Below are 1,153,433 nucleotides of genomic sequence, written 5' to 3'. Positions count from 1 at the left end.
TCTCCTACACTGGCCGTACACCACTGGTGATCGTCGAGGGGACACTGAATAGTGCACGGTACATCCAAACCGTCATCGAACCCATCGTTCTACCATTCCTAGACCGGCAAGGGAACTTGCTGTTCCAACAGGACAATGCACGTCCGCATGTATCCCGTGCCACCCAACGTGCTCTAGAAGGTGTAAGTCAACTACCCTGGCCAGCAAGATCTCCGGATCTGTCCCCCATTGAGCATGTTTGGGACTGGATGAAGCGTCGTCTCACGCGGTCTGCACGTCCAGCACGAACGCTGGTCCAACTGAGGCGCCAGGTGGAAATGGCATGGCAAGCCGTTCCACAGGACTACATCCAGCATCTCTACGATCGTCTCCATGGGAGAATAGCAGCCTGCATTGCTGCGAAAGGTGGATATACACTGTACTAGTGCCGACATTGTGCATGCTCTGTTGCCTGTGTCTATGTGCCTGTGGTTGGTTGGTTGGTTGGTTTTGGGGAAGGAGACCAGACAGCGTGGTCATCGGTCTCATCGGATTAGGGAAGGATGGGGAAGGAAGTCGGCCGTGCCCTTTCAGAGGAACCATCCCGGCATTTGCCTGGAGTGATTTAGGGAAATCACGGAAATCTTAAATCAGGATGGCCGGACGCGGGATTGAACCGTCGTCCTTCCGAATGCGAGTCCAGTGTCTAACCACTGCGCCACCTCGCTCGGTATATGTGCCTGTGGTTCTGTCAGTGTGATCATGTGATGTATCTGGCCCCAGGAATGTGTCAATAAAGGTTCCCCTTCCTGGGACAATGAATTCACGGTGTTCTTATTTCAATTTCCAGGAGTGTATAATCTTAGGTTAAAGACTTAACATAACTTGTCACATATTAAATTTAGAAACTGTATCTCGTGAGGCAGCATAACTACAGTACATTCGAGCAGTATTTGACAATAAAACATCTTAGCGACTTCAAATAACCTGAAACTTTTCATCGCTGTCATGCCCCCACAAATTAAAGAAAGGGGAAAAAAAATATTGTTCACTTTTTTTTTGCTGTTCATGAAGTAAAACGTCTGCATAAGACACGTCGTTTCAATTTTGTGCTTCTTTACTTCAAATTGTATTCGTTACAAATTTTTCAGATACTATCCAGAATTACCACTGAGTGCACCTGCAGAATTATACGACTCACAGTTTAGGAGGAAAACTAGTTTTTCACAAAAATGTACACAGTTTTCAATGTCGGTTTGCGCCTTCAGTCATAAAGGCCTTACATGTTTGTCGTCTAATATTAAATAAATGAACTCATTTGTATTCAGATTTTTGAGGCTGTTTCCTACATGGAAAATTGATTCTTTAAAGAATCAGTTGGGGAGGGGTGGGAGGAGGGGGGGAGGCTCTTATATGCGGCACACCACACAACACGGTTGAAGAACAGCAGTGGATCCATGTATAACCAAAATTTTGTAAATGTCTTCATCGCTGCAAACACTTTGGTTGTTATTTCTTTAGCTCCCGTTTTTCTGTAGGAGAAAACATTTTACTTATATCGTTAGCGCATACAAAAATATTTCAGGTGTAAATATTGGGTTCCTAACCGAGTGTGAAGACAAAGGAGCAAGAGGTCGAGGAAGGAGTTAAGTGAAGTGGACTGTCGGCTGTTCCTCCCCCTCGGAGCGTGTCCATCTCAATTAATACGCACGCTGTCTGCGGGACTCGCCGCGCTCATGAAAGGCAGCAGAGAGCGGCCACCTGATTCTCCGGGTGCTGTTCTCATTATAAGAGATCTGTATTGGAGAGAGGTCTTCTGACAGCTCAAAGCGCCACCAGCTGAGAACATGCCGCCAACTTGGCTATCACCGCACCACACGAATGGCGACAGAAATTTTTGGCACGGTCTCGGTGCCTCACAAATTACTGATTTCGCAACAAGGACCGTAATTCTGCAGAAACACTGTAATCACAAGTTACTGACTGCCCGTTCGCACTAAAACATCTCGGCTGTAATGCCGATCGTAAAATGTTATCAAGCTGAAGTTTCAGTGAACTATCGTAGGAATTCTATTACAGGCATCCCACCATTATAAATAAACATGATTTGCAGTCTTCAGCAAATATCTTTTCTTTTTCATATGCAGCTACGAAATGAAAGGCGGAAAACCTGGGAGATTGGCGAGTGCTGAATTTGCAGTGATGGACCTGTATATTGGCAGAGAACACAACACCTACATCAGCATCATCATACCATCTTCACCCACACTTATTTCGGTAAAAAAACCTTCCAACGTTGAAGAGAATACACAGACATTTTTAAGAGCGGAAAAGAATAAAATTGTTTTCTCAAGGAGCCGGTCGCAGTGGCCGAGCGGTTCTAGGCGCTTCAGTCTGGAACCGAGCAACCGCTACGGTCGCAGGTGCGAATCCTGCCTCGGACATGGATGTGTGTGATGTCGTTAGGTTAGTTAGGTTTAAGTAGTTCTAAGTTCTAGGGGAATGATGACCTCAGGTGTTAAGTCCCATAGTGCTCCGAGCCATTTGAACCATTTTTGTTTTCTCAAGGAAGAATCCTTCTTCCAAATCATATTTATTTGAAAGCTTACTGGGCAGAATTTCAATTTCAACCTTTAATAACTATTCCACCACTGTATATAGAAACTAATATAGAAACTATAACGATGGAGTTAGAGTTAATTTTCGAGATGCCCAGAAGGTACTGGAGGTAAGCACAATTTCCGAGTGTACGGAGCTGACCGCAGAACTGAATGGGGATGGGAGTTCTCTCTTGAGACAATAAACAAGGCAAGATTTGAATCCATAGAGTGCTTAAATACACTAGATATCTGCCTCGAATTGTGCTGAAACTTCCTGAATGATTAAAAGTGTGTGCTAGACAGAGATTCGAACTGAGAAAATTGTCTACCGCAGGCAACTCACTTACTGTTCCGTCTAGGTACGTTTGTCTCAATAAGAGCATTGCTCGAGACGAGAAAAGTTCTTGGTTCGAGTTCTGGTCCAACAAACATTTTAATCTATGAGAAAGTTTGAAAATAAAGCAATCTGCGCTGCAGAGTAAAAGATTCATTCTTCAGCTACATTTCCTGTTGGGTGATAAGAGGCAACTGCAATGCCTAATTTTTCCGCAATGTTGTTCATCTGAGACCAGCGCATTACAGTTTGTGTTTAGAAAGTGATAAATATGGATTCTTGTATCGAGTCTGAGCTTGAAACACCTTAGGAGATTTTTTTGAAAAAAATCACAAACAAATTTGTTTGCTGTTTCAAATGGCTCTGAGCACTATGGGAGGACATCACACACAACCATGCCCGAGGCAGGATTCGAACCAGCGACCGTAGCGGTCGTGCGGTTCCAGACTGAAGCGCCTAGAACCGCTCGGCCACACCGGCCGGCCTTTCGCCTCATGTTTGACAGTTTGCTGTTTGAGGTGTAGCGTTTAATGAAGTTCTTTACTCCGTTTATTAACTTGGTTATGAGTCGTGCGGCATAATTCCCGTTCAATGAGTTTGAGTTTTTTTACTTTTTGTAAGATTTATAATTTTATCTTAATTATTTTAAGGGGAATTCCCTGTATTAAGTTGTATGTTTTGAAACTACGTTCTGGACGGATGCCAAGCCTGAGGACTGATTCAAAGAAATATTATTTCTAATGCCTAGTGACTAAGTATTCCCTTGGAGGAGTAGGGTTAATCATTTATTTGTTCTATTTATTTGATTCATGTGGGCACCTGGCCGTGCAGTTTTGCTGTAAAGTTTACCGTGCACCTTTCACCGCAAGGGGCTTGCGTTATGAATGTAAATGTAAATGCAGATGCAGATGTAATTCTATCTGAAGATCACGCTCTTCTGCCAAATTTCAAAAGTATGCATTGGTATCCGTATAGCTCACTTTGTCACTGAAGTAGTTAATTATTATCAGAGTTTGTCTCTCTTGTCCTTATTTGGCAGCTTCAGTTCAGACGCAAGGCCTCTCTCTTCATTCCATTTATAAATAGTTTGTCTGGAGCACTTGGGAGATGTGATCCATTTTGATAAGCTGCTGATGGTCCCTATAAACAGTTTATCTGATATTTTGAATCAATCAGTTTGCAGAATTGTGACGGCATTTAGTGACATCTGATATGTGCTTGGTATAAAGTAGTGTATAAAACGTCGAATATGTTACCTATTGTATCTGATGCGTTCTTTGTTGGTGTGTATTGTCTCTCTTACTGTTACTCTACAGCGAACAGCTTTCTTGTACGTATGAGTGGCTGACAATATACTTAACAGGTTTTAATGTGTGTTTGTCACCAATATCACATACCAAACAAGACGGAGAAATGATTCTTACCGGGGATACGCAGAGATCAATTGCATTTTGGCCATTCCTTTGTATGTTTTTTGCAGATGCTTTAAATAACACCTAGTAGCCAGTCAGAACTCAGTTGCATTTGCTGTCCTGCTCTACCTGTGATTTGTATGACGACCGTAATACTTACGTGACTCTTAAACGTTGCCCTACCATTCCTTCCAGCTCTCGTGTGTTGCCTGGTTGCCTACATCGCACGCGAGTGCATTTGAAATCCGTCAGCAGAGAGCTGATACAGGTCACGTTCCCACTTGCACCTGCATCTCCCAGCTTCTTTTCTATATAATGTTCTCAGCGTGAGCAAAATCAGTTGACCAGCCGTTTTGTTGCGAAATCTGTGCTGTCGTGAAGTTGTGGTTTTCGTCTAGGAGGCAAGTTACCTCACTTAGTTACTGTATGTCGATCTGCTAATCCATCCTGCGTATTCCAAATTTTTGTGCCTCTTATATTCAGAATGAGTTAGCAAGTACATAATCTGGTGAGACCCCTAAAGGTGGATCATTAATTACATGTATATTTAATATTTTCCTTAATGCCATTATTGTCGAGACACTGTAATAGAATTTCTAATTCCAGAGAACTTGGGCCGATTCTGTCAGTAAAAAATTGATCTTTTGTCAACCTCTTCCTTGACCGTAGTCATATCAAAAATAAAATAAAAAAATAAAGAAGAAATTTTGCCGCAAAATAAATGCAGTAGAGCAGTCCTCAGGTTTACAAACGAAATGATACCGAATAGAATAAAGTTCCTTCTCTAAGAAATCATAAATATTATTGCTTAATTAATACAAAAGAAATTTTAAATGTGTCACAAAATAACATTATCTGTGGGATATTGTACCCATGCGAACCACGAGACTATACTCCTCGAAGGTGACAGAGTGATAATGAGTTAAGAGGGTCCTTCTTGTGGCAAGAACACATTTTTCGTTCCACCATCGAAAACATAACATGAAGGAAATGAGTGTTCATTTCCGAGAGCCGTTCACATGAAATTTCGTAACAGAAGAGCAGCTGTATAACTGGAATAAGAACACACGCAGAACAGCATCTACGAAATTTGCAGATGATCATGATTCCTTTCAAATAATTCGGTCGAAATGCGTGTGGCATAAAAGAAATCGTTTTATTCAGTTGTAATTAAACGACTCAAGTGATAGTAATCAACATAAAACTACACGCAATTGAGGACGTAGGTTAGGACAAAAAAATTAAAGATGTTACAACTTTATTTGATTCCCCAATCATGTTTCACCACAACTGTGACATCTTAGGTGAATTTCAGTTTCATTGCTGTCCTCGGAAGTCTTTCGTGACGGCATATCTCAATAAAGTCTTCTCGGCTCTCTGGCAGCTCTGAGTAAATGCCTCAGTTTTTTTTCCAGTTCCGCAACGTCTGCCAATTTCGGATACTGATAGTGGAATAGAGAAGTGCATTCGGCATCTCTCGCACGACGTAGCTGAGGACGGCATATTGACCACCAGCAGTATACAGGAGAAAGCTAATCCACCGAAATCTGGAATTAGCCAGGAGGAACGACGTGGCTTACACTAATGACGTGAGAAAGAGGACTTAGTTGTCTTGCTAGCCGACAAAGAACATGCCACCGTGGTTCTCAACTGCTGTTCCTGAAGCCCACCGCCTGAAGGTGATACATTTATTAGAAGATGATCCAACACAGGCCTTCGTCAGAAAGAAAGGGAAGTTAGTAAAGGGAACTGGTTTACAACACAAAGTGGTGAAGAAAGCAATGCCTTATGTCGCCGAGGCCCTATAGATTGCTGAAGATGCGTAAGGAAAAATTCCGTCTAGGTCCATTGTTTGTACTATTACTTCGCCCATCTATAGATTGGCAAAATGCTTTTCAGTATCATTAGCGTCAAAACTGGAACATTGTTAACATCATGTTGAGAACTCGCAGACATTTTCTGAAACACAGTAACAAATAAAAATAAACCAAAACGATGTATAAGTGAGCTTGGGTGTTGTGTCACTTTTAACGAGGGATTTTTTGGCACAATAGGCTCTACGTGGAACCGTGAAGTTGATCCGGCATATTCTAATGACAAAGTATTTCTTGTATCGCGATGATTATTATGAAAGGACGGCTGGCCCAGCGATGAGATCGCCACTGTTCTCCGGTAGTCGCTAATTTCTTAGCGGAGCACTTTGAGGAGCAGGCTCTGAAATCTGCAGCGTTGCGTCCGTCTTGCTTCGTAAGGTACGTTGATGACACCTTCCTCATATGGCCTCCCGGTGAAAGTGCACGGTGTCCATCCCAACATTAAATTTACCATCGAGGTGCACATGGATGGCATGCTACTGTTCCTGGACGTTTTAGTTAACGGAAGGCATGAGGCCCTCTTGGTCATTCAGTGTACAGAAAACCGATGCTCACTAATCGATATTTGAACGCCGATAGTTTTCACCACCCTGTACATAAGAAAGCGGCCCTAAAAACCGTAGTACAAGGAGTAAAAGCTGTTTCTGAGGACGACTATCTACAGCCTGAATTGCAGCACCTCACACACGTAATACGAAAGAATGGTTACAGCAAGAGAGACATTGTAAACGCTTTCACATTCCACCGAAGAAGGACGCCCTGTGAATCGGCAAAACAGGCCAGGCCGGCTGATTTTCTGCCGTACTGTGGGGCAACAAGCAGCAAGTTAGGCCGTGTGCTGCACCGACATGGACTGAGACCACTTTTCCGGCTGCCACCCAAGATACGAGACATGCTGCGCCCTGTTAAAGATGACATAGCTCTTCGTGTGCCTAGAGGATATGCGGTTCCTTGCAAATGCAGCAGGATCCATATAGGTCAGACAATTCACACAGTTGCTGAGCGTTGTACCGAACACAAGCGACATATTAAACAATGGGAGATTGATAAGTTGGTCTTAACTGAGCACTGTATGGGAAACGGGCACGAAATACACTCTGAAAACACGACAGTTTTGGGCTCATGCGTCAACAAATCGGAATTCCGTTGTAAAGCAGGCGGCTTAGGTTAGAAGAATTAGCAACAGTTTTAACATGAATTAGGGGACACACCTAGTGGGGCGTGGGGACGGGTTTTGGATGACGAAAGGAACCAACGACAGAGAGATGCGGGAGTGGTAATTTCAAACGTGGGATCGGCCCCTCCCGCCACCTGGCGTCATTCGGTCATCCGGCGGGCCGGAGCTACTGTGAGCTGCCCTTTGGTCCACTGATACAAGAAGAGCGACCCTGAGACCCGGAAGTTAATCCCTATGCCCACTCATGTTGTCTCCCTCCTTAGGAGAGATGTCGAACGCATTTACCAAATCAAGTATCTTCTATTTACCAAGGTGCTTATGGGATCATAAGAACGCCAAACTGTCCCTCCATCTGTCGTAGATCTCAACGTTTGCAACGCATCAGCAATTAATTGTCACTGCCTTTTTTGGGGTGTCAAGTGTGCCAGCTCACATGCTGCCCTCAGAAAAACCCACATGCACCCACTGTTTGGGCACCACTCACGACCCCCACCATCTGGTTTCCTGGGAGTGTTGCCCTATATACGAGACCACCATGAAGTCTTCCCACCCTCCAAGAAGGAAACCAAGGACGAATCGGCCAAACTCACCATCGTGGGACTGCACCCATTTCTCCATCTTAAGTAGTAAACCCGATGACCATAAAAGCATAGATTCTCAGGCATCTGACACATCTGCGACCCAGGAGCCCCCTCTGGCTCCATCCCCTACAACCACCTTTGTTGTTGCGGCTCAGTTTACTCCAGCTCATCTGCATCCTGTCATGAATACCATCGCCCACCAATCAGAAAGACTGTCTGCAGTCTCCTCAAGCCCATCTGTTGAAGTGTCCAAGCCCTCCATTGTGGCACCCTCTCCACTAGTCCTCACACGCAACCCACTGAGGGGTCAAGCAGCCCACCTGCGATATTCCCCCAGTGGTGGAGACAGATGCTTCTTTTTGTGATGCCATGAAAGAGATCAACCAAGTCGCCTCTCTGTTAAAGCAGCCCCACATCAGGGCTGTGATTCGTGAAACAGATTAAAAGATCTGTCAGTTAGAGGACAGCCTCACAAATGTCATTCCCCTTGCTGATGATCTCAGCCAGATATTGTTATAATGGCGACTCGCCCAGCGCACATCCATCAGCCCCATCGGGATCTAGTTGGCTGTATTTTTAATGCTACTGGCATTAAACGCATGAAAACCAAACTGAACAGAACACCTGCCTCTATGACCACCATGTGTAAATTTTACTTGTCCTCAAACCCTAGGGTGATTTTCGTCTCCACAACATGGTTTGCTATTGCACTGACCAATTCCACCACCAATCTGGGGGCACAGCAGTGTTCCATAATTACGAGTATCTCCAACCACTAGAATGTGTAGAGGCCATGGTAGTCACTGTTTCTACCAGCCTTTGTGCTAGTACTTTTGCTGTGGCGTATTTGAGCCCTAACCTACCACTTCTTGAAGTGGACCTGCATACATTGACATCATTTGACAAACTCATTATTGGGGCAGATCTCAATGCCAAGCTTGGCATTTTTGCACTGTTAATCCCAAGGGCAGACGCCTCCTTGAATTGGAAGATCCTCTGTCACTGTCGGTCTATCGCCCTCATACTCCCACCCATATACAAATTCACTCCGACTGCCAGCCAGACGTTCTGGATGTGGCCATTTTAAAAAACACTGCAGTGCAGTTTTCATTGGAAACGTTGCTTGAACTGGCCTCTGACCACAACCCGGTGCTCCTTTACCTTTCCAACGTCCCTCTGTCTTTAGACATCTGTTCTACCTTGACCATCACACATCAGGACAAATTTTTCCAAGATTCTCAAAACCTTGAACTGACAACGACTGCCACTCTGGTTAGCGCTGTTGATTACCTAACCATGAAAATCCAGAATCCAATGAAGACCTCTATTTCCATTGTCCCAAGGGCTTTAACCCCACTGGATGACGTGCCTCCCTTACTGCATGAACTGAAAATCCAGAAGAACCGCTACTGCAGGCAGTGGAAGCAGTTTCGTAACCCTCGGGATAAGCATCGCATGAGGTGTCTCCTAAGGGAATTCAGCCACCGCCTCGCTGATTGGAAAACGGAACAATGGGAGGGAAGATGTTCACCTTTATCCTCCAGCATAAATCAGAATGGGCTGCTGTCTGAGCCCTATGGCACTCTGCAGCAAAGACCAACAATCCTATCGACACAGTGGATGGCTTAACTTACGATATCCTCCGTGTGGTAGAAATTCTGGTCAATGTATTTGAGGCCCAGAACCAATTGCTCATCCAGGAGGTTACGCCTGATGAACTCCAACTCTCAACTGGCCTTTCCTCTTCATAGTGGAAGGAAGCCAAAGTGAGTACCATCACCAGGTCCTCGAAGGATCCTGCAGTACCTACTAACAACAGGCCCATTAGCCTTATGATTACCATGGCAAAGGCCTAGAATCTTTGATCCTCCACCATATTTCCCAGCCTTTGGCTGGAACAGTTCGGATCTGCTTCCTACCTGTAGGCCGAACTCTAAGTTCTTAGGTTCACAGAACATGTCAACAAGGGCTTTAACTCAAGTATGTCAACGTCTGCAGTCTTCCTAGATCTGCAAAACGTGCGTGACAAGATTTGGCCAGACAATCACTTGTACAAAATGCTGACACAGACGACCATCCCAGACATCTATATCAAGATCGTGGATGATTTCTTCTACGATAGAACCTTCTTGGTTACTCAGCAAGTAAAACGCTCGAGCATATGTCACATGTATATGGGTACACCTCATGGGTCTGTGTTATCTCCCATCCTATTTAACATTTATAACAATGATATGCCAGTCATCCCACACTGCCATCCGGCGCAATACGTCGACAATACAGCACTCTATTCGACCGGACGCAACACGTACCAGCTCGTTGCTCATCTCCAGAGCTAGGTGGTCGCAACAGTCACCTGGTGTCATTCAAACAAGAGTGTCTTCAATGTTGCCAAAACTACGGTGGTCTGTGTCATCAAGCGGTGCCCAATTCCACCCCATAACATCACTATTGCAGGCGTCCGAGTCCTTTGGTTCCCTGATACCAAATATCTAGGTGTCTGGATGGATAAAAAACTGCTCTTCCATAGAGATGCAGAATACGTCACCCAAAAAGGATAAAAGCGCTGAACCTGCTTTTCAAGAGCAGGGAACTGACCCTAGACACCAAGCTTCGATTGTACCGGACGGTTCTCCACCCTTCCCTCACCTAAGCTCATCCGCGTGGGCCACGATTAGTGCCTCGCGGATGCAGACCCTCCAGCACCTTCAGAATACAGTGCTTCGGTGGAACCTGCATGCCCTTCCACTCAGGACGGCTGTTATCCACCATGAGGAGACAAACAAGATAAACTCTAAAGTCGTTCATTCGAGAGAGGGCAAGCCGTCTCTATGACAAAGTGGATACCCTGCATGACACAGTCACTGGCTTACACCACGTTGGCACTACGACTCACCCTCACTGGCGCTGTCACCCTGTTTCTCTAGGAATCAGATTTGGACTATGGCTAACGATAGCCCTGTTACTGTCACTAATAATGTGTCAGTCTTGATACGACCACTCAATATGTGACGTCTATGGTACGACCACCAGTATCACTACCTATGAAATTGTGTTCCCTCTTGCCCACTACCTTGAACTTCTGCCATTGGTGAGTGGTATAGGACTGCAACTACCGTTGACTCTGTACCCTAACCTACCACAAAAAGAGAAGAAAACAGCACCAGCAATTAGTGCTTTTCGTCGTCCTAATGACGATGGCGGAGATGACCATCGAAAGTTCGAGAATTTTATTCGAACTGACGCAAGTTAAACACTGAGAAGATTTCAGTCAATTTTATTGCTTCTGAAGATACGTTGAGAGGCACCCACATGTCTTGCTCATACTGTGGCATCAAGCAGTCAGGCCTGCAAGATGAGTGATCTGCCAAGTGAGTGGATTCATTCTTATTTATCGAGTAACATGAACTCTCGTACTCACAATTAAGTTACAAATTACCCTCCTGTATGAATATTACGCAACGGAAACTCACATCTGACTATCTGTAATTTACAGAACTCTGTTCACTACGCACTGGCAATACCACATTTTCTTTCTTATTTAACGGCTTTGATCAACACGTGGCCATCGCACTGAATATGAATGGCGCACACGTTATGAATTCTGGATATCATGACAACATACAATTCGAAGGAAAAGGCCACCAATCTTTTCTTTTCACTATCTTATTTATTCCGATAAATTCTATAACCTAAACACACAAATTCCATAACCTACAACAATAACACATCAGGAATTCCGCCTAGTGGGCATGGCTTTACATTGGTGATTCTCTATCTTATGGTCTCGTAATTATTTAATGCTACAGTGCACTTTCTGGATAGGATGGTGGATCTTTTGCTGTATCTCACACTTCGACTCTCACAACCATCATCACGAAACTTTCCTCCAGACCGAGCGGTACAAAAGGAACATGCATAACCCACTACCTCTGAAACTACCTTGCTACTCTCCCATGCAAACCACACATACTGAAGTTACACACTGCAACATGGAATACAACATAAGGAATAGTCACAACATTATAATCACATCACTTTCAGCTTTCCCACTTCAATTAGTATTCATCCCAATTCCACATGACACTGCCCCACTTCGTAACTTTTCTTTCCTACTACGAACTCTGGACGTTATATGCACGTCTTCTTGTGCAATGCAAGCCAAGTGGCGTTGCTGGATAGACGGCTGACTCACCGTGCTTCTCTCTGAGTATTATAGTTTGAATCAAGCGTCACACGGAAACACAACACGCAAAGTAATATTAAGAACATATTCATCACACACACGAGTCCTCAACTGATACCATGGACGAGTACTTCTCTTTATCCTTTGTCTCATACACTAGATTGAGACTCACACAGTACTCACCACGTGGAAGTACTCGTTTCTAATTTCAAGTCCTGCACACGCCATTTCTTAAATATTTCCAACTTATAGTACACACGCTAGTAATTCAGCTTAACTTGTGCACTCGGAAGTATTTCAACTTATTGCTACACGTGGTTTCATTGTGACCGTTGGTCACTTCCGAAGATTACTACGATCCCATTAATATTACCTGCCTGACATTTAATTCTCCCCACAAAAGTTCCTGAAATAGAGAAATTATTATTCTAAACTATTCTTAAGTATTTCACATGCATACCATGTCTCCACTCTTTTGTCCTTACGGAGCACGCCTAAGACAGATCTTACCCACACTAGATCCAGCGGTAGAGTGCTGAAACATGGCGGTTCTTCAGGTCCTCTCGCACCTCTGCCGAAGTGGGGGAGCACCTTGCTACCGTATTGGTCAGCCACATTTCAGGCGCTCAAAGCTCCGGTAAATTTCATCTCTTTGGTTCCACCAAAGGTGGCCAAAGGATCGTCTCAAAGATGATCATATATTCACATTCACTATCTGCGGTTAGCAGACGACCATACATTCATTCATTTCACAGATCTCACAAAACTGGATGTAGGGATTTATTTTGTGGGAGTGCACATGTGATCAGTTAAATAAATAAATTGTCATTCTTTCCCACACTGGTATCCGGTTTCGCTGTATTAATTGAAATTGAGTTATTATTAGAAAAAATATGTTGTACTGACAAGAATAACGAAGAATGTTGTATCTATTTTCAATGTCGGGCGGTACTGTACACTTTCAACGTGTACAAAATGGGAGTACGGATATATATTCCATTTCACTTCCAGTTTTTCTGTCCGTGACATGCAAATGCGACATCAAGATAGTCCTTAATCCCCTGATTGCCTTATAAGTACATAAATTAAATATTCGAATGGGAATGAGACGTCTCACATTGATTTCTGCAGTTATTTCAAGCAGTGTTGCTTGTCTGTTAGCACTGACATCTCTACGCAAACGTCGCTGCTCTCGCTCATTAAGTAAAGGCCGTCGGCCACTGCGTTGTCCGTAATGGAAGGTAATGCCTGAAATTTGCTATTCTCGATACACTCTCGACACTGAGGATCACGGAATATTAAATTCTCTAACAATTTTAGAAACAGAATGTCTCATGAGTCTAGATCAACTACCCTTCCGCGTTCAAAATCTGTTAATCCCCTTCGTGAAGCTAAGCGACAGAAACGTTTCCACAAGAGTCACCTGAGTACAAACGATACCTCTGCCAATACATGTCGCTGTCCCACAACTTTTGTCAACTCATTTTATATGCTTCCTAATTTTTCTAATTTTCCCCTTTTTACTAACAACCGCAGTTCTAAAATTGCTACTTGATCGCTCCAGCTTCTCTTAACATCCAAGTGGTTCTAATATACATTTTATTTTAGCTTAATAATCACATTAATTTCAAAATGTGAGGCAACTACCCCAGGAAATTTCACTCAAGAGCTTGTAATGTCCCCACAGAAAATACCCTCTACCACGCACTAGTTAATCATTTTCAATCAAACCATCCACATTCATTCACTTTGGAAAAGTTATCTGATCTGATTTTCTCGTAATATATGCGGCGACAGCTCGACGACGCCAAAGTATTTTCTAGTGCGTTTATTCTTTCAAATAACAGAGATGCATATATGCATTCTCCATGGTTGTTAGAATGGTAGCTAGGACAGCTTCTGGAGTATCTGTTGAGGGATTGACGTGTTTCTGAGAGATACATATTCTGCTTTCCTTCTCGCTAAAGCGAGACAATTAACATTTGTGCCGCTACCGGTTTGTTTGAAGAGAAAGAGACTGTAAAAGGCAAATAATTAAGGCGTGGAATCACCGGAGATCTGGACATGTAATGGAGATGGATTTAATACACAATTTCCTTCATAAATAAGGTTTGTGACTTTTTTGTTCTGGAGTGAATGAACGAATGAGTTTTTTTCTGAATCATTTGATCACGTTGGCCCTGTAATTAGTGGGGAAGTTTCAGCTGTGTCGAAGAGAGCCTGCAATCACTGAGTCTGTGTTAAATCGTCCAAAAAGGCTTCGTACACATCTGGAATTAGCAATATTTCGTAAAAGGAACAAATTGTCCAAACTATTGATTCTCCCGACTGACTGCAGTGTTTAACAGTAATCATAAATGTAAAGATCTCTTACAGCAAGTCAGCCGCTGATTACCAAGCCGAAGGACTCCACCAAAGATCCTATTTGGCTGATTTCACGTAATGAAATATTATATTAAAAACTGTACATAGAAAAAGGAGAGAAAGAGAGAGAGCGAATGAAAATAGAGATAATACTAATAATCCTCCATTAGTCTAATTTTTCGCCTGTCTTACCACGGAGCAGCCAAGAACTGGGAGGGCCTTACTTTACTGTATAGATTTATGTGTGAAGGTGAAGGAATCTTAAAGGCAACATATACACGTCTATACAGACAAGACATTACACAGAAATAGCGGCTAGCTGCATTCGTCATCTATTCTTAGATAAAGAGACGGCATCTTATTATCCGAACATTAAAATGTTAAAAGCTGTTAGTTCTTCCTTCAAAAAATGGTTCAAATGGCTCTGAGCACTATGGGACTCAACTTCTGTGGTCACAAGTCCCCTAGAACTTAGAACTACTTAAACCTAACTAACCTAAGGACAGCACACAACACCCAGCCATCACGAGGCAGAGAAAATCCCTGACCCCGCCGGGAATCGAACCCGGGAACCCGGGCGTGGGAAGTTCTTCCTTCTCCTTTGGTTGGATATCCGTAAGGTTTCCGAAGGTCTTTCGGCTACATATGGACATTTATTCTTTCCCAGTTCGTGCCAAGGATTTTTCTATCCAGAAGCAAGTACTGAATTTCTCATTTCGTCTTCTTGCAGCTTGTACAGATTTTTAATTAATGTAATTTCTGTTGTATAAATATACAGTTTCTCTACCAATTGTTGCATCTTGTTACCGTATTTTCCACTTTAGATATCCACTTTCAGTATTGTTTCTAATCTCACATTTCCTTGTTTTTTGCACCCTAAAGCGAATGGTTGTTAGGCTGTGGCTTATATTATTGCTGTTCACTTCTGATATTTTCCATTTTCGTCGTGTCTTTATCAGTTCTAGTATCTCATATATTATCTATGGTACAACCTTTCCTAAATTTTTGAATAATTCTGCTTTTTCTGCTGCGTTTACTCACCTCCTTTAAGGACGCTCCATCGGTTCGTCACATCAGTAAGTCCTTTAAGTGTGTTCATTTACTGAATCATTTGTTCTTCCAAGGGAGTCTGGTTTGCGGTTCATTCAACTTGTCTAGGATTCAATGCTTCTGATGCTTTCTCTTTAACTTCTCGCATTTCATACAGTATCTCATTAGTACTGTTATGGATAGCACACTAGCATATGAATAATCAACAATTCATTAATGATGATACGGTTCGTGCGTTTCTGGATATAATACTAACACATATACCCAATAAATGCAAAGCTATCTTACAAGCAGGGTCGATTCGATTTTTTTTCACGCAAGCGACTTTTCATTTGAATAGTCGTTTGGTTGCATTTCCCCCCAATGATTTTAGAAATTACGATGGAAGCGACTTTTCATATGAATAGTCATTTGGTTGCCGTTTCTCCCAATGATTTTAGAAACTGCGATGGATTTGTCCCTTCTACCTTACTTGATCTCAAGTCTTCCATAGGTCTGTTAAATTCTGACTCTAATAATGGGTCTCCTATTTGTCTATCGACTCTCATTTCTCCTTCTATCAAGTCATCAGACATGTCCTCCCCGTCATAGAGGCCTTCAATGTACTCTTCCACCTATCCGCTCTTTCCTCAGGGTTTAACAGTGGATTTACCATCGCAAGCTTAATGTTACCACCCTCACTTTTAATTTCACCGAAGATTGTTTTGACTTTTCTGTATGCTGAGTCAATCACTCTGAGATCATTTCTTTTACGATTTCTTCACACTTCTTTCTATAAAAAACAGCTACTGTCATAGATGTAACCGTTAAGATCATGGAAGCCTATGTTTGGGATACAGCTCTGTGCGGGCGTGGAAAATGAACAGCAGCAAAAACAGAAATGAAACAATTAAAATTCACTGAAATCTTATGTTAGAATTAACTATTAAAGATTAGATGATTGATCGAGGAGAAAGGAATCAACATACAATGTATAAAAAAAAAGGCAAAGTAATTAAACTTAGTGAAACGGATAGATAGAATGATTGGCCACATATTACGATATGAACGATCACTGAAAACAGTAATAACGGAATGGTAGACGGAAACAATGGCGGAAGTATACCAACACGTGTGTAAACAAGATAAATGTGACGCGGTATGGAGCAATGAGGTTGGAGTGAAAAGGATAGCTGATAAGCTTCATGACTGGAGAACTGGCTCGAGCACGCGTCATGATTCATGGCTGAAACAACGATAATAAAGCACAGCCTACTCAGGTAGGAAGATAAATTTGGATTAGAAGACAGCAGCACTAAAATTCCAAGACGTGCAAAAACAGATGCAGAACAGCTTTACAAGTTTTTAACTCACATTTTACGTGCTCAATATGAGCTCAGTTTGTGACACGGCATACGTCAGTACGTGCGCAAAGTTAATTGAAGTTGCTGTATGGATTTCCCGGGAAGCGTGACAGCAACTCATTTTGCAAATCTGTTCCTGGGGTTGCCTATCTAGAGGTGCGAAATAATATGGTGCGACAATACAGAGGTGATGACGTTACTGCATGTTCTAAAACACCAGGCCCCTAGCACGACAATGCCATGGTGCGCATTACGAAATGAAACTTGGAGAGATGCTTTATCCACAGATTTTTTGTCATTTTTCTGTATGCCTTGTAGTTTTCACGCAGTCGTCTTCAGGTCCTTCGGAATAAACCCTGTATTGTGTTCTTCAGCGGCTACAACTTACTTCAGCCCGTGTGCAAAATTTTCGTGAGCAGGAGAATGCATGAAAACACACGATCTAGACGTATACCATCCACTGTACTGAAACCGAGGTTCTATTTAGCCAACTGGCTCTCATGCAGACTCACAGAATGTATAAACGCATATGTTTGTTATGTAGGAAATAAACCATAAGTATATTAAAAAAGTAACAAATTTCGTTACATATAAAATATAGTGCTTCAGCAACATGTTCTGTGCTTTGCAACTTTAAAAATAGCCCATGGACTTTTTAGAATAAAATCATTTTTCATATGCATTTTATGCTGTATGATCTAGAGACCGAAAAGACAATTTTGGAGCGTAGGATTTTCATTCATGTATTACTTTCTGACTTCCATCTGTTTCCACACGTTGTACATGTTTATTATGATGGGGAAATTGTATATTAAATTATGGCTGAAAAATCCCCATACGAACTTCCTTTTACGTTCTTGAACTTAACTTTGAGATCCACGTCATAAAACAGACTATCCGCAAATTGCACTGTCTTAGGCCTACATGGTGAGACCCAGCATTCAGTTTAATTAGTAATATTGTTCTGTAGTTGAGGACAATATTATGGAAACGGAAGAAGATGTAGATGAAGATGAAATGGGAGATACGATACTGCGTGAAGAGTTTGACAGAGCACTGAAAGACCTGAGTCGAAACAAGGCCCCGGGAGTAGACAACATTCCATTAGAACTACTGATGGCCTTTGGAGAGCCAGTCCTGACAAAACTCTACCACCTGGTGAGCAGGCGAAATACCCTCAGACTTCAATAAGAATATAATAATTCCAATCCCAAAGAAAGCAGGTGTTGATAGATGTGAAAATTACCGAACTATCAGTTTAATAAGTCACAGCTGCAAAATACTAACGCGAATTCTTTACAGGCGAATGGAAAAACTAGTAGAAGCCGACCTCAGGGAAGATCAGTTTGGATTCCGTAGAAATATTGGAACACGTGAGGCAATACTGACCTTACGACTTATCTTAGAAGAAAGATTAAGGAAAGGTAAAACTACGTTTCTAGCATTTGTAGACTTAGAGAAAGCTTTTGACAATGTTGACTGGAATACTCTCTTTCAAATTCTAAAGGTGGCAGGGGTAAAATACAGGGAGCAAAAGGCTATTTATAATTTGTACAGAAACCAGATGGCAGTTATAAGAGTCGAGGGGCATGAAAGGAAAGCAGTGGTTGGGAAGGGAGTGGGACAAGGTTGTAGCCTCTCCCCGATGTTATTCAATCTGTATATTGAGCAAGCAGTAAAGGAAACAAAAGAAAAATTCGGAGTGGGTATTAAAATCCATGGAGAAGAAATAAAAACTTTGAGGTTCGCCGATGACATTGTAATTCTATCAGAGACAGTAAAGGACTTGCAAGAGCAGTTGAACGGAATGGACAGTGTCTTGAAAGGAGGATATAAGATAAACATCAACAAAAGCAAAAGGAGGATAATGGAATGTAGTCGAATTAAGTCGGGTGATGCTGAGGGAATTAGATTAGGAATGAGACACTTAAAGTAGTTAAGGAGTTTTGCTATTTGGGGAGCAAAATAACTGATGATGGTCGAAGTAGAGAAGATATAAAATGTAGACTGGCAATGGCAAGGAAAGCGTTTCTGAAGAAGAGAAATTTGTTAACATCGAGTATAGATATAAGTGTCAGGAAGTCGTTTCTGAAAGTATTCGTTTGGAGTGTAGCCATGTATGGAAGTGAAACATGGACGATAAATAGTTTGGACAAGAAGAGAATAGAACCTTTCGAAATGTGGTGCTACAGAAGAATGCTGAAGATTAGATGGGTAGATCACGTAACTAATGATGAAGTATTGAATAGAATTGGGGAGAAGTATGTGGCACAACTTGACAAAAAGAAGGGACCGGTTAGTAAGATTTGTTCTGAGGCATCAAGGGATCACAAATTTAGCATTGGAGGGCAGCGTGGAGGGTAAAAATCGTAGAGGGAGACCAAGAGATGAATACACTAAGCAGATTCAGAAGGATGTGGGTTGCAGTAAGTACTGGGAGATGAAGAAGCTTGCACAGGATAGGATAGCATGGAGAGCTGCATCAAACCAGTCTCAGGACTGAAGACCACATCAACAACAACGGTTAATAACGACAAAAAGGGAAAGAGTAATAAGAATATGCTCCAAACATGTGGCAGTTGTCAATTCGTGTTTTGCCAATTCCCATTTAGTGGAAAACAAAAATCGACACGACACCAAGGCACTGCTGCTTTCCTAGAGAAATAAACTAATATTATAGATACGCAGGAACCTAGTATTCTGAGCAAAAACCTGTAGTTCAATTTGAAATCTTTTCGTAAGAACAGGCACATAACCAAAATAAGTAAGAATACTGCAAGTGTGCTTTATTTCGACGTGGCTTTTACGAAGCGTCTGAAACGAACAGTTGCTTAAAGATTGACCAGTACGGTTATTAAGCTTTCACAGTAACAGTGAAGAGCTGACGCCCACAATGTATATAAATAAGAACAAAAGTTGATGAGACAATTTCCATTATATAACGTTTTAAATGAAAAAGTCAGCTTTAAAGATGGAGAAAAATACAGTTGTTTATTACGTTATTGGTAACAAAGAAAAAATGAATAAGTTGAACCGATTCCACGTATTCCTTTACAGCCCTTTTTTGACGTATGTAAATATTTCCCCTAGAAATTAATGTCGGTTTTTTGAAATACTGTTTCACATGTCAGCAGTTTACTAATCAAATTTTATCAAGAACATACGGTTTTAAGTGTGCTTTGGCCATTAATAACATTTGTCGTTGTTAGTTTCTCGATGTAGATGCTATAGGCTGACGTTTTGTATCACAGATAATAGGTCATAGCCTCACTTTCGCTCATCGGTACTAGGCTAAGCGAACTGACGTAAGATGACGTTACGGACAGTGAATATACGCTGACGTGACGGTGCGCTAAAGTGATGCCCGTTCATTTTACCCCTCAAAGCTAAGAGCCCAATTTATTCCAGGTATTAAATGGAAATTGTTTTAGTGTCTACAAGACGCCTACACCAAATCCACAGCACCTGCAAGGGGAATGTGTATGTAACAGTGATATGACGACAGTAAATTTACAGGATGCATTACGGGCTAACCTACGTCGTCCCGAGATTACGTGACTAATATGGCAATGTAAGTTGACAACAGAAAATCAATTCTGCGCATCTGAATGCTCATCCAGAAATATTTCTACTCTGTGACTATAGCACTCAAATAATTTCTTTGTCGTCGTAATAAGCCAAGCACAAACACCAATGAACATACATATAAAATATTCATGATATTAGTGCCAGTGACAAAGCTTCAGCTTCTGCATCAAATTTTGTACGTGGTAAGGCTGATCTTGGAGTAAGAAAACTGAACTAAGTGATTTGGAATATGTCTGCTGCTAATATTCTCCTGAACAGTTTTTGTGTGTCTTCCGTTCTGCGAGACTTGCAGCAGCAAGTCATACCCGAATTTGATAGTAGGCTACGTGATACCTAAAAGGGTTTCATCACGATTCAGTTGCTTGGTAGTTAGGCAGTGATTTTTTTATCAGTGGTTCGAAACACATTACTCATGACGACAGATGCACGTAATTTCAGTGTATTTTGTTGTCATAACGGCTTAAGGCTGCCTGTTTTCAGCTTCGAATTCCTATATCTCTCTTTTTGTCGGATACACATGTTTGCTGAAAATGAGACAACAGTCACGAAATAATTTCTGAACGCTTCCACTACCAGACTGATTTTCTTAAGTATTATGTACGTTGATCCCTGTTACGGCTCGCAAGGAAAAGTAGCCAGTGGAATTACTAGTTCGCCACTTGCGTGAGCTATTCTTCCGATTGTTAATTCAAAGATACCATTATGCTCAATTGCCTTCATAATACATGTACCTACTCGGATATTTTTTTAAATAAACTGCTATCACATGAAGCCGTTAGCGGTGTGTTATTTACTACCATCAGTCGTCGCCTGACACGTCACTTAGTCACTCCATTCGCTAATGGACTTCTATTACGTCGGCAATCAGCGTATTTTACGGTCCGCACCCGCTCATCTTGCTTGCACTTCCATTACTGCCGTGCGCACATCCGTGTAAATGATTCTAACACCCTGACAGAACACACACAGCTCTACAGCGAAAATATTATAAGACGCTACCTGGACATGGTATACACGGTGATTCAAAAGTAACTGTACACACATCGTGGGTGTAATGTATGCGTAAGAGTAAGAGTAAAACATTAAACATTAATGTATGCGTTAAAATAAGAGTAAAACGTTAAATATCGTTTTCTCTGAAATTACTTTATTTCCGGGTTATGATGTCTAATATCATTCGTGATAGCCATTACATAATGGGTAGTACAGGCTTTAACTTGTCGTGTTCACCTGCATATCAACTGATGTTGCTCTGTACACCTCTCTACCCTGCTCGGTTGATCACAAAACCAAATTCTGCAGGTGGTTCACAGACTGCAGTCCTTGTGTACGATGGCATACTCAGACGGTAAGTGACGCTGTAAGAGGTTCCTCAATCACCTGTATAGTACTTGCTTTGGAGACAACGTTTTCACGAATTTAACTTTCAGATGCAGAGGAGAGCCTCTTTATCCGTGCGAGCATCATTTTGCAATGAACATTGGGTGTGGTATAGAGGACAATCAGTCACTCGGACCGCCTGTTGTTCCACAGCGCCTGACTGGCAAGTGTATCGACAATTTTTGTATTATGAATTGGATGTTCTGCTTCATGATGTCACACTCATCACACGAAACAACTTACGGTTTGTGCCTGACGGTGCCTCTGTACATTTCAGTCGTAAGGCAAAAGACTATCTGGCTCATTCCACGTCGACGGGACTAGGAGTCCCCCACTGGACCATCTCCAAATCTAATGAAATTTGGTGTGAAGCTTCTGTATGGTCTTTGATGGTCATATACCAAATTGCAATGCAGTATCTTCTATGGTTGAATTTTTAGGGGCTTTTAAAGAGACTCATCTTCGCATCACATACGAAGGTGCAAATGTGTCAAGTTTGCTAGGCTTTTTTAAAAGTTCTAGCACACATTTGGCCATTTGCTTTACCATACATAGACAACCTCTTATGCTGAATTACACCACGGCAAAAATTTGTGATTCAGCCACACCTATATATAGATAAAAGCCTCTAAAGTAGTTACAAAATTCGTTGTGCTGAGAGCCAAGGTTTGACCAACCACTGCTGCTTTTCGTATGAACGAATCACACCAAAACTTCAGAAGTTTATTCCTACCTATGATGTTTATATTCGGATCAAATTTAATTAACATTGGATGCCTAGAAGAAGAGATATGTGTCTTCAAAGTCGTCCAAAATTTTCTACATGCAAATTGTAGGGTGCTTTTGTGGGGCAATATCTCAACTGTGTCTTGTTCAATCCTCTTTTTCTTACCGCAGCTGGAAACAGCATGCTTTAAGCTTTCAAAGATATATTGTTTAATTTCTGGATCTTGCATACTGATGGGTAAGAATACATTTCAAAAGTTATTATTTTAGCACCTCAAGAAGATTGAAAAGTGAAATATTTTGCTCATTAATTCCAACAGTTAATTTTTTAGTATATAAATTAGTTTCAAACATTATTTTAACATATGCCATGAAACAAGAATAATACCCAACACAGCGAACTTGCAAAACAAAACACTAAAGAGTCAGTTCCATTTTTCGTTAAATAGAGTTACAATTTTGACAAAGACAGATTGAGGAAAACTGTATTGTCTTCCTGATGATGGTGATGATGGTGGTGGTGGTGCTTCTAAAGTCATGAAAATTTGTTGCTCAGGAACCCAGAAGGTGTCTTTAGCAGTTGGCTAGTGGAAGGAACAGGCAAAACCATGTGGGTGCATAAAGCTAGTGAGGACATCTTGTTTTTCATGTGAAACTTCACACACTTTCTCAATCCACCTAAAACTGTCATACATGCATGCAACATACTGCCCTGGTTTTAAACTCGCAATTGAGGATGCTGCAATTTCTTCATCTACTTTGGAGGCATTAACTGTGAATGCTGCAGCTACATTGGAAACTCTGCTTACTCTGAGCTGATAACAATTAATTGGCTTAAACTGATGTTTTTCTCTCGTTCCAGATATTGTATGTCCCATGACAAACCTTGTTTCTTAATCAGGCTGAATTTTTTCAAAATCTTCTTTTGGTACATAAAAAAACTTAATGCCTGAAATATTTTCGTCACGGAATTTGAATAAATCATATGGAGACAATATCTGGTTGTCTAAGGTCCTGTGCAAACTAGCACATGCTGCTAGTCTTTTTGCTGTTCCCACAATGTCATAACAAGGCGATTTGCCTTGGCTTGTTCCAAAAAAATTCCATTCAGCAGCGATGCTAAAATCCTTTATGTGCAGACGTAAATTGCTGAAATTTTCGAAATTCTTATATTAAGCAACTGAACCATCACTAAAGTAACCAATATTCACAATGTTTTCAAACTTTGTCTTTAAATATGCTATTAACTTTATTTTAAAGGCATGGACAGCAATGGTATCATGATGGAGACAGTTGCTGATCACACAGATGCTGATACTCTGTCATTCTTTTTCACCAAAAGAGAAAACAAATGGATGTAATGTGTCCTGGCTATTCTCCCAATGAAATTCTTGCACATCATCTTGACAACAAACGAATAATTGTCAGTAAAATCCATCAATATAATTAATTCATTTTCTGGAAGATTTCTTTTTAGCTCCTTAAGGTATAAATTTTTGATGTTTTGTCACAAAGTGTTGGATTCGTAACCCGGTAATTTCCAAAATCAATGCATCAATGAAATCTTCAACTGTGCTCTGACATGTCTCCAATGCGTGTTTGTCAGTGTGGACCCATTGCTGATATATTGTTTCTTCAGGGTCATAGTCTTTAAAACCGTCTTCTAGAAAGGCCTCTAGTTGTATTTTTCCTGAACATTCCTCACAACATTGCAGCATACAATCTTTTGATTCCAAACTACACACTTTTTTTTCTCAAAACTTTGTAGTCATCTTGGATGGAAGTTTCTGAAGCCAACATTAATTTGACATTTTGATGACTTGCACATACACGTACTGAATGTGATCCGGAAGCACCAATGTAGTGCAACATTTTGGCCTGAGCACACAAAATTTTGAGAAGCTCATTTGATTTCCATATTGCTTACACTAAGCAATGAACATTTCTTTCAGGTTTCAAAGGAGCAGGTGTTTCTGCTTGTGAATCTTTTTCCCATTTACTCTTACTGCAACACAATCCTTTTAGTCAGGGCGTAAACAAGAAAACTCATCATCTCCAAAAAAGTGAGGACATTTTGGTTTAGTTCAACACCGAGATTTTTCCCTTTTCGGTTTGCAGTTGTATCTAAAATACCATCTTCCATCTTTAATTTATTAGATTTATTTTCCATTTTGGTCCGCTGCTCATGGTCTCGCGGTAGCATTCTCGCTTCCCGAGCACGGGGTCCCGGGTTCGATTCCCGGCGGGGTCAGGGTTTTTTCCTGCCTCGAGATGACTGGGTGTTGTTGTGTCGTCTTCATCATCATCATTCATCCCCATTACGGTCGGAGGAAGGCAATGGCAAACCACCTCCATTAGGACCTTGCCTAGTACGGCGGTGCGGGTCTCTCGCATCGTTCCCCTACGCTCCATCGCGGAATATGGGACTTCATCATCATCATCATCATTTTCCATTTTAGTCGAAACAGCAAATTCTTTAGCCATTTTTTCATTAGTCCAGCTATTTGGGGACAGGGTCAAAATTTGAACTTAACTGCAATTTCTTGAAGCCTGAAGTTTAATCTTAAGTTCTCCAATTAAGATATCCATATCTTAATATTTTTGGCACTCTTCCATTTCTATTTGAGCAATATCTGCTTGGCTCACAGCAGCAGCTGTGGCAATTAACTTAGTAATGCTGCCTTGGACATTCGGAACTTTATGCTTTATGTATACCCTTAAATCCCTTTTTCTGATCCACTGAAGCTTTAATGATGACTCTCCAAGTGATGATAATGAAGTATTAGCAGAAAAGCAAGCATCAACAACATCCATGTCTTCAGTGGATGGTGATTCTTGCTTATCCTTGTGGGATGATTCTTTTCGGGACACTTCGTTTCTACATTTGTTACAAATTTTCTGACCAGGTTTGAAAACGTCATTAGTCAGTAACGTCAACCTGTTAGACATTGCAATGGTTACTGCTGTTAAAGCCTTCTTTGTTACGTGTTTTTCTTTCCCAAATGGGTTGCAGCAAGTCTTGTGCAGGCACTAAAATTTTGTCATTTGTCTCTATTTTATATACAAGCAAGACTGAGTCTTCTATGCTTCAAATTCAGATATTCATGAGCTTTCAAAATTGCTTGTCATGGCTTAATAAACTGTTGTATAAAATGAACCAAGAGTACCCTTCACCCAACTACTTTGGTGAATCATATGGAGCTGATTGTCGTAAGTAATCACCATTCTATTTTAACGAAAGTCAATTACAATCAGTCAAAGAAATGTTACATCTTCAGTTAAATCAAGCCCAGACCTACATCGTAGAAGCTCCTTACCCATTGGTAACATTTCCTTAAGTGATTGTAATTGACTGGTGATTACTTACGACAATCAGTTCCATCTAATCCACCAAAGTAGGTGTGTAAAGGGGAATCTTGGTTCATTTTATACAACAGTTTCTTAAGCTATAACAAGCAATTTTGAAAGCTCATGAATATCTGGGTTTGAAGCATAAAAGACTCAGTCTTGCTTATATGGTATAAAATATAGAAACTGGGCCATCACAACATATTGTTTTAGGGCTTACCTTCAGCTACAACAGTGATGATTGATTATTCAGGCACTCAGTACTCAACACAAAGGTTGTACAATGTTAACGCCAAGGACTTTCAAAAAAGCCTAGCAAACTTGGCACATTTACAACTTCGTATGTGATGCGAAGGTGAGTAGCCTCTCCTTAAAAGCCCCTAAAAATTGAACCACTGAAGATACTCGACTGAAATTTGCTATATAACTATCAAAGAGCATACAGAACCATCACATAAAATTTCATTAGATTTTGAGATGGTCGAGGGGGGACTCTTTTTAATATTGGTCCCTTTGATGTGGAATGACCCATCTCAGTGTTGCTTACCTTGATAAGTGGGTAGGTCGTCCAGGACCACTTGCTTGGCCCACCAGATCTCTTGATCTTGACCTGTTGGACTCTTTAACTTTTGGGTCGTCTCAAGGAGCTCGTGTATGGAATTGCAATTGAGAATATAGCGCAACTGAAGCAGCGAATTGAAAATGACTGTGCAGCTGTACTGAAAGAGAGGAACAGAGCCTACAACATTCCAAGAGGGACAGACATCGAACAGGTCACTGTCTTCGTCTACTCGGATATCATTTTTAACGTATTCTGTGGTAAATCTACAGTACGTAATTGTGTTGTATTTTGGGTATCTTCACGTCGTTGTTTTCTGAGAAGAATTAATGTCGTCTTGTTTGTGTTGCACTTATGATCCTTACCGTACTGCAGAACTCTGAAATAAATGAATTTCAGGCAAAACTTTATTAATATGTTACGCTTACTTTGACGCACACACTGTGTGATCAAAAGTATCCGGACACACCCAAAACATACGTTTTTCATATTATGTGCATTGTGCTGCCACCTACTGCCAGGTTCTACATATCAGTGACCTCACTAGGACCTTGCCTAGTAAGGCGGCGCGGATCTCCCGCGTCGCTCCCCTACGCTCTGTAAAGAAGTATGGGACTCATCATCATCAGTAGTCATCAGACATCGTCAAAGAGCAGAAAGGGTGCGCTCCGCAGAACTCATGGACTTGAACGTGACTGGGTGTTACTTGTGTCATACGTCTGTACGCGAGATTTCCATACTCCTAAACATCCCAAGGTCCACTATTTCCGATGTGATAGTGAAGTTGAAACGTGAAGGGACGCGTACAGCACAAAAGCGTACAGGCCAACCTCGTCTGTTGACTGACAGAGGCCGCCGACAGTTGAAGAGGGTCGTACAGTGTAATAGGCAGATATCTAATCAGATCATCACACAGGAATTCCAAACTGCATCAGGAGCCACTGCAAGTACTATGACAGTTAGGCGGGATGTGAGAAAACTTGGATTTCATGGTGGAGCAGTTCCTCATAAGCCACACATCACGCCGGTGAATGCCAAACGACGGCTCGCTTGGTGTAAGGAGGGTAATTAGACGACTGAAAAGTGGAGAAACGTTATATGGAGTGACGAAGCACGATACACAATGTGACTATCCGATGGCAGGATGTGGATATGGTAAATGATCGGTGAACGCCATCTGCCAGCGTGTGTAGTGCCAACAGTAAAATTAGGAGGTGTTGGTGTTATGGTGTGGTCGTGTTATTCAAACAATGGTTCAAATGGCTCTGAGCACTATGGGACTCAACTTCTGAGGTTATAAGTCCCCTAGAACTCAGAACTAGTTAAACCTAACTAACCTAAGGACATCACACACATCCATGCCCGAGGCAGGATTCGAACCTGCGACCGTAGCGGTCTCGCGGTTCCAGACTGCAGCGCCTAGAACCGCACGGCCACTTCGGCCGGACCATGTTTTTCATGGAGGGGGCTTGCACCCCTTGTTGTTTTGCGTGGCACTATCACAACACAGAACTGCATTGATGTTTTAAGCACCTTCTTGCATCCCACTGTTGAAGAGAAATTCGGGAATGGTGGTCGCATCTTTTAACACGATGGGCACCATTTCATAATGCACGGCCTGTGGCGGGTGGGTACACAATAACACCCCTGTAATGGACTGTCCTGCACAGAGTCCTGACCTGAATCCTACAGAACATCTTTGGGACGTTTTGGAACGCCGACTTCGTGCCAGGCGTCACCGACCGACATCGATACCTCTCCTCAGTGCAGCACTCCGTGAAGAATGGGATGCCATTCCCCAGGAAACCATCCAGCTCTTGATTGAAAGTATGCCTGCGAGAGTGGAAGGTGTCATCAAGGCTAAGTGTGGGCCAAAACCCTATTGAATTCCAACATTACCGACAGAGGGCTCCTCGAACTTGTAAGTCATTTTCAGCCAGGTGTCCGGATACTTTTGATCACATAGTGTACATTACACCCACGAAGTGTGTACAGTTACTAATAAACCAGCAATAGTTAATTTTGTGTTGTTTGTAGTGCACGTGTGATTCCTGTTCTATTGAATTGTGTTTGTGATCGCAGACCTCCATGAAGTGATCTGAGTGCCGACAGTGGTATGCTTCCTTGAGAACCACATGCAGACTCCACTGCTTCACTACAGCACAAGAGTAAGCAACGCTGACACGTAAGCCGCATTAGCCACAGACAGCACAAGCAACAGTTAACAATAATCCGAGACCACCAGCTTTATTCGCAGACGGTCAAAAGTATATCCAAAAAGCACAGTTCAGCGATTAATTCGATAATCTTATAGTGATTGTACTGGTGTGGTCTTCGGTCCGAAGACTGTTTTTATGCAGCTGCCCACGCTAGCTTATCCTGAGCGAGACTCTTCATCTCTGAATAACCACGGTAATCCACATCCATTTGTACCTTCTTATTGTATTTATTCCTTGGTTTCCCTCTACAATATTTGGCGCCCACGCTTCCCTCTATTACCAAATTGGCAGTGCCTTCATGCCTCAGTCTGTATCCTATTCAGCGATCCCCTCAAGACATATTGTGCCATTAATTTCTTTTTTCTCCTATCCGATTCAGCACCTCCTCATTAGTTACGCGTCCTACCCATCTTATCTTCAGCATTCACCTGTGGTAACACATTTCAAAAGCTTCTATTATCTTCTTTTCTGAATTGCATATCATCCACGGTCCACTTCCGTACACTACAGACATGTACCTTCAGAGAAGACTTCCTAGCAGTTCAACATATATTAGACGTTTACTAGCTCCCCTTTTTCAGAAATGCTTTTCGTGAAGTAGCCAGTTACTTACTCGGCATCATCAGTTATATTACTAACTGAACAGTAAAACTTATCTACTATTTTTAGTGCTTTTCCTAATCCGATTCCTTCAGAATCACCTGATTTAATTAGACTACATCCCGATTATCCTTGTTTTACGTCTATTGATGTTCATCTTACAACGCTTTTTCCAGACACTATCCATCCTATTTAACTGATCTTTCAATTCCTTTGTTCCTTCCTACAGAATTACAACTTCATCAATAAACCCCAAAGTTTTTATTTCTCCTCCCTGAACTTTAACTCCCTCTTCAAATTTCTCCTTAGTTTTCTTTACTGCTAGTTTAATGAACAGGTTTAATAGCTCCGGGGATAAGCTACAAACCACTTCTCAATAACTACTTATCATTCTTGTCCTTCGACTCTTGCCAAGTGCGGTCCTATTTTTGTTCAGCTTGTAAATAACCTTTCGCTCTCTCTATTTTATCGATGCTACTACAGGTGGGCAAAGACAGAAAGGGATTCAAACAAGTATTGGGATATTTTGGATATGGAGGCAGAAATAAAGAAGGGGAAAGACTCCTGGATTTGTGCCAGGGGAATGGCATGAAAACGTCAAACAGTTGGTTTATGAAGAGAGAAATGTTATCCCCAAATACAGTCGGGATGGAGGAACTTTGAGTCAAATTGATTATATTCTAGTAGATAGGGAATGGGGAGAGAAAGTAACAAATGTGAAGGTAATTCGAAGTGTGAGTGCAGATGGAGTCCATAGATTACATGTGGGACAATGGAAAAAAACAGTGTGTGAAAAATAGAAAACAGAAGAAAGTGATGATGATACGGGACTGGAAACTGAAGGAGATTGAAAGTGCTGAGAAGTATAAAGAATGAATCATACAAAAATTTCCAAAAGAAGTTTTCGGCGATGTAGAAAAAGAATGGAGTTTATTCAAAGACACTTTAGTCGAAACAGACAAAAGGTATGTGGTAGAACATCTGGAAAGGAAAAAGTAAGACAGACAAGTTGGTGGGATGATGCCACAATCCAATCAGTGAGAAGAAAAGAATTCAAATGGTTCAAATGGCTCTGAGCACTATGGGACGTAACATCTGAGGTCATCAGTACCCTATAACTTAGAACTACATAAACCTAATTAACCTAAGGACATCACACACATCCATGCCCAAGGCAGGATTCAAACATACGACTGTAGCGGTCGCACGGATCCAGACTGAAGCGCCTGGAACCGCTCGCCCACAACGGCCGGCAAGAAAAAATGGAGCATGGAGAAAGTGGTGGAAAACTAAAAAGGACGAGGACCGTGAGAGATATATAGACGAAAAGAAGAAGTGCAAAGAAATAATCGAAACAGTAAAGAAAAAGGCATGGGAAGAGCTTACAAAAAAAAAACTTGAAGAAGATGTGAAGAGCAATAAGAAAATGTTCTATAAAATGATGAAAAATAAAAGGAAGGCCTCTGAAGTACCAGTAAAGATGGAAACACAGTATGGTACTGTGATTGAAGTTCCAGGGAATATAAAAGATGTCTGGAGAGAATATTTCAAGAAACTGTTAAACGCTGAGGAGGAGGTACACGAGGAAACAACGGATAATGGGGAAATTGAGAGAAGTTGGGAAGCAGAATTAGGACAAATTACATGGAAGAAATGTAAATAGCTGTGAAGAAGATGAATGGGGAAAAGCCCCAGGACCTGATGAAGTGGACGTGATAAGACCAGAAGGTCCAGTGGGAATGCAGTGGCTATGAAGAGTACTGTCAATTGTGTGGAGAAATAGTACAATACCTGACGAATGGAGAAGAGGAGACCTTGTTCCCATCTTCAAAAAAAGGCAATACGAGACTCTGTAAAAACTACAGAAGAATAACCCTTATGAGTCATACAGCCAAAATTTTTGAAAGAATTTTACTATAATAAGTGAAAAGACAGAAAAGGAGCTGAGTGAGGATAGGGATGGGTTTAGGAAAGGAAGAAGCACGATCGAGTGGTATTTTCTGTCCGTCAACTGATGGAAAAAATTGGGATAATGGTTTTTATAGACATAGAAAAGGCATATGACTCAGTTAACAAGGAAAGACTCTGGGAACAAATGAGGAAGATAGGTATAGAAGACGTATACATTAATGTAGGAAAGACAATGTACAGAGCACACATTTGTAGAATTAGAACACCATTGGGGAACTCTGAATACTTCGAAATAAGACAAGGACTTAAACAGGGAAGTGTTATATCTCCTGCACTTTTTAATGCTGTGATGGAGGGAATGAATAGGGCAGTTAAAATATAGTAAAAGAAAAAGACAATAAGATGCAATGAAATAATGAAAAGGTATGGATTAAAAATAAATAATGATAAGAGTGAAGTAATGGTATTTGGAAGCGACAAAGGGATCAACGGGAATATTAATTTGAATGGAAAACCCCTCAAAGTGGTAGAGAGTGTCACCTATTAAGGAAGTGAAATATCTAGGGATGAAGAATAACCGACGAAATTAATAGGAGGTTACAGAAAGCAGGCAATTTCTACCAAACAATAAAACATCTGATTTGGAATAGGGAAGTTTCAGAAAAAGTAAAACTCCTTATATATGAGAGTTATTACTTCCCTATTGTCACCTATGGAGGATAAACATGGACAATGACAGAAAGGGACTGGAGCAGACTGCAAGCAGGAGAAATGAAATTTCTCAGAGCAGTTAAAGGAAAAACAAGAATGAGCAGAGTAAGGAATGTAGATATTAGAAAGGACCTTAAACAAGAAAGTATGAGAGAGGAAATCGAAAAAAAGAGACTAAGATGGTACTGGCATGTTAAGAGGATGCGTGTGCAGAGAATCTCCAAAATTATGGAAGAACTAAAGACGGATGAAAAAGACCTAGAGGGCTTCCACGAACACGGTGGAAAACGGGAGAGAGAATATCTGTGGAAAGAAGAGGTGTGACCTGGCATAAATGGAGAAAGAAACGTGGTAGGAGGACCGAACCAAATGGAGAGGACTCATCAGCACCCAGACCCGGCAGTAGCTGGAGCGGGCTCCGGATACAGACTTTCAAAATTTCATACAGCATATCCAACATTGTCAAAAGCTTTCTGTAAAACTCCATACGCTACAAATGTATGTTTGCCTTTCTTTAACTTATCATCTCAGATATGTGATAGGTCAGAACTACCACGCATGTTCCTATATTTTTCCGGAACCAAACCGATCTTGTCCGACTTCAGCTTCTGTCTACTTATCCACTGTTCTGTAAACACAGGAGGTGGACAATAATATGGAACATCAAAAACACAACCCATTACCATGACTAATACGATGTGGGAAGCCAGCCGGCATTGAAAACAGCTTCTAGACACCTCGGAATGGATTAATATAGGTCTTGTACAGTTTTTCGAAGGAATCTTATACATTATGTCTGAAAATACTAATAAGTTCAAGTAACAATAATAGAGGCGGTTAACTTATGATTTTGGAATTTCAACTCGACTTGCAATTCCATGCTTATGGAGCACCCTTCGTGTTGTTTTGGTGCTTACAAAGATCGAGAGTGCGAATTTAGTTCTAAACTAAGTTTTGTAGCTGTTATCCTCTTATTTTTCGTCAAAATCCTCTTCAGCAACCGTCTATCACGATTACTAGATGCCCAATTTCGTCCGCGTTGTGACTTAACGGATGATGCTCTCCCGCTACTCGTGTATGCGGTGTAAATCTTCGATACGGTGTCTTTTGAAATACCAAGCGCTTCGGCCATCTTAGTTACGGAAGCCCTCGCCATACGGCTACCAGCAATTTGCCCACTTTCGAATTCATTTAGCTCTGACAGAGTGCCCTCAAAACTACTGTTCTGACCTTGACTGCCACTTCCATCGTTTTGGGGACCTTTTACTGGTGCCGTTCGTGGTTAAATACAACAGCGTAACCTGAAATTCGGTTAGTATCCGCATTTACGTTCAAGTACGCATTTGTCGTGATGTTTCCATATTTTTTGTCCAACCTTTGCAGTTAGTGCCTGTATTTTCGAACCATTTCTAATAGAAGTGATAATAGTTTGGTGATGTATGCTCATCAGCTCCTGTCTTCTGTGGAAATTGTAATTTTGCATTCATTTTGAGGTCTGGGTTTATTTCAAATGTCTCATTTATCTTGCAAATTAGGAGGTATATTTTTGTCATGGCTGGTTCTCTCAACGATCTTAATGTCGTCTACTCGATAGCATTTGTTTCGACAAAGACCTTCCAGTGCTCTGTCAAATTCTTCTCGCATTACCATATCCCCCATCCCAATTTCATCTCCGTCCTCGTCTCTCCCTTCTATGATACTGCCTTCACGTTCATCTTCCCTGTATAGACACTCCGCATTCTCCTTCCACCTTTCAACTTTGCCTTATTTGCTTTCTACTGGCTTGACATCTGGGCTCTTGATATTCATATAGCTGCTTTTCTTTTTTCCTTTAAATTTCTCATAGACGGCATCTATATTTCACGTACATATCACGAGTCTTCTTCCTCGCATTTTTTCGCTAGCTACTCCTGTTTAGCCTTTTTTCAGTTTTTGTCAATCTAATCTTTTAGATGTCTGTATCCCTTTTTCGCTCCTTCATTTACTGCATTTCATCTTTTCCTCTTTCGTCAGTTTAATTCAATAACTCCCGTGTTATCCAAGGATATCTACTACGTCTCGTCTTTCTACCCATTTAGTACTATGTTTCCTTCACTGTTTCATATTTCAAAGGTACCCATTCGCATTGTGTTGTATTCCAGTCCTCTGTTTAAGTCAATGATTGGCTAATGCTGTCTCTGAAACTCCCAACAAACTTTGGTTCTTTCAGTTGACCCATATCCCATTTCTTTAATTCCTACATTTTTGTTATCTGTTCAGTTTCAATCTGGAGGTCATAACCAACAAATTATGGTCATAGTCAACAACTGCCCCTGGAAATAACTTACAAGTAAAAATCTGGTTCCCAAATCTCCAACAAATTATGGTCATAGTCAACAACTGCCCCTGGAAATAACTTACAAGTAAAAATCTGGTTCCCAAATCTCCGTCTTATTGTTCAATCAATATGAACTCTTTCAGCGTCTCCAGATCTCTTCCATGCACACAGCCTTCTTATATGATTCCTTTATAAAACATTAGCGACAGTTTAATTATGCGCTGTCCAAAATGATACCAGCCAGTTTCCCCTTTCATTCCTTTCCCCTAGTCCACGTTTTCCGACTATTTTCCTCCTTAGCCTTTGCCTGGTATTGAATTCCAGTCCCCAACCACAATTAAATTTTCATTTCCATTATTATCTGAATAATTTCTTTTATCTCGCCAGATATTCTTTCAATTTATTCATCACCTGCGGAGTAGCTGGCATATAAAACTGTGACAGATGTTGGTTCAAATGGCTCTGAGCACTAAGGGACTTAACATCTGAGGTCATCAGTCACCTAGAACTTAGAACTACTTAATCCTAACTAACCTAACGACATCACACACATCCATGCCCGAGGCAGGATTCGAACCTGCGACCGTCGCGTTCGCAAGGTTCCAGACTGAAGCGCATAGAACCGATCAGCCACACCAGCCGATGACGGATTTGTGTCTATCTTGACTATGATAAAATGTTCTTATGTTGTTCATTGTACCTTACCTGCATTCCAATTTTCTTATGCATTAATTGATCTAATTCTGACCTGGCCAAAAGTTTGTTCTTCCTGCTACCATACTTTACTATTTGCCACTATATCTAACTTCAACGTACATCTTTTCCTTTTCTGACTTTCCAAGCCACCTTATAAAGGGACTCAACGTTCCTAACCCATAGAATGTCAGTTTTTTTTAATCCTGGCATTATGACGAGAAATTGAGAGTAAATATTAGGATGAGTAAACTAAGATTAACTCTTACAATGAGTAAGGTAAAAGGAAAAGTTACGATGTATAAAACGAGAGTACATGTATATTGAGAATAATAGGAGTAAAATGAGAGTATATATTAGAATGAGTAAAATAAACGAAAAACTTATGATGAGTAAAATGAGAGAAAAGGTTACGATGAGTGAAACAATAGTAAATATTACATCGAATAAAATAAGAAAATGAGTTACAATAATAAAACGAGAATAAATATTAAGACAGCAAAAAAAGAGCAAATCTTACAATGAATAACATGACAGAACATGTTAGAAGACTGAAACAAAAGTCAAATATTAGACTGAATGAAGTAAGAGTACATGTGCAATTAGAGCAAATATTAGGACGAGTACGACCATTTCAAATGTTACGATGAGTAAAATGAGAGTAAATATTAGGATGAGTGAAATAACGGGTTAATTTTATGAGCAAAATAAGGGTTACTGTTGTAATGACTAAAAGGAGAGTAAACATTACATTGAGTAACTGTTAGGATGAGTGGAACAAGAGGCACAATGGGAGGGACGGCTGACGCAGGTGGCGTCTGTGATGTGGGTGGTTCGGTGTGGCGCGCTGGGTGGCGGGCTTCGGGCGCAGGCGGGCGTAGAGCGATTAGCGACGGCTCCACCCCGGACCCTACCAGGAAGCGCGTGCCGCCGGCTTTCCTGGGAGCGGCCGAAACGTGGGGAAAAAGTAGAGGGCATAACTGCACCAGCTGATAAAGGCAGGACCAAGACAAAGCGGCGGCACACCGGCTCCGTGGCAAATCGACAGCGAGGTGCTCTTAAAGAAAATGCCGGCCCTGAGGTGTTTATTAGGGCCTCTCCCCGACTGAGGCGGCCGGTGCTCTCTTTAAGGCTGTGGACACGTGTGTGGTGGAGGCGCGCACATCGTCCAGGGCTGGATGCAAGACGGCCATTCAGACTGAAACATCAGGGCCTATACACTGATGTGACAAAAGTAATGGGATAGCGATATGCACAGATGGCGGTAGTATCGCGTACACAAGGTATAAAAGGGCAGTGCATTAACGGAGCTGTTATTTGTACTCATGTGACTCATATGAAAAGATTTCCGACGTGATTATGGTCTTTCAAAGCGGAATGATAGTTGAACTAGATGCATGGGATATTCCATTTCGGAAATGGTTAGGGAATTCAATATTCTGAGATCCACAGCGTCAAGAGAGAGCCGAGAACACTAAATTTAAGGCATTACGTCTCACCAGGGACAACGCAGTGGCCGACAGCCTTCTCTTAACGACCGAGAACAGCGGCGTTTGAGTAGTTGTCAGTGCTAACAGGCAAGAACACTGCATGAAATGACCGCAGAATTCAATGTGGGACGTACCACGAACATATTCGATAGCATAGTGCGGCGAAATTTGGAGTTAATGGGATATGGCAGAAGACGACCCATGCGAGTGCCTTAGTTAAAAACAATTCGCCTGCGGCGCCTCTGCAGGGCTCGTGAACATAGCGGTTGGACCCCACACGACTGGAAAACCGTGGCCAGGCCAGATGAGGCTCGATTACAGTTGGTAATATCTGATGGTGGGGTTCGAGTTTGGTACAGACCCGACGAAACCATGCCGAAGTTGTCAACAAGGCAGAGTGTAGGATGGTGTTGTTCCATAGAGGTGTGGGCAGTGTTTACATGGGATGGACTGGAGCCTCTGATCCAACTGAACTGATCATTGACTGGAAATGGTTATGTTCGGCTATCTGGAGATCATTTGCAGCCATTCATCGACTTCATAATTCCAAACATGTCACTAGACCACAATTGCTCGCGATTGGGTTGAAGAACATTCTGGACAATTCGGGCGAATGATTTGGACACCTAACATGAGTGCCATCAAGCATTTATGTAGCATAATCGATCATTGACTGGAAATGGTTATGTTCGGCTATTTGGCGACCATTTGTAGCCATTCATCGACTTCATATAATTCCAAACGTGCCACTGGGCCATAATTGCTCGCGATTGGTTTGAAGAACATTCTGGACAATTCGAGCGAATGATTTTGACACCCAACATGAATCCCATAAAGTATTTATGAGGCATAATCGAGAGATCAGTTCGTGCAGGTAATCCTGCATCGACAAGACTTGCACAGTTATGAACGGCTATTGACGCAGCATGGTAGAGTATTTCTGCAGGATACTTCCAACGACTTGTTGATGCCATGGCACGGCGAGGTGCTACACAACGTACGACACTACAGTGTGGGGGCTCCAACAAAAAATTCATCACCACAATTTCGCAAGACATTCTTGGCTCCGTAATCGAAGTAAATCCAGTAAACAACAGACTAATGACAATTTCCATGAAATGTGCAAATAAAATGTACTGTTTAATTAACGCACACATGCCTATCAACCAGGAGAATAAAACAAATCCAGAAAAAGTAAATAAGTCATGGGAAGTGTTAGAGAATACAGTCTCCAAAATTCCTCAAAATTATGTAAAGATTTTAATGGGTGATTTTAATGCACAGTTAGGGAAAGAGAGAAAATTTAGAAAAACGGTCGGTGAATTCCCTGCACATAAATGGACCAATCAAAATGGAAAGAGGCTGGTAGAATTTTGCAGAAATTTCAATCTCAAAATTATGTCAAGTCATTTTAAGAAAAAACCTTCAAAACAAAAGACATGGTGATCACCTAACAAGGACATAGGTGAATTCCAAATTGACCATATTGCAATCTCGTATCCATGTCACAAAGAAATTTTAAATGTTCAAGTTCGTAAAGGCGCCAATATTGACTCAGACCATTACTTAACCCGTGTGAAACTAAAGCTAAAACCCCAAAATTTCAACAAAAGGACACCATTAATCCCCAAATTTGACACCAGTAAAATCCAACCATCATTATTAGCAGACGAATTTGACAAAACAAGTGCACAAAATTGGGAACAACTCAAACACAAGATTATCAAAACAGCTCAAGATCAAATTCCTTTACGAAAACACAAGAAACATGCTTGGTGGAATGAAAACTGTGATCATGCAATCAAAGCCAGATAAGAGACATTTAAAGCATGGAATAGCAACAAGACAGAAGACACATATGATACATTCCTGACAACTAGAAAAGACACTTCAAAACTAATTAGACAAACAAAAAGACAATATGAGAATAGTCAACTCTTAGAAATTGAAGAAGATTTTCAGAAATACAATACCAGAAATTTTTATAAAACTTTTAAAACCAAAATAAAGGGGTACCAACCCCAGAATCTTTGCTTCAAGAAGGAAAATGGACAGTTGGCTCTTAACAACCAAGAAAATTGCAAAGAACTTTCTAAATATTTTAAGAATCTTCTAAATTGCCCCGAGCCCACAGAAAGATTTCCACCAAAAATTCCCCAACAATGCAATCCAGTTTCACTTGCACCAAATGAAGAGGAAATCATTAAAGAAATTCATAGGTTGAAAAACAATAAAGCATCTGGTGAAGATGGAATTGTTGCAGAACTTTTAAAGGCAGCTGGTCCAAAAACCGTTAAAGAAATTACTTCAATCATGCAAAACATTTGGCAAACTGAAAAAATTCCTGATGAATGGAAAACCGCCTTGATTCACCCACTTCATAAGAAGGGAGACAAAACTGATGTTAATAATTACAGAGGAATTTCTCTTCTTCCAGTCACATACAAAATCCTCTCTCAATGTCTTCTGAACCGAGCACAACAACAACTTGAATGGAAAATTGGCGAATATCAAGCAGGTTTCAGGCCAAATAGATCTTGCCCAGAACAGATTTTAGTCCTCAAACTAATTCTCAGACATCAAAAAATTTACAATAAAAAACTAGTTTGTACCTTTGTAGATTTTAGAAAGGCTTATGACTCAGTGGATCGTGAATCTCTTTTCCAAATTGTGAAAGAACAAGGCCTGGATCCTAAAACCACGGCAATTATCAGAGACACGCTAACTGGTACAAAATCAAAAGTAAAGTTCAGAGGAGAAATTTCAGAACCCTTTCAAATAAAAACAGGCGTGAGGCAAGGTGATGGACTCTCTCCGTTGCTATTTAACTGCGTTCTAGAAAAAGTAATACAAGAGTGGCGCGAACGAAAATTGGAGTTCAAAATTGACCAACCAGTGAAATTAGGACGAACAAATATTCGAATAGACTGTTTGGCCTTTGCAGACGACATGGTTATTCTAACGCAGGACATCCAAATTGCTCAGAAACAAATGGAAATTCTTAAAGAAACAGCAGAAAGAGTAGGTCTCCAAATCTCATTTGAAAAAACACAGTATATGACTAGCAACAAACTGGCACCCAAACTTTTGGAAACTAAGTATGGAAAAATCAAAAGAGTTTCGCAATTCAAATATTTAGGTGAAACAATCTCAGAGACTGGTCTAGAAAAAATTGGAAATGAAATTCGTTGTCAAAAGATGGAGACAGCTTTTAGACTTACAAAAGACATCTACAACAAAAAATGTCTCTCGAGGTACTCTAAATTGAGACATTACAACACGGTCATAAAACCAGAGTGCCTTTATGGGGCTGAAACGCTAATTTTAAACAGAAAAAAGGACATTCAAGAAATCCAAAAAAGAGAAAGAAAAGTAATCAGAAAAATTCTAGGTCCAAAATATACTGAAGAAGGAACATACAGGCTAAGAGCAAATAGTGAAATTCAACAATACACCAGCATATATTCGGATATGAAAAAACGCAGATTAAAATTTTATGGGCATATTAAAAGAATGGATGCTACCATACTAACTAAACAAGTAGTGGAATTCTACGAAAATCGAAGTAAAGCTAAATTTGAGACAATAAAATGGATTGCTGCTATAAAAGAGGACATGAAAGAGGCAGATATAAAACAAGATGAAATTCAAGACAGAAAATTATTTAGGCAAAAAATTCATGACTGGGTAGTTGGTCAAGCTGAAAAACCAAAGAAAACTGGAACCACATGGTCTGATGAAAGGAAAAGAGCTCATTCCGAGAGAATGAAAACAATTTGGGCAGAGAGAAAGTCTAAAAGAAAATAACTGAATGCCCCGTGATTGTACTTCGCGTGGTCCAGAAGGGCCCAAACGTGAATAATATATATATATATATATATATATATATATATATATATATATATATATATATATAGTGTAAACATACATTAGCGCAAACCATTTCAGATGAGAATAGCTCAAAGTTGTACCGAGACCTTCTCATCTGAACTAGATAGAAATAGGCCATTACTAACCAACATGCTACGTAGACCTGTATTACTCATCCAAACACAGCATATCACTTCCCTCTACATATTACAAATTATTCTTAACCACGCTCATTGTGTTACATTTTCTTTTTTTATTTTTCTTTTACATTTGCAATGTATAAATTATATTCTCATCAACGAGGTAGTAACAAATTATATGGAATCATTTTAACAACTGTTAAGTATTCAATTCGCTATAACCTCAGAGAAATCTTTATATATTATGTTGTTTATATTATTTAAAAAAAGCATTAACAACTGAATACCAATAAAACTGTAACAATGAGAAGTATTTGCTATTAGATGCAGAAGCATCCGACCCACCTTACATTTCAAGTTGGTGGGTTACTCTGCACTGTTAATGAAATAAATAAATAAATATACTACAGCTCTTAGGATGTTGGGTCTTTAATTAGAACTGTAAGTTATGCTAGTCCCCCTGGAACGCTTTCATTTCTTTTAATAACCTGATTCATGTAATTTACATATAATTTATTGTCCTCCATGAGGGTCCATGAAGAATGGACAATATTTGGGTACATGACAGGAACAATCATTTGAAGCAAAAAAAATTTATATGGACGTATGCCCTACTTCGAATGGTTTCCGAGATAGGATACATTTATTGTAAATTTTTCAACAAACGAACTTTCAAAAAGAATGCAAGTAATGCTGTCCCGTCATTCGCTCTTCTAGAATTACCGATCATGCTGCACCAAACATTGATCGAAAAACGAATTTGGAAATTCGGTTTCCATTGTAGCATGTCGATTTCCCTACGACTAGCGATGATTATTAAGTGTGTTGTTGATTCCATTAAGCGTAAACGTGGCTTCATCTGTGAATGGTATTAACGGAATCATAGGATCATTATCACATAACAAGCGACGAAATTCAAGCCTTATGGCATTGTCACCAATGCGAAGATTGTGACACCTTGCGTGTGAAATGTGTAAAAGTTTTCCGTATTTAATGTTTGCCACACACGTGTTCGTGGAACATTGATACGTGCACAAAGTAGAGGTGTAAAAATTCTCTTTGCAGCAACAACCATTACAGTGGCTCTGCCTACTGCAACGGAGACACAAGACTACATGCGTACTGAAACACAGTGGTTGAAGCAGGCTAACTTGGGTTTCCACAAGCCCGTCCAGCTTCACGGTGCCCGTACAGTCTGCTGTACCTGACAACAAATTGTACTTTTAATCCATCGTGCTTAGCCAGATATACATACGCTTGCATAAGTAGTTCCACAGCACCTCATTTAGCATAACTGTTGGAGCAGCAAACTGAACAAACGAAACTTAAAGGAGACTGACGAGAAATGAAGAACCGGGCAATATATACAGTCACAATAGAGCGCAAGTCCAGCAGGGTAAAAAATTTCGTGCGTTTATGAGGCAGCTTCAAATAAATCGATAGGTGACTCGCAAAGCACATTGTGTAGAAAGTAACTAGACACTCATTCGGGAACCACAAGTGTTAGGACATTTTTGTAAAGCTGGTGGGCATTTTTCTCACTCCATAAATATTTTGAAACAGGACAAAGAATAAGTAGTTGACAATTATGTGGAAAGGTGTACTAAGGACTTGAGGCCATTTAGCAGTAAATAAGTTTACTGAACTGTAGTTGGCGTTGGCAGTATAAAAAACTTCTTCAGGTTCTTAGGTGCACAAGATCTAGACTTTCAGAAATGGTTCTGCTTAGTACAGAAAACATACATTACATGTAACCTGGTGATGGATCGAGTTGAGGATAGGCAGTACTATTTGAAAGAGGTTGAAGTTTCCGAGAAAATCGTTCGTAGAGAAGTAAATGAATAATCTCGAAATAAGTCGAAAAGGAATAAAATATATAAATAATCGACCATTTTCCGGCCAACAATGACCCAATGTGAATATACACTCCTGGAAATTGAAATAAGAACTCCGTGAATTCATTGTCCCAGGAAGGGGAAACTTTATTGACACATTCCTGGGGTCAGATACATCACATGATCACACTGACAGAGCCACAGGCACATAGACACAGGCAACAGAGCATGCACAATGTCGGCACTAGTACAGTGTATATCCACCTTTCGCAGCAATGCAGGCTGCTGTTCTCCCATGGAGACGATCGTAGAGATGCTGGATGTAGTCCTGTGGAACGGCTTGCCATGCCATTTCCACCTGGCGCCTCAGTTGGACCAGCGTTCGTGCTGGACGTGCAGACCGCGTGAGACGACGCTTCATCCAGTCCCAAACATGCTCAATGGGGGACAGATCCGGAGATCTTGCTGGCCAGGGTAGTTGACTTACACCTTCTAGAGCACGTTGGGTGGCACGGGATACATGCGGACGTGCATTGTCCTGTTGGAACAGCAAGTTCCCTTGCCGGTCTAGGAATGGTAGAACGATGGGTTCGATGACGGTTTGGATGTACCGTGCACTATTCAGTGTCCCCTCGACGATCACCAGTGGTGTACGGCCAGTGTAGGAGATCGCTCCCCACACCATGATGCCGGGTGTTGGCCCTGTGTGCCTCGGTCGTATGCAGTCCTGATTGTGGCGCTCACCTGCACGGCGCCAAACACGCATACGACCATCATTGGCACCAACGCAGAAGCGACTCTCATCGCTGAAGACGACACGTCTCCATTCGTCCCTCCATTCACGCCAGTCGCGACACCAATGGAGGCGGGCTGCACGATGTTGGGGCGTGAGCGGAAGACGGCCTAACGGTGTGCGGGACCGTAGCCCAGCTTCATGGAGACAGTTGCGAATGGTCCTCGCCGATACCCCAGGAGCAACAGTGTCCCTAATTTGCTGGGAAGTGGCGGTGCGGTCCCCTACGGCACTGCGTAGGATCCTACGGTCTTGGCGTGCATCCGTGCGTCGCTGCGGTCCGGTCCCAGGTCGACGGGCACGTGCACCTTCCGCCGACCACTGGCGACAACATCGATGTACTGTGGAGACCTCACGCCCCACGTGTTGAGCAATTCGGCGGTACGTCCACCCGGCCTCCCGCATGCCCACTATACGCCCTCGCTCAAAGTCCGTCAACTGCACATACGGTTCACGTCCACGCTGTCGCGGCCTGCTACCAGTGTTAAAGGCTCCGTATGCCACGGCAAACTGGCTGACACTGACGGCGGCGGTGCACAAATGCTGCGCAGCTAGCGCCATTCGACGGCCAATACCGCGGTTCCTGGTGTGTCCGCTGTGCCGTGCGTGTGATCATTGCTTGTACAGCCCTCTCGCAGTGTCCGGAGCAAGTATGGTGGGTCTGACACACCGGTGTCAATGTGTTCTTTTTTCCATTTCCAGGAGTGTATTTGAAAGAGGTTGAAGTTTCCGAGAAAATCGTTCTTAGAGAAGTAAATGAATAATCTCGAAATAAGTCGAAAAGGAAAAAAAATATATTTATAATCGACCATTTTCCGGCCAACAATGACCCAATGTGAATATACATTGCACTGAGCCTCGTCTTGCGCTACTCACACAGACTTTACGTCAACTTCTCAACTCTACTTATAACATTGCAATGAAAGCATATAAATTGCGACACAGCGTAGCACAGTGGGAAGACGGGCAAGCAAACAAGACTCCTTCAACATGCTTGGGTTAGGCACATCATGGCTGATCACGTGCTGCGGCTTTCCTACCAGACTAACAGACAAGCATGGGCAGGTCAAAAGCGGAATGTGTACAACTCTGGCAGAAAGTCACCGTGTGACAGCATCTGCACCATTTCGACTATGTGTTTCTGTTCCTGCACAGGTTGTTGAAGCACGCATTCGGAAGAAAATGGGAACTTGGAAAAATACCTGTTTCACTAAATGTACTGAAAACTCTGGTAACCATTTTACGATAAGAAATTCGACATTTCGGAGAGCGCTGACGGTATTCTTCGATACTAACAGGAGCACTATCATCGCAGAAGCCGTAAACATACACCATATCACCATTTTCCTCATTACTGAGGATATGTGGCATTTTAGCAAGCGCTTCTAGACACATTTAATCGATGCTTCTCTCTGGTAATCTCAGTCCCTCACACTACTTCACTCACAACACAGCACAGAGAACTCCACATTAAATATGCAGTTTTAATGGCACAAGGACATTCCGAGCAAAGAGGTTGGAAGCAACGAGGTAGGTTGGGCTACAACAAAATTTCTAAGAGACCGGGTGGATAAGACATATGAGCACACGACAACAGCTGGAAAATGCACATCAAATGCACTATGTGGTCAAAAGTATCCGGACACCTGGCTGAAAATAACTTGAAGTTCGTGGCGCCCTCCATCGGTAATGCATCGGAAACAATGGACCTATGGATGTTTAGGAGTGTGGAAATTTCCCATACAGACGTATGACACAAGTGACACCCAATCACCTGTCCATGTTCGAAGCCCTTGAGTTCCGCAGAGCGCCCCATTCTGCTCTCTCATGATGTCTAATGGCTACTGAGGTCGCTGATATCTAGTACCTGGCAGTAAGTGGCAGCACAATGCACCTAATACGAAATACGTATGTTTTTGGGGTGTTCGGATACTTTTGATCTATTAATGTATGTTCCATTACGAGAACATTCGAAATAGGGCATATATGGTTACGAAGCCTTTTATTCAAAGGAACGTTCCTTTCATGTCCCTGAATACTGACCACTCCATCTGGTCCACCCTGCGTAAGATATGTGTATTGCGTATTTAATGTTCTTTCCACCTTTAAGTACAATGCTGATACGACCTTACCTCCATGAGATTAGCTTACATGTTCATCGTAATTCTATGGGACTAGAACAAAAACACGGAGAAACGTAGTAGGCCTAATTCATTTGAGAGAGAGTAAAGTATAAAGGCAAGTGGGGATATGTGTTCCATGCAATGAATAAGTTGTCCAATAAAGGAAATCCTGGGGGATGACATTCTAAAGGATCTAGAGACGGAATGTAGATGTCGGTGCTGGTAGAATTGAGATTATGCTGGGAAAGCGTGGCCTGGAAACTAAGGATTATAAGGATGGGTATATCATAGGAATGATTTCATGAACTGGATGAACTGGAGGAGTTGTATCACTGGTGCAGGCTTTCCAAGTTTTTGAGGGGCTGTGGGAATTTTGTAAGCTGGTACTTGATATAGGCGTGGAAGATAAACGAATACAGAATGTGAGACGGAGTGCATGGTGTGGATACACGTTCAAAGATGCAGAGATTCGTGCAGTTTTTGCATAGATGACAAACAATAGTCTTTTGGGTGTGTATTATAAGCGACGGCCGAAGTGGCTGAGCGGTTCTAGGCGCTACAGTCTGGAACCGCGCGACCGCTACGGTCGCAGGTTCGAATTCTGCCTCGGGAATGGATGTGTGTGATGTCCTTAGATTTAAGTAGTTCTAAGTTCTAGGGGACTGCTGACCTCATAAGTTAAGTCCCATAGTGCTCAGAGCCATTTGAACCATTGTATTATAAGCGAAGTCATAGCCGGACTCACACTGGACTCGCATTCGGGAGGACGACGGTTCAATCCCGTCTCCGGCCATCCTGATTTAGGTTTTCCGTGATTTCCCTAAATCGCTTCAGGCAAATGCTGGGATGGTTCCTTTGAAAGGGCACGGCCGATTTCCTTCCCCATCCTTCCCTCACCCGAGCTTGCGCTCCGTCCCTAATGACCTCGTTGTCGACGGGACGTTAAACACTAATCTCCTCCTCCTCCTCCATAGCCGGACTGATTTAATAGAATATCTGCAGTCCGTGAGTAAACCAAAGGGCGAGAAGCAATCTGGTGGGGTAACGGCAAAAGTATGGTAGAGATACCCTAAGGCTATCCTCACATGAGATTTGAATGCGTACGTGGCCTTAAACGTGAATGCGGACGGTGAGCGCTCCGAACGATCACACAGGATACGGTCGACAGCAGCTTCACCAGCTTTCTTCGTCGGCCGTCATCAGCTTGGGTTGTCTGGGGGAAGAGACCAAACAGCGAGGTCATGGGTCTCATCGGATTAGGGAAGGAAGTCGGCCGTTCCCTTTCTAAGGAACCATTCCTTCATTTGCCTGGAGCGATTTAGGGAAATCACGAAAACCTAAATGAGGATGGCCGGACGCGGGATTGAACCGTCGTCCTCCTCAATGTGAATTCAGTGCGCTAACCACTGCGCCACCTTGCTCGGTCATCATCAGGTACTTCTGGCGCAACGCACACACACACACACACACACACACACGCGCGCGCGCGCGCGCGCGCTCGCACACACATACACATACACACACACACACACACACACACACAACACACACACACACACACACACACACACACACAGATTTTGCTCCCAAAATTGGACACGCCTTAAATTAGCTGTGTCAACGTGAACGCCATTAGCGATTCCTGAAGACGTGCAGGGAAATTCTGAAACAACGTTCTGGAATACATTGAAAAACAATTCCTCCTTGACAAAGTAGTAACGATACTTTAAAAATGTTGCTAAAATTGGCAGAGAGTCAAGATGGTGTGTTCAGTGGGTAACTGAATCAAGGACAGCAAATTGCGAAAATACACTCCTGGAAATGGAAAAAAGAACACATTGACACCGGTGTGTCAGACCCACCATACTTGCTCCGGACACTGCGAGAGGGCTGTACAAGTAATGATCACACGCACGGCACAGCGGACACACCAGGAACCGCGGTGTTGGCCGTCGAATGGCGCTAGCTGCGCAGCATTTGTGCACCGCCGCCGTCAGTGTCAGTCAGTTTGCCGTGGCATACGGAGCTCCATCGCAGTCTTTAACACTGGTAGCATGCCGCGACAGCGTGGACGTGAACCGTATGTGCAGTTGACGGACTTTGAGCGAGGGCGTATAGTGGGCATGCGGGAGGCCGGGTGGACGTACCGCCGAATTGCTCAACACGTGGGGCGTGAGGTCTCCACAGTACATCGATGTTGTCGCCAGTGGTCGGCGGAAGGTGCACGTGCCCGTCGACCTGGGACCGGACCGCAGCGACGCACGGATGCACGCCAAGACCGTAGGATCCTACGCAGTGCCGTAGGGGACCGCACCGCCACTTCCCAGCAAATTAGGGACACTGTTGCTCCTGGGGTATCGGCGAGGACCATTCGCAACCGTCTCCATGAAGCTGGGCTACGGTCCCGCACACCGTTAGGCCGTCTTCCGCTCACGCCCCAACATCGTGCAGCCCGCCTCCAGTGGTGTCGCGACAGGCGTGAATGGAGGGACGAATGGAGACGTGTCGTCTACAGCGATGAGAGTCGCTTCTGCCTTGGTGCCAATGATGGTCGTATGCGTGTTTGGCGCCGTGCAGGTGAGCGCCACAATCAGGACTGCATACGACCGAGGCACACAGGGCCAACACCCGGCATCATGGTGTGGGGAGCGATCTCCTACACTGGCCGTACACCACTGGTGATCGTCGAGGGGACACTGAATAGTGCACGGTACATCCAAACCGTCATCGAACCCATCGTTCTACCATTCCTAGACCGGCAAGGGAACTTGCTGTTCCAACAGGACAATGCACGTCCGCATGTATCCCGTGCCACCCAACGTGCTCTAGAAGGTGTAAGTCAACTACCCCGGCCAGCAAGATCTCCGGATCTGTCCCCCATTGAGCATGTTTGGGACTGGATGAAGCGTCGTCTCACGCGGTCTGCACGTCCAGCACGAACGCTGGTCCAACTGAGGCGCCAGGTGGAAATGGCATGGCAAGCCTTTCCACAGGACTACATCCAGCATCTCTACGATCGTCTCCATGGGAGAATAGCAGCCTGCATTGCTGCGAAAGGTGGATATACACTGTACTAGTGCCGACATTGTGCATGCTCTGTTGCCTGTGTCTATGTGCCTGTGGTTCTGTCAGTGTGATCATGTGTTCTTATTTCAATTTCCAGGAGTGTATTTGTCCGTTATCCTCACTTTATGATCAAAGATTGTTTAACAATTTCGCTTGCCTCCCTACCTTCCAAACTTATCTCAGAGCACATTTACATGCCTAAATGATCAGTCAAGGAAAACACAGGCTAAAGGTGGTTGATTCGTAGCCCACCACGGCGAATAATTATACTAATGCGTGATGTCTGTTTTTTCGTGTATGTCCGAAAGAGCAGACATCACGCATTCATAAAATCGAGTAACCTTGATGGGCTACGAATGCAGCACCTTCAGTGCGAATGCACAATCAACTTCGGCCTCCTGCGAGAATCTCAAAACAGCGAGCATGGAGGACGTGGACGGGAACCGCCAATACGTGGCGCTGGGTGGGAATGTAGGTCGGCCGAGACAGTCCGCCCAATTGCGATAACACTGTGTACGGCTGGCGCAGCGCTTAAAGTAACTGCCTAGTGAGGCACACATTTTCATTCGGCGCCGCTGACTCCGCATAAAATCTCGAGTCATCAGCTCCTTTCCTTTTCTTTCCTTTTCTTTCTCTCCCCTGACTCGCAAGCTAGGCAGGGACGACTGTTCCTGCGGTTCTTCGTGTGGCAAAAGTGATTAACTTTACAATAAAAAAAATATACTTTCTGTGTGTCTTAGCAGCTGAAGTTTTGACACTGCATATCTTCAGGTGTTCTACGTGTGTGAAAAATTTCAGGGTATGTTTGGAGATTTCTGCCAGCGGCCTTACCGCAATTGTAACACCGGTTCCCGTCAGATCACTGAAATTAAGCGCTGTCGGGCCGGGCTAGCACTTGGATGGGTGACTGACCGGTCTGCCGAGCGCTATTGGCAACCGGGGTGCACTGACGCAAACTGAGGGTCTCCTTGATTGAGAAGTAGCGGCTCCGGTCTCGGAAAGTGACATCCGGCCGGGAGAGCGGTGTGCTGACCACATGCCCCTCCACATCCACATCCAGTGACGCCTATGATCTGAGGATGACACGGCGGCCAGTCAGTACCGTTGGGCCTTCATGGCCTGTTCGGGAGGAGTTTAGTTTTGGTTTGAAGATTTCTGCTTGGACCATTCCCTCGTAAAACGAGAGGGATTATTTCTGTAAAAATACTGTGAAAATATTTAACTTAAATAAAATATGTGACACATTGGAATGGTACTGAACTACGTGACAGATTACAATTGTTTGGAGAGGAAATATAATTTGAAAAACATATAGTAAAATTTGCTGACACATTCCGGGCAACGGCCTTGCCGCAGTGGATACACCGGTTCCCGTGAGGTCACCGAAGTTAAGCGCTGTTGGCCGTGACCGGCACTTGGATGGGTGACTATCCAGCCGCCATGCGCTGTTACCATTTTTCGGGGTGCACTCAGTCTCGTGATGCTAACTGAGGAGCTACTCGATCGAATAGTAGCGGCTTCGGCCAAGAATACCGTCATAACGACCGGGAGAGCGGTGTGCTGACCCCACGCCCCTCCTATTCGCATCCTCCTCTGAGGATGACATGGCGGTCGGATGGTCCCGGTAGGCCACGCGTGGCCTGAAGACGGAGTGACTGCTGACACATTCCAAGAGCATCACCGAACAAAATATCGTCCCTAAAATGTCCGATATTAAAAACAGGTTCAGTATAACAAGCGACATCAAACATTTGCATTAAACAACTAGGTGTGTACAAAGTAAAATTTTAACAGGGCATGTGAAACTACAGTAACTGAAATGAAGGAAATAATGGGACATGTGATTATCAGGGGTAATTTACAAAATAGTCTTGACAGGATAGACCTTTTAAGGCCAAGAGTATGGTGTTGCATCTCCCCCTTGAAACATATCACTAAAAAATTTTTATATACTGTCCAACTTATTTTTCCTCTTAGCACATTTGTTATGTAGTTCATCATTCATTGTGTCATGTATTTTATCTACCCTAAACACGTCTGCATTGCATTTTTAGTGAAATAATCCTACTTCATTTTACTCCTACATCAACAGTAACAATTGTCATCCTTAGAAGCAAAGTAAGATATTCTGTTCTTGCATTATTTTAAAATCTTTGATGCCACAAAAGATTCACTACCACAGACTTTTCTCTTCGTACATGATGATGCCGTAACAACCACAAATAGGTTTGTAAAATAGGTACTAAACATTAAAGAATATTACGTCGGTGTCGTGTATTTTTCATTCCTAAGGCATAAAATATTGCTCCAAGTACTAATGGAACATTCAGTTAGTGCAACTAGCCTGCTACATTATTAAATGATTTCTTCGCAAGGCAATTGTGTACGCTAGGGAATGAGGCAGCAGTGTTTCAAACTGAGTGGCCTTGTATTCGGATGGGTGGAAGTTCCAGTCTCCATCCTAATCCTAATTCAGGTTTCTCGTGGTTTCTTTAAAGTACATCATGCAGACAGTGTGATGGTTCCTACTACAAGGCCGCATCCGATTATTGTCCCAGCCTTGTCAAACTAGAACTGCAAATGCCTCTATATATAAGGGTTCAAATTCCAGCCTTGACACAAATTTTAATTCATTCCTTCAGCTTCTATCCTTATCGAGTACATACTTCTGTTTTCTGAAACTGTAATATCATAAATTGTCCCATATCAAAAATGGTTCAAATGGCTCTGAGCACTATGGAACTCAACATCTTAGGTCATAAGTCCCCTAGAACTTAGAACTACTTAAACCTAACTAACCTAAGGACATCACACACACCCATGCCCGAGGCAGGATTCGAACCTGCGACCGTAGCAGTCCCGCGGTTCCGGACTGCAGCGCCAGAACCGCTAGACCACCGCGGCCGGCTGTCCCATATCCTTGTAAAAGTTATCTACGGACGAATAAAACTTTTACTACTAGTAATACTACTACTACCACTACTGCTAATGTAGCAAACCGACTCTGTTCTCTGCTGACTCTTCTGTACTTATGTAGCAGGCATTGGAGCGGATTGGGTGGCTTAAAAAAATAATTCGGCTAGTGAAAAATGACTTTCTTACTCAAACTGTTCAACTGTTCACTTGACGAGTGTCGGATTACTTTCCATCATCACATGTCTATTACTTCAGCGTAATGCTTGGATTTATAGGCCAGGCTAATATCACTTTTAACATATAAACGTTTACACTTGGCTTTAACACTGTTTACACTCGAAGGTAAAGTTTCAAATTTATGCTTGGTGTAATTAGGAACCACATCATTAACTATTCACTTCCTGTGAAACACAATCTAGCTGATATGCTAGCACTTTTTTTCTAAAGATGTACGTGTTTGTGTGGTCTCCCTAACAGTTCAGCTTGGCATGAAGCAATCTATTTGAGAAATGAAATATCATAGGAGGCAGGCGACCATGTTCATACTATAATGTAGTACTATATTTGATCTGAACAGCTGTACTGGTCAACTGCGAACGTTTATAGATAAAAAGTGAGATTAGCTTGGCATGTAAAGCCAGGGATTACGCTTAAGTAACAGTTATATGATGATGGAAATTAACCCTAAACATATCAAGCGAACAATTTGAGTAATAAAGTCATTTTTCACTGGCTGCATAACTTTTTTGGAAGCGACCGGCCCTGCTCCAATACAGTACTGCATTATAACACATTCATGGTCGCCTGCCTCCTACGAGATTTCATGTCTCAATTGTGTTTCTTCTGGACTTACCAGGCACCAGTGCAAGACTGTACGTGCAGCTGGTACTCACAGTACTTAAAACTGGCCAAAGAAGATATAGAAATGTCTTAGAAACAGTTGTACAATGGCAAGATTCATTTATGTAATCTTTACAAATGGTTAAGCTGTAAAAAAGTGTTTAAGACGCTTAAACATGGTATGGTAATGGAGCTGTGGATCTCGCGTACCTGTACAAAAGTTTCCGAAACGAGAGATCACGCTATCGCGGTTAGAAAGAAGAGAATTTTTTCTACTGATTTACACGCACGCTCAATTAGCTAATTTCACTACAAAATAGAACACTTCAGAAATGGGGTTTTCAAAAATGTTCAAATGTGTGTGAAATCTTATGGGACTTAACTTCTAAGGTCATCAGTCCCTAAGCTTACACACTTCTTAACCTAAATTATCCTAAGGGCAAACACACACACCAATGCCAGAGGGAGGACTCGAACCTCCGCCGGGACCAGCCGCACAGCGCCCTAAACCGCTCGGCTAATCCCGCGCGGCAATGCGGGTTTAACGCTAGGGCATCTACATCTTCGTTTACTCATCCTACATTTACAAATGCAATTCTAGGCCACTCTCAATTATCAAAAAATCACAGAAATCACGATCAATATTGAAAGCGAGCAAAAACGCAATCCGTAGATGTGACACTAACTGTTTGCCGCACCCCACTCCCCCTGAGACGGTGACAACGAAGTCGCGACATGGCGACTCCTTTCGCCGATCCTCAGTTTCGTTCTCTTTCCTGCGTGTTTGGGTTACGTAGCCTCTGGGAATTTACTCATGATCACCTTCTTTCCTGTTGTGTAATTTTGAACGTTTAATAGTGTGTTGAAAGTCGTCTAGTTCGGAGGCGATGCTGTACAGGCCAGAAATATGTCGTTTTCCTTGGTGGTCATATCGCAACTTAGGAGAAACTGATTTCGAGTCGTAAGGTGGCTTCGTCCTTTCGTTTGGCTGGGCAGTATTTTCTTCTTCTTCCCAGTTGCGTCCCTTCTCCTGGAAGCCTCATAAGAAGGCTTCAAAACGTCAGACTCGTCAAGCTGGCTTTTAGTTTCCTTAGCCTGCCTATCCGCATTGGATAGTGAAATAGTTCACTAAATAGATACCTGAAAGTTTCCGTTTTACCCTTTGTACTGGTTCGACTAAAAATTACGATAGGTTTCATATTGTAAATGACAGCGTGCGAGCTAAATACATTAAACGTTTGATTACAAATAAAAAAATGATTGAATCAAACAACGGTCATCACTAAAAGCCGCTCCTTATTTGTTATCATCTGCTAGTGTGCAGCATGTTACGACTCCAGTATTAATCCCTTCAAAATAATCTTCTATGTATAAAATTTGGCCCACTAATGAACAACGGCGCAACCTGACTACTGTTAATACGAGGGTCGTCCACAAAGTAATTTCCGTTTCTGCTTCTAGCCGCGGCAACGCTGCGACCGCAGTTCCGAGCATGCGCGGCAGTTACTCTGAATCAAGGAGAAGACATGTACGCCATTTTCAGATCGCTGCTGCCGACGTGTGCTTTGTAGCGCTTCTTTATAATGTCAGCCTTAATTGAAATGCCACCGCGTGTGAAATAAGGTCTGTGATTCGTTTTCTAAATGCAAAGAAACCACATGGTTACTGTGAGACCAGTAAGAAATTGCGACGCGCAATGCAGAACAAACACCGAGGAATACTGTCAAAAGGTGTTGTTTTTTTCCACGATAATGCCCGACCTCACACGGCGAATGTGACCAAACAACTCTTAGGGAATTTCACTGGGACGCGTTTGATCACCCTCCGTACAGCCCGGACCTCGCTCCTAGCGACTTTTATCTCTTCTTACACACAAAATCTGTCCTTGGTGGTCATCACTTCAACGATGATGACGAGCTGAAAGAACATGTTAACCACATGGCTGAATACACAGGCGGCAACCTTGTATGAGGAAGGCACACAAAATCTTGTGCCACGCTATGAAAAGTGCCTACAAAACTTCGGAAGCTATGTAGAAAAGTAGTTTAACAGCTGTAGATTTTTGGACAATAAATGTTTTTTTCTGTATCTGTACGCGTTTGTTTTATATAACCAAACGGAACTTACTTTGTGGATATACCTGGTAAAATATAAAGTAGTAAGCTAACTTTCATAGAGTAAAGCGACATAAAAGGGTTATACGAAACTACGGAGACTTCTGGAGATACATTCTAGATCATAAATACGGATGCTAGCTAAGCCTGCAGGTTGCGCTGTTGCATTTGATCGAGTATGGCACATGTGCAAAAGTTTTCAACTCGTTGCAAGTGTCAATCGTGGTCAGAATAGTGTTCCGTGTATATGTCATTGCATTGCGTCAGAGCTAAGTGAAGTCTGACGTGGACAAATTGTTAATGCTGGTATGGTTGACGGTTCTGTAACACTAGAGAACCGAAGTGTTTGGTGTTTCAAGAGGCTTCGCATACAGCGAAAACGGGGAAACATCATCCGCTAAGCCACTGAGAAACATCATCCCCTGAGTCACAATGCGGACGGAAGTGTGTGTGTTAAGTGATGGTGAAACACGGTCATTGAAGAGGAACATGACGGTAAATAGGAGGGCTACAGCTGTAAAGGTCACTGCAGAACTGAATGTCGCATTCGCGAATCCTTTCATTACCAAAACCACTTATCAGTGATGCGAAAGGCCGCAACAGAAAAACGTGTTGCCGAAGCCATAAAACCTGGACTATGGAGGAATGAAAGAAAGTCATTCGATCGGCTCAGTCTTGCTTCACATTGTTTCGAACTTCTGGCCGAGTCTGCGTGCCAGGGGCGAAACATGAAGGAGATTCCGTGTTGATGTGGGTAGCCGCACCATGATATTCCATGGGTTCCATGGCTACTCTCCAAGGTCGCATTACTGTAAAGGATTATGTGACTTTTTTGGCAGATTAGATCTATCCCATGTGCGATATTGGCTTGCCAATGGTGATGTTGTGTTCGAGGACGACAGGGCCGCTGTGCACACGGCTCGCATCGTCCACGATCGGTTTTGTACGCACGAGGATGAATTGTGGCATCTCGCGGTGGTCCAGCGGTTCTGGCGCTGCAGTCCTGACCCGCGGGACTGCTACGGTCGCAGGTTCGAATCCTGCCTCGGGCATGGGTGTGTGTGATGTCCTTAGATTAGTTAGGTTTAAGTAGTTCTAAGTTCTAGGGGACTTATGACATAAGATGTTGAGTCCCATAGTGCTCAGAGCCATTTGAGCCAATTGTGGCATCTCCCTTGGCCACCACAGTAACCAGATGTCAAATTTCTCTCATTCATCGGTACCTGAAATTGCCACTATTTTGTAAGAACAATGGTGTAAGACTCCCTTATAAACCAGACAGGACATGTACACTGAAGCGCCAAAGAAACTCGTATAGGCATGTGTGTTCAAATACATAGATATGTAAACAGACAGAATACGGCACTGCGGTCTGCAACGCCTATATAAGACAAGTGTCTGGCGCAGTTGTTGGGTCAGTTACTGCTGCTACAAGGGCAGATTATCGAGATTTAAGTGAGTTTGAACGTGGTGCTATAGTCGGCGCACGAGTGATGGAGCACACCATCTCCGAGGTAGCGATGAAGTGGGGATCTTCCCAAACGACCATTTCACGAATGTGCCGTAAATATCAGGAATCCAGTAAAACATCAAATCTACGACATCGCTGCGTCTGAGAAAGATCCTGCAAGAACGGGACCAACGAAGACTGAAGAGAATCGTTCCACATGACAGAAGTGCAATCCTTCCGCAAATTGCTGTAGATTTCAATGCTGGGCCGTCAACAAGTGTCAGTATGTGAACCATTCAACGAAAAATCATCGATATGGGCTTTCGGAGCCGAAGGCCCACTCGTGTACCCTTGATGACTGCACGACACAAAGCTTTATGCCTCGCCTGGGCCCGTCAACACCGTCATTGGACTGTTGGTGACTGGAAACATGTTGCCTGGTCAGACGAGTCTCGTTTAAAATTGTATCGAGCGGATCGACGTGTGCGGGTATGGAGACAACCTCATGAATCCATGGACCTGCATGTCAGTAGGGGGATGTTCAAGCTGGTGGAGGCTCTGTAGTGGTATGCGGCGTGTGCAGTTGGAGTGATATGGTGCCCTTGATAGGTCTAGATACGATTCTGACAGGTGACACGTATGTAAGCATCCTGTTCGATCACCTGCATCCATTCATGTCCATTGTGCATTCCGACGGACTTGGGCAATTCCAGTAGGACAATGCGACACCCCAAACGTCCATAATTGCTACAGAGTGGCTCCAGGAGCACTCTTCTGAGTTAAACACTTCCACTGGCTACCAAACCCCCCAGACATGAACGTTATTGAGCATATCTGGGCCGTCTTCCAATTTGTTGTTCAGAGATCTCCACCTCTTTTACTCTTACGGATTTAAGGAAAGCGCTGCAGGATTCATGGTGTCATTTCCCTCCAGCACTACTTCAGACATTTGTCGAGTCAATGCCACGTCGTGTTGCGGCACTTCTGCGTGCTCGCGGGGTCCGTACACGATATTAGGCAGGTGTACTTCTTTGGTTCTTTAGTGTATTTATCCATTCCGAGACGGACGGAAGCTGTCTTGAATGCGAACTGTTTTTCTACATCATATTGGGCATGGTAATGCGTTGCATTTTTGGCGTTTTATATTTTTCTCCAACACCTGTGTAAATGGGCCTTTAACATAATATAAGGAAGACGAATTGCAACCCAGGCCCTCAACCGCCGTAATACAACTCAAAAGAGTGAATGCCTCTCGCCTTGTTCGAAGTTGTTCTCTGCAACACGCACTGACTTTACTTAGTTGAAAATTGTTCACAAAATAGGAGGATTCTGTGTTTGCTGAAGGAAATTTATAAGCATTTTGATTCTGGTGAAGGCACCACGAATTATTTTCCTGCCGAACTCATTTTTCAATGCTTCGAATTTCCATGCTCAGTTGTACATGTGCCCTTTTAACCTTTATTCCTACTAGTAGCAGATGCTAGCACAGCAAAATGTTGACAATGCTGTGCTAGCATCAGCTACTTGTAGGGACAAAGGTTAAAGGAGCACATGTACAAACGAACATCAAAGTTCGAAGGATTGAAAAATGAGTTCGGGAGGAAAGGAATTCGTGGTGGATTTTAAATTACCTTCAGTTATTTTGCAGACAATAAACACTAAAACTAATAAACAACATATACAGACATGGACGTCCGCTGTAATTTATCGAGATGGGAGAAGGAATGTGAGAGTTTATGACAGAATCTATAAACTACAAATGCCATTTTTGAAACAAATGATCTGCTCAGTTTTGAATCATGTCGTGCCACAAAACTAAATTTTATGTGTGACACTAAATACTTAGTCGGCCGAAGTGGCCGTACGGTTAAAGGCGCTGCAGTCTGGAACCGCAAGACCGCTACGGTCGCAGGTTCGAATCCTGCCTCGGGCATGGATGTTCGTGATGTCCTTAGGTTAGTTAGGTTTAACTAGTTCTAAGTTCTAGGGGACTAATGATCTCAGAAGTTGAGTCCCACAGTGCTCAGAGCCATTTGAGCCATTAAATACTTATTATATCCTTGTGAACTGATGATCATCCAACCAATATATGAATAAAGGCACTAAACTACAGATTCCACGTGGATGTGGTGGAAGAGGAGGGGGGGGGGTCGGAAAGCGCCCTTTTGCCCCTCTTCGCGTGTCCTTACGTAAACAAATCTCCTCTAATGGACCACCTGGGTGTATAATACCAAGAATTCACAAAAAGCAGAAAATTCGCCATATAAGCCTTACGATCACCGTAGCACCGTTTAGTGGATGGGTAAGTAACGTAAAATATGACCCATATTATCGGATGACTAAATGAAAATAGATAATCAAACAAAGACCCGATCCGAAAAAAATGTAACCTTGCATAAAAAGTTCGATTTACTTGCCGCGTCAAAATCGGATAAAATTTCAAGCTTTCGATGATCGCCTCCGTCATCATCGTGAGGGACTTATCCGAATTTGACGCGGCAAGTAAACCGAGAACATTTCATGCAATGACTCCAGTGCGAAAAAGTTCGTAGCCAAAACGTAATCTTGCTTACATGTATACAAGATTGCAGAAGCATGTCCCGCGGTGGCACCTAGCAGGCTGGAAAAATTGATGTACTGACAAATCTCTGTATCTGATCAAAGTGTCCGGACACCTCTAAGTAATACCATACTGACTACCAGCTATCAGGGAGTGGCGGATCAGACAGTATAAGAGGAAGAGGAGAATATTGTGTTGTTAGTAGATACGCAGTAACAGCAGAATGATTAGATCAGGAGAGCTCAGTGATTTTGAATATGGACTAGTCACTGGACGTCTCCTGAGAAACAAATACATCAAGGACATTTCAGCCCTCCTAAAGCTGTCCGAGACTATTGCTGATAGCTTTAACAATACGTATGTTTTTGGATAAGGTCCGACTTTAGCAAAACAATTTTGTTTTTTAAACCCAAACATATTTCACTGCAGTTGCAGCATCATGAGTGGGCTTTTATTTTTCATCTGTTAAAGATAAATCATGTTCTTTACTGTTTGTATACATGTAACTATTAATTTTTAAATCGTAATGACAGATATTTGGAAAACCGCATAAATTATGAATTCATACCTTTTTACGAAATGGTGTGGTTTTTCTGAAGTGTTGTGTTTCTACAGAGACTGTTTTGTTCCACAGTTTGTCATCTGCAACCACTTACACCTTAAAGCAGAGAAATCGTTTAAGCCAAATTTACGATTTGAAAATTGATATTTCCATGCCTGAAATTAGTTCTCTCTCTCTGTGTGTGTGTGTGTGTGTGTGTGTGTGTGTGTGTGTCTATCTACATAATGTTTCACTTACATTTCTTTTTCCTCATCTTCATCACTATCAAACACTATATGTTGAGTTGGCACTGTCACTGTCACTGTTTCACTGTTTACCAGGCGTAAAAACAAACATGGCGGCATTGAAACAGCTGAAGGTGTAAAAACAAGCTGGCTGACATTGGAACAGTTGAAGGTGTTCCTGGCGGTTTTTCTGAATCTTTCAGTGGTGTCTGTGAATATTTGTGTGTGTGTGTGTGTGTGTGTGTGTGTGTGTGAAGTGCGAAAAGGGAGAGAGACAGAGAGAGAGAGAGAGAGAGAGAGAGAGAGAGAGAGTAGGTTTTAGGATGTGTGTGTGTGTGTGTGTGTGTGTGTGTGTGTGTGTGTGTGTGTGTGTGTGTGTGTGAGTGTGGTGGGGGGGGGGCGATGAGTTCGTGGTGGTCGGGGGTGGAGCTCCATAGGTTGATCTTGTCTAATAATTCTTTGAGGGCAGAGAACAGAGTTCCATTGCAGAGAGCTGTGTATTCATTTATCGCTTGTTTGCCTTTTGTATCTGATAATTTTCTTCAATTATTAGTTTTTGTGTGTGTGTGTGTGGAGGGGGGGGGGCTGTTGAAGCATTTGAGAATTTTCAAATCATTATTGATGTTAGTTGGGCTATGTTTCTTGTCCATGAGGTGTTCAGCAAATGTGGAATGACAGCTGTTACTTTTCAATGCTCTTCTGTGTTCTGTGTATCTGGTATTAAAGTTTCTACTTGTCTGCCCTGTTTTGCTAAAGGCGGACCCTATCCAAAAACATAAAAATTGCTGATAATGTGACTGTCAAGCTGAAACTCGAAATCGAGACCAGGCAGTCTTCATGCATTAACGGACACCATCCACCGAACTCTGCATTGTAAAAACGTATTAAATCAGGAATAGGAATCACTTTTGAGTTCCAGAGCGCTACCAACAGTCCAGCTAGGACAGTAACTGTGTATACGAAGTTAGAAAGAATGGAATACATTGGTCCAGCAGCTCCCTATAAGCTACACTTATCTACAGTCAGTTCTAAGTGACGATCGACTTTTTTACGTCGTGTGTTCTGAAATCTTATCGCTTTTGGCGATCTGTGCTTCTAGGATGAAGGGTGATGGGTGACGGTCAAGCTCGCGCAATGAACAACGCCGCTGCTCACTCGATGACTGGACGTGAGTTATTTGGAGTGATGAATCACGCTGTACACTGTGACAATCCTACCGAAGAGTATTGATTTGGTGAATTCCTGAGGAATCACAATCAGATGTAATGCCATCAGTGAAATACAGAAAAAGCAGTGTTACTGTACGAGGATGTTCTTCGTAGTTGGGGTGCGGAACTCTCATTGCGCTTAACAAAATGCTTAATGCGAAATGGTATGAAGACATTTTCAGCAGTGTGTACTGCCTACTGCAGAGGAACAATTCAGAGATAGAAACTATCTCAGCATGACGAGCCCTGAACTGAACTTAATGGAACATCTTTGGGATGAATCAGAACGTCGATTTCGCTCCACACTCCAGCGTTCAACATCACTAGTTTCTCTAGTTTCGGCTGATAAAGAATGGTCTGCATTCCTCCACAGATATTCAAACACCTCACTCAATGCGTCCCCATCTCAGTTCAAGTTGTCATAAATGGAAAGGTGGACGCATATTACATTAATGTCCACTAATAGGGGATTGGATACTTTTGATCAGATAGTATATACACTACTAGGCATTAAAATTTCTACACCACGAAGATGACGTGCTACAGACGCGAAATTTAACCGACAGGAAGAAGATGCTGTGATATGCAAATGATTAGCTTTTCGGAGCATTCACACAAGGTTGGCGCCGGTGGCGGCACCTACAACGTGCTGACATGAGGAAAGTTTCCAACCGATTTCTCATACACAAACAGCAGTTGACCGGCGTTGCTTGGTGAAACGTTGTAGCAATGCCTCGTGTAAGGAGGAGAAATGCGTATCATCACGCCTGCGACATTGATTAAAGGTCGGATTGTAGCCTATCGCGATTGCAGTTTATCGTATCGCGACATTGTTGCTCGCGTTGGTCGAGATGACTGTTGGCAGAATATGGAATCGATGGGGTCAGGAGGGTAATATGGAACGCAGTGCTGGATCCAAACGGCCTCGTATCACTAGCAGTCGAGATGACAGGCATCTTATCCGCATGGCTGTAACGGATCGTGCAGCCACGTCTCAATCCCTGAGTCAACAGATGGTGACGTTTGCAAGACAACAACCATCTGCATGAACAGTTCGACGACGTTTGCAGCAGCTTGGACTATCAGATCGGAGACGAAGGCTGCGGTTACCCTTGACACTGCATCACAAACACGAGCGCCTGCGATGGTGTACTCAACGACGAACCTGGGTGCACGAATGGCAAAACGTCATTTTTTCGGATGAATCTCGGGTCTGTTTACAGCTTCATGATGGTCGCATCCGTGTTTGGCGACATCGCGGTGAACGCACATTGGAAGCGTGTATTCGTCATCGCCATACTGGCGTACCAACTGGTGTGATGGTATGGGGTGCCAATGGTTACACGTCTTGGTCATCTCTTGTTCGTATTGACGGCACTTTCAACACTGGACGTTACATTTCAGATGTGTTACGACCCTTGGCTCTACCCATCATTCGATCCCTGCGAAACCCTACATTTCAGCAGGATAATGTACGACCGCATGTTGCAGGTCCTGTACGGGCCTTTCTGGATACATAAAATGTTCGACTGCTGCCCTGGCCAGCACATTCTCCACATCTCTCACCAATTGAAAACTTCTGGTCTATGGTGGCCGAGCAACTGGCTCGTCACAATACACCAGTCACTACTCTTGATAAACTGTGGTATCGTGTTGAAGCTGCATGGGCAGCTGTACCTGTACACGCCATCCAAGCTCTGTTTGACTCAATGCCCAGGCGTATCAAGGCCGTTACTACGGCCAGAGATAGTTGTTTCGGGTACTGATTTCTCAGGATCTATGCACCCAAATTGGGTGAAAATGTAATCACATGCCAGTTCTAGTATAATATATTTGCCCAATGTATACCCGTTTATCATCTGCATTTCTTCTTTGTGTAGCAATTTTAATGGCCAGTAGTGTATGTGCTCTCTAACCTGGCAGGACCAGCAGCGCCTCCAGGAACGGCGCGGAGTGCAGGGCGGGTGACTTGGGCGCCGTGGTGGGGGCGCGGTACAGCGCGTGTTGACAGACAGACGTGGGCCGGCCTACCTGCCGCCTTCAAACGGCCCGGCGCGGCTAAACGGCCTTATTCAGTTTCACGGGCCGCTGTTTAACATTGTTTGCCCTTTGCAGGGCTTTTTGTGCGCGCCGTGCGTCGCGCATTGTGCCCCTGGAGGCTGCCTGCAGGCCGCATTCTCTCTCGCTCCATTATTTACCGGCTGGCGCGAGATTAGCCTTTTCAGTTTCCCCCTTTTATCGAGTTTTTACTCGCGCCGCGCCGCTACCGGCCCAGCTTTTCGTCACAGTCACGGCGCCTGCCCGCCTGTATCATCGGGACGTGTGGGCGGATAAAGCCCTCCCCGCCATTCACCGCCGTACAGCCGCTCCAAATTAAAGTAAACGGACCGAAATCAACTGCGCCGACGTGAAATCCTAATCTGCTTTACTTCGGCCGGAATGTTTGTTGTTGCCTCTACTGATTTCTCATACTGGCAGGTTTGACTCACTCGCCCGAATTAAACATCTCCTTTGAACTGCTGATAAAGCGTACACACGAGAAGTGTCTCTCAGCTGATTGAAACGCTTGCTTCCTGTGACAGCAAAGCAACACCGTAACCGTATCTGTGCACTGGTTAATTTGAACAGCACATCATACGTCACAGCGACATTTAACTTTTCATTGTTTTTCTTTTTTTTTTTTTAATCCAGAGTAAAAGACATTAATGTATGGTTACTTTCATTGATGCAGTATTCAGAAGCGATAATATGAAAAAAAAAAAAGAAAACAGTTTTTGTTCCATAGGGCTTACAGCGTAGAATAACTCACGAAGTGATACGTTTGCCGGCCGTTGTGACCGAGCGGTTCTAGGCGCTTCAGTTTGGAACCGCGCCACCTGCCGCGAATCCTGCCTCGGGCGTGGATGTGTGTGATATCCTTAGGTTAGTTAGGTTCACGTAGTTCTTAAGTTCTAGGGGACTGATTTCCTCAGATGTTAAATCCCATAGTGCTCAGAGCTATCTTTGCTGTCTGATATTAATTTTTATTTATTTCACTTTCACAGCAAATGTGTTTCAGCTAAATCGCCACTATCGCGTGACTTACGATACAATGTTGGTGACATTATTTTCTAGGCGCTTCAGTCCGGAACCGCGTTGCTGCTACGGTCACAGGTTCGAATCCTGCCTCGGACATAGATGTGTGTGATGTCCTTAGGTTAATTAGGTTTATGTAGTTCTAAGTCTAGGGGACTGATGACCTCAGGTGTTAAGTCCCATAGTGCCTAGAGCCATTTCAACCATTTGACATTATTTTCATTACAAATATTTGTTTAATGGCAAAACATTGAGCATGGATTGGTACTTAGGTGTATATGTCTAGATGGATCGACAGACTTGTAACATCGTTGGCAACTGTAGTTTGACTGTCGTTCTGTAATCGTTGAACTCATGTAGTAATTAATTTGTTATGACAGCAATTTGACAATTTTGGAGTTACGACATCATATCTTTACAAAATATAAATACTGCTATACAGATGATGTACACATTATCTGGTTGCGCTCACATCTATGGCTGCTGTAGGTTCGTAGTGGCACAGTCACAGTCTAGAAGATACAGTCACGATACTGTATGGCGCGAAAGTTATTACCGTTTGACAGCTGGAGCGACGCTAGCTGGCGCTCCAAGCGGTGAAGAAGCAGACGTTCACATGCGTCGTTAGGATGTTTGTTTTTAATTATTTTCTATTTAATTAAAGGAATAGTTATTATATGTGTGCGTTCCCGCGTTAGTAAATTACCAAGAGACATGAATTATCGTGAAATAAAAGTAAAAACAGCCGAATCACACTCATTCTATGACAGGCTACAGCTTATCCACGAAGAAATACTTTCGAATACCTGTATGTTTGCAGCTTATTCCGCTTAAAGCAAGAAAAAACAGATATATTTCTGTTGTTGTCTGCCGTTATTATCGTAGACACCGTGACGTATAATTTTATATATATAAATTTTCGGTGCCTACAGTGTCACGTCTGTAAGTGTCACACAAATTTTTATTTTTAAAGGGGATCACTTAAGACTATTTCTATGGGTTCGCCCCTCAAATTTCTCCCTCATATCTGTATATTGAGCAAGCAGTGAAAGAAACAAAAGAAAAATTTGGAGTAGGTATTAAAATCCATGGAGAAGAAGTAAAAACTTTTGAGGTTCGCCGATGACATTGTAATTCTGTCAGAGACAGCAAAGGACTTGTAAGAGCAGTTGAATGGAATGGATAGCGTCTTGAAACGAAAATATAAGATGAACATCAACAAAAGCAAAACGAGGATAATGGAATCTAGTCGAATTAAGTCGGGTGATGCTGAGAGAATTAGATTAGAAGATGAGACACTTAAAGTAGTCAAGGAGTTTTGCTATTTGGGGAGCAAAATAACTGATGATGGTCAAAGTTGAGAGGATATAAAATGTAGACTGCCAATGGCAAGGAAAGCGTTTCTGAAGAAGAGAGATTCGTTAACATCGAGTATAAAAAATAGTTCAAATGGCTCTAAGCATTATGGGACTTAACATCTATTGTCATCCATTATGGGACTTAACATCTATTGTCATCAGTCCCCTAGAACTTAGAACTACTTAATCCTAACTACCCTGAGGACATCACACAACACCCAGTCATCACGAGGCAGAGAAACTCCCTGACCCTGCCAGGAATCGAACCCGGGAACCCGGGCGTAGGAAGCGAGAACGCTACCGCACGACCACGAGCTGCGGACCCAAAACATCGAGTATAGATTTAAGTGTCGGGAAGTCGTTTCTCAAAGTATTTGTATGGAGCGTAGCCATGTATGGAAGTGAAACATGGACGATAACTGGTTTTTGACAAGAAGAGATCAGAAGCTTTCGAAATGTGGTGCTACAGAATAATGCTGAAGATTAGATGGGTAGATCACATAACTAATGAGGAGGTGTTGAACAGGATTGGGGAGAAGATTCGTTTGTGGCACAACTTGAATAGAAGAAGGGATCGGTTGGTAGGACATGTTCTGAGGCATCAAGGGAACACCAATTTAGTATTGGAGGGCAGAGTGGAGGGTAAAAATCGTAGAGGGAGACCAAGAGATGAATGCACCAAGCAGATTCAGAAGGATGTAGGTTGCAGTAGGTACTGGGAGATGAAGAAGCTTGCACAGGATAGAGTAGCATGGAGAGCTGCATCAAACCGGTCTCAGGACTGAAGGCCCCAACAACAACCTGTGTCACAGAACAAATCCTACATCTAGAATACTTTACACAAGTTTAAGGGAAGAAATGCTTCCGATAATTATTACAGTATTTAAAGAACATCAAATTATGACCAGGCTGAAATGAACAAACAGTACATGACACTATGTTAATCAATTCAACTGTAAAAAGCTAAGGAGCATATTATTAGCAAAATGAGAAATATGCAAAAGTGAAATGCCAAAATGAGCACTTCTCAATTGGGAGTAAATCAAAACAATCAGAATGGGTGTAGCACAATAACATGACAGCACAATAACATGAGCCATAAACGAATAAGAGCTAAACAACCAAGCAAATAAGAGAATAGACAAAAATGAGTTGCCAACAAAATGAGAGCTAGCCGAACTCCGTAGGCACTTAAATACGGTTGCGCACGTGGCGGCACTCTTAGCGCTCGCGGCGGCGTCTAGCGGCCCGTACGCGTGCGTGCGTCAGTGAAAAAGACCAATTAAAAGGTGTTAGCATGTGGACGTCATGTGCTGTTCTAGTCTCTTCTGTACCTAAGGTCCATCACCGTTCCCTTGGATCCCTACGTAATTCGGTGCTCTCCGATACACACGATCGAACAGCGGAGGAGTGGTACTCAAGTGTCAACTTTAGGTTACAATATCTCCGGATGTAATTCACATTTTACAATGCAACAAACTGCACTGATTACGTATTTGTTTATATGTTCACATGTGCTAACAAAACTAACGTGGTTCCATTTAAAAAAACGTAGGTTTGTGTTAAAAAACATACTTCCGTGCATTTTTTAATGGTTTGTATTAACCAATTACACTGGCCCCTCTCCTCACGTTCGGTCTGTGGAATCGATTCGTCAGTATTTGATGTGGTTTACGAAATATATCCAGCGGTAATGTTAGGTGACTCATCCTGTATATGTTCCCTACTTTTCACATTCCCCGATTTGGTTTAAAGTGTAGCGAATAAAACTCGGCTTGGTTGGGTAAATACACGATGTCTTTCTGCAAAACATTAGGTCCTCTGTTGTTTGCTAGAATTTTTTTACTAACGAAAAACGACATTATTCAGTAAATATTTATACGCTACAAGACAATCGCAAATAAACTGCCCTATGAAATACTGTTTCGTGCCTCCCGGGGTCCCCAGGAAACTAAATAATGAAAAGTGTAGTGTCATTATTTTAGTTATTGTCGACTTTTATGACGAAACATACACTTTCTATTGTAAAAACTATGTCACAAATCAGTATAAAACGTTAGTTTTAGCACTCAACGAAATCAGAATTGTCGTTAGCTGGACGCTTGGCGAGCTGCTATTTCCATGAGTAACAAGAATGAGATGGAGTGTCACGACCGTATGTTAAGACTCTGCTAGTAGTCTAAGTATATATTGATCGTAGCTGCTACTAATTATAGGTGTTTATTGGGTAGGGGCGTTTTATTTGACGTGCATGCTTTTCTTATGTTTTATTTTCGATCATTTTTGGTAGATTATGACATTCTCGTACAAACTGTACTGCCGCTCTGATAGATGTTTCCAGAATATTTGTTTGAGCAACGATGTTACGGTTTCCATCTTGTGTGCGTCATCTTCAGCTGTGCTGTACGCTTTGAATTTTCTCGTTTTCTTTCTCGAACATTTCAATAACTTTTTTAATTATACTGAATGAACTGACTGATCTTAAACACAAATATTATTTAAATTATTGTAATAGTCGAAATATAAAACGGATAAATTCAAAGTGTACAGCACAGCTGAAGATGACGACGCACATCAAAATGAAACCTTAACGTCGTTGCTCATACACATACTCCGGAAACGTGTCAAAGCGTCAATACACTAACATGAGAATGTCATGATTTGCGAAAAAATTATCGAAAAGAGAAGTTAACAAAAGAATACACGTCAAATAATAAACTTCCACCTTGCAATCACCTGTAAATTAGTAGTACCTACGATCGCTATAAACGCAGAATACTATAAACATACAGCAACCATGCATATACAAACAACCAAAGTAAGTAAGTATCATCTGAATAACACCGTTTATACTTTGTAAACATGTGACATCATAGCTCCAAAACTGCCTGATTACTGTCGTAACGAATTAATTATTACCTGAATTCAATAAATATAGAACGACAGTCAGAATACAGTTGCCAACGGTGGTATTGTGTATGTCGATCCATCAAGATAATTAATACGTATGTAGCAATTCATGCTCAGTACTCTACCATAACATAAATATGTATAATAAAAATGATGTCAACCACATTGTACCACATGCTACTCAACTAATGGCAATGCTGCCCCAACAGGTCTGTAGTGAAAGTGAAAGCAATAAAAATTAGTATCACACAGTAGCCAGTTCGTACACTCCTTATACCTATTAAAAAAGATACACGTTTTTCCCGCCATTTGGTTTTCCCACGCGTTGACCTGGGTTACATAAGTGTTGTGACGAACACGACCCCCCAAATATTAATCTACCAAGATATGACCATGCTTGCCTAATAAAAACGGAGGATATTTCTCCTGATATTTCGTGTGAATGTTTAACTTTTCCCTGAATATTACGCCAACACACGCAAGCGAAGCTCATAAAACTGTTAATATGATGAGTATTCACGCATTTGCGAAAATCAAAAGATCTCCCCTACCAAAGTACCACAAAAACAGACAGGGTAAGCTGTGATTGCTATTTGTTGACGTAAAGGCAGACACTGGACAAAGCGCTTATTTCATGAATTTAAGACAATATTCCACACGAGAATCTGCACAAGAACAAGGCAAAAAGCAAATGAGTATAAACACTCTCTAATAAATTAAATACTTATGTATGTAAATTAAAGGTGTGAATGCAGAATAAAGACTTTGGTATCTTTGCTGATAATTGCAATATTTGAGAATATTATAGGAATATATCAGGCTCACAAAGAAATGACATCTTACAACCAATTAATTTGATCATGAAAAAGTAACATACACTCCTGGAAATTGAAATAAGAACACCGTGAATTCATTGTCCCAGGAAGGGGAAACTTTATTGACACATTCCTGGGGTCAGATACATCACATGATCACACTGACAGAACCACAGGCACATAGGCACAGGCAACAGAGCATGCACAATGTCGGCACTAGTACAGTGTATATCCACCTTTCGCAGCTATGCAGGCTGCTATTCTCCCATGGAGACGATCGTAGAGATGCTGGATGTAGTCCTGTGGAACGGCTTGCCATGCCATTTCCACCTGGCGCCTCAGTTGGACCAGCGTTCGTGCTGGACGTGCAGACCGCATGAGACGACGCTTCATCCAGTCCCAAACATGCTCAACGGGGGACAGATCCGGAGATCTTGCTGGCCGGGGTAGTTGACTTACACCTTCTAGAGCACGTTGGGTGGCACGGGATACATGCGGACGTGCATTGTCCTGTTGGAACAGCAAGTTCCCTTGCCGGTCTAGGAATGGTAGAACGATGGGTTCGATGACGGTTTGGATGTACCGTGCACTATTCAGTGTCCCCTCGACGATCGGCAGTGGTGTACGGCCAGTGTAGGAGATCGCTCCCCACACCATGATGCCGGGTGTTGGCCCTGTGTGCCTCGGTCGTATGCAGTCCTGATTGTGGCGCTCACCTGCACGGCGCCAAACACGCATACGACCATCATTGGCACCAAGGCAGAAGCGACTCTCATCGCTGAAGACGACACGTCTCCATTCGTCCCTCCATTCACGCCTGTCGCGACACCACTGGAGGCGGGCTGCACGATGTTGGGGCGTGAGCGGAAGACGGCCTAACGGTGTGCGGGACCGTAGCCCAGCTTCATGGAGACGGTTGCGAATGGTCCTCGCCGATACCCCAGGAGCAAGTGTCCCTAATTTGCTGGGAAGTGGCGGTGCGGTCCCCTACGGCACTGCGTAGGATCCTACGGTCTTGGCGTGCATCCGTGCGTCGCTGCGGTCCGGTCCCAGGTCGACGGGCACGTGCACCTTCCGCCGACCACTGGCGACAACATCGATGTACTGTGGAGACCTCACGCCCCACGTGTTGAGCAATTCGGCGGTACGTCCACCCGGCCTCCCGCATGCCCACTATACGCCCTCGCTCAAAGTCCGTCAACTGCACATACGGTTCACGTCCACGCTGTCGCGGCATGCTACCAGTGTTAAAGACTGCGATGGAGCTCCGTATGCCACGGCAAACTGGCTGACACTGACGGCGGCGGTGCACAAATGCTGCGCAGCTAGCGCCATTCGACGGCCAACACCGCGGTTCCTGGTGTGTCCGCTGTGCCGTGCGTGTGATCATTGCTTGTACAGCCCTCTCGCAGTGTCCGGAGCAAGTATGGTGGGTCTGACACACCGGTGTCAATGTGTTCCTTTTTCCATTGCCAGGAGTGTATCTTTAACACAGTTATTAAATTGTGAAAGGGTACAGTACCGCCCGACATTGAAAATAGGTACAACATACTTCATTATTCTTGTCAGAACAACATATTTCTTCTAATAATAACTCAATTTCAATCAATACAGTGAAGCCAGATACCAGTGTGGGAAAGAATGACAATTTATTTATTTAATTGATCACATGTGCAATCCCACAAAATAAATCCCTACATCCAGTTTGGTGAGATCTGTGCAATGAATGAATGTATGGTCGTCTGCTAACTGCAGATAGTGAATGTGAATATATGATCATCTTTGAGACGATCCTTTGGCCACCTTTGATGGAACCAAAGAGATGAAACTTACCGGAGCTTTGAGCACCTGAAATGTGGCTGACCAATAGAGTAGCATTGTCTTCCGCCACCTCGACAGAGGTGCGAGAGAACCTGAAGAACGGTCATGTTTCGGCCCTCTGCCGCTGGATCTAGTGTGGGTAAGATCTGTCTTAGGCGTGCTCCGTAAGGACAAAAGAGTGGAGACATGGTATGCATGTGAAATACTTAAGAGTAGTTTAGAATAATAATTTCTCTATTTCAGGAACTTTTGTGGGGAGAATTAAATGTCAGGCAGGTAATATTAATGGGATCGTAGTAATCTTCGGAAGTGACCAACGGTCACAATGAAACCACGTGTAGCAATAAGTTGATATACTTCCGAGTGCTTAAGTTAAGCTGAATTACTAGCGTGTGTACTATAAGTTGGAAATATTTAAGAAATGGCGTGTGCTGGACTTGAAATTAGAGACGAGTACTTCCACGTGGTGAGTACTGTGAGAGTCTCAATCTATTTATGAGACAAAGTATTAAGAGAAGTACTCGTCCATCGTATCAGTTGAGGACTCGCGTGTGTGATGAATATGTTCTTAATATTACTTTGCGTGTTGTGTTTCCGTGTGACGCCTGATTGAAACTATAATACTCTGAGAGAGAAGCAAGGTGAGTCAGCCGTCTATCCAGCAACGCCACTTGGCTAGCATTGCACAGGAAGACGTGCATATAACGTCCAGAGTTCGTAGTAGGAAAGAAAAGTTACGAAGTGGGGCAGTGTCGTGTGGAACTGGGATGAATACTAATTGAAGTGGGAAAGCTGAAAGTGATGTGATTATAATGTTGTGACTATTCCTCATTTCGTATTCCATGTTGCAGTGTGGTGTATGTCATGTAATTTAAGTATGTGTGGTTTGCATGGGAAAGTAGCAAGGTAGTTTCAGAGGTAGTGGGTTATGCCTGTTCCTTTTGTACCGCTCGGTCTGGAGGAAAGTTTCGTGATGATGGTTGTGAGAGTCGAAGTGTGAGATATAGCAAAAGATCCACCATCCTATCCAGAAAGTGCACTGTAGCATTAAATAATTACGAGACCATAAGATAGAGAATCACCAATGTAAAGCCATGCCCACTGGGCGGAATTTCTAATGTGTTATTGTTGTAGGTTATGGAATTTGTGTGTTTAGGTTATAGAATTTATCGGAATAAATAAGATAGTGAAAAGAAAAAGATTCGTGGCCTTTTCCTTCGAATTGTATGTTGTCATGATATCCAGAATATATAATGTGTGCGCCATTCATATACAGTGCGATGGCCACGCGTTGATCAAAGCCGTTAAATAAGAAAGAAAATGTGGTATTGCCAGTGTGTAGTGAACAATCAGAGTTCTGTAAATTACAGATAGTCAGATGTGCGTTTCTGTTGCGTAATATTCATACAGAAGAATAATTTGTAACTTAATTGTGAGTACTAGAGTTCATGTTACTCGATAAATAAGAATGAATCCACTCGCTTGGCAGTCCACTCATCTTGCAGGCCTGACTGCTTGATGCCACAGTATGAGCAAGGCATGTGGGTGCCTCTCATAATTTCGACTCTGCCAGGATTTTGCTGTTAAAATTTTTTTTAATGGAATTTATTGTGATAGCGCTAAGAAGTAAAATTTTTTTTGTTTGCAAATTCTTTCTGGATTGGTGAGGATCTTTTATTTTTTTATGTAATTAATTGCTATATCATCCAAGGCTGGAAGATCGTTGCATATTTTTTTTTTTTTTTTTTTTTTGCGTAATGTCCGTAGTAACTAGGTCGCAGTCGAAAAGTGTAGTCACCATGGAATATAGTTATTCTGGGATGAACGTAGCAGTGCAGCAGGAAGTAGGTGTCGACCTTGGGCTAATAAGCGAGAACGGCAAACACTCGGAAGGGGCTGAATTGGTCAGCGGACTGCGGCTAGGTGATCCTTTAAGCGGCGGGCTTTGTCCACAATCGGGGGCTTTTCCCGACAACGCGGGCGAGCCGGGACTAGGTCAGGTATGCAGTGAAAGTGTAGCTACCCTTAGCGAAGCTACGGCTTCTCAGGCCATCGAGGTGAGCGCACCGAAAGTAGCAAATGACAATGTGCTACTGCAGTTTTTACAGAGGATGGATAGAGATAATAAGGAAAGATTGGAAGCGATGGATAGAGATAATAAGGAGAGAGATAGGGAGACTAAGGAAAGATAGGAGGCAATGGATAAGGGAAATAAAGAGGCAATGAGGAAGCTACACACAGTTATCGATGAGCATCTGTCCACAGTTGATAATCGGTTAGATGAGGGGGAGAAGAATCTGGATGCGTTGAAGCAAGTTGCGGAGGTAGTGGTCAGAATGAATACGATTAGTGCAGATGTAGAAAAGATCAGTATTAGAGGCGAAGATACAATCACTATTACAGTTTAAAGAGGCACAATTAGAAACAAATAGGAAACATAGGGAAGAACTAGCACAGTTGCAATTAGCGTGCAGAAGCGAAGGTGAAACACCACCAGGCAGATTGCAGAGGGAGAGTGAGGAAAATTCAAAGAACGAAAATAGGCAGAAAGAGGAAGACGAACTCAGAGAGTTAGAAGAACTGTTGTGTCGGATAAAACAGGCGGCAAACCCAACTGGGTATAGTCCAAGGTCGGAAAACATAAATACGGAAGAAGAATGTAGGAGGCACTTCGTGTCGGTACAAACGTACACTTGTTTTCCGGATCCAGATAACTACCAACATCCATGCCTGTGGCTGTCTCAATTTCAAGATTCATTACCTTCGTCGTGGGGACCGCTCCTCAAAATGAAGTTTGTGTGTAACCATTTGAGGAACGAGGCTAGAGTTATTAAAGACTGTAGTAGCTACAAGAAATTTTGTGACAAGTTTTTAGATCAATTCTGGTCGAAAAGTAAGCACGGCCAGATTAAGCAAAGCATATTGATGATGCCAAATTGTAACGAAGGTGGTATAAGAGATCCAGTGGAGCGCTACCAGGAAATTCTGAGTCAAAATAAGTATTTGGATGTGACATACGAACCTGGGGAACTCATTAGGATCTGTATAACGAAGTTGCCAGTGAGATTGCGCAGAGATATAGTGATAGTAGGCAGAGGCTTAGACGATTCTGCATCATTTCAGCATTTGTTACAAGAATTGGATAATGAGAGCAACATCGTGAACGGAGACACGACTCATAGATCAGACAGAATCGAGGATAGGAACGGCAGAAACTATCAGACTGACAGGAGAGCATAGAATCCTGGCATTTCTTTCTTTTCGTAATAGATTGATGGATCCAACATATCAACATATCAGCCCTTAGCATGTTGCCTTAAAACACTTGCCACTGGCACTGAAAATTGTCTATGTAGCAGACATACTCTACTGATATGTAGGATTGCAAATACCATACTTCTGATCACAGAATAAAACACCAGTAATGGAATCTGTTAGGCTGGTCTCTCAGAGCAAAATTTGCAAATTTTGATTTGGAACACTAAAGTAAAAGGACTGTTTCCTCAAAAAAAAAAAAAAAAAAGAAAAACCGGTTGCTAAAAATGTTATGTAATAATGCCAATAAGTTCAGTTTAATTAGTGCAATTTGACTATTGCAGGTAGTTAACACGTAATGTAAAAAGTCAACATTGTGATCTGTATGGCACGGGGTCATTTATACTGCTGTTACAGGTAACATCAGTAATGTGATCGAAGTTTTTAAATTAGATGCCATCTGATCTATAGTATATCATTGTCGTGGTGACAGTTATAATGAAGTGCTGTTTATGGTTGTTCGGAATCTGGTGTTAGGGAAAGTGGCCACTAGCACCAAAGTTTCTAACACTTGTGCTGTACCTTTCTCCCAGATTGTATATTCATTCTCTGCACACATTTAATTTTCATGTAAGCACAGATTCCTAATTAGCAAATTCTTTACTGTGTACAGTGAACCATTCAGAGTGAGGCGGATTGTCCATAAAAATGCTGTACTGATTGAGACGGTCAAGGGAAAACAATAGCATGGGCTTCATCACATTTCTAACATCAAATTATGGAAAAGTTAAGGATAGATCGAAAGTAGGCAATTTATGGTAGATAGTCAGTGTATTTATTTGTGGTGTGTAACGTTGTGCAGGGTCAAATCGAACATAACAATTTTCAGGCGGGATGTCAGGAAGTATGACGGAATAGACTGGTTGAATGAGTCATGAATAGGAGTCGACAGAGTGGTGTATGTACGTATTTTTTGTCATATGAATAAGGATCAAGCAGAAACGACGTGATGATTAATGAGTGGATAAAGATGGTAGATAGAGAAGCGACGTGATAAATAGTAGTGGATAAAGGTGATATTTAAGGAGAGAAGCGACGTGAAGCAGTGTGATTAATAAAGAGAGATTCGACGTGATGAAACAGTGGTAAAAGAAGGTGAGTAGAATTAATAATGTGGAGATGTCTTAGATGTATGTTACAGAGAGGCCTGAGTATGCTGCACTCGAGATTGATGCGAATGGCGAAGGAAGACCAGGAAATGATGGAGTAATGGACGGACGGATAGCCGAAATACGAATGAAGAGAGGAGGACAACTGCACAACGTGAAAGGACATAAAGGGAGTATGAGATCCAGATGGTGAACGTTGTGGAATACTGACGTAAGATGTAATATAAGTGTAAATCTAATTCTTACCATAACATTTGCAATATTAAAAAAATAGCTTTTGTTGTTGTTGTTGAAGCCTGATACCAGTGTAACTAATCAAAACGGTACCAAGAATGTGTGCAGTTCTTTTGCAGGATGAATAATTTGTGTATTTTTTGTTCTTAGATGAAATGTCGCAATTCTAAAGTGGTATTTAGCAGGATGAATAATCGGTAAAGTGAATGCAGAGGTAAGCCAATGGAGAGAGGTGCCAGAGTGAAAGGACGTAATAGGAGACTGGAATGCAATCTCCGAAACAACTTCATGTGTTACGTGGTTGAGTATAAGGGAGCAAAGGTATGGTATGTTGTCGTGAGTGTGGTGGTGTTATGACTATAAGGGAGCAAAGATATAGTATGTTGTCGTGAGTGTGGTGGTGTTAAGGTTAGCTGACTTCTAGACCTATTCTGTTAGTGTATGAATGGATTGAATGAGAAGGAAAATGTGATGTCTGGTGAGTGAGGGTAGTAGAGTAGTGTGATCAATGCGCACACTCCTGTAAAGGGAATGCTACCGATCCATAACTAAAACATTATTGTGCTTTATTGTTTGATTTGGATGAACCTCGATGACAGGTCAGGATCTGACATCATGTGTATGGTACATACATGTCCTAGAAATGTTGTTATATATAATAAAAAGGTAAAATATATAAAGAGATACTAATTTCAGTCTGTCACAAGCACAAAGGTGCATTGTATGTTGTAGATTTAGAGTCATCAGTTTCTAAAATGTTTATTGTGTTAGGATGTGAAAGTAGTTTACTATTTAACAACATGTGGTAGGTAACTGTGAGCTGTGTAGATTATTTCTTATTTTTTTGTTAGAACACTTTGAAGGGGTATTAATTTCAGTCTGTAACAAGCACAAAGGTTCATTGTATGTTCTAGTTTTAGAATCAACAGTTTCTAATATTTTCACTGTCATAGGATGTTAGAGTAGTCTACTATTTGATATTGCAATTATGAGCTGTATAGATTGTTTCTTATTCCTTTTTCTTTTTTTTTTTTTACACTTTCATGTTTTGTATAAGGGATGACAGGTACAATCAATAGCACAAGTGTGGGCTGTATATAGAAAAGGGATAAATGTTGATGTTGTATGTGTAGAAAACCAGTGTGTATGATTTTATGTTTTTTAGAACAAAGATTCTTTTATTACCAATTTATCTAATAGATCATACATGTAATCAATGAGTATTTAAATACTGTAAGAATATCCTTTTGTCTGTAATTTTGTGAGATGCACGGAAAGGTCTGACAGATTGGGTGTCGTAGCGCTGAGGTGCCCACGCAGAACGCGCCCGTAACTACAAAAAAATGCGGGAGGCCAAGCTAACGTCGCCATGGGAGAGGTGATAGAGCCGCGGCGCTCCCCACTCCACTGTCGGTCGGGGTACACTCCACGCGCCCGCTACAACAGGTCAACGGCCTGGGGCGACACGCACCTACCACTGCCTGCGATTCATAAGTTCCGCCACCCTTACGGCTGGGGACAGTGTCCCGCAGAGGCAACAGCGGGTGGTTTTTTCTGCTTAACGGCTCGCGCGGCGGCGCGACGGCATAATGAACGACGGGCGGCAGAGTCCGGCGGGCATTTTTTACCAGCAACTACTAACTAGTACTGGACTGTGGAGCCGTGAAACAAGATGACTGCTCATATGTCTCCATAAGGTGGAAAGTGAAGGACTGGTGTTTCCACGTTGTGAGTGGTGGAAAAGATTTTTGTCTTTTGCAGACAGGAGAATTGTTTTGTTTTGTCTTGACCACTGAACGGTGGGATCCATAAACTTTTGGCAGTGACTTGTTTAGTGTGCTTTGTGAATTGCATGTGGGACGCTTGGTATACTTAAAGAGGACAGTTGTCGTTTGGTGACTAATTATTGTATGAACGCAAGAAACTAAAGTGGGACATTGACATTTGCATTTGTAGTAGGAGACATTTCTTTAATTGGTGTGGGAATAAGTGCTGTTTGTTGGAACTTACGACTTTTAATTACACCATGAACTGAAAGGACAGAACCGTGGGTAATAGTAGTTGTAGGGCCATTTCTGGACGACCAGATTCGTGTGGATGGTACTCTGAGAGTGACTATGACATTTGTGTTTAATGTGTTCAAAATGCAGATTTGAGTGATTTACAGACTTTCGTCCGGGTAACCATGGGAGAGCTTTGACACCGAGACAGTGTTTGTAGGGAACCTGTCAGCAACTTTTTTGACCCCAAGAAATTCACAGAATGAAATGATTCCGTGTGACTCGCAAGATAGGGAATAATGTATTTGTACTTGTAATTGTGTAAATTTTTTATATGTTTCATTCCTGAAGGGACACCAAGTGTAATTGTATATCATTAACATTTGTGTTTAGAATAGTTAGTGTTTTTTTGTTGTTTGTTCTGGGTTATCAAGTTCATGTAGCATGTTTATTAGAATATTTGGTACAATGATGCTTTAATTATTAGCCAGTGGCGTAATACTAACGTAGCGGCTCTTGTTGCATTGGTCAGTAAGGTTGTCACAGGGGACAAGAGTTTGCATTGCACAACAAATATCGGAATTAACTGATGCATTTTGATGTCGTGGACAGTAATGATCTTGTTGGTGTGTTGAGTGAAGCCACTTATTTGCATTATCACATTAAAGTGTAACGAAGGCTAGTCGAAATGCAAGTCCTTGTCGTCTAAATGTGTAACAACAGAGACATGAGCAGTAGAGTAAGATACGAGAGCTACTGGTGGATTCAAGCACTTGTTGCTCACTATTTACTGCGTGTATTGATCAAAGTTGATGGACTGACTAGCTCAGCAGCAGGTATTTGTACTGGTGGACAAGGATAAGGTTAAACTCACAGTCGAGTAGTGGTGATAATTGCTTGAGTGATGATAGTTAATGAGGTATGACATGATGTCTTAGATGAACTATATTACGTAACCAGTATGTAACTTGTGGTATATTTTATTGTTTTTCTTCTCAGTTTTATTTCTCTGTAGGTTTGATATATATTTTAGAGTAATGGTATGGAACCTGACATTCTACATGTAACTAGTGTACGCAATTTTTTTCTTTTGTTGATTTTGTTTTGTATTTAGACTTTGCTGTGTAAAGGTTTTTACCCCGCAATTTATGAATGTCAGATTACTTGCTCTGTGTTTGGACGGCGAGCAATTTAAAATTTCATTAGTACAATTAGTATTTTTTGTTTTGTTTTAGAATTATTGGAGTTTGGATTACTCCTAAAAATAACGGAGATCCCGGTAACTAAGCCAATTTTTATATCACCATTATTTTTTATTTGTATGATGTGACGTTTTATTTGTCATTTGGATTGTTGTAAATATGTATGTGTGCGTTACTCCAGATTGTGGAGAGTACAATAATGCAACAACTGTGTCAATAATTTGGTAAAGTAACAGTATTTGGTAGTCAATTTGAGGTCACCAGGGGCTAAGGTCTCCTCCTGTTTATTATGATCACTTGCTACGTTCGTTCTAATACAGCTTTCTTAAAAATATGTTCGGAACTACCCTCGCATTGCAAGGATAGTACCGTGCCATTTTTTTCTGCATGGGTAGCCGGTGGTGAAAGGGTACAGTACCGCCCGACATTGAAAATAGGTACAACATACTTCATTATTCTTGTCAGAACATCATATTTTTTCTAATAATAACTCAATTTCAATTAATATAGCGAAGCCGGATACCAGTGTGGGAAAGAATGACAATTTATTTATTTAATTGATCACATGTGCAATCCCACAAAATAAATCCCTACATCCAGTTTGGTGAGATCTGTGCAATGAATGAATGTATGGTCGTCTGCTAACCACAGATAGTGAATGTGAATATATGATCATCTTTGAGACGATCCTTTGGCCACCTTTGGTGGAACCAAAGAGATGAAACTTACCAGAGCTTTGAGCGCCTGAAATGTGGCTGACCAATAGAGTAGCATTGTCTTCCCCCACCTCGACAGAGGTGCGAGAGAACCTGAAGAACGGCCATGTTTCGGCCCTCTGCCGCTGGATCTAGTGTGGGTAAGATCTGTCTTAGGCGTGCTCCGTAAGGACAAAAGAGTGGAGACATGGTATGCATGTGAAATACTTAAGAGTAGTTTAGAATAATAATTTCTCTGTTTCAGGAACTTTTGTGGGGAGAATTAAATGTCAGGCAGGTAATATTAATGGGATCGTAGTAATCTTCGGAAGTGACCAACGGTCACAATGAAACCACGTGTAACAATAAGTTGATATACTTCCGAGTGCTTAAGTTAAGCTGAATTACTAGCGTGTGTACTATAAGTTGGAAATATTTAAGAAATGGCGTGTGCAGGACTTGAAATTAGAGACGAGTACTTCCACGTGGTGAGTACTGTGTGAGTCTCAATCTGTGTATGAGACAAAGGATAAAGAGAAGTACTCGTCCATCGTATCAGTTGAGGACTCGCATGTGTGATGAATATGTTCTTAATATTACTTTGCGTATTGTTTTTTCCGTGTGACGCTTGATTCAAACTATAATACTCTGAGAGAGAAGCAAGGTGAGTCAGCCGTCTATCCAGCAACGCCATTTGGCTTGCATTGCACAGGAAGACGTGCATATAACGTCCAGAGTTCGTAGTAGGAAAGAAAAGTTACGAAGTGGGGCAGTGTCGTGTGGAACTGGGATGAATACTAATTGAAGTGCGAAAGCTGAAAGTGATGTGATTATAATGTTGTGACTATTCCTCATTTCGTATTCCATGTTGCAGTGTGGTGTATGTCATGTAATTTAAGTATGTGTGGTTTGCATGGGAGAGTAGCAAGGTAGTTTCATAGGTAGTGGGTTATGCCTGTTCCTTTTGTACCGCTCGGTCTGGAGGAAAGTTTCGTGATGATGGTTGTGAGAGTCGAAGTGTGAGATATAGCAAAAGATCCACCATCCTATCCAGTAAGTGCACTGTAGCATTAAATAATTACGAGACCATAAGATAGAGAATCACCAATGTAAAGCCATGCCCACTGGGCGGAATTTCTAATGTGTTATTGTTGTAGGTTATGGAATTTGTGTGTTTAGGTTATAGAATTTATCGGAATAAATAAGATAGTGAAAAGAAAAAGATTCGTGGCCTTTTCCTTCGAATTGTATGTTGTCATGATATCCAGAATTTATAATGTGTGCGCCATTCATATTCAGTGCGATGGCCACGCGTTGATCAAAGCCGTTAAATAAGAAACAAAATGTGGTATTGCCAGTGTGTAGTGAACAGTCAGAGTTCTGTAAATTACAGATAGTCAGATGTGCGTTTCTGTTGCGTAATATTCATACAGAAGAATAATTTGTAACTTAATTGTGAGTACTAGAGTTCATGTTACTCGATAAATAAGAATGAATCCACTCGCTTGGCAGTCCACTCATCTTGCAGGCCTGACTGCTTGATGCCACAGTATGAGCAAAGCATGTGGGTGCCTCTCAATTGAATATAAAGTCCATTATAGCAATAGTTCGCTTGGGCTGAGCTTTAATATGTTAACTTACCTGGTGCTGTCGTCGAGTCGTCTACGTCCGCGTTGTTGGACCATTATTTGTTGGGCCTCCTTGTACATACAGTCCACTATGTATTGCCGTCTTGCTGATCCTCTTGATCGTAGCCACCCGTTACGGAAGACGAAGCTGGATATTTTAAAAGTAATCTCATTTAGCCCATCTGTATGAAGCGACGAAAGTAAGACATGCATGCTTCTTTCAACTAAAGAGTGAGGTATCGGACGTCATAATGTTTGTTGCTCACAGTTTTAAATTTATTGTTTCCCGTTCGATTGCAGCTCGAAACGTTTCACACTACTACAGTCCGCAATAAGGAAGTGTATTAATTTGTTTGTAATTTAATTTAACAATCCGCGGTACGCGGTAAACAGTCCGTATTCTACACATCTGTCTCGCGGTGATCGGCGCACCCTACACTCAAGACTAAAGTGCTTAACATCAATTGACGACAAGGAAATGCGTTACCATATTTCTGTTTAATATTACAATCCGCAGTATGCACTTAGGCAGTCCGTGCTGTCTACAACCAAAACCGTGCACTCATTCTCGCAACTTGGCGATCTGCACTTCATATTATTATTATTATTATTATTATTAATATTACTATTATTATTAAAGTGCCGAGTAGCAATTTCTACTAATAAACAACGTGAAACGTATGGTTATTTAATTACTTATACACGGGGCACAACGAAATCACAAAAGCGTATCACTGTTCAGACAATTATTCTACACCAGTCACAGGGACGGTACATACTAGCATTTCCGCAGCACGACAATCGCCATCTTGTTTCCGCTCCAGGCTCTTTGTTGACGCTTTCTATTGTCGACCTATCGATACAGCTTTGCAAACCGCTAAATATATATTGCTCAGCACTTCACCGGATGTGGCGATTTACAGTTTCATACAAAATTACAATATCACATTCTTCTGTTCATGACAAATGAATTTCAACACCATATTAATAAACGTACGAACACACAACATCAAAAAGACGAAAACACCAGTTTCATTCATATCAACTGCATGACCTAAACAGAAAAACAGTTGTACAAAAAATGAATCTACAGAGCTCATCCTAAAATAACTCTTTCGATGAATCATGAAGGTGAAGCAGATAAATATCATAAACAAAGTACAGTAAAAAAGAAAAAAGCGTTATATTGTGCCTTGGTGTTATCTTCACAGTGTCTCAATGCTATTTTGATGTGGACCTACATGTTGCAGTGGTAATGAAACGAATGATCATCCTACATTTTTATTCACGCGATTTATTTTGAGAAAAGTTCAAATGATTCAAATGGCTCTGAGCACTATTGGACTTAACAGCTGTGGTCATCAGTCCCCTAGAACTTAGAACTACTTAAACCTAACTAGCCGAAGGACATTACACACATCCATGCCCGAGGCAGGATTCGAACCTGCGACCGCAGCAGTCGCGCGGTTCCGGACTGAAGTGCCTAGAACCGCTCGACCACCGCGGCCGGTTTTGAGAAAAGCACATGGCTGCAGATTTCTAGACTTGCGCCATTGGGTGGGGAATTGTAGGACGCCCCTAGATAGGTCAGGGGTGCACAACACAAAGGAAGCGGCTACTCGGGTAGCAGAGTATATGTGGCGTGCACATGGTTTTTTTTTTTTTATGCTAGGCAGTAGTGTGAGGTGTCCTGATGAACACTCGCCAGTCGACGTGCAGGCAGGGAATTCACGACGTGCCCAGTGTAAAGACACTTCAGCTATCAAGAAATTAGCAGTAAATTTTCAGTGTTCGGAATAAAGTTCCTGAGTTTACTGCCCTCCAGGAAGCGTGTGGTGCGCAAATTATTCTCGGGACTGAGACCTGGCTGAACCCTGAGATAGGAAGTTCTGAAACATTTAGTGAGTATTGGAACGTGTATCGGAAAGACAGATTAGACACCATAGGAGGTAGTGTCTTCACTGCAATTGACAAAAATATTGTGTCTACTGAGTTCGAAGTAGAGTGTGATTGTGAAGTTATCTGGACACTTTTAACAGGGCTAGGAGAAATAAAGTTAATTGTTGGGTGTTATTACCGGCCACCAGGGTCCACCGTGACAGTTCTAGAATCATTCAAAGGGAGTCTACACTCTGTATCGCAGAAGTACCCGGATCATGCTATATTAGTCGGAGGCGACTTCAACCTACCTAATATAGACTGGGATGTCTATGGATTCATTACAGGTGGTACAGACAAGCCGTCATGTGAATTACTTTTGAACACATTATCCGAAAACTGTCTTGAGCAGCTAAATCAACAGCCAGCGCGTAATGGAAATATTTTAGATCTGGTAGCCACGAACAGACCAGACCTCGTCGACGTGTCAGTGTTGAGACAGGGATTAGTGATCATGATGTTGTCATTACGACTATGGTTACGAAAGTTAAAAAGTCGGTCAAGAAGGCTAGGAGAGTATTCTTACCAGAAAGAGAAGACAATCAGTTGTTAGCATCCCACTTAATAATTGAATCGACTTCCTTTACTTCCGGTACGATGGACGTGGAACAATTATGAGCAAATTTTAAACACATTGTAAATCACGCATGGGAGAAATATGTGCCAAAAAAGTGGGTTACGGACGGAAACGACCCATCGTTGTTTAACAGCGCAATTCTAAGAATGCTCAGGAAGCAAAGACAGTTGCACTCGCGGTACAAGAAAGATCGGGGGAATGAGGACAGGCAAAAGTTAGTAGAGATTCGTGCTGCAGTAAAAAGAGCGATGCACGAAGCATACAACCACTACCACCGTCATACCTTAGCAAAAGATCTTGCTGAAAACCCAAGGAAATTCTGGTCTTACATAAAATAGGTAAGCGAGTCGAAGGCTTCCATCCAGTCACTCACTGATCAGTCTGGCCTGGCAACGGAAGACAGTAAAACGAAAACTGAAATTTTAAATTTAGCATTTGAGAAATCTTTCACGCAGGAGGATCGTACAAACATACCGCCGTTTGAGTCTCGTACAGATACCCGTACGGAGGACATTGTGATATACATCCCTGGGGTTGTGAAGCAGCTGAATGGGTTGAAAATCACCAGGTCCTGATGGGATTCCCATTCGGTTTTACAGAGAGTACTCTACTGCAATGGCTCCTTACTTAGCTTGCATTTATCGCGAATCTCTTGCCCAACGTAAAGTCCCGAGCGACTGGAAAAAAGCGCGGGTGACGCCTGTATATAAGAAGGGTAGAAGGACGGATCCTTAAAATTACAGACCAATACCCTTAACATCGGTTTATTGTAGGATTCTCGAACATATTCTCAGTTCGAATATAATGAATTTCCTTGAGACAGAGCATGCATCAACACGGCTTTAGAAAGCATCGCTCCTGCGAAACGCAACTCGCCCTTTTTTCACATGATATCTTGCGAACCATGGATGAAGGGTATCAGACGGATGCCATATTCCTTGACTTCCGGAAAGCGTTTGACTCGGTGCAGACTCCTAACTAAGGTACGAGCATATCGGATTGGTTCCCAAACATGTGAGTGGCTCGAAGACTTCTTCAGTAATAGAACCCAGTCCTCGATGGTGAGTGTTCATCGGAGGTGAGGGTATCATCTGGAGTGCCCCAGGGAAGTGTGGTAGGTCCACTGTTGTTTTCTATCTACATAAATGATCTTTTGGATAGGGTGGATAGCAATGCGCGGCTGTTTGCTGATGATGCTGTGGTGTACGGGAAGGTGTCGTCGTTGAGTGACTGTAGGAGGATACAAGATGACTTGGACAGGATTTCTGATTGGTGTAAAGAATGGCAGCTAACTCTAAATACAGATAAATGTAAATTAATGCAGATGAATAGGAGAAAGAATCCCGTAATGTTTGAATACTCCATTAGTAGTGTAGCGCTTGACACAGTCACGTCGATTAAATATATAGGCGTGACATTGCAGAGCGATATGAAGTGGGACAAGCATGTAATGGCAGTTGTGGGGAAGGCGGATAGTCGTCTTCGGTTCATTGGTAGAGTTCTGGGAAGATGTGGTTCATCTGTAAAGGAGACCGCTAATAAAACACTAATACGACCTATTCTTGGGTACTGCTCGAGCGTTTGGGATCCCTATCAGGTCGGATTGAGGGAGGACAAAGAAGCAATTCAGAGGCGGGCTGCTAGATTTCTTACTGGTAGGTTTGATCATCACGCAAGTGTTACGGAAATGCTTCAGGAATTCCGGTGGGAGTCTCTGGAGGAAAGGAGGCGTTCTTTTCGTGAATAGCTACTGAGGAAATTTAGAGAACCGGCATTTGAGGCTGACTGTAGTAAAATTTTACTGCCACCAACTTAAGTTTCGCGGAAAGACCACAAAGATAAGATAAGAGAGATTAGGGATCGTACAAAGGCATATAGGTAGTCATTTTTCCCTCGTTCTGTTTGAGAGTGGAACAGGGAGAGAAGATGATAGTTGTAGTACGAGGTACCCTCCGCCATGCACCGTATGGTGGATTACGGAGTATGTATGCAGATGTAGATGTAGATCGCATTAATGATTACAACTATTTCATATTACAAACTCTTCTACATCTACATCTATGCTCTGCAAACCACCATGAAATGCATGGCAGAGGGTACGTCCCATAGTACCAATTATTAGACTTTCTTCCCGTTCCGTTCACGTGTGGAGCGCGGGAAGAATGATTGTTTGAATGCCTCTGTGAGAGCTGTAATTATTCTAGCCTTATCCTCACGATCTCTACGTGAGCGATATGTGGGGACTGTAGTACATTTCTATAGTCATTGTTTAAAGACGGTTAGACCGTCTGCGAGAGCACACCGCTAGTTACTGCTACTAATGAGGCTGGTACGCCGTTCGCTTGTTACATATTTTTACGAGCTTCAAACAGGAGCGACTTATTTTCAGTTATCTGTGTAGTTACTAGTTTATTTTTGTAATTTCTTGCGTGTTCGAGTGCTTACAAGGCACAAACTTTTATTTCAGTAACAGTGTAGCATACAGTACCGCCGTTGCTATCGACCGTTGTATCGACCCTCGTATCGTACAGGCTCTGGTTTGTTTGGTTAGAACAGCTCAGTGTCAGTTAGACCGTCAGTGAGAGAGCACTTTTATTTCCCACTGCTAGTAAGGCGAGTACACCGACCATTTGTTGCATATTTTTACAAGCTTAAAACAGGAGCGACTGCAGTAATGGCTAGGAACTGTGATTGTTGTGTACAGATGCGAGCTGAGCTGGCGACCCTTTGCTCACAGCTCCAGGCTGCTTTGGCTTCCGTCACACAGCTTGAGGCTGCTGTCAAGGGGCGTCACTGTGGGGGATCGAACTCGGTGATACGAGGGACGTCGAGCACGTCCCACGTGTCTTCCTATCGGTCCACTGCTGTGACTGCCCCAAGTACTACCTGCACTGAGGTTGACCCCTCACCTGTGGTCGAGTTGGAGATCATTCCAAGTCTGCCAGGTAGCGACCAATTTCCGAGGGGCCGATCGTAGGGCCTCCCTGATTCGTTTGATGAACAGGTTTATCTGTGGCTGACGATGTCTCTGAGCCGGATGCAATCGTCCACCCTGTTCCAGAGGAAGCTTCTCGACCCAAAAAGTCTGGGCATTCACAGAGGGTGGGTTTGCTGGTCGTTGGGAGCTCCAACGTTCAGGCGCGTAATGAGGCCCCTTAGCAACACGGCTGCCAAGGAGGGGAAGGAAGCCAGTGGGCACTCCATGTGAATTCCGGGGGGAGTCATTCCGAATGTGGAAAGGATGCTTCCGGATGCCATGAAGAGCACAGGGTGCAGCCAACTGCAGGTGGTGGCTCATGTCGGTACCAATGACGTGTGTCGCTTTGGATCAGAGCAGATTCTGTCTGATCTCGGGCGGCTAGAGGAAATGTTAAAGGCTGCCAGTCTTGCTTCCGAGATTAAGGTGGAGCTCACCATCTGCAGCATCGTCGATAGAACCGACTGTGGTCCTTTGGTGCAGAGCCGAGTGGAGAGTCTGAATAAGAGGCTGAGGCGTTTCTGTGACCGTGTAGGCTGCAGATTCCTTGACTAGTGCCATCGGGTGGTGGGTTTCCGGTTTCCGCTTAATAGGTCAGGAGTCCACTGCACACAGGAGGCGGCGACAGGGGTAGCGGGGGCTGTGTAGAAGGGACTGGGCGGTTTTTTAAGTTAGAGGGTCTCAGGGAACCACAGAAGGGGCGTCCGTCTAAAAGTGGGCAGGTAAAACACAGTAAGGTAGTTGTATAAACTATTGGTATTGTAGTTGTAAATTGTCGTAGCTGTGTTGGGAAAGAACCAGAGCTCCAAGCCTAATAGAAAGCACTGAAGCTCAAAAAATAGCCGGAAATAAGTTCAGCCGAAATTTTTTCAAACGATCTAACGGTCTTCAGAAAGGATTGATTAAATACAGTTGGTGGTGGGGTATTTATTGTTGTCAGAGGTAGTTTGCCTCGTAGCGAAAGTAGATAGTTGATGTGAAATAGTATGGGTAGAGGTTATAGCTGACAATTGGACTAAACTATTAATCGGATCGTTTAGCGCCCCCCCCCCCCCCCCCCGACTCAGAAGATATAGTTGCTGAACAGTTCAAAGAAAACTTGAGACTCATTTCAAATAAGTACCCTGCTCATACAATTATAGTCGGTGGTGACTTCAATCTACCCTAGATATGCGGGAAAAATTATACGTCATCCGAAATAGTACTGAATGCTTTCTCAGAAAATTGTTTTGAACAACTCTTTGATGAGCCCACTCGAAGTGTAAATGGTTGCGAAAGCATACTTGACTTTTTAGCAACAAATAATCCTGGACAAATAGTGAGTATTGAGACGGATAGAGGGATTAGCCACCATAAGGCAGTTGATGCTAGGCTGAATACCGTAACATCTACAACCATTAAAAAGAAGCGCAAAATATATCTATTTTAAAAAGCTGATAAAAATGCTCTTAACGCCTTTTTAAGAGACAGTCTTCACTCCTTCCGATCTGATCATGTAAGTGTAGAAAAGTTGTGGAATGTTTTCAAAGAGATAGTATAGACAGCAATTGAGAGATATATATCACATAAATTAATAAGTGATGGTACTGATCCCCCATGGTACACAAAACGGGTCAGATCGTTGTTGCTGAAGCAACGAAAAAAGCATGCCAAATTTAAAAGAACACAAAATCCCCGAGATTGGCAAAGGTTTACAGAAGTTCTAAATATGGCGCGTACTTCAATGCAAGATGATTTTAATAAATTCCACAACGAAATTCTGTCTCGAAATCTGGCAGAAAACCCAAAGAGATTCTGATCATACATAAAACACACCAGTGGCAAGACGCAGTCAATACCTTCACTGCGCGATATCAACGGTGAAGTCACTGATGACAGTGCCACTAAAGCAGAGTTATTAAACACGGTTTTCCGAAACTCCTTCGCCAAAGAAGATGAAGTAAATATTCCTGAATTCCAATCAAGAACAACTGCCAAGATGAGAAACATAGAAGTGGATATCCTCGGTGTAACAAAGCAGGTTGAATCACTTAATAAAGGCAAGGACTCCTGTCCAGATTGTACAGCAGTCAGGTTCCTCTCAGAGTATGCTGATAAAATAGCTCCATATTTAGCAGTTATGTACAACCACTCGCCCACAGAAAGATACGTACCTAAAGACTGGAAAATTGCTCAAGTCACTCCAATACCCAAAAAGGGAAGTAGGAGTAATCTGCTGAATTACAGGCCTATATCACTAACGTCGATTTGCAGTAGGGTTTTGGATCATATACTGTATTCGAACATTATGAAGTACCTCGAAGAAAACGGTTTATTGACACACAGGCAGCATGGATTCAGAAAATATCGTTCTTGTGAAACACAACTAGCTCTTTATATTCATGAAGTAATAAGTGCTATCGACAGGTGATGTCAAATTGATTCCATACTTTTAGATTTCTAGAAGGCTTTCGACACCGTTCTTCCCAAGCGTCTTCTAACCAAACTGGGTGCCTACGGAGTATCGCCTCACTGGTGCGACTGGATTCGTGATTTCCTGTCAGAAAGGTCACAGTTCGTAGTAACAGACCGAAAGTCATCGAGTAAAACAGAAGTAATTCCGGCGTTCCTCAAGAAAGCGTTATATGCCCTCTATTGTTCCTGATCTATATTAATGACATAGGAGACAATCTGAGTGGCCGTCTTAGATTGTTCGCAGATGATGCTGTCATTTACCGTGTTGTAAAGTCATCAGATGATCAAAACGACTTGCAAAATGATTTAGATAAGATGTCTGTATGGTGCGAAAAGTGGCAATTGACCCTCAATAAAGAAAAATGCGAAGTTATTCACTTGAGTACTAAAAGAAATCATCTAAACTTCGATTATGCGATAAGTCACACAAATCCGAGGGCTGTAAATTCAACTAAATACTTAGGGATTACAATTACAAATAACCGAAATTGGAACGATCACATAGATAATATTGTGGGTAGAGCAAACCAAAGACTGAGATTCATTGGCAGAACACTTAGAAGGTGCAACAGGTCTACCAAAAGAGACTGCTTACGCTACGCTTGTCCGCCCTATCCTGGAGTACTGCTTTGCGGTGTGGGATCCGCATCAGGTGGGACAGACGGATGACATCGAAAAAGTACAAAGAAGGGCAGCCTGTTTTATATTATCGCGAAATAGTAGAAATAGTGTCAAAGACACGATACGTGAATTGGAGTGGCATTCATTAAAACAAAGGCGTTTTTCGTTGCGATGGGATCTTCTCATGAAATTTCATTCACCAGTTTTCTCCTCCGATTGCGAAAACATTATGTTGCCACCCATCTCCACACGGAGAAACGATCATCACGATAAAATAAGAGAAATCAGGGCGTGCACAGAAAAATTTAAGTGCTCGTTTTTCCCGCGTGCCATTCGAGAGTGGAACGGTTCATTGAACCCTCTGCCAGGCACTTTATTGTGAATAGCAGAGTAATCATGTAGATGTAGATGTAAAACTTTATTAGTAGACTTTCTAGATATAGTTTACGTCTGTCTTCAAGACTCAGCTAGTTCAGTTTTTCACGGTTCAGATAAACCTGTGACCATTCGTGCTGTCCTTCTCTGTGTACATCCAATATCCCCTGTTATTCCTATTTGATATGGTCCCACACACTTGAGTATGGTCTAGAACCGCTCGCACAACTGATTTGTAAGCAATTTTGTAGACTGATTGGGCCTCCCCAGTATACTACCAATAAACCGAAATCGGCCATTTGTCTTACTTACAACTGAGCCTATGTGATCATTCCATTTCATATCCCCTACAAAGTGTTACTCCCGGGTATTTGTATGAGTTGGCTGATTCCAGCAGTGTGTCACTGATATTATAGTCATAGGATGCCATGCTTTTCCCTTTTGCGAAGGACAAAATTTTACATTTTTGAACATTTAAAATAAGTTAGCAAAATCTGTCTCAATATTTATGCATCTTCTTCCAGACAGTTCTTCATTACCGATAACTGCATCATCTGAAAAAAGTCTGAGGTTAATATTAATATTTTCTGCAACGTCATTAATATACAACATGAACAGCAAGTGTGCCAACACTTCCCTGGGTTATACCCGAGGTTACTTCTACATCTGACGATGATTCTCCATCCAAGAACACATGATGCGTCATCTCAACCAAAGAGTTCTCAATCCAGTCACAAATTTCTGTTGATACCCCATATATACTGGTTTTGATGACAAGCGGAGGTGTGGTACTGAGCCAAATGCGTTTCGGCAGCCAATAAATACTACATCTACCTGCATGACCTGACTCAAGCTTTCTGTGTGTCATGTGAGAAACGTTTGAGCTGGGTTTCCCATGATAGCTGTTTTGCTAATCTATGCTGCTTGGCATAGAGGAGGCCATTCAGTTTTCCAAGAACTGGGCACGATTTTTTGTTTGAGAGATCTACGATTGATTATAATTAGAAGAGGGGATAACTCAGCCAGAAACTCAGTATAGAACCTGATATGGATTCCATCGAGCCTGCAGATTTGTTAAATTTTAACTGTTTCTCAACACCGCTGACACTGACATTTATATCTCTCATTTTTTCAGTGGTCCGAGAATTAAACTGGGTCAATTCTGCTGGGTCTTCCTTGCAATGGAACATTTGAAAACGAAGTTAAGCATTTCAATTTTTGCTTTGCTACCCTTAATTTTAGATGCTGTCTCATTCGATAGGGGCTGTACGCTAACTTTGGTGCCACCAATAGCCTTTTCATACGACCAGAATTTCTTTGACTTTTGTGAAAGATCATTTGACAGCATGTCTTTGTCTATAGCCCTATGGTTTGTTTTTTAACTATAATGCAGAAATTTTTGTTTCTTTACAAGTTTGTTTATAGTAACTGTATACCTTGGATGGTCTCACCCATTACGAACTGTTCTGCTGGGTACATATCTATCCAGTGAAGGGTCATTATTCTCTTAAATTTGAGCCATAGTCCCTCTACATGCTCCTGCCCTATGCTGCAAGTTTCAAGCTTCTCACTGAGATGTGACGGTAACGATTTTTCATCTACTTTACTGAATACATATATCTTCCAGCTTGTTTTAGTTGACCTTTGTACTTTCGTAATTATTGTTGCCACAACCGCGTCGTGGTCACTGATACCGGTTTCGATGTGGACATCCTCAAAGAGGTCAGGTCTACATCCCCAATGAGGTTAGCTCTATTTTTTGCAATTACATCTAATATATTCCAATCGTGAGTTTGATTTCGAACTGTCTGTTCTAGGTAGTTTTCAGAGAAGGCATTTTGTAATGTTTCGTAAGACGTCTTATCACACCCACGAATAGCAAATTTATAATCTTCCCGAATGATTGTTGGATGATTAAAGTCTCCACAGATGATTGCAGTATGATTGAGGAAATTACATATAAGTGAACTGAGGTTTTCTCTAAAATTTTCGATTTCATCATGAGTTTGGTGGGCGATAGAAGGATCCAATTATCATTTTAAGCCCACCCCTGATACTGAGGTTTGCCCAAATAATCTCACATACAGCTTCAATTTCTGTCTCGATGGATCAGAATGTCTCGTCTATTGCGAGAAATACACTACCTCCATTTCCCATTTGCCTATCCTTTCGATATACACTTAAATTTTTCCCAAAAATCTCACTGCTTTCAATTTCAGGTTTCAACTAGCTTTCTGTACCAAGTATCATTCGAGCTTGACTGCTTGTCTTTCTTTCGATCTTACACTGATCCGTGTGGGTTTTCTACAGCTGTTGTTATCTGGAGTAGATAGAGAGCCGCCTAATCCAGAAAAACCTTTGTGTGCACCCTATACAGAGTCAGCTGCCTCAGTAACAGCCTATGAGTGTAGCTCACACCTAGCCCATTTAGGGGCACCCTAAGGTTAAAGTGTCTGATGTGATGTCACATCCATCCCCTATTTGCAAAACAGTGTGAAAGTGTGAAAGACCGGTGGCTCTACCCTTCATTCGATCCCTGCGGAACCCTACATTTCAGCAGGATAATGCACGACCGCATGTTGCAAGTCCTGTACGGGCCTTTCTGGGTACAGAAAATGTTCGACTGCTGCCCTCGCCAGCACATCCTCCAGATCTCTCACCAATTGAAAACGTCTGATCAATGGTGGCCGAGCAATTGGCTTGTCACAATAAGCCAGTCACTACTCTTTTTGAACTGTGGTATCGTGTTGAAGCTGCATGGGCAGCTTTACCTGTACACGCCATCCAAGTTTGACCCAATGCCCAGGCGTATTAAGGTCATTATTACGGCCAGAGGTGGTTGTTCTGGGTACTGATTTCTCAGGATCTATGGACCCACAGCGAAATCAGAGCTCACACGGGAAGATATAGGTGTTCGTTTTTTCTGCGCACTGGTCGAGAGTGAAATAATAGAGAATTGATGTGGAAGTGGTTCGATGGACTTTCTACTAGGCATTTAAGTGTCATTTGCTGTGTATTTACGTAGAAGGAGGTATAGATACACTTATCGATAGTTGAAAACATTAAAACTAAGACATTAATTCAGTTATCTGTAGTTAAGACACAAAAACTTTCTAATGAAATATTAAATCAAAAACAAAAGTAAGATCTAAAGACTTAGTTAACTTTTTTTTCTTTTTTCTCTGACACAATCGACACAAAACACATTAAGAATTGTCCTAACTTCGTGCAGAAACAATTTGCTCACTGTAATGAATCATTTCTTTTTTTTTTGTAGTTTTCATTTATGATTCCCCGCATTCCTTGCACATATACTGGAATAGAGTTTTTGGTTCTTTTGTGTATTGGCTTATGGCCCATAATATCTTTCGGCCTCCCAAGAAGGTACATCCCCTTCTGTGTTCTGGCAGTAGCCTATTTCAATTTTTATGGGTATCAAAGACCACAAGTTTTGGCGTGTGGTTTTCGTTTGTAAAAGGTAGGCCTTTTTATTAAGCCTGGAACTAAACAAAAAAACACAAATAATTATTATTTTGATTAGAATCTTTGTCTAAAAATTAAAAATATTTTATTATAAGTTGGTTGTACGTAGTGTGTCAGTCTCCTACAAATAAATTTTAAGTTATTGACTAATATATGTAATGGGTAATAATGAATAATACTGTGCATTGATCTTCATGAGCCTTTGTGAACACCCTAAAAGTGCAAGCTAAATTGTTTGAATGAAAATACAAAAAAAGAAAACAGTTATGTGATGTTGATGGCAAGTATCTCTAACGAAAAATGTGTGGCATGTTACTGGGTTTTATTGCAGCATGTACCCCGTTCTAGGAGAGAGACGGCACACGTTATACATACCATAACCATGGTAGCCAAGATGGCTGCAATAGAATCAAACATGGCCAACAAAACTCATTGTTAAAACAACTACTTCAACATTTGGAAATATTTGACTATTTAGCATACACAAGGACATAATCGTGGCGCTGAAAAAGTTTTCGAAGGGATATTTATAGACTTACCTCTGTTATTGGTCTACAGTTTCTGTAAAACTTTCTCGATCGAAATACAATTTTATTATGGCATCGCGTCCACTGAGCAACTGCAAGTCCAATACGCGCACACTCTGTCGGTGTTTGCCGAAACTAAGAAAAGGTGCGCAGTCTATACCGCATGCTTTGCCTCTCTCAGATTTACCCTGCTTTAGGCAGCACACAATGCTATAAAATATGTTCACGTTATTCATCATTTACCGTTTCCTTAAGGGCAATAAGGTGACGGCATCACAACCACGATAAACATCCCCGCCCCGTCACATCATCTCCTATGTAGTTCACTGTTGGTGTTATACATGATGACAGGCGCAATGTATCGAAATTTTTTAAGGAGACGGCATCACAACCACGAAAAACATCCCCGCCCCGTCGCATCATCTCCTATGTAGTTCACTGTTGGTGTTATACATGATGACAGGCGCAATGTATCGAAATTTTTTCTCGACATTCGTTTCTCAGCACACCCTACCCATACAAGCTATTCTCGAGGCATTCGCCAAATCTATGACTCTGCGCCATATTTCCACAGGCTATAGTGAGATCATCACTCCAAATCAATCGTTTCTGTTGTTCCTTTGTGTTTTCACTTCACAGTCACATCACCAACAGTCGACCTGGACAGCTTTATAAGGGTTGAAATGTCCACGTTCGAAGTTACCGAACTCTCCTGTCTGACTAACTCTGCTCTTACTGCTTCTCTACTGAAAACATAATACTTCCCACCTCCGTTTTAGTACGCGGGTCAGTCTCTCCTGTCATCTAGTAGCCAATACCTGTCATCTAGTGGTCCTGATACTTTTGATGCTGCGCGGGGCAGCCGCGTGGTCAAGGCCGCCTTGCCACGGTTCGCGCGCTCCGATTCCCCCCCCCCCCCCCCCCCCCGGAGGTTCGAGTTCTTCCTCGGACATGGGTGTGTGTGTTGTCCTTACCGTAAGTGTTAGTTTAAGTTAGATTAAGTAGTGTGTAAGCCTAGGGATCGATGACCTCATCAGTTTGGTCCCATAGGAACTTACCACCATTACCATACTGTTGGCTAGATAGTGTATATCTTTGGAAATTACCACTACGGAAAAATCATACAAATTAGAGGTCATACGGAGGCTTATAGAGAGTCGTTCCTCTTCCATTCGCGAGAGGAACATGTAAGGGGGCAAGATAATGGTATGAGAAGTGTGCTCCACCACAGACGGTAAGGTGCAGCTGGGACGCCATGATGTTGGAACCACGTACATGCCGGATGACAAAGATTTCTGCAGGGCCTAGGAATTTTCTACCGCTGTCAACCCCACTACTCGTCTAGATGAGTCCGGGTGTAAATACCTATCAGCAATAGCAACTCGTGCACTCGACAATTCGCAGACACACGTTTTACACCGCCAGAGATATTTGGCAACAAGTGTGATTTCCTAGGTTTCGACTCTTGTTTCCAGACTAGCATGCCTTATCTCAAATTGAAACGTTGACCATATTCCCTGAATATTTGCGTCATCAGATTAGTACCGATAGCTGTTCATAAACTTAGAATATGCTTTGAACCTAGTACAATTTACAGAGGTGTATATGACTACATATTATTTCTGCAGCTTCTATTAGGAACTTTTAGGATAATGGGAAATACAGAACCGAAAGAGGAATTAGAGGAGAGGATTCCAATTGTGTTCTTAGTAACTTAGAGGGGTTTTCTAGAATTAAAAACTAAGCAAGAGATGAAGAAATAGGCTTACCTGATCATATTTGAATCATTTCGCTATTCTGATTACGTTTTAGTGTTTACTAGTTGTGCACATAAGGTTCAAAAACTACGGGAATAAATTACACTACTGGCCATTAAAATTGGTACACCAAGAAGAAATGAAGAGGATAAACTGTTATTCATTGTACAAATATATTGTACTAGAACTGACATGTGATTACATTTTCATTTGGGTGCAAAAATCCTGAGAAATCAGTACCCAGAACAGCCACCTCTGGCCGTAATAACGGCCTTGATACGCCTGGGCATTGAGTCAAACAGAGCTTGGATGGCGTGTACAGGTACATCTGCCCAAGCAGCTTCAACACGATACCACAGTTCATCAATAGTGACTGGCGTATTGTGACGAGCCAGTTGCTTGGCCACCATTGATCAGACGTTTTCAGTTGGTGAGAGATCTGGAGAATGTGCTGGCCAGGACAGCAGTCGAACATTTTCTGTATCCTGAAAGGCCCGTACAGGACCTGTAATATGCGGCCGTGCATTATCCTGCTGAAATGTAGGATTCCGCAGGGATCAAATGAAGGGTAGAGCCACCGGTCGTAACACATCTGAAATGTAACGTCCACTGTTCAAAGTGCCGTCAATACGAACAAGAGGTGACCGAGACGTGTAACCAATGGCACCCAATACCATCACCCTGGGTGATACGCCAGTATGGTGATGACGAAGACACGCTTCCAATGTGCGTTCGCCGCGATGTCGCCAAACACGGATGCGATCATCATGATGCTGTAAACAGACCCTGGATTCATCCGAAAAAATGACGTTTTGCCATTCGTGCACCCAGGATCGTCGTTGAGTACACCATCGCAGGCGCTCGTGTCTGTGATGCAGTGTCAAGGGTAACCGCAGCCATGCTCTCCGAGCTGATAGTCCATCCTGCTGCAAACGTCGTCGAACTGTTCGTGCAGATGGTTGTTGTTAATTTTAAAATTTTCCCGGCGAATTGACTGTTCAAACAAATTTCGGGCTTGCAGCCGGTCGTCGATGGTTGTTGTCTTGCAAACGTCCCCATCGGCTGATTCAGAGATCGAGACGTGGCTGCACGATCCATTACAGCCAAGTGGATAAGATGCCTGTCACTTCGAGTGCTAGTGATACGGGGCCGATGGGACTCAGCACGGCGTTCCGTATTACCCTCCTGAACCCACCGATTCCATATTCTGCCAACAGTCATTGGATCTCGACCAACGCGAACAGCAATGTCGTGATACGATAAACTGCAATCGCGATAGTCTACAATCTGACCTTTACCAAAGTCGGACCGAACGAGGTGGCGCAGTGGTTAGCACACTGGACTCGCATTCGGGAGGACGACGGTTCAATCCCGTCTCCGGCCATCCTGATTTAGGTTTTCCGTGATTTCCCTAAATCGCTTCAGGCAAATGCCGGGATGGTTCCTTTGAAAGGGCACGGCCGATTTCCTTCCCCATCCTTCCCTCACCCGAGCTTGCGCTCCGTCTCTAATGACCTCGTTGTCGACGGGACGTTAAACACTAATATCCTCCTCCTCCTCCTCAAAGTCGGAAACGTGATGGTACGCATTTCTCCTCCTTACACGAGGCATGACAGCAACGTTTCACCAGGCAACGGCGGCCAACTGCTGTTTGTGTATGAGAAACGGTTGGAAACTTTCCTCATGTCAGCACGTTGTAGGTGTAGCCACCGGCGCTAACCTTGTGTGAATGCTCTGAAAAGCTAATCATTTGCATATCACAGCATCTTCTTCCTGTCGGTTAAATTTCGCGTCTGTAGCACGTCATCTTCGTGGTGTAGCAATTTTAATGGCCAGTAGTGTAATATATCAAATTTGAAAGTAACACCGAAAACTAGTTGTAATAAAGCTAAAGTAGTCTGTAATCAACACGTCCGAAACATAATAGAAGAAATCAATAATGAAGTCATATGACCAGCTGAAAAGTTTTTGGCTTTACTGCTGCCGACGACAGACGTGCGTAGGGATCATGACATGAGCCCTATGGTAGCACGTGGATCAGCTGATCGCAAATCACGATGGGGCTCCATCTGCTCATCTGTACAACAGCTGCCTGTATAATAAACCGTTAGTAAAACATCCTCGTTTATAATAATCAGTTACTCGTGTCAACTAAAAAGACGGAGTCAAAGCCAAAGAGAAGGTCGTTGGCCTCTTTGACGTAAGTGGCCGCGGACTCGCAGCGTATCTGCCACGGAATTTCGGGTGCCCGTCATACTGACGTCTTCACGGCGGGAAAAGACTGTCGCAAGCACTGCACCATCGGAAAGGGATGACTGAGGCAGCTCCACATGGCTCAGCTGCTCCAAGGCCAAAGCGACATCATAAGAGGGTGTTAAACCATGGCACTCGACATGACCAAAGATGATGGCGTTTGCCCACCCGAAGTGGTACTCAGCAACAATGTAGACCCATGCATTCCAGATGACATGGACACTGTAACTCGGCAGCAAGCTGACCCAGGCTCGAACTACTGACCGAACAGGAAGATGGCTGCCAACAGAAGGCAGTCACCCAGATTCCGACCCTGCTGGAAATTGGCTTCATCCAGGCATAAGCTCAACTGGAAACTTGGAGTTACTGGTGGTGGAGTCCATGGAAGGCGGATGGCTACATCATCTTGTGCTGCAAACGGTCTCTGTGTCGTAGTCATTATATGGCATAGACTGCATCACACGACATAATGTACCCACTTGTATACGGCTGGATATAACGAACATGTAAGAGTGAGGTTCTGAAATGGGGAGTATACAAGGTGAAGAAAAAAAGGCCGCATTTGGTGGTGCGCATGTGATTCCTCATCCCAGGTCAAGACAAAAGTGTTTCTAGCAAAACCTAGTTCCGCCAATAGGTTTAATAGAAATGCAATTTAAAAAACGAGGCTCTGACAATGCTGTAATGGCGTGCAGTGTTTCCAAGAAAAGGTAGCATGAGCTCTGCACTGTGCCACAGCTGTCCCATCAGCTCACTGAGACGAAGTAGTGATGTAGGGAACAGATATGCGGGCAAGCCAACGTTTCAGTTGCGTTTGCGCCAAACTTTCTTTTTTCGGATGGGTATCAAATTTATCCAATTTGTTGTTGTTGTTGTGGTCTTCAGTCCATAGATTGATTTGAAGCAGCTCATCATGCTACACTCTCCTGTGCAAACTTCTTCATCTCCCAGTACTTACTGCAACCTACATCCTTCTGAATCTGTTTAGTGTATTCATCTCTTGGTCTACCTCTACGATTTTTACCCTCCACGCTGCCCTCCAATACTAAATTGGCGATCGCCTGATGCCTCAGAATATGCCCTACCAACCGATCTCTTCTTATAGTTAAAAATGGTTCAAACGGCTCTGACCACCATGGGACTTAACATCTGAGGTCATCAGTCCCCTAGAACTTAGAACATCTTAAACCTATCTAACCTAAGGACATCACACACATCCATGCCCGAGGCAGGATTAGAACCTGCGACCGTAGCGGTCTCGCGGTTCCAGACTGACGCGCCTAGAACCACTCGGCCACACCGGCTGGCCTCTTATAGTCAAGTTGTGCCACAAATTTCTCTTCCCTCCAATTCTATTCAATAACTCTTCATTAGTTATGTGATCTACCCATCTAATTTTCAGCATTCTTCTATAGCAACACATTTCGAAAGCTTCTATTCTCTTCTTGTCTAAACTATTTATCGTCCATGTTTCACTTCCATACATGGCTTCTCTCCATACAAATACTTTCAGAAACGACTTCCTGACACTGAAATCTAATCTCGATGTTAACAAATTTCTCTTCTTCAGAAATGCTTTCCTTGCCGTTGCCAGTCTACATTTTATATCCTCTCTACTTCGACCATCATCAGTTATTTTGCTCCGCAGATAGCAAAACTCATTTACTACTCTAAGCGTCTCATTTCCTAATCTAATTCCCGCGCATCACCCGATTTAATTCGACTACATTGCATTATCGTCGTTTTGCTTTTTTTGATGTTCATCTTATATCCTCCTTTCAACACACTGTCCACTCCGTTCAGCTGCTCTTCCAGATCCTTTGCTGTCTCTGACAGAATTACAATGTCATCGGCGAACCTCAAATTTTTTATTTCTTCTCCATGGATTTTAGTTCCTAATCTTAATTTTCCTTTCGTTTGCTTTACTGCTTGCTCAATATACAGATTGAATAACATCGGGGACAGGCTACAATCCTAGTGTCACTCCCTTCCCAATCACTGCTTCCTTTTCGTTTTCCTCGACTCTTATAACTGCCATCTGGTTTCTACAGACATTGTAAATAGCCTTTCGCTCCCTGTACTTTACCTACAAATGCTAGAAACCTAGGTTTGCCTTTCCTTAATATATTTTCTTGGATACGTCGTGGGGTCAGTATTGCCTTACGTTTCCAACATTTCTACGTAATCCAAATTGATCTTCCCCGAGATCGGCTTCTACCAGTTTTTCCATTCGTCTGTAAAGAATTCGTGTTTGTATTTTGCTGCCGTGACTTATTAAACTCATAGTTCGGTAATTTTCTCGTCTGTCAACACCTACTTTCTTTGGGGTTTACAATTTACACCTCCATAATGCGGCGTCTTTTGTATTTCATTCTGTTACTGTCACCTTCATTTAAACAAAAGAATTTCTTACAGACATAAACATACCACTTTGTTTTGTCAATGAAACAAATAAAGCCAATAAACAATAATAGTGGATACAGTAACATTGTCTGTATCCAGTGAGGTACAAAAAACACAATACAGAGGCTGCACTAGAGTGAACATTACACTACGTTTGATCTCCGGTCTCATCTTCGCAGAGCTGATATGTCCATGTACGAACAATGTTCACTTTAGAGAAGATGTTCAAAGCTGCCACCCTTGCATTTGTAAACACTTCGCCCCTTTCTGGATCATACTTTGGTAGACCCTATGCAATACACCGGCATCCACCAGCGCCAAAGCAGCATGCACGCAAGCTGTTGGGTCGTGTACATCCATGAGTAGAGTATTACAAACTTGTTCTTAAAGTGTTCCCACAAATAAAAGTCTAGTGAATTAAGGTCAGCTGGCCAGAGTGACCGAGCGGTTCTAGGCGCTACAGTCTGGAACCGCGTGACCGCTACGGTCGCAGGTTCGAATCCTGCCTCGGGCATGGATGTGTGTGACGTCCTTAGGTTAGTTACGTTTAAGTAGTTCTAAGTTCTATGGGACTGATGACCTCAGATGTTAAGTCCCATAGTGCTCAGATCCATTTGAACCAATTAAGGTCCATGGAATATAGAGGCTACAACATTTGACGTCCACGACCAGTCGATTTACCTGGAAACGCTTAATTTAAATAGTTACGCACATTCGTTCCAACGTGTAGCGGTACAGCATCATGCTGAAACCATAGCTGTCGCCGAACACCAAGCTGAACGTTTTTTCGTGCGTCAGGCAAAGTACTGCAAAGAAACACACTAAAAGGGTCGCATTCAACTTGTATCGCAATAGGTAAGGGCCTAAATGCTTGGTCTCTTAGGAATTCACACATGCATGCGCCTAAATGGACTCCTCCCACAATTCTAGCCCACTGGTTTACTCCAAAGCATGACATGTGGGTTCTTGTGGTTGTTGTGGATGTCGAAAGTACCTTCACAAGAAAAGCTAGATTCATCAGTTCATATCAAGCTTTTTGTAAAATGTACGTTATCCTCCATATAGTGGAAAACCATTATAAAACTGTACTCGTCGAATGCGCTTTTCTGGCAGCTGGTATTGAATTAACGTGTAATGATATGGATTTTTTTTCTGAGTGAGGTAGTACGGCTGGTATGGTAGTGCCGGGTGATACACGTTCCTCTGTACATTCCGATGTGCTGCACGATGTGACAGTGTTTCCAGCTCCTCATTTTCAAGTATGTGTTTTCAAACTTTACCCGATTTGATTTTGCTAGATGAAATTGTCTTGAATCTATATGAGAAATCACATGTCGACCTCCAAGTGCGACTGCAATGCCTGGGCTAGCAGGACAGATCGTATTAGGTTGTGGAAAGGGGCCAAAATGAGTTACTGTCAGTTTCACTCAACATACAGACTTTATTTATCAACACACAATATTACAAAACTTAAATCGACATCCTTTGATTAATTTTAGATCGGCTGTAGGCCACATTCAAAATCCAAGACACAAGGCCTAAGCAAAATTGAAATACACGATATTCTGGAGGTTTCACCCAAGAATATTTTCTAAATCTTCAATCTAATCGGCTGAATGCCTTAGCAATTTAATTTTAATGGAACTACGCTGGAGGTCGCATATTAAGCAATAAGAGGAGTTTCAATCAAAAGGCAGAAGGCGTAATCTTAAAACATTTCATATAAATAAAGAATAACAATCTCATGCCATAAGGGCAAGATAAGGACATTAATTTAAGATATATTAATACTCGGCTTAAGGCCACACATCGACACAATAATTTAACGGCTTAAGGCCTTAAAAAATTTGATGTAAAATTCGGCTGAAAACCCCATATAAGGAATAACAAGCTTATGTCTAAAGGTCAAAACAGGGACATTAATTCAGGATATATAAAAACTCGGCTGAAGGCCACACATCAACCAAATAACTAAAATTCAAACAGAGAAGTTACTATGTAACAGACACGAAACGGCGCTCAGAAGTTTCCAAGGGTCGACCTGGAATTGTAACACTAACGCCCGTTAAGGCGAGACAGGCAGCCTGACCAACAGTCTCTAAATCGGAAGGTAACCTAACCGACAGACAGCCGAAGAACCAACCAACTACCTGATTTCGGACACCAGACCAAAAACACTATAGCCAAAATGCAAGCGAGGCAAAGAGACCAGTAATACTCGTCTTCAAATATTGGTTTGTTAATAAGCTAAGGCACAATAACTACTGACATACATGAACATCGCAACGGCTGTGGAACTATACGTCGTGACGGACAGGATCAACACGGTAAGAAAACACTCACTCGCTGCTCTGTCGCAGCCGACCAACTGGCTACAGCAGTACGCAGACAGCATTACAGCATTTAAAGCACTGCTCCGTCGAACTGACACAGGCTACACAGTGTTGCACGAAACACTGAAATACTCGTAAAACGAATCACTGATTAACAACTAGAACAAACACAGGCGGACATACACACAAACCCGAAGGACGGTCGGTGGCGAAACACCAGTCCTCTGACCAAACAACCGACCAACAACCAACCAAGGTCGTTGGCACTCAAACCACGTGCGTCCGCTGTCCGTCGGGAAGTGGGAGGCACGGCGACCCGGGTACACTGGCTCGGACCCAGTCATGCAGAGGTAACTCTTGCCCATTGGCCACGACGTATCTGCACAAGAAAGAATCGTGCCACGTCCAGCAAGACGACCCAGTGACGAGGCCCAGAAACCGTCAAAAGACCAAACACGCGTCGCCAAAAGAGGCGACCAACTGAACGACCGACCAACGGTCGATGCCACTGCTATCTCCGTCCGTCGGACAGTTCATCCTGTGTCGCGAGCAGTCTGCGAATACTGGCTGTCCACGCCTCCCTGGCGCTCAGTCCCCGACTGCTGCTACGTCCCTACTGCATATCTGCCGCATTCCGACTCCAACCGCTCCAGGTCCGATCTCTCCCACGACACACCACGACCGGGAAGTAATAGCCGTCCAGGAAAGATAATACGGCAGGGCAAATATCGATACGCGCTGCTGCTGCCACTCATGGGCAGGCAAGACAGTAATTCAGTGACACCAGCAATTGAAATTTAAAATGACGAGGCGGTCGTAAGATGTTACATAATAGATGGCACGAACATGAGCCACACACGGCTGAGCGACATTTTTTCTTCTGCTTGAGTATGTGAGGTAACTGGCAAATAATCCTCCATCGGCAGCCCTCCTGCCATGGAAATCATAGCAGGGCGTAGCGGCGACATTGGCATTGGGCGGCAGTGACTTCATTTTCTCTGGTTTTCTTGTTTGGTCACCTGATTCAGCTTGTTAGTGCCGTAATTCTATACCCGCTTTGCGTTTCAGTGGTGCTAGCTGACGTCTTCCACTTTGTCTTGAACGAGTGCTCGTACATTCTGAATATGCCTTCTTGCGCTGCTTTGTCGTCAGCTGACCACCGCCATCCTCTCTATGACGTCGTTCCTGGCACCGTAAACGTCAGGAACCAATGGCCTTGCCACAGTTGTAACACCGGTTTCCGTCAGATCGTCGAAGTTAAGCATTCATGGCTTGAAACTTCCTGGCAGATTAAAACTGTGTGCCCGACCGAGACTCGAACTCGGGATCTTTGCCTTTCGCGGGCAAGTGCTCTACCATCTGAGCTACCGAAGCACGACACACACCGGGCGTGAGTCGTGCTTCGGTAGCTCAGATGGTAGAGCACTTGCCCGCGAAAGGCAAAGGTCCCGAGTTCGAGTCTCGGACGGGCACACAGTTTTAATCTGCCAGGAAGTTTCACATCAGCGCACACTCCGCTGCAGAGTGAAAATCTCATTCTGGCATTCCTGGCTCGATTAGCACTTGGATGGGCGACCGTCCTGGTGTGCCTAGCGCAGTGGGCAAGTGGGATGCAATCAGTCCTTGTGAGGCCAATTGAGGAGCTACTTGATTGAGAAGTAGCGGCTCCGGTAACGAAAGCTGGCAACGGCTGGGAAAGCGGTGTGCAGACTACACGCTCCTACATATACGCATCGATTGATCCCTGCTGGCTGAGGATGTCACGGCGGTCGGTCGGTACCGTTGGGCCTCCCGAGTCCTGTTCGGACGGAGATCGAGGAGGAGTAGATTACGAATGGCAGAGGGAGTGTCCGACCTCCTTGTGGAACGCTGTATATCACTTTTGTTTCACTGGCTGACTTTTCGTCGGCTAATATGAACTGTGTCTCTTGTGTTCCTGATCCACCGTATCGATTACCGTGTTGTGATACCATACTCCAACTAAAAGACCGGCTACATGCGAATCATGCGCCACTTTGGGCGAGGACTGAATGGACCTAGTATAGCGTATCATTACACTTGGAATAACACTTCCTGACAAGAAATCACGAATCCAGTCGCAGACCATACTCCACAGCACGCAATGTGCCATATGCTGTTATTAAAATTTTTTGTTCCTTTTCCTGTCGGGAATCACTACCAACAAATCACTTAACAGAATGGTTCAAATGGCTCTGAGCACTATGGGACTTAACTTCTGAGGTCATCAGTCCCCTAGAATTTAAAACTAATTAAACCTAACTAACCTAAGGACAGCACACACATCCATATATACTAAGAGGTAGAATTTTTCTAATACTAAGCTACATTCACTATGATGAGGAATACTGTTATCCTCAAATATAATTCGCATTAATAATATGTTATTTACCTTGTAAATATGCTTAGACATTATTTATTCTGTTTTGTTTTAATGCTCATGTGTGAAGTTGACGTTTCAAAATTTATCCTGATCTTTTATGTATCTACTTATCTCATAATTCCTGTAACATTAATGTATATGTTTATTTCTATTGTTTTGTAAAGCCTTTATTACTACAAATGTTATCTGTATTGTTATGTTCTTTAATGATGTATTTTGTACATTTGTTACTGTATTCTTATGTTATAAAATTGTAATTGACACCAGTTCATCATATTATTAACTTGTAAGTTCCATTTCACAGCACACGTTTCTGTTGGTCGTATTATATAGACAATATGTGAGAAGTAGGGACTGTTAGTGTTTGCACGTGTGTTAATAATTCAGCAAGGGACTGGATAACAGCATTGCTGGTTCTAAGGACAATTCCAAAAACTTTGTGAGTGCACAAGTGGTGGTTATGGACTTGCTATATTATCCGCAAGACTCTTCGATGGTGATTGTGCACCTGCACAGTCGCAGCAGATGGCTACAAGGACTACAGTGGGTCTACACCTTTGATGATACACCAATACCATTATTTCTACAAGGACTACAGACGTGGCGTTACCAATAAAAAAACCTATACAGTCTACTTACAATGGTATCTGTTCTTTCGGACGTGTCCGAAAGAATAGATACCATCGGTGACTTAGTATATATATAGTTAAGGTTCACCGGCCACTTGACCGTCTTCTTCTTCTGTGCGAATGCACAAACAGTCCCCGAACTCTTACGGGAATCGGCAACGCGCCGCGAGTAATGAGTATAATGGGCCGGGGCACTACGAATGTAGTGCGGGACAATACGTTGAGAATGTGGGTTTCGCGGGAGGCATGCCAGAGATAAATCCCTGCAGTCGCGCTATCCTCTTGTGTCCTCGGTGGCTCAGATGGATAGAGCGTCTGCCATGTAAGCACGAGATCACGGGTTCGAGTCCCGGTCGGGGCACACATTTTCATCTGGACCCGTTGACGTATGTCAACGTCTGTAAGCAGCTAAGGGTGTTCCTTTCATTGTAATTTCACACACATCCATGCCGGAGGCAGGATTCGAAACTGCCACCGTAGCGGTCTCGCGGTTCCAGACTGTAGCGCCTAGAACCACTCTGCCTCCCCGGCCGGTCATGCTTAACATTAACACTATAGACTGAGATGATGGAAGTCATCAGACACTTCCTAACATCGTATCGGACTTCCCGATGTAGCACAGCAACTCCAAGTGGCATGGGCTCAACAAGTCGCTGGAAGTCCCCTGCAGAAATAATGGGCCGTGCTGCCTGTATAATCGCGTAAAGTTGCGAAAGTGCAAGACTTTGTGCATGAACTGACCTCTCAACTATATTCCATTCGTGTTCGATTTGACTCACATCGGGCGATCTGGGTAGCCAAATTATTCACTCGAAGTGTCTAGAACGTTCAACAAACCAACTGTAAATTGTAGTAGCCCGGTGAGGTGGCGCATTGTTATCCATAAAAATTCCGGCAGTTTTTGGGAACATAAAGTCCATGAATGGCTTGCAAATGGTCTCCAAGTATCTGAAGACAACCATTTCCAGTCAGTGACCCAGTCCATTCCACGCAAACACAGCCAGCACCATTATGGAACCACCATTAGCTTGCACAGTGCCTTGTTGACAACTTGGATTCATGGCTTCGTGGGGTCTACATCACACTCGAACCCTACCATCAACTCTTACCGACTGAAGTCGGAGCTCATCTGACAAGGCCACGGGTTTTCAGATGTCTAGGGTCCAACCAATATCGTCAAGAGCCCAGCAGAGGCGCTCAAGGCGACGTCGTGCTGTTAGCAAGGGCACTCGCATCGTTCATCTGCTGTCATAGCCCGTTAATGGTTGATTTCGCTGCACTGTCCTAAACGATATGTTCGTCAGAGGTCCCACATTGATATCCACAGTTACAATACTGGCCATTAAAATTGCTAGACCACGAAGATGATGTGCTACAGATGCGAAATTTAACCGACAGTAAGATGATGCTGTGATATGCAAATGATTAGCTTTTCAGAGCATTCACACAAGGTTGGCGCCGGTGGCGACACCTACAACGTGCTGACATGAGCAAAGTTTCTAACCGATTTTCCCATACACAAACAGCAGTTGACCGGCGTTGCCTAGTGAAACGTTGTTGTGATGCCTCGTGTAAGGAGGAGAAATGCGTACCATCACGTTTCCGACTTTAATAAAGGTCGTATTGAAGCCTATCGTGATTGCGGTTTATAGAATCGGTGGGTTCAGGAGGGTTACACGGAACGCAGTGCCGGATCCCAACGGCCACGTATCACTAGCAGTCGAGATGACAGGCATCTTATCCGCATGGCTGTAACGGGTCGTGCAGCCACTTCTCGATCCCTGAGTCAACAGATGGGGACGTTTGCAAGACAACAACCATCTGCACAAACACTTCGACGACGTTTCTAGCAGCATGGACTATCAGCTCGGAGACCATGGCTGTGGTTATCCTTGACGCTGCATCACAGACAGGAGCGCCTGCGATGGTGTACTCAACGACGAACCTGGGTGCACGAATGGCAAATCGTCATATTTTCGGATGAATACAGGTTCTGTTTACAGCATCATCATGGTCGCAACCGTGTTTGGCGACATCACCGTGAATGCACATTGGAAGCGGGTATTCGTCATTGCCATACTGGCGTATCACGCGGCGTGATGGTATGGGGTGCCATTGGTTACACGTCTCGGTCACCTCTTGTTCACATTGACGGCTCTTTGAACAGTGGACGTTGCATTTCAGATGTGTTACGACCCGTGGCTCTACTCTTCATTCGATCCCTGCGAAACCCTACATTTCAGCAGGATAATGCATGACAGCATTTGCAGGTCCTGTACGAGCCTTTCTGGATACAGAAAATGTTGGATTGCTGCCCTGGCCAGCACATTCCCCAGATCGCTCACCAATTGGAAACATCTGGTCAATGGCGGCAGAGCAACTGGCTCGTCACAATACGCCAGTCACTACTCTTGATGAACTGTGGTATCGTATTGAAGCCGAATGCGCAGCTGTACCTGTACACGCCATCCAAGCTCTGTTTGACTCAATGTCCAGGCGTATCAAGGCCTTTATTACGGCCAGAGGTGGTTGTTCTGTGTACTGATTTCTCAGGATCTATGCACCCAAATTGGGTGAAAATGTAATCATATGTCTGTTCTAGTATAAGAAATTTGTCCAATGAATACCCGTTTATCATCTGCATTTCTTCTTGGTGTAGCAATTTTAATGGGCAGTAGTGTATTTCAAGCAATGTTGCTTGTCTGTTAGCACTGACAACTCTACTCGAACGTCGCTGCTCTCGGTCGTTAAGTGAAGACCATGGGCCACTGTCAGTGGTGAGAGGTAATGCTAGAAATATGGCATTCGAGGCCCACTTTTGTGGTTGTGGATCTCAGAATATTGAATTCCCTAACTATTTTTAAAATGAAATGTCACATGCGTCTAGGTCCAACCACCATTCCGCCTTCAAAGTCTATTAATTTCCGTCGTGCGGTCATAATCAAGTCGGAGACCTTTTCACATAAATCACTTGAGTACAGATGAGAGCTCCGCCAATGCACTACCCCTTTATACCTTGTGTATGTGATACTAACGCCACCTTTGTGTGTCCCACGAGTTTTGAGATCTCAGTATACAAGTACAGGCAGATCCCATCCCAGTGGATCACGCGTTTGCTCTGAGCCTCGGCCGCTGCTCGCACGCCGTCGCCGCTTGAGCAGCGAGCGCAGGGTTCCCCTGCGCTGTCAGCCCGAGACCACACACGATCGCTGCAGCCGGCGTTCGTCACTTCATCAGCTGCGCGTTACACGAACGGCTCCATTAGCATGCGCGGCCGCATTATTCATTATTTACGCATGCGAGGCGCCGTCCGCCTCCTTTTATTTGCTCCGCGCTGCGTTCGAGTCTCGTTTTCTCCGTCAGCGTAAAAATTGTTATTTATACGAGCCACCCGCGTAGCCGCGGAGCCTCCCGCCACCGATAGATCAGGAGCCAGCGGTAGCACCTGTAATTAAATCAGAGATTGGAGCCGTGTTCTGCCCGAGCGGCTAATACCGCCGCTATAAACGCTGATGTATGCACGGATTTGATCTAAGCGTCCGGGTTCGGAAACGAGCCGCTCCGATGTTTCTCGCACGTAATATAGCGGCCCGAAGCGCGCGGCCGCGGCGGAAGCTCAAACGGCTCTGTCGAGACGTGGCGCAGATGCCAAGTACGCCGCCTCGTTACGTCGGCATCGCCAGGTGGCATCTCCTGACCAGGTGCTGATACCCAGCCAGCCGGCCTGTGGGTCAGGTGTACGTGTTTACATTCTGTACTCCTCGCGACAACGATGCGTGCCTGTCTGTATCCCGTGTTTTTGTTTCACTTGCTATCCAGCCACTTTATTATTGCGTTTGGCCTCACGTGCTGTTAGCGGAATCATGCGGTAAAGCTACAGTAAACAAGCAGAGTGGTGTCTAAGGAAAAATCGCGGTTTCAGTGCTTTCAGATTAGTTGTGAAGTTGCTCAGTTTGTTTTCGTGAAATATCTTCCGGAGAGCAATACTTTGTTAATCATAATAGCGAATACCACTGAGAGTGGAAAACGGAGTGAGAAGATGTCGCGAAATTGGGCACATTTAGTTGAAAAAGAGCTTATATTCAAAGTTGTACAATTTTATCAGGAAGCAAAAAGGCACAATCACGTAATGATAGCCCGCATCTCGTGGTCGTGCGGTAGCGTTCTCGCTTCCCACGCCTGGGTTCCCGGGTTCGATTGCCGGCGGGGTCAGGGATTTTCTCTGCCTCGTGGTGGCTGGGTGTTGTGTGCTGTCCTTAGGTTAGTTAGGTTTAAGTAGTTCTAAGTTCTAGGGGACTAATGACCATAGATGTTAAGTCCCATAGTGCTCAGAGCCCCATCACGTAATGATACCTGTACAGAAAGCAGTCTTGTGGGCATCAAAAATTGTAGGGAAAATCAGAAAGAACAGTGAAATACATTTTGAAAGATTCTGAAAAATGCGTAAGAAATCGAGGAAAAATTACATCTCCTACGAAACAAAGGCGTTATAGTGTAGTAGTTTCTCTAGATGAATTCGTTAAAATATTGCTATTAAGTATTGTAATAAAAAGAAAGGAATCCCTAAAATGAGAAAACTGCTTGCATTTTCAAAAACTGGTATAAATTTTCAGGAGTGAAAGAGAACATTTTGGAAAATTTTGAAAGAGATGGGAGTTCGATTCAGAAAATGTAAACGTTAGAGAACCATCCTAGCTCAAAGTCTCGACATTGTTGCAAAGAGTGTGGAATATTTGAGAGCAATCAGAAATGATGGTTGGTTTAAAAAATGGGGAGGGGGGAGGGACCAGACTGCTAGGTCATCGGTCCCCACAAATAATGAAATGGGGTCAAATACACCAGTGACATTCACGGAAAGAACGTGAGTGCATACGCATTATGCCATGAAAAACTGCTGGCAGCAAGAAGATGGTTTAAATGGCTCTGAGCACTATGGGACTTAACTTCTGAGGTCATCAGTCCCCTAGAACTTAGAACTACTTAAACCTAACTAGCCTAAGGACATCACACATATCCATGCCCGAGGCAGGATTGGAACCTGCGATCCTAGTGGTCGCGCGGTACCAGACTGTAACGCCTAGAACCGATCGGCCACCCCGGCCGGCAGCAAGAAGATGTTCCGGTTGTAATGACTGATAGCAGTGCTGGCCCAAGAGTTGGAGGAACAACGAGTTTCATAGAGGAAGCAAAACCAGTTTGCTATTATAAATCTAAATCTCAGGATTATCACCATGATATGTATAATTATCACAAATGGTTAGAAGGGAAACTGATACCTAGCGTCCCTGCTGGGAGTATTGTGGTCTTGATAACTCACCGTATTATACTGTTCAGACAAATAAAGCCCCACACTTATGCAACTCTCAAAATGGACATACTTGCATCTGAATGGCTCATTCAGAACAAACAACACGATATTATAAACCAAAGCGTGTTTTCAAAGCACATGCCATTTTAAGTCGCAAGCGATTTACTGTTCTGAGGTTCCCACGATACCACGCCACTTGAAGCCTACTGAGCTAACCTGGCATACAATTAAACAAAAAGGAGCAGAGAAACATTTTTTTCCATTAATACTACCGCCCTGAAACAAATAGTCAAGGAGTCCTTATCTAATATTATCCAACATGATTGCTTAAAAGTTTTCGAAGACGTGAAAGGAATTGAAAATAAATACTGGCGCACAGATAGCTTTGTGAGGAAGCAGTAGAGAATATAATAATCAGCGTCGGTCTGGAGAGTGAAAATGTGCTTCATATTCGTCTTCACCCTCCAGACCAACACCAATTATTATATTTTCTATTCCTTCTTCTATTAACCTATCTCTGCAGAAATATTGATTTTCAGTTCGTTTTTCGTGAAAAGGACAGTAGTATCACGGGTTTGCGAGAATGTGAGGGCCGTCCACGACTCATTATGCAGAACAGCGACTTACCCACTCCTGACGACAGTGTACATTGCTGGTTGTGACAGTACCAAAATGTTACTGCTTGAATAGTTGCTCCTCCAAACACGATCCCATACGACCAAACCCGTTGCGTCTTTACCTGGGGGTACTCGTACTTTTGGTACTGGGGCTATGCACGGCTCTGTTTAAAAGGGATAGCTCGGTGTAGAGGGTCGAGCTACGCACGTCTGCTCTCATGCCCAGCAGCCAATTCGCCGCAAATAATAGCCTGTAGCTGTGATCCTGCAGCCAAATAGTCTATATAATTACGAGTTAATAAAATACACAGAAATACAAAGTAAACGTTAAACGAACAATTTAATAACGAGGGTTCTGTTCTAAAGTCTGTAATTGATGAAGTTGATAGAGAATTGTGTTGAATGATGTTTATTCAAGAAAGGGCATCTCAAATAAACTGGAAGCGTCCTACGATATTCAATTAAAATACAGACAGAAATGCCTAATTCAAATGCAGCAAAGTTACGTCGAGACCGTTACGAGAATGGTACCAAAGTCCCCAAACTAAACGGTCATCAAAGACTAGCGAAAATTAACTCCATTTAGTGATTACTGTATACATACAGCTCAAAACAGTTCAGAGTTCAACGTTACCATAAGCGGTACATAGAATAGTAACTCATACTCTGTCTGTCCTCAGTTCCGTAATATAAGCGGAGCACATTCAGATCTCTCGTGAGTCAGAGTCTATTCAATGTTTAGATTATTGTAGCGGCCGCTCACCGCACAGTATCAATTACCTACACCACTGAATCACGGACGTTACCATAGGCAGTCTGCCTTCTTCCAGCGCTCGATATAAAGCGTCCCTAATCGTTCCCTTGAGCTCCTCACTCGAAAAGACCCGCCGGCCGAAGTGGCCGAGTGGTTCTAGGCGCTTCAGTCTGGAACCGCGAGACCGCTAAGGTCGCAGATTCGAATCCTGGCTCGGGCATGGATGTGTGTAATGTCCTTAGGTTAGTTAGCTTTAAGTAGTTCTAAGTTCTAGGGGACTGATGACCTCAGATGTTAAGTCCCATAGTGCTCAGAGCCATTTGAACCTTTTTTCCGAAAAGAGCCAATCTCCACATTACCCCCAGCAGTGTTCCTCCAATATCCAACTTTCATTGACTGAAGGCCATCCCCACCAAAAATACATTGCCCTCAAGCTCTACGGACATGATTTGATTCAACATGACCACTTCCCGTACTAAACTAATATGTTACAACAATATTTAAGTAAAGAAATGTTATGAACATTCTGTCGCACTCATATAATTTACAATAATTATAAATAAAGGTTTGTTCATAGATAAATATCCCAGTATTCTTGTGCAAGTGCGCTTGCGTTAAATGAGTACAGATTATCGGTAAATATTATTTAAACAATTATTTATGCCTTCTTAACAGAAGCATCTTTTGGTTCTCTTTTCAACTGTGTTGTCCACTAACACATGCGACTCACGAGTTTTAAGTTATAACAGTTTTTTAATAGCAGTTGCGTTCAACATTTAAATAAAGTGACTGGCAATTATTAAACCGTCCCGTAAATAAATACGAAAGTATGACAAAATAAAAGGTGTTAATGCTGCATTCATTTGCTGTGCGAAGGTGGAGAATACGATGCCTATGGGATATGTAAATTACAATTTCATCGTAATTCTAGTTTATTTTTCAGTACAAAAAATGTCGCCGGCTATGGTGGCCGAGTGGTTCTAGGCGCTTTAGTCCGGAACCACGCGGCTGCTACGGTCGCAGGTTCGAATCCTGCCTCGAACGTGGATGTGTGTAATGTCCTTAGGTTAGTTGGGTTTAAGTAGTTATAAGTTTAAGGGACTGATGACCTCAGATGTTAAATACCATAGTACTTAGAGACATTTGAATCATTTGAACAAAAAATGTCATTCCAATATATAAAGAATGATGTGGTTGCACGAAGACTGTTGGACGTGTCTAAATTATTGCAGCTCTAAAGGTGCAGATGGTAACACATCGTACCCCAGCTTATAGCCATCTTTCAGACTGTGAAAAAGGTCGAAGCATTGCCATAATGGATATGGAAACATCATACCGATAGACTGCACAGAATGTTAGCGAAGTACCGAGCACATACAAATACAAAGAGTTGATTCCATAAAATAAATCATGTTGTTGTTTTTGCCGTCATCAGTTCGTAGGCTGGTTTCATGCAGCTTTACATACTTGGTCTATATTGTGCACGTCCCTTCAAACCTGTGTAACTACAGTACCTTACAACCACTTGAACATGAGTACTTTATTAAATACTTGGTCTTCCTCTACACTTTTTACACCCCCTCCCCCCAAACACACACTTGCTGTTATTGCCAAATTAACTATTCCTTCATGTCTTAGGTCACGTCCCTTTAAACCTATCCCCTCTTTTAATCAAATTATGCAATAAAGCTCTTTCCTCTGCTGTCTGGTTCAATAACCATCATTATTTTCCCGATGTGCCCATCACATCAGCATTTTTCTGTGGAGGCCTAATACAAAAGTTTCCAGTCTATCATTGTCTGGACCTCTTTGTTTCACCTTTCTCTTCCTAACAAGCGCACAAAGCACTCAAATACTTTCAGAAATTTCTTAAATTTATTTTCGATGTTAGCATTTACTTTTTTCTCTTTCAGTATAGAATTCCTTGCTTGTGCCAATCAACATTTTAAATTATGTTCACTTCCGCCACCGTCTGTAGTTTGCTGCATTAGTCTACTACTTCAGTGGCTCATTATGTACTCTAATTTCTCCTGCATCTCTTGACTTAATTCGACTGCACTGCATTACCACTGTTTTATTTTTGTTTGAATTCATCTTTCAACCCTTTTCAAGACACTACACAGTCCATTAAATTTATCTTATAACAGCATTATTGCCTCTAGTACAATTATGATGTCATCGGTAAAGGAGAAAGTTTAATTTGTTATCTCGATTTTCTCCTCGGCTTTCTTTACTACACTACAGTTTGTAAAAAGTGAAACACTCAGAAGCAATGGTCTGCAACAAGCAACGATGAGAAGACGTGCAGAACGGTGGAACCGTAATAAGTGATTTAAATGAGAAAATGGTTGCGTTAGACAGCGTGTATACAGAGAGAGTGGCCATAGGTGAAGTTGCACGTGATTGGTTGATTAGCTTTGGCAGAAAAATGGCGCCAAACGTCTCTCGCGCTTTCTATGTTCGCCGTGCTTTTGAGTTGAATTGAAGTTCAGAGGACTTTTGGAAACGATCAAAAGGTATTTGAATTATTGAGAGACTTGTTATGCGTTGTGCATGCATGTTCGATTTAGTTGTATATCGTTTTTCGTACGTAATTAGCGTTTGCGATCTTAAATACGAGTTGAAATAATTAAGCGTTTTGTGATGAAGTCGGTAGGCCTACATTTTTGAAGTAAACATGTCAGTAAGTGTACAGTTTTGTTCTTGACATCTGTAATTCGTTCTGCAGACGTTCGTAAACGATGCCAGGTTGTGCTGCATTTGGTTGTCCCAATAGAGGCGAAGGTGGATTTCGCATGTTAGCATTTCCACGCAATGAAGAAAGACGAAAGCAGTGGGCAGTCACAGTCAACAGGACTGACATAAATCAAACAGGAGCCTTGTGAAAACCAACCAAGTACTCTTATCTGTGCGAAGAAAGTCGTTTTTGCTTTTTACTACATATAAAACAACTTGCAATATACATAGCTAAATTTGAAAACACACCTGTAAATTTGCTGTGTGAAAATTAATATAACACATTATTCTTGCAAACAAAGGCATTTAACGAATGATTTCGCCACCTTGTCTTGTGCTTCTGATTCGGAGAGTGTGTACTCCACTACTCCACTACTGGCCATTCAAAAGTCCCGCCCGCAGTTTGACAGAAAAATGGCCGCCGTACCGTCCGGTTGGCCACACTCTCCCTATACAGGCTCTCTAGTAGAGTGCTGCAACGCTCCATGTTTGACCGGTCACGGCTCGCCTGTTGACGGGGGGGCCGAGCAGCTCGTGTCCGGCCCCACACGACTCGGCTCGGCCACGTACTCGCCCCATGTCTGATGTCCGGATTCCGGACACGCGGATAACCGAGCATGACCGGTCACCGCTGACGTCTCACCTCGCCTCGCCACGGCTCGCTGCACTGTGCTGTACAAATCCAACGCCTCTCTCTCTCTCTCTTTTAATACAAAAGTAACGTTTCCAAGAACGGGTACGTGACACAGCTAAATTCATAGAGCACTTTCTTTTATAATATTTACTCCCGTCTTCCTATCGTCCAGGAATTTTGTTGTAAATAAAACATTGATCACAAGAGACCAATCTGTGTTAATGTAATTAAATGTAAGCGTCAAATAGTGCACCTGATTATGCGAATCAGTCCACATATCAACTGTCGCAGCACATGTTTTATTAATAACTTCCGCAATAACAGAAGGCATTATACTGTTTCGTATTGCATCAGCTTGTTCTTTGACATGTCTGCTTATAGTAGAGGGATGTGGCATGTCATCTGCCACGTTAACTTTTCCATAATGCGCACCTAGATGTATTAATTCTTGGCCTAGTTCTCTGAAACCTTCACCGCAAATAGCGTTAAAAGGTCTCATATCTTTAGCACACATTGCAACACATTGTGCTGTAATACTATATTTTATTACTGCCGGTATTCCCGAAGGAGCTGTATCTTTGTGAGGTTTCTTGCAACTGTGTTTCTTTAAAAGAGTGGTTCGCGATTGGAAACACAATAATGTGGAGCAGTTTATGCACGATAAGTACCCAGTAGACGCACTGTTTTCGTCTACAACCAACAAAAATATGCTCCGTACTTGGCTTTTTAGACCTTCCCGTCTCTTCCACGTGTAAACGTTGATTTCAATCTTACGTCTTACTGCACTGGTTTCCTTGCACTGCATGATTGCAGAGAGAGAGAGAGAGAGAGAGACACCACAAATGAGAAGCCCGTACTGGCTTCAGTCTCACACGGATAATGACACGTGTAATGTGTTTGAAGTTGCGTGCTACGTATTCGGTCACGGTTTCTGTGCTCGGTCATTAGAACTAGTGCGGGCAGCCTATCCAGTTAGGGTGTGCTCGCCCCATCCCGTATTTTGTGCTCGCTTACTCGGTCATGCAGGACTCTACTCTCTAGGTTGCGTGGCATGTAAGCGCCCCCTTTTGTGTGGCCGGACAGGTGAGTGTTACGCAACGCTCAGTCGGTGCGGCGCCGTCATACGAAGTGGAAACGGGTAACCAAGTGCCACTACATCTCGTCGACATCATAGTGTGGAATATCGACATGTAGGTGCGTTCGAACGTGGCAGAATGATTGGTTTCCAGGAGGCAGGTCTGTCTTTTCGTGACACTGCGGGTCGTACAGGGCACGCTGCTTCAACAGTTAGGCGTATGTCTAACCATCGGTGGGAACAGGGCCATACACAGCGCTGAGAGGGTGCTGTACGACACAGTGTGGCCATAGCACGAGATGACCACCCTCTTGTTCGCTTGGCCGCAACGGGCAGAACAGCTTCGTCCACAGCGTTGGCGCAACGTTGGAGACTGCAAGCGGTGTGGACATTTCTGTGCCGGCGGTGCGATGCCATGCTCTGCGGACTGGACCAACGGCACGCATGCCATTCCGTCAACTTCCATTGACCACAACCCACCAATGCTGCAGACTGCAATGGCCTCGTGAGCGCCCACACTGGCGTTCCGAGTGGCAAAATGCAGTGTGTTCGGTCGAGTCCCCCTTCAACTTTTCCTACAGTGATGACATCATACGCTTTCGACGCCACCGTGGTGAACGCAATCGGGCAGACCGTATTGTTGAGCACCATAGCCAACAAACGCCAAATACGATGCGTCAGATGAATTCTCATTTGCGAATAAGGACAACCGTCAGCTGCAGAACGGAATGACGGCAATGAAAATTTGTGCCGGACCGGGACTCGAAGCCGGATTTCCCGCTTATCGCGAATGATACCTTACCACCTGGCTATCCGTGCACGACTCACAGACATACCCAAACTTCAGTATGTTGTCAACCATGCGCCAACGACCTGTACTCGTACTTCCATTTTGTATGTTCCCTTATAGGTCAGACGTTGTACCTGAAAGTCGCTTGCCCGGTATCGGCAGATAAATATGATGTTGCAGTGTCTCTGTTAGTCTGATTACGACGCAAAGTTGCTTTGGACATGCAAGCACGGATGCACGAGTTCAGGTCGTCGACGCATGGAGGACGACATTTGGAAGTTTGGGTCTGGCCGTGAGTCGTACACGGGTAGCCAAAAGGTAAGGCGACCGCTCGCGATTAGCGGGAAATCCGGGTTCGAGTCCCGGTCCGACACAAATTTACACTATCGTCATTTCATTCTACAGCTGATGGTTGTCCTTATTCGCAATTGCGAATTCGTTTGACGTGTTTCGTAACGGTCGCCACAGTGCCTGTTCCTTTGGACATGCATGCATATCGTATCGGCCAAATAAGATGGTTTGGGACGACATTGCCTATAACACGTGATCTCGACTCCTACGGCTCGAGGGCAATCTGAGCAGCTACCCCTACATCAGGTAGGTTTTACTGCCCGAGGCACTGTCCTTCCTGCAAGCTGTTCCACATGCCATATTTCAGCAGGGTAGCACTCGGCCGAATGTGGCGAGGAGTGTGCAAGCCTTCCTCGATAACGATGGGTACCACTTATTCCATGGCCCCTCCATTCACCTGGAATTCACCCGTCGAAAATGCAACTTGTTCGTTCAGGTCCTCCTACACTCACAGTTGTTGGTTTGTGGACGCACCTACAAAAAGCCTGTCAAAGTACTCCCCAGCGACATACTCAGGCACTCTTTGATTCCATGCCACGACGTCTAGCGGCTCTAATTGCAGCACGTGATGGTACTAATCCGTGCTGAATTTCCACAGTCACAGTCCACGTACAGGAGTGTAACTCTAGTCATTTACACTACTGGCCATTAAAATTGCTACACCAGGAAGAAATGCAGATGATAAACGGGTATACATTGGGCAAATATATTATACTAGAACTGGCATGTGATTACATTTTCACCCAATTTGGGTGCATAGATCCTGAGAAATCAGTACCCGAAACAACTATCTCTGGCCGTAGTAACGGCCTTGATACGCCTGGGCATTGAGTTAAACAAAGCTTGGATGGCGTGTACAGGTACAGCTGCCCATGCAGCTTCGACACGATACCACAGTTCATCAACAGTAGTGACTGGCGTAATGTAACGAGCCAGTTGCTCGGCCACCATTGACCAGACTTTTTCAATTGATCTGGAGAATGTGCTGGCCAGGGCAGCAGTCGAAAATTTGCTGTATCCAGAAAGGCCCGTACAGGACCTGCAACATGCGGTTGTGCATTATGCTGCTGAAATGTAGGGTTTCGCAGGGATTGAATGGAGGGTAGAGCCACGGGTCGTAACACATCTGAAATGTAACGTCCACTATTCAAAGTGCCGTCAATGCGAACAAGAGGTGACCGAGACGTGTAACCAATGGCACCCCATACCATTACGCCGGGTGATACGCCAGTATGGCGATGACGAATACACGCTTCCAATGTGCGTTCACCGCGAGGTCGCCCAACACGGATGCCACCATCATGATGCTGTAAACAGCGAAAAAATGACGTTTTGTCATTCGTGCCCCCAGGTTCGTCGTTGAGTCGCAGGCGCTCCTGTCTGTGTTGCAGTGTCAAGGATAACCGCAGCCATGGTCTACGAGCTGATAGTCCATGCTGCTGCAAACGTCGTCGAACTGTTCGTGCAAATGGTTGTTGCCTTGCATACGTCCCCATCTGTTGACTCAGGGATCGAGACGTGGGTGCACGATCCGTTACAGCCATGCGGATAAGATGCCTGTCATCTCGACTGCTAGTGATCCGAGGGCGTTGGGATCCAGCACGGCGTTCCGTATTGCCCTCCTGAACTCACCAATTCCATATTCTGCTAACAGTCATTGGATCTCGACCAACGCCAGGAGCAATGTCGCGATACGATAAACCGCAATCGGGATAGGCTACAATCCGACCTTATGAAAGTGGGTAATGTGATGATACGCATTTCTCCTCCTTACACGAGGCATCACAACAACGTTTCACCACGCAATGTCGGTTAAGTGCTGTTTACGTATGAGAAATCGGTTGGAAACTTTCCTCATGTCAGCACGTTGTAGGTGTCGCCACCGGCGCCAACCTTGCGTGAATGCTCTGAAAAGCTAATAATTTGCATATCACAGCATCTTCTTCCTGTCGGTTAAATTTTGCGTCTCTAGCACGTCATCTTGGTGGTGTAGCAATTTTAATGACCAGTAGTGTATGTAGTGTCGTGTCCCTCAACGGTGGAGTAAATTTTGTTGTAATCATACCTCTCGGTCTTGGTGTTTGACTTTCTCCAAACAGCAGTGCATTTTTATCTGTGCACATATTGAGTAACATGGTTGATAGTTTTTAATCCATCTCACTCCTCTCTGAACTAATTTGAAGGATGAAATTGTAACTGACTACTGTGGCACATAGTGTGAAAAGTGGTCGTGGACACAGGATGAATAGGGAGAAACGGCACCTGCTTTGTGGGGTGATAGTGATTCTGAAGAAAAAAGTCATATGAGCTGTTCTTAACAGTTTCCGAGGAAATTAGTGAAAACAATGGGAAAATGGTCAAACGCATGTGACATTAAACGAAATATTGTGATCTAAAGCTTTGTTTAATTGTGTACATTTCTTCGCAAAAGATGTTCAAAAGGTCCACCGTCAACAATAACGTATTTTTCAGCTCTTGTAGACAGATCCTGTGTCCCTCAACTGCTCAACTGAGCTCGTTCGTATGGTTCTTTACTTGGGCACACACATGTAAAATACGAGCCGGAAATTCCCTGCAGTAAGGAATGTCTTGGCTGTTGTTTCAGACGAAATGTCCGTAATTTGAATATCAGGCCAAATAGTGTACATGTGAGTTGGTTTTAAGACATATCGGAACCATACCGCTGGAAGCAGCAGGCCCGCTAAGTCAATGTGTGTGGTAAAAAAGTGTGGCTTCAGAAAAATGACTGTTTGTCAGTAAAGACAACACTAGGTAGCGTAATGTCATTTGGGTTGTATTTGCATGTGAATACTGATGAAAGGGAACATGTGTCAGACGCCCTTGATTTTGAAACACCTGTATGTCGGATACGGTTCAGAAAATGGCACAGGTTCATTTGAAGTTTTTTGTAGTACTCTCACGTAGCTTTCCCTCTGACTTTCCTTGAACGTCTGAAATTGTGAAACCCAGATAATTACGTCAATTTCTTCGAACATTAGGACAGCCAATATGAAAGCTAAAACAGGTTGATAATAATGCTGTTCTTGACGTGCAGATGAGAAATTAAACCATGTCAGAATTTCGAGCTTTTGATTCGTCCTGTGAACTGGGTAGTAAGGGAGCCTTCGTGTAAAAGGTGTTAAGTTATCCTAACATCCTGTCAAAGCTAAAGTGGGCGTGATGAGGGACAAGTTCTGTGATGCCGAAGGGAACATGTTTTATCCACCCTCTTTTACTGTCGCTCAAATCCTGTCGTTATGCGCAACGAATTGCACCCCTGTAAGCTTGAGGCAACTAGGTGTCCGGGACGCTGCGCAATGCGTTCATTGATGCGGGAGTGCCGTTGTGGTTAGGTCGCCTCTGACCGTCGCTTCTACCATAAGCTCTAAATAATACAAAGCGTAGCATCAGGAATCTGGTCGAGTCTTCATGGCCCACCGTTTACGGCTGCAGAGGGCTATGCCATTGCAAGTACCGAGCACAAAATTGGTTCACTTTGTTCATTTGGTTGTTTCCAATTTGTAGTACTTACAACTAATGTTTACCCAAACACAAGTTTCTAAAAAATCTTAACTTGATCAGCGACGTGTTACAAGTTTAATAACTTAGTATTGATCAAGTACAAAACGTGTAAGAAAATGAAAAATCAATATGTGTCAATGTTTACAGGGTGTAAGGACTTCACTTTTCAAGCCGCATCATCCCCGTCGCAATGTAGGCGCTCCACGCCATTTCTATAGAGCTTATGTATGTTTTTTCCTGGTAGTTTATTTCTTCTGACTGATCAGAGTCGTGGGCTGTACTCCATGCTTCCCGGTCTGGCTTACATCAGTCAGTAATGTTCCTTGTGAAATCAGCGTGTGTGATACCATGCCTACCTCTCTAATGTTTCGACATAACTTTGGAGAGCTTTCTTTGAGTCTGTTACGTCCACGTTGAGCTGGAATAACAATAATAAATGTGTGTACTGAGTGTCTGCCAGTCTGTTTTGCAGCCATTTACTATACCACTAGTATCACCCATCAGTCCAGGCTACACATGTGCATCTCTTAAGTGGGATAAGCCAAGGAGAGCAAAGGCAAGTATATAGTTTTGGTAGGTACAACAAAAAACATGGAATGCCTAAAATAGCTGCAGCTTTTCAATTATTACGTTAAATTTCACATTATGAAGCGTTTGTGGCTGTTAAAAAAGCCTCAAGTCCTGCCGCAATACGCCAGTGAGCTACATAAAGTGAACCAACACGATGTAAGAGACTCTGTATTACGAGTATAATACAGCTGACAACGAATTGGCGTACTGATAGTTTTCTCATTAGAACTTGCGAACTATGAATAGTTTCAAGTCACGGGAACATTAAAAATGTGAGCAGGTACACGAAATTTAACTGCTGACAAATGCTTAGTCAAATGTGTTACCAGTGTTCTGTCTATGTGTAAATGTAACGTTTTTAAGTATTTCTTCTCAACTTGCTGAGTTCACAATATTTGTGAGCATGTTACTTCCCGTAATGACCACATGAAGCTTTCCTCATACTTGATTTGTTGCGTAATATTTTCTTCTTGTAATTATAGCAAAAAATAAAGTACGCCACTGACGATTCATTTTAATGCTGTAGCAGATTAAACGTCGCATAAGTTTTTGTGGCATTTAATGTCCATTTTTTTTTCTCTTCCGCCAAATCAGGTATAGTCCTAGGGCCTGCTCAGGTCACACCATATCTTCCTCGGTCTTTTCACGCTTCTCTTGATCCTTGGTTTATAATCAATTGCTGGTTCGGAATCATTTGTCTTCCCTAGCGCAGCCTTTCACAAATCTTAGATACTTGATTTCTAGGCGCTTCAGTCCGAAACCGCGCTGCTGCTACGGTCACAGGTTCGAATCCTGCCTCGGACATGGATGTGTGTGATGTCCTTAAGTTAGATAGGTTTAAGTAGTTCTAAGTCTAGGGGACTGATGACCTCAAATGTTAAGTCCCGTAGTTCTTAGAGCCATTTGAACCATTTGAACCATACTTAATTTCTAATGGTTCTAGTTGCCGTAAATGCTTATTTCTCAGCGTCCATATTTCGCCTCTTATAATAGAATGGGAACTGCCATTACCATAAAATTTCGGTTGTGCCATTGTCCTTGTTTTACTCGTTAGTGTTTCCTTATTATGCCACATGTACCTGGGTAAGTTTTCGTTTTTTTCTGTATGCCTATATACTGTTCATATAATATGTCACATCATAAATATTTGAAATGTGAAGCCAGTTGTATCGTTTTATTGTTGAGGATTATTTCTGTTTGTACTGCGTGAATACATAAAAAGGCTATGCTTTTAGTTTTACTCATAGTGAACCATTCTTGTCCCTTGGAAATGCCGGTGAACTGCTGTTCGTGTATGAGAATACAGAACTGTTATTATTATTTTTTCGCTAATTTGACAATTAATTTTTAGATGATTAAAATTTTCCCGAGTATTATTGTTTCCTTTGAGAACTTCTGCACAAGTATTTAAACTTTGGACAGCATACCGATGAAGAACTCTGAAAATAATGTGTATTTCTGGAAAGTCAGTTGCCAACTTTACCAGATTACCACGATCTGACCAGGCTACCGGGCGACGTGCACAGTGACTGTAGAGATCTTTAACGCATCGAATTTCTTTCTGAATTCGCATTATCACGTGCCAAAAAGGCTCACATTTATCATACCGCTGGGCAGCTATTTAGGGCAGTGCACGGTCTTAGCAAGCCAGCTCCATTCTAGCGAGCAACTGACAAGAATATTTCAGCAAAACTCTGCTTTGGACTCCGCCACCATGATTCAAGACAGCACATGTGGACTCTTAAATATGATCAGCGGCTTGCTAGCTGGGTCTTGGTATAATTTCTACTGTTTTTGCTTCACGGTAAGATAGTGCCAAGACTATACTTTGTACCTCTACCTTTTCCGGACTTAAAAATTTTCTGTACTGTTTGATTGTAGGCTCCTGTGTAGTATGACCGTAAGATATTTTGAAAGCGTTAGCTTCTGAGACTTAAGCTACTGTGCAGACTTCGTTTGTTTTCAAACCCAGGAATTAAGGAACTTGTTTCACGTAGAACTGTAACTCTATTTGTTGTTGTTGTCGTTGTGGTCTTCAGTCTTGATTTGACTCAGCTCTCCATGCTACTCTCTCCTGTGCAAGCTTCTTCATCTCCCAGTACCTACTGCAACCTACATCCTTCTGAATCTGCTTAGTGTATTCATCTCTTGGTCTCCCTCTACGATTTTTACCCTCCACGCTGCCCTCAAATACTACATTGGTGATCCCTTGATGCCTCAGAACATGTCCTACCATCCGATCCCTTCTTCTAGTCAAGTTGTGCCACAAACTCCTCTTCTCCCCAATTCTATTCAATACCTCCTCATTAGTTATGTGATCTACCCATCTAGTCTTCAGCATTCTACACTACATTTCGAAAGCTTCTATTCTCTTCTTGTCCAGATTATTTATCGTCCATGTTTCACTTCCATACATGGCTACACTCCATGCACATACTTTCAGAAACGACTTCCTTACCTTTAATCTATACCCAATGTTAACAAATTTCTCTTCTTCAGAAACGCTTTCCTTGCCATTGCCAGTCTACATTTTATATCCTCTCTACTTCGACCATTATCAGCTATTTTTCTCCCCAAATAGCAAAACTCATTTACTACTTTAAGCGTCTCATTTCCTAATCTAATTCCCTCACCATCATCCGATTTAATTCGACGACATTCCAATATCCTCGTTTTGGTTTTGTTGATGTGTATCTTATATCCTCCTTTCAAGACACTGTCCATTCTGTTCAACTGCTCTTCCCAGTCCTTTGCTGTCTCTGACAGAATTACAACCCTATTTAGATTTCATAATTTTGCTCCGTTTTAAAGAGTGCTTTGTTCTCACTCATGAACTGATTATTTTTACGTGTTGAGGAATTTTATGATGTTTTGATTCAGGAATGTTAATCTTGTTTGTAATAGGAGAACTATTGTCTATTTTTCACTTGTGAAAGAAAGTTGGTTAATTTTGTACTCGATACATGTAAGACTTTGTTAAAGTGGTGTTCGATAAATAAACTTATCATATTGCGAATACCTCTCTCGCTATTGGTTATCTCCATGGACGCTGATGACCTCGATGTTGAGCGCCCATAAACCCCCTCTCCATGGAACTGGACTTATCCGATGGCGACGCCGCACACCAATGAACTCCCAGCTATTACCCAGTCGACTCCTGAGTTTGCAGGGAATCTCGCACAGATGTCCCATCGTGCACGACATCTGGCCGATCCCACTGCCCTTTCAGCTGTTTGACTGTAAAGTCCTGTTATATCGCTAGGGTGGAGTAACACTTCCACAGCTATGACGTTTCAGGTGATACACAGCAACGTGTCTTCCTACTGGCCAATGCAGAATCGTCGGGCTACCAGCTGAGCCAGGAATTACACATAGCTGAGCGCCATGCCCTTTCTTACGCCACATTGAAAGCTAGTCTTCTAGACTGTTTTGATTCAGTTTTTCATCTGTCACATACTACCGAAGCTTATTGGGAATGGGTTACGTAACTGCAGGGACTATCTCGGACTATAGCAGAGCCCAGTGCAAGCAGTAATATGCGTTCTGTTTTGTTAGAGACAGGATGTTAGTCCACTCCACAGATAATGTTTCACAGCAAGATTTACATAATCTCAAAGACCCGTGGCTCCCTACTATCCTTGCTTTTACATTCCTCGGCAGTGCTGCAAAATCCAACACTTGTCTTCACCTCCTGTCCTTCCTGCAGTGGGTCTTCCCCATTCAAAGAACCACAGAAACCAGACAAGAATAATCCAGGTCCCTGTTGGTTTTGCCAACTTCTGTCCTGTAGCCAATGCTTCATTCGTCATCAACGGCAATTGTGTAGTCACCAGTGGGCGAAATATGCAGTGTGTGGGAATCTGGCCACAAAGTACGAGTCAACATTCTCACTGCCAGGATCCTAGTAGTGGCCAACACCGGAGCTGCAAATTTGATTGGCCTCAACCTCTTCAACGCGCTGGGTTGTAAATTAGGAATTACGCCACAGCTCATGTACCTCTGAACCCTTTTCCAAGTTTCCATCAGTATTTCCTCAGCTTCCCACCTGGGTCAGCGACTTTGAGGCAAAGGTCACCCTATTGCCCACTGACGTCCCCAAACATTGTAAAGTGTGGAATGTGCTGTTTGCTCTTCGAAAGATGAAGTAATCTTGACAGCCATCTCCAACAGCTGATGGGTGATACCCATTGCAGCGGTCGATAAACCTTACAGCACACTCAGAATTTTGGTGGTTTCAAAGCAATAGTTAATTACTAGTGATAGACAGACTATTCCCAAAGTGGAGGACGTTATGGCAAAACTAACTGGCAGTATTTTTTCGCAAAAAATGACCTTTTGACACCTATCTTCAGCTCCCACTAGACGCTTCCTCCTATGAAGTGTTGATAATTAATATACCCGCTTTCGACTTAATTGGTAAAACGGACTTCATTGCTTTGAATTGCAAATCCAACCGCCATCTTCCATCTGAATCTTGAACATTTAATTTGGCATATTCCAAGAAGGGAAAGCTACGTTGACGACATTCTAGTGGCTAGCAAAGATGCCACAGACCTCACAAAAACCCTGGCTATGCTGTTCCCCATCTCTGACCGTTTTAACTTAAAATGCAGTGAGGATAAATGTGAATTGTTTATGTCTCAAGTGGAGTAGCTTACAAACATCTTCAATGCCTCCAGGATTTGATCGACACTATGATATGTTAGGCTGTTCGGAATCTAAGGATACTGGGGATAGGCAAAATAATATGAACACCTGTACGTACTTGGTAATGGTTTATTAATAAGGGTTTGAACCCCCATTTGCTCGTAATACAACTGCAATTCTTCTTGGAATACTGCCGCACAACGATTGTATAGTCTCAAGTGGAATGCTATGATACTTTTCAATCAGAAGCTCTTGTAACTCCTGTAGTGACGAGGGAGGCGGAAATCTGCTCTGGAGTCTGCGCTCCAATACCACCCACAAGGGCGATAATGTTGAAGTCGGCGGACTGTGGGAAGACGCTGCACTTCAGTTGCATGCTCCACATACCACAAGTGTAATGTCCCGGCTGTGTGAATGGGTGCACTAGCGTCCTGAAATATGGCATCATTGTTGGGGGAACAACATTTGAATCACGGGGTGCACCTGGTCACCAGAAATGTTCACATAATCTTAGGCTGTAACTCGGCGTTTGAGAGTAATGATGGGGTCATTAGAATACCATGATATGGCTGCCCAGAACATCACACTTCCACCTCCATGCTTAACCATTCAAATCAAGGAATCACGATTGTAGGCTGCTTTTGGCGTTCTCCAGATGTAAACCCGGCCCAGTTATGGAAATATCGAAAATGTTGTCTCGTCGGACCAGATGACGTGTTTCCACTGATCGGCCGACCAGGATTTATGCTCTGGCACCATGTTTTACGCTTCTTTGCGTTGGTTGTCGTCACTAACGGTTTCGGTATAGCAGCTGGTCCATGAATGTTTGCTTTGTGGAGTTCTCGGCGGACAGTTTGTATAGATACGGGTTCTCGAACATCGCTATTGATCTCTGCAGTCACTTTAGCCGCTTGTAGTTTTGTGTTGTTTGACACAATTCGTGTTAGCGTACGACAATCTCTGTCATTTAGTTTTGATTTGCGTCCACTATTACGTTTACACGATGATGTCTTTCCATGTTTTCTGTAGGCACTCATGACTGTTTGAACAGTTGGTTGTCTTAGTTACTGATGCTCCAGACAATCGGGCCCCCTCAAGCTGCCGTCTTTGGAACTCTGTTAGGACTTTCATTACACGTCGACCTCGGCCCCTGAACGCAAGTACGAAGTGTGCACCACTCGTAAACAACCTGCACTGATGCCTAGTCCGTACTGAACACGCACAGTACAGCATGACACGTGCCTTACCTGCGTTACTGACTGTCAAACACAATCATACTATTACTACCGTTTATCGCATTATTTTGCCTATCCCCTGTACATGTCAGGTGAAATCCGCCCCTGGGCAACTGAATTGCTATCGTCAGTTCATACGATTTGTTGCAGCTCTGGCTGAATCACTGCTCGGACATCTCTGGAAAACCGTCTCATAGACGTCGTCACCTACCTGTGACAAAGCTTTCCAGAACTTTCAGAAGGCGTTGTTAAGATCCCCATACTTACCTGCCTCTGATCGCAAAAAACCTCTTATCCTAGCTTCCAATTTATCGTGCTACGGATTGGGTGTAGTTTTGTCCCACATGGCTAATGGTGCGGAACATGGCTCCATATTGCGTCTAAGACTCAAAGAAACTATAGCCAAATCTAAAAAGATATCCCTGCCAATTTCATTCGCATTAGGAAATTCCACAACTATATACGCAGAACTTTACACTCCTAACAGACCACAAGCGCCTGCCGCCTTTGTTCAAGTCCTCCAACGCCAAAACGACGCGTCGCCTCCAATGCTGGCATTGTTGCTTACCTGTTATGCTTATGACATGAAGTACAGGTCCACAATATACCACAGTAATGCTGGCTTGTTGTCACTTCTTCCTCTGCATTAAGACCCAGATTTCGACGCTGAGACCTGAAGTATGCTTCCAGATTTACTCAAAAGCGAAAGAAGTGGTCGCCGAGCTCCCCTCGGTTCTCATTTTTTCAAGCATCACACAGTGATAGATCTGGTGCTGCAGGAGTTGCTACGATATGTCCATCAGGGCTAGCCCTTCAATAATAAGGCCTTCAACCAACCGGATCTCCAGACTTTCTGATACTGACAGCAGAAGCTCTCCACTCTACACAGGGTCAACCTACTCCAAAAAGCAGCAACCTCAACTCGCTTCATGAGCGACACTGGGATGTGGTACTTTAAAGAGGACGGCACTCCAATACATCCACTGGTCAGGCATAGGCTTCAACATAACAAATATGGTCACATCCTGCACCACACGTTAGGGAAATCAGGCTGTCCCAGCTATGTATTACTTTTCCTGTCCAACGACCTCTTCTCCAAGGCCGAGAGTACACATAGAATTTGCCAGTTCCTTTTTCTGAACGTTGTGGCTTGTGTCAGTTGACGTCAGAACTGCCTTTCTCACCAAGATGACATCCACATCCACTGCCCATAGTATACAAGTCCTCACTCACATTTTGGCTTAGACAGCCTCTCCGAGTCCATTGTCGCTGACGGTGGACTCCAATTTATGGCCGGGCCCAGTGGCCGACTAGTTCTAGGCGCTTTAGTCTGGAACCGCTATGGTCGCAGGTTCGAATCCTGCCTCGTTCACAGATGTATGTGATGGCCTTAGGTTGGTTAGGTTTAAGTACTCCTAAGTTTTAGGGGACTGATGACCCCAGATGTTAAGTCCCTCAGATGTTGAGCCATTCCCCTTTGCGCCATCAACAGTATATCAGTGATACACACAGCATGTTTCCATCTCGTTTCTAGTGGCCTTGCTGAGAGATTTGTCGGAACTTTTAAAACACCGATAGACTATATCTGCCATCACCATTTGGTAGATGGTACTGTTACGTTAATGTTTTTCCAGAAACGGTCACATAACGTATGAAAATTCATAATGAAAAACCCATTTGATCAGAATATTTAATTTATGCCTAGGAATGTGATGAACTTCGGTACTAGAGAGTGTCGGTAACTGCTACATTACTCTTCTTTTTCTCTTGATCCGAGTTAGCAGGCCTTGTAGAAGTGAGGGAAAGCATTCTGAGTGGTGGAAAAAGCTCACAGATCTTCAGGGACAGTAGAGTCGGCTGCCACACCTAGAACCAGTTTTCAGAAGGCCTGTCGAGGTAGAGGCAAGGGTCAGTAGCCAATTGGCCATCGGCCATACTTTTGCAGTGCCACTCCAGGACTTCCAGGTTTGTTCTCAACGAACACAGGATCTCCAGTGGTGCGAACTCCTGGCAAAAACATTTTAAAACATGGAAGTGGAATGAGAAGGTTGGCTTTTTAGCAGAAGGCATTATTGAGATCAAATGTAGAAAGTTGTCTGTTTCTCCAGAAAGCACCAGACGCCACAGATAATCATCTCAAAGACATGCTGTGATCCCGCAGTTTAGGTCCTCTCAAAACCTGCGACACCGCTGAATGTATTCTCTGCAGACATACAAATGTTCACATAATGTGAGAACCGCCAGCATTGGCTAACGTAAATAAACTACGGGTTAGAGAGAGAAAACAGGTGGTGACGACAAGACGACCACATTGGTCACAAAGAAAGGTGGAGAGTGAAGACACTTTTTACTATGGACGATGGTGGGATGTATGTTACTGCCCAACCAGCTAGAGGAAGGAGACTAATGTTTTCTAAGGAGTATTTATATCGGTCAGCACTCGGAAGATCCGGAGCTCAGATCCGGAGCTCAGCCAAACTGAATTTAGTAAGGTTTCCTTTTAATTACACTACTGGTCAATAAAACTGGTACACCACGAAGATGACGTGCTATAGACGCGAAATTTAACCGACAGGAAGAAGATGCGACGATATGCAAATGATTAGCTTTTCAGAGCATTCACATAAGGTTGGCGCTGGTGGCGACACCTACAACGTGCTGACATGAGCAAAGTTTCCAACCGATTTCTCATACACAAACAGCAGTTGACCTGCGATGCCTGGTGAAACGTGGTTGTGATGCCTCGTGTAAGGAGGAAAAATGCGTATCATCACGTTTCCGAGTTTAATAAAGGTCGAACTGCAGCCTATCGCGATTGCGGTTTATCGTATCGCGACATTGCTCCTCGCGTTGGTCGAGATCCAATGACTGTTGGCAGAATATTGAATCTTTGGGTTTGGGAGGATAATACGGAACGCCGTGCTGGATCCCAACGGCCTCGTATCACTAGCAGTGGAGGTGACAGGTGTCTTATCCGCATGGCTGTAACGGATCGTGCAGCGACGTCTCGATCCCTGGGTCAACAGATGGCGAAGCTTGCAAGACAACAACCATCTGCACGAACAGTTCGACGATGTTTGCAGCAGCATGGACTATCAGCTCGGAGACCACGACTGCGGTTACCCTTGACGCTGCATAACAGACAAGAGCGCCTGCGATGGTGTACTCAATGACGAACCTGGGTTCACGAATGACAAAATGTTATTTTTCCGGATGAATCTAGGTTCTGTTTACAGCATCATGATGGTCGCATCCGTGTTTGGCGACATCGCGGTGAACGCACATTGGAAGCGTGTCTTCGTCATCGCCATACTGGTGTCTCACCCGCCGTGGTGGTATGGCGTGCCATTGGTTACACGTCTCGGTCACCTCTTGTTCGCATTAAAGGCACTTTGAACAGTGGGCGTTACATTTCAGATGTGTTACGACCCGTGGCTCTACCCTTCATTGCCGGCCGGTGTGGCCAAGCGGTTAAAGGCGCTACAATCTGGAACCGCGTGGCCGCTACGGTCGCAGGTTCGAATCCTGCCTCTTGCATGGATGTGTGTGATGTCCTTAGGTTAGTTAGGTTTCAGTAGTTCTAAGTTCTAGGGGACTGATGACCTTAGAAGTTAAGTTCCATAGTGCTCAGAGCCATTTGAACCATTTTCTACCCTTCATTCGATCCCTGCGAAACCCTACATTTCAGCAGCATAATGCACGACCGCATGTTGCAGGTCCTGTAAGGGCCTTTCTGGATACAGAAAATGTTCGACTGCTGCCCTGGCCAGCACATTCTCCAGATCTCTCACCAATTGAAAACGTCTTGTCAATGGTGGCCGAGCAACTGGTTCGTCATAATACGCCAGTCACTATTCTTGATGAATGTGGTACCGTGTTAAAGCTGCATGGGCAACTGTACCTGTACACGCCACCCAAGCTCTATTTGACTCAATGCCCAGGCGTTTCAAGGCCGTTATTACGGCCAGAGTTAGTTGTTCTGGGTACTGATTTCTCAGGATCTATGTACCCAAATGGCGTGAAAATGTAATCACATGTCAGTTCTAGTATAACATATTTGTCCAATGAATACCCGTTTATCATCTGCATTTCTTCTTTGTGCAGCAATTTTAATGGCCGGTAGTGTAACTTTCGACCATAAACACTCGGACTCCGCAAGTCTGCCACGCCACTTGCGCCAGTGTACTGGGGACAGAAAGGTTTTGGGCCGATATGCTCTTAGCCGCTGGCGAGGGTCATTGGTTCTGCCTGTGACTGATGGTGAAGCCACTTCAGCCTCCACCTGTAGTACTTTGTGAGAACAAGCTGCAGTCACGACACAGTTTGTGGAGACATTAAAATCATTTTATAGTAATTCGGCTACTTCGAGCTTCACTCTGAAAACTTCTATTTTAACGCAATAAACAGTCTGCTTTCAACGTCGAGCACAAGTGTGACGTATTCCCTTCTGTAGCATTATTTATTTTCAATTAACATGACAATAATCACTCGACACTTCATGATTACATTTAATTCACCTGCATGATTATTAGTCTTTTTCTCCTGGCCCCTATGTCAGACATGGGAAGGCCTTATTACATCAATGGTCCAACCGATTTTCATTTGTTTTGTCAATAATTTCATCGGAATAAATCAAAGTAATGATTTGTGTATAATTTAGTAATCATAAGTTTCGTTAGTGATTATTTAGGAGGGCGCCGTTATATTAAGGTGACACCTGCTATGCTTACAGTATAAAACTTAAGCCATCTTGGAATGTTCTCAATCTTTTTCTATCTTCTTACTGAGCCACCCTGCAAGACTGCTGCCCGCCAATATAAAAACTGCATGAGTGATCACACTATTCACAGATCTCCATTACGCATCCACAGGCAGACTCATCACATCCCCTGCAGGCTCACGAACACCGCTTTTCCTTAAGAGAGCCTGTCTGCGCGCACACCTGTGGCTCCCAGCCACCGTCATCATCTGCTTGGCTGAGGCATGTTCGAAGTAGGATTACAGGGTGGGTAAATCAAGCTTGGTCGTGATGAGATCCTACGTCTCTTTCAGAAACTATTTTACAGTTCTCTGTCCCAGAAACGCAACCGATCATGAACGCTCCTGCAATCGCCACCCATCCACTACCTCCTCTGAGTGACACACATTAACACAATGTCTGGCATCACATGAGGACACTCCCGTTGAATTGGACGGACGCTTAGTTCCCCTCTCCCTCTTCCCCTCGTTCCCTCTCCCCCTCCCTTCCCTCCTCCCCTCTCCCGTCTGATATGGATGACTCTGACATCGCCGAAGGTTCTGATATGGGCCTCTTCCTCTCCTCCTTCGCCTCAGAGGAAGGGGACGAGGATTGCCAAGGTGCTCTAGACATCAGATGCCGACGGCACCAAGCACAACGATTAATTAGTATGGTTTGCCATGAGCTACGCTCTTAAAGAACAGATGCCTTGGAAAATTTGAGCTCTGGACGTAGCAGGTTTGACAACAGCATTCTGACCAGACCGCCAGACGGCTTGCACAGCGACGGTGGAGGTCGTTGACATACGAAAACTCTTCCAGAATTTGCAGTGTCACGTGCCAAAAATAGGTCTACATGTATCCTACGGCAAGGCAGGTATTTAGGGCAGTGTACGAGCTTAGCAAGTCAGTTCCAACGCAGTGAGCAACCGTCAAGGATATTTGAGCAACGCCTTGCTACGTAATTCGCCACCATGGTCCAGAACGGCAAGCTATCTCCTCCATCTGGACTCTAATAGTGATGTGCTAGCTGAGGCTTGGCATAATTTCTACCGTTTTTACTTCGCTGACAAGATAATGCCAAATCTTTACTTTATACTTCCATCCACGCAAGACTTAGTTGTTTGACTGTCGGAACTTGCCCTGTGAAGTACGATGTTTTGAAAGAGTGTAGACTTTGTTTCCAACCCCAATAATTAAGTTATTTGTTTGTTGTGATGAACTTTATTCAGATTTCACGATTTTGCTCTCCCTTAAAGAGTGTTGTGTTATCACTTATCATCTGATCGTTTTCACTTGTTGAGGAACTTAATTATTTTTTGATTCAGTGACTACGTGTTTGTCTAGTGGATATCTCCGTGGAACCGTACATATCTCTACAAGCTGCCTATTCTCCACAAAGCTGGCCCCATTCGGGCTTATGAGATTCAACGATGATCTTTCAGCAGACCACGAAGCTAAACGACGCATCCGGGGGCAAACCACCTGCCGCGGTCGGCGCAGTGCTGCATTCTCTTCAGCTCCAGCTTACTAGGTAACTGCGAAATGGCCGCACAAAATGAAGTAATTTCGTGTAGCGTTTCCTGACAGTAACGTCACAATAGATATAGTCGGAGTATAGTTTGCGCTTATCTTATGTGGTTTATGTAATACCATGTGTAAGTTATCTTCGCTGTCTTGTATTTCCAATTTGATCATCCATGAATAACCTCTGTTAAGAGGAGCTCTATCGTGTTATTGCTCTATTGTGCAATTTCGGCTCATTCCACCATACATAAAGCTGCAGAAATGAAGAAATTTCGAGCAAAACTTCCAGTAACCATCATAACCTGAAACGTTATAGCCGTTAACCTATCAACTGACAGTTATGTTTGAGCCATACATTCAAGCATGGAGGTATAATATGCATTCAGACTATCTATAAACTGTTATTTCTATTTTAATGACTGCACTCGACGTAAAATACTTCCATCGAATATTTAGTCTTTGTAGCAGGTTACAATAATAGCTAATATCTATTCCTCTGATGAACCCACTGCATGCTTTAGTTAATTTAAGACGTTATAATACGTTTGAACCAGAGATGATGTTTTTTTGATAACTGTCAATTAAATCAACCTACGGTCATAATACCAAAGCAAATATTATCCTTAATATTATCACAGTAAAGTAAACTTCCAATTTTTCATGCATGGGGATGGAAAGACAGTCATTAATCGCAATTAACCAATCTTCATTAAGACATCTAAATACTTTTTATTCACTGTGCCATGTATGTGCTATTGGACTTTTAATAAAACGGAGTGAACTGTGAGCTACTAAATGGCAAAGAGCAGATTGTGAAATACAAAGACTAAAAAAATTAACTGAATACGATTTTACAAGCATCATTTGAAAACACTGTTATTCATGTGGCCACTGTGGCCGAGCGGTTCTGGGCGCTTCAGTTCTGAACCGCGCTGCTGCTACGGTGGCAGGTTCGAATCCTGCCTCGGGCATGGGTGTGTGTGATGTCCTTACGTTAGTTAGGTGTAAGTAGTTCTAAGTCAAGGGGACTGATGACCTCAGATGTTAAGTCCCATAGTGCTTAGAGTCATTTGAACCATTTGGTCATTCAAGTGTATTGATAGTTTGATTTGTATGCCACATCCCGTGCGACATGGAGCAAACTGTTAACGTATATGTGCTTGGTAATGACACGGTACCCCCCCCCTCCCCCATTAATCATGGACCTTGCCGTTGGTGGGGATGCTTGCGTGCCTCAGAAACACAGATAGGCGTACCGTAGGTGCAACCACAAAGCAGGGGTATCTGTTGAGAGGCCAGAAAAACGTGTTTCCTGAAGAGGGGCAACAGCCTTTTGAGCAGTTGCAGGAGCTTCAGTCTGGATGACTGATTGATGTTGCCTAGTAACACTAACCAAAACGGCCTTGCTGTGCTGGAGCCCGCATCTCGTGGTCGTGCGGTAGCGTTCTCGCTTCCCACGCCCGGGTTCCCGGGTTCGATTCCCGGCGGGGTCAGGGATTTTCTCTGCCTCGTGATGGCTGGGTGTTGTGTGCTGTCCTTAGGTTAGTTAGGTTTAAGTAGTTCTAAGTTCTAGGGGACTTATGACCACAGCAGTTGAGTCCCATAGTGCTCAGAGCCATTTGAACCTTTTTTTTTTTTTTTTTTTTTGCTGTGCTGGTACTGCGAACTGCTGAAAGCAAGGGGAAGCTACAGCCGTAATTTTTCCCGAGGGCATGCAGCTTTACTATATGGTTAAATGATGATGGCGTCCTGTTGGGTAAAACATTCCGGATGTAAAATAGTGCCCCATTCGGATCTCTGGGCGGTGACTACTCCGGAGAACGTCGTTATCAGGAGAAAGAAAACTGGCGCTCTACGTATTGGAGCGTGGAATGTCATATCCCTTAATCTGGCGGGTAGGTTAGAAAATTTAAAAAGGGAAATGTATAGGTTAAAGTTGGACATAGTGGGAATTAGTGAAGTTCGGTAGCAGGAGGAACAAGACTTTTGGTCAGGTGGATACAGAGTAAGAAATACAAAATCTAATAGGGGTAATGCAGGAGTAGGTTTAATAATGAATAAAAAAATAGGACTGCTGTTAAGCTGCAACGAACACCATAATGGACGCATTATTGTAGCCAAGGTAGACACGAAGCCCACGCCTACCACAGTAGTACAAGTTTGTGTGCCAACTAACTCCGCAGATGACGAAAACATTGATGAAATGTATGATGAGATAAAGGAAATTTCAGATCGTGAAGGGAGACGAAACTTTAATAGTCATGGGGGACTGGAATTCGATAGTAGGAAAAGAAAGAGAAGTAAAAACAGTAGGCAAATATGGAATAGGGGTTAGGAATGAAAGAGGAAGAATTTTGCACAGAGCATAACTTGTTCATAGCTAACACTTGTTTCAAGAATCATGGAAGAAGGATGTATACATGAAAGAGGCCTGGAGACAGTCTAAGGTTTCAGATAGATTATATAATGGTAAGACAGAGATTTTAGGAACCAGGTTTTAAATTGTACGACATCTCCAGGGGCAGATGTGGACTCTGACCACTATCTATTGGTTATGAATTGTAGATTAAAACTTAAGAAACTGCAAAAAGATGACAATTTAAGGAGATGTGACCTGGATAAACTGAAAGATCCAGAGGTTGTAGAGAGTTTCAGGGAGAGCATTAGGAAACGATTGACAAGAACAGGGAAAAGAAATACAGTAGAAGAAGAATGGGTAGCTTTGAGAGACGAAATAGTGAAGGCAGCAGAGGATCAAGTAGGTAAAAAGACGAGGTCTAGCAGAAATCCTTGGGTAACAGAAGAAATATTGAATTTAATTGATGAATGGAGAAAATATAAAAATGTAGTAAATGAAGCAGGCAAAAAAGAATACAAGTGTCTCAAAAATGGGGACGACAGGAAGTGCAAAATGGCTAAGCAGGTATGGCTAGAGGACAAATGTATGGATGTACAGGCATATATCACCAGGGGTAAGATAGATACTGCCTACAGGAAAACTAAAGAGACATTTGGAGAAAAGCGAACCATTTGTATGAATATCAAGAGCTCAGATGAAAACCCAGTTCCAAGTAAAGAAGAGAAAGCAGGAAGGTGGAAGGAGTGTATAGAGGGTCTATACAGGGGCGATGTACTGGCAGGCAATATTATCGAAATGGAAGAGGACGTGACACCTTCAAGCTATTCGCGTGTAGTAAAACCAACTGCGCTGGTAGCACATTGGCTAACATCACAGTGTCGAAATTTTGCGCCAGGTGTTCAAACCCAATCTTATGTTTTGTTTTTCTTTTGTTGTAGCGGAAGTATTTCACCATAATACTTTTATTGAAGAATGAAATATAACAGAATTACTGAAAAAAGAAGTACAGATTTCACACATTATGCAAAATAGATTTCATTATCGCAATTAACACGAATTAAGTATCATCTTTCAGAAAACTGCTACCAACAGATTTCGTTTGTTTCGCAGACGTTAGTGACAAATTTGATCTTCGAACCCACGAAGACGTAAACTGATTAATTTAACGACAACAGAACGTGCACGCATCAACCACAGAATCTGGAAAGCTGACAGAAGAAACCTATCACCAGTTTGTGAACAAGTTTTTTCAACGTTACGTATGAGGGCTCCGCCGGCCGTGCGTACATCAGCTGCGCTCTGGAGTTTGGCTGTGTGAGCATGGAGAAGTCAGTTGGGACACACCTGCATGACCGAAATGTCTGAAATAAAGAGTCATTTTCCAGGTATTTACAGAAGGCTATGTCCGTTGCGTGTATTGAGGGTGTGTGACATAAGCGGGGCGGCGACGCAGCGATTGTACAGTTATTACGCGCGCGCGAGAGCGAGTAAATTAGCAGGCCTTCTAGTGCGGGCCAAACGTGCTGTTATATAGTCGTGACGGATTCCACTCTTGAGCAGACTTTGCCGCCAAAAGTGTAGCACTGCATTCCCGCTCGCACAGAGACATGTGGTGGAAAGTGAGCGGTCGGCATCGACAGGTTTGAACGTGGCGCCAAAAGTGAGGCAGCGAATGGTCGACCATTGCGTGATTCAGTTCCGAGGCAGACAATTTTGGCGGGAAACCTTCGGATGCGACAAATACACGTGTTGAGCGGACAAGGGGTCGCTGTGACATCAAACTCGGCAAGTTCCAGCGTGTCCAGCGAAAACATGTTTACGACGTGGGAGTGATCGCTGGGTTACCCCCAGCGCTAGTGGCCAGCCGCCCTACGTGACATGCGTAGGCAGTGACTCCACGTGCTGACCAGGGGGTGGTGAGGATTTAAACTAATTCAGTTGGAGCGCGGACGTCGTGGTGACTGCACTGCGATATCAACGATGTGTGTGCTGACTGTGTTGGAGAACAAGTGATGATTTTACTGCTTGAAATAAAGTCTTCAGTCCCTTCCCCCCTGCAAAATCAAAGGACGCGACTTACGTTACTATAAGTGCAGTTTATTATTTGACGCAATTATGATAGGCTACCAGTGAAAAAAGATAAGTGACGGAGAAAGCTCGTACATGCGATCGATTATGGTGTTGGAATTTCAACTTGTGATAGATTTTTGTTATGGATGTAAGGAAAATGGCTTTCTCACCGAGAAAATCAGACATCTTTAATAAATAATAAATGATAATAATAAATAGAAGTACAGTTTTAGAGACAATATCGTGTTGGAATTTTAATTTGGCGCAATTTTCTAGTGGAGGTAGGCCTATAATAATAAATGATAATGAATGATAAAAAATGATAATAAATGACAATCAATGATAATGATAGTTAATAAATGATAATGAATAATAATAAACAAAAGTAAGGTTTTGCAGCTATAATTTGTTGGAATTTGATTTTGGTGGGAATTTTCTAGTGGAGGCAGGTCAATAATAATAAATGATAATAAATAATAATAAATGATAATAAATGATAATAAATAATAATAAATGATAATGAATGGTAATGAATGATAATCAATAATAATAAAAAGAGAAGTACGGTCTTTGCATGCATTATCCTGTTGGAATTCAAACTTGTCGCCATTTTTTCTTCTGGAGGCATAGGTTAGTGAACGTAGCACAATTGTTCTATTTTCCCACCAAAATTCAAACTTCCCGCCATTTTTTCTTGAGGTTAGGTTAGTGGACGTAGCACAATTGGAGTATTCTCCCTCCAAAAGCCGCCATCTTGGATGACGTCATGTGATGTTGCCAAGTCTACATACCGTCATCTTGGATGACGTCATCGCGCCTTCTTGAATAAATTTGGCAACAATGCAACGTGCGCTGGCATGAAGGTTGCCCCACTACTAACACGAACCTCCCTCTACGATGGGCTGTTTGCCTATGAAATCAGAGTGCCGACATGTTCATTAAAAGTAATTTCGCCAAGTTGAATGCGGTTACATAAACCGTCCTACATATACATTTACTGACAAGTGAAGAGTTGCATCACCGATTACAGAAGTGCCCCGCAAATAGACAAATCACCAGTCGAAGCGTAACAACTTAAACACGCACCTTGAACCATAACCGGCTTTTGACAAAATTCTTCGGTATGTGTTGCTTACCGCTAAATTGTCACCATATCGCGAGGTTGTTTTTCTAATGAAATTCACACAAAAAACTATGACTGTGGTATACATCCCTTCGCACTTTGCTCGTGGTGTTACGATTTTTAATGCTTTGAATTTTTTGTCATGTTACTGGTTCTGTTGAAGCATAAAAGTAAAACATAAACTAAAAATTGAAATACTAGAAATTTTTACGACTTTAATTTTCAGTTACTGTTACACTCAGCTTTTCTATGATTTGAAATGCATGTCGTACCAATAATTCCGTTGCATTTTACGAAATAACACAGTTCCGCGACAACAAAAGGAAAACGAGAGGTAAGACTGGATTTGAACACGGAGCATGTAATTTCGAGATTCTGCTGTTAGTCAGTGCGAGACCAAATCCCTTCGTTTTACGATGGGCGAGTTGACTGAATAGGTCGCGTCCAAAGTGTGGCTGCCATTTTCTCGAAATCTACTGAGTAATGGCACACAAGCCGAAATAGGTGTCTATTTTCAGCCTTCTTTCACCATTCCAAGTGTCGACTGTATCAGAGAGCGAACCATTGCGGGTTACATTAGTGAGCTTTTAGAGATTCTGTTAAGCCTCAGGGAAGGATTTCTGGCTGGAGAAAATCTTCCCTTCTGAAGTACACTTGAAACCTCCCCTTAGAAAAATTAATGAATTACTGTGCTGATAAACCTCTTACGTTTTTTTTATTTTCAAACAGCTGAGCAAAACTGAACTTACTCAGACAATTCTCTGTCTACTTATTCTGATCATCAATAAACTGACACACAATATTTTTAGCGCAACGCAATCTGAATTTCAATAATCCCTACAAAAGAATGGTCATGACTAACAATAACCTATACCTTTCATGAATCACTTGCCTCACGAAAATCTTCGTTACTCGAACTACTGCAATACAGCGAGCGCCAATACTGCCAGCTAAATAAAGGATTCTAACTACTGAAGGCACTAACTACTGATAGGCAAAGTTGGCAAATGAAAGATTTTGATAGAGAACAAACGATGTATTTAACTTAATAATGTTCAAAAGTCATCTCATATATATATATATATATATATATATATATATATATCAGTTCATGATACACAGTATTACAAATTTACTCTTTCTGATGGACACACGTCCAGATCGTCCGCTCTCAGAATTCTGCCATCTCTCCCCCCACATCGACCACTGCTGGCGGCTCACCTCCAACTGCGTAACGCTACGCGGTGTTCACATCCAGCTGCCCAACACTGCAATAGCGAACATTCCAACAATGCCAACCAGCCACAGACTGCACACAGCACAGCCAGTGATATTCATACAGAGCGCTACGTGACGTTAGCAACACAAAAACCTAAACAGCTTACTGATACACTACATCATCAAAAGTATCAGGAGATCCCGATTTAACACGGAATTGACCACAAGTTGTCACGAAAGGCGGACCCGGCAATATAAAAAGATGCGGAGAGAAGCAGTAACAGTAGAAAGGATCGGTCAGCAAAACTCAATGACTTCAAACGCGGAATATTCACTGGATGTCACATGCGAAACATGTCTATTAGGGACGTTTCAGCCCTTCAAAAGCTGCACAAGTCGGTTGTTGGTGACGTGACTGTGAACGGAAATGTCTGGGAACAAGCATAGCTAAATCAAGAGCAGGCAGACCTCATGTACTGACAGACAACAACCAATAAGCATTACAGAGGATGGTCATAAATGTAGCACGAAATTGGAGGAAGAAATCTCTCGTGAGTTCCAAAATGCTAGCAGCATTTCAGGTAGCTCAACGATGGTGCGTAGGGAGTTAAAAAGAACGGGGTATAACGGTCGAGCAGCTCTTGATCAGCCACCCATTTCTATAGTCACAGCGATAGTTGATATATATATATATATATATATATATATATATATATATATATATATATATATATATATATATATATATATGTGTGTGTGTGTGTGTGTGTGTGTGTGTGTGAGTGTATGTGTGTGTGTGTGTGTTTGTGTATGTGGGTGTATAAGATTGTCGGTCTTCTGACAGGTTGGATGCGACCGCCACGAATTCCTCTTCTGTATCAACCTCTCCATCGCAAGAGCAACACTTCCGCTCTATGTCCTCACTTATTTGCTGGATATATTCCAATCTGTGTATTCCTCTGCAGATCTTATACCTTCTAAATTTCCCTCTAGTACCATGGAAGCTACTCCCTGATGTCTTAACACAAGTCCTATCATCCTGTCCCTTCTGTTGTCTGTGTTGTTCATACATTCCTCTCCTTGCCGTTCCTTACCTTACAGTCCAACTAATTTTTAGCACCCTTCGGTGATAACACATCTGAGACACATCTATTCTCTTCTGTTCTGGTTTGCCTACAGTCCGTGTTCCACTACTATACAATGTTGTGCTCTAAACGTGCATTCTTACAAATTTCTTCCTCCAGTTGAGACCTATTTCTGATTCTAGTAGACTGGTCTTGGTCAGGAATACCGTTTACGCCAGTGCTAGTCTGCTTTCTATATTCTCCTTGCTCTATACATAATGGGTTATTTTGCTGTCTAGGTAACAGAATTTGTTAATGTCGTTTACTTCGTGATCCTCAGTTCTGATGACAAGTGTCTCACTCTTCTCATTTCTTCTACTTCCCATTACTTTCGTCTATCTTCGATTTACTTTCAGTCCATATTCTATACTCCCTAGTCTGTTTATTCCATTCAACACATCCTGTAATTCTTCTTGTTACAGTAGGGAGGCGTTTTGCATAGTTATAGTGTGGTCCTCTCACTGTATTTGTGGAAACGCTAAATTCAGAAGAATATTAACATACTTTACACCGTTGTGTAGTACGTGCAGTAGGAGAACTGGTCAGAGACGATGACTGATCAGGATGACAGTGTACATTGCTAGAAAACAGCATCTGTGATCCAATGTTTTGTGGACAGTAACATTGTTGAAATGGACTGGCCTGCCTAAATTCCCGACATGAACCTAACGGGAGACGTTTGGAACAAGTTAGAACTTCGATCCAGACCCCAGCGTCCAACATCACTACCTTCTCTGGTTTAGGTTCTTGAGGATTAATGACCTGCCATTCCTCCACAGACATTCAGGAACCTCACTGACTATGTACCCAGCCGAGTTAAGGCCCTCGTAAAGGCGAAAGGACGAAACAATCCCTGTTAACGTCAACACAGTGTCCGGATACTTTTGAACGTATATGTATTTAAGAAGTTTTTTGGATGGCTATAGGCAATTTGGAGTCTGGGATCTCATTGGCCACATTCGTTTCCACACTGCAATACCTGACACGTCTCATTCTACACTGATACTCATAAATTAAGGATAACTGCAGAATGTGGTGCCACACAACGTGGCACTACAGAAAACTGGCGCCAATAGGATATGCACATGAGGAACACACACGACACAGATCTGTAAGTCCACAGTGTTGGTGATAAGTTGAGAAAACCGTCCCGAAACACATGTGCTACAAAACGCCACTGTTTCCTGAGCATTTACGACGACATCAATATAAGATATGATCGCCATGCACACATACACAGTCCGCATAACGGGTTCGCATACTCTGGATCAGGTGGTCGAGCAGCTGCTGGGGTATAGCTCCCATTCTTGCACCAGTGCCTGTCGGAGCTCCTGGAGTGTCGTAGGGGTTTGAAGACGTGCAGCTGTATGTCGACCGAGAGCATCCCTGACGTGCTCAATGGGTTATAGGTCTGGAGAACAGGCAGGCACACCATTCGCCTGATATCTTCTATTTCAAGGTACTCCTCCACGACGGCAGCTCGGTGGGGCCGAGCGTTATCATCAATCAGGAGGAAGGTGGGACCCTATACACCCCTGAAAAGGCGGACATACTGGTGCAAAATGACGTCCCGAAACACCTTACCAGTTACAGTTCCTCTGTCAAAGACATGCAGGGGTGTATGTGCAGCCGGCCGGTGTGGCCGTGCGGTTCTAGGCGCTTCGGTCTGGAACCACGTGACCGCTACGGCCGCAGGTTCGAATCCTGCCTCGGGCATGGATGTGTGTGATGTCCTTAGGTTAGTTAGGTTTAAGTAGTTCTAAGTTCTAGGGGACTGATGACCACAGAAGTTGAGTACCATAGTGCTCAGAGCCATTTGAACCATTTGTATGTGCACCAATCATAATCCCACCCCACACCATCAAACCACGACCTCCATACAGGACCCTTTCAAGGACATTAAGGGGATTGTATCTGGTTCCTGGTTCACGCCAGATGAAAACCCGGCTAGTTCACTGATTAGACTATACCTGGACTCGTCCGTGAATATAACCTGGGACCACTGTTCCAATGACCATGTACTGTGTTCTTGACACCGGGCTTCACGGGCTCTCCTGTGACCAGGGGTCAGTGGAATGCACCTTGCAGGTCTCCGGGAGAATAAATCATGTCTGTTCAGTCGTCTGTAGACTGTGTGTCTGGAGACAACTGTTCCAGTTGCTGCAGTGAGGTCGCGAGCAAGGCTACCTGCATTACTCCGTGGCCGTCTGCGGGCACTGCTGGTGAGATATCGGTGTTCTTGTGGTTTACACTGTGGACGTCTCGTACTGTAGCGCCTGGACACGTTTCCTGTCTGCTGGAATCGTTGCCGTAATAGTGAGATCACTCTCTGTGGCACATGGAGGGTCCGTGCTACGACCTGCTGAGTTTGACCAGCCTCCAGTCGCCCTAGTGTTCTACATCAGATAACGTCATCAATATGTGTTCTTTGAGCCATTTTCAACACGGAGTCACCATTAGCACGTCTGAAAACGTCTAGACCCGTACTCGCTGCACCGTACTCTGACATGCACCAACACACCTCTGCGTATGTGGACTGCTGCCAGCACCACCGTGCGACGACTGCAGGTCAAATGCACCGCGTGGTCATACCCCGACGTGATTTAAACCAGCAAACCAGAGCGTTGCTTCGCCATATATCAGCATTATCCTTAATGGAAATGCTCCAAGTGTAATTCCGTCGGGGCCCACGAGAAATACGGGCTCCGTAAGGAACATGTGACGTCACACTAGTCACCTTGTTACCACACTTTGTGAACACGCGGCTCCGGTCAGGGACCATAGAAAATCAATATGTCAACGATTGCAGGAAGCGGGTGCGGGCACTCGTAAGAACTGAAGTGTCACATGCTGTCTTTCTCGTGGGCCTCAAACTCCACGTCGTGACGTGACAGAACTGGTGCAGCTCCAGGCGCCGTGTGGCTGGCGTACAGTATAATGGCAGCCATCAGCTGGCGGCCTCGGTAGCCAGCGGGCCGTGCCCTGGCGGCGGTAGGCACAGCGGGGCGCGACCTGTTGTCGGGACCCCCGCTGGCTGCGCCGGCCGCATCCATCAGACTTTATGTGCGTGTTAACATGCGGGCCGGCCGGCAGGCTCAGCTTATTAATGGGCTGCCTCCCCAGCCGCCAGGGGTGAGGTGGGTCCATTAACGACTCTACGCGTCAGCGACAGCACGCTCTCAAAGGGGAAGGGGGCTCTTTGGGGATCCGAGCCCGCAGTGTCAACCCGGGGGCGATAATTATGTGCTCCCCGGCACTGTATGCGATTTACTGCATCATTTGTAACCAGCCACAAACCTAAGTAACCACAGTACTTCCATCCCGATGCTGAGAAAGTAAGAGAGTGGTTTTATGAGTCTGGTAAGAAAGCAAGAATTTTTGTTTCGTAGACAACTCACTTTTCTATATATGTATGTCCGAAAGAACAGGTACCATCTTAGTATATATATAGTTAAGGCTCATCGGCCACTTGACCATCTTCTTCTTCTGTGCGAATGCACAAACAGTGCTTGAACTCTTACGGGAATCGGCAACGCGCCGCGAGTAATGAGTATAATGGGCGAGGGCATACGAATATAGTGCGGGACAATACGTTGAGAATGTGGGTTTGGCGGGAGGCGTGCCAGAGATAAATCCCTGCAGTCGCGCTATCCTCTGTGTCCTCGGTGGCTCAGATGGATGCCGGCACGGTAGCTCAGCGTGTTCGGTCAGAGGGCTGCGTGCTCTCTGTAATAAAAAAAAAAAAAAAAACTGAGTCAAGGAATCAACGATCAACTTGAACGGATGTCTTGTGACGTCCGCCTAGACCAAACGCAACGATCTATATCGAACAAAAAAAAAAAAAGAAAAAAAAAAGATGAATAGAGGGTCTGCCATATAAACAGGAGATCCCGGGTTCGAGTCCCGGTCAGGGCACACATTTTCATCTGTCCCCGTTGACGTATGTCAACGCCTGTAAGCAGCTAAGGATGTTCATTTCATTGTAATTGAACTTACTTTTCTTCTCGACATAGTCTTCTTTGAGGGACGTACATTTGGTCCAGCGATCCTCCAGCTTCTTCATCTCATCGGAAAAATAGGTTCTCTCACACTCGACAAAATAGATGTATCCAAAAGAGTAATCGGATTTGGCACGTCTGTATTTCTGAAACTGATAAACATATACAGTGAATTTTGTTTTTGATAAACGGGAACTCAAAAGTTTTTTTTTTTTTTCGTAGGGATGCAACATGCCCACATTTAGAAGCATTGTCAGTGAGGTATTCAAACTGTTCCCACTCTGCAGCGAGCATGTCTTGAGTTACAGCTTCCACAGCTGCTGTTATGCAATACCTCAGTTCATTCATTGTTGTTGGTAACGGAGGCACATAAGCAGTCTTTTATAAGCCCCCACAAGAAATAATCACCTAGTCAGGTAAAATCAGGATCTCTTAACATCATAAATTTACCATTCTTCATCATCCATGAAAGTTTTTAACATCATCACTGGTTCACCCTGTAAAAGTAAGCAGCATACACAACGCTTGTTCGAAACATTCCTGAGAACTGATCGATTGTTTAGGACTAATACTAGATCGGATTAAAGGAAAACATCGAAGCAATTGAAAGGCATACTGCTAGATTTATAGCCGGCCGCTGTGGCCGAGCGGTTCTAGGCACTTCAGTCTGGAACCACGCTACCGCTACGTCGCAGGTTCGAATCCTGCCTCGGTCATGGTTGTGTGTGATGTCCTTAGGTTAGTTAGGTTTACGTAGTTCTGAGTTCCAGGGGACTGATGACCTCAGATGTTAAGTCCCATCGTGCTCAGAGCCATTTGAACCGTTTTGAACCTAGTCAGATCCGGCGACCTTGGAGGCCAGTGATGTAAGGCTGAATCATTTGGTCCAGTGCGACCGACCCATCGTTCAGTTATTCTTTGATTCAAAAATTACCGCACTTCCAAATGCTACTGTGGTCGTGCCCCAACCTGTTTTTAAATGAAGTAGTCCGAATCAGTCTCCAACTGTGTTCTCAAGCCTGCCGAAAAATGCGCTTCCTGTAGCAGTGTTCTCGACAAAGAAAAATGGACCATACACCTTCTCCCGTAAAGCTATAAAAAACACATTAAATTTTGGACAGTCTCTCTCATGCTGTACAACTTTATGTGGTTGTCCTGTACCCCATATTCTCATATTATGACTGTTCACCTTTCCATTTAAATAGCATGTTGCCTTGTCACTAAATACTAAGCGTGGAAGAAAACTGTCGTCCTCTATCTTTCCAAGAACAAAATTACAGAACTCCACACGTTGTTATTTTCACATTCACGAAGAGATTTCTTTAGCAGAATTTTGTGTGGTTTGAGGTATAAACGTCGACGCAACACGCTCCAGACGGACATCGGGGTCATGTTGCACTGTCGAGTTGCACGGCGAACGGATTTCTGCGGACTCCTTGTGAAACTATGGCGGATGCGTTGGACGTCTGTGTCAGACACTCGGGGACGGCCTGGTGTTTCGCCTTTACACAAATAACCTGTTTCTCGGAATTGTTCATGCCGTCATCTAATGCTCTGAGCTGCAGATGGAACCACACCGCCGGCCGGAGTGGCCGAGCGGTTCTAGGCGCTACAGTCTGGAACCGCGCGACTGCTACGGTCGCAGGTTCGAATCCTGCCTCGGGCATGGATGTGTGTGGTGTCCTTAGGTTAGTTAGGTTTAAGTAGTTCTTAGTTCTAGGGAACTGATGACCTCAGCAGTTAAGTCCCATAGTGCTCAGAGGTACACTCCTGGAAATTGAAATAAGAACACCGTGAATTCATTGTCCCAGGAAGGGGAAACTTTATTGACACATTCCTGGGGTCAGATACATCACATGATCACACTGACAGAACCACAGGCACATAGACACAGGCAACAGAGCATGCACAATGTCGGCACTAGTACAGTGTATATCCACCTTTCGCAGCAATGCAGGCTGCTATTCTCCCATGGAGACGATCGTAGAGATGCTGGATGTAGTCCTGTGGAACGGCTTGCCATGCCATTTCCACCTGGCGCCTCAGTTGGACCAGCGTTCGTGCTGAACGTGCAGACCGCGTGAGACGACGCTTCATCCAGTCCCAAACATGCTCAATGGGGGACAGATCCGGAGATCTTGCTGGCCATGGTAGTTGACTTACACCTTCTAGAACACGTTGGGTGGCACGGTATACATGCGGACGTGCATTGACCTGTTGGAACAGCAAGTTCCCTTGCCGGTCTAGGAATGGTAGAACGATGGATTCGATGACGGTTTGGATGTACCGTGCACTATTCAGTGTCCCCTCGACGATCACCAGTGGTGTACGGCCAGTGTAGGAGATCGCTCCCCACACCATGATGTCTGGTGTTGGCACTGTGTGCCTCGGTCGTATGCAGTCCTGATTGTGGCGCTCACCTGCACGGCGCCAAACGCGCATACGACCATCATTGGCACCATGGCAGAAGCGACTCTCATCGCTGAAGACGACACGTCTCCATTCGTCCCTCCATTCACGCCTGTCGCGACACCACTGGAGGCGGGCTGCACGATGTTGGGGCGTGAGCGGAAGACGGCCTAACGGTGTGCGGGACCGTAGCCCAGCTTCATGGAGACGGTTGCGAATGGTCCTCGCCGATACCCCAGGAGCAACAGTGTCCCTAATTTGCAGGGAAGTGGCGGTGCGGTCCCCTACGGCACTGCGTAGGATCCTACGGTCTTGGCGTGCATCCGTGCGTCGCTGCGGTCCGGTCCCAGGTCGACGGGCACGTGCACCTTCCGCCGACCACTGGCGACAACATCGATGTACTGTGGAGACCTCACGCCCCACGTGTTGAGCAATTCGGCGGTACGTCCACCCGGCCTCCCGCATGCCCACTATACGCCCTCGCTCAAAGTCCGTCAACTGCACATACGGTTCACGTCCACGCTGTCGCGGCATGCTACCAGTGTTAAAGACTGCGATGGAGCTCCGTATGCCACGGCAAACTGGCTGACACTGACGGCGGCGGTGCACAAATGCTGCGCAGCTAGCGCCATTCGACGGCCAACACCGCGGTTCCTGGTGTGTCCGCTGTGCCGTGCGTGTGATCATTGCTTGTACAGCCCTCTCGCAGTGTCCGGAGCAAGTATGGTGGGTCTGACACACCGGTGTCAATGTGTTCTTTTTTCCATTTCCAGGAGTGTATTTAAACCATTTTTTTTAACCACACCATACCTAATACTAAAGTCACGCTGAACAGTTATTACTGACTATCACTGCGTAAAACATAGAACACAAAACGCTTTCTGTTGCCCCGACACCACTTTTACTAGAACTGAAGTGGGCGCACGCTGTTGCTACCTAGCGGGAACTATGTAAAACTCGAAAGTTTGCTTTTTCCAACAGCACGTTGTTCACGCATATATTCTTTTTGATACACCCTGTACGTTTTGATTGGAAGTATAATTTCTTCATTTCATTACTCGATTTCCTCATTTGATATAAAGTTTTCAAAGAAAGCCAAAGTTTCAAGTTAGGGAACAGGAAGAAGTCACGTGGGGCTAAGTCTGGTGAATAGGGTGGATAAGCAACCAGTTCGAAGCCAATTTCATGCAATTTTTCCAATGTTAACGCCGATATGTTGGATGGTGCATTACCGTGCTGAAAGAGCACTTTTCTGCGTCCCAACCTTGGTCTCCTTCCAGCCAACGACCCAGGTATACATCATAATATGTCCACTTATGATTCTGCCGTTTTCCAAGTCATGTATGAGGGTTATACCTTATGAATCCCAAAACGCAGTGTCCATCACCTCACCAGCTGACAAAATGGTCTTTGCCTTCTTGGGTGCAATATCACCATCCTTTTTCCACTGTTATGACTGCCGTATTGCGTCTGGTGTGTAATGGTGGACGCTTGTTTCATCAATAATGACAAATCGGCGCATAAACTCTTGTGTATTTTGATTAATCATCGCCAGACATTCTGTTGTTCTTCCAGATGCACTTTTGGTCGACTGTGGGCCACTGCGGCACCAACCTCGCACACAGCTTCTTGACAGACAATTCTCTGTGCAGGTTATTATGCACTCTCTCATTTGAACAATCTCATAAATTTTTATTCTGCTGTCTTGTATTTCCATATCATGGATTTTGTCCCATGTTTCCTTTGTGGTGACCTCAACTGGATGACCACGTGTAAATTCATTAATCCCAAAGAAATTGGTATTCAGTGATGGTGCAGTGTACGCCTGAACTTAATCTAATTCTGTTTTCATCTGCGCGGCAGTCCAACCCTTCAAATTAAAATGTTTAATAACAGTACGAAAGCCGGCTTTTTTCATTTTTAATCAGAGTCGAAACACTGGCTCATTCAGACGGCTGTCAACAATGAACGGTATGCTGAACACTCTTTATGCGATCCTGGTAATAATCAAGCTTCCCAGCCATGTAGGTACAACAAAAAGTTTCCATTCTTTCACGGAAATTTACCAGAATTATCAAACCGCTCTTGTAGTGATTGTTGCACACTTGGTGCAAAAAATAACACCAAAATATTGACACGGTAAAGTAAGCATAAATTCATGCATATACGTAAATAATAATAATATCGTCTCAATGACCGACTGCAATTCTCTCGACTGGATCCCCACTTAGGCGACTTGCGTGTCACTAACCTACCACGGCAAGGGAACAAATAGTTTAACGTGTAATTCGAACCACTTGTCATTCCTGACGACTTCTCACATCACTGAGAGGCGAAGGTTAGGTTAAAGGCCGACTGAAAAGTTCCGTGGTCCAGCCGACAGTGGATCACGCGACCTCTCGGTCCCCAACCACGCGTTTTACCGTTAGACCACCAGATTCGATTGCTATAAAAGTGTCGAAGCGCGAAACGTAAAACAATTCCCACTTTAGCGAAAGATCTTGTTCAGAAGCAAAAAAAAAAAAAAAAAAAAAAAGTTCAAATGTGTGTGAAATCTTATGGGACTTAACTGCTAAGGTCATCAGTCCCTAAGCTTACACACTACTTACACACTACTTAACCTAAATTATCCTAAGGACAAACACACACACCCATGCCCGAGGGATGACTTGAACCTCCGCCGGGACCAGCCGCACAGTCCATGACTGCAGCGCCCAAGACCGCTCAGCTAATCCCGCGCGGCTGTTCAGAAGCCTGGAAAACTTTGGTACTAAGTACCTTGAAGGATTATATTCAGTCACTCGTAGACCAATCTTGTGTGGTGATAGAAGACTGTAAATCGTAGTTTCAAATTTCACTTTTAATAAGTAATTCACTTTGGAAGATCGTAAAGCCTTATCCCCGTTTGACCACCACACAAACTCTTGTACGGAAAACAAGCAAATCTGGCGTCGAAAAGCAGCTATAAGAGCTGAAAACAAATAAGTCCACAGGTCCAGATGGCTTTTCCATCCGGTTTTATAGAAATTCGCGGTTGGCCCCTTACTTAGTTTGCATTAATCGCGAATCCTTCGCTTAGCGGAAAGCTCGAGCGACTGGAGAAAAGCCTAGGTGACACGTATTTATAAGAGGTGATAAAAATGTTTCAGTTCGAGGACGTCACTGCGGCGTATATGCGAAGTAACGCAACTCCCATGCGGGTATACAAGCACCGACACGTAGGTGTACGGTTGCGGGGGTTTTGTTTTTGGTTATTCTTGAATTGAGAACAACTGTGTGAGGTGATATGACAAGTTTAATGTCGCAATATTTCTAACCAAGTTATAGCTTTTCACACAGTTTTCAACTCGCCAACATAAAAACAGCGCAATGGATAACGCATCTTGCCAACATCAACAAGAGAAATAAGTTTATACACAAAAATGTTAAATATTAACTCTCTGAAAGAACATTAATCTTAAGCAGAATATTATGAACGTTGAACTGGAAGTTTCTTTATATTAATCCTAAGCAAAGTTTAATTGCAAGTTTCTTTATATTAATCCTAAGTACAATAATATGAAAGTTTAATTGGACGTTTCTTTACAAAATTGCTCCTACACACACAATATGATGTTGGTCAGTACTACGAAAATCGTCCGATTCTGGTTCAAAGTTCGGTACTATTTAGGATGACAATCAAGTCTATGGTGGATGGTTAGTCAAGTGACAAATATGAGATCAAGATTACGCAAGGCCGCTCGAGTTTACAGTGGACGCAAGCTGGTGAACCAACAAAGTTTACGCCTCTGCTTGCGGTATTTGCCTTAAGCTGCGACGTGCTGCTGTCTGCAAGGCCGCTCTCTCCCACTGAAATTCCTACAAAACTACTCTGGCCTTTGCTGAACTTTTCAGCAGAACCTTTCCCTATGTTTCTCGTTATGCGAGAAAACATGTCCTGAGCCCTAGTCTTACTGTGTGGCGATATACACGCGCATTGTTGGAGCAGTGTGCATGGTATAGTACCCTCTCACTTCTTGCAAGAACCGTTAACTAATTTGGCTGGTTCGTTTCTCCACAGTTGGAGCTAAACGTTGCTACAGCTAATTTTAGCTGGAGTGCAGCCGCTGTGAACGCAGTGTCCACACCAAAATTTCTGCACTCGACTCCAGTTCAGAGAAGAGTCCTTTACCAAAATTTCTCTCTTGTCCTCTCAGGGCACAACTGCCACCCTCCACTTGGGTTCCTTTTTCACGTCACGGCTTTTTCGACCAATAGGAGCGTTCCTCTCATTTTGTAGAAACACTCTCTACCAATCGCAACGTCCCTTCTATCAAACTGCGTCGAAACTTCAGTAGTTGTCTCCTTCCTAGTGAGTTTCTGCCAATCGGACGATTTGTGCCCGTTCCAGAGGCCTAAAGTACATTGACCTTTCCGTGTGTCGCACTCACTGGACGAAAATGCATCACTTGATTTTGTTCGTATCCCGTTGGAATTTCGAAACGCAGTTTTCTAAAGCTTCTTCTCTGCTCTTGAACCGATGCCCTCGCTACAGGCATCCCTCCAGCTTGAATCACCTGGTCCAGGGTCGCTGTCCTCCTTTCTGCCACCCATCTAAGTGGTTGCGGGCGTAACTCCCGCAGCGCGGCTTCGCTATGCCGTTGTGGAGCTGGCTTTTCAAAACTGAAAGCTACTCGACTCACGTTCCCTGTTCTACCTTCCGCTCAGACACATGCATTGTATAGGAATGGTGTGTTTAGTCGATTGACATTCATCCCTTTTTACATTACATATTGATAGGCAAATGTTCTCATAACTGTCGATTTACGTTAGGTGTCATCTTCACCTTCTCATTGTGATTTGTAAAGGTCTCATGTAAGGTGCGAATCTGACCATTTATTCTGCCACCTTACATAGGCAACGGACTGGTATGACATTCTTGTCTTTACAACGTGCGTAGTGTAAATGAGGAAATGTGAACTATGACGACGTTATTACCAAATGCGTCCAAACAGGACCTGTTATTCCTTTCTTGGTTCCCGACGCCAATAGAGCTCCATCAGATAATGAAGAATTTGTATGAGGCAGCATTTTCTTCGAAATCCACCATCGTGGAATGGCGTGACAGGGCTGCTGCTGTCTTATGATAACAGAGGCCCCCACTTCGCAAATGTCGTAACGCAGAAGCTACAACAACTCAACTGGAAGACTCTCGAGCAACAGCCCTATAGTGTTGATCACCACGCCTTCGGTTCCTTAAAAAAAGGCCTTGAAGGGCCAACGATTCCTGTCGGACGACGATGTGAAGCAGGCAGCTACGGATTACTCCACGCAGCAGGACACGGCGTCTTACCAAACGGACACCGTCAACCTGAATAGTCGGTGGGATGATTGCTTCAATGCTTATCGTGACTTTGCCTGACTGGCGTTGAAAGGTCTCTGTAGGATTCCTTTCATGTTAATTTCTGAAATCTGTTGTCATTTATGGCATAAATTCCTCTTCTAAATTTACTGTGGTGTTTCTGACTATCTGGGAGGAGACTGAGCAGTGAAACGTGTTACTTTTACACATAAACAAGAACGATCTGTCACACTACTACACTTTAAAACACAGTTTATATGTAATTCATGTCACACAGTCTCATACGGAACCTACATCCACTTTCTTTTATATACTGTATATGATAAGATACTGTCATCCCCCTTCCCTTCTGTATGAGAGGATGAATGAGCAAATGTATTTCTAGTTGCATGCTTGAGGGTAGCAGACAAGCCTGTCTGCTAGAGAACTGTAGGACCAACGTCGGAACAAGTAGCTACGCTTTCTAAAAGCAGAGAGGTTTCTATTCTTAGTATGGTCCTGTCCGTCCCTTGTCATGTTGGTATAGGAAGCTGCCCCTCTGGCCACTTCCGTTTGTATTTGTGAGCCACCCCCAGGAAGGGACCAGGTCAGTCTGTCCGTGACGAGCGTCTGAAGCGGCTCCGGCTAAGCGCTTGTCTGCTAAGTCCGTAGGACAATTGACTTCTTAAGTTCAGCTTAACTGAAAATTTAATCACCTTTATTTCAGGTTTAGCTCTAAAATATCTAATGTTATCTTAAATTGCAACGCAGTGTAATTCTCGTGTGGAGTTCAGAATATATTCCGGTAGTTGCTTTGTCACTACTTTATGAGTAAAGTGGAACCACGTGTTGATCAGTAACTCTAACTAGCATCATCAATCTTCAATGCGAATGTGTGTGAGATTATAACGTCTCGTCTTGACAATATTTTTCAATATAGCAACTTTTCTTTACGTTCAACCCACGTGGGGTGTACTTTGTAAGTCCAGTACCATGTGATTATACAATTGCTTGACCCATCAGGTTAATAGTAAGACGATAGTAACCAGTTCGAGGTTTTTCTTTTGTAAATTGCTTTTGATCTAATTTATTTTAATTACCGAAATTATTGTGGAGTTACACTCTTTGTGTAAACCAAGTTGACCACGTGAAGCATGTGGTGTATTCATCAAAGTAGCCCTCAGCTATTCTTTTCGGGAAGATTTCACAGAGAGGTAGTATGAATTTAGCATACCAGTGTATGGTAATTTCATGACGGACAGGATTGCGCTACGAACGTAGCTTCTTTGGGTGAAAATTGAATCGGTTGGTTGTGGTTAATTTCCTCTTGCATATGTTTCAACGTTCTTCGTGTGTTATTTTATGAATGCAGTGTTGGCTCCATATTTGATGTGTTCCGTAAGATTACAATCTCACATTTTCACAATCCTAAATAAGGCACCAGCTTAGTTATGAATCGAGTTTAATGTGCTGAAATTTCAATGATCAATGTTAAAATAAATTTCCAAATATAAACTGATTTATTTCTATTTAAATTCTCTTTTTTATATACATATCACCGGTTGTCGTATGACTATTAAAAGATTATAATTAATGTTAGTCTGGTTGGGGATTTGGTAAGCTAGACTGGATACCTGGTGAAACAGTTGCTCAGTAATGCAAGATTAACTTCCCCAGACAGTTCACGGCTTTTAACCCGCTTTTATTGTCTATCAGCACCGCTTTCATAGAAAATCAAAGCAACAACGTTACAGCGTACCTATTCTGGATTGTGCGGAAACTTTTAGATAGCCCCTTAGTTGAGAAGGGTAACAGAAGAGATCCTCAAAATTACAGATTAATATATTTAACGTCGATTTACTGCAGCGTTCTTGAGTATTTCTATGTTCGGGAGTAATAAATTTCCTTGAGATTGAAAATCAGCTATCCACCAACCAACAAGAATTTACAAGGCATCGCTCGTGAGAAATTCAGCTTGTATTTTTCCGCTACTGTATCCTGCGAACGAAGGATGAAGAGAAACAGGCAGAATGTACACACATCAAAAATGGTTTTCACCAGCCCGGTTACCAGAACTCTTGAATATAGACGTTGACTCTGGATATTATATCACAGACACAGTCCATTTGACTGTTCAGAGATGTCACTAAAGCCCCTCAAAGTTGTAAACAACTATGCATAAGCAGGGCCTATTAGACAGAGGGGGTCTGACAGCCGATCAGTTCCAGTCATTCCACCAGGAAGGAGGTACACGGCTCGTGTTGTCTGTAGTTCAACCCTGCCTACACGGTCAATACCGCAGTTCGATCTCGTCCGCATTGTTACTTTGTACCAGTGAAAGGTCTCTGTTGGATTCCTTTCATGTTTAATTTCTTAAATCTGTTGCCATTTATGGAATAAATTCCTCTTCTAAATGTACTGTGGCGTTTCTGACTATCTGGGAGGAGACTGAGCAGTGGAACGTGTTACTTTTACACATAAACAAGAACGATCTGTCACACTACTACACTTTAAAGCACAGTTTATATGTAATTCTTATATGTAATTCATGTCACACAGTCTCATACGGAACCTACATCCGCTTTCTTTTATATACTGTATATGATAAGATACTGTCATCCCCCTTCCCTTTTGTGTGAGAGGATGAATGAGCATATGTATTTCTAGTTGCATGCTTGAGGGTAGCAGACAAGGCTGTCTGCTAGAGAACAGTAGGACCAACGTTGGAACAGGTAGCTACGCTTCCTAAAAGCAAAGAGGTTTCTATCCTTAGTATGGTCCTGTCCGTCCGTTGTCATGTTGGTATAGGAAGCTGCCCCTCTGGCCACTTCCGTTGGTCTTTGTGAGCCACCCTCAGAAAGCACGCTCGGCAGTAGGGCAGTTGCAGGGTGGCCGTGGCGAGCGTCTGAAGTGGTAAGATCTCCGGCTAAGCGCGTGTCTGTTAAGTCCGTAGGACAATGGATTTCTTAAGTTCAGCCTAACTGAAAATTTAATCACCTTTATTTCAGGTTTAGGTCTAAAATATCCGATGTTATCTTAAATTGCAGCGCAGTATGATTCTCGTGTGAAGTTCAGATTATTTTCCGGTAGTTGCTTTGTTACTACTTTGTGAGTAAAGTGGAACTACGTGTTGATCAGTAACTCTAACTAAGATCAATCTTAAATGCGAATGCTTGTGTGATTATAACGTCTCGCCTTGACTATATTTTCAATATAGTAACTTTTCTTTATGTTCAGCCCACGTGGGGTGTACTTTGCGAGACCACTACCACGTGCTTATATAACTGTTTGACCCATCAGGTTAATAGTAAGACGTTAGTAACCAGTTCAAGGTTTTTCCTTTGTCAATTGCTTTTCGATCTAATTTATTTTAATTATCAAAATTATTGTGGAGTTGTACGCTTTGTGCAAACCAAGTTGACCACGTGAAGCATGTGGTGTAATCATCAAAGTAGCCCTCAGCTATTCTTTTTGCGAAGATTTCACAAAGAGTTAATATGAATTTAGTATACCAGTGTGTGGTAATTACATGACGGACAGGGTTGTGGTATGAACGCAATTTCTTTGGGTAAAAAAAAAAAAAACTGAATCTGTTGGTTGTGGTTAATTTCTTCTTGCTTATGTTTCAATGTTCTTCGTGTGTTATTTTATGAATGCAGTGTTGTAGGCAGTCTCCCAATCTTGGCTCCATATTTTATGTGTTCCGTAAAATTACAATCTCACATTTTTTTCAATCGTAAATAAGGCACCAGCTCAGTTATAGCTCACGCATAATACGCTGAAATTTCAATGAACAATCTTAAAATAAATTTCCAAATATAAACTGATTTCTTTCTTTTTATTTAAATTATCCTTTATATATATATATATATATATATATATATATATATATATATATATATATATATATATTACCGGTTTTGTATGACTATTAAAAGATTATCATTAATGTTAGTCTGCTTGGTAAACCTAGACTAAATATCTGATGAAACAGTTGCCCACTAATCCACGGTTAACGTCCCCAGACAGATCACGGCTTTTAACCAGCTTTTATTGTCTATTAGCACCGATTTCAGCATACCAAATTAAAGTTACAACATTACACATGGCGACCCTGTTCTGTGATTCCGCTAGACTCTGGAATCTCTGAAATGTTAGATTGCGAGCGTGTTATAATCTTAATTTTTTTTCCCTACAGCGCTCAAACAACTTCTGCGTTGTTTCCGAGCAGACTTTCAAAAGATTCACGGCGTTGTTGATCGGCGTTGCGTTGTTTGTCTTGTTGTGTTTTTTATATTTGTGTGTTTTATATGTTTGTGTTTTTTTTTAATTCTCGCTTGTAAATTCCACTGTTTCGATCAAAGATAAAAATTTGTTTTGCGTGTGAAAAAGTGTGTACTAGGTTGGGTATCTTTCGTGTGACTCGTAATTTTTGGGGGACACATTTATTGTGATTAGTGTGTTGCGTACTGAGTATAAATTGCACTAATGCAAACACGTAACCAAGCTAAAAGTAAGCGGTCCAACAACTTAAGCAACATGGACCAAGGGGATAATTTGATTTCGAATATTAATGCGTCAGACAGTTCCGAAAATACAATGGGAAATACTTCAGACGAAATGCAAAACAGGACGAACAGGCTCACAGCAGAGCCAGAAATTAATTTGCCTCCTACTAACCAAATTGATTTGGCAGAACTCATGAAAGCCTTATTGCAACAAAATAAAGAAAACGCAGAGAGATCAGAAAAATCGTTCCGAGAACAAAAAGAAATATCCGAAAAATCGATCCGCGAGCTAGGCGAACAAATAGACGAAAAACTAATCCAGCAGACAAAGAAAGTCGACAAGTCGATGCAGAGAGTGTCCGATGATATCTCACAAAGAATAAACAATCTGGCAAGTGAAATAAAAAGTGATATTATGAAAGAATTAGGCCGTACATTTGAACAAATCGATGATCGTCTGCAAGCCTTAGAACAGAGCAAGCGGAAGGGCGATGCCGAATCTAAAGAAAGCGAAGAACGGCTACTTAGGAATTTCCAAGAGCTGAGGGAAGAATGCCAAAGGGAGCACCAGCAGGTACTCTCAAGGGTCCAAGAGGCGAAAACGCATTGTCCCACGTCCGTTAGCAACACAATAGCGGACAACAGTTTAGCGATCCACGCGTCGGAACAGCAACTGCAGACTGGGGCGGAGGACAAGAGACAAATTGATGATAAGATTGCGGCATTAGCGGACATTGTAGGCACGATGAAGCTGACGGAAAGCGAGAACAATACTACACCGGTAGCGGCCGCAGAGACCGAAGAAGTGCGTTCGCTTCTGAGATTTCAGAAGGGACAGTTCGAAGTGAACAGGCAAAACAGAGCTGTAACAGGTGAATTACAAGAACGCGTGGCGCATCTGGAAAACCGCATGGCGTGTGATTCCGAACTCGTCAATAGCACTAAAAATAGCCGTACGAACAGTGCAGAGAGGGACTCCAGCCACGAGGGAGATTCTGACGACAGGGAAGAATGTAATTTGAGGGGCAGACATGAGAATAATAGAAACATTCAAGGGCCTCGCCAGGAGGAAATGCGGGGATTTGATTTCAAACATTTCCTTACGGTGAGAAAGTTTGAGATATTCCGAAATTCGCAAAAAGGAATACATCCACGAGCATGGCTCGAGCAATTTGAGTTCTGTCTTCCTCCCGACTGGGCAAGTTCACATAAGATAGAATATATGTGTGGCTATTTGGAAGGCGAACCGGCGATTCGCATGAGGTCGGCAGCGCGTCACTGCAACTCCACTCGGGAGTTTCGACAAGCCTTTCTGTCCGCCTATTGGTCGGAAGCGGCACAAGATAGGGTAAAGCATGGCATAATTATGCTGCCAAATTTGAACCAGTATGGTTTCGGCAGCCCTGCACGCCTATTCGACCACATGCTGCAGGCAAATCAATTCCTATACGACCGATACGGGCCTGCGGAACTAATTAGGATATGCATCACCAAATTGCCGATGCACTTGCGGCACGTCATTCTTGCGGGACGATGCAAAGAGGACGTGGAAACGTTCAAGACGCTTCTCCAAGAGTTGGAATACAATACAGGAGAATGCCCGCCTAATCAGGCACAAAGTTATTACGGGGCACAGCAGCGCGACCGCAGTCGTTGCCGTATTACTAATCAACGGCGTGACTGGTCGTCGCGACGCGAACGGAACAATAATCGGGACAGGCCGTATAGAAACTGGGGTGACAGTCGCGAACACAGGTGGAACAACAGAAATGATCGAGGACGTAGACAGAATCGTGAACGGAACAGTTACGGCAACCAGAATCGATACTACGGTGAACACGGTGGGAATAGGACTATAGGCGGAGCACCTCATGATGTCGAAATTCGGCCGGCCAACCCTAGAAATAATCCGGCAAATGGAAATGAACAAAACCGGCAATGACAAACGATCAGCGCAGAAGGCAGCCAATCGGAAGAAATGAGAGACATGGCAAATGACTAGAAAGGACAGTGAGAAGTAGAGAGGACGGTGAGGAGAAAGAAGTGATTAGTTTAAATTTGTGACGTATGCATTTTGAATAATATGTTGGTAAAAATTAATGATAAAGATGTTTCTATGTGATGGATTGAAGTGATGTTTTAATTTTTTTCTCTCCTTGTGCAATTAGGATTTAGTTTGATTCAAATGTGAAGATAAAAGGTTTCTTTGTGAACGAGTAAAATGCTGTTTATGTTTTTTTTTTTGTGTGTAAATTGAAAAGAGCCGCTCCTGAGAGAAGCAATATCTGCGTTGAATTAGTGCAAAAAAACTCAGGGCAATATCCGATCTGTGGGTATTATGGGTCTGGCAAACCCAGGTCCCCAGCTGTTAGTAGCCTTGTTTCCGATTTTCTGCTTTCACTGCTACTATCTATCTATTACTATTCTATATCTGTCAGTATAAATGAGGATCTCTTACTATAGTATGCGTGCTGTATGAATATTTTAAGATAGGAGAACTCTGAGAAAGGAATGAGTAAGTTTGGAATCTTGAAAACAGGATGCGATAATACGATTGTTGAACCATTGGCTTCCAATATGCGATGATATGATAATATTGATGATATATGTCTTTTTTGTTCTTTATAGCTGAGTACGTAAAGTGCTGTCTGTGGATTTCGTAAGTATATTGATTCCCTTCAAGGTGAAAGAAGAATTGTGGTTTGTGTAATTTACGTGGCTCTGAAACATTATTGTGGTAGTCAAATACGAGCAGCTTTTCAGCAAATGGAGAATGGAACGGAAATATGGATCCTTTTTGTAGTCTTGATTGATGTTGAGCCAAAGCCTAAAAAAATTATTCTGCGTTAATACTTGTCCTAGAAAAGCGACGTTTATGTGTTTTGCTGATGCTGTGAGCATTACAGCTTACTGTTTTCGCTGGTGCGGGATGCACTGCAGCCTATATGATTTGTACTGAGGAAATTTCCCTCTTGAAGGTAGAGGATGATTAAATAATTTTGATTATGGGAACGAAGGAAAGCTTGGTTTAAGGTAATAAGGATAAAGCAAAACATTTGTCATTTAGACTACAGGAGGATTCGGATCTTTTGTGTCTGTTGTAAGTTCAATATGTTAAGATGATACTGTTTTACAGAATAGAGGTGACCACAATTTTGCCATTCATGAGAAATGAATCCAGAATAACCACCACAGGCGAAATAACTGATTTGGAAGCGAAAGGTAACGTAAAGAAGGAACGAAATCGCAGCAAAATGGGTAAGAAAATGTAATATAACCTGTATAATGCAAATATTTTTAACCTTCTCAGAGTCATCTGCGTGATTAATTGTTGTGATAACGTAATTTTAGGTGAAATTTTCTTACTGTTTTATGTGTGAATATATGAGTATGATAAATGTATAATTGCGAGTCTCTTTTCAGGTGTGCGAACTGGTATAAATGTTTTGGCGTGTAAATAACCATTGTTCTTTTTAATGTGTATGTTTAAGGAAAGTTCTCCATATTTATCATGTGACAAGACGTATGCCGCGAGCGTCAAGAAGAGGACGAATTAGAACAATGTTGTAGTGGTATATACACGGTGTTGAAATAGCATTGAAGCAGCTTATTGGGTTAACTAGTAGTGGATAGAAGTAGAATATTGAGTAATGCATGTTTATGGGTAGTTAGTTTGTAGAATAGACAACAGGTGTGCATGTATGTGTGTGTAAATAACATGTGAACCCTATGCTGTCCTGACCTATTCTTGCACAAGGCATAATCCTATTCATTTTAGTGAATTAATAAATAGCATTTGATTTATTAAAACGTAAGTGAACCACATTAGTGATGTAGATTTAAATATTATATTGTCAGTTCATTTAAATTTTTATTTTTATACTGTCAAGTCATTTCACTTTTATTTTTTTTACATTGTCAAGTAATTTAAATTTTATTTTATATTGTCGATTCATCTAATTTTTTTATTTAAAAAAAATATTAAGTCTCACTTTGTTCTTAAAAATTGTGAAAGACAATACTAAGTGGTATTATATATGACATTGTGTAATCACATAAGGAAGATGAAAAATTTCTGTGAATGCAGTTGAGAACGTGAAAGCGAACCGGCAAAACTCTTAAGAGACAGCGGGAGCAGCCGGACTAGTTGTAAACTGGCGGGTTTCCCAGCAGGACACACTGTCAGCCAGGCCACTTTGGGAGCGCGGCCGACAACAAAAGAAGGTACGCGGCAAACACTTTCCCTTGCACCTGGAGATAATGGGCGGCCACCCCGGGCGACCCTTCCTCGAGGCGATGACCTGAGATGGGCGAGCGGTCCACCGCGCGGAAATCCATCTGCTGGCAACACACCACACGCACGCGACCGTGACGAGACGGCCGCGGTGAAACAACACAAGGGGCGTGGAGCCTTTTGACAAGTACTGCCCAGAGAAACTTGCAGACGTCAACGACGCCTATCGACATTTCCTGATGGATGCCTACTGTCAAGCGACAGTAAATCATGGTTCGATGTTCTCTGGTCGCTAAGGGTGGCACAAAAGAAGAGCCATTAAGTGTCATCCTTGCCCAGGAATATCAAACTGGCGAGCCAATTGAGGATAACCCAAGAATGTAACAACACAAAGGGCGTGGAGCCTTTTGACACATACTGTCCAGAGTAACTGGCAGACTTCAATGACGCCTATCAACATCTCCTGACGGATGCCCACTGTCAAGCGACAGTAAATCATGGTTCGATGTTCTCTGGTCGCTAAGGGTGGCACAAAAGAAGAGCCATTAAGTGTCATCCTTGCCCAGGAATATCAACCTGGCGTGTCAAACGAGGATACCGCACGAATTTGACAACACAAACATGGAACCAAATCGAGATGACGTGACACGGGAGAAACTTCATGAGAGGGCAGAGACGGCGGGATCGCACGCAACAGATGGACAAAAAAAATCCCTACTGACAGCTGCGGCGACGAACCCCCCCATCTTTCCACTATATTGTGCCTCGGAACAGTGGAAGTACTGAGTGTGTCAGTGAACAGTGATTATACGGTTCTTAGTCCAGTGCATATACGTGTGTTTCTGTCAGAGAAACTCTGACTCGTGTGTTTTGCAGGAGTTCGATTTATTGGTGTTTATTAGACTGACTCTTGTATTTTGCAGGTGTTCTATTTATCTTTTTTTAGACTTTGAATCTTGTGTTTTGCAGGTGTTTTATATATAGGTGTTTTTTTTGTTTTAGATGTTGACTATTGTACTGTTTTGTTTATCAATGTTTGTTTTTGTGTGATGTATTAGATTTGTGATATTTTGTTTCGTAAATTCATTGCTGTGGCATTGCTTCGTTTATCAGTCAGATAGCTTTTTATTCTCATTGAACTGTGATCGATTAGCCTTTGCATGGGGCATATTTACTGTGAGGAACCCCTTAAGGGTAACAATCACATAATTATTGTAGTTTCAGTATAATGACACAGTGCTCATTGTTTGCTAGCTAATTGAAATATAGTAGAGTGATTAAATGAGTGCCACATAGTTATTTTAATTCTACAAATTATTAGTTTTATACGATATAGAATTTTTGTGCGATAACCACTTTGTAAAACATGTTTTTTCTCTTATCATTTTGTTGCTTTTGCAGATTGTGCATTGTAATGTTCTGCTTTTTAATACCGATGTTATTTGATGTTCTTTTTTTAATTGCTGTGGCACCTTTGCTATTTTCATAAATTTTGCTTGTTAATAAACAGTCATAAATTTTCCTGTGATCAGTTGGCTCTTGCAATGAGCAAATACTGGTGAACTCCATAAGGGTAACAACCAGAAATTGTTTTCATATTAATGACACAGGAACCATTGTTTTTACTTGCTGACCGAATTAGGTCTACACTACCTTTTAAATAGGTGTCACAGATTGTGTTCTTTTTTTTCTGTTTGAAATTGGTAGATTCTAAAGATGTGTTGAAATTAATGTGTTTTAGCAAGTAGCTGGTGTCCTTTTGCCTTTTCTTTTACACTTTTGGTTTAAGTAGGGTGTGAGAAGCCTGCTTGGGAATGTCCTAGCATGGCCAGAAAATTCCCTGCACAGTCTTTTCCCGGAGCGTTGGGGTTATGAAAGGTCTCTGTTGGATTCCTTTCATCTTTAATTTCTTAAATCTGTTGCCATTTATGGAATAAATTCCTCTTCTAAATGTACTGTGGCGTTTCTGACTATCTGGGAGGAGACTGAGTAGTGGAACGTGTTACTTTTACACATAAACAAGAACGATCTGTCACACTACTACACTTTAAAGCACAGTTTATATGTAATTCTTATATGTAATTCATGTCACACAGTCTCATACGGAACCTACATCCGCTTTCTTTTATATACTGTATATGATAAGATACTGTCATCCCCCTTCCCTTTTGTGTGAGAGGATGAATGAGCATATGTATTTCTAGTTGCATGCTTGAGGGTAGCAGACAAGGCTGTCTGCTAGAGAACAGTAGGACCAACGTTGGAACAGGTAGCTACGCTTCCTAAAAGCAAAGAGGTTTCTATCCTTAGTATGGTCCTGTCCGTCCGTTGTCATGTTGGTATAGGAAGCTGCCCCTCTGGCCACTTCCGTTGGTCTTTGTGAGCCACCCTCAGAAAGCACACTCGGCAGTAGGGCAGTTGCAGGGTGGCCGTGGCGAGCGTCTGAAGTGGTAAGATCTCCGGCTAAGCGCGTGTCTGTTAAGTCCGTAGGACAATGGATTTCTTAAGTTCAGCCTAACTGAAAATTTAATCACCTTTATTTCAGGTTTAGGTCTAAAATATCCGATGTTATCTTAAATTGCAGCGCAGTATGATTCTCGTGTGAAGTTCAGATTATTTTCCGGTAGTTGCTTTGTTACTACTTTGTGAGTAAAGTGGAACTACGTGTTGATCAGTAACTCTAACTAAGATCAATCTTAAATGCGAATGCTTGTGTGATTATAACGTCTCGCCTTGACTATATTTTCAATATAGTAACTTTTCTTTATGTTCAGCCCACGTGGGGTGTACTTTGCGAGACCACTACCACGTGCTTATATAACTGTTTGACCCATCAGGTTAATAGTAAGACGTTAGTAACCAGTTCAAGGTTTTTCCTTTGTCAATTGCTTTTCGATCTAATTTATTTTAATTATCAAAATTATTGTGGAGTTGTACGCTTTGTGCAAACCAAGTTGACCACGTGAAGCATGTGGTGTAATCATCAAAGTAGCCCTCAGCTATTCTTTTTGCGAAGATTTCACAAAGAGTTAATATGAATTTAGTATACCAGTGTGTGGTAATTACATGACGGACAGGGTTGTGGTATGAACGTAATTTCTTTGGGTAAAAAAAAAAAAAACTGAATCTGTTGGTTGTGGTTAATTTCTTCTTGCTTATGTTTCAATGTTCTTCGTGTGTTATTTTATGAATGCAGTGTTGTAGGCAGTCTCCCAATCTTGGCTCCATATTTTATGTGTTCCGTAAAATTACAATCTCACCAGCTCAGTTATAGCTCACGCATAATACGCTGAAATTTCAATGAACAATCTTAAAATAAATTTCCAAATATAAACTGATTTCTTTCTTTTTATTTAAATTATCCTTTATATATATATATATATATATATATATATATATATATATATATATATATATTACCGGTTTTGTATGACTATTAAAAGATTATCATTAATGTTAGTCTGCTTGGTAAACCTAGACTAAATATCTGATGAAACAGTTGCCCAGTAATCCACGGTTAACGTCCCCAGACAGATCACGGCTTTTAACCAGCTTTTATTGTCTATTAGCACCGATTTCAGCATACCAAATTAAAGTTACAACATTACACCAGTCAGGGCTCTCAACAAGGGAAGTGTCCAGGCGTCTCGGAGTGAATGAAAACGATGTTGTTCGTACATGGAGGAGACACAGAGAGACAGGAACTGTCGATGAAGTTCTCAGCTCAGACCGCCCAAGGGCGACTACTGCAGTGGATGACCGCTACCTGCGGATTATGGCTCGGAGGAATCCTGATAGCAACGCCACCATGTTGAATAATGCTTTTCGTGCAGCCACAGGACATCGTGTTACGACTCAAACTGTGCGCAATAAGCTGCATGATGTGCAACTTCACTCCCTACGTCCACGGCGAGGTGCATCTTTGCAACCACGACACCATGCAGCGCGGTACAGATGGGTCCAACAACATGCCGAAGGGACCGCTCATGATTGACATCACGTTCTCTTCACCGATGAGTGTCGCATATGCCTTCAACCAGAAAATCGTCGGAGACGTGTTTGGATGCAAACTGGTCAAGCTGAACGCCTTAGACACACTGTCCAGCGAGGGCATCAAGATGGAGGTTCCCTGCTGATTTGGAGTGGCATTATGTGGGGCCGACGTACGCCGCTGGTGGTCATGGAAGGCGTCGCAACGGCTGTACTATCCTCCGACCGATAGTGCAACCACATCGGTAGCATATTGGCGAGGCATTCGCCTTCATGGATGACAATTCGCGCTACCATCGTGCACATCTTGAGAATGACTTCCTTCAGGAGAACGACATCGCTCGAATAGAGTGGCCAGCATGTTCGCCAGACATGAACCGCCATCGAACATGCCTGGGACAGATTGCAAAGGGCTATTTCTGTGTGATCATTTTGGTGTTCACCTATAATTGTTTCTGACAGTTACAAGTTCCCAATGAAGATACATTACTGCACTCCACGTTGTTGTAATAATCCCGATCAGAAACCAAATATTTCATACCAGTCTAAACCCCCAACAAAGCTCAGTATATATATATATATATATATATATATATATATATATATATTTTTTTTTTTTTTTTTTTTTTTTTTTTTTTTTTTTTGCGTACGACACTGCGTCCCGAGAAACGATACACATTCAGCAGATACACATTCAGCAGAAAGCAGACTACGACAAAAAACCAAAGGCCGGCCGGTGTGCCCGAGCGGTTCTAGCCACTTCAGTCTGGAACCACATGACCGCTACGGTCGCAGGTTCGAATCCTGACTCGGGCATGGATGTGTGTGATGCCCCTAGGTTAGTTAGGTTTAAGTAGTTATAAGTTCTAAAGGACTGATGACCTTAGATGTTAAGTCCTATAGTGCTCAGAGCCATTTGAAAAAACCAAAAGAAGCGAGACATGCGTATTCGTTAGTTCATAAGACATGTTGCAAGGGATTCTGTCTCTTTCATAAGAGCACAAAGCCTGTTAAGTGAATATAGCAGAATAACGAGGACACATTCCGTCATTATGAACAGAGCCTAGCGTCTTAGCCTCACGCTAGCTCCTTTTTCAAAACCCCAGCTCTCCAGTTCTTCTCAAGAGTTGGGATCGATGGCACTGACAGTAATAGCACTTGATTCGATGATTTCGATACTGTAGTGCTCTAGCACAGTCAATTAACTACACGAAGATGTACGCAAGATGATGACCTTCACCTGGTGAACTTAATGTCGTTCGCCAGCTACAGTCTTCTGATGGAGAAACTAACTGTCCTCCGGTAACACCACATCACAGAGTTCTGTCAATACCGGATTTCAAAGGAGAAGCCGGCAACAGGGCTTCTTAGGGTCCACGTTCCTGTTCAACACTCAGGCGTCTTCTGGTGCTGACACCTACCAGAGATAGGGAGGAGATCACCCAATCACAGGACAATGAGAACCATGTACATAACGAATGGGTCATCAAGGATCACTGTAGAAGTCGGAGTGTGATCAAGTACACTCCTGCAACCAGCCCGAGACGGCCGCACCTGCTCGCCGACAGTCTGTCGCGGCATCAGGTTCGCTGACAGCTCCTGAGAGAGGAACCGTGGAACTGCCTCGCCGGACGTCAACTTTTTAGAATTCAACGATCAGCTGAATGAGCAACACCCGGGGCTGTGCGGAAGAACTCTAACAATATTTTACGAGCATCGAAGTCGCTTCACAAGTTCCCAACAGCTGCCCTTAAGTCACAGACCTCTGTAAAATGCTGGAGATTGCACGTTTATTGGGGTTTAAAGTGGATCTCCAGAGAAACTGTTTCTACACGCTTAAACGGTAGTAGAAGCTGATCCCATTTGACGAACGGACGTCGCGTCGCCTCTGCAGAGCCACAGAGCGAGATGGTGCAGTAGTTAGTTAACCGGACTCGCTTTCGGGACGGGGAATGTGCAGATCCCCGTCGGGACTTCCAGATTTACCGTGGTTTCGCTGAATCGCTTCAGGAAAATGCTGGGATGGTCCCTTTGAAAAGGGCACGTCCACTTGACTTCCCCAAATTTTCGTTATCTGTACTCCTGCTCCACCTGTAATACCTCGCTGACCTCCAGCAGAGCTATGTTAGGTAATCGACGGTCTAGTGTGAGTCATGTCGCCGACGGTTTGGACAAGAGGCGTCAGGAACCCATTTCTGTCAGAATTGTATGGAGGCAAAGGTACCGCATAGACCACATTAGTTGCTGGCCGACATGTCATCCGGTGCTTCCACGTGTCATTTGGCCGCTTACTGTAGACAGAGATTACAAAGCATAGCCTCCCATGTGCCTGAAACATTATAATCAGTGTGATTATCAAATTTTCTATTGTTGTGTGATACTTGGACTTTACGTGCGGAAATCTTTCAAAACCTGAGGCTTTCGCAGTGAACAGTGGAGATGTTCAGGTATGCTAGGAGTGACGAAAACGAACACGAAACAAATTGGAGTCAAAGTAGTGATTACGGTCATGTACGTCGACTGCAGATGTGGATAGCCAAATGCATGATAGATTGAAGGAAATACATTGCTGTTTTCCATAACAGGTTGAGGCGAAAACGCAATGAGAATGTATAGACTGCAGTAGGAAACGCGTAGGACACAGATACATATCGCCGAAGATTATAACGTTATAAAGACTGTAGTTGTCGGTGTCAAATGACTCCCGAGGGTTGTTCAAAAATGGCTCTAAGCACTATGGGTCTTAAAATCTGAGGTCGTCAGTCCCCTACAATCAGAACTACTTAAACCTAACTAACCTAAGGACATCACACACACCTATGCCCGAGGCAGGATTCGAATCTGCGACCGTAGCGGTCACGCGGTTCTAGACTGTAGCGCCTACAACCGCACAGCCACCCCGGCCAGCCCGAGGGTTGTGATGAAGTCTTTCTGGGTGTGGTAGTCACAGAAAGGTTGCGAACCATTTGTAAATCCCAGACTTTTCAGAGTGTGAGTAAGCCTCCTCAGCAGTTCAGTCCAGATCCATACAGAGAAACAGAGTTTAATTACATAATTAACATATTTTCAAGGGACATTCAATAAATAATGCAACATTTTTTTCTGAAAGCGGGTTGGGTTTACTCAAGATATCAATACACCATATTATTCCCAACTTTTTTCGCTACAAAACCCTATTTTTCAATATAATCTCCGTTCAATGCGACAGCTTTACGTCACATTATTGGGGGAGGGGGGGCGGTCTGAATGCTCGCATGGTATAACTCTACTGGCGGACGTCGGTGAAACGTCTTGATGCATAACTAATCCTCCCATCATCCAAGTACTGCTTCCCGTATAGTGTACCCTGTGCTGGGCCAAACACAAGGAAGTCGGGAGGTGCCAGATCCTGGCTGTAGGGTGGATGAGGAGTAACAGTCCAGTGACGTTTTCTGAGCTCCCTTTGGGTGCGCAGACCTGCGTGAGGCCTTGCTTTGTCATGGAGAAGGGTAAGTCCGTTTCCATTTTTGTGGCGACGAACACACTGAAGTCTTTTCTTCAATTTTCTGGGGGTAGCACATTACACTTGTGAGTTCATAGTTGTACCAGACTGAGAACAGAATAAACCCTTAAGAGTACCAGAAGACCGTCCCCATGAATTTACCGGCTGAGGATGTGTCTTTGAACTTCTTCCTCATAGGAGAGGAGTTGTGGCTCCGCTGGGTGCATTGCCGTTTTGATTGCAGTTCGAAGTAATGAACTCGTGTTTCACCACCTGTGCCGGCCGAAGTGACCGAGCGGTTCTAGACGCTTCAGTCTGGAACCGCGAGACCGCTACGGTCGCAGGTTGGAATCCTGCCTCGGGCATGGATGTGTGTGATGTCCCTAGGTTTGTTAGGTTTAAGTAGTTCTAAGTTCTAGGGCACTGATGACCTGAGCTGTTAAGTCCCATAGTGCTCAGAGCCATTTCAACCATTTTTTCATCACCTGTGACGATATTCAATACAAAATTGTCTCAATCAGCCTCGTAATCCAAAAGAAATTCTGCAGAGATGGTCGTTCGTTGTTCTTTACGGTCTTCTATTAGGTGGCGAGGAAGCCAGCGAGCGCACACCTTGGAGCACCCCAACTAGTGGACGAGTGGTCAGCACTACCAACAGATACGCACAGTTGTTCAACGAGGTGTTGTAACCCGTTGATCGCCTCAAATGAGAGTGTTTGAATGTCCCAACATCGCAGGAATCACAGCTGTGTGTGGCCAGCCACCACGCAGGAGATAAGAGATTTGCACGATTTTTTTGTGATGATAGACCCTTGCCCAACGATTCACCATGCTTTTTTTCTCTGTCAAGTGTCTGTAGACACTCCGTAGGCGCCTATGTATATCTGCAGTGCCCTACTTTTCCGCCAAAATGAACTCGGTGACAGCTCTGTGCTTGGAATGCACCTCCGTTATAAACGCCCTTTTGAATGCTATGTGTAGCGCCACTATCTATCAGAACTTCATGAAACTATAGGGGCTGAACTGGGGATATTCCATGACGTCCTACAACAAATCCGGCATTTTTTCAACCTAAAGTTGCCGAGTAAAAATCGTGTTGCATTACTTATTGAACGTTCCTCGTAGGTTACATTATAAATTATATGACATGTGTGATAAGGACAAGAAGTGGTCAATGAGAAAACTTGGTACGATACACAGAAATCGCGTTGAAGTAAAGGAGCAGGTCAGAGTTGTCTGAGTGACAACCACACTTGTTTGGTGTTAATTTTCAGATCGTACGAAACCTGCCTCTGAAGGCAGTTCTCGATCTTGGCTTTCTGAATTTATAGTAGATGGTATTGTACTAGAAACTCTGGTATGCGCTAGTGCATTCAGACAGGAAAGAATTCGAGTTAACTTTCAAGGACAATCAGGGTGATTCGTGCAATGAGAACATCGAAATGGTAAGTATCATATTGACTAGTGAAGGAAGTATATTACCATGAAAGGGGAGTGTTTGGTTAATTGAAATAGGTGACGAAGAATTGAGAATAGAAGGAGTTCTGAAGACAGAGGTGACAACAGGATTATCACAGAAGATAGCAAGTCAGAGTTCGAAGAATCTGATGAGGATAATGACGAATGTGAAGACATTTGGTCTAGCGAGTCACAGGAGGAAGAAATTTAATATTAACACAAAGGATGCTATACACTAGCAGAAGCTGGGAAAACATCTGATGTGTTCCTCCACATAAAAGAATGGATCAACGTTACATTACAATTACCAGAGGATGGCGACAACTCCACAGGAGATGAATTTAAGTATGTAAATGGGGAACGAAGAATAAAAGCATGATAGGAAAGTTATACTACGAACCCGGGAAGTCCGGCGGATCTATTGGTGGAAATAGGGCAGAAATCAGTAGATGTATTGAACAGCGATGACAAGCACGAGTCATGGGACACATTATTTCACGTCAAAGATGAATATAGTTATTAGGCACTGGAAGTCCATTAACTACTTACCAGAGTACTAATTTGTCATTCGCCGTCCCGTGAACATTAAAAATAAGGATCTGTAAAAGTTAAATTGATACACCAGTTAACATACACAGTCATGTTTACATACTAATCAGTAAATAAGTTGTTTATTTGTTAAGAGTTTCAGGAGCCGGGGCTTAGTTTTTTATTTTCTAAAAGTCACAGAGTTTGTAAATTAATGAGCTTCTTACATGAACTGTTTTGTAGCTTTAGAAGGCCAAGGAGCCACGTGTTGGATGTAATTGTTTTTATGTAAATTTTATTTCTGTGTGTCTAATATTCCCATGTAACACTGTTTGAGAGCTTTACAAGTGACACCAGCGATACAACCTGCATGAGAAGATTGGAGCACACTCATCCCCACCCTAGCTGTGACTGCTTCCCAGGCACACCCCTGACAGCACATGCCCACTGCATCTCCACGCCAATGGAGTACCCCTATCTGATCGGTTCCTAGCCCTGGAGAAAACCATTCCAGTCACTGTGGGATGCCGCCACAAGAGATAACACCATGTTGTCTGACTCAAGACAGCCATCATTAGAGCCCTCGATCTGACCATGAGACGACACCGTAGAGGACATCTAACCCATGTCTACAACATTAACTATCAGGTACGCTGTAAGTCGACCTGAATCATTAGCGAGCCTCTGTGGGAGGACTGTACTGAGAAACTGTCTCTGAACTCATCATGATGTTGTCCCCTAGATCATGTTAACACATAAACGTTACTCATCAATCAATTGATGTGAACTCTTGCCATTTAAATCTTGAGTCATGCAGTTCAGATTTATTCATATTACAGCTGCAGATAATGTCATTCTTCTTCATTGCATGTTTGTGAGAATGAATATTACTATGATACTCTCCGTAAAATCCGATCTTTATTTGCCAAGGACATAAACTTTTACGGTCGCTCACCAAGTATTTGTTGTTGTTGTTGTGGTCTTCAGTCCTGAGACTGGTTTGATGCAGCTCTCCATGCTACCCTATCCTGTGCAAGCTTCTTCATCTCCCAGTACTTACTGCAACCCACATCCTTCTGAATCTGCTTAGTGTATTCATCTCTCGGTCTCCCTCTACGATTTTTACCCTCCACGCTACCCTCCAATGCTAAATTTGTGATCCCTTGATGCCTCAGAATATGTCCTACTAACCAGTCCCTTCTTTTTGTCAAGTTGTGCCGCATACTCCTCTTCTCCCCAAGTCTATTCAATACTTCATCATTATAATGTTACTTAAAATCCGTCTTGATTGCAAAAAAAAAATTTTTTTATTATTCATATGACTGGTTTCGGTTCATTCAGAACCATCTTCAGATCTGATATTTCAGTTACAAGAGTAACCCGTCCAAATCCAGCAACTTTCACATGCTACATCATGTGACGTAGCATGTGAAAGTTGCTGGATTTGGACGGGTTACTCTTGCAACTGAAATATCAGATCTGAAGATGGTTCTGAATGAACCGAAACCGGTCATATGAATAATAAAAAATTTTTTTTTTTTTTAAATCAAGACGGATTTTAAGTAACATTATAAAGTCACTGATTGCTGTTATCCCACAAGACATTATGTCTGTTTTTGCCAACTTCATCATTAGTTATGTGGTCTACCCATCTAATCTTCAGCATTCTTCTGTAGCACCACATTTCGAAAGCTGCTATTTTCTTCTTGTCATAACTATTTATCATCCATATTTCACTTCCATACATGGCTACACTCCATACAAATACTTTCAGTAACGACTTCCTGGCACTTGAATCTATACTCGATGTTAACAAATTTCTCTTCTTCAGAAACGCTTTCCTTGCCATTGCCAGTCTACATTTTATATCTTCGCTACTTCGACCATCATCAGTTATTTTGCTCCCCAAATAGCAAAACTCCTTTACTGCTTTAAGTGCCTCATTTCCTAATCTAATTCCCTCAGCATCACCCGACTTAATTCGCCTACATTCCATTACCCTTGTTTTGCTTTTGTTGATGTTCATCTTATATCCTCCTTTCAAGACACTGTCCATTCCGTTCAACTGCTCTTCCAAGTCCTTTGCTGTCTCTGATAGAATTACAATGTCATCGGCGAACCTCAAAGTTTTTCTTTCTTCTCCATGGATTTTAATACCTACTCCGAGTATTTGATGATTGGACAAACATTAGAAGAGGAAACTTGTGAACTTCATTATGATGCACACTGTTTGTGATTGTGAGAAGGAACCAAATGTTGTCAAGAGCAGGGTATGGACAAGAACTTTATGCCACCCAGATCACTCATTACAGCTGAGGTATATCAGCAAATACTTGGGCATGGTACCAACTTGGAATTATTAGACTTCCATGGGAAGAACTAGAGAACCGTAAACATTAAATTTTTCGTTTTCGTATTATCTCGTGTATCGAAGGTTCTTAAAAAAATTCATGTGCTGAACAGTTTATTTGCCCAAGAACAGTAACAAATGTGTTTCTTTTGGGGTTTTATTTTTGTGTTTCAGGGACAACTATATAGACTACCCTGTAAGTCTGACCAACGGTTATCAAAATTTTGGCACATACCGTCAACGGTGCTGCAAATTGTTTGCATTTGTAATCTGATATTCCCTTTGTTAATTATACAGTAATTCTGATGCACATTATACAGTAATTCTGATGTACATCATCAAGGGTGTTGCAATTTGTGTGTATTTATAAATTTATGATGTTTATGATGAAAATATACTCTTATTGTGTTCGAATTGTATGATAATGTCTGCCCTTGACGCTGCAATTACTACACTTATTTAATAACACATACATAAGCTTGTTTTTAAATGATGAAAATTTATCCATAATTTTTGGTATCCACGATACCTTATTTGCATTTACACGTGTTCCATTCGATCATGTGTATACGACTTGAGATTGTTCAACCATGTGCTTCTGCATAGTCACACAAGAATATAAGCGTAGTACAAATCGCTTTTTTTGTTTTGATTGTCATGTACATATGCTTCAATGAATGTCAGTGTACTTTTATTATTTTTGTTGTTCAGAATGGTAAACAATGCAGTAGGATATGTTTATAACAGAATGAATGATTTGGTACTGTAATGTAGTGAGTGTGGGTGCAGTAATTAACTGCAGATTTATTTTGAATATGTGTCGATTTTGAACATAAGCCATCAATGTGTGTGTAAGATTATCAAGGCATTGCCTTCTGTCACGAACGTTATAAAGGTAATTAGTATGTGTGTGTAATATTATACTAGCTGGTGTTTTTCCTTTTTATTCCATGTCTCCCAACTAAATTATCCTTACACTACAATATATGAGTGAATGTGAGGAGTCTTCTGTGTACGTGTGCTTAAGTATTTTCATCTCATTACCTTGTAACGTTGTTGATTTAATTTTCTTTGAAAGCGGTACTGATAGACAATAAAAGCGGTTTAAAAGCTGTGAGCTATCTGAGGAAGTTAACCTTGCATTACTGCGCAACTGTTTCACCAGGTATCCTGTCTAGCTTACCAAATTCCCAACCAGACTAACATTAATTATAATCTTTTAATAGTCATACGACAACCGGTGATATATATATATATATATAAAAGAGAATTTAAATAAAAAGAAATAAATCAATTTATATTTGGAAATTTATTTTAACATAGATCATTGAAATTTCAGCATATTAAACGTGATTCATAACTAAGCTGGTGCCTTATTTAGGACTGTGAAAATGTGAGTTTGTAATCTTACGGAACACATCAAATATGGAGCCAAGATTGGGAGAATGCATACAACACTGCATTCATAAAATAACACATGAAGAACGATGAAACATATGCAAGAAGAAATTAACCACAACCAACCGATTCAATTTTCACCCAAAGAAGTTACGTTCGTAGCACAATCCTGTCTGTCATGTAATTACCACACACTGGTATACTAAATTCATACTAACTCTCTGTGAAATCTTCCCAAAAAGAATAGCTGAGGGCTACTTTGATGATTACACCACATGCTTCACGTGGTCAACTCGGTTTACACAAAGCGTGTAACTCCACAATAATTTTGATAATTAAAATGAATTATATCGAAAAGCAATTTACAAAAGAAAAACCTCGAACTGGTTACTAACGTCTTACTATTAACCTGATGGGTCAAACAATTATATAAGCACGTGGTACTGGTCTCACAAAGTACACCCCACGTGGGTTGAACATAAAGAAAAGTTGCTGTATTGATAAATATTGTCAAGACGAGACATTATAATCTCACGCACATTCGCATTTAAGATTGATGATCTTAGTTCGAGTTACTGATCAACACGTGGTTCCACTTTACTCACAAAGTAGTGACAAAGCAACTACCGGAAAATATTCTGAACTTCACACGAGAATTACACTGCGCTGCAATTTAAGATAACATTAGATATTTTATAGCTAAACCTGAAATAAAGGTGATTAAATTTTCAGTTAGGCTGAACTTAAGAAATCCATTGTCCTACAGACTTAGCAGACACGCGCTTAGCCAGAGATCTTACCACTTCAGACGCTCGCCATGGACAGACTGACCTGGTCCCTTCCTGAGGGGGGCTCACAAATACAAACGGAAGTGGCCAGAGGGGCAGCTTCCTATACGAACATAACAAGAGACAGACAGGACCATACTAAGGATAGAAACCTCTTTGCTTTTAGAAAGCGTAGCTACCTGTTCCGACGTTGGTCCTACTGTTCTCTAGCAGACAGGCTTCTCTGCTACCCTCAAGCATGCAACTAGAAAAACATTTGCTCATTCATCCTCTCACACAGAAGGGAAGGGGGATGACAGTATCTTATCATATACAGTATATAAAAGAAAGCGGATGTAGGTTCCGTATGAAACTGTGTGACATGAATTACATATAAACTGTGTTTTAAAGTGTAGTAGTGTGACAGATCGTTCTTGATTATGTGTAAAAGTAACACGTTCCACTACTCAGTCTCCTCCCAGATAGTCAGAAACACCACAGTAAATTTAGAAGAGGAATTTATGCCGTAAATGACAACAGATTTCAGAAATTAACATGAAAGGAATCCAACAGAGACCTTTCAACCTTAGCATCAGGTTTACCATTTCCACCTATAGAACGCAACTCACCAGACAGTGAGCATATTAAACAAAAACCAGAGACAGTGCCTATATTTCTTCGAAACTGTCTTCAATGAACTTGTGCTATAGATGAACTTCAGTACAAGTCCATCTGCATTCCTTTTGAAGATGATGAGGAGGTGACATGATGTGGCAGTTTATCTCCAGACCTTCACACGACGTATTTTATAATGTAACACATGCACCCCAACAATCAATGTAATTGATCATTTAATGCTGCATCACAACTGCAGATAATATCCAATATTGCCATAACCGATCAGCTAATTATTTTTTCTCTTCCTTCCGTTTATTATGGTGAGGGACATCTGTTATTTTCTGCAAACTTAAATGCTTTCTAGCTGGCTCGCACAATGTAGAAACCTACTTAGATGGACCAGGAGGGTTCATAAACGTATTTATAACTGATAGCTATACTCCAGAGCAGGTATCAGATGGAGAATTCGCTAAATTCCATCCCATCACAACCGGTGAATCAGAGGCTGGCCAATCCACCACAAATCTCTATTGTGTGAGGTACTAGAAAAATTCGGTTTTGAAAGACAACGTCTGAAACCAACTATAGCCATCAGAATGGGGAAGTGTGAGATCAGCTTTTTCAAAATGGTTCAAATGGCTCTGAGCACTATGGGACTTAACAGCTATGGTCATCAGTCCCCTAGAACTTAGAACTACTTAAACCTAACTAACCTAAGGACCTCACACAACACCCAGCCATCACGAGGCAGAGAAAATCCCTGACCCCGCCGGGAATCGAACCCGGGAACCCGGGCGTGGGAAGCGAGAACGCTACCGCACGACCACGAGATGCGGGCAGATCAGCTTTTTCTCTGCAGTCATAACCCAGAAGAATATTCACTTAAAATCCTAGTAACTGTGATCTCACAATAAATAGGTCTGCAGATTGGCCACTTTCCTGTGTATCTATGCATGACAGGCCTGTGATTAGCTGGGGTGAGATATCAGTCATATAGTGGGAGAGGTTTTCTTTCTTCCTCCTCACTCCATACCATCACTGGTTAAGCATGACAAAAAACCTTGAGAGCAGGAGTTTGTTAATCTTATTTAGAAAATTATTATTGGGTGGAGCTCACAATGTCTGCTGCAATGGACAGTATGATTTCTACAGTGGTAGAAACAGCCAAGTTTCAGAGAGTTAAGTCAGACAACACTTGGGGCTAGGTGACGGAAGAGAGTAGACTTGCTGCCAGAAGACTGATGAGTACACCCTTAATGCTGGGCCATGACACAGAAGGATGTCTGCATATTAGTGCTGAGTAGAGAGTGTGTGATAGATTCACAATTTCCAAATGTTGCTACCGCCGCCTTCCACATTCACAAAGAGTGGTATGAATGATCTGGTGATGCAATTACCAAATCGGTAGGGATGTGAGGTTAATTAACCTACCTCAGGATTTAACTGCATAATTTTAAGGTTTGCAGTATGCTAGTTCTTCCATCCCCCACTTTGGCGATTCTACTCATGTTCGTAATTATTTTTTCAGGTTTTTTCTTTAAACCACTAATCATTCTTGCAGTAATTGGCTGTGGCCATGATGTCGTTTCATGTTTATGCTTTCATATGTCCAAGGCGAGATTTCATCACTATAATCCCTTGTCCACATATGAAATGTTTACATACTTACATCAGTTGGTAATTAATTTGTTTGATGCTTTATGGTAATAAACCAAATTGTTGTAGAGACTGCTAGTTTGCTTTGTAGTTTAGATGAGCTCCTTCATTCTCCTTTGGTCGTTTTCATTACGTGATTACGCAGCCGGTACCACTAGCAGATATACCACTCTTTCATCACTGCTGACTTGGTAGGTATTGTGGTGCTGGCCCTGTTTTTCCGTTCGTATCCATAATTCCTCGTGGATGACCACCATCTTTCTTGGTATTTACCTCCAAGAATTCATCTTCTTCTATGTACCACTCTCTATTGTTATATGATTTATCGTTAGTGGGTTATAGAAATTTTTTTCTCTGTAGGAAAAAACGTATAGGGAATAAAATAATTTGACTGGGTACGGTAAATTTGTAGTTACAATTGACTTTTCATAACACGTCACGATAAAGCCCAATAAAGCTTAAACTGAAATGTTCAAATATGAAATTAATAATCTAGAAGAATGTGTGAATGGACCATAAGTCAGAGAGTGGAAAAGATATTGCCTTCAGTTCGTGGGAAAATTTCCTTTGCTAATAATAAAGCGCAAGAAACCTAGGATGAAGTGAAGAGAACGATCGTTTCTTATGAAAAGACCACTGTCACGAAAGGTAGGGCTAGTGTCGTTATTGTGTAGAGCAGACAAGGTCTATGAAAATACTGATACAGGAAAACAGCATAAATAAAACGTTTGTGGTAAAGCTACCATTTCCAAGACTTTAAATAACCCAGGCAAATGCGAAGAAATGACCTAGGGAAGACTTGGACTACCAATCAGGTGTAACAAAGTAATTTTATCCAAAGAGAGCAACTTTACATTATTATCCACTCGCAGAACATGTTAACGTGTGGATATCGTCAACGGTTGCATAGAATCGAGAACTGCCTCTTCCTACATAGCAGCGGTTCTGTGCGACTGAAGTCACTGCTATGGTACGTTTAGTAAGGGTCTATGGTGAAACTGAAAGGAGAGGACACTGTTAACATCAATGAAGTCAAGTTAATTCATTGGCGCAGACATTGTTCATTGCAAGAGTCTGAATCATTCAAAATTGTTATGGCTCTGTTCACATGGTCTGAAGTGTTCAACATTTGGTGGATGAGTGTGAGGCTGAAACAGTTCGTGTTCTGGACCTGATAAGCCGCAAATTTCAATATAGCCTAGTCATGACATTCTTCTTCTAGGAATGAAAGAGAGCAAATGCAGACTAAACTGGAAAGCATTACCAATGAAGTCTCCGCTCAATCGCTAGCGCAAGGTGGGCATGTATTACACGAAATGAAACCATGTCGTAGCCCACTGAGAGCGTACTGGTCGACATCTTAGCGAATTCGTACTGTCAGAAAAAAAAAACAGAAATGTCGACAACATACGTGTATTCAACTGCAAAACAAGAAGTTCGACAAGGAGAATTAGGTGGATAACCCAGCTAGAGGCCGAAGCTCTTGCATAAGACAGAACTGGCTTCGTAGTTTTAAACGCGTCGGCCAGATTTTGACTGAGTCGTGTCATATTTCTAAGGATTAAAAACTACCGCTTTGTTAAAAATATGATAAAATGTATATAATATGCTAGAAATAACTGGTATCTGCTACAAGATAGTACCTTAATCCCGCCCCTTTTTCATGTTAGCTCGAAGACTTATAGTCACTGTAATGAGAGGGCGGTTTCAAAGACCTGGCAGTTAGCATTTGGTACAGGAACATACGAGAGCTTTGGTTCAATCGGCAGAGAGTTCAGTGGGCAGTGGGACAACGTGGATTTCTCTGAAGCGCAGAAGTTGGCATGGGTCACGTGGAATGCGAAGACCGTTAAAAAAATTTTCGCGTTTTGCGCGCCGGTGCCGGCCGTTCAAGAGAAAGAAGAGTGACTTATTCTTGCGATTTGGTCGAGGTCAGTAGAAACAGTTAAGTTTCTCCTCCGCTGGGAAGATTTATTAAGTTAGAGACTGAAAGGATGTGAGGTGAGATAGACGCAGGTAGCGATTTCATAGTCTTTCCGGATTTAATTTTGCTCATTCATTGTTTTTACGTTAATTTTTGGTATACCATGATTTTATTTTTCAGTACTGTTTGCAACTACAGCGCTGGAAAAAATATAGTACATCCTTTTAAAGTTTCCAATTCACTCAAGATATGTTGTTGCATCAGTGCATATGGAGTACGCGAAATGATTACATCAGATCAACACCACAAGCTGTTCTGAGGTACCAGGTACCGACCCAAGCTGAAACAGCGGTATTAGCACGAGGTGTAGCCACCAAGGGTGGCAATGCAAGCGCTGACTCTGGCATCCAGTCGATCGCACAGATGGTGAATACCGTCCTGGGTTACGTTATTCCAAGCCTGCTAGACCTATTCACATAGTTCTGCAATAGTTGTTTGTTGGCGAGTGACACGAGTCACTTCTCGTCCCATCATATCCCATACTTGGGCGATCGGAGACAAGTCCTGAGGTCGAGCTGGCCAAGAAAGTTGCTGGCAGGTCTTGCACAGCACGTTGAGTTTCACAAATAGTGTATGGGCGACTGTTATCCTGTTGGAACAATACGTCACATTCCGATTGTAAGAACAGCAAAGAAAGGGGTCTAACAACATTATGCAGTTGCCGAGCGCTGGTTAGCGTCGCCTCTAGAAACACCAAATGTGAAGGAGAGTTGTAGCTTATCGCACCCCAGACCATAAAGCCTGGGGTGGAGCAAATGTGTGTTGGACGAATGCACTCTACGAGACAGGTCTGACACCGAATACGTTGTACGCACAAACGACCGCCACTTTACACGGTCACTAAATATTCTCATTTCAGTTTCTAGCATCACCTTCATAAACAAAACAGGATAAAAGTCTGCACTCAAAAGGGAGAAGGATACCCACAAGAACGTCACTAGTTTCCATAGCAACAAATAGAATTTATGGTCTTTTGTAAGACATCGCCAAGTCCGCACAGTTGTTATCAGACGCTGATTCCAGATAAATGATGTCACTAATATGAGACCTCGGCCCACCTAGAAAATTCATTAAGTCCCTCCAGTTCTCACAAAAACCGCAAAACAACTTTATTGACCACTGAGGAGCCGCTCATTCGCGACTTTATATGCGCAACGCTTGTAAAAGCTCATCTGCGTCCTACAGGGTGGGCGACCTCTGTTCTAATCTCGCAAGGGCTGCCAGCTGCCTCCGGGTTCCGTGAGCTCCCAAAACGCCCCGTGAAATTATGTGCCATTTAGCGCTTTCATCCAGACAGTATCAGCAGTGGGAGGCAGACATTTTCATTGGCCATTTTCTGTGACCATTTGCTACAAACTGCTGCTTCCCGTTAACAGTCTAACAAGTTCCTTTTCCAAAGTGAGTTAAGAAAAACTAATCATCCTGTAGGAATCATTCGCCTTTGAAAATTGCAGGATTGAGGGAGGGCCGACCCATTATCTTGAGGCTGGAGAGGAGTCCCCATCCCCCAGAGCACAGAAAAACTCACAGTAGCGGCAAGGCGCAACCGGGAGCTGATGTGAATGTGTTAAGGTCTGGGAAAGACTGTTACCAAAGGGTAGAGTGTGGAGCACTTGCCGACCGAAGTGACCTGCGGTTCTAGGCGCTGCAGTCCGGAACCGCGGGACCGCTACGGTCGCAGGTTCGAATCCTGCCTCGGGCATGGATGTGTGTGATGTCCTTAGGTTAGTTAGGTTTAAGTAGTTCTAAGTTCTAGGGGACTAAAGACGTCAGATGTTGGGTCCCATAGTGCTCAGAGCCATTTGAACCGGTCTTTTTTTTTTGTTTTGTTTTGTTTTAGAGCACTTCATGCGAGTGGCAAACACGCGTGAGCGACGTTCGTTCTCCATGTAGCGGGTCAGCGTTTAGTGACACTAGATACTGAGCGTCAGCGACAGAGGGGAGCAAAGGTCATTATTTGGTCAGGGGAGCCGGGAAGGAAGCGACACTTTGTGGGCGGTGTAGAGGGCTCTTTCCTTGGCTCAGTGGATGAGGTGTGAGTGAAACATTGGTGGTTCCACTAAAAGTCATTTATTGAGACATAAGACCCTTTAAACCAACAGAGTAATTCAATGTGTTTAACTCGCTCAGTTGTTGCGGTTGGGGAACGGTGGAGTCGTAATGTGCGGATTCCAGTGACCTTTGCTACGGCGACGGCACGGTACGACCCTCTCCTTGTAAATTCGCTCGTTACGTTATTAACAAGCGACTACGGCGTAGCGCGGAGTGCTCCGTCCCGGAATCGAACCAGCGACCCTCAAGTTCGGCATCTTGTGACAGAGTTCATCAACCCTTAGGTTCACAGGTGACCCACTTGGTAAGACCGAAGTCCCTTCGTCCTCACGAGCCACCGGGTCTAGTGAAGCAGGGGTACAACCCGTCGGCTTTGACCAATGACGTCATACATTACCCATAGACAATAATGTCTTAACTTTCGGCCATAGATAATAAAACAGTTCTGTGTTCCAGATAAGCGCTATCATTGTACATTAAAATAACTGAAAGTGATTTTAAAGGAGATCGCTACATATTGCTCAAAATATTCTTTGTGTGCATTTATTTAAATAATTGGTTGTTTGCAATTCATTCCGCACTTAATTTCATTCTTAGTGATACTGAGGTAATTTGGAATATTAGTTTCTTATTGTAGGACAATTTTTAGTATCTCATTGTCGTTTGTAGTTATTGATTTATCTGTTCCGATGAACATAGATGATTTGAGAGAGGCTATGGGCGTAGACATGTTGGCCACGATTTGTTTTTCACAAATGTGTGGTCTCGTTGCCGAGTATGTTCGATGTCTTGAGTGCGGCGAACATATACGCGTCACAAGTGTATCTCGTCGCCGTACTCATGACTTACTCGTATGGCGCTACAGGAAAGATCGGTTGTGGCGGTCCATTAGACGAGGGACGTGGTTAGAAAATTCTAAGATTTCCTTGAGAGACATTATGAAAATCACGTACTGATGGTGTTTTGAGATATCCTGTGTGGCTGTGTGTCCATGAATGTCGTATGAGTAAGCGTACAGTTGTGGATTGGTACTCTTTTTGCACGGAATACGCGAGACATAGGGGGCAGTTGGGGGAGCCGTGTGTTATGGTCGAAAATGACGAGTCACATTTTGGCAAAAGGAAGTACAACAGGGGGGCTCTGGTGAGATTATGGGTTTCAGGTCAAGAATGTGACGATGTAGTGTTTAAAGTAGTACCCAATCGAAGGAAGGAAGTTGTGGTCAGCTCAATTTAAGATCACTTTGCAGAGGGTTCCACTGTAATTTCAGATGGTTTTTCTTCATATACGGACTTAGGGCAAAGGGGTTATCAGCATCTCGTAGTTAATCACAATATTGAGTTCAGATCATTATACATAGGGGCTTGCACAAATAGCGTAGAGGGTTATTGGTCAGCTATAAAATCTCTTGTAGGGAAGGGAAACGCCGGATTTCCACACTTGAAAGTCACTTAGTCGGTTATTCATGGAGGTGTAGTATTCCCCAAACATATTGCCTGTTTAAATGTTTTGTTGAACGTGATGGGCAAATGTACCGCCCGAAATATGTTAGCTAATTTCACATTAGGATAGGGGGTAGGGTGAATGTGTTTGTCTGCGTGTGTGTGTGTGTGTGTGTGTGTGTGTGTGTGTGTGTGTGTGTGTGTGTGTGTGTGTGTGTGTCTGTGAGTGTTTTCGTAATGTTTTGCTTGTTGTGTATATGGGTATGTGATTTTTGTTGACGTCTTTCGAGGCGAGCCGAGCTTCGGTTCTTTTAAGAAGTACCCGTGTGATAAGTTCAGTTTTCAATTTTTTTCTTTTACTGTATTTGACTATTTTGACCTATTTCATTTTTGTATTACGCCATTACGTATGTTTTCGTGTACTCCACTACGTAATAGAAATTTCGCAGCTGTCGTTCTTTTTTCGTTTCCCAGCAGTAGTGTCTGTACGATTTTTCCGGATCTGTACTAGCAATATTAAAGGCGAAACGCCCGACACAACTAAAATTTGTATCCCGTCCTTCAGTTGACCTTTACACTGACACTACCTATTCGAAAAGAACGACATATGTAACATTGATGAGGTTTACCTATGTATGTCAACTGGAAGAGCAGGATACAAATGTTGTGTATAGCTATACAGCTCAACTAAAGAATGGGATACTATTGTCACTGCTGTGATCAAAACTATAACTTTCAGTCGATACTATTAGCATAAAGGCGAAAAAAACTGTACCCTATAGTGAAGTACGGGATACAAATTGTGTATGTGTCGTCTTACTGCCTTTTCATGTAGTTCAACTGAGGTACAGGTTGCAAATGTAACGTCTATTTCCACGTTTCCGTTAGCAGTGTACATATATATAGGTCAACGGAAGTATGGGATACAAATATTATGTACGTAGTTCCTTCTGCCATCGGTAATACTGCTATCTGCGCAAGAAGAGACTATTAGTGGTAGCAGCGGCGAAAGAAACAACACATGTAAAATTTGTATCCCGTGCTTCAGTTGACCTATATATAGTTCAACTGAACAACAGAATTAATGCTAACGAAAATGAAGAAATCGACGTACGCTAAACTTGTATCCCGTACTGCAGTTAACCATACAGTTCGAATGAGGTTCGACATACAACCCATATATATGTGTCGTGAGGTACGAATTCTATGCGACCAATATTTCCATCCATTTTCCCCTTCATTTTCCACAGAAATAATACGATACAAACACGCGATATCCTTAACGTGAAAATACTGCTTGCCTTGATATATTTCAACTATATTTTTCGTCGGTCGTATTCCTTTATTTCTGAACAGTCTTGTCAGCTCTTTCATCTGTGTAATAAATGCTCTCTGGCCAATTCTGACGTCATTGGTCAAAGCCGACCCCCTGCTTCACTAGACCCGAGCCATCTGTGTAAGTACCACACGAATTTCTTTCTGGTTAACATTTGGGATATCTTCTGCGTTGACCTATTGGCGCGGTACCGACATCATCTTCCGTCGAGCAACGGAGCGGCTAAGTCACTGAAGCAAAGTATGACGTCCGCTGACTATCCATCGGTACGTCCGTCCAGGGGACGTTTCTTCATGGCTTATTTCTCTCCTCGAAGGACGTCCTCGAAGGACCACCTCACGCCCGTAGTCGGAGGTATTTATTCGGTGTTTTTGCCAGTGTCACGAAGTTTCTAGGGCCGCGACGACTCTTTTGTCGTTGGTCTATGTTTCTCACGTTGGGGAGAAACGTGACTAATGTCACACACGTGCCGTCTTTCCTAGTTCGACTGCTGCCGCTTCGGTATATTGTGGCTTGACGTGTCACAGTCTCTAAAATGTTCACTTAACCTATAATAAGCCTTTACGTATTTTTCTGCTTTTAACAAGCAAGTAACACATAATTATTATACACACTACATACATGATTCACTTTGCACGCTATGCGGGAGCAGACACTTTTCGTCATTCGCTCTACCAAAACTGCTATTCGGTAGCTTTGGTACATTACATAAATGACGTAGTAAACTGAAAGTATTGGCAGGACTGGTAGGGAAAGAAACATAACTGAATGTGTAAGACAGAAACTGGATGCCGACGACTTTTCTTTGTTTTTTGTTGGTTTTACACATACTTAGAACCTCAGATCGTTCAGTGTCAGTCCATTGTGTATTTTATATCCTTAATTGCGCTCTTTCTCTGCACTTACCAGGGACGAATACTCTTGAAGAAAATTGGTTTTTCTGTCATGACAATGAAACCTATCACTTGGTGTCCGGACATTCCGGCCAACCATCGGTAAATAAAGCGAGACCACGGGAACGTTTAATCTTATCTGTGACAACACGTTGATATTTAGCGTTCAGCAACGTAGTACCCATAGCGTTCATAGCGTGGCGGTTAGGTGACTCGTAGTCATGGAGAATTAAATGAAAATCTTTGCTCCTGTATTGAGTCTCTAACATCGATAACGAGGCCCCTGGAGCATTAAGAGCCACTAAGAGCTTTAGCGACAACTTCTTCTACATCTGCCAGAAATTGTTGAGGAGCGCCTGATGAAACTGATGAGACTAGACTGATTATTAGGCAAAGTTGCAGACTTAAATTAGTTGATATCAACGTTTCATTAGTCGTTTCAGAAGCGGTTCTCGAAAGTTTTCCTGATCCTTGTAAAGGTTCTTGAGCCACACGTTTAATAGATTGTGGACAGAGTCTACACTTCTGAAGGTGAACCTGTAGAGGAGTAGCCACTGTATTATGAAAGACGTATTACGTATGGTCCCACAGTACTCACACGTGGCGTCTTTCTTGTTTTCGACGGTCGTTGTATTATAGAATTCCCATATTTCCAAACGATGACGCTAGCTGAAAATCGTTGGTCGCTTACTAACCTGTAGGTTATGCGCTCCTTCATATTATTCTGAATCAGTTTCTAGGCGGTTCAACGCATCTGGTTTCCATGGAGACATAGTAAGACACTGATCGCTTACGTAAACAAAGCTATCGAAATGACTTTATGCCCAATAGGTATGCAACACATGTAACTTACAGGTAACGAGGGCAGGATCTTAACTGTCCAAATCTACTGGGAAAACTACCGTAATCTACGCTAACTTACGGTAGTCTGTGGTAGCCGTCGTGTTGGTGCGAACTCGTTGTATGCGTGGCAATAGCTGAGTAGCAATGCCACGCGGCTAAGGGAAAATGGACTCTACACAGCACCGTCGCGCTGTAGCGGCTTTAAGTGGTTGGTAAGCAATGTAATGCTTTTAGAATTAGAATTCTTGTTCTCTGTGGAGAAGGATATCGCCGTATACCTGACATTTACCAAGTATTGCCACAGTGATTAATTATGATTACATATAACGAAAATTAAAATGATAATCGAATACTGAGTGTTGCTGAAGGTCATTGAATAGTTGCAGAACTTTAATTTTGGGTAAATGAAAAGCTGAGGAAGTAACTCTCGCATTCAATCTGCAGCTAAAATTTATTTCTGACAGAACAGATGAAAAAGGCCTACGTTGAGGGTTGTGATAATTGTGTATAAGGGTCAGTTATGCTTAGAATTAATAAGATAAACATCAGTCCAGTTACAGGGTAGGCTTTTGTGAGTAAATCGAGCAAACGGACTAGAAGGACTCATTACAGTTGATAACGTTAACTGACATCACCAGATAGAGGACGGAAATGCAAGGTGTAGTGTTGAGAGAAGCACATCGCTAAAGTTCACACTGCAAATATGCAACCTTTTCGGAGGTAGGCGAGCGCACGAGAAATCTGAGTGGCCGCGAACAGCGTTCACTCGGCTGTATCATCAGGAGAGGCAGCATCGTTCGTTTTCGGCAACTTCCGCCAAGTTATGCAAGTGCATTCGTGCTCTCTCTCGCACGAAGTAGCTGCATGCAGACCGGTATGATGGACCAAACACCTGCAGGGCTCTATACGCAGTGGTGTTTCCATTGGCGCGACTAAGTTCACATCTTCATTGCAGTTACAAGAGTGGATAAAAATACGGAAACTCCAAAAATGTCACACATTACCATACCTAAGACGGTGTAGGGAAACAGTTGGCGTTCAGTCCTCTCCCAGTCTATTCGCATTGTATGAATACAGATCCTGCGCGCATTTCAAGGCAATCTTATACGAGTGTTCCTACAAAACAGTAACAAGGTCATGTAATGATGATGGAGGTGGGTAGCGATCAAGCAGCATTCTCTCCAAAGTAGACCACAAAGGCTCTGTAATATTGTAATCTGATAACTGCGGTGAGAATGAGTTCGTTATCATGCTCAGAACCAATCCTGGACAATGAGAGCTGTGTGAACAGGTGCCCTGTCCGTTTGGAACAGAGCGTAGTCTTTGAGGAAGAAACACGCTACCTTAGGACAGACGCGATCAGCAAAAATGACCACACAATATTTGGCAGTAGCATAGCCTTACAGAACAACCATAGAGATCATGGAGTAGCGCGGTGTAGCTGCCCAAATCATCACCAGACCCCGTTCCACGCTTCAGGCGAAAACTCTGCGAGAAGATGGAAACAGTGAAACAAGACTCATCTCACCGAACGACATTCTTCTACTGCTCCGTAGCCCAGGTTTTATGGCTTCGGTAGCAAGTATTCCTGTTACAGGTATTTACATCACTGATGTGTGGTTTTAGAACTCCAGCTGTCCCTGCAATTGCCTTTTTATGCAGCTATCTTTGTGTTTTATGGTGTGGACAGGGCTTTCGAATAGGGTACTCAGTTCTGCACTGACATTTGCAGTTTTTTGTAACAATGCTTCTGAATGAGCGTCTGTCACGGTCACTAAGCAAACACTTTCGCCCATAGTGCGACATAGCGAAAGATGTTTTTCTACTTTTCATACATATGGCATAGATCTTTGATGCGGTATCTTTTGAAACACCGAACACTTTGGCTACCTTGGTTACGGAAGCACCAACCATATGCCATAACGATTTTATGGAAGTTTCAGTTGGTTGTACTGACAAGGGAACCTCCCCATCGCACACCCCTCAGATTTAGTTATAAGTTGGCACAGTTGATAGGCTTTGAAAAACTGGACACAGATCAATCGAGAAAACAGGAAGGAGCTGTGTGAAACTATGAAAAAAAATAAGCAAAATATACAAACTAAGTAGTCCATGCGCAAGATGGGCAACATCAAGTATAGTGTAAGCTCACGAGCGCGGTGCTCCAGTGATCAAGTCGGCTCTCAGCCGTGCTAGCGTGCGGAGCTGCTCCGCGCGCCGTCCGAAGCTCCGCTCTCGGCGATGTTTACTTCCGCGTCGCGGTGTTTGTGTCTATCGAGTCCAGTACTAACGTACACCATGGGGCACTCGTACCGCCGTGCAACGATCAAAGTAACGTTTCAAGACGAACATCCACGACCCAGAGCTTTCGAAGTCGAACAGTTCATACGTGAGGATCCACGTTTGAACCCCCAGGACGTAATCGGCATACATTTTTCCATCACTGGAAGTGTTGTCTACATCAAGATGTCGACGGAGGAAATTTGCAGTGACATAATTCACCGTCATGCCACCGGACTGAAATTTAAACTCTCTGATGGCCATATGGGTTCTGTGACAATCGCCCATGCCGGATTCGGTCTCCGGACATTGCGGGTGTTTGAGCTCCCGTTCGAGGTGCCTCAGGATGTGGTCATTACCGCTTTCCAACCATATGGCACCGTCTTGGGTCACGTCGCGGAGAAGTGGCAAACATTTACGACCTACCCCGTATTAAATGGCGTCCGGCAAATAAAAATTGAGCTGACGAAACATGTCCCATCGTACCTGCTGATTGGCGGTGTGAGGGCCATCGTCATGTACGATGGACAGCCACGAACGTGCGCAGGATGTGGCCAGGAGGGACATGTACGTTCCGGATGCTTACACCGCCGTTTAATACAGACGCCGTTACGTGAAGAGACCCAGGCTTCGACGGTCACGTCCTTACCCATCACCTACGCCAAGGTAGCACAGGACCCCGTCGTACCAATCTCGATTGCGCCAACAGCATCGTCAACGCCACCCGCCGCAGCACAACGCGCCGAGGACACAAGCACGGCGTCGCCTCCAGTGCTCGCTTCAGGACCGTCCGGGTTGCAGACCGAAACCGATGTTCCTGTTGGAACCGTGGACGTCGCCCTCGGTGTCGTGCCGACGTCTGCCTTTGTCCAGACGGGTTCGGCGCCAGACGACGGCCGACCACATTCTGATTCAGAAGGCCACATCAGAAAACAGCGGTCGCCTCGCAAACACAGGAAACGACGACGAACGCCTTCCGATGACGCCCTTTCTCAGACGGCCCCGCGAGATGTCGACCTGATGTCTGACGGTGACCTCCCACATTGCGTCCAGTCACGCGATGTGGCAGCAACAGGCGCCCCTCATGTGACGCCTACTCTCCCAGCCAGGGACGTGTCCTCGCCGTTGTCAACGAATGATGACGGCGGTCCCCCTGCCACTCATGTTGAGGAATCCACAACACCCGTTCCGGAAGTACGTGACCGTCACATGTCCACGTCGTCAGCTTCCTGGGCCGATGACGTTGAAGAAGAAGTGGAACAGACTGCCGGCGTGTCTGCACAGGAATCCACCTCGGCGACACTGGGGCTGGCGCCCCGCCAGTAATTATCACCACTGCGGGACCACCGGCGGGTCTCCACCTGCCGGCTACTTCTGCCGCACGTTCTGCAAACACTGAGGATGGCCGTACACAGCAATATCGTATCGCCACGATGAATCTTGCCACCATTCGTGCCCCCCATAAACTGGCCATGTTCAGAGACACTATTTACTCAGCGGATGTGGATATAGCACTCTTACAAGAGGTGTTTGCGGCTGACTTCCTAGTTCCCACCGGATACAACGCCCATGTTTCCCCCGCATCCGATACCGGTAGCGACGTCGCCATCTTGCTACGCGACGGACTCCCTGCAGAGGACGTCATCTACCTCCCCACTGCGCGAGGTATGGCCCTCACACTGTTCGGCGTGCGTATTATTAATATCTACGCTCCGTCCGGCACTGGCCGCCGTCATGACCGACAAACTTTTTTTGCCGAAAGCGTCACACCCCTCTTCACCGGTCCGCAGGACGATTTGGTACTCGGTGGGGATTTTAACTCGACACAAGAGCCGGCGGACCAACTCCCGCGACATTCCCCTTGTGCATCTCTCTCAGTGGTCATTGACCGTCTACGACTTGTTGACACATGGAAGAAGCTCCACGGAATTCAACCGGGCTATACATTCTACACCTCTCACTCGTCAAGCCGCATAGATCGCATCTACGTTACCCGCTCCCTTGCTGATAGCACACGTCATGCGGAAGTCTGGCCCTTGGCCTTTTCAGACCATGATGCATACCTCTGTGACATCACTCTCGCCCGACAGCAAGTGTGGCATAGTCGTGGTCTGTGTGCCGGCCGCGGTGGTCTAGCGGTTCTAGGCGCGCAGTCAGGAACCGCGCGACTGCTATGGTCGCAGGTTCGAATCCTGCCTCGGGCATGGATGTGTGTGATGTCCTTAGGTTAGTTAGGTTTATGTAGTTCTACGTTCTAGGCGACTGATGACCACAGATGTTAAGTCCCATAGTGCTCAGAGCCATTTTTCGTGGTCTGTGTAAACTCAATGTCGCTCACCTGACCTCCACAGACTGTCGCCGTATGGTCGAAGAAGCGTGGGCACGCTGCCACCATCGTAGAGAAGCCTTATGACGCCACCTTATCATGGTGGCTCACCTGTGCAAAGCCGACCCTCAGGAAGACTCTGATGAGTTATGGAAAGAAATTAAAGGCATGGCAAACTAATACCCTGCACTTCTACTACACCATTCTACGTGACTGTACGACGATGCCTTTCTCGCCAGCCCGGCAGTCGATGGTCCATCGCACGAAGGCGCAGATCTCCTTGATCATGCGACGTAACTTGGAAGGCACTGTAGTCCGTTCTCGAGCTTCTAATCGAATCCCTCAAGAACGTCCGTCGATGTACCACCTCCTTCAGGAAAGACAACGACGACGACGAGCTCTGATCCAAGTCCTCACTGATGTGGAAGGGCGCCGGCACGACACCCAACAAAGCATCGGTCGTACTCTCCATGCTCATTTTGCCGGGCTATACGCAGCTGTACCGCATTCTGCAGCACTGATCACAGAAGTCGCTCAGCTTACTACGAACACTCCTCCGGAGGATGCAGTGCATGACCTCCAAGACGACGTAACCACAGATGAAGTGGTAGACGCTATCAAGGCGGGCTCCGATAACAGATCTCCTGGACCTGACAGTATACCCATCGAATTTTATAAAAGTTTTCACTATTTGTTGGCTTCCACGTGGACGGCAATCGCACAAGAGCTGATGTCACCGATGACAATGATCCCGAGCGCCTTTCTAGAAGGCATTATTATCCCCGTACATAAACCGCGCGGGTTATCTAGGGTCCAGGACTATCGACCAATTACTTTGCTCAACAGCGACACGAAAATATTCACACGGCTACTGGCATCGCGACTCAAGAAGGTCACACGTTACGTCACATCCTGCGACCAGACTTCCCTAGGAGGCGACAACAACATCCGTACGGCCCTTTGCCGTTACAGAGACATGATAGCATTAGCGCATTATCAGCGTTTCCCTGGCGCCTTGGCTTCACTGGACTTTAGCCAGGCTTTCGACCGTGTTGACCACTTCTATTTACGGACAGTTCTTCAGCATATGGGTTTTCCTGGCGGTACTGTCACAGTGGTTATGCGCCTGTTGAGTAGTGCAACCTCTAAAATCATGTACAATGGTCGCCTTACACCGTCCCTGGTCATCGCGCCATCTGTACGACAAGGATGCCCTCTTTCCACGATTTTGTATGCTTTCGCCTTGGAACCCCTGCTCCAGGGCATGCGCCAACGTTTGGAAGGCATGGCTGTGCAAGGCCACCGTTTTTGTTGTACAGCCTACGCAGACGACATAGTACTATATCTGCGCAGTGAAGATGAAGTACGAGCAGCACTGACATGGGTGGCGACTTACGGCGAAGCGTCGGGGAGCTGCCTCAACGTGTCAAAATCCAAGGTCCTGCTCATTGGTGAGGGCTTGCCGGAGAGATGCGCTGCCCCCCATAGTGTCGCCGCCACCCTACGGTGTCTTGGACTTGATTTCACAGCAGACCTGCGCCGCTCAGCGACAATCAATGGTAGACGCTTGCTACAGACAATCAGAGCGAATCTCGCAGATCACTGGCTACGAGCTCTCGACGTTATCCAACGCGCGCAATACGTGAACATGTATCATGCTTCCCGTATACCACACGTGGCTCAAGTACTACCAGTCCCAAATCTCCTGGCGTGACGACTGTTGACGGCTTTCGGCTCCTTCGTCAGCTCGGGGATGTTATTTAAGGTGCAGTATGAATCCCTTGCACTGCCACGAGATGGTGGCGGGGTGGGACTCATCCACGTGCCGACTCGTGTCAGGGCACTTTACGTCAGCTCCCAACTAAAACTTTGGCATCGTTGCCCGCAGAGCCTTACTAGCCTCCTGCTTCACAAATTTGCGCCGGCCTCCTTGTCCGCCCCAGTACTGGTATCGACCATTCCAACCCCCTTTTTATTACATCCAACGATTTTTCCTGGAGTTCAGTTATATCTACCGGTCCTTACCACTTACACGTTTGTACCTCACGAAAACAGTCTACGAATTGTTACAACAGTGCCGCCCGTCCAACCCCATCGAACATAAGTATCCACAGTACGTGTGGCGACACATATGGAAGGCGATCCACGCGCGTTTTCTCGAATCAGACGTTCAATCAGCGTGGTACATCACCGTGAATGGCAAGCAAGTTACCCGAGATCGTCTGCACCGCATCCATCTCGCCGATTCATCCCTCTGCACCCACTGTGGAGTGGATGACACGGATGTCCACCGGTTCCACTGTGGCACAGCGCTCGACGTCTGGACACTTGCGCGGCGAATTTTGGCGTTTCTTACTCGCCAGACAGCGGCTCAGATCGACGTCCACATGCTTTTGTACCCCGATAAGACTTTCTACCCCTCCGCCAAAACTCACTCTGTGAATTGGATCTGTGGCCACACGATCCGCTATCTTTTTACTTCTGGCGACAAGTCTACGCTAGGATTTTGGACTTATCTCAACGAACGACACTGCGTCCTGATACGCAACCCACGCTATAAACAATATTTTTCCAATTTCTTACGGAGCACTTTCGATGACCCACCTAACAGCTGGAACGTCCAAGCCCTGAGAAGCTGAAAACTGTATAAATCGAACCGAACTGAATAGATCTTCTACCCAGAACCCACGCCTACGCCACGAGAAGACATGTTTGGACGAGCTGGCATGCTGTAGGCGGATACACTTCCGGAGCTCCTGTAAGAACTGGACTTTAACTACAAGTCGCACGACGACTTTAATAAAAAATAAAGTAAAAATAAAAAAATATAAAAACAATAAAAATAAAATAAAAAATAAAAAAAGAAACTTTTCCTTATTTATTCCTCATAATTTGTTCTTAAAGGAAAAATAAATTTGATTTTGGCTTTGAGAAATTTTTTTTTATTCCAAAAGATTGCTTCTTCGCCAACAAGACGAAAGAGACTCATTTTTGTTTACTGGAAGGAGAAACCAGTATTATTGGAGTCTTTGTTTTCTTTTGGAAAAAAAAACTAAAGAAAAAAGTGGTTAGCGTGGGCAGCTGCGGAACGAAAGGTCCTTGGTTCAAGTCTTCCCTCGAGTGAAAAGTTTAATTTTTTATTTTTAGACAATTATCAAAGTTCAGGTACTCACACATAATCAACTTCGCTCTCCAAAATTCCAGGACATGTTCAGATTTGCTTGGACATATGCAGGATTTGACGGTCTACACACGGAAAAATTTGAAAACGTTAGAAACATACGTTTTGACAGAGCACAGGGAAAACTGTGCGACTGTGAAACTGTTGCATTCATTTGTTGCAGTTTATGTGACAAACTCTTATGTTTTCATCACTTTTTTGGGAGTGATTATCACATCCACAAAAAAACCTAAATCGGGCAAGGTAGAAGAATATTTTTACCCATTCGCCAAGTGTAAAAGTTAGGTGGGTCGACAACATATTCCTGTCATGTGACGCACATGCCGTCAAAAATGGTTCAAAAGGCTCTGAGCACTATGGGACAACTGCTGAGGTCATTAGTCCCCTAGAACTTAGAACTAGTTCAACCTAACTAACCTAAGGACATCACAAACATCCATGCCCGAGGCAGGATTCGAACCTGCGACCGTAGCGGTCTTGCGGTTCCATACTGCAGCGCCTTTAACCGCACGGCCACTTCGGCCGGCACATACCGTCACCAGTGTCGCATAGAATATATCAGACGTGTTTTCCTGTGGAGGAATCGGTTGACCCCATGACCTTGCTATCATATGTTTTCGGTTCCCATTGGAGAGGCCCGTCCTTTCGTCTACTTATCGCATGGTTTTGCGGTGCGGTCGCAAAACAGACACTAAACTTATTACAGTGAACAGAGACGTCAATGAACGAACGGACAGATCATAATTTTGCGAAAATAAAGAAAGTAAACTTTTCACTCGATGGAAGACTTGAATCAAGGACCTCTCGTTCCGTAGCTGCTCACGCTAACCACGGGACCACGGCGCTCCTGAGCGCACATTGTCCTTGATGTTGCCTAACTTCGCATAGACTACTCAGTTTGTGTATTTTGCTTATTTTTTTCATAGTTCCACACAACTTCTTCCTGTTTTCTCGATTGATCTGTGTTCTGTTTTTCGAGGTCTATCCACTGTGACAACTTATAACTAAATGTGAGGGGGGTGCGATGGGGAGGTTTCCTTGTGAGTATATGAGAATTAGATTAAAGACTACTTACATGGGTTGATGGTTGTGTACTGGGCTTGGCATCACAGCTCAAATACAACAGCGCAACTTGCTGGCTTGGCTAGCATCTGCATTTATGTTCAAGCACGCATTTCTCACAATGTTTCCATACTTCTGCCCCGCCGCTGCAGATTTGGAGGGTCGCACGGTGATGGGAAGAGAAGGCCCAAACCAGGTGGAGGCCCAAAGTGTGGGCGGAAGCCAATTCGGCAGTCGGAGCGATTGAGGGGGTACGAAGTTTGGGGGGGGGGGCTAGGGGAGGGGGACGGTGGCCTGGAGAGGCGAGGAGCGGCGGCTGGCGCGCCCGATTCGTCAATTATTGTGCGGGGTGCGGCGGAGGCGGACCACCCAGGCGGGGCGCCCGTCCCACCGCCGCGGCCGCACCTGGCCGGCACCAGCGCCTGCGCACATAAATTGCGGCGCCGACAACGCGGCCGCCGCGGCCCGCTCCCAGGCCACAAATCCGGCCGGCCGCGTATATTTTTATCGCCCGACTTGTGTAATTTCTTCATTAAATACGGAGCGGGGGAGGCCCCGGCTGGCGCATATTTCACGGCAGCCCCTCGCTCTCCCAGAGGCCGCTCCTTTTGGTCGCTTTGCTGCGCGCTTTTTACGTCTTCCTTTTCCCCGGCGGCCGGCCGGCGCAGTAACTTTTACTGGCCTGCCCCGACTCCTAAGTGATTGTAAGAGTCGTGTTAAATCCGAGCATCGCGACCCGGGGCCCGCCCCGCAGCCACGTGAGCCAGATGTCGGGACGGAGGGAGTGAGGCGCCTGCCCGGACCTGGCGAAGACCGCTGCGCAGTAAATACCGGCCTCCATTAGCAGAGTCGCACATCGCTCAGGATCCGAGTGCCTGTGTGAGTGTGTGTGTGTGACTGACAGCCGTCTGCAAATGGCGTTGGCGACAGCGCTGCACAATGTCGGTGACGTAGATGCCCGCTTACTGACGTCTGGACAGCACGTTTTACACGAGAGACTTACAGGACAAAATTGACTGCTCGTTCTGCGTGAGCGTCACCTGCTTGTGTGCAAGTCAGGCAGTGGACTGGTCCACGATAAATACGGGCCCCGCAACGAACTTCTGACGTCACACTAGTCAGCTTCTCCGCCACACTTCGCAAATGCTCGGCTCCGTGCATGGCCCATGGGAAATCAATATGCAATTGTGTAAGATTGCGGGGGTTGCTTATTCTTGAAATGAGGACAACTGTGTGAGGTGAAATGAAAACTCTAATGTCTCAATATTTCTCACCAAATTACAGCTTTTCACACAGGTTTCAACTCGCGAACATAAAAACAGCGCAATGGGTAACGCGTCTTTCCAACATCAAAAAGTGAAATAAGTTTATACACAACAATGTTAAATATCAACTCTCTGAAAAAAACATTGCCCGCATCTCGAGGTCGTGCGGTAGCGTTCTCGCTTCCCACGCCCGGGTTCCCGGGTTCGATTCCCGGCGGGGTCAGGGATTTTCTCTGCCTCGTGATGGCTGGGTGTTGTGTGCTGTCCTTAGGTTTAAGTAGTTCTAAGTTCTATGGGACTTATGACCACAGCAGTTGAGTCCCATAGTGCTCAGAGCCATTTTGAACATTACTCTTAAGCACAATATTATGAAAGTTTAATTGGAAGTTTCTTTACATTAATCCTAAGCACAATAATATGAAAGTTTAATCGGACGTTTCTTTACAAAATTGCTCCTACACATACGTTATGATGTTAGTCAGTACTACGAAAATCATCTGATTCCGGTTCAAAGTTGGTACGATTTAGGATGCCAGTCAGGTCTACATTGGATGGTTAGTCAAGTGACAAATATGAGATCAAGATTACGCAAGGCCGCTCGAGTTTACAGTGGACGCAAGCTGGTGAACCAACAAAGTTTACGCCTCTGCTTGCGGTATTTGCCTTAAGCTGCGACGTGCTGCTGTCTGCAAGGCCGCTCTCTCCCACTGAAATTCCTACAAAACTAGTCTGGCCTTTGCTCAACTTTCCAGCAGGAACTTTCCCTATGTTTCTCGTTATGTGAGAAAACATGTACTCAGCCCTAGTCTTATTATGTGGCGATATACACGCGCATGGTTGGAGCAGCGTCTATATTATAGTGCCCTCTCAGTTCTTGCAAGAGCAGTTAACTAATTTGGCTGGTTCGTTTCTCCACAGTTGGAGGTAAACGTTGCTACAGCTAATTTTAGCTGGAGTGCAGCCGCTGTGAACGCGGTGTCCACACCAATTTCTTCTGTGCGTCATACGGAGCGTTAAGCGCTCCGTTCTGCACTTGACGCCAGTTCAGAGAAGAGTCTTTCACACAAAATTTCTCTCTTGTCCTCTCATGCAGAACTGCCTCCCTCCACTTCGGTTCCTTTTTCACGTCACAGCTTTTTCGACCAATAGGAGCGTTCCTCTTATTTTGTAGAAACACCCTCTATCAATCACAACGTACGTTGTACCAAACTGCATCGAAACTTCAGTAGTTTTCTCCATCCTAGTGAGTTTCCACCAATCGGATGTTTTGTGCCCGTTCTAGACGCCTAAAGTACATTGACCTTTCCATGTGTCGCACTCGCTGGACAAAAATGCGTCACTTGCTTTTGTTCGTATCCCATTGGAATCTCGAAATGCAGTTTTCTAAAGCTACAGGCGGCCCTCCAGGTTGAATCACCTGGCCCAGGGTCGCTGTCCTCTTTCTTGCCACCCATCTAAGTGGTTGCCGGCGTAACTCCCGTAGCGCGGTTTCACTACGCAGTTGTGGATCCGACTTTTCAAAACTAAAATCGACTCGACTTGCGTTCCCTGTTCTACCTTCCGCTTAGAGACATGCATTGTACAGGAATAGTGTGTTAATTACCGTCGATTAACTGTCATCCCTTTTTGCATTACATATTAATAGGCAAATGTTCTCATAACTGTCGGTCTACGTTAGGTGTCATCCTCACCTTCTCATTGCGATTTGTAAAGGTCTCATGTAAGGTGCGGATCTGGCCATTTATTCTGCCACCTTACAATTGAAAAGGTACCCACTAACGGTCTTTACTTTCTCGCGTCCTTTGCTTGCATGTATTTAAAATCACAGTCAGGAACTATTAAACTCGCCTGAAATACACTCCTGGAAATTGAAATAAGAACACCGTGAATTCATTGTCCCAGGAAGGGGAAACTTTATTGACACATTCCTGGGGTCAGATACATCACATGATCACACTGACAGAACCACAGGCACATAGACACAGGCAACAGAGCATGCACAATGTCGGCACTAGTACAGTGTATATCCACATTTCGCAGCAATGCAGGCTGCTATTCTCCCATGGAGACGATCGTAGAGATGCTGGATGTAGTCCTGTGGAACGGCTTGCCATGCCATTTCCACCTGGCGCCTCAGTTGGACCAGCGTTCGTGCTGGACGTGCAGACCGCGTGAGACGACGCTTCATCCTGTCCCAAACATGCTCAATGGGGGACAGATCCGGAGATCTTGCTGGCCAGGGTAGTTGACTTACACCTTCTAGAGCACGTTGGGTGGCACGGGATACATGCGGACGTGCATTGTCCTGTTGGAACAGCAAGTTCCCTTGCCGGTCTAGGAATGGTAGAACGATGGGTTCGATGACGGTTTGGATGTACCGTGCACTAATCAGTGTCCCCTCGACGATCACCAGTGGTGTACGGCCAGTGTAGGAGATCGCTCCCCACACCATGATGCCGGGTGTTGGCCCTGTGTGCCTCGCTCGTATGCAGTCCTGATTGTGGCTCTCACCTGCACGGCGCCAAACACGCATACGACCATCATTGGCACCAAGGCCGAAGCGACTCTCATCGCTGAAGACGACACGTCTCCATTCGTCGCTCCATTCACGCCTGTCGCGCCACCACTGGAGGCGGGCTGCACGATGTTGGGGCATGAGCGGAAGACGGCCTAACGGTGTGCGGGACCGTAGCCCAGCTTCATGGAGACGGTTGCGAATGGTCCTCGCCGATACCCCACGAGCAACAGTGTCCCTAATTTGCTGGGAAGTGGCGGTGCGGTCCCCTACGGCACTGCGTAGGATCCTACGGTCTTGGCGTGCATCCGTGCGTCGCTGCGGTCCGGTCCCAGGTCGACGGGCACGTGCACCTTCCGCCGACCACTGGCGACAACATCGATGTACTGTGGAGACCTCACGCCCCATGTGTTGAGCAATTCGGCGGTACGTCCACCCGGCCTCCCGCATGCCCACTATACACCCTCGCTCAAAGTCCGTCAACTGCACATACGGTTCACGTCCACGCTGTCGCGGCATGCTACCAGTGTTAAAGACTGCGATGGAACTCCGTATGCCACGGCAAACTGGATGACACTGACGGCGGCGGTGCACAAATGCTGCGCAGCTAGCGCCATTCGACGGCCAACACCGCGGTTCCTGGTGTGTCCGCTGTGCCGTGCGTGTGATCATTGCTTGTACAGCCCTCTCGCAGTGTCCGGAGCAAGTATGGTGGGTCTGACGCACCGGTGTCAATGTGTTCTTTTTTCCATTTCCAGGAGTGTAGTTACTCGTTACTCGCCGGAAACGGCTGCTGGCAGTTGTAAGACCTGCAGTGTCACTTGCTATGACGTACCCACCGCGACCTGTCTTTCCCGACGACCTCAGCCAATGGATCAGCGTGCCGGCCGCGGTGGTCTCGCGGTTCTAGGCGCGCAGTCCGGAACCGCGCGACTGCTACGGTCGCAGGTTCGAATCCTGCCTCGGGCACGGATGTGTGTGAGGTCCTTAGGTTAGTTAGGTTTAAGTAGTTCTAAGTTCTAGGGGACTGATGACCACAGCTGTTAAGTCCCATAGTGCTCAGAGCCATTTTGAATGGATCAGTGACGCCATCAGCTGATTGTGCCCAGTGATGAGGTGTAAAATTCCGAGTACGCTGCAGACTGCACATGTCCAGAAGCTGGGGGCTGTGGCGTCGTCTGCTAACATCGGAAACTAACCTATTTTCACCGACCTCACTGCTTTTATGGTAACAGATTTTATTGAAGCATTTCATGGTGTGGTAACAGAATGTTACTTCACTGAGGAACTGGGTGTTTGTGTTATTCTACTCATTTCATCTCATTTCATCTGCTAGTAGGTTACAGTACACTTGTTCGCACACTGCTTGAATACTGCTCACCGGTGTAGGATCCGTGCCAGATAGGGTTGATAGAAGAGATAGAGAAGACACAATGGAGAGCAGCGCGCTTCGTTACAGGATCATTTAGTAATCGCGAAAGCGTTACGGAGATGATAGATAAACTCCAGTGGAAGACTCTGCAGGAGAGACGCTCAGTAGCTCGGTACGGGCTTTTGTTGAAGTTTCGAGAACATACCTTCACTGACGAGTCAAGCAGTATATTGCTCCCTCCTACGTATATCTCGCGAAGAGACCATGAGGATAAAATCAGAGAGATTAGAGCCCACACAGAGGCATACCGACAATCTGCTTTCCACGAACAATACGAGACTGGAATAGAAGGGAGAACCGATAGAGGTACTCAAGGTACCCTCCGCCACACACCGTCAGGTGGTTTGTGTAGTATGGATGTAGATGTAGATGTAGATGTCATCTTCATCGCTAGAGCGCACAAGTTGCCGAAGTTCCGGCAAACAAAACACACCAGGCAACAGAATAACCCTAGACACGGTATCCCGGTCATTATTGCCATACGATCATTTCGTTACAATATATTTTATGTTTTCTTAATATCTACTTTGTTGGGTGTTACATGTCTGGTGTTTGTTCCTTCGGACATGTCCGAGATAATAGACACCACACATATCTAAGTCTTGACGGAATTTCATGATATCTTCAGTATGGATGTACCATAGGTCCGACCTCTTGCGGGAATCATGCGAAATGCTGCGAACAACGAGGGAAGTGGACAGGGGGGAGGGGTCACTACAGTGTACGAAAAAATGGGAATTTGCGTTTAACATGAAACGTGCTCAGATAGCCGATGTTGTTGAAGGCGACCACGCGGGTAAAGCGCCACAGATCTTCACTTGTTACCATTGCATTATTTCAATGCCCTCCCACGAATGACATGGATATTTCTCTTTCATCATGTCTACTTCGTTGTTTGCTTTGTTTTTCGTGGCTCACTGTGAAAATTGCACGAAATGTTAGTATTTTTCATACTATTGATAGCCCATAGGAGAGAAGAAATATCTGACAGCAAAAATGTATTTGCGTTTTATAATATATTATAGTACAAGAGGCAGACTGTTGAAATAGGACTGGTTCCGAATGTAGTTTTACGGGCAAGCTCAGCAAATTCTAACTGTAAAACAGATTTAGAACAAATGGTTAGACAGACTTCAATTCAAACAAGATATCACTTGACTTCAAATCTAAAAATACAGAAAAATTTTCAATGTATTAAAACATAAAATTCAGATTCTAAAAAATATACAGGCACACAAGATCCAAAACTTTACTTAGGATTCAACAACACATGGTACTTTGCGGCACATTTACGATACCAATCTGGCCCCGGCGGAGGTTCGAGTCCTCCCTCGGGCATGGGTCTGTGTGTTTGTCCTTAGGATAATTTAGGTTAAGTAGTGTGTAAGCTTAGGGACTGATGACCTTAGCAGTTAAGTCCCATAAGATTTCACACATTTTGAACATACGATACCAATCTTACACGGCTCAACTTGCCGCAGAACAAGATTCCGATATCCACCAACTCTTTGCTCAATGTTGAGAACAATGCATGAAATCCTGATCACGCGTTTGTCCTCATAATTGGCCTAAACACCAGACGACGCGTGGAATAACTCCAGCAATATTACACAAAGAGGTTCAGTTCACCTAAACACACGAAATACTAGTCAATACATCATACTCTTATTTCTGCTAATCAACAAGCTAGTGTGAACCAACCGTTAAGACTTAGGCTTAACCTTAACACAGCCATTTCTTCTTCTTCCGTATCCGGATGCACCAATTATACCTTCCCTTCCCAGTAATTAGCAACGTAGGTTGCTTTGTCATTGACTTTCAAAATATCGTCTTTAGTGCATGTTATAGACATATCTGGGCAAATCAATAGGTGATCCAAGCCCTGTATCGCTCCGCATTCACACCTTTCGCTATCACTGTAGTCCCATTTAAATAGGTTTGATTTGCACCCAGTTACTCCAGTGCGCAGCCGGTTTAATGACCTCCAAGTTGTAAAAGGTAGTTAAAATCCTGCAGATCCCTCCTCAAGTAGTTCCATTGTGGAGTGTGCCACCATTTCTTCCCAAAGAGATAGCCGCCTTGCGACGGGCTTGGCGGCGAGCTCTTCAGTAGTTTCAATGAAACTCTTGCAGGATTTCAGCCGGACACGTTGTTTTCGGTGCATATGAATCGGGTGTCGAGGATCATTCTTTTGTTTTGATCTTTCGATCACACAGCAATTAAAGTTTAGTTTAAACCAGTGCTTAGAAAAGGAAACAGCTCAACTGAGACATAGTTGAAGAGTGGATTAAAACATTTTCAAAACTTCAAACAAATGTTCGTACTGGGTAAAAGTTACTCTTAACCGCCCTTAAAGGGTGGATTAAAAATTGAGAAAAAATTATCCTGTGGCGCCTTCAAAGACGAATTTTAAAAAACTCTTGAAAAGTTAAGCAAACATTCACAAAGGTAAAGCTACAATGAATTCTTCTTTCGAGGGGGAATTAAATCTTTCAGACTTTAGACAAATGTTTACAATTGGGCAATGGTAAGGCTACAGTGAGCTGCCTTTGAAGGGAAGGTAAAACTTTTTAAACTTCAAACAAAATTTACAATAGTAAGTTTACTCTGAGCTACCGTCAAACGGTGATCATACAGTCTTCCAGACCGCCTTAAGTTCAAGTGCACAAGCTCCAGAATTATAGCTTCCAACTACCAACTAGCCGGAGGGGACTCTGACAAAGCGGACACGACCAAGCCAGATCAAATAACAAATATGCCGACATGACGTAGGAAAACAAAGTATACTACGGGCTGGGGAGCCTTAACAGTAATCACTAATGGCGAGAACCGAAGAACGTCTCCCAAACCAGTAACGTTCAAGTAAATTGGCTCTCCAATAAGGGTAGCACCCACCAGAGTGGCTCACACAGACTCTGTACTGCAAGCAATTCCATGAGACGTCACACATTGCCCCAGCGAAACTCAGTTCCGCCATACGAATTGCTGCTCCCGCATAGAGTACCGACACGCTGCCCGCGGCGCTCGGCCAAGCCCCAATTCTGCTTCAGACACGCGGGCCTATTGCCGGCGACGAGGAAAATAACTGTCGATGTTATTTAACATTTAGAAAGAAAACGAGAGACAAAGGACAAAGTAAGAAGGTGCTGTTTACTGCCTTCTACGTACTATTTCGTGTGTAAGCATACACTTTCTCGAGCTAATCGATGTACATGTTTTGAAACGTACGGACGACGCATTTCCTATTCCTTTTGTTCTCAGGACTGTGGAGAATTTACCATAAGTCCTGTGGCGTTACATCTTGCCTATTCACTGTTTCCACTTACAAATGGCGGCCAAGGAATATGTTGCTAGAACGTGTGACCTTGAAGGCGACTGATGGACCCTACTTGCAAGCGTGAATCAAGCAGTCACCTTGGATATGGAATTGTCGAAGCTAAGTGTCGTGATGCAGGTATACAGGAAAGGCAGTGCCACAACCATAACAATGGTAAGAACCTAAATTCGACTCCATAATTGAGATATACCCTATTTCAATTGTGATCTGCCTTACGGCAGGTCTTGTCATGGGGAAATCTCGTCAGAGAGGTCCACCACATGAGCGTCTAGGGAAGTGATTCCAGTGGTGGTTTCCCGTTGCCTTCCACTGGTGATGATGAAATGATGAGGACGACACCCAGTCCCTGAGCGGAGAAAATCTCCGACTCAGCCGGACAACCGGGAATCGAACCCGGGCCCCTTGGCGTGACAGACATCCACGCTGACCACTCAGCTATCGGGACGGACGATATACCCTATACAGACATATTAATATGACCGCCCGCCAGGGTAGCCGAGAGCGCTAACGCGCTGCTTCCTGGACTCGGGTAGGCGCGCCGGCCCCGGATCGAATCCGCCCGGCGGATTATCGACGAGGGCCTGTGTGCCGACAGCCTGGATGTGGTTTTTAGGCGGTTTTCCACATCCCGCTAGGTGAATACCGGGCTGGTCCCCATGTTACGCCTCAGTTACACGGCTCGCAGACATCTGAACACTTTCGCACTATTCCATGGATTACACTCAACACAGACATTGGAGTACACTAAATCCGTGCCGGGGGGTACGGGGTGGCGGCAGGAAGGGCATCCGGGTACCCTTTAAACATTAACATGCCAAATCCGATTAACGATGGCTGACCCTGCGTAACTGCGGGACTAGGCTCAAGCGATAGATAGATAGATAGACATATTAATATGACCACCCGCCAAAAGCCAGAATACCCACCTACGGCAGTGCGAACTACTTTGAGACGTGCATGAAATGTGTCATTGAGGTTCTAGAAGGTATGGACAAGGATGTGGAGCCATGCTGACTCGATGTGATCCCAAGGATTCTCGGCTGGATTTAAATTTGGGGCGTTTTGTGACTAGACTAGTGTGGTAACGAACCACGAACGTACACGGTGAGCTGTGTGCCATGTTGCATTGTCCTGCTGACAGGTGGCATTGTGCCGGAAAAACAGACTGGTTTCCACATTACGACAACAGCTATACTGTTATCTTGCTCCCCCCAACACACTTCATATATCCTCTACTTTCAGTGCTCCCACCTGTAGTCTGTGAGTGGTTATTGCACACTGACGTCGAGGATACTGTAACTGGACGGTGTATTTTGCATTCCAAGCTTACAAAGTAACATAAAACGAATATTAAACAGTGAAGGCACGAAGTGATGTTTAGTATTAAGAAGTTCACAGGTTGAAACTTCCTGGCAGATTAAAACTGTGTGCCCGACCGAGACTCGAACTCGGGACCTTTGCCTTTCGCGGGCAAGTGCTCTACCACTGAGCTACCGAAGCACGACTCACGCCCGGTACTCACAGCTTTACTTCTGCCAGTACCTCGTCTCCTACCTTCCAAACTTTACAGAAGCTCTCCTGCGAACCTTGCAGAACTAGCACTCCTGAAAGAAAGGATATTGCGGAGACATGGCTTAGCCACAGCCTGGGGGTTGTTTCCAGAATGAGATTTTCACTCTGCAGCGGAGTGTGCGCTGATATGAAACTTCCTGGCAGATTAAAACTGTGTGCCCGACCGAGACTCGAACTCGGGACCTTTGCCTTTCGCGGGCAAGTGCTCTACCATCTAAGTAGAGCACTTGCCCGCGAAAGGCAAAGGTCCCGAGTTCGAGTCTCGGTCGGGCACACAGTTTTAATCTGCCAGGAAATTTCATATCAGCGCACACTCCGCTGCAGAGTGAAAATCTCATTCAAGTTCACAGGTTATCTAGTAGCCGTTACCACAAAAGTTACAAAATTGCATTCAATGAAGCCCTTACGAGGTTGAGACGAGTGAGAGATAGCAACACGTGGTGCATGATGGCGTGTTACCTGTTCTGTGCACTGTAAAATGGTGGTTCTGAGCACTATGGGACTTAACATCTGTGGTCATCAGTCCCCTAGAACTTAGAACTACTTAAACCTAACTAACCTAAGGACATCACACACACCCATGCCCGAGGCAGGATTCGAACCTGCGACCGTAGGAGTCCCGCGGTTCCGGACTGCAGCGCCAGAACCGCTAGACCACCGCGGCCGGCTGTGCACTGTAGCATCTCGCCGTGTTGTGGTGACGACGGTTGGCAGTTGTCCGAAGGATCCTCTGTGAGGGACACGCTAGACTACTCCAGGACACCGACTAAAGTAAGACTGAGTTACGCTTGTAACGGGACATCCTCCTCTAGCATTACTTTTCCTCAATAGTATTTATCGAAATCAGTATTATTTTGCGAATTTTGGACAGGTCAGTACTACCTCAGTTGCCTTTCTGAAAATTTTCATACAATTTTATACACAGTATGTTATATTTCAAGATAAAATTTATGAAAAGGAAATACTTTATAAAATAATAGATATGTACTAGTTCTGAATGTACAGTTAAATTATTTCTTTAAGAAACATTTGAAATTACGAATTATTTGCACACTTAGAATTTCTATTATTAATTATACAATCCTGTACCGTTTACTATGTTTATTTCTGGATTCATTTATGAAATAATAATCGTAATTAACAATGTAACGAAAATTAGTAGGAGTTCATTTGTTAAGAAAAATTGTAAACTGTTTGGAATATTGTTATTTCCGTAGATTGTAAGCTTTCCTGTGATGTGATCGGACATATTTTTGTATAATAGGTGCGAACAATGTAATTTTGTCTTGTTAATGTGAAAAATCAAAATACTGTATGATATAATAAAATGTGAGAAAAACAGTGGAAAATATATTTACGTAAAAATTTTTGCAACGCAATCTTCCAAATTATTTAGTTCAAACCAACCGTGAGGACCTGATGTTAGATTTTCTGCTTCGAGAATCATACCCCTAGACAAGAAGAACTGGAGCCATCTGAACATGACAAGCTAATTAAACTTCAAAGTTTATTGTGATCTTCGTTCCTCTCAAATCTTCGTAAAAGACTTTCTTATTAATTACTTGGACTGGGCATTTTTAATGTGGACAATAGACGGAAGAAGAAAGGAGGGGGAGATTACACCCTGGTATTTCCTATTTAAGAATTCGGTCCCAGCAAGAAAACAGTAGGCTCTCAGGGTAGGCATTCTTTTCTGTCGCCACTGCAAACTGCGCTCCTACAATTAGCTACCGGTCTTTCAAGCTAGTTTTAAGGGATGTCTCCAAATCTGTTACATGGCCTTCACCTGGCTGGCCCCAATCGCCAACTACAGCCCAGGCATATGTCCCTATGCTCTTGGCGCCCTCGTTCAAACGAAGAAGCTTCTCTAGCGGTCTGCACCATCTTGGAGTCCACTAGTAACCACACTTTGAAAGGAATGGCCTTAGTATTAAATTTAAATGAATTTTATCCATAGTGGATGCTGTTGAACTCCGTGACTGTTGCTTTAAAAGGTGTAGAAAAAATTTCCGCTACTAGTCACAATATTTGTGACTGGTAGCGTAAAATTTTCTACACCTTATAAAATTAAATTTACCTAAAATTACTCCTGTGTAGAGGGAATAACATTAAGTAATGTCCGTCTCTCTCTCTCGTCTCAAAGACCTGCAGAAAATCTGGAGGCAGGTTGATTTATATCTTAATTTGCTAGTAAAAGATGTAGTATTTCAGTCCTTTGTCAAAAAGATCCACTATACATATTTCTGTTGTCATTAATAAACTCCAGTATCATTACTATTGGCAGTATATATGTAAAAGTAGGCAACATTGTGGCTAAAGTATTACTTTGTGACACCAGTGTGCTCTAGCTTTTATCCACAGATAGCTCTGCTGCAGTGTGTTCTAGCAAAGTACTAGCGTTAGTGATAGAAGCCACGAGTACGTGCATTACACCAGAGATAGTCACAAAGCCATTTTGTTATAAGGGGGAAAAACGTATGTGTAGATTTCTAGGAAACTTTACGCTACTGCCGATAACTTAGAAGTGCTGACTAACTGAAGACAACTTGATATAAATAGGCTATATGTATCGATCATTCTATAACGGAGTTTAATTTAAAAAGAAAATTTTTCAGCCATTGGAAACGAAAAAGTTATTTCTATAGATTACGGGGGTAACTTTGTGACAGCCCATCTACCTGCAGAAACAACAAGTGTGCCAGCTGAAATTGTGGAAAACAAGTCTCGTTAATGAAATTAGGTATATTTTTGAATGGTTGAGTATAAAGGACAAATTTCGCATTGTAACTTTGTTTCTAAAATATATAGCATACAGTTGCTCAGAATATTGTATTGAATATGTCATGACTTTTTTCCTCATACTACTGACTTTGTAATTAAGTGTCTAACAGTTGTAACTAGTTATCTTGCTTAGAGGATTTCGTATTACATGTAAGTGTTGCAACTTGTTTCCACTGGACAGATGCACATATATATAGGTAAAAGTTTTGTTTTATTACCTTGCTTAGTGAAGTATACTTTTTTTTCATTTTATTATGTTCCAATGAACATAGACATAACTACTTCGATTTTAAGGAACTTAGAAAAATAAATCTCAAGAAGTTGCCAGACTTCAGGAATAACGTTTTTCTATGTATAGATAAAACAAAATTAATAAAACATGACACTTTCGTAACAAAGTTGTAACTGAGTATCACTGAGAAACTGAAGGTCAGAATACCGTTGTGACAAATTAATCTAACTCTGGCTTTCCTGTCTGCTTCTTCATGTCACAATATTGTACCAAGCTGAGAGTAGCTTTGTGACAATTAATATTCTGTGTTAAGAACAAATTACATAAAAACTTTATTTCTGACCAAACTAAATAATAAAAGTTATAACATTCCGTGTATCTTTAAATTAACTGTAGTAGTCCACATCTGAATAAGTTACGTCAAAAAAAAGTGCTAAATGTCTCACAAAGTTGTCCACTTTTACGGAATTTTAATATAGGCACCCTGTTCATATATAACCAAAAGTCAAAGGGATTAAGATCAGCTAATGGCCAGGCTGAAGAGAACTGATTAGTGATAGTTGTAGCATTTCCAAAATATCTCTACAGCTGTTGCTTGACTGGCTGTGAAATGTGCGGAAAGAGATCGAATGACGTCAACGCGCAAAAGACTCCCGTAGCGTTTACCAGTGACGGTACAGGTAAACAGGATTCTTAGGAGCCATATCCTTGAATGAGAGTAAAGCTATATAGGTAGATCTGTGAGCAGTATTTCCGTTGCCTATATTCTGCAATTCTGTTTATTGACATGTCCTTGGAGATGGAAATAGTCATCGTCTGTGCACAGAAATTCTAGAGCAAACGTCAGTCGTACTAGCGGCTCAGAATGAAGCAGCTCCTGTATATGGGTAACTTTGTGTGGAGAGCAAAGCAGGATGTTTTGCAGAATTTCATGCACCATGCACAGCGGCATGTCCAAAGCTCGAGCAGTTCGCCATGCACTACATCTTTTCACATCTCTGCTCAGCCTCACCTACAACACTGTGCCCACATTTTCAATTGTTTTTCACCCTCTGGCACATAGCATTTCAGAAGAACTTGTCTTTGCAAATTTCGCAGTCATTTTCTCCAGACCTTTAGCAATCATCCAACCAACGCTATTTTGCATACCCTTGAGTGTCCAGAACCTCTGCAGGGCTACTGGCGCACGGTCACCGCTCTTGTAAAAGGACTTTACGAGCAGCGCGCGATCCGGCATTGAGAGTCACGCCGGACATCTCAGACGGAAACTGAGGAACAGCCGTGTACCCACGTCTTTTATTTTGCATATTCTGTCGCTTACAGTGCCATCTAGTGGTAACATGTTCGTTAACTTTTTTGTATCCATAACGTTTCCCCAGTATTTGAAAATATTCCGGCCAAATTTCACTTCATTCCGAGCAGTGACATTTTTTTACACCTTTTTGAAACTGGGACATTAATTACGAGGTGTATTCAAGTTCTAAGGCCTCCGATTTTTTTTCTAATTAACTACTCACCCGAAATCGATGAAACTGGCGTTACTTCTCGACGTAATCTCCCTGCAGACGTACACATTTTTCACAACGCTGACGCCATGATTCCATGGCAGCGGCGAAGGCTTCTTTAGGAGTCTGTTTTGACCACTGGAAAATCGCTGAGGCAATAGCAGCATGGCTGGTGAATGTGCGGCCACGGAGAGTGCCTTTCATTGTTGGAAAAAGTCACTAGGAGACAGGTCAGGTGAGTACGGAGCATGAGGAATCACTTCAAAGTTGTTATCACGAAGAAACTGTTGCGTAACGTTAGCTCGATGTGCGGGTGCGTTGTCTTGGTGAAACAGCACACGCGCAGCCCTTCCCGGACATTTCTGTTGCAGTGCAGGAAGGAATTTCTTCTTCAAAACATTTTCGTAGGATGCACCTGTTACCGTAGTGCCCTTTGGAACGCAATGGGTAAGGGTTACGCCCTCGCTGTCCCAGAACATAGACACCATCATTTCTTTAGCACTGGCAGTTACCCGAAATTTTTTTGGTGGCGGTGAATCTGTGTGCTTCCATTGAGCTGACTGGCGCTTTGTTTCTGGATTGCAAAATGGCATCCACGTCTCATCCATTGTCACAATCGACGAAAAGAAAGTCCCATTCATGCTGTCGTTGCGCGTCAACATTGCTTGGCAACATGCCACACGGGCAGCCGTGTGGTCGTCCGTCAGCATTCGTGGCACCCACCTGGATGACACTTTTCGCATTTTCAGGTCGTCATGCGGGACTGTGTGCACAGAACCCACAGAAATGCGAACTCTGGAGGCGATCTGTTCAACAGTCATTCCGCGATCCCCCAAAACAATTCTCTCCACTTTCTCGATCATGTCGTCAGACCGGCTTGTGCGAGCCCGAGGTTGTTTCGGTTTGTTGTCACACGATGTTGTGCCTTCATTAAACTGTTGCATCCACGAACGCACTTTCGACACATCCATAACTCCATCACCACATGTCTCCTTCAACTGTCGATGAATTTCAATTGGTTTCACACCACAAAAATTCAGAAAACGAATGATTGCACACTGTTCAAGTAAGGGAAACGTCGCCATATTAAGTATTTAAAACAGTTCTCATTCTCGCCGCTGGCGGTAACATTCCATCTGCCGTACGGTGCTGCCATCTCTGAGATGTATTGACAATGAACACGGCCTCATTTTAAAACAATGCGCATGTTTCTATCTCTTTCCAGTCCGGAGAAAAAAAATCGGAGGCCTTAGAACTTGAATGCACCTCGTATAGTCACATTGTATTTAAAGTTCTCCACCACGTCTTTACGTGAAGGCTGCCCTTAGGGGCTTCTGTAGGAATACTGCCACGGATTTTCCCACGGATTTCTCTGACAGATAGACTAATTCACAGGTATGGGTCTCTTCGTCGCCGCACTGTTCAAATTTAAACTCCACCTACCTCAGAACGGTATCTGCTCAATGTCACTTTACTCGGCAACGAAGATACTTACAAGATGATGTGAAAGCGGCGTTGATGAAAAACACCACCTAATATTGACAATTACTGAGGCCGCGCAACTCTAGTTATGAAAGAAATTTATGTAGTAATAAAGTATTAAAAATTTTATCGGGCGGTAAGAAAATTGATTGACTTCTGGAAAATAATGTCCGAAATGTCCACACAAAAATGTTTATTTTGTCCTCGGTAGTCAAACAAAAGGTGCTATTCAGTCCACATTTAAACTACCCTTGGTTATTTCCTTCCAGTTCACAATTCACACACACATTTCACATACGCAACAACCAGAAATCTGTCCAAAGCCAACCCGAATCAAACAACGTTTTCAGAGTCATTACTCTCACCACTAACACGAGTTATTACATTCGGTCCTTCTTGTGGATTTCTAAAAAAGAAACTGCTCGCTAAAAGTGCTCAGTAGTTGAATACTGAAACATGCCATGAGGATACTATGAAGGCCAATATTTCCCACACGAATATCTGTCCAACAGATTTAGTCAAAATCTCTGAAATTTTGCCAAGCAGTCCTTAACAGCAACTGCTATCGACTTAGCTCACCAATAACTCAAACACTAAGTAATTCTTCATTTTATTTTCAATTTTTCATCTTATTTTGACTGACACTGGTAAGATGACCGTTCACGTTCAAAGGTAATGAGCGACCGACTCTCTCTTCCAGCCTCACTCCCAGTATAACTATCAGGTAACGAGCGGGAACTGTCTCAATTCTGATTGGCTGATCACACACGCTGCCAATCAGAATGGTCGCTCATGATCATACTCGTGCCAAAACTGGCCTGCACCAGTGCTTACACACAGACGCATTTGCGTCAGTCTGACATACAAATATTAAAGTAATGTTTAATAAGCTAAAACGAAAAGACAATAATTCTGGAAATATTCTTTAGATACAGATTTTACTCCAGCTGACTTTCTGGCTGCTCTGTTACAATAGCAATCACACACAGACATACGTCATCAGCAAAGTGATTTAAATCTCCTAGGATCATTTTCCCACGACAGGCTTGTGTAATTCTTGCAGGTTACTTAGGGTGGTATATAATGCAACATTAAAATTTGACGAATGTCCCACATACACACTCTCATTTACTCACAAGCTCACATAACAATATTAGACACAAATAATAACTTTGTCTGATTTTTGTATTACGAAAACGTAAAATAATCAAAGTCTTAATATGAAAATCTCAATTAATTCTTTCTGCTCACTGAGAGTTCGGATTATGTTTTCCAATTATACCAAAAGATAAACTATCATATTTCTTAACTGAATTTAGTTCCCTAAGTGTCGGTTTTTTACTTTTTTAGTAATTTTTTTACCTCCAAAACTATGATAGTTACAATGTTGACATTTTTATACGATCTTCTCCTGAATAACAAAAGGTAGTGTACCGATTTTGAAAATAATTGAATAATACTTAATATCATTTATTTAGGTTCTTATAGGAGGTGAATGTACGCGTCCAGTAAGAGACCTTGAATAGCTTCCCCACGGCAGACAGTGACAGATGCTCGTGTGTCTTTCAGTTAGGCCGCTAGGTGTCAGTCCCCGAAGTTATATGCAGCAAGCTATCCTAAAACAAACGTTCGCTCGGAATGACTTGCGACCCTACAGTACACTACAAAGAAAGACGCACCACGCATTAGGAGTTACTGATTGTAACGTAAATCCGTAGACGTGACTTACATGTACAAACAAGTAAAAGATTAAGTTTCAGGAAAAACTAGATGATTTTTTCAAGAGAAAGAGCTTCACAAACGGAGCAAGTCATTAACGCGTTGGACCACCTCTGGTTCTTAGGTTTGTCATTGATAGAGCTGTAGGATGTCCTGACGGATATGGTGCAAAATTCAGTTCAGTTGGATCGCAAAAATCTCGAGCTAGTTGGAGGGCCAAACTCTCAACTGGGGAGAGATCCGCCAACCTTGTTGGCCGATGTAGGATTTAGCAGGTGCGAATACAAGCAGCAGAAACCCTGTGTGCGAGCGGGCATTAGCTTCTACATCTGCATGGATACTCTACAAATCACACTCAAGTGCCTGGCGGAGGGTTCATCTAACTACATTCACAATTCTCTATTAATCCAATCTTGTATAGCGCGCGGAAATAATGAACTCCTATATCTTTCCGTACGAGCTCTGATTTCCCTTATTGTATTGCGATGATCGTTCCTTCCTATGTAAGTCGGTGTCAACAAAATATTTTCGCATTCGGAGGAGAAAGTTGGTGACTGGAATTTCGTGAGAGATTCCGTCGCAAAGAAAAACGCCTTTATTTTAATGATTTCCAGCCCAAATCCTGTATCATTTCTGTGACACTCTCTCCCATATTTCGCGATAATGCAAATCGTGCTGCCTTTCATTGAACTTTTTCGGTGTACTCCGTCAGTCCTACCTGGTAAGGATCCCACATCGTGTAGCAGTATTCTAAAAGAGGACGGACAAGCGTAGTGTAGACAGTCTCCTTAGTAGGTCCGTTACATTTTCTAAGTGTCCTGCCAATAAAACGAAGTCTTTGGTTAGCCTCCCCACAACATTTTCTATGTACTCCTCCCAATTCAAGGTGTTCGTAATTGTAATACCTAGGTATTTAGTTCAATTTACGGCTTTTAGATTAGACTGATTTATCGTGTAACCGAAGTTTAACGAGTTCCTTTTAGCACTCATGTGGATGACCTCACACGTTTCGTTATTTAGGGTCAACTTCCACTTTTCGCACCATTCAGATATCTTTCCTAAATCGTATTGCAGTTTCTTTTGATCTTCTTATGACTTAATTAGTCGATAAACGACAGCGTCATCTGCAAAAAAACCGAAGACCGCTGCTCAGATTGTCTCCAAAATCGTTTGTATAGATAAGGAACAGCAAAGGGCCTATAACACTATCTTGGGAACGCCAGAAATCACTTCTGTTTTACTCGATGACTTTCCGTCAATTAGTACGAACTGTGAGCTCTCTGACAGGAAATCACATATCCAATCACATAACTGAGACGATATACCATAAGTACGCAATTTCACTACGAGCCGCTTGTGTGGTACAGTGTCAAAAGCCTTCCGGAAATCCAGAAATACGGAATTGATCTGAAATCCCCTGTCAATAGCTTGCTTAAATATAAGCCCAGGGTGGATTGCCATGAAAGAGAACAAAATTGTAGTAAAATGTCGATGTATCGCTGTGCTAAAGGGTGCCGTGGATGACAAGGAGAGGGCTCCTGCCGTGAAATGAAGTGGCACGGCACATCACCACAACTGGTTGTCGGACCGTAACATGGGAGGCAGTCAGGTTGGTACCCACGGTTATCTGTGGCGTCTGGACACATCTTTGCTGGTCACCTGTGCCAATTTCGAAGCGGAATTCATCACTGAAGACAGTTCCAATTCAGTCAAAAAGATTCCAGGCCGAAGACGGGCCTAGAGACTCCTCAGAGAGCGGGGAGATACCAAACTGACTGTTGCGCGCCGTTCGGTCCGACAACCGGGAGTGATGTTCTGGAGGCCCATTTCATTTCATAGCACGACCCCCCTTACAGCACAGCGGCACGTGGACCATATCCTACGGTCCGTTTTGTTGCCCTTCGTGGCAAGCCATCCTGGTCTTACGTTTCAGTAAGACAATCCCCACCCGCATAAGGTGAGAGTTTCTACTGCTTGTCTTCACTCTTGCCAAACTCGATCTTGGTCAGTAATGACGCTGCATCTCTCAACTGAAAGCCGCTTATTCAAACAAGACCCCATGCTCCATAGAAGTGTTCCTCTGTAGAACTGTTAGTGGCCGAGCAGTTCTAGGCGCTACAGTCTGGAACCGCGCGACCGCTACGGTCGCAGGTTCGAATCCAGCCTCGGGCATGGATGTGTGTGATGTCCTTAGGTCAAAGTAGTTCTAAGTTCTAGGGGACTGATGACCTCAGCAGTTAAGTCCCATAGTGCTCAGAGCCATATGAACCATTTGTAGAACTGTTACTCCGTAGGACTGTCACTGCAGACAAGTGTTCCAACCCGTTTTTATGTCACTACATCTTTTGACCGAGTCGTCCGGCCTATTGGAAAGATCACAGTTGAACTACATACCTAGGCAGTAAGGAACGATCATGTAGATAATGTTGTGAAGAAAACAAACCGAAGACTTGTCATTTTTAGTAGAACACTTAGAAGAAGTAACAGGTCTACTAAAGAAACTGCCTACACTGACTTGTCCGTCCTCTGCTAGAGCACTGCTGTGCACTATGAGAATCATGCGTAGGGCATTGGTGCTAGAAACGCCTCACAAATCAATTTTTTCTTTTGAATGTGAGTGTCTTTGCACCCATGTTTGTCAGTCTTTTGACTGCACGGAATTTAATTCTATATTGCATGAGTGCAATGCCTCTTTTGCAAATGTTTTAAATTATGAATAGCAAGAAACATTGGCAGGTTCTAAAGATACATATCCCAGGGGTGTAGGCAGTTTTTTGTAGAAGTGAGGTTGTGACCTGCTTCGTGCTTTGGCGGGCAGCTGGTACTTGGCCTAATTGAGAGCAGGGTACACCATGTCGCCACTGCCAATTGAGTGTGACGTTTTTCTCTTTACTACTTGATCATCAGTGGTCGAGACTCTGTGGCGCTGCCCAGCCAGCGAGAGAAAAGGGGTTGCCTTAACTCCTAAATTTTGGGCATCCAAGCAGACTTAGTTGCCCCCTCACAGTGCTTTGCACGAAGATGCTGACCAATCAAGGAGACACTGTCATAGGCCAGAAGTAACGTCGTATTTGATAATGTGCACTTTGTACAGCAATAGTGGGAAGTTTCTCCTGCGTTCCCCTGTTTTCCCTTTCTCGTCTGTTACACTGGCAACAGCACTGAGTGGTCTCCTCGATGTAGGGTTTCCGCACAATTACAGACCAATATCGTAAGAAAAGAAAATTGAGCATCTGTTAGATGGCGATCACTTTGGCTTGAGGAAAGGTAAAGGCACACGAGAGGCAGCTCTGAGTTTACTGTTGATCATGGGAGCAAGACTGAAGAAAATCAAGACGAGTTTCTGGGGAAGGAGTTGGACAATGTAAAATGACGCAAGATGTTCGAAATTCTGAGAAAAATAGCGGTAGTATATAAGGAAAGTCGGATGCTGTACAATATTTACAAGAACCATGAGGGACTAATAAGAATTGAAGACCAAGAAAGAAGTGCTCGAATATAAAAGGGTATAAGACAGGGAGGTAGTCTTCCGCCACTGTTGTTCACTCTACACGTCGAAGAAGCAATGGCGGAAATAAAAGAAAGGTTCCAGAGTTGGATTAAATTCAAGGTGAAACGATATCAATGATAAAATTTGCTGATGACATTGCTATCCTCAGTGAAAGTGGAGAAGAATTACTGTATCTGCTGAATTGAATGAACAGTGTGATGAATGCAGAATACGTACTGAAAGTAAATATAAGCAAGACGAAAGTAATGAGAAGTAGCAGAAATGAGAACAGTGACAAAATTAATATCAGTATTGGTGATCACGAAGTAGATGAAGTTATGCAATTCTGCCACCTAGGCGGCAAAATAATCCATAATGGACGAAGAAAGGAGGATATAAGGAGGATGCTAGCACTGGAGAAAAGGCCATTGCTGGCCGAGAAGTCTTCTAGTATCAAACATAAGCCTTCATTTGAGGAAGAAACTTCTGAGAATATACGTTTCGAGCACAGCATTACGTGGTAGTGAAACATGGGCTGTGGGAAACCTAGCAAAGAAGGGAGTCGAAGCTTTAGAGATGTGCTGCTACAGAAGAATGTTGCAAATTAGATGAGCAGATATGGCAAGGAATGTGGAGGTTGCCTGGAAAATCGGCGAGGAAAGGAATATACGGAAGATACAAGTAGAAGGGACAGGATAATAAGATATTTATTAAGACATCAGGAAATACCTTCCATGGTACTAGATGGAGCTGTAGGGGGTAGAAACTGTTGAGGAAAATAGAAATTGGAATACACCTAGCAAATAATTGAAGACGTATGTTGCAAATGCTTCTGAGGTGAGAAGATTGGCACAGGACAGAAACTGGTGGAAGGACGCATCAAAACAATCAGAATAATAAAAATCGTTCACGCCGGTGTTATCGAGTCGTAGAATGTGTAACTCAAACATTGTTATGTTCCTCGAGCTATCAATACGCATTAACGAAAACCCACTCTTGTGAAAACCCTTTGTTTTGTTTATACGTGGCGTAATGCAAGAATTAGTTTCAGTTGAACAGCTGGAATTAGTCTGCTCAGATATCCGAAAGACATTCGACACTGTATCGTACTGTCGTTTACTACACTAGGTTCGACCATATTGTCACCTGCCTGACAGTAAATTAATAAGCGGAACTTTCATACTATCTCAGTAACATAGATTGGTTGTACTAGGTTGGTAGTGGTAGTATGTCGGACTAATATCAATTCTATTGTCCCCTTCCCCCACTCCCTTCCTACTTCTCAAAGCATGCGTTCGCTTCTGAATATCCGCCATTTTCGTTTAACGAACCATGCTAAGTTCCCTGGTTCGTCGTTGATTATTGTCAGTAGGTCACCTTGCCTTTTCTTTTTTTTTTCTTTTTTTTTTTAATACTCCGATTTTGACTACTCTCTCGTTATAGACTTTCATGATTGCTTGCGCTCGGTATTTTGCCATGTTTCGAATGAGCCTGTCAACAGCGCAGTTAGTAACTCGCTTGGCAGGTGCTGCCGCCTACTGGTCGCTGGCTGAACGATTAGTAGCAGCGATAACGAGAAAACTTCGGACGTGAATCTGACACAACGCATCTAGAATTAGCGAGGTTAAATGAATTAATGCAACTAACATTATACGGTTTATGGTTTCTGTCTAGATTCTTAAACATTATCTTATTCATTTGAGAGAATATTTTGTTTCATATATTCAGTTATTTATTCTGGCAAGATTACAGCCACCACACCTTCTCTGCCGTGTAACCAAGCGTTATCAACATTCCCGTTTACTATTCCAAACCAATATAAAAACCGTGATCTTAAGCTTTCCCGGCGAATATTTTGTTTGTATTGCTTTAGGATGTGCAACAGAGTGTAGTCATTTACAAAACACGATATTTCGGTTGCGTACCTTGTAGTAAGGTGATACCTGTAGCGTGGGACTCACATTCAGCCAATTAACGCTATAATGTCGGCCGAGAGCGACTTCCACCTCCGACAAAGGACTAGGATTCGTGATTCGTGCCCAGCATTCGGCGGTAGCACCCCATCCCCCCCCCCCCTCCCCAACTCCAGGTGACGTGGCGTGTGGCCGTGTAGAGAGGGGGGGAAAGGGGAACGATAAATATGTGATGGAAGTGTAATGTAGCGAAAAAGTGAAGACGACGGCAAGATACACTATCGAAACACAGTGTTTTGTAAATGGTTGCACCTGGTTGGAGACCCGAGAGCATTACAAACAGTACAAACATATTGTCCCACTCCATAATGGCGGCAGGCATCGGCGGTACACAGGAAACAATTTAGTGAAATTTCAACAAAAACAGCCATGTCAGTTACGTATTTCATCAAATTAATTTTGTTTTTCCTAGTATCGAAATGGCGCCTTTTCTATACTGTGCACGTCCATGCAGTAACAGAGCAACTTTGAATCCTTTCTAGTTTAATTTATTGGGATCCGAAGTATTCTACAGACTTCAACACAAGTGGGTCACACAGATAAAAGACAGTCGACTTGAAAAGTAAAAAAAAAAAAAAAAAAAACAGTAGAAAGACGTGAACGGTGAGAAACTCAGTTGATTATCAAATAAGCACATGTTGTCAGACAGGGTAGCGCCTGGTTTTTGAACCCTCACAATGCAATCTTGGTGAATATGTTTGACGATGGATACGCATAAATATCATATCTCTTCGCAAACTGCTGCGAAACAAGCAACAGGCTACATTTGCATACTGACAGGTTGTCAGGGCAGGAAATCTGCCCTGCATTCATATCCACTGATTGTCCCAGGTTTCTCTTCAAATACGGCGGCGAAGTCTACCATGGCACTGTATACTTCCGCACGGAATTCCTCTTCTGATTAATCTGTAATCGAAATACCTGTGTTCCGAATAATGTCCTCTGTATTTACTTTAGCCACTTCGTTTGGCGTCATTTCCTGCGACAGCCCTTGCTCAGTGTCCACAATCTTCTACTGCATTTTCCCACAATTGTACGCTTTCATCTCCCGGCGTCGTTTCTATCACGTCGATTTCTATCACTAGCTCACCTAGACAAAAAATAAACTTTCCCACAGTACTATCAATGTTAGCCCTATTACGTAAAATATCGTTTTCAACTATACAGTCGATAAGAGGACTCTTTTACAATCAGGAATGAATGTTGTGTAATTTTTTAGTCTAATCTCCACTTCCAACCGGGCTTGTTATTTCATGGCCTTCGTTTTCGCACTAACTGCAGCAGTTATCTTTATAGCTCTGATCGGATGCACCAGAACGGTTGTTTTCGGACGTCAGTACACTTAATTTCGCTCCTGTATCAAGCTGATGACATTACATCTCACACTCCCAGAAGTATTGCTGCTTGTCTTATGCTGTTTTTCTCGCATAAATGCTTGTTCCACATGTAATTCTTCCGATATCAGTTCCCCATAGTTGTTTCAAATTAAAACCCAGTTTATTGCTCATACCTCCTTCCTTGCCCAAAAAAACGAGACGTGTCTCAGCTGGTTGCAGTTTTCCGGCGGCGATTTTCCGATCATTTTTCGTGGACTGTCAATTCGCTCGTCCTGTATTTGTCATTGTCTTCTTCTTCGACCATTCGTTCATTGGTTTTGCTGCTAACTTGGATGGTATCTGCGGTTTCTCCTGTATTGTCAGTTACGTCGAAAATAGCGTTTTTTGCAAGACTGGCAGTGTGTCTTCGAAGAGTACCTGTTTTTCTTCGGCACACTCCTATTGCGTGGTGTCTGACAACTATCATCGAGTATTATGTGCACTTTTAAGACATCGTCCTCGAGAACTGTGACTTGAAATTAATAGCCCTTTAGTCTTGTATCAAAGGATCAAAATCCAAATGTGACTGCTGGAAGTCTTTCTCTAATTTCTGTGGGGAGTTTTGTCTTCAAAATTTAAACAACGTCATCTTGTTACATTTCCTGCTGGCAATATTTGCCTTATCAAGCTCCTTCTCTAAAGGTCCCCATAGGTGTTCAGAACTTGTCAACTTTCGCACGTTTGTAAAATTATTTTGTAGAGTGCATCTTTGTTTAATGTGTTCGTCAAACAACGTGTTTGACATTTTTGACGGAAAATTTAATTGACGGGCATTTGAGAAACAAGTACGACAGTTTACACATGCGTTTTTCTAATGAAACCAGTTGATGGTTGGACTTGAATGATGACGGACCGCATGAATGTTGACAATTCGCAGCACATTTTGAATGAGGAAGACTTTTTATTGCAGTTCTTCTCTTTGTATCATAACCTTGTACGGTTGTGGAAACTAAGATCTAAGGGTTATTTGAACAAAAATAAAATACCACAGATCTTTACGAGATTGGTAATCTTTACACCAAATTACTCATTTTTGCCTATGCGTAATCTTGAAAAATGGATCTGTGCATTTTCAGGACAGAATTTTTTGGGGGATTGTAGAATTTCTTCAGGGATCTTTAAAAATGGACCTGCGCATTTTCAGAACAGAATTTCTTGGGTGATTTAGCCTTGGAAAGTTTAATTAAACTCGAATAAGAATGTTTCAGCTGCTTTTCAGTTTGTGCGTGGCACTTTTTGTCAACAAAGGCAACATGCAACATCTTTTGATGTGCTAATTCCTATCGCTGGTTGTTTCAGTGTTGATTTTTTGCTTCATTGAACCCATGTCTTTGTCACATTCCGCTTAACTATGCCCTCAATGGGAAAGGTTATCTGATTCATTCAAATCTGTAGAATTTATGAACCATAGCGTGGATAAGATGAATAAAGAAATAACTTTTATTCTGGCTGGGGAAAGAATCACAAAAAATGTGCAAATCTCTAACCTAAAAGTCAGATCATAAGAGAAAAACTGAAACAACATTGATGCAGCTTCATCAGCTCCCTCTTTGGCTATGGTCTCATCGTAGGTAGAAAAGTATAATTCTTCACTTTAAACATGTAAAAAGGCAGCTGTCGCTTGTTGTTCACTAGTGGTAATATTAGGCACTGGAAGACTTTTGCTCCGTGATTATGACGCTGCATTGCTTTAATTTTGGTTCCACGTTTTCGTTTACACAGGTCACCAGCCTTCTTCTCACGCAATAAGTTAAAAGATTCTAGCAGTTTAATTTCCTTACCTGCCTCTTGCTCACTACTGCTATCATTAAGTATCACATTAGAAGAGATTGCTACTTTGCTTAGAATTCATCGCATGTAGAGAAAGTAGCTGACCTGCGTACCCAAAAGTAATGTTAAATTGTGTCTGAAGTAAGAGTATTTTCCGGTAGAATTACTTAAAACACGGGAACTCTGAAAATGTCCCTGTGCATATTTGACGGAGTTTTTTAATGTTTAATCCTTCGCGTGGATAAATTTTAGATATATGTTGAAGACTCTAGCGAGAATGATGGCCTTGAAGAGAACTGATATGTTTCATTACATTTTCAACGCACCAGCTGCCTTTTACACGGGCTTAGTAGACTGAATACCTCACCAGCCAACAGGAATATGACCAGTACCATAAACAGATTTCTTGATTGTTAACATATTCTGTTTCGTTATACCACGCACACACATAAAGGCTGTGTAACAGACTGGAATATCTGCAAATTTTCCGTCCCCCTGTATGCGTACCTAGTACAAGTAAGAGTGGTCTCTGAGGTTGTTGTCTTCTTCCGTGCTCTACTTCATCTCAAAGGCAAAACTGAAATTAGTGAAAACGAGTGTGCACTTTCTACATTCTTATTGACAATTGAATTGAAACCACGGATTAATACATCACGTTTGTGTGTTTAAATTTTCGTGATACACTATTTTCTGAATTTGACGTCTTCAGCAGGAACATGTTTTATCAATCTTATGCGTTTACTCCCATCATGAAGTCTTCATTTAGGTCTTTTCTTTGTGCTACTTTAATAAACACTTTAACATTTTCCTCCCTTGATTCCATGTCGAAATGTAAACTGCCTGTCTCCATACCAGTAAAATAGACTTTATTGAGTAACAATGTAAGGTGCTCCCAGTAAAAATATAAGCCACATCAATGCATAGGTCTATAAAAAATTAAAAAAACCCTAGCTGAGCAACGTTTAAAACAATAAAGTGGTCCAAAATACTCTCATTTAAAATGTATATGGACTATGATTGTTCTTCCATTTAACAAAGGAGTTCGACTGTTTTCCCCCTGGACAATGGACCTATTTCTATGCTGATTTCTTATAAACTGCGTGTGGTTTCTTCCATATATGAAGCTGTTGAAGTCTCGTACAATTCCTTGCTACCGAAAGTGGACTTTGATCGTTTTTCCCATGTACCCTTCAGATGTACAAATTCTCATATCAATAACTTTCTGTGTTTCGATGGCCTGGAACAAGTCTTTCAATAAGCGCCAAGCGTGGGAAGAGGGAACCTTACAGTTTAACGTCGAATCCGAACCACTTGTTGTTTGTGCCGAATCTCCATATCATTGAATGGTGATCGTTAGGATAAAAGGCAGACTGAGAAGTCTATGGTTCGACTGGGATCTGACCCCAGGCACGTGCTTTACTGCTGGACCGCGAGACCCAATATACCTTTAGAGAACTACTAAGTACACTCAGGAAGAAAAGAGAAAAAAAAAAACGCACCACGAAGAAATCATCGGAATAGGACTGAAATCGGTGGATGTGATGTAGTAGTACAGATAGACAAACGATCACAGTTTCAGAAAAATGAATGAGAAAGAGCTTTACAAGCTGAGCAAGTCAGTAAAGCGTTGGTCCATCAATGACCTTTATGATACCAGTTATTTCGCTTGGGATTGACTGAAAGAGTTTTTGGATATCCCCCTGAGGCATATCGTGCCAGGCTCTATCCAACTGGCGCGTTAGATCGTGAAAACCCCAAATGGCTGGGGGGCCCTACCCATAGTGCTCCAAACGTTCTCAATTGGGGAGAGATCCGGCAAACTTGCTGACCAAGGTAGGCTTTCACAAGCACAAGTAGTAGAAACTCTATCCATGTGCGGGCGGGCATTATCTTGCTGAAACATAACCCCAGGCTGGCTTGCCATCAAGAGTAACAAAATGGAGTGTAGAATATCTTCGACATAGTGCTGTGCTGTAAGCCTGCCACGATTCCTGCTATGAAAAGATATGATATGATGGTTGTTGGGTCGTAAGGTGGGAGACCGGCAGCCTGGTATTCCACCGCTGTCTAGCGCGTCTCCAGACACGCCTTTGGCCTGAAATGTCATTGCCTTCAGCGAAGAATTCCACTTGGAACCGTGCCCTGGCCACCTGCAGAGACATGTCTGAAACGCCCCAGACAGCGGTGGGACACCAACCTGACTTTCGTCTGTCACATGGTCCGACAAGCAGGAGCAGTGGTCTGGGGTGACATTTCTTCTCATAGCAGGACCCCTTTGACTGCCATTCGCGGTACCCTCGCAAGTCGTCGACGATATTTACGACCCGATTTGTTGTCCTTCGTGGAAAGCCATCCATCCCAATCGATTTTGTTTGACCACAATCAATTTCAGCGACATCGTTGGTAGGTGCCTTGTGGATGTATGCCCCGTGGCGGTGGTTTTTCTTAAGCGGAGCATTGTAGAGGGAGCAGAGAAATTGTCGAGGGAGGCGCAAGTTGGTGCGAGAGACTGGAGCCAGCAGTGGCTCTGTGGCAGTGCGAAGAAAGCGCGACATACGGCCACAAAGCGAGCATTGGTTCAAATGTCGCTGAGCACTATGGGACTTTACTTCTGAGGTCATTAGTCCCCTAGAACTAAGAACTACCTAAACCTAACTAACCTAAGGACATCACACACATCCATGCTCGAGGCAGGATTCGAGCCTGCGACCGTAGCGGTCGCGCGGTTCCAGACTGTAGCGCCTAGAACCGCTCGGCCACTCCTGCCGGCAAAGCGAGCATTGCGCGCCAGATGAGACACCTTGCTTTGGTGAGATGGAATGTGCGGACGTCCTTGTGAGACGCGAGACGTTCTGTAGCAGCTATGGACGATGGCTAACATGGTGAGCTAGAACACTGAACTGTGGAGGACTGCGCTGGGACTGCAGCTCATTACAAATGTCTAAAGTGCCTCCACGGTCACAGTTCCTGAATTTTGAATTTGTGCCCTTCTGCACTTTCAAGATTATAAATCACAGCATTAATCTCACCTTACGGCCGGTTAAAATGGTCAAAGGATACATTTCTTTGCTAAGTTTTGAAAATCTGAATGCAGTTGTTTTGCAAGTATGGACATACTTAGCAGCCATGTTTAAATTTGTAAAAACAGTTACATGACTGTTCTGGTCGCCTGTGTTATTGTCCACTGGGCACATTGACGTCGATAGTAAGTGCTCGTATGGAAGTGTATGTCATTTCAGTTAACTAATTTCGCTTCTCTGTTTGTCGTAGAAGCCTAGTTATACGCCGGCCGGGGTGGCCCATGCGGTTCTAGGCGCTACAGTCTGGAACCGCGCGACCGCTACGGTCGCAGATTCGAATCCTACCTCGGGCATGGATGTGTGTGATGTCCTTAGGTTTAGTTAGGTTTAAGTAGTTCTAAGTTCAAGGGGGCTGATGACCTCAGAAGTTAAGTCTCAAAGTGCTCAGAGCCATTTGAACCATTTGAACCTAGTTATACTCTGTACATTGGTTTCTATATTGTCACGGGACTGTTTGTAATAGCAAGCGTGTTGAGGCGGGTTTGACCACTTTTGTCCAGACGACAGAATGGTGCATTTTCTGGCTGCAGCTTGTCAATTGTGGTACACGAATTTCCCGTGATCAATATTTCCAGAAAGTCTTTTTTTCTGCTTTGTATTTATTTAATGTTATTGATACTATTTGTCAATTAGTAGAAGTTTTGATAATGTCAATATATAATACATAGACTGCTATGTATTGCTAGATATCACAATGTCACCTCACGTTACCTTAACTGCTGAATAATAAAAAAAAATTGTTACAGGTAAAGAAATCTATCCTAAACTGAGCCTCATTTGTCGATAGAAATTTGCTAAGGAAAAGAGTCTGGAATAAGAAGGAACGGTTAAAAATAATAGTGTTCCCATTGGCTCTACATGCCGCACTCCAGCGAAAAACTGATACTGCTCAAACAACGGCAATATTTATCCCTGAAAAATACATTTGGAGTGCCCAGACGTACGCGAAAAATATAATGGAATTTACTCCCAAAAAATTTACATGGAATTTAGAGAAATCTTACACTATTCAACTTATATTTTATGAAATTAATTCTTTTAGTCGAGATTTCTCAAGTATTACATTTTGGGTTGTGTCTCTGCTCTTGTCGGGGTGATATATGTGAGAGCAGGTGGTGCAATCTGAGAAAAGCAGAAGGTACTACGCGAAGGTTTAAACTCGCTAGGCGGAATGACGCGAGAGAGACCCCAGGCAACTTCGGGTAGTGAAACAACACAACATATAGGGGAGAAGGCTGGACCAGAACATGGAGAGCAGCCTCAGGCGTAGGAGCGGTTAGACACGAGAATGAATTCGGTAAAGGATACCAGAATGATGCAGGGATATTGAGATGCTTTACACTTTCAGAACGATTACTGAGGGCATACGAGTGAATAACAAAATTAGTGAACGAGTTTTATTGTTAAACAGAATAAACGAATGTCGTGCAATATGTGGCAATAAGGGTGTATGATAAAGATTAGTGCCAGTAAACAAACGAGAAATAGGTTGTACTTGTACATGGTAAACAAAGAATTGTAGGATTGTTATTTCGTCGAATCGCTTACCAAATAACTCCAAGAGAAGACACTCACGCTGAGTTCATCATCATCTTAAAGGTAGTACAGAAAAATTACGCACGTGTAGCTGAGTAATTCTTCCAAGATAAAGACTAAGCAACTGCAGCAATCAGAATTAAATGGTAGCAGGTAGCAGATTATTTCAATAACATTTTTATAGCGGTCAAATTACATCATTCGAAAATACACTAAGACAAAACAGGACGCGGCATGAGTGAATAATTCAAATCAGACGGAAATCGGTAGATGTGCAGGTACGGATAAACAAAAGATCACAATTTCAGAAAAACTGAATGATTTATTCAAGAGAAAGAGCATCAATAGCTGAGCGAGTCAATAACTCGTTGGTGCATCTGTGGCCCTTGTGCAACCAGTTATTTCGCTTGGCATTGATTGATACAGTTTTTGCATGTCCTGCTGAGGGATATCATACCAGATTCTCTCTCCAAACGTTCTCGACTGAGGAAAGATCCAGCGGCCCTGCTGACTAAGTTAGGATTTGGCAAGTACGAAGACATGCAATAGAATCTCTTCTCGTGTGCAGGCGGGCATTATTTTGTTGTAACGTAATCCCAGGATGGCTTGTCATGGAGGGCAACATAAATGGGCGTAGAATATTGTCGAAGTACCGCTGTGCTGTAAATGTACTGCGGCCCCGCTACGAAAAAAATGGCACCCAAGACCGTCAGTCCTGGTTTTCGGGCAGTATGGCTGGCGGGCAACACTCAGGTTGGTATCCTACCACACTCTGGGGTATTTCCAGACACATCTTCGGCCTCGAATGTCTTCAGTGATGAGTAGAAATGTCTTCAGTGATGAGTCCCGCTTCGAAGAGAGCCCGGATGACTAGCGGCACCCTTATAGCACAGAGGTAAGTCGATGATGTTCTACGTCCCGTTTTGTTGCCCATCTTAGCAAGCCATTTTGGGCTTACATTTCAGCAAGATAACGTCCGTCCGAACACGGTGAGAGTTTTTCTACTGCTTATCTTCATGCTTGTCAAATGTCAAAGCCCGCCTGGAAAGCAAGATCAACGGATCTCTTACCAGTGGAGAGTGGTTGGAGCATTATGAACAGAGGCCTCCAACTACTTCGCTATTTTGGCGATTAACGCTCAAATTGGACAGAATTTGGCACGATATCCCCCAGAAAAACATCCAACGCCTCTATCGATCAGTGCCAAGATGAATAACTGCTTGCAAAATGGCCAGAAGCGGACCAACGCGCTATTTACTTGGTCAACTTGTAAAGCTATGGTTCAAATGGCTCTGAGCACTATGGGACTTAACATCTATGGTCATCAGTCCCCTAGAACTTAGAACTACTTAAACCTAACTAACGTAAGGACATCACACAACACCCAGCCATCACGAGGCAGAGAAAATCCCTGACCCCGCCGGGAATCGAACCCGGGAACCCGGGCGTGGGAAGCGAGAACGCTACCGCACGACCACGAGATGCGGGCAACTTGTAAAGCTGTTTGTCTTGAATAAATAATCCAATTTTTCTGAAACTGTAATAATTTATTTGTCTGTACATGTTACATCGGTTCTACCGATTTCCATTCCATTCTTATAATTCGTTCGTGGCAGTTCGTTTTTTGTTTTCTTTTTTTTTTCTTTCTGTTCTTCTGTGGCTTAGTGTGCATATAAAATTTGGTTCTCACATAAACGTTAAGGGATGATAGTTAAAAGTGCATAAACAATTCAACAGAGAAACGACAGATAATATTTGATTTCATGTGCCAGGACAGGACCAGACAGTAAGAGCAAAGACAGCTTACAACGTTAAAAGTTATTTATATCCGGCTACACCTGCCAGGATAAATCAGGGCGAATATTATATTGGGCTCCTAACTGCCAGGATTTAAAGAAAGTTACGTTATACTGTACGTTTACATCGTCTGCGATTTTGTCTCCCGGCCATCATATTATAACAGCTGTAGGGGCCCAGGCTGAGACTCCAACTGTTCAACTGTTGTCCAGATGAGGAAGCATAGAGTGAAGTGGAGCAGGCCGGTTAGCGCATTGGGCGCTAACGATACATTATCGGAACGTGCTGACCCAATCTCAGCAAACTTCTGAGGACTCGTCCCGGTTGCGAGCTTTCACGAAAACAGTGGTGGGCGAGCGTCATGTCTCAATGGCGGCTGGCACAGCCTGTTGAGTAGGCGTTGCTGCCCAGGAGAGCGACTGCGTATCATCAGAGCGCTCTTGTAGACATGGAAGGCTTGTGCTCAGGTAATCTCTCAGCAGCTCTGCACAGTATGGACATGAACAACAGCACAGCCATACGAATGGCTGGGGATGTAGATGACTGCTTATATGTACTAGTCGGGAGCAGCAGCGGTTACCGCACGTCCTCGATAATGCGACAGGTTGATGGTGAGCCAAACGCCAGCAGTTCAGCTCGGCAAGCCGGAGGTAGAAGTCTCCAGGTCTTGTCATCGGTGGCTGAGAGATCGGCAGCTCGCAGCAACCAAATACAGCAGACCGGCCAGGTAGCAGTATCAAAGGCGGAAGCTTTTTGGCGAACGGTAGCAGCGCATCATTGGGCCAGCCTTGTATCTGGTGTACTGCAATGTAATTCGTGTAAAGCTTTGGAAGCCCGAGTATTTATTACTGCTCATCTGTGGCAATGATGTTACGCTTGGCTGGCGATGGCCAGATTTGCCCTACCTTTACGATCACATCAGTGGACATAAAAACCTTCTACTGCACAAGAATGGCTTTCAGGGCTTCATCTCGTTCCTTCCCGCCATATCAACGGGCAGGTAGGTGTTCTTGTGCACCTTTTACTCCCTCTGGAGAAATCAAGCTGTGCTGACATAATTTTGTTACGTCTCCTCCTCGATGAGGTCATGTTGCTGAATTTACGATGCAAGTCCGTGGCTCATGCGAGGTGCGGTGCTGCGCGGGGTAGCCGCGCGTTCTCAGGCGTCTGGCCACAGTTCGCCGCCCCCCCCTCCCCCGTCAGTGTCCAAGGTTTAAGTCCGCCCTCGGGCATGAGTGTGTGTGTTGTCACAAATTTCCAATTCCCAAGGTGCTGCGACACAGTCTAGCTTTTGTTTGCTATTTGTAATGTCGACTTTCTGCCTGTTTGTCATTCCGATTGCGATGTGGGACGTTGGTCTAGCTTGCCTTGGCTTGGTGCTAGCTGGAGAGGACTTTCAGAAAATTTTACATGTGTCCATAGTAAAGTTCTACTGCATAACATTCCGGCCTCCTTAAATAAATCGCCCACAATTTTTCTTAGTTTGCCTCTCAATGTCATAAAATACATGTCGCATAGGTAATTAAACGCTGTACGATTTCCTTTCATTTAAGTGTTTGAAAAACTTACTCACGAAGTTTCCTTTCTTTTATATGTTCTTAGTCCTATATTGTCTCTGTCAAGATCTTATTATTCTTCACGTTACACTTTTTTATTCCTTATTACTACTATTTAGCCACTTGAGAAGTATTTGATGGATTGGTGATACGAGTGTATGAGTGGTTTCCTATCTCAAAGAGAATTAGAATGCTCAAACTCTTAGTACAGCCATGGCAGCACTTGTAGTAGAAATGCTTTATTTCCATAGTTCTGATAATGCTAGAACATTTGTTCTGCCGTAATTCATCCTTCTTGTGACGCTATCAGCTCATCTAGTGGTTGCAGTAGGTCGGAGCTTAATGTATTGTTGAGGAATGTTGGGCTTTGTTCGGATAATACTTCTAATGGTTTTTCCGGTCTATGCGTCGTAGATCGTGAGAACTGGCTCGCGTCGTACCCCTGATGGTAGTTGGAAGACGAAAGTGTGCTCCTGCTACGTCAGAAACTGTAGTGTTCATTAACATACCACTGTTTCATTGTTCTACTTTGGCCATGCCATCTGTTTTCCGTTTTGGTAACACTTGATGATGATAATTTCCGGTGAGAGAACTGAATAAATTCAATGTGCTCCCACTCTCTGGAATTGTCGCTGTGGGGCTAGCAGTTCTCTTTGACACTCTGATGTTTCCGTTTCCATAATAACAGCTGTACCTCAAATATCTGTACGTTAGTCAGTATGACTCTCGTTGGACAAATTGTGATGCTTTCTCTCGCATATTCTTGTAACTCTGCTAATGGCATAAGGATGGAGGTCTTCATTTGTTCGAAGATTAATAATTCTTTTTGTGTTTGTTTTGGATCCACATGTTTATAGTCCCCCATTTTATCGGATAAAGGTTAATGACAAAACACTAGTATATGCATCCATGCCCACAATCGGAAACTGAATGAATACATGTAGTTTTTTTCTCTCTCTCTCTGAACTAAATTTGACACTTGTTATGTTGTGCACTAAAGCTATGTTTCTCTCGGTTAGAGTTATTTAGTGTTGCAGTTATGCGGGGAAATTTTTTGGGCCTAGGTTAATCCTCCTAGGAATTGTGTTGAAGGCAACGCTACCCAAGTTAGGGGTCCGTGCATAACATAGCAAACTGCTTCTAGTCTTGTGTCATTCAAGCTATCTGCTAATCCTCGCAATAGACTGGCTATGGTCATTCTCCTGTCTAATGCACTCACCGGGTCTGAATTCTTTCCAAGTTGTCTTTCGTTGTCCACACAATTTGTATACGCCGCCAGTTTCGAAGTCAATTTATTACCATACCGTCTTATTAGGCACATTGTGTTCCATGCTTCTCAACTGCATGGTATGCCATTCTAATGTAGGTTTGGTGGTATACGCTGCTTCCCGTGTTTACTCTTCTGTATTATTTAGGTTCTGCACGTCTTCGCTTCCTGCCTTGCCAAATACAATTTTCAGTAATATCCCTCCTGCATCCGACCATCGTCTTTTCTTCGTGATTAATGTCTGTGATACTGCTCCTGTCGATTGATTTACTTGTGCTCTCAATTCTCATACGAGAGTTTTAGCTCCTGGTATTCATTGTGCATTTCCTGCAAAAATTTCTCATTCTGCGCTTCCGCAGGTACCATTCGTGGATGCCTCGTGTATCTAACACACTTCGTTTCGCATTTCCCATACGTCAAAGGCTAATCTTGGCGTCCAGCGACGGCTAGTTAACAGCGCCTCCCGTTGACTGGAGAACAGCATCCCAGAACTGAGTGGCAGGTTCCGAACCGTATTCGGTACTCCTCCGTAGACGAAGAGAAGCATTATCAGGACTACGATAAAGTTCCTATACGTATGACTATAGTGGTTCGTCATCTAAATGTTTCGTCAGTTTCTTCCGTCTTCCAAAAATGTTAGCAGACGTACAGAAAAAGATACTTAACTCTACTGTACCTAATAAAAATCTCTAGACGCTCTCGTATATGATACATCAATAAATACACGACTGGCCATTAAAATTGCTACACCACGATGATGACGTGTTACAGACGCGAAATTTAACCGACAGGAAGAAGATACTGTGTTTAGCAAAGGATTAGCTTTTCAGAGCATTCACACAAGGTTGGCGCCGGTGGCGACACCTGCAACATGCTGACATGAGGAAAGATTCCAACCGATTTTTCATACACAAACAGTTGACCGGCCTTGCCTGGTGAAATGTTGTTATGATGCCTCGTGTAAGGAGGATAAATGCGTACCATCACGTTTCCGGCTTTGATAAAGGTTGGACTGTAGCCTATCGTAATTGCGGTTTATCGTATGGTGACAGGCATCTTATCCGCATGGCTGTAACGGATCGTGCAGCCACGTCTCGATCCCTGAGTCAACAGATGGGGACGTTTGCAAGACAACAACCACCGGCATGAACAGTTCGACGACGTTTGCAGCAGCATGGACTATCAGCTCGGAGAGCATGGCTGCGGTTACCCTTGATGCTGCATCACAGACAAGAGCGCCTGCGATGGTGTACTAACGACGAACCTGGGTGCACGAATGGCAAAACGTCATTTTTTGGATGAATCCAGGTTCTGTTTACAGAATCATGATGGTCGCATCCGTGTTTGGTGACATCGCGGTGAACGCACATTGGAAGCGTGTATTTGTCATCGCCATACTGGCGTATCACCCGGCGTGATGGTATGGGTTGCCATTGGTTACAAGTCTCGGTCACCTCTTGTTCGCATTGACGGCACTTTGAAGAGTGGACGTTACATTTCAGATGTGTTACGACCCGTGGCTCTCCCCTTCATTCGATCCCTGAGAAACCCTACATTTCAGCAGGAGAATACACGACCGCATGTTGCAGGTCCTGTACGGGCCTTTCTGGATACAGAAAAAGTCCAGCTGCTGCCCTGGCCAGCACATTCTCCAGGTCTCTCACCAACTGAAAACGTCTGGTCAATGGTGGATGAGCAACTGGCTCGTCACAATACGCCAGTCACTACTCTTGATGAGCTGTGGTATCGCGTTGAAGCTGCATGGGCAGCTGTACCTGTACACGCCATACAAGATATGTTTGACTCAATGATCAGGCGTATCAAGGCCGATATTACGGCCAGAGGTGGTTGTTCTGGGTACTGATTTCTCAGGATCTATGCACCCAAATTGCGTGAAAAGGTAATCACATGTCAGTTCTAGTATAATATATTTGTCCAATGAATACCCGTTATCATCTGCATTTCTTCATGTGCAGCAATTTTAATGGCCAGTAGTGTACATAGCAGCACTGAAAGACAACACATGTACAAAAACTCTAAAACACTCTAAAAAATCTGATTATGACTACTTATTTTGCGATCTGAGTGCGTAAGGCATATTTTGTATATCTTAATGGTCATTAGCTATCTGCTTCCTAACGTTTCTGAACGCTTTTTTCGAGTCTTCTGGAAGAGATGGAACTTGTGTTAAAGTGTCAACAGCTGCGCTGAATATTTTAACTCTACTTGTAGGATAAATAGATGTTAGTAATTGTAACTTAACGTTTATTGAAGACGTTATTTCAGTGATTTGGTGTTCTCCATGGCATGTAGTTAAAAACTTTTTGGTTTTGCCTTTGGTATATACGGGTTGGTTAATAATACCAACTAACTAACTCTGCGGTGCCCTGTTTGTACCTGACGTTCGTTTCTCTCTTTGCCATCTGACACTCCACTCCTTTTCACATTCGTAAGACATCAGCAAAAACACCTGTGAGTCCATTAGTATCACTAAAATAAATTACTGGAGTTAGGAGTGGACCATTATTCTACGACAGAGCACATCGGTGTTTTGCTGTACAAAATTTGTTTAATTTCTGTATTGTTGTCAATGAAGCACACTGGTTTACATAGACTGTGACATGACAATTTCAGAACAATTGTCAAGGTAACGTATTACGTCCTCGTTAGCAGAAATAACACTGAACACACCAATATCAAATTTAAATAGAAGGTTCTCTACAGGATTTTTCTTGCATCTACACAGTGAAGCATTGTGTGAATTGCCCAACATTACGTCAAATCAACTGATTCCGGTTGTAAGTTCGGTACAATTCAGGATGACAATCAAGTCTACGGAGGATGTTTAGTTTTTGTGACAAGATATGCAAAAGATTACTCAAGGTTACTCATGTTCACAGTGGACGCAAGCTGGTGATCCAAAGATTTTACGTCTCTCCCAGCGGCACTTATCTTCAGCTGCGACGTGTTGTCGGCTGCATGACTCCTCTCGCCCTCTGAAAATCCTATAAAAAGCTAATCAATATCTTTACTGATTTCATTAGCTGAAACTGCCGTATGTTTCTTATTAGGTGAGAAAACATGAACTCACCACTAGTCTGGAAAATATGACGATATACACGTGCATAGATGGAGCAGCGCATACGTTTCAAGACCCTCTCAGCTCTCGCAAGAACAATTAACTACGTGGCTGTTCCGTTTCTCCGCTATCGGAGCTCAACGACTTTTCAGCTAATTTCTAGCTGAATGTCAGCCAAAGTGAATGTAGTGTTCACACAAAATTCCTCTTCTGGTGTCGTACACAGCGTGACGTGAACTGTTCTACATTTGACGCTGGTTTAGAACAGACTCGCTGAAGTTTTCTGTCTTTCGTAGCAAACTGTCCCCCATCTGTGCTCTTTCGTGCTTCGAGTCACGGCGTTTTCAGACCATTCGGAGCGTTCCTTTCATCTCATGGTAACTAACCCTGCCAATCGCAAAGGACGTACCTTCAAACTGCGCCGTACTCTCATCACTTCTACCCCTTCCAAGTTTATTTTAGCCAGTCGGACATTTTGTTTCCACTCCTCACTCCTAAAAGTAACATCACGAGAGCACCATGGACCTTTCATATGATCAGTAAATTATTGCGACTTTCTTTTCACTGTGTCTCTGCCCCTGTTTGTATCCATCTGGAATTACCCCAACGCACTTTTTAAATAATTTCTCCATCGCAGACAGCGCTGCGCCTCTACCGGCTCCCTTCGATCTATAGCCTGGTGCGTTTGTTGTCTCCCTCTCTGCGGGTCATCAACGCCTGTTATATGCCTTTCGTTGCATGTGGGCCGTGGCTGCGCAACTTGAGTCCACCCCAACTTAAAGCATTTCTTACGGCTACTTTTTCCACCTTTTGTTCATTGACATGCAGGATTCGGGTTCGGTGCGTTAATAACATCACATCGAGTGTCATACCTTTTTGCATTTCATACTGTACATTTTGGGAGGCAAATCTGCTCACTATCAGGTGACATATCCATCTACTTGTTACGACATATAAAATCTCATGTAAGGTGCAATATGAACATTCATTCGAGCTGCTGCCTTACAGCCAATCTTCACGCAAATATTTTTCAAATTCTTTTACTGGCATGCATTTAGCTCCAAGCCTGGATATCCTCATGTCGAAAGCAGATGGCATTATTCTGCCTTGTGCCACCATGTTTGATGAAAAATTGGTGCTGGTGTGATCTTCACATCTGTACGCCGAAATTATGTATGCTAGTCACGTGTCCCAATCATTGTGTTGCCTGTTAACATAGTGGCTTAACAATCTGAAAATCGTCCTGTGAATCTTTCCCGTTTGTTCATTTTCTTGTGACTATAAAGAGTAGATAGGTAATGAGAGTTCTGTTGCCGAGTGCATTGACGATAGATTTCGCCCTTCCTCTCTCACCTATAATGTCACGCACCGTTCTCAGATGCACCCCCTCCCACCATCTAACGTAGACATTTCCTTATGTATAAAATAGTGGGTAATTCAAAACTGGCGAGAAATTCAAAATTCGATATTGTATTCGAAGTGGCTCAGTTGTTACACATTGTTCTTCCCCCACTTCCTATTGTGTCATTGTGGAAGTAGGACTGTTGTCCTATACATAAATTAGTGGAAAATATAAGATGCTGTGTTGGACTGCTGGAATTCAAGATGCCTGAGCAGGGATACTGAATCAGCCTGAAACGTTATCAGATATCCTTGGTTTTCCCCAGACATCACTCACTTGACACAAAGGACGACTGTTTCCTCTACAGATGCAAGCCTGCTTGTTGGACAAAAGACGCTTTCCATCTGCCAGTCTGAGCCAGTGGTTCTTAAACTAAGGGCATTGTCTGCCATGGTCACTCCATTTCCCTCCATCATTTCTAGTACAAAGGGCATTGTCTAAGCTGTGACAAAGGAAGCCAAGATGGTGTCATACCATGTTGGAAATTAATATGTCCTCTTGGTTCTTCCCACTGATGTAAAGGATTTTTGTTTCCCACATGCAAATCCAAGCCTCTCTCCTGTTCACAGCCAGAACAAAAGGTATTTGTTTTCGCTGCAGACCCAAGCCTGTCTGATAGACAGAGGATGCCTGTCTGGGCCTGTGGATGTGTAAATGTGTTTTTCGCACTACAGCCTTATAGTAATCAGTCTGCTGAACTATTTTCAGCAACCTTAAAAACCACTTAAGGAGACTAGTAACGAATAATTACAAAAAAATTCATTTTTTAATTTTTCTCTTAAAAAAGTATCTGCAGTTTCCTGAACAAAAAGAAGTTTACTTCAAGGTAATTATACCGAAGAAAGCCCCAAACTTAGAGGAATTTCAAATGTCTGCACACATGATGACAGCTCTGTCACTTTCTTTATAACCTTTTAGTCTCTAATGTTTTAGTAGCACAAGATTATTAGAGAAGGAATTACACGACAGGACTCAAAACCCAAATGGGAGTTTTAACAATTGTGTGTGGGAACAGATACCAGAAACTATTCCAGTAGGATTCATTATTTTGCAAACAGCTGTACTGGATGCTCTACTATGTTTCAGTGATGATGCGGTGTCTATGTTTCATTGATGGGATTGCCTCGTGTGCTAAATATACAACGAACTTTCTTTGGCACTGACAATGTGCGACCTGTCGAAGAAGAGAAACAAGTGTTGGAAGCTACCTAAGAAGCAAGAATAAGAAGTCTGAAAGAAATGAAGGAGGAAGAATAACATCAGAAACAAGATGAATGTGGGCCAGGAATGCGTTAGTGCTTTGCAAGTCAGGAAGAGAAAGAAGTTTTACCTTTCACTTGAATTTCCCAGAAGTTCACTTTCTTGATGTTCTGGTACACGCTGGTTAAAACTACTAAAGATATAGAGCTGAAATTTTGTATACTGTCTTAAAACGTATTTAACCAAAAAGTAGACTTTTCGTATGACTTAAATTTGTAAATTAAAGACTTTTTTAAAAGAAAAACTATGAGTTAATTACTGAAATTTTTCATAATCATTACTTCTGTACCATAACTTATGACAGAAACACCTTTCAAAAAGTGTACTCCAAAGATAATAGTGTAAAGAATTTCCAGAGAGAAATCAAGCATCTACTTTCTTATGTCGAAATATGTGTAACTATGTTCTACATAAGTAATTATCATGCTTTACTTCAGTTGCAACACAAAATAAAAAAAATGATACCAAAAGCTGTGGTTCATAGATCAAAAGGTTCTGAAACGATCTCTTAAAAGATGCTAAAGATCACATGGGCTCACAACATTTATTCTTTTCTTTGAGCTACACTTTTTAGAAAACTGATGAGTTTCTCAAGATTTCCCCTTGTGTTTACCAACCAGTCCGTTTAAGAATTTTTCCCCCAAACTTTTTTCCACTCAGAGTGTATGGCTATTTACAGCAGTCACGTCGCATACAGAATACCTGTTTTTTTCCTCGTGACCTCGCACATACTACTATTGTACCTTGCACGTACTTTTGGACACATTGTGAATATAGTTTTACAGAATTAATGCAAGATTTGTATTAGTTTGTTAACTTATATTCACAAGACGCCCACTTTGTGATATACCATTGTAATCTTACCAGGACCAGAATGAACCTAAAACTGGGAAAAAATGATGTAGACTGTCAAAGCACCTGAAGATGAACCCCCAGGGCTCGAAATGCATTGTGCATTGAAATAAAATCAGGCTTGTGACTGAAGGCAATTGTTCTTTATTTTACAAAAGTAAAATATAAATCGACAACTAGAATACCATGTGCTGCCTTAACTTTGAGAAATCTGAGGTATGGCAGCAAAACCATTCAGCATGTGACATTCACACATTTACTGATTTTACAGATCTTTGAGGTGAATCGTTATGGAACTCATCTTTCAGAAGAAGTTTTTGCTACGAATTTCTACCGTGTTATTGATATGTGACATTCTAACATATAAGCCACTTAGATGCCGCGTGCTATTTCTAGTCCACATCCCCTATACGGTTATCCTACAGGTAGTAACCGCCATGGACATGTCCAAAACAGAAGCTCATCCCATCAGCTATTTATAGTTGTCCTACGTCCACCAAAATGCTATTTCAGGTCTACAAACAGATTATTCACTTGAATGGATTGTAAAACAGTTGACTACCACGGTGTCTCTATGACGTTACCCTCCAGGTACTAACTTTCTCGGTCCTGTTTCGTCAAAGTATCATATAGTTTCCATTCTAATGACAGCATTAGTCATTACTAACTAGCGCCCTTTAACTTGTAATTTAGATCAGCAGAACTTCCGCGTATGCATTGAAATGTTATAAAACGAATGTTAAAGTACGTATTTTGATAAATAACAGCCGAAATAGTCACGGTCTATATATTGTCATGAAACGAGATGTCTAAGAGTCAATTTTCTAGTAGAGCTTCTCGCAGTTTCTTCCAATATATGACCATAACCAGATATCTCCCTATCATTTTACTGCAGAGGGAGGAATACTCTGCCACACAATTGATTGTCAAGGTGATACATTTCCGACGAGTTAGCGAATAGGTGTTTGAAGCTCTAAGAAAAATAAGTACGATGTTGCCTTTCTGCCATATCAGCAGACTGATAGGTGTCCATGTGGAACTTTTACTCTCTCTTGCGGAATGAAGCTGTACTGTCTGAATGACATGATGTCTTCTCCTCGTTGAGGACGTGTCGTTGAGTTTACGATTCAGGACCCTCGCTCATGCAAGGTGAGACAATATCATCCAGGTTTGCTCTGCTACTTATAACATCGGGTTCCTGCCTGTTTGTCATTCTGATAGCGGCATGGGGCTTTGGCCTGACCTGCCTTGGCTTGCTGCTAGCTGCAGAGGACTTTGAGAAAATTTTTCATTTACCAATAATACACTACTGCTTTCTAACACAGCATAACTCGTGTGGCCAAGCAAGCAGCAAACACGTGTCACCAAACTCAAAAATGGTGCCATCTAGTCAATAGTGTCGTAATAGCAACTTGTATGCCTGTAATAATGTGTTAATATATTACGAGTATTTCATGACCACACAGTCATCATTATCCTAATCGATTTAAAATTTTTGTTTATAGTCAAACAATATTGAAGTTTATCTACTAATATCAATATGAGTGTAGTTAGAAAAAAAAAAGATTCACTTACAAAATGAGGAACATAGCTTTGCTATATTTGCTGTAACATTCGCTACAATGTGTATGTCATTTTCGTAATGTGTCGTGTTAAACACCCATTAAAGTAACTTTGTGACTGACAGATCTTATTGAGGTGTCAGTGTTGTCGGCGTGCAGCCTGTCACGCTTGGCAAGGCATTTCATGCACATACAGAACGGGCAACGCTAGCTAGCATGTTGCAGTCGAGAAAGAACTACGATTGCCTGGCGGCTGGCCACTACCACTTGACTAGCCGAAACGTGAATGGCAAAGTTCTGGTAACCGGAATGCAGAGTAGTTCCTCCAGTCGACAACTTCCTTCATTTCAGCGTCGGTCCCTCCTCATATGAACACCTTGGCGTTGCCTCATATTTATCCTAAATGTCGCTCTAGTGATGCTTACATCACAAAAAAAAAAATTGCCTGACTTACTCACAGAATTTGTTTTTTTTTTTTTTCAGTGAATGCTCATAGATTATGGATATCCCAACTCCTTTAGAACTGTTTACAGATGTCTATTGACTGTAACATCTGTTGTTCCGAATAGAGTGGTATCAGATTTATGAAGTTACAAATCACAAGAAAAGTGCCACTGTACATTTAAGAAGAAAAGCGCAGTGCGCTCGATGAGCTAAGTTAAACTGTATACAGGATGGTCCACTGATCGTGACCGGGCCAAATATCTCACGAAATAAGCGTCAAACTAGAAAGAAAGACACTTGTCTAGCTTGAAGGGGGAAACCACACTGCGCTATGGTTGGCGCGATAGATGGTTCTGCCATAGGTCAAACGGATATCAACTGCGTCTTTTTAAATAGGAACCCCCATTTTTATTACATATTCGTGTAGTACGTAAAGAAATATGACTGTTTTAGTTGGACCACTTTTTTCGCTTTGTGGTTGATGGCGCTGTAATAGTCACAAACGTATACGTACGTGGTATCACGTAACATTCCTCCAGTGCGGACGGTATTTGCTTCGTGATCCATTACCCGTGTTAAAATGGACCGTTTATCAACTGCACAGAAGGTCGATATCGTGTTGACGTATGGCTATTGTGATCAAAATGCCCAACGGGCGTGTGCTATGTATGCTGCTCGGTATCCTGGACGACATCATCCAAGTGTCCGGACCATTCGCCAGATAGTTATCTTATTTAAGGAAAGTGTTCAGCCACATGTGAAACGTCAACCACGACCTGCAACAAATGATGATGCCCAAGTAGGTGTTTTAGCTGCTGTCGCGGCTAATCCGCACATCAGTAGCAGACGAAATGCGCGAGAATCGGGAATCTCAATAACGTCGGTGTTGAGAATGCTACATCAACATCGACTGCACCCGTACCATATTTCTATGCACTAGGAATTGCATGGCGACGACTTTGAACGTCGTGTACAGTTCCACCACTGGGCACAAGAGAAATTACGGGACGATGACAGATTTTTTGCACGCGTTCTATTTAGCGACGAAGCGTCATTCACCAACACCGGTAACGTCAACCGGCATAATATGCACTATTGGGCAACGGAAAATCCACGATGGCTGCGACAAGTGGAACATCATCGACCTCGGCGGGTTAATGAATGGCGCGGCATTATGGGAGGAAGGATAACTGGCCCTCATTTTATCGATGGCAATCTAAATGGTGCAATGTATGCTGATTTCTTACGTAATGTTCTACCGATGTTAGTACAAGATTTTTCACTGCATGACAGAATGGCGATGTACTTCCGACATGATGGATGTCCGGCACATACTCGCATGCGGTTGAAACGGTACTGAATAGCATATTTCATGACAGGTGGATTGGTCGTCGAAGCACCATACCATGGCCCTCATGTTCACCGGATCTGACGTCCCCGGATTTCTTTCTGTGGGGAAAGTTGAAGGATATTTCCTATCGTGATCCACCGACAACGCCTGACAACATGCGTCAGCGCATTGTCAATGCATGTGCGAATATTACGGAAGGCGAAGTACTCGCTGTTGGGAGGAATGTCGTTACACATATTGCCAAATGCATTGAGGTTGATGGACATCATTTTGGGCATTTATTGCATTAATGTGGTATTTACAGGTAATCACACTGTAACAGGGTGCGTTCTCAGAAATGATAAGTTCACAAAGGTACATGTCTGACATTGGAACAACCGAAATAAGATGTTCAAACGTACCTACGTTCTGTATTTTAATTTAAAAAACCTACTTGTTACCAACTGTTCGTCTAAAATTGTAAGTCATATGTTTGTGACTATTACAGAGCCATCTATCACAAAGCGAAAAAAGTGGTCCAACTAAAACATTCATATTTCTTTACGTACTATACGAATATGTAATAAAAAATGGGAGTTTCTATTTTAAAAAAAACGCAGTTGATAAACGTTTGTCCCATGGCAGCGCCATCTAGCAGGCCAACCATAGCGCCCATCAAGCTAGACAAGTTTCGTTCTTTGTAGCTTATTGCGAGAGACATTTGGCCCGGGTCAAAAATTGTTCTGAGCACTATGGGACTTAACTTCTGTGGTCATCAGTCCCCTAGAATTTAGAACTACTTAAACCTAACTAACCTAAGGACATCACACTCATCCATGCCCGAGGCAGGATTCGAACCGGCGACCGTAGCGATCACGCGGTTCCAGACTGAAGCGCCTTTAACCGCACGGCCACACTGACCGGCCATTTGGCCCGGTCACGATCAATGGACCACCATGTATATTGGCTGTAAAATAGCTTGAAGTTTCCAATAAAATATTAAAAAGCACCAAGTACACGCTAAAAGTATTATATGTTGAAGCGCCAAACAAACTTATACAGGCATGAGTATTCAAATACAGATACGTGTAAACAAGCCCACATAAGACAACAAGTTCTGGCGCCGTTGTTAGATCGGTTACTGCTGCTACAATGGCAGGTTATCAAGATTTAAGTGAGTTCGAACGTGGTGGTATAGTCCGCGCACGAGCGATTGGACACAGCATCTCCGAAGTAGTGATGAAACGGGGATTTTTCCCGTACGATCTTGTCACGAGTGCACCGTGAATGTCAGGAATCCGGTAAAACATAAAATCTTCGATATCGCTGCGGCCGGGCAAAGATCCGGCAGGAACGGGGCCGACGACAGCTGAAGAGAATCGTTCAACGTGACGGAAGTGTTACCCATCCGCAAAAACTTTACGCCTCGCCATGGCCCGTCCATACCTATATTGGACTGTAGATGACTGGAAACATGTTGCCTGGTCGGACGAGTCTCGTTTCAAATTGGACTTGTTCGGGTGTGAAGACGAGCTCATGAATCCATGGACCCTGCATATCAGCAGGGATTGTCAAGCTGTTGGAGGCTCTGTAATAGTGTGGGGCGAGTGCGTTTGCAGTAATGTGGGGCCCCTGATATGTCTAGATACGACTCTGACGGGTAACACGTACAAAACCATCCTGCCTGATCACCTGCATCCATTCATGTCCATTGTGCATTCCGACGCACTTGGGCAATTCCAGCAGGACAATGCGACACCGCACACGTCCGGAATTGCTACAGAGCGGTTTCAGGAACACTTTTCTGAGAATAAACACATCCGCTAGCCACCAAACTCACCACCCATGACCGTTATTGAGCATATCTGGGATGCCTTTCAACGTGCTGTTCAGAAAAGGTCTCCTTTGTACTCTTACAGATTTATGGAGAGCCCTGCAAGATTCGTGGTGCCATTTCCCTCCAGCACAGCTTCAGACATAAGTCGAGTCCATTCCACGCCGTGTTGCGGTGTTTCTCGTTCTCGCGGGGGTCCTATACGATATTAGGCACGTTTGCCAGTTTCTCTCGCCCTTCAGTGCACAACCCTGCCTCGGAGATGAATTGCAAGGGGAACCAACTTTATTGTTTTATTTCCTTTTATGTTCTATAAGCTTCCTATGTCAACTTTTGTTTATGACCTAATCACAGTTAGTGATGTATGGATGTGTGCTCTATTGAGAGTGCATAAGCAACTGTTGAATAAGTATAGCTTTCTTGTTTCTCGTTATAGAAAAGTTGTAACTTGACTGGTAGCAGTAAACTTATTGTTTCATTCGATATCAGTAACAGCCACAACAAGGCCTAATCTAAAATATTCGCATTTAAAGTGGCGTCCACTGATATTTTAGCTTTCAAATATCGCTTGTGGCGTGAGCAGACCGGAGACAACAATCTGACCCGCAAACTGCGGAATTTTCACCGAACTTCTGTTTGAATTTTTGTTCGGTAAAGTGGTGGGAGGCTGAGTAACGGGTGTTGGCATTTTTTAGCATCCACTCGACAGGGCGAAGTGTTTGGCGCCTCTGGGTCTTTCTTCGTGACGATTGGCTACTGGCCATCCCCCTCAGGGACGCTGCATCGGAGCATAGCGTCCGGGATGTTTCTGAAAGTTTCTGATTATAGTAACTCGTAGTATGATGGTATAGTGGGTAACATACGCTGCTCCTGATCGCACTGAGGATAAAGCATTTTGACCGAGAACCCGGTCAATTTCGCAATGTAAGTGATCCGTGTAGTAATTAAATACAGTTATCAAGGGAGTTAGGTAGATAAATTTCACATATGTAAATTTTATCGGTTTTCAACTCAGTGTTTGGAAGGGAGACTTGTTTTTCGTAAACCACACTCTTTAGGATTCCTCCATTGAGCTCTGACAATTTTCTTTAACAGAATGAATGACCGCAAACCAGGTTTTGAGAGGCACTGCCTGCTCACAGTGGGAAGCAGAAGAGCTCCACTAAGTCAATTAGATACTGCGAAAGGTGTATCTTGTATTTGGAACGGTGCTTAAGTTCAGAGTAATGGTTAAATTTAATTAAAAGATCAACAGGCATCTTTATATGGTGATGCCTTCCGCAATATTCTGATACTATGGAACTCTTGATTAGTTGTTAAAACTTAGTAAGATATCAAATCTGCGTAATTTCTCAAGACACCAACACTGCCAGCAGGTATTGATTTATATCAATGGAGAAAGTTGAAAATTGGTGCTTGACTGGGATTAGAATCTGGGTGTCCTGCTTTCGTCGTCCAGACACAGACCCCAAGAGGAATTTTACTTATATTTGTGGTGTCTGTCCTTTCAGACACGTCTGAAAGAACAGACATCACATATATAATTAGAGTGACGGTGGTCATCTATAGATGAACTCTTAAGCTGTGAGTAATGAATCTAATGAGCAGATGCACTACATATGTAGTATGTGGTACAAGCAGAAAATTTGGCTCTGATGGGAGTTGAGCTACGGTAGTGCATGTGGTTGTGGTAATAAGTGTGTCTGGATGGCATAGTGGTCAACGTAACTGCATAGTAAGCAGTAGACATGAGTTCGAATCCCTGTGTGGCACAAATTTCAACTTGCCCTATTGATATAAATCAGTGCCCACTGGCAACTAATGCCTTTATTTCTTTGTGACTTTATTCATAGTAGATGCAGCATTAAGAAGGTGTTCTTTGGACATGTCCAAAGAGCAAGTACAACATATACATGTAAAATTTATCTTGCTGAACATCAAGCAGTTCTGTCTTGTGTGAAACAGAGTTAAGATATGGCACTGTACTATAATGATGTTTGGTTGCAATTTGTTTCATTTGTGAGAGAATTTGCAGGCAGGTTGTCTATCAGGGACTGGGCACAGAGAAAAGCATAAAGCTTAGTTGTCTTGAGAGTCAGTGCAATTAAGCAAGGGGAAACCATTTTTATTTCGCATTCCATCTTAGTTTTGTCATTTATCTTGTTTCCTGTTTCAGATATGCATAGATGCACTTGGTCTCATGCTGCGAGCAGTTCCGAGAAGAACCATAAATGAGGAGAAAGTGCAGTTAGGGATGCCAATGAGAATGAAGGGGAGGCCTGTTTCCAGAACAAAATTGTTTTGTCGATGGACACAATGCAGTTAAGAGAAGGTTATGCAGAAATTTCAGACACTGACCTAATGCCACATAGAGGATGAGTGCGTCAGGGACTCTGACCGTGAGAGGCGGCTCGTGCTCAATATAGTCGCCATACGGACCAGCGGGACATGTGCAGGATGAGTTCCTTCAACCTACGAGAATAATGCTGACAGCAGGTTCGCCTATTATGTCTTTGTTTCTGCTGCGGCGGCCCACTTCATACATCATACCACCTACTGCATCTGCATCCCACTTCACATCCAACCAACACCGGATGCCTGCATCATAGGGCGTATATTCACCAGGAAAACCTATGTCGTCGTTGTTGTCAACACAAACATTTACCGGCCGCCACAACACAACACAGTACCAGGTCTCCACCAGCGGCCGCCAGAGACCGCTACCCGTCCACGGAGCCTGCAGAACAGCTTCACCAGAGGCCGCAGTTAGTTCAGGAACTAATTTGATACGCCAGCCACGTGATCGCAAACAGTTCAGGCAGATACATCCGCCAAACCGGCTTTATAGGACGGCGCACTGCCGGCAAAAGGCAGTTCGACGCACCGCTTGGAGGTGTACAGAGCGGCCACCCCGGCAGACACGGCCACATGCCTATTGTAGCTGGCCGATCTCTTGCAGGTGGACATGGTGTAGTTGACGAACATCTTGACATTGTAGAATTGTTTACTGTGATCTCTCCCCATGAAGAGTCAGGTCTTTTCTATTATTATTTGTTATTTTATGTTTGTGACGATCGGCAGATGGGATCGAGTCTGTTGATCTTTTGGATGCTGTATTATTGTTTCATGTTGGTGAGTCCAATAAATTGTTTTCGGACTTATGTTTTCCGCATTTCTATTCTGCTAGCGCAGATACTTCAGTTTCACTTAAGCGCCGTTCAGAATCTAACTATGCAAAAATTCTAAGCAAAGCGTAGTGGTTTAGGTGACCTGAAAACGGAAATTAAAACGCAGATTATTGATTTAGACAAGATACTAGGAGGAAAGGTTGAGGTGCAAAACGCAAAATTAGATTCATTTATCTCCGAGACCAAAGATGCCACAGAAGAAATTAGGAATGAGAGACGCAAAGTCAGGACAGAGCTAGAAACAATGGATCAGTGGCTTGAAGAAGTGAGCAATTAGGTAACCGAAATGGCAGCAAACCAGGAATAGGCAGCTAAAGGGTTCAAAATGGTTCAAATGGCTCTGAGCACTATGGGACTTAACTTCTGAGGTCATCAGTCCCCAAGAACGTAGAACTACTTAAACCTAACTAACCTAAGGACATCACACACATCCATGCCCGAGGCAGGATTCGAACCCGCGACCGCAGCGGTCGCGCGGTTCCTGAATGTAGCGCCTAGAACCGCTCAGCCACTCCGGCCGGCGCAGCTGAAGGGATAGAGAATCTTATGATAATTTTGGAAAGAGAGTTACGTTTGCAAAACGGTGCAGTGCCTGTTTGTCATACGTAGATGTGCGAAGTTTTAAGTGAAATTACTAGAAAGCAGACTGAATTGCTACAGAAGGTGTTTCAGAAAGTTCTGCAGATGAAATATTAAAGTACAATGAGAGAAGAGAGTAAAGGTTCTAGAAAAGCTAGAATTGCTAGCTACTGCCGTTGAAGACCGTTCTCTCTGTAGAAATACTGACTCTGATCGTATTTGTCCTGTCGCAGTAGGTGATAGTGCAGACGTCCAGTCACTGCTACAATTCGGGAAGAATTAGACTGAGATAAATAGAAAACATAGGGAAGCGTTGCATGTGCTCCAATAGGTCGCAGACTGCATTAAAAATGTAGAAGCGATGCTATAAAGTCTGGGTTTGGTACAGGAAATAAGCGAATGTATAGTGGATCAAAAGAACTGACTGCAGGAAACCTTAGGTCAATCTCGTGGGTAGGCCAAACGAACTGGATAAGCTTCAGACGAGAATCTGGCTATGTTATTACATCTCGGTCCTGAAGTACGCTTTGTTCCCTGTCCCTACGACTGAGTAGTTAGTACCCATAAACATAGCTTGATAAATTTGATGAAGCGTTGCCCGTGTCTTGATCTCCTCTGCTGAAGATGAATTTTGTTTATGGACAGTTATAAGAAAGGCAGCTCCCCAATTCGCTTAACCATGCGAGACCGTAAAACACACCAAGATATCAAACGTTTGTGTGTGGCTTTTGGTCTAAGAATACCCAGGACCAGGTAAAAATGAGTGTATTCATGACCGTGGCTCAAATTATGATAATGACTTAAATTTTGTAATCCAGTAGAGTATTTGAAGGAAACGATAAAGCAAAACCAATACGTTGATTCACCGTTTGATGCAGTGGAGCTAGTGAGGAAACACTTAACCAGGCTGGTTCATTGTCTACAACGGAAAGTAGTCATAGTCGGAAGGAGCATGAACAGTTTGAGGACATTCCACTGTCTCTTGCAAGAGCTGGACTGTGACCATGGCACTGAGGCCAGAATACAGCAAGCCAGAAATAATTCGACTTCTGAGCGTCGTTGAGAGGGACTGGGACGTTGGCATTTTCGCTCTCAGTCGAACACTGAAGGTAAAATGTTGAACCATGGTCACTGGGAGAGTCTTACAACAATAGGAGTGACTTTGGGAGACATGAGAATGAAGAGACGCGTATGACTCCAGAAATTGTGGAATTATGGCCGTCTGATCGGAGAAATAATGGTCTAGCATGAATGAAACCAGTTATGCAAGGAATTAACTGAAGAAGTGCAGCCCTGGTAATAGTGTAAATAATGAGCAGCTACCCATGTTATTGTGCGTTGATTTTGATGAGTAAAGGGAAATAATAAGACAGGAGGATGATATGTAGCTTCCAGGTTATTCTGCACGTAGAGTGAAAATTAACGCTAAGAATATTCATTGTGCTCGTGACACCAGCAGTTAGGTGTCCATGATGAGCAATAGCATTTATGAGGACTGTCTGCAGGAGAAATCATGGCCAAAAATGCTGGCAGAAGTCGAAAATTAACGGGAAAAGCAGTGCAAGTCATGAGAAAAACTACGATTGATATTGTGTGCCATAAAATGATAATAAATTTTTGCATGAGACTGGTCATGGTAGGTACTGGTAGTGACTCATTTGTGCCGTGTTTTGAGGACTGCTAGGAAACGACTGTCCGGTGGATTTTATTGACATGACATAAACGTAAGATGTGTGGTACAATCGAAATATGAGAAATTGCGAATGAATAAAGTGGTACACGATAATATAGGGCACATGGAATCAACGGAGCAGTGAGAGCAGCTTTGCAACATTTTGGTAGCACATCATGATATCAGCGACTTTGTCTTTTTCTTTAAGGTGAAACCACACTAAAAGTTCTTTGTACAGCTGTACTTTATCCCCTTAAAGTATAAGGAGTGGTCAAAGAAGAAATTAAGATTATTGTTTCATGGGGCGTTCTTGAAACCACAACTATTTCCTACAACAATGTTTTATGATGCCTACCAAAGGAAGACAGCTCAGTATTCTTTGAACTTGACTCACGAGAGATTGATACACCTATAGGGTCAGGAGTAGATCGTCCAGAAACGTTAGAAGAACTGTTACAACGTTTCCATGGTGCGCAAGTACTCGTATGAGTGCATTTTCGTGCTAATTATTGGCAGGTGGAACTGCGCTCAGAGTGCCACCAAATGCACTTGAACCGAACGCGTCGTGAGCCACCTTCATTAGAGGCTTAAACACAATGATTCCTGAAACCTAAGGAAGAAGATGAGGTATGTGGATGATTTTGTGATCACTACAGTCGCAGGTTCGAATCCTGCCTCGGGCATGGATGTGTGTGATGTCCTTAGGTCAGTTAGGTTTAAGTAGTTCTAAGTTCTAGGGGACTGATGACCTCAGAAGTTAAGTCCCATAGTGCTCAGAGCCATTTGAACCATTTTTGAACCTTGGACTACTTGATAAATACATATAGAGATCAAGGGGTAACAGCAAACATTGTAAAATCAGTGTTTGGGCGTAAGGAAATCAATTTCCTGTGGCATATGATTTCATTGGAAGGGTTTTGTCCTGACTCGAAGAAGCTCCAGGTCATTAGAAAATACACAGTTCTTCAAGCAAGTGACAGGTTTGTGCCTTTTTAGGACTAGTAAATTTCCACAAGAGATTCATCAAGATGAGTGTATTTGTGCAGAGCTCTGTCACTTAATGCGAAAGAATCGAGTTCGTAATTGGAACGAAGAAGTGCAATGAGCATTCATGGTACTGAACGCCACGTAGGACATTCTGACTCAGAGAATTCTTCCTTGTACGGGTACGGGTTTTCATCCTTTCCAGGAGGTAGAGTATGATGGTGTAATGGTGACTCAGATCACGTTTGCGAGTTAAATCTTGTCCAAGTCAGAACGACTGTATAGGGATTTACGAGGTTTCGATTCTTCCTGTTCTTTAGGGACATATTTTTTGACCATAAAGAGCTGTTTTTGAATACTTCCAACGTGGTTCAAATGGTGCAAATGGCTCTGAGCACTATGGGACTCAACATCTTAGGTCATAAGTCCCCTAAAACTTAGAACTACTTAAACCTAACTAACCTAAGGACATCACACACACCCATGCCCGAGGCAGGATTCGAACCTGCGACCGTAGCGGTCCCGCGGTTCCGGACTGCAGCGCCAGAACCGCTAGACCACCGCGGCCGGCTTCCAAAGTGGTAACGACAGGGATATATATGAGAAATAAGGTATCTGTAGCAACTACTCTTTGGGAACTTTGTTGAGGCGATATTATTGAACATCTCATGGGAGCAGGATAAAGACGACATGTTGAAGGATTTAAAGATGAAATGGAGAACAGGCAACAAGTTATGATAAGACAATACTACCTCCTCAGGAACGACATATTACTCAAAGAAGGAAATGAGTGATCTAACAGCAGGGAATAAGGAGCTGATCCAGACTCATTGTTCACACAGGAAACAGAGTCCTTTGTAATAAACTCTGTAATGTATGTAGTGAACCACTTGAAATCTGCAGACCCTTCTACCAAATTGGTTGAGATGGAAAAGTTTCACATGAACAGATCTTGCGGCATACGTGTACATCATGTATCAAACATAAAGAAAATTCGGCAGTAGCCTGACGAGGTAGAAGCTGGTATTTAAATGACTAACAAGGAAGTGTCACCAACTTGACCTCATATTTTAAGAAGAACAAAGCACACTTGCAAGATTTCAGCCCCCATTAATCGATCCTGAACCAGAATTTGGGCTTCGTTTGAGAGGCATACAAAGTCGTGATGGGGAAACGGCGCCAATGTGTGAGAGCGCAGCAGCAGAGTTTTTGCACCGAGCTACTTCAGCTGTGTATGGGCGAACAGAGCTACATGAGTGTCCCGGTAATCGCGCTGACAACAGCCAGGGAAGGTGTGCATACTCCTACCCTGGGGCACTTTCGCGGCTGTAAGCAGAAGGAGGGCAGTCCTGCCTGCAGTCAGCTGATTCCACGGGGACCTTGGCGGAAACACACCAAGCTGCCGAGGGCGGTTTCTGCAGCCTTGAGATGCTGTCTAGTCCTTCCGTTACCGCCCCCCCACAGAGAACACACTCCCCAACGGGACGACGTAGAAAGCACCGCGCCGTTCCAGTTTCCGTACCTCCGAATTGACTACGAGTCCAGGCGTTTCCACCGTGGTACTCAGGACAAGGGGAACTGGTTTAAATAACATTTGTAGTAACGGGACAACAGTATGCTAACAAACGCTTGTGCTGACATTCCACTGATGATCATGGTGTAGCCAAGAGACATGTACTGAATTATTGTAGTATGCAACTGTACTTACATTTTTTTTAGCGTGATCACTTACGTGTTTAGTAAGAACACTAATTGAAAGTCTGTGCCATAGCTCCCAATACAATGAGCACAGTTCGTTAAAAACGACAGAGAGGCTTTATCAGAATCAAGAATGGTAATGACTGTTATCCACTGCCGATTTAGAGGGAGTTAGAGAGAGAGTTAGTCTTCAAGAAGGGTCGTCGAGCAGATGCGCAAAATTATAGACCTATATCTCTGACGTCGATCTGTTGTAGAATTTTAGAACATGTTTTTTGCTCGAGTATCATGTCGTTTTTGGAAACTCAGAATCTACTATGTAGGAATCAACATGGATTCCGGAAACAGCGATCGTGTGAGACCCAACTCGCTTTATTTGTTCATGAGACCCAGAAAATATTAGATACAGGCTCCCAGGTAGATGCTATTTTTCTTGACTTCCGGAAGGCGTTCGATACAGTTCCGCACTGTCGCCTGATAAACAAAGTAAGAGCCTACCGAATATCAGACCAGCTGTGTGGCTGGATTGAAGAGTTTTTAGCAAACAGAACACAGCATGTTGTTATCAACGGAGAGACGTCTACAGATGTTAAAGTAACCTCTGGCGTGCCACAGGGGAGTGTTATGGGACCATTGCTTTTCACAATATATATAAATGACCTAGTAGATAGTGTCGGAAGTTTCATGCGGCTTTTCGCGGATGATGCTGTAGTATACAGAGAAGTTGCAGCATTAGAAAATTGTAGCGAAATGCAGGAAGATCTGCAGCGGATAGGCACTTGGTTCAGGGAGTGGCAACTGACCCTTAACATAGACAGATGTAATACATAGAAAGAAGGATCCTTTATTGTATGATTATATGATAGCGAAACAAACACTGGTAGCAGTTACTTCTGTAAAATATCTGGGAGTATGCGTGCGGAACGATTTGAAGTGTAATGATCATATAAAATTAATTGTTGGTAAGGCGGGTACCAGGTTGAGATTCATTGGGGGAGTCCTTAGAAAATGTAGTCCATCAACAAGGGAGGTGGCTTACAAAACACTCGTTCGACCTATACTTGAGTATTGCTCATCAGTGTGGGATCCGTACCAGATCGGGTTGACGGAGGAGATAGAGAAGATCCAAAGGAGAGCGGCGCGTTTCGTCACAGGGTTATTTGGTAACCATGATAGCGTTACGGAGATGTTAAACAAACTCAAGTGGCAGACTCTGCAAGAGAGGCGCTCTGCATCGCGGTGTAGCTTGCTGTCCAGGTTTCGAGAGGGTGCGTTTCTGGATGAGGTATCGAATATATTGCTTCCCCCTACTTATACCTCCCGAGGAGATCACGAATGTAAAATTAGAGAGATTAGAGCGCGCACGGAGGCTTTCAGACAGTCGTTCTTCCCGCGAACCGTACGCGACTGGAACAGGAAAGGGAGGTAATGACAGTGGCACGTAAAGTGCCCTCCGCCACACACCGTTGGGTGGCTTGCGGAGTATAAATGTAAATGTAGATGTAGATGTGTTTGTATATTCATGAAGTTTGAACACGGAAGTCATGGGCATAATGTTAGCAAGTGGTAGCATTGCGGAACATCCAAGGACACTCTTACTCGTGTAGAAAGCGGAAGGTCCACCGTAAACTGGAAGACTTTTGTGATCAGTCACTTTTGGAACCATATCAAGTGGCGGTAGAGACAACTAATAGACAGTAAAGTGTGATTGATGAAAGAATTCCTTCAATCGCGTGTAGCCTGGGAGGGACTTTCTATGAGACTAATGAGACAGACAATGTGAAAGTCACATTTTCATGTCGTTTTCCGATCCCTGTAGTGATCAGGATCCAAAAGTATGTCGTATCTGACGAACCTTTTCAACGCCCTTCGTCACTTCATTTCTGGGAGGCATGTGTGAAAGGTATTGTATGCAAAGAGCCTACGTCATAAACTTCTTTATGACTCAGAATGATTGTAGCATTTGTGTTGATTTTGTAATGTTTTCTTTCCAGGTTAAATAATTAAACTTTAGTGATTTATATAATTATGTATTTTCACGTGTTTTTCTTCTATAATTGCTTGCAAATGAGGACTATGTGTTTGTACACATGCCTTTGATAGTCATTTCAGGTTAAGTCGGACCATTCATTGTTATTGTTAGAGGAACACGTTTCACCGTAATACTCATTTTAGTTTAAGTTCCATAAGTTGATCTTTGTGACACTAGTCGTTGTTAGAGGAACACGTTTCACCGTGGCAACAGGTTTTTTTTTTCTTTTTCTTTTTCTTGAGCAGTGATACGCGATAGAGTGTACAGACACACACACACACGCACACACACACACACACACACACACACACACACACACACACATACACACACACACACACACATCGATACTTACTGTCTACATGTAATCTATTGAACACAGTCTTAACTGATTATGATTAGTACCATCTTGTACTTAGATATTTAGGCAAAGCTTGTGAAATGTTTTGTAAATATCGACTCTTAGTTACTTGTCTTCTACTGTCTCCTACAGCTTACTCCTATTTTTCTCAGAATTTCGAACATATTGCACCATTTTACATTGCCGAACGGTTTTTCCAGGTCGAGAAATCCTATGAACGTGTCTTGATTTTTCTTTGGCCTTGCTTCCTCTATCAACCGCGAAGTCAGAATTGCCTTTCTCGTGCCTTTACCTTTTCGAAAGCCAAACTCATCGTTTCCCAGCAGATCCTCACATTTTTCCATTCTTCTGTATATTATTCTTGTTAGCAATTTGGATGCTTGAGCTGTTATGCTGAATGTGCGCTAATTCTCGCACGTGTCTGCTTGGCAGTCTTCGGAATTGTGTGGATGATATTTTTCAAAAATGGTTCAAATGGCTCTGAGCACTATGGGACTTAACATCTGAGGTTATCAGTTCCGTAGACTTAAAACTACGTGAACCTAACTAACCTAAGGACATCACACACATCCATGCCCGAAGCAGGATTCGAACCTGCGATGGTAGCAGCAGCGCGGTTCCAGACTGAAGCATCTAGAACCGCTCGGCCACAACGGCCGGCTGATATTTTTCCAGACTCATACATTCTACAAACGAAGGTGATTTGTTGCCATTTCCCCCAATGATTTTAGAAATTCTGATGGAATGTTATCGATCCCTTCTGCCTTATTCGATCTTAATTCCTCCAAAGCTCTTTTGAATTCTGATTATAATAACTGGGTCCCCTGTCTCTTCTAAATCGGCTCCTGTTTCTTCTTCTATCACATCAGACAAATCTTCCCTCATCTCTGCATTTAACAATGGAATAGCTGTTGCACTCTTAATGTTATCACCCTTGATTTTAATGTAACCGAAGGTTGTTATGATTTTCCTGTTTGCAGAGTCTGTCCTTCCGACAATAATTTCTTTTTCAGTTGCTTCACATTTTTTATGCAGCCATTTCGTCTTCATTTCCCAGCATGTCCTATTGATTTCATTGCTCAGCGACGTGCAGTGCTGTATTCCTGAGTTTCCCGGAACATTTTTGTACTTGCAACGATCATGTGAAATACTTCTTCTGTTACCCATTTCTTTGCATTTACCATCTTTGTACCTCTATTTTTCCTTTACAACTTCTGTGATGACCCTTCTAAGAGATGTCTGTTCCTGTTTAACTGTACTGCCTACTCAGCTATTCTTATTTCTGTATCTATAGCCTTAGAGAACTTCCGTATCCCACTTCTTTGAGTATTGATTCTTCGTGACTAATGTCTTAAACCTCGGTCTACTCTTCATCGCTACTATATCGTGATCTCAGTCTGTATCTGCTCCTGAGAACGCCTTTCAAACCAGTACCTGATTTCGGAATCTCTGTCTGACGATGATGTAATCTAACTAAAATCATCCAGCATCATCCGGCCTTTTCCAAGTATATCTCCTCCTCTTCTGATTCTTTGACAGAGTATTCGCTATTACTAGCTAAAATTTAATACAGAACCCAGTCTTTCTCTTCTCTCATTCCTTGTCCGAATCCCATATTCTACTGTAACCTTATCTTCTACTCCTTCCCCTACAACTGCATTCCAGTCTCCCATGACTATTAGATTTTCATCTCCCTTTGCGTACTGTATTATCCTTTCAATATCTTCATATACTTCATCTTCAGTCTGCGACGTCGGCATGTATACCGGAACTATCGTTGCTGGTGTTGGTTTGCTGTCGATTCTGATGTGAGCAACCCTATCACTGAATTGTTCTCAGTAATACATTCTCTGTCCTACCTTCCTATTCATAACGAATCCTACCGCTAAACCATTATCTGCTGCTGTTGATATTACCCTTTACTCATCTGACCAGAAATCCTTGTCTTCTTTCCATTCACTTCAGTGACCCCTACAATATCTAGACTGAGCCTTTGCATTTCCGTTTTCAGATATTCTAGTTTCCCTACGACATTCAAGCTTCTCCACTCATCGTAGAACGTTATCCTTTCATTGATTATTCAATATTTTCCCCCTGGTCACCTCCCCCTTGGCAGTCCCCTCCCGGAAATCGGAATGGGGGACTATTCCGGAATATTTTGCCAATGGAGAGATCATCATGACGCTTTTTCAATTACAGACTCATTGCCCTGTGGATACACGTTACGCGTCTTTGGTGCAGTGGTTTCCATTGACTTTTGCATTCTCATGCCGTTGATGACTGTTGATTCTTCCGCTTTTAGGAGCAGTTTCCCACCCCTAGGACAAGAGAGTGCCCTGAACCTGCGTCCGCTCCTCCGCCATCTTTGACGAGGCCGTTGAGAGAATGAGGGTGACTTCTTAAGCCGGAAGTCTTCGGCCGCTAATGCTGATTATTAATCAAAATTTAAGCGGTGGCGGTATTCGAACCCGGGACCGAGGACGTTTTGATTACTGATAAAAGACGCCACGCCTTTTTTTTTTTTTTTTTTTTTGCTGATCTAATTTTTGTTCGATAACGTTTGTTGCATTTGCTCGGGGCGGTCGTCCCGCATTTGCTCGGGGCTGACGTCCCATAAGACCTGTTCAAGATCATCGTTGATCCGGTCACTCAGTTTTTTATTACAGAGGGCCGCTCATCCATTGACTGAACACGCTGCGCTACCTTACCGACTTCTAAACCAAGGGTAGCTCCTAGGTATCACGATCAAAGACAGAGTTTCAAGGTACTGGCTAAATATGGGGAGGCTAGATAAGGCACACACAGTATCAGGTGTACCTATACAGACGACACGTCACCTTACAAGTTGGCGTTTGGATACATGGCAAGGTGAGTGAGATGTAAGTGATAAGGGACGTAGACTTCACGACTTCCTCCCTGGTGTAAGGGAGCTGTCGAGAATAAAACATCTATCCCAGCCGCGGTGTGGTACATTTCTTAACTGGGCACGGATCTTATCCCGTGCACTAAAACCGCGTTAGTCTGAGACAGACACTTGCAAGCAAGTGCGGGGAAGCATGTCCCCCAGAACACACTGTCTTCTTCTGCGGGCGATACGCGAACAAGAGACATACACTACACTTATGGTAGATTGCACAGAAACAGACATAAATACACACACACACACACAGCAATAAGGGGCGAAGAACAATGGGCACAACTAAATGAATTAACAAACAGTATTTCAAAAACATCACATGAAGAACACCTGAGGACACGACATAACAGACTCAGCTATATGCAACGTAATAACAATTTCCAGAGAGTGGACAGCGACGTCCACAGTGACAGCGAATACCGTGACGCTGAAGAGGAACAGGAGGAGAAAGGTGAGACCTAACAGTAAATAAGACGCCTACAATTATGATTCAGACCCATCATGCCAAAATGCACTGGCAACTTGTACATATTAGTCAAATAATAGTTAAGGACAGGGAATACCAGTAGTGTAAGCTGTTGGCAGTGTAGCCAAAAAGCCAACCAACGTTGTACACGGGTGAGAACCGAATGTTAATGCACAGAATTAGAAATATCTTTTCTCTACTAGTAACTATATAGTGTTTCGTTATGAGCGGCGGTCAACAGCTCGTAGAAATCATTCCGAAGTATTCGTCGCCGGCCAGTGATGGCACTAAGAAATCTCTCCTCTATCCTATCATCTTTATACAGTATTCTTAAAACAACAAAATTTTGTTTGTACACTACTGGCCATTAAAATTGCTGCAACACGAAGAAATGCAGATGATAAACGGGTATTCATGGGACAAATATATTATACTAGAACTGACATGTGATTACATTTTCAAGCAATTTGGGTGCAAAGATCCTGAGAAATCAGGACCCAGAACAACCACCTCTGACCGTAATACCGGTCTTGATACGCCTGGGCATTGAGTCAAATAGAGCTTGGGTGGCGTTTACAGGTACAGCCGCCCATGCAGTTTCAGCACGATACCACAGTTCATCAACAGTAGTGACTGGCGTATTGTGACGAGCCAGTTGCTCGGCCACCATTGATCAGACGTTTTCAGTTGGTGAGAGATCTGGAGAATGTGCTGGCCAGGACAGCAGTCGAACATTTTCTGTATCCAGAAAGGCCAGTACAGGACCTGCAAAATGCGGTCTGCATTCTCCTACTGAAACGTAGGGTTTCTCAGGGATCGAATGAAGGGTAGAGCCACGGGTCGTAACACATCTGAAATGTAACGTCCACTGTTCAAAGTGCCGTCAATGCGAACAAGAGGTGACCGAGACGTGTAACCAATGGCACCCCATACCATCACGCCGGGTGATACGCCAGTATGGCGATGACGAATACACGCTTCCAATGTGCGTTCACCGCGATGTGGCCAAACACGGATGCGACTATCATGATTCTGTAAACAGAATCTGGATTCATCCGAAAAAATGACGTTTTGCCATTCGTCGTTGAGTACACCATCGCAGGTGTTCGTGTCTGAGACGCAGCGTCAAGGGTAACCGCAGCCATGGTCTCCGAGCTGATAGACCAGGCTGCTGCAAACGTCGTCGAACTGTTCGTGCAGATCGTCGTTGTCTTGCCAACGTCCCCATCTATTGACTCAGGGATCGAGACGTGGCTGCACGATCCGTTACAGCCATGCGGATAAGATGCCTTTCATCTCGACTGCTAGTGATACGAGGACGTTGGGATCCAGCACGGCGTTCCGTATTACCCTCATGAACCCACCGATACCATACTCTGCTAACAGTCATTGGATCTCGATCAACGCGAGCAGCAATGTCGCAATACGATAAACCGCAATCGCGATACCCTACAATCCGACCTTTAGCAATGTCGGAAACGTAATGGTACGCATTTCTCCTCCCTACACGTGGCATCACAACAACGCTCACCAGGCAACGGCGGCCAACTGCTGTTTGTGTATGAGAAATCCGTTGGAAACTTTCCTCGTGTCGGCACGTTGTAGATGTTACCACCGGCGCCAACCTTGTGTGAATGCTCTGAAAAGCTAATCATTTGCATATCACAGCATCTTCTTCCTGACGGTTGAATTTCGCGTCTTTAAGACGCCATCTTCGTGGTGTAGCAATTTTAATTGCCAGTAGTGTATTTCAGCCACATATTACTGTTATTTTAAAAAAGTATTATAGCGAATAAAAACCAAAAAAGCTTCCAAAAAGATGACAAACGAAAACTGTAATATGTGCGTCTTGTTTTAAAATATCAGGTAACAGGACTTTAAATTTGTTACAAATAAATTAGTACTCCCTTCTCCAGACCAATTCTCCCTTCGATGTCTGTGAGCCTATCGGTACGCCAATCAGATAGTTTTACAAAACTCTGCCCAATGTCAAGATCGTAAATTATTCAACAATTGCGATATAAACCGGTGGAAGGACTCAGTTCTGAACAACTCTTCCTGACGTCCCCACTCCGTTACCGAATTGGCTCTCCAGCCAACCCACTGGCTCCACTCCAGAAAGGAGACTCGTTCAAAATTTGCAACGAACTGACCCGACGGTCCTGTGTCAAGTCTTCTGCCTAGCGGTTTCTCACGGTTCCACAGGGTGCTCGGTACTCACACCAGTTGCTCCAGGGAAGGACTATCAAACTTGGAAACAAACTTCTTTATGCCTCGTTGCGCCGGCATGCTATGCTCACTGAGTCCTCAGAACTAAAGTGGTCTCCCGCTATATAACCTCACGTACTGGGAAGCCATCGGACCGCACCTCATGCGAAATGTTATACAGAGACTTCTAACAGACAAGCCATCTAAGGACTACGATACGGTTATAACTTTCATGAGACTTTATATCAGTTTTCCTTTTTTCGGTTCATCTCATACGCCTCTTATCAAAACACAGTATCTAGTACGGCATCATCTGACCATTTGGTATCAGTTGTTCGTTTCGCGAAATGTCCCAAACATCAAAACAGCTTTTCTAAGCACCTTTCGATGTTGTTTGTCTTTCGTTGTATACTCAGTTCCTCCAGATCTTTTTAGACTTCAATATAGCATTCTGTTCTTGTATTTGGTATTGACCAAAAGGTATTCCAGATGTGTATCGTCCATTTGGAAGCATTCATTCTTAATTATCCACGGAAAGATACTGTGCGTTTGAACATTGCGTCCGTAATTATTTTATATTTTAGCATATATTTCTTTTAGTTCTTCAGGCATTCCTGGCATATATGTTCGATATATGGCTCTCTGTTTTCCCTGGGATATACTAAACGTGATCCAGTGGCACGGTCGTATATTTTATACATTTATTGTTTCGGTTTGTTAATATAAACTCCGTATTCATACACGGGAGTGCCAAAGAAACTGGTATAGGCAAGCGTATTCAAATACAGAGATATGTAAACTGGCAGAATACGGCGCTGAGGTCGGTAACGCCCATGCAAGGGAACAAGTGTCTGGCGCAGTTGTTAGATCGGTTACTGCTGCTACAATAGCAGGTTATCAAGATTTAAGTGAAATTGAACGTCGTTCTATAGTCAGCGCACGAGCGATGGGACACAGCATCTCCGAGGCAGCGATGAAGTGGGGATTTTCCCGTACGACCATTTCACGAGTGTATCGTAAATATCAGGAATCCAGTAAAAGATCAAAGCTCCGACATCGCTGCGGCCGGAAAAAGATCCTGCAATAACGAGACCGAAGACGAGTGAAGAGAATCATTTAACGTGACAGAAGTGCAACACTTCTGAAAATTGCTGCAGATTTCTGTGCTGGGACATCAACAAGTGTCAGCGTGTGAACCATTCATCGATATGGCCTTTCGGAGCCGAAGGCCCACACGTGTAGCCTTGATTATTGCACGACACAAAGCTTTACGCCTCCCCTGGGGCCGTCAACACCGAGATTGCTCTGTTGGTGACTGGAATCATGGTTCAAGTGGCTCTGAGCACTATGCAACTTAACTTCTGAGGTCATCAGTCGCCTAGAACTTAGAACTAATTAAACGTAACTAACCTAAGGACATCACACACACCCATGCCCGATGCAGGATTCGAACCTGCGACCGTAACGGTCTCGTTTGAAATTGTGTTGACTGGATGGATGTGTACGAGCATGGAGACAACCTCATGAGTCCATGGGTCCTGTATGTCAGCAGGTGACTGTTTCAGCTATTGGGAGCTCTGTAATGGTGTGGGGCGTGTGCAGTTGGAGTGATATGGGACCCCTGAAACGTCTAGATACGGCTCTGACGGGTGACACGTACGTAAGCATCGTGTCTGATCACCTGCATCCATTTATGTCCATTGTGCATTCCTGTGGACTTGGGCAATTCCTGCAGGACATTGCGACACCCCACGCACCCAGAATTGCTACAGAGTGGGTCCAGGAACACTCCTTCGAATTTAAAATCTTCCACTGGCCACCAAACTTCCCATTCGTGAACATTATTGAGCATATTTGGGATGCCTTCCAACGTGCTGTGCTGAAGAGATGCCTCTGAGCACTATGGGACTTAACATCTATGGTCATCAGTCCCCTAGAACTTAGAACTACTTAAACCTAACTAACCTAAGGACAGCACACAACACCCACTCATGAAGAGACAGAGAAAATCCCTGACCCCGCCGGGAATCGAACCTGGGAACCCGGGCGTGGGAAGCGAGAACGCTACCGCACGACCGCGAGCTGCGGACGCAGAAGAGATCTCCACCCCCTTGTACTCATACGGATTTATGGATAGCTCTGCAGGATTCATTGTGTCAGTTCCCTCCAGCACTACTTCAGACATTAGTCGAGTACATGCCACGTCGTGTTGCTGCACGTTTGCGTGCTGGGGGGGGGGGGGGGGGGGGGCAGCACGATATTAGGCAGATGTACCAGTTTCTTTGGCTCTTCAGTGTAGTTTGAACTCAGCACGTAGCGTCAGATATTTATTATTATCATTGTAACTACTGTTATTAGCGTTCAGTTGGGGATGGAGGAGTAATTGCGATATTGACCACATACAACCCAATTGAATATTTCACTCCGCAGTGGAATTCGTGTTGTTTTGAATGTTCCTAGCAGATTAAAACCTTGAAAAACCCGCATTCGAAACCCGATCCTGCAAGTTTCTCCTCAATATCCCTTTTTCCAAGAGTGCTAGCCCCGCAAGGTGCACGGTATATCTTCATAAAGTTTGAACAGTAGCAGAGGAACAAGTAAAAAAAGTTCAGTCTTTAAGAGGACGGACTGGCTGCTAAATGAAAGCTTCGGGGTGAAACTCCGGTTCCGGATGCTATTTTAATCCCCTGGGAAGTTTCGTTACATATATTCAAAGCCACGGGTTCAAAGAAAATTTGTAGCAATATTAGCCAGATTCTAAAAATGAACTGCTCACCTTGTTGTTTAAAAACGGAGCCTCTAAAACAGAGCCGGCCACGGCCTGCTAAACTTCACGCGGGCCATGGCGCGTGAGTGCCGCATGCGGGCAAAAGCTCGCCCTAAACCGGGTTTTCTAGTTTCTCCCGGAGGTGCTAGGCACGGCGCGACATTTCACTTAGTATTGTGGTGTGGTATTTTTCGGTCGGCACAACTCTCTTCAATTCTGCAGAATCATGGTGTAAACGCTGTTTACCCTTAGCTATTTGCTCGTAGTATGAAGGACGTTGACCGGTCCATTGGCTGTTTGCACAGAAAGAGGGGGTCTAATGGCCTATCGTCACAAGACTTTAAAACTGAATTGGAATGACAGACTAGAGGGATGATAGTTGTCAATTTGCATTATGTAGTCGCATAAGTGGTGCGTGCTGCAAATTAGCTATGAAATGATATTACAGTACTATGCAGAAAGGTTGACAACGAAAGAGCAAAAGATTACAACAGTCGACAGGCGGGATTCATTGTTCTGTACATCAAGAAGAACTTCGTGCTAAATTTGTAGGCATGCAGCATGTGAAGAAATCGTTGGAATAAACAGCAGAATTTATTCCATTGTCAGTCGCAAGTTTTCAGTGGAACTGAGCAAAGTGTATGGAGATTTCATTTATTAGTGAAAAGTACGTTGATTGCCTGGAACAATTTTTGTATTTAAAACTTCTTACTTTTGAATTTATGGAGGAGAAAGGAGTGCACGAACGAAAATTAGAAATTCGGAATGGGTTGCAGACGTCGCATTTTAAATGCGCTTCACTGCACAGTGCCCACAGTAAGACACTGCAAGGTGAGAAACAACTTCCTTGTCATTTGATGGGGATGCATTTAAAAAGAAACTCGCGTTATAGAAGGGACACATTCCAACAAACACAGGCTAGTTCCCTAAGTTCACAGCCGTTAGAAAAACGCGAGTTTTGTAGAATTAAGTGTGGCCTTGAACGAATTACAAGGATCGTTTTCTAAACGTTTAGAGGTCACTGCCGGCCACTGTGGTCGAGCGGTTGTAGGCGCTTCAGTCGGGAACCACGCGGCTGCTACGGTCGCAGGTTCGAATCCTGCCTCGTGCATGGATGTATGTGATATCCTTAGGTTAGTTAGGTTTAAGTAGTTCTAAGTCTAGGGGACTGATGACCTCACATGTTAAGTTCAATAGTGCTTAGAGCCATTTGAACCATTTTTTAGAGGTCACTGCCAAACAGCTGATTTACAGCTGTTTTCAAGACAGTCTGCCGTTTCAGTGAAACATGCTTCTGTGCATGTGCAGATGTAATTGCTTGACCTACGAGGTAATTCCCATTTTAATGACAAATAACATTATGTTATAAGACATCTACATTGCTTTCCTCAGGCAGAGTTTCCACGTCTCCATGATCAGTCTTGAAAAGTGCTACAATATTTCGATCAACCTATTTGTGTGAAAGTACTTTTTCTTGATTATGAAGTTACGTTAAGTCACGATTACGTAGCAACCTGATTGAAACATTCAGCGTCTGTCCCTGTCGGCCGAAATGGCCGAGCGGTTCTAGGCGCTGCAGTCTGGAACCACGCGACCGCTACGGTTTCCACGTCTCCATGATCAGTCTTGAAAAGTGCTACAATATTTCGATCAACCTATTTGTGTGAAAGTACTTTTTCTTGATTATGAAGTTACGTTAAGTCACGATTACGTAGCAACCTGATTGAAACATTCAGCGTCTGTCCCTGCCGGCCGAAATGGCCGAGCGGTTCTAGGCGCTACAGTCTGGAACCACGCGACCGCTACGGTCGCAGGTTCGAATCCTGCCTCGGGCATGGATGTGTGTGTTGTCCTTAGGTTAGTTAGGTTTAATTAGTTCTAAGCTCTAGGGGACTGATGACCTCAGAAGTTAAGTCCCATAATGCTCAGACACATTCAAAAAGAGTCCCTGTGCCAAAAGTTTGTACCAAATAAAAACTATATTACGTCTTCAGCGCGCCAAAAGTAATTAAATAACACCGAGAGTTTGTTTTGTTTCCAACCTACAGTCTTAAGTCAAAAAATAACGCAAGACGAAGAAATTATACGAATAGGACGGAAAAGGGCAGATGTGATGGACATATACCGACAAACAAATGATTACTATTTCAGAAAAATTCTACAGTTTATTCAAGAGAAAGAGCTCCACAAATTTAGCAAATCAAAAACGCGTTAGTCCACCTCTGTCCCGTACGCAAGCAGTTATTCGGCCTGGCACTGACTGATAGAGTTGTTGGATGTTCTCCTGAGGAATATCGTGGGAAATTCTCTCCAACTGATGCGTTACATCGTCAAAATCCGGAAATGGTTGGAGGGTCCTACTCATAATGCTCCAAAAGTTCTCAATTGGGAGACATCCGGAGACATTGCTGGCCAAGGTAGGGTCTAGCAAGCACGACGATAAGCAACAGAAAACCTCGCGTGTGCTGACAGGAATTACTTTGCTGATATGTAAGCTCAGTATGGCTTGCCATGAAGAGAATAGAGCGAGGCGTAGAACATCGTCGACGTACCGCTGTACTGTAACCGTATCGTGGATGACACTAAAAGGGGTCTGCTACAAAAAGGAAATGGGACCTGAGACTATTACTCCTGCTTGTGGCGCCCTACGGTGGGCAACGGTCAGGCTGGTATCCCACCATTGTCCAGGCTAGAATCTCACTTTCCGGTGTAAAATTGTTTTAGTGATGAGTCCCGGTACGAACTGATCCCCGATGACAGGTGGAGACGTGTTGGAGACGCGACAGACAGCCCGCCATACGGCCCAGCGACCATGAGTGATACATGGTCTGTGGTATCATTCCTGTTCATAGCAGGTGCTCTTTGAGTATCATTCGTGGTACCCTTACAGCACGGCGGTACGTCGACGATATTCTACGCCTGGACACGTGGTCTGGAAAAGACTGACAAGGGGAAGCCACAACGTTTGGAACACGGATTTACTGCAGACTTCGTACACTCGCAGTACTCCACGAGGACAACAAAATGTGTAAGCAGTAGCGCGTACTTCTCAACCGTTACTGAGAAAATCGCAAGATAATTTCGGTCGGCAAATATATATCTGTTCGTGGCCATTTTTACTAAGAAGCGGGGGCAGCCGAGTGGTTAGCGTTTAAGCCCCCGTGACCGCTTGGTCGCTGGATCGATTCCCGTTCGTCAGTTTTTTTTTTATTTCTAACACAGTCATTTTCTTTACTATTTATATTACAGTTGATGTAATGGGAAAAACACCTGTAATCGGATGATCTTTTATTAAATTTACAATGTTATTTGGCAATCTACTAATTTTTACTATTACAAATAGTATAATATTCATAACTATCGACCAGTATACGACCAAATGCATGAAGTGATACTGAATATGTATTCCTGTCCGTGTGTTCAAAAGTGTTCGTATTTAATCGAAAGAGAACGAGAAATTGCTTCTCGTGAAGACGCTATTAAAATACACTCGATACTGCATGACCAATTATCAGCGCCGATATTTAAGGAAATGCTGCGTTACGCATGGTTTGCTTTCAAATTATCGGCTGACAGAGAGGTTTTTGAAAATGTTAACGAGGTTTGTTTTTCCACGGAAAACCTCAAAAGGCCTTGCGTATTCGGAAACATAGCGTTCACTCAATGCGTCTGATGCCGTTTAACTTTTTTTACATGTTTATGCGAAAAATACCATCCTGCAACTTGTACTCGTATTGCTGAAGGCGACAATTAATTGCACATCTTTTGAAAGCCGTCTGAGCCGGTCAAAACTTGGATGTAACAAGTCGTTTCGGGCTCCTTCCAGGTAAGGAATTTCTCAAATCACGGACAAGCATACATTTTCAGTATCACGTTATGCGTGTGGTCGTTTACTAGTCGATAATTGTGAATATTATACTATTTGTGATAATAAAAGTCTGTAGACTGCCAAATAACATTGTAAATTTAATAAAAGTTCATCCGAGTACACGTATTTTTCCCATTATATCAACTGCAATATAAATAGTAAAGAAAACGACTGTGTTAGAAATAAAAACGGGACTCGATCCATCGATCTAGCAATTACGGGGTTTGGACGCTAACCACGCGCTGCTGCAGCTGCTTAGTAAAAATGGCCACGCACAGGTATATATATTTGACGACCGAAATTATCTTGCTATTTTCTCAATAACGCTTGAGAAGTACGCGTTACTGCTTACACATTTTGTTGTCCTCATAGAGTACTACGAATGTACGAAGTTGGCAGTAAATCCGCGTTCCAAACGTCGTGGCTTCCTCTTGTGAGTCGGAAGTCATAAGCGAAAATCGTTCTGATACCTCGCACATCGCTCTTTGGTCTCTTCCCCCAAACAACCCAACCTCCGACCTCGCACAGTGTAATGCCTGTACTGTTTCCCAAGTTCCTGGAACATATCTCATTTGTTATCCGTCAACGGATGTGGTTTCAACGTAAAAGAGCCCCACCTCACATCGGATTGCGGGTTCGTGAACACCTGTACAGCAGACATTCCCTAAAAGTGGGTGCTGTTTCGTGTCCAATACGTTCACATGATCTCACCCCACTTGATATCTTCTTGTGGGACCATGTGGTGAGTCGTGTCCGACATGCCTGTCGAGACTGAAGAGGATACATATGGCTACCACAGCACCAGTTTTGACAGTCAGTTGCTCCTGACAAAGACGATGGATTTAAATGTCGAAAGCTCGAGATTTCATCCTGAACTGATGCGGCAAGGAGTCCGAGAATGTTTTACACAAGAATTCACGCGGCTGCGGCGCTGTTCAAACGACACCGGGGATATTAGAACGGGTACGACAGAACTTTGTGCAGCGGTGCCATTTGGAACAGCTGTTTGTAAACGTAGCAGCTTGTGAAACTTGTGCACGTAAATAGAACTCGTTATTACTGTAAAGTAAACTTAGGATTTTTCGGTCCCTCCGATACCAAGTTACGTGCGCCATTACTAGTCCATCAACAGGGGAAATTACCGGAGGATATTTGGGAGTATTCAGCGGGATTTCTGTACGTCATGTTCAGGGTTTGGTAGTTGCAGTCCTTAGTTTGAGCGCTGCTCCAGGCTAGGGAGGAATTTGAGTAGATTTTCACTTATACCTTTCGAATCGGTCGCGACAGGCCTAGGGTCCGTTACGTCAGATTCGTCCATTTACCCTGCTATACTAATCCCTTAATGTTTGTGACATCAGCATGCAGTCATCCTGTACGTTTATTAATGGAGAAACGCTCTGAAATGCGCAGAAGAAAGTCTTCAGCTTGTTGTTGAAAGCAACAGGGCATTTAATTGTACGCACACTACAGGATAGCTTGTTTCAGAGGCAGATAGCAGCAACAGAGACGAAGTTTTCGAATGTTTCCGTTTTTCTGTTTTCTGTGGTGAGCACAGCTAGGATACTAGTTAAGTGAGATCTTGTGTTTAGATTATGATGAGATGGCAGGTACTTAATCTTTGATAACGTATTACTGTGATCCACGTGCACTGAGGAGCCGATAAAGTAGACATAGCGCGAAGCAGTCACGTAACTTGTCCAGCAGCTAACATAACTGGGTATGTGAAGCACCGACACGGCCTTTTGGACGGAAGTTGCATATGTAACGCACACAAGCATTCTGGTTTACTTCTAAGCGTATAGTGGTCTCATTACTCGTGCCGTATTGTATTACATTCAATAGTGGAGGTTCGGCAGAACGAGGAATTGCGCAAGTTTACGTTTCACATCCTTCCAAAGTATGTTGAAGTCTCACTACGTGTGTTGACGGTATCTTCTACCCAGTTGAGATGATCATCCTAGGCTGACGGCTTCCTGCATGTGGTGACGCTATATTTTACTCAGCTGAGATGATCATGCAAAGTTACTCACAAGTTCTTCACTGTCTCCTGATGTTATTGTGTCGGGAGGAACACGAGGGAATTGTTCGAGGAAGTCGAACTTAATAATTTCTGAAGGAATACTAAAATTGCTTGAGACTTTCCCTGATTTTCGCCCACCTTACCGTACGATTGATCGATATTTATGAGTTTAGTGTTCTCTCATCAATTTCCTTCATGTTCTTTTTCCTCACCCTCTCGCTTCGCCCTCTCTCGTAATCTTTTCGTTTCTCCTTCCTCTCTCTTTTTTTCTTTTTTTCCCAAGGAAACATCGTTCAGGAGACTCGACGCAGCTGCTAGAATGTAGTTTCGCGTTTACTGCTTCTTTTACTTTAAAATCAGACCTCGAAAAATGTTACTTCTGACGCTTTAACATTGTTGAGTTAATCACCTAAAGTACATAACTGTGCAATCTGGGGTTTTTGTTAAAGAAGTAGGGGTAAGACTAAGCATCGGAGGATGGGATATTGGCCAAGTACAGCAGGACCTGCTCAATTATGTGTGTGTGTGTGTGTGTGTGTGTGGGTGGGTGTGTGGGAGAGAGAGAGAGAGAGAGAGAGAGAGAGAGAGAGAGAGAGAGAGAGAGAGGGGAGGAGGGAGGGAGAAGGATGGTGTTGCGGGGTGGGAGAGGGGAAAGTGGTGGAATGGAGTGAGGACGCAGATGATACTCTTCGCCCATCAGGCCACTGAGTAGTCCACACTTGCTGCCGACGTAAGAGTAGGTGCGAGTGTGAGCTGACCAGCTCGGGCTCTTGTGTCTGCGCATGCGCGCTGCGAGCTGCCGACAGGGCGCGCTGCACGTTATTAATGGCCACCCGCCTTCCCCACCGCGTGTAGTCTTATTGCGGGCTGACTGACTCGCTACAGCTTGTTTCATTTAATACGAAATTACCACCGCAATGCGTCGGAAAAAGTGCATCTCCGGCTAATGATGTAACGCTGATACCCATTACGGCAGACGTGCCGTGAATTAAGTTATTACCCTGAATACATTCCCGGTAAGCGCTCCCCCACCTCGGGGGTATTATGTGCAATTAGCTGTCCGAGATTTCTCTCTCAGAGTGAGAAACTACTAGCTTTATCTTTTACCTCCCTTCTTCTCTTTCTTTTTGGCATAATTCTGCGCTAATAGTCAGCCGTCCTGGAAATGCCGGGAGTTCTTTACATTTTTTGGTGTCACGATTAACTGCGCCGGAATTCATTCTGTAAAATGGATTCGGGGCTCCACCTTGGAATTTCACGTAATCGTTAAACTAGCTGCCTCCAGGGCAGAATAATTGGAGAAATGAATCGTTAATTGCCGAAAAGTGCCTCTTATTAATTTGCTGAAAGTGTCACCATTATAATCTCGGGTTCCGCACGTAATTATTAGCCTATTCAGTCCTCGCCTTCGGTTGCCCTTGTCATTTTTCTGTCTTGGGTCTCTTTTTCCTCTCAGCTCGTACTTTAGCTCAATTACGTTATCGTCGTCTCTGTTTCAAGTGTTTTTTAGCCAATTATTTTGATTTCTACCGTGTTTATATTCTTTTTTATGAATTCTTTCTGCGCTTCCTTCTTCATAACCCACTAATTTTTTGCTCACGAAAACCGTAGCTACATTTGCAGCAAGTTAACAGTATTATATGACCTTGGACTTTTAAATCTTGTTTTTCCATTCATAATACTTAATTGCGAAACATTTTACAGGGAGACAAAGATTAACGGATGTCTTCTAATTACGTCAGTTTCTATGATTTCAAACGTGTGCTCAATATTTCTTTTTTTTGTTTCTGTATCTACAACCATATTGTGGAAGACACTGAATGGGGCAAGGCATATCTACTTAACACTACAGGGTTATTACAAATGATTGAAGCGATTTCACAGCTCTACAATAACTTTATTATTTGAGATATTTTCACAATGCTTGGCACACACATACAAAAACTCAAAAAGTTGTTTTAGGCATTCACAAATGTTCGATATGTGCCCCTTTAGTGATTCGGCAGACATCAAGCCGATAATCAAGTTCCTCCCACACTCGGCGCAGCATGTCCCCATCAATGAGTTCGAAAGCATCGTTGATGCGAGCTCGCAGTTCTGGCACGTTTCTTGGTAGAGGAGGTTTAAACACTGAATCTTTCACATAACCCCACAGAAAGAAATCGGATGGGGTTAAGTGGGGAGAGCGTGGAGGCCATGACATGAATTGCTGATCATGATCTCCACCACGACCGATCCATCGGTTTTCCAATCTCCTGTTTAAGAAATACCGAACATCATGATGGAACCTGTTGAAAGATGAAGTCGGCGCTGTCGGTCTCCAGTTGTGGCATGAGCCAATTTTCCAGCATGTCCAGATACACGTGTCCTGTAACGTTTTTTTCGCAGAAGAAAAAGGGGCCGTAAACTTTAAACCGTGAGATTGCACAAAACACGTTAACTTTTGGTGAATTGCGAATTTGCTGCACGAATGCGCGAGGATTCTCTACCGCCCAGATTCGCACATTGTGTCTGTTCACTTCAACATTGTTTCATCACTGAAAACAAGTTTCGCATTGAACGCATCCTCTTCCATGAGCTGTTGCAACCGCGCCGAAAATTCAAAGCGTTTGACTTTGTCATCGGGTGTCAGGGCTTGTAGCAGTTGTAAACGGTAAGGCTTCTGCTTTAGCCTTTTCCGTAAGATTTTCCAAACCGTCGGCCGTGGTACGTTTAGCTCCCTGCTTGCTTTATTCGTCGACTTCCGCAGGCTACGCGTGAAACTTGCCCGCACGCGTTCAACCGTTTCTTCGCTCACTGCAGGCCGACCCGTTGATTTCCCCTTACAGAGGCATCCAGAAGCTTTAAACTGCGCATGCCATCGCCGAATGGAGTTAGCAGTTGGTGGATCTTTGTTGAACTTCTTCCTGAAGTGTCGTTGCACTGTTATGACTGACTGATGTGAGTGCATTTCAAGCACGACATACGCTTTCTCGTCTCCTGTCGCCATTTTATCTCACTGCGCTCTCGAGCGCTCTTGCGGCAGAAACCTGAAGTGCGGCTTCAGCCGAACAAAACTTTATGAGTTTTTCTACGTATCTGTAGTGTGTCGTGACCATATGTCAATGAATGGAGCTACAGTGAATTTATGAAATCGCTTCAATCATTTGTAATATCCCTGTACTTCTTATTACGTATTGTAATTTTTTGTAGCTGCATTTCCCTTTCTAGTGACGTATAGAGCTTGTAAAATAAATAGAGCTTGTAATCATGTGTGAGTGAAATGCACAATTTGTTTCGCTCGCCGTGGCGTGAACTGATTTTCTGAACTTAGTCACTGCCTCGCTCTAGACAAATACTTGGCCCAGTATCGTATTGCAGAATTCAGCTGCTCTTTAGAGTGTGGAAGCTGCACTGTGCTTGTGAACAGGTATCACAAGACAAAGAACTATTTTAAGAATTACAATGCACACCACAGCAACATTAAGTTTGCGCTGGAGCTGAGAGGAGACTCTTTGAACTTCTTAGACCTTGCCGTTGATATTACTAAACCAAAATATTTACTTAAGGTATACAGGAAAGTAACCTCTACAAACACAGTATCTATGTCATTCCTCAACATCCTGTAACAAACCGTCATGCAGCCATCCTGTCCATAGTTCATCGCCTGCTATCTATACCACCAACGAAACTAGATTTTAAAAACGAACCAAAAATAATAAAAGAAATTGCATGCAGTTCATCGCCTGCTATCTATACCACCAACTAAAGCAGATTTTAAAAACGAACTAAAAATAATAAATGAAATTGCATGTGGTAATGACTATAGTCTTATCCTTATGGATAATATACGTAGTACAAAGGGTAGACAGAGAAGAACAGCACCTTTGTATTCTCCTCAGAAGGTAACTAACGACAGACTGGCCGTATGTTACACTGGATGCAGGTAGGACTCCACGTGTACCTGCCAGAGACCTAAAATCTACGACATATGCACCAGCTTTCTACACTACGAATAATTACCCACATTCCGTTCCTTTACAACACAGTGGAATGTACAGAATTTCTTGCAATTAGTGTGGCAGATTACATGTAAATCAGATAGGGCTATAACTAACAACTCAATATGAAAGGAATTAGAAACAAAAAAATAATGATTTCCCCTTTGCTGAGCATAATGTGAATGTAAGCAGAGGGCCAACGTTACTGAAATTCTTGTTATCAATAAGCACCGGTCACAGAATCTTGACTGCACCCCAAATTATCAAATACAGTTCCATTATTCACCATTGCTATAGTAGGAGCAGGCAGCTGATGTTGTTCTCACTGTAAGGTGATATACTTCCTGCAAATTGTGTTAACTACTTCCCACTCCCCACACTGCATTTTATGCCTCCTGCCCTCTGCTAACCCGCACTTTTCTCACCTGTTCGTCGCCTTCATCAACCTCCGTAGGTCTACTTTTGTCCATGTCCATAGCAGTCCGTGCTATTACTCACTTGGTGTACTGTTTCAGCCTTTATTTTCACATATTTTTAAACCTTGGGTACAATTTAATATTAGGTTCATCTGTGCATAGCTCCTTTGTTGTGCATTTCAATATCCTTACGATAATTTGTGTATAGTTTATAGACTTTAATTAAAATCTTCTTAACGTGGGTAGCGCAATATGTTTCGTCAGTCAGTGAGTGGTTTTTGGAATTTATACTCATATTTTTAGCATCTGAAACATTCACCTCACTGTTACCTAGTACAGCAAAGTAATGGAATGTTTCCGCAACTTGTAGACCTCTGGGGTAGCGAACTGGAGGAATATAAAAATTACCCACTCGACACTAATTACTATTACCATTTACTGCCAACTAGCGACCCGCCCCACTTTTGTTCGCTAGCACTATCTACGACCGGACGACTTGTTTGTAATTTTAGTGATACGCACAAATCTTGCTCGTGATTAAGCCTACTAGTGAAAACCAAGAGGTTAGAATATAGTGAGACGGCCTTACGCCGAAAAAGTGAATCCTGCCTCCGCCATATCCATACGGGTGAGTCCTACAGTTAGTGAAGTGCTCGTATTGCGCTGCTGCTCTTAGATCTTACTTAAAGTGAAACGTCCCCTTAGAACAGTTTATACACGACTGTGCTTAACCTGACACACAATATTATTTAGCACAACGCAATCTGACTTTCAAAAATCCCTACAAAAGAATGGCCCTGACTAACATTAAACTATACCTTTCACAAATAACTTACCTCACAAAAATCTTCATTACTCGAACTACTGCAATACAGCGAGCGCCACTATTGCCAGCTAAATAAAAGATTCAAACTAAGGAAGGCACTAACTACTGATAGGGATAGTTAGCAAATGAAAGATATTAATGGAGAACAAACAATGTATTTACCTTAATAGTCATAATATATATATAGCAGTTCATGACAAATTACAAAACTCCGCCATCTCTCTCCCCACATCCACCACTGCTGGCGGCTCACCTCCAACTGCGCAACAGTAACCATCCCTTCAACTTTTCGTAAAACGGTCTTAGGTATATATATATATATATATAAAATCTTCACACTCTAGAAATAAAAAAGTGTTTATTTTCTGTTTGATGTTCCCAGTCTTTGTACCAAATTTTAATTTATTGTGAATACTAGTACTTTGAGAGGTGGCATGAGCCCCCTCTCATATTTCTATCTTACGATTTTCCTCTCTAATTGCATGTGGTGGAAAGTTGCTATTCCTTCAAATGCGGACTTCCCACGCAGCGTCTCTTGTTACCTGTGTGGTCCGGTGACAGGCGGGATCTGCTGATCTTGAAAGGGTAAGCCGACAGGTGTGAGGGAGTCGAGTGAATGCTTTCCAGACGACGACATTGTAGAATAGCAGTGGAGACATGCTCGGAGGGGCCTGAAGTAGCGGCTGGGCTAGAGGTTCCGTTACTTCGCAGAAACTTAGCGAAAACACTTTCTGGCGGGCTACCAGCGAGGCGTGGGAATGACTTGTGTACCCAGGCAGTTTTGGCGGGCAAATTCCCGCGCTTTCTGCAAAATCGTAACTGTGATTAGCTTGCTCAGGGCATAGCTCCATGACGTAGCAAAATCGGCGCAGAAATTGGCGCCAAGAATCTCCATTGGTGGAATGGTAGTGCTCCGGCAATAGAGTGGAATTTTCCGCCAGTTTTCGAGTTGCTGATTGGAACGGTTAACCACGGTCACTGTCGTGGGGGCGAGAATGTTCTGTGTTCAGTTTGTACGGGTACTCTTGCGGAGTAGTCGGCTCTCGCCTTTCAGTCGGAGTAGGTTACAACACTGAGCTCTCGCTGCTCTGGACAGCCTGCCTTCCGTTGGCTGTCTAATATACTTTTATTTGATTGTAACTGTTTAACGAAGTTGCTGAAGTTTCGACTTCAACGTAACTTTCCGAGTACAGTTGGCAATTGAGCGTTCTGCGTACAAGAGGCCTATGTTGTCTGTCTTGGGCAGTTTTGGCTAAAGTTGACTGTATCGGAGCTACTGTGTGACTTCGCTTGTGAAAATCAATCACTGTACCGTCAGTGATTGTGTGGCGAGCCTTCTTCGTCTCTCTCAGAGGCGCGTTTGTATTGATAGGAAGACTTTAGTCTGGAACAACCAGACCAGGACAATTTGTTTCGGGCTATACTTGCGACATTATCATCACCACGACGGGACGTCGAAGCAACCAGCCATCGCTTCCAGTACGCCAGATCGTGTCCTTGCAGCTAAGAAGACAGCTTGGTAATGTACGTCCGCTGCACCGGCAAAGCAGGCATTTTTACTAGGCGATAATCAGAGCTCAGCAGAGCGCGCCAGTTCGTCTTTTCTAACTTTGTTCTATCTTGGGTGTTCATTGTCTGAGTTCTCACTAATGTAGCAGAAATTAATGTTGGGTTAGCTGTGTGTCTCTCTTAAGATTTGAGTTGCAAGGAATTGCCTCCACATACCACTTCGTCATGAACATCACAATCTAGTTTAGGGACAACTTCACCTTCACAGCGTTTATTTGAGTATCCAATTTGAGCCAATTTGATGTATTGTAAATGTTTCATGTGTTTTTGTTTATTATTTTGTGTTCAGTCTTAATAAATCATATTGTTATTTTGGACAGAACTTTCATTCTGTTAATCGTTAGAGCAACCCTATCATTTCTCACTACGTTAATGAAACCTTCCTTTATTTGACTTATTTATCAAATTAAATTATTGCAGGTGCCAAACTCTTTTCTACTCCACTTGCAGGGTTGATTACAGTCAGCTCGCGTATCTTTTTATCCATGTGCAACAGCAAAAGTCGGAGTTAGAATAGGGGGGGGGGCCTTAGAGCATCATTTACATATGTAGATTCTAGAAAAAATTTAATGTTAAATACACTGCTAGCCCCAGCACCTCGCAACTTTCATGCGATTAGTAATTAAATGGACAAAGATGCCACGATTATTAAAAATTATAGTTCAATATTTGTTAAATAACTTTTCCATTTGTTAAAAAGAAATGGAATTTAAATAAAAAAGTGAAATAATTTTGCTGGTAGTGAGATTCGAACGTGTGATATTGCGATTACAAGATTTACACGCTACTTTCTTTCTATTCAACACTGTCAGTCTCGTCTTTATTTCTCTTATTTGCCCCAAATCACAGCCTTCTCACATTCACACAGCATGTTCCAAGACTTGTAAGTGCAGTATTTCTGATTCCGCTACCATCTTTTGAAAAAAGATCGAAGTAATGTCACAATACCAGTCAATGTCTTCGACGTCTTGTAAACTACTGCAAAAGACAGTAACTGTGAGAAATATGTGTAGATTCCAACAAATAACCTTGTTATTTCATTGCCACCCCTTTTAATCAGCTACTTCAAGAAATTTTCCAAACTTTGACAAAACAAATGCACGAATAAAAGTAAATGTAGAACACTCTTGATTTACTTTTGGAAAGACAATCTAATATAGGTTTCTTATTGGAAACGCTGTAGCACCAAAAAACATACTACCAAAGTGGGTTTGCAAGAGAGTGATGTGAAAGTAGTTTCCAGCCTGAAATATAAGATATGTATTTCCACAGTCTCAACAGTTTAGTGAAGAATATTGTTTCTTCGTGGGTACCCTTTCATAGTGTGTTTCAGCCAAAAGCAACATAGCTACAAGCGTTCACCGGCCCTCAAAGTGACTAGTCCACAAAATGTATCGACTAGCTTTCTCATTTAGAAACACTATGTCAGTCACAACAATTACAGCGTTATATTCAATGTATTCGTCAGCAATGTCTTTGCAGTTTTGGTACTTTTACGATGAACTTCATCAACCACTGTACACACAACAAAAGCGATTCGACCCTGCCTATGCACTCAGTTACAGATGATTATGTAAATAAAACAGAATTGCTTAGTGCTCAACAGTGCTGGTAAATTTAATTTTAAAAGGTTTCCTTTTACAATTCACACAGAGTGAATCAAAAAGGACTCCATGACTTTAGTATGATATAGAAATGTGTTGAGATAACTTACAGAATCGGTAGGTGTCATTTTGTAACAAGAAACCTCAAGTTTGATTCGCGTAGTGCACCAGATCCCATTCCGCCATCAGGAGCGCCAGCGTAGCGCCCGGTTAAAATGGCTACTTTCACTGGTATGCTCGCTGGGCGTTTTGGTTTTATGAAACGAACTGAGCAACAACTGTTGGGCGTAAATTGCGCTGAAGAACCTTTAAGCAGGCCTACGCTTTACTCTCCCCACAAGAACTTTGTTGAGACGGGTTTTCACTATGACATGATATATCGCCAGATCGTCCGCTTGTTGATGACTATGTGTATGTGAGTATGCTTGAAAACTTTTCAATTCCTTAGATCGATGAAGGTGACCGAGATGGGATGATTTACTACCAGAATGAAGGTGCATCATCTCACTGCCTCGCGGAACTTTGACGTTTCCTCAATATTCGCTTACCAGGTTAGTGGATTGGCAGTGAAGGGTCGATCGAATGGTCACCTCGCTCTCCAGACATTGCATTTCTTTCTCTGGGTTTCATTAAAGACCTTGTGCATGTTCCTCCTCTACCAAACAATTTATACCACCTGAAAAGTGGAATCTACGCTACCGTTGCACAAATTACACCCGCTTTGCTGCCAAGAATGTGGGTAAAAGTTGATTGCCGGTGAGATGTTAGGTGTATCACAAATTGTAGTCACATCAAACCAAAATGAAACTTGAGGTTGTTTGCTGCAAATGACACACCTAGAAAGTTGTGAAGTCCTTTTTGAGTCGTCAGGCGAATTTTGTCAGATGTATCGGCAGATATTTGCAATTTAGTTTTTGCAAGTGTTGCTGGCGTCAGCTATACAGAGGGTAGTCAAAACAATCTAAAAATATTTTAAGGATGTTGGAGGGTAGTTTGTGTTAAAAAATAATTGTTAAGGAAAAAATTCGATATGTTTTGCCGTCACATAGTTAATAAGCGTTAAAGTTAGGTTGTTGCTCTCGAAAATTCACGAGGCTAGTCAGAACCGATGTCGCCAAACGTGTCTTCGTTTGTTTTCTAAAACCGAACAAGACAGCGGTACAGAAATAGGTCACGGAACTGGTAGTAAGGATGGAACCCGAGCCAATGGCTGAGCAGTCCCGTGCGCTGTCACCTTTCTGTATGAGACCAGCAGACACTAATTGCATCTATCGGATCGCTTGAATCTGCGCGCTTAAAGGCCTGGTTGGCTGACTTCTATGCTAATCAACTCGGAAACGGTGCACCCTAACGAATTTTTTCTTAATAATTATATCTCAGCACAATCTATCGTGCAATATGCTTACATGCTTTTTAGACTCTTTCTGAGAACCTTAAAATGGGGTTAGACAAAACTGACATACTAAACACCTTTTTCCAAAGCTGTTTCACAGAGGAAGACCGCACTGCAGTTCCTTCTCTAAATCCTCGCACGAACGAAAAAATGGCTGACATCGAAATAAGTGTCCAAGGAATAGAAAAGCAACTGAAATCACTCAACAGAGGAAAGTCCACTGGACCAGACGGGATACCAATTCGATTCCACACAGAGTACGCAAAAGAACTTGCCCCCTTCTTACAGCCGTGTACCGCAAGTCTCTAGAGGAACGGAAGGTTCCAAATGGTTGGAAAAGAGCACAGGTAGTTCCAGTTTTCAAGAAGGGTCGTCGAGCAGATGCGCAAAACTATAGGCTTATATCTCTGACATCGGTCTGTTGTAGACTTTTAGAACATGGTTTTTCCTTGCGTATCATGTCATTTCTGGAAACCCAGAATCTACTCAGTAGGAATCAACATGGATTCCGGAAACAACGATCGTGTCAGACCGAACTAGCTTTATTTGTTCATGAGACCCAGAAAATATTAGATACAGGCCCCCAGGTAGATGCCATTTTCCTTGACTTCCGGAAGGCGTTCGATACAGTTTCGCACTGTCGCCTGATAAACAAAGTAAGAGCCAACGTAATATCAGACCAGCTGTGTGGCTGGATTGAAGAGTTTTTAGCAAACAGAACACAGCATGTTGTTTTCAATGGAGATACGTCTACAGACGTTAAAGTAACCACTGGCGTGCCACAGGGGAGTTTTATGGACCATTGCTTTTCACAATATATATAGATGACCTAGTAGATAGTGTCGGAAGTTCCATGCGGCTTTTCGCGGATGATGCTGTAGTATACAGCGAAGTTGCAGTATTAGAAAATTGCAGTGAAATGCAGGAAGATCTGCAGCGGATAGGCACTTGGTGCACGGAGTGGCAACTGACCCTAAACATAGACAAATGTAATGTATTGCGAATACATAGAAAGAAGGATCCTTTATTGTATGATTATATGATAGCGAATCAAACACTGGTAGCAGTTACTTCTGTAAAATACCTGGGAGTATGCGTACGGAACGATTTGAAGTAGAATGGTCATATAAAATTAATTGTTGGTAAGGCGGGTGCCAGGTTGAAATTCATTGGGAGAGTCCTTAGAAAATGTAGTCCATCAACAAAGGAGGTGGCTTACAAAACACTCGTTCGACCTATACTTGAGTATTGCTCATCAGTGTGGGATCCGTGCCAGGTCGGGTTGACAGAGAAAGTACAGAAGATCCAAAGAAGAGCGGCGCGTTTCGTCACAGGGTTATTTGGTAAGCGTGATAGCATTACGGAGATGTTTAGCAAACTCAAGTGGCAGACTCTGCAAGAGAGGCGCTCTGCATCGCGGTGTAGCTTGCTGTCCAGGTTTCGAGAGGGTGCGTTTCTGGATGAGATATGGAATATATTGCTTTCCCCTACTTATACCTCCCGAGGAGATCACGAATTTAAAATTAGAGAGATTCGAGCGAGCACGGAGGCTTTCCGGCAGTCGTTCTTACTGTGAACCATACGCGACTGGAACAGGAAAGGGAGGTAATGACAGTGGCAGGTAAAGTGCCCTCCGCCACACACCGTTGGGTGGCTTGCGGAGTATAAATTTAGATGTAGATCCGAAAACACCGCGAGAAATACATGCCTGAACGTAGTAAATCAGATGCCAGCTGAGCCTGCAGGTCGCACAGTCGTATATGGCAACGAACGGTACCTATGCAGTGTCCTCTATACGTTGCAAGTGCCAATCGTGGTCAGTTTTCTGAGTCCATCTCGGTAGCTGCGTGGTCAGAGCGGCGAACTGGGCCTGGGTTCGATTCACGGTGTCTTGGTGCTGTGTTGTCCTTACGTTCAGATCGTCATAACTGACATTCGACTGTAGGAGTGACTGTAAGGGCTCCCACTGAAACCAACGAAATTAAAAAAATAGGTCTGTGTTCTGTGTAGTTGTGAGCGCTTTATGTCGGAGGTATTCGAAGGCGGGTAGATTGTTGGTGGTCGTATGGTGCGGGCTTCCACCGCTAAAGCAGCCGAAATATTTAGTTTTGCAAGAGAGAAGGCATCGCAGATTTATACCGCATACAGGATAAGCGGATAAACTTCATCCACTAAAACCAAAGACGAGAGTGTACGTTGCAGAGGCTTGTGTCGAAAAACAAGAGGACACCAGCTGCAAAAGTCACTGCAGAACTTAATATCGCACTCGCAGTTCCTGCCAGCACCAAAGAACCACGAATGGATATCTCCACAATCAGGGAATTGCAGGGCGAGCTGGAATTCCAAAACCACTCATCAGTGATGCGAATGATGTTTGAACAACATGGTTGTGGAGTAACAGCGATTGATATAAGATTAACTTACTATTAAGAAAACAGTCTTAATCGTGTTTTTATATTTATTTCGTGCCGACCGGTTTCAGCCCATCGCAGGGGCCATCTTCAGGGCGAACATATTGTGAAATTACAATACATGTCTTAGACATAACTATGACAACGATCTTATAAGATTTTTTTTTTGTTTTAGGGCGCAAAACTGCTATGGTCATTAGCGCCCGTCTTACAAGAGTGGATGGCCCCTGCGATGGGCTGAAACCGGTCGGCAATAAATAAATAAAAAAACGCGATTAAGACTGTTTTATTAATACTAAGTTAGTGATGCGAATGCCCGTGACAGGAAAACGAGGTGTCAAAGACATAAAACCTGGACTATTGAGCAATGGAGGAATGTCGTTGGGTTGAATGAGTCTTTTTGCTTACTGTTTCCAAGTTCTGGCCAGGTATTCGTCCAAAGAGTAAAACATGGAGGGGGTTCAGTGATGTTTTGGACAGCCATATCGTGGTATTCCATGGGACCCATGTTTACCCTGCAAGATCGTATTTCGGCCAAGAATAATGTGACTATTTTGGCTTATCAGGTCCAAGCCGTGGTACGATATTTCTGATGCTGTGTTCGGAGATGAGGTTGCCCCGTTCACCCATCTTGCATCGCCCAGGACTGGTTTTGTGAGCGCGAGGATGTTGTCGTATCTCTGTTGCCATCAGTCACCAGATGTCGATATTGCTAAGCCTTTGTCGTGTTCTTTGGAGAGAAGGGTGCATGATCTCTATCCACGTCTTCTATGCCGAGCCGGCTTGAAACTGTGTGCAGTAATCATGGGCTCTGAGATGCATGCCTTAAAATGTGAGCCACATATCTTGTTCTGAAAGCTCTTTGCTTTCCATAGTTCAAGAGATGGTAGCATGGAGAGAAACAAGAAAAAAATGTCCAGTGAAAATAGCCTTTAAAGTGCATACCTTAAGAGTTACAAGAATCACCGCTAATGTCAGAAACAGCTCTTCAACTGAAGAGGTGTTCATAGCTCTTAAATTATGCACTTTAAAGGCCATGTTTGCTGGTATCTGCCTTAGTTTGGTCCATATTATGATCTGTGAAACTTTATTGGTGGAATATTTTTTCCAGAGTGAGATTTTCATTCTGCAGCGGAGTGTGCGCTGATATGAAACTTCCTGGCAGATTAAAACTGTGTGCCGGACCGAGACTCGAACTCGGAACTCGAGACCTTTGCCTTTAGCGGGCAAGTGCTCTACCATCGAGTAGGAGACTAGGTACTGGCGGAAGTAAAGCTGTGAGGACGGGGAGTGAGTCATGCTTGGGTTACTCAGATGGTAGAGCACTTGCCCGCGAAAGGCAAAGGTCCCGAGTCTCAGTCGGCCACACAGTTTTAATCTGTCAGGAAGTTGCGGGACATTTTTCTTTATTGTAATTTCATCCCCAACGCCCCGTATGTTTTTAAAAACTATCGAAAAATTTTAATTTTGTCGGTGTTTGCATAAAAGCGATAAGACTGTTGCCTTTTTTGGGCTAAAACCGAAGGACTTGTTCAAAAATGTTCAAATGTGTGTGAAATCTTATGGGACTTAACTGCTAAGGTCATCAGTCCCTAAGCTTACACACTACTTAACCTAAATTATCCTAAGGACAAACACACACACCCATGCTCGAGGGAGGACTCGAACCACCGCCGGGACCAGCCGCACAGTCCATGACTGCAGCACCTCAGACCGCTCGGTTAATCCCGCGCGGCAAACCGAAGGACTGAAAGTTAAAAAACAAAAAATGCATTCATTAAAAATGCATCGCTGAAGGGTGACATTCCTTTAAGAAGCAGCACTGCATTTTCACTTAATAGCTGAAAGGCCTGAACTGGGAGAGAAGGATGTGAGGAAGGGGAAGAGGGTTGGAGGTTGTGGGTAGAAGGTAGGAAAACTATGGAGATTAAGATTGCTGTTGGGGTGGATATTGGAAAGAAAGAAGGTGGGAAGAAATCTGGCTTTCAGTGTCGTGATATACCGAGTGTACGAGTTGGGGAGAGGTGGGCAGCGAAAAGGAAGGTGGGAAATCATACACTGATGGAAAAAAAAATCACAGTACCAAAAAGTAATTAATGTAGAGTAATGGAATTTCGGGAAGACATTTGTCTAGGTAACATATTTAAGTGATTAACATTTCATGATCACAATTTAACTTGAGTGTGGGACAAGCCATTGCAAATTTGAAATGCTGCTACATTAATAACAAGTGTATCTGCCAGAATGTTGAATGCAAGCATGAAAACGTGCATGCAGTGTTGTACAGGTACCGGATGTCAGCTGGCGGGATGAGGTTCCACGGCGTTTGCGCTTGATCGGTCAATACAGGGACGGTTTATGCTGTTTGTGGATGACGCTGGAGTTGTCGTCCGATGATGTTCCATACGTACTCAATTGCAGACAGATCTGATGATCGAGCAGGCCAAGGCAATATGTCGACATTCTGTAGAGCATGTTGGGTTACAACAGCGGTATGTGGGTGAGTATTACCCTATAGGAAAGTACGGCTTGCAATGCTGATCATGATTGACAGCACAACAGGTCGAATCTCCAGACATTTACAGATTTGCAGTCAGGGGGCATGGTTTTAACAACGAGAATGCTCCTGTTGGCATACCAAATAACATCCAGACCATAGCTCCAGGTGTAAGTCCAGTGTGTCTAGTACACAGACAGATTGGTTACGGGCCCTCGACTGGTCTTCTCCTAACGAAGACGCAGCCATCACTAGCACCGAGTCGGAAGCAGTTTTAATCGTAAAAGATGACAGACCTCTACCCTTGCCCTTCAATGAGCTCTCGCTTGACACCACAGAAATCGCAAAGAGTGGAGGTTTGCGATGAGCAGAATGAGCGCTGCAGGGTGTCTGGCTCTGAGCTGTCCTTGAAGTAACCGATTTCTAAGAGTTCGTAGTGTCACTATGGTGCCAACTGCTCTTCAGACTGCTGCTGCAGATGCAGTACGATGCGCCAGAGCCATACGGCGAACACGATGGTCTTCCCTTTCGACAGTGCCACATGGCCATCTGGCTCTGGGTCATCTGGCGACCATGCATTCTCCTGATCACCGCTGCAGGAGTCATATATAGGAGCTACATTCTTGCCAAGTCTTTCTGCAATATCGAAGAAGTAACATCTAGCTTCTGCTAGCCCCATTACACGATCTTGTCCAAACTTAGCAAGGTGTTGAAACTTCCTGCCAGAGTAATACTGTGTGCTGGACCGAGACTCGAATTCGTACCTTTGCCTATCTTGGGCAAGTGCTCTAGCAATTAAACTATCCAAGCACGACTCACGCTCCGTCCTGACAGCTTTACTTCTGCCAAACCTCATCTCCTATCTTCCAAACTTTACAGAAGTTCTCCTGCGAACCTTGCAGAACTAGCACTCCTGAAAGAAAGGATATTCAGGAGAGCTTCTGTCAAGTTTGGAAGGTAGGAGACAAGGTACTGGCAGAAGTAATGCTGTGAGGACGGGGCGTGAGTCGTGCTTGGGTAGCTCAGATGGTAGAGCACCTGCCCGCAAAAGGCAAATGCCCCGAGTTCGAGTCTCGGTCCGGCACACAGTTTTAATCTGCCAGGAAGTTTCATATCAGCGCACACTCCGGTGCAGAGTGAAAATCTCATTCTGGGAACATTCCCCAGGCTGTGGCTAAGCCATGTCTCCGCAGTATCCTTTCTTTCAGGAGTGCTAGCTCTGCAACGTTCGCGGAGGATCTTCTGAAAGTTTGGAAGGTAGGACACGAGGTATTGGCAAAAGTAAAGCTGTGAGGACGGGGCGTGAGTCGTGCTTGGTTAGCTCAGTTGGTAGAGCACTTGCCCGAGAAATGCAAAGGTACGAATTCGAGTCTCGGTCCGGCACACGGTTTTAGTCTGCCAGGAAGTTTCAGTTCTAGTTGTGTTGGTATAGTATGTGGAGTGTGTGTATGTGTAGGGTTTATCGGTGAATTTCTGGTTCACTCTGTATATTTATTTTTTTTATTTATTTATTGCCAAAGTATAGACCTGTTACCTGATGTTTAAAACAGGTCGTATATCTTACAATTTTCGTTTTTCATCTTTTGACAGTTTTCTTTCCTTTTGTTTAATCAACAGCATTTACAAAGAATGATACTTTTCAAAATATCAATAATTTAAGGTTGAAATATAAATAAAATTTTGTTGTTTTTATTTTAAGAAGAATATAAAAAGAAGATAGGATAGATGAGAGATTTGTTAGTACCATCACCGAATGTGACTGACGGTGAATACCTCGGAATGGTCTCTTCGAGCCGTTGACCGCCAGTCACACACACACACACAAATGGTTATTATTAGAGAAATAATGTCGCTTATCCTGTTTATTACTAATCCTATGTATCAACTACTTTAGGTGCCCATCCAAGTACAGCATTTGGTGTTTTCTTGGCTAGATTGCCAGCAGTTTTGCTTATTTACTGTCACATCTCAGCTTCCTCCTCCTGCTCGTCCTCATTGTCACTATTTTCGCTGTCACTGTGGGTATCGCTGTCCATCCTTTGGAGATTGCTGTTACGCTGCACTTAGGCATGTCTGTAATGTCGTGTCCGCGTATACTATTCATGTGTTGGTTTTGAAATACTGTTTGTCAGTGCGTTTAATTCTGCCCATTGTTCTTCGTCTCTTATTGCTGTATATATACATGTATATCTATGTCTGTATCTGTCTTATCATTTAGCTACAATATAGCAGGTCAGCAACTGGAAGCAGTTAATTCCATAAATTATCTGGGAGTACGCATTAGGAGTGATTTAAAATGGAATGATCATATAAAGTTGATCGTCGATAAAGCAGATGCCAGACTGAGATTCATTGGAAGAATCCTAAGGAAATGCAATCCGAAAACAAAGGAAGTAGTTTACAGTACGCTTGTTCGCACACTGCTTGAATACTGCTCAGCAGTGTGGGATCCATACCAGAAAGGGTTGATGGAAGAGATAGAGAAGATCCAACGGAGAGCAGCGGGTTTCGTTAGAGGATCCTTTAGTAATCGCGAAAGCGTTACGGAGATGATAGATAAACTCCAGTGGAAGACTCTGCAAGAGAGACGCTCAGTAGCTCTATACGAGCATTTGTTGAAGTTTCGAGAACATACCTTCACCGAAGAGTCAAGCAGTATATTGCTCCCTCCTACGTATATCTCGCGAAGAGACCATGAGGATAAAATCAGAGAGATTAGAGCCCACACAGAAGCATACCGACAATACTTCTTTCCACGAACAATACGAGACTGGAATAGAAGGGAGAACCGATAGAGGTACTCAAGGTACCCTCCGCCACACACCGTCAGGTGGCTTGCGGAGTACGGATGTAGATGTAGATGTAGATGTGTAATCTAAGTGAAGTGTATGTCTATTGTTCGAGTATTGCCCGCAGAAAAAGACAGTGTGTTCTGGGGAACCTTCTTCCCCGCATGTGCATGTAGGTGTCTGCCTCAGACTCACGCGGCTTAAGTGCGTAGGATAAGGTCCGTGTCCGGCTAAGAAATGTACCACACCGCGGCTGGGATCGATATGTCTCATCCTCAACCGGTCTCCTATCTCAGGGAGGAAGTCGTGCAGTCTACTTCCCTTCTCACTTACATCCCACTCTCCTTGCCACGTACCCAAACGCCAACTTTTAAGGTGACGTATCGTCTCGATGGGCACACTGGTTATTGTGTGTACCTTATCTAGTCTGTCACTCTGTATATTATTTTTTATTTTATTGATTGCCAAATTATAGACCTGTTACCTGATGTTTAAAACAGGTCGTGCATCTTACAATTTTCGTTTTTCATCTTTTTGCAGTTTTCTTTCCTTTTGTTTTATCTACAACATTTACAAAGAATGATACTTTTCAAAATAACAATAATTTAAGGTTGAAATATAAATAAAATTTTGTTGTTTTTTAAGAAGAATATAAAAAGAAGATAGGATAGATGAGAGATTTGTTAGTACCATCACCGTGTGTGACTGACGGTGAATACCTCGGAATGGTTTCTTCGAGCCGTTGACCGCCAGTCACACACACGCACACAAATGGTTATTAGTAGAGAAATAATGTTGCTTATCCTGTTTTTTACTAACCCTATGTATTAACTACTTTAGGTGCCCATCCATGTACAGCATTTGGTGTTTTCTTGGCTCCGTATATGCATAAATGCATTGTACTGCTTTAGGAAACTGATGACCGGGTACTGACCTACAAGTCGTATGAGTCCGGAAAAAATCAGATTCAGCCAATCCGTCAGGGCACCCTTTCAGGGTCACCTTGAGCTGATCACTCTGCCGACGATTGAACGGCATTGGTGAGAAGTGCATGGCGAGGTTAGGCGAGCATCGGCAGCGCGCTCTGGCCCGGATGCGAGGAACCCGAGGCATCAGCGGGCTTCGCGTGCCGGCTCCACACGGCACAGCACGGCACGTCTCAATCCGGCGGGTAATTTAGCCGAGTCCCGGCCGGAGCGGAGCGAGGTGCCAATTAATTCTGGGTGCCATAACCCGGCCGTGGCCGGCGCATTCTTGCGGACCACCCAGGGGCAGCCTACCTGCCGCCGGGCCGGGCCGGCCCTTAATAACACGCGGCCCGAGCCACCGCCACGCTCTAATAGCCGCGCCGCCACAGCCGGCCGCGCTAATGCAGCTACGCCCCCACTCTGCTGTGTAATGTGCGGCGCGACGCGACTCCGTGCCACACCACTCTCCCGCCTGCCTGCCTCTCGTTTCTTTAGCACGTCTCTCGTGGCCTTATCCGAGGCTCGTCGACGTGCTAACAAAAGGTTATCACCCCCACCCCCTCCCCCCCTCAAAGCAAATCGAGGTGGCCTCGTATTCTGGAAGAATGTCGATCGTACTCTCCGCCTAGGGGCCCACGAGAAATACGGGTCCCGCAACGAAGTTGTGACGTCACATTATTCGCCTTTCCCGCTAAAACTGAAGAACGTGATAATTTACGAGGGTCGCTCCAAAAGAAAAGCACACTATTTTTGTAAAAATACAGTTTTCATTCTGCATGTGTGAAATTTTACAGTGTGTAGATACATCCTTCCCGCTTGTTTTCAAACTTACACTCAGTCGCAAAAGTATTCAGACAGTGGGAAGTTTCACAATGAGTACTCGAGAAACACTGACTATGAAACCCAAACATATTCATTAGCAATATATATGCGTAACAACATTAATTACAAAAGAATTATTGTATTATTTCGTTTCCAAAACAAATAGCAAAAACATTAACAACAAAAAATGGTTCAAATGGCTCTGAGCACTATGGGACTTAACTTCTGAGGTCATCAGTCCCCTAGAACTTAGAACTACTTAAAACTAACTAACCTAAGGACATCACACACACCCATGCCCGAGGCAGGATTCGAACCTGCGACCATAGAAGTCGCGCGGTTCCAGACTGTAGCGCCTAGAACCGCTCGGCCACTCCAAAATTAACAAAAATGAAACATGCTGCACACCCTGCTGCTACAAAAGCATTCGGACACTGTCCAATAAATGTTCGTAAGTTGTACGATGAAAATGTCAATACCTTGTGTGTCCACCTTTCATTTTCAATACCTCCTCCAATCTACTAGGCATACTTCCCACGAGTTTTCTCGTGAAATCTGCGCCTATATTTGCCCATTCTTGGCGCAGTTTCTCTTTCAAGGTCTCCTTCGTATAGATGTTGTCCCCGCGGAGGGTCCGTTTCAATTTATCCCACAAACGTTCGATTGCGTTAAGGTCTGGTGATTGGGGGGGGGGGGGGGTGCAATACTTTCAGGCAACTGAAGAGCAACCACATTTGTGCAATATGCGCGGTATGCTTGGGATCACTATCCTGATAAAAATGAAAGTTGTTCGCAATACCTAGATGTCGTGCACTCTGCTTCAAATGTCCTCGCAGTATATTCAAATACGCTTCCTTGTTCATCGTATCATCAATGAACACTAGATCACCCACACCATTGCCGGACATACATCCCCACACCATGATGCTCCCACGTCCAAACTTTATTGTTGATTTGAGGTTTCTGGGATGCAGCTCTTCATTGGTCTTTCGACACACGTTTGCCTTTCCATCGCTTTGCCATAATGTAAATTTACATTCGTCGCAAAATATCACCCGATTCCACCAAGCCTAATCGTATTCGGCGTATTCCCTCGCAAACTGCGTACGTTTCTTCTGGTTCACTGCATTTATGAATGGCTTTCGCCGTGCCACTCGACCATGGTACTTCGATCGTCGTAGTACTCACCGCACGGTTTCGGGATGAACTTCTATACCAAGGTTTCCCTCCACCTCACTTGCAGTTCGTGTGGCAGATATTTTCGGATTCTGTTGTACCTTTCGCACGATCACACGTTCATCTCTCTTTGAAAATGTCCGTGGCCGTCCTGTACTGCAACAGAATTCCAATCGGTCTTCTTTCTCAAACCGTTTAATAACGTCGTGAACTGTACTTTTCTTCATATTCACTATTGCGGCAATTTCCGTGCAGGTTTTCCCCTTCGCGTGATGATAAACGACAAGTTGCCTTTTCTCGAACGTAGAACACTTCCCTCTGCGTCCCATCGTCGACCTGCACAGGCTTGCGATACGTGTTTTCTAATCCTCGCTATCGTCTCGCGGAAATGTCGGACACACTGCAGTCGCTTCACCCTCTATGCGTCTCGGAGTTAACTATTCTCTCACGTTGTCCGCCTTTGCCCGAATACTTTTGTTGCACCTTCCCATGCCGTTTTCAGGAAATATTACGTAACAGACACATGTCCAACAACAATTCTTCTTATTTGACGCATGTTTCACGTTGCGACATCGTACCCAGAGTCCCAAATACATTACAAAGTGCAATTTCTGTATTTTTTCATGCGGCAAACTGCAAAATTATGCGCCGTTACGCGCTGTCCTGAATACTTTTGCGACTGAGTGTATTTCAACCTGTTCCTGTGAGTGGCGCCGTCACAGCATGTCTTCAAGATGGCTGCTACACTTAACGTTCGTCAGCAGCAACGTGCTGTCATAGAATTCCTGTGATGTGGAAACGAGACTGAGGGAAACATCCACAAGAGGTTGAAAAAGGTGTTTGGAGATGCTGCTGTCGATCGTAGTACAGTTAGTCGACGGGCAAGCAGGTTACGTGATGAAAGCGGGCACGGCAATATAGAGGATTGTCCTCGCAGCGGCAGGCCTCGCACTGCACACACTCCAGACAATGTGCAGAGAGTTGACGAATTGGTGACTGCTGACAGACGCATCGCAGTGAACGAATTGTCACGCTACTTTGGGATAGGGGAAGGAAGTGTTTGCAGAATACTGAAAGTGTTGGCGTTAAAAAAAGGTTTGTGCCAGGTGGGTTCCCAGTATGCTGACAGTGGCTCACAAAGAAACAAGAAAAACGGTATGCAGCGAACTTTTGGAACAGTTCGAGAATGGTGGAGATGAATTTCTTGGAACAATTGTGACAGGTGATGAAACATGGCTCCATCATTTTTCACGAGAGACGAAGAGGCAATCAGTGGAGTGGCATCATGCAAATTCACCCAAGAAAAACAAAATTCAAAACCATATCTTCTGCTGGAAAAGTTATGGCTACGGTGTTTCTCGATTCCGAAGGACTCTTGCTTGTGGACGTCATGTCAAGTGGAACCACCATAAATTCTGATGCATATGTGACGACACTGAAGAAGCTCGACTGAGTCGTGTTCGACCACATCGGCAAAAACAGGATGTTTTGCTGTTGCACGGCAATGCACGGCCACATGTCGGTCAAGAAACCATGGAAGCGATCACAAAACTCCGATGAACAACACTGAAACACCCGCCTTACAGTCCTGACCTGGCTCCATGTGATTATCATCTCTTTGGGACACTGAAAGACTCTCTTCGTGCAACAAGGTTTGAAGATGATGACTCCCTTGTGCACGATGCCAAACAGTGGCTCCAACAGGTTGGTCCAGAATTTTACCGTGCGGATATACAGGCGCTGGTTCGAAGATGGCGTAAGGCATTTGAGAGGGATGGAAATTATGTGGAGAAAAGAAAATATTGTTCCTGAAGGATGTATCTACACAATGTAAAACTTTCAAACATGTAGAATAAATGATGGATTTAAAAAAAATCCTTTGGAGTGACCCTCGTAAAATTGTAAGTAGGCTGTTTATATTTTCTTATTGGCAACGTTACGTAGCGCTCTGTATGAAAATCACTGGCTGTGCTGTGTGCAGCCTGTGGCTAGTTTGCATTGTTGTCTGCCATTGTAGTGTTGGGCAGCGGCAGCTGGATGTGAACAGTGCGTAGCGTTGCGCAGTTGGAGGTGAGCCGCCAGCAGTGATGGATGTGGGAAATGAGATGGCGGATTTTTGAGTACAGAATGGATATTATGAACTGCTATGTATATTATGCTTTTTCAACACTATTAACGTAAATACATTGTTTGTTCTCTATTAAAATCTTTCATTTGCTAACTATGCCTATCAGTAGTTAGTGCCTTCCGTAGTTTGAATCTTTCATTTAGCTGGCAGTAGTGGCGCTCGCTGTATTGCAGTAGCTTGAGTAACGAAGATTTTTGTGAGGTAAGTGATTTGTGAAAGGTACAGGTTAATGTTAGTAAGGGCCATTCTTTTGTAGGGATTTCTGAAAGTCAGATTGCGTTGCGCTAAAAATATTGTGTGTCAGTTTAAGCACAGTCTTGTATAATTTGTTCTAAGGGGACGTTTCAAAATATACGAGCGACGTTCAATAACTAATGCAACACATTTTCTTCTCGATCAGTGTAGGTTTTAAAAATGCGAAATTTGATGTGTCATATCGGGGAATATTCCTGCTAAAGTTTCATGCAGTTCCGATAGATGGCGGCGCAATATGTAGCATTCAAAATGACGTCTGTTACGGAAGTGCCTTCCTAGCAGAAAGCTCTAGTTGAGTTTCTTTTAGCGGAAAACCTGAGCTTAACATATTCATAGGCGCTTGCAGAATGTTTACCGAGACCTGGCAATGGACAAAAGCATGACGAGTCGTTGCGCGAGGCGACTGTTGTCTTCGCAGCAGAGTCACCAAATCTGTCCGATCTGTGACTCGTGCACCGTTGGAACATGTGGACACTCACATTCGAGGTGAGCGACGGACCTCAATTCGACACCTTGCTGCACAACTGGATGTCTCTGTTGATAGTGCTGACACACTCTGACACCAGTTGGGGTACTGAAAAGTGTGTGCCTGCCTGGTTCGTCGCTGCTTCAGAGAAGACCATAAGGAGTATCTGTTTGACCTGATGAAGTATGTACACAGCGGGAAGCAGTAATGTGGATCATGGGGAGGTTATTTATGCATCAAGGCTTTGCCTCCGGCCTCGGCCAATGTAGTAGTATCATGCAGGCATACGGGCCCTGCCAATAAGGTGACGAAAGCCTCTCACATTGAACGGAGATTATGTTAAAAAACAGGATTTTGTAGTCAAAAGAGAGGGAAATGATATGGTGTACTGGAAACTTGAATAAAATCAACTTGCTTCCAGAAAAAAGATGTGTTGCATTATTTAATGAACGCTCCTCGTACGTTGGGGCTTCAAACATCGATGTTTCAATATCGTGAAGAAGTCTTTGAAACATCCTAAAGACAAAATACCCACGTTCGATGTTGGTAAAGAAACCTGGTTACTTGTTACCACTGTCAATAATTTTTTCGTACTTCACACTAATTTTTATGTGGACATGTCTCATGACATCAGCGCAGTGGGTATAGGAGTAGAAATAGCACCTACATCACTAAACGGCTAAAACGATCACCCTGTAAACAAAATACTAGTTGCAGGTAGCCTATCCAGTGGGTTCCATGGAGTACAAAATTTTGTTCTCCAGTACTTCATAAAGTTATTGACCGAATTTAAAAATTTATAATGCTGTCATAATCCAGTCATTGTTGGTATAATCTTTCATCAAAGGTTTCTCACATTAGGGCAACTGTTACAGTTAGAAACTCTGTATATATCTTGAAGGAAAAAGGGAGGGTGGGAGGGAAGGAAGTAATGTTATAGTTTAACGCCTCGCCGAAATCGAGGACATTAGGAACGTAGAGCAAGCTCGGAATGTTCCAAGGATGATAAAGGAAATCGTCTGTGCCATTTCAAAGAAACCATTGCGAGATTTCCAGATTTCGAATTCGGGAAATCACGGAAAATCTAAAGCTGGATGGCCAGACCCGGATTTGAATCGTCGTTTTACCGAAAGCTACTCGTGTGCGCTAACGACTGCGTCACCTCGCTCAGTTATGTCAGTTATGTACCTTGAGGCAATGTAACTCACTACACGGAAGTACCCAGATTATACACAGTCATTATTTGAGAATGAGAGCACTTCTCTACTTCCAACAGACTTTATTCATAAATTCAAATATATTCGATTTTTTTCCTCGCTGAATCGCCATAAAAAATAATGAAAAGAAAAATCTGTATCTTGTACCACATTTTCGCTGTTCGTGCAGTAAGACTTCAGCAACACACATGACACTTCAATTTATTACTTCTGATTGCTAACTCTATTCACAGCACATTTAGCAGACATTATCCACGTATACTACAGATAGTATCTACAAAATTAATTATATCACTGCATGATGTCATTAAACTTGAGATGCACGAAAAAGTAGGTTTTCTTAAAATGGAGCGCATTAGGCTTTTGTGCCTTACATGCTTAACGTAAAATATCTAACACATTAGTAAATAATCAGATGTTTTAGTTGTTTTATACATATGAGTTTGATTCTTTAAATAACCGCGGGCAGGGTAGGCGGTTGGTGGTTGGGGGGGGGGGGGAGGGCAGAAAAGGGTCGTATAAGAGGCTGACAAATTTTCCGAGTGATTACTGCTGTGGAAAGAGTATAACGTGGTTTTCACAAAGTTTAGTGGCAACTGATGAGACAAGAAAACGATCAGACCGCAGGCTAATCAAAGAATTGTGTACTATGTGGCATGGACTGCGCCGCTGATCCCAGCGGAGGTTCGAGTCCTCCCTCTGGCATGGGCGTGTGTGTGTTTGTCCTTAGGATAATTTATGTTAAGTAGTGTGTAAGCTTAGGGACTGATGACCTTAGCAGTTAAGTCCCATAAGATTTCACACACATTTGAACATTTTTGTACTATGTGGAATTCAACGTTCTGAATGACTAGAATAGTTTTGCTGCTTCGTCCAGAGATTAATAATATCATAATTCCCATGCTAGAGCGCCACACATCCTGACAGTTGCAGATATTGTAGGTCTAGCAGATAGCTCTGACATCTTGTAACCTATAGGAATTTACGCAAGGAAGCACGTTGCAAGCAATAAATTAACCAAAATAACTAGTATTTTGAATATCGAAGTAGCTTACAGGCAACAAATACAGATTAGTGGATAAAATGTGAAGGATAACATCACAACAGAAATCGAACAGCTCTTTCTGTCAATCGAAAATATTAACGTATTACTCATATCAACGTTTCTCCCTCCTAAGTTCAAGAAGACACACTTTCAAGCAGCTTTAACATGTTCGTTGGCAGTCAAAAGCATCAACAATTTGCTTGCAGCTGTCGAAACAACTGTCAGTGAGGACGGGAAACATGTTGTTCATAAATAAGAAGATACCAATATCAAATTTTGCGACTATTGAGAGCCACGTCAAATGATGAGTTTTAGCTGAGACTCCTAGAAGTCTTTCTGGAATACAGAATATCTTGGCAGCGACAACGAAATTACACAGTCGCAACACTTCAGAGAGAAAGCGCAGTGAGCACAGCGGGAGAGTTCTGCAATTCTAAATTCTTTGTAGAGATATGTAAACAGAAATGACACAACTCCTGCTTTACATTAAGCTGTACACACTGTATCCTCCAGTGCCTCTGGCGCATTCGTATGGGTGTAGACGTTTAGCAGAGCCTTTACACGAATTAATTTGAAGGATAAAAGGATGACCGGGCTTGAATGGTCCGTCTACGACGAGGTCCACAGAGACGGAGCTCGAACTAGTACGGGAGAAGGAAGGGAATCAGCTGGCCTCTTTTTTTCTCTATTTTTATTCCTCGGGAATTAATGATCAAATTGTTGATTATGCTAGACAGGGAACCAACAAACCGAGCAGTGGAACAAAGCCATACAAAATGATGACAAACTTAATTTCCACCCTTTCCATTCTTATATAAAAATTAGACAGAGATTGCCATAAAAAACAAATTGCACACACACACACACACAAACACACACGCCAAGGCGTGCTCACACGCATGCTTGTGCGCACAAGCAACAACAAATCTGAAACTTAACTACAGCAGCCACCACCACAACACAAACAAAAGACGACAGGAAGGTGTTCCACGCTAGTTGGTCACAATACAGGCAATAAAAACACACAGTGAATAAAACAGCTAAAAAGTTGTTTTTAAGCGTAATTTTCACACCATAAAACGTTATACACTGCTGGAAAAAATGCTACACCACCAAAGACTGTGTTTATTGGCACCATATGTGCATACTGAGAAGTTATACTGTTAGTGATTCATTTGTGACGGTCGTCAGCGATTATATGGTGGTCAAAAGGTCTGGGTGTATACCATCTCTTTTGACTCAGGGCAGTAACTGCGTTGAGTTGAGAGATAAACAGTGTATGCAGTAGTCATTGCAGAGTACAGCTATGCCCCACCGACGAGTACATACTCTTGTTGAACAACTGCAGCCATTTGAACGAGTTCACATTATGGGCCTGCTGGAAGCTGGATGAACGTATCGATGGATTGCTGCATATGATGGACACGATATATCGGTGGTGTGTCGCTGCTTTCAACAGTGGTCTGTTCCCACACCTGTAGACTAATTTCTCGTTGTCCGCTTAGTACAGTCGCACGGCAAGATCGAGGCATTGTGCGAACAGCAGTCCCCGACCTTGTATCATCTAGGGACGAAATCCGAGCCCATGATTCACCTACTGTGTTGTCAGGGACCATTGGGAACAGTCTGCAGCAGGATGAAGATCACGTGTGCTGCTGGTCAGGATGGCACTGACACCACAACACCGCCAAGCGTCCCTACTATGGTGTCGTGAGAGAATTGACTGGAGACTGGAATTGTGTCCTGCCGTCTTCAGTGAAGAGAGTACGTTCCGTCTGTATGCGAATGACGGACGTTCATACATGTCGTTGAGCTGGTGAGCTGGCTATTCCAGACTACAATGGCACACAGATTCCATCCTAGGTGTCAAGGTGTGTAGGGGTGTGGTGGAGGGGGGGCGGGAAGGTATCACTTATGATTGGCGGTCACTCATGGTGTTTCTGCAGGGTGTCCACTACATTCCACAGACTATTGTCCCTGTGCTACTCCCATTTGTCCATAAAGAGGTGATGTGCTTTTTCAGCATGACGAAGTGACTGTGTTGCGTCTTTTTCCGGCGGTGTAATTTCAGACCTCAATAAAAACATGGCCCACTGATGAAGGTACAGGCATTCTAAAATGAATCTGGGCACTATCACTTTATAATGTCCATAACACAGCAGAATAAATTTGCCGTAATTATATATCAGTCTTGTCGGGCGTGGTCGGCACTTGGATGGGTGACCATCCAGACCGCCATGCGCTGTTGCCATTTTTCGGGGTGCACTCAGCCTCGTGAAGCCAATTGAGGAGCTACTCGACCGACTAATAGCGGCTTCGGTCAGGAATAACATCATAACGACCGGGAGAGCGGTGTGCTGACCCCACGCCCCTCCTATCCGCATTCTCCTCTGAGGATGACACGGCGGTAGGATGGTCCCGGTAGGCTACTTGTGGCCTGACGACGGAGTGTGATATATCAGTCTATTTATAGAAAGTTTCAGTGACCAAATCTGTGAAACAAAGAAATCAAGTTTCATTCTCCTGGCGGTCCTATCGCTAGTCGCTTTTTTCACTACTACTGACAGTGTTTTTGTGTATGTAAACGCAAAGTAGCACCGTGGTTCTTGCTGTAGCTGTGTGCTTACGTCTGCGCGGAAGCTGCACGAAGCCAGCGGCGTAGTATTTCCAAAAGGTCTGTATGTAGTCAAGTGTTGTATCGTCCACGTCAACCTTCGGGTTCGCACAAGAAGTTATGTTTTTGTTGGTGTAGCCAACAATAATACTTGTCTGACTAGCGTTAATGAATGTACACAAACACCTTCCTCGTCAATAAGTCTATGATTAGCTAAAACGATACGAAAATTCCTACAGTAGTTCCTGAGATTAGGTTTACATTCAGGTAGAGAATCGCGTGCGTGGGACTTTTAATGTACAAGGAACGATCAAAAAGTTTCCGTTTCAAGGTGTTGCTGCAGCGTATATTGCAACCCAGCGCGACTTCTATGTGGGCATACAGGGTGAACAGTAATACAACCGATAACTGCAGGGACGGTTTCCTTACCAGAAATCGAGGAAAGAAGGTCCTACGAACATGTCCGCAAATGCACCGTTGCCCGCTAGATGGCGCTGACGAATGTAAGTTCCTCTGACGACGCACAGCGTGTTCCTTGTGTCTTGCGGGCTGTATGATTGACGCCGCGTACTGTAAGCAGCAGAATACCCGCCAGGTTAGCCGAGGGCGCTAATGCGCTGCTTCCTGGACTCGGGTAGGCGCGATCCGCCTGGCGGATTAACGACGAGGGCAGGTGTACCGGCCAGCCTGGATGTGCTTTTTAGACGGTTTCCACATCCCTTTAGGTGAATACTGGGCTCTTCCACATGTTCCGCCTCAGTTACACGATTCACAGACATCTGACACACATCCGCACTTTTCCATGATTTATACTAGACGCAGACAGTTGGGGTACTCTGATTCCATCCCGGGGGGTACGGGGTGGCGGCAGGAAGGGCATCCGGCCACCCTTTCAAACTAACATGCCAAATCCGATTTAACCACGGCAGCCCCGCGCACAATGCGGGACAAAGGCGGAAGCTATAGATAGATAGATAGACTGCAAGTAGCAGAATAGTCCGGTATTCATGTCGGGAGCAAGACGAGATGGTGTTTGTGTATGGCCAAGCAGATGGGAACGGTCGAGAGCAGCACGACTACACCAAAATAAGTACCCTCGCGGATAAAAATCACATCACACAACATTTCGAGCCCTTTTTGTGTGTTTGTGTGCTCATGGGCCCTTTCAGACAGGCGAACGTGCGGAGAGGCGACGGAATTTGCGTACAACAGATTTGGAGACTATCCTAGGGTTCGTGTCCTCCAAATCTGGTGTACTCCTACGTACCGTCCGCCGCCTCCCTGCATATTCGTTTGTCTAAAAGGACCCATCATTACACAAACACAAAGACAGGGCTTGAAATGTTGTGTGATGTGGTTGGTGTCTGCGAGGGTCTTTGTTTCGGTATAACTGTGTTGCCTCTCGACCGTTTCCATCTGCTTGGCCGTACACAAAAGCCATCTCGGCTTGTTCCCATCGTGAATACCGGACCACTCTGCTGCTTATAGTACGCTGCATCCATCACACAGCCCGCAACCGACAAGGAACACACTACACGTGGTCAAATAAACTGTCATTGGCCAGTGCCATCTACCGTGCCAACGATGCATTTCCGGACGCAAGTTCATATGATCTTTTTTTCCTCTATTTCCAGTCAGGTATCCGTTCTAGTAGTTTGTTGGTTTTATTAATGTTCACCCTGTATAAGCACCGACTTGTAAGCTAGGGGATAGTGTACCTTTCGAACGGAAAACTTTGATCGCTCCTTATGTAAGATGTATTGGATGCGGGATGTTAAAGCATGAGACAGCGAAAGGTAGATGGTATCAAACGAGTCGAAGGACCGATGACTCAATGAAAAAAAGCGATTATACAGTTTTTGTGTTTTGGAGTGTATGGTAGTGACGTAGTTTGTGCCAGTATTCACGTGACCTTGAGGCTTTTTGCGGTCCCCAATTCGACATAGCTGAGATTTGCCGACGAGAAGACATTCCACCTGCTGGCTGGCGGCGCCTCACATCAGAGAAATGCAGGCGGCCGGGCAGCTGGGGGTGTGCTGGGCCATTACGGCCGTAATTGAGGCATCCCTCGCGCCTCGCCCCCCACGTTTGCAGGTAGCCCCGCCGGGCACCTTGATTAGGGGTTGCCAGGTGATAAAATAGCCATCTCGCCACAGGCCACTGCATGTATAACAACACTTTTGTGACACTAAACTGAGCCACTAAAAAAGGAATGGAGCCCCGGGTCGGGGGCAGGGGAAGCGGCGCAGAGGCTGGCATTGTTGTTGTGGGGGGTGAGCAGGGGTCTCTGGTTCCCAGGAGATCCAGTCTGCCCCTCCGCAACCCCTTTCCTAAATCGTGCATATATTGACCACACACACTCGGAACGCCTCAGCGTGAAACACGCGTCACTTGGAGCCATTATGAATAGCATGTCTAGCCGCTAGGGTCTGTATATCAAACTGTTGTGTGGTATTCTAAAGCGTTTCTTCCTGCTCTTTATTTGCCTTGAAATAAATAATAATAATAGTAACAAATATGTCTTCCGAAAGAAAACACCTGCAAAGAACAGATTTTTAACTTAAAATCAATAATTCGCCACAGAATGTTACCCAGACAACCTGTAGTAGTATAATTTATTGATTTCAAGTAGATGTTATTTCCACTGTAAAGAAAAACAACGAACCTAGGACATATGTGTGAAGCTGAAACTGGTATGAAGGATATTACGAAATGCGTATCACGTATTACAGTGGTTTATTTAGAACATCTGTGCTGTTTGTTCGGCAGAAGGTAATACATTGTCCTGGAGAGGCATAAGAGCCGCAGCAAGATTAAGCGCTGTCCTCTGAAACATAATGCTTGAACTGGCGACATGCTGCTGATGAAAACATTAATGTAATTGGAAACGTTACCTATCTGGAGATGGACATGAATGGTACTGAAATAAAGCATTTTAAAAGTTAATGCGGCTGGTTGCTTTAGTCACCAGCTTCAAGAAAGCATTTGATTCGGTAGACAGAGAAATAAAGGAAAAAAAAATCATTTCGACTTTGGTGCTAAATAAAATTAGGAGACGTAATTCGTAAAACTAACAAATGTGACACCCAAAGTTAAATTTGTGGGAGAAATATCTCAGCCATTTGAAAGAAAGAAACATGTTATACGAGGGGACGACGGCTCTTCACTTTTACCGTTTAACTGCATTTTAGGTGAAATTGTAAGTGTTTTGGAATTGGGAGCTCAAAAATCAAAACTGAACTAAAGTACTGGAAGAAAAACAGATGAAACTGAGGTTAATTTCCTGATTTTTGCAAACGATTTTGGAATATTTCCAGAAAATCTGACGAATCTGTTGCTCAAATAACTCATCTGGAAGAAAATAGCGAACAGAACTGTTCTCAGAAGCTCAGCTGGCAAAATAAAATTCATCACAACTATGTAAAAAAACGAATAGGCCGACAAGAGTTACTGAATTTAAATATTTCGGGGAATCTACACAGAAGAATGTACTAGAAAGATTTGCAAGAGAGCATACGGTCTGAAAAAAACCTACTTAAACAAGAAAGGCGTATCAGGTAAACAAAACAAGAATACTATACCATAGTCGTAAGGCCAGAACATTCATTCAGAAGTGAATACTCAGCACTGAACCATAAGGCGGATGGAGTAGAGGTATTTCAGTGATGGATTGTTAGAAAAATAGTGGTTGCAATACGTACCACGAGGATTGGAAAATGGGAATTAAGAGGAGATGTAATAAAATATATATAATATATCGGAATTAACAGCGAAGCGAGGATTTCCCATCTTTGAATACGTATACTAAATGAATGAGAACAAGCTAACAAAGGATATATTTCTGTCATTGTGTAAAAAGAAATCTACAGTTTCAAGGATTATAGAAATAAGAAAAGAACTAGACACAGGCAGCATTAAATAATGGGAAATCAGGACGAAACTCTTTGAGGAATAAAATACTAAATTTAGAAGGCTTCCAGAACAGAAAGAATCAAGAAATCGACAACAACACAGTCAGAACGATGGAAAACATAAAATGGGGAGAAGATGAAGGAGCACTGGAAAAATAGGAAACAACAAAGAAACAAGAGGAAGTGAAGCTGTCACGTTTTCTTAATTGGACAACGGGAAGATATAATAATAATAATAATACCTACTATCAGATAAAGCGAACTGAAGACGTGACAACGTGGCAGCACCGTTCTGTTTTCACTCTACAAACAGGGATTGAAATGTAGTAACAATGTACACTCTCGTCTCATTACAAGCGTAGCGCTGTTACGCTCTACACCTCTGCGCCTATGTCCTATGTACACACTAAAACTATTTCTTCTTCTTTCTCTTTTTCTCGTTTCTCTACGGCGGCGGCATTGTTATTTGGGCTGTGTTGACAATGTTAGTAGTAACGGGTCCCCGGATGCCCTTTTTGATGCCTCTTCCCCCTCGCCGGGTCTGAATTGTGTGTACTTTTTGTCTGCGTATGTATTAAATCTCATCTTCAAGTGTGAAAAGTGTTTCTGAATCTTTGAGTAATGTTTCCTTATCAGCTCGGTATTTACTCAGCCGGATGTTGGAAACCGCCTAAAAACCACATCCGGGTTGGCTAGCTCACTGCATATATGAAAACTGCACACAGTAATATTTATCCCCAACCAGAAATCTGTGAAATTTCGGCCCAGTATTCCAGGAAATTACGTGCTAACTACGACACAGTCTACCTGAACCTCAAGTTCTCGTCCAGCAGACTGGCTCGGTATGCCCACAGCGAGGGGTTGAACGCCATGTCCGAGGCGCGTTGGCGCTACCATGCAAAAGACCATCAACGTAAACAAAACATTAAAAAACTATATTAAAAAACTAAAAACCCGCCTCGATTGCGAGAAAAGCACCTAGTGTGCTAGTGTGTTAACCCAGGTTTCCGCGTAGATAACTACACCTTCTTCAGAACAACAATAAAACCCACAAATGCCTAAGAAGACCTTTGCCAATGATTAAAAGAACACCATAGCTATGCATTTATAAACTAAAAAGAAAGGAAAACACAAACAGTACATATGTATAAAGTCAAAACCACTACTTAACTTAATGGTGTACGCTCCACCTCACACCGGCCCATGTTCGATGGGCCATGACCCGCCATAAACTGCAGCTACAAACGGTCGCTCACTTACAAGCCTGACCCACTATCTAAGCACATGCGCAAGATAAGGGAAGTTATTTGAATGCGCATGCGCATAGATAGCGGGTCAGGCTTGTAAGTGAGCGACCGTTTGTAGCTGCAGTTTATGGCGGGTCATGTCCCATCGAACATGGGCCGGTGTGAGGTGGAGCGTACACCATTAAGTTAAGTAGTGGTTTTGACTTTGTACATATGTACTGTTTCTGTTTTCCTTTTCTTTTTATTTTATAAATGCATGGCTATGGTGTTCTTTTAATCATTGGCAAAGGTCTTCTTAGGCATTTGTGGGCTTTATTGTTGTTCTGAAGAAGGTGTAGTTATCTACGCCGAAACCTGGATCAACACTTAACACTAGGTGCTTTTTTCGCAATCGAGGCGGGTTTTTTGTTTTTTAATGTATTAACCAACGCTGCGGACGCGCTGCGATGTTGAAGGTTCGTAAACAAAACACCGTACTGCTGGAAGAACAGCAAGAGCGCCACTTTCTGTCGATATTACATTCCACTAATGCGTTCTTACATACGCACATGGCACTCGTTCTGCTTGTTTTGACATTTAAATCTTGCTTTTCCTTCTCTTATGAAGCGTCCTAAGTCCTAACATTTAATGCCTTTAGGCATTGTCACTATTTTTCCGTACATTATTTTGTGATGGTAACTCTGTCCTGTTAAAGTACATCTTACTTAATGAGCAGTTTTATAAAGCTCGTGTTTTTTCACTTGGCGGTAACTACAATGATATGTAGGATTATGCAGGAATGTTACTCCTATTTAATTCTTGCACCACTGCAAAGAGGAGTGACACATACTGACGAGCCAAAACATTGTGACCACTGCCCACCGCGAGGTTGGATATCGCCTGGTGGCGCTTTGGCAACGTGACACGGTAAGGAAAGTATATAAGTGGATCAAAGACGGATGGGGAATCATTCTAACGATGACACGGGCCGAAAATTGGGAAACCCGCTGACATAGGAGAATTTGACAAAGGTGATATGACGCTGAAGCGCCAAAGAAAATCGTATAGGCATACGCATTCAAATACAGAGATATGTAAACGGGCAGAATACGGCGATGCAGTCGGCAACACCTATATATGACAGCAAGTGTCTGGCGCAGTTGTTAGATTGCTTACTATTGCTACAATAGGAGGTTATCAAGATTTAAGTGAGTTTGAACGTGGTGTTGCAGTCGGCGCACGAGCGATGGGACACAGTATCTCCGAGGTAATGATGAAGTGGGGATTTTCTCGTACGATCATTTCACGAGTGTACCGTGAACATCGGGAAAAAATCAGATCCCCGACATCGCTGCGGGCGGAAAAATGATCCTGCAAGAACGGGACCAACGACGACTGAAGAGAATCTTTCAACGAGACGGAAGTGCAACCCTTCCGCAAATTGCTGCAGATTTCAGAGCTGGGCCATCAACAAGTGCCAGCGCCCGTATCATTCAATGAAACATCATCGATGTGTCTTTGGGAGCCGAAGGGCCACTCGTGTACCCTTGATGACTGAACGACACAAAGCTTTACGCCTCGCCTGGGCCCGTCAAGACCGACATTGGACTGTTAACGACTGGAAACATGTTGCCTGGTCGGACGAGTCTCGTTTCAAATTGTATCGAGCGGATAGACATGTACGGGTATGGACACAACCTTATGAGCCCGTGGACATTGCATGTCAACAGTGTACTGTTGAAGCTGATGGAGGCTCTGTAATAGTGTGAGGCGTGTGGAGTTGGAGTGGTATGGGACACCTGATACGTCTAGATACGAGTCTGATAGGTGATATGTACGTAAGTATCCTGTCTGATCACCTACATCCATTCATGTCCATTGCTCACTCCGACGGACTTGGGCAATTCCAACAGGACAATGTGACACCTGAAACGTCTTGAATTTCTACTGAGTGGCTCCAGGAACACTCTTCTGAGTTTAAGCACATCCGCTGGCCTCCAAACTCACCAGATATGAACTTATTGAGCATATCTGGGATGCCTGCAACGTGCTGTTCAGAAGAGATCTCCACCCCCTCGTACTCTAACTGATTTATTGACAGCCCTGCGGGATTCATGGTGTCAATACCCCCCAACACTACTTCAGACATTAGTCGAGTCCACGCCACGTCGTGTTGCGGCAGTTCTGCATTATTAGGCAGGTTTACTAGTTACTTTGGCTCTTCAGTGTATTGTTACCCGGAGCCTGTGAACGAGTATCTCTAAAACGACGTAGCTGGTCGACTGTTCACTTACTATTGTAGTAAGCGTCTGCGGAAAATCGTAGAACGACAGTGAAATTACCACTGGGCGGTAAGTGGTTGGACGTCCATAACTCTTCACAGAACGGGGGAATCGGACGCTTGCCTGCCCTGTAAAGGAGGATTTGAGGCGATCTGTGGCATCTCTGCCGAAAGACCACATGCTGGTGCATGTGTAAGTGCTTCGGAACAGGGCGTTCATCGCACGCTGCAGACGACCTCTACGTGTTCACTCGCTGACCCAACGAGATCGTCAGTTACGAGTGCAGTGGCCTCGAGGTCGTCAAGATTGGTCCGTCATCAATGGAATCACGTCGCCCCGTCGGGTGAATTACGTTAAACAGACAGACCGGTGTGGAGGGAGGGTGGGGGGAGGGGGAGGGGACAGTGTATCGCCGTGGGAGACATTCTGTTGCGCTCGCATGGAACCTGTGGTAGTAATCGAAGACTGCACACCATTTGCGCCCTTTCACGCTTAATGTTTTCCCCGACGGTGATGTCATGTTTGAACAGGATAATTGTTTGAGTCTCAAAGTTAGAACAGTGCTACAATTTTTTAAGGGACATGATGGTGAAATGACATTGGTATCAATGGCCACAAAATTCTCTGATGTAAATCCAGTGGAATCCGTCTGGGTCGCTTTCAGACGCCAACGCCGCGTCCACAAATCAGCAGCCCTTTATTTACGTAAATTACATGACTTATGCGTAGAGATCTACTGACACACAGCTCTACAACCTACCAACAAACTGCCGGATCCTTGATACATAGAATCGGTGTTGTTTAGCGTTCCATAAATAATCCAAAAAGCTATTACCCATGTGGTCATAATGTTTTGGCTCTTCAGTGTAGATATTAGTTACTACCAGCGCTGTTGAGAATTGGCTCAAATCCTAAAACTGAACAAAACTTCAGATTTGGTGCTATCACTAAAAGAGTCTAACTTGCTAGTTGCATTCGAATTTAAGTGGCTCAAGTGTTTAACAATTACATGTACATTATGAGGGGCAGTAATTGTCCAATACGGTATTTAATATGAACTGCAGTAACGTTCATGGAGAAATCTTGGAACTCCACTAATTTGGGTGAAATGGTAAAGGTAGGATGGGTATACTTTTGGACTGAAGTACTATTAGCTTGAAGTTGTTCCCTAACAATTTGGACTACTGCTACAGATATCGTTCATCAGAATTATTGAATGTAAGCCATTTCTCCCATTATGAAATTAAAGTATTATCAAGTGTGAGCATTAGCGAACCATCAGTTTAATAACCATGATTTCCAATACTGAGGCGAATTATTTACAGGGCAATGGAAAAAATGGCAGAAACCCACCTCGGAGTAATCAGTTTTGATTCAGCAGGAATGTGAGAACACGCGTTGCAATGCTGAACCTGAGATTTATCTCACACGACAGAATCCACTTGTAGATTTAGAGTGATCTTTAGAAGACGTTGGCTAGAATATACTCGTCGAAATTCTGAAGGAAGGAAGTATTAAATATAGGGAGTGAAATGTTACGTAGAATATTTGCAGAACCAGGTCGCTGTTGTAAGAGTCGAAAGACAGGAAATGAAAGCAGCATTTGAGAGAGATTGAGACAGAGTTGCAGTTTATCCCCGATGTTATTCAGTCTGTACATTGAGTAAGCAGTAAAGGAAACCAAGGAGAAATCTGGAAAGGGAATTAAACACCAAAGTGAAGAAATAAAAACATTTCGGAATGCTGGTGACATTGTAATTCTGTCACAGACTGCAACAGACTTGGAAGATCAGCTGAACAGAACGGATAGTGTTTTGAAAAGAGTTTTTAGGATGAACATCAACAAACGTAAAACTAGGGTAATGGAATGGAGTCTAACTAAATCAGGAGTTTCAGAGGGAACTCCGCTACAAAATGAGACACTGAAAGTAACTTGTTTTTGTCATTTGGCAGTACAATAACTGATAGTGTGTAAACGCGAGACCGCAACGGTCGCAGGTTCGAATCCTGACTCGGGCATGGATGTGTTTGATGTCCGTAGGTTAGTTATGTTTAACTAGTTCTAAGTTCTAGGGGACTAATGACCTGAGAAGTTTAGTCCCATAGTGCTCAGAGCCATTTGAACCATTTTTTTTTCATCGGATTAGGGAAGGACGGGGAAGGAAGTCGGCCGTGCCCTTTCAAAGAAACCATCCCAGCATTTGCCTGGGGCGATTTAGGGAAATCACGGAAAAACTAAATCATGATGGCCGGACGCGGGATTGAACCGTCGTCCTCCACACGGAAAAACTAAATCATGATGGTCGGACGCGGGATTGAACCGTCGTCCTCCCGAATGCGAGTCCAATGTGCTAGCCACTGCGCCACCTCGCTCGGAGGTGGATAAGGTACTGAGGATATAAAACAGAGTCTAGCCCTAGCAGAAAAAGAATTGCCAAAACAGACGGCTTTATTAACATCGAATATAAGTTTTATTTTTAGGAAGTATTTTGTTAAGGCTTCCCACCAATACTAAATTGATGATCCCTTTGTAACGCAACAAGTTATTACGAGATGACATTCGTTGCAGTAAGGTACGCAACTGTCTATTACGGTGGCTGCAGGATGGTTATGTTTTTTTTTTTCCGCTTTGCTCACAGCACGGCTGACGCTGCCTGCCGTGAGAAATGCATAGCGTAATATTCAGTCGATATGAAGATTCATACCCTCTGCGAATCGAAATAATCCATATTAGATATATCCGATTTTGTTCAAATCTGGTACACAGCCTTTTGTTATTACTGGAATGATGCTGTCTAAATTTCAGATTTTTATTTATTGTAGTTCTGGAGGTAAAGAGAATTACCTAAAACTCCTCAAACCTACTCTTGTTTTTTAAAACCAAGTTAGGAACAATACCAGATTGACTTTCGCTATCATTTGAAGCCATTCTAAAGTTATCATTGCATAAAATCAATTAATTAGAATTTTCTTTTCAAAACCTTAGTCACTATGCATTACATAGTACAAAAATCGGTCAAAATTATTGTTTGAATATATTTTGCCGTATGAGTGCGTGAGAATGATTGAGAGAGTGTATGTGGGATGTACGTTAAAATTTAATATTTTATTTTACGTAAAACCTTCTACAAACGAACCGTGGGAAAGTTATGTTGCAACCACGATTCAGGTGACGTATGTCGGTGTGTGCTTTCTTTTGTATAAAAGCAGTCAGAATGGAAGTTAGAGGCGGAATAAGCTTATTTATCAATTTGAAGAATACTTCGCACTTCGTTTGTTTTGATTAAACAAAATACAAGAATTTGTAGGTTTGCTGACATTAATTACTATCAAATTAGTGATTGGATAAGGCAAGATTTGCCACGAGAATGATCCAGAAGGAACTTTCTGATTGGTCGTTTAGATCAACAGCCAATCAGAATGAAGCTGTTCCCGCGCGAAAAAGAGGAATGGGCATATAGGAGAGTACGACGAGAGGAGTCGCTTGCTAGCCGGTCTACGGATAACACAATGCCAGATCGTTCCTTAAAAATACTCTGTAAGATGAGGAAATAGTGAGCTAATTTCGGTTCGAACATATCGTGACTGAAGCGACTGGAGTTACGAACATGTTAATGAAAGTTTGATGTTTCTAAATTAAACAGTTTAAGAGATATGAGCATGTGAACTTTCTGGTCGTAGTAACAACTCTGCTTGGAATGTTTCGTGCTCTGTACAGAATATTTTGATGAGCACTTCTTACGAAGAAGACCACTGAAACTATCGAATGCTTCACTCGCGAATAGTTGTGGGTATGTGACTGGTAGAACGTGAAAATTAGTTGGGTCGGACTTGCTAAAATTCTGGCTGCTTTTCGAGTGAAAATTTGTTGTGTAGACAGTGAACTTCCAAGGATAATGTTTCACCATATTAAATAAGGAGTTGGTAGCCATTTCATGTGTTTCAATATGAGTAAAAAGCAGAGGTAATCTAAAGTTAAACGCTTTTCCGCAAGTAGACCGAGCATCCTGAACGCCCGATTTTTTAATCATGAACTTTCAGGAACTGATTTTCAACTAGAGTTATACGGCCTGTGTGTGGTAGGTATTAGGTAGTGGTTTCATCAACGCTGTTTTACGCTGCCTAGCACGTATCTGCTACCACAGAGAAGTCTATCGAGGTAGGTGGACTGAACGATAGTGTTGGCGTTAACAAGAACTCAGACGACCCACCCCACCCCACCGCACATTGATGCCTCAGAACGTATCTCACCAACCGATCCCTTCTTCTAGTCAAGTTGTGCCACAAATTCCCCTTCTCCCCAATTCTGTTCAGTATCTTCTCATTAGTTACGTGATCTGCGCAACTAATCTTTAGAATTTTTCTGTAGCACCACATTTCGAAAGCTTATATTCCCTTCTTGTCCAAACTATTTATCGTCCATGTTTCACTTCCACACTTGGCTACACTCCATACAAATACTTTCAGAAAAGACTTCCTGACACTTAAATCTATACTCGATGTTAACAAATTTCTCTTCTTCAGACGCGCTTTTCTTGCCATTGTCAGTCTACATTTTATATCCTCTCTACATCGACCATCATCAGTTATTTTGCCCCCCAAACAGCAAAAGTCATCTACTACTTTAAGTGGCTCATTTCCTAATCTACACTCCTGGAAATGGAAAAAAGAACACATTGACACCGGTGTGTGAGACCCACCATACTTGCTCCGGACACTGCGAGAGGGCTGTACAAGCAATGATCACACGCACGGCACAGCGGACACACCAGGAACCGCGGTGTTGGCCGTCGAATGGCGCTAGCTGCGCAGCATTTGTGCACCGCCGCCGTCAGTGTCAGCCAGTTTGCCGTGGCATACGGAGCTCCATCGCAGTCTTTAACACTGGTAGCATGCCGCGACAGCGTGGACGTGAACCGTATGTGCAGTTGACGGACTTTGAGCGAGGGCGTATAGTGGGCATGCGGGAGGCCGGGTGGACGTACCGCCGAATTGCTCAACACGTGGGGCGTGAGGTCTCCACAGTACATCGATGTTGTCGCCAGTGGTCGGCGGAAGGTGCACGTGCCCGTCGACCTGGGACCGGACCGCAGCGACGCACGGATGCACGCCAAGACCGTAGGATCCTACGCAGTGCCGTAGGGGACCGCACCGCCACTTCCCAGCAAATTAGGGACACTGTTGCTCCTGGGGTATCGGCGAGGACCATTCGCAACCGTCTCCATGAAGCTGGGCTACGGTCCCGCACACCGTTAGGCCGTCTTCCGCTCACGCCCCAACATCGTGCAGCCCGCCTCCAGTGGTGTCGCGACAGGCGTGAATGGAGGGACGAATGGAGACGTGTCGTCTTCAGCGATGAGAGTCGCTTCTGCCTTGGTGCCAATGATGGTCGTATGCGTGTTTGGCGCCGTGCAGGTGAGCGCCACAATCAGGACTGCATACGACCGAGACACACAGGTCCAACACCCGGCATCATGGTGTGGGGAGCGATCTCCTACACTGGCTGTACAGAACTGGTGATCGTCGAGGGGACACTGAATAGTGCACGGTACATCCAAACCGTCATCGAACCCATCGTTCTACCATTCCTAGACCGGCAAGGGAACTTGCTGTTCCAACAGGACAATGCACGTCCGCATGTATCCCGTGCCACCCAACGTGCTCTAGAAGGTGTAAGTCAACTACCCTGGCCAGCAAGATCTCCGGATCTGTCCCCCATTGAGCATGTTTGGGACTGGATGAAGCGTCGTCTCACGCGGTCTGCACGTCCAGCACGAACGCTGGTCCAACTGAGGCGCCAGGTGGAAATGGCATGGCAAGCCGTTCCACAGGACTACATCCAGCATCTCTACGATCGTCTCCATGGGAGAATAGCAGCCTGCATTGCTGCGAAAGGTGGATATACACTGTACTAGTGCCGACATTGTGCATGCTCTGTTGCCTGTGTCTATGTGCCTGTGGTTCTGTCAGTGTGATCATGTGATGTATCTGACCCCAGGAATGTGTCAATAAAGTTTCCCCTTCCTGGGACAATGAATTCACGGTGTTCTTATTTCAATTTCCAGGAGTGTAATTCCCTCAGCATCACCTGATTTAATTCGAGTACATTCCATCAACATCGTTTTGATTTTGTTGATGTTTATCTCATATCCTCCTTTCAAGACATTGTCCATTCCATTCTACTGCTCTATCAGGTCCTTTGCTGTCTCTGACGGAATTTCAATGTCGTCGGCAAATCTCAAAGTTTTTACTTTTTCTCCAACGATTTTAATAACTACTCCAAATTTTTCTTTTGTTTCCTTCATTGCTTACTCAATATACAGATTGAATAACATCGGAGATAGGCTACAACCCTATCTCACTCCCTTCTCAACCACTTCCCTTTCGTGCCCCTCGACTCTTATAACTGCCATCTGGTTTCTGTACAAATTGTAAATACCCTTCCGCTCCCTGTATTTGACAGAATTTGAAAGAGACTATGGGTTTACTTTTCCTTAATCTATCTTCTAAGGCAAGTCGTAGGGTCAGTATTGCCTCACGTGTTCCAACATTTCTACGGAATCCAAACTGATCTTCCCCAAGGTTAGCTCCAACCAGTTTTTCCAGAGAAAGAATTCGTGTTAGTCTTTTGCAGCCATGATTCATTAAACTGATAGTTCGATAATTTTCACATCTGTCAACACTTGCTTTTCTTTTAGATTGGAATTATTATATTCTTCTTGAAGGCTGAGGGTATATCGCCTGTCTCATACATCTTGCTCACTACTGGGAGAGTTTTGTCCGGGCCGGCTCTCCGAAGGATAGCAGTAATTCTATTGAAATGTTGTCTATTCCCGGGGCCTTGTTTCAGCTTAGGTCTTTGAGTGCTCCGCCCAGCTCTTCACGCAGTACCATATCTCCCATTTCATCTTTATCTACGTCCTGTTCCATTTCCATAATGTTGCCGTCACGTACAACGCAATTGTATAGACCCTCTTTAAACCCCTTCCACCTTTCTGCCTTCCCTTCTTTTCTTAGAACTCGTTTTCCATCAGAGCTCTTGATATTCATACAAGTGGTTCTCTTTTCTACAAAGGTCTCTTTAATTTTCCTGTAGGCAGTATCTATCTTACTCCTAGTGATATATGCCTCTACATCCTTACATTTGTTCTGTAGCCATCCCTGCTTAGACACTTTGCACTTCCTGTCGATCTCATTTTCGAGACGTTTATATTCCTTTTTGCCTGCTTCATTGACTGCATTTTTATATTTTCTATTTTCATCGATTAAATTCAATATCTCTTCCGCTACCCAAGGCTTTCTACAAGCCCTCGTCTTTTTACCCATTTGATACTCTGCTGCCTTCACTATTTCAAAGCTACCCATTCTTCTTCTACTGTATTTCTTTCCCCCGTTCTTGTCAATCGTTCCCTAATGCTCTCTCAGAAACTCTCTACAGCCTCTGAATCTTTCAGTTTATCCAGGCCCCATCTCCTTAAACTCCTACCTTTTGCAGTTTCTTCGGTTTTAGTCTACAGTTCATACGCAATAGATTGTAGTCAGAGTCTACATCTGCCCCAAGAAATGCCTTAAAATTTAAAACCAGGTTCCTAAATCTCTGTCTTATCATTACACAATTTATCTGAAACCTTCCAGTGTCTCCAGGCCTCTTCCACGTATACAGCCTTCTTTCATGATTCTTAAATCATGTGTTAACTATGATTAAGTTATGCTCTATATAAAATTCTACCAGGCAGCTCCCTCTTTCGCTCCTTACCCCCATTCCATATTCACTTACTACTTTTCCTTCTCTTCCTTTTCCTACTATCGAGTTCCAGTCCCCCATGACTATCAAATTTTCGCTTTTCTTCTCTATCTGAATAATTTCTGTTATCTTATCATTCATTTCTTCAATGTCTTCGTCATCTGTGGAGCTAGATGGCATATAAACATGTACCACTGTGGTAGGCGTGGGCTTCGTGTCTATCTTTGCTACAATAATGTATTGACTATGCTGTTCATAATAGCTTACTCACACTCCTATTTTTTTTCATTATTGAACCTACTCCTGCATTACCCCTATCTGATTTTCTATTTATAACCCTGTATTCACCTGGCCCCTATTTGATTTTTTTTTATAACCCTTTATTCAACTGACCAGAAGTCTTGTCCCTCCTTCCAACGAATTTCACTAATTCCCACTACATCTAACTTCTAACTTTAACCTAATCGTTTCCCTTTTTAAGTTTTCTAACCTACCAGCCCGATTAAGGCGTCTGACATTCCACTCTCCGATCCGTAAAACGCCAGTTGTCTTTCTCCTGATAACGATGTCCTGCTGAGTAGTCACCACCCAGAGATCCGAATGGGGGTCTGTTTTACCTCCGAAATATTGCACGCAGGAGGACGCCATCAAGAATTACGGCTGTAGTTTCCTCTTGCTTTCAGCCGTTCAAAGTACCAGCACAGCAAGGTCGTTTTGGTAGGTGTTACAAGGCCAGACCAGTCAATCATCCAGACAGTTGCCCCTGCAACTACTAAAAAGGCTGCTGCCCCTCTTCAGGAAGCACACGTTTGCCTGGCCTCTCAATAGATACCGCTCCGTTGTGGTTGCACCTACAGCTTAAATTGGAAGGAATACATAGAAAATGTTGTGGGGAAGGCTAACCAGAGACTGCGTTTTTTTGGCAGGACACTTAGAAAATATAACAGACCTACTAAGGAGACTGCCTACACTACGCTTGTCCGTCCTCTTTTAGAATACTACTGCGCGGTGTGGGATCCTTACCAGCTAGGACTGACCGAGTGCATCGAAAAAGTTCAAAGAAAGGCAGCACGTTTTGTATTATCGCGAAATATGGGAGAGTGTGTCATAGAAATGATACAGGATTTGGGATGGACATCATTAAAAGAAAGGCGTTTTTCGTTCCGACGGAATCTTCTCACGAAATTCCAATCACCAACTTTCTCCTCCGAAAGCGAAAATATTTTGTTGACGCCGACCTACATAGGGAGGAACGATCACCACCATAAAATAACGGAAATCAGAGCTCATACTGAAAGATACAGGTGTTCATTCTTTCCGCTCGCTATACGAGATTGGAATAATAGAGAATTGCAAAGGTGGTTCGATGGACCCTCTGCCAGGCACTTAAATGTGATTTGCAGAGTATCCATGTAGATGTAGATGTACGGCTATCTGTATTGCTGAGCCACGCAAGCCTCTCCACCAACGTCAAGGTCCATGGTCCATGGGAGTACAGAATGTTTTTAAATGTGGTTCAAAAGAAGAGTTTTGAACATTGGATGGGTGGATGAATAACTGGCTCGAATTCAGCAAAAAAATAATTTCTTTTGCAATTTTTAACTGATAATCTGTATAATACCCACCAGTTCCTAATACAAACCAATCGAACTATCCTCCTCTCATTGAACCTCCCCTCTTGATTTTTCTGGTAGCCAATCCAGACACAGACCAGGATTCCCACGCTGGGGAAGCAAGCCTCTGCTTTGCATATCCTGAAGAGAGTCAATCAGTCTCTCTTTTCTGACAAAAGAAGATTTTATACTAGGGAGGCGTCGTTCTTACAGTAAGCATGGATGTGTTTCGGCAACAAGCGTCTATCCAGATGGGACCACAGTTCCTCATTTATGAAGAGATCTAATCCTTCCAGATCGACCATTTCCAGTTTCAGAGAGGAGGCTATTAAGCTTCCATACAGTCATTTTCCGCTCGCTAAAAGAACCTGGTGACTCCCTGGCGTCAGGGTAGTTACAGTCTTGTCTCCACTAAACACGTACACCAGCTGCTCTGGTTGTATAGTCTCAGCTTCTAACATGAGAATGCTTATAGTTTTATGACTGTCCTGCCACTTGCACAAAAGCCCAGATTACAACAGTCTCTCTCAAATGACTTCCTCCACTCACTTTGACCGACTATCCACCTTCACAACAGTCTGTTTCCTGGCCCAGTTAAAAGGTTTTTGGAGCCAGCATCCTGCTGGTCCAGCCCTAAGTGGGAAGAGTAGGGTGCCATGGCCTGTGGACACTCTGCAGGTACAATTCACAGAGCACTGCTTACCCGAATCACTCGCACAGCCAGGTCACTGGACACAACATTTATGGCCCACAATCCATTCGTCTCGCTGTTCTCTATCGTCTTCACAACAGCCCCTCAGGTACAAATTCTCTCCAGGCTACACGTGTAGTTACAAGAACATTCTGCTCACAATTTCCTAATGTAAAAAAGTCATAAGCCACATATATCAAATGTAGTATTGGGGAACACGGAAATCATGACCTAAAACATGAATACTAATCTGGCCGAGAGAGAAGTTAAAAAGTGAGAGAGTGGCTTGCTACCTTTCGAACTCAAATTTGGAATATAGTAGAAGGGATAATGACAGATTAAGCTATGAGGGCGTGTCGTAATGCCTGCTTGGATAGCTCAGATCGTAGAGCACTTACCCACTAAAGGCAAAAGTTCCGTTTTGGAGTACCGGTCCATCAAACACGAGGTATTATTCCAAGGGGCGTTCGATAAGCAATTTTAATTACAAAATGCGGTATTTGTTGTGGAACCTCGTGGAACGTTCCCGCTTCAGCCCCTATTGTTTCGTGAAGTTGCGATAGGTGGCGGAGCTATGTGTAGCCTTCAAACTGGCGTCTGTAAAGGAAGTGCGTTCCAAGGAAATAGCTGTCAATGAGTTCCTTTTGGCAGCAATTCACGGCATCGATGATTTTCACAGGCGCTTACAGAATGACTATGATGACCTGGAAGTGAACAAAAGCACGGTGAGTCGTTGGGCAAGGCGTCTGTGATCATCGCAACAATGTCGCCCAAGCGTGACCAACCTCCAGAGTGCCAGATGGCCGCACACAGCTGTCCCTCCTGAAATGTTGGAACTTGTGGACATTCTCATTCGAAGTTATCGACTGATCGCAATCAAACACATCACTTCTCAACTGGACGTCTCTGTCGGTAGTGCTCACACATTCGTCCAGCAGTTGGGGTACCTAAAGGTGTGTGTCCGCTGGATTCCTCGCCACCTAACAAAAGACCATGCAGAGCAACGAAGGGCCATCTGTGCGGAATTGTTTGTGTCGATCGCGACGGTTTCTTGTAAAAGATGCCACGCAGAGTGGCCACGCGGTTTGAGGTGCCATGTCACGGATTGCGAGGCCCCTCCTGCCGGAGGTTCGACTCCTCCCTCGGGCATGGGTGTGTGTGTTGTTCCTAGCATAAGTTAGTTAAGGTAGTGTGTAAGTCTAGGGACTGATGACCTCAGCAGTTTGGTCCCTTAGGAATTCACACACATTTGTACATTTTGAACGTCTCGTAGAACATCGTCACAGAGATGAAACATGAGCTCCTCATTTTGAAACTAGAAACAAAACGCCAATCCGTGGAGTGGATCCACACGTCCTCTTATCTGAAAAGAAGTTTAAAACTGCCCCTTCAGCCGATAAAGTCATGGCGACGGTCTTTTGCGACTCTGAAAGGGTGATTTTGTTTGATGTCCTCCTTCGTAGTGCAACTACCATCTCTGAAGTGCATCGTGCTACCCTCAGGAAACTGTTGCGTTTGTTGCAAAAAAAAAAATGCAAACAATTTCTCCTTCTTCATGAGAACGCAAGACCTCAAACAAATCTGCAGATCCAAGGGAGTCCACAAAACTTCGTTGGACTCTTCTCCTCATCCACACTACAACCCACATCTCGCACCTTCTGATTTCCATCTGTTAGTGCCAATGAAGGATGCTCACCGCGGGAAGAAGTACGTGGATGGTGGAGAGGTTACTGGTGCTGCAAGACGTTGGCTCTAATGTCTACCAGTAGAGTGATACCACGCGGGCATACAGTCTCAACCATTAAGGCAGCGTAAGGCCTTCGCATTAAATGGAGATTATATTGAAAATACGGCCTCGTTTCCTAAAGAGTGGGAAATATATGGTCTATTGAAATCCTGAATAAAATCAACCAGCTTTCAGAAAAAAAGTGTTGCATTACTTACTGAACGTCCCTCATAGATGCTACTTTGGATAAGAGCAGTCATCTTCACTACCAATAGATCGCCTGATGCCTAAGTTTTGATAAACTCTACTAGCTTTTATGGAGAGGGATTTGACACACTGTTTCTACGAGGGTCACTCCAAAGGAAATGGACACTATTTTGTTTAAAATCCATCTTCTATTCTACATGCTTGAAAGTTGAACAGTGTGTAGATACATCCTTTAGGAACAATATTTTCATTTCTCCATATGATTTCCATCCCTCTCAACTGCCTTATACCATCTTGGAACCAGCGCTTATATACCCGCATGGTAAAATTCTGGACCAACCTGTTGGAGCCACTGTTTGGCAGCGTGCACAAGGGAATCATAATCTTCAAACCTTGTTCCACGAAGAGAGTCTTTCGGTTTCCCAAAGAGATGATAGTCACATGGAGCCAGGTCAGGACTCTGAGAGCGGGTGTCTCAGTGTTGTCCATTCAAGTTTTGTGATCGCTTCCATGGTTTTTTGACTGACATGTGGCCGTGTATTGTCGTGCAACAGCATAACATCCTGCTTTTGCCGATGTGGTCGGACACGACTCAGTCGAGCTTGAAGTTTCTTCAGTGTCGTCACATATGCATCAGAATTTATGGTGGTTCCACTTGGCATGATGTCCACAAGCAAGAGTCCTTCGGAATCCAAAACCGCCGTAGCCATAACTTTTCCAGCCGCAGGTGTGGTATTGAACTTTTTTCCTTGGGTGATTTTACATGATGCCACTCCATTGATTGCCTCTTCGCCTCTGGTGAAAAACAATGGAGCCATGTTTCATCACCTGTCACAATCCTTTCAAGAAATTCATCTCCACCATTCTCGTACTGTTCCAAAAGTTCACTGCATACCGTTTTTCTTGTTTCTTTGTGAGCCACTGTCAGCATCTTGGGAACCCACCTGGCACAAACCTTTATAAATGCCAACACTTTCAGTATTCTGCAAACACCTCCTTCCCCTATCCCAACGTAGCGTGATAATTCGTTGCCTGTGATCACCAATTCATTAACTCTCTGCACATTGTCTGGAGTGTGTGCAGTGGGGAACCCACCTGGCACAAACCTTTTGTAAAGCCAACACTTTCAGTATTCTGCAAACACTTCCTTCCCCTATCGCAACGTAGCGTGATAATTCGTTGACTGTGATGCGGCTGTCAGCCGTCACCAATTCGTTAACTCTCTGCACATTTTCTGGAATGTGTGCAGTGCCGGCCGGTGTGGCCAAGCGGTTCTAGGCGGTTCAGTCCGGAACCGCTCGACTGCTACGGTCGCAGGTTCGAATCCTGCCTCGGGAATGGATGTGAGTGATGGCCTTAGGTTAGTTAGGTTTAAGTAGTCCTAAGTTCTAGGGGACTGATGACCAGTGATGTTAAGTCCCATAGTGCTCAGAGCCATTTGAGCCAGTGTGTGCAGTGTGATGCCTGCCGCTGCGAGGACAATCCTCAATATTGCCTTACCCGCTTTGATCACGTAACCTGCTTGCCCACCGACTAACTGTACTGCGATCGACAGCAGCAACTCCACACACCTTTACCGAGCGAGGTGGCGCAGTGGTTAGACACTGGACTCGCATTCGGGAGGACGACGGTTCAATCCCGCGTCCGGCCATCATGATTTAGGTTTTCCGTGATTTTCCTAAATCGCGCCAGGCAAATGCCGGGATGGTTCCTTTCAAAGGGCACGGCCGACTTCCTTCCCCGTCCTTCCCTAATCCGATGACACCGATGACCTCGCTGTCTGGTCTCCTTCCCCGAACCAACCAACCAACCAACGACACACCTTTTTCAACCTCTTGTGGATGTTTCCCACTGTCTCGTTTTCACAGCACAGGAATTCTATGACAGCACGTTGCTGCTGACGAACGTCAAGTGTAGCAGCCATCTTGAAAACATGCTGTGACGGCGCCACTCACGGGAGCAGGTTGAACTAAGTTTGAAAAGAAGTGGTAAGGGTGTATCTACACACTGTTGAACTTTTACACATGCAGAATTGTTGTGTACATAGTTCCGCGTAGTCAGCGCGTACACAACTTTCCCACTGGAGCGCGCCCCGCTAGGCACAACAGCGCAGGCGCAGCGCTCGTCCGTCTCCTCACTACGAGATGGCGCTGCCTAAGAGACGGACCAAATTCTGCTTCCGCCGATCCGCGTATTAATATGTCACGCAGCCAATGAGATTGCTGCTAACATAGAACCTTTTCTCCTCGCGGATCACACTCGCGCAGTGATACCTAAACGTGCAAGGTATCATAACAAGTTTACAGACCTACGATTAATCAGTTTGCATTAGTCTGCATTAGACTGCATTAGTCTGTAGTCAAGTTTCAGTCTGCGCCTAATAATATTATCATATTCCTGTACGTAGCCATGAAGAGAAATGTATAGACACTTTGTCAAGTATCAGAGATATGTGAGAAGAAGATTAACGTACCAAGACCAAAGGAACTTCAGATTGTCAATTGTAAACAGCATCCAGAATCAAGTTACGTAATATCTATGATTTTTATTATTTTAGTAAATGTGTGTGAAAATTAATCAAGTTCTGTTTAAAGTTGGTCACTGTCAATCTGCTACTCTAACCGTCCAAGTGGCATTTCTATCGTCTGACCTAACGGCAGAAGATAAACACGCCACGATAAGACCACGAGACGTATTGTTGACACTCGCCTACTTCGTTAGAGCGACAAGTCAAATAATCTGATGGTGTGTGTACCGAACGTCTTACAGTAGGCCCACCACAAAAATGAAAACTGTACTTTTACAAAAATAGTGTGCATTTCTTCTGGAGTGACCCTCGTAGGTGCTGCTGTTTCCGGAGGCTGTGGTGGGCGTGTGCCCTTGGTCACATTTCGAGAGCAGGTTCACGGTGAACGTGTGTCTGGGACACGGGACCCGGCGCTTGCAGTTCGCCGCCAGCGCCGCGGGCCGCCCTCCACCGGCCGCGACCCCGACAGATCCCTTCCCTCCCAAAAGGAGCAACGCGAACACTCCGGCCCGAGCGAGCCGGCCAGCGGGCCGCACCGGCTTTTAATCCACTGCGGACGAGCCGCGCTGCGGCCGCCAGCGGCCAGCGCTAATGGCTAACAGTTTTACGTCGCTAAGCAGTAATTATTTCCACTAAATCACCTGTGTGCCCGTGTGATTACAGGCGTACAGTTAACACGCCGGTTATGGAGCTGCGAGCTCTCTATTCGCCACCTATGAGTAATCAGCGGTGCTTAATTAAAACGGCCGCCCAGCGCAGCCGCCTAACAGGAACCAGCCGAGCGGCCTGGCCTTCGCGTCTCTATCACGCTGCGCGCTCTGCAGGGAGGCCGGATCAGGGTGGCGGCCGGAAGGTCGACAGCGGAAAGCTGCGAGCTCACCCACTCTACTTGCTGAACGAGCGACACGTGTCACGTGCAGAAGCTGAAGATCATCGTCCACTGGTAGCTGCTGTGATAACGCGGGAACTCGTTACACTCATTCCATATGTCACACGTTACACTAATTGCTCGCCGGCCGGGGTGGCCGAGCGGTTCTAGGCGCTACAGTCTGGAACCGCGCGACCGCTACGGTCGCAGGTTCGAATCCTTCCTCGGGCATGGATGTGTAATGTCCTTAGGTTAGTAGGTTCAAGTAGTTCTAAATTCTATGGGACAGATGACCTCAGAAGTTAAGTCCCATAGTGCTCAGAACCATTTTGAACTAATTCCTCATGTCACATATTGCTACCCCCACTGTTTCTGTACGACTTGTTGGGCTTCCAGTTTTCTCTGAAACTGTGACCCAACATATTACAGAACATTTTTAGGCTCATTTCCCCCGATCAAGTAGTCGATCACTGACAGTACATGATAATTACACTACTGGCCATTAAAATTGCTACACCAAGAAGAAATGCACCTCGTTATTGATGACGTTAATTCTCCTGAACTACAATACTTACTGCTGTTACTGTGCGGCTTTCCAGTTCATCCAAAGATGTTGGAAGGAGAGGCACACAGAACCCACAGCAAAAATCACATACCGTGCAGTCACTCCGCTTTGGAGGTCAATGGTGCAAATCGAGATCCCTTATACCGTTTGTGGCTGTACCGTGCATGGGGGCTTAATTATTGTTCAATAATTTTAGTAGCTGTGTGTCCGGTTACGAAGTCTCGTGACCGGTTGGCCCTGACTAGTATTAGTACGCAATCTGACTGCATAAAATAACAATAAAAAATGAAAGGAAATTTCCGTTAACACAATTGATTAATTAAGTCCCCAGCAACTATAAAAGCTACGAAACAACAAAGCACAAGTGTAACTGTTCTGTGTGTGGAAGTGTGATTCAACATACATGTATCTGGCACGGTTCTTCCTCAATACAACAAGATATTTTAAACACCATTTACAATAAACTAATTGAAAAAACCAGAAATACTATAACTGCACATAGAAACCAGAATTACCAGTCTAATACATGAACACGAGCCAGATGCTTTGTTGACTGAACTTGCGACCAAGAGGCATTGTCATTAAGGAAATGTGAAATAATTTTTTTTTTACCTCCATATACAGGGTGTTACAAAAAGGTACGGCCAAACTTTCAGGAAACATTCCTCACACACAAATAAAGAAAAGCTGTTACGTGGACATGTGTCCGGAAACGCTTAATTTCCATGTTTGAACTCATTTTAGTTTCCTCGATTCACCGCCAGTTGGCCAAATTGAAGGAAGTAAATGTTGACTTCGGTGCTTGTGTTTACATGCGACTCATTGCTCTACAGTACTAGCATCAAGCACATCAGTACGTAGCATCAACAGTTTAGTGTTCGTCACGAACGTGGTTTTGCAGTCAACGCAATGTTTACAAATGCGGAGTTGGCAAATGCCCATTTGATGTATGGATTAGCACGGGGCAATAGCCGTGGCACACCTGCAATGGACGAGGCAAATCTTCGTGCAGTTGACGATAACCCTAATGTCAGCGTCAGAGAAGTTGCTGCTGTACAAGGTAACGTTGACCACGTCACTGTATGGAGAGTGCTACGGGAGAACCAGTTGTTTCCGTACCATGTACAGCGTGTGCAGGCACTATCAGCAGCTGATTGGCCTCCACGGGTACACTTCTGTGAATGGTTCATCCAACAATGTGTCAATCCTCATTTCAGTGCAAATGTTCTCTTTATGGATGAGGCTTCATTCCAACGTGATCAAATTGTAAATTTTCACAATCAACATGTGTGGGCTGACGAGAATCCGCACGCAATTGTGCAATCACGTCATCAACACAGATTTTCTGTGAACGTTTGGGCAGGCATTGTTGGTGATGTCTTTATTGGGCCCCATGTTCTTCCACCTACGCTCAGTGGAGCACGTTATCATGATTTCATACGGGATACTCTACCTGTGCTGCTAGAACATGTGCCTTTACAAGTACGACACAACATGTGGTTCATGCACGATGGAGCTCCTGCACATTTCAGTCGAAGTGTTCGTACGCTTCTGAACAACAGATTCGGTGACCGACGGATTGGTAGAGGCGGACCAATTCCATGGCCTCCACGCTCTCCTGACCTCAACCCTCTTGACTTTCATTTATGGGGGCATTTGAAAGCTCTCGCCTACAACCCCGGTACCAAATGTAGAGACTCTTCGTGCTCGTATTGTGTACGCCTGTGATACAATACGGCATTCTCCAGGGCTGCATCAGCGCATCAGGGATTCCATGTGACGGAGGGTGGATGCATGTATCATCGCTAACGGAGGACATTTTAAACATTTCCTGTAACAAAGTGTTTGAAATCACGCTGGTACGTTCTGTTGCTGTGTGTTTCCATTCCATGATTAATGTGATTTGAAGAGAAGTAATAAAATGAGCTCTAACATGGAAAGTAAGCGTTTCCGGACACATGTCCACATAACATCTTTTCTTTCTTTGTGTGTGAGGAATGTTTCCTAAAAGTTTGCACGTACCTTTTTGTAACACCCTGTATATTGACGAAAAATACACCGTGATCATTGCAACATCTTCCATCTATACATTACACCAACCGAACAGCATCTACTGTCTCGCTAAGCAGAACAACAACTGCACACGACATGCTCTCAACTAGTACTGCTCTCGACATACTCTCAACAAGCACTGCCCACGGCAACCTCTGAACTACTACTGCCAGTGGAGGCGGCGGAATAATAATCTTTGGCGCTGTGACTCAGTGTAGCCACCTTTCAACAGAGGCAGCTCATTCTCAGTTAAGGCACTCACTTGCAGGTACCAGTGTGGTGGGACGGCATTCTGTTAAAAAAACTGAAATCTGTCAGCTGTCAGTCACGACACATCCCTGTCCACCATTGGGCTCAGTGGCGCATGCCGCGTACCGACAGCTCTGGGTCAGGTGAGGGTGGACACAACCCTCGGAATCCCACCGGGATGGGCGAACCCATTAGCGGCAGGCTGAGGAGACAGCAGGACGCAGAAACGGGGATTCCACTGCAAAAGAGGTGCCGGACGACGAAGGCGCGCTCTAATAATGGCGGCACAAAGCATCGGAGAGAAGAGCTCTTGAGCCACACTTATGACAGACGCCGTTTACAGTTCCTGCACGATTTCGCCCAACTCACTATAATAGGCTAGACTGCATGCCCAAAGCAGTCCCATGCTGGGTATTGCTGGACTGCAGTTTGTCGTGATTATCTCCGCTCCTACAGAGAGCAGTTCCGAGAAATCGGCCACGTTGATCAATCTGCTATCCTTGTTTCAATCTCCATCAGAAGACTCCACTGTACTGCAATTTTTCGGTCTAGATAAGACCAAGTGTTACTGTCTGCGGACAGCAAACTACCTGTCCTATGGATCTGTACCGAATCTTGCTGTTCTCAATGACAAACAGAGCCTTACATCTGCCTGCCATCATACCGCACATTACTGCAAATCACCAATAGGCAGTCTTACCTCCCTACAAGCTTGCTGTCGACTGACAACGCCTCTACAGAGAGGGAAGGATGACTGGAGATACTTCCGGATGCCGCGCCTGGTTTTTAGAAACATTAGATTGGAGGCCCACACCACTAGTCGCACTCCTCCCATCAGGCGCCCCCTTCTCAAAAATGGTTCAAATGGCTCTGAGCACTATGGGACTCAACTGCTGAGGTCATGAGTCCCCTAGAACTTAGAACTAGTTAAACCAAACTAACCTAAGGACATCACAAGCATCCATGCCCGAGGCAGGATTCGAACCTGCGACCGTAGCGGTCTTGCGGTTCCAGACTGCAGCGCCTTTAACCGCATGGCCACTTCGGCCGGCCGCCCCCTTCTCCACACCAGGAACCACCACCCGCTCCACAGACGAGTGCGGTAATGTCTATGTGTTGAGTGTCAAGGATGTTATGATCAACTGTTTTTTCTTTTTTTTTCGCTCAGACAACTGCGTGAACACAGTAAAATTCGTGCCCTTAGTGAAAACTTTTTTTTTTTTTTTTGCGTCCCAGACTTTATTTCAGAGACTAGAAAGTGGAAATACAACTACATGTATATTGTTTTGTTTCATAGCTTCCAGTTTTCTTTTCTTTATATAAATGTTCATGTTCAAGTTATCCTGGATTCCTATCACCATGTCAGTTTGGAACAAGTTCTACTTTGTGATGCACAAGCCGGCCGGGGTGGCCGAGCGGTTCTAGGCGCTTCAGTCTGGAACCGTGCGACCGCTACGACCGCAGGTTCGAATCGTGCCTCGGGCATGGATGTGTGTGATGTCCTTAGGTTAGTTAGGTTTAAGTAGTTTTAAATTCTAGGAGACTGATGACCTCAGATGTTAAGTCCCATAGCGGTCAGATCCATTTGAACCATTTGTGATGCACACTATGTTACATAATCTTCGATCACACAGGTATTCTTACAAAATTCCTGTACTTTTTGTGTACACTATATCGCTCTATCTGACTTAAGTTGATGCCTGTCAGTTGTCACTAAGTGTACAAATTTCTTGTGTATGTGCCAATAGTTACAAAATGTTGTATACAATAATATGCCACAGTTACACGAGAGTATTTTTGTTTATGTATGTGAGTGCGATATCTGCGGTTACAATTCTGGTTAGTGGCGAATGGACCATCAGTCAAACAATCACTGTGAAAAATTACCATCCTTTCTGTTAAAGGAAACGGCGTGAGTGTGTTTAAATGTTTCAACCATGAAGCATAGAAATATTGTTTGTCTTTTTGGCTTCATGCACAAGTATGTGTGTGTTTGAGTTGGGCACCAGTAGCTAATTCTTAAATGTTACCTTAAAGAGAAGCTTGCAGATCCAATAGGTCAACATTTTATTGCAGCTTCGAACTTCGCCTTCTGGCACGTGTTCAACATTTGCATGACTGTGCGAGTATGCCCGTGAATGACAGTGGGTTCCCTGTGGGTGAATCTGTGCTGGGTGTGGCTTATTCGTCAATGTGAGTAAGATGTTGGCAAAGTCATAAGAAAAATCGCACCTTTCATTTTATCATGCATTTACAATTTAATCTGCCAATTTGTTGTGATACTTTGGAAAATGTTTAGAGAGATTCTTTTTGAGTGATTGACATACTACCTCTATCACGTGAGTCAGCGGCTACCAAAAATAATCCAAAGTGACTGGAGGGTAATGAGACGTCCTATGCTCTCTTTTCCATGTTGCCTCTCATTTTCATCGACTTTATTAATGTTTTATGCCATTGCACGGTGGTAACAGGCCGAATAAGGTTATTGTAATGAGAGTATTGTACTGAGAGCTCAAAATACTTTTCCCTTGATTCCTCTGCATGTTGGTTTACTTCCCTGGGTGCCCTGTGGAGGCGAACACCGGAGGACGCGGCACACTGCGTTTCCGGTTGGGGGCTGCACGTCTGCGAATAGTGAGAGGGTCGTACATCAATGGGCTTAAGCGCCTGGCAGAATGACTGACGCCCGTCGAGTTTCGCCTATTGTATGCAGGGCTAAGTGACCTGCAAGACATCTGAGTGTCGCCGCAGTTTGTGTTTACCGTACCGGTGCGTCCAGAACGAAGACTGCTGCATTCTCCTCACGATTCTGAGAGTACTTGTGGACCGTGCCCTGCTGGGCGCGACTGTCTGGCGCCGGATGGCCAACGGTCTAGGCATGGTGTTTTTGTAGCTCGTCAAACAGCAAGTTCAGTGCCCTCAGCTGAATAGCAGAGGCATGATTGGTCAACTTAAACTGAGGCTAGTTGATGTCATAAAGCCCTGCTCGAAATTGGAGGGAACGGTCGCTATTGGCGCGAATGATATTCTGAGACAGTGTGGGGGAATTTTGGAATCAGGACTGAATGCTGATTCGCGGGTTTCGAGGATAGTAGCAAGTTGAGCAATGTTGGCTTCGCTCTTGCGGTGCGTGGTCGCAGGGGATTCGGGATCTGATGTTCGTCGGAGTCGGACGGTCTTGCGAGTTAGTCTCACTTTTTCGGCAGAACTTAGAATTCTCGGACAGCCATCGAGGCGTGGGGTTGAAACAGAGTTGCTGCACAGCAGAAGTCGGCGCCTACATCATCAGAACGCTGCCTACCGACGACCTGGTACAGATTTCAGGATTGGTAAACATTTTGTGGCTCTAGCGTTGTAGGACCTATCAGCTTTGTACTAAGTTCTCAACAACACACGCGCTCGCTTTGCTACAAGTCTACCTTTCTTGTTTCTCCATGTCATCTCACTGAGCTCTCACTACTAATCGCGATACTGTAATATAGTCGGGAGAGTAATATTTGATTCACTAGGACTTCCAGTCATTATCGCCGATCTATTGCATCACAGAGAGTAGGAGCCCCTTGTTCTCGAGCCAACTCTTATTCTCATTATAGTTCAGTATACCCTATCATTTAATCTACTGTTTGTGGCGATAATCATGTGCCTTTATGTTCTGGTGTATAATAAGTCTCAATGTAATATTTAATCCGCATATCATTTCGTAGATATCCCATTTCCTGTTGTTTATTATGATACAGTTCTCTTTTTTTCTCTGAGTAGATTACGATTTTTATTAAATCACACTACTGGCCATTAAAATTGCTACACCAAGAACAAATGCAGATGAGAAACGGGTATTGATTGGACAAATAAATTATACTAGAACTGACATGTGATTACATTTTCACGCAATTTGGGTGCATAGATCCTGAGAAATCAGTACCCAGAACAACCACCTCTGGCCGTAATAACAGCCTTGATACGCCTGGGCATTGAGTCAAACAGAGTTTGGATTGCGTGTACAGGTACAGCTGCCCATGCAGCTTCAACACGATATCACAGTTCATCAGGAGTAGTGACTGGCGTATTGTGACCAGCCAGTTGCTCAGCCACCATTCACCAGACGTTTTGAATTGGTGAGAGATCTGGAGAATGTGCTGGCCAGGGCAGCAGTCGAACATTTTCTGCATCCAGAAAGGCATGTACAGGACCTGCAACATGCGGTCGTGCATTATCCTGCTGAAATGTAAGGTATCGCAGGAATTGAATGAAGGGTAGAGCCACGGGTCGTAACACATCTGAAATGTAACGTCCACTGTTCAAAGTGCGATCAATACGAACAAGAGGTGACCGAGACGTGTAACCAATGGCACCCCATACCATCACGTCGGGTGATATGCCAGTATGACGATGACGAATATACGCTTCCAATGTGCGTTCACCGCGATGTCGCCAAACACGGATGCGAACATCATGATGCTGTAAACAGAACCTGGATTCATCCGGAAAAATGACGTTTTGCCATTAGTGCACCCAGGTTCGTCGTTAGTACTCCATCGCAGGCGCTCCTGCCTGTGATGCAGCGTCAAGGGTAACCGCAGCCATGGTCTCCGAGCTGATAGTCCATGCTGCTGCAAACGTCGTCGAACTGTGCGTGCAGATGGTAGTTGTCTTGCAAACGTCCGCATCTGTTGACTCAGGGATCGAGACGTGGCTCCACGATCCGTTACAGTCATGCGGATAAGATGCCTGTCATCTCGACTGCTAGTGATACGAGGCCGTTGGGATCCAGCACGGCGTTCCGTATTACCCTGCTGAACCCAATGATTCCATATTCTGCCAACAGTCATTGGATCTCGATCAATGCGAGCAACAATGTCGCGATACGATAAACCGCAATCGCGATAGGCTGCAATCCGACCTTTATCAAAGTCGTAAACATGATGGTACGCATTTCTCCTCTTTGCACGAGGCATCACAACAACGTTTCACCAGGCAACGCCGGTCAACTGCTGTTTGTGTACGAGAAGTCGGTTGGAAACTTTCCTCATGTCAGCACGTTGTAGGTGCCGCCAACCTTGTGTGAATGCTCTGAACAGCTAATCATTTGCATATCACAGCATCTTCTCCCTGTCGGTTAAATTTCGCGTCTGTAGCACGTTATCTTCGTGGTGTAGCAGTTTTAACGGTCAGTGGTGTATTATGTGTTTGCACTCCTTATTTTACCAACTATCAGGGGCTACCATCAATTCCTTTCTTATCGCTGCGCACATATTCAATTAGGTGATAGGTAAGAGAGGGAGTCGATCTTCAAGCAAGTAGGCATACAGCTGACCCGCTGTAATGTCCACATGCTTCACAGCCGTCATGGTGCCTTTGATTACTATCACAGGACCCGTGGAAGACCAGATGAATGTCCTCCATACTATAATACTGTCCCCAGAGGCCTTCACCTTTGGCGAAGTGCATATTCCGAGCTTCTGTTCATCTCGATGACTGAATATCCTGACACGTCCGTCGACCTGATGCAACAAGAGAAGTGATTCACCTAACCAGACGACAAATTTCCACTGGTCCAAGGTCGAATCTCGATGATCCAGTGCCAACAACAGTCGTCACTGACCATGTTGTTGGGTCAACAGGGAAAAACGAAGGAGTCGTCTGCTGCGGACTCCTGTGTTCAACAGTGTGCGCTGAACATGCACTTGAGCCTGCACCAGCATTTTACCCTTTCGGCAGATCTGCCACAGATTGTCCCCTGCCCCGCTTCCGAGATCAGACAGGCCTCTGAAATAGAAGTTCTGTGATGAGACGTCGACGTCCAACACTTTATCCTCGTGGTTTCACCGTCCTTCAACCACCGTCCATATAAGTTCACGATATGGAAAACACTGATAAGAAGAAGAAACAGGATGATAGGAGGACATGTGTTAAGACACCAAGGAGTAACTTCCATGGTGCTAGTAGGAACTGCAGAGGGTGAAACTGTAGAGGAAGACGGAGATTGAAATGCATGCAGAGAATAACTGAGGACCTAGGTTGCAAGTGCCTTCTGGGATGAAGAGGTTGGCACAGGAGAGGAATTCATCTTTAGCTGCATCACAAAAGTCAGAAGACTAAGAAAAAATTGGCTCCTGCTGATAACGAGACAGAGCCAGCGGGCCTTGTCTGCCCCGTTCCAGCAGTGGTCTATCCTCCGTCATGGGGCAGGGCAACCACACATGTAAAAGGAAGCGATGTTAGCTGCAGGCAGTTCCAGCGGTGGGCACGTCATTGCCCCTCTAAGTGAAACAGCGTCGCTGGAAACAAACGAACGAAATATGTACCTGATTCCCGTGACGAATTGTCTTCCAGGTCGAAAATGCCATCCTGTGAGCAACTGAGAATAAAGGATACATTCAGCTGCAGATCGCCGCTCCCGTCGGCACGAGTTGCCTCTGTCGCCTGAGACTATCTTGAGCTCTTTCTGCGACAGCCGGATGTGGGGAGGGAAGCTAGACTCATTCCTGACATACCTGCACACTTGATGATTTTTGTGCACGGCTCTGAGGACTGCTCTAGCACCTGTGGGCTGGATCCGAGTAGAGGGTGTAAACGAGAGGTTAAAAAATGGTTCAAATGGCTCTGAGCACTATGGCACATCTGATGTCATCAGTCCCCTAGAACTTAGAACTACTTAAACCTAACTAACCTAAGGACATCACACACATCCATGCCCGAGGCAGTATTCGAACCTGCGACCGTAGCAGTCGCAAGGTTCCGGACTGAAGCGCCTAGAGCCGCTCAGTCACCTCGGCCGGCTAAACGAGAGGCTTAACCATCTCTGTAACAGGATTGGCCGTAGTTTACCCGACTTACAGTACACAGAGGAGACTTGTAAAATCGCCCGGATACATTGGAAACAGCCACTCCGGTGGAAGGGTACGTATGGAATGCACACTTTTTTTTTTTTTTTTACATTTTAGAGTCAGCTAAACTCTGAGAGCTCCCAGTAGAAAAACCAGCATCAGATGCACCAATTATTTCCACAGGCCAGATAGAAAATATGGAGTATGATAATCTCAAAATATTTTTTGTTATTTGGCAGAGTGTTCGCATTTCTGAGTCGCACATTTCACATCTTACGTAGGAAGCAGCTGCATTTACTTAGTACTAGAAAATGAGAGTTGGTTGAAACCCGAACTAGAGAATAGGGAAATGTTTTTCAACATGTTAAATGTATATCAGAAACATAGATTATACTCAAAACGAGGAGGAGAGTTTATAATGAGAAGCAGAAGCATCAGGTGAAGTGAGCTCGAAAATGAATCTGACTGCAAACTAGTGTGGACAAGTGTAACAGGGAAAGGAAGACTCAGACTCATACCAGATTCAGACATGATTTAGAGTTGATAATACAGAAATACTCCTACCATATGTTAGTAGCTCATGGTACCGTTAACTTATCAAGTGGAGGCTATGAAAAATATGCAAACACGAGCGTCAGTAAGGAAACAACAGTCTTGCGAAGTAAAACTGAACAATTTTTCTGGCAACTGCCTGAGACACCTAGTCGGACAATCCAAATGCAAAAAAACAATATTCTAGATCTCCTACTCTCAAACCAGTCCAATCTATTCAAGAGTTCACAAGAGAGGAATTAAATGACACTGGTGCTATTACAGGAGCGATGTTCGTCAAATGGCAAGCAGGTCATCAAGAAAGTTAGGAGAGCATTTATTGTCGAACTGAAAAACTATCACTACTGTCGCATTTAGACAACGAACTGAGAGAGTATTTAGGTCAGAAAAACGCAGAGCAACTGTTACTTAACATATAAATTGCAATCTGAGTAAGTTCATTCCAAATGGAAATGAAGTCCCATGCTTCTTGACAGAGCGTAGGGGAACGATGCGGGAGACTTGCACCGCCTCACTAGGCAAAGTGCTAACGGAGGTGGTTTGCCGTTGCCTTCCTCCGACCGTAATGGGGATGAATGATGGTGATGAAGACAACACAACAGCACTCAGCCATCTCGGGGCAGGTGAAAGTCCCGGACCCTGACGGGAATAGAACCCGGGACCCTGTGCTCGGGAAGCGAGAGCGCTATAGATCTTAAAATTGTTCTGACTCAAGTAATCCAAATCAAACAGAAGTCTGTACAAGGAATAAAGATATCACGTGGGGAAAAAAGGAGACTGTATCTGCTATCTAGGAATAGCTCTGATGTCAGCATTGTAATGCATTACAAAAAATGCTGCAACATATTGAAGCCAGTTTTCTTAGGAGCAAGAAAGGAAGCGGCCCGAAAAATACACTCCTGGAAATGGAAAAAAGAACACATTGACACCGGTGTGTCAGACCCACCATACTTGCTCCGGACACTGCGAGAGGGCTGTACAAGCAATGATCACACGCACGGCACAGCGGACACACCAGGAACCGCGGTGTTGGCCGTCGAATGGCGCTAGCTGCGCAGCATTTGTGCACCGCCGCCGTCAGTGTCAGCCACTTTGCCGTGGCATACGGAGCTCCATCGCAGTCTTTAACACTGGTAGCATGCTGCGACAGCGTGGACGTGAACCGAATGTGCAGTTGACGGACTTTTGAGCGAGGGCGTATAGTGGGCATGCGGGAGGCCGGGTGGACGTACCGCCGAATTGCTCAACACGTGGGGCGTGAGGTCTCCACAGTACATCGATGTTGTCGCCAGTGGTCGGCGGAAGGTGCACGTGCCCGTCGACCTGGGACCGGACCGCAGCGACGCACGGATGCACGCCAAGACCGTAGGATCCTACGCAGTGCCGTAGGGGACCGCACCGCCACTTCCCAGCAAATTAGGGACACTGTTGCTCCTGGGGTATCAGCGAGGACCATTCGCAACCGTCTCCATGAAGCTGGGCTACGGTCCCGCACACCGTTAAGCCGTTTTCCGCTCACGCCCCAACATCGTGCAGCCCGCCTCCAGTGGTGTCGCGACAGGCGTGAATGGAGGGACGAATGGAGACGTGTCGTCTTCAGCGATGAGAGTCACTTCTGCCTTGGTGCCAATGATGGTCGTATGCGTGTTTGGCGCCGTGCAGGTGAGCGCCACAATCGGGACTGCATACGACCGAGGCACACAGGGCCAACACCCGGCATCATGGTGTGGGGAGCGATCTCCTACACTGGCCGTACACCACTGGTGATCGTCGAGGGGACACTGAATAGTGCACGGTACATCCAAACCGTCATCGAACCCATCGTTCTACCATTCCTAGACCGGCAAGGGAACTTGCTGTTCCAACAGGACAATGCACGTCCGCATGTATCCCGTGCCACCCAACGTGCTCTAGAAGGTGTAAGTCAACTACCCTGGCCAGCAAGATCTCCGGATCTGTCCCCCATTGAGCATGTTTGGGACTGGATGAAGCGTCGTCTCACGCGGTCTGCACGTCCAGCACGAATGCTGGTCCAACTGAGGCGCCAGGTGGAAATGGCATGGCAAGCCGTTCCACAGGACTACATCCAGCATCTCTACGATCGTCTCCATGGGAGAATAGCAGCCTGCATTGCTGCGAAAGGTGGATATACACTGTACTAGTGCCGACATTGTGCATGCTCTGTTGCCTGTGTCTATGTGCCTGTGGTTCTGTCAGTGTGATCATGTGATGTATCTGACCCCAGGAATGTGTCAATAAAGTTTCCCCTTCCTGGGACAATGAATTCACGGTGTTCTTATTTCAATTTCCAGGAGTGTAAGATGGACCAGAAGACAGAAGATGAAGCAGGAACTGGACGAGATTGAGACCAACTTCAGAAAAAACAACAGCAGACACTTTTTCGGGAAATTCAAAAAGAGTCTGATTGGATACAAGGGTAGAGAACTGTTTATAAGTGACAAAAAAGGGGTGCTGGTTGTTAGTGCGAAGGAGAACTGTCGGAGTTTGAAACGTCCCCTTTGAAAATTTATACAGGACTGTGCTTAAACTGACACAAAATAGTTTTTAGCGCAACGCAATCTGACTTTCAAAAATCCCTACAAAAGAATGGCCCTGACTAACATTAACCTATCTCTTTCACAAATCACTTACCTCACAAAAATCTTTGTTACTCGAACTACTGCAATACGGCGAGCGCCACTACTGCCAGCTAAATAAAAGATTCAAACTACTGAAGGCACTAACTACTGATAGGCATAGTTAGCAAATGATTTTGATAGAGAACAAACAATGTATTTACCTTAATAGTGTTGAAAAATCATAATATACATAGCAGTTCATAATATCCAGTATTACAAATTTCAAAATTCCGCCATCTCTCTCCCCACATCCACCACTGCTGGCGGCTCACCTCCAACTGCGGAACGCTACGCGCTTTTCACGTCCAGCTGCCCAACACTACAATGGCAGACAACAATGCAAACTAACCACAGACTGCACACAGCACAGCCAGTGATTTTCATACCGAGCGCTACGTAACGCTGCCAATAAGAAAACATAAACAGCCTACTTACAAGTTTTTCAGAGCACTTTCACGACCTGCTGAACTGTGAACCACCTGAAGAAGAGCTGGAACTGAGGACTGACACAGAAGAGAGAGAGCCACGCCCTCCAACCAGGGATGAAGTCGCACGTGCCATAAGCGATCTAAAGAATAATAAGGCAACTGGAGAAGATGGTATAGCAGCCGAGATGATAAAGTGGGGAGGCAACAAAGCAATAGACAACATGACCAACATAATTCACCAGATCTGGAGAACAAAGAAGTTGTCAGAAGGATGGAAGGATGCAATTGTTGTACCAATACATAAGAATGGGGACAAGAGAGAGGCAAACAGCTACAGAGGAATATCGCTACTAGAGGTCGGATACAAGGTGCTGTCAAAACTATTGCTCAAGAGAGTAGAAGAACAGGTAGAAAGTACAGTTGGAAACTACCAAGCGGGATTCAGGAATTGAAGAGGTTGTATAGAACAGATATTTGTCTTGAAGCACCTGATAGAAAATAGGGTCTTAAAAAATAAAAAGACAGTAATAACCTTGGTGGACTTCACAAAGGCATATGACTCCATCGAATGACAGATTCTTGTTAGGATCCTGGAGAACAGAGGACTTGATGGAACTACACAAGAACTCATAAAAGAAATTCTGACAGACACAAAGGAAGGATGAGATTCACAGGAGCACTGTCAGAAGAATTTGAGTTGAATACTGGTGTTAAACAGGGAGATGGATTGTCACCATTGTTGTTCAATATAGCACTGGACAAAGTGATCAGGCAATGGAGAGCAATAAACGAGGAAATGGGAATACCAAGGACTCATGTAGAGGACAAAAAGGACAACAGGGCTCAAGTGGACTGCCTAGCCTTTGCAGACGACATAGCAACAGTAAGTGAGATGGAAGAATAAGCAAAGACACAACTGAACAATTTAAGTAAGGTTGCCAGAAAGGTGGGACTGAGAATCGCCTATAACAAGACAAGGATATTAAATACCACTGCAGACTGGGAAACACTGGAAGGCACTGTGCAAACGGTGGACAAATTTAAATACCGGAGAGAATTTATAACAGGAACGAACAGGAGCAAGGATGGAATAACATAGAGGATAAAGAAGATGAGGTCAGCCTTCTGCATTACGAGAGAGACATACAATAAAAAGAATATGTCCACAGAGGCAAAGATAAGCTACTACAATGCAACGGTGAGAAATGCAGTGTTATATGCTGCTGAGACGATGACACTAGGAAGAAATGGGGCAGAACAACTAGAAAAAGAAGAGCGAAAAATACCGAGAAAAATACTTGGTCCCGAAAGAGGTAGAGAGAGGTGGATGCGAAGACCTAGGGAAGAATATACGGGGAAATCAGATTCAAAAGGGCAAGGTTTGATGGAGATGTAGTTAGGATGAGTATGGACAGAATGACGAAGAGAGTGTGGGAAACAACAGAGAGGACAAGGGGAAGACAGGATCCAAGTGGGTTGTTGAACTTCGGAAGAGCTGGTTGAGATTCGGGATTAAGGTCGAAGGAAATGAAAATTGGAGGAACAAATATACACCGACCAATATGCCGGAGAACAATGACAGAGAAGAATACAGGAAAAGGTTAGAGTGTCACCAGTGGAGCCGACAGGAGAAGCGGACACTGAAGATCTCAGAAGAAGAGTGGGAGAGAAGAAGAGAAAGAATGAAGAGGTTCTGGGAGAAGAGGAAAATGCAGTCCACGAAGGGGCTACCCATGGTCCTACAGAGGCCGTAACGCAAGAAGAAGAAGAATCAAGTACTCCAGAAGTCTAAGCAAGTTTATTATGTGAAAAAGGTAATTACATGAGACAGCAAAATAAGAACTATGAGGGATATAGTGAAGACAGAGACAGGTGGGACCAAAAGTGAGAGGAACAGGTGACTCTAAAAGTAAATGAGACATTGGTAACTAACGCATGTAGTGTTCCAGACCACTTAAACAAGTACTTTACTTCTGTTACTGATAGCTTGGCGTTATCAGGTTTAGTAAACAGTGCAGTTGAATGTCTGAGACCAGTATTCACAAATAACTTAAGCAAAATGGAAATCACACTCACGTCTCTCAGGGAAATAGCATCCAGTATAAAATCATTAAAATCAAAGTATTCTATTGGTTATGATAATATATCAAAATGTTCAAATGTGTGTGAAATCTTATGGGACTTAACTGCAAAGGTCATCATTCCCTAAGCTTACACAGTATTTAACCTAAATTATCCTAAGGACAAACATACACACCCATGCCCGAGGGAAGACACGAACCTCCGCCGGGACCAGCCGCACAGTCCATGACTGCAGCGCCCTAGACCGCTCGGCTAAGATAATATATCAACAAAGATAATCAAAGAGAGCTCATGTGAGATGAGTTCTATCATAAGTTATTTGTGGATCAATCTCTTATCAGTGGGATGTTGCCCCCATACTGGCTAAAATATGATCAAATTAAGCCTCTTTACAAAAAGGGGATACAGGGATACCATCAAGCTATCTACAAATTTCACTTTTGCCAGCTTTTTCAAAAATATTTGGAAAAGGTTGTGTTCAAGTGTCTTATTAAGCATCTGACTGCATATAATATATTGGCAAGTCACACTTTCGGTACATTAAGGGTTCTGATGTCGAGAAGGCTATTTACACGTACAGTCAGAATTTACTTTATTAATTAGATAACAAATTAGAGATTTCTGACTTTTTCTTTCACCTGTCAAAAGCCTTTAATTGTGTGAATCACAGCGTTCTCTCGAATAAACTAGAATACTATCGTATCACCGGCAATGTTGCAAAATGGTTCAAGTCTTACCTAATTAAAAGCAAACAAATGATGTCATTGAGAAATACCTGTGGATTAAGCAATCAGTCTTCATCTCATTGGGAATTAATTACATGTGGTGTTCTTCAAGGTGCCATTTTGGATCCATTGCTTCTTATGTGTGTTAATGACCTCTCGTCTGTTGAATTGCCAGATGCTAAGTTTGTTTTGTTTGCAGGTGATACAAACATTGCAATAAGTAGCAAGTCAAGTATAGATTTAAAAAAGGCTGTTAATCAAATTTCATGGTTTCAAGCTAATACAGTGTCATTAAGCTTTGAAAAGACCGATTACATGCAGTTCAGAACCTGTAAGGGATCTAATCTAATCTATTCTAACACATCTGTATACACCCAAAGGATGTGGTTGTTTCTTGTTAAAGTGAGAAATTACACATTGGCATTCTACACTCCTGGAAATGGAAAAAAGAACACATTGACACCGGTGTGTCAGACCCACCATACTTGCTCCGGACACTGCGAGAGGGCTGAACAAGCAATGATCACACGCACGGCACAGCGGACACACCAGGAACCGCGGTGTTGGCCGTCGAATGGCACTAGCTGCGCAGCATTTGTGCACCGCCGCCGTCAGTGTCAGCCAGTTTGCTGTGGCATACGGAGCTCCATCGCAGTCTTGAACACTGGTAGCATGCTGCGACAGCGTGGACGTGAACCGTATGTGCAGTTGACGGACTTTGAGCGAGGGCGTATAGTGGGCATGCGGGAGGCCGGGTGGACGTACCGCCGAATTGCTCAACACGTGGGGCGTGAGGTCTCCACAGTACATCGATGTTGTCGCCAGTGGTCGGCGGAAGGTGCACGTGCCCGTCGACCTGGGACCGGACCGCAGCGACGCACGGATGCACGCCAGGACCGTAGGATTCTACGCAGTGCCGTAGGGGACCGCACCGCCACTTCCCAGCAAATTAGGGACACTGTTGCTCCTGGGGTATCGGCGAGGACCATTCGCAACCGTCTCCATGAAGCTGGGCTACGGTCCCGCACACCGTTAGGCCGTCTTCCGCTCACGCCCCAACATCGTGCAGCCCGCCTCCAGTGGTGTCGCGACAGGCGTGAATAGAGGGACGAATGGAGACGTGTCGTCTTCAGCGATGAGAGTCGCTTTTGCCTTGGTGCCAATGATGGTCGTATGCGTGTTTGGCGCCGTGCAGGTGAGCGCCACAATCAGGACTGCATACGACCGAGGCACACAGGGCCAACACCCGGCATCATGGTGTGGGGAGCGATCTCCTACACTGGCCGTACACCACTGGTGATCGTCGAGGGGACACTGAATAGTGCACGGTACATCCAAACCGTCATCGAACCCATCGTTCTAACATTCCTAGACCGGCAAGGGAACTTGCTGTTCCAACAGGACAATGCACGTCCGCATGTATCCCGTGCCACCCAACGTGCTCTAGAAGGTGTAAGTCAACTACCCTGGCCAGCAAGATCTCCGGATCTGTCCCCCATTGAGCATGTTTGGGACTGGATGAAGCGTCGTCTCACGCGGTCTGCACGTCCAGCACGAACGCTGGTCCAACTGAGGCGCCAGGTGGAAATGGCATGGCAAGCCGTTCCACAGGACTACATCCAGCACCTCTACGATCGTCTCCATGGGAGAATAGCAGCCTGCATTGCTGCGAAAGGTGGATATACACTGTACTAGTGCCGACATTGTGCATGCTCTGTTGCCTGTGTCTATGTGCCTGTGGTTCTGTCAGTGTGATCATGTGATGTATCTGACCCCAGGAATGTGTCAATAAAGTTTCCCCTTCCTGGGACAATGAATTCACGGTGTTCTTATTTCAATTTCCAGGAGTGTATATAGAGATAGATTACATCTACATAGTCAGTTCTTAATATGATTACATTGTGATCTTAACACTTCGTTCGGAAAAACTTGTCAACGTCATGGAATCGTGATTTTGGTGCTAAAATCTAGAACTGACAGACAAAAGTACTATTTGTAGATGTGGACTGTCTTCTGCGTGGTTAGAAAGTCGCCTTTTTTCCCTTGCAGAGTCGTATTGGTAAAACATTTGGGTCTACATTATCTGTTAACAAGTCTTCTGCAATGTGAGAATAGCACACCAGAGCCAAATTACACTCTACGCTCCGCTACACTAGTAGCGACTTCGTGCTGCACTGGGGTGTACTGGATGGAAAACATCTGATTCTGTTACAATACAAAGCATTTGTAACATATCAGTTATTATTCATTGCGTACGAGGACCTGCATTAAAGAATTGTAATTTTCGTGCCACTACACAGAACTGGCAGGCAGTACTACCCTTTGTCGATGTAGGTGGTCCTTCACAGCGTTAAAAACAACGTTTTTTCGCTGCAGAGATTTATTGCTAAGACCAGCTGCCTCACCTGTTAACAGGTACTTTGTGATGTGGTAATGGCACACCAGAGGTGGCTTGCACACTCCTCTAAGTTGTATCTGTGTGTATTGCATGAAATAAAAAAGAATACGATCGAAATTTCCAGCATAATCTGGCAGTAGAGGTGACTCCCTTATGCATGCAAGAGAAAGGCTACTCTCTTGTGCGTACTTTGATAAAGGGAACATTCTAGAGACGTGGTATTATGATGAAAGTAACACTTCGACTACAAAGGACCAAGACTATTGCAGCAAGAGGCAAATTGGGAAAAACCAGTGAGGGAACATTGGATACCGTTTCGAAGAAATATCCTTTTGAGCTATTATTTATAACTATGGAATGGATTGTTTTTGTTTGACTCTGTAGGGAATATCTAAATATATTAACTGCAAGTGATATGGAGGTGTTATATTAAAGTGGGAGAAACAAAATGTTCTCAGTCCAGAACATCGTTCGCCACAATTCGAATTAGGACTGGCTCCTACAAACACTGATACTCCACAGGTCTTAGAAGAAAGAGGAAATGTGCTGAGCAGGTTACATAACACTTCACTTATGAGAGACATTCATAGAGATTTACTATTAGGCAGTCATATCATAAAAAATACCATGTTACACATCTTCCTGATTAAAAACTGTGGCATTAAGCTGCATTAATTCACATCTGTTGTCACACAAACATAATAATGTATATTATGGAATTAAACACACATTACAACTTGTAAATATATCAATTTATTATACTTGCATCTTATATGTACACAATGTTCTGACATAGCGACAGCACTGGCCACATATTGCAACTTTAAAACATAGTCAGTATAGTCAATCTTCCTCATTCCACATCAGTTCCAGTCACCGTGTGATGATATTTTTCAAATAATTGTTTCTGTACGCTTTGAATTCCACTTGTATTGTATTCAGACTTTTTGGCTTAGGTATGCCTTCTTTTATTGAATTCCTGATAGATGTGCACATACAGCTACCTAACTCAACTTCGTCATCGTGAACATTATCTCCCAATACACACTTTACAATATTGTTAAAAGGCAGTGCGGCCCTATGATGATGATGCAAACCCACTGTATCCTACTGGTGCATTTAACCTGCACCATCGCTACTCACCCTGTTGATAGCTACAGTCCCAACCAGATGATGATATCAAGCTGGTCTGTGTGACCATTGCCATATATCTAGAAATTTGAGTCATGATTGGCTGCTTCTAGGTTACTCCAGTAAAGCGTGTTTACCATTTCTAGGACTCTGCTAGCTAAGAGAACAGTTGCATGGTAATTATATCTGGCGAGCAGCGAGCAGTAAGGCTGCTCTGTATTAGCATGCTAATAGGAAGTCTGGCAGCAGAGACAGGGTGCAAAGCACATTGTGGGGCTGTGGTCTGTGGTTGGGGTACTCTGCTAGCGTGCTACTGACCTAACTACAGCTGTTTGGAGATTAGTTCTCAAATTCCCCAACCATAGCCCCAGTGGTTGTTGGTCCACACCGATATCTTGTATGTCTTATTGCTGACACTCACAAATAATGCGATGGTTGTAACATTCTTTTATGATACTAGTTGATGATTATTTCGACTCTGGAGCGATTAATTTTAACGTAGCACTGTGAAACACATTGACTACTGATGTATTCGAACTGCTGTTGCTGTTGTTGAGGACAAGAATGTTGAGATGGAATCGACTGTACTTTGTTGCCAACTGACTCTCAGTATATGCCAGACTGCTGCACAGTTGCTCCCAACCTTTTTCAACGATTCTCACTTTTGTACCTTGATGTATACTTTCTGCTTCTCCTGTAACTTCAAAGTAAACTTCAGGTATTATTCTGACATTAACTGGCTCTTATTCCCCATTAGTGATCAAACGGTACATGCTGGTAGACAGCAACATAGCTTTGATTGATAACCAGCTGGACTGTCTGGGGTTTATATAAACCCAATCAGTTGCTGTCTACCAACCACGACAGTTCACATCTATCTGAGATGGTGGGGAGATACATGAAATTGAAACCTGTTGGTCCAGGTTGGGCAAGTTGGATGGGCAGAGTGGTGAGGAGGACTATCATTTTGAATTTCACAGGTGTAGAACCATCATGGGAAAAAGAGATAGGTCATATATTCTCATTGATGTATGTTTATGATGTTCTTGGGTAGCCCTTCACACATTTTATGGTGACCCAGTAACAGTGACAGCCTATGAGAGCTGCTCATTACAGGTACACGTACTGATAATAGTCTATGTAAAGTTATATCACATTTACGTATAAAAGATATACTTAATGTGAAACATCACACTTCGACATTCTATATTGAGGCAAGTAATATATAGATGGGTTAACTCTTAATGTGATGGATATAATCTTTACACTTCCTTCAAAAAAAGTGTCTTATATTGCATAGTGTCCACCTGCTTAGCTGGGCGATAACATGCTCGCCTTCCACGAAAGCAGGTCCTGGTTCAATTCCTAGCCAGGTTGGAGATTTTCTCCTCTCGTGGAATGGGTGTTGTGCTGTCCTCATCATCATTTCATCGTCATCAACGGCATGCAATTCGCCCAATGTGGCGTCAAATGGTGACCGAATTTCCCCGAATAGAGGCCTCCCGGCCAACGATGCAATATGCTCATTTCCATTTATAATGCACAGTACCCTATCATCCATTGACAACTGCGCTTCGTGACGTAATTTGTGGTAAGGCTGAGAGATTGCAGGGCACTCTCACTTCTGATATGGTGTTATGCTTCTTAATGTTCTTAGGGAAGATGATCTTTATTACTTGGTTGCTATATCTGGATACGATCTGACTTCATTCATATGCTGAAATGGTTGGTAGTAGTTAATGCTCTTGCTTTTGTGCTCAAGTGAAGGAATAGTGGTAAGCTTTACCCGCCTTCAGTAAAAGTGTACGGTGGCTGAGGGCCAAGAGGGGCGTTTTTTCTCCGGAACCTGGGTGAAAACATTTGCTGATTGCCCAGTTCCTCGGTCTCATTGTGCAGACACGTTGGATAGCTCTGGTCGGTCGGCTGCCGTGTCCAGGTCGGCTGACTAGGGCCGAGGAGTCGCTGCTGCTCTGGGCAGAGCATTGATGACCGGCAATAAAGCAGAGGTTGGGCCCTTGTTAGTCAGGAAGCCGATGAAACGACTGTGAGCTTTCTGCCAATTTCCGTGGGACAGGTCAGTGGCGCCCAGACGTCCAGACTCCGCTACAAAACATATTTTTGAAGGCATGAGGCTTTTAGTGAGTTCTTTGGAAAGTTCGAAATGGAAGTAACAGGCTAGATAACGATCATTTTATGGAAGGTTGTGGTTCCATCCAGGTCATGCTTTTAGCAAAGACACAGCATAAACATGTGGGAAGCAGGCCTCTAAGCTGAATCTGTTTTCCTTTTCTCGCAATTAATTTTTAAAGTCGCTGGTTGGTCAAATCTGTGTATGCAGAGCAAGGGGCAGTCTCCGAGCTTCGAATGTGGCGCTCGAGCTTGTGATTGGCTTGTGCTAAGATGAGAGTAGTCTAAAATGTAAATGTACTATGCTACCGAGCTGGTGAGGAAAGCTGAAAGAAAGAGAAGAGGACACTCTTGTACTAGTGCTTTACTTGTAAAGAACTGCAGGTTTTTACCTAAACTGTGAGACTTGTGGCCTTTGCTAATGTGCCACTTAGAGCCTGTACCAGTCGCCATCTGAACCATCAGAGGTACTGCTTCTAGCAACACGCCCACAATGAGTGATGTGTTGGTGTACTTATTGTATTTTAGTCGGCGTCTAAACATTTGAAATATTCTGTCACGCATAGTCGTGGCACTGAGTCAAATCGGTTTGGCAGACCAACAAACGTGTTCATCTGCACTCTGGAATCCACCGGGGTTTCAGTGGCTCATAAGGAAGTACCTGCGTTCCGAATCAGCCGAATGTGAGACTGCGCACATGCATTTTTTTGGGCAAGCGCCATTAATAACAGATTGCTGCCGTCCATGACTCCAGTCGTCGAGCGCATCATGGTGTGTTACCCTGACCTGCAGAAGGGTAAAGTACTTGCTGCTGCAGCGTAGGGCTCCAATATATACTTCTCAGCACCCTGTTCTTTCGAACCATATTTTTCTTAATGGAATAGTAGAGTATAGATGCTTGACTATGGGGTATTTTTTGAGCCATACCACGTATTTACATGTATGAAGTCAGGTAAAGCGATTAGTGATCTGGTTATTGTCGTGTGTTGATCCCCAGCTGATCACTTTGTTCACCATGGACCGCATATCATTGAAAGCATTTGTCCAATAAAAAAAATGTTTGTGTGCCGTTTTCTTAGCCGTTTTTTGTCTTGTGATGTTAAGAATGAATAAATCTATTGTTATTTAGATCACAACTCCTCGCAGTGTTCTGATTAACATTACCTCTGCCATTTAATTATAGACTTGATTGTAACTGAAAGTTGGACATTTGCAAGGTCTTATGGGACCAAACTGCTGAGGTCATCGGTACTTAAGCTTACACACTACTTAATCTAACTTACATTAACTTATGCTAAGGACAACACACAAACCCATACCCAAGGAAGGACTCAAACCTCCTACGGGGGAGCCGCGCGAACCTAGACTGCTCGGCTACCCCACGCGGCATCCACGACATAGGGTATAGCACTGCAGAGGCAATATGTACACTCCACTGCGCTAGTAGCAACTCGATGCTATACTGCACTGAACAGTATCTGACTGCCATTGTAATTACTTGCATACACACACGTGTCATATTACAAAATTTATAGATAAACTTAGAAGAAGCAAAAGACAAGAAAGTAGTCGGAATTTCAAGCAGAAGCTGGGAAGCTTTCATATGAGGACTACATGTAAAGAGAAAAATGGCACAGCATATGTGTACTTTAATAGAGGGATGATTACACTTCTAAATTATACATCAAAAATATATAGTACATGGGTCGATTAACCTATGTAGGCACACGATGTCAAATAAAATTGCGCAACAATGCAATAGGGAGATGATTTAGAGGCAGATCGTTCTTTTTTCTAGGAGAGCATCAAAGATGGCATTCAACTTCTATGTAACCATATTACTGCAATATACATACAGTAGAATGTCGTTAAAACAATGCAGCAACTGTTCTATAAGGCATTTGTTAGGTGACACTGAATGGTTATGATTGTTAAAACCATGCAGCAGTGTAAGATATTTGTTAGCTGACGCTGAACGGTTGTGATTCGTAGAGGGTGCACAGAAACACATTTTAAATACTGTTTGTTAGAATTAAAACACGTAAATAGTCTTTCACAACGTGAAACATGCGATCCATTTTGTAGTTGTATACTGTTGTCCCAAGCTTATAATACAATGCTCTTTAGGTAAGCACACTTTGTAAAAATCAATAAGGTGGTTGGCGATAACTTTAGGGTCATGCCTAGGCTTGTGATCCAGCATATATGTATTTATTACTCTACATCTAGTGGTCATCCACATTAAACAAACCATTCCACCCGTCTTATAGCTGTCCACAAAAAATGACTGGTACCTTGGCTTCTGGTGCTTCCATGTCAACGTTTTCGCTTATTCCTCTTCATGTCACATGTGTAAGAATGTTCCTGCACAAAGCAGACGTAAGTATTCCCTCATTCTCCCTTAATTTCCCCCCATTTTCCCTCAATTTATATATATTTTCTGTCAGTTTTTGTAATTTTACCGTTTTTATGACACTTCTGCTCATGTGAGCATGACTTCACTTCTCGGCACGAATTCTGAAATTACTTGCAAATGTAACACAGAGATGCATGTCCACTGCAGCAATACATGCTACATGACTCTCTGGTCTGGAGTAGGGCCTACTATGTGTGTACGTTGGAACATGAGTGGGCTGGTGTATGAGTGTTTCAGAGCTCTCCGACATCTGACTGTGACAACCAGTGCTATGGAATAGGATGCGGTTTAAGTGTGCGGAGTTTACTGCTTCTCAGTTTAGTCCTGTCTACTCTGTCTTGCATCAGAATGGTGAATCAGAATTCGTTGTTGTTACTATCCTATCGCATGCTAAACCCTTCCTCCTACTCCTCCTCCTCCTCATTCATCATCCTGGTATAGCTGAGAGAGCCAACTTAGGGACTATATAGTGATTTAAAGACCAATAGTAATATCAAATTCCCAATCGATCAATTTATTTTTTCCAATAGCAGTATTGGGAGCTCACACTTCAATCAAACTCCTGACCCCATGTCCTGCAGATTTTTTAAGGACATAGTGCAACTGAGCAGAAACTTTCAGCTACCTCCAATGTAATGGACTTGCTGCCAAACGACTTCCCTCTGTCAGTATTCACCAACAGGCTGCAAGGAAAAAAAGGGTTTGGAAACTGGGTAGTTGTGGGATCGAATCCTGGAATTTCCCAATAATATTGCAGTCCTAGTATCCACCAACAGGAAGTAAGGAAAAACAGTTCCACATGGAGGTATCGATTTAATTAATTAGTCAATCAATTTGATAGAGTGTGGCACCAAGACACCAACCAATAGCCACTACTTCGTTCAGGACAAAAGAGGGGCTAGTCCAGTAGATGACAGATATTCACTGGGCAGGAAATAACCACATGAGAGACAGAGAGAGAGAGAGAGCATGTGTTTCTACAGGAATTTCTGAGGTATCAATATCAAATAGTTGCTGCTACCTGATGCTTTGTTCGACAGGAAGTAACTGGAGGGGCAAGAAGGAGGGGAGGAGGGGAGGAGGGGAGGAGGGGACTGGAGGGTAGGAGTGGTAGAGAAGCTGCTACTCCCAGCGTCCTCTGCCTGTGGTACTGCAGACTAACTCAGTCAGTATCTGCAGAGCAGGACAAGCAAATAAAGCACTTGCTTCCACTGACCTCGTACAGAAGGCTGTGTTTCGGAACAAGACAAGAAGTGAGTCTGGTACAAAAAGGATGCCGGCACTTGATGCTATGTTCAGAGATTCAGTAGCAGGCGACCAGAGGTTGCCATCGATGGTAGCCTGGCACTCCTACAGTCGTTGTCCACCATTCACGACTCCATCATCACCCAGTACTCTGTGGATGGTGTGTGAAGAAGCAAGTGTGTGCAATTGGGAAGTTGTTTTTCTGACAGATATGTGTAGCACAATTTGTATCAGTGTCATTATGTGTGGTGAGTCATGTTGGCATCGATTTTGTGACGGTATTCCTTGCATGATCGTAAAAAAACCGATCTATTTAATTACTTCTTTTTGATATATTTTAAAAGACCTGCAACTTCCAAAACAGCAAAGAATGATGAGCCTTCCTGCATTATAAAGAGAGATCTAACCCCTGCAAACTGAATTTTATAATTAAACAATATATTATTATACTCTGTGCAAAGTAGTTGAATTTCCTGTTGTGGGATCCTTCCACTCCACCAGCACAGTTATTTTTCCCACCAGCTTTTTCTGGATAGGGAGGGGGAAGTGGGTAAGTGGAGTGGATGGCTAGGGAATTTCCCAGGAGAGGAAGGGGTAATTTATTGTTCACTTTAATGAATTAGTCAATTAATTTGATGTCAAAAGTGTGCTTGCGTCAGCGATTTTGATAGGGGACTGTTGGGGATTTCCCAGAGTGGTGGGTGAAAAGGAGGGGAAGGGTGGGAGGTTGCTGAGAAGGATATACTATCACCAGGGAGTCATAAATCAACCCCCAGGGGGTCATAATTAATTAGCATAACACTAGGTTAAGGGGAGGGGAAGGGGATCATAAATCAATCAAGTATGTCCCCGAATGTATGCTTCCTCTGGTGTATGCAACCTGCACTAACAAAATAGCTCAGAACCCATTTTGGCCTACTACTGCTGTACCTTATAGTAGTGTAGCAACACCACTGGGCTGCAGCAGTTTACAGGAAGATCTGCAGAGGATTGACCTCGCTACAACAGTGATATCAGCATGACTGTCATTAGTAACTTGAACATAGTAGAGTTAAAGTAAAAGGTAACTAGTGTAGTAGTCTTGTACGAAAAAAAATATGTCAGAGGACTGGATTATTAATAACATCTCATTCCTGGAAAGAAATAGGTTTTAGACAGCTTATATATGATCTCGTCTCCACTGAGCACATCTTAATCTCTGTAGAGTGCTTACTATGAAGAAGCAACACAATTTATGCAGGTGGGTATAGGCACAATGGGTCCATCGTTCCAGCCACAACACATTATGCAGAAGAAGCAATCATTCATCCTCCCCGAGAATGGTGCTGCTAGTGGACATGCTATTGAGAAAATAATGTTACACATTTAATCTCCAGTCAACTCAGAAGGTGACTATCTATTTTTAGGCCAGCAAAATGGCACATCAATGCCCCAGTATCAGGGGATCAGTTGTGTCAGTCTCAAATGCAGTGCAGAGATCTGGTAGATCCCAGCTGGGTACGACTATGGGCGTAGTGCTTTGTGTGGGCCATAGAGCAGCAAAGATGTTGGATATGAGTGCAATTTAGCGATGTACATACATATATGTAGAAGTGTGTCTACTCATATTTTTCATCATTATTTAGAAGTCAACTGTAATCTTACAGTGTCAGACTCTCTAAGCAACCCTAATTGTGAGCACTTCTTTCAGCACACCTAAGAACCGGTTGATATACGTCCGATTGCATTAGACTGTCAGTTGTTTAAAAGTAGTATGTTAGTGTAAATTGTTTAAATAATGCAATTTGGTAGTTGTTAAGCATTTAAAGGATCATACTTAAGATGTCAAAATGTGCGTACTTGGGAAAAAAATAAGCGAACTTGTAACTAATAGCCCCCAATTATAGACTGGAGTTCTTGCAGAAATACTTCTGGGCATAATACTCTGCTGTAATTTTCAGAAATAGGACGTGAAAATTCATCAATCGACACTAAGTAGTGGAGAAGGGGGGGAATCCATATTTTGGGGTCATAACAATATATGAAAAGTTGAAACATGTGTCAGGTGCGCAGGTATGATGTTAGGTAGAACACAAATGAGGAAAAGTCTAAGCTTTTAAAGTTTCGTATTTATGCACTCGTGTACGTGGTATTTTGGAAAGCCAGGTAAATTGAAACAAATAGCCCAAAAACTGTAGATAGCTATGGAAGAAGGTGGATGACTGCTTGCAGAAATGTCACTTGGTACAATACTCTGACGCAAATTGCAAAATGTTGGCTTTGGAAAAATGGTGGAGGTGCATGTCAGGTGTGCAGGTAGGCAGAACATTAGTCTGTCTGATGGTTAATCGTGAACCATCCACTATTGTGAACAGAATACAAGTGATGAGACTCACACAATTGGCCTAAATCATAGGCAAACATTTTTGGAACACAAATCATAATTTGGTAAAAAATATGCTGACAGAACAGATATGTCCCTAATTACATTAACTGAATAATCAGCTATGACAGGTCATTAATAAAACTGATAAGATCAATTAGCAGAACTGTAGAGAACAATTGACCCCCTGTCTGAGGGAAGTCATTGAGCCATAATGTCGAGGATAAGTCATGCAATTGTCTCAAAATACTGAGATAAGGTGGACATTGACCCTGCATGTAAATCTGGCAACATGGTAACTTGACACTTGACCTTTCACAGATATAGTAACAAAGCAGGCTACACTGAAAACACTCTTTGATCCACTACTGCCTTATATTCATCCTTTTTTAAATGTACCACTTATAGAATGATGCGAAAACATGGACAACTACAATTTCACTACAAAATAGATTATAGAGATGCCTATAAAGAAAACAGCAACGCTTGCATCCGTAACAGGGGCAATGTATGAAGCCAAAAATACCACTGTCAGATCTTGGTGAAAAGCTTATCACAAAATCCTAGGAAGATCTAATAATGTACAAAGACTGGTACAGAAACTGATGACAGCAGACATAACACAGAAATTACAAATTCTGCGTTTAAAAATGTATTTATGCGACAAGGTACTACCGCTCCAATCATTAGCCGCTACCCAGACTTGCAAATAGGAGAATTGATATTAGCGCCCTGCTACCGAAAAACATTTCAGAGTAGCTAAAGCGAACAAAGTACCAGTCCCTGACGGAATTCTAGTTGATACTTCCTGAAATTAGCTCATCCTCTAGTTCAAAGTTACTGAGAGCGTTTTCACAGCGAATAGTCGCCTCTGTTTTTTTTATTTATTATTTTTAAACATGGTTAAAGATCAGTACACAGAATTACAGACCCATATCGCTGAAGTCCGTCTATACCTGGACCGTACGGCATACTCTAACTTCAGACATTATAACCTTACTGCAGGAAAACAAACTTGTCTCAGAGAATCAGCACAGACTCAGAATAAACCACTGGTGTGACAGACAGATTCCTTTATTCAAACATTACAGCATGGAAACAACACATCAGGTGAACCGCTAGATTCTGTCTTCCGAGATCTCCGGGCATTTGACACTGCACCATATTGTCGACTGTTAAAAAAATTCGATCACACGGAGTGCATTTATTGCCGCTATCTTCAGACCGAAGACTATCCACGCTACGTTTTGCTGCTCATCTGTTGCTTGTAGCGTGTCGTTTCCCAATACGATTCCCTCAGGTATCGCCCTATTTATTTTGAATACATTCCAATACTCTTGTTTTAAACACACTGAATAACATCGGGGATAAGTCACAAACATGTCCTACTCACTTCTCAAGTACTGCATGTTTTTTTATGTTCTTCGCCTCTTATCACTGCGGTCTGGTTCTTATACAAGTTGTGGGTAAACTTCCGCTGCCTCTCCATTGTCCCCGTTAACTTCAGAATTTCAAAGAGTATTTCACTCAACACTGTCAAACGACCCCTCTAAATACACAAATACCATGGACGTGTACAGAAAAGTATCGTCGTTGGACGATAACATAAGGAGTTTTGTTGACGTCCATCAGGAGTACTTCTGTTGTCTGAACATTTTATATTTAAGATATTTCACTTTCTGAATCAATATAACAATATTCGTTTTTGAATAAAAATATCCATGTGAAAGATTTTCTAGCATTATATTTCATTTTGTTGCATATTTGCTGAATTGAATGATATGAGTATGGAACATCTGATCATTAAGATAACAAATGATCTTCTTCCTCCTCCTCCTTCTCTTCCCCTTCTTGTCCTTCTTCTTCTTCTTCTTCTTCTTCTTCTTCTTCTCCTTATACTTCTATTACTACTACTACTGCTGCTGCCGTGTGATCCCGACCTGTTAGAGCTACGATTGTTCCTTCCATCTTTACTTGTCTTCCATTTCATCGTTTACTTTGCGGAATATATTTCCAAAAGTTAAGTAGTAATCTTGACTCCTCCATTCGAAAAAGATGGGGTATCTACTAAAACATTCGAAGCCATTTCCGCTTGTGTTTTATGTTAATTTGACTTGCACTTTTTAGTGTCTAACGATATAAAAGACAACGGTTGATTGCAGGGGAAAATTACTGGTGTCCAAATCCTAAGCAACCACACGCCATAGATAAATTGTCCGAATCAGGAAGTGGAAGTCTAACAAGGGTGCATGACTGTAGTGAATAGCAGATCTACCTGTCGGTTCTGCATCTCGGAAGTCCAACAGCTCAACCTCCTAATGTTACCTGCAGTGCAGTTGCCAGTTCACTGCGCTCCACCATGAGTACACCCGTAAATGGATAATAGACAAACTTGGTAAAAGCTTAATATACTGCCGAGTCCCAGTGTCCTCCAATTTGGAAGATGTACGTTCATACAGCAATTGCACAAAGTCACCAATGCTTTTACCAGAATCCAACGAGCTCATGCGACAGTAATTTCTTACTCTCGGTTCCGACAATACCAATACTCGAAAAAAAGTCACCCGCGCACGAATGCACACTGCTAAACTGCCACAACTCTGCTATCCTTAGCGGCATGTGACTGTTGCTGTCTCCCATGCGGGACTTTCTACCACAACACTATGGTAGTTTCAGAATTTCCGTCACTTAATAACTCATTATTCTCTAGACACAAAGTTACAACAGAATAATGTCTCTGTTACAAATAAATGGTCATCAGCGACACTAAAATCACAACATTGAGGCACTGAACACTGGAAGGGTCTAAGCATCGTCTAACTCTGCATAACTTGTCACAGATGCAAATATACTTTGGTAATACAGAATAAATTCACTCCCTATGCGACTATATTTGCTGAGACCTTACAGACTTAACATGCCCAAAAACAGAACTTATTATTCCATAATTGTGGAGCCGACGTTCGCTGCACATCCAGTCGCTCCAGCTGCCAGCTGTATTTTACCCTAACAATGACGCGTCCCCTCCACTGCTGCCCGTTCTGGGTGACAGTGACGTCACACCATCCACTTTAAGAATTGGTTACGCTTTTAGTATTATAGTTTTGTAAATCTACTGCACACTCGCAAAATGATACCTGACAGGAGGTATAAGTGTTAAGGGAAGAATTTAAACTATTTGCGTTTTCCTCGTGATGTTTGTCCATAGTGCAAATAAACTTCAGTAACAAATAGAAAAACTTAAAAAAGCAAGTTTGAATGTGGGTTTTAAAAACAATAGCTGTGTGACTAAAATAAAATGTAACCACGGAATAAAAAAGAAAGAAGTGCAACTTGGGAATGAAATCATATAACCATCTAATTGAGAGTAGTAGACAGCAAAAGAAATAAACGAAAGGACATAAATGTACTGAAATGTTTTTGGTAAATTAAGAAGAGTTGAAAAATGAAGAGTCCAGTGTGTCTGAAAGGGAAATTTTATGATTAGTGTCTATTGTTAGTTTTGACGTATGTCAGTGAAATGAGGAATTATAATGCAAAAATCATTTAAAAACTGCGAATTTCTTAGCGAGAAATGGAGAAATATACGCTAGGACTAAAGAGAAGGGATAATAATAAAAATAGGTACATGGGTCAGAGAATATGGTGGACTGGAACGCGTGGTTAAACCCCAGTTTGCATGGAGAAACTCGTTTCTTGAAACCACTGCTACGAAACTGGTTTCATGAATGACTCGCTGCATGACGACATTAGTGTACACTTTAGTTTCGGCATTTTATGAGTACCAAAGAACAATTTTCGTCTCTGAAATACAAATAGTTGTAGTTAAGATTGGTAGTGGTAGAGCTGAGGCTTGTCTGCCTGAAATCATTACAAAAGGAAAAGAACAAACGTGCCTGAATTTGCTAAAGGATAGCGATGGGATGTTAGCTCAGGTGCTCAGTGACTAAATTTTGATCGATTACTCCAGAAGATATTCCAGCTGCCAAGAACGACGTCAGATCAATTCACGGATATTACAATAGTTGTGGCTGCTACAAGGCAGGAAAACAAACTGATGTATGAAGCATTCCACATTCGCCATTGAGGGCTGTGCTTGCGCAATTGCTAGCAGCTTGGTTTCAAAACTTTGTTTCGCAACGCAGTGTCTCCATATGCATATATTAGGGTTACGACCGTAATGAAAGTGAATTGAAGGTGTACAAGACACGTAGCTGGGCGAATTTACGTCTTAATATTGAAACATACTGGAGTTCGGTGATGACTTGGGGGCACCATGGTTACTTGCATGGTCGTCTTACTGCCCAGGATTATGTGACTAGTTTAGCTGATCAGGGCCATCCCATGGCATAATGTTAGTTCTCCATTGGATCCTGTGTTCCAAGACAACAAGATCCATGTTCATACAGCGCTCATCGCCCAGGACTGGTTTTGAAAGCACGAGGATGAATTATTCCATCCCTCCTTGGGCACAGTCACGACAGCTCGATATTACTGAGCTTTTCTGGCCTACCTTGGAGCGATGGGTGCGGATCGCTATCCACCCCCAACAGGAGCCGAGAAAGCGTATGTCGTGCTTGAAATGCACTCACATCAGTCAGTCATAACAGTGCAACGACACTTCAGGACGAAGTTCAACAAAGATCCACCAACTGCTAACTCCATTCGGCGATGGTATGCGCAGTTTAAAGCTTCTGGATGCCTCTGTAAGGGGAAATCAACGGGTCGGCCTGCAGTGAGCGAGGAAACAGTTGAACGCGTGCGGGCAAGTTTCATGCGTGTATCTTTACATGCTGGAAAATTGGCTCATGCCACAACTGGAGACCGATAGCGCCGACTTCATCTTTCAACAGGATGGTGCTCCACCGCACGTCCATCATGATGTTCGGCATTTCTTAAACAGGAGATTGGAAAACCGATGGATCGGTCGTGGTGGAGATCATGATCAGCAATTCATGTCATGGCCTCCACGCTCTCCCGACTTAACCCCATGCGATTTCTTTCTGTGGGGTTATGTGAAAGATTCAGTGTTTAAACCTCCTCTACCAAGAAACGTGCCAGAACTGCGAGCTCGCATCAACGATGCTTTCGAACTCATTGATGGGGACATGCTGCGCCGAGTGTGGGAGGAACTTGATTATCGGCTTGATGTCTGCCGAATCACTAAAGGGGCACATATCGTATATTTGTGAATGCCTAAGAAAACTTTTTGAGTTTTTGTATGTGTGTGCAAAGCATTGTGAAAATATCTCAAATACTAAAGTTATTGTAGAGCTGTGAAATCGCTTCAATCATTTGTAATAACCCTGTATTTCTTGCCCGAAGATGACTTAAAACGACATTAGAAGAAAATAATAAAAATTATTAATATACAAACTCTTGGCGGTTTCAGAATGTCTTATCTGTATCATTTAAGAGCCGTGGAACACTGCATACATGAAGTGTTTCTAAATCTTTTCCTTCCATCCACTTCATTGTCTTTCATTCGCTATACATGCCGTGTCCAGTGCTGCCTTTTTTTTTCTTCGCTATGTTCAAGCAAATTTCTACTGAACTACTGTTGACACTTTTACTGAGGCTAGCGCTCACTGTTTAGGAGAATTCCCATTTTGTTTCACTTCCACCTAAATTTCAGCATTAGGTAAAGCATAATCGTTTTCTTTTACAGCCTCTTGAATTCAATCATTGCTCATTACCGCAAAGTTGTCTGCAACTCGTAATCTAGTGGACAGCCCCACTACGTATAGATAGCGGGTCCCATGTTCGATACCCGGCTGGGTCGGAGGTTATCTTTTTGGAAACTGGATGTTTGTGATGTCTCAATCATTTCATCTCCTGTTCCTTAATCCGCAAGTTGGTTAAGTTGTGTCATACAGAAATACATATACCAGGCAGTCGAACAACCCCACAAGGGGTCACCCGGCCAACAACGCCATACATTTAACTTTACCACTACGTCGTAGTGGACTCCCCACCTGTGTACGCGTTGCAGTACAGAATATGGTTTTTAAATCTTTGTCAAACCACAATCTTGTTAACTGGTATCCGCATGTGTCTCCCAGTATTTTCCAAGCATACTTTCTTTTCTTATGAAAGTCGAAAATGATATTCGACGCAACCAGTTGAAACCTATGGCTTAACTATAGAATGCTCTTCCTCTCTCATTTTTTCCCACAGTCAGTACCATCCATTTACCCCACCTCCCGTTCCCCCACCTATAATATCGTTTCAGTCGACAAAAGCGCACTCCGTCTTCAGGCCACAAGTGGCTCATCGGGACTATCCGACCGCCGTATCATCCTCAACTGAGGATGCGGATAGGAGGGGCGTGTGGTCAGCACACCGCTCTCCCGGTCGTTATGATCGTTTTCTTTGACCGGAGCCGCTACTATTCGGTCGAGTAGCTCCTCAGTTGGCATCACGAGGTTGAGTGCACCCCGAAAAATGGCAACAGCGCATGGCGGCCCGGCAGGCCAGAGTGGCCGAGCGGTTCTAGGCGCTCCAGTCTGGAACCGCACGACCGCTACGGTCGCAGGCTCGAGTCCTGCCTCGGGCATGGATGTGTGTGATGTTCTTAGGTTAGTTAGGTTTAAGTAGTTCTAAGTTCTAGGGGACTGATGACCTCAGATGTTAAGTCCCATAGTGCTCAAAGCCATTTGAACCATTTGAACCATGGCGGCCCGGACGGCCACCCATCCAAGTGACTGCCACACCCAACAGCGCTTAACTTCGGTGATCTCACGGAAACTGGTGTTGCCGTTGCTTCCGTCAACAAGAATTATCTATTTTTAGCTTTCTTTCAAGTATTTATTTCTATATGCTTATCATCAGCTAGTGATATCGGAATGTGGTGGTTCTTTTGAAGTAGTTACTGTCAGATATTGTATTCGAACATGAAATGGGCGATCTTCAATGCTGGCTTTAATGAGCCTATGATCCACGACGTCGTCGATTGTCAGAAGCGCTAAATACTCAGACCAGCAAGACGAATAGGAAGAAATTTTAAATAACCACACTACTTTAATTCAAGCTATAGCAAGTAGCTTTCTTCGGACCACTTTGTAAATGGTAGTGAGCATTCTTTGTCAAAGTCTGTTTACAAACGACGCCCACTGAAGCACAGATACTGTTACTGAATGAAGGCAGACTCACTGGTATGCAGTCTAAAGATGACTGTAGAAAGCGTATTGTGAAGCCTAATGATTGGAAATTTTAATACAACTCTGTGGCAAAAATACACGAAAGCTTAACTGAAGTTCGATATTTTGTGTACAGAGCCTATACACATAAATTAAGCTCCCCTACAGAGTTTTCCTCTCTTTATGTGAAGGCTAATCACAGGATATGTTGCACGGATTTTGATGCGGTTTTCACTAATAAGATAGACTGATTGACGAGGAAGGTTCGTGTATGTAATGCTACTCCATTGTCCGGTTGTAGATACTTAGTACTACCTGTGCGAAATCAGGGCATTTCGCTAGTCAGTTATTAAATAGGAGATGCCTAACTTCCTCAGCGTGCATGTAGTATTTCAACTTCTAGTTTCTTCTAGCTGAGGCACCTGGCTGAATTTTTGTGCCTGTTTGTAGTGTGCGCTTAACCCCATGTCCTTCCTGTGCATCACTTGTTTTCGCTTCTGCGAGGTCCCAGTTGTTTTCAGTACCAGATTCAAGTTTATCGTAGTATTAGCATCGTTTCGAGAAATGAAGAAAATTTTTGCTTGTTTTTCGTAGCACATTTAAACTAGAGCGTGTTTATAATGTGTTGTAATATGCTAAGATATTCTACACGGTCGATGAGTGATTATTTATTTTCCCACAACAATTCAGTGGCTAATGTTTTTCAGTTTAATACTGGGCCTACATTTGGTAACAACCTATCTTTCACATTCACAAGAGAGAATATAAGAGGAATAAGAGAGAGAAGAAAAAGATGAGGAATGTGATGACAAAAATGACATTTCACTAAGAACCTCTCCAGAATACGAAAGACTGTGACATCACCACCAACAAGTATATTCCATTCCATGTAGGATTATCTACCTGAGATGATAAATAAAACCTAGAAAAGTCGTTGCAGATATCGGTTGCCTGAGTGTAATGGTTTCACATTTGTCCAGTGCACTAACTGCAAAATACTCTCATGTCCAGAAAAAAAAACAGAAGACCTTGAACGACTAGAGATAGGACGTTCATATTCACAAGACATGTACATTACTAGTTTCTGCAGAATTGATTAGCATTTGTACCACGTCGGCTCGTGGGTTCAAGGTCAGCAGCGATATTACTACGCAACACCACCTACCAGTAAAATGCGCCTGCGGCGCTCGTTGTGGCTATAAACCGGAGGTAATGGATCAGTGTGATGTGGGCATACGAGCAGGATGATCCCCAGATTTATGCGCGAACCATACCGTCAGATCAGTGAGTTTGAAAGAGGGTGCATTATTGACATGAGCGAATGTGGTGCGTCCATCCGGAAAATTGCTGCTCGTGTGGGGCAAAGTGTTTCAGCAGTACAACGGGTGTGTGCAGAATGGTTCACGGAAGGCCGTAGAACACAGAGATGGGTCAGATCACACTACCCAGACCAACATCAGAGAAGATGACACCACATCAAAATGGAATTGCAGGACAGTTCTGAGTCCTCCTCGGCTCTGGCCCAAAAATAACGCAGTGTAACATATCGTACAATATCAGAGGTGACAGTCCGCCGCCGTTTATTACAGCACGGCTTACGTAAGCGTCGTCCACTTCTCCGCCTATCGTTGACGAAAGCTCATAAACTTCCTGCCGGCCGGAATGGCCGTGCGGTTCTGGGCGCTACAGTCTGGAACCGAGCGACCACTACGGTCGCAAGTTCGAATCCTGCCTCGGGTATGGATGTGTGTGATGTGCTTAGGTTAGTTAGGTTTAATTAGTTCTAAGTTCTAGGCGACTGATGACCTCAGAAGTTAAGTCGCATAGTGCTCAGAGCCAGCCATAAACTTCGTAGGCGGCAATGGTGTATGGAAAGACGTCACTGGGGACAGGAGTGACATCAGATAGTGTTTTTCGACGAATACACGCCTTGTTTATTTTAAAATAGTGGCTGCATTTTGGTTCACTGCAGACAAGGAGAGCGACATCAGAGTGATTATATTCGCACACCGTGCGGTTCTAGTCACTTCAGTCTGGAACCGCGTGACCGCTACGGTCGCAGGTTCGACTCCTGCCTCGGGTATGGATGTGTGTGATGTCCTTAGGTTTACGTAGTTCTAAGTTCTAGGGGACTGATGACCACAGATGTTAAGTCCCCTAGTGCTCAGAACCATTTTTATATTCGCACAAGACAAACAGTGTAAGTAGGCTGTTTAGGTTTTTATGTTGGTAACGCCACGTAGCGCTCTGTATGAATATCACTGACTGTGCTGTGTGAAGTCTGTGGCTGTTTTCCAATGTTGGAATATTTGCTATTGTAGTGGTGGGCGGTTGGATGTGAACAGCGCGTAGCGTTGTGCAGTTGAAGGTGAGCGGCCAGCAGTGGTGGATGTGGGGAGAGAGATGGCGGAGTTTTGAGAGCGGATGATCTGGACGTGTGTCCACCAGAAGGAGTAAATTTGTAAGACTGGATGTCATGAACTTATATATATATATATACTCCTGGAAATGGAAAAAATAACACATTGACACCGGTGTGTCAGACCCACCATACTTGCTCCGGACACTGCGAGAGGGCTGTACAAGCAATGATCACACGCACGGCACAGCGGACACACCAGGAACCGCGGTGTTGGCCGTCGAATGGCGCTAGCTGCGCAGCATTTGTGCACCGCCGCCGTCAGTGTCAGCCAGTTTGCCGTGGCATACGGAGCTCCACCGCAGTCTTTAACACTGGTAGCATGCCGCGACAGCGTGGACGTGAACCGTATGTGCAGTTGCCGGACTTTGAGCGAGGGCGTATAGTGGGCATGCGGGAGGCCGGGTGGACGTACCGCCGAATTGCTCAACACGTGGGGCGTGAGGTCTCCACAGTACATCGATGTTGTCGCCAGTGGTCGGCGGAAGGTGCACGTGCCCGTCGACCTGGGACCGGACCGCAGCGACGCACGGATGCACGCCAAGACCGTAGGATCCTACGCAGTGCCGTAGGGGACCGCACCGCCACTTCCCAGCAAATTAGGGACACTGTTGCTCCTGGGGTATCGGCGAGGACCATTCGCAACCGTCTCCATGAAGCTGGGCTACGGTCCCGCACACCGTTAGGCCGTCTTCCGCTCACGCCCCAACATCGTGCAGCCCGCCTCCAGTGGTGTCGCGACAGGCGTGAATGGAGGGACGAATGGAGACGTGTCGTCTTCAGCGATTAGAGTCGCTTCTGCCTTCTACATCTACATCTATACTCCGCGAGCCACCTTACGGTGTGTGGCGGAGGGTACTTATTGTACCACTATCTGATCCCCCCTTCCCTGTTCCATTCACGAATTGTGCGTGGGAAGAACGACTGCTTGTAAGTCTCCGTATTTGCTCTAATTTCTCGGATCTTTTCGTTGTGATCATTACGCGTGATATATGTGGGCGGTAGTAATATGTTGCCCATCTCTTCCCGGAATGTGCTCTCTCGTAATTTCGATAATAAACCTCTCCGTATTGCGTAACGCCTTTCTTGAAGTGTCCGCCACTGGAGCTTGTTCAGCATCTCCGTAACGCTCTCGCGCTGACTAAATGTCCCCATGACGAATCGCGCTGCTTTTCGCTGGATCATGTCTATCTCTTCTATTAATCCAACCTGGTAAGGGTCCCATACTGATGAGCAATACTCAAGAATCGGACGAACAAGCGTTTTGTAAGCTACTTCTTTCGTCGATGAGTCACATTTTCTTAGAATTCTTCCTATGAATCTCAACCTGGCGCCTGCTTTTCCCACTATTTGTTTTATGTGATCATTCCACTTCAGATCGCTCCGGATAGTAACTCCTAAGTATTGTACGGTCGTTACCGCTTCCAATGATTTACCACCTATGGCATAATCGTACTGGAATGGATTTCTGCCCCTATGTATGCGCATTATATTACATTTATCTACGTTTAGGGAAAGCTGCCAGCTGTCGCACCATGCATTAATCCTCTGCAGGTCTTCCTGGAGTACGTACGAGTCTTCTGATGCTGCTACTTTCTTGTAGACAACCGTGTCATCTGCAAATAGCCTCACGGAGCTACCGATGTTGTCAACTAAGTCATTTATGTATATTGTAAACAATAAAGGTCCTATCACGCTTCCTTGCGGTACTCCCGAAATTACCTCTACATCTGCAGATTTTGAACCGTTAACAATGACATGCTGTGTTCTTTCTTCTAGGAAATCCTGAATCCAATCACAAACCTGGTCCGATATTCCGTAAGCTCGTATTTTTTTCACTAAACGTAAGTGCGGAACCGTATCAAATGCCTTCCTGAAGTCCAGGAATACGGCATCAATCTGCTCGCCAGTGTCTACGGCACTGTGAATTTCTTGGGCAATGATGGTCGTGGTGCGAATGATGGTCGTATGCGTGTTTGGCGCCGTGCAGGTGAGCGCCACAATCAGGACTGCATACGACCGAGGCACACAGGGCCAACACCCGGCATCATGGTGTGGGGAGCGATCTCCTACACTGGCCGTACACCACTGGTGATCGTCGAGGGGACACTGAATAGTGCACGGTACATCCAAACCGTCATCGAACCCATCGTTCTACCATTCCTAGACCGGCAAGGGAACTTGCTGTTCCAACAGGACAATGCACGTCCGCATGTATGCCGTGCCACCCAACGTGCTCTAGAAGGTGTAAGTCAACTACCCTGGCCAGCAAGATCTCCGGATCTGTCCCCCATTGAGCATGTTTGGGACTGGATGAAGCGTCGTCTCACGCGGTCTGCACGTCCAGCACGAACGCTGGTCCAACTGAGGCGCCAGGTGGAAATGGCATGGCAAGCCGTTCCACAGGACTACATCCAGCATCTCTACGATCGTCTCCATGGGAGAATAGCAGCCTGCATTGTTGCGAAAGGTGGATATACACTGTACTAGTGCCGACATTGTGCATGCTCTGTTGCCTGTGTCTATGTGCCTGTGGTTCTGTCAGTGTGATCATGTGATGTATCTGACCCCAGGAATGTGTCAATAAAGTTTCCCCTTCCTGGGATTATGAATTCATGGTGTTCTTATTTCAATTTCCAGGAGTATATATATATATATATATATATATATATATATATATATATATATTGTGTCTTTTGAACACTATTGAGGTAAATACATTGTTTGCCCTCTATCAAAATCTTTCATTTGCTAACTATGCCTATTAGTAGTTAGTGTCTTCAGTAGTTAGAATTTTTTATTTAGCTGACATCATTGGCGCTCGCTGTATTGCAGTAGTTCGAGTAACGAAGAATTTTGTGAGGTAAGTGATTCATGAAAGGTATAGGTTATTGTCAGTCAGGGCCATTCTTTTGTAGGGATTATTGAAAGTCCGACTGCGTTGCGCTAAAAATATTGTGTCAGTTTAGTGATGATCAGAATAAGTAAAGAGTGAAATGTCTGAGTACTTTCAGTTTTGCTCATGTGTTTGAAAATCAAATAACTTAAGAGGTTTATCGGCATAGTCATTTATAATTTTTCTAAGGGGACGTTTCAACAGCTCGCGCCTTATGGTGTGGGATGCTATTGTATACAACCACAAATCGCAGCTGTTGTGTGTCCAGGCCACTGTGACCAGCGTGGCCTACGTGAATGGCATCCAGCGACCCGTAGCCCTACCCTTTCTGCACAACACCCCAGAGGCCATTTTTCAACAGTACAATACACGGCCACACATTGCTGCACGAACACGTGCCTTCTTGGTCCGGCAGATCACCAGACTTGTCGCCAATCGAAAATGTGTGGGATATGGTAAAACGACAGATGGACTGCTGTGATTCAATGCTAACCACCACACATGAACCTTGGAGCCGAGCGAATGCAGCATGGATGTCTATACCACAGGACGCAGTTCGCACCTTATACGCGTCGATGCCATCTCGCCTGGAGCAAATAACGAGAGCCCATTGTGGACACTGTACCTAATAGGCAACAGGACCCATGCTGAACTGAGGTGACTTAAATGCTAATCATCTCTGCAGAACACACTAATGTTCATGTCCTGTGAATATGAACGTCCTATCTGTAGCCGTTCAACGTGTTCTGTTTCTTATGAACATGAGTGTACAGCGTTGTTGCACAGAAAAAAGCGAGTGTTTTTTGCTGTTCCATAATAACAGTATGAACCATATACGTAGCGACTTCACAGAGGGAGTTTCGCAATTCGTCCGACGTTAATGTTATTGCGCAACAAAAGTTGTACACTGTAAAAACACAGTGTGTGTCCGAGTTTTCTGCACACACAGTTCTTCTGCGATATATATAGCATATGCACCACAGTGTGCGAGGGAAATGGAGTGGCAACTGGAAACGTACTCCATAGTTGAAGTATGCGGCACAATCGGCCGGAGTGGCCGTGCGGTTCTAGGCGCTACGGTCTGGAGCCGAACGACCGCTACGGTCGTAGGTTCGAATCCTGCTTCGGGCATGGATGTGTGTGATGTCCTTAAGTTACTTAGGTTTAAATAGTTCTAAGTTCTAGGCGACTGATGACCTCAGAAGTTAAGTCGCATAGTGCTCAGAGCCAATTGATATGTGGCACAGTGCGATTGTTATGAACAAAACGTTTAAACTGCAAACTGATTTACCGTGAAATTCTGGAGGTATATGGACCAACGTAATGTCGCTTCCAGAGGTAGCGAAATCGTTGCCGCACAGATGAGGGTGGTACTGCTCGGGAAGTCCAGATCCTCCACCATATCATCCCCATATTTACGGCAAACTGAAAGAACATTTGTGGGGAATGAGGATTTTCAACAACGAAGACGATCACACAGCGGTTCTCGAACGAGTCCTTGACGAAGGAGCGGATTTCTATCGTAGAGCAATTGAACGTTTGGCGCCAGTCTGGGTGACTTTGTTGAAAAACAGTTCCTTGTAAATGTGTTGTTTTGAAACGTGATGCAACATTCTTCTTCTTTTAGTGTTCAACCCTGAGGTTGGTTTGCAGCAGAGCGCCCTTCCTCTCTTCTGTCTGCCTTCCTCTTCATTTCCACGTATGTGTTACATGCAACGTCATTCATGATCTGTTGCATGTATGATATCCATGGTCGCCCCCGCCGATTCCTTCCCTCAATAGCTCCTTCTGATATTGTTCCAACGATGTTGTGTCGTAGGATGTGCCCTACAAGTTTGTCTCTTCTTCTTTGGATGTGCCTCCACTTACATCTGGTTTCCTGTACTCTTCTAAGCACCTCTTCATTTGTTACTTTCTCTCTCCAGCTGATCTTCATCATCCTCCTATAGTACCACATCTCCAGGGCCTCTAGCCGTGCCGGCCGGAGTCGCCGAGCGGTTCTAGGCGCCACAGTCTGGAACCGCGAGACCACTACGGTCGCAGGTTGGAATCTTGCCTCGGGCGTGGATGTGTGTGATGTCCTTAAGTTAGTTAGGTTTAAGTAGTTCTAAGTTCTAGGAGACTGATGACCTTAGAAGTTAAGTCCCATAGTGCTCAGAGCCATTTTGAGCCTCTAACCGAGTTCTCTCTTCTCTTCCAACTGTCCAAGTTTCACATCCGTATAGGGCCACACTCCAAACGAAACCTTTCATGATACGTTTCCTTATTTTCAGACTGATGTTGTTGCTGGTGAGTACGTTCCTTCTCCGATTAAGTGCAATTTGGCCTTTTGTATTCTGGTCGCAATTTCTTTCCCGCTTCTACCATCTCTTCTGATTTTTTTTTCCCAGGTAAGTAAATTCCTCTGTCACTCCCAGCCCCTCTCTTCCAATTCTCATTCTCAGAGGTTAATTTTTTGCTCCTGTACTGCATACCATCACTTTAGCCTTTTTCTTGTTTATTCTCATTCCATACTGACTGCATAGAATTTTTTCCATTGTTCTGAGGACTTCCTCTAGATCTTTTGTTTCCATGACTATAGCAATATCATCTGGATAACGTAGCATGTCTACCTTCTGCCCATCAATTTTGATCCCCACCTCAGTAGTTTCTCGAACTTGGTCTATAGCTTCCTGGATGTAAGCATTGAATATAAGAGGAGAGAGAGCACGTCCTTGTATTACCCCTTTTCTAATATTTGCTTCTTGTTCCTGGTGACAGTTCCTAATCACTGCCACCTCATTCTTATAGAAACTGAGTATCACACGGACGTCTTTGTACTTTATTCCACTTTTCCTCATCACTCTGAATATTTCTTGCCATATAACGTTATCAAATGCCTTTTCCATGTCTACAAAGGCAATATAAGTTGGTTTATTTTTCTGTAGTTGCTTTTCGATAACGAGTCTCAGTGCCAGAATCGCCTCTCTTGTTCCCAATCCCCTTCTGAAACCAAACTGATCTTCACTCAGCATATCCTCCACCTTCTCTTCAATTCTCTACAGAACTATTTTTATGAGAATTTTTGATATATGTGATATTAGGCTTAGAGATCGGTACTGTTCGCATTTTGTAGGTGCTGCCTTGGGTGGGACCTCCAAAATGTATCATTGTTCCTATACCAAAGAAGGCAGTAGCAACATTCTGTAAACCTTATTTGGCCTGCCATGTATGAAATTTGTTGTTTTAAGACCCCTCGCATGAACAATTTGCTGATTGTGTTTTCTGGCATTTAAATATAATATTTCTTTCAGTTGTCAATTTACAATTCAAATCCATCAATTGAACACCTGAAAACATTTCATTATAGGATGAAAACCTATGTGAGACATGGTGTAGCATACTCGTATATCACACACTCCCTAATAGTTTGGTGATTCACAATTGTCCCAGGTCACTGTTTTAGTCGTATTTTGTCCCAGACCAACGCACTGACCATCAGTTTAAACTACTCATTCACAAAACCTGAGGTCAGGACTGAGAAAGTTCAATTCCATAACGATTTTCTTCGTTTTCTGAAAGAGAGTAAGTCAGAAATTGGAACATTGTGTTCCTGAAGTATGGAGATATATTTTGGATGGTTTTAATTAAATGGTAACTCCGTTTATTTCATAACTAGCAATTTTCATGTAGATGATTGCTAAAAAGTTTCCTTTGTTAGGTACCGCGAGCGAAAAGATATCTTTGCTGAGATGTAGTTTTCGATTTGAAACAGTCACGTAATTGCAATCTAATACATCTGGCGAGTTCTCTCAGGAATCGCCTGTAACAGCAGCCTCGCATCTTTTAGGAACGTCCTTGTAAGGTGACAACAGGAATGAACGTCCAGTATAGTATGGTCACTCCCAACTGAGACCAAGTCTCCACACTGACTCACCAGGTACACTCAGTCACCTTTTATTCAGTTTTTTGGAGCTGCAAACGAGCAAATTTCGCTTATTATAGTGTACCACAGCAGATTTCATACTGGGCGTCATGTTAGCGATATTTTACCACAGAGTGATTTCCCACTTAGGAGCAGGAACAACTTGTTAATATTGATAGACAGAAAAGGTAATTGCAGCTCAAACAAGGTGTTACGCGACATAAACGAAAGCTAGTAGGCGTGTTTCTGCATCTGAAAAATGATGTCTATTCAAATTTTGCGCACTCCCATACGAGTGGCTCTAGTAGCATTACTGCGAGTAGGCAAATCAGGTTTGCTTTAAATACAAGCTGTAATAGTTGTGAGCGTTTGCTTTGGGATTGGATGTGGTGAGTTTCCGTTAGCCAGGAGTGCCTTTAAGACGAGAAACACACCATTATTAATACACTACTGCCCATTAAAATTGCTACACCAGAAAGAAATGCAGATGATACACTACTGCCCATTAAAATTGCTACACCAGAAAGAAATGCAGATGATGTATTCATTGGACAAATATATTACACTAGAACTGCCATGTGATTACATTTTCACGCAATTTGGGTGCATACATCCTGAGAAATCAGTACCCAGAATAACCATCTCTGACCGTAATAACGACCTTGATACACCTGGGCATTGAGTCAAACAGGGCCGGATGGCGTGTACAGGGAGAGCTGCCCATGCAGCTTCAACACGATACCACAATTCATCAACAGTAGTGACTGGCCAGTTGCTCAGCCACCATTGACCAGACGTTTTCATTTTGTGAGAGTTCTGGAGAATGTGCTGGCCAGGGCAGCAGTAGAACATTTTCTGTATCCAGAAAGGATCGTACAGGACCTACAACATGCGGTCGTGCTTTATCCTGCTGATATGTAGGGTTTCGCAGGGATCGAATGAAGGGTAGAGCCACGGGTCGTAACACATCTGAAATGTAACGTCCACTGTTCAAAGTGCCATCAATGCGAACAAGAGGTGAGGGAGATGTGTAACCAATGACACCGCATACTATAACGCCGGGTGATACGCCAGTATGGCGATGACGAGTACACGCTTCCAATGTGCGTTCACCGCGATGTCGCCAAACACGGATGCGACCATCATGATGCTGTAAACAGAACCTGGATTCATCCGAAAAAATGACGTTTTGTTATTCGTGCACCCAGGTTCGTCGTCGAGTACACCATCGCAGGCGCTCCTATCTGTCATGCAGCGTCAAGGGTAACCGCAGCCATGGTCTCCGAGCTGATAGTCCACGCTGCTGCAAACGTCGTCGAACTGTTCGTGCAGATGGTTGTTGTCTTGCAAACGTCCCCATCTGTTGACTCAGGGATATAGACGTGGCTGTACGATCCGTTACAGCCATGCGGATAAGATGCCTGTCATCTCGACTGCTAGTGATAGGAGGCCGTTGGGATCCAGCTAGGCGTTCCTTATTACCCTCATGAATCTACCGATTCCATATTCTGCTAACAGTCATTGGATCTCGACCAACGCGAGCAGCAATGTCGCGATACGATCAACCGCAATCGCGACAGGCTACAATCCGACCTTTAGCAAAGTCGGAAACGCGATGGTACACATTTCTGCTCCTTACACGAGGCATCACAACAACGTTTCACCAGGCAACGCCGGTCAACTGCTTTTTGTGTATGAGAAATCGGTTGGAAACTTTCCTCATGTGAGCACATTGTAGGTGTCGCCACCGGCGCCAATCTTGTGTGAATGCTCTGAAAAGCTAATCATTTCCATATCACAGCATTTTCTTCCTGTCGGTTAGATTTCGCGTCTGTAGCACATCTTCGTGGTGTAGCAATTTTAATGGCCAGTAGTGTACCTCTGTGTATTTGAAAGAGGTCATGTAATAGGGCTACGAGAAACTGGATGTTCCTTCTGCGATACTGCAGAAAGACTTGCAAGGAACGTAGCCACTGTGCATGAATGCTGGCAGGGGTAGTGAGGAGAATGTACGGCCACAGAAGACTGGACTCCGGATGGCCATGTGTCACTACCGAGAGGGAAGACTGTCGTGTTAGGCGTATGGCTCTTTCACCTCGTACTGGTTCTGCAGCAGCTATTTGATAAGCAGTTGCCTCCACACTGACACAACGAACTGTTGCAAATCAGTTACTTCAAGAACAGCTCCGAGCCAGACGCCCTGCAGCGTTCATTCCACCGACCTCAAGCCGGCACCATTTGCGACTTTAGTAGTGTCAAGCGAGAGCTAACTGGAGGGCAGCGTGAAGGTCTATTGTGTTTTCTGATGAAAGCTGCTTCCGCCTCGGTGCGTGCGACAGCCGTGTGTTGTTTAGATGGGAGTCAACTGATGACCTAGAAACAACCTGTTTGCGTGGTAAGACACACTGGACCTACATCTAGAGTTATGGTCTAGGTTCTATTTCGTATGGGAGCAGAAACACTGTCGTGATTATCTCAGGCGCTCTGACTGCAAATTTGTACGTAGTTCTGGTGATTTTACATATTGTGCTGGTATTCATGAACAGCATATCAGAGTCTTCCCAACAAGATAACTCTCGTCCACGTACCACTATTGTAACTCATCCTGCTTTATTGCAAATATCATATGTATGCTGATGAGCTTCAGTTGTATCTAAGTGCGAAACCAAGCAATCTTAAGAAAGCTATTGAAAATTTCAATACTGATCTCGATGCACTATCAAAATGGGCGCAGGACATAGGACTAAAACTAAACCCATCTAAAACCCAAGCGGTACTTGTTGGTCACTCTAAGCTCATTAGCCAAAAACATCGGGAATCCGTACCATCTCTTATCCTAAATGGAACAAATATTAACTTCTCTCCCTCAGCAAAGAGTTTGGGAGTAATAATAGATGAAAATCTAAATTGGACAGAGCACGTAACTGCTGTGTGCAAAAAAGCATCAGCATCCCTTCATGTCCTATAAAAATATAAAAAACTCTCCCCTTTCGATATGAAAAAGAAATTAGTACAAACGCTTATACTCCCAATCATTGACTACAGCGATATTATCCTACAAGGCCTCTTTCAGGAAAACTCGCGACGTCTGGAACTGGTCATGAATGCCTGCGTCCTATATATCTGTGACGTTCGACTTTTTGATCACATTTCACCAGCATATGTAAAATTGTCCTGGCTGCGTGCAGACAAACGCAGAGATTTCCATACACTCTGTCTCATTTACTGTCTTATAAATGTACACTGTCCGTCATATCCCTCCTCGTCCTTAACGCTTATGTCGGAACAACATGACAGAAATACACGTTCCCATCATAATAAAATCCTCTTTGTTCCACTGCATCGCCCAGTCATCTTCTCCAAGTCCTTTATAGTAGCGGGAACCCGACTCTGGAATAGCCTCCCTCGTTACGTTAGAGAACTTAAAAACATCTCCGGCTTCAAAAAACAGTTAATGACGTATCTACTTAAGCAACAGTAATGCCTTCATCTGTAGATGAGTGCACTTCACCTCATTACTTCCCTCTTTCCCCCACCTTAAATCTCCCTTCCCCAAAACTCGCTTTACTAGTAAACATCTACTTTACACACCAAGATATTAATGTACATCTGCACAAATCTTCGTTACTATTGCCAATTTTTCCCATGTTTATCATTATTATTTGATTTTTTTTAGTGTTACTATTATTGCTTTTATCATAATTTGTATGTATAGCACATACTCTAAAAATACTGCCAGTACTTATTAGGTCTTAGTCATTACTCTTTATTCATATTGTGACTAGAGTAATCAAATTTTCTTATTTAAACTATTGTCATGATGTAACTCTGATGTGTGAAATGATGCATGTGTGAAACACTGGTTCGATGTAAGAGAGGGACTGATGGCCGTAATCTGATCAGGTTAAATAAATAAATAAATAAATAAAGGGTGTCGATATGTTGCCTTGGCCTGCTCAATCACCAGATCTGCCTCCAATCGAGCACATACGGTATATCGTCGGACGACAACTCCAGCGTCATCCACAGACTCCACTGACCGACCAAGTGCAACAAGCATGGAACTCCATCTCACCTACTGACATCCGGCATCTGTACCACACAATGCACGAACGTTAGCATCCTTGCTTTCAACATTCTGGTTGTTACACCGGTTGTTAATGTACGAGAATTTCACATTTGCAATGGGTTATCTCTCGCTTACATTAACCTTTGATCTCAAAATGTTAATCATTGAAATATGTTACCTAGACAATGGTACTCCCGAAATTTCGTTACTCAACATCAATTATTTTTTGGTGTTGTGATTTTTTTTCCGTCGCGTAGGTGGTTGTGTTCACCGTTCGCAGTCCGTAAACCATCTTCGCAATTTACGCAATCTGGAGTCAAACGCCAGGCAGTAATGAGCAATACAGGGTGATCCATTTATCTTCGCCGTTCCAGACAAGCTTTCGTCCAGACGCAAAATAAAAAAAAAATGTATCAAGCTCATTTTGTTTACCTACCACGGGGACATTAAACAGCATGATCGCCTTCCATGTATCTTTGTTCGTTATGAAATTGTGTACAGCAGTCCAGATTTTTTAAACAGTATCTTGTATTTTTTATTCAGAGGCGCTTCCTCGCTTCAAGACTTGTTGAACAATGTATCACATTTCACGTGTCCACGTAAATACAAAATTAAGTTAAGAATAAAGGAAGGCAGTGATCTTTAATACCAGTATATACGAGGGTGAGTCAAATGAAAACTTTAATTTGTAATAACAAATCGAAATTTCGCACCGTTATCCTGTAAGTTGGTAAGCGTGCTACAAACAGCGTGCAGAATGGACTGTAGGTGGAAGCATAGTGCAGATGCACACATACCGTCGCAGTATCAGTATAAAGATGGCTGGCCCACTTGCGACTTGCACCAGGGAAGAACAGCGTGTAAGTAGGCTGTTTAGGTTTTCTTATTGGTAACGCCACGTAGCGCTCTGTATGAAAATCACTGGCTGTGCTGTGTGCAGTCTGTGGCCAGTTTGCATTGTTGTCTGCCATTGTAGTGTTGGGCAGTTGGCTGTTAACAGCGCGTAGCGTTGCGCAGTTCGAGGTGAGCCGCCAGCAGTGGTGGATGTGGGGAGAGAGATGGCGGAGTTTTGAAATTTGTAAGACTGGATGTCATGAACTGCTATATACATTATGACTTTTGAACACTATTGAGGTAAATACATTGTTTGTTCTCTATCAAAATCTTTCATTTGCTAACTATGCCTATCAGTAGTTAGTGCCTTCAGTAGTTTGAATCTTTTATTTAGCTGGCAGTGGTGGCGCTCGCTGTATTGCAGTAGTTCGAGTAACGAAGATTTTTGTAAGTGATTTGTGAAAGGTATAGGTTAATGTTAGTCAGGGCCATTCTTTTGTAGGGATTATTGAAAGTCAGATTGCGTTGCGCTAAAAAACATTGTGTGTCAGTTTAAGCACAGTCATGTATAATTTTTCTAAGGGGACGTTTCAAGCGTTCTGTTATTCGGTTTTTGTGTAGTGAAGGTTTGTAACCTATTGAAATTCATCGACGAATGAAGGTCCAGTACGGAGATGCATGTTTGTCACAGCAGCAAGTCTACGAATAGAGTAGGAAGTTCGCAAATAGGGTGACTTCAATGGAAGATTCTCCTCGTCCAGGTCAGGAACAACGAGTTGTGCCTCCACAGAACATTGCAGCAGTTGAAGCCATAGTGAATGACATTGCAGCATGTTTACAGATTATTCATGGGTCAGCACACCACATTGTGCCATGATGTGCTCCAGTTTCACAAAGTGTCTGCAAGATGGGTGCCACGGCAGCTGACTCCTGAAATGAAAGAACGACGTGTTGATGCTTATGAAGAACTTCTTCGGCGCTTTGAACGAGAAGGTGATGGCTTCCTTGCAAGAATCGTTACTGGGGACGAAACCTGGGTTCACTTCCGTGAACTGGAAACGAAGAGAGCGCCATTCCTCATCACCAAAACCAAAGAAGTTTCGAACAGAACCATCAGCAGGGAAGGTTATGCTGACTCTGTTAAGGGACGAAAAAGGCGTCATTTTGGAGCATTACATGCCTAGAGGGACCACTGTCACCAGTGCATCATACACAGATCTCCTAAAAAATCATCTGCGGCCTGCAATCAAATCAAAGCGACATGGATTGCTGTTAGGAGGTGTCGTTTTGCAATATGACAATGCAAGGCCCTACACTGCCCGTACAACAGTTGCAACAATCACAGACCTGCATTTGGAGTGTCTTCCTCATCTACGATACTCACCAGACCTTTCCCCAAGTGATTTCCATATGTTTGGACCACTCAAAGACGCAATAGGAGGAAAAAAGTTCCGTTCTGACGAAGAGGTACGCCACGCGGTGCATGAGTGGTTGCGCGGACTACCAAAAGAATTTTTTTCTAGAGGAATTTACGCACTTTGTAAGCGCTGGAGGACTTGCATTGAGCATGGGGAAGATTATGTTGAAAAGTGATACAGCTTTGTACCACTTCTGCACAATAAATAATATTTTAAAAAATGTTTAAGGTTTTCATTTGCCTCACCCCCGTAGTACTGAAATGCACCGTGGACTCGAATAGGGGTAGACTATTCATAGGTGCTCAGAATGGTGACTACGAACAGTGATACGCTAGTCCACACGTTGGGCGAAAGAATTCAAGCAGCTTCCAGTGTTGCCTGCTGAAGTTAATTACGTGCAAGCACGATACATTCTTAGGTGAACTCTGGAATCGTTAGAATATCGTGACAGACGACGTCGTTTACCCATCCTCAAAGAAATATTCCAGAGGAGTTAAAATAGGAGAGAATAGCCAATCCACTGTTTCTTCACGACCAATCTGTCTGGCAGGGTACTTTCGTTTCAGAACACGACGTAAGTGCAGGACGTTATGTGCTGGACATCCATCGTTTTGGTACCACATAAGCATTCTGATTCTTAACCGCATTTCATGCAGAAGACGAGGCAGAATTCGTGTGGGAAATTTTGTATATGCCCTACCGTTTAAGTTACTATTGATTAAATAAGGGCCAGTAAGTGTAGTACCAAACATCCTAAACCAAACCTTAACTCTGCATTGGCGCCGATGTTCCATTTGTCTAAACCACAGTTAGTTTTCGGTGGACTAGTAACGCATGTTCTTTGTATTTACCTGTCCTTTGTTTGAAAAGGAACATTCATAGGCAAAAAGAACATCGGAAATAAAGTTCGGATTGGCGAGGATTTGCTGCTGTATCCCGCTGACAGAACTGCGCATTATTCTGAATATCATTTGCGTGCAATTCTTGGTGTAACTGTACATCGTAAGGACAGAACTGGCGACGTTTTAGAAAGCGATGTACACCAGTTCTAAGATGCCAGATTCTCTTCAGGCTGTCGTATGGAAGAGAGAATAGTAACTTTGGCAGCTTCGTCTATGATAGTTCTACTACGATTGCGTTGCCTTATATCGAAGATTCACGTGTCCTGTAGCGTCACAATAACACGAGAAACCATCCGTCGGTAAGGATGGGCTCTTGTCAGGATATCGGTCTCTATAGAGGTCCTCTGTCTGAGTTGAGTTACACATACCTTCAATCACCATAACAGAAAAGTGACGTTGATGCGATGTTTTATCATAGACTGCCTTCACTGTACAAAACATATCGTTTAAATGTACTAGAGTATTCTCCTTCATGTGCCCGTATTGTAAATAAGAAAACGTTATTGCCAATTACTGTACAGAAAATTTGCTTTCTCCATAGACGAGAAGCATTTCGTTGGTGTTTGTTGCGTTCACACAAGCCTTCAACTGAAGACAGTTGACTGACTTACCGGTGGGTATTTTCGTTGTGTTTTATTTGTTTACTGCCGACACCGGCAAGTGGACGAGTTACATTACCCAATTATGCACTATATGCTAATACAAGACAGCCAAACTCAGTTTTAGGTTACGTTTTTAATAACGTCATATTTATATTAGCGGTATTCTGTGATACTCTTTTGGACAGGTGTTGAGGTGAGGATGTGAATTCCGTACAAAAAGTATAGGTACTCTTTGAAAAAGACGGACGTTACAAAAAAGTCAGTCATGCTGGTTAACCTTCCCATGTTGGCTAAATGACAGTTCTTGATATTTTTTTATATTTTGCTTCTGGGCGAAATGTTAATTGGGATGGTCAGGATAAATAGGACGACCTGTATGTTTCCATCATTGAGTCAGTTCTTCTCGGTTTTATGGCTGTAATATGGCCCTTGCTGTTCACCAACATCTCACTGCCATAACCGCTCACAGACTGATCCACACCTACAAGTCCGGTAGAGTGTGATAACTTCGACACTAGATGTTGTGCAAGTCTCTTCATGTATGGACAACTTCTGTGGGTTAAATCCATTTGTAACTGTGTACTGCATTCAAGCCTCCATCCATAACTTGTACCTCCACACTAGCCTCCATTACCCAATTAAATGTTCCTTGATGCCTCAGAATGTGTCCTATCAGTTGACCCTTCTTTCAGGCAGATTGTGATATAAATTTCTTTTTTCCTCGATACTAATGAGTACCTTTCATTAGTTATTCGCTCTACCCATCCAATCCTCAGCAATCTTCTATAGCAACACGTTCCAAATGCTACTATTCTCTTTTAGTTTGAACTGTTTATCGTCCCCGTTTCACTTAGAGTACGAAGCTATACTTCAGACAGGTACTTCCAGAAAACAAATTTTAACACTTATATTTTTTTACGATGTTAAAATATCTCTCTTCAGAAATGGTTTCCTTGCTATTGTTAGTGTACATTTTATATCCTTTCTACATCAACCATCGTCATTAATTATTCTGCCCAATTAGTTAAACTTATCCATTACTTTTAGTGTATTATTTTCTATTCTAATTCCTACAGCTTCACCTAATTTTACCACATTCCATTACCCTTAATTTATTTTTTCTTTTTTTCTTTTAACTTATTGTAGAGAAACTGCTCATTACGTTCAACTCCGTTTCCTAGTCCTTTGCCATCTTTGACAGAATTACAGTGTAATCGTCAAATCGCAAAATAGTTCTTTCATCTCCCTGGACCTTTATTCCCTTTCCAAATTTCTCACAGGTTTCCTATAATTCTTCCTCAGTGCGCAGTCCAATACAATAATTTTACAAAGCTGAAGAAACAAAATCATATCGCAGATAGAATTATCACTCAACCGTACATGCACCAACATAACAGGATTTACAGGTCGTTGACTTCAACGCCTGCTCTTCGTCAGATGGAGGGCTTTTCACCACACACACACACACACACACACACACACACACACACACACAAACACACACACACACACATGCACACAAACGCGCACAGATTGACAGAGAGAGGGGACGGGAGAAGGGAGGAGGTGTAAGGGGCCCATAATCGGTAGCCACTCTGATGTACTACGCATCTGCAGAAAATTTCTATATTAGTCTTATTTCTTAAACTACGATAATGACTGCAGAAGCAGGCACACGTAAACACGTCAGTAAACGGTGCCATATTACTACAGTGAAACACTACACAGTCCTTTCTCCGAGTCTAGAAATCAAAACATTTAGCTATGATTGAATAATTATTTAAAAAAGCAGGACAGTATAAAAAGTCGTAAGAAACACCGATTGTCACGAACTGCCAACCCACTATTCTTTTTTTAACAATATAATTTTTAACGTCAAATATTTCAGAGTTAGACTAGTCTGAAAGCCTACTTGCGCTTCAAATTGTGCATTTAAACTTACACAACGTAAAAAAGGAAAAACTGTTAATATGATATTTTTTCTCCTGTGTAATTATGTTTGGTTAAGCCATGAAAATATTAGATATTTCAGGCGTAGACTAGTCTGAAGACTCCTGCTTTTAAAATGATACACTGAAATTAACAGAAAGTAGTAGATAAAAAAGTAAGTTAATATGATTTTGTTCCGCCCATGTAAACATGTTTTGATCGAGACAGAATAATGTCCTCCGTTACGTAATATATCTGTAAACTGACTTTCAAAACTCTTATGATGCATAGAGGGCGCTGAATACATAATGGAATTCGCGTCTTGGCACTAACCTGTTCCGTGATACACGAAGAAAAGGCGAAACATTATGTTCCACTCCTTCTGCTGAGTGAAAGAAATAGTGGTTGTGCAATAACTTCCGTAACCACTTCTAACGTGTCATAATGTCCATTCGTACGTTGTCACATTCTCAGAAAGGTTAAAGTGTTATAGTAGATGCCCGTAGCTCAGAATATGAGAGAATGTATATTCATTATCATTTTCTTCAGCATTTACTTGAGTAGACCTGAAGCCGGTTCCTTCATCACATATTATCTGCACATATCGTCTTAGATCTTCCTATATCTAACTGACATTTTGTAGCTTAATTCTAGTTTCGGACGCCTTTCCTCGTTACTTGTTTTCACCATATGATGCAACACTTTATTAATCCAGTTAAATTGGTTCTATTTCCAGCTATTGTCTCATTGTTTCATTGCTTATGCCGCCTGTTCATGAGCAACATCTCCCTCATTCACAAATTTCATTGCCCACGTGTTTATTGTGCCTGAAGTTCGGTACCCAGCAGTAACTCCGATGAAGAAGCTTTGGGACGATCATAGTTTTGTTACGGCATCTCATATGGGTTTATATTTTCGATTTTAGAGTTTTTGGTACAGACATTTTCAAATGTAGCTAAGTTTACATCTTGCTCTTCGTTATTGCCTAATTCACGTATCTAAATGATTGTATTCTTCTCATAAAATTATTATTCCCATGATTCTTGAACCATTATATTCCTTCACATCGAATCTGAAGAAACCGGACTAGAGAAAACATTGAAGAAGAGAAACATGATAACCTGAGTTTTTACTAAAAAGGAAGAAAGACGTAAAAGAGCGAAAGAATACAGTGAGTATATAACTATTTACGGGCCTTATTCGTAAAGAGAAATGGCAAAATCTGAGATAGCTACACCTACTTATAAGAACTGACATTTGAGGATTGAAAACTGTTCATAATATTCTTAATACTGATTTCAGTTTGAGTCAATCGTAACTATTGATATATTTAAGCAATAACATCACTAGTATGTCATATTTCGATTAATTTGTTCTCTTCACTTCCAACCTTAAGCAGCATTTAAAACGTGGCTAGCTGGAGCATTTCAGCTTTCTCTGGTGTCAGGTACAGAACAAATAAATATTTTTTTTTCATTCTGCAACTTGCTGACGAATTTCAGTTTCCTAGAAAATCGGAAAATTAATTCACAAGACATTTTAGCAATTCCTGATCATTTAGACAATAATTCACAATTTTTCGATTCCTATGGTGCAGTTAGGTTTACTGACAAATTTGTCACTTAGAAGCTTAACATTAGAAACTTCGTAGTAACGAGTGCACTAAAATTTTGAACCCACTAAGGAACTCTTGCTGGGACATTAACCTGTACTGATTTATGAAGTACTAAGTTCGCTGTTTGCGTATGTGTTTGACTTACCCCACAGGAAGTAATTAAGAAGTTATTTGATTTAGTGAATGTTGTTTATATTACGCTCCAAAGAAAGGACTTGCTTCATTAGTGTTTAAAAAGCTGTATGGACTACATAAATTTATGTCAGAATAACCAACTGTATTTAAATCATTTGCGAAATGCAGGTATAAATGTGCTCCAACGTAGACTACTTACAGATCCGTGATACAAGGCAGGAGTCGAGGAGCAATCATCGTTGGACATGGGTGTTGACTGTTTTAAGACGAGTCGTGGTCGTGAGTAGATCTTCAAACGAACCCCGTGGCAGTAAGATGGTATTTTCTTATGGCTTGTAGCTTTTGCAGTATGTTGTTTCTGATTCATTAACTACCCAGGTGCTTTATCATTATGAATAAATTCCATGAAAAAGAAGTTTTGTTGAACATTTACTTGCTTATTTAGGAAAACTTTCATCATAAATAGTGAATGTTACACGAAGTACACAGGCTGTAACCTCCCAAATTTGCAAAACCTCTATTTTCCCAATGCAAAATGAAATATTTTGTCGTAGTGGAAGGGTAAGGAGTAATGAAGTATGTTACACATTCGATAAAGGCATTTTAATAAAATTTACATCTCATTTTTAAAAGCTATACATTAGAGTACTTAAAGCTGTTTTACAGATAAGGCACTACAGCAATACGAGATGATGGACGTGAGGCAGCTTGGAGGTCACCACATATGCCAAAAACAAACTTTCCTATGTGATTTTTTGGTATAACTATTTAAGGGCTGGCCATACACGAATAATTTTGTTTCATATCTTACATACACCATATATACAAGGGCTGTAACCATTGACCAGTATCCAAGGAAGATTACATTGCTCCACAATAGCACTCTATCAGCAGAGAAGATCAGTACAGTTCCGTTATGTGTCTAACTTGATGCAGCATTACAAATCTCAAATCGGAGACCCATGTCCACAAGCATCTGGTATGGACATTTAGTTGGTAGCCTACATCTCCATATAATAACGATAGCAATTTACACATAAAATGCACCTTTTCACAAATTTCACTGTTATGAGAAATCGGTATCTTTATTTCTGTAATATGATTCAAGTAACTGTTATAAAATGTAATTAGGCTGGATTGTTTCGGCTATGTGGTGGCTCCATACAGCCAGGCCTTCAGGTCTGGTTTGTCATTTACACAACACATAACAAATAAGCAGTAACGTTTGTTTCTTTAGTTAGGCATTCTGGCACCTCTTGGTTAGGAAGCAGAGTTGCATTGCCTCATCCTCACATAAGCCTTTTTTATACATGTCCCACCCGCCTCATTATGTTATTTCACGCAAAAAATATAGAATAAATGGCATAGTAGGATAAGAATGTTTTTAAGTAAAATAACTTCTGCCAACAGTATTAAATACTGTACACTTCATCAGCAATCATAGTATGAGCATATCGTTTCATTTGGAGTAAAACGATATGAAGAAAATGCAAGAATTCGAAACGTTTAATGTAATGTATCTTTGAGAAGTGCTGTTGTATACCGTGACAATCAAACATCAATCAGCATTAGTCGTTGTAAAGGACGGAAGGAAATACATTGTCCTCCAGAAGTATTTGTTAACACATGTGTACATATGCTATACATGTATATCAGTTTTTCCTCTTCTTATAAACACTCCTAAAAATATATCTTTCCTGTCAATAAACTATTTTCCACATGTGTACGTAATTTCTTCAGAAAATATTTTCGGTATACGAAACTAAATCATATCATAACATAAAATTATTTTATACAAGATTTCGACGAAATAAATATTTATATCACATAATTTACACACTATAATTTTTTTCTAAAATATTCCTTTCTAGTCATGTATTTATATGTGGGTAAGAAGTACCGTCCTTGATCACTTAAGAGAGTAGCACATCAGACACTCTTCATCACAGAGAACAGCATGTTTCACTATTCAAACATGCCGTTCTAGTTTTAAATACAGCAAGTTCTGCCTGAGTTGCATGAACATCAGCTTAGAAATATTATAGTTTATACGAAAACTGGCGGCCATTCTAGCACCAATATATATTCGCTCTGGAGCTAGTATTCATTATTGCCATTTATGTCATGTCCATGATTAAAAGCCACACAAAAGTTTCGTTTGGTTCTGATTTACAGTACTTCAGTCTTCATGAAGCCGCTGAAAAGCCGTAAAAACATACATTACTGTTCGAATTTAACAACTACTTTTCAGCATAAGCGCCAGGAATAGATATATTTATTGAAATTCCGTCTTCCAGAGTTTATGACTTTTATTTGTCTGCTAGCACTATTATCTTAGAGAAGATACTAATGGTTACTCGAATGGGGAAGGATTAAGGCAAAAGTCATTACAGGATGCTTATCTCTGACAAGTAAATGTTTCTGTTTAAATTCCTGCTGATAGACAAATGAGAGGAAGGAGGAAGCAAGACAACAAAAAGTAGAAAAAGTCTGAGTAGAGACGAATATCCTGGTCACTTCAGTGTAAATCCAATTGGGACGCGCCAAATATCGAGACACATTTACGACTCGTTCACGTAACTAGGAACACACTTTCGACTTTCAGAATATCACTCACTGAAATTGTGATTCGGCTGGTTCTAAGAGATGTTAGACGTCAGCATCCTATTGTGGGTATTTAAAGAAAATTAGCGCCGTCTGTTTTAGTCTACAAGTAGTTCCTAGCTTCACTTGCTATTCATTTGCGAGACACAGTGATTATAATATCTTACTAATTTTCTTTGTCCTTTGCTTCTTAACAATCTGTCCTGCAATGCTATCAGAGAAAAATGATAACAGGTTCTCTCCATAAGTACTGATGTAGTGTTTAAGCTACTTAGAAATAATTCGGTCATCCTGAAAAAAAAAAAAATAACTTCATCTCCACGTTTTTGAAGCTCGAAACTGTGAAACGTGCTGCATTCCGTGGGAACCCAAAGCTCAAATACAGAAACCACATTGTAAATTTAAGTCTTTTAGACTGATATCTGAAACATACAACATATACAAAAGATGCTAGCGAGTTGATGCTAGAAGTACCTAAAAGCGCGAAACAGACCAATATCCTAACGGAAAAGCTAAAAAATGAAGTTAATGCATCGTGGTTGACAAATGATTCCATGGATGGAATTTCCGTCATATTTGCTATTCTCAACACGATCTTGTGCTATTTTCAGCAATTGTGGGAACTAGGAATGCCTAAAACTTCGTAATGGTGAAGACTTGGCGTTCTGCCTATTGGGCAAAATTCATGATTGCTGAATTTTAATCATATATTTTAATATTGTCTACTGCCGCATTAATATTTACAAACAAGTGTAGCCATGGATGGCTTTAAAAGATGTTATCAGTTCTTAATAATGTTAATTGAATTGCGTGGAGCGTCTTTCACTCAATTGTCTTTTCTCCTGGCGGAGTCATACTAGTCGATGTTTGTTAGAAAAAAAAAATCAACTGTAGTGTAAATCACTTTTGCTGAAGTTATGCTGTATAATTGGTCCAAATAAAACAAATAAATCGTGTCTAGGACAAACTGCCTGCTTACTCATCCCGATTCTCCCCGTATCTTCTGTAACTGTGTAGTACGACTACAAATTCGGGCTCTGTATAATATACAGAACAAATAATGTGGTAAAATTCAGTTAAATGTTTTTGAAAACTTCTAGACCCTCTCGCGTCAATTACGTATGTGCTGATAAATTTACAAAGTGATATCAAGCTAAAAGCTTAGGGTGGTCGAGTAGGAGCATTTTACAGACGAATAGAGCTCTTGCGAAGAGTAGGACGTATGAGATTCTCTTGCGACCTGTTACTGGCCATCCTCAGACATAAGATATTCCCATTATATTCAGCTTTAGGAAGTGGTGGAACCCAATAAAAGTATTACGAAGGTATTGAAAGTGCTAGCATTATAATCGTTGTAGTAAATGTTCTTTCCGTCAAAGATTAAACGGAAAATTCAGAGAACTAGTATTAGAATATAATTTTTTTTACTGTTCACTGTTTGCATTTCTGTAGGTCAAGCACGTAATAGCAAGTGCAGAAAAGCAGGCATAGAGAAGCATAGACAGTCATTTGCCTCCCCACCAGTGGCTTACAGGAGAAAGGAAACGGAGTAATTGACGATTAATTTCATATTTAGCATGTGCCTAGCTCTAGTGGCGAGTGGAAGCAGAACTGAAACATTTCGCTGACAGCACTCAACTTGGAATCTACAGGTTGCGCAAAATAAAGGTAGCCCAAAAAAAATAGGCCCAGAAGATATTTGATGCGCCTAAAGATAGACAACAATAGTTACATCATACACGCCAGGAGAGAATGATGTAAATTGGGTTGCCTATCTTAAGGTGTGTGAAATATCTTCTGGGCCAGTTTTTTTTCCCTTACGCTATACTAATGGTGCAAATGTTTCCGCGAGCTAGTCTCAGATATTTCTTGACATTTTCTCGTAGGTACTGCTGGATGCGCCCAGTTTCCAACGATTCTGCGCATTACCTCCCCCCTCCCCTACCCACTCATCCGCAACTGACTCCAGCAGCTAATGAGGTTTCATCTATCATTCAGTGGCGCTTGATGGCGATAAAAATTCTCCTCGAGGCTACGATCTGGCCATTCTTCAGTAAGGATGCAGTTCTAGTGGCTGTTGTCCGAAGCAACATTTCACAGGTGCGGCAATATAGAGCGTGACTGCGCCGTCACTACCGCCATGCGAACACCGATCCCATCCCATGCACGTTTCCATATCACTTTCTCTCTCTGCACAGGTGCGATTGGCGCGAACTATATCAGGCAGTAAGTATCGTCAACATAATCGTCCCTCACTTAAACATTACTGCGAGACATTCACGAGAGGGCAGAACTCTGAAAAAAGTACAAAGCTCTCAGGTATACATTAGGATGTCAAAAGAAACTTAAGGAGTGCTAGAAGCGACCACAGGGTTGGCAGAATAGATTTGGCCCGGAAAAATATTTCATGCGCCTTAAGGTAGGCACCCCAACTTACACCATTCGGGCGAATGATGTAAACCGTGTTGTCTATCTTCAGGTGCATCAAATATTCTCTGGGACAGTTTTATTCTGCCTGCCCGGCATAATGTGGATTTCTGTAGCCCGGAAAGCGGCCGACCAATCAGTTTCTGGATCGCGAGAGTGGAACCACAGTGGCACAAGTGGCGGCAGCCCGCAGGCTAGCGGCAGGTGTTGATGGAGCGGCGCTCGACGCACGTCTTGCAGGTGACCTCGCAGCACCAGCGGAATCGGCACTTGCAGTTGACCTTCTCGCGCACGACGCGCGTGTCGTAGCCGCGGCTGCAGCACAGCAGCTCGCAGCCGTCGACGCCGGGGGAAGTGGCGTTGCACTCGCGACCCTGCGTGCCCAGTGAGCCGGTGCGCCGGTTGGGCAGGCAGAAGTCGGGCGAGTCCTCCGAGTAGACGAGGTCGGTGCGCTCGGGCTGCTTGATGGTGGGGCCCTCGGGCATGAAGGAGCGGCCGTCGTTGCTGGGGATCACCTTGGCGGCGCCGTCGAAGCGCTCCTTCAGCCGGTTGCCCACGTCGCGGAACGGCGGCATCTTGCGCCAGCACGTGCGCAGCGTACACGACCCGGACAGCCCGTGGCACTTGCACTCGGTGCGCATGAAGTTCTTGATCGCCTGCAACAAGACATAAAGCTTCAGTGTAACGTCCGGAACGTAACACGGCCCAAACACGAACAATCGGTTCGGCTCATGTTTGACAGATCGCTTTTGTACCACCCAAATAGACATTTTGTCTCGCAGAACCCCTTCCGCAGCCTCCTTCCCGTTTTGAGAAAATCACCGGTGAAGTTCATGACGTGCAATCCATTAGAAATTGAAGGGATGGGTACACAGCTGAAAAACTGAACATTTTCATAATTATATATAGGGGCATTAGCCAGCCGGTGTGGCAGAGTGGTTCTAGGCACTTCAGTCTGGCACCGCGCTACCTATACCGTCGCAGGTTCGAATCCTGCCTCGGGCATGGATGTGTGTGATGTCCTTAGGTTAGTTAGGTTTAAGTAGTTCTAAGTTCTAGGGGACTGGTGACCTCCGATGTTAACTCCCATAGAGCTCAGAGCCATTTGAACAATTTTTTGGGCCTTAAACGCATATTTTCCAAAATGTCGGGAAAATAAACTTTTCCGACTGCCGGCTGTGTACCCCCAATGTTGTCACTCTTCAACGAAAGCGGCGCTGAAAAACGGCCCAGTGAAACATCTGAGTCCCATTCCTATACAAATTCTGCAGTATTTTTAAAACTGTTTTTATCTGTATCAAAATTGGTGGACGCAGGAGTGTTAATAATGTAAGTACATCAGTACGTAATAATACGAAGTTAAGTAAATAAATTTCTAAAACAACTGGGACAAGTGAAGAATTAAAATTTTTAATTCCGCTCGTTTAACAATATCTCTTTCACTCATTATGTTACATATTCTCACATTCCTTCGGACAACTATGAAGTTCATAAAAATGCTCATAAAACGCTCAAAGCAAATGTATATGCGAAAATTAGAGCATCTGATGAAAGCAGTCTGCGAGTAACTACAACGTTTCTTTCGAAAATTCGGCGAAAAACAGACTTAGTTTACATTTCAAAATATTTTTTTCGGGAATTAATTTTGATGCATACCACTCATTACAACGATTGAAAAATCGGTGCTTCAAGTTTATCATAAATGATGCAATGGTTTGTTATTCCAACCATGTTTCCAGAAGCGAACTACAGTTACGAACCTCATGAAATTAAACTATCGTTGGGCCGCCGCAGTTGTTTTCATAAACGAGTTTTAAACTATTGATTCTTCACTCATTTACTTTATTTGACATAGTTATTTATCAACCTTGTTATTTTTCACTTATTAATTCACCTATCCCCTACAATTTCCACATGGGGAAAAATACACATAAAAAATACTACAGAATGTGTATAGGAATCGAACGAAGATCCTCCACACCCCAACATTATGCGTACATAAGTGGCAGTGGTAAATGTTTATTTTCTTTGTTTCACGGAAAATAAGTGTTCTCGGACCTCATACACGATTACAAAAAACGCTGATGTTTCAGTTATCTACTTATTCCGTCAATTTTGAGTCGACTGCACATCTAAGGTGGGAGCAGGCGTTAGTGATCCTTGATTTCTTATAGTCCTTCATTTTAGGTGCTACACAAGCGAGTTACCAAATGCAGCCCAAATTAGTTGACCGTGTCTGAGCCAGTCCACTTTCTAGAATCCCCTATCATAGCACTGTTTAGTGTCGCAAATTCAGTGTTCATGGCGCCTCGGGTAGTTGGACCTAACTTTCAAAGGAAAAAATTTGTAATGCTGCGTGCGTTACAAAGTTTATATTTAATCCAATACCGTTTCGAAGTCTAGATTGTCATAACCAGGTGGTAGGGATCTTCTACATAGCAGTTTACCAGGAGCTTCCACTGTGACTCACAAGTGGAAGAATAACAGTATGTCTGCTGCAGTATGACGAGGAAAATCCCATATGATTGTCGTTGTAAAAATGGTTCAAATGGCTCTGAGCACTATGGGACGTAACATCTGAGGTCATCAGTCCCCTAGAACTCAGAACTACTTAAACATAACTAACCTAAGGACATCACACACATCCATACCCGAGGCAGGATTCGAACCTGCGACCGTAGCGGTCGCGCGGTTCCAGACTGAAGCGCCTAGAACCGCTCGGCACAGCGGCCGGCATTGTCGTTGTAGGTTGGGGTGGCTCCTACTACTAAAGTTCAGATATTTTCTTAGTGCTTGCAACCGTTTGGGTTTATTGCAAGAAACAATGAATTGTTTGTAATTTGAGCTCTAATAGCGAAAGGATATCTCTTTGTCGATACATGAAAAATCAAATATAAAACTCACTCATTTTTTAATCTTTAAGCGTGTTTTACAGACGGACCGGCAGCGGAGAAACCAATAGCTCTAATATATTCAAGTTACTTATTACTATTTCTGCATTAACTTTAATAGTACAACCAAAAATACTATTTTGCACAAAGTTTTAAATGTAAACTACCTGAGAAACTCAGCATTACCGGGTGTTTATTTATTCCAATCCACTATTATTCCATCTCTGTCCCCCTCCTCTCTCTCATCGTCTCCTTCTTCCCCTCTTTCTGTCCATCTCCTCCTCCCCTTTATCTCCTCCTCCCCCTCTGCCTGTCCACCTCCTCCTGCATCCTCTATTTGTCCATTTCTTCCTCCCCTCTCTCTGTCACTCTGCTCCCACTTTGCTTGTCCACATCCTCACCCCCCCTTCTCTCTGTCCATCACCTGCTTTCACCCCCAACCTCATCCCACTGGGAGGTGGGTGGCTTTTACTCCCACCCTACTTCCTTCCACACAGTTAGTAAAATGTGTACAAAATCTGGATGAAATCGATCCAGAAGGTGAGGAGGATATGTTGAACATGCAGACATGTTCATAACATATATGGAGGTATGGAGATATGGCAATAACATCACGTGCACTTTTAAAAATCGTAATTCGTATTCTCTTTTCCTATGCACTGCAGAAATCATCAAAGCAGCTGGAACAGAAATAAAAGATAAATTGTATAAATTAATCTGCCAAATATATGATACTGGAGAGCTGCCTGAGGACTTCAAAAAGTGTATTATTGTTCCATTACCAAAGAAAATGCCAGCAAAATCGTGTGCACAATACAGAACCCTCAGCCTAACATCACATGCATCAAAAATTTTGACGACCATCCTCCTCAGAAGAATTGAAGGGAACGTGGAATGCATGCTCACAGAAGACCAGTTTGGCTTTAGAAGAGGAAGAGGTACGCGAGAAGCCATTATGGCCCTAAGGCTCATAATAGAAAAAAGAATGGAAAAAGGAAAGGACACCTACATAGCATTTATTGACCTCGAAAAAGCCTTTGATAAGGTTGAATGGAAAAAGCTATTCCAGATATTGAGGGAAACTGGAGCTAAGTATAAGGACAGGAGAACGATATGGAACATATACAAAGAAGAGGTGGCAATAGTGAGATGTGGGGAACATCAACAACAAGCAAAAATCAAACAGGGTGTGAGACAGGGATGTGCACTCTCCCCTGTCCTCTTTAATATGTACATACAGAAAGCAATGGACGAGGTCAGAGAAAAGTTAGGACAAGCTAATGGAATCAGGATCCAGGGAAAAATAGTTGATATGCTGCGTTTTGCGGATGACATTGCTGTCCTAGCGGAAAATGAGGAAGAATTACAAGTAGTGTTGGAGGAAATGGAAAACACTCTTGCTACACGGTACATGAAAATTAATAAGTCAAAAACAAAAATCTTAGTTGCAAGCAAACAAAATAATCAAGCAATTACGAATATAAGGCTGAATGGAGAGAAGCTGAAAGAAATACAAGACTTTGTCTACTTGGGAAGCAGAATAACATCAGATGGTCGTAGTAGGAAAGATGTAATAAGTAGAATAAATCAGGCAAAGATTGCATTCTATAAAAGGAAAGGACTCCTCACATCAAATATGATAAGTCTGTCGTTAAGGAAGCGGTTAATAAAGACCTTTGTTGGGAGTGTGCTTCTCTACGGCAGCGAAACCTGGACACTTGGAGAGGACGAAAGAAGAAGGATTGAAGGATTCGAAATGTGGTGTCTGTGAAGGATGTTAAAAATTCCATGGACGGCCAGGATGACAAATGAAGAAGTCCTGCAGAGAGCGGAGGAAGTTACAGTTCTTTGGAAGACGGTCAAGAAGAGGAGAGATATATGGATGAGACACATTCTGAGACATGAAAGTCTTCTCCACACTATAACGGAAGGCCTTGTGGAGGGCAAAAGGGCAAGAGGCAGACCTAGAAGAAAGTACATAAGCCAGATAATGCAGGACCTAGGATGCGGAAGTTTCACGGAATTGAAGAGGCTGGCCGACAATCGCACTGAATGGAGAGCTGCTGCAAATCAATCTTAGGATTGGCAACTTAAGAAGAAGAAGATGCACTGAAAAGTGGTGGTGATACTCAGATACAATCTGAAGCACACCCTTCATCGGTATGTTACTTTTTTGAAGGAACCCGTCGTAGTCCTCTATGAGTTTGACGCCTCTCTCAACCAGTTGATTTACAGCTTTCAGTTTATTAACTAGGTAAAGACCCGCCTCCGTACGCTATCTCACGGCTGTGTGGTCACTCTCGACGTGGAGGTAAGCCCGTTGTTACCCTGATGGTTGAGAATTTATACTGTCAGTATTTGGCCGACAAGGGGAGAAGAGGTGATAACGTAAAGTTCCTGATCACCAGTCTCTCCTCTACTGTCTTGGATTAAGTTCCACACCTCTCCGCAGCGTCTTATTAAGTGAAGGCAAGTAACGGTGTTACGGTGATGTTTCAAATGGCTCTGAGCACTATGGGACTTAACTTCTAAGGTCATCAGTCCCCTAGAACTTAGAACTACTTAGACCTAACTAACCTAAGGACATCACACACATCCATGCCCGACGTAGGATTCGAACCTGCAACCGTAGCGGTCGCGCGGTTCCAGACTGTAGCGCCTAACTGCTCGGCCACCCCAGTCGGCAGTTATGGTGATCCGTCCGTTTTATGGGGACATTAAACGGTGTCACCGTTGGTGTCATTCGAGAGGAGTAAGGTATGTGCCGGCACCGTGTTTCAATCTCACCCTTCCCTTCATGCCTCACAACAGATACCCAACACTAAACTGTGTAAGCACTCGTCATACTCATACACACCACGCAGACACACATTTGACACTTCATAACAGGTCGGAGGAAAGAAAGACAGACCACTTCCACTAGGACATTGCCAAGAGCGGCGATGCAGGATTCCTGCATCGGCTCCCCAATACTCATTGCCTGAGTATGGGACTACTTTGACTTGAACCAGATATCAAGTCTTACTGAAATATTGATTTCTCATGTCACTGCGAAGGATTTGTCGATAAGGAGCTCGTCTTCAAGGAAACTCTGATAAAAAAGAGGCTCTTTTATTAGAAAAAAACAACTAAGTCCTATTAGGGATAATTTCTATGATTTGATCGATTCATACTTCATCCCTTTCAATGTTTGTATCTTATTATTCCGCCTCACCATTCAATAATCCGTCTTTTTCATTTTTGTTTCCAAGGCGACAGATACAGGAGCAGGCATCATAACTGATTTTTCAGTTTTTGATTAAGCACGCGAGACTAACAGGAGCCTCACGGGGCAGTCGAGTGATCTAGGCGCCCTGTCACGGTCCACGGGGCTCGCCCCGTCGGATGTTCGAGTCCTCCCTCGGGCATGGATGTGTGTGTTGTCCTTAGCGTAAGTTAATTTAAGTTAGATTAAGTAGCGTATAAGCTTAGGGACCGATGACCTTAGCAGTTTGGTCCCATAAGACCTTACCGCAAATTTCCAAATTTCCAACTAACAGACTCCTATTTATTAAATTTTGAAATAAATTTGAAATATAAATACAGTGCTCCGTCTGGAGAAGAGACATAGAGGCTCAATTCGATGTATGCAGTAATAGGGAAAATATAAACTTAAGGAATTATGCGCTCTTCTGGAGGGGGGTAATAAAAATTCATCACAGCTTGCATGACGAATAGCCTCAGGGGCACAGAAAAATATTCCACAACACGTTGTTTCATCAAGAAAGATCGCAGGATGTTCGAAAAGTTCAGCATATTTCTTTAGCTGCCTCAGATTTTGATACGGAACTTCTAATTTTGTTATGCAGGTTCTCAGTCTAGTTAGCAATTCTTATATCGGGATGACTGCTTTCTACCAGCAAATCGTTACTCGCTGCTCTGCTAGTGTAAGACACTGGTTCTCAGTTAACTTACACATCTGGAAATTGTAACAGAAAACTATTAGCGTTCCTTTGATAGATGGCAGATTGTTTCCAGTTATTTCATGTTTGTATTACCTTTGGAAATAAATTCTCTTTTATAAAAGGAGTAAAGATCAAGACACTGCACTCATTATGACTGCCATCTTGCCTAGAAAACGAAGAACGAGTGGGGTGGTCTGACTCGATGCGTCAAAAGGAACGGCTAGGCGCACTCTTGCCCTTTCTTTACCTGTCGCTGAACTGTCACATTGCGACCTGGAATTGGTGTCACTGTCCAGTCACAATACGATGTCTGAAATGAGAGCGCGTTCAGGGCAATGGAGTAAACAGACTGCCTATATTAGGTAATCAGTGACTCTGGCCTGCAGAAGTAATATTTGCCGAAGTTGACTCGTTTACTTCATTTTCTAAGTTTTAGGATTTTGACAGCTCAAAGCGTCCATTCCCCTTCTTCCACTGACCCCAAATTTCCCCAAACTTAACTGCACATGGGATGTAACAAAACTAGGAGGTAGCTTAAGAAAAATTATAAAGGATTTAAAAAAGGTTTCATATAAAGAGTCACCGTGAAGTATATCTACACAATTTTGTTCGTAGTCTAGTCACATGTTGTTCTCGAAGATGTATGCGGAAAAGTTGGCAGAAGACGCATGCTAGTTGACACTTCTCCACGTATCGTTGGTGCAGGTGTGTTACCCAAAACAACAAATTTGCAAATATGTAAAATAAATATCAGATTGTACAAATAAATGATATAAGACAAGAGGTATGCAGGATGACTGTCTATCTGAAATGTGATTACGGATACCTACGCTAGTCATTAGGTTGTAAGTCTGAATAGCTTAACGTCTGCGACTCTAATCTGAAGCTGTGCCAGAAAAGGCTCAGGAAGCATTTTACGAAACTAACGTGAATTTTATGAACGACTGATGGCAACTGTCTCTAGTTGTATTTGATTTAATACTCAGTCAAAACATTCTAAAGCCCACGTATTGGATACGCTTAGTATGCCTTTCCTTCTGGTCCAAAGGCGATTGTGGTGCTGTGTGTTAGACAACATCGATCCTACATTATGCTAAAGAACTAGACTCCCTACCGTCATGGAGTACTGCTTTCACTATCAGTTGTAATTTGCAGCTACTTATTACTCAAGCCGCTGTCACATTGTGAATGAAACAGTTACCTGCTCAATAAGTAGCTGTAGTTCAAAATGTGCCATACACGAAACTAGTATGTACCTGCAAATTAGCTTACGGAAGTCAAACATGGACCTCTTATGTGCAAGCAATTCTAAGTTTACAGTAGCGCATTGAGCAATGGAGAGATCATGTTGGACTTAACAAGAAGTGACAGGAAAGAGCCAAATGTATAACAGAAAATATAGAATTAGAGGACTCCACGATCAACGTTATGAAACTGATATGGAGATGGGCTAGGTGTGTAAGGATATGAAATGATGGGAGATGGAAGAAGGAGACACTTTGTTTTGAGTTGCGATACGAAATAACCTAGATGATGATCTAATGAAATATGGGTTGACGACGGCAGAAAATAAACGAGACAAACTTAGATGTGAAAAGCTGAAGACTGTGAAACTTGGAGAAATCTTAAAGAACAGCAAATGGGCAGAAGATGATAAATGAGTAATGGCGGTCATTTACCAAATGCAAGAGATTCGTATACGAAGCCTTGTGGCAGATGGCAAGCCTTCGTTGTTCTTCTCCTGTGAAAGAAATAAACACCCTCTCCTATGGTGTAAAAGAGTTGTGTCTTAACGCGCATCTGATGAGTGTAGTTTACTGGTGGGTGTGTGCAAAGTGTGGTGTCGATGTGCCACCGGTCTTACAAGGGGAGGCCACAACGTTTGGAACGCGGATTTACTGTAAACTTCATACAGTCGTAGTACTCCATGAGGACAACAAACTGTGTAACCAGTAGCGCGTACTTCTCAAGCGTTACTGAGAAAATCGCAAGATAATTTCGGTCGTCAAATATATAATCTCTGCATGGCCATTTTTACCATGAAGCGGCTATAGCCGAGTGCTGCCGGCGCGGTAGGTCAGCGTGTTCGGTCAGAACGTTAGCAACCCCTTCTAACAAATAAAACTGAGCGAACGGATCAACGAACAAACTGAACGGGTGTCATCGGACGTCCGCCCTGAACAACTTCAACAAACATTATAGAACAATTTAAAAAAAAAAAAGTTGTTGGCGTTCAAGCTACTGGATCGCTGGATCGAGTTCTGTTCGTCAGTTTTTATTTTTTTTATTTTCAACACAGTCATTTTCTTTACTATTTATGTTACAATTGATATAATGGGAAAAATACGTATAAACGGATGAACTTTTATTAAATTTACAATGTTATTTGGCAGTATACTAATATTTATTGTCACAAATAATATAATATTCATAACTATCGACTAGTAAACGACAAAACGCATGAAGTGATACTGAAAATGTATGGTTGTCCGTGTCTTCAGATCTGTTCGTATTTAATCGAAAGAGAACGAGAATTGCTTCTCGGAAGACGCTATTAAAATACACTCGATACTGCATAACCAATTATCAGCGCCGATTTTTAAGGAAATACTGCGTTGTGCATGGTTTGCTTCCAAATTATCGTCTGAAAGAGAGATTCTTGAAAATGTTAACAAGGTTTGTTTTTCCACGGAAAACGCCAAAAGACCTTGCCTATGCGGAAACATAGCATTTATTCAGTGCGGCAGTTGTCGTTTAACTTTGTTTTCCATATTTTTACGAAAAATACCATCATGCAACTTGTAATGTCGAAAGCGATGATTAATTGTACATCTTTCGGAAGCCGTCTGTGCCTGTCAAAACTTGGAGGTAACAAGTAGTTTCGGGCTCCTTCCAGGTATAAGGGATTTCTCAAATCACGGACAAGTATACATTTTTAGTATCACTTTATGCGTTTGGTCGTTTACTAGTCGATAGTTCTGGATATTACATTATTTGTATATAATAAAAATTAGTAGACTTCCAAATAACATTGTAAATTTAATAAAAGTTCATCCGATTACACGTATTTTCCCCATTATATCAATTGTAATATACATAGTAAAGAAAATGACTGTGTTGAAAATAAAAGAAAAAGAAGAAACAGACGAACGGGACTCGATCCAGTGATTTTGGGGCTTGAACGCTAACCACTCAGCTGCCGCCTCTTCATGGTAAAAATGGCCACGCACAGGTATATATTTGACGACCTAAATTATCTTGCGATTTTCTTAATAACGCTTGAGAAGTACGCGCTACTGCTTACACATTTTGTTGTCCTCATGGAGTACCACGAGTGTACGAAGTCTGCAGTAAATCCGCGTTCCAAACGTCGTGGCCTCCCCTTGTTAGCGCTCCCATCCGACCGGCGGGTGAGTGTCACTCGCTATCACTTCACGAGACAGTACGGTTTCGAATTCAATCCAAGACATTGATGCTAAGTCGGGTGATCAGGAACTGTGTTCCAGCGCCTCTTTCTCCATTTCCTGCCAAATACTGACGACGAAGATATTTTCTTCCACCACCTCAATTTGAACCGGCCAGATCGGAAACGAGCGCCACCGCACTAGGGAAGTGTTGGCCCGCTCCGTCCCCCTTCCCCCATCGACAAACCAGTGCGTGTTGCGCGGGGCTGCCTACTCACCAGGCGGCCGGCGTCGTTGTTGTGCAGCTTGACGAGAGTCTTGATGTCGGAGCGCCGGCGGTAGGGCGCGTCCATGAAGTCCTTGGAGCGGCGGTAGCCGAAGTTGACGTTGTCGCCGCAGCCTCCCCACTGCCACTCGCCCTCGGCGGCCTGTCCCGGCTGCTGCGGCTGCGGCAGCTGCTGGTGCGCCCCCGCTCCCGGGGGCAGCGCCGCCGCCACCGAAGGCGCCCCCGCAGACGCCCCCGCCGCCCCAGGCGGCAGCACCGACGCCGGGTGCTCGGGTGGCAGCGGTCCCATGCGGCCGCTACCTGCCAACCGCCAGAACCGTGTCGCACTAATGCCTTTCGAGAACGAATGTGAGGACAACTTAGAACTGTCGAAAGGGAAGGACAGCCTATTTATCACACAGCATGGTATACGGATAAATAAAGCGGAAGGCTGTTCTGATAATTCAAACGATGTCCAAAGGAAAGAAAATATTGGTGACTGAAAAAAAAATCACGAAGTGAGTCCACAGGGTCAAATTTTTTTGTCCATTCCTGTTCCTTATATTCAGGGTGGTCCACTGATCGTGACCGGGCCAAATATCTCACGAAGTAAGCGTCAAACGAAAAACCTACAAAGAACGAAACTTGTCTAGCTTGTAAGGGGAATCACGATGGCGCTATGGTTGGCCCGCTAGATAGCGCTGCCATTGGTCAAACGGATAGCAACTGTGTTTTTTTAAATAGGAACCCCCATTTTTTGTTTCATATTCGTGTAGTACGTAAAGAAATATGAATGTTTTAGTTGGACCACTTTTTTCTCTTTGTGATGGATGGCGCTGTAATAGTCAAATTTGAGACGAACAGTTGGTAACAGGTGGGTTTTTTAAATTAAAATACAGAACGTAGGTACGTTTGAATATTTTATTTCGGTTGTTCCAATGTCAGACATGTACCTTTGTGAACTTATCATTTCTGAGAACGCACCCTGTCACAGTGTGATTACCTGTAAATACCACATTAATGCAATAAATGCCCAAAATGATGTCCATCAACCTCAATGCATTTGGCAATACGTGTAACGACATTCCTCTCAACAGCGAGTAGTTCGCCTTGCGTAATGTTCGCACATGCATTGACAATGCGCTGACGCATGTTGTCAGGCGTTGTCGGTGGATCACGATAGGAAATATCCTTCAACTTTCCCCACAAAAAGAAATCCGGGGATGTCAGATCCGGTGAACATGAGGTGCTTCGACGACCAATCCACCTGTCATGAAATATGCTATTCCGTACCGTTTCAACCGCATGCGAACTACGTGCCGGACATCCATCATGTCGGAACTACATCGCCATTCTGTCATGCAGTGAAAAATCTTGTACTAACATCGGTAGAACATTACGTAAGAAATCAGCATACATTGCACCATTTAGATTGCCATCGATAAAATGGGGGCCAATTATCCTTCCTCCCATAATGCCGCATCATTCATTAACCCGCCGAGGTCGCTGATGTTCCACTTGTCGCAGCCATCGCGGATTTTCCGTTGCCCAGTAGTGCATATTATGCTGGCTTACGTTACCGCTGTTGGTGAATGACGCTTCGTCGCTAAGTAGAACGCGTGCAAAAAATCTGTCATCGTCCCGTAATTTCTCTTGCGCCCAGTGGCAGAACTGTACACGACGTTCAAAGTCGTCGCCATGCAATTTCTGGTGCATAGAAATATAGTACGGGTGCAGTCGATGTTGATGTAGCATTCTCAACACCGACGTTATTGAGATTCCCGATTCTCGAGCAATTTGTCTGCTACTGATGTGCGGATTAGCCGCGACAGCGGCTTAAACACCTGCTTGGGCATCATCATTTGTTGCAGGTCATGGTTGCCGTTTAACAAGCCGCTGAACGCTTCCTGTTTCCTTATATAGCGTAACTATCCGGCGAACGATCCGGACACTTGGATGATGTCGTACAGGATACCGAGCAGCATACATAGCACACGCCCGTTGGACATTTTGATCACAATGGCCATACATCAACACGATATCGACCTTTTCCGCAGTCGGTAAACGGTCCATTTTAACACGGGTAATGTATCACGAAGCAAATACCGTCCGTACTGGCGGAATGTTACGAGATACCACGTACTTATACGTTTGTGACTATTACAGCGCCATCTATCACAAAGCGAAAAAAGTGGTCCAACTAAAACATTCATATTTCTTTACGTACTACACGAATATGTAATAAAAAATGGGGGTTCCTATTTAAAAAAACGCAGTTTATATCCGTTTGACCTATGGCAGCGACATCTAGAGGGCCAACCATAGCGCCATCTGGTTTCCCCCTTCAAGCTAGATGAGTTTCGTTCTTTGTAGTTTTTTCGTTTGGTGCTTATTTCGTGAGATATTTGGCCCGGTCACTATCAATTGACCACCCTGTATATTTAAATGACTTTCTGCATAACATTCAGCAAGCAAAGTTGGGACTTTTGCAGACGACACTAGTGTTGTAATAAAACCCATTAGAGACAAGGCAACAAAAGAGATAGTAACTGGTATTTGGCAAGCAATTATTACTGGCTGTCTGATAATGAACTCTCCCAAAATTTTGAAAAATCACACTACATTCAGTTTTTAACAAATAGATTCATACCAACGATCGATGTAGCGCATAAGCAGGAGTCAGTAAATAGGGTACATTGCTCCAAATCTTTGGTTTTACATACTGGTGAAAACTTAAAGTGGAAGAAGCGTATTGTTGAGCTTTTCAAACAGTTAAGTTCAGCAACACAAATACTGATGTCGTAAGCAAACGTACAAACCTCCTGAAGTATTTTACATATTTACTGGGCCAACTCGTCACTTATAAAGATAGTACTGATTGTACAATAGAGAGCAGTAGTATTAATATGTGGTGTTCACCCACAGACGTCATGTAGGTACCTCTTTGCGGAGCAAACAATTTAACTGCGCCGCCGCAAAACATATATTCACTAATGAAATTCGTCACAAATAAACCATCACAGTTTGAGAAGAACAGTGACGTCCATACGTACAACACTAAAGGGAACAACGACCTGTACTACGCGTTGTTAAAACAGTTAGTGGCTCAGAAATAAGCCCAATAAGCAACAACAAAAATTTTCGATCATTTGCCCAATAGCAGAAAATGTATGACAGGTAGCGAAGCAAGTATTAAATCTAATTTAAAATCTTTTCTTCTTCACAGCTCTTTCTGTTTCATTGACGAATTTCTACTTAAAAACTGGTGGCAAAAAAAAAAAAAAAAAAAAAAAATTGTGAAATATTTATAAAAATTAAGTGAAGTTGCATAGGGTGGGAATAAAAATAATACTTTCTTCATTAACGTTAATACCAGTCATGTACACATACCTATAAACTGACTCGTTCCACATCATTTCGATAAAATGATCTATGAAACATGTAACTAACTGACTAAACCTATACGAAGGTGCAGGAGAAGGAGTGGAGGGGAGTAAAAGAGACAATCACAAACATTTGAAGCCGATTTCCATTTGAGGGCGTTCCTGCAACCTATTGCAACGTAGCACGACTCTGATTCGGGTATACACCAATGAAACAAAACATTATGACCACCTGTTTGGGAGCGTGTTGTTCCACTTCTCAAGCACAGTACAACAAAGACTCTGCTTGATATGATTCCAGAAGTACCTAGCACCAGATGTCTACGAACAGGTCAAGCAGTTACCGCAAATTAGGGGATAGTGATTTTTGGTCACGCAACTGGCGCTCGATATACTCTCAGGAGCCAAAGAAACAGGTGAACCTGATTAATATCGTATAGGGTCCCCGCGACCACGCAGAAGTGCCACGACACGACGTGACATGGTCTCGACTAATATCTGAAGTAGTGCTGGAGGGAACTGACGCCATGAATCCTGCAGAGCTGTCCATAAATCGGTAAGAGTACGAGGGAGTGTAGTTCTCTTCTGAACAGCAAGTTGAAAGGCATCCCAGATATGCTCAATAATGTTCACGAATGGGCTGTTTGGTGGCCATCGGAAGTATTTAAATTCAGAAGAGTGTTCCTCGACCAACTCTGTAGCAATTCTGGACGTGTGGTGTGTCGCATTGTCCTGCAGAAATTGCCCAAGTCCATGTGAATTCACAATGGACATAAATGGATGAAGGTGATCAGACAGGATGCTTACGTACGTGTCACCTGTCAGAGGCATATCTAGAGGTATCAGGGGTCCCATGTCATTCCAACAACATACGCCCCACTGTATTACAGAGCCTATACCAGCTTGAACACTCCCCCGCTGACATGCATGGTCCATGGATTCACGAGGTTGTTTCCATACCCGTACACGTCCATCCACTCGATACAATGTGAAACGAGACTCGTTCGACCAGACAACATGTTTTCAGTCATCAACAGCCCAATGGCGGTGTTGATGGGCACAGGCGAGGCGTAAAGCTATGTGTCGTGCAGTCATTAAGGGTACACGAGTGGGCCTTCGGTTCTGAAAACCCATATCGATGATGATTCGTTGAATGGTTCGCACGTTGACACTTGCCGATGGCCCAGCATTGAAATCTACGGCAATTTGGGGAAGGGTTGCACTTCTGTCACGTTGAACGATTCTCTTCAAACATCGTTGGTTCCGTTCTTGCAGGATCTTTTTCCGGCTACAAGGATGTCGGAGATTTTATGTTTTACCGGATTCTTGATATTTACGGTACACTTCGTGAAATATTCGTACGGGAAAATCCCACTTCATCGCAAGCTCTGAGATGCTGTTTCCCATCTACCACGTTCAAACTCACTTAAATCTTGGTAACATGACACTGTAGCAGCAGTAACCGATCTAACAACTGCGCCTGACACTTGTTGTCGTATATAGAGATTGCCGACCACAAGTCGTATTTGCCAGTTTAAATATCTCTGTATTAGAATACGCATGCCTATACCAGTTTCTTTGATGCTTCAGTGTATGTTCCGACGGTTACAGATCAGACACATTCGCTGGACAAGACATCAGTAGGAGCTCATTATAATGCCCCTCAAACCACTGTAGCACGATTCTGACCTTGCAACACGAACAGTTATCCTGCTGGAAGTTATCATCACCGTAGGGGGAGACTTCAAGCACAAATCGATGCGTGTAGTCCACAATAATATTCAGGTAGTTCATTGCTGTCATGTTGCCTTCGATTAGCACCATAGATCGAATGGAATCCCAACTCAGTATACCCCACAACATAATTCTGCTCCCACCGACCTGCATCTGTGGCCCGATGCATGTTTCGTGCAGCCATTCGCCTGCATGACGTGTAAGGATCCAAAGATGGACCTGGTGTAATAAGAATGCGGTTCATTCGACAGGTGACACGTTTCTATTGATCCACGGTGACAATTCAATGATGCTGTATCATTGGAATCATAACTGATGATGTCTTTTGGTCAATACTGGAACAGTTAGGGCACCTCTGATGTGGAGCACAATATTCAACAATGGCCTTTGAAAGATGTGCTCCGTAGCACTTGCGTCTGCGCCAGCATTGTACACTTTCGTCAGATTTATGTCAATTCTGGATTACACACGGGGGATTCTCCGACCTTTACGTTTTGGATGAGACGTGATCGTCCAAAACCATACGGCCTACTCCTTATTTTCACCATCCTTCAACCAGGTTCTTTAGGCGCTCACGACAGTAGTACGCCAACAGGCGATCGGCTTTGTTTTTTCAGAAATTCTCAGTTCCAGCCACAGCGCCATAGGAATGTGCCCTTTGTCAAAACTACACTACAGGCCATTAAAATCGCTAGACCAAGAAGAAATGCAGATTATAATCAGGTATTCATTGGACAAATATATTATACTAGAACTGACATGTGATTACATTTACACGCAATTTGGGTGCATAGCTCCTGAGAAATCAGTACTCAGAACAACCACCTCTGGCCGTAATAACGGCCTTTATGCGCCTGGGTGTTGAGTCAAACAGAACTTCGATGCCGTGTACAGGTACAGCTGCCCATGCAGCTTCAACACGATACCACAGTTCATCACGAGTAGTGACTGGCGTACTGTGACGAGCCAGTTGCTCGGCCACCATTGACCAGACGTTTTCCATTGGTGAGAGATCTGGAGAATGTGCTGCCTAGGGCAGCAGTCGAACTTTTTCTGTATCCAGAAAGGCCCGTACAGGACCTGCAACATGCGATCGTGCATTATCCTGCTGAAATGTAGGGTTTCGCAGGGATCGAATGAAGGGTAGAGCCACGGGTCGTAACACATCTGAAATGCAACGTCCACTGTTCAAAGTGTCGTCAATGCGAACAAAAGGTGACCGAGACGTGTAACCAATGGCACCCCATACCATCACGCCGGGTGATACGCCAGTATGGCGATGACGAATACGCGCTTCCAATGTGCGTTCACCGCAATGTCACCAAACACGGATGCGACCATCATGATGCTGTAAACAGAACTTGGATTCATCCGAAAAAATGACGTTTTGCGATTCGTGCACCCAGGGTCGTCGTTGAGTACACCATCGCAGGCGCTCCTGTCTATGATGCAGCGTCAAGGGTAACCGCAGCCATGGTCTCCGAGCTGATAGTTCATGCTGCTGCAAACGTCGTCGAACTGTTCGTGCAGATGGTTGTTGTCCTGCAAACGTCCCCATCTGTTGACTCAGGGATCGAGACGTGGCTGCACGATCCACTACAGCCATGCGGATAAGATGCCTGTCATCTCGACTGCTAGTGACACGAGGCCGTTGGGATCCAGCATGGCGTTCCGTATTACACTCCTGAACCCACCGATTCCGTTTTCTGCTAACAGTAATTGGATCTCGACCAACGCTAGCAGCAATGTCGCGATACGATAAACCGCAATTGTGATAGGCTACAATCCGACCTTTATCAAAGTCGGAAACGTGATTGTACGCCATTCTCCTCCTTACACGAGGCATCACAATAACGTTTCACCAGGAAACGCCGGTCAACTGCTGTTTGTGTATGAGAAATCGGTTGGAAAGTTTCCTCATGTCAGCACGTTGTACGTGTCACCACCGGCGCCAACCTTGTGTGAATGCTCTGAAAAGCTAATCATTTGCATATCACAGCATCTTCTTTCTGTCGGTTAAATTTCGCGTCTGTAGGACGTCATCTTTGTGGTGTAGCAATTTTAATGGCCAGTAGTGTACTTATATCAGTGGATTTCCGCATTTGCGAGCCGTATCTTCGCTAGAATGAGTGCCAATTCGTCTCTCTTACGCTTACGTTCTTTTCTTACTGCGTCACGTGCTCGCAACGCCACCAGCAGGCATTCATTTTCGCAGTGAACAGTGGTCTTAATGTTCTGGCTCATCAGTGTATAAGGAAGGATATGTGGGCAAGGTATACGTTTGGTAATCGTGTCTTTCCGACGTGCATGCGATACGTGCGGAAACGTTAACTATGGCGACATTATTACCAGGTGTTTCCAAACAGGATCAACTTGCCTTTATTCTTTTCTTGGCTGCCAAATAAAAAACGCTGGAAGATACCTATCTGAGAATTAAAAATGTTTATGGGGCAGCATGTCTGTCGAAAAGCACCGTTGTGGAATGGGTCGCCAATGAGTACTGTTGCTTCATGGCAATGCACTCTCCCGTATCACAAAAGTCGTAATGAAGAAGTTACGGCGACTCAAGTGGGAGATCCTCCCTATAGTGGTAAACTTTCCTCATGCAATTATCACGCCTTGGATGCTTTACTAGTTGCCTTGAAGGGTCGACGATTCCTTTCGGTTGAGGATGTGCACCAAGCAGTTAGGGAGCTATGCACTTCCGCACGCAGCAAGAACGCTGATTTACCAAACGGATATCTTCAACCTGGTGCGTCGGTGGCACGGTAGCCTCAATGCTCATGGCGATTTTGCCCGATTGGCATACCGATTCTAGATTGTACGGCTTTCGAACGGAAGCTTTTTTATCGACCCTTATAGTAGAAGAGATAGTAATAGCTTGCCTAACAACAAAATTAGTGATGAAGTAGTCAAAGATATTTCCATGTAGGAACCCAGATAACTATGTAGGTGCAGAGAGCTTGAACAGGATAGATAAGTTATGGGATCTTTTGGGAGTGATGAATTGTGAGAGTTTCTCACGTTTCATGAACAAGTTTATTCCTTTTGAAGGGCTCAGTTGGTCGCGTCCAGGTTGGTTACACAAAGTTGCCATTCTTGTCGGGGCCGGGAAATATGAGTTTAACTACGCCGTTTCGGACTTAAGTCCACAATAGAGCAGGGAGAAAAGACGGGATTGCTAGCTTGGAGCCGGTACAAGACAGAGCAGTACGACTTTACTCGATACTCCTCTAACGGTCCTGCTCCTGCTCTTGCACTTTCCCTATTGGCAGCACATATCGAGTGCATAGGGGATAGATTCGTCGTCAGCACTTCAAGCAAATGAATGACTTTTGAGGCGACTAGCTTACTTGGTACGTACCCGCCAATGAACTATAACCGAATATTGCAAGAAAATATTTTAAAAAGAAAACTCCATATGATGACAAGTCTGGCTGAGTGACCTGCACATTAGTAAGGCGAGAGCAAGCAAACCGTCATATATTGATTCACACAATCGAAGAAAGTTTGTTTCAGTAAAGGGGTTCCACTGCGACAGGTATACATATGGGGAAATGAGGAAGAAGTTCCTGACAGTTCTACGTCTGGAGGACAACATTGTGTGGAAGTAAGGACGAGGATTGGGTACGCGTCTCAGCAATCAGACTTTTGATAATTTGTGGAGTTGCAGTATGGGGGAATAATGCGAGCATGGGTACCACACTGGACATACTTCATTATATGGATTTCGCAGGAGGGTCATACAGGCTGAAAACTGGAAATATGAAGGACATCCAGAGTAATGAATGTGGTAGACACAGAAATAGTTGCGGCAGTGGTGAATGACTATACAGTAACTTCCAGCTACTTCAATAAATCCTTCACCATAATAGTAGGAAGGTGGGAACAGTGGAAGAAGGGACTATTATCTCGTGCAGGTTACGTAGTCTGTTTTACTGACGAGTCTGGAAGAGAAGAAGATGCCGAAGCTGGGATATACGGAGTAAAGAGCAGACTAGAGAGCGCAAAGTTTCTAGGGAAGCGTTATTGATGGTTCAAATGGCTCTGAGCACTATGGGACTTAACACCTATGGTCATCAGTCCCCTAGAACTTAGAACTACTTAAACCTAACTAACCTAAGGACATCACACACATCCATGCCCGAGGCAGGATTCGAACCTGCGACCGTAGCAGTCCCGCGGCTCCGGACTGAGCGCCTAGAACCGCTAGACCACCGCGGCCGGCGGAAGCGTTATTCCAGGTACAGAGATTCGCTATCAGTGTGACGGGGAGAATCTCTGTACGTGTTACTACGATCTTTTTCCTTTTTTTAGTTTTATTTGCTGCCATTTACAAACGACCTGCTATCTTGTTACTAAGACAAGTCGGATGTTCACAATATAAAATTGTACATATACAGAATGTGAAACCTATTTGTTCTCTTCTTATTTTTTATACTCTTGAACAATATTAACAGTATTGCAGCTTTAAATACTTAGAGACTTAAAAGTAATTAAGAAACGGGAATGCAAAATGAATCTTTCACATTCATCTGACAAATTTAAATGTGTTGACTTGTATCTTTATTACTCTTATACTACATTTGTTACAGGTCACATGTGATTTAGTTGTACATCTTTTACTTCCTTATTTCTACGTGTTGTATGCATGGTGTTTGTGTTGTCTGTAAGGTAAAACTTTATCTAAGCTTAATAAACAATTATTTAATTTAAATTACAGGTGTTACACAACACGTTGCTACATATATGAAAACATTTTATTATAGCTGATCTATCTCTTTGCTCTTTAATTTGCTGGGCTTTCTCTTAAGTTCGTCTTTCAGTAGTAAGTGCACCGTTTTATTTGCGGCAATTGTTAGTTTATTGTTGTTACACCTACATTGACATCTTCGAGGAGTTGCGTAGTCTTTTATTCTATCTTCTTGACAAGAATTGTAGCACCTACATTCACTCAGACAGGCAAGTAGCTGTGAAATCTCTATCATCCCCTACAATGACATCCAAGATCGTTGCAGAAAGCCATTAAATTCTTATGAGACAGTGGGAAAGTAGCAGAGGAAACCAGCTGTTGGTTCTGGTCACCTGGTTGATAGACGAGCCACGGCAGGGATAACGACTGCAGTTATTGGACCGGCACCCCTCCAATCTACCACTAAAGCGATTGTAAGATCTAAACTACATAGCTGGGTTAGGAAACCCGAAAACAAAAAACCAAAATGGCAAGCTAATGATGCCTAAATCATATTTAAAGAGAAGTTCTGTGATCCTAGATTTGAACAGGAAGCAGATTAAATTCATGGTCAGTTTAATGATGCGCACTTCAAGAAACAACTGCGCACGATAGAAATACACCAGAAAGCCCGTAAGGGTAAACTATGGTACAGGGATTAAACCGCAACACATTTAATCTTTCAAAGCGAAGCACTGGAGGCCAAAAGGCATAAAATATTTAGGTTAATAAATTCTGAAGAAATTGTGGCTAACAGAGATACAAAGGGACACTTTTAGTTTTAAGAGTGCTGGTGGGCTTTACTAGAGTGAAAGAGAGCGCTACCGCACCTAAACTGACTTTCGGTGTTGGCAACAGGGGCCAGGAACACTGTTGTTTTGTCTTCCTGGTTAAAACAAAACAAATTAGAAAGGGTGGATCATCGGAAAACCGAGGAAGAAGAAACTGGAAGCATTCTAAATGTGGCGCTATCGGAGAGTACAAAAATAAAGTAGACAGTAAATGTATGAAATTAATAAGTACTAAAAAGAACAAACGAAGAAAATCGTCTATGGAAGACCCTAGTGGAAAAGTAGTGGAGACAATTATGTAATTATTACGCAGACATTAAAAGAACGCAAGGCCGGAAGAGTTGGACGAAACCAGTCACAACACTGGTGTATAATAGAAAAGGAAAACAAACAGAAGCAACAGGCTGTGTATGTATACGATACTGGTGCTTTCGAACTGAGTTTCCCATTCCCACTTCATCCCCACTGCCGTATGTACTGTTATATACACAGGTTCTGTAATGCACTAAAAGTCAAAATTATACAGATGGTCGAGCAGCTTATTTTAAATGCCTTGAACCAAAGCTCGGAAGGGCATAGTTGTTCTTGTATTTAGGAAAACTATCAACATTCGCTGGGCCAGTTGCATCAACTCTCACTAGCAAAGTATCAAGGGCCGTAAGCGACACGAAGACATTTAAGGAACCAGGACGTAATGGTCAGCGCGGAGAATTTTGGAAAAATAAATGAATACTTCAATACCATTGTGTACTCTGGCTGCATACGTGCCGACTGGCTGTCAAATATCACAACAACACACTTTCTGAGAAGCAAAGGCCATCCATCCAATTTGTTTGCTCTTTTTGAACGTATCTTTCAATATCCATTCCAAGTCAATGTGAAATTGTCAGTCTATCAGTAGGGCTTTATCGACGGATATGGTACAAATGCGGTAATTCAAATGTTCAAATGTGTGTCAAATCTTATGGGACTTAACTGATAAGGTCATCAGTCCCTAACCTTACACACTACTTAACCCAAATTATTCTAAGGACAAACACACACACCCGTGCCCTAGGAAGGACTCGAACCTCCGCCGGGACCAGCCGCACAGTCCAAGACTGCAGCGCCTCAGACCGCTCGGCTAATCCCGCGTGGCTGCGGTAATTATTGCAGTCGAGTAACTGGTAAAAGAACACGAAGAAGATCCCTTGCACTAGCTTTAATCAGTTTTAAGAAATGTTCGATTGTGTGCCCCACCAGGTTATGTGGTATGTCCTCCAGGATCCTGATGTTGCACTGAAGAGCAGAGTGAAATACCCAGCACGCTTATCGGAAAGTGTACCTGTGACAGTGAGCAATTATCAAGTATCTGCTTTGTCACCTTCTGCTGTTAATTCTTATCATAAACTCCAAACACGATTTCTGCAGTCAGATGGACTCTGCCGTGCGCAAAAGGTGTCACACGTTCTTCCAAAGAACATATTCAACGACGAACCGAAACCAGGTATAGCGGACTCCAGCAATATCGTCTCTATGTAAATGTCCACAAAGCAATTACTCGGAAAACAAGTAATCACTTGCTTTCATTAAATTAAATGAAATCGCACTAAAGAGGTTTGAACATTTCTGGTACCTCGGATGCCATATGAAAATCGAAACGGCATAAATGACACACGAACCTGAGCCATTGCAGCATGTAAGCAATAGAGTTGAATCAAAGCGCAGTGGCACTATCCGCCGCTGTGTAACGTGAAAGACTGTTGATCAGTGACGAAAAACCACTGAATAATTCCCCCTTGGTAATGCAATTTCAGCGTTACGTAAAAGGAGTGACTATGAGAAGCTCCATAAGAAAACATAACTAATCAGACAGTGTGACGCAGAAGTAGGTTTTTGCTGGTGTTTCTTGTTTGAAAAATGCAGCTCGCAGTCTTTGTGCAGCAAGTGGATAGAAATAGGGGAAAAATTACAAAATAGCCTCTCATTCAGGCCGATGGTAATGAAACAACACCACTGTAGCTCCACAATGGAAACCGGTGCAAGTTGCTTGCTGTTTGGAATTCCCTGAAAAACATGTGTAAGTCCTATAAAAGAGGGTAATATACACTGCCCAATCACATAAATGTGACCACCTGTCAAAAGCTTGAATAAACACCTTTTGCATCGCGGGCGCTGTGAGACAGCCGGCCTCTGTGACCGAGCGGCTCTAGGCGCTTCAGTCCGGAACTGCGCTGCTGCTACTGTCGTAGGTTCGAATCCTGCATCGGGCATGGATGTGTGTGATGTCCTTAGGTTAGTTAGGTTTAAGTAGTTCTAAGTCTAGGGGACTGATGAATGGTTCAAATGACTCTGAGCACTATGGGACTTAACTGCTGAGGCCATCAGTCCTCTAGAACTTAGAACTACTTAAACCTAAATAACTTAAGGACATCAGACACATCCACGCCCGAGGCAGGATTCGAACCTGCGACCGTAGCGGTCGCGCGGTTCCAGACTGTAGCGCCTAGAGGCGCTCGGCCATTCCGGCCGGCCGGGACTGATGACCTCAGATGTTAAGTCCCATAGTGCTCAGATCCATTTGAACCATTTTAGATCTGCGAGACTTGCAGGAAGAGAGTCATTGAGGTTCTGGAAGTTGCCGACAGGCATGTGTTGCTATGCCGACTCCAACTGCGCTGGGTTTCTCGGTTGAGAATCCCTGGCGCGAACATCCTGATCGAGATGGTCGCATAGATTCTGGATTTGGTTTAAAACCGGGGAGTTTGGTGGACAGGGGAGTACAGTAAACTCATCCTGGTGCTCTTCGCACCACACAAGTACACTGCAAGCTGTTTGACACGTTGCATTGTCCTGCTGGTAGATGCTATCGTGCCGAGGAAAAATGTATGTTGGAGTGGACATGGTTCCCAAAGATAGACACACAGTTGTGTACGTTCATTGTGCCTTCCTGAATGACGAGATCATCCAGGTAAAGCCTCTGGTCTGAACGTTTCTGATGATTGTTGCAGGGTGTTTGCTTTCAGACGTTTCACGCCGTACGGGGTAACAGCCATCTCTTCGATGGAGCACAAAACGCGATTCATCTGAAAAGGTCATCCATTGACAGTCAGTGGACGTCCACTTGCGGTACTGTTGTGTAAATTCCACCCTTTGTCGTCGGAACAGTTGTCAGCACAGATGCATGAACCACGTGCCTGCTGTAGGGGTCCATACGCAGCAACGTTGGCTGAACATAGGTTGAGAAGACACTGTTGATAGCCTCTTGATTCATCTGAACGGTCGCTTGCTCAATAGTTTCTGTTCGCCTGTACACATTGCGGCAGCGTCTTTCACCTTTGTCATCTATGGCCGGTGATACACCGCAGTTGCCTCTGCGCTGGGTTTGGATTGCACCATTTGGCCATGCATGGTATAGTTTAACTACGGCAGCACATGAACTGTTTACAAGCTTAGCTGTTTCGGAAATGCTTCCACCTTGCGCCCGAAAACCAATAATCATGACCTTATGGACGACAGAAAAATCGCTCCGTTTCCGCATTATGACAACGACTGCACTGTTTTTCGTGTCCCCCGAAACGTTTTATACACTTTTCACTGCTAGTGCAACCACCTTCTGTCTGTTAGTGGTTATTGACGGTTGACGTCGAACACAGGCGGTGGTCACATTAATGAGACTTTACCGAGTACATTATACCGGGTGATCAAAAAGTCAGTATAAATTTGAAAACTGAATAAATCACGGAATAATGTAGATAGAGAGGTACAAATTGACACACATGCTTGGAATTACATGGGGTTTTATTAGAACCAAAAAAATACAAAAGTTCAAAAAATGTCCGACAGATGGCGCTTCATCTGATCAAAATAGCAATAATTAGCACAACAAAGTAAGACAAAGCAAAGATGATGTTCTTTACAGGAAATGCTCAATATGTCCACCAGCATTCCTCAACAATAGCTGTAGTCGAGGAATAATGTTGTGAACAGCACTGCAAAGCATGTCCGGAGTTATGGTGAGGCATTGACGTCGGATGTTGTCTTTCAGCATCCATAGAGATGTCGGTCGATCACGATACACTTGCGACTTCGGGTAACCCAAAAGCCAATAATCGCACGGACTGAGGTCTGGGGACCTGGGAGGCCAAGCATGACGAAAGTAGCGGCTGAGCACACGATCATCACCAAACGACGCTCGCAAGAGATCTTTCACGCTTCTAGCAATATGGGGTGGTTCTAATAAAACCCCATGTCATTCCAAGCATGTGCGTCAATTTTTACCTCTCTGTCTACATTATTCCGTGGTTTATTAAGTTTTCAAATTTATACTGACTTTTTGATCACCCAGTATATACGATTAAAGAGCGAACACTAAGAACGGAAGAGCACTCGCATTAAAAAGAAGCCAGCGATGCAGTCTTCCTCCGTTACTGCTGAACCAGTACACGGAAGAAATAAAGACAGAAATGAAAGGAAGCTACTGGAGTGGGATTAAAATTCAAGGTGGAAAGACACCAATGACAAGATTTGCTGAGGACATTGCTAGCCTCGGTGAAAGTGAGGAAACATTATAGGACATGTTGAAGGAAATAAACTAACTAAGAAGCACAGAATACGGATTGAAAGTAAACCAGAGAAAGACCAAGTTAATTATGAGTAGCAGAACAGAAATTATCAATATCAGGCCTCCATAGGAACTCTGTTACGGTGAAAGCAAAATAAGACACGGTGGACGAATCAAAGAATATATAAGAAGCGGACTGGCACAGGGAAAGAGAGCATTTGTCATTTAATGGAGCCTACTATACAGTATCCAACACAAGCCGATATTTCAGAAAGAAATTTGTGAGAAGATACTACGAGAGCAGAGCATTGTAGGGGAGTAAATCATGGACTGTGGGAATATCGGAGAGGAAGAGAATCGAAGTGTTTGATATGAGATATTCAGAAAGCTGTTGAAATTGAAGTGGACTTACAACATAAGAAACGAGAAGGTTCTCCGAAAAATCGACTAGGAAAGTAGAAGTGCAACACACCGAATGTAAAAAGAGATGGGGCGATAGTCTATGTGTTAAGCCATCAGGAAATGGTAGCAGAGAGAGCCTTAGAAGGTAAAAACTGTGAAAGATACAGACTGCAATACATCCAACAATAATTATGAAGGTTGGGTGTAAGTGGTAAGTTGACATGAAATGGTACAATTTTTACTGGGGCGTTGCAGATGAACTACTCCACGTAAATAACATGTAGAATAGGTGGATGCCCTCAGCCACACAACCATCTTCCAGTGAAATTCATGGACCTTAAAAGAGTGACACAGATCAATTCTGAAATCACACTTATCGTTTACATTTTAGATTTCTTATTTCCCGTATTCTAAATACATATATATCTGCAATGTTATTATCATCCTATTTATTTGTGTTCTGAAAGCACAGATTTGCTTCCGGATAGATCACATACAGTCTGTTTCCTACGTTTAAAACATGTTCCATTGATTTATGAACTATTATATAGGTATTTCGACCAAAACTTAATTTGTTCCAGGCAGTAAATAGAAACAAGCGTTTCAAATATAATGAGTAGGGACATGAAGATCAATAACAGAGTAAGAGAAAACTGAGAATTTGAGAATGTAATAGCATCTGTCATAAAACTGAAATTAAAACGGGCAGTTGACATAATCAGTTCACGGAAAATGGAATAATCTAATGGGATTCGGGTAGACAACATTAGGAGACAAGTAAGGTAGAGTTGAGTGCATTACGTTAAGCTTTATCGGAAAGACATGTGTCCAGTTTTGATCCGAAAATGGTCGAGAACTTTGACGTAAATGAAGATTTAACTGAGAACTCCGACGTTAGAGTAAATACCATTCTAGAAATTCTGACCAACGCCTTCTACATCCACATCCATACTCCGCAAGCTACCTGACGGTGTGTGGCGGAGACGAATGAGAATTTGTGGGAAAGGTTTTCTATGTACTGTCCTCCTACGAAAATCACTCGGACTATCCTTCTAGACGTTTATTTATGTCTTTCTCATTACGAATGCTGTCCTTTATACCTTACTCTGCCATGCAACAGCAGCGTCACAGAACAAACATTTCTTTTACAGCCAGTCGCACGTATCGCGACCATATATCTCCGCTGACAGTTAGCCGTCGCGGTTGTAAGAAGACGTGTACAATTTGTGTGCATGAATACGTATATCAGATAGCATTCATAAAGGGCGAACGGCCATTATAGCGTGTCGGGCACCTTATCCGCAGATGAAATCTTTGACAGAGACAGTAGTAAGGCTATAGGTCGTTGTAAAGTGACAGTACTATTCAACGCAGAGAATGCAAAGTGGCTTCGCGGTAGAGCGACTTTCCGATAGCTTGGCTTGAAGGTTAGCCGGCAGAATGAATGTCTCCACTCTGAGAGAGAAAGTATTTCTCGATGTGGAGTCATTCCTATTGTACCCAGATGTGAGCAAAGTCAAAGCTTCTGAACGTACAGGCCCTGGTTAGAATAAAGAAACCTGTACATGAGCGAAGATGATTTCAATCCAAGGCACAGACTATTGGCGCCGGAGATGCATCTGCAGGGTGAATGGATAACTTTCTAATTAATAAGGAGTAAATGTGACTGAAGTAAACATTTCTGTTGGATGAAACTGTAAGTAATAGTGCAGTGTGCATGCACTGGTGAAGTCAGGAGGCAAACAGAGGTATGAAATGTGTAGATCGCAACTAAGACTTCTCTGGAATGAGAAGGTGAGCGCAAATGCAGACGAGCAGAAGGAAGATGAAGATTTAACGTCCTCCCGACTGCGGCATCATTAAAGACGAACTGGAGACGCAAATCTGGTGTGAAGGGGAGGGGTAGTTAACACATTTTATCCCTGCCGTGCACTGTAAGGTGCTCCTTGAAGTAGGGTGGAGCATATGAAATCTTCCGAAAAGGGTAGTTGTTAGTATAACGAGACGATTTTTTTATTTTTTGAGACGCGTGTTCTCGGGCACCTTTTAACCGAATGGATTTACTATGAAGTGTTGAGAAAATTTACTACATCGTTTGGCGTAGGTCGGATGAATCTCATAACAGTTTACAGATATTCAGTACCTCTTGGTTCGTGCATCCTCTTCAGTGTCATACTACGTCTACTTCTACACACTGCAAGCCGTCTTGCAGAGTGTGACGGAGCATAGGTTTAAGGTAAATATACTGGCAATTATAATCGACTTTGGACCTAATTCCACAACACCAAACTCACCCCACGCTTGTGGGTTCTAATACATGTTACTGGCAGTGTGTCATACGTATTTCATTTTCACTCAAATTGCTCCAAGCATTCCCGAATATTGCTGCATTCCTTCACGTCACCGGCTTTCCAGCACCACTCGACCCTGTAGGAGCGAAGGTTTTTAACCCCATGCTACTTTATTTCAATTAGTAAATTATATTAGTATCAAGTTTGATGTAAATTACTTGAGGTGTTCAAAACCTATGCTCATTTTTACTTATCACCGCCTTCCCAAGCACAGCTCCACACCTGTAGTTTCTGGTGTTGTGTCACCTCTACAGCATTTTTTCCTAGTAGCAAGTCATGTAGATGACGAGTTTGGATGAAATTCTCCATTGTGATATGTGGTTTTGTAGACAGCGTTCACGCTCTTTCGTTAGTCACCCATTGTGAACAACGGCAGTTACACTGGAAACAGATGTTTAAGTCACAGAACAGAACACATAGTTTACACATTTGAAACAGAAGCTAGCGAGGAACGCAATGACCGTGATACTGCAAGTGGATATCCACTTGCTTGTGTATTCAATGATCTAGTGGAATCAAAGACGCCAAAATATCCCGTGCTTTCCGATTTGTATACTACTGGAAATAGAGAGTGTTTCGAAATTAATGGCTTTAACGCATACAGTTAAAACCACGCGTCACTACAAACAGAAAATGTCTAATAAACATGGGCTCTAAAATGCGTACCTTAACAGCTAAGAGCACTTATTCATCTTCGATCCCGTGAAACTAATCTCTTCTAATTAAGAGATATGAGCACTTGTTCAGTAAAAGAGATACGTTTCACAGTATTTAAGTTTAGTAGTACATGTTAGTACCAGTGTTAACAGGTACGCATGACACGCTATCGCGCATGCGCTCTCGAGGCTATAGCCAGTTCCAGTACAACATCCGTTGTTGCCGTACAGCGGCCGCGAAGTGGGTTCAAAAATGGCTCTGAGTACTATGGGACTTAACTTCTGAGGTCATCAGTCCCCTAGAAACTTAGAACTACTAAATCCTAACTATCCTAAGGACATCACACACATCCATGCCCGAGGCAGGATTCGAATCTGCGACCGTAGCTGTTTCCCAGATAATTTATTGCAATATGACAATGTATTGCTATATTATAGTATTTAGTTTTTGACGTTGTCCATTATGGACAAATCGTAGTTCCGTTTATTCCGAAGAAGGTTCGGTTATCCCAACTGAAATCTAGGTAAATATTGCAACTGAGGCTGTTGTTAATTTAAAATTAATGTTTTGAAACTTCCTGGCTGATTAAAACACTAAGTCAGACCTGGACTCGAGACGATAACACTGCGTTTTCTGGCAAATGTTCTCAGCGATTGGGCTATTCATTCTCGACTTAATATTTCTAGTACGTCTTTCCAATTTTTATGACTTCACAGGAGCTTTCCTACATTCATTTCTGCACTAGAACTCTTCGTAAAAAGGATATCGTCGAGAAATAACTTCGATGCAGCCTAGAGAATTATTTCCTGAATGAATCTTTCACTTTGCAGCGGAATGTGCTGTATTTTGTAATTTATTGCCAGAGTAGGCCGTGGCTGAACCATTTCTCCGCGGTATTCTTTTCCCTGGTGTGCTAGTGCCGCAACGTTTGCAGAGCTTCTGTGAAGTTTGGAAGGCAATAAAGGGATGTTCTGGGACCTGCCTGGATAGCTCATTCTGAAGGGCATTATCTACGAAAGGCAAAGTTCAGAGTTAGAGTTACTGTCCGGTGCTGTTTTATTCTGCGAGGAAGCTACTTTTATAACATTGGTGGATTTAGTGGAAGCTTTAGAGATCGATGATTGGAATACATTCTTTGATATTCTAAATTATCAGGCATAAAGTACTGGGAGAGAAAGGGTATTTAAAATTTATACAGAAATCAGACTAACGTTTTTATCTGGGAGGACATAAAGGATGACAGTAAGAAAGACAAGAGTGAAACGCACTAACAATCTGTCCACGACGTTTGGCAGTCTGTGCCTTGAGCTAGCTGTGAAGGAAACTAAGTAGGAAGCTGGAAACGGGATTAAAGTTCAGCAAGAAGAATTTAAAATTTTGACGTTTACTATAAAAATCCTCTCAGAGCCGGGGAAGTACTTGAAAGAGTAGTTCAACGGAATGGATAGTGTCTTGAAAAGAGGTTATAAGAACATAATCAACAGAAGTAAAACAATGGTAATAGAGTGTAGTCAAATTAAATCAGGGGATGCTGAGGGAGTTAGACTAGAAAATGAGATCATATGGGTAGTAGACCAGTTTAGCTAATAAGCAGCAAAATAATTGACGATGGTCGAAGAAGAGGAGACATAAAATGCAGACTGGCAATATCAAGACTAGCGACACATACTTAATATGAATTTTGTGTTAGGAAGCCTTTTCTGAAATTAGTTGTCTGGTTTGCAGCCATGTGCGGAAGTGAAAATATAGACGATGTAACAAAACAATATACCCTTTTGAAATGTCGTGGCGAAGAAGGAAATTGAAGTTATATCGTGAGGTATCATGACGTAGTCAGTTTGGTAATGCAGGGTAGTGTGTGTGTGTGTGTGTGTGTGTGTGTGTGTGTCTATATGTGTGTGTTTCTGTGTACGGTGGAGGTGTGGGGTTAAAAATTACATGGGGAGGCCAAGGTTTGCTTACAGTAAGCAGGTTATCATATGAACGTATGTTACAGTGCTTAATGCAGAGATGAAAGGGTTCGCAGACTGTACACTAGCATGGCAAACTGCCTCAGACCAGTCTTCGGATTGAAGACCACACCTCGTAACTCCGATGGACATTCCGAGGTTTGACGAGATTAGAGTTTCCATTTACCACAGCAGCACCACAGCCACTAGGTGGGTAGGGTGAGTCGTGTCACTTGTAAGTCGGCTGCTTCTATGTTGGCAGCGCTGTGTACCGCTTTGAATAGGATCTCTGACAGCGCTTTCTTTGTAAGAGACTCTTTGGCTGATTTGACTCGTTGTTGGAAGTTAATCGCCAGTAGTGTTGGGCAGTTGGAAGTTAGTCGCCAACAGTGATGGAAGTACTGTTAGGCAGTTGGAGGTGAAGCAGTGATGGATGTTAAATGTGAAAAGTTAGCTTAGATGGGGGGTAGAGGTCTGAAGTGTTAGACCAGGCCAACGATCTGGAAGTATCAGACTTCGAAAATTATTCATGATAATATATCTTTGTACTGGATGTCAATGATGGTTTTTATTCGTGTTTGAACTGGATGTCACATTATTAAGGTAAAAAATACATTATTTTGTCTGCAACAAAATTTTTCCTTTGCTAACCACATGGCTGGTAGTAGTTAGTTGCTTGCCGGCCGCTATGGCCAAGCGGTTTTAGGCGCTTCAGTCTGGAACCGCGCGACCGCTACGATCGCAGTTTCGAATCCTGCCTCGGGCATGGATGTGTCTGTTGTCCTTAGGTTAGTTGGGTTTAAGTAGTTCTAAGTTCTAGGAGACTGATGACCTCAGATGTTAACTCCCATAGTGCTCAGAGCCATTTGAACCATTTGAAGTTAGTGGCTTTAGTAGTTAGAATCTTTTATTCAGCTGGAAGTATTGACGCTCGCTGTGTTGCAGTAGTTCACGTAATGAAGATTTTTATGAGGTAAGTGCTTACTGAAATGTATAGGTTACTGTTAAGATTTCTTTTTAGTCAGGGCCATTATTTTGAATTAATTATTTGAAGTCAGGTTGTAATTTTTTTGATCAGTCAGATTGCGTTGCACCTGACTATTGTGGGTCAGTGTTGACATGATAAGAAAAATAAAGAGAATGTAGACTCAGTACGTTCAGTTTTACTCAGCTGTTTCATAATCAAATAAGGTAGAATTTCATCTTCTCAGTCATTCAGCGATTTAAGTACAGGTTCACACATTTAAATAGAGGAGTTTCGCACTCACCTTTGATGGCCTTGTCACAGCTGCACTCGATGAGCTCGCCCATGGAGCAGGCCCGCGTCACGGCGAACGTCACGCCCGCCGCCGTGATGGCGTTCACGAAGCCCGTCTCGCGCGTGTCTGAAACGCAAACACACGCACGGCTCACCACTGGCCCTGCACGCGGCACACCTCCCACACGCACTCCTCACTGTATACGACTCCAGACGGCAGCGACTGAGTAACGCCACTCTGCAGGGTATTCGACCTCCCACAGCCTTCTAGGTTACACACCGAGGTTCATTTTTCTACTGTTAATAACATATTTTTAACTCGTCCTTCATGAGCTGTGGTGGTGATACCTTCTTTAGTTCCCGAGAATGAATAACAAAATTTTTACACAAATTATATTTTGTTAAAATTTTCTCGGGGTATCAGCCGTGCGGCAGCGTCCAGTGGTAGCAACGTTCCTACGAGTTTTTTACTCACCTTCAGGCGATGTATAGCTCTTGGACGGCAGTCTCTTCTGTCTAGATAATAACGGGCGGACTTTTGAATAGACATAGGCAATGTGCTGTGCAAAGGCGTTCCGTAACTTTGTCGTCAAATAGGCGGTGGAAACAAGAATAACTGACGATCTCATCAACCTTGACAGCAATTTTCAACTACGTTCCGCATGAAATAAGGCGTTAGCTCAAATTAATCAAGAACACTTCTGTCTCAGAGAGAGGTGAGGCCAGCGGACAGAATGTCCAAATAGCACCGGGACTCAACACTCAATTCCCGCATAACCACCTCAGATCAGAATACTCTCTTCTGTGGGAACCATTTGGCCCACTCGATTCCCTTACACCAGAGCAGACTGCAATCCAGTAATTATGAAAGCTCACACCCGAAAGGAAAACGACAGTTCCCCTGAGTATGTCGACTAGTTAACTCGAAACGTTTTTTCAAGGCAACCCTGCTACTCGGTTCACGGCCCGAGAAAATCGGACCAATGAAATTCACTGTGGAAGCTTAGATTCTCACATGACACATTTTCAATAGGCCTTGTAACGTTCCCGAGCAGATTCTAAACGTTTCTAGTCACATGTTGAAATTAACGTGGCAGACACCACTGTGCATTAATATCGATTTGCACAAAAGTTAGAATTAATTTCCTGCATGTCCTATTAAGATGTTGTGATGTCCACAGGTTCACTACTTGCAAATCACTATTTTTTTGGTTTTCGTCTATTAAATTTAAAGAAGTAGAGACAACTAATTACGCGTTTCCTTTGTAAATAAAGTAACGGACGTCACAATTGCCAACAATCCCAACACGCCAACCTAAAACTCATGTTCGTAAGAAAAGTCAACAATGACTACCCTCAATGGTCAGAAAGTTTCAGTGTTTCAATACTAAGTAACATCACGAACGACAGTAACCTGTTAATATCAGCATCACCTATCAGATTTCGCACGTAATAAAGAAATAACTTAAAATAACTCCACACAGAAGATTGGACTCAGCACGAGTGCATAAATTTGTTGAAGGAAAATACACTTTAAGTTAACGTCAAGAACGATTTACGTCTTCATCTTGGTTCTCGACTATCAGCAGCGTCGAACATAAAGCGGAAATAGTAGAAAGTATTTTGTATAGAGCAGCTTAATCTAATTATATTGCACCTAAATTTATAGTAAATTGAGTGTCAGAGGATAGTTCGATCCATTATTAACGAATTACCGTGCTGCAGGACACGCCTATTCAATGAAAGAAAAATGATTGACTGTCTCTATACGCGTCCCAATAACTTCTATGTTATTTTAGAGACTCCTATACGAGATACACTATGGTAGCAGCAGAACTGTTACACATTCTCCCTCGAATGCTGGTCATGTCTAGTTCATAAGCACTTCAAACGCTGTACCAATACTCTAGTCGTAGTCACACTGTTGTGGTGTGTGCGAATTGCCTTACAGACACACTGCACTCCTCCTGGAACCCTTGCAAGCAAATCTGAATCTTCATTTCCCTTACCTATCACAAATTTTACATGGTGGGCCATTTAATGCGTTCCTTAGTAACACCCTTAAATATGTGACTTGCTGCAGATATTCCGCGCTAGGTCACTGTCATTATCTCATCTACTTCCAAACTTTGCAAACCACTGTGAAGTGTGTGGCAGAAGGTACATCGCATTCTACTGTGTATCTTCTCTTTATACTCGTGTGTGGAGCGTTAGAAAACAGATTGTCTCAATACCTCTGTGCGCGCCGTAATTTGTCTAATCTTGTCTTCGCGGTCATCACGTCGAAGCTATTTTATATCCCCTGTAAGTAGGCTGTTTATGTTTTCTTATTGGCAACGTTACGTAGCGCTCTGTATGAAAATCACTGGCTGTGCTGTGTGCAGTCTGTGGCTAGTTTGAATTGTTGTGTGCCATTGTAATGTTGGGCAGCTGGATGTGAACAGCGCGTAGCGTTGCGCAGTTGGAAGTGAGCCGCCAGCAGTGGTGGATGTGGCGAGAGAGATGGCGGAGTTTTGAAATTTGTAATACTGGATGGCATGAACTGCTATATATATTATGATTATTAAGGTAAATACATTTTTTGCTCTCTATTAAAATCTTTCATTTGCTAACTATGCCTATCAGTAGTTAGTGCCTTCCGTAGTTTGAATATTTTATTTAGCTGGCAGTAGTGGCGCTTGCTGTATTGCAGTAGTTCGAATAATGAAATTTTTGTGAGGTAAGTGATTTGTGAAAGGTATAGGTTAATGTTAGTCAGGGCCATTCTTTTGTAGGTATTTTTGAAAGTTATATTGCGTTGCGCTAAAAATATTGTGTGTTAGTTTAAGCTCAGTCATGTATAATTTTCCTAAGGGGACGTTTCACCCCGATTTCCTCTTTCAAGAATAGTTCATGAAACTTCATAAGTAGGCTATAGCGGGAAATATGGCATGCATCTTACAGCGTCAACGACTCTAGGGTTTTCAGCGTTTCTGCAACAGTCTCCCACGAGTCAAATAAAATCCTTCAGTAGAGCTGACTTCTTGTCTGTGGCCGCCTGCTGTGGCCTAGCGGTTCTAGGGGCTTCATTCCGGAACCGCGCTGCTGCGGTCGCAGGTTCGAATCCTCCCTCGGGCATGGATGTGTGTGGTGTCCTCAGGTTAGTTAGGTTTAAATAGTTCTAAGTCTAGGGGACTGATGACCTTAGATGTTAAGTCTCATAGTGCTTAGAACCATCTGAACCATTTTGAATTTGAAGATCCCAGACTGACGACCTATATTCAGTTATTTTTCGAAAGATTGTTTTGTAAGCTACTTCCTTTGTTGATGTGCTACATTTCCCGACGATTCTTCCAATGAATCTCATTCTAGCGTCTGCCTTACTAGCAATTAATTTTATGTGGTCGTTCCACTTCAAATCCCGCCGTACGCGTAGTCCTACATATTTAAAGAAACTAACTACATTCATTGATTGTTCTGCAGTCACGTTGTAGTACAATGAAGGACCCTACAGTCTATTAGCAATGTGTTACATTGTTTTTAGGATCAATTGCCATTTCCGGCAGCAGGCGTCGATCCTTCGCTACAATTTCTTAACACCGTAACTTCTCTGTATACAACAACATCATCCACGAAAAATCGTAATGGGAGATCCGACATTGTGAAAACAGTCGTCTTATAACTCTCCTTTGCTGTATGACCGAAGTTACTTTTACGCCTGAAGACTTCTGCCTTTCAGAATGACGTACCTTGTTTAGTTTGCTAGAAACTCACATTCCGTGCTCTCGTATTATCTTCATTAGGCGGCAGTGCGGAACTGTATCGAATGCCTTCCGCATGTCAAGGAACACGGCATCAACGTGGGCACCTAGGTACTACTTTCTGGGTCCCGTGGAGTACAGAGCGTGCTGTGTTTCCAAAGATCGTTGTTTGTTGTTGATTCCTATAGATGTGACTTTCGGTTTCCATAAGTGTCACAATACACTAGCGTAAAACATGTTCAAAAATTCTGCAACAGACCGACGTCAGAGGTATAGTTCTGTGCGTCTTTTCGATGATCATTCTCGAAAACGGGAATGACCTTCACTTTTTTTTCTACCACAAGGAAACCTTCGCTTCTCAAGGGACCTAAGGCACACTGTTGCTAGAAGAGGGGCACGTTCTTTCGCATACACTGCTAAGAATCGAACTGGCATCCCATCAGGTCGAGTGAAATTCACTGTGTTGAGCCATTTCAGTTCTTTTTCTATCCTTTGGTGACTTATTTCGTTGTCTGTCATTCTGTCGAACGTGCGACGATTTAAAGGAGAAACTACAGTGCGATCTTCATCTGTGAGACAGGTTTTGAAAAAAGACGTTTAGTATTCTGGCCTTTTCTATGTCATTCTCTGTTTCAATGCCATTATGAAATGTATTTGCAGCTGCGAAAATGGGCAACCATCACTTGTATAATGGAATGAGGGCAACGAAAGTTTGTGGTGGACTGTGATTCGAATCCAGATTTCCCATTACATCATTCTTCTGAACAACAAAGACACTGCAATATCAGATTTATCCTAACTGATCAATACATTAAATTAAGTATTACTACGGCAAGACAACATACGTAACAGACGTAACCGCACACGCAGAAGGTATAGAGGGAAGAACTGTCACATTACATGTAAGTCAAATTGCTATCTCTTGTTTCTTCCATTAAATCATTAAATACACTTTTAATTTCAATTTACAATACATCCACAACATATTGTATGTACTCGTATTTCATTTATTATCATTATCAAAGCTAGCTATATTTACTATGCGCTCAAAAGTATCCGGACACCTCCAAAAACATACGTTTTTCATATTAGTTGCATTGTGCTGTCACCTACTGCCAGGTACTCCATATCAGCGACCTCACTAGTCATTAGACACCGTGAGAGAACAGAATAGGGTGCTCCTCGAAACACACGTGCTTCGAACGTAGTCAAGTGATTGGGTGTCACTTGTGTCATACGTCTGTACGCGAGATTTACACGCTCCTGAACATCCCTAGTTCCACTGTTTCCGATGTGAAACTGAAGTGGAAACGTGAAGGGACATGTACAGCACAGGGATGTACAGGCCGACCTCGTCTGTTGACTGACAGAGACCGCCGACAGTTGAAGAGGGTCGTAATGTGTAACAGGCAGACATCTATCCAGACCATCATACAGGAATTCCAAACCGCATCAGGATCCACTGCAAGTACTATGATAGTTAGGCGGGAGGTGAGAAAGCTAGGATTTCATGGTCAAGCGGCTGCTCTTAAGCCACACATCACACCGGTAAATGCCAAACGACGCCTCGCTTGGTATAAGGAGCGTGAACTTTGGAGGATTGAGCAGTGGAAAAACGTCGTGTGGAGTGACTAATCAGGGAACACAATGTGGCGATCCGATGGCAGGATGTGGGTATGGCGAGTGCCCGGTGAACGTCATCTGCCAGCGTGTGTAGTGCCAAAAGTAAAATTCGGAGGCGGTGGTGTTATGGTATGGTCGTGTTTTTCACGGAGGGAGCTTCCACCCCTTCTTGTTTAGCATTGCACTATAACAGCAGATGCCTACATTGATGTTTTAAGCACGTTCTTGCTTCCTACTGTCGAAGAGCAATTCTGGGATGGTGACTGCACCTTTGAACACGATCGAGCACCTGTTCATAACGCACGGCCTGTAGCGGAGTGGTTACACGAAAGTAATATCTCTGTAAGGAGCTGGCCTACACAGAGTCCTGACCTTAATCCTACAGAACACCTTTGGGATGTTTGGGAACGCTGACTTCGTGCCAGGCATCACCGACCGACATCGATACCTCTCCTCAGTGCAGCACTCCGTGAAGAATGGGCTGCCATTCCCAAGAACCTTCCAGCACCTGATTAAACATATGCCTGCGAGAGTTGAAGCTGTCATTAAGGCTAAGGGTGGGCCAGCACCATATTGAATTCCAGCATAACCGATGGAGGGCGCCATGAACTTGTAAGTCATTTTCAGCCAGGTGTCCGGATAGTTTTGATCTCATAGTATATATATATATATATATATATATATATATATATATATATATATATATATATATGTGTGTGTGTGTGTGTGATTTTTTTATTCTATCCTTTTGTAAGATTTTCATCAAGAAAAATTTACTATTAATGAAACTGAATACGTACGCTATAATATGTAAAATCACACAGTGTACGACCTGCTATATAAAAAAAGGCAGCAGGTCTTTACTTGAGAGATAAATAATAAATAAATAAATTTATCCGGTGATGCCGGCCAAGCAATTTTCCCCAGTACTGAAATATACACTCCTGGAAATGGAAAAAAGAACACATTGAGACCGGTGTGTCAGACCCACCATACTTGCTCCGGACACTGCGAGAGGGCTGTATAAGCAATGATCACACGCACGGCACAGCGGACACACCATGAACCGCGGTGTTGGCCGTCGAATGGCGCTAGTTGCGCAGCATTTGTGCACCGCCGCCGTCAGTGTCAGCCAGTTTGCCGTGGCATACGGAGCTCCATCGCAGTCTTTAACACTGGTAGCATGCCGCGACAGCGTGGACGTGAACCGTATGTGCAGTTGACGGACGTTGAGCGAGGGCGTATAGTGGGCATGCGGAGGCCGGGTGGACGTACCGCCGAATTGCTCAACACGTGGGGCGTGAGGTCTCCACAGTACACCGATGTTGTCGCCAGTGGTCGGCGGAAGGTGCACGTGCCCGTCGACCTGGGACCGGACCGCAGCGACGCACGGATGCACGCCAAGACCGTAGGATCCTACGCAGTGCCGTAGGGGACCGCACCGCCACTTCCCAGCAAATTAGTGGTGTCGCGACAGGCGTGAATGGAGGGACGAATGGAGACGTGTCGTCTTCAGCGATGAGAGTCGCTTCTGCCTTGGTGCCAATGATGGTCGTATGCGTGTTTGGCGCCGTGCAGGTGAGCGCCACAATCAGGACTGCATACGACCGAGGCACACAGGGCCAACACCCGGCATCATGGTGTGGGGAGCGATCTCCTACACTGGCCGTACACCACTGGTGATCGTCGAGGGGACACTGAATAGTGCACGGTACATCCAAACCGTCATCGAACCCATCGTTCTACCATTCCTAGACCGGCAAGGGAACTTGCTGTTCCAACAGGACAATGCACGTCCGCATGTATCCCGTGCCATCCAACGTGCTCTAGAAGGTGTAAGTCAACTACCCTGGCCAGCAAGATCTCCGGATCTGTCCCCCATTGAGCATGTTTGGGACTGGATGAAGCGTCGTCTCACGCGGTCTGCACGTCCAGCACGAACGCTGGTCCAACTGAGGCGCCAGGTGGAAATGGCATGTCAAGCCGTTCCACAGGACTACATCCAGCATCTCTACGATCGTCTCCATGGGAGAATAGCAGCCTGCATTGCTGCGAAAGGTGGATATACACTGTACTAGTGCCGACATTGTGCATGCTCTGTTGCCTGTGTCTATGTGCCTGTGGTTCTGTCAGTGTGATCATGTGATGTATCTGACCCCAGGAATGTGTCAATAAAGTTTCCCCTTCCTGGGACAATGAATTGACGGTGTTCTTATTTCAATTTCCAGGAGTGTATATAATGGCTGTACGGATGTTCACGACACAGGGAAGTTTGGGTCTGGCTGTGATTCGTGCTCGCATGCCTAACGTTTTTTTTTTCTTCTTTGTTTTCGTTTTTTTTTCTTAAATTAGCTTACTGGTAATACGACTGCTAGCGATAAGCGGGAAATCCGGGTTCGAGTCCCGGTCTGGCACAAATTCTCATTGTCGTTATCCCATCATTCAGCTGATGGTTGTCCATATTCGCAACTGCGAATACATATCATGTATTTCATAACGGCTGTAGTTGTCGCGTGTATCGTACTTGTGAAAAACACGGGCACTGCAATACCGTAATACTCAAATGTCCAAACATGTGTGAATTCCTAAGGGACCAAATTGCTGAAGTCATCGGTCTCTAGACTTACACACTATATAATCTAACTTATGATAAGAATTTGGCTTGTTAAGTTTTTGTTTGTCTGTGAGACACTGGCTACGTTTAAATATTCAGTGAAGCTTTCTACAACGAATGTCAGACCACAGCGTGTCTTTCCCATCCCTTACTATTTCGCTCGGGACATACCTGTCTAAAGCATATTGTGCGATGCCGCTGAAGATTGTCCACTGATGCTCAACATTGTTAGTGCTGGTGGTGAAATCTTCGTGATCTGTCAGATGATCTCAAATCTGTCTCTTGTCGCTTCTCTTTATACTCCCATTTACTGCTCTATTCTCTCTTATGATCACTGATTCCCTGTTCTACGCTGAGCCGTACGGGTCGGGTCTGTTTAGTCATCAGTAGGTCTGAGAAGTTGCCTTCACGAGTCGGTTCTCTGATAAACTGCACATAGTAATTTTTGGATAACGCACTCAGAACAATTTCGCATGATTCTCTGTTTCTGCTCATTACTTGAGTCTCCCAGTCTATAAGTGGCAAGCTAAAATCTCCACCTAAGACTATGATATCAACAGGTTCAAATGGCTCTGAGCACTATGGGACTCAACTACTGAGGTCATCAGTCCCCTAGAACTTAGAACTACTTAAACCTAACTAACCTAAGGACATCACACACATCCACGCCCGATGCAGGATTCGAACCTGCGACCGTAGCGGTCACGCGGTTCCAAACTGACGCGCTTAGAACCGCACGGCCACACCAGCCGGCTATCAACAGGAAATTTACGTGAAATATTCTCCAAGTTCCCTCTCAACTGCTCCAGCAATACTGTAGTTGAGGCAGAGGTGGCTATAAAAGCATACTACGACCATTTTTGATGCACCTTTAACATTTACGCGTACTTTCACCCACATTATTTTACATTCAGAACCTGTACTTATCTCACTAGACATTTAGGTATTTCTTATCGCTATAAACTCGCATCCAAGACTTTGCGGGGATTCGGTGAAGATTTGGGCAGCCACACCGCGCTATTCCATGAGCACTATGGTTACTGTGTAAGGTCGCATTATAGCCAAGGATCATGTGACTATTTTGGATGATCACGCTAATCTCATGGTAAAATGTTTGTTACACGATGATGATGCTGTGTTCTATTACGACCGGAACATTGATCACACAGCCCGCGTCGTCCAGGATTGGTTTTGTGAGCACGAGGACCAACTGACGCATCTTCCCTGGCCATCACAGTCACCAATCTCAATGTTATTGAGCTTTTGTCGTCTGCTTTGGCGAAAGGGTACGAATAACGATACAAGATACCCTTGAAAACCGTACAGTACCTGTATTTAACTATTCCGAGATGAATGTAAGCTGTTTTGAATGCCAACGATTTTTCTGTTAGGCATGGGAATGTGTGGTGATTGCAGTGATTCCATTTCTTACGCCACGCCTTGTACACTACTGGTCATTAAAATTGCTACACCAAGAAGAAATGCAGATGATAAACGGGTATTCGTTGGACAAATATATTATACTATAACTGACATATGATTACATTTTCACGCTATTTGGGTGCATAGATCCTGAGAAATCAGTACCCAGAACAACCACCTCTGGCCGTAATAACGGCCATGATACGCCTGGGCATTGAGTCAAACAGTGCTTGGATAGCGTGTACAAGTACAACTGCCCATGCAGCTTCAACACGATACCACAGTTCATCAAGAGTAGTGACTGGCTTATTGTGACGAGCCAGTTGCTCGGCCACCATTGACCAGGCGTTTCCAATTGGTGAGAGATATGGAGAATGTGCTGGCAAGGGCAGCAGTCGAACATTTTCTTTACCTAGAAAGGCCCGTACAGGACCTATAACATGCGGTCGTGCATTACACTGCTGAAATATAGGGTTTCACAGGGATCGAATGTAGGGTAGAGCCACGAGTCGTAACACATCTGAAATGTAACGTCCACTGTTCAAAGTGCCGTCAGTGCGAACAAGAGGTGACCGAGACGACACACCAATGGCACCCCATACCATCACGCCGTGTGATACGCCAGTATGGTGATGATGAATACACGCTTCCAATGTTGCGTTCACCACGATGTCGCCAAACACGGATGCGACCATCATGATGCTGTAAACAGAACCTGGATTCATCCGCAAAAATGACGTTTTGCCATTCGCGCACCCTGGTTCGTCGTTGAGTACACCAAAGCAGGTGCTCCTGTCTATGATGCAGCGTCAAGGGTAACCGCAGCCTTGGTCTCCGAGCTGATAGTCCATGCTGCTGCAAACGTCGTCGAACTGTTCGTGCAGATGGTGGTTGTCTTGCAAACGTCCCTATCTGTTGACTCAGGGATCGAGACGTGGCTCCACGATCCATTACAGCCTTGCGGATAGGATGCCTTTCATCTCGACTGCTAGTGATACGAGGCCGTTGGGATCCAGCAAGGCGTTCTGTATTATCATCCTGAACCCACCGATTCCATATTCTGCTAACAGTCATTGGATCTGGACCAACGCGAGCAGCAATGTCGCGATAGGATAAACCGCAATCGCGATAGGCTACAATCCGACCTTTATCAAAGTCGGAAACGTGATGGTACGCATTTCTCCTCCTTGCACGAGGCATCATAACAACGTTTCATCAGGCAACGCCGGTCAACTGCTGTTTGTGTATAAGAAATCGGTTGGAAACTTTCCTCATGTCAGCACGTTGTAGGTGTCGCCGCCGGTGCCAACCTTGTGTGAAAGCTCTGAAAAGCTAATCATTTGCATATCACAGCATCTTCTTCCTGTCTGTTAAATTTCGCCTCTGTAGAACGTCATCTTGGTGGTGTAGCAATTTTAAATGCGAGTAGTGTATATGCACTGTAAGGCACGTTATGGTTTCCCGCGGAAAGTTGTTCCGGTACCACCAATTTCCCTCCTTCCCTGTTCACTTAATAAGGGAGAAATGATTGCAGGTAAACATCCGTAAGGAGCACTAATTTCTCTGTGTTTTTTGTCGTCGTCATTTTCCGAGATGCATGTGGGAGAAAGTAATATGTTGCTGGATTCTGTTTAGAACATGAACCCCTCGAAATTTCAACGGCATAGCGGTTCTGTTTCTTTGTTTTGTTTTAGGGCGGAAAACAACTAGGGTCATACATGTCCACGTCAGAACTGTAGAACACATCTACCTATACATCTATATGGATACTCTGCAAATCACATTTAAGTGCCTGGCAGAGGGTTCATCGAACCACCTCCACAATTCTCTATTATTCCTATCTCGTATAGCGCGCCGAAAGAAAGAACACGTATATCTTTCCGTACGAGCTCTAATTTCCCTTATTTTATCGTGGTGATCGTTCCTCCCTATGTAGGTCAGTGACAACAAAATATTTTTTGTATTCGGAGGAGAAAGTTGGTGATTTGAATTTCGTGAGATGATTCCGTCGCAACGAAAAACGCCTTTCTTTTAATGATTTCCAGCCCACATCCTGTATCGTTTCTGTGACACTCCCTCCCTAATTTCGCGATAATACAAAACGTGCTGCCTTTCTCTGAACTTTTTCGATGTACTCCATCAGTCCTATCTGGTAAGGATCCCACACCGCGCAGCAGTATTCTAAAAGAGGACGGACAAGCGTAGTGTAGGCAGTCTCCTTAGTAGGTCTGTTACATTTTCTAAGTGTCCTGCCAATAAAACGCAGCCTTTGGTTAGCCTTCCCCACAACATTTTCTGTGTGTTCTTTCCAATTTAAGTTGTTCGTAATTGTAATACCTAGGTATTTAGTTGAATTTACGGCTTTTATATTAGACTGATTTATCGTGTCACCGAAGTTTAACTTGTTCCTTTTAGCACTCATGTGGATGACCTCACACTTTTCGTTATTTAGGGTCAACTGCCACTTCAGGCACCATACAGATATCTTTTCTAAATCGTTTTGCAGTTTGTTTTGATCTTCTGATGACTTTATTAGTCGATAAATGACAGCGTTATCTGCAAACAACGGAAGACTGCTGCTCAGTTTGTCTCCTAAATCGTTTGTTTATATGGATAAGGAACAGTAACGGGCCTATAACACTACCTTGGGAAACGCCTGAAATCACTTCTGTTTTACTCGATGACTTTCCGTCAATTACTGCGAAGACAAAGAAGAGTTAGAAACGACTACACGTCAACCCCAATCGAAGGAAGAGAAGGCAGCTAAAAACTGGGACATTGCGAAAGGTTTATAAAATACGCCATAGGGAAACGGGGGTTGTGAGCTAAAAATTAAATGGCCTTCCTCATATTGCTAAGACGGATAAAAAGTAAAATCCGCGTCGTTCGCTAAAACGGCCGATAACACACACGGCAAACACAAACAAGGACAAGTGGTTAGAAAAGGTCATACCATAAGGAAATGGCGGACCGTTTAAGGTTGAGCGCAATGAGTAAAAAGTGGTAGGGGAGCATCACTTAAGAAATGGCGATGGCTAAAGCGACAGTGCCCGATACGCAACCTAGCTGAAATGATCTCCTCACGCCGAGACGGCTGAGAGGAGGTCGTCCAAGCCGCTGGGAGAGGCTTAATCAAGAAAATGGCTCTGAGCACTGTGGGACTCAACATCTGAGGTCATCAGTCCCCTAGAACGTAGAACTACTTAAACCTAACTAACCTAAGGACAGCACACACACCCATGCCCGAGGCAGGATTCGAACCTGCGACCGTAGCGATCGCGCGGTTCCAGACTGAAGCGCCTAGAACCGCTCGGCCACACCGGCTGGCAGAGGCTTAATCACCCGGAGCTTGTTCGCATGGAGGGAGGACCAGTGGTGATGCCCGAAGTGACACCACCTGCTGACAGATGGCAACACAATCATCGAGGGAATGTAAGAAATAGTGGGCTACCGAAGCCCGCATGACTCTCGCTCTTAGTAAAAAATCACATGACAAAACTCGCCGCCCTTCTTTGGGTGTTATCCACGACTTCTATTAATCGAACTTGGTAAGGCTGCCAGATTTAGAAGCAACGGTTCCCACCGAAAGGGGGCGGGCTGGCAGCAGCTTCGTACGCCGTTCTTCAGCCTACAGTATACTTAAAACCATAAGAAGAGGATAAAAAATAATAAAAGCAGGCTATAAAAACGGCGACTTTTTACATTTTAAAAATGGCGGAAATTTGAAGACGTTAAAATATAAAACAGAGGGTTGGCGATGTTAGTTAGGACACGCAGGAAGCAGGCCGATACAGTAGTAGACAGACATAAAAAAAAACACGGCGACAGTCAGATTTCTATACGCAAGAGATAAAAAATCACACTCAAGCGTGAATTTATTTTCAAAGAATATTCTTAAGAATTTATTCTACTTACTAGCGATTTATCAAGAACATTAACGCATTTAATCACACTATATAAGCGTGGAAGTAGTTGCCAGGGAGTAACTGATGAAATCATAAGCAAATTCATTTTTAACAAATGGTAATTTATTCACTTTAATGGTGCCTAAAGCATTTTTTAAAAGAAACAGATTTTAAATTATGATCAGAAAGCACCCTCTACATATCAAGTTACAATTTATTCAGAGGCAGAAAGAAACAATTTTTTGACTGTAGGAGCTTTCGGACTGAGAACCTTGCCGCTCCCTTTTTTACACGGTCGTAGCTACGACCGCTCACAACAACCTCTGAAAGACTACACTGGTGCAAATCTGCAACACACCAGATTACTTTAAACCGAAAGTTTTAAAAATTCACACAAGCACACAAACTATGCACCCCATAGGAGGGATGGAAATGGTACAAAACACTAAAACTAAGATATTAACTTTGCCACCGAAGGTGCAACTTGATTTTAACTTCTAATAAAGGTCTTACGGTGGAAGGGTGGCAACTTTATAAACTAAAATGACCATTTAAATAAAAGCCCATGAAATGAAATCTTATATAAAATTATACAAGGTTGGCCAAACAAGTACACAGATACCGCGTCCAAGATGATAGGCAAGATCAAAACATATTTCAGGAATTAGGCCGTTACACTCCAAGCAATAAATTGGTTAACACCGTATCCGACAAACATGACAGAGGCCGCTAATAACGTACGGCAGACCGAAAGACAGGCAGACAGACGCTAACTGCCTAACAAATACGGACGAGAGACAGACGAGCAAGCTGGGGACGAGAGACTGACCAAGAAAACAAGTAGAATTTAACAAGAATAAATCACGCAACATATCACCAATCACTTAACTTCTAATAAACTGCGATTTCTCGAGCAGATCTGGCGCAGCACCTCCAAATCGTTCTCACGAACCGTCCGCTGCCAACAGCTTCAACGGACGCAGGAAGGCGTCTCACGGCGTCTCAGCTCGCACCGGCCAGACCGATGTCGTGGGTTGACTCCTGTTACTCTCGTGTCGACCGCGAAGCCACTACCCCTCGCTATACGCCGCTGCCCACTGGACTCAAGTGGCGACCTCACATGCGCCGATGCTCAAGACGGACAAGTCATCTCGTGTCTCAGTGCGCGACCAACCAACCGATCGATCCAACCGCCAGTGACCATTGCCTGAGCAAACTCGGCCTAACCCGCAGACTCAGATGCAGGAAATAAGCGCCGACCGGACGACCACTCGCTGAGTTCTCTTACTGGCGGAGTGGAAAGACTCTCGTTTTGCCGGCTTTAAGGGTTGATCCGAACGACAGACAGGCACTAACTGCCTAACAGATGTGGACGAGAGACTGACCCAGACTGACCCCACACTGACCGACTGGCGAGCTCATAGCGCCCCTTAAATGCACGTGAACAGCAACCTTTCCCCTTTCCCAGCAGAGGGAGACACCAAAGCTGCTATTGCCACAGCGGCGTCACCGCCAGAAACGGAGGGCGACTGCTTTACACAACGCGCTGCGGCGCGCTCTTCAAAACAGCAATTTTTACCACGGCTCTCACACCTAGCGACATTATGGTTTCTGTTCGCAACACTTCGGAAAAGACGCACAACACTTAACATTCATTTAAAACACTGCACTAAAATGTCGGCACGGAGACGAATGACCACAGCCTAAGGCAGACGGGGGGGGGGGAGGGGGGGGAGACCCGAACAAATGAGGGGAATAAAGGGGGGAGAGGAAAAAGCAAAGGGGCGGTAGGGTGTCATAGTTTTTCTTTTACCCATAGAAAACAGCATCGTGCCAATTAATCTACCTGATAGTATCGAATAAATAACTTATGTGCCCAACATAAATTAGTCCACCTTTCAGCAGAAGGTAAGTGCCCACTGATGGCTGCCTTACCGCACGTGTGTGTGGGGAGACGGCGCCCGCCTCGGCTGGCCAATGAATAGCAGTGGCCCCAGACAGCCTGCATTGAGCGCGGCGCAGGAAGCAGTGTAACGCGATACGTGCCGCGTGGAGACAGCGCAGCGGTGAGAAAGCGAGCGAGCACAATGAGCCAGGCTGCCCCCCACCCCACACGCGTCTAATTAACACTTAGCGGCGCTGCGCGCGTCTCACGCCGGTTCACAAGACTATAAGATGTCGATTTCCCACCGAGACGAATCGCACATCTTCCCAGTATATCGCTGCGACCCTTTCAACGGCTCGCGCACGTCGCGTATGCGGGATCTGGGACGGGGAGGAAGTGTTCCTGTCTGCGTTCGCGAGGCACGTATTGAAATGCAGATCAAAAGCGTGGCCAAACAAGCGGGAGGGAGCGGCGTGCGTGCGGGCTGCCCTGCTTGGGGAAGGAGGGGGGTGGGGGCAATTACTTGGTGGGGCCACCGCGGGGACAGATGTGAATGACAACCGGGCCCGGATAACGAGGCTGAATGCGCGTCCACCTGCCGCATTCACGTGTCTCGCCCTGTCCAACCCGGCGCTCAATGGCCGCCTTTGACGACGTGACAGCCACTCACTGCAATTGATACAGCGGCTGGCTAGCGGGACGCTGGGGCGCTGGGACGCTGGGAAGCGGCCCCGGCCAAAAAGACGAGCGGTGCCCGGGAGGCGACCAGGGCCCAGCTGCCGGCCCGCCGGCCGACTCTGCCAATTAGCGCCCCCCGATGTAAACACAGATAAACGCGGATCCGCCACGCCGCTGCGAGCCGCACAGCAGTGGGAAGAGAGGGTAGGCGACGCGCCGGCGAGACAGGGGGCAACGAACGCCGGAAATCCCGGGCCCCCGTTTCTCTTACTCTGACACGGCTGACAGCCGCTGCTGGGGAAACGGCTCGCACCGTCCAGGATCTTGTCAACATTCTGGAAGGACACTTACGAAACAATTAAGGGGGGTAGGACGTCAAACGGGCCCACTTGGAGCAGGAGAGGCATCACAGGACATTTTAATTTCCAGTGTCTATACTTTTACAAATAAATTCATAAAACTTTGTCAGCATCACCAGGAAGGATTCAGAATTCACACTCATTGCAGTGGAAGTTCGAAAACTTAACAAAATAATTTTCTTTTACGTGTGAAATTTCATCATTTTTTTCACTTACTAATGGCTGCATTGGTTGCTATAGGTACACTTTTCTTCATAAGTTAGAGAGATTCTTCGATGAATTTCGCACAGTATACATACCATACTCACAGATGTATGAAACTTTAGAATTTATTTAATTTATGAAAAAACGAATGATCTGTTGTATTTTAAACTTCATATTTAGAAAAAACACAAATTTTGTAGTTAATTACCTCAATTCTTACCACAGTTTTTAATAGATTTGGAAAATTCTAGAGTTTCATACACCTTTAAGTATGGTTTGTATGGTGTGTAAAATTCATTGAACCATCTCTCTTACTTATGAAGAAAAGTGTACCTATAGCAACAAATGCTGCCATTATTAAGTGAAAAAAAATGATGAAATTTCACATGTAAAAAAAATTACTTCGTTATGTTTTCGAACTTCCACTGCTATGAGTGTGAATTCTGAATCTTTCCTGGTCATGCTCACAAAGTTTTATAAATTTATTTGTAAAATTATAGACAGTGGAAGTTAAAATGTCCTGTAGTGCCTCTCCTGCTCCAAGTCGGCCCGTTTGACGTCCTACCCCCCACCCTTTGACGTGAAACCTTCCTTAAGATTAGGAACTTCCCCATTACAAACTGTCTCATAAAAAATGGAGCGCCAAGAACTTTATGAGGAAACGGTAGGAACCATCATGGGTTGAGAGCTTATGCGTCATTATTTCGGCGTAAACCGAAGGTGAAAGGGGGGAGGGGAGAAGAAAGAAAAGGAAAGGGAAGGAACTGATGTCAGCTGCATCGGGACTATAAGCGCACATGTCCGAAAGAACAGCACCACGCATTCATGTAAATGATTCGCCTAGATGGGCAATGAAACCACAACCTTCAGTGCGGATTCATATTTCTGTTCGACCTCCAGCGGGAATTTAAAATTAACGAGCGTCGAGGTCATGGACGGGGATTACGGGCAGGTGGCACTAGGTAAGAATGTGAGCGTGCAGAGATACTCAGCCTATTTGCGATCAACACCGCGTCCGGTTGGCACAGTGATTAACGCAGCCGGCTGGTGTGGCCGAGCGGTTCTAGGAGCTTCAGTCTGGAACCGCGCGACCGCTACGGTCGCAGGTTAGAATCCTGCCTCGGGCATGGATGTGTGTGATGTCCTTAGGTTAGTTAGGTTTAAGTAGTTCTAAGTCTAGGCGACTGATGACCTCAGATCCTAAGTCCCATAGTGCTCAGAGCCATTTGAACCATTTGATTAAAGCAACTGCCTAGTAAGCAGGAGATCCCGGGTTCGAGACACGGTCCTGCACACAATTTCGCTCGTCATCGCTGATCCGCATACAGTCTCGATGCAACTGATATAATTAGCTCTCATGCACATAAATCTACAAGGTGACAGTTATTGAACCATATGAAAAGAAACCTAAATTAGTTACAAAGTACGGCGTGCACGCACTTTATTCAACATACGTCACTACAGATATTTGGATTTAGGTTATGACATGTTCGATATGCTTGCCATCATTAGCGATGATGTGGCGCAGACAAATAGCGAAATTCTGCATGACCCGCTGAAGTGTCGGAACATCGATGCTGTCGATGACCACCTGAATGGCTGTTTTCAGCTCAGCAATTCTATTGGTGTGATTGCTGTATACCTTGTCTTTGATATAGCATGTGCTCAGATCCGGAGAAAATGGCTGTTTTTAGCTCAGCAATTCTATTGGTGTGATTGCTGTATACCTTGTCTTTGATAGAGCATGTGCTCAGATCCGGAGAATATGGCGGCCAATCCAGGCTCTTGCCTGTCGCGTCTTGGTACCCCAGAACCACAATGCGGTCCCCAAAGGGCTCCTCCAGGGCATCAAAAATTCTCCTGCTTCGATGAATCGAGCTCCGTCTTGCATGAACCACACCTTGTCGAAATCAGGATCACTTTGGGTAATGGAGATGAAATCATGTTTCAAAACCTTCACGTACCGTTCGGTAGTAACCGTGCCATCAAGGAATGTCGCACCGATTATTCCGTGACTGGACATCGCACACCACATAGTCACCCGCTGGGGGTGAAGAGAATTCTGGATCGTGAAATGAAGATCCTTAATCCCCCAAGTGTGCCTATTTTGCTTATTGACGAACCCATCGAAATGAAAGTGCGCTTCGTCGCTAAACCAAACAATGCATCCGCACACTAATCCCCGGGATGCACCGCGGCCAACAGTGTAGCTTGAACGTCCTAACGCAACCCGTTCAGAAGTTACGACGAAAATATTTCATATAGTTTAATAAATGTCATCCTGTACATCTACATAGATACTCCACAAGACGTCATATAGCGCGTGGCGAAGGGTACACTGTACCACTACTGGTCATTTCTTTTCCTGTCACACTCGCAAATATAGCGACGGAAAAACAAGTGCCTATATGCCTCCATATGACCCTAAAGAAAACAAAACTAGGACGTGACAAAGTACTGAAGAATAGCTTGAAGAGGTATTACGTATGTATTGCACAGAAACAGAGTAAAGCGTTGCATTAACAATTGTAACAACAGAGTATATGGAGTGCATAAACGACCACATTAAAATATATGAATATACGAAAAATGAAGAATTAAACTGGAACAGATGGCGTGGGAGGGACTGGAAAACTGTGAAGATTAAGTTAAGTTTAGAGGAGGGGAAGCGCTGAACTATGTTTCCTCAGTTAATATTAAACCATGACTGTGGGCCACATGTTTATTGATTTCCAGCGCTTACAACAGGTAGAGTTTTCGGCCTTTGTTTGCAATGTGGAAGACGTTGGATTGCAGCTAGTAGCCGTAGCTCTCACTCAGTACATGCCTAGAAAATGCGACGACATGATTCTGCAACCTCCAGCTTTATTCATGTTCGGCCAACCTAGTTGCTGTGTCTGAGAGATATAAAAGCTATCACAATCAGAAGTAAATCTGTGTACTCCGCTGTCACAATTGGTTCTTATCTTTACTACTCAAAGTATAAGAATTTTTCTGCAAGAGCAGTTCCCCATGTAACACAACAAGACGATATTTTGTGTGTCGTCTCATATCTTTGTTACTTAATTATCATATCGATTAAGTTGCTAAGTCATGTAAACGTATGAAAAGGCGAGAATAGAAACAAACACTGGCATTAACTCACCACGTATATGTCCATACCTCAAGCCACGTTCCAGCACCTGCGAAAGTGGGGTTAGGGTTGGTTCGGTTGCTTAGGGGAAAACAGCAATCAGCGACGTCATCGGTTTCATCGGATTACAGAATTACGTGGAAGGTTGTCGGCCGTGCCCTTTCACAGGAACCATTCCGGTATTTGCCTGCGAGAGTGGAAGCTAACATCAAGGCTAAGGGTGGGCCAACACCATATTGAATTCCAGCATTACCGATGGAGGGCGCCACGAACTTTAAGTCATTTTCAGCCATGTGTCCGGATATAGTGTAGTGGGACCAGAGCGGACGTCAACTCCATCCCAACGCCAGTTCCTGAACATCAAGCACCAGTTGTGGGCCAGCTAGTCTCAGGAGATGATACAACGGGTTTATTATACCAGAATCAGTGCACGAATCTAGGCCGGAGATGGTGGAACGTTATACTGATAACAGGTCTCATACTTGAAACGTGTCAAGCTAGGCCAGCCTCGTTTTTCATTTTTACTGTGCACAGTAATTTAATTCACAGTAAGGTAGGGCGCTATCAATTATAAAAGCAGGAGAATTGCAGAATTGAGAGTAATTATCTGTAGAAATGAGTGATGATTGCTAAGGTTACCCTTTCTTCGTATTCATTCTAATGTCTGTGGTAGTTTTATTTCTTGAGTAGCTAACCGTGAGTGCAGTGTTGTGGCCTAGAGAATCCTGTTAGCCGACGAGACAGGTGTGCCGAGCTCGCGGGAATCCTGGCAACACCAGCCGGTCTTAAGCCTTAAGGTAGGGAGCATTATGTCCTTTCACTTTTGGCGAGTACACCATAGTCTTTGACCAGATTTGTAGCTCTGTGGACAAACGGCGCTCGGGAGGCTGTGAGTTTTGCCGCCATCTGACCACGCCGTGGCTGCGAATGTTCCTTCTAATGGCTCTCGAGCGCCTGTGTCCTGTTGCCCAGAGCCGATAAGATTTCACTGTAGCGGGGGATGAATGGAACTCCTCACTTAGGTTTGGCTTTGTGGTGCGCCACTACCCCACCAGTGACGCAATCAAAACACTGCTTAAGGGAAATTTAGGAGGGAAAGGCAGGACCGTACTTGGTTGATCGTCGTTTACAGACTTAAGGAATGGTGACTTGCTACTGGGCGACATTCGCCGTCTCCCGAAACTGCACGAAACATTCTGGAATACAGAAGCGATGATATTGTAACAAGATTTCCTACTGGGAGAATTAGAAATGCGGCCGCAGACTGGCTTAAAAGACAGTTGTTGGTGGACATGCGTCTCGAAGGAGCGGAGTCCACAAGTTTTCGCACATTCGGACCGAAACCTTATTAAGAGGCACATGTATATTCTGGTTAGAGACTTCTTCAAAATGGTTCAAATGGCTCTGAGCACTATGGGACTTAACTTCTGAGGTCATCAATCCCCTTGAACTTAGAACTACTTAAACCTAACTAAGCTAAGGACATCACACACATCCATGCCGAGGCAGGATTCGAACCTGCGACCGTAGCGGTCCGCGGTTCCAGACTGTAGCGCCTAGAACCGCTCGGCCACTCTGGCCGGCCAGAGACTTCTTGTGATTGGATTGATGCAGTAGGGCAGATGAAACACAGCACGTCATAGTCCAACGCTATCTGTAAGATCTTCTCACTTCGGTCCACCTCTTTTATGTATGTGCTGCAAGAATGTGGGGAATGAGTAATTCTTGCAAGATGGAAGGCGGATTGTTGCAGCATAATAAATCATTCACTTTCAAGGATACCACTTGCCCATGATGTTTCTGTTTGGGATTATCATTCCTTTTATTTTTATCATTAAGCTACAATGCAATCATCACAACTTAGCACCGTGTTTAAATTCAATTGCAAGACCGCTACGGTCGCAGGTTCGAATCCTGCCTTGGGCATGGATGTTTGTGATGTCCTTAGGTTAGTTAGGTTTAACTAGTTCTAAGTTCTAGGGGACTAATGACCTCAGCAGTTGAGTCCCATAGTACTCAGAGCCATTTGAACCATTTTTTAAATTCAATTAGGAAACATCGGTATATTCATTACCATTTCTGTCATTGTATTTCTACAGCAACCTCCCTCATTCCTTTTCCTATGGTCTACTGCAGTTGTATTTTGGATTTTAGGGCCGCGCGGGCTATCCTTGCTGTCTGAGATGCCTGGCACGGTTCGCGCGACTCCCCCTGTCGGAGGTTCGAGTCCTCCCTCGGGCATGGATGTGTGTATTGTCCTTAGCGTAAGTTATTTTAAGTTATATTAAGTTGTGTGTAAACCTAGGGACCGACGATCTCAGCAGTTTGGTCTCATAGGAACTTACAACAAATTAAAAAAAGAATTGTATTTTAGTATTCGCACTCATTTCCTCCAAGTGAAATATTAGTTGAATTGTTTATTCTTGCCTATTATTCATTTCCTTCTGTTTTCTTGTGCATACGTTATTACCATACATGAAGACCGTAGTGGGATGATATGAATTTCGAGAGGGGATACTTAATGCATATCAGAGTCACATTTAGTAGAGTGTAGCCAACCCCAGTAGCGCATTGCGTACTGCCATGTTCTTTGTAAATTTGACTCAATATTGTAATCACTGAAATAACATCGCATTGCTTCTCAACCTGTGAGGTTTATATTGTTTCCTCCTCCCCACCTGGGTGTCACAGTTTTTTGTGAGGGAGTGTGTTTAACAAACCACTGTTACTCGGGCTATATTTCCTGATACGGTCACTCGCGCGGATGACAGGTGTCGTCCACAACAGAAACGATGTATATGGACACTCCAAACGGTATACATGAATGATTTTAGGAGTGTTTTATTTAAGTATTAAAATAATACAATTGACACACAAATACAGGAAGTTATACACAAGGTGATAATTATTTTTGACAGTTGTTCGTAATTAGCTCTGGTACCGCTCTGATAGCAACCAGCTTGTCATTCTCTATGCGAACACCTCTATCACGGTTACTATCAAATCTGAGACTTAAGTGCAACCTGAATCCTCCGCTCTTTGAATTATCCCAGAATTTAATAAACTCTTTTTAGATCGCCACAGAGATCCACACAGATATTAGAAACCGATGAAAGCTCAGATTTGTTTCCTTAGTATTCCTTTCGCGTAGAACAGTTACCATGAACTTCACTGATTTAAATATTAGTACGTGTAGCAATAATGGAATTGTATTGTCATCAATAAATAGCTTCATAATGTCTTTTTCTGTCTTTGTTATATCAGCTTCATTTCTGGGTCCAGGGAAATGCATCACAATATTACAACATCTTGTTCTAACATTGGTAGGATATTTACTTTCCCGCCGTTTAGCTACTCCATCCTAAAAGAAATACTACCTCTTGAATTACTTTTTCCTGTGATTCATATTCATCATTTTTCTGACATTTCTTGTTCTGTTCCTGAATCATGGCCATTTTCATGTATACAAGCCTCGTTCTCTCAGTCATCAATACCAAAATCAGGATCTTCATCACTCAGCTCATGGAACATCTGTACATCAGGATCTATGCTAAACTCTGTCCGAGGGTGTTTTATCTATGACATTTATTCCACAAACTAAAAGAAAAAAGAATATTTACTTTTCGCATGTACTCTACTGACCATTAAAATTGCTACACCAAGAAGAAATGCAGATGATAAACGGGTATTCATTGGACAAACATATTGTACTAGAACTGACATGTGATTATATTTACACCAATTTGGGTGCATAGATCCTGAGAAATCAGTACCCAGAACAACTGCCTTTGGCCGTAATAACGGCCTTGATACGCATGGGCATTGAGTCAAACAGAGCTAGGATAGCGTGTACAGGTACAGCTGCCCATGCAGCTTCAACACGATACCACAGTTCATCTAGAGTAGTGACTGGCGTATTGTGACGAGCCAGTTGCTCGACCACCATTGACCAGACGTTTTCGATTGGTGAGAGATCTGGAGAATGTGCTGGCCAGGGCAGCAGTCGAACATTTTCTGTATCCAGAAAGGCCCGTACAGGACCTGCAACATGCGGTCGTGCATTATCCTGCTGAAATCTAGGGTTTCGTAGGGATCGAATGAATGGGAGGGCCACGGGTCATATCACATCTTAAATGTAGCGTCCACTGTTCAAAGTGCCATCAATGCGAACAAGAAGTGACCGAGACGTGTAACCAATGGCATCCCATACCATCACGCCGGGTGATACGACAGTATGGCGATGACGAATACACACTTCCAATGTGCGTTCACCGCGATGTCGCCAAACACGGATGGGACCATCATGATGCTGTAAACAGAACCAGGATTCATCCGAAAAAAAAAAAACACGTTTTGCAATTCGTGCACCCAAGTTCGTCATCGTAGGCGCTCCTGTCTGTGATGCAGCGTCAAGGGCAACCACAGCCACGATCTCCGAGCTGATAGTCTATGGTGCTGCAAACGTCGTCGAACTGTTCGTGCAGATGGTTGTATGAGAAATCGGATGGAAACTTTCTCATGCCAGCAGGTTGCAGGTGTCGCCACCGGCGCCAACATTGTGCGAATGCTCTGCAAAGCTAATCATTTGCGTATCACAGCATCTTCTTCCTGTCGGTTAAATATCGCGTCTGTAGCACATCATCTTGTTGGTGTAGCAATTTTAATGGCCAGTAGTGTATCTCTATGTGTTTGAAAGAGGTCATGTAATAGGGCTACGAGAAACGCTTCCAATGTGCGTTCACCGCGATGTCGCCAAACACGGATGCGACCATCATGGTTCTGTAAACGGAACCTGGATGCATCTGAAATAATGGCGTTTTGCCATTCGTGCTCCCAGGTCCGTCGTTGAGTGGATCATCGCAGGCGCTCATGTCTGTGATGCAGCTTCAAGGGTAACCGCAGCCATGGTCTACGAGCTGATATTCTATGCTGCTGCAAAACGTCGTCGAACTGTTCGTGCAGATGGTCGTTGTCTTGCAAACGTCCCCATGTGCTGAATCAGGGATCGAGACGTGGCTGCACAAACCTTTACAGCCACGCGGATAAGATGCCTGTCATCTCGACTGCTAGTGATACGAGGCCGTTGGGATCCAGCACGACGTTCCGTATTACCCTCCTGAACCCACCGTTTCCATATTCTGCTAACAGTTATTGGATCTCGACCTACGCGAATAGCAATGTCGCGATACGATAAACCGCAATCCAGCCTTTATCAAAGTCGGAAACGTGATGGTACGCATTTCACCTCCTTACAGGAGGCATCACAACAACGTTTCACCAGGCAACGCCGGTCAACTGCTGTTTGTGTATGAGAAATTGGTTGGAAACTTTCCTCATGTCAGCACGTTGTAGGTGTCGCCACTGGCGCCATCCGTGAGTGAATGGTCTGAAAAGCTAATCATTTGCATATCACAGCATCTTCTTCTTATCGGTTAAATTTCGCGTCTGTAGCACGTCATCTTCGTGGTGTAGCAATTTTAATGGCCAGTAGTGTAAGTATTCTAGGTAAAAAGCAAGTTAATTGTAATTAGTTTCGATACATCTTAAATTAGGCAACTCAAATTTGCACTGAATCCAGAAGACAGAAAAGTAACACACACTTTCTTTATTTGGATGACCAGTATCCTCCAAGCTACAATAACGTTTCATAAACAGTGCAACCCTGAGCGTAACTGAAAGCCAATGATGGCTGAAGCTGACGGACGGAGAGTTAACGGCAAGACACTGAAAACGGCGCGAACTCATTCGATCCCAGTAAGACAAAATAGAGCAGGAAATAACAGCAACGGAGGGTTCGTAACTGCCGCATTACGAAGCCAGCACGAGAACAAAAAAAGCTGTAGCTAATAAGCTGTAACGTGTTACTCTTAAAGAACAATTTAGGCCATCGTCCCTATGCAGCAGGGACAGCGAGAGATGGAACCGTCCTGAGACAACTGCCGCTCTGGGCAGAGACTGTGCTACTGTTACCCACGTACCGCAGTGTTGCGACTAATATTGCGCGGGCAGTCTGCGCGGCCGGCAGATGCAGCTGCGCGATACCCGCGGCCATTACCGTAATGAGCGCGCCGGCCGCCTGCTCTCCAACGCACTGGCGTCGGCGTCGCGTGCGCTTTGAGCCGCGCCCGCCTGATAGGGGAAACTGCGCCGCCGCGACCCCATTTAGCCGCTATCTGGCTCCCGGCCGCTCCGTCCCTCACCCCGTTCTCTTTTGAAAGCGCGCCATCAGCTGCGCCTGTCGAATCGCATAAAGGCGATGGGCCTGAAAAACGGTGTTATCCTCTCTTGTCGCCGTCGTACGCATCAGCGCTTAATTTCGTACCCCCCCCCCCTCCTCCCCTCCAACCAAACGTCCAAGTACATACGAGGGAAGGACCTTTACAGTAACGCTCGTGTTTCGAATGACGTCAAGAAGTGCGGGGGTTACGGCTGGACAGGAGAGAGCAGCGGATTACGTTGCAGTATTGTTGTCGTACTTTTAGCACACCAGCTACAGACAAGTTGGACAAGAAAGTTCCTAAGTATCGATTTATCAACTTCTCGATTAATACTGACCATTTATCGGACTTAAAATATCGATATTTTCAAAACAACAGATTTCTGATATAAGAGCGTAGGCTTCCCCGGCCGGTGTCATAGTGATTAAAATTCTTCTGCGTATTATGCCGCGTCATTGCTAGAAACTAACAACAATAATATACTAAAACCAACATTTCGACCGAATTGCAACGGCCTTCCTCATGGCACGACTGGTTTTGCATGGGGATAGGTGCTTCTGTTTATTACAAACTATCGGTGTCTGACGTCGCTGTTGTAAAACTTTTAATTGGCCCTCTAATATGATTGGCTAGAATGTGATTTTCACTCTGCAGCGGAGTGTACGCTGATATGAAACTTCCTGGCAGATTAAAACTGTGTGCCGGACCGAGACTCGAACTCGGACCTCTGCCTTTCGCGGGCAAGTGCTCTACCAACTGAGCTGAGGGCGTGAGTCGTCCTTCGGTAGCTCAGATGGTAGAGCACTTGTCCGCGAAAGGCAAAGGTCCCGAGTTCGAATCTCGGTCCGGCACACAGTTTTAATCTGCCAGGAAGTTTCATATCAGCACACGCTCCGCTGCAGAGTGAAAATTTCATTCTGGAAACATCCCCCAGGCTGTGGCTAAGCCATGACTCCGCAATATCCTCTCTTTCAGGAGTGCTAGTTCTGCAAGGTTCGCAGAAGAGCTTCTGTAAAGTTGGGAAGGTAGGAGACGAGGTACTGGCAGAAGTAAGGCTGTGAGGACGGGGCGTGAGTCGTGCTTGGGTAGCTCAGTTGGTAGAGCGCTTGCCCGCAAATGGCAAAGGTCCCGAGTTCGAGTCTCGGTCCGGCACACAATCTTAATCTGTCAGGAAGTTTCATGATTGGCTAGTCATAATGTAAGGGAAGATCGAACGAAAGAGACTCTTCGTGGATTTCCATGTCGTCAACGATTGGCAGCTGCCCGCCAAGAAGCGTTCGGCTTCTGGTCGGCAAGTTTTCCTCTTGGTGTGCGCGGAGGTGGACTGACAGTTGCTCCACAGCTGTTTTTGCAGATACATGCGTGTCCCGTGTAGTTTCTGCCCTGCGACCGCTCGCGGCCCGTTGGACTGGGATGGCCGGCAGCCCGGACGCCGGGAGTTGTAGCCATCTTCTTTGTTGATGTTGTCAGGCTGCTTAGTAATTTAGATCGCCTCCCGTATTTTGCGTTCTCGCATCCACGATTCTTTCGCAAGTACTCGGGCTTCCTGAAACTTGATACGTTGTCCACAGTCACGGTGGTGTTCCGCTATCGCCGATTTATTATGTTGTTGTAATCGTACATAGCATTCGTGTTCTGCTACTCGTAAGCTGACAGGTCTCCCTGTTTCTCCTATGTAGGTAGCTCCGCACTCACACCGTAGTTCGTAAACACCTGCAATGTTAGCATTGTTGACTACATCCTTGATGGAATCTATCATTTCGTGGATCCTGTGACTGCTTCAAAAAATCGGTTTGACCTCGCCGGCGAAGGACGTTGCCCAGCCGTTCACTGATATTTCTGATATTTCAAATTGGTCCCCTCAAAAAATTTTGCTTGAGTGGCACAAAAATGGTAACATTTTAATTATTTTTAAAGTAACTACAAATCTGTGGATCTGTTCACTAACACTAAACTTAAAATGAAACTAGCATTCGCAAAGCACCATATCAAAATTTTTTGAAAATCTGCTTAATATTTCAGTTCAGTGTTGGTTCAAACGAGTGGTATTCAGTTCCGTTGAGCCCAACGACTTGCAATATGACCGTAGGCTATATCTGACAATTAGCCACCCACCCACCCTCACACACATACACACACACACAAAATGTTTAGGTCAATCAGAACTCCAACGTCAAGTTTTCAGAGGTTTTTCAGGCATACTTTCTGAGTATTTTGGTACAAGGGACGCACAGTCTCCAGTGGAAATTAGTTTTTTCCTTGCTGCAATTAGCTTTGTACATGCCTTGCACTGAAAATAGTGCACAACACCGCAAACTGCACATATCCAAGGTATTCGCCTGTGTGTCTTGCTTGAAAACAAACTTGTTCAACTCATTCCTTGTACTTGCTATTGACAACAGAGTGACTTTGTTCTTCTCCCTCAATCTTGAATTAAGTACTGCTCCGTTCCGTCTAAGGTTATGTTTTCGAGCACTGTTCGTTGTGCTTTAAAAGTGATACACAGTAGCACCATGAACAGGTTTATTCATGAAGAGTTAGCCGATAAGAACCCCCTTTATGGGTTCAATGAATGCAATGGAAAAGACCACAATAACGCAATGCTGAGCTATACAGAGATGACGAAACATGGGATATCTCCCATTATCGTTGCAGCAATTCGACATGACAAGGACTCAACACGTCGTTGGAAGTCTCCTACAGACGTACTGAGCCAGGGTGCATCAATAGTGGTCCATAATTGCGAAACGGTTTTCGGTGCAGGATTTTGTGCACGAACTGACCTCTCGACACGTCCCATAAATTTTCAGTGCGATTCAGGTCGCTCAATCTGGGTGGTCAAATCATTCGCTCGGAGTGTGCAGAATGTTCTTCAAACCCGTTGCGAACAATTGTGACCCGGTATCAAGGCGCATTGTCATCCATAAAGGTTCCATAGTTATTTGGGAACATGAAATCCATGAATCATTGCAAATGGTCTCCGAGTAGCCGAATATAACCAGGACGAGTCCATTCCATGTAAACACAGCCCACACCATTTCGGAGCCACACCAGTTTGCACAGTGCCTTGTAGACAACTTGGGCCCAGGGCTTCGTGGTGCTTGCGACACACTCGAACCCTGCCATTCAGCTCTTACCAACTGAAATCGGGACTCATCTGACCAGGCCACGGTTATCCAGTAGCCTAGGGTCCAACTGGCACGGTCACGACCCAGGAGAGGCGCAGCAGGCAATGTCTTGCTATTAGCGAAGGCACTCGCGCCGGTCGTCTGATACCATAGCCAATTGACGTCAGATTTCACCGCACTGTGCTACCGGATACGTTCGTCGTACGTCCCACATCGATTTCTGCTGTTATTTCATGCAGTGTTGCTTCTCTGTTAGGACTGACTACTCCACGCAAACGCCGCTGCACTCGGTCGTTAAGTGGAGGCCGTCCGCCACTGGGTTCTCCGTGTGAGAGGTAGTGCCTGCAATTTGATAATCTCGGCACGCTCTTGACACTGTAGGCAACGGCCTTGCCGCAGTGGATACACCGGTTCCCGTGCGATCACCGAAGTTAAGCGCTGTCGGGTGTGGCCGGCACTTGGATGGGTGACCATCCAGTCGCCATGCGCTGTTGCCATTTTTCGGGGTTCACTCAGCCTCGTGATGCCAAATGAGGAGCTACTCGACCGAATAGTAGCGGCTCCGGTCAAAGAAAACCATCGTAACGACCGGGAGAGCGGTGTGCTGACCACATGCCCCTCCTATCCGCATCCTCAACTGAGGATGACACGGCGGTCGGATGGTCCCGATGGGCCACTTGTGGCCTGAAGACGGAGTGCTTTCTTGACACTGTGGGCCACGGAACACTGAATTTTCTAACAATTTCCGAAATGGAATACCTCATGTCTCTAGCCCCATCTACCATTCCACGTTGTTGTCTGTTAATTCCCGTCATGCGTCCATGATCACGTCGGAAACCTCTTCAAATGAATCACCGGAGTACAAATGAGAGCTCTGCCGAAGTGCTGCCCTTTCCTACCTGGTGCACACCATACTAATGCCTTCTGTAAATGTGCATATCGCTATCCCATGACTTTGTCACCTCGTTGTATACACGGGTTGCGCAGAAACAGTCTGAAGAACTTATAAAGGTGTTGCAGGATAGGTTGTGCTGGGAAATAACTGTTAAGAAAAAGACTCGATACGCTGCGTCGTCTCCTAGATAATTTGCATTTAAGTTTGGAATCAGGCCATTGGTCGTGCAAATTCAAGCGGCTCACCAGATACAATTACTGTTAGCTGTAATTACTGTTAGCAACGTCATAGCAATGAGGTTGCCAGCCGCAGTGGCCGAGCGTTTCTAGGCGCTACAGTCTGGAACCGCGCGACCGCTACGATCGCAGGTTCGAATCCTTCTTCGGGCATGAATGTGTATGATATCCTTAGGTTAGTTAGGTTTAAGTAGTTCCAAGTTCTAGGGGACTGATGACCTCAGAAGTCAAGTCCCATAGTGCTCGGAGCCATTTGAGCCAATGAGGTTGTCCAGCCTTTGGCTGTGGTTCGATCCTTACTGCCGTCCCATGTCCAGTTTTTGTATCACTCTCTTATTTGGTTTTAGGAAAGCAATTGAAGTACACATTTGACGACACCGTCTCTGTGGAGCCTCATGAATTTGCGCACGCAACGGCCTGATGGGCTAACTTAAACGCTAATAACTCAGAAGTGCCGCTACGTACCGATTTTTTTTTTTTTTTTGTTTCTCATTGTACCTAACTAGCAACACCAAGTTTTTCAGACGGTTTCTAATCGCCCCTGCATATTCAGGGCGTTAGGCACATAAACGCAGGTATTTTTTTGCTGACTGAGGACAGTGTACTGAACAACATTACTTTAGTATTTATTTCATTTACACAGTAGTCGCAAGAGCAAGCTATTAATTCTTGTTTCCCCTGGGCAGTAGGTCAGATGTTCGGTGTGGACGCGTGGACACATAACGGTTAGCCCATACCGATAGGCGTAGTCCACTTAGCAGTGCACTTACGATCTTGCAGACAACATCAAGTACTACATGATGTGACCTGTTTATGGGAAGACTGTTCGAGACAGAGGAAAATCAAGGAACACACTGATGTGTGTACATATTACGGTGCCACACATAAAATATCAGCACTTATAACTGTTTACACCCTAAATATATAGGACAATGAAATGAATAAGAGACAGATTAAAAAATGTAAACTTTTGACTATTTCAAAAGAAATCGGCGTATCAGTTAGTACATTTCTCCCACTGTGGGGTAGGAAAGTCAGTGCCTTAAAATGTTTCGTTGCGTAAGCAACCATGATTGTACCCACGCGTGGACCTCTTCATTTGAAGAAAATCGGCAACTACAAATGTCTTTCTTCAGGACTCCAAAAATATGATTATTGCGTAGGGAGAGATCAGGACAGAATGGAGAACATCTAACGGCTTCCCAACAAAACGTATGCAGGGTAATCGAAACTGAAAACGAGAAAGTCTGCCATCTATTTGATAAAGAAAAGCATACAAAATTGTTTAGGAACAAGCAAGTAATATTTTCTAAATAAAAAATTTAATTTTTACAGAATGGTAGCACACGCGAAACTGTTTAGACACAGGTAGGAGAACGGTTCATTTCATCCTGATGCAAATGAAATGCTACACCTAAATGCTTTATCTAACATATTTACAGCCAAAAAAAATGGTTCAAATGGCTCTGAGAACTATGGGACTCAACTGCTGTGGTCATAAGTCCCCTAGAACTTAGAACTACCTTTTTTTTTTTTTTTGCAGACGCTCTGTCCATTTTTTTTAGCGCCTAGAACCGCTTTTTTTTTAATGTCCGAAAAGAAAAATCATATATATAAAAAAGAAGGAAAAGAAATATAGGACTGAAGTGACATCCTCGTCACTTCACTGGGAGTACATCCTATCCCTCGAAACAACGTAAACCTGGGACTCCCCACCGCTTCGGGGGGTTATGAAACATGCTGCCTAGAAAGTTCGCAAAATTCGTTTTATATTTAGAGTGGCGTCGGATGATTTCGTGTTGTTCTAGTAGATAATGCCAATAGTCCATGCCCGATATCAATGTCCGCGAGAGCACGTAGTGCGATGCGTGTCCACCAATCCATCGGATTTTGTGAGGGGAAAAATACAGCGTCAGGGAAAAATAAAGCGTCCGTCGTGATCGTTGATTCGTCGGTGCGTCTGAGGAGGGCCATGATGCGTTGCGTCAGCCGCCAAACATCCGTTGCCTCACCGCACTGCAGAGAATGTTCGTCGGTGTCCTGCATGCCACATATAAGGCAGAGCGGGGAATCTACCATGCGAATGTCGTACAATCGTTGGCGGTTGACTGTCTTGCGGTTGATTAGTGTATACCATGACGATCGCGCTGCTGTGATAAGGAGAGGTGTATGGACAGCTCGCCAAATCTGTCGCCAGTTTCGTGTTGGGTATTTAAGTTCGACAACATTGCTGCCATGATGACGCTGCAAGTAACAATATATCTCACGGGTAGTGGGGAGTCTTGTAGAAGGTATCTGTAACTGAACATAACTAAAATCAACAAAAAATTGCGCGACGTGAGAAAAAGAGGGCGAGATTGTGCCTACCGCCACCGGTGGTTCAAAGGACGTGGGAAGAAGCACATCCAGGATGGCCGACGTGATGGCGTGTCGCCGTTGGTTCCAAGTGCGTAGCGTCGCTCGCAGGTATAGAGCTAGAGCCTTGTTCCGCACATCCGTGAGGTTAAGTCCTCCAGCATGGTGTGGGAGAGTTAAAGTCTTGTATTTGACCTTAAACAACATTCCTTGGCTGACATAGAATCCAAAGGCCGCCATTAATCTGTCAGCAATACCATGTGGCATTGGCAGTACCTGTGCCAGGTGCGGCAGTCGCGAGGCCAGGTGAACATTAGTGTAGTCCACCCTTTGGAGCAGGTCGTGCGTTCGGAGTGAATTGTTGCGTATGTACAGTCGGACGTTCTGGAGGAGACGTCGATAGCTCGCCGCCGCTGATTGCCGTAGCGATCGGGTGAACAATACACCTAAGCATCGCAAGATGTCCACCGTCGTAAACGGACTGTGCAGATCGTCCAGCCCTCGACCGATGTGCATGATCTTGGTTTTATTCATGTTGACCCTGCTTCCCGCAGCTACTCCTACGTAGTAAGAAGGGTAACCACCTGATTTACTTCATTCTCCGACCGGACGAGTATCATCAAGTCGTCGGCATATGCACGACACGTGAAGGAGCTCGCACGGAGTCGGACGCCTGTTAGAGTCCGTCTAAGAGTCTGCATCAATGGTTCGAGCGCTATTGTAAACAGTATCATCGACAAGGGACATCCTTGCCTAACTGAGCTGCAAACAGGAATCGGTCCTACCTCCCTGCCATTGACTCTCACCATCGAAGAAGCGCCGCGAAGGAGGCGCATGAGGACGGTAATAAAATCCTGTGGTATCTCCATGCGTCGCATGGTCGAGTCAAGGAAATCATGGTTGATCCTGTCAAAGGCACGATCAAAGTCCACCGATACGAACGCCGCTCGCATGCGACAAGCTTCCGTCAGGGAAATTACGTCACGGTATTCGCCGAGGATAGAATGGATGTTGCTCCGAACCCCGAGACAAGCCTGGTCTGGCGGTATTGTCTTGGATATTACAGTCTTGAGCCTTACCGCCAGCATTCGCGCAAAGATCTTATAATCAGTATTGAGCATCGTGAGCGGTCTAAATTGATGGGCGCTGACACTCGCTGTCGATTTCGGTATTGGTATAAGCAGTCCCGCCATGAACTGCGAAGGAACGTCCGTGTCAGGGCTCAATAACTCATTATACATCAATACCAACTGGGACATCATTAAATTCGCAAATGCGCGGTAAAATTCGAGTGTCAACCCATCTGGCCCAGGGGATTTATGCACCGCACCCTTCGCGAGTGCTCCCCGGATGTCATCTTCCGTTAGGGGTTCTAATAGCGCCTCTGCATCCGGACCATCCACCTCCGTTTGCATCTGTCGCAAAATTTCTTCTCCTGTCCGATTGTCCGTCGGCGTCCCAGTGAAAAGAAGGCGATAATGCTCCAGAAACTCAGCAGCAATGTCCTGTTGTGACGTCAAGGGCCGACCATCCTCATCATGGAGGACTGTGATTAGGGATCGGCGATTACGCGCATGTCCCTTGGACACATGATGCATGCCAATACGTTCTCCATCGACGTTGTCCAAGCACCGAGCACGGATCGAAAGTCCCTCCAGTCGACGTCTCGTGATCGATAAAATACAGGCCTGAATGCGATGGACTTCCGCTTGACGCTCGAGCGATGGGGCCATGGTGGACAGGTCGCGGAGCACCATGTAGAAATAATCAAGTGTATCTCGGAGCCATTTCGCTTTTTCCTTGCCATACGTGATGAGAGCTCTTCAAATCGCCGGTTTTGCACACTGCAGCCACCACGAAAGAACCGTACGGTGCAGCGGCAAACGGCGAGTGCAAGTCTGTCATGTTTCTTCGATCCGCTGGCGACATTCGAGATCCACCAATAAGGATGAATTGAGTTTCCAGGAACTACGACTCCGCCAGACCCTCTGCCGTGGGAGGGTTAACGTGCATAAATATGCAAGGTGATCCGTAAAAGCTGTGGGCCAACGTTCAGCAGCCAACACGTGATCTCTTAATCCGTCAGAAACATAAATCCGATCCAGCCTGCTCGCTGAGTGGCTAGTAAAATACGTGTAGCCCTCTCGCTGCCCATGGATCTTCTCCCACGTGTCCATAAGGGCCATGTCCCGGCAGATCGTGTTCAATGCGTGGCATGAGCTGAAATTAGGAGTTTGATCCTTCGGGCCGAGTACACAGTTAAAATCCCCCCCTACCAAGATGTGGTCATACCTCCCATGAAATAGGGGAGCAATCTCCTCCGAGTAGAATCGTGCACGCGCCTGTCGATTGTCAGATCCGGAGGGGCATAGATGTTGACGATACGAATGCCGTTCACGGTCATAGCCAAACCCCGAGCCGAAGGAAGGTAATCGAGGTCACACATCGGAATCCCTTCCCGGACTAGTATCGCTGTGCCACGTCCTCCATCTGGAGTCGGCGCTAGGTAAGTGTTGTATCCGTGCACGTCGGGAAAAGCAGCATTGCAGGTTTCCTGCATCAGCAGAATATCAACGTCAGTGGCGTAAATCATGTCCCGGAGAAGTTGCATCTTTGCAAGCGAACGTGCGGTGTTAATGTTCACTGTGCCAACCTTATATGCTTGGTTCGTTGTCGTTGTCATGCTCGTGTCATGTTACTGAGAACTCCAAGGGTGTCAGTCCACTATTCGGGCTCAGAGGGGTGCCCGCCAACGGGCTGCCCTGCGTTGTTGTCGTTCCGTGGTGTGCATCCTGTAGGTGAGTGGTCATCATTAGGGGGTGGCAATTCCTGTATGTCCTCGACTGGTTCCGCCCAGTCGCAGTGGTCATCCATCCGAGAAACGTCCTCTGATGTATTTTGACGAGGCTGCTGGGACATTGGTATCCCTGACTCCTTCGTCGGCAGCGCTGGGTCAGTCGGTGTCAATGAAGAGGGACCATCTGAAAGGCAGGACATCCGGTCTCCATCTGACGGAATCCTGTCAGCGTCCTCTAAAGGCACGTCTTCTGTGTCAGACAGTTCTTCAGCTAGGATACCTTCCGTGTCCCCTAGGCTAGGGGGGATGTGTCACCCGAACTATGGCGACGCTTTTTGCGACGCTTCGGCGATCGCTGCTTGCGTGCCCTTCCCTCTGCTGCCTCACTGTGTTCGTCGATCGTTCGTTGGTCCGTTGCCGGTGCCACTGTCTCGACCTCTACTTCCACGTCGCGTGCTTCATGTGAGTTGTCGGAAGGTTCCTCCCTCAACCGACGTGACGTGGGCGTAGGGACATTCTCCGAGTCACCTCCATGCTCCCGTAACTCGGTCGGCTCTTGCATAAACACGTCCTTGTCACGCTCCGAACTGGGCAACACCTCCCGGCGAGCCACCGACACGTACGTCATCGGCAGTTGCGTGGGAACTTCTCGCTGTGACGCGTCTCCATGTGGCAGTTGCACGACGCGGCGTTGTATGCACTCCGAGCGGATATGTCCTTCTCCACCACAGCCAGAACAAGTTCGTGGCTGGCCATCGTAGATAACAATAGCTCTACACCCGCCAATGTATAAATAAGACGGGATATGTTTAGTAAGGACGATCCGCACCTGTCGCACGCCGTTTAGCACAGGATAGGTACTAAAACTTGCCCAGCGTTCAGGCGTATGACTAAGTACCGTTCCATATGGTCGCAGCGATTCAGTAACCATCGATTCTGGCACCTCAAACGGCAGTTCAAAGATCCGAATCATCCTCACACCCAATCCTGAAGGAGCGACTGTTACATCGCTGATATGGCCATCAGAGTGTCGAAATTTAAATCCTCTTTGAGCAGCGGAGAGAGTTCTTTCACACGCAGCTTCATCGGTCATCTTTACGTACATTGTACTGCTTACAATGGACAGGTGTATTCCAATTATGTCCGTAGCAGGTAAACGAACTTCTTCCCTCAAAAAGCGCTCTATTTCGAAAGCTTTGGGTCTGGAAAATTCGTTGTCGAACGTGAATTGGAGCGTGGTCTTTCGAAAATTGTGTGCCATGGCGATCGAGTCAGACAACAACACGCGCGAGTACCGACGGTGTAAACACTTCCTCGTCCACGCGCGCCCGCGGCCGGGACAGCAGGTCCGTGCCGCGCCGCCGCCTAAAGCAGACTGTGTACCTAACTAACCTAAGGACAGCACACAACACCCAGCCATCACGAGGCAGAGAAAATCCCTGACCCCGCCGGGAATGGAACCCGGGAACCCGGGCGTGGGAAGCGAGAACGCTACCGCACGACCACGAGATGCGGGCTATTTACAGCCAAGTAGCATATTGCTCCACTGCCTTTTTTAGAGTGGTCCATATGCCCCATACCTGGACAGATATGATGGGAAAGCTGTGACTGTGGTGAACTGGGCACACCAGATCATGCCCTCATGAAGATGTAGCGAGGACTTCAAGCCAAGTTTTAAGGTGCAAACATATTATGGCGTAGTTACAATAAAAGAGAATTTTGAAGTTCTAAATCTTTTATCGGGAGCTGTCTCCGAGGCAGCAACAGCTGTTACAGCACAAAGGAGAAAGGCTAGTAGACAACATCAGGGTAAGAGAAAAATGCCCTACAGCTTACATTCGCTTTGTCCCGTAACGGAGCACTGATGGGAAATGGACAAAGGACCTAAGGAGAAGCAGTGGTTCTCAGTATAGAGGGAAGATATGCGCTCTGCTTTTTCGCCAAGCCGTGTGGAAGCACAAGATCTTTCTGGACCAGACGGCATAGTGAACGCACCCAATAATAGTTGAGTATGTGCTTCTTCCTCAGGCAACAGCGGAGAGAAAATGACTGTAGTGACATAAGACGATATACTTGTTAACTGTGTGACGAACATCAGAGCCCCAAACATTATCAAAGTAATCGCAGTACTTCTGTAGAGACAGTAATAGTATTAGCAGCATAAACGTTATTAGTAGTAGTTGTTGTTGGAGCGTAATCAAGTTGCTAGCAGCGCTAGTAGGACCTATTAATACGTGCGGTAAGTAGTACTAGTCGTGCTAGTAGTAATAGAATTAGTAATTGTTGTCGCCATAGTAGTATACGTAGTTCTAATGGAAATAATACCAACATGAGATAAATACAAAAGTGAAACCAGAGAACGGAAGTTGGTATTCGACGAGGAACGACGACGCTCGTAGAGTGCTATTTTAAACACGGTAATTTGATTTCAAGATTTAAAATGAAATTAAAAGAAGAGGAGATAATGTACAAAAAGTGTTGAAGATTATAGAGTGAGAATGTAGCCGCTGAAGGTATTTTTGGGGACAGACAGGATTTAAAAAAAGCATAACTGTTAAGGATCTTTAGGTTAAAACCTATTTTTTTCCTAGGCTCCACTCTGCATATAAGTTGGTACTTAAGCGTTTCATGACTAACTAAACTGAATACCGTTAGTTCTATAGGACCTAAAATTGCGTATTTCGACGTTGACGCCTAATTTTGCCTATTTCGGCATCAAAATCCCAAAAAGTACCTATTTCGTTAATCTGACATAGAGTTCTTGTGTTTTCAAAGATTAGAAAAAGGAAGTAAACTTAGGGCTTTACGTCTCGTCGAAGGCGAAGGTCGTTAGAGACTGTTTACAATTCCTTTGCTTGCCTTACTACCAACAGCACTCGGCACGGTTGAATGGTCATCCATCCAAGTACCCACCGAGCGCGACAGTGCTTAACTTCGGTGACCGAATGGGAACCGGTCAAAGATTTGAGTTACACATTAGAATCGAACGTGGGAGTACTAAATGCTATATTTGAAAATATTTCGTTCGTAAGATTCTGGCCAGCTGTCTTTTCGCAAAGAAACGGTTTCATAAGCCTTAAGCTGAGCACGGATTAAAAAATCATAATGTCAGTCGTAGACGCCCTCTATAGCTAAATTGCTGCCCTTCGCGCATTTTCTCGCTGTTGTCTACAGGCAGTCCTATCAAACTACTCTATTTCGTGAAAGGTATTATACGTGAATTTTCCGGTTCGAAAATAATTTGTCAGTAGTGAGATGTTTTCATCTGAAGCACCGGTAGATTACATTCGCTTGTTCACAAGGGGCGGCCATCTTTCTGGTGCCATATGTCCAGCAACGGGTACGGTACTTCCCCTACCGATCCCATGCACCGCAGTAAAAGGAAAAAAAAAAAAAAAACAGGTCATCGTTCATTTTGTCCCAGCGAAAACAAATAAGTATATTGTGTAGTGACCGACGTGTTAAATGTTACTGAAGTTCTATGTGCAAAATAAATTCTAGTTTCGGTGTGAGAATACCACGCCATGCCGAAGTTCAAAGTATACTGATGCAAGACAGTGGCTGCAAGATTTTCCGCATTATACAACAGATGGGAAACTTATTTTCTGCCAAGCATGCAACAAGGTTAGTTGATGTTTTTCTTAGACTTCTTATTTTCCAGTCACTTAGGATTCTTTTTTATCGCTATCCTTTAGTAATACGAAATACTCTTTATATGCGATTCTAAACTGCATTTCCCTTTTCTTTCGTATTAGGTTTCGAGTATTAAGAAATCTCACTTAACTCAGCATGCAGATGGAATCGCACATAAAGCTAATGTTGAACGAAAGTCAAAATTGAAGCAAACTCTTTTTACCAATAAATCTGGTGAATCCTCCGAAAAAAAAGTTCTGCAGTGATTTGTGTCATGTACTTGTGGCAGCAAACATCCCCTTTCGGAAACTAGAAAACCCTATTTTCAGAGGTTTCCTTGAGAAGTACTGCCATCAGTCTATTCCTGCAGAGTCAACTTTACGTAAGAATTATGTGGATTCAGCTTACAATGCTGCATTGCACAGAATCCGAGAAGATGTTGGAGAACCTTGTATATGGATTTCAGTGGATGAAACTACTGACAGTCTTGGCCGTTACATTGCAAACCTGATTATTGGCAAGCTAGATTCAGATGCTCCATCCAGGGCTCATTTGATTTACTCAAAAGAGCTTGCAAAAACTAACCAACAAACAATAGTACAGTTTGTGAACAATGGGCTTAAGGTGCTATACCCAAACGGAGTGGATGAGAATAAGGTGCTTCTGGCCGTCACTGATGCTGCTGCATATATGATAGCAGCGTTTCAACTATTAAAATATTCTACCCATTGATGCTGCACGTAACTTGTGTAGTGCATGGGATCAACCGCATAGCAGAGCAAGTAAGGCTACAATTTCCTAAAGTAAATAAAGTAATATCTATGGTGAAGAAAATTTTTGTTAAGGCACCTTCAAGAATACAGGAATTCAAAGAACAGATTCCAGATGTCCCATTGCCGCCAGAGCCTGTTGTCATCCGCTGGGGCACGTGGCTGACAGCAGCAAAATGCTATAGTACCCATCTCTCAGCTGTCCAGAAGGTGGTTGAAAATATACCGGAGGATCCTGCATCCGTAACTGCAGCAATGGAGTTACTCAAAGATTCTTCTTTAAAACGGGACTTATCTTACATTAGGGCGCACAATACATTTATGGCAGAAATAATTTCACAATTAGAAGGCTCATGGAGACCTATCTACGACAATATTTCTTTGCTTGAAGAAGTCAAAACGAAAATTAATGAAGCGCCAGGTGAAGTAGGGGAAAAAGACGAGCAAAAATGCAAACGGTTTTGCAGAATAACACTGGCCTGAATGAGTTGTGTGCAGCTGCCAAAATACTTAGTAGAAAATCCAGCACTCCTGACTGTAGCATTCCTGTCCAACATGTGCCGAAAATGAAGTACGCCCCTGTCACATCTGTTGATGTAAACGTTCTTTTTCAGCGTATAAATTGATTCTGACTGACAAGCGCCACAGTTTTTCACTAGAAAACCTAGAAAAGATTTTGGTTATTTATTTTGAAGCCAACTATGGACAGAATATGTGAAACTATGAATGTATTAATTAAACCATTGCCACATCTTTATTACGGAGATCTTTATCTTACAGTAACTCAAAAATATTTGGAGTTATGTTCAACATTAATGTTGTAGATTGCTGTGCTCTGCACTGTGTAAATATTCATTCTCCTTGTTTTAATGACTAATAAGATGTTCATACTTTCAACACTGTGTATTTTAATTTATTTTTATTTTCTCTGCATCATTTTTATTAGAGCCTATTTTAAGTTTTATGTAGCCTAAATGAACTACTGAAGGAGTCTATTTTAGGTGCCTAAAACACACTTTTTTACGACCTACAAATCCGTGGTCTACTCATCACATTCGAAACGCTGCAGGTTCACCGTATATGAACGGTCTTGCACTGATATCACTCACGTCACTGCACCTTCATTGAGTTCATCTCTATCCCCTCATTAATTCATTTCAGTGCATTTAACGCATTTTATGTACTGATGTATGCCATGTGGCAGAGTAAGTCACGGCGCTCCATGATTCTGCCGCGCGGGATTAGTCGAGCGGTCTGAGGCGCTGCAGTCATGGACTGTGTGGCTGGTCCCGGCGGAGGTTCGAGTCCTCCCTCGGGCATGGGTGTGTGTGTTTGTGCTTAGGATAATTTAGGTTAAGTAGTGTGTAAGCTTATGGACTGATGACCTTAGCAGTTAAGTCCCATAAGGTTTCACACACATTTGAACATTCCATGATTCTGTAGGGCTATTTCCAAAAGCGCCATGGGAGAACCCCTGTGTTCGGTAAGTAGAGGAAGGTTGTTCAATATATATTGCCCCAAAACTTTTTATCACAACATATTTGTGTTTGAGTGTTAGAATTTGGTGAAAATAGCAGCCAACATTTCTTTTACTTTCATTAGTTTTACACACAATCTCCATCACGTTCTATAATCTTACGCCAGCGTTGTGTAAGAGGTTGTACTCCCTGTTGATAAAAGCTCTTGTCCTGTGCTAGTAGCCATGTTTCCATTGCGTCAATTAAGCTCTCATGACCTCCGAAGTGTGTCTTACTTAAACAACCCTAAGGCGGCCCAAACAAGTGTAAGTCCGAGGGCGCCGGGCTTCGGCTATAGGGTGGATAAGGCAATTATGTCCAACATCCCGATTTGGCAATGTTTTCAGGGTTCTGAGATGTGTGTATGGGCTTGCTTGTATTGCCGTTTTGGAAAATTTCTTTTGGATTCTTCTCAGCTGTAACACGTCTGAAACGGTTCTTGAATTTGTTCAGAGTCATCCCACGCTAATGCCTCTGAATCAATTGTTGACCTCTTTGTCAACACAGCCACTAGAACTACACCGTCACTATCCCAAAAGACTGTAAATGTGCCAGCAGAGGAAGAAGACTTATTTTCGGTGATGTCTCTCCATTTACTGCCTTTCTGTTTCCGGTTCAAAGCGATGCACCAATAACGATTCGTCAAAAATGGCCTCTCCATTGGACTCAACCTGCTCCAATAATACTCCATAATTGAAGAATTGACTAGAGCACTCGGACCGTGCCTCCGAGTCTGCCACCTAAACATTGAAGGCATAAGTAGGAGCAAATGTGAATTTCTCCAGAGAGTTCTCACTCGGAACAAAATCGACGTAGTCGCGATACAAGAGACCTATGAGGAAAACGTAGATCAGCTGGCTTCTAGAGGAAAAATCCCTGGATTCGAGATACTGGGAGCCACCTATCACCGCAATTACGGTGTGGCAACCTACATACGAAATAAGATAGAAAATGCTTCCCTGTGTAAGATATCTACAGACAACAACATACATGAAGTTGCTGTCAAAATTGGCGAGACCACTATAGTTAACATCTATAAGCCTCCCGGCTGTCCATGGCCTCCAGAAGTACTCCAAGAATATCCCCACCCTGCCATCTACGTAGGAGACTTTAATAGTCACCATGAGAACTGGAAGTACGCACGAAACGACCAGAACGGTGAATCCCTGATGAGCTGGAGTGAGGAGACTAACACCCACCTGATTTTCGACGCTAAGGACCGCGGAACATTTCGATCAGCAGCATGGAGACGAGATTATAACCCTGATTTATGTTTTGTCACTAAAAACAAAAACAACCAACCGCTAGCCGCAACTCTTGAAGTCCTGTCTGATTTCCCACATAGCCAGCATCGCCCTGTTATCTTAGAAGTCGGAATTAACATCCCAATCATAAAATCTTTTCCTCGCCCACGATGGAATTTCCAGAAGGCAGACTGGGCCACCTTTGCAGAAAACCTTGACAAGTGTCTAGGTTGGATACCCCCGACTAGGGACAACTATGACAGATTTGTGGGAGCAGTCATCGCCACGGCTAAGAGGAATGTACCCAGAGGCTACCGGAAAGAGTACATCCCAGGCTGGAATGAGAGATGCGAAGACCTGTACCAGGAATTTACCGAAACCAACGACCAAGAAATCGTGGACGAACTGTTGCACAGCTTGGACGCAGCTCGACGGGAAAAATGGATGGACACCGTGGAGAATCTAGATTTCACTAAATCCAGTAGGCAAGCATGGACCCTACTTCGTAACCTGGGAGGCAGTAAACGTAAAATAAAAAACACCCACCCGATAACCCCTAACAATGTGGCCGCACACATAGTTAGAACCTCAAGAGCACCAAGGGACAGAACACACACCACGACCGTCAAACGTGAATTAAGATCCTTAAAACGAAGGGCATCGCCTACCTCCGAATTTTCCCAGCCTATCACAGCGGAAGAAGTTGCAGCAGCCGTGTCAAAAATCAAAAGTGGCAAGGCTCCCGGCTTCGATGGCATCCACCCGGAATTCCTACTTCACTGTGGAAAATATACTAGAACATGGCTCGCAAACTTCTTAACAGATATTTTAGAATCGGGTAATATCCCACACCAGCTTAAACGAGCAAAGATTATAGCGATACTAAAGCCAGGCAAACCTAACGACATGCCCCAAAACTACCGCCCTATCGCTCTGCTGAACTGTGTCTATAAGCTGCTGGAACGTATCATCTACAACAGAATAAGCGGAAAAATTCTTGAAGTGGTACCGATTGAACAGGCAGGTTTTCGACCCAACCGCAGTTGCACCGACCAGATCCTCTCCCTAGCAACTCACATAGAGGCGAGCTTTCAGAAAAAACTCAAAACATCAGTAGCCTTTATTGACCTATCAGCCGCTTATGATACCGTTTGGCGACAAGGCCTCATATTTAAGTTGCTGCGGGTCATACCATGTAACAAGCTGGCCAACCTCATTGATAACATGCTCACAGATAGAAGTTTCAGAGTCATAATGGGCGACTTAAAAAGTGACCAAATGAAGCTCAACAATGGTTTACCACAAGGCTCCGTTCTGGCGCCATTGATGTTTAACCTCTACATATCTGACTTACCTGAAACCACTTCTCAAAAATTCGGATATGCCGACGACTGGGCAATAGCTGCAAGAGGCAGATCAATGGAGGCAACGGAAAACACATTAACTGCGGATCTAACAAAGCTGGGAGATTACTTCCGAAGGTGGAGATTACGGCCAAACGCGACAAAAACGGAGGTGACATGCTTTCACCTCGACAATGCCCAAGCAAAAAGAAAGCTCAACGTTCATTTCGAAAACAGGCTGCTAAACCATAATAATTACCCCAGATATCTAGGCGTCACCTTTGATAGAACCCTAACATTCAAGGAACACCTACGTAATACAGCCGCAAAACTTAAAACTCGAAATAATATCATACAGAAGCTATGTGGGACTACATGGGGCTCTTCTGCGGCTGTACTGAGATCTTCGGCTCTGGGACTTGTCTACACAACAGCAGAATATGCCGCACCGGTATGGCTAAACAGTAAACACACAGACTTGATCGATGCTCAACTAAACTACACAATGAGGATGATATCAGGAACAATAAAGCTAACGCCTTTACACTGGCTACCTATACTGAGCAACATTCTCCCACCGGACCTGCGCAGAGAGAACGCTCTCTTACGCGAGTATGGAAAAGTGCTGAACAACGAGAAACTGCCAATCCATAAGGATGTTCCCGCCCTGGAGATGAACAGATTGCGCTCCAGACACCCCTCTTTAAAAAAGGCAAAAAATACGCATCCTGTCAACCCGGATTATGGCAACCTCTGGAAAACGCGGTGGAGAGAATCTGTGCCCCAAAACCTGCAGAATATGCCATGTATCAATGTCCAACCACCAGGATTCAATTTGCCAAGGAAAACTTGGACGACCTTGAATCGAATTCGGACAAATAACGGCAGATGTGCAGACAGCCTCCACAGGTGGGGTAAAATCACCTCCCCGAGATGTGACTGCGGTGCGGACCGGCAGACGATTCGTCACATCGTGGAAGATTGCCCTCTGAGACGTTTTGCAGGAGACCCCAATGAGTTTCTGACCGCGACTGAAAGTGCAATAGATTATGTCACAAATCTGGATGTTTGTTTGTGAACTTTTGTTTGTTATATACACTATTTTAAATACTTTTATATCTACAACTATACGTTATACACTGTGACTACTCTTTATTTCTGTGTCTTATGATTTTTATGTCTTTTTTTTATATGATGTGTTACAAGCCATAAGCTAAATAAATAAAAACTCCAGAAAAAATGGTCCTTCTTTGAATCATGTGGTCTGTCGTGAGCATTCGTGGAACACTTCTTGAGGGCACCTTTGAATTTCCAAGAGTATCACTGCACATACTGTTAGCTGTAGAGCCAATTGCCGAGTTGTGATGCGCCGGTCTGCACGAATAATGTCACCCAAGCTATTCAGCATGTCGGGAGCAGAGGGTAAGTGTGATAGAACTTCCAGAAAGTAGTCAGTCGTGGAGCTCAGTTTCTGCTCTTACCGATGCTTTAACTTTCTTTACCTATCGCTCTTATCAACTGCACCATTGCCATAAACTTCACACAAATGTTAGTGGTGTTCACCACGGTTAATTTTTGCATAACCAAGAACGGGATTACAAGACACTGCTTGTAACGAATGTCTTGCGTAGGCGCCATTTTGATGCTTGACTCGTTCAGAAATTAGGAGAAACCACATGCGCTGATATAGTACCAAACGACGGGAAAGCCGTGTGGCACCTTCGGAAAAATAAAATTCAGATTTAACAGGAATGGCTACCCACGTAGGAAAGTTGAGACAATACAAGTGGAACCGTCGACAACAGAAAATTACAGTGAAGGGGAAGAAAAACAGAGGCCAGAGGTATGCAACGTCAGATAAGCTGAAGAGACTTTCCACCATAATCCAGAATGAATTTTCGCATTGAAGCAGATTGTTCGTTGATCTCGAACTTCCTGGCAGACAAAAACAGCTGGTTGGACCGCGCCTGATGGTCTAGAGGTAAAGCGCCCTAGAAACTAAGAGACCGTGGGATCGAATCCTCATTCCACTACGAAAGTTTTCAGCCTGTCTTTAATCCAGCTTTCGTCTGTCAGCGATGCGAGTAGTCGACTGAAGCGACTCGTTGTTCAGGGCCGACGTTAAACTTTATGTCTCTCTTCCCAGGTTGGATAACTTCGGTGGATTAGGGTTACGCAAATAATAGAAACTGCGTCCAATTAAGAGACTTGCACCTGGCCATTGAGCCACACGAAATAATGATTATTATAATCTCGTCAGTCAAATATCTATTGTAAAAAGTTTCTATGGTTTCGAACCTCGGACTTTTGTCGTTCACGGGCAGTTGTTCTACCGACTGCATGAGCTTAGGTGATGTTTGGGAGGTAGGAGATGAGGTAGCGACGGAAGTGAAACTGTGAGGTCAGGTCGTCAATCGCAGTTGAATAGTGAGTCAGTAGAGCATTTGTCCGCGAAAGGGAAAGGTCCCAGGCACGGATCACGGGCTGGCTCACAATTTTAATTTGCCAGGAAGTTTTTACGCCATGTAGTTTACGGATGAGGTTGTTATTATTATTATTTCTTGTGGTTGAATGGCCAGGAGCAAGTCTTTCAATTGGACGCCGTTTCTGCTACTTGCGTGTCCCTAATCTACCCAACTTATCCAAAAGGGTAAAAGGGACCTGCAGTCTAACCAAATGTCGTATCTAGCTGATAGGTCAATTCTAGATTAAACGTGGACTGAAAATTTCAATGGGCCGATCAGGATTCGATCCCACGACTTATCGGTTTCCAGGCGTGTGCTTTACCGGCGACGGACGAAGTGGTTAATAGCGACGAGACACAGATCACTCCCGCGCAAAGAAGAGGACCAACACATACACGAGCTCTGGAATTACCACCAGAGATATCAGGTGCTCTCTTTCAAAAGATAGAGCGTCAAAGATGATCCCTAAGGCACTGTGAAGGTGCCGTGGACAGAGAGCAGGAAAGAAAACTCCAGTGCAACTGAAGAACACGCCATAAAAATAGTACACGCGTAGATGGCGACACCGAGTCCGTAATCCCATGTCCGCCGTGTTGAGTTTCGGGCGGGCACAATGATTTCGGACACAACAAAATTTATGAACGTAACACATTTAACACACGAACAGAAGCAAACTGACATACCTCATCACTTAGGAAGCAGCTACATTGTAGCATAAACGTTCACACTGCTTAGTACTGAGAGAGCCAAAGAAAGTCTGTAACAGGACGGCGAAGAATTTGGCATTTGCGCAGTGCTCTCTCTCGTTTGCCATAGCTCTCTCACTTGGCTGCACACTTCCCGATAGTCACACTATGCCTTATGAGCGTCAGGACGAGGTAGAAAGGGAAACAGCGAAAGTCCCGCATTTAGATGGCAATGCGTTCCTACTCCATGCAATATAATTTCATATTTCTCAACATCACAGATCACAAGCGAAACAAATGTTTATTGTCAACTATTTTTGGAGCGGTGAAGATATGTTTTTTACCTGGTACAAACTGTCAGTGGACACGGACAATTTCACAGATTTCCGCGCTCAGGCTGCCATGTACTTATTTAGTCTCATAATCGAAAAAAATCTTTCACACGCATTTGTTGATCGCCATCTTTTATCACTATTGCAGCTCATTATGGACACGTGGAAACTCTTCCCAATCGAAACAACGAAGACCTACTCGAAAGTTTTAACGAAAAGAATTTGTCTTTTAGATGTGAATTCCACTTCGGATCACTCACTTACATCTGCAAAAGCACAGGGGCGCTTTCAACCGAAACAGCACACAGACTCGAAAACGTCTCGATAACAGATGTTAGATTGACATTGTCCTCAAAACGCTTAAAAAGCTGAATTTTAATATTTTCAACATTTCGCGGCACTGTCAGCAACTGTATAAATATTAATTTTAAATTAACAACAGCCTCAGTTGCAATGTTTACCCAGATTTAACTAGGTTTCAGTTGGGATAACCCAACATTCTTCAGAATAAAATGAACTACGATTTGTCCATTGCATTGCGAAGTGAAGGGTGCGAGGTTGCATATTTTGATAGAAATACAAATTTTTAAACACTTGCTATATGACAAAAATAACCTTCTTAACGTCCAGCTGCAGCTGCTAAACAAACCCGTAGTAATCCTCATGCGGTCAAGTTCGATGAGTAGCCCGAATATGCTAGGTTGGCTTAAAATAGTAAACGCATTGCTTCCTTCACTTTTGACGTCCACAAATGTTGTGACAGTCGATATATCTTAGTTCCTTACAGGATAACGTATACGTCAATTTCATTAGCCGCACCAGGTTATTCACAAAATTTTAAGTTTAGGAGGACATGTTGGTAACAGTGTTAACAAGCACGCATGACACACACTATCGCGCATGCGCTCTCGAGGCTATAGCCAGTTCCAGTACAACATGTGTTACTGCCGTAATGTGGTCACGAAGTGGGACCGAGGCTGTTTCCCAGATAAGTTATTGCAATATGACGATGTATTACTATATTATAGTTTTTAGTTTTTGACGTTGTCTATTATGGACAAATCGTAGTTCCTTTTATTCTGAAGGAGGTTGGGTTATCCCAACTGAAACCTAGATGAATCTAGGTAAACATTGCAACTGAGGCTGTTGTTAATTTTAAATCACAAGGAATTCTTAAAACCTAGTGTTTTCTTAAAAGTCAGGAACCTTAGAGTTACGGGCAGTGTTTTTTTGACAGAATTTGTCCTTAACACAACGCATCCTTACCAAACCACAAATAAGTTGTTGTCCACCTTGCAGTGGCTTACGGTGGGCAGCGTTCAATCAAATCCACTTCAGATGCTTGATGTGCAATTCATTCCGGATGTTGTAATTTTCATAGCCGCTCTCCTTTTTCCTTCATAAATTCAACAACAGCGTGTTTTAAATCGAAAAATCGTTCCAAGCATGCCTCTTGCCTTGACCAACGTACTTTGCAGTAAAATATGAGGTCTCCATGCTCTTCGTCCAGGTCGATCGTAAACTGTTACAACTGTCATCGGACGTGCGACTTCTGAAAATTTACTATTCGAACCATCAGTTTCATCACATGCTCTGCGCCTGAAAATCTAGCACAAAGTGCTTATTGAAGTACAAAACAATGAATCCCGTCTGTTGATCATTGTAATTTTTTTGCTCTTTCATCGTCAACTAAATCTTTAAATTGTTTCTGCATGCTGACTGATGTCGTTTCATAGTGCACCACTGGGCATTATAATTGCTACACCACGAAGATGACGTGCTACAGACGCGAAATTTAACCGACATCAAGAAGATACTGTAATATGCAAATGACTAGCTTTTCAGAGCATTCACACAAGGTTGGCGCCGGTGGCGACACCTACAACGTGCTGACACGAGGACAGTTTCCAACCGATTTCTCATACATAAACAGCAGTGGACCAGCGTTGCCTGGTGAAACGTTGTTGTGATGCCTCGTGTATGGAGGAGAAAGGCATACCATCACGTTTCCGACTTTGATAAAGGTCGGATTGTAGCCTATCGCGATTAAGGTTTATCGTATCGCGACATTGCTGCTCGCGTTGGTCGAGATCCAATGACTGTTAGCAGAATATGGAATCGGTGGGTTCAGGAGGGTAATACGGAACGCCGTGCCGGATCCCAACGGCCTCGTATCAGGCATCTTATCCGCATGGCTGTAACGGATCGTGCAGCCACGTCTCGATCCCTGTCTGACAGGGTTTTAAATGAAAAGTGTTGTGGACTACTCTAATATAGAGGCAAAACCTAAATTACAGTGACAAATTTTCGGAAGATTTTCAGTGATGAAAGTTATTCGCAATTGCCGAGTATTTCTGACAATAGCTGCATTAAGTATCATAAATTAAGAACTGCTGGAAGATCGTCACCGATGTCTATTTCTTCAGACATTGAAATAATGTCTCGACGGGCAAAATGACGATCGTTATATCAACTTTGAATACATTTATCTTCCTGAAACCGTATGGCGGGATTCCAAGTATAGTTACGAGAGGTGGAATCGTAGACAATATGACATACTGAAGTCTGGGTAGGTCCTGGAAGAGTGTTCGGGTAGCTGATGTTGTGAAGGCGACCATTCGCGACAAACAGGAAGTCTGGGTTCTTTTCCCGCTCAGGTAAAAACTTTCGACTGCCGCCAATGTAAATAAATAACTTCATACCTAATGTACCTAATGTCAGAAAGATTCCGCAATTGCGAAATAATTTCATAAATTTAGTACAAGTATGTTTCTCAGACATTGTGAAAAATTAGTATTACAAGTCTGGAGAGTTTTCTGACAGTGGCAAAATCTTCTATGTCGTTAGCCGGCGTCATGTTTCTCTGCAGTCTTTCTCGCTGCTCAACGTTTCGATTCCTTTGCTGAGATCTTTCTCGGGATTCCATTGGTGTCCCTGGAAGACTGCATACTCTCGAAAGACAGTATTCTCTTATAAAAGGCTATTTTCTCGCGTTTTACTAAAAAGCAATTACTGGGTAACAATCTTTCACGTTACTATTAGTGGGCCGTTGTCATTAGCAAATACTTCTCCAAAAAACGCCCGGAAAAAGCCTTTTGTAAGATAACGGGTACTATGTTTCGACAGTGTTCAGACGTGGAGGGACACCATTGGAAACGTGAAAAAGATCTCGGAAGATGAATCGAAACGTCGAGCTGTAAAGAAATCGGAAGAGGAATATGACGCTGCGTAACGACTCACATGATTTAATCGTCGTTGTGTAGGAATGGCTTTCGAGAGTGTTGGTGTAATTTGGCAATAATGTCTGGTAGATCGTCACAGAATAGTTGCATTTCGTTTGATATCTTACCTCCATTTATCTTTGTATCTGTATTGCGATGAAAGTATCTGTACAACAGTCGAAATGTCAATGATAAGCGCTGTGCCCTATTTGTAAACAAACTTTTTGCATACACTCACGTTCCTTACTGTTGACGGCAGTAGTGCTGACTTAACCCATCGCCCTCACGTTTGCACTCAGCCCTGCTCGATTTTCTCTCATGATTGTATTTCCGACAGTGCTATTTGTACCTTAACAGTGACACAAAGCACCGGTAGGTTTACTGATGAAGAACTGCCCAGTGTACACTTCAAGCATGGTCGGTTCACTGAACGCAATGGAGAAACGGTAAAACGACGCTGTGGTGAGTTACTCCTGCAGTAGCAGACACCACCTTACAGTACCTTTGCATTTGAGGATTGTCGCATTACTCCGTGTTTTATATTGTACTTTTGGTGATGACGTATTACATGATGTTTCACAGAAACAAAGGAGATATGGGTAATAAACCGTAATCATATTAGTAATTCGCAAAGCGTAACGGGAGACTACAGGACTCTTATATCGAAAATACTCAGAAAATGTCCCTGAAGATTAGAACTGTCGAAGGAGTTCGGGTTCACTGTGCAGAAAATCTGAGGGAGACAAAGGTCAATCTGATAGTCTGTTGGTTTTACGCGCCTGTGTCTGGTGTCTGAGGAGTCACTCGCTGTTCGAGAAAGAAAATGAGGTGGCAAAGAATAGGTGTATTACACTCACGATGAGCTTTCAGGAATGCAGCTGAGTTGCGTTTCCATCACTTTTTCCTCTCACAATATTTCGACGACCAATCCAGTCGCCTTCTTCAGGTCCTGCGAGCTGTGCAGTTATGTGTACTTGAGCTTAAACTCCAACCAACCTGTGACCTATTGTTGGTTTCGCGCCGCTACTTATAGCTGAATTACACTCCTGATACCCACCCCATACTTTGATGCTCTTTTGTTTTTCGAGCCGCTTTTATACGCTGTTTAACGACATTTTCTCAACATCTCCCAGCAAACAAAAGAACATCCAAGGGCATAGTGAGTGTCGGGAGTTGAACTCAGCTACACACGGGAGCAATGATAGTTGTTTGGGGTCCAGAAACTGAGTACACGTAACAGTTTAACTTGCAGCACCTGATGAAGACAGCTGGGTTGGTAGTCGAAATTTTGTAAAAAAATTAAAAAAAAATTTTATTTATTATTTTGAGCTTTTCATCAGTACAGAGTCTTATCTCCAACATAATAATTTACTTGGAAATTACAATACAAACAATAAACGTTCTTAAACTATACTCTCGAAATATTTCTCCAGGTGTTTCGATCTTGCGTGTCCTCTTCCTCTGCGCCCATTCTCCTCATTGTGTGCTGTACATTTTGGAGCCACGTGGTCGCAGGACGTCCTCTTCTTCTTCTCCCCTCCGGTTCCCACTCCAGTATCAATTTTGGTATTTTGGCTTCCTCCATTCGTCGTACATGCCCGTACCACTGTAATTTCTTCCTATCCATTACGTCATATATTCTTTCTTTTATTTCCATTCTCCTTATTACTTCGGTGTTCCTCATCTTTTCTTTCCTGGAGATTCTTGTCGATCTTCTCCAAAAGTCCATCTCTAGAGCTTGTAATTTTTTAATGTGCTTCATGTTAATTGTCCAGGTCTCCGTTCCATACAGAACCACACTCTCTAATATGGATTTGTATATTAATTTTTTAGTTCTGCTCATTACATTCCTGCTCCATAAGACTGAGTTAAGCATCCTAATGACCCTCCGTCCGCTACTAAAAAAAAATTTAAAAAATAAATAAAAAGCAGCCGTTACTGGCAGTGACACATCACACCAAAGTTACTTTCGGCCTTAAAACGGAATCAACAGCGGCTTTTATTGACAGTAACACATCATGCGAAAGTTACTTCCGTCCTTAAGTTTTACACTCCGCTGTCTATATACCTCATGGAAAGCTTTTATACTTTGAAGCGCCAAAGAAACTGGTATAGGCATGCGTATTCAAACAGGTGTAACACTCGGCTCACGAGCGATAGTACACAGCATCTCCGAGGTAGCGATGAAATAGGGATTGCCGGCCACTGAGGCCCAGCGCTTCTAGGCGTTTCAGTCCGGAACCGCGCTGCTGCTACGGTCGCAGGTTCCAATCCTGCCTCGGGCATCGATGTGTGTGATGTCCTTACGTTAGTTAGGTTTAATTAGTTCTAAGTTTTAGGCCACTGATGACCACAGAAGTTAGGTCGCTTAGTGCTCAGAGCCTTTTGAACCATTGATCTGTTACCCTCCTTGAATGTTCGTTTTTAAAAGCGATATCTTCCATTCTTTTTAGTACTTCCTTTCTTAGAAATCTAAGGCCTCTTGGTTTAAATCTTACTGCAGAACATTTTATCAGTTCCTTATTTACACCTTCACTTCCTATCACCTTTCGGTTCTTCATATATCTGAGAGCATGCTGTAATTTTTGGTATTTCTTGTGGTAGGGATTTGATTTCAAAGCTTCCTCATTTTCTAGGTTCATTCGTGAGTCCACATTTTTTTGTACTGATGCTATCAGTCTTTGTTCCTTATCACATAAACAGCTTCCACATCCTTTTCCATATATCTCCGGTGAACTTCATTTTCAAACCTGGAGCACGATCTATGCTTGAAATGAGTCTTCGAGGCATGTTGACCGACTGAATTTATACTGACGGCATGTGCCAGGTGACAATCAAGCACGCAGCGCTCTCCATTGAACTCCACTGAGAATGCTCGTGAGCGCACGTGGCTATACGTAGTGTTTTCCTATGGTCCAGAGAAACTGATCAAAATTACGGGGTGATCAAAAAGTCAATATAAATTTGAAAACTGTATAAATCGCGGAATAATGTAGACAGAGAGGTACAAATTGACACACATGGTTGGAATGACATGGGGATTTATTAGAACCAAAAAATACAAAAGTTCAAAAAATGTCCGACAGATGGCACTTCATCTGATCAGAATAGCAATAATTAGCATAACAAAGTAAGACAAAGCCAAGACGATGTTCTTTACAGGAAACGCTCAATATGTCTACCATCATTCCTCAACAATAGCTGTAGTCGAGGAATAATGTTGTGAACAGCACTGTAAAGCATGTCCGCAGTTATGGTGAGGCATTGGCGTCGGATGTAGTCTTTCAGCATCCCTAGAGATGTCGGTCGATCACCATACACTTGCGAGTTCAGGTAACCCCAAAGCCAATAATGACACGGACTGAGGTCTGGGGAACTGGGAGGCCGAGCATGACGAAAGTTGCGGCTGAGCACACGATCATCACCAAACGACGCGCGCAGGAGATCAGTCGGACATATTATGAACTTTTTTTTTTTTTTTTTTGGTTCTAATAAAACCCTGTGTCATTCTAAGGATGTGTGTCAAATTATACATCTACATTATTAAGTTTTCAAATTTATACTAACTTTTTGATCACCCTGTATATAGCTGCTAATTAATGAGAACCGTGCGTAGCTTTTTTGACTATGCGATACAGTTGGATGTAGTACGACGCTTGCGACACTGCAGATGTTAGAGGGAAAGGAGAGCAGGTCCGCTGTAACTCAAAACAGTATATTTTCTCCTTCCACCGCCCCTTCCTCTCCCAACCCCCTTCCGATTATTGTTAAACAGTTTAAATGGCTCTGAGCACTATGGAACTTAACATCAGAGGTCATCAGTCGCCTAGAACTTAGAACTACTTAAACCTCACTAACCTAAGGACACCACACACATCCGTGCCCGAGGCAGGATTCGAATCTGCGACCGTAGCGGTCGTGCGGTTCCAGACTGTAGGGTCTAGAACCACTCGGCCACTCCGGCCGGCTCTGTACCAGTAACCAGAAGGAAAAGCCTGAAGAGGAAAAGCTATAGCTTGGTTGGGGCGGTCGGCGAACGTGCAGTTATTAGTGTGGCTAAATTAGGCGCGGTGCGCGGCGAGGCGCTTGCACACCCCTGGCGGCGCGGCCTGACGGATGCTGCGGCGCGGCCCGCGGCGGATGCCTGCACGGAGCGCGGACTCGGACGCGCCACATCCCTAATGCCCGCGCTGGGGCGGCGCCGCGGAATTTAGAAGCGGCCGCCGGCAACTTCGCTGAGTTATGGCGGGCCCGGCCGGGTGACGGCGGTTTGGAACCGGAGTCGCTATAAACGTTTCTCAAGCCGGCCGCGTGCGCGCGGTGCTTCCCGCCGACACCTGCGGCTGCTTCCACAGGGCGCAGGTTGTACACCTGTAAGCAGCTCGCCGCCGCAGCTGTACACCGGTGGGGCCATTGCGATGACACGCACGTGCAGTACCTGGCACGTATCTAGCGGCTCGATTGCTGCTCGTTTGACGCAGCTAAGACAAGTGAGAAAACGCGTAATTCAACCGCCATTTTAACGCAATTAAAAAAAAGGGTTGCCTCGAGAGAGGTTGCAACTTGTAAGAAACTCAAACATGCGATCCAAAAGGTGGCTCAAATAGCCAAACAAGCTTCAAAAAAGTGTACAGCGGGTACACTAGCCCGAACAGGACAACTTTCGACATGAGGACTCCAAAGGCGCACTGAATAAGCGGTACAAGCGCATGTCGAAATAAAGGAGAGAGTGATGCGCTACAGCAGGGTAATGAGCAAGCAGTCAAATAATATTCCAGGAACTGTGATACACGCAACACTGCTCGGATCTCAGGAAAAACACCAACGCACGAGACTAATTAAGCGCTCACTGAGTCTTAATAAATTAGAACAATATTAATAGCTTCAGCTGTTGACGGGCGTTGATGTATATCAAGGGGGACGGGTGAAAATGTATGCCCCGACCGGGATTCGAACCCGGGATCTCCTGCTTACGTGGCAGACGCTCTACCCACCTGAACCACCGAGTGCACAGAGGATAGTGCTACTGCACGGAATATCTTGCGCACGCCTCCCACAAGACCTACATTCTCACCTTGTATGTCCACACACTACATTCGTAGTGTCCCACTCCAACACACTCATTACTATTCGAAGACATTCTTACCAAGTCCCGTAAGAGTTGGGGGAATATGTGTACATCCGCACAGAAGAAGAAGGTCATGGCCGGTATTTGCAGAACTATATACTTATTTTTTTATATGGTGTCTGTTCTTTCGGACATGTCCGAAAGAACAGACACCATTGATGACCTGCAGTCGTCTAGAACGAAATTAGAATTATATTAATACCTTCAGCTGTTGATGGGCGTTGATATATATCAACGGGGACAGGTGAAAATGTGTGACCCGACTGGGACTCGGACTCGGGATCTCCTGGTTACATGGCAGATTGTTCTGGCAATACCGTCCATCACCTTCTTTTTCTGTGCGGATGCACACATATTCCCCGAACTCTTGCGGGACTTAATAAGAATATCTTCCACGAGTAGTGAGTGTGTTGTGGTGGGACACTACGAATGTAGTGTGTGGACATACAAGGTGAGAATGTGGGTCTCGCGGGAGGCACTATCCTCTGTGCCCTCGGTGGCTCATATGTATAGAGCGTCTCCCTTATAAGCAGGAGATCCCGGGTTCGAGTCCCAGTCGGGGCACACATTTTCACCTGTCCCAGTTGATATATATCAACGCCCGTCAACAGCTGAAGGTATTAATATAATTCTAATTTCGTTCTAGGTGGTTGCAGGTCATCAATGGAGTCTGTTCTTTCGGACATGTCCGAATGGACAGACACCATATCCATATAAGTATAGAGTCTTAATAAGTCCAAAAGCATCCACGCTTCGTCCCGCGGATAAACCAGCACCAACAGCGAGATCTAGAAAACAGAACTTGCCAGAGGCGGCGCGTCTTCCGGTCGCGGTGCATCCCGGGCTCAGGAACGTCCTCCTGGGCGTGTTTATGCTGCATCTCCTTACTCGCCCAGCGTGATCCAAAAAGAATCCTTCCGAACTGAGCGCCTCATAGACAAAACAGGGCGCCAGCGACCTCTTTCAATAGCAACCACTAGTAATCTCTCCCTGTGCGCTGACCCAGCCTGCTCTGTCTAAGCAAACCAAAGACAGCCTCACATTGCAACACCACAGACATACGATTCGGGCGCGAGATACCTACGTTGCAACATGGCTCAACAGCATCTCGTTTAAGCGCTCTTACAACTGGTGCTCAAAATTCTCCCTCAGGACGAATAACATCTTGGTCACAATAACGTTACCACCAAGGTATACGTACTATATCACCTACACATGAACTCACAGTATTCTCAATCCTGGCAGGGTCGCCAATTGTAAAGCACCTGTGATCTTTCAGAATTTGTTAGGTGACTAATAGTAAGGAATGAAAAGAAGAAGTTTTACAGACAACACATTTACATTACAACAAATTTTAGAGAAACACAAGGGATAAAAAAAGAAAAATGAATAATTTTCAAGGATAATGTAAAAACTTTCGCTCAATAAATACACAGTGGTGTACAAAACTTAAGAACGAAAGTAACTTTCGCGTGATTTATCACTACCAATAACATAGCTCAATGAAACTTGGATCATACGTAGAAAGAATTGCTACAGTGTAGTAGAGAAGGTAACTGCGAGAAATACGCAGTGAGATGAGCAGAAATGACATTTTCATTCAAAGACAATAATTACACTGAAGTCACCGCGACTGGTGATGGTCTCCTGGACATTACAGAAGGCGAGACATGGTTCTTAATAGTGTGTGTGATCACCAGTAACGGCAATGGATGCTCTGCCACGTGCTCTCAAGCAACCACAGTGTTAGCAAGGAGTTCTCGTGGCGGGCTGTTCTGGATGGTTTCTCGTGGCTGTGGAGGTACTGCAATATGTCTCCCCAACGCGTCCCTCTAGTGTTCGATGGGATGTAATTCGGGGACTCGGCAGGCCACTCCATTCACCGAATATCATCTCGTTGCAAGAGCTCCCCGAACTGCGCTGTTCGATGTGGTCGCGCATTCTCACTCATAAAAGTAGAGTCAGGGCCTAGTGCACCCCTGAGAAGACGCAGTGGGCAAGGAGTACGCTGTCACAATAACATTAACTGGTGAGCGTACCCTGTTCAAGGATTTGGAAGTCAGTACGCCCATCCAACACAATGCTTCCTACACCACGACACCTAGACCACTAAAACGATCATGTTCCACAACTTTCCTGGCTGCACTGCGTGTTCCCACCTCTCGCCAGAAGAGGGTAAGTCCAGAAACACTACTCAGACTGAATTTGCTCTCATCCGAGATGAGCACGCGGCCCTACTCTTACTTAGTCGCTCTCAATGCTCATGGCACTATCGCAAACAGTTACGCGCAGTGTGGGTGTCGTTCCATTGTGAAGTGTGAGATTCCGTGCCTTGCAGTCTACATCTACATCTACACCCATACTCCACAAGCCATCTGACGGTGTGTGGAGGAGGGTACTTTGAGTACCTCTATCGATTCTCCCTTCTATTCCAGTCTCGTATTGTTCGAGGAAAGAAAGATTGTCGGTATGCCTCTGTGTGAGCTCTAATATCTCTGATTTTATCCTCATGGTCTCTTCGCGAGATATACGTAGGGGGGAGCAATATACTGCTTGACTCCTCGGTGAACGTATGTTCTCGAAACTTTAACAAAATCCCGTACCGAGCTACTTCATTTGGTGAAGAATAGTGACAAAATAACAGCGACTACAGTTTGGAGGAGTGCTTAGCGACAAGCGTGTGGACCCATGAAAGAAAGCACAATGACGCAAATATGACACAGGAGGATTCGTTTCGTGAACGGTTGGGTAAGGAGTCACTGCGCGCACGAAAGTGTGTGTTGAATGATCCGTCAATGAAGAGGATTGTGACGAAAGATAAGACGATAACAGCTGCAAAACTCACTGCAGGACTGAATGGTGCACTCGCGGACCCTGTCAGAACGAAAACAACACGAAGGAAACTCTATAAGCAAAAAATTGCAGAGCGTGTGGAATTCCAAGGCCACTCGTCAGTGAGGCAAATGCCCGAAACCGGAAAACATAGTGCCGAAGCAATAAAATCAGGACCATGGAGCAATGGAAGACATTCATTTGGTCGCATGATTTCTGTTCCAGACTGAATTCAACTTCTGGCCGAGTTTACGTCCAAAGACTGAAACATGGCGCGGGTCCTGTGATGAGTTGGACAGCCTTATCTTGATATTCGTTAGACACTACGTTTATTCTGCAAGGTTGCATTACTGCCAAGAATTATGTGACAATTTTGGCTGATCAGATCCATCCCATGGTGCAATGTTTGTTCTCCAATGATGATGCTCTGTTCCAAGACGACAGGGTCACTATCCGCCCCAGCTCTCATCGTCCAGAAATCTACATCTACATCCATACTCCCCTAGCCACCTGGCGGTGTGTGGCGGAGGGTATTTTGAGTACCTCTATCGGTTCTCCCTTCTATTCCAGTCTCGTATTGTTCGTGGAAAGAGATTGTTGCTATGCCTTTGTGTGGGCTCTAATCTCTCTGATTTTATCCTCGTGGTCTCTTCGAGAGATATATGTACGAGGGAGCAATATACTGCTTGACTCCTCGGTGAAGGTATGTACTCGAAACTTCAACAAAAGCCCGTACCGAGCTACTGAGGGTCTCTCCTGCAGAGTCTTCCACTGGAGTTTATCTGTCATCTCCGTAACGCCTTCGCGATTACTAAATGATCCAGTAACGAAGTGCGCTGCTCTCCGTTGGATCTTCTCTATCTCTTCTATCAACCCTATCTCGTACGGATCCCACACCGATGAGCAGTACTCAAGCAGTGGGCGAAAAAGTGTACTGTAACCCACTTCCTTTGTTTTCGGACTCCATTTTCTTAGGATTCTTCCAATGAATCTCAGTCTGGCATCTGCTCTACCGACGATTAATTTTATATGGTCATTCCATTTTAAATCACTCCTAATGCCTACTCCCAGTTAATTTATGGAATTAACTGCTTCCAGTTGCTGACCTGCTATATTGTAGCTAAATGACAAAGGATATTTCTTTCTATGTATTCGCAGCACATTACACTTGTCTACATTGAGATTCAATTGCCATTTCCTGCACCATGCGTCAATTCGTTGCAGATCCTCGTACATTTCAGTATAATTTTCCATTGTTACAACCTCTCGATATACTACAGCATCATCCGCAAAAAGCCTCAGTGAACTTCCGATGTTATCCATAAGGTCAATTAAATATATGTCGTGAATGGCAACGGTCCTACGACACTCCCCGGCGGCACACCTGAAATCACTCTTACTTCGGAAGACTTCTCTCCATTGATAATGACATGCTGCGTTCTGTTATCTAGAAACTCTTCAATCCAATCACACAATTGGTCTGATAGTCCATATGCTCTTACTTTGTTCATTAAACAACTGTGGGAACTGTATCGAACGCCGTGCGGAAATCAAAAAACACGGCATCTACCTGGGAACCCGTGTCTATTGCCCTCTGAGTCTCGTGGACGAATAGCGCGAGCTGGGTTTCACACGATCGTCTTTTTCGAAACCCATGCTGATTCCTACAGAGTAGAGTTCTAGTCTCCAGAGAAGTCATTATACTGGAACATAATACGTGTTCCAAAATTCTACAACTGATCGATGTTAGAGATATAGGTCTATAGTTCTGCACATCTGTTTGACGTCCCTTCTTGAAAACGGGGATGACCTGTGCCTTTTTCTAATCCTTTGGAACGTTACGCTCTTCTAGAGACCTACGGTACACCGCTGCGAGAAGAGGGGCAAGTTCCTTCGCGTACTCTGTGTAAAATCGAACTGGTATCCCATCAGGTCCAGCGGCCTTTCGTCTTTTGAGCGATTTTAATTGTTTTTCTGTCCCTCTGTTATCTATGTCGATATCTATCATTTTGTCATATGTGCGGCAATCTAGAGAAGGAACTACAGTGCAGTCTTCCTCTGCGAAACAGCTTTGGTAAAAGACATTTAGTATTTCGGCCTTTGGTCTGTCATCCTCTGTTTCAGTACCATTTTGGTCACAGAGTGTCTAGACATTTTGTTTTGATCTACCTATCGCTTTGACATAAGACCTAAATTTCGTAGGATTTTCTGTCAAGTCAGTACATAGAACTTTACTTTCGAATTCATTGAACGCCTCTCGCATAGCCCTCCTCACACTACATTTCGCTTCGCGTAATTTTTGTTTGTCTGCAGATCTTTGGCTATGTTTATGTTTGTTGTGAGGTTCCCTTTGCTTCCGTAGCAGTTTTCTAACTCTGTTGTTGTACCACGGTGGCTCAGTCCTGTTAAATATGGTTGGAATTGAACCCTCTAACTGACGTGCCTCTCTTCTTGCCCGCTGCACAACGTAGCAGTCACCTGCGTCTGTAGTTGGCCCTGGTCGACCAGTCTTCATCACCGGGCATAGTGCCTGTGGTTGCCATCGCTCCGCACGAACGTGTAACAATTCCTTGCGTAATACCAAACTGCTGGGTTACTTTCGTCGCACTTCGTTATTCTTCTAGTTTCCCGAAGAGTATTCCCCGTATGAAGTTGTCCTGATTTTGTCTCCTGGCTATTTCGCAATTAAAAACAGCACTACAGCTCACCCTAATTGTTCTTTTCCCATTCTCCTTCAACTGTCTCGCGCTGGAGGGCATGCCCTGTTTGGCGCTATAGTCGCACACTGACCTCGCGCCATATTGCGTGCAACTTCCTGTGCAGAATTGGGAGAATTCTGGCAACACGTTCCCGCACTTTCATTCATTTCCACCGAGTAGTTAATATGTTATGTTACTTTATCAGTCTCCTCCATATATTTTGCATAGCAGTGTGTTGTGGGAGATATTGAGAAGAAGAGAGATAATAGTACATTTTTTACACATAATTCGGATGATCTGCAGTAATACAAAAATCCAAATAAATGAGCGTAATGAGAAAAGAAGAGAGAATTTACATCTACATGTACATTACGTGATTACTCTGCTATTCACAATAAAGTGCCCAGCAGAGGGTTCAATGAACCACCTTCAAGCTGTCTCTACCGTTCCATTCTCAAACGGCGCGCGGGAAACACGAACACTTAAATTTTTCTGTGCAAGCCCTGGTTTCTCTTATTTTATCGTGATGATCAATTCTCCCTCTGTAGGTAGGTGCCAACAGAATTTTTTCTCAATTGCAGGAGAAAACTGGTGATTGAAATTTTATGAGAAGATCCCGTCGCAACGAAAGAAGCGATTGTTTTAGTGGTTGCCACTCCAATTCACGTAACATGTCTGTGGCACTGTCTCCCCTATTTCGCGGTAATACAAACGAAGCCGCCCCTCTTTGAACATTTTCGATGTCATCCGTCAGTCCCACCTGATGCGGATCCCACACCGCACAGCAATACTCCAAAATAGGGCGGACACGTGTGGTGTAAGCAGTCTCTTTAGTACATCTGTTGCACCTTCTGAGTGTTCTGCCAATGAATCTCAGTTTTTGATTTGTTCTACCCACAACATTATCTATTGGATCGTTCCAATTTAGGTTACTTGTAATTGTAATCCCCAGGTATTTAGTTGAATTTACAACCTTCAGATTTGTGTGACTTATCGCGTAATCGAAATTTAGCGGATTTCTTTTAGTACTCGTGTGAATAACTTCACACTTTTCTTTATTCACAGTCAATTGCCACTTTTCGCACGACACATATATCTTATCTAAATCATTTTGCAATTCATTTTGGTCATCTGATGACTTTATAAGACAGTAAATGACATCATCATCTGCAAATAATCTAAGAGGGCTACTGAGATTGTCTACTCTGTCGTTAATATTGATCAGGAACAATGGAGAGCCTATAACACTTCCTTGGGGAACGCCAGATATTAATTCTGTTTTACTCGATGACATTCCGTATATTACTACGGACTGTGTGAGCTTTCTGACAGAAAGTCACGAATCCAGTCGCACAACTGAGGCGATATTCCATAGGCACGCAGGTTGGTTAGAAAACGCTTGTGAGGAACGGTGTCGAAAGCCTTCTGGAAATCTAAAAATGTGGAATCAGTTTGACATCCCCTGTCGATATCACGCATTACTTCTTGAGTACAAAGAGCTAGGTGTGTTTCACAAGAACGATGTTTCCTGAATCCGTGCTGAATGCGTGTCAATAAATCGTTTTCTTCGCGGCAATTCATAATGTTCGGATACAGTATATGTTCCAAGACCCTACTGCAAACCGACGTTAGTGATATAGGTCTGTAATTCAGCGGACTACTGCTACTTTCCTTTTTGGGTGCTGGTGTGACTTGAGCAATTTTCAAGTTTTTATGTACGGACCTTTCTGTGAGCGAGTGGTTGCATATAATTGCTAAATATGGAGCTATTACATCAGCATACTCTGAAAGGAGTCTGACGGGTATACAATCTGGACCGGAGGCCTTGCCTTTATTGTCATTTAAGCTGCGTTGCTACACCAAGGTTATCTACTTCTATGTTTCTTCATCTTTGCAGTTGTTCTTGATTGGAATACAGGAATATTTACTTTTTATTATTTGCGAAGGAGTTTGGGAGAACCGTGTTTAATAACTCTGTTTTAGTGGCACTGTCATCTGTGACTTCACCGGTGTTATCGCGCAGTGAAGGTGCTGATTGCGTCTTGCCACTGGTGTGCTTTATGTATGACCCAGAATCTCTCTGGGTTTTCTGCCAGATTCCGGGACAGAGTTTCGTTGTGCAAATTATTAAAAAGCATCTCGCGTTGAAGTGCCCGCTATATTTCGAACTTCTACAAAACTTCGCCATTCTTGGGGATTTTGCGTTCTTTTCAGTTTGGCATGCTTCTTCCGTTGTTTCTGCAACAGCGATCTGACTCGTTTTGTGTACCGCGGGGGATCAGTAGTATGACTTATTAATTTATGTGGTATATATATCTCTTTGCCGTCAATACTATCTCTCTGAAATCATTCCATATTTTTTCTACGCTTACGTGATCAGATCGGAAGGAGTGGAGACTCTCTCTTAAAAAGGCGTTAAGAGCATTTTTATCAGCTTTTTTTAAGCAGATGTACCTTGCGTCTCTTTTTGATGGTTGTAGGTGTTGCAATATTCAGCCTAGCAGTAACTGCCTTGTGGTCGCTAATCCCTGTATTCGTCATGATACTCCGTACTTGTCCAGGATTATTTGTTGCTAAGAGGTCAAGTATGCTTTCTCAACCATTTGCGCTTCGAGTGGGCTTATGAACAAATTGTTCAAAATAATTTTCTGAGAAAGCATTCAGTACAATTTCGGATGACGTTTTATGCCTACCGCTGGCCTTAAAGGCATTATTTTTCGAGTATATTGAGGGTAGAGTGAAGTCGCTACAGACTATAATTGTATGAGTGGGGTACGTATTTGAAACGAGACTCAGGTTTCCTTCGAACTGTTCAGCAACTATATCTTCTGAGTCGGGGGGTCGGTAAAACGATCCAATTAATAGTTTTGTCGTATTGTCAAGTATAACCTCTACCCATACTATTTCGCAGGAACTATCTAATTCAATTTCACTACAAAGGTAAACTGCTTCTATCAGTAATAAATGTTCAAATGTGTGTGAAATCTTATGGGACTTAACTGCTATGGTCATCAGTCCCTAAACTTACACACTACTTAACCTAAAGTAACCTAATGACAAACACACACACCCATGCCCGAGGGAGGACTCGGACCTCCGCCGGGATCAGCCGCACAGTCCATGACTGCAGCGTCCAAGACCGCTCGGCTAATCCCTCGCGGCCAGTAATAACTACTCCACCACCAACTGTATTTAATCTATCCTTCCTGAACACTGTTATATCGTTTGAAAAAAATTTGGCTGAACTTATTTCCGGCTTTAGCCAGCTTTCTGTACCTATAACTATTTGTGCTTAAGTGCTTTCTATTAGGGCTTGGAGCTCTGGTTCTTTCCCAACACCGCTACGACAATTTACAACTACAATACCGATCGTTTCTACAACTACCTTACTATGTTTTACCTGCCCCATTTTAGACGGACGCCCTTTCTGTGGTTTCCTGAGACCCTCTAACCTAAAATACCTCCCAGCCCCTTCCACATAGCCCCCGCTACCCCTGTAGCCGCTTCCTGTCTGTAGTGTACTCCTGACCTATTAAGCGGAAGCCGGAAACCCACCACCCGATGGCGCAAGTCAAGGAATCTGCAGCCTACACGGTCACAGAACCACCTGAGCCTCTGATTCAGACCCTCCACTCGGCTCTCCACCATAGGACCACAGTCGGTTCTGTCGACGGTGCTGCAGATGCTGAGTTCCACCTTAAACTCGCAAGCAAGACTGGCAGTCTTTACCATTTCATCTAGCCACCCGAAACCAGAGAGAATCTCCTCCGATCCAAAGCGACACACGTCATTGGTAGGCTACTGACATGGGCCACCACCTGGAGTTGGCTGCACCCTGTGCTCTTCATGGCATCCGGAAGCAACCTTTCCACATCCGGAATGAATCTCCCCGCTATGCACACGGAGTGGACACTGGCATCCTTCACCTTAGGAATTGAACAAGGTTGCAGCCTTTCGCCTCTGTTCTTTAATGTATGTGGCACACTCCGCTGCAGAGTGAAAATTCCTTCTGGGAACAATCTCCCTACCTGTGGCTAACAATAAGCCATGCCCGCAATATCCTTTCTTCCAGGGTTGGTAGCCCGTAAGTTACGCAGGAAAAGTTCTGTGAAATTTTGAAAGTGTTACGGCGTAAAGTCAAGCGCCAGCCCGCCAGTCACGAACGGTAGAGCGGAGATGGCTGTGACAAGACGTCAGCCAATTGCACTCTGAACGACCCCTCTCCAGGATGACAACGCGACAGCAGCGTCCTCTATGCGAAGAGAACGTAAGCACCGCGTCCGACTGGTCGCGGCTGTTCTACAACAGCATCAAGATTAGGCACTTGTATTGCAGTGACTTAGGAATCGTACATACTGAAGAAGCATTATTCTTTTGTATGTCGCCCTTTGCTTGCGACATTTCTATGTACTAGTCAAAGTTAAGTATTGTCATCTACTTTTCAAAATAAATCTCACTAATATGATTTACTTGAATTGTTGTCTAGCGATCTGAGAAAGCAGGTTTCCTAGACACCCCATATTCGACGACTATACAGGATTCAACAGACGGTACTAGTTGAGATACTGGCGGAAGTAAAGCAGTGACGGTGGGGGCGGTGGGTCGTGCATGACTGTCTCAGTCGGTACACCACCTGCCCGCGAAATTCAAAGATCTCACCTTCGAATACCGGTCCGGCACACCTAGTTTTACTCTCCCAGGAAGTTTCAGATTACGGCTCGTAGGAAGCTTCAAAAGAACACAGCACAGGACCGGTCGCTGCATTTTTGAATGTAGCTGGGAGGCCTCTACGCAAACAGTATCCATCCTTGTCCTCGGCTTAATTTAGCAGATGGGTGTCCATTAAGAACTACTATACAGAGCCTCAGAAAGGTGCAAAGCGTGAAAAGAAGCCAAGGGAACTTCTGGAATGGCGCCTTGATCATTGGTGTTGGCTTCCGTACACCGACTAGTGCACGGCTTACCTGGGGTCCTGATAATGGCTGTACACGAACGTGGAGGCCTCCAGGTACCACTATACCTCTGAAGCATGTAGTTTGACGGGTTCAACTGGGAGGTGGATAAGTCATCTTTTGCGCCAGAATCGTGAGTGGGTACCTAGACGCCTCTCAACGCTATTGATGGTAATTTGAGGACAGAACAGTATCGGTATAACATCCTCTTACTTATTGTCCAGCTCTACAGTTAACCTTTCGGCAATGGCTTCATCTTTCAAGGCGACAGCGCACGAGCATACCACGGCTACCACGTGTAGACCATAATGCTGGGTGGCTTTCTCCATCATTTGAGACGAATCCGACTGGGTATGCTTGCGATTAGTTAAAACTTGCAGTGCATTTCTGCAGGAACACTCATTATACAATGGATGGCCTCATGAGGACGATGTCAATGGGTGGGCAGGCTTGAGAATTCACTCGTGGACCGCATTCTGGGCACCACACTAGGGACGATAAAAGCATATTACAATGCACGGAATGTTAATCAGTAGCAGATCCTCATTTCATAGATGTGTACTTTGATAGAGATCGCCTTTGTTTTTTATTGTTTTATTTTTGTTTCACAGTGAATTTTATTAACCTTTTTCTTTTCTTTTTCAAAGGTTTAACCTTTAATTCCCTGCTTCCTTCCGCTTTACGTAACTTGGACACGACGTGCCAACCGGATATTTTTAAGTTTTAATATTTAAGCTTCGAAAAGTACAGAGCTCAAATATCACCTGACTAGAACAATTCTATGTAACTCTCAAAAATTATCGATAAAACCGACTGTGGAATTTTCCGAGCGTTTTTAATTTACTGTAATTTTAAACAGTTTAGCGACTGGTAGTTTGGCTCTGTCCTGTAATAGTTGCCTGCCATGTGGGTGGCCCAAGTTAGATTCCAGCCACTACTAGTTTTAAACAAAGATGCTTCTTATAACAGCATTTACGTGAAGCGTAAACAACATAAGTAAAAATAAAAGAAAACTATGTAGCACTGGACACTGGTAATTGCTATTCCGAGTCTCGTTTCGGACATTATTATTTTTCGTTCTTTTTCGTTCAGTTCTAAGACCGACGTCATTTAAATAAAAAAATTCTAAAATGTATGCTGATTAAAACACATATAATTATCGTTTTAATGAAAATTGCACGTTAGTTGAGGGGAAACGCGATAAAGATACAGCAGTTTTACGTTGTGGTCGACGGGGTGAAAATTATTGGTTTCCGTGTTTATACGAGCCTTATGATTCTGCGTCGTACGAGACTACATCTGTGGTACAAAACAATGGATACAGTAAAAATGAACAGTATTTGATTATTAATTTGAGCCCCAAAACTTTTATTTGTAATGTATTTTTAATTTAAAAAAAATTTATTAAGCGTTTTATAAAAGGTCAATAATTACAATTTCATCTTTACAATGAAAACTGGGATTTTTTTGTGTGATATGTTCAGAAATAAGAAGACGGGCACTTTTTATAAACAGCCGTTGTTAGATATGTTTTAATTAGCATACATTCGAGGAATTTTATATTTCAATGACATACGTATTCGAACTGAAGGGGGAAAGAAAAGACGGAAACGAGACTCTAGCTAGCAACCGAGCGACTACTAGTTTCGAACGCTATCGATTATTCTTTACTTTTTCTTCTTTATGTGACAATCAAGCATTTTATCACAGTGTCAAACTACTCATTGTAAAATTGGTTAAATTTTTAGTACATTAAAAACCGGAAAACTTCGAAGTCGATTTTTTCGAGGACTTTTGAGAATTGCATCAAATTGTTCTGGCCCATTGATACTTGAGTTCAACACTTCAGGCACCTTAAGTATAAAAAATTACAAAAATCAGATTGCATTGTGGTGTTCTTATAAGCACACAGACGTTTGCAGAAATGCTAGTGATGTGAAAACTTGTTTGAATAGTTTATTGACGCCTCTTTTTTTTCCTGTGCAGGCTTGCATCTGCAGTCAAATAACTACGTGAGGATGACAAAAGTTACGCAAGCGATTTTATCTAGATAGGTGATCAGGCCACGTACTTATATACCGTTCTGTCTGTCTGCGAGAATAAATCTTGCGTTTACAGCCAAACTGGTGCGTATGTATGTGTTGGTAAATCGTAGAGAGTAGGCAGATGAAGGACAAAATGGGCATTATGAAGAGAAAAAGAGTATAACGAGGAGCTAGCTGATATCTAGCGCAGTGAACATGCCTGTAGCGGGTTAATCGCAGTGACTTGTTAGTTTTGCGAGCAGAAACAAGAGGCGTGTTAAACATGAATAGTGTAACAGAAAGAATGAGAACCTGATTCCATCAGGGATGTTGTAAGTTCAACATTGACTACATAAGGAGCAATTGTTCGGATGTACTGATGAAAGTCAAGGAATATTCTAAATATTCCTTGAATGAGTGCGATGTTCTACGAAAGCCATATTCAACAAGCTGTTTTTTTTTTCGCACGGTATCCTGCGAAACAGGGATGAATTACATCTGTCAGTTTGCATATTCAACAATCTCCAGAAAGTGTTTGACCCAGTGAACGCCTTTAAACTGTTAACGTTCGTTCGTCATCGTGCTTTCCTTCATAGCCCCACGTGCTTGTCACTAAATACTCCTCCAAAGTGAAGTCGCTGTTATGTGCCACTGTTCTTCACCAAACACGGAAAGGCGAACTATTAAATGGTCAATAAACAGAAATGATTCTCCTTCCCTAGCAGCGACAAGGCAGTTTCGCGGCAATCACGTTGCAATCCACGTGAGGAGGACAACGGATGGTTCAAATCTTAAAAATCTTACCATCTTAAACTGTTGCATGCATTAAGTTCAGGTTAAATGGATTTTATGGCCATGCTGTACAACACGTCGCTGAAACAGTAAAGAACTGTCGAACAAACGGAGACATCTGAAGGACAGATCTGTCAAGTAGTTGGTGTTCCAAAAAACTGCACAGGCAGGGCAACCTGCTAAAAAGGAAAATAAATACATGTACAAAAAAGGACATCACAACCGGCAATTACGTGACATCATTTTGTCAAGAGACTAATTTCGGTAGAATTATCACTACCGAAATTGGCTGCCAGATTAAATCTGTGTGCTCATTATCATTATTGAAGTTAGTCGCTGATTAAAAGTCGTGCTGCAGGTACCCGAGGGTCTTTTCTTCCTTTTGCCATTATTTAGAAGCCACTCAATGTTGACGAATATCTTTAGATGTTTAGAAAGAAATTGTGGGGTTGAACTGAGCAGGAGAGACAATTGTGAGGGATGAAAAGCCAGAGTCAAACTTGACGGCGTGTCATCTAGCGCGCAGGCAGTGGCATCTGGACGTGTTGATGCAGATGAGAAGTAGGGAATCCGCCTCTCGATCTCGTTGATCACCAAGCTAATTTGTGTCCCACGAACGGTAAACGTCATGACATTACTTGCTTGAGTGCATCACCTTTCAGTACAAGATTCTTACCAACATGGCGCCTAGCACGAGAGCCGTTGAGGCGATTGACGCCATTTTTGTAAAGGGTATATTTTTTGCTTGTTGTTAATCTACTCATAGTTTACTTATTCCATGCAGATTCAGACCACGTGGAATGGCCTTTAGGTTTTTGGGCTGAGATTGGGTCAGTTTCTGTTTTCCTCAAGCATTTCTCTATGGCTCTGAAACAATCATTTGATTCACATGGAGAGGTACTGGAAAAAGGGAAAAAAATTAAAACAGTCAGGGTTTTAGGTGCAAAATACAATGAGAAAAAAATACCAATATCGAATAAAAAAATTCAAAGGTATATCAGCAGGTAATCAGATGTAAAGAAAACCTAAGCTACAAATATATGGCGATATTAAAAGAATGGAAAGAACTAAACTACCGAAGTAAACTCTGGGGTTTTATAAAACTAATAATAAAATTAAAACTGAGACAATAGCCGTAAAAGAAGATCTACAATAAGTAGGGATAAACCAAGAGGAAATACAATATAGCAAAACAATTTACTCAGAGTATTCACGATTGGCCAGCTGACAACGTATGAAAACCAAAGTAGGCGACCAGACCACCTACGTCGGAAGGATATAAGTGGTAAGATTTGGCCGTGGCATTGTTATTCTCTGTGAAAGTAGAAAGATGTAAGCGACCTATTTACTTGAAGAAGGGTCTGCTGTGTACAGAAATTGGATTGAGAGAAAACCAAAGAAATATGGAAGTATGGGGGAGTAGCAGTAACGGAATAAGCGATGTGTTTGTAATCGGAACTAGGACATTCATGTAGACGAAACGGAGTTACGTTACATTCCAAGCATAACACGCTTGACAAATGCGACAAGGAGTACAAACGTAGACAACACAGTCAAGGAGAGCATCCCTGGTCAGAATAAGTTTACTAGTGTGGTACCATACAAAGCCCGTAAGAACAGAAAGAAATTTAAGAAAATTTACAACTGGGGCACAGTGTTGTAAGGAAATAATAGGAAATTTGGAGGTTCTTCACTGAATCGGCGAGGAACGTAATAAACGCAAATTATTAACTAAAACAAGGGATAGTGTGTTACCACATGTGTTAAGACATCAAGGATTGATTTCCATGACACTACAGAGTGACAGACAGGCACAAAATGTAGACGAAAAACAGAATGGACTGCATATAGCAAATAACTGAGGACATTGCGATGAATCCATCTGCACCGGCGACGAAATTTTGGTTGGCAGCATCAGTCAATTAGAAGATTGATACACAGTCATTATCCCACTTCAATTTGTTTACCATTTTTAATGCGCACCAGAACCACAAAGGCTGTGATGGGCGTTGTTACTGATGTTTCTGGAGCGTTGGTGTATGCGACCGGTTGGGCCAGGGTATTCCTGTCGTACTTTTTCAGTTGCTGCCGTAGTCGGCTGCAAAGGCGTTATTTTTATGGAATCAATCTCTTCTTGATAAGTCCTCTTATCGGACCAGTTCGATGAACTAGTTTAAATGAACTACAAAGTTCATTGTTAATGGAATAGTACCAATAAATTAGAGCAGTCAGGAAAAGCCTTAAATTAATGAATCAGAAAGCAAAATTTTACTGCCTACAAAAATTGAATGACCTTTAGTAACAATCACAGACTGCATATTTCTAGAAACTTATCACTGAAGATGAAATTATTCTCATTGTCACCAAGAGCGTTTATCTTTCTGTTTCTCTTTCTTATCTGATAAGTTCTGGGAAAAAAACTTATTGTATATGTGAAAGTAATATTTAGAAAAGGGTAAATAAGGTGTTAAAAAATAATAAAACCTAAGCGATCTAACGAAATTGTTGTCTGTGTGCCTGTCTGTCTGCCCGTCCTACTGTTAAGAATCCTATTTCTTAGGACCGGTTAGAGAAACACAGTTGAAATTTGTGTCAAGGATTAAGATCTACAGTGTCTTGGCGGTGTGAAAAATGTAAGCTCTCAAGTCAATGCAGTCAAAATATACGGCCATTTATAGCATATATTTCTATACTCGCAAACTCACATATGAGAACATATAGATGAATTAGTTATTTACACATGTGTTGCCTGGTAATCTAGCAGTGAAGCGCATACCTGGAAATAGTGGGCGGGACCGGGAGCGGGATGGAGTCTCGGTCGGACCATAGATTCTTCCGTCTTCGTTTTAACCTAGCCTTCACCTCTGAACGATGAGGGGAGTCGCCGAAAACAGCACGTGGTTCGGATTAAACTGTAGATTCCTTTCCCCTGTTAGATAACTGGGGCTGGTTGGGGACACGCAAGCAGCCGAAGTAGCGTCCAGTAGAAAGACTTCCACCAGGTCCCTGAGCCCACAAGAAACTGTTTTTATTATCTACACTGAAATTCGGAGATATGTAAACAGGTAAAATAGGGGCTGCGGTCAGCAACGCCTATATAAGACAACAAGTGACTGCCGCAGTTGTTAGATCGGTTACTGCTGTTGTAATGGCAGGTTATCAAGATTTAAGTGAATGTTACTGTCGGCGCACGAGCGATGGGACACAGCATCTCCGAGGTAGCGATGAAATGGGGATTTTCCCGTACGACCATTTCACTACTGTACCGTGAATATCAGGAGTACGGTAGAACATCAAATCTCTGACAGCGCTGCGGCCGGAAAAAGACCCTGCAACAATTGGACCAACGACGACTGCACGTCTGGGCTCGTCAGGACCGACATTGGACTGTTGATGACTGGAAACATGTTGCCTGGTCGGACGAGTCTCGTTTCAAATTGTATCGAGCGGATGGAAGTGTACGGATATGGAGACACCTCGTGAATCCATGGACCCAGCATGTCAACGGGAGACTGTTCAAGTTGGTGGAGGCTCTGTAATGGTGTTTGGCGTTTGCAGTTGGAGTGATATAGGACCCCTGATACGTCTACATATGACTCTCACAGGTGACACGTACTTAAGTGTCCTATCTGATCACCTGCATCCATTCATGTCGATTGTGTATTCCGACGGACTTGGACAATTCCAGCACGACAAAGCGACACTCCATCCGCCTAGAACAGCTACAGAATGGCTTCAGGAACACTCTTCTGAGTATTCACTTTTCCGCTGGCCACCAAACTCCCCAGACATGAACCTTACTGAGTATATCTGGGATGCCTTGCAACGTGCTGTTCAGTAGAGATCCCCACTCCCCCTCCCCCCCTCCCCCCCTCCACCCCTCCCCCCCTCCCCCGTGCTCTTACGGATATATGGACTGCTTTGCAGGATTCATGGTGTCAGTTCCCTCTAGCACTATTTGAGACGTGTCACGTCGTGTTGCGGCACTTCTACGTGCTCGCGGGGGCCCTACACGATATTAGGAAGGTTTACTTGTTTCTTTGGCTCTTCAGTGTATATACATCTCTCAGAGCGGGATTCCTGTTCTCGCTTGTCCGAATTATTTTAGTAACTTCATGCTTATGTGAATGGTACAAAGCGTAATGTTGTATATCTGACTTACCGAAAGTTGGCCTCTCTGGAGAAGGTACAGCGAATCGCCGGCCGTTGTTACCGAGCGGTTCTAGGCGCTTCAATCCGGAACCACGATGCTGCTACGGTCACAGGTTCGAATCCTGCCTCGGGTATGGATGTGTATGATGTCCTTAAGTTAGTTAGGTTTAAGTAGTTCTAAGTCTAGGGGACTGATGACCTCAGATCTTAAGTCCCATAGTGCTCAGAGCCATTTGAACAATTTGGACAGCGAATCAGTCGAGTCGTAGCTTGAGACGCGGACATCGTGCAGTGTTGATGTCGTGGTTGCGGTACGCACTTCTCAAGTCACTGTGACGAAATTAAAAATGTTTGCCATGTGAGTTGTACATTTTATATCAGTGTTCACGGATCAGTTTTAATGTTTATCTAAAATTTGACTATTTTCGATCTAGTGTGTCGAGTCGCGAGGTCAATAACCAAGGGCGCCCTGACGGTTACGGGAAAATAACATGGACTGGATTGACTGTAATTACAAGTTGCAAGTGAAAGAAGCAGATGTGGCTGGCCTGTTGGAACATTACGAGCGAAGGTACTTTCTAGTTTTGGGTATCACTTATCAACTTTTTTAAAGACCCACCTCGCATTTCGGTCACAACGGATTACGCGGTTGATATGCAAATACCGACTACGTCAGTTGTGGAATAATGGTAATTGTGAACACTAAAATGGTTCAAATGGCTCTGAGCACTATGGGACTTAACATCTGAGGTCATCAGTCCCCTAGAACTTAGAACTACTTAAAGCTAACTAACCTAAGGACATCACACACATCCATGCCCGAGGCAGGATTCGAACCTGCGACCGTAGCGGTCGCGCATTTCCAGACTGAAGCGCCTAGAACCGCTCGGCCACAACGGCCGGCAATTGTGAACACTGCAGCCCAACCCTGAATGTGTGTGTGTGTGTGTGTGTATGTGTGTGTTTAACAGAATATACTGAACTGCACCAGACCAAGTTGTCATTGTTTGTGTGTCTCCCCAACATGTTAGACAATAATTGTTACTGGATACATCGAAGCAGGAAGTGCAAGGAGAGAAGAGCAACCGCGGCGGGAAAACCAGGCACTTGGGGCTTAGGCATGCGGTCGATAAACATCCAGCCCCCGTTCCTGTGTTTAGGAAATAGTTGTGCATTTATAACTATCCCTGAGGCTCGTTACACGCTGTTCGTAAAGAACAAAGTTACTGGAAACAGTCTTGCTGGTTAATGTCCCCTTGATATTCAAACAACATGTTTAATAGATAGTTTCTTTTTTATTTTGCTTGTGGAGGTAAAGTTATTTAGATTTGTCAACATAAATGGGACACCCAGCAAATGAGATCTGAAGGAACAAGACTATCTCGAAACCATAGTGGCCAGCTGTTTGAAATTCTCTCTCTCCTCATTCAAGTGTAGCACTTCGGAGGCACCGATCAAAATCGCTCGCAAGCTCCGACTACAGAAAGGCGGTCCTGTGACCTGCACAGTGTAAGGTATGCCTTATTCTCATATAAGAGCGCATTTTACTTTATTTCCAGTTTTAATATTTCACGTACGTGAAGTGAATTATCAGCGCTGCAGTACGTACGGAGTAAGGAGTGGGCGCTAGGTTGCCACGCTGGGTAGCAGAGGCGGTTGGCCATTGGGGTTTTCAGAGCTAGTGGAATGAGGTGCCGATGCAGAAACCGCTCTTGACGTCAGCAAAGGGATACATAGGGAAAGTAGATTTATTCTGGCCCGAATCAAGTAATTGAAAAAGTTGCCTTTCGCCACTGAGACATTTGGTGGAGTCTACGGATCATAAATACTATCTTCCAGTAATTTTACAATGCCTGGAAACGTCGATATTAATAAATAATTGAATAACTATGGCATAACCGGAGATCTACGATCTTATATAAACTATGTCGATAGGATGCCTTTCAATCTTGTCATGTGGTGGACCATGCTCTCTTATCATTAATAGTTAGCTTATAATCAGTGTGACCAAGTTCGTTTTACAGCCTTTCTTAAATAAACGCACCATAATGGCATGTCGTGTAAAAATTATTTGCACAAAAACTTCTTTCCGGTTCATTACGTAAAATATAAACAGTAGTATTGCGCTTTCAGAATCCGACAGCGCTACTGCGGCTCTGCAAGGGGACATAAAACTACCAGAGTATCTCCACATAACCGGTAGGGAGATTTTCTATGCGGTGGCCCACTAAGTCGGTTCAAGGACGGACTGACTTAACTATCGCGCAACCCGGGTGGAAAAGCGTGGCCAGTTATACTGTATGCCTCTAGCGTGTTCGGTCAGAGGGTTAGTTGCCCTCTGTAATAAAAAAACTGAGTTAATAGATCAACAACGAACTTAAAACGAATGTCTTACGACGTCCGCCCCGAGCAGATGCAACGAACAAAAGTGAACAAAATGAGATTAAAAAAAAAAAAAGTGGTCAGCGTGACAGAATGTCAATCCTAAGGGCCCGGGTTCGATTCCCGGCTGGGTCGCAGATTTTTCAGCGCTCAGGGACTGGGTGTTTCCTTGTCCTAATCATCGTCATTTCATCCCCATGGACGCGCAAGTCGATGAAGTGGGCTCAAATCGAAAGACTTGCCCCCGGTGAACAGTCTACCAGACGGGAGGCCCTAGTAACACGAAATTTACATTTTAGTACGAGTCGAAGTAGAGAGGATATAAAATGTAGACTGGCAATGGCAAGGAAAGCGTTTCTGAAGAAGAAAAATAGAGTATAGATTTAAATGTCAGTAAGTCGTTTCTGAAAGTATTTGTATGGGGTGTAGCCATGTATGGAAGTGAAACGTGGACGATAAATAGCTTAGACAAGAAGAGAATAGAAGCTTTCGAAATGTAGTGCTACAGACGAATTCTGAAGATTAGATGGGTATATCACATAACTAATGAGGAGGTATTGAATAGAATTGGGGAGAAGAGGAGCTTGTGGGACAACTTGACTAGAAGAAGGGATCGGTTGGTAGGACATGTTCTGAGACATCGAGGGATCACCAATTTAGTACTGGAGGGCATCGTGGAGGGTAAAAATCGTAGAGGGAGACCAAGAGATGAATACACTAAGCAGATTCAGAAGGATGTAGGCTGCAGTATGTACTGGGAGATGAAGAAACTTGCACAGGGTAGAGTAGCATGGAGAGCTGCACCAAACCAATCTCAGGACTGAAGACCACAACAACAACATTGCCTTTCAGAATCCGACAGCGCTACTGCGGCTGTGCAAGGGGACATAAAACTACCAGAGTATCTCCACATAACCGGTAGGAAGATTTTCTATGCGGTGGCCCACTAAGTCAGTCCAAGGACGGACTGACTTAATTATCCCGAAACCCGGGTCGGAAAGCGTGGCCAGTTATACTGTATGCCTCTTATACTAGCATCCACGGATTCACCGGTTGACTTGAGGCATTTGTGGAGGTTTAGTACGAGTGGACGGTTCTTGCAACTGGCAGAGTGTTTGTCGAGTCTCGGCGGCAACAGTGCGTCGGTGCACAGTGGAGAACCAGTGCACGTCGAGGACAGAGCGGGGAGAGTGTTGTTGCCACGAGAGCGCAGTGGCGGTGCGGGTCGGGCCCTGCTCGGCTATCGCCTAGCTGTCCTGCCCCGGTCCGCCGTTAATAACGGAGCGGGCCGGCCTCCCAGGGAGACGGAGCGGCGCGCGTCCTGGCCTAATGTATTCACCTCTTAATGGAGGGACCGCTCCAGCTGGCCGCGAACCGGACGCCGTATTAAATAAACATTATTTATTGGTTTTGCATTTAATTGGTCATAAGCAGAGCCACTAAAAACTAATGGCTGTCGTATATAAGTGAACATGATGATTCTATTAGAGGGGATTACAATTTAGCGGCGGCGGCGGCAGGGGGACGCCGAGCGGCCCGGCGCAGCACGACGGCGAGAGCTGGCCGCGCTTGGGACTCTGGACAGGCGGGCGCTGTCCGTCAGTGCCCGCGCTGGAGACACTGGCTGCGGTCGCCGCGGCACCGACACTGTCCACCGGGCCGGGCCCCAGCGCCGCAAGTCGTCCCTGAAACCTGTCTCACAGTGGAGCGAACACGAGCGAACGCGCGTAAGCGAACGAGATTTCCCTGCGGCGCAAACAGAATGCGAGCGCGAGCGAGTGGCATACGTACTCGTTCGGCTCGCAGTCGTTGATATTCGCTTGTGTTCCGCTGGTTCTCTACCTTTTAGCGAACTGTCAAATGAAGTTTTCGTCTGAAACTTCCTGGCAGATCAAAACTGTGTGCCGGACCGAGACTCGAACTCGGGACCTTTGCCTTTCGCGGGCAAGTGTTCTACCATAGCTGGAGCTGTGAGGAAGAGGCGTGAGTCGTGCTCGGGTGGCTCAGTTGGTAGAGCACTTGCCCGCTAAAGGCAAAGGTCCCGAGTTCGAGTCTCGCTCCGGCACACAGTTTTGATCTGCCAGGAAGTTTCATATCAGCGCACATTCCGCTGCAGAGTGGAAATCTCATTCTGGAAACATCCCCCAGGCTGTGGCTAAGCCATGTCTCCGCAATATCCTTTCTTTCAGGAGTGCTAGTTCTGCAAGGTTCGCAGGAGAGCTTCTGTAAAGGTTGGAAGGTGGGAGACGGGGTACTGGCAGAAGTGGAGCTGTGAGGACGGGGCGTGAGTCGTGCTTGGGTGGCTCAGTTGGTAGACCACTTGCCCGCGAAAGGCAAAGGTCCCGAGTTCGAGTCTCGGTCCGGCACACAGTTGTGATCTGCCGGGACACACTCCGCTGCACAGTGAAAATCTCATTCTGAAAGTTTTCGTCTCCTGTACATCTCCTCCGGTATGCCGACGACAGTGCCTCTACCCCACCCTTCAGAAATCCTAACGGTCCCTCCAGATCCCATTCTATTAATTCACCTCCTGGTGCAAACAGTGAGTCATCTAAATAAACCCCACAAAAGCCCAGGCAATAGCTATAGGCAATACCAGCCGCAGCTTCCCTTCCTACAACTTATGCCGCTCTGTTTGCCACCATCCTACCCACTTAACTGACACACTTAAGTCCCTTGGACTTACGCTTAATGGCCAACTAACATAGAAACCCCATCTCCTAACAATCCAACTGAAATCTCATAATAGCCTAAAACTACTCACTAGTCGAACAGGGGCGCTGCACCTTTCCACAATCCTCCATAGCCGTAGATCTCTGGTCAGACTCATTCTATGCTACGCAATGTAGCATGGATTTATGCTCCTCTCAATTTCTATCATGCTCTACAGGTCCTAAAACGGACGCATTGAACCTAGTTAACATGAGTCCCCAATCAATTCCACACCTGTCACCTACGCATTCGACACCTCTCGATATTCTACATTACCTGTAGACTTAACAGTAACCACCCTACACCACCTCCCACCCCCCCCCCCCCCCCTCCCAGATGCTTGGCTCTCCGATCCTGGTTCTCTGCTGTGCCTATACCACAACATTCGCCGAAGAACAACACAACTCCACGCTCTTAGCATCGTCTCTCACCGAAATTTTAATCTCCTGCTCATGAAATCGGCCGTGATATATACACGTTCCAACATGTCTAGCAGAGCCCACCCGTCCTCTCCTTGTCAGGGCTGCTGTCCTCATTGCTCCCCTCCATCTCCATGCTAGGGCTCGGTTTGGAACCTCATCTCTCATCACCCTCCCCATCTCTCAGCGCCGGCCGGCGTGGCCGAGAGGTTCTAGGCGCTTCAGTCTGGAACCACGCGACCGCTACGATCGCAGGTTCGAATGCCGCCTAGGGCATGGATGTGTGTCATGTCCTTAGGTTAGTTACGTTTACGTAGTTTTAAGTTCTAGAGGGCTGATGACCTCAGATGTTATGTCCCATAGTGCTCAGAGCCATTTGAACCATTTATCCCTCAGCCAAACATGGACCCGTGTGAAACCCATCCCACACATCACCCAAAATCCTACCAATCCCATGATACCCTTAACTGTGGCAGTCTTCATAAACTGATAGCTTCGTGCACTTGTGAAAGTATTTTAAACAATCAACAATCAATGCAGATAATCATTTTTATTTTCTTCAGTTCTTTAACTCCATGTAAAAATTTTAATTTGTTTTAAATTTAGAAATGGTTTGACTGAACATCAGCGAATTGTAAACGCTGACAGCCCACCACCAAAAACAAAAATAAGAAGACGTTCGCCTCCTCTCCGCTTTGGCGCTAGCAGTTCACAGAGCTGTTTTGTTAGCGAACTACTTTTGTTGCTGACATGAGCTCCATGAGCGGAATGGTGATATAAGAATATTTTATCATAGATGCTTATCACAGATGCTTTTTGGAAGCAACAAATCCACAATATAAATCTGGAAAGAAAGGAAATATGATTGGTAGAAAATTGCCGAAGCTCTCAGAGGTCCAATTGGAGACGTTAGGAAGACGATACTTCAACCTGCTTCCATCAGACAGGAACGGAATGAATAACCTCAAGCCTTGCATGTCTTTTTTATTAAAAAGGAACAACACAGTACATATTCTTCGAAGTAAATAAGGTCGAAAATTTATCTGTTACGCTGACTGAAATTAAAAATATACAAAGGATGTCATCATTTTCGTTGGTTACGTTCTTGTATCACTATTATGTTAGTTTTTTGATGGTAAAAAGACTCGTTTACCCGGGGCGACACTGTCCGTCCACTAACAAACTCATATACAGCAGGTTCTATCAAGCACCACGTGTGACAGGTTTTATGTAATTTCGCATTTCATTAGATCATGTCATTACAAATCAACTACCTGAGATGTAGCTCCTATTGAAATATTAAACAACTACTAACGTAAACGACTCAAGTTTAAACAGAGTGTAAATGCTAGGGCTCGTTGATAATTAGTGTCCTGCATTTAAATTATTGTCATGAGAATCCAGCGTAAAGTGTAATCCGACATAATGTGCAAAATTTTGGGATAATGCTAAGATGGATCTGCAATTAAGTGTTACGTGCACTACCTTTCACGCTTGCGAACAAGTTGAGACACCTAAACTATTCTTTTTCTAAGCCATTTTGTTTGCTTGGTCAAAAGCAGTGCACTCACGATGCAAAATAACCCATTCTATGTAGCAAAGTTATTATGATCAGACGAAACTAAAATCGTCGGGCCATGACTGTGAGTTCTTTGATTGCTATGGAAGATGGCTCATCGAACTATAACATTAGAAATATTAGGTCCCTTAATTAATTAATTAATAATAAAAGGATTTATTTAACTTGATACAATCCTTTGACACAGGAGTGCTTGATAATTTACAGCCGTCATTTACTATTAAGGCATCACTTGATGCGCTAATTAACAAAATCCTCTCTTGAAGTACAGTGTTCAACATTACGAAAGTGCATTTCCCTCTGAGACTTGAATAACACTTTAATCCTACTCGATAGTGTTGATTACTTCAGCTAAGGTCACAAACTGGGACAGAGCGTTTCCCTGCTATTGACCTCTATGTTAGGGCATTATATTTCATACGTAATTATTGTTACGCTAATGCAAATGCGTTTATTGAAAACTGCTGAATTGAAGTTTATATAAATTTTACACACATAAAGGCGGCGTCACGTAAATTATTTATTTAAAGTAAAGCGTCTGATACCAGACGCACATTACATTTTGGAATATATATTTGAATATTTTGTCATAATCCCACATGAAATTGTTTCTTTTTCATAACAACAGTTTCCCTAAGGATGTAGAGCGAAGCGAGCTATGGAAGATGAGTATATCTTGATGTGGAGAACGGTGTTAGACGTATATACATTCATAGTGAAAATACATGAGGCTATATTTTCACTAAGTACTATTAATAGAAAATGTTTAAAAAAAACAGTAAAGGAATTTGTGTACCATAGCTGGCCTCCGTATGCATATATACTTGGCAGAAAGAGCGTTCTGTAGGAATATTAGTGAAAAGCTATCTAAAAGATTTAATACTGGGTATAATTTGGTAGTTTAATTCTTCCTGATAGTTTTAACCCAGCGTATAATCTTCGCAGTTTAACTTTGTAAATGTAACTGGAGCTCCTTAAAAGGATAATTAAGTTTATACCATCAACACATTTTACGCCAGAAGACGGAATATTTTTTGCGTCCTGTAATTGCTTCACTACGCCATAAAATGTATTTCACTTTGTTTACAAGTCCACGACCAAGGTTGTCTGAAACCGAAACCAGTTTGCTACTGCAGTTATCAGCTTTCGAGTTTCCAGTTTATGTATCATTTTCCGTTTCTTCACTTAATTCTTGCATAATTTGCAAGGTTTAGTGTTTTTAGCACTGTTTAAAGCTCCTTCCTATTTGCATTTGCTTCCTTTTATAAGTGTCCAGAGCTCAAAAATCCGCTCATCCAATGTTTTTAGTCTGGACACGAACTCACATTTATTTTTTAAAAGAATTTTAATGGAATTTATCTTAATTGATAATTTATCTAGTAAATTCGTCTCGCTGCACACACGAGTAGCGTTAATGTATTTGTTAGGCTTTTATAACTGCAATTGCAGCACATCCAGATCAGATGTAGCTTCGGCTTAATTTATCACAAAGGAGAAAAGGAGTTTTCGTACACGGTACACCACTTAGAAATGTGGGAAAAATAGGATACAAACATCGAAAGGAAAAGTGCTAATCTGAAATGCCGAGGATGTCCTGCTAACAGTCGCGTAGTTTTACGTCTGAGCCACGCTAAGGGCGTACCCTCTGTACGATATTCCCAGTAAACTAGTATCTATGGTCGAAGAGAGGCCTGCCATTCGTCGCTGCGGATTGCGAGGCCTCGCCATGCCTGTGGTATCGATGTGCGTTGCCGACTTCGGTGTGGCACCGCGGTCTCTGGATTTTGGTCCTAAATAGTGAGCCTGTCCGACGATTATTAGTGCCAGAAAAACAATAACGCAGCCTTCGTAGGGTTCGCTCGCGATGATTGTTCCCTTGCATACTCTTCTGTTCCCTCCAGTGAAAAGCGCTTGTTCAGAGCTACAAGCGAATTGCAGTGAACACTGATGCTCGTCCTCTTGCGTTCGCTTCCATTCGTCTCGATGTCAGCGAGGCCTCTTGTGCCACACACACAGCCAGCGTACGGCAGCCGCTGCAGGGCAGCGTGCATTTCAGTGCTACGTGTGGTACTAAAAAAGTAAACTTTTGTTATAAGACTTGACATAATCATGTTTATGGAATTCGCGCTCTTAATCTTCTCTGTTTTTATCGCAGATTTGTACAAGGATGACAGGTATCGATTGATCAGAAATTCTTCAGATCATTAAAACCTCATTGCAGTGAGTACTACAATATGTAATGTAATATAAGCATACAGTATACCATTAAAATTGCCGTGCATTTTACAATCTTACTGTTTAAGATAGAAGATGCGAGCTCTGTTCTATAGACACCTAAAAACGGTAGATGGGAAAAGAACAACGAATTCAATTTTTGTCTTTTTCGATAAAAAAACAAAAACATCAAACACGTGGATCAAAGAAGTCTTAAAACGTTGCATCATAGGATCAATAGAGTATTACTGACACAGTATGTACTACTTCTACATTTCGCGAGGTGTTATCGAACTAATGATAACTGCTTGATGGATCAAATTACGTCGTCCTTGTATAAACTAGCGATCACGACAAATAATACACACGTCAAAAAAAAGTTTTGCATCACCTCGGTTCCGAGAGTTCAGGAACCTGTGCAGTAAAATGGAACATAGATAATGTAAACATGATTTGCGGCGCTTTTATTGCTCTTGAACACCACACATTGCATGTTGTACCACCATACAGCGAGACCTTTAGAGGTGGTAGTCCAGATTGCTGTACACACCGGTACCTTTAATACTCAGTAGCACGTCCCCTTGCATTGATGCTTGCCTGTATTCTTCGTGGCATACTATCCACAGGTTCATCAAGGCACTGTTGATCCAGATTGTTCCACTCTTCAACGGCGATTCAGCGTAGAGCCCTCAGAGTGTTTGGTGGGTCACGTCGTCCATAAAAAAGCCCTTTTCGATCTATCCCACGCATGACGATAGGGTTCGTGTTTGGACAACATGCTGGAAACTCTAGCCGAGCGACGTCGTTATCCTAAAGGAAGTCATTCACAAGATGTGCACGGCTTAGGAGTGAATTGTCGACCATGAAGACGAAGGCCTCGCCAGTGTGCTGCCGATATGGTTACACTATCGGTCGGAGGATGGCATTCACGTATCGTACAGCCGTTACGACGCCTTCCATGACCACCAGCGGTGTACGTCGGCCCCACATCATGCCACCCCAAAACATCAGGAAACCTCCACCTTCCTGCACTCGCTGGACAGTCTGTCGAAGGCGTTCAGCCTAACTAGGTTGCCTCCAAAGACATCTCCGACGATTGTCTGGTTGAAGGCATATGCGACACTCATCGGTGAAGAGAACATGATGCCAGCCAGCCCTGAGCGGTCCATTCGGCATGTTGTTGGGCCCATTCGTCATGGTTGCAAATATGGACTTCGTCATGGACGTCGGGAGTGAAGTTGGGCATCATGCAGTCCATTGTGCACAGTTTGAGTCGTAAAACGCCATCCTGTGGCTGCACGAAAAGTGTTATTCAACATGGTGGCGTTGCTGTCAGGGTTCCTCCGAGCCATAATCCGTAGGTATCGGTTATCCACTGCAGTAGTAATCCTTGGGCGGCCTGAACGAGGCGTGTCATCGACAGTTCCGATCTCTTTGTATCTCCTCCACGTCCGAACAATATTTCTTTGGATCACTCCGAGAGGCCAGGACACTTCCCTTGTTGAGAGCCCTTCCTGGCGCAAAGTAACAATGCGGACGCAATCGAACCGCGGTATTGACCGTCTAGGCATGGTTGAACTACGGACAACAGACAACACACATTACTGGTGGAATGACTGGAACTGATCGGCTGGCGGACCCCCTCCGTCTAATAGGCGCTGCTCATGCATGGTTGTTCACATCTTTCGGCGGGTTTAGTGGCATCTCTCAACAGTAAAGGGATTGTGTCTGTGATACTATATCCACAGTCAACGTCTATCTTCAGGAGTTCTGGGAACCGGGCTGATGCAAAACTTTTTTTGATTGTGTACTCTACATTATAAATAACTATTATGTAAAGATGATTGTTGTGTAAAACCTGGTCCAGTTAAGAGAGATCCTTAAGGTTCTAAGCTCATCAGGTTAAATAAAAAAGACTACAAATTTTAAATATCTGGGCGAAAGAAAGCAACCAAACGCTTTGGACAAGGAAGCTAACTTAGCATGGGCAGGGGAAGGGGATGTAGCTTTTCAATTAACAAAAACCCTGTATAACAAGAAATTTATTTCCATAAATACAAAACTCCGGCACTCCAACACTGTCAGCAGACCAGAATCCCTTTATGCTTGAGAATGGCTTCCGTTAAGTACAGCAAACCAATTAGGTGGCATACAAAAGAAGGTAAGGGAAACAATCAGAAAAATCATGGTACCAAATTATGACAGTGAGAAATGGAAATTTAGAAGTAATAAAGAAGTTCATGAAAAAATAGCATGAATAATAGACATCTTGAGGAACAGAAGAGTTCTTTTCTGAAAAAGGGTAGATGAAAAACGAATAACAAAAAGAATTTTTTAATGACCTTTTTTGATAGAAACCCAAAAGCATCAAAGACGTAGATCAAAAACGTTACAGCAGACCTGAGGGAAATGGAAGTAACGAGGGAAGAAACAGAAGAAAGAGAAAAGATCATAGAAAAAATAAAAAGTTTCAAGGACTTGCAGAAGACAAAAAGAAAAAGACAGATGCGCTATGGACAGAAGAAAGCAGAAGAAAACATAGGGAAACAATGAAAAACTGTTGTACGTAAGGAAAAGAGAAAAAAGGTGACGTGAGTTATTTCGTGTGGTCCTTAGGAGGCCTAAAAAAGTACGCCCTGTTTGCTTACATTTAAATGTGCGCATCTCAGAGGAAAGTTGCACCATCTACGAACGATACCAACAACAGCTTGGTAGCGTGGACTCAGATGCGGACGGGAATCATAGGAATTATACCTCGTGTGACATTTAATTATTAAAGCAATGGCACCACCCATCAACATCATTTCATCTCGTCTGCGCAACTGTGGTGAAGAGAAGGCCTAAAAAACGTTTTCTTTAGCTGCATACGCCGCAAGGGATTGTAAAGAGCTTTTCTGTAAGTGATTTTCCGTTTGAATCATCATTTAGCAACCTCAGTCCTTGTACTGTTAGCATCAAAAGAAGTTTTGTTATACATAGACTGACGTTATATACGGAACCTTCATAGTCAAAGCAAAAGTAACTATTGATGACGATGGCGGAAACAGCTATCGAAAGCTCGAGTGTTTTACTCAAGCGACACGGCTTGTTAACCGAGAAGATTTTATTTAAACATGGCACTACGAAAGACTCCAAGGGCGCACCTTGTGATTTTATCTCGTTAATATTGAATTTCTGAGATTCCCAGATAAGAATAAGCTTTTGTGTCCTCTCTATACATTCTTGCACATTTTTAGTACCTTCCCACAGTGCTAGCGTCATTTTTGTGTGAATTCAATCCAGATTTTTAGGAAAATTTGCTCTGTTAAATACTTGAGTATTGTGGCTTATAACAGTAGCGAATGAAAATCTGTTATACTCAGACCTGGTTCATATTACAAGATCATTTTAAACTGTCCCACAACTTTTCTATGCTTAGGCACTTCTTTCTTGAGAAAGTCTTCCAAAGTATAACGTGGAATCAGGGTGTGTATGTTGTAATGTCGAGGAATAAGCATAGGGACAGTAAATGTAAAGTCTGGGGCAGAAGTCCGTGACAAAGCTACTGTCCTGACTTCAAGCAGAACACAACTTATCTTTGGCGTAGCACTAGGAGGGGTAGGGTGGCGGACTCGTCGTCCGAATGCCTTACAGATACCCACTTCTTATTTGATAGCAGGTTGAGTGGGCCTCAAGCCGTCCTGTAGAGAATGGAATGAGGAAAAATCACTGGCACTGCCCAGCATTGAACCTGCAATATCCAGCGACCGAGGCTAGTGCTCTACGCGCTAGCACCACGGCCACATGCAGAAACAGCGTTACTCATAAAAAAGTGTGTAGACATTATTGTGCGAATACTCTGTTGGCAATCAGTCACTGGAAACAGTACCTACACATCCCTTCGCAGTGGTCACTCAACATCTGACGCCGTTCGCGCCCCGTATGTGCCCTACCAAGCCTGATAACAACAGTACACACAACGAACACTAATGCACTCGGGTTGTGATTACACCTATCACGGAGAATTGTCACTCTGGTCGTTTACGTATCTCTCGATGGATACGTAAACCAAACTGACTGCCATCCAACCATGTCTTCCAGGTGCCTCACTTTTTTGTCGGGCACTGCATTTTAGTACAGGGTGTTACAAAGAAATTCAGTCGATTTCCCAAACTATATCTCCTACATGAATGAAGACAGAAACTTTAACTTACGCACAAATCCGTAAAGTTTTGATGTTCTAAAGACAAACAAGACTGGAAGACCAAGAACGAAATGTTCCGATTAAAGAGGTTGTAAGACAGGGGCGTAGTCTCTCGCCCCTAATGTTTAGTCTACACATCGAAGAAGCAGTGATGGAAATAAAAGAAAGGTTCAAGAGTGGGATTAAAATTCCAAGAGAAAAGATACCATTGTTAAGATTCGCCGATGACATTGCTGTTCTGACTGAAAGTGGAGATGAATTACAGGATCTGTTGAATGGAATGAACAGTCCGGTGAGCACATAGTATGGATTGAGAGTAAATCGAAGAAAGACGTAAGTAACGAGAAGTAGCAGAAATGAGAAATCTTAAAATCAGAATTGTGTTCACGAATGAGATGAAGTTTAGGAATTCTGGTATCTAGGCAGCATAATAACACGTGATGGACGGAGCAAAGAGGATATAAAAAGGAGCCTAGCACTGGCAAAAAGGACATTCCTGGCCAGGAGAAGTCTACTAGTATGAAACAAAGGCCTTCAGTATATGGAAGAAATTTCTGAGAATATACGTTTGGAACACAGAATTACATGGTAGCGAAACATGGGCTGTGGGAAAAACGGAAGAGTAGAGAATCGAAATATTTGAAATGCGGTGCTACAGACGAATGTTGAAAATTTGGTGGACTGATGGGGTAAGTAATGAGAAGGTTCTCCACGTAATCTCTAGGTAAGGAATATTTGGACAACAGTGAGAAGAAGTAACAGATTGATATAATATCTGTCAAGACATCAGGGATTAACTTCCATAGTTTTAGGAGAATTGTAGAGGGTAAAAACTGCTGAGGAAGTCAGGTATTGGAATACATCCAGTAAATAATTGTGGGCGTAAGTTGCAGTAGCTTCTCTGAGATGAAAAGATGGATGCAGGAGGGGAATTCGTGGCGGGCCGCATCAGACCAGTCAGAAAAATGATGACTCAAAAATAAGTTCAGGAGAACTTGAAACGCCGAGTCGCGTTCATAGAAGGCTGAGGATGCTGTATGGAGATGCTTCGGTGGATGTCAGTGCCGCTGGCTATGGCTTTGTCGCTGTAGAGAGGCTGAGGGGCAAACACGGTTGGCTGATGCAACGCGGAGGGGTCGGCCAGCGATTGCAGTGACTTAACAGGGCAGCCAAGGTGTCGGTCAAATCATCCATGACGACCAGCAGGTAACAACAGATGAATTGTGTTGCCAGTTATCCGTCAGTAAAGGCAGTAAGATGACCACTATTTAAAAACTGGGCTACTCTAAGATCCCTGCACGCTGGCTAGCGAAAATGACGAACCGAACGAAAGAGGCAATGAAAACAATTTCATCCAATCGTTCGTAGAGCTTCGATGTGGAGGGGGGCCAGTTTTTGTCGAAAACTGTGGCTGCAGACAAGACTTGATTTTGTTTTTTGGAGCAGAGGCACGATTTTTGCTGCACTGATATACATGTTCTTCTTTCGCGATGGAAAAAAAAACTGAAGAATTGTATGATTATATTGAAAAGTGACAAATTAATCACCATTCCCATATATACGTCATTCAATTTTCTCGTAAAATAAAATGAAAGAAACAGTAGCTACTACTTTCTGACTGACTCTCGTTGCTATACTAGGGGGACGTCAACCAGCAAAAGCCGGCCGTGGTGGCCGAGCGGTTCTAGGCACTTCAATCTGGAACCGCGTGACCGCTACGGTCGCAGGTTCGAATCCTGCCTCGGGTATGGATGTGTGTGATGTCCTTAGGGGTTAGTTAGGTTTAAGTAGTTCTAAGTTCTAGGGGACTGATGACCTCAGATATTAAGTCTCATAGTGCTCCGAGCCGTTTGAACCATTTTTTCTAAGTTCTAGGGGACTGATGACCTCAGATGTTAAGTCCCATAGTGCTCAGCGCCATTTGAACCATTTGTAAGCTGCGCTAAACTTTTCAAAAGTGTTTCATAAAATTAAAAAAAGCCAAGTTAACCCTCACGAAAGGCTACAAAATGATTACATATCACCGTCAGTTATGGTGGTAAGTCAGAACGATGGTAACAAACCAACTAAAGGAAGAACCGTCGCAAAACATACACTGGGACGAAACGAAGTGTATAAACTGAAAAGGATACAAACCGGGGATAAATGAATTAAGGCAAACTTAATAGAGAGGGGCAAAGACAAATAAAGTAAGAGGAAACAGCTTAAAATAGTCACAGCTGCCAGGTGAAGCGCAGTGTAGGGCCACATGTACATCAGAATGACCTGGCTATTAGGTGGTCAAACGGTCTAATAGAGGGCCATATTGAAACTTATAGTCCTATACTCCTACGCCTCGATTAGTTTAAGTGTCACCGACGTTAGCGCCTTCTCTTGTTCTACCGCCTTACTAGCACAGGCAACATGGTTTTTTCCCCGCACTCGAGTATCAATGTAGACATCTATTACACCGTTTAGTCACCTGATATCCAGGTTCATTCGATAACCTCACTCCACTATGTTGACTACATCCCAAAAGCTGATATACATCTAAATCTACATCCATACTCCGTAAGCCACCTGACAGCGTGTGGCGGAGAGTTCTTTGAGTACCTCAATCGGTTCTCCCTTCTATTCCAGTCTCGTATTGTTCGTGAAAAGAAAGATTCTCGGTATGCCTCTGTGTGAGCTCTAATCTCTCTGATTTTATCCTCATGGTCTCTTCGCGAGATATACGTAGGAGGGAGCAATATACTGCTTGGCTTCTCGGTGAAGGTATGATCTCGAAACTTCAACAAAAGCCCGTACCGAGCTACTCAGCGTGTCTCCTGCAAATACTTCCACTGGAGTTTATCTGTCATCTCCGTAACGCTTTCGCGATTACTAAATGATCCTGTAACGAAGCGCGCTGCTCTCCGTTGGATCTTCTCTATCTCTTCTATCAACCCTATCTGGTACGGATCCCACACTGGTGAGCAATATTCAAGCAGTGGGCGAACAAGTGTACTGTAACCTACTTCCTTTGTTTTCGGATTGCATTTCCTTAGCATTCTTCCAATGAATCTCAGTCTGGCATCTGCTTTACCGACGATTAATCTTATATGGTCATTCCATTTTAAATCACTCCTAATGCCTATTCCCAGATAATTGATGGAATTAACTGCTTCCAGTTGCTGACCTGCTATATTGTAGCTAAATGATAAGGGATCTATCTTTCTATGTATTCGCAGCACATTACACTTGTCTACATGGAGATTCAATTGCCATTCCCTGCACCATGCGTCAATTCGTTGCAGATCCTCCTGCACTTCAGTACAATTTTCCATTGTTACAACCTCTCGATATACCACAGCATCATCCGCGAAAAGCCCCAGTGAACTTCCGATGTTATCCACAAGGTCATTTGTGTATATTGTGAATAGCAACGGTCCTACGACACTCCCCTGCGGCACACCTGAAATCACTCTTACTTCGGGAGACTTCTATCCATTGAGAATGACATGCTGTGCGTCTGTTATCTAGAAACTCTTCAATTCAGTCACACAATTGGTCTGATAGTCCATATGCTCTTACTTTGTTCTTTAAACGACTGTGGGGAACTGTTTCGAACACCTTGCGGAAGTCAAGAAACACGGCATCTACCTGGGAACTTGTGTCTATGGCCGTCTGAGTCTCATGGACGAATAGCACGAGCTGGGTTTCACACGATCGTCTTTTTCGAAACCCATGCTGATTCCTACAGAGTAGATTTCTAGTCTCCAGAAAAGTCATTGTACTCGAACATAATACGTGCTCCAAAATTCTACAACTGATCGACGTTAGGGATATAGGTCTGTAGTTTTGCACATCTGTTCGACGTCCCTTCTTCAAAACGGGGATGACCTGTGCCCTTTTCCAATCCTTTGGCACGCTACGCTCTTCTAGAGACCTACGGTACACCGCTGCATGAAGGGGGCCAAGTTCCTTCGCGTACTCTGTGTGAAATCGAACTGGTATCCCATCGGGTCCAGCGACCTTTCCTCTTTTGAGCGATTTAAATTGTTTCTCTATCCCTCTGTCGTCTATTTCCATATCTACCATTTTGTCATCTGTGCGACAATCTAGAGAGGGAACTACAGTGCAGTCTTCCTCTGTGAAACAGCTTTGGAAAAAGACATTTAGTATTTCGGCATTTAGTCTGTCATCCTCTGTTTCATTACCATTTTGGTCACAGAGTGTCTGGACATTTTATTTTGATCCACCTACCGTTTCGACATGAGACCAAAATTTTTTAGGATTTTCTGCCAAGTTAGTACATAGAACTTTACTTTCGAGTTCTCGCATAGCCCTCCTCACACAACATTTCGCTTCGCGTACTATTTATTTGTCTGCAAGCAACTGCCACTCACAAAACCGATATTTAATTGGGTTGGTCGAATTATCAGAGGCCTAAAACGTAAAAAAGATAGCGAAATACTGTTTCCGAAATTGGCCTGTTGCTCTGCCGCCAAGTTGCGTGCAGCGTATGGAGTCGTCGCAGCCCGTTTGAGTCAGCAGGAGCGGGCCGCCGTGACAAAGCGGCCGGTACAGGGGTGCTGACTGGAGGAGCGGCGACCTTGAGGTATAGGGTCGCGGGTCGTGGGTCGGGGGTCGGGGGTCGGGCCGTGTCGTCGCGGCTGTAAATGGAGCCGATTGTGCCGGGCCCGGCTTCCCTGGCGGCGGCCGCGACAGCAGTAATGAATGGAGGGCCGGTCGACGGCAATAAATCTGGCCGCGGCGAGCAGCCAACAGCGAGCAGCGAGCGCCGCCACGCCGCCCCCTGGCTGAGGTGCGGTTGCTAGGCGACGCCGAGACGCGCGTTGCTGCCGTAGGTCGGCGCCGCCACCTCCGCTGCCAAGAGGACTACAAAACACCGCTTTTCCTAGTTCGCGGAAAGCGTTCGACACCGTGCACCACTGCAGACTTCTGACGAAGGTTCGAGTATACGGAACAGGTTGCCATATATGTGAGTAGCTCGAAGATTTTTAAGTAATGGAACCAGTATGTTGTCCTCGACGGTGAGAGTTCGGGTCAATTCTAGCGTCCCATACCACCCGTCGGCTTTGACCAATGACGTAATGTGTGATGTTATTTTGTTTGTGCCGCAGATTGCTGTCGATGAACGTTAAATGTTTTCTCTGGATTTCCTTGTTACGTTCGTATATTAAAAATTCGATGTAGATTGTTTTGTTTTCATATCGTAATTTGTTTTCGGCATCTTTTGTTAATGAAAGTAGTCGTGATTTATAAGTAGTCGTGATTTATAAGGTCTTGATTTCTCACGTTGTTCGTTATGGTTGAGTCAGTTGTTTTTACTGCGAAAATTCTGCTTCAGAAAAAGAGTGACCGTAAATCAACTATAAAATTTTTGCAGTCATTGGGCGTCATTGCTGGGAAAGAGAAGGATTTCAGTGTTTCAAGGCCATTTAGATGAATACTGTTGCAGGAAGAGTATTCGTAAAGGTTATTGTTTATTTCTTGCATTTATGAAAGTAGTCAGCAAAATGTATAGGCCTCGTTTTGTTAGTTAGGTGTTGGTGGGTCTGATACTTTTTTCTTGTTTTACGTTGCGTTTTTTTTATGTTATTGTATTGTGCGAGTGCTACTTTTTTGGTTTCTCTGGAGGGAGGTTTTTCTGTCTTTTTAATATTTTCTGGTTACAATTGTTGGCCGAGCGGTATTGCTGTGTCTTTGTCAGAGGGTTTATGTGATTGACTCGTGGTTTCATTTTTTTATTATTTTAAAATTTTGCATATGATTGAGGGCGGGAAGAGCTGTTATGAACGGTACCTCATTCGTGCCTGGAGTTTGTGTTTCTTATTATATTTTCATTAGTTAGTCTGGATTTTGCTTCTTTCTCTACAGTTTGACCTTCTAACATTATTATTTCTCGTTATGTTCTTATTTCGTTCTTGTCAACCTCGATCTCTGACTCCTTTGGAAGTTCATATGCGGTAAGATTCTTTTTATGTAGCCACTATTATGTTTTCCTTTTTGATGTTTTTGTTACACTTGTCTTATTTTTACTGTCACTCCTGGTGTATCTATTCTACTGAGTGTTATTTGGAGCTACTGCAGCCGGTGTGACTTTCGTGTAGTATAGTTATCGGTTGCAAGGTTTGGTCTTTTTTGCATTTTATTTCTTTGCATGTGCAGTAATGTGTGTAGAGATTTTCATTTTTTGAAAGTCTAGTCGTTTTCTGTAGTTCACTAACAAGATCATTTTTTACGCACGTTTCTGATATGTTATAAGTTTTTTGCGCAACAAACAGTAATATTGGAATCGGTAACTAGAAATGACCTCCTACATAGGTTGCTTGTAGTTACCGATTCCAACTATTCGACGATTCATTATTTAGATCGTTTTTGCAGTACGTGTGGAAAATATGATAGAAGAGGCTCTGCTAACGGTATACTACGCCTTCCACATCGTTGGGAACAGGTTCTACCCAACGCTGTTCTATTGTATTACATAATATACGCAGTCGTAATTGCTCTCGTGTTCTTACTTATTTCAGTCATCTTCAACTCGTTTAAATGAAATTCGCGCGTAAATAATTGTATGTATTATTTTATGGCATACTACATTCATTTGTTTACGAGTATAATCCGTTCCATTCATAGATTGTCCATTGCAGCATCTTTGCCTTACGTATGACGTCATTGGTCAAAGCCGACGGATGGTATCGAACACTAGAATTTATCCGAGAGTTCGTCGTAGACAACGGTATATTTATTTATTAATTTATTTAACCAGGCAAGATTAGGACTATGAGGCCCTCTCTTACATATAACCAGGCATTGTACTTATTTTACATTCATATGTTTTAGTAGGCATGTTAAACTATATCTAGTACAAAAAGTGAAATAAACAGTTACAAAGGCACACTTGGAAAAATACATACATATAGAGTTAAATTCGTAGATGATAAGTACTGTTATAATTAGACATTACGAAAGAGACAGATTTTAGATAGGAGTGCTAGCAGCAGGGAGTATGAGGGAGACTGATGGTGAAGGGAGGAGAAGAATAGAGACATGATGGAACATAATTAAGGAAATATAAAGGAAAAGAAGATTACGAGGTTAATAAAGATAGATGGAGAGGAAGAAGAGAAAGGAGCAAGATAGGAGACACTAGCTTAGCTATTTGACAAAGAACAGGATTGACCTTGTACATTAATTTTATGGAAAACGTTATGAGGATGATAGTAGGAAATGCTTCAACTTCTTCTTAAAAACAGCAGGGGATTGAATTTTGCGCAAAGTAAGGGGCAGTTTGTTCCAGAGGTGGACGGCGACAACTGAGAAGGAGTTTGCAAAAGTTTTTGTTTTGTGAGTGGGTACAGTTAGGATACCAAATAAGAGTGACCTAGTGTTTCGATTATGATGGCATGAAAGGTGTTTAATCTCTTAAGCATGATACTGGGGTGCTTGCGCGACGAGGAGTCCGTGAAGTAGACGTAAGTGTGGTAGTCACGCAATTTGTCCGGCCGCAGCCACCCTAGCTGGGAGTATGAAGCACTAACACGATCATATCGGCGAATGTTGCAGGTGTAAAGCACACAGGCATTCATAGTTAGTTCTAGCTGTCGGTTGTTTTCACTACTCATGCCTTGTTGAATTACATCACAATAGTGGAGGTTCGGTAGAACGAGTGCTTGCACGAGCTGGCGTTTCAAGTCCTGTGGAAATACGTTCCGAAACTTTTTGAGAGCATAGAGACAAGCGGACGTCTTCCGGCACACTGCGACTGTATACTCCGCCCAGTTGAGATGCTCATCCAGAGTTACACCCAAGTTCTTAACTGTTTTGTGATATGGTATTGGAATACTGCCGAGCAGAATAGGAGGCAACCGTTCGCGGAAATATGAACTTATTACGAGGTGCATTCAAGTTCTAAGGCCTCCGATTTTTTTTCTCCAGACTGGAAAGAGATAGAAACATGCGCATTGTTTTAAAATGAGGCCGCGTTCATTGTCAATACGTCCCAGAGATGGCAGCACCGTACGGCAGATCGAATTTTACCGCCAGCGGCGAGAATGAGAACTGTTTTAAATACTTAAAATGGCGACGTTTTCCTTACTTGAACAGCGTGCAATCATTCGTTTTCAGAATTTGCGTGCTGTGAAACCAATTGAAATTCATCGACAGTTGAAGGAGACATGTGGTGATGGAGTTACGGATGTGTCGAAAGTGCGTTCGTGGGTGCGACAGTTTAATGAAGGCAGTGCATCGTGTGACAACAAACCGAAACAACCTCAGGCTCGCACAAGCCGGTCTGACGACATGATCGAGAAAGTGGAGAGAATTGTTTTGGGGGATCGCCGAATGACTGTTGAACAGATCACCTCCAGAGTTGGCATTTCTGTGGGTTCTGTGCACACAATCCTGCATGACGACCTGAAAATGCGAAAAGTGTCATTCAGGTGGGTGCCACGAATGCTGACGGACGACCACATGGCTGCCCGTGTGGCATGTTGCCAAGCAATGTTGACGCGCAACGACAGCATGAATGGGACTTTCTTTTCGTCGGTTGTGACAATGGATGAGATGTGGATGCCATTTTTCAATCCAGAAACAAAGCACCAGTCAGCTCAATGGAAGCACACAGATTCACCGCCACCAAAAAAGTTTCGGGTAACCGCCAGTGCTGAAAAAATGATGGTGTCCATGTTCTGGGATAGCGAGGGCGTAATCCTTACCATTGCGTTCCAAAGGGCACTACGGTACCAGGTGCATCCTACGAAAATGTTTTGAAGAACAAATTCCTTCCTGCACTGCAACAAAAACCTCCGGGAAGGGCTGCACGTGTGCTGTTTCACCAAGACAACGCACCCGCACATCGAGCTAACGTTACGCAACAGTTTCTTCGTGATAACAACTTTGAAGTGATTCCTCGTGCTCCCTACTCACCTGACCTGGCACCTAGTGACTTTTGGCTTTTTCCAACAATGAAAGACACTCTCCGTGGCCGCACATTCACCAGCCGTGCTGCTATTGCCTCAGCGATTTTCCAGTGGTCAAAATAGACTCCTAAAGAAGCCTTCGCCGCTGCCATGGAATCATGGCGTCAGCGTTGTGATAAATGTGTACGTCTGCAGGGCGATTACGTCGAGAAGTAGCGCCAGTTTCATCGATTTCGGGTTGTAGTTAATTAGAAAAAAAATCGGAGGCCTTAGAACTTGAATGCACCTCGTAATTTCTGATGCGCTATTAAGATTACTTGTGTCATTCTTGCATTTAGACAACGATATAGTCAGGAGGGTTCCAGGAAAATGTTATAGGACTCCTATTACTCTCTATAAGCTGAGGTGATAAAATTCATGGGATACTCTTAATATCATGTCAGACCTCCTGGCGTAGTGCAACAACCAGATGTGGCAAGGACCACACAAGTCGTTGCGAGTTTCCTGCAGAAATACCGAGCCATGATGCTTGTATGATTGCGAAAGTGTTGCCGGTGCAGGCCACTGTGCACGAACTAACACTCGATTACGTCGGGCGATCTGGGTGACCAAATCGTTCGACCGAATTGTCCAGAATGTTCAAATTAATTGTGAACAATTGTTGCCCAGTTGTCATCCATAAAAATTCCATCGTTGTTTGAAAACATCAAGTCGATGAATGATTGCAGATGGTCTCCAGGAAGCTGAACAAAACCATTTCCAGTAGATGATCGGCTCAGTTGGACCAGAGAACCCAGACTATTCCATGTAGACATAGCCCACTCCATTATTGAGCTACCGCCAGCTTGCACAGCGCCTTATTGACAACATGGATCCATGGCTTCATATGACCTTCGTCACAATCGAATTGTACCAGCAGCTCTTACCAACTGAAATCGGGACACATTGGACAAGGCCATAGTTTTCCAGCCGTCCAGAGTCCAATCAAGAGCCCAGGGAGAGGCGATGCAGGGGATGTCCTGCTGTTAGCAAAGGCACTCGCGTGTATCGTCTGCTGCTATAGCCCATTAATGCCAAATTTCACCGGACTATCCTAGCGGATACGTTCGTCGTACTTTTCACATTGATTTCTGTGCTTATTTCACGCAGTGTTGTTAGTCTGTGAGAAATGAGAACTCAACCCAAACGCCGCTGCTCTCGGTCGTTAAATGAAGGCTATTAGGCACTTCGTTGTCATTGGTGAGATGTAGTGGCTGAAATGTGGTGTTCTTAGCACGCTCTTGACACTGTGGATCTCGGAATATTGAACTTCCTAACAACTTGCGAAATGGAATGTCTCATGTGTCTAGCCACACTCAGCATTCCGAGTTCGAAGTCTGTTAGTTCCCGACGTGCGGCCATAATCACGTTGGAAACCTATTCACAGTAACCACCTGAGTACAAATGACAGTGATGCCAATGTGCTGCCCTTTTGTGCGTTGCGTACTCGGTACTTCGCTACCTGTATACCAAGTGCGAAAATAAAGTAATGAGACTGATGTGAAAAAAAGATGTTGCTTACCGTTTTAGTAAAGTTCAACGTATCTTCTGTAATATCGTCCAAGACCCCATTCACAGATTTTTGGACATCTTGTGTTGTTTGAAAATGGTGTCCCATGGCCGCCGTTTTGACTCTTGGAAATAGAAAAAAGTCGCACGAAGCGATATCTGGTGAGTAAGGTGGCTGTGGTAGTATTGAAATTTGTTTTCAGGTTAAAAATTGCTGTACTGACAGAGCAGTATGGGGACCATTTTTACACATATCTTTCTCATACCAAGATCTTCAGTTATTATTAGACGAACCGCTTCTCGATTGATGTTCAATTCTTCTGCAATCATTTTCACAGATAATCTTCGATCAGATCGTACGAGTTCATGCACCCTGGCCAAGAAAACATCCGTCCGTGAGGTTGAAGGTCGTCCACTGCGGTCTTCATCTTCAACATTCGTTCTGCCTTCAATAAACATTTTATGACAACGGAAAACTTGAGCTCTTCCTATAACCTCCTCTCCAAAAGCCTTCTGAAGCTTACCGTAAGTTGTCGTCGCGTTTTCACCCAATTTAACGTAAAACGAAATGGCATACCGTTGCGCAACATTGTTGTTGTTGTGGTCTCAGTCCTGAGACTGGTTTGATGCAGCTCTGCAATATAATGCGGTTCCATTTCCGTGACGAGAGAAACAAACACGTGTTAACTTATTACAGCACAACTCACGACTGAGCAGTTGCATCGATGTGCCGCTTGGACTAAAAGCAGCTCATAGACCAAGGTCAAAGATATTGTGCCTACACAAGCCTGCAGGGTTGCCACATCTTGCAAAGAAAATCAGTCTCATTACCTCGTATGTGACATCGGTGCCCCAAAACTTGCACTTCAGTGTACTTCTGTTCTTGCACCAACCTAACACAGGACGTTTTCAGTTGTGTTCTACGTTTGTAATTTCGAACATCATGTCCTCACGAAAGTTAAAATCATGTCTAGTTGTTTGGGCCGCATTATATGTGTATTTCAACACACTATCATAGAGATATACAACTGTGGGCTAAAATGTGGTGCAAGGAGACAGATCGCTATGGACATATTGTTATGCGAGCTGCGTGAGAATCTTCCTGCTCAATCTGATATTTCTTTGCGGATGAGCAAAGCCACGTTTAACTAGATTCTGTGCTTAACTGCGCTATTGATATCGAAACAAGGTACCGTTACGAAAAACTGTGTACCTCCAAATGAACGTTTTCCAGCGACGCCTGGGTATCTAGCAAATTGACGGTCTCTTCAAGATCTAGGAAGCATCCGGAAAGTAGTTTTATAACTACAGGGTTTGTAATTATTGTCTTTGATGCTGTGAGAAGTTTAATCTTGTGCCATGAGTCAAATCGGGGGTGGCGTCATTTATTTAGAATGCTTTGAGACTGTAGCAGAGCAGAAAATAAATCGGAATGCGACCATAACTGTTTCTGAGTAAATCTGCGGACCAATGGATCGAGAAATTTGTTTCACGCCCCGCACACTGCCGTGAGAGTGCGAGGATTCTGACGGTGTTCATGACTGCGAGTCGGTGCCACGTTTCAGTCTTGACTGCTTCGTATACTAAAGGATACCTTACTGTTATATATTTTATGACTTGAAAGCTTATCATCTCTGAAGTAATAGTCTGCTTATAAAATAACTGATTTTCTACACTTTCTTTATGTTGCAGAATGGGGTTTCGGTCTCCGTTCAGTGAAACGGTGTGACATTTCCCGCGTTTCCCTAAATTATTTCGGGGGAATTATGGGATGATTCCTTCAACAATATTGCGATCGACTTCCTTCCTCATCCTTCACCGAATGAACTTTTGTCATCCTTGTTTCAAATCAAGTGGTCGATAGCGTTGCGCAAAACTAATTTTTTTCGGAATCATTCAGGAAAAAATAATGGACGTCAGAGACATAAATTGTGATTCACCGTGTTTGAATTTGAAGCTCATGTTACTACCTTACTGCGTTTGCTTCATACACAAGCACTCACACACGCATGCACGCATACGCGCACGTGCACACACACACACACACACACACACACACACACACACACACACACACCAATACACAAATTAAATGTATCCACCCGCGTTCCCTGCACCCCCAAACTAGTACCGTAGCGACAATAACATGTCTCGACGAATGTTCCTACATAAGGTTTCCTAACTTTTGTTTGCTACTTGAATCTCACACTACTGTTAATCCGGGAAAACGTAGGTAAATAAAACTAATCTCTGAGGAAACGAACCATTTCTTCACAGTACTTCAAAAACAATGCAGTTTCAGGAAGAAAATGTGTCATTATAGTACTCTGAGTGGCCAAAATTCACGGGAAGGTTTGTGCCGTTCGAAGAAGTGCCGTGTGTAACGCCCGAATGTTGGAATTAGATGCGGCGTGTATTGTCACTCTATGCACGATACGTGAGCAATATTTTACAGACAGGCATGTTGTGAACATCAGATCAGAAGTAAAAGGAGTCTATACGTGGGACGATAACCGATGCAATTCGGAAATGTTCAAATGTGTGTGAAATCTTATGGGACTTAAGTGCTGAGGTCATCAGTCCCCAAGCTTACACACTACTTAACCTAAATTATCCTAAGGACAAACACACACACCCATGCCTGAGGGAGGATCGAACCTCCGCCGGGACCAGCCGCACAGTCCATGACTGCAGCCCCTTAGACCGCTCGGCTAATCCAGCGCGGCGATGCAATACGCACGGATTGTAATGTATGGGAGATTATTCGACAATTCACGTCTTTTAGGTCAACGGTCGAGAAACCATGGTTGGCAACCACAAGCAACTCTTTGGCCCCTGTAATGTGACTCTTCCACAAAATACCACGTGCGGGCGCGGACGTACAATGCTACTGAAACTTCTGGGCCCTCGTGCGAAAGACTAGAGTCGCAAATAGAACAGCGTTTTTGGATACAGCCGACCAGCAAGTCGAAGGACTTAAACTAGTTTCATCTTTATCAATAGTAGATGACGAGTCTTGTGGAACGGAAATAAGAGGTCAATGAGTAGTCTCGTAGTACACGATCCAAACTTAAAAGTACCAGTGCCGGACCAGAGGCGTGCAGGTGAATTGCGTACAGTTATCACGAGAAACTTTTTAATATTAGTGAGCGTTGTCGAGTCAGAGAAGAGGTATTGTCGAGTATTGAGAAAGCTATGTTGAGATAGTTTAGACATACAGAGAGAAGGAACGAAAGGAGTTATGCGAATCAATTAACTATTTAAGACATAGGTATGGGACGTTGGAAGATGTCGACGTCAGCGAGCGTACCTCAGTCATGCTGAGGACGTTTTCAGCAAAGGACTGATCAGGAGTACTGTAATTAAGCTGATAACAATGTGCGTACCTATGTAGTTTAATTTTAAAAAGTGCCTCCCTAGGAAATTTCAGTCGCTATGCTACTGATATTTGGCTCTGTTGACTATTGAGTTTTCTGATCGCTGTCCTAGGTGGATCCTCGGTATCGCAGAGATATTGTTTCCACAGGCCTAGACCTCCTCAAAGGACGACCTAAGGCGACCGACGAGCTGACGTCATGCCGCCTCCGCACATCCGTAAGGGGCGGTCGATGGTTCACTGTGCGTCATATAGCCAACAGTTTGAATGTGAGGCGTCAGGACCCCGTTTCCACCAGAGCTGTATGGAGACAGATGCACCGCGTGGACTTCAACAGTCGACGACCAACATGACATCCGCTGTCCTCCTTTAGTTTTGGTCATTCAGAATGTTTTACAGAAATAAACGGAACCAACTGGAAATGACTCATAGATATCGAACCACCTACTTCCCACTGTAACAGTGATTAAGGCTTCCTCCCGCTCCATTCAGGCCCAGTGCGTCAGGAGAATGATTCTTTAAACTTCTCGTTGCGCACTATAATCGCTTTAATCTTGCCTTCACGATTTCTACAGGAAAGATACGTAGGGAAAGTAGTTTAAATAAAGAATAATGGAAATGTTCATTTGTTCAAAATCGTAAATCTCCGAAAGTTTTTGACCGATTGCACTGAAATTTTAACAGCGTTGAATTCAATTACTGCCGTGTTTTTTGGTACATAACTTTTTTTAATACGTGTATATTTTTAATACATGTACTATGCAATATATAAAAAAGGGGAAACATTGTTACCGAAAGTCTCAAAATGAACCTTTCCGATTCAGGTTTTTACACGTTACTGTGTAAGAGTGTATATATATATATATATATATATATATATATATATATATATATATATATATATATATATATATATGAAAGTTGGTTACACTATTTCACCCCAGAGACAAAACAGCAGTTAAAGCAGTCAAAACTGTTGTCTCACCAACATCAAAGAATACGGTCGGCCGGAAGGGCTATGGCGTCAATTTTCTGGGATGCGAAAGGGATTCTACTGATAGGTTACCTTCACACTGGTCAAACAATTACGGGACAACAGTACGCCAGCTTTCTGGACCAACTACATGCGCCAAATGAGGCCAGTTTTGGCAAGGAAGAGTTCCATGTTTCGTCAAGATAATATACGACCACACATAAGTGTCGTTGCCATGGCAAAACTACATGAACTAAAATACAAATTGTTGCCACACCAATCTTATTCGTCTGATTTTGCTCCATCATACTTCGATCCCTTCTCCAAGTTGAAAACTTTTTCTCAGGGGAACAAAAATACTACTCAGATAAAGAGATGGGACTACAGCACTTTAAGGCTACCCTCGTATCATTTTTCCTATTCTGATTGTGACTTATTGATACTACAGTATTGGATGCTACGTTTCTCTCCTTTCATGAAGTGCAAAACTTTACGTTTCTAATCATTTAAAGCAAGCTTCCAGTCTTTGCACAACTTGGCAATCTATCATGATCGACTGAATGTTTATGCTGCTTTACTGATGGTGCTTTACTCTTTATAACCACATCGTGGGTGGGAATTCTAGAGGCACTATTCATATCGTTTGCAAGGTGATTGATATACAGAATGATGAGTAAGGGGCCCAACACACTTCCGTCGACCATGCTTGCACTTACTTCTATATTTTTGGATTAATCCCCATCCAAGGTAGAGGGCTGAGTGCCCACTACAAGGAAGTCCTCACTCAATCCAGCAGAAAGTTACCTCTTCATTCGGCAGTTTCATTTCCTCTATTTGAATTTTTATTATTATTATTATTGCGAGCTTTATCTTGGAAATGCTTAACGCTTATCGGCTATACTCAGCCTAGATCGATCGATCAATATAAGCTCTTGAGTATCCTCTTTGCATGGTCGCTGAGGCGATTTTGCATTTTTGAGAAATCAGTCTGTCCTTTGATCACTAGGACGCCTTCTAGGCCGTCTTCGTCTGAAATAGCGTTCGCCATTCTGTGTTCTGGTGCTATATTTGAAGGATTCCTGCTCTGTGTTCCGGTTTAGGAGCAAGACTGTTTTTCTCTGTGGCCATCCTCGCTGGTTTGGGTATTCTACACTGATGAAAGAATCGGGTGAAATCCCTTCAGTTACTTGCCGTGGTGAAGCTTAGGTACAGTGGTTAACTTATTTCGACAATGCTTTTTGGAGATTAATCCCCGATTAGGTATGCGATAGTATCCTTCCGCTTGGTAAGACAGAAATGCGGAAGTTGCTCGAACTTACTGAAAGAAACATAATCACAGCGCTTTACTGTACATTATCTTTTCAATTTGTCAAGCAGAACTTTCAAAGTTACCGTCATTTCCTAAATTGTGAAAGAGTTATTGATTTTTAAAAAGTCTTGTACACAATGTGAAACTGAATTGCTTATCTGCTGCTTTAAGGACCCACATGGGATTCTGAGTCAATTAGACGTGTTTGGTAACAATATATATGCTTATCAACTAACTCCTTCATGAATTATTTCTATCGAAACCAAATCACAATTTGTTACTTTTGCATAACACAATCCCACGTTGCACAGCTGCCATCTTGTATTTTGCAGATTCGCATCCGGTCCATGAAAATTCTGACGAATCGAAAATCACATATTGACTTGCAGTCACAAAGCATGAGTAATAAGTAAATTCTCTTTGCATGCAATCAGGTAACAAATGCAGACATGTCAGGTCAATGAGCGCTGTTTCGACGATTGCTGCTCACTAAATATCGTGCACAGTAATTTTTCACATTGCTGTGGTGTAGGGTGGAAATGGTTTTCACGCGTTATATGTAGATTCTAATAGCTTAATTATTCTTTTGTATCTAAGTCATTGATTATAATACTTAGAAATATCCTGCTTCGCTCAGCTGGACGATATAAGCAGAAGTTAAATTATTATAATCAATGACTCCTGTTTAAGTTTTCAATGATTATCGTAATTTTCAATTTATGTATAGTAATGTGTGTTAGTTCACTCTAGTAAATATACATACAAATTATAAAAATGTATGTATGCATATATGTATGTATGTTCCCAATATCTCCCTAAACCACAGGATCGATTTCAGTCACACTTGTTACACACATCATTTACTGTCTGGAAAGAATCACTGTGGGGGTAAGAACCACCCACCTATCAAAAGGGTGGGCCTGAAAAGCCCGCGACATGAGACTACTTTTACTTTAGTAATCCAGTATCTGAGACTCCGAGCACTTAGAGACTTGCAACAAACTCTACACTTAATTTCAAACATTTACCAAACTTTTTCTCGCTGAATGATGAAAGGGAAAACGTTTGTGGCTTACTACATTTTCGCTGTTCATGCAGTAATACTTCGGCATGAAACATGACGTTTTAGTTTATTACTTTTTTACTACAAAGTGTATTCGTGATACATTTCACAGACAATATTCAAATATACCACTAAATGTACCAGAAAAACTACAGCCTCGTACGGCACTTGGTTCAGGAGATATGACGTCATAAGTACTGAGGTGCATGAAAAACTACCACGTGATTCAAGATGTTTAAACTTATTACTTCGTTACTACTAACTCTATTCGCAACATTTTTCGCATACGTATCCGTATCTTCTGTTGAATAAACCTACGAAAATGTATCATTGTATGACTGATAGTTCAAGAGATATGAAGTCAAGTACTGAGATCCGATGAAACTTCATGCTTAATATTTCACATTATCACCACTTCTTTCCTATTAATTCTATTCGCAACACATTTCGCAGACGGTATCCACATATGCTGACGAATGTAGCTAGAGAAATATACCATCGCACGACACATTGTTCAGGAGATACGACGTAATAAACACCAAGAGGCCTGAGAGACCTCCGCATCATGTATGACGTTTAAATTTATTACTTCTTTACTACTAACTCTGTTCGCAACATATTTCGCGTATAGTAGGAACATCTACCGCTGGATGCACCTGCAAAATTATATAATTGTTCAGCACTTAGCTAAGGAGAAACGATACAATAGACATTAAGCTGCGTAAAATTGAATTTGTAAGGCTAAATTCCCTGGACATTCAAGTAAAATACGTGTTCATATACGTGGGAAATATGTTAAATATGCATCAAATATACCTGATAATGTGAAGCGGGCAAAACCACGTGTCAAAAGTTCACTTAACCCATGGAACTACCAGATTTGGTACCCATATTAGTTATCGTCTGGCTTTGAAATACTGTAGGGATAAGAACCACTAGCCTCGTGTTGAGATGAATCTGATAGCGTGGAGAGACAAGTGAGTATGAGGAGATCGACGGACAGTAAGGGGGAAGGAGGACATGGAGATAGACAGGAGGAAGAGGAGGAAATAGACAGAAGTAGAGGAGGGAGAAATGGAGGGGTAGAGAGAGGTTATAGGAGGAGTTGGATAGCGAAAGGAAAGCGGAGGAGATAGACAGAGGAAGGGCAAGAAATAGATAGTGAGATGGCAGAGGAGGAGATGAACAGTGAGAGGAAATGAACAGAGAAAGAGAAGAGGAAAACATAGACACAGAAAGGAAAGGGGAAGAGATGAATAGTGAGAGGCAGAGGAGGATATGGAGAGAGAGGAGGAGCAGATGAACAGTTAGAGAAAGAGGAGGAGGAGATTGATGGAGGGGTAGGAGATGGAATTAGAAGGGAGAGGAGGAGATGGACAGACAGGGAAGGAGCAGATGGACAGATGGGGGAGCAGCAGATTGAGAGAGAGATGGAGGGAGGAGCAGATTTACAGAGAGAAGAGAGAAGGGAGGAGAAGATGGACAAAGACAGAGATGGAGAGTGGGGGATGGAGAAGGTGCACACAGAGAGGGGGTAGTCGACATGGACAGAGAGAGGGGAACGAGGGGATGGACTAATAGCAGACTGGAATAAATACATACCCGGGAAAAGCTGGGTACTCAGCTAGTATTAAAGAAATGTGTTTTAACACACATGGACCTTACACAGTCCTAAATTTCGCTTAATAGCTGATTCGATCGTACTTTCGGTAATTTTCTGCGTAAATAATAATAAAAAATGATGGTTTGCAGAGGTGGAGTTAAAAAACTTTTGTGGTTCTTCTGGATATACAGACAATGGTATTTGGCTCTCGGCTGGGACGCATCGGTATCGGAAGGGATCACAATAAAAATGTTTACGAATGGCTGGCCGCTCGCGGAGAGAGAGAGATGTGAACACGCATCATAAATAACGATGACTACCGAGCGACGCAGCCGATGGGCGAGATAGGGGCGAGGTGTGTGGGCCGGTAATTGACGGAGGGCCCCCGGAAGCGGCTACGCCGTGGCGCGCTGCCGAGGTGGCGCTAGGTCGGCCCAGGCCGGGTATTGAGATATCCGCGCGCGCATTACTCACGCGCTATCGTCGCCATCGTCCGCTGATTTATGCCCCGTCTGCCCCCTCCTCTGGCCCCCCTTGCCACCCAGCAGCAACAGCGCTACACGGGGGCGCCGGCCCCCTACTCTGGCTCCGCCGCCATCTGCGACTGCTACTTATGTGGCGGGTCTTCCGTGGGCCGACCTCTGCTGTCCCTGTGTCGTCGCGATTTAGCGCCACTCGCCTAATTGGCCGCCGAATTCGACCCGCCCGCCAATAACGAATGGCTCGACACAAGCCGTGCATCAAAGGCAACAAATACGAGTGATCAATAGCGGAACCCGCTGCTGATGATCTCTCAATTGCACAGCTAACCTTGGACATATTGAGAGTACGAGGGGCGTTCAGTAAGTAAGGCAACGCTCTTTTTCCTCAGCCGATAACCGTTGAAAAATGCGGAAATTGCTCTGGAACATCGTAGAATATTCCTGTTTCAGCCTCTATCGCTTCAAGAAGTTGCGATAGATGGCAGTGCGACCTTCAAAATGGCGTCTATAACAAAGGTACAAAGGAAGCAGGGCAGTCGAGTTTCTTTTGGAGAAAAACTAAAGCATCCGCAGATGTTCTTGCACAATGTCTAATCAGAGCTGGCAGTGAACAAAAGCACGGTGAGTCGTTAGCAACAAGATCACGCAAACCTGTCCGATCACTCGCGTGCCGGTCGGCCGTACACAGATGAGACGCTTGCAATGTTGCGTTCGGACACTATCATTTGAGGTGCTCGATGAATCATAATCAAACTCCTCGCTGCTTAACTGGACACTTCTGATGGTAGTGCTGACAGACTGGTCCACCAGTTGCGATATGGAAATCTGGTTTCCTCGCTGCCTAACTGAAGACCATAATGAGAATCGGAAGACCATCTATGAGGAAATGCATCCTCGTTATGAGGCTGATCGTGACGATTTTTTGTCGAATATCGTCGCAGCAGATGAAACATTGGTTCATCACATCGAACCTGAAACAAAACGGTAATTCACACAGTGGCGCCAAACAACACAACTGGCCATTGAAATTGCTACACCAAGAAGAAATGCAGATGATAAGCGGGTATTCATTGGCCAAATATATTATACTACAACTGACATGTGATTACATTTTCACGCACCGAGCGAGGTGGCGCAGTAGTTAGCCCACTGGACTCGCATTCGGGAAGAAGACGGTTCAATCCCGCGTCCGGCTATCCTGATTTAGGTTTTCCGTGATTTCCCTAAATCGCTCCAGGCAAATGCCGGGATGGTTCCTCTGAAAGGGCACGGCCGACTTTCTTCCCTGTCCTTCCCTAATCCGATGAGACCGATGACCTCGCTGTTTGGTCTCTTTTCCCAAAACCAACCAACCTACATTTTCACGCAATTTGGGAGCATAGATCCTGAGAAATGAGTACCAAGAACAACCACCTGTGGCCGAAATAACGGCCTTGATACGCCTGGGCATTGAGTCAAACAGAGCTTGGATGGCGTGTACAGGTAGAGCTGCCCATGCAGATTCAACACGATACCACAGTTCATCAACAGTAGTGACTCGCGTATTGTGACTTGCCAGTTGCTCGGCCACCATTGACCAGACGTTTTCAGTTGGTGAGAGATCTGGAGAATATGCTGGCCAGGGCAGCAGTCGAACATTTTCTGTATCCAGAAAGGCCCGTACAGGACCTGCAACATGCGGTCGAGCATTATCCTGCTCAAATGCAGCGTTTCGCAGGGATCGAATGAAGGGTAGAGCCACGGGTCGTAACACATCTGAAATGTAACATCCACTGTTCAAAGTGCCGTCAATGCGAACAACAGGTGACCGAGACGTGTAACCGATGGCACACCATACCATCACGCCAAATGATACACCAGTATGGCTATGACGAATACACGCTTCCAATGTGCGTTCAACGCGACGTCACCAAACGCAGATGCGACCATCATGATGCTGTAAACAGAACCTGTATTCATCCGAAAAAATGACGTTTTGCCATTTGTGCACCCAGGTTCGTCGTTGAGTACATCATCGTAGGCGCTCCTGTCTGTGATACAGCGTCAACGGTAACCGCAGCCATGGTCTTCGAGCTGACAGTCCATGCTGCTGCAAACGTCGTCGAACTGTTCGTGCAGATGGTTGTTGTCTTGCAAACGTCTCCATCTGTTGACTCAGGGATCGAGACGTGGCTGCACGATCTGTTACAGCCATGCGGATAAGATGCCTATCATCTCGACTGCTAGTGATACATGGCCGTTGGGATCCAGCAAGGTGTTCCGTATTACCCTCCTGAACCCACCGATTCCATATTCTGCTAAGAGTCATTGGATCTCGATCAAAGCGAGCAGCAATGTCGCGATACGATAAACCGCAATCGCGTTAGGCTACAATCCGACCATTATCAAAGTCGGAAACGTGATGGTACGCATTTCTCTTCCTTACACGAGGCATCGTTTCACCAGGCAACACCGGTCAACTGCTGTTTGTGTGTGAGAGATCGGTTGGAAACTTTCCTCATGTTAGCACGTTGTAGGTGTCGCCACCGGTGCCGCCCTTGTGTGAATGCTCTGAAAAGCTTATCATTTGCATATCACAGCACTTCTTCCTGTCGGTTAAATTTCACGTCTGTAGCACGTCATCTTCGTGGTGTAGCAATTTTAATGGCCAGTGGTGTACCTCTACTTCGAAGAAAAAGTTCAAATTCGATATTGCAGTGCCTATTTTGTTAAGAAGAACGATGCAGTGTTCCATTACACGGAACTTGTTAACAACACAGGCACTATTATATAGAATTTATGCGCCGACATCAGGCAGCAACTTTCATTTAAAATGTCGTCCCCTGTACTGAAATTACATAATGCGTGTACAAATACAGGTTGTGACCCAGGAACGACTAAAAATGGAAGTTTCGGTCTGGCCTGAGTCGTGCACGCATAGCCAAAGCGGGAAATCCGGCTTTGAGTCCCAGTCCCACAAATTTCCACTGTCATCATTTCCTCTTATAGCTGTTTGTTGTTCGTATTCACAACTACGAATACATTTCATGTAAAAAGTTCAAATCCACATCCTCAGCCGCTAAATGAATGGCAGCAGTCTTCTGGGATTCTGAAGGGCTTATTCTGTTTTATGTCCTCCCTCATGGTGCAACGATCAATCGGAAGTGTACTGCGATACTACGAGGGTCACTCCAAAAGAAATTCACACTATTTTTGTAAAAATACTGTTTTCATTCTGCACGTGTGAAAGTTTTACATTGTGTAGGTACATCATTCCAATTTGTTTTCAAACTTAGCTCAACCTGTTCCCGTGAGCGGCACCGTCACAGCATGTCTTCAAGATGGCTGCTACACTTGACGTTCGTCAGAAGCAACTTGCTGCGATAGAATTCCTGTGCTGTGAAACCGAGACAGTGGGAAATATCCACAAGAGGTTGAAAAAGGTGTATGGAGATGCTGCTGTCGATTGCAGTACAGTTAGTCGGTGGGCAAGCAGGTTACATGATGAAAGCGGGCACGGCAATATTGAGGGTTGTCCTCGCAGCGGCAGGCCTCGTACTTCACACACTGCAGAGAATGTGCAAAGAGTTAACGAATTTGTGACTGCTGACAGACGCATCACAGTGAACGAATTGTCACGCTACGTTGGGATAGGGGAAGGAAGTGTTTGCAGAATACTGAAAGTGTTTGCGTTAAAAAAGGTTTGTGCCAGGTGGGTTTCCAGGATGTTGACAGTGGCTCACAAAGAAACGAGAAAAACGGTATGCAGCGAACTTTTGGAACAGTACGAGAATGGTGGAGATGAAACATGGCTCCTCCGTTTTTCACCAGAGACGAAGAGGCAACCAATGGAGTGGTATCATGCAAACTCACCCAAGAAAAAAAAATCAAAACCACACCTTCTGCTGGAAAAGTTATGGCTACTGTATTTTTCGATTCCGAAGGACTCTTGCTTGTGGACATCATGCCAAGTGGAACCACCATAAATCTGATGCATATGTGACGACACTGAAGAAACTTAAAGCTCGACTGTGTCGTGTTCGACCACATCGGCAAAAGTAGGATGTTTTGCTGTTGCACGACACATGTCAGTCAAAAAACCATGGAAGCGATCACAAAACTCGGATGGACAACACTGAAACACCCGCCTTACAGTTCTGACCTGGCTCCATGTGACTATCATCTCTTTCGGAAACTGAAAGATTCTCTTCGTGGAAAAATGTTTGAAGATGATGACTCCCTTGTAGAAGCTGCCAAACAGTGGCTTCAACAGGTTGGTCCAGAATTTTACCGTGCGGGTATACAGGCGCTAGTTCCATGATGGCGTAAGGCAGTTGAGAGGCATGGAAATTATGTGAAGAAATGAAAATATTGTTCCTAAAAGATGTATCTACACACTGTAAAACTTTCAAATATGAAGAAAAAAAATGGCTTTTTTTAAAAAATAGCGTGCATTTCTTTTGGAGTGACCCTCGTACATCGAAACTGAAAAGCAGCTTCAGCCTGTTCGTTGCCACAAAAATGTAAAAGTACTTCACCTTCCCCAAATAGCAGCACCCAAGTCTGCGCACCTGAGAGTAGGTCACAAAGCTTCATTACACTGCTCTCCCTAATCCACCCCACCGCCCAAATCGTGCACCTTCCGACTTCGATTTGCTTGGCCCAATGAAGGATTCACTCCGCGAGAAGCAGTACGTGGATGATTGGGAGGTTCTTGATGCAGCAAGATGTTGGCTCCGATGTCGACCAGTAGAGTGCCACTACGCTGGCATTCAGACCTTCGCAGTAAGGTGGCTTAAGACCGTCACATTGAACGGAGATTACATTGAAAAATAGTGTTTTGTAGCCAAAGGAGTTGGGAATACTATGTTGAATTTCGCTTCCAAGGTGATTCGAAACGAAGCAAACAATGGAGATCGACCTTTGCTCAGTGCCATAGAATAAGAGTATCTGTGGAGTGAGCATTCACATGCACAGAACAGAACTTTGTTCGATAACATAAGTGTACACTGGTCCCTTTCGAGCATGATTTTTAATATGACACGCCTTCTTACACCACCGGCTAAGTTGTGCACTTGCAAATTGTAAAACTGAGGTCTTTGTGAATTTCACCTCACAATTTTGTGATTTTCAACATCGTAAAGTTAAGAATTAAATAATTTTGTCTCCCTGTCCTTCTTATTGCGGGACCACTTTACTTTTGATGATTAAGGTGAAAGACGTGCGCTTCATTCCCATTCAGTGCTCGTATTTCATATTTCTAATCCCAGCAGTCTGGTATTCGGTAATATAATAATTCAGGCCCTGTTAATAATTTCTATGGGTTGCCTAATTTATTTGACGATGTTTACAGTTTGTTTCACACTGATCTGTGAGAGGAGCTTGGCGCTAGGAATTTTCTTTATTTATGGGCGAGGGCAGCAGTCTTCCTAGCAGTCATGATAGCTTCCCGCTTCCCATCCTTTTTCTGATCGCCTGGGTAGCACGTAGTGTCGTTTGAAGCTTCAGTAGTGACTAAAAGTTTCTCCTGCTCTCAGTTCCCCAACCTGCCTTACCAACCTTGTAACTGCTATTTCTGCTCGATTTTAACGTCGCGAGGTCGCCTCCCTGTGAGATTCCGGCTCTCTCATTGGCCAGTTCAGGTGGGCGCCCGTTTTTCGCGGGTAGGCGCCAACCGCCCTCCGCTGGTGGATAGTGGACAAAGGGGCAGTAAGTCAGTTCTAGTGTGACAGTGCCGGAGACCGGAGATGCTGCTTCCAGGATATGAAGTTCGGTAAGCATGAGCGCCGACGTGCACTGTAGCTTCGCGCCCTGCGGCCCAGAGGGAACCTCATAGGTCATTTTACTGATGTGCGTTCCTTAAATTATGGTTTATGCAATTTTTCCGGGTTATAACACTGTAAGATTTCCTTGTACAGTTGGACATAATGTGCGAGATGAGTTGTTTAGTCACAGTAGCTTGCAGTGCGGCACTAAAGTGTATACTTTCATGCTCACTCTTCCGCTTCGTTTGGCAGTAGCTTTTTCAGTTCTCCCGCGCAAAATTTGACTTACAATTTAGATCTTCCTAGCTTGAAAACTTCTGCCCCTTGTCCTAGGCCACGTGGTGTGTGTCTGGCGGCCCCTTCATGATTCGTTAAGGTAGTCGGACCGCGAGCAAAAGTTATCTAGTATCGCCTGTATGAATAGTTTCGCGTCTTGCTGGTTTCATTCCTTTAGTACAGGAGGCTACCTGGCGGTTCACCCCCAGTAGCATCTTTCTTAGTCTTTGGCTGATTCCTGGTGGTGGTCGTTGCATGCCTGCAACCTCTTCCTTTAGTAAATTCAACTCCAGTTGATAGTACTGCGATCGTTCCTAAAATTCATTTTCTCCTGCTATCATGGCTTATTACGAACGTATGTTGGGGCAGCTTGCTGAACTCAATTATTTCTCCCCCCCCACCCCCATTTGATTGTATAATTGTTAAATATTCAACTGTTAAATAAATGAGTCCTTTAATCTGCACATTCTCCCTTTCATTACGTAAAATCAGCCCTAGTGTCACAGTAGAATAATGCAGAACTATATCGGTTGCTATAAGGTCGTGCAGGTCTCGCGCCCTTAATGATAGGATAAAGATTCAATATCGCGAGCCTGGCACCATAATAATTTTCAATTATTCCCCATTGATAAACTGGAAAGCGTTCACGGCTCAGTGTGAGAAAGTGAGCACTAAATCCACTTGTTGTGGTGGAAGTAGTGGCCTCTGTTTTACCTTTCTGGTTTAGAAAAAATATCTAAATTACAGCCCCTTCAGCAAGTGATTGTAAAAGAAACCGAGCCACCGCTTTTAAAGGTTAGACCGAATGGGAAACGTAATTACTTTTTGCTAACTTGTTCGAAAATATTTTCCTTTCATTTCCCTTACAGGAACGGTTAACGTACTAATGTTAACGAAAACCGTTGCCATACTACGGCGAGAGGATATTACAAATATCACACGGAGAAATGGTCCAGTGACACTCCTCCTCATAATTAGTAGGATCGAAATGGTGAATACGTGATAGCAAGGAAGGTAGACGTAAGACGTGACAAAAAGGAGGTATGGTGTTTCAAAAACGGTTCAAATGGCTCTGAGCACTATGGGACTTAACATCTAAGATCATCAGTCCCCTAGAACTTAGAACTACTTAAACCTAACTAACCTAAGGACATCACACACATCCAATGCCCGAGGCAGGATTCGAACCTGTGACCGTAGCGGTCACGCGGTTCCAGACTGTAGCGCCTAGAACCGCACGCCGGCCGCGGTGGTCTCGCGGTTAAGGCGCTCAGTCCGGTACCGCGCGACTGCTACGTTCGCAGGTTCGAATCCTGCCTCGGGCATGGATGTGTGTGCTGTCCTTAGGTTAGTTAGGTTTAAGTAGTTCTAAGTTCTAGGGGACTGATGACCACAGAAGTTAAGTCCCATAGTGCTCAGAGCCATTTGAACCATTTTTTTAGAACCGCACGGCCACTCCGGCCGGCGAAGTATGGTGTTTGGAAGTGCTCATCTTGAAAGAAGGTACAAGAAAAAGAAGGTGAAACAAGGTACCTGATTTCTACATGTACGCCTATACGCCGCAAGCCACCTGACAGTGGGGCGTAGTGTACTTCTGCTATCACTATTTGATCCCCTTTTCACTGTTCTGTTGGCGAATGGCGTGTGGAAGATCGATTGTCGGTAGACGTCCGTATTAGCTCTAATTTCTCGAATTTTCTCGTTGCGGTCTTTTCCGCGACATATGTATGAAGAAGTAACATGTTTATGAAGATAGTTATTGTTCTCGGAAGAACAGATACCATTGATGACCGTGCAGCTTCTCTAGAATAAATGATAATTAATTGAAACCCTCAGATTCCGACAGGTGTTGTTGATATACCTCGATGTGAACAGCTGAAAATGTGTGTCCTGACCGGGACTCGAACCCGGGATCTCCTGCTTACATGGCAGACGCTCTATCCATCTGAGCCACCGAGGACACAGATGAGTAGCGCGACTGCAGGGACTTATCCCTTGCACACTTCCCGTGAGACCCACGTTCCCAACTTTCCACATTCTACATACGTAATGTATGGGCAAATATCTATTAGGTACATTACGTTTGTAGATTGTGGGCAGTTAGGAATGTGGATCTCACGGGAAGCGTGCAAGGGATAAGTCCCTGCAGGCGCGCTATTCATCTGTGTCGTCGGTGGCTCAGATGGATAGAGCGTCTGCCATATGAGCAGGAGATCCCGGGTTGGAGTCCCGGTCAGGGCACACATTTTCATCTGTCCCCATCGAGGTATATCAACAATACCTGTCGGCAGCTGAGGTTTTCAATTAATTGTCGAGTAATATGTTGTTCGACTCTGCCTAGAACTTACTCTCGCGGAATTTCAGTAGTAAACCTCTCCGAGTGTAAAGGACAGATTATTGCGACCGTGGTAATTTACTTTGTAAGCCAATTGCTAGTCATGCAAGCTTGGAGATGACGATTGGTAAAGAGACAGCTGAGAGTGCAAACATGGTCCAAAATAGGAGAAATTCTTTGTTTAATCATTCTGAAAAATGTGTTTCAGAAAGTACGGTATGGTTCACTGGCCACCGCTGTCAGTCTTACGACCGGCAATTGGCCACCAACAGTAAATAGCCGACGACCGAGCGAGAACGTGACAGGCATTGAAGACCACATCATTGCGGCGGCCGAAGATTGAACTTACGTAAAATATTGAAAAAGATGACATGTTGGATCTGCCCATGTACCGTCGTTCCAGCACTGTAAATTTATTCTTGGATATTGTATTGAAATCGAGATATAGTTAGGAATTTTAAGTGGCGCATTGATGATGTCGTTACCATAAAATATAAAGATGTTGATTTTGAATTTCGGCGGAAGTAATTATCAGTTTAGACGTGATGGACTGGTTCTGTTGAATGGTTACGAAGTACGCTGTCGTGATTTCGGCTCAAACTTAATTAGAAACATCCTTCGTATAAAACTGAGAGCAGGTTACGCGTATAACAGTTTACTTCCTAGGTGGCAGTAAGACTAATCTTTGATTTTGGTCAGTTTTGCGGGATTGTGATAGTTACTAATTTTTCCCCTCGACTTCTTCTGATTAGTCAGATTTCAGTGACACAAGTCAGCGCTTATTAATGATTAATAAAATCGGAGTAATTAGGGGGATTCCTACTAAAGCATAATTTTTTGTGGCTTCTTCCTGAGTCGATAACAACATCTCGAAGCACACAGTGGTTACCACACTGGACTCGCATTCGGCAGGACGACGGTTCAAATCCGCGTCCGGACATCCAGATTTTGGTTTTCTGTGATTTCCCCAAATCGCTTAAGACAAATATCTGGATGGTTCCTTTGAAAGGAAACGGCCAATTTCCTTCTCCATCGTTCTCTAATCCGAGTTTGTGCTTTGTCTCTAATGACCTCGATGTCGACGAGACGTTAAACACTATTCTGCTTCTCGAAGCACACAGGTTCCTTCAGAACAGTCAGTTTGAAACTTCTTTATTTAAATGAGTGTGTCTGTACTTAAACTGCTGAATGACTGAGACCCACAAAGTTCTAGCGCAACGAAATCTGACTGCTCAAAAAAAGGATAACCTGACTTCAAATAATTAATTCAACAGAATGGGCCTGTTAAAAGGAAATCCTAACAATAACCTATACATTTCATTAAGCACTTACCTCACAAAAATCTTCATTACGCAAACTACTGCAATATAGCGAGCGTCAATACTGCCGGCTAAATAAAAGATTCTGATTACTAAAGCCACTAACTACTAATAGACATGTGGTTAGCAAAGCAAAAATTCTGCTGCAAACCAAATAATGTATTTTTTTACCTTAATAATGTGACATCCAGTTCAGACACGAATATAAATCGTCATTGACATCTAGTACAGAGGTATATAATCATGAATAATATTCAATCTCCAAGTCAAACATGTACAGATCGTTAGCCAACGCTAACCCTTCAGACTTCTACCCTCCATCAACGCTAACTTCTCACATCTAACATCCATCACCGCTGGCTGTTCACCTCCAACTGCCCAACAGTACTTCCATCACTGCTGGCGACTAACTTCCAACTGCCCAACACTACTGGCGATTAACTTCCAACAACGAGTCCAACCAGCCACAGAGTCTCTTCCAAAGAAAGTGCAGTCAGAGAACCAATGCAAAGCGGTACACAGCGCTGCCAACACAGAAGCAGCCCACTTACAAGTTTATCGAACACTTGCACCCGAAAAACATAAGAGCATGTTGGATAAGAGATCCGCCGCAGGTGATGCACAACGCCTCTCTTGTAGCATTTGCCACTGCAGTTTATTGAGCATATCCGTAACACGCTGGTGCTGACTAAGCGATCTCGTGACAAAACGCGCCGCTCTTCATTGGCTATTATCTATCTCTTCAGTGTATCACACCGCATAGGCCCAATGTGTCTACAGGGAATGGTGTATCACTCGAAGACATGTAACACAGCGTAGTAACAGTGACAGAAAAAAGATCATAATTATCAACTGGAGCCAAGTGTTATTCTTTGCCAAAGACAATCGGTTTAAAACGTGACACGAATTGCTGCTGTCAGGGAATTCAGATCCATCTAATTGCGAAGGAAAGTGTATGCAAAAAACATTTGGAATCGGATACCCCCCAAAAGGTTATTGCTCACAGCGGCACACAAAGGTGGCCCAAACAACACAGAAACTGGACAGTAGCTGACTGAGGCAGGCATCATGCCCCGGCGAATCGCCTTGCTGCCCCCTTTCAAATCATGGAAGGCATCGACTTGTAAGGTACCCCTTATCTGCAGATAAGAGCACATTTTATTTTGTTTCCAGTTTCGCTGTTCCACATATGCGAAGTGAATGTCTCAGCATTGCAGTACGTATGGAGTAAAGAACGAGCGGTAGGTTCTTATGCTGCCTAGCAGAGGCAGTTGGCCATCTAGCGCTTTCAGAGTCAGGGGGATGAGATTCTGAGGCAGAAGTCTCTCATGACGTCAGCAAACAGATACGTAGGCAAGGTACATTTATTCTGGCGTGAATCAAGAATGGCATTAATAAATATTTGGTAACAAAAGTTGGCTTCTGTTTTGCCACTCAGACATTAGGAGTAGCCCACAGGTCATAAATACTATTTTTCAGTAATTTTTAAATGCCAGGAAACATTGATATTAATAAATAAATGAATAACTGTGGCATAACCGAAGATGTACGATCTTATACGAATTATACCGATTGTACGCTCAAATTACAGACTGTGCGCCATAGTCGGCAGTCGTCGATACGATGCCTTTCGATCTAGTCATGCGGTACATCATGCTCTCGAACCGTTAATAGTCAGCTTATAATCAGTGTGAACAAGATTATTTTACAGTATTTCTCACATTAACGCACCGTAATGCATCCCGTGTAAAAATTATTTGAAAAAGAAAACTTCTTCCCGCTTCATTACGTAAAACATAGACAGTTGTAACGTATTACTATCTTTACCGCGTTTCTCATCTAGCCATATATGTTATTTCGCATTTCTAGCTGCTTCTCTCGCACAAATAATGATAAAAATTCAGAAATTCGGGGTCGCTACCAGCCCAAGCCCTTCCTAACCATTTAGAAAAAACCGGAGCAGGAAAATTATTAGTTTAATTACTTTAGTAATTTAATTACATGTATGCAAATTTCTTTAAGTAGCCAGATAAATAGCACTCCATGTCGAGCATGAAGCAACTTGATTAATTCAGGATTGGAAATCGGAGTAAGTGGGTAAGATCAACACCACAGAATTTATCTTTCACGTAGATTATTTATTGTATCTAAGTATTTGGTTGCACATCCTAACTACACATAACTGGTGCCTGACTAGGAATATTTAAGTAAGAATTACGTTAGAATGTAACAGAGCACAATTTAACAACAGCAAGAAGAAACACAGAAAACGGGGGTGGGAGACAATGATATAATCATCTCCTTTGCATTCATACCATAAAAATATCTCAGTGAGATTCGCAGCACGATTCTACGCATGCACTATTCTGGACAGAGGTTTAACCAATGCACGAGGTTGTGCGATAATTATTCAACATACTAACTGTGTCTGCTGCTTGCAAACGGCCGAACTAGAGCACGTGGTGCATTCCGAATCAAACTGTTGTGCTGCTTTGTAGAAAGCGCACGAAAGAACAGACATTCTTGCAGAAATTATAGCTCATTCAACAAGCAAACTGTTAAAGTAAAGCCTATTGCGGTGCCGTGGTGGACCAGAAGGATCGTTGATTACCAAACACGTGGCATGAAATCGACACACAAAGACAAAAGCAACTACCACAAAATTTAAGATTAAAATCATTAAAAATCATGCTCGATTCGCCACAGTATTACACTATTACACGCACGTACGGTTGAAGTGATCCTAACCAGCTTTTCCTAATTAGATTTACCATCTGAAATTCTGCTTCATCGTTGTTCAAAATGAAGAAAGTAACTTCCACACTTCTAACTCAAACACCCAAAAATCGACTATCTAAAGCAATATAATTATGGTACATTCGGAAAAATAACTCGCTTCACATGCTTTAGATAAGCTGAAGTTCTTAAGTATTTCAACAGTTAAACATAACGAAGTCCTAACTCAACCTGCTTCCAATCACCTGTAACCACCCTTAAAAGGTACGATCCATACTCACCAAGCGTTCACCGAAGAGTGCCGCTTTCTCTTTCGAGATTACCTAGCTCCCCGTGCAGCGGAAGCTATCAGAGGGGTAGTTTTCCGTCACCAACCTCACACACGAAAGCAGCCTTCGACTAAGATGGGTAAACCTCTCTATTCAGGTATTGGAAACCTAAGTTGGTCATCCTGTTCTCTCCTTCGAACGAGAAGCAACATAGTCTGCTCCCAGCAGACGATGATCAACTCAGCGTTTCCCACAAAACAAAACCGAAACCCCAGATTAAAACACACATATAATATTCAATAAGCCTTATTTGAGTGCTCAGTCTTACTGGAAGAGTTCATGAACTGAGCTAAAATCAATTAGTAAAGTGAATAAGTTGTACCGAATTCGACAAGCATCTAACGAAACGAATTCACAGAGACGTTTCATAGTAGTGTTGCACTTTCAGAATCCGATGGCGCTGCTAAGCTTCTGCAAGAGGCCGTACAACTACGAGAGCATCTCCACATATCAGGTAGGAAGAATTCCTATGCGGCGGCCCACTAAGTCAGTTCAGGGCTAGAGAGGTAAGCCACTGAGTCTTTAACCCGCGTTGTGTGGAGAGTGCAGTTAACCCCAGAAATTGTTCTGTGATGTTTTCAGGGTGTTCCCGGTACCATGCCATGGGCCCACTCGGTCAGGTTATTGTCAACGTGAACCAGGAGGTTTGTTTCTACAGTCTCGATAATAGCTTGTGAAACACAGCAATGAAATTCCCCTCCTCCAACTTGGTAGGTCTACGAGATCTATTCATCACTGAGAGCTTTCAGGTGGATGAGATATACTTCAAAAACCTTATGGGCTCTCATCCTCACCGAATTCAGCCCATTATGAGGATAGGAGGTGGTATTACACGTTATTGCTGTCCTGTTGCCTGAAGGTAACTATTCTTTTTAATTTTTAGCCCGGTATGCCTAAATTGCCTCCAAAGTCACGGGAGTATGGAACAGTGTAACGTTTGTCCGTAAGCGCTCTGCAAATTTTAAATGTCTTTTACATAGCACGTACAAACAGAGACTTTGAAAAGTATCATGTTTTTGGAACACGTGTTTCATAGACAACTTAACAATTCGTATTCGACGCCTGGAAAAGGCTTGGCTTAATTTTTGAAGAGAGAAACGCAAGTGCGTCTCGCTTAGTTTCGACTTTTGTCACAGTTCGGATGTCGTTAAAGTTTTCGCTATTAAAAAAGAAGACAAAGTCATGAAAAAGTTACTGTTTCCATTAATTATGATGTGTGGCCTTGCGAAATGGCTTCCTAGTATGCTAAAATTAAGGTATCGAGGAATAATTCAAATTTAGATTTATGAAACGCAGTAAATTAGCGATTTTCCGCACTGAAATATTTTACGGACCAAAATGTCCCTCTTTTACTTTCTAGTACAACCATTGTGATCTTTATTCACTCTTATGGAAACCAAAAAATTGATCGGACAAGCTCATTCTCCAGACATTTCTGCTAATAGTACAGTAACCAACTGAAACTGCTTTAAAATAAACATAATGGCTTGGAGATCACTAGAGTTCGGAGTGCATGACTCAGATTCTTATAGACAATTCTGACCTGTAGGTGAACGTTACTCGAAATCTGTTTGCATTCGACGGTCTGACTGGCAAAATTTCTACCGTGTTTACGTACCACTTTTATTATAAATACACTGTCTGACAAAAAACGTGAAGCGCACAGGAGGGGAGGAAGAAACGCAATGAAGCTCAACTACTTTAAAGAGTATGTGACGTTATTTTAGTTATTACGAAATCGAGTCAAATTTATAAAGAATTTGGCAGTATGAGCTCACTTTTCAGTAAGACGTAGCACCAAATGTAGCCAGGGTGCATGCAGTTATTCGGTTGGAAAGTGTGTCATAAAGTAGTCGCATTCCCTCTGTGGCGACTAGGCGTACAACGGTGGTAATTGGTTCTCGATATGCTGGGTACTGGCACTGCGAAGGAGTTTCAATCAAAACTGATCCCATACATGTTCTATCGGGGACAGACCTGGTGACCTTGCTGGTCAATGGAAGTACCTCAACACCATGCAGACAGATCACAGTAAAACGTGCTATGTATGGACGAGCATTATCCTGTTGAAAAATGGCACGACGATACTGTCGCACAGTGGTAACACGTGAGGACGTAGGATGACCGTGACGTACCGCCGTGGCGTCAGGTCTCCCTCACTCACTATCAGCAGTGACCTAAAGTCATAACCGATGGCTTCCCACACGGTGACACCAGGAGTAAAGTCACTGTGCCACTCCTAAACATTGGACAAATGGAACCTCTCCCCAGGTCGCCGGCATACTTGCCGACGATGGTCACGCGGGGCAGTGCAGAACCTCCAATCGTCACTGACCACAGTGTGACGGCATTCACCAGCACTCCGTGTTTTCCGTTCACAGCACCACTCCAGACTGAGCCGTTCGTGCTGTGGTGTTAACGGCGACCTACGTATTGGCTGGTGATCGTCTAGTCGGGCTGCTGCTTGTCACCGATCAGTGGTGTCGGGCGACACAGAATGTTACAGGCAGAGCTTTACTTTTTCGCAGACGGCAGGTGCAAATGCGAAGAAGTTTCGTTATAACTGGTGCACAGTACGGCGATCCACACTTGTGGTGATCACACGCGATCGATTGGAACCTTGATGAGGAGTACGCATGCACTCCAGCATCGTGCCACAGTCACACCCGACTGGGTTCTGCATGATTGACCACACGGACAAATGGAGATTCCCAAATCCTCTCAGACTCTGTCAGTTGCTGATAATACTGTCTCACACAGCTACATGGCATTTCAGCGTCTTTCGCAATGGTCACCCAGGATCTGGGGCTGTTCACGCCACTTATCTGTCCTATCTGTTCTGGTAACAACAGTAAAAACGAACAACACTAATGCTCTCTGGTGGCCATTCTATCTGTCACAGAGATTTTCAACTGTGATCAGTTAATACCCAACGACGGCGCGCATGCGTACGAAGTTACATTGACACCCGACCATGCCCTTCCGGACCTCCACTTTTTATTGTGAGGCTGTGTACATCACAATGTATTCACGTAAATTAACTCTCTGCTCCACAGTGTTTCAATTATTTTCAACACAAAAAGCGCTCCTTACTAGTATGATAAACATAATTATGCTTTTGTGGTAATTACCAACTAAAACCAAGCGCGGTAGTGCAGGGTTAGCTCGCTGGATTTGCATCAGGGAGAATTGTGGCTCAAATTCTCGTCCGACCACCGAGATTTAAATTTTTACTGATTTTCCTGTATCGCTTATAGGTGAATGCCGATATGGTTCTTTTGAAAGACCATGCCTGTCCGAAAAAACAGATACTATCTTCATATAGTTAAGGCTAACCGGCCATTGACCTTCTTCTTCTGTGCTGGACGCAAATGCATTGCCATAACTCGGTAAGATTGTCTGCCGCGAGTAATGGAGTGTAATGGGTAGGGGCACTACGAATGTAGTGTGTGGACATCAAGTTGGGAATGTGGATCTCACGGGGAACGTGCAAGGGATCAATCCCTGCAGTCGCACTATCCTCTGTGCCCTCGGTGGCTCAGATGGATAGAGCGTCTACCATGCAAGCAGGAGATCCCGGGTTCGAGTCCTAGTCGGGGCAGACATTTTCAACTGTCCCCGTTGATGTATATCAACACCTGTCGACAGCTTAGGGTCTTGATTTAATTATCATTTCATGCTAAGAGAGCTACATGTTAACCGATGGTAGCTGTTCTTTCGGACATGTCCAAAAGAACAGATACCATCTTCATATTCTAAATAATAGGTTGTGGGAGAGACGGCTATGAGTCCATGGATGAATTCCCTGGACTCTATATTCTGCAGACCTAGCCCCAATGGACTTACTCGTGGGAGCATTTGGAAAGCATTGTACAACGAGCCCTGGTAAGAGTTACAAAGAGTCCTCGAACCTACGTTGTCGAAGGCTGTGAAACCATATACGTGTCTCCAAGTATAAGCCAACACAAAAAATACATCAAGGTATTACGGGATTCAGTAGGACTTTCGGTTGATATGTCAGTGTTGACAGAGCATATGCTTTAACATTTCATGAAAGCAACACCTTCATGTGGTGTAGCGGTATATTATGCTCCTCTGTGTCTCCCATTGTTAACGTACTGGGGTATGGGAAATGAGTCTTAAAATGGAAAGAAAGCCTTTTCTGAGCTATATCTACACAACAAACACACATACTTCCAGTACATATGGGTAAAATATCCTGAAAGATTGGCAATGCCTTTTTGTTGCGTTTCGTGTAGAATAAATCTTACTACGTCGAGTCCTGACGTCTGCTTGATAGTGTATGATAGTGTCCCTAGTCATCAACATTAGAGGGCATACAACACTCAGTCGCATGCACTCTTATGTTGGAAGTGGTTGTCACAACTCTTGAAGGGTTTTTCTCGGTGACGGTTCATTGCAGTCATTACCTTCTCTAAAATAAAACTGAAAAGAAGCGCAGAAAGTCAATTTCCCCTTCTCACAGCGGTATCGCAAAGGGTTCTGAAATATCGTTCATGAATGAAAGAGAATGAAAATAAAGTATCACATGGTGTGGTTTTAGTGACTTTCCTATCACTGTTGCGTGGCTGAGGGATCACTTCAGTAGATACGTTTTTGCAGTATGTATTCTTAGTATAGGCACGGTCGCACCCACGTGGCTAAGCGATCACTTCCATATATAAGGTTTACAAGAAAGAAGTTGTATTACCAAAAGACAATTATGAATCACCTTCATCGGGAAGGAAACGCAAGCACTCTTGCCATTCTTCACTTGGCACCGTGAATATACCTTTTTCTCTGCCTCCGCAAATACAGAACTCTGTTCAGAGCTCTTTCTTTCATCAGTCCTCAGCTTTAAAGAGATTTCTAAAGCATTCAGCTTCATCCATCATTTTGGTTTTGCATTGCTAGGCGCAATTTTCATCTTTCTGTTCGTGCCTTTTATCAGCTACCATCCTAAACCTCTTCCCACATTGACTATCTTGTAAGACATATAACTTAAATCGGTAAGATCGTTTTCAGGTGGTCGTTAGCTCCAGGTGTTCACAAGGAGCTTAAAGTGCTCAACAGAACACCCGTCGACACCTACCTGTTCGTTAATCTCAATACAAATGCATGACAGTTCTGCACAGCAGATATATCGTTCTTGGGTTGCACATGCTTTCGGTGTAGTACACAAAAAGTATTTCGTCCCCTTCGACTGCCAGCCAAAATCCTCATTCAGCAAGTTCTTTACATTTGCTTTCATTACAAGCAATCATAAACTTTATACGGGTAAAGCCTTGAGAAATTAATTCCAATGTGCAAAAGCGCCAATAATCCGTTATTAATTGCAAAGCGTCCCGGAGATGGTGGTGTCTTTTCCTTATCATTAATCCCCTTTTCATAAGACGTTAAACAATATTTAACAGCCATCAAGTATCTCCGGGTTTGATGCCTTATATTTTCACCTCTGTGTCTTACATCCAAGAAAAAACGTCCCGTCATCGACAAGTCACTGGAGACGGAACACACGCTCGGACTGCGAAGGAAACAGGAAGTGTTTCTTTAAAGAAACCATCCCGCAATTTGCCTAAGTGTTTATGGAAATCACGGAAAATTTAAATCTATACGACTGTACGGGAATTTGAGTCTCTGTCCTCGCGAATACGAGACCATTGCCTGAGCAATTGTCTTCCGTCAAAATCTGTTTTGTCCAGCAAGTGTAGTGGTAGCGTCTACGACAGTTAATCAAGAAGTCCTGGGTTTTCACTTTCATCACTGCTTAAAATTTTGAATGAAAATCATCAGCAATGGTAACCGAACACTTTCAAAATAAGCAATCACCCTCGTTCAGGCAACGAACTTGTCCGAGAGAGCTGAGGAGCAGATACAGGTTCAAGCCACACACCTGCCCCTGTGTTGGGAAGCTGCGCCAAAAATCAGAAGAATCGGCAATGGTCGACGGCATGAGGATGTAGAAAGCAATGGAAACCACTGTATGTTTACCCACAGAACACGTAGCCTTCACTGGAAAGAAAGTTTCGTATTAGTTCTCCATTTGTATACCCAGGAGAAGACAGCTAGTAGGGAGGTCACCAAGGGAGAAGGTTTGAGTTACCAACGAAAGGTCTAAATGCGGTAAGAAAATTAGAAAATCTGAAAACGTAAAGGCAAGAGCTCAATCTGTACATAGTGGGTGTCAGTGAAGTGAAAGCGAAGCAAGACACGGAACTGACGTCAGATTCAGATAGCAACAATAGCAGAAAAGTGATGTAGAGAGAGTGGGATTCGTTGTGCATATGAAGGTACGCCAAAGAAGGAGCTACTGTGAACAGTTCAATAATAGCGTTATTCACATCACAATCGACAGTAAAACAACAGCGATAATACTTCCCTTCGCCGGCCGGTGTGGCCGTGCGTTTGTAGGCGCTTCAGTCTGGAACCGCGAGACCGCTACGGTTGCAGGTTCGAATCCTGCCTCGGGCATGGATGTGTGTGATGTCCTTAGGTCAGTTAGGTTTAAGTAGTTCTAAGTTCTAGGGGACTGATGACCACAGATGTTAAGTCCCATAGTGCTCAGAGCCATTTGAACCATTTGAACTTCCCTTCGCCACAATAAGACTATCAAGAAAAAGATAAATTTTATCAGGATACTGAAAGAGTAACTCAGTAGGTAAAGAATGATCGAAGCTTAAGAGTCGTGGGGAATTGGAACGCTGTGGTGGGGGGATTGGAACTCTGTAGTGGAGTAAACCATAGGCAATAGAGCTACGGGAGAATATGGGGTCGATAGTAGCAATGAGAGAGGAGAATACATTCCGCAATAAATGTCAATTAGTAACAGCGAATACACGTTCAAATGTCCGCCTGCTTAGCTGGGTGGTAACGTGCTCGCCTTCCATGCAGCCGGGCCCGGGTTCGATTCCCGGCCGGGTTGGAGATTTTCTCCCCTCAGGGACTGGATGTTGTGTTGTCCTCCTCATCATTTCATCCTCATTATCGGCGCACAAGTCTCCCAACGTGGCGTCGACTGAAATAAGACTAGCAGTCGGCGGCGGAACTTCCCCAGATGGGGCCTCCCGGTCAACGATGCTACACGCTCATTTCCACGTTCAAATATCACAAGGGATGGACTTATTCTTGGAAAAGACTTGGAGACACGGGAAGATGCCAGATGTATGACATCAAGGTCAAACTGAAAATCGGAAATCAGATTCTTAGTTATAAGGCGTACCTAGGACAAGATATAGACTCAGATCAAAATTTTGTAATACTGAATAGTAGGCCGAAGTTTAAGGAATCGTACGGAATAATCGCTTTGGAAAGAAGTAGGGTGCTGAAGTACTGAGGAATAATGATGTGCGTTTGGCGCCCTCTGAGTCTGTAGATACTCGACCAAGACTTGCACTGCAGGCAGTTGCCAGTTAGACTACATAAAAAGTTTCTACTTGGCTTGAACACATGAGTTTAGTGCGCAATTCAGACAGAATTATTATTGGACCGATCTTCTCCCTTTGAGCCATACCTTCTAATAGGTTTTTGGACAACATACCTAAACTTCTTTTTTTTTTTAAAGTGAATTGGCATGGGACAAGTATGACGATGCGTTGTTGATGACAACAGTATTCTTGACTGACAAAACCGGTCCAAAAATCTAAATTCATTTGATTTCTAACTTTGGGAATGTTAAAAAGTAAGGTGCACACAAACAATTCCCATCAATTCGTAGAGATAGAAGACAGTATTCGCCTTGTGATTTCAAGAATTTCGGCAGCCAAAATTCGATTAGTGTTTGGCAATATTTTCTGAAATTGTGATGCTGTTCTTAGCGCAGAGCAACTCCTAGTTTATACTCAACTCACGGAAGACGCGACTAGCCAACTGGGAGAGCTGTAGAAGGAAATAAGATATAATGGTTTTTGGCGTCGTTACAGAACACAGTGATCATACTTAATATTTTAATTAAAACGGTGCAGATCGCAATAGTTTTTCACTTTTTAAACTTATTAATTTTGTTAAATCAGAATTTAAAACAAATATCTATTGTGATGTTGACTGCTTTTTATTGGAAGTGTAATAGCCGATGCACATCCCATGCTAAGTGTAGAAACACCCTTACGTCGTACATGGACACCGTATGTTTTCTCCCTTTTACAGACTTTACCCTTCGTAAGATGTCTTTCTACGACTTTTTGTCAATTTTTATTTTTGCAGACCTGTTTTTAGATGCCACAATTAGTACACAGGAACAACTATGAAGGCAATGTTTTACTCTGTCTTCCGTAGATTGATAATAATAATTATGTCTTGCTGTTACGCCCATTCCGTTTTATCCTGACGGTCATATTACATAACGTTTCGCCCAGTCTTCGCTCCTACAGCATAATCATTAAACTTTAAATCCGAGAGAAGCGAAACTAAAGAAGAAACGTATTTGGAGATTTTTCCCTTTTTTGATTTTTGATACTATGTATTTTCTCTGCCATTAACAAGTTTTTCTGGACGATATGGTCGTGCTGCTGGAAATAATGGAAATTACGTTACCGGCGACGGAAAGTTTATGAAACGAGAAGACTCTAATGTTTTAGAATATTTACAGAAGGTGGACAAAAATACGGAAAATCTCGAGAAATAGAAGCTTGAAAATAGACGGAGCTGCTGCAAGCCTGCACCTTGCATTGTTGTATTTGACAACGAACTGCACCTGCGCAATGTCCCCAATACGCTGTAAGTGTCAGGCGTGGTCAGAACACAGTTTTGTGTAGTTAAGAGTGTGTCGGAGCTCAGAGCACTCGAACGTCGGCAAACTGTTGGTGCTCGTATGGGGCTGTTCTCGTAACGAAGGGCGCCAAAGTGTTGGTGTCTCAACAGACATCGAATCGATGATTTAAACCGTGTACAGGGAAAGGGGAAAAACATCATCTGGTAACTCAAACAACGCGGACGAAAGCGTATGTTGAGGGATCGTGACAGACGGTCATTGAAGAGAATTGTGACGAAAAATAAAAGCATAGCATCTGCAAAAGTTTCTGCAGGATTGAATGTCGCACTCGCGAATCCTGTCAGCGCCAAAAGAACACGAAGGAAGCTCCGTAACATGGGCCAACTGGAATTCAAACGCCAGTCATCTGTGATGCAAATGACCGTAACAGATAAATGTGGTGCCGAAGCCATGAAACCTGGATTACGGAGCAATGGAGGAATGCTATTTGGTCGAATGAGTCTTGATGCATAGCGTTTCCAAGTTCTGGCCGAGTTTACGTCCAAGAGTGGAAGATGACAGGAGTTCGGTGATGATTTGGGCAGCCGTATAGTAGTATTCGATGAACCCCATCGGTACTCTGCAAGGTCGTTTTCCTGACAAGAATTACGTGACTATTTCGCCAGATGAGGTCCATCCCGTAGTACAATGTTTGTTCTCCTGTGTTGACGCCGTGTTCCAAGATGTCAGACGCCAAGTTCACGAACCCCTTATCATCGAGGACTATTTTTGTGAGCAGGAGGATGGATCGTCCAATCTCCTCTGATCCCCACAGTCACCAGACCTCATTATTACGCAGCCTTTGTTGTCTACTTCGGAGGCAATAATGCATGATCGCTTGCTCCACTACCACCGTTACCTGGACTTGGCACTATTTTGCGGTAAGATTCTGTTTAAAACCATACAGAAATTGTGTTTACCCATTTCGAGACTACTGGCAGCTCTTTTGAATACCAGTTGTTTTCCTCCACCGTATTACGCGTGTAGTTGGGTAGTGTGTTCGACGTTTCCGTAATTTGTCCACTTCCTGTACATTGCACTGCCTTGTAATATCCATCACAAATTTATTTTGGTAACTTAGATTTTGCAGGTTATACACCAACATGTACAATGTTTAGCAGCACTTGACTTCATACTCAGTCACTTTAAATAAACATTGTACGTAACTAAAAAGAATAATACACTGAAGCGCCAAAGAAACTAGTATAGGCATGCGTATTCAAATACAGAGACATGTAAACAGGCGGAATACGGTGCTGCCGTCAGCAACGTCTAAATACGACACCAGGTGTCCGGCGCAGTTATTAGATCGGTTATTGCAGCTACAATAGCAGGTTAACAAGGCATCAAGGTTTATTATGTTTGTTTGTGTACGGTCCATTTTTTTATAACTTGCATATGCTAAACCTTTTGTAAAGTTGAGGAAAGTCTATTGAAACATCAAAACTTTAGTAACTTGGAAGCTGAATTTTATTTAGTGCTTAGATTTAGCACCTTCCCGGTATTCTATATGGAGACTCTGTTGCAACAGCCCGGTAGCTAGGGCGTAGATTTTCGTTACGTTATTGTCTTAGCAGTCCGGGTAGTTGGTAGCATTACTATTGCGTGTCACTTCTGCAGTTATTGGGCTCATGGGACCAGGCTGTTTCAGAGGGTCCAGCCGGCCTGGCAGGCACTGTAACGGAACATTGCTTCAAAGCTCAAACAGTGTCTTCCAGAATTACTGGTATAGACGGCGTGACAGAAGTCATGGGACGGCACTAAATGTGATGCCGGTCGTTGGCTGCTGGGGCCTCTGCGGTGCGTTTGTCTCCGTACTCCGAACAGAAACTGGTCCCCGACGTTCTCACATTCAAATAGGCGGCGGTTTGACTCACAGTAGACGTCGGTCGCCCCGTATGGCTCTACGGGAGGAACGCGATGCCATTTCGTCAAACAACTGCGGTCGTCCTGCGCCGCGATTCATGAATGTGGAAATATTGTCTCTGCGGTACTGCAGATAAACCTGAGATGCTGTTGATCTTGGAAATACGAATTATTGTGTGATCTCCTGTATTCCACGTCCCATGCGTCTTGTAGCTGTTATTATTTAAGCACAAAGTCTATTAATGGGGGCAGATCATGGTAAACTGATATTCATGATTTTTCTTCTATAAAACAAAAAATAAATTACAAAACTAACTTTAGACCTTTATTGTACACACTCAGGGGTGTATTACGTGTTTTTAATGAAAAAATTGCACTTAGATGACACAACACGACATTAACGAAAGGCCTTCGCAGAGTGCGAGGGTGGTTAGTGGGAGCTCCGAACACTACAATATTCAGCCCAGACCAAAATTTCAAAAACTGGTTTGTAACGTAGTAGGTAGGCATATAAAGAACTGGTTTTAACACAATGGTGACACTTTGAAATAAAAGTGAATCAATTTTTCCGACAAAAGAGTCATTATGAAAAGATACACCAAAAATAGAATCCTACGTACTGCAGTAGAAAAAAAAAACCGATGCACACGTTGGAAAAAGGTATAATGTAACAGCTTGTATATTTTACAAATTATAGCTCCCGCCAACCAAAAGTTTTGTTTTGAAAAAACAAGCGTTTAAAGTTTCAAATTGTGTTTTTGTTTTAAATATTTAGATTGAACAAACATTTATTCGCCACCGTACATTTGGGCTTTTTTTCGTCAGTATCGGAACACCTTCATTTTGACGAAATTATGTATATGAACTGGCTTCCTCTTACCAATCGAAGCGTTCTTTGCGTGGTTCAAATGGCTCTGAGCACTATGGGACTTAACCTCTGAGGTCATCAGTCCCCTAGAACTTAGAACTACTTAAACCTAACTAACCTAAGGACATCACACACATTCATGCCCGAGGCAGGATTCGAACCTGCGACCGTAGCGGTCGCGCGGTTCCAGACTGTAGCGCCTAGAACCGCTCGGCCACCCCGGCCGGTGTTCTTTGCATGATTGGGATTACCTTTTGAACCTTTTCTATCCGTATAAATACGTCTGTCTGTCACTTTCAAGCGTTCATGTTTTACTTCGTATAAAAAATATAGGAAATGACAAGTTAAGCAGACGCGAGACAAGCACATGGTTTTCGACTGTTTACTATAAGTGAACTATGTTACGAAGAGAAATATTGTTGAGAAAAGTATTTTCGTTGGTACTAATGCCCTCTGTAATACCATGAGAAATTGGCAAGCCCCCTGACCCGTAGGTAACTATTATAGTATTACATCGGTTGCATTCGAGCGCACGGATGCGCCACACTTCCATGCTTTAAATCACAGTTTCAAGATATTTTAGCTTTTATGCCACAGTTTGCTTGAATGAATCTTAAGAACAGACTGCCTAAGGAACGTTTTAAGCCAATAAAAAAATTTGGCAAAAAAATATCTACCCTGCCTACCCTCTTAACTGGGGCTACGTACTTCCCTGTTCACTGCACACCTGTCTCTAGCTGACTGCTCATATATCGTGTAAACAGTTGGGGCATGTGCAACTTTTAGTCGCAAGATTTAGGCGCCATACACGCCACATCTTGATATCGGACAACCGTTCCTGCGATGTTTGGCCACTCAGCTTTAAAAAAAAGGGAAGAAAAGCGTCCGAGATGGTTCCGCCTTACCCCAACAAATAATTTACGTGGAACATACATGTAAGTACTTTTTTCTGGTGAGTTTGTTTGAAATACCACACACTGTTCACCGTCTGTAAAGATGCTAAATGATGCCAGCAGTCTACAGCAACTGAATTATTGGTCTCTAAACGACAGTATGGACTTGCAGTGGCGGTTGTAGATTCTCGTCCCGATCACGAAACAGAACTCTGCTTAAATATTCGAACTTCATCAACTGTTCATTACAAAAAGTTGTATATAGCCGACTACGCTCGATAAACAGTGATATTAGGCCCTACCAATCCGCGCTCGGTGACTGAAGAGAGGTTTGCTGACCACGGATCATCTATAGCTATCACTTTGTCGCTCTGGATTTCATGTCGGAGATCGCAATTCATAGTATGTATTGTTTGGTCACTGACAATAAATATGACAATTGGGATTACTACTACTTTTCTGAAATGGATTTTAACACAATAATTTCACATAATAACGAATGTCACTTCATTTTGTTTAATTAATCTTTCAGCGTCAAATAAGGAAATTACAGATAAAATTGAATTTTTAATAACGTTAATAACGTATGAGAGCCAGCAAGTTCTGCAGGTGAATGTTTATTTGCGATCTCTAACTATACGGCCGAGCAGCGCTCCGATCATAGCTGATGTCACCAGCCTCCAGTGTCGGAAGTCTCTTTGTATGACACAAAGAGTGACCCAATGAACTTGCACGTTACGTAATATCTTGAATCTAAAATTCTACTGCGTTCACTCTACAATTATTCAAAAATTAACGAAGATGGTATATTCCCTCTGCCAAATAGGAAAGCAAATGCTCCTATCACTTACCAGTTATGCTTCCTTCTCTCTTCCTTCCTCTATGAGTCACGACACCTTCCTTTCCCTTATGTCCACTAACTGTATATTATCATATTGCTCTTTCTTGCCCTCCTCCACCCCCTGCTCTCATGCCCATTGCTGCAAGCGCTCACACGTAAAACCTACCTTCCCATAATTTCAATATATTGTTGTAGTTATCATGAACGAATATAAACTATGTGTGTTTTTTATCTGTACTATAGTAAGTTTTAATATCTGAATTTAGTATAACATGCCCATCGTAATATATGTGATGTAACGTACGCAGAATACCTGGTTAGGAGTAAGAGAGCTTCTGATGACTATAATTTTAGTAAGTTAAACAAATAAATAATTAAAAAAATACTTCAGAGAGCACAGACCGATATTGCTTCGGGAATTCTCCTGCAAGTGCCTCAGGTGCCCGCATCAATCGCTGTTCGTTGATGATGGACGATATCCGCTGAATTTCGCGGTACAAGTATTGATGTCTTTCTGCTGTTTATCTTCTGAATGATTTTTTTTAATAAAGTGATTCCAGTATGGTTAGCATAGCTTTATAGTAATTAATTTTACGAGAGGCGTTCAGTAAGTAACACAACACATTTTTTTCCCTAAAAGCAGGCTGGTTTGATTCAGGATTCTAATACACCATATTATTCCCCAAACTTTTTGCTGAAAAATCCTATTTCTCAACATCATCTCCATCCAATGCAACAGCCTTACCCCACCTTACTGCAAGGGCCCTTATGTTCTAAATGTTCAAATGTGTGTGAATTCCTAAGGGATCAAACTGCTGAGGTCATCGGTCCCTAGACTTACACACTACTTAAACTAACTTACGCTAAGAACAACACACACACCCATGCCCGAGGGGGGACTCTAAACTCCGGCCGGAGGGGCCGCGCAGTCCGTGACATGGCGCCTCAAACCGAGCGGCCACTCCGCGTGGCTAGGTGCCGTATGCCCTCATGGTAACACTCTACAGGTCTACGACGGAGCCAACGTCTTGCTGCATTAGTAACGTCCCCATCATGCATCTATCGCTTCCCGCAAAGTGCATCCCTTATTGGACCAAACAGATGGGAGCTCTCTGTGGTCTTCTGATAGGCGGTTAGGAACGCAGCAGGCGCACACCTGTGGGTACCCCAACTGATGGACCAATGTGTCAGCACTACCAACTGCAACGTCCAATTGAACAGCGAGGTGTCTGATTATGATACGTCGATCATCTCGAATGAGAGTGTCCGCACGTTGCGACACTGCAGGACTCACAGCTGTGTGTGGCTGGCCGTCACGCGGGGAGATCGGACAGGTTTGCGCGACGCTGTTGCGATGCTGACATACGCCTAGCCCAACGACTCATCGTGCGTTGTTCACTGCCATATTTCCTTTAACACTCTGCAAGTGCCTATGAATATCTGCGATGCTCTGCTTTTCCACGAAAAGAAACTCAGTGACAGGTCTCTGTTTGGAGCGCACCTCCATTACAGCCGCCACAGTGAAGGCTACGTGTAGAGCCGCTATCTATAGGTACTTCAGTTAACGATAGGGGCTGAAGCGGGAATATTCCGCGCTGTCCCGTAAAAAATTCCGCATTTTTTTTCAACTAAAACTGACGGAAAGAGTGTGTTGCATCACTTATTGAACGCCCTCGTATTAATAGTTGATATTTAACGTTATTCACGTTACCGCCTCTTTGTGTGGAAGTGCTAGAGAAGTATGTGCTTAGCAGAAATATAGGGGAGGGAAAGGATCCACCTTGGTACAACAAACAAATTCGGAAGTTGCTGAGAAAGCAGAGAATTTTGCACAGTCGTTTTAAACATAGTCACTGCCCCACTCACAAACAGAAATAACGCGAAATGAAAGCAGCTGTCGGGAGGACAACGAGAGGTTCTTTTAACGAATTTGAAAGCATTATTTTATCTGCAGATTCTAAAAATAACCCCAAAAAATTTTGGCCGTACGTAAAATCTATGCTTCTCTTGCTGACAGTACGGGTAATGTAACTGACGATGATAAACTGAAGGCCGAAATTCTAAACCTAGCTTTCAAAAACTCGTTTACGGTAGAGGACTGCAGCACCATTCCCCCTTTCAATTATAGAACAAACGCAAGGATCGCTGACATAGTGTTTAGTGTATCTGGTATTGTAAAACAGTTAAGATCCTTAGAAGCCAGGAAGGCATCTGGCCGAGACGGTATCCCCGTAAGATTTTATGTTGACTATGCTACAAATATAGCACAATTCTTATCCATCATCTATCAGAGATCATTGGAACAGCGGAAATTTCCACGGGACTGGAAGAAGGCCCAGGTCATAGCAATCTATAAAAAGGGTAGAAAATCGGATGCACATAATTACCGGCCAATTTCACTGACATCGATTTGTTGTAGCATCATGGAACACATTTTGTGTTCGCACGTAATGACCTTTCTAGACTCTGAGAAGCTCATCTGCAGAAACCAGCACGTTTTTAGGAAACAGCGGTCATGCGAGACACAGCTGGCCCTCTTTGTGCATGATATACAACACTCTCTAGATACCGGCTCCCAGGTTGATGCCATATTCCTCGACTTTCGAAAGGTGTTCGACTGAGATCCGTACTGTCCCTTGCTCCGAAAAGTGCGCGCTTATAGTTTATCCGATGACATATGTGGTTGGATAGAAAGTTTTCTAACAGACAGGGAGGAGTGTGTCGTCCTGAACGGGGGACTTCAACAGAAACAAGGGTAACTTGAGGTGTGCCCCAGGGCAGCGTAATAGGTCCGCTGCTTTTTGCGATTTACATAAACGATCTGGTTGATGGTATTCACAGCGGCAATAGACTGTTTGCCGATGATGCTGCAGTCTACAGGAAAGTAATATCAAACGCAAGTTGTGAACAAATCAATGAGCATTTGCAGAAAATAAATGTGTGGTGTCATGACTGGCAGTTATCTGTCAATATTAGTAAGTGTAACCTACTGCGTATAACAAGGCGAAATTCCCCATTAATGTACGAGTACAAAGTAAATGCCCAGTCTTTGGAAGCGGTTAACATCCGACAAGTACCTGGGTGTGACTATTCTAAATGATCTCGAATCGAATGATCAGATTACACAAGTAACGCGTAAGGCAAACTCTAGATTGCGGTTTATTGGTAGAATACCGAAGCGATGCAGTCCTTCAACAAAGGAAATATCTTACAATACGTTAGTTCGTCCAGTCTTAGAGTATTGTTCGTCTGTATGGGACCCTTACCAGTTGGGTCTGATTCAAGAGACTGAGAAGGTCCAAAGAAGAGCGGCAAGATTCGTGACTGGTACATTTAGCCATCGTGAGAGCGTTACAAATCTCATAGAAAGTTTGAAGTGGGAGACACTTTCAGATAGGCGACGCGCTAAACGGAAGGGGCTGCTCACTAAATTCCGAAATCCGATCTTCACCGAGGATGTACAGGATGAAACGTATTTAAACCGACAAACTCTGGGAGGTTGTAGGAGACATCAGAACAAATATTTTTCCTTAATGTCATTTTTTCTCATGAGGATTATTTACACCGGTGGAGGCCGTATTACGCTCTTCAGTTGTTAGAGGCCGTATTACGATCTTCAGTTGTTAGAGGGCGTATTACGCTTTTCAACTGTAGGCAACTGCTGTCCACCAGTGTAGTAGTGCATTGTCTCTGTTTACTAATGGAGCGAGTACGCTGATATGGTTGGTACGTACTACATAGCGCACCACAACGGACGAGCTGCATAGCCAGTTTATCGAAAACAATATCCTAATCGCCGTATCCCGCATCATACGACCTTTGCTGCTGTGTACCAACGTCTGCATGAGACCGGGTCATTTACTAGATTACCTGGACAAGGACGCCGTCGCACGGTAAGAACGCTGCAATTTGAGGAAGCTGTCTTGCAGCATGTGGAACGGGATTCTTCAATCAGCACTCGTGCAATTGCACGTAACATGGGGACGAATCAGACGAATGTAAGAACAGTCCTTCGAGAGCAATTGTTACGTCCATTTAACTTACAGCGTGTCCACAACCTGGGACCAGTTGATTATCCACCCAGAGCACAGTTTCCGCAGTAGTACCTGGAACAGTGTGAAATGCATCCTACATTTCCATCCTCTGTGTTTTTACCGACGAAGCAACCTTCGGGCGTGATGGCGTCTTCAACATGCACAATTCGCATGTTTGAAGTGAGGATAACCCACATGCCACAGTTACTAGCGCTCATTAAGTGCGGTTCTTCGTTAATGTGTGGGTCGGTGTTGTTGGGAACTGTTTAATTGGGCCGTATCTGCTACCTAGGCCATTAAATGGCAGGCACTATTACAATTTTCTCGCCAGAGCATTGCCAGAATTGCTGGAAGACGTCCCGCTCCCTACAAGACAGCGCATGTGGTTCCAACACGACGGGGCGCCGGCACATATCAGTCGTCGTGTGCGTCGATTCCTGCACCGACGGTTCCCACAAACGTGGACTGACAGAGGTGGTCCTGTACCATGGCCTGCTCGATCGCCAGATATGTCCCCTCTGTACTTTTTTGTGTGGAGAGAGATGCGCAACCTTGTTTGTGTAACTCCTGTTGCATCATAAGAGGATCTGATTGCTCAGATAGTAGTAACAGCAGCAGGAAGAATTCAGGATACTCGTGTGGTTTTTGCACGTGTCAGACAGAACATGATCCGACGGTGTAAACTTTGTTTACGTGTCAATGGATCTACTGTAATTGAAATTGGGTTGTGTTAATGTATTGTGTCTTGGTCATAAAAAAATGGAAAAGTGTTTGATGGTTTAATTAATTTGCCGCCTGAGAAATCTTCCTCTACCGGTTTAAATACTCCTCATAGGAAAAAATGACATTAGGGAAAAATATTTGTTTTGATGTCCCCTACAACCTCCCAGAGTTTGTCGGTGGGCGGAGAGGTGTGGCGGGGGGGGGGGGGGGGGGAGGGGGGTGAAATATGACTTTGGCGCGAATTGTGCTCTCCGCCACACACCGCTTGGTGGCTCTGAGCACTATGCGACTTAACTTCTGAGGTCATCAGTCGCCTAGAACTTAGAACTAATTAAACCGAACTAACCTAAGGACATCACACACATCCATGCCCGAGGCAGGATTCGAACCTGCGACCGTAGCGGTCACGCGGTTGCAGACTGAAGCGCCTTTAACCGCACGGCCACACCGGCGGGCCCGCTTGGTGGCTAGCGGAGTATATACGTAGATGTAGATGTAGAGTCTCCACTGTCTGTGCTAGTCCATCATCTTCCACGGTGCATGTAGCCTACCTACCACCTGTCGTTGTGGAGTGGAGTGGGGAACCTTCTCTACCTTCCCTATTGTTTGTGACTATAGTTCAATTCTTTTATCTTGGCGGTTCGCGCATGCCCGCCCAGACGCGGGAGATTGCTGCGTTGCCAGTCGCACACGCCAAGATAAGCAGCGCCATAGTATAGTATGGTTCGCAAACTTACGTTTAGGGGGGAGAGCGCGCAGTTTATGAAATAAAGCCACCACGGCCGCATTAACCCTTTCGCTGCTACAGAGACGTGCTCCCTGCATTCCGCGCTCTGCGCGATTTTGTCATAACTGCACTGCTCGCCTGTGCAGACACATAGTGTTCCGACTGCTTTGACACACTTTATCATTCGATTTCACAAAAACTATTTGGCCCAAAAATTTGATTTTTACACATCTTCTTGACTGATACCTTCCCCCCAAAAATGACTTAATTTTGTTTCGATGTTCAATGCAGTTATTGTGCAGCATTAAATGTAGTAAACCACTGCACGAAATTTTGAAGAGTTTACAGAGGTAAAAGTCAACAGCGCATACTTTCCATATGGTTGATTTCAGTTGCCACTAGAAATTTCAAAAAATTACATTCAAACGAATAAAATTCATGAAGTAACACACTTCGATATTGTTTTTAAATAAAGAAAATATTAAGCACAGAACAAGGTATGAACTCGAAACCTTTCGCTTCGTAGCTAAACACTTTAACCATTACGCTAACGCAGCACGTCACTCACTATAGATACTGGAGGACTTTAAACGTGGACGCAAAATACCGACAAATACTGTTGGTATGACTATGAATTACTCACGTTTCGTCGAAGTACAATAGGAAATAAACAATTACCGCTGTTCTTTATTGCGAAACAGCGGTTAGTGAGAATGATACAAACACCTTTCCTTGGTATCGCCTGAATTGGGAGGCATATTGCTTGTTTGGTTTAATTAATTAATTAATAGAACATGAAGCAACTGGTATAAAGAATGCTTTTTCCGAAGTTTCTTTAAAAGAAATTCTGCTATCAAGACATTGCTTTCGCTCAGTTACTTTATTTATGACTGAACGTTTCTAAAACTGAAGACACTCGTCCGTGCTGTGTACTGCAGTCGAGCTCTGGCAACGTCGTTCTCTGTTCATTGGCTGACTGTGTTTTGTGACGTCAGATGCGCAGAACGAACCTAAACTCGGCCGCCGTCATAAATGACGCGCACTTTAGTGCTGGTACAGAAGCGGGCATAGCCCTGCATGAAATGCCCGCTATGCGGCACGCACTCGGCAAGTTGCAGGCACGCTGCGTGTACGCACCTCTCATGAGCACCTTGCGCAGGCTGCGGCGCACGGCGGTGCAGTTCCAGCGGCGGTTGCGGAACTGGAATTGGCACTCGCGCGTGCCCAGCGCCACCCCCTTGGAGATCTCCTTGAGCAGCGCCGGCTCCTTGCGGCAGATCTCGGCCAGCCTGCCGCGCAGCCGCCGCGTCTTCTTGCAGATCATGGTCGGGTCCAGCACCACGTGACTGCCCGCGGCCCTGCCGGCAGAAACGTCACAGTCTCACACAGGTGCCTCGGCAAACTGAGAAAGGCGCCCCCACTGTCTTAGAGCCCTTGTTACTCGAGCGAATTCCGTGTCTCAATCGATTTTCACGGCAAGCAGTCTACTCAGCCTGCAGTGGGACGCGAAATTGAAGCGTCACCCATCCACCAGTGTCAGCCCAGTTTACAGGTGAATATAAGTTTCATGTAGTGTTTTGTTTATGTATTTTGTAATATTTGTAATGTTTGCGAATTATCTAAAGTTTTGTATTTATTTTTATGTTTCATGTACGGAGAGGGCGGCGCAACGAACGGAGACAGCATCTTCACTGCCGGGGCCAGAGAGATAATTGCTGGCCACTAATCGTCGCGGGTCGACAGCCAAAGAGCAACAGAAGATCCTGAAACCGAGTTGTTGCGTCGTGCTTCTAAAAACTGAAAAAATAAGAATTTGTAATGTTTCTACAACAATGACGACATAGAAAGTTTAATCATGTTGTAAATTTTCAGTCCTATCTTGTCAAGGCTCATGTTCATGTCTATATGTAGTATATATGAAGATAATAAACTAGTGTATACTACAAAAGTTTGAATACGTGCTCCGAGAATTTATTTATGAAGAATTATATTAAGGAAGAAGTATTACTGATTTATTTGACAAGATTATTAATTTTTGACAACGTTCATCGCGAATTTGAGTCATAAAAGTTTATTCAATGTGGTTCTAATATTTATTAAAGCAGATAACTTGCATTAATATAATTTCTGAGAAGAAACAAACGACATCTAAATTGGAAAAAGTTTGCGCGAACCAATTGGACTGAGTGACGTAATTCTGCGCATACGACTCAAATGATGATGTTTTAATTACAGTTTCGTTCAAGAACCATTCAGAGACAACTTTAAAAAGAATTTAAATAATTTTGAAGTGTTTTGTAACTGACGTAGGTGACGAAGTCTGCACATGGTCATATGTCAAAAGAAAATCATTTATACAAAACTTACGACGTTACACTACAAGTCCCTGGCGTTTTCCTGTACTAACTCTCGTCTCTCACGAACAGTCGTTTTCGTTTACACGACAGCGCCAAAATTGTGTGTTTTGTCAGAGCAAGGACGACAACAGAATTTAGTATTGACAAAAGAAAAATCATAGCGGATATTCTTGACAAAGGTTGTATAGCTGATTTTCCACGCTCCTGAGAACTGAAAGACTAAGAAAAGCGTCATCCAAACATTTCAAAGCATCTTAATTTTATCTAATACTAGAGACGATACCCGACGTTACCCAGGTATTTATTTATAGTTGTGTGTCCATGCCTGCACTACGCAGCATCTGGCCTTGCAATTAATGTCTATGACGTCATAGAACATGAACTATGTGTCGTACAACGATATGATTTTGCACTTAATTCAGTGGTATATGTATATACTATCGGTAAAATATGTTGCGAATACAGATGGTAGTAAAGAAGTGCTAAATTGTAACACCATGCTTTATGTGGTACTCTTAGTGCGTGAACGAGGGAAAAGTAGTAAATAACTTTTCATTTTATCATTTCTTATGGATTGTCAATAAGAAAGACTTTCATAAAGATTCTAAATTATGCGTGAAGTTTGTTGCAGGTCGCTAGGTGACCTCACTCTCAGTGAATAAAGGCTGGGAATTCACATGTCGCGGGCTCCACTGATTTTTCTCCCCCAACCTTTACCCTTTTGTACCTAGACATCGATTGTCGCCTAAAAGCAAGTGACATGTGGACCACGTTCGGTTAAAATTGGTCCAGTGGTTTAGGAGGAGATGTGGAAGACATACACAAACACACACACACACACACACACACACACACATATATATATATATATATATATATATATATATATATATATATATATATATATATACTTACAGTATGTATGGATTTATAAGGCAGTAAACAGCGCATTCTTACTTTATCGTTTACGTATTGATTTCGTTCTAAGTGTCTAATACCATTACTATTTGCCTCTTGAGACGGATCTGACTTTAACTGTTCAAACAATTTTCAGTGTTACATTTATCTATGCACAGCGTACGCTTTTCCTTCGTGCAAGTATTGTAAACCTTAGACACCTTATTGCTTTCAGACAGTTCATCTCTCTTGTGGAAATACATTAACAGGAAAAATACAGGTCCATCCAGAAACCTTCACAATATCTCATGGAAATGCTGTGTCGGCGACTTGTGCGTCGATGGCAATGAAATGATGATGATAAGGACAACACAACACCCAGTCCCTGATCGGGGAAAGTCTCCGACCCAGCCGGGAATCGAACCCGGGCCGTTCGGTACGACATTCCGTCGCGCTGACCACTTTTTTTTTCATAAAAACATTTATTAAAACAACAATGTTACACATTCCAAATACATACTAAGTTATACATACATGAAGCTATTTAAACAAAACGGTTTGATCATTTCAGTTACGCTGACGTTAAGGAAAGACAACAGAAGATTGTGTTACTGACTAAATTACCAGAAAGAATTACGTTAAACATTAAGAAATTTTTTTTGAAGACAATCAAACTTCAACCTGAAGAAGTAAAATGTGCACTTTGAATTACATGAGCTGCAATCTTTACAGAAGCATAATTTCTTTATGATGGATATCAGCAAGTTGGTGGGATAATTTTAAATATAAAACAATTTAATAATCATATTAGGCAATTTCTGAAATACTTGAGAATGGCGTAAAGGAGATATATAATAAAGTTGACTAGCCTTCCAACTACACTTTCTGGACATTAATTGAATCTTAAGTATCTGAAGTGATCAGATCTATATAAATCTATATAAATAAATCTAGTTTCTTTCACTGCGAAACTGACTTACACATCACAGTGCAAAAATGAACAGGGCAATGTGCCAGCCATTGAATATTACATTTATCAGATAGAATCTTATGGTTTTAACCAATCGATAAGGACATTTCTATAAAAACTGTCTATTTCCAAATTTCTAGTATAAGCCAATAATGCACCTTTAATGTTTTCTGTTTTGACACTATTAGACACACAATCGCAGTGTCACATAAGTTCTGTACATTAGCTCATAAATTTCAAACACTACTCTCTGAAGTAGAAAAAGCACACATCATAAATATACTGTAAAATCGTAAATAGTATCCTTAAGGTAACTACAATACATCATTGTCAACACAGTCTTCTTTTTTATATTAACCAATGCCCATTCTTTCAAATACAATTTTTAACATATTACCGAACTTTTTCTTGTGATTCGAATAGCTTCTAATTTTGTGGAACTCACACAGCATGTGTACCTTGAAGTCTATGATGCTATCGGATCCTAATTTGCTAAGGATGTAGTTAACAAAATTTCCCAGCAACCAGTACACAGCGTTATTTTTTGCTTGTGGGAAATAGCGTGCTTCAGGCCTGGGTATCAATGACAGCGATATATACTCAGGGGATGTCCTTGTAATCAGAGCTATTTGCTCCAGTATCCACTTCCAACTATCCATGTGACCACTGCAAGTATATCTATGGATTACTCAGTCAACTAGATGGCATTGTTGACATAAATTTGTTTCACAGAGTCCGATTGCGTGCAGTCTTTCATTGGTGCAAACTATGTTGTTAACTGCCTTGTACCATGACGTTTTTATATTAGACGTGAGCACATTAGAACTAACGTTTTTCCAAATCTCAGTCCACTCAATGTTTGGAAACTGTCGTTCTATTTTGTTCCTTCCTTCGCTTTTCTTTCGTTCCCGCATTATGGCTCTCGATATTAAGTGTCGGGGCTGCCTGAGTTCGACACTGACATAACTAAACTCAACATTGAAAATTCTCACGTGCTGTAAGCGCCTGTTGATATTCTGCACGTCAATCGGGGAATGCAGGCTTGGAGGTTTAATGATCTTGAAAAGTTGGCTGGTTATGCTTTCTCGCGTGTCTCTTATTAAATTAACTTGCCTTTTGATAAAAAGAGCAGAGGCTTTATCCGTTATATCAGTTAATCCTAGTCCACCATTTTTAGGATCTAAAGTGGCTGCTTTAGCAGCACAAAAAGTTGGTGATTTTAGACATTATTCTCCTCGCTATCGTATTGGAAACAGCTGGGCAGTATAATAAGCCTTAGCAAGGATGCATGAGTTGATCTACTGTGTTCTTTGAACTTGGTTCATATATCGAGTTAAATTCTCTACAATGGCTCCTTGCACTTTATCTGTTGCAACTTTCCAATTTAAAGCCGTCATTTTCATAGGGCATGCTGTCAGGGTGATCCCAAGTGTTTTATGTTGTCGGACTAATTTTGCCCACTCGACGTTTATATTATCAAAACCTCTGAGATTTAACATCTTACTTTTTTTTCGTTTGTATTGGCTCCAGATGCTCTACAGTACGAATCAATCACTGTTGCTAGCGTGGTTACCTCGTCATTGTTCCTTATAATGACCCCTATATCGTCAGCATAGGCTCTTATAACTGATTTATTTCCTGATAATGTTAAGCCTTTTAATCTAGCATGGACATGTCGGAGGAAAGGTTCCAGCGAAATGGCGAAGAGCGACATGGACAGAGGACTTCCTTGAGGAACACCTCGTTGTATTTGCATCGGCCTGGATTGGTGACAATTCACCGCTATTTTAGCATTTATTTCAGTTGCTATGTTCTTAATCAACTTATCGTTGAAACCTGTTTTCTTCAATGTCTGTAGAAAATATTCATGATTTACTACATCGAATGCTTAATAAAAATCTAAAAACAATAAAGCACACTTTATGTTTGTTGCAGAAGTTATTGCAATGATATCCCTGAATTCTGCTAGATTTTGAAAAATGGTTCTGCCTTGCGCACAGTTCTAATGTTGACTAATAATTTTATCTGTAAGGCATGAAATTCTTTTGTTTATTATTCTAGCTATTAATTTGTAATCAGAATTCAGCAGTGAAATTGGACGAAAATTATTTAAATCTTTGTTTCCATTATTTTTTGGCACCAGAACAATTTTACTCTCCTTAAACTCAGCCGGAATCATTTTACCCTGAATAACCTCATTTACAATGTCCGTGATTTTCGCACCTACTATTGGCCAGTAACGGATGTAAAACTCTGCTGGCAGACCATCCGGTCCTGGGGATTTTTTTGGTGGTGAGGCGCACAGAGTCTCATACACGTCTTCTTCACTGACAACCTCGAGAAAATTTTCCTTGTCATCTTCTGTCAACTGTGGGGCTAGGATGTCAAGGAATTCTTCCAAGGAAGCATCACTACTTTGATGTACAGAATATATCTCGCAATAATAGCAATAAATCTCGTCCATGATATCCTACTGGGTTCTGAGAATCGTACCGTGTTTTGTTCGAATTTCATCAATAAAAGTCCTTCTCCTGTTTTTCGTATACTTCACTAAATGATATAGGGAAGTAGTTTCATCTTCTGACACCGAATTTGCCTTCGATTTTATTTTCAACCCTTCCATTTGACTTCTCTTGATGTTAAGTAACTTGGCTATCCGAAGTGAGGAACCTGCTGAGACTTGATCATATACATCTCTCAAAACGGAATAGTAATACTCTATAGTGCATTTCATTTCCCTTGCGCTCTGGGCACTGTATTGAATAAGAACTTTCCTCAACTTTGGCTTTGCCATTTTAACCCACCAGTCAATAGCAGTGGCATATCTACTACGGGCTCGCAGGCATATTGCCTATGTTTCTTTAATCAGATCTTCTAAATCATGATTAACTAACAAGGAAGTGTTCAAATTCCACTGATTCTTGAATCGGCGAACCGGCTGTCTTGTTAGATTTATGCAAGCTAAGACACTTGAATGGTCTGAAAAGTACGTAGGAATGGTTTCTACTTTTGCCATGCAAGTTTCAAGATTTTTAGAAATGTATAGTCTATCAATCCTGCTACGTGATGTTGCCGTGACATAAGTGAACTCAACAGTGGAGGGGTATTTGATTTCCCATATATCCTTTAATTCTAAACCAGTAACTAGTTGTTTTAGTTCACTTGAGAAATTAAAATTAGGTAACTGATCTTTTCGATTTAAAACACAATTAAAATCACCTCCAAGTAATAACTGTCTTGGCGATTTCCTTAACAAGTATATCAGGTCATCTTTGAAGAAACGTGCCCTGTCAGCTCGATGAGAACTTCCTGAAGGGGCGTACAAGTTGATGATAGTCACATCATAGATATTTAGTCCTATTCCCCTTCCGGATTCCAGTCGTTCCACCTCGCTTACTGTAATCCCTTCCCTCACCAAAAGAGCTGTTCCAACACTTGTTTCGAGAGACACGTTTATGTAACTGACAAAGCCGGGAATTACCAAATCCGAAATTAGAACTTCTTGTAACAGGGCAATATCAGTCGCGGATTCGTACAAAAATTCCTTAAGGGCCGATAATTTCAAACCGGTCGTGATTTTATTTATGTTTATAGTGGTGACAGAATAAGATTGCGTCATTGTGCTGTCACTGTGTAGTTGTTTTGATGAACTAATTTAGTTTCCTGTGGTTCAGGGTTCAGTTAAGCTGTAACAGTTTTCTCGGAAGGCTGAACATGGAATAATATTTCCATCAGTTTATTAGTTACAGTCCCGTTTTTTTCTACTTCTGATGTTTTCTCTTGTAACGCAAGCAGAATGATTTCCTGGTAAACTTTCTGATTTTTCCTCCAGTGATTCGTGTACGACCGTTTCGGACTGAACATTCTTTGGGCTTGGGTCGCCCCTACCGGATTTTCCCTTCCCTTGGTTACGAGCTACATTCTCATTTGGTTGCGTCGGTATTTTACTTCGCGGCTTACCTGGAGCAGAGGCAGACGCTTTCGCAATTTCGGTTGCCGGCGCTTGCCCTGAGGTGTTGACCGTGATTTCAGTTTGGCCACCACTTCCTCGTTCTTTATTAATTTCACTCACTTTCTGATCGAGGGAAACAAATGGAGACTGCAGTTTTGCAACCTTTCCCTGAATTAGTTTATTATCAGAGAGATTCTGATCTTTGCAATCGGCTACTGCACCTGTTGTTTCTTGCAAATTAATGCTGCTTACATCCCCTTCATTTTCTGGTACCGTATGTGTATTATCTTTCTGTTCATTAGTTTCCATTCGCATTTTGCCTTCAGGTTCCTCTGCCTCCTCATCGCACTGTTTTTGCTTGCGAAGTGAGCGAGTGGGACAAGACAGCTCGTCCTCTGAACAACTATCAGTTATCTCCAGAGGTCGTTTTTTCGGCTGCGTTTCAGTTTCACGAGTAGTGGCAACAGGGTTTCCTTTTGTTGTTAGCGGGGGAAATTGACTGTTATCGTGAAGAGACACATCAGCTTGGCCCGCTGCGTAACATCCTCAACCAGTTGTTCCGGACTATTCTTTGGTAACAGATCATTTAAGGTAAGCTTCTGACGCTGTATCAAATTACTTTTAAGAACAACAGTTCGCCGCGGACATTCCTGTCTGAAGTAACCGGTTTCGTGACATATATGACATGTAGCTTCCTGACCTGTATAAACAATTTGTGCCTTATACCCTCAAACAGTTATGTGAGATGGAATATTCGTCTTAACGTCCATCTCTACACAGCGAACCCCGTTAAAACAATGCAGTTTAAAGCGAGGCGACCATCTTTCATTTGCAATTGATTTAACGTCTCCGTAGTTTGAAAGAGCTTCCTCAATCTTATCATTTTCAATTTCAATGGAAGATTCAAGACACGAACGGTTTTGTAATGAATGTCCGCTCTATAGATGGAAACCTTACTTTTATGACCATTTCTATGCACAAAATCTACTTCATAGCCCCACTTTCGTAACACTTTATCAACAATCGACGCTCTGATTAACTTGACAAAAACACAGTATTTTTCCTGATCCAGTTGCCAGGTATGAACGGTTTCAGAATTTAGACCAATTACCTGTGTAATCCAGTCATCTACACTCCTGGAAATGGAAAAAAGAACACATTGACACCGGTGTGTCAGACCCACCATACTTGCTCCGGACACTGCGAGAGGGCTGTACAAGCAATGATCACACGCACGGCACAGCGGACACACCAGGAACCGCGGTGTTGGCCGTCGAATGGCGCTAGCTGCGCAGCATTTGTGCACCGCCGCCGTCAGTGTCAGCCAGTTTGCCGTGGCATACGGAGCTCCATCGCAGTCTTTAACACTGGTAGCATGCCGCGACAGCGTGGACGTGAACCGTATGTGCAGTTGACGGACTTTGAGCGAGGGCGTATAGTGGGCATGCGGGAGGCCGGGTGGACGTACCGCCGAATTGCTCAACACGTGGGGCGTGAGGTCTCCACAGTACATCGATGTTGTCGCCAGTGGTCGGCGGAAGGTGCACGTGCCCGTCGACCTGGGACCGGACCGCAGCGACGCACGGATGCACGCCAAGACCGTAGGATCCTACGCAGTGCCGTAGGGGACCGCACCGCCACTTCCCAGCAAATTAGGGACACTGTTGCTCCTGGGGTATCGGCGAGGACCATTCGCAACCGTCTCCATGAAGCTGGGCTACGGTCCCGCACACCGTTAGGCCGTCTTCCGCTCACGCCCCAACATCGTGCAGCCCGCCTCTAGTGGTGTCGCGACAGGCGTGAACGGAGGGACGAATGGAGACGTGTCGTCTTCAGCGATGAGAGTCGCTTGTGCCTTGGTGCCAATGATGGTCGTATGCGTGTTTGCCGCCGTGCAGGTGAGCGCCACAATCAGGACTGCATACGACCGAGGCACACAGGGCTAACACCCGGCATCATGGTGTGGGGAGCGATCTCCTACACTGGCCGTACACCACTGGTGATCGTCGAGGGGACACTGAATAGTGCACGGTACATCCAAACCGTCATCGAACCCATCGTTCTACCATTCCTAGACCGGCAAGGGAACTTGCTGTTCCAACAGGACAATGCACGTCCGCATGTATCCCGTGCCACCCAACGTGCTCTAGAAGGTGTAAGTCAACTACCCTGGCCAGCAAGATCTCCGGATCTGTCCCCCATTGAGCATGTTTGGGACTGGATGAAGCGTCGTCTCACGCGGTCTGCACGTCCAGCACGAACGCTGGTCCAACTGAGGCGCCAGGTGGAAATGGCATGGCAAGCCGTTCCACAGGACTACATCCAGCATCTCTACGATCGTCTCCATGGGAGAATAGCAGCCTGCATTGCTGCGAAAGGTGGACATACACTGTACTAGTGCCGACATTGTGCATGCTCTGTTGCCTGTGTCTATGTGCCTGTGGTTCTGTCAGTGTGATCATGTGATGTATCTGACCCCAGGAATGTGTCAATAAAGTTTCCCCTTCCTGGGACAATGAATTCACGGTGTTCTTATTTCAGTTTCCAGGAGTGTATTTCCAGGGATGTCGGCTGAACAGGACGGGATTCCAGCGAAGCAATTTCGGTTAAACAACCGAAATTCCAAGTAGCAGCAGCAATACCAGAAAGAGCGATCAGATCACAAGGAACAGGAACGAACACGGAGATTAACGGACGGACGGCACTCGGCGAAGCACAAGTACAGCGATGTAAACACTGAAGTGCAGCGCAACAGTTAACAGCGGCCACTCGCGAGCGCGGCTGGAACGGAACTGACCACTCAGCTACCTGGGGCGGACACAATATGTTATGAAAACGGAGCAAACAACAAAATAAAGATTAAGAAAACATAAAATCCATTATTACGACAGAAATGAGTTCGATGAGATTAGGTTAACTTCCTGTGTTAATAGGCGAAGTCGCAGTCCCTTGTTTCTGCGTGTGCGCAGTCTGCAACACATTCAAGGTTTTAGACCACACTCGGCACACTCAGTTGATCACTGACGTGACTGATCCACTGGTGGGCCATTGGCGGCTGGATTATATCCAAGGCGACGTTCAACGTTAAGTTGATTACGGCCAGAAAGTCGCAGGTTCAAACCGGGCTGAAACGAGCCTTTGCCGTTTTCAGTCCTCTACGCAACAGATAAAACGACAAAACTATGTACTAACATACACTGTCGATCATTAAAACTGCAACATCAGGAATGATAGAAAATAAAGAAATTTTGCTTCCTGTGGGTGGACAGTGTAACAGTAAGAAAACGACATGTGGCTTTAAAGTAACGAGACATTGCTGTGAAACATTGTGTTGCGGAAACATACATATTTAGTTACTGTCACCCTCAATATATGCCCATGTTCTATTCCTACAACGAAACCATGTGAATTTTCCATTGATCGAAACAGTGCTGGAAGTCTTCCTCTGTGAGCTCCTTGAAGACGCGCGCCGCTTTTTCTTTTACTGTTTCATAGGACTCAGATCTTGTAGTTTGACCTTTGGGAATCGATAAAAGTCACACGGCGCCAGGTCAGGCCAATAACGTGGGTGGTTTAACACTGGGACGCTCTACTCCGCTAGAAACGTCTTAACAGATAATGCGGCATGAGCCAGTGCGTTGTATCTCACCGCTTTGAATTTTGATCTGCTCATTCGAGCTTTTTCGCACTCGGTAAAGTTGTGCCCTTCCAATGCATGAATTGGCGTTTAGTTTCTGTATGATAAGTGAAAAATCGAAATGTATCACATGTTACGCGTGAATCATCTTCAGTATGTTCTCGGCCATCTTGGAAACGCTTAAGCCACTCAAAAACTCGTATATGTGATAAATAGCGTTCGCCATACACTTCCTTTACAAAGTACGAGTAAAGTATAGATTTCAGTAGCAGTTTCTCCGAATTTAATGTGAAACTTCACGACAGTTCGTTCCTCTGTTATTACACTTACCATTTTTCCGGCAAAACAAAATAAACAGGTCTTACACAAAAGAAGGCCGCGGTTACACTGATTTGTGTACAGACACCAGAGATGACACATTCGCTGGAAGGATTCACGCTTCGCAGCTAGGGTGCGTAACATCAGTCCCGTTATTTTACAGCCACACCTCACAATTAAATTTGTAGGTGATATGGGAGTATACGCGGTGGGAAACTTAGAGTATAGAGCTGTTACTTCTAGTTACAGCAAAGGCTGTAAACCGACTGGGTGTAGAATCGAATAAAGCCTAGGTGTCAGACAAAGGTACCTCATTCCATGCTGCATGAACTGAGTGCTAGAGTTCGTCAGCGTAGTGGCTGATAACTGGTGGCGTGTCAGTCTCACGTTAAGCCACAGCTCATGTTTTCAGAAATCTACAGAACATGTTGGCCAGAACAACAGTCAAACGGAGCGTGCGATCTTTTGTTATCTTATTGAAAGATAATTGCACGGAGACCTGAAAGGCAGAGCACTATCATCGGACTTAACACGTGATAAACGTAACGCCTACTCAGATTATCTGCTATGCCAGTCAGAAGTGTCCGAGTTGGATAGTCACTGGTACCCCGTAGCACCACGTCAGGTGCAGGGTGCTTATGATGATAACGAATACAATCTGACAACATTTCTTCACCTCGGAACCTCCACACGCACATGTCCATAGTGGTATGTAAGCCGACCCAAAACTCATCTGAAAGACAACGTGGTGCCACCTCTGTGTCCAGTATTGTGGTAGAATTCAACTCTGTAATTGCTCATCTCTCAGATGACGCGTCATACTAGCAACAGTCCTTCGTGCTCCAGACGTAACATGTACGCCAGTCATATGGGCTACATGGGGAGCCTGGGAATACCATGTTACGTAACGAACCATAAAAGCGGGAGCAATCTAGACAACAAACCTATACCATTGACTCTGATAACGAAGTTCAGTCGAGATGGTATCGTGAATCGGTGAACAGCGTGCTGTTGCCGTAAGGGCGTTTTTCAAAAACAACGATAGCTACGTAGCCGCACAGCGTGTACGAATATTTCGTACACGTTGTAATCTCGCACTTCGTCCCCCAGTCCCTTCGGCACATGCTACCAAAGTGTGGGTATAGAACACTGAGGAAGCGTACGATATCATGCGAAAGGTGGGTGGAAGTGGAAAAGTCCTGTGACTACCAAAGAATGTTGCAAGAGTGGAAGAAGCCTTCAGCCGAAGTCTCAGGCATTCTGCACACAAGAATGGGCTGCAACTTGCCATATTGGATCGCAGTGAATGGCGAATATTGCACAAGAGGCTGCAGTACCATAGTTATGAAAAACAGATAGTGCAAAAACTGAAAGTGGACAAGCTCCAGCCGCGCGGGATTAGCCGAGCGGTCTCAGGCGCTGCAGTCACGGACTGTGCGGCTGGTCCTAGCGGAGGTTCGAGTTCCCCCTCGGGCATGGGTGTGTGTGTTTGTCCTTAGGATAATTTAGGTTGAGTAGTGTGTAGGCTTAGGGACTGATGACCTTAGCAGTTAAGTCCCATAAGATTTCACAGTCATTTGAACATTTTTTTGACAATCTCCCAAAGAAACTGAACTTTTGCCGAAAGTTATGGAACTCATGAACGACAACCCAGGCCTGTGCGACGGTCTGATCATGAGCGATGAGACCAATTTTTGTGTGTCAGGTTTTGTTAACAAACAAGGTTCAGATACTGATCAGGTGAGACTTCTGAAATTCTTCATGAAATGCCTGTACACAGTCAGAAAGCGGTAGTGTGGTGCAGCGTATAATCGTTTGGAATAAAGAGCATTTTTTTAGACGATCTCGACAATGTTCCTACTGTGAATACAGAATGTTACGTTCACACGTTCGATGATTTCCTAGTGCGACAGCTTGCTGATCTCCCTGTAAATGTGAGCACATTCTTCCAACAAGACAGGGCCATATACATACCTCACTGCATTCCATTAACGCGCTACAGAAAATATTCTGATCTCCAAAACTGGGAAATTTCCTGGCCTCCACCTTTCAGCGTGTGAGTTCTTTCTTTGGGGTCACTTTAAAGCTCAGATCTTCCGGCGTAATCTACCACACACTATCCAGGAAATGAAGAATCAAATTCGGAAGGAATAACTCCGGTACCAGTCCTGCAAGATGTGATGTCTGAGTTCCGCAAAGCACTTGAAATGTGTGTGAAGGAAATGATTTCCACCTACGTTATGTCATTTTCAAGTGATGTGCATTTTAAATTGCAAGCGATGTAAATTCTTGTTGTATTAGTTGTATATCGCTGTGAATAAATCTGTAGCGCTGGTGGAGGTTTCAAAATCGCCCGTTTCACTGACGCACCTGTTACTTGCCACATTTATCGCTGAGAAAATTTAGTCAAAGTGTAAAACCACCTAATTCCTTAACAAAGAAGTGTGACAAATTTTATCACAGATTCGTTTAGAAAGAGCGAGAGCGTCATCGTCAAGGTCACCTCATTAAGCAAAAGAATGGCGTGGTGAATAAATGATAAATGGAAGGTTTGCTAATAAAATTTTGAGAATTTTATTTCCAAGGAAATCCGAGTAACATAACATTCCTCACCAAAAATAAATGAATAAATAAATAAATGTGGTCGGATGTAAATGTAATCTCGTACACGTACACACCGTCGACGGGTATTTAAATGATGAGAGTTGCAAATCTCTGTGCCTATTGGAACAGCTGCCACTATTCATTTCTGTCGTTTGTGTGCCCTTGCAGCTGTGGCAGAATACCAGAGATGTTTCTCTGATCGACGAACACCCTGTTCTAGAGTATTTTACAAAGTTTTTCAAACGTTACCTGAATACAGAACACTACCCAGTATACATGTAACACCAGATAGTGAGGCCATCCAGTCAATTGAGGAAATAAGACATTATTGCAATGGTAAAACAGAGTCCCATCACCAGTACACACTGGATTGGCAGTCAGTTGGATATTTCACAAATGCGAGTGTAGCGTAGATTATATTCTGAGATCTTCTACACATTCCATGTGCACCCTGTGCAACATCTGCATCCAGATGACTTAGCAGATAACAATTTTGTGAATGGTTGGCTGTACACGAGGGAAACAATATTAAAAGTTATGTTCTCAGTGAACGTCTGGCGAGGTATGACTGATCGTCTCGTGATAGGGCCTGTGTTCCTGCCAAAATTGCATGACAGCTGCACCATACACATATTTTTTGACAGAAAACCTACCTGCAGTTTTGGAAGACGAGGCACTAGAGCAACGATGGCAAATGTCCTTGCAACATGATGGGTCACCGATTCGTTGTACCAGATAAGCTACCTCGACGGTGGTTTGGCCGTGTCACACCCACTAACTGGCCTGTCATATCACCCGACCTACCTATTAGAATTATGCTTACTGGGTTCGTTAAAGGGAGATGTGTACGCTACGAAGGTGGATACACGTGGAGAACTTGTCGCTCGGATTAGCGACGCTCTTGCCCGCACCAAAGCCTGTTGAGTTTATGTTCGACGCATTGAGATGGATTGGGGACGTTTTGACCACCTGTTGTAGGATGGATCAGCTATCTGCACCACCATTACACTGTCCAACCCAGCATTTTCGTAAGTAATATTCATACTTGTCTTGGATGTGTTTAGCCCTCAACTCGCCCCAGTTGCATAACGATCGAAAGTCAGACACTTTTTCGATTTATCTTGACATGTAGAATCATCTCACAAATTATGTGACGTTCCTCCTGGACCACGCTGTATAAGGAGCATGAACAGCATCAGATGCTGAGTGATCACTTTGAAGGAAACGGAGATGCGCCGTACTCGTATGAGACAGCGTTACGAGCACCTCACAGAGTTTGAAACGGACCTCATTGCCAGCCACGGTGGTCTCGCGGCTCTAGGCGCTCAGTCCGGAACCGCGCGACTGCTACGGTCGCAGGTTCGAATCCTGCCTCGGGCATGGATGTGTGTGATGTCCTTAGGTTAGTTAGGTTTAAGTAGGTCTAAGTTCTAGGGGACTGATGACCGCAGCTGTTAAGTCCCATAGTGCTCAGAGCAATTTGAACCATTTTTTTTTTTTTTTTTTTTTTTGGTCCTCATTGTGGGTCTCCATTTGGTCAGCTCGTAGTATTGTGCAAGACTGTGCATTCAGATCTAGAAATCGCCCGATGTTCGACTATGTCGTTAAGGTTATGACAGATGTGACCACCACAAGGGAGGATCACCATGTTGTGCATTAAGCATATCATAACTCCATCACATCTGCGCCAATCATCCGAGAGTCCTTGCAACATTATGTGTCATTTCGCACCATTGGTCGGAGACTAACATAAGTAGGCAAATACTGTCCCTGGCGGTAACAACACAACACAAACGGCTGTGTCTGGAGTAGTGCCATGACCAGGAAGTAGGAACTACTGATGAACGGTGTCTTACTGTGTTCAGCGATGAATCGCGGATCTGCACTATCTCGGATAGCCATCGTCAGCGATGAAAGTGACGTCCTGGGGAGAGACCCCATTATTCCATTGTTGTGGACAGGAACAGCGGTGATACTCCTGGCGTCGTGGTATGAAGAGCCGTCGGATATGACTTGAAGTCACCTCTGGTAGGCCTCCTGATTAAGGGAACTCCGTCGGCACAACGATACGTCATGTCTCCAGAATGATATTTTCACCCTACAGCGGAGTGTGCGCTGATTTGAAACCTCCTGGTAGATTAAAACTGTGGGCCGGACCGAGACTCGAACTCGTGCTTGGGTAGCTCAGATGATAGAGCACTTGCCCGCGAAAGGCAAAAGTCCCGAGTTCGAGTCTCAGTCCGGCACACAGTTTTAATATGTCAGGAAGTTTCATATCAGCGCACACTCCGCTGCAGTGTGAAAATCTCATTCTGGAAACATCCCCAAGGCCGTGGCTAAGCCATGTCTCCGCAATATCCTTTCTTTCAGGAGTGCCAGTTCAGCAAGGTTCGCAGGAGAGCTTCTGTAAAGTTTGGAAGGTAGGAGACGAGGTACTGGCGGAATTAAAGCTGTGAGGACGGGGCATGAGTCGTGCTTGGGTAGCTCAGATGGTAGAGCACTTGCCCACGAAAGGCAAAGGTCCCGAGTTCGAGTCTCGGTCCGGCACACAGTTTTAATCTGCCAGGAAGTTTCGATACGTCATGTGTTAACTCTCACGCGACCAGTGCCTTAGTGCCATTCTTCTATGGGAGAACTCTCGTTCACAAATGGAAAGTGTCTCTACGACTGTCTGCACGAATTTTGGATACTCCCATGGTCATCAAGGTCCTCAGGTGTGGCCGCGACAGAACAAGTGTGGGAGCAGTACCGGGGGCTACGCCATCCGTGTGCCAGTATCCAGAATATCAATGATTAGTTACAACAGTGGTGGGACAGCTTACCTCAGGAGAGCATACAACTGGTTTATGACACCCTTCCCAGCCGAATCAGTGCATGCGTAGACGCCAGGGGGGTGCTACGTCATAGGGACAAGTGTACTCATACTGCCTACCTCTTTGTGAATTTGACTCGATTTTGTTATCATTGAAATAACTTTCCAGAGACTCTCAATTCGCCGGCCGGTGTGGCCGAGCCGTTCTAGGCGCTTCAGTCTCGAACCGCGCGACCATTATGGTCGCAGGTTCGAATCCTGCCTCGGGCATGGATGTGTGTGATGTCCTTACGTTAGTTAGGTTTAAGTAGTTCTAAGTTCTAGGGGAGAGATGACCTCAGATATTAAGTCCCATAGTGCTCAGAGCCATTTGAACCATTTTGAACTCTCAATTCGCGAAGTTTCAATTCGTCTCCTTCTCACCTTCAGGGTGCTGTATCATTTACTCTTGAGAAACATCGCGAAATCACCATGACATTAAATTAACGAATCTCGAACTAAAACGGAGGCTCAGCCGACATTCGTTTGTGCCACGTACCATTTTCGAAAGGAAAGAATGGGGGAAAATGAATGTAGCGGATCAAGTGCCCTCTACCGTACATTTTAAGGAGACTTGCGGAGTGAACATGCAAGAATTGATTCGATTTAAAGCCAAATGTTCTGAATCATCAAATAGTAGATCCCTGTGCATATTTATTGCTAACTGTTTAAGTTGTCAAATAATGTATATTGCTAATGCCAATAACCATATAAAACTCTTGTACAGTTAATTGCTCAGGAACGTATAGAATCACGGTTGAATTATTTGTGATGGATCACTCGATCCCAGCTATGCTGTATCCCACGTGGAGTGTTAATTTTTTCTGCCTGAAATCTGGATATTGGTGAGGCAGACAGGCACACCACGTTCTTAACTATGTAGTGCGGGGTTAGTCCGACTAAGTTGACCAAACAGTATTAGGCGTATAAAGAACGTGTCCACTACTATAGCGAGACTATCTTTGGCAAGACATCAACTATCTTGCCGATCCCTAACTTGTGACACGGTCCTCAATCGCGAAACAATGATCGAATGTGGAACGTGAAATAAGTACTGATACGTAAGTATTCAGGAGAATGTTCCTGTTCCCTGGCAGGTTGACCGGCCCTGGTCGAGAGTCACCTTGCTCACTAGGGTCGAGAAGCGGCGAAAACAAGTCTTGGGATACGGCGACACGAAGCCGGCAGTGCCACTGCATTAACATTCCACGGTGTCATATCGTTCATCACTGGACGCCTGATTTCGTAAAATGAAGTTGACGGTATGTGTTTGAAGTAGTCTGCCAAAGATCGTTGATTCTACAGATAACCAGCTATGAAAATAACTTCGTGAAAATATGACACTGTCTAATGACCCACTTCTACTTTTAGAAAGTACAGATTGAGTCCGACTACCTCGTTCGAAGAATCCCTACTTGAATATTACGGAGATGATAAATGACGGACAACACCTGTCGCCTGAGGGAGTGCCGCTTGTCCCAGAGAGGCATGGGTTGCTGTATGGGATGGACTACGGAGATAGTGTAGATTACTAACAAGTTCAAAAACAGGTAAATGCAATAATTAGACAGCTCTGCGATGAAAACATGTTTAATGGAAGTGGCTTCTTCTTGTGGTTTTTAGTATCCTGGCTTCTTCTTTTGGTTTTTACGAGGTGCATTCAAGTTCTAAGGCCTCCGATTTTTTTTCTAATTAACTACTCACCCGAAATCGATGAAACTGGCGTTACTTCTCGACGTAATCGCCCTGCAGACGCACACATTTTTCACAACGCTGACGCCATGATTCCATGGCAGCGGCGAAGGCTTCTTAAGGAGTCTGTTTTTACCACTGGAAAATCGCTGAGGCAATAGCAGCATGGCTGGTGAATGTGCGGCCACGGAGAGTGTCTTTCACTGTTGGAAAAAGCCAAAAGTCACTATGAGTCAGGTCAGGTGAGTAGGGAGCATCAGGAATCACTTCAAAGTTGTTATCACGAAGAAACTGTTGCGTAACGTTAGCTCGATGTGCGGGTGCGTTGTCTTGGTGAAACAGCACACGCGCAGCCCTTCCCGGACGTTTTTGTTGCAGTGCAGGAAGGAATTCGTTCTTCAAAACATTTTCGTAGGATGCACCTGTTACCGTAGTGCCCTTTGGAACGCAATGGGTAAGGTTTACGCCCTCGCTATCCCAGAACATGGACACCATCATTTTTTCAGCACTGGCGGTTACCCGAAATTTTTTTGGTGGCGGTGAATCTGTGTGCTTCCATTGTGCTGACTGGCGCATTGTTTCTGGATTGAAAAATGGCATCCACGTCTCATCCATTGTCATAACCGACGAAAAGAAAGTCCCATTCGTGCTGTCGTTGCACGTCAACATTGCTTGGCAACATGCCACACGGGCAGCCGTGTGATCGTCCGTCAGCATTCGTGGCACCCACCTGGATGACACTTTTCGCATTTTCAGGTCGTCATGCAGGATTGTGTGCACAGAACCCACAGAAATTCCAACTCTGGAGGCGATCTGTTCAACAGTCATTCGGCGATCCCCCAAAACAATGCTCTCCACTTTCTCGATCATGTCGTCAGACCGGCTTGTGCGAGCCCGAGGTTGTTTCGGTTTGTTGTCACACGATGTTCTGCCTTCATTAAACTGTCGCACCCACGAACGCACTTTCGACACATCCATAACTCCATCACCACATGTCTCCTTCAACTGTCGATGAATTTCGATTGGTTTCACACCACGCAAATTCAGAAAACGAATGATTGCACGCTGTTGAAGTAAGGAAAACGTCGCCATTTTAAATATTTAAAACAGTTCTCATTCTCGCCGGTGGCGGTAAAATTCCATCTGCCGTACGGTGCTACCATCTCTGGAACGTATTGACAGTGAATGCGGCCTCATTTTGAAACAATGCGCATGTTTCTATCTCTTTCAAGTCCAGAGAAAAAAAATCGGAGGCCTTAGAACTTCAATGCACTTCGTAGTATCCTGAATGTTAAAGTGATAACAAAAAGAAACATATCACCTACCATTTTTTTGCAACGAATACTTAATATTTAAAAATGCATTTTACTGATTTTAAAGCTCATGTGCTATAACAATCAGTAATATTATGAGGTTAAAATTTCGATCGCAATGGCTGCACTGGTTAGTATACCACGCGAAGATCGAGTTTTTGAACAGTCACTTTGAAGGTTTCACTGAAAATTCGAGTAAGGAACAAGAGTGAGCGCTTTCAAGCCGTTAAATTGATGGAAAGGCGGTACCACCTTAGCGGAACGTACAACATCGGAGGAACAGCCAGATTATTTCCTCGAAGAAGAAGAGAAATTTAATAAAACGTTTGATCGTGACGACAAACTGCAATACTTTTCATTCCAATTAAACGTGTAAAGCAAATTTTCTAGTTCATAACGAAGTCGATTTGTGATAACTTTTCGAGGTAGGAAAAGTGTGGGATCAAACATGGATTCAGCGACCAAACTACATTACGATTACAAATTGGCCTATCAAAAAGCAATCCAAAATATCCTCGTGACTTAGCACTCAGAAAATAATTACTTACTTCATCAGGTTACCTTCCATTCGCAAAGCGGTTGCACACAGCGACTGTTATATTGACTTGTAAATTATAGATTTCACCAATCAGTCGTCCTTTTTAAATTTTATTACCCAGATCTAGATTTCGGCTAGAAGCTAGCCATTATCAATGCACTATTATTTTCGCTCAGTGCATGTAAGTCCCTGAGCGAAAATAGTAGTGCATTGATAATGGATAACTTCTAGCCGAAATCTAGATCTGCATAATAGAATTTAAAAAGGACGACTGATTGCTGCAATCAATAATTTACAAAATTATTTACTTTGTTTCATATTCTATATCTCTCTTGTATATCTCTCTTGTCAGAAACTGCAAAGGACTTGGAAGATAAATTCAACAGAATGAATAGTACATGAAATGTATTCGCAGTTACGAGTATGGACTACCACCTGCTGTATGATGGAATGAGGACAATGAAAATTTTTGCCGGGCCGGGACTCGAACCCGGATCTCCCACTTATCTCGAGCTGTTGTCTTACCTTTTTTTTGTGCTGATCTCATTTTGTTCGTTGCATTTGTTCGGGGCGGACGACCCATTACACCTGTCCAAGTTCATCGTTGATCCCTTCACACAGTTTTTTATTACAGCGGGTAGCTGACCGTCTGACCCAACATGATGAGCTACTATGCCGACATCTGGCTATCCGAGGACGACTCACGACCAGACTCAAGCTCCCATATGTTGTCAATCACGTGCCTACATTCTGTACTGGTACGTCCATCGTGTATATTCCCGTAGAGACGAGACATTTTATTTGAAAGTCGCTTTCCAGGCTTCGGCGAATAAATAGAACGCACGCATACATATCTGTAGGTATTTTACATCTTAATTTGGAATGACACTGGTACTGCACTATGCACAGATGCATGCACGCATGTCCGTAGGAATCGTGAAGATTAGATGAGTAGATCGGTTAATTAAAGAAGGAGTATTGACTCAATTCGGGAAGAAATGAAATTGGTTACACTACATGAGTAAAAGAAAGAGACCGTTTAATAGAAAAAAAATCTCAGTCGGCAAGGGATGGTTAATTTTGAATGGATGTCTGGCAGAAGTAAACTGTAGAGGAAGGCCAAGGCTTGACTATAGTAAGCCGTTTCACATGGATGTAGGTTGCAGTAGTTATTCAGAGACGCAGAGGTCTGCACAGGATAGACTATCGTGCAGAGCTGCACCAAATCGCTTTCGGACTGACGACCACAACAATAACGATCTGACTTCAGTAGATTAGAGTTTTACTTTGTTCTTTATTACTGTTTGATCATTTACGGAATTTTGTGACAATTACGCCTGAGCAGTTACTACACTCCTGGAAATGGAAAAAAGAACACATTGACACCGGTGTGTCAGACCCACCATACTTGCTCCGGACACTGCGAGAGGGCTGTACAAGCAATGATCACACGCACGGCACAGCGGACACACCAGGAACCGCGGTGTTGGCCGTCGAATGGCGCTAGCTGCGCAGCATTTGTGCACCGCCGCCGTCAGTGTCAGCCAGTTTGCCGTGGCATACGGAGCTCCATCGCAGTCTTTAACACTGGTAGCATGCCGCGACAGCGTGGACGTGAACCGTATGTGCAGTTGACGGACTTTGAGCGAGGGCGTATAGTGAGCATGCGGGAGGTCGGGTGGACGTACCGCCGAATTGCTCAACACGTGGGGCGTGAGGTCTCCACAGTACATCGATGTTGTCGCCAGTGGTCGGCGGAAGGTACACGTGCCCGTCGACCTGGGACCGGACCGTAGCGACGCACGGATGCACGCCAAGACCGTAGGATCCTACGCAGTGCCGTAGGGGACCGCACCCCCACTTCCCAGCAAATTAGGGACACTGTTGCTCCTGGGGTATCGGCGAGGACCATTCGCAACCGTCTCCATGAAGCTGGGCTACGGTCCCGCACACCGTTAGGCCGTCTTCCGCTCACGCCCCAACATCGTGCAGCCCGCCTCCAGTGGTGTCGCGACAGGCGTGAATGGAGGGACGAATGGAGACGTGTCGTCTTCAGCGATGAGAGTCGCTTCTGCCTTGGTGCCAATGATGGTCGTATGCGTGTTTGGCGCCGTGCAGGTGAGCGCCACAATCAGGACTGCATACGACCGAGGCACACAGGGCCAACACCCGGCATCATGGTGTGGGGAGCGATCTCCTACACTGGCCGTACACCACTGGTGATCGTCGAGGGGACACTGAATAGTGCACGGTACATCCAAACCGTCATCGAACCCATCGTTCTACCATTCCTAGACCGGCAAGGGAACTTGCTGTTCCAACAGGACAATGCACGTCTGCATGTATCCCGTGCCACCCAACGTGCTCTAGAAGGTGTAAGTCAACTACCCTGGCCAGCAAGATCTCCGGATCTGTCCCCCATTCAGCATGTTTGGGACTGGATGAAGCGTCGTCTCACGCGGTCTGCACGTCCAGCACGAACGCTGGTCCAACTGAGGCGCCAGGTGGAATTTGCATGGCAAGCCGTTCCATAGGACTACATCCAGCATCTCTACGATCGTCTCCATGGGAGAATAGCAGCCTGCATTGCTGCGAAAGGTGGATATACACTGTACTAGTGCCGACATTGTGCATGCTCTGTTGCCTGTGTCTATGTGCCTGTGGTTCTGTCAGTGTGATCATGTGATGTATCTGACCCCATGGAATGTGTCAATAAAGTTTCCCCTTCCTGGGACAATGAATTCACGGTGTTCTTATTTCAATTTCCAGGAGTGTATATACAGGGGATGGACGAAAATATGGAAAACAGCGAGAAATGCTTGATCATAATTCGTAAATGCAGATGCTAGTCAAGACTGCAGATTACGCTGTTGTACGTGACCACGAACGACATCTGTGCAATGTGCTGAATAGGTTGAAAGTGTCGATCGTGGTCAGAACGGCGTTGTGTATAGTTGTTAGTGCATTATGTTGGAGTTAAGTAAATTTCAACCTAGGCTTCCTTTGTAACCAAATGAGCAGGAGTGTTTGGTGTTTCTAGAGCCACGGTACCGAAGATTTATACCGGATACAGCATAAGCGGAGGAACAGCATCCTCTGAGCCACCACTCGGACGAAATTATATGTTAATTTTCTGTGACGAACGGTCATTGAAAGGGATTGAGACGAAAAATAAGGGAACGACATCAGCAAAAGTCAGCGCCGAACTTAATGGCGAATTCGCAAACTCTGTCAGCACCAACACAACACGAAGGCAGCTCCGTAAGCCGGGAACTGCAGGGCGAACTGGAATTCCAGAATCACTCATCAGAGGTGAAAATACTCGTAACAGGACACCGTTGTAACGAAGGCATAAAGCCTGGACAGTATTGCAATGGAAGAATGTCATTTGGGCGGCTTAGTCTTGTTTCCCACTCTCTCCAACTTCTGCCGGAGTTTTCATCCAGGGAGTAAAACATGGCTGGCGTTCAGTGACCATTTGGGCAGCCACATCGTGTTACTCAATGGACCCTATGTTTATTCAGCAATCCTGTCAAGGATTGTGTTACTATTTTGGCTGATCATGCTGATCCCACTGTACGATGTTTCTTCCCCAAAGGCGATACTCTGTTCCAAGAAGACAGAGCCCCTGTTCACATAATTCGAATCGCCCAGGACTGATTTTGTGAGCACGAAGATGAATTGGCGCATCTCCCTTGGCCACCACGTCACAAGATCTCAATATTATTGAGACTTTGTGGTATAGTTTGGAAAGAAGGGTGTGCAATCCCTCTCTATCTCCACCACGGTTATCTGAATTTGCCACTACTTTGCAGAATTAATGGTCTGCGGTACCCTTGAAAACCATACAATCCCTCGTATTTATCGAGTCCGAGACGACTGGCAACAGTTTTTCCCTCCCACACCGTATGAGGCGTGGTAATGTGTAGTGTTTTAGGCGTTTATGTATTTTTGCACACCGCCTGTTCAAATGGTTCAAATGGCTCTGAGCACTATGGGACTCAACTGCTGTGGTCATAAGTCCCCTAGAACTACTTAAACCTAACTAACCTAAGAACATCACACACATCCATGCCCGAGGCAGGATTCGAACCTGCGGCCGTAGCGGTCGTGCGGTTCCAGACTGTAGCGCCTTTAACCGCTCGGCCACTGCGGCCGGCGCACACCGCCTGTAACCGTACAATGTACTGCCAATAATACACTCCTGGAAATTGAAATAAGAACACCGTGAATTCATTGTCCCAGGAAGGGGAAACTTTATTGACACATTCCTGGGGTCAGATACATCACATGATCACACTGATAGAACCACAGGCACATAGACACAGGCAACAGAGCATGCACAATGTCGGCACTAGTACAGTGTATATCCACCTTTCGCAGCAATGCAGGCTGCTATTCTCCCATGGAGACGATCGTAGAGATGCTGGATGTAGTCCTGTGGAACGGCTTGCCATGCCATTTCCACCTGGCGCCTCAGTTGGACCAGCGTTCGTGCTGGACGTGTAGACCGCGTGAGACGACGCTTCATCCAGTCCCAAACATGCTCAATGGGGGACAGATCCGGAGATCTTGCTGGCCAGGGTAGTTGACTTACACCTTCTAGAGCACGTTGGGTGGCACGGGATACATGCAGACGTGCATTGTCCTGTTGGAACAGCAAGTTCCCTTGCCGGTCTAGGAATGGTAGAACGATGGGTTCGATGACGGTTTGGATGTACCGTGCACTATTCAGTGTCCCCTCGACGATCACCAGTGGTGTACGGCCAGTGTAGGAGATCGCTCCCCACACCATGATGCCGGGTGTTGGCCCTGTGTGCCTCGGTCGTATGCAGTCCTGATTGTGGCGCTCACCTGCACGGCGCCAAACACGCATACGACCATCATTGGCACCAAGGCAGAAGCGACTCTCATCGCTGAAGACGACACGTCTCCATTCGTCCCTCCATTCACGCCTGTCGCGACACCACTGGAGGCGGGCTGCACGATGTTGGGGCGTGAGCGGAAGACGGCCTAACGGTGTGCGGGACCGTAGCCCAGCTTCATGGAGACGGTTGCGAATGGTCCTCACCGATACCCCAGGAGCAACGGTGTCCCTAATTTGCTGGGAAGTGGCGGTGCGGTCCCCTACGGCACTGCGTAGGATCCTACGGTCTTGGCGTGCATCCGTGCGTCGCTGCGGTCCGGTCCCAGGTCGATGGGCACGTGCACCTTCCGCCGACCACTGGCGACAACATCGATGTACTGTGGAGACCTCAAACCCCACGTGTTGAGCAATTCGTCGGTACGTCCACCCGGCCTCCCGCATGCCCACTATACGCCCTCGCTCAAAGTCCGTCAGCTGCACATCCGGTCACGTCCACGCTGTCGCGGCATGCTACCAGTGTTAAAGACTGCGATGGAGTTCCGTATGCCACAGCAAACTGGCTGTCACTGACGGCGGCGGTGCACAAATGCTGCGCAGCTAGCGCCATTCGACGGCCAACACCGCGGTTCCTGGTGTGTCCGCTGTGTCGTGCGTGTGATCATTGCTTGTACAGCCCTCTCGCAGTGTCCGGAGCAAGTATGGTGGGTCTGACACACCGGTGTCAATGTGTTCTTTTTTCCATTTCCAGGAGTGTATATGGGAATACACTGAGTTTTTTAGGGCTGTGTATCATTTTCTTGTTTGTAGTCTGCTACGCAATTCATTGTCACTTGAGTTAATTATACGAGGATAATTAATATTGCAAGTAGAAACGAAGTGCATTATTCGTATTTGCTAGCAGAACAGTTTCTTCGCGAAATCAGAAGACAAGGAAGAATGGTTCGCATTATATCACAGGGCAGTTTACATCGTATGATTTACGCGATGTATTCTTGTCTCTGAAAACTATTGTCACTGGCAGTTACGCGTCATGGACATATTCTCATTGCAGCTAATTTGCCTCCTCTCATTTATGTGTTTTTATAGCTCTGGGGAGTCTGTTGTAGTGCTCCTTTCTGTCACATTATCAGTGGAGGAGGGGCGGGCAATCCCTAGGTCTTAGGCGCCCATTGACAGCCCGACTGGTCTGCCGACCCACTTGCCAACGACAGCCATGACTCTCTGACTATGTGTGGACACCAGCGACTACTTGTCAGATCCTAACTGGCTTTATCGATGGAGTGTGAGCTGGCAGGCAGTGGTCAGGTTAAGCAGGTGTAGGCTCAACAGAGGAGTCGATGGATCCTGACCATAGACCCGACTGTGAGCCCATTATCCACACATAGGCGTGTGGATCGAGGCTGACCCACATGGCAAGTGGGTTAGTGGACCAATCTGCCTGTGTATGTGGGCCATTAAGGTGCCCATTCACAGCCTGACTGGTCATCCAACCAACTCAACAAAAAAAGTCATGACTTGTCCAATTGTGTGTGGACACCTGAGACTGCTTGGCAGACCATACCTGGTTATACTGATGTATTGTGGGCTGGCAGGTAGCATTTGCACTAAGCAGTTGGAGGCTGGACAGTGGAACTAACTGTCCTGGTCCACATACTTAGCCCATCATCCACACACAGGCGAGCGGATCAGGGATGACTCACTCGGTGAGTGTGTTGGTGGACCAGTCTGCATGTGTATGGAGGCTTTTAAGGTGCCCGTTCACGCCATGAGTGGTCCATCAAACCAGTCGCCACCCACACCAGTGACCCGCTGACCAACCCAACTGTATGCGGACACTGGCAACCTCTTGGCAATCCCTATCTGGCTGTACCAGTGGAGTGTGGGCTGACACTAAGCAGATAGAGGTTTGCTGGTGGAACCGCCGGGCCTGGACCATGGACCCGACCATGCAGACATCACCCACAGACAGGCGAGTGGGTTGGGGCTGACCCACTCGGTAAGTATAGATATGTATGGGGCCTTAAGGTTGGCCATTCTAAAGTAGTGCCAGACTGATACTCCCACAAAAAAAAAGGTTTTTCTCCGCGTTAGGGTGGCGATGAAGCCATTTTTCAACTAAACGACTCCCATCTTCAATGATTCGCGCAGTTTTATGACATCCTTAAACAGGATGCTTGTCAGTGATCTAAACTATTTTGACTTCACCATCCGATAACCACATACTTCAGCAACACACCGATAGGACCACGATAGAGAGAAAATTGACTTCATGATGGAATTTTGCAGACTGGGTGTCTTGACTTGTTAAAATGCACGCAATATTTTAATTTCCCCTCCTGCATGAATCTGTGATTTTAGTTTTTATTACTAGACTAATTCGGTACTACTTCTTTGTAAAGGCTGGACGAAACGGCCACTAAGGCCTCTCCAGGTGTGCGATGCATCGAGGGAAAGTCTTACGTTTACAGCTTAATACTCTTCCGCAGTTACATTCGGTATTTTCAACCAATAAGCAGGATACATGGGGTAAAAGTCGTAGGTTTCTCATTGCAGTGTGCAGTACGATCTGGTAGCTGGTACAGCTGCTGCGAGTGTTTTATAGTGCGGTAAATACGGCGGCGTGATTTGGCGGCCCCTCGCCGTCACTTCCACGGCGTCATCTGGCTCCGACCCGTGATTCACGGCCGTCATAAAACTGCCGGTTTGCACCAGCCCGCGCCACAACAGTCTCTGCTGGCCGTTCCGGCACTGTGTGACGGCATGCGCGGTTAGTCGCGGCCAAGAGTTGTACCGCCAACAGACACTGTCAGGAAAACAGATTTTTCTTTTTAAGTGTCCCATATTCTTGCAAGAGACATGAATGGTCAGAACTGAAAAACAAGTCGTTTACTCACATGTGTGGAAACAATATTTATTGAAATATGAGGCATTCTGTCCTCTGATAGCTATTTGTCTCCTGTCACTACAGAAGGTATTAAACGTTCTTTTTTTCTTTCGCTTACACCATAGTCCCGCAGCGATCGCAAGGTCGGCGTGGTTACAACGGATTTGGCAGTGTTAGTGTTAGGGATGGCCAGATGCCCTTCCTGCAGCCCCCCCCCCTATCCCCCCCCCCTCCCAGGACGGAATCAGTGTACCCCAACTGTCTGCATCTAGTGTAAATCGTGAAATAGTGCGGACGTGTTTCAGATGTTTGCGACGCGTGTAACTAAGGCGGAACGTGGGGACCAGCCCGGTATTCACCTAGCAGGATGTGGAAAACCGCCTAAAAACCACATCCAGGCTGTCCGGCACACCTGCCCTCATCGTTAATCCGCCGGGCGGATCGATCAGGGGCCGTCGCGCCTACCCGAGTTCAGGAAGCAGCCTGTTAGCGCTCTCGGCTATCCTTGCGGGTTGCAGAAGGTATTCAATGTATTAACCAGTAATTCCTACACATACTTCAGCCGTACTTGACTGAGTCTCATGGACACACTTAAGGACACACCTGGCTGCCCTCGGACTTTGTCATTAATGTTTATGTATGTGAAATGACAATTTTACTCTTTACTTGCGCAACTGGTCTAGTTCTTCATACGATATAATATGCCAGCCGAAGGAAATGTTAGTAATAGAGCTTGCGACATGGAATAACTATTCTTGAGCACTGAATTTCATAGTTTCATTGCATCCAAAGAGTGTCATAACCTGTCTTCAACAAATGAAGAAGTGTCCGACGACGTATGCGAGTGATATGCTCTTTGCTACCTGCAAGACGGTGGTGGGCTGTGGATGAGTGTGTCGCTCCTTCCTTGTTCCTGATTTGTGGGAAAATGATTAAATGAGTGAAGAGACCCACAACCACTCGTTGTAAGTCTAAGATTATTACTTGTCACCTTTTTTGTTGGCATCAACTGTTAGCGTATAAAACTAGTACCTACTGCGCCATACGGATTCATTATGTTCGTCACTGTGTCAAACAGAACTTCATCCATTATTTTACGCCCTATACTTGCTTGTTTCTTGCACCCTCGACATTCTTTACCAGATCTTATCTCCGTAAGTGTCTTTGCAAGCAATCCCATGTACATTCATCGCTGTTCCTTCCAGTATTCCCATTCGATCGATATGCTGACACTGCACACTCTGCTCACGACGATCCTTAGGCCGGGAGCGTCTCCACCTGCGTCGCACGTTGTGATCGTGTAAACCACCTGCAGTGGTTGATAACAAAATATACCCTTCACACATCATTGTGAGAAGAGCACAATCCTTTTCTGTAAAATTTTCTCGCTTTACAGTACTTTTAATGCAATTCAGCGTTCGACGTACACTGTTTGCTCAGAAGTATCTGGACACCTATTAGTGGACATTAATATCAGAAATGTTCACTCTTCGACTTTATGACGGATTGAACTATACTGGAAACACATTCAACGAGGTGTCTGAATGTCTGTGGAGAAATTTCAGCCGATTCTTGCTCAAGAGCAGAAACAAGCAAATGTAATGATGGACACTAGGGCTGGATCGAATACGACGTTCTAACTCATCGCAAATGTGTTCCATTGGGTTCAGGTTGGGACTCTTGGCGGAACAGTCCATTTCAGAAATGTTATGATCTACAAACCGTTGCTTCATATACGCAGGTTAATGGCAGTGAGCAGTGACAACCATCTCTTCCGAATTATTCTCTACTGTAAGCAGCGCCCAATGCAGTAAATGTTCATTTCCCCCGGCGGAGAGGGGTGGGGGGAGTTTTACGCTGAGGGAGGCAATCACAAAGCCGTCCGTGGGGCCTGTGATAGTAACCGAAGGCACTATTACAGCTGCGCACTTAGTAAACCTTAATGAGCACGTTCAGCATCCTTTTACGCTTGATGTCTTTCTCGACGGCGAAGGCATCTTCCAGCGGGACAACCCTCCTTTGCACAGGGCCAGAGTCATGCTACAGTGATTAGAGGAGCACGATGGTGAATTGTTATCTTGACCACGAAATTCTCTTGATCTAAATCCAATGTAACTCATCTCCGGCACAATCGGGAGCCAGTTCGGTGTCCACAGAGCACCACCCCATAATTTATGGGAATTCTGTCAGCTCTGCGTAGACATCTGGCGCCGCGTACCTCCAAAAACCGTCCAATTGTACCATCAAGCCACAAGAATCGCTGCTGTAATGCGATCCAAAGGTGGACCAACAACACTCTGTTTGAAAGGTGGCGACAACGTTTTGGAACTTCAGTGTGTACATACTAGAGTGGGCGGCTGCGTACTGGCGAAACCGACAGCCTCTTAGTTCAGCTGGCGGGTCTACGGACTGGTCGCCACAGTGCCGGCTCCGGCTGGCTGGCAATCTTGTGTCAGCGGCGGCGCGAGCGCGGCTCATGAACGTCACGGCGGGTGGCGCCTCGCCGGTGCTTACCGCCCCCGCAAACAAACACCTGCCGACGGGAAGATAAGCAGGCGGGCCTTGGGAGAGGTCGCGGTCGTCGCCGCTGCCGACCGTAGCCGCCTCACTTGTACACGGCGTCATGAACCTCAGCAATACACCGTTCCAAATCTTGAACTCACCTGATAGTATAGCTCTCTTACACTACTCGCCATTAAAATTGCTACACCAAGAAGAAATGCAGATGATAAACGGGTATTCATTGGACAAATATATTATACTAGAACTGACATGTGATTACATTTTCGAACAATTTGGGTGCATAGATCGTGAGAAATCAGTACCCAGAACAACCACCTCTGGCCGTAATAACGGCCTTGATACGCCTGGGCATTGAGTCAAACACAGCTTGGATGGCGTGTTACAGCTGCCCATGCAGCTTCAACACGATACCACAGTTCATCAAGAGTAGTGACTGGCGTATTGTGACGAGCCAGTTGCTCAGCCACCATTGACCAGACGTTTTCAATTGGTGAGAGATCTGTTGAATGTGTTGGCCAGGGCAGCAGTCGAACATTTTCTGTATCCAGAAAGGCCCGTACAGGACATGCAAAATGCGGTCGTGCATTATCGTGCTGAAATGTAGGGTTTCGCAGGGATCGAATGAAGGGTAGAGCCACGGGTCGTGACACATTTGAAATGTAACGTCCACTGTTCAAAGTGCCGTCAATGCGAACAAGAGGTGAATGAAACGTGTAACCAATAGCACCCCATACCATACGCCGGGTGATAACGCCAGTATGTCGATGACGAATACACGCTTCCAATGCGCGTTCACCGCGATGTCGCCAAACACAGATGCGACCATCATGATGCTGTAAACAGAACCTGGACTCATCCGAAAAAATGAAGTTTTGCCATTCCTGCACCCAGGCCCGTCGTTGAGTGTACCATCGCAGGCGCTCCTGTCTGCGATGCAGCATCAAGGGTAACCGCAGCCATGGTCTCCGAGCTGATAGTCCACGCTGCTGCAAACGTCGTCGAACTGTTCGTGCAGATGATGGTTGTCTTGCAAACGTCCCCATGTGCTACTGAGGGATCGAGACGTGGCTGCAAGATCCGTTACAGCCATGCGGATAAGATGTCTGTCATCTCGGCTGCTAGTGATACGAGGCCGTTGGGATCCAGCACGGCTTTCCGTATTACACTCCTGAACCCACCGATTGCATATTCTGCTAACAGTCATTATATCTCGACCAACGCGAGCAGCAATGTCGCGATACGATAAACCGCAATCGCGATAGGCTACAATCCGACCTTTATCAAAGTCGGAAACGTGATGGTACGCATTTCTCCTCCTTACACGAGGCATCACAACAACGTTTCACCAGGCAACGCCGGTCAACTGCTGTTTGTGTATGAGAAATCGGTTGGAAACTTTCTTCATGTCAGCACGTTGTAGGTGTCGCCACCGGCTCCAACCTTGTGTGAATTCCCTGAAAAGGTAATCATTTGCATATCACAGCATCTTCTTCCTGTCGGGTAAATTTCGCGTCTGTAGCACGTCATCTTCGTGGTGCAGCAATTTTAATGGCCAGTAGTGTATGTACGGGGTGATCAGAAACAATCGTAAGGTTGTCACCGGGTAGACTGTGCTGACTAATAATTGTCAAGAAAAAAATTCGACGCCTTGCGCCGTTTTCGAGTTAATTAGTATTGAAGGTAGCCAGTCAGGCGGTTGCGCGTGCAAATTAAAGCGGCCCCACACGTACGGCATCGCCAAACGTGTTTTATGTTTGTTTTCCTAAAACCGAACAAGAGAGCGATATAAAAATTTGACCGAGGTGGGTGGCGCAGTGGTTAGCACACTGGACACGCATTCGGGAGGACGACGGTTCAATCCCGCGTCCGGCCATCCTGATTTAGGTTTTCCGTGATTTCCCTAAATCTCGCTCCGGGCAAATGCCGGGATGGTACCTTCGAGAGGGCATGGCCGACTTCCTTCCCATCATTCCCTAATCCGATGAGACCGATGACCTCGCTGTTTGATCTCCTCCCACAAACAACCAAACCCAACAAACATTTGACATGAGGCAGACATGGAACCAGAGCCAATGGCTGAACAGTCTCTGGCGCTATCGTATACGCTATGAGAACAACTGATACTATTTGCGTCTGGATGATCCCTTTAATTTGTGCGCGACGGTCTGATTACCTAATTTCTATTTAATTAGTTTGGAAACGGTGCAACACATCGAAACTTTTTCTTGATAGTTATTTCTCAGTACAGTCTACCCTACAACCCCCTTACAGACTACTCAGACTGTTTCTGATCATTTTGTGTAGAGAAGAAAACATCTTCAGGGCGTTATTTGGTATTAGAGCTGCCCCACTATGCAAAGAAGGTTTGCAATTGTATCACCCAGGGAGCCATTTCTTGGCCATTTATTTAAGGAAAACCTGGAAAATCTTATCACTTTGTGAGATCTCAGTCAGAAAACAATTGTTTACTTGCTGTAACTCCACAGACCGCGACCCCTTCATTGACGTGAAACATCGCGTGGAAGGATTTGACTATAATTGCACCTATTATTTAGAGAAGAGTGACATATCACGTTTAAAAGAAGTGTAACATATTCCTACAGTATGTAGGTACGTATACTGTTCACAAAAATTTCCGACCTTATTTTTTATTGTTAAAACCACCAATGGTTTCGAGGCGCGCGTTCTCTCATAGGTTTTAAGTAGTACGCCTGCCTGATTTTTTTCACGAATGCGGAAACAACCAGTCACTGTCTAGCTGCTGACAAGCGAACACGCGAAAGTGGTAGTTGTCGGATTTTGTGTTGTGGGCAAAATGACAGAAAAATTGGATCAACGTTATTGCATCAAATTTTGTTTTAAGCTTAGCGATTTTCTTGTTGAAACAATCCCCAATATTCGGAAAGCAATAGGTACCACACAGATAAACGAGTGGTTCAACGCTTCAAAGACGGCGCTCGTCAGTGAAGCACGTTCAGGTAGGCCCTCTACACCGCCAAATGAGGTAGTTATTGATCACGTAAGGACCCTGGTGATGCAGGATAGATAAATAACGATCAGAGAATTTGCAAACTAGTTTAAAATTAGTATATGATCCATTCATTCCATTCAATGTGACATCTGGATCTCAGGATGACCTCAGTAAAATCTGCGCCACAGTTACTAACAATTGAGCAGAAGCAACTTCGTTCGGAGATCGCACAGGACATGCTGGCCAGTAGTCCAACCGGTGGCCAGCTTTCTTAACACAGTGATCAAATGGTTCAAATGGCTCTGAGCACTATGGGACTCAACTGCTGTGGTCATAAGTCCCCTAGAACTTAGAACTACTTAAACCTAACTAACCTAAGGACAGCACACAACACCCAGCCATCACGAGGCAGAGAAAATCCCTGACCCCGCCGGGAATCGAACCCGGGAACCCGGGCGTGGGAAGCGAGAACGCTACCGCACGACCACGAGATGCGGGCTAACACAGTGATCACTGGTGGTTAATCCTGTGTTTATGGGTACGACCAAGAAACAAAGTTCCAGCTGTCACAACGGAAGCACCCTTCGTCTCCGAGATCCAAAACTGCCAGACAGGTCCGCAGAAATGTGAAAGTCATGCTGACCGTCTTTCTTTACTCTAATGGCGTGGCGCATCACGAGTGGGCCCTACGCCACAGAAGGTACTTACGACAATAAGGAGTACTATCAGTAGGTTCTGCGTAGCCTTTATGAAGCAGTGAGACGCACATGGTCTGATTTCTGGGCAACGTGCAGTTGATACCTTCACCACGATAGCACACCCGCTAATCGTTCTCAGTTAATTCGGGTTTTTTTGGCCAAACACAATGCCGCTATGGTTTGTCACCCTGACTTAACACCGAATGATTTCTGGCTTTCCCCATAACTGAAGAAGATTATGAAAAGGGGCAAAATTTCAGAACGGGAGAGACATTCTGCAGAAATCTACGGAGCAGCAGGGATTCATACCTAAAGAGGCTTTCCAGCTATGCTTCCAGCAGTGGCAGCAGCGTTGGGAGACGTTAGTAGAAGATTAAGAGGATTACTTTTAATACTGACTACTCTCAAACAATATCTCACAGAGATTGATTTAAAAAAAAGAGAGTGAAAACGGATACTTTCTGAGCAGACCTTGTAAATAACAGTGTTATTTTGGTATATTAACACTTGGTGCATCTTTGAATACAAATATGAAGAAAATTATTTGCTTATTCGGGATATCACCACTTCAAATATCTCTGTAGGCTGAACACTTGAACAATACAGTCTCTGGTTTCCAGAGGTTGCATTATTATAGTAGTTGCGGAGTCGTGGAGCGACGGTGTTGGATCATAGCGAAATGGGCAGCTCGGATATCGGAGGTGCCGTACAGAGATTTCTGTTTGAGATGTTCCATGATGTGTAACCTGAGGATGCAAGTTGATTTTCAAGATAGAGGCAGCACTTCAGAAAAAGGTGACTGATTTTGAGTTTGTTAGCTGCAATGGCAAGTTCAGTTATTATTGCTGTGCAAGGGTTACGTAGTATCCAAAAACATCTACGTGCTGGTAACCAGAGAAAACTATCAGTCATGTGTTCAGCCTTCTAATTAGCCCTCCCCGATTTAGATTAGTTAAATAACATTGTATCAGGAAGTAAAGAAAAGAAATTTCTGTAATGGAAATGTTTTGTAGAAACAGAAATTATCAGGTATGACAATGCGGAGAAAGAGAATGCAGATTATTCATGTTAACTGGAATTTATATTTTTGTCTTAAAAGAATTTACATTCAAAGCACTTACTTTCGTCATTTGTAAATATTTTACTAACCGTATCCCCATTGTTGAAAGAAAAATGTTTAGTAGAACTTGTATTGTCACGCCCTTTGCGCGAACAATACTTGCTCATTTGAAAAGAGAATCAAAAACTAATTTGCTAAAACATCAGCTTAAAAGAAATAAGAATGAGAAGGCAAAATTCCGTGCAGTGATTTGTTTCAAATTATAATTCGCAATGCAACCATGGCACGGTCAAGTTGTCTATAGCAAGATAAGAATTTGTTGCAGAGCCTAAATGAATATTTTCGACAGAATTTAGGTAGAGTTTTCCATTAGCGAAATTTTAGATGCGTTTTTGTAAATAGGGCACATTACGTAACAGTCATTCTGATTATTCTTGTGAACTGTTCTTTTATGAAATTTAGCTTACAGACAGTCAGATGCACTTTAGATTAATTAAAATCACATTCATAGAAAGTAATCTGCGTAAATAAGTTCACCTTCAAAAGTAGGGTTACTACGCCGATTCTAGATCTGAATCTGTAATCGGAAGTTTAGAAGTTAGACAGTTTTAGATTGGTAACGAGAAATTCAGTTACATACAGTTGTAACATACAACCAATACTAAACAGCTAACTTTCAAGCCAGTACCTTGTCTCCTACCTTCCAAATTTTACAGAAGCTCTCCCGCGAACCTTGCAGAACCAGCACTTCTGAAAGAAGGGATACTGCGGAGACATGGCTTAGCCACAGACTGGGGGATGTTTCCAGAATGTGATTTTCACTCTGCAGCGGAGTGTGCGTTGATATGAAACTTCCTGGCAGATTAAAACTGTGTGCCAGACTGAGACTCGAGCTCGGAACCTTTGCCTTTCGAGGGCAAGTGCTCTACAAACTGAGCTACCCATGCGCGACTCACGCCCCGTCCCCACAACTTTACTTCTGCCAGTATCTCGTCTCCTACCTTCCAAACTTTACAGAAGCTGTCCTGCAAACCTTGCAGAACCAGCACTTCTGAAAGAAAAGATATTGCGGAGACATGGCTTAGCCACAGCCTAGGGGATGTTTCCAGAATGTGATTTTCACTCTGCAGCGGAGTGTGCGCTGATATGAAACTTCCTGGCACATAGTTTTATTCTGACAGGAAGTTTCATATCAGCGCACATTCGGCTGCAGAGTGAAAATCTCATTCTAGATAACTTTCAGTTGGTCAAACTACATGAAAGTTCCTAAAATGAATTCTATGGAAAACAGTACTTACTGAGATGTGGACCAATCTGTCCTCTCATTCCCATCTGCCTCTTAAGTAGAAGCAGACACTACAGGCAACACTGCGAGTAGTTACCAAGCGTCCTGAGACATCCTTCAGTCCTTCTTCGCGGTGAATCACGCCCTCTTTCTAATACACCTGTCTGCGTCAGTTGGCGTGGTCACACTTTCCTGTAACGTCTACATATTGTAGATGCGCTGGGTATACATCAGTGCCTTTAACTATCCCCATAGCCAAAAATCTAACGAATTCAGATACGGTGAACGGGGAGGCCAAGCTACCGGGCCTAATCAATCAATACTGCGGCCATGGAAGGTTGCGGTGAGATTTTGTCGCAAGATCTGTAGAAAATTGGGTGGAGCCCAGTCGTGCGTAAACCACAATCGTTATCATTCTGCAGTAGCGCTTGTAATTTAGCACCCAGTAATCGGTGCTACACAGCACCTGTTAACTTGTTTGGTAAAATGTATCGCCCTATTAGTCTGTCGCCGAAAATTCCTGCCCCTACATTGAGACTGAGGCGAACCTGATACATCATCTCCATGATCGAGGAGTTGCATTTTCCAACGTTCGTACTGCGGTTTTCAGTGTGCCATATCTTGTAACGGCCTGCACCACGAAATTCTACACATTACATAACACAAATAAAACGACCCATTTCTCAACAGGTACTCGTTTCTTCTGGTTTTGATCAATACTACCTTCTGTAGAAATACGTTTAAATGCCTTCACTTCTATACTGTGTTTAAAAAAAAAAAGTAGAAAAGCGAGGACATCTCACGAACCTCAACGGCAGAAATACACAGACAGTGGTAGATTACCTCTCCCAATCCATCATACGTTGTTTAACTTTCCTGGTAGAAACTGGAACGTATGGTCAAATATCCACATAAAAAACTCCCTACAGAAGTGCGTAATCATTGGTACGAACTAGTAGTAGTGGATACTGTCATTACTGGGCAGACGACTTTTAAATGACCACAACACATACTCCTTACTGTACAGAATTCCAGATGAAATATTAAGTCGCACGTCATTTTACTTGCAAGTAACAGTACTCAATATAAATCTGGATGGAAGATGGCATTTTACATGTATTAACAGAACTACCGAAAATGAAGAAATAACGATACCGGGTTGGAGATTATTTCCACACAAAAAAAGCATGGGTAGTTAATGAGACTTTTCTGGCAGTACGTATGGAGAAATATCAATATAAAAAATTCCCTACATATGTGCGTTATCATTAGTACGACGTAGTAGCGGACACTACCATTACTGGGCAGAAGAGTTTTGAAATACGCCAAGTAGACACACCTTACTGAACGGAATATCAGGTCGTGAACTCAGTCGCAAATCCTTTTACTTGCAAGGACAGTACCCAACACTAAACTGGACGGAATGTGGCATTCTCTCAAAAGTTTCGATCATTTGCCCTCAGCACTTTCGATCGAAATTAAGAAGCTCATAGGTACATCCCGAAGGAAATAAAAGATCCCGTGAAATTACACCCCTTTCAACCTGACGTGCCAGATCAGCGTGTCGATGTGGAGGCTGGACTGCTGCGAGACAAAGTGCTGTTTGGCTTGGTTCCGTTTGAAAGTTATTGGAGGAATAAATATTTAAGGAAATAGATTCAGTATAAGTGAAATTATTTAATTTGCTGTTTGTGTTTCATCTGCTGTTACACAAACAAGTGATATGTTACACGGGTGTAGAACCATTTTCTTTATCATCTCTTTATTTAATCGGTGGCCAAGAGGCGGCAACATATGTTATATCTTGTTCTGCTTATTTATTTTTTTGGATCTGCGATGCACTTAAGGAAAATTTCCAAGTAGTTTTTAGGTGGTTTTCAACGCCGCTCCTATAGACAGATTAGTCGCTGCTCTCCAAACTCCGCCTCAGACCGTACGGCTCACTAATGATGACAATGATGTCATGACACTCAGAACAAAATTCACGCAATTCACAAACAGCCGAAACACACAACTTCGTCCCTTTTAGTTAAAAGCTTGCACTCTTTTAACTAATTTTGACCTGGGTGTTCGTAAAAGGCCTTGTTTTATGCCCTGTAACGTTACCCTTTCTTGTAACAAATCTGACCGACGTGTAAGTAAACGCAATCTGACTAAGCTGATAAAAATTTCGAAATGACAAGGAATTTCGCATAGCACAATGGAATAAAGAAAGGGGGGATTCACCAGAGTTAACCAAGACAAAATTAAAAGTAGGATCCTCATTGCAGTCCTCACGTATTTACTAACTGTGTAAGTACATTGTTTGCTATTGGTACATTTTGTGCAACGCAATTTTTTTTTTTTTCTATCTGTGTCCTATGCCAACTAACAAGCTGAAAAACCGTGAGTTCGTGTGGTAACAGACATTATTACGACGGTTCCTTCTCCTCCGTCACGTGTCTCGAAGTTATACAGCGCACAGACTTAGCTGTATAGCTAAAATTATTACTTGATATATGTATGTGTAATCACTTCTTATGGCAGGCTACTTCTCACTACCTTTAAATGCCATTCATGTGAATGCGGTACGTTTCCAGAATGTACTTCTCGAGTGAACACATGTGGGGTATGGAATATGTGGAAGGATTCATTAAACAAAGACCTGGGTGAAGAACCATAAATTCGTAAGATCTCAACTATAGTGAAGCGTAATACAATGATCAGTATTCATGTACAGAACAGTATACTTTATCTGCAAATACGATTCCACAGGCCATGTAAATTTACGTTACAAAAAATGGTTCAAATGGCTCTAAGCACTATGGGACTTAATATCTGAGGTCATCAGTCCCCTAGACTTAGAACTATGTAAACCTAACTAACCTAAGGACATCACACACATCCATGCACGTGGCAGAATTCGAACCTGCGACCGTAGCAGCTGCGTGGTTCCGGACTGAAGCGCCTAGACCTGCTCATCCACAGCGGCCGGCTTAAGTTACAACCGCTTACCAACAGACATAAGACATTGACAGCAAATTATTTTAAATTCAGAAAAATTGACTTGCGAGTTTAAGAGCACTAGACAAGTCAGTTGAAACCTTGGATGAATAAATTAGAAATGAATATTGAGCACCATATGTTCTAAAGACGTTGAAAGTACGAACACAGATCTGACATTCCCTACGTCAAATACGACAAAAATGTACCGCAGGCGGAAACCTAATCCTTCATTATCTGAAAGGTCACATAATTTACATTCACATAAATGCAGCATATATGTGCAAGCCAAATACGACAAAAATGTATCGCAGACAGAAACCTGATTCTTAATAATCTGAAAGATCAAATAATTTACATTCACATAAATGCAGCACCTATATGCAAGCCAGCAACAGCTTTACTGTAATTCAGAACGAAGACGCTTCATTGTGGCTACTCCACTTTCAGAAGACGAAGTTTCTGTACCACGAGCAAAATCGGCACGTCCAGTCGTCACGTCTACAGGAAAGGAAGCAGAGAGCCTTGTGTGAGGGTTACGATTTCTTTCAAAACGAATTCTGCCGCCTAGAGTTCCCATTGGACAGCTCCAGTCGAAGCTCACGTGATCCCATCAAGATAAGATTTGCAGTTTCCTGCTGGCCGCTGTGGCCGAGTGGTTCTAGGCGCTTCAGTCCGGAGCCGCGCTGCTGCTACGGTCGCAGGTTCGAATCTGCCTCGGGCTCGGTTGTGTGTAATGTCCTTAGGTTAGTTAGATTTAAGTAGTTCTAAGTCTAGGGGACTGATGACCGCAGATGTTAAGTCACATTTGAACCATTTTGCAGTTTCCATTTAGACATGCACCACCCGAGCAGAGAGATGCGTGACTACAGATCTTTGAGACTGACAAGTGACTATAGTAGTGCTTCACGCCAAAGAGACGCCTTTCAATGCTCATGTAAACTGTGAATGAGTAAGCTGGTTTTGACTGCAGCCACATAGAAACTGGTTTAGTCATTATAAATTTATGTGAGCATTGACTGATACTAACTTGATAAAAGTAATGTGTTCACCAACAGCATGCCAAATATGTGAACAACTTCGCTCTTTAAGCTAACTGACAACTGTGGTGACAGGGTGGCCAAGCCACCACAGAGTTAAAATAAAATAAAATTTCCCAAATCATCGAAACTGCGGACCCATTACGTGGAGTGAACGGTGGGGAAGAATACGAAAAAGGATTTTGAGATACGGAACCAGTGACGGAGGGCAAGGGACTTCGATCTGTTGAACGGATTCTGCCGAAGTGCTGTGCATCTAAACCGTGTATTAGGTGTATTCTGTAGAGTATTACTCCGCTTCTTTCTTCTTTGCCGAGTAGTCAAGACAACAAATGTCGAACTGAGTCCGACATGCAATGCCACAGTCGTAGCAGGTCGATGTTGATAGTTCTGAAGTGTAACAGTGACTTTCAGGAACCTTAAACGGGAATCTTTAGAAGACAGACGACGTTGTTCTTGCGAGACCTCTTTGGGTACAGAGTCGGTAAACGAGTAAATCTGAGCAATAATTTTGCTGCTTTCTTCGTATATCGGCCGTGAAGTCCACGGAACTAAAATGAGACAGTTTAGGAAAGTTGCACAAGCCACACCAATACCCAAGAAAGGAAATAGGAGTAACCCGCTGAATTATGGACCCATATCACTAATGTTGATTTGCAGTAGGTTTTTGGAACATATACTGCGCTAGAACATTATGAATCACCTCGAAGAAAACGATTTGTTGACAAATAGCCAACATGGATTCATCAGAAAATATCGTTCTTTTGAAACACAACTAGCTCTTTATTCTCACGCAGTAATGATTGTTATCGACAGGGGAGGTCAAATTGATTCCATATTTATAGACTTCCAGAAGGCTTTTCACGCCGTTCCTCACAAGTGACATTAAATAAATTGCGTGCTTCTAGAGAATCGTCTGGGTTGTGTGTCTGGATTCCTGTCAGAAAGCTCACAGTTCGTAATAATTTATGAAAACTCGTCCAGTAAAACAGAATATCTGGCGTTCCTCAAAGAAGTGTTATAGGCCTGATCCTGATCCACATAAACGATTTACGAGACAAACTGAGCAGTCGTCTTAGATTTTTTGCAGATGGTGCTGTCATTTACCGTCATTTAATGTCATCAGAAGATCAAAACGAATTGTAAAATGATTCAGGCAAGATATCCGTATGTTGCAAAAAGTAGCAATTGACTCTAAATCATGAAGAGTCTGAAATCTTCCACACGAGTACTTAATATAATCCGCTGAATTTCAGTTTCACGATAAATCGAACAAATCTAAAGGCTGTAAACTCAACTAAACACTTGCGGATTAAAATTGCTAACACCTTAAATTGGAACGATCACATAGATAATGTGGTGGGAAAAAGCAAACCAAAGATTTCGATTTATAGGTATAAAACCTAGAAAATGTAACAGGCTTACCAGAGACACGGCTCACACTACGCTTGTCGGCCTCTTCTGGAGTACTGCTGTGCGACGTGGGATCCACATCAGATAGGAATGACGGAGAATATCGAAAAAGTTCAAAGAAGGACAAATCGTTTTGTATTATCGCCAAATAGGGGAGAGAATGATGTAATGTCTCTTGCAGCGGCCTCTCCGCGATATTTTCAGAAATTTTATAAATTATATAACTCAGTACATATCTCGAAATCTGTTCTTATCTTACCGATTATCAGTGCAAAGTAGTTTCAAGCCCAATTATTCCTTGGAGCGTCCATTTACTCCATGGAATAGCTTCTCTGCTATCTATGTTTTCTCTTATGAAAAGAATAGGGACTTCTTGCCGATTAGTCGTGAAAGAAGGATGTATATGTATGTATTGTTGAGCTAGTCGCCACCTTGATGAGATTCTGTATGAGAAGGAATTTAATACATGAACTAAATTAAAGTAAGTGTGTTCGCGTATTATTTAACTGATTATTATTGACAGTGTCTGCTTACTAAGCTGTGTTGCACGGGATCAGTGGGGAACGTCTGATTTACACTGGACGAACCTGCCGTTTTGTATGCTCAAGATATCCAGTTACTTCAAATAAATAGGCTAACACGGTCTTACCAGCAGATCTCCGGTCTTCCCCATGTGATCACCGAAAGTTAATAATTATTACAAATGTTTCCAGGAGATCGACTGACAATTTTCGTCGCACCGAGACTTCGAAATTGCCTTATGGAATTTAAGTTAAGCTCAATTTAATCAGGATAGAACAGTATTGAACTGTGTGAATGTGATAAGCCTGCTTTGTCAATGAAAATTCCCTTAATATACGCATGTTTTTACTATCCTGATCAGTGAAGCTAAATCAGGCCGGTGTGAGAGAGGTTTTTAAATTTTAGATCCCACACAAAAAAGATATTAAAATGCCATGGGTATGATACACGAATTGGAGTGGCAGTCATAAAAACAAAAGCGTTCTGCTCTGCGGCAGGACCTTCTCATGATATCTCAGTCACCGACTTTCTCCTCAGAGTGTGAAAATATTTTGATGGCGCCCACCTACGTAGGGAGAAATGATCATCATGATAAAATAAGAGAAATCAAAACTCGCATGTAATGCGTTAGTTTTTCTCGCGCGCTGTTCGAGAGTGGAACGGTAGAGAAGTAGCTTAAAGATGGTTCGGTGAACCCTCCGCCAGGCACTTATTTGCGGATTGCAGAGTAATCAAGTAGATGTAGATGTAGGATGCGTACTAATACATATATAGTAGACAGCCCTTCTCTCACTCTGTACGCGAACGGAAACAGGAAAAAAAAATAACATTGGTTCGAAGTACCGACCGCCAAATACTGCACAGCGTAGTGTCGTGGTTTGGTTGTTGACGAGGATGAAACAGAGAAGGCAGTTGCTGAAATCTGGCGGAGGCTCTGCTGCCGTTGCACAGTTCGAACGGGGGCGCAGAGATTAACGACGTCCATATACGACTGAGCAATCGTCACCGACAGGTTCACGTGCAGTCACTTGCGAAGGCTATATATTTTAGCTGTAATGAAAATTGTATGCCCATTGTTCTAAAGACTGACGCAAGGAAATTCAACTCGCTTTGCGCCTAGTTCTCTGGCGCTGGCTGGAGATAATGTAGTGGAAATATCTGTTCGAAAGAACTCTGTGTATATTGAAATAAAGAGCTTTTTAATGGATGAATATAGAGAACTTTTTGTGTGTTTGTCTATGGAAGGCATGATTTTTAATATCGATCTGTACTACCCACTTCCTTCTTTTAATTCGGTCAAATATAATACATCATCTCGTATCTCAATAATCTTAATGTTTTCAACTGTACCTTCGCATCTACTATTGATACCCATTTGATTTATTTTTCAAATAGAAATTATTTTAAGACTTTGTTATATCCAAACTTTAGGCGAAGTGCTAGATTATTGGGTCGTTTTAATCTACAAATTTTTTTTGTTTTAAATTCATTTCTGACGATCGAAGTGGCAGCTGATTTTCATAATTTGACTGGCTGTGAAATGACGATGTACGATTTCTGATGCCGAAGTTACTGCCGTTTGGTCGTTTGCAGACAATGACCGTAGTAGTATCGGATTAGCTGACGAAATTGAGACTCAATTTGAATGCATCAGGAAATTCCGAGCCCTAATTCTTTAAGGAATCAAATACATACGTATAAAATAGTTTCAAACGTCTGATTACTTTACAAATGATTTAATGTGTTAAATATTTCAGTTAAACACGTGAAGCGTTTATAGTTGAAAACGCAAAAGCCTAATTACGTTGGTTTTATTAGTTGCGGATTATTCACCGATAAACTAATCAAAAAATCACTACCAAAATTATATTCTACATCTACATCTACATCCATACTCCGCAAGCTGACGGTGTGTGATGGAGGGTACTTTGAGTACCTCTATCAGTTCTCTCTTCTATTCCAGTCTCGTATTGTTCGTGGAAAGAATGATTGTCGGTATGCCTCTGTGTGGGCTCTAATCTTTCCGATTTTATCCTCATGGCCTCTTCGAGAGATATACCTAGGAGGGAGCAATATACTGCTTGGCTCCTCGGTGAAAGTATGTTATCGAAACTTCAACAAAAGCCGGTACCGAGCTACTGAGCGTCTCTCCAGCAGAGTCTTCCACTCGAGTTTGTCTATCATCTCTGTAACGCTTTCGCGATTACTAAATGATCCTGTAACGAAGCGCACTGCTCTCCGTTGGATCTTCTCTATCTCTTCTATCAAACTCGTCCGCAGCTCGTGGTCGTGCGGTAGCGTTCTCGCTTCCCGCGCCCGGGTTCCCGGTTCCATTCCTGGCAGGGTCAGGGATTTTCTCTGCCTCATGATGACTGGGTGTTGTGTGATGTCCTTATGTTAGTTAGGTTTAAGTAGTTCTAAGTTCTAGGGGACTGGTGACCATAGATGTTAAGTCCCATAGTGCTCAGAGCCATCTATCAAACTTATCTGATACGGATCCAACACCGGTGAGCAGTATTCAAGCAGTGGGCGAACAAGTCTACTGTAACTTACTTCTTTTGTTTTCGGACTGCATTTCCTTAGGATTCTCCCAATGAATCTCAGTTTGTCATCTGCTTTACCGATGATTAATCTTATATGGTCATTCCATTTTAAATCACTCCTAATGCCTACTCGAAGAAAATTTATGGAATTAACTGCTTCTAGTTGCTGACCTGCTATATTGTAGCTAAATGATAAAGGATCTTTCTTTCTATGTATTCGCAGCACATTACACTTGTCTACATTGAGATTCAATTGCCATTCCCTGCACTATGCATCAATTCGTTGCAGACCCTCCTGCATTTCAGTACAATTTCCCATTGTTACAACCTCTCGATATACTACAGCATCATCCACAAAAAGCCTCAGTAAACTTCCTATGTTATCCACAAGGTCATTTATGTATATTTTGAATAGCAACGGTCCTACGACACTCCCCTGCGGCACACCTGAAATCACTCTTACTTCGGAAGACTTCTCTCCATTGAGAATGACATGCTGCGTTCTGTTATCTAGGAACTCTTCAATGCAATCACACAATTGGTCTGATAGTCCATACGCTCTTACTTTGTTCATTAAACGACTGTGGGGAACTCTATTGAACGCCTTGCGGAAGTCAAGAAACACGGCATCTACCTGGGAACCCGTGTCTATGGCCCTCTGAGTCTCGTGGACGAATAGTGCGAGCTGGGTTTCACACGATCGTCTTTATCGAAACCCATGCTGATTCCTACAGAGTAGATTTCTAGTCTTCAGAAAAGTCAGTATACTCGAACATAATACGTGCTCCAAAATTCTACAACTGATCGACGTTAGAGATATAGGTCTATAGTTCTGCACATCTGTTCGACGTCCCTTCTTGAAAACGGGGATGACCTGTGCCCTTTTGCAATCCTTTGGAACGCTAAGCTCTTCTAGAGACCTACGGTACACCGCTGCAAGAGGGGGGGGGGGGGGGGGGGGGTATCCCATAAGGTCCAGCGGCTTTTCCTCTTTTGAGCGATTTTAATTGTTTTTCTATCCCTCTGTCATCTATTTCGATATCTACCATTTTGTGATCTGTGCGACAATCTAGAGAAGGAACTACAGTGCAGTCTTCCTCTGTAAAACAACTTTCGAAAAAGACATCTAGTATTTCGGCCTTTAGTCTGTCATCCTCTGTTTGAGTACCATTTTGGACACAGAGTGTCTGGACATTTTGTTTTGATCCACCTACCGCTTTGACATAAGACCAAAATTTCTTATGATTTTCTGACAAGTCAGTACATAAAACGTTACTTTAGAATCCATTGAACGCCTCTCGCATAACCCTCCTCACACTACATTTATTTATGTTTAAAGTTCGGTGGAAGTCACTAAATGCTCTCCTTAACAATGATGGATGAGTATAGTTTGAGTAGCTGGCGCTCCGCTTCACGAAAAGTTACCTCTTCACGCATCTCGGTGTCTAGATATAACTGTGCATATACATTCAGTGGTATGTGTGAATACTGTCTATAAAATGTGTTGCCAATAGAGTTAGTAGTAAAGAAGTGATTACCTAAATTGCCAAGCCTGATGCTGCAGTTGTACTGAAGGAGCAACGAAAATGTAATAAGTGATAATCTTTTATTCTTTAACTATTTTCTGGAGAAGCGTCAGCAACTAAAAGTTTCTAAAAGATTTGAAACTGTGTGTGAAGTTATTCAGGAATTCGCTAAGTGTACTCATTCTCAAATACTGGATAACTATAGAGCGGGTAATTTATGTTTCGTGACCTACATCGCCTACATATACACTGTTTCTAACTATAATAGTCGATTTACTGTGTTAAACCTTTAAAGTAAAATTATACGTCCTAATTAGTACTCGTGGATTATGACAACATTTTAAACCTTTAAATTCGCTCAGTGATTATATGAAATAATGAAAGTCTTTTGTTACCCCTAAAAACTGTCAGACATGAGGTGTTTAGTAACGTACACACATACGGAAGTAACAACCCAGCTAGACATGTTATGGGATTAATTGGACGGCAGGGGAAAAGAACTTTGACCAACTAATGCTGGTGAAGTGTGTAAAATTCACGGTGTCTTCTTCGCCATCTGCTCAAAATTTATGTGACAATAATCTACAATTTATGTTTTTACTTGAAAATTGAGATAACGTCCATGTTTACGGCGTTTAACAAATGACATTCTGAACTTTTCTGAATTATGCAGATTTTCGATAATCCAAATGACCTGTGATCTCTCTCAGTCCGGATAACGAGGTACCATTTCTCTGCAAATAGCTGACTCTGCCGCTGCCGCATTTTGATGCAACAGTGCCTGCAATGTTTATTGCCTTTGTACCACGCTCGAAGTTACACAGGGGGCTGATTGGGGAGTTAACTTCGCGTCACCGACTAGGTACTAGAGACCGAGCATAACCTCGGATTGAGAAAGGTTGGAAAGGATATGGGCGATATACGTGACAAAGGAAACGCTGTGTCATTTGCCTCAAGGAGTTCTGGGGAACCACTGAAATCTAAAATATGGGAGGCTGGAAGGGGATCTGAACTACACTCCTCCTGAATGCGAGTCCAATCGTCAAAGCAAGAGAAAAGTTTTTTGGCAACTCAAACGCGCTCAGAATTTTTAGTTAAATTTCAAGTAGTTTTAGTAGCAAATTTCATCATATTTTTCGTGCTCGTTGGGGCATTTCATATGTATTTTTCAGTGACAAACTAAAAACTGCTATTTTTCGACTTGTGTCCCTTCTCTTGCCGGGGTGTGATATATCCACTGCGTACGATGCCGTGCAGTTAATTTTTATTCCTACATAAAATTTGTCTAAAGTATTTGTGGTATATTCCTGAACATATGCGGACTTTCATATGTATATTCAGTTAGTGTCTCAAAAAAGGAAAGCAGGATTTAAGAGGTGGCCATGTTGATTTTAGTTGGGTTTCCGTGTGCACTTATTGACCTTGTCATGACACTGAATTCGGGACAGGTACTGTGGAATGGATTTCTTTGATACCATACAGCAGTTTACTAAAGACGACAACAGTACATTAGTGGGGAATACTGAACGTTTTAAAGTAAAAGCGATATGTTACAAGTTCTATCTACAAACATTTTTGAATTGTACAAAAAGCTCTTTCGCTTTGTTGGTAACAACTAGATCTGAGCAAGGAAGGGGCTGGTGAAAAGGGAGGGCTGTGGAGAATAGTCAGGAAGGAGAGAGACAAGAAAGAGGAATATGAAGGAAGGGACTAGAGAGGAGACGATGGGATTAAAGCGAGAGGGAGAGGGATAGTGAGAACCGATACAGGCCGCTGTCCCGTCCAAATAAACTCGGCAGCCTTACGAAAACAAGCGGGGCGCCTCGCGGAGCGCGCTCTACAGTAAAATACAGGATTTACGTCTGTTTGCTTACATCGCACTCCGTCGCGTGTCATCGGCGCAATATAGGTCCGAATTAAGTGTTTGGCCGGCAGTTCAGGGGAAACAGCAGTCGCGCGATGACGTTTACTGCCGCGGCTCGCGTAAACTCCGGGAACCGCCAGCCGCGCACCAGCGACAGCTTCTGCAACGCGGCGGCGACTGCGTCAACAAACGCCGGGGCAGACGCCGGTCGCCGGAGCACCAGAGTGGTTCGCGGAGGCGGCGGCGGCGGCGGCGGCGAAAGCGCTGCTGGCCTACTTCGGCGTAGGCTGCGCTCACAGTCGTTCCGATATCGGTCGATTCCGCTGACAGCCGACATCAGTCGGGGGCGGCAGATCTGTTCAAATCAATACGCCACTATGTGCACGGTCACACTATAGCCTATCTTATCTCCCGAACGTAAAGGCTCCGTACGACAATCGGCGAAACTCAAATGAGTTTGTTTTCTTCGCTCAAAGCGACCGATGTTCTCGCACACGAAATATGGGATGTGAGAAACTGGCATGTTTAGTCGAAGAAAGAGTGAGTTTGTGGCATCCTGAGGATGAAAATATCATAATCGGTATATAGTTCGAAATCAATGGACTGAAACAGCAGGTTTTTCGAAAGCTCAAATAGGCAATATCTTGATTGGAAATTTTAAGCATAGATTATAATCTCAAAAATTAATTTTTTGAAGTGAAAAGTGTGGAGTATCTCATATGCTTATAGCTACTGTACTGGATCTTTTTCTGTGGTACGTTCCCACTAGTTGTCTACAAATTATTATTACTGCTTCCTGGCGTTTTATGAAGTGATTCTGTTAGTATGAAGTGTTTTGCAAATGTGGTGTACTGTAAGTATGTCCACTTTTAAGTGCTTTAGGTTTTCAGAGTACCGTATGCTACACTTTAGGCTTATCTTTTACTCGTACGATAAATGAAAGTCACTGAAGGTTAATTGACGTACATCAGCACAACTTTAAATAAATACAGTGGAACAAAGTGTTTATAACTTACTTTCCAAGGTCACCACTAATTATCTCGAGTATACAGGGTGTTACAAAAAGGTACGGCCAAACTTTCAGGACACATTCCTCACACACAAAGAAAGAAAATATGTTACGTGGACATGTACCCGGAAACACTTACTTTCCAAGTTAGAGCTCATTTTATCACTTCTCTTCAAATCACATTAATCATGGAATGGAAACACACACCAACAGAACGTACCAGCGTGACTTCAAACACTTTGTTACAGAATATGTTCAAAATGTCCTCCGTTAGCGAGGATACATGCATCCACCCTCCGTCGCATCTAATCCCTGATGCGCTGATGCAGCCCTAGAGAATGGCGTATTGTATCACAGCCGTCCACAATACGAGCACGAAGAGTCTCTACATTCGGTACCGGGGTTGCGTAGACAAGAGCTTTCAAATGCCCCCATAAATGAAAGTCAAGAGGGTTGAGGTCAGGAGAGCGTGGAGGCCATGGAATTGGTCCGCCTCTACCAATCCATCGGTCACCGAATCTGTTGTCGAGAAGCGTACGAACACTTGGACTGAAATGTGCAGGAGCTCCATCGTGCATGAACCACACGTTGTGTCGTACTTGTAAAATACACATGTTCTAGCAGCACACGTAGAGTATCCCGTATGAAATAATGGCGGTGAATCGAGGAAGTACAGTACATACTGACGAAACTAAAATGAGCTCCAACATGGAAATTAAGCGTTTCCGGACACATGTCCACATAACATCTTTTCTTTATTTGTGTGTGAGAAATGTTTCCTGAAAGTTTCGCCGTACGTTTTTGTAACACCCTGTATATACAGGGTGAGTCACCTAACGTTACCGCTGGATATATTTCGTAAACCACATCAAATACTGACGAACCGATTCCACAGACCGAACGCCAGGAGAGCGGCTAGTAACTGTTTAATACAAACCATACAAAAATGCACGGAAGTATGTTTTTTAATACAAACCTACGTTTTTTTAGATGGAACCACGTTAGTTTTGTTAGCACATCTGAACATATAAACAAATACGTAATCAGTGCCGTTTGTTGCATTGTAAAATGTTAATTACATCCGGAGATATTGTAACCTAAAGTTGACGCTTGAAACCTCCGACGTTCAGTTGCGTGTTGTAACAAACAGGGTCTACGGTCGGCGAGCAGCATCTGCAGGGACATGTTTACGATGACGACCGTGTTTACGAGTGTGGCTGTAGTGCACTGTTGTGGTTTGGCCTAGCTGTCGCAGTGTCTGCATGTAGCGCTTGCTGCTATTGTTATTCTGCATTCGTCTCCGCATGCAGACCAACTGTAGTACACCGTGTTACCGAACGTCTGTGATAGTGTAGTGTTGTAGGAACTGTGACCATGGTGTATTCGAACTCTGAAAAGGCGGAGATGATACTCATCTATGGCGAGTGTCGACGAAATGCAGCTGAAGCCTGCAGGGTGTATGCAGAACGGTACCCGAACAGAGAGCATCCAACGTGCCGCACATTGCAAAACATCTATCCCGTATGAAATCATGATAACGTGCTCCATTGAGCGTAGGTGGAAGAAACTAAAATGAGCTCTAACATGGAAATTAAGCGTTTCCGGACACATGTCCACATAACATCTTTTCTTTATTTGTGTGTGAGGAATGTTTCCTGAAAGTTTGGCCGTACCCTTTTGTAACACCCTGTATAACAGAACGTTTCTCCCATCGTCTCATATATTCCTAAAACGTATTACGATAACTGAGGACAGAGTATGTAGTACTCTCCACGTTCTTTACGAGAAAGGAAAACTCATTCACATGCATTCGGCGTCTCTTTAATAGCAGAACCCGCTATGCAGCACTCGTATCCAAACACAGAAGCGTCGTGGTATGCACCCGACCCTAAGAAATTAAAATCTAGCCTACTTTGTACATAGAGTAGATTCTAATGTAACCTCCTTGGCTTTGCCAAAAACTAAGGAAGGACATCGGACGCACTGTGACCATACTGTCGGCCGATGTAATCGGACAACCTCTGGCGGCGGTATATGACGACAGTTGTCGGTGCCATTGGGAACGCAGCCTTACAATGCACACCATTCATCGGCCGACGGCTCAATTAGTTTTTGCACTTTTTCTGAAGTGGGTGACGCGGTGGTGTACACTGGGCCGCGTCTAGGAGGTCGAACTGTGCAACCGCCCGCTGCGGCGGGTTTTGAGGGAAGCACAATCTTAAATTTCAATATCGCTCCAAAACGACGAATTAAACGAAATGGAAGTTTTGCATGAATGGATAAGTGTGAGAATAAGAGGGATATCATTGATAAAATCTAGAGCAAATCTGGGAATTATCTACGGTATCCTGATACGGATGACAAATGAAGCGCTGGAGATGGGTGCATCTTCCAAAATGGCAAAGGTTGGTAGTGGTAGTGTTGCCAAGTCAGTTCATATGGCTCTGAGCACTATGGGACTTAACAGCTGAGGTCATCAGTCCCCTAGAACTTAGATCTACTTAAACCTAACTAACCTAGGGACATCACACACATCCATGCCCGAGGCAGGATTCGAACCTGCGACCGTAGCGGTAGCGCGGTTCCAGAATGAAGCGCCTAGAACCGCTCGGCCACAACGACCGGCCTAAAAACTGTCCAATAAATAAATGATGGTAAACGTCAGCATATGATGACAAATTCTTAAACAGCAGCCTTAAATACCTATAGGAGTATCGCTGAAAAAAAAAACACTTTGTAACAAGTAAATAAAGGGTACAAAAATATGAACTGCCCGTCACATGCCAAAGTCTTTTGAACCCAAACGTAGTGATTAAGCGGCATTTACCCTAACACGCACCTCTAAATTAATTTAGTTGAGCTTTGTGAGCTTTGCCTTTTTTTTTCTCTTTCGCGGTATCGGAGCCATAATTACTGGATATTAATCTTATGATCATACTAAAAAAAAAAAAAAAAAAACACTCGAACCTTGTTTTGGAGCTGTTGTAACTAATCTGCTCCGCACGAACTGTTCATCCAGTTTTGTCGTCGTTCAAATGTTTACGTTCCAACAACTTTATTTAGGATTCAACTGTTACTTTTCGCGGCAGTAAATGAAAGTGCTTTCAATATTTGTTTTGAGCCATAAGTCTTGGTCATGGCATGTCGGAAACAACGCCTTCGCAATATCCGACGATAGCCGGTTTTCCTTTGTGCTGCTGACACGCTAAATAGACATTGGTGATTTATACACTTTCTTCCAAAAAAATAAAGCATTTATATGTAATTCACACGCTCTCCCTGGACCTTCCACGTTGTACAGTAGAAGCGTCAACGATACCGCAGACAGCGCAGTTCCCAGCTGTGTTGGTTGCTTCAGGTCTCGCGCCGCAACTGCAGTCTCGGTACTCCACGGTGGTGTAGCGAACTCTCCCGGTTGCCAGCAGCCGACGCTTGACAGTTTCATTGTAGAGGAACAGTGTTCGCTTGCTTTTTTAATGGACTGAAACTAACAGTTAACCCTGCAGTGGTCGCAAGCATTATATATGTAATTGACTTGTGGAAATTAAAAAAAAAAAAAAAAAAAAAAAACTTAAAATCGAGTAGCGACAATGCTTCGAGCCTCTGTGTACTTTAACCTGGGTTGTTGGGAGACTCTCTCAGTGTTGTGGGACAGCAGGTCACGTGTGACTGTGTCACAGGAGCGACGTATTATGAAAGTATTTTTGAAACACAGTTTTTTGCTTAGTCACTTTTTTCATTTTGTTTGTTGGACATGTTTCATTAAGTTCAGTATATTAAATAATTATTGTTTTACAATGTATAAACATTTTAAGTAATCGTGCAATTTCATTTAATTTTAACAAAATTATACATCAGAGGCAAGAAACTTGAATTCTGGTTTGGCTGAAGGAGACAGAGGATCAGAAAGATATTTCTGACTCAGGTTCTAACGATGAAGTTAATATTCTGAAACAGCATTCCTAATCTGTGAAAGAGGGAAAAGTCCCAAGAGAGGAAGCTGAAAATAATCCTGAATTTCCGTGTGCTGAACCACCCCAGAGAAGCAGATGGGTTGATTTTTACTCTGGTGTAGATGACACGATCTGGTCAAAGACTCCTCCTCTGATTATATGAAGAATTACAGCTAATAACACTGTATATGTGGCTCCTGGTTCTAAAGGAACCGCACGACAGAAAACTGCAATGGAAGATTGCGTATGTCCTTTTTTTTTTGGACAATAATGTCATTGATCTGTTACCAGATGCACCAACATAAGAATAGACCATATCAAGAATAACTGTTCTAGAGAGAGGGATGCTAAATATACAGATCCAACTGAAATAAAGGGATTGATTGAGATTCTATTGATGACTGCAGTGTTGAAAATAAGCCGATCGAGCACTAGACAAATATTTGAACACATAAAACATACTGGAGCTTGTAATGATACTTGAATTACGTAACCTTTACGGCACCTCACCTGAACCTTTCAATACCAGTAATATTCTACTGTTTTTCTGTTAACTACTTAACATATTTCTGAGACAACATTCAGATTTGATTTCATTTATGATACATCGATATGTTTATATTGCAATGATATTATTCTTATGTGTATTCTTTCTTTTGTCACTATGATCTTTGACGTACTTGTAACTCTGAATTTTGGGCGCGTAAGCAGTTGTTAGAGAGTCAGACCTCGAAAAAGTCATGTGTTGGAAGTCATGTTGGAAAGACGCATATTGTAGTCAGCTTATAAAAAATGAACTTGAACAGTGACTGCGAGGAAGATGTTTTCAAGTATGTTTTGTATTGTGAAGTGATGTTTTGTGTGTTACGTGATATTGCAACAAAAGCAATAAAAAGGAAGTGTAAATTAAATTCGGAGTGCTGATTTTTTTTTTTTTTTTTACATCACTATTGTGCTAACTTTGAAAGGTTTAATCTTCAAGAATGGTTTGTGAAGCGCATCTACAAAACTTTTGAATATAGCAGAATAAAACCTAGGCCTTTTTGCATCCGAGCTTGGAATCATCACCACCTAGATTTTTGACGATTGAGCCATGAGATGACAACGAGACCAGCGTGGGAAACACGAAAAGATGAGTGCCTAGTTTATTCATTATTACATGAAATGACTTTAATAACTGTGCTCTAATGACACCTGCCACATAATAACTATGTTGTTGCCCGAAAATGCCGTATTTAGTAGCGTGAGCAACACCACAATCATTATTAAATTTTGACCTTTGTTGTGGTAGGGTTGTTAGAAGCTGAAGCAATTTATTTGAACATGCCTGAGCAAAGACACAAATTTCTCATCAGAACTTTGCGATCTGGTGATACTGGTAATCGCCAACTTCACGTGAAAGATGACAGTGGCCCCAATACACGAAATGTTTGTTCTGTTCCTTACATACTTTCAACAGTATTTTGTTCCAAGTGTTGAAACGACATTGGAGGAGCAACTTTTGATATTCAGGGGTCGCTCTCCATTTAGGCAGTGTATTTACAGCAAGACCACAAAATATGGAGTAAAGATATTTGTCCTTGTGGATGCTCACTACCAATAAACATTCAATTTAGAAACATACACCGGCCAACAACGAGAAGGGCCATATCGCTTGAGTAATGAAAGGAGTTGTGTGCTAATGAGAGTCGTATGTCCTATAAACGGCAGAAACATCAGTATAACAATAGACAGCTGGTTCTCTTCACTACACGTTGCCAAGCAGCTGCTAGAAAACAACGATGTTTTGATGACAACTGAATTTCTCTTTGAGTGGCCACTTTCCCTCCCCGCTTCCTATCCAGCCCGAAGTATCGTCCTAAATGTCAATATAAGCTCCTTAACAAAAAACGTTTGGCGACCTCTCATGTAGCTTATAATTTCTGGCCCCAAATTCCCTAGAGGAATAAATGATTTTACTTGTTCCAAGATCCTTCCTTCGAATAATATTTTTAGGTAGGCTGACTCTCATCATTTTGGTCCTTCAGACGTGCATCCTAGTTCCACATACTTTCCCCACAATTGCAGCCGTCTTCACAGTGTGGTGTAGCGGAGTCTCTGATTCTGCGAACAATATCCAACAGAGAACTCTTCGGAATAGTAGCCTTCATCCGCCAATATATACAGGGTGAGTCACCTAACATTACCGCTGGATATATTTCGTAAACCACATCAAATACTGACCAATCGATTCCACAGACCGAACGTGAGGAGAGGGGCTAGTGTAACTGGTTAATACAAACCATAAAAAAATGCACGGAAGTATGTTTTTTAACACAAACCTACGTTTTTTTAAATGGAACCCCGTTAGTTTTGTTAGCACATCTGAACATATAAACAGATACGTAATCAGTGCCGTTTGTTGCATTGTAAAATGTTAATTACATCCGGAGATATTGTAACCTAAAGTTGACGCTTGAGTACCACTCCTCCGCTGTTCGATCGTGTGTATCGGAGAGCACCGAATTACGTAGGGATCCAAAGCGAACGGTGATGGACCTTAGGTACAGAAGAGACTGGAACAGCACATTACGTCCACATGCTAATACCTTTTTATTGGTCTTTTTCGCTGACGCAAATGTACATTACCATGAGGGGTGAGGTACACGTACACACGTGGTTTCCGTTTTCAATTACGGAGTGGAATAGAGTGTGTCCCGACACGTCAGGCCAACAGATGTTCAATGTGGTGGCCATCATTTGCTGCACACAATTGCAATCTCTGGCGTAATGAATGTCGTACACGCCGCAGTACATCTGGTGCAATGTCGCCGCAGGCTGCCACAATACGTTGTTTCGTATCCTCTATGGTTGTAGGCACATCACGGTACACATTCTCCTTTAACGTACCCCACAGAAAGAAGTCCAGAGGTGTAAGATCAGGAGAACGGGCTGGCCAATTTATGCGTCCTCCACGTCCTATGAAACGCCCGTCGAACATCCTGTCAAGAGTCAGCCTAGCGTTAACTGCGGAATGTGCAGGTGCACCATCATGCTGATACCACACACGTCGACGCGTTTCCAGTGGGACATTTTCGAGCAACGTTGGCAGATCATTCTGTAGAAAGGCGATGTATGTTGCAGCTGTTTGGGCCTCTGCAATGAAGTGAGGACCAATGAGGTGGTCGCCAATGATTCCGCACCATACATTTACAGTCCACAGTCGCTGTCGCTCTACCAGTCTGAGCCAGCGAGGATTGTCCACGGACCAGTACTGCATGTTGCGTAGATTCACTGCCCCGTGGTTTGTGCAACCCGCTTCATCGGTAAACAGGTAGAACTGCAGCGCATTCTCTGTTAATGCCCATTGACAGAATTGCACTCGATGATTAAAGTCATCACCTTGTAATTGCTGATGTAGCGACACATGAAACGGGTGAAAGCGGTGACGATGCAGTATGCGCATGACACTACTTTGACTCAGTCCACCTCTCGCAATGTCCCGTGTTCTCATGTGTGGGTTCATGGCAACAGCAGCTAACACACCAACTGCACCCGCTTCTCCTGTGACGGGCCTGTTACGGACCCGTTTGCGTGCTACGACCATTCCTATTGCATACAGTTGGCGGTAGATGTTTTGCAATGTGCGGCACGTTGGATGCTCTCTGTCCGGGTACCGTTCTGCATACACCCTGCAGGCTTCAGCTGCATTTCGTCGACACTCGCCGTAGATGAGTATCATCTCCGCCTTTTCAGAGTTCGAATACACCATGGTCACAGTTCCTACAACACTACACTATCACAGACGTCCGGTAACACGGTGTACTACAGTTGGTCTGCATGCGGAGACGAATGCAGAATAACAATAGCAGCAAGCGCTACATGCAGACACTGCGACAGCTAGACCAAACCACAACAGTGCACTACAGCCACACTCGTAAACACTGTCGTCATCGTAAACATGTCCCTGCAGATGCTGCTCGCCGACCGTGGCCCCTGTTTGTTACAACACGCAACTGAACGTCGGAGGTTTCAAGCGTCAACTTTAGGTTACAATATCTCCGGATGTAATTAACATTTTACAATGCAACAAACGGCACTGATTACGTATTTGTTTATATGTTCAGATGTGCTAACAAAACTAACGTGGTTCCATCTAAAAAAACGTAGGTTTGTGTTAAAAAACATACTTCCGTGCATTTTTGTATGGTTTGTATTAAACAATTACTAGCCGCTCTCCTGGCGTTCGGTCTGTGGAATCGGTTCGTCAGTATTTGATGTGGTTTACGAAATATATCCAGCGGTAACGTTAGGTGACTCACCCTGTATATACAGGGTGTTACAAAAACGTACGGCCAAACTTTCAGGAAACATTCCTCACACACAAATAAAGAAAAGATGTTATGTGGACATGTGTCCGGAAACGCTTAATTTCCATGTTGGAGCTCATTTTAGTTTCGTCAGTATGTACTGTACTTCCTCGATTCACCGCCATTATTTCATACGGGATACTCTACGTGTGCTGCTAGAACATGTGTATTTTACAAGTACGACACAACGTGTGGTTCATGCACGATGGAGCTCCTGCACATTTCAGTCCAAGTGTTCGTACGCTTCTCGACAACAGATTCGGTGACCGATGGATTGGTAGAGGTGGACCAATTCCATGGCCTCCACGCTCTCCTGACCTCAACCCTCTTGACTTTCATTTATGGAGGCATTTGAAAGCTCTTGTCTACGCAACCCCGGTACCAAATGTAGAGACTCTTCGTGCTCGTATTGCGGACGGCTGTGATACAATACGCCATTCTCCAGGGCTGCATCAGCGCATCAGGGATTCCATGCGACGGAGGGTGGATGCATGTATCCTCGCTAACGGAGTACATTTTGAACATTTCCTGTAACAAAGTGTTTGAAGTCAGGCTGGTACGTTCTGTTGCTGTGTGTTTCTATTCCATGATTAATGTGATTTGAAGAGAAGTAATAAAATGAGCTCTAACTTGGAAAACCGAGCGGGGTGGCGCAGTGGTTAGACACTGAACTCGCATTCGGGAGGACGACGGTTCAATCCCGCGTCCGGCCATCCTGATTTAGGTTTTCCGTGATTTCCCTAAATCACTCCAGGCAAATGCCGGGATGGTTCCTCTGAAAGGGCACGGCCGACTTCCTTCCCAATCCTTCCCTAATCCGATGAGACCGATGACCACGCTGTCTGGTCTCCTTCCCCAAACCAACCAACCAATCTAACTTGGAAAGTAAGTGTTTCCGGGTACATGTCCACGTAACATATTTTCTTTCTTTGTGTGTGAGGAATGTTTCCTGAAAGTTTGGCCGTACCTTTTTGTAACACCCTGTAGTGTGTGTGTGTGCATTTTATATAACATTTATTGTCTTGCCAGGATAATGACGTTGTCGATAGTGAAACACTTGGCATTTGTGATATAGTTACGCTCTGTAGTCTGTGCAAGTAGAAACAACTCGTCACAGTAAGTAGTCTCGACCGCCATTGTGTGCATTTGTGTGTGTGTGGGGGGGGGGGGGGGGGAGCGGGGGTGTGTGTGTGTGTGTGTGTGTGTTAGAGGACGAGTGGGTGGTTGCTGGTGGCTGCTCATTTTTCTTTTTCGTCGCAATGCGAAGCAGTGATTAGCTTAATGCGCGGCATTGTAATGCACGCCTTAGCGGGCAGTCTGCAAAGAATCGGTGACGGTCGCCCGCTCGTAATAGACGAGATTAAATGATAGCCTCAGCTTTTCCTTTCGAGAGTCGGTTCACTGGAACGAATTGGCACGCGGATGTTGAAAGAGGGCGGGCAGGAGTGACGAATAGGTTTCTCCGGACGCGCATCTGGTAACGCTTTAAGAGATGCGCTCGGTGCGCGTCTGACGTCAGAGGGGCATAGGCTCTCGCCGCGAAACAATGAGGGCGGCCTTCCCGGGAGCGAGTTGCGACAGCTGCGCAGCGAATCGCATTTATCCTGCTCGTTCGGAGTGACGCGGCGGGACCATATGTCAAGTGTCGGCGAGGCTTATTCCGACGAAGCGCGGTCCCGGCCCGAGGATTAACCTGTTAACTCGTCCGGCCAGCTGCGGAGCAAGTGAACTAAAACTAATGGCGGCGCACGACCCGGCCCGCCGTATCCCACTCACCGCGATATGTAAATAGGGAGGGTTGTCCGTGGCTCGGCTCAAATGAATGCCGCACCTGTGCCACGGCCACGAACCGTGACTGATGGCGCCTCACGATGGAATACACTCGAGGAGTCCGCCTTCACAGCCCGTCTCGACCACTGTGCAGCCATCTCGCGTTGAAGGGAGGGAGACCACGGTCCGTACTGGCCCAACTGATGATTCAAATGGCTCTGAGCACTATGGGACTCAACTGCTGAGGTCATCAGTCCCCTAGAACTTAGAACTACTTAAACCTAACTAACCTAAGGACATCACAACATCCATGCCCGAGGCAGGATTCGAACCTGGGACCGTAGCAATCGCGGGGTCCCAGACTGTAGCGCCTAGAGCCGCTCGGCCACTCCGGCAGCCAAAAAGGGTACAAGCGTTGGGAAAAAACTAGAATTACCTGAATTACTCGACTTCATTACATACATCGTTAATGTGTGACGCACGAAGTGTATGCTTTCAACGGTACTGTACTTGTGTGTGCACGTTTAAATAACAACAATTAACAATTACATATGGAAATGGCAATTATTCTGCACCAGTTTTAGATTATATTTGTCACTATAATTTGATTAACTGATTAAAGAGGTATATCTTCATTTGAGATGGAACCATTAAGCGCTTTGTACAGTCAGGAAATTACACGCATCGAAAAAAAAGAATTGCATCACCTTGGTTCCCAGAACTCCTGAAGACAGACGTTGACTGTGGATTTTCTATCACAGACACAGTTCCTTTGACTATTCAGCGACGTCACAAAACCCGCCCAGAGATGTAAACAACCATGCATCAGCGGGGTCCGACAGCCGATAAGTTCCAGTCATTCCATCAGGAAGGAGGTACACGGCTCGTGTTGTCTGTAGTTCAACCATGCCTAGACAGTCAATACCGCGGTTCGATCGCGTCCGCGTTGTTACTTTGTGCCAGGAAGGGCTCTCAACAAGGGAACTGTCCAGGCGTCTCGGAGTGAACGAAAACGATGTTGTTTGGACTTGGAGGAGGTACAGAGAGACAAGAACTGTCGATGGCATGCCTCGCTCAGGCCGCCCAAGGGCAGTGGATGACGGCTGCCTACGGATTATGGCTCGGAGGAACCCTGACTGCACCATGTTGAATAATGCTTTTTCGTGCAGCCACAGGACATCGTGTTACGATCCAAACTGTGCGCACCGAGCGAGGTGGCGCAGTGGTTACACACTGGACTCGCATTCGGAAGGACGACGGTTCAATCCCGCGTCCGGCCATCCTGATTTAGGTTTTCCGTGATTTCCCTAAATCACTCCAGGCAAATGCCGGGATGGTTCCTCTGAAAGGGCACGGCCGCCTTCCTTCCCCATCCTTCCCTAATCCGATGAGACCGATGACCACGCTGTCTGGTCTCCTTCCCCAAACCAACCAACCAACCAAACTGTGCGCAATAGGCTGCATGATGCGCAACTTCACTCCCGACGTCCATTGTGAGGTCCACCTTGGCCACCACGACACCATGCAGCGCGGTACAGATGGGCACAACAACATGGCGAATGGACCGCTCAGGGTTGGCATCACGTTTTCTTCACCGATGAGTATCGCATATGCCTTCAACCAGACAATCGTCGGAGACGTGTTTGGAGGCAACGCAGTCGGGCTGAACGCCTTAGATACACTGTGCATCGAGTGCAGCAAGGTGGAGGTTCCTTGCTGTTTTGGGGTCGGCATTACGTGGGGCCGACGTACGTCTCTGGTAGTCATGGAAGACGCCGTAACGGCTGTACGACACGTCAATGCCGTCCTCCGATAGTGCAACCATATCGGCAGCATTTTGGCGAGATATTCGTCTTCATGGACGACAATTCACGCCCCTATCGTGCACATCTTGTGAATGACTTTCTTAAGGAAAACGACATCACTCTACTAGAGTGGTCAGCATGTTCTCTAGACATGAAACCTATGGAACATTGATTTAAAAGGGCTGTTTGTGAGTGACCACCACTCTCAGGCATCTACGTTAATCGCCGTTGAGGAGTGGGACGATCTGGACCAACAGTGTCTTGATGAACAATTGGATAGTATGCCACGACGAATACACGCAAGCATCAATGCAAGAGGACGTGCTTCTGGGTATTAGAGGTACCGGTGTGTACAGCGATCTAGACCACCACCTCTGAAGGTCTCGCTGTATGGTAGTACAACATGCAACGTGTGGTTTTCATGAGCAATGTAAAGGCTGGAAGTGATTTTTATGTTGATCTTTATTCCATTTTTCTGTACAGGTTCCGGACCTCTCGGAATCAAGGTGATGCAAAACTTCTTCTGATGTGTGTATAAGTCATGGCTTTACAGGTATCCAGGAAGAGTGCAACGCAGCACCAAATAGCTCAGTATTCGGACTTGCATGTAAGAACAGCGAAAATGAAAAATTACTGATTTGGTTTTAGGTATATATACGCCTTAACTATGTACATAAGTGTTGTCTATTCCTTCGAATATATATATATATATATATATATATATATATTGAAATGAATGGGGTAGGTTGCAAATTTATGGCAGATCCACAATCTTACTAAACGGTCTGTGAAATCTTTCAAAAAGAATGTGAAACCGGAAGAATTGCTCGTCGTACTGATTAATTACGTTTGAATACCCGAAGTATTGTCCAAAAGAGTAGCCGATGGCCAGTTTTGTTACTACATCACATGCTCCACGTGGTCAATTAGATTTACGGTAGTGTGTAACTCCACAATAATTTTAATAATAAAAAATTAAATCGAAACATTAGTTGCAAGAGAAACTTCCGAACTGCCTTACTAACGCCATAGTATTGACCTGAAGGGTCAAACAATTTTACGAACATGTGGTACTGGTACCACAAAGCACACACCACGTGGCTTGAACATAAAGAAGAATTACTAATTTGAAAAATTTTATCGAAAGGAAAGGTTACAATCACACACACATTCACACTAAAGACCAATGATCTAATTACAACTACGCCTGATCACCGCTTCCACTTTCCTTTATTCAAGCGGGGACAAAGCCACTACCGCAGTACATTCTGAAACTAACACTGAAATTCCACTGCATTACTATTTAAAATAATGTAAAAACATTTTCGATGTAGACCTGTAACAAAAATGATTAATTTTTCAGTTAGGCTGAACTTAAGAGTTCCATTGTCCTTCGGACTCACCAGACACGGGCTTACCCGGGGATCTTACCACTCCAGAAACTGGCCGTAGGCTGAGTAGCGTGGGCGCCTTCCGAGGGTGTCACACAGATACAACAGGAAGTGAACGGAGAGGCAGCTTCCTGTACCAACTTGGAAAGGGACGGGCAGGATCACACCGAGGAGACAAACCTCTCTGCCTTAGAAATCGTAGCTACCTACTCAGATGTTGGTCCTACTGTTCTCTAGCAGACAGACTTCTCTGCTACCACCGAGAATGCAAATACAAATACAGTCACTCATTCATCCTCTCACACCAGAAGGGAAGGAGATGGCAGGGTGTTGTGTGCTGTCCTTAGGTTAGTTAGGTTTAAGTAGTTCTAAGTTCTAGGGGACTGATGACCATAGATGTTAAATCCCATAGTGCTCAGAGCCATTTGAACCATTTGAAGGAGATGACAATAACTTAAGACATCGTATACACAATGTAAAGGAGGCGGCTGTGAGTTCCATATGAAACTGTATGATACGAATTACATATAAAAATGTGTTTGAAAGTGTTGTACGACAAGTTGTTCTTGTTTATGTGTCAAGAAAACGTATTCCACTCCTCAGTCTCCTCCCAGATAAATTTAGAAATACCACAGTAAATTTGGAGGTGGAATGTATGACGTAAACAATAGATCGAGCAAAATAGCATGAAAGGAATCTAACAGACCTTTCAACAATCCTTCTAAAGCTGCCTAAGTCGATTGTCGGTGAAGCGAGTGTGAAGTGGAAACGCGATGGAACAACTGCAGCTAAACCAAGACTAGGAAAACCTCATATATTGAAAGACAGAGACCGTCGAGCATTGCGAACGACGGTTGTAAAATATCGGTCGGAATCAGCGGAATGAATAGCTCTTGAGTACTATAAACAGTGCAGCTGGCACATTGACTATGCGTAAGGAGTTAAAAGAATGATGTGTAATGGTTGAGCAGCTTCTCATAAGCGACAGGTTTCTGCATTCAGTGCTGTGACGCCTGAGACGGTGTAAAGAGCGGCTCTGCAAGAGAGTGGATGATTGGAAAAGAGTGACTTGGAGTGATGAATCATGCTATACCCTGTGGCAGTCCGCTGAAGGATTTGAGTTTGGGGAACACCTGGAGAATGCTACGTGCCACCATGTGTACTACCAACAGTTGCCGGCCGCTGTGGCCGAGCGGTTCTAGGCGCTTCAGTCCGGAACCGCGCTGCTGCTACGGTCGCAGGTTCGAATCCTGCCTCGGGCATGGATGTGTGTGATGTCCTTAGATTAGTTAGGTTTAAGTATTTCTAAATCTAGGGGACTGCTGATCTAAGATGTTAAGTCGAATAGTGCTTAGAGCCATTTGAACCATTTGAACCAACAGTGAAGCACAGAAGAGGTGGTATTACGGCATGGGGTTGTCTTTCGTGGTTACGATGTGGTCCCCTATCTAGGTTTAAGCAGACGCTAAGTGCGGAACGACGTGAACACGTTACAGCACTGTGTAATACATTCAGCAAAGACACAGTTTGGAGGCAATGAGTGCTTGTAAGAGCATGATATAAAGCAGTATATGTGAAGCAACGTTTATGGACAATAACGTTCCAGAAGTGGACCAGCCTGTCCAGATTCCCGACCTGAACCTAATGAAATATGTTTGGGATCAGTTATAAGGCTGACTTTCCTCCAACATGTCTTCTCTCGTTTCTGCTCTTGTGGAAGCGTGGGCTGCCATTCCTGTACAGACATTCACATACTTCGTCAAAAGTGTCCACATCAGAGTTCAGGCCGTCAGAAAGGGTGGACACACATCGCATTACTGCCCATTAATACGTGTCCGCGTACTTTCGATGAGATAGTGTTCATACAGATTTTTCCAGTCAGAAAGATGAAAATAATTAGATCAGCATAGAATAAAAGTATTCCTTTTGAACACATGAGACGTTGTTGCTTGTCTACCGTTTCTGAGCTACCGTAGGGCTTGGCGATGTCGCAATCTTAGAGCCGTGCTGTTGAGAGCAACGAGCTTAAATTTCCTGGAGCGGCTGCAGGTCCACCATGTTTGAAGCAAATTGAATTCCCGTTCGCCATTTTATCAGTATTCAAGGGCGCCGTCTGCTGTGTCAAGCACCCTTGAAATTGTCTCTGACTAACTTAAAATAGTACAAACTAGCTTCGTGTTTTCTCAAAAAACCGTATATAGTGGTGATTTTTGTGCACACTAGCAGCGACAAGGAAAGCATTAGTCGAAATATGGATAAATTTTTCGATGCAAATAAAATTACAGCAGGACTCAAAACATGTTCGTCCACCCACCATAACTTCTTGTAAATCACTGCAGTTTGAAAATTTACGAAAGAGAAGGCGACACACAAAAATATCACACGTTTTCACTCACCCATACGCGGGAAACGAATATGTCATATCTTTCAATGACAAGAATAGTTGTATTTAAAACTAAGGATCTCTCACTCCAGATCACATACAGAACCACCAATCCCGTCCTACTTCAGGAGGGTTGCCGTCCGACCGCCGATTTCACTAAATTATTTTAACATGCAGATCTTTCGGCTAATGAGCTTCCAGTGCAGATTGTAGGCATTTTAACTGGCAGTTTCTAACTAATGTTCGTAGGTCTTGCAGTTAGGTTGTGCTTCCCACCAACCCCTCAGAAATTTCTTTTCCAAAATATGTTAGGAAGCACCGGCTATTCTGTGAGGATCATTCGCCTTTTCAAACGGCATGGTCGGTCCAGACCGCCACCCACTTAGCTGGATTAAACGAAAATCGACCCATTATCTTCAGGTTGGACATAATCTCGATCCCCAGGAAACCTGCTCTGGCGTTCAGCACCAGCCAACGGGCACTGTCCTGAAGGGATGCACATAATGTAAAACTCATATGGCTGTGGTATGGATGGTACTAAGATAATGATGATGATGATTAAGACGATGTTGCATCTGGCAAGTCCCTCGAGGTCAGCTTTCAGAAAATGATACCGTGGGAGGAAGGAAATATGGAGGAATGGAGATTAATATGGTAACAATGATGGATAGATTGCAACATCCGAGAGGTATGCATCGAGCTGTAAAGTGGGAGGCTAGCTGGAGACTGGAACGGAAAGGAGTGTGGCTGTGTCTGGAGACTGGGAGAGGTATTCAGCTTTAATCTAATTCCTCCCATTCATGGGCTGACCAGACGGCAAACCCCGCCCCCCTCCCTACTGAGTTCGTCACTGACCGCTCTGTGTGCGGGCACACTGCGACTGGACGGTGGGTCCTACCGTGCGCAATCATGTGGCAACTTTCACCATGCCACAACAAAGAGGAAAAGGACGGAGTTTGACTGGGGCTACCAGGAAGCGGTGTGCCAATGGAGGCGATGCACCCAGACCGCAGACCCAACCGCTATAAAATAGCCCACACAAAGGCGAACGTGTTTGGACAGACCTGCTTGAGAGTGGGAGAGTAGGGGTTTGCGGCGTTGGCGGACTAGTCGGCCTGTGAATGGGGAGCACTAGGATAGGATCTGGGTGCCTGACAGGATGGGTCAGAAATAGGGGGCTTGTTGAGGGATGCCTTGGGACAGGATATGAAGGGTATGAAAATGGAGGGAGGTTGGGATTTTTTGATGTGTTCTGGGGTTTTAAGGAATGGTATAACTTTGAGAATGTACTGTAGAGATTCAGGCTATGTCGGCAAAGATTTGAACAAATGGATGTTTCAGAACATTTTCTTTTCTGTTTCCCATCCACAAACCGACTACTCCACTGGACTGGCCAAATTGGCCACACCTTAGGTTCCTAGTTCCCAAGACTCTAATAAGCTAAACTGTTGGTTCTTGTGGTACTTGAAGAAATTGGTCTTCAAAGGATTACGTCTCCTATGCGTGGTAGCGCGTATGACAACAAACGAGAAACTTCGAAGAGTGCGTGATTCCTTACGCCAAAGGGTAGAGAGATTCAATCCCATGGATGGGAGCCACATGGAACCCTGTCTATGAACAAGTATTGAGATCTTGGCAATCAAACCCATGTTTATTGAATTTATTTTTGTGTGGGTGAGAACTACCACGTAGCAAAATGTTCGACATTTTTTCAGCTCTATATTGAGATGTATTGGAACACTACAATTTGTTTGTAATCGTTGGCTGTTCAGCTGTATATCTCAAAACTGTAAATATCAATATCTACATTGTGAATATTATCTGCAGAATTCATGATACGATAGGTACTACCGACTGTACAGGGATTTTTAAATTAGAGAGGAGCATAGAGTTGGCTCCATGTTGTAAATACTGATTAGAAACGCAAAATTGTGTGAAGTGATGTTTCTGAGTGGAGAAAATACGGTCAGTTTGTTTCAGTATTCATTGTTAAGGAAAGAGTATCAATGCTTAAAACTGGGTGAAGCTGTCATTTTGCCATTGAGTTCAAGATTGTGTTGTAATGTTAGTACGGGATTGTCGGAGTACAAGAGTACAGAAATGGACCACAGCGTTAATAAAAGATAAAGTTTCGATTTGAGTGACAGTAACAATTTACTTAAGGACATCAGCTCTAAATCTTATTTTCGCTTCATTTCCGAAATGCGTTATCGCATTTCAACAAAAAATAGTTGCATGATCATATACGTTACAGACTCTCTCACAGTTGAGTTTTTAATACTCGTCATTATAATAAGTGAGTTAGCTCTGAATGAAATACAATTTTAGTGCCATACGCGTTTCACCTCTATTTTCTGCAAGGCATCATCAGTGGCCTATAATATGTACATATGTAAGCTATTTTATTTACATTTTTGTCATTGTGCCTATAGGTTATAAACAGTTCTGGTGGTTGGTATTTCCTATTAAGTAGTAATGTTTGAACTGTACTTACAGGTTGCGTGGACAATTTCCTACATATTACGCTCCTGTTGCATTTTTGGTGTTGTCCTTCTTCTTATGAACACCAATTTGCGGTTTTTTTAGCCATTCCACAACACTACAATGTTTTGGTTTCTGTTGACGACTGTCAAATGTTTTTGCCAAAGATCGAATGTTATTGCCAAACTTATGAGTGTAACTATTGAAGTATCTGTGGTCTGTTCGTGTATGCATTTGTGTGTGCGTTTGTGTATGTGTGTGTGAGTGAGTGTTTTTTTTTTTGGTGTGATATATATTTTTTTGTGCTGTGTGTGTGTGTGTATGTTTTTTTCCCTGTGTGAGTGTGTGTGTGTGTGTGTGTCTCCAGAAGATGTGGGGAGAATTCTCTTTCTTTTTTTTGTTTTTTTATTATTTTTTGTTTTATGTTATCATTTCCTTTACTAAGTGTAGTAGGGAGCCTGTGCTGATGTGTGTTTGTTCATTTATCACATGTTTGTTTTCTGCTATGGCTTTCTGGATGTGGAAGTTTTCTTGCATTTGTATAAGATTATTAATAAAATATTAATAAATAATATTAATAAAATTATTAATATACCGTAATATTACACGCAACTGAGGAAGACAGGACTATAAAAGTTGAAGATGTCAAATCGTTTTAGGTGTTATGTGGCGTCATTATAAAACACGGAGAACTTTATAACGTTGACGTTTCGATAGACTTTGCAGCAGTTCTCTTCAGACCGTGATGTTGCTTTAGCGCTTAATAGTGACGGGGCCTAACTACCGAAACGATTTTATTGAGATAAACACTGACAGCGAAAATCTAAATACATTATACGAGCAATAACTCTTTAACATGTACTTAAGAGACTATAACTGGTGGAACGAAAGATTCTCAGGAGGATGCTGGGAACTCGAAGAACAGAGGATGGTCAGTTTAAAAGATGAGCGAACCAAGATCTGTATACCAAGACAGAGAGAATCTGAGACATCATCAGTAAGAGTAGCGTTTTGTTTGGACATATCCTTAGAATGGACGAGGACGGATTAGTACGACAAATAATAGTTTCTGGTTGAGGAGAGATCCAAAGAACGCCGGATCCGAGAGGTACAAAGGAATATATATAGGAAATGGGAATACATAAACCAGAGATATACAATAGGGTCATTTTTAAATAAAAAATTCAGGGTATCACAGATTTCAAGAACAGATCTCGACCCAGAACAAAACCATCATGGACAAAAGGGCGAAGAAGGTTGCATAGTAGCACAATGAAAGAATATTAGACAAGGAGAAAGACCGAAGCTGAGGCGATTTCACATGGTCCTTAGATGGCCAAAACGAAAAGAGGAAGCAGTTCACTCTGTCCCACCCCAATAAGCGCTTTGCAAACCTCACAGGGCTTCTGCACAATTTTCTGTAGGGAGCTCGATATCAGTGTCAAACTACTTCCTCTGCATACAAGGGCCGGCCGTTGTGGCCGTGCGGTTCTGGGCGCTTCAGTCTGGAACCGCGTGACCGCTACGGTCGCAGGTTCGAATCCTGCCTCGGGCATGGATGTGTGTGATGTGCTTAGGTTAGTTAGGTTTAAGTAGTTCTAAGTTCTAGGGGACTGATGACCACAGATGTTAAGTCCCATAGTGCTCAGAGCCATTTGAACCATTTTTGCATACAAGGAACAGAAGATCACCTAGCTAATATTACTACACATAGCTGTAGTCACAGCCTATGAGTGTCTTCAGCGAAGAAACAGAAAAGAGTTTATCAGTATTTCATTTAGTTTGCAGTAAGTCAGGTTCTGAGCGCCTCAAACGTTGAAGGAGGAGTTACGTGAGTTTTGTCTAAATTTATCGCTAGATAACGAGCCATGCCATAATCTCTGTCGTAACATAAAATTAATTGGAAAAAGCCTTATTGTCACCACAGATACCGCTTCTTGCCTGAAGTCCTCATTCACATCGCATGTGGCACACTGAGCAAGACTGATACCTCGAAGTGTTGGAAGATAATATATAACGTGCTGTCGACAACGAGGTAGTTTGAAGAACGAAAGCGCCCGCGTCTTCTATCAAGAGATACACGCTAGCAGTATAGGAACCAGAGGAAGACGTACTGCAGCATGCCCAGGCGGATTTTTAAGCTCATTTCCTCTCGAAAGCGAGTCAAATGCTTTAGCTACTTGTCCACTTACTCGTTCCGAAATTTAAAGCATGGCGATTTCTCATGATGTATCTACAGAATTCAATACAGCTACCCTTTGGACTCGGAAAGTAGCTATGGAATTATTTGCTCCTGAGACACATTTTGGGCGCTATAAAGTAAAAGGGCGAAGTTTCCCTTCGAAGGCCGTACAGTCGAGAATCGGTATTCCAGTCAGGCAAAATCACCTTGAGCATTGAGGCAATCCTTTACCGACGGTCGGGATACTCATTTGGTAAAATACTGTCTCCTGCTGCGTGAAGAAGTACCCTTTTTTAAGGGACCGAAGGCGAAACAATCACATGGAGAGAGATCAGGACTTAAGGGCGGGTGCTCGAGAGTCTTCATTTAAGATGGCGTAATTTGCAATATGGGGACATGCGTCACGATGAAGCGACAGCACTCCGCGCAGATTTCCCGGACGTTTCGTCTTAATTGCACGCTGAAATTTCTCTGGTGTTGGGCAGTACCGTTCCCCAGTGATGGAGACATCAGGTTCCTTGAAATGAATGAGCAGTGGGCCCTGGTAATCAAAGAACAGGATGGACATCGCCTTTTCAGCAGATGGCTGGTTTTTGAACTGCTTGGGACGAGGGGACAATGGATGATACAGCTGCACCGTTGACGCTTTCGATTCCGGTTGTCAGCTGTGGCACCAGCTTTCGCCATCTGCAGCAATGAGCTCAAGCAACGTAATATCTTCAACACTGAAGCGCATCAGATGCTTCAGGTAAACGGGCATCCTGTTTACTTTTTGTTTAGCATTCAACGCTTCAGGTGTTGTACATAGCAGTTGTGAGCAGGCGGTGTTACGTAGTCTACGCGTGGCCGAAAAGTGTCAGCATTGTTGTGCTTCAATTCACAGCCGAGCGACATCTTTAAATCATGTGTTCAAGATATCCCCCAGAATGTTTTGAAGACAGGACAGTGTGTGCGGAATCTGGTCCACACACATTGACTCCCGAACAAAACCGATGCGTAAAATCCTGCCGCGTCTTGTGTGAAAGGAGAAACGCCGACAGTTCTTTTCTGGAGAAAATCATTTGGTTTTATCACTACGAACCTACCACTAAACGGCACAGCGCAGAAACTCACACATGCGCTCAACCTTTGACGACATTACCATCGTTCAAACCATTGTGTCGAGCTAGTTGAACAACATCCTAAAGAAGGACTTTTCTGACAGTTTCACATGGCTGTGTGAATGTTTGTGAGTCGTACTCAAGTGCGGGGGGTGCTATGTACAACACCTGAAGCATTAAAGCCACCTTAATATTTCTCTATCTTTTATGAGCTCAGTCTCAAAACTTTGTGGACTGACTGTGTACGTGTGCAGAAACAGTTGGCCAGTACTCTTCAGTGTACCAGAAGTACCTCCAGGGATACCAGAAGTACCTTTCGCTGCAAGTGTGCTAGCAGTATAGGAGTAGGTGCAAAACAACTTACCTTTCTAAAAAAGACACATTTTACTGAATATAATTTTTCTTTCGAAACATATTTATATTTAAGTTTTTACAGTATCGGTTCATTTACAGTTTGACGAGCAGCATAGTAATTTTAACCTCGTTAGAGAAAACATGAAGTCGTATTGCACCAAGGCTTGGTGCAAGTCTTTCAAACGGACGCCACATTCGGCCGTTGAAGATCATACATTGTTACTCATTGAACTGAAGATGATCGTATGATGCGGCTGAAAACAGTAACGCAAAAAACTGAAGTTATAAAAACTCGTTTAACAACTATACCAACCATGATCGTTACCGCGCCATTTAAACGTCGCACTCCATAAAAGACTGCGATGTCCTCGTTGAGTGACTGTAGGAGGATACGACTTAGACAGAATTTCTAGTTGGTGTTATGAATGACAGCCTGCTCCAAATGTAGAAGAATGTAAGTTAATGCACATGAGTAGGAGAAACAGTCCGATAATGTTGGAATATAGCGATGGTAGGGTGTTGCTTGCCTCAGTCACGTCAATTAAATATGTAGACGTAACATTGCAAAGCAACATGAAATTGAACGAGCACGTAAGGTAGGGAAGGCGAATGGTCGACGTAGGTCATCTGTAGAAGTGACCACATATAGAACGCTAGTGCGACCCACTCTTGAGTACTGCTCGAGACTTTGGGATCCACACCAGGTCGGATGAAAGGAAGACATCGAAGAAATTCAGAGATATGCTGCTAGATTTTTTAGCGGTGGATTCGATCAACGCGCGACTATTATGGAAATGCTTTGTGATCTCAAATGGGAATCCCTGGAGGGAAGCCGACATTCTTTTCGCGAAACGCTATTGAGTAAACTTAGAGAACTGGCGATTGAGGTTGACTGCACAGCGATTCTACTGTCGCCAGCATAAATTTCGCGCAGTGACCACGAAGATGAGATTAGACAAATTAGGGGTCGTAAAGAGGCATATAAATAGTCGTTTTCCTCTCGTTCTTCGCTTGAAGCTTCCGGACTGGTCGGTTATGGTCGACGTATAAAAATTTCTCCTTTCGTTTCATCTCCGACTACGGGAGACACCTTCAGAGGTAAAGCGGAGAATTGCAACAGGATCAACTAGGTACAGCGGACGCCCAAGGGGAACGTTCATTAGTAAGATTAAAGAGCTCACTGGAAAATTGTTGAGTAAGTATGGAGTGGAAACTATCTTCAGACCCACCAGGAAGATAAAGAACTTTTAAGATCAACAAAAGATGTACAACGTCCCTTGGCTACATTGGGTGAATGTAAAATTCCTTGTAATTGTGGGCTGGTTTACATTGGTACCACGAAAAGAAGTATTAATACTCTTCTGGTTGAACACAAGAGGAATTACCGCCTTGGACATACGGAAAATTCGGCCATAGCGGAACATGTTTACCAAGAGGATGAACATGAAACAAATTTCAGTGAGATGAGTCATATGGAAAACATCACATTATCACGTGCACATTTATGAAGAGGCTATTGGGATCTAAGAACACATTAACAATTCTAACAGAATAGAGAATTAAATTAGATAAAATCCGGATGTCAACAGATAAGGGGCCGTCTTGTGGTAGAACAGGTACGCTTCGCCATACACCATACGGTGGCTTTCGGACTATATATGTAGATATAGCTGTAGATGGATGTACATAATTTGTAAAATATCATTTACCATCTCTTTTGCTACATTCTCTCCAAGAGGATATTATAAAGCTAATATCGTCTGCAGGGAGTACCAATCCTGCTTGTTGAAGTTAAGTAGAAGGTCATTCACATACATAAGGAACAGGATTGGCCCCAAAACTGAACTCTGTGGGACTTTCTTTGCGATTTCCCCCAGTCAGCAAAATTTCTAACCATCCGACATTGTCTGAATTATTCAGCACAACCTTTTGCATTATGTTTGTGAAGTATGATTCCAGCCACCTCAGGATAAGGCCATCAGTTTCATAAACGTTGAGTTTTAGCAACTCCTTAGAAGAATTTTGTAACAGACCTACTGATACTAATGTGTTTCTTTTATTTTTAAATTGTGAAGCATATAATTAAATTTATGAAACACTACCTACGATAAGACAGGATAAGGAGGGTAGGGTGTCAAACGGGCCGACTTGGAGCAGGACAGGACATTTTAATTTCCACTGTCTATACTTTTACAAATAAATTCGTAAAACTTTGTCAGCATGACCAGGAAGGATTCAGAATTCACACTCATAGTAGTGGAAGTTCGAAAACACAACGAAGTAATTTTTTTTACATGTAGAATTTCATCATTTTTTTACTTACTAATGGCAGCATTTGTTGCTATAGGTACACTTTTCTTCATAAGTAAGAGAGATGGTTCGATGAATTTTGCACAGCATACAAACCATACTTAAAGGTGTATTAAACTCTAGAATTTTCCAAATCTACTAACAACTGTGGTAAAAATTGAGGTAATTAACTACAAAATTTGTGTTTTTTCTAAACATGAAGTTTAAGATACAACAGATCATTCATTTTTTCATAAATTAAATAAATTCTAGAGTTCCATACACCTGTAAGTATGGTATGTAAGCTATGCAAAATTCATCGAAGTATCTCTGTAACTTATGAAGAAAAGTGTACCTATAGCAACAAATGCAGCCATTAGTAAGTGAAAAAAACGATGAAATTTCACACGTAAAAAAAATTATTTTATTATGTTTGCGAACTTCCACTGCATTGTGTGTGAATCCTGAATCCTACCTGGTGATGCTGACAAAGTTTTATGAATTTATTTGTAAAAGTATAGACACTGGAAATTAAAATGTCCTGTGATGCCTCTCCTGCTCCAAGTCGGCCCGTTTGACGTCCTACCCCCCTTAAGGACAGTTACAGAAATGGATGGTGTGTAGCCATAATTCCCAAACGATATGTGATATTTTTATTGTCTTATTTGTTGACGTATTATATTGTCCATTATGTGATAAACAGAAGAAACCTCAAACAAAGCTGAATTACTCTAAATCCAAGGCATGATAAGGCTCTCGTGAAATTGCTTACATCTTTAAGAACTATATGATTGGAAGCATATAAGCTCGCCAGACAAGATGTTAATCACCACCTTAAAAAAAAAAAAGCACAATGGTCGTTTTGGAACGCTATGGATGGCGTAGATCTGGTGCAGGGTGATCATTTGACTGTCCAGTGTTGGCGTAAGAATAATGGCACCGACTTGGTGTGTACAAGCAAGTCGGTTGTACAGAATCGATGCAGTAAAATGAGGCGACGGCAGACTTGACAGAATACAACTATTCTGTCTGGACGTGCCACGGCCACTCCGTGAATGAAGTTCCCAAATTTTACGGTTTATAAACGCGTTCTGTCCAACGTGTCTGTGGGTAATGGTGTAAGTAGCGCAAAAACAGTGCCGTAGTCGTAAAAACACTCTAACTAATAGGGACCGGAGATGATTGTCACAACCTGTTAGTTAGTTAGTTACATGTTCCATGAATCGTTTGAAAGATTCTTTTATCGTAATGATGTGTAAAGACTCAATTTACAGGATATGTATACGTGATTAGTGTTAACATTAAGAAACACATTATTATTTTTGGCCCTACTCATGCAACTACACATCTTTTCTGGTTGCCAGTTTTTAAGTAGACATTCATCATCAGAACAGAAGGAGCTGTCCAGGAGAAAAGATTTTAAATTAGATTTAAAAGTTGGTTCGTTAACTGTCACACATTTTATGTTATTGAGCAAATGATCAAAGCTTTTTGTTGCTGCATATTGAGCTCCTCTACGAGCCATTGACAGGTTTAACACTGGGTAATAAAGGTCATTTTTTCCTTCCCGTGTAGTAGGTTTGTATAGCACAACTCTTTTCCAATTGTGGTAGATTATAATGATGAATGTCATTAGCGAATATATGTATTGTGACGGCGTAGTTAAAATGCCAACCTCCTTGAACAGGTACCTACATGACGTCCGTGGAAGAATACCACATATTAATCTTACTGCTCGCTTTTGTACAGTAATTTTTTTCTTTCTAAGTGGTCAGGTACCCGAGTAAATTATTCCGTACGACATTACTGAGCGGAAAATGCAGAACGTGTCAGGAGGTTGATATGTTTGTTTCCAAGATTAGCAATATTATAGGAAGAGCAAAAGTAGCTGAACTTATCTGTTGAGAAGCCCAGTATTATGCTTTTTCCCGTGCACGATCTCATCAGTACGTAAACCCAAAAATTTGGTGCATTCTACCTTATTTACTGACTCCTGCTCATGTGCTATCAATTAATTGTGTGCCTATTTGTTGTACGAAACTGAATGTAGTAGTTTTTTCCAAAATTTAGGATGAGTCCATTCGCAGTGAACAACTTTATAATTCTTTGGAAAATATCATTTACAAATTCCTCTGTTGCTTTCTCTCTAATGAGATTTCTTGTAACACTAGTATCGTCTGCAAGAAGTACCTATTTCGCTCCTTGAATGTCAAGTGAAGATCATTCACATATGTAAGGAATATGAGTGGACCCAAAATTCAACCCTGTGGGACTCACTTTATGATTTTTTGTTTTTCCCCAGATCACTAACATTTTGTATCCTTACGACATTGTCTGAGTTATGCAGGACAATATTTTGATTTCTGTTTGTTAAGTATTTGCTTAAAACGTGTAAAACTTCAGTTTTTCTAAGAGAGTATAATGATCTACGTAATCAAACTACTTGGAAACATCATAAAGACTGACACCTGACTACATAATATTATTTAAGGCTTGTACTATTTGATGAGTAAACGTATAAGTAGCATTTTCAGTCGAAAAACGTTGGAGTCGCACAAACAGGGCTAGGGAAGGAAGGATATAACGATCCATAGAAAAGGAGTTTATCTGAAGCGGAAACGTAAGTGCGAATGGGGTGGGTATGGGGAAGAAAGTCGGCTGTGTACTTGTACATCTATTTCTACGTACATACTCCGCAAATCATCATACGACACAAAACGCAAGGTACCCCGTACCGCCGGCCGGTGTGGCCATGCGGTTCTAGGCGCTTCAGTCTGGAACCGCGTGACCGCTACGGTCGCAGGTTCGAATCCTGCCTCGGGCATGGATGTGTGTGATGTCCTTAGGTTAGTTAGGTTTAAGTAATTCTAAGTTCTAGATTTTAAGTCCCATAGTGCTCAGTGCCATTTGAACCATTTTTTTTACCCCGTACCACTGCTTGCCATATTTTCCTGTCCCGCTCGCGAATGGACCGAAGGAAAATGAATGGCTGTGTGCTTCCGAACAAGCCTTGATTTCTCTCATCTTGTATTCCACCGCCATTGGGCGAGATCTACGTTGGTGACATAATGACGGTTCTCTTAACTTTGTAAATTGTGTATCGCGAAAATAAAGTTTTCGTCTCTCCACGGGTTCCTCCCATTTGAGGTCAGGGAGCATTTCCGCAACACTCGAGGGGTGATCAAACCTACCGGTAAACAACCTAGCAGCATGTCTCCGAAATGCTTCGATATCTTCCTTTAATACGACGAAGTAGTGTTGCCGAACACTCGAGCAGTACTCGAGTATGAGACGTACAATTGTTATGCACGCGATATACTTTACAGATCAGCTACACTTTCGCAGAATTAACCCAAGCAACCGAAGTCGACTACCGACCTTACAGTCCCTTTTCTTTCCACGACACACCTAGATATTTAATCGACGTACCTGTGTCGAGCAGCGCACCACTAGTGCTGCATTAGGACATTACAAGATTGTTTTTCCTACTCATCTACATTGGCTTACACTGTTTTGCGTATAGAGCAAGCTGTTTATTCACCACCAAGCAACGAACCCGTCATTCACATTATTCGCGTTTGGGAAACAACTAAAAGCTTAAATCAGTTCGTCTGTACAGTAATTTGAACCGCCTTCCTCAGGAATGCCAATTCGGTTGCAAATTGTCTATGTAAACAGTAACCACGTATCAAAGCACTCATCTGCTAGGAGTGATCTATGTAATTGGATGCTTCCGAAAGGTCTCCTCCGTAACCTGTGCTTAATGTGATTAATAATACCACTTTGTTTCAATTTAATCTTGGATTCCCACTACTGAATGTTAATTAAATCGTAAACTGCAGTCTATGTTCACAAATTTAATACAGAGCAAGGAGAGTCATCCTCCTGATTGGTCCTGTGGCTCGTTTATTGTAAGTGCTGAAGGACTGTGGCACAATATTTCGTAGAACGAACTCAAGGTATTTTTGGGCGGCACGGAATCACGACGTCCCCTCTTGCGCAGGGATACTTGTGTCTAGATGAAGCCAATGCGTAGAAGATATAACGAAACATCCTTCATGGAATAACAGACTCGATCAGAATAGACAGTCCAGAGGGTAGGCAAGGAAATAGTTCTTGTTTCTCAAACTTCTTACGGTAGTGTACTATCGACCACGTCAAATTTTCGAAATAAGTGAGAGTATCGGAGAGATAAGCCTCAGTCGTAAAAGAAAAACAGAAATGAGAGAAATAGTAACGAAGTTGTCAGTTCGCCTTTGACGTACGGAGGTCGGGCGATGGACGCCCTGCAGTGCGAGGATGAGGCGCAGACTGGCGGCGCTCAGTGCGGCCTCGTACTTGAGCTCAGCAGGTAGCGCAGGGAGGGGGGGGGGGGGCGGTGGGCGGGCTGTGGGGGAGGGGGGGGGCAGTCAGGACGGGGTGCCACCCACGCGCTCGCAGCAGGCACGCACTGGCCCTGCACGTTGCATCCAGTGAGCGGAAAGGGCGCCTCTGGCCATACGACGCCGACGAGCAAAGTAGCTCCTGCGCGCAGTGCTGTCAGCACTGGAGTCATCCACTTAGGAGTTGTCTCCCACTCGTTGTACCTCATAATTCATTTTCCGAGGCTTATACCCGGTATTCAGTCCAATTACACAAATGATGATCGCCGTAAGTATTTAATGGACATACATGTGCAGACTGGCCATGATTTTACGGGGCCTTACAGTTCAATTAGACAGTCGTTTTCTGCTGCTGGACATTCATTTTGGGATATGACTGAGGAATCGACAGTCTTTATTCAAAACTGGGGCAACCCGACGCTGCAGATATAGTGCTACAGATCTGAGTGTTGGTGGCGGAGAGAAATATCTGTAAAATAGGGCGTATTGTTTCCTATGTTTACTTGAGCTGTTGAAACTACTAGTACTTCAGTACTTTCAAGATGCTCAAAAGAACTGATGTAAGTCTTTCTATTTAACGCCACTTCGACGAACTTCATCTCCCTGACCTACCCCAGTAGCACTGCCGGGAAAGGAAACCTGCAATTTAACGTGGAATCCGAACCACGTGCCGTTCCTGCTCATTTTCACATCACTGTGAGGTGAAGACTAGGTTGCAGGCTTACTAAAAAAATTTCCATGGATCGACCGGGATTCGATCCAGTGACCTCTTCACTTCCAGGTATGCGCTTTAAAGTAGAACACAAGGCCCAACTTGTAACCTTTTGGTTATTTTAATTCTAAAATTTGAGGTGCAGAGTTCACATCTTTGCATGTTACACAGCAACGTCTTCTCGTTTCACAGAACTACATCTACATGCTCCGCAAACCACCTTACGGTGTTTCGCAGAGGGTACTTCTGGTATCAATGTCTCTCCTTCCTTTCCTGTTCCATTCACAAATGTCGCTTGGGAAGAATGGATTTCTTGATTTTTGTACTTGTAATTTCACAATTTGACTCCCTTTATTTTCTTTACAGTTTGTTCTTATTTCGACGTAGAGTACAGAACTTAATCGCATTCGAGAGGACGACCGTTCAGTCCCGCGTCCGGCCATCCTGATTTAGGTTTTCCGTGATTTCCCTAAATCGCTCCAGGCAAATGCCGGGATGGTTCCTTTGAAAGGGCACGGACAACTTCCTTCCCCGTCCTTCCCTAATCCCATGAGACCGATGACCTCGCAGTCTGGTCTCCTCTCCCACAACAACCCAACCAATCCAACAGAACTTCAAGTAGTTTCACATGGCTTATTCTTCCGTTCCGCTCTCCCCTCGAATATAACGCCACAATCGTTTGAAAATTTCTAAGACTTTCAATATTTCTTTTGATCAGTTTATTATGGACAGAATTGTTTCCAAGGTACAACGAAGGTTTGGTCCACCTTCACAGCTACTCACCTCTGTCATGGCTTCGTATTAGCAACTACAGTGAGTTTTCACGCACAAACTCCTTAACACACCGGTACAGGGTGAACCAAAATTCGGGCACTCGTGCGCCAGGTCGCAATCACTTACATGCTAGCAGGAGAATAAATATCTCTAACAAAATCTGATAGAGATGGTTCAGATGGCTCTGAGCACTATGGGACTCAACATCTAAGGTCATCAGTCCCCTATAACTTAGAACTACTTAAACCTAACCAACCTAAGGACATCACACACATCCATGCCCGAGGCAGAATTCGAACCTGCGACCGTAGCGGTCGCGCGGTTCCAGACTGTAGCGCCTAGAACCGCTCGGCCACATCGGCCGGCCGACAAAATCTCATCTCTTACATATTTTCAGTAGAGAATCGATGTCAAAGAAACGAAATTTGGCGACGCTGTAATCATTTGTACGACAAGAATCTTAATTCAGTACTGTGGAGCTGTGCGGTGCTGTGCAGTTAGTGCAGTGATTAGAGTTTTGCATCAGATTCCTCGAGTTCGATTTCTGATCGAGGTGCAATTGTTTTTACATTCTAATTTTGATCCACCCAGCAGTGCAGCAGAACACACTGTTTCTTAAACGCTACACGTCCTACAATAACAGTTTTTGTAACACTGCACATTACTACTCGCGGTCAAACACGTCAGGCCGGTGTGGCCGTGCGGTTCTAAGCGCTTCAGTTTGGAACCGCGTGACCACTACGGTCGCAGGTTCGAATCCTGCCGCGGGTATGGATGTGTGTGATGTCCTTAGGTTAGTTAGGATTAAGTAGTTCTAAGTTCTAGGGGACTGATGACCTCAGTAGTTAAGTCTCATAGTGCTCAGAGCCAGAGCCAAACACGTCAAGAATATTTACGAAGAGTAACACTCAGCTAAAACTAAGATACCCGCCGTAGGATGGAAATAACTGCAATTCTTATCCATGTACGGATGTTAAACATACTTATTAAAATGAGTAAAAGCGGCAAGTTATAATTTTGTAAATACGCTGTCAGTGACAGCTACTCTTTCACAAATCGTACACATCATTCAAGAGCAAATGCTCAGAGCGACCTCCCTGCGTCTCTAAAACATTTGGTTACTCTCTGGATCATCGTTCTGTGGACTGTTTCGCAGCTCATCTGTTACAATAACAGCATATAGGCTCTCTGCAAGTTCTTCCACACTCATAGACAGAGTACAATACACGCGTTCCTTCAAGTGTCACCGGAGGAAGATATATAGGGGATTAGGTCAGGCGAACGCGGAGGCCATAAACAGAACTTCAACTACCGATAAGTTTTTAAAAGAGGAATAATAAAGCCACTGCTGTATGAGGATCAAGAAGCAGATATTATATCACACAGTCCAAAATTAGAAAGTAGAAAAAAAAGTTACACCTAGACGCGAAGACGAAGTCACGGCCTCGAGTATTTTAACGCAAAGTTCTATCCACTGCACCAACTGATTGAAACGGTCACATACCGTTGTGTGAGCACACTTGTCGAACTTGTGATTCCAGCTTTGCTAAATTTCCTTTCTTTCACGTCTATGTTCTACCGAAAATATGGACGGGAAGAAATTTTATTGGAGGCATTTTCGTGCTGTTAGTATGCAAGAAGTTACGCTGAGGCGTCTGAGTGCACGAATTTTGGCTCACCCTGTGGACAAGGGGCGATCAAAGAGTATCTATTTGAGAGTTATATATATATATATATTGTAAGAGGTCCATGATTAAGGAATTTGTTGCTAGCGCACTCGAGCAGATATAATTTCGATGGATTGCTCACGCGCTGCCTGCGATATGTAAGCTGTAAGAGAATCTCAGACCAGAGAGCAGTGTTGACTGCAGTAGGAACTGTATAGCAGTAGGAGTAAGTAGTAGCTATCAGTCTTGTGTATGGAGTTGGCTGGGCCGGTCGTGGGGAGCGATGGCGGTGCCTCAGCGTTGTAGTATAAGGTAAAAGCAGCCACGCGCATATGTACTATTGTTAAATCAAGTCCCATGTAAATGTTTTTAAGAAAATCTCTTAGTAATAATATTTGTTATAAAAATTAACTTCTGACATTTATTCATCTCAATTTAAAGAATTCACTAATTTCTTCAATCGATGGTCATTCCGATTACTGTAAAGAAAAATCAGTTGTTTATTTTTATACATGACAAATCTATCGGCCAGCATTGCACTGGGCTGGGCCAGAAAAATTTCTTATAGGAGCAGATATATATGCGTTACCGGCGACCTTATTGAGGTAAGAATTTTCAGTTTATTCAGAATGAATTTTCAGGGCCATGACGCAGCACTGCTGACGTCCAAAATTTACCAGTTTAAATTCACATTCAATTATTGAAAGGTTATAAGTGAGCCACAATTTTATTGAGAGATTAGTCATTATTGGTAGGTTATGGAAATTTTTTTATTGGGAGGTTACGTTAAACGTCAATGTTATAATTATATTTTTTAATGTTGGGAGGTTACAATATATATATATATATATATATATATATATATATATAAGGCAGCGCGGGATAGCCGCGCGCTCTCGCGCTTCTCGTCACGGTTCACGCGGGTCCGCCCCAACGGAGGTTCAAGTCCTCCCTCGGGCATGGGTGTGTGTGTCGTCCTTAGCATAAGTTAGAAGTTAGTTTAAGTTAGATTAAATAGTGCGTAAGCTTAGGGACCGATGATATCAGCAGTTTGGTCCCATAAGACCTTACCACAAATTACCAAAATTTTTGCAGCATATATGCAACCCAGCACGATTCCGGTGCGGATAGATCAGCACCGACGTGTTGGCAAGGGGTTAGTATCTCGCTTCAACGAAAACTTTTTGATCGCGCTTTTACACACAGGGTGATTCATCTGCCCCTACCGATGATGTTATATGCAACCCGCAGTGTTATATCTGGCCTTCAGAAACCACGGGCTCGCTACAGAAAAAATGAACAGGATCTTTTTTTTTAGGAAATTTCATGTAGTTAAATTTTGTACTGGGATACGTTTTCGCTAGAGGTCTAATTTTCGAACTATTCAAGAGAAACATGCAGAAGTGACCTTTAAAGGCCTCCTTAAATTACTCGAAAACCGTGGCCTCCAGCGAAAACGCAACTCAGTACAAAATTTAACTTCGTTCAATTTTCTACAAAAAGGTCCTGTTAACTTTTCTGTAAGGTTAAAGTTCGCGAGTAGCGAGTGAGAGAATATTAAAAACTTGTGCTTGGTTTTCGATGGCACTTGGGTTGCATAAAACCCATGGTTAAAGGCAACTGAATGATCCTGTACATACAGGGTGACAATATTATTGAACTATATTTAAAAGATGAAAACGTAAATTAGTTACAAACTACGGCATGCACACACGTTATTCAACATGTAAACATCACTGCAGATATTCGGATTTAGGTTATGACATGTTCGATATGCGATGATGAGGCGCAGATGAATAGTGAAATTCTGCATGAAACGCTGAAGTGTCGGATCATCGATGCTGTCGATGACCTCCTGAATGGCTGTTTTCAGCTCAGCAATGGTTTTGAGGTTAATGCTGCACAACTTGTCTTTAATATAGCCGTACAGAAACGAGTCGCATGTAATCAGATCCGGAGAATATGGCGGCCAATCGAGGCCCATGCCAGTGGCCTCTGGGTACCCAGAGCCAGAATGCTGTCTCCAGTGTGCTCCTCCTGAACATAAAACACTATCCTACTTCGATGGGGTCGAGCTCCGTCTTGCACGAACCACATCACATTGAAATCAGGGTCACTTTATATAATGGGCATAAAATCATCTTCCAAAATCTTCACGTACCGTTCGGTAGTCACCGTGTCCTCAAGGAAAAAAATGGTTCAAATGGCTCTGGGGACTATGGGACTTAACTTCTGATGTCATCAGTCCCCTAGAACGTAGAACTACTTAAACCTAACTAACCTAAGGACACCACACACACCCATGCCCGAGGCAGGATTCGAACCTGCGACCGTAGCGGTCGCGCGGTTACAGACTCTAGCGCGTAGAACTGCTCAGCCAACACCGGCAGGCTCCTCAAGGAATATCACACTGATTATTCCGTAACTGGACATTGCACACCACACAGTCACCCGTTAAGGGTGCCAATTTTGCTTATTGACGAACCCAACGAAATGAAAGCTGGCTTCGTCGGTAAACCAAACTATACAGAGCCGGTCGAAGTGGCCGAGCGGTTCTAGGCGCTACAGTCTGGAACCGCGCGACCGCTGCGGTCGCAGGTTCGTATCCTGCCTCGGGCATGGATGTGTGTGATGTCCTTAGGCTATTTAGGTTTAAGTAGTTCTAAGTTCTAGGGGACTGATGACCTCAGAAGTTAAGTCCCATAGTGCTCAGAGCCATTTGAATCAACCAAACTATACAGAGCATACTAATTCCCATCTTAACCGACGGCCAACCTTGTAGTTTGAACGTCCAAACGCAAACCGTTCAGAAGTTACTACGATCTTATTTCACAGAGTTCAAGAATTGTTACCCTGTATATGGCTGTAAATAGGTGATTACCTGCGCTAAAAAAAAAAAAAAAACACGGTGAATATGGCTCAGAACGAAGATATACAATATTTGTAAGAGGGTAGTGTTAAAGATTCAGAAAGTTTTTCTGAGCAGTTTGGACAACGACGCTGGTGCTTTCCTACTGTGCAGAGACATCTACTGAGTGGTTATCGTTAAACTTTCCGTATTTAACACGTTATAACACGCAAACTAATTACCGTACGAGTACCAAACGTGGTAACATTATTGTATAGAGTTTGGGGTGCATGATTTCCATGCGTCACATCGCCACCGTCCAGTTCTACTTATGGTCACCAGGTGCCCAGATCAGTCATCGTGATTAATAGTCTCGCACACCTGACCAGTCGCAGTGCACTTGTTGACGTGTCAGCATGAGATTGCACAAAAACGAGCACTGCATTATTGGTGAAGCTCTAATATTAAAACAACAGTAAGGCTGCAGCTGCACTTAGAGAATATAGCCGGCTGAACGGATTACGGAAGGGTCCTCTTTCTCCACCTGCTGTGCAGAGCATGATGAAGAAGTTGGAATCAACTGGAGAACTGGGCGTCGTTCCGGGAAGAGGCCGACGACCGCTTGCACAACAGGTGGTTGATGAAACTGCTGTTGCTATGGTAGACAAGGCTGCGCGCAAATCCCGATCGACAGGCAGTGCGCGTACCGTGTCGCGACAGTTGGATATCCCGTGGCCCACTGTACGGAGAGTGCTTCGAACCATTCTCAAGTGATACCCGTTTAAGATCCATATCGTACAGAAGCGTGCACCGCAGGACGCACAACGACGTGTTGACTTCGCTCTCCACTTTCTCGCAAGGATTAAAGTCGGCGAGGGCTGGCCCTGGATCATTCTATGGACAGACGGAGCACATTTTCCTCTGATGGGTGAGGTGAACACACAGAACTGCCGAGTGTGGAGATCTTCAACTCCCAGTCACTGTGCATGAAATTCCTCTGTATGGTGAACGTGTCAACCAAATGGTGTGGCTTCACGGCAACGTTCATCATTGGCCCATTATTTTCGAACATGTTGCCGCTGAAGCACCAGAGACGTCCAGTGCGACCGGCCAGCGTTACTGCGATATGCTTCGCCAGCGTGTCAGACCCACCCTACAGGACAGAGATGCATTGAACTCAGCAGTTTTCATGCAAGATGGGGCACCGCATCAGATCGCTCGTGAAGTTCACCTGCTTCTCCGAAGCACATTTGGAAATGATCAAATTATTAGCCGATCGTTTCCAAATGCTTTGCGGCACGATCACCTGGTTTCACGCCCTGTGATTTCTGGTTGTGGAGCTACCTGAAGGACAGGATTTACCAGGGGAACGTTCACACATCTGCGCAGTATATCTAGATAAGTAGCTAGCATACCTACGGACATGTATCGTTCTGTTGTGCAGAATGCAGTCCTGTGCTTTTAGACTCTTCTGGACAGCTATGGACGCACACATTGAGCCCCTTTTGTAGCAGAAATGGTGTTGTTGTTGTTGTTGTGGTCTTCAGTCCTGAGACTGGTCTGATGCAGCTCTCCATGCTACTCTATCCTGCGCAAGCTTCTTCCTCTCCCAGTACTTACTGCAACCTACATCCTTCTGAATCTGCTTAAAGTATTCATCTCTTGGTCTCCCTCTACGATTTTTACCCTCCACGCTGCCCTCTAATACTAACTTTGTGATTCCATGATGCTTCAGAACATGTCCTACCAACCGATCCCTTCTTCTAGTCAAGTTGTGCAACAAACGTCTCTTCTCCCCAATCCTATTCAACACCTCCTCATTCGTTATGTGATGTACCGATCTAATCATCAGCATTCTTCTGTAGCACCACATTTCGAAAGCTTCTATTCTCTTCTTGTCCAAACTATTTATCGTCCATGTTTCGCTTCCATACATGGCTACACTCTATACAAATACTTTCAGGAACGACTTCCTGACACTTAAATCTATACTCGATGTTAACAAAGTTCTCTTCTTCAGAAACACTTTCCTTGCTAATGCCAGTCTACGTTTTATATCCTCTCTACTTCGACTACCATCAGTTATTTTGCTCCCCAAATAGCAAAACTCCTTTACTACTTTAAGTGTCTCATTTCCTAATCTAATTCCCTCAGCATCACCCGACTTAATTCGAGTACATTCCATAATATTCGCTTTGATTATGTTGATGTTCATCATATATCCTCCTTTCAAGACACTACCCATTCCGTTCAACTGCTCTTTCAAGTCCTTTGCTGTCTCTGAGAGAATTACAATGTCATCGGCGAACCTCAAAGTTTTTATTTCTTCTCCATGGATTTTAATACCTACTCAGAATTTTTCTTTTGTTTTCTTTACCGCTTGCTCAATATACAGATTGAATAACATCGGGGAGAGGTTACAACCCTGTCTTACTCCCTTCCCAACCACTGCTTCCCTTTCATGTCCCTCGACTCTTATAACTGCCATCTGGTTTCTGTACGGATTGTAAATAGCCTTTCGCTCCCTGTATTTTACCCCTGCCACCTTTAGAATTTGAAAGAGAGTATTCCAGTCAACATTGTTAAAAGCTTTCTCTAAGTCTACAAATGCTAGAAACGTAGGTTTGCCTTTCCTTAATCTTCTAAGATAAATCGTAAGGTCAGTATTGCCTCACGTGTTCCAACATTTCTACGGAATCCAAACTGATCTTCCCCGAGGTCGGCTTCTACCAGTTTTTCCATTCGTCTGTAAAGAATTCGCGTAAGTATTTTGCAGCTGTGACTTATTAAACTGATAGTTCGGTAATTTTCACGTCTATCACCACCTGCTTTCTTTGGTACTGGAATTATTATATTCTTCTTGAAGTATGAGGGTACTTCGCCTGTCTCATACATCTTGCTCACAAGATGATAGAGTTTTGTCAGGACTGGCTCTCCCAAGGCCGTCAGTAGTTATAATGAAATGTTGTCTACTCCCGGGGCCTTGTAATGGTACCGGTATGTAATGGTATGACTTACCGTAGCAGCACATTAACTGACTTTCAACTGAATTGATTTTGCAGTATTTCTCTTCCGCATGTCCTTGTTATTAGTGCTACCAAGCTTGGTACCCGTACGGTAATCAGTTTCCATATTATAACGTGTTAAATAGTGAAAGTGTAGTTATAACCACCCGGTACTGTGCCGGCCGCCCTCGGTGGAGTCGGCTGGGCAGCGCGGCTACACGTACGCCGCCTCGCAACACTTCACCTCGAGCTGCCTCCGCCTCCTTGCCGAGGGGGGCGGCGGCGGCGTGGCCGGCGGCTTGGCACGCGCCCCGCGGCGTGTCTCGCGCCTTACTCACTGGCAGCCGCATTCCGCGGGGGCCACGCACGCTCTGGCAGGCGGCGGCGAGGCTGCCTCTGCCGCGCCACAGCTGCCTGTCCTACCCTGGCCCGGCCCTCGTATATCCGCTCCCAGTGGGCGCAGTCTCTACAGCTGCAGGAATTCGACAAAAATATGGAAACACCACGAGAAATGCATGCCAGAATATAAATGCAGATGCTAGCCAATCTGCCGATGGTGCTGTTATATTTGACCACAGGCGGCACCTGTGCAACGTCCTCAAACTGTTGCAGGTGTTACTCACGTTGAGAACGATCTTCTATGTAGTTGGGAGTGCGTTATATCGAAGCTACACTACTGGCCATTAAAACTGCTACACCAAAAAGAAATGCAGATGATAAACGGGTATTCATTCGACAAATACACTCCTGGAAATTGAAATAAGAACACCGTGAATTCATTGTCCCAGGAAGGGGAAACTTTATTGACACATTCCTGGGGTCAGATACATCACATGATCACACTGACAGAACCACAGGCACATAGACACAGGCAACAGAGCATGCACAATGTCGGCACTAGTACAGTGTATATCCACCTTTCGCAGCAATGCAGGCTGCTATTCTCCCATGGAGACGATCGTAGAGATGCTGGATGTAGTCCTGTGGAACGGCTTGCCATGCCATTTCCACCTGGCGCCTCAGTTGGACCAGCGTTCGTGCTAGACGTGCAGACCGCGTGAGACGACGCTTCATCCAGTCCCAAACATGCTCAATGGGGGACAGATCCGGAGATCTTGCTGGCCAGGGTAGTTGACTTACACCTTCTAGAGCACGTTGGGTGGCACGGGATACATGCGGACGTGCATTGTCCTGTTGGAACAGCAAGTTCCCTTGCCGGTCTAGGAATGGTAGAACGATGGGTTCGATGACGGTTTGGATGTACCGTGCACTATTCAGTGTCCCCTCGACGATCACCAGTGGTGTACGGCCAGTGTAGGAGATCGCTCCCCACACCACGATGCCGGGTGTTGGCCCTGTGTGCCTCGGTCGTATGCAGTCCTGATTGTGGCGCTCACCTGCACGGCGCCAAACACGCATACGACCATCATTGGCACCAAGGCAGTAGCGACTCTCATCGCTGAAGACGACACGTCTCCATTCGTCCCTCCATTCACGCCTGTCGCGACACCACTGGAGGCGGGCCGCACGATGTTGGGGCGTGAGCGGAAGACGGCCTAACGGTGTGCGGGACCGTAGCCCAGCTTCATGGAGACGGTTGCGAATGGTCCTCGCCGATACCCCAGGAGCAACAGTGTCCCTAATTTGCTGGGAAGTGGCGGTGCGGTCCCCTACGGCACTGCGTAGGATCCTACGGTCTTGGCGTGCATCCGTGCGTCGCTGCGGTCCGGTCCCAGGTCGACGGGCACGTGCACCTTCCGCCGACCACTGGCGACAACATCGATGTACTGTGGAGACCTCACGCCCCACGTGTTGAGCAATTCGGCGGTACGTCCACCCGGCCTCCCGCATGCCCACTATACGCCCTCGCTCAAAGTCCGTCAACTGCACATACGGTTCACGTCCACGCTGTCGCGGCATGCTACCAGTGTTAAAGACTGCGATGGAGCTCCGTATGCCACGGCAAACTGGCTGACACTGACGGCGGCGGTGCACAAATGCTGCGCAGCTAGCGCCATTCGACGGCCAACACCGCGGTTCCTGGTGTGTCCGCTTTGCCGTGCGTGTGATCATTGCTTGTACAGCCCTCTCGCAGTGTCCGGAGCAAGTATGGTGGGTCTGACACACCGGTGTCAATGTGTTCTTTTTTCCATTTCCGGGAGTGTATATTATACTAGAACGGACATGTGATTACATTTTTACGCAATTTGGGTGCATAGATCGTGAGAAATCACTACCGAGAACAACCACCTCTGGCCGTAATAACGGCCTTTATACGTCTGGGCATTGAGCCAAACTGAGCTTGGATGGCGTGTACAGGCACTGCCCATGGAGCTTCAACACGATACCACAGTTCATCAAGAGTAGTGACTGGCGTATTGTGACGAGCCAGTTGCTCGGCCACCATTAAGCAGACGTTTTCAATTGGTGAAAGATCTGGAGAATGTGCTGGCCAGGGCAGCAGTCGAACATTTTCTGTGTCCAGAAAGGCCCGTACAGGACCTGCAACATGCGGTAGTGCATTATCCTGCTGAAATGTAGAGTTTCGCAGGGATCGAATGAAGGGTTGAGCCACGGGTCGTAACACATCTGAAATGTAACGTCCACAGTTCAAAGTGCCGTCAGTTCGAACAAGAGGTGACCGAGACATTTAACCAGTGGCACCCCATACCATCACGCCAGTATGGCGATGACGAATACACGCTTCCAATGTGCATTCACCGCGATGTCGCCAAACACGGATGTGACCATCATGATGATGTAAACAGAACCTGGATTCATCCGAAAAAATGACGTTTTGCTATTCGTGCACCCAGGTTCGTCGTTGAGTACACTATCATAGGCGCTCCTGTCTGTGATGCAGCGTCAAGGGTACCCGCAGCCATAGTCTCCGAGCTGATAGTCCACGCTGCTGCATACGTCGTCGAACTGTTGGTGCAGATGGTTGTTGTCTTGCTAACGTCCCCATCTGTTGACCCAGGGATCGAGACGTGGCTGCACGATCCGTTACAGCCTTGCGGATGAGATGCCTGTCATCTCGACTGCTAGTGATACGAGGCCGTTGGGATCCAGCATGGCGTTCCGTGTGATCCTCCTGAACCCACCGATTCCATGTTCTGCTAACAGGCATTGGATCTCGACCAACGCGAGCAGCAATGTCGCGATACGCTAAACCGGAATCTCGATAGGCTGCAATCCGACCTTTATCAAAGTCAGAAACGTGATGGTACGCATTTCTCCTCCTTACACTAGGCATCACAACAACGTTTCACCAGGCAACGAAGGTCAACTGCTGTTTGTGTATGAGCAATCGGTTGGAAACTTTCCTCGTGTCAGCACGTTATAGGTGTCCCCACCGGCGCCAACCTTGTGTGAATGTTCATTTCCATGTCATAGCATCTTCTTCAAATGGTTCAAATGGCTCTGAGCACTATGGGACTCAACATCAGAACTTAGAACTACTTAAAACTAACTAACCTAAGGACATCACACACATCCATGCCTGAGGCAGGATTCGGACCTGCGACCGTAGCTGTCACGCGGCTCCAGACTGACGCGCCTAGAACCGCACGGCCACACCGGCCGGCGCATTTTCTTCCTGTCGGTTAAATTCCGCGTCTGTAGTACGTCATCTTCGTGGTGTAGCAATTTTAATGGCTAGTAGTGTGTATTAAAACCTTGGTCTCTCTCTACAATTTTTACCATCACCCCTCATCCTTTCGTTACATAACTGACAATTCCTTGACGCCTCAAAATGCTTCATATCAACCGATCTCTTCTTCAAGTCAAGTTGTGCCATAAATGCCATTTCGCCTAGTTCGATTCATTACATCCTCATCTGTTGTTTGATATATCCATCTAATTTTCAGCATTCTTCTGTAGCACCACACTTCGAAAGCTTCTATTCTCTTTTTGTCTGAAATGTCTGCTGTCGCTCATTTTCACTTCCATACATGGCTCCATCACAGACATGCATCTTCGGCAAAATATCTAACACTTGAATGACCTATCGCCGGCCGGAGTGGCTGTGCGGTTCTAGGCGCTACAGTCTGGAACCGCAGGGAAGCTACGGTCGCAGGTTCGAATCCTGCCTCGGGCATGGGTGTGTGTGATGTCCTTAGGTTAGTTAGGTTTAATTAGTTCTAAGTTCTAGGCGACTAATGACCTCAGAAGTTAAGTCGCATAGTGCTCAGAGCCATTTGAACCATTTGAACCAATGACCTATCAAAGATCGCATAGTTTAGGTTATGGGACAAGTCCGGGAGGACAAATCCGTGGAGGATATTCAATGATTGCCTGACTGCTTCAGAATAATGAAAAACTACAAAACGTAAATAACGGTACCGATTCAGTCACGAACGAGCCTTCAACCACTTGGGAAATCACTTCGTTCACCGTTAACTGTAGAGTGTAGATTATATATGTTCTTTTTTCCCACCCACGCTCTGACATTTCCTGCAGCAGCTTTCATTCAGTTTGATAAATTGTGAAACAGTGATACGGTGCGCATTGCGGGCATACTGAAGCGTCTTCACATCCGTTACAGTCACGCATTCCTATGTATCCACCGTAGCTGATGTTTTAGCGGAAATGTCGGGTGGCCATCCCAATAATGAAACAAGTGTCGGAATGCTCCCGCGTGCAGCATACGCGGGGAGACTGTGAGCTAAGCTGCGGAGGCGCTCCTGTATTTTTACTTTGCGCATTCTGTCGCGGATGGGGAACACGAGTCGTCAATGTTGGCAGCCGCCAGCGGCGCCCGAGAACAGTCCACGCGAGATGCGAGGGTGGGCCGCGCACGTTACGAGTAGAATAGAACAGAATAGGGCCACCCGCGTCGTGAACTCAGCACGGCGCATAGGCTGCCGGCAGCCGCCGCACGTTTTGGGGCTTCCGCGTGAGCGTCAAAGGGAACGTTTACGCTCATTTCTTGAGATGGGTGCTACTTTATGGGTTCTCTGAACACCTGCCGACCCCGCCCATAGAATGCATGAAAGTGGTATGATTTTTTTCCCCAGAGTTAATACAACTTTCAACCCCATCTACCCATAATTTGATCCCATTCCGTCCAGTAGATGGTTGCAGACAGTTAAAAAAATATCATACCCACAATCCGGAGTACACCAAGGACAGGTAAATGCGAGCGCTATCACACAATCAGCTTAACAGGCCATGCTGTCAGGAATAAATAGAGAAGAATTCAAAAGAAATTGAGGATGCGTTAGATGAGGATAAGTTTGGATTTCGAATAGGTAAAGGCACCAGACAGGCAGCTCAAACGTTGTGACTGGTAATGGAAGGAAGACTTAAGAAAAGTCAAGACCGTTTTATAGGATTTGTCGATTAAAAAAAGTGCTTCACAATGTAAACTTGTCCAAGATGTCAGAAATTCTTAGAAAAAAAGAAGTCTGCTATAGGGAAAGAAGGGTAAAATACAATACGCACAAGAAGGAAGAGGGAACAACAAGAACGGTAGACAAAGAGCAAAGTGCTCGGATTAAAAAGGGTGTAAGACAGGGGTGCAGCCTTTCACCTCTACTATTCAATCTCTGCATCGATGGAGCAATAACGAAAGTAAAAGAAAGCTTCAACGGTAGGTCTGCAGTTCAGGGCAAAAGGCTATCAACATTAAGATTCGTTATGACATTGCTATCTTCAGTGAAAGTGAGGAAAAACTGCAGGATCTTTTGAATGGAAGGAATAGTCGAACGAGCACAGAATGTGGATTGAGAGTAAAACGAAGAAAGACTAAAGTAATGAGGAGTAGTAGAATGGGAATAGCGAGAAACTTAATATCTGAATCGGGATCAAGATAGTAGACAAAGTTAAGGAATTCTGCTGTCTGGGTAGAAAAATATGACGCACGATAGAAAGAGGACATGAAAAACAGATTAGCAAAAGCAAGAAGAACGTGGCTGGTTATGAGAAGTCTGCTAGGATCAAACATCGCCTTACTTTAGGGAAAGCTTCCGAGAATGTACGTTTGGAGTTCAGTACTGTTTGGTAATGGGTCATGTACTGTCAGATTATCGCAAAACAAGAGAGTCAAAGTGTTTGTGATGAGGTGCTGCAGATGGGTGCTGAAAATTAAGAAGACTTATAAGACAAAAAATGAGGAGGTCTCTGCAGAATCGGCTTAGAAATGAAGATACCGAAAACGCTTCCAAGAAAAAGCGACAGGATGATATGTTAATACATCAGGAATCAGGTAATACGCGTAATTTCCACAGTAATAGAAAGAGCCGCAGCGTTTAGCTTCTACAGATACCTCTCTAGGGAAAAAAAAGAAGTTGGAATACACCCAACGAATATTTGACATTGGGTGCACTAGAGAGGAATTCGTGGCGGACTACATCAAAGCAGTAAGTAAACGACAAAATAAACGTAGAGGAAGGGGGGGGGGAGCAGTTACCTTAACAAGCACGGTGCATGAAATCGCGTAAATAGAGGATTTTGATTATCACGCAGCGATAAAGCTTTTTCTTTTGTAATACATCGTTTGTAGCTCACCGATATGCATTGGAGTTTCACATATATATCCTCAGTGAAGAAATGGTTTGTCGAGTTTAAACGAGAATGGCAGAATGTCCTTGGTAATGCACGTGAAGTAAGTCCGCAAAGTGCAGCCATACCAGAAACTATCGCAAACGTGCACATGATCTTGGAAAATCGGAGTACAACGCTACGTGAAACTATCAAGATTGCACGGATTTCAACGGAACATGTCAGCTACAGTTTTCAAGGAGAACTGTACGGGAGAGAACCTCGTGGAAGATGGGTGTCGCACTTGCGGAACCGAAAACTCACTAGTATGTCCGAGCAGTGTTTTACGCGTTTTCGTAAAAACAAAAGAAATTCTGTGCTTATGTATGACAGTGAATGAAACAGCGATTCCCCTCTACACACCAGAATCAAAGCAACAATCCGAAACTGTGGACATAAGCCGGATCTTCAACTCCAGAGACTGCGAAGAGGAGAGGTTTTGGAAGCGGTGTTTTAGAATGCGAAAGGGATTCTGTCAACTGAACATCTTTTAAAAAAGTGCAACAGTAAACTGGAGAATGTTGCCTTAATCTTCTAATGGATCTGTATGACAATATTCGAAAAAATATACCTGGTTTCCGAAGAAGGAACTAGTATCTACTCGAGACAGGTAGCTGCCTATAAAAGTGTCTTGACAATGGGAAAATTGAGCGATCTGTAATACGAGGTGTTGGGAAATTCTCTGCGTACCCCAGATATAGCAACCTCGGGCTCCCATCTCAACTCAAAGTCGTCCTTGTTGGTGAGCGTTTTACGGCCAGGCAAGCAGCGGTGGATAGAGCAGACGAATTTTTATAGCTCTTCCAGAGCAATACAACAGAGCTGGAATAAAGTTCCTCAAACACCGCTGAATGAAGTGTATTAATGCTAAAGGAGATTATGGTGAAAAAGAAAGGTCTTTCAAGACATAAATTCTCATGTGGGTATTTCCGTTCCGTCGTTTTAGTACAAGATTTGGGTTTGGTTGGGAGAGGTTGAAAGATTTTCTTTTTCATGTTTTTTTTCGGTTATTTTATATACGAGGTTCGAACTTAAATAGTGGCAACTATTTATTCACAACAGATACAAAAGAGTTACATGTTTGCACCTGCTACAGTCCTTCAAAGCAGTCACCAGCGTTGTGTAGAACCCGTTGCCAGTGATGTGGAAGATGTAGTATATCGTTAGCAGAGCCTGTTCTGTTGATGGTGCGAATGGAGCGGTCTACCGCCTGTTATTTTGCTGCTCAGGTAGCAGAATTCCTTATCTTCTGTACTAATTAGACTGTTCATTCCGTTCAGTAGATCATGTAATTCTTCATCACTTTCACTCAATGTAGCTATGTCATCAGTGAATCGTATTATTGATATCCTTTTACCCTGAATTTTAATGCCGCTCCTGAACCTTTCTTTTATTTCCATTATTGCTTCCTCGATGGAGAAATTGAACAGAAAGGGTGAAAGCCCCCATCCTTGTTTTACACCCTTTTCAATGCGAGCACTTCGTTCTTGGTCGTCCACCCTTATTATTCCCTCTTGGCTGTTGTACATCTTGTATATGGCCCGTCTCTCGCTATAGCTTACCCCTACTTGTTTCAGAATTTCGAACATCTTGCACCATTTTACACTGTCGAACGCTTTTTCCAGGTCGACAAATCCTATGAACTTGTCTTGATTTTTCTTTAGTCTTGCTTCCATTATAAACCGCGATGTCAGAATTGCCTCTCTTGCCTTTATCTTTCCTAAAGCCAAACTGATCATCATCTAGCGTATCCTCAATTTTCTTTTCTATTCTCCTGTACACTATTCTTGTAAGCAACTTGGATGCATGAGCTGTCAGCTCTTGCCGTCTTCAGATTCGTGTGGATGATGCTTTTGCGAAAGTCAGATGGTATGTCGCCAGACTCATACATTCTACACCCAACGTGAATAGTCGTTTTGTTGCCACTTCCCCCAATCATTTTAGAAACTCTGATGGGATGTTAATCTATCCCTTCTGCCTTATTTGATCTTAAGTCCTCAAAAGCACATATCCTGTGGATACACGTTGCATGTCTTTAATGCAGTGGTTTCCATTGCCTTCTGCATCCTCTTGCCGTTGATCATGGTTGATTCGTCCTCTTTTAGGAGCAGTTTCCCACTCCTAGGGCACCTCCGCCGTCTTTGACAAGGCCTTCGGCAGAATGAGGGTGACTTCTTATGCTGGAAGTCTTCGGCCGCCAGTGCTGATTATTAATCAAAATTTAAGTGGCAGCGGGATTCGAACCCGGAACCGAAGACGTTTTGATTATGAATCAAAGACGCTACCCCTAGACCACGGGTGCAAAACCTTATTATAGTGGTTGGAAACGCACACATACAGCAGTCACCCCGATGGGGAAGTACGAGAGTGGCCACCGAAATTAAGCTTTCCAATGATTGGGGGCTCATCACAGTTAACTCGGCAGGGAACAGAAAACTACGTTACCATAGAAACAGCGTATTTGCCGGAAATATCAGTGTTTAACCGTATTATTTGTACTTTACATTCACACAAACCACGAATCGAAAACAACAGTTTGCATAAACCGTATGAATTTTTTGGCATAGAATATGCAATCAAAATGGGAAGTTCCCATTTGGAAATACGAAGCTAATCCCGCCCACGCATGAGGGATGGTTAAGACGTGGCCAGCTGTAGCACAGACAGATGTCCTCTTTATCAGTATTAACTTTTCACCTAGAAAATTTTTTGTATGGTGCGTCGTTTTGGAGAGATTTAGCTGTCTCAAGTTAAAACAAACACCAGTATTACCTGTCTTTTGGTTTCATGGACTACCTCATGTTTGTATCTTGCCAGCAAATTTCTTTTTCAGTGATGTTGAGGAGTTTCGAAAAAATCATCTCTTTCACTTACATGAAATTACCAAACGAATCTTCATCCTGAAATCTTTGTGACTAAGTATGTTACTTCAGAGTGATGGTAGTCAATGCAATGGGCAAACTGACATTTTAAACCGTACTTTAACTATATTCAATATAAAGCCGAAAAGGGGATAAAAGTTCAACAGAGTTAACGAGTAACTTCTACTAGTATGTATCTCAAATAGTCGGTTGGTTGATCAGGGGGAGGAGTCGAAACAGCGAGGTCATCGCTCCCATCGGATTAGGGAAGGATGGGGAAGGAAGTCATTCGTGCTGTTTCCAATAGGAACCATCCCGGCATTTGCCTGAAACGATTTAGGGAAATCGCGGATGGAAGGACGCGGGTTTGAACCGTTGTCCTCCCGAATGCGAATCCAATGTGGCAACCACTGCGCCACTTCGCTCGTTTATCTCAGATGGTTATGCAGTATTGTGTAGTGTTCCTTCACCTGTAACTTGCTGTTAAGGCCATCGACGAGTCCAGAATTTTCTTCGCGATTTTTTCGGCTCTTCAAATGTTCAAATGTGTGTGAATTTCGAAGGGACCAAACTGCTGATGTCATCAGTCCCTAGTTTTACAAACTACTTAAACTAACTTATGCTAAGAACAACACTCATACCTATGCCGGAGGGTGGATTCGAACCTCCGGCGTGAGTGACATGGCGCCTAAGACCGATCGGCCATTCTGCGCGGCTCTCCACTCTTCTTCGACTGTCGCTAACAGAGTTAACGCATCAATTTTACGCGCGGCAATTTTCGTACAGTAACTGTATGATCTACGCGCCAGATTCAGCCGGGAACTGCCGCTGGAGAGCGCTGAGGTTTGCAAATCACGACGGGGAGCACGTTGTGTTTCGTGAGATGTAGCAGGTCGTTTCAGGGCGAGCAGCAGCCCCGACGGACAACGCGTCTGGCGTACATTGCGATGAGGAACAGGTCCCCAGTGAGGATGGCTTACGAGATAGGGAAGTAACGTTGAAACCGCACGGCTGTTCTCCTTACCTCGTGAGAAAGCATCGCGTGGCATTAACACGGCGCAGCGAACCGCCGCTGTGCGCGCCTAGCCAAAGAGAGAGAGAGTGAGAGAGGCGGAGATGAAATGTTACCCTCCTGCATTCCTTGTACTAGAGTGTCGGTGTGGCGATTAGCTGAACACGCCCGCGTGTCGTCGGTATTTACGGCGCGGCAAGTGAGCGGCGAGCAGCTGCGGCTGACGGACGGCAGGAAACAGGTGTGCGTGGGCGCGGCAGCCGACAGGTGCTGTGGCCGACACCGCTTCTGCCGCCACCGCCACGCAGTCTGTGACCCGGCCAGGACTACCGGCACCAAAGATAGCCGCCTCTCCGCTCGGCTCACATACCTGCGGGACGCGACGACCGACCTCTCGGCCGGCCGGCGGTACACTGTACTGTACACCACCAAGTCCCAGGCGGCCGGGAGCGCTGTTTACTGCGTTTACTGAGGCAAAAATACACTACCGGCCATTAATATTGCTACACCACGAAGATGACGTGCTACAGACGCGAAATTTAACCGGCGGGAAGAAGATGCTGCGATATGCAAATGATTAACTTTTCAGAGCATTCACACAAGGTTGGCGCCGGTGGCGACACCTACAACGTGCTGACATGAGGTAAGTTTCCAACCCATTTCTCGTACACAAACAGCAGTTGATCGGCGTTGCCTGCTGAAGCGTTGTTGTGATGCCTCGTGTAAGGAGGAGAAATGCGTACCGTCACGTTTCCGACTTTGATAAAGGTCGGATTGTAGCCTATCGCGATTGCGGTTTATCGTATCGTGACACTGCTGCTCGCGTTGGTCGAGATCCAATGACTGTTGGCAGAATATGGAATCGGTGGGTTCAGGACTGTAATACCGAACGGCGTGCTGGATCCAAATGGCCTCTTATCACTAGCAGTCGAGACGACAGGCATCTTATCCGCACGGCTGTAACGGATCGTGCAGCCACGTCTCGATCCCTGAGTCAACAGATGGGGACGTTTCCAAGACAACAACCATCTGCACGAACAGTCGACGACGTTTGCAGCAGCATGGACTACCAGCTCGGAGAACATGGCTGCGGTTACTTTTGACGCTGCATCACAGACAAGAGCGCCTGCGATGGTGTACTCAACGACGAACCTGAGTGCACGAATGGCAAAACGTCATTTTTTCGGATGAATCCAGGTTCTCTTTACAGCATCATCATGGTCGCTTCCTGTTTGGCGACATCGCCGTGAACGCACATTGGAAGCGTGTATTCGTCATCGACATACTGGCGTATCACCCGGCGTGATGGTATGGGGTGCCATTGGTTACACGTGTCGGTCACCTCTTGTTCGCATTGACGGCATTTTGAACAATGGACGTTACATTTCAGATGTGTTACGACCCGTGGCTCTACCCTTCATTCGACATTCGATCCCTGCGAAACCCTACATTTCAGCATGATAATGCACGACCGCATGTTACAGGTCCTGTACGGGCCTTTCTGGATACAGAAAATGTTCGACTGCTGCCCTGGCCAGCACATTCTCCAGATCTCTCACCAACTGAAAACGTCTGGTCAATGGTGGCCGAGCAACTGGCTCGTCACAACACGCCAGTCACTACTCTTGATGAACTGTGGTATCGTGTTGAAGCTGCATGGGCAAATGTACCTGTACACGCCATCCAAGCTGTGTTTGACTCAATGCCCAGGCGTATCAATACCGTTATTACGGCCAGAGGTGGTTGTTCTGGGTAGTGATTTCTCAAGATCTATGCACCCAAATTGCGTGAAAATGTAATCACATGTCAGGTCTAGTATAATATATTTGTCCAATGAATACCCGTTTAGTATCTGCATTTCTTCTTGGTGTAGCAATTTTAATGCCCAGTAGTGTATAAAGCTACTTCATATTCTCCACGTACGAGGAACGTCATGATTTACCGCCAAAAGTTGCTGAGAAACATTCTTTACTGAACAACCAATCAAGGTGCGCGGACGATGATCACGTTCCTGTATATCAACTATGGAACATGCAGGCTGATTCAGGTGCCCCTACCTATAGGTTTTATGCAACCCACAACGCCTTAAAAAACCATATGCGAGATTTTCCTATCTCTCACCCGCTACGTGCAAACTATTCGTCCTACACCAAAAATGGACATTTTTGTAGGAAATTTAATGTGGTTATGCTAGAGGCCTCAGTTTTCAAATTATTCAAGAAAAACTCGAATGCTTTTTTTTTCTTGAATAACTCGAAAACAGTGGCCTCCACTGAAAATGCATCCCAGTACAAAATTAACCTAATTAAAGTTCCTAGAAAAAGTCCTGTTCATTTTTTGAGTAGGATGAATAGTGTTTACTTAGTGGGTGAGAGTATATTAAAATCTTGTACATGATTTTCGAGGGCATTGTGGGTTGCATAAAACTCATAGGTAAGGGCAGCTGAATCACCACCGGCCGAAGTGGCCGAGCAGTTCTAGGCGCTACAGTCTGGAAACGAGCGACCGCTACGGTCGCAGGTTCGAATCCTGCCTCGGGCATGAATGTGTGTGATGTCCTTAGGCCGCGCGGGATTAGCTGAGCGGTCTAAGGCGGAGCAGTCATGGACTGTGCGACTGGTCCCGGCGGAGGTTCGAGTCCTCCCTCGGGCATGGGTGTGTGTGTTTGTCCTTAGGATAATTTAGGTTAAGTAGTGTGTAAGCTTAGGGACTGATGACCTTAGCATTTAGGTCCCATAAGATTTCACACACATTTGAATATTTTTTAATGTCCTTATCTTTGTTAGGTTTAAATAGTTCTAAGTTCTAGGGGACATGACCTCAGAAGTTAAGTCCCATAGTGCTCAGAGCCATTTGAACCATTTTTAAGCTGAATTACCTCGTACAAACAACATTACAAGATTAAGCTATATCCTGCTAACTCATGTATATATTAATGACAATACTCATGTAAGAATACTTAACATATTCACACAAAAGCATTTACAACGTCATATACGGAGGCAGAAAATCGTGATGCCAAACAACAAAAGCTATGAGTCCGTCACTGGAAATGAAGGTATGACACACAAATAAGGTAACCAACTACGAGAAAGCATATAATGAAAAATATACACTGCTGGAAAAAATTGCATCACACTTACGGAGATCATTTTACCCATAAGTGAGGTCCACACGTCACAATAAATTGTGTCCAAAGAGTCACATCATTAGACAGTGTGGCCCCTCTGGTGGCAACGCAGACATATTTTGGCACATGCAAACTGCCATAAAAGAGCCGAATGCCATCCTGCGATAGATTGTCATAAGCATCTTCTGCCTTTGGTTGCAGTTCGTCAATGGTTGTTACAGGCCTTGGAGAGTGACAAAGTTCAAGCTTTATCATGTCCCATATATGTTCAGTTGGAGAGTGAGCTTATAATTTCGTTGGCCAGGGTACGAAGACCACGATGCATTGCCGCGACTGTATGTGGTTATGCACTGTCCTGCTGAAAAAGCACATCACCTTCCTGTTGAAGAAATGACCGTAGCACGAGGACAACAACCTACGCACCATAGGGGCACTGGTTACTTTACCATGCTGAAACACCAACTGTGGTTGGGAGATGTGACTGATGCCGCCCGCCCTCCCCCCCCCCCCTCCCCCTGCTACGCGCCACGAAGACCGGAATGGGATCTGTGTGTCAAGGGTTAATACATTCTGGAATAGGCAGGTAACCAGGTCTATGCGTACGTCCATCACTCGTAGGCAGACAGGACCTACAAAGCGAAGACAGTATGGCGCTTTCCACTCTTCAGTCAACTCTTTCATGTCATCAGAGTAGTCATGCTTGGCGGTTTGTAGTGTCAGCGGTAGCCTGCGCAGATTCACTCGTGTTCTGAGCCTGTTGTTAACAGACGGTTCCCAATGGTCCCTGATGACACAGCTGGATGATGTTCGTTCGGCCACCATTGCTCGTAGGCTACAGTGTGTCGATCTCGACATGTTTTTGCACTAATCAATGCTGCTCAAACTCTGCGCCTATCTTGACGTGCTTCTTTACTACGCGCACATCCATAACCTGCCCGACAGATGTGGGAATGTCCCACAGACCACTGTTGAAGGAAACGACACACACCACCGATAAATTGTGACCAACATAAGCATCAGGCTATCGACACATCCATCCAGCTTTCCGCCGGCCCCCAATGCGAACTCGTTTAAATGGCTGAAGCTGTTCAACAGGAGTAAGCATTTGTCGGTGCGGCATGATTGTACCCCACAATGCATGAGACAAACACAATTCACCGCCGGCCGTTGTGGTCGAGCGGTTCTAGGCGCTTCAGTCCGGAACCACGCTGCTGCTACGGTCGCAGGTTCGAATCCTGCCACGGGCATGGATATGTGTGATGTCCTTAGGTTAGTTAGGTTTAAGTAGTTCTAATACTAGGGGACTGATGACCTCAGATGTCAAGTCTCATAGTGCTTAGAGCCATTTGAATAATTTGAACCACAATTCACCTCTTAAGTTAGCACTGTGACTACCTGCAGAGCCAAACAGAGGGCGCACATACGGTCATCCTTAGCGTCCTCTGACGTCCATTGATCGTGACTAATAAACTGCTAACACTACTATCTCTTAGTATGCACATATTATACTCTGGTGCCACAGAACACAGTGCGTGAGGGTATTGGATCTTTTGCGCCAGTGTAGATACACGTATTTGTTCAGAGTTATCTGTTGTCACGTAGTAGTAGAAATTACATCATCGATCATAAAAGTATCCAAACAGTGCATGCTATGTTAACAGTCAGCATTAACGCTACAAACGGAGGCGTTCTCACACCGCTGACTTCACAGCTGATCACCATTTAATAACTGAATCGAACATGATCTGGAAGTCTGAATCATCGATAGTTCTGGTTCGATTCTAGTGACTAGTATCGTACGATAAAACATGTTGTGTTTCTTATGTTACAACGACTAAATTTGGCAGTTATAACAGTTTGACATTTTGTATATTGCATCCAGCAGCAGATTACGTGTGTTACAAGAACAGTTGCGCTGACAGAAAAAATTTCTGAAACGTAGCGACTCACACGCAACCACGTCGGTGTGGAAGAATCTACATCTACGTTCATCATGTACACTGCTTCCATCCAACAGCATCCTTTGAGGGACAAAGCATACTTCAGCCAAAAAGTAGGGGGGGCAAAAAAAGCAAACTTGATGTATGAGCTGTCGCCTTCTCCACACGATACACTACATCTACATCTACATCTACATGCTTACTCTGCAATTCACACTTAAGTGCCTGGCAGAGGGTCCATCGAACCATTTTCATACTACTCCTCTACCATTTCACTCTCGAATGGCGCATGGGAAAAAGGAACACCTAAATCTTTCCGTTCGAGCTCTGATTACTCTTATTTTATTATGATGATCGTTTACCCTACGTAGGTGGGTGTCAACAAAATATTTTCGCATTCGGAAGAGAAAGTTGGTGATTGAAATTTCGTAAATAGATCTCGCCGCAAAGAAAACCGCCTTTGTGTCAGTGACTGCCACCCCAACTCGCGTATCATCTCAGTGACACTCTCACCCCTATACGCGCGATAACACGAAACGGTCTGCCCTTCTTTGCACTTTTTCGATGTCCTCCACACACACCGCGCAGCAGAATTCCGACACAGGACGGACAAGTGTAATGTGACGTGACAAAAGTCATGTGATAGCTATATGTACATATACAGATGGCGGTAGCATCGCGTACATGAGGTATAAAAGAATAAAAGACACTGCAGGGGCGGAATTGTTATTTCTACCCAGGTGGTTCACGCGGAAAGGTTTTCCGACTTGGTTACGGTTGCACGACTGGAATTAACAGACTATGAACGCGTTGTTTTTAGATTTTCATAAAGAAGAGATTTAATCCTTTGCAGGATTTGTCGGCTTGAAGAGTCGTCGGATATTTAAAAAAAATCCCTGACGGTCGCTTGCGCTGTAGTGCACGATTCTGAGATAGACGCTTGGAACTCTGGTAATGGTAAACATTTTCACCACCAGTATTCGGTCGGCAATGGAACCAGAGGGGCTGCTACACAATTTCTGTTCAAACGACTTTGCACCAACATTCAACTCCAAATCTCTGGGCAATTTCTCATGAAGTGATGGCATGTGACACCATTGATGGTGAATCGTGTATCGGGTGGGACTGAGCTGGGCAGAGGCCGTTGGTTCTTTTCGACAGGAGTAGGCTATGAGTTGGCACCGGGTTACATCCGCTCCATTATCTCATCAACATACACCAGAAATATGACCTCGCTCTGTACACACTATATTCACAAAAACCATTACAGTCTTCTACACTGAGGACACAACTCGCATAAACCTATAATAGATGGGCCATCGTGCGCAGGGGGTGGGAAATCTTTGCCGCTAAGAAGCTGGATCCACCCCTTGGATTTTCGGAGCCCACGATGCCTTATCACCATTCCTCTTCTCTCCAAGGTGGCAATCCGACCGAGACAAAGGAAATGTGGTTTTTCTGAACACGGTTCGTTTCCCGCTCTGTTTTCGTGATAAGGTTGTGATATGATTGTATTGAATGCTCCGCTCTTATTACCAATCAAAGATCGGCAGGAAAAATTCTATAGTCTAGTCGATAGCTTCCGATGGAAAGTCTTTGTTCATCTTAATCTAAATTTTCAGACATTAAATGTTGGTTCTGATGCAGCATAGCAGACACTTACGACCACAAAATAAAGTTGCTTGAATTTACCCGTCTCTTCTCACACAGCTCAGTTTACTTGTAATTAGTCTATTAGTTATTGACAGTAGCCCCCTACGCACGATTATTTAAAGCATCGAACTCCCGTATATAAAATAGCTTCTAATGACACATTGCTTTACATATAAGTTAATGTGTTAAATATTTGTGCTTGAGCACTTGAAGCCCTTACGGTTGAAAATGCAAGACCATACTTCTGCTGGTTTGATTAGTTCCGGATTATTCACCCGTAGAGAAACGAAAAATATCAGTTAATTTAATGATACTCATATTTATTTTAAGTTCGGTAATCGTAAACCGAATATTGAAGAGCCATATGAGAACTACCTCCTAACACAGTTTTTTCTTAAAAATTCTATAAACAATTACATATACCATATTTGGCACTAAGTACATTTTCAAGATAAGCTGCTTTTTTCTCCTAACTAAGTGTTGTACAGTGATGTAATTTTGTAGGTATCTTCAATAGTATGTGTGGATACAGTCTACAAAATCGGTAGCGAATAGAATTAGTAGTACAGAAATAATACATTAAACCGTCATACTTGATACTGAAGTTTTACTGCCTGAACAACGAACACTCAGTAAGCGATAAACTGTTTTGCTTCCATTATTTTGTGGAGCTGTAAGCAAGGAAAATTTCAGAAATTTTTTGAAATTATGTTTAAAGTTTGTTGGAAGGCGGTAAGTGCTCCCATTTTCAAATAATGGATAGTAGGGTCTAGGTAATTTACGCGCCATAAGTTAGGCTGCCTCAAGAAAGTTTCTGATTTTAATATCTGATTTGTTGCGTTAAATCATTAACGTAAAATTATTCCTTTTAATCAGTAGATTGCGAGAACATTTTAAATTTTGACATTGTGTCAATAATTATATCAGATACCGAAAATCAAATTTTTATTGCCTGTGTAGACCGTTAGATTAACCTGCATGTGGGACCAGGTAATAGTTTTACCCGTCTTGTAAAATATAGTCTGACTGAAGTTTTCGCTTTAGTTTCCTTGTTAATAATTGTGCCTGACATTACTTATGTTTATTCAAAGCCAGAACTACCTTTTGCGGTAACATAATGGTTTCTTTTGGGACATGTTCCATGAGCCAATCTTGCCAAGTGTGATACAACAGCACTGCTGAACTTTTAATTCACATCTTTTAGAAAGGCACTTGTGCTATCTCAAGGTCAAAATAACTCGACTGACAAAATAGTTCGGCATACAAGATATTGTTTTAATTAGCATCAACAAATTAAAGCGACAGTAATAGCACATCCTACTCCAGATTTGTTGCTCTATAAATCAGACGATATCCCTTGATATAATGTCAACATTCTATTCCATTTTAATTTTGTCAATTTATAGTGATTTTTGTATTTTTTTAGCCCTTCTACATTCACGTCAGACCAGTTCAATACACATACTGTAAAAGTGATTCGCAAGAAAACGAACCGTCTCTTTGCGAGGGACTCCAATTTTTATTACTTGCATAAAATCGGCATTCAGATCAATTTCAAATTATATCAAACACAATTTAAAGAAAACCATATGTAATTATGACGTATGGCTTGTCTGAAGTTGTTACAATGACGTCAAACCCACGCTTTTGAAATATGGTTCTTCAGCTACGGGCAGGGACTATCTGTTGGCACCCAAAATGGGAGATTAATACATGCTGCGTGTCCCCAGAGCTAAAGTAAACTTGCGGTAATAATATTGACGTCAGCCGTGTTGGAATTCTAACTAATGAGTGTGTTTCGTGCAGATGTTATTACTTGAGCTGCCAGTGAAAGAAATAATCAACTACTATGTAAGCTTACGTTATTCAACATTAAAATAACTGCACAGGACAAAGAAAAAACAGTGGACCTGAACTTCAGACAAAAACAACGATGTCATAAAAGGTGATTATGTCCCCTGGAAATGTGGATTTGGGTGTCTGCTAATGTAAATTTACGAGGGCTCGTTACTTAACCAGAAATAAACATTAGGTAGTTTTCAAGGTCTTGCCGTTCCCACTCATTAGAATCGTATTAGTCTGAATTATTGATCTGTCATTTGTTCGAATACATCCGGTCGATGCACCTCTTCCATTGCACACAATAGAAGGGCAAACCTGATCCTTTCAGAGACCGAATCAGTACTATTCACTCACTGGAATAAACTAGTTCTTTTTCATGACTCACGATTCACCATTCATTCACAAAAATGAGCAAACGGAAGGCACACTGCCTTTTTAATTCAGGTCACTAAACCTGTATTTTTACCTGATTTGGTCCTATTTTGAAAGAACTTATAAAGAGGAGTAACAATTTTGTGTTATGTCACCAGTAATTTTGAGGTACAAAAGTTTTAAATTTTGTTTATTGTAAAAATTACAAATATTACAACAGGATACTAAATATTTCTTATCAAGTGGAATAATTTTAAGTGTGAAGACTGATGTAGTTATATTTTGATAATTTTATTGGAGAAAATATAATATAACAATTACAACATAAGTGTAATTAATGTGTATCTGCAGTCATCATTTACAGTCAGTATTACCGAACACGGGCATGTACCCAAAAAGGAAACATTAACCAATATTGTCATTTATAAATAAAAAGTGACCCATTTAGTCGATGTGAGTCTGTTTCTCTTCTCAGTGCATATTTGTCTTGCTTCTGAAAATATTTATTCAAAATCCACTGATGTTGCTGTGATACGTAACACTTTTGGAACCAATTGACAAACCATTGGCCCCAGCAGTTTTCTTGTTTCCCAAAAGGTTAAGGGATTGCTGTTTCTAGGTAAATATCCTGTCGCTAAATATTTGTCCAGTTCGACATCTGCCACACTTTCCGGGTCGTGACTTGCTTGAAGCTGACTAAGAGTCTCGTTGAACTCCTCCATGATTGAGGAAGTCTCATGCGTTACGGTTGTAAGCGCTTGAGAAATGAGCTGTGTTTTACCCTGTTGAACAACCAACGCTTAACGTTGCCTGACTGATCAGTTCGTTGCAGGAGATAGCCACAAACCGCTCCGGTAACGCTTTACGCAAGTTATCAACCATTGACTCTGTTTCTTGAGGACTTTCTATATTTTCGTCTTTAAAAGATTTTAGTTGCCATTCCACTAAACTTGGCAAGATTTTCATTTTTGAAAGTGATGGTTTTCTCTAAAGACACCTCTTTGATTACCTCATCGAAAATGTCCAATATCTGTAAAGCCTGTTGCATTATCTCCGATTGTGTACCTCTTTAAGTTTAAGGTGATCGATTTTCCACCTAAAATGGCGAGGCAACAAATTATGGAATCTTTATTTAAAGCAAATCTTTGAAATATTTCGCAACAATCGTTCCATCTGGTTGGGACACCTTATTTCAGTTCCAGTCTGTTTTTTTTTTTCTTTTTTAAAATTTTCTTGCATTTCAGCAAACAAGCTAAGGGTCTCTCCTTAAGAAGCATAACAACTCTTTTGACCTCTTTAGCGGTTTCCTGTGTGGACTTCTGAATAGGGTGTTGCGTAGTGAGGTTTAAAGAATGTATAAAGCTTAGGGTATGTGGAAGTTTCAGAAGCATGGCAGTTTCATATTTGGCGCACTGTCTGTTATTATGGAAGTGATTTTAAAATTCATATTGTATTTGACGATAGTAGACTTTACCAAGTTTGAGATGTGTTCTGCAGTGTGTCTGTCTTCGAACTGTGAGCCCTGTAAAAGGTATGAGTATAGTTCACTCTTCTCATCTTCGAAATGTGTAGTGAGAGCATAGAAATCAATGTTCTTTACACTGGTCCACGCATCAGACGTACGGCAGACTGCCTTTGCGGTGGCCAAATAATTTTTATTTTTATCAAATAACTTATGATACAACAACAGGGCATTAGAGAGTTTCACAACGTTTTTCGACTTGGTAAATTATAATTTGGGCAAAGCGTATAATATATAGCTTTTTCTGAAATTCTGTGCCTTCAATTTTAGAGAAAGGCTGGCATTCTCTGCAAATCATTTTTAAAAGGTGTACACCTAATGCCATAGTTTTATTTAATGTGAGTGGCTTTATAATAATAAAAATTTAGTTACTGGTTGTTGTAAATGAAAACTAGTTGGAGTGAAGTCATCACAAAAGGAAATAAATCAGGGCTTGGTCCAAAACCAGACGTAGAAGCAGACGTCAGTGGGGACTATTGATGAGAAATGATTTCTCTAATTTGTGCATCGACTGATAGCGATCTTGATCGGCTTCCTGACCCACATCGTTCCAGAGGTACTGTAGTATGCTTCGATTTTGGATCTCTCTTCAGGTTTGAAGATAAGCCAGAAGCCATGGAAATTATCTGCTGACAGTAGCGGCATTTTATCATATACGACTAGGTCTGAAACAGGCATACTGATTAAGAAAGTTGCGAAGGCTGACGATGCGATAGGACGTCACTGCTGAAATATAAAGATTTTGAGTAATGTAATATCCAAATTTGGGCTACATAGCGAGAGAATAAGAAATGGCAGGATAATGATGCGTATAAAGACTGGAAAAAGGCAGTGCAAATGAATTCTATAGCATGTGCTTTAGGAGCTACGAACTTGACCACTCTTGCAGCTACTAGTTCTGTCACTGTGTCTGCATTGTTACTATAGAACATAGTTGGGCATCACTTGCAACTCATTTCGATCAACTCCGCCACATATTTCATAATATCGACATCCATATCATTCTTATAACGAACGTGGACACCTATCTCAAGCCAAGCATGTTCTCCAGTTGCATAAATGTAAGCTCCACTGCCCTCATACATCACAGAAGCAACAGAGCAGGTGGAGCAGAGACATATAACGCTTTGACTTATTACCGATCGTGCTACTTAGATCCAATAGTAATGAAGACAAGCAAGTCGAATATATATTCGTGAATATCAAATCCCTTAACAAAATTTGCCTAATCTGAATCTTCTACAGACCTCCGAAACTAAGCGGGATAGCCTGTTTCGAAACTGACAGTTCAAAAATCTATTCGACTTAGGAGCACATAAATAATACTAGTGACACACGCATATTCTGTTCCTTCACTGTGAAATTCAAGTGTGTAGTTTTTCCTTCAAATTTAACAGTATTTCAACTAGCACCTACCTATAATGCAGCATATAGTCATATATTCCACGAAATCCACAAGTACAGAAATTCGCACCTGGAATATCAGCTCGCAACATCATATTCATGACTTACTCTCTAAATTATCGAAGGAATCAACTGTAACTGACAATATTCAGAGACTTTAAGTGGATCAGTGTACCTGAACTTGCAGCGGAGACACAAGAGATAATTTGGGAGACGACTTCCATTCCATTACTGTACTTGGAAGACGAACACCATGGATTTACTATCAAAGTAACTAGATTACACAATAAATATGCTCCCCCAAAGACCGGAAACTTGATGGAAAACCTGCACCTTGGCTAATGGAAGAGCTAAAACAGTTCGTGAGTCTCGGACACATTGCACATCGAACTTACAAATGACCTTCTTCCATTGAAAATAAAACTGATTACAAGTAAGAAGCAAACAGAGACAATCAATCTGTGAGAAATGATAACTGAGACATGCCAATACATAAATCTAAAACATAAAGCCAAGGTGCTCTATGGAAAAGCTTTTGTGATCTAGAGAAGTACAGGCAAAGCAGAAGCTGCAGCTGATCCTCTTGTCCCAACCATGGAAGTAAACTAGTACTTGGCTTAAGCGATAAGGGTCATTCAACTGTAAAGGAAACAAAGACTTACTGATTATTTCACGGTAGTAAATGGCGGTAGTGACGAAAAATTCTGTCTTGAGCTGACAACGCTGACGAAATATGCATCAGATCAGCATTTACTGTACAGGTCGGCGTCGCAGTCCAGATGATAAAGCTTATTGTTGACCCACTACTACTCATAATAACTACTGCTCCCTAGACCTTGAAGGTCTTTCCTGGAGAACACAGCAGAAACGCTCGTTCCCATCAGAATACAAGCACTCGAGATCCGATTGCTGAGAGGAGTAGCTGAGTATATTCTTGGTGATAATTATTAACCAGTGGGCAGAGGATATTTAGGAAGACCGAGGAAAACCAACAATTTCAACCAAGAGGGCGTAACAGACAAATGCCTAGTGCACCCAGAGAGAAGAAGAAGAGATATCATATTAAAAATATTACGATTTCTTTAAGTAACGGTCACTTTAATAAGTTCTTTAATGACATATAATGCTCTGGTCTGATGCAAGAGGGGTCCTGAAGGCATTAATCTGTTCACATTAAATAAATAAAAAATTAAGCATAATGTATAGATTTACCCAGGAAGAATGGTCAATGTTCAGGGTGTGGTGTCACCGCCAGACACCACACTTGCTAGGTGGTAGCTTTAAATCGGCCGCGGTCCATTAGTACATGTCGGACCCGCGTGTCGCCACTGTCAGTAATTGCAGACCGAGCGCCACCACACGGCAGGTCTAGAGAGACGTACTAGGACTCGTCCCAGTTGTACGGACGACTTTGGTAGCGACTACACTGACGATGCCTTTCTCTCATTTGCCGAGAGACAGTTAGAATAGCCTTCAGCTAAGTCCATGGCTACGACCTAGCAAGGCGCCATTAACCATTTCTAGAGAGAGTCTCACTTGTATCATCAAGAATGCTGTATACAACTGATGGATTAAAGTTAAGTATTCCAGCAGCTACGTACTTTTCTTTATAGCATTCATTACGTATCCTGTTTCAGACCTAAAGCAAGCCTGCGTGTGTAAACGCGTGCCTTTCGGTTACCCGTCACTGTGGACTGGCTGTCTTGTCAGTCCACAACACAGGGATATGAAAGGAACGATCATTTGAAGCAAAAAAAATTCTTGTTCTGAATAGTTTCTAACACAGAACATATTTAATGTATATTGTTACTTATTTTCTTTATTATTTTGTTCATTGCCATTGTTTAAAACGTACCTCAGTAGTGTAGACGAAGTCGAGAAAAATAATTTGTTATTGGACATGTGGTCTGTCAAGTCGGAAAACTACCTCAGATTGGCTGACAAAACTTACCTACAAATCAGCGCATGCATTTTAATTATTCTCTCGCTCTGTTCACGCAAACTATAAGCCCTAGAGAAAAAATGAATAGGATCTTTTTATAGGAAAATTAATGTAGATTAATTCTGTACAGCGATAGTTTCGACAGAGACCACGGATTTCGAGGTATTCAAGGAAAGCGTACAGAAGTAACGTTAAATGTGCTCTATCTCAGAAACCATTTGAAATAGGGTATATGTCCACATTAAGTTTTTGCTTCAAATGATTGTTCCTGTAACATCCCTGTATATTGTCCATTTCTCTTGATGCAGCCCGTGCAGATGGACTACCATATAAGTTAAAATAATTATGTATTACACACTGTCAAAGTAACAACTCTCTCAAAAGTACGTAAAAGTTTATTGAGCTTCTGAAATTTGAGATATTCTTTTCAAACTAAGAGTATGCTGGAAATATTTTCTGCGTTAATGTACCGTTCTAAAGAGCTGACTCCTCGTTTGCCCCGGTAACTACACGGTCAGCACAGCAGATCGACAAGTGAAGGGATTAGGCGTTTGATACTAGGTCGGCTCGAAGACTTGTTTCCACTTAGGGACTGGGTGTTGTGTTGTTCTTACTTTCCGATCGTAATAATTGGCATTACTATTGAGATATCTGAATGGGTACCGCCAGACAGCCAATAAATTGAAAAAAAAAACATGGAGCTTTCTTTATATTATGTTGCTTTGATGGACGAGAAAAGCTTCACATACTAATCAGGTACGTAAATCCACACGTGCACATGGTCTATAACACATTTTTTTCGCAGCTTCGGAGACGTTTTCTTAAGGCTATGGCGTGAGGCGCAGTTGCAACAGCCTACCGCAGAATTTTCATTCCGCTCATTACATCCAAGCATTTTGCAGTCAGATTAGCTACCATTCATTTTTTCTGAATCTCCCATCACCAATTCCTTTGAATTATCTGGATCTTTGAATCAATTAAGGAGTGGACTGCTCATCTCTGCTGCAGACCATTAACATCATTGCTTCATTATACGATGAACACTAAGTTGTACTTTCTACAAAATGGATACCTCATGAAACAAATAACCCAGACCAAACGAATGGCGTACCGGGTCAGTCATACACTGGAAGAATTTCATCAGACATACGGGGTGTTACAGAACGGCGTTTTAAAAATTTGGGAAATTGTAGAGAATGCAATTCGAAGCATTTTTCAATAACGGATGTTTAATTGGAAATGTGAAATAAAGTTTCTACAACACTCTCCGCGCATTCAGTATACCGTAATTTGGAAAACTTTCATTTACAAAACAGTAACTTACAATCAATTAGTGTAACCCGAATCTGTGGCTTCACTACTTTAGAGAAAATGTTCGATGTAAAGACCGTAACTTCTTTACGGTATGTGCAACGATGAACCCTGTTTCGTTATGTTTCTCCATAATATTCCACGCTTTCATCTGATGGTACAAAACGCTGTGAAGATGCGCTCAGTAGGCCCAGGTACTGTTGCAACTGATGCTGAGTGGAGTTTACACAACCCCAGTCGAAATACTCAACAAGGGTGAGGCCAGGAGGGGATCACACATGGTAAAGGACTGGTCATCTTCTTCTAATTACTCTCTGCCTGAAGTTGTGTGCAACATGCACTCGGCCCGACCAATGAAGTTCGCTAAAACACCATAGTTCTGAAATCATAAACCAGTGCACAATTGGAAGGGAACGTTCTCCATAAGTTCAGGCAAAGCATTCTGCAGAACGTTCAAATCCCATGCAACATTCCAAAGATGTGGTAAGCTGTTGTGGCCAATAAGGGGACCTCCAACATTCGATTCCAAATGTTTACTAAGAATCTCACCTGGCCAGTCACATACGAGTAGGGCATGAACTTTCAACAGCCCACTGGTGGTTATTGCGCGAGTTAAAAGTATCTTCCCGTTCAAAAATTGACTCCTCAGAAAACAGCATGAGGTCTGGAAAATTGGGGACAGCAACACATTGGCGAAGGAACGACTGTGAGGATTGTTGCTGTGATCAAGATCAGTACGAACTTATTGATTGTGGAACCTATGTAGATGTGCACCAAGCAAAACCCACTAGACACTCACGTGATCTACGTACATCGCATGGCAAGTACATGTGTGCTTGTTCTTGGACTGGCAATTACATGTTCCGTAAATATCACTTTGTGCCCTTCTGATTGCACCTACTGTGATGTGTATTAGTTGACAGGGTTACTCCCTTTCTCAGCCGATACCTAACGTTGGTGAATAATAGGATGCAAGGAAGACTCTGTTTGGATATCGTACTGCAACCGACGAGATACACTGGCACTCCGGCGATCTTCAGCCTAACACAAATACATATCAAGAAGTTCTCCAAACGTGTAATAACCCTCCACAACGTCAGAACTTGAATACAATATGTAAAACACTATCAGGAAACTAGTGTACACTGACTCACGTTGATTAGCTGTGTGTTTACGGCCAAGCGCCAGTGGGTGAAAGGGCCTAATTGAAGGAAAATAAGCACTAAGTAAACAAATTCCTGTACAAGGCTTAAGAAGACTATTATAGTTTGTGTTTGTAGCCTGATATCCGCAGCAGTAACGTAACACCAATGGATGGAGAGGTAGCTAACCAAGTGATACGATGTCAAACACCCACTACTGCTGTAGAAACTTCTTTCACACTTCCGATTATAGTATCTTTACTGTAAAAGATCTGATTTCATCCTCTACTATCCCCAAAATCTTTAAATCGTCATTCTGTAACAACTTGCAAGCTGCCAGTCGTGGGCTTCGATGTGCTTCTAATGCCAACTGGACATCAATCACATCGCTCCCCATATTTTCGGATATTTGAATGAAGATCTAGTGCATCGAATTAACTCGAAAAAGGGCAATCGTAAATGAAAAATGGGTGCCGGGCTTGCAAAATCGCTAAATAATATTAATTCTGATAGGGATTCACTAGATACAGAATAAATGTAAAAATCCGGCCACTGTCATATATTTGTTTTATTAATTCTAATAAACACATATGCATAATACTGCACACAGAGAAAATTTACATTGATATGTCAGCAACATACGTGGAAGAAGGCGGTTTTTAAGTGGCATGAATTGCTCTTTAAACACCAAAAAGTGGGCCGCAAAGTACTAGGGAAACGAAATGAGTAACATTGTCTCCTCGTATCACTTCCAAATCTACATTAACCGATATTACAAAAATAACTGCCTTCGTCATGCCGTGAGTGTTTGCAACTGGCACTTTAATGAGCTATATGGAAGACTAAGCCAAAGATTCACGGACATGGAATCCATTCACTAAACGTTTAACAGAGGGAAGAACAGAATGAGATTTTCACTCTGCAGCGGAGTGTGCGCTGATATGAAACTTCCTGGCAGATCAAAAGTGTGTGCTGGACCGAGATTCGAACTCGGGACCTTTGCCTTTCGCGGGCAAGTGCTCTACCAATGAGCTACCCAATCACGACTCACGCTCCGTCCTCATAGCTTTACTTCTGCCAGTACCTCGCCTCTTACCTTCCAAACTTTACAGAAGCTCTCCTGCGAAGCTCCACTGCAGAGTGAAAATCTCATTCTGGAAACATCCCCCAGGCTGTGACAAAGCCATGTCTCCGCAATATCCTTTCTTTCAGGAGTGCTAGTTCTGCAAGGTTCGCAGGAGACCTTCTGTAAAGTTTGGAAGGTAGGAGGCGAGGTACTGGCAGAAGTAAAACTGTGAGGACGGGGCGTGAGTCGTGCTTGGGTAGCTTATTGGTAGAGCACTTGCCCGCGAAAGGCAAAGGTCCCGAGTTCGAACCTCGGTCCGGCATACAGTTTTGATCTGCCAGGAAGTTTCAGAGGGAAGAACAGTTAATAAAGAAATGAATAAGTCGAATGGCACCGAGAGGACCCTAGTATCAGTCGATTCTGATCGGAACTACATGCTAAACACTTGTGATTCAAATCAACCACCAGTGCGAAGCAGCACTTACAAAACAATCGTCTATAACCAGTGTCTGCTCCTCGCACCCCACAGAAGAGTCTCGCCCCAGCGTCCGCAGACGGGTGCAGAGTTGACAGAAATGTATCCTTGAGGAGATCGCAAGAGAGTGAGTAAAAAAATTATTTCTCTTGACTGTTGGCGTTCTTTTACAACAAGGGAGTGAGACAAAACTGTTATCGGTAAGTAAGTGGGTGGTTTTCATGCTATCAACGTAATGAAATTGCCGTTTCGAACTCCACTCTTCTCTGGCGCGCCCAGGAAAACAGTGCACCAACACTGCCGTCGACCAGTCACGGTCTGCGACCAGTGGTCGTCCTATAAAACGAGGGGAACAACCCTTCAAAATTTCACTGACCCGACCAGATCAACGAAAACAAAAAATTCTTGCTTTATACGTTTCAAATGTGCGACGGCTATGCTTGGCACGATGTTGTTGTCGTGCTACAGCGTGGGAGAGCACCTCAGACACGTAAGATCAAGGTACGACGCCGTACAAACGCCGCTTTCCAAAGTCGCTTTTATCCAGTAATTTTCACGTGTAGCCTACAAAGGCGAAAGAGGGCGTTGTCACGATCCCGTAGCTTGGATCTAGGCGGCACTCCAGGCTCCCCACTAACCAGAACACTTCGAAAGTGACCGACAAAGAAACCATATAGTCCCTACATGGCGTAACTGTTATTAGTTTAGTGACATCAATATTATTTCGACATTACCATATGAAGAGGTACGTGAAAGAACACAGAAGAGGGCGGAATGAGCATACTACTTACTTGTTACATCGCAGCTATTTCTGTTGTGACATAATTTCTTGTTCTTACATCGAAGTAGAGGTAAGAGGTACATGGAACAACACAGAAAAGGGCGGGATGAAAATGGTAATCACTTGTTACATCGTAATTATTTCTGCTGTAGCATAAATTCTTATTCTTAGATCGAAGTACTGTACTGGCGGAATTAATCTTAAATAGCGGTGAAAATTAACTTACATGAAACGGGCCAGTCATAAATGTAGTGGACGCTTTTCTTCCCTCTATGAGGGTAGCGAAGAGCATCAATAACAAGTTCCTCGACTACTATTAGTCGACTACGGGAACATTTTAGAATTTGCTTATAGTTATTCAGTGCGTGATTGAAAATTGTCAGATTCCAGTGAAACGATAGCGCCTGAGCGCCTTTGGCACTGAAGTAAGCTGAGTGTACAGATAGGCATATGTTTTTCTCGGCGAGAATCGTGATGTCTGCGCGAAGTACTACGTTCCCGAATAATCCGTGACATTCTTTCGCGTAAATGAAATGCCGAAGTGAAACCATAAATTATGAATGAATAGATTACAGATTACTATTTAAACAACATAGGCTTGCGGTTGACTGTATTCTACTCAAAGTGGTATTTAAGTAATGTTACTTGAAACATTTGTAATAGCCCTAAAAATTCAATTTATATCACCTTTGTTGTACTTGTTTCTTGTAAAATTTGCACGTACTTGCTACATAAGATAACATGATGTTTAGTTTCCCGCTGACTTGTGATCAGCGTCGTCCCTTACTTCCAATACGTATGTTCTCTGCAAATTCCTTCACAGTTTTCTTTGCACATTGCCGATGGATTATTCTTACTATCTTGCATGTATCACTGTGGTCTATCCATGGTGACAAGGTTTCTGAACCTTCGAGCCACAGTAAGAGATAACCCGATATAAAAGTCAAACAGCATAGCAGGCTCCCACTTATGGCGACAGTGTCCGATCAATCCCAATTCGCTGGGATCCATCCATCAATTGTTGTTTTGGTGGGGTTGGTCGTATGCAATAGATAAAAACTCTTATCAATGGCTGTACGTGAGTCGGGATCAGCTGGCCGTACACCAATAAAAGAAAAACAAGAGTTACTGAGTGTAACAGAATTAAATCAGGATGCGATAACTACATTACAAAATGAGACTGTAAGAGTAGCAGATGAGCTTCGCTGTTTGGGCAGCAAAATAACTGATGGCGGTCGAAATAAAGAAGATATAAAGTTCAAAAAAGCAGACAGTATTCTAATCTACAATTCCTGAGTGGACACGTTACGTGGCTTCCACAATTACACTACTGACCATTAAAATTGGTACACCAAGAAGAAATGCAGATGATAAACGGGTATTCATTCGACAAATATATTATACTAGAGCTGACATGTGATTACATTTTCACGCAATTTGGGTGCATAGATCCTGAGAAATCAGTACCCAGAACAACCACCTCTGGTCGTAATAACGGCCTTGATACGCCTGGGCATTGAGTCAAACAGAGCTTGGATGGCGTGTACAGGTACATTTGCCCATGCAGCTTCAACGCGATACCACAGTTCATCAAGAGTAGTGACTGGCGTATTGTGAAGAGCCAGTTGCTCGACCACCATTGACCAGACGTTTCCAGTTGGTGAGAGCTCTGGAGAATGTACTGGCCACGGCAGCAGTCGAACATTTTGTATCCAGAAAGGCCCGTACAGGACCTGTAACATGCGGTCGAGCATTATCCTGCTGAAATGTAGGAATTCGCAGGGATCGAATGAAGGATAGAGCCACGGGTCGTAACACATCTGAAATGTAACGACCACTGTTCAAAGTGCCGTCAATGTGAACAAGAGGTGACCAAGACGTGTAACCAATGGCACCCCATACCATCACGCCAAATGATACGCCAGTATGGCGATGACGAATACATGCTCCCAATGTGCGTTCACCGCGATGTCGCCAAACACGGATTCGACCATCATGATGCTGTAAACAGAACCTGGATTCGTCCGAAAAAATGACGTTTTGCCATTCGTGCAGCCGGGTTCGTCGTTGAGTACACCATCGCAGGCGCTCCTGTCTATGATGTAGCGTATAGTGTGACCGCAGCCATGGTCTCCGAGCTGATAGTCCATGCTCCTGAAAACGTCGTCGAACTGTTCGTGCAGATGGTTGTTGTCTGGCAAACGTCCCCATCTGTTGACTCAGGGATCGAGACGTGGCTGCACGATCCGTTACAGCCATGCGGATAAGATACCTGTCATCTCGACTGCTAGTTATACGAGGCCGTTGGGATCCAGCACTGCGTTCCGTATTACCCTCCTGAACACACCGATTCCATATTCTGCTAACAGTCATTGGATCTCGACCAACGCGAGCAGCAATGTCGCGATACGATAAACCGCAATCGCGATAGGCTACAATTCGACCTTTATCAAAGTCGGGAACGTAATGGTACGCATTTCTCCTCCTTACACGAGGCATCACTATAACGTTTCACCAGGTAACGCCGGTCAACTGCTGTTTGTGTACGAGAAATCGGTTGGAAACTTTCCTCATGTCAGCACGTTGCAGGTGTCACCACCGGCGCCAACCTTGTGTGAATGCTCTGAAAAGCTAATCATTTGCATATCACAGCATCTGCTACCTATCGTTTAAATTTCGCGTCTGTAGCACGTCATCTGCGTGGTGTAGCAGTTTTAATGGCCTGTAGTGTACATTAATCTGAAGTTGATCAACTTTTATCGAAAGTAGTCATACCGTAAAAAAACTGCAACTGAGACCTCAAAATAACTATATATTAATTAAAAATTTGAGACTAGCAAAAAAAAAAAATCGTAAAAGCGTTTCTTATATGAAAGCGTGGTGTCTGTTCTTTCGGATACGTCTGCAAGAACAGACACCGCGCATTCATACAACTGATTCGCGTCGATGGACGACGAATCCACCACCTTCGGTGCAGATACAGTCACGTTCGACCTCTTGCGGGAATCTCAAAGCAGCGAGCATGGACGACTTGGACGCGGACTGCGTATAGGTGGGCCTAGGTTGGAATGTGGATTGGCCGGGAGGCGTGCCGAAATATTCTACGCAATTGCGATAAAAAGTCGTCCGGATGGACACAGGAAATGTATTTAACTGACTGATAAGTCTTTTCTGAAAGTATGGAAGTGAAACATGCACCATGACCAACACAAAAAAGAAGACAATAAAGAACTTAAAGATGAGGACCTACGAAAGAATTCTGAAGTTTTTATGGGTAAATCTAGTATATAATGGTGCGGCACCATACTGAATCGAATTGGAGAGGAAAAGGCTATACTGACAGCTTGACTAAAAGAAGAAATCAATTGACAGGACGCCGGCCGGGCTGGCCGAGCGGTTCTAGGCGCTACAGTCTGGAACCGCGCGACCGCTACGGTCGCAGGTTCGATCCTGCCTCGGGAATGGATGTGGGTGATGTCCTTAGGATAGTTAGGTTTAAGTAGTTCTACGTTCTAGGGGACTGATGACCTCAGATGTTAAGTCCCATAGTGCTCAGAGCCTTTTGAACCATTTTGCATTGACAGGACACACCCGAAGGAATCACCGAACAGTTTATTTGATACTGAAGTGAGTTGTGAAGGGCAGGGGGAGATCCAAGTCTTGATTACAGTAATCACTAATCAGGTTTGTAACACTACAACACAATACTTCATGTTTTGCAGATTTCTTCTTTTCGGATTTTTGATACTAATTTCAGACCATAAATGTACATATTTTGACATTTTATTGTCAGTACTAATTATCTGGGATACCGTTACGCATATTTGCCGCAAATCATTCAAAAATACTGTTGTAAAGAAATGTACTAGACAAGTTGGCAAAACAGAGTTGTTGCTATGTATCATAACAATCTCTAACCAAAGATAATCTCGGAATGGCAGTAACATCGTTGGTACGCGACAGCGTAGACATACAGAGCTGCAAGTTGACAGTGAGACCGGACATGAGTAACAGCGAAAGTGTGCGCGGAACTTAGTGTGTTAACTCTGTGGTGATAAAATCTTGGGCAAAGCATTACGAAGATAACGAGCAATCGTACGGGCCACAATACAGTAATCATTTAGGGAAGAATTTCAGGAGTGTTAAAGAAAGAAGAGCACGCGCCCAAATATCTTTAATTCTGCTCGTAAGTGAAAAAGAGCGTTATGACTAATAATTGTTGTCATCAAATAATCATCACGCTGCACCTACAGCAACTCCAATTCAAACTAAGACTGCGCCGTTTCAGATATTTAGAAATGTAAGAGACTTCCCAGCGTATTAGAACCAGCAACTGAAGAGTAATATTTTATTAACTTGAAAATATGTCGGGCGCTGATAACCTCGCTGTTGTGCGCCCTAAAACACCAATCATCATCATCATCTTGAAAATATGTCATTGATAAAATTATTCCAAATCATCACTACCAAGCGTAGGCTCTTGCTCCTAATTGTAATAACAGAGAGTCACATTCGTAAATGAAAAGACTGGCACTTTAAATTCATGTAGGAGGTAGATAGTAAATGTTAAATTTTGTTAGCTCGGTAAAAAGTGGAACTTCACAACTTAACTGCACATTTAACTACTTTCATTATCTGTTTGAGAAAGAAATTTATTAAACATTTTAATCAGTTTGTCTGGCAAGATTTTAGCACTTAATCTATTTCAAAAGTTATGTAACTTTATGTATTTATCTGTTGGTTTTTTGATTCTTGGCTTTCGTACTTTCGGCGTGATCTGCTTCCATTGGTACTGGTTGTGACGTATCCAATGTTAATTTATTGTGATTTTGGTATTCATTTGTTGTGTTTCTGGTAATCAGTTTTGTTCATTGAAAAGCAATAATTACTATAATCTGAAGACAGTAAACGTTGTAGTGAAGTAACGTTCCTCTATCACTGTCGTGTTACTTGGCACAAGTGGAAATGATTTATCATTCCAAAATATTACAAAGTGTTCAGTGTAATGAAAATTAGCTTTATATCATTTTATAACGTATCGCATTTTTAACTGATTTCTCTCATGTACATTGCCATCACCGTTAACAGAATTTTCAGTAATTATTAGCTAAGTTCACATTTTCACTCAATGTAATCAGTTTCATAACTTTTGCTCGAACACGATGTAATGTCTCGTTTAGGAGCCTGCACTTTGCGCCAGAAATGTGTAGTACATGAATTAAAAGTGTCTATACCTAAATGCAGTATAAAGGTTGCGTCGTATTCTCATTTCCACTTGTTTGTCATTACGAAGTTATAAAACATGACATCGTCGACTTTTAAGGTTCTTTCTTTCGCGCACTTCTGATTGCTATCTTTTGCAGTCATATCTATCCACTCACTTCTGAGGAGAAGCTACGATTGTGTAATATTCTAGGGTAAATAAAAATGTTAAGAGGAGTATCTGGGTGTTATCCTAACTAGTACCTCAATCTTGCTTTACGAAATATTCAATCAATTTTCTGCTAAGATCAAATACTGAGCTTTCAATTAATGGAGTATTTGGGACTTACAGTATCTCGTCCTTTGGTATCCCATCTCGTGGTAACTATCATTCTTTGATTAATAATTATTATTTTATTTAGCGACATTAGAACCTGCACGTCCGTAATAAGTCAAGTTCATAGTTTAATTTAAAATTAACATTAATGGCATTAATAGAAAACTTGAATAAAATTTATAACGTCAGATAAGACGAACAGAGTATACTACTACATATATTCTATCGTTTAGTGCGTAAGTACACTGTAACGAGCTGACGACCCTTATTAATTCACTAAACAACAACAGTTTTGGTAAATTCCAGTTGAAAATTAATATAATTCTCGTGAACAACAATAGAATCAAGTAAATTTTCCTGTTTCGATGTTATTAGCGTAACGCATTTCGTTGGCATGATAACTTTCAGTCGTATATTTATTAGCACTCTGCGGGTACAAAATTCTTCGAAATATCTGCCTCTGCTGAAAATTACAGAACATTAGGTGCACGTGTCATTTAACTACCAGCAACAGCTACAGACAGATGAAGAGACCAGGACAGGATGGTCAATTATGCAGAGATTTGCCACACAAGCCTCGGATAACAGTAGCTGCTTGTCCATTCCGAAGAACAGGTCTTATAAGTCATCGTTGAATCCGCCCAGAAGCCCAAGTCACAGGCAGACAATTTAGTAATCTATAACTCCACGTTATTACCTGTCCTCACGGTGGTAGAGACTTGTTCCATCGCCGAGATTCGAACCGACTGCCTCCGCGCCGACCGCCGCGGCTCGGGAGCACGGCGGAGGCTGTTGGGGCAGGCCAGCTGCGTGCGTGGCTGGGAGCGCGCCCGGCGTTAATCTTAGCCGGCGCCCGCCTGAGTCAGCCGCGCCTCGCGTGCCTGCCCACCAGACACGTGGAACCCCCTCCCCCCCCCCCCCGGCCCCCACGCACTGGCTCCCGCACCCACTCCAAACAATAACAACGCCAGGCCCGCTCGCCGTCACCTCGGCCGTCGCTACTATAGGCTAATGAACGGGACCTCGAGGAGTTACTTGTTGCTCGCTGTCGGATACCACGCGATGTAATTCTACAGGGTGGTTATAATTAAATTGCAACCACTCACGGAGATCCAGTGCGGGCTCAAATTACCTTATGACAGCGTAACTTGATAGATATTTTAATGGGTTGATAAGGCGCCGATTTACGCTGAAAAAAAAATTAGTTCCAATTTTGGCCACTAGATGCAATTCTGGCCCTGTGCAGCATTTAGTCGACGTTTCCGATGCTCATACTGAAGAAATTGAGTAAGCGGCGTTAATAATAAAATCAACATTATACCGTTCTCACTTGATTGACCTTTCCTAATCCATTATGTATGAAAACATTTGTATAGTTTTTCTCTTACAGCCACAGAACCAAAAGTGGAATTAATTTTTACCCGAGCAACTGCATTCGACTTTAACACATTAAAATTGTGGTGTCACCGCCAGACACCACACTTGCTAGGTGGTAGCCTTTAAATCGGCCGCGGTCCGTTAGTATACGTCGGACCCTCGTGTCGCCACTGTCAGTTATTTCAGACGGAGCGCCGCCACACGGCACGTCTAGAGACACTTCCTAGCACTCGCCCCAGTTGTACAGACGACTTTGCTAGCAATGCTACACTGACAACTACGCTCTCATTTGCCGAGACGATAGTTAGCATAGCCTTCAGTTACGTCATTTGCTACGACCTAGCAAGGCGCCATTACCAGTTAATATTGAGATTGTGAAGCATGTACAGTCAAGAGAGATGTTCACCAATTGTGGATTAAAGTTAAGTATTCTACCAGTTACCTCCTTTTTTTACTAGACTCAACTCCTATAACTGTTCCAGACCTCACGCCAGCCTGCGTGAGCTTAAACGCGTGCCTTTCGGCTTCCTCCAAACTCCGTCAATTGGCTCCTGCCAATTCACAACAAAAATATCTACCACGTTTCGCTGTCATATGATGCTGTGGTCTACAGGAAAGTAGTATCACACGAAAATTGTGAACAAATCAATGAGGATTTGCAGAAAATAAATGTGTGGTGTAATGACTGGCAGTTATCTCTAACCTACTGCGTATAACAAAGCGAAAATGCCCATTAATGTACGAGTACAAAATTAATGATCAGTCTTTGGAAGCGGTAACATCAGTCAAGTATCTAGGTGTGACTATTCGAAATGATCTCAAATGGAGTGATCAGAATACATAAGTAACGGGTAAGGCGAACTCTAGATTGCGGTTTATTGGTAGAACACTGAAGCGATGCAGTCCTTCAACAAAGGAAAAATCTTAAAATACGTTAGTTCGTCCAGTTTTAGAGTACTGTTCGTGTGTATGGGACCCTTACCAGTTGGGTCTGATTCAAGAGATTTAGAAGGTCCAAAGAAGAGCGGTAACATTCGTGACTGGTACATTTAGCCATCGCGAGAGCGTTACAAATCTCATAGAAAGTTTGAAGTGGGACACACTTGCAGACGACGCGCCAAACAGAAGGGGCTGCTCACTAAATTCCTAAATCCAATCTTCGCCGAGGATGTAGAGCATATATTATTACCACCAACTTTCAAATGGCGTAATGATCATCATTCAAAGATAAGGGAAATAAGAACTCGTACTGAGGCGTTCAGACAGTCGTTTTACCCTCGCGCGATCCGCGAGTGGAACAGAGAGGGGTAAATATGACTTTGGCGCAAATTGTGCCCTCCGCCACACACCGCTCGGTAGCTAGCGGAGTATATATGTAGATGTGTAGATGAAGGTGATTGCAGCCTACACTGGACATCTGTGAGTAGCTGCACTTTAATTATAACCACCTGGTACTTACCACGAAACGCTATTCATTAACTGAAGATCCATTGCAACCAATCGGTCTCTTCCAAACCGATTGCTGTAGGTAAAAACTGTTTATTCTTCGTAACCTAAATTCTACGTAATGAAAGTGTGTTCTGATGTGACGTAACACACACTGTCGCCCACGACACAAAATTACCTGAAACTGTTGTCCCATTTCACATTGATCCTTTTAGTTGCATTTACTTTATATCAGCTTCCTTCGTGTGGTTACAGTTTTGTACTTGGTCTCTCTTTTATAAATTATCCTCAGCTTTACTAACACGTATTGTAAGTCAGAAGTTTCGTAGTGAATGCATTCCATCAACCACGCCTGCAGAGTCTTACGTGAGACCACTGCTGATCATAATTTTGATAATTTTTTATAAAAGCGTTTTGAAGCAATCGCTGCGTTTTAATCGAAGCGGGTGGTCAATATACTTCTCTTCGACAACTTTTTTCACTTACGATACTGTAAATACTATTAATTACTATCTAAAACAACAATAAAGAGATAGTAATAACTTTCATAATACTTAGCGTAGAAGAAAGCCAATTAAAGTTTTGTGATTGGATTGAGGAGTTCCTAGATAACAGGACGCAGCATGTTATTCTCAATGGAGAGAAGTCTTCCGAAGTAAGAGTAATTTCAGGTGTGCCGCAGGGGAGTGTCATAGGACCGTTGCTATTCACAATACACATAAATGACGTGGTGGATGACATCGGAAGTTCACTGAGGCTTTTTGCAGATGATGCTGTGGTGTATCGAGAGGTTGTAACAATGGAAAATTGTACTGAAATGCAGGAGGATCTGCAGCGAATTGACGCATGGTGCAGGGAATGGCAACTGAATCTCAATGTAGACAAGTGTAATGTGCTGCGAATACACAGAAAGATAGATCCTTTATCATTTAGCTACAAAATAGCAGGTCAGCAACTGGAAGCAGTTAATACCATAAATTATCTGGGAGTACGCATTAGGAGTGATTTAAAATAGAATGATCATATAAAGTTGATCGTCGGTAAAGCAGATGCCAGACTGAGATTCATTGGAAGAATCCTAAGGAAATGCAATCCGAAAACAAAGGAAGTAGGTTACAGTAAGCTTGTTCGCCCACTGCTTGAATACTGCTCAGCAGTGTGGGATCCGTACCAGATAGGGTTGATACAAGACATAGAGAAGATCCAACGGAGAGCAGCGCGCTTCGTTACAGGATCATTTAGTAATCGCGAAAGCGTTACGGAGATGATAGATAAACTCCAGTGGAAGACTCTGCAGGAGAGACGCTCAGTAGCTCGGTACGGGCTTTTGTCAAAGTTTCGAGAACATACCTTCACCGAAGAGTCAAGCAGTATATTGCTCCCTCCTACGTATATCTCGCGAAGAGACCATGAGGATAAAATCAGAGAGATTAGAGCCCACACAGAGGCATACCGACAATCCTTCTTTCCACGAACAATACGAGACTGGAATAGAAGGGAGAACCGATAGAGGTACTGAAGGTATCCTCCGCCACACACCGTCAGGTGGCTTGCGGAGTATGGATGTAGATGTAGATGTAGATGATGAAACGGAATCGTTTACTGTACGACATGATAACACTGTGTTGGATTTTTAATTTTTGCATTTTCTAGTGATTTTTGTTTGGTATGTTTTTAGCCCTCACCACTACTTACAACCCGATTCATTCAAAACCTTAAACATTTTGCATGTGTCCAGAACCAGCAATTTGTGAGGTACCCTAGTGTCTCTAGGATGCACCGAACTGTCTGCATTATAAAACTGGACACGTAATTCAGCCATAGGGCCTGCCTGACGTCATGGGAATGACGTCACTAGCCCATGGTCTCAGCTTACGAGAGGCGAGGCCCGCGAGGACAGGCCGTGTCACGTACGTCACTGCTCGTGACACTGCAGGTCTTAAGAGGGCCAGCAGCCATCTCCTGTGGGGAGCGAGTAACTGTCTCAATTCTTACCTGTGCAATTAAATGCGTGCAAGCTCTCGACAGCATACGACACCTTTAGTGGGTACCGTTTCAATTATATATTGATTTCCTGTGGGCCCTACACGGAGCTGAGCGTTAGCGATGTGTGGCGGACAAGCCTAGTGTGACGTCACAAGTTCGTTGCAGGGGCGTTATTTCTCGTGGGCCCCGAAGAGAGAGCATACACGGCAGTAGCACTTCCGTGAGTCGTTGTGTTCAGACGACAGATGTGTATATGTTTTCAAGACGGCTCTGAATTGTTTTTGCACGGGATGAAGGTGGCAACACAGAGACACATGTCGTTCAGTGGATCGACATCATCTTTTGAAACAGAACAGAAAACAAACAAGATTATTCGAAGTTTTGCGGTTTGTCATTTATTAAGCTATAAGATCGCCTCAAACATGCATATGAAGCTGCGAGCCTGCACACTCGACAACAAACGACTACAAGCAAAGTACATCCACGGGAGTTATGGATTTGGGACCTCTTTTATTAGTGGAAATTCGAGTTAATAGCAGTTAAAATAAACAACAGATAGATCGCAGCCATCATCGTCATCAGCGATTTGCCATACGCTGTTGGATCTTTTCCAAACATTACGATCTTCAGTGATGCAGTACCATGCTGCGCCACCGTGTTTCCTGTCACTTGCCTTCCTTTCATTAGAGTGTCGTCTACATCTACATCTACATGATTACTCTGCAATTCACTATTAAGTACCCCGCAGAGGATTCATCGAACTACCTCCAACTTATCTATCGTTCCACTCTCGAACGGCGCCCAGGAAAAACGAACACTTAAGTCTTTCCGTTCGAGCTCCAAGTTGTCTTATTTTATTATGATGATCATTTCTCCCTATGTAAGTGGCGCAAACAAAATATTTTCGCATTCGGTGAAGAAAGTTGGTGGCTGAAATTTCGTGAGCATATCCTGGCGCAACGGAAATACGCGCCGCGCGGGATTAGCCGAGCGGTCTCAGGCGCTGCAGTCATGGACTGTGCGGCTGATCCCGGCGGAGGTTCGAGTCCTCCCTCGGGCATGCGTGTGTGTGTTTCTCATTAGGATAATTAAGGTTAAGTAGTGTGTAAGCTTAGGAACTGATCACCTTAGCAGTTAAGTCCCATAAGATTTCACACACATTTGAACATTTTTGAAAATACGCATTATTTTTAATGACTAATATCCCAATTCGTTTATGACATCCGTGGCACTCTCTTACCTATCTCGTGACAATATAAAACGAATTAACCTTCTTTGAACATTTTTGATGTCCTTCATCTGTCCTATCTGATGTGGATCCCACACCGTGCAACAATATTCCAGAAACAGAAGGATAAGCGTAATGTAAGCAGTCTCTTTAGTAGACCTGTTGCATTTCCTAAGTGTTCTCCCAATAAATAGGAGTATTTGGTTCGCTTTCCTCACAATATTATGTGTGTGATCCTTCCAGTGTAGGTAATTCGATCTCTGAACTACTTACTTCAATTCACAGCCTTTAGATTTTGTGATGTATCGTGTAATCCACACACAGCGGATTTGTTTTAGTAATTATTTGTATGACTTCACACTTATCACTTTTCCCACCATACAGATATCTTGTCTAAATCGTTTCGCAATTGTTTTGACTTTACAAGACGATAAATGACAACATCATCTGTAAACAATCTAAGAGAAATGCTCAGATTGTCTTCTAACTCTGTATAGATGAGGAATGGCGGGGGGCCTATAAAATTTCCTTGGGGAACGCCAGACATAATTTATGTTTTACTGATGACTTACCGTCAATTACTACGAACTGTGATCGTTCTGACAGAAAATCGCGAATCCAGTGCACAACAGTCTCGGTGTTTTCCTATTTCTTTAAACCCATCAGAGAAGCGTCTTGGTCCACCTTCCGTGTACTCGCCTGACGACTCGTTTTATGCATTTCCATCCCATTTTCGTTACAATCCTAATTACGTTTTCCGCTCCATTTCATTATTTTCCTGAACCTCTTTATTAATCGCTGACCAGCCCTGAATTTTTAAATGGTTCTCACCTTAATATTCCATGTCCCAATGCCATTAGCCGACAGTGGTACTGTACTACAGTCTGATAAAATAACTACATATCAGACAAATCGAAACCTCTGTTTCGTTTACGTCAGACACTTCACACTGTTTTTACCTTTTATCCGTACACATTTCAGTCGTCGTTTTCAGCTTGACAACTGGTTGTATAATTGTTGTTAGTTTGTACTATTATCTCTCCTCTTACATTATTTTAGTCTTATTGGCCAGGAGTGGATGACCATGCTTCATTCCCCGACTTTGTATCCATTATAATATCCTCTTCGATTTGGGCGCCAACGCCAGTTTACTGCAATCACTCCACATCTGAAAATGTATCACTTCAGTTCCGACGGTCCACAGAGTCCAAGTGTTTCAAAGCATTTGTCTTAACGTCTCCGACAAAGAACCTAAAAATTTTGATTCTATACAAAGTAAATAAACGCATGAAATCATGTATTAAGTCACTCAGTGATAATACCGACACCAAAACTGATGACAGAGAGAAGGGCGAAGAGCTGACTTCGGTCTTCCGAAATTGTTTTATCGCAGAAATCGTAAATTGGTCCTCGTATGATGAGCACAATGAAAAGTATTGAGATGACTGATCACAGAACAGAAAATCAACTAAAATCGATTAACAGGAATCTCCACCGGATGAGATGCTTGTGAGTTTCCAGACAGACTGTGTTAAGGAACGTGCTTATCTTATATCTGCTGTTTAGGTAAGTCGCTGGAGCTACGAAGGGTGTATAGTGATTGGAACCAAAACAAAAACAATTCCTGTTTTTGAGAAGAGACGTCGTACACAAGCATACAACTACATGCATATACCGTTGATGTCAAATTACTGTACAACTGCGAAACATATTTTATGCTCGCCCATTATGACGAAAATCTCCTCTTCATAAAAAGCAGCACTGGATCCGTACACAGAGATCTCTGGAAAGTCAAGTACCCTGTTTGCATGCATGAAATCCAAAGCGCCGTAGACATAGGCGTCCCCGGTTGTTGCCGGCTTGCTAGACTTTAGGAAGGCCGTCGACACAGTCACGCAGTGTTGTTCAGTGAACAAAACACGAACTTACCGACTGTCGAAACAAATATGTGACTGGATTCAAAATTTACTAGGAGATAGAAGCTATTCTTAAAGGGACGAAATCGACAGATCTATCAGTAATTTCGCAAGTACACCGAGGAAGTGCTGCAGGGCCTTTACTGTGTACAGTATACATAAATGGAGTAGTGGACAGCATCGAAAACTTCATGACGCTGTTTGCAGGCAATGCTGTTGTCGACTTCGGAACCTTGCAATGCCGAAAGACTATCACAATTCAGGAAGGTCTAAGGAGGATCAATCATTAGTGCAGGGACTTGTTTAGGTACACAGTGAAAGACCCCTCGGATATGATGAAGTTAAAATTTATTGAAAATGAAGCAGCGATAATGACTCAATCAAAGACCGAGCATAAGCGTCGGCAAAGACATTAATTATGAATGCGCAGTAAGGCACAGACAAATGAACAAAAAACAACATTCACTTTTCTGTACATGATTTTGTTTCACTCTCTCGTATGTAGAAGGATGGTTAAGAGGTATTGCTCGGAGTATGACGTTCTACGAGTGTTTTGTATTATATGTGATTCTGAATAACAGGAGACTTAATAACAGTATTAAGTATTTTCATTAAAATTAAGTAGAGCCAAGTTGGGAGGAATTTCCTTTCATGTTTTAGATCATCTTGGGAGACACTGGGTTCCCTGGAGTCGGCTGCCTACAGCTACAATTGAAATGTAGGAAAGGAAGTCCATGGTCATATTCCCGCAAGCTTAACAAGAATAAGTAGCTTACAGAAGACGGCATATATAATTAAAATATGTAGTGATGGGCAGGAAAAAAAAGAGGAATGGAGTAAGGTAAAGTGAATGAACAATAGCACAATTTCATACACGCGCAGAACATTTGATAATAATGCTATTGTACTATCCTTTAATTTTCCATTTTTTTATTATTATAATACAGACTGTAGTTACCCTGAACTTAAAAGTGTGTAGTGTAGCGCACGTAATGTGTGAAGATATCCAGTAATGATCGATTGCGCTATTGCCGATAAATCACTGGAAACAGTAACCACCGTCCTGAGCGACCTAGTGTAGAATCATCCCGTAAAACTGAAACTAAATGTAGGAAAAGCAGACATCATGTTGAGATTACTTGGAAAGATCTTAAGAAGATGTAATTTAGCTACGGTAGATGTTGCATACGAAACACTTTTAAAACCATTTTTTGGGTACTGTTCATCAGTTTGGGACTGTTTGGAAGGTTGGGTTAGTAGAAGGAACGAAGGTTGGAAGATTGTCGTTTAATGGCTCAACGACATCGAGGTCATTATAAACGGAGACAAGCTCGAAATGTTTCAAGGCTGGGAAGAAACCATCTTCCTATCTGCCTGGAGCGATTTAGGGAACACACAGAAAACATAAATCTACATGGCCGGACGCGAAATTGAATCGTCGTCCTCCCAAAAGCCAGTCCAGTGTGCTAATGATTGTGCCACCTTGCTCCGTGGGAAGTTAACAGAAAAGATAGAGAATATCTAATGAAGATCATTCAGCAAGGGTGAGAGTGTTAGGGACATGTAGAACAGACTCTAGCGGCACACATTACAAGGGAGGCGTTGTACGTCATGGAGCAGTTTTCTGTTGAAATTCCTAGAGCACACGTTCCAAGTAGAGTTAGGTAACATGGAATAATTATCATCTAACATTTAAATTATCTGGCAAAGATCGGACGATTTAAGTAAGTGGGATAAAGCCAGGATTTTACGAATGTTTGTGGAAAAATAAATCTGCAGTGGATACACAATAATTGCCTGATTGCACTGGAAAAATGAAAACTACAAAATGCAGATAACTACGTCATTAAAGCCTTTAACCACTCAGGAAAAGTATAGGATTCACGGAACCTACCTGATCTTAACGGCACGACAGCAAACGCTCAGGAATTTTCAAACCCTGCTTCCCTGACCTACAATTCTTATCATCGTATTTTGCATTAAGCAGCGTGGAAAGCTTAGAACGCCGTGATCTCATTCAGTGTGTTGCACAAAAACTGCTGACTGTCAGAAAATCCCTTCTCCATATCCGTCGGCAAAATATGTCGCCAGTACCTCCGTCAAGACCTCTAGATGATGGCTTCTCATCAGAATGGCCAGGTGTAGTGCTCTGCTCAGGATCCCCAAACGACATGTTCTCCACCGAAACAGGATTCTCTCTCCTCTCTACAAGTCCGCTGGACTGGCCAATGATATTGGTGTTAACAGAATAACTAAGTCCCAACCTAGCAAAAATTTGACGACGTTAACCAACTACCTAACTCGCAGGTACGCAGTTCTTAAACAATTCTCTGTTGCACTTTCACTCTTCAGTTAACTTTTTCACTTCACTTCACTCACTGTGCTAGTCTCCACATCCGAAAATCTCGGAAATTGGCATCCTGACTTCCCTTCCTCTGCTGTTTCTTTAAGACTCACCAATGGAGACCCCTCTTACAACTTTGTAGTCAAAAGCATGTTCACCCTACGTGAAACGGCGCCAGAAATGTAGCCCATCTCTTCCCGTACACAGAAAATTCCTGAATTTGTGTCGCTTCTCACAGAATGAAATGTGGCAGAGTTTTTCCTCCACAGCGTTCAAGGAAAGGGACCTGTTTGCGAGAAAAAAAGTTCTTTTGAAATTTGTTTCGACCAGATGAGCACAACTTGAGAACACCAAGATTCTGCACGAGCGCAGGTGCTCGTCACGACGTGTTACACGACTTCTTTTAATGGAGACCTGGGACTTAAATTGTGCAGGGCGCATTAAGCGAAAAACTGCCAGAATGCAAGTCTGAATTCCAAGGCGTATGGGTTAAACAATGCTTGTATGTGCCACGAGAGGATATTTCACCTCATCCCCTGGCTTTTTCCCTGAAAAGCAAACTTAAACTCCTAGGGGGAAGACACGACCCGACACCAAGCCAATGCCCTGGGCCTCTCTGCCTGCCCTGGCTCATCATGCACCCAGCTAACCTTCAGAAAATAGCACATACTAAACTTCCACCCGGAAACGGAAGGAATCATTATAAAAGTAGACGGCTTAATCGTGGTGATCACTGAGGTTACTTATTACAAGTATTAAATATTTATTAACTGACGTGGACAGGACTCAGACTGTGATGAATTTAAATCAGTTATGAATGAAACATGACACGTGTCAGTCCAGCAATGGACACTAAATCTGCACCTCAACTGAAATACGTTTTTCTGCAAGATTACTTAGGGTTTCGAACTGTGAAAGACAATTCGGTAGTGTGAACAGCTTTCACACGTAAGTCACTTGTCAATTCGTAGACGATCCGCCACTATCCGACTCTATCTGGAGGACTAGTACATCTTTGCAAACAGGAATGGGCAGGAATCTTTTGTGTAGACACTAACACTTTGACCGGTGCCAGCCAATCGGAGCGCTAGGCGCGTATTTTTTTGGTTGGTCAACCTGTAGTTTATAGCAAAAATCACTGTCTACTTGACCAGGACGAGCAGAAATGATTTAGACATTTGTCTCGTCTATTTGATAGGAGCGCATCCGACCAGAAACTTTTAACAGTTTGGTGAGATGGCTGCAGTTTGAGAGCAGTATTGGAGATTATGTAAACTCGTGTCCTTTTCGCGTTGAATTTTGCACTTGGACTTGCCGTGGAAAATTCTAAGCATCCGTTCTCGTTTTTGATCTCATTAGGACACACGGTGACCAGTGTCCGTTTCTGAGTTAACGATCCATAAAATCAAATGACTTACAAACAGGTTCTGTCACTTGAAAGGTTATTTTTCAGAAGTTCGTTAATTTATTTTTAAGTATTCTTGTGTCATGATGTACAGAGAGGATGTTAAATGGTTTAATCTGATATTTGTTTTCTTCCATGACAATTAACTTTGGGTACATGGATTAATTAAACATTGTACTGGGTTTATCATACATTTGGCCTTCGATAATTTGTTACCTTACACCTTTCCCTTGGTTCATAAATTCCAGCATGTGTGCCTTACCTCCACGTGTGAATATTTAGTTTTCTTCTTAGGAAACATGCTACATTCATCTATATTGGAGTTTGTTCAGTGCGTGCGATGTATACATAAGCATGAAACCAGATGAATTGTCAGGAAAGATAAATTCTGAGATAAATTTTGAATCACTTTTCACTTACATCAGTAATCTACACTGATTACTGAAATTGTTGGGGTCTAATATACCGGCCAATAAAAAAGGTGATCTAAATTGTCTTCTGCTTCCTCATTTTACTGCTTTACTAGGAACGAAATGCAAAACTGGCAGTTGACAGCAGCTTAGAAGGTTATCAAGGCGATGTCAGGGTCAAGGGTGCATTCCATGCTTGTCACTGCGATGTAGGGTGCTGACCGCCTGGCTTTTCGCGCGTGCTGAGACTTATACGGTGGCAATGACAGCTGCGGCGAGAGATTGAGGCGCCATTTTTCATGCCTTGCTGCGTGTACCTGTTTAATCAAGCTACGAGCGTGCGAACACGACTAATATATCCACCTGATCCTCATCTGACAAGGATACACCAAGTAACAGGGTCCTGGTAAGAGGATCCTTATTTACATAAGTACCGCGAAACACGTCTAAGTGGAAAAGGCATTACCGAAACATCTGTTAACACGAAATAATACTAGGGTGTTGGCTAGATACACATGTTCACATACATTTTTACATTTGGCACGAAACAAAAACATTTGTCGCGAAAGGATTCTGCTCCTCACACGAAGAAATAAACACTGTCGGATAATAGTAGAATATGTATAGGAAGTTGAAAAGGAAGGGTTACCATCTTCGAACAACAACTCATAAGCTACACATTTCTGTAGTCAAAGCTAAGTAACGCTTGAGGCGGGCCGGCCGCTGTGGCCGAGCGGTTCTGGGCCCTTCAGTCCGGAACCGCGCTGCTGCTACGGTTGCAGGTACGAATCCTCCCTCGGGCATGGATGTGTGTGATGTCCTTAGGTTAGCTAGGTTTAAGTAGTTCTAAGTTCTAGGGGACTGATGACCTCAGATGTTAACTCCCATAGTGCTCAGAGCCATTTTGAGCTTGAGGCGGTGTAAAGACGCTAATGACTGGAGAGCTAATGACTGGATATGAATGATTTGGAATGCCGAACTACGCTATATTCTGTGGCAGTCCAAAGGAAGGATCTGCGTTTGGCTAATGCCTGGAGCACGTTACCTCCCAAGATATGAATTGTGGAAGGGCGGAAAAGGTGGTGTTTTTCTTATTTAGATGGTTCAAATGGGTCTGAGCACTATGGGACAACTTCTAAGGTCATCAGTCCCCTATAACTTAGAACTACTTAAGCCTAACTAACAGAAGGACATCACACACATCCATGCCCGAGTCAGAATTCGAACCTGCGACCGTAGCGGTCACGCGGTTCCAGACTGTAGCGCCTAGAACCGCTCGGCCACCCCAGCAGGCTCTTAGTTAGAGTGTGATACCTTATTGCGCTAAAGGAAAGCTAAATGGGGAAGGACATGAACACATTTTCTAGCATAGTGCACTGCGTAAAGTAAAGTAACATTTAGCAGGCGATGATTGCATCAGCATGACAATGCAGACTACCAAAAAACAGCATCTATGGCTTGGGGACAATAACATTCCAGAAATGCAACACCTTGGGGATGAGTTAGAACGTCAACTTCGTAAGACCTTAGTGTGCGCCACCACTACCTTCTCTGGTTTCTGCTCTCGACTAAAAATATGTTGCCATTCCTCCAAATCATTCACATACGCCATTGAATGTACCCCAACGTAGTACAGAGTATCATAAAGTCAACGGTTGGACACAATACATATTAATGTGCACTAACAGGTTAATTCAATCCAGTGATTCTTATTGTACATGTGTCCGCAGCTGCGACGATTTTTTTTTTAATTATTCCATCCCGCCGGCAACAGTCAGTTTTACGTTACAATTATAAATGTGGTGTTTGTCCTTCGTACATGTCCGAAAGAGCAGACACCACTCATATAATTGTATAGATATGCTTCGACGGGCATACCACAATTTCATTGGGGTTAATATCATCGTCCGTCTCCTTACTGGCATACAATGAGGCTGTGAGCGTTACAAAAAATGAAAGAAGTCACAACATCAGTGGTGAACAACACTCGGAACTGGATCGGACGGGAAGGTATTCGGGTGAGCGATCTGTAGAAGCGGAACATCCAAGATTCGAGTCCCGGTTCGGTTACAAATTTTCAAGTGCAATTATTTCAACGCCCAGAGCAGTTACGTCTTACAAATTTCCCTGCAGTTTCACTTTATTTGTTTTTCTATCGTTTAATTTCGACATTGGGCAATTTTCAAGCAGCTTGGAAAAAGAACCTATTAGAATACAGTACAACAACGATGTTGTTGTTGTTATCTTCAGTCCTGAGACTGGTTTGATGCAGCTCTCCATGCTACTTTATCCTGTGCAAGCTTCTGCAACCTACATCCTTCTGAATCTGCTTTGTGTATTCATCTCTTGGTCTCCCTCTACGATTTTTACCCTCCAAGCAGCCCTCCAATGCTAAATTTGTGATCCCTTGATGCCTCAGAACATGTCCTACCAACCGGACCCTTCTTCTTGTCAAGTTGTGTCACAAACTCCTCTTCTCTCTAATTCTATTCAATACCTCCTCATTAGTTATGTGATCTACCCATCTAATCTTCAGCATTCTTCTGTAGCACCACATTTCGAAAGCTTCTATTCTCTACTTGTCCAAACTATTTATCGTCCATGTTTCACTTCCATACATGGCTACACTCCATACAAATACTTTCAGGAACGACTTCCTGACACTTAAATCTATACTCGATGTTAACAAATTTCTCTTCTTCAGAAACTCTTTCCTTGCCATTGCCAGTCTACATTTTATATCCTCTCTACTTCGAACATCATCAGTTATTTTGCTCCCCAAATAGCAAAACTCCTTTACTACTTTAAGTGTCTCATTTCCTAATCTAATTCCCTCAGCGTCACCCAACTTAACTCGACTACATTCCGTTATCCTCGTTTTGCTTTTGTTGAAGTTCATCTTATATCCTCCTTTCAAGACACTGTTCATTCCGTTCAACAGCTCTTCCAAGTCTTTTGCTCTCTCTGACAGAATTAGAATGTCATCGGCGAACCGCAACGTTTTTATTTCTTCTCCATGGACTTTAATACCTACTTCGAATTTTTCTTTTGTTTCCTTTACTGCTTGCTCAATATACAGATTGAATAACATCGGGGAGAGGCTAAAACCCTGTCTCACTCCCTTCCCAACCACTGCTTCCCTTTCATGTCCCTCGACTCTTATAACTGCCATCTGGTTTCTGTACAAATTGTAAATAGCCTTTCGCTCCCTGTATTTTACCCCTGCCACCTTTAGAATTTGGAAGAGAGTATTCCAGTCAACATTGATCAGCAAAATAATTAAGTACAATGACAAACCAGATTATAAAAAATACGCTAAGATTAATAAAGACTTGCTGGGCATTGTAGGCAATACATTTGTCCAAAATCAGCGATGGCACATTCTGCCACACTAGTATCTTGTATATTACGTTTATGATGAATGCGTAGTGCAAACATATGACTTGTAATAGAAACCTGTACTGCTAGCATTTTCCTTATGAATTTCGGTAGATGAATTTCGACGAGTGTTTGGCAATGTACTCACAGGGTATCAGGCAGCTCTTGCCGCAACGGGCGTCACTTTGAGGATATTCTGTAAATACAGAAGAAGGAAACTGAAACTCTGTCCGTACAGTATCGATGGACCGCCCAGTCGCTCCCAGCACGTGGTCATCACACCAGTGTCCTGGCCGTTGTCAGATTTCGTGACCAGAGGCGCTACTTCGCATTCAAGTAGTTCCTCAGTTGACCTCACAACCGCTGAGTGCATCCCGTTTGCCAACAGCGCTCGGCAGACCAGATGGTCACACGTTCAAGTGTTAGCCAAGACCGACAGTGCTTAACTTCAGTGACCTGATGGGAACCGGTGTTACCAGTGAGGCAAGCCCGTTGGCGTATAAAGAAAGCAAGTTTAGCTTAATTTAGTCAAATCGCGGAAGACGAGCCGAAACGTCTTGGGGCAGCGGCCGAAGGAACTGTAATAGCTGTGGGCGAGCCACTCTTCCACACGTGTATCGCCAGTATTAGAGGTATTTTGAATTCCAACTTTGCAGCTACCAGAAAACGGGCGACATAGCTGACAACAGAGCTGGTGCCACAAATGTGCTACTGGGGAGAGATATGGTGATCTCGCTAGTGACGGGAGTACCTTAGCATAACGTAGACAGTTCAGAGCGACACGTGACATGTGTGGAGGACTTTGTCCTGATGAAAAATGGCAACAAGATGTTGTCGCATGAGAGGAAACATATGAGAGCGCATGATATCTGTGACATACCACTGTACTGTCAGACCTCTCTCAAGCAGTGACCTGGAGTCACACCGGATGGTTCCCCACATCATGAAGACACCTCTGTGCCTCTCTAAAACTTTGGATCAGTAGGATCTCGCCGCCATACCCACCGTCTGGCACTGCGTACAATGTATAGTGTTTATTAAGTATTGTAACAGCCTTGATATTTTCGATTGTTCTTCCGAGGCTAGGGCAGCGAGGCGAGTGCCCAAGTGATGTATTGCCAGTGCTGACGCTGCGGTGTCAGCGTTGATAGTGCGGTGCTTCCCAGGACATCAAGAGCCTCTCCAATCGAATCAGGCAAGTTCTATCCATAGTAGACCTCGGAGACAGCTCACTCTCTCGGTTACTGACCTTGGCACGTGGCTTATCGATCTTGCAGAAAGTGAACTTTTTGGCGATACCTTCTGTTATGTTGGACTTTTTAATCACTTCATCCCAATAAATCACTTTGGTGTCAGTAATGCGTTCATCTTATTTGATATGTCCGGCGCCAGTGCAAGTGGAATGAGAACACAGCTCAAGTAACAAATGGAGAAACAGTTTATTAAAGAACACATAAACAAAAACTTATTACTGGAGCGAGTTTTTCCAAGAGCCGTTCATGTTAAAGTCACAACACGAGTCCGTAAATGGACAGGCGGACCCAATAAATGACAAAGTTAACGTCTGAGTCGGCAATGGAGTTGAAAAGTTACAACGCAGAGTAACGGCGATGGTCAATACCAAAGTCCATTGCAGCCTCCGGTGCAGAGCTCAGTTCCTGGCGATGCCTGAGGTGGTCACTCTCGACTCCACTAGGCGTGGTGACTTGCGGTAGCACAGCGACAGAGATTCTGACGATTTTCTAAGCGAAATCTCTGATTGATGGATCTCTCTGCCAGCCTGTTGGGCACTGGATGGAAGGGTGCCGTATGCACCAAGGAGATGCCAATGTCGGTGCAGAAAGTGGAAAATTCAGAGCATGTGGACTGGAGAAAATACGAGCCAGGGCTTCAGTTATGTGAGCGGAGGATGTCGACGACATGCGTGACACATGTGAGAACCCGCTGCCAGCGTCGATAACAGTTAACTTTGATATCCAAAGAAGTAACAGCAAAATCTAAAAGGAGGTGCAAAAAAAAAAAAAAATAGCTCTGAGCACTATGGGACTTAACTTCTGAGGTCATCAGTCCCCTAGAACTTAGAACTACTTAAACCTAACTAACCTAAGGACATCACAAGCATCCATGCCAGAGGCAGGATTCGAACCTGCAACCGCAGCGGTCGCGCGGTTCCAGACTGTAGCGCCTAGAACCGCTCGGCCACTTCGGCCGGCAAAAGGAGGTGCAACAATACTGTTGAAGCATCTTGCCAGAGGAAATATTACTGAGCCAGCGCTACCTGTACACTCTTACATTTTTTTGTGTACTGGAATGGTGTTGGCAACGTCGGTGTCAGTCCCACGGCAACATACATGTTGCCTAACCAGCCGATGGTCAGAACAATCCTCCTCGTGGAGGAGTGACAAAAATGCGTCAGCTGAGGGTGTAAGGGAATACTACGTGAGCTTGACGATTGTCCCCCTGTATAATAGGGCGACCTTAAGAGACGATAATTCGTTGTGACGATACCAGAACGTTTGTAATACTGAGCTGAGGGTGTAAGGGAATACTAGATGAGTGCGACCATTGTCCCCCTGTAGTAATAGGGAGACTTTAAGAGTCGATAATTCGTTGTGACGATACCGGGGCGTTTGTAATACTGAGTGGTCCAGTTGTGCCAACTGTGGTTCACTGATGGAGTTCTCAGACTACCAGGTCCTCAGAGGATCAGCAGATGATGAGTGCCACATCTAGTGGGAACGTGGCCACCGCTTGTTCTGCTTCGGTATCCGTGTGGAAAAAGATCTCCAGTGCGGAGTCAAATTCTGGGTCCCATTGGTTGCCAGGAAAGGATATCACCATTTGTATGTTGACGCATGGAATGATATTTGAAGATGTAGAAGTATCTGGACGAAAATGGCGCCCACCACTGGAGACGACGTGCCGTACTGGTTGGAATATTCGAATCAACCTTGAACAATGACAGAAGAGGCTTATGATCAGTTAGGGGTGCAAACTTCTTCATCGCAAAACAATAGCCAGGACTTCCTATTCTGTTTGTAGTTGCTTTACGCCTACGTGAATGTTCTGGAGTTGAGGGCAACAGGGCGTTTCACCTTGTTAACTTCATGCGACAGAACTGTGTCCAAGACGTAGTCTGATGTGTCACCTGTTACAGTCAAGGACTTGGACGAGTCATAGACTGTAAGGTATATTGGACTAAGGAGAGCTTGTTTTAGATCTCGGAAGGCTTTGTCATACACAGGAATCCAATTTCATTTGTCATTTTTTGTGCAGTAACTGATTGAGGGATTCAGTTATGGCTGCTGCATGGGGGATGAATTTCCTATAGTAACTGAGTTGTCCCAACAGAGTTTAGAGTTGTTTAATGTCCTTACGGGCCGGAAGTTTCTGGACGGCTTGGGCGACATGGGCCTTATCCTTGAGGCACTTAAGACATGTCCCAAACGTTCGACCTGTGGTACAAAAAACAGCATTTGTCCTTGTTGCACTTTAGATTGGCCTGCTTGATCATAGCACATAAGGCGTCTAGGTTAGTCGCTAAAAATGGCTCTGAGCACTATGGGACTTAACATCTATGGTCATCAGTCCCCTAGAACTTAGAACTACTTAAACCTAACTAACCTAAGGACAACACACAACACCCAGCCATCACGAGGCAGAGAAAATCCCTGACCCGGCCGGGAATCGAACCCGGGAACCCGGGCGTTAGTCGCTAAGTCTTCAGGACTTTTACCTGTGACAATCTGGCCATTCTGGGCAAATCCATCGTAGAATTTTCTAAGTACCGCTGAAAAATAGCTGGCGTACTGGCAACGCCACAGGAAGTCTGTTATAGTGGAAGAGGCCAATAGGGGTGTTATCAAGAATAAGATTTTTGACACGTCTTCTGAGGAGAGTTGCATGCATCCATCTCATAATTGGATCTTTGTGAAGATCTTCCCCCAGTAAGGTGTACTACAGTGTCTTCGGCTTTTGGGATAGGTTAGATGTCGATGACTGACTGGGCAATATCTCCGCAAATCATGAGCGGCCTATTTGGTCTTCCCACAATGACGACCCCAGGGTGGCTCACTGACTTTTAGGGACTGCAGTTAAGATGCTTTCATCTTGTAGGTGATGGAGCTCTTTCAGAAGCTTATACCTGAGTGCAAAAGTAACGTTGCATGTCTTAATGACGTAGGGCGTAGCCGACAGGAGTAGGGCGACATGATCTTCAAACCCTGTGATGCTGATAGGCCATGAAAAAGCGCATTCATATTTGTTGTGTAAGTCCTGTAAATACGAGCTGGCCGTAGATAACTGAATACTGTTTGCAGAGTCACAGACTTAAAAATACAATCCGCTGAAAAGGTCTAAAGTAAGAACGTTCGTGGCCTACGTTGTAGTAACTACAAGGATGTTTACCATGATGGTGATTGTCTGGTACTAGATCCGAGCATTAAACTGGCCTTTGACTTCGATGATGCTGTTGTTGATACTACACGGCTGTTTCAGAAATGCCTTAAGCAGAGGAGAGCCGAGGCGACGATAAATCACCCAGCGAATGATGCTCATTGAAGAATATTGTATCAGTTTGAAAAATCATGAGAAGAGCATTGACCTCCACTCACAGTGGACGTCAGTGCCATTCCTATTAAGACTCCGTCAGAAATGGGAGCAGGGCACGGACGTGCAATACATCTGTAGAGTAGGCACTGGGCACCTCATCTAACCCAGAACCTGAAAAGAGGGGAGGGACTCCAAATAAGTGAAATGCACGTTCATCTTGGGACATAACTGGTAGGTCTCTGCTTTTTGTCTATTTTGCTGCAGATCAAGCATTTGGTTGGCGGAAATAGCACTGTCGACACTATTGTGTGATGAAACAATAAGAGAGCAGCGTCGTACACTAACAAGAATTTTATTCAAGACGGCCAACTTCGGTCAATGTGAAAGATGAGACTGGAGCTTGGACCGACGAGTGAGACAGGCAGCAAACACCTGGGAGGTGTCCGGCAGCGCTGTCACCGAGCTAAGACACTGTTCGAAAGCCCTAATGATGGAGAGGCAAGTATCCAGCATTGGATCCTTGAGCTCGAGGAGACTGTTGTGGAGATCTTCATCTGGTCAGTGGACGTGCATCGTGTCGTAGACTAGGGATAGTGCATAAGACGATTTATTGTGAGGTTTTGCACACTGGAACCTGCAGTCTTTGAACAGACCCTTCAACGTAGCTATCCACACCCTACAAGATTGTCCACTGAACTTACATCAGCTGAAAAACTAGTGATGGGCAGCCACCATTTGCTTTTGAGACTCAACATGTTCTAGGAGTTATGACTTCAAATTTTCGTATCGGATGGCGTGGGGTTCGAATGGTTCAAATGGCTCTGAGCACTATGGGACTTAACTTCTGATGTCATCAGTCCCCTAGAACTTAGAACTACTTAAACCTAACTAACCTAAGGACATAACACACATCCATGCCCGAGGCAGGATTCGAACCTGCGACCGTAGCGGTCGTGCGGTTCCAGACTGTAGCGCGTAGAACCGCTCGGCCACTCTGGCCGGCTGGCGTGGGGTTCGACCTCTGGGTTGAGCTACTGCAGTAAGTGGTATTTCTGAGGACACTGCTAAGTGTCACTTGTGATACCATGGACAAAAATGTGTTGCTGCATCCCTGCCACGTAGTTTGCCCAAGCCTCGGCATTTATGCCGAACAGTTGAAACAGTAGAGGTGCCAACTGGAATTCTTTCACCAAGCATTCTATGTCTGACAGGCCGTTGGAGAGTTAAGGACGTGTCATGCTAATGGCAGCCATTTTCCCACCATCACTTACACGGCCTACTGCATGTTTTGGAGGACCAATAGTGCCTGGGCAGTAATGTCTGTTGGGTTAGTCACGCTGGAATGGAAAGACAGTATCATCACACCCGTGGCGTAGAAGCCATAAAAATGAAACACTGTCTAGCTGGGGCACAGCATACACGTGAAAAATTGCAATCACAAATAAACACCTCCTAGATCACTGATATTCCCCACACCAGTGGAGGTGAAGCGAGAACACGTCCTGGGTAAATAATGACAAACAAGTTCATTAAAGAACACATGAACAAAAAGCTTCTTCTTGGAAAGAGGTTTTACAAAATCATTCGTGGTAAAGTTTTCGTTATTACTTGACCGACACAAGTCTGTAATTGGGCAGATGGACCCAAAAAAATGTCAGTGTTTAAGTCTGTGATCACTTGGAGTTGAAACGTTACAACATAGAGTAAGGGCAACAGCCAATACCAAAGTCCGCTGCAGTCTCCAGTGTAGAGACCACTTCCTGAGGTAGCCACTGGCGGCTCTACAGTGCAGCGGCCACTGCCGGTAGCACGGCGTTGTAGATTCTATTACCTTAACGAGAGCTCTGATTGACAGATCCACTACTGCGGTCAGCGCGTGGCCCAGAGGACTCTAAGAAATGAGCTGGTCTGGCACATCTCGGAGCCGCCTCTACCTGCAACCACGTGACCCGAAGGAAGCGAGCAGGTCCGTGTGGCCAGCGACCTCTGATGGCGCTCGCACACACGTGTGCTTGGAAAAAATTGAATATACACTCCTGGAAATGGAAAAAAGAACACATTGACACCGGTGTGTCAGACCCACTATACTTGCTCCGGACACTGCGAGGGGGCTGTACAAGCAATGATCACACGCACGGCACAGCGGACACACCAGGAACCGCGGTGTTGGCCGTCGAATGGCGCTAGCTGCGCAGCATTTGTGCACCGCCGCCGTCAGTGTCAGCCAGTTTGCCGTGGCATACGGAGCTCCATCGCAGTCTTTAACACTGGTAGCATGCCGCGACAGCGTGGACGTGAACCGTATGTGCAGTTGACGGACTTTGAGCGAGGGCGTATAGTGGGCATGCGGGAGGCCGGGTGGACGTACCGTCGAATTGCTCAACACGTGGGGCGTGAGGTCTCCACAGTACATCGATGTTGTCGCCAGTGGTCGGCGGAAGGTGCACGTGCCCGTCGACCTGGGACCGGACCGCAGCGACGCACGGATGCACGCCAAGACCGTAGGATCCTACGCAGTGCCGTAGGGGACCGCACCGCCACTTCCCAGCAAATTAGGGACACTGTTGCTCCTGGGGTATCGGCGAGGACCATTCGCAACCATCTCCATGAAGCTGGGCTACGGTCCCGCACACCGTTAGGCCGTCTTCCGCTCACGCCCCAACATCGTGCAGCCCGCCTCCAGTGGTGTCGCGACAGGCGTGAATGGAGGGACGAATGGAGACGTGTCGTCTTCAGCGATGAGAGTCGCTTCTGCCTTGGTGCCAATGATGGTCGTATGCGTGTTTGGCGCCGTGCAGGTGAGCGCCACAATCAGGACTGCATACGACTGAGGCACACAGGGCCAACACCCGGCATCATGGTGTGGGGAGCGATCTCCTACACTGGCCGTACACCACTGGTGATCGTCGAGGGGACACTGAATAGTGCACGGTACATCCAAACCGTCATCGAACCCATCGTTCTACCATTCCTAGACCGGCAAGGGAACTTGCTGTTCCAACAGGACAATGCACGTCCGCATGTATCCCGTGCCACCCAACGTGCTCTAGAAGGTGTAAGTCAACTACACTGGCCAGCAAGATCTCCGGATCTGTCCCCCATTGAGCATGTTTGGGGCTGGATGAAGCGTCGTCTCACGCGGTCTGCACGTCCAGCACGAACGCTGGTCCAACTGAGGCGCCAGGTGGAAATGGCATGGCAAGCCGTTCCACAGGACTACATGCAGCATCTCTACGATCGTCTCCATGGGAGAATAGCAGCCTGCATTGCTGCGAAAGGTGGATATACACTGTACTAGTGCCGACATTGTGCATGCTCTGTTGCCTGTGTCTATGTGCCTGTGGTTCTGTCAGTGTGATCATGTGATGTATCTGACCCCAAGAATGTGTCAATAAAGTTTCCCCTTCCTGGGACAATGAATTCACGGTGTTCTTATTTCAATTTCCAGGAGTGTAGATATAATGCTCAACTTCCTCGCTCTCTTTTTCGTCAGGATGTTGAGACATCTGCTATCGTTTAACGTGCTGTCAATGAAAGTAGTGTCTCCCACACAACATGAGGAAATATAGCCCTGACTTTTTATTTATTTTTTATTTTTTTATTTTTTATTTTTTTTGAAAAGTCGCTGAATTTGCTCTCATCTGCAAATACATTATCCTTCCACCGCTTAGACTCTTTGTTAAAGTGGTCCCATCCCCCCCCCCCCCCCACCTTTTCTTTCCCATCATCTGTCCAGGTTCCCCCCATCTGCCCTCGGCTGCGGTATGTCATAGTTGTGCCAACTTTTTAGTGCAGTGTTCAAGTGTATATTCAGTGTTGTTCGTCTTTCCAAAGTATTGCAAACAGAAATCATGCTGTCGCTGGGTGTGAATTTTACATCTCTTGCGAACAGAGAAACCAGACTGTCGCCGTGTTTTTTAATTGTCTGTCTATTATTTTACCTGTCAGCTTCATATGTATTTTATTAGTATCATCAACCCTTTGTTCTATGTTTTAAGTTCCACGATTTTCCGCCATGTTACTATTTAAGTCTCCGATTTTATCGCCTGTTTTTATTATTTATTATCTTCCTCTTTTTAAAAACAAATTCTGTAGGCTGAAGAGCGGCATACAATCGAAACTCAGTAAAGAAAAAAAAAACAAAAAGTGGTCCCGTGTGAACTGGAGCCTTTTACCTTGCTGCACACTGCTGAAGTGTCGTTTCCAAACTATTCTTCTGTTGTACGTTAATCACCGATGACCCTTCGGACAATAGATTCACTTATTTGCTCGCCGCATCCTTGCAATAGATAGACTGCAATTTTAGCTGTACTTAATGGAGAACTACGCTTAAGCTTATTTTTTGAGAGATTCTATGCGTTCCTCCTCTTCAAATCGCCTTATTATTCCTTCAGCCGTACGTTAGGGTATATTTAGGAATATCTCTACGATTTTGATCCTTTGCAAGGTAAAAGATGACAAGATGTCACTGTTGGAATTACATGTTAGTTCCTTTGCGTATCTTCGGAGCCATTTATACCAATGGCAGTTCGATACACTCACAAAGAGGCGGACAGGAAGAAACAGGCTGGATCATACCATACGACGAGCGCTTTTATACTAAGTAATATAAACTATGATCTTACGTGACCGAATATTAACAATTCATACTTTGAAGCTCCCTGGCAAGTGAAAACTGCGTGCCTCACTCGATTCTTTTAGCCCTGCCTTTCGCGAGCAGGTGCTCTAGCGATAGCGCCAACCAAGTGCGATTTAACGACCGTCGCTGCCAGCTTCAGTAACGCCAGTACCTTTTCTCCTACCTTTCGAACTTCTTAGAATTTCTTCTGCCTATCTTTCAGGATAACGCTACTGGAAAAGGGATATTGTGGAGGAATGGCCTAGCCACAACCTAGAATATTCTTTCCAGAATGAAATTTCAGTCTGCAGTGGAATGTGTGCTGATTTGAAACTTGCTGCCAGATTCAAATCTTGTGCTGGAGCGGGTTCTGAGGCTCGAATCTTTCCCTTTGCGGGCAAGTGCTCTACTGATTGACCCATAAAAATACGATTTATCACCCGCTGTCAGAATTCTGTTCCACAAGTTCCTCTTCTCTTGCCCTCAAAATTTCTAAGGTGCTACTGAAATGTATTCGCAAATCACGAATATTCTACCGGCAGTTATAAAATTTACAGGAAACAACCGAAAATTTGTGCAGGCCCGGGACTCGAACTCGAATTTCCTTCTTTACTCGGGCGGTCGCCTTAACCGCTTCAGCTGTCCGAGGAGGAGATGGAGATTAGTGTTTAACGTCCCTCCAACAACGAGGTCATTAGAGACGGAGCACAAGCTCGGATTACGGAAGGATGGAGAAGGGAAGTGGCCATGCGCTTTTGAAGAAACCATCACAACATTTGCATTAAGCGATTTTGGAAATCATGGAGAACATAAATCAAGACGGCCGGACGCGGGTTTGAACCATCGTCCTCCCGAATGCGTGTCCAATGTGCTAACCACTGCGCTACCCAGCTCGTACGGCTGTCCTCGCGCACTTCACGGACAGACCCAAACTTTCATTTGTCCCAGTGTCGGCTACACGTAGTGCTCGCACAATTATGTGATCCCTGTGCAGAGAGATACTTATTTATGTTTTCTCCTCAGATGTCCTTGGTTTTGGTATGAAATAGATTTCAGTGCCCGTATTTGGCAGTGTCTATAAAGAACTACGCAGTGTTCCTTCGGACATGTGTGTGCGGGATTCACATAATTATGCGAGCACTGGGGAAAGCAATCCTGGTCCAGCACAAATTTTCATTTTCTTCACTAAGTTCTGTAGCTGTGGTGATACCGTATTCGCAATTTGCGAAAATATTTCGTGATTTAATACAGCTATAAATCGTCTGCTGCGTCTGTTCCTTGGGACATGCATAATATATCCGAAGGAACATTTCACAGACACTGTCAAATACTGACATTGCACTAACATATGTTTCTGAGATGTTCTCTTGCATGGTCTGCACAACCTTTCTTCGAGGAGTAGCTAATCCCGGAATGCCTGCTGGAGATCTTCTGAGATGCTCGAAAGTAAGTAGAGCACCTGACTTCAGAAGACAAAAATCTAGGCTTGAGCCCCAGGTCGGGACACAGCTTGTCTGCCATGAAGTTCAAGTCAGCGCCGACTCCGCTGAATAGTGAAAACTCGTTCTCGATTCGTCCCTTTGCGGCCATTCCAAATTAATTATTTTCAAACATTTGTTTATTAATATTTTACAGTGTTTCAAATACGCTTCGTTTTTAACTGCTATCTGTCTACTAAACCTTAGCGTTTCATTCTAAATCATTCAATTGGCATCAAAAATTATTGAGAACAGTGTTTGAGCGAATATTAATGACAGGCATTGTAAGTGAGCGCCGGTTTGTGTAGGATATTTACGACTGTGTTGAGTTCCGCTTTCGGCGGAGGCAGAGTGCGAGCGCGGCGGAACAGGTGGTTCTGTTCTGCCTGTGGGAACAGCTCACGCTATTCACGCCGGCGCGGCGCACACGGTGGGAATTGGTTCCGTCTGTGGCCGCCCGGAGCGCTGCATTACCCGCCCAGCTGCGCCCCCCACCTCACACCGGGAACAACGGGGCCCCTTCGGAAACCAGTTTGGAAACAAGTCACGGACGAATATTAACATCTTTATGGTATCAATTAAGACTGATATTGATCTATACTACCAACAAATCATGAGAAGCTGAGACAACATATTATGTTTCACTTTCGTATTTTTTTTCTCCCTCTCGGTTGCCCCTTGAGTGGTTCGTTTTTTACTCCGGCGAGCCTTTCTCCGGTGCAGCGGGATGGCGAGTTAAGGGGAGTTGGAATGCCCTATCTCGCCAATGTTAAATTTGCTAACTTTGTGTACCTTTTTCTTTGGAACTATTATCTTCAGAACTTTGAAATTCTGGCAGAGGTTTTCAGCATATATTGTGAGCCCACTGAACTAGAACCAATGTTTTCTTTTTGTTGGTATAGTATTTATGAATTTTTTACCATTAAGCCATTTTTTATTGGAAAAAGTATAACATAAACTTCCCTAGTTCAGAGAATAAGCCAGTTCTTGTCATGATTCTAGTTCAGTGGCCTCTTTGAACTGTTTTGCAGCATTTCTGAAAATTTGAATGTTGTTGGTTGAGTGGTTTATGAGATAAAGGTACATGTAACACTAAAAATGTCAAATGCCAGAAAATGCGATTAAAGTAATTTATTATGAAAATTCACAAATACCTTTTATTCTATTATCAAAAGTGTCCAGCAGAGTAATCAGGGTCATCTTCTAGTTCTTCTTCTTCACCTAGAAGCTTTCTTCTCCTTGCTGCCCTTGCTTTTTTTGTATTAAATTCAGCTGCATACTGAGCCTTCCTTACTCGCACGCTGTCCAGAAGCTGAAGACCTCTGATGGTGTTGATACCAGGAGCAATGCCGAGCCTTGCCATGACCTTTAGCCTACCCATATGACCATCATTGAATGAAATAACAGCATCACTGACTCCCCATTTCAATGTTTTTATCCCAACAAATACATTCTTAGGTACACGAGTCCAAATGAGGTTGTTGAACGACTCGTTTTGATTCTGGGTACAACCATGAAGACATTTTCGCAGAAGATCAGGATGCCCCAAGTCTCTATATATTGGTTTAATTACTTCCATAACAGCCAATGGAATATAATTTTTATGGTGATAAGGATCCCCAGTAGCTTGAGATTTTCTATAATTGCACCATGACTGAGGACCATCTGGACAAGCAAAATGTTGAGGATTATCATCAGTTGATGATCGATGTAAATATGTGGCCCATACAGCTTGTCTCATTTCCTGCAAATTATTTGCATTATTTCTTATTGCCATACCATAGTATTGTTGTAATTCATTTATAATTTTATCTGACAGGCGACCTCTAATGGTTTTACCATCTGACAAAATTTTGTCCTTCAGATTCTGTTTCAGTTTCCTTAGACGAGTGCCCATTCGTTTCTGAACATGACCGTCACATTCTAGTTTAGTTATTGTCTTATTGACATATGGCATGGATTCTGTAACACTTTTGTATGCCTTGGAGTCCCCATCTCCAAGGAATTTTGTGTAAAATACTCCCCGTTCTTTTTCTGATCTGCTAAACATTTTCACAGCAGCGGCAGCCTCCATGCCTCCACTCGTACCTTCATAATTCTTGCTACATATGTGAGCTGCTTCTATCTTACCAGATGCACAATGGTAACAATGTTTAGTGAGCACTTCATAGTCCAAAACTTTACCGCTGTCCACACTAGTAACAGTAGCAACAGCATTTTTGGATGTGTGACCCCTTTTCTGCCAGGTTCCATCAAAAGCAACAGGGATATCTGGGTTTCCTTCATTTATATATTTTGCTTCACTGGCAGCAGCTTTCATTGATAAATCTGCTACAGACTGAACAGCATCTCCTATCACTTCAGTGTAATTGTCAATTTTAGCAGGTGGAGGTGGAAGATTCATTATGGCACAAAATGTTTGAGCAGCAGTATGTCCTTTACCAATTGCTCTCATTGCATACATTAGCCTGATATTACTCTCAAACAAATTGCTACTGCATGTTTTAGAGCTCCAAAAACAGGTCTCATTTTCACAACTGGCACAAACTATAGCAATTTTGCAGGAAAGTCCTATAGATTTTGTTATGTTCATATCAAAAGAACCTCCACAAAGATTACAACACAAACATTTCTTCATAAACTCAGTAAAAACAGGAAAGTCGACTAAAACATATTGTTCATTAGAAGCTTCATCTGTAATTTCACTTGCACAGTTTGATAACTTCTTTTTTGATGCACTGGTGGGCGTGTCTCCTTCACACATCTCAGCTGTACAAACGTCAGAACTTTCACCAGCATCAACAGGTGCTGAAGCAGAATCACTTGAACAAACGTTATTTGTAAATCTATTACCGCGAAACTTTCGCTTTTTAAATAATGATGCACTCCTAGGCATCGTAGAAACTACGCACTCACCACTGAAAGTCAAAACAAGACAGATAACAAACTCCAAATGAGCGACAAACTAAACTCGAGGCTCAAAACAAACACTCACAGATCAAAAACTGAACAATAAACACAGCTAGTCGTAAAAACAATGGTACCTATGGAAGGATCAAAGATTCTACAACTGAAGAGTGAAATCCACAGCCTTCTATATGTAATGTTTTCGGAAATGCGAAGATTTAAATGTGTACAAATCACAAGATGGGTAACTTTGCTGGGCGCACATGTAATTTTGAAAAATTAAATAAAAATACTTCCAATTGGAATTTCTTAACAAATTTTGCACCATTTTAAGCAGAAAATTTCAAATTAAGTTATAAGGTTAAAAACTGAAAATGTGAATTTTTTCCATTTTCCGGCATTCCAACTCCCCTTAAGACGTCCAGATAGGCGCGCCTCGTCCGGGCCTCGAGGCGGTATTTAGCGCAGCCTGTCGCCTCTTTATGATTCGCAGATGGCAGATAGCGAGCCAGCGCCCATCAAGCGCCGTGTATACTGTATACGTACAGCTGCCCTGCCCCTCTGACACTCTGGCATTCAGCACTCGCATTTCGATTTCATTGTTGTCCGCAAGATGACTAGCCGGTGTCACGGTCGAGATCACTCACATTTCGATACTTAGTGCAATAAATGGGTGAGGTCGAAACAAAAGCTTGTTGGTGCTTTGTGTGTACTTTTAAATGGCAGGTATTTCGTTTCATACCTTTCTCTTCACGGCGGACGAGGGGGGGGGGGGGGGGGGGAAGCGAAGGGGGTACAGGGGTGACATCAGTCTTCTAGTCGTGTGGAGATGTATTCCGTTTCACACCTTTTTATTCACGGCGAAGGCGCGGGGGAGGGGACCATCCCATTGTGAACCTCATCGTCTCAGAATGAGCTTTATTCCCAACATCCTCAACTGCTAGGGATGTTCAATAATTAATGCAACATATTTTTTATGAAAGCAGGTTGATTTTATTTAGGACTCCAATACACTATATTATTCCCCACTCTTTTGTTACAAAACCATATTTTTCAGTATAATCTCCACTCAACGTGGCGGTGTGACGGCCTTTCGCCACCCAATTTGGTGAGCCTGTACGTCCGCATGGTAACGCTCTACTGGTCGACATGGGAGCCAACTTCTTGGTGCTTCAGGAACCAATGTCCTCCCCGTCACCCACGTACTGCTTCCCGCAGAGTGCATCGTTCATTGGGCCAGACAGATCGAAGTCGGAAGATGCGAGATCCAGGCTGTAGGGTGGATGAGGAAGAACAGTCCAGTGACATTTTGTGAGCTCCTATAGGTTGCGCAGTGTTTCTGAGGCCTTGCATTGTCATGAAGTAGGAAACGTTTGTTTTCATTTTTGTGGGGACAACACGCTGAAGTCGTTTCTTCATTTCCATGAGGCTAGCACAGCAAAGTTCAGAGTTGCCCTTCAGAATCCCAAAAGACAGTCGCCATGACTTTGCCGGTTGAGGGTGCGGCTTTGAACTTTTTCTTCGGAGTAGAGGTGGTGTGGCGCCACTCCATGGATTGCCATTTCGTTTCGGATTCGAAATGATGAACCCATGATTCATCGCCTGTGACGATTTTCGACAAACAATTGTCACGATCAGCCTCGTAACGCGGAAGCAATTCGTTGTTTCTTATGGGCTGTTGTTAGGCGGCTAGGAACCCAGCAGGCACACACCTATGAGTACCCAAACTAATGGCCGAATGTGTCAGCACTAACAACAGACACTCAGTTGTGCAAGAAGATGCTTGCTAGTGACGCCTCCGTCATTTAGAATAAGAGCCTCCGCACGTTCCAACAGTGCCGGCAGGCATGCGGGAGGTCGGACCTTGTTCCGATGATGACAGGCCCCTCGCCCAACGACTCACCGTGCTTTTGTTCAGTGCCAGGTGTACGTGTACATTCTACCAGAGCCTAAAGAATATCTGTGACACTCTGGTTTTCCTCCAAAAGAAACAGCTCTCTGCTTGGAACACACCTCTATTACAGAAGCCATTTTGAAGGTTACGTATAGTGCCGGCACCTATCGGACTTTCATGGAACTATAGAGACCGAAGCGGGAAAATTCCACGATGTGCCACAACCAATTCCTCACTTCCAGGATAAGATTTTCACTCCGTAGCGGAGTGTACGCTGATATGAAACTTCCTGGCAGATTAAAACTGTGTGCCGAACAGAGACTCGAACTCGGGACCTTTGCCTTTCGTGGGCAAGGGCTCACTTTTTCAACCGAAATTGTCCGAGATAATAAGTGTTGCATTACTTATTGAACACCCCGCGTGTTTGTTGATGTATTCCATACTCTCTCTTGCCGTATACTTCTTATCCTATACGGTTAACTCTAGTACCACGGAAGTTATTCCCTGGTGTCCTACGATATTTTCTCATCCTGTTCTTTCATCTCGTCGCTGTTACCCACATAGTATTCTCGACATAGACTACGCGGACGTGAGGTTGTCCGCGTAATCTATGACGTGAATACTATGTAGATAACAGCGACGAGATGAAAGGACAGGATGAGAAAATATGGTCCATTTAATTCACAGAAACGTTTTGTAACACAGCTCTGGCGTTTTCAATCTTCCTTTTTTTTCAAGTTTTCCTACAGTCCACGATTCACTTCCATATAACTCTGTTCTCCAAACACTTTCCCTGGAATTTATTCTTCAAATTTAGGCATTATCTTGCTTTCAAGGTTGCAAGTTATTTTGACTTTGTCTACTTCGTGGTCCGTAACTCTGAAGTTAAGTTTATGATTACTGTCATTTGTGCTACACCTCCGTACTTTTAGATTACCATGATTAATTTACTCTGACAACATTCTGTACTCATCAGAATGCTTATTCAGTTCAATAGCTAGCGCAGTTCATCACCTTAACAAAATAGGTATGTCATCAGCGAATTGTACCATTGATTCGTCATATATTTTAATGCATTTAAATCATTTTTATTGTTCCTCTCGTTTGTTGCATATTTTGTATACTATCTATCTTTCGCTACAGCCTGTAGCTAATTTTCTGGTAGAGCTAGATCTCTTGGAAGGTTTCTCGGGAAGTGCAATGCTTCTGTAAAAGAAATCACATAGAAGACGCCGGTGCGACAAATTCTACAATATTGCTCTAGTATTTGGATCCTTATCAAGAAGGAATGAGAATGTGAATGTAGTGAATTTAGCGGCACGCTGCTAGGACTGTACTGGGAAATTACATGTGAATATTTGCAAGAATGACGACGTTGTTGTGTTGGGTAAATATAGACTGATACTCGAAGAAATAATGTGGGAGTTCTGTTGCCCCTCCTGCGTATTCCGCGTTGGGTTCGTGACAGTTAGGAAGAGAGTTTTGGGTGCATACAGGGACATACTTTTGACCACTGCCCACAGCGAGATTCAGTGACCCTGATGCGGTAAAGAAACAGTGTAAGGAATAGGGAATCATTCTAGTGACAATACCGGACGAAAAAACAGAAATCCACTGACATAAACGGCATTGACTACGGATAATTTGTTATGATCCGGGGCCCAGCAACATCTCGGAGAGGGCGAAACTGGTGTTCGTTCTCTTGCTGCTATCGTGAGCATATGTGGAAACTGGTTGAAGTACGGTGAAATCACAAGCAGACGGCAAGGTGTTGAAGGTCCATGCCTCAACATAAACGTGAAAGTCGGAGGCTTGCCCCCTCTGTGAAGTAGGATAGGCGGAAAACTGGGGCAGATCTGACGACAGAGTACAGTGCTAGGGGAGACACAAGTGTTTTGGAACACACCATTAGGTGCACCTTGTTGGACATGGGGCTCTGTATCAGATGATCTCAACGTTTTCCCATGTTGACCCAACGACATCGTCACTTACGATTGCAGCGGACGGGGGATCATAGAATCTGAACCGTGGATCAATGTTAACGTGTCGCCTGGCGGGATGAATAATGTATCTTTTTACACCAGGTCGGCGGTCGAGTTCATATACGCCATCATCTAGCGAACGGACGCTGACACGGACGTAGACCGGTGGGCGACAGTTTTATGCTACGCGGGACGTTCCTCTGGACTTCCACGGGTCCTGTGATAGTAATCGAAGGCATTATGAGAGTAAACTGACGCTGATGTCTTGATCACTAAATTCACATATCGTGAACCCCATGTAACACATCTGGGACGCTGTCAGTCGCCAACTCCCTTCCCCCCCCCCCCAACCCCCCATCGCCAGAAATATCACCCTCCCATAATTCAGCCCCCCCCCCCCCAACCCCCTATCGTCAGAAATATCACCCTCCCGTAATTCAGGGAATTGTGTGACGAGTGCGTAGATATCTGATGCTCCGTATCAGCGAAAACCTACCAAGGACTTACTGAACCCATGCCATGAAGAATCGATGCTCTATTGCGTTCCAAAAGTGGACCAGCACGTTAGCATTCGGTCATAATGCTTTGGCTCTTCGCTGTGGCACAATGCACTAGTGGAATAAGAGGGAAAATCGTCAATAATAGTACTATTTAACTTCCACCATGCACTGTACAGTAACTTGCTGAGTAGACACGTGGCTCCGTAGCTGAGGTCCTAATGGACGTCTGCGCGGTGGCGCTGGACTCGGAGGTTATCGGTTCTAAACCTAGTAGTCGTCCCATTTTTATCTGTCTGTTATGTAGAAGTAGACACTACAGGCACTATAGACGCATCCCGACACATCCTTCAACTCTTCTTCGCAGTGATGGTTGGTTGGTTGGTTGTTTCGGGGAAGGAGACCAGACAGCGAGGTCATCGGTCTCATCGAATTAAGGAAGGACGGGGAAGGAAGTCGGCCGTGTCCTTTGAAAGGAACCATCCCGGCATTTGCCTGGAGCGATTTAGGGAAATCACGGAAAACCTAAATCAGGATGGCCGGACGCGGGATTGAACCGTCGTCCTCCCGAATGCGAGTCCAGTGTCTAACCACTGCGCCACCTCGCTCGGTCTTCGCAGTGAATCTCGCACTCTCGCATACACTTGGCTCCATTCGGATTGTGCTGCAGGCCTTGGTCACATGCTCATGTAACATTTGCACATTGTCGGTGGGTTGGGCATATACGAGTGCCTTTAAATGTTCCCGTGGCGAGGCCTGGTAAACGAGGAGGCATGCCACGGGTTCTCCTCGATTAATTCGTCGCCCTTGAAGTGTTGCGGAGGTGTTTTATTGTCACACGATACGTAGAAAATGGGGTTTTGCCCCGTCGTGCATAAACCAGAGTCATTGTGTCTCTGCAAGGGTGACGCTCTCCACAGAGCTGGTAACGCAGGGCTGAGATCGATGGTGATACACAGCACCTGTTAATCTGTTTGGCATACTGTATGGCACTACAACTCTGTCACCGACATTTCCTGTCCATAAACTGGCATTTAAGCGATCCTGATGCCTCTCCTTCATGACTGCTCGAGAATTGCATCTGCCCACACGTGCATATAGTCTCTATTTACTGTGCCATCTATTATGGCGGCCTGCACGACCGCATACTATACCTCATTCGTCATGAGTAAAATGAATCCTTACCTCAACAGGTATTCTTTTCCGTACATGTAATTACAGGAATGGGCAACGGCCTTGCCGCAGTGGGTACACCGGTTCCCGTCAGATCACCGAAGTTAAGCGCTGTCGGGCGTGATCGGCACTTGGATGGGTGACCATCCTGGCCGCCATGCGCTGTTGCCATTTTTTGAGGTGCACTCAGCCTCGTGATGCCAATTGATGAGCTACTCGACCGAATAGTACAGACTTCGGTCAAGAATACCACTATAACGACCGGGAGAGCGGTTTGCTGACCTCAAGCCCCTCCACTCCGCATCCTCCTCTGAGGATGACACGTCGGTCAGATGGTCCCGGTAGGCCACTTGTGGCCTGAAGACGGAATGCTAATTACAGGAATATTTATTCTGGTTTTGACCAGTACTATTGACTGGAGGACGCTTATTTTAAACATACTGTACAGATATTACACTGCTGTTTGTGAAAATTGTAACAGCAAAATGGTGACTTGTCATTACAAAGAAGATTATTCCACAGATTAGGGACATGGAAATACATATATGATAAGAATTACAGAGCAGTACATGTACTCTAAGCCCGAGAATTCAATACAGTGTGAAGCTGCCAACTTTTGCAATCAGATTTTCTAGGCGTCGTGGCATGGAGGGCCGGGTTATACTGCTGTGAAACACAACACCAGGCGGCTTGTGTGCGCATCCGCGAAGCATCGACAGCAGTTGCAGGAAGACCAAAAAGAACAAGCTGTCGACCGACCATACCCAAGGTATGTTTGGTAGATGACATGTCAGCCAACGAGTACTCCAGGTCAGCAGTGGGACCCGTTGCTCATCAATTAAGGCTAGCATTTTCCTCGGCGTATGTGGGCGGGCATTCGCCTTCTGAAAAATGGCATGGCGGCTGCCTGCGATAGGGCCAATGCATCAGCCTTTAAAACCTCCTTGATGTAGCTGTTGCTGTCCAGGTGGTCCTAAATATGTAGCAGACGAGATCGCACGTCATAGCCAATGGCGCGCCAGTCCATTACATTTGACTTATTGTCCGCTATGCTGCTCAGCACTGCCGTTTGCCCGATTGCTTTCACCACGGTAGTATCTGAAATACACGCGGGTATCGCTGTAGGACAAGTTGAAGCGGTACTCGTCCGAAAGCCACTTAGTCATTTAGCCACCCAGGACGTCAGCGGTGGCATTCACGTGCCCGTTGCAGTCTGATGCGTTGGTGGTTTCTGGCCACTGGAAGCAACCCTTAGCAGACGGCGTCGAACTGTCGACGCAGACATGTCCACATCCGTTGCAGTCCATCAAAATCTACTCAACTCATTGGACGAAGCTGCTTCGTCTGTATAACCATACGGTTCAAATGGCTCTGAGCACTATAGGACAAAACTGTCAGTCCCCCAGAACGTAGAACTACTTAAACCTAACTAACCTAAGGACATCACACACATGGATGCCCGAGGCAGGATTCGAACCTGCGGCCGTAGCGGTCGCAGGGTTCCAGACTGTAGCGCCTAGAACCGCTCGGCCAATCCGGCCGGTATAACCAAACGGATGAGATGGTAGTCATCCCGCACTGTGACCACATTTTGTGGTCTGGTACGCACTCTTCGCTATGTACGACCCTCTTCTATCCACTGGTTCCACGCACGCATCTCTGTCGTAACATTGGATACTGAACGAACACCAATGTCACGGTTCCACAAAACTGTTTCCTGGAGGCCAGTCATACAGCTGCGTTCGAATTCACTCACGTACCGATATTGCGTCCCTTGACGTCGAAGAGGCATACTGGTACTCACTTGCTCGTTTCCACATCGTTTGACGGTACTACCTCGATTGAGCGTGGCGTTAACAATTACGTGTCCGGTCACACGAAAGAGGGCGCAGTTCTGCCTACGTGCACGACATGCCTCTTCAGTTTTAATCATTTCTTATGGTTACAGTGTTCCACATATCTCCTGATTTGGGGATGAATCCGACCATTCCTACTGGGTGCTGCAATTTTCACAAGCAGAAGTGCACATTTTCCTAAGTTTTAGCGCTCTTTCCATGCGCTCTGTCATGTTTTCCATATCAAACCTCTTCTCCCACCCTTATCCTGTGCCAACTCATGAAGTTCCTAGGTCTCTCATACGCCCAATAAATCCAATACCCTGATGAAGGCCGCTTGTAACGAAGGCCTATAAAACATTGTAATGACGGGTGAAACATATCCGGAAAAGTTCTGCTGTAGAGTTCCTACAGCTTCTCAAACAGCTGGAACAACATCGCCAGTCCCGCATTTCTCGTAGTCCCCATACCTTACTCTGATGCTTTGGGCTGTTACCGTGCCTCTACGATACCCAATCTTCCCTCCATCTCCAAGCACTCCATGTCCTTTCCTTGGGTGATCATAATCTCCAGTCCTTCGCAGATAATGAAATCATTCTCGAAATTTGCAATCCTTATTAGTTCTAACCTACGCAACTCTTACAACCCAAATGAAGGCTTCACCTGTCTGACTGCAATCCTGTAAATCTCCCAACACCTGCATCTCATCAATTACTTCTGTTTCATATATACAAACAAAATCTTTCGCAGAAGATCCTGTTTTATCCCACAACTTTAACTCGACGCATTCGGAAGGACGACGGTTCAAACCCGCGACCGGCCATCCAGATTTAGGTTTTCAGTGATTTCCCTCAATCACTCTGCGAAAATGCCGGGACGATTCCTTTGACAGGGCACGGACGATTTCTTTCCCCATCCTTGACCCAATCAGAGCTTGTGCTCCGTTTCTAATGACATCGATGTCGACGGGACGTTAAACCCAATTTTCCTTCCTTTCTTCGTTCCTTCCTTCCTGCAACTTTACCCAACGCTCTCTCCCAGTGCTACCAGAATATAAGTAACTCACATCACTAACATCGTGTCATGAATTCATGTGTGTTTCATCCAACTACAATTTTTGCTTGAATTAGTTTCCTTCCCTGCTGCTAATATAAATAACAGTTAAAGAAAGCATTAGTTGCAAAAATGGAGACCTGATAATTCAGTCAATAATTTCTGGAGTACGCAAAATCGTTCACGCAACACCCACGACCTGCGCTAGCAGAGGCTACACTGCCTATTCAGGCCTGTTGCACACAAATCTCCTCATCTAGCCCCACAAGAAAGTCGCTCAGAGTCAACTCCGGAGAGCTTGACCGCCAAGCTTGCAACCCAGTTCGACCTGTCCGCCTTTCCCGGAATGCTGCACCAGTTGGTCTCAAATGGGAAGTGTAAAACGCGCTGGTGCGCCGTCAAGTTGAGGCCACATTTCTTCACGCGTCGTAATAGACACATTTTCCAAGAATTTTACTATTGCTTCTTATAGGCCTACTGACCTGCTCGGCGGGTAGTATTGACGTGTGGTTAATTAAAAACACGTTGGATCCTGTCTACATCTACCTCTACACACGCTGTCTGACAAAAGAAGCACACAGAGGACATGGCCGAATGTCAATATAACTTGGTACGCGTACGCACAATCGGCAGGTGTATGCGTCATTAGAGCTGTAATTATCTATGACAAGAAGAACGGCGAGTAGAGTCAACATCGACTCAAAGGAAGACCTCGGCGCTTGTTCGTGACGTCACGTCAGCTAGGCACGGCGAACGCCAGGTCTGTTGCAGGCATACTCATAATGGTGGTGTCTCCCTCTCTGACACAGGAAAATATGAAACTATTGGCGGTAGTTGACCAACACTCATTGTTCTGAGAGATTTCTGCAGTCAATTAATTGTGCAATTCATTACACTTCTTAACAAATAGTGTACTCCTGCACTTCAATTTCCTCCTGTTTTAAGGACTGACATACAAAAACGACTTCATGGTCCAGCAGCAACAGAATTCGTGCTTCTTTACCTTATTTGTAAATCTGAGGAAGTTATGTTTGTACTGGGTTGCTTTTACAAGAAACTGTGAACATGTTAGTGCTCTTCTTTAGGTATCTTGGTTGACTATGGGGTGAGGAGCACTGAATGTCAATGAATTATCTAGCGATTGCACACTTTTGGGGGGATGGGGTGGGGGACAGAAGAAGAGGCAAAAGAGAGATACTTGTTTTATCAAATAAAATTTTTTTATCTTATAAAGTTTCTCCTTTCAGCTGCAAGACGGGAATATTTATCTTTTCTAATGTGCATGTTAAAAAAAGTTTAAGCTCAGCAGTGTTTTCGATGCATGAAGCTATTTTGTTTCCTGTTTAGAATTCCTTTCCTTGAAAACGACTGTAATCTAATGACTGGCAACAGTTGGACATTTACACATGTAAATTAGTTCACATTTACAGTGACGATGTCAAACGAAAATAAATGAATAAATAAAGGAAACTAGTTCATTGTAAGGGGGTTGGGGTAAGTTTCGATAGCAAAATGGATCAAGTAAATATAGTTACTTGAATGTAAAATTTCCGAAGCTTGCGATGGGGCAAAGCATCTCCCCATATTGATCTACGTTTGTTTCGACAGGATTCAGTAATACAGAACTATGATCATCATTTGTAGCTTTACGACAGTAAGAAAATACTAAATAAAACTGCAGAATCCAAAACAATATCAAACATTATGTCCAAAAATAAGAGATTTATAGTGATAAGCACGCCCAGGTGTTTCTGCCTGCAACAGACCTAGCGTTCGCCATGCCTAGCTGACGTGACGTCACCAACAAGCGCCGAGGCCTTCCTGTAAGTCGGTGTTGGTAAAGTTCATTAGTGTTGTTCGTGTTTGGTGCTGTTATCAAGCCTGGTAGCGTACACAGGGGCTGCATACTCCGACGGTGTAAAAACGTGAGCGTAGCCACTGTTGACAACATGGTTCTGGTCGACCACGTGTCACAACATCAAGGGCCGTTTAGTGCACCATGCACATTGTAAGCCCTTCACATCTCCGCCTTGTCATCTGAGTTCAAGTAATGGGCTCCCTACAAGACTCTGCCTGAGCCCACACCATCGGGTTGAGACAGGCAGCACCCGGATTACGACACTACCGTCCTACACCTAAGCTATTGTTAACACGGCACGTTCAAGTTCGGTTACCTCGCAACGTGCTGCTATGTGCTCTACACACCCGTGTGCTAAGATAGTGGTCACGTGTCACGTCTACACTCTCGTCGTACGCTGCATAGCTTCACATGCGGCGCTTCTTCAAAGGCGACAACCGTCCTTGGGCGCAGCGCCGAATCATCCCGAAACCAGGTAGGTAAGCAGGTAACAGTGCCGAATCCTCCCAAACTGACACATTGCATGTTGTATTAAGACAATAATATAATTATCTCTGCCATGTTCCTTATGTCCTTCCCCTGTCCCTCTCATGTTTAAATATATATATATATATATATTGATTCACTTGTGCACCCTTTGCGCGTGACCTTGAGCGGGACTTAGTCGCTGGCGCTGTGCCGGATGAACATTATCTCAATAAGATAAAAGAAAAAACTTTTAAACATACTCACAATACACACGAAAATTTTTTACATCTTCTACTGTTCCTTCATATGCTTTCCATTAGAACTACTGACGGCCTTGGGACAGCTAGTCCTGACAAAACTCTACCACCTGGTGAGCAAGATGTATGAGACAGGCGAAATACCCTCAGACTTCAAGAAGAATATAATAATTCCAATCCCAAAGAAAGCAGGTGTGGACAGATGTGAAAATTACCGAACTATCAGTTTAATAAGTCACAGCTGCAAAATACTAACGCGAATTCTTTACAGACGAATGGAAAACTGGTAGAAGTCGACCTCGGGGAAGATCAGTTTGGATTCCGTAGAAATATTGGAACACGTGAGGCAATACTGACCTTACGACTTATCTTAGAAGATTAAGAAAAGGCAAACCTACGTTTCTAGCATTTGTAGACTTAGAGAAAGCGTTTGACAATGTTGACTGGAATACTCTCTTTCGAATTCTGAAGGTAGCAGGGGTAAAATATAGGGAGCGAAAGGTTATTTACAATTTGTACAGAAACCAGATGGCATTTATAAGAGTCGGGGGGTATGAAAGGTAAGCAGTGGTTGGGAAGAGAGTGAGACAGGATTGTATCCTATCCACGATGTTATTCAATCTGTATATTGAGCAAGCGGTAAAGGAAACATAAGAAAAGTTCGGTGTAGGAATTAAAATCTAAGGAGAAGAAATAAAAACTTCGAGGTTCGCCGATGACATTGTAATTCTGTCAGAGACAGCAAAGGACTTGGAAGAGCAGTTGAACGGAATGGACAGTGTCTTGAATGGAGGGCATAAGATGAACATCAACAAAAGCAAAACGAGGATAATGGAATATAGTCGAAATAAGAGGGAATTAGATTAGGAAATGAGACACTTAAAGTAGTAAAGGAGTTTTGCTGTTTGGGGAGCAAAATAACTGAAGATGGTCGAAGTAGAGAGGATATAAAATGTAGACTGGCAATGGCAAGGAAAGCGTTTCTGAAGAAGAGGAATTTGTTAACATCGAGTATAGATTTAAGTGTCAGGAAGTCGTTTCTGAAAGTATTTGTATGGAGTGTAGCCATGTATGGAAGTGAAACACGGACGATAAATGGTTTGGACAAGAAGAGAATAGAAGCTTTCGAAATGTGGTGCTACAGAAGAATGCTGAAGATTAGATGGGTAGATCACATAACTAATGAGGAGGTATTGAATAGAATTGGGGAGAAGAGGAGTTTGTGGCACAACTTGACAAGAGGAAGGGACCGATTGGTAGAACATGTTCTGAGGCATCAAGGGATCACAAATTTAGCATTGGCGGGCCGCGTGGAGGGTAAAATCGTAGAGAGGGACCAAGAGATGAATACACTAATCATATTCAGAAGGCTGTAGGTTTCAGTAGGTACTGGGACATGAAGAAACTTGCACAGAATAGAGTAGCGTGGAGAGCTGCATCAAACCAGTCTCAGGACAGAAGACCACAACAACAAGAACAACCTGCTTCAAACGGGAGGATTCTGTCCCATCGTTCCTCAGACCCTTGAGGGCTTGCGAGGATTCGGTACCATTTTTCTGACCACGGGAGGATTTGGGGCTGCGCCCCTGTCCTCAAGGTTTTTGGCGAAACATTTCATTAGGCAATACTTCGCTTGTCCCAGATGGGTTAAGACACGGGCAGCACGGGCAAGTACATAGTTCTGGGCAGTAAAGCTCGTCCGGTTCATATTGTCAACACACGAAATGTCAAACGACGGTAGGTGTACGTGCAACTTTCAGAGTGATCTCGCTCATGAATTAGCCAATTAATGTCGTATTTTCTAAATTACTATGGGCCTGTTCAGTTGGTCGATCGAGCTGTGTGCTCAAAAAGTGCAGTTAAGAGAATAACCAGTCTCTAACGACGCGGGAAGCGCGAGAGGACCTGCAATGTGCCGCTGGACGACCTCGCGCATGCGCAGCTGGTGCGGAGTACGGCACGGGCCTCGCGGGAGGTCCGCTCGTGACGGGGGCCCCTCTCTCCTCTCCTCCCCCCACCCCTCCTCACTCTGCACCCCTCGCCCCTCCCGCTCAATTACAGACACGAATACTCCTTAATTAAAACCTGTGACGCTGCAATCCGCTGCGCTGTCAACGTCGGTACCCCGCCGCCCGGCCGTGGCTCTTAATTGCTGCAAGTGGACCACTCCCTCGCCGTACTAATAACTTTCAGTGACTCCCCCTCGGAGTGCGCCTTTCCCTAGGGAGCAAGGCACCGGAACATCAACTGTTTCCCTGCGATATCTCAGGTTTCCTCTGTCTGACCATAGTTGTACCTTCGGGTGTTCAGCCGAGCCACCGATTTTTTCAACATAGGTGGACTCCGAAAAACAAATGAGCCCCAAAGGGCGTGTTGCATACCAGGAGCGGATGTAAACAGCGGCGCGACAAAGAGTAGGAGGGGCAGACACACAGTTTTAACCCTTAACATTCGTCTGGTAATTTATTACGACACGTGTCACTCTTCTGTTTACAATTCCGTTCCTATTGCAACGTTGGTACTCCGCTTCCATGCAATCTTAGTACCGGCAGTGCTTTTGCATTCTGCAGACGCGTGCTAAGCGGCGACTATTATTTCCATATGTACATACCAGTTGAAGCCGAAATCCACCCCACGAACTTACAAACATTATTTTCTTCTTCGTCATCACAAACTGTTTTTCATTGTACGAGATTGGACAGAATCGAGCGACGTTTGAACGATGATCAAATTCTGGAGTTATTAATACCTAGCCGGCTGCTGTGGCCGAGCGGTCTAGGCGTTGCAGTCCGGAACCGCGCTGCTGCTACGGTCGCAGGTTCGAACGTGGCCTCGGGCATGGATGTGTGTGATGTCCTTAGGTTAGGTAGGTTTAAGTAGTTCTAAGTCACGGGGACTGATGACCTCAGATGTCAAGTCCCATAGTGCTTAGAGCCATTTTTTTAATACCTAATGAAGACTCTGGATAACTGGATACACCAGAATCCTCTCAAGATGCAGCCGAGTTTAGTGACAATGAAACAGAAATTTCTGGTTATGAAAATGACAATGATATAGTAGATGATGAAGAAGCGGAAGAAGAGAAAGTTCGTGAAAAAAACAAGAAAGATTAAGACAGTCTGGCTATTTTAATGGAGAAAACAGTTATAATAAGATTAGCAAGGTGGTACATTGAGATTTTATAAAAAAAGCTCGGCTTGACATTGATCAAAGCAACTATTATAGAATGGAAAATGAATCGCCGTAATTTTTCAAGGGACTTGGACACTATAATGAAGAAAGTTCTTTGCAAAAATTTTAAAAATGACAGCAGAATCGATGACTCTGCAGTGCAAGTCCAAACAGAATCGAGTCAGACAAAATAGTAAAAAATGTCATGATGCCACACACGTCTTTGGTTCAAAGTCACAAAAACTACCAAAACATGTTCTAAATGTCAAAATACAGGTGCAAAAAGCATTAAATTGACAAAATGGTATGTCTTGACTGTGGTGAATGAGAATGAGTGCTTAGTTTATTCGTTTGTGTACCTACTGTCTTTTTTCTTGAAACTCACTTTTTGTTTTCTTTTTTCTTTATAGTTTACTTAAATGTTCATTACTTTACCTCAAAACATGTTTCTGAACGTTGTTGAAGTAAATTGTTTTGTTGTTATTTAAGTTAATTTAAAAACACCAAGAGGCCAGTGTTAGTATAGGAGCCTTAATTGTGGATAAGATGATGTTTCCGTTTTTAATAAAGATTGATTTTTCATCAGTAGAAGCCCTTCTTTTATGATTCTTTAACAACAGTTTAGAGAAACATAGAAGAAATTACGCTTCATGTGGTTTTCCGGTTGGAAAGCTACCCCGCGAATATACTAAGTCAGACTAAATATCGGGTGTAGTATCACCTCGAGAAATATTCATAATTAGATGTTTGCTTCTCTTCAGGTTTACGTCTGCAATCCTGGAACAGTACCGTAGCACACCACTAGAGAATCCAAAACAAGATGGCGTGGCGCAGTGATAAAGGAGACTATCCAGCTTAAACTAGTTGTCTGCCTTTGAAGATGAACAATGCCTCCATGTTAAGTTGATGTATGTGTGCGGCAACAATGTACCATCATATGACACTTTGGTTAAGTGCTACATACGCTCTCAGTGTGGTAAAATTAGTGTGAATGGCGGACAATGAAGATGGCTCCCTGAAAAACGACTGATCGCAGGACAATGAAACTCCGTAGAAACATTTGTAAGGACACGTGGAAGAAAAATAAAGAATAAAGCATTGAAAGGACATTTCCGTTTCCACAAGAGAGGGTAACATTTGCTAACTGCGTATCGCGTTTAATTTCCAGGTTACAAACGTTGCTCAGTGTGACGACAATCTGCATCCAGGCATTCTGGAACTGCTATAGAGATTACTCTACTGCTGCTGGAAACATCACACGTCGGATGATGGTTAACCCCCTCGCTATGCTCATTTTGAACCTTTAACGTGTGTTAGTGTCCTGTTGATAAACCTTGTCCTTCAGGTAACCCCACATCCAGAAGTCAGAAGGGTTCAAATCTAGTAACCTTGGTGGCAACGCAGTTTGGAACTATCGGCCAGTAATTCGGTTTTTCCAAATGTGTTACGGAGTAACAGACTGACCCCACGAGCGATGTGAGGTTGAGCTCCACCGTGCATGAAAACAGCTGAGTCCAAAGCACCTCTCTCCCGTAGAGCAGGGATCACCTGTTGCCGAAGCTGATCAGAGTAAAGTGTGTCTTTCACTTTGCATGTCCTTGGTGTCCGAGTTCCTCCTACGTCGTCTATCGCCACCGGCGCCTAACGGAAAGTCATGAAACTAACCGTATTAACTATGCAAATATTACAGCGCTCATCCGGAAATATCATTCCATGCGATAAATAGTTATCCGTCTACACTGGCTCAAGCAGCGATAGTTTAGTTATAACCACCCTGTATGTTGTCAACTGGGGGAAATTCAGTACACTTATGACAAGTTACGATGATATAGGGGACAGTCAAATGAAAACGAGACAAGTGGAAAAAAGTAAACGCTTTGTTGTTCCAAAAGTAATAGCCATAACTGTTAATATATGTATTCCACTGCCAGACAAGACGGTCAATGCCTTCGTGGATAGATATTTGCAGTTGGCTGCATAATCATAGTTTCACTCAACCATGCACCTCTTCGTCCAAAACCAATAGAATCCACGGATGTCTGTCTTCAGGGCACCAAAAATACGGAAATCGCATTGGAAGAGGTCGGGACTGTAATGGAGCATGTATATGGGCAGCCCTCCCGGCTAGCCGCGCGGTCTAACGCGTTGCTTCCCGAGCGGGAAGGCGTGCCGGTCACCGGCACGAATCCGCCCGGTGGATTAGTGTTGAGGTCCGGTGTGCCGGCCAGCCTGTGGATGGTTTTTAAGGCGGTGTTCCATCTGCCTGCAGCTGGTTCCCATAATTCCGCCTCCGTTACACTACGATGTCGGCGACTGCTGCGCATACACTGTCTCCACGGACGTGTACACCATGAATACTCTACCATGCAAATTTGGGATTACACTCGTCTGTGGTATGAACCGCGCAATAACCTTGGGTTCGGTATGGGGCGGCGGTGGGGTGGGTGGACTGCTGTGGCCTGTTGTGGAGCTGTAAACCACTAAGGGTTACGGCACGGCGAAGCCTCTCCGTTGTTTCTGGGTTCCCGGTTCAATATACAATGTGTATGGGCTTCCCAGCGACAGTTCTGCAGCGTACTCGATACAGTCTTGGCGGTGATCTCTGTCATGTTCCGTATGTCGTGAAAGATACTGAAACAGATCCATGACTGATTTTCACTTTTTCTACTATCGCGCGATTGCGATACGCTTAGCTCTGAACGGCAGGGCCTCCACTTCTCTTATCATTCACAGTTCTTCATATAAGTTTAATTATAACCACCCTCTACATTTTTAGCAAGGTCTATTCATTGCTGTAACATGTACATGTGCAGCACTTACTTTTTCTTTCTTTTCTCAGTAACAAAGCATAGAGGCACCCGTCTTAGGAACTACTTAATTTGTTTACATTATATTCCAGAGTTACCATTATATTAGAGAGTTGCCATCTGATGTTGGCTACAAGCAAGCATTCGATACAGATGAAATGACACAATTTCAGAGACTTTACTGGTGCCATATGATCTGTGTATATAGACTGAAGCAGGGAGTGAAGATTTGTAAAAAGGCCGGGAATCGAAGTCAAGTCTCCTGCTTACAAGGAAGATGCGTTAGCCACTCAGCCACGTTGGCACAGTGATTCACACCACTGCAAGGATTACCCGGCCACGCCTCTCTCCTTGATCCAAATTCTCACTGTCATCCCAGTCTACGTTCGATGCTGTATTCTAGAACATGGAGAGCCTCGACAATCTTGATCCTTTTTTAACGGCAACTTTAAAGTAGACAGGGGAGGCAGTGAGAGTTGGATCGAGGAGGGAGCCATCCCAGGGTAATCCGTGCAGTTGTGTAAACCGCTAGTCCAAGGTGGCTTAGTGGATAACGTACCTGCCTTGTAAGCAGGAGACCCAAGTTCGATTCCCGGCCTTGGTACAAATTTCCAGTCGCCGCTTCATTCTGTATACGTAAATCATATCTGTATGAAATCAGTAAAGTCTCTGAAATTGTGTCGTTTCATTTGCGTAGGTATCTGCACCTGGGTTTCAGGTTGGTTCCCACATTTATATTCGATTCTGAGGTGCTATTCGAGGACACGAAGGACCTCGAGAATTCTGTTTGTATATAAGGGGAATTTAAAAACCCGCCAGGGTAGCCGAGAGCGCTATCGCGCTGCTTCCTGTACTCGGGTAGGCGCGCCGGCCCCGGATCGAATTCGCCCGGCGGATTAGCGACGTGGGCCGGTGTGCTGGCCAACCTGTATGTGGTTTTTAGGCGGTTTTCCACATCCCGCTAGGTGGATACCGGGCTGGTCCCCACGTTCCGCCTCAGTTACACGCGTCGCAGGCATTTGAAATATACCCGCACTATTTCACGATTTACACTAGACGCAGGCAGTTGGGGTACTCTGATTCCGTCCTGGGGGTACGGAGTGGCGGCAGGAAGGGCATCCGGCCATCCCTACAACAAACATTACCAAATCCGTTGTAACCGCGCCGACCCTGCGATCGCTGCGGGACTATGGCGTAAGCGAAAGAAAGAAAGAAAGAATAATGGGAATTTAAAGTAGGCTGGGGCGGTGGTGAGAATTTAGATCGAGGAGGGAGACATACCTGCGCAATCTGTGCACTTGTGTGAACTGATGTGCGAAGGTGGCTAAGTGCCTAGTAAGCAGGAGAGCCAGGTTCGATTCCCAGCCTTGGTACAAATTTTCACTCACTGATTCAGTCTACATACATAAAGCCTTCTATAGTCTTCATAGGGCAGAGGTGCTAAGTGATTTACTACTGCTTGGTACACCATATAAGTATGTTTAATTTATCCAGGCGACACTGGCTGCCTCCAAGCCTGCAATGCGAGTGTATGGAGAACTCAGTACATGGCTTAGCATTAGTAAAGGAGTCATAGAAGGGGACGCGCCCTCTACAATTCTTTTAAACTGATTCTTGAAGCAGCCATTCAAAATCTTCAAATATCTAGTTACATGGACAAAAAGTCAGTCCATGTATGTGTTTATGCTGATGATGTAGTAATTATTAGTGGAGGAAGATTTCACTAGAGAGTGCAATAGACGAGCTGAAAGAAGCCACGATACCTAGAAGCATTGGTATTAATGGAATGAGGACTAAGTATATGATTCTCACCAGGAAGGAAGACAATAAACTACCAGCAGCTGGTTCCAATTTTGAACATGTAGAACTTCGACGATCTGGAATCTAATATTAATAGCACAAATTCCATTACAACTGAAATAAAGCAGCCCATCCTAGGTGGTAATAGATGCTGCAACACGTTTAAGAAATTGTTGGTCCCTTGATTATTAAGTAGACAAGTGAAATTTCAAATTCGTATTGTCATGATCACTCCCGTTGTAACCTAAGGATATGAGACTTGGACAAAAACAAGTACTGATGAGTACCAGCTCAGGATAACTCAACGCAGGGTTCTGCGGCAGATGTACGGGACAGTTCAAGACGCTAGGACGAACACTGGCATCATAAAAGGATGTAGTGGCACCACCGTTTACGATAGGGAAAGTTAGTTTTGTGCGATATTCTGAGCATACGTTACAGCCAGGTGTGGGCCCGATTGCAGTAAGTTACACTGACCAGCGGTTGCGAAGTGGAATGGAGGCCACATGGCCGTCGAACCGCTGGAAAGAGTAAACGCAGCGGTATGCATGCCGCAAGATATAGGCAGAAGGGGCCCACTGGCGCAAGCGGGCTGTGGTGGGTACATGACGGAAAGCGACGCGTTAGCGAAACAGAGGCGCTCAGTCACGTATAAATAGGTGTCGTTTTCTAACAAGATTCATTCAAGTGTGGCAGCCTTTCTGGATGGTGAGGCATGTGACACCGCCGGGCTACACGCAGCAACAGAGGGGGCGATAGCGTCCCTGTCCATGGCGGGTCGTTGGTTCGACCCTCTGAGGCCGACGCGGGGTCTGCAGCTAGCCAGGCCGGAACTCTCTTTGGGGCGCTACCACGGACAGTCGTCTCGGCTCCCGACACACGCCGGAGACTTTCGTGGCGAGAGAGACGTCTACAGACGTTAAAGTAACCTCTGGCGTGCCACAGGGGAGTGTTATGGGACCATTGCTTTTCACAATATATGTAAATGACTTAGTAGATAGTGTCGGAAGTTCCATGCGGCTTTTCGCGGATATACAGAGAAGTTGCAGCATTAGAAAATTGTAGCGAAATGCATGAAAATCTGCAGCGGATAGGCACTTGGTGCAGGGCGTGGCAACTGACCCTTAACATAAACAAATGTAATGTATTGCGAATACATAGAAAGAAGGATCCTTTATTGTACGATTATATGATAGTGGAACAAACACTGGTAGCAGTTAATTCTGTAAAATACCTGGGAGAATGCGTGCGGAACGATTTGAAGTGGAATGATCATATAAAATTAATTGTTGGTAAGGCGAGTACCAGGTTGAGATTCATTGGGAGAGTCTTTAGAAAATGTAGTCCATTAACAAAGGAGGTGGCTTACAAAACACTCGTTCGACCTATACTTGAGTATTGTTCATCAGTGTGGGGTCCGTACCAGATCGGGTTGACGGAGATAGAGAAGATCCAAAGAAGAGCTGCGCGTTTCGTCACAGGGTAAGCGTGATAGCGTTACGGAGATGTTTAGCAAGCTCAAGTGGCAGACTCTGCAAGAGAGGCGCTCTGCATCGCGGTGTAGCTTGCTGTCCAGGTTTCGAGACGGTGCGTTTCTGGATGAGGTATCGAATATATTGCTTCCCCCTGATATACCTCCCGAGGAGATCACGAATGTAAAATTAGAGAGATTCAAGCGCGCAAGGAGGCTTTCCGGCAGTCGTTCCTCCCGCGAACCATACGCGACTGGAACAGGAAAGAGAGGTAATGACAGTGGCACGTAAAGTGCCTCCGCAACACACCGTTGGGTGGCTTGTGGAGTATAAATGTAGATGTAGATGTAGATGAAATTCAGTACGTAACCAAATCCAAGTACCACGTAATACCACAACCCGAAAGCACGTCATCAGGTGTTTCCCTGTTTACTGAAACGGCCGGTGGCCGCGCCGCCCCCGCCTCCGGCCCTCTCGCCCCCTCGAGCACGAAAGAGGTCCCTAATGCGAGGTCGATTAAATATCGCTGTCCATCGGCGGCCGATCGCATCTCGGCCGTTCACGGCTGTCGCCCCGCGCGCGGCTGACAAAGCGTGGCCCGGGCCGTGCCTCCCCGTCCGGCCCCGCCTCCCGCCTCCCGCCTCCATCCGGTGAGCTTCCGATACCGCGGCCCCCGGACGATCAGATATCGCGCTGCCGCCGAACGATGATGTCAGTCTTCACGGTCGTGCGGTAATCGACGGCGCGCGGCGGTCGGCGGGCAGCCGGCAGCCGCCTTATTAGGAGGCGTTCCGCTTGGGGGCGCCGCGGCGGCCGTGTCACCGCGGGGGCGGCGGGGGCGGACGGCGGAGGCCAGCTGACGCGACGTGTGGTCCGGGACCGCCGGGGCGCGAGTAACGGGCCTGCTGCACCACATCTCGCTTCATGTTGCGGTGACGAGCGTCCAGCTCGACGCGTACAAACGGAGGAAGTCCTTATTTACAAGGTCAAAAATGTGTTAGCCTCCCAACGTGGAGCTGGTTCGCCAATCTAGCCCCACATATGGGCCATCCTGTTCGCCGGTGCGTGTCGAGCGCAAAGCCACTGGTCAAATGTACAAATGTCCGTGAATTCCTAAGGGACGAAACTGCTGAGCCATCGGTCCATAGACTTACACACTAAGTAAACTAACTTAAACTAACTTATGCTAAGAACAACACACACACCCACGCCCGATACGCCATTTGCAGCACGCTCATGACCGTGCATTACGAGTACTTGCTGACATCACACAGTGGAATTCGGGGCCCACTAGAAACAACGTCTCCGGAACGGATATATCACGAACACTTGGTTCCCTCCAGAGCTCACGTGAAATAGGTATGCCATTTAAAAAATATCTTAGCTTAGTCATATGATATTGAAGCCTTGCATGTCTTTAAACGTTCAGTTAAGAATAATTAAATACTTCTGAAGTAGCAACTCACTCCCCGCCGGAGATGGTCACTGCAACTTGTAACACATGTAGACTCATATGCTGTGATGCTTGCTACAGGGCCCGTCGCTGCGGCCGAGCGGTTTTAGGCGCTTCAGTCTGGAACCGCGCGACCGCTACGGTCGCAGGTTCGAATCCTGCTTCGGGCATGGATGTGTATTATGTCCTTAGGTTAGTTAGGTTTAATTAGTTCTAAGTTCTAGGGTACTGATGACCTCAGATGTTAAGTCCCATAGTGCTCGGCCGGCCGCGGTGGCCGAGCGCTTCTAGGCGCTTCAGTCTGGAACCGCGCGACCACTACGGTCGCAGGTTCGAATCCTGTCTCGGGCATGGATGTGTGTGATGTCCTTAGATTAGTTAGGTTTAAGTAGTTCTAAGTTCTAGGGTACTGATGACCTCAGATGTTAACTCCCATAGTGCTCAGAGCCATTTAACCATTTTTGAACCCATAATGCTCAGAGCCATTTGAACCATACTGCAGGATCCATGTATCTCGTTTGCCCCATTGGCATTCCACGTCCCACTACGTTGTGTAGTGTGAAATGACGAATCTGGAACGTCAGATTTTTGCCTCGTGGGGAGGAAAGTGGTCAGTGATATGTGACATAGTCTCACGTCACAAGCAGGTCTTAATGGGACCCCATAATGTAAGGAGTTGAACTGCATATTTGGTGTTTTATATTACAGAGTACGTGGTATGATAACAAACTGTTTCAAAGCATCAGCAAATTGATGATCTCTCAAGAAAGCGTAGTTTTGGGTGTAGTTTGTTATAATAGACTTCAGGAAACTACATATCGGTAGTTAAAGGATTCCCGTATTTGATGCTTTCGGTGTTATAACTTGTGTGCTACGAAAGTAAACAGTTTCAATGCTGTGGCACAAGATGATGTATCAAAAGTGCGTCGCTTTGATATAATTTGTCATAATTAAGTATCAGATACTGACATTTGTAGATACAACCTTTACAGTCTCTAAAATATCCAGCTGCCATGTCGAAGCTGTACTGTTATTGATATTGTCGTGGGCTGCAAAGAGAAAGACAAATATTGGCATTCAACTCCTTCCAATCTTTTTCCGCCTTTTGGTTTCTAAAAGAATTTGTATCTTTCTTATTGATTTAGTGAAAGTATTATCTGCAATAGTCGATGTTCTTTATTATAAATAATACATTTGCTGCGCCGCGCGGTCTAGGGCGTCTTGTCACGGTCCGCGCGGCTGCCTCCGTCGGAGGTTCGAGTCCTCCCTCGGGCATGTGTGTGTGTGTGTGTGTGTGTGTGTGTGTGTGTGTGTGTGTGTGTGTTTGTGTGTGTGTGTGTGTGTGTGTGTGTATGTCGTCCTTAGCGTAAGTCAGTTTAAGTTAGATTAAATAGTGTGTAAGCTTAAGGACCGATGACCTCAGCAGTTTGGTCCCATAAGACCTTACCACAAATTTCCAAATTTTTTACATTTGCTGCAATTCTTGTTACACAGGCTAGTGACTGAAATATTTCCCCTCTGCCCGTAAATCTTAACGTGACTGCCAGTCAGTGTCAGATAGTAAACGAAAGTTACACGCTGGAAATTTTTGCTCTTATGAAATACAATGTATTTGGTTTTATGGATTGTCCCATGTTTGTATCAATACAACAACGAGCGTATGGATGTTATGCATCCACAAACTGACCTTAGAGACTGTACCTGAACTATATTCAATTTAAAACTGAAACTGAGATAGAGATTCAGTTGTATTACCGACTGACTTCTATTAGTATTTATCTCACACCGCTGAGGAGCATTATGAAGTGTTCCTACACCAGCTATTCGCTGCTTAAGCCATCGACAAGTCCAGTATCTTCGCGCGTTTCTCCGCTCGTTTTCGACAGTCACTTGGTTAAGCAAAGAGTGTGCTCGCCCAAAGCTGTAATGTCAGCCTCAAACCTATTGCCGATAAGATGATGATGATGTTTGGTTTGTGGGGCGCTCAACAGCGTGGTTATCAGCGCCCGTACAATTACCCAATCTTTGCTCAGTCCAATTGCGCCACTTTCCTGGATGATGATGAAATGATGAGGACAACACAAACACCCAGTCATCTCGAGGCAGGTGAAAATCCCTGACCCCGCCGGGAATCCGATAAGATGCAGTGATATGAAGATGGTATCTGTTCTTTCGGTCATGTCCGAAAGAACAGATACCATCTTCATATAGTTAACGCTAACTGGCCATTGACCTTCTTCTTCTATGCTGGCTGCTCACGCATTACCCAAACTCTTACGGGACTCGGTATGATTGTCTGCCGCGAGTAATCAGCGTAATGGGCAGGGGCACTACGAATGTAGTGTGTGGACATTAAGCTGAGAATGTGGGTCTGACGGGGAGCGTGCAACGGATAAATCCCTGCAGTCGCACTAACCTCTGTGCCCTCGGTGGCTCAAATGGATAGAGCCTCTGCCAAATAAGCAGGAGATCCCGGGTTAGAGTCCCGGTCGGGGCACACATTTTCAACTGTCCCCGTTGTGTATCAACGCCTGTCGACAGCTTAGGGTCTTGATTTAATTATCATTTCAAGATGCAGTGAGTCCACCATCCACCACAGGCACATTTGTAAGTTTTCTGAAATCCATTGCATATAAGTGTCCACGTCGCTATAAGGAGCTCTCTGTCCCCTTGGTAGCCAATCTTTTTATGGAAGATTATGACGAGCGAAAACTCGTCTAAGCTATTTTAAAACCAACTGTACTTTGGCAGTACGTTGATGACACTTTTATAGCTTGGCCTCATGGTTTGGACAGTCTCCGAGATTTCCTTCGGTATCTGAAATCCATACATGAAAACATAAAATTTACTGTGGAGGTGGAGAAAGAAGGTTGCTTGGTGTTTTTAGGCGTCTTGATGCGACGTAAGAGCGATGGCACACTTGGGCATTCGGTGTTTCGAAAGCCCACTGACACAGACCTGTACCTGCGAGCTACAAGTTGCCGCCATCCAGCGCAAACGAAGGGCGTTCTAAAGACTTTAATCCACCGAGCTCATACCATCTCGGATGCCGATAATCTCCAAACAGACCTGGAACATCTGCAAACTGCGTTCCGGAACAATGAATATTCGTCCCAGCAAGTACAGAGAGACCTACAGACGTACAACAAGAACACAAAAATATTTTGTGCGAATGTGGCAGATCTTAGATAGGGAAAACTACGCGCACAGTGAAGGAGCGCATCTTAGGACATCAGCGGCACACTCGCCTCCGCCAAGCCAAAAGTCCGCTGTCGCCAAACATGGTATTTCCACTGGTCATTTGATGCAAAAAAACAAACGAAAACTGTGGCAAAAGCGTCAAACTTTTGGAGCTCCATCGTCAATGAATCAGTGGAAGTATGTCTGTCTGAATCTTTATTAATCTTCACGGTCGTTTTCCGTTAAATTCTACACAGAATACCGTCATACAACTTGCGTTCTATGGAAGTATGCCGTTTCAGTGCTATGGTTTATTGATGATTTATGATAAACTAAGTCGTTTCGGTACAATCTGTATAAGTTAAATTTCGAATAATGACATCTATGATTACAGCCTTTAGACATTGTATAAATTATGTATCACGTGACTAACACAGTTTTGTCATGTAAGAGCTGTAGTGTAGTTTACAGAGCCATGAACTGTGAAGCAAAAGATAATGCCTTCACGTCGGGTTCTGATATGTAAAAGATAATGCCTTCACGTCGGGTTCTGATATGTATTTGTTGTCACCTTGTTTCTTTTTAAAAGATTCTACGACTTTTTTTAATTAATTCAACAGAATCATGTTCTGCAATATTCAGTGTTATCCACAAAAATTTCATAAATGTGAAAATATCTCTGTCTGTTAAGTTTTCACGACTTAATTGCTGAATCTATGAACTATGGTATGGGAATAGCTTGAACCCAGAGGCAAAACGTAGGGTACTTAAGAAGAAACGAACCTGAGAGGGTGAAGTAGGGAATGGAACATCTTTCTTTACGTCAATGAGCGTAAACCACGCATTACGTACACGTTGCATGATGTACAGCTACTTCAGTAACGCAATACATACTTGTATACACACGCTCCTGCCCACGGCCCACTGCACGCACCGCTAGGCAGTGACGCTGTGTGTGCCGCCGCGTCATTCGTTGGAGCAGTTGGGAGGAGGGATGGGGAGACATATCACGGGCTATGCTTAGCCGAACAGCCAGACACATGAGGGCAGTTGACTAGCACGTACAGAAGCTTACTTACTCACCTCCACTCATCATAATGAAACTACTGATACGTGAGCAAAGTTGTGGGTGACAGCTGGTTTCTTGTAAACAGGAGCGCACTCCATTTGAGTGAGGATTTGTTCGATTTTCTGAATGTGTCAGACAGTAAGGACCAATGAGTTGTAAGACTGCAATCTAAGGTACTGGATAATTTTCTTTTTTTAAAATGGCTCTAAGCACTATGGGACTTAACGTCTGAGGTCATCAGTCACCTAGACTTTGAACTAGACTACTGGCCATTAAAGTTGCTACATCAAGAGGAAATGCAGATGATAAACGAGTATTCATTGGACAAATATATTATACTAGAACTGACATGTGATTACATTTTCACGCAATTTGGGTGACGTTCCTTACTGTGAAAGAACGCATGCGTGGTACATGCATGATGGTGCAATGAAAGACTTTGATTGTTTTGCTTGCGGATACGTGACATGGATGTTCGATAACAAATGTATTGGTCGTGGCTCGACAGTACAATGGTCTCTCAGGTGGCCCCACTTCAAACCGCTGAATTTTTTTGTATGGGGATATTTAAAATCTTCGATGTATTCCAGTTCTTTGATAATCCTGATGACTTCCAGGAATGTAGTACATTAAGAAAACATCTGGGATTTTTGAACGTGTTGGGGCATCAGTGACGAGACGTGCTGAATCCTGCCTTCACTTGAATTGTGGCCATGTGGAACACTTGTAATGTGTTCATCATCTAGTGCATATCTGTATTTTGGGACCTCGGGGACTCTGTTTTAAGACGTTCACATACTCATCGGGCACACCATTGTTTTCTGGAGCTATGTTTACTGCGATTATTTGCTTCTTTCATTGTCCTGTACTCACCCCTTGCGTTTGTACTTATGTCAGTCAACCAATCTTTACATGACAGTAAAACTATCAGTGTGCCTTTAAGATGGTATTTGTAAACAGGTGAAAATTTCCTTAGCTCTGTAATATGTAAACTCAGGACAAGGACCCAAATGTCATTTACTTTTATATTTTTAACAAATCAGAAGATGCGCGACGCTGCCTGAAAACCGTTATCCTCAGGTAATAAAACAGTGATCAACAGACTAAAAAAAAGAAGTCTTTCTAATAATAAGGATCGCGGATCACTCCTTAATGACTTTGTCTCTCTTTCTCTTTTTCTTTATTGTAACTTCATTTCAGAGACGGTCTAGAAGAGCGATCTAGCTCTTCAGCGTACAGGTTTTTAATCATGAAAATCGCTTGAAATATCTCTTACATGTAATAAAGATGATAGCATCAAATACAGTGCGATGGTGATTGAGTAGAGTTCACTTTGTATGCTGAGCTGCTTATTGGTAAAGTGTCATTGAAGAACATGGTGATGTATGTTCATGCTTGATAACCAGCCCCAGGTAATTGGAAGATGGGACAGTTATAGGTATGGGGAAAAGGTTGATAGACTTGATTTCTGAATCTGTAGCTGATAAATATGTTCAGTTTCTGAATAATTTGGTCCTTATTCCTACTCGTACATTAAAATAATCTCCCGCACTCTACATGTGAAGAGCCGGCCGAAGTGGCCGAGCGGTTCTAGGCGCTACAGTCAGGAACCACGCGATCGCTACGGTTGCAGGTTCGAATCCTGCCTCGGGCATGGATGTGTGTGACGTCCTTAGGTTAGCTAGGTTAAAGTAGTTCTACGTTCTAGTGGACTGATGACCTCAGAAGTTAAGTCGCATAGTGTTCAGAGCCATTCTACATGTGAAGGCACCTGTATGTCGTACACCATTTAAATGATGTCGTCATTGTGAGTCTCTAAGCGTCTCAGAAGCTATAAGAGAACTTGACGGTCAGCGTCTAAAGTGGGACGGGCTTTTGACTGTTCCAATGCCTCTCTACCTCTTACGTCGGCATGACGTTTTGCATAAAGTTTTGCCTAATCGGTGATTGTTCCGAGGTTTGAAAGGTTCGACTAGCGCAGCTCGGCCTCTCTTACTGCAATGCGCTAAATCAGACTTAAGTTTGCGAGGCATCTCGTACAATAAATAATAATAAGAACATGTGTTTAAAGCTTTCCTGACGTATTAGATTTAAATGCGATTCTCGGGGTTACTGTCGGATTTTATCAATGTGTATTCTCAATATTCTCTGTACAAAACAGTGCAGCTTCACTCGGCGCTGTAGCAATTGTATTTGAAATTTAAGAAACCGAGTGCACGAGTGAAACTTGGATTCGCACCTCCACGAGATGATCTATAAATATTCATAATCGCCAACCTCCACGCAAGCGTCGTCTGCATCCCCTTCACGTATAATATATTTAAAAGTATTAATAATACTCAAGAAATAATATTGTTTTTGAGGTACCTGCGTTCTTTCTCTGGGTGTAAGCTTCCTTCATACCAAATTTCATCAAAATCGGTTCACCTGTGTAGATACGAAAACGTAACAGACAGTGTTACCTTCGTGTATATAATATTAGTATTGATTTAGCAGATAACGCCAGAAGCGGTGTTATTCGTGGACGAATATAAGAAGGTAGGAAGGACAGCAGACTGTAGCAAATCGTATGGACACCTGCAGAGAACCGATCAATGCTGCAAGAACTGGCGGTTAACCAAGGACGTAAATATATGTAGTGTTTTGCGCATAAAGAGGAGAAGAAATCCACGACTGGTCCATTACACTACAGTAAAATAGCTAGGAGTAACCATCTGGGTCTATCTAAACTGGAATGATTAAATAAACAAATTCCATGAAAAGCACATGGCAGAGAGTTATTTATTGAGAAACACTTCAGGAAAGTAATTCATTCGGGAAATAAGTGGCTTTTAAAACAATTTTTCTTCCGGTTCTTGAGTATCGCTCGTTAATCTGCGACCCACTCCACGTTGTATGAACAGAAGAGATAGAGAAATTCCAACAAGGGATTTCAGATCGATTCCGTATTTCTGGACTTCTGGAAGGCTTTTGACACAGTACCACACAAGCGGCTTGTAGTGAAATTGCGTGCTTATGCGATATCGTCTCAGTTATGTGACTTGGGCTGGACATCATTAAAAGAATGGCGTTTTTCGTTGCGACGGAATCTTCTCACGAAGTTCCAATCAACAACCTTCTCCACCGAATGTGAAAATATTTTGTTGACACCGTCCTACATAGGGAGAAACGATCACCACTATAAAATAAGGGAAATCAGAGCTCGTACGGAAAGGTGTAGCTGTTCGTTCTTTCCGCGCGCTATACGAGATTGGAATAATAGAGAATTGTGAAGATGATTCGATGAACCTTCTGCCAGGCACTTAAATGTGATTTTCAGAGTATCCATGTAGATGTATAATTGATAATATCTTAAAATATTAGAGTCTCTGTAAACACTGTTGTTTGTTACATATAAGAAAGCTATATTCTTAAGAATCTCTTAAATTTTAATGAGCGTTTGTAGATTCGGCTCTTAGTTGCTAGGCACATATTATTATAAAATACGGCTGAAACCATGGGCAGCAAGAGTACTTGATTCGAGCCGCATACGGCCTGCGGGCCGCAGTTTGAAGACCGGTGACCCAGACGTTTCAAAAAATGATTCAAATGGCTCTGAGCACTATGGGACTTAACTTCTGAGGTCATCAGTCCCCTAGAACTTAGAACTACCTAAACCTAACTAACCTAAGGGCATCACACACATCCATGCCCGAGGCAGGATTCGAACCTGCGACCGTAGCGAACGCGCGGTTCCAGACTGTGGCGCCTAGAACCGCTCGGCCATCACGGCCGGCACCCAGACGTTTGTCGTACGACCATCAGTGGAGGGCATTTGTGAAAGCTACATGAAAACGTTGACCCTACCGTAATTGTTAAAAGTCTCTTTGTTGCACGTGCACATGTGAAAAATGTTCCCTCGTACAATCGGGTAGTTCTTTTGAAAATTGGAACTCTGTAGTCCTAAGAGACGGAAAAAATATACCTGAAATTTCTATTTTCATTCATATTGAAGATATAATCTTATGAAGTACCTTAAATGCGTTGACTATGATGCCAAACAATGTTCCAGTAAGAAATGTATGTATTAAAACGTAACTGTAATGTAACAGTGCAACTGCAGAAGGGCACGAATCCGACTACCGATCAGTATAATAATAAGTTTTAGAAGTAAATCCAGTGCAGGCGACGGTGGTATTTTGGTCAGCGTCAAGTTCCTGACACGCCTTTGGTGTCCACTGGGGCGGGCACCTTCGGGCCACGTTCGATGTCGCATGCCTGTAACCCCAGCAGGGGCACGGGCCGGCAACGCACCACGTCCGCCGATGGGCAGCCGCGATAAGAGTGTGTAATCCCAGCGAGTGCCGGCTAACGTTATTAACGGCTATTAGTTGTATAATTACACACTTAATGACTTATCTTTACGCGAGTCGCCGGCACACTGGCTATAAAAGCAGACTTTGAGCGTCACGTTGGACGTGCAGAGGAGCTGCCAGTACGGAGTGACGTCTCCTAGGGACAGCGTACCACACTCCCACGACAATCACCTGTGCTGAGCGCCCTCGAGCGTCAGTGTCGCACCGCTCCTCTCAGCTGGGAATTGCTAAGCTGTCACAGTCTGCTAACAGTGACTGCTGCTAATGTTACTTTTCGGTAACTGGTTTTTTAGCTGTTATTTCCAACAACTTTAATTAGCATTATACCAATTCCCAAGATGTATCTCTCCGCACTTCACCAACGTCAATACGCTACTGGCCATTAAAATTGCTACACCAAGAACAAATGCAGATGATAAACGGGTATTCATTGGACAAATATATTACACTAGAACTGAGATGTGATTACATTTTCACGCAGTTTGGGTGCATAGATCCCGACAAATCAGTACCCAGAACAACCACCTCTGGCCGTAATAACGGCCTTGATACGCCTGGGCATTGAGTCAAACAGAGCTTGGATGACGTGTACAGGTACAGCTGTCCATGCAGCTTCAACAAGATACCACAGTTCATCAAGAGTAGTGACTGGCGTATTGTGACGAGCCAGTTGCTAGGCCACCACTGACCAGACGTTTGGTGAGATATCTGGAGAATGTGCTGGCCAGGGCAGCAGACGAACATTTTCTGTATCCAAAAAGGCCCGTACAGGACCTGCAACATGTGGTCGTACATTATCCTGATGAAATGTAGGGTTTCGCAGGGATCGAATGAAGGGTAGAGCCACGGGTCGTAACACAACTGAAATGTAACGTCCACTGTTCAAAGTGCCGTCAGTGTGAACAAGAGGTGACCGAGACATGTAACCAATGGCACCCCATTCCATCACGCCGGCTGATACGCCAGTATGGCGATGACGAATACAAGCTTACAATCTGCGTTCACCTCGATGACGCCAAACACGGATGCGACCATCATGATGCTGTTAACAGAACCTGGATTCATCCGAAAACATGACATTTTGCCATTAGTGCACCCAGGTTCGTCGTTGAGTACACCATCGCAGGCGCTTTTGTCTGTGAAGCAGCGTCAAGGGTAACCGCAGGCATGGTCTCCGAGCTGATAGTCCATGCTGCTGCAAACGTCGTCGAACTGTTCGTGCAGATGGTTGTTGTCTTGCAAACGTCCCCATCAGTTGACTCAGGGATCAAGACGTGGCTGCACGATCCGTTACAGCCATGCGGGTAACATGCCTGTCATTTCGACTGCTAGTGATACGAAGCCGTTAGGATCCAGCACGGCGTTCCGTATTACCCTCCTGAACGCACCGATTCCATATTCTGCTAAAAGTAATTGAATCTCGACCTACGCGAGCATCAATGTCGCGATACGATAAACCGCAATCGCGATAGGCTACAATCCGACCTTTATCAGAGTCGGAAACGTGCTGGTACGCATTTCTCCTCCTTACACGTGGCAGCACAGCAACGTTTCACCAGACAACGCCGGTCAACTGCTGTTTGTGTATGAGAAATCGGTTGGAAACTTTCCCCATGTCGGCACGTTTTAGGTGTCGCCACCGGCGCTAACTTTGTGTGTATGCTCGGAAAAGCTAATCATTTGCATTTCACAGCATCTTCTTCCTGTCGGTTAAATTTCGCGTCTGTAGCACATCTTCGTTGTGTAGCAATTTTAATTGGCAGTAGTGTATATTCCTTCCGTTATTTCTCATCGTAGTTGTAATCAGTAACAAGTAGCAACTGACAAGCACTGGCAAGTATGTCTGCTAACTGTTATATCTGACTAAGTGAACTGCGTCGCTGCAAAGGACATGATACGTCCCAGCCTGTAAAGACGATTACTTATCAGGATGGTTTGCATTTGTTTTTGCTTTGGCTTTGAATTTCGTAGCAATGGAAAAAGTATCAAAATATCGAAGTGTGGTGTCCACAATCATAACATAAGCTGCAACGCAGTACAGTACGAGGTCGTGTTTAGAATGCACATTCTAACCGCTTAGTTTATTGACAGGTGTCTGAACTAAATTTTTTTCACTCAGTATAGAGATAATTCAAAATATCATTGACAGCATAACAGGAAGCTGCCTCTGCTTATATAGACCGTCTTAGGCTGCAGGTAGGATAACTTCTACCTTTATGATTGAGCTTCTGTGAAATCACACTACTAGTGTGAAGGCCTTACCCACTCAACTGCTTTCGTTATTGGAATTATTGGCAACTGTGCACTATAAATAACACTGCTACTAATCAGTAAAATAGCTGAGTAATCCTCGTTATTTTCCAGACATATCTCCTATTATGATTATTGTGTGCCCTACGTATCCATCCACTTCTAGGAGAGAACTTTAAGCATCATTCCACGACAGTGCTTTTCGACAAACATTTTGCCCCATACACATTCTTCATTCCCCGATGGATGTCGATCCATGTTTTCCATTCGGCAGCCAAGAAAATAATAACAGGTAGTTGGCCCTGTTTTGACGCATGTGGTAATAACATCGTCATAGTTCACGTTGCCGCGTTTACGGCGCGCACGTCGGAAAGACACGAATACCACACTAATATCTGCTGCTGCTGCCTGACAGGGACAGATGAGCCGCTGTGGGTCGATGGAGTCTAAGCCGGAAGGCTGTTCCTCCAAACTGACGGAGCGTGTGATGTGGCCTGACTTCATGTGTGATGTCCTGTCAGTCTGCTGGGTCGGTGTTCTGGACGTGCTGGCAACTCAGTGGTCGCGAAGCAGGTGGGGCCATCTGGTTGCGTTAAGACGCTGCACCCGGTGGCCCAGGGCTCGAAGGAGCGGATTTTCGGACTGCGAGGTCTTCTCGTAAAAGAGCCGTGCACCTGACGAAATCTGTCTCGAATAGTAGGGATGTTGGAGACTCGGTTAAGGTCGTCCGACGGGAAGCCCCGAGGGAGGTGCAATGCCAGACGTAGAATCCGGTTCTGAAGGCGTTGCAGGCGGTCGACGTGGGTCGCTGCAGCATTGCCCCAAACCACAGCGGCGTAGTCGATAAGCGGGTGTATAAGCGTAAGATAGAGCGCAACACCCAGTTCTGGCGGGAGCGCAGGTGTCGGATTGAGAAAGGGGTAGAGCTGAGTCATTCTACCCTTGACCTTTTTGACGATGTCGTCGATATGGTGTCTCCATGTGAGCCCTCTATCCAGCGTCACACCCAGGTACTTAGCGGTATTGCCCCAAGGTACGGCGGTTCCCCTGATGGTGATCTGCGGTAGTTCGGCTGGGATACGCTTCTTGGTGATGAGGAGGGCTTGCGTCTTAGCCCCATTGAAGCGGAGGCGCCACCTCCTGGCCCACTGACTAAGGGTGTCAGCCGCTGCCTGCTTGCGTCGTTGGAGCAGAGCTGCATTCATGCTGCGCGTGTACATCGCCGTATCATCCGCGTAGAGGGCGAGGTGGACCCTGTCCATTCGCGGCGTGTCTGCGGTATACAGGATGTACAGTATGGGGCCGAGGACGGAGCCTTGGGGAACTCCAGCCCTAACCCGGCGGCGCGTCGACAGGTCCTCCGTGCGGACATGAAAGCTTCTGTCGGCGAGGTAAGATTTTAAAAGACGAACATGCGGCAGGGGCACACCGAGGTCCAGGAGCTTGAAGAGAAGCTCCTCATGCCATACAGAATCGAACGCCCGTGAAACATCCAGGAAGATGGCTCCGAAATATTCCCGCCGTTCGATGGCATCAAGGGCCTCTTCAACGAGGCGAAGCAGTTGGTGCGTTGTTGCGTGTCCAGGGCAAAAACCACATTGTTCTTCCGGTAGGAGACGTTCTTCCCTGATGTGACGCAGGAGGCGGCAGAGATATAGCCTTTCAAAGACTATGCTGACAGCTGGCAGCAGACTGATGGGCCTGTAGCTGCTCGGGAGACGAGGGTCCTTCCCAGGCTTTCGGATGGAGACGACCTCGGCGTGTTTCCACTCCTGAGGATAGCAGCCAGTGCGGAGGATGCTGTTGAAAAGGCGAGCCAGGTGTTCAGCGGCTGTCGGTGGCATTAGTCGCAGCATTTCATTTGTAAGCTGGTCAGGGCCTCCTGCCTTGCGTTTGTTGAGCCGTCGAAGTTGATCGGAGACTTCATCAGCATCCACCTCTTCGATACGTTCGTCACCCGTAGGGGCAGCGAGGAACACCGGGAGACGTTGAGCAACCAGGCGAACGTGATCCGGATCCATGGGGTCCATGACGGGCTGGAAATTTTGTTCAAAAACGTCAGCAATGGTGTTGGCCTTGTCCACTGGACCGCTGACGATGTTTCGACCAACTTGTAACGGCGGAATTTTCTGACGCCGGCGGAGGAAGAGCTGTGTGGCTTTCCAGGCGGTACCATCGTCAACCTGAAGAGTGGCCAGGCGGTTGGACCATTCCTGATGGCGGTGGTTTGCAACGGCAACTTTTATGTCCCTCCTCATCCTGTTGAGAGCCCTCTTCGTCGCTGCGTTGCGCGTCAGCTGCCATTCACGAAAGAGGCGGTTTTTTGCAGTTATCGCCTCCATGAGATGTGGTGGTAGTTGCCGTGATCGGTCAAGTGGGCCAGATCGCGACCGCGGCGTGGCCCGGAGTAACGCTTGTAGAGTACAGTCGTGGAGGAATCGGGCACAGCCATCAACCCCAACATCGTCTGCGTCAGGTGTGTCACGGAGACCCTCTTCCAACAGCGCCTGATACTGGTTCCAGTTGGTGTTCCTGGTTGGGATGCCTCTCCGCGTCACTGGCTGGGCATCGACGTCGATGTCAAATAGAACTGGGACGTGGTCCGAAGATAAGGCAGTGCGGGTGCTGGCGGATATAACATAGGGCACCCCCTTGGCCACCGCAATGTCGAGCACGTCCGGAGGCCCACCGTTGTTGGGAAAGTGGGTGGGTTCGTGAGGTCCGAGGATGACGGCGTTCCACCGCTGGGCCGCTCGGAGAAGTTTGCGTCCGTGGTTGTTGGTGACACGGGAATGCCATTCGGTGTGCTTAGCGTTAGAGTCACCTCCAGCAAAGACCTTTCCAGGTAATTCCAGCAAAGCTTCAACGTCCTGGAGGAATAACTGTCGGCCAGGCGGACGGTAGACAGCAACAAACGTGATGCGCCCATGCGAGGTGTCGACAGCTACAGCAGTGGCCTCCATCGCTTGCAGCTGCGGAAGAGGAACTTGATGGTGCACCAGGGAAGTCCGGACGTAGATTGCAGTGCCACCGCCATGAGTTGGCCTGTCGGTCCGGTAACACACGTAGTTGGCAGCCCGGACATGGACACCAGGCTTGAGAAAAGTCTCGGAAACCAGGCAAATGTCGACGGCCTCATCCCGCAGCAGCTGTCGAAATTCGCCATCTTGCGTGTGGATGCCCTGGGCATTCTACACGCAGACAGGGACGCCTCGTTGACTACGGGCCATGCTGGGAGGCCAGTGGTCCGGTGGAGATTGCCTAAACGGCTGCACTGACAGCGGCAATGAGTTGCCGCGGGATATCTTTGAGAAGTTCCCGAAGTTCTTGCAAGAGGAGCTTCATTTCGGCCATGCTGGAATTGGCCGCCTGGGATGGGACAGTTGCAGCTCGTGAGTGTTGAGCCGGGGTCGCCACGACGTCAGCCTGTCGTCCCTGTTGGGAGTGGTCGTGTTGGCCCTGGTCTGCACCCTGCTGCTGTGCAGAGCGCCGCGCCGATGGTCGCGCTGCGGCCCGTGGACGGCGGTCCATCTCGGTGTTGGTAGCTGGTGCAACAGTGGCCGGCTTCGGCGCACACTAATATCTTGTCTTCATGTCGATTATTATATAAACGCATCGGTGTCTCTCTACATTGCTTATACGCTGCAGTAACGCCCTCAAACGGAAACTTTTTGATCGTCTCTTGCACACCGATAGCGTGACGCACAGGGTTCTAAGAACGAAATGTCCGCCTACAGAGAGCCTAATGTCTTGAATGTTATAATGATACTTCGTCACTTGTTACATATTTTGTTCTGGCAACAGAAGAAATAACATTATAACAGCCGAAGTAATATGACCCGTGGAAGTATGAATGCCGTAAAACAGATGGAATTCAATCTAGTTGTGACTGAAATCACAGCCAAATAGTGATAACTTATTATTAAGAAAAGTGTGACTTCTCAGTGGCTTGTGATTTGAAACAGTTATGTAATTTCTCACCCACCCCTAGCTATCAGGCTGTCCTCTTACTGCAGTGACAGGCACGTCTCTTCAGATGTAGATAACAGCAAGACAATCCCCATAGTAGAGAGAGAGGAGATGGTAGTATAGGAGATAAGTGACTACGTTTTGGAACTCATCTCATTGTTTAATTATGCGCGAATAATACAAAGAGATTCGAAATTCTGAACTTATCAGTTATAAAACACAGGATGCGATAGAGTATCTACAACTTGTACGAAAATCAGACAGTGGTCATAAGAATCGAAGGACAAGAAAGGGAGTCGTTAGTTGAGAAGGGAGAGAGAGAAGCTTGTGACCTATCTCTACGTTCTATGGATATTCGATGATCATGATGTTTACGTATGAAAATTGGGAGTTAAAAGATCTATGTTCCAATATCGATAATAAAGTCTTTGAAATATCACAACTGTTTTATCGTCCCGCTGGTAGATGCTAAGGACTTGGTGGGTTCTATAACAGAGAGCAAAATAATAAGATACGCACAGACTGTTTGGTAAACTTCCAGAGCGATATCCAGTGCAAGTCCTCGATATACGCCAAGTTCAATGTCCACAACCGTAACAGAGGCTCGTTGACAAAGCTTAGACTAGAGAGAACCAACTGAACTGACTAGAGTCATTTCCGTGGCGGCGCTGACCACTCGGACTGATGAGGTTGTCTCGGATCTGGTCGTAGACTGGCTGCGTTATCACAAGGTCGCTGCCAAACTCGAAAAGTGGAATGGCAAGGCGTGATATAGACACAGCACGATAACACGTAACATACATGTTAAAGACCAAATATCGACTTTCAATGATGGAAATAAAACCAGGCTACTTGCTACCACAGACAATAATTTTTTCGCCATTTGAACGAGTATTATTCTGGGAAAGGCTCTCAGCAACACCAGTGCAACATATTTGTGACTTGTCAAACGTACCTATTGGGGAGAGAGGGGACACAGCTATAATTTGAACGAACTAGGGCAGGAACAACGGATATTGCTGGAGCTAAGCATGGACCGATGTCTCTGATTATTCGATCTGTTCATACTTTCGTACTGTCAGGTAGTGTGAACAACTTGTTGATAAATAATGGGAAAACAGAGAAACTAAATTTGATTCACAGAATGGACCATTGCAAGACAGCACAAGAAAAGGATACTATAAAACTAAACAGAAACAGACCAACCATCACAGTTCAGTTTAAACAAGATCCTTTAGAAATATTAAATCATGTCATTGGTATACAGCTACATTGTCAGTGTCTGGAAGACTCTTATCAAAAACGGAACATCATCACTCTCAACAACACAAAAAACCGAATGGGAAAATTATCTCAAGAATATTATTTTTACAGTCTGTAGAAAATGCATTGCAGGATATGCAGCATTAATTATTCATGTATTAGTGGGTTAATAATATGTATAAAGCAGAGTGTATGTGTCTATGTCCGGGAACTCCTTCCAAGTCCCCGGATCGATTTCAGCCAAATTTGTGTCTAATAGGAGCGTAGTTGTGGGCAAAAATGTGTTTTTTTCCAGTCAGTGGCGTACAGGGTAGTCTGCATGCCAGAGACTGGAAAAAAAACCACATTTTTGCCCACAACTAAGGTCCTATTGCAGCCAGATTTGGCTGAAATGATCCAGGGTTTTGGGAGGAGACCTTGGATTTACACACTTACAATCTTACAATCTGCAGTATACAGGCTGCTTCAGCTGCCCCTACCACTGTTGCTTTATGTAACCTGCAATGTTACACCTGCGCTTCATAAACTACGCACCAGATTTTGATATTCTCTCGCTCGCTACGTACAAATTATTAGTCTTACAGAAAAAATGAACATACATTTTTCTAGGTAATTTAATCTTGTTAAATTTTGTACCGCCCTGCACGACAGGTATTTTGTGTGGGAAGAATATTTGACTGCTACATCAACCTGCTTTGCAGGCCAGCCTACATATAAGGGCAAGAAATGGTTTTCTGGGGCCCAACATGAAGGCTAGGTTTCTAGCACAAAACTGCTTTCTCCTAGTATGTGATACCATGAGTAATGTAATAAGTGAAAGTAACGCAATTGGAAAACACATTCCCATATTAGGATAACTTCAGCTTGCCACCATAGTAGCTGGATTCAGCATCGTATTTTTACTGAGTGGTTTGACAATTGTGTGAAATTTATGAAGCGATCTTGTGATAATCCTGTTGTGCTAATGCTTCAGGGGCATCACAGACAAAGCAAGAGAAAACCATGTCCCTGTCACCTTTTTATCACCCTATTCGACGCATAAAATGCATTCTCTTGTGCACAATTCGTATTATCACTTACAGTCGTTATCCACAAGCAATAGGAACCTGGTGAGCAAATAACACAGGTCAAGCAGTAACCTTATTTTTGATTATCAGGTTATTTGCAGCGACCTACTCGAGAGTAGAAAGAAAGGAAAATGCTATAAACGGCCTCTGGAAAATGGCGCTCTTCCCATGTAACAGGCGTATATGTCGAGTCAACGTTTTTTCAATACACCAGGAGTTTGACATGCGAGATACAAACAGTGGAGTAAATGAGTCCAAATGGTATCTGGCCAGCTCCCAAAATCAGCAAGCCACATCAAGAGCCACCAGTTTCAGCAGCAGTAGTAGTAGTAGGTCGCAGTCGGGCGGTTGGGCAAGGCCGGTCGTGGAGGACGATGGCGGTGCCTGAGTGATGTAGTATAAGGTAAAAGCAAATGTTAGTTCTTTATTGCCGCGCGTATATGTTAATTGCTGCAACTGATTTTTGTATTATTGTTATATCAAAGTCCCATATAAATGTTTACGAAAATTATTTCTTATAAAGATAACTTTTGACAGTCATTCATCTGAATTTAAGGTTTTTTCTAATTTCTCTTTTCCATTGTCATGCCGATTATCGTAAAGAAAATCAGTTGTTTATCATACATAACAAAATCTAGTGCCCAGCATTGCACTGGACTGTGCCAGAAAAATTTCTTATAGGATCAGATATATACGCGTTATCCGGCGACATCATTGAGGTAAGAACGTTCAGTTAATTCAGAATGATTTTTCAGGGCCATGACGCAGCACTGCTGACGTCCAGATTTACCAGTTTAGATTCACAGTCAGTTAATTATTGAAAGGTTACATTACGAGATTTCCTTTTAAAGGTTATATATGAGTCACATATTTATTGGGAGGTTAGACACATTTTTATTGGGAGGTTACAGAATTTATCTGTTGGGAGGTTACACTGTGATACGACCAACATTCGAATGTTGAGCCACGTACTCTGGTTCGTAACGTGCTCCGTGCTCCCGTGGCGTGTAGACCATCACTGGGCTAAATACTGATTCATCCGAAAAGGCGACATAGTGCCAGTCACGGTCTACATTCAATTCAACGGGAGCCATATGGGATCTAACACCAGCATCGTGAAAGCGACTGCGAGCAGTTTGCGATGATATGGGGAAAATTTTCTCATTCTTGATTTGGGCGGCGGTTAAAAACGGGCGTGACAGACGGTATAAATTAATACGTTGTCTTGCTGAGGCGTCGACACCCTTCCTAAGCATGACCCATGATGTCGGCCAGTTACCCCTGTCTCACACCACCGCTTTATCCTCTACTGGTCACAGCGAGATTGAATGCCACGCCTTGCTGCCGCTTCACGCGCACTGAAAATATAATACTGTTTGAATGCCAGAATGACATCTCTCGTGACTTGCATATGCTGAGACCTCCTGATAGTAAATGACTCTCATAATGCGTCTGCAACACATCAATAAACAATACAATGTAAAAAAATGATATCGAAGGGACGCGAACGCTAATTACTTCAGCAGAATTCCAGAGCCGCAAGCGCTGGCACACAACTGTCAAATAGCTGTTCAAATTCGTTACAATTTTTTGTTCGAGGCGGAAGTATCTCGAGTTTCTAACAGAGAGTGTTATAATGTACATATAAAACAATATTCGGTAATTGCACACAACCACAGAAATAATCAAACAGGTCTTTAAGTAACATCGTTACAATAACAGGAGAAAAATACACTGTTAAAACTGCGTTACTTGTGGTGCTGCCGCTGTTGCCAATGTGTGTTGCGTTTCGACTAATGTGACTCGTACACAACCGGAGGTACTCGAGCTTATCAAGACATGTGAATAGATTTATTTTGTCGATTGCACGTGTGCATCTTAGGATAAGTTTCCCTTGTGGATTCTTTTGATCCCTTTGAAGATCTTATTATTTTATTATTACTAGGGCGAGTAATTATTTAGGTTAATGATATCATTGTTTATCTCAAGTTAATCGTCTTCAGAGGTTGCTCTGGGTTAACTGTGTTTTTTATGCTTGCGTTCTAGCACTGTAAATAGTTACTTAATAAATCTAAGCTTGATTGCACACAAATCAACCAAACTTCACTCCCGTCCAAATCCTGCACTGTACTTTTTACGTCCTTTTGTAAATTCCATTTAACATCTAGGTTACGGAGTTTATTATTATTGCCATATGTGCAAATTGAAATCAACATTGCACATTCCTAATCTGTACGCTGAACGAGCAGTAAATGAAACTGAGTAGAAGTTTGGGGGAGAAATTTAACTTTCTGAAAAAAAAATTAAGGTTTGCCAAAGACATTCTATTTCTCTCGGTGGCGGCAAACAAGCCTTCCCTACACAATTCCTTTACCAACTCATCGCCTCCCTCTTAACACACACTGAACGCTTCTCTTAGCATCCACACCCCAAAAATTCTATTCCAACAATCCCACCAAAATTAGTCCTGCACGCTATCCATATTCTCCCCTAAGAAATTCTAACAGGTTCTGTCTCCCGCACAATGAAATCCATCCTGTTATTTACCCTTCCTTCTCATACCAGATGTAGCCCACCCTTATCGTGCCCCACATTACGGTGTTGCCTTCCCATTGCCTCTTACTCTCTCCTACTCATAACCATGGCTTGGTCTCCAACCTAGATACAACTACCCCAACCTCCATATTGTTCTATCATCCTAAATTTCACCCATCCCCAAACACCAACAATCGTACCTCATCCTTAGCCAACACTGTGCACCACCAGAACCACTCTACTTCTCCTCCTCCAAATTATCCACACCATGTAAACGTCCTTTTCGTTTAGTGCACTGAAGTGCTTCATCAGTTTTATCAGTATCTGTTCCAAAAGACGTCACTGTGTAATCGTAATTCTAATATTTTAAACAAATATATAAAAATTTTTTGGTACTTTTAAACGATTGTCCCTTTCTGCACCTGAAAAATATTCCATGTTCCTTTTTTACCTTTTACTCTTAAATAACTGAAATTTTATCGCTATATATCGTACGGTGTATGTCCTCTTTACACAGTTATTTAAGAGCAAAAAATAAACCTCATTCAGACAAATCTTTTTTAGAAATGGAAGAGAAATATCATTATTTACATGATGAGGTGCTGAGAACTAAGTTTCTGTTGGTGACTAAAAGCTGTCCCAGTCCCGCCTAGCTCGCAATCCTGAACACAACGCAAGAGCACTGCCAAGTACACTAAGCTGACTTCAGTACAGGATAACTGTACAAACATCCCTTAGACTGTAGCGTCCCGCTGTCTGGTCAATTCACTGAAAGCTCATCTTTAGCCTGAAGTTAGCTCAACGTGATCGCTTCTCTTCTCATCCTCTTATTTTATGGGTCGTATAATTCTGAATGGCATGGCTGAATGCAGTCGTTTCTCATCAGACGTGTAATCAAAGGCTACTCAGTTTTTACAGTCAAAGAAACGCTGTAATTTACCTTTCTGTAGATATAATAAAGGTCGTAACACCTCCCACTAGACTGGAATCTTTTAATGACACTGTACAACACTTAAACAACCGGTCTGGTATTAATACTAGAGGTGATTCGTGCAACTTCTCACAGTAATGATGCACTTATCTGCAAAATATTGCCGGATGAATCGACGCTGCGAATTATCTGCATCTACATCTACATAGTACTCCGCAAGACACCATACGGAGCACAGCGAACGACACTTTGTACTACATCTAGTCATTCCCATTCCTGTTCCACTCGCAAGTGGAGAGAGGGAAAAACGACTGTTTATACTCCTTCGTACTAGCCCTATTTCCTCTTATCTTTTCTTCGCGATCCTCACGCGAAAGCTACATTGGTGGCAGAAGAATCGTTCTGCAGTCAGCCTCAGACGCCGGTTGTTTAAATTTTTTCAATAGCTTTTCACGAAAAGAACGTCACCTTCGCCCCAGGGATTCCCATTTCGAATCACGAAATATTTCCGTAATACTCGCATGATATCGAACATACCGGCGACAAACCTACACAAATCTAGCAACACGCCTCTATAATTCTTCGATGTCTTTCTTAAATTCGACTTGGACTGGGAGGGAGGGAGCGGAAAGGGGGATCCCAAACACTCTATCATTATTCAACAATGGGTCGCACTAGTGTTCTACACACGGTCTCTTTTTGTGGATGACCTACACTTTCCTAGAATTCTCCAAATAAACCGAAGACAACCATTCGCCTTTCCTACTACCGTCGTTACATGTCGCTCCATTTCACGTCGCTCTGAAACGTTACACCAATAGTAGATATTTATCGATGTGACTGTGTCAAGCAGTTCGCCAATTTCCTGCTCATTTGCGTTTAACTCACATTTTTGCACTATAGAGTTAGCTGACACCACATGAAATACATATTTTGTGCAGGTTATCCTATATCCTCCTACAGTCACTCAAAGACAATATTCTCCCGTACACTGCAGCGTTACTAGCAATCAGTCGCGGAATGCTGCTCTCCCTGTCCGTCTGATCGTTAATGGATATACAGGACAAGGGTGGTCCTATAATACTTCCATGAGGCACTGCTTCGTCTGTGATGAACGCTGGCCATCCACGAGAAGATAGTGTGTTCTATCACTGACTTAAGACGCCTTCGATCGAGTCTGGGAATCTATTCCGTCGGAACTTTACAATGGGGCAGACAACACAGAAGAAAATGTATGGAGAGTGGATAGCGTACAGCGCATATCGCCAACATAAAATCAGGATTGTCGCGTGACTTCGGTGTAAGACAGTTTATTTTAAATTTGAGCTAACACCGAAACTTCAGTATTACGCGTACTTTTCCTATTTTTTCACATATACGTCTTTGTTAATAACTGTTGGTGCTCCAAATCGAAATCGATAAACATCAGAGAAAGAATATTTACTTTTCATAAGTATCACAATAGCACGCCCGGTTAGCCGTGCGGTCTAACGCACGGCTTTCCGGATTGGGAAGGAGCGCCTGGTCCCCGGCACGAATCCGCCCGGCGGACTTGTGTCGAGGTCCGGTGAGCAGGCCAGTCTGTGGATGATTTTTAGGTGGTTTTCCATCTGCCTCCGCGAACGCGGGCTGGTTCCCCTTATTCTCCACGTTACACCACCATTACTCTACCACGCAAACATAGGGGTTATACTCGTCTGGTGTCAGACGTTCCCTTGGGGAAGGGGGGGCGGGGGGTCCACCGGGGGCCGAACCGTACAATAACCCTGAAAGAGAGGTTCGGTGTGGGGTGGCGGAGGGGTGAAGTGGACTGCGGTAGTCGTCGTGGGGTTGTGGACCACTGCGGCTGCGGCGCGGACGGAGCCCCCCCCACCGGTAAACATACAATACAAGAAAAGGTACCACAATGCTTGAAGTAGACTCTCGCAAGTCATATTAATTTGGCCACCTGTCAGAAGCCTGAGTAACCACCTTTTGCTGCGTGGACCGCTGCGAGACGTGCACGAAGAGTGCAGTGGCGTTCTGAAAGATACCAACAGGAATGTGGAGCCATACTGATGCAGCTGCTACTAGGTTTCTCAGTGGAGGATCCATGGCGGAGACAGCTCGATCGAAGTTGTTCCACAGATTCTCGGTTGGGTTTAAATCTGGGAATTCTGTTGGCCAAGGGAGAACGGAAAAACTCATCCTGGTGCTCTACGAAACTCGGACGTACACTGCGAGCTGTGTGACACGTAGCACTGTTCTGCTGTTGGATGTCATCCTGACAAGGAAAAACTAACAGCATGTAAGGGTGCACATAGTCCAAGGACAGAAGCGTACTTGTGTATCCACTGTGCCTTGTAGACTGACAAGATCACCCAGGGAATGCCACAAAAATATTCCCCCGACCATTATGCTCCCTTCTTGAGCGTGGACTCCCCCTATGATTGTTGCAGGAACGTGCATGCCAAAATCCATCTGTCCGATAGGGCATAAAACGTAATTCATTTGGAAAGGGCACCTATCGCCACTCATTGGATTTCCAGTTATGGTATTGTGCAAATTCCGGCCTTCGTCGACGATGAACAGCAGTCGGAATGGGTGCATGAACCATGCGCCTGGTGCAAAGGCTCGTGAGTGGCAACTTTCACAGGATGGTAGCTGAGGAGACACTGTTGGTAGCTCCTTCGTTCATCTCTGGCGGTCGGTTGCTCAACAGTTGTACGTCTGTTCCCCCATATAAGTCTCCACGGTCACTGTTCTCCCCTGTCTTCTATGACCCGTGGTGCATCACAGTTGCCTCAGCCCGGTTTTGGGTGGCACCGTTTTGCCATGCACGGTATATTTCAACCAAGGCGACATGCGAACAGTTAACGAACTTAACTGCTTCGGAAATACTTTCACCCTTGGTCTGAAAGCCAATGTTCATGCCATTCTGGACGTCAGACAAATAGCTCCGTATCCACATTACGACAACAACTGCACTGTTTTCCAGGTCCCCCGTTCTGGCGCTGCAGTCCGGAACCGCGGGATTGCTACGGTCGCAGGTTCGAATCCTGCCACGGGCATGGGTGTGTGTGATGTCCTTAGGTTAGTTAGGTTTAAGTAGTTCTAAGTTCTAGGGGACTTATGACCTAAGATGTTGAGTCCCATAGTGCTCCGAGCCATTTGAACCATTTTTAGCCAGGTCCCCCCCCCCCCCCCCCCCCGACACGCTTTACATACCCCCAACTGCTAGCGCTGCCATCTGCTGTTTGTGAGTGATTATTGCAAGACGTTGAACACAGGCAATGGTCACATTAATGTGACTGGACTGTGTAGCTATAATAACAGACAGAGACACTTTACATGTTGAACAGCATCGAGGCACAGTGTAATAATAAGTATTGTATGGCTAGTTTATGTGACTGCGTGGCTACGTATTTAGGACACCAGGTCTTAGAGGAAATGACAGCACTAAAATAAAAGTTTACGAGTGCGATGAAAACTGTATTTGTAGCATCATGATATTTTTTTTTTGGGGGGGGGGGCTAAGGTGCAAAACATCTTAGGCCATAAGCGCCCAGTATAGAACCATAGAATGCTGGGACCGAGAGGGTAAAAAACCGTTTCAAGGTCCAATACAGAAAGGAAGAAGAAAAACAAATCTAAAACGTCAAGACGTTACGGAAGAGTATCTAAAAGACGTCGACAAGACACCGGAGTCACTAGGTACAAATCGGATCTCTTTTGTCATATTACTGCTTTTTTTAAAAAAACTTAAAATGCGAGCCACAGCTTGCACGTCATCCGCTAAAATGTCGGCAAAGCGGGCGACAGCACGCCCCTGTGACGTAAGTGGCTAAAAGAGGGGCAGAGGATCAGAAAATGTCTGACTGTTAATGGCTGGCTACAGAAAGGGCAGCTGGGTGCAGGGTCGCCACTCAACAAGTGGCGGTGACTAAAGCGGCGGTGCCCTATTCGCAACCGAGCTAACATTACTTCCTCACGACGAGACGGCCGAGAGGAAGTTGACCTTGCTGTTTGGAGAGGTTTGACTTCTCTGAGTTTGTTCGCATGAAGGGAGCACCAATGGTCATGCCAAAGTGACGTGATACGCCGATAGGGAAAATTACGAATATCTTGCGAGGGAACAGAGTAAGAGGCGGGCCGAGCGAGATGGACTGCAGCCTTGGCTACAGCATCAGCAGCGTCACTCTCAGGCACACCAACATGGCCAGGAACTCACATGAACATCAATTGGGCTCCATTCGGGAACAAATGGAGGCAGTCCTGGATCCGTCGAACGGTGGGGTGGACTGGATCTGGATCATCCAGACTCTGAGCGGCACTGAGGGAGTCAGAGCAGATCACACAGCGAGTGAGCTGGTGCCTCTGGACGTAGTGAACAGCCTGATAGAGGGCAAAAAGCTCTCCGTTAAAAACTGTGCACTGCCAGAGAAGCCGGTATTAAAACTTATCATCCCCGACAACAAAAGCACAGCCAACACAGTGGGCGGACTTGGAACCATCAGTGTAGAAAAATATACCTATCGGCAAGTTGTGAGCAAAGTTCGAGAAATTTGCAGCGGCAGGTCAGCTCGGGAGTTGAATTCTTCGGGAACGAGCTGAGATCAAAATGAACACAAACCTGCGACTGAAGCCAAGGTGGTGAAGGGATCTCACCCGTAGCATCACGATGGACGTATCCGTTTGAGGAGACTACGATGAAAATGAACGTCATCTTATCTGCATCAACTGTCGTCACAAGGTGCACAGTGGCATCTCCCATGGTGTTGTGTGTGCCACTGACTACTCAACGAGATCATCTCTGGTTTACATAGCCAATAATTTGGAATACAACTGTTACATTTCTGACGCGTTAAGGCCGTCGGCTTTACCCCATGCTCGAGGGCTCCATGGCGTTACCTTTAAACAAGACAACGCAAGACAGCATATTGCTCGTACTGCTCGGCCCTACCCCAGTACAGAGTGTGTTCGATTAATGCACCGTTCAACGTGATCTTAACATCTTGCATCCACTGAAGACACCTGGCCGTGGGTTGCCACAAGAATGGCATGCACGCCACTGCAGTTGATGAATTCTGGCACAGAGCATGGCACAATGGAATGACTCACCCTTTACTCTGTCAATAAAGCTTAGTTCAACTAGATGCCCAATCGGGGGAGAGCCGATGTTCCTGCCAGAGGTGGTAGCTCTGTGCAGTAAAATTCGAACCCTGTATGCCTCCAAATCACCTACAAAGATAATCACGTGTCCTCCCTACTATACTGTATACACACAAGAAGTAAAATATCGTTATTTGCTATTCTTCCTAGTGTTGCAGTTGTACTGGCAAGGTGTGTAAATTGTATAAAAATTCAGATCGTAGATTCTCGCATTCCACTGGCAAAGGTATCGTATGATTCGTTTGGCTTGGCGTATGATTCGTAACTTTCGATTTGGTCGTCTTTGGATCAGAGTTTCTTATGTCAAATTGATGCAGTTTTCATTCTCCGTTATCTCTGAAAATTTGTATGATCACTAATGAAACACTTTTTTAAGAAGAAAAATAAGTAACACGTCATGGAGATGGAAGATAAGTATAGGAGCAGTAGTTGTGTGTTTTGGGTAGTACATATGTGACTGGAATCATCTATAGTTGGACTTCCGCAGGCAGTAAGAGAACCACGGACAGTCGACGTGAGACGTAGCGATGAAGGAAGTTAACCTGCCATGGATCGATCATAAAATAACCTTGGGATGGCATTTATTAATTGTTCCGTATCGCACAGTAGCTATTATATGAAACAAAATCCATGTGTGCCGCGTTTCGTCAAGTTATGAAAAATTTTAAAAATATTATCTCAATAGTAGTGCAGGGTGTAAATACGACTAGATACCGTTTATCTGTTTCTAGGAGGCTTCCTTTAAAAAATAATAATAATAAAATATCTGATGATGGAGATACCAAAACATGTTTTGGACAAATTGTAATTAACATTTTAAGAAAATAATTCTGTCAAGACAAATAATTGAAGAAACAAGACACTTGGATTCTAAAATAAAGTGATGATATCTGTACTACTGATGTCACACGCTTCCATCTTTCTGTCTTAGTCAATAAAAAAACTTCAAGCAGGCCTACTGGGGGGAGGGGGGGAGGGACAATCGTTTAGTTCAGGTCGCGGACACTTACCTGGGCACTGTAGCCAACATTGTGAAACTTGGGATGTACAATTTCTCTGTAAAGATAGGGCGATCGCTAACCTGTGGCAGCTAAATCATAACTTAAAAATAATGCCGCTGTCGAGACAACAGTTGAGCTTAACCCATTGTGTAACACATAGCCACAACCTACGGATGTGCGACATATTTGGGAAAGAAATTGGAAGGTAGCAACCGTTGGTAGCTGCTGAAGAACTGATAATTTCGCATACTCTAGCGGTGGCAGCTTAAACTAATCTTTCATTACCGAGCATTACCACAATATTTTGCTGTGATATCATCACCACCATCACCCATTCTATTACCGGTGCTGGACTGAGGTCTGTTTTCCACGCATTAAATTCTTTAGCACTGAGCAACCGTTTTTCTCCTGCAGGTTCTTTGAGGTCGTCTATCGCCTTCGCTTACGCCATCGTCTTTATCCTTCAAGATTTCTTGGAATCTAACAAAGGACCTCCTTGATCCATTCACCATCCATTAACCTTGCTGCGTATTCTATTTGCATGCATTTCATTTTCATTGTAGTCGTAAATATGTCGTCCACTAGTGTTTGTTCTCCCATACATGGGCTTGTTCTCCTGACTCTTCCAGCAAAACTTGCCAATTTTTTCAAGACACGATGGAGCTGGTGTAACAATCGGTGATTATTTCGCTATCTTTTACTTTCGACGTCCCTCACTGGTTACTTAGAACTATTCACTCATTGGTTACGTGATACTGATGTGTCGCCAACCTAGGAACATTAGAGGAGATGCATCCCGACCTAAATTGCCTGTAGTCCTATGTTAATTAGATACAAAAGTCGTAACTATTCTTCTTTCTTATATCTTGCCACGCTAGCGACACGAAAGCCGACTGTGAGAGTAGTAGCGGTGTTATTTATGTGACGTACGTAACAGCTCCTCTTGCAACGGCCGCGACTCTAGGGGTGATGGAAAGCACGTCTCACGGGGACTACCTCTCTAGACTGTTAGTGGCGAACACTGTAGTCTTTTGAAATTTACTTCTGCGTGATGGTGTGGTTGAGTGTTGGGTCCTGTCTGTTTATTATGTTCATTTGAGCTATATGATGGCTGATGTTTTCCCATGTCTGATTGGTCAGTTAACGAGTAGTCACTGATTTATAATTTTCGAGTTCTTATTTAGAAGATTTATGGAATCTAGTTCCCAAGATTTTTGATTATTTCTGGTGAGCAGCTTGATATAACGTAGACGGCCTTTGTTAGGGTCTCAAATCTTTCGTCTAACACCATTTATATGGTTATAGCAGCATGCAAATCTGCCGTCGGAACTGCAGCGTCCACGTTAATAGCACGTGCCCTGTTCTGGATTGCTTGCAGCTTTCTGAGACAGATCTTTGCAGCATAGTCTCATACGGGTTATGTGTATTCCTGGATGGGGCGTACTAATCTGCATTACATCCTCACCCCGTCGGTGGCTACATGGCTGTTGCTTGTGTTTGGTTGTCACTAAAGCACATGGAGTCGAAGACCTGCCTTCACTCTCAGGTCTTATACGTGCCTTCGTCACGTGATGTGTAGGTCCATAGTCACCCCAGTCCGCCCCAGTAGCTGAGTGGTCAGCGCGACGGAATGTCATGCCAAGGGGCCCGGGTTCGATTACCGTCCGGCTGGAAGTTTTCTCCGCTCAGGGCCTGGGTTTTGTATTGTCCTCATCATCATCTCATCCCCATCGACATGCAAGTGGCCGAAATGGTGTCAACTCAAAAGACTTGCAGCAGGCAAAAGGTCTACCCGACGGTAGCCCCTAGCCGCACGACATTTCCGTAGTTACCGTCAAGTAATTCATAGCAGGGCGCGACTCAGTGTTGTGCCCATATAGACACACTTCAGGTTTTGGTCGAGCGTGCAGGAGTCTTTTGCCTGTACGTTTAGTAAACATGATTACTTGTCGTAGTTTAGCATGATTTTTGGACCATGCTTGTGTTTTTGTTGGGGTATTTTGCAGCCGCCTTGTTGCTATGACCATGCAAGTGCTGGTGGCGGAGAACGTCTTATGACCGTCGTATTGCGCCGTATGTACCCTGGGTTCCATCGGCGTGTCCACCGTATATGAATTATATATAATTTGACCTGTAACTGAGCTTTGTAGGCCTCCGACTTTAACGTGTCTTTTGGAGGAGTGGGCATTATCGACTTCGACTGATGAATTTCGCTATGGATTCTGGGAAACCGAGCGAGTAATATTTGTAGAAAAGCCGCTGACGCAAAAAAAAATGGTTCAAATGGCTCTAAGCACTATGGGACTTAATATCTGAGGTCATCAGTCCCCTAGACTTAGAACTACTTAAACCTAATTAACCTAAGGACATCACACACATCCATGCCCGAGGCAGGATTCGAACCTGCGACCATAGCAGCCGCATGGTTCCAGACTGAAGCGCCTAGAACCGCTCGGCCACAGCGGCCGGCACCACAGATGCCAAACCAATCAGAAGCTTCTGTTACTTGCAGTAAAATAATGTCGCAGAAGCCTCTGAAATTAAGTGCTTGGGTGGTGGCCCCCCTCATTAACTGTTGGGGGGGGGGGAGGAGGGGGGGGGGGGTACAATGGTCTTTCTGAAAGCCAAATTGCGTTTTTGGGAGTAACAGTTGTATGGAAAGGAGCAGCAGGTATTCATAGTTTTCTGATTGTTGGTAGCAAACTGATCGCCTGTGATGTTGCGAGAACGGAGTGTCTTTGCCTGGTTTCGCAATCGCGATCAGTTTGGCACATTTCCACTCCTTGGGGAACTTTCGTGACGGTATGATCTCACTGAAGATATTCGCAGTGTGCTCGATCGCTGGCGGGATAAATTTTTTAACAGTTCGTTGGTGATTCTGTCATGGCCAGGCGCATTGCCGGTGGATAAATATTTAATGACTTTCACTACGTCTTCTGGTGTGAGGAGCGGTAGCGCGTCATCTTCATAGTCTTCTGCTGCTAGAAGAACAGTTAAGTGCCTCCTGACGATGGCATCATGTCTTGTGACACTACCAGTCGGGATTGTTACGGGAACTACCGTCAGTCCGTTATAGGCAATGAACACCAGGCCAGGCAGCTGAATCGCCAGTTCGCTTAATGACATTGAAGCACATGTTACGTTGATATCTAAATAAAACTTCACTTTTATATTATTGAACTTTGATTTTGCAACTCTGATTTGTGTGCTGTTGTTATTATTGTTGTTTAAGTCGACTATATGTTTGAAACTTCCTGGCAGATTAAAACTGTGTGCCGGACCGAGACTCGAACTCGGGACCTTTGCCTTTCGAGTCTTGGTCCGGCACACAGTTTTAATCTGCCAGGAAGTTTCATGAGGCGCACACTCCGCTGCACAGTGTCATTCTGGAAACACAGGCTGTGGCTAGGCCATGTCTCCGCAATATCCTTTCTTCCAAGAGTGCTAGTTCTGCAAGGTTCGCAGGAGAGCTTCTGTAAAGTTTGGAAGGTAGGAGACGAGGTACTGACAGAGTAAAGCTGTGAGGACGGGGCGTGAGTCGTGCTTGGGTAGCTCAGATGGTAGAGCACTTGCCCGCGAAAGCCAAATGTCCCGAGTTCGAGTCTCGGTCCGGCACACAGTTTTAATCTGCCAGAAAGTTTCATACCAGCGCACACTCCGCTGCAGAGTGACAATCCCATTCTGGACTATAGGTTTATCTATGGACTGATTTGAGTTCACATCACTAGTTCTATACTGTGTTATCGTTCATTGTTCGTCCGTCGATCTCAATTTTCGTACGCTGCGTATTTCTTGGCAGCGATATCCCTTTATTTGTGTCAGTGTACCATATAAAGCTTTTCTACACGCTGAAATGATGTAGACGACACGTTGTAGCTATTGCCTCGTTTTCCTCTCGCACAGAAATGGTGTAGGCGTGGAGGCAATAAGATGGAAAGTTTAGTACAGCGACGAAAAATAAAGTAGTCCAATGAACTCATGAAAGAAACGACAGCGCGCGAAGGGTTCATATTTTAATTTGGCCATACCACAGATTCCGCTGCGAACGCCTGAGCAGTGGACTCAACTGAGTGCGGTAGACGGTGCGGGGACGGCGACGCGACCCGGCTGTTTGACGCAGGGTGTCACCTCCCGGCGTAAAGTGCCGGTTATACTGGCCCGCCGGATTGTTTGGTCTGCCCATCTCGCTGACCAAAGCGCCACGGCAGCCGCAACTCTGCCAACTTTCAAAACAGGCCAGCGTTAAAAACTGAGACACGCGTCCAAGCAAGCACTCGGAATAGCAGCAACAGGCATCTCAGCAGTGTTCGTTAAGGACCGCCGCTGCCGACAACGTTACAATAATCTGCAAGAATATAACTAAACGGCCAAAACTGTTAACCGGTCACCAAATACAAACACAATTCACAACACTTTTGCAGACAGTATGCACATACACCACTGAGACATCCTGCAAAAGTATGTCATTTTGCGACATATGTCGTCACAAACACTGAGATACGAGAAACGAGTGTTTTTTACTGGCACGGTTATAGCAAGGGAGTCAGCGCAAGCTCCGAACAGAGTTGGCGTTTGAGTTGTGGTTTGTACGAACGAGATTGAGGAGCATATTACAAACGTACCCAACTAAGTACTGCCGTCAGTGACACTATTGTAAGTAGGCTGTTTAGGTTTTTATGTTGGTAGCGCCATGTGGCGCTCTATATGAAAATCACTGACTGTGCTGTGTGCAGCCTGTGGCTGGTTTGCATTGTTGGAATTTGCTATTGTAGTGTTGGGCAGTTGGCTGTTAACAGCGCGTAGCGTTGCGCAGTTCGAGGTGAGCCGCCAGCAGTGGTGGATGTGGGGAGAGAAATGGCGTAGTTTTGAGAGCGGATGATCTGGACGTGTGTCCATCAGAGACAGTAATTTTCTAATACTGGATGCCATGAAATGCTATGTATATTATGACTTTTGAACACTGTTAAGGTAAATACATTGTTTGTTCTCTATCAAAATCTTTCATTTGCTAACTATGCCTATCAGTAGTTAGTGCCTTCAGTAGTTTGAATCTTTTATTTAGCTGGCAGTAGTGGTGCTCGCTGTATTGCAGTAGTTCGAGTGACGAAGATTTTTGTGAGGTAAGTGATTTGTGAAAGGTATAGGTTAATGTTAGTCAGGGCCATTCTTTTGTAGGGATTATTGAAAGTCAGATTGCGTTGCGCTAAAAATATTGTGTGTCAGTTTAGTGTTGATCAGAATAGGTAAAGAGCGATATGTCTGAGTACGTTCAGTTTTGCTCAGCTGTTTGAAAATCAAATGACGTAACAGTTTTATCAGCACAGTAATTCATAAAATTTTCTAAGGGGACGTTTCACTATAAGCTAAAAGCATTTGATAACCCGCTATCAGTGGACCATATCTAACGTGGATTGGTGACTTCAGTATCATAAACTGTTCTGCTCTAGTTGATTCAGAATTCACAGTGTTTGCTGTGGTCTACATTGGCTGTGTCAGAGGTTATGTGACGAAGTTGAGCAACATCTAGTCTAGTAGTTGCCTCTGTCTGTGGGGCATCAACCTCGGCAGTTAATCCATCCGTTTGTAATACTACCGAATTAGCGGCAAATAACACTACTCCTATGTGATAACAACTCCTGCAGATATAGTGAGAATAACTTAAAAGTGAAAATGGAAAACGTTATGCCATCTCTTTCACAAAACGCGCTTTGAGTGTTGCTGTGTTCTCGGTACTCTGCTGCTTATCCGTAGACTTGTTCCAAGTGTCAGATCATGGAGAAAATGTTTCAAACATTCATTATTAGATGGCACGACATTTTTGTACCAAGCAGTTCTTCCTAATGGAGTTCCAAGTGCGATGTGTTTTTCTTGAATTCGCACTACTTTTCAGTTATCTGTAGTAGACTGAAAAATAATCGATGCAAATACGACATTTTTTTAATCATGTTATCTCTACTGTGACTCAATTAATGGTCACCGTCTGCAATTGAGAATCGCAAACAGTTTGTATCATTTCTTGTGGAGACATGTATTCTTCCAGATAAGTTGCATATTGAGTTTTCAACAAAAACTATTTCTCATATTTAAATTTTCTCAAAAAATAACAAAATTGCATTCGAGAAAAAAGTCCCTCGGTACTTACTTCAGTTTCTTAAGCAACTAAATACTCGAGACCAGAATTCCAAAGATTGCCTTATAGCTCCCTGTACTGTTGAGAAAGAAATGGCAACATCGTTCACAGGTTTTTCTGTTTTGCAACATGGGTACTCCTTCAGATGACGTGCGGCATGGCATACATTTGTCATGGCTTTTCCTCTTTCGAATATATAGACATTTTTTCATTGTTCTGTTTCAGAATAAGAATTTTCATGTACGTTTTTGGGATGGTTGAGCATCAGACACTTGATCATACTGCTTTTGGAGAGCTTACACACACACACACACACACACACACGCCTGCACTGAAAAGAATGTTTGGCGGTATCTCTAAAATCAAAAAAAGGCAAATGGTTCAAATGGCTCTGAACACTATGGGACTTAACTTCTGAGATCACCAGTCCCCTAGAACTTAGAACTACTTAAACCTAACCAATCTAATGACATCAGACACATTCATGCCCGAGGCAGGATTCGAACCTGCGACCGTAGCAGTCGCAGAATAGTTCAGCGTGACATAATTGCAATTCCACCGCAAACTGTTGCAGATTTCAACGGTGGGTCAACATCAAGTGTTAATCATTCGGAGCCGAAGGCCCACTCGTGCACCCTTGATGACTGGGAGACACAAAACTTTATGCCTCGCCTGGGCTCGTCAACACCGACAGTGGACTATTGATGACTGGAAATATGTTGCCTGGTCGGACGTGTCTCGTTTCAAGTTGTATCGAGCGGATGGACGTGTCCGAGAATGAAGACAACCGCATGAATCCATGGATCCTGCATGTCAGCAGGGGATTGTTCAAGCTGGTGAGGGCTCTGTAATGGTGTGGGGCAGCGAGTGATATGGGACCCCTGATACGTCTAGACACGACTCTGGCAGGTGACACGTACGTAAGCATCCTGTCTGATCACCTGCATCCATTCACGTCCATTGTGTTATTCGGACGGACTTGGGCATTCCAGCAGGACAATGCTACACCCCAAACGTCCAGAATTGCTACAGAGTGGCTCAAGGAAGACTCTTCTGAGTTTAAACACTTCCGCTGGCCACGAAATTCTCCAGACATGGACATTATTGAGCATATTTGGGATGCATTGCAACGTGCTGTTCAGAAGAGATCTCCATCCCCTCGCGCTCTCTCGGATTTGTGGACAGCCCTGCATGATTCATGGTGTCATTTCTATCCAGCACTACGTCAGACACTAGTCGGGTCCATTCCACGCCTTGCTGCGGCAATTCTGTGTTCTCGCGGGAGCCCTACACGACATTAGGCAGGTTTGTCTCTTCAGTGTATAAAGCCTCTTTGTGCGTGCTAGCGGCAGAACGAACGTCACATCCGCTCATTTGAATTTTGATGGTTCCACGTGGTCAGACCGTCCAGCCGCCGCTGGACAACCGCCACACCCACCACGGACGTGCCTTGGCCTGAGGCCGTGCGCAAAGATTTTAATCTTTGTATTTAACTACCACATGTTTCGCCTGATAAGACTACCTTCAGATAAGGCAGGGTATAAATTTTCGTCTAAGATATATAATTTTATTGTAAGCCCGTTCGATAAGACGATCCCAAAACTATCAACAGCCTGTAAATTTAGCTTAGAACATTGATCATCTGGATAACAGTGACCTTCAGTATTTATATAAGCATCATTATCGCTGTTGAGATTTGCGGACATACCCGCTCTATATTAGTAAACAATTGATACGGTTGCATGCGTCGTGGAGCAAAAGTGACGAATAACGAACTCACACAGACATGTATTGTTGTAGGTTGTGGTCTGTGTTCAAACAGTTTGTACTGCAAGTATAATCGTCGTAAAATTTGTAAAGAATGTGCCTACTGATGGAACCAACAAAAAGTAGGAAATACAAAGCAAGATTCAAGTTAAAGGTCATAAAACAAGCTAAAGAATCGAAGGACTTTCGAAATAACAGAGAAGATGGTAAGAGATTGGGGAAAGAATAAAGATGCTATTTAAAAATTACCAATGAAAAAGTGTTCCACGAATAGAGGAATAGCCTGCTGACCAGATTTAGAAAATAGAGTTGATGAATTGGTACAAGAACAGAGACATAACTGCAATATTGTTACAAGAAATATGATTTGGGTTTATGCATTGTAGTGGACACGAGCCAATCCAGAGCACGGCAAAGAATCTGAAGCAACAGTAGGTTGACGCAATCGTTTCATGAGCAGAAAAAACAACCTGGTAATACGGCAGAAACAAAAATTGCGCGGAAGTTACCGAAATATCTTGACCGTAAAGTTACGAGTTTTTAGAGTTTGTTATTCGGATTAGGCAAAAATACAACTTTCCACTATTTCATACCCAAAATAAAGATAATGAACTTCGATATGATAAACAACAGAAGTGTGGAAACAAAATGCTAACACCTGTAAAACTCAGAAAAACAGGCCATCAAAAGACCAGGTGTACAATAGTACTAACATGTTCGGTTGATGGAACAAAACCGAAATCTACGGTCATTTTCAGGCGGAAAACCATTTCTAAAATAAAATATCCACTAGATATTTTTGTACATTTTCACGAAAAGGTATGGATGGACGAGAGTGGTGTAAAATTGTGGATGTAAAATGTGCGGCAGAGGTGAGCCGGTGCTCTACGATGTCAACCAACTTCGTTGTTGTGAAATATGTTTCGCAAGTCACATAACTAAGAATACCAAAAACCACATAGCACGAAGCAGTACTGAGATTGCTGTTATAGCACGTGATTTGACTTCGGTGTTACAAAATGGTTCAATTTGCTCTGAGTTCTATGGGACTTAACATGTGGGGGTCATCAGTCCCCTAGAACTTAGAACTACGTAAACCTAACCAATCTAAGGACATCACACACATCCGTGTCCAAGGCAGGATTCGAACCTGCGACCGTAGCGGTCCCGCGGTTCCAGTCTGAAGCGCCTACAACCGCTCGGTCACACCGGCCGGCTCGGTGCTACAACCCTTATACATCTCTCTGAATGAACCCTTCAAAGACAACGAGCGTGAACAATGGAGCAATTGAACGATGATTTGCGAAAAGTCTTATACGAAAGGTGGAGCTACGCAGGCAGCATTACTTGATGTTTTGTGTGATTTCGTGACCAAATCCCGGGGAAAAGCGAAAGTGGAAACAGTGACCAAATCCTTCAAGAAATGTGGGATTTACATTGCTATTTACGGCAATGAGGAAGATTTGCTATGGGATGCCGATGACTAAGCGGAAATCAATATACAATATGCAGGATGGGACCCACATGACGAGCTTCTCAACAACGAAAGTGAGGAAGGAATTGAAGAGCTGTTTGTTGTATTTTGCAGCGTTTTAAATGCATTGGTGACAGATTTTCTTTATTTTGTAAATGTTTTAATTAATAGAAATATCAATCTATGTTTTATATCCGTTGTATAAGACGATTCACATTTTGGTTACCTTTCTTAATGCTTCAACTACCGTCTTGCCTGCCGAAAAATACGGTAGGTGTTTTTGTGTTAATGTTAGCTAATGTTGTCTTTAAATTAGCTTGCCTCTGATAACTGTTTGGTTAAGAGAGCCAAAAACAAATTATTAATAAATAATGTCTTCAGGTTGATGTACTATGTGCATTTGAATACGAATGTGTAATGAAAGGTGTAACGTGTATGTAATGCCATTCCTCTCTTACTAGCTTTTGATATGTATTGATTTTGTATTTTGTTGTCCTAATGTCTGGGGGGGGGGGGGAGGGAAATCAAAGGATTTAACCTCCAAAATTATATGATTTTACAGCCCATAGTTTAGGAGCTATGACGTCAAAAACAGATAGATACGTGAAAAACTAGTTTTTACCGTCAGAAACTGTGTATATGTCTTGATGTAAAGATCCCGACCACATTCGTCCAGTATTTGAGAAGGGGAGCACTTCATGACTTCACAAAATCTTGATACGTAATTTAAAAACTTTACGAAACTTTTTCTCACTGGCACCACCCACCAAAATGGTGAAAGAAGAAAAATTTATCGCTTAATACATTTTAGCTCTTCATGCAGTTATACTGCCGCATCAAGCATGACGGTGTAATTTATTTCTTCTTTACTACTAACTGCATTCGCAAAACATTTTCTGACAGTGTCCTCATATAGCACATAATGTATCTGCAGCCTTACATCATTGTACGACATATGATTCAGAAGATATGATGTCATGAACATTGAGATATGTGAAAATTAGATTTTGCTGAAAACAAAGCTCAATTTACCTAGAATACACACATCCATTGTTTTATAATGAGAGCACTTACCACCTTCCAACAAATTGTAAGCATTATTTTCAACCTTTTCTATATTTTTTTCTCCCTTACAAGCTTAACGTCAAACATTTTACACATTAACTCATTTGTAAAGTAATCAGAAGTATGAAGATGTTTTATACGCGGGAGTTCGCTTCTTTAAAGGATCAGGGAATTACTGGTTGCATAATAATTGCCACGGTTCGCGCCCTGAGTTTTCACATCAAGTATTCCTCGTGACCAAGCACGATTTCTTCTCCTACGTCCATTACCTTTAATATACATCCATCACAATTATGTGCCCACCTGTCAGAAGTCTGAATAACAACCTTTTGCAGTGCGAGACCTACAGGAAGAGACTCAATGAAGTTACCGATAGATACACTATGTGATCAAAAGTATCCGGACACCCCCAAAAACGTACGTTTCTCATAATAGGTGCATTTGCTGCTACCTACTGCCAGGTACTCCATATCAGTGACCTCCGTAGTCATTAGACATTGTGAGAGAACAGAATGGGGCGCTCCGCGTAATTCACTTACTTCGAACGTGGTCACGTGATTGGGCGTCACTTGTGTCATACGTCTGTACGTAAGATTTCCACACTCCTAAACATCCCTAGGCCCACTGTTTCCGATGTGATAGTGAAGTGGAAAAACGAAGGGACACGTAGAGCTCAAAAGCGCACAGGCCGACCTCGTCTGTTGACTGACAGAAAAATCAAATGGCCCTAAACACTATGGGACTTAACATCGGAGGTCATCAGTCCCCTAGACTTAGAACTAACTAAACCTAACTAACGTAACGACATCACACACGCCCATACCCAAGGCAGGATTCGAACCTGCGACCGTAGCGGTCGAGCGGTTCCAGATTGAAGCGCCTAGAACCGCTCCTACACACCGGCCGGCTGACTGACTGACAGAGACTGCCGACAGTTGAAGAGGGTCGTAATGTGTAATAGGCAGACATCTATCCAGAACATCACACAGGAATTACAGACTGTATCAGGATCCACTGTAAGTACTACGAAAGTTAAGTGGGACGTGATAAAACTTCGATAAGCCATTCATCATGCCGGTGAATGCCAAACGAGGCCTCGCTTGGTGTACGGTGCGTAAACATTGACGATTGAACAGCGGAAAAACGTTGTGTGCATTGACGAATCACGGTACACAATGTAGCGATCCGATGGCAGGGTGTGGATATGGCGAATTCCCGGTGAACGTCATATGCCAGCGTGTATAGTGCCAACAGTAAAATTCGGAGGCGGTGGTGTTATGGTGTGGTCGTGTTGTTCGTGGAAGGGGCTTGCACCCCATGTTGTTTGGCGTGGCACTATCTGAGCACAGGCCTACAATGATGTTTTAAGCACCTTCTTGTTTTCCACTGTTGAAGAGCAATTCGGGGTTGGCGATTGCATCTTTCAACACGACTGAGCATCTCTTCATAATGCTATGCCTGTGGCGGGGTCGTAACACGACAATAAGATCCCTGTAATGGACTGGCCTGCACAGAGTCCTCACCTGAGTCCTATAGAACACCTTTGGGATGTTTTGGAACGCCGACTTCGTGCCAGGCCTCACCGATCAACATCGAAACATCTCCTCAGTGCAACACTCCGTGAAGAATGGGCTGCCATTCCCCAAGAAACCTTCCAGTACCTGATTGAACGTACGCCTGCGAGAGTGGCAGCTGTCATCAGGGCTAAGGGTAGGCCAACACCAAATTGAATTCCAGCATTACCGATGGAGGGCGCCACAAACTTGTAAGTCATTTTCAGCCAGGTGTCCGGATACTTTTGATCACATAGTGTACGTGGAGCCACGCCGACTCCAGTGCCGTGGCCAGCTGCGCTAGGTTTATCGGTTGTGGATCCATGAAGCGAACAGCTCGGTCGAGGTGGTCCCACAGATTCTCAACTGGATTTAAATCCTGGGAGTGAGGTATCCAGGTGAGTGCAGTAAACTCAACCTGGTGCTCTTCGAGCCATGCACGTACGCTGCAAGCTGTGTCGCGTCGCTTTGTCCTGCTGGTAGATGCCATCGTACCGAGGAAAAGCATGATCCTGAAGGATAGAGGCATAGCTGTATTGATCTCTTGTGTCTTCAAGAATGACGAAACTAACCACGAATTCCCTCCGGGTTCGATCCTTCCGATGATTTTTGGAGGGTATTTGCTTTCAGGTTTTCGCGCCGACGGCCATCTGTCCGATGGACCATAAAACGTGAATCATCTGCAAAAGCCATCTGTCGCCACACGGTGGACGTCGAGCAGCGGTACTGGCGTGCAAATTACAGCCTATGCCTCCGACGAACAGCAGTCAGCGTGGGCGCATGAACCAGACTCCTAATGCGGAGACCCAAACGCCGCAACGTTCGTTAACAGTTTCACATCTGTTTGTCCGTAAACATCTCCGCAGTCGTCGCTCACCCCTGTTATGGCACGTGGTGCACCATATTGGCTTCGGTCCCGATTGTGGGTAGCGCCATTTTGCCAGCAAGGTATGTTCCAAACGAGGCGTCACGTGACCAGTTTAAAAACTTTGCCATTCTGGAAATGCTTCCACCGTTGGCCCGAAAGTCACAATGATCATGCCCTCCTGTACGTCCGCTGAATCGCTCCGCTTCCGTACGACAACGGAAGCACTGTTTACGGAAGCACTGTTTTTCGCATCCCACCAACGTGCTTGACATATCCTACACTGCTAGTGCTCGCACCTGCCGTTTGTGGGTGGTTATTGCACGATGACGTCGAAAACAAGTGTGGTCACATTAATGTGACTGTTCCGTGTAGTTCATTATATTCACTAAAATTGACTCTCTACGGACTGGGCGTTATACTATTTCTTGTTGTTTTCCTTATGTTATTTTTATTTCGTACGGAAGACGGGCTTACGACGTCTGTTTGCAGACGACGCTGTCGTTTGTGGACTAATAAAGTCATCAGAAGATCAAAACAAACTGCAAAACGATTTAGAAAAAATATCTGAATGGTGCGAAAAGTAGCAGTTGGCCCTTAATAACGAAAAGTGTGAGGTCATCCACATGAGTACTAAAAGGAACTCGTTAAACTTCGGTTACCCGATAAATCAGTCTGATCTAAAAGCCGTAAATTCAACTAAATATCTAGGTATTACAATTACGAACAACTTAAATTGGAAAGAACACACAGAAAATGTTGTGGGGAAGGCTAAACAAAGGCTGCGTTTTATTGGCAGGACACTTAGAAAATGTAACAGACCTACTAAGGAGACTGCCAACACTACGCTTGTCCGTCCTCTTTTAGAATACTGCTGCGCGATGTGGCATCCTTATCAGGTAGGACTGACGGAGTATATCGAAAAAGTTCAAAGAAAGGCAGCACGTTTTGTATTATCGCGATATGTGAGAGAGTGTCACAGAAATTATACAGGATTTGGGCTGGAAATCATTAAAAGAAACGCGTTTTTTGTTGCGACGCATTCTTCTCACGAAATTCCAATCACCAACTCCGAATGCGAAAATATTTTGTTAACACCGACCTATATAGGGCGGAACGATCAGCACGATAAAATAAGGGAAATTAGAGCTCGTACGGAAAGATATTGGTGTTCATTCTTTCCGCGCGCTTTACGAGATTGGAATAACAGAGAATTGTGAACATGGCTCGATGAACCCTCTGCTAGGCACTTAAATGTGATCCGTAGAGTGTCCACGTAGATGTAGATGTAGTCTAGAATTTTAAATTGTTGGCGTCCCGTGCTGTAACAAGCATACCTCGCAGTTAATCTTGCTGCTTGTCTCTTAGTTGTTTGTAGCCTTCCCTCTGGATCTTATTGCATCACTTATTCCCGTAACAGAAAGCATGGTTGCAGGGTAGAATTCCGACATCTCCATGGTCAAGAAAAAGAAGATCTGCCGATAAGATTGATCTACTTGTACGGAAATATATCAAACTGAAAAGTCAGTTCGCTTAATTAGTTCTCATCATCTCCGCGCTGCAATGTACAGGATGTCCGAGCAAGAGGTGTACAAAAACACTTGTTTGTATCTCAGTACCTGTTAAGGTTTACAACTTCGTCTGTCCGGCATTGTACACAGGAGCTCAGACATTTTTACGCTTGTTGGTACGGATCAATGTGGGCAACGTTCGTAGCTCGACAGGTATCGAAACGGAACTCCACTTCTCGCCCCTGTTCAAAAGCGTGACGGGTGTTGTGGCCTCTACAGTGGCGAGGATCCGTTGTCCCGGATTATACCAGATCTCGAACTCTTGTTCTGTAAATAATGGCCTTGATAAACCTCGATGCACTGAAATCCAGCAGAGTCAAATTGGTAGCCAAGCAATGGGAGTTACCCCCCCCCCTCCCCCAACACAACGCTAAGAAACGTTCGTGGAGAAATGCGTAACATCTCGATCATAGTAGGCGGGTGGGGGGTAGGGCATCATCCTGCTGGAAAACGACTTCGGGAGGCATCTGAGAAACTGAACAGTTCGCCAACATGTCGAGACAGGTGTGCCCTGTCAATGACGCGCATGCGGCATGCGACTTAGCGCTGTTCATGAAATAGTGAGGATCATATCTTAGAGAATGTGTCTATCGACTGCGTATTCACCCGACCACATAAATGTCGCGTTCTTTGTTGCTTGTGTGTACCTCTATCCCAGACACCCTATATTAGAAGAAGATGAAGGTGATGACGAAGACCAAAAACTGATCCTCTCTGTGTGCCCCATTGTTCGTCAAGTCGTACAGTTAGGTCCTAAACCTCCTGTAGTTTCAACACGCAACGGATAGTGAATTTTTGCCCGTATCTCGTGGTCGTGCGGTAGCGTTCTCGCTTCCCACGCCCGGGTTCCCGGGTTCGATTCCCGGCGGGGTCAGGGATTTTCTCTGCCTCGTGATGGCTGGGTGTTGTGTGCTGTCCTTAGGTTAGTTATGTTTAAGTAGTTCTAAGTTCTCGGGGACTTATGACCACAGCAGTTGAGTCCTATAGTGCTCAGAGCCATTTTTGATAGTGAATTTGCAGAATGTTGGCGTTATAGCCTGGGGTGGGATAATGGCTATGAGACGAAACTGTACCACGGTGTGACGTCACAAAGGCCGTCCGCATCTGGAAAGCATCCGGTGCAAGGAATCGCCCCGCCTCGTGGGCGTCGGAACGAGCGGAGCGCGCCTGCACGCAGCACGTGGAACACAACACGCTCTCGTGCGGGACGTCAACAAACAGTGGCACATGTGCAGGGCCCATTCAGTCGCCAGGTGCGTCATCAAACGTGCACTCGTCCTTGCTATCCGCAAACACTCTGCTGCGCAGTAGCTCACGAGAGAAGACAGGCCGCAAAGCCTGTACTTACAAGAACTAACTGTTGTGGATGGATTGAGGTGGCAAACGTGTGAAGAAGGTGTAAAGGGGGATGTGGCCAAGTAATCACAAATTGTCATTATCAGGGGAGTACATGAAAATACTCTCACATTTTGGCTAATAATAAATGTGTAGTGTGTCCAGTTTTCTTTAAATCCTGAGGGTTGTCGCTGTTGTCTTCAATGAGGGATTTCAGATCGATTCCGAATTTCTGGATTTCCGGAAGGCTTTTGACACTGTGCCACACAAGCGGCTCGTAGTGAAATTGCGTGCTTATGGAATATCGTCTCAGCTATGTGACTGGATCTGTGATTGCCTGTCAGAGAGGTCACAGTTCGTTGTAATCGACGGAAAGTCATCGAGTAAAACAGAAGTGATTTCGGCGTTCCCCGAGGTAGTGTTACAGGCGTCGTTTATCGACTAATAAAGTGATCAGAACATCAAAACAAACTGCAAAACGATTTAGAAGAAATATCGAAATGGTGCGGAAAGTGGCAGTTAACCTTAAGTAACGAAAAGTGTGAGGTCATCCACATGAGTGCTAAAAGGAACGCTATTAAACTTCGGTTACATGATAAATCAGCCTAATCTAAAAGCCGTAAATTCAGCTAAATACGTAGATATTACAATTACGAACAACTTAAATTGGAAAGAACACAGAGAAAATGTTGTGGAGAAGGCTAACCAAAGGCAGGACACAGAAAATGTAACAGACCTACAAACGAGACTGCCTATGCTACGCTTGTCCGTCCCCTTTTAGAATACTGTTGCACGGTGTGGGATCCTTACCAGATAGTACATCGAAAAAGTTCAAAGCAAGGCAGCACGTTTTGTATTATAGCGAAATATGGAAGAGAGTGTGACAGAAATGATACAGGATTTGGGATGGAAATCGTTAAAAGAAAGGCGTTTTTCGCTGCGACGGAATCTGCTCACGAAATTCCAATCACCATCTTTTTCCTCCGAATGCGAAAATATTTTGTTGACATGGACTTACATAGGGAGGAACGATCACCAAGATAAAATAAGGGAAATTAGAGCTCGTACGGAAAGATATAGGTGTTCATTCTTCCCGCGCGCTATACCTGATTGGAATAACAGACAATTGTGAAGGTGGTTCGATGAACTCTTAAAATCTGGATGCCTGAATGCACCTGATTTTCTTCCTCTCTTACACAGTGTTGCCCCTTACACAGAGATGAAAATACTAGCTTTGAATTGGTGTGCTGCTGAAGAATGCTGAAGATTAGATGAGTAGATCAGGTAACTAGTGAAAAGGAACTGAATTTAAGGAAAAAAATTTCCAGGGGATAATCAAAACCTTATGGCTACTTATTGTGTGACGTCTTTCTGATGGATTAAAAAATTTAGGAATATACACATGAATAAAAGTTAGCTTGAAACACGGCAGTCAGTTCACCTTAATTTTATTCCAATTCTTTAATTCAGTTTTCGCATCTGAGACATTCTCGTACCGATGAAGTATATCAATCCTGATTATGAGCAACCTCATTGATTTCAACGATTAAGCCGTCAGCCCTCGTTTTAAAATCCTGTCCACAGTGGGCAGCTACTGCATATGGAATATTTCCGCCGTCTCGGTCGCAGAATGTAGCGAGAAGGCGACAGGCGAATTTTGGTGACTCCAGACTAGTCCAAATGAAGTAGTTCCCGTTTCTAAGAGAAATGCCGCCACGGGACAATGGGCCGCTTACAAGGCAGGTAGCATATCATCTGTTTTGTTAAGGCCAGGCACCCAACCGCCAGCGTTCGCAAACTTTATCTTTGAGTGTGATGAACAACACAGCATGAGAGTCCATCGACTCCACCTTAAAAGGCTGTTATAATCAACCACGAAGAAAATTTGATCCTGTGCAGAAAACTGCCCATTTTCAAAAGCCTAAGCTATTCGGTCAGAGCACCACTGCACAAATTTTGTTTGCTATGGCTGACATTAAGAGTGTGTGGCGCCACTCGCAGTCGAAGATCTCTGCCTTTTTCGTGGGAAGAGAAACAGGTGAGGTCGTTTTAGAATTTCTTTTCTCTCTTCATGGAGGCGAGTTGCCATCAACGGGACACCTTCTCCACACTAAATGGCCTCCCGTGTTGACGAAAGCGCGGGAAAAGAGCTTTGCGAAAACAAAGTACCAGAGAATGTAGGCTAGCGGGTCATTATCTAAGCATTACAGAGGATGGAGAACCGCAAACTGTCTGAAATAAAAATGTCGCTCAAGAGTGGGAATTTCGCGCTTAAGTTTTAGGAACTGTGGTCGCAGGAACAAAAGTCACTGGTTTGTTGACAAAACTTTTCCTACGAGAGAGTTTGGCAGTTTTGTTATGAACGTTTACGTTGGCCAGAATTTAACAGAGCCTTGCCACTGGTGAAAGTTTATTTGAAAATCGGGGAGAGCAGTCCTGTGAAGGCACACGATTCGACAAATCTGGGAGAGCACTCGGGACAGCTCTGCAAGAACACCCGGTTTCTACTCCTCTGCGAGAGCACACTGTTGCCCGTCTTTTTTGTCACTATGGTTGGAGATGCGGCTGCTTCTGGGGGAAGAGATGATACCCAGCGACTAATCTGTCAACAGCCGTCCACACTACTCCATCCTGCAGGCTAAATCATGATGAGAATTTGCAGCCCACATAACCGGAGATGATAAGTACCAGTCGTTTATTAGGCGCGTGGCTTAGACTGAGCTAGATTCCGGGATCACGATACTTTCGATTAAGTTTTGCAGACCTCATTAATGACCCAATTACTTATAGTAGTTTCATGTGACATACGCCTTCTGGCAAGGTCCGAGCCGTCACTGTGACGACACCGCCATCGTTCCTTTTTATCAGTTACTTGGAGGATGGCTACTATTCCCTTCTTCCCTATATCCCGCTGTCTTTGGCAAGTGAATCAATCATTAGTTTAGACTGCTTATTATCCATCGATATCATTTTGTTCGAAAAATCGTTTTATCTTTTTGGCACAGAGTTTTTGTAATAAAATGGACCCAGTTTGAAGCGATATTTTATTTCAGTACATAGATGAACACCCTTTTATTGAGATAACTGATGCTGCGTCGAAGAACCAACATTCGGGATTCATATGGAAGTACCACCCCGTTCGTCTGATTATTTCGTTGCGCGACAGTTTTCATTATAGTATCTGAATCCACGGGGAGCGATCTGTCTCTTGGAAGTTCCAAACGATGCAGATCATGGTGGCCACGGTGGCTGCCAGAAGGCACGTCCAGCTCACTTGGCGTCTTTCAAGCAGGCCGTTCCAACAGGTTGAAAACAAAGTGAATCAGCTTTTTGAGCGGCATCTGCCATTCCAGAGCAGCAGCTATGAATGATGGGTGATGCGGACTCTTTGTCAGCCTGATCCCGGGAAGGAATAATTAGAGCGTCACGCTTTCTATTTAGGGCTAACGGCAGCGGTGACTGATAGAGATAATCTGATCACGGCTTGTCTCTCACCTGAAAGAACTTCCATCGCGCTAACGATCTAGTTGCCGCAAACGTAAAGAGGTAGAAACTCTCCGCGTCTTAATTCTCGCATGATGGTAAGATATGAGCGACGGTGAAGGATGAAAAAGATTTTTTTAAAAACTATTTGAACTGTTCCACGGTACAAACAGTGCTACAAAAGTCTGCATACTTTGCTGACCGTAGAGACTGGATCACCCTCTACTTCGAAACAGTCTCGCAGGGTCTACACACGAACAGTATTTACGCATTTAAAGGTTTTCTTAACAATATTGAAATATATCTTTTAATAGGATGCAAATTCCATGTGATTTTTGCTAATAGAGAAACTCAAAAACTTTTTACTTGCTCCTTTTGTTTTTGTGGAGTCTCAGAGGAACATTCAGATACGCTTTCACCTGTGTCAATTGTTAATAGCATTCTGACGAGGTCTTCATAAATGTCCTGTTCTAGCTGCGACACAATCGATATTGCTAAGGAGAAACTCTGAGAGAAGTGAGAGTTTTCTTGCCCTTCTTAAAAAAAATTAAAAAAGGAAAGAAAGGAAGGAAGAGAAGCCTAGGCCGAGAGCTTCGCCTTACTTACTGTTACAAAGGTAAATGTTTACCGTGAAGTTTGATTATGTTTCATAGAGAAAGTTACGCGAAACCTCAAATTTGAGTTTTTGTGTATCAATGTTGTTCGCAACTCGTGGTCTCGCGGTAGAGTTCTCGCTTCCTGAGCATGGGGTCCCAGGTTCGATTCCTGGCGGGGTCAGGGATTTTCACCTGCCTCGTGATGACTGGGTGTTGCGTCGTCTTCATCATCATCATTCACCCCCATTATGGTCGGAGGAAGGCAATGGCAAACCACCTCCACTAGGACTTTGCTTAGTACGGCGGTGCGGGTCTCCCACATCGTTCCCCTACGCTCTGTCAAGGAGTATGGGACTTCAGCATCATCATATCAATGTTCCAGAGAATTTTATTTCATATCGAATAAAGAGCAGGGAGCAAAATAATATTAATAATCTCATTAGTTTAATACACTGTTAAGCTAACCACACAGCACGGAATACACACGATTACATCAAAAAATACAAATTTAGTGATTCTAGGTTTCAATGAAGGATACGTCATGACACAAAAAGACCAGTGCTGTCATCAAACTTTTTTTTCCGTTGCTGTTCTGAAAGATCATCTTGCTGGAATTAATGCATTATTTTATACGTAGTGCGTAGATATCGAAACGAACACTTGTGCATACAGCTGCAGCTGCGAGAGCGTAGCTACAAATATGTCACCAGGTGCTATCATCGATTGGTGAGCACGGCCGCAACACACTTCGCTTACGCCTCGAGGGACGCCTCCAGCGTTGCAAAGGAAGAAACAGCCCCGTAAGCTGATCCAGATCGCCACATGACGCAGCTGCCCGTTGCCTGGACTATGGATAGGTAGCGTATCGGACATAACTAGTTTAACAGGCTTGAGAAAGAAGTCCGACAAAATCTTCGTCATTTAGCACTTCAGACTGCTGTGTCAATAGAATCCGTTCACAGGGGTGTGCACAGAAGCGAACTGAGACCTTACTAGGAACAGGAGTGCATCGATCTATCAATTTAGATGCAATCTATAAAAAAATGTGTTCAAATGTGTGTGAAATCTTATGGGACTTAACTGCTAAGGTCATCAGTCCCTAAGCTCACACACTACTTAACCTAAATTATCCTATGGACAAACACACACACCCATGCCCGAGGGAGGACTCGAACCTCCGCCGGGACCAGCCGCACAGTCCAGGACTGCAGCGCCTGAGACCGTTCGGCTAATCCCGCGCGGCATGCAATCTCGTATGGCTGCTTATAGCGTAGGAAGTTTCTCGTGACAAACTCCCGCTAATGGTTAATCGCGGAAGGTTTAGGAAGCACATTCATAGCTAACAATCAACAGAACCACCCCCGTGTAAGCGTGGCACAGAAAAGGACACTAACCATATTACCATCGCTGTCCTCTGGTATCATAAGAATGTTCAAATGGCTCTAAGCACTATGGGTCTTAACATCTGCGGTCATCAGTCCCCTAGACTTAGAACTACGTAAACCTGACAAACCTAAGGACATCACACACACATCCATACCAGAGGCAGGATTCGAACCCGCGACCATAGCAGCAGCGTGGTTCCGGACTGAAGCGCCTAGAACCGCTCGGCCACAGCGGCTGGCCCATCACAAGAAGCGACATGTTTACTATAGAGTCTAGTGAAGCGTATACAGCAGTTATCCATTAGATATTACCACAGGGATGATGTGGTATTATGCAGACAAATTCTAGCCACTGGACAAACATATAAAATTTAATATTCTGAAGTACATGTTACATATGTTTGTTTGTTCGTTAGTGTGTGTGTGTGTGTGTGTGTGTGTGTGTGTGTGTGTGTGTGTGTGTGTTTGTTTTCATTCATGCAGGGTGTCCCAGAAATGTTGCGACAAACTTTTCGAGAAGTTGTAGAGGGTGTCTTGAGGAACAAATCGAGGACTGGAACCCGAGTGCGGAAGCGTCATCCAAAGACGCTGCAGAGCGTCGAAGATACAGGCGCCGGCGCCTGACGCTATGCCACCCCTTCGGCCGAAAATGTGACTTTATACGCTGACGGACTGTAGGCGGAATACTTCGCAACGTGGGTTGCTTTTCAGTGATCGCTACTGATTGCCAGAATCGCCGGTGGAGAAGATTGAGCTAGCTGCTACTTAGACAGGGCTTGCCTCCTATCAGTCCTACGCTCTGTTGCCTCGGTGGATGACGGTTTCGGACATGGGTGTCCATCTGCAGTTTATTTTTCTCCTGCAATTCTCTAAAATCACCAGTGGTTTTCAGTATACGGGGGAAAAATGAATTGCAGATAGAAAACCGTGTCCAAAAGCGTCCTCCACCAAGGCAGAAAAGCATAATCACATTCATAGGAAACAAGGCCTGTGCACTCAGCAACCAGCTTCATCTTCTCCACTGGCGATCGTGGCCTTCAGGCGATCATACAATAACAAATAACATTGCGAGATGTTCCGCCTACGGTCGGTCGGCGTACAAAGTCACGTTTTCTGTGAAAGGGTTGGCCTAGTGACAGGCGCCGGCACCTATAACTTCGAGGCTCTGCAGCGTCGTTGGATGACGTTTCCAGACACGGATTCCTAAACTCAATTTGTTCTGCAAGACACCCTCTACACCACCTCGAAGTTTGTCGCAGCATTTCTGGGAGCCCTACGTAATAATGATAAAGTGGATAAGAAGCTATTAGGGGACGTTCTGTCTGCAGGAAGAATGCAACGACAAAAGACCGTAGTGACAAGTCTGAAGACCTACACAGGCTCCGCTCTTGATACAGTGACTAGCAACTGACCCTGAACGTACATAATATAACGTATTGTGTATAAACGAGCAAAAATACCCTTTACTTTACGATTACTCTAATGGCAATGAATTACCAGGAACAGTAACAACAGTAACGGAGTAATCGTCCGGAACTGTCTGTCGCAGAAAACTCAATGCTGCTTCGTAAAACTTTGTAAGTAGTTTTTATAGTGTATCTGGTTTGCCTCTTTAGAGTTTTCAGTGTCACCGTAACGCTCTACCTTGCGTCAAACTATTCGTGATGCCTTTCTTTGTAGAATTCAGTATGACCACTAAATCCTGCTTGGTATGGGTCGAACATGCTTGACCAATGTTCCTATATGGGTCTCACCAGTGCTTCGCAAGTAATTAACTTCTTGGTGTCACCGAATCTTACCAGCGAATCGAAAGCTGCTACCTGCTCTATCTACGACCATTGCAAACTCTTACGCCTAGGTATTTAACCGCGCCTTCTTAGAGCTTACAATTAACTTAACCAGTTTTACAAGGACTCTTCGACCGTGGTCCAGATTGGCGTAATTCACATCAACAAATCTGGCTCACACGAACTCCTCCACTTTTACCTGCTCAGCACACGAACTCCACAATTTCTCCAAGGCTGTCCTGATCGCTGGTACCCGAGATACACAACTAGTAGCAGGACCTCCGATTTTTCCCTTATCACTGTGAGTAACACATCAGTAAGCGATGTAGTGGGAGTGGATCTAAAGAGTACTATTAACGAAAGGTAAGTTCTCTTAAATAATCTCACTGACAGAAGTACGGCGAAACAGTGTTCAAACGAAAGAAATTACAAGCCTACAACAACGAACTTCAGTTGAATGGCATTTACACAGATCATATTAATAAGCAAACGAAAACATTTAAGTTTTGAGCGAAACACACTTTAAAAAGTGCGATCTCTCTATTTCACATTCTGTCTCTTTTTCGTTATATCATCTTTTGCACAGAATCAGAGCCGACATTACTGAGCGAACTCTAAGAGTCTGTTCATAATAATCTCAAGTTACTCACAAAAATGTTACTTTTAGAGTGAGTTCATTCAAACAAAGTGTTAAAACCCGCACACATATTAACAAATTTCTCTTCTTCAGAAACGCTTTGCTTGCCAGTATATTTTATATCCTCTGTACTTCGACAATCATCAGTTGTCATCCTTACTTTAAGTGCCTCATTTCCTAACCTAATTGCCTCTGCATCACCTGATATAATTCGACTACTTTCCTTTATCTTCGTTTTGCTTTTGTTGATGTTAATCTTATATCTTCCTTTCAAGACACTGTCCATTCCGTTCAAGTGCTCTTCCATGTCCTTTGCTGTGTCTGACAGAATTACGATGCCATCGGCAAACCTTAAGCATTTTATTCTTCACCATGGATTTTAATTCCTACTCCAAATTTGTCTTTTGTTTCCTTTAATGCTTGCTCAATATACAGATTAAATAATATCGTGGATAGGCTACAACCCTGTCTCACTCCCCTCCCAACCACTGCTTTCCTTTCATGGCCCTCGACTCTTATAACTGCCATCTGGTTTTTGTACAAATTGTAAATAGCGTTTCGCTCCCTTTATTTGACCCCTTCCACCTTCAGAATTTGAAAGAGAGTATCCCAGTCAACATTGTCAAAAGCTTTAAATCTAAAATGCTAGAAACGTAGGTTTGCCTTTCCATAATCTATCTTCTACGATTTGTTGTAGGGTCAGTATTGCCTAACGTGTTCCAACATTTCTACGGAATCCAAACTGATCTTCCCCGAGGTCGGCTTCCACCAGTTTTTCCATTTGTCTGCAAAGGATTAGTATTTTACAGCTGTGACTTATAAAACCGACAGTTCGGTAATTTTCACACCTTTCAACACCTGTTTTCTTTGCGAGTGGATTATTTTACTCTTCTTGAAGTCTGAGGGTATTTCGCCTGTCTCACACATCTTTCTCACCAGATGGTAGAATGTTGTGTACTCCCGGGGCCTTTCAAATGGTTCAAATGGCTCTGAGCACTATGGGACTTAACTTCTGAGGTCATCGGTCCCCTAGAACTTAGAACTACTTAAACCTAACTAACCTAAGGACAGCACACACATCCATGCCCGAGGCAGGATTCGAACCTGCGAACGTAGAAGTCTCGCGGTTCCAGGCTGTAGCGCCTAGAACCGCTCGGCCACCCCGGCCGGCCCCGGGGCCTTTCACTATATATTATTTTTACCCTATTCTCTGTCTTCAGTATCAACATCGTTGATTTCTAGTAGCACTTTTAATTAACTTACGTTCTCGGTACTAGATTCAGCACTGCCATGCTCGTCTCTGCCGCCACTCAAGAGCTATCTGACCCTAAGGTGACGTCCTCAGCTGCACGTATTTGGCGAAATGCGCGCTCTTCAGCCTGAAGGACAAGATGCGGAATTGGAGTAGGAGGATTAACAAAGTCCTGCTCGATGTTTTCTGAGATGCGGAATTGTTGTCTGCCCAAGAAATCGTTGCACAGAGGTGAAACAATCAATGAGTTCAGAAAGAAAAATCCCTACCTGTCTGAGATGGAACTCCGGACATTGGGATATGAAATTTGTTACGTGCCGGCTAAGCCACTGAACTGTATTATGTACAGAATGTTTGACTTATTGTTAATAAAAACGAAAGGAGCCAGCAAAGGACAATGAAGCAAGCCAACAGTCATAACAAACATAGGTCTGGGAAGTGATAGTTTCCCCGACACGACGCGTAACGACAGAGTGCATGAACGCGTTATAACAGAGCCCCCAAGGATGCAAACTGCAAATTTGCACTTCAGGACAGACACATTACAGGAAGTATTCCATATGGCCGCCGTTAATGTGACAGCGGTGTTCTTCCTCATCCATGTTTATACAGGTTCAAAAATCCCAGGCATGTTCCGAATGCATTGACAACGATCCACGATGCTTCCACCCAAGTTCATCGACACTAGCAATGGAGCTGGGATATACTAAAGGTTTTAAATATCTTCACACACGAAAATCCTGCAGGTTACATTTGGAGAATCTGAGAGGGGGTGGGGGGAGTGGTATGTTTTAGGTGAGTCATTACCGATACACTTGTCGTCGAAGATTCGTACATTTTCCCGAGCGACCATACGAAAGTGTGCCGTTGTACCATCGTACATGTACCATATACGGTACGTATCCTTTCACTATAACGAACATCATCCAAATAGTCGATTAGCTTACGTTGCAGTAAATGAAAGAACACTCGACCATTAAGTTGGGCAGTGGGGAAATGTGGCCCTGCCAATTGATCACCAATGATACCTGTCAAAATGTTAACGGAAAATCTCTGCTAATGTGCCCTGTCAATAGTAGCATGTGGATTTTCGTAAGCCCGAACGTCTGTGTTGTGGATGTTCATAATACCGTCTCGAGTAAAGCATCCTTCGTCTGTAAATAACACGAGCACGAGGAACTGTCGATAATTCCCATATCTATAGGCCGAAAGCTGGACAGACAGGGTTTACACGCTTTGTGCATGATATGGGTACTACTGTCCCTAATATAATATCCGCCGTATAGTCGAGGGCGAAAGGCGTTGTACTCCAGCAATCCTTCTGGTACTACCGTTGCGTCCACTTGTCGTAATACACGCTCCTGTGTCCCTAGTGTCGACACCGTTCTTCATTTACTTACATGTTTCGTATTGGATTTAAAAGAACGGGTCTCGCCCATGCGCTGATGGGACTTAGTAAACACACTGCATCATTCTCTGGGATACGACTCGACCTGTCCCCCCCCCCCCCCCCCCCCCCCCGTGCATTGCCATTGCAAGTAACACGCTCGTACATGTAATGTGTGTCAGCCAGAATCAAATGGCTCTGAGAACTATGAGATTTAACTTCTGAGGTCATCAGTCCCTAGAACTAAGAACTACTTAAACCTAACCAACCCTAGGACATCACACACATTCATGCCCGAAGCGAGATTCGAACCTGCGACCCTAGCGGTCGCGCGGTTCCAGACTGATGCGCCTAGAACCGCTCGGCCACACCGGCCGGCTGTCTCAGCCATTTATTCATTTGAAAATGTGTGTGGAACAATGTCTACCGCATCAAATGCTACAGCTGTACATTACGTTTCTTGCGCTTTGTGGGAAGTGGTACCTGGAACACACAGCAGCGTTTATGCTGCAGCCAACCTGTTCACATATCGCCGGTGCAGCCCGAATCTGCATTTGTGATTGGTTGATACAAGGTCACTCTTCGCTTCATACAATGAAAGAAAGTCAAAAAAACCTACAGTGGTGTGCCAGCGACGAAGCTGCAGCTTAAACTTAGCCTTAAGCATTATCAGTGTTGTCGTAAAATCTGCATACCTGCTCTTTTGCATATGTCGTATCGAGAAAACCATTGGTTTCCGGAACCTATGTTTATTAGTATTATTTGCTTGCTTCTGGTCCTCCAATTGACTCTTTCTATTGCACCAGTAATGGCCAAACACCCTGTATAATTCGTGATTACAGACGCGATACTATTCTCAGAAAAATTGCTACTCTATGTGACAAGTAACATGGACCATAAGACACAGTCTGAGAATCTATTCACTCTCTTTCGTCATATGAGCCCCATCATTTCAGCTGTTATTTGTGGATCCCTGTTTGGAGTGGACAGTACCTAGATCAGAATAATAAAGTGATTTACAGATGGTCACGATGTGGGTGGTCCACCGTTACCTGCACACCCAATATGACCGCGGCAGCAACGGCTGTGCTATAAGAATCGAGTCCCTTCGTAAGCTCGTAATAACGTTATGTTCTTCTCACTATTGCTATCAGATGCAGTCATTCTATAGCGTATTATAAAATATGAACAGTAGAAAGAAGTAAAGCAAGTGACGAAAACGAATTAGAACTACGCTAGCGGCCGGAACTGCCATCCACAGAGCGATATGGCAACGGCGCACAAAACAGTGAGCGCGACCAAGTTTCTCTTATCTGTTTCGTTGTTGCTATAGTAGCTTAACTGCTCATGCTTCCAAGCTGCTAACAGGAATAATATACGAAACAATGTAAAACAAATCTGTCGATGTATTAGATGACGATCAGTTTGGCTTTAGAAAAAATAAGGCTATCAGAGGGGCAGTTATGACGTTGTGCCTGATAATGGAAACAAGACCGAAGATAAATGAAAACATGGTCACAGGGTTTGTCGACACGGACAAATCGTTCGACAATGTAAAATGCTGGAAGGCGCTCGAAATTTTGAAACAATTAGGAATAAGCTAAAGGGAAAAAACGGGTAAGTTCTCGATTTACAAAAAGTGTAGTACAGGGATGTAGTCTTTCAATCGTACTGTTCAATCCATATATCACCTAAGCAATGACAGAAATAAAAGAAAGGGTCATGAGTGGGATTAAAACTCAGGGTGAAAGGATATAAAGATTTTCCGATGAAATTTCTATCCTCAGTGAACGTGAGGAGAATTTTAAGGCAGACTGAATGGGATGAACACTGTACTGAGCACAGAATATGGACTGAGAGTAAATCGAAGAAACAGAAGTAATGAGGAATAACTCAAATGAATTAGTGAGAAACTTAACATCAATGTTAGGGACCACGAAGTAGACGAAATGAAGGAATTAGGCTAGCTTGGGAGTAAAACAACGTGTGACGAACGAAGCAAGGAGCACATAAAAAGCAGATTAACACAGGCTAAGAAGGGGATTCCTGGCCAAATGAAGTCTACTAATAACAAAGCCAGTCATATGTGGAAGAATTTTTCGAGGACGCACGTCTGGAGCGCAGCATGGTATGGATGTGAATCATGGACTGTGGGGGAAGCTGAGAACAAGAGAATCGAATAGTTTGATGTGAGGTCTATAGAAGAATGTTGAAAATTAAGCGACCTGATAATATAAGAAATTAAGAGGTTTTCCGCAGAATCCGTGGGGATAGACTCATTGAAAAGAAGAAGTGACAAGATGACAGAATATGTGTTAAGACATTGGGGAATAACTTCCATGACCCTACAGGGAGATGTAGAGGGTAAAAGCTGCAGAAAAACACAGAGACTGGAATATATACAACAAACTGTTGAGGAAGTAGGGCCCAAGTGTTACTGTGAGGTGATGAGTTTGGGACAAGAATGGGATTCGTGACGAGCCGAATCAAACCAGCCAGAAGACTTATTACTGAAAACAATGGTAGCTCTGTCGTAAATAACTAACTATCATCTGTCATTCTGATCCGGCTTTAGTCGTTTTTTTCGCACCTGCTCCGGTCGACCTCCGATTGATCCGGTCCACTTGTGCGGCACTACTGGAGGCAGTGCACTAGGAACTCTGACTTAATCGCCAGTTTTTCAGACCCATTGGCCAGCTGTGCAACATAAAGGTGTATGTCCACTGGCAAGGAACTTCCGCAATTACATCTGTGGTCTCAAAATCTGTCTCATTATTTTCTACAGCGTCCTTGCATTAGAACAAAAATTTGCACAAATTCACTTTGCTAGTCGCTTGGGTAAGTTATATTCAGGAACTTGCTCCAGGTACTTGCAGAAGTGCTTACACTAGATTTGCACCATGAGATATGCAAATGGAAGTTTACAATGTCGTGATGAAAATCGAATCGCAATAGTTGCCATCCTTGACGCATTAATATTATTAAAAGCTATGACGGGAAAGAAGTTAAGGAAAAAATAAATATTTGGGTAAAAAATGGATACAGAGGCGTATATATTTAAGTTTTCAAGAAATACGTTATTATTTTGGGTGCCAGATAGTTCCTAGACATGTATTTCGTGTTTTAAATAGTACTTGGAGGCCTACTCTTGCTGCAGAATTTTTGATGCCAAGTAGTTTCTATAGAAGTATTTTATTGTTTCAATTTTTTTTAATAAGAACTTCTGTTTGTTTTTGAGCTGTTTCATTGCCCTCGTATAGAATTACCAGGTCATATACAAAACACTTAATTAATTTATGTTTCGTAATGAGCTCGCAATTTTTGAATTTTTTGCATATTTCTGCATCTGTGGTCTCAAAATCGTCTCATTATTTTCTACTGCGTTTTGCTTTGAAACCCGGTTATCAAAATCCACATGTTTCGTGAACCACAATAAAAGAAATCACTGCACTTTCTCTATTAATAATAGCGTTCTGTTACCGGTCCATAAGGGTATGTCGCAATTTTTGTTACTAACGTAATTGTACTGATATTGAACACACAAAACTTCTGCAAGACTGAGAGAGAAAAAAAACTTCCAGCAGCTTGTAACTCGTTAAGAATTGTTTGCTGTAGAATTCTTGAACATGTTCTCACGTTGAATATAATGAATTTCCTTGAGGCAGAAAAGCTTCTGTTCAGAGATCAGCACGGTTTTAGAAAGCGTAACTCTTGCGAAATTCAGCTTGCTCTTTCCTCACACCACATGTTACGAACCATGGATGAAGGCGACAGGCAGATTCCATATTCCTAGATCACCGAAGAGCGTTTGACACGGTGCCCCATTGCAGACTGTTAAGGAAGGTACAAGCATACAGGGTAGGTTTCCAGATTTATACGTGTATGTATACATAAATGATCTGACGCACAGGATGAGCAACAATCTGCGGCTGTTTGCTGATGATACCGTGGTGCACGTGAACGCGTCGAACTTGAGAGACTGTAGAAGGATACAAGAAGCCGTAGATAAAATTTCTAGCTGATGTGATGAATGGCAGCTAGCTGTAAATCTAGAAAAATGTAAATTAATGCAGCTGAGTAGGAAAAATAAACTGATAATGTTCGAGTACAGCAACAGTCGTCTGCTGCTTGGAGATAGTCTCGTCTTTAAATATCTAGGCGTAACGTTGCAAAGGTATATGAAATGGAACGAGCTTGTAAGAAAAGTATTGAGGAAGACGAATGATCGACATTGGTTTACTGGGAGAATTTTAGGAAAGTGTGAGTCATCTGTAAAGCACACCGCGGATAGGACACTAGCGGGACCTGCTATTGAGTACTTGGGTGTTTCGGATCCACTCCAGGTCGGATTAAAGGAATATATTGAAGGAGTTCAGAGGCGTGTTGATACACTGATGAGCTAAAACATTATGATGAGCCGTGCGGTCTGAGGCGCCTTGCCACGATTCGCGTGGCTCCACTCGTCCGAGGTTCGAGTCCTCCCTCGGCCATGGGTGTGTGTGCTGTCCTTAGCGTAAGTTAGCTTAAGTAGTGTGTAAGCCTAGGGACCGACGACCTCAGCAGTTTGGTACCATACGAACTTACCACAAATTTCCAAATCAGCTGCTTAATACACTCCTGGAAATGGAAAAAAGAACACATTGACACCGGTGTGTCAGACCCACCATACTTGCTCCGGACACTGCGAGAGGGCTGTACAAGCAATGATCACACGCACGGCACAGCGGACACACCAGGAACCGCGGTGTTGGCCGTCGAATGGCGCTAACTGCGTAGCATTTGTGCACCGCCGCCGTCAGTGTCAGCCAGTTTGCCGTGGCATACGGAGCTCCATCGCAGTCTTTAACACTGGTAGCATGCCGCGACAGCGTGGACGTGAACCGTATGTGCAGTTGACGGACTTTGAGCGAGGGCGTATAGTGGGCATGCGGGAGGCCGGGTGGACGTACCGCCGAATTGCTCAACACGTGGGGCGTGAGGTCTCCATAGTACATCGATGTTGTCGCCAGTGGTCGGCGGAAGGTGCACGTGCCCGTCGACCTGGGACCGGACCGCAGCGACGCACGGATGCACGCCAAGACCGTAGGATCCTACGCAGTGCCGTAGGGGACCGCACCGCCACTTCCCAGCAAATTAGGGACACTGTTGCTCCTGGGGTATCGGCGAGGACCATTCGCAACCGTCTCCATGAAGCTGGGCTACGGTCCCGCACACCGTTAGGCCGTCTTACGCTCACGCCCCAACATCGTGCAGCCCGCCTCCAGTGGTGTCGCGACAGGCGTGAATGGAGGGACGAATGGAGACGTGTCGTCTTCAGCGATGAGAGTCGCTTCTGCCTTGGTGCCAATGATGGTCGTATGCGTGTTTGGCGCCGTGCAGGTGAGCGCCACAATCAGGACTGCATACGACCGAGGCACACAGGGCTAACACCCGGCATCATGGTGTGGGGAGCGATCTCCTACACTGGCCGTACACCACTGGTGATCGTCGAGGGGACACTGAATAGTGCACGGTACATCCAAACCGTCATCGAACCCATCGTTCTACCATTCCTAGACCGGCAAGGGAACTTGCTGTTCCAACAGGACAATGCACGTCCGCATGTATCCCGTGCCACCCAACGTGCTCTAGAAGGTGTAAGTCAACTACCCTGGCCAGCAAGATCTCCGGATCTGTCCCCCATTGAGCATGTTTGGGACTGGATGAAGCGTCGTCTCACGCGGTCTGCACGTCCAGCACGAACGCTGGTCCAACTGAGGCGCCAGGTGGAAATGGCATGGCAAGCCGTTCCACAGGTCTACATCCAGCATCTCTACGATCGTCTCCATGGGAGAATAGCAGCCTGCATTGCTGCGAAAGGTGGATATACACTGTACTAGTGCCGACATTGTGCATGCTCTGTTGCCTGTGTCTATGTGCCTGTGGTTCTGTCAGTGTGATCATGTGATGTATCTGACCCCAGGAATGTGTCAATAAAGTTTCCCCTTCCTGGGACAATGAATTCACGGTGTTCTTATTTCAATTTCCAGGAGTGTAGCTTGTTTGTCCGTCTTTGGGACGAAATAAATCACTGATCCTGCGTATCAGGGATCCGACATTTAGTTGGCAGGTTTATGGAGGCTGTGGCATTAAATGTCTACGAACAGGTCATGTAATTTGTGTAAATAACGGGCCGCTGATTAGCGTACGCGTTCGATAGCGGCCTAGACAACTTCCATAGGATTTACATCAGGCAAATTTTACCGCCGAGACATCAACGTGAGTTGATTATAATGTTCCTCAAACCACTTTAGTACGATACTGACACCGAGCCACGGACAATTATACTGCTCAAAGATGGCATCGCCGTCGGAGAAGGCATCAAGCAGGAAGGGATGCTGGTTGTTCCCAGCTGCTGCCGTGTCTTCGATTACTACCCCAGCTCCGACAAAAGCGAAGGAGAATGTCTCCCATAGCACAATACTGCGCCCACCAGCTTGAGTCCGTAGTGTGTTGCACTTTTCGAGCCGTCGTTCACCTCGATGACGGCGTTTGTGGAGACGTCCAGCGACCTCGTGTAGCAAGTCTGTGATTCACCCGAAGAGCCGACACGTTTCACTTGATCGACTGTCGAGTCCCGATGATCTCGTGCCCACTGCAGTCGTAACTGACGATGTCGTTGGGTCAACAAGTGAACGTGTGGGGGTGGTCTCCTGCGGAGCTCCATGTTCAACAATGTACGATGAACGTTGTGCTCCTATACACTCCATGTTCAACAATGTACGATGAACGTTGTGCTCTTGTACACTCCATGTTCAACAATGTACGATGAACGTTGTGCTCCTATACACTCCATGTTCAACAATGTACGATGAACGTTGTGCTCCTATACACTCCATGTTCAACAATGTACGATGAACGTTGTGCCCTTGTACACTCCAAGTTCAACAATGTACGACGAACGTTGTGCTGCTAAACACTTGTGCATGCAACAGCATTGTGCTCTTTCGGCAGAGGTGGCACAGACCGCCATCTATTCTGTTTTACAGAGAAGACAAGGCTCCGAACCCCAAGTCCTGTGAAAAATCGTGGAGGTCCAACCATTTAGCATCGAGTAGTAGTTTCTATCTCTTTTCGTAGATGCTCACGACATTAGCAAAGAAACATTCATTCAGCTTTGCCGTTTTCGAGTTACCCGTTCACACGCTCTGCGTAATAATAATCTGCTCTTTGTCAAAGACATTTATCTTCATGGCATTCCCCACTTGCAGCCCATATTTTCGCGCGGTTCTAGGCGCTTCAGTACGAAACCACGCGGCTGCTACGGTCGCAGGTTAGAATCCTGCCTCGGCATGGGTGTGTGTGATGTGCTTAGGTTAATTAGGTTTAAGTAGTTGTAAGTGTAGGGGACTGATGACCTCTGATGTTAAGTCCCATAGTGCTTAGAGCCATTTGAACCATATCTTCTTTAGGGTGATCCACCGTCCGGGTCTGCTCCGATAAAATACTTTTGATACTGTATGACGTATCCACGACGCCACCAGGTGGCTTTCAACATCGCAATGGGCAGTGGTCATAATGTTTTGGCTTATCAGTGTAGATCGATCAACAGACAATAACTACGGAGATTCTTCGGAAACGCACATGGGAATCCCTGGAAGGAAGGTGACGTTATTTTGAGGAACACTCTTGAGAAAATTTAGAGAACCGGCATCTCAAACTGACTGTAGAACGATTCTACTGCCGCCAACGTGAAAGAAACCATCAATAACTTTCTGTTTGGAGGACGTTCCTGCAACTTATATGGAACGTAGCGCGCTTACAATGACAGTATATAAGCACCGACATGGAGGTCTCAAACTGACTGTAGAACGATTCTACTGCCGCCAACGTAAAAGAAACCATCAATAACTTTCCGTTTGAGGGCGTTCCTGCAACTTATATGGAAAGCAGCGCGCTTACAATGACAGTATATAAGCACCGACATGGCGGCAAGGATCAGTGCGGCATTTGTGTCTTCCCGACATGCATACGTTAAATGCGGAAATGTGAGCTATGGCGCAATTATTACCAAATGCGTCCAAAAAGGAACAACCTGCGGTTATTCCTTTCCTGGCTGTCGCAGCATAAACGCTGGTAGTCATACATCGGAGAATGAACAATCAACAGCTGAAGTGGGATACATTTGAACATCCGCCCTATAGTCATGGTCTCTCGCTATGAGATTACGCTGAGGTGACAAAAGTGATAGTTTAACAATATGCACATACACAGATGGCGGTAGTGTCGTGAACGCCAACTATAAAAAGGCAGTGCAATGGCGAAGCTGTCATTTGTACTAAGATGATTCATGTGACACAGTTTCCGGTGTGATTATGCCGCGCGGTGCGGGAAACAACACAATTTCGCAGCGGAATGGCAGCTGGAGCTAGCCGCAAGGGACATTCCATTTCGGAAATCGTTACCGAATTCAATATTCCGAGACCCATAGTGTCGAGAGTGTGTCGAGATTTTCATATTTCAGGCATTACCTCTGACCATGGACAACGCAGTGGCCGACGCCCTTCACTTCACGACTGAGAGGAGCGCCGTTTACGCAATATTGTCAGTGCTAACAGACAAGCAACACTGCGCGAACTAACTGCAGAAATCAATGTGCGACATACGACGAAAGTATTCATTACGATACTGCAGCGACATCTGGCGTTAATGGGCTATGGCAGGAGAAGACAGACGCGGGTACATTTGCTAAGAGCACGATATCGCCTGCAGCGCGTCTCTTAGGCTCGTAACAATATCGATTGGGCTCTAGTCGACTAGAAAACCGTTGGCTGGTCGGATTAATCCAGATTTCACTTAGTAAAGTTATTGATAGGGTTCGCGTGTGGCGCAGACCCCATGAAGCGGTGGACTTGTCAACAAGGCAATGTGCAAGCTGGTGGTGGCTCCATAATGGTGCGGGCTGTGTTTACGTGGATTGGATAGGGTACTCTGGTCCAACTGAACCGAACATTCAGAATGAGATTTTCACTCTGGAAACATCCCCCAGGCTGTGGCTAAGCCATGTCTCCGCTATATCCTTTCTTTCAGGAGTGCTAGTTCTGCAAGGTTCGCAGGAGAGCTTCTGTAAAGTTTGGAAGGTAGGAGACGAGATACTGGCAGAAGTAAAGCTGTGAGTACCGGGCGTGAGTCGTGCTTCGGTAGCTCAGTTGGTAGAGCACTTGCCCGCGAAAGGCAAAGGTCCCGAGTTCGGGTCTCGGTCGGACGCACAGTTTTAATCTGCCAGGAAGTTTTGAACCGAACATTGGTTGGAAATCATAATGTTCGATCACTTAGAGATCATTTTCTGCCATTCACGAACTTCCTATTCCCAAACAAGGATGAAATTTTGATGGATGGCAATGCGCATGTCACCGGGCCACAACTGTTCGCCATTTATTTCTTGACACTTCGAGCGACACTTCACCGACATGAACCCAGTCGTACATTTATGGTACATAATCGAGAGATCAGCTCGTGCACAACATACTGCACCGGCGACACTCCCACAGTTATGGTCGGCTATAGAGGCAACATGGCTCAATATTTCTGCAGAGGACTTGCAGAAACTTCTTGAGTATATACCACGTCGAGATGCTGCACTAAGTCGGGCAAAAGGAGGTCCGACATGATACAGGATGCATCCCATGATTTTGTCACCTCAAGAACACGCCCTTGGCCCTTAGAAAACTCCATGGCAGGTCTACGATTCCTGTCGGGCTAGGATGTGCAGCAGGCACTTATGGACTTCTCAGCGCAGCAGGACATGGTGTTTTACCAAACGGGTATCTTCAGCCTGGTGCATCGGTGGAATGATTACCTCAGTGCTCATGGAGATTTTGCCTGACTGGCATACCGATTCTGGACTATACCGCCTTCCAACGGAAACTATTTAATGAGTATGGGTGCGTATAGACATGCAATATCTCTTTATATTCTACTAATTATCCCAGCACAATTCTATGAGTGAATTACGTTTCCTGCTTGACCATCTATGTACTCGCAGAATCGATGCACAAAGTAGTACAGTACTACTACTACTCCATGAGCGCATAATTGCTCTTTGTAATATTCTCTCTGGTGTGTTGAGAGGACTTCTAGGATCTTCTCCGTGCCGAATAGCCGCATTGAATAACTGTAATTTTGCTATCGAGATTACTGGAAGAAAGAGATTGAAAATATATTGTCTGCTACTCAAGAAAATGTATACTGAGCATTTACATCAAAAGTGTGTAAGGAATTTAATTATATATTTATTCTCTAATTGGAAATTTGCACGGAGGTGTCGTTTCGCTGGTAATCAGAATGGAACTTCCGATGAGTTGGAAACGAACCTGCAATTATTAGATCCAAGGACTCCATTATTTCATCGGATAATTAAACTCTATCAAAGCAAACTTTCCGCTTGATCTGAGGTTTCGCGACTGACTACGCAACGCAAGAAAACCAAGACATCATATTCACACAGGATTGCAAATCGCTTCATCGAGACTGCGGACAAGGAGAGTCATCATCCGATTCTGATTAAACAAGTAAAGCTTAATTATAACTTTCTTGGCCGACAGTGATGACTACGATATGGCTGCTTATGAATGAGATCATTAATAAAATACTAATAACTAACTTTCCTCCTCACCAGCAACCAATGTAAACACAGTATTAATTAAAATTATAACAGTTGTTTTTTCCTCGCTCTGCATGCGAGTGGAACAGGAAAGAAAACGGCCAGTAAGAGTACAAGATACTCTCCGCCACGTAGCGTACGGTAGCTGGCAGAGTCTGTACACCGAGGTGACGAAAGTCATGATGTACCTCGTTTTGCCCAGCGTACTGCACCAACTCGACGTGGCATGGACTCAGCAAGCTGCTGGAAATCGCCTGCAGAAATATTGAGCCACGCTGCCTCTATAGCCGTTCGTAATTGCGTAAGTGTGACCGAAGCTGGATTTTGTGCACGACGTGATCTCTTGATTATGTGCCATAAATGATAGATGGGATTTATGTCGGGTGATCTGCGTAGCCAAATCATGCGCTCGAACGGTCCAGAATACTCTTCAAACAAATGGCGAACAGTTGTGGCCCGGTGATATGGCGCATTGCCATTCATAAAAATTCCATCTTTGTTTGAGAACACAGCACACACCGTTGTGGGGACACCACCAGCTTCCACAACACCTCGTTGACAACAACCTGGATCCATGGCTTCGTGGGGACTGCGCCGCACTCAAAACCCTATCATCAGCTCTTACCAACGGAAATCGGAAGTCATCTGACCAGCCCATGATTTTCCAATCGTGTAGAGTCCAACGGATGTGGCGAGCAGTCAGCAAAAGCTCTCGCGTCCGCCGTCTGCCCATTAACGCTAAATTTCGCCGCACTATCCTAACGGATACGTTCGTCCCACATTGATTTCTGCAGTTATTTCGCGCATTGTTGCTTGTCTGTTAGCACTGACAACGCCACGCAAACAGTGCTGTTCTCGGTCGATAAGTGAAGGCTGTCTTACCTTCGCCTCCATCTCGCTCATCAAATTTAATGTCAAGTTTCCCACTATTGTCATTTCTGGCACTTCTCATTACTTGTGTCTTCCTTCTCAGTCCATATTCTGTACTGCCGGCCGGAGTAAACGAGCGGTTCTGGGCGCTACAGCCTGGAACCGCGCGAACGCGGATGTGTGTGATTTCCTTAGGTTAGTTAGGTTTAAGTAGTTCTAAGTTCTAGGGGACTGATAACCTCAGAACTCAAGCCCCTTAGTGCTCAGAGCCATTTGACATTTTGACATATTCTGCACTCATTAGACTGTTCATTCCATTCAACAGATCCTGTAATTCTTCTTCACTTTCACTGAGGATACCAATATCATCACCGAATCCAAAAACTGATATCCTTTTCATCTTGAATTTTAATCCCACCCTCAAATCTTTTTCTCGCCGCACTCTTTACACTGGGGATCACGGAATAGTGTATTCCGTAACGATTTCCAAAATGGAATGTCCAATGCGTCTAGCTCCAACTACCATTCTGCGTTGAAAGACATGTGGCCATAATCATGTCGGAAAACTTTTCACACGAATCACCTGAGGACAAATGACAGCTCCGCCAATTGACTGCGCTTTTGTACCTCGTGTATGCGATGCTGCTGCCATCTGCATATGCGCCTATTGCCATGCCATGACTTTTGTCACCTCATTTAAGATGTATTAGTTGGCGCGTGGATGGAGCAAGATACAAAAAACTGTTTCCACCGACTTAGCGGAAGCTAGTTCTGGAAGCTGACAATACTGGCGGACATCGACCTGCTGGTGTTGTCTCCACGTCAGACACGCTGCTTCTACAACTGCCTTGCGGAAGTTTACACGCGGTTGACCGCCGCACTGCGTCATGTGGCTACTGCGGACGCTGCGGCGTCGAGCCTCCTCGTGCACCGCTACGGCTGCCGCTGCGGCGGATGAAAATTCGAGGTGGGTGCGCGCCGGCCAATGGGAGCCTTCCCGCGGCCGGTCAGCCGCGCTCTGGCGCGCCATTGGCGGCGGCGGCGCGCGCCCACCGGTCATTCGCCACTCCGCTCTCCTCTCCTCTCCTCACTCCTCCACAGCCACTTTCCGCCCAGCGCCGCTTAGCGCCACGCCAGAGCACCACGCCGCGTCTGACCCCGTGACACACATCGCCGCGTCCCGCCACGCCATTCACAGGTGGCCGGCACAGCAGTAAACGCGGCTAGTGTTGCCAGGGCAGGTGACTGCGGGAATTATCGCACAATCAGCTTAGCAGCTCATACATACAAGCTGCCGACAACAATAATAAACGGAAGAGTGGAAAAGAAAACTGAGGATCTGTGAGAAGACCATCAGTTTAGCCGTTGCAAAAGGTAAGTGCAAGTACACTACTGGCCATTAAAATAGTTACACCACGAAGATGACGTGCTACAGACGCGAAATTTAACCGACAGGAAGAAGATGCTGTGATACGCAAATGATTAGCTTTTCAGATCATTCACACAAGGTTGGCGCCGGTGGCGACACCTACAACGAACTGACACGAGGAAGGTTTCCAACCGATTTCTCGTACACAAACAGCAGTTGACCGGCGTTGCCTGGTGAAACGTTGCCGTGATACCTCGTAAAAGGAGGAGAAATGCGTACCATCTCGTTTCCGACTTTGATAAAGGTCGGATTGTAGCCTATCGCGATTGCGGTTTATCGTATCGCGACATTGCTGCTCGCATTGGACGAGATCCAATGCCTGTTAGCAGAATATGGAATCGGTGGGTTCAGGAGGGTACGGGACGCCGTGCTGGATCTCAACGGCCTAGCAGTCGAGATGACAGGCATCTTATCCGCATGGCTGTAACGGATCGTGCAGCCACGCCTCGATCCCTGAGTCAACTGATGGGGACGTTTGCAAAGACAACAACCATCTGCACGAACAGTTCGACGACGTTTGCAGCAGCGTGGACTACCAGCTCGGAGACCACGGCTGCGGTTACCCTTGACGCTGCATCACAGACAGGAGCGCCTGCGATGGTGTACTCAACGACGAACCTGGGTGTACGAAAGGCAAAACGTCATTTTTTCGGATGAATCCAGGTTCTGTTTACAGCATCACAATGGTCGCATCCGTGTTTGGCGAAATCGCGGTGAACGCAAATTAGAAGCGTCTATTCGTCGTCGCCATACTGCCGTTTCACCCGGCGTGATGATATGGGCTGCCATTGGTTACACGCCTCGGTCACCTCTTGTTCGCATCGACGGCACTTTGAACAGTGGACCTTGTATTTCAGGTGTGTTGCGAACCGTGGCTCTACCCTTCATTCGATCCCTGCGAAACCCTACATTTCAGCAGGATAATGCACGACCGCATGTTGCAGGTCCTGTACGGGCCTTTCTGGATACAGAAAATGTTCGACTGCTGCCCTGGCCAGCACAATCTCCAGATCTCTCACCAATTGAAAACGTCTGGTCTATGGTGGCCGAGCAACTGGCTCGTCACAATATCTCAGTCACTACTGATGATGAACTGTGGTATCGTGTTGAAGCTGTATGGACAGCTGTACCTGTACATGCCATCCAAGCTCTGTTTGACTCAATGTCCAGGCGTATCAAGGTCGTTATTACGGCCAGAGGTGGTTGTTCTGGCTACTGATTTCTCAGGATCTAAGCACCCAAATTGTTTGAAAATGTAATCACATGTCAGTTCTAGTATAATATATTTGTCCAATGAATACTCGTTTATCATTTGCATTTCTTCTTGGTGTAGCAATTTTAATGGCCAGTAGTGTAGTAATGACGTTGGACGTAATGCAAACAAGACTGAAGAAATGTCAAGACACCTTCAGAGGATTTTTAGACCTAGAAGAAGCGTTTAACAGTGTTAAATAGTCAAGAATTTCGAAATACTGAGAAAAATGAGATGATGACATAGAGAAACTTTGGGAAATACATTATGTAAAACAACCAAGATGGCAAGTAAAATTAAGACAAAGTACAAAGCGGTGTAATTAAAAAGGGTGTAAGATAGGGATATAGCCTTTCGCTCCTGCCATTTAATTTATATACAGAAGAAGACAAAATAGATGTAAAGGAATAGTTTAAGGGTGGGACTAAAATTCAAGGTGAAAGGATATCAAAAATTCGGTAATGAATGACATTGGTATCCTGAGTGAAAGTGTAGAAGAATTACAGAATCTGTTGAATGGAATGAACAGTCTAATGAGTACAGAATATGGATTGAGAAGGAAGACAAAAGAAAAGAGAAGTAGCAGAAATGACAATAGTGGGAAACTTAATATTAAATTTAATTAGCGAGATGGAGCCGAAGTTAAGGAAATTCTGCTACCTTTGAAGCAAAGTAACGTACGACGGTCGAAGCAAAAAGGATGCAAAAAGCAGACTAGCTCAGACAAAGAGGGAATTCCTTAATTTAAGGCAGGAATATCTGAGAATGTACGTTTGAATCACAGCATTGCATGGTAGTGAATCACGGACTGCTACGGTCGCAGGTTCGAATCCTCCCTCGGGCATGGATGTGTGTGATGTCCTTAGGTTAGTTAGGTTTAAGTAGTTCTAACTCTAAGTTCTAGGGGACTGATGACCTCTGCTGTTAAGTCCCATAGTGCTCAGAGCCATTTGAACCATTTTTTGGCCCATGGACAATGGGAAAACCGGAACAGAAGAGATTTGGTTCTAAGAATAATGGGAAAAATGCGGTGTACTGATAAGATAAGGAATGGGGAGGTACTCAGCAGAAGCGGCGAAGACATACGACATACGAAAAACGTTGAGAGAAGACGGGACAGGGTGATAGAATATGTTTTAAAACATCAGGGATTAACCTCCATGTTACTAAATGGAGCTGTAGAGGGTAAAAACTGTATGGGAAGACAGAGGTTGGAATACATTCAACAAGTAATTGCTCACGTAGGGTGCAAGTGTTTTTATCAGACGAAGAGGTTGGCACAGGAAGTAATTCGTGGCGGGCTGCATCAAACCGGAAGACCGATGAATGAAAAATAAAACAGTTGCCAGATCCAATTTGCAGAAAATCGGGACTAGCCCCTTTTGGGCTGTGGTCACAAAGGCATTGACAACGCTCGGCCACTATCATCGGCCGACAGCCTGGCCACAGTGCGTCACACCTCCTCCACCAGATTTTGGAGCGGTGAGGGAGGTCAAGTGTTACTCAGACTCCTGAACGGGGTTGATGCCACGATGCGTCTATGCTTGGTGTGGAATGTTGCATTGCAGCTTTCGCTATTAAAAAGACACCGAATGCATGTGAAAAGGGGTTGTTGGATACTGAAAACTCTTTCCTTAGTTATTAGAATAACCAGACAAGTTTTACAAATATATAACATGAATGGAGAAACGTTCTACATCTATCTACATCTCCATCTAGACAGATACTCTGCAAATCACATTTAAGAGCCTGGCAGAGGGTTCATCGAACCACCTTCACAATTCTCTCTTATTCCACCCTCGTATAGCTCGCGGAAAGAATGGACACTTATATCTTTCCGTGCGAGCTCTGATTTCCCTTATTTTATCGTGGTGATCGTTCCTCCCTGTGTAGGTCGGTGTCAACAAAGTATTTTCGCATTCGGAGGAGAAAGTTAGTGACTGGAATTTCGTGAGAAGATTCCGTCGCAACGAAAAACACCTTTCTTTTAATGATTTCCAGCCCAAATCCTGTATCATTTCTGTGACACTCTCTTCCATATTTCGCGATAATACAAAACGTGGTGCCTTTCTTTGAACTTTTTCGATGAGCTCCGTCAGTCCAACCTGGTAAAGATCCCACACCGCGCAGCCGTATTCTAAAAGAGGACGGACAAGCGTAATGTAGGCAGTCACCTTAGTAGGTCTGTTACATTTTCTAAGAGTCCTGCCAGTAAAACGCAGTCTTTGGTTAGCCTTCCCCACAACATTTTCTGTGTGTTCCTTCCAATTTAAGTTGTTCGTAATTGTAATACCTAGGTATTTAGTTGAATTTACGGCTAGACTCGAGATGATTCGTGGTGGAATGATTACAAACACTCTGCTCAACTTCAAAAAATCGGCATAACAGACATACGCCAGTTAACGTCAAATGACTGTCATTCACCATACGCAGCGTCAGTCAAATCTCCACCGACAAACTTTCAGAGACTGTTCAGGGATACCTTCTGAGTATTTTGATATAAGGGTCCCACTGTCTCCGGTGGCTGGTTACAGAGCTATCGCATTTCGTTTGGTTTCTTGATCCAATAAGCTTTGTACCCTTATTGCACTGAAAATAGTGCACACCAGTCCAAATATCGTCAGTTTACGCTATATGTCTTGTTTGGAAACTAAATTGTTCAATTCACGCACGGTACTTGCTATTGACCACTGAATTACCCACTTTTCTATTCGCCATCAAGTTTGCTTCTAGTAAGGATCAGTTCTGTCTCGGGTTTGTTTTTCTGGCAGGTTTATTTGTACGTTAATAATAATATAGAGGAGTATGGATAGATTTATTACTGAAGAGTTGGCCGATATGTGCTTCGTGTATGGGCCCACTGAATGTGAGACAAGAGAGGATCAACGACGCTACGCTAGGCCGTTCCCTTAGTGAGGCAACCTCATCACAGTACTTTTTTTGCATCTGCGTAGTACTCTGTGTTGTAACTGCACATTACTGGCTTTTTCAATAGTGTGAAGCTATATTCACGGAAGCATAGGTAACTGGAGAAGTTAGCCGAACAATTCTTCATTGCTTTATTACTCTGCAAAGTACGGCAGGACTGTATGCCCGAACAGCCTCTGAAAGTTCGTCGGTGGAGTTCTGGTTGACAGTGCATCTGAGAAAGAAAGCATAGATTTTAGTATAAGGTACTCCGTACGCCTAAAGCATTGAAAAGTGGAAAGACATTCTTATCTTTAAGACAGTCACCAGCCTACTGGGATAAAAAGTTTAAAAGATAGCGGAAGTAGTAATCGTTCGTAGACAGCTAATGCTCACCTACAACAACCCAAAGAAAGATCCGTTACAGAAGCTTTGAGCATCAAAATTGACGTAAGCTACATTTCTCACTAGATACATAATTTTTTGAGGTTATAATCGAGGCCAAAATTTCCACTAGAGATTGTCCATGTGCTGTCCATGTGACATGCTGTACTAGGACAAATATGAGGCTTATATGGCCAGACAGCCACAGAACATACCAAACTTAAATATAAGGTAACTTTCAATGAAGTTGAAATCTGACGTTACCAGGAAAGGAGGCAACGGTATTCACGTAATTTATTAAAATTTAAAACAATTGCTGGGTGTTGTGACTTGGCAAGACAGCCAAGCCACTATGATTGGTAGCCGAAAGGCACGCGTCTAAGCTCACGCAGGGTGGCGTGAGGTCTGGAACAGTTATAGGAGTTTATAGTAGGAAGAAAAGTACGTAGCTTCTGGAATACTTAACTTTAATCCATAATTGGTGAACATCGGTCTGACGGTACATGCATCACGAGATAAATAGCAAATGATAATGGCTTGCTAGGTCGTAGCAAATGACGTAGCTGATGGCTATGCTAACTATCGTCTCGGCAAATGAGAGCGTAATTTGTCAGTGAACCATCTCTAGCAAAGTCGGCTGTACAACTGGGGCGAGTGCTAGGAAGTCTCTGTAGACCTGCCGTGTGGCGGCGCTCGGTCTGCAATCACTGATAGTGGCGACACGCGGGTCCGACGTATACTAGCGGACCGCGGCCGATTTAAAGGCTACCACGTAGCAAGTGTGGTGTCTGGCGGTGACACCACACTGGGTAGATTGCAATTTACATTAGACAGGTAAAACGTGATGACTAGTTTTGGTTGTGTATAACAACCAGCCTGAGATCGTTTAAGTCGTAAATGCAAGTGAGTATGCATTGAACAGTATCAATAGTGAATATCACGCAGAAACAATATCAGTATGTGTTTTTGCATGATGTTCACTATTAATATTGTTCAATGCGTACTCACCTGCTTTTACGACTTGAACGATCTGAAGGCGGTTGTTATACAGAACCGAAACTTGCCATCATGTTTTAATTGTCTAATGTAAATTTCAGTATAGCCAGCAAAAGTTTTTCGTATGAATATTTTTCTTTAATTTTAATACGGTTCAATTAATTATTATTAAATTTTCAAATTGTTGAAAATTTTCGTTTCCAATAAAATACTTTGAGATCATAAATTCCGAGACATGTCCCTTATGTTACGTTTCACATCCTCAGGATACTACAAACTCCTTTCATATAAATTTTTTCACAATCCGTGTTTTGCGAATGGGAACGTCGACCGACTCGAGCGAAGAAAACAAATTGATCTGGATTCCGCCGACCGTCGTCCGAAGTCTGTACGTCCAGGCGTTGACATCGGTTGCACAGAGACAGTACACGTACTAACGTACCGATCTGAAAAGCTCGATCATGTCGGTCGTCGGTGGAATGCCCCCGATGTCAGTGCCACTGTGACCGCAGCCTTACACTACTGCAGCGGCCTTGGCGTTTTATTCCTGTACTGAGTCTCGTCTGTCACGAGTAATCATTCTCGTTTACACGTCAACGCCAAAATTGCGTTTGTTGCGTGAGGTGTCGGCCGTGTAGTGTGAAGGAAGGAAGGAAGACCGAAATTCGTCCAGTCTACATCGAGGTCGTTAGAGACGGAGCGCAAGCTCGGTTTGTTACAAGAATGGGGAGGGAAATTTGCTCTGCCGTTTTAGAGGAACATACCGGCATTTGAATGGCACGATTTAGAGAACTCACGAAAAACCAAAATTTGGATGGCCGGACGAGAACCTGAAACATTGTCCTCCTGAATGTGAGACCTGTATGCTAACCACTCCGCCACCTCGCTCAATCCACCTAGTTTGGTCCCTGAACGTTGACAATGAGGCACTATTCTTCTTGCGAAAAAAATATAAATAAAGTAACGGAATCTAGGAAGACGCACTAATAACTGAGTTTATTTTCGACCAAAACAAAATTCATAGTGGATATTCTTGACAAAGTGCGTATGAAAAATTTTCCACACACCCTAAAACTGAAAGAATAGGAAACATGTTCTCCTTACACTGAAAATATCGGGAATTATCTGCTCCAAGAAGTATATACTTTCAAGCACCTCAAACAACATTTAGACGACAGTAAACACCATCTTACTTTATCCTTTATATCTTGTTTTTTCTTTCTAAGTACGAAATAAGTCGATAGAATAGTTGTATTTTATTAAGAATAATTAAAGCTAACTTTTAAAAATCATAGTAATTGGCCTTAGAAAGCAGAATGTGTGAAATTTGTAAACATTATTGTCCTTTGAGGAGGGCTACTTTTTCTGTTGGGGACTGTACCGCAAGCAGCGCAGGTTTCGAGGGGCCTAGCACAGTTGCTTGGCATCTATCCCTTGGAGCAGAACTGGCGTACAATCGTGATCGGAGTAAAGCGAAGTGTATCTCTTAACAGCGATTTTTTTTTTTTTTGCCCGGCCCGCTGCTTACGTTTTAATAAATCATGAACTAACGAAAAATTTGTCACTGCAAAGTGGCAACAACTGAAATTTACATCATCCCCTAGAGAGCCAAAAGTAAACAGTAACTCCCATGAGAATATTTTGAAGCCAGAAGTGTCGGTCAGCTTTATAAGTGGTAGCTACAGTTTGTCGTTACATCGTTGTTACTTGTCTGTAGTCACGAGGACAGTTCCGTGTAGTACATTATACAGTGCCCGGTGCAGCCGTCGTAATGTTGTAATAAAGATGTTGCCAAATTTCTGAAGTTATTTCCAACTGGTAGTGTTATAATTACTACGACAAAAATATTTTAAAATAAAAAAAAATCGCATTTAAAGAAAAAGAATGTACTTTTTTTGTTTGACCTTTTAGATATCCCGCCAAAGTGTTCGTCGTAATCGCGTCACCTTGCTAGGATGTCTCGAGTCAGTAAGCTACCTCTCGGACGGTTCAAATGGTTCAAATGGCTCTGAGCACTATGGGACTTAACATTGGTGGTCATCAGTCCCCTAGAACTTAGAACTACTTAAACCTAACTAACCTAAGGACATCACAAACATCCATGCCAGAGGCAGGATTCGAACCTGCGACCGTAGCAGTCGCGCGGTTCCCGACTGAGCGCCTAGGACCGCTAGACCACCGCGGCCGGCTCTCTCGGAAGCTGTTCGTCTTGGGACAGGTTGTCCATTTCCCTTAATACCTTGTTAACGGAGAAATTTATCTGAAAACGGTTCATCCCACCTTCATGGCCTGAACAATCTGCAAGCGCAGCGAAATGAAAAAAATTGAATGAATTTAAGTGTGGTTGAAATAGTCTTTAAAAACTGAACTCACCTCGAACTGCCGAAATTTGCTGTACCATTATTGTAAAAGTCTCATCGATTTTACCATATGAAGTGCCGCGCGCTTGCCCGGGCGCCATGTGGAATTTGATGCGAGGGAACGAAAGCATTGAGAGGTGAATGTTGACATCATTCATATCAACTATCTACTCAAAAATTCAGCCCAATCACCCCAGACTATTTAAGCACGTCAAAATCTTCCACGATTACAAGCGAGTCCACACACAATATTAACACACATAAACATTTCTTTCGGAATTTTTAAGAAGTGGACCCCCAGTCTGGAAGCAGTACAGCCTGCGTGTAAACAAGGTCCTAGTGAGAAAGATGAACGCGTAAATCTTTTCGTGCGAGCTCTGACGATAATGGTCATTCTTCCTGTGTAAGTGGGAGTGAGTAAAATATTATTTCTCATTCTGAGGAGGAAGTTAGTGATAGTAAGTTCGTGAAAAGATCTCACCACAACGAAAACCGCCTTCGTTTTAATGATTTCGCCGCATCATATCCACAATACTCTCCCCTCCACCCTCCTACTTCGTGATAATACAAAAGAGCTGCCATAACGCGCAGCGATACTGTATCTGAGCAGGAGTGCACAGACAAAATAGTTCATATTTGGATGACAATCTATAAACCTCCGACCAGCACCGACGAAGGTGTAACACTACGTAGATAGCTTCCGGCCACCCAACACGAATCAATAATGATTCTAAGACAGTAACGCGGTCCGGTGAATTGACCTTTGCTGATTCTCAACAAGCGGTCAGGATTAGGTGCAACGGAGAAGCTCAAGAGCCGCCGTGCCCATTTCCATCTTTTAAATATGGGAAAGTTTATAAGACGAGAACGCAGGAATTTCTTAATACTTTGTCGGTGTTACTGTTAGTTCCCAACGAGGGGTAACAGCGACTGAGTTGTAGTTTTATATGAACTACAAGGTATGGACTTTGTTCTGTTATGAGCATCATCAACCACTATACGATTATCCAGTTCACTTAGCTGATTACTGAGAAAAGCTTTGACAATGGTGTGGGTAAACTAGTGTCCCTTAGCCACCTATGTTTTTTCTTTCCTTTAGCGTTTCCCGGAGGATGCCGGAGCCCATTATTTACTTATGTGTCAGTTACGACGTCATCCCACTCTTTATTTGTGTATATAAGTAACAAGAATATCACGTGGGATGCATTTGTTGCAAGTACGTTGAGTCTTTTTAGCAGTCTTTTGACAGGTTTTATGCGGCCCACCAAAATTTAGGCTTGTAGGATCGTTGCTCTGAGAGTGACGTGCCGGGTATCAGCAGTGGAGAGTGCCATCTGCCTAACGCACTTACGTGCTCATCACGTAAACGATATGCAAGTTGGTACAAGCGTTAATCCAGAAAGTTGGTAATCGTACTAACTGAAAATCGTCTTTAATTCTAAAACTGTTAAGTATAAACGAGAGAAATTGTCATCGACAGTTCCTCATGTAAAAGTAATTAATCTCCTACCACACACGTCCGCCGCTCGTGGTCTCGCGGTAGCGTTCTCGCTTCCCGAACACGGGGTCCCGGGTTCGATTCCCGGCGGGGTCAGGGATTTTCACCTGCCTCGAGATGACTGGGTGTTTGTGTTGTCCTCATCATTTCATCATCATCCAGGAAAGTGGCGAAATTGGACTGAACAAAGATTGGGTAATTGTACGGGCGCTGATAACCACGCAGTTGAGCGCCCCACAAACCAAACGTCATCATCACACTCCTACCACACACATGGTGGTACAAGTCCACTTTTGTTCATTCTGAGATACAGAGACCTAAAGTTACATGAGCACTGAAAAATCTGCATTTGAGATACCAGAAATATTCAAACATATGGCTTCTTGCTAGAGATGAACGTTTCTTTCTGTTTGGACCATTAACGTCAGAAGCATCATAGACAGAAACGTGGAGGTAATGGACATGTATCACTATTGAAATAAGCCCTTCATATTATTTCGTGTACCTGGTTTACGACGGAGCGCCACCTCAGCGAGTACACAATTTAGGCATATAGAAGAAATTAGTCATGTTTATTATTTATGGGTCACCGTACCTAATTTGTTGTAGGACTAAAGAAAAGTGAATTTAAACTCTTTCTTTTAAACCACGAGTTTCTTTTTTTTTCAATTTGTATCACAAATAGATAAATGTTGTCTCAGAACGATTCAATTACTTATTTGATGCTCAAACAAGACATAAATTCTGAGGATATATTTGTTCTTTGTTACCACCACAAGAAACAAAGTGTTCCCGCAAAAAGTCTAACAAATTAAATTCCTCGGTGGAATGCACACTGATGTGCTCGAAAGTACAGTGAATGACTGCTTGAGCGAAGCTGACCTGGGACGGACTGTTCTGCCAAAAAGTGATGGATACCCTTAATTGAACACAAGATCGATAGGGAACTGCGACTGGTTTCCCAGTATCTGTACAGCTTGCAACCGCAACTTGAGACCAGATCCGAGATCCAAACAAATAAGCCGGCCGGAGTGGCCGTGCGGTTCTAGGCGCTACAGTCTGGAACCGAGCGACCGCTACGGTCGCAGGTTCGAATCCTGCCTGGGGCATGGATGTGTGTGATGTCCTTAGGTTAGTTAGGTTTAAGTAGTTCTAAGTTCTAGGCGACTGATGACCTCAGAAGTTAAGTTCATAGTGCTCAGAGTCATTTGAACCAGCCAAACAAGTAAAGGCACTCGAAAAGCAACACAGGTTGCGTAATTAACTTCGCAAATTGTGAGCTGCTCAAAACAAAAGCAGTGCTAGCGCAAAGAAGCGACACCTACTCAATCGACTCAGCGACAAATTGAGTGAGGCTGTGGCCAGGTGCCTCTTTCTTTCTCTCTCTCTCTTTCTCTCTCTCTCTCTCCCTCTCGATGTGGTGTCGCCTCTAGACCATGCGTCGCTGCACGGCCTCCCTGACTAACTTGCATTCCTCCTGTTCCCAGAAAACGACGGCTTATAGGAGAGGATTCACAAATTTCGACACAATGGCGACCACGAACTCCTCTCAACACGCTGAAATGCAGGGAAGCTGTCAAAACGTTTTGCACTGTCTCTTACGGTATGCCCATTAATTGGCTACAGTTTGGTACACTGCATATGCCGTACCACCAACTCATAGGTGCAGACATCCACACTACAGCGCCTATGCTGATAACCCTTCTGATAGGCTGACATCATCTGGATGGTTGGACTCAGGGCGCGGCACAGTCGCGTATTTGCAACCGCCGACAGGAACTGCAGATTTATCACACCAGAAATGCTCGCGGGGCCTGTGGTCACCCTGCTATAACTTGGACAATGGAAACCAGCCAGCGAGCCGTACGACCACAGCAATTCTGTGGACCAGTGGTACTGCAAGGGACAGGGAAGGGGGGAGGGGAGGGGAGGGAGGAAAGCTTTGAGCCTTCCGGTATTCACAGCACTGCGACCACCCAGGTTCGTCACTGCACTCTCTCAGACCTCGTCCAGCAAAAGGAAATTCACGAATCTTACTCTAGAACTTACTAATTAGGTATTTTCCTCCACCACGGTTAAAAACATAAAGCTACCAGTTTTACTTACTATGACAAAAGCGATATATGTGATAGTACAGTCACACAGTCTTTTCATCTGAAAGTAACAATTGCCCCAAACACCGTTTATCCTCTGCCTTCCCTTACAATTTTTTGGTCTCAGCGGCTCGTGTCAGTAGCCTACCGTGGAAGACATTCCCTAATACCTCAACTGAAATGCTATCATCCTATATGTTCTTGTAGTTACGGTGTTGCACAAATAGATTTCCACACCAATTCCTCAGAGATCTGCACTTCTTATCTTGTCAGCGCATTTAATTTTCAGTACCTTTCTGTACCACCACATCTCAAATGTTTGCATTCTCTTCGTATCTCGTTTCCCCGTAGTAAACGGCTCATTTTTATACAATGTGTAATGACAAACAGTGACAATCGTTGTTTCGCGACAGTCGATGTAATGTACGTTCAACACTTTTTATTCAAGTTCTTGTTGTGTTATGAATTATAATAGTCGACCAAAAAGTTTCCGTTGAAGGGCGATGCTGCAGCGTATAAGCAACCCAGTGCAACTTCGTTACGGGTTTACATAAGATCGATATGTAGGCAAGGGGTTAGTATCGCATTCGAAAGGTAACTTCTTGATCGTCCTTACACACGCATCTAATTTTTAATGGAAATTTATCCAGGTATTAATTTTATGATGTTGATGTTTTGGTATCTATAGTTTGAACAGAACAGAAGTTCAAGTTTAGCGAGAGTTGGTGATAATAATTCACATTGAGTTAAATACGAGGGTTGTCCAGAAAGTAATGCACCGCACTTTTTCTTCTTCAACAATTCTTTATTGAACATGACGAGAGTTACACACAAAAAAGAATAGTGTTTTACATACAGGCCCTATTTTTCCACGTAATCTCCACCCCGTTCTATGGCTTTCCTCTAGCGCGAAAACCGAGCGAGGGGGCGCAGTGGTTAGCACACTGGACCCGCATTCGGGAGGACGACAGTTCAATCCTGCGTCCAGCCAACCTGATTTAGGTTTTCCGTGATTTCCCTAAATCGCTTCGGCAAATGCCGGGTTGGTTCCTTTGACAGGGCACGGCCGACTTCCTTCCCTATCCTTCCCCAATCCGATGAGACCGATGACAACGCTGTTTGGTCTCTTCCCCCAAATCAGCCCAACCCCTCTAGTACGAAACAAGGCCGCGTATGACTGCCTACACCACGCTTGTCCGTCCTCTTTTAGAATACTGTTGCGCGGTGTGGGATCCTTACCAGATAGGACTGACGGAGTACATCGAAAAAGTTCAAAGAAAGACACCACGTTTTGTATTATCGTGAAATGTGGGAGAGAGTGTCACAGAAATGATACAGGATTTGGGATGGAAATCATTAAAAGAAAGGCGTTTTTCGTTGGAACGGAATCTTCTACGAAATTCCAATCACCAGCTTTCTCCTCCGAATGCGAAAATACATTGTTGACACCGACTTACATAGGGAGGGACGATCACCAAGATAAAATAAGGGAAATCAGAGCTCGTACGGAAAGATATAGGTGTTCATTCTTCCCGCACGCTATACGAGATTGGAATAATAAAGAATTGTGAAGGTGGTTCGATGAACCCTCTGCCAGGCACTTAAATGTGATTTGCAGAGTATCCATGTAGACGTAGATGCAGACGCCCTGTCGGTAGCAGTCCTCGTCCTGGTGGCGGAGCCAGCGCTTCGCTGTGTGAACTTCGTTTGCTGATTGACAGAGGCAGCGCCAACTGCCGAGTCGTAATGCGCCTGTCCTCGCGAATGACGTCAGCTCGCTGCAACATCTCAGGTGTGAGAGCCGTGGATGATTTCCCCGACCGTTGTAGATCGTGGATCTCTGCCGAACCGCCTTCTAATGACCTCACCCCCCGTGCCCAACGAGTAACTGAACTTCTGTCGAAAGCAGATGCTCCATAGACTTGGCACAAGCGTTTGTGAATACTCTCCAAAGTTTCTATTTCTGCAGTGAGAAATTCAATAACGGCACGTCGATTATAACGTACATCACCTACAGACGCCATTTTGAAACTGTCCTGCAGCTACGCTATCTGTCGGAAGTGACGGAAACTTGAACACGAATGTAACGCTTCGAAATCGTAGCATTGTTTTCGGCACAGAAATTAAACGCGGTTCATTACTTTGTGGGCAACCCTTGTATTAATGAAAGGTCAGGTATTGTTTTAGTAAGGTAAGGAAAATAACTTTTATCAAATGATATAATTTCTTACAAGCTCTATTGTAGGCTTTTCAAAACGATTTTAAACAATAAGGGACGGTGTTTGGCAGCGTTTGAATAGATTTTACCCTAGAGTGGAATTTGATTTATTATTTTTGAATCGTATATACAAGTTCTTTGCCACTCAGTAGCGATTCAATATATGCTGTTGACGACAGATAGATTCGAAGTTTGTCGCAATCCTCATCTATGCTCCACATATCTTTCTCAAATTGGAAACCATTGAGCTCACAGAGTGGATAACGACATCCAGTCTTCCCTTGTACCGGTTACGAAAGAAAGGGCAAGGAATAAAATGATTCGAGGGCGATATGTACCCTCCACCACATATCATACGGTGGTTAACACCCATCTACATTTCTACATTTATACTCCGCAAGCCAACCTACGGTGTGTGGCGGAGGGCAGTCTACGTGCCACTGTCATTACCTCCCTTTCCTGTTCCAGTCGCGTATGGTTCGCGGGAAGAACGACTGCCGGAAAGCTTCCGTGCGCGCTCGAATCTCTCTAGTTTTACATTCCTGATCTCCTCGGGAGGTATAAGTAGGGGGAAGCAATATATTCGATACCTCATCCAGAAACGCACCCTCTCGAAACCTGGACAGCAAGCTACACCGCGATGCAGAGCGCCTCTCTTGCAGACTCTGCCACTTGAGTTTGCTAAACATCTCCATAACGCTGTCACGCTTACCAAATAACCCTGTTCTTCTTTGGATTTTCTCTATTTCCTCTGTCAACCCGATCTGGTACGCATCTCACACTGATGAGCAATACTCAAGGATAGGTCGAACAAGTGTTTTGTAAGTCACCTCCTTTATGATGGACTACATTTTCTAAGGGCTCTCCCAATGAATCTCAACCTGGTACCCGCCTTACCAACAATTAATTTTATATGATCATTCCACTTCAAATCGTTCCGTACGCATACTCCCAGATATTTTACAGAAGTAACTGCTATCAGTGTTTGTTCGACTATCATATAATCATACAATACAGGATCCTTATACCTATGTATTCGCAATACATTACATTTGTCTATGTTAAGGGTCAGTTGCCATTCCCAGCACCAAGTGCGTATCCGCTGCAGATCTTCCTGCATTTCGCTACGATTTTCTAATGCTGCAACTTCTCTGTATACTACAGCGTCATCCGCGAAAAGCCGCATGGAACTTCCGACACTATCAACTAGGTCATTTACATATATTTTGAAAAGCAGTGGTCCCATAACACTCCCCTGTGTCACGCCAGAGGTTACTTTAACGTCTGTAGACGTCTCTCCATTGAGAACAACATGCTGTGTTCTGTTTGCTAAAAACTCTTCAATCCAACCACACAGCTGGTCTGATATTCCGTAGGCTCTTACTTTGTTTATCAGGCGACAGTGCGGAACTGTATCGAACGCCTTCCGGAAGTCAAGGAATATAGCATCTACTTGTGAGCCTGTATCAAATATTTTCTGGGTCTCATGAACGAATAAAGCGAGTTGGGTCTCACGCGATCGCTGTTTCCGGAATCCATGTTGATTCCTACACAGTAGATTCTGGGTTTCCAGAAACGACATGATACGCGAGCAGAAAACATGTTCTAAAATTCGACAACAGGTCGATATCAGAGATACAGGCCTATAGTTTTGCGCATCTGCTCGACGACCCTTCCCGAAGACTGGGACTACCTGTGCTCTTTTCCAATCATTTGGAACCTTCCGTTCCTTTAGAGACTTGCGGTACACGGCTGTATCTAAGTAGATGCAGACATTCTATTTCTCTTATCAAGAGATAAACTCCTTGGCAGTACCGTAGATAGACATGGAAAATGGTCTGCTCATTAATTCTCAGGAAAGGGAATGGCGCAGTACTACAAAGGTGAGGGGGCGGGGCTACTTTTCCTCTACCGAAGGAATCGTGCAGGCAGCACAAACCACGGGCGGGTCGTGGATGGCGTCCACTCACCTCCTCTGCGGCACCAGCGCAGACCGCTGACAGCAGGTGAAAACGAGAGTGGAGCGGAGGTCTCGCGGAAACTGTTGGCCGCAGGCCTGTCCCGCGAATTTGCAATTACGATGGTTGGGCAGAGCGGCGCTGATTGTCCGCTGGAACCAGTTTTTGCCGCTCTCACTTTCGCGGCTATATTTGGAGACAGCGAACCGGCAGCGGCCGAGACGCCGTCCATCGCCACACTGGTGACCTCGGCGCCACTGGCGACCGACCGATCTCCAGGGACACACACACTAACCCCGCCATCTTTGCGAGCTACCTGTCTGATTATCGTGTGACCAAAGCTGATGTCCTTCCTAGAAAGGCAAACTGATGGTCTTGAAAACGGATACTGAGGAATCACCCGTAAGACAACAGACGCAAACACCTCATAACAGAGTTCTGCGGGAGCAGGTGACGAGATTGAGAACGTTGTTCCGGCGCACTCAGTGACTGCCTAACGCCTGCTGCGTACTGAAACTCCCCACACTACTGAACCTCAATATCTGACAACAGCTTCTACTGTGCTCATCACATCGTACGACCGATATCGGAGTGGCACGGAGGGGACTTGCAGGTAAGAAACCATGACTATTTAAGTAATTTACTGCAGTTTTCAATTCAGCCTTCGGCTTTACCTTTTTTGGGTAAAAGCAATACATTAAAGGGAGGTTTCTCATTTTGGCCAGAAAAAAGTATGTTTTTTGAGAATTTTTTTCTCGGGATGTGTTATAGATATCAGTGTCAAATTTTGACAAACTGTTTATTGATATTTCCTCTACAAACTGAAACTTTTTCGACCGGAAATGTCGAAGAACAAAGGCGAAAGTGCCGTCGGAACAAAACAAATTTCGATGTAGTCTTTCACGCGCGATATGTCACAGTTCAGCCGGCTCGTCTGAAATCAAATTTGAGTTGACGTTAGCGTAGTATATAAGATTCTTAAGGAAATGTACCTCTCTTAAATTATTTGGACCATAGGGAATAAAATGGCGGCCATTTAAAAAAAAGAGTTTTTTCATCGGTTTTTTGACTTCGTCGGACGAGTAAAAATATTTACAGCTGATGGATCGGAATAAAAGTGGTGCAACTCCTAAGCAATTTAGTTAGCTTGGTCAGAAATAAAGAATTATGCCAATCGGTTCAGTAGATCTGAAGTTACCATATCGTGCGATAAAAATGCCATTTCGAGAAAAACGCGTTTGAAGTTTTGACTACATATAAATGCAATATTACGCAACGTAATCTGCTATTCCGGGTCCATAAACTAGTCCTTCCTCATCCTCATAGAGGGCGTTCTGCTCGATCTGGGCCATCCTGCGCTGCTCCAGAGCCGCTTGTACGGCCGGTGACAAGCTGTTTTCGGCCGCTTGAATCCGGTCGTCGTCCGAATGCTTGGCGAACTGCGTCAAATACACTCCTGGAAATTGAAATAATAACACCGTGAATTCATTGTCCCAGGAAGGGTAAAATTTATTGACACATTCCTAGGGGTCAGATACATCACATGATCACACTGACAGAACTACAGGCACATAGACACAGGCAACAGAGCATGCACAATGTCGGCACTAGTACAGTGTATATCCACCTTTCGCAGCAATGCAGGCTGCTATTCTCCCATGGAGACGATCGTAGAGATGCTGGATGTAGTCCTGTGGAACGGCTTGCCATGCCATTTCCACCTGGCGCCTCAGTTGGACCAGCGTTCGTGCTGGACGTGCAGACCGCGTGAGACGACGCTTCATCCAGTCCCAAACATGCTCAATGGGGGACAGATACGGAGATCTTGCTGGCCAGGGTAGTTGACTTACACCTTATAGAGCACGTTGGGTGGCACGGGATACATGCGGACGTGCATTGTCCTGTTGGAACAGCAAGTTCCCTTGCCGGTCTAGGAATGGTAGAACGGTGGGTTCGATAACGGTTTGGATGTACCGTGCACTATTCAGTGTCCCCTCGACGATCACCAGTGGTGTACGGCCAGTGTAGGAGATCGCTCCCCACACCATGATGCCGGGTGTTGGCCCTGTGTGCCTCGGTCGTATGCAGTCCTGATTGTGGCTACACGATGTTGGGGCGTGAGCGGAAGACGACCTAACGGTGTGCGGGACCGTAGCCCAGCCTCATGGAGACGGTTGCGAATGGTCCTCGCCGATACCCCAGGAGCAACAGTGTCCCTAATTTGCTGGGAAGTGGCGGTGCGGTCCCCTACGGCACTGCGTAGGATCCTACGGTCTTGGCGTGCATCCGTGCGTCGCTGCGGTCCGGTCCCAGGTCGACGGGCACGTGCACCTTCCGCCGACCACTGGCGACAACATCGATGTACTGTGGAGACCTCACGCGCCACGTGTTGAGCAATTCGGCGGTACGTCCACCCGGCCTCCCGCATGCCCACTATACGCCCTCGCTCAAAGTCCGTCAACTGCACATACGGTTCACGTCCACGCTGTCGCGGCATGCTACCAGTGTTAAAGACTGCGATGGAGCTCCGTATGCCACGGCAAACTGGCTGACACTGACGGCGGTGGTGGACAAATGCTGCGCAGCTAGCGCCATTCGACGGCCAACACCGCGGTTCTTGGTGTGTCCGCTGTGCCGTGCGTGTGATCGTTGCTTGTACAGCCCTCTCGCAGTGTCCGGAGCAAGTATGGTGGGTCTGACACACCGGTGTCAATGTGTTCTTTTTTCCATTTCCAGGAGTGTAGAATCCCAGGGTAACGTCCATCGTTGTCATGGTCTCCAGAATTGCTAAATATCCTTCGCTGAAGCTGCTCACTGCCAGGAAATTCGCAATCTCAGTCTTCGCACCAGAATGCAAATGCTTGGGCGCTAACTTCCAAACACACACGTTCAAACGTTCATTTGAATTTTTTTTCTGTTTCGTCCCAAGCACTGTAAAATAACTCGTCCTCCGAAAGAAAAAAGAAAAACCGGTGCGTGAAAATGGCCGATTTCAGGCAGGTGAATTTATTTGATCAACCGCGATTAACAAACATTACCGTTCCGTATTCGGAAAAACCGTTTCAGGGATGGATTCTAAACACGTTTATGGGTCCAAAAATGCAATTTAAAAAATCGATTTTTTGAACTAAAATAGTAAACTTCCCTTATAGGTACAGCGAGGATCCAATAGTAAAACTATGGAAATTAGATACAGTCATAAGGAAAGTTATGTGGTCAGTGACATATAGTGGGTCCGAGTGTACAACAGTTTTTCCAAATTTTGTGTCTGATGGTCACTGGACAGTGTAACAACCTTTGAAGGAGGTGCCATGGGATAAATTGGTTTTTCCGGAATATAGGGATCATTTACGTAGGAATTATTTCTGTGTCCAGGCGTGCCACCAGTTGATAGAAAAGAATTCGTTGTACAGTGGCATGATGAACTGTTGAACAAGTACCTAAAAAAGGTGGACACTGTCAGAAGTATGTGCTTACATGTTCAGGACCACGAGATTATTTGTAATATATGTGTTGGCTAAAAAGTAGTGGCAGTACTGTTATAAGTCATACCAGACTTCATTGACAGACGTTTACAGTATTACATGCCCTCAGTATAATCGCCCTATGTCTTGATCATCTTCACTGACACAAATGGAAGGTGTTGTACGCCGTCTGCAAGTCCATCTCCTTCGATGTGTCGCGAAGACTGCCCTGTGGCCTAGATGATATGTTCTCTTGTGTTGTAGTGCGTGCCTTTGAGGAGGTTCCTTCATTTTGGCGAACAGGCCATAATCACATGAACTCATATCGGGTGAATGCGGTGGATGTTCCAGTATCTCCCTTCCCCACATAGACAGGAGCTCCTGCATGGCGTTCACTTTGTGACATGGTGCACTGTAATGAAGGATGATGGGATGCACTGCCAGAAAGAAGTTGCTGTCGCTTTAATCTCAGTGCGGGATGAGGGTGATGTCACAAGAAATTGCAGTTGCAGGCTGCAGTGCCATCCGCCTCTGCAGTACAAAGTGATGCACAATCAACCCATGAAGCCACAATAACCATCACTTTGGTGCCAGCTGTTTTACGGCTGTGTGTGAGGAGAACCAGGAAGCTTCCATTCATGACATCCTGCCACCCCGAAACACTGAACACTGTCATCCATCTAGTAACCATACGATATGGTAATGCAGCATCTCGGCACACCTCACACAGTCCCTAAAAACATTGCTGTGCACTCCGACCGCCCATTTCAATCTTCGTCCACGTACGTCTCTCGTGTTTTCTAAATATACTGTCCGAGCGCTTCAACTGGCAGTGAAGATTTCCGCTTTCCAGTTACATGTTAAGCGCATCTGTGGTACCGAGAGTATTACTACCGAAGGTCTAAGCAGGATTTTCGGGGAATAACATGATCCACTTCCTCATGAAAAGGCGTGTGGCACCCTATAAATTACATGCCTCAGATCATTGAGTTTGCTCCGTATTAACTGTGTGTCTCATCTCCTTTTTAAGGATGTCAGAAAAGTGAAGTATTCTGATCTGGAGCTAAGCAGACTGAAGGACATAATTATGAAAGGGGAAACTGAAAGGCCATATTTCATGAAAGGGAATATTCTGTTTTGCTCCACTCGGGGATGCCATGTTCATAAAATGAAACTACCCGAGGATTTTGTCCCTCTTGTTCTTAAATACATCCGCGAAGCTGCTCTGGGTGGAGATTTGGGGGTCTTTAAGACGAGAATGAAAATTAGGGAGTACTTCATACTGAATGCTGTGGATAAGTGGATTATGTGTGTAAGAAGTATGGTATTAGCAATCAGCATTAAATTCACGTCAGGTATTCCTGACATCAGAAGTCGTTAATTAGCTCAGGGAAAGAATGTATGTTGACTATGGGAGGGGGGCGGGGCGTTACCATGCTTGCGAGACGGCTATCAGTACACGTTTGTGTGCGTGGGGCGCGTTTTGCGTTTCTGCTGTTTGCTCACGATGTGACGCACTATATCCGAGAGTACGACAAAATGCCTCCAACCTACATTCGGGACCTTTGGGCCGAGCAAGGTGTTAGTCAGACATAGTGCCCCTAACTTCAACTCAGTATCCTTACGCAATTTCTCCTTTGAAACTGGTATTGCACATACCACAACGACAAAATATTACTCTAATCCGCCAATTAAATATTAGGACAGCAGGAATTTACGCGCTGCCCCAGTTATATTCCATCACATGGACCATACCCACTGGGATAGTTCCCTGCCGGGGAGGGTGTATTACTTCAATACAGCCGTAGAACACGCATGCCGACCTTATGTTCGCCTTTAGGCCTCTCCCCTGCTCAACTTGTGGTCGTTGAACGGCCTTCTTCCGAAGAGATTGGATGCAGCGCAGATTTGTGCTAGGTAGAATGACCTATATTAGAGGTGTAAACCTGTTATACGAATGTAAAAAGAATATCAACAGACCCAGATCGTCTCTTTTCTCACTGAGGTGTTCCACGCTTTACATTTACATCTACATCTACATACATACTCCGCAAGCCACCACACGGTATCCTGTACCACTACTAATAATTTCCTTTTGTGTTCCACTGGCAAACAGAGCGAGGGAAAAACATTGTCTGTATGCCTGCCTACAAGCCCTAATTTCTCTAATCTTATCCTCACGGTCCTTACGCGAAATGTATTGGCATTAGCAGAATCGTTCTGCACTCCGCCTAAAATGCAGATTTTCTAAATTTTCTGAATATTGCTCCTCGTAAAGAAATCACCTTCCCTCTGTGACAGGTTCTTTACGTAATCATCCCGTAGCATTATCCTAAAAACGTTTTTTTTTTAAATTTTTGTTCTATACGTCAGTTACGATTTAAAGAACATTGAGAAAGCTGCAGTTTTTAAATTCTTTATGATCTGATGTGACTGGGTAGGTGAAGGCAGTGAAGATGGTAGAGAGTGATTATAATTTTAAGTGTAATTGTATTTTATACATTTTTAGTTTTAACTGTTTTAACCAGAGTCGTCATGGACCATTTTGGCAAGAGTGCTTCTGAGCGCCCTAAATCCGTAAACACACTTAAGACAAACATGTTTTCTCATCTCTGAGCTGGTGGCCGATAACGGCAGGATAATGGCGACCACCAGGAACAAATATATATGTTGTGATACGTATCTTTCCGAAAACTGAGTAGAATTGGAATAGACTGCACAGACAAAAGATTCATTTTCAATTTCTGCAAAGACCAGAGCACAGAAATTAATTTCAAGATAGACGCTAGGATAACGATAGGTGTCTGAGAAAGCTATCTTCCCTCTCCGTATTTATTTAATTTATTCGTAGGAAGTGCAATGCAAGGAATGGAAAGCGGTACTAAAGAGATCAAAATTAATCATAAACAAATACGATGTACTCGATTTGCTGATGATATAGTAGTCTAAGCAGATTCTGAGAAGGATATGAACTGTATTTTATGGATTTTGTCTGACGTCTTGGACAACCACAAACTGAAAATGTTCGCTAGCAAGACTAAAATAATGGCGATAGATAAATCGTACAATCAAGTAGGGGCAAATGTTAAGAGAGGAAACAAAACAGTAATGCAAGTAAGTAAATTTAGTTACTTGGGAAGTACAATGACACATGACAATAAAAGTATAGAAATGAATGTTAAAGGAATAACAGCAGTGACTAAACGAGCCTTCAGTAATAAGAGTTTTTATTAACAAACAACCACCTTGAACACGGAATAAATTCACTGAGACATTTATTTGGAGTATTTTAAGCTGTGGTTGTGAAGTGTGGGTCCACGACGCACAAGGAACACTATTAGAAGCAATAGACGTGCGAATGTGGAGAAGAGCCGCATAGACGTCCTGGACCGAAAAAAATGTAGTAAAGAAATGCCACATTATACTAAGGAGAAAAGGAAATTGATTAGGGCAGACTCAGATAATCCATTTGACAAAATATTATCAGGAACTATAGCCGACATATTCGTAGCGACAGAATCAGCAGCTGCGGTGATATCTAAAAAAAAAATTAAATTTATAGATTTATTTTTACTTTTTAGTTGTACTTTTTTGTCCTATGAGTAGTTTCGATCACGCTCAGTCATCTTCGGATCTTCGTTGGTTGGTTGGTGGATTTGGGGGAGGGGACCAAACAGGGAGGTCATCAGTCACGGCGGATTGGGGAAGGATGGGGAACGAAGTCGGCCGTGCGCTTTCAAAGGAACCATCCAGGAATTACCCTGAAATTATTTGAGGAAATCACGGAACACCTAAATTAGGATGGTCCGACGCGGGTTTGAACCGTTGTCCTCCCGAATGCAAGTCCAGGGGGCTAAACACTGCGCCACCTCGCTCGGTCTTCGGATCTATGTAGTTGGACAACTATATATGCCTAACACAGTGTGTCCCAGTTCCGTTAGGACTGTCGCCACGGAGAGTAAATATCATGGGTTAGTCCGCAGCTCATGGTCGTGTGGTAGCGTTCTCGCTTCCCACGCCCGGGTTCTCGAGTTCGATTCCCGGCGGGGTCAGGGATTTTCTCTGCCTCGTGATGACTGGGTGTTGTGTGATGTCCTTAGGTTAGTTAGGTTTAAGTAGTTCTAAGTTCTAGGGGACTGATGACCATAGATGTTGAGTCACATAGTGCTCAGAGCCATTTGAACCATTTTTTTAATCATGGGTTATGTTCACAAAATCACCGTATTTATTCAGAATCCTCTTCGCCTGAATCAACACACACCTAAAATCGTTTTAAAGTGTTTTGAAACAGACGCTATAATCCTTTTCTGGAATTGCATTTATCACTGTAGTGCAGTTTTATTGGCTATCCTCAGACGCATCGTAATTGTGTCCTTCAGTGCCACCTTCAATTCTGGGAACAACCGAAAGTCGGTTCGGGTCAAATCCGGCGAATACGGCAGGTGCTCCAGGATTTCGATGCATTTGCTGACCAAAAACACGCAAACAACCTTCACTTTGTTTGCTGGGTCATTGTTGTGGAGCGACCAGAAATCTGCCTCTGGGTATACGTGTCGAATTCGATGAATTCTCATCCACTATCGATGGAGGACTTGAAAAGGTGTTGCTTCACCGCTTCACCGCCGTGTTTCGACAAGCGTCAGACACGTACTGTTACAGTCGCGGTCAGGACGCTTGCTGGAGTGAATCAGTTTGATGTTCTACATTTTTTTCTCTTTATTGTTGTTTTGAGCACCTTGTACAAAGGTGGGCTGACGTTCTACATGGCTGCTGTAGAAACTTTGTGGATCGTAATACCACCACTCGTCACGAGATACCATAAGCAGTTTGGAATATCACACAAGCAGCCGTGATGAATGGGACACACCGTGTATACAGGAACTACACATCACGTCCAGTTCCTGTATAGAGGGTGGTCCATTGATCGTGACCCGGCCAAATATCTCACGAAATAAGCATCAAACGAAAAAACTACAAACAACGAAACTCGTCTAGCTTGAAGGGAGAAACCAGATGGCGCTATGGTTGGCCCGCTAGATGGCGCTGCTATAGGTCAAACGCATACCAACTGAGTTTTTTTAAAATAGGAACCACCATTTTTTATTACATATTCGTGTAGTACGAAAAGAATATGAATGTTTTAGTTGGAACACTTTTTTCGCATTGTGATAGATGGCGCTGTAATAGTCACAAACGTATAAGGACGTGGTATCACGTAACATTCCGCCAGTGCGGACGGTATTTGCTTCGTGATACATTACCCGTGTTAAAACGGACGGTTTACCAGTTGCGGAAAATGTCGATATCGCGTTGAAGTATGTCTATTGTGATCAAAACGCCCAACGGGCATGTGCTATATATGCTGCTCGGTATCCTGGACGACATCATCCAAGTGTCCGGACAGTTCGCCGGATAGTTACCTTATTTAAGGAAACAGGAAGTGTTCAGCCACATGTGAAACGTCAAACACGACCTGCAACAAATGATGATGCCAAAGTAGGTGTTTTAGCTGCTGTCCCGGCTAATCCGCACATCAGTAGCTGAAAAACTGCGCGAGAATCGGGAATCTCAAAAACGTAGGTGTTCAGAATGCTACATCAACATCGATTGCGCCCGTACCATATTTCTGTGCACCAGGAATTGCATGGCGATGAATTTGAACGTCGTGTACAGTTCTGCCACTGGGCACAAGAGAAATTACGGGACGATCTCAAATTTTTTGCACGCGTTCTATTTAGCGACGAAACGTCATTCACTAACAGCGGTAACGTGAATCGGCATAATATGCACTATTGGGCAACGGAAAATCCACGATGGCTGCGACAAATGGAACATCAGTGACCTTGACGGGTTAATGTATGGTGCGGCATTATGGGAGGAAGGATAGTTAGCCCCCATTTTATCGCTGGCAATCTAAATGGTGCAATGGATGCTGATTTCCTACGTAATGTTCTACCGATGCCGCGCGGGGGTAGCCGAGCGGACTGAGGCGCTGCAGTCATGGACTGTGCGGCTGGTCCCGGCGGAGGTTCGAGTCCTCCCTCGGGCATGGGCGTGTGTGTTTGTCCTTAGGATAATTTAGGTTAAGTAGTGTGTAAGCTTAGGGACCGATGACCTTAGCAGTTAAGTCCCATAAGATTTCACACACATTTGAACATTTTTTTTTGTTCTAGCGATGTTAAAACAAGATGTTTCACTGCATGACAGAATGGCGATGTACTTCCAACATGATGGATGTCCGGCACATAGCTCGCGTGCGGTTGACGCGGTATTGAATAGCATATTTCATGACAGGTGGATTGGTCGTCGCAGCACCATACCATGGCCCGCACGTTCACCGGATCTGACGTCCCCGGATTTCTTTCTGTGGGGAAAGTTGAAGGATATTTGCTATCGTGATCCACCGACAACGCCTGACAACATGCGTCAGCGCATTGCCAATGCATGTGCGAATATTACGGAAGGCGAAGTACTCGCTGTTGGGAGGAACGTCGTTACACATATTGCCAAATGCATTGAGGTTGACAGACATCATTTTAAGAATTTTGTGGTATTTACAGGTAACAACGCTGTAACAACATGCGTCCTCAAAATAAAAAAAAATATTCAAATGTATGTGAAATCCTATGGGACTTAACTGCTAAGGTCATGAGTCCTTAAGCTTACACACTACTTAACCTAAATTATCCTAAGGACAAAGACATACATCCATGCCTGAGGGAGGGCTCGAACCTCCACCGGGACGAGCCGCACAGTCCATGATGCGTTCTCAGAAATGATAAGTTCACAAAGGTACATGTATCACATTGGAACAACCGAAATAAAATGTTCAAACGTACCTACGTTCCGTATTTTAATTTAAAAAAACCTACCTGTTATTAACTGTTCGTCTAAAATTGTGAGCCATATGTTTGTGACTAGAACAGCGCCATCTATCACAAAGCGAAAAAAGTGGCCCAAGTATAACATTCATATTTCTTTACGTACTACACGAATATGTAATAAAAATGGGGGTTCCTATTTTAAAAAAACGCAGTTGATATTCGTCTGACCTATGGCAGCGCCATCTAGAGGGCCATCCATAGCGCCATCTGGTTTCCCCCTTCAAGCTAGACAGGTTTCGTTTTTTGTAGTTTTTTCGTTGGACGCTTATTTTGTGAGATATTTGGCCCGGTCACGATCAATGGACCACCCTGTAGAGACCACGCGTTGCCTAAGCAACTACAGATCTTGCGTATTTGCTGTATAGACCCAACGTATTCCTTACGCAACTACACAGGTCTGAACATGATCGAGTGTGATCGAAACATGTAACACCGTTAAAAGCGTGGAACTGAGACGGAAAAATAAATGATATATACCGGGTGATCAAAAAGTCAGTATAAATTTGAAAACTGAATAAATCACGGAATAATGTAGATAGAAAGGTAGAAATTGACACACATGCTTGTAATGACATGGGGTTTTATTAGAACCAAAAAAGTACAAAAGTTCAAAAAATGTCCGACAGATGGCGCTTCACCTGATCAGAATAGCAATTATTAGCATAACAAAGTAAGACAAGGCAAAGATGATGTTCTTTAACAGGAAATGCTCAATATGTCCACCATCATTCCTCAACAATAGCTGCAGTCGAGAAATAATGTTGTGAACAGCACTGTAAAGCATGTCCGGAGTTATGGTGAGGCGTTCGCGTCGGATGTTGTCTTTCAGCATCCCTAGAGATGTCTGTCGATCACGATACATTTGCGACTTCAGGTAACCCCAAAGCCAATAATCGCACAGACTGAGGTCTGTGGACCTGGGAGGCCAAGCATGATGAAAGTGGCGGCTGAGCACACGATCATCACCAAACGACAAGCGCAAGAGATCTTTCACGCGTCTAGCAATATGGGGGGGAGCTCCATCCTGCATAAACATCGTACGTTGCAGCAGGTGTTTATCAGCTTGGCTGGGGAATGATGCGATTCTGTAACATATCGGAGTACCTCTCACCCGTCACGGTAGCAGTTACAAAACCAGAATCACGCATTTCCTCGAAGAAAAAAGGCCCGATAACGGTAGATGTGGTAAACCCAACCCATACGGTGAGTTTCTTGTCGTGCAATGGAGTTTCCACGACAATTCTAGGATTTTTGGTAGCCCAAATTCTGGCATTGTGGGCGTTGAGAGACCCTCAGAGCGTGAAATGAGCTTCGCCGATCCACAACACGTTGCTCAACCAATCGTCATCTTCCGCCATCTTTTGAAACGCCCGCACCGCAAATTCCCTCCGCTTCACTAAATTGCCAGGTAACAGTTGATGATGCCGATGGATTTTGTACGGATAGCATCGGAGGGTACGCCTCAGTGCCAACAAAACAGTACCAGTAGTGTATGGAATGCCGGTGCGACGTGCGAATGCACGAGCCCCATGTCATTCCAAGCATGTGTGTCAATTTTTACCTCTCCATCTACACTATTCCGTGGTTTATTAAGTTTTAAAATTTATACTGACTTTTTGATTATCCGGGATTTTTTAAAGACAAGCACGAGGAAGGATGGTTGCATAAACAAGCGCCGCGTTTTGTATCTTCACGCGAATGGGTTGCGTCTCGATGGGTTGCCGAAGGCGGGAAAGCGGCTGTGGCAACTGACGGAGTAGTGTGTGACCGAGGTGTGGAATTGGCCGGTAGCCCCCGGAGCTGGCAGCTGCGTGGAGCGCGGTCGCCGTATCGTCGCACCACGCGCGACGGACGGCCGGCGGCCACGGCCACGGGCCTGGGAAACGCGTCAGATAGCATCCCGAGATGTTATCGGCCGGGTCAAGACGGAGCCGCGCGCAACAAGAAGAAAGCTGCGCGCCCGGCCGGGCCGGCGCTGGGCGGGGCTGAGGCGGCGAGGTGGCGGCCGCGGCCACCACACGCCCGCAGACGCGCTGCCTCCGCCGCGGCGGCGTTATGATCATTTACGAGCCGTCGCCCGCCAGATAAGCCGCGCTACGTGTGCGCCGCATGCCTGCTGGACGCCGCGGAAGTCGTCCCCGCGGACCTGCCCCTGCCTCGGCTCTGGTTTCACTTCATGCCGCCGCTAGGTAGACCGCTCATGGACCGACCTTCTGATCGGGCGCATGCGCGCTCTGTATCTGGGTGGTATCCAGGAGTACGGGAGTACCCTCTAGATCTACAGTTCACGCTAAATCCACCTCGATAAATCGAATTTCTCGACAAATCGAACGTGTCATCAAGTCGCTTACTAAAAAAAGAACCACTCTCGATAAAACGAAGAATTCCTACGTGTTTCGGTACACCCGACAAGTGGAAGTGATTGTCATGGAAAATTGTAAGAGTAGACCTTCCAGATAGAGCGAACTTACTGTCAAGTCTCTTGAGAAAACCTTAGATAAATCGAAGAATTCCTACAACTTTTGGCACACTCAGTAAATTGAAGCGATTGTAGTCATACCTAACATTGTCAGAAAAGCAGAAAGTTTCAAATACACTACTAGCTTTAAAATTGCTACACCAAAAAGAAAAGCAGATGATAAACGGGTATTCATTGGACAAATACATTATACTAGAACTGACATGTGATTACATTTTCACGCAATTTGGGTGCATAGGTCCTGACAAATCGGTACCCAGAACAACCACCTTTGGCAGTAATAACGATCTTGATACGCCTGGGCATTGAGTCAAACAGAGCTTGGATGGCGTGTACAGGTACAGCTGTCCATGCAACTTCAACACGATACCACAGATCATCAAGAGTAGTGACTGGCGTATTGTGAAGAGCCAGTTGCTCGGCCACCACTGACCAGACGTTTTCAATTGGTGAGAGATCTGGAGAATGTGCTGGCCAGGGCAGCAGTCGAACATTTTCTGTATCAAGAAAGGCCCGTACAGGACCTGCAACATGAGGTCGTGCGTTATCCTGCTGAAATGGAGCCTTTCGCAGGGATCGAATGAAGGGTAGAGCCACGGGTCGTAACACATCTGAAACGTAACGTCCACTGTTCAAAGTGCCGTCAATACGAACAAGAGGTGACAGAGACGTGTAACCAATGGCACCCCATACCATCACGCCGGGTGATACGCCAGTATGGCGATGACGAATACACGCTTCCAATGTGCGTTCACCGCGATGTCGCCAAACACGGATGTGACCATCACGATGCTGTAAACAGAACCTGGATTCATCCGAAAACATGGCGTTTTGCCATTCGTGCACCCAGGTTCGTCCTAGAGTACACCATCGCAGGCGCTCCTGCCTGTGTTGCAGCGTCAAGGGTAACCGCAGCTATGGTCTCCGAGCTGATAGTCCATGCTGCTGCAAACGTCGTCGAAATGTTCTGTAGATGGTTGTTGTCTTCCAGACGTCCCCATCTGTTGACTCAGCGATCGAGACGTGACTGTACGATCCGTTATAGTCATGCAGATAAGATGCCTATCATCTCGACTGCTAGTGACACGAGATCGTTGGGATCCAGCACGGCTTTCCGTATTACCCACCTGAACCCACCGATTCCATATTCTGCTAACAGTCATTGGATCTCCACCAACGCAAGCAGCAATGTCGCGATACTGTAAACCGAAATCGCGCCACACTACATTCCGACCTTTATCAAAGTCGGAAACGTGATGGTACGCATTTGTTCCCTCCACACGAGGCGTCACAACAACGTTTCACCAGGCAACGCCGGTCAGCTGCTGTTTGTGTATGAGAAATCGGTTGGAAACTTCCCTCATGTCAGCACGTTGTAGGTATCGCCAGCGGCGCCAACCTTGTCTGAATGCTCTGAAAAGCTAATCATTTGCATATCACAGCATCTTTTTTCTGTCGGTTAAATTTCGCGTCTGTAGCACATCATGTCCGTGGTGTAGCAATTTTAATGTCCAGTAGTGTATATGAGAGGTACGAGCACGCGGAACAAGCCGCAGATAAGAAATGAATAATTTCTAAAAATGTGGACGTCGAACGCTAGTGTGGCTGCGCTCGCTGTTGGGACTGGGACTGCAGAGCGCACAGTGGCCCTGCGCTAATCCCGGGATGCGGACGCCGCCGATTAGGCGGGGCCAGCCGGCAGCAGGCAGCAGGCAGCCGGCAGCGGAGCGCGGCGCAGCCTCCTGTGTGATACCTGCCGACGGGCCGCGGCCGTGTTTGGGCGCGCGGCTCGTATTACGGGGCGGCTAATGAAGCGGGGCCCGCAAACAGCGGCCGTGTCCCGGCCGGGCCGCGCTCTCTCGAGTGCCGAGGCAATATTTGGAGGCGCGCTCCGCCCAAACACGGCGACGCACCGGCGCAAACACTCGCCCGGCCTCCTCCACCTACGCCGCCGCTGCCGCTGCCGCCGCCTCCGCCGGTCCACCTCACCTCTGCTCGGGGCACGGCCTCCGCTGGGGATGTCAGTGCGCGCTCAGATTCTTGAACGGAGACGTCTGAATTTCTGCATGTCACCCGAGTGTCCGGGGCAGTCAAATGAAAACGTGACAGGTGAAAAAAGTAAGTAAACTGTTCATTACTTCAAAATTATGCGCCGTAACACCTAAGACATTCATCCCACTGCGAGTCTTCACAGAAAAACGGTTGCAGTTACCTAAGAAAAAGGGTGATTGCAGCCAGGCGTGCATTTCTTCGCCCGAAGCAAAAGCCGCCAATGTCTTTCTTCAGGCCTTCAAAAATATGGAAATCGCTTGGGCAGAGATCGGCACTGTATGGAGGAAGTGTAAAGGCTTACCAGCGAAACTTCTGCACCGTAGTCGATACAACCTTCAGTAAATTGCCCGCTCACACGCTGCCAAGGTTATTTCAGCTACGCCGCAGGTGTTTTGCAGGGAAGTCGTTATGCATCCTCCATACAGTCCCGATCTCTCCCCAAGCAATTTCCAAATATTTGGAGCCCTGAAATAAGGCATTCGCCGCCATCGATATGCTTCAGGCAAAGAGACACACGCATGGGTACTATCATAAACTGTGTGATCAAAAGTATCCGGAAACCTAGCTGAAAATGACTTACACGGTCGTGGCGCCCTCCATCGGTAATGCTGGAATTCGCGATGGTTTTGGCCCACCCTTAGTCTTGATGACAGCTTCCACTCAGTCAGGTGCTGGAAGGTTTCTTGTGGAATGGCAGCCCATTCTTCACGGAGTGCTGCACTGAGAAGAGGTATCGGTCGGACGCCTGGTATGGAGTCGGCGGTTCAAAACATCCCAGAGGTGTTCTATAAGATTCAGGTCAGGACTCTGTGCAGGAAAGTGCATTACAGGGGTGCTATTGTCGTGTAACCACTCCCTCACAGGCCGTGCATTGTGAACACATACTCGATCGTGCTCTTCAATAGAGGGGAGCAAGAAGATGCTTAAAACACCAATGTAGGCCTCTGCTGTGATAGTGCCACGCAAAACAACAAGGGGTGCATCCCCCTGCATGAAAAGTACCACCACTCCATAACACCACCGCCTCCGAATTTTACTATTGGCAAAACACACTCTGGCAGATGATGTTCACAGGGCATTTGCCATACCCACCGCCTCCCATCGGACCGCCACATTGTGTACCGCGATTCGTCGCTCAAATGGTTCAAATGGCCCTGAGCACTATGGGACTCAACTTCTGAGGTCATTAGTCCCCTAGAACTTAGAACTAGTTAAACCTAACTAATCTAAGGACATCACACACATCCATGCCCGAGGCAGGATTCGAACCTGCGACCGTAGCGGTCTCGCGGTTCCAGACTGCAGCGACTAGAACCGCACGGCCACTTCGGCCGGCATTCGTCGCTCCTCACAATGTTTTTCCGCTGTTCACTTGTCCAATGTTTACGCTCCTTACACCAAGCGAGACATCGTTTGGCATTCACCGGCGTGATGTGTGACTTATGAGTAGCTGCTCGACCATCAAATCCAAATTTTCTCACTTCCCGCCTAACTCTGTTTGCAGTGGATTCTGATGCAGTTTGTAATTCCTGTGTGATGGCCTGGACAGACGTCTGCCTATTACACATTACGACCCTCTTCAACTGTCGGCAGTCTCTGTCACTCATCAGACGAGGTCAGCCCGTACGGTTTTGTGGTGTACGTGTTCCTTCACGTTTCAACTTCACTACCACACCGGAAACAGTGGACCTAGGAATGTTTAGGAGTGTGGAAATCTCGCCTACAGACGTATGACACAAGTGACACCCAAACACCTGACCACGTTCAAAGTGCGTGAGTTCCGCAAAGCGCCCCATTCTAATCTACCACTATGTCTAATGACTACTGAGATCGCTGATATGGAGTACCTGGCAGTAGATGGCAGCACAATGCAAAACGTATGTTTTTGGGGGTGACCGGATACATTAGATAACATAGTGCATTTCCGTACCCACACGCAAACATTTTCTCATAAAGGCACTGACCATCTTGTCTCACAGTGTGATAAATGCATTAACAGTTAGGAGGACTTCTTTTTCAATAATAAACAGTTTACTTACTTTCTTTCCATCTGTCCCGTTTTACAAGGGGCGATCAAAAAGTCCCCATTCGAAGGCCCTACTATCCAGAATCGATATGCCAATCAGGCAAAGTTGGTGTGAACATTGAGGCATCTATCACACCGACGCCACCAGGTTGAAAATACCAAGCCGCGCGGGATTAGCTGAGCGGTCTCAGGCGCTGCAGTCATGGACTGTGCGCCTGGTCCCCGCGGAGGTTCGAGTCCTCCCTCGGGCATGGGTGTGTGTGCTTCTCCTTAGAATAATTTAGGTTAAGTAGTGTGTAAGCTTAGGGACTGATGACCTTAGCAGTTAAGTCCCATAAGATTTCACACACATTTGAACGTTTTTGAAGATACCAATTTGGTAAAACACCATGGTCCGCTGACTGGAGAATCCCGTAACTGCCTGCTGCACATCCCGGTCCGACAGGAACCGCCGACCTTGATGTTCGTATGAGGAGAGACAGGGCTACAGGGCACCATCAACCGTCTGCTTCTTGTTGTCTGTAATGGATGACGCTGGCCTCTCAGATAGACCCGCGTCTTGCATCAAATCGCCACAGGCACAGAACTTGGCACACAATTCCAATAGCGGTCGCTTTCGACAGTCATGCCGGCCCAGACACGTTCTTCATTCTCCGATGGATGTCTACCGGTGTTTTTCCTTCAGCAGCCAAGAAAACAATAAAACACATTGGTCCTGTTTGGACTCATTTGGTAATAACATCGATATAGTTAAATGTTTTGCGTATCGGAAAGACACGAATGCCACACTAACCACTTCGTATCGGTGCTTAATTACCCGCATCGAAGTCCCGCTACGCTGGCTAGACGCAAGCAACGCCCTCAAACGGAAACTTTTTGGTCGCCCGCTAAATTAACCCGTAAGTAGTATAATAAGTCATTTATGTATCTAGATCAAGCCTTATGTCAGTCAGGGTGGTTGATTGTCGGTATTGTTGTTCAGCATTATGGCGGATGACGTAATGGGACAATCGAGACCAATAAATGAGAAAATGGAGATACCAAAGACGCTTGTGAGGAACAAAAAGTAGAATAGCACCGAAGTAGGCTCATTAACCTTTGCAGACTACGTAGTCACTCTAAGTTAGATAGTACAAAATGCAAAACAACTACGCAACAATCTCAGCAAGACAGCCAAAATGGTGAGACTGAGGACCACATACAACAAAAAACATTCACTACCACTGTATACTGGAAAACATCAGAAAGCGTTGTCTACAGGGCGGTAAAATTTAACTATTTGGGAGAGAAAATAACAGGAAGAAGAAAAATGAACGAAGGAATAAATAGAGAGCATGACAAAAATAATTCAAGCTTTCTGTAGAGCCAGAGATGTATACAGTAAAAACTATCAGACACTACAAGGCGACGGTTGGCAATGCTATACTATACGCAACTGACATAAAAACACTAGGAAGAGAAGTGGTGAAAGATGGACGCGAAGGCCTAAGCAAGAAATTCATCTGAGCATGATGATAAATCAGGGGAAATCAGACTGAAATGGGTAAGATTTGTAGGACACGTGATCAGCATGAGTATGGGTAGAATGGCAAAACGAATATGGCAAACAACGGGGAGGACAAGAGGAAAAACAGGAATTAAGTAGGCTGTTGCAAGGAAGGACTGGTCTGCTTTGGGGATCAAGGTGCAAGGGAAAGGAACTTGGAGTAGGAAGGTATCCTATACATCGATCAGTATGAGAGAGATGAATGAGATAAAAGAATAGGGCGAAAGCATACAGTCAACAGTAGAGCAGATAAAAGAACAGGATACGGTATGGAAGACCTCGGAAAATGAGTGGGAGATCAGAAGAGAAAGGATGAAGAGGTTCTGGGAGAGAAGAACATAATGCAGTCGACGCAGGGGTTACCAGTGGTCGTACGGAGACCATAACAAGAGAAGAAGAAGAACGTATGTGCGCAAAGAGTGTTTTAAGAATGGGTTAGCATATATTTTAGGCAAATAACACCAGCCAAAAATAGAAAAAAAATTTCGTATAAAAGTGATATATTGGGAAACAAATACACGTTGGGATATATACGATGGTCATCTGTGTTTCGTCACTTCAGAAGGCACTCAGTTTGGTTAGAATTGTAAACTGTTCAGAGTCGTGTGCGGCTGCCGTTCGTTTGTCGGTAGCTGGGCTCGTGTCTGTTTACATCATCCAGTCAGCCCTGGATTTTGACAACCTAACATGCCAATTGGGTAGAATTTGGCACGATGTCCCTCACGAGGACATCCACCAACTATATCAATCAATGCCTAGCCGAAGAACTGCTTGAACTGCTTGTATAAGTGCCAGAGATGGACCAATGCGTTAGGGCCTCACTCTATTTGTAAAGCTCTTTCTCTTCAATTAACCATCCAATTTTTATGAAACTGTAATCATTTGATTGCTTGTACGTGTACATCACATTCACTGATTTCCGTCCCATTGTGATGATACTTTCGTGTGTGTAATATATTTTTTTTGTCTCAGTGTAATTAACTACGCAACTACACTACTGGCCATTAAAACTGATAAACCAAGAATAAATGCAGATGATGAACGGGTATTCATTGGACAAATATATTATACTAGAACTGACATCTGATTACATTTTCACACAATTTGAGTGCATAGATCCTGAGAAATCAGTACCCAGAACAACCACCTCTCGCCGTAATAACGGCCTTGATACGCCTGGGCACTGAGTCAAACAGAGCTTGGATGGCGTGTACAGGTACAGCTGCCCATGCGGCTTCAACAAGATACCACAGTTCATAAAGAGTAGTGACTGGCGTATTGTGATGAGCCAGCTGCTCGGCCACCATTGAGCAGACGTTTTCAGTTGGTGAGAGATCTGGAGAATGTGCTGGCCAGGGCAGCAGTCGAACATTTTCTGTATCCAGAAAGGCCCGTACAGGACCTGCAACATTCGGTCGTGCATTATCCTGCTGAAATGTAGGGTTTCGCAGGGATCGAATGAAGGGTAGAGTCACGGATCGTTACACATCTGAAATGTAACGTCCACTGTTCAAAGTGCCGTCAATGCGAACATGAGGTGACCATGAAATCTAACCAATGGCACCCCATACCATCACGCTGGGTGATATGCCAGTACGGCGATGACGAATACACGCTTGCAATATGCGTTCACCGCGATGTCGCCAAACACGGATGCGACCATCATGATGCTGTAAACAGAACCTACATCACGTTTTGCCCTATGTGCACCCAGGTTCGTCGTTGAGTACACCATCGCAGGCACTCCTGTCTGTGATGCAGCGTCAAGGGTAACCGCAGCCATGGTCTCCGAGCTGATAGTCGATGCTGCTGCAAACGTCATCGAACTGTTCGTGCAGATGGTTGTTGTCTTGCAAACGTCCCCATCTGTTGACTCAGGGATCGAGACGTGGCTGCACGATCCGTTACAGCCATACGGATAAGATGCCTGTCATCTCGACTGCTAGTGTACGAGGCCGGTGGGATCCAGCACGGCGTTCCGTATTACCCTCCTGAACGCACCGATTCCATATTCTGCTAAAAGTAATTGAATCTCGACCAACGCGAGGATCAATGTCGCGATACGATAAACCGCAATCGTGATAGGCTACAATCCGACCTTTATCAGAGTCGGTAACGTGCTGGTACGCATTTCTCCTCGTTACACGTGGCATCACAACAACGTTTCACCATGCTGGTACGCATTTCTCCTCGTTACACGTGGCATCACAACAACGTTTCACCAGGCAACGCCGGTCAACTGCTGTTTGTGTATGAGAAATCGGTTGGAAACTTTCCTCATGTCAGCACGTTGTATGTGTCGCCACCGGCGCCAACTTTGTGTGTATGCTCGGAAAAGCTTATCATTTGCATATCACAGCATCTTCTTCCTGTCGGTTAAATTTCGCGTCTGTAGCACATCTTCGTTGTGTAGCAATTTTAATTGACAGTAGTGTTTATTTTGTCGTTTTCATCATTAAAAATTTATTATTATCTTTCGTAGTCATACGGCTTTCTCGTTATCTTGTTACCAATTTGCATGCTAAAAACCACAGGGATAATTGACAGTAATGTTGGACACTAATGGCTAAAATACAGGGTGATTCAAAAAGAATACCACAACTTTAGGAAATTAAAACTCTGCAACGACAAAAGGCAGAGCTAAGCACTATCTGTCGGCGAATTACGGGAGCTATAAAGTTTCATTTAGTTGTACATTTGTTCGCTTGAGGCGCTGTTGACTAGGCGTCAGCGTCAGTTGATGCTAAGATGGCGACTGCTCAAAAGAAAGCTTTTTGTGTTATTGAGTACGGCAGAAGTGAATCGACGACAGTTGTTCAGCGTGCATTTCGAACGAAGTATGGTGTTAAACCTCCTGATAGGTGGTGTATTAAACGTTGGTATAAACAGTTTACAGAGAATGGGTGTTTGTGCAAAGGGAAAAGTTCTGGACGGCCGAGAACGAGTGATGAAAATGTAGCACGCATCCAGCAAGCATTTGTTCGCAGCCCAGGAAAATCGACTCGCAGAGCTAGCAGAGAGCTGCAAATTCCACAATCAACAGTATGGAGAGTCCTACGAAAAAGGTTAGTTATGAAACCTGAACGTCAACTACCCGAGGCGATGGATCGGCCGCCAGGCAGCCCGTGACAGAGCACTTCATCACTGGCCTCCAAGAAGCCCTGATCTTACCCCTGCGATTTTTTCTTATGGGGGTAGGTTAAGGATATGGTGTTTCGGCCACCTCTCCCTGCCACCATTGATGATTTGAAACGAGAAATAACAGCAGCTATCCAAAATGTTACGCCTGATATGCTACAGAGAGTGTGGAACGAGTTGGAGTATCGGGTTGATATTGCTCGAGTGTCTGGAGGGAGCCATATTGAACATCTCTGAACTTGTTTTTGAGTGAAAAAAAACCTTTTTAAATACTCTTTGTAATGATGTATAACAGAAGGTTATATTATGTTTCTTTCATTAAATACACATTTTTAAAGTTGTGGTATTCTTTTTGAATCACCGTGTACGTAGACTGCTATTCAGGCAGCCCCATACCCTCACGCTGCTTGGATATTTAGCAGATCTGTATAGGTTGGAGCTCGTCAGGCGGACTGGTGGAATGGCCTGAGCAGTGAGCGGGGGTGGGGAGGGGAGGTATAGGGGCTCACTCAGAGTTTGCCTGCTGCTCCGCGCTGACTGACGGCGTCGTCTGAAACCTGCGGCCGGATATGTGACCTCGGCTCGGCCTGGGCCCGGGCAGCAGCAGAGCGGCCGGAATGCGCGGCACGCGGACGCCTCGCCTCGCGTCGCCGGCCGCGTAACGGGAGACGGCAGACGGATTCTGCGCTCGCCGCCATTGTCCGAGAGCCGCGGCTGGCTGCTGCGCTCCCTCTGCGCGAGTCCCCAGCCAGGAATGCTGCTGCCCGCCCGGAGCACTCGCGATACCCGAGCGTCGAGGACCGCCGCAACGTCAGCACGTCACCGCTGCCCACTGTTGTGAGCGCACTGTAAAGGCGTCGTCTCATGGAACGTCACAAAGTGCGTGGACGAGGAGCTGGTAACGTCACAGAGTAGAATACCACGTCCCACCACACTGTGCAGCGTAAAATGAACAATAGGGCTCGTCATATATTTTTCCTCGTGGAGAGCAACGTGGCCAGTGAGTGGCGACGACGTTTTACGTCACAAGCAAATAGAGGAGTCGTCATACTGTAGAGCGTTTAACACCGTATTTTTGGTGGCCGTTCTTTTCATAGAGCACGTCGTATGAATATAAGCTGTTTCAAAGCATAAGCAAATTGAGGATCACTCGAAAAGGTGTCGTTTTAGTTACGATTCGTTACAATAAAATGGCAGGAAACTTCATGTCGGAAGGTAAAAGCTTACCTTACTGTACATTACTGGCCATTAAAATTGCTACACCACGAAGATGACGTGTTACAGACGCAAAATTTAACCGACAGGAAGAAGATGCTTTGATACGCAAATGATTAGCTTTTGAGAGCATTCACACAAGGTTGGCGCCTGTGGCGACACCTACAACGTAGCCGGCCGCAATGGCTGCGTGGATCTAGGCGCTTCAGTCTGGAACCGCGCTGCTGCTACGGTCGCAGGTTCGAATCCTGCCTCGGGCATGGATATGTGTGATGTCCTTAGGTTATTTAGGTTTAAGTAGATATAAGTTCCAGGGGACTGATGATCTCAGAAGTTAAGTCCCATAGTGCTCAGAGCCATTTGAACCACTTTTGAACCTACAACGTGCTGACATGAGGAAAGTTTCCAACCGATTTCTCATACACAAACAGCAGTTGACTGGCGTTGCCTGGTGAAACGTTGTTGTCATGCCTCGTGTAAGGAGGAGAAATGCGTACCATCACGTTTCCGACTTTGATAAAGGTCGGATTGTATCCTTTCGCGATTGCGGTTTATCGTATCGCGACATTGCTGCTCGCGTTGGTCGAAATCGAATGACTGTTAACAGAATATGGAATCGGTGGGTTCAGGACGGTAATAAGGCACACCGTGCTGGATCCCAACGGCCTGGTATCACTAGCAGTCGAGATGATAGGCATCTTATCCGCGTGGTTGTAACGCATCGTGCAGCCACGTCTCGATCCCTGAGTCAACAGAGGGGGACGTTTGCAAGACAACAACCATCTGCACGAACAGTTCGACGATGTTTGCAGCAGCATGGACTATCAGCTCGGAGACCGTGGCTGCGGTTACTCTTGACTCTGCATCACAGACAGGAGCGCCTGCGATGGTGTACTCAACGACGAACCTGGGTGCACGAATGGCAAAACGTCATTTTTTCGGATGAATCCAGGTTCTGTTTACAGCATCATGATGGTAGCATCCGCGTTTGGCGAAATCGCGGTGAACGCACATTGGAAGTGTGTATTCGTCATCGCCATACTGGCGTATCACCCGGCGTGATGGTATGGTGTGGCACTGGTTACACGTCTCGGTCACCCTTTGGCCGCATTGACGGCACTTTGAACAGTGGACCTTACATTTCAGATGTGTTACGACCCGTGGCTCTTCCCTTCATTCGATCTGTGCGAAAGCCTCCATTTCAGCAGGATAATGCACGACCGCATGTTGCAGATCCTGTACGGGCCTTTCTGGATACGTAAAATGTTCGACTGCTGCCCTGGCCAGCACATTCTCCAGCTCTCTCACCAATTGAAAACGTCTGGTCAATGGTGGCCGAGCAACTGGCTCGTCACAATACGCCAGTCACTACCCTTGATGAACTGTGGTATCGTGTTGAAGCTGCATTGGCAGTTGTTGCTGTACACGTCATCGAAGGTCTGTTTGACTCAATGCCCAGGCGTATCAAGGCTGTTATTACGGCCAGAGTTGGTTGTTCTGCGTACTGGTTTCTCAGGATGTATGCACCCAAATTACGTGAAAATGTAATCACTTGTCAGTTCTAGTATAATATATTTGTCCAATGAATACCCGCTTATCATCTGCAATCGGTGGTCATCAGTCCTGTAGAACTTAGAACTACTTAAACGTAACTAACCTAAGGACATCACACACATCCATGCCGGAGGCAGGATTCGAACCTGCGACCGTAGCTTGTTGTAGCAATTTTAATGGCCAGTAGTGTAAATGTAGATTAAGAGCGGCCCTATCACACTTCCATGAGGCATTCCTGGCGATACCTTTGTGTCTGTTGTGCTCCTGCCGTCCATCAGAATACCCTAGATTACATTACTTAAAGAGTCTTCGAGCCATTCACATGTTTGTGAAGCTATTTCTACTAATACCTATACGCCGCCTGACAGACATCCCGAAAAACAGGCGGCAGCATCCTCCCTTCGGGCGTACTGGTTCCCTCGCAACGCTGGAGGCGGCTTTTGGGTCGTACGTGGAACACCCTGTAGTTTGACTGAAGTCGCCCAGCCTGAGTTACGGGACGCGAGGGTGTTTGTGAGGACAACGGGGAAAGTGTAATAAACGGCAGCACTTCAACCTGTTAGCATCGACTCGCAGCCCATAACTGGCCGGACAAACACGCTTGTTACCGAAGCGAGGGGTGGTGGAGCGCGGGGGGCGGGGGGGTGTTGCCCGCTGAGACAAGCGCGCGCCTTGAGCACATATTGACAGCTATTTCCGGAGTATTAACCAATCCGTCAGGCACTTGGCCGTGCGGCGAGGGAAGCAACACGTCACGGGTTCGACTAATTGTAGGCTCGGCACGAGGAAGCGTAAACACGCCGGGCGCGCGGCGCGCTCAAATATTGACAGCTATTGGGAGGCATTAACGAAGACCTTCCCACGGCGGGCGCCGCATAATCGGCCCTTTGTTCTGGGCGACCGACGTCGCGAGCTGCTCGCGTCGGCGCTCTATTAGAGGCGAGAGTCGTTTTTCCTCCAAATAGAGAGAGGCTCGGGCTCACAATAAATATTTAGTCGGGCCCGGCGGGCGGCTCTCCGCCAGCGACGGCCGGCTCCAAGCGGCGGACGCGGCGGCTGCGGCAGCGCCCGCCCGCCGCAGGTGTTAACCACGGAATTATCACGTCAGCACCGCGACTAACTGGACCTCAGCTTCCGGCCCCAGCGTCGCCGCCAATTAACAAGTGGGCTGCCGTCGCCGCGGGTCGCCGCCCGCACCCGGACAAGACAGGTCTACCCAAAGCTGTGATGCCGTAAAGTGGAGTTCTGTTGTAGGCCCGTTACTTCTTTTAACATATACCAAATCTAACTAAATTCCCTTTAGACGCTGAGGATTTGTGCTGAGAACCAAGATGGTTAAGTTTAGCATAGCAACTCATGTCTAGAAACGTACCATTCTTCCACTAAATGCAAACTACCACAACACCCGTTCAAATCTCCCGTCTTTTCGGCGCCATTGTCTAGAGCAGCGGTTCCCAACAGGTGGTCCGCAGACCCCCAGGGGTCCGCGAGCTATGCCAGAGGGGTCCGCAAGATGCTATTAGAATAAAAAATATATTAAATATATTTCGTATGATAACAGATTTTTTTTTGTTTTGGCCGCTCAATATTTTTTCAACAATGAATATGTCAATGTTTTTCTAAGTACCAAAAATAGAAAACGTATAAAAAGACTCTTAATTTGGCTTTTTTAGGTACTTGATACCGTGATATGACAATGTACCAATCATGCTCGATGAGGGGGTCCTCGAGAAACTTTTGTTGGAACCCCTGGTCTAGGGTATTACGTTCGTCATTCACCGGCCATCTGGTGTCTCAGCACTACTGCAGGTTTGATTACATGTCACTCAGTTGAGTCTGCGATCCGCCTATAGAGGTTTACACCTGCTGTTTCTAACAACCCTACCACAACAAAGGTCAAAAGTTAATTATGATTGTAGTGTTGCTCACGCTGCTACAGGGTGTTTCAAAAATGACCGGTATATTTGAAACGGCAATACAAACTAAACGAGCAGCGATAGAAATACACCGTTTGTTGCAATATGCTTGGGACAACAGTACATTTTCAGGCAGATAAACTTTCTAAATTACAGTAGTTACAGTTTTCAACAACAGATGGCGCTGCGGTCTGGGAAACTCTATAGTACGATATTTTCCACATATCCACCATGCGTAGCAATAATATGGCGTAGTCTCTGAATGAAATTACCCGAAACCTTTGACAACGTGTCTGGCGGAATGGCTTCACATGCAGATGAGATGTACTGCTTCAGCTGTTCAATTGTTTCTGGATTCTGGCGGTACACCTGGTCTTTCAAGTGTCCCCACAGAAAGAAGTCACAGGGGTTCATGTCTGGCGAATAGGGAGGCCAATCCACGCCGCCTCCTGTATGTTTCGGATAGCCCAAAGCAATCACACGATCATCGAAATATTCATTCAGCAAATTAATGACGTCGGCCGTGCGATGTGGCCGGGCACCATCTTGCATAAACCACGAGGTGTTCGCAGTGTCGTCTAAGGCAGTCTGTACCGCCACAAATTCACGAACAATGTCCAGATAGCGTGATGCAGTAATCGTTTCGGATCTGAAAAATGGGCCAATGATTCCTTTGGAAGAAATGGCGGCCCAGACCAGTACTTTTTGAGGATGCAGGGACGATGGGACTGCAACGTGGGGCTTTTCTGTTCCCCATATGCGCCAGTTCTGTTTATTGACGAAGCCGTCCAGGTAAAAATAAGCTTCGTCAGTAAACCAAATGCTGCCCACATGCATATCGCCGTCATCAATCCTGTGCACTATATCGTTAGCGAATGTCTCTCGTGCAGCAATGGTAGCGGCGCTGAGGGGTTGCCGCATTTGAATTTTGTATGGATAGAGGTGTAAACTCTGGCACATGAGACGATACGTGGACGTTGGCGTCATTTGGACCGCAGCTGCAACACGGCGAACGGAAACCCGAGGCCGCTGTTGGATCACCTGCTGCACTAGCTGCGCGTTGCCCTATGTGGTTGCCGTACGCGGTCGCCCTACCTTTCCAGCACGTTCATCCGTCACGTTCCCTGTCCGTTGAAATTTTTCAAACAGATCCTTTATTGTATCGCTTTTCGGTCCTTTGGTTACATTAAACCTCCGTTGAAAACTTCGTCTTGTTGCAACAACACTGTGTTCTAGGCGGTGGAATTCCAACACCAGAAAAATCCTCTGTTCTAAGGAATAAACCATGTTGTCCACAGCACACTTGCACGTTGTGAACAGCACACGCTTACAGCAGAAAGACGACGTACAGAATGGCGCACCCACAGACTGCGTTGTCTTGCATATCTTTCACATCACTTGCAGCGCCATCTGTTGTTGAAAATTGTAACTACTGTAATTTCTAAAGTTTGTCCGCCTGAAAATGTACTGTTGTCCCAAGCATATTGCGATAAACAGTGTATTTCTATCGCTGCTCGTTTAGTTTTTATTGCCGTTTCAAATATACCGGTCATTTTTGAAACACCCTGTAAATATTGCATTTTCGGGCAACAACAAAGTTATATTATGTGGCAGGTGTCATTAGAGCACAGTTAATAAAGTCATTTCATGAAATAATGGATAAACTAGGCACTCATCTTTTCGTGTTTCCCACGCTGTTCTCGTTGTGAACTCATGGCTCAATCGTCGAAAATATAGGTGGTGACGATTCCAAACTCGGATTCAAAAAGGCCTGGGTGTTATTCTGCGATATTCAAAAGTTTTATAGATGTGTTTCATAAACCATTCTTGAAGATTAAACTTTTGCAAGTTAAGACAATGGTGAAGTAAATAAGTAATCAGCATTCCGAATTTAAGTTACACTTCGTTTTTATTACTTTTGTTGCAACATTACTTCACAATATAAAACATACTTGAAAATATTTTCCTCACTGTTAAAGTTCACATTTCATAAACTGACTACAATTTGCGTCTTTTCAACATGACGACCAAGACTTGACTCTCTGATAATCGCTTACGCGCCCAAAAATCAGACTTACAAGTACGTCAAAGATCATAGTGACAAAAGAAAGAATACACATAAGAATAATATCCTTGCAATATATACATATCGATGTATCGAAGTAACGCTACATTAATGAAATCAAATCTGAATGTCGTCACAGAAATATGTTAACTATATAACAGAAACACAGTAGAATATTGCTGGTGTCGAGAGGTTGAGGTGAGGTGCCGCAATGGTTACGTAATTCAAGTACCATTACATGTTGTAGTTGTGTTCTTTGATCACACTTCACTACTACCAATATCTACCGAAAGAGGTTTGTACCTGCTGTTCTACTTGAGGTCTTTGTTCATACAGTTCTACCGTACCTTCTTTCTTCTTTTTCTTTCGCTTACGCCATAGTCCCGCAGCGATCGCAGGGTCGGCGTGGTTACAACGGATTTGGCAGTGTTAGTGTTTGGGATGGCCGAATGCCCTTCCTGCCGCCACCCCGTACTCCCCAGGACGGAATCAGTGCACCCCAACTGTCTGCATGTAGTGTAAATCGTGAAACAGTGCGGACGTGTTTCAAAAGTCTGCGACGCGTGTAACTGAGACGGAATGTGGGGACCAGCCCGGTATTCACCTAGCGGGATGTGTAAAACCGCCTAAAAACCACATCCAGGTTGGCCGGCACACCGGCCCTCGTCGTTAATCCGCCGGGCGGATTCGATCCGGGGCCGGCGCGCCTACCCGAGTCCGGGAAGCAGCGCGTTAGCGAGCTCGGTTACCTTGGCGGGTCACAGTACTACTGTACCATTATAATTATACACTATAGCACAGATTACAAGCAGTATGTAGACTTCATTTTTGGGGTTGCTGTTGATCATGTTGAAAATAGCCGTACCACCCCGCTGTAGGTACAGGCCATGCAGTCACAGGATTTTGTGTCCCGAGACCACTTCTGCAGATGGTTCTTGCACTGTTGTGGGGACGAGCCCTTCTTCCCATGGCGGATCCTTTACATGGATGAAGCCAAGTCTAGCAGCGAAGGTCTTCTCACTTCCCACAATAGTTATATGTGGGCTGATGAAAATCCGCATGCTGCGTGAACCCATGTGTTTCTGGAACGGTACAGTCTAAACATTTGGGAAGGGTTCCTTGGAGGACGTGCGATAGGACCATACCTTCTTCACCACATCTGACGGGTACTGTGTACTTGCAATTCCTTGACACCATAGTGCTCGAGCTCTTGGAAGACGTGCCACTGCCTGCGTATCAAAACCTGTCGTTCCATCACGACCACCTCATTTTTAACGTGCAGTCAGAGATCATCTGGACCAACGATTTGGGCAACAGTGAATGGGTCGTAGTGGATTGATTCCTTGGCTTTCACGTTCTCTAGACGTAATCCCGCTAGACTGCTACCTGTGGGCTTACATAAAGTCCTTGATTACGCAAGACTGCTATGGTATCCGAGGAAGAGCTACTGGTGCGGGTTATGACTGCGGGGGATACTGGAGGACCAGGGATTGGTGATCGGTGTATCGGAACATAGCATGGAGGCACCATATTTGTGTTAACGTCGGTAGCCGTCACATCGACCCTACTTGTAAGTTGACCCACACGACAAGTAGCAGGAGTGAGAGAGCAACGTTTGTTGCGGTACTGCGCCTGCAGCGGGAAAACTGTACGTTTCCTGACATGAGCTCCTCTGTTAAGCTTAACCGTCTTGGTCTCCTCCACAAGTCCTCAACGTCTGTAACTGGAATTTAGTTACGTTCGATACAGACGCTCAAAGAAGCAATTAGTAAGAAATATATTCTCCAAGAATGCACATATGGCCCCCTTATATTTATTATACGCTGCCAGAAACGGAAAGTGTTACACAATGAAGCACCAACTTAATACTTATCAAACTTTGTCGAGATGTTAATCATGTAACGACTACTGAAACATTACTCTCTCATGCAAATCGGAAATGACCATCAACATCAGTGTGATCCAAACAGACACTAACACACTCTTGTATTAGTTGTGGCATGGACGCAGGCAGACTCTGAGTGTCATGACTGAAACACATGCTGCATCAGTTGATGAAGATTGCTTGCTGGAGTACGGTATGAAAGTATACATCCTCCCATTGCACTCCAGAAGTGCTCTAAGGGTTATAAATTAGGGGACCAGGCAAACCAGTCAAGGATCCATTCTTTCCTGAAGGCGTTTGTGATATGACCTACACTTTAGGGGTATTGCATTATCTTACTGAAATACGCCATTTGGTACTCTCGTCAAGAAGGGCATAGTAACAAGGTCTTCCATTCTTGTCACACACTGGGGACATTCAACCCCTTCAACAATTACAAATTCAGTTCCGTTACCGTATCCAATAGCATCTTAAACCAAGTTCCCAGGAGTTGGATAGGCATGGGTGTCGATAACCGCTGCTTTCTATGACCTTCCACTAAATTGTCTACGGGCACGCCATCGATCTGGCCGTCACAAACAGAAGCGAGACTCATCGTCCCGCAGCGCAGAATGCCCAGCTGACGCTGTCTCTGCAATATGCAAATCACTGTTGTTTGTGTTATGGTGTGAAACTCGATGCCTCAACCAACCACGGTCGCCGACGGTTCGTAGCGATGCCCTGTCCGTTGTCATCCGTATATTCGTCAGAGCCAGTCGAACGGTCTTACGTTCTTCTCGCGGTGTAGTTCTGGAAGGACTTGTACCTACTCTGCTTGCCGCACTACTATGTCGAGTCCGTCCCAATAATACTCATTTTGCAGTCACTACACTATAATCAGGTGACTGTGCGATGTCCGCATGATACATCTGTATCTCTATACTATTTAAAATTACCAAAGATGCCAATGAACTGCACGCGCTCGTCCTCTAGGCTTATTGTGGTGCGACAACCACCAGAAAGGTTTTATTGATGTTAAACACACCCAGTAGCCGTCATGTACTCAAAACATTCTTAGTTTGTAGGGAAGGGTCTTTTCTGTACTGAAAATATTGAAAATAAGTTTCTATAGGGATGAAATTGTGATCAGCATATCGTACAGGTGTGGAGACACTGGAGTATAAGTTTCATAGCGTTCGGCCAAGGTGTTTATGGTGCAACATTTTCCAGGTGGGGGTAGTTCTGTACAAGACGCTACCTGGCAGAATAAAGACTGTTCATAAACAAGATAAAATCGATGCCACAAGAACATTGCTTTTATTGTTTAGAGGAATTGATGGATGATAGTATAAAATAATTAAGGTTAATTTCTTTCATACAGTGTGGCCGAAGAGGAATGGCCAGTATTCAGGGATATGACAGCAACATTTATTTGAAGCAGAAACCCTTAGCTGGATATAAACACTATTCTGAATGGTTCCCAAGATAGAATGCATTTCAGTTACATATGTTTTTGGGCTAGTGGCGCGCAGGTATGTGTCTTACCCACACATGTCTTCGACGTTTTATTCTAGCTCCACCTACCTCGTTGCTTTCAACCTCGTTACTCGAGATGTCCTTCCGCCGGTAAAGAAGCCCGTTGAACACGCAATTGTCCATGATCTGTTGTTACTGAAGTAGTGCGAGAGACTAAGAGTGTACCAGAGAGAAGCATCAGTTAACTGTGTTTGTACACACACTGGCTAAAATACAACATATCTGCATTTATGAATAGTATGTAGATATGGTCTAAGTTTACAGCTTCCGCGATAGTAGTACTCCTGTTGCTGTCGAAGAATAACGTAAGCGCTTTCCGTCACGTCGAATTCCTGAACGTAGAAATGGACTGAGAGAGGGGAAGGGGAAAATGGTCAGAGTGAGGGGAAAGGAGGAGATGGACAGAGTAAGGAACGAGGAGGAGATGTTGGCAGTGAGAGCAGGTAGGAGGGGATGAACAGCAGAGGGGTAGGAGGTAATGGAGAGAGAAAGAAAAGAGGAAGGAGGCAGGGGAGAGGAGGAGACAGACAGAGAAAGGAAACTTGACGAGATGAACAAGGAGAGGGGGAAGAGGAGGTGGACAGGGAGAAGGGGAAGCAGGAGAGGGACAAAGGAGGGTGAGGCCGATATGGAGGAGGAAGAGATGGAAAGGAGTAGGAGAAGATTAACAGACAGAGGTGGGAGGAGCAGATTAACAAAAGATCGAGGGAATTGGAGGAGATGGCCAGAGAAGGAGAAAAGGAGGAAATGGACTCGATGTGGTATCGTCGAGAGATTGTGATGCCACACCAAAGTCGACAATGCAGATCGATACCACAGACATTAGTAAGGGCTCGCTGCAATCTGCAACAACCGATGGGAGACACTTCAGAAGACCACATCTCCCTCACAACGTAGCTGCATCGTCACGCTCAGGTCAAAGCAGTGTCGAGCTCAGCCTGTTTGTGGCTTTAGCTACAGCAGACAGCATCATCGTGTAGGACCGTGAAAATAATTAAAATCTTAAATTAAATGTACTTTCGTGAATGTTGTCTTTTGTACTGCCAAAGAACAGTTTTTTAATTTGTGCATGAAGTGAATCTTTTATATTCAATGACAGCTGTAAATTATGAAGTAATCCTGTAGCTAAGAACTATGTTAAAATTAAGTAAATTTTTTATTCATGTATGTAATAAAATGAATTAATATTTCATGTGTTCTAGTTTGATGAGCCTTGTCCCAGAGCAATCGAACAACCCACCGTTATGGCCAGAAAAACTGATTTCGTCTAGTCACAACACTTGGTGCTCCAGTTTCTTCAACTTTTCAGATGTTCCCAAAATGAATAATGCAGAACACTGAGGTCAGGTGAGCTTGGAAGCCATAGTACAGGGCCTGCTCTATCAGTACAACTGGGAAGATATTGGTGCTTCAGGTGTCGTCCTACACCAGCAGCAGAATGCGCCGTTAACCCTCACACCGCACCAACTCCAGTCCCCAATGTTTCGAAGGGAAACATCCTAAAGTAATCCTGGAGCCTCCCCACACCCCTACCAGAAATAGAACATACCCATATCCACCAGTGTTTCATGGAAGAATATGCGGTCCGCCAAATTTGAGAGCAGTGAAATGGGGACTTAATCGATAAGTTTACATTTCAGACACTTTTGCGCCATCTAGGACAACATTAAATACTGACGTCACCGGCAGCTCGTAGCCACAGATTAGTAATTATCGCGAAAACAGCTTATTTGCATAGATATATTTACCACTTCTGTTATCATTTACCTTCACCCTTTTCTGTTTTCGTTAGTCATAGCAGTACCACCAACTGGCGACATGAGTGGAGGGGGGGGGGGGGGGGCGTGGGGATGGAGATGCTCTTAATCCACGCATTTTGTAAATATTGCAATCCATCCAGGTGCACCATATTTTAAAATTTTGAAAAAAGTTATTTTCTAGTGAAATCTTCTAGGAGATTCTATAATTGTTTTAAATTTTTTATTTAAACTTGATCGAGAAATTTAAGACTAATTGAGGTGGTCATGAAGACTTCCCCTCCATCTCCCCCCCTTCCCCACCTTTAGTAGTAAAGGCAACTTTTAAGAACGCATTTCTTATTCAGTAAATAATAACATTGTATAATACATTGTATAATACATTCAGACATCAGATTTCTCTTTGTGCATAGTAACAATGGTCTCAACAACTAGCATGGTTCATTTCTCCTTGGTTTCTGACTGGTCTGTGTTATGTAATTTGATTTTATTCTTGTTCTTTTGCGTTTTGTTTACTGCAATATACATTTGTAGTTGAGAACGTATTGACGTTCACTTACTGCAAGCGAAATGTTACACTTTTTAGAAAAATCTACAGAGTCTGAAACTGAATCTGGTGGTACTGGTGATACTTATGAACTAGAATAAAGGAAAAAAAAACAAAAAAGAAAAAAGCGACATCTTTTTCTTCAAAAATTGGGACTACAACTCCCAAACCAAACATTGAAGAATGGCTGCAGATGTTGCAAGACAGCAGAAGTCTGTTGTTTCAGCCGCGGAGGGTATCTCTGACGGAAAATCGAGTAGAAATTTCGTGCAAAAGAAGCTCATAGAGGCAAACACAGATGTCAAATGGGTCAAATGGCTCTAAGCACTATGGGACTTAACATCTGCGGTCATCAGTCACCTAGACTTACAACTACTTAAAGCTAACTAACCTAAGGGCATCACACACGTTCATGCCCGAGGCAGGATTCGAACCTGCGACCGTAGCAGCAACGCGGTTCCGGACTGAAGCGCCTAGAACACAGATGTCAATTATATACAACCCATATCACTTTAAAACGTATGTAGTTACTAAAAATCAACAAATATTAACGAATCTTGTATCGGTATTGCTGGGGTTAATTATGATGCATCCTACCTCGCTGTCCAGTCACATTAATGTGACCATGTATCAGAAGCCTGAGTAATCATCTTTTGCAGTGCGAGACGTGCAGGAAGTGACTCAGTGATGTTCTGGAAGGTATCGAGAGGGATGTGGAGCCATGCAGACACCTGTGCCGTGGTCAGCTAAGTTTCTCGGTTGAGCATTCATTGCACGAAAACCTTTATCAAGTTGGTGCCACAGATTCTCGATTGGGTTTAAATAGGAGGAATTTGGTGGCCAGGGGAGTACAGTAAACTCGTTCTGGTGCTCTCTGAACCACGGACGTATACTGCGAGCTGTATGGCGTTGCAGTGTCCTGTTGGTAGATGCCATCGTGCCGAACTGCATATGGGTGTGGTCATGGTAAGCAAGGATAGACTCATATTTGTGTCGATCCACTGTGCTTTCCAGAATGGCGAGTCCACCCAGAGAATGTCACGAAAACATTCCTCAAACCAAAACGCTCTCTCCTTGCTACAGGATGTTGCTTTCAGACCTTGTATACGACAACGGCCATTGTCCGATGAAGCATAAAACGCGATTCATCTGCAAAGACCACATTCGTTGAGGACGCACTGTTGGTAGCCCCTTGGTTCATCTGGGCGGTCAGTTGCTCAAAAGTTGCACGTCTATTCGCTCTCACACATCTTCGCAGCCATCGTCAATCCTGTCATCTATGGCCCGTGGTACACCATAGATGCCTCGTCGCCTGTTTTGGGTAGCACCATTTGGCCATGCATGGCATACTTTAACCATGGCAACACGCGAACAGTTGAAAAACTTAGGCGCTTCGGGGATGCTTCCCCTCTTGGTCCCAAAGCCAGTGATCATGCACTTTTGACCAGCAAATAAATCGTTTCATTTGCACACTACGACAACGACTGCACGCTTTTCTGCGTCCCCCTCTGACACTTTTTGTACACCCTCCACTGCTAGTGCTGCCGCCTGTCGTCTGTGAGTGGTTATTGCACTCTGACGTTGAACATCGGCGATAGTCACATTAATGTGACCTTGTATATCAATCACACGTTTTGTTTATAAACCGTAGTTCATTGATATGTCCAGTATCCAAATGTGGATAAAAGTACTGCTAGTACTACTACTGCTACTACAGAGTGGAGCAGAGAAGACGCATTTTTTTAACCACTAGTATGCGGCGACGAGAGGGAGTATTGACCTTGAATGAGTTTTGGCAGACTGCCCATACAAGGCAGTTTCAGTCGCTATGGAGCGTTGGAGCGTAGAACATAGTGCGTTCGTTATCGAGCAGTACTTTCAGAAACAATGATTCCGTAGTCACTGTGCAACGTCTTTTCCGTCAAAATTTTAGAGTTGGACGTCGAGGTGCGGTTCCTGATCGAAATGCTGTACTCCGATGGGTTGCAGCGTTTAGAAGTACTGAATCTGTGATGAAAAAGAAACCACCTGGTCTTTCCCGTTAAGTTCGTACTCCTGGAAATGTAGACAGTGAGAATGGCAGTTCTTGCTAGTCCGAAACGATCGGCTCGACGACAGGCTGTAGCGCTGGGTATGTCACGGCGTTCGCTTCACCGCATCTTACATGATGATCTTAAGTTTCACGAGGACAAGATAATGATCGTCTAGAAGCTTAGTGAAGGGGATTTTGTGCAGCGCATAGAGTTCTGTCGCGTAATGGACGAAATTTTTACGGAAGATGCAGATGCTACAGTCTTCATGAGTGATGAAGCACATTTTCATGTAGACGGTTACGTCAATGTTCAAAATTGTCGTTATTGGGCGCCAGAGAACCCACATGAATTATACCAAAGACCTCTCCACAGTTTAAAAGTAACAGTGTGGTGCTGCATTTCAAAGATGGGGATCGTTGGGTCCTATTTTTTTTGAAGAGGAGGGAACTGCAGTTACTGTGACATCAGCGCACTACGTTAAAATGTTAAACAACTTTCTTCGTCCAGAACTTGAATGGCGTCAAGGGAACATGAGAGAAATATGGTTTCAGCAGGAGGGTGCAACAGCTCACACGGCGAGAGCATCCATGGAAGTGGTTCGACAAATGTTCCCAGGACATGTTATTTCGAGGTATGGTGATGTTTACTGGCACCCTCGCTCACCCGATTTGTCGACATGCGACTTCTTTTTGTGGGGAAATTTAAAATCAAAAGTCTACATGAACAAGCCTCGCACAGTCGATACCCTGAAGAATTCCATTCGTCAGGAAACTGAAGCCGTGCCGAATGAAATGTTGGAGAGATCCATGCGTAACTTTCAGGAGATGATCCAAATTTGCATCCAGCAAGAAGGACGTCATCTCCAAGACACTATTTTTTGAACCTAATTAAAGTATGTATATTTCAAAACTTTATTAAAAATCTATTACTTAATGCTTCTTTTTATTGTTTTTACCAAACCGTGAGAGGTGGCATGAGCCCCCTCTCATATTTCTATCTTACGATTTTCCTCTCTAATTGCATGTGGTGAAAAGTTGCTATTCCTTCACACGCGGACTTCCCACGCAGCGTCTCTCGTCACCCGGGTGGTCCGGTGACAGGCGGGCTCTGCTGATCTTGACAGGGTAAGCCGACAGGTGTGAGGGATTCGAGTGAATGCTTTCCAGACGCCGACATTGTAGAATAGCGGCGGGGACACGCTCGCAGGGGCCTGAAGTAGCGGCTGGGCTAGAGGTTCCGTTACTTCGCAGAAACTTAGCGAAAACACTTTCTGGCGGGCTACCAGCGAGGCGTGGGAATGACTTGTGTACCCAGGCAGTTTTGGCGGGCAAATTCCCGCGCTTTCTGCAAAATCGTAACTGTGATTGGCTTGCTCAGGGCATAGCTCCATGACGTAGCAAAATCGGCGCAGAAATTGGCGCCAAGAATCTCCATTGGTGGAATGGTAGTGCTCTGGCAATAGAGTGGAATTTTCCGCCGGTTTTCGAGTTGCTGATTGGAACGGTTAACCACGGCCACTGTCGTGGGGGTGGGAATGTTCTGTGTTCGGTTTGTACGGGTGCTCTTGTGGGGAGTCGGCTTTCGCCTTTCGGTCAGAGTAGGTTACAAGACTGAGCTCTCGCTGCTCTGGTCAGCCTGCCTTCCGTTGGCTGTCTAATATACTTTTATTTAATTGTAACTGTTTGACGAAGTTGCTGAAGTTTCGACTTCAACGTAACTTTCCGAGTACAGTTGGCAATTGAGCGTTCTGCGTACAAGAGGCCTATGTTGTCTGTCTTGAGCAGTTTTGGCTAAAGTTGACTGTATCGGAGTTACTTCGTAACTTCGCTTGTTAAAATCAATCTCTTTACCGTCAGTGATTGTGTGGCGAGCCTTCTTCATCTCCCTCAGAGGCGCATTTGTATTGCTAGGAAGTCTTTAGTCTGAAACAACCAGGCCAGGATAATTTGTTTTGGGCTATACTCGCGACATTATCATCACCACGACAGGACGTCGAAGCAACCAGCCATCGCCTCCAGTATGCCAGATCGTGTCTGTGCAGTTAAGAAGACAGCTTGGTAACGTACGTCCGCAGCACCAGCAAAGCAGGCAATTTTGCTAGGTGATAATCCGAGCTCAGCAGAGCGCGCCTGTTTGTCTTTTCTAACTTTGATCTGTCTTGGGTGTTCATTGTCTGAGTTCTCACTAATGTAGCAGCAATTAATGCTGGGTTGGCTGTGGGTCTCTCTTAAGACTTGAGTTGCAAGGAATTGGCTCCACATACCACTTCGTCATAAATGTCACAATCTAGTTGAGGGACAACTTCACCTTCACAGCATTTATTTGAGTATCTAATTTGAGCCAATTTGATGTATTGTAAATGTTTCATGTGTTTTTGTTTATTATTTTGAGTTATAATAAATCATATTGTTATTTTGGACAGAACTTTCATTCTGTTAATCGGTAGAGCAACCCTATCATTTCTCACTATGTGAATGAAACTTTCCTTTATTTAACTTATTTATCAAATTAAATTATTGCAGGTTCCAAACTCTTTCCTACTCCACTTGCAGGGTCGATTATAGTCAGTTCGCGTTTCTTTTTAATCCATGTGCAACAAGAAAAGTCGGAGTTAGAATAGGGGGGGGGGCTTAGAGCATCATTTACATATGTAGATTCTAGAAGAATTTAGTGTTCAATACACTGCTAGACCCGGCACCTCGCACCCGTGTCCCAGTCATTCAATAATGAAAACCATGCGTTTTCTCTGCTCCACCCTGTACAAATAACTTCAAAATGTGTGTCAGCGAAGCGAAGGGAACGAGGTAGACCAAAGAAAACTTGGTCAAAGAGAATGGAAATGTACACAGGCAAGAATAAGTTTACAGGGAGACGAAGCAGCAAAATAAGAAGTTGTGGCACTAAGTGTGTAACAGATGTCCTTCGATGCTGTAAAAACAGTCGCCTCATAGATAAACACATGATTGCGACAATAAGTCAGCTTCTCTTCACATGTTTCAAGGCTGCGCTTCTCATCCTGGTGATTACGCTGTCAGCAGTCAAGGTGGACTTTGAGGCTGATTCGGAAGACTACGGGGCGCCTGTGACGCTCACAGGCTACTCTCAGGAGAGAGCCGAGCTTGCTTAAAGAGCGTCGGCGTGTCCAGAAATAGCGCTCACACAATTCCTCGGCCATTATGCGGCTCATCTGTCTCCAATTAGGAGTAAGCATTAGTAAGGCCGCACAACAAACGAACGTTAATTAATACGCCGGCGCAATAAATCCGAGTATTATATTATTGCAGCTGACAATGACTCTGTCTCGTAGCGAGCGTGAAAGGGAGAGAAGGCCGGACAATAGAACAATGGCCGCGAAACGGCTCCGGTGAGGTCCGGCGGCGAGACGGACGGCAATTAAAATTAATTTATAGTCGCCGGATGACAATATAGAGAAATGGCGCTGCGGCGCGGGAGATGATGACACACATTTCTGAGAAGACGGTACTGCGCCGCGGTCGACTGCGTGCCGTCTGCGTCAGAATCGAGCACCGTGGCACGGCATTCCCACTTTAGGCGATCACGTCTGATGTGACTAGCTAAAAGACGTGTGGTAAACGTCTAGCACATGAGCAGATTTTTCTGTAACGTGTACCACAAGGTGGGGGGGGGGGGGTCTCTGGGACCCCTATTTTAAAACCGAGATTTGAGGCGCAATTCACTTGAAACTTTTCATTTCATAATTTAAGTTATATAACATTTATTTTACAATGATTTAAGTGATTTTTAAAAACTCCTTGTTGATTTTATTGTGTAAAATAAATCCTGCAGTATTTTACATTTTATCTCACAAAATCACATACGTTATAGCGTTTTTTAAATAGTACACATAAACGAACAGTTAAAGAACTAAAGTGATGAATTACGTTCTGAAAAATTGTAGTATGTCTATAATAAGGAAATTTTCATACAAAACTACAGTCCAAGGCTTAAACTTGCACTTAAAAATTGCAGTAGATAGTTATTAAAAGAAAATTTGCAAAACTAACATTCAGTTCTGGAATCTATACTTGTCAGCACTTAGAACACATTCGGTTTTAACTAACAGTTTAAATATTTGACTGTAGAAACAGAAGGGTATTCATCGCAATTGTCCTGAAGTTCTTTTTCAGAATAATCCTACGCTAGCATAAACATGATCACTGGCTATCGAAAGTCGTCGTCTTTTTCGTCTGTCTCTTGATCTTTATTACTGACTTTCCTCCTTCCACAGACTAAAAATTTCATTAAACTTTGGTTCGTTGAAACTGACACATTCTTGTGAATGCATCTTGTACTGTACGGGACAAATAGGTATACAGTTCACGAGGCATGGTCCCTGAGACAACAACACACGTCAGTAACACATGTTAGCAACAAACAAGGAACGTGATAACAAAACGTTATAGAGTGGCAGTTTCAGGAGGTACGAGGGTATAGAATCATTCCACCAGAACTTATTCTGGAGAGCCAGTTCGAATACTTTCGCTCGGTCTGAGAGACCACACCTTATGAGTTAACGGTAAACACTAGAAACCTTTTCCCCCTGTGCTCCCAATACTTCAAAGAATCGAACACCCATGTATAAAAACTGTTTAAATGTCTGATTATTCATCTATACTTTAATAAAAAATTGAAACGAAAACTAGAGGACTGTTTTGTAGGTAAATTCAGCCCCGTTTTAAGAAAAGCTAGTTGTCCACGCCTCCCAATGTATGCGAACTGTATGTCGAACAATAATACAATACTGCAGGTACATTCAGTGCTACATGAAGGAGCTGTCTACGAAATGTGTTGCGAATAGATTTGGTAGTAAAGACGCAATATATTAGAACTTGATGCTTGATGCGGTAATTTTACTCTATGAAAAACGAAAATATAGCAAGCCATAAACTTTTTTTCCTTTATTTATAATGTTGGGGGTGTCAGGTTTGAAAGTATGTGTAAAGCTTGTTGTAAGTCGGTAAGTGTTCTCATTCTCAAATAATGGATGAATATACTCGAGGTAATTTATGCGCCGTGAACTATTCTGGCTCTAAACATATACAGAGTTTCTAACTTTAATATTCGCCCTAAGAACCGAGCGTGTCAACGCGTCACTTCCACGACGGAGAGGCTTTTCTGACAGGAATCGAATACGCCTCGCGGCTTAAGGACGACGGCTGGTGAGCTGACGAGCCTGTAAGAAGTTCTCAGGCGGTTTCGCTCATCCCACGGGCTAACTACTGGGCTGGTAGGCAGTCTGTAATATGCAACCGCAAACCCTTAAAACACGAAACAAAGAGTAATGCAACAACCGCCAGGTGAAAAATCACTGTGATGTGGTCGCCGTCGTTGCGGCAACAGCTTGGCAAAGCGTCGTTGTACAGCTCTTCCATTACCGTCGTTGAACCCAAACATGCCTTGCATACCGGCAAATATTTCATCACTAAATCTATCCATACTGCTGTATGTCACTGTTAACGCAAAGCAAAAAACAAAAATAAACCGTAGACAGAAACGATCAGTGCTGAATGTATCCCAGAGGGTGCAGACCAAAGTAGTTATTACTGTTGTCGAGAGCAAGTACCGTGAATAAACGGAGCAAGTTCGTTACCCGACAAGACACAAGGCGCATATCGCTGGCATTTGCAGCTGTTGTGCAGGTTGTAGAGATGCAGAAGCTAGGCAGTGTCACAGGGTACCTTGCACCCTGTACGATCTAAGGAACTGTGTATAATTAATCTAAAAAATTTAATATAATATTTTAATAAAAATTATTTAATGTATTTAGTACAAACTACATAGTGTTTTCTCATTTGCTAGATGTACGTCGCGAAGATATGTGAAGCACTATAACTGGCGCGGCATGGGTTAACACGTCAGCAGATACGGGAACGCAGGCAGAACAAGACTACGTAGACTAACTGAAGAGTGACGTTTTTCGGTGAAGAGAAGGTGCTGCCAGCGAGCGGCGGTAACTAGGACCAGGCTACCTTGTTGCTGCTCAACTGCGGCAGCCATGTTTGTCTAATTTTCATGAGTGTCGGTGCGTTAAGTATTTGTTGCGTGATTTTTTGCTGCTCTTCTGTAAGTTCTGACGGTATTGTAACCATGGTAATATAAACATACTTGCTACATTACAGCTATTGTTAGTACATGCTCAAAGCACACTTAATTGTCTTTAGTTTCTTTTTACACATCTTTCTCGAGTGCCCTCCGTAACCTAAATCGTGTTCCTGGCGGAATGGGTGGTGTGGAATGGTGATGGCCCCATTCAGCCCCATGTAGTTTTAACTAAGAGACCGTTTTTGGTAGGCCCCTAATTTATTTTTATTTCGGTTTCATATGGTTCGAGTCTATAAGGCAAAACAACCAGACAGTCATAGTTAATTGCAACAGTGAACAATGATGTTCAGGTAGTTATTTCTGGTCATTCTGAGTGTTTGCAGACTTCAAACCAATCTGATGTTTCCCAGAATACTCTTGAAAGACACGTTAAAGAAAAAAGGGAAAACCCCGACTACACAATTCATAAAATGTCTGAAAAATTAAAAAAACGTATTTATGGAAGAACGGGAACTTGAGCTCGTTAAATACATAAAAACTAGCGAGGCTAGGTTGTTGGCTCTAGCAATGATAGACTTGCATAGCTTATCCTATCTTGCCTGTAACAAATGGCATTGGTCATAGTTTTAATAATGAAATTGCAGACCAAAATTGGATCAGTGAATTTTTTGAGAAACATTCCGCTATACCCGTTCACAAACCTGAAGCAACATATGGTGCAAGAGTGCTTTATAAGAATAGGTGTAGATTTTTTTCGCTACTAGTGAATTTACTTGACAAGCCGAAACTAACGGTTTCTCAAAAATTTAATTGTGGTGAAACAGATGTTTCAGTGAAATCTAAAAAAATACAATCAAATGTTATAGCCTGAATGGGGAAACGTGAAATCTAATTGGTAGCATCGACAAAGAGGGGCGAAATAGAAACCTTTCTTATTTCTTAGCCTTTCGGAAGGCTTGGGTACGGGCCGTCTGAACAACTTAACTATACGCATATCGTAATGTTCAGCCCGTCTAATACAAGAAATATAACTTTCGTGCACCGTGGAAAATATCTGCATTCAGTGTAACATCGAAGTAGAAATCTCGTTAGGAGAACACTGTTGAGAGAAGTTTTACATGCGAGTAGAACGTCTCTTCTAAAGAGTAATGAATCCGTAATTGACTAAGCTATTGACGTACATGAATGTACTAGTATCGAATCAGAAATAGCCGGAACTGTCGTTGCTGAAACACAGTGCCTCTGGCGGCTGACGCATAAACATCTGTCCACAGAGCAACATGTGTATATGGACATCCTATCACATCTCACAGTGGTAGAAGATCTCGAGTTCAATGCAGCTCCTGAATGTGTAGATTCATAGTGACACAGCAGTTGAGGTATCAGTGGCCAGCTTAGCCATTGATACCACAGTCATGGCCTGCCGGTTGCCTTAGGACCTGGTCCTCCAATAACTCATGTGACTGATGAAGAATAGTTGGCCAGCAGATTGTAAGATTCTCGAACATCCGGACATTCACACCTATTGGTACCACAAACATGAGTTGCCCACTACCACTCTTGATTCAAGTAGGCAATGGCCACAGCACAGTGGTCATTCTGCAGGCAGTCCAAAGTCAAGACTTTATGTTACACGATAAAGGTAATCGGGGTATGGTGGTCACCAAATTATTGGCCCACCAGCAAGTCTTCTGGTGGGACATCAACAAATATATGGGGCACATGATTGCAACATACATTGAAAGGGTACAGTACCGCCCGACATTGAATATAGGTACAACATACTTCAGTATTTTTGTCAGAACAACACTTTTTTTTGTAAAATAACTCAATTTCAATTAATACAGCGAAGCCGGATACCAGTGTGGGAAAGAATGACAATTTATTTATTTAATTTATCATATGTGCACTCCCACAAAATAAATCCCTACATCCAGTTTGGTGAGATCTTTTGAAATGAATGAATGTATGGTCGTCTGCTAACCACAGATAGTGAATGTGAATATATGATCATCTTTGAGTCGATCCTTTGGCCACCTTTGGTGGGACCAAAGACATGAAATTTGCCAGAGCTTTGAGCGCCTGAAACGTGGCTGACCAATAAGGTAGCAAGGTGCTTCTCCCACTTCGACAGAGGTGCGAGAGAACCTGAATACGGCCATGTTTCAGCACTCTGCCGCTGGATCCTGTGCTGTTAACACCTGTTTTAGTTGTGCTACGTAATGACGAAAGAATGGAGGCATGGTATGCATGTGGAATATTTAAGAGTAGTTTGAAATAATAATTTCTCTATTTCAGGATCTTTTGTGGGGAGAATTAAATGTCAGGCAGGTAATATTAATGGGAGTGTAGTAATCTTCGGAAGTGACCAACGGTCACAAAGAAACCACGTGTAGCAATAAGTTGAAATACTTCCGTGTGCTTAAGCTAAGCTGAATTACTAGCGTGTGTACAATAAGTTGAAATATTTAAGAAATAGCGTGTGTACCATAAGTTGAAATATTTAAGAAATGGCGTGTGGAGGACTTGAAATTAGAGACGAGTACTTCCACGTGGTGAGTACTGTGTGAGTCTCAATCTGTGTATGAGACAAAGGATAAAGAGAAGTACTCGTCCATGGCATCAGTTCGCGTGTGTGATGAATATCTTAATACTACATTGCGTGTGACGCTAAATTCAAACTCTGAGAGAGAAGTAAGGTGAGTCGGCCGTCTATCCAGCAACGCCACATGGCTTGCATTGCACAGGAAGACGTGCATTTATCTCCAGAGTTCACAGTAGGAAAGTAGAATTACAAAGTGGGGCAGTGTCGTGTGAAACTGGGATCAATATTAATTGAAGTGGGAAAGCGGAAAGTGATAATGTTGTAACCATTCTCTGTGTAGTATTTCATATTGTTGTGTAGTGTATGTCATGTAATTTGGGTATGTGTGGTTTCCATGGGTGTGTAGCGAAGTAGTTTCAAAAGATTAGCGGGTTATGCTTGTTCCTTCTGTACCGCTCGGTCTGGAGGAAAGTTTCGTGATGATGATTGTGAGAGTCGAAGTGTGAGGTATAATAAAAGATCCACCAACCTATCCAGAAAGTGCACTGTAGCGTTAAATAAATTACGAGACCATAATATAGAGATTCACTAATGTAAAGCCATGCCCACTGGGCGGAATTTCTCATATGTTATTGTTGTAGGTTATAGAATTTGTGTGTTTAGGTTAGGGAATTTATCAGAATAAATCAGTTAGTGAAAAGAAAGATTGGTAGACTATTCCTTCAAATTGTATGTTGTCATAATGTCCCGAATTTATAAAGTGTGCGCCATTCATATTCAGTGGGATGGCCACATGTTAATAAAAGCCGTCAAATAAAAGACAAAAAGAAAATGTGGTACTGCCAGTGCGTAGTGTACAGTCAGAGTTCTGTAAATCACTGATAGTCAGATATGCGTTTCCGTTGCGTAGTAATCATATAGGAGGATAACTTGTAACGAAGTGTGAGTACTAGAGTTCATGTTACTCGTTAAATTAAGAAAGAATCCACTCGCTTGGCAGACCACTCATCTTGCAGGCCTGACTGCTTGATGCCACAGTATGAGCAAGGCATGTGGGTGCCTCTCATAATTTCGACCCTGCCAGGATATTTTGCTGTTAGAATTTCCTGTTAAGATTTTTTTTTATTTTTTGGTGGAATATATTGTGATAGCGCTAAGAAGTAAATTTTTTTTCTGTTTGCGATTTCTTTCTGGATTGGTGAGGATCTTTTATTTTTTATGTAATTAATTGCTATATCGTCCTAGGCTGGAAGATCGTGGTACAATTTTTTTTGCGTAATGTCCGTAGTAACTAGGTCGCAGTCGAAAAGTGTAGCCACCATGGAGAATAGCGATTCTGGGGTGGACGTAGCAGTGCAGCAGGAAGTAGCGGTTGACCATCTGTTAATGAGCGGGGACGGCAAACGCTCGGAAGGGGCTGAATTGTTCAGTGGACCGCTGCAAGGTGATCCTTTGAGCGGCGGGCTTTGTTCACAATCGGGGGCTTTTCCCGACGACGCGGGCGAGCCGGGACTAGGTCAGGTATGCAGTGAAAGTGCAGCTACCCTTAGCGAAGCTATGGTTTCTCAGACGAACGAGGTGAGCTCACCGAAAGTAGCAAATGACAGTGTGCTACTGCAGTTGTTACAGCAGATGAATAGAGACAATAAGGAGAGAGATAGGGAGAATAAGGAAAGATTTGAAGCAACTAAGGAAAGATTGGAAGCAAATAAGGAAAGATTGGAGGCAATGGATAAGGGGAATAAAGAGGCAATGAGGAAGCTACACACAGTTATTGATGAGCGTCTGTCCGCAGTTAATAATCGGTTAGATGAGGGGGAGAAGAATCTGGGTGCGTTGAGGCAAGTATGTGATGGCGTGAAAGAAAAAGCCAATAATTTGGAGGTACGAATAAGTGCAATAGAGAGCGATATTACAGAACATAGGGGCGTGTGGCCGGATGAGCGAATCAAAGAGATAGTGGAGGAATTACTTGCAGATAAACAAGGGGCATTAGACAGCGTGGAAGCTCAAGTCACACGGCAGGAAGTGGCGCTAAATAAACACAGGGATAAAGTTGCGGAGGTAGTGGTCAGAATGAATGCGATTAGTGCAGATGTGGAAAAGATCAGTATGAGAGGGGAAACAGGCTCTGACAGTACGCAGCGAGAGGTTTATGCCGACCAGGAGGAGATACAGTCACTATTACAGTTTAGAGAGGCACAATTAGAAACAAATAGGAAACATAGGGAAGAACTTGCACAGTTGCAATTAGCGTGCAGAAGTGAAGGAGAAACACCACCAGGTAGACTGCAGAGGGAGAGTGAGATAAATTCAAAAAACGAAAATAGACAGAAAGAGGAAGACGAACTCAGAGATTTAGAAGAACGGTTGTGTCGGATAAAACAGGTGGCAAACCCGACTGGGTATGGTCCAAGGTCGGAAAACATAAGTGCGGAAGAAGAATGTAGGAGGCACTTCGTGTCGGTACAAACGTACACTTGTTTTCCGGATCCTGATAATTACCAACATCCATGCCTGTGGCTGTCTCAGTTTCAAGATTCATTACCTTCATCGTGGGGACCGCTCCTCAAAATGAAGTTTGTGTGTAACCATTTGAGGGATGAGGCTAGAGCGAAAATGCAGGAAGTTATTAAAGATTGTAGTAGCTACAAGATATTTTGTGACAAGTTTTTAAATGAATTCTGGTCGAAAAGTAAGCAGGACCAGGTTAAGCAAAGCATATTGATGATGCCAAATTGTAATGAAGGTGGTATAAGAGATCCAGTGTCATGCTATCAGGAAATGCTGAGACGAAATAGGTATTTGGATGTGCCATACGAAACTGGGGAGCTCATTAGGATCTGTATAACGAAGTTGCCAGTGAGATTGCGCAGAGATATAGTGATAGCAGGCAGAGGCATAGACGATTCCGCGTCATTTCAGCACTTGTTACAGGAACTGGGTAATGAGAGCAACATTGTGAACGGCGACACGACTCATAGGTCAGACAGAGTTGAGGATAGGAACGGCAGAAACTATCATAATGACAGGAGAGCATGGAATCAGAGGAATGACGGAAATGGAAGATGGCGAGGAAATAGGGGGCAGAATTCATGGGGATATCGACCGGCAAACCGGGAAAATAGAAGATGGGACAGAGATGGAAGAAGAAGGGAAAATGAAAATGATGGGCGAAGAGAGGATAGGCAGTCATTGGGTTCACGAGAGGACAGTCACTCTCACAATAACGGAGGGACAAGAAGGTGACTACATGATAGACGGGTAAAAACCAGGGCTATAAATGACGTAAATATTAGGTATATCGATTACGGAAAACTAAGGGAGAATCTGTTAGAGGAGGTAGGAGATGTGGGGAGTGAAGTCCACCCAATAATTAGCGTAGAAATAAATAATATAATCGTACCTTGTGTCATCGACACAGGCAGTGTAATGAGTGTTTTGAGGGAAGATGTGTTTAAGTGTTGTAGTCTTACAAAACCATGGCCAACGTTGCCATTGCAAAGGACAACAGTGAGAGGGGCAATTACAGGAAAGGGAATTGAGGTGAAGTTACAAGCGCAGGTAGACTTTGTGTGCCAAGCGAAGAGGTTTAGTACAGTGTTCATGATTGTGTCGTCTCTAACTGTTGAAGGGATATTAGGCGTTAATTTTTTGAACCAATATAAAGCAGTCGTTAACATGAGAAATGGTTCGATGGAGTTGAAACGAGATTCGGAGGAAATTACATTAAGATTCGACGATTGCTTATATGCTAAAGATAACGCACACTTAGCGTTATGTCTGGCGGTAAAGTCCGGTAGACAGGCACAGAATACGGGGTTCGAACAAGAGGAGAAGGAAATTCATAAATGTTTGGAGGAGGAGATCAGGGAGAAAATCTGGCATTTACGAGGGACCACGGTCTACGGGGAATTGCAGAAAATTTTATACGAGAATAGAAAGGTATTTAAACATGCTGCGGGTACAATAAGAAATTTTGTGTATAGATTCAAGGTCAAGCCACATAAACAGTTTAGGGCCCAAGTGTACCCGATACCCGTTGTGTACAAAGAAAGAGTGGAAGCTGAGATCGAAAGCATGCTACAACAAGGGATTATCGAACCAGCATCCAGTCCGTACAACAGCCCTTTAGTTTGTGTTGAAAAAAAGGATGGGTCAATTAGATTAGTTTTGGACGCAAGAAGGATTAATAAGATAATAGAGCCAGAGACAGATCGGCCGCTGACACTTGACGAATTGCTACAAAAGTTCCACGGGATCAGAGTCCTCAGCTCAGTTGATTTGAGAATGAGTTTCTGGCAGGTGGAGTTAGATAGGGGGTGTAGAAAATACACTGCTTTCTTGTGCTACGGGAAATCATATCAATTTCGGAAACTACCATTTGGGTTAAATGTATCATCCGCGGCATTTATCAGGGCGCTAAATACGGTCATTCCTAATGAAATAAAAGATAAGGTAACACAGTACGTGGATGATGTCCTGATAGCCGAAAGAAACTGGGAAGACCACAATAGAACGTTAAGCATATTGCTCGGTGCATTGGAGAAACATGGGGTAACCGTGAATTTGGGAAAGTCAGAATTTGGACGAAAAGAAATCGAGTTTTTAGGTCACATTGTGACACCAGAGGGAATAAGACCAAATCCTGACAAACTCGAAGCAATCAGAGATTTTCCGGTGCCAAGAACAAAACGTCAGCTACGGGGTTATTTAGGATTAATCAACTTTTACAGGAGGTTCATTAAGATTGGGGGTGCAGCGACACCCAGACTATGTCAGCTGACTGGAAAGAAAACGGTATGGAATTGGGACTCTGTCGCGCAGAAAGAGTATGAGGCGTTAAAGAAGGCACTGCTATCGGCACCTCTTCTCGGGCATCCAGACCTAGGGAAAGAGTTTTGTATGGCCACGGACAGTTCCCGTAGTGGACTTGGGGTAACATTGTTCCAAGAGCAAGAGCAAGGAGGAGAAGTAATACAACAACCTATTGCATTTGCGAGCCGAGTGCTTAGCAAAGCTGAGAGAAATTACACGGTAACTGAGCTTGAAGCTTTGGCAATAGTATGGGGTTTTAGTAAGTTTAGATACTATTTGTATGGGAGGCATACTAAAATCTATACTGACCACAAGTCACTACAGTTTCTGATGTCGGCCAAACTTAATCATAGACGACTCGCTAGGTGGGCACTCTATTTACAGGAGTTTCAGTTTTCGGTCATGTATATTCCTGGGCCACAGAATATAGTGGCAGATGCGTTGTCAAGGAGCCCAGTAGGTCATGGTCAATGCTTTGACGAGGAGGTAAACGAGAACAGATATGATATATTGTATATGCAGGGCGTGCCGTTCGAGAAATACATAGGGACGGTACTCACAAATATCGCGAAAGAGCAGGATAAAGACGCGTCATGGAGAATGGTGAAGGACAGAGTTAGAGCGAACTCAGATGCCAATATAGCGCGCTTTTATACAATTCAGAACGGGGTCCTTTTCTACCGTAGAAATCCGAACACACAGGACTGGGTGTTGTGTATACCAAATGAAATAGTCAACAAGTTGATCTGGTACACGCACCTAAGTTACGGGCATTACGGGGCAAGGAAATGTTGTAAGAAGTTAAGGGAATCAGTTTATTTCATTAGTATGGAGAGGAGGATCAAGAACGTGCTTGGTAGTTGCAAATTGTGCCAGAAGGCAAAATCGTTAACTATCTCATGCAAAGCACCGCTTTTTCCGATAGTGCCAGGTAGATTGAGGGAATTCGGAGCAACAGATTTGTTTGGCCCGCTACCTAAGTCAGTGCAGGGATATAGATATGTTTTAGTAGCAGTGGAATTGGTGTCAAAGTATGTGACTTTTACCGCATTGAAACGGGCGACGGGAAGGACAGTAGCAGCAGCGATCGTTAAAAACTTTTTGCGAGAAGTAGGAACTGTAGAAAAGTTCATAGCTGACAATGGACCACAATATAGATCCAGACAATGGCTAACCACACTGAAGAGAAGAAGGATAAAACCGGTGTTCATATCCCGATACCATGCTGCAAGTAACCCCAGTGAAAGAGTAGTAAAAGAACTGGGAAAGTTGTGTAAGATCTATTGCCATAGGCAACATAGAAGTTGGAGTATTTTTCTCAAAGATTTTCAGGACATCCTCAATGAGCTACCACATGGAGCAACTGGTTTATCACCAATTACGGTACTAAAGAATGAACCACCACCAGATCGAGTCAGGGAGCTGGTAGATTTTCCGCGATCAGGAAAGCAGAGGCACACAGAAATTGTCAAGGTTGCGATAGAGCGTATTAAGAAAGCAGCTAAGGATAGGCAGGAGAAGCAGAAAGGAAAGATCCGTAAGATCGAATTGGCAGTAGGAGACAAGGTTCTAATTAAAACTCATCGATTATCAAAGAAGCACAGATTCCTAACTAGCAAATTCTTTACGGTGTATAGTGGACCATTCAGAGTGAGGCGGATTGTCCATGAAAATGCTGTACTGATTGAGACGATCAAGGGAAAACAATCTCGTGGGCTTCATCACATTTCTAACATCAAATTATGGAAAAGTTAAGGATAGATCTAAAGTAGGCAATTTATGGTAGATAGTCAGTGTATTTATTTGTGGTGTGTAACGTTGTGCAGGGTCAAATCGAACATAAGAATTTTCAGGCGGGATGTCAGGAAGTATGACGGAATAGACTGGTCGAATGAGTCATGAACAGGAGTCGACAGAGTGGTGTATGTACGTATTTTTTGTCATATGAATAAGGATCATGCAGAAACGACGTGATGATTAATGAGTGGATGAAGATGGTAGATAGAGAAGCGACGTGATAAATAGTAGTGGATAAAGGTGATATTTAAGGAAAGAAGCGACGTGAAGCAGTGTGGTTATAAAAAGAGATTCGACGTGATGAAACAGTGGTAAATAAAGGTGAGTAGAATTAATAATGTGGAGATGTCTTAGATGTATGTTACAGAGGGTTCTGTGTATGCTGCAATAGAGATTGATGCCAATGGCGAAGGAAGACCAGGAAATGATGGAGTAATGGACGGACGGAGAGCCGAAATACGAATGAAGAGATGAGGACAACTGCACAATGTGAAGGGACATGAAGGGAGTATGAGATTCAGATGGTGAACGTTGTGGAATACTGACGTAAGATGTAATATAAGTGTAGATCTAATTCTTACCATAAGATTTGCAATTTGGTGAAAATAATATTTTTTGTTGTTGTTGAAGCCTGGTACCAGTATAACTAATTAAAACGGTACCAAGAATGTGTACAGTTATTTTGCAGGATGAGTAATTTGTGTATTTTTTGTTCTTAGATGAAATGTCGCAATTCTAAGTGATATTTAGCAGGAGGAATGCAGAGGTAAGCCGATGGAGAGAGGTGCCAGAGTGAAAGGACGAATTTGGAGACTGGAAAGCTATCTCCGAAACAGCTTCATGTGTTAGGTGGTTGAGTATAAGGGAGCGAAGGTATGGTATGTTGTCGTGAGAGTGGTGGTGTTATGAGTACAAGGGAGCAAAGGTATGGTATGTTGTGAGTGTGGTGGTGTTAAGGTTAGCTGACTTCTAGACCTATTCTGTTAGTGTATTAATGGATTGAATGAGAAGGAAAATGTGATGTCTGGTGAGTGAGAGTCGTAAAATTTAGTGTGATAAATGCGCACACTCCTGTAAAGGGGATGCTACCGATCCATAACTAAAACATTATTGTGTTTTATTGTTTGATTGGGATGAACCTCGATGGCAGGTCAGGATCTGATATGTGGATGGTACATACGTGTCCTAGAAATGTTGTTATATATAATAAAATGTAAAATATATAAAGAGATATTAATATCAGTCTGTCACAAACACAAAGGTGCATTGTATATTGTAGATTTAGAGTCATCAGTTTCTAAAATGTTTATTGTGTTAGGATGTTAAAGTAGTTTACTACTTAATAACATGTGATAGGTAATTGTGAGCTGTGTAGATGATTTCTTATTTTTTTGTTGGAACACTTTCAAGGGGTATTAATTTCAGTCTGTCACAAGCACAAAGGTGCGTTGTATATTGTAGTATTAGGAGCAACAGTTTCTAATATTTTCACTGTGATAGGATGTTAGAGTAGTCTACTATTTTATATTGTAATTATGAGTTGTATAGATTGTTTATTATTCCTTTTGTTTTTTTTACACTTTCATGTTTTGTATGAAGGACGACAGGTACAATCAGTAGCACAAGTATGGGCTATATATAGAAAAGAGATAAATGTTGATGTTGTATGTGTAGAAAACTAGGGTGTATAATTTTATGTTTTTTAGAACAAAGATTCTTTTATTACCAATGTATCTAATAGATCATACATGTAATCAATGAGTATTTAAATAATGTAACAATATCCTTTTGTCTGTAATGTTGCGAGATGCACTGAAGGGTCTGACTGATTGGGTGTCGTAGCGCTGAGGGCTACACCGAACACGCTCGTACCACATAAGCCAAGCAGACGGCGGCAACAGAGCCGGGGTGCTCCCCACTCCAATGCCGGTCAGGGTACGCTCCACGCGCGCGCTACAGCAGGTCAACCGCCTGGGGCGACACGCACGTACCACTGGCCATTCATAAGTTCCGCCACCCTTACGACTGGGGAAAGTATCCCGCGGTGACAACAGCGGGTGGTTTCTTCTGCTCAACGGGGCGCGTGCGGCGGCGCCACGGCAGAAAGGACGACGCGCGACAGAGCCCGGCGGGCATTTTTTACCAGCAACTATTAACTAGTACTGGACTGTGGAGCCGTGAAACAAGACGACTGCTCGTATGTCTCCATAAGGTGGAAAGTGAAGGACTGGTGTTTCCACGTTGTGAGTGGTGGAAAAGATTTTGTCTTTAGCAGACAGGACGATTGTTTTGTTTTGTCTTGACCACTGAACGGTGGGATCCATAAACTTTTGGCAGTGACTTGTTCAGTGTGCTTTGTGAATTGCATGTGGGACGCTTGGTATTCTTGAAGAGGACAGTTGTCGTTTGGTGACTAATTATTGTATGAACGCAAGAAACTAGAGTGGGACATTGACATTTGCGTTTGTAGTGGGAGACATTTCCTTAATTGGTGCGGGAATAAGTGCTGTTTGTTGGAACTTACGACTTTTAATTACACCATGAACTGAAAGGACAGAACCGTGGGTAATAGTAGTTGTAGGGCCATTTTTTGGACGACCAGATTCGTGTGGATGGTACGCTGAGAGTGACTATGACATTTGTGTTTAATGTAAGATACAGTTTACTGTTCAGTGCGTGTTCAAAATGCCGATTTGAGTGACTTAAAGACTTTCGTCCGGGTAACCATGGGAGAGCTTTGACACCGAGACAGTGTTTCTAGGGAACCTGTCAGCAACTTTTTCGACCCCAAGAAAATCACAGAATGAAATGATTCCGTGTGACTCGCAAGATAGGGAATAATGTATTTGTACTTGTAATTGTGTAAATTTTTTTATATGTTTCATTCCTGAAGGGACAGCAAGTGTAATTGTATTTCATTAACATTTGTGTTTAGAATAGTTAGTGTTTGTTTTTTGTTTGTTCTGGGTTATCAAGTTCACGTAGCATTTTCATTAGAAATGGCGTAATATTAACGTAGCGGCTCTTGTTGCATAGGTCAGTAAGGTTGTCACAGGGGACAAGAATTTGCATTGCACAACAAATATCGGAATTAATTGATGCATTTTGATTTCGTGGACAGTAATGATCTTGTTGGTGTGTTGACTGAAGCCACTTATTTTCATTATCACAGTGGTGATATTTCACATTAATGTGTAACGAAGGCTAGTCGAAATGCAAGTTCTTGTCGTCTGAATGTGTAACAACAGAGAAATGAGCAGTAGAGTAAGAGTACGAGAGCTACTGGTGGATTCAAGCACTTATTGCTAACTATTTATTACATGTATTGATCCAAGTTGATGGACTGACTAGCTCAGCAGCAGGTATTTGTACTGGTCCATAAGGATAAGGTTAAACTCACTGTCGAGTAGTTGTGGCAATTGCTTAAGTGATGGTAGTTAATTAGGTATGACATGATGCCTTTGATGAACTATATTTCGTAACCAGTATGTAACTTGTGGTATATTTCATTGTTTTTCTTCTCAGTTTTATTTCTCTGTAGGTTTGATGTATATTTTAGAGTAATGGCATGGAGCCTGACATTCTACATGTAACTAGTGTACGAAATTTTTTCTTTTGTTGATTTTGTTTTGTATTTAGACATTGCCGTGTAAAGATTATTACAACGCAATTTATGAATGTCAGATTACTTGTTCTTTGTTTGAACGGTGAGCTACTTAAAATTTCATGAGTACAATTAGTATTTTTTTTATTTGTCATAGAATTAGTGAAGTTTGGATTACTCATAAAAATAACGAAGATCCCAGTAACTAAGCCAATTTTTATCTCACCATTATTTTTTTATTTGTATGATGTGATGTTTTATGTGTCATTTGGATTCTTGTAAATATGTATGTGTACGTTACTCCGGATTGTGGAGAGTACAATAATGCAACAACTGTGTCAAACATTTGGTAAAGTAACAACATTTGGTCGTCAATTTGAGGTCACCAGGGGCTAAGGTCTCCTCCTGGTTACTTTGATGACTTACTATGTTTGTTCTAATACAGTTTTCTTAAAAAAATGTTCGGAACTACCCTCGCATTGCAAGGATAGTACCGTGCCATTTTTTTCTGCATGGGTAGCCGGTGGTGAAAGGGTACAGTACCGCCCGACATTGAATATAGGTACAACATACTTCAGTATTTTTGTCAGAACAACACTTTTTTTTGTAAAATAACTCAATTTCAATTAATACAGCGAAGCCGGATACCAGTGTGGGAAAGAATGACAATTTATTTATTTAATTTATCATATGTGCACTCCCACAAAATAAATCCCTACATCCAGTTTGGTGAGATCTTTTGAAATGAATGAATGTATGGTCGTCTGCTAACCACAGATAGTGAATGTGAATATATGATCATCTTTGAGTCGATCCTTTGGCCACCTTTGGTGGGACCAAAGACATGAAATTTGCCAGAGCTTTGAGCGCCTGAAACGTGGCTGACCAATAAGGTAGCAAGGTGCTTCTCCCACTTCGACAGAGGTGCGAGAGAACCTGAATACGGCCATGTTTCAGCACTCTGCCGCTGGATCCTGTGCTGTTAACACCTGTTTTAGTTGTGCTACGTAATGACGAAAGAATGGAGGCATGGTATGCATGTGGAATATTTAAGAGTAGTTTGAAATAATAATTTCTCTATTTCAGGATCTTTTGTGGGGAGAATTAAATGTCAGGCAGGTAATATTAATGGGAGTGTAGTAATCTTCGGAAGTGACCAACGGTCACAAAGAAACCACGTGTAGCAATAAGTTGAAATACTTCCGTGTGCTTAAGCTAAGCTGAATTACTAGCGTGTGTACAATAAGTTGAAATATTTAAGAAATAGCGTGTGTACCATAAGTTGAAATATTTAAGAAATGGCGTGTGGAGGACTTGAAATTAGAGACGAGTACTTCCACGTGGTGAGTACTGTGTGAGTCTCAATCTGTGTATGAGACAAAGGATAAAGAGAAGTACTCGTCCATGGCATCAGTTCGCGTGTGTGATGAATATCTTAATACTACATTGCGTGTGACGCTAAATTCAAACTCTGAGAGAGAAGTAAGGTGAGTCGGCCGTCTATCCAGCAACGCCACATGGCTTGCATTGCACAGGAAGACGTGCATTTATCTCCAGAGTTCACAGTAGGAAAGTAGAATTACAAAGTGGGGCAGTGTCGTGTGAAACTGGGATCAATATTAATTGAAGTGGGAAAGCGGAAAGTGATAATGTTGTAACCATTCTCTGTGTAGTATTTCATATTGTTGTGTAGTGTATGTCATGTAATTTGGGTATGTGTGGTTTCCATGGGTGTGTAGCGAAGTAGTTTCAAAAGATTAGCGGGTTATGCTTGTTCCTTCTGTACCGCTCGGTCTGGAGGAAAGTTTCGTGATGATGATTGTGAGAGTCGAAGTGTGAGGTATAATAAAAGATCCACCAACCTATCCAGAAAGTGCACTGTAGCGTTAAATAAATTACGAGACCATAATATAGAGATTCACTAATGTAAAGCCATGCCCACTGGGCGGAATTTCTCATATGTTATTGTTGTAGGTTATAGAATTTGTGTGTTTAGGTTAGGGAATTTATCAGAATAAATCAGTTAGTGAAAAGAAAGATTGGTAGACTATTCCTTCAAATTGTATGTTGTCATAATGTCCCGAATTTATAAAGTGTGCGCCATTCATATTCAGTGGGATGGCCACATGTTAATAAAAGCCGTCAAATAAAAGACAAAAAGAAAATGTGGTACTGCCAGTGCGTAGTGTACAGTCAGAGTTCTGTAAATCACTGATAGTCAGATATGCGTTTCCGTTGCGTAGTAATCATATAGGAGGATAACTTGTAACGAAGTGTGAGTACTAGAGTTCATGTTACTCGTTAAATTAAGAAAGAATCCACTCGCTTGGCAGACCACTCATCTTGCAGGCCTGACTGCTTGATGCCACAGTATGAGCAAGGCATGTGGGTGCCTCTCAACATGACATGTCAAAGCAAGCAGGCAGCAGCAGCCCATCACAAGGATGCACACAATGTCATTGACATAAACCATCCAGTCCTTATCTCGCATTTTCTCAACTGAGGGGCTCCCAGAAATTAATGTGGAGGATAATGGCCCTCAGTTCACGTCAGCTGAATTTCTCAGTTTTTGCGCAGAAAATGGCGTAGATTTGGTATACATGGCACCTTTCCATTCCACTTCTAATGGACTGGCGAAGAGGTTCACACACATTTTTAAAATTCTTTTGGCGAAGTAGCACCAACATCATGATGTTGATGCAGGGCCTAGTTCATTTCTCGTTTCCTATCGCTCTTCTCCATACGACAGATGCAGCCCAGATCAAAATCTGCATAGTCAGCCGCATTAATCACAGTTGTCTATCATCCGTCCCACCATTGTCCCGTCCCTTACCTGGTGTTAGCGCCATCACCACTATAGCCTTCAGGATTCAATTTGGGTACTAGTTTTTTTCAAGGGGTCGTCAATACTAGGTTTCGGCTCACATTACATTTTCCGCAGAGCGATGACTGAACTGTCTGATGGCTCCTGCCGCAGAAAGCATATCAACTAGGTGTGACCTCAGAGGGTAGTGGCTGCCCATATAGAGGAGTTCCCACAGGTTTCTGTCCAGAGTTGGTCACCTCGACGCCCAGGAGCACTGACTGCGACTGCCAGCTGCTTCCGCTGCAGGATCCACAAGCCACAGGACTAAGGGGCACCAGTCTTCTGGCAGGCCAGGTGCCCAAACCCATGGGCTTCAACAGCAGCCCCCCAGGTTCTCTGCTTCTCCAGGACCACATGCAGTGGCACCACCATCTTTTGGGAGATAGAGATGTATCACCTTCTCTCTCCTAAGGTGAGGACGGGGGTGGAGGAGGAATGCAGTTCAAAATGGTTCAAATGGCTCTGAGCACTATAGGACTTAACTTCTGAGGTCATCAGTCCCCTAGAACTTAGAACTACTTAAATCTAACTAACCTAAGGACATCACACACATCCATGCCCCAGGCAGGATTCGAACCTGCGTCCGCAGCGGTCGCGCGGTTCCACACTGAAGCGCCTAGAACCGCTCGGTCACCCCTTCTAATTACATACTGTAGACAAAAAAAATCCAGTTTTCATTGCAAATATAAATTTTTAAATACTGATATTTTATCAAAGATTGTTGATAACGTCTGCTTACATTTACAAACATTACAAATTAATTTTGTTTCACCTTCATTTATTTTACGTTTCACAGCAATGCCCACGGAACATCCACGTATGTTTAAAAATTTACCACAAAGGGGAATCAAATGCAGGCCGCCCCTGTGGTAAGGGAATAATCTACGACATAGCCACATAGCCCATCGATAAAGTGACATTGCTTTAGAACATTTAAGAACTCGGAAAACTTCAAAGGCGATTTTCACGAGAAATCTTGAAAGTAGCGCAGATTACTCGGTTGGATTGATATCTGAGCACTGCACTTCAAATTGCATTTGCACATTCAAGCACTGTATTTACGCATTCATTCGAAATTTGGAAGCTCGTAACAGTAATCAATTTTAAGGATGAATCACATAGCTCTGTACACTCTACTTATTTTGTGAACGGTTCTAGGTATCGAAACGAAGCATCGATAGTATTTTAGGACGCAGGTGGCAAGTTGCAGTATTGGTAACACTTGTATCTTTTTTATCTACGGAGATACTGAAGCAATATTTCCTTTTTTCTAAGTGGAACGGCATACGGGTTTTAAGAGCTTTCAAAATCTTTGGATCAGAGAAGCGCAGTGATATAAAAGTCTATTGAGTTTCCAGTGCAACATTCAGAAAAATACTAAATTCTTTTAATCATTTGCTGTGATGCATTCCGCCGATTAGAATGTGTGCTTCGTTGGTTTGTGGTATTCCTTCCATAATCACCACGAGGTAAATAAAAAAAAAACGAGTGCTTCGTTTTTCAATAATGAATCACATAGCTCATTCCCTCACACGACAAGACACTAGAATCCACCCACAATGATAATAAGCTATCTGTCCCGCAGCTTGTCTGACATTCCACACGCTCATTAGGTGGCAGCGCGGAACTGAATCGAACACCTCCTGGAGGTCGAGGAACACGGCATCAACCCGAATTCCTGTCGAACAGGAAAAGAGGATAACGATTTTAGTACACTGCGTACCTTCTGTCAAACGTCATATTGACGCGAGACATCAGGATGGCATTTGCTCGGGAAAAGGCAAGATTCATCCCCCAGAAATAGTCACTGCAGTAGTTGGGACGGGTGGCGCTGCGCGGTGTTGCCTTCATCACGGGGAAACCCCTGCCTCACCTTTACTGCGGCTGTTAAATCGCAGTCGGATAGCAGCCCGATGGGGCTCGCATTACGAGGCGCTCCGGCGAGAAGAAGAGCGCCGCTTAATGCGTCCTAATGACACGTGATCCAATTGCGGCTCCGCCGCCACGGGCCGATATATTAATTTGGGGCCCGCGCGCCATTATGCGCCATTAGGAGCGGCGCTCATCAGCCCGAACCACACCTGCCCATGTAGATGAGGAGGCCGCCCGGGCGGCCGGCGTGGGTGGCGGGCCCACCCGGCACACTCCAGCCCAGCGCCACTCCAGCAGTCGCGAAATTCAGGGCCAAACTCGGGCGGAGGCTGTGTCTCTCCTGCCTCCCCCTCCCCAGAATCCCTGATAGCTGCACTGAATGTCTCTTCCCCGTATGGTGTAAAACTGAACTCTAGTGGATGGCGACCGTGACAGGACTCACACGAATCCACTTCTCGAAGTAATGTCTCCACAGTTAGGAAACAAAATCTTTGTTTGAGGTACATTCATTCTTGGGATGAGCTAAACTACCCTCTAAGAGAGAGAGAGAGAAAAAAAAAAGATGCACAGTGAAGGAATTATTCCAACTAGTCGAAAATCCATAGATGTAATTTACATGTACAGGCAAACAAATTAAAAGAATTTCAGAAAAAAACTGAATGATTTATTCAAGAGAAAGAGCTTCACAAAGTGAGCAAGTCAGAAAATTGTTGCGCCACATCTGGCCCTTAATCGCGCTGAAATTCGGCTTGTCATTGATAGAATTGTTGGATGTCTTCCTGAGGGATATCACGTACAATTCTGTTCGATTTGGGCGTTAGATCCTCAAAAGCCCAAGCTGGTTGGAGGATCATGCTCATAATGCTCCAAACTTTCTCAATTCGGGGGAGATCCGGCAATCTCGCCGGCCTGACAAACCCTACCTTGGACAGCAAGGTCACTGGATCTCCGCCCAATTGAGAATGTTTGGTGCAGTACGTGCAGGACCCTCCAGCCAGTTCAGGATTTTGACGATCTGACGCGCAAACTGGATAGAATTTGGCACGATGTCCCTCCAAAGAACGTCCAAAAACTCTGTTAACGAATGGCAAGCCGGATGACTGGTTGCATAAGGACCAGAGGTGGACCAGTGCGCTACTGACTTGCTTAATTTGTGAAGCTCTTTCTCTTGAATAAACCATCCGATTCTTCTGAAACGGTAATCATTTGTTTGTCCGTGGTTGTACATTGCATCAATCGATTTCCGTCCCTTTCGGATTATTCCTTCGTGGTGCGTCGTTTTTTGTTTTTTGTATTAGAGTGCATTAATTACAAGTAACAAGTTATAACATTCCCGCCACAACAAGTAACAGGTTCCAGAAAGTATTAACTATTTAATAGGTTCTATGTAGGCCAACAGGCAACCGCCTTGCCGCAGTGGATACACCGGTTCCCGTCATTTCACCGAAGTCAAGCGCTGTAGTACGTATATAATTGTAACGTAAAAATTGTACACTAGAGCAATTTGCTTGGTCATGCCGCAGATTTGGACAAAAAACAACTGAACAGTGGTACTCTTGTACAGCTACCATGTTTTGTCAGATTATTTTATGACAGTAAAGCATAAGTTTATTGTTCCTAGGCATAGTTTTATGCCTTGCTACCGTACTTTCGCATTAATTGGGAAAAACGAAGACTAGTGTGTATCAGTATTACCTATGACTGGAAGTATGTTATACCTGGAACTTGTTTAACCCCGTCTTTCGTTACAAAAGAAATAAGCCAGAATGACTTCCTTGCTGTCAATGTTCTTGCAGAATTGTGAAGCCTGACCTAAACGTGAAAATGACCAGTCACGTGGTTGGATTCTAACGCAGGTGTTCCAAATGTAGTGTATATGCGTCTTAGTCATAATGCTATTCAATCTTGGCTAATGTGAAAAGAAAAAATCTGATTCTGGTTTTGTGGTTTCCTATGTTGTATAAAGAGCTTATTCCTCTATTGGCAGACGAGATGAGGGACTTCTTGGGTATGTGTAAATACCTTGATGTACAGGGAATATTATGTGAAGTTGCTTTCTGAGTGAACAGTTCAACTTATTTTTTCTTTGATTAATTTGTTCTTTATTGTGTTTCTTGTTCTACATTGAACTAGTTCCTAGATAACAGAACGCAGCATGTCATTCTCAATGGAGAGAAGTCTTCCGAAGTAAGAGTGACTTCAGGTGTGCCGCAGGGGAGTGTCATAGGACCGTTGCTATTCACAATATACATAAATGACCTGGTGGATGACATCGGAAGTTCACTGAGACTTTTTGCAGATGATGCTGTGGTGTATCGAGAGGTTGTAGCAATGGAAAATTGTACTGAAATGCAGGAGGATCTGCAGCGAATTGACGCATGGTGCAGGGAATGGCAATCGAATCTCAATGTAGACAAGTGTAATGTGCTGCGAATACATAGAAAGATAGATCCCTTATCATTTAGCTACAAAATAGCAGGTCAGCAACTGGAAGCAGTTAATTGCATAATTTATCTGGGAGTACGCATTAGGAGTGATTTAAAATAGAATGATCATATAAAGTTGATCGTCGGTAAAGCAGATGCCAGACTGAGATCCATTGGAAGAATCCTAAGGAAATGCAATCCGAAAACAAAGGAAGTAGGTTACAGTACGCTTGTTCGCCCACTGCTTGAATACTGCTCAGCAGTGTGGGATCCGTACCAGATAGGGTTGATAGAAGAGATAGAGAAGATCCAACGGAGAGCAGCGCGCTTCGTTACAGGATCATTTAGTAATCGCGAAAGCGTTACGGAGATGATAGATAAACTCCAGTGGAAGACTCTGCAGGAGAAACGCTCAGTAGCTCGGTACGGGCTTTTGTTGAAGTTTCGAGAACATACCTTCACCGAAGAGTCAAGCAGTATATTGCTCCCTCCTACGTATATCTCGCGAAGAGACCATGAGGATAAGATCAGAGAGATTAGAGCCCACACAGAAGCATACCGACAATCCTTATTTCCACGAACAATACGAGACTGGAATAGAAGGGAGAACCGATAGAGGTACTCCGTTTGCGGAGTACGGATGTAGATGTAGATGTAGATGTAGTTATTTTACTTGAGAGGTTAATTAAATAAATACATTGTATTATTTCAGTATGATAGATGATATAATTCGTTAATTCTTTCCATTATTTTTGCCACTGTAACAAACGATTAACACTTTTTTGATATACAACGTTATTCCACAAAGTACTTTTACAGGATATGTAACGATCTTGCCGCTTGGCGCCGTCAGATAGGCATCCAGAAAGGGGGGCGGTTGACCATTTTAGCAGTTCTGTAGTATAAAACAATAACGACAAACTATTTTGTTCGCAGAAACCACGTTCAGAAACTGCCCGTGATCAGGTCAAGCACCCCTGCGTGGATATCGGATCTAGGAGATGCTCAGTTCTTGTCGATAATACGTGTAGCATACATACAAAGAACAGAGTGCAACATTAGCTCGTTTCCCTTCGCCAGGTAGCTTTTCCCTCTTTTACAGGAATGGTTTTCTTGTTACAGCCACTCTACATTTGAAGACCGCCCTCAAACAAAGCTGCCTATAACAATTTCATAATTTTTCAGCAAGTTAAAAAATTGTTGTTCTCCTTTGGTACTATTTATTGACATGTTTTGTTATGTATGGTCAAATGTTATAGTGTGTGTTATAGAACAGCAACATGCATTTGGCAAATTTTACAATATTTAGAAAGTTAAGATAGCAAGGTGCAGCCTGAGCCAGCCAACGGCGGTTTCGGATGGTAGCTTCTGTGAACAAAATAGTCTGTCGTTATTATTTTATACTACTGAAGTGCTGAAATGGTCACCGTCCCAGTTGCAGAATACTTGTATGACGGCTTCCAGTCGCAACAAAATTTATTTTTCACTATTACATAATGACCGAATTTAGGAATTTAAAATACCCTCATAATCTGCATAATAGTAGGTATAATCTTATGTTAAGGTTTTAACACAATAAGTGATGTACTAAAGTCAGCAGGCCTAACTGTGTACATACTTTGAGTAGTGTAATTCACGACAAGCAAGTTGCCCGGACTATATTCATTCAGTATTTGAGAATAAGAGTACTTAGTGACTTCCAGTTAACATTACTCATAATTTCAAACCTTTTTGAGCTTTTTCATTGTTGACACACTCCTATCAAATAATGAAAGGAAATAAGTTTTTTCGCTTATACATTTTCGCAGTTCATGTAGTAAAACATGAACATCAAGCATAAAGTTTCAGTTTATTAGTTCTTAGTATCTACTTTATTCGCACCACATTCCGCAGTATCCAAATACACCATATTTCTGCAAAATTAGATCAATGTACGGCGTACACCTCCCCAAATATGACGCCATTTACATTCAGATGCTTGTGAAACCAGCTTCTATTAAAACGGTGCGCACATTACCCGGATTACTCTCATCAGGTGTTTGATGATGACTTTCTCTTTGGTCTGCTGGTGAATGATCCTAATCTAGTAAAACCGACAAAATTTGTGCTTAACGTCGTCAACCGTTAAGTTTTATAAGCTTGTCAAGAAACATGTAACACATTAGTTCATTTGGAAAGTAACAGACGCTCGAAGCTGTTTCATATATGGGCGTTAGATTCTTTCAAGAATAGCCGGCAGGGGCAGGGGGAGTTAGTTGTTACTGAATAAAAAGTTGATAAAACAAAGAAACGGAAGATGAATTTTTGTCTGCAGTTTACCTGTAGTGGCTACAGGGGATATATAAAAACATAGAAATCCCAAAAACACAGCACATTACAATGCCTAATACAGTGTAGGAACTCAGTTGACATTCAAAACTGCTTCCAGTCATCTCTGAACGGCTAAATACAGCTCGTGTATTGTTTTCGAGGGGCTAATAATGAAATCTGGAGACTTTGGCGGTCTGGGAAGACGCGAAAGTTTTTCGTCGTGCTCACAAAACCAGTCTTTGGTGCGAGCTGTGCGAACAGGGGTGGGGAACAAACACCGTACCATTAGATGGACCTGATCAGCCGAAACGGCCACATAATCCTTGACATTAATACGACCGTGCACAATAATCATAAGGCCCGTGGAATACTATGATATCGCTGTCCAAACTGTCAGCGAACCCCGCCCCTCTTGGGACGTAAACTCGACCAGAAGATGGAAATACTGTGCAACAAGATTCATCCGAATAACGATCTTCATCAATTGCTCCACAGTCCAGGTTTCATGTCTTCGGCACCACATTCTCCTGTTACGAGCATCTGCAACACTGATGAGTGATTTTGGAATTAGAACTCGTCTTGCAGTTCCCAGCTGCTGGAGCTCAATTCATGTCGTTTTGATGCTGACAGTAGTTAGAGTGTGCAGTGCAGTGTCTTGCAGCTGCTGTTCTCTTATTTTTCGTCACTGTCCTCTTCAGTGACCGTCTGTCACGATCACCTAACACAACACTTCAGCCTGCGTTGTAACTTTGCGGATGATCTTTCTTTGCATTTTCTGTATGCGGTATAAATCTTCGATGCGGTGCCTCTTGAAACACCAAACATTTCGTTTTCCTTGGGTATGGAACCACCCACCATACGAGCACAAACAACTTGTCGACATTTGAATACACTGAGCTCCGACATAATGCACTCACAACTACACAGAACACTATCCCGACTACGAATGACACTTGCAACGTAGTTACATTGCACAGATGCCGTTAGGGGTCAGTTACAATAGCACGACCTGCTGGCTCGGTTATCATCTGCATTTATGTAGAAGCATGCATTTCTCGCAGTATTTCCAGTTTTTGTGCAATCTCTATACATGAGCTTTTTAGAAAACGTAAGGATTTAAGGATCATAGGAGAGGAACATATCTCCGCTGTGGGTGTCGGCGGTATTTAACCCTACTACTGGAATAGCACTGATACTGATCCCTACGAATTAAGAAAAAAAGTATGTTTCACGCTTCTGCTTATCGTTATTCCGACGTAGTACGGGATCCACTATACTCAAGATTAGGCAAATTTATTTCAATTTAGCTACCTGACGCCCTTCCTATCGCAGCAGTCGTCATTTACCTAAAGGAGGGAAGCCGTGTGCGTCCCATGTCAGTGAATCGTGTAAACTTCCTTCTTTGTGTCACATGATATACAAACTGTTTGTGAATGAGGTTTTCCGTGCCGGAAGTCGGTGACTAGCCCAGCATTTACTTAAACGAGCGTGAGGAACTTCCAAAAAACCGCACTCCAGCTGGGAGTAGAATCAGCCACTGCTACTAATCCACCGCGCGGAACCGATGCGGCTCTGGCTCAGTTATGTATTTCACAACTTTGCGCTCTGCGCATTGCGCTCTGCGCATTGCGCTCTACGGGTACCAAATGGCTCTGAGCACTATGGGACTTAACATCTGAGGTTATCAGTCCCCCTAGACTTAGAATTACATAAACCTAACTAACCTAAGGACATCACACACATCCATGCCCGAGGCAGAATTCGAAACTGTGACCGTAACAGCAGCGCGGTTCCGGACCGAAGCGCCTAGAACCTCTCGGCCACAGCGGCCGGCCGCTCTACGGACTGGTCACTATACGTTCCGAACAATATTCAGTATCACTCGTACCTTATCAGCAGGCAGCCCGAGAGACCCGTCTCGTTTACCTATTACAGTCAGAGAGATCCGCGTACTCAACGCCTAAAATGCCGTCGTTCCACCGGAACGCTCTACCGCAGCCGTTCCGCGCCGCAACTGTGACTAATAAACAGGTCTGCGCTGCCTGGTTGCTACTTGCAGCTGGAAAGTATTCGTTCCATTGGTAACAGTTAAAAGGGGTGGACTACCGAGTGCTAAGTCGTGGCATATCTACTGCTCTACGTGTGTTGTGCGTTCTTGACTGCATTTCCGTAATGATGTACCATGCGAATGACCTACACTGTAAGAAAGTAAAGTATAGAAATATTACATTTAGCATTCTGTTTAGCTGTAAATGGTTGCAACAACGAATAAGAGACACAAATCTGCTTTTTGCGAGGATATTTTTCTGTGCGACTGGAAAGCAAGAAAACTGCAGAGTAGGATATTTTGTTTCAAAACGACTGCAAGTAACTTGAAAAAACATCTGTATTGAATGTATCTAACGCTAAATTTAGCAATTCACAATTATCGTTGAACACGATTAAGCACTTAACATTCAGAAAAGCTTCTGTTTTTCAGATGTGATGTTATATTTATTGCAAAAAGTATGATTACTTCGCTTAGAACACTAAATCCTAAACAGACGAATATTTGAACTGATTCTGTCAACCACATATAACACTTGGGAAACACTGCTACAGTAATACGAACTGCCGGCTGCGGTGGCCGTGCGGTTCTGGCGCTGCAGTCCGGAACCGCGGGACTGCTACGGTCGCAGGTTCGAATCCTGCCTCGGGCATGGGTGTGTGTGATGTCCTTAGGTTAGTTAGGTTTAAGTAGTTCTAAGTTCTAGGGGACTTATGACCTAAGATGTTGAGTCCCATAGTGCTCAGAGCCATTTTAACCATTTTTTTAGTAATACGAACTATTTCGCTAGTTTCAGTGTACTTGTTGGCCTACATAGGGCACTCCGTCTACAGGCCACAAGTGGTCCATCGGGGTCATCCGACCACCGTTGTCATCCCCAGCTGAGGATGCGGATAGGAGGGGCGTGTGGTCAGCACACCGCTCTCCCGGTCGTTATGATGGTTTTCTGTGACCGGAGCAGCTACTATTCGGTCGAGTAGGTCCTCAATTGGCATCACGAGGCTGAGTGCGCCTCGAGAAATGGCATCAGCACACGGCGGCCCGTATTGTTATCCATCCAAGTACCGACCACCCAACATCGCCGTCATACGAGGCTACAACACCCGGAAAAATCGGCAGTAGCAGAACACTGCTTAAATGAGGGACGCAGTGTGAAATTTGATGAGACTGTGGTAGTTGCCAACATTTCCGGTTTTTGGATCAGTGTCTATAAAGAGGCGATTGAAATTAGGTGGCCGGCCGCGGTGGTCTAGCGGTTCTAGGCGCTGCGGAACCGCGGGACTGCTACGGTCGCAGGTTCGAATCCTGCCTTGGGCATGGTTGTGTGTGTTGTCCTTAGGTTAGTTAGGTTTAAGTAGTTCTAAGTTCTAGGGGACTGGTGACCACAGATGTTAAGTCCCATAGTACTCAGAGCCATTTGAACCATTTTTTTTGTTTTTTTGTTTTTTGAAATTAGGTTGCCGGATAATTTAATCAAAAGAGACAATGGGTTTCCTCTTATCAAGACGTGGAATCCTGTATTGTTTCACATCAAAATTGGACGTTCGTCGGAGCGGCTGGACGTTCGTTGGAGCGGCCCTGAGTGCGACATATCGTTGCCAGCAGTGTTCCACTAAGTGAGGCGTCACGTCCCTGTCTTGGAGGGCAGCATCCGCCGTGTACTGAACCGGGCTCTATATAGGACGTCGATTTGCAGCCTGGCGGCAGTTCTCAGCGGGACTCATCAGCAGAAGCAGCATTTTCCCCAAGATGGCGACCAGCTGGATCGCCGAAATATCATGTTGATTTTAGGATCCGGCAGCAAACCCGAAGAGACTTTCAAGGACTGCTCTTTTTTCCGCGTACCTACGACAAGCTTTATGTTCCCTCCAATACAAGTGCTGCCACCTGCCATCAGTGAGTGGTTATTGCATGTTGACGTCGAACATAGGCAGCAGTGAGGTTAATGTTACTGGGACTTGTATAACAGAGGAACACTCCACACAGCACGGGGGATGGTGAGATGCAGGGAGAGCGGGAGAACTGGAGTTGGAGGCGGTAGGCGTGTGGGCGGCGACGCGGCCAGTGTGAGCGGGCCTGACGCGCCACTTTGAGTGATGCTGCAAGACACTGGAGTGGCGGGGCTGACGCCCGTGCTGCCAGCGCGCGGCCGCGCCGTGTCTGAGCGTCGGAGCCGCATTTAATGTTTGTTAATTATCGCAGCAGTAAAACCGCGCGCCGCGCTCCTGCCGCGCGTCACTCGGGCCCGCTTCTGGGGCCGGGGAAACTTTCCGCAGGATGCTGCTCCGTCACGCCCACGAATACACGAAAGCGTAAGCTTCGGGGACAGCGAACGTCAGTGGCTTCCCATTTTTGCCCTTTGGTAGTAGCATCGCATTTGTCGATCTCGAGAAAGCGTTCATCAGTAAAAGCGGTTTAGGCTATCTGAAAGCGTCAGAAAACTAGCTATAAGCTGTGCGGAAAGAAGGGTAATTTACGCTGCGTGGCAAGAAAAACGAAGCACCTAGAAGGGGAGGGGGACACAAAATGGAACTCCGTGGTTTATAGGGTGTGTGAAGTTACACTACTGGCCATTAAATTTGCTACACCAATAAGAAATCCAGACGATAAACGGTTATTCATTGGACAAATATATTATACTAGCACTGACATGTGATTACATTTTTACGCAATTTGGGTGCATAGATCCTGAGAAATTAGTACGCAGAACAACCACCTGCCGTAATAACGGCCTTGATACGGCTGGGCATTGAGTCAGATCTTGGATGGCGTCTACACGTACAGCTGCCCAGACAGCTTCAACACGATACCACAGTTCATCAACAGTAGCGAGTGGCGTATTGTGACGAGCCAGTTGCTCGGCCACCATTGACCAGACGTTTTCAACTGGTGAAAGATCCGGAGAATGTGCTGGCCAGGGCAGCAGTCGAACATTTTCTGTATCCAGAAAGGCCCGTAAAGGACCTGCATTATCCCGCTGAAATGTAGGGTTTAGCAGGGATCGAATGAAGGGTAGAGCCACGGGTCGTAACACATCTCAAATGTAACGTCCACTGTTCAAAGTGCCGTCAGTGCGAACAAGAGGAGACGGAAACGTGTAACCAATGGCACCCCATACCATCACGCCGGGTGATACGCCAGTATGGCGATGACGACTACACGCTTCCAATGTGCGTTCACCGCGATGTCGCAAACACGGATGCGACCATCATAATGCTGTAAACAGAACCTGGATTCGTCCGAAAAATGACGTTTTGCCATTCGTGCACCCAGGTTCGTCGTTGAGTACACCATCGCAGGCGCTCCTGTCTGTGATGCAGCGTCAAGGATAGCCGCAGCCATGGTCTCCGAGCTGATAGTCCATGCTGCTGCAAACGTCGTCGAACTGTTCCTGCAGATGGTTGTTGTCTTGCAAACGTCCCCATCTGTTGACTCAGGGATCGAGACATGGCTGCACGATCCGTTACAGCCATGCGGATAAGATACCGGTCATGTCGATTGCTAGTGATACGAGGCCGTTGGGATCCAGTACGGCGTTCCGTATTACCCTCCTGAACCCACCGATTCCATATTCTGGTAACAGTCATTGGATCTCGACCAACGCGAGCAGCAATGTCGCGATACGATAAACTGCAATCGCGATAGGCTACAACCCGACCATTATCAAAGTCGGAAACGTGATGGTACGCATTTCTCCTCCTTACACGAGGCATCACAACAACGTTTTACCAGGCAACTCCGGTCAACTGCTGTTCGTGTATGAGAAATCGGTTGGAAACTTTCCTCACGTCAGCACGTTGTAGGTATCGCCACCGGCGCCAACCTTGTGTGAATGCTCTGAAAAGCTAATCATTTGCATATCACAGCATCTTCTTCCTGTCAGTTAAATTTCGCGTCTGTAGCACGTCATATTCGTGGTGAAGCAATTTTAATGCCCAGTAGTGTATTTTGGCGACTACAATTCTCAGTGTGACGTTGCATCCATTTTGACCTTTATGCATGCAGTGATGCAGGTACAATAGCGTGTCATGAAGCCGTCGTATCCTCTCCGGAGGCTATTTGATGACATATATATTAAGTGGTTTTTAAGACGCTTGATACTGACGCTGGGACTGAATTGACGCCCGAGATGGTCCCAGACGTATTCTATCGGGGGCAGTTGTGGGTACACGCAGGCCATTCAAGTACCTCAACAACACTCAAGCAGATCATAGACACAAGCGCCAAATGTGGACGAGCAATGTCCTGTTGAAAAATGGCACCACGATACTTTTGAATGAGGGGTAATACGAGGGTCGTCCACAAAGTAAGTTTCGTTTCTTTTTCTACCCGCGGTAGCAATACGATCGCAGTTCCGAGCATGCTCGGCAGTTACTCTGACTCAACGAGAAGACATGTAAGCCATTTTCAGATCGCTGTTGCCGACTTGTGCTTTGTAGTGCTTCTTTATAATGTCAGCCGTAATTGAAAATTCTGCCGCGTGTGAAATCAGATCTGTGATTCGTTTTCTAAATGCAAAGAATGTTAAACCAAAGAAAATTCATCGGCAAATCTGCGGGATTTACGGACAAACCGCTATGAGTGATTCAATGGTTAGGAGATGGGTCAGACTGTTCAATGAAGGATGTGATCAAGTTCACGATGAAGAACGAAGTGGACGCCCGTCTGTGGTTACTGATGAACTGGTTCACACAACTGAAGAGAAGATTAAGCACAGCCGTAAGTTCACACTTATTGCCCAAGCTATGGAAGTTCCACAAATCTCACCCATCACTATTTCATGAAATTGTTATTGAAAAACTGAAATTTCGGAAACTTTGTTCACGTTGGGTGCCCAAAATTCGTACTGGACAACACAAAAAACAACGAATGGGCAGTGCACTTCAGTTTTTGAAGAAGGCGATGGTTTTCTTTCTCATATAGTAACAGGGGTTGAAACTTGGGTATCGTACGACACCCCTGAAACAAAACAGCAATCAATGGAATGGAGGCACACTTCATCCCCAACGGAGGTTAAACCTAAGCAAATCTTGACACCTCGAAAAGTCATGTGCACCGTTTTTTGGGACAGAAAATGCATTTTGCTGATTGATTACTTACCACGAGGCCGAACAATCAGTACAGACGGTTACTGCGATATCATTAAGAAATTGCGCCGCGCAAGACAGAACAAGCGCCGAGGATTACTGTGAATAGGTGTTGTTTTTTTTCCACGATAATTCCCGACCTCACACGGCGAATGTGACCAAACAACTCTTACGGGAATTTCACTGGGACGCGTTTGATCATCGTCCCTACAGTCCGTACCAAGCTCCTAGAGAATTTAATCTCTTCTTACGCCTGAAATCTGTCCTTGGTGTTCAACAGGTCAACGATGATGACGACGTGCAAGAACATGTTACGACATGGTTGAATACACAGGCGGCAACGTTCTATGAAGAAGCCGTACACAAACTTGTGCCACGCTATGAAACATGCCTACAAAATTTCGGAAGCTATGTAGAAAAGTAGTTTAAAAGTTGTAGATTTTTGTACACTAAATATTTCTTCTGTATCTGTAGACGTTTGTTTTATATAACCAAACGGAACTTAGTTTGTGGACATACCTCGTACATGAGGACTCAGGATTTCTGCGACGTGCCTCTGTGCCGTCAGAGATCCCCCCACCACTATTAACCGTGGTGTGAAGTCATACCAGGTGGTCCCCACATCGTTACGCCAGGAGTAACATCGCTGTGCCCCTCAAAAAATTCATCACTGAACACAATGGGACGCCATTCACATCAGTTCGATGTTTCCCTGTCACAACACCACACCAAGTACAGCAGTGTGTGTTCTGTTGTTAACGGCAACGTACGCCTGAGACACTTATTCCCTACACTGATAAACCAAAACATAATGACCTCTGGCCACAGTGATGTTGGACGCCGCCTGGTGACGTTGTGGGCATGTGACGCGCTAACAAAGGTATGTAAGCGGAGCAGGGTTGGTTCAAATGGCTCTGAGCACTATGGGACTTAACTTCTAAGGTCAACAGTTCCCTAGAACTTAGAACTACTTAAACCTAACTAACCTAAGGACATCACACACATCCATGCCCGAGGCAGGATTCGAACCTGCGACCGTAGCGGTCGCGCGGTTCCAAACTGTAGCGCCTAGAACCGCACGGCCACCGCGGCCGGCACACGGAAGGGGAATCACACCATTGATGATATGGCTACAAATGAGGAAATCTATTGAGATAAACAACTTTGACAAACGGCAGATTATTATTACGCACAGCCTGTGAACGAGTATGTCGAAAATGACGAAGGTGGTCGAATGTTCACGTGCTACTGTCGGGATCATCTACATAAAGAGGTAGTTGGACAGTAAAACGGCCTTTAGACGCTAAATGGTTGGACGTTCACAAGCCTTCACAGAACGTGGAGTTCGGAGGCTTGTATGCTCTGTGAAGTGGGATAGATGGTGATCTGGGGCCTCTCTGCCGAAAGCACACAACGTTGGTGCACGCACAAGTGTTTCGGAGAACACCTTTCTTCGTACATGGAACTCTGCAGGAGACCACCCCTACGTGTTCACGTGTTGACCCAACGACTTGTCAATTACGAATGCAGTGGGCACGGGACCATCGGCTTTCGACCGACCATCAAACGTGTCGGTTCTTCGTGTGAATCACATTATTGCTGCACTAGCTCGATGGTCGTTTTCCACAAACACAGTAATCGAGGTGAACGGCGACTCGAAACGTGTAGGGCGCCACAGATGCAGCCTGGCGGGAGCAGTATTATACTATGGGAGACATTCTCCTGCGCTTGCATGGGACCTGTGACAGCAATCGAAGACACCTGCATCCCTTCACGCTTGATGTCTTCCCCGGCGGCGATCTCGTATTTCAGCAGTGTAATTGCTCGTGTCTCGGAGCCAGAGCAGTGCTACAGTGATCTGAAGAGCATTACAGTGAGCTCACGTTGATGTCTCGACTACCATATTCGCCTGATGCAAATCCTATGGAATCCATCTCGGTCGTCATCGAGCGCCATCACCGCGTACGCAAATCAGCGGCCCGTTATTTACCCGATTAACATGACCTGTGCGCAGACATATAATACCACAAACGTCCACAACCTACCAAAAAACTGTCGGATCCATGGTAAGCAGAATCAGTGACGTATTTCGTTCCAAAGACTGACAAGTAAGCTATTTAGCAGGTGGTCATAACATTTTGGCTCATCCGTGTAGTTTGCCCGCAGCTAGTCTTCAATCAGTGGTGCGAAATGAGGTAAAATGTTGCGGTAACTCCATTACTTTTTCTCGAATGGTAGGCGGAGATGTGTAGGGGCTCAATGCACTTGGTGCACAATATGGCGATCTTTTCTCTGGTGGCCATATATGGTCGAGCGTAATCTTGACAAGTGTGCCTGAACCCACGCTCCAACGCAATGCAGCACCTTGCCACAGTCACATCCGAATGCCTCACTAAACTGGATACGGCACAGTTCGACAATGCAGCCAAACTGAGCCACAATGAGGTCCCTTTCAAACCCTTTCGAGTGCTGAAAACGTCTTCTCACATTAGTAGACGGCATCTCCTTGTCCTTCGTAGGTGATCGCACAACATCTTAGGCTGTTCATGCGCATTATGTACACTATCCAGCCTGCTAACAGCACTAAACACGAAAAAACTAATGCGCTCTGGTTGGCGTTCTACTTCTCACAGAAATTTGCAATCTTTTACATACCCGCCGCTGGTGTGTACAGATACGAAATTACATTGACGTTCGACCACGTCGTCTGGGTTCTTCACTACTTTCGTCATGCAGTGTATTTCCGGGTCAGTTTTATTTTGCTCATCGTATACGTTGTCATGGCTAAACTGCTGTACTCGAACACCAGATAAACAAAGTGGCTAGATGATATTCAATGACGTGTACGAGCAACACGGATGCTTATTTCAGATGTCAATAATGGAAGGAGACGTCCAAATGACTTCTTAACCCACTGCTAGATGCCAAATAGCTGCTGCAGTTGCTGGTTATGGTGATGATGATGAATAAATAACGAATTGGCAATGAAAGTAGGTAGATGCTCAGCTTCGACACTTTCATACTGGTCCCTGACGAAATACAAACGACTACACTCTCTTTGCGGTCAAAACAGTACAGCTGACAGTACTGGAAGTGACAGAGGCTCCAGCTGTGAAAAATACATTTCCCTTCAGTTTTACTAGACTTGTATCTTTACTTTCTGGACATCCCTCGTAATTTAGCATCTTACAATAACCACTAAAAGTCGCTGTTCATCAGGTATAAGGAAACCATTTGGCTTTTAGGAGACACTCTTAATGGCCCGTTCCGTGCCACTACCGGAGGCGCGCCCCCGCCGGTGAGGCGGGCAGGAGTGTTGTGTGTGAACAAGTCATTTGTGCGGCTGCGCCTCTATAAAACCGCGCCCGTAAACCTCCAACCTCCGACGTAATGGTCATTTAATAGTCCGTTCAAACCACACTTACGTCTCATTCGAGTGCAGCTATATAAAACGTTACTGCCGTTTTTCAGCGGACCGTAAAGCTCAAATTGCCGCTCGTAATGAAACCGCTACGGCCTGTTTCCACGACAGGCGAGCATTCGGCGTGCTCAATTGTGACGTTTTGCCCTCCGCGTCCGAAGTGCCTCGGACTTAAGTGACCGAAAGAAAACTGCCGAGGGACCTTCAGAGAGCAGTTTTAGTTAATGTACGACAGTCTGCCGGTAAATTTTTACCCTCCGTCTCTATATTACGCAGCGGAGTACAAAAAACAGAGCAGAATGTATATCAAATATTAGGTAGAAAACAGAAACTGCTTGCTGAAATAAGTCATGACGTATTAAGAAATAACACGGTAAATTAGGTTCGTTCAAAGAATAGGAAAGATTTTGTTGTGTTTGTGTTGAGGTAGAGAAGGAATTCGGAGGCTCTACCAGAGGACGCTAGAGCTGGTACAAGACAGACACTCGCTCTAATATTGGTAAAGGTTATACCGTAGCGAGGGTGAGGCTTGAGTGTCGCTGAGTCGAGAGAAACGGGAGATTATTTGCGAACGGCTTAGCGGTCTGTTTTCGAACACGAGACTAGTATCAAATTAATGTCGTGATTAATCAAATGGTTGAAGGGCCATAGAAGAAACAAGCGTTAATTTCTGAAGCTACAAGTACCATAATAATTAAAGACAGAAGTTCTATAAGGATTGACATGGTGAAAAATGTGGGAAATCGATCTTACTCTCCAATATGAACTTTATTTGTCTAGATTGCGAGTTTATGAAATGATATGACGGTGTTTGATTGAGCTAGAAATAATATTCAGCCAGCCGGTGTGGCCGAGCAGTTCTAGGCGCTTCAGTCTGGAACCGCGCGACCGCTACGGTCGCAGGTTGGAATCCTGCCTCGGGCATGGATGTGTGTGATGGTTCAAATGGCTCTGAGCACTATGCGACTTAACTTCTGAGGTCATCAGTCGCCTAGAACTTAGAACTAATTAAACCTAACTAACCTAATGACATCACACACATCCATGCCCGAGGCAGGATTCGAACCTGCGACCGTAGCGGTCACGCGGTTCCAGACTGAAGCTCCTTTAACCGCACGGCCACACCGGCCGGCCTGTGTGTGATGTCCTTAGGTTAGTTAGGTTTAAGTCGTTCTAAATTCTAGGGAACTGATGACCTCAAATGTTAAGTCCCATAGTGCTCAGGGCCAATAATATTCCGATCATAAAATATCGTTATAGAGTGTAACCCGTCATACGTTCTACAACCAAGAACTGAGTCATTAAGGCTTAGTAGCCTTCTTGATCGTGTAACATGTGACGTGTTACACATTGTAAGGATATTTTATGAGCTTAAGGTGATTGCTAATACCTTTCTTACCATTTTACAAACTCGTGATCTAGACAAATAAAGTTCATATTGGAGATAGAAGTTGAATGGAATGGGTACTGCCTTGAAAAGAGGTTATAAGATGACCCTAAAGGCAGCAAACGAGTTTCAGTATTTGGAAAGTAAAATAACTGATGATGTCCGAGGTAGAAAGGATGTAGAATGAAGACTGCCTACAGTGCGAAAACTATCTCTAAGAAAAAGGAATTTCTTAACACATAATTTAAATTTAATTATTAGAAACTCTTTTCTAAAGGTATTTGTCTAGAGTGTAGCCTAGCACGGAGATGAAACGTGGACGACAAACAGTTGAGGCAAAGAGAGAACAGAAGCTTCTGAAATGTGGTGCTGCAGAAGAGTGTTGAAGATCAGTTGGGTAGATCGAATAACTGACAAGGAGGCACTGAATCGAACCGGGGAGAAAATAAATTTATGTTACAACCTGAGTAAGAAGGGAGCGGTTGATAGTCACATTCTGGGGCATGAAGGGATCGCAGTTTGGTAATGGTGGGACACGTGGAGGTTAAAAATTTTAGAGAAACATCAAGAGATGTTTATAGTAAGCAAGATTACGTGAATATGGTTTGCAGTAGTAATACGGAGTTGAATAGGCTTGCTCATCATACAGCAACATAAAGAGCTGCCTTAAAGCAGTATTGGAGTGATTACCGCAGTAGCAACAGGATAGAATGATGGGTTATGGGGAAATACTAAGCCTCCCAATTGCCTCGTTTGTACCTCATTTCTTGCGAGACAGAGAAGAACAGTTTCGAGCGGCAGGAACGACCACTTGGATAACTCATATAGACGGAGACATATGTTTTTCAGTTAGAAGACGAGAGCGTAAAATATAGGCTCTGACTTAGTGATTTTGGCAGTCGTCTACTGTGACCAATATTTATTCAGTGGGTATAGGTATAATACATGTAGCTTTGTTTTCAAACGATTTTCGTATTCTGAGACCTCACAAAGCTCATACTCTGGATATCTGAATTCTTCCTGCACGATTCTCTCATAATGTTCAACATGCACAAAGAGTCAGTACGGAAGCATCATAGCGGCGATAATAAACTACCTTTGACTTCTGAAAATTATTTGATTCAGAGGAAATGTGATCATCGATAGAAGCCCATAGGAAAACCAGTATCAATCATAAGTACTCGAGTTACACTTACGAACGAACAGACAATGATGACAGAATACTTGAAGGCTTCATAACCGACAAGATTCCACAAATCATAGGTATTCATCAAGGGTATACGACATCTGCCAATGGGTTTGTCCTACCCGTAGACGATGTGTGAAAGGCTTGGACTATAATAGAAAAGGTATCAAAATCGACGGCCAGTCTCCGAACCACCTTCGATTAGCTGACGACATCGTGTTTATAAACTTGGACCTGACGGAACTAACAACTATAATCAAAGAACTGCAGCGGTTGGTTTTCAGATGAATACGGAAAAAACTAAAGCTAACATTGACCACGTGCACAAAGAGCAATGGAGAGACGTAAGATTGACCACGTGCACAAAGAGCAATGGAGAGACGTAAGATTGACCACGTGCACAAAGAGCAATGGAGAGACGTAACATTGACCACGTGCACAAAGAGCAATGGAGAAACGGAAGCTCCTCAGGACGAGATCAAGCGCGAGATGGTCAGAAGCAAACACGAATAACAAACAGCCTAGCGAAAGTGATCAGCTTGAAATGGCAATAGACTGGCTACTGAGCAAGGAAAGGCCCCGACAGTTGGAGCTATGGATACAGTGGAAGACCCTGGAAGAGAAGCCTCGATTATATCCAGAGGAGTATCTGAATAAAGTGACAGTACAGAAACGAGTAAAGTGTAAGAATGTGGAAGAGATCCTCAAGTACTAGTGGACGAACAATGGCTAACGAAAAGAAATAGAACATCGGTACAAACTTATATTAACCCACGCATAAAAATATTTTTAGAGGTAAAAATACTTTTCGGGGAACAAAATGAATAAACATTCCAACACAGGTCATCGAACACGCATTTTCTTCGATAAAATGGGCATACTGGAATGATGTTTGAGTCACGCTTGCTTCCGTCTGTGTGAAATGTCGTCACATTCTCCTATTTGCAGGAAGTATTTGCAAACTGCAGCCACATTACGCTGGTTATAATAAGACTAATGAAACAAGCTGACGGATTCAAAACGGCATCAAGCTTGTACGCAAAGCCGAACTCTGTTTTCCACAAGCCATGTCAGAAAGACACAACTAATTATTGGTCCAAAATATTCAGTGAACCATTGTCATCCTACAAAGCTTCTAACGCTGAGAGTAATGCCAGCAGATAGCCGAAAACAGCATCTAATTCCCGTCTACTGCCTGTTTTAACTTGGCATGACGTTTTACTAAATCGTACAGGATGTGAGCTGGAAATCGTTGAAAGAAAGGCGTTTTTCGTTGCGACGGAATCTTCTCACGAAATTCCAATCACCAACTTTCTCCTCCGAATGTGAAAACATTTTGTTCACACCGATCTACGTAGGGAGAAACGAGCACCATGATAAAATAAAAGAAATCAGAGCTCGTACGGAAAGATATAGGTGTTCATTCTTTCCGTACGCTGTACGGGATTGGAATAATAGACAATTGTGAAGGTGGTTCGATGAACCCTCTGCCAGGCACTTAAATGTGATTTGCAGAGTATCCATGTAGATGTAGATGAACACATGGAGTGAGAGGAGGTGGCACTGTTGACAGTCAGTTGGAGGCTTAGGACTTGGAGGCCCTCTTGGTGTTGTTGGAAAGGAGTAGGCAGATTTTACCCTTCCCATTCTCTCGTTACCGTGGAAGCGTCAACAGTCCAAAGATGAAACAATATACGCGCTCATCACAGACACAGACATGAGATAAAGAACTCAAAAGAAGTTTTGCACCGTGCTCAAGACTGGCATACTTTTTGCTTGTTTTTATTCGGAACTTCTTTCTCGGAACAGTTTTTACCACAGCAAACCGCAAAGTGCAGTGATATGTGTAGTGCTGCAAAGGTAAAGAAACCCATATAATCAGTGTAGCTTAGGGCAGAACCGCATGTCTCCAATCGTGAACGGGACAGTGCGGCTGGTTTATACGACTAAACGGCTGGAACGATCAGTCAGCTACCCAATATCGTAACAGGTTGCCTATCTAATGGCTTCCAGGGCCAACAGAAATTTGATTTTAGATATTTCATATAATTATTGAAGTCAGTTCGAAAACTTAAAACATTATCATAATCTCTCATAAAGAAATATAATCTTACATTAAAAGTTAAACCCAGTGAGTCAAGAGTTAAAGTCTGAAACTGCGTACGTGTATACCTTAATTCACGACGCGAGAATTATCCAGATTATATTCAACGATTATTTGAAAGTGAGAATACTTAACGACGTCAAACAAATTTTTCACATTATTTCAAACCTTTACGAGCCTTCTACTCGCTGAGAGCACCAACAACGAAATGAAATTACGAGGGTCACTCCGAAAGAAATGCACACTATTTTTGTAAAAATGCAGTTTTCATTCTACATGTGTGAAAGTTGTACAGTGTGTAGGTCCATCCTTCCAGCGTGTTTTCAAACTTAGTTCAACCTGTTCCTGTGAGTGCCGCCGTCACAGCATGTCTTCAAGATGGCTGCTACACTTGTTCGTCAGAAGCAACGTACTTTCATTGAATTCCTGTGCTGTGGAAACAAGACAGTGGGAAAGATCCACAAGAGGTTGAAAAAGGTGTATGGAGATGCTGCTGTCGATCGTAGTACAGTTAGTCGGTGGGCAAGCAGGTTACATGATGAAAGCGGGCACGGCAATATTGAGGGTTGTCTTCGCAGCAGCAGGCCTCGTACTGCACAAACTCCAGACAATGCGCAGAGAGTTAACGAATTGGTGACTGCTGACAAACGCATCACTGTGAACAAATTGTCACTTTACGCTGGGATAGGGGAAGGAAGTGTTTGCAGAATATTGAAAGTGTTGGCGTTAGAAACGGTTTGTGCCAGGATGTTGATAGTGGCTCACAAAGAAACAAGAAAAACGGTATGCAGCGAACTTTTGGAGCAGTACAAGAATGGTGGAGATGAATTTCTTGGAAGAACTGTTACAGGCGATGAAACATGGCTCTATCATTTTTCACCAGAGATGAAGAGGCAATCAGTGGAGTGTCAACATACAAATTCACCCAAGAAAAAAAATCGAAACCACACCTTCTGCTGGAAAATGTATGGCTACGGTGTTTTTCGATTCCAAAGGACTCTTGCTTGTGGACATCATGCCAAGTGGAACCACCATAAACTCTGATGAATATGTGACGACACTGAAGAAACTTCAAGCTCGACTGAGTCGTGTTCGACCACATCGGCAAAAGCAGGTTGTTTTGCTGTTGCACGACGATGCACGGCCACATGTCAGTCAAGAAACCATGAAAGCAATCACAAAACTCGGATGGACAACACTGAAACACCCGCCTTACAGTCCTGACCTGGCTCCATGTGACTATCATCTCTTTCGGAAACTGAAAGACTCTCTTCGTGGAACAAGGTTTGAAGACGATGACCCCCTTGTGCACGCTGCCAAACAGTGGCTCCAACAGGTTGGTCCAGAACTTTTCCCGTGCGGGTATACAGGCGCTGGTTCCAAGATGGCGTAAGGCAGTTGAGAGGGATGTAAATTATGTGGAGAAATGAAAATATTGTTCCTAAAGGATGTATCTACACACTATAAAACTTTGATACATGTAGAATAAAAGATGGATTTTTAAAAAATAGTGTACATTTTGTACAGAAACCAGATGGCAGTTATATGAGTCGAGGGACATGAAAGGAAGGAGTGGTTGGGAAGGGAGTAAGACAGGGTTGTAGCCTCTCCCCGATGTTATTCAATCTGTATATTGAACAAGCAGTAAAGGAAACAAAAGAAAAATTCGGCGTAGGTATTAAAATCCATGAAGAAGAAATAAAAACTTTGAGGTTCGCCGATGGCATTGTAATTCTGTCAGAGACAGCAAAGGACTTGGAAGAGCAGTTGAACGGAATGGATGTTGTCTTGAAGGGAGGATAGGAGATGAACATCAACAAAGGGAAAACGAGGATAATGGAATGTAGTCGAATTAAGTCGGGTGATGTTGAGGGTATTAGATTAGGAAATGAGACACTTAAAGTAGTAAAGATGTTTTGCTATTTGGGGAGCAAAATAACTGATGATGGTCGAAGTAGAGAGGATATAAAATGTAGACTGGCAATGGCAAGGAAAGCGTTTCTGAAGAAGAGAAATTTGTTAACATCGAGTATAGATTTAAGTGTCAGGAAGTCATTTCTGAAAATATTTGTATGGAGTGTAGCTATGTATGGAAGTGAAACATGGACGGTAAATAGTTTGGACAAGAAGAGAATAGAAGCTTTCGAAATGTGGTGCTACAGAAGAATGCTGAAGATTAGATGGGTAGATCACATAACTAATGAGGAAGTATTGAATAGGATTGGGGAGAAGAGAAGTTTGTGGCACAACTTGACCAGAAGAAGGGATCGGTTGGTAGGACATGTTCTGAGGCATCAAGGGATCACCAATTTAGTATTGGAGGGCAGCGTGGACGGTAAAAATCGTAGGGGGAGACCAAGAGATGAATACACTAAGCAGATTCAGAAGGATGTAGGTTGCAGTAGGTACTGGGAGATGAAGAAGCTTGCACAGGATAGAGTAGCATGGAGAGCTGCATCAAACCAGTCTCAGGACTGAAGACCACAACAACAACAGTGTACATTTCTTTTGGAGTGACCCTCGTAAGTTTACCGTCTACTACATTTTCCGTGCTCACGCAGTAAAAGTTCAGCATGAGGCATTACTCCTTTACTATAAACTCTATTGACAATATTTTCTATAGGCAGTGCCTACAACTACCACTGAATGTATGTGCAAAATTATAGCATTGTACGAAACATAGTTCAGAAGGTATGACGGCATCTGTGAAAATTTAGCTTTTCCTTAAAACTGACGTTACATGCTTAGTGTCAAATACTTAACACACTGTCTTATTTATGAAATAATAAGACGTATAAATCTGTTTCATATATGGAATTTCGATTCTTTATAGATTCGCTGGCGAGAAGTTTTAGGCATGGGAAGTTGCCCTACGAACTGGCGACCTCCACCGTGACATCAATCGCGCGAGGCAAAAAAATATAGAGTAACTTCTTGGTGGTGATCGCACGCGGTCGACAACACCAGCTGATGATCGCTAACTTCAAATTACGGCTCGTAACTACCTCAAGGATAAAGCAACAGGACTGGGCGCTGAGTTTCTGGAATCAACTGTGTCGACACAGTCTCTACACATCTGTCTTGATAATGAATCAAATGAATAACGATATCATCTGCTAGTGGACATTGCACCAAATAAGTGGGTGAAGTTTGAAAGTTTGCGGTGGACCGGGACCCGAACTAGGAATTTTCCGTTTCTCGTGAACGATCGCCTTGTCCACCTCTGCTATCCTTTCATCGGAGACGTACATACACGCCCGAATTCCTACGGTAATCAGCAATTGCTGAGAGTAATGAGGATAATGGGCAGGGTCACTGCGTCAGTAGTGTGTGTGTATAAGTTGAGAATTTGGGTCAGTCAGGGACCGTATCCGCATACCCGAGACGGTGAAGGCGACCGTTTGCGAGAAACGGAAAAATCCGGGGTTCAAGTTCCGACCCGGCACAGGTTTTCAAACTTCACCCACTAATTTCTTTCAATGCCCATTAGCATCTAGTGTCGTTATTCTTTTAATTAATTCTCACATCAGGGTGCAGGATCACCGATGGTGTCTGTTCTTTAGGACATGTCCAAAAAAACATTACAAACTTCCCAGCACTGTCATGCGAAGAAAGCGGTCAAGCCAATACCTAAAACGAAACCAGGATGAATATGTCTGTTTGTGTTAACCGACGGGTTCAGCAATCGTCTCACGCCTAAAGGTTGTCATAGATATGTGTAGGTGCCAAACCAGTTCACCGCTTAGACATGTTATTCTACGGGTTTAGCAAGGAGGTGTGTCCATCGTGTTTAGGGCTGGCACTATATACGGATGCAGATCTCTCTCATCGCTATCGAGGGTGGTTTGAGGGCTGAGCAGCATTGGGACAGTATTACTGTTGTAAGATCTAATTTACAGAAAACCGGGCATTAGGCAGTGGTGGTTTAAAAAGTTGGGCGGACAAGGACCTAAAACGAGGGTCAAAAAAGGAAATTTTCGTCCCTACATAAGAGTTTCTTGTAACATATTATGAACAAAATTGATACACTGATACATATGTGCTCAAAAATGTTGTTCTGGTTAATAAAAAAGTACGAACTTCGTGATCTTATTCAAAAATGCCTTCGGAAAAATGAAGTTGGATTTCTCATTAGTCTTCCTACATCTTATTCATAAGCTCGTCTACAAAAAATCCTTAATAAAAAAGAATGCGCATTAAAAGGCTGTAAGTAAAGAATCACGTACCACATAAAGAATTGTACGCTCAGTGTATCTTAAAAATTAATATTACTAAAAACAAAAATGGTCACAGAATCACTGAACACACCTGTTTGTTACGTTCCAGGGACAAAAAAGGTAATTCTTAGTGTTTTCGTATGATTAATTACCAAATTCAAAAACTTAAAATACTGTCACACTCTACCCACTGCGGGGTGTAATCTTCTGATAAAGATTTAACACGATGAGTTCAATATTAAAGTTAGCACTAAGCGTCTTTCAACATGCTTTGCGAAACTTTTTCACACTGTTACCACCTTCAAAATAATGAATGGAATGAAGTTTATCACATATTGCATTTGCGATGTTCATGTAGATGAACTGCAGTATCAGGCATGACGTTTTGGTAAGTACCTGCAAAATTAGAACATTGTCCAACACATAATTCAGGAAATACGACGTTTTACACATAAGAGTTATATTCTTTAAAGAATCACTGGTGGTAGAGTTCCTGATACTAATGAAACTTTAAAACTTAAGAAAGGCTGATGTTTAGGTTTGTCAGTGTAGTTACTTACTATATCTAGCTAACAAGCAGCTTCATTCACGTTCTTTGCATGAGGGACGTTAAATAATTAATGCAACACATTTTGCTCTCGACAAATTTCCGTCGAAAAAATGCATAATTTACTGTGGGACATCGTGGAATATTCTCCCTTCAGCCTCTATAGATTCGTGAAGTTCCAATTGGTGGCGGCGCTGTACGTAACTTTTAAAATGGCGACTGTAACGGAGGTTTGTTCCAAGCAGAGAGCTATCACTGAGTTTCTGTTGGCGGAAAACCAGAACATCGGAGATATTCATAGGCGCTGGCAGAATGTCTACGGAAACATGGCAGTGAAGAAAAGCATGATGAGACAAGAGTCTGCACACCCGATGGAAACTCAGAAAACTTCGTTGTACTGTTAATCCTCGTCCACCCTATAGCCCGGATCTCGCACCTTCCTACTTCCATCTGTTTGGCCCAGTGAAGGATGCACTCCTCGGGAAGCAGTATGTGGATAAGGGGTTACTGATGCAGCATGACGTTGGCTTCGGCGTCGACCAATAGAGTCGTACCATGCGGAAGGCCCTCCCAGTAAGGTGGCGTAAAGTCGTCGCATTGAGGGAAGATTATGGAGAAAAAAATACAGTTGTGTATCCAAAAGAGTACGGAATAACATGCTTTATCGGAAGTCTGAATAAAATTTACTGCATTGATTACTGAACACCCTCAAATATACTGTGTTTCGATATAGATACGTGTTCTATAATTACTTACCAGTCGCATATCCACTGACTGTATGGAATGAGAACGTCAACGGGTGTTATGCACACTCAGCAGAAAGTCACCTGCCTCCCGCATTTTGGTTGTCATTATAAACGAAAGAACTCGGCGGGCACGACGGGTTTTCACCAAAACAGAATACCATTCTAGAACTGTTTGGAGCGCAAATGGAAAACGCGGAAAGTCAGCGGGCGATTGAAGCACTGTTCAGAAAACAGCGGCGAAGTGTAACACTGCAACAAATGAAACGACGCGGCACGTACATCCAGGAATGTTAAACTCCAAAGCCTCCCGTTCTATCATCGGTTGATCGAGTTCTCTTGCCACAACATACACTACGTGACCAAAAGTATCTGGGCACCCCCAAAAACATACGTTTTTCATATTAGGCGCATTGTGCTGCCAGCTACTGCCAGACACTCCATATCAGCGACTTCAGTAGTCATTGGACATAGCGAGAGAGCAGAATGGGGTGCTCCGCAGAACTCACGGACTTAGAACGTGGTCAAGTCATTGGGTGTCACTTGTGTCATACGTCTATACACGAGATTTCCACACCCCTAAACATACCTAAGTCCACTGTTCCCGATGTGATAATGAAGTGGAAACGTGAACGGACACGGAACAGCATAAAAGCGTGCAGGGAGACCTCGTTTGTTGACTGACAGTTGAAGAGGGTCGTAATGTGTAATAGGCAGACACCTATCCAGACCACCACACAGGAATTCCAAACTGCATCAGGATCCACTGCAAGTACTATGGCAGATAGGTGGGAGGTGAGAAAACTTGGATTTCATGGTCGAGAGGCTGCTCATAAGCCACACAATACGCCGGTAAATGCCAAACGACGCCTCGCTTGGTGCAAGGAGCGTAAATATTGGAAGATTGAACAGTGGAAAAACACTGTGTGGAGTGACGAATCACGGTACACAATGCGGCGATCAGATGACAGGGTTTGGGTATGGCGAATGCCCGGTGAACGTCATCTGCCAGCGTGTACAGTGCCAACAATAAAATTTTGAGGCGGTAGTGTTATGGTGTGGTCGTGTTTTTCATGGAGGGGGCATGCACCCCTTGTTGTTTTGCGTGGCACTAACACAGCACAGGCCTACACTGATGTTTTAAGCACCTTCTTGTTTCCCACTGTCGAAGAGGAATTCGGGGACGGCGATTGCATCTTTCAACACGATTGAGCACCTCTTCATAATGCACGGCCTGTGACGGAGTGTTTACACGACAATAGCAGCCCTGTAATGGACTGGCCTGCACTGAGTCCAGACCTGAATCCTACAGAACAGCTTTGGGATGTTTTGGAACGCCGACTTCGTGCCAGGCCCTACCGACCGACATCGATACATCTCTTCAGTGTAGCACTCCATGAAGAATGGCGTGCCATTTCCCAAGAAATCTTCCAGCATCTGACTTAACGTATGCCTGCGAGAGTGGAACCTGTCATCAAGGCTAAGGGTGGGCCAACACCATATTGAATTCCAGCATTACCGATGATGGAGGGCGCCACGAACTTGTAAGCCATTTTCGGCCAGGTGGCCGGATACTTTTTATCGCATAGTGTATTCTCACCTACTTGGTTACCATCGTCATGAACGCGTTCATAAACTCGTTTTGGATGTTTAATGTAGTCGTCATTTTTAAAATGAATACGCATTATATTTCGAATTGTTAGCACTGTCCAAAAGTCGGGACATTTTAGCGTTCCGCGTGAGGCTTACGCAAGACGGGACATGAGACCCCTAATAATCGGGATAGCTCGCGCAAATCGGAACGTCTGGCGACACTAGACAGCATCTACAACTCATTTGTGCCAGTAGTACGGTCAACATTTCAACAATAGGTTCGTCTTTCAAGACGATAATGCGCAAGCACACCGCTTCAAGCTCGTGAATCTGGATGGCCTCGGGAGAAACATAGGCGAAGATTGCCTCAGGTTCGAGCAGCACAGTGTCCACCACCTTGTGGACAGCATACTAAGAAGAACCTTATCATGTTACAACGCACGTGTAGAGTAACATCGTGTTGAAAATTGTCCAACGGCAGATTTTGATTTCGCAGAGATACACCTTCGGATAGAAAGCCTATATTTTGCATACTGTTTTATTCTTATTTCTCGGAAAACTAAATTTCATTACGATGTTGCAGGCACTACAATACCGTGTTTATCCGCCGATACCAGAGAGCCACTTCAATTAAAATGTCCTCCCCTTGCACAGTAGTGACATAATGTGTATGAATGTAGGCTGTGAACGACGACATAACGAAGTCTGGCTCTGGCCGTGAGTCATGCACAGATTGCCGAAGCGGGTTTGAGTCCCTGTCCGGCACAAATTTTCACCGTCGTCATTCCACTACACAGCCGGTGGTTGTCTATATTTGCAACTACGAATACAGTTCTAAATTTTTTTAGTTTCATGAAGCTTATTCTTTCATTTCTTGTTCCGCTTGAATCTAAGGGCAGCACGTTTGCTTAGATGCATGTGTTGGCGCATTTTACGATTTTCTGCATGTCATGCGTTTCCGACTCTGCAAACATGATAGCTGTTAGTTTATCGTTAGTTTGAGGTACCCATCAATCAATAAGACGGTTAGTAGGACAAGAGGATCGCACTACAATTCTTTACCAGTGCATGTGTTCATCTTTGTGCTCAGAAATGTCCTGTGGTGTAAGCTATAGTAACTCTTCAAGTGAGAGTAATTGCTCTGAATCCTGCTGTTAAACTAAAACGCACCAGACAAAAGTGACGCAAAATGAATATTCTACGTTTTAACATCTGTTGCTTGTCTTATTTACTTCCACCTTTATTTAAATGTAGCTCAGTAGGAAATGCTTCATTAATTCGTTTGCTGATTTTCCTGAGTTTCTCTTTTATTCGCGAGCTAACCACGCTACAACTTCGTTTTGTCCTCTTTATCCGGAGTTTACTCTGTTTCCACATCTTACGGTCGCTATGCTATTGCTTTTGATCTTCTGTCCGTGTTCTTCCGATCCTTATAGTTATTCTTTCGATCTGAAACCCGTCCAATCTTGCTATTCTGTTTTGAAACAAGTCTAGTTCTAACATGACGGCTTGTGCGATATTAGACCTCTCAGTCTCTTTCCGAGGTCCTTCAATCCACTTCGTAATCAGATATTTGTTCGGATAGTCTATTACTGTCCATTCTGCGCAGCTGTCCAGAGAACAACAGACTGTTTTTCCTCATTGTCTCCGATATCCTCCCCACATTCTGATAGTCTCTTTTTTTATTCCGAAGTCTTCGGCCAACCTCATTCTGAGTTGCACCCATGATTTTTCTTGGGATACTCCTTTTCAAGCTCTCCAACTTCTCTAGCCTGTAGTTCATCGAGAGACATTCACTGGCGTACAAGCCTACTCTTTTGATCGCAGAATCGTAGTGCCTCAGTATGGCATTCCAGGAGATGTACTTTTTGTTGTTAAAGTTTTTAGTCAGTCGACTCACCTTCCTCTCTCTCTCTCTCTTCTCTCTCACCATCTCCCCCTCCCCCCTGCCTTTTCTCTTCATCTCCTCTCCCTACTCTCTCTGGATGTCTTCTCCTCCCCTCTCTCTCTGTCTCTCTGTCCATCTCTTCTTACTCCCTCTCTCTCTCCTCATTTCTTTCTGCCCTCTTTCTCTCCATCTCTTCAACCCTCTCTCTTTCCATTTCCTCCCCCCCCCCCTCTGTCTATACATATTATCTTCTCTTCATTTCTGAGATCCGATCGCCTTTCTAGCTTTGTCCAGTCCATTTTCTTATTTGGACTCATTGAGGTACTTGAATTTCTTTATTGTCGTCATCTGACCTGTCTCTGTTTCAACGAATTTCGGCTCACATTTGTCAGTTTGCACGAATTTGGCAGTCACTATTAAGACATTCAGATCCATTCTGCTGGCAGTCTTTTCTAGGAGAGTGATCTGAGAGCATCGTAGAGTCACCCACAAAGTCCAAGCAGCTGACTTTAATTCCTTCCGGTTTCTTCCCTGAGCATGTCGGACTTATTCCTTTATCTTCAAGTTCTGATTTGCAAATTCTCACAATCTCTTCTGGAACACAGTTGAATAGCAGCGGTGATAGTCCGTCATCTTGTTTGAGGCCTATGTTTATTGCATGGGGGCGGGGCAGTTATCCAAGAACTTCACCTTAGACGTTGCACCTGTCATGAATTGCTCGATTATATTCGCCAGTTTGGGTTCAACTCCGAATTCCTTAATGACCCCATCCATTATCTCTCAGTTTACCGAGTTAAACGCAGTAATGAAGTATGTGAAAGACACCACGAGTTACCTGATAAATTAATTGAAAGTATCCTGTTTGTAGTAGGTGAAATTAACGATGCTAGTATCCTTGAAAAATACTGCTCACAGCAGTAATGGTCTATTACCTTTTATTACCTTCGTTTGAGCAATTACGATGCTTGCAATCGTAAATTCTAGGTCTTTCCTACCATTTTCTGTAATAAACCTCGTAGGGAACTACTTCTACGAACACTTATTTGAGTACTTATTTGAAATATGTAGTTGGTTCTATTTATAATGAGAAAGACCCGAGAAAATTATTTATGCATTGCCTGTTTTCTGGAATTGTACACAACCGGCATGTTCGCAGGGGCTCCTACACATCTATGATCTTCCACCGATTCAGTTGGAGTCAGCTGGCTGTACATTTACTTGAATATACATGACTGAAAATATGCATCAATAGCAAATGGAAGACCTGACCAGAGAAGATTCGAAAGAATGCCTGAAATGCATTACAATTAGGCAACAATAACGTTCAATAAAAACAACACCAAACACAGAATTACGCCAATTAATAACGCAGTTATACATGTTGTTCTCTTGTCCTGCGGTTTGAAGACACCAGAGTAATAATGGTCTGCAATTCTTTTCGTAAACTGAATAGCGTGTTCTAAACTAAGCTCCCAGCACGTCTGAAGCGAAAAGTGCGATATGTGTGTTTTGCCAACTTTTTTTGTACTTGTATCAGTGAAATATGGACCTTCAGTGCAAAAATCATTCAGCAACCGAGCGTTGCTCAGCATTAGAGCGAGCAGTAGAGTGATAAGTAGTGGAAATCAGTAGGAGGAAAGTCGGACGTGGTGGTCTAATGGTAAATGATGATTTAAATAAAAATTAATTTGTAATATACGTATCATTTTTTAAATCGGACTAAAAAGTAGAAAATAATTTTTCTTAGCCCCATACAGATTCTTAACGCCATACCGATAGTCCTGAAAACTTTTGACTTTTTAATAGCTATGAAAATACTTGTAAGATTTCAAATGAAATGGATTAAGTCTGTACACTGAGAAAGCTATGAAGGAAACGAAGGAGAAATTTGGAGAGAAAATTGAGGTTCGAGGAGAAGAAATAAAATCTTACGGGGTTTTTGCTCTCCCAGATCCAGCAAAGAATTTGGAAGAGTTGGGTAGAGTCTTGAAAAAAAAAAGATTATTAAACGAAAATCAATAAAAGTAAAACAAAGTTAATGAAATTCAGTCGACGTGAAAGAATTAATTTAGGAAACGACACTAAACGTAGCAGATGAGTCGTGCTATTTCGGAAGCAAAGTAAGTGATGATCGTCGAAGTAGGAAAGGTATAAAATGAAGACTGGCAGCAGCAAGAAAAGCAACTCTGAAACAGAGGAATTTTTGATCATCTGATATAAATTCAAATGTGAGGAAGTCTGTTTGGAGGTATTTGTCCGGAGTTTAGCCTTGCGTGGAAGTGAAACGCGTATGATAAGCAATTCAGACAAGAAAAGAGTAGAAGCTTTTGAAATATGATGCTAGGTAAGACAGCTCAAGATTAGGCGGGTGGATCGAATAACAATTGAGGAGGTACTAAACTGGACTTGGAAAAAATAAATTTATGCCACAACTCGACTAACTTAAAATTGCCATCTTAACTTTGTGCTATTTTTTATTAACCCAGCCTCGAAACTTTTGGGACTGACAGGGAAGAATTCATGTGAAGTCCCTAATAATAGTCACGATTCACTGGGCTCCGTCTGGTGATTTCGAGTTATTTATGCGACACTTACAAGCATTATTAAAGTTTAAACTTCTAAATAAAATGTCACTCCGTAATATTAAGTGGGTATTTTGATGGAGCCCCATGCCGTGTCCTACAATCTATCTTTCATACAACTTACAAGAAGAGTTACAGCAATCAACAGAGCTGCTATTGACAACGTTTCTATTGATATATCAAAATTGCAAAAGCATGACGTATATAGTTACAGACTACGAGGCTAATAACTGGTAGAGGAACTGATGACTAAGAAATAAAGAACGTATTATGTTAATACTCTGGAAATAAGTATGCATCTACTTGGCATCATTAAAAACTATAGTTTATTCTGTAAAGTAACCTACAGTTCCCAAGAAAATCGATTCAAAACAAGTTTAATAAATTTCAGTTCCCATTTTTTTATTTACTTTTTCACAAGTATTCGTGGTGAGATGGGTATCAGCTGACACTGGTACTAAACATAACAGTTCATTTTCAACAGCAGAACTCGACACAGTGGCGCTAGAAATACTCATTGAAATTCTACGATGTATCGCTCGTGAGTAGCGAGGGCGAAGCGAGTGACCAGTTGCTGTCGATATCGCTGGTGTATAAGGGCCTGAAGAATACTAGAGTGTACTCTGTTAAGATATGTTCACTCAATGCCTCTTTCGTCGTGCGCAGTCGAAGATGCATAGGAGTAAAACGGCATGCTCGAAAATTTATGGAAAGAACGCATGTACGCACGGGCTTTCTTGTGTTCACTCCTTGCCTCATTGCACAAGCAGTCTGCTATAAATCTCCGTTCTTTGCTTGGGAGAATGTGTTGCGTTTATTTGGTGAAAGGGCGATAGAAAATGAAAAGGCAAAAACGACTGTAGGTAAAGAAGAATCTGAATAACAATGGTACGAGAAACAGAAACAGATGACGTTTTGTTTGCGAATTTCAGGAGGAGGTCACGGCGAGATTTTAGATTTTCTCTTGGGAAACTGCAACGGTAAGGCTGGCAATAAAACTTCGTTAGCTAGTAACTGGCAACTTATATGGAAATATGAACTATTTATTCCCCACTTTAAAACAAATAATTTCATTGATTAGTCATGAAACTGAGAAATACTTACGGGAAGTTCTTAGTCGTGAATGTTAATTAACGTTCAATGAGTCTTTTGTATTTTATTTGTTTACACAACCTTTATCAAGAAAGTTGGTATGAAGATCGACGTCCTCAGACTCGACAAATCCGGGAATTTTGTAGACCCCGGAATCCACTAGAACGGAAGTTGTGCTTTTCAGTTTTGTATTTCTTGTATCATCAGTGTACTCAATTTAATTTATAGTAGTTTGGTGAGGAGCTACGAATACCCCTATCAGGTCTTTTGTTCAGATGTCAGGCTTCTCAGTTGTTGGTTGATTGGGTGGTTTGGGGGGAGCGAAGCAAACAGCGAGGTCATCGGTCCCAACAGATTAGGGAACGGAGTCGACCGTGCCCTTTCAAAGGAACTATCGCGGTATATGCCTAAAGCGATTTAGTGAACTCACGGAAAACCTAAATCAGGATTGAACTACTGTGCCACCTCACCCGGTCCCTCAGTTGTTGTGCTTTTACGTCGTCATAGTATGAATATTCACCCACAGTTTTCATAGGTACTTTTCATCAGTTTCTGCCATATTCTTCTCTGTTTTCCTGCTTCGAAACTAATGGTATCTTATTCTTTACAGTAGTGCGATCGGTGACTTTTAATCTAATACTTGACGCTCAGGCAAACATACCTCAAAGTTTTATTCAAAAAATCTTCAGAAAAGGCATTTCATACGACTTTTTTCTCTGTCTGCAATCATCTGTAAATTTCAGCGCTCTTCCTTTGGAGTCAACAGACATTATTGCACATAAATCGCTTCACAGCGGAACCTTAACGTACTACACAATCAAACATACGTGGGTCTCAGCTGCCTGTCGTCTGCGCATGTGTAGTTGCGCTGTTGGAAATTTATGCCCGTATGCAAAGTTGAACGCAAAAAGGCACTGTGTGGACGTATCATTACGGCGTCCCATTACTGTCTGTCGAGAGTAAACACGACTGTGCTGTCATTCTGAGATCAAGTCTTCAATTCGCTTAACCCTGTAGTTGGTAGTCAAGATAAAAATAACAAAAGCAATAAAATACACTACTGGCCATTAAAATTGCTACACCAAGAAGAAATGCAGATGATAAACGGGTATTCACTGGACAAATATATTATACTAGAACTGACATGCGATTACATTTTCACGCAGTTTGGGTGCATAGATCCTGAGAAATCAGTACCCAGAACAACCACCTGTGGCCGTAATAACGGCCTTGATACGCCTGGGCATTGAGTCCAACAGAGCTTGGATGGCGTGTACAGGTACAGCTGCCCATGCAGCTTCAACACGATACCACAGTTCATCAAGAGTAGTGACTGGCGTATTGTGACGAGCCAGTTGTTCGGCCACCACTGACCAGACGTTTTCAATTGGTGAGAGAGCTGGAGAATGTGCTGCCCAGGGCAGCAGTCGAACATTTTACGTATCCAGAAAGGCCCGTACAGGACCTGCAACATGCGGTCGTGCATTATCCTGCTGAAATGTAGGGTTTCGCAGGGATCGAATGAAGGGAAGAGCCACGGGTCGTAACACATATGAAATGTAACGTCCACTGTTCAAAGTGCCGTCAATGCGAACAAGAGGTGACCGAGACCTGTAACCAATGGCACCCCATAACATCACGCCGGGTGATACGCCAGTATGGCGATGACGAATACACGCTTCGAATGTGCGTTCACCGCGACGTCGCCAAACACGGATGCGACCATCATGATGCTGTAAACAGAACCTGGATTCATCCGAAAATGAGACGTTTTGCTATTCGTGCACCCAAGTTCGTCGTTGAGTACACCATCGCAGGCGCTCTTGTCTATGATGCAGCGTCAAGGGTAACCGCAGCCATGGTCTCCGAGCTGATAGTCCATGCTGCTGCAAACGTCGTCCAACTGTTCGTGCAGATGGTTGTTGTCTTGGACACGTCCGCATCTGTTGACTCAAGGATCGAGACGTGGCTGCACCATCCGTTACAGCTATGCGGATATGATGCATGTCACCTCGACGGGTAGTGATACGAGGCCGTTGGGATCCAGCACGGCGTTCCGTATTACCCTCCTGAACTCACCAATCCCATATTCTGTTAACGATCATGGATGTCGACTAACGCGAGCAGCAATGTCGCGATACGATAAACAGCAATCGCGATAGGCTACAACCCGACCTTTATCAAAGTCGGAAACGTGATGGTACGCTTTTCTCCTACTTGCACGAGGCATGACAACAACGTTTCACCAGGCAACGCTGTTTGTGTATGAGAAATCGTTTGGAAACTTTGCTCATGTCAGCAAGTTGTAGGTGTCGCCATCGGCGCCAACCTTGTGTGAATGCTCTGAAAAGCTAATCATTTGCATATCACAGCATCTTCTTCCTGTCGGTTAAATTTCGCGTCTGTAGGACGTCATCTTCGCTGTGTAGCAATTTTAAAGTTCAGTAGTGTATATCTACGGACTCATGCCGTGCTATTTCTCGTCACCATTTCCTAAGTACTGTAGTTGTAGATTTTTCTCTTCACTTTGGTTGCACGTGATGTAAAATCTGCGCCGACTACTTCCCCCGAATACTAACACTGGCGGGCAGCATAGCGATTTGTGGAGCACACTGACTTTACATCCTGAATAGTGTTTTCCATACGAGGGATTTGTGAGTGTTCAAATTAGTCGCGATCCATTTTCTTACCGGGAAGGCAGTACGTGTTTAATCTTCGGGAGTACAGGGTGGCGAGTTCGCAGTGGTCGTTGAACTGTCTCTGAGGCCGCTGATGACGCGAAGCTGATGCAGGGAGCGAGACAGTAGCGGCAACGCAGCCGGAGACGAATCCCTCCGACGACACGCCGCCAAGGAGCGCAGTTTGACGAGGCGGTACGAGTCAAAGCCGGGCCTCTGGTACGGCGGAGTCAGCAGTCATCGCAGTCAGCCGACGGGGTCCTCAGCCTCAGCACTGCAGCCCCATGTAAGCAAACTCGGGTCAGCTTGCGTCTAGGTCGCTAACGGGTGACGTCACCGTATACGCAAATCAGCAACCCTTTATTTACGCGAATTCTGTGCGTAGACATCTAATGCCACGTACCACCACAAACCAACCGACAAACTGTCGGATCCGCGATACGGATAATCAATGATGTGTTTTGTCCCAAAGATGGACAGACAAGCTATTTAGAAGGTGGTCATAATGTTTTGGTTCATCAGTGTATTTATTTATTTGAAGTATCAGTGCCATATGCATGAAACCACCGATGCTGTTGCAATGCAGAGACATCTGCTGCAGCTCCGAGGAACTCCTAAGAATGTAGTGCATTGCTGCAGTCACTTACAGCGTTCAAAGCCACAGACAGCGCAGAGAGTGTGGTACATGAGTCAAATGGTTCAAATGGCTCTGAGCGCTATGGGGTTTAACAGCTGAGGTCATCAGTCCCCTAGAACTTAGAACTATTTAAACCTAACTAACCTAAGGACATCATGCACATCCATGCCGGAGGCAGGATTCGAACCTGCGATCAAAGCAGTCACGCGGTTCTAGACTGAAGCGCCTAGAACCACTCGGCCACACAGGCCGGCGCTACATGATTTTTTTGGAGATTTTGATATGTGTTTTGTCTTTATAGTGGTCATACTGAGGAGGACTGATGGTGAAACTAAGTTTATGTAAAGTTATTATAGCATCAAATTAAGTTTTTACTGTTGCTTTTATGAGTGGTTTACTAAATAAAATAGCTGGGGCATTATGTAGTTTTAATAAAAAAAATTCGTTAAAATTTATTTATGTACGAGGAGTGAGAGTGAGGATTATTGGTAACACCTGACATCTAGGCTGCCCTGCACAAATGGCATGTTGTGCAGGTTGTATCAGAATGTGTTTCAGGGGTGTATGTGCCGTTGGACACGACTTGCTATAGTGAGAGGGGAGGAGGAGGGATACTGAGAGGGAGGAGGATGAGGCAGATGGAGACAAGGGGAAGAGGAGATGGGCAGATAGATGTGCAAAGAGGAAATGGGGATGAGGGGAGGAGGAGATGGACAGACAAGGAGGAGGGATGAGAAAATGGACATTGAGAGGGCGGTGGAGGAGATAGACAGAGAGTGGACAGTGGAGGAAATGGAAAGAGAGAGGAGGTAGGAAGAGATGGACAGAGAGAGGAAGGAGGAACAGATAGTCATAGTGGGGACGAGTGAATAGACACAGAGAAGGGGAATGGGAGGTGGTCAGAGAGAGGCAGAGGAGGTGATGGACAGAGAGAGAGAGGAGGAGGCGATGGACAAAGAAAGTGGGAGGAGATGAACAGAGAGTGGGTGAGGAGGAAAAGATATATGTAATATATGTGATAAGGGGGAAGCTGTGAGTATGAAGCTTGTACTGAATTGTAAATCTTAAAAATAATCTTATAAAAATAAATTTTGTTTGCTTTTTTATTTTATATTTGGAAAATAACAATTAAACAGGCTGATTTGTTATTGATAGCTATATACGATATTCTAATTTAGGTATCATCAGGGGAAAAGGCATTGAAATAAACCTGGAACTTAACGTTTGTGTCGCTTATAATCTCATCAATGTGTTTCAAATTCATTGAAAAATTTCAAACAGACACAAGACTAAAAATCAGAAAATAATTATTTAAATAAAAACAAATTTTAATATACCGCGGTTTTAAATCAGACTAAAAGTATAAAATAATTTCTGCTAGTTCCACACACATACCTACACAATACAGATAGTCCTGAAAATATGTGATTGTGAAGATCTAATAGCTATGTAAATACTTGCAGGACTTAAAACGAAAAACTTGGATAGCATGCAGTAGGTAACAATAAGGTGGTGAACTATTCATGCATCAGTTACGTACTGCATGTGCCCCTTCTCCGTTAGGACAACGTGCTGGCCAGGGCAGCAGTCGAACATTTTCTGTATCCAGAAAGGCCCGTACAGGACCTGCAACATGCCGCCGTGCATTATCCTGTTGAAATGTAGGGTTTCGCAGGGATCGAAAGAGGGGTACAGCCACGGGTCGTAACACATCTCAAATGTAACGTCCACTGTTCAAAGTGCCGTCAATGCGAACAAGAGGTGACCGAGACGTGTAACCAATGGCACCACATACCATTACACCGGGTGATAACGCCAGTATGGCCATGGCGAATACACGCTTCCAATGTGCGTTCACCGCGATGACGCTAAACACGGATGCGACCATCATGATGCTGTAAACAGAACTTGGATTCATACGGAAACATGACGTTTTGTCATTCGTGCACCCAGGTTCGTCGTTGAGTACACCATCGCAGACGCTCCTGTCTATGATGCAGCGTCAAGGGTAACCGCAGCCATGGTCTCCGAGCTGATAGTCCATGCTGCTGCAAACGTCGTCGCACTGTTCGTGCAGATGGTTGTTGTCTTGCAAACGTCCGCATCTGTTGACTCAGGGATCGAAACGTGGGTGCACCATCCGTTACAGCCATGCGGATAAGATGCCTGTCATCTCGACAGTTAGTGATACGAGGCCGTTGGGATCCAGCACGGCGTTCCGTATTAACCTCCTGAACCCACCGATTCCATATTCTGCTAACAGTTATTGGATCTCGACCAACGCGAGCAGCAGTGTCACGATACGATAAACCGCAATCGCGATAGGCTATAGTCCGACCTTTATCAAAGCGGGAACGTGATGGTACGCATTCCTCCTCCTTACACGAGGCATCGCTACAACGTTTCACCAGGCAACGCCGGTCAACTGCTGTTTGTGTATGAGAAATCAGTTGGAAACTTTCCTCATGTCAGCACGTTGTAGGTGTCGCCACCGGCGTCAACCTTGTGTGAATGCTCTGAGAAGCTAATCATTTGCAGATCACAGCATCTTTTTCCTGTCGGTTAAATTTCGCGTCTGTAGCACGCCATCTTCGTGGTGTAGCAATTTTAATGGCCAGTAGTGTAGGTACGCGTTTCACTGTGAAAGCTCAGAATATTATCACACCCCGATGGTAGTATCGCAGCGATTCTCCACCGGTTTCCATGCTGCTACAAATGAGCGACAGCACTGTGGAGTGAATGGCTCGTGCGATGCAGGCTGGTCGCACAGGGCTCGCCGTTTAAAATACAGCGCGGCCCATTAACGTTTGTTAATTAACACCCAAACCGGGCCCCGCGGACTGCGGGCGCAGCCGTCCCATTCAAATGACTGCCGCGGACCAACTTGTATTTCAGGTCCGGCCGTCGCTTTGTCGGATACTTTTTATTCGGCGGCCGGTCTGCCCGAGCGCTCGCCCTGCGCATGTGATACGGCGCCGCCGCTGATGACTCAAAACCCGCCGTCACGCGTCGATGAGCTCGTCTTCATCCCGCTGCGCTGCCCCGCGAGCTCTTGTAACAAGAGGAGCCATCGTCTTTAGCAATCAGCAGCCGGGCATCTCGATGCCAGTTTCGTCGGAGTGGTCGGGCGACGTCTGGAGGCAGCAGGCATGGGCCAGGCGGCCTACAACGGTGACCGCCTCGCAGCTGTTCTCCAGTGTGTACACGTGTGTGTGTGTGTGTGTGTGTGTGTGTGTGTGTGTGAGAGAGTGTGTGTGTGTGTGTGTGTGTGTGTGAATGCCCATGTGTGTGCGTATGTGTGTGAGAACGTTTGTGAGTTTCACCTTTGGCTGACCCCGTGAGGCGCATACGCCTTGCGTTCGGCTTCCCAACGTAATTAATTCCTACATGCAGTTTTTACTCTCTCTTTTTTTCCTGGACGGTCCTTTTTATTCGTATCTCATTCACATCCCATTTACCGGACGTTTCGAGTGTTATGTCTTCTTAATGGTGCTTAACTCGTATTTATCTCTCCAGCTGGCTTCCAAAATAATGTCTTACGACAGATTCCGCTGCCGATCGCCGTTTAAGAGGCGCGTTGCATGACGCACAGCCGGCGGCCGTACATCAGAAGATAATCATAGCTGGCCGCCGTCTCTTGATGTGAAAACGAAGAAGACGACCTCAGCATCTGCGAACACCTCCGAAACGGCGTCTAGCCATGTTTCCATACGGTGATAAAAACTGCAGACATTGTGACTAACGTGTTGATTTTATACAAGATATTGCTGCAACACTTTCGATCGATGCTACGCGCTTCTAAGCGTACTAAGCGTACGAGAGGGTCTGCGCCGAACTGGTGCATCTCATATGGAAAAATCGTCCGGTCGACGTTATTTAATACTAATGACACTGTAATGTAATAAAATAAAAATTATTTGTGACTCTTTTTCTTTGCTATCAGTGTAACGTAATAGAACGAATGTGAGCCGTGACTTATATAAAAAAGAAACACACATTAATGCAATGGCTCAGCATAAAAGAGAAATAACTAATGTAGGAATATAATTAACAGTCTAATATGTTGTTTAATTTAGCCCGACGTCTATAAGCACTCAGTAAACTAGCTCAGTTCACAGGGTAGTTACGTAATCGTCGATAGTTAATTGTCCTTTTCTTATTTACCCAACACGAAAGATATTATTCCAGGCTCGTGAGAAGTCGTCTGCTAATTGCACCAGAGAATAATTTGCCAAGTCTGTTCGATGTACACTTCTGCAATACGTAACTTAACATCGTGGTTTCAACTTGATTCTCCAATATAAGATAACAAGAGTAGCATCTACAAATGAAACCCTGTAGTGGAACTGGAATCCTGTGACCAGACCTTTTCTGCCTGGGATGTTATCTCGTTATATAAAGAAAATCTGCAAGTAAAATTGTTAAATTATTAGTAGCTGCCTCAGGTCTCGTGGGATTTGTCCTAACCGACGGCACGTCTCGTAGATGAGCTGAAAGAAAAATGTTAAAGATTTTTCTAAGATGGCGCCTAACAATGAAAATTCTTCGCTAAGGCTCATATCTACTTAAGACAATCCAGGTATCAGACTACAAATTGATGACCATATACACAAATTCTTTTGACAAAGTAACCATTACATTTTTCGGGTTTTAAGTACAACTTATATTATCAGCTGATACAGCAAGACGAGCTTTACACGAAACGTCCTCTTACGTCCGAATGCAAGCAGATAAGTGAAAGACAAAGGAAAGACAGTTCATGCATATAAGCGCAACAGTCCATGGAATAACATGTCCATTGTAGTTCTCTCTCTTCTTCTTTGGCGTACTTGTCGATTATTTATAAAATTTATCGAAATATTTAGTTTACATTTTTTTAAAACGCAAGTCCACCCACGAGAAACAGTACAACATGCCCCGGATTCACATAAGCAGTTCTATATATCTACATCTACAGGTGGGTGGCCTGTCTGGCGTAGCGGTAATGAATTACATACAAAAAAATTTACTCGTGAATCAGCTTATGTGTTAACGTAAATCGTATCAAAATCCCTACAATAACTATGTTCACATACCAGAGATGAGCGGTGCTGGACTTTGCTTCATCATAGATCTGCCAATATGCACGAAATACTTTGCACTAAAATAAAAATTAGTGCAACTGGAGAGACGAAAGTCGATTTTGATCCCATGCCGGCATACGTCACCTGTGGTTTAGTAGATGTACTGATAATGGTCTCAACGCCATCCACCAAAAGATAGCGTAGTGATATAACTACCAGAGCGCCACCTGTGTATACCATCTAAAAGGGAATGTTCATGGCCACAAAGTTCAGTATCCTGCAGACGTGTGAAGCAAGCAGGTTACGGAGACGCACTCGGGCTTCCTACAGCCTGAAACTTCCCCTTTGTATGTTAAGAAAGTGAAACTTCCCCTTTGAATGAAAGAATGTCTGTGCTGGTAAATTTCTACGTTATTTGATACAGAAACAGCTGAGTAAAACTCAACGTACTCGGACAGTTTTCTCTTTACTTATTCTGATCATCGCCGGCCGGAGTGGCCGAGCGGTTCTAGGCGCTACAGTCTAGAACCGCGCGACCACTACGGTCACAGGTTCGAATCCTGCCTCGGACATGGATGTGTGTGATGTCCTTAGGTTAGTTAGGTTTAAGTAGTTCTAAGTTCTAGGGGACTGATGACCTCATAAGTTAAGTCCCGTAGTGCTCAGAGCCATTTTATTCTGATCATCACTAAACTGACACACAAGTTTGTAGCGCAACGCAATCTGGTTTTAAATAATCCCTACAAAATGATGTCCCTGACTAACAATAACTTATACCTTTCATGAATGACTTACCTCACAAAAATCTTCGTTACTCGAACTACTGCAATACAGCGAGCGCCAATACTGACAGCTAAATAAAAAATTCTAACTACTAAAGTCACTAACTACTGATAGTCATAGTTAGAAAATAAAAGATTTTTGATAGAGAACAAACAATGTATTTACCTTAATAGTGTTCAAAAGTCACAAATTTCCTTTTTCTGACGGACACACGTACAGATCGTCCGCTCTCAAAACTCTGACACCTCTCTCCCCACATCCACCACTGCTGGCGGCTCACCTCCAACTGCGCAACGCTACGCGCTGTTCACATCCAACTCCCCAACGCTACGCTAGCGAATATTCCAACAATGAGTCCAACCAGCCACAGACTGCACACAGCGCAGTCAGCGATTTTCATACAGAGCATTACGTGGCGTTACCAACACAAAAAGCAAAACAGCCTACTTACACGCCAAATGAGCGAGTTTGAAAGGGGTCGAATTGCGGTCTTCCAACTGGCGGAATGGTTCTTTCGCGGAATTTCCACACAAGTTAGACGTGCTGCGTTGGTTGTACAAAGATGGTGGTATCAGTGATCACGTGAACATTCTCACACCCGCCGTCAAGGTACAGGACGTCCAGGTAACAAAGAGCCCACCAGGATCGTCGTATTGCAAGCGCAGCGGTGACCAGATCGTACAACTGTCGCCGACTGGTGTGGCCGAGCGGTTATAGGGGCTACAGTCTGGAACCGAGCGATCGCTACGGTCGCAGGTTCGAATATTCCCTGGGACATGGATGTGTGTGATGTCCTTGGGTTAGTTAGGTTTAAGTAGTTCTAAGTTCTAGGGGACTGATGAGCTCAGCTGTTAAGTCCCATAGTGTTCAGACTCATTTGAACGTATAACTACCACTTCACAGATAAGAGGGCTTCTGAGCCCAGACGTGTCAATGCGAGCTGTTGATGATCGGTTATTAGCAGTGGGACTACGGGCACGAACCACTCTGCCCCGTCTTCTACTCACGCCACAGCACTGACGTGTACTGCTCGAATGGTGCTGACAGTGGATCGCTTGGAATGTGGAATGACGCGCTGTGGTCTTCAGCGATCAAAGCAGATTCTGCCTGCACGCAAGTGAGGGTCGTTCGTGTTACGACGTAGCGCTGTCTCGTAAAGAGCAGTTATCAAAGACACACTGGTCCCACCGCAGGCCTTATGATCTGGGAACACGATAAGCTGCAACACTCGTTTACCTTTAGTGTTTCTGGAGGGAACCCTAGCAATCGCTCGGTATGTTGTATAGAATGTTATTAAACCCATTCTTTTGCCATTCTTGGAACAGGAAGGGGATGTGTTGTCCTGTTGGATAATGCTTGCCACACGCTGCTCGTGAGAATCAACGAGCTCTCCAAGACGTGCTGCAACTTCCCTGACCATCACGAACTCCTGACATGTCTCCAATAGAGAACTTGTGGGACGAGAAGTGACTCGCGCGACTTGTCAACCAACAACTTTTGCAGAACTACATGAACAGAACGAGCATGCTTGGAATAACGTATCTCAGGAGAGCATTCGCAGTGTGTACCATCGAACTGGATGCCAGAGTCAATGCCTGCATTGTGCCTGTGGATGATGATGATGATGATGATGTTTGGTTTGTGGGGCGCCAACTGCTCGGTTCAAATGGTTCTAATCACTATGGGATTTAACATCTGAGGTCATCAGTCCCCTAGACTTAGAACTACTTAAACTTAAACAACCTAAGGACATCAAACACATCCATGCCCGAAGCAGGATTGGAGTCTACGACCGCAGCAACAGCACGGTTACAGACAAGCTCCTAGAACCGCTCGGCCACAGCGGCCAGCAGCGCCCGTACAAATTCCCATCCTTCGCTCAGTCCAAAGTCGCCACTTTCAGGAATGATAATGAAATGATGAGGACAACACAAACACCCAGTCATCTCGAGGCAGATGAAAACCCCTGCCCCGCCGGGAATCGAACCCGGGACCCAGTCCTCGGGAAGCGAGAACGCGACCGCGAGACCACGAGTTGCGGACGTGCCTGTGGAGGCTACAACACGTACCAATATGGATGTTCCAGCATGCGTCGATATCTGGTACCTCAGAACAGCTTGTGCTATTGATTCGTAAATGTAATCACTTAATGTACTTCAGAAGTACTGTAGCAACAATAAATCTTGAGTGAACTGTAAACCTCTAAAGGCTGTATTCGCAAAGCTTCCTTGTGAATCGATCTATCTATTAGTGAAAATCGTTCAAAGTAGCTACAGTAGCCGCGCGGGATTAGCCGAGTGGTCTCAGACGCTGCGATCGTGGACTGTGCAGCTGGTCCCGGCGGAGGTTCGAGTCCTCCCTCGGGCATAAGTGTGGGTGTGGGTGTTTGTCCTTAGGATAATTTAGGTTAAGTGGTGTGTAAACTTAGGAACTGATGACCTTAGCAGTTAAGTCCCATAAGATTTCACACGCATTTGAACATTTTTGAGCTACAGTAGTTCCTCACATTAGCCTTGACATACAGACAGAAAAATGCGATGAGGACTTTAATTTAGTAATATGCGTAGAAGCTGCGAACGCTAGTTTCAAGACCTGTTGCCTCTTCCCAGGTTTCGATGAGACTCCTATGAAAAGTTTGGTTTCATGCTGGGAGATATGCACCGAGGATAAAATGTGAAATCGCCTCTATTTTGAGGGCCGACATTTCAACATGATCTACCTTTTCGAAATGAGACTTGCACAGCAAACATGATGAGAGGGAATACAGACGTAAAGACGTCAATGGGAACTTTGAAATGTTATCCATTTCTGATTTTAAATACTGTATGTCATAATTGGAAGATCGATGAACACATGTTAATCTTTTCCTAAATGTCGTTTGTAACATTTAGTAATTTTGAACTGTTAAATACCAAAAAAGTTCAAAACTAATTGTGTGATGGCTTTGTGGACGAACTCCGAAAGTCATTTTTAAAGAAATGTGTGAGTAGGCTGTTTAGGTTTTTATGTTGGTAACGCCACGTAGCGCTCTGTATGAAAATTACTGACTGTGCTGTGTGCAGTCTGTCGCTGATTTGCATTGTTGGAATATTCTCTATTGTAGTGTTGGGCAGTTGGATGTGAATAGCGCGTAGCGTTGCACAGTTGGAGGTGAGCCGCCAGCAGCGGTGGACGTGGGAAGAGAGATGGCAGAGTTTTGAGAGCGGACGATCTGGACGTGTCCGTCAGAAAAACGAAATTTGTAAAAAATTTGTAAGACTAGATGTCATGAAGTGATATATATATATATATATATAATGACTTTTGAACACTGTTAAGGTAAATACATTGTTTGTTTTGTATCAAAATCTTTCATTTGCTAACTATGCCTATCAATTGTTAGTGTCTTCAGTAGTTAGAATTTTTTATTTAGCTGGCAGTATTGGGGCTCGCTGTATTGCAGTAGTTCGAGTAACGAAGATTTTTGTGAGGTAAGTGATTCATGAAAGGTATAGGTTATTGTTAGTCAGGGCCGTTCCTTTTTTAGGGATTATTGAAAGTCAGATTGCGTTGCGCTAAAAATATTGTGTGTTAGTTTAGTGTTGATCAGAATAAGTAAAGATAGAAATGTCTGAGCACGCACAGTTTTGCTCAGCTGTTTGAAAATCAAATAACGTACAGGTTTACCAGCACAGTAATACATAATTTCCTAAGGGGACGTTTCAATTGCACCTCTCTTCTGACTGCGTGCAATTCTGCTCGAAGTAGTACATCATGTAAAGATTAGATGGTAAGCAGTAACTTCGCGGTCACCATTCCTTAAATAATCGGATTCACATGTATAAAGCAGCACCGTTTTAAGAAACGCTAGTTTTTCACGCATCTCATGACTGTGTCGTACAATGATAAAATTTTGCAGATGTTTTCAGAGGTATACGTGGATACCGTTTACAAAAAGTGTTGCGAATAAAGTTAGTAGTAAAGAAATAATAGATTAAAACGTCATGCCTGATACTGAAGATTTGCCGCATGAACAGCGAAAATATAGTAAAGGATAAAGCTTTTCTGTCACTACTTCGTTGGGAGTGTTAACTAGAAAAGTTTCGAAACAGTTTGAAATTATGTGCGAAGTTTGTTCTTATTCTCAAATACTGGATGAATTATGTCTGGGTAAAATGGCTCTCAGTACTATGGGACTTAACTTCTGAGGTCTTCAGTCCCCTAGACTTACAACTACTTAAACCTAACTAACCTAAGGACATCACACACATCCATCCCCGAGGCAGGATTCGAACCTGCGACCGTAGTATGTCTGGGTAACTTGCGTCCTGAGTTATGCTGACTCAAGACATATACTCAAGTTTTTAACTGCAATACTTGACTTTTTGTCTTAAAAGTTTAAAGTTAGATTATACCTTTTAAAGAGTAAATATTAAGTTAGGTCAATAATTATATGTAACACTGAAAACCAGAGTCTTTTTCTCTGGAAACCGTTAGGTTGGCAACCTGTAACTATGATTGTGCTCCGTTTCAGCTGTGGAAAAACTTTCCTTCGTTACTTCCAGATGTACCTTAAAAACTTCAGTAAAGATGAGTTATCGATTTTCGGTATTCCTGTCCTATTCTTCTTCTGTAAAAACACACTTATAAAAGCCAGTTTACTTACTCCCATGTACACATCAGAACACTAAATAAATACTTCTCGGGCTGCTTGTTGGTTTTACCCACCAAGAAATTCGACTTTCTACATGTATCTCTCCGTATTCCATCGGTCTTCTTGCCATGCTTTATTACTTTTTGTCCGCCCCTAGTGGCTGAGTGGTCAGCGCGACTGAATGTCATACCTAACGGCCCGGGTTCGATTCCCGGCTGGGTCGGAGATTTTCTCCGCTCAGGGATTGGGTGTTGTGTTGTCCTAATCATCATCATCATTTCATCCCCATCGACACGCAAGTCGCCGAAGTGGAGTCAACTCGAAAGACTTGCCCCAGGCGAACGGTCTACCCGACGGGAGGCCCTAGCCACACGGCATTTCCATTATTACTTACTGAGGCATGCTGAAGGACACGTGTACGCTCGCACATAACATGCGAGGAATAACGGCTCCGTTAAGTGAGTAGACCAGGCGCAAACTTTACTGTGCATCATATGTAGACAGTCACACATTGATCTAGCGGCGGTGAAGAATTTATACGGTGTCAGAGGAGCAATCAATAAGCTACTCTTTGTTACCTTGTGCTGACGAAAGAAATCGCTACGTTTACGAAATTATCACTGAGGAGTTTGTATGGCAATGTAAAAAAAAAATGTTCAAATGTGTGTGAGATCTTATGGGATTTAACTGCTAAGGTCATCAGTCCCTAAGCCTACACACTACTTAACGTAAATTATCCTAATGACAAACACACACACCCATGCCCGAGGGAGGACTGAAACCTCCGCCGGGACCAGCCGCACAGTCCATGACTGCAGCGCCTTAGACCGCTCGGCTAATCCCCGTGGCATGGCAATGCAAATAAATACGTTTTTAAAGAAGGTAAAGTATTCACTACTGCCCTTTCTCTATGTAACAAAATTAGTTGTGAATCGATGCATCAGCGAATGTGAAACGTACCTGCTCCAATCCAATAAGTAATGATTGTTCGAGTGGTAATTATTCTGTCTGAATTGATGTGCAAATGGTTATATTATGTGCATTGGCAGCTATGGTATAGATGGGTTCTTCACTAGCAGCCCGCGGATATGGTACGTATTAGGGTGCATGTGTGCGGTACGGGGAATGCTCCGAAAATCTCAGCATCGTTCATTACAATGAGAAGTCACTATTTTCCCGGACATCATGTAAACTTTTCTGGTACTAAATTCGCCACATTTAGCCACGAGTATGTTTTTATCAACATTAGAGATGGGTGGCCAACGGGACTGCCCACGAGCGCGAGACACGAGCCAAGCAATTGCCGGATACTTCGCTAAAAAGGCTAAGTGTGAGCCCGGCGCCAGAATATTGTCGTACTCTGAAACAGACGTACGAACTATTTACATCCAGAAACGTTCCTCGCTCTGATGTCTGAGTCCACACATTCTCAGCGCCGTGTGGTGCACGAGACAAATTACGCTGCGTATTGCTCCGAACAGTTCCTCCTAGACACTTGTTGGAGGACCCGGATTATTTCTATGCACTGATACACACAAATATCACGCCAAGCAGGAGTTGCTAGTTCCACTTTGACCCATGGCACAGGGCTGAAATAATTACTTCCACACTGACGGGAGCCGGCCGGTGTGGCCGAGCGGTTCTAGGAGCTTCAGTTTGGAACCGCGCGACCGCTACGGTCTCAGGTTCGAATCCTGCTTCGGGCATGGATGTATGTGATGTCGTTAGGTTAGTTAGGTTTAAGTAGTTCTAAGTTCTAGGGGACTGATGACCTCAGATGTTAAACCCCGTAGCACTCAGAGCCATTTGAACCACTGACGGGAACTAGGGTATAATATATACATAGTGAATCATTTGTCACGGTCATCAGCGAACAGACGGCTCTCAGAGGGCCTGTCTCAGCACCCTGTGATTTGACTCAGCATGCAGTAACTGTGGTGTCATCGCCAGACACCACACTTGCTAGGTGGTAGCCTTTAAATCGGCCGCGGTCCGTTAGTATACGTCGGACCCGCGTGTCGCCACTATCAGTGATTGCAGACCGAGAGCCGCCACACGGCAGGTCTAGAGAGACTTCCTAGCACTCGCCCCAGTTGTACAACCGACGTTGCTAGCGATGGTTCACTGACAAAATACGCTCTCATTTGCCGAGACGATAGTTAGCATAGCCTTCAGCTACGTCATTTGCTACGACCTAGCAAGGCGCCATTACCAGTTACTATTGAGATTATGAATAATGTACCGTCAAGAGCGATGTTCGCCATTTATGGATTAAAGTTAAGTATTCCAGCAGCTACGTACGTTTTTTGCTAAAGTCTAATTTCCTTGTCCTGTTCCAGACCTCACGCCAGCCTGCGTGAGCTAAAACGCGTGCCCGCATCTCGTGGTCGTGCGGTAGCGTTCTCGCTTCCCACGCCCGGGTTCCCGGGTTCGATTCCCGGCGGGGTCAGGGATTTTCTCTGCCTCGTGATGGCTGGGTGTTGTGTGCTGTCCTTAGGTTAGTTAGGTTTAAGTAGTTCTAAGTTCTAGGGGACTGATGACCATAGATGTTAAGTCCCATAGTGCTCAGAGCCATTTTTATAAAAAAAGAAAAAGCTAAAACGCGTGCCTTTCGGCTTCTTCTCATACCAGTGTTGGCTCTCCTGCCAACCCACAACAGTAACTGTGCTGAGTTTAGAGGTGAACAGTGCGTGCGACATTCATTCTAGTTTACAACCATGCTTCCCTGCCGAGTACGTACGCCTCTTGCAAAGCTTCAGCCACTTGAAGAGGGCCACACTGTGGCCCTGCGAGAAGCTGAATGGATGTAGGCACTGTGTATTGGTGGTGTGTCACTGCTTTAAACAAAGGGTCTGTGGAAGATTCCCACACCTGTAGACCAGGTTCTCGACATCCGCGAAGTACCGACGCACGTTAAGACCGACACACTGTGCGAGCAGTGGTGGTCGGCCGATCATACAGGGATAAAATACGGGTACATATTGCGTGTGCTGCGTCATCAGTGACATTAGGGAACTGTATGTTTGCAGCAGAATTAAGATCACGTGTGCAGCTGGCTAGGCTACCACTCACACCCGACACAGCCGGCCTCTTCGGCCGAGCGGTTCTAGGTGCTTCAGTCCGGAACCGCGCTGCTGCTACAGTCGCAGGTTCGAATTCTGCCTCGGACATGGATGTGTGTGATGTCCTAAGGTTAGTTCCAAGTCTAGGGGACTGATGACCTCAGATGTTATGTACCATAGTGCTTAGAGCCATTCGAACTCCCGACACCGCTAAACACGCCTACTCTCGTATTTTGAAAGAGTTCACTGGAGAGTGGAATGCCGCTCTGTTGCTTTCAGTGTTGAGAGTAGGTTCTGTCTGCATGCGATTGATAGACGTACGCATGTATGGCGTAGACCTAGTGATCAGCCTATTCCAGAGTGCATTCTTGGACTAATCATACCAGATTTCATGGTGTGGGAAGGAAGGAAGGAAGGAAAATCTCGTCCCGTCGAGATCGGGGTCATTACAGACGGACCACAAGCTCCGATTGTTTCAAGGATGGGAAAGGGAATCGCCGTGCCGTTTCAAAGGAACCATCTCGGCGACTGTCTGGAGCGATTTAAGGGAAATCACAGGAAACTTAAATCTGGATTGCCGGACGCGGAATTGAACTGGGGACAATGTATCGCAGGACTCATTTGGCACCTTTATGATCATCTGCATGCGGGAATACATGCCTGCCTTGCCGCGAAAGGGGAGTTGGGGTGTGGACACTGTTTGGGCATCCCTTACTTTGACATGTGTATTTCATTTGGACTTAATTTGTTATCATAAACTCCCACTCCGATGAACTACCTGTCACCTCACTTGTCAGTAAAATGGCCTTGAGTTCCATATTTTTCCGGCAATGTGTACCACTAATTAATCCCTGTAGTAATACGACTTTCAGATCCGACCACTGCGTTGAGAAAAGAGCACAGAAAGGTGGCAACATAGTGTCTCTAAATGAATTATAGTATTCGCTCCATAAACAACACAGGACAACAATCCAAAGTTAAAAGGAAGAAGGACACACATAAAAGACCCACAAATTTCCGCATGAACAAAAGGAATTTATTGTCTTCTACATGACCACGCAAAGTCCGCGTCGCTCTTATCAAACACTACCTCCGGCAAGGTCTCCATGTTTGAAAAATAGGACCTCTGCAGAATTAGCAAAACCTCGCTCACTAAGGCGTTCCCTTTCTCACAAAAACCCGAAAACAACTATACTGATCACTGAGGATCATTTATTTCGGCTTCACACACACACACACACACACACACACACACACACACACACACACGAACAAACACACGAAACATACTTAAAACGTCAGCTCCGCGCCACAGGACGCATCACCTCTTACTTATTCTTTCGAGGGCTGCCAGCCGATTACTGATTTCGCGAGCTGCAAAACCGCTTCACGGAATTCTTTTAACAAACAAACCTTTCGGCCTCTCTGCCTCTAGGCAGAACGTAATCTCTTCATTTGGCCATACATTTCCGGCTAAGGTGCAGTCTGGCAGTGTTTCTCTAGTTGTCATAGGTTGGCTACATGTAGCATAATAGTTTCACGTAATCAATGGGAGGCGAGAAAAGAGTAATACATTTTTAGAGCCGAAACTGAAACCATTATAATTATCTTCTTGTGTATCGTTTCTATCGTAGCCCGAAGTCTAGGTTAGATTGGAGGTTGGTATTTTGGCTGTGAGATGGCGAAGTCAATGACTGTGTCATGTATGAAGGTGCTATATGACAGAATGAAGATTGAGGTGACTGAGTTATCTTTAGCATAGCCCAATATCTAGGTTACGTTTGGGGTTATTTCAGCGAAAGAACATGTCTCCGATTCTCGTATTTTGGGTGAGACCGGCAGAAGTTTTTACATTTCGTTACCTGTGATGTCTCTTGCTGCGAAATACGTTGTATGCCCACTGCTCTTTCAATTGCTGCGTAGCGCCAGCAACTGACTCATCTCCATTTGTTCCCTTGATACCACACGGCGAACACTAACGCTATCGCTGCATGAAACGCGTAAGTATAGCATTGGTCCCAATCTAGAATTTTACGGACATTTCCAGCTGACACTCATAGCACTTGCTGTAAGGAACTGCTATCTTTCAACACTTCCAGAAGTTTCTTTTCCAAAAGGATGTTAGGAGAAGCTACCTATCCCGTGGAAATCAAAAATGGCTCTGAGCACTATGGGACTTAACTTCTAAGGCCATCAGTCCCCTAGAACTTAGAACTACTTAAACCTAACTAACCTACGGACATCACACACGTCCATCCCCGAGGCAGGATTCGAGCGTGCGACCGGATTGGTCGCGCGGTTCCAGACTGTAGCGCCTAGAACCGCTCGGCCACGCCGGCCGGCGAAATCACTCGCATTTGAAAACTGCAGGGTCAGCCCAGACCACCGCACATTTAACCGCATTGAGGCAACACAGTTCCATTATGTGCAGGCTAGAGTACATCTCCCTCACCCGGAAACCGGAGATGGCGTTAACAATAGCGACCACCACTAGCTCCGGGTTTCAAATCACGCCCAGTCTGTTTTTCGTCTTTCACTGATCCACTTGTGGCGAGTGCAAGGACTGTCTGTCGTCCGCATACACTGAGTCACATCTGGAGGATGGGTCGCCAGCGCACACTGGGAGAGAGGGTCTGTGTTGTCCAGCTGGGGACCGCTGGAGCCACCAGCCGCCGCGCCGCAGCCTCTTCTCCAGCTGCAGGTCCCCGGCGAGGCGTGAGCCTCCAGCGAGGCCCGTCCCCGGCGCGCAGTTTAATTTGTTCCAGCCGAACGGGCCGAGAGTCGGCCGTATGCAAAGCGGGCGGCCGCCGCCTCGCCTCGCCTTATGATAATGGAATCCGGCGTCCCCTCACGGCTGCCAACACTCTCCCAGGAATCCCGCCCGATTCCTCAGGCCCACTGTGCAGCTCTTCTATACACGAGCTCGCCGGACAAAATACCAGGTACCCCGTTAGTACTTCGAGTGGGCATGACGGAAACATCCGTCCACGCTCTGCTAATCCGCAGTGGGGTGGACGGATATGTCCGTCCGCTGCATTTTGTGGCTAGTAGCTAGTGGGGATGACGAGTTATCGATCTGCCGTTGAAACTGTGCTGTTAGATAGACTTTCGTCGACTAGACTGCAGCTCTCTTCAGGCAACACAGCATATACTGGGCTGTATATATATATATATATATATATATATATATATATATATATATATATATATATATATATATATATAATATTTTCCAATCAACCTCGTGTCGATAGCACGCGTCCTGCGAAGCAGCCGCAAAAGCTATTTTCCAATCAACCTCGTGTCGATAGCACGCGTCCTGCGAAGCAGCCGCAAAAGCGCACCTTTTTCGTCTGTCTCTGCCGCCGCGTTAGAGAGTGATCTACAATGGCGAAAAGAAGTCGTTTATCGGAATCGGAGATGCTTTTAGAAAGGGACGATAATTTCAGTCACAGTTCTGAAAGTTTTCAAGATATGGATGTTGCGCCTGGTGGAAGTGACTTCGACTCAGAAACATCTGTTGACTAGACACTACTGCAGCAGATGGATCTAGTGGACCTGCGCGTGCTAGTTTAGTTCGTGATAAATCAAGATTTTAAACATGGCTGAAACAGCAACTGTTGAAATTCTTCACGGTAAATATGCGCGAGTGTCTGGCACATACCACAAGTGCCCTCTCTCGGCGAAACAATCTGCCCTAATGCTTTCACATTCTCGTCACGATAGTTCATAGGTGAAGTACTAGTGCTAAACTATGTTGGCATTGACCTTGTTGTCCATAATCACGTTATACAAATGGAGATGATGTCTTAACTATTGACGACGCCTTTGGCACAATTGTTTTATTAATCTCCATTGCAGGATGTAATTTTAGTAAGTAACTATTAGATTTTTGAGCCTGTATTACTAAAGTGTCGGCAGAAGTGCCAACACTGTTTTGTTGAGGAGACCGAAATGCACGCTATAAGTTCACGCAGGCTGGCGTGAGGTCTGAAACAGGATACGTAATGAATACTATAAAGAAAAGTACGTAGCTTCTGGAATACTTAACTTTAATCCACATTTGTAGAACATCTCTCGTTACTGTACAGGCTTTATAATCACAATATCAATTGGTAAGGGCGCCTTGCTAGGTAGCTGAAGGCTATGCTAACTATCGTCTCGGCAAATGAGAGCGTAGTTGTCAGTGAACCATGGTTAGCAACGTCGGCTGTACAACTGGGGCGAGTGCTAGTACGTCTCTCTAGACCTGCCGAGTGGTGGCGCTCGGTCTGCAATTACTGACAGTGGCGACACGCGGGTCCGTCGTATACTAGCGGACCGCGGCCGATTTAAAAGCTACCACCTAGCAAGTGTGGTGTCTGGCGGTGACACCACAATTACTGTGGTAATTTCACGGTTACTTAAGCTTTAGTGTTTTTTCTTTCTCATTTCCGATGCTAAGTTTTTACTAATGAAAGTGTCTCCCTGTTCGGGATTTTTTACTTCTGATGAAGGTATATTTATATATATCGAAACCTTGGTCAAGAATTTTAATAAATCTTTATCTTGCAACTGTTTTGGCTGTCATCATTTACCGTGAAGTTCGTGGTAAATATTTGTTCATGGTAATAGTGGTACAGTTATGCCTCTAAAACAATATGATGTAATGAGTTGCTATATGGTTTATGGCTGATGCTTTATGCCAAATAATAGCTGGACAGACAACTTATGTGCACAACAGTTCATAGCTTCACATCACAATTTAGCATCACGCTCTAGGGTACGCAGATGGCGGGATATTACAAGGGATGAGGTGAAAACACTTACTGGAATGCTCATACTTTAAGGAATTCTTCAGAAATCAGAACACAAAATGTGCCATTCGAGAACAGTTGACAGAACTTTCCTCGGAAAACTCATGAGCGAAAATCGGTTTCATCTTTTCTTGAAATCCCTCCACTTGCTGACAATACTTCGTGTGGTCCACTAGGTACTATCAGCAGAAACTATTCAAAATTCTCCGGTTATGGAGCATCTGGAGCGTAAATTCAGATCAGTATACTTGCCAGAAAGGAACATAACGCTGACGAATCGTTGTTGCTCTGGAAAGGACGGCTCCTATGGAGGCAGTTTATTCCATCAAAGCGCAGCAGATTTGGCATCAAATTTTACGAACTCTGTGAAAATGGTTCCGGTTATGTGTAGGATTTTATTGTTTACGCTGGAAAGGACACTAACTGTGGTAGTCACTATCCAGAAGAAATAATAACCTCTCGAATTGTTGAGGAGCTTGCACGTGATCTACTAAGGGAAGGTCACTGCATTTACCTTGGCAACTGGCAAACTAGTCTACATATTGTGGACAAACTAACCAGCAGTATCACCGACGTTCTCGGCACAATGCGCCAAGACACGAAGAGGTTCCCCGACTTCATAAAAAAGGAAAAAACTGAAGGAAGGATATTTCATATCAAAGTAGAGAGGCAAGCAGGTGGTCGTGAAACGGAAAGGCCAAAGAGACGTTATAGTCAGCATACATTCTTACACGTAAACTGGAAGAAGGGAATGTTCAAAAGCCACATTGATTCCAACAAGAATATGGGAGGCGCGAATCTCAGTTACACAGCTACCAGATGACTAGAAGTATCCTGAAAAATACTATCAGAATCTCTTCCGCCACTTATTCGACATTTCACGCTTCAGTGCATATGTTCTGTTCAAGAAGCATGGTGGCGAACAAACTGGAACGAGCTTCATGATTACTCTTGACGAACAGCTGATCTCATCTACGTCATAACAAGGGACATCAGCAGGACGCCTACCTCAAACATCGAAAGCAACACGCCTTACAGCCAGGCATTTTCCAGACCTTCTGCCGCCCACAACGAAGAAAACACCAGTGACGTGTGTGGCGTGCACGAGAAAGGCCTTCGCAAAGAGACTTCACGCTGGTGCGCAGAATGCGAAGTTGCGAAGTTGCTTTAAAATGTTTCACAATGAAAACGATTTTTAATATTGTGAAAAATAATTTTCGTAAACTTACACGATAAACACTATGTGATGAAAAATATCCGGACACCCTCAAAAATATACGTTTTTCATATTAGGCGCATTGTGGTGCCACCTACTGCCAGATGCTCCATATCAGCGACCTCAGTAATCATTAGGCATCGTGAGAGAGCAGAATGGCAGCGCTCCGCGAAACTCACAGACTTCGAACGTGGTCAGGTGATTGCGTGTAGCTTGTGTCATACGTCTGTACGCGAGATTTCCACACTCCTAAATATCCCTAGGTCCACTGTTTCCGATGTGATAGTGAAGTGGAAGCGTGAAGGGGCACGTATAGCACAAGAGCGTACAGGCCGGTCTCGTCTGTTGACTGACAGAGACTTCAGACGGTAGAAGAGGATCGTAATGTGTAATAGGCAGACATCTATCCAGACCATAATTACTACGACAATTAGGCGGGAGTTCAGAAAACTTGGATTTCATCGCCGAGCGGCTGCTCATAAGCCACACGTCACACCGGTTAATGCCAAAAGACGCCTCGTTTGGTGTAAAGAGCCTAAACATTGGACGATTGAACAGTAGAAAAACGTTGTGTGAAGTGACGAATCAAGGTACACAATGTGGCGATCCAATGGCAGGATGTGGGTATGGCGAATGCCCAGTGAACGTCATCTGCCATTGAGTATAGTGCAACAGTAAAATTCAGAGCCGTTGGTGTTATGGTGTGGTCTTATTTTTCATGGTGGGGGCTTCCACCCCTTGTTGTTTTGCCTGGCACTATCACAGCACAGGCCTACATTGATGTTTTAAGCACCTTCTTGCTTCCCACTGTTGAAGAGTGATGATGATGATGTTTGGTTTGTGGGGCGCTCAACTGCGTGGTTATCAGCGCCCGTACAATTATCCAATCTTTGCTCAGTCCAATTTCGCCACTTTGCTGGATGATGATGAAGTGATGAGGACAACACAAACACCCAGTCATCTCGAGGCAGGTGAAAATCCCTGACCCCGCCGGGAATCGAACCCGGGACCCCGTGCTCGGGGTTGAAGAGCAATTCGGAGATGGTCAAATGGCTATGAGCACTATGGGACTTCAACATCTGAGGTCATCAGTCCCCTAGAACGTAGAACTACTTAAACCCAACTAACCTAAGGACATCACACACTGCCGTGCCCGAGGGATGATTCGAACCTGCGACCGTAGCGGTAGCGCGGTTCCAGACTGTAGCGCCTAGAACCGCTCGGCCACAACGGCCAGCAATTCGGGGATGGCGATTGCACCTTTCAACACGATCGAGCATCTGTTCATAACGCACTGCCTGTGGCGGAGTGGTTACATGACAATAACATCCCTGTAATGGACTGGCCTGCACAGAGACCTCGATGGTGAGTGTACATCGGAGGTGAGGGAACATCTGAAGTGCCCCAGGGAAGTGTGGTAGGTCCGCTGTTGTTTTCTATCTACATAAATGATCTTTTGGATAGGGTGGATAGCAATGTGCGGCTTTTGCTGATGATGCTGTGGTGTACGGGAAGGTGTCGTCGTTGAGTGACTGTAGGAGGATACAAGATGACTTGGACAGGATTTGTGATTGGTGTAAAGAATGGCAGCTAACTCTAAATATAGATAAATGTAAATTAATGCAGATGAATAGGAAAAAGAATCCCGTAATGTTTGAATACTCCATTAGTAGTTCAAATGGCTCTGAGCACTATGGGACTTAACTGCTGTGGTCATCAGTCCCCTAGAACTTAGAACTACTTAAACCTAACTAACCTAAGGACATTATACACATCCATGCCCGAGGCAGGATTCGAACCTGCGACCGTAGCGGTCGCGCAATTCCAGACTGTAGCGCCTAGAACCGCTCGGCCACTACGGCCGGCCCCATTAATAGTGTAGCGCTTGACACAGTCACGTCGATTATATATTTGGGCGTAACATTACAGAGCGATATGAAGTGGGACATACATGTAATGGCAGTTGTGGGGAAGACGGATAGTCGTCTTCGATTCAATGGTAGAATTTGGGAAGATGTGGTTCATCTGTAAAGGACACCGCTTATAAAACACTAATACGACCTATTCTTGAGTACTGCTCGAGCGTTTGGAATCCCTATCAGGTCGGATTGAGGGAGGACACAGAAGCAATTCAGAGGCGGGCTGCTAGATTTGTTACTGGTAGGTTTGATCATCATGCGAGTGTTACGGAAATGCTTCAGGAACTCGGGTGGGAGTCTCTGGAGGAAAGGAAGCGTTCATTCCGTGAATCGCTACTGAGGAAATTTAGAGAACCAGCATTTGAGGCTGACTGTAATACAATTTTACTGCCGCCAACTTATATTTCGCGGAAAGACCACAAAGATAAGATAAGAGAGATTAGGGCTCGTACAGAGGCATATAGGCAGTCATTTTTCCCTTGTTCTGTTTGGGAGTGGAACAGGGAGAGAAGATGCTAGTTATGGTACGAGGTATCCTCCGCCACGCACCGTATGGTGAATTGCGGAGTGTGGATGTAGATGTAGATGTAGACATGACCTGAATCCTGTGGAACACCTTTGGGATGTTTTGGAACGCCAACTTCGTGCCAGGCCTCACCGACCAACATCCATACCTCTACTCAGTGCAGCGCTGCATGAAGAATGGCCTGCTACTCCCCAAGAAACCTTCCAGCACGTGACTGAACGTATGCCTGCGAGAGTGGAAGCTATCATCAAGGCTATGTGTGGGCCGACACCATATTGAATTCCAGCATTATCGATGGAGGGCGCCACGAACTTGTAAGTCATTTTCAGCCAGGTGTCGGATAGTTTTGATCACATAGTGTATTTTATTCAATTCCATCCAATATCATTTTAAATTGAAAAACGAAAACATGAAGGAAAACTTTCAGGTGAAGAAGAAGAGGGCTATGTACGCGAGTTGCAGGTTAAAAAAGTCCACTGGGCGCTTTACAGCGGTGGGCCTGTTTTAGAACAGGTGGTCAAGTGCAGTGCGTGTGCTAGCCGAATGGACTGGTATCAGCGCAACAAGATGAGTCGACGTCGGGACGCCACACAATGGCAGAACAGAGCTACCGTGTTTGGGCGTGCACATGGTCACACCAGGAATGAAGCTGCCCGATTTGTTGCTGTATCGACTCTGGCAGTGTATCGAATCTGTAAGGCCTGGTGTACTTCTCGCAGCTATGTTACACGAGTAACAACAGTGGTAGTGGTCGTAAGGGGAGCCTGAGCGACAGGAACGGGAGACGACTGTCACTATTTGTCAGTGGAAATGTGTAACACTCTTTTCAGTGACAGTCTGCTTTAAAGATGAAGTGCAGATAGTTAGTAATGACTGATGGACGAGTTCGTTGCATATTCAGTTGGCGACACCTCAGATGGCAGGAGACGATGGATATTCTACCATCCGACGCTTGTACATCATGCCGGCTACAATTTGAACGGCATTAAACCGCTCTTCTCCTCCATGTGCTTCTTCTTTTTGTTTTTTGTAATATAGCGGCACCACTACAAGTTAATGTAATCTCTATCATGTTACGGCATGTATCTTGACGTTTTCTTCGGTTCTTGTCTTATGATGCTAGTACTTAAAGTAGGAGTAACAATCGTGGAAGCTGGCGCAGAGGTTCCGTATGGTATATATCTTACAATGAAGTGCCGCATTGCTTTTCAGTGTGGGGTCCGCAGCTCGTGTTCTAGTGCTTAGCGTAGTTGCGGACGCGGGTTCGATTCCCGAGTGAGTCGAAGATTTCCTTCACTCGGAGACTGGGTGTTTGGGTTGTCCTAATCGTTTCATCTCATCTTCATCACAAAGACGCGCAAGTCGCCGATGTGGCATCAAATAGAAAGACTTGCAACAGGTGCCCGAACAACCCTTGATCTGGTCTCCTAGTCCATAAAGCCATAGGTCACTTCATTTTATTTACCGCATTGATGTCGCGGCTTCTCGCCATGGATAAACTCTTTCACTTTGATGTAATTTAGATTTATTCTGTCCATAACTTGCCAGTTTGCGACTCAGGTAGGCATATACTGCGGTGGCGTTTCCGCACACCACCTGCTTACAATTCTCTCATGCTGATGTGGGCCAGAAAAGAATATTGTCCAGTTTCTCGTTTGCCGCAATTTTGTCATTTACGAGGTACCATAGTGATCTTACGGATCACGGTAGATTTAGGTTTTGGATGTTCATCCAGATGATATTCCACTATTCAACAATGGACAGTTTTGGACATGATTTTCCGATACAGCGAAGAACTGCCACAGCCTAGGTTTGGTTAACAGTTTTCGGGAGTTGGTATTTAACATATGTTGGTTGAATGTCCGCACCGTGTTTTGCTCTCTCTGTTCTGTCATCATGTAATACAAACACGACACTACGTTGTACAGGGTGATAAATTGTAGCCAACATTTCTTTTCAAGAGATAGTACGGCGATAACTAGAAAAAAGGTCTTACAAACGTATGTACAGAAACAAATTTCACTTGTGTGGAGACGGTCAGAAGCCAGTGCCGCAGGTTGTCTTCCTGTTGATGTCCTTTGTTTACTTCTTATTGGTTGTGCTTGTCTCTCTTCATAGTTCAAATGGCTCTAAGCACTATTGGACTTAACATCTGATGTCATCAGTCTGCTACACTTAAAACTACTCAAACCCAACCAACCTAAGGACATCACGCACATTCATGCCCGAGGCAGGATTCGAACCTGCGACCGTAGCAGCAGCGCGGTTCCGGACTGAAGCGCCTAGAACCGCTCGGCCACAGCAGCCGGCTTCTCTTCATAGTCATGCGACTGCTGTCCTCAGACACAGGACTTACATCAGCAATTCCGTAGGCATCGTTCTGATACTGAGCCAGAATCAGAGCAAAATTTGTAATGCCTGACGTGTGAGCTATGTAAACGTGTGAAATTGGGAGCAATTATTCCACAGGGGAAATGACACACATGGCATTCTGTTATGATTTATGCATGATGGGTCGGTATCTAGTGTTCTACGCCTAGTTCGGCAGCACTATACAATAACGGTTCGTGGACGATTTCGTATGTATAATCAAAACTGCACTCAGAGGAACAAGATTTTAGAGATGATTTATGTACAATACATGCAAGATATCTGTATCGAGCCACGTACCATAGCAGATTTTGATAATCGATTGTGAAAACAAATGTATTTAGTACGTCATAGATCGAGGGTAATGTGTTTTCTGTACAGTAACTGTTTGTAAATTCAAGTAATGATGCAAGTACTGATAAACTTATACTGCTTTTATAAAAATTAACACGACCCGGTAGGATAGTATAGAAACTAAAACAAAACCTGACAGTTCAGCCGACGTGGAATCATCAAATATGTTCCTAGCAGCTGTGGACCCGTCGTCAAAGAAAATCACTACGAACCATAAAAATTGATAATAAAACAAAACAGCAGTAATATAATTGATAGCTTAGATTGCCGATAGAATTGGTATGGAAACTAGAACCAATTTAGAGAAAATAAAACAAATGAAATCTCTCTTGTTTTTAGCCTGACTTGTCCGTATATTTCATACTTTACCCACTGCAAACTAATGATGTTACTACTCCAGTAAATAATAATCATTTCCAGGTGCCAAATCTCGCCTCGAACGGATATTTACTGCTGAGCAAAAGTTATCCATGTGTGAATAAAACAGCAGTTACTACTACTACTATTACCTGCTATAGTAATAATGAGAGAAAGATAAATAAAAGTGATATAACTGCAGTACATAAATGTTTCAACGACTTACTGATTTTTTTTCTCCGAACGCCTTATGTACGTAAACGCTGCCGGTGTATCGTGTTCGCTAAACAAGTTGGAGGCAGCACACTATCTGCACGTTAGTATCTCGAAACGTTTCGACGAGGTCGGATAAACTTTTCACGGAACGGCAGCGTGTGAAGTGCGGAGGAGCGACTAAATATATTATGGGTTATTTCGAGATCAAAACAAATACGAGCGAGTCCTAAGTCGGAAAACTGGTTGAAAGCTTTATCGACGTGCGAGTAGTTTAGTTTACGGGACGGCGAGCGCAGGCGGCCCATCATAGCGGCTGACAGGTATTTGGACCACAGCGCAGCACACTAACGTCTCTGGCCGAGGCGCGACGCCCCCGGAGAGACGGAAAACTGGACGGCAACCGGCGAGTAGCGACTGCGCCAACACTCTCTGTGACAGCGAAGTGAAACAAAAAGTACTCTGGCTCTACTGGCTAGTTAGGAGAGTATTACAAGAAACCACTCCACCTCCCGAAAGTGATAATGCTGACACGGGTGTAGTGAAAGTACGTGGGGCGCACAAGTGACGCTGCAATCCTCTTGGTTAGCACGCAAAGAAACAGCAAATGTGTGTTTCAGATTTAACCGTCACCTGCTGGAAGGAGGTTTTGCTTACCAGACTGCGCAACGGGCATAGCCCTTTCACACATAGCCTCCTCTGCCTGGAGGATCCTCTATTCTGTGAAGTTTGTGGCGTGCCGCTTTCAGTCCAGCATATTGTGCCTACGTCTGTCCTGTATACTGATATGAGGGCAGCGCCCGGTCTCGCTGGAGATCTGCCCGCTACCCTCGCGGATACCGATACCAGTGTTAACAGAGTGGTGAACTTTTGTGAACCGCCAGGCCTCATCCGTAAACTGGTATGGAATGGTGGCAGACTTCAGTACATTATAAACTGCTCTGTATGTGGGGACAGAATTCGTTCCCACCCATGAGATTTCATGTTGACTTTTCGTCAGGGCGCTGATGACCATGATGTCAAGTGCCCCCTCAACTAAATCATCATCATCATCATCATCATCGTCGTCGCCATCGCTCACGGGAAGTGCCGTGGCGTTATTTACGGTTTCGCGCTGCGATTTGTTCAGTTATTCAGCCCGGATTGTGTCTTTCTGTATGATACATTTCTGCATAGTGTTGCCAGATGTACCGATTGTGGCGGGACATCACGAATTTTAGAGGTGCTGAATAATCACAATGTTGCCATTGCTGCCGGCCGGGGTGGCCGAGCGGTTCTAGGCGCTACAGTCTGGAACCGCGCGACCGCTACGGTCGCAGGTTCGGATCCTGCCTCGGGCATGGATGTGTGTGATGTCCTTAGGTTAGTTAGGTTTAAGTAGTTCTAAGTTCTAGCGGACTGGTGACCTCAGAATTTAAGTCCCACAGTTCTCAGAGCCATTTGAACCATTTTTTTCCGTTGCTGTACTCACCGAAACGCGGTTCTAGCCACAAACACCAATCTCGCTTCGAAAGATACAGTTTAATAAGTTCATATGGACTGAAAAGTAATGGAGGAGCGGCACTATTAATAATAAAAAAACAACATTAGTTACAAAAATAAATAAAAATAATCAGACTTTCAAGGACAAGCCACAGCAATTGAGACCCCCTAGGTCGACGTCATTACTGTGTCCATATGCAAATCCTTTAGTATCGCCCCCAGTAGCAATATCTGGCATCAGTTGTTCACTAAAATTCCAGTCCCTTCTCTCCCTCCCTATATTACTTGTGGAGATTTTAAGTCTCATCACAGTGCCTGGGACAATGTCGTTAGCAACCCTGTTGTGTTGGCAGAAGAGCCAACACCGTATTAGTAGTGGAGACCGAAATGCACGCGTTTTAGCTCACGCAGGCTGGCGTGAGGAAGGAAGGACTATACTGACGTGAGGTCTGGAACATGACAAGCAATTGGAATTCAGAAAGCGGACGTAATTAGTTTGATACTTAACTTTAATCCATTAACGATGAACGTCGCTCTTGACGGTACATGAGTCACAATATTATCTGTTCAGGAGACATAGTAACTGAATATGGCGCATTGCTAGGTCGTAGCAAATGACGTAGCTGAAGGCTATGCTAAACTGTCGTCTCTGCAAATGAGAGCGTCTATAGTCAGTGAACCATCGCTAGCAAAGTCGGCTGTATAACTGGGGCGAGTGCTAGGGAGTCTCTCTAGACTAGACCTGCCGTGTGGCGGCGCTCGGTCTGAAATTACTGATAGTGGCGACACGCGGGTCCGACGTATACTAACGGACCGCGGCCGATTTAAAGGCTACCACCCAGCAAGTGTGGTGTCTGGCAGTGACTCCACAAACTCCTTTTTCAGTGCTGTTGTAGACGAAGGTTTGGCCATTCTGAATGACGGTTCTGCAACAGTGACACCCTCTCCTTTTAAAGGACCGTCTAATATGCACTTGAGTCTAGTGTCGCCCAACTTCCATAAAATTTATAAATGTGACATCTTACAGTATTCATCGGATCAAACAATTTCCCAATCAAATAGTACTGAATGTCGAAATAAGTATGGGAATGTGATAATATTGAACCAGTCCATGGAAAATAAAGGATGCCTGTTGGCAAAAGTATAAAAAAATTATACAGGAAGTCTTGGGGAACAGAGTACGGCACAAGAGAAGGTCGTATATATATATATATATATATATATATATATATATATATATATATATATATATATATATATAACGTTCGCCTACAGTCAGTAGATACACTTAACGACACAATTCTCACAGCTGCAGAACAAAAGCTAATATTGTGCAAGAAGGAAAAATAACTTTCCTAACCACCCGGCTGAAACTTCCTCTCATAGCCTCCTAGCCAGCAATTCCACAATAATTTACTTTCGTTCTCCTTTTCTGATTGAAGTATTTAGTCCTGCTTTTAAGTATTAGAAGATACACTCTAAGAAAAGAAATACAAATGAAAAAAAATGCACCACGAAGGAATTATCCGAATTGGAAGAAAATCAGTACATGTGATGTATATTTACAGACAAACGATTACAATTTCAGAGATATTGTATGATTTATTCTACAGAAAAAGCGTCACAAACTGAGCAAGTCAATAAGGTGTTGGTCGTGCGGGATTAGCCGAGCGGTCTGGGCCGTTGCAGTCATGGACTGTGCGGCTGTTCCCGGCGGAGGTTCGAGTGCTCCCTCGGGCATGGGTGTGTGTGTTTGTCCTTAGGATAATTTAGGTTAAGTAGTGTGTAATCTCAGATACTGATGACCTTAGTAGTTAAGTCCCATAAGATTTCACACACACAATAAGGTGTTGGTCCATCTCTGGACCTTATGCAAGCAGTTATTCGACTTTGAATTGAACGGTAGAGTTGTTGGGCGTCCTCGTGACGGAAATCGTGCCAAATTCTGTCCAACTGGTGCGTCAGGTCGCCAAAATCCCTAGCTGGTTGGAGGGTGTGCCCATAATGCTGCGAAATTTTCAATTGGGGAGAGACAACCTTGATGGCCACTTTGGGGCTTGGCAGGCACGAAATCAAGCAGTAGAAACTCTGGTCGTGTGTGAGCAGATATTACCTAGCTGACATGTAAACACAGGATGACATGTCATGAGGGGCAACAAAACGGGGCGTAGAATGTAGTCGTCGTATCGCTGTGCTGTTAATGTGCCGCGAATGGCATTCAAAGGTGTCCTGCTATGAAATAAAATGACAGCCCAGACCACGTCGAGTTGTACGGCGGGCGACGTTCAGATTGGTATTCCAAAGCTGCACGGGGAGTTTCTGGATATGTGTTTGCTGGTCATCGGGGCTCAGTTCGAAGCGGTAGTCACGCTGCAAACAGTTCTACTCCAGTCAATGAGAATCCAGCCCCAACGTGCCCGACACCACTGCAAACGTTTTGTTGGTGTAAAGAGGTCATTGGCAGTCGGCGCAAGGCGCGCAGTGAGCTCAGCCACCTTCCTGTGAACCACCTGTTAATGGTCCTTGTGGCCACTGAAGCACCGGTTGCACGTCGGATCGATGGTAATGATGAATCTGGGGATCCGAGTGACTCCCCGACGACTGCTCGGTCCATACGCTCTGTCGTCTCTCTTGGTCGACCGCGACCTCCTTGATGCGGTGATCGGCCATGGTTCTCCCATTCCTACCAACATCGCCAAATGGAGGCACCGCTCCTACCCAAATATCGAGCGATTCGCCTATTACTCCAACCACACGCCCTCGAGCACTGACATCTGCGTATTATTGTTCACGTGCTTCTCTCGAGACATTGAAAGGTGGCTACAGTGAGCCACAGCGCCAGAGATCGCGCCAGAGAATATTGTTCTGCCGCCTCCACTGGCAGTGATTATTGAGAAGTAGCGGCAGGCAGTTCTTGCCGAGAAGTTGTGGTGGACACTGCTTGTCGTGAAGTCGGAGTTGAGATGTGGTAGTAGTGAGTGTTTGTTCCATGTTTTATGCAGTTGTTTGATGGGAGAGATAGCAGATATTATTATAATGGAGATATTGTAATGATCAGAGTGCTTTTCGTCAATATATATGAAGGTAACAAATTCCCTGTTCTTTTTTCTTTTTATTATTTCTGTATCTCAAATAATGCATCATTACAGGTTCAGTCAACAAAGCATCTGGCTTGTGTTCTTGTATTAGAGTGTAATTTTGGTTTTCTTGCGCAATTATAGTATTTCTAATTTTCTTTTATCACGTCAGTATAATTGGTATTTAAAAATTCTTGTCTTGTTGGAGAAGAACCGTGCCAGATGTGCGTTGAGTCATACTACCACATACGGAACAGCTACACTTGTGCTTTGTTGGCTTCGTAGATTTTATAGTTGCTGGGGACTTAATTAATTAATTGTGTTAACAGAAAATTTTCATTTCATTCCTTGTTGTTATTCCATGCAGTCAGATTGCGTACTAAAACTAGTCAGGGCCAGCCGTTTACGAGACTTGCGTAAACGGACTCACAGCTACTAAAAATATTTGCATTGTATATAAATTAAGCCCCCATGCAACATATTTACTATGAAACTGAGTGCATGGAATGATATTGGCAAAGACTTTATGCCCTGGTATCGACATGTCCCATGTTAACTGTTCTTGGCAACCGCGCTGTGAAACTACGCTGCAGCGTCAAATATTCATCCATCGGATGCCAAAATTTACATTTTCCATCGTTACATGGAAGAACATAAATTTGTAATCAATTTGCGTAAATCCTTCATGCCGTGTTATCTTTGATTGTCAACACTGCTACACTATGTGGCCAAAAGCATCTTGACACCCCCAAAAATATACGTTTTTCATATTAGGTGCATTGTGCTGCCACCTACTGCCAGATACTCCATATCAGCGACCTCAGTGGTCATTAGACATCGTGAGAGAGCAAATGGGGCGCTCCGCGGAACTCAAGGACTTCAAACGTGGTCAGGTGATTGGGTGTCACTTGTGGCATACGTCTGTACGCGAGCGTTTCACAGTCCTAAAAATCCCTAGCTCCACTCTTTCCGATGTGATAGTGAAGTGGAAATGTGAAGGTGCACGTACAGCACAAATGCGTACAGGCCGACCTCGTCAGTTGACTGAGACCGCCAACAGTTGAAGAAGATCGTAATGTGTAATGGTAAGACATCTATCCAGACCATTACACAGGAATTCCAAACTGCATCAGGATCCACTGCAAGTACTATGACAGTCGGGAGGCGAGAAAACTTGGATTTCATGGTAGAGCGGCTGCTCATAAGTCACACATCACGCCGGTAAACGCCAAACGACGCCTCGCTTGGTGTCAGGAGCGTAAACATTGGACGATTGAACAGTGGAAAAATGTTGTGTGGACTGACGAATCGCGGTACACAATGTGGCGATCCGATGGCAGGGTGTGGTTATGGGAAATGCCCGGTGAACGTCATCTGCCTGCGTGTGTAGTGCCTACAGTAAAATTTGGAGGAGGTGGTGTTAGGATGCGGTCAAGTTTTTCATGGAGGGGGCTTGCAATCCTTGTTGTTTTGCGTGGCATTATCACAGCACATGCCTACATTGATGTTTTAAGCACCTTCTCGCTTCCCACTGTTGAAGAGCGATTCGGAGTTGGCGACTGCATCTTTCAACACGATCGAGCACCTGTTCATAATGCACGGCCTTTGGCGGAGTGGTTACACGACAATAACATCCCTGTAATGGATTGGCCTGCACAGAGTCCTGGCCATGAATTTTATAGGCCACCTTTGGGATGTTTTGGAAAGCCGACTTGGTGCCAGGCCCTACCGACCGACATCGATACCTCTCCTCAGTGCAGCACTCCATGAAGAATGGCCCTTTCCCCAAGAAACTTTCTAGAACATGATTGAACGTATGCCAGCGAGAGTGGAAGCCGTCATCAAGGCTAAGGGTGGGCCAACTCAATACTGAATTCCAGAATTACCGATGGAGGGCGCCACGAACTTGTAAGTCATTTTCAGCCAGGTTTCCAGATACTTTTGATTACATAGTGTATATTCCATGACATATTTTTTCTGTTAACTATTTCCTAACCTGTCGTATTCATTTTTAATGCTGCAAACGCAATAATCATCAAACTTTTCAGTGTAGTGAATATATTTTGTCGATTAATCGGCAACAATGTTTAACATTTTTTAATGCAGATCTGAAGTAATAAGAAAATGCCAAAATTCCGGTTACTTGACACACGCATAATTATAGAAAGCTTAAGGTTAATCGACATACATTAATCAAATTGGCAGGATGATACTCAAAAGAATTAGATACCCATTTTTTTTTTAACTTTAAAGTTCCGTTAAGGTATATTCATCAAGAGTCCTACATAAATATACGCTTGCCTAGACAACGTAAAATCAAGGCTTTGCTTATATCTTCTCGACTCCAATGGGCGGGCATTCCTCTTGCATCAGACGAGAGCCATAATTAATGTGCCTGTAAAATGTTTTTGGAAAATCTGACTTACTTCTGTGATTAGTTTAGCACTGTGTCACAACTGAAAGTTTTGGTATTGCATACTCACAAAGAATGAGTCACTAATTTGTTTTTTGTTTTCAGCGTATTGTTTTCCTTTACAAAACATAAATTCTTTTCTCTCTGTAGTGTTAGTTCTTTCTCCAGATTTTTGATTCCTTCCTCAGTATATCAATAAGACCTTTTTCTGTTTCTGTGCTTTGTACAGATTTTTTCTTCTTCACTGACAGTGAAGATAGTGTGCTAAACTAAGTTAAACTACGAGCATTCCTTCCATTGTTTGATATCTGTTGTCTTAGGACTTTTTCTGAAAATTTCAGTAATTCGGCCTGGAAATCTCGTAAATAATCGTTTTCTTTAAAATATCGGCTACAGCTAGCGGTGTTTTTAATATTACAGCCATCACTTCCTCTGCAGATTTGAGCCTCCCAACCACAGGCTCTTAATTTCAGAGAAAATCATGACGGGTAACTTTTCAAGGAATTCGGGATTATTATCGTCAAGCATAAAGGACAAACTGAAAAGAACGGGTAAAATACAGTGGCAAGGAAACTTTCTCGCTTCAACAAGGAAGAGCGCACACACATTGAGCTTCCCTGAGTTACAGACACGTTTTCATTGTCTTCTATAAGTGCTCCAACTACAGTATTAGACTGAAGTTCGTAATTTATTGCATCTTAGAGATCCACGACACAAGGGGCATGAAAGCGTGTCCGCTAGAACGTTCCTGGACAACATCGGATAAAGATGTAAGATATACCGGAAAACCGGCCAAGATTCATGCGTCTCACTTACCCTGCGTGGTATCCGTCCGCCGGTTGCAACATCGAAAGTCAATGCGCCTTTTTTATGTCGTGTCATGGCATAAAGCTTCCTTAGCATCAGGCCTCCGATATTCCCGTTGCTAAGCAGCAGCCTTCTGGAAGTCAACAATGGCCTGTGGTGATGGTGCTACTCCTGCATATTCGATCTAAAGTGTCACCTGCGTTCTAAAGTCCTAAAGGGTTCTGAGGCCGGTGAACGATCTGTCCCCTACAGCGGCTGTGTTTGTGTATTGACCAAGTATGAGACATGTGTGTTATTTGGAGAAACGTATCAAACTTACTGAAGTTTGTAAAACTATTCTAATGTTGTTGCGAAATTGATAGTAACGTTTAATTTATAAAAATAAATTAACCTTCGTATTTTTTGCTGTATCGAGGTATGTTGCTTCGGGATGGTAGGTGCCAGCTCGATAATCTTGGTGAAAATTTGATAAATTTTTATGTTGTTCATCTCAGCTGAATGAATATATAATATATTGTAGCAGTCGTAACCGCTTTTGAGTTGTGTCGTTGGGGCATAAGAGTAGACTCTTACGCTGCCTTATCAACAAGAGTATTTGATGCACACTGTTTGACTTTCTTGTACGATGCTATTCGTGCGTGTTGCCATTATGTTAAGAGTCTGACAGAGCACTGAAAGACCTGAATCGAAACAAGGCCCCGGGAGTAGACAACATTCCATTAGAACTACTGACAGCCTTAGGAGAGCCAGTCCTGACAAAACGCTATCATCTGGTGAGCAATAAGTATGAGACAGACGAAATACCCTCAGAATTGAAGAAGAATATAATAATTCCAATCCCAAAGAAAGCAGGTGTTGGAAGATGTGAAAATTACCGAACTATCAGTTTAATAAGTCACAGCGGCAAACTATTAACGCGAATTCTTTACAGACGAATGGAAAAACTGGTAGAAGCCGACCTCGCGGAAGATCAGTTTGGATTCCGTAGAAATATTGGAACACGTGAGGCAATACTGACCCTACGACTTACCTTAGAAAATAGATTAAGGAAACTCAAACCTACGTTTCTAGCATTTGTAGACTTAGAGAAAGCTTTTGACAATGTTGACTGGAATACTCTCTTTCAAATTCTGAAGGTGGCAGGGGTAAAATACAGGGAGCGAAAGGCTATTTATAATTTGTACAGAAACCTGATGGCAGTTATGAGTCGAGGGACATGAAAGGGAAGCAGTGGTTGGGAACGGAGTGAGACAGGGTTGTAGCCTCTCCCCGGTATTATTCAATCTGTATATTGAGCAAGAATTAAAGGAAACAAAAGAACAATTTGGAGTAGGTATTGAAATCCATGGAGAAGAAATAACGACTTTGAGGATCGCCGATGACATTGTAACTCTGTCAGAGAAAGCAAAGGACTTGTAAGAGCAGTTGAACGGAATGGACAGTCTCTTGAAAGGAGGATATAAGATTAACATCAACAAAAGTAAAACGAGGATAATGGAATGTAGTCGAGTTAAGTGGGGTGATGCTGAGGGAATTAGATTAGCAAATGAGACACTTAAAGTAGTAAAGAAGTTTTGCTATTTGGGGAGCAAAATAACTGATGATGGTCGAAGTAGAGAGGATTTAAATGTAGACTGGCAATGGGAAGGAGAGCGTTTCTGAAGAAGAGAAATTTGTTAACATCGAGTATAGATTTAAGTGTCAGGAAGTCGTTTCTGAAAGTATTTGTATGGAGTGTAGCCATGTATGGAAGTGAAACGTGGACGATAAGTAGTTTAGACAAGAAGAGAATAGAAGCTTTCGAAATGTGGTGCTACAGAAGAATGCTGAAGATTAGATGGGTAGGTCACATAAAACTTTGAGGAGGTATTGAATGGAATTGGGGAGAAGAGGAGTTTGTTGCACAGCTTGACTAGAAGAAGGGATCGGTTGGTAGGACATGTTCTGAGGCATCAAAGGATCACCAATTTAGTATTGGAGAGCAGCGTGGAGGGTAAAAATCGTAGAGGGAGACCAAGAGATGAATACACTAAGCAGATTCAGAAGGATGTAGGCTGAAGTAGGTACTGGGAGATGAAAAAGCTTGCACAGGATAGAGTAGCATGGAGAGCTGCATCAAACCAGTCTCAGGACTGAAGACCACAACAACAACAACCGCTAATATGACACAGTCTAATAAGAGAAGTGTGTGACCGAAAAGAAAGGGTGCATTCTCTGGCATGGTTGAACATCTATGGCCACTAAGGGCAAGATAATGTCATTGGCATGGATAATAGCGGTAGTTAGATTTGAGATTTACTTTTTAGCATTGTAGTGTTTATTTTGTAGTATTAATAGTATTTTTCGTAATGTCCGCAAGTAACAGACACGAAACTGTGAGTTTTGTGGCCTATGCTAGATTCCCAAATAATAAGCTGAAACTGCGAAGAATGAATAAATACTAAATAAAAAAAAATCATCGCGAAACGACTTCACTGGGTTTAGGCACGGAGAGGGGATCATCGCTGTTCGTATTCCAGCCTCAGTATGACACGACACCTCTACACTGGCTTGTTGCTAAGTATGCGGCTGCCCGGCGATTAGTGGTGTACCTAAGTTAGAGGATGGCAGTCGCGGCGCGTGGCCTGCGCTGCGTTTCCGTGGCTGTGCAGTTTTGTAACTCGCGAAACAAATTAGGATGAGCGAGACAGCGGAAGAGGATGGGCGAGGGATGGTGTGGGATCGAGGGACAGAGAAGAGAATAACTACTAGAGGAACAAGAAGGGAAAGGAATCTATGTTCCGCAAGCCGCCTTACGGTGTGTGGTCGTGAGTATCTTATGTACCACTGTCGCTTCCCCTTTTTCCTGTTCCAGTTGCGAGTAGTTCGCTGGAAAGCTGGCCACGGTGGCCGAGCGGTTCTAGGCGCTTCAGTTCGGAACCGCGCGACTGCTACGGTCGCAGGTTCGAATCCTGCCTCGGGCTTGAACGTGTGTTATGTCCTTAGGTTAGTTAGGTTTAAGTAGATCTAAGTTCTAGGGGACTGATGACCTCAGATGGTGAGTCCCGTAGTGCTTAGAGCCATATCAACCATTTTCGCTGGAAAAACTGAAACGTCCCGTTTGGAAAATTTATCAGTGACTGTGCTGGTAAACCTCTTACGTTATTTGATTTTCAAACAGCTGAACAAAACTGAACGTAGTCTGACATTTCTCTCTTTACTTATTCTGATCATCAGTAAACTGACAAACAATATTTTTAGCGCAACGCAGTCTGATTTTCAATAATCCCTACAAAAGAATGGCCCTGGCTAACAATAACCTATACCTTCCATGAATCACTTACCTGTATTACTCGAAGTACTCAATACAGCGAGGGTCAATACAGCCAGCTAAATAAAAAATTCTAACTACTGAAGGCACTATTGATAGGCATAGTTAGCAAATGAAATATTTTGATGGAGAACAATGTATTCACCTTAATAGTGTTCAAAGGTCATTATATATATATATATATATATATATATATATATATATATATATATATATTTGTGAGACTGGATGTCATGAACTTATATATATGTCTCACAAATTTCCTTTTTTCTGGCAGACACACGTCCAGATCGTCCGCTCTCAAAATTCTGCCATCCTCTCCCCACATCCACCACTGCTGGCGGCTCACCTCCAACTGCGCAACGCTACGCGCTGTTCACATCCAACTGCGCAATACTACAATAGCGAAAATTCCAACAATGCAAACCGGTCACAGACTGCACACAGCACAGTCGGTGATTTCCATACAGAGCGCTACGTGGCGTTACCAACATAAAAACCTAAACAGCCTACTTACAAAACGATTGCTGGTATGCTTGCGTGTGAAATCGAAACTCTAATTCTAGCTTTATGGACTTTCCTCGAAATACAGTACACATAGGAGGAAGGAATATACTGCTTCACTCTTTTAGAAATCTAGCCCGCATCTCGTGGTCGTGTGGTAGCGTTCTCGCTTCCCACGCCCGGGTTCCCGGGTTCGATTCCCGGCGGGGTCAGGGATTTTCTCTGCCTCGTGATGGCTGGGTGTTGTGTGCTGTCCTTAGGTTAGTTAGGTTTAAGTAGTTCTAAGTTCTAGGGGACTTATGACCACAGCAGTTGAGTCCCATAGTGCTCAGAGCCATTTGAACCATTTTTTTTTAGAAATCTACGCTCTTGGACCTTTAACTGTAAACCAGAACATGATGGAGAACGCCTCTCTTGCAGCGTCTGCCATTGGAGTTGGTTGAGCTTGAGAGCTTTTTTAAACGAATCTACAATGATATGCTCTGCTCTTCTTCTCTATGTCCTCTATCAATGCACAAGTAGTAAACAAAATAAGAGTGTACACATTTTCAAACCAGCTGCGTGACTGGATTGAAGAGTTTCCAGTAAACAGAACACAACATGTCATACTCATCGGAGATGAATTTTCAGATGTAAAGCAAATTTATGGTAGATCGTACCACAAGGGAGGGTTATAGGGCCATAGTGTTTCAAAACATTTACTGATGTGAAAAAAGTCATGGGATACCTCCTAATACCGTATCCGGCCTTCTTTTGCCCGCCGTATTGCTGCCACCAGACACCCGCCAGGATAGCCGAGAGCGCTAACGCGCTGCTTCCTGGACTCGGGTAGGCGCGCCGCCCCCGGATCGAATCCGCCCGGAGGATTACCGACGGCGGCTGGTGTGCCGGCCAGCCTGGATGAGGATTTTAGGCGGTTTTCCACATCCTGCTAGGTTAATACCGGGCTGGTCCCCACGTCCCGCCTCAGTCACACGACTCGCAGACATTTGAAACACATTCCCACTCTTCACGATTTAGACTAGACGCAGACAGCTGGGGTACACTAATTTCGTCCCAGGGGCTATGGGGTGGCGGCGGGAAGGGCATCTGGCCACCCCTTAAAATTAACCATTCCAGATCCGATTGTAGCCATGCCGACCCTGCGCACAATGCGGTATAAAAGCAGTAGCAAAAGAGAGAAAGAAAGAAAGAATTGCAGCCACTAGACGTGGCGTGGATTCAAAAAGTCGTTGGAAGTCCTCTGCAGAACTGTTGAGCCATGCTGTCGATAACTGCGAAAGTGTTGCCGGTGAAAGATTTTGTGCGTGAACTGACCTCTCGATTATGTCCCACATGGCATTCATGGATCCAAATTGTCAACAACGCACTGTCAAAGCTGGTGGTGGGTTCATAAAGATGTGAGCTGTGTCGTCTGCAGCTATGGCATTCATATCGGGCTATCTTCATTGCCTAATAATTCAGTTCATTTTCTAGAATACTCTTCAAATCAATCGCGAACAACTGCGGTTCCCTGACATGACTCATTGTCACGGCAAAATGAAGTCCAAGAATGGCTGCAAATGCTTTCCAAGTAACCGAATATAGTCAGTTACAGTCAACGGTCGGTTCGGTTGGACAGAGGACCCACTCCACTCCATGTAAAGCCGGCCTGAGTGGCCGAGCGGTTCTAGGCGCTACAGTCTGGAACCGCGCGACCAATCCGGTCGCAGGTTCGAATCCTGCCTCGGGCATGGATGTGTGTGATGTCCTTAGGTTAGTTAGGTTTAATTAGTTCTAAGTTCTAGGGGACTGATGACCTCAGAAGTTAAGTCCTATAGAGCTCAGGGCCATTTGAACCATTTGAACCATTTGAACCATTCCATGTAAACACAGCTCACACCATTATGGATCCACCACCAGCTTGCACAGTGCCTTGTTGACAACTTGCAGCCATGTCTTCCTGGGGTCTGCGCCACATTCTAACTCTACCATCGGCTCTTACTAACTGAAATCGGGACTCATCTGAACACGGCACGGTTTTTGAGTAGCCTGGGGACGAAAAGATATGGTGACGAGACCAGAAGGGGCGCTGCAGATGATGTCTTACTCTTAGCAAAGGCACTCCTGTTAGTTGTCTGCAGCCATAGCCCCTTAACGCCAAATCGCCGCATTGTCCTATCGGATACGTTCGTCGTACGTCCCATATTGAATCTGCGGTTATTTCACGCAGCGTTGCTTGTCTTTTAGCACTGACAACTCCACGCAAACGCCTCTGCCCTCGGTCGCCAAGAAAAGACCGTCGGCCACTGCGTTGTCCGTGGTGGGGGGTAATGCCTGAAATTTGGTGTTCTCGACACACTCTTGACGCTGTTGATTCCGCAATATTGAATTCCCTAATGATTTCCGAAATGGAATGTCCCATGTGTCTTCCTCCAGTTACCATTCCCCGTTAAAAGTCTGTTAATTTCTGTTGTGCGGCCATTATCATGCCGGAAACCTTTTCACATGAATCACCTGAGTACAAATGACAACTCTGTCAATGCACAGCCCTTTCATACCTTGTGTACGCCGTACTACCACCACGTGTATATGTGCTTAAAGCTATTCCATGACTTTTGTTACCTCAGTGTACACAGAGTCTAACGGGCATAAGTAGAGATTAACATGTTCACTCGTCGGTGTGCTGGTGGTTTTTTTCTGTGCATTGAACCATCTGCCCACAAACTGGTCACGAACTTTACGACCATATTTTTTCTGCGTGTTAGTACATCACGCTAGTGGACTACGCCTGTCGGTGCAGACTGACCGTTTTGCTTCCATGTGCCCAATCTTCAACACCGACCTGCTGCCCAGGAAGAAAGAAGCGTTAATGGCTTAAGCCGTCGGCACACGGACCGTGCTGTCGAACGTCAACGATGAGCGTGCTGAGTTCGACGTGCTGCTGAACGCTCAGGAACGATGCGACTTGTGCACACGGTACGTGGGCCCCAGCGTGGTATAAGCGATCACAACGCACTCCAACGGCAGTTGCGGGATGTTTCTAGCTCGTAAATCGCACTGTTTACTAAACGGGTGCGCGTAAAATTCCCACATTAAGTCTATCAAAACGCACATTTCCTCCATTGCCCATAGGCTATTCACGTTGTTCTATATATAATATACACAAATAAAAACTTCAATATCCATGTACACGTATTAAGACGAAAAGGAAAGTACCATGTCCAATAAGTAAGAACACAGGCTTATAAAAGTTCTATTACAAACAGTGCGATGCAAATTTGCAATAGGTATCCACACAAGATAAGCATTATTTCACCATTCCCACATTTTACTAAGACCCTAGGGTCATTCTTACTTGATCACTGTTCCTACCCAGCAACATGAGAATTACGAAACGTAAAAAAAAAAAGGAGCAAAATATCGTTATACAAGTAGCGCAAGCTGTCTTGTAGATTAAGCCAATCGAAAACTCAGTCCTCATAAAACGGTGATCTTATATTTACATAACATAAATTATTATAGTATATTCTTATATTAAACTAATAATGCGTCAGAACCTATTACGCGAATGTTATGGGGGAAAAAATAGACGTGGTGAGACGCGAACCATCGGCATTTCATGCATGTCGGTAGAGGTAGGTAACGCTACTCACTGTGCTAGACTAACAACAAACCTCACGTTGCTATATCTAGTATATTGCCAGTTGCTAAAAGCTTTAATCGTAGCTATGTTAGTAATTGAAATTTAACTATAACAAATTGTACCAAGAAAAATGCGTTTTTGGTGGATCCTCAGTGTGTCGCTGTCTTCAAATGGCATACTCTCGTAAACACGTAAGGTACAATAATACCTTTGCAACAAATAAGATGTTTCTCATTATTTTTTTCAACGAATCACACAGTTAACAACGGGTTTTCGAGTGATTGTCAATTTTCTGGTGCTCAGAAACGGCATATATACGTATAAAATGGTTCAAATAGGTCTGAGCGCTATGGGACTTAACATCTCAGGTCATCAGTTCCCTAGAACTTAGAACTACTTAAATCTAACTAACCTAAGGACATCACACACATCCATGCCCGAGGCAGGATTCGAACCTGCGACCGTAGCAGTCCCGCGGTGCCAGACTGCAGCGCCTAGAACCGCACAACCACCGCGGCCGGCTATATACGTACAGGTTTGAAATGAATGCCAATATGGCGCCTCACAAATCTGTGCTGAAGGGAGATGGCGTGCATGTGACGTAAGTGGCGTTGTGCCATCCCATTGGTCAACGCTCTGATGCACGCTCAGAATATATGACCTGCTAGACATTGTCCTGTACGTTCGGTAACACTCCCGAACGTGCTATTCCACGCTATGACGTCAGAAACTCGGCACGCTCAACGCTCAATGTTCGGATGCACGGTCCGTGTGCCGACGGCTTTACTCTAGCCACGTGTATTTGGTGGTACTAACCAACCGACAAACACACGACTTCTAATGGCTATAATTATTATCAACAGAAATATCTGCAGTCACATCCGTTACACCCTGTATAAACGGCACAGGGGATAGTTCCGGAAGTTCCATGACGAATTTCGTGAATGAATGTTGTCGTATACAGAGAACTCACAATGGTACAAAATTGTAGCGAAATTTACTCATAGAAAGAGGTGCAGAAGATCGATGCTTGGTGCATGGATTCGCAGCTGATCCTCAAGATAACCAAATTTAGCGTGTTGTGCATAAATATGCAGAAAGACCCACCATTTTAATATTTTACTTTACAGAACAACCACTGGAAGCAGTTACTCCCATAAAATATCTCAATGTACGTGTATGGAGTGATTTAAAGTGGAACGATCACACAAGACTAATCTCAGTAAGGCAGATGCCAGACAGAGTCATTGTAAGAATCTTCAATAAATGTACTCCACTCACAAATGAGCTATGTTACAAACCCCTCGTTCTACCACATTCTTCAGTATTGCTTGTCAGCCACGGTAGGGTTGATAGAGGCAACCACGAGCTGTCGTGACATTATGTGACCGTAACCCAGAACATATAAGTTAACGGGTTAAACATTTTGCTTAAGAATGTCTACACAGCCTAGATGTCGTAGTACACAAAATAATTTTAAAAAACAGAAATGAGAAGCAACCAATTTAGGCCAGTTATTGTTTTCAGTTGCTTTTAGTGTCTAATTTCCTAATCTAAATCCATCAGAATTACTTGGTTTAATTCTACCATATTCCATTACGTTCTTTTTACTTTTGTTAATATTCATCCTATAACCTGTTTTCTAGACTCTGTTCATGTTGTTCTACTACTCATCCAAGTCCTTTGCAGTTTCCAATAGAATTACAACGTCATCGGTAATCCTCACAGTGTTAATTTCTTCTCCCAGAACTCGCTTTCCATATTTCTCCTTGGTCCCTTTACTCTTTTCTCAATATTGAGGTTGATTAACATCTGGCAGAGGCTACAAGCTTTTCTCATTCCATTCTCAATAACTGGTTTTCTTTAATGCACTTATACTCTTAAGCAGTACTCTGGCTTCTGCAGAAGCTGTGGGTAATTTTTCGCTTTCTGCTTTTTACCCCAGGTACCTTCAGAATTTTAGAGTGTATTCGAGTCAGTATTGTCAAAAGCTTTTCTAAATGTACAAATGCTATAGACTTAGCTTTGAATTACTTCAGTCTGTCTTCAAAGACAAGTCATAGGGACAGTATGGCCTTGTGTGTAGTTACACTTCACCGGAACCCACGCTGATCTTCCATGAGGTCGACTACCACCAGTTATCCCATTCTTCTGTAAATAATTACTGTTAGTAGTTTGCAGTCATGACTTATTAAACTGATGGTTCGGGAATATGTTCACAATTCTCAGCACCTGTCTTCTTTGGAATAGGAATTATAACATTCCTCTTGAAGTGTGAGGGTATTTTACCTGTGTGATACATACAGGGTGATTCAACTGTCTCTTTAGATGTCGTTTTATGCAACCCACAGAGTTATATCTGGCATTCAAAAACCATGCGCGAGATTTTCATGCCTTCTCGCTATTAGTCCTACTGAAAAAAAATGGACAGGAACTTTTTGTAGGAATTTTAATTTAGTTCACGCTAGAGGCCGTAGTTTTCAAGTTATTTAAGAAAAACGTACAATCGTCACCCTCAAACGCACCCCCACTCCCACATTCAGCCCACAAACTGGCAGGATTTCTAGTATATTGTTCAAGGCACTGCATCCCACCACTGTACTAAAATCTGCCACTGCACGAATTATTTCCAACATTAAAACTTCTTCGGTCTTCATTGACCGGCCATATTATACCACCGGCTAAGTCGAGCAGTTAAAAACTTGAAAACTGACGTTACCTAAAGATTCTGTGAATTTTAAAGGCATAAAATAAACAATTACATCATTGTATTCGCCAGGTCTTCTGAGCACGAAGGTAATGTACTTTTAGTGTTAAGTTCGTAACAAATTGTCAACACAGTTAGTTTTGGCATAGCGTTTACAAAAGTCGATTTTCTTGACTCACCATCACGGGCACTTAATTAATAATGTTAACGAAATAGCCGATTACGCTGGTGGCGTAATAGCCCAATCAATAGATACCAAAAGAGGCCGGATATCGGGAATAGTTCGTTTAGTCGGAAATTTTTGTACATTGGTAGAATGGACTGCCGTGAATAACATACTAGAGATACTGACTGGTGAAGGGTGAATATGGGAGTGGAGGTGCGTTTGAAGGTGAATTCTGTATGTTTTTCTTGAATAACTCGAAAATCGTGGTCTCCAGCGAAAACGTAACCTAGTACAAAATTTAACTACATTAAATCTCATACATTAAGGTACTATTCATTTTTTTCTCTAGAACTAATAGTTTGAGCATAGTGAGCGAGACAATATGAGAATCTAGCGCGTGGTTTTTGAAGGCCAGATACAACACTGCGGGCTGCATAAAACGACATCGGTAGGGGCAGCTGAATTGCCGTGTAGGTGGAAAGGTATGGAACATGAATATGAAGATCTCCATATGTTTAGCTCAACCACTTATAATGTAGAAATGAAAACTTCATTTGAGATTAATTTGTAAGATAAGGAGGCAGACAAGACTGGAACAAAACTTTGAGGCCATTAGCGTTGCGCTCGCTCAAGCTCGCGAGTATATCCCGTGTGATCTTACCAACATCAACTAAACTGGAAACCACGATCGCGTCAGCTTTCACGTATCAAGTAAGGGCTGATTAAGCAAAATATATGCGAAATAGGGTTTACGGCTTTATTTTAGATCGCAGCGAAGATTTCAATACCGGATAGTGAGCGCTGAGAGAACAGGGAGTGTGTGTGTGGACTTGGAAGGCGAAACAGAGAGAGATAGAGAGAGAGAGAGAGAGAGAGAGAGAGAGAAAGAGAGTTGGAAGCCAGGGAGACAGTGGCGTACAGACCTTTAGAAGTCGACAGCGTCCGTCGCGCTTCGACCGTAAACTTGCGTTTTAAATTCGATTTCTCCCGACGGCGGTCGTAATCTCTAGACAATGCTACCGGGGAATGATAAATGGGCCATTAATAAGTGATTTAGCTGCGCGCAATGCTCGCTAATGCTGACAATGCGTGCCGGCGGAGGGCGCCGTAAATCTGTGGCGGCTCCGGCGGCGGCAGCAGCAGCAGCCGCCATCGCGCATGCGCAAGCACCCAGGGGCCGTTTACTGCGGCGTGGGCCGCTCGAGTCCCGGCGACGCGACGCCACAGCGCGACCAGCTAATGACTGCCGGCCGCATCGTCCACCAAGTTGCGACTCTTAAAGTGGACGCTGTACTTCCCTGAGTGCTTCAACGATACGAGCGCTAACAAGAGAGGCGTACTTCAGGACATGGAAATCTACTGAGGAATGTTATTCTCCCTGTAGCATAACTTTTCAATGTGATGTGTTTGGACTAATTACTCTATTCAGACTGCAGTCCAGAAATTAATTTGAAGTGCGATAAGTGCAGGACAACAAGATCAAGTAACAATTAGTGTGCGTCCTAATGACATCCTGGTCAGTTTTGATGTGGTGTCGTTGTTTACCATGATTCTGGAGAATGAAGCGATCACATGTATCGCGGACATTGTTCCTAGTGATATTTTGGCATTCCCTTACAACAACTTATTTTCAATATAATAATGTTTTTTTATGAACAGATTGGGAAGGCCTCTTAATCCAGCAGTGGCTAACTTGTTCATGGAGAATTTTGAACAACGGGCGCTGCAAACAGCTAGAAAAAGACCGGCCAGATGGTACCGTTATGTAGATGATACATTTGTTATATGGTCCCATGGGGAAGAGGAACTGGATGCCTTCCTGTTACATCTGAATAGTATTAATCCAAGAATTCAATTCACTATGGAAAAGGAAATCGATGGTCGCCTGAACTTCTTAGATGTGACCGTAATCAAATGAAAGGACGGATCATTGGGTCATAAGGTTTTCAGAAAAGACACACAAACTGATCGTTATTTGCAGAAAGATTCCAACCACCACCCAAGACATAAAAGAGGGGTGATTAAAACATAAATAGACAGGGCGCACAAAATATGTGAACCAGTTCACTTAGATGATGAGACTGAACACCTTAGAGCGACCTTCAAGAAGAATGGGTTTTCCAACAGAGACATAGATCGTGCACTACGCCCTATACTGACAACTAGGACGGACGAAAATCGACACCAACCCAAGGGAAAAGTGTTCTTACCATTCATCAGTAAGGTCACTGATCGCATTGGAAAATTTTTAAGCAAGTACGACGTGGAAACTGTCTTCAGACCCACCACGAAAATAAAGGAATGTTTAAGTTCCGCAAAAGATAAAAGACATCCTCTAGCTACACCAGGCGTCTATAAAATTCCGTGTAGTTTGGAAAGGTCTATATAGGTACAACAAAAAGAAGCGTCATCACCCGTCTGGGTGAACATAAAAGGAACTGCCGCCTCGGACATATTGATAAATCGGCTGTAGCGGAACATATGTTTCAGGAAGTGATCATGAAATAAAGTTTAGTGAGACGACCGTCATAGCAAAGACATCGCATTATTATGCACGAATGTACAGAGAGGCCATTGAGATTGCCAAACACTGCAATAATTTTAATAGAAAAGATGAGGGCATTAAGCTGGATAAGATATGGATGTCAACACTGCAGCAACAGCGTGGCAATCGATTAATTTCAATTGAGAAAGTTGGCAATATCAGAGATCACAGCACAGCCGACGTCACGTGATTGACAGCGGCGCCCTCTGGACGTCTTATATATACGGCGCTCACTCGCGCTCTCGTCGCAGTTGGCCGATTGTCCTCGGAGGGTGCCTTACGCAGTCGAAGGCGAAACGTCAGGGGAGAGTCTTATGTATGGACCACGGCATCTCAGCCCGGAAGTGTTAGTATGAAAATGGTTCAATGAACCCTCTGCCAGCCACTTGCGTGTGAATTACAGAGTAACCATGTAGATGTAGAACTAGTGGTCGGAAAAATAGGTCGCAAGACACTGATGCAATTTTCTCCTCTACTGCTCACGCATGTATCAAACCGAGCGAGGTGGCGCAGTGGTTAGCACACTGGACTCGCATTCGGGAGGACGACGGTTCAATCCCGTCTCCGGCCATCCTGATTTAGGTTTTCCGTGATTTCCCTAAATCGTTCCAGGCAAATTCCGGGATGGTTCCTTTGAAAGGGCACGGCCGATTTCCTTCCCAATCCTTCCCTAACCCGAGCTTGCGCTCCGTCTCTAATGACCTCGTTGTCGACGGGACGTTAAACACTAACCACCATGTATCAAAAAAGCAACAGATGACCGAAAGAAGTGATCAGAAGTGCAATAACCGTTTGCTCTACTGATCACGCACTATACAGCCTGTAATAAAACTAAGTATACAAAATTTTATAGTGTGTAGAAGAGATAAAACAAAACACTAGCTTTATATGACATAAATTTCACCGGTCTCCATTTCCCCACTAGAAGTCCGTGAAGGTTTTTACGCTAGTGATGTTCAGAGACGGGTTTCTATCTGCAGTATGATGAATATTGCTTTAGAAATGCTTTTACATTAATGAAAAACTAGCATCTGCGTGATAATGATTGTCTAATGTGCTCAAAACAATCTTGTGTTTCAGGAATAATGTCTGCAGCTTCAGCTAAAAATTTTTTTCTGCAATTTTTCGATTGGCAAGTGTTGTCCAGTACCGCGACCGCGATTTTTCCGGTCTTACTCCTGTCGATTTCTATTTGGGGAGAGACGAAGCGTTTGGTATGTGGGACACTGACAAATACTCCAGAAGACTTGAAAATGCAGCCTTTATTCGTGAAATAATAGAAACATTTATGCTCCTGTGTATATAGACTGAAGCAGCGAGTGAAAATTTGTACCAAGGTTGGGAATCGAACACGGATCTCCTGCTTATCACTTCATTTGTATAAGTACCTGCACCCGGGTTCCAGGCTGAACAATTTAAAGTAGACTGCGACGGCAATGAGAATTTGGATCGAGGAGGGAGGCATGCCAGGGTCACCCGTGCAGCTATGTGAACCACTGTGCAAAGGTGGTTAACACCGCTGCCTAATAAGCTGGAGACCCGGATTAGATTCCTGGCCTTGGTACAAATTTTCACTCGCCGCTACAGCCAATATACATAAAATCATATCTGATCATATCTGTATGTGACCAGTAAAGTCAGAAGTCCTAAAAAAAAAGGCTGCCCCAAACGCCGTTAGTTGCACCTGTCGCCACAAAGGGCGCTGACACCAGGAAGTATTTCATACATCCGCCAAATACACCACAAATGACGATTCTTCCGCCGATCGTGAATAAAAGAGGGTGCACACGTTCACTGGGCAGTAAGGAACTACCAGTTGCCGACGAACTGTTGATCGGTTCCACTTGCCGACTAATTGTCACAGTGGCCGTGGATCATCGGTCGCCACAGTTACAGCCCAGCCGCTGCCCCCGAGTGATCATGCGACGATTAACGCCAGCTGTTGAAGTGTTCATATGTCTGAGCCTGAACTGCCAAATTTCTAACGGTAGTCCAGACTGAGCAATTACATTAGTCAGTCATCACCGAGATCACTGTTCATATCTTTTACTACTCTGCCGTATCTGTTCATCGTAAAACACGAATATGTATCTTGTAAATTATTTTAATAAATAAATGTTATTTGTTACGTATAACAACGTTATTTCTTTTTTAGTTGCGATTGCCATATGACGATGTTAGTTGCGAGTGCACAAGCACGCCACCTCAAAATGGCGTCTACATTCTGTGGTAGAGGGTTCGCGACCTGCTATCCTTTATGTTTGTCGCAGAACTGATTTGGTGAATACAACAATAACATTGGAAATGTTAAACTATCACAGTAGTACGTTCGGGCTGTACCGGAAAAATCAATTTCGAGTTGTACCAGACAATGCAAATAACATAAAAGCTTAATTTTTTTCCCTTTTTTTCTTTAACAGTCAAATATGAATAAGTCTCGACATAAATTGGATAACAATAACTCGAAGAAAGCCGTGGTAAAAGACTACTTGAAATGACTATCAGGCAAGCGAGTGAAAAAATTCAGTTCCATGTAGAGGATCTACATTAGGTGACAAGCTTAAGGCTTTACGGGGAGCCGAGAAGGTGGCCACGAAACGTGTTTTAAGAACTAACAACTTATTTCTCAGGACATTCAGTGATTAATGGTAAACAATAGTGTGCGACCAATGAAACCTTCGAAGAAGACTGGATTCAGTGCCACATTCGACAGATACGGGCCCATGAGCATTGTGCCTATGTAGAGCTGAACAGTTCTTACTGTTGTGTCGGTTACTGTGGGAGTCAGCACTGACACAAACAAGGAAGGGGTGAACTTGTGACGGCCGGTGGCAGGACCCAAAATGATGTGTACGTAACACTTACAGATTAATACAAATATTTCTAAAAAGGAAAGAAACATAACTTGTCTTTATGAGGTGGGTTGACGAGTTTCCTGTGCCTCCTAGGTGCAATTACTTCTACACATTATTACTACTCGTAGGACCCAGGCTAAATATCGACTTCCTATTACTCAGTACTGATGCACTCGATGCCTGCGACCGAACTGGGCACGATCAGCGATGGGTAGCTGGTTAAGTCAGCGTTGACTGAACTCTGTCTTCCAGGAGGTGTAGCGTTGCCCGCTGGTTCCATTGGCGCGCGGGTCAGCACCTTCTTGATGCCGTTTCGCGGCGATGCGCTGGTCGGTGCGCACTCGATGCTTTTGCTGTCTGTGTCATAAATGTTTAACTAAAAGTTACACTAATATTTTTATTTATGCCTCTCGTTTGCAAAACTTTGACATATAACTTTATTAGGAATTTTTGCTTATTTAAGTGTACTTTCTCCCGACGTGCAATCTTGGTAGGAAGATGCGTAATTTTTACTTATATCACTTTAATGTTCCTAATCACTCACGGTTAATTTGATCTTTTTTGTAATAAAATGGATTTTTTACACGTTACATTTTCATGCCCCATACAACCTTCCAAAACATTACATAATCAAAATGCAAACGGCAGAACAAATATTTAAAAAAAATAAACGAAAGCGTATTCTTATGAAATTGAATTTTATAATTCTCTTAAGTAATTTATCATACACTGCTTGACATTTTCTAAGGAACAAATGACTCTTGCTACGGAGCAGCCAACAATTGCTACGGAACACCCTAACGACGACAGTAAAAGGAAATGTAGAGAGTGGGACGTGTTAACTGCAGTGAAGCCTGTGCATGAGGGCTCTGCACGCATTCGATACTTCATGCAGTACAAGACCGCAGCTCGTAGTCTAGTGATTAGCGTTGCTGCCTCTGGAACACGGGGTCCTGGGTTCTATTTCCGGCCAGACTGCCGTTTTCTCTGCCTGAGGACAGTGTGTTTGTGTTTTCATCATTATCATCATCATTCATGGCAGGACTGGACTGGACTGTGAAAAAAATTTGACTGTGTAAAGATTGAGGCTTTGTAGTGGCGCTTATGACAGTGCAGTTGAGCGACCCCCAAACCAAACATCATCATCATCATCACTTCATGCAGTACAGTATTTAACGAATGGTAGTTCGACATTCCGTGTCGTACAGCAACATGTCTAAAAGACGTCGTTTGAGTGCTTACGATCGTGGACGAGCAGTTAGACGGCTCGAATCCGGTCAAAGTGTCATTACCAAGGCTACAGTAATGGCTGCTGACGGTGGAAATGCTATGCGAAAGCATGCCGATGCTCGTAGATGCACCATCTCACCCCAAGAGGATCGATACGTAGCCATAGTGGCGAAAAGGAACAATCCCATTCCTAGGCAGATCTTGCAGCGGCCACCGGTACACGTATCTCCACCAGAACCGTTTCGCGGTGATTAAATCAGGTTGGTGCCGGTCGCGGTGGCCGAGCACTTCTAGGCGCTTCAGTCCGGAACCGCGCGACTACTACGGTCGCAGGTTGGAATCCTGCCTCGGGCATGGATGTGTGTGATGTCCTTAGGTTAGTTAGGTTTAAGTAGTTCTAAGTTCTAGGGGACTGATGACCTCAGATGTTAAGTCGCATAGTGCTCAGAGCCATTTGAACCATTTGAACCAAATCAGGTTGGTTTGCATGCATCCCACTTCAACCACCCCATCGTCGAGAAGAAGTTCTTTGGTTTATGTAGCATGCTGATTGGTGTCAGCAATGGTGGTCCAGAGTGATGTTTTCCGATGAATCCCACTTCACTGTGGCAAGTGATTCTGGCCACCAGTTAGTGTGAAGAGAAAGTGGAACATGTTACACATGACAGAATGTCCATGAACTTCATCGATGTGGTCTAGGCATTATGTTGTGGGCAGCCATTACGCGCACTGGCCGAACACATCTGTGTATCTTTGTGCGATGTACCGTTAAAGCTTAGCGGTAACGCAGGGAAATTATTCTGGATCATGTCCGTCTGTTTAGGGGTGCGGTAGGTCCCTACTTTCTTTCTATGGACGACACTGACTGCCTATACAGGACCACAGAGATGTCGGACACACGAGAATGTGAAGAAATTGAAGATACTGTACATTGCGTATTCCCTGTACCTGAACCCTACAACGCACGCCTGGGATGCCCTTAGCAAATGTATTTGTCAACGAACACCCCTTCCCTGAACCTTGCAGGAACTAAAAGCCGCCTTGAGAGAGAAGTGGGACAATACCCCCAAGGACTTTTCAACAGTTTGGTACCCAGCATGCGAAACGTGCATTAATGCCCGAGGAGGACATAGCCATTACTGACACTCCAGCATCGACATTTATGTAGGGAGTCTGGCCTATGTCAAACATGAACATTATTTATGTCTGTCATCCTTCTTCCTCATGTGGTGAAATGTGTACCATTTTTCGTCATAAATACACCACTCCACTTCTATTATGTATATACTGTGTTTCGTGTCGTACATCATTGCCTCCTGTTATTCTTGTCCAACACTGTCTTTGTTCCTTAGCAACTTTCAAGCAGAGTAGTACTCTTTAGTCTGAAGAATATTATAACACGATCTTCGAAAAAATAATTTATAAGTGCTTACATGTCCAATACTACACGACATTCTCCTCTATGGATGTTCTGTCTTGAGTGTGTCTATTCAGTGTAGGTGATTGAATGAATGTGTTTGCTGTGTGTTGTAACGTTTGATTGGCATGATGGTGAGAGAGGGGAGAAGGTGAGCCCTGGTGACGGGACAGTCCACTGATCTCGAATAATATGAAGGTGTCCATTCGACGGATCACCTTCAATAGTGCCAAATGACCTGTCTCCATTAAACATTGGTTTGCAATTTCATCCAGATCACTGGTGCAAGATGTGGTGACCAGGTATATTACTCCAGCACGTCACCTCCCCTTGCCGGGGAAGTAGTGCCGGTGAAAATTACTTCCACTGACATTATTCTAAACAGCTAAGTATCGGTCAAGTGCCACTGTACAGGCGTGGATCAACGGTCTCGACCTAGGACATTCTGTAACTGAGCACCACTTTATTACAATTTAATCATGTCGATCTTGCAACGTATTATATATTAAATAATACAAGGGAAATCATCAATTCGATTTAATATTTTATGGAGAAAGAAGTACTGTTGTAAGATATCAGCCCCAGCAATGGATCCCGCGCGAAAACTTGGATTATAATTTTGATAGTAAGCAGTTATGAACTCACCAGGTTAGCCGAGAGCACTAATGCGCTGCTTCCTGGTCTCGGGTAGGCACGTCGGCCCCGGATCGAATCCGCCCAGCAGAATCCCGACGACGGCCGGTGTGCCGGCCAGCCTGGGTGTGGTTTTTAGGCGGTTTTTCACGTCCCACTAGGTGAATACCGGGCTGGTCCCCTCGTCCCGCCACAGTTACACAACAGCAGTCATTTGAAACACATACGCACTATTTCATGATTTACACTAGACGCAGACAGCTGGGGTACACTGATTCCACCCCGGGGGGTACGGGATGGCTGCAGGAAGGGCATCCGGCCACCCCTTCAAATTAACCATGCCAGATCCGTTTGTAACCATGCCGACCCTGCGAGAATTGCGGGACTAAGGCACTAGTAAAAGAAAGAAGAAGAAGAAAGCAGTTATGACTTCCTGAATGCACAGCTTTAAAATTTCGGGTACATCAGATGTTTGTCACTCGCTCCACCTTACTGCAACCGCCGTTAATTCACGAGCGCGAAATAATGTACAGCAAAGCGACAACAAGAGCCCTCCTATTCACAGGGTATTAAAGGCAAGGGAAGGGAAAGGGGGTAGGTGGAGACATCTAACAAACTTGTATTAAATCTTGTTCGAGATCACATGTTATTCTAAGCGAAAGTCAGCAGCTCGTGGTCTCGCTGCCGCGTTCTCGCTTCCCAAGCAAGGGGTACCGGGTTCGAATCCCGCGGGATCAGAGATTTTCACCTGCCTCGAGATGACTGGGTGTTTGTGCTGACCTCATCATTTCGTCATTATTCAAGAAAATGGCGAGACTGGGCTGAGCAAAGGTTGGGAATTTGTACGGGCGCTGATAACCGTTGTTAACAGTTGAGCGCCCCACAAACCAAACATCATCGTCTACGCGAAAATTATGTAAATAGTATGAGTGCGGTACATAATACCGCATCTTGAGAAGGACACTGCCATAGCTCAAAAATTCAGAACTCGAATTAAAGAACAATCATACACATTCAATATTATTTAGTATACATTCCTCAAAAGCAAAAAGAGGAACCTAAGCTCCTGAAGAATTATTATGAAATGACATTAATTATATTCGAATTAAAAGTTAATCATGCCAATCACGTTGAAGAACGGAGTATCTATTGCATGTGTACTTCACTTCAACATTTTTAAAATCCAAAGAAAATAATGCATACCAGAGATGTTAATGATGAAGCAGCGCTTCGTTACTTCTTCAATGACACACTACATCTACATCTACATCTACATCTACTCTGCAAATCACACTTAAGTGCCTGGCAGACGGTTCATCGAACCAGTTTCATACATCTTCTCTACTCGAATGGCACGTGGGAAAAAGGAACACCTAAATCTTTCCGTTAGAGCTCTGATTTCTCTTATTTTATTATTATGATGATTTCTCCCTCTGTAGGTGGGTGTCAACAAAATATTTACGCATTCGGAAGAGAAAGTTGGTGACTGCCACCCCAACTAGCGTATCATTTCAGGAACACTCTCACCCTTATTGCGAGATAACACGCGGAACGAGCTGCTCTTCTTTGCACTTTTTCGATATCCTCCGTCAATCCTACCTGGTAAGGATCCCATATCGCGCAGCAATATTCCAGCAGAGGATGAACAAGTGTAATGTAGGCTGTCTCTTTAGTGGGTTCTGCCAACAAAGCGCAGTCTTTGTTTGGCCTTCCCCACAATATTATCTATGTGGGCTTTCCAATATAAGTTGCTCGTAGTTGTAATTCCTAGGTATTCAGTCGAATTGACAAGCCTTAGATTTGTGCGATTTATCTTATACCCAAAATTTATCGGATTTCTTTTAGTACCCATGTGGATGACCTCGCACTTTTCTTTGTTTAGTGCTAATTGTCACTTCTCGCACCATACAGAAGTTCTCTCTAGATCATTTTGTAACTGGAATTGATCGTCTGATGATTTTACTAGACGGTAAATTACAATGTCATCTGCAAACAATCTAAGCGGGCTGCTAAGGTTATCACCTAGGTCATTTACATAAATCAGGAACAGCAGAGGGCCCATGACACTACCTTGCGGAACGCCAGATATCACTTCTGTTCTACTCGATGATCTACCGTCTATCACTATGAACTGGGGCCTCTCTGAGAGGAAATCACGAATCCAGTCACACAACTGAGACGATACTTCATATGCACACAGTTTGATTAATAGTCACTTGTGAGGAACGGTATCAAAAGTTTTCTGGAAATCTAAGAATATGGAATCGATCTGAGATCCCGTGTCGACAGCACTCATTACTTAATGGGAATAAAGAGCTGTGTTGCACAAGAACGATATTTTCTGAATCCGTGTTGGTTATGTATCAATAAGTCATTTTCTTCAAGATGATTCATAATGTTCGAGTACAGTACAGGTTCCAAAATCCTACTGCAAATTAAGGTCAGTGATATGGGTCTGTAATTCAATGGGTCACTCCCATTTCCGTTCTTGAATATTGGTGCGATCTGGGCTACTTTCCAATCCTTAGGAACAGTCTTTATTCACGTACACTGCTTTCATGAATCACTACGTAAATGTGTTCAGAGAAAACAGATCGCTGGCGTAAGGTGCAGGGTAGAAACCGCGCAATTTGATATAATGGAGAGAAGATGTTCCTAATGTCACAGCAGCACTCCACATTCCTCATACTCACTCCACAGTACTGTGTTCTTGGCGTTCAGCCATTGGCGGTTGCAGTGTGTTGGAGGGAGTGACAAACAACCAGTGCAGATGGAATTTAAAAGCTTTACTATCAGAATTGTTGCCCGAATTTTCGCCCGGAATCGATTGTTAGGTCTGATATCTTATAGGTGTGCTTTTTTCCCCCTTAAAATATAGGGTCGAGTTGCTGATGTTTCCTTGCCAGTAATAGTACACTACTGGCCATAAAAATTGCTATACCACGAAGATGACGTGCTACAGACGCGAAATTCAACCGACAGGAAGAAGATGCTGTGATATGCAAATGATTAGCTTTTCAGAGCATTCACACAAGGTTGGCGCCGATGGCGACACCTACAACGTGCTGACATGAGGAAAGTTTCCAACCGATTTCTCATACACGAACAGCAGTTGACTGGCGTTGCCTGGTGAAACGTTGTTGTAATGCCTCAAGTAAGGAGGAGAAATGTGTACCATCACGTTTTCGACTTGGATAAAGGTCGGATTGTAGCCTATCGCGACTGAGGTTTATCGTATCGCGACATTGCTGCCCGCTTTGGTCGATATTCAATGACTGTTAGCAGAATATGAAATCGGTGGCTTCAGGAGGGTAATACGGAACGCAATAATGGATCACAACGGCCTCGTATCACTAGCAGTCGCGATGACAGGCATCTTATCCGCATGGCTGTAACGGATCGTGCAGCCACGTCTCGATCCCTGAGTCAACAGATGGGGACGTTTGCAAGACAACAACCATCTGCATGAACAGTCCGACGACGTTTGCAGCACCATGGACTATCAGCTCGGAAACCATAGCTGCGGTTACCCTTGACGCTGCATCACAGACAAGAGCGCCTGCGATGGTGTTCTCAACGACGAACCTTGGTGCACGAATGGCAAAACGTCATTTTTTCGGATGAATCCAGGTTCTGTTTACAGCATCATGATGATCGCATCCGTGTTTGGCAAAATCGCGGTGAACGCACATCGGAAGCGTGTATTCGTCATCGCCATACTGGCGTATCACCCGGCGTGATGGTATAAGGTGCCATTGGTTACACGTCTCGGTCACCTTTTGTTCGGATTGACGGCACTTTGAACAGTGGACGTTACATTTCAGATCTGTTACGACCCGTGGCTCTACCCTTCATTCGATTCCTGCGAAACCCTACATTTCAGCGGGATAATGCAAGACGGCATGTTGAAGGTCCTGTACGGGCCTTTCTGGATACAGAAAATGTTCGACTGCTGCCCTGGCCGGCGCATTCTCCAGATCTCTCACCAATTGAAAACGTCTGGTCAATGGTGGCCGAGCAACTGGCTGCTCACAATAGGCCCGTCGCTACTCTTGACGAACTGTGGTATCGTGTTGAAGCTGCATGGGCAGCTGTACCTGTACACGCCATCCAAACTCTGTTTGACTCAATACCCAGGCGTATCAAGGCCGTTATTACGGCCAGAGGTGGTTGTTCTGGGTACTGATTTCTCGGGATCTATGCACCCAAACTGCGTGAAAATGTAATCACATGTCAGTTCTAGTACAATATATTTGTCCAACGAATACCCGTTTATCATCTGCATTTCTTCTTGGTGTAGCAATTTTATTGGCCAGTACTGTATTAATTTCGTAGTTCAATTACTCCTAGCACACAGCCGGACCACGGTCGGAAACGCGTGCAATTATAACTGGCCGGCCCGCATCCGGCGCCCCCCAGCCGCCGCGCTGCACCGCGTGGTCCACGTCGCGTCGCGTCGGCCGCGTTTATTTTGACACTCGAGCCGGCCCGCACGCCGGCGCGCACAGTTTGGACTCGTATCAATCCCCGCCTTCTTTCGCGAGCGGCAGCTCGTCTCGCAGCGGGCGAACGCCCGCCTCCACCTCGGGATAAATCTCCTCCGCCGGCGCGTCCACCCGCCGGCCGGACGGCGCAACAATGGAAGCTACGGTCGCAGTGCGGGCTTGCTCGCAGCGGCCAGTGATGAAGTAGTAATTGTTCGTTGGTGACAAATGTCGGTGACAGCGGCCGGCCAGATGTTTCATCTTCGGCTGTCGCGCTGCTGCCACCGGCCGGTGGAGCACCGTGTTAACACACAATGGGCGGCCGGGGAGATGTGCGAGCGACAAGGCCGCGGGCCGGCCAGCGGCTACCTGCTGTCTGCTGTCCGCTGCTCGCAGCCTGCTATCGGCTGCCCGCTGCCACTGCTGCTCTCTCCGGGCCCTGCGTAGCTCACTGGCCCCGTCCTAGCCTGCCGCCAATGACGCCATTCGCGCTCAGCTCACATTTGAAAAGTCTGAACGGAAACGTTGTTGGCGTTCAGTCATCAACACTGAATGAAATTCATTTGATGCGGTTTCCGAAGCTTCCGGCATCCCACGTTACCGACGATCTATCTGATGATGATGTTAAGTTTGTGGGGCGCTCAACAGCGAGGTTATCAGCGCCCGTACAATTACCCAATCTTTGCTCAGTCCAATTGCGCCACTTTCCTGGATGACTATGAAATGATGAGGACAACACAAACACCCAGTCATCTCGAGGCAGGTGAAAATCTCTGACCCCGCCGGGAATCGAACCCGGGACCCCGTGCTCGGGAAGCGAGAACGCTACCGCGACACCACGAGCGGCGGACACGATCTATCTTCTCCACGCAAACTGCCTGATCACATAGAGCGGTGCTCCATTGATAGCGACCGGGCCAAATATCTCTCGAACTAAGCATCAAACGAAAAAACTACAAAGAACGAAACTCGTCTAGCTTGAAGAGGGAAATGTAATACTTCTGGCTTATTCAGCAATCATATTAGGCTCCAGGAAGCTATTCTCAGGGCAGTGGAGATGCAAGAAGCATAGAGATGACGCAATGTGGGATGAGGTACCGGTGACAGATATTAGATTCGGTACCATTCCTGTAAGAAAGACCGCCTGCATGATGCTGCTGCTCTGTGACTGGCTGCTGTGTTCGGCGGTAGGGCACCAAAACGTTCAACTTTATTTGCTTTTATTAATTACACCTGTCATCCAAATTACTTCATTTTTTTAAATAAACATCTCTCAACAGCCAGCTATCAGTCAGTCACTTCAAAATTATTAAAATCAAAGTATTACTAAAACAAAAGACTGACGATATTACTGCCGATGCACTTCGGTGGCGTTCGGGTCACGCCTTGCTGGCTTGGCGCGCGAAGTGTCTCGGGCAGTCCGGCTCTCCAAGTTCTGACAGTTCCAGTAGACAGACATGTTGTCTGTAATAGTAGTATTTGATTCATGTAATTTTATTCTCCAGTTCTGACGGTTCCAGTAGACAGACATGTTGTCTGTGGCAGGATGTATTTCATGTTATTTTAGCCAGATATAATGACTGTGGAAAGATATGTTCAATACGTTGTGATCAAGAATAGTTTCTCGTGTATATAACAATAAAATCGCGAGTGGCATCCCAAATGAGTTATACTTTATTCGAAGCAGCAGTTCCTTGCGAAGTTAATTTCAGACTAAAAAAAAAGAATCGACGACCTGCATGCTATTTTCTGCGCTGTGGACATCATCATCATTAAGACAGCAGGTTAGTGAAGTGTACAAGAACTTATGTATTCCACACAGGGCAGTGGAAACAACTAGGCACCTCACGTGTACTGCATGCACAGTACAAATGTGCTCAGTGACACGTCATCTACAGTAATGCAGAGGAGGTAAAGAAGGGTGAAAGTATTAACACTATCTCACTTTTATTCCTTTTTCTTGCCGTAGAAACCAGACGGTGCTATGGTTGGCCCGCTAGATGGCGCTGCCATATGTCAAACGGATATTAACTCCGTTTTTTTTAAATAGGAACCACCATTTTTGTTACACATTCGTGTGGTACGTAAACAAATATGAATGTTTTAGTTGGACCACTTTTTTCGCTTTGTGATAGATGGCGCTGTAATAGTCACAAACGTATAAGTACGTGGTCTCACGTAACATTCCGCCAGTGCGGACGGTATTTGCCCCGTGTTAAAATGGACTGTTTACCAATTGCGGAAAAGGTCGATATCGTGTTCATGTGTGGCTATTGTGATCAAAATGCCCAACTGGCGTGTGCTGTGTATGCTGCTCGGTATCCTGGACGACATCGTCCAAGTGCCCGGACCGTTCGACGGATAGTTACGTTATTTAAGGAAACAGGAAGTGTTCAGCCACATGTGAAACGTCAGCCACGACCTGCAACAAATGATGATGCCAAAGTAGGTGTTTTAGCTGCTGTCGCGGCTAATCCGCACATCAATAGCTGAAAAACTGCGCGAGAATCGGGAATCTCAAAAACGCAGGTGTTCAGAATGCTACATCAACATCGATTGCACCCGTACCATATTTCTATGCACCAGGAAATGCATGGCGACGACTTTGAGCGTCGTGTACAGTTCTGCCACTGGCCACAAGAGAAATCACGGGACGATGACAGATTTTTTGCACGCGTTCTATTAGCGACGAAGTGTCATTCACCAACAGCGGTAACGTAAACCGGCATAATATGCACTATTGGGCAACGGAAAATCCATGACGGCTGCGACAAGTGGAACATAAGCGACCTTGGCGGGTTAATGTATGGTGCGGTATTATGGGAGGAAGGACGATTGGCCCCCATTTTGTCGATGGCAATCTAAATGGTGCAATGTATGCTGATTTCCTACGTAATGTTCTACCGATGTTACTACAAGATGTTTCACTGCATGACAGAATGGCGATGTGCTCCAACATGATGGATGTGCGGCACGTAGCTCGCGTGCGGTTTAAGCGGTATTGAATAGGATATTTCATGACAGGTGGATTGGTCGTCGAAGCACCGTACCATGGCACGCATGTTCACCGGACCTGACGTCCACGGTTTTTTTTTTCTGTGGGAAAAGATGAAGGATATTTGCTATCGTGATCCACCGACAACGCCTGACAACATGCGTCAGTGCACTGTCAATGCATGTGCGAACATTACGCAAGGCGAACTACTCGCTGTTGAGAGGAATGTCGTTACACGTATTGCCAAATGCATTGAGGTGTTGACGGACATCATTTTGAGCATTTATTGCATTAATGTGGTATTTACAGGTAATCACGCTGTAACAGCATGCGTTCTCAGAAATGATAAGTACACATGTATCACATTGGAACAACCGAAATAAAATGTTCAAACGTACCTACGTTCTGTATTTTAATTTAAAAAACCTACCTGTTACCAACTGCTCGTCTAAAATTGTGAGCCATATGTTTGTGACTATTACAGCGCCATCTATCGCAAAGCGAAAAATGTGGTCCAACTAAAACATTCATATTTCTTTACGTACTACACGAATATGTAATAAAAAAGGGGGGCTCCTATTTTAAAAAACGCAGTTGATATCCCTTTGACCTATGGCAGCGCCATCTAGCGGGCCAACCATAGCGCCATCTGGTTTCGCCCTTCAAGCTAGACAAGTTTCGTTCTTTGTAGTTTTTTTCGTTTGCCGCTTATTTCGTGAGATATTTGGCCCGGTCACAATCAATGGCCCACCCCTGTATATATATATAGATCCATTCGCAGATGGGAGTAAGGCAGGGCCATATACCACCAACAATACGACCATGCCAAATAAAGTACTATAGAGTCCAAACCAATCTTTGGCTTCAAAAGGGCTTCACTTTGATCGCCCCGGGTCTGTAATAGTTCTGTAAATATTAAAAATTTATTTATATCGAGAACATCGTTTTCGCATTTTCCGCGATTTTCACTTGTTTCTGGCATACATATAAAGGCCCAAACAGGATTGTTCTGGATTTGAAATAATTTTCAGTTGTGACAATTACAGTCCCAGTGTAGTCAAAGTTTTAACCTTCAGCAACAATCTTAGCGGCTGTGGAGCTGACGTATTTCCAAAGAAGTCTGTGATTGATTGTGACAACACATGACCAATGCACACGCAACATGTTACAGCTTGCTGCTAACTGATCCTGTACATGGCAATTGATAACCGAAAGCACTGAAATGTGAAAAGATGAAAGTGACTGCGACTAGCAACAATTTCAAGTAGCCGTATTGTAACCGTTTTCATCGTAAATGGTAAACAACTGAATTGCAAACAGTTTGAAACAGGTCACAGGTAGGGTGCGTATGTGTGTGTGTGTGTGTTTTAGAGTGTAGGTAAATAAAAGAGTGGTGCACTCTGAAGTGCACTTGAGCGAGGACGTTTGTGATAATGTTCTGTAATAATGCACTATGCAGACTGGCAATAGTGGGTACCCAGGAGCTACAAGAAAACTGCGAATTCATCTTTTGGAAGTAAAGCCAAACAGCTGTATCTGAAAAAACACGAAGCTATTTTGACAAGCACAAGGGAGGAATACACAGACCAACCTTAAAGGCTTCACAACAAAAGTTTGTGAAACAGTTGCTCGAATTTAGGTGTTAAAAGAAAAAGACACCATTGATGGTGCTTCTTTAAACTAAACAGAAACTCTGTGGTATACATATTTGTATTGTGTGATGAATACATTGAACTGGTGACTTATTTAGCTATTTGATCACAACTTCCTTTCCGCGTCAGTTTTGTGAATTTCTGTTTGTGATCTGCCGAGATTCGGATGGCATGTGTGGTATGTTAGTGACAAAAAAAGTTGAATTTTTCTATTTCCCGAGCAGCATGTTTCTCACAGAAATTAAGGATAAAAAAAATTGTACTTTGCAGCAGTTACCAAACTGATGAAATATTTAAATAATTTTATTGTTTATTAAAAGATTCGAGCACTTAGGCCAGCTTCAACTGGCTGCCCTACATTTGATTTGGTCTGATCTTATCACAAGTGCACTGCAACCATCTTAGGATGTACACACTCTTCGAAGGCAGTGACGGCACCAAACCTCCCCCCCCCCTAACCCCACCCCCCCAAAAAAAGGAAAAAACTTGTGAATTCTTGAAAAGTTTAGTAGCGGGTAATCGTCTTCACTCAACTTACCATACCTTCAGTACCATCAACGTGCCGCCTACTAGTGGAACAACTTTGCAAATGACACTCCACACTCTGTGCTTTACTTTGTGGTTGCTGTTTACAGCATGGTTATTCGAACTGCTGACTACCCAGTGATATTTTGGCGGACACGTAAGTTAACGTTAACAGTTTTTTGTGGTTAAGGTAATTTTGGCTTGTGTTGAATGGGAAACATTTCTTCAGACACAACTGGAGACGTGTTCGTAACGGCGGACAGTGTCAGGTGTAATTTGCAGCAGAAACGATCGGTGATTGATGCTGCATTTGTTAATGGCTGTAAAAGCAAATTATCACACACTAGACATTTCCGACTCTGTTGATTGAGTGGGGATTTACTAACAACATCCGTCACGTTTACTTTTCTACGTCCAATTAGAGACTCAAACGGTATACCGCTGCTTTTTGCGGTATAATTAGCTCATTAAGGAGACGGGGAAGTAGAACTTGTTTGCTTTCCTACGACACAAGCCTAGGGACTAAAATACACGTAAACTCTCAAAGTTGGGAACGGTAAAATACGGGAGCTTACACGTTCGAGATGTTAACTAATTGTGTGGACACGAATACTCGTGCAGTTTACACGCGTGAGCGATTGGATTAGAGGCGGCAGCTGTGTTGTAGACTCTGGAGAATGAGCACTGCTGTATGCTCACACGAAATAGAACGGGTCGGCATGGCACGTCACTGAGGCATTATCAGACCTTGCATCTGACCAACATAGCAGTTGTTAGGATGTTACGTTTTGTAGGTGTTTTTGTGTTTCAGTACGGATTTTATTGTACAGATTTCTGATTGTCGGGGGTACAGGTTGTGTTTAATAGCCTTTTCTGATTTTTCCTCTATGTTCTTTTTCTTCTCTAGCAATTGTTAGGATCTTACGTTTTGCAGGTGTTTTTCTGTTTCAGCGCGGATTTTCTTGTACAGATTTCTGATTGTCGGGGAAACTCTTCCAGTTGCTTATTTAGAATGTATTGGAGTGAACTGAAGGCGTGAATATATATTTGTAGTCCCTCCAAGAGGTATATTTTCTTGTCTTTGTTAGTGGTGTATAATATCTGTTAGTGATATTTAATATTAGGAAATTAGTGTCTGTGTGATACATGTGGATGAATATTGCAGAATCAGTTAGAATATTTAGTACAAAAGCATCCATGTGTTCGCGGCGTCTTATATTAAAGCTTCTGCCAGGTTGGCCAAGACAGAAGCTCACCGTCTACCACTTTACTTTTGTAGTTCCCGCAACTAACTTATAAACTTTAATGATTATTAAAAGTTCTGTATTATTTAATTCGTGCCTAATTTGTGGTATGCAGTTTGATCGCTTTATAATACTCCGTTAAAATTTCCACTAACAGTTATTAAAAAGAATATGAGAACATCTTATTCTATACATCTCTAATATTATAATTTCACTCTTAGAATACAAGAATTATTCTGTTATTAACATGTTGCATATTGCATATCCCACATATCTTCTAGCATTTTTTTCTAGCATTTGTAGACTTAGAGAAAGCTTTTGACAATGTTGACTGAAATACTCTCTTTCAAATTCTAAAGGTGGCAGGGTTAAAATACAGGGAGCGAAAGGCTATTTACAATTTGTACAGAAACCAGATGGCAGTTATAAGAGTCGAGGGACATGAAAGGGAAGCAGTGGTTAAGAAGGGAGTAAGACAGGGTTGTAGCCTCTCCCCGATGTTATTCAATCTGTATATTGAGCAAGCAGTAAAGGAAACAAAAGAAAAATTCGGAGTAGGTATTAAAATCCATGGAGAAGAAATAAAAACGTTGAGGTTCGCCGATGACATTGTAATTCTGTCAGAGACAGCAAAGGACTTGGAAGAGCAGTTGAACGGAATGGATGGTGTCTTGAAGGGAGGATATAAGATGAACATCAACAAAAGCAAAACGAGGAAAATGGAATTTAGTCGAATTAAGTCGGGTGATGTTGAGGGTAGTAGATTAGCAAATGAGACACTTAAAGTAGTAAAGGAGTTTTGCTATTTGGGGAGCAAAATAACTGATGATGGTCGAAGTAGAGAGGATATAAAATGTAGACTGGCAATGGCAAGGAAAGCGTTTCTGAAGAAGAGAAATTTGTTAACATCGAGTATAGATTTAAGTGTCAGGAAGTCATTTCTGAAAGTATTTGTATGGAGTGTAGCCATGTATGGAAGTGAAACATGGACGATAAATAGTTTGGACAAGAAGAGAATAGAAGCTTTCGAAATGTGATGCTACATAAGAATGCTGAAGATTAGATGGGTAGATCACATAACTAATGAGGAAGTATTGAATAGGATTGTGGAGAAGAGAAGTTTGTGGCACAACTTGACCAGAAGAAGGGATCGGTTGGTAGGACATGTTCTGAGGCATCAAGGGATCACCAATTTAGTATCGGAGGGCAGCGTGGAGGGTAAAAATCGTAGGGGGAGACCAAGAGATGAATACACTAAGCAGATTCAGAAGGATGTGGGTTGCAGTAGGTACTGGGAGATGAAGAAGCTGGCACAGGATAGAGTAGCATGGAGAGCTGCATCAAACCAGTCTCAGGACTGAAGACCATAACAACAACAACAACATATCTTCTTTGCTTAGTTTACGTCTTTGCTCAATAGGAAATGGGTGATGACTATATATATCTTTGCCTGATGGATCATCTTGGCATTGTAAACAAAAACATCGAGTGTGAAGCACATTTTTGACGCTCCAACTGACCTTAGGGTTATAATGAAGTGTGTGCTATCGTGAATTATTAACAATATGTGCGCTGTTTGCAATGCAACAGCGTATACATCGTCTTTGATAACCGTAAGGACAACAACATAACCAATCGCCACATACTAGAACACATATACGTGTATAAAACTACTTCATCTTATATCTAAATAAATGCAGGCACATTAGCAAGTTTTTATTAATGAAACAACATATAAAGTGGATCTAAATATTCAAATATTGTTAAGCAGTATAGGAGCAGTTGACATGCTGCTAATCAAAACATCAACGTGGAAATGTTAACTATCTCAAGATGAGCATAGTAGCCTGAAACTGGTTATGAAACTGAAATGAAGCATTTTAAAATTATTTGTGGCTGGTTGCGTTATTTGACGACAAACAAAATTATGTTATGTACCAATAACACTGCTCAGTCTCTAGAGATAAGGAAGTACTTTTTCTTCTGTTTAACATTTTGCATTTTTACACCAAATTTTAATACATCGTGAATGTCAGCATTTTCACGAGATTCGTAATTAGAAATAAAAATGTGCTATTATTATAAAAAATTATGATCTAGTATTTGTCAATCAACGTTTGTGATTTTCATTAAATGTGGACTGTAAATGAAAATTTAAAAAAATGTTGCTGTTAGCGAGATTCAAGCCAGCGATTTTACTGTTAAACAACATATGGGCTAAGCACTTTTTTTTTAGCTACTGAAAACTGCGTTAGAAGCTTCCTTTTAGCATTGCATCATACTGCAATAGGAAACCGGTGGCTGGGCTCTAAGCTACCCTATAAGCATGAAAGAAATCGAAGAGACCAGAGCAGTTGGTACAGAACGAGCGTTAGAGACATGTCTTTTATTAAAGCACTTTTGCAAAATCTTTGACAGAATGATAGGGGTGCTTCTATAACAGACATGGTATATAAAAGGTCTCTCATGAAAGAATTGTCCAATAGCTTACGGAAAATCACCATTGTGTACTTGGCGCTTCTGCGACCAGATACAATACTTCTAATAAGTTAAACAAACGTAGGGCCCTTAAGAAAGAAAATTGGATGGCTTTGGAGCGCTGTAGACGGTGCAGAATTCGTACCAGGCGCTCATTTGATCTCACTGATGTAAGCCTAGACAGTCGAGTCGTATGAAAGAGCCTGCCGGTTGTATGGAATCAGCCGCAGTAACGTGGGTGGGCGTGGAGACCTGACAGAATGGCAGGCAAGAACTATTGGGATCGGACGTGCCCATGACCACACCGTAGTTGTCCAGTATGTAAGCCAATGTACATCAGCGCAGATTTTCTAATATATATGAAAGGAATCGTGTACCATTTAAAGCCATGTGACAAGATTAGAAACCGTAAAAAGACCCTAACCAACATGGACCAAGGACGAGTGTCACACATAGTCAATGGCAGTCGGCTGCAAATCTGCCGTTGTCAGTGAAAGGAGGTGCATGTCAACCAGTTTCCCACTGAACATCGCAAAGGTGGCTACATGCAGTTGAAATTTGCTGTCGGATATCTCGCAAAAGGGTCGTTGCTCGCAGCGGCATATAAAACTGCAGTGAATGAAACGACACAGTAACTGGGCGGCTGCTGGCTGGTGGGGTGTGCTACGATCCGACGAGTCGCGATTTTGCCTATTGTCAACTGATACAAGGCGTCGAGTACAATGTCGGCCCAATTAAATGACTTAAAAAATCATTATTTGGTTGAAAAACTGGAAGTAGTCTTTTTTATGCATGGCGTCCACAGCCATTATAGATCTCACGAAAAATATCATTTTTCCCACGTACGCCAACGTTCGCAGCTATTACTTCTCCATTAATGCCACGCACACCGTTCACCATACGTTACAGAGCATAAAAATTAGAGTGGGTAAACGATACTACTACTCCGTACAAAGAGGCATCGGAAGGCCCAGAGGTTCCGACCTACCGCCGTGTCATTCTCAGCCAACAGCGTTACTGAATGCGGACATCAAGGCGTATGTGGTTAGCACACCACTCTCCCGGCCGTTTGCGTGACCGGAGCCGTCGCTTCTCGCTCAAGTAGTTCCTCATTTAGCCCCACAAGGGCTGAGTACTCCTAGTCAGCCTTCGACTGAACCAGACGGTGACCTGTGCAAGTGCTAGCCCAGCCCAGAAGCGCTTCACTTCGGTGATGCGATGGGACCCGACGTTGCAACAGAGGCGAGGCTGCTGGCTGGCCAGAAGGGTAGTGCCATTAAGTACACTGAGCACAGAAGAAGGTTGTCTAAACTGACGAGCTGTCACACACATTGGTAAATGCTGACGGCATCGTACACTACTGGCCATTAAAATTGCTACACCACGAAGATGACGTGCTACAGATGCGACATTTCACCTACAGGAAGTAGATGCTGTGATATGCAAATGATTAGCTTTTCAGAGCATTCACACAAGGTTGGCGCCGGTGGCGACACCTACAACGTACTGACATGAGGAAAGTTTCCAACCGATTCCTCATACACAAACAGCAGTTGACCGGCATTGCCTAGTGAAACGTTTTTGTGATCCATCGTGTAAGGTGGAGAAATGCGTACCATCACGTTTCCGACTTCGATAAAGGTCGGATTGCAACCTATCGCGATTGCGGTTTATCGTATCGCGACATTGCTGCTCGCGTTGGTCGAGATCCAATGACTGTTAGCAGAATATGGAATCGGTGGGTTCAGGAGAGTAATACGGAACGCCGTGCGGGATCCCAACGGCCTCGTATCACTAGCAGTCGCGATGACAGGCATCTTATCCGCATGGCTGTAACGGATCGTGCAGCCACGTCTCAATCTCTGAGGCAACAGATGGGGATGTTTGCAAGACAACAACCATCTGCACGAACAGTTCGACGACTTTTGCAGCAGCATGGACTATCAGCTCGGAGACCATGGCTGCGGTTACCCTTGACGCTGCATCACAGACAGGAGCGCCTGCGATGGTGTACTCAACGACGAAACTGGGTGCACGAATAACAAAACGTCATTTTTCGGATGAATCTAGGTTCTGTTTACAGCACCATGATGGTCGCATCCGTGTTTGGCGACATCGCGGTGAACGCACATTGGAAGCGTGTATTCGTCATCGCCATACTGGCGTATCACCCGGCGTGATGGTATGGGGTGCCATTGGTTACACGTCTCGGTCACCTCGTTTTCGCAATGACGGAACTTTGAACAGTGGACCTTACATTTCAGATGTGTTACGACCCGTGGCTCTACCCTTCATTCGATGCCTGCGAAATCCTACATTTGAGCAGGATAATGCACGACCGCAAGTTGCAGGTCCTGTACGGGCCTTCTTGGATACAGAAAATGCTCGATTGCTGCCCTGGCCAGCACATTCTCCAGATCTCTCACCAATTGGAAACGTGTGGTCAATGGTGGCTCGTCACAGTACGCCAGTCACTACTCTTGATGAACTGTGGTATCGTGTTGAAGCTGTATGGGCAGCTTTACCTGTACATACCATCCAAGCTCTGTTTGACTCAATGCTCAGGCGTATCAAAGCCGTTATTACGGCCAGAGGTGGTTGTTCTGGGTGCTGATTTCTCAGGATCTAAGCACCCAAATTGCGTGAAAATGTAATCACATATCAGCTCCAGTTTAATTTATTTGTCGAATGAATACCCGTTTATCATCTGCACTTCTTCTTGGTGTAGCAATTTTAATGGCCAGTAGTTTATAAACGTACATCAGAACTCAGATGGGTCTATAAGTATTGCCTGCAAACAGATGGCAGCTGGTAGAGCTATCCTTTCACAGAGGATGTTCAGGAATCGTACACTTGGTCTTTCAAAAGGAAATTGCAAAGCACTCTACTGTCCGATACTGTTGTAGTGGTGCAGGCCTGTGCAACTGGTGCTGGCTGTAACTGCATTGTTTACAGTAATCAGACAGCGCAGCTTTTCGTCACCACGCCCACCTCGGTACACCTGTGTACGCGCTCCGTCAACGACAAATGATATTGTCGAAATCTGAAACGCTTCAGCGGTGTTGTGGCAGGTGCAGTACGTGTCACCTGGAGAGGCGTGCTCACCAACCTCGCCCTGTTGCGTGTAAATACTGGCCAGCCAACTGGCTAGTGGCAACGAATCGGCGACTGCCGTAGGGTACCCTACCACTGCGAGGCCATCGTCTCTCAGGCGGCCGGAGTGGCCGAGCGGTTCCAGGCGCTACAGTCTGGAACCGCGCGACCGCTACGGTCGCAGGTTCGAATCCTGCCTCGGGCATGGATGTGTGTGATGTCCTTAGGTTAGTTAGGTTTAAGTAGTTCTAAGTTCTAGGGGACTTATGACCTCAGCAGTTGAGTCCCATAGTGGTCAGAGCCATTTGTACCATTTGAACCATCGTCTCTCACTCGCCGTCTGCTGAAGCGGCTATCCCACAGAGCAGGATACAATTGCACTACCGATGGACCAAGGGTCGTACTGAGATCCTCCCAGCCGCTGATCCATTGGTCATCTGCTGACGCCAGACGCAGCCAGACGGATGTGAGGCCGGGGTTCGTTTCCAGATGGTTAGATAGCCGCCGTAGGAAATGGCAGACCGCCAGCCTGCATTGCCAACGGCCTAAATGGGCCAGACTGTAGCGCCAACATCTGACGTAAGCCCACACTACTGCGCTGGAATGCTTGCCTCGTCGCCACACTACTGGGCCGTGCTGGGCATAGCATCTGCAGGCGTCTTCACGACTACGCATCATGCACCGTGGACAATCGGCCCACCAGACGTGGGCATGATTCTTCTATGGTAAACTGTTGTAAATAAATATCTGAATCAACTCTCTCCAAGCTGAACATGACTGTAAGTGCCTCTTTTATCCACTAGAGAAACAGAGACGTTAACACAGTGAATCCATTCGTTCGCCCAAACCCCCACTCAACAAGAGGAATCGTGTGAGGCCGGCCGGGGTGGCCGAGCGGTTCTAGGCGCTACAGTCTGGAACCGCGCGACCGCTACGGTCGAACGTTCGAATCCTGCCTCGGGCATGGATGTCTGTGATGTCCTTAGGTTAGTTAGGTTTAAGTAGTTCTAAGTTCTGGGGGACTGATGACCTCAGAAATTAAGTCCCATAGTGCTCAGAGCCAGTTTTGATTCGTGTTAAATCCACCCGCTCTTTTCCTCTTATGAGACCCAGATGGAAGTAGATACCAGTGTCGTCGTTGATGCCGTGTTCATTGACTCCCAGACTTTTGACTTACAAACGGTAGCCTCCTCAGGAAAATACGAGACTATGGTGTATAAAATCAGCTTTGTGACCAGATTGATGATTTCCTCGCAAACAGGACGCCGCATGTAGTTCTGAACGGAGAGAGATATGCAAATGCCAAATTTGCTTCAGGCGTGCGCCAGTGTAGTGTTAGAGTACCGTTAGTGTTCACAATATGTATGAATGACCTAGCGGAGAACAGTGGACGCTGCATGAGGCTGTTTCCGGATCATACTATTGCATACAGTCCGCTGCCTTGCGACACATTGTCGTTGACACACGACCCTGCGCAGTGGCGTGCCCAGTGTACCGAAGCCAAGGAAATAGGTCATGGAGGCTGCAATGCTGCAGGAGTTGGTGAGTTGTGTGACTGTTTAGGACGGTACTTGTAGCCGACAGTTGGTTTTCATTTGTCCTGGAATTAGGGATAGTGCCCGGCGCTGTGGATATTCGGAACCTAGCTTCTCAACGGCACCTTGGTGCATCCATCAGAGAATACTCGAATTTGCGGAGGGAAGGTGTTGTTGATAGACGCACTCTATTCAACGAATTATATAATGCAAAAGGCTAAGTTCTTATTGTTATCTACCGTAGATTCAAATGGTTCACATGGCTCTAAGCACTATGGAACTTAACATCTGAGGTCATCAGTCCCCTAGACGTAGAACTACTTAAAGCTCACTAACCTAAGGACATCACACACATCCATGCCTGAGGCAGGATTCGAACCTGCGACCGTAGGAGCAGCGCGGTTCCGGACGGAAGCGCCTAGAACCGCTCGGCCACACCGGCCGGCTATCTACTGTAAACTCTTTAATTGCAGATTGTGTTTCAAGCGGGTCGCGCCTCATAATTGTGAATGTGGAACTGCCAGCGTGTTCCGAGGCTCTTGCTGTTTTCACTTGGATAAGTGAACTAGATCAGATTCCAGTCGGCGCCATTCCCACTTAGCTATTAAGAACATATCTAGGTAGGCACTGGGGTAAGCTGTGAGACATGGCCCTTTTGTAATACATGGTCTATTCGCTAAAGATTTAACCTCGTACTTCGTCTTTTCAACTTATCTAAAATTTTGAACTACAAAGGTGGCCAGAAAGTGTTATTTTAGGCCTTAATTTAAAAAAAAGTATTTGTTGTTAATTAAATGTGATATATGATATGCGATGTTGTCTTGGGGGTTTGAAAGTTAACTGGAGCTCCACAAATTACTTACTTTTATCTAGTGTTATTTTGTTTTTCTTTTATGTGAAAATTCAAGTTATAACTCTGAGGCAGGAGGTTGTTGCTTAAAGCCATGTTCTCTTACACTTACTAATCGTTTTATGAAGTATTATCTGGTTGATCACTAGTGTGCTGTATTTCCTTAGAACTCAGTGCCAGGAGTATGTTATTAGGATATGAGCTACTTTAATTAGGTGGCTGGGAGGAATTCTGTAGCACGTGTGAAGTCTTGCTGGGTCTACGATTATAACATTTTGTCTTGGCCAAGTCATAATGAGATTTATTTTTCAGATCATGAGAGTGTCCGTTGCACACGACATTTTGTGAGTATTGGCTGACTTAACTGGTGAAGGAATGTTCTCTTTGAGTGTAACAAGCCATTCATTGTAAACTGCCTAATGGTTATTGTTGTGGCAGAAAAGTATTTAAATTTTAATGTTTTTCCATGATAAAGTATTTAGGCATTGAATGTTAAGAAGTCATTCTGCACTTCATTAACGCATCTGTTTCTCCCACTGCCGACATTTATGACAACAGAGAAATTGCAACACTAAAAAATTGCAAAATGGTTCAAATGACTATGAGCACTATGGGACTTAACATCAGAGGTCATCAGTCCCCTAGACTTAGAACTACTTAAACCTAACTAACCTAAGGACAGCACACACATCCATGCCCGAAGCAGGATTCGAACCTGCGACCGTAGCAGCAATGCGGTTCCGGACTGAAGCGCCTAGAACCGCTCGGCCACATGGACCGGCAGAAAACTACAGAGGAATGACATCCGGTGTCAGTATTGGCAATTGACCCTCAACACAAACAAATACAACGTACTGCTTGTAAATAGCCAGAAAGGCACGCTTTTGTCCAATCACACCACTGCCTATCCATCATTTGATGGTTCGCATTCATTAAATATCTGGAAGTATCTATACAGATCGATTTAAAGTGCAACGACCTATTAAAATTCCACAGGAAGTTTGGTGCAGACACAAAGAAGCTAGCTCACAAACCGCTCGTTCGATCGATACTTGAGAGTTTCATCTATTGCGTATCGCTTGTATTGCTTCTCCCTTCATGTATCTTATGAAAATACAGAAGCATAAAATTACAGAGCTCGCTCGGAGGCTACCAAACAGTCGTTCTTCCCGCATATTATTCAAAATTGGAATAAGAGACAGTTAGTGGCAGTGTTACACGAAGTACCCTCCAACACATGCAGTAAGGCAGATTATGAGCTATACATGTACTGTTGACGTAGACGTAGATGAAGATGCGCCATCCTAATGCCCCCAATTTATGTAGACTGTTACAAGGAACACATTGTCTGGTCATGTCTTCAGTCTCACTGGTTTCAGCTCTCCTTGGAACCAGCTTGAGAATTTCAGAACTGTGGTCGACAGCTGAGAAGTCATGGAATGATATAGTTTCCCGACACCCTACAGTCACGTTGGAGGAAGAAGATCCCTGACAGTTCCAGAGGAGTTGGTGCAGCTGTTCCGCGCATCTGCCTCAACCAGCCACGTAACGCGATTTTGTATACATGTCTACCCAGTGCCTCAGTGTTGTTGCCGTTCTGTAGATGGTTACTGTTTTCACCTGCAGCCCTTTGCCCTTCGCAGTTGAAAGTTGGCAACAGTGCTGCCAGTTTCAACACACACAGTAACGTGGCTTATGGACGACCGCTGAACTCTTCTACGTTGTCCAGCCCTGCTAGTTTGACCCTTACTTCTCCTTCCATTACCTAACCGTAGTCGCAGTTGCAGAACAACGGTCTTTCGGTTATTGCCCCTGCAATACATGTTTTCCCCACCCATTCTTTTTAATATTTCTTCGAGTAGCTTTACAGTCCACTTATATCGGTACCACCACACTTCAAATGCTTCCAGTTCGTCTTCATCGGATTTCCAAAGGTCGGTCTTTCACATCCACAACATGCAGTGCACCGGACACACAATCACAGGAACATAATCTTTTTCGCACCAACATCTTATACCAGTAGAGCTCTTCTATTGCAGGAAGCTCTCTTCGATTATCCTAATTTACTTGTGAAGTCTGCCTGTCCTTGGCTGTCAAGCGTAACATTACTTCCTAGACATGTGACTACTTCCACCTCTGTGTCGTTCCCTCTTTTCATCTTAAGCAAGTTGTTATTCTCCTTTCTACTACTCTTCATCATCTACGTTTTCCGTTACTTTATGCGTAAGTCATATTCTGTACTTCGTGAGCCATCCATTACTTTCAGCTGGTCTTCTAAGCCGACGTTATATCAGTATCACTAAACGGCTGAGTCACACAATCCAAGTTGCAGGTTGCTTATCTAACGACATCCAGAGGCCACAAATATTTTATTTTCATTATTTCATATAATTCTTGACCGAATTGAAAAAATTAAAGTTATGTCATTAGCTTTTCATAAAGAGGAATAATCTCGTGTTAAAGTCTTAACACAATAAATCTATTATTACAGTTACAAATTGTGTATCAATATATTGTCTTGAGGTAGCATAATTCACGCCCAAAAATTATCCAGACTACATTCATTCAGTATTTGAGAGTGAGAGCACTCAGTCATTTCCAAAAGAAACTTTACAGATAATTTCGAATCTTTCAAAACTTTTTCACGCTGAAACCCCTACAAAATACCGAAAGGCAGAAAGTTCCGTCTTTTAGTATTTTTATGAAGTTCTTGTAGTAAGACTTCAGCATCTGTTAGTCCGTTATAATTTATTACTTCGTTACTACTAACTCTGTTCGGAACACGTTTTACGGGAGGTATCAACATACATCATAGAGCCTACCTACGAAACTTTATTATTGTACGGGATATATTTCAAGGGATATGACATCATAAACAACGAGATCCTTGAAAAATTAAGGTTTCTTAAAATCATCGCAAATTACACGGGCTATATTCACCTAGTGTTTGATAATAAGAACACTTAACGACTTCCGACAACTTTAAACATTATTTCAATCCTTCCCTAAAATTTTTCACACTTACGGCTCCATAAAATACACTTTATTTGTACAGTAATTAGACGTTTGAAGCTGTTTATGCATGGGAGTTCGATTCTTTAAATGGTCACCAGAGCCGGAATTTGGTATTAGGTGGAGGTCGGCTGTGTCCAGCTTGGAGACAATGTGATAGCCTTGCCCTAAACCATGCAAACTGCAAAAAGTTTTGGCAGGAAGCAGCACTTACGTGGAGCTGTCCTCAGTCACTTAGCATTTCGTTCCACGAGAGTTGTAGCTTACTGGCTGTACACATGCTTACACGTACATCTACATCTATACTCCGCTAGCCACTTTATGGTGTGCGGCGGTGGATACTTTTTGTACCAGTACCACTTCGCCCTTTTTCTGTCCCATTCGCATACGGTTCGCGGAAAGAACGATTGCTGGCAAGCCTCCGTGTGGGGTCGAATCTTCCTCACTTTGTTTTTTTGGTCTTGTCGCAATGTATATGTCAGACGAAACAATATAATGGTTGATCCTTCTGGGAACGTACGGTCTCATCGTTTTAACAGTAGATCAGACTGTTATGCAGGACGCCTCTCTTGCAGCGTCTGCCACTATGTAAGGTGTCAGGCAAATCCAACACCTTCCATGAAAACCCTGACATGATAAGCAAATCCAGTAGTATGTCACATAGCTCAGAATAAATCGTGACATAAAATTAACCAAAGTAATACGAGTAACGAGTGAGCAAATGGAATACCACGGACTAACACAAGAATGCCTAAATGCATGTCATACCTTCCCACCGTGAGACAGACACAGTTCCGAGGGGAGAAACGAGAACAGAAGCCGAGAGCAGAACCGTGTTAAGTTAGAAGGCCCTACGATAAGTGACGGACACCAACGTTGCCAGCTAACCCCTAGGACCACACTCCAGCCGCAAGTTTTAGCGTGAGACTTTTTCACGTCTCTGTTACTTCAGGACCACCCCCCAGCCCATGTTAAAAGCTAGAGCCCTCCAGAAGAACAGTGGAGATCTTACAATAACACAAAAAGGGCCACCCCCAGCCGCAAGTTTTAGCGTGAGACTTTTTCTCGTCTCTGTTACGTCAGGACCACCCCCCAGGCCATGTTAAAAGACAGAGCCCTGCAGAAGAACAGTATAGATCTTACGATAACGCTAAAAGGACCACACTCGCTGCAAGTTTTAGCGTGAGACTTTTTCGCGTCTCTGTTACGTTGCAAACTTTAAAAACATTGCCCCACCACGAAAAGCATAACGTTTCTCATTGGATAGACAGAATTTTTGTAGGCGGAGCTTAAGGTTAACATTGAGACCCTGATTGGTCAGATGAAAACACAGCCAGATAGTTTTTTTAAACCAACTTCGGTAAATTGTAGTAAGGAGAAGTTAGGAGAGAGTTGCTTCCGAGACGGCGAGGTGAGCGGAGCTGTGCTGTCCACCGCCCCCTGACGAACACCGACAAGGTAATGAATGCACGCGATGCCGCATAACAGCGCATAAAGCTTCACTCAGAACTGCAGAAGTCTCATCTGTTACACCCCCTTTTTGCGCAATACTAGTGTCGATCGTCAATTAAAGCTCCTGGTGTTCACATTTGCCACTTGAAGTAAAAATCTGAAAAGCGATGATTTTTCTGTTATATAGTTATTGAGAAGCCACTGTAATTTACGACAAGTTAGATAAGTAATTAAAGATAATTAAGGGTCACTGTAGACCATTTTGATAGTTTTCTCTTTTGTGAAACTTAATTTAAACCTAGATTATAGAGGTGATATGGCATAGGTCATCCTTAGATCCATTGAAGAACTTGGAAATCCACTCAGGGAATATTCGTTCACATTTTTGTTGAACGCAGTTGGTTTTCACCATCCTGTATTAACACATTTCCTTTTATCAATAGTGCAATTTATAAACAATGTTTTGTGAGTAGAATAAAATTTCCAATGGTAAACTTAACTGCTTTTTCGACGTTATTTTACTGGCTAACTAAAAATAGGAAAGCCTTGAACCCGTTCCACTAAATTTAGTTAATATTAAGATTCTTTTACAGGGAGTGCAGTGGAGCTGACGCTGAAATCATTAAGTATTTCGTTATATCATCGCTAGTCTCACTGAACTCTTCTGAATTCTACATGTCATGTGTGGTCTGGCGTCTCCTTACCAGCAACAGGTCCCAGGTTCAAACTAGTCAATTCCCTAAAAAACACGCTCAGAGCGTCGTTGCGCGAAAGTGGTGGGGAGACACGATATAGAACAAACAGACACCACGCAGAATGTTAGAACTAGCGTTGGCTGAGCATCTCTGTGACACTTCCACACTTATTAAATGGACCTGTCACAAAACGCGCTGCTCTTATCTGCATCACCTCCGCTTGCTCTATCAGTCCTATCTGGTATGGATCCCGTAGTGACGAGCAATATTCAAGTAATGGTCGAAAGAGTGTTTTTTAAGGTACTTCCTTTGTTTGTGGACTACATATCCTGAGGAATCTTCCAATGAACTCACTCTGGCATCTGCCTTAAGCCGGCCGGTGTGGCCGAGCGGTGCTAGGCGCTTCAGTCTTTAACCGCGCTGCTGCTACGGTCACAGGTTCGAATCCTGTCTCGGGCGTGGACGTGTCTGATGTCCTTAGGTTAGTCAGGTTTAAGTACTTCTAAGTCTAGGGGACTGATGACCTCAGATGTTAAGTCCCATAGTGCTTAGAGCCATTTGAACCATAGTGCTTACAGCCATCTGCCTTACTTGCAGTTAATTTTGTTTGGTCGTCCCTTTAAATCTCTCCGCACGCGTACTCCTAGGTATTTTATGGAAGTAACTGTTAGTATTGGAGGGCAGCGTGGAGGGTAAAAATCATAGGGGGAGACCAAGCGATGAATACACTAAGCAGATTCAGAAGGATGTAGGTTGCAGTAGGTACTGGGAGATGAAGAAGCTTGCACAGGATAGAGTAGCATCGAGAGCTGCATCAAACCAGTCTCAGGACTGAAGACCACAACAACAACAACAACTGTTTCCACTGATTGTTCTGTAATTGCGTACACCAACAGAAAAGGTTCATTCTGTATATTTAACAGCAATACATTACATCTGTTTATGTTAACGGTCTACTGTCACCCCCGGCAATAAACGTCGATCATTTTCAGGTCTTTCTGCAGTTATCCACACTTTTATAGCATCCTGAGTTCTCTGTCTACGAAAGCAGCATCCACAAAAAGCCTCGTGGAACCTCGGTCGTTACCTACTAGGTCCTACAATTTGGTCCTGTAGCACACCGCTGTGGCACTCCCGAAGTAACTTATTCCTTGCAGACTTCGCTCCGCCCAGAATCACATGCTGTGCTCTGTTTGCTATAAGCTCTTCTGGCCGATCACACAGTTGATCTGATATTTCGTAAGCTCGTATTATGTTCATCAGACGGCAGTGAGGAACTGTATCGAATGACTTGCGGAAGTCAAGGAACACCCACCAGGGTACCTCTACTTACTGCTTTCTTGGTCTCATAGACCAATAGAACGAGCTGGGTTTCACATGATCGTTGTTTTGGTTGCTTCAGATGAGATTATCGGCGCCGGCCGCTGTGCCCGAGCGGTTCTAGACGCTTCAGTCCGGAACCGCTTTGCTGATACGGTCGTAGGTTCGAATCCTGCCTCGGGCATGAATGTGTGCGGTGCTCTTAGGTTAGTTAGATTTAAGTAGTTCTACGTCTACGGGACTGATGACCACAGATGTTAAGTTCCATACTGCTTAGAGCCATTTGAACCATTTGGAGATTATCGGCCTCCAGAAGTGTCCTACTACTCTAGAACATGTTCCGAAATTCTACAATTGACCGACGTCAGAGTTATAGACCTATAGTTTTGTGCATATGTTTGACAACCCTTCTTGAAAACGGGAATGATCCCCGCCTTTTTTTTCCAATAACTGAGAATGCTTTGCCCCTGTAGAGATCTACGATACACTCCTGCTAGAAAAAGGGCAAGTTGTTTCGCATACTCTGTGAAGTGATTTCAGTTGCTTTTCTATCCCTTGGTCATTTATTTCGACAACTGTCGTTCTGCAGTGCGATCTTCCTCTACGAAACAGTTTTGGGAAAAGACGTTTAGTATTTCGGTCTTTTCTGTGTCATTCTCTGTTTTAGTGCCATTATGGTCACACAGAGTCTGGACAGGTGGCGTAGATCCGTTTACTGATGTAATATGAGACCAGATATTCTTAGGATTTTCTGTCACGTTGGTAGTTAGCATTTAATTTCCACGAATAGTCCTTCTTACGCTACTTTTGGTTTCGCTTCTGTGTGAGGCTTGGCTACGGTTAAATTTGCAGTGAGGCTCTATTTGCATTCGTAGCTGTTTCCTAGCTGTTTTCCGACTCTCACTGTTTTAGTAGGGACACACTTGCCTAAATCGTATTGAACGGTGATTTCGAACTTCGTTCACTGATGTTCAACGTTTTCAGTGCAGGAGACAAACTTTTCGCACGAAGCGGTACATAACAGAGCGTAGAGCCACTGGTGTGCTGAAGGTGGTATTTGATAAAAGGAACAGACTCACTGAGGTCTGCCTCAGGCAAATAATAACAATTTTTCCGTAGAGATTTGAAGTGTGGCGTTTTTACGTGACAATTGATATATAGAATTATTGTGTTCTGTGTTGGCGGAAGTTGCTAGGAACTAACCGGAGATGACATGCTGACTATTAGCTGTGTACGTTATCCGGACAAGCAGTCGACCCTCGAAATCTTTCTGAACGCAGTTAGATAGCTGCAGTGCATTAATCATTGGTTTTGGAGCAGTGAGAGTTTTAACTTTGTCACGTTCGAAGTCTAGGAACGTAGTGATTTGATCCACATCTGCCAATAAATGTTCCCAGTTAGTCATCGCAGCGATACATCACGTAATTAGTCTCCGGCACAAAAGCGTTTGTATTCAACAGTAAACAAGAGTGGGGATACGCGTGTCGTTACTACCTTTCCGAAACGGGGCGGAGAAAGATTTCAACATCGGGAGGAAAAGTCAAAGTCGTCTGTAAATCCGAAATAATTTTTCATTTCTTTCATTGTATCTTCAAAGGTCAACCCATTACGGTAGACATCTTTCTTTACGAAGGACGTTCAGTAGGTATTGCAACACATTCTTTTTCTGTAATCAGTTTGCTTTTATTTAGCATTCCAACACACCACGTCATTCCCCAATATTTTGGCTACAAAACTCTATTTTTGAACATAGTCTCCGCTCAAGGCGACAAAGTTACGCCTATATGCCAGCATGGTACCTTTCTACGGGTCTCTACATCTACATCTACATTTATACTCCACAAGCCACCCAACGCTGTGTAGCGGAGGGCACTTCACCTGCCACTGCCATTACCTCCCTTTCCTCTTCCAGTCGCGTATGTTTCGCGGGAAGAACGACTGCCGGAAAGCCTCCGTGCGCACTCGAATCTCTCTAATTTTACATTCGTGATCTTCTCGGGAGGTATAAGAAGGGGGAAAGCAATATATTCGCTACCTCATCCAGAAACGAACCCTCTCAAAACCTGGACAGCAAGCTACACCGCGATGTAGAGCGCCTCTCTTGCAGAGTCTGCCACTTGAGTTTGCTAAATATCTCCGTAACGCTACCACGCTTACCAAATAACCCTGTGACAAAACGCGCCGCTCTTCTTTGGATCTTCTCTAGCTCCTCTGTCAACCCGAACTGGTACGGATCCCACACTGATGACCAATACTCAAGTATCGGTCGATAGAGTGTTTCGTAACCCACCTCCTTTGTTGATGGACTACATTTGCTAAGGATTCTCCCAGTGAATCTCAACCTGGCACCCACCTTACCAACAATTAATTTTATATGATTATTCCACTTCAAATCGTTCCGTTCGCATATTCCCAGATATTTTACAGAAGTAACTGCTACCAGTGTTTGTTCCGCTATCATATAATCATACTATAAAGGATCCTTATTTCTATGTATTTGCAATACATTACATTTGTCTTTGTTAAGGGTCAGTTGCCACTCCCTGCACCAAGTGACTATCCGCTGCAGATCTTGCTGCATTTCGCTGCAATTTTCTAATGCTGCAACTTCTCTGTATACTACAGCATCATCCGCGAAAAGCCGCATGGAACTTCCGACACTATCTGCTAAGTCATTTATATATATTGTGAAAAGCAATGGCCCCAAAACACTCCCCTGTGGCACGACAGAGGTTACTTTAACGTCTGTTCAAAAATGTGTGTGAAATCTTATGGGCTGCTAAGATGATCAGTCCCAAAGCTTACACAATACTGAACCTAAGTTATCCTAAGGACAAACACACACACCCATGCCCGAGGGAGGACTCGAATCTCCGCCGGGAACAGCCGCACAGTCCACGACTGTGGCGCCCTAGACAGCTCGGCTAACTACGCGCGGCTAAAGTCTATAGACGTCTCTCCATTTAGAACAACATGCTGTGTTCTGCTTGCTAAAAACTCTTCAATCCAGCCACACAGCTGGTCTGATATTCCGTAGACTCTTATTTTGTTTATCAGGCGACAGTGCGGAACTGTATCGAACGCCTTCGGGAAGTCAAGGAAAATGGCATCTACCTGGAAGCCAGTATCTAATATTTTCTGGGTCTCATGAACAAATAAAGCGTGTTGGGTCTCTCACGATTGCTCTTTCCGGAATCCATGTTGATTGCTACAGAGTAGATTCTGGTTTCGAGAAATGACATGATACGCGAGAAAAAAACATGTTCTAAAATTCTACAACAGATCGATTTCAAAGATATAGGCCTATAGTTTTGCGCATCTGCTCGACGACCCTTCTTGAAAACTGGAACTACCTGTGCTCTTTTCCAATCATTTGGAACCCTCCGTTCCTCGAGGGACCTGCGGTACACGGCTGTTAGAAGGGGGGGCAAGTTCTTTCGCGTACTCTGTGTAGAATGGAATTAGTATCCCGTCAGGTCCAATGGAGTTTCCTCTGTTGAGTGATTTCAGTTGCTTTTCCATTCCTTGGACACTTATTTCGATGTCAGCCATTTTTTCGTTCGTGCGAGATTTAGGGAAGTAACTGCAGTGTAGTCTCCCTCTGTGAAACAGCTTTGGAAAATGGTATTTAGTATTTCAGCTTTACGCGTGTCATCGTCTGTTTCAATGCCATTATCGTCCCAGAGTATCTGGATACGCTGTTTCTATCCACTTACTGATTTAACGTAAGACCAGAACTTCCTAGGATTTTCTGTCAAGTCGGTACATAGAATTTTACTTTCGAATTCACTGAACGCTTCACGCATCGCCCTCCTTACGGTAACTTTGACATCGTTTAGCTTCTGTTTGTCTGAGAGGTTTTGGCTGCGTTTAAATTAGCAGTGAAGCTCTCTTTGGTTTCGCAGTAGTTTCCTAACTTTGTTGTTGAACGACGGTGGGTTTTTCCCACATCCACGTCCACGTCGGAGAAACCGTCTTGCTGCGTCAGTAGCTTCCCCATCATCCACGTCCTACTCCATGGGACCAAACTGGTCTGAAGACGGGAGAACCGGGCTGTACAACTTTGCGTACCGCAACTGGTGGACGAGTGTGTCGGCACGACCAAGAGAGACGCCCAGCCGTGCAGCGAGTTGTTGGGTTTTGATCCGTCGATCACCTCGAACGAGAGTGTCCGCACGTTCGAACATTGCAGGAGTCACAGATGTGTGTGTGTGTGGCCTATCGACACACAGGAGATCGGACAGATTTGCGCTATCTTGTTGCGATGATGACAAACGCCTCGAACAACGACTCACAGTGCTTTTGTTCACTGTCAGGTCTCTGTAGACAATCTGCATGCGCTTATGAATATCACTGACGCTCTTTTTTCCTCAATGACAGATCTCTCCTTCGAACGCACCTTCGTTACAGACGCCATTTTGAAGGCTACACACAGTGACGCCCCCTATCGGAACTTAACGAAACTCTAGGGGCTGATGTGGGAGTATTCCACGATGGCGCACAACAAATTCCGCATTTTTTAACCGGAACTGGCCGAGAAAAGAAATGTGTTGCATTAATTATTAAAGCCTCTCGTACTATAAAGCGTGTAGTACCCAAGCTGGTGGACGCTAGCTGTGGCAGGCAGTTTTTCTTATCATCTTCGCTGAGAGGGACTAGGGCGCAGTGGGCGGAGATTTAACGTCTGAGATTGGTTTAAAGAGCAAAGCATGAGGGGCGTACGTGCGGTAGTTTATACCTCGATCGACCTCGGCGAATCTTGAGCAAATGGCGGGTCCGCGCCGTCTGCAGAGGGCATCGTGTTTTATGCCGTAGTAAAACGCGACGCCGTCGAGAGTGAGTCATGCGGCGGTTATTAAATGTTTTACGCTGAGTAACACAGTACCACGTGGTGAGCTAATCTACAGTCCGGCTTAATAAAGATAAAGCGACGTTTACTGCGGTTTTTCGATCGGTAAATCGCTTGCGCCGACGAGTCTTTCATTCCATGCTTTAACAAGTTAATTTCACATTCAGTCGGTGCCGTTGGTAGGAAATGCGTCAGTGTCACGTTTGAGAGGGGCTTGTCCAGGTAACTCATTCGGCCGACGCCACCTCCCAAGTTAAGTGGTATCTGCAGTGGTCACAACAAGGAAGACACGCAACTTAAAACTGTGTTTTGTATCTGAATATTACTCAAGGCAGGCAGCTTACGAGCGACGGTCGTGCGTGTTGTACCTCGTACTCCTATACCGGCAAATAAATATTCTTCAGGCTGACGTTAATAGATGTGCCTCGTTTCCACGTTAAATTACGAGCCAGCACAGGAGAAGTGACAAATGAAGAATGTTCTGGTGTGTATCTCACCGCAACGCGACTGCACACGACTGCGGTGGTGAGACGACGGAACCAAACGAGTGGGAGGGATTAATGACTAACGGCGGTGCGCGCCAGTTACAGGTGGTGAAGGTGAGATTATCATTCAGTTTGATTTGGAAATGTTTTCACAAATTTGCCAGCAGGCATCTATGGAAATTCTCATTACTGAGATTTACAATATTTGACACGATTCGGCCGGCCGTGGTGGCCAAGCAGTTAAAGGCGCTACAGTCCGGAACCGCGCGGCCGCTACGGTCGCAGGTTCGAATCCTGCCTCGGGCATGGATGTGTGTGATGTCCTTAGGTTAGTTAGGTTTAAGTAGTTCTAAGTTCTAGGGGACTGATGACCTTAGAAGTTAAGTCCCATAGTGCTCAGAGCCATTTGAACCATTTTTTTGATACGATTCAAACGTCTGAGGTTTAACGTATTGCCATCACCACCGGGTAGACGATTTCATTGCCGGGTAAGACGTTCTCTTGACTTTTTCATCGTACTTCTGCTACCTACACCTAAGTTGCTCTCGCATTTTTTTCTGTTGTCATCCACCTACCAACCATAGGACATCGTCTCTATTTATTTTCACACCATAAAAGTCCAATAACGATTTTTTAAAATATGTATTCATATAAGTGATAATTAATTCAAACCCTGAGCTGCCGACAAGTGCTGTTGACACACCTCGATGGGGACAGCTGAAAATGTGCGCCTCGCCCGGGACTCGAACCCGGGATCTTCTGCTTACATGGCAGACGCTCTATTCATTTCTTTTTTTCTCTTTTGCTCGATATTGTTCGCTGCTTCTTGTCTGGGCGGACGTCACAAGAGATCCGTTCAAGTTGATCGCTGATTCTTTGACTCAGTTTTTTTTTTATTACAGAGAGCACGCAGCCCTCTGACCGAAAACGCTGAGCTACCGTGTCGGCCTCCCCCTTACATGGCAGACGCTTTATCCATCTGAGCCACCGAGGACACAGATGAATAGCGCGACTGCACGGACTTCTCCCTTGCACGCTTACCGTGAGACCCACATTCCAGCCGTCCGGAGTGGCCGAGCGGTTGTAGGCGCTTCAGTCTGGAACCGCGTGACCGCTACGGACGCAGGTTCGAATCCTGCCTCGGGCATGGATGTGTCTGATGTCCTTAGGTTAGTTAGGTTTAAGTAGTTCTAAGTTCTAGGGGACTGACCTCAGAAGTTAAGTCCCATAGTGCTCAGAGCCATTTGAGTCATTTGAAACCACATGCCCAGATGTCAACAAGCTACATACGTAATGTTCCTAATAGATACTTTGCCCATCCACTCTTTACTCGCACCCACTAAGGTGACGATTCCCGTAAGAGTTCGGGCAAACTGTGCGCATTCGCACAGACGAAGATCAATGGCCGTGTAGCCATTTAACTATATATGAAGATACTAACTGTTCTAGAAAGAACAGATACCATTATCACTTATTCTAGAGAAGCTGCGCGGTCATCAATGGTATATGTTCTTTCTTTCGAGATCAGTTACTATCTTCTATAACAAGTTTTGACCTATAGGAGCGAATGGTGGACTTTCAAAGTGAAAAATGTTTTTGGAAAGTGAGTGTTGAATGGAGAGAAGCTTGTTGATAGTTACCGAGAATAACAGGGAACAAAGAAATGGACGAAGGAAGAGAGTGTTGAGAAAGACATAATTGTGACTGCAGTGACAGTAAAAGAGAGGTGTCAGGTACACGTACCGAGACAGTTGGATGACATATATATATATATATATATATATATATATATATATGTCATGCAACTTATTCTTTATTGTTTCGACTGCCATCACATAAACATGTGCTGACAAGCGTACTTTCTTCCCCGGTAACGGATGCACAAGCAATCTTCCACGTGTCGGGTAGCAATCCCTACCACAAATACTGCATATTCCCCTTCTGTGGATGGTCTTTACACCTAAAAGGTTGATTTCGACGCAGATGCTGCACCAAGAATATTGCGTAGGAGCATCCATTCTAAAAGTCTTTGACGAGTAACAATATGTAATAGCTCGTTAAAAGGAGTATTGAGTGGATGTGTGAATTCAGTGCAGTCAAGCAATCGAGACGCCTGTTCGCACTCCGCGGAGACGCCAACTGGCGTTCCAAGGTGCGTGCGTATATTGAGTTGCGAAATCATACATCGCCCTGTAGTTTAACTTCTATCTATTTTAGGACATCGACTGTAATATAAATAGAACTTTACACAATGCTGACAAACAGCAATAGCAATTCACCAATTCAGTTTCAAGTTGATAACTTTAGTAGTTTGTAAGATACAAGTTTTAATTAAATGACATATTTTTCTAGGTTGCATAAGAATAACTTCCTGAAACGTACACTGGTAAGCTACTGAACACGTATCATCGATTAAATTAGAGTAAACATCTTACTGTCCAATATTTAAATATAACCTTTACACAAGCAAAGTATTATGTATGCTTTCACAAATAATTTTAGAACTTTTTTTTTCTCTTTAAGGTATATGTGATTAGTAATAAACAGTTTCATGCTATTAGAATATGCAGTGGAGTGAATGAAAAGCGTACGAGAAGAATTAATCTTGAATTTGCAAACGAATACAGTGAATACAAGCGTGTATCCAGTCTTGTACAGTTATGTGGTGGTCCACGTACGTCGTCCACTGTATGCAAGTCCCCATGTAAAAACAGCTGGCATTTATGTTTAAACAGTGATATCTCCCCTTTAGTCGTTGAGGTACACCAAGGTATTACTAGCTAAAGGTTGCTTGGTGTTTTTGGAGAATATAATTTGGCAAAATACATAAATTCATTAAAGATTTATGACTGGTCAGTTAGGTGAAGTACCTAGTTATACAAGAGCAGCTACGAGGCTCTTTTTTCGCATTTTATCTCAGCGGCCCTCTGATTTGAAGCTGGCGGCTGACTACGTGGAGTAAATCACCGAAGAGTCGGAATCCACTTCTCATAGAAGAATGATGTCTCCCCAATGGTTCTGAAAATTTCGGTAACGTGTTCGGTAGTGCATTTTTTAAGCGAAAAGTGTTTTAGATAACACACTAAAGCGATTTAGATTATTTTTCTTAGGGTTTTGTTCGATAAAGTGAAAATTGTGTCTAACACTGATTAGAATATTATGCAGATTTTGCATAGAGACATTAACTCGCTAAGAAGTAAAGAGCTGTATAAAACTTTGGCGAAGTAAACAAATTCAGTACTATGTGAACATGTGACTACAAACAAACTGATTTTGTGGTGACTTTCTCTGGAAGGTAGTTTAATCGACACAGATACTGTCTGTCGGTGAGAACGTTTATTAAACAATGAAGTGAATTCTGAAAGATCACGTTACTGGACATCAAAATCGGAACAGCAGAAACTATAGCAAATAACGAAATTTTATTTATTATTCAAATACAACAGAGTAAGAAAAATACAATAGAATAACAAAATACATGGTTTAATCTATAAGTGATCTGGGGGATAAATAATAGTGTTCAGAGCTGCTATCTTCAGGCACCAGAAATTGCTCTGACTTTGCGTGGCGTCAAATCGTATGGCGGGTTTATGGAGCTCACTGAGGTTAACAAACTGCCCATTGGCTTCTGTCTCGGGTTCTTCGGCCGACGTTCATCTGATGATTTTACGTCGGCTGACGAACCCGAGACAGAAGCCAATAGGCTGTTTGTCAACAAGTGGCCACGAAAGCCTTAACAGTTTTGTATCACTGAGGTTAGCTGGAAGACACCGTCTCGGCGCTTCATGGGCGACTTTCCAGAGCCGGAAACAAAATGTGAGATTCTACAGCGGCTCTCTTGTGTTCATGAAAGGAAATGTTTTGCCTGTTTTATCATAAATCCTTTTACAGTTTTAACAAGCTTCTCGTGTGAGTATTTCGAACATTTCTATGAAATGCCTCGATTCTAGTTGTCGCCGAAGGGGGAAGCAGTGTGACTGAAGTATGAAAGTACGGCAAATTTAAGACCATTTCCGTCGTCTTCGCACAGCAATGAGTGACACAGTGCCAGAGACAGAAACTGCACGCTCTACGCTGTCTACGATACCGCGGAAGGTAGGAGGAAAATTCACTTTGGTATTAACAACAGACGTGGTATTTATGTTGCTCTTATTTCCGAAAAGGAAAATACCTAGACTGCGCGATATTAAAGTAAGTGTCATATCCGTGAATACGACTAGCTCAAAGGTACAGAGTTTGATGCATTTCCTTGTACTCGTCAGGAGCATCATAAGTGGTTACACGAACGAAAAAGTTACAGAATCTCTCACGGCTGGATACTAAGTATCACATTACGAAACAACTGACTCTAATACAGGAGTGAAATTCGATTTAACAAACTGACAATCGTTGTTAGTAGAAACAAAAATCGAACAATATAGCAGTCATAAAATCGGAGTGGCTTTATGCAGTAGAATCGCAACAAAAACTGGGACAGTGAAGACTTGGAGGAAATGAAAGACACACCACCAACTAGGATATCTGGTCGTGAAAGCCTTCATCGTGTGAAAAAAAAAAAAACTTGATCATTTCGACAAAAATCCCAAAACGCAAATCAGTTGGTTCAGTAAAGTGACTTAGCAGAAATTAATGTTACGAAAGCAGAAGTTCTAGACAGGCCAACTTTCCGAAACACAGTTCGGGGGGTTTGAAGGAAAAGGTCAGAAAGCACATCGCTGTATGGACCGATGAAAGAAGAGAAGGGCACAGTGAAAGGAAGAAGAAATACTGGAAAGACTGAAAATCAGGAAAGAAGACGAAATCATAAAGAAGTTATTTCATGCGATCCATAGATATAAATCGAAGGTGGAGATGTAGTGATAAGGTGAAGAAAATTATTAACTAAATCATTAAAAATTTGTGGTAAGATTTAAGTGAGTTACAAGAGCAATAAGAAAGGTAGGCAGTTGAGGAGCTAACTAATAAGTTTGGGTTTCTCTAAAATGAATTATGTTTAAGCTGAGTACTTTATTAGAACACATGTGACACTGAGTGCCGAATACTGTAGAAGTATTTTCAACGGTACTGAAAGTAATCAGAGCCGGTCATTCATTGTGAAGCAGTATCTTTTAACATTGTGCGTGTTGTATATATATATATATATATATATAAATATATTTCATATGTTTGTGAAGCGCATGTTGCGTGAGTACCAAAATTAGCAACGATACTTTGTTGGATGTGTCACTTTGAATGTGTGTTTGCTCTAGAAACTAGTGACGAAGGCTGTTCGCGATGCAGAACACGTCTCCTACCTACGACTGTAGTTTCTTGAGCATACTTATGGCACTCTCACGGTGACTAAGTACTCAGAAATTAAAGCGGTCGGCAGGAGAAAGTTCTAACCCTCAAATTAGTAAGGATTAGTTTCTTTACTGTATATGTAGTCTTTTTCACGTACAAAACACTGATCCCAATTAGTTCCATTTGCATTGCTAGAAGAAGCGCTCTACCACACTAGCTGACAAAAGAAGTGAAGTATCCAGCATACATGTTTGGATGTCAGTGTAACTTCGTACACGTACATACTACTGGAGAGTATGTAAGTGATTAAAATCGCAATTCCCTGGGATTGGTTGAACGGCCACCAGCGTGCACTACTCTTTTTTGTATTCAGTGCTGTTACTAGGGCTGGCAGGGCATAGAAGGGGAGTGACAGTATCAAATGTTGAATGATCGCTGTGAAGGATACGGAGATGCCGCGTACCTGTGTGAGACAGCGTTATCAGCACCTGACAGATCTTTAAAAGGACCTCATTGTGGATCTCCATTTGTCCGGCTGGTCTTATTGTGAAATATGCAGATCTGTGGAGCTTTTTGATGTGACAACGGCCAGATGTTGCACTGCGTGGGAAAGCGAGAAGAGGTGTACTCACCGTCAAGACTCTAGTCGACCATGTCTCACCAATATATTATCATACGTATATGTATAGAGAGGCCATTGAGATTTATAAACACCGTAATAATTTTAAACAGAAACGAGGAAGGTGTCAAATTAGATAAATTTGGATGTCAGCACTGAAACATTAGAATGACGTCGATCACTTTCAGTCGAGAATGTTGGCATTACCAGAGATAATCTCGTAGCCGACGTCACGTGACGGACTGTGGTGGCCTCTACACTGACCATATATTCGGAGCTCCCTCGAGTTCAGGTTACAGTGTGTCAATTTATCTTTGGAGATATCATCCAAAGTCGGAGAGAAACCGTTAGGAGAAAGTTTTATACATCAGTCACAACGTATTAGCCAGCAAGTTTGACGCGGTGAATACAAAGGAGGTTCGCCGTATTATGCACAAAGCACATCATAATCTCTTCAGCCAGTGCGTGCTATCTTAGAACAAGTAATGGATTACCTGCAGTCTGTGTCATCCGACACCATTAGTCGGAGACTAGCAGCAACCACGCTTACAAATTTCCGTCCCATGCGTAGGCTGCCGTTAACACAACATAAACGGCTGAAATTACAACGAAATGGATACCCCTAGCTGCATATAGGCGTTGATATAAGTCAACGGGGACAGCTGAAAATGTGTACCCCGACCTGGACTCGAACCCGGGATCTCATGCGTACATGGCAGACTCTCTATCCATCTCAGCCACCGAGGACACAGAGGACAGTGCGACTGCAGGGATTTATCTCTGGCACACCTCCCGTGAGATCCACATTCCCAACTTATTGCCCGTTCTATATTCATAGTGCCCCTGGCCATTATACTCATTACTCGCGGCTTTTTTCCGATTCCCGTAAGAGATCGGGCACTGTTTGTGCATCCGCACAGAAGAAGATGGTCAAACGGCGGTGAGCGTTGATGGTATCTGTTCTTTCGGAAATGTCCGAAAGAACAGATACCATCTTCATATAAACGGCTGTGTTTGGAGTGATGCTGTGAACAGGAAGCATGGCCAGCTGATGAATGCCTCTGCATTCTGTTTTGAACGAACAGCGGTTCTGATCTCCCATCAGATGACGATAATCGGCGAGAACTGTGACCACCTTGGGGGAGGCCCCATTCTTCCAGTGTTTTGGAGAGACACAGCAGTGTTAGTCCTGGCGTCATGGTGTGGGCTGCCATTGGGGATGACGTCATTTTACGGCTGGTATTGATTGAGGGTACTCTGAAGACACAGTGGTGCATTATGGAAATCCTGTGAGCTCATGTGTTACTTGTCATGCTACTATAATGATGCAAATTTTCAGCATGGCAATGCTCGTCCACACACGACACATGTCTCTATGAACTATGCAGGGTGAACCACCTAACATTACCGCTGGATATATTTCGTAAACCACATCAAATACTGACGAACCGATTCCACAGACCGAACGTGAGGAGAGGGGCTAGGTTAATTGGTTAATACAAACCATAAAAAAATGCACGGAAGTATGTTTTTAACACAAACCTACGTTTTTTTTAAATGGAATCCGGTTAGTTTTGTTAGCACATCTGAACATATAAACAAATACGTAATCAGTGCCGTTTGTTGCATTGTAAAATGTTAATTACATCCGGAGATATTGTAACCTAAAGTTGACACTTGAGTACCACTCCTCTACTGTTCGATCGTGTGTATCGGAGAGCACCGAATTACGTAGGGATCCAAAGGGAACGGTGATGGACCTTAGGTACAGAAGAGACTGGAACAGCACATTGCGTCCACAAGCTAACACCTTTTTATTGGCATTTTTCACTGACGCACATGTACATTACCATGAGGGGTGAGGTAACATTTTACAATGCAACAAACGGCACTGATTACGTATTTGTTTATATGTTCAGATGTGCTAGCAAAACTAACGGGGTTCCATTTAAAAAAACGTAGGTTTGTGTTAAAAAACACACTTCCGTGCATATTTTTTAAGGTTTGTATTAACCAGTTACACTAGCCCCCCTCCTCACGTTCGGTCTGTGGAATCGATTCGTCAGTATTTGATGTGGTTTACGAAATATATCCAGCGGTAATGTTAGGTGACTCACCCTGTATACGTGATGTTGGGGTAATCAGCAAGATCCCCCGCATGTCTACCTGAGAGAGCATGAGTAAGACCTCTCGGATGTGAACTCCATCCCAGAGTCAGTGTTCAGGGTAACAACAACCAGTTATAACAGTTGTGGGCCAGCCTGCCTCAGGAGAGAGAATACCGGCTTCATGGCACCCTTCCAAACATAATCAGTGCAGGCATGCCAGACGGGGTGCAAAGCCGTACTGGTAAGCGGCCTCATACTGGCAAGTTCTTTGTACATTTTGGTATACTTACTTGCAGCAAATGCCGTTATAGTACGACGGGCTTCTCAAGCGTTTCTCAAGAATCGAGGGTCAGAGACTCCGGAGACTCTACAGTACTACACGAGGTCGCTACGTAAGCTTATGTTAAATGCTTTGTACTGGTTCAAATGGCTCTGAGCAATATGCGACTTAACTTATGAGGTCATCAGTCGCCTAGAACTTAGAACTACTTAAACCTAACTAACCTAAGGACATCACACACATCCACGCCCGAGGCAGGATTCGAAACTGCGACCGTGTTTTTTACTGATTCTTTTTACTTGATGATGAGATTTTACCTGGAAACATGATGCAAGCTGAAATGATTTAAGCAAGTTATGAAAATATTGTGAATCGGAGCAGCTTCTGGAAAATCTGTTCGTAAATACTGATATTGATCTGATCTATTCTCGGATAGATACTTTTAAGATACACTACTGGCCACTAAAATTGCTACGCCACGAAGATGACGTGCTACGGACGCGAAATTTAACCGATAGGAAGAAGATGCTGTGATCTGCAAATGATTAGCTTTTCAGAGCATTCACACAAGGCTGGCGCCGGTGACGACACCTACAACTTGCTGACATGAGGAAAGTTTCCAACCGATTTCTCATACACAAACAGTAGTTCACCGGCGTTCCCTGGTGAGATGTTGTTGTGATGCCTCGTTCAAGGAGGACAAATACTATCCGTTTCCGACTCTGATAAAGGTCGGATTGTAGCCTATCGCGACAGCGGTTTATCGTATCGCGACATTGCTGCTCGCGTTGGTCGAGATTCAATGACTGTTAGCAGAATATGAAATCGATGGGTTCAGGAGGGTAATACGGAACGTCGTGCTGGATCCCAACGGCCTCGTATCACTAGCAGTCGCGATGACAGGCATCTTATCCGCATGGCTGTAACGGATCGTGCAGCCACGTCTCGATCCCTGAGTCAACAGATAGGGACGTTTGCAAGACAATCTGCACGAACAGTTCGACGACGTTTGCAGCAGCATTGACTATCAGCTCGGAGACCATGGCTGCGGTTACCCTTGACGCTGCATCACAGACAGGAGCGCCTGCGATGGTGTACTCAACGACGAAACTGGGTGCACGAATAACAAAACGTCACTTTTTCGGATGAATCTAGGTTCTGTTTACAGCACCATGATGGTCGCATCCGTGTTCGGCGACATCGCGGTGAACGCACATTGGAAGCGTGTATTCGTCATCGCCATACTGGCGTATCACCCGGCGTGATGGTATGGGTGCCATTGGTTACATGTCTCGGTCACCTCTTGTTCGCATTGACGGCACTTTGGACAGTGGACGTTACATTTCAGATGTGTTACAATCCGTGGCTCTACCCTTCATTCGATCCCTGCGAAACCCTACATTTCAGCAGGCACGACCGCATGTTGCAGGTCCTGTACGGGTCTTTCTGGATACAGAAAATGTTCGACTGCTGCCCTGGCCAGCACATTCTCCAGATCTCTCACCAACTGAAAACGTCTGGTCCATGGTGGCCGAGCAACTGTCTCGTCACAATACGCCAATCACTACTCTTGATGAACTGCGGTATCGTGTTGAAGCTGCATGGGCAGCTGTGCCTGTACACGCCATCCAAGTACTCGGCGTTGCCCGGGTATATGCATTTATTCCAGTCTTCTCTTAGTCAATATTTCCCGTCTCCACTCCCTGTCCATGTCCTGGCCATCTCTCTGTTTGTCTGTTTCTCTTCCCCCCCCCCCTCTTGTCCATCTACTTCTCCCACATGTGTACATGCTCCACCCCTTCTCTTTGTCGATCTCCTCCTTCCCCCTCTCGCTGTTCATCTGCTCCTGTCTCTCATGTCTGTCCATCTCCTCTTCTTTCCTTCTTCTGTCCAATGCCTCCTCACCACGTCTGTCCCCTCCTCTGTCCTCCGCCTGCCCACATCTTTCTCCCTTCTTTGTCTGTTCATCTTCTCCTCTTCCCTTTCTCTTGCCGTTTCCTCTTTTACCTGTGTCCATCTCCTCCTCACTCGTCCCTCTATCCGTCTCTTTAACCTCTGTGTTTACCATCTTCTCCTCTTTCCTTTCTCTACACATCTCCTCCTCTCTTTTCTCTCTCCATCTACCACTGTCCATTTCCTCCCATTTGTGTCCCTCTCCTCTTTACCCCCTCTGTAAGCCCACTTTCGGCTCCCCCCTTCTCTCTTCATGTTATGATCCTCACTTCAGTATGAGTTTGGTGGTTAACGTCCGCACAATATTTCTTTCCAGATAGGAACTAATATGTGTTCCAATTTTAGCTGAAATCTTTCCATTAGTTTAGGATGAGCTTTTTACCCATGGCTTTGCCCTCATACGCACATGTCAAATATATTTCACACATACTTAAAATATTTCGTATCTGTACACATATTTCAGCTGTACCTCTAGCGAATTTCTCCATGCACTTTCATTTCATTCAGCTCAACGTTATGACGTGGTATCTCCAGAATTATGCCTCATACAGTGATTTAATTTTGCTGGTACCTTCAATGGTATATGTGAGTATTGTCTGAAAAATGCAGTTAGTAATAAAGAGGTATTAAATTTCAGTGCCATTCTTCACGCGGCAGTCTTACTGCATGAAGAGCGAAAATGAAGTGCGGGATAAATTTTTTTCCTTTCATCATTTTGTGTGGACTGCCCGCGAGAATAAGTTTCGTAAAGGTTTGAAATTATGTGTAATGTGTGGTGCAGGTGATTAAGTGCTCTCATTCCCAAATGTTAGACGAATAAAATATGGGTATTCTAGCATCGTGAGCTAAATTGATTTTGCAGCTCCACCCCTTTGATAAGTAAGTGGTTCTTACCGACAAAGCCATTCTTTCCAGTTAGTAAGTGAGATTTGCACTAAGCTTAGCTGAAATCGGTCCAGTAGTTACTTTAGGAGGAGATGTGGAACATTCACACACGCACATACATGCGTTAGCATGTACATCCATTTTTATATGTACGGTACGTGTCACAGGATGTCCACAAGCCGACTACTGGTTCTTTTATGTGAATTTGTTTCAAACTTCTATACTGCCTCATTTTAGTGCTTTCATGGTAGTGTCTCTTTGCAGGCATTTGTCTTGTATCTAATGAATAAGGCTGATGTTCTTACAATAATGGTAGATTCATTTTTACTTTATGTCATGTGTTAAGAATATACATCAATGTGGTGGATCAGCGTTGCTTAAGCGATACTCCTCTATGTTTACTATATCCTGATCCCGCTTCACCTAAGTTACTTCATTTCTTTTGTCCACACCTTTTTTCACTTGATGACTGGTTAGCTTACAAAATTAAGATTTTAGCTTTATTGCCTATTCAGCTGTGTGGTATGTTTTCTCTATATACAGTTGCTACTCAAATGCTACTCAAATCTTTCCTAAAGGTCCGTATTTATTGTTTTCATCTGTTCATTGACATTTTTGCTGACATCCGCGCGTTAGCGAATGAATATCGCTATCTTGGTGACGTGGTTTCAGGTTGCCACAATTACTTTTAGATTAATGTGTCGCAGTGAATTCAGGAGTTACTTCTTATCTGTGGACTCACCTACAGGTTACAAGATATCTATACACGTAATACCTGACATGCCTCTTCTTTACTGATCGTTCGTTCACATTTTGACACTTCCTACTCTCATTCTAGTCTCGTGGTTTACGGCTCTAATGCCCGCTTGATTGAGTTATTGATATTATGTAGTTCTGACAGCTTTGCTATACGACCGTTATAAGTTTGTCACCTTATTTCTAGCACTTTTATCGATTCTCACAAATTTACTTTAAAGATCTGTCGTTATTCAGGATTATTCTAGCTTAAAAAAATTGATGGTTGTCGCTTGTACCCCCATGTACTTGTAGACAATGAACGCATAGGATTAATGTTTGTTTACACTGACACTATTGTTTTATTGACTGAAGGATGTGTATCGTGTTGTACATTCATAATATTTCATTATAACCTGAATATATTTCACTACTGCTTTCGTTTACTTACATACATTGATATGTATCACTTGTTTCGTTTATGTAATACTATGTGTGACATCCTATTATGTGTTTATCTTCTGTCTTGTAACTTTATTGTATAGGCCTGAAGATTAAGTGATTGGAAAGTTGAAGTAGTTGTCTAATAAAACAATACCAAAATAACGGCTATTGGTACAGTATTATTATGTGTCACATAGTAACCGGCGTTCAACGGCGACGGAGATATAAAGCATACAGTGATGCTACCTCACGGTTACTGCAGTTCGCCTCTTAACGCTGCCCGGTAGGCCGAGACAACTGCCACAACTTGAGGGGTGACCGGCTGCGGATACGGACTCCCACGGCAGGCATCGCTTCCCAGAAGCCTGTAGCTTAGTGCAGCCAGCTACGAATTGCGCGCCGGGGCCCGCATGTAAATGCTGCCTGCATCGCGGCCCATCCCGGCCGGGGAATAAAACGCCGCCGATGCGTATCTGGTCGCGCCTTTAGACACGGCGCCGGTGAGCGGCTCAGCCGTTCGCGTTTAACGGCGAAAGTGCTTACGCGGCATGTCCATGTCCAATGCTCGAACCAGCGCCCTGCCGGCGTGGCCTTGGCAGTCACGGCCGTCTAGCGAACGCGGCCGACCAGCAGAAATGCACAAAGAACCAGCCAGGGGATTCGTCTAGCCGGCAGTTGATCGTCCGTTTATTTATTAGCGAATTTTTTTTGCGCCCGAGTGTCTGGGAGCGCACGCTGTTCTGACACAGCTCACAATAGTTCCCCCTACCCCCACCCCCCTCCCGCACTCACAATCTCGCGCACTCGAAGCCAAAGCCATGCCATCAGCCGGTCTCGCTTTCAAGAAAGCGCGCGAGTGCTAAGTGCTACCAGGTCGCCTCAGGTCTGTTCTCGGCGCCGCACAACAAACGTACCGGGTGATCAAAAAGTCAGTATAAATTTGAAAACTGAATAAATCACGGAATAATGTAGATAGAGAGGTACAAATTGACACACATGCTTGGAATGACATGGGGATTTATTAGAACCAAAAAAATACAAAAGTTCAAAAAATGCCCGACAGATGGCGCTTCATCTGATCAGAATAGCAATAATTAGCATAACAAAGTAAGACATTGCAAAGATGATGTTCTTTACAGGAAATCCTCAATATGTCCACCAGCATTCCTCAATAATAGCTGTAGTCGAGAAATAATGTTGTGAACACCACTGTAAAGCATGTCCGTAGTTACTGTGAGGCATTGACGTCGGATGTTATCTTTCAGCATCCCTAGAGATGTCGGTCGATCACGATACACTTGCGACTTCAGGTAACTCCAAAGTCAATAATCGCATGGACTGAGGTCTGGGGACCTGGGAGGCCAAGTATGACGAAAGTGGCGGCTGAGCACACGATCATCACCAAACGAAGCGCGCAAGAAGTCTTTCACGCGTCTAGCAATATGGGGTGGAGCGCCATCGTGCATAAACATCGTACATTCCAGCAGGTGTTTATCAGCCAGACTGGGAATGATGCGATTCTGTAACATATCGACGTACCTCTCACCCGTCACGGTAGCAGTTACAAAACCAGAATCGCCCATATCCTCGAAGAAAAAAGGCCCGATAACGGTAGATGTGGTAAACCCAACCCACACCGTGACTTTGTAGTAGAGCAATGGAGTTTCCACGACAGTTCTAGAATTTTCGGTAGCCTAAATTCTGCAGTTGTGGGCGTTGACAGACCCTCGGAGCGTGAAATGAGCTCCGTCGGCCCACAACACGTTACTCAACCAATCGTCATCTTCCGCCATCTTTTGAAACGCCCACACCGCAAATGCTCTCCGCTTCACTAAATCGCTAGGGAACAGTTCATGATGCCGATGGATTTCGTACGGATAGCATCGGAGGGAACGCCTAAGTGCCAACCAAATAGTAGTGTATGGAATGCCGGTGCGACGTGCGACTGCACGAGCGGTGACTTCCCCGTGCACAGACGAACCCGCTACATTCTCCATTTCTTAATGAACTGTCTCAGCAGCATTACGCCTTGTGCTCGGTCGGCCGCTACAGGGTCTATCGTCTAAACAACCCGTGGCTTCGAACTTCGAAATTATTCTTGTCACAGCTACATTTGTCAACGGACCTTTACCCGTTCGAATCCCCTTCCTATGGCGATAGGATCGTAACGCTGGACTAACACATTCCCCATTCTGATATTACAGCTTCGCTGAAAGCGCCTTTTCAGGTAACGTCAACATGCTGCGACTGCTGGCGCATCTGATTCTCTCTCTCATTTCTCATTACAGCTCCTTTTATACACGATTGTCATGCGCAGTCACTGACGTATTGCTGTCCAGCCGCATCTGTCGGACATTTTGTGAACTTTGTTTTTTTTTGTTCTAATTCTAATTGTTCTCATTCCAAGCATGTGTGTCAATTTGTACCTCTCTATCTACATTATTCCGTAGTTTATTCAGTTTTCAAATTTATACTGACTTTTTGATCACCCGGTATTTTGCACTGGTTAGTCTTCGTGATGGTAACTGTGGATGAAAGTGAAAAAAAAATCGCTAGATTAGCGTGACTACCACATTTGTAATCTGATCCTCAGCTTAATATGCAGAGAAACGAAAGGGACTGAAAAAAAAATCGGGATACACTACTAGTTTTTTTGCACACTGCCTGACAAAAAAAGAAAACACTCACGAAACATGGTCAGATGTCACTGTGCCTTCGCACACGTACACACAATAGGCAGGTATGCAAATGGTAAGTTGCAATTCTCTGTGGCACGTACAGCAAGCACCAGAGTGCGTTAGCGTTATTAGTGTTTAGTGTTGCTACTAGGCCTGACAGGATATATGGGCTGTGTCAAACCTTTTGGGTCAAACTGAAACAGGTGACAGTGTGTCCACAACTGATTATATTGAGATAGGGCAACAAAGCTCGGAAATACATATTTATTGTGTTATGGATATACACAGTTTACACACCGTAACAAATGGTTCAAATACAAAACGATTATTCTACCAGTTACGCTGTATGGGTGTGAGACTTGGTCTCTCGCTGTGCAAAATGAAAAGCCGTTTCGAGTATCTGAAAACAAAATTTTGAAGAAAATTTTCAGAGCAAAAAGGGATAACATCAGCGGAGAGTGGCGAAAACTGCATAACGAAGAGGTTCACGAACTCCATTCAAGCCCTGACATAATCAATATTATTAAATCACGTAGGCTGCTATGCGCGGGTCAAGTAGCTCGAATGGCAGGGCAGCGCGCAGAGTACTGGTAGGGCAACTGGTAGGGAAAACGTACTGTGAGGAGACCGAGGCGTAGATGGGAGGACAATATGAAGGCTGATTTGAGGAGTCTAGGTATTGAAGGTGAATGGAAGGAAATAGCCCAAGACAGGGACAGATGGCGAAAATACGTTGCTGCAGTAATGGACTCTCGAGTCCGATATGACCAGTGTGAGAGAGAGAACAAATGGTTCAAATGGCTCTGAGCACTATGGGACTTAACATCTGAGGTCATCAGTCTCCTAGACTTAGAACTACGTAAATCTAACTAACCTAAGGACATCACACACATCCACGCCCGAGGCAGGATTCGAACCTGCGAGCGTAGCAGCGTGGTTCCGGACTGAAGCGCCTAGAACCTCTCGGCCACAGCGGGAGGCTTACCACGTAACAGCAACGTGGCTTGTAGTAATTGTTCGATATGACGACCGCCAGTTTCAGTGCATGCATTGCAGTGGTGCATGAAGTTCTGGCACACTCTCTCAAAGTTCGCTGGTGTCTGTCATACTAGCACACAGTTAGGACTGCAACAACTGTGGCAACACATCTAGGAGGAAACCACGTAACGTGGACCACATGGGGAGGCAGCAAATGAAGTCCTATTAGGTGATCTTGTACAATGCTAGCCTATACGTCGACAGTCGACACAGAAACTTTACTGGTGGCCACCGACGTGGATGGCGAGGGGATTGTCCGCAATCCAAGCACTGCTGTAGCGGCTGCTGAAAAACATCATCATGGGTGAATGAGACCTCACCCATGAACAATAAAAACTGTACGAATTTCGGCTCTACAGCACTGAGACTGACTTTCGTCACTTTGAATAATTACTACGATCTACGTTGCTGCTACTCGGTGTACGCTGTGTATACCCGCAACACAATAAAATATGCATTTTCGACCACTGGTTCCCTATCTCAATATAACCGGTCGTGGACCCACTACCACCTGTTTCAATTTGACCGAAAAGATTCCAGACACACTGTATAAGGGGAGTGAAGAGCGTCAGATGCTGCGTGATCACTGTGAAACGGAGAAGCCGTCTACACGTCGGAGACTGCGTCACCAGCACGTGACAGAGTTCGAAACGAACCGCACTTTTGGGATTCCATTTGCCAGGCTGGTCGAATCGTGCAGTATCAAGATCTGTAGAGCACTCGGATTCGACAGTACCCGAAGGTGGACTGAATGGGAACATGAGAACAGGCATGCTCTTCAGTCGATCATGTCTGTCTACCACAAGGAAAGGCGGTCCACCAAGAGCAACGGAAACCCTCTACATATTCGCCTGCCATACGAGAACAAATAATGGACCTCCTAAAACATATTGTGTCATCCCGCACTATTGGTCGGGGATTAACGGCAGCCGGACTAGGTAATCGTCGTTCTGTTAACACCAGAATAAAAGCGGCTGCGACTGAGTGGTGATGCCGCATTGTTTACGACGATGAATCAGGGTTTTTGGCCGTTCGGTTCTAGGCGCTTCAGTCCGGAACTGCGTGACTGCTACGGTCGCAGGTTCGAATCCTGCCTCGGGCATGGGTGTGTGAGATGTCCTTAGGTTAGTTAGGTTTAAGTAGTTCTAAGTTGTAGGGGACTGATGACCTCAGATGTTAAGTCCCATAGTGCTCAGAGCCATTTGAACCATTTTGAACCAATCATGGTTTTGCACTGCCGCAGTTGACCATCTCCGTGAGCATGGCGGCCACCTGGGGAGAGGCGTTGTTCTTTCAACGTTTTAGAGAGGCACAGAGGTGCTATTCTGGCGGCATAGCGAGAGGAGCCATCGCACAGTGTATGACTACAGGTCATAGCTGGTAGTGGCATAGGGAACTGTGACGGCACATCGGTACTTCACGGACGTCCTGCGTTCTCATGAGTCTCAAATGGCAATTTGAGCAAGTACTGACTGAGAACTAATAACGTTAATACTGGTGTTACTTGTGCTACGGCAGCTGCTGCCATTAATAGTGATAATTATAATATACAATGTGAGTCAGGAGGATGACGGGTGATACTACTGGTGATTCTGAACAAAAAACATCTAATAAACATATGCCCTTTTCTCAACCGTCTCTGGGTAAACCAATGAAAACTGCTAGGAACGGGAAAGGTGCATATGACGCTAAATTAAGAAAAAATGGTTCACATGGCTCTGAGCACTATGGGACTTAATTTCTGTGGTCATCAGTCCCCTACAACTTAGAACTACTTAAACCTAACTAACCTATGGACATCACACACATCCATGGCCGAGGCAGGATTCGAATCTTCGACCGTAGCGGTCGCGCGGTTCCAGACTGTAGCGCCTAGAACCGCTCGGCCACTCCGGCCGGCAGATTGTTTTGTTGACGAAACAAAGAATTTGCGATGAATTCAATGATTAAATATCAGTGCAGCTTTCAAAACAATTCCAATTACTAGTCGTTACGTAGTAGCTGATTCGGCTCTACAGGGTGTTTTGAATGGCATCCCTTTATCGAGTGTAGCAAAACAAGTTCTTCGATTTGTCGTTGAATTTTCAAGAGACTTGGGAAGTTCAATGTATCGAGATTCCCGACCGATCGATGGTCGAGTTAGTAGCCGCAAAACGTGAAGCGAGAGGTAAGGGCCGGCCCGTGGTGAATGCCACAGTGTGCAGCAGTGCCGGGTGGCTCGTCTGCGGCTGATGGCGGGCAGCGAGCGGTCGCCAGCCGGTAGCACGGGTCCGCGCCGCGCGATGTGGCATGTGCCACTGTATAGGCGAGGCGGCCTCATCAGAGAGAGACTGCGACCAATCAGACGCCCGCGATGTCTTTTTTTTTTGTGCGTGTGCAGTGGTGATGCAGGGTGGGTGGGAGGGGGGGGGGAGGGTTGGTTCTGTGTCACCACTTGAAAAAAGTTTTTTTTTTTTCCTATTTCATTCCGACAGTCAAGGGGTTGGGTTGGGTTGTTTGGGGAAGGAGACCAGACAGCGAGGTCATCGGTCTCATCGGATTAGGGAAGGATGGGGAAGGAAGTCGACCGTGCCCTTTCAAAGGAACCATCCCGGCATTTGCCTGGAGCGATTTAGGGAAATCACGGAAAACCTAAATCAGGATGGCCGGACGCGGGATTAAACCGTCGTCCTCCCGAATGCGAGACAGTCATGGGAGCTAAGCTACAAGTTAAAGTAATCCATCACTCAGAAGGTCTTTGGGCATCAGTCCAGCTTATTTAATTATCAACTAAATTGTGTTAATTTAGAAATGGGTTCACTTATTCCTTGCAGTTCCCAAAACTGTTTGCAAAATAGTCAATATTAAACTTTGGATACTTAACCACTGTACGAAAATATTGCTTTCCTCCCTCCTCCCCCCCCCCCCCCCATCCCACCAAAAAAATTGTCTTTGTGGGGTTGGTTGGGCAGGGAGCGGGAGGTGACAAGTTAAAATTCTGTACCGGGTGTCAAACTGCCTACCTACGCCACCGAGTGTTGTGTTGGCAGAAGAGCCAACACCGTGTTACTAGAGGAGGCCGAAATGCAAGCGTTTTAGCTCACGCAGGCTGGCGTGAGGAGGGAAGGACTATACTGACGTGAGGTCTGGAACACGACAAGGAATTAGAATTCAGAAAGCGGACGTAATTAGTTTGATACTTAACTTTAATCCATTAATGATGAATGTCGCTCTTGACGGTACATGAGTCTCAATATTATCTGTTCAGAATACATTCTTCAAGATATGACTTCTAGTAACTGAATATGGCGCCTTGCTAGGTCGTAGCAAATGACGTAGCTGAAGGCTATGCTAAACTGTCGTCTCGGCAAATGAGAGCGTATGTAGACAGTGAACCATCGCTAGCAAAGTCGGCTGTACTAACGGACCGCGGGCCGATTTAAAGGCTACCACCTAGCAAGTGTGGTGTCTGGCGGTGACACAACACCAAGCATGCGATGTACGACCAGCTTGCGTCGCAACGTGAAATACAGTAATTTATCGGCTGAAAGAAAATATCGATCTGTCTAATTACACAAAAGCAGCACTGGCAATTTGTTATTTCGTAGTTCCTAAAGCGAATACCAATCCTACAGGGCTATTTGTTTAACGTGAAGTATACTGAACAGCCGGGTGTAGGTGTCGAGCCTGCGAGAGGGAAACTTGAGTTCTAGGCGCTACAGTCTGGAACCGCGCGACCGCTACGGACGCAGCTTCGAATCCTGCCTCGGGCATGGATGTGTGTGATGTCCTTAGGTTAGTTAGGTTTAAGTAGTTCTAAGTTCTAGGGGACTGATGACCTCAGATATTAAGTCCCATAGTGCTCAGAGCCATTTGAACCATTTTGACGGAAATTTTAGCCTTTTGTTGCGGTTTACATGCGTTCTGGAAATAATATGAATTGGCCAGATAAATTTTCATTTGTTTCATTTCAGATATTATAAAGCCATTTTAGTTTCCTACTGTGATACTCATGGCTGAAGTAAGTAGCCTCTATGCTTTGAATATCTTTTTTCCGTCCCCGTCATCCTCCATACATACCCGACTTGGCTCCATCCGATTTTTATCTGTTTCCAAAACTTTAAGAACATCTTAGAGGACTTCAATTTTGATAGCGATCAAGCGGTGCCAAAAGTGGTGATATTATGGTTCCGTGAACAAGTGAAACATGCTACAGTAACGGTATCAACAAAACAAACTGGTCTCTCGTTCACAGAAATTTGTTTATCGCCAGGGTGACTATGTTGAGAAATAAATATGTAGACATGAAGAATAAAGATGTAGGATGTTATTTAAGTTTGTTCCATTTAAAAGGCTTTAACTGCTTTTCATAAAATATGCGGAGGCATTACTCTTCAGAACGCCTTCGTCTTAATGTGAAAAGTGCTACGTTGACTTCAAATTTCAACGTGATTCGTACTCCTTGAATGACGCTACGAATTCCGGCGTGAAGTCCTTAGTCCACTACAACGAAAGAGCTACACAACTACGCTGAATAACTGGACAAACAGATCGCAGCCAGTTGTATTGGCATACACGAGCGGTTCGTTGCCTCTGATTCACTACTCGCGTTTGTGTTCACGTGTTGGCCTCGAGCAAAACACAGTTTGCGATTTCTGAGCTTTAACACCGGTGTTTCTCCAGTCGTTGCTAATGATACCTTAAAGTGAATTTCACTACATACAAAATACTAACTTGTCACAGTTGTCATTTAAATTTCATGTAACGTATTTCTTAAAGGCATATTCGGATGGGTCTGCCTTAGTTGGCAAAGGCATAGTTTGGTACAGTTCACTATATTAAATCTTTCATAGCAACATTACGTGTAATGTATATCCGACGAAAGAAAGTGTACGACAAATCTGGAACCAAGGCGCATGTTTTGTGAAAACAATGACAGTTTTTGTATTCGTTAATTCTTATTTTCAATAGACGTTACCCGTGTATATGTAAAAAGAAAAGAAACTAACGGATGATCGTGGAACGGTATTAAAATATGTCTCGGTAAAAAAGTAAAAAGGTTAAAATATCAGGCAGATTGGGACCTCAAATAATTTATTGTAAATGTAATAATTTTACCACAGAGTAAAGATCATTCACGTTGAACTAAAGCACTCCGTCTTCAGGCCACAAGTGGCACAGTGGGACCATCCGATCGCCGTGTCATCCTCAGTTGAGGATGCGGATAGGAGGGGCGTGTGGTCAGCACACCGCTCTCCCGGTCGTTATGATGGTTTTCTTTGGCCGGAGCCGCTACTATTCCGTAGAGTAGCTCCTCAATTGGCATCACGAGGCAGAGTGCACCATGAAACCACGTTGAACTAAGGGAGTCATTAAATTTTAAATCTGTTGTCGGTTTGCCGGCTTGTTGAGAGAAGAGAACGCTCACAGCATTTTGAGAACCACCTATGTAGCGCTGATTCTTCTAGACATTCAGGCTCTGCCGTGTGACGTAACGCATCCTGAGGAAATCATTACCGTCGTCTCTGCAGAATAACCGGAAATAATTTCTACCAGGGGGCAATTTCAGCCGCTATCCTCGCTAATTACCCTAATTTCAGTTTCTAACTTGAGTGATCGGGCAACCTAGGACGACTGTTAGTGTACCGTATAAATTAGTCCTCCATTACTTATTTTGTAAATATCTCACACAGTAAAAAGAAGGCAACAAAAAGAAAAGTTCGCGAGAAATGTCGTCTTGTTTCTATGTTTGATATTTGCTGTTAACGAAGATAATACGCAAATTACAGAGGATTTGTCAGTCCTAACCTGGATGTGTGTGGAATTCGACCACGCTAAGAGGCAAGGCGAAAAACAAGTCAGACTCACCGTAGATGTTCTCCAGTGTCAAATATGTTGGAGTTCGCTATATTTGGCACACGGCGTGCAGCGTAAAAAGGTCAGAAGCGCTTTTTTTGTCGGTGGTCATATTTATTTTCCTGTCGCAGTGGATTAAGTGTTAGAACGAATGCCTGCGCGTACATATCTCGGTGCGATGGGATAAATGTTGCGCGCGTAGCGGCGGAGGCTGGTTGCGACGCGCTGCTCGGCACGGCAGAAAAAGACGGGCTGTCCGCCACTTTGCAACGACGTACGGCGCAGTGTGGGGAGGGGAAAATAGCCGCCTGGGTGCACAATGTATGCAGGAATGCCGCGCCTGGCCTGAATACCGGCCGCGGGGAGTGGGGGGAGGGACGACGGGAGCGCACGTCACCAAAGTCGGCCGGGGAAGCACCGATTACCCTCCACACGGCCGCCTGCTGACCCAGGGTCAGGCGCGGTTCACGCTTTTCCCATGCTTACACCAGACCGACTGAGCATTCTTTTTTCTGGCGCTGAAACTGCGCTATCGTCTGAATAAAAAAATAAAAATAAAAAAAACCGAGAGCGTACAAATTATTGAGCTGGCTAGCTTGTAAAATTGTTTGCTAACACTAAAGAGGAGCTAATGTTTATGTTTTGGGCATCTTGAAAATAAGTGTCAAATGAAATAAATCATAATAACGAGATTGTCGATGATTCTTTTTATCTACGTCTACATGGATACTCTGCAAATCACATTCAAGTGCCTGGCAGAGGGTTCATCAAACCACCTTCGCAATTCTCTATTATTCCAATCTCGTATAGCGCGCGGAAAGAACGAACACCTATATCTTTCCGTACGAGCTCTGACTTCCCTTATTTTATCGTGGTGATCGTTCCGCCCTATGTAGGTCGGTGTCAACAAAATATTTTCGCACTCGGAGGAGAAAGTTGGTGACTGGAATTTCGTGAGAAGATTCCGTCGCAACGAAAAACGCCTTTCATTTAATGATTTCCAGTCCAAATCCTGTATCATTTCTGTACACTGTCTCCCATATTTCGCGCTAATACAAAACGTGCTGCCCTTCTTTGAACTTTTTCGATGTACTCCGTCAGTCCTACCTGGTAAGGTCCCACACCGCGCAGCAGTATTCTAAAAGAGGACGGACGAGCGTAGTGTAGGTAGTCTCCTTAGTAGGTCTGTTACATTTTCTAAGTGTACTGCCAACATTTTATATGTGCTCCTTGCAATTGAAGTTGTTCGTAATTGTAATACCTAGGTATTTAGTTGAATTTACGGCTATTAGATTAGATTGATTTATCGTGTAACCGAAGTTTAACGAGTTCCTTTTAGCACTCATGTGCATGACCTCACACTTTTCGTTATTCAGGGTCAACTGCCACTTTTCGCACCATTCGGGTATTTTTTTCTAAATCGTTTTGCAATTTGTTTTGATCTTCTGATGATTTTATTAGTCGATAAACGACAGCGTCATTTGCAAAAAACTGAAGACGGCTGCTCAGATTGTCTCCCAAATCGTTTATATAGATAAGGAACAGCAAGGGGCCTATAAAACTACCTTGCGGAACGCCAGAAATCACTTCTGTTTTACACGATGACTTTCCGTTAGTTACTACGAACTGTGACCTCTCTGACACGAAATCACAAATACAGTCACATAACTGAGACGATATTCCATAAGCACGCAATTTCAATACGAGCCGCTTGTGTGGTACAGTGTCAAAAGCCTTCCGAAAATCCAGAAATACGGAATCGATCTGAAATAACTTGTCAATAAAACTCAGCACTTCGTGTGAATAAAGAGCCAGTTGTGTTTCACAGGAACGATGTTTTCTAAACCCATGTTGACTGTGTGTCAATAGACAGTTTTCTTCGAGGTAATTCATAATGTTCGAACACAATATATGTTCCAAAATCGTGCTACATATCGACGTTTGTTGCACTGTTTGATTTCCAAAGTGTCTCCCGTAAAGAATGCAACTTTTGAAATACCCGCCATTTTTGATTTAGTATGTTGGCCGTACAACTTTAGGAGGGAAAAGCGGGTTACAGTGAGAACATATTACAAACTCCGTGGGAAGTTTGGGCGAAGTAATTCAGCCGAACGACAATATTCTGAGACATGGCTAAACTTAAAAAATCTGTTCGGTTGTGGACATTAAACCCTCATGGCGTTCTTATGTCAATAGCTCTGAGGAAAATACCGGTATCGTCAAAGTTAATATTCCGACAGTTCGATAACATGTATTCGTCGACCTTCACAGCAATTCGAACATGTAACGAATTGTGAAAGAAGATCTGCAAGCTTTAACCTATAAAATCCAACTGAAAAAAGAATTGAAGCCAGAACGATCACGAGAAGCGCCGAGTCCCCCTTTTAACAGCCGTGTACCGCAAGTCTCTAGAGGAACGGAAGGTTCCAAATGATCGGAAAAGAGCACAGGTAGTTCCAGTTTTCAAGAAGGGTCGTCGAGCAGATGCGCAAAACTATACGACTATATCTCTGACATCGATCTGTTGTAGCATTTTGGAACATGTTTTTTGTTCGTGTATCATGTCATCTCTGGAAACCCAGAATATACTCTACAGGAATCAACATGGATTCCGGAAACAGCGATCGTGTGGGACCCAACTCCCTTTATTTGTTCATGAGACCCAGAAAACATTAGATACAGGCTCCCAGGTAGATGCCATTTTCCTTGACGTCCGGAAGGCGTTCGATACAGTTCCATACTGTCACCTGATAAACAAAGTAAGAGCCTACGGAATATCAGACCAGCTGTGTGGCTGTATTGAAGAGTTTTTAGCAAACAGAACACAGCCTGTTGTTCTCAATGGAGAGACGTCTACAGACGTTAAAGTAACCTCTGGCGTGCCACAGGGGAGTGTTATGGGACCACTGCTTTGCAAAATATATATAAATGACCTACTAGATAGTGTAGGACGTTCCATGGGGCTTTTCACGGATGATGCTGTAGTAGCATTAGAAAATTGCAGCGAAATACAGGAAGATCTGCAGCGGATAGGCACTTGGTGCAAGGAGTCGTAAGTGACCCTTAACATAGTCAAATGTAGTGTATTGCGAATACATAGAAAGAAAGATCGTTTATTGTATGATTGTATGATAGCAGAACAAACACTGGTAGCAGTTACTTCTGTAAAATATCTGGGAGTATGCGTACGGAACGATTTGAAATGGAATGATCATATAAAATTAATTGTTGGTAAGGCGGGTGCCAGGTTGAGATTCATTCGGAGAGTCCTTAGATAATGTAGTCCATCAACAAAGGAGGTGGCTTACAAAACAGTCATTCGACCTATACTTGGGTATTGCTCATCAGTGTGGGATCCGTACCAGGTTGGGTTGACTGAGGAGATAGAGAAGATTCAAAGAAGAGCGGCGCGTTTCGTCACAGGGTTATTTGGTAAACGTGAGAGCGTTACGGAGGTGTTCAGCAAACTCAAGTGGCTGTCCAGGTCCCCCCTACTTATACCTCCCGAGGAGATCACGAATGTAAAATTAAAGAGATTCGAGTGCGCGCAGAGGCTTTCCGGAAGCCGTTCTTCCCGCGAACCATACGCGACTGGAACAGGAAAGGGAGGTAATGACAGTGGCACGTAAAGTGCCCTCCGCCACACACCATTGGGTGGTTTGCGGAGTATAAATATAGATGTAGATGTACCCACTGGGTACACGCGTAAAAAGACCGGGCAACAGTTTCACCAAGAAAATGATGGTCACTGATGAAGCGCACTTTCTGTTGAACGGCTTCGTGCAAGAGCAAGATTGCCGTATTTGGGGCACAGATAATCCTGGAGTTATTATGCAGAATGAACTCTGTATTTGCGACTTTGGTTTCACATCAGCTGTAGAATATTTCAGAACAATTGAAAATTTGCGCCGGACTGGGACACGAACCTGGATTTCCCGCTTATCGCGAGCTGTCGCCTTAACCACTTCGGGCATCGGAGCACGCTTCCAGGAGCGGCCCAAATCTCCATTTCTCGTGGTGTGTGTTTTTTCGCTTCCCAATCACATTGACATCACTAACATTCGATTTGGGCAGTTTCAGAAGGGTTCAAATGTTCTTGACGGATTTCGTACTCAGATGACAGTCAATTACTAGTCAACATAAAAGTCACTGAGCTCCCGTGACGAACCCATTCTGCTGTTTTGCTCCTCTACTGGCAACACAATACTCCACGCCTACTTTTACACTGGCAAGTCCACCTATCGTGAAATTTAGAGTTAAATTAGCATTACGTAATGGTGTCCTAGCACTTTTGATCAAAACGTGTACCCGTATGTGTTAACATATTGAATACTATGTTTTAAAATACAATAAAGATAAACGTGTTTTCGACAGAAACTGGGAAAAATGTCAAAAAGACAAGTAAGTGAGGTGGAATGAAAGAAAAATAACAGCAATTTTTTGGATAAAAAACCATATTTGTCCTTAATTTATTTATTCATTATTAACATCTTTTTTGTTAGCATTATTTATCATATCTGCTGGCAACATCTTCAAATGTGCAATTAAAGGACACATTCCTCTAACCATTACAATACAGAATCGACATCAAATTCAAACTACAGCATTATTGTTAGTATCTAAGTAAGTTATTACATTATTAATACCTTCATGACTAAAAGCGACGAAGATAAGCAAATAAGAAATAGATACGTGTAGAGAAGAGCCGAACTCTTCTAACATGTTGGTAAGAAAAGTAGGTCCATTTAATTTATGAAACAGCGACAGCAAACCTGAGTTTTGTTACTGATGTCTATCAATACTTTACAGTATATTAGCGCTTTGGTTAAAGTAGCAACACTCTGTTTCAACTCTGTTCCCATACAGCACGTGCGGACTGAATGGTTATTGCGCTTCCGGTTGCGGTTTCCTAAAATACACAAAGACGCAACGTAATTTAAGTTTTGCTTCGCTGCCGACGCAAAACGCTCTGTCCTCTTCACGCTCCGCGAAATTCCTGCTCCTGGGAAAACCGGGCTTTAAGCAGATTTTAGTCTGATCTACCTTTCCAGATCTCTTAAGTGACCTGCTGTGTTTACTGATAAAATATATTAGGTATGTTTGACTCCGATTTCTTTATTTTTATTGTTTAAATTTACATTAAGTTATTGAGTTTAGTGTTAGATGACTGCATCCTCAAATTTGGACAGCCGCATGGGAGTCCGATGATCGAGTTATGTAACTTCGATAACACCATGCAAATATGAACATCATTCATAAAGACAGATGAGAGGAATGTGGCAAACATATGTCATATTCAGCTGACATGTGTGTGAATTGAGGGCGATCAGTCATAAGCCTGATATCTTCAGACTTTCCTGCACCTAAACTCCGTCTAATCCCCCAAGAAGTTCCTAAGCTACATTAAATTGAGGACATCGTGCATTAACATATCAGTCGTTATCAGAATGAGAACTGATTACATGGGATATCCCAGAAGGCTTCGTCCAAGGGCCCTTACTTTTCCTCGTGTTCATTAACGACCTCTAAACAATATTATTACCAGATGCTATGTTTTTTATGTTTGTAAATGATACAAACATCGAAGGATAAGCATACCAAATTTAGTTTTAGGCCGATCTACTCATGGAGTTTCCATGGACATTAATAACTGATTTCTGATCGATCCACTGTCACTGAATTCTCATAAAATTCAGTACGAGCAATTCAAAACATAGGATTTACGCAACACATGCATAAACTCGAGGACTTTCAGATGGAAAGGGTAGGCAGTAAACTTCACAACAAATTCTTTTGGAAGAGTATACAACTGGTGCTCAAACAAATCTTTGTTCCCAATAGGAATGTTGTTAGACATTGGTCACGTAACAGTAACAGAAAAGCTGTCGTATTCTGCTTATAGTCATTCTATAGGGTCACACGTTACCCTACTTCGGGGTTAACTGAGCGAAGGTAAGTTTTACCACAAGATTATGATACAAATTGTTTGTGGTATGAACTCAAGAACATATTACATCTAAGGAACTGGCTGTGCTAATTACTGCCTCTCATTACATTTACTTCATAAGGAATTGGTCGTAATTAATACATCTCCCTCTCAGATCAGCAGTTCTGTTCACTAAATCAGTACTAGGAATTAAAGATTAGCAAAAAGATTGTCAAAATCCTCGGTCCAGAATGGTACCTACTATTCAGGAGCGCACACTTTCAATAGTTTACTAGCAACCATAAAAAGTGTAGCTACCAGTAAAGTACAGTTTAAGAAAAGCTTACAGGTTTTAACGATTATTGGTGGCATTAGCCAAGGAATTATCTTAAGCACCTCTGTATAAATTCATTTTACTTGATGTGTAAATAAAAGAAATGTACAAAATTTTGAATATTTGTTCGTCATTGAGGACGATATGATTTAGGATCCAAGGAAAGAACATTAGCGTATGAGTTCTTAAACATGTTTCCTGACATGTATCACATAATCAAGCATCACCTCACTACGGGCTGACGAGGCAAACGGTGTATTTAATACAATTTGAAGTGTTATTAGAATGTACCAAAATGGCTGTAATTGAAGAAATGTCGACTTTATAATAAGAACTGTTATCTAATTCAGCCACATGATTTGGATTTTCCATGACTTTTTCAAATAATTTTAGATGAATTTCGATATGGTTATTAATAATAGGCTATCCATGCCATTTGTTCGTAATTGGAAAACAATATGTCGTTACTGACATTCTTATTATTATTGTGTTTACTATTATGTAGTCAGTAATTAATATTCGTTTTATTTAGCATTGTGCTAATATCGTACTGATACTATCAAATAAAAAATATAAAAATTAAAATTTACTAGAGACGAAATGGTTTCCGATGTTTGATCATACGAGCAGTTCTGTTTTCTGAGTCGTTAAATTTAACAATGACGTGCAAAAATGTGTTAAGAACACTTTGAATCGCAGCAATGACGCAAACTGTTTCATCTGCAGAAGTCACAGACATCTAACGTGAATGTATTTAGGAGACTCGGTAAGACTGGAGACAGAGGACTGTACGTTCTCAGCAGGAGAGCGAAACTGCGCAATTACAGAATTACGAAACAATTTTTCAGATGAATAGATGTGCGTGTTAGATGTTGCAGTTTTAACCCATGAAATATGAGGTGTACGTCAGCATGTGAAACTAGAGAATTTGAAGTAGCAAAGTTTAATCTAAGATTTGAGGCAGAACAGAAACTTCCATGGATCTAAGTGGTGCAGATGATACAGGGATCGCAATTTAAGATTTTCCAAATGACCATAGATGCTGCCACTGAATGCACCGTAGGTAATGCTTTAAAATTTTTGATTTGTTGTTGTTAAACAAATGCAGCTCAGAAAGTGGCCGAGCTCTGTATTTAGAGTGTGTGTTTAAGGAAACAGTTCTGCTGTCGTATGAATAACAGATGCACCACAGTGTGCAAAACATGTAAATAGCACCGAGATTCACAGTGAAATTCAGATGGTGTGTGGTCCATGGAGAAACGGAATTTGACCATGGCCGTAGGTGATGCTGATCGGGGCGTCCAGGTATTGCACCATGCAGTTTCCAACTTTCCGGCAAGCTGACAAAGTATTTGGGAGAAAAGAGATTTTCCAACGATGAAGACGTTCACATAGTGGTTCTCAAATGGCTCGGTGAGCAAGGAGCGGATTTCTACCGTCGAGGAATTAAAAGATTGCTAAAAAACTCCGATCGTTGTTTAGAGAGATTTGATGACTACGTCAGAAAATCGTGTCATGTATGTTTGTCACTCTGAAGTGTAATGCAGTATTCAAGAAAAGTTACTTGGTCCATCATAACAATGTGTAACTTACTTTTTGAAGTCTCCTCGTATTTCATACCTTACTTTCAGTGATGCTGGATGGCTTTTGTTTCATATAACACCACAGTTGGAACGTGCCTTGCGAGATTTTGTAACTAATTTTGCATGAGTATGTTACAGTGTGTAATCACAGTTTTCGTGAACATATTTGCCATATTCCGTTGCCTTCTTAGTTAAAGGGTAAATGTATTTCTGTGCATCTACGGGATCCCTGAAGATGATCAGATGGCCGAAACATTTCATCGAGAACTCTTGTTATTCATGGAATACGACTTTTTTCACGTCTCAAGACGCAGTTTAATCCTTACGAAACTAAGATTTCTCGTTATCAACAGCAGAGTGTAAAAAATGTTTCCGGTATCGTTTCCAATGAACGTAAAATCAAATTTTTTATAAAGGTGAATATTTAAACCACTGCGACACCCTACTCGGTGTGTGTGTGTGTGTGTGTGTGTGTGTGTGTGTGTGTGTGAGGGAGAGGGAAATTTGTATGATCGCTTACCCATGGTCTAAGAGAGGAGCTATGGTATTGCAAGAAACAAAGTAACAAAATATATGGACCAAAACCACACTTTTTTCAATGTTGCGACTTGCTGCTGTATTTCCCCCGGCTGAAAACAGCAAACGTTTTCTACTGACCTGAGAGTGTTGCATACTATTTGGTCTTCACCGTGCAACCAAAAGAAATCCGTTGGAATTCGATTACTCGATAAATAGTACAATTCTCAAGGCTGTCAATTCAACTAAGTACCTGGGTGTTAAAATTACGAACAACTTCAGTTGGAAAGACCACATAGATAATATTGTCGGGAAGGCGAGCCAAAGGTTGCGTTTCATTGGCAGGACACTTAGAAGATGCAACAAGTCCACTAAAGAGACAGCTTACACCACACTCGTTCGTCCTCTGTTAGAATATTGCTGCGCGGTGTGGGATCCTTACCAGGTGGGATTGACGGGGGACATCGAAAGGGTGCAAAAAAGGGCAGCTCGTTTTGTGTTATCACGTAATAGGGGAGAGAGTGTGGCAGATATGATACGCGAGTTGGGATGGAAGTCATTAAAGCAAAGACGTTTTTCGTCGCGGCGAGATCTATTTACGAAATTTCAGTCACCAGCTTTCTCTGCCGAATGCGAAAATATTTTGTTGAGCCCAACCTACATGGGTAGGAATGATCATCAAAATAAAATAAGAGAAATCAGAGCTCGAACAGAAAGGTTTAGGTGTTCATTTTTCCCGCGCGCTGTTCGGGAGTGGAATGGTAGAGAGATAGAATGATTGTGGTTCGATGAACCCTCTGCCAAGCACTTAAATGTGAATTGCAGAGTAGTCATGTAGATGTAGAAGGCTGCAGCTGTTCTGGAGAGGCAAGTCTTGTACCGGTGTACGAGCCAACTTGAGGTACGGGCTCTTCCTGACCATAAAAATCATTATATCTGTCCAGTGTATCTTCTTGCGTTTCTGTGTCACCTCCATTGTATTTGTGGATTATTACGCTATATAACATATTCGCGATCTCCGCATCTTCGACGGCGATTACGTTTCCACATTCAGCACTTCGCAACTTCGTCTCTAACATTTTGACGCCATTCACGGGTTATTTCATTTGTACACTCTTTACTCTGAAACCCCCAACCGAACACTCCAAAAGACGGTTGCCTGCTATAGTCATACTATTCATACAACCTGAGTAATTGCAACATACCACCGTCGGATAGCGCTAGCAGAAAACATTTGCGTATTCCATGCGAATGGCTCAAACCACTGTTTTTGGGATGAGTGATGTATATTCTAAGCTCATTTTCGTGTGGTTCTGAGTGATCAAGGTTACGCACTTCCCTAGTCAGAAAAAAAAACGTGCCAACGCTGAAATTATTACGTGGTCATTGGTAAAAACTGCACTGCACAACCAGCAATGACGTGTTTACCTCCGATACGATTCGCTGAGCTTCATCTTCTTCTTCAGCTTGGGTACACTATTTTAGTCCAAGCATTCTGTGATGGCCTAATATTATATTTGCAAAAAACAACAAAAATGAGCATGTAGGAATTGAAATTTTAAATAGAATTTCTTCTCGTGAAACTCAATCCAAGTTGGAGAACGTGGCCAAAAAAGTCCGCGAAATTTCAAAAGACACTTTTCCTTAAATCAGTAAAAAAACCTATACTTGCGATAGAAAAAATATTAAATGAGAAAGTTATAGAGCTTGAAAATATCTGTCGATTCCTTTTTTATAAGTGTTGATTGTTTCGTTACATTTCGAGATATAGTTAAAAAAATCCGGTAAACATCGGGCTCCTTATATCTCGTTACCATTTCCATTCTTGCCATTTAATGTAAGTATAGTCGAATAATTACTTGTTTGAAAAGTTAAAACATCATTAATTATTTAAGGGATATGTCGCTGTTTTGAAGGAAGTCGCATCCGGTAGTTTGGTAATTTTCTCAGCAAACAGAGCTACGGTAACGGTTTTAGGCTCATTTTCTTCGTGAAGAATTGTGTTACCATGTTGTTAAATAAGTGATTTTATTAGTTGTAAGGACCAAACAACGACTTCGAAAAACTTGTACTGTTGTTAGGCTTGTTTCTTCATCTATCTCAATTTTTATTTGATGATAGTCACTTTCAAAGAAAGAAATTTCAGAAAATTTTTCACGAATTAAAAAAAAAGTGTTTTACCACCGTCTGGAACGGAAAAAAGAAGCCTAAAACGGTTACTATAGGACCATTTGCTCAAAAGTTCTAGCCAATTACCGGGAGTGCCTTTCTTTTCAAAATATCAATATACTCGTATATCGAAAAATAATTAATATTTTTAATTTTTCTAACAAGTGATTTTTTGACTTACCACAGACTACATTTACTGTATACAGTAAGTATGGGAACGCGAATGTTAAAGAGTTATAGACAACCCTACTTTTAACACTTTTTTGATACACGAGGTCTGTTCAAAATATTCCGGAACATTCGTAATTTCGCGCCAGTGGTGTGTTGGAGGAAATGCGGTTGGCATCCCTGTACACGCCTGTGTTTAATGTGTAACTGCAGGAACTCTCATTGGTGTATGTATGCTAGTTATTGTTCAGTGCTGTACTGAGTAGAACGTTGTGTCGCACAGTTTGCAAATTTCGACGCTGCAGAGTTTGAGGAGCAACGCGTCTGCATTAAATTTTGCGCGAAACTCAAGAAAACCTACACAGAGACACACGACATGTTGCAGGAAGTCTACGGTGATGAGTGTTTAAGCTGTGCTTGGTATTACGAACGTTTTACATGGTTTAAAAATGGCCAGGCGGAGGTGAAAGACGATCCTCGCTTTGAACGCCGTTCGACATCTGCCAACGACGCTCCTGCCAGGAATGTCAATGAAACTGGGCATGCCAATCGAAGACTGACTGTACGAGAAAAAGTACGTTGCAGAACGTTGTAAGAGGTATGCGCTCCCTGAGATATGTAAGCTATAAGAGAATCTGAGACCAAAGAGCAGTGTTGACTGCAGTACGAACTGTGTGGCAGTAGCAGTAAGTTGTTGCCAGCGAGCTGTCGCCTGTCTGCTCTGGTCTGGTGTATCGTGTTGGCTGGGCCGGTCGCGCGGTGCAGCGATGCCGGAGCCTGAGTATTATTGTATAAGGTAAAAAAGCAGCCTCGCGCATATCTAGTAACATTATGTAAACTCACATGTAAATCTTTTAAAAATGTCCTGAAAATAATCTTTGTCTAATTTCCAACAAGCATTCATTTCAATTTAAAGAATTTAATATTTTTTTAATGCATGATCACTCCGATTGTTGCAAAAGAAAAATCATTTGCCTCCTTTCATAAATAACAACTGTATAGGCCAGCATTGAACAGAGCTGTGCCGGAAAAATTTTATATAAGAGCAGATATATTCGCCGTTTTTATTGAGGTAGGAATTTTTCCTTTTTTATTCAGAATGATCTTACAGGGCCATGACGCAGCGCTGCTGTCGTCCAAACTCTACCAGGTTACTGAATTTATTTTTTATTACGAGGTTTAGGAATTTTTCTGTTTCGAGCTTATATTAAATGAGAAAAGAATTTTGTGGGTACATTAAATGGGAAACAATTTTGTTCTGAGGTTACACTAAATGAGAATCACATTCATTATTCATAATAGTATTTATTTTATATTATTTTGTGGGGAGGTTACACTTGGCTCAGAACCACTATCAATAATAATCATTATATTTTACAAAATTTTGTGGAGAGGTTACAACGTAACAAAAAAATGTTCAATGTGTGTGAAATCTTATGGGACTTAACTGCTAAGGTCACCAGTCCCTAAGCTTACACACTACTTAACCTAAATTATCCTAAGGACGAACACACACACCCATGCCCGAGGGAGGACTCGAACCTCCGCCGGGACCAGCCGCACAGTCCACGACTGCAGCGCCTTAGATCGCACGGCTAATCCCACGCGGCAGAACGTAAGACTTCAGTTGGAGCATATAATGAAATGCGAAAAGGAAAGGGCCTAATATGTGGCGAGACAATTCATGGCTCCTGCATCACGATTACGCTCCTGCACATTCATCCCTGTTGGTGCGTTACTGTGGCACAAAAAACGAAATCACTGTGCTGCCAAATCCCCCATACTCTCCAGACCTGCGCACTTCTCTTTATTTCCAAAGTTGAAAATCCCATTAAAGGAGAAAGATTTTCAACGGTAGGCGAGATGAAAGAAACTTCGCATTGTGGAGGAAAGTATTTCGAAGAGCACCATGCACAACAAGAAAAAAGCGCAGAAAAATTTTTGTGGACAAAGTTCCGGAATTTTATGAACGGACCTCACATCTTGAAGCGCAAAAAACCTATCGATACCGATAAAAATGAAATCCATGCATCTTTTTAACCCCTACAGCTTTCTTATTTAACATGGTTCGATTGGAGGTATTGTAAGAGGTCCATGATTAAGGAATTTGTTGCTAGCACACTCGAGCAGATGTAATTTCGATAGATTGCTCACGCGCTGCCTGCGATATGTAAGCTATAAGAGAATCTCAGACCAGAGAGCAGTGTTGTATGCAGTAGGAACTGTGTAGCAGTAGGAGTAAGAAGTTGCTAGCAGTCTGGTGTATCGTGTTGGCTGGGCTGGTTGTGGGGAGCGATGGCGGAGCCTGAGCGATGTAATATAAGGTAAAAACAGCCTCGCGCATATGTAGTATTGTTATATCAAGTCCCATGTAAATGTTTAAAAAAATCTCTTAATTATAATCTTTTTTTATAAAAATAAACTTTTGACAATCATTCATCTCAATTTATAGAATTTAATAATTTCTCCAATCCATGGTCATCCCGATTATTGTAAAGAAAAATCAGTTGTTTCCTTTTATACATGACAAATCTATCGGCCAGCATTGCACTGGGCTGAGCCAGAAAAATTTATTGTAAGAGCAGATACATATGCGTTATCCGGCGACTTCATTGAGGTAAGAATTTTCAATTTATTCAGTATGATCTTTCAGGGCCATGACGCAGCACTGCTGTCGTCCAAAATTTACCAGTTTAAATTCACAGTCAATTATTGAAAGGTTATATGAGTGCCACAATTTTATTGAGAGGTTAGTCACCTTGTTATTGTGAGATTACGGAATAAATCTGTTGGGAGCTTACATTAAATGTGAATCTTATATAATTATATATTTGATTGTTGGGAGGTTACACTATAGTTTTTTACTTGTCCATTTATACAAAAGAAAGTCGTGTTAGTTACACTATTTATAACTCAAGTACGGCTGGACCGATTTGGCTGAAAATTGGTGGAGAGGTAGCTTAGAACCAGGAGACGGACATAGGATACTTTTTATCCCGTTCGACAGCTATAAAACGTGGTATAACAAAAACGCATCTGGCATGGAATAACAAAACGCAAATGTCAGCTAAACGTCGCTATAAAACGTCGTATAACAAAAACGCATCTGACATGGAATAACAAAACGCGAATGACAGCTAAACGTCTATGGTTAAGTATCTTGAGTGAGAGAGAAATTTTAGCGGCTAAGAAGAAAGATGTAGATGGCCTAAAATACATAATTCAGAATGAGATCATTGGTAAAATGCATTCATTCAAATCTATTGACTGTGTAACAAATTAAGATGAAGCCACCAACTATCCAGTTGAATTTTTAAACTCCTTGGATGTGCCTGGCTTACCGCCGCACAATTTACGCCTAAAAGTTGGCTCCGTAGTAGTCATGCTTTCGAAACATAGACCAACCAAAACGGTGGAACGGTACGCGTTTGGTGGTAAGTAAACTGATGAACAACGTTATTTACGCGACAATACTCGAAGGAAAATTCGAAGGTGAGGAAGTTCTCATTCCGAGGATCCCGATAATCCCAACCGATATGCCGTTTGAGTATAAAAGACTTCAGTTTCGTATACGTCTTGTATTCGCCATGAAAGTTTGTGGTTTATCTGGAATACCCATGTTTTTCACATGGTCAATTATATGTGGCATGTTCACGGATCGGAAGGCCATCTGCGTTGTTTGTTCTTGTTGAAACGTCCCCTTAGAAAAAATTAGTGAATTACTGTGCTGATAAACCCCTTACGTTATTTGATTTTCAAACAGCTGAGCAAAACTGAACGTACTAAGACATTTCGCTCTTTACCTATTCTGATCATCACTAAACTGACAGACAATATTTTTAGCGCAACGCAATCTGACTTTTAATAATCCCTACAAAACAATGGCCCGGACTAACAATAACCTATACCTTTCATGAATCACTTACCTCACAAAAATCTTCGTTACTCGAACTACTGCAATACAGCGAGCGCCACTACTGCCAGCTAAATAAAATATTCTAACTACTGAAGGCACTAACTACTCACAGGCATAGTTAGCAAATGAAAGATTTTGATAGAGAACAAACAATGTATTTACCTTACTAGTGTTCAAAAGTCGTAATATATATATATATATATATATATATATATATATATATATATATATATATATATATATATATATCCAGCTGCCCAACACTACAATAGCAAATATTCCATCAATGCCACCAACCACAGACTTCACACAGCAGAGTCAGCGATTTTCACACAGAGCGCTACGTGGCGTTACCAACATAAAAACCTAAACACCTACTTACATTGTGCCTGATAATAAAATAAAAAATGTCGTGTATCACAAGGTACTTTTATTGAAGAGTGGAAGCTATGCACCAAAAAACATAAAGAATAAAGAATCATTAAAATACTTAATTTTTTATTTGTATTTCCTAATAAAAAATTGAACTTAACACCAAAATCTGATTATTTATTGGCTTGAAATCGGAACAGAGATCGCCAGGTCAGCTAGTTTAAGAAATAAGGATTCTTGCAAACTTCGCGGATCCTTTTGGCCATGGTCGCCATCTTGGAATGAGTTTCTTGAAAAAGAAACTCTAATTAAAACTTAATTTCCTATACAATAATATTTTTTGTTTTCAGGTAATGATTTTTGCGGTCATTTCTCCATAACTCTTGGACTGTTGAGCTAGCAACAAGAGTGCTGTTTCGACGTGTAGCCTGGTAAGCAGAGTGATTGTCAAATTGTCATCCCTGAGAGTGTGGCTGGCTCTTCGACCATAGATACTAGTAGACTGGCCTTGCTGTGCAGAAGCTGTAGGGCTGGCGTTGCTCCAGCATAAACCACGTCACTGTTGGCAAAACGTGGCGGGATTTCAAATCAGCGGCCTGCCATCCTATGTTTGTATCGCATTTTCCCCACATTTCTCAATTGACTGCCAAACGCTTCCAACAAAAATTACTTTTTTATCTGCGAAAAATTATGTCGGAACTACATTTGACCTGGATTTGTTCACAGTACCATTTATAAAATCTAACAAATACATCGAACGCCCCTCTGGTGGGCAGCGGGACGAAATTACTATAAACTATCAATTAAAGTAAAATGTCGTTAAAATTCTTTTGAACAGTAAGAGTGGGCTCGTGTCAAAACTTTAAACATTGGATTCGCCGCGTTATGAGCTCTAGTTACTTATAAAAGAAAATGGGATATGGGAATTATGTCAACTATAGGAGGCAAAATTGTCGACTTTAGGAGCAGGTCCATTTTAGAGTATCAATATTAGGTGCACTTCAAAGGTTCAGTTCCTACTATTTTTACAAAAGTTTAAACTACCAGTTTTAAAAAATAGAAATATTTTAGATGAAAGGTGAGACTTTGAAGTTTCAGAAAATAATTTTGGAGCATAATTTATTTAATAGTATTAGAAGGTAGAGAAAAATTCTCTTCATGTGTCGACTATAGGTGCTCTTATCTTATTATAATCTCACTAGTATATACAAAAAGGCGCGTATGTGCAGATGGCTTAAAGCTTTTTCCGTTTCAGGGCCTGTATCCAAAGCTCCCTGCTGTTTTCATCCTAGGGAACCTATGAGTAGGAACAAGAAACATACTTACTTCTGTAACCGAATTATCAGATACTTTCCAAAATGTAATACGAGTCTGACTTTACAGTCATCACTTTCAACACTTTTAATTTACTTGATACTCTATTTCAAGTGTAAAAAAACATATAAAAGTCACTTCAGCAGATTTCAATAAACGCATCTGCACTATCATAGAAACACACGTGAAATGTAATGCTATTTCCCCCGACAAAACGCTGAGTACAGCCACAAGCGCAACACGAAACAACCATGTTTTGCCAACATTCACGTGACTTGAGCCAACACCGACTCAAAGGAAGGCCTCGGCGCTTGTTGGTGACGTCACGTCAGCTAGGCACGGCAAACGCCAGGTCTGTTGCAGGTAGAAACGCTTGGGCGTGCTTATCACTATAAATCTCTTATTTTTTGGACAAAATATTTGGTATTGTTTTGGACTCTGCAGTTTTATTTAGATGAATGATTTTATTACTATCGGAAAGCTACAAATGAAGATCATTGTTCTGTATTACTGAATCCTGTCCAAACAAACGTAGGTCAATATGAGGAGATGCTTTGCCTCATTGCAAGCTTCGGAAATTTTACATTCAAGTAACTATATTTACTTGATCCATTTTGTTATCGAAACTTACCGCAATCCCTTACAATTAACTCGTTTCTTTTATTTATTTATTTTCGTTTGACATCGTCACTGGAAATGTGAACTAATTTACATGTGTAAATGTCCAACTGTTGCCAGTCATTAGATTACAGTCGTTTTCAACGAAAGGAATTCTCAACAGGAAACAAAATGGCTTCATACATCGAAAATACTGCTGAGCTAAAACTTTTTTAAACATGCACATTAGAAAAGATAAATATTCCCCTCTTGCAACTGAAAGGAGAAACTTTACAAGTTAAAAAATTTTTATTTGATAAAACAAGTATCTCTCTTTTTTCTCTTCTTCTGTCCCCCACCCCCTCCCCCAACGTGTACAATCGCAAGATATTTCATTAACATTCAGTGCTCCTCACCCCATAGTCAACCAAAATACCTAAAGAAGACCACCAATATGTTCACAGTTTCTCTTTAAAGCAACCCAGTACAAACGTAAATTCCTCAGATTTACAAATAAGGTAAAGAAGCACGAATTCTGTTGCTGCTGGACCATGAAGTTGTTTTTGTATGTCAATCCTTAAAACAGGTGGAAGTTCAGGAGTACGCTATTTGTTAAGAAGTGTAATGAATTGCACAATTAATTGATCGCAGAAATCTCTCAGAACAATGTGAGTTGGTCAACTACCGCCAATAGTTCCACATTTTCCTGTGTCAGAGAGGGAGACAGCACCATTATGAGTATGCCTGCAACAGACCTGGCGTTCGCCGTGCCTAGCTGACGTGACGTCACGAACAAGCGCCGAGGCCTTCCTTTGGGTCTGTGTTGCTTTAGCCCAGAGATGTTGGAGCCACTAAAATGACGTCAGGGCCAGCCTATTATATTTCTGGTCGAAGGGCCGGCTAGGGAGTTGTTGCCCCGTTCGCGGCCCAAATCTGGGCGCACGCGCGCTCGTTAGCCAGCCAGTGGCCGGCCGGTCAGCTGGCCGGGCTTGTTTTGCAGATTCCTCATGTGACAATTGCCGGCCGCGGGTCAGGGGTCAATTAGGCGCGCGCCGGCCTCGTGTGTTGCCGCCGACCGCAGCGCCGCCGCCCCCCCCCCCCCTTGTCCTGCTGTTTGCGGTCCCCCGTGCTTTGTTATGGTGTCTTACGTTACGATGCGTCGTGTTATGGTGGCGCGCGCGTCCGTCACTCGCCGCGGCTGTCGACGGACGAGAGACAGAGGCCGGGGAGCTTCCCTCAGCGGCACAGCAAAACAACGACACTCTCTCCGTTTTGTCACCTCTTTGTTTACCCCGTATTTACAGTGGGACCCTTCAAACATGTAAAACCCTGGTGGTATAGAACAACACTGCTGAGAAGCCAGCCGGTGACAGCCGATATTAAGCCTAGATTACTAGGCCCGCGTAAAATTTATGGTTGCGGTAGGGAATACAACAGGATATTTTGTACTTAATATGGTGAAACGTCCCCTTAGAAAACTTAATGAATTACTGTGCTGATAAACCTCTTACATTATTTGATTTTCAAACAGCTGAGCAGAACTGAACGTACTCAGACATTTCGCTCTTTACCTATTCTGATCAACACTAAACTGACACACAATATTTTTAACGCAACGCAATCTGACTTTCAATACTCCCTACAAAAGAATGGCCCGGACTAACATTAACCTATACCTTTCACAAATCACTTAACTCACAAAAATCTTCGTTACTCAAACTACTGCAATACAGCGAGCGCCACTAATGCCTGCTAAATAAAAGATTCAAACTACCGAAGGCACTAACTACTGATAGGCATAGTTAGCAAATGAAAGATTTTCATACAGAACTAATAATGTATTTACCTTAATAGTGTTCAAAAGTCATAATATATATAGCAGTTCATGAGATCCAGTCTTACAAATTTACTGTCTCTGATGGACACACGTCCATATCATCCGCTCTCAAAACTCCGCCATTTCTCTCCCCACATCCAGCACTGCTGACGGCACACCTCCAACTGCGCAACGCTACGCGCTGTTAACAGCCAACTGCCCAACACTACAATGGCGAATATTTCTCCAACAATGCAAAACAACCACAGCCTTCACACAGCACGGTCATTGATTTTGATATAGAGCGCTACATGGCGTTACCAACATAAAAACCTAAACAGACTACTTACAATGGTAGTAGAGAGCTTCAGTAAGAGCATTAGGGAACGATTGACAAGAATGGGGGAAAGAAATACAGTAGATGAAGAAGGAGTACCTTTGAGGGATGAAGTAGTGAAGGCAGCAGAAGATCAAGTAGGTAAAAAGACGAGGGGTAGTAGAAATCCTTGGGTAACAGAAGAAATATTGAATTTAACTGATGAAAGGAGAAAATATAAAAATGCAGTAAATGAAGGAGGCAAAAAGGAATACAAACATCTAAAAAATGAGATCGACAGGAATTGCAAAATGGCTAAGCAGGGATGGCTAGAAGACAAATGTAAGGATGTAGAGGCTTATCTCACGAGGGGTAAGATAGATACTGCCTACAGGAAAATTAAAGAGACCTTTCGAGAAAAGAAAACTACTTGCATGAATATCAAGAGCTCAGATGGAAACGTTGTTCTAAGCAAAGAAGGGAAAGCAGAAAGGTGGAAGGAGTATATAGAGTATCTATACAGGGGCGATGTTCTTGAGGACAATATTATGGAAATGGAAGAGGATGTAGATAAAGATGAAATGGGAGATATGATACTGCGTGAACAGTTTGACAGAGCACTGAAAAACCTAAGTCGAAACAAGGCCCCGGGAGTAGATGACATTCCATTAGAACTACTGACAGCCTTGGGAGAGCCAGTCCTGACAAAACTCTACCATCAGGTGAGCTAGATGTATGAGACAGGCTAAATACCCTAAGACTTCAAGAAGAATATAATAATCCCTATCCCAAAGAAAGCAGGTGCTGACAGATGTGAAAATTACCCAACTATCAGTTTAATAAGTCACAGCTGCAAAATACTAACACGAATTCTTTACAGACGAATGGAAAAACTAGTAGAAGCCGACCTCGGGGAAGATCAGTTTGCGGTCCGTAGAAATATCGGAACACGTGTGGCAATACTGACCCTACGACTTATCTTAGAAGCTAGATTAAGGAAAGGCAAACCTAAGTTTCCAGCATTTGTAGACTTAGAGAAAGCTTTTGACAATGTTGACTGGAATACGATCTTTCAAATTCTGAAGGTAGGAGGGGTAAAATACAGGGAGCGAAAGGCTATATGCAATTTGTACAGAAACCAGATGGCAGTTATGAGAGTCGAGGGACATGAAAGGGAAGCAGTAGTTGGGAAGGGAGTGAGATAGGGTTGTAGCCTCTCCCCGACGTTATTCAATCTGTATATTGAGGAAGCAGTAAAGGAAAAAAAAAATCGGAGTAGGAATTAAAATCCACGGAGAAGAATAAAAAACATTAAGGTTCACCGATGTCATTGTAATTCTGTCAGAGACAGCAAAGGACTTGGAAGAGCAGTTGAACGGAATGGGCAGTGTCTTGAAAGGAGGATATAAGATGAACGTCAACAAAATCAAAACGAGGATAATGGAATGCAGTCGAATTAAGTCGGGTGGTGCTGAGGGAATTATAGGAAATAAGACACTTAAAGTAGTAAAGGAGTTTTGCTATTTGGGGAGCAAAGTAACTGATGGTGGTCTAAGTAGAGAGGATATAGAATGTAGACTGGCAATGGGAAGGAAAGCGTTTCTGAAGAAGAGAAATTTCTTAACATCTAGTATAGATTTAAGTGTCAGGAAGACGTTTCTGAAAGTATTTGTATGGAGTGTAGCCATGTATAGAAGAGAAACGTGGACAATAAATAGTTTATACAAGAAGAGAATAGAAGCTTTCGAAATGTGGTGCTACAGAAGAATGCTGAAGATTGGATGGGTAGATCACATAACTAATGAGGAGGTACTGAATAGAATTGGGGAGAAGAGGAGTTTGTGGCACAACTTGACTAGAAGAAGGGATCGGTTGGTAGGACATTTTCTGAGGCATCAAGGGATCATCAATTTAGTATTGGAGGGCAGCGTGGAGGGTAAAAATCGTTGAGGGAGACCAAGAGATGAATACACAAAGCAGATTCAGAAGGATGTAGGCTGCAGTACGTACTGGGAGATGAAGCAGCTTGGACAGGATAGAGTAGCATGGAGAGCTGCATCAAACCAGTCTCAGGACTGAAAACCACAACAACAATAACAACAACCCATAAATTATGATTTCCTTTGAATAAAAGTAGAGTAGTACACTTTACGACGGTTTGGTAACTATGATAAAGCAACCCACTTCTCCCCCCCAGAACTTAGTACTCTAAGACTAAAATCACAGTGAAAGAAAAATAATAAACCTGCAAGAAGTTTCCTGTGGTGGCCATTTTTTTTCAGCAGCTGTGTATAAATTTTCAAGGAAAACACCTTTTGCATGCTGCATATTAATTTTTTATTTTATTTCTGCATCCAGACACGTTTCCACTTTTTAACAAAGCAACCTCAGTGTGCACTGAAATATTTCACAATATTTTCTCCTCACGTATTGGTTACGGATATAAAAACGGTTCGTGGAAAGTTTTTGTAATAAAACTAAAATGTACTTGCAGTAAACTGTCTAACTCATTACTTAATAACTGTGCGTCTTTCTCTCATGTGGTAAACCGACTGAAAGCTCAACTTTTTTTCTTGTTACCACGGGGGTTTCGTAACATAACATTTCAACTGCCAGTTACGTGTCAAGCGTGTCATCTGTAAGTACGGCCAACTTTCCAGATTATTTGATCGCAATTGTTTTTTGTCTAATTGTATGTGTGTTGAGTATATTTGTGTGTGCGCTTGCGTGTGCATGTGTGCATGCGCGTGTGCGTGTCTGTGTGTGTGTGTGTGTGTGTGAGTTTGTGTGTGTGTGTGTGTGTGTGTGTGTGTGTGTGCCTATCTATCGATGTCTATAACCAATATATGATACTGAAAAAAACAGGTGATATTCCAGGGCACTCACAAAAGGTGCCTTGTTAAAAAGCCGTAACGCGTTGGGTGGGTGAATAAAATACAAAAATTATGTGCAACATGCAGAAAGAGTTTTCTTGCAAACTACTGCAACTTAAAATTGTAGTAATTGCGCACTGTTCTCGGGTGGAATGCTGAATAACCATCAGCTGCAAGTCCGCAGCGCACCGATTTACGAAGTAGATGTAATGACATACTAATAAAGTTCAAGATTCATGTCGGACAGTGCTTTGTTTGATCTCTACATAATGTGGATGTCGAACTCCTGCAGCCATAATGTGCCGGCAAAAGATACTTGCATTTTAGTTCTTGCCTAACTGCAACTGTCACTAGACAGCAAACTAAAATACCCTATTCCGTCGGACGATAGGGATTCCGGGAGGAGACCAAAATGTACTGTTTCTAAACTATTCCAAAAACCTGTGGCAGTTGTTCTGTATCATCTCGAAACTCTCATGTGATTCAGAGATTCCTAAGTTGATAAGATGATTTATTCTCCATCATTTTTCACTTAGGTTTTATTCGTATATGCAAAACAATGCGATCAGAGGCTGTAGCAATAGAGACCTTTCATTACGCTAATGCGAAAAATCAGGTATCCTAAACAGCGCTCACGCGTCTGGAAAAAAAGATACGAGTGAAGTAAACAAGTGCTCATTAACTATAAACTGAGAAAAAAGCGAAAAAAACCACATCTCAGTATAAATAGTGAAATAATTTTTAAGCACTTGGCACCTGAAGTTAGCTGTTGCTGTATCAGCATTTACGTTGCCACTCAATATTAGACATGTGACATGTATTTCTTTCAATAGCACATTAAATATCGAGTTTTCTGGGATATTATCTTCAAGTCTAAATATTACAAGTTGTCTGCATTGACACTAGCGGTAAATTTACGAGTCAGAGAAACGGATTTGCAAAATAGTGTGGTAACTGTTTCTCAGATTACTGCAAGGTACACACACGTGATATACATCACGCATGATGTTTTTCTGGACTGAGTTGTCTGTTACAATTTGCCAGAACAAATCGCAAGAAAGTTGGTCGGATTCGTAGCTTATGTGATGGAAATTCAGGTTATGTGGACATCTTCCAATTAAGTAATGAAGTCTTGTGCCAGCCCGATAGTTCACTACTTCACACACCGCTCGCGGTAAATTACACATTTCTGACCACAAATAAATAGAAAAATATGTAAATAATACAGACTAGTGGAACCTTCTTGTCGAAGTACAGAAATATAGAAATATTGTAAAAGATCTAATTTTTATCACTTCTTATCATTATGATTTTCGAAACACGTATTTTCATCAAAAATTCTAGCTTTTCTGTTAGCTTATTTGTATTCGATCACGTTGGTTTCGTATGAGATATTCCATTAGTTTACATATGGCTGAATAACGTTCTGTGTGCGAAACTCTCTGCAAGGAATTTCACAACCGAATTTGGAGACAGTATTTTGTTTCGTTTTCTACAGAACCCACAGAAATTTTCCTTTTGTGGACGACATGTGAAATTATAATCAGCGCACATCAGCACCCGTAGTACATCGCAGCTTCGAACGATAGCGTGGCACTAGATTGATAAGCCCCGGTTGTTAATTGAAAAACTTACGTTTTTCAGAAGTTCTGATAGAATTTTCAGTCTACTTCAACGCTTCGGTCACGAGCTCTTTCTTGAGATGACGTACGTCCTTGAAAGCCTTTTGTCGAAAATTCCGTGGATATCATCCGGTAGGGTCGTTAGCGATGTTCCAACAAGCATATAGGATTCGTAGCCTTCTGCTTCAATAGTTACACAACAGAAGTAAGGTTTTGCATAGAACATACTCTTTTTTAAAAAAAAATTAGTTCGTAAGTTAGAGACAAGAGCGGCAAAATGATATAATAGTGAATAATCGGATAAACATTTGTTACACTGTCAGACGAAATAAAACACGCATCCAGCGAATCGCAGATTTACTTGCAGTACTACGTAAATTCGCAAACAGGCCGCATAATTACACTTTAGTCGTTTCTCTGTTCTTTCTACGATTATCCGCCGCAAGTGCCTTCTTCTTGAAAGCTGCCAACATCCGAAAAAAAATGAAAAAGAAAAAAAATTTTGATTCATCGAATTTCCATAGCAATTTTTCACAGTTACTGAAACAAAAATCTTACCAAGATTAACCGTAGAAAATGCTTGCACTATGCATACGATCACTTATGGATCCCTGTAACTAGAACCATTTACCAGATATTACCATCATCGACCATCACAAAGGCGCTTTGTGCTCATGTATGCATTTAGGTGCAACAAAGATTCTCACTCGGTATCGTCGCGTTCGTTCATCAGTTACTTCATAAACATTTTTGTATGTCGATCTCATGGTAAGAAATGTCACTCACAATGAGATATATTCCAGTAAACCCGCAAGCAATAGATAGTTACTCGAAAGAAAAGAATATACATCCACGTGCAGATGTAGAGGTGAATAGATTTAGAGCAATTTCTGATTTGTAGCATACTCTAAAGATAAGTTTTAATATTGTTACGGAACGAATGCATGGTGAACTTTCGGTCGACATATAGGGCATACAGTATTTTCAAAATCTTAGATAATTTGTGGAAAGAGGCAGGATGGCTATAAAGTTTCAGTTTTACAGTCTTCAGAAATAAAATTTTCAATACTGCTATATATTTTCATGTATAATGACATGAAGGTACACTTCAAACGCACGCTGCGTGTAGATCACTTAGCTGTCCGTAAGAGCAATATTCGGTTTTCGACGTGTCATTACAGAGGGTATTGTGTTGTTAAGCCACAAGATCTCTTTTACGTTTGAAGGAAATGACACCGCAGTTTTCATGCAACAATCTAAAAGATTTGATTTATCATTTTATTCTATTTAACTATGTATCTTAATGCCTGAATGGTACATTTTAATAAGAATTTGAGATAGTCTTGGAAAAAAATTGTTTTATTATTGAAGGTCGGATCTAGGATACGAACATACTCATGCATTTAAAAATTTTGTTTTAAGTAGCCTCACCAAGCCGTTAAGTTTTATTTTATTTTGTTATTCCAATTGGCATACATTCTAATTATAACAAAACAAAGTTTTTAACAGCTTGGTGTGCCTATTTACAACAAAACGTCTTTTGTGCAAGATGTGGCGCACAATTTTACGAAGATTTTATTCAGAATTTGTATTTACATGAATATTATCATGTGAAGCCAAAATATTTATGAAGAAAAATGTGTTATAACATAAACTCAGTGGCTTAAAACGGTATGAGTATGAAAGCAATGAACGCCAGACATTGTCGATAGCACGGATACACTGCAAAACCGATCAGCACCCAAATAAATTGTGATTCACATCAACATTATAGTATTAAACCACTGTTACAAGAACTCTAACGCTATTACTGTGGCTAGAATATAATGATCAGGTAAGCGTTTTTCTCCCGCATGGTGGCAGGAACTGTCTCGTCTGTTAGCATCTCGTACCAATAGGTTCATGAAGAATGTCGGACTGCTGAAGTTAAACATTGTCTCTGCCTTTATACTTTGATTCTATGGCAGTTCCATAGGAGCACTTCAATATTTCGCAGTTAAACAGGAAACAAATGTTACAACTGACAACCGTTGAGCAAATTTAAATACATTTACAGTCTTTACAAACTGTTACGGCTGAATAATTAAAACCGCTGTATATATGGACGAAACATATGATAAATATCTACGACACGATACCGAAGACAACAAACAATGGCACGTGAATCTAAAAGCTGTTAAAAAAGGAAAAACGAAGATAAAGAAAAAATGCAGAATACCATCTGCAGACACGCAGAAAGGAAAAATTTTCAGTATGGCTTTAGCGACTTCTCGGACTTCCCCGGCCAAAATCGAACGGCTTGTGCCAAATGATCAGGTGATTGCGGCGCTAGACATAGTGCGTACTTTGTCGAAAAACGGAGAGAGAGAAAAAATAATTGACAGCAACGGTCATAATTGTTATAAGTGTGTCGTAGACGCTAGGTGGTCGATATATTGCTTAACTTGTAAAAAAAACGAGGTTCCGGAACTGTGACTTTCTGGGTGTGTTTCTGAAATTAGACTTCTTAAAATGTTATTTTAATGCTTTTTCCGGCCACTTTAAAAATGTGAACGCAAGGCTTTTGCTTCAACCGCAGCAAAAATTACTGTACCACATCTCGAAATCTGTTCTGATCTTTTTTTTTTTTTTTTTTTTTCGTCAGGACACCAGTACAGGCTACCACACCGTCACAAATCAAACACTGTACATACTTATAAAATTCTGAATATCGGAACAGAGTACGGTGCTAAAAAGATTGTAGCTATGAGTGATCCAAGTAGTTTAGAGAAACTTTCGTTCATTATTCCACGAATACGGCGGTACAGGGAGTACTGACGTGTGCCTATAGAAAAACTACACTACTAAAATGTTATATATAAGTGATTATTCCTCGATTTTATACATTGCACCGGGAACTCCGATGGATATGCAGTTAAGTGCAATAGACATGAGAAACGAGTGTCTGCGGCCTGTTAAAACACCCAGGTAAAGCACTAGATTCGGCGTATGAAAAAATAATTAGCAATTAGTGCCTTATCGTTAGAACTATGAGAGATGGCATTCTATTGGCGGAGCCGCTGGCGGCGCGTGCGGCCCGGGTGGCCACCCGCAGAGGGCAATTAGGCGCCGGCCAGTGGTATCCGTGGGGCACCGCGTTGTCATTCTCCGGGTGGCGCCTTCCGGGAAGCAGGGCGCGGCAGGGGGTGGGGGGTAGGCAGGCGAGGCGCTACTCACCACCAGTGTCCGGTGATGGGCGAGACGAGCAGCAGGCAGACGGCGACCAGGAGGGGCCGCATGTCCGCGTGTGGGTGGCTGGCCGGCGGTCACAGCGCCATGGCCTGCCGTCAGCTGCTGGCTGCTACTCGCTGCTGCCCGCGCCTCGGCCGGCCGGGGGATGGGCGCGCGCGCTCGCTTCGCTCCTCCAGACACCGCGCTCTCACCTGGACGGCGCGCCACGGCCCACGGCGCCCTAGTGCGCCCACCCGCCGCCGCGCGGCAGCACGGGCGGGCAGCGTCGCCTGCGCGCCGCCGCGGCGGGCGCCACTGCGCAGGCGCGCCGCTGCCGGTGGTGGGGATGCGGCGGCGCCCACCGCGCCGCACAGTAGTCCGCTGCCGGCCTACGGCGGTAGCTGTGTCGTTCGAGCTGGTCGAACACGTGTAGAGTTTCCCCAATTTCACTCACACCTGACAGCTGTATTGGAGACTCGATTGACCGGACTGATTGGTGACGTAGCTCAGTCCGATAATCGACAATCCGGATAACAGAATTCATGAAGAAAAGCAATTTTTGTATTATTAACCTACATGGCCTACGTATGGTTATATTTTACGTACGTTGTCATATGGCTATCTTTCTAGTGTTAATGCACAATGCTAGGTCTTTATTCAAAACAAGGAAAACACATTAAAGTTACTAAAACTAACAAAATCATTGTTAGGGATCAGAGACACATTTTCATATTGACGTAAAGTATTAAAAAAAAATACTGCGGGCTTAATCACGAGATACCTAAGAACTACCGGAACTTCAAGCGCTGATGGAAAGCACCGAAGCTGAAATCATTATAGGTACGGAAAGCTGGATGAAGCCAGGGATAAATTCTACCGAAATTTTTACAAAGGCACAGACGGTGTTTAGAAAGGATAGATTGCATGCAACCGGTGGTGGCGTGTTTGTCGCTGTTGAAACGTCCCCTTAGAAAAATTTATGTATGATGACTGTGTTGATAAACCTCATCCATTATTTGCTTTTCAAACAGCTGAGCAAAACTGAACGTACTCAGACATTATTCTCTTTACTTATTCAGATCAACACTAAACTGACACACAATATTTTTAGCGCAACGCAATCTGACTATTAATATTCCCTACAAAACAATGGCCCTGACTAACAATAACCTATACTTTCATGAGTCACTTACCTCACAAAAATCTTCGTTACTCGAACTACTGCAATACAGCGAGCCAATAATGCCAGCTAAATAAAAGATTCTAACTACTGAAATCACTTACTACTGATACGCATAGTTAGCAAATGAAAGATTTTCATACAGAACTAACAATGTATTTACCTTGATAGTGTTCAAAAGTCATAATATCTATATCAGTTCATGACATCCAGTCTTACAAATTTACTGTCTCTGACGGACACACGTCCAGATCATCCGCTCTCAAAACTCCGCCGAACCGCGGGACTGCTACGGTCGCAGGTTCGAATCCTGCCTTGGCCATGGGTGTGTGTGATGTCCTTAGGTTAGTTAGGTTTAAGTAGTTCTAAGTTCTAGGGGACTTATGACCTAAGATGTTGAATCCCATAGTGGTCAGAGCCATTCAAAACTCCGCCATCTCTCTCCCCACATCCACCACTGCTGGCGGCTCACCTCCAACAGCGCAACGCTACGCGCTGTTAACAGCCAACTGCCCAACACTACAACAGCGAATTATTACAACAATTCTAACCAGCCACAGACTGCACACAGCACAGCTAGTGATTTTCATACAGAGCGCTACTTGGCGTTACCAATATAAAAACCTAAACAGCCTATTTACATCTAAATCTAAATCTACATGACTATTCTGCAATTCACATTTAAGTGCTTGCCAGAGGGTTCGTCGAACCACAATCATACTATCTCTCTACCATTCCACTCTCGAATAGCGCGCGGGAAAAACGAACACCTAAACCTTTCTGTTCGAGCTCTGATTTCTCTTATTATATTTTGATGATCATTCCTACCTATGTAGGTTGGGCTCAACAAAATATTTTCGCATTCGGAAGAGAAAGTTGGTGACTGAAATTTCGTAAATAGATTTCGCAGCGACGAATAACGTCTTTGCTGTAATGACTTCCATCCCAATTCGCGTATCATATCTGCCACACTCTCTCACCTACTACGTGATAATACAAAACGAGCTGCCCTTTTTTGCATCCTTTCGATGTCTTCCGTCAATCCCACCTGGTAAGGATCCCACACCGCGCAGCAATATTCTAACAGAGGACGAACGAGTGTAGTGTAAGCTGTCTCTTTAGTGGACTTGTTGCACCTTCTAAGTGTCCTGCCAATGAAACGCAACCTTTGGCTCGCCTTCCCCACAATATTATCTGTGTGGTCTTTCCAACTGAAGTTGTTCATATTTTTAACACCCAGGTACTTAGCTGAATTGACAGCCTTGAGAATTGTACTATTTATCTAGTAATCGAATTCCAACGGATTTCTTTTGGAACTCATGTGGATCACCTCACACTTTTCGTTATATAGCGTCAACTGCCACCTGCCACACCATACAGCAATCTTTTCTAAATCGCTTTGCATCTGATCCTGGTCTTCGGATGACCTTACTAGACGGTAAATTACAGCATCATCTGCGAACAACCTAAGAGAACTGCTCAGATTGTCACCTAGGTCACTGTTAGTAGTAGTTTATCCTGTAGTGAAATAGATGTGGATAATTCCTGTGAATTATTATGGGTAGAGGTTATACTCAACAACCGAGCTAGGTTAATTATTGGCTCCTTTTACCGACCTCCCGACTCAGCAGCATTAGTGGCAGAAAAACTGAGAGAAAATTTGGAATACATTTCACATAAATTTTCTCAGCATGTTATAGTCTTAGGTGGAAATTTCAATTTACCAGATATAGACTGGGACACTCAGATGTTTAGGACGGGTGGTAGGGACAGAGCATCGAGTGACATTATACTGAGTGCACTATCCGAAAATTACCTCGAGCAATTAAACAGAGAACCGACTCGTGGAGATAACATCTTACACCTACTGATAACAAAAAGACCCGAACTTTTCGACTCTTTAGGCGCAGAACAGGGTATCAGTGATTATAAGGCCGATGCAGCATCCCTGCATATGGAAGTAAATAGGAATATCAAAAAAGGGAGGAAGGTTTATTTGTTTAGCAAGAGCAATAGGAGGCAGATTTCAGACTACCTAACAGATCAAAACGAAAATTTCTGTTCCGGCACTGACAATGTTGAGTGTTTATGGAAAAAGTTCAAGGCAATCGTAAAATGCGTTTTAGACGGGTACGTGCCGAGTAAAACTGCGAGTGACTGAAGAAACCCACCGTGCTTCAACAACAAAGTTAGGAAACCACTGACAAAGCAAAGAGAGCTTCACTGCAAATTTAAACGCAGGCAAAACCTCTCAGACAAGCAGAAGCTAAAAGATGTCAAAGTTAGCGTAAGGAGGGCGATGCGTGAAGCGTTCAGTGAATTCGAAAGTGAAATTCTATGTACCGACTTGACAGAAAATCCTTAGAAGTTCTGGTCTTCCGTTGAACCAGTACGTGGATCGAAACAGCATATCCAGACACTCTGGGACGATAATGGCATTGAAACAGAGGATGACACTCGTAAAGCTGAAAAACTAAACACCTTTTTCCAAAGCTGTTTCACAGAGGAAGACCGCACTGCAGTTCCTTCTCTAAATCCTCGCAACAACGAAAAAATGGCTGTCATCGAAATAAGTGTCCAAGGAATAGAAAAGCAACAGAAATCACTCATCAGAGGAAAGTCCACTGGACCTGACGGGATACCAATTCGATTCTACACAGAGTACGCGAAAGAACTTGCCCCCCTTCTGACAGCCGTGTACCGCAAATCTCTAGGTCTAGAGAAACGGAAGATTCCAAATCATTGGAAAAGAGCACAGGTAGTTCCAGTTTTCAAGAAGGGTCGTCGAGCAGATGCAAAAACTATGGGCCTATATCTCTGACATCGATCTGTAGTAGAATTTTAGAACATGTTTTTTGCTCGCCTATCATGTCATTTCTGGAAACCCAGAATCAACTCTGTAGGAATCAACATGGATTCCGGAAACAGCTATCGTGTGAGAACTAACTCGCTTTATTTCTTCATGACACCCAGAAAATATTAAATACAGGCTCCCAGGTAGATGCCATTTTCCCTTGGCTTCCGGAAGGCGTTCGATACAGTTCCGCACTGTCGCCTGATAAACGAAGTAAGAGCCTACGGAATATCAGACCAGCTGTGTGGCTGGATTGAAGAGTTCTTAGCAAACAGAACACAGCATGTTGTTCTCAATGGAGAGTCGTCGACAAACGTTAAAGTGACCTCTGGCGTGCCACAGTGGATTGTTATGGGACCATTGCATTTCACAATATATATATAAATGACCTAGTTGCTAGTGTCGGAAGTTCCATGCGGCTTTTCGCGGAAGATGCTGTAGTATACAGAGAAGTTGCAGCATTAGAAAATTGCAGCGAAATGCAGGAAGATCTGCAGCGGATAATCACTTGGTGCAGGGAGTGGCAACTGACCCTTAACATAGATAAATGTAATGTATTGAAAATACATAGAAATAAGGATCCTTTATAGTATGATTATTTGATAGCGGAACAAACACTGGTAGCTGTTACTTCTGTAAAATATCTGGGAATATGCGTACGGAACGATTTGAAGTGGAATAATCATATAAAATTAATTGTTGGTAAGGCGGGTGCCAGGTTGAGATTCACTGGGAGAGTCCTTAGAAAATGTAGTCCATCAACAAAGGAGGTGGCTTACAAAACACTCTATCGACCGATACTTGAGTATTGGTCATCAGTGTGGGATCCGTACCAGGTCGGGTTGACAGAGGAGATAGAGAAGATCCAAAGAAGAGCGGCGCGTTTTGTCACAGGGTTATTTGGTAAGCGTGGTACCGTTACGGAGATTTTTAGCAAACTCAAGTGGCAGACTCTGCAAGAGAGGCGCTCTGCATCGCGGTGTAGCTTGCTGTCCAGGTTTTGAGAGGGTTCGTTTCTGGATGAGGTATCGAATATACTGCTTTCCCCCTTCTTATACCTCACGAGAAGATCACGAATGTAAAATTAGAGAGATTCGAGTGCGCACGGAGGCTTTCCGGCAGTCGTTCTTCCCGCAAACCATACGCAACTGGGACAGGAAAGGGAGGTAATGACAGTGGCACGTAAAGTGCTCTCCGCCACACACCGTTGGGTGGCTTGCGGCGTATAAATGTAGATGCAGAAAAGTCACATGGGACAGCCACTGTAGCTTCATTTTGTTTAAAATTATATGATAACTGTCGTTTGACGTAAACAGTTTTTTCTTTTCATTGTTGCTACAAAAAATGGTTCAAATGGCTCTGAGCACTATGGGACTTAACTTGTGAGGTCATCAGTCCCCTAGAACTTAGAACTACTTAAACCTAACTGACCTAAGGACATCACATACATCCATGCCCGAATCAGGATTCGAACCTGCGACTGTAGCGGTCGCGCGGCTCCAGACTGTAGCGCCTAGAACCGCTCGGCCGAATGAGTTTCAAATTTTTGTAAATACTTGCAGAATACTAGTTTGATTTATGGCTTACGCTACTAATTTATGCCTTACGCTACTAATATGTGTTCTTTCCCCATTTGCACTGCATACAAGCACATTCTACTTCATACTCACTTCTCCCTCGTTCTATGAATAATTTTCTTGGAATGAATACTTCCTCTTTCGCAGGATGAGTACACTTGAAACAATCAAACACTTTAATAACAAATCAACCGCGATACGACTGAGACAGTGAAACAGAGGACCACGTTGCTGCAAAGCTTAAACTGAACTGAGGAAGGGACAATAATGGGAACTGAGCAGCATTACCGCGCAATAATACTCATAAAGGGCTCAGTCAGGTGGGATAATAACAACTTCCGTTACTTAGCTTAACATCTGGAGTTGCAAACAAAATCACTTAAGAATTTTTAGCAAAAGAAAATATGAGAATAGTTATCTGAAAGCCGAAATCCGGGACAAACTGCCGTTCCAACAGTGTTCTTGGGGACACCAATTTCTTTAACATGAAAGCGAGACTGACCCAGAAAACCGGCACATCTGGCAATTCTAATCACACACGCGACCGCAAGGTGGGACAGTTGCCCCTTCCAGGAACTGGCGGAGACGTTTCGTCAATATCAGCATTCTCGCATGTTTCGAAAAATCATTGGGTCTACTCAACCGCAGACTTAACATTGCCGAATGCAAGGGGGAACATTGCAGCTTTAGTAAACACATTTTACATTTGTCACGTAGTTCACAGGAAATTATAACATTTCCTTGTGGTGGATGTGGTTCCGGCGTTGTTTTCGAATCTTGGGCCATATCAACCTCTACAGATCACGGCCGAAATACAAGTGTGCTCTGAAAAGAAATGCCTCCGAATTTTTTTTTTTTTTTGAAAACTCTGAAAGTTGTTTGAGTAAAACAAAGTTATTAAGATATTACATCTTTAATTTTCATGTCTTCGTATTTATTTCCCAACACAGTCATCTTGCGACGAACCAATCTCTCGCGACGAAAGACTAGTTTGTTGATACTGTCGGTGTAGAAGATTGACTTTATTGAAGGTACCCATAGTTTCAAACCTGTTGGCACCGCCTCATCACTACCAGCTTTGGTTGTTGTGGTCTTCAGTCCTGAGACTGGTTTGATGCAGCTCTCCGTGCTACTCTATCCTGTGCAAGATTCTTCATCTCCCAGTACCTACTGCAACCTACATCCTTCTGAATCTGTTTAGTGTATTCATCTCTTGGTCTCCCTCTACGATTTTTACCCTCTACGCTGCCCTCCAATACTAAATTGGTGATCCCTTGATGCCTCAGTATATGTCCTACCAACCGATCTCTTCTTCTACTCAAGTTGTGCCACAAATTTCTCTTCTGCCCAATTCTATTCAATACCTCCTCATGAGCTATGTGATCTAACCATCTAATCTTCAGCATTCTTCTGTAGCACCACATTTCGAAAGCTTCTATTCTCTTCTTGCCCAAACTATTTATGGTCCATGTTTCACTTCCGTACAAGGCTTCACTCCATACAAATACTTTCAGAAATGACTCCCTGGCATTTAAATCTATACTCGATATTAACAAATTTCTCTTCTTCAGAAACACTTTCCTTGCCATTGCCAGTCTACATTTCATATCCTCTCTACTTCGACCATCATCAGTTATTTTGCTCCCCAAACAGCAAAACTCCTTTACTACTTTAAGTGTCTCATTTCCTAATCTAATTCCCTCAGCTTCACCCGACTTAATTCGACTACATTCCATTATCCTCGTTTTGCTTTTGTTGATGTTCATCTTATATCCTCCTTTCAAGACACTGTCCATTCCGTTCAACTGCACTTCCAGGTCCTTTGCTGTCTCTGACAGAATTACAATGTCATCGGCGAACCTCCAAGTTTTTATTTCTTCTCCATGGATTTTAATTCCTACTCCGAATTTTTCTTTTGTTTCCTTTACCGCTTGCTCAATATACAGATTGAATAACATCGGGGAGAGGCTACAACCCTGTCTCACTCCATTCCCAACCAGTACTTCCCTTTCATACCCATCGACTCTTATAACTGCCATCTGGTTTCTGTACAAATTGTAAATAGCCTTTCGCTCCCTTTATTTTACCCCTGCCACCTTCAGAATTTGGAAGTGAGTATTCCAGTCAACATTGTCAAAAGCTTTCTCGAAACATTTTTGGTAACAGGTGAAAATCGGATGGGGGCAAGTCGGGAGGGACCTTATGGAGAATGAGCGATGACAGTGTGACCAAGGCGTCAGACCGCTGCAGGCGTCGCAGCTCTCGTGGGTGGGCTGGCGTTTTGTTGTAGGAGGAGATCGTGCTCCACGTGTGGACGAACTCTTCGAATTCGAACCTCCATTAAAGCACGTTGCTTCTCACGCACCGAAATAGTTATGGTGCAGACGGCCATGTTACACGCTACAATTCGGAGCCCCTTGGTGGCAGAGCGCCACGAATATGTAGGTATGAAGCTCGTGGCCTTGCGGTAGCGTTCTTGCGCACGGGAGCCCGGGTTCGATTCCTGGCGGGGTCATGGAATTTTCCTGCCTCGAGATAACTGGGTGTTGTTGTGTCGTGTTCATCATCATCATTATTCATCCCCATGGCAGTCGGAGGAAAGCAATGGTAAACCACCTCCGCCAGGACCTTGCCCAGTACGGCAGTGCGGGTCTCCCGCATAGTCCCCTACGCTGCTCGGAGTATGGGGCATCATCATCATGAAGAATAAGACGTATAGCTTTAATAACGTTTGTTTTATTTAAAAAGCTTCAAGAGCTGTCACACAAAAAAATTCGATGGCATTACTTTTCAGCACTCCCTCGTGGAATCCGGATCTTCTCAGACCCTGACAATTCCAAACGCTGTACAGATATGGGTCGGATTAACTGCCCGACACCCGTCCACAGGTCACACAAGGACAGTCATTTCGCCTGCTGCACAGCTTAACCTTTATCCATACATGTTTTAACTTCAGTAGTAGGTCTGATTCAAATGGTTCAAATGGCTCTGAGCACTATGGGACTTAACTTCTGAGGTCATCAGTCCCCTAGAACTCAGAACTACTTAAACCTAACTAACCTAAGGACATCACACACATCCATGCCCGAGGCAGGATTCGAACCTGCGACCGTAGCGGTCACGCGGTTCCAGACTGAAGCGCCTAGAACCGCTCGGTCACACCGGCGGGCAGTAGGTCTGAATTTGGCCCCCTTCTGGTCAAGACTTCATGAGACTACATTCAGTTTTACAAGGTAGTGCGATACTGGAAGAGTATAAGTGACACGATCATGTTTTGCTGTAGATGTGGCCCCAAATGCAGAAGAAATTCCAATTTCTGCTCTGGCATTGAGAAAAGTATCGCGAAATACGAAGGTTGCAAAGGTATTTGGATCTTCTTCAACTACATGGCTCTTAACTGTATTGGGTATAATCCAGCGCGGCATACAGGCATAGAGTTACGAGTTCTGTAGTCCAGCTACCATTACTACACAACAACGTGCCAAACCAGGGAGACGACACCCATTTAAGAGTTGGTTCTACCAACCAATTTGATGGGTGATCCCTGACAAGATCACTAACACTGAAAAGTGTATTTTATATATCTTACTGAAATATAAGTACCTTTAAGGTGTAGTAGTAACCCTTGTCTTGATAGCTATCAAGCGTTTGAGATCCCATAAGCTTTACATACATCTTCTTAAATTTGTGTGTTAGGACACGACTCGCTCTCAAACACAGCTAATCGACTTATGACGGTTGCTCACTCTTCTCCCCGTGTTTGCTTGGAAGCAAATTCGTTTTTGAATACGATAATAATAATAATAATAATAAGTGTTTACATAAGGCTGATCCGAAAACAAATTCAACTAAATGTCACTTCGGGAATCTTGCCCCTTCTTGGAAAACATTCTTTTAAGTCTACGATATTTATACTTTGAAACAATTTTAACAATTTCAGTGACACATGTACATCAAATATCATTCCATTTGATAACAATGTGAATTAGTCGAATTACATCAGTTGATGATGAGGGAATTAGCTTGAGAAACGAGACACTGAAGATAGTAGATTCGTTTTGCGTTTGGGCAGCAAAACAACTGATGACGACCGAAGTAGAAAGAATCTAAAATGTAGAGTGGCAACGGCAAGATGAGCGTTTCTGAAGAAGAGGAATTTCATGACATCGGATATAAACTTGTAAGTAGGCTGTTTATATTTTCTTATTGGCAACGTTACGTAGCGCTCTGTATGAAAATCACTGGCTGTGCTGTGTGCAGCCTGTGGCTAGTTTGCATTGTTGTCTGCCATTGTAGTGTTGGGCAGCGGCAGCTGGATGTGAACAGCGCGTAGCGTTGCGCAGTTGGAGGTGAGCCGCCAGCAGTGGTGGATGTGGAGAGAGATGGCGGAGTTTTGTAATTTGTCATGAACTGCTATATATATATATTATGACTATTAAGGTAAATACATTGTTTGTTCTCTATTAATATCTTTCATTTGCTAACTATCCCTATCAGTAGTTAGTGCCTTCCGTAGTTTGAATCTGTTATTTAGCTGGCAGTAGTGGCGCTCGCTGTTTTGCTGTAGCTTGAGTAACGAAGATTTTTGTGAGGTAAGTGATTTGTGAAGGGTATAGGTTAATGTTAGTCAGGGCCATTCTTTTGTAGGGATTTTTGAAAGTCAGATTGCGTTGCGCTAAAAATAATGTATGTCAGTTTAAGCACAGTCATGTATAAATTGTTCTAAGGGGACGTTTCATATGTCGACCCTTAGCCTAGGATACCTCACTGGAATCTTCTGATTTTTTCTTGTAGTTTGTGTAATTAGTGTAGATTTTGTTTATTGCTATTGCGTAATTGTAGAGAGAATCTCCTTTGTAGTTGCAGTCTTTCATTGTTGTACAGTAAAACAGTTGTGGCCTGCATGTAGATTTGCACCAAGTATTTCGCAGCTGCGCTTGCAATTAACTAGATATTATTTTCAGTTCTATGTTAATGTGTTCTCTTATTTTTGCTCTTCAACTTGTGTTTTTTTGTGTTGTCGTGTGAAATATTGCGACAATAATGGCGTGTGAAAAACGTAATACTAAGCTCCAAAGTAAACTGAGAAATGACAGTGAAGACGAAAGCAGTGTGTTAGCGCCACCGAGTAATGAATTAACTAATGTTCAAAGTAGTAATTTGGTAATTGTGCATAGGGAAATGGAGCGGGCTGCAAACAATGGCGTAGGCAGTGAAACAATTAGTGAACAGGGAAGCATTATCAATCGATCGGTCGGCAACAGCTTGCCTCAGGAATCCGAAATGACAGAACACAATATTGCAAATACTGTAGACTTATGTTTTGGGTCCTCACCGTTTTCTCAAATGAGTCAAGACACATTTTCTGCTTGTCAAAATGTGAATGTTGCTGGTGCAAATGCACTGCCGAAAAGCGTAGAGGAATAGATTCCAGACACTAATGCATTGTTATTACAATTAATGCAACAAATGAGACAAAAGCTTCAAAAGTTAGACACAATGGAACAATACCAGAGACAAACACAGCAACAGTTAGACACAGTGGAACAAAATCTTAAAAAGTTAGACACCACACTTGAACAAACACGTGAAGATTTAACTACTGAGTTACATAACATCGAATCGAAATGTCAAAAGGTCTGTAATGACGTAAAAACATACATTTGTGAGCATTTCCAACCTATTTTTTCGCGTCATGAAAATGCATTACAGAATCACGAAGCAGCCATAAAAGAACTGCAAACTATTGTTCATGAAAATCATGAGACCTTGCAAGCTAAAATTGACTCAGTTGCATCTACCGATTCGGTTACGCAACTTGCAAAAACTCAGGAAAATTTAAAGGACACAGTAGATACCCTAAAAATTGGTTCAGAAAGACACATGGAGGAAATAAGTACACTATCGGAGAAAGTAGCCGAACTTTCGGATCAGGTCACTAACGTATCTACAAAGGTAGATGATGATCTGAATGACACAAGACCCGTAGCCTTCACTGACACAGAAGAGTATGAACAAATAAGAAAATTCAAACAAAATCAAAATCAAATCAATACACAGTACAAAAGAGAAATCCGGGAAGTACAAGATCAGCTGACACAGGTAATACAAGAATTACGTATTTCAGAGGCCACTCGCGCTCCAATACGGGAAGAGGGACATAGAAATACGGAACAGCCACAAAATAATAACTCAGGGCACTTCGGAAATTATGAAAGAAATTGGCAAGGCGCATTGCATTTTGAGATGGAACCGCCGAAACGAAGTAACAATGAGCGATGTGCTACTCGCCGACACGATGATTTTGACTATAAGCTGTTCATTACTACACGTAAATCCAAAACGTTCAAGAATTCTGCCAACGACATTCATCCACAAGCGTAGCTCCATCAATTCTCTCATTGTTTTCTTCCCAATTGGTCATTGGAGCACAGGTTAGAATTTATGTGTGGCTACTTGGAGAATGAACCAGCTGTAAGAATGCGATCGGTCATTCACGATTGTCACAGTGAAGGAGAATTTTACCATGCGTTCCTCTCAGCATATTGGTCTCCAGCCACACAAGACCGAGTAAAACATGGCATCATAATGATGAAACATTTCGAACAATCTGAATTTTCCAGTCTTGTCAAATATTTTGAAGACATGTTGCACAAGAATCAGCACCTGTCAAACCCATACAGCCCCTCAGAACTCATCCGCATTTGCTTAATCAAACTGCCTGAACTTTTACGACATATTATTTTGGCAGGGCGTTGCAAAGACGACATTGAATCTTTTCAGGGACTCTTACAAGAATTAGAAATTAACACAGACAGTCGCGGGATGCGAAAACAGGAAAACAATCATTACAGGTCACATCCGTCGCAATTCCGCGATGAAAGAAATAATAACTGGACACGACAAGGCTATTCTCACAACACAAATCGTGACCAAAACAGACACCACCCGTATGACAAACGTTGGCAGAGTAGTAATAGTTACAGAGAAAGATCGCACTTCCATAGTAATGAATATGACAGAGACAATCATAGAAACAGACAATATGGCAACTAGAACTATTACTATCACGGGAGACAGAATAACTTCAGACGCAACGGTCCACCGTGCAGTGATAATTCAGGGATAAATTCTCCACCACTTAACCGACAAGAAAGAATCTACAGGAACTACCGACAAAACGACAGACCTGAATTCCATCGGAACTGGCGAGCTTTAAACAGGGCAGAGCCCTCTCGTCACGGTGAATTTGTGGAAGTTAGGTCTCCAAATCCCAATAACGACGCACGCCAACAAAGAAACAGACAATGACTCGCACCGCAGGCAGCCACTTGCGCCCGCTGGCTCAGGGAAAAATTACATTGACGCTAACCTTGAGCAAAATTCCAGTATTCTTTACCGACGTATACCACATGATAATTGCGTTAAAGTTGAAACTCTGCGTACTAGGAAGAGCAAAGGCCTACACCACATTTCACATGTGAAACAATTTTTGAAAGATAATCTGCTTTTTAACTTTGTCTTTGCCATAAAACGTTTCGCTGCACATTTCTAGTATGCATTGTCACACTTAGAAACTGTTATCATGCAACTATGTTTTGAAGTTAACTATCCAGTCTAGAACCTAGGGTACATATTTAGACAGTAATTACCACTGCATTGTGATAGTGAACAGAGGACACAGTGTTACTGTGTGTGTGTATTCTTGCTTGTTAGTTGCACGATTACGTAACGACTATAAGGCTCACATACTTAGAACATATACTGGTACTGCTAATGAGATTCTAATGCAACATTTTGGTTTACTTGAAAATATATTCTGGATTTAAAGTACTTTCTGTCAGATACCAGATGAGACAGTGGTTAGTTTAAGTGACAGCTACACGACCTTATCACGACGCTACTAATGAGTGACAATTTACAATGTTGCTTTTGCGGTGTTTCTGTTTCATATCTGCACAGTTTTTCTGAATTCTTCTGGAAAGTAAAACATGTTTTAGTAGTAACTTTTGTGGTACAGCTACAATGAGACAGCCTTTTCCATAGCACAACAATACGATACAGCACAGTACTTTCTTCATCACGGCAATAAGCGTAATAAGTAAGATATCTACACGCAAAGCATTTCACTTTTGTTTATCATGAGGTCAGTACATTGACTTCTGCAGAACTTAGCTTTTGGAGGATGATAACTACGACACTTCCACAGAGATTATCTTACAGCAAGACGCACATTTAGCGCTACAGGACACGTATTTGAGTGATTAATTTTGTACTTAAAACATTTATTTTTAAAGATTTTTGAATTACAAAGAAAGTTTTCCGTGATACATTTTATTCCATTGCTGTAATCTGTAACATCTGAGGGTATAATTACAATAAACCTCAGGGGGGTACACGCCTACTTTGTGTACCATGTGTTTGGCAAGCACAAGGAGCCCTAGCTAATATGGTATTTGCTTATACAATTTAACACATCGGTACCATATTTCTCTAACACAAAAATTACACAGCTATCTGATCATTTAACAGAGAAACAAACATCTTTTTACTACGTCAGTGACACATGTTTACGCAATTACAGAGTTGGATTATTTCACACTTACGAAATTGTATTTTGTCTGTACTTTGTGAACTGTTCATATTTTTTCGGAACCATTGTGATACTATCAGAGCTTAGAATGATGTATTTGGTAAAGGAGAATGATTTTAAAGTACGTTTGAGGTAGATGACGCTATTGAAATGAGCAGAGAATATTTTTTATGGTTTGAAATTATTGCAGGAAGCTACGACGTTTTTGAGATTTGACTGAGGTATTATGATGTTATTATTACGACGACAATGTGTTTTATGCTGTTGAGGTATGTTTATGATCAATAAGCTGATGCTATATGAGGAATTTATTAAGATGAAATATTGAAGAAGTGTCGACGAATAAGGTAAGGAGTAATGAATGGTGGTTAGGGACTCTGACTTGTGAAAAAGGATGTTGGAAACCAAGAATCGTACTTTAAAAGTTATGAAATGTGTATGTAAATGCGTGAATGTATTACAATGCCGACAAAAGTTTTTTGGACATTGTTATATCAATAGCATTTTGTTTCTACAGATTTGTAATGCAAATTCTTGACCTGTGAAATATTTTTATATGAGACTGTCACTGTAGCGGAAACTGCTGTAGTAAATATTTCTGTAAGAAAGTTAAGTGACCACCTGCACGTAATGCGTCGTGGGCACCCAGCTGAGAGGTAGTCGTCTGACAAAAGAAAGCCATTAGGTGGAGAAAAAAAGAGGCCATTAACCTCGCTGTTGACATTCCTTTGTAGAAAGCATCGCAAAAACGACATGGTCGAACTTGAAAACATATGATTACACTGTGGAGCTCTTAATTTATGATATTTACTGAAATGCCTAATTAAATGACGAGAAATATTTTTATGTCTATACACCTGATTATGACTACTGTCTCTCTGTTTGAGAGACTTTTTCTACTAACTTATGAAATGCCTCATGACTACTGAATGATGTTCTTATGCTTTACTTTGTACATAGTTGCTTATTTCATTTGATATCTAGTTTACAGCTGTGTTGCAGCATTGGTTTTATAAAATAAAATAAAATGCATTTGCTAATGTGAACACTTTCTGTCAACAGATCTATTAAATAATAATTTTGTGATCCACATTCTTCAAAAAAGGAGCACTTGGAAAGGAAAGAACAATAAGAAGGGACTAGTAACAGTAACTGCATACATAATATTCTTTTCAAGTACATGTTAAAATATTTTTTTACAATAAGTTGTTGTGTTGCACCACTTTAATTACATAGATATTAAGATGTGAATATACATTTCCCTTATCTGCATTGTTGTTTTTACTGTAATAATTTTTCTGCTTGAGCTATGTCATGTTTAGGTAGAAGTTGCTGCTGTTTGCCAGGCATAGTGTTATTGTATTTGACTTTGTATTATTCTGTTAAGCCAGTTTTACTACGGATTTATTTTTTTTTTGGTTTGCTGCACAGTGCCTTATATTAGTTGTAATTTCTATAATGCTGCTTGCTTCGCAAATCTGCGTTTTTTTTTCATTGCTGTTTATATTAATTGTTTTATGTGCTGCTGCATTGCCTCGTCCCTTAGTTTAGCATCTGAGCTCAGTAGATTTAAGTTAGCTTAAGAAGGGGTAGACTATATAAGAGAATGAGTTGCGATGAATTTGAAGAAATGCACTGAGAGGTTATGTGAGAAAAATACAGAAAGCATGCTTAGATAGAATTTTTTTGGTGGAAACAAAGGATGAAATAAGAGGAAAGATATATGGAATGAAGTTTTGGGGTGGACTGCAGTACCAAATGTTACACTGAAAACAAACCCTGTCCTTTCCTTTTGTGTTATCCCACTATGTGTTTGTGTACCCTTGTGTAGTTGTTTTCTTCCTGTCTCTGTGTAGTTTCATAGAATTTTTTTTCTTCTAATACTAAGCTACATTCACTATGATGAGGAATACTGTTATCCTCAAATATAATTGGCAGTAATAATATGTTATTTAATTTGTAAAGATGTTTAGACATTATGTATCCTGTTCAGTTTTAATGCTCATGTGTAAAGTTGATGTTTCAAAAGTTATTCTGATCTTTTATGTATGTACTCATGTCATAATTCCTGTAACGCTGATGTATATGTTACTTCTATTCTTTAGTAAAGCCTGTACTACAAATGTTATCTGTATTGTTATGTTTTTAATGATGTATTTTGTACCTTTGTAATTATATTTTCGTGTTATAAAATTGTAATTGACACCAGTTCATCATATTATTAACTTGTAAGTTCCATTTCACTGCACACGTTTCTGTTGGTCATAGTATATGGACAATATATGAGAAGTAGGGACTGTTAGTGTTTGCACGTGTGTTGATAATTCAGCAAGGGACTGGATAACAGCATTGCTGGTTCTAAGGACAATTCCAAAAACTTTGTGCGTGCACAAGTGGTGGCTTATGGACTTGCTATCTTCTCTGCAAGACTCTTCGATGGTGATTGTGCACCTGCACAGTCGCAACAGATGGCTGCTGGCCATCTCTACAAGGACTACAGTGGGTCTGCATCTCTGATGACCCACCAATACCATTATTTCTACAAGGACTACAGTGGGTCTACACCTTTGATGATTCATCAATACCATTATTTCTACAAGGACTGCAGTGGGTCTGCGCCTCTGGTGGCCCACCAATACCGTAATCTCTACCAGGACTACAGTGGGTCTACTCTGTGATGACCTACCAATATTCTTTAAAACGTCGAATGACTCTGCTGTGGGTTTGCTCTGTTGTGGCCCATTACCTGTCTGCATGTCAAGAGTCAGCACTGTCTTTCCGTTGGAAGGACAACACTACTTCTTCAAGACTGCATGGACATCCACTACTTCCGTGTGCATTGTCTTTTACTGCTCAGACTTTGATAAAAGAAACGGCAGTTTTACTGTGATGGACTGTGAGAAAATTTTAGCTTTTGACCAACACTGTATTAATAAGTGTGTGCATTTGCTATCTTTCTTACTGAATTATGAAAAAAATTTTCAAATCTGTATTGGCCACTGCCCAAAAAAAAAAATTGTAAAATTTTTTGTGGGGAGCATGGGGGCTATGAAGTAGGCTGTTTATATTTTCTTATTGGCAACGTTACGTAGCGCTCTGTATGAAAATCACTGGCTGTGCTGTGTGCAGCCTGTGGCTAGTTTGCATTGTTGTCTGCCATTGTAGTGTTGGGCAGTGGCAGCTGGATGTGAACAGCATGTAGCGTTGCGCAGTTGGAGGTGAGCCCCCAGCAGTGGTGGATGTGGAGAGAGATGGCAGAGTTTTGTAATTTGTCATGAACTGCTATATATATATATGACTATTAAGGTAAATACATTGTTTGTTCTCTATTAATATCTTTCATTTGCTAACTATCCCTATCAGTAGTTAGTGCCTTCCGTAGTTTGAATCTGTTATTTAGCTGGCAGTAGTGGCGCTCGCTGTTTTGCTGTAGCTTGAGTAACGAAGATTTTTGTGAGGTAAGTGATTTGTGAAGGGTATAGATTAATGTTAGTCAGGGCCATTCTTTTGTAGGGATTTTTGAAAGTCAGATTGCGTTGCGCTAAAACTAATGTATGTCAGTTTAAGCACAGTCATGTATAAATTGTTCTAAGGAGACGTTTCAAACTTAAGTGTCAGGAAGTTTTTTCTGAAGGTACTTGTCTGGAGTGTAGGTATGTAAAGAACTGAAACATGGACGATAAACAGTTTAGAAAAATAGAGAATGGAAGGTTTGGAAATATGGTGCTACAGAAGAATGCTGAAGAATGGATGGGTAGATCGCATGACTAATGAGATGTACTGATCGGAATTGGGGAGAAAGGAAATTTGTGGCGTAACTTGTATAAAAGAAGGGAACAGTTGATACGACACATTCAGAGTCATAAATGGATCACCTATTTAGTATTGAAGGGAAGTGTCAGGGGTAAAAGTGGTAGAGGGAGATCAACAGACGAATAGAGTAAACAAATTCAGAAGAATGTAGGTTGCGGTAGTTATTAGGAGATGAAGAGGCTTACACAGGATAGAGCTACTACAATAACACGGCAGCATAACAATGTGGAATTGAAATATCGGAGGCAGAGGGTGAACAAGTTAGTTTAGAGGTTGATTCAAATTAATAACGAAAACTGATACGGGTGAAAGTGTACCATAGCAGAAGCAAAAGGTTGCGGTAAGCACGATCCCGAAAACCAGCCGTTCTCGAGATAACTGCGAATGTTTACAAGCCGAAGCTGTCTACGGTATGAATTCCAGTTCTTTTTACTATAAATGTGTTTAATATGTAAACAGTCCCATTACATCCCACACAAAAAGGCTCTAATTTCAGGCATAGCCTACCTTAACGAGAAATACAACACAGCTTCAGCACGTTACATGTTACCAGTTACTCTATACTTTCAACTATGAAAGGAGGTATTGCAGGTGTCGAGCAAGCATTTGCCTGCAATACTCCAGTCAGCACTGCCGAGAGACACGAATTCTTGCAAGAATCCTCGGATGCACAGCTGACTGCCCCATTTCTTCGACCGTATCGAACTCCATGTTGTACACGTAATATGTGAGATGACCTCAGGCAGAAAAATTCAGGGATTAGGCTACTTTGGGGCGAAGGTGCAGGCCCTACTCGAACTATCTATCGTGGACCGTAGTGTCATTTTAATGTTGTCTTAGATCAGCAGCGCGAACGACCTTGCTGCATTGATAACACCGCTTCCAGTCAGTTCACCGAAGTTAAGCGCTGTCGGGTTTGGCTAGCACTTGGATGGGTGCCGTCCTGTCTGCCGAGCGCTGTTGGCAAGCGGGGTGCACTGTCCTTCTGAGGCCATTTGAGGAGCTACTTGGCTTTCCTCAACCCAGGTCCATGGATGAGATTTTTCGAAAAGTTTATGGTTCAAAAGTGTTTCTGCCAACTAGGACAATATTTTATAGTGAAGTCAGTGGCGGTGTCAAGCGCAATTTCACATTTTGTCGGAAACGACTGGTTCTAGTTCATGTCTCCTGGAGCGTTTTTGCTTCCATTGCGCATTTTCTAATTTTTTCTTGTCATACACCCTGTACATCGTAACAGCTATGTCAAACTCTTTGACTTGGTTGAAATGGCTCTGAGCACTATGGGACTTAACATCTATGGTCATCAGTCCCCTAGAACTTAGAACCACTTAAACCTAACTAACCGAAGGACAGCACACAACACCCAGCCATCACGAGGCAGAGAAAATCCCTGACCCCGCCGGGAATCGAACACGGGAACCCGGGCGTGGGAAGCGAGAACGCTACCGCACGACCACGAGATGCGGGCAAACTCTTTGACTCTCCCGTCTTTTGCGTAACAACTACTTGGGTCTGCAAGAAGGTTCTGTTACCTTTTCTTGGCGCCTCACACTGAGGCGATACGATATGCGATACAACACGTTGCAATAAAGGTTGCACAACGCGACATTATCGGCGCGGTACCCATGTTCCTACTGCGATGATATGACATGCAATACGATATGCAATGCAACTCGCGATATGACAAGCAACACGACAGCATGATACACGTTTTTGTTTCACTTTGATTTGCAATCATGCGCTCTTCTGAAAAGGGTGTTGTTTGGGTTTACCGTTATTTATAGCTCAAAAAATTGAAGAAGAAGTTTAAGCACTGGGTGCACCCCTACAATGGTTTGAATATCAAACCTAGTTCAGCTATGTTTCCTCGTGCTCTTACTGAACACGAAAAATTCCACGAATTCAGCAGAATAAGAGTAGGGTGGCACTGCAGGTTCTGGCCAAAAACGCTGACTCAGAATCTGTCAGCACTTTCTTTCCAGTATCATATTACAGCTGATGAAATTTTGCATATTTTATTGAAGACCACCCCTGGAGAGGGGAGTGAAGGGACAGGGACGGGGAGGTCGTTACATTGGGCCTCTCTCACCCAACAGGGATTGTTCCAGGTCTGTGCACTGTAGTGAAAGGATCATTGAGAAGCAGAGATCAGTCAGATCAGTCACTGCCTTCAAAGAGCAGAAGAAGACTGTCAGTAAGTAATTATCTATCAGTTGAAGGTATTAGTGTTATTCATCTATTAACACATTCGATTATACTCATGCTTTTGTTATCTGGCAATAGCTGAAAGGCTGGACAAGGATAATCACGTACTATTGACAGCACCAGCAGAGGAACAGCAGTCCGCAGATGGTCTTCTAGATTTATCAGTATTCCATACCACCACAGCCTCAGTTGACTTATGGGATCAGGAAATGCAGCCAGCACATACTTCTCCAGGAGCAGCAGTACAGTGATGGCCTCTCTGATGTATAACAACTATTCCCACACAACGAATTCCAGTTATCACAAACATCAGCAGCACCACTTGTCAGACACCAACTGGGACATACCTTAACTACTGGCGTGATGTTATTTTGCATTATGTACATTCTAAAAGCATGTGGTAGTAAACGTTTGAATATAAGTTTATACTTAGATCGTGGGTTCAGTTTAACAGTAAATACTGGAAACCCTCAATACAGCAGTATGAATGTGATACCTTGACATAATGAATGGCGTGCTGTGTCTTTGAACTTCTGAGATATATGTGAAATGTTCAATGGTCATACATCTCCTATGAAACTAGATGACTACGGTATGTGCTGGCAACCATCCAAGATGAGTTAAGATACATAGCACCTGGAATACTAAGGAGTGCACTCACTTTCAAGAATCCACATCTTGAAACCTGGTATGTGCTAGCTCGACCATTCAGAGTGATTTGAATGAGTGTGTCGAGTAGTGTGAGTATATATATGGCTTTTTACGAAATGTATGGTATACACTTACATAACCCGCCCACCAAAACATCTCAGAGAACGTCTTTGCAAAGACTTTTCATGAGTGTTGTACTTATGTACGACGTATGCATAGTAATTATCATATAATGTAGGCTATCACAGCTGGTACTGACTTCATTTAAAGCTTCTGGGCTGACAGGCTGTGGTTGATGCATAAAATGTCCTCCTAATGTTCTATCGCCAACTGTGGGAAACGTCTTCAGCCCAGAGGTTTTAAGTGGAGTATGCATGGTACATCATCACTGCCTGAGGTAGGTAAGAAATTACATGCACACGTAATTCTGTGTGTGTGTGTCCTAAAATTATAGGTGAAATTGTAAAAAGAGAAAATAAAATAATGTCTCTAATAGGCAACATATTATTGACATGCACCACAGCAAACACCTGAATTACTGTATGAGGAAATGCAGCCACAAAATGTTACTATAATATATGAGGTAAGATACTTTGACACTACAGTGTGTGTGTATAAATTAATGACATCATAACATATTCCGCAAAAATGGGAGTAAGTGTTAACTGACATTAGAGTGTGTCATTGAGTTAACATTATTTTATGATACCATAAGATAATCAATAAAAAAGTAACCCCAACATATTTATTACAAAACATGACATTGCTTATAAATTTTGTTCACAAGCTCCAGCTTCTCACAACTTGTCAAGATGACTAAAGAAAAAAATATGTTACACAACTCTTTGTCGCCTCCCCCCCCCCCCTCCTCACATTACTACGTAGCCCAATGTAGCCCATCCGGGTTGTACTCAAAAGCATCAAAAATATACATCAAAGCATCTGAATTGCATAAAAAACGACAAACTATATTTGTGTTATCCACTTTAAAAAATCGTTTATTGACTGCCATGTCAGTGATGTGATAAATTTCATTCAAAGCTGTGTGCCATCTAAGTAATAACGTCATGGCACATTCTGCAAATGGCTGTAAATATTGCTGTAAGAGCTACTAACAGAGAGTTGGAACTCATGCACCCACTGGTACTGCACTCGTCAATGTATTGCATAGAGCCAAATGCAGAGGTACCAGCATAAAAGTTTAACACCCTATACTGCCTACTGTGAGCTCTCAAAAAGCAACACTCCCTAATGCAAGACAGCCGCCATGTGAAAATTAATGCTGATGAATAAGAATACAGTCAGAAGAAAATACAAAACTAACTAACAATTTTTTTTTTTACTTTGGCTGCAAAGTGCAGAAGTTCGTATGGTAGCTGCCATTGATCTAGCACTAAGTATTGCCATAAGGAATCTATTTTAGTAGCCTCTGGGCGTAGGGAGGAGGAAAGCTGTTCTTAAAGCAGCGCCAGGGAGTGACCTGGTCAATCTGTTTCACTAGATGCTGGGTGTAGGGAGTATCATTCGCATTAATCTGTCACTAGTGAGTTGCCCTAACGAGTCCAAGCACAAACATCTGGAGGTTTGAGCACTCCTCTAACCAGAGTATTTACAATGTGTACTTCTTCAATATGTCCATCCCATAACTACACATGAAGAGCTGCACTGCACTTTTTTTTTTTAATAAGGTGGCATTCGTAATTACAATTTCATCTCACCATCACTCATGCTTCAACACAGTAACATCACGTGCACGTGCTATTACATTGTTCACAAACTCCAATTTCTCACAGCTATTCGAGATGATAAAAAATATATTACACACCTCTTTCTCAGCCCCCCCCCCCCACAATACTACGTAGCCCCATCTGTGTTGCGCTCAAAAGTACCGAAAATATACATCAAAGCATCGGAATTGCATAAAAGAACGACAAACTATGTTTGAATTATCTATTTCATGTCAGACGCCACATGAATGCTGTGTGCATAGTGTGCTCACTTCACCCACTGGTCTGGCTGGCTCTGTGGCATACCGTGAATTGCAGTTGTGGCCTCGCAGTGGCTTTGAGGTGAGGGCATAGACATGGTGGTGACATTCAATTTGTGCAGACGACTGTCACCAACTCCTTTCTGGCAGCTGCACTGCTGTGCCCCAGTGTGAAAAAAGTCATCACATGCAAACCACATGGGAAATCGACATCATTTGTTAAATCGTCCTGCTATAATTGTTTAACATTGTATTTACTGATGTACCATGTTAGCTGTCCTGAACAATTGCACTGTGGATGTGTGTGAAAAATTATTTGACAACCTGCTTCCATACAAACTGCATGAAGTATAAATCTTCAAAAGTATCCAGACATTAATATGTGGTCCTTCAATCGAATGTCATAGTAAAAACAAAAAAAGAAAAAAGAACGAAAATCAACCTGTGTCATCTAAATATGTACAGAAATACAGATGAATAAATGTGAATACAGCAATGTGAGGTACTCTGTCCACCTATTCTTCTCTGTCACTCATGAAGTCTATAGCACTGTAGAAAATGTGATTCTTAATATTTCCTCCCGCATGGAACTGAAAACTTGGAAATCTCTGTCTACTTAACTTGATTTCACAACCCCCAGCAGTTTCTGGGTATCTGAATAGTGCCATTCATTACATAATCGTCATTTAATGGGCTTTAACTATGATACAAATGTATTAGAACTTAATTTCGTTGCTGGCACAGTCATTTGTTCTTCCACATCATTTTAACCATGTCTCTCATTCATTTCTAAATGCTTCCTCTCACATTTATGGATCAGCGACTTATAACTTCCTTAAAAGAAAAAAGGCCTCCACATACAGGTTGTGCACACAATTGAATAGATGCACTATGAACCTATACTGACCTGCTCCCACAGTGACAGCAACCACATCACTTCTCCATCGGCACGTAGGTGCCTAAGAGCAAGCAGAGCCTTCCTTGTCAGAATGTCGATAAAACACTGGATATGGAGAAGAATGGTGGCATCAGTAGTCGGTGAGCTGCATGACCTTGTGTCCAATGTAAGCTTTGATATCATATCACGGAGTCCCCTACTTATAATGATACACATGTGGTTGTGTCTCCAGTTAGAATTATGTTCTGTGTTGCAGGTATCACAGGCAACAGGTCATGGGAATTAAACATGTCATTTCGATCAGAGATTTATAATCACGCTATTACATTATGGGAAACAACCTAAATGTGTGTTTTTGGTGTAACTGAATTGGTATTTCATGAAAGAAAGTCAAAGTAATTCTCACAAAACTCTGTACTGTATGACAGTGCTATCTTCAACGTTATACACCTCACATAGAGGCCACAGGACTACAGTCATAGAATGTGTACGTATAAAGATTGCTCCTCTGCCACACCTAATTTCAATAAACGTTAAAGCAAACATACATTACGTAGCATCTGCCATATGCAGTTGTGAACTGCAGAGAATAGTACACAGGAGTTAGCTAACCAACAGATGTCTACTTTACACATTAAAGTCTATAAAATTGTTGCCCAGTATTATGACAACCAACCTATATGTATGTTTCCTGGTGGGCCTGTTATGAAACGTCCCCTTAGAACAATTTCTGAATTACTGTGCTGATAAACCTCTTACACTATTTGCTTTTCAAACAGCTGAGCAAAACTGAACGTACTCAAACATTCACTAAAGTGACACACAATATTTTTAGCGCAACGCAATCTGACTTTCAAAAATCGCTACAAAAGAATGGCCCTTACTAACATTAACCTATACCTTTCACAAATCACTTACCTCACAAAAACCTTCGTTACTCAAGCTACAGCAATACAGCGAGCGCCACTACTGCCAGCTAACTAACAGATTCAAACTACGGAAGGCACTAACTACTAGTAGGCATAGTTAGCAAATGAAAGATTTTAATAGAGAACAAACTATGTACTTACCTTAATAGTCATCAAAAGTCATAATATATACAGCAGTTCATGACATCCATTTTTACAAATTTCAAAACTCCGCCATTTCTCTCCCCACATCCACCACTGCTGGCAGCTCACCTCCAACTGCTCAACGCTACGCGCTGTTCACATCCAGCTGCCCAACACTACAATGGCAGACAACAATGCAAACTAGCCACAGACTGCACACAGCACAGCCAGTGATTTTCATACAGAGCGCTACGTGGCGTTACCAATAAGAAAACCGAAACAGCCTACTTACATAGCCCCCATGCTCCCCACAAAAAATTTTACAAATTGTTTTGGGCACTGGCCAATACAGATTTGAAAAATTTTTTCGTAATTACAGTAAGAAAGATATCAAATGCACACACTTATTAATACAATGTTGGTCAAAAGCAAAAATTTTCTCACAGTCCATAAAGACAGTCCTGATCATTCATCACAGTGACACTGCTGTTTCTTTTCTCAAAGTCTGAGCAGTAAAAGACAATGCACACGGAATTAGTGGATTTCCATGCAGTCTTGAAGAAGTAGTGTTGTCCTTCCAATGGAAAGACAGTGCTTACTTTTGACATGCTGACAGGTAATGGGCCACAACAGAGCAAACCCACATCAGAGTCATTCGACGTTTTGAAGAATATTGGTAGGTAGGTCATCACAGAGCGTACTGGTGGGTCATCAAAGATGCAGACCCACTGCAGTCCTTGTAGAGATGGCCAGCAGCCATCTGTTGTGACAGTGCAGGTGCACAATCACCATTGAAGAGTCTTGCGGATAATATAGCAAGTCCATGAACCACCACTTGTGCACTCACAAAATTTTTTTGAAATGTCCTTCGAACCAGCAATGCTGTTATCCAGTCCCTTGCTGAATTATTAACACACGTGCAAACACTATCAGTCCCTACTTCTCACATATTGTCCAAATACTATGACCAACAGAAACGTGTGCAGTGAAATGTAACTTACAAGTTATTTAATTTGATGAACTGGTGTCAATTACAATTTTATAACATAAGAATACCATAACAAAGGTACAAAATACATCATTAAAAACATAACAATACAGATAACATTTGTAGTAATAGGGGCTTAAAAAAAGAATAGAAATAAACGTGTACATCAGTGTTACAGGAATTATGACATAAGTAAATACATAAAAGATCAGAATAATTATTGAAACATCAACTTCATACTTGAGCATTAAAACAGAACAGAATTAATAATGTCTAACATCTTTACAAAGTAAATAACATATTATTAATGCAAATTATATTTGAGGATAACAGTATTCCTCATCATAGTTCATGTAGCTGAGTATTAAAAAATTCAACAACATAAGTCTTATCAGATAAACATATAAATACAGGAAAAACATAAATATACAAGGGTACACAAACATTTTGCGGAATAATACAAAAGGAAAGGGTAGGGTTTGTTTTACTGCAGTATTTTGCAAACAAAACTTTCTTTGCTTCTTGGAGATCTCCCTTCATTCATCATTATTCCCAAAAAGTCCTATCTATACCTGCTTTCTGTATTCTATTCATATTTCTTTCAAAATAATTATTTCTCAGTGTACAATACTCATTTTGGCCCAAATCTTTTTCATATAACTTCTCAATGCAATCTTTCCCTATTGTCCATAGTCAGTTCCTTATATAGTCTACCCCCTCTTATGCTAACTTACATCTACTGAGCTCAGATTCTAAACTAAGGGACGAGGCAATGCAGCAGCATAAAACAATTAATACAAACAGCAATGAAAAAAAAGCAAATTGGCAGTAGCAGTATATCTAAATTAACAGAGAAAATGCAACATTACAACTAATATGAGCCAATGTGCAGCAACAAGAAAAATAAATCAGTAGTAAAACTGGCTTAACAGAGTAATACAAAGTGAAATTCAGTAGTACTATTCCTGGCAAACAGCAGCAGCAAATGTAATAACTTATATCTAAACATAACATAGCTCAAGTAGGAAAAATATTACAGTAAAAATGGCCATGTGTAATGCCTATGTCACATCTTAATACTAGAGTGATGTATAACAATTTATTCTACAAAAGAAATTACCAAGTACTTGAAAAGAAAATTCTGTATGCAATTCCTGTGAAGGGAAATGTCTTTTTGTGCTCCTTCGTTTTTTTGAAGTACATCATAAAGTTAGTCTTTACTGGGTCTGTAGGCATAAAATATTTATATTAGTACATCTATAAAATTTTATTTTAACCATTGCTGCAGTGCAGCTTGAAACTAGATGTTAAACAAATGAGCAAATATATATAGCCTATATAGATTAATGCATGAAACATCATTCAATGGGCAAATGTCGTCTCCAAAGGCAAAATAATCTCTCAACCAGAAAGACAATAAATGTAAAATGTTTCTCATCATTTCATTAGGCATTTCAGTAAATATCATAAATTAAGAGCTCCACAATGTAATCATATGTTTTCAAGTTTCTACAAAGGAATGTCAATAGCGAGGATAATGGACTCCCCTTTTTTTTTCTACCTGTGCCTCTGAAAAGGCACACACTAATGGCTTTTTCTCCAGGTGTCTGACACAGCTGGGTGCTCACAACGCATTACGTGCAGGTGGTCACTTAACTTTCTTACCGAAATATTTAAGACAGCAGTTTCCGCTACAGTGGCAGTTTCATATAAAAAATTTCACAGGTCGAAAATTTGCGTTACGAATGTGTAGAAACAAAATCCTATTGATATAACAGTGTCCAAAAAATTTTCGTCGGCATTGTGATACATTCATGCATTTACATACATTTCATAACTCTTAAAGTACGATTCTTGGTTTCCAACAACCTTTTTCACAAACCAGAGTCCCTAACCACTACTCATTATTCCTTACCTTATTCGTCGACACTTCTTCAATATTTCAGCATAACAGATACATAGCATAATCAAGTAACTCATATAGCATCAGCTTATTGATCATAAACATACCACAACAGCATAATAACCATAGTCATCATAATAATAACATCATAACACCTCAGTCAAATCTCAAAATCGTCGTAGCTTCCTCCAATAATTTCAAAACCTAAAAAAACTTCTCTGCTGATGTCAAAAGAGTCATCTACCTCAAACGTACTTTAAAAATCATGATCCCATACCAAATACATCATACAAAGCTCTCATAGTATCACAATGGTTCCGAAAAAATATGAAGAGTTCACACAGTACAGACAAACACAATTTCATAAATGTGAAGTTATCCAATGGTGTAATTGCGTAAACATCTGTCACTGCCGTAGTAAAAAATTTTGTCTCTCTCAGTTAAATGATCAGATAGCTGTGTAATTAAGTGTTAAAGAAATATGGTACCAATGTGTAAAGTTGTATAAGCAAATACCATATTAGCTAGGGCTCCTTGTGCTTGCCAAACACATGGTACACAAAGTGAGTGTGTACCCCCCTGAGGATTAATGTAATTATACCCTCAGGTGTTACAGATTACAGCAATAGAATAAACTGTATCACGGAAAACCTTTGTATCATTGTATTTGAAATATCTTTAAAAATAAATGTTTTAAGTACAAAATTAATCACTCAAATACATGTCCTGTAGCGCTAAATGTGCGTCTTGCTGTAAGATAATCTCTGTGGAAGGGTCGTAGTTATTGTCCTCCAGAAGCTAAGTTCTACAGAAGTCAATGTACTTACCTCATGATAAACAAAAGTGAAATGCTTTGCGTATAGATATCTTAGTTATTACCCTTATTGTTGTGATGAAGAAAGTACTGTGCTGTAACGTATTGTTGTGATACGGAAAAGGCTGTCTCCTTGTAGCTATACCACAAAAGTTACTACTAAAACATGTTTTACTTTACAGAAGAATTCAGAAAAACTGTGCAGATATAAAACATACACCGCAAAAGCAACATTGTAAATTGTCACTCATTAGTAACGTCATGATATAATCGTGTAGCTGTCACATAAACTAACCACTGTGTCATCTGGTATCTCTCAGAAAGTACTTTAAATCCAGAATGTATTTTCAAGTAAACCAAAATGTTGCATTAAAATCTCATTAGCAGTACTGATAAATGTTCTAAGTATGTGAGCCTTATAGACGTTACGTAATCGTGCAACTAACAAGCAAGAATGTACACACACAATAACACTGTGACATCTGTTGGTTCTTAATTGGATATTTAACTTTAAAACATAGTTGCATGTTAACAGTTTCTAAGATTGAAAAAGAGTACTAGTAACGTGAAGTGAAAAATTTTATAGCAAAGACTAAGTTAAAAAGCAGATAATCTCTCAATAAATGGTTTTACATGTGAAATGTGGTGTAACCCTTTGCTCTTCCTAGTACGAAGAGTTTCAACTTTAACGCAATTATCATGTGGCATACGTTGGTAAAGAATACTGGAATTTTTCCCAAGGTTAGCGTCTATGTTATTTTTCTCTGAGCCAGCCGGCGCACGTGGCTGCCTGTGGTGCGAGTCATTGTCTGTTTCTTTGTTGGCGTGCATCGTTATTGGGATTTGGAGGTCTAACTTCTACAAATTCACCCTGCCAAGAGGGCCCAACCCTGTTTAAGTCCCGCCAGTTCTGATGCAATTCAGCTCTGTCGTTACGATCATATCGTCTGTCGTCATGTCGGTAGATTGTATAGTTTCTTTCTTGTCGGTCACGTGGTGGAGAATTTCTCCCTGAATCATCACTGCATGGTGGACCGTTGCGTCTGAAGTTATTCTGTCTCCCGTGATAATAATTGTTCTGGTTGCCAAACTGTCTGTTTCTATGATTGTCTCTGTCATATTCATTACTACGGAAATGCGATCTTTCTCTGTAACTATTACTCTGCCAGTGGTTGTCATATGGGTGGTGTCTGTTTTGGTCACGATTTACGTTGTAATAATAGGCTTGTCGTGGCCAGTTATTGTTTCTGTCGTCACGGAATTGTGACGGATGTGACCTGTAGTGATTGTTTTCCTGTTTTCGCATCACGCGACTGTCAGTGTCAATTTCTAATTCTTGTAAGAGTCCCTGAAAAGCTTCAATGTCGTCTTTGCAACGTCCTGCCAAAATAATATGTCGTAAATGTTCAGGTAATTTGATTAAGCAAATGCGGATGAGTTCTGAGGGGCTGTATGGGTTTGACAGGTACTGATTCTTGTGCAACATGTCTTCAAAATATTTCACAAGACTGGAAAATTCAGATTGTTCGAAATGTTTCATCATTATGATGCCATGTTTTACTCGGTCTTGTGTGGCTGGAGACCAATATGCTGAGAGGAAGGCTAGGTAAAATTCTCCTTCACTGTGGCAATCGTGAATGACCGATCGCGTTCTTACAGCTGGATCTTTCTCTAAGTAGCCACACATAAATTCAAATCTGTGTTCTAACGACCAGTTGGAAGGAAAACAATGAGAGAATTGATGAAGCCATGCTTGTGGATGAATGTCGTTGTCAGAATTCTTAAATGTTTTGAATTTACGTGTCGTAATGAACAGCTTATAGTCAAAATAATCATGTCGGCGAGTCACATGTCAGTCATTGTTACGTCGTTTCGGCGGTTCCATCTCAAAATTCGGTGTACATTACCAATTTCTTTCATAATTTCCAAAGTGTCCTGTGTTATTATTTTGTGGCTGTTCAGTATTTCTACGTCCCTCTTCCTGTATTGGAGCGCGAGTGTCCTCTGAAGTACGTAATTCTTGTATTACCTGTACCAGCTGATCTTGTACTTACCGGATTTCTCTTTGGTGTTGCGTATTACTTTGATTCTGATTTTGTTTGAATTTTCTAATTTGTTCGCACTCTCCTGTGTCATTAAAGACAACCGGTTTTGTGTCATTCAGATTATCATCTACCTTTGTAGATAAAGTATTTAGCTGATCCGAAAGTTCAACTACTTTCTCAGATAATGAACTAATTTCCTCCATGTGTCTTTCTGAACCAATTTTCAGAGTATCTACTGTGTCCTTTAAGTTTTCCTGAGTTTTTGCAAGTTGTGTAACCGAATCGGTAGATGCAACTGAGTCAATTTTAGCTTGCAAGGTCTCATGATTTTCATGAACAATTGTTTGCAGTTCTTTTATGGCTGCTTCATGATTCTGTAATGCATTTTCATGCCGCGAAAAAATAGGTTGGAAATGCTCACAAATTTGTGTTTTTACATCATTACAGACTTTTTGACATTTCGATTCAATGTTGTGTAACTCAGCAGTTAAATCTTCACTTGTTTTTTCGAGAGTTTGTTCCAATGAGTCTAACTTTTGAAGCTTTTGCTGTGTTTGTCTCTGATTTTGTTCCATTGTGTCTAACTGTTGCTGTGATTGTCTCTGGTGTTGTTCCATTGTGTCTAGCTTTTGAAGATTTTGTTCCATTTTGTCTAACTTTTGAATATTTTGTCCCATTTGTTTCTGAGTTTGTTCAAGCGTTGTGTCTAACTTTTGTAGCCTTTGTCCCATTTGTTGCATTAACTGTAATAACAGTGCACTGGTGTCTGAAACATGTTCCTCAGTGCTATTCGGCAGTGCATTTGAACCGGCAATATCCGCATTTTGAAAAGCAGAAAATGTGTCTTGATTTATTTGAGAAAACGGTGAGGACGCAAAACCTGAATCTACAGTATTTGCAAGATTGTGTCCTGTCATTTCGGAATCCTGAGGCGAGCTGTTGCCGACCGATCGATCGATAATGCTTCCCTGTTCACTAATTATTTCACTGCCTACATCATTATTTGACGCCTGCTCCATTTCCCTATGCACAGTTACCAAATTACTACTTTGAATATTTGTTAATTCATTGCATGGTGGCGTTAACACACTGCTTTCGTCTTCACTGTTATTTCTCAGTTTACTTTGGAGCCTAGTATTACGTTTTTCACACGCCATTATTGTCACAATATTTCACACGACAACACAGAAAAACACAATTTGAAGAGCAAAAATAAGAGAACACATTAACATACCACTGAAAATAATATCTAGTTAATTGCAAGCGCAGCTGCGAAATACTTGGTGCAAATTTACATGCGTGCCACACCTGTTTTACTGTACAACAATACAAGACTGCAACTACAAAGGAGATTCTCTCTACAATTACGCGCTAGCAATAAACAAAATCTACACTAATTACACAAACTACAAGAAAAAAAATCATAAGAGTCCAGTGAGGTATCCTGGCAGGGTCGACATATGAAACGTCCCCTTAGGACAATTTCTGAATTACTGTGCTGATAAACCTCTTACACTATTTGCTTTTCAAACAGCTGAGCAAAACTGAACGTACTCAAACATTCACTAAAGTGACACACAATATTTTTAGCGCAACGCAATCTGACTTTCAAAAATCGCTACAAAAGAATGGCCCTTACTAACATTAACCTATACCTTTCACAAATCACTTACCTCACAAAAATCTTCGTTACTCAAGCTACAGCAATACAGCGAGCGCCACTACTGCCAGCTAACTAACAGATTCAAACTACGGAAGGCACTAACTACTAGTAGACATAGTTAGCAAATGAAAGATTTTAATAGAGAACAAACTATGTATTTACCTTATTAGTTATCAAAAGTCATAATATATACAGTAGTTCATGACATCCATTTTTACAAATTTCAGAACTCCGCCATTTCTCTCCCCACATCCACCACTGCTGGCGGCTCACCTCCAACTGCGCAACGCTACGCGCTGTTCACATCCAGGTGCCCAACACTACAATGGCAGACAACAATGCAAACTAGCCACAGACTGCACACAGCACAGCCAGTGATTTTCATACAGAGCGCTACGTGGCGTTACCAATAAGAAAACCTAAACAGCCTACTTACACTGTAATGGTATTCAATGGAAGAAGGTCCTTATGAATATCCTACACCTAAACAAATACCGCTCAAGCCATTGTACAGTGCACAGTGGGGGTGGGAGGGGGGTAGACGGGTGGGGTGCATCATACCAGTACCACTGATCCCCGACTGGGTCTCCCTGCAATTCGGTACTGCCTTCCTATAGACAATTGTGAATTTAGGTAGGTCAACGAGGTTCCTAGTTTGTCATATTGTTGAACTAATCTGGTGACGAAAATGTGAACCTGTGAAAAGTTATTCTGTGACTGACTTAACTGCCTGTGCTTGTGAACAAGAGTATTTCGGGCGTTAACAGCGATGGATGTGAATATCTTCATTCCCTTTGTGAACATCACAATGGTCTGGGACTCTGCTAGCATTAAACCAAGTTCTTTTTAATAAACATTGTGGTGTAGTGTCAGAGATGCTACATAGCTGTCTGAAAATATTAGTAATAACTTGAAGTAAGCCTTGTAAATACTGACTCATCTCAGAGCGTACTCACAGGGTCTGTTAGATTCTTCATGGAAAAGTGTTGATATTGGTGAAGATCACAGCAGATAATGTACCCATTCAAATAATACTCTGGACCTGGATGACTGGATGTGGAATGGTTAATAATGGTTAGTGAGGCAAACAAAATACAACACTTCTTCCTGACATGCCCACACAACACGTCATAGCCAAAGATGCTGCAATGTAGGTGTAACGCAGTAAGAGAAGCAAGGTGACTCACAGACACAGATCACAGGGGAAGGATACAAGTCATGCCATGTATGGGCAGGCAGAACCGCCTCGGGAAAGTCAAGTTAATGATCACATGATCAACTTATAATACATACATTGCTTTTATCATAGAAAATTTTTTTCTTTGCTGTAGTGTGTGTCTTCTTATTTTCATACTCACTGTTAAATGCGAACTTACTACTACATTAAGAACAACATGCTATGTGCTAGGAACCCTTTCACTCAGTCACAGATCTTGTCTGAAGTTTATGTATGTTATTCATATGGTGACCATGTGGAACTGTATCAACATACGTGTATGTGTCTATCAGACACTCATGGTCAGAGTGAGGTGAGTTCCACACAGTCAGTGTTTATGGAATGCATGCTGATATTCATTCTCCAGAATGGGCATAAGTCATTTTCCAACACTGGACAGCTGACGGATGCTAGCAATATTGACCTTTAGTTGTGCTCATCCGCTACATTATAGTTCAGACAGCATACCTGAGAAAGTAAGAGAATGGGTGTGCAATGAAATGTGGTCCCTGGCTTTTTTTATAGCGACACTGAACACATGGTGGAAATCAAAATGTGAACAAGGTGATGATTTTTGAAGCAAAATCAGTCGTAAAGTACTATGTAGACATGTTAGAGATATGCACGTAAGCACTGTGTGGCCGCCAGACACTCTTTCCCTAACAATACAGCTGGAGCTGCTTGACAGCAAGCACTTAACGTATGGAAATATACGCTCGCTGAAGTGTCATTACATGATGGCTAAAGGCGTCTGTCAGAGCATTTTATCACAAGATACAGATCAGATTAATTTGGCATCTAAAACATCCTTGGAAGTGCTCCTCGTACCACAATGGCCCCTTCAGTAGGGTAGATTCATACTATGGATAATCTTGCATGCTCAACCAATCATACTACAGTGAGCACACAGTCTTTTGATGGATGATGATGTTAATCTTTAACTGATACTGATTTTCACTTCTTGGTGTGATGGAAAAGCTGAACACCAATCATCCCTCCTATAAACGGAATGTGTTCTAATGAGCAGGCTAGCACTGCATTTTTAGTAATTTTTCACAGAAACTGTGTTTACGTTATATAAAACGCACGCAGATTTATAACCAGCACTCATCCACAGTGTGGTGTCACCGACAGACACCACACTTGCTAGGTGGTAGCTTTAAATCGGCTGCGGTCCATTAGTACATGTCGGACCCGCGTGTCGCCACTGTCAGTAATTGCAGACCGAGCGCCACCACACGGCAGGTCTAGAGAGACGTACTAGGACTCGTCCCAGTTGTACGGACGACTTTGCTAGCGACTACACTGACGAAGCCTTTCTCTCATTTGCCGAGAGACAGTTAGAATAGCCTTCAGCTAAGTCCATGGCTACGACCTAGCAAGGCGCCATTAACCATATCTAGAGAGAGTCTCACTTGTATCATCCAGAATGCTGTATACAAATGATGGATTAAAGTTAAGTATTCCAGCAGCTACGTACTTTTCTTATAGCATTCATTACGTATCCTGTTTCAGACCTAACGCCAGCCGGCGTGTGTAAACGCGTGCCTTTCGGTTACCCGTCACTGTGGACTGGCTGTCTTGTCAGTCAACTACACACAGTGTCCAGGCTTACTAACCATCAAGAATAAATTGAAGGATGCACGGAATTCTTTTCAGGTTTTGATATTCTGCTGTCCCAATGTCAATGGCAATGCATTACTGGAATGTGCCGTTACTTTCTACAATGTTAAATATGTTATTATAACATTGTCACTCAACCAAGAGTTCAGGATGATGCTATTCTTTATTTTAAAACAATCCATGATTTGCTGATGTGAAGTGATGCTGTCAGATTGTTACTGATATCAATTATAAGAAATTTCAGCGCAGATAGCTGCAATGGTCAACTGTCTCTCAAACGCTGGAAGTGATTCTGGATTACTGTACAGTGTGTGTAAGAACTACCCAAACCTGCACGTCGCCCTCGAAGGAGGCGCATGATCACTTGCATGAATGCTTCGGGAATCGCTGTCTGGTCACAACCGCAGTGAGGAATTGAGACGAAACAGGATGGGAAAGAAATTCGAAGGAAATAACGATTTTCAGTCGCAAAAGGCATGGCGGCAATGCAAGAGCGAGAACTGAAGATTTTTGATGGACCAGTACTCGAACCCGGACGCTCCGCTTCTATGAAACGGTTGTCTCAACAGAATCGGACATCCGAACACGCTTTGGATCGCGCCCAAATCCGCAGCATCTCGCTCGCCGCACCGCAACGACCACCCGCCTATTAAGTCCCTGCTTGCACATCTCCGATTACTGTAGGACTTCGGGAGTTGGTTGAGCATCCGCACTGAAACATTTTCGCCAAATAGCCGTCGCGCCCTTAGAAAGAAGAGCCAGAGAAACTGATACACCCGCCTAATATCGTGTTGGGCACCTCCGAGCTCGCTGTAGTGCCGCAACACGTGACATGGACTCAACTAATGTCTGAAGTAGTGCTGGACGGAACTGACACCACGAATCATGCAGGGATGTCCATAAATCCGTAAGAGTACGAGTGGGTGGAGAACTCTTCTGAACAGCACGTTGCAAGACATCCCAGATATGCTCAATAATGTTCATGTCTGGGGAGTCTGTTGGCCAGTGGCGGTGTTTAAACTCAGAAGAGTGTTCCTGGAGCCACTCTGTATCAATTCTGGTCGTGTGGGGTGTCGCTTTTCCATCGCAATCCACAATGGACATGAATGGATGCAGGTGATCAGAGAGGATGCTTACGTACGTGTCACCCAAATTTTTATCTGCATTTTTCAATAGGTATAGTTTTCGTTTGTTTTTGGATTTGGGGGTTACAATTTTCAGTCTCGCTACGACAATCCTGTGTTCACAAATCCCTGTGTCCGTTTTGATGCTCGTTATTAACTCATTATTATTTGTTGCTAAGAGGTGAAGTGTGTTTTCACAACCGTTTACTATTCGCGTAGGCTCATGAAGTAATAGCTGGAAATAATTTTGAGAGAAGGCGTTTAGCACAATTTCGGATGATATTTTATGGGTACCTCCGGAATGAAACATGTATATTCGCCAACATATCGAGGGTAAATTAAAGTCACCATCAACTAAAGCCGTACGAGTCGGGTACATGTTTGAAATCTAACTCAAGTTTTCTTTGAACCTTTCAGCAACTGTATCATCTCAGTTGGGATACCGATGGTTCCTATATCTATGTTCTTCCTGTGTGACTTTGTGACTGAAGCCCTTCTTGTTTTCCCGAGACACCTTAACCTAAAAAACCGCCCAGTCCAAGGCACGTGTAGCCACCTCCTGCGTATAGTAGACATCTGACCTATTCAGCGGAACCCGAAACCCAACCACCCTTTGGCGCAAGTCGAGGAATCTGCAGCCTACACGGTCGCAGAACCGTCTGAGCCTCTGATTCAGACCCTCAACTCGGCTCGGTACCAGAGGTCCGCAATCGGTCCCGTCGACTATGCTGCAAATGGTCAGCTCTGCTTTCATCTTTCAAGCAAGTCTGGCAGCCTTTACAACTTCTGTTCGCCGCTCGAAACCAGAGAGAATCTCTTCTGATCGAAAGTGACATACATCATTGGTACCGACGTGAGCAACCACCTGCAGTTGGCTGCACCCTGTGCTCTTCATTGCATCCGGGAGGACCCGTTCGACATCTGGAATGACGGAGTGCACAGTTGGTTTTCTTTCCCTTCTTGGCAGCCATGTTCCTAAGGGACCCCATAACGCGCCTAACGTTGGAGCTCCCAACTATCTACAATCCCACCCTCTGCGATTGCCCGGATCTTGCAGGCTGAGTGGTTTCCACTGAAACGGGACAGGCTCAGCGACAGTGTCAGCCACGGGCAGCACCTGGAACCTGTTTGTCAGACAAACAGAGGAGGCCTTACGTGCGGCCGCCTCGGAAGTGTTTCGCCGCCTGCTATAACCTCTACCACAGGCAAGCGGTCAACTTCAGTGTGAGCAATAACTAGACTGGCCACCGATGAGGACCCATCGGAGGACTCGGACGTGCTGGACGTCCGCTGGATCATCACGGTCTTCCTGAGAGACAGTCTCCAATCCTTCTAAATTAATAATATAAGTGTAGACCAGCTGTAGCTTGAAATCAAAGAAATAGTATTGCGAGGTGCCGGGGCTAACAGTGTATTTAACACTAAATTCTTCTAGAATCTCCATATGTAAATGATGCTCTAAGCCCCCCCTATTCTAACTCCGACTTTTGCTGTTGCACATGGATTAAAAAATATACGCGAACTGACTGTAATCAACCCTGCAAGTGGAGTAGAAAAGAGTTTGGCACCTGCAATAATTTAATTTGATAAATAAATTAAATAAAGGAAGGTTTCATTAACGTAGTGAGAAATGATGGGTTGCTCTACCGATTAACAGAATGAAAGTTCTGTCCAAAATAACAATATGATTTATTAAGACTAAACACAAAATAATAAACAAAAACGCATGAAACATGTATAATACATCAAATTGGCTCAAATTGGATACTCAAACAAACGCTATGAAGGTGAAGTTGTCCCTAAACTAGATTGTGAGGTTTAAGATGAAGTGGTATGTGGAGCCAATTCCTTGCCACTCAAATCTTAAGAGAGACACACAGCTAACCCAACATTAATTGCTGCTACTCAAGACAGAACAAAGTTAGAAAAAGACGAACAGGCGCGCTCTGCTGAGCTCTGATTATCACCTAGGAAAATCCCTATCTGCCGGTGCTGCGGACATACATTACCAAACTGTCTTCTTAACTGCCAGAACACGATCTGGCGTACCGGAGGCGATGGCTGGTTGCTTCGACGTCCTCGACCGAAAGGCGAGAGCCGACTACCTAGAGCACCCGTACAGGCCGAACACACAACATTCCCGCCCCCACGACAGTGGCTGTGGTTAAACGTTCCAATCAGCAACTCGAAAACCGGCGGAAAATTCCACTCTATTGCCAGAGCACTGGCATTCCACCAATGGAGATTCTTGGCGCCAATTTCTGCGCTGATTTTGCTACGTCACGGAGCTATGCCCTGAGCAAGCCAATCACAGTTACTATTTTGCAGAAAGCGCGGGAATTTTCCCGACACAACTGCCTGGGTACACAAGTCATTCCCACGCCTCGCTGGTAGCCCGCCAGAAAGTGTTTTCGCTAAGTTTCTGCGAAGTAACGGAACCTCTAGCCCAGCCGCTACTTCAGACCCCTCCGGGCGTGTCTTTTGTCAATGTCGGCGTCTGCAAAGCATTCACTCGACTTCCTCACACCCGTCAGCTTAACCCTTTCCAGATCAGCAGAGCCTGCCTGTCACCGGACCACCCGGGTGACGAGAGACGCTGCGTGGGAAGTCCGCGTGTGAAGGAATAGCGACTTTCACTGCATGCAATTAGAGAGGAAAATCGTAAGATAGAAATATGAGAGGGGGCTCATGCCACCTCTCAGTATCTGCAGCAATTGAGAGATTTATCCAAATGAATTAACAAATGACGTAGCTGTTCCTCCTCGATACACAAAACGGGTCAGAACACTGTTGCGGAAACAACGAAACAAACAGGCCGAACTTAAACAGACGCAAAATCCCCAAGACTGGCGATCTTTTACAGAAGCTCGAAATTTAGCGCGGACTTCAATACGAGATACTTATAATAGTTTCCACAACGAAACGTTGTCTCGGAACCTGGCAGAAAATCCAATGAAATTCTGGTCGTATGTGAAGTATGTTAGCGGCAAGAAACAATCGATGCATTCTCTGCACAATAGCATTGGAGATACTATCGAAGACAGCACTGCCAAAGCAGAGTTACTAAACACAACCTTCCGAAATGCCTTCACAAAATAAGACGTAGTAAATATTCGAGAATTCGAATCAAGAACAGCTGCCAACATGAGTAACGTAGAAGTAAATATCTTCGGAGTAGTGAAGCAAGTTAAATCACTTAATAAAAGCAAGTATACTGGTCAAGACTGTATACCAATTAGATTCCTTTCAGCGTATGCTGATGCATTAACTCCATACTTAATAATCATATACAACCGTTCCTCGACGAAAGATCCGTAACCAAAGAGTGGAAAGCCGCACGGGTCACACCAATATTCAATAAAGGTAGTAGGAGTAATCCACTTAATAACAGGCCCATATCGTTAAAAGTCGATATGCAGCAGGATTTTGGCACATATATTGTGTTCGAACATTACAAATTACCTCGAAGGAAACTGTCTATTGACACACAGACGTACCAGAAGGATAAATCCCACAAACAGAAATTTCAGACTGAAGACTCTCAAGACACAGCTATAAGTCCGAGCAGATAGAAGGTGACCTCGTATTTTGCATTGTGCGTGTTGAACAGGGGACCTAGAAACGATGGAGAGGCCTCGTCCCCGCCGTAGCCTTCAGTGGTTCACAAACCCACAACAGGCTACAGCATTCCACTCACCCACCGCTGCCCCAAACCGAACCCTGGGTTTTCCTGCGGTTCGGGTCTTGGATGACTAAGCATTGCACCAAGCTGTCACAGAGTGACGGACACGATGTCTTCGGAGCCAATCAAAGTACTCTCGACGCTTTACCAGGTCGTTTCAAGCTATAAAACCGCAAATAAGAAAACTGATTTCTCAATTTGTCTGCATACTGACGGAAACAGACGCTGTATTCCTATTTCTTATGCCTGCGCAAATTGTGCACTGAACCCACGAATTTGGCCGCAAATGTCGTTCGAATAAAACGCCGCAAAGGGGAAGTTACTGTTTTGGTACGGCAGTCATTGGACGCCAAAAAATTTCGAGCCCTTCTTACAGTTATTAGTTTAGTTATTGCTTAGTTTATTACTTATTTAGCCTGTACAGATTAAGGCCTTAAGTCCCTCTCTTACATTTGACCAGGAGTACGATGCATAAATATTGGCTAACAGTCACAATAAAAATAATAATTGTGTTATTAATAAAAGTAATAATTGAAATCAGTAATAATAATAATAATAAATGATGGAGGAATTTAGAAAATATTAGTTAGTTATCACATTATAATCTCAATAATAATAAGAATTGGCATCATTGATAAAAAATAATAATTTGCATCATTAGTGATAATAACAATAATAGTAACACTAATAATGATAAAATAAAATAATGGAGGAATTAAGGATGGTGCTGATTAGTTTAGCTTCTGAAGTCTTGTTTGATATTAGAAGACGTGAAAGGGGTAAAGAATGGAGCGGAGGATTGAAATGAAATTGAGAAAGGCTGCTAGGAAAGAAGAAGAGAATTTCAATAGAGAACTCTGTAGACAAGGGAAGGGACAAGTGATGGGGGAGAGAGTATTAACGAGGGTCAACTGCTAGAAGACATAGCTATTGTGATAGAAGGTGGACCGTTAGCTGTCTTTTGACGTTTGAAAGGATTTTAATTTCTCAAATATTTCTGGGAAGATTGTTTCAAAGTCGGGTTCCTAATACAGAAAATTATTTAGAGAACATCGCAGTTTGTTTAGTGGTACAGAGAGGATTTTATTTATTTGAGAACGAGTATTTCTGCTGCGTTCTTCAGATGGTAGTGTAAAGGTTAGAGATAAATAGGAAGGAGTACAAAGAATGAGTAGACGACACAAAAAACACAGGGTATGATAATCTCTACTCTTATCAGCACGTAATCATGATAACTGTTTGTGGGCAGGAGTGACACGCCCGAAATAAGTTACATCACAAATTATCGCGCACAAGCATTCATCGCCAATTCCAGCCGACGTGAGCTCTCGTACGAAAGCCCTCGGAGAATAGGATCACCACACTCAAGGATAGGGAGTAAGAGTAACTCTACTAGTTTCTTTTTAAGCTCGTGAGAAAATGTTTATACACTCCTGGAAATGGAAAAAAGAACACCCACCATACTTGCTCCGGACACTGCGAGAGGGCTGTACAAGCAATGATCACACGCACGGCACAGCGGACACACCAGGAACCGCGGTGTTGGCCGTCGAATGGCGCTAGCTGCGCAGCATTTGTGCACCGCCGCCGTCAGTGTCAGCCAGTTTGCCGTGGCATACGACCATCATTGGCACCAAGGCTTCTGCCTTGGTGCCAATGATGGTCGTATGCGTGTTTGGCGCCGTGCAGGTGAGCGCCACAATCAGGACTGCATACGACCGAGGCACACAGGGCCAACACCCGGCATCATGGTGTGGGGAGCGATCTCCTACACTGGCCGTACACCACTGGTGATCGTCGAGGGGACACTGAATAGTGCACGGTACATCCAAACCGTCATCGAACCCATCGTTCTACCATTCCTAGACCGGCAAGGGAACTTGCTGTTCCAACAGGACAATGCACGTCCGCATGTATCCCGTGCCACCCAACGTGCTCTAGAAGGTGTAAGTCAACTACCCTGGCCAGCAAGATCTCCGGATCTGTCCCCCATTGAGCATGTTTGGGACTGGATGAAGCGTCGTCTCACGCGGTCTGCACGTCCAGCACGAACGCTGGTCCAACTGAGGCGCCAGGTGGAAATGGCATGGCAAGCCGTTCCACAGGACTACATCCAGCATCTCTACGATCGTCTCCATGGGAGAATAGCAGCCTGCATTGCTGCGAAAGGTGGATATACACTGTACTAGTGCCGACATTGTGCATGCTGTGTTGCCTGTGTCTATGTGCCTGTGGTTCTGTCAGTGTGATCATGTGATGTATCTGACCCCAGGAATGTGTCAATAAAGTTTCCCCTTCCTGGGACAATGAATTCACGGTGTTCTTATTTCAATTTCCAGGAGTGTATTTTTTGTAGGGAATGAAGTGATGGTGACAGCTTCTTACAGACTTCAGTTATGTGTTCAGTCCAGTCTAGGTGATGGTCCCCGAATTCATTGCTGAAGAAGTAAAGGTGATGTCTGAGCTGTTTAGGATTAAGAGCAGAAGAGATTCTGAATGAGGAGTATGTAACCGCCCTGTTAAATTGTTAGAAACTTAGTCAGCCGTTGTCGTAATTTTTAAATGAAACTTAGTATAAACGTCGCGTGATAAATATTTAGCGTGAAGCGCCGTTGCGTGCGACAGAGGCAAATGTCATTTGTGGAAACTAAGCAACTGAATATTATAAGTAACGTTATTAAAGAATACATCCGACTGACTACACAAAATATGAGATTATGTACATTCACGAGTGAGTGGTTCAAAATAAGAATTAATACTGTAAAGGACATGTGTCATAAATGTAGTTACGTCGGTACACACTCTGTTGTATGCGAACGTACGATAGGGATAGAGGCACGTACGTTCTAAGTAATATCATTCACCGTGGCCTAGGGAAAAAGAATTGTGGTTAAAATGCATTTATTGATCTAAGAAAGAAAATAATCGGACTTCGTAATTAAATGAAAAGCAAGATTGCACGTTCTGAATGTCGTGGCAAATATAACCTAAATATTGTAATTGACGTTGGCGGCCACGATGGGAAAGAGATGAACACTTTCACGTACCTCTATTATCAAGCAGCGCCGTCGTGAAGACCGTCGCCTCCATCTAAATTCTCCATATAAAATTAAAAATAATAACAATCTTTCAGAGTTACAGGAGCTGGGATCCATGGTATCATAAATGAGAAAGTCGCATGTTTCAGATGTTGCTTTCATTGTTTATCACAATTTCACTCGAATTTGACGAGCACTTCCTTTATACATCTAATCACCGGGACATGAGAACAACGAAAGATAACTAATAAACGATGAGCGTGAATCTTCTTTTGTCCCTCAGTGTTAAATATTTTTCAAATTTATCTTTGGTATGAGAGTCGAATAATTATCTACACATTCATCAATAAGAAAAAAATTATTAAGTTCTTTTATATTGCCCCAATGGACGAATTGTCTGAAGAAATGTCAAATTCCGGGCAAGGAGCCCAACCACTTTACACACTGGTAGTTCTTTCACTCCTTTACACACGTACTTGAATTGCACTGTTCGTGTCTTTAAAGAGTTTTCTCGTCACCAATTTGCTTACATAGTCCTGGTGCCAGCCCTGCCACTTAGCAATGAAAGCAAGACATACACACTAGACTACACAAAATATACATTAACTTACATACTACAGACAAAAATTACTGCAACGTCCTCTACATCAAATAGATGAATATTACATTACATTTTATACAAGTCCATAGTTCAGTTCTTTACGATTGGTTTGTAGCGTCTTTGTTCTTGCCTACAAACAACATTTTCGGTAGCACGTTGACAACAAAATTACATTTCACAAATCTTTTCTATGATTCTACATTTATATTTTCCCTAAAAAATATAAAAAATTTCAAAAGAACGTCGTATATTTTGGTGTGCCGATTCAGGTTGTGGGCTTAGCAAGGGTATCTGGAGTAGTAAGTGGGATAAATTCTTCCTTATGGTTGGTTATGCTCTCCAATGGCTCCATCTCTTATACCAGGATCTATTTGATATCGTCCCAGTATATCTTCTTTCTGGGTTTTATAGTTGTCTCATCAAGGGCAAGATAAACATATAACAAATAACATTCACAGAGATTAGTACTCAGTCTAACTTCACACTAAAATATCATAAAAAATAGGTGCTGTTCTGTCTTACGTTCAGTGAACGTGTGTGTCGTTTTTATTTAGAAACTTAGGACGTAAATCATGAGCTGTAGTGGTAAGACTTCATTCAGTAGGTAAGGAAATCGTGTCTCTACATCTCTTTGCACTAAGGCGAGCGTCCATTTGAAGGTAGATTTTACTTTGCATTCGAATTGTCCTCCTGCATCACGCCGTCAGCCAATAATGCGTCAGTTACAAGTAACCGTACACGCAACAATTAGTCTGGCAGCACGCTACACGTCGTTTGGAGTCCGGGAGCAGTGCACCCACCGCCGGGCAGCAATGCCGCGCGTGTCGGTCAATGCATCTGTTTGAAGTGTTTTGCGCAGCGTTCGCAGCCTTTACGAAATTACAGCACCTGCTTCAACTCGTCGTACACTTTGGCTGTGGGAAGGGACCACAGGGCACCTACGTTCTCTGCACGGAGGTAAGTACTGCACTTTATTGTTTAGCTTGCCAACGACACTGTCGTAGTGCACAAACACCCGTTCCATAACAAGCTTCCTCGATTCACCAAGTCTCATTCACGTGCCTCTAGTACTACAGTTCGCGATCGCGATATTATCTTACATCTCACAGGGCATAAGAGAACATGTAATTGAGAACAACAGCACTTCCCTAACTTAAGATCGTACTGCAAATGCACTTAGACATCGAAACGACTGTACAAAAAAATGGATACACCAAAAGTGGTTATAGACATTGTCTCCAAATGAGGCAAAATCTGTGCATTTAACTACCCGCGAGTTACTATGGGAGAGGGGGGGGGGGGGGAGAATTTCATCTTAACGTCACCCAACATTGTAAGAAAGCGTGGTACACACATCAAAAACACGTAGAATGAAATAAAAAAACACATAAATAAATAAAGCACTATACTTAAATCCACACATAAATAGAAAATTAAAGTGCCAGGTAATACAAACAGCAGATTGATAATGAAGCTTGGCTGCTGTACGCTATAGTGCTTCCTAAGTCTTTGTCCGTGATTGCTCCTGTATTCATATACGTGTGTTCATCATTGTATCACTGGTATGTGTACATTTTTTTTTAACGTGACCTTAGTCACTCCTTACCTTACTTCTTCCACAAAATATCTTCAACACAGATTGGATAAAATCGGTGTATGTATTGCTCTAAAGTCAACATAGATTCTTAGTACTTTCATGTCGAAAAAAAGACAAATTATTAAAAATCTATGGTGTTACTTCTCAGTGATCTTGGTAATATTTTATAACGTCGACGGTAAATCGTAGTGAGATAAGTGTAATTTAGTTGCTTCTCATCGCCAGCTGGAGTCTCGTAGCTTCTCGATGAACTCCACCTGTAAAGAATTATGTTTGTTTCGGCATTACCTAATTTCTCTGCCGGTCTGTAACTATAACTTACCTCGTACATATCTAAAATGTTCAAATGTGTGTGAAATCTTATGGGACTTAACTGCTAAGGTCATCAGTCCCTAAGCTTACACACTACTTAACCTAAATTATCCTAAGGACAAACACACACACCCATGCCCGAGGGAGGACTCCAACCTCCGCCTGGACCAGCCGCACAATCCATGACTGCAGCGCCTGAGACCGCTCGGCTAATCCCTTGCGACCGTACACATCTCTCTTTTCATTTTATTATATGAGACGGTTTTAAGTTTTCATTAGATAACGTTTACAAATCGTACCTCAACAGTGTATTTGCACTCTAACGTGTGTATAAAGTTGAAAAATTATTTGTATTTCAGTAAGATCACACTAGCTTTTATTCGTAGGTTATATCTTTGGATGCACTTTTGTTGTCATGTGTATGGCATATACCACGCTAAGCTTTCATTAACGGCCAGAAATCATTTTTCATCCCAGCATACAAAAAATTGTACTCGATGTATTCATAGGTAATGCCTAGTGATGTGGATATGTCAGAAAAAGTGAGATGCTCCGATACAAGTAGCTGCATTAAATATAATTACTTTACTCTAATCGTATTCCTTTTTTACCAGAGGTTACTTATTTCACTCGTGTGCATCGGTAGATGTGAAGTGTGATACTTAAACAGGGTAGAATTTCTCGAGTCTCTGTGTGCATCGAGTCCTTTGATTTTACCACTGTGAGGATACGCAAGTAAATAACATCCGTCATGCGGAATATGTACAATAATGTACGGACCAGTATATGTTATTGCCACTTTGCGTTTTTCTAACAGAGAATATTTCACATGGGTCGTCAGTAATACTTTTTCTCTAACCACAGATCTGATAACACCAATGTTTCTTACGGCTTCGAGATTGTTCTGTAATAGAGATCAATACCTGTCTTCCCTTTTTTTCATGTTGATACCTTAGCAAATTTCTATCATTGTAGCATGGATCGCCCCCACGACTAACGATGACCAACAATGGGTAACATAATCAGGCCACATTTAGTTTTACGCCCCATTTTTACTGTTTGAGGTGTTTAGTTTCTCACTTCTATAATATTCACTCCCGACGAGTTGTTCCTCCGCTTTGCATTCCGATCATGATTCTGCCATGAGTTTATGAGCGTAATGTTACTTTGCGCTTGGGACCGATAGGGTTGATTTCTAATCGGGTACTGCCGGTGCACATTTCGTGCGTCAGCCGTGTTGTTGTTGCTAAATTGAGGCTGAATATTGCTGTAAGCGTTACTCCACTGATTTCCGTTATCGTTTCTATTCCAATTTCGTTACCGGTTACCGGAGTAGCCAGAGTAGTTTCTGTCACCATTTATCTTTTCCTTTTATACCCCGAGTTAAAATTTTGGTTATAGGTATTACTAAAATCGCCCCCCGAACTCGGGCCTGGCATACGCTCTGTTGCAGCGGGTACAACAGCCGGTCATGACTCAGCCATGCACGCTACATTGTTGACGCCATACTGCGGCTGGCGCTGCGGAGGCTGGTTGCCACAATTGCTACGGAAATTATTTTGGTTGGTGTGGCTCCGTCTTGCATCTTTATTAATTAAGTCAATAGAGTCCAAGACAGATAGAAAATACTCTAAACTGCTTTCGGATACTTGCACTAGTTATTCACTTGAGTTCCACTTCTCTCGGAGAATAACACAGCCTTTTCAATATCATCCGTACTAGTCTTTTTCAGAGTATCGTTACTTTATGCTGCATAGCTGAAATTACGCTTCATCCAGTAGGTCCGGTGATTCGTCTGCCCAGGATACAACATTTTGCTCCCCAGTCTTTTCTTGCAGTTCATGAAATTCTTTGGTATGCAACACAGAGATTGGCTCAATTTCATTTTCCTTCTTTTCCATTTTATGTTCTGTGGATTACTTTTCTCAGCTTCTTCGCTACTTGCCGTATCGGTTTTGAACAAGATTCTGTGTGTTTTGTACTTGTGCATAGAATATTATGAAGACTGTCACAGTGTAAGGGAAGTTTCCAGCTGCGCTCATTTTCCACTTTTTTTTTCAGCATGGCGCCTTCATCGGTCATAGATTCGTTTATCGCATTTGTTTTCTGCGTTCTCAGAATACCTACTTTCACAGATTCTGAATTTTTCGTTACAGTTACCGAAGCTTGCTGCCGTCTCCACTTCCGGATGTGCATTCTGATGATGTTGCAGATGCTGTATTTTGGAAGTGACGTTGAGAGTGCTTCGTCTGTTAGCTTACTTTGATTGCTTGCTACGCCCCTCTCCATCCCGTTCGCTTACCCTGAAGCGGCAGTCTCACGCCATCTCCACACCCCCTTCCACTTCCATAGTCACATTCCCGCGTTCCTCATCATATGCGTCGCCAATGACGCTGATACCATCCTTGTCGGTCGATGTATTTGTATTATCAGTTTTATTGGTCTCCATTCGCTTCTCTAGCATCGGTGACGGTTTCTGTAACTTCTTCATTGACATTTCTCCCGCTTCCAGGCCCTGACGTGCGCATAGTCGGATCAGACTGTCGTGAAACTTCAGCTGCATAATTTTTCCATTGCTCCTTGTTGACTTCGGTCAATAGGCAATCGTGCAGGCTGTCCATAGTCACAATTTTTCCATAGGTATTCCGTGGAATTGCATGTGGAGTATGTGCGGGGTTGGTTTTCATACAGAGCATACGTCCTATGACTTCATACTGCAGGATAGTCGAAGGCGTGCAAAACTTCACGCGTGCGCAATGCGCTGATCACGTGCAGACCGAGGCTCGGCCTGTCTTGGCACTACTCGGTTTGTTTCGGCTTTCCTCTGTGCTTCTCGGTATAGCGCGATATTTCGTTTGTCAGTGCGATGCGACACTTCCTTCCAGCTCTTGGTGTAAGCGCTGTTTATGCTTCGCTATTTGTGACGCTGTATGTTGCTGAAGGTGATTGTTTCGTGGTATAAAGGAAGTTCACGGAACCAGTGGCTGTTCGCGCAAATGAAGCATTCTAGCGATCTATCGTCGCAATCCTTTAAAAATTAATCACAATCACAGAATAGCAGGATGAGAACTCGTCGCAAAATCGGTTGGTACCGTAAATCGGCTGTGAAACGGTATTGCAACACCATGCAGAAAGAATTTAAAGATTTTGTTGACAATGAAAGAGCTAAAAATTATAATTATCGACCGATGAATTGTAGGGGATTCATTGTTCTCTACATCAAGAATGACACTGTGTTAAATGTGCAGGTATGAAACAAGTAATGGAAATGGCAGTGTGAACAGTAAATTTTTCTGAAATCGCACGTATTATCACAGCGTCAGTTGCAGTAGGTCTTGATGGAATTGAACGAGGAGTATGAAGACGTTATATACATAGGCGTCCAGAATTAAAGCACCAAACGAAAATTTTGAAAGGTTATGTTTATTTTGCCATAAAACAGTATACACAGTTGATAGTAAAGAGAAAAAATGTGAGGAATACAGAACGTGAACAATTGCAACACACATAGAGATAGACAAAAGTGTTATTCGGTTTTTCCTACTTAACGGATTTGTACAGTTACCAACAATTGGTCAACATGTTCTGTATGGAGTGTGGCCACCTCTGGCAGAAATACAGGCCTAAAAATGACAGGGCATGCTGTGAATTCTGTCACCGATCTCATGTTGAGACAATAACGCCTATTTTTCCTGTAGATTTGCTCGTAAGTCGTGGAGAGTGTTGGCGGATGCTGACGTGATGCAACCCGTCTCCCTAGGGGATTCAAATCGGGAGAGCGAGCAGGCCACGCCATGACTCCAATATCTTCCGTTTGCAAGGAAACATCAACCACTCGTGCTCTATGACGTCGATCATTACCGTGATGTTGATGATGATGTTTGGTTTGTGGGGGGCTCAAATGTTCGGTCATCAGCGCCCGTGCAAAGTCCCATTTTTTACACAACCCAGTTCGTTTACATAGTCCATTCTAGCTACTGTCTCGAATTATGATGATGATGAAATGATGACGACAACACAAACACCCTGTCCCTGGGCAGGAAAATCCCCAACCCGGCCGGGAATCGAACCCGGGACCCCGTGATTCTCGCAAAAACCGCACATGAGGTCCCAAGATCTCGTCTCGATACTCGACAGCAGTTAAACCATGCCGATTCACCGGTACAATTTCATGAAAAAGTGTTCGAATGCTCACATAATCCCTGCCCGCACCATTAGATATCCTCCTCGATATCAGTCTCCGCAATATTTGGGTCGTGAAATTGTGTTCCACGTTTTCCCAGATGAGAATCCGTCACGAATCACACTCCAGACCAAAAGCGGGAGTCATATGTGAAACGAACATTGGTCCACTGTCCGACCGTCCATATGGGGGACTTCACACTAGACGTTCCCTTTTGTGAAGACGCTTCAGAGGTACACATACAGCAGGTCTTCAACAATAAAGGCCACTCTGCCGAAGTCTTCTGTACACAATTTGCCTCGATAATACTCGTCCATTGGATGCTGCGAGGTCAGATGCCAGCTGTCGTGCAGAACTAGGGCGGTACCGACGTACCCTTACAGCCAAATAACGGACGTCTCTTTCTGCCGTCGGCCTTGTTATGGTCTTCGGGATACAGTTTCTGTCTATAAACTGTCGCCACATCCGAGAAACAACAGAATGATTCACATTATGCCATCAGGCCACATCAATTTGAGACTGTCCTGCTTCCATTCTTCCTTCATTCACCACCGCAGATAGTCTGGTAGGCGTCGCCTCTGTGCCATACTGCATCGTCTGTGACTGTGTACACAGTGGCTGAGGGAGTGGGACTACCCGGCAAACACCACGCCCTTTGATTGGTGACCTGACGTCATCGGTGGCGTTGTTGTCCGTTGACCGGATGCCATCTTCCGCCCAGAACATGATCGTACGGACACCTGTTGACAAATGTTCAAATGTGCATGAAATCTTATGAGACTTAACTGCTAAGGTCATCTGTCCCTAAGCTTACACACTACTTAACCTAAATTACCCTAAGGACAAACACAAACACCCATGCCCGACGGAGGACTCGAACCTCCGCCGGGATCAGCCGCACAGTCCATGACTGCAGCGCCTGAGACCGCTCGGCTAATCCCGCGCGGCCCTGTTGGCATTTTGTATGTTTATATGGTGAATGAGACACAGGACGGGGAAACAGTGGTTTGTTGCTTTAATATTGGACATCAGTGTATTAGTACAAAGTACGTCGGTTGGGTCAAAGCACATGCCTGGAACTAGTTTTCGATTTAAGACTCGCTATTGTTAATTTTCTGAAGAGAAAAGGAAAGCAATAACGAAAATTAGAAGATTCGCAATGGATTGCAGACATTGCATTTTAAATGAGTTCACTGCTGACACTACAAGATAAGCAGCAACTTATTTCTAATTTCATGGCGAAATTGGATGCATTTAGAAAGAAAACCACTTTGTGTAAGGGACTACTTCTAGCAAGGAACACCAGCTATTTCCCTAAGCTCACTGGCATAATGGAAAACGTGAATTTTGAACAATCCATTGTGCAGGTCGTAGAATTCCAGCAACAGCTTCCTAAACGCTTGAGGACTCTGGAAATCTTACATCGGTTTATGAATTGTTTTCGGGACCATTTGCCATTCCAGTTAAAAGCAACCCTGTGCATCCGCAGACGCAGCTGGCCGCCCTGCAGTGTAATTGCTTAAAAGACAAATTCTCTTACGTTAAAACTGTGCAGGAGTTCAACGTTGATTTCGTCAGGAAGAGTGAATAGTACGTTGAATACAGCCATACTTTTTCTATTTAATATAACTACTTGAATAGTGAATGTAAATGTCGATAATGAACTGTTTCAGAAATATCATATTGGATTTAAGGAGCCCTTTTGTGACTGAGTGGAAGAAATGCTTGTTCTGTTGTTTTGGACTCCTAAACTTGACTTTTTTTTTTTTAATTCTCAAGAAGTCATATTATGCTAGAAGAGGATTTAACAGTTCCACGGCCTGCATTTTTTGTTCGTTCTAAAAAGTTATTGACTGTTCTTCTGTCCGTATTTTGCTTTGTGCTAGTGTACAATCTAAGTTTGCCAGATTGTTTAAATGTGCTTACAGATAGTGGAATGAACATTTCAAGAATCAGATATTCCATTTTTAACGTTCCTAAAGCGAATATTCATTTGCAAGGCTGTCAAACAGGTATGTTGTGTAGGGTTCCAGTGGCTGATCACAGAAATTATCGTACATTTTTTTGTAGTTTTGATTTGGCAAGAGGCGTAAATGTAAGCACGTGACGTATGGCTGTATGGATTTCATGTGTCTGTAAACGTTTATAGCGACAGCAGTATGTCTGTCCTAAAAAGTAAATAAATGTTTTAATAACTAAAGAAAGGAAAAAAACAGCTCAGCCGTTAGAACACTTGCCCGCGAAAGGTAAAGGTCGTATGTTCGAGTCCTGATCCGGCACAGAGTTTTCATCTGCCCAGGTAGTTTCACATCCGAGAACACTTCCACAACATATTCCCTGTTGGCATCTGTCTCAGGTTCTTCGGCTGACGTTTGCTAGACGAATTTTCTGACGTACCGCCAGCACGAGTGACTGGCTTTGTCAAAACTTCACCCTACAGTATTTGTGGCAGGCTGGAGGGTGAAACTTTTACAATGCCAGCCGCTGGTGCAGGCGAAATGCCAGAAAAAATATAAAAGAAACATCGGCTGAAGAACTCGAACCAGAAGCGATCAGGCAATACACTGTCTGATCAAAAGTATCTGGACACCTCCCCCCCCCCCCCCCAAAAACAGACGTTTTTGATATTAGGAGCATTGTGCTGCCACCTACTGCCAGATACTCCATCTCAGCGAGCTCTAGCCATTAGACATCGTGAGAGAGCAGAAAGGGGCGCTCCGCGGAACTCACGGGCTTCGAACGTGCTCACTTGTGTCATACGTCTGTACCCGATATTTCCACACTCCTAAACATCCCTAGGTCCACTGTATCCGATGTGATAGTGAAGTGAAAACGTGAAGGGACGCTTGAAGCACCAAAGCGTACAGGCCGACCTCGTCTGTTGACTGACAGAGACCGGCGACAGTTGAAGAGGGTCGTAATGTGTAATAGACAGACATCTATCCAGACCATCACACAGGATTTACAAACTGCATCAGGACCCACTGCAAGTACTATGACAGTTAGGCGGAAAGTGAGAAAACTTGGATTCCATGGTCGAGCGGCTGCTCATAAGCCACACATCACGCCGGTAAATGACAAACGACGCCTCGCTTGGTGTAAGGAGCGTAAACACTGGACGATTGAACAGTCGAAAAACGTTGTGTGGAGTGACGAATCACGGCACACAATGTACCGTGGCATGGTGTGGGTATGGCGAATGCCCGGTGTAGGGCATCTGCCAGCGTGTGTAGTTCCAACAGCAAAATTCGGAGACGGTGGTATTATGGTGTGGTCGTGTTTTTCATGGAGGGGGCTTGCACCCTTTGTTGTTTTGCGTGGCACTACATTGATGTTTTAAGCACCTTCTTGCAATTGCTTCCAGTAATTAGGAGATGGAGACTGCATCTTTCAACACGATCGAGCATGTGTTCGGACTGTGGCGGAGTGATTACACGACAATAACATCCCTGTAATGGACTGGCCTGCACAGAGTCCATACCTGAATCCTTCAGAACACCTTAGGAATGTTTTGGAACTCCGACGTCGTTCCAGTCCTCACCGACCGACATCGATACCTCTCCTCAGTGCAGCATTTCGTGAAGAATGGGCTGCCATTCCCCAAGAAATCTTCCAGCACCTAACTGAACGTATGTATGCCTGCGAGAGTGGAAGCTCTCATCAAGGCTAAGGGTGGGCCAACACCATACTGAATTCCAGCATTAGCGATGCAAGGCGCCACGAACTTGTCATTTTCAGCCAGGTGTCCGGATACTTTTGATCATATAGTGTATGTCAACAAGTAGCTACGGAAGCTTCAATAACTTTGTAATGACTCCCATGCAACTAGTCGGACCCGTCGAAGTCAAAAGCTGTAGGGGCAGACAGTTTTGGAAAATACCCAGCTAGAACGCTAAAATGTTGGTGGTATTCTTAGATACAGAAGAGGAATTTTGGCGATCTCCTTCAGACGAGTCAGAAGACTGATAACAACCCCCTCACTCTCCCAACACACACACAATAATGCTCGTTATGTGTTGCTAATTATAAATAGATGCCACATTGTTCTTATTAGAAGGAAGCAGCGGAAACACCAAACTGGAGAAGGAGTGTACTTGATTTAGCAGTGGTGTGATCGCCAGCCTTAGACTTTGATAGAGATGTGGCCTCCCGCAGTGTGGACAGCCCTGTGGACCGGCTGGCCTAATAGGCCGGATAATGCCCGCTGCTACCTGGCCGCCTGCATCTTGCAGTGAAGAGGAGGGAAGCCTCTCCATGTTACAAACGCGCCGCCCTCCGCCCTCTTCAGCCCTCTGTAGCGCGCCGCTGGCGACTGGGCTGTGTGGCTACAATAGCCGAAAGGTGTCCGCCGATTGGCTGCCGTCCCTGGAAAAGGGACGCCGCGCCCTTTCTCTGTGCTGTCATTCTTTCATACGCAGTGGCAAGAGCGACTGAGCGATCTTTATCAGCAATGTCAGCAGTAATTGAGCGTTAAACAGCAGTAAAACGATGACAATCATTTTTATGATGGTAGTGGAACTTGAATATTGGTTGGTGCATGAAAAGTTGGAGGAATAATACAGGTTGAGTGTGAAGTCTTTCCCTGATAGCAAAATTGTACACTACTGGCCATTAAAATTGCTACACCACGAAGATGATGTGCTACACACGCGAAATTTAACCGACAGGGAGGAGATGCTGTGATATGCAACTGGTTAGCTTTTCAGAACATTCACACAAGGTTGGCGCCGGTGGCGACACCTACAACGTGTTGACATGAGGAAAGTTTCCAGCCGATTTCTCATAAAAAGACAGCAGTTGACCGGCGTTGCCTGGTGAAACGTTGTTGTGATGCCTCGGGTAAGGAGGAGAAATGCGTACCATCACGTTTCGGACTTTGATAAAGGTCGGATTGTAGCCTATCGCGATTGCGTTTTATCGTATCACGACATTGCTGCTCACGTTGGTCGAGATCTAGCAGTCGAGATGACAGGCATCTTACCCGCATGGCTGTAACGGATCGTGCAGCCACGTCTCGATCCCTGGGTCAACAGATGGGACGTTAGCAAGACAACAACCATCTGCACGAACAGTTCGACGACGTTTGCAGCAACATGCACTATCAGCTCGGAGACCATGGCTGCGATTACCCTAGACGCTGCATCACAGACAGGAGCGCCTTCGATGGTGTATTCAACGACGAACCTGGGTACACGAATGGCAAAAAGTCATTTTATCGGATGAATCCAGGTTCTGTTTACAGCATCATGATGGTCGTATCCGTGTTTGGCGACATCGCGGTGAAGGCACATTGGAAGCGTGTATTCGTCATCGCCATACTGGCGTATCACCAGGCGTGATGGTATGGGGTGCCATTGGTTACATGTCTCGGTCACCTCTTGTTCGCATTGACGGCACTTTCAACAGTAGACCTTAAATTTCAGATTTGTTACGACCCGTGGCTTTACCCTTCATTCGATCCCTGCGAAACCCTTCATTTCAGCAGGATAATGCATGACCGCATGTTGCAGGTCCTGTAAGGGCCTTTCTGGATACAGAAAATGTTCGACTGCTGCCCTGGCCAGCCGATTCTCCAGATCTCTCACCAACTGTAAACGTCTGGTCAATGGTGGCCGAGCAACTGGCTCGTCACAATACGCCAGTCACTACTCTTGATGAACTGTGGTATCGAGTTGAAGCCGCATGGTAGGCTGTACCTGTACACGCCATCCAAGCTCTGTTTGACTCAATGCCCAGGCGTACCAAGACAGTTATTATGGCGAAAGGTGGTTGTTCTGGGTACTGATTTCTCAGGATCTATGCACCCAAATTGCGTGAAAATGTAATCACATGTCAGTTCTAGTATAATATATTTGTCCAATGAATACCCGTTTATCATCTGCATTTCTTCTTGGTGTACCAATTTTAATGGCCAGTAGTGTATTTCTAAGGAGCTGTTCTAGATAACTCATGTAGCTTTTTATGGATCACTTCTAATGTCCTCCGTTTGTTTCCCGTAGAAGGTCCAGATGCTAGTCAAGTTTTCTCTTTGTCCTTTCCAACTCTTTATGGATCACTTCTAATGTGCTCCGTTTGTTTCCCGTAGTAGGTCCAGGTGCTAGTCAAGTTTTCTCTTTGTCCTTGCCAACTCTTTTGCAGCATCTCGTATTGGTGGCGTAAGACTTTAGGCATTAAGAATTGGTGAAAAGGACAATTTATCCTTAACGTAACACCACGAAGAAGTCAAGTGTGTATATGTCTAAAGGTGTGTATATAGGAAGTATGAGCAACATGCCGGCAGCGAGCACATTGGGCCTATATGGCTGCTGCTTCCACGTCGATTGCTACAGTGTTTACAGTGTCTTTAGCCTTTTTCATTAAAGAAGCAAGCTCAGGGATCTCACGCATTGCTAAGGTGGTGCAGAAAGCATAATGTGTCGAAAAAATGTATTTTCTGATGGTGTCAAACTTCAGTTCTTGTCATGATAATATTTATTAACCGCGACAGCGATAAATTTCGTAGTTCCTATTACCCCAGCAAGCTGAAACACTCAATATAAGCGCAAGTATATGTAGCTTTCATGTCGAAACCTCAGCAGCAGGAAAAAGTAAGTATTACTACGTCGCAATACATCGTTTTACAAGGAAAGTTGGCAACTGCAGGACAAATGTCGGAATTCTCAAGCAGTTTCAGAGACAATTTAAAAGAAATTAGCGAAAACAAAAAAATGGTTCAAATTGCTCTAAGCGCTATGGGACGTTACATCTGAGGTCATCAGTCCCATAGACTCAGAACTGCTTAAACCTAACTAACCTAAGGACATCACACATAGCCATGGCCGAGGCAGGATTCGAACCTGCGACCGTAGCAGCAGCGCGGTTCCAGACTGAAGCACCTAGAACCGCTCGGTCACAGCTGCCGGCTAGCGAAAACAAAACATATACTGGTACAGCAGGCATGTTTTTCTGGTAAAAAGGTTTGAATAAGACTTCATACTCCTGCAAAGTTACTTTATCACACAACTTTCATAATCGCTAATTTATTGTCTAGGAAGTACCACAGTGTACGTATTATATACTGTTGTATATAATAGGAGTTTTGCATTTCTGACAGGATTTTTGCTCTAGCAAAATGCTGCTCAGGACGAATGTGTTGTGGATGTATTGGACGACAGTGAAGAGTGTCCTCCTTACTGATGTACTACCAAAGCATGAACAATTCACAGCATCCTTCCTTGACAACTAACAGACGACACATACATATCTTGACTACAGTGTAATTGAAATGTGCGTCATGTGGAGATTACTGTACTTAAATTTTGAACTTTCTACGAATGTGATTCTACCTCCACATTGAATATGAGGGTAGGAATGATACGTGGCAAAAGTGTACACTAATTTCGTGCGGTTCTGTGGCCGGGCACAAGTCTTTCACTTTGGCGACTTGCGTGTCTCTAACCTACCCAAGCTGTCCAGCAGGGGAAAGGGCACCTACAGTTTAACACGGAATCCTAACCACAAGTCGTTTGTGGCGAATCTTCACATCACAGAGAGGTGGGTGGTAAAACGCACACTGGAGAAAAGAAGGCCATGGTCTGACGAGGATTCGATCCTACGACCTTTCAATTATCAGCACGCAATTTACCGCTTTTTTTCGCTGTAGCTGTCAGTTTCTACGTAATTTATTTCTACCTCATTTTTGTCATGAGTTTTGGGCGGATGTCATATGACAACTCTTAAATTCCATTGATGAAAACTTCACTCAGGTTTTTTATTACAGAGGATAGCCAATGCCCTGAGCAAGTTGTGCCGGCAGTGACAAACATGCACAACTCTGCATGCTGCGGATTAAAACAAGATTGTATTACTGTTGTGGGGTTACGTCCGCAGCTGTGTACAAAGTGAGTTTTTCAATTAATTTTTCTGTCCTTGCTGGGATTTCTTCCGTAAGGGCTGTAACACACAATTAAACCGAACAGATTTGTCCTTCGACAGAGGCTAAATTGAAAAAAAAAATATTTCTTTATTTTGTTCTAGTAAGATTGCTGATTTTAACCATAAAGTTCAAAGATTCTGTTTAGTCCTGCAGTTTGCTTCGGTTTAAATGAACTTAGGTTCAGTCTTCGCTAAGTTGATAATTTTTAAGCTATTCCTTGTCAGTGTTGCGTGTACGCAACACGAAGTTTAACTTCACAAAACACAGTCTAAATGAACTTAATATAGAAAATTCATCACGCACGTGTTAAGGGGCGTTCACAACTATGTGTTCTTTGCATTTCGCTATTACCCTAGCATTTCGTGAAAAATTAATAGACGCGTGAAAATATCGTGTTGCGTGTCCGCAACCATGAAAAGAAACGGGTTACCGATATCATCATGTCACGGTGATGTCTAAAATTTCACATAGCCCAGCAGCCAAACTGGCTTAAAATAGTTGGCCACTCATTAAATAATCTGTTTATGCTTCTTGTTTTAGTGGTCAGGTAAATAATTTCCACTTCGTAACGGTGTTATTATTCTCGATTAATGCACAAATTGACTGATAGACGTCAGAATACATACTCTTTCCTAATATCACCACTTGTATATTCGGATTGCATTTCGTCATTCATATTTCCTTTAATTACAGTTACTGCATTAATTTCATGAGATTCACAGAGGAATATCAGTGGTCGACAGTACCTCCTCCTCGCCGCTGGCTGTCGGTGCTGTTGCGCTCGTTCACAGGCCAGCATCTCTGCCGGCAGCGACGAAGACGCAGCCGTCGGCATAATGCAGCACTCTAGATCTCGACATTTAACATAAGAAAATAAATATTTCTGTAGAACATAACTGCAGTGAAACATAAAACAATGAAAACGTTATATCCATCAACCTAGCATGTTTTTTTTTCCTTTTTTTTATTCAGTGTGATCAGAAACAATCTGAAAGGCTTCTTAGGGCGTTGCAGGGTAGGTTGTGCTGAGTTAAAAAAAATCGATACGATGTGCCGTTTCCGGGTTAATTAACACTGAAGTCTGCCAGTCACACCGTTGTGCACACAAATTTAAGTGGCCCACCAGAGACAGTATGGCAAAACGTGTTCTTCGTATGTTTTCCTGAAACCAAACAAGAGAGCGATACAAAAATTAGACATGGGACGGTAGTAAGGATCTAATCCCAGCCAAAGACTGAGCAGTCTCGTGCGCTATCATCTACGCTGTGGGAACAACTGACACTGACTGTACCTGACGGACGCTTAAAATTTGCGCGGAAACGGCGCAACACATCGGATTTTTTTCCTAACAATTATTTCTCAGCACCGCCTACCCTGCAACATCCTTGCAAGCTTTTCAAAAAAATGGTTCAAATGGCTCTGAGCACTATGGGACTCAACATGTTAGGTCATAGGTCCCCTAGAACTTAGAACTACTTAAACCTAACTAACCTAAGGACATCACACACACCCATGCCCGAGGCAGGATTCGAACCTGCGACCGTAGCAGTTCCCGCGGTTCCGGACTGCAGCGCCAGAACCGCTAGACCACCGCGGCCGGCCCAAGCTTTTCAGAAAATGTCCAAAACCAGACTCCTTCCCTTAAACGGATAGCCTGGTTCGTGGCTCTGCATGGGACCAAACGTAAACAGTAGTTTAGTCTTCTACCACTCTGTAGCGGGTTGTACAGGTCGTCCCTTTCATTTGTTATTTATCAATTCGCCTTTACACGTCTTGACAATGGAAAAGTTCTTTACATTATGATACATTTTTCGTTATTTCTCCTAGATATTGGCTGGCAAATCTTTCAGTATAGTTGTGTTCTTGAATAGTAATGCTTAAGTTTAATGTTTATTGCCAAAAGGTTTCATTTAGATATTTGGATCAAAATTGATTTGATTAACAAAATGTAGGCTATACTTTCGTAAACTGGACCCTCTTCAGTTGCTTAAACCCGACCCCTTACTTTATCATGTTTAAAGATGCTATTGTGATTACGTAGGCTTTCCCGGCGTAATAAGTCCTGAAAGTCTCTTCGGGTTTGCTGCCGGATCCTAAAATCAACTTGACTTGATATTTCGGCGATCCAGCTGGTCGCCATCTTCGGGAAAATGCTGCTTCTGCTGATGAGTCCCGCTGAGAACTGACGCCAGGCTGTTTTTTTTTTTTTTTTTTCCTTTATTGTAATTTTAACACCGATACAGGTGGGCTGGCAGCAGCATGGTTCGCCGCTCTTCAGCCGTAAGTGGAACAAACAACATGATAAAGAGGTGAGATATACAATACAAAAAAACGGCGGTCAAAAACATGGAGATTTTTTTTTTTTCCTTTATTGTAATTTTAACACCGATACAGGTGGGCTGGCAGCAGCATGGTTCGCCGCTCTTGCGCCAGGCTGCAAATCGACGTCCTATATAGAGCCCGGTTCAGTACACGGCGCATGCGCCGCCCATCACGGATGCTGCCCTCCAAGACAGGAAGGTGGCGCCGCCCTTAGTGGAACACTGCTGGCAACGATATACCGCACTCAGGGCCGCACCGAAGAACGTTCAATTTTGATGCTAGACAATACAGGATTCCACGTCTTGATAAGAGGAAACCCATTATCTCTGTTGATTAAATTATCCGCGAACCTAATTTCAATCGCCTCTTTATAGACACTGTCCCAAAAACCGGAAATGTTGGCAACTACCACAGTTTCATTAAATTTCATACCGTGTCCGTCATTTAAGCAGTGTTCTGCTACTGCCGATTTTTCCAGCTGTTGTAACCTCGTATGACGGCGATGTTCCACGCACCTGTCATGCACTGTGCGAACCGAACGGCCAATGTAAGCTTTCCCACACTGACATGGAATTTTGTACACACCGGGTTTCCTACGCCCCAAATCATCTTTCACAGAGCCGAGTAGTGCCCTAATCTTAGAAGGTGGACGGAACACACCCTTAATGTTAAAATTCCTTAAAATTCGTCCAATCTTAAACGATATGCCTCCAGCATAAGGAAGAAAGGCTACCGATCTATGTTCCTCTTCATGCACCTCCGAAAATGGTCAAAACTCCATAGCCCGACGCATCTGCTTCTCGGAGTATCCATTTTCCTTAAAAACAGCCATCAAATGCGCAAGTTGTTGCGTTAAGCTATCCGCGTCGGAAATGGCATATCCTCTCCGTACCAGAGTCCTAAGGACGCCACTGCGTTGGTGTGGTGGATGACAACTCTTAGATGCTATTGCAGATTCGAAGAGGACAATGAAGAAGCTTGTTCAAAGAAAGTAGAGTCCTTCTAAAAAGACTGCAATAATTGATGCAGTTCAGAAATAGAAGATAAGTTGGAAGCAGGCCAGTAAGCAGTTTAATGTTCCAAAAACAACATTTATGAGGTTGTCCAACGTGAAGTACAGTACACCTGAGGAATCATCAGAAACAAAAAAAAAGGTAGATCTACAGTTCTGGGTGAAGATCTTGAAGAAGAGCTGGTTAAGTTATGTCTTGCCATGAAAACGTTTTCTTTGGGCTTACTCGTAATGACATGTGAAGGATGGCCGTAAAGTTCGCAGAAAGAAATAACATCGAACACCTTTTCAATGACGAAATTCTTGGTGACAAATGTGTTACTTTTTTTCTTAACGCAATAAAATCAAAGTGTCAGTTGGAAAGGCTACAGGAACATCCTATAGCACGGCTACTGGGTTCAGCAAAGTAGCCACAGATAAATTTTATGACTTTCTCGTAGATGTCGTGTTATACTTTGTTTGAAATAGCCCATGTTTTGTCTAATTGAAAACCTTTTTTCCAATTTTTTTAGTGCTGTTTTGCTTATTTTTTGCAAAGTCGGGTCTTGGCAACCATTTTTCAGATTGGCTAAGTGTAAGGTTTTGGAAAAAAAAATTTTCGATAGCAGTTTTTAATTATATATTCTAAGAGCAATACGCAAATGGTACATAACAATATAAAGTATATATTACACTAAGTACTCGGCGTTGCCTGACTATGTATTTATTCCAGTCTTCTAGCAGTCCCTCTCTGCCTTCACCCTCTGTGTGTTAATATCCTCCTTGCCCTCTCTCTCCCAATATGCTCCTCCCCCCTGTCCATCTGCTCCTTACGCTCCCCCCCTCCTCTCCATCTCCTCCTCCTCTAATTACGTCTCTCCCTCTCGTTATCAATCTTCTTCTTCCTTCTTTTTGTGCACCTCCTCCTTCCCCCTCTCCACTTCCTACCTTGCCTTTCTGCGTCCACCTACTTCTCTCCCCTCTCTCTATCCATCTCCTCCACTTCCCTTTCTCTGTCCATTTTCTTCTCCCTGTCTGTCTGTTCATCTCCTCCTCCTCTATCTCTCTGCCTATCTCTTCCTCACCCTGTCTTTGTCATCTCCCCCTTTCTTTGTTCATCTCCTACTCTCCACACCGTCTGTCCATTTAATCCTCCCTTACCTCTGTCCATCTCCTCCTCCTCCTATCTTTGTCTACCTCGTCCTTCCCCTTGCTGTCTGTCCATCTCCTCGTCCTCTCTCTCCACGTTATCACACTCATCTCAGTAGGAGGCTGATGGTTCTTACCTATACAGTATTTCTTTCCAGATTGTAGCTAATATGTGCATCAAATTTCGTTGAAATTGTTCCAGGGGTTTAGAATGAACTTTTTACCCGTGTCTTTGCCATATAAGCACATGTGAAACATATTTCACACATTTTTAACATATTTCCCGCGTATTTGTACGCATATTTCACCTGTATGTGTGGCCAATTTCATCCTGCAGTTTTATTTTCACGCAGCTTGATGTTTATGAGTTCGTACTCCTGAACTACATGCTGTGCAATGATATAATTTTGTAGGTATATGTGCCTACTTTCTGCAGAATGTGTTGTGAATAGAGTTAGTAGTAAATAAGTAACAAATTAAAACGTCATGCATGATGCTGTAGTTTCTCACGCATTCAGTGTGTATGACGTCATATCTTCTTAAGTAAGTGTCACAATGATGTAATTTTTCCGATACATTTAGTGACATATATGAAAACTGCTCACAAAATGTGTCACGAATACAGTTAGCAGTGAAGAGAGATAAATTAAAACGTAATGGTTCATGTGGCAGTTTTACTGCATTAATAGCGAAAATGCAGCAAGCGATAAACTCTTTTAGTTCTACGATTTTTTTTGGCGTTGCCAGATAGAAAAAGTTTGGTAAACATTATAAATTATAAAAATATGGCATTTCAGTCTTTGATCGCTATTCTTTATTTTCAGTGACCGGTTTCGGGCTAGCTGCCCATCTTCAAATGATATATTGCAGTTACAGAGTAACTTGTCGGTACAGATCAATCGGTTCGCTGTCAAACTTCAAACTTCATTTATGACAGCGAACCGATCGTTCTGTACTGACAAGTTACTCTGTAACTGCAATATGTGATCTGAAGATGGGCAGTTAGCCTGAAACCGGTCACTGAAAATAAAGAATAGCGATCAAAGACTGAAATGCCATATTTTTATTTAATGAACGATCGCGGAATTCCCATTAAGACAGTCATGTCTAGTTTTGATTATAAATTATGTGCAAGATTCTCATTCTTAATTATTGGGTGACTAAAGTATTGGTATTCTCTCGTTGAGAGCTACACCGCTTTTTCGCATTACTCCTTTGAAAGGTGACTGCTTGTTAACCTCTAGCGATTCTTTGTTGACAGTAAATGATATGTGCAACAAATTTGGTTAAAATCGGTCCAGTGGCTTAGGAGGAGATGTGGAACATTCATACACACATATACAGGGTGAGTCACCTAACGTTACCGCTGGATATATTTCGTAAACCACATCAAACCGAACGTGAGGAGAGGGGCTAGTGTAAATGGTTAATACAAACCATAAAAAAATGCACGGAAGTATGTTTTTTAACACAAACCTACGTTTTGTTAAATGGAACCCCGTTAGTTTTGTTAGCACATCTGAACATATAAACAAATACGTAATCAGTGCCGTTTGTTGCATTGTAAAATGTTAATTACATCCGGAGATATTGTAACCTAAAGCTGACGCTTGAGTACCACTCCTCCGCTGTTCGATCGTGTGTATCGGAGAGCATCGAATTACGTAGGGATCCAAAGGGAACGGTGATGGACCTTAGATACACAAGAGACTGGAACAGCACATTACGTCCACATGCTAACACCTTTTTATTGGTCTTTTTCACTGACGCACATGTACATTACCATGAGGGGTGAGGTACACGTACACACGTGGTTTCCGTTTTCAATTACGGAGTGGAATAGAGTGTGTCCCGACATGTCGGGCCAATAGATGTTCAATGTGGTGGCCATCATTTGCTGCACACAATTGGAATCTCTGGCGAAATGAATGTCGTACACGCCGTAGTACATCTGGTGTAATGTCACCGCAGGCTGCCACAATAGGTTGTTTCATATCCTCTGGGGTTGTAGGCACATCACGGTACACATTCTCCTTTAACGTACCCCACAGAAAGAAGTCCAGAGATATAAGATCAGGAGAACGGGCTGGCCAATTTATGCGTCCTCCACGTCCTATGAAACGCCCGTCGACCGTGTACCTCACCACTCATGGTAATGTACATGTGCGTCAGTGAAAAAGACAAATAAAAAGGTGTTAGCATGTGGACGTAATGTGCTGTTCCAGTCTCTTCTGTACCTAAGGTCCATCACCGTTCCCTTTGGATTCCTACGTAATTCGGTGCTCTCCGATACACACGATCGAACAGCGGAGGAGTGGTACTCAAGCGTCAACTTGAGGTTACAATATCTCGGGATGTAATTAACATTTTACAATGCAACAAACGGCAATGATTACGTATTTGTTTATATGTTCAGATGTGCTAACAAAACTAACGGGGTTCCATTTAAAAAAAACGTAGGTTTGTGTTAAAAAACATACTTCCGTGCATTTTTTTTATGGTTTGTATTAACCAATTACACTAGCCCCTCTCCTCACGTTCGGTCTGTGGAATCGATTCGTCAGTATTTGATGTGGTTTACGAAATATATCCAGCGGTAATGTTAGGTGACTCACCCTGTATACCGCACATACATGCGTACATACATACGTACATCTGTTTTTCAAATTTGTAAGGATTATAACGCTTCCTCACCTGTGCACTCTAGGACAACAAGAATACCGGTATTAAAGTGTTATACAACAAGTTGCTTGCTTTCAGGATGTATGTAATTTATGCTTTCTACACAGATTGATGGACTATGAACGAAAATAAAACCAGCAGTTATCTAGAAATGGATGTATATTGTTTACCAGAATTATCTCTTAAGTTTTACAGCTTTCTTCAGAAGGAAGACTATAAAATCTCCCTCTCATTTGGGCTTGCAGGGTGTATACGACCCGGGACAACCGGGAATTCCGGGAAAAACCCGGGAATTTTTTCATCCGGGAGAAAACCGGGAAAAACCCGGTAATTTTTCGGAATTCCGGGAATTTTTCATTGTTTTAGCTTTCAGTTACATTTTTGTAGTTTTGACTGCAGAATTGATTCTCTAGCAAAGAATGTTATTGTATCCTGCTACTGGAGAATGATACTGCAGCAATAAAATATAAACGAGAGGGAAAAAAATAAAACTGTAGTGGCAAAGGAAATGTGCATTTTACGACAACAAAACACCGTGCACGCACAAGCGTCTACAGATAGCAAAAATATGTTAAAGGCCGTAGGGCGCAGACTGTAATTCTTCGTAACAATAAACTGCTTTCTATGGGCATGACGCCACAACTGTTCACATTAGGTTCGTATGACCAGTTGCCAGCGGTCTGTTGCGCATGCGCATTTGACTCGCGTATAAGCAGTACCTTCTCTCGCTTCCCGCTTCTTGAAGTTTGGCTGTTAGCTGCATCGGTAGTAGCAGCAAGCAGCCAGATGCAAACGAGAAAAATTTTTCTCCCGCGCCCTAGCTGCCAGATTCGCGCTTGCACAGAGTTGTCTGAGTTGCAGTGGGGAGGGGGTTAGTCTCCACGTGACCCGTGTTTACGTTAAGTGATTTCGCTGCTTCTCTTCGTGTACAGCTCCCACGTCAAATGAAAACAAAACGGATTTCTGTGGCCGGGAGCTATCAAGTGAATTAAAATGCATTCACATAATTACAGAGGGCAAAAATATATTATTAATTTCAGTTTCTGATTTTATTTTCTTTCCAAGTTAGTAGCAGTCAAGCATTAATCGCCTTGCAGAATCATTTTATTTGAAACGAAGTGTTTCATTTAACAATTTTGGGTACTTCCAACTGTTCGGTGAATTTCAAGTGCACGTTATCATCTTCTGCCATGTATGGCATTATGCCATAATAAAGAACCAAACATGAGATCGTAGAGTACTGGTACTCCAAGAAAATTTACATCCCAAAAACCACACTGAAAAGCTTAATATCAGATGGGACCTACTTCATTGTGAATCTGGAAAAAACAAATGTGCACTTCAAGCCGAATTATGCATTTTAGTATGATTCACGAAATTTTGATGCCTTTTGGAGTATCCTCTGATGCCCTGTTTCTTTTATGGTGTAGTGTAAGCTCTCTTAGTGCTTTATACACACGAACATGCGGGCTTCCTACACCACTGCAGTTGCACACGCACAATAATTCGTTTTTGGCGCTCTCTGGCAACTGGTAAATCGAACCTATAACTAACAGTATTGCGAACGGTGGTTAGAAAAGCGTTACTTTCAAAGTAAATTTCTTTTTACGCAAGATGAATTATGTTACGTGTGTGAAAGTGGGATGGATATCTAAATCACAGAGCGTTCGAAACTGAACAGTTTGAGGACCAGCCACTTCAAGAATTTCGAGCCGAGGCATTTATGTCACAATTTTAAATTTACTGGCACATTTGTGTGATGTATCTTAAAGTATATCACACCAAAGAAAGAACAATATTACACGTGAAAGCTTAGCTTTTCTTGTAGATATACGGTACTGTGTACATTAATGTAAACCGTTAACTTTTCCTCTTGTGTGTTCGCGCTATGTAACCAGTAATCTTGCTAGTGGCTGACTATAACACGTGTCCTATGCTCTGAATAGCTGCTGTCATCGGCTGGCGAGATCTCGTGGCTTGAGATATGACTCGCTTACAAAAGGACATCGCAACCTCGGTTGCAACGCTCCGGAAACTAACAAGCTGTGTTTGGTGCAATTCGAATTTATACTTTCGTAATACGAAAATATGCAGCGTATATGTTGCTGCAAATCAAAGGTCTTTCCAAAACTTCTCTGCTCCGGCTTTTCTTTTTTTTCCGGGAAGTTCTACGCGATTATATAAAACGTTAACCATTCAAAGGATTGATAAGTTTTACAGTTCCGAGGGAGCTTTTTCTGTGCTAAGTGGCAGTAGGTCGCCCGGGAAAAAGCATATTTTTTAAACGGGATATCCGGGAGAAATCCGGGAATAATCCGGGAATTTTTTTTCCTTGTCCCTGTATACACCCTGGCTTGAGATGTGCAGTCGAAAGCACAGTTCATTGCGCCATTATTAAACACGAAAATTATGAAAATACACAATACTTCCTAAGTTAGACAATCAACGTAGAAGCACAATACTGTGGAACATATCACGTGACTATTTCAGCCAGCCACGGACTGCAGACAGCGGCAAGTGGTGGTGGGGGAGGGGGGGGGGAAATGACGGTCATACATTAAATTCCGTTTGGTGAATGTGGCGGCCATAATGTTGGAACGGCTCTACCGACCTATCTATTTGAAAAGGTTTCATCCAAGAACTGGCGAACAAGTAACCCTCAGTTTGGCATTGTACCAAGTTCTTGGAACACTACCCACGGCTGGAATTCCTGAGGAGCAATGTAAAGTTCCAACAAGTCTAGATAAACTGTTGCTATAGTAGTAGGCTCGATGAAGGAAAGCGGTCCAATAGTTGTGTTGCGCATTAAGGCAAACCAAACATTCCTTCGGTCTGGCCCTCATCTGATATGGGTTCTGTTTACTTTCCTGGGGATGTGAAATGTCATTTTACCCAGAAAACAAACGTTATTGACGTAGTCATAGTCGGAATCAAATCGTTCTAGCATGTTTCTAGCAGACTCGGTAGATTTGGGCCTATCGTCTGGCTGCGAAGCTAGAAGATGTTGCACTTTGTATGCAATGAGAATCTTGACAACAGTACTCTGTGGTGTGCCTGTTTCTCTGGAAACAGACGCGTCGATTTCCGCGGACTGCATTCAAATGCAGTACGCACGGCACGGCATCAACAGTGCCATAACTTGCTCCAGGTTTACAGTTTCTTGTCACTGACACTGCCAGTCTCTTTAAGGGGCTCCGGGAAGGTTGAAACTCATGAAAAATTCAGTTTTTACTTTTTTGCATTTTGAAAATTTACAGACTTCCGCTCTTAATTGACATATAATTTATTGAGTTCTGAAGGCGACAACTATTTTTAAAATATTTTTGAACTATGTTCTGCGTGGGCGTGACTCACAGTGGCGCTGTTAAACTGCTATCAAATGTTGTTCTCATGAATCTACATGTTCCTCACGTACATTTTAGTGATGTGAGAGAAAATAAGTGTTACAAAATAAGTGTTGTTGCTAACCTGTGATAGTTCGATATATATCACACGCTCGATTGTCGTAAGTTTCCTGTTTATTTACTCTTTGTAATACTAGTGAATTTTGTTCATTGAAATCTCTGTTTTATTGAAGGATAATCATGGGTAAACGTAAAGTGACTAGAAAACCCGTGAAGGCTTCTAAGAAAGGGAGAAATGTTGGAAAGCCAAAGGTAGGTGATATTACCGTACACAATAAAGACGATAACAAAGTGCATGAACGTAACCTTGCTATTATACCTGCCCAGTACAATGAAAGTGAGGGAGAAAGCACTTCACAGAGGAAACTTGATTCGGTTAGTGACAAGTATGAATGTTTTATGCGCGAATCAAATGTGAATGAAATATTTAATATGTGACTTCTCAAACGATTTTTTGCAGACTATACAAGATGTATTCAGTGTATTGAAGTCGGCCTTGAACTCTGTACAAAAAATTACGTAACACTCGTCAATGAAATGGAACTGAAGTGTGGTAAGTGTTCATAAATTACCATCTTTTGCAACAGTGTTGCAGTAACTCCAAATGAGGGAAATGGTAGCAAAATCTATGAACACAACATTATATTTGCTTATGCATTGCGTACAATTGGTAAGGGTACTACTGCAGGTATAGTTTTCTGTGGCATGATCAATCTTCCACATCCCCCATCCAAGTTTACGAACTATAATAGATGCATAGGGCCTAAAATAGAAGATTTCTGTATAGAATCTGTATAGAATGAAGCTGTGGAAGAGGGAGTAATAGAAAATAGTGGTGATACAGACTTGAATGCAGCATTCGATGGTACCTGGCATAAACGGGGAGACACATCTCTTCATGGTGTAGTATCTTCCATAAGTATATGTATACAGGGAAAGTTTTAGATGTAGCATTAATATCTAAATATTTTAGGCGTCCACAAAAAATAGAGGTACATATGAAAATAATTGCACAGCTAGCTATAATGGCAGTAGTGGAGGAATGGAAGTGGCTGGTGCTGCTAGTATATTTCAACCTTCTGTTACGTGCTATAAAGTGCGATAAGTGAATTAACTTGGCGATGCTGATTCTAAAAGTTTCATATTCAAGAACTGAAGCCCTATGGTGATGACGTTGTAGTGCAGAAATTTGAGTGTATTGGACACGTACAGAAGCGAATGGGATCAAGACTTCGGCCACTGAAAGCTTCGACAAAAAACAAAAACTCAGTGATGGTAAAGGCTTGTATGGGAAGAGAAGGTTAACTGGCAGTGTAATTGAGAAAATACAGAACAATTATGGAATGGTTATTAGGCAAAACACACACAATGTCGATAAAATGAAGAAGGCTGTTTGGGCTCTTTTTTAAAATATTTTTTCAACAGATGACAGTCCCCATCATTACTTGTGTGTCAAAGGAGAAAACATTTGGCGCCTGTACAACAAGGGATTGCTAACTTGTGAAGTGTAAACTCGTAAATATAGTCTGCCTGATGCGGCAATGAAGGTGAAGAAACCTGGTTTCAGAGACTAAACAGCACCTAAACTGTTCAAAACGTGTGTTGATGAAAAACTCAAAACTCAAAACCCCCAATAATGTTATATCGCCAAGAAGCCCAAATACTGTGTTTGTTGGAACAGCAACACTTCATTTTGGTGTGTATGATGCTGTTGCTGCTTTCAGTCATGGCAAAGTTGTAAGCTGCAAAGCATTTCGAAATAAGGGAATGGAGATAGGTTTCAACATGATACGAACGATGCTTGCTTTAGACAAGGAACGTCTTTGGGCTGCTGACAGGGCTGTAAATAGCACAGAAATACAAGCCAGAGTAAAGAGGAGGAGAACAAAGAGGAAGCCGGAGGAGGAATTTGCAGAAGATGAAGATAATCCATCCCATGGACCTGGAAGGCACTAAAAAGGTAATCCAAGCCTTGTCCTCGATTCCCAAAAGATTTATTTTTTCATAAAAATTTCATGTTTTCACAGGATCAGCCAAAACCAATTTGCTTCGAATTTTCAGGAAATGTTACACAGTCCCTTTTGCTTAACTTACCACAGCGTTTTTCCTAAAGCCCATATATTGTTGAATTTATAAACAAAAAATGGCACAAAAAAGTAGTGAGTTTTAATTACAATAGAAAAAATTAATCTTAGCAACTGAATTCAAGTTTTTACAAATCCCTACGTCAAGTTGTAGCCAATACATCAATAAATAACGTGTAAAAATTTCAACTTCCTAGCTCAAATACTTTCTGAGAAAACATGTAATTTATTAGTGCTATTTTAACATTGGAAAGATAAGGCTTTCTGGAGCCCCTTAAATGTTTCGTACCATCCTTTGATGCCCTTCTCATTTGGCCGACCTTGATAACATGCATTACAGAACTGTCGCTGAACCATAATAGGTGTCAGCATCTCATGAAACCTCAAAACACTTCGTGCTTTCTCCTGCATAGACATCATTGTGACAGCGGCACTCCTAAATTACGCAACCTGCAATAAGAGAGGGAAGAGAAATGAGATGATGTCAGAGCACATCTATAGACTTGTAGGACTTATCCATAAAAACAGCATTGGCCAAAAACGTTCTAGGCGTATTGAAATGCATCAGTGAAGAACTTCCTGAATTAAGCTACCATTTGCAACAAACCTGCATATCTTTATCTTGCGTAGCACCTTAGAAATAATTTTTCTGTAGTCGGGGAAAAACTATCTGCTTACCCAGTTATTAAAGAAATAATATTACTAGACAGCATAGTTATGTATGGAGTGGGGACTTGGACTACAAATCTGAAACACCTAAAAAATTGCAAGTATTAGAAATGGACTTCTGGAGAAGATCAGCAAGAATTTCTAGGAAAGAGAAAGTAAGAAACGACGAAATAATAAAGAGAATAGAAATAAGAGAAAGAATACGTGATGTGATGAACAGAAAGAAGTTTCAGTGGTACGGGCATGTAAAAAGGATGGAGGAAGCAAGAATCCCGAAAAGTTCCTGGAATGGGAAGCAGAGGGAAAGAAGAGGAGAGGACGCCCTAAGATTACCTGGCTCCTAAATGTACGATTAACAGTGAGAGGACTTGGTGCAGAGGAAGAAGATATACAAGATCGAAACACTGAGGAGATAAATTAATATGTTATGTAAACGATGTAAAAATTTCCGGGTATTTGTTATGTTGGAAAAAAACATTTGCATAGAAAAAAAATCTCAGTATAAAAAAATTAATAACGAATCAGCTTATTAGGAAACTGACGCATATGCCTGTCAGACTGACATCCTGACAGTATGCGAAAACTTTGCCTAGACATTTTCATATTAGCCTTCTCGCTTGTTTTATCTATTCGAGGCGGCGTTTATCCTATTTACAAATTCACTGATAAAACGGTATCATTCATATTCCTTTCCCACGCTTATATGCATACTCTTGCATTTCCTGGCAGCCACTGGTAATGCTTTCAAGACAGGTCTTCGAAGTATTTTAGACTTCTGACACTTTATTGTCGACTACGCAGAAGACTGATAGACATCGAGCCGATATTGCGTTATTCAGTTCTGTGCAAAGTGTTTTGGTTGTAGGTAATAAGGTCACATTTCGAGAAGATATGTAGAAAGTATGAAGCCGATGTGCGTTAAAGAGGATTAGTAATTCATCAGAGTGGCAGAAGAACAAAGTAATGAGATATGCTGTTGATGGTCGTCAGCCTGCACTGCTTAAAAAGTACAGTAAGTTTGCCAGGCAGTAATGGTCTAGCGAGAAGACTACCAAAGCTGTCGTACATGTTTTACGATCACAGATACAAGCGTCAACTGGAAAGAATTTATGCATAATGGTATCTTGGTGCAGGAAACGGTAAAACAGAAATGGTAATGTAAGAAACGTCTAGAGTTGCCAGAGGAATACTTTGTGCACGCACGATGTAGGATAATTTGAAAGTACGTTGTGCTACCTTTCATGATATAATTAGGGTCTCTGGAAGAGTGGATGATGTGACTGCACTTTTAAGTAAATCAGGTATTAACTGATGGAGATTAGGCTAAGACATTTTACTAGTAGGTGTTTTAACTTTAGTCGAACTGAATACAGTTCCAGTGAAATAATTATTAATTTACTCCTTGTAAGAAATTTAAAACTTATTTCCGGCATTTTTAGTCCTATATAAACATTTTTTCTTAAATACAGCAAATGAAACAGTGTTTGCGAAGGGATAAACATTACGCCTCTTTTAATGGCTGTATATAGCCAACTCCTGTGGTTTTCTTCGAAAATGAAATAATTACAAAACACAATATTATGAGAAACTCTAAGTTTAACCAACACAACTATAAATTCTTAGACAGTAATCCATCAGTGTCTCATATCATCACTTGCTTTATTTATTGTATCCCGTATGATGGTGACGTATTTCGATTTGGCGTTAGTATTGTGGTTGTAATTTCTTTGGATCACAGTACTGAAGAAGATGTGAACAACTTGCCTGAAAAAGTAAGACCAGAACATGTGAATTATAGCCTGCACCAAAAATCGTGCAGGAAAAATTAACAATTTGTGAAACATAGATGAAACTTCTTCTTGTGTAATTACTTGTACGTTTCAGTGTAGTTTTCTTCACTTCTGTATTTTAGTTCTTATTATGGATAAAGACGATAAGTGGTCGAGACAGTTTGTCGACTGGTTAACTCCATTAGTTATCTACACTGAAGCGCCAAAGAAACTGGTACAGGCATGCGTATTCATATACAGAGATATATAATGGCACAATACGGTGCTGCGGTCGGCAACGCCTATATAAGACAACAAATGTCTGGCGCAGTTGTTAGATCGGTTACTGCTGCTACAATGGTAGGTTATCAAGATTTAAGTGAGCTTGAACACGGTGTTATAGTCGGCGCACGAGCGATGGGACACAGCATCACCGGGTTAGCGATGAAGTGGGGATTTCTCCGTACGACCACCTCACGAGTGTACCGTGAATGTCAGGAATCCGGTAACACATAAAAACTCCGACATCGCTGCAAGTTTGAATGCTGGGCCATCAACAAGTGTCAGCGTGTGAACCATTCAACGAAACATCATCGATATGGGTTTTCGGAGCCGAAGGGCCGACTCGTGCACCCTTGATGACTGCACGATACGAAGCCTTACGCCTCGCCTGGGCCCGTCAGCACCGACAGTGGGCTGTTGATGACTGGAAACATGTTGCCTGATCGGATGAGTCTCGTTTCAAATTGTATCGAGCTGATGGACGTGTACGGTTATGGAGACAACCTCGTGAATCCATGCACCCTGTCAGCAGGGGACTGTTCAAGCTGGTGGAGGCTCTGTAATGGTGTGGGGCGTGTGCAGTTGGAGTGAACTGGGATCGCTGATACGTCTACACACGACTCTTGACAGGTGAAACGTACGTAAGTATCCTGTCTAATCATCTGCATCCATTCATGTCCGTTGTGCATTGCGACAGACTTGGGCAATTCCAACAGGACAATGCGACACCCCACATATCTACAATTGCTACTGACTGCAGGTACACTCTTCAGAGTTGAAACACTTCCGGTGGCCACCAAACTCCCCAGACATGAACATTATTGAGCATATCTGGGATGCCTTGTAACGTGCTGTTCAGAGGAGATCTCCACCCCCTCTTACTGTTACGGATTTATGGAGAGCCCTGCAGAATTCATGGTGTCAATTCCCTCCAGTACTACTGTGGTGTCACCGCCAGACACCACACTTGCTAGGTAGTAGCTTTAAATCGGCCGCGGTCCATTAGTACATGTTGGACCCGCGTGTCGCCACTAAAGTTAAGTAAACCGACGATACGTACTTTTCTTTAGTGCCTTCTAAAGTATCCCATCCTCGTTGCCAACTTTTGTTGTGTCTAGACAAGACAGTCTAGACACAGGGTGAGGTTACCGAAAGGCACGCGTACACACACGCCGACTGGCGTGAAGTCTGGAACAGGATAAGTGGCGACACGCGGGTCCAACATGTACTAATGGACCGCGGCCGATTTAAAGCTACTACGTAGCAAGTGTGGTGTCTGGCGGTGACACCACAACTACTTCAGACATTAGTCGAGTCAATGCCACGTCGTGTTGCTGCACTTTCGCGTGCGCGCGGGGGCCCTACACGATATTAGGTAGGTGTACCAGTTTCTTAGGCTCTTCAGTGTAGTTTTTCATGTTTTATGGATTAATTTAATTTTCCTTTCTTTTTTCTTGTTGTCAAAGTAAAACACAAAATAGTGAAATTATTGAGGAGTGTAATGACCAAAAATCCACCCAGAACAGTTAGTGCAAGCAATTTGAATATAAGTAGAATAAAACTGGGATTAGTAGTCGTTTACCTTATGTTAGTGTATGCCATTAAATTCACGTAAACTTAGCAAAATGCTGCTGTAATCAATCTGATGACCACCAGTAAATCGAAGTTTTCCCTTAGAAGTGTGGGTCAGTTGCATTCGTTGGGTTCCCATTTAATTAATCCGAGCTTCTCTGTCGCCCTTTCGTAATGACATTACCTTCCCGTTACGATCCTAACAGCGCGTCTCACAGTTCGTTATTATGTATACTGTCATGCATACTTACAAAGTACTCCGGACGAGTAATCCAGAAGTGGTCGTGCCAGCGCGTTGATTACGTTGTCCTTTACAGTTGAATTTCACATTCCCAGGAACCGCGTGCGTTCCCTTCAACTATTTCCACGTATTCGTGCCATATCCTATCACGCGTTAGTTGGTATTGTGGTCTCCAGTGAAATTCAAATGTATTTAGTCTGCAGTAGTTACGCAGAGGCTTGCATAGTATATAATACCGTGGAGAGCTGCACAAACGAGTCTTCAGGCCGAAGCCTACAGCAGTACTTCGCTTGTTTCTCGCCCACTATTATTATCATTGGTTCGTAACCTTCTACAGACAGTAATAATTTCTCTGTCGTAACCAAGTTTGGCACAATAACCACCAGAAAGGAACGAGTTACGTTACGTGAACCTCCTAGATACTACGAGGGTCATTCAATACGTAATGCGACACTTTTTTTTCTGAAAGTTTGTTGGTTTATTCAGGATTCTAACACCCCGTATTATTTCCCACTCGTTTGGCTACAATCCCTAATTTTTGCCATAATCTACGTTCAATTTGACGGCGTTACGCCACCTTACTTGTAAGGGGGGGGAGTTGGGTGTGGGAGGGGGCTCATATGCTATCATAGCACCACTCCACTGACCATCGTCGGAGCCAACGTGTCGCTGCATCAATAACCTCCTTGTAATCCACGTACTGCTTGCCGCCGAGGACATCCTTCCGTGCGCCAAACAAATGGAAGTTGGAAGGTGCGAAATCTGGTCTGCTGGATGCATGAGGAGGAAGAGTCCAATGAAATTTTGTGATCTTCTCTCTGTCGTGCAGACTTGTGTGAAGCCTTGCGTTTTCATGGAGAAACAGAAGTTCGTTTGCACTTTTGTGGCGAAGAACATGCTGAAGTCGTTTCTTCAGTTTTCTGAGGGTAGTACAACATACTTCAGAACTGGTCGTTGCACCTCGAGGATGGACATCAAACAGAATAACCCCTTCAGATTTACAGAAGACCGCCGTAATGATTTTGCCGGCTGAGGAGGGGAGATGGTGTGTCGCTTTTTCATGTATAGATGGTTTTTTTCAGGTTCGAAGCGATGAACGCTTGTTTCATCGACTGTGACAATGTTCGAGAAAAAATTGTCACCATCATACTCGTAATGCGAAAGCAATTCCGCACAGATGGTCCTCCTATGCTCTTTATGTTCTTCTGCTAGACCGAGCGAGGTGGCGCAGTGGTTAGCACACTGGACTCGCATTCGGGAGGACGACGGTTCAATCCCGCGTCCGGCCGTCCTGATTTAGGTTTTCCGTGATTTCGCTAAATCGCTTCAGGCAAACGCCGGGTTGGTTCCTTAGAAAGGGCACTGCCGATTTCCTTCCCCATCCTTCCCTAATCCGAGCTTGTGCTCCGTCTCTAATGACCTCGTTGTCGACGGGACGTTAAACACTAATCTCCTCCTCTTCTGCTAGGCGCGAGGAACCTAGCGGGCACACACCTTTGATAACTCCAACTGATGGACGAGTGAGCCACCCCTACCGACAGATGTGCAGTTGAGCAGCGAGATGTTTGACTCTGACACGTCGGTCACTCGAATGAGAGTGTCCGTACGTTCCAGCGTTGCAAGAGTCACAGCTGGGTGCGTGCCAGAGAGATTTGGGCGACCTTGTTGCGCTGATGACAGAATCTCGCCGAATGACTCATTGCGTTTGTTCACTGCCAGGTGTCCGTAGACATTCTGCAAGAACCTGTGAATATCTGCGATGCTCTGGCTTTCTCAAAAGGTAACTTAATAACAACTCTCTGCTTGGTACGCACCTTCGCTACAGACGCCATTTTGAATGATAGCCCGCATCTCGTGGTCGTGCGGTAGCGTTCTCGCTTCCCACGCCCGGGTTCCCGGGTTCGATTCCCGGCGGGGTCAGGGATTTTCTCTGTCTCGTGATGGCTGGGTGTTGTGTGCTGTCCTTAGGTTAGTTAGGTTTAAGTAGTTCTAAGTTCTAGGGGACTGATGACCATAGATGTTAAGTCCAATAGTGCTCAGAGCCATTTGAACCATTTTTTTTTTTTTAATGATACATGTAACACTGTCACCTATCGGAAGTTCATGAAACTATAGGGGCTTCAGTGGGAATATTCGACGATGTCTCACAATGAATTCCGAATTTTCAACCGAAACTAGTTGAGAAAAAAAAACTATTGCATTATTTACTGAACGCCCCTCGTATTAATTGCAGTTAAGACTTGCCACATTACATACTAATCTCGGGTTTGGGGGAAATCCTCCTCAGTAACCCAAAGGCTGTCGACAAATGGAGTAGTCCTTCTCCAGTACAGTGTGGAATTTCTTCCAAAAATTACTGCAGGTTCTTGACCTTTTCTGAACGACCACGGACATTTCTCGCCAAACGCTTGACGCACGTTTAATCATGCTCGAAGAATGACTTTACTGACCAGCTAAAGAAATATACGTTGCACAATTACTCTAAAAAGTAAATGGTTGCTATTTTCTTTTCCTTTACATTGAATTGAACATTTCACGCAGGCAAAGAGAGACGTTTGATATTTCTTGTTTCGATAAACGAGAGCTTGGAACACTTCACTGGTGCAGATAGCTACAAACTTACAGTTCTTTATTGATATCGTTGTCCACTGACTCGTGATAATAACGGAGTCGAAATGACGTCGTATGTTGAGCTTGTTTGACGTCACATACTTCTTTATTTGGGAATTATTTTCACAATACTGAAATGCTTACCATACACCTATTCCTTGGCCGTTTGCCGACGTCTGTTAAGACTGGTGCTGCGTTGGTCAGTTGCTGGAGTAAATGCAGTACTTACTGTGCTGCACGCCGACGCTGCTCTCAGCTTAGCTTTCTAAACTTCCCAAGTACCAACACAAGATCGTAACACGGGTCGCGCCATCTAATACTTGAAACATGCTTAAGTGTTCAGACATGGAAATAATGTTGTAGAAGTTCATGTATTGTCTGAATATTTACTTTTTTGATCTCATTACACAGATCTTCTCCAAAAGGCAAGCTATAACTCGGTACTTTGGCGTTTCAAGTACAGGAGTCTTCATAAACATCTCTTGGATTCCAGAGGACGACTGCACGAAAACTACAAGACATACAGAAAAATAACACATATCAATGGACAGAGCAGCTCTCAAAGTTTCAAATAACATTGCTGGTGCTCAGTCTCAATATGACCACTCTGTGCGTGTGTATCATTGAAGTCGTTGGCAAAAATATCCCACGAAGGCGAGTCACCAGCCCGCTTTGGAAATCTGTTCATTGGGTTGCCTATCTCAGGAGTGAACTAATTAGATGCGACAATATTAAGCAGATATTTCGTCTACATGATCTGACACACCTGCACCGTAGTGCCACTACTTGCGTCACGCGTGTTATGAATAAAAGCTCGGAGAAACTCTCTTCCACTCACAATTGTCATTTTTCTGTATGTGTTGTGGTTTTCGCACAGTCATCCTCTGAACCGCAGTAGATAATTGTGAATAACTTTGCACAGAGGCCCTAGTAGAGACCATCACAGAGGTGAGCAGTCAGGTACTAGCATATACAGCGTCGATTCCTGCTAACGTTTAAAAACCCCTGAAGCGACTTAGATGACGCAGAGACAATTAATTTGATACATGGCACAAGGCGTCCCGAATATCGCGAAATACCTCGTAAGTGTATGAGAATGTGACGTCACCAGATGACATACCTCGCCGCACGTGCAGCGTTTGTGCCTGGGCGTGAAGGTTCAAAATGGTTCAAATGGCTCTGAGCACTATGGGACCCAACTGCTGAGGTCATTAGTCCCCTAGAACTTAGAACTAGTTAAACCTAACTAACCTAAGGACATCACAAACATCCATGCCCGAGGCAGGATTCGAACCTGCGACCGTACCGGTCTCGCGGTTCCAGACTGCAGCGCCTTTAACCGCACGGCCACTTCGGCCGGCGGGCGTGAAGGGATGATAGAGCGGAGCAATAGTTGCATTCGAGAAAATGGTGCAAATTTCTAACATTCTTTTGTCAGTATGGTCTGCTGTAAACACAGAAGTTACAAAATTAGTGTCCTCGCTGTAACCAAGTAATAAGCTGCTGTTACTTAGTGTTTCTTTCCTTTGTATCTTCTTTCTTTGTTTGTAGACATTATCTTTTAAAGAAAACATAGCTGACTTACTGGTAACGACGCAGTTTGGAGGCTTATACTCATTTACTTGTGCCGCAATGCGGAAGATTTTTGTTGTACTGTACTTTACAATACACCAGCGGAGACTGCGAGACCAGAAAATAAAATAATAAATCTTAACTCAATGGAAACACATAACTAACGGAATGAGAAAAATACTGCCTGCCAGAGGTAAGACTCGAACCCTGAGATCCACGCTCTAAAGCCGCTCAGTAGACCTGGAGCAACACCAACGTGGATATTTGAGTTAGGTTGGGATAATCCGGTACGACAGACCAATAGGATCAACCGCTGCACGTGCGGCGAGGTAAGTCATCTACGTCACATGTTCAACATTTCTCACCCACTTTCGGGGTGTTTCCCTTCGCCGGCCGGAGTGGCCGTGCGGTTCTAGGCGCTACAGTCTGGAGCCGAGCGACTGCTACGGTCGCAGGTTCGAATCCTGCCTCGGGCACGGATGTGTGTGATGTCCTTAGGTTAGTTAGGTTTAATTAGTTCTAAGTTCTAGGCGACTGATGACCTCAGAAGTTAAGTCGCATAGTGCTCAGAGCCATTTGAACCATTTTTTTGTTTCCCTTCATTCGGGAGGCCATGTGCCTTACATTAAACAACTTGTCACTGAGTCACATACGTCACTCTGGAGGTTTTGAACGGTTGATAAGAATCACCCTCTAGGTCACCGAAATCAATATGCGGCATATTCGACTGATTACTGACCTTCAGTAGGTCTTGTGTACCTGTTAGGAAAGGGAAAATTTCTCTTATTGAGTTGCTGCCAGCCGGATTTAGTTGATTCGACAAGAAAACAGGAACCTAGGAAAAGCAGCTTCAGCATGAATCCACCGTAATACAAACGCAATTCTAAAGCCTTGATCCTTGTCACTCAGTTATCAAGACGAGCGAGGTGGCGCAGTGGTTAGCACACTGGACTCGCATTCGGCAGGACGACGGTTCAAAATCGCTCCGGGCATATACCGGAATGGTTCCTTTGAAAGGACATGGCCGATTTCCTACCCTATCCTTGCCAAAATCTGAGTTTATGCTCCATTGCTAATGACATCGATGTCGACGGCGCGTTAAATCCAATCATCCTTCCTTCATTCCTTTCTTTCAGCCATAAAGAAATTACAAAAAATGTTATCAGGATGGAGAATGCTTGTACAAGTAGTTTCTCACCAGTTAGCAGTGAAGTCCTCATGATACATCCGTACGCTGCGCTCGCCCCATATACCCCATATGTAGATGGAAGGCCCGAACCGCAGGTGTCGGAGAGAACGAACCTGAGGTTCAGTGTGTCGGGTAGGGGTGGCAGAGTTGTGACGCCTCTATGACTGTTTGTCACGTTCACATTATTTTCTGATTTGATATTCTGAACATTCGTTCTACTACTAATGGGTGCGAAATTTTGTAGCTCAAGCAAAATATCGGTTTTCAGACCATAATAAGGAGAAACAGACTGCACTACTTCAAGGCAAAAGGAGGCCTCTTGCTCCCTAGGGGATGCTTCAAAAGAGAAACTACGCAGTCCCTTCCTCTCCAATTCTATCTCTTCGTCTGAGATCTTCATAAAAATTATTGTACAACACTAAACTCTTCATATTGGCCGTCTTTTTCCTCAACCTACTGCGGCATATTGTATTACGAAAACTAATTGCTGAGTAAATGGCTGAAAGTCTTCTCGTTTTCTCCCCTAAGACATCCGTTTCAAATTACAGTAGACTGAATACTGAAACTTCCTGGCAGATTAAAACTGTGTGCCCGACCGAGACTCGAACTCGGGACCTTTGCCTTTCGCGGGCAAGTGCTCTACCAACTGAGCTACCGAAGCACGACTCACGGCCGGTACTCACAGCTTTACTTCTGCCAGTACCTCGTCTCCTACCTTCCAAACTTTACAGAAGCTCTCCTGCGAACCTTGCAGAACTAGCACTCCTGAAAGAAAGGATATTGCGGAGACATGGCTTAGCCACAGCCTGGGGGATGTTTCCAGAATGAGATTTTCACTCTGCAGCGGAGTGTGCGCTGATATGAAACTTCCTGGCAGATTAAAACTGTGTGCCCGACCGAGACTCGAACTCGGGACCTTTGCCTTTCGCGGGCAAGTGCTCTACCAACTGAGCTACCGAAGCACGACTCACGGCCGGTACTCACAGCTTTACTTCTGCCAGTACCTCGTCTCCTACCTTCCAAACTTTACAGAAGCTCTCCTGCGAACCTTGCAGAACTAGCACTCCTGAAAGAAAGGATATTGCGGAGACATGGCTTAGCCACAGCCTGGGGGATGTTTCCAGAATGAGATTTTCACTCTGCAGCGGAGTGTGCGCTGATATGAAACTTCCTGGCAGATTAAAACTGTGTGCCCGACCGAGACTCGAACTCGGGACCTTTGCCTTTCGCGGGCAAGTGCTCTACCAACTGAGCTACCGAAGCACGACTCACGGCCGGTACTCACAGCTTTACTTCTGCCAGTACCTCGTCTCCTACCTTCCAAACTTTACAGAAGCTCTCCTGCGAACCTTGCAGAACTAGCACTCCTGAAAGAAAGGATATTGCGGAGACATGGCTTAGCCACAGCCTGGGGGATGTTTCCAGAATGAGATTTTCACTCTGCAGCGGAGTGTGCGCTGATATGAAACTTCCTGGCAGATTAAAACTGTGTGCCCGACCGAGACTCGAACTCGGGACCTTTGCCTTTCGCGGGCAAGTGCTCTACCAACTGAGCTACCGAAGCACGACTCACGGCCGGTACTCACAGCTTTACTTCTGCCAGTACCTCGTCTCCTACCTTCCAAACTTTACAGAAGCTCTCCTGCGAACCTTGCAGAACTAGCACTCCTGAAAGAAAGGATATTGCGGAGACATGGCTTAGCCACAGCCTGGGGGATGTTTCCAGAATGAGATTTTCACTCTGCAGCGGAGTGTGCGCTGATATGAAACTTCCTGGCAGATTAAAACTGTGTGCCCGACCGAGACTCGAACTCGGGACCTTTGCCTTTCGCGGGCAAGTGCTCTACCAACTGAGCTACCGAAGCACGACTCACGGCCGGTACTCACAGCTTTACTTCTGCCAGTACCTCGTCTCCTACCTTCCAAACTTTACAGAAGCTCTCCTGCGAACCTTGCAGAACTAGCACTCCTGAAAGAAAGGATATTGCGGAGACATGGCTTAGCCACAGCCTGGGGGATGTTTCCAGAATGAGATTTTCACTCTGCAGCGGAGTGTGCGCTGATATGAAACTTCCTGGCAGATTAAAACTGTGTGCCCGACCGAGACTCGAACTCGGGACCTTTGCCTTTCGCGGGCAAGTGCTCTACCAACTGAGCTACCGAAGCACGACTCACGGCCGGTACTCACAGCTTTACTTCTGCCAGTACCTCGTCTCCTACCTTCCAAACTTTACAGAAGCTCTCCTGCGAACCTTGCAGAACTAGCACTCCTGAAAGAAAGGATATTGCGGAGACATGGCTTAGCCACAGCCTGGGGGATGTTTCCAGAATGAGATTTTCACTCTGCAGCGGAGTGTGCGCTGATATGAAACTTCCTGGCAGATTAAAACTGTGTGCCCGACCGAGACTCGAACTCGGGACCTTTGCCTTTCGCGGGCAAGTGCTCTACCAACTGAGCTACCGAAGCACGACTCACGGCCGGTACTCACAGCTTTACTTCTGCCAGTACCTCGTCTCCTACCTTCCAAACTTTACAGAAGCTCTCCTGCGAACCTTGCAGAACTAGCACTCCTGAAAGAAAGGATATTGCGGAGACATGGCTTAGCCACAGCCTGGGGGATGTTTCCAGAATGAGATTTTCACTCTGCAGCGGAGTGTGCGCTGATATGAAACTTCCTGGCAGATTAAAACTGTGTGCCCGACCGAGACTCGAACTCGGGACCTTTGCCTTTCGCGGGCAAGTGCTCTACCAACTGAGCTACCGAAGCACGACTCACGGCCGGTACTCACAGCTTTACTTCTGCCAGTACCTCGTCTCCTACCTTCCAAACTTTACAGAAGCTCTCCTGCGAACCTTGCAGAACTAGCACTCCTGAAAGAAAGGATATTGCGGAGACATGGCTTAGCCACAGCCTGGGGGATGTTTCCAGAATGAGATTTTCACTCTGCAGCGGAGTGTGCGCTGATATGAAACTTCCTGGCAGAGACGAGGTACTGGCAGAAGTAAAGCTGTGAGTACCGGCCGTGAGTCGTGCTTCGGTAGCTCAGTTGGTAGAGCACTTGCCCGCGAAAGGCAAAGGTCCCGAGTTCGAGTCTCGGTCGGGCATACAGTTTTAATCTGCCAGGAAGTTTCATATCAGCGCACACTCCGCTGCAGAGTGAAAATCTCATTCTGGAAACATCCCCCAGGGTGTGGCTAAGCCATGTCTCCGCAATATCCTTTCTTTCAGGAGTGCTAGTTCTGCAAGGTTCGCAGGAGAGCTTCTGTAAAGTTTGGAAGGTAGGAGACGAGGTACTGGCAGAAGTAAAGCTGTGAGTACCGGCCGTGAGTCGTGCTTCCGTAGCTCAGTTGGTAGAGCACTTGCCCGCGAAAGGCAAAGGTCCCGAGTTCGAGTCTCGGTCGGGCACACAGTTTTAATCTGCCAGGAAGTTTCATATCAGCGCACACTCCGCTGCAGAGTGAAAATCTCATTCTGGAAACATCCCCCAGGCTGTGGCTAAGCCATGTCTCCGCAATATCCTTTCTTTCAGGAGTGCTAGTTCTGCAAGGTTCGCAGGAGAGCTTCTGTAAAGTTTGGAAGGTAGGAGACGAGGTACTGGCAGAAGTAAAGCTGTGAGTACCGGCCGTGAGTCGTGCTTCGGTAGCTCAGTTGGTAGAGCACTTGCCCGCGAAAGGCAAAGGTCCCGAGTTCGAGTCTCGGTCGGGCACACAGTTTTAATCTGCCAGGAAGTTTCATATCAGCGCACACTCCGCTGCAGAGTGAAAATCTCATTCTGGAGACTGAATACTCTAGTTAATCCACATGGAAACGAAGCATATTAGGAGTTTTATTGAAGAGTAACAGTTACTGTTACGTTAGACGGTCTCCGAACTGAATAGATCGTGGTTCCACTTTGCGCACCGAGCGCTGAAGTTACCAGTTTATCGCCTCACCGCAGCATCGCGCGAATCTGGACAGCTTTTCCTCAGTGCTGTTTGTAACGTGCTGGGTATCAAGTAGTAGTTAGTTGTTGTCTGTGTCCGTTGGTAGCGTGGTAGTCCGCTCATAATGTCGGCCATGGGCTCAGAGTGTGTTTCGAAAAAAGGTACAGTCAGCTTTATTTGCGACACATCCACGCGTTCGGTGCAGCCCAGATCGGAGATTCATGACTGGCTTGTGATGCTATTCATGTAACATCTGATTAGATTCACATTGCTTATTTCGATTGTGAAAATTCTATCCTGACCCTGACCCGTTGTCTCTGAGTAGCTTCTTTGATTAGTGATGAAAACGTCTTCACTCCCGGGTTCTAATAATCAGCATTGACGGCCAAAGATTTACGGCATAAGAAGTCACTCTCATTCTGCCAACGGCCTCGTCAAAGAGGGCGGAGGAGCAGATAGAGCTTCAGGGCACTCTCTTGTCCTTAGGGTGGGAAACTGCCCCTAGAGGCGGCAGAATCAAAAATGATCAACGGCATGAGTATGTAGAAGGCAACGGAAACTGGTGTGTTAAAGACACATAATGTGTGTCCACAGGCCGTATAGAATGTAACTGAAAAAGTGTCTCGATGATCTCTCCACTGGCAAAAGATTCCGGAATAGTTCCCCATTCGGATCTCTGGGTGGGGACTGCCAAGGGGAATAACCAACGCAAGGATAACGTTCTACGAGACGGGGCGTGGAATGTCAGAAACTTGAATGTGGTCGGAGAGCTAGAAAATCTGAAAAGGAAAATGCAAAGGCTCAATCTAGATATAGTACGGGTCAGTGAATTGAAATGGAAAGAAGATACGGACTTCTGGGCTGATGAGTATAGGGTAATATCAACAGCAGCAGAAAATCGTATAACTGGGTTGAATTCGTTTTGAATAGGAAGGTAGGGCAGACGGTGTGTTACTGTGAACAGTTCAGTGATAGAGTTGTTCTTATCAGAATCGACAGCAAACCAACGCTAACAACGATAGTTCAGGTATACATGCCGACGTCGCAAGATGAAGATGCAGAAATGGAGAAAGAATATGACGATATTGAAAGGGTAGTACGAAATGTTAAGGGAGATGAAAAAGCCGGCCGCTGTGGCCAAGTAGTTCTAGGCGCTTCAGTCCGGAACCGCGCTGCTGCTACAGACGCAGGTTCGAATCCTGCCTCGGGCATGGATGTGTGTGATGTCCTTAGGTTAGTTAGGTTTAAGTAGTTCTAAGTCTAGGGGACTGATGACCTCAGATGTTAAGTTCCATAGTGCTTGGAGCCATTTGGGCATTTTTTTTGGGGCTGAAAATCTAATAGTCATGGGGGACTGGAATGTTGTTGTAGGGGAAGGAGTAGAACAAATGGTTACAGGGGAAGATGGGCTTGGGATAAGAAAAGAGAGAGGAGAAAGACGAACTGAGTTCTGTAATAAATTTCAACTAGTAATAGCGAATACGCTCTTCAAGAATTCCAAGAGGAGGAGGTATACTTGATACTGAAAGATTTCGGTTAGATTACATCATGGTCAGACAGAGATTCCGAAATCAGGTACTGTATTGTAAGGCGTTCCCAGGAGCAGAAATAGAATCAGATCACAATGTAGTAATGATGAAGAGTAGGCTGAAGTTTAAGACATTAGTCAAGAAGAATCAATACGCAAAGAGGTGGGATACGGAGGTGCTAAGGAATGATGAGATCCCCTTGAAGTTCTCTAAGCTATAGATACTGCGATAAAGAATAGCTCAAAGGCAGTGATGTTGAAGAGGAATAGACACCTCTAAAGAAGGCAATCACGGAAGTTGGAAAGAAAAACACAGGTACAAAGAAGGTAACTGCGAAGAAACGATGGGTAACAGAAGAAATACTTGAGTTGATCTATGGAAGACGGACGTACGAAAATGTTCAGGGAAATTCAGGAATACAGAAATACACGACACTGAGGAATAAAATAAGTAGGAAGTTCAGAGAAGCTAAGACGTAATGGCTGCATGGAAAATGAGAGGAAATTGAAAAAGAAATGATTGTTGGAAGGACCGAGTCAGCATATAGGAAAGTAAAACCAACCTTCGGCGAAATTAAAAGTAAGGGTGGTAAAATTAAGGGTGCAATGGGAATTCCACTGTTAAAAGCAGAGGAGAGAACGGGTTGGTATAAAGAATAGATTCAGGGGGGGGGGGGAAATTTGTCTGATGTGTTTGAGGAAGAATCAGGAGTTGATTTAGAAGAGATTTGGGACACAGTATTAGAATCAGAATTTAAAAGAGTTTTGAAGGACTTAAGATCAAATAAGGCAGAAGGGAGAGATAATATTCCATAGTATTTCTAAAATAATTGGGGTAAGTAGCAACAAAACGACTATTTACGTTGGTGAGAGTCTGGCGACATACCGTCTGAATTTCGGAAAAATACCATCCAGACAATTTCGAAGACTGCAATAGCTGACAAGTGCGAGAATTAAAGCACAGTCAGCTTAATAGCTCATGTATCCATGTGGCTGACAAGAATAATATACAGAAGAATGGGAAAGAAAAGTGAGGATATGTTAGATGACGATCAGTTTGTCTTTAAGGTAAAGGCACTAGAGAGGCAATTCTGGCGTTGCGGTTGATAATGGAAGGAAGACTACAGAAAAATCAAGACACGTTCTTAAGATTTGTCGCCCTGGAAAAAGCGCTCGTAATGTAAAATTGTGGAAGACGTTCGAAATCCTGAGAAAAATAGGGGTAAACCATAGGGAGAGACTGATAATATACAATTTGTACAGGAGTCAACAGGGAATAGTAAGAGTGGACGACCAAGAACGAAGTGTTCGGATTAAAAAGGGGTGTAAGACCCCTGTCTTTTTAATCGTTGTAGTCTTTCGCCCCTGTTGTTCAGTCTCTACTTCGGAGAAGCAATGATGGAAACAGTAGTAAAATTCAGGAGTGAAATTAAAATTCCAGGTGAAAGGTTATCAATGATACGATTTGCTGATGACATTGCTATCCTTAGTGAAAGTGAAGAACACCCAACGGTGTGTGGCGGAGGGCACTTTACGTGCCACTGTCATTATCTCCCTTTCCTGTTCCAGTCGCGTATGGTTCGCGGGAAGAACGACTGTCTGAAATGAAATGCTGAATGGAATGGACAGTCTAATGAGTACAGAATATGGATTAAGAGTAATTCGAAGAAAGACGAAAGTAATGAGAAGTAGTAGAAAAGAGAACAGCGAGAAACTTAACATCAGGATTGATGGTGACGAAGTAGATGAAATTAAAGAATTCTGGTAGCTATGTAGCAAAATAATCTACATCTACATCTACATTTATACTCCGCAAGCCACCCAACGGTGTGTGGCGGAGGGCACTTTACGTGCCACTGTCATTATCTCCCTTTCCTGTTCCAGTCGCGTATGGTTCGCGGGAAGAACGACTGTCTGAAAGCCTCTGTGCGCGCTCTAATCTCTCTAATTTTACATTCGTGATCTCCTCGGGAGGTATAAGTAGGGGGAAGCAATATATTCGATACCTCATCCAGAAACGCACCCTCTCGAAACCTGGCAAGCAAGCTACACCGCGATGCAGAGCGCCTCTCTTGCAGAGTCTGCCACTTGAGTTTGTTAAACATCTCCGTAACGCTATCACGGTTACCAAATAACCCTGTGACGAAACGCGCCGCTATCCTTTGGATCTTCTCTATCTCCTCCGTCAACCCGATCTGGTACGGATCCCACACTGATGAGCAATACTCAAGTATAGGTCGAACGAGTGTTTTGTAAGCCACCTCCTTTGTTGATGGACTACATTTTCTAAGGACTCTCCCAATGAATCTCAACCTGGTACCCGCCTTACCAACAATTAATTTTATATGATCATTCCACTTCAAATCGTTCCGCACGCATACTCCCAGATATTTTACAGAAGTAACTGCTACCAGTGTTTGTTCCGCTATCATATAATCATACAATAAAGGATCCTTCTTTCTATGTATTCGCAATACATTACATTTGTGTATGTTAAGGGTCAGTTGCCACTCCCTGCACCAAGTGCCTATCCGCTGCAGATCTTCCTGCATTTCGCTACAATTTTCTAATGCTGCAACTTCTCTGTATACTACAGCATCATCCGCGAAAAGCCGCATGGAACTTCCGACACTATCTACTAGGTCATTTATATATATTGTGAAAAGCAATGGTCCCATAACACTCCCCTGTGGCACGCCAGAGGTTACTTTAATGTCTGTAGACGTCTCTCCGTTGATAACAACATGCTGCGTTCTGTTTGCTAAAAACTCTTCAATCCAGCCACACAGCTGGTCTGATATTCCGTAGGCTCTTACTTTGTTTATCAGGCGACAGTGCGGAACTGTATCGAACGCCTTCCGGAAGTCAAGAAAAATAGCATCTACCTGGGAGCCTGTATCTAATATTTTCTGGGTCTCATGAACAAATAAAGCGAGTTGGGTTTCACACGATCGCTGTTTCCGGAATCCATGTTGATTCCTGCATAGTAGATTATGAGTTTCCAAAAACGACATGATACTCGAGCAAAACACATGTTCTAAAATTCTACAACAGATCGACGTCAGAGATATAGGTCTATAGTTTTGCGCATCTGCTCGACGCCCCTTCTTGAAGACTGGGACTACCTGTGCTCTTTTCCAATCATTTGGAACCTTCTGTTCCTCTAGAGACTTGCGGTACACGGCTGTTAGAAGGGGGGCAAGTTCTTTCGCGTACTCTGTGTAGAATCGAATTGGTATCCCGTCAGGTCCAGTGGACTTTCCTCTGTTGAGTGATTCCAGTTGCTTTTCTATTCCTTGGACACTTATTTCGATGTCAGCCATTTTTTCGTTGGTGCGAGGATTTAGAGAAGGAACTGCAGTGCGGTCTTCCTCTGTGAAACAGCTTTGGAAAAAGGTGTTTAGTATTTCAGCTTTACGCTTGTCATCCTCTGTTTCAATGCCATCATCATCCCGGAGGGTCTGGACATGATGTTTCGAGCCACTTACTGATTTAACGTAAGACCAGAACTTCCTAGGATTTTCTGTCAAGTCGGTACCTAGTATTTTACTTTCGAATTCACTGAACGCTTCACGCATAGCCCTCCTTACGCTAACTTTGACGTCGTTTAGGTTCTGTTTGTCTGAGAGGTTTTGGCTGCGTTTAAACTTGGAGTGAAGCTCTCTTTGCTTTCGCAGTAGTTTCCTAACTTTGTTGTTGTACCACGGTGGGTTTTTCCCGTCCCTCACAGTTTTGCTCGGCACGTACCTGTCTAAAACGCATTTTACGATTGCCTTGAACTTTTTCCATAAACACTCAACATTGTCAGTGTCGGAACAGAAATTTTCGTTTTGATCTGTTAGGTAGTCTGAAATCTGCCTTCTATTACTCTTGCTAAACAGATAAACCTTCCTCCCTTTTTTTATATTCCTATTAACTTTCATATTCAGGGATGCTGCAACGGCCTTATGATCACTGATTCCCTGTTCTGCACTTACAGAGTCGAAAAGTTCGGGTCTGTTTGTTATCAGTAGGTCCAAGATGTTATCTCCACGAGTCGGTTCTCTGTTTAATTGCTCGAGGTAATTTTCGGATAGTGCACTCAGTATAATGTCACTCGATGCTCTGTCCCTACCACCCGTCCTAAACATCTGAGTGTCCCAGTCTATATCTGGTAAATTGAAATCTCCACCTAAGACCATAACGTGCTGAGAAAATTTATGCGAAATGTATTCCAAATTTTCTCTCAGTTGTTCTGCCACTAATGCTGCTGAGTCGGGGGGTCGGTAAAAGGAGCCAATTATTAACCTAGCTCGGTTGTTGAGTGTAACCTCCACCCATAATAATTCACAGGAACTATCCACTTCTACTTCACTACAGGATAAACTACTACTAACAGCGACGAACACTCCACCACCGGTTGCATGCAATCTATCCTTTCTAAACACCGTCTGTGCCTTTGTAAAAATTTCGGCAGAATTTATCTCTGGCTTCAGCCAGCTTTCTGTACCTATAACGATTTCAGCTTCGGTGCTTTCTATCAGCGCTTGAAGTTCCGGTACTTTACCAACGCAGCTTCGACAGTTTACAATTACAATACCTATTGCTGCTTGGTCCCCGCATGTCCTGACTTTGCCCCGCACCCGTTGAGGCTGTTGCCCTTTCTGCACTTGCCCGAGGCCATCTAACCTAAAAAACCGCCCAGCCCACGCCACACAACCCCTGCTACCCGTGTAGCCGCTTGTTGCGTGTAGTGGACTCCTGACCTATCCAGCGGAACCCGAAACCCCACCACCCTATGGCGCAAGTCGAGGAATCTGCAGCCCACACGGTCGCAGAACCGTCTCAGCCTCTGATTCAGACCCTCCACTCGGCTCTGTACCAAAGGTCCGCAGTCAGTCCTGTCGACGATGCTGCAGATGGTGAGCTCTGCTTTCATCCCGCTAGCGAGACTGGCAGTCTTCACCAAATCAGATAGCCGCCGGAAGCCAGAGAGGATTTCCTCCGATCCATAGCGACACACATCATTGGTGCCGACATGAGCGACCACCTGCAGATGGGTGCACCCTGTACCCTTCATGGCATCCGGAAGGACCCTTTCCACATCTGGAATGACTCCCCCCGGTATGCACACGGAGTGCACTTTGGTTTTCTTCCCCTCCCTTGCTGCCATATCCCTAAGGGGCCCCATTACGCGCCTGACGTTGGAGCTCCCAACTACCAGTAAGCCCACCCTCTGCGACTGCCCGGATCTTGCAGACTGAGGGGCTACCTCATGACGGAAGGACGGAAGGAGCAAGGAGGATATCAAAAGCAACTAACACTGGCGAAGAGAGCATCTCTGGCCAAGAGAAATCTACTAGTAGCAAATATAGGCCTTAATTTGAGGAAGAAATTTCTGAGAATGTACGTTTGGAGCACAGCAGTATGTGGTAGTAAGACATAGACTGTGGGAAAACCGGAAAAGAAGAGAATCGAAGCATTTGAGATTTGGTGTTACAGTCGAATGAAGAAAATTAGGTTGACTGATAAGGTAAGGAATGAGTAGGTTCCGCGCAGAATCGGAGATGAAAGGGATGTGTGGAAAACACTAACAAGGAGGAGGGGCAGCATGATAGGAAATCCGCTAAGAGATCAGGGAATGACTTCCATGGTACTAGAGAAAGCTGTAGAGGGCAAAACTCTATAGGAAGATAGAGATTGGAATGATTCCAATACATCCAGCAAGTAATTGAGGACGTAGGTTACAAGTGGTACTCTGAGATGAAGAGGTTGGAACGGGAGAGGAATTCGTGGCGGGCCGCATCAAACCGGTCAGAACAGTTTATTTAAGGAGGTTCTCTGCCTCGTGATGACTGGGTGTTGTGTGATGTCCTTGGGTTAGTTAAGTTTAAGTAGTTCTAAGTTCTAGGGGACTGATGACCATAGATGTTAAGTCACATAGTGCTCAGAGCCATTTGAACCATTTAAGGAGGATTTGCTCACTTTTGGTTATATGAGGGGTATACGACGCGAAGGTTGGTCCACTGAATACTGGTTGCAACGTTATAGCTGGATCCATTCAGTGAAAATGTTAGTCAAACGTAACACTCCTTCCGATTTACAATTCTTTGGTTACTGCTTTCATGTAACGTATACTGCTCCAGTGGCGACCTGTTTCTCTGCAGTGAGTCTCATTGTCGGCGGCAGGTATTTGTAATGAAGAGCTCATTTGAACACAATCGAAAATTGACGTTAGCTGATCTTACTTCTTCTCTTCACGAAGTTGGTGCAACGTCCTCCCACGGTGCAATGGAACAAGAGGGCCGCGCAGCTTACTGCTCCGTCGTTTCCCACCTTTACCCTCGCAGCATGGACCTGAAATTGTTATTGCCAAGCCGGCAGTATCCACTGTGCAAAATAAGAGACGTGGTACATAGGATGGTGAGGATTCAGATATGTCTACTCCTCACCCCTCCAATCTGTCGGTTGATGTGTCTTGCAGTGCTGAGACCCGCATTCCTGATGGTGTCGATAGTGAGCAAACAGCTGCTCATGTCTCTATTGTTTGTCCTTGTATTTCTCAGTTGAGGTAACTTTTCAGGAACCACCCAAGGGTTGGAAAGGCGTTGAGCCATCTGGTGTTCCAATGATTCGAGTGCACCAAATTGAGGAGGTCCTAAATATACGTATTTCCTTGATAACACCCACTCAGGTGAAGTCGGAACGTCATGGTGTTATTACTTCGGTGGAGGCGGTTGTTGAATGGCAAGGATCCCGTCCTAGTTAGTGGGCCTCCGACGTTTCTTGTTTGCCACCTGCTTTGGTTGATGAACAAGGACCGCCTACGTCCCCGACGGAAGATTCTGTATCGTCTCGTAGTCGATGTAAACAACGGATCCAACATGAGGGTGCGGTTTGCTCGTGAAAAGAAGGTCATAAAGATTCCAGCAAGCCTCCACCCTCTGACTTGTCAATGGACTCTGCAGTGGACCTTGACACGCATTGACGACGTAATTAAGTTAGTCAGCAGATCGACTTTTGTTTAATGTTGTTGTACTATTCAGATTGTAGTATTCAGGTATATACGTTTTTTTTCTTTGTTTTAAAGTTAATAGGGTGGGAGCGAACCTGCTGGTCGCTATGTTGCGTCATGTTTCTATGATTTCGTATTCCACCAAAAAGTTAAATTTATTCGTTTTCATTTCTGTGGTTTTTGCACTGTGTTTAATGTAGCTCCTGACTGTTCCACGGGGACGGCATTGATTTTTATGGAGGTCATTCCTATTGAAGGGTTTGAATGTTCTTGATAACGGTAGAGGAATAGGATGTATTTTTCTTCATATGATCTTGATTCTCCTTTATGTGCCGACACCTCCCTGACGCATTTTGGACCGTTCCCGATGTTATGAAGAAGAGGTGGTTTATTTCTTACGATAAATCTGCAGAGTAATTTGAAAGGTGGTGATTTTAACTCCGTGTTGCGTCCTGTAGATCAGTCCTCCCAATTTTAATTTTCATCGGGAATTGCAAGATTTAGCTCGTTCCTTGAAACTGCAAGATGTTTGCATATATAACCATCCGACTCATATCAAATTTAACTACACTCCTGGAAATGGAGAAAGAGCACATTGACACCGGTGAGTCAGACCCACCATACTTGCTCCGGACACTGCGAGAGGGCTGTACAAGCAATGATCACACGCACGGCACAGCGGACACACCAGGAACCGCGGTGTTGGCCGTCGAATGGCGCTAGCTGCGCAGCATTTGTGCACCGCCGCCGTCAGTGTCAGCCAGTTTGCCGTGGCATACGGAGCTCCATCGCAGTCTTTAACACTGGTAGCATGCCGCGACAGCGTGGACGTGAACCGTATGTGCAGTTGACGGACTTTGAGCGAGGGCGTATAGTGGGCATGCGGGAGGTCGGGTGGACGTACCGCCGAATTGCTCAACACGTGGGGCATGAGGTCTCCACAGCACATCGATGTTGTCGCCAGTGGTCGGCGGAAGGTGCACGTGCCCGTCGACCTGAGACCGGACCGCAGCGACGCACGGATGCACGCCAAGACCGTAGGATCCTACGCAGTGCCGTAGGGGACCGCACCGCCACTTCCCAGCAAATTAGGGACACTGTTGCTCCTGGGGTATCGGCGAGGACCATTCGCAACCGTCTCCATGAAGCTGGGCTACGGTCCCGCACACCGTTAGGCCGTCTTCCGCTCACGCCCCAACATCGTGCAGCCCGCCTCCAGTGGTGTCGCGACAGGCGTGAATGGAGGGACGAATGGAGACGTGTCGTCTTCAGCGATGAGAGTCGCTTCTGCCTTGGTGCCAATGATGGTCGTATGCGTGTTTGGCACCGTGCAGGTGAGCGCCACAATCAGGACTGCATACGACCGAGGCACACAGGGCCAACACCCGGCATCATGGTGTGGGGAGCGATCTCCTACACTGGCCGTACACCACTGGTGATCGTCGAGGGGACACTGAATAGTGCACGGTACATCCAAACCGTCATCGAACCCATCGTTCTACCATTCCTAGACCGGCAAGGGAACTTGCTGTTCCAACAGGACAATGCACGTCCGCATGTATCCCGTGCCACCCAACGTGCTCTAGAAGGTGTAAGTCAACTACCCTGGCCAGCAAGATCTCCGGATCTGTCCCCCATTGAGCATGTTTGGGACTGGATGAAGCGTCGTCTCACGCGGTCTGCACGTCCAGCACGAACGCTGGTCCAACTGAGGCGCCAGGTGGAAATGGCATGGCAAGCCGTTCCACAGGACTACATCCAGCATCTCTACGATCGTCTCCATGGGAGAATAGCAGCCTGCATTGCTGCGAAAGGTTGATATACACTGTACTAGTGCCGACATTGTGCATGCTCTGTTGCCTGTGTCTATGTGCCTGTGGTTCTGTCAGTGTGATCATGTGATGTATCTGACCCCAGGAATGTGTCAATAAAGTTTCCCCTTCCTGGGACAATGAATTCACGGTATTCTTATTTCAATTTCCAGGAGTGTATTTTACTGCTTGTAGTAGTAGGCTTGACAGATTTTATTTATATGACTGGATCCGTGACAGGATTTTGGCTGTCAATATCATCCACTTCAGCTTCACGGGCTCCCTGGCAATGACTGTTACTTTAACTCACAAGTGACAGTCGGTGAAATAGTTTCGATGGCCTTGGATGCCGAATGTGGCACACATCTCTTGATAAGGTGATCCGGGAAGTGTGGGGGCCGTAGTCTCCGTTCAACTAAGCGATACGCCTCCATTTTGGAATGGTGGGTTCAAGTGGCAAGGCTGAGGCTCCGAGAACGTTGGTAAGATTCTGCGCTGAAAGAGTGCGCGAATTTCGGAGAACGCAAGAATTTAACTACTATCACTTACGTGACCTTTATGAAAGTGGCCATCAGGCTCCCGTACGGACTGTAGACGTCAGGCGCGCCAAGTCGCAATTGTTACTACTGAAACAGCGTCAAATAGGGGGGGGGGGGGTGTTAAGGATACGTTCCTAGATGAAATGACTTCTCTCTGTATCATCTGATTCGACATCACACTTTTCGTCGACGTGAGTGTACTACATCTCTCAAGACCACGGGCGTCAATGTTGTGAAGGCACATAGGGTCATATTGAATTCTCAACATTTGTTCTATGTTGGGCTACATGTGGTACCCGTTCCTGTTGAATTGTCATCCGATTTGTTTGTTTGGCCTCTGGATCTCAGACATACACCTGCTCGTAATGTTGCGTTTACATTTTTTTATTGTGACGATGTTTATGTCCTTATCGTCAGATCGCCTTCTCGTAAGTCGCCGGGGTTGGATGGCCTGCCAAAGGATTTTTATGCGCGTTTTTGTCCTTTGTTAGGTTTACACTGCCTCTGAATGAAGTGTAGAGAGGCAGAATTGTGCCCAACTAGTTTGAAGTTGGCAAAATAGTGTTAATTCCTAAAAGTTTTGGTAAGGCAGCAACTAAACAATTCCGCTCGATTACGTTATTGAATTTTGATCATAACATTGTGACGAGAACGGTGAATAGTTGTCTGCGTTGATTGAGAAAGTTGTTGCTGACCTTGAAGGCTGTATTCCTGACCGTATTATTCTGATCTCCGTAGCTGAATCTCATGATGTAATATCGGTGGCCGCTGTTGCTTCTGTTCCTCGTGCTCTGGCTGTTTTGGATTTTGACAAGGCGTTCTCCATTCCAAATGGCTACATTTAATAGGAAGTGAGTTACGGAGAAAATGTAAGATGCAGTCCCCAAACGGGCACGGCATCCTCTTAACCGGCTTCAAACCGTTCGGATCCTACGTACCTACGTCCTGGGCAAAACATATTACGTCACTCAGATCTTTCCGGTTCCCGCGATGATGGCTAGAAAACTAAAACAGCTGTATAGTCGTTTTTTACGAAAGCATCATATTTTTGGATTACGATATGATACAGTTGCGCCTGAGCGTCTATCGCGGGTTTGGGTGTTTCCGATTTATGAACCAAATCAACCACAATAACAGCTGGTAAGTGTACTAACAAATTGAAAACTTACGTAACCGTTACGTAATTGGACAACAACATTCATCAAAATACGGGCATGAGCACAAGACACGCCACTGATTGTAGCTGTTGGAAAGCCGCTTAGCAATGCATAATCCTTAGTAAGAAAATCCCTTAAGCAATAAAATACACACTCCCTCAAACAGACCAACTGGGAAGGTATAAAATTTAAACATGAATGCCCAACCGTATATTCGAACCAAACATTAACAACAACCCTTAATAAATATACACTTGCCCAAAATTCACGATAAGTTGGAAGTACTTCGAACTGAAACATACTTAAAACTGGAACACACCAGCAGAAACTTTGACACAACTTTTAATAACTATACAATTGCCCAAAATTCAAAGTAAGCTGAGAGCTGCAGCAGATGGCTATCACAGCCAACAGGTAACGAGCAGCCAAATTTCACAGCAAGTGAAGTAGCTAATGACTGTGGATCAAGATAAGGTTCGGCAGTTTATATTGATAAGTAACAGGTCTTTGACTTAATACGCTGAGAGGTTGTAATAATAATGCCGGTTTCAAGCGAATAGTTACATACGTATAATAAGGATGAACCAACGGCTTGACCACCATGCATTAACTTCCTGAGCTCTTTAAATTCACCAAACAGATGCAACTACTGGTTCCAGCTTAAACGGCGACATTCCGTCGTGGAACTCATGAAACAATCGACTTTACTTAACTTTAGCCACCACGACGCGACTAATAGGGGTGGCAGGCAGACTGCATGTCAACGCAGACGCCGTGCGACGGCGGGGGTGCCGCTGCGCCAAGAGGCAAACACGACTCTGCTCCGGGCCCAGGAAACATGAACGCGTCGCTTTCCGCCGAAGCTACCCTGCCAACGCACATGAAAAGGGAACACTAACCTCCGCAAATAAAGCTTCACACAAAAATGGTCAGGGAGCAAAAAATATACACTACTGGCTATAAAAATTGCTACACCACGAAGATGACGTACTACAGACGCGAAATTTAACGCTTTCCAGAGCATTGACACAAGGTTGGCGCCGGTGGCGACACCTACAACAAGCTGACACGAGGAAGGTTTCCAACCGATTTCTCGTACACAAACAGCAGTTGACCGGCGTTGCCTGGTGAAACGTTGTTGTGATGCATCGTGTAAGGAGGAGAAATGCGTACCATCACGTTTCCGACATTGATAAAGGTCCGATTGTAACCTATCGCGATTTGCAGTTTGTCGTATCGCGACATTGCTGCTCGCGTTGGTCGAGATCCAATGACTGTTAGCAGAATATGGAATCGGTGGGTTGAGGAGGGTAATACGGAACGCCGTGCTGGATCCCAACGGCCTCGTATCACTAGCAGTCGAGATAACTAGCATCTTATCCGCAAGGCTGTAACGATCGTGCAGCCACGTCTCGATCTCTGAGTCAACAGATAGGGACGTTTGCAGGACAACAAACATCTGCATGAATAGTTCGACGACGTTTGTAGCAGCATGGACTATCATCTCGGAGACCGTGGCTGCTGTTACCCTTGACGCTGCATCACAGACAGGAGCGCCTGCGATGGTGTACTCAACGACGAACCTGGGTGCACGAATGGCAAAACGTCATTTTTTCGGATGAATCCAGGTTCTGTTTACAGCATCATGATGGTCGCATCCGTGTTTGGCGTTATCTAGGTGAACGCTCATTGGAAGCGTGTATTCGTCATCGTCATACTGGCGTATCACCCAGCGTGATGGTATGGGGTGCCGTTGCTTACACGTCTCGGTCACCTCTTGTTCGCATTGACGGCACTTTGAACAGTGGACGTTACATTTCAGATGTGTTACGACCCGTGGCTCTACCCTTCATTCGATCCCTGCGAAACCCTACATTTCAGCAGGATAATGCAAGACGGCATGTTGCAGGTCCTGTACGGGCCTTTCTGGATAAAGAAAATGTTCGCCTGCTGCCCTGTCCGGCACATTCATCAGTTCTCTCACCAATGAAAACGTCTGGTCAATGGTGGCCGAGCAACTGGCTCGTCACAATACTCCAGTTAGTACTCTTGATGAACTGTGGTATCGTGTTGAAGCCGCATGGGCAGCTGTACTTGTACAGGCCATCCAAGCTCTGTTTCACTAAATGCCCAGGCGCATCAAGGCCGTTATCACGGCCAGAGGTGGTTGTTCTGGCTACTGATTTCTCAGGATCTATGCACCCAAATTGCGTTAAAATGTAATCACATGTCAGTTCTAGTATAATATATTTGTCCAATGAATACCCGTTTATGATATGCGTTTCTTCTTGGTGTAGCAATTTTAAGAGCCAGTAGTGTAAATTAACAGCACAGCGGGTACCAATACAGGTTAAATTTAACACCCCTTAAAATTAATAGTATTCACAACTGATCATATCAGCGTCTGCTGATGTAATAACACAAACATACACATCTACAACCCTGCCTCCCACACAGATCGTGTTACAACTTATTCCCATTATGAAACCTATCACAGGGAATAGCCTTACACTTGCACGACATATGGTCTAGAACACGAATTGCTATTAGTAAGCCGGCTGGTTTGGCCGACCTGTTCTAAGCGCTTCAGTCTGGAACCGCGCGACCGCTAGGGTCGCAGGTTCGAATCCTGCCTCGGGCATGGATGTGTGTGATGTCCTTAGGTTAGTTAGGTTTAAGTAGTTCTAAGTTCTAGGGGACTGATGACCTCAGATGTTAAGTCCCATAGTGCTCAGAGCCATATCAACCATTTTTTTGCAATTAGTAACACTGACCGACGGTCATGCGCTCAAACACTCGTAGACGCGTTAATATAACAGGTCCAGTTCCATATACCACAGACATGGCCTTAACGATATCAAGCACTCAAAGTAAGAGAACAACTCTCAGCTCCACTGAGGTGTGAAGGAGCCGTGATTTGAAGGATTCCAGCCAGGACGTTATTGCCTCCAACGCACACAGGTGATCTTCGAGGTGCGGTAACCTTAAGTTTGCAGAGTAAACCGAGAACTTGCCGACCAGGTTGAGGGCGACGTCCGTGTGTCTCCGCGCCGCCCGCCGCTACCAATTCTTAAGCGAGTCCGCTAGGCTTGCCCACGACCGATTTAACCTTACGCCGCTTCTCGAGACCCACGCCGAACAGCCAGAGGCCTCCAAAGGCCGCAACTTGCCAGCGACGTGCCTCTCTCTCTCTCTCTCTCTCTCTCTCTCACACACACACACACACACACACACACACACACACACACACACACACATATATATATATATATATATATATATATATATATATATATATATATATACCTCGACCAAAGCTCTTAGTTCGCAACACACGAGCGAATCGATATCGGCAATCTACGAGGGTGAGTCAAATGTAAACCTTAAATTTGTAATAACAAATCGAAATTTCGCGCCGTTATCCTACAAGTTGGTAAGCGTGCTACAAACAGCGTGCAGAATGGTCTGCAGGTGGCAGCATAGTGCAGATGCACACATACCGTCGCAGTATCAGTATAAAGATGGCCGCCCCACTTGTGACTTGCACCAGGGAAGAACAGCGTTCTGTTATTCGGTTTTTGCCTAGTGAAGGTATGAAACCTATTGAAATTCATCGACGAATAAAGGTTCAGTATGGTGATGCATGTTTCTCACAGCAGCAAGTGTACGAATGGAGTAGGAAGTTCGCAAATGGTGTGACTTCAGTGGATGATGCTCCTCGTCCAGGTCAGGCACAAAGAGTCGTGACTCCACAGAACATTGCAGCAGTTGAAGCCATAGTGAACGAAAACCGCCGAGTGACACTGAATGACATTGCAGCATGTTTACAGATTAGTCATGGGTCAGCACACCACATTGTGCATGTTGCGCTCCAGTTTCACAAAGTGTCTGCAAGATGGGTGCCACGACGTGTTGATGCTTGTGAAGAACTTCTTTGGCACTTTGAAATAGAAGGAGATGGCTTCCTCACAAGAATCGTTACTGGGGATGAAACTTGGGTTCACTTACTCCAACCAGAAATGAAGAGAGTGAGAAAGGAATGGCGCCGTTCCTCATCACCAAAACCAAAGAAGTTTCGAACAGAATGATCAGCAGGGAAGGTTATGCTGACTCTCTTTTGGGATGAAAAACACATCATTTTGGAGCATTACACGCCTAGAGGGACCACTGTCACCAGTGCATCATACACAGATCTCCTAAAAAAATCATCTGAGGCCTGTATTCAAATCAAAGCGACGTGGATTGCTGTCAGCAGGTGTCCTTTTGCAACATGACAATGTAAGGCCCCACACTACCCATACAACAAAAAAATGGTTCAAATGGCTCTGAGCACTATGGGACTTAACATCTATGGTCATCAGTCCCCTAGAACTTAGAACTACTTAAACCTAACTAACCTAAGGACAGCACACAACACCCAGCCATCACGAGGCAGAGAAAATCCCTGACCCCTCCGGGAATCGAACCCGGGAACCCGGGCGTGGGAAGCCCATACAACAGTTGCAATAATCACAGACCAGCATGTTGAGTGTCTTCCTCATCCACCATACCCACCAGACCTTGCCCCGAGTGATTTCCGTATGTTTGGACCACTCAAAGACGCAATGGGAGGAAAGAAGTTCTTTTCTGATGAAGAGGTACGCCATGCGGTGCATGAGTGGTTGCGCGGACTACCAAAAGAATTTTTTTCTAAAGGAATTTATGCACTTTGTAAGCGCTGGAGGACTTGTATTGAGCGTGGGGAGATTATGTTGAAAAGTGATAGAGGTTTGTACCACTTATGCACAATAAATAATATTTTAAAAAATATTTAAGGTTTTCATTTGACTCACTCTCGTAAGTAGTTAGTGGCGTCAGTGGTATGCCATACCGCCAAGATTAGAGCCACCCCGGCTCAGAAGTCTTTTCCAGGATACAAGTATACACATATGTTGTTATTTTTAACACTGTCGCATTGTCAGATCTTGTTAAAGCTCTGAAAACCCGTAAGACTTGTTTTCAGGAACGGGAGATAATGTTTCCGTTTCTTTATTTTGTTAGGAGTCGCAGATTTTCTCCGAGCCAATGCACTATATGTCGTTGTGAATGTTTACAATGAAAGCAACGTATACTTCTGTGACTCCTGGATTATTTTCGCTATCCATTGATGAGATTACTTTGCCGTCTGCTTGGAATACTGACTGAAGCATATGAGCAGTTGTGAGTCGGCTTTCTGCAACGTTCGTGCTCTAGAGCAGACAACTAAGTAAGCCAGTTATTAAAAGGGAATTTGTAATGTCGATATTAAATGCGTTCACCGTAAAGGATAATATTTTATTATCGAACCCATACAAGAGAGTTAGTGCCAATTGAATCTCGAAATGAAAACATTTGAAAAAGACAGAAAAGGTCCGAGTATATGGAATATATACTCAAATGTGAGATTTTTTCGAAGTGTTATTGAATACTGGAACCCAATACATATTGTCTGGACGATGAGTGTTCACTAGAGAAAAAGGTAAAGTCAGCGTGTTTAGAGTATTGTGACAGCACCTCGCTTGTTCTCCATGTACATAGATCAGGGGTTCCCAACAAAATTTTCTCGAGGACCCCCTCATCGAGCATGATTGATACCTTGTCATAACACAGTATCAAGTACTTAAAAATCCAAATTAAGAGTCTTTTTATACGTTTTCTATTTTTTGTACTTAGAAAAAACATTGGCATATGCATTATTGTCTTTGTCAGCTCCAAAGAGGCAGCGCGTGCAGTCTAACGGCATACGGCAGAACTATTTGCCTCTGTCTAATTCTAGTTTTCAGCTAGATTGTGCTAGTGCCAGTTGGCTCTAGGAAGACGCTAGACGTAGAAGTTAGCGTTCGCTAAAGCTCTGTTCATGCCGGATGCGGCCAAAACAAAAAAATCTCTTATCATACGAAATATATTTAATATATTTTTTAATTCTAACAGCATCTTGCGGACCCGTCTGGCATAGCTCGCGGACCCCTGGGGGACCGCGGACCACTTGTTGGGAACCACTGACATAGATAATCTGCCGGGTAGTGTGGGTGGCAATATGAGTCTGTCTGCCGATGCTACTGTTGCTTACTGATAAGTATTCTCTGTTGGTTCTTGTACAAATTGTATGAAGGTTGACTGAAAAGTAATGCCTCCACCTTCGTAACTCTTCAACATTTGGCAGCATTGGTATGCGGCAGGTACTGGCTTGTTCCGTAGCCCCTTCTCTACTGATCCAGTTGGAGGGAAGCCTTAGCATTGAACGGTTGTGTAAAGTATGGAACCCTGCCCAGATGGTCGGCCAGCCCTATTTAAGCAACGTGCAGCCATTGAATTCTTGACAGCAGGTGGTGTCACCCCAAAGGAGAATCGTCAGAGAATGAAAGCAGTTTATGGTGATCGTGTTGATGTGAGTACTGTGCGACGTAGGGAGAGTAAATTTAAAGATGTTGAGGCGGGAACATCTGACCTGCGTGACAAACAAAGAGTTGGACGTCCTGTGACAGCAACCACCGAGTTTCACAAGGAAACTGTTGACAGATTGATTCAGGACGATCGTCGTATCACTCAGAGAGAAACTGAAAGCACAATCGGCATTTCACAAGAACATCTGGGTCACATTGTTGCTTTGCCTTGCTATCGGAAGATCTGGGCACGATGAGTACCGCGGACGCTGACGTATGAAATGAAAGCACACAGACGTGAAATTTGCCAGGAACTCCTCTCGCGTTACGAGAATGAAGGTGGTGCCTTTCTCCCTTCAATTGTGACAGGAGATGAGACGCGGGTACACCATTACGACCCGGAGACGAAACGTCAGTCTATGGAATATCGACACAAAGACTCGCTTCATAAAAACAAATTCAAGACGCAGCCCTCAGCTGGAAAAATCATGGCCACAGTGTTCTGGGACGCACATGGTGTTATCCATGTCGATTTCCTTGATCGTGGAACAGCAATAAATTCAGAGCGTTATGTCACAACGCTGCGAACTCTGAAACGACGGCTAAAAAGGGTCCGAAAGGAAAAGGGAAATGTTTTCCTGCAGCTTGACAATGCCAAACCACACACTTCACGTGCCACCACAGCGGAACTTCAGAGACTGAATCTCACCACCGTACGGCATCCTCCATGCAGTCCAGATTTAGCACCGTCTGACTTCCATCTGTTGCCGATAATAAAAGATGATTTGCGGGGACGTCATTATGCTTCTGATGAAGACATTGAGAGAACTGTGACACCGTGGTTGCGGAAACAGAGTGCCGACTTCTTCCTTGACGGCTTCAGAAAACTTGTTCATCGTTGGCAGAAATGTATCCAATTGGCTGGTGATTATGCGGAAAAGTGAATATTGGTAATTAAAGCTCACATTCTAAGGATTTCTTCTGCGTTTGATTTATTAAAATATTCCCATCCAAACCCAATTAACGAAGGTGGAGGCATTACTTTTCATTCAACCATCGTATATTACCCGTCTCTACCATAGCGTAACCCAGAATTTCGAACATCTTGCACTATTTTACGTTGTCGAACGCTTTTTCGATGTCGACAGATCCTATGAATCTGCCTTGATTTTTCTTTAGTCGTGGTTCCATGATCAACTGGAATGTCATTATTGCCTCTCTGGTGCCTTTATCTTTTCTAAAGCCAAATCGTCATCTAACACATTCTCAATTTTCTTTTCCATTCTTCTGTATATTATTCTTGTCAGTAATTTTGATGCATGAGTTGTTAAGCTGATTATGCGACAATGCAACGTCATTATTGCCTTTCTGGTGCCTTATTCTTTTCTAAAGCCAAACTGATCGTCATCTAACACAGTCTCAATTTTCTTTTTCATTCTTCCATTCTTCTGTATATTATACTTGTCAGCAACTTGGATGGGTGGATTGTTAAGCTGATTGTGTGCTATTTCTTCACTTGTCAACTGTTGTAGTCTTCGGAATTATGTGGACGATACTTCTCTGAATGTCAGACGGCGTGTCGCCAGCCTCATACATACTACACGCCAACGTGAACAATTGTTTTATTGCCACTTCTCTTAATAACTTCAGAAACTCTGGTGGAATATTATCTATCCCTTCTGCCTTAATGGTCTTAAGTCCCCCAAAGTTCATTTAAATTCTGATTCTAATACTGGAACCCCTATCTCCTCTAAATCAACTCATGTTTCTTCTTCTATCACATCAGCCAAATCTTCTCTCTCATAGAGGTCTTTAATGTACTCTTTCCATCTATTAGCTCTCTCCTCTACATTTAATACTTAATCAGTCCTTCCGAAAGTTTCTTTCTCTATTTCTTCACATTTTTCATGCAGTCATTTCATCTTAGCTCCCCTGCACTCCGTATTTATTTCATTCCTCAGCGATTTTTATTTCTGTATTACGTTTGTACCACAATAAAAAGTATATAAGAAAAAGTTAGTTTCTTCAAACAACGAAATTTCAAAATTTTGTACATATTTTATGCATTAGAGTAACTAGAAACATCGACTATTATCATTATTGTTATTGTTATTAGTGTTACTATTTCTATTATTTTGATCATTATTACGAGTATTAATATCGGCTACAGAAATAGTGCTCTAAAAATAATTTGTAAGTGAAAGATGTCTGACTTGCTTTTGTTTACCATGTAATCAATACCAATTTCAGATAACGTCTTTGGACGTTTTTGGCCCCTTGGCGGGAAGAAGTTGCTTACAGTCAGACATGTTTTGGGAGCAGGTGTGTGTGTGGGACATAACGAAGTGTTGTATTGGTTGAGATTATCGATGAAGATTATAATAAAAATGAAAAAAGGAATAAATGGCCTTTTATATTTATTTACTAGTGCATATAAAACAGAAATTATACCGTAAAATCTGTTTCGTGAACAGAAATATACGAGTAGACGTTCTGAGCCAACAACAACGAAATGAAAAAAATGAATAGAAGTTACATAAAATAAAAATAATTTCTTTCAAAATTAACTTAATAATAACAGTTCTGTTGCTAGCTCTTGTATTTTGTCCTCAAGGCACTGAGTGTAATGATGCAAATAGATGAGTGTGAAGGTTATTGAGCTTTGGTAACTATTATTCTCTTTACTTCGATTATTTCTGCAAAGTACAAGAAATCGGTTAGAAACCACAGATGCTGCAAAAGGGGCGCTGTGGAACAGGGTATGATTTACTGTCCAAATTCGTTGAGCGTCTGTTCCTAGAAGAGACCTCGTCGTACATCTAAGGAAAAAAAAACGGGAACGTAAAAGCTGCGCGGGATTAGTCGAGCGGTCTCAGGCGCTGCATTCATGGACTGTGCGGCTGGTCCCGGCGGAGGTTCGAGTCCTCCCTCGGGAATGGGTGTGTGTGTTTTTCCTTAGGATAATTTAGGTTAAGTAGTGTGTAAGCTTAGGAACTGATGACCTTAGCAGTTACGTCCCATAAGATAAAAAAAAAAAAGAAAAAAGAAAGATGGAAGGTAAAAGTAGAGAGATTCGAGCTCAGGTTTACCAACAGTCATTCTGTCAGCGCGCCATTGGCGACTGGAAGAGGAAAGAGGGGAAGTGACAGTGCAACAAAGTACCCTCTACAACACACCACATGGGTGCTTGCTGGATGCAGATAAAGAGTAGGTATAGAAGAAGCTAATTTTTGTGAGGAAAATGATGATCCAAAGGAAGTGAGAGCGAGTACACTTTCGCCGGACTTGCCAGTAAACAGACGTCGTCCGGCTGACTGGTTTATCGTCTGGCGACGGCGTCCAGCTGACGGATGGCTGTCAGCGGATGGCGCACAGCTGACGGACGCAGCCGCCACCAGCTGACGTATCGCGACGCTCGCGGCCGCACACTCTACATATGTAGATATTCTCCGGCGGACAGCCGTCCCTGACTGGGGAAACAGATGTAAATGTTCCTCCTTGACAACTGCGGCGGCAGCCCTGGCGCAGGAGGCGGCGAACGCGGCACCTGACCCACGACGACTTGGGCCTGCAGTTGCTCGACGTGGGAGACCTCCTGCCGCATGTACGCCTGCTCCGATCATACCTCACTGTGCGCAACTTCTATCTGTGGGCGGAGGCGCAACACTTCGGAACGCCGCATCCATACCAGTGTACCCCAATTGTCCATCCTTGGACATTTGCTGTAGTCATTGTACATAGCGAACGCTTCCAGGATGGTCCGTGTCCCGTTGGCCCTATAGCCATCGATACGGCGCTCCAGAATCCCAGTATGAGTGCCATCCATCGTCTACATCTACATCTACATCTACATTTATACTCCGCAAGCCACCAACGGTGTGTGGCGGAGGGCACTTTACGTGCCACTGTCATTACCTCCCTTTCCTGTTCCAGTCGCGTATGGTTCGCGGGAAGAACGACTGCCGGAAAGCCTCCGTGCGCGCTCGAATCTCTCTAATTTTACGTTAGTGATCTCCTCGGGAGGTATAAGTAGGGGGAAGCAATATATACGATACCTTATCGAGGAACGCACCCTCTCGAAACCTGGACAGCAAGCTACACCGCGATGCAGAGCGCCTCTCTTGCAGAGTCTGCCACTTGTGTTTGCTGAACATCTCCTTAACGCAATCACAATCACCAAATAACCCTGTGACGAAACGCGTTGCTCTTCTTTGGATCTTCTCTATCTCCTCTGTCAACCGGACCTGGTACGGATCCCACACTGATGAGCAATACTCAAGTATAGGTCGAACGAGTGTTTTGTAAGCCACCTCCTTTGTTGATGGATTACATTTTCTAAGGACTCTCCCAATGAATCTCAACCTGGCACCCGCCTTACCAACAATTAATTTTATATGATCATTCCACTTCAAATCGTTCCGCACGCATACTCCCAGATATTTTATAGAAGTAACTGCTACCAGTGTTTGTTCCGCTATCATATAATCATACAATAAAGGATCCTTCTTTCTATGTATTCGCAATACATTACATTTGTCTGTGTTAAGCGTCAGTTGCCACTCCCTGCACCAAGCGCCTATCCGCTGCAGATCTTCCTGCATTTCGCTGCATTTTTCTAATGCTGCTAGCATCCGCGAAAAGCCGCATGAAACTTCCGACACTATCTACTAGATCAGGGCTTCCCAACCTGTGGTCCGCGGACCCCTTAGGGGTCCGCCGGCTCTTTCTAGGGGGTCCGCGGTCGCCCTTCACCAAATCGTGTCAAATAATGAGTAAAATTATTGAATAAAAATGTGAAAATCAAATTCATCACTTTTTTTTCCGTGTGAGAAACATGTGTACTTTTACTTCAGGTCGTATCCCCAAGCAGCCTTTGCGGTTCCTAAGTGAGAACGTATACACAGTTTCGTGCCGGAGAATGCGGCTTCTCTGATCGACTGTTTAGCAACAATACGGGGGTCGTTTGCGCGCTGGCTCACGGCGCTAGATGCACTGAAACCTTTTACGTATGCGTGGAGCGAGCTTTGTCGATCAATCACAGCGCTCGCAGGCACGTACGCGGCCCCAGGCATCATTAAATGTTAAACGTGCCTTGTCAGTGCACTACCTGTTTCATAAGTCGATTTTTGACCAGTTTATTATTTCTAACATGGACCGGTGGTTGAAATCAGGATCATTGAAGAAGGCTGCAGTTTCTCCACCGCCTTAACAACAAGGGAAGTTTCCAGTTGAAATGAATGAGGAGGTAGGACGATCAATGGAAGACTTAACATACATCTGAACATTTTTCTTCGGATTTCACGAACCCCCCCCCCCCCACACACACGACTGTTACGAAATATGCATGCTCCCTACATAACAGTAGGTTAATACAACGCACATCTAACATGCAGCAGAAACAGTTAGCAGATTTGTGAACTCAGAACCCGCAAGTATATTCCATTAAGCCAGTTATTATTAAGGGTTGCGTATATGACATGAAGGTGGATCCCCATGAGACATTTTGCCACATGACTTACACTGTCCCCTGGACAAAGATGGAGGCAGTCAATAAAGAAATCAGAAGGCTGTTACAATGGGAAATCATTGAGACCTCACTATCCAAATACAGCAGTCCCCTATTTCGAGTTATGAAAGACAATACTAACATCAGATTAGTCTTAGATGAGTGAGAAATCAATAAGATAATAATTCCAGTATGCATCAGACCAGTAAATTTTGAGTAACAAATAGTTTTATGGAGTAAGACACTTATCTAGCATCGATCTGCGGTCGGGTCATACTGGCAAGTCCTCTTAAGGTTACAGGTTACTTATAAATGGTGGAAAAATCTAAATTTCTATGACTTTATTAAATTCTATAGTCTTTCTTGATTATATCGATGTATACATTATTGGGTTTCAAATGAAAAATGACCTATATATACCAAATTTTAAAGTTGCAGTCATGTATGCCACCACACCCCCTTTATTTCTGTTACAGAAACCAGTATGATTTCGAAAAGAACTGTGAACTTTCTGTTTCCAGCCATTACATGTATACATATATGCTGGTAACAGTGCAGGTGTCTAGTGACTGTAAATGACTGTCTTTGCCAGTATTTACTTTTGTTTCACTTAAGCGGTTTGTTCACCTATTACTAAATGTTTGTTGCCCAAATGCTACATATATTGTGGAAGTACATATACTTTAGTGTGCAATAAATACAAACTATACCACACATCAAGAAATTCAATAAAAGGAATTTCTGTTGTAGCCAGTTCACAAACAAAGCAAGCCACACTTTTGAAAGTGACCTATGTATCAGTTCTTCAGGGAAGAAACTCCCACAAGGCACACACCTTCTGGTGATTCAAATTTTTGTGTTAACAATCATGCTGTTTGTAGTGGATTTGTTGTTGTTGTTGTGGGCATCTTACCTTCTGTGATAAAGGAAGTGGCGAAATGTCAACAATGTGATGGTGTAGGCTGTCTCGAAATAACTAAACAACAAAGTAGCAGGAAGGGCTTAGCGTGAAAATTAGTTGTTCTGTGTAGATCCTGCAATAAATCTACCTCGAAAACGACTTCAAACATTGTGCATAATGCATATGATGTGAATTTGAAGTTAGTGTATGCAATCTGTGCAATATGAAAAGGAAAAAAAAAGGCTGCTCAAACGTTTTGTGGTTTGATGGACCTTCCTCCTCCTACCATTTGGTTCAGCAAGTACATAAAAATACATTTAGGTGCCTTAACAGTTGTGTCTAAGGCATCTTTGAAAAGTGCAGTAGAAGAAACTGTAAATATTAGTGGGACCAGGGACGTTACTGTTGCACTTGATGGGACATGGCAATATCTAGGACATCGTTCCTTGAATGGTGTTGTATGTGCTACTTCTCTGGAGAATGGAAAAGTTGTTGATGTTGAGTGCTTATCTAAGTACTGCCTCACCCACCATGGTAACACTGAAGGACATATTGAACATCAGTGTTCTAAGAATTATGATGGTTACTGTGGAGGTATGGAGTGTGATGGAGCTCTAAAAATATTTCAGAGGTCGGTGCCCTTTTATAACGTTAGATATACGAACTACCTAGGTGATGGGGACTCTAAAGCTTCCAATATAATTAATTATGCAGTGTTTATCGTGATACTGTGGTAACAAAACTGGAGTGTTGTGGACATGTAAAAAAGAGAATGGGTGCTGAGTTGAGGAAGCTATCTAGAGAAATGAAAGTTGCTATCTGATGAAAAATCTCTGTCCGGTCGAGGCAGATTGACAGTAACTGAAATAGACCTTCTTCAGAGATATTATGGACTGGCCATTAGACGAACTGCATCTCTGAATGATGTTAGAGCAATGGGAAAAGCTGTATGGGCCACCTACTTTCATAAGTTGTCCACAGATGACCACACTGTTCACGGACTTTGCCCTAAACGAACAGATTCTTGGCGTGGTTACCAAAAAGCAAAAGAAAGTGGTCAAATATACCATCATAAGTATTCTCTTCCTGAGCCTGTTATGAATGAAATAAAACCAATTTTTAGAGACGTGAGTGACCCTGTTTTGCTTAGTAAATGTCTTCATGGAATACAAATGAAAGTTTCAACCATTGCTTGTAGGAAAGATTACCCAAGAATGTTTTTGCAGGACTAAATACATTAAACGTTGGTGTACTAGATGCAGTGATACGTTTCAATGATGGAGTGATAGGAAGGTTGGAAGTCCTGAGAAATTTAGGTATAAAATGTGGCTCTAATATGGAAGATCAACTGCTTGCGTGTGACAGACAACAGGTGCATGAAGCTGCAAGATTCGCTCTTCAAGCTACCAAAGAAGCAAGAAGTGCTAAAAGGAATGCCAAGAGTAAGCTTGAAGATGAATAAATGCTGCAGGATGAAGACTATACTTCAGGAATGTTCTGAGGCACAGTTTAATTGGAGTCATATCTTCATTTGCAATTTCCTGCAATTTGTGTTTTTCAGAATTCAGGTACAAATTTTTCCTAAAGTTTATAAAGCATTGCTCCAATTTTTTTCTGTAACTTTCAATAGTCCATATTTATGTAGTAGACCTAAGCTTTATTGCAGAATCATCTAAATTATAGAAAAAATGACATTTTTATTAGGAAAAAAGTTATAAAAATTAAAATGTGAGATGTTATATTTTTTATCCTTGTAATATACATAATAGGTGGAATTAAATAGGTCTAGTACCTCAGCCATCATGTCATGCATATCTGGTAAAAATTTGGTCTCCTTCAAATGTATAACATTGGATTAAATGGTATCTCAATTTGACAAAGCATTCTGGAAAAAAATTGCATCAGTTTCTTTGTAATTTTCCTTAATAACCCTAAGCAGGTTCAAAAATATTGCAAATACTTCTAATCTGTTTATAAAGTGTGCTGCATTACCTGATATCAACAAAAAATCTGTAAAACAGTTACATTATAAACAGTGCCTGAAAGAAATAGGTGTCGATTTTTATGTAATATTGAGCCAGAAAAGTACCCTGTATCTTTAACAGAGTTATCACATAAGTAAACAGCTTTTTGATCTTTCTTGGATGAAATTACCCAATTCTTGTGTTGCTGTTTGGACTCAACCTGAGTCCAGAGTGCAGGTGTTTTTACAATTGCACTACATACTTTTCTAGGGCCCAAATTACTGAACCAAGTAACATTATATGTAGACTTTCTTTTAAAAGCAGCTGAAACTTGGGAAGAATACCTGACTAATTCGGAAAAAAGTGCAAAAATTCACACATAATTGCGTCACTGCCTACATTAGGAAATCAAAGTTTGTAAAGCCACACAGTAAATTTTTGGGACATGTTACATCTCTGTCTGCCATAATACCACCAACGTAGAAAACTGATGCAGTAAGGCACTTTCCTTACCGTAAGAAGAAAACACCACTTAAGATTTTCTAAGTTTTGACATCCTTCTTTAGACGCTTCTTGCCTAATCAACTGCTAAATGTTCCATCACTACTAAACCTTCTATGTAACAATACACTGTGGATTTGGACACAAGAATGTGCAAAAAAATTCAACAAAATAAAACAAACAATAGAAGATAGCTTCTCCCATCATATTTTGGTTGTAGGGCACCAACACCACCAGAAGGAATTTGCCCCAGTAAGGGGCGATGAAAAGTGAAAACTAATGCAAGCTACAGTAAAAATGTATCTTAATGTGAACAAGCTATCTGATTATGAACTTGTCGGTTCGAAACCGATAACGGCGCTATTTATGTAACTAAATAGCATTATAAAATGTGGCTGGTTAGTGTTATATTCTCTACAAGAGTCGACCTGTATTTTGTACGCAGCCATGGTCTCAAGATATTAGTTTTCGACAAAATAGTAGATACTAAGATTTTCCACCCTCCCAGTATGAAGCAGAATTTTTGTATAATTTGATGTTCTTCATGCAGTGGTCTGGGGGCTTGTCTATTTCTGATGAATGACAGTAATTTTGATCATATACAAGCTGTAGTATTCGCTAGTAGGGTACTATCTGAATGTGAAAGAGCTTATACAGCGACAGAATCAGAAACATTAGCGACTATATGGGCATATGATTAGTTTTATTTTTATGTGTTTGGAATGAATGTACAGGTCTTTTGTGACCATCAAGCACTTAGCTTCATGTTAAACTGTTACATGAACGCTTGGCTATGTGGACCCTGACTCTGCAAGAGTATGATTTTGAAATTATTCATATCAAAAGCAATCAGAACATAATAGTTGATGCTATCAAGACTTCCACAAGTTTCACCTCAGCTCAGTCTCATAACTGAACAAATCTGCGAATTTCAGGTAATGCTCATCAAAAATCAAGTACCAGGTAATACTTTCTACACATTTTCAGACAGATGATTATGCTCTAGGATAGTGTTGAGACATGGACATCAGTTAAGACTATACTCACATATGATCCCAGTACTAAGCTTAAGGAATTTTATTGTCTAGCATGTTAAAAAAAACCTAACACTGTATACACACAACACATGAGAGCATTTTGGCTCTGTGAAATGTTCCAGCAAGATAGGAGTATATTGCTAGTTCCATGACATTAAGAGGAAAGTCATGCAGATCATTAGAACTTGTCCAAAAAAAAAAAAAAAAAAAAAAAAAAACAGAACCAACTAACCACCCCTGGAACACAGAGCGAGAGTCCCTTTTTTTCCCTACACAACCACTAGAATGAACCATCAGTAATCCCACTCGACCTCCACCTACATCATGTGGTGGGGTAAAATATTTAGTAGCTACATAGGATATATTTTCTAAATATCTTAAATTGTATACATCGTAATCAGCTGCAGCAAGACCAATAATAAAAATAGTTGTCAGTGACTACAAACTATATATAGATAAAACAGTAGCTACATTATCAGATAATGCTTCCAAATTATTCACGTGTCACAATTTTAGGCATTTTTTGATGGAATGTGGTTCAAAAAATTTAACATCTAAATTTCATTCACAAACTAATTCCATAATAGCCATATTTAGAAAGTTTAACAGGTTTATTCATACCTATGCAACCCATCAACAGTCAAAATGGTAGAGTACATTGGGCCCTTTGAACAAATAGTTACTGACCTATAGCATTTATTAACCACTTTCACACCTTCCAACTGATTTTGAGAACTAAGGAGAGTAGACAGTGAGCCAATCCTCTTCTGAAAGTACCACAACCAGAAATTGATCTTTTACCTTATTAGTTTATGTAGATAAGTAATATTTAGTAACAGCTAACAGTTTAACTAGTAACCCACTGTGAAATCACATAGGAGAAGTAACTGTCAACTATATACTAATTTCTAATTAACGTCTACTACTGAAATATGGAGACAGTCTTAAACTCATTAAGTGGCCAAATAAGACATTTTTACGTGCGCATCTTGTACCATTTCAAATATTTACAAACCGGTGTTCCATTACTTCGTTGTATCACCATGTCTTCACCCACAGTAAAGTAGGAATTTGTCCCACTAGGTACCCAAACGGCCACCTCCCTAACAGCCAATTATGTGACAATATTCATGTGAACAACGCTAGCAGGAAATTTTATGTAAGTTCAGGCCAGCGGTTGATCTGACAGACAGATGGCCAAGTGGTCAACCCACTTTATAAATATCAGTGTAAATTGGCAATAAGATTTTGTTCACTCTATTGTACAACAGCATGTCAATACATATCCGTGTTGAGGTGATTATGCACAAAAGCTTACTGACGTGGACATTATGAGAAAGGAACCAATATCTTAAATGCAAATACTGAACAGTGACTTTTTTTTCAAAATTAAATGTACAAGTACGTGAAATCAATAGACTTTTACATAATGAAATCAACCTGGAAACCTATACAGACGATCATACAAGTGATAAGCTGCATAGACGGTGTATTTAACGTGAGACATACATCGTGTGCTATGACCAAGAAATGCTTCTTCGAAAAAATAGGTGTGTTACTTCTTTTAAAGACACAAAAATGTGGGTGAGCATTATGAGCAACTGTGCATAGGAGAATTCAGTGGATGCTGGTAACAGTAGTTTGACGCTCAACACTGGAAAACAGCAACAAGAATGGCTACGGCGCCTTTTAATCTGTTATGTAATACCAGCTTAAACTGGTTGGCCATAAAATTTTCAAGCACAGCATAATAGATGTTGCAAATGACGTATGCAGTCGAAATATCTTCTTCATCGACAGCTTATGGAATGAACTTACAAAAATGCTTTTAATTCAACGTGTAATATTGAATTACAGCCAATACAGAACATGAATCCGCAGCAATATTTACCAACCTCAACACTGTATAGAATACAGTTACTGAATAATACTGAAAATTCATCCAGTTCCAATATTAGAAAATTTCTGTGTTTTATGTAAATGTATGTTAACAGCGCTGTGAGAGACTGATACTGCTTCTCATGTTCCATACGTTCATGATTATGGAAAAGGTAGCTGACACTGCTGTGAAGGTGAACATGGATGCCTAAGGGAACACTGCCATCTAATGATCCTGATGATCATGACCAACGTCATCGCTTTCGTTGTTGGCACTGCATCTTAGTTGTAATCAGCCGACAGGCAGAGAACAATCGGGCAGGCGTATTGTAACAGTAATCATTCAGCAGAATTTTCAACGAATTTTCAATACAAATACACTCCTGGAAATGGAAAAAAGAACACATTGACACCGGTGTGTCAGACCCACCATACTTGCTCCGGACACTGCGAGAGGGCTGTACAAGCAATGATCACACGCACGGCACAGCGGACACACCAGGAACCGCGGTGTTGGCCGTCGAATGGCGCTAGCTGCGCAGCATTTGTGCACCGCCGCCGTCAGTGTCAGCCAGTTTGCCGTGGCATACGGAGCTCCATCGCAGTCTTTAACACTGGTAGCATGCCGCGACAGCGTGGACGTGAACCGTATGTGCAGTTGACGGACTTTGAGCGAGGGCGTATAGTGGGCATGCGGGAGGCCGGGTGGACGTACCGCCGAATTGCTCAACACGTGGGGCGTGAGGTCTCCACAGTACATCGATGTTGTCGCCAGTGGTCGGCGGAAGGTGCACGTGCCCGTCGACCTGGGACCGGACCGCAGCGACGCACGGATGCACGTCAAGACCGTAGGATCCTACGCGGTGCCGTAGGGGACCGCACCGCCACTTCCCAGCAAATTAGGGACACTGTTGCTCCTGGGGTATCGGCGAGGACCATTCGCAACCGTCTCCATGAAGCTGGGCTACGGTCCCGCACACCGTTAGGCAGTCTTCCGCTCACGCCCCAACATCGTGCAGCCCGCCTCCAGTGGTGTCGCGACAGGCGTGAATGGAGGGACGAATGGAGACGTGTCGTCTTCAGCGATGAGAGTCGCTTCTGCCTTGGTGCCAATGATGGTCGTATGCGTGTTTGGCGCCGTGCAGGTGAGCGCCACAATCAGGACTGCATACGACCGAGGCACACAGGGACAACACCCGGCATCATGGTGTGGGGAGCGATCTCCTACACTGGCCGTACACCACTGGTGATCGTCGAGGGGACACTGAATAGTGCACGGTACATCCAAACCGTCATCGAACCCATCGTTCTACCATTCCTAGACCGGCAAGGGAACTTGCTGTTCCAACAGGACAATGCACGTCTGCATGTATCCCGTGCCACCCAACGTGCTCTATAAGGTGTAAGTCAACTACCCTGGCCAGCAAGATCTCCGGATCTGTCCCCCATTGAGCATGTTTGGGACTGGATGAAGCGTCGTCTCACGCGGTCTGCACGTCCAGCACGAACGCTGGTCCAACTGAGGCGCCAGGTGGAAATGGCATGGCAAGCCGTTCCACAGGACTACATCCAGCATCTCTACGATCGTCTCCATGGGAGAATAGCAGCCTGCATTGCTGCGAAAGGTGGATATACACTGTACTAGTGCCGACATTGTGCATGCTTTGTTGCCTGTGTCTATGTGCCTGTGGTTCTGTCAGTGTGATCATGTGATGTATCTGACCCCAGGAATGTGTCAATAAAGTTTCCCCTTCCTGGGACAATGAATTCATGGTGTTCTTATTTCAATTTCCAGGAGTGTATATCCAAAGACTCATGTAAAAGAAAGTACCTTAATCTACCTTCAAAATGTTAAGATATAAACAGACTCTCGCCTACATTTTAAACGCTAGTTTAAAAGAAACCTTCGTTATGTACGATGTAGTATATTTTTTGCCGTGTTATGTTTGGTAATGCAACCACTTGCGTATTGTATCGTAACTTACTGCTGGTAATTAGATAGGAAATAGAATTGCTCCGCCGCAGTTTACCAAGATCGCCCAGTTGCTGCACTCCAATTAGGGAGCTTCCCTTTGTTAAAATTTCCTGGGATAAGTCGTTTATCATTATGTTCTTTCAAAAGTTATCATAGTTATCAGCTAGTATAGCACAAAATTTTGTAACTTAGTCTTAAACAAGTCACGACGTAAAAGTGACAGCAATCGTAATAGTGAACGATGAACTGTTGAGAAGTCATGGATCCACCTGAAACCGAAACAAACTGTAACTAAGTACTTTCCAAGTGCGAAAAAAGAAATAGCAATGATCAGCAGTTTATCCTCCCTCCAATTAAATAGGTCTTAATAGAGAGCAAAATAATTTCTTGTAAATATAATGGAGTGGAACTTAATGGACTCACAATGGAGAGACAGAATAACTTCTTGTGATTGATGTAAGTATAAAATGCACTGGACTTTCAAGAGGAGCGTCAGAAAACAACCATAATTGTTCACCTTTACACAGATGCTACATACTTATGTATCTAGTTCCTAATCAGACAACAGATTATGTTCCTGATAGTCAACTGGCCCTCGGGTTGCTTCTTGTCACATTTGAAGTATGTCACTTTATACTTTAGGTCCAGTACTTGCCATGTAATGACTTCATTTTAATGAGATCCAGCATAATCTGGCTTTTGTTATCATTTAAAACACATTTCGCTAACTCCACATGAAGCTTTGCTTCTTGATACCACAAAAAGTCCAAGGCCAGGAGACAGTTTAATTTTAAATTCTTAATTACTAGAAATATGCATTTATTTGCTACATATCTTAAACCAATACTAATTGTTTCTGCTCCTTCACCAACTGAACTTTAGAGCCAATAGCTCCTAAAGCTTTACAACTCTGCACAGGAAACACTGGTATTTTATTTTTCCTAATGAGTACCTTGTGGAATGCTTCACTAATCACCTTCATAGATGCAGCTGTGGCTAGTATAATCACTGTCAGAATGCTGCATATTCTGCCTTGTATAGTTCCCCCCATACTAACTATTTAGGTTGTTTATCACCTTGTCTATTTTCAGTGCACAATTCTGGTAACATTTCTGTTCCATCGTTGTATTATACCATACTAATGTGTGGGTGAGTATCCTCATTGAGGTTTTGAGTTTACTGTTCAGTACTTGTGTTTGATGTTCTGTGTTATGGCCCCTTCTACAACTGCGACTAGCACCTAAGAGGGAGAAAGTGCAGGCACCCTAGTTTCTTTGAGGGGACGGGTTAGGTTGTGGCTCATCCATGATTGCCACAACTCCACTATTTACACTGTTACAGTATTCGTTTTCAAAAGTGTAAGACTATACCCTTTGCACAATGTGAGGTGAGGTCTGTCAGTGCAATATGCAGCGTAGCAAGCATGAAAATCACACCTGGGGAATACATGGTGGTAATACATCAAACAGCAATTAAGTGATTGTGTTTGTTCAATACTTTTTAGAAAAAAATGTGAGCTGACGTTACAACAGTTAAGCTACTAAGAATGGCAACACTTTAGGCACACTCACAGTGTGTTACTCCATGAGGAGCAAGTGACCTACGTAAAATTCCTTGATTATCTATTCCTTCACCATCTACATAGCAGGAATCTCATCCCTCCACCATACATGATACACACACACACACACACACACACACACACACATTCGCGCACAAATGATGGTGGGCTATAACTGCATGCAGTAGCAGAGCCTAGCGAGTGAAGGCATTGCTATCCACCTGTCAGTAGAAGAGCAGGCAGATCATTACACTGTGAGATGACTAGCATAAAGATCCATCTGCATATCATTTACAGGAGACTTATTATTTCAATGTTTTTTCTTTCTACATGAGACTGATTTCATTTCGCTGAGTAAAACTTTCAAACAGTGTCAGCATATCCAGAATGTTTGAATACATGCCACAGTTGACCATTCAGTTCTTCATCCATGGTGAATATTCAGATATATCGTTATTTCCAGGGTGCCCACTCTTTGCAAGTAATATGTATAATGGCTTGCAGGAAGCATCCTAGTCTTGATTCTTTTGTCCATATGTGACCGATTTCTGCAGCCCAGAAACTGTCTATCATTGCAAGTGGATGGTTCCTTTTGTATACCGTCGGCGACAGGTTAGAACAGGTCCAAAAACCAGTATTCATACTTACAAGAAGGGTGAGTGGAGAGGGAGGGTGGAGGAGGGGGCAACAAGTGAGGTAAGACTGGTTCTAAGTTGCTTAGTCTGTATCGACACGTCTTGGTGAGTACACATGTAACTGCCACCACTCTATCCTGGCGACATTTTTTTTTATTTCTTTGTGGTTGTTGTGTTATTACAATGATTTTTCTCCATTCCCAGTGTGAGTGTTGCATTATGATCTATTGTTTATGACTGTTGATTTGGCCACAAGAAATCCAATGTGTAATTATAGCAGTGAAGCATTTTCCATCAGTTGTGCTAGCATGTATTGGCCTTCCTACACTTCAGTGATGGTTTGCTGTCCTATCCCTTCTTATCATGTATACGTGTACAAGTTCTTCAGTATCTATTTCATTTTTAGATTGGTAGCAGGCAACTCTCAGAGTAGTGGCTTTAGGACAATTCCCTGCCAATTTAGAGTGGTATTGTGGACTTGGGCACACAGCAAGATTAACATGCACACAGGTGCGATCGGAAATGGGCAATAAAACCCTTCTTAAGCAGCCTCAGCTGAGCCCCTTACACAGAAGTGTTCACCTATGGTTCATTCGATCTGAGTTATGGAATAGGACGAAGTAATTCATCTCCTGGACTGGGGATTGACCAGCCATTTCTAAAAATGTGAACAGCTTCAGAATAGGCAATAGTCTCACAGAGTTCTGAAATGCATAATATGTCCATCCTGCTGCATCACCATTATTTGTTGAAAAGTATTCGTGCAACACTCATCAATTATCACCTCTTCCAATCCTCAAGTAGGGCGCTATCAACCTATAAGTACACACAGCTGTGTGCTTACAGGTAATACGCTCAGCAAACTCCTCTCTGTCCAGCACCAACATCTCATCAGCTGAGCACATTTCCCAGCAATTTAATTAATTAATTTAGTTTATGTTTAAATAAATAAACAATATATTGCTTAAATTGACAGCCCATTATGTCATAAGATCCATTCTTTCACGAGAGCGCTTTTCTAACATCCCTTCAATTTTATGCAATTTTGTTCATTTGAATTTCAGGCTGTAAAGCTGAAGGGTAATTGTCAGTTCGGTTTCCCTGCCAAAATTTAGAAAATTGTTCCAGCAGGATAGCACAAGTATAAATAAATGAACATACTACCTTACATTCTTCCACTCCAGCAGCTCAGAATAGACTGAGTCTTTTTCTTACCAGCAAAGAAGTGGGGAAGCGAGGGGAGGAGCACTGTCTTCTGCAAACTTATTAAATAAAGAATATGCAAATTAAATTTTATAAATAATCGGTATATCGTTTGAATGTAACTGACATTGATTTGGATTTTCTGTAATGAGATCCCACCTCACCAACAGCTGAGCACAGACTGAATGTTTCCCACCGATTTCCTGATGTAGGAGGCGAGTGCTACAGGAGGGGTGGGGAGGAGAGGTGGTGGGGAGGATGGGTGGGGAGGGTTGAAGGCTATGGGTTTCCTGGAGGGGAAAAGTGATTCAGAACTGAAATGAAGAAGGAGATGACAAAAAAAAGAGTGTCCCAGAATCAGCTTCTCTTTTCCCAAAGATGTGGGTGAAGTAGCGGAGGTGGTCAGGTGGACTGATTATCCCAGGGGGTCATAAATCAATTAATATAATAGCAGGTTAAGGGGAATGAGGGGGATAATTTGTCTCTGGCTGTGCGCATGCCCATGAATGTATGCAACCTGCACAAACAAAATGCACCAGAAAGAACTTTGTCCCAGTACTATCCACAATCAAAAGTACAGGTGCTACATTTTGGTAATGCTTTGAGGAAGTACAAACAAATATTAACCATTTAAAGCAGGTTATATCAAGATATACCAGGTACACTACAGGACATCAACACAGAAATGATCAAATTACACACTAACCAAGATAAACTAGAAGTGAACATGAAACCCTTAATAGCTAAAGTGGACAAATATCAGTGCATAGCGACAGAAAGTTCAGAGCACAGCTTAAAGTACGGGACAAGAAGGTAATATCAGAATTTATGAAATGGATAAACGAGAAAGCTCAGGAACTTACTGAAAGATAAGAGACAAACTACCTAAGGTATGACAGAAAGTAGGTCTGAAAGCAGTTGCTAGTGCTCTCGAAAACACTGAAATCTTCCGTAAGGAGTTAGGTAGCATAAAGAGTACTTTACAAAAAGAGACTCCTAAATGGCAGCAAGCGTTCACAATAAATTACAAAAGATACAAGAAAGAGTGAATAAACTTAGCAATGTGCACATAAAGTTTAAAGTCCACCGATAGATAGTGTCACCCAGTCTCCCACACCATGAATGAAGTGGGCAGCCAACATATTCATCAAATTATGCTCAACATGTAGCACCTACAATATCCCACATTCCTACCATGTTGACAGAAGAAACTGTAGTAAAAGAAACACACTTCAAGATTGTCAGGAATGATGAAAAAAGAACACACCCATTTCTTTTAATGCACAGTATACAAGGTGTACTTCATAAAACATAGACTGAAACACTAGCTAAGGATCCTTAGCCGATAGGTTAAATGAAGGGGCAGCTCGTTTCGAAGTAGAGGAGTGTTGCTATAGTTAAGATTCGTTTGATATAGTGGTAATAATCAGCGGTGTTGGTGAGAACTTTCAATCTCAGACTTTTTCCTGCAAATGTGGGAATACCTTGTGACCCCCTTCTAAATAGGGAGAGATGGCCAGTCATAATAAAATCTTTACAAATTTATGAAATTTTTCGGCAAGATAATGTAGATTTTGGACCTCCTCTCTGCTGCTGACTATTTACAATGCCACGCAACAGTATTTGTCTTATGTGATGTAGTCTGTGCAACGGGGTTCCCGATATGTCCACATGTCTCTAGCATTCAGAAAGTAATGGAGGGGTTGGTTTAACAATGATACAGGAATTTAGAACTGTTCTGCAGTGTAACTAGCTGTAGCATCGCGACATCAGTATCATAAGACGTTTTGTTGACGCAACACGTCGTCGAGTGCAGTACTCTGGAATTCGAGGACTTCGGTAAAATACACTCCTGGAAATTGAAATAAGAACACCGTGAATTCATTGTCCCAGGAAGGGGAAACTTTATTGACACATTTCTGGGGTCAGATACATCACATGATCACACTGACAGAACCACAGGCACATAGACACAGGCAACAGAGCATGCACAATGTCGGCACTAGTACAGTGTATATCCACCTTTCGCAGCAATGCAGGCTGCTATTCTCCCATGGAGACGATCGTAGAGATGCTGGATGTAGTCCTGTGGAACGGCTTGCCATGCCATTTCCACCTGGCGCCTCCATTGGACCAGCGTTCGTGCTGGACGTGCAGACCGCGTGAGACGACGCTTCATCCAATCCCAAACATGCTCAATGGGGGACAGATCCGGAGATCTTGCTGGCCAGGGTAGTTGACTTACACCTTATAGAGCACGTTGGGTGGCACGGGATACATGTGGACGTGCATTGTCCTGTTGGAACAGCAAGTTCCCTTGCCGGTCTAGGAATGGTAGAACGATGGGTTCGATGACGGTTTGGATGTACCGTGCACTATTCAGTGTCCCCTCGACGATCACCAGTGGTGTACGGCCAGTGTAGGAGATCGCTCCCCACACCATGATGCCGGGTGTTGTCCCTGTGTGCCTCGGTCGTATGCAGTCCTGATTGTGGCTCACCTGCACGGCGCCAAACACGCATACGACCATCATTGGCACCAAGGCAGAAGCGACTCTCATCGCTGAAGACGACACGTCTCCATTCGTCCCTCCATTCACGCCTGTCGCGACACCACTGGAGGCGGGCTGCATGATGTTGGGGCGTGAGCGGAAGACGGCCTAACGGTGTGCGGGACCGTAGCCCAGCTTCATGGAGACGGTTGCGAATGGTCCTCGCCGATACCCCAGGAGCAACAGTGTCCCTAATTTGCTGGGAAGTGGCGGTGCGGTCCCCTACGGCACTGCGTAGGATCCTACGGTCTTGGCGTGCATCCGTGCGTCGCTGCGGTCCGGTCCCAGGTCGACGGGCACGTGCACCTTCCGCCGACCACTGGCGACAACATCGATGTACTGTGAAGACCTCACGCCCCACGTGTTGAGCAATTCGGCGGTACGTCCACCTGGCCTCCCGCATGCCCACTATACGCCCTCGCTCAAAGTCCGTCAACTGCACATACGGTTCACGTCCACGCTGTCGCGGCATGCTACCAGTGTTAAAGACTGCGATGGAGCTCCGTATGCCACGGCAAACTGGCTGACACTGATGGCGGCGGTGCACAAATGCTGCGCAGCTAGCGCCATTCGACGGCCAACACCGCGGTTCCTGGTGTGTCTGCTGTGCCGTGCGTGTGATCATTGCTTGTACAGCCCTCTCGCAGTGTCCGGAGCAAGTATGGTGGGTCTGACACACCGGTGTCAATGTGTTCTTTTTTCCATTTCCAGGGGTGTATGTTGTAATTACGGAATACCTGCTAAAATTGTCAAAATTGATGAAAAATAAGTAAAACTGAGGAAAATACAACAAAAAT

At 43.8% G+C, this 1,153,433-nt stretch overlaps 1 protein-coding gene, 3 non-coding genes and 2 pseudogenes across 4 annotated transcripts; 3 read left to right on the top strand and 3 right to left on the bottom strand.

Annotated features, from left to right (window-relative positions):
• Positions 1 to 378,757: 378,757 nt before the first annotated feature.
• On the bottom strand, positions 378,758 to 1,030,736 carry LOC126161548 (protein Wnt-6-like). The gene is made up of 7 exons (XM_049917481.1): positions 1,030,526 to 1,030,736; positions 550,024 to 550,244; positions 411,702 to 411,845; positions 409,335 to 409,350; positions 391,417 to 391,435; positions 389,932 to 390,081; positions 378,758 to 380,070 (listed from the first exon to the last, which is right to left on the bottom strand). Exons 1-7 carry the CDS (start codon positions 1,030,585 to 1,030,587, stop codon positions 379,609 to 379,611), a joined length of 1,074 nt encoding a protein of 357 aa, XP_049773438.1. The 5' UTR covers positions 1,030,588 to 1,030,736; the 3' UTR covers positions 378,758 to 379,608.
• On the top strand, positions 441,008 to 441,124 carry LOC126163854 (5S ribosomal RNA; annotated as a pseudogene).
• On the bottom strand, positions 467,057 to 467,131 carry Trnat-cgu (transfer RNA threonine (anticodon CGU)). Its single transcript has one exon. It is a non-coding gene; the product is annotated as a tRNA-Thr (tRNA).
• On the bottom strand, positions 525,356 to 525,430 carry Trnat-ugu (transfer RNA threonine (anticodon UGU)). Its single transcript has one exon. It is a non-coding gene; the product is annotated as a tRNA-Thr (tRNA).
• On the top strand, positions 705,826 to 705,943 carry LOC126164284 (5S ribosomal RNA; annotated as a pseudogene).
• Positions 1,030,737 to 1,113,601: 82,865 nt separating the features above from the next.
• Positions 1,113,602 to 1,113,676, top strand: Trnas-cga (transfer RNA serine (anticodon CGA)). Its single transcript has one exon. It is a non-coding gene; the product is annotated as a tRNA-Ser (tRNA).
• Positions 1,113,677 to 1,153,433: the final 39,757 nt, after the last annotated feature.

The sequence above is a fragment of the Schistocerca cancellata genome, chromosome 2 (genome assembly GCF_023864275.1).
Source record: "Schistocerca cancellata isolate TAMUIC-IGC-003103 chromosome 2, iqSchCanc2.1, whole genome shotgun sequence".
NCBI lineage: Eukaryota > Metazoa > Arthropoda > Insecta > Orthoptera > Acrididae > Schistocerca > Schistocerca cancellata.
This window is presented reverse-complemented; position numbering and strand designations above follow the sequence as displayed.

What these genes read in the sequence shown, in the direction of transcription:
- LOC126161548 (XM_049917481.1), bottom strand. Translation starts at nt 1,030,587, where the DNA reads ATGCGGCCCCTCCTGGTCGCCGTCTGCCTGCTGCTCGTCTCGCCCATC. An exon ending in CCCATCACCGGACACTGGTG is followed by an intron (nt 550,245 to 1,030,525) that starts GTGAGTAGCGCC and finishes TTCTGCCGGCAG; the next exon opens with GGCCGCGGGCAGTCACGTGG. An exon ending in GCGCAAGGTGCTCATGAGAG is followed by an intron (nt 411,846 to 550,023) that starts GTGCGTACACGC and finishes TTTGCGTTTCAG; the next exon opens with ACACGCGCGAGACGGGCTTC.